The following is a 989518-nucleotide window of genomic DNA, read 5'->3' on the forward strand; positions in this document are numbered from 1 at the left end:
GTTTTTTTTTTTTTTTTTTTTTTTTTTTTTTTTTTTTTTTTTTTTTTTTTTTTTTTTTTTTCTGAGAGGCCTAATGCGGAGGAATTCTTTCCCCATTATGCATATAAGATTTTATAATAAATGATTTGAAGACACCACCATATTTTATTACTTAGCAGTTTTTAATCAATAATTAGATTATAATAGATTTATATTGTTTTAATAATTTTTATTAGATTTAGTATTTATTGATTTTGTTTTTTACTTACCGGTATGGACATAAGAATTTATATTTATTCATACCTATGATTTTATAATGGGCCTCACTGACTCCGTGCGCCAGTGCAATTCATGGTGTCGCTTTTGACACTATGTTTTTTTATTTTACCTAACCCAGCCAGAGCCTAGGAGTCGTGATGGTTGGTCTTTGGACTTTTCCCCTAAAGAAATTTTCTTATATTTATTTTTTGGGCTAGGTGTCTTATCTAAGTATAAATCTATATAACATTTATCTAATAGGCCTCTCGGAAAAGTTTTTTTTTTTTTTTTTTTTTTTTTTTTTTTTTTTTTTTTTTTTCCCCCCTCCACCTAGTCAGATGGTTTGATCCAAAGAAACCCTTCCAGATTGAAAGTCCCTTGAGGGGGCGGGGCCACTAATCAATCTCAGGTGCTTTGATCACGTGGCTCATACTCTATTTAGCAGCAGGAAGGACCACACCTTAGTTTGTATCCCCTGAGGAAGCCACTGCTGGCGAAACGTCGGGACTCACAAACCCCCTGACTAAAAATGCCCCTTATAATTCTCTAACCTGTTCTGACCTTTTCGGCGGAGGCGGCTTTTTCTGGATCGGGATGAACCTGGAGACCAACAAAAGAGTTAAGTGAATTGGATGACAAGAAGGCCTGAATCTCCTGGACTTTTATTGATTGGGTGAGTTTTTGCGGTTTCTCGTCAACCAAGAGCAAGGGTGTGCACACCGAAGATCATCAAAGCTGCAACTAGCTTCGCTTCTTTTTTTGAGAGAAAATCGCATCATCTCCCCACCGACGCCCCACCATCGCGTTTCCCCCCCCCCCCCCCTTTTTCCCCCCCCTCCCCCAATTTTTTTTCCCCTCCCCCCTCTCTTTTCCAGGAGACCTTTTCCAAAAAACCCTAGTCTCTTACTTTATCTCCCCGGGATGGCGTCATCCCGGTGAGATAAAGTGTTAAGTTGATCTAATTGTTGGTCCGAGTGAGGTCCCGCTTCCGATTCCGACATAGGAGTGGACGCAACAGTGGGTGAGAATTTCAATTTTTTTTTTTTTTTTTTTTTTTTTTTTTTTTTTTTTTTTTTTTTTTTTTTTTTTTTTTTTCTCTCTGTTCTACTTTCTCTTTTTAATAATGGCAACTTATGGCAAACCTTGGTTTTTTAACAAAACAGGAAATTACTCTAAATATCACAAATCAGGACAGACAGGGGCTAATCAACGAGAAACCTCTTTCCAAAATTCAAATACACAACATAAATTCTCTGCAGAAACCCATCAACTAACTAAATACTACTTCAAGTTAATACAAGCTTCTCATCACTCCGAAATAATTAACCAGGCCATTCAAAACAAAAAAATCCCTTCGGGCATGAAGAAAAAAATGGAGAAATTGGCCGCGTTCATTAGACCCTCAGGCCCTAATGAAACAATTATACAGAATCTGAAATTGAATACAGAGGATTGGATGAATAAAAATTTGGAGTTACTTCGACAACATTACGACGGAACAATTTCTACAATATTAGGCCACATTTCCACTTTCGAAGAGATTGCCTTTGATAGAGCGGTACACTGGGCAAGTACCAGATATAAGAAAAAATTGACTCAAACCTCAATCCGAACAATACGTGAATTAGTGTCGCTTGCTGACGAATCACTAGGGGCTCGGAACCTTGACTTCCTCTTCGATGAGGAAAATTTTCCACCCTTAACTACCAATACATTTCAAAGTAAGTCGGAAACCCCCAAGAAACCTAGCTCTAACAACCCGCCTACTAATCCTAAACACAACCAATGGCAGAGTGACCCTAATCGACAAATAACCATAACAAACCCAATTCCTAACCCTAAATACAACCAATTGCAGAAGGGCCCTAATCGACAAATAACCTTAACAAATCCAACTTCTAATCCTAAATACAACCAATTGCAGAATGATCCTAATCAACGACTAACTAGAGCAAACCCAATTCCTAATCCTAAATACAACCAATTGCAGAATGAGCCTAATGGACAAATGATTACAACAAACCCAATTTCTAAGCCTAAACATAACCAATTGCAGAATGACTCCAATGGACAAAGAATGATAACAAATCCGTTTCCTAATCCTAAATACAACCAATTGCAGAATGAGCCTAATGGACAAATGACTACAACAAACCCAACTCCTAAGCCTAAACATAACCAATTGCAGAAGGACTCCAATGGACAAAGAATGATAACAAACCCGCCTCCTAATCCTAAATACAACCAGTCCAGATCCTCTGGTGGCAATAAGGAACATATTTCCGCTAGAATTAACGCACCACCTTCTACTAGCATATATAATTCCACTTCCTCTAAACTTAATTTTAACCAGCCGGCCGCAACTACCTCCAGTCAGCCTAATAGGAATGATATTCATAAAAGTGATATGAACTTTTTTCCCTTCTCAGAGAAGCGAACGCAAGCTCAAGAAAGCACTCCCGCTGCCAAACACATTGTAAAAACAAGGGCGCAGGTACATATAAAATCGGAGGAAAACTTACAGCAGCAAAAAAGCGACAATCCAATTGCTACCACCTTCAAAAAAATGACTATTAGCAATGTGGCTTTACCTTGTAGTGGCACAATTTCGTCTCTTCCTCTGGACGACGAGTCGGACAAACAAGAACCTGAAAAAAAGAACACCTACTTACCTGTGGAAGAAGCTCAATCGTGTGATGTAAGGGAGGCGACCATCGGACCTAAAGAAACAACAAACATTGTCAAAACAATCAATATTAACAAAAACTTTACTTACCTTAATAAGAGTTTAGGACAGGAGATACTTACCGTGGACACTACTGGAGTAAATCTAACACAGCAGGAAATGAAAGGGGATCACCCACATCCCCCCCTTGTGGACAACAAGGAGGCCCAGCGGGGACCTGTACAAAAACAAATCATCAGTGAGTTGGGAGATACTTGTAAAATGGAATATGATCCTTTACATACAAATACCTCATCAACTAACTCCTCCGTTGATCATTCCCCTCAGCACGCATTTACCGCAGATGAACGAAGGGAGCCTCGAATCCATCCCAGAACGCAACATAAAAGCACAGAGTGGAAACTGGAGGTAACAAAATCCATAGTCGTTATCGGCGATTCTAACCTAGCAAGAATTCCATTATTTGCATCTTCAAACATACAAGTTGACAGTTTTCCAGGAGCTACATTTCATCACTTAAATGAAATTTTAAAAAAACTCTCCCCATCGTACGACACATCCCATGTGATCATATCGGCGGGATTAAACAATTGTCTACGGGAACAATTACATTCAACTACTCATAAGCAATTGCAGCAATTAATAAAAACCAGTGATGCAACTTTTCCGAATGCTACAGTATACATACCCATTATTAACTTTTCGCATGTTTTGGACTCAAAAAAACAAACATTACTGACTAAATTAAACCTACTCATTGCAGACAAATATAATTTTCTACCAGATATCAACCCATTACTATTTCAAACTTGTGAAACAGATCCGATCCATTGGACCGTACAGACAGCACAATTAATATTCAATTACTGGTGTCAACAACTAAATTTATAATTGAACCTAAAGATTTGGATATCACGCAACAAGAATCTAATATTATGAATTTAAGTGTAACATTCAGACTTACTGATATGCAACAGCAAATACTCGAAAAAGGACTAACTTTCATTCCTACTTGCAAACCACCAAGTCGCACTCAATTAAAATCTGATATGTATACATTTCATAGAAAGTTAAAACTTTTGGACCAATTTCAATCAAATAATGAACAATATAGATTATTTACAGGACCATCTACTTGGACTCCTAATGAGAATAATGTATCTGTAGACATTAAAGAATTAATAAAATGTAATCATACTGCATTAAGACAGTGGCGGCCCAGGCACCCCACCCAAAATAACCTAACCAGGGAACAACAAAGGACGCTCAAATCACTAGGCAAAAATAAACACATAGTTATCAAACCAGCAGATAAGGGGGGACAGATTGTTATACAAGATCGAAATAACTATATTTTAGAAGCAAATAGACAATTAAAAAATACTACTTACTATCAAAGGCTCTCAGACTCATTACAAATGGAAACACAAACTATGATAAGAAAAATTACTAGTAGATTATTGGATAAGAAATTCATAACTATAAAACAGAAAAAATACCTAGATGGTCCAGACCAACCTAGACCTCGCCTCTTTTACCTATTACCCAAAATTCACAAACCTCCTGAAACTTGGACAGTTCCCTCTATAGTTCCGGTAGGCCGACCTATAGTTAGCGATTGCGCATCTGAATCGTATGCAATTACAGAATATATTGATTATTTTATTAACCCATTAGCTAAATTACATCCGAGTTACATTAAAGATACTTACGAATTTGTTAATATCATTAAACAGATTAGAGTAACTCATGAGGCGCTGTTATTTTCTATCGATGTTGAATCACTCTACACTAACATAGAAACCAAATTGGGCCTGTCTGCTATACGGAAAATCTTCAATAAATACCCTAATCCAAATAGACCTGATGATGAACTACTAGAACTTTTATACATTACACTTACAAGAAATGATTTTATTTTTAACAGGAAACATTATTTACAACTTTGTGGCTGTGCGATGGGCCGAAAATACTCACCTGCTTATGCAGATATTTACCTGGCGGACTGGGAGGAAACTGCCTTTGCTGGACTCGACATCAAACCGACCCATTACCACAGATACCTGGACGATATCTTTGGAATATGGGAAGGAACAGAAGCACAATTCATCGATTTTGTTAATATTTTAAATATGCAACATAATAAAATAAAACTGAAACATAATTTACAACACTCGTCCATAGAATTTTTGGATACATGTGTTTTTTTTACACAGGCCAATGCTAACTACAAACAACTAGCGACTAAGGTTTTTTTTAAAGATACAGACAGACATGCACTTCTCCATAAAACCAGCTATCACCCTAAACATACTTACCTCGGCTTAATAAAATCTCAACTAATACGTTTTCACAGAATTTGTACTTACCCGGATGATGTTGAGGAGGCTACTAAAACCCTCTTCTCAGTGTTGAAGACCAGAGGCTATTCCAAGAGGTTCCTTAGAAAAATAAAACAGGAAGTTAACAACAAATTTCAACATAATTTCCCTATACAACCAGTTAAACAAAACCAAAACTTTATACCTTTTATTACAACATATGCAGATAATACAAAAACATTGATTAAAAAATTTAAGCATAATTTCAAAAACACAGCGAATAACTTGGAAAGTCTAAAAGATTATCGAATGATTATTGCCCATAGACGTAATAAAAATTTAAAAGATATATTAGTACATACGGATTTAAATAAGGATGACTATAGTATTAAAATTAAAATGAGGACAGAAATTGCATTTATCAATCCTCCGCATTTACAAAATGTATACTCAGGTCTATCCATAAATTTAAATACTACTATCAATCCTCAAACTAAAAACGTTGTATACGCCATCATTTGTCATTTATGTAAAAAGATTTACATCGGTGAAACAGGCAATATGCTCCATCTTAGGATCAAACAACATTTTTATGCAATAAAAAAACAAAACACCACTACCACATTATATACACATTTTAAAACTCATGGCCTCTACAATGTAAGAAGCCTCGGCTTAGAAACAAATGTACTGTGGACCCGGAAACAAAGACAATCAATAGAACGCAAATGGATTCACAAATTACAAACGATCGTACCAAACGGTCTAAATGAACAATATCATTAAAAATTTTTTTTTTTTTTTTTTTTTTTTTTTTTTTTTTTTTTTTTTTTTTTTTTTTTTTTTTTTTTCCCCTCTTCCTTCTTACTAAAATTATTTTGCGACGGACCTCCTAATCCTTTGGGTGACAAGAATTGTATTTATTATTTATGATTTTTGATTGCAGTGACTTTTTATGAATTTAAATACTAATATTTATTGAAAAATTTGTTTGTTTTTAGCACTTACCTTATTAACCCCAACATGGCACTTTTCTTATCCCTTCTCACCCATGGATTATGGTCCATTTCAATATTGATTAATGAATTGTCCCGGTTTTTTTTTTTTTTTTTTTTTTTTTTTTTTTTTTTTTTTTTTTTTTTTTTTTTTTCTGAGAGGCCTAATGCGGAGGAATTCTTTCCCCATTATGCATATAAGATTTTATAATAAATGATTTGAAGACACCACCATATTTTATTACTTAGCAGTTTTTAATCAATAATTAGATTATAATAGATTTATATTGTTTTAATAATTTTTATTAGATTTAGTATTTATTGATTTTGTTTTTTACTTACCGGTATGGACATAAGAATTTATATTTATTCATACCTATGATTTTATAATGGGCCTCACTGACTCCGTGCGCCAGTGCAATTCATGGTGTCGCTTTTGACACTATGTTTTTTTATTTTACCTAACCCTAACCCTAACCCTAACCCTAACCCTAACCCCTAACCCTAACCCTAACCCTAACCCTAACCCTAACCCTAACCCTAACCCTAACCCTAATCCCATCCCTGACCCTCATCCTAATCCCAACCCTAATCCCCATTTCCCTGGGTCGGTCTTACTTCCCATTTGAGCCCTGAAACGAACATCAGTCAGGGCTCGGGGAGTTAGGACGAGGACCTGAAGCAAAGGCAAAAGGGTTTCAAGGTAAGTAGAAGGATTGGAAGGACAACACAGGTAAGTGAAGTTGTACAACGGAGCAACAAGAAGGTTCGTCGGGGGACAGCGGATGAGAAGAGAAACAGGTAAGTGAAGACAACATTCGGTGGAAAAAAGTAAAAAAACAGAGCGACAGGATGAAGTGGACTTTCACGGACGGACCACGGGAGGCACTGTGAGGAAAGATCCTCACTTGGATAAAAAAATCATTTGCGCACTTCCGCAAAACGCCATTTGGACATCGGAACTTAAAGAGTGAGGACAGGAGGGAGATAGTACAACGGAGCAACAAGAGGATTCGTCGGGGACAACGGATGGGAAGAGAACCAGGTAAGTGAAGACAACATTCGGTGAAAAAAAGAAAAAAACAGAGCGACAGGATGAAGTGGACTTTCACGGACGGACCACGGGAGGCACTGTGAGGAAAGATCCTCACTTGGATAAAAAAACGTTTGCGCACTTCCGCAAAACGCCATTTGGACAACGGAACTGGAAGAGGGAGGACAGGAGGAGCAACGGGGGAGACAACGTAATAAAACAACGCACAACCACAAAAAAAGAGGGGAAGCACGTTGGGGAAAGATCCCCATTCGGACAAAGACGTCTACGTAGTTTCGTAGGACGTCATGTTGACAATGGAAAAGAAAAAAGGAGGAAGGACAAGTGGAGCGACGGGGGAGACAATGGAATAAAACACCGCACAACAATAAAAACGGAAGAGGAACGACGAGGAATTCATCAAAAAAGATGGATCAACAAATTCGTCGTGGGACAATTGATAAGAAGAGGAGCAGGTAAGTGAGCAAACATCACACAGCATGTTCAGCAATCAGATAAGAAGAGAAATTCAAGCCAAAAACTGGGAGCAACAGGAAAAACACCGCACAACAATAAAAACGGAAGAGGAACGACGAGGAATTCATCAAGAGGTAAGTGAAGATAAAATTTCTTACAACAACAAAAACACAAGAAAAACGACAAGGGATTGATCAACACAAGAATAAAAGATGGATCAACAAATTCGTCGTGGGACAATTGATAAGAAGAGGGGCAGGTAAGTGGGCACATCACACAGCATGCTCAACAATCAGATAAGAAGAGAAATTCAAGCCAAAAACTGGGAGCAACAGGAGGAAGTGCACTTCTCGAATGGGCCGCAAGAGGGCACTGTGGGGAAAGATCCCCACTCCTATAAAAGCGCCTGCGCACGTCCGCAAGGAGCCATTTGGACGACGGAGCTCGAAGAGGAAGGACGTGAGGAGCCACAACACAGTAAGAAAAGACAACTTTGCAACAATACATGGACACAAGCCAGGAACTGATCACCCCTGGCTGGGTCGCCCAAGGGAGGGTGTCTGGAGATTAAAGACCCGAAACACCCGATGAACTTGGGTTCTCCACTGATGATGTGTCCTAAAATTACCTCGTCGACGGACGAGGGCCAAAGCTAATGTGGCTAACGGCAAGTTAGCTGAATACATTAAGCTAAATCTGGATTTGGAACTTTGACGTGGACTTCGCGGATACAACCAGCGACGCCATGGTGGGTAGCCGACCCATCAGGAAAGGTAAAGGCCAAGGCTAATGTAGCTAGCTGGGTGCTAATCGAATACATTAGCTGGGCCTGTACCTTGAACATGGACGTGGATGGACTTCGCGGAGGGAATCTATGACGCCATGGCTAACAACTGACCCGTCAGGAAAGGTAAAGACCAAGGCTAATGTAGCTAGCTGGGTGCTAGCAGGATGCATTAGCTGGGCCTGTACCTTGAGCTTTGACGTGGACTTCGCGGCCAAAGCTAATGTGGCTAACTGCGGATTAGCTGAATACATTAGCTAAGCCTGCACCTTCAACTGGGCGTGGACTTCGCGGCCAAAGCTAATGTGGCTAACGGTAAGTTAGCTGAATACATTAGCTAAATATGGATCTGAAACTTGACGTGGACTTCGCGGATACAATCAGCGACGCCATGGCGGGTAGCCGACCCATCAGGAAAGGTAAAGGCCAAGGCTAATGTAGCTAGCTGGGTGCTAATCGAATACATTAGCTGGGCCTGTACCTTGAACATGGACGTGGATTTCGCGGAGGGAATCGACGACACCGTGACTAACAACTGACCTGTCAGGAAAGGTAAAGACCAAGGCTAATGTAGCTAGCTGGGGGCTAGCGGAATGCATTAGCTAGGCCTGTACCTTGAGCTTTGACGTGGACTTCGCGGATGGAACCTGCGACGTCATGACGGGTGACTGACCCGTCGGGAAAGGCAAGAGCCAATGCTAATGTGGCTAACCGGATGTCAACCGGTTGCATTAGCTCAGCTCTTTCCTAAAACATCGGGCCAAGAAAAAGATACAAGAACGTCGAGGGACTTCACGGACGGTAGCGGCGACGCAATGGCGGGCAGCCGATCCGTCGGGAGAATCAGGGGCCAAAGCTAATGTGGCTAACCAGGTGGTAGCCACATACATTACGTCGGCCCATTCTCGGAACATATTCACACACGAGTCCCAGAGGCCAAAGCAGCTGCGGGAGGTCAAGGACCCGCACGTGGGCACTGGAGACGAGATGTCCAGGTTCACACCATGAGGCACGGTGACAAAGGGGGCTCCCGTAAGTTTGCCCCGACGTGGCGAGTGCACCACGGGATGGCGGTCTTTACCGGCTCCCGGCCTATAACAATAAACCTAACCTGCCCGGGCCTGGCGGGGTGAACCCGGGTTCCTTTCTGCGCCACGGGCCAAGTGGGGGAACCTGGACAAGGGTGTGACAACGGGGGACAATTGACTCATCAGGAAGGGTAAAGGCCAAGGCTAATGTAGCTAGCTGGGTGCTAGCCGAATACATTAGCTGGGCCTGGACCTTGGACATTGACGTGGACTTCGCGGATGGAATCGACGAAACCGTGACGGGTGACTGACCCGTCGGGAAAGGCAAGGGCCAATGCTAATGTGGCTAACCGGAGGTCAACCGGTTGTATTAGCTCGGCTCTTTCCTAAATCATCAGGGCAAGAAAAAGATACAAGAACGTCAAGGGACTTCACGGACGGTAGCGGCGACGCAATAGCGGGCAGCCGATCCGTCGGGAGAATCAAGGGCCAAAGCTAATGTGGCTAACCAGGTGGTAGCCACATACGTTACATCGGCCCATTCTCGGAACAGATTGACACACGAGTCCCAGAGGCCAAAGCAGCTGTGGGAGGTCAAGGACCCGCACGTGGGCACTGGTGACGCTACGGCGACGACGGCGGTAACGACACCTCGTCTAACCCCAACCGGTGCCTAATCCTAATCCCAACCCTATTCCTTATCCTAATCCCAACCCTATTCCTTATCCTAATCCCAACCCTATTCCTTATCCTAATCCCAACCCTATTCCTTATCCTAATCCCAACCCTATTCCTTATCCTAATCCCAACCCTATTCCTTATCCTAATCCCAACCCTATTCCTTATCCTAATCCCAACCCTGTTCCTTATCCTAATCCCAACCCTAAAAACCCGACCCTAATCCCTTCCCTTATCCCAAACCTAATTCCAACCCTTATTCCAACCCCAATCCCAACCCTAATCCCATCCCTGACCCTCATCCTAATCCCAACCCTAATCCCCATTTCCCTGGGTCGGTCTTACTTCCCATTTGAGCCCTGAAACGAACATCAGTCAGGGCTCGGGGAGTTAGGACGAGGACCTGAAGCAAAGGCAAAAGGGTTTCAAGGTAAGTAGAAGGATTGGAAGGACAACACAGGTAAGTGAAGTTGTACAACGGAGCAACAAGAAGGTTCGTCGGGGGACAGCGGATGAGAAGAGAAACAGGTAAGTGAAGACAACATTCGGTGGAAAAAAGTAAAAAAACAGAGCGACAGGATGAAGTGGACTTTCACGGACGGACCACGGGAGGCACTGTGAGGAAAGATCCTCACTTGGATAAAAAAATCATTTGCGCACTTCCGCAAAACGCCATTTGGACATCGGAACTTAAAGAGTGAGGACAGGAGGGAGATAGTACAACGGAGCAACAAGAGGATTCGTCGGGGACAACGGATGGGAAGAGAACCAGGTAAGTGAAGACAACATTCGGTGAAAAAAAGAAAAAAACAGAGCGACAGGATGAAGTGGACTTTCACGGACGGACCACGGGAGGCACTGTGAGGAAAGATCCTCACTTGGATAAAAAAACGTTTGCGCACTTCCGCAAAACGCCATTTGGACAACGGAACTGGAAGAGGGAGGACAGGAGGAGCAACGGGGGAGACAACGTAATAAAACAACGCACAACCACAAAAAAAGAGGGGAAGCACGTTGGGGAAAGATCCCCATTCGGACAAAGACGTCTACGTAGTTTCGTAGGACGTCATGTTGACAATGGAAAAGAAAAAAGGAGGAAGGACAAGTGGAGCGACGGGGGAGACAATGGAATAAAACACCGCACAACAATAAAAACGGAAGAGGAACGACGAGGAATTCATCAAAAAAGATGGATCAACAAATTCGTCGTGGGACAATTGATAAGAAGAGGAGCAGGTAAGTGAGCAAACATCACACAGCATGTTCAGCAATCAGATAAGAAGAGAAATTCAAGCCAAAAACTGGGAGCAACAGGAAAAACACCGCACAACAATAAAAACGGAAGAGGAACGACGAGGAATTCATCAAGAGGTAAGTGAAGATAAAATTTCTTACAACAACAAAAACACAAGAAAAACGACAAGGGATTGATCAACACAAGAATAAAAGATGGATCAACAAATTCGTCGTGGGACAATTGATAAGAAGAGGGGCAGGTAAGTGGGCACATCACACAGCATGCTCAACAATCAGATAAGAAGAGAAATTCAAGCCAAAAACTGGGAGCAACAGGAGGAAGTGCACTTCTCGAATGGGCCGCAAGAGGGCACTGTGGGGAAAGATCCCCACTCCTATAAAAGCGCCTGCGCACGTCCGCAAGGAGCCATTTGGACGACGGAGCTCGAAGAGGAAGGACGTGAGGAGCCACAACACAGTAAGAAAAGACAACTTTGCAACAATACATGGACACAAGCCAGGAACTGATCACCCCTGGCTGGGTCGCCCAAGGGAGGGTGTCTGGAGATTAAAGACCCGAAACACCCGATGAACTTGGGTTCTCCACTGATGATGTGTCCTAAAATTACCTCGTCGACGGACGAGGGCCAAAGCTAATGTGGCTAACGGCAAGTTAGCTGAATACATTAAGCTAAATCTGGATTTGGAACTTTGACGTGGACTTCGCGGATACAACCAGCGACGCCATGGTGGGTAGCCGACCCATCAGGAAAGGTAAAGGCCAAGGCTAATGTAGCTAGCTGGGTGCTAATCGAATACATTAGCTGGGCCTGTACCTTGAACATGGACGTGGATGGACTTCGCGGAGGGAATCTATGACGCCATGGCTAACAACTGACCCGTCAGGAAAGGTAAAGACCAAGGCTAATGTAGCTAGCTGGGTGCTAGCAGGATGCATTAGCTGGGCCTGTACCTTGAGCTTTGACGTGGACTTCGCGGCCAAAGCTAATGTGGCTAACTGCGGATTAGCTGAATACATTAGCTAAGCCTGCACCTTCAACTGGGCGTGGACTTCGCGGCCAAAGCTAATGTGGCTAACGGTAAGTTAGCTGAATACATTAGCTAAATATGGATCTGAAACTTGACGTGGACTTCGCGGATACAATCAGCGACGCCATGGCGGGTAGCCGACCCATCAGGAAAGGTAAAGGCCAAGGCTAATGTAGCTAGCTGGGTGCTAATCGAATACATTAGCTGGGCCTGTACCTTGAACATGGACGTGGATTTCGCGGAGGGAATCGACGACACCGTGACTAACAACTGACCTGTCAGGAAAGGTAAAGACCAAGGCTAATGTAGCTAGCTGGGGGCTAGCGGAATGCATTAGCTAGGCCTGTACCTTGAGCTTTGACGTGGACTTCGCGGATGGAACCTGCGACGTCATGACGGGTGACTGACCCGTCGGGAAAGGCAAGAGCCAATGCTAATGTGGCTAACCGGATGTCAACCGGTTGCATTAGCTCAGCTCTTTCCTAAAACATCGGGCCAAGAAAAAGATACAAGAACGTCGAGGGACTTCACGGACGGTAGCGGCGACGCAATGGCGGGCAGCCGATCCGTCGGGAGAATCAGGGGCCAAAGCTAATGTGGCTAACCAGGTGGTAGCCACATACATTACGTCGGCCCATTCTCGGAACATATTCACACACGAGTCCCAGAGGCCAAAGCAGCTGCGGGAGGTCAAGGACCCGCACGTGGGCACTGGAGACGAGATGTCCAGGTTCACACCATGAGGCACGGTGACAAAGGGGGCTCCCGTAAGTTTGCCCCGACGTGGCGAGTGCACCACGGGATGGCGGTCTTTACCGGCTCCCGGCCTATAACAATAAACCTAACCTGCCCGGGCCTGGCGGGGTGAACCCGGGTTCCTTTCTGCGCCACGGGCCAAGTGGGGGAACCTGGACAAGGGTGTGACAACGGGGGACAATTGACTCATCAGGAAGGGTAAAGGCCAAGGCTAATGTAGCTAGCTGGGTGCTAGCCGAATACATTAGCTGGGCCTGGACCTTGGACATTGACGTGGACTTCGCGGATGGAATCGACGAAACCGTGACGGGTGACTGACCCGTCGGGAAAGGCAAGGGCCAATGCTAATGTGGCTAACCGGAGGTCAACCGGTTGTATTAGCTCGGCTCTTTCCTAAATCATCAGGGCAAGAAAAAGATACAAGAACGTCAAGGGACTTCACGGACGGTAGCGGCGACGCAATAGCGGGCAGCCGATCCGTCGGGAGAATCAAGGGCCAAAGCTAATGTGGCTAACCAGGTGGTAGCCACATACGTTACATCGGCCCATTCTCGGAACAGATTGACACACGAGTCCCAGAGGCCAAAGCAGCTGTGGGAGGTCAAGGACCCGCACGTGGGCACTGGTGACGCTACGGCGACGACGGCGGTAACGACACCTCGTCTAACCCCAACCGGTGCCTAATCCTAATCCCAACCCTATTCCTTATCCTAATCCCAACCCTATTCCTTATCCTAATCCCAACCCTATTCCTTATCCTAATCCCAACCCTATTCCTTATCCTAATCCCAACCCTATTCCTTATCCTAATCCCAACCCTATTCCTTATCCTAATCCCAACCCTATTCCTTATCCTAATCCCAACCCTGTTCCTTATCCTAATCCCAACCCTAAAAACCCGACCCTAATCCCTTCCCTTATCCCAAACCTAATTCCAACCCTTATTCCAACCCCAATCCCAACCCTAATCCCATCCCTGACCCTCATCCTAATCCCAACCCTAATCCCCATTTCCCTGGGTCGGTCTTACTTCCCATTTGAGCCCTGAAACGAACATCAGTCAGGGCTCGGGGAGTTAGGACGAGGACCTGAAGCAAAGGCAAAAGGGTTTCAAGGTAAGTAGAAGGATTGGAAGGACAACACAGGTAAGTGAAGTTGTACAACGGAGCAACAAGAAGGTTCGTCGGGGGACAGCGGATGAGAAGAGAAACAGGTAAGTGAAGACAACATTCGGTGGAAAAAAGTAAAAAAACAGAGCGACAGGATGAAGTGGACTTTCACGGACGGACCACGGGAGGCACTGTGAGGAAAGATCCTCACTTGGATAAAAAAATCATTTGCGCACTTCCGCAAAACGCCATTTGGACATCGGAACTTAAAGAGTGAGGACAGGAGGGAGATAGTACAACGGAGCAACAAGAGGATTCGTCGGGGACAACGGATGGGAAGAGAACCAGGTAAGTGAAGACAACATTCGGTGAAAAAAAGAAAAAAACAGAGCGACAGGATGAAGTGGACTTTCACGGACGGACCACGGGAGGCACTGTGAGGAAAGATCCTCACTTGGATAAAAAAACGTTTGCGCACTTCCGCAAAACGCCATTTGGACAACGGAACTGGAAGAGGGAGGACAGGAGGAGCAACGGGGGAGACAACGTAATAAAACAACGCACAACCACAAAAAAAGAGGGGAAGCACGTTGGGGAAAGATCCCCATTCGGACAAAGACGTCTACGTAGTTTCGTAGGACGTCATGTTGACAATGGAAAAGAAAAAAGGAGGAAGGACAAGTGGAGCGACGGGGGAGACAATGGAATAAAACACCGCACAACAATAAAAACGGAAGAGGAACGACGAGGAATTCATCAAAAAAGATGGATCAACAAATTCGTCGTGGGACAATTGATAAGAAGAGGAGCAGGTAAGTGAGCAAACATCACACAGCATGTTCAGCAATCAGATAAGAAGAGAAATTCAAGCCAAAAACTGGGAGCAACAGGAAAAACACCGCACAACAATAAAAACGGAAGAGGAACGACGAGGAATTCATCAAGAGGTAAGTGAAGATAAAATTTCTTACAACAACAAAAACACAAGAAAAACGACAAGGGATTGATCAACACAAGAATAAAAGATGGATCAACAAATTCGTCGTGGGACAATTGATAAGAAGAGGGGCAGGTAAGTGGGCACATCACACAGCATGCTCAACAATCAGATAAGAAGAGAAATTCAAGCCAAAAACTGGGAGCAACAGGAGGAAGTGCACTTCTCGAATGGGCCGCAAGAGGGCACTGTGGGGAAAGATCCCCACTCCTATAAAAGCGCCTGCGCACGTCCGCAAGGAGCCATTTGGACGACGGAGCTCGAAGAGGAAGGACGTGAGGAGCCACAACACAGTAAGAAAAGACAACTTTGCAACAATACATGGACACAAGCCAGGAACTGATCACCCCTGGCTGGGTCGCCCAAGGGAGGGTGTCTGGAGATTAAAGACCCGAAACACCCGATGAACTTGGGTTCTCCACTGATGATGTGTCCTAAAATTACCTCGTCGACGGACGAGGGCCAAAGCTAATGTGGCTAACGGCAAGTTAGCTGAATACATTAAGCTAAATCTGGATTTGGAACTTTGACGTGGACTTCGCGGATACAACCAGCGACGCCATGGTGGGTAGCCGACCCATCAGGAAAGGTAAAGGCCAAGGCTAATGTAGCTAGCTGGGTGCTAATCGAATACATTAGCTGGGCCTGTACCTTGAACATGGACGTGGATGGACTTCGCGGAGGGAATCTATGACGCCATGGCTAACAACTGACCCGTCAGGAAAGGTAAAGACCAAGGCTAATGTAGCTAGCTGGGTGCTAGCAGGATGCATTAGCTGGGCCTGTACCTTGAGCTTTGACGTGGACTTCGCGGCCAAAGCTAATGTGGCTAACTGCGGATTAGCTGAATACATTAGCTAAGCCTGCACCTTCAACTGGGCGTGGACTTCGCGGCCAAAGCTAATGTGGCTAACGGTAAGTTAGCTGAATACATTAGCTAAATATGGATCTGAAACTTGACGTGGACTTCGCGGATACAATCAGCGACGCCATGGCGGGTAGCCGACCCATCAGGAAAGGTAAAGGCCAAGGCTAATGTAGCTAGCTGGGTGCTAATCGAATACATTAGCTGGGCCTGTACCTTGAACATGGACGTGGATTTCGCGGAGGGAATCGACGACACCGTGACTAACAACTGACCTGTCAGGAAAGGTAAAGACCAAGGCTAATGTAGCTAGCTGGGGGCTAGCGGAATGCATTAGCTAGGCCTGTACCTTGAGCTTTGACGTGGACTTCGCGGATGGAACCTGCGACGTCATGACGGGTGACTGACCCGTCGGGAAAGGCAAGAGCCAATGCTAATGTGGCTAACCGGATGTCAACCGGTTGCATTAGCTCAGCTCTTTCCTAAAACATCGGGCCAAGAAAAAGATACAAGAACGTCGAGGGACTTCACGGACGGTAGCGGCGACGCAATGGCGGGCAGCCGATCCGTCGGGAGAATCAGGGGCCAAAGCTAATGTGGCTAACCAGGTGGTAGCCACATACATTACGTCGGCCCATTCTCGGAACATATTCACACACGAGTCCCAGAGGCCAAAGCAGCTGCGGGAGGTCAAGGACCCGCACGTGGGCACTGGAGACGAGATGTCCAGGTTCACACCATGAGGCACGGTGACAAAGGGGGCTCCCGTAAGTTTGCCCCGACGTGGCGAGTGCACCACGGGATGGCGGTCTTTACCGGCTCCCGGCCTATAACAATAAACCTAACCTGCCCGGGCCTGGCGGGGTGAACCCGGGTTCCTTTCTGCGCCACGGGCCAAGTGGGGGAACCTGGACAAGGGTGTGACAACGGGGGACAATTGACTCATCAGGAAGGGTAAAGGCCAAGGCTAATGTAGCTAGCTGGGTGCTAGCCGAATACATTAGCTGGGCCTGGACCTTGGACATTGACGTGGACTTCGCGGATGGAATCGACGAAACCGTGACGGGTGACTGACCCGTCGGGAAAGGCAAGGGCCAATGCTAATGTGGCTAACCGGAGGTCAACCGGTTGTATTAGCTCGGCTCTTTCCTAAATCATCAGGGCAAGAAAAAGATACAAGAACGTCAAGGGACTTCACGGACGGTAGCGGCGACGCAATAGCGGGCAGCCGATCCGTCGGGAGAATCAAGGGCCAAAGCTAATGTGGCTAACCAGGTGGTAGCCACATACGTTACATCGGCCCATTCTCGGAACAGATTGACACACGAGTCCCAGAGGCCAAAGCAGCTGTGGGAGGTCAAGGACCCGCACGTGGGCACTGGTGACGCTACGGCGACGACGGCGGTAACGACACCTCGTCTAACCCCAACCGGTGCCTAATCCTAATCCCAACCCTATTCCTTATCCTAATCCCAACCCTATTCCTTATCCTAATCCCAACCCTATTCCTTATCCTAATCCCAACCCTATTCCTTATCCTAATCCCAACCCTATTCCTTATCCTAATCCCAACCCTATTCCTTATCCTAATCCCAACCCTATTCCTTATCCTAATCCCAACCCTGTTCCTTATCCTAATCCCAACCCTAAAAACCCGACCCTAATCCCTTCCCTTATCCCAAACCTAATTCCAACCCTTATTCCAACCCCAATCCCAACCCTAATCCCATCCCTGACCCTCATCCTAATCCCAACCCTAATCCCCATTTCCCTGGGTCGGTCTTACTTCCCATTTGAGCCCTGAAACGAACATCAGTCAGGGCTCGGGGAGTTAGGACGAGGACCTGAAGCAAAGGCAAAAGGGTTTCAAGGTAAGTAGAAGGATTGGAAGGACAACACAGGTAAGTGAAGTTGTACAACGGAGCAACAAGAAGGTTCGTCGGGGGACAGCGGATGAGAAGAGAAACAGGTAAGTGAAGACAACATTCGGTGGAAAAAAGTAAAAAAACAGAGCGACAGGATGAAGTGGACTTTCACGGACGGACCACGGGAGGCACTGTGAGGAAAGATCCTCACTTGGATAAAAAAATCATTTGCGCACTTCCGCAAAACGCCATTTGGACATCGGAACTTAAAGAGTGAGGACAGGAGGGAGATAGTACAACGGAGCAACAAGAGGATTCGTCGGGGACAACGGATGGGAAGAGAACCAGGTAAGTGAAGACAACATTCGGTGAAAAAAAGAAAAAAACAGAGCGACAGGATGAAGTGGACTTTCACGGACGGACCACGGGAGGCACTGTGAGGAAAGATCCTCACTTGGATAAAAAAACGTTTGCGCACTTCCGCAAAACGCCATTTGGACAACGGAACTGGAAGAGGGAGGACAGGAGGAGCAACGGGGGAGACAACGTAATAAAACAACGCACAACCACAAAAAAAGAGGGGAAGCACGTTGGGGAAAGATCCCCATTCGGACAAAGACGTCTACGTAGTTTCGTAGGACGTCATGTTGACAATGGAAAAGAAAAAAGGAGGAAGGACAAGTGGAGCGACGGGGGAGACAATGGAATAAAACACCGCACAACAATAAAAACGGAAGAGGAACGACGAGGAATTCATCAAAAAAGATGGATCAACAAATTCGTCGTGGGACAATTGATAAGAAGAGGAGCAGGTAAGTGAGCAAACATCACACAGCATGTTCAGCAATCAGATAAGAAGAGAAATTCAAGCCAAAAACTGGGAGCAACAGGAAAAACACCGCACAACAATAAAAACGGAAGAGGAACGACGAGGAATTCATCAAGAGGTAAGTGAAGATAAAATTTCTTACAACAACAAAAACACAAGAAAAACGACAAGGGATTGATCAACACAAGAATAAAAGATGGATCAACAAATTCGTCGTGGGACAATTGATAAGAAGAGGGGCAGGTAAGTGGGCACATCACACAGCATGCTCAACAATCAGATAAGAAGAGAAATTCAAGCCAAAAACTGGGAGCAACAGGAGGAAGTGCACTTCTCGAATGGGCCGCAAGAGGGCACTGTGGGGAAAGATCCCCACTCCTATAAAAGCGCCTGCGCACGTCCGCAAGGAGCCATTTGGACGACGGAGCTCGAAGAGGAAGGACGTGAGGAGCCACAACACAGTAAGAAAAGACAACTTTGCAACAATACATGGACACAAGCCAGGAACTGATCACCCCTGGCTGGGTCGCCCAAGGGAGGGTGTCTGGAGATTAAAGACCCGAAACACCCGATGAACTTGGGTTCTCCACTGATGATGTGTCCTAAAATTACCTCGTCGACGGACGAGGGCCAAAGCTAATGTGGCTAACTGCAAGTTAGCTGAATACATTAAGCTAAATCTGGATTTGAAACTTTGACCTTGAGCTTTGACGTGGACTTCGCGGATGGAACCTGCGACGTCATGACGGGTGACTGACCCGTCGGGAAAGGCAAGGGCCAATGCTAATGTGGCTAACCGGATGTCAACCGGTTGCATTAGCTCGGCTCTTTCCTAAAACATCAGGCCAAGAAAAAGATACAAGAACGTCAAGGGACTTCGCGGACGGTAGCGGCGACGCAATGGCGGGCAGCCGATCCGTCGGGAGAATCAGGGGCCAAAGCTAATGTGGCTAACCAGGTGGTAGCCACATACATTACATCGGCCCATTCTCGGAACATATTCACACACGAGTCCCAGAGGCCAAAGCAGCTGCGGGAGGTCAAGGACCCGCACGTGGGCACTGGAGACGAGATGTCCAGGTTCACACCATGAGGCACGGTGACAAAGGGGGTTCCCGTAAGTTTGCCCCGACGTGGCGAGTGCACCACGGGATGGCGGTCTTTACCGGCTCCCGGCCTATAACCATAAACCTAACCCTAACCCTAACCCTAACCCTAACCCTAACCCTAACCCTAACCCTAACCCTCCCTAACCCCAACCCCTTTGCCTAAACACAACCCCTTTACCGCTATTTCTTTACTATAACCCCTTTCCCTATCTCTTACCCTAACCACAACCTCTCTTCCTAATGTCTGACTCTAACCCCTGTCCCTAACCACAACCACTTTTCTTGATTTCTGGATTCCTATCCCCTCACCTGATTTCTATTCCTTACCCCAACCCCTCAACCACTCAACACTGCGACGGCCCGAAGAAGACGAGATGCTGGGAGGACAGAAGACGACTTGGCTTCGGGTCGAGGGAGAATCGTTCCCCGACCCAAACCCCAGATCCTGGACCCCAGGGATCCCGGAGTGGAAGAGGACATGGCCGGAGAGAGGTCACGGCGGTTGGAGGACGGTCAGTAATCCACCAGACGGATGACCGACTCGCCGCAAGGCGCTCCACGCCCTGAACCGGAGGGGGACGGTGGGCGAACGGGGGACCGAAAGGGACCGAGCCACTGTCCTCCCAACCGGACATGAGAAGGGCATGGGCGACCTGAAAAGTTGACCCGGCGGGCGAAACTAGATGCCTGCGCCGAGCCTACAAAATCCTCCGACTCACACAGTCCTCAAGTCCTCGTCTGAGAGGGACGATGGGTAGAGGCTCCGAAGGCCCCAACGCGGGGTGCCCCTTGGGGTTGAATGATGACCAGCGGGGGGTCTGATGCGTTCCCAGTGTGGAGCGTGCGCTACGAGGTAGGGCTTCGGCCTCAACTCGGATCCTTTCCCAAAAACCTAACCCTAACCCTAACCCTAGACGTTAGACTTGTGCCCGTGCTTGCCTTTGCAAAAATTATTATATGGGGCAACTATATTAAAATCAAATGAAAGATTTAGTAATAACCCAAATTTCTGATATTCAAAAAGAAATAAAAACAAAAAATAATTTTTTTGCAAGGTGTTTGTACCTTTACCTAACCCTAACCTCTAACCCTAACCCTGAGTTTCGGTCTTGCGCTGGGCTCCGGGAAAATTTTCACAAAAACCTAACCCTAACCCTAACCCTAACCCTAAAATTATGATTAAAAGCACAGTAGGTAGCCTCTCAAAAATTGCTCCCGAAACAGACATTTGCATTAAAAGCATGTTTGTAGCTGTGCGCCAAAGTGCAGACCCCATGCATTTGTCACAAAAATATAATGGAAATTAACTGAAAGAAATACTCAGGTATCTGTTGGTAGAGTGCTCCAAAAATGTTCCTCTACCTTCTTTGGGACAACTGCGGGTAGAAAATAAGATATTAAATCTCTTGTAGTTTACTTTGCACATTTTATAGTAATCTTAAGACATCTTGAAGTATTACGCTATGGGCTGGGTCATGCCTCTTTGCATCAAACCCGGGGAGGGAAAAAAAATGATCAGGAATTTTAACCCGTTCATTTGGTGTGCTTTATACCAACCTCACATTTCTTGGAGTATCATGCAATAGACTGGGCTGACGCTCCATCAAAACTGGGAAGGACAAAATTACTAAAAAAAAATTAAGTAAAAAAAAAAAAATTAAGTCAAGTTTTTAAAGTGATACAGATAACCATTAGCTTGACGCCGAAATGGTTCATTAACAATTCAGCAGCTTGCAGTGATCAAAGTGAGTGCACCGCGTGAGGACTTCAAGAGCAAAAGGGGAAATACAGCTGTGGCGGTTGGCAATGAAATGCCGCGCATACGCCGGAAGAGGGCGATGTTGTATTGAAACCTAACCCAATTTTGTTCTGTTCGATTTCTATAGTTTGGATTTCGGTTGAAATGGCTACATGTTATTTCCAAACCCACCGGTGCAAGAGTATTAATTTATGGATGATGTTCAATCCGTCAGCTATCAGAGGTTATTTAGGGTCGCGAAAGGTGCTTCCGGGAAGGTCATTAACGCTGCCGTCACCACGCCAGACGCGACGGCAAGCGCATGTTCACTGAAGACATAATGTGTTTCCAGCTTTGTTTATCTTTAGTGCCCAAAGTGCTACGTATGCTTTTGGTTTATGTATTTGCATTAAATGCGTTTAATGTTGTCCGTAGCTGACAGCTCTTTTGTATGTGTCAGTTCTACGGCGTGAACAGTTGCAAACAAGTGCACTTCAGTAAACAGGGTTTGATGTGTGATTTTTTATTTGCAGCTTTGTTTTGCCCTTTGCAATGTGTGTGATGTTTTTTGTTTGCGATTACATGTTTTTACTTCTCTGTGCTTCCGCGGCACTGCAGGTAACTTACTAGACCAGCAATTATATAAAGATGGGGAAAAAAAAGCATGTTGATGTGAGATCTATCTTAACTATAGGTTCTTAAAATGATGGTTTTTAAATGATTTTTTGTAGTCGTTTGTATGTACTAACCCTTTAAATCAGTCTTTTAAAAGGCCTTTTTTGTCGTCGTTTGTATGTACTGTCCCTTTAAGCCAGTTTTCATTTCTCCACGTTTATTTTCAAAGCTCTCTGTACTTCACACTGAAAACTGTACAGAATGTAAGTACAAACACTATTGTTTAAAAAACTAATAATTAATACATTTCTGAGTGTATCATTTATGGTTGTACAATAATAGCTTTGTCAAGGCAGAATTACTGACGCAGGTCGGATCTAATTCGAAAACCGGAGAATTTTTTCCCCCTATTCTATTCTATTGTTTGTCGCCACCCCGCATGGTATCGTCATTGCGGAGTCAACCAATGAGCTTGGAGGGAGGGCTGTGAGGGGGCGTCGCGGAGGGAGGGGTCGGAATGGATGGCGGAGGTGGCGATTGTGGTGGCTTACAACGGCGGGGACATCATCGCTACGAGCGGAGCTGTTTTGTTTTTTTTCCCCTCTGGAACAAGCTTTGTCTAAGGGGACTTGAATGAGCCGCGTCGCCTCTCCCCGAAATGTGGACGGACGTGAGGATAGTGTTGCTTTTTTACATGGCGGCGCCGAGGCTTCTCACCTCAGAAGGTCAGTGCGTGGGACGTGAAAGAATAAGATGTGAAACGGTGGATGCTGAATGAGCGAGCACACGAGGATGCTAGCGAGCGCCCGTCATGTGTCTACTGGCTGCCATGCTAAGGGGATCTTTGTTCTGGCCCGTTTATTTTCCTGTAATCCCAATTTGTTTATACGCTACTGCGCGTACAAAAGTCTATTTATAACGTTTCGTGGGCCGCGCTCCTTTCAGCTAATTGACCTTAATGCGTGCCGCATATTAATTAGGCATTCATTTGCAAATGACAGTTGGAGCAGCAGACGCGTTCGTTTGTTATTCACCCCCTCTTGTCCCCCCCTCTCCCCTCCCTCTCTAGTGACGGAGGAGTGCGAAGACGGACAGTTTCAGTGTCACAACAAACGCTGTATACCCACTCCGTGGAGGTGTGACGATGACGACGATTGCTCAGACAACAGCGATGAAGAAAATTGTCGTAAGTCAAGTCGGATGTGCCACTGCCCCGCGAATGAAACAAAATGTCATCACAAGGCAGGAAATACGATACGAATCTGCACTCACCTGTTAGAACATTAGGTAGTCAATGATGACCGCGACATACTCGACCAGAATTGAATCTGAACAAAAATTAAAAAGAGGCAATGCCATTGTTCACGAGAATGAAACAAGACGAAATGTTGGCAAAATTAGTAATTTTTTTTTTAGCTGCAGTTAATTTAAGTGAACTCAGTGGTTCTCGAACTGGGGTCCGCAGACCGCCGCGGCCTTGGTCCCTGAAATAGTTTGGGTTATTACTTATTATATATATATATATATATATATATATATATATATATATATATATATATATATATATGTATGTCAAGGTAATATTGAAATTTGACAAATGGACCAACGTAATAAACACCATCATCAAAGAGGTCGACCCTCTCGCCAGGACTACATCAAATTTGGATTTATTGAAACTAGTGGCTGATGAAAATGGCTTGAATGATTTTTCTTTATTTCATCTTTCCACAAACGTTTGCAATGCGGGTCCTTGGAAAATGTGCTTCCTTGCGACATGCTTCCAGGTGGAATTTCAATATAAAAGTGGTTTTCATGTCCATACATATTTTGTTTTTTAATTTTGTCAAAGTTTAATTTGAAGCGTTGGCTGGCTTTCTCACCACGGTCGGTGACGTGTTTTACCGTCAAGATGGAGCTGTACTTTGATATAAAAGGTTTCGTTACGGTTGATATTCCGTATTTCCGCTGTCGTATCCCAGCTGGCTTTCCTCACTGTATGTATGGTGATGATAGCTGGAAACCTGAATGGTTTCGCAAGTTACCTTGGATTTCACACTTCTAACACAATTTAGCCACTATGCGTACGTAGCTAGTATTATTTCTTCCCTCTTTAATTCAACTAAATCTGGGGCGTCAAACTCATTGATGCTTTTGAGCCGCATTGAGGAAAAATCTATCCCCGAGTGAGCCGGACCAATAAAATCATACTGCGCAAAATAGTACAAGATCACTATTAATCATAAAACATTAACATTAATTTTAATCATATGACATTTCACGTTTTTCATTTCTTGGAAAAATCTCGGGGTTTTTTGTTATTTACATTACTAAATCATCTCAGGGGCTCATGTTTGACAGCCCTTCCATTTAGTGTATGCCGCTAAATGCAATGAGATTCTATCCGTTCATGATTAGGATCTATAATTCTTTTGTAATCTTGTTACAATGTATCATTTAATTCATCTCACTGTTATTCATTCTTTGACACAGTAAGATGTTATACAAAAACCAAATATCTACACGCAGAAAAAGAACCACAGCGTCGTATTTTTAGTTGACTTTTTTTCAATTCATTTATGGGGAATAAACTGTTACCTTGGAGCCTGATAATTGGTCTGAGGGCGTACATTGGGTTCGATTGTAGACTATCAGAGGACCGTAATCATACTGCGAACGTCCCTCTATTTACAAGATGTGGTAGAAAGGTTCCAGGACTGAGGTCACAACAGACGCGGTAGATTTCAAAAGCAAACTCCGAGTTCGCCGATCGCGCGGCGTTTGCTTTCGATGACCTTAAAGGCAGTATTTCAATTGGATTTTTTTTCTTCTCTGGCACGCTTTGTATACTTTCGACATTGAATTCGCCGTTCAGATGAGCAACTTTGATAATGTAGCGTACGGAGATTGCACCAAGCATCCCTGATGCGTCATCTCCACCAACAAAATGGAAGTCCCGTTTCCTTTTTGACGACGGGCCAGCGGCCTATATTCCTGAAGACGCAGCCAAGTGGTGCCAAAGCTGAATCCGAGCTCGCGCCTCGCATGTTTTCTTTTCTTTTGTGTCTGGGTTAATGATGGCTCGGGAGGAAATCTCGCACCTCCTCGCATGCAAACGCGCACGCGTACTTTTTCTACCCATGTATCCAACCAACCGCCTTGAGCTACACACACAATTCTGCTTCCTTACCATCTGTTTTTTTAATGCGCATGTTCACGATATAAAGCACCGCCACAATTTGCGGGTTTTGTTTGCTTACGTTGAACGCAACAGAATATGATTTGAACTTTGACCTTTAACCTGTTGAAGCGTGGCGTGACATCCGTCACAGGGACATGGAATTTTCCATTGGAGTACCCTTCTTTCCCAACCGTGCGTACACAAACATCATTTTCACCCGGTTACTTACGTGACTCGGATTCTGCTCGGGGAATTCCGCATCCAGACAGCTGGTACGGGATTTAGTGCGCGACGTCAACCTTGACGCTTCCATTTTAGAGACAACTTGTCAAGCTTAAGCGGACGTAACGCTGACCCGAAGGCGGCAAAGTGCAAGAACGCTTGTTGGAATCCGCTCGCCGCGCACACTAGAACCTTATCGTCCGTCCTCTCGCTCGAGCCGCTTATCCTCACTAGGGTCGCCGGTTTGCTGTTGCCTGTCCCGGCTGTCTACGGGTATTGGGCGGGGGACACCTTCAACTGCTTGCCAGCCAATTGGTTTGGGCAAAGTCCGAAGGGCCGTAATCCACCAATTTCATTGGCCGGTCGATCAATTGGTCTATTTCAGAGTAGCCGACCTTTCTGCGACACGCTACGGGAACATCTGATTTGCTCCATATTTGCACGATAGCAGATATGCATTTGAAAAAATAAATGAATACCGTGTTTCTCCAAGGACAAGTCCAGGTTTTTTTTCTCCCTCGTTTTCAAACCCCCGGTTAGACGGTAAAACATATCTGTGTTTAAATAACAATAATTCAAATGCGAAATGATGAATATGTCATTTACAAGGTTTAAAACGATTTTATAGACCTCTAATTCGAAATAGTACACGTTGGAGCGTTCGGACAAAATACCGCAAGAACGCACTCTCGTCAAGTGCCGCCAAATTGCCTCCTTGTTGTAAACAAAGAGGTTGCGTGGGGATTTTATTCTGGTGAACTTTATGAAAAGGAAAGCCCTCAGACGTGCGCTTGAACGAGCCGGCGTGGATGCCGGCGGGCGGGGGGAGCAACGGCGAAGGGCAACCTTCCGCCCTCTCACAACGGTCATCACTTGGCTAAAGAAAACTTGAGAAAATATCCCAAGTAAGAGGGTCAGCAAATCGTCTCCGAAGACCTCCATTTCAAACAGATCGGACGGGTCCGAGGATGACGTGGAAGAAGGGTTAGGGTTAGGGTTAGGACGTCCGGGAGTGAAATGGGAAGCGCTATTTGTCGTGCCTGATAGGGACGATGACTTTAAGGGCTTTTAGACAAATTAATATTTAGCTGTCTCGACAATGAAAAAAAAAACCATTGAAACATCATGCAACACTAGTTTCAGCATTTGCGTCTGCGCGTACGTTGCCTCGCAGTCTTGCCTCGTTTCTGCACCTCCCCCCATAACTGCAGCAGTATGTTACTCCACATATGATATAGAAATGTCCCTAAAATGACGTCACTTTACCAACACACAGCATGCGCTTTAATTGGACAACCATGAGCTACAGTATGTAAGCACTAATGTCGGGTAGACCTATACTTGCCTTTTGTAAAATTCACCCGTATTGAAATGAAAAAAAAGGGGGGGGGGGGTTGACTTGACGGAGAAAATACTGTGTGTATGAATGCGTCAAAACAATATGAGCCTCTAATGCTTTTCTCAATATCCTAGCGCCATACATCAAGTGCCTTGTCTATCCCCCACCATGCCGTCATCTCCCCGTGCCCCGCTGAACTACCCCCAGCCCGCACTCATATCCCTCCATCCGCCGACCATCCCCCACCATTCCCACTGAAATCCCCCACTGACCTTGCAGTCTCTGCGTGCACCCATACGTTCGGAATCATGCGCACAATTGTGCATGTGCACCGACCGGTATGAACCAGTAGCATGCATAGATAAACAAAAAACTAGCTGCCAAATCTCACTCAAGATTACAAAGCAGAATCTGTGTCATCCAAAATGTAGCGGATTGTTTGTCAGGGTAGTTTGGTCTGGATTAGACTTCAAAGATGAGCAATGCAGGCGCCAAAACCAAATTCTCCTTCAACTTTATGAAGTCCGATTTGCACTCTTTCTGGCAGAGACCTTTAGTTTTAGTCTCACCCTGATTATGGAACGATTGCACTGCGTGGCACTTTATGCACAGCTGCTGTCCTTTCATCCTTAAGTGTGATGACGATCAGCTTCGTCGGTCGCCATGAATTTAGCATCTGCAACGACAGGGGGGCGGAGTCGGCGGTAATCTCTCATATGGCCTTCTTTCTCCCTTTCGTGTTTTGCGCATCTGCATGAGGGCCAAAGTCATGTTTGAAAACATTTTTGCACATCTTTTGTTACCAACATTCTTAGCCAAAGGTTTGCCCGGAAAACCTTTGCAACCCCCAAATATGAGTAAACTTCAATCATTCAGAAAATCGCCGACGGACCTACGGCGGGCGGCCGACCTGACGTCTATCCCGACCATTATGACGACGGATGAAAATCGCAATCGCGACATTTCTGGACGGTCCGTCAGTGCCGACGAAGTGGCGGCCTCTAGTTAAGTATAGCCCTGACGCGGACCGGCGAGCAACATGAAGTTTCTCACCTTGACCAAATTTACCGCAGCAATATTGCGGCACTTATCTCAGCGCGGCGGTATCGCAACTTGTGTTTGACGCGGCGAAACAGCGCCACGCTTCCAAGAATGCTGCGGATCTTGTGAAGAGCGTTTCCCGGCATCTACCGCGTCACTCCGTTTCCTCCTCTGTCGCTCCGGCATCAACAAGTGAAGGGGAGACGCTTGTGTTTGTTTACTTGCTGAGCCCCCCCCCGGCCCACTTTACTGGATGGGGGTCTCCATGCAGCATGCACAAAGTGATCATTAAGAAGTCCGCGAGTCTGATTGAGCTATTAACTGGGATTAGCGCCCGGTGCCGGGCGAGAGAGCCACGAGGATGCGTGGAATTAACGGCTGGGATAAAACCTTATTGGGCCTCTCCCTTTTGCCTTTGCTCCTCTTTCCGCTGCATTTCTCCTCACTGACGGGAGCATTCTTGCTCCATTACTTTTCCCAAAATAGCTCATTTTCCAGGAGACGCCATTGCACCGTTTGGTGGCAAACTCACAGCTCCAACCTTTAGCGGGGATTTACTTATTTGCCCCCGCAGAAGTAGCAAGCAGCAAAGGTGCCGATCGAAAGTTAGGCTAAACGTTAGGGGGCAGATGAGTTTCTCCTGACCTCTCACGCTTTGAGGAGATACTTTATGATCAAAGTTCAGCTGCTAAGCTCAGCCTGGAGAAGGAAACGCTTTAGCTGGTTGGTAGGGGCCGCAGACCCATTCAAGCGCTCGATGTACAAGCGTAACAGAAACGGAGCATTTCCACCGGTCTGTATTGCGCGTGCAAAAGGGGGACGAGGGGGGAAAAATAGGCTAATCTCAAAGAATGCGCTTCAAAGAAAAGGGTCATGACGGGAGCAGGGAGGAGGGGCGATGCGGCCGTTGATTGCTTTGACGCCTTTAGTTCATAAAAGATAAAATACAACGATTTCCAAAGGCTCCAATTGGAAGTTAGGTCAGAATCTGCCACGTGCCACCGGGTGCCTTTGTGTAAAACAGAGCAGACGAGCCGGCTCATGATCCCTAGAGATTTAGTTGGAACGATCGCCATGGCAACAAGGTCGCAACCTGAGCATCAAAACTCACCAAGGGAATCAGAATTCAAACAAGCGCAATAAGCCACTTTCGCATCCCTTTTCTCATTTACATACCGCCCAGATGACTGCTAACAACAAAAGCAAAGCCAATACGAGAAAGTCGAAACGTCGTGATTTCTGTCGATTGAAGAATTCTGCAAAACGTCTTTTTTTCCTAGCCACCACCACGATTGCAGACCGCGGTGCGTAATCGTCAACGCGCGGGCCGTCCCAGAAAATCAGTCGCGGATCGGGATCATGCTGCGTGTGACCGATCCCCCGTCGGAAAGAATTCCTTCATATCCTGACATTAACGCGCCAGCCTGCTCGCGTGCCTCAAAGGAAGCCCGTCGGCCCCCGTTGGCGCCGCCCTTCGCCAAAAACTCAGCTGGTGAAAAAGATTTACACACACCGTCAAAGGGCAAAAAAATCACGCCGTCGCTCACGTCTCGTTTATGATGCGATCGTATTCAGAAAGGCGGACAAAAGTGGCTGAAATATTGCTCGAGGCAAACGAGGCTAAAAATGACTTTAAAAAAAAAAAACAAATACGACGACAACTAATGAATCGCTTCACTTTATCCCGCCTCGGATGAAAGGAGGTCAACCGTCATTTTACATCAAATGCAGCGTGCTTCACGTGGGAACATCTGAGCCAAGCATGCGCAAAAGAAACTGCATCCAAATTCCCGCTTAGTCACCTTCAGCATTTAGCAGCTGCAGTTCGTTTGCATCAAAAAAATTAAAAAGTCAAGTGACTCTTGTTCTTCTTTAGGACTTGCTTGATTATTCAAATTGAAGGGACGATTACTGTGAGCAAAACATGTTGGTCATTTTCACTGATTCAACAGGGTCGGATGAAGATTGATCCGTCAGCCACGTAGGCCAAGTTTTGACGCACGGAGGTGTCTTTTTATATCGGCCGCATTTTCACTTACAGTAATTACCGTAACGGGAGGAGTTAGTAGGGGACGTCGGTCGTCTGTTTGCATCAAGCGGCTGTTGCGGCTAGCGGCGGCTTGTGTTAGCTGAGGTTATTACGGCATCATTTTCAACAAAAGAAGCGAGCGGGCTGAACCGCCGTCCGGGTCCGTCCTTGTTCACGCGCAGAAATATTACCGCAACGGAGAAGACCGTGCATAAGTTACGATGCCTCCAGCCGGTTAGAGAACACGGAAAGCTCTTTCGGCGCGATCGTAAACTCGGTCAAGCTCGGACGCTGCTCGACTTCAGGTGTTTATGGTAAAATGAACTTGAACGCGTGGTGAGGAAAAAGAAAAACAACAGCGCGGAGCGCATTCGACGTTACACGGGAGAGGCGTTCACTGACCGCTCACAATGTGGGAAATCAGGGTTAGCTTAACGCGCAACAAATATATAACTCTCGGATATGAACGTAAGAAAATATGAAGAGCTTACAAAAGATGAGATTGATTCTGTTTTGCTATAGTTTTTACATTGTTGCCAAAGTGTTGCTACATCTATACACGGTAACATAGAAGATAGCGGAATTTGAGGGCGCATCCTATATTTGGGGAACTAGGCTACGTTGAAGATGAAATAAATCGACCTTCTTTAGATTTCATATGCCTGAGGAAGTCAGAGTGTTCCTGCGCTAATTTTGAAACCCATTCTAGCCCTCTCATGCTAGCTAATGCCTCCTGGCGGCATGCGTTCATTTACAACGCTGCGTATTATTCAGAACAAAAAGGCATCTGCGTGCGCCTGCTCGCCCATCTCCTCTCCGCTTGCTAAATAGGCGGGGGAAAAAAAAGTTCTTTGACAGCGAATCGTACCATGTCCGAGAAGCCTCCCAAAATGACAATGCTTATTCCTTACTGCTGGCGGCCAGTATGAGCGTTTATTGAAATACGGACTTTGAAAACTACTGTAGACCTTACATTGCCACTTGCGTGCGAGTAAAATAAAGGTCTAAAATCGGGTTTCACAAGCTCAGAGATGCGTTTCTTCTCCGAGGCTTAAACTTACTGAAATAACACAATTGCATCACAAAAAAGGTATCTCGCTGTGGGTTTCTCCGTATTCCTAATTCTCATACGTACAGCTAGTTTTAAAGTCCAATTTCTCCAAATATAGATTATATTTAGCGTTTGAGTTCTTTTTAATATGAGAATAGTCCTTTTCGGTGGGAAGACTGCACCCGCTTCCTTTAATTTACTATCTCTTAATGCAATGACCTCTGTCATTTTGCCATGACTTGGAGCAGTACATTTCCGCACACAGATACGTTTTCACCACGTTCGACGTAATGTTCGATATACTTATTGCAAGAAAACAAATACGGGATAACCTATATACAATTATTCTAACAGTGGTGTGGTTGCCTTTCTAGGACAATGTATTACACTCGCGCCGTATCCTTTCTGACTCCGGTGTGTAGTGGTTTCTTAAAAATGGAGGAGGAAACGGATTTTTTTTTTTTTTGCCTATAGTGCAGAGAGGCAGAAAGAGTCTTGTCACTCAATGGCAGAAGTGCGCGTGAGAAGCGCGCTTGGGTTTTGTTCAAAGACAGAGTGAGTCTTAATTATGCCGCCTCGTTGCTGCGAGCAGATTTACTCGGGCAAGATATTTGACCTCCGGCGGTATTACATTTATGCAAATTTTTATCCGCAGAAGAAAATGTATTACCCTCATTTTAGCGCCTCTTCGCGGCTACTTCTAAGCCTCGGTCTTTAGGCCAGTGAGGGCCCTTGGATAAATTCATTCGGTAGATGGTATTGAGCTCCGTGTTGGAGGGAGGTCCCCGCAAGTCAGATCTGCAAGGAGAAAAGAAAGGAAAAAGAGAGACGGGGCTCATTTTCAGGCTAAAAGGCTAATCTCCTAATTCCCATTAGAGTTCATCCCCTCGGAAAATAGGTTCTATTATCCGGTATGGCACAGATTTCCTCACGCAAGGGGATCTGCGCCGTGGGCCATCTCGCCGTGAATTCGCTCTGTGATGTCGTGTCGCAGCAAAAAAAAAAAAAAAAGCTGGGCTCATGCGAAGGGATTATGAATACCGGAAGTCCGCAATTGTTTTATTCTTTTTTGAAAGTCGTGTCGAGATGATCGTTCCGCAAGAGTTTCACTTTACATTTTCGTTGACAAAAACGTGACTGATTTGCAGTGTTTTGTTTTCCTTTTGTTCTCCTTCTCTTCCATTTTAACACAACCAGTCAATAGGAGTCCTTTTTAAGATCAATCAGAGGACACGGGTCAGATCGAAATCTTGTGTTTCGTCTAATGCGCTCAGGATAATGGGGTAGGATGCACTACACTACAAGAAGAAGCGCTACCAATTTTTCGTCCATGACTTTAGTAATTGATACGTAACGCGGGCATAGCAAAGTTTAGGGCGTTTAATCAAGGTAAACATTGGCAAACAAAAAGAATGCGGACGCCATCTCTTGTGGTTACTTTAGTAGTAGTGTACTTATTGTTGATAACCTGGGAAATTGGATAAAAAGCCCATTCTTTCCACCCGTGGACTGTAAATATTTCAAAGCAGTTGCAGTTCTTTGGCTTTGTTGTGCTGGCTTGCAATCAGAATTTCTTTCACAACTCCACTGCAGTTGAATTGTTTCAAGCACACGTTCAGCTTAGCCCCAGTTTCTACAGAGGGGGGGGAAGACCCGCAGGACTAACAGAAAGCGGGCGCGCTGCCTCAGCAGAACGCGTTGAGCGCGTCCTGCAGAATCTTGGTCGCGCACGCCGTTTGAGGCCGGAAGAAAGGAGCATCTGGCCGCCGTGCCGGTTTGCCGCCGTTCCTACTGAGGCGGCCAAGAAAGGGCGCGGGGAGGCGCGTCGGCGGTGCTAAGCCGCGGGTGTCAAGGCCCGCAACGCCATTTGATGCGGCCCGCGAAATACTGATCCGAATTCAAGTTTCCGGTTAAAATACCAAATTTGTCAGTTGACTTCAGCTTTTAAAATCATTGCGGCAAAAAAACAAGCATTTTTTGCCCTCTATCTCGCTCTGATTTCAAAACCAGTTCCAAGTGTGACAAACACACCTAAGATTTTATGATCAAAGTCATACCGGCCCGCTGACAAAAACCGTAACTGCAATGCGGCCCTTGATAAAAATGAGTTTGACACCACTGGTAAGCGTTCAACCCGTGCCGTTTCTCAATCGGGCCCACTTTTATGACTGCCGTAAGAAAGACGACAGCGTGCACTAAGCACCTCCTGCGATTTCATTCGGATAAGACTCAAAGATTTCCCGCTTCGAACCCGCGTCTTATCCCGAATGTTTTTCCTCCTTTCGGCTGTCGCGCTTTTCAAGGAAGGGCCCCTTTATCTTAATGAGCTCCCATCCTTCTATCCTGGCGCAGAGAAGCCGAGTGGGATTACTTTCATCAGGAAGTTGACTGTGTTGCTGCTCATTTGTGATAAAAGTGGGATTTGGGGGAGTTTGGCAGCTGCGTGACCCTTGCCGCAGAAGTGAAAAACGGCAGGGAGGGTATGGCTCGAAAGCTCGCGTGCTAAGATCAGGGCGTGTATTGGGGCCGGACCATTAGCGCGATTCCCCAAATGTGGGACGCACCCGCGTATAGGACGCGCTCTAAATTTTGGGGTCAAATTTTGGTATAAGACGCACACGCACTTTGGCAGCAATGTCAAAACTATACACCTGGCTGGAGGTTCCTGCCCAATGGCGTCGCCTGCTGTCAGGACATCTTTGCGCTATATGGCACAATATGTTTTCTCTAATCTGTATTGTGTATCTGCATTTGTCTGTCTTTGGTACGCGCGGCATCCGCCTCAACCTGTTGAGCCTGGGAGGGGGCTCCGCCCACCCGTGGTCTCTTCTGAAGGTTTCTGATTTTCCACAAACTGGGCTTGAGTTTTTCCTTCCCCTTCTGGGAGCTGTGAGCAGGGGATGCTGTTGTGTACCCATGACGAAAAGATGTCTCTGGATGACGTCTCGATATGAGCTCTTTTCACCCGTGAAGCCCTTTGAGACTTGGCTGATTCAGGGCTATACAAATAAAATTGAATTGCATTTTGATTCGATTCAGCGCAACGTGAAATAAGTTGTTTATCTTTCTCCTCGCGTCGCAGCTGAAGTTCATTTCGGATGGAAACATCCTAACTTATACGGATCCTCTCCGTTCTACTAACATTCCTGCGTGCAACGAGGGTGGACTCGGACAGCGGCTCAGTCCGCCTGCCTCTTATTGAAAAAAACGCCAAAACAACCTCAACTAGCGCAAGCCGCTGTTAGCCGCAACAGGCGCTTGCCGCTATCTGGCTCGTACCGTTACGCTCATTTCCCTAAGTTAGAGTACGGCCGATATAAAAAATCATTTTCCGGGACGTCGTATTTAGTATGCACTCTTGCTTTCGTTGAAAAAAAAAGTCTTCCTCAACATCTTGTCAGTGTCGCTCCCACATTAGCAGCGTTCGTTCGGGACCCGGTTGAACGAGTCCAAGGAAGTCAGAGGTCAATTCTCCGTCAACCGCAAAGAGACAACGTAAACCACCTCCTCCGCGAGAATCCAAGCCGCTTCGGGAAACAAACAAATACCCTTAGAATTGGAAAAGATGGGAAAAGTATTACAGAGCCGGCGTTGTTCCCGCAGGCAGTCTCGCCACCGGCTCCTCGATGAGCTCGTTTGTTAGCCGTAAGGCGCGCTACGTTCACGTGCTCTTTTCATCCCCGTCCAATGAAAGACGAGTGAAAACGTTCGGCCCCGCGTCAAACGCATGGGTTTCGTCCGCGGGCTGATGCGCCACATTTAAGTGCACTTCAAGCCACGGCGCATCGTGGAGCCACTTTTCGGGGGAAAAAATCAAGTTTAGCTCAGGTTCAGCTGGTTGTCATTGATGCCGTTTCTCCATATAGGCTTGAACAGTGCACGAGCCCGTTATACGAGGAATATAATATTCTCTTCTCCTGACCTACAATTGTGCAGACTTAATGAGAACAAATCCTGCGTGCGAACAAAGGAAACGTGCGAGTTACATCACTCGGCTCCGCTAGCGCCCGCGTAGTAAAACACTACGGCCGGCAGTCACAGCGAAATTAATCATGAATGCGCAAATGAGTCTTCCAATGTAGGTCACGCCGCGACGTCAATACATTCAAGACCACCAACGAGAACGGCGGCCAGTTGCGGTGAGTTTGGAGTCGAGGGCGTCCGCGGGCGTGCCTCGTGCTTTCGCCTTCATGTCGATGAGCGTTTCGGGGGCTTGCGGATCAACTCTTTGAGATCCGCCTTAATGAACGGACTTTTTATTTCAAAATGGAGGGCGATCGCAGGCCTGACAGAGTTCAGTTATGGAGGTAAATCTCTCGGCGTTTAGCCAAGCTGAACTAAGCCTCCTTCGCTATAAATCGCTCCCGGGGTAGCCTGGAGGGAGGGATTGAGGAGCTCTGCTGGCTCAGGCCGTCCAAACTCTCCGCTGCTCATTTGTGCTCGTTCAAGCTATAATTAAGCCTCAAATCTAGAGGCGCCATGATTCCTCCATTATCGATCGCGGAATTTACTCATTCCACGCCATCCACAAATGAACTCGTTCTTTTTGTTTGTTTGTTTTTTTTTATGTGATCCGACTTTTTAGTGACTTGTTCATTCATTCGCCAATGATATCAAAAGCACAAAACGCTGACTTTGATTTCATAAATCCATAAATATTTTTGACGCCCAATTAATGGCTTAAAATCCTAAATTTGTCCAAACCGAGTTCATCATATTTTCTGACGTTACGGACAAAAACATTGATGAAATACTAAACTGTCAAATCAAGAAAATCTGCCATTTTTTAAATAAAAAGATAGAATTTGCTCTCATTTATCCATGAATCGGTCACTGAGTTGATTATGAAAATGATTTAGTTGCAGCCCTGCTAAAAGCACAAAAAAGTTGGCCTCATTTTTCAGGCATTTTTTGGCTGCAATTGCTATGCATTTGTATGCATTTGCTGTTGCTACAGTATATAAATGCTATAGGCATCTGCTGTCAAAATGAGGAAAACTCACAGCAACGCCCCCAGTGCGCCTTACGCCTAATACTTTGGACACGTGGTCGGGATCGACGTCCCTGCCTTTGACGCGTAAATGGGCACATTTGCATTGGCTTTTGCGTTTACTCTCCCTAAACCATTTTAACAATGCGACGCGATCCAGTTCGAGATGATTTCTCCGTTTTTTCCAAGGTATCTTCTGCTTTCTTCTCAGTCGCGTGTAGCATTATCCCTTGAACTAGCGCCCCCACGAGTCTTCCGTTTTCAAATCTGCGCTACGGTCATTCAAAGAGAAAGTCGCTCCAAGCAGATGGCACGCCATAGCCTGGGGAATTATTGCCAAGTGAACTGTGGCCCCTGTAGACCTTGACTCGAATCGGTAGCGGCCAACTCGTAGCAAGTGGAGATTTTTCTCAGGTGACGTGCGCTACCCGGGCGGAACGCGAAAATTCTGCTCGCGCTATCAAATCGTGCTACCGTGGCCGGTTCCGCAAATGCCGTCGAAGAAAAGCGGTAAAGAAGGGCGGTAAACGTTCCGTGTTCTATGGAGCCTTTCTCCCAATGGAGGGTTCAGCTCGGAGCCTTTTTACACTTTGACGACAACCGAGAAAACGGCCTCCACGTGTACTTGGATGGCGCGTGCGCCTCTGGCTATTTGATATGCTCATAACGGCGAGATAAGAAGTTGAACCTCCCTGACCTTACGCCGTTTAGCGTCCCGTCATTAAATGTTCCACGCCTGCTTTATACGCCAAGGAGGCGGGAAGGATAATTAGCGAGTGAGAGGCAGCGCGATGAGGCCCGAGAACCGGCCGCCCGTTTTAGGACAGAGACGAGGGCGCGGGGAACAATGACCTTAACGGGATCTTTTCTCAAGTCCGTCCTCTGTTCCTCTTCTCTCTTGCGGCGCAGCCAGGAAAACGTGTGCTCCTGCCGAGTTCGCCTGCCTGAACGGCCAGTGCGTCCCCGGGCGATGGCGCTGCGACGGCGAAGCGGAATGTCCCGACGGGTCCGACGAGGCCGAGGAGACCTGCAGTAAGTCAAACGGGCGCGTGTTAAGGACGGCTCCGCTCCGTTAAAACGTGTCAAAGGTGTCATGGGCCGGCGGGCTTTTTGAGATATCCGACCCGTCTGTGCTTGTGGCTTTTTGTCCTTGTTTTGAACGCCTGACTATTCACGGGAACGTTGCTGAACGAACCGGAATTTTCTTTTTCATTTTCCTTGTCGTCTGGGCTCCGGTGGCCGTGGGGCCGCCTTCCGCCCACGCGCTCAAACGCACGCTCTTGATGGCGGCGGGTGGAGGACAAGGCGGCGCCGCATCTCTGACCGTCAGTCAGCGACGTTCTCCCACGCAAACAGCGCTCAGGGTTAGAAGGCTCCCGCGGAGGCTTGAGTCCCTTTATTTGGGTTCCTTTGGCTTACGTCTGATTGCAGCAGGAACTCTGGCTTTCGTGGACACCCCGTTCAGATATTTATGGGTCCCGATACATCGGGAATCTGATGACTTAACGCCGTTTCCCGTAGACGTACTCTGAGTTTAACTTAAATTAAAAGAAGTCAACCGGCTCTGACCCAACGTAGGGCGATCCCTGGTTTTTCGCAATTGAGTCGAATTCAAGTCAAAGCTGTAGATAATCAAACAAGAGAACAGTGAGATTTTACACTTGGAATACCAATTTATCGTAAAAGAAATCTAGGTAAGAGATGCCCAACGTTCCTTTGCTCCTCTATCCAACGGCGCGTTTGTTTCAGGCGCTTGCTTGTCGGGGAATTGGGGAGGGAGCGGATTACAGCTCCTGCCCTCATTGGTGGATGGTCTCGCCGGGAGCCAATCGCGTGCCCCTCTTGAAATCACCTTTGAGTGTCCTGCAAGACACGCGATTGGCTGCGGTAGTTCCACGTCCGAGAAATGTCTGTATAGGACTTTTTTTTTTCTCGTCAAATAAACAACGTATAAAACGTTTTTTTTAATTATTCTGTTACCGGTTAAGGTCGAAAAAGGATTATTAATGATCTTTTGCAGAGAATAGGATCAGAAAATAAAAGACCTGTGCCGTTATACTGAACCGCAATCTCGGCAGCGTTCCGATGCTTCGGTTTCATCGTTTTTCGACCCTTGAATCGGGAATCGTGAGAGCGCGGCGTCTCGATTCATCTTTGTCACGGCTTCGTTTGTGGGTAAGACGGTCGGATGAATAATGTAGGAAGCCGTCTCCCTCAGGAAGTTGAGAGCAAGTAGGACGACACCGAGCGACCTCTGACGGAGAACGTTTGTTTTCGGAATCCAATTAAAGATAAACGAGGAAGTGATTCTGATCGCCTGACTGCACAATAAGGAGACAGAAATCTGGACTGACGAAAAAAAAGAAAAAGCCATTTATATGTAAATCGCTTACAGTATGCGCTACTTTCACATGATGTGGCAATGTCAGATTTTCACAACTGGCTTTTTTGGTTTGTTTTTTAAGGAGTCCTACAAGGTGAACAAAAAAGTTCAATTCAACACCAAAACCCCACTTGACCGCAAAGGATATTTCCGATTGCTGTTAAAACTTATCTACGCACGAAAAATATTTTTGGGTGAATATTATTTGCCACTCAAAAAATAATTCAATTATCAAAATGTTTGGTTGCGTACTTCCGACGACAATGATTTGCTGGCAAATGAAAAGGCTTGATTCACATTGATCAATTACAATCTGCTCAAAAGCAGATCTGGTCGGGCTTCGATACACAAGAAGCAAAGCTGACGTTACCGCAGTTTATTTGTAGTCGCTCCCTGCCTTAGTCCCGGTTTCGGGTTTTGTGCCGATAAGATCATTCTGGGATGACTTGCAAGTAACCAATGAACGCAGACCAAATTTGCACCTTTTCTCCGATTGCAGCTTGGCCAGGAAACGCAAGCTAGAAGTTTTTTTTTCATTCAACAATTAAAGCTGTTTTTTAGTCAATTCGACCTCGACAATACTTTGTTTCACTTGTAGTCCATGTGACAGATGAAACTTGGCCAAATTTAGACAGTTGTTAATGAAACCGTCTTCTATAGCTGTCGGGCAGGCAGTTATAAATGAGAACCGACCTCCACCATCCGGTGGAAACGATTGTTAAAAATGGTGTGTTATAGCCTAGGGTTGAACCCCTTAGCCGGCTTTGTTTTCCGGTTACACTTGTATTACCGCGCTGTGTTTCGATTGCAGCCAAACCGTCGAACCGCAGACATGGCGTTAACTTGAAGTGTAAATGACAAAACAGACGAAAGGATCAGTAAGAGCGCAGACGGAGGTAGACCAGCGCCTGTCAGATGCCGAAGTAGGAAAAAAATGGCAGTTGCCCACCTCTGGTGTTTCACACAGGTTCATCGCATCTAACCGGGCGTACCTTTAAAACACCGATCGGTCGTTTGACTACATTGTTAAAGCCGCTCCTTTCCGGTCGCGCCGCCATTCTCGCGCGGCGTCCCACGCGTGCGCGGCCCAGGCTTTTCCGACTCGGACATCTGCGCCGTAATCGTTCCGGCTCGCTGAGCGGATCCCCAATTACACGCCGGAGTAGCATCGCGCCGCCATATTAAGAAATCCTCTCCGAGTGAGTTACTCGCAAAGCGTGAAAAATGAATGAGGGCTGCGGGAAGAGCCGAAGCTCCTCAGTTTCGGTTTGAATTCGTGCGCAATCAAGGCGGGAAGCGGGCCATCGGAGCCAGCTGCGTCGCCTCTTCATGCGAAACCTGGGACAGTTATGCGCTATGGTTTTCCTCAGTAGCTCTAAAATGGATAGCAAACACACTTCCTAGCCAAAAGAGTCGCGTTGTGACGTTTGTTTTTTTGTTCATTGGGAGCCTCATTGCGCAATGTCTGTCAGCACTCTCCGTTTTCAGAAAAACGTCCAAACGGCCGCGTCGAGTCTTCGGCGGAAGATATCGACGTCGACATCAAATTTATCCACCCTTGCCGCCGTCTATCTATTCATCCGCCTCTCCGGCCATCCATCATCCAACTTTTCCTCCATCCTTTTATTCAATCGCTGATGCTTGAAAGCGCAGCCCGGTCCGACTCGCAGGGACGCGGACCTCGAAGCCCAAATAGAAGGCGAGCCCATTTGTGGCAGGACCTGCCCGCCGGTTCTCAAACGGAACACGTCTCCGCAGTGGAGATGAATCCTCGTTTATCACAGTATAGCCTGTTTGTCTCTTGAGTAATTTTCTCAAAGTATTAGGCCTCCTTCCCGAGAAAAAAAGCATTAGGTATGTCTTTATAACACCGCGAAATCAATATCTGTCTCCGCGAGCGGCGAGGCTCCACTTTTTTGTCGTTTGGGAGGAAGCAGACTCAGGCTTTATTAAAGAGTCACCGGTTAAAGGACACCTCGGCGGCGGGATGAATTCAAATTCTGCTCCACGCGTTTCCTCCTGGCTCTTCCTCCTTCGTCTCTTTCCGTTTGCTGCGGGTGCCTCCGATTTTGCTTGAAAAGAAGACTGGAAAGGTCAAAGGGCATCTTTTTCCTTGCTTCTGATACGCTTTTCTGAATTGCTTTTCGCGGAAAAGCTTCTCTGTCCTCTCGTCTGCTTTGCGTCCTCCCCCTTGCCTCCTTTTATTGTTTTCTGTCAGCCCGCGTTTGGTTGAACATCAGCCGGATTCACTTCGACAGCGAGTCATTACTCAAAGACTCCGACTGTGTTGCCCCCCCCTCCGTCTTCCTTTCCAGACATTGCTCCTTATAATCAGTCACTTTGATTGCTTGGTCATCCCTGTCTTTTGCATTCTGTCTTGACTGCTCACTTAACATTCAGCTAAAAACACATTGTACGATAATGTAAAAAAACATCCCGGCGCAACGCCTATCAAAAATACCGCGCGAAACGATCAGGGATCCTTTGTTTTTGCTGCCGGGGCAGCTTACGGCCGCAGATGTAAAATAAACAGACCGGAATCTGGATCAAAGCCACCCGCTGCCAACTAGAACAGATCGGCACGGAAAGGAGGAGGGCGGCGAGCTGGCCTTTTCATTTACGGCCATCAAAGCCGTTGACTTTTTTCCTCGCGTTGCATTTGAGGTTTTGGCCGGACGGTAAAGGCCATCGGCGGGGCGTCCTGAGGCGTTTCCCCCACGTATTCACGCCTCTCCGAAAACTTTGCGGCGATGGTCTTACGGCTTTGGTCTTTTGCCCGCAGGCAAGCAGACTTGCCCGCCGGAGAAATTCGACTGCGGGGGATCCAATAAGTGCGTCTCATTGTCGTGGAGATGCGACGGCGAGAGGGATTGCGAGAACGGGGCGGATGAGGAGGACTGCGCATCCGGTGAGTTTCTCACCAGAATCAAATTCACATATTCAATGTGTTTACCGATCATGCGCAAACCTCGCATGCGTACTTTGTTCAAAGCTGTCACTATTGGATCTTTTTCAAGCGCTCCTATCCAATTAGCAATTAGCAGAGCAATTAGCAGAGAGAGAGCGCGAAAGAGCGATAAAACCAAAACTTACAAGTGGTATTGCCTGTTAGCTTCTGCCGCGGTCCAAAACTTACTGTTCTTCAGCATCTTCGCCACAAGCGGGCACGTTTTACGCTTGACTGCCCCCTGCCGGTTAAAATTTGAACACTTAAACCCGGGCCGGTGTAGATTGTTTGAAGTGAGCAGTTATACGGCGTTCCCTCGCTGGTTGGCACTTCATTTTTTGCAATTTTGAACAAAAACAAAAAGCAACTTGACTGTGTTCACTCCCGCCACGGCACAATCCTCCTCTTTTTACTGCGTTTGTCTCGAAAAATAACAAAGCTAAGATAACTCCACCCACGCGCACAATTAGAAGGTACTTTTGTGCTAATTTATGACTGCCACTCGAACACAGCGTTTCTCAAATAGTGGGACGGTGAGGTCATGCCAGCCGGGTGCGGATGACCCGGGGAAAAGACAGTTTTTGTCACGTGAAGTGTAATTGCAGTAAGATTTGTTTTGTTTTTTTTCCAGGCTCTTAGGGGCACGTTTTTTTTTTTGTTTGTTTTTTTTTTCCCAGTTTTAGACTAAGCTGTAACCTATTTAAACGCTGCAATCATAATAAAGGATACGGGTTTAAGTATACAATGCAGTTTTTCATAGAAACAGTAATAATCCTATTTATAGTCAGCGCGTAGAGTGGGGGGGCGCAAAAAGTTTTCTCTTTTCTAGGGGAGCTTGGCAAAATAGAATTGAGAAGCACTGCACCAACCCAATAAATTGTGCCATTCTCCTGTTGACTCAGTTTATGGGATTTTTGACCCGGCATTTTAGTGTACAATTTCAATTCATATTTGTGTTTGCCAAAACGACCTGCCAAGAATAGCTTGGGAAAAAAAATAATGGCATTTTGCTGTAGATGGCAATACCTAATCACTTCATAAAAATCGTTCAACCTAATTCTTAATTTTCAAGGATTGGATGCCAATTTTGCGGTCACACTCAACAAGCAAGCAAGCAAGCGATGCGGCACTCGTACCTGAGGCCTTTCCGTCGCGTTCCGAGGGCCGGCGTCAGTGTCTTTCCGCCTTAAATCAGGAGCGGGGGCCGCAGGGGCCTTTCCCCACGTCGTCGCCGCCTCACCGACCAATAAGGCCATTCCCTCATAAGCCTGCTCCGCCCCCACTCGCCTCCCTTCCTCGGCCTACTTCTGAGGCACCGTGAAGAATCGCCCTCTCCCTCGTGCCTCTTCACGTCAAGAAAAAGAGATTGAGACTGTCGGCTGGGTGGTTTGGAGTTTCAAGAGCCTGCAAAACGGAATGTTGCAGAAAATTCACATTTGGAGTCAAACAAAAAAACAAATGATGTACAGTAGGTATTTGCTTTCCTAAGTGTAAGCTTCGTCTGTGTGAGTCTTTACATTGCGGCCGCTTCGAGCAATTTGCCTCAGAAGAACACCGCATCATTTTTAGAAGGCAGCTTATCAAACAGACCGGGGGGGGGGGGGGGGGGGGGGACAAACTAATCTAACAGAGTGCCTTTCTGAATTCTCAACACTTTATTGTCTACATCGGACATCAAGCCCGAACGATACGCCGCACACCCACGTAGCAGAGTAATAATAATTGACTTTAGCGGTAATTCCTTCTTAGCTTGATGGCTGTCGCTGCGTTTCCGTTGACAACGCATGGAAAATCGCTCTTAATACTACAGCTTAAGCTTGACTTGGCAATGCTGTCAATCACGCAGAAGCAACAACAACTTCAGTCGCGTTGAAGATTTCAATCATTCCAAATTGCCTGTTTCCATCAGCCCGTGTGAAAAAAGACAACCTTAAATATCTTCAGCCTGCGTCACTGCGCTACGTACGTGTTGCGCATTTTTGTCTTGTTCAAACATCCTCGTTACTCTTCTACGGGTGGTCGTCTCCGGACCCCGTGAAATTTGTTTGAAAGGGAGGTCTCCAGAAATATTGTATAAGGCGCGCTGTCGGCTTTTGACAACATTGAAGGCTTATACTGTAGGTGCGTCCAATAATGCGGAATGTACAGTATGGTATTGTTATTATGATTTTTTTTTTTTAAAGATTTATTATGTCAGGAACACCAAGATTGCATCCTATACGTATAGCGGGGCCTTTGGGTCCATGAGTCCTCGATCTCCTAATCCTGCTGTCGGCCAAATTTGAATAACTGCCAATTGTGTGGGTAGGAGAAAAACAAACAGCCTGTAGCCAATCCACTCTAATTTAATTTCATGAATTTAAATAACTCAAGTTTATTCTTAGTGGATTTCTCATATGTGTTTGGCCTGATTCCAACGCCGAGTCCTTTTTTTACTTGTTGGGTCGGGTCCTTTTGCATACAGATATTACCTGAGCAAGGCCCAGCACCATTAGCAGCTAGCAAAAAATCTTGAGACTATAGTATTTAAAAGCATAAACTGCACAATAGCGTTCCGCTAATTGAGTCATCCGCACGAACTACGCATCAGCTAAAATCGAGCCGTGGCTGTAGAATGTTTTCCTTTATGGACATTTATCACCACGCGGGTGACTCCCGACCTCTGCAACATTTCATCCTCCCAGTGTTGATTTGCGTACGCTTTTCCTTTGATGTCGCACATCAAAACCATCTAAAAGCCCGAGCCGGGTCAAATGGAACGCGGCTGCGGCGACGTCTCAAATGGAACGCGGCTGCGGCGACGTCTCAAATGGAACGCGGCTGCGGCGACGTCCCACCCGGCCGGCGCCATTGATGGCTTAGTTGTCAAAGATCCAATTCAACCCGACTGGCAGTGAAGTAGACGGGGTAAGATAGTTCAACGAAAACGTCATTTGCTTTTTGCCGTTTGACCATCAGACGCCAAAGCCTGCCCCGCCGGTGAGTTCATGTGCGCCAACCGCAAATGCTTGGCCGTCGCCCACGTGTGCGACGGCGACGACGACTGCGGCGACGGCAGCGACGAGCTCAAGTGTACGTCGCCGCTCACGTGCGGGCCCAACCGTTTCCGCTGCAACGACTCGGAGTGCGTGCCGCTCATGTGGAGCTGCGACGGCGACCCCGACTGCGCGGACGCTTCCGACGAGGGGCCCGAGCGCTGCGGCGGCGACGGCGTCCATCCGGCGAACCGCAGAGCCAACTGCACCGGCGAGGAGTTCCGTTGTGCCGACGGGGAGTGTGTACGGCTGAGCTGGAAGTGCGACGGCGATCCCGATTGCAAGGACAAGTCGGACGAGTTGGACTGCCGTGAGTTGCGCTTTTTTCTTTCTTTTGTGATGACGTACCGCCGTTAGGAATGGGTTTATCAGATAAACCTGAGAAATATTGCTTGAAAATCCTAACGCATCACTGACAAGAAAATGCAAATAACATTTGATTTTGCTTCGGAACGGCACCGAGTCGAGTAGTGACGGTCGATGTGGTGATACACTAAGCGTACCGTCCCAGGTGTAGAAGGTGCGGTATGTTTATCAGCCAGGGAGGGGTGGGTAGTCTGTGGAAATAGCCTATCCGGGAGGAAGAATCCAGACAACGGTTGTTTTGGGAGCAAGCCGACAACCGCTGTGGTCTGCGTGGGGTCCGTGGCATGAGACTCTGAGCTACTTTGCTCAGTCAGCGATCCGTTACTTTGAGGCAAAACGCAAACGAGGATCCTACGACCGCCTCCGAGTCGCGGTCGGAGTCGAACGCTTGCCCAAACGCCTCCAAAGCTGCGCCCGTCTGGGAAACTGAGACGAACCAGATGTCTGCCGGCTTCGATAAGGTGAGCGCCCGTTATCGAAATTCCAATTTGGCGGCTGGAGTCGAGAGCGCAGCCGACCCATTCCGCAAAAGCGGGGGGCTAGAGGCGAGAGAGGAGCAGAGCAGAAAAGCGGGCGTCTGTCGAGAGCCAGCAAAAGAATATTTACCGATATGTAAATATATAAAGAGAGTATGTGAACACACAGAGAAGTACGGAAGTGGCAGGCACGTTTTATTTTTGCTCCAAAGCCTTTTGAGAGAAAGGGCTTTTTCCATCTGCCCCCAAGATGTTATTTTGTCATTTAGCACCTTTTCTCCTCTTCGGGCAACTATCAGCGTTCAATGTAGCGCGTGCCTGTCGAAACGACTCCGGCGCGCGGGGGCATCGCGATCGATCCGAGTTTCCTAATATCCGGCCCGGGCCGAGGGGAGCCCCGAAGCTCCGGCGGCACAGCGGTAGAGTGCGAAGCTGAGATCGTTTCACCCGCCGGTAGGACGACGTGCGCATCAAGTCCACTTCTCCGGTGTTGTGCGAGCGGCGTAGAGAAGAGGCCCGGGGAATTGCTCTTCTCTCGAGGCCGTCCGGTATTTATCGCGCTTGAAATCCAACTTCCACTCGGACGGTTTGTGTCCGTGCCAAAACGGAGGTTTGGATCCTGTGGGTTTAGGGACCATCCTCTAAACTTTGGAGCGTTTTCTACCACCCCAATGTCCTAGTAAGAAAACGGTCTCGTTTTGGAATCTGACCCCTCGATGTTTTATCGAAAGGTGATCTTGTGCTTTTGTGTGTGCGTTGAAGCCCTGCTGACCTGTCGTCCCGATGAGTTCCAGTGCGGCGATGGTTCTTGCATCCACGGCACCAAGCAGTGTAACAAGGTCAACGACTGCCCCGATCACAGCGACGAATCCGGCTGCGTGAACGGTGGGTTGGTCCGTTTTGCAGGCTTTCATTGACAGGGCTGGCTTTGCCAATTTCTCACCATTACTAAAGACCGTCTTGTCTCGCGCATTGTTTGTCTTCTATGTTGCAGCCACAAAATGTGAGGGCCCCCTGAAGTTCTTGTGCAAGAACGGCGAGTGTATCGATAATTCCAAAGTGTGTGACTCTGTCAAGGACTGCAAGGACAGATCGGATGAGCCCAAGAAAGAGTGCGGTACGCGGAGGCTTTCTTTGCTTAGCTCGCTGCTACTTTCTGCTATGCACAGCGCACGTTGAGCACTTACACTTTGTGCTGATTGTTTGTCGGTTGGCTTTCTTTCTGTTTTTACGGCTCTTCAACGCGACAAAATGTCCAGGCCACAGGAAGCCGCGCGTTTTTTTGTCGTCGTTTTTTTTACAATCGTATGTTCGATGCGCCCCCGCCAATCTTAACAAAAGGCAGCGGCAAAAGGCAGCCGTTTCGGCACTTGCCGACAACAAAGTTGCTTAGGGCTCAGGCGACCGATCGCAGCTCAGCTTGGGCACGTCTCGTGACCAAACTCAGAAAACGCACGAGCCGTGACCGTTCAATGCTCGAGCCCTGAGCAAGTACGACTGTTTGCCGTAGAAAGCAAGTGACAAATTGTGCGCGCTCTGAAAATGAGAGAAAAAGATGATTGTATTGATCAATGAGATTGTACATTTAAAGAGCAGGTTCATTGCAAAATGAATGAAATGCACGCACGTTGCGTTCAATCCTCACGTTTTGGTTTGCCTCGACTGACTGCAGCTAGTTCTCCCCGTTACTGCAAATACTTCAGAGGCGCAGTCCAATTAGAAGAAGCCTCGCTGATCACAAGAGTCTGCTTGTTCTAATTACTTTCAAACTGAAGGCAAAAGTCTCGTGCGTCGGGCGACAATAAACCTGTTCTGCATCCCGTTTGCCGTCCCTACTCGACTTCATCGGGACTAGTCGGTCGACAAAAGCCATTAACCCAGAAGTGCACTTTAACGGTGATCCTGGCGAGAAAATCACACGATGAACAAGTGCGGGGAAGCTATGGCGTTTGGAAAGAAAACCATAGAATTCTTGTCCGTACTTGCATTCGTCCTCTATCTTCCTTGTCTCCCGACGACCTTGTACTTCCCTCCAATTGTCCTTGGTCTCCATTTTGTTCACAGCTTGTTAAAAAGTCTCTTTGCACTCATGTGCGCACGTGCTTCGCTCATCGCTCTGTCCTCTCAACCATTCAATTCCAAGATGTTCTTCCAAACACTCACCGGGCTCCGCGGTGAGACCCATTTGCCCGGGCAACATCATTTCTCAATGGCGCCGCAAAAAAAACCCAAAACCAAACAAAAGCATATAAACCCACGTGCGGGCACACACGTCGGAGCCCGCCGTGCGACATGAATCCGGTCCGAAGTTGGGATCGTAAGATGGAATCAGCTAATTACCATAGGTGATAGGACATGTGCAAAACATTTTACATACATATTAAAAATGAGCAACAAAATTGTATAGTAGGTTCTACTTATATATTATATACATGCATATAATGAAATTGGATTTACTTTTGGAGTGACGTGACTTGAGCTACAGTAGTTATGGCCCTATTCCCTTGCGAGGGGAGCCTAGCCTTCTTTGTAGATTATCTCCAGCTTTGTTGCCAAACTAATTATCTTCTCCCTTTAACAGGGTTAGGTGCTAGTAATTTTGGGACCCAAAAAAATTAAGCACAAAAAAAAAAAAAAAATTCTCAAATTCCACTTTGTAACATGAAAAAAACCTTAGATAGGGATGGATATATATATATTTTTTTTTTTCCCCTTTTTAATCACTTTAGATGCTTTAAAGGAGGCGTAAAACTGAAAACAACAAACACATACAAACTATTTACATGCTGCTGCAAATAAAATACAACGCAGTAACGAGACCCACTTGAATGCCGCATGATATAGCGCGAGGTTAGACCAGCGTGCACCATGCTAAACCCCACAAGCAAACTGATTCCCGCCGTCTTTGTGATACAAACATTCAAACATGAACCCCAACAAAGGTGTAAAACTCTAAACGTAACATAAACATATAGAGTACACATACATGCTGTGCTTGGCTCAAGGCTTGAGGACATTGGAGTTGTAGCCACTCAAGCATCGCTTTCTTGCGCGAAGGAAAAACAGGAAGCGCACAAGGCATCAGGATCCGGCTGCCCTTTCACATTAACGCAACTTTTTCAATGAACGGTTTTGTAAGCACAGAAACGGTACAACGGCTCATAAGGAGCAGGAACACCGTCATTGTCTTTTCATTCCGAAGAGCAGCGAAGGAGAATCCGGTGTTGTCGCTCATCCCGCTGAGGGTTGAGAATTTTATGGCGCTACTGCTGATCCGCTTCATGTCTCCTAGCGATTTGTATGTACTGCGGCACGCGATTCATTGAAGAGTGTTTTTCATTCCATCTTTCTCTACCTATTGGGAATTACAACTGGATACACGGGCAGGATTTTTGTCAAATGAAACAGATTTTAGGTTGTGATGAGCGACGGTCATTGTCATGTTTTTAATAAGGCTGCGCAAATCCTGATGGTCCCTCGTTGTTGAAGGGAGTTTTCGAGTACCTTTTTCATTTGATTTGGTTTCACTGGCGTCTCGTATTGATCCAGCTTGACCCTTATAATGTACAGAAAACAAATCCTGCCGTTCACTGGTTTGTTCCGTCAAAAGGACGGCCGTGAAAATGTCAGTCGACAGCAAAAATATCCACGGCTTAAGACCTCTCGATTACCGTATGCAAGAAAAGAACCGAGCGTCATTCGTTGTGTATGAGACCGGATTCTAGCAGCGCAGCAGGGCTCCCATCCTGTCTCACGCCATAACCGACACGTCTCTGCTCACAGCCCTCGTCGTCAGTACGTGAACCCATCGGTGATAATGAGTCCCTTTGATTCGCTCAGAGACTCCGGCGAGGAATTGGGCACGGGATCGGAGATAACATGGAATTGTGTGAAGATGAAATTCCCCATGTTCTTCTTATATCTACCCGATATCAGACATCTCTTTTCGCTCCGCCACGTTTTACAGAAAACCTTTGAGCATATCAGCCCGTCTCGTTTTCGATTGGCTCGTTTCTTTTTCCTTCCCCAGGGCTTAACGAATGTTTGATGAACAACGGCGGCTGCTCTCACGTCTGCGTGGACCGACCCGTCGGGTTTGAGTGTCAGTGCCCCAGCGGCTACCAGCTACTGGACAAGAAGACCTGCGGAGGTATTTTTGCACCGACAGTATGACGACTAAGCTACGGGAGCCGATGTTATTTGCGCTCGCTTGCTCGCCCTACTTTCAAGCGATTCCGGTATCGGGTTGAAATTTTGGGCCGATCTCGGCCTTATGGGAAGGTATCGTCCATACCGACCGATAAAAATCTGCCGTTGCGTTTGGGGGTGCGCCGCAAGGAAAACGTTTGGCTCAATCCAAAAACGGGGAAGGCGCCATCCCAATCTTTTGTCCGCACGTCGCCTCGTGGCAGCCTATCGACTTAGACTGCAAGTTCACAACTGTGACGTGGCAAGCCGCACCCTGCGCAGGTCCGTAAATGAATGATAAGTCGGTAGGTACGTACTTTCCAATAAGGAGATCTTCTTTACCTAGAATTTCGCCACGCACTCAGCCGGTGCCACAGCCCAGTGCGAATCAATCGCTTTTCGACTGCGCCCGACAGTCCCGAAATTGATGGATAACCTCTCTCTCCTTTGCTCCCTCCCCGCAGACATTGATGAATGCGAGAACCCGGACGCGTGCAGCCAAATCTGCATCAACTACAAGGGGGATTTTAAGTGCGAATGCTACGAAGGGTACGAGATGGATCCCGTCACAAAGACCTGCAAGGCAGAGGGTGAGTGCGAAAACATTCGCTGAGAAAAAGAGCAGCTTGCGTGACGCGATAGGATCCGCATTGAGTCTTTTTGTAGATGGGGTCCTTTCATAACCTGATGCAACACCTGGTTTCTTTCACAAATCCACACAATATCTTGTTTACGCGCCACACGTTGGGAGTTACTAATCACAATTGTAAACGTTTGCCATTTTAATTGACGGAATTGATTTACTGCGCAGCGCTACACATGCCAATATAACATTTTGGTCCAGATTTGAGCAAGCATCATGAAAGGCGCCGTGCCTGACGCGCTTTGGCGAGCCGCCTTAAATGACACGGCGGCCGGATCTGGCCCCCGGGCCTTAAGTTTGATTCTAAACAAATTGGCCGGCTCTTTGTTGTATACTTTCATCCATGATATTTCCTCTGTAATTGCATCACTTAAGCGGTACGATTACATTGTTCCACAGCGTCAAACTCACATGACGTGAAGTAGTCGGGTGAGGTACTTGTAATGATTACGCACGGCGTAATTTGACACAGTTGCGGGTGGAGCTAGGTCACAGATTGAAAAATGGTATCGGCGGCTCCACAAGCGACACGTTCAGTCGCGCGTAATTAGGATTCAGCCTAACATTCTTTAGGGAAACCCGGGGAGTACTAATCACGTTGAAGCTGTCCTCAAGTTAATTGCACAGTCATGCTGAGCTAAGTGAACTGATGAATGGCCAAGTTATGTTCTGGCCTCAATGGCAGATATAAAAAATCCTAGTCAATAATTTAGGAGGAGAAATTCCTCCCATATAGTTTCTTGGTTGGATGTGGAGTAGTCGAAAGGAATACGGAGGTTTACATGAGGCCCCGCGGCTACTTCCTTTCCTGCAATTAAGCTAAGATGACTTCGTCGGACATATCGCGGCACTGCGTTCCTGCGAGCGTGTCTATCGGGTCCACGGCTGTCCGTGTTTGCCGTTTGTCTCGATAGCACAGATGCGGCGGCTCAAAAGCGTGAAGGCGGACTCCGGCGACGGTTCTTCAAAACAGCAGGGGATCGCTTGCTCGTCATTACAATTGACACTCCTGAAGAACTCCCGCTGAAGAGGAGCAGCTCGCGGGAGAGAGAAACGAACGGGTCGGCGGGAAGATTGTATCGAGTTGTTATAAAATCCTCTGGTCGGAACCGTTTGATTTTTCCCGGCTGGCTGGGATGAAAACAACAACGGCAACGTTGTAAATACGCCGCAAGATGGTGTTTAATGGAGGGTCTAATTAAAATGCCAGCCGGGCAAGCGCATTACAAACAGCGGCTCCAAAACTAGGCCCGATTACCCCCGAATTGCGACAAGGACGCGCTCGGGTGAAGACCATTGTCGCTAACGGCTGTGCGCTAATGACATAACAAAGCTTCTGCGTACACGGCCTCTTTGGTATCAAGTGTCCGCTTGACAGCAAAACGTCTAATTGGGCTCCTACTCTTCAGTTTTTAGCGCTACCTTGCTCCTCTGAAGGTGCAACTTTTCAGGATGAAAGCAGGGGCTCCCCCAACCTTTTATCACCGCGGACCGGTCGACACTTGAGATTTTTCATTTGGATTAACGGTCTAAACTGTGCAAAATGAGGTGCGGAACGTACGACCCGAGAATGACTACCTATGACGGCGAGTGATGTCGCAAAGATAAATCAAACGCTCGCTTCGCGTTCCCAGTCATGGTAGCGAGCCTTAAACAAAAACGCTCTCGCTCGAAGAGCAAGCGTTCAAAAACATGTCTTCTTTCGAACGCAGGAAAAAGTCCTTACCTCCTGTTCACCAACCGACATGAGATCCGACGCATCGACCTGGTGAAGCGCGACTACGGCCAGGTGGTTTCAACGCAGAAGAACACCGTGGCTCTCGACCTGGACGTGGCTAATAACCGGGTCTTTTGGTGTGACCGTTTTCATCGGAAAATCTACAGGTGTGACTTAAGTGTCGGTTGAGTGAGGCGTCGACCTCATCTTCCTTTCTGACACCGGCCGCGGTCTCCAACTACGTTCCGTACGCCAAATTCACGTGGTCCCGGGAGCGACTCCTAATTGGAAGAGCGCGTTCCTTTTCTGCCTAAAACGGAGCTCTCTGGGGATAGCGAAAGGGAACTTGCCGCTTGGGAACACGCGTGCCCGGCCTTCGCCCCGCACTTCTGCCGTGGTGACGCGGTCTGCGACAGAGACGGCCCATGAGCGAGGCCTCCTCGTCCGTTCCGATAAGCGAGCCATCCGAGAAGGACTCTAGCCCTCGCGCGAACCCGCTCCCCGATGAGCTCAAGGCAACGGCGTCCCTCTCGGCGCAAGGCGAAACACGCCTCGCCGCGTTTAAACCAGTTGCCGTAAAATGAACTATTGCACTTTTATCTTGCTCGACCGCCTCCCTCGTAGGCTAAATAAGCAAACGCCCTTTGAGCGATACGGCGCGAGCACAACCGGCCTCTTTGCACTCTTTCTGTACGTCCGCTACCTAACGCGCCTGACGGCGACCCTGCTCCCGCAGCGCCTTCATCCACGAGGCCAGTGACCCGTCCCAGCAGGTACAACTGGTGGATTCGTCTCTGCACGCCCCGGCCGGTCTCGCCCTGGACTGGCTGCAGCACAACCTATACTGGACCGATTCTGGCGACAAATCCATCTCCGTGGCCTCGGTGGATGGAACTAAGAGACGAATCCTCATCGACGCCGATCTGAGCGAGCCCAGAGCCATCGCGCTGGATCCTCATCACGGGTGAGGTTTAGAGCGTGTGTTATCGGCGCATTTTTTGAGGCTAAACCCATCACGAAAGTCATTGAAAGGCTTGCAAGTGTCATAAATTGGCCGTTAGCGCCGCCCGGTTGTTATTGGGTGTCAACGCAAACTGGACCATCAAACTCTTGAATCTTGACAGTCTTACCAATTTTGAATGGCAGTAAACGAGCCTGACGTGGGCTAAATTTGACACCTATTGGGCGTAGCTCTCCACCTAAATGCGCGCATTTAGAGGGACGGCAGCGTGGTCGCGTTTTGACAACCTATGCAATATTTTAGCCTCCTCGTGGTTTTTTGTAGGCTTTTCCTTTGATATCACGCATGAAAACATTCAAAAAGCGAGTTGGGTCCAAATTTTCACCAGGGGTTAAACGAAACAAAAAATGTTGAACGCTTTAATGCAGTCGTTTTTCCCCTTCTTGTACTCCCTAAAGTTGTCTTACACCAAATTTGACATCTGCTGGAGCAGCTGGAAGCCACAGACCAAATAACCAATTCACAGCAACAACAAGAATAAAAACAAAACATTGAACGCGTTTGTATTTTTTTCCTTCATGTTCACACTGCGCCAACCACAAAGCTTTCTTTCTTCTTCATCCAGTTTTATGTACTGGTCCGACTGGGGCACAAGAGCAAAGATCGAGAAGGCCGGTATGAACGGAGTGGACCGGCAGGTGCTGGTGGCCGATAACATTGAGTGGCCCAATGGCATCACTCTAGGTGAGAGCAAAAAATATACTACTCTGCATTTTCATTCATCTTTCAGGGCCGACAGAATATTACGCGCTGTTGTGTCTACGTAAACGTGGGTTCTTTCATATGGAAGACCCATTTCCATTCCCGACGTAGGATTACGACTATGTCATTTAGGCGCGTCGCTCGTTTTAGATTGATTGCGGGCCGCACGGGGAAAAATCTATTCCCAGGTGGGCCGGAGCAAAAAAATAAATACGTAAAAAAAGTAAATGGCAAATGGATTTTGCCAACACGCTGTACATTTATATAACTTTAAAACAACAATTTCAAACGTAATATTGGTTTTGAATACCGTCCCAGATGAACAAGTACAACATAACTATTAATGATAAAATATTGACATTACTATTAATCATGAAATTAATCATGAAATCATGAGATCGTTTTAATATTTGGCAAAATCATCTCCGCCAGATTAAAGCCGCAGCCCGCGGGCGGTACGTTTGACAATCCCGATGTAATGTATGCGCCGTATGTATGGTAATTATCACCACGGCGCTCAATTGGCTTCATATCAGATAAGCACTGGTCAAGGGTGTCAGCAACCCTCCACAAAAAAAACGCATTTGACCGGAACGGTTTTTATTCCTCTTTTACAAGACGAGAATTCTCGCCCGTGGCACCGAGAGCGATAAAGTCAGCCGGTGCTTTGAAATGTAATTCGGCATTGTGCAGAGCTCGTGGGTGACACAGATAGAACTTTTGATGGAACTGAGATCATCTCGAACGTAATCAATGGAGGGATTTGTCGGGCAGAGCGAAAGCGTGTCTGGCGGGCGACCGATCAATGTGTTTCCGCGCTCAGATGTGGCCAACCGCCGTCTGTACTGGGTGGACTCCAAGCTGCACCGCATCGCCAGCGTGGATCTGAACGGAGCTCGCCGCAGAACGCACGTGACGTCCGCCGAGAGGCTGGGACACCCCTACGCTCTGGCTGTCTTTGAGGTCGGTGGCCTTTTTCAAATTTATACCGCCGTATTTTCCAAAACCTTCAATTGTCTCCAAAGCGGACAGCGGGCCTCATACGGCGCGTAAACCGCGCCCTTTCATTTCGGGGGGGACCGCAAAACCAAGCAACTTCATCTCCATGTGGATTTTTACCACTGCGTTTCAATGATAAATGGATTTTTGACCGTTAAAATTTGATCCACGCCCTGTTTGAAATTGTCATCATCTCCGATTTTGGAAGCATTTATACGTGGGCGCAAAAAAAGGCACGTTTTTTGTAAAAGAAAGCCCAATTTTGTCAAAATAAATGCAGAAACTGTTTTTAAATCAACAAAACAACATATTTGAAAGGTTTTGCTTGCAATTTGAAGAAAAACAAACAAGTTTAATATTTCATTGAATCACAGTGACTTTGTTCTTAACTCTTGATTCATCTTGGCATTGATGTAAAGTACACGTGTCAAACTCGGGGCCCAAACCCGGCCCGCCCGCCCCATTATTTGATGTGACCCACGAAATGCTCATTATGACTTCTGACTAGTTTTCCGAAGTTTTGCTCAACTTCAAAAAGTTGTCACCAATTCCCCTTTTGACGGGCCTCCGAGTTCAAAATGTGGTAAATGTGTGACCGTGACACTTCAAACGGATTTGACTTTCGAGCCGTTAACGGCCCTCCGACAGAAACTAGAAGTACAATTTGGCCCACGCTTAAAATGTGTTTCACAGCCCTGATCTAAACGGTCTTTTAATGTAATCAGAGGTCGTTGTGCCCCCCTTTTGGATAATTCTTTCGGCAAATCATCTTTTTTCTTTGTTTTTCATTGTCTATTAATAAAGTTTGACTGACTTATCTGATTGTTTTGATTGCCTTCAGCGCAGCTCCATCTAGTGGATGTATAACACAAGCCCAGCCTCTACTGTCGCTTCTAATTCTACGGGCCTTGTAATGCGCTGCGCCCTATATTTGAAAACGGTTTTGAAATAGGCCATTCGTTGAAGGTGCGCCCGCTCGCTCCTACCTAGATCCGGTCCTTAAAGTACAGCGTTTCTTTTCTCTACGCATTCTTCTGCAGGATCGTATCTACTGGACGGACCGTGACAAGGCGTCCGTCTTCATGGCCAACAGGCTGACGGGTCAAGACGTTCACACTTTGGCCGAAAACCTCAACGATCCGCACGACATCGTGGTCTTCCACCAGCTGCGACAGCCGCGAGGTGCGCGTGTGACTCGCACCCTCTGACGCCGAGATCCAGCGCGAGCTGGACCGCGTCCGTGCGGCCGCTCCGCGGGGTCGGGTTAGCCCTCGCGCATAGATAAACCATGCGCCGAGCTTCGTGAAGCGGCGCACTCGTCGTTTGGCGCCGACGTGGCCGCAAACTTACTGCCAATGTGATCTCCCTCCCGGAATTCCTGTCGAATTGATTAAACGTGACACGGATTGCATTGCTTGTTACGTTTGGACGCGAATCTTTTGCAAATACACCTCACTTTTCAGTTTAGCTTTCAAGCGCGCGAATAAATATGAGGCTACTCTTGTTTTTTACCTTTTATTGCCTGCTACAACTGAACGCATATCTTTTTGGGGGGACAAAAATAGCAATAATAGCTGAAAAATATCATTGACACGATAAAGAATACATCATCTGAGAATGTCAAATACAATGTAAAGTCTTGTTGAATTATCTATATTTTGTCACGGTCGTTGAACTCTTCATTTTAAGTTTAAGCAAAAAAGGATCTCAATTTTTTTCTTGCGATTGTGCATGCAATGCATATTCCAGAATAAGGCCAAACATTTAGTTCTTGAGCCTTCACTCGGGATCTACGACATTTACGGCAGTGCGCTTCATACGGCAGATTCTCTATCGCGTTGCAACTAAAGGAAAACCCATACTGTCCAAAAACAATGAAGCGGCTATGCACATGACATCAATTGGAATAGTTGAAAACCAACACACTTCTGTTAATCTGACAACAGCATACAATTTAAGAAACCATGTCATACTTACCAGACATGCCGATGACGGTAACAAGTCAGTGAATGTATGGACATTTCTGCTGAACAGTCACCCTGGCGTGTGCATGCGGATGCAAGTCAACAGCAGGCCAAACTCCATTCAAAATGAATACGGGAGTCGGGAAGGTAGCGTCCGAGCTCCGAGTTCTGTCATATCGAAACCAACCAGAGTGGAACTAAAGAAAACAAACAAATATGCAACATATATAAGTGACCGCCTGATTACAATATACGTGCATGCGAGCTGTACATAAACAACGATGTAACAAAATTGTACACAGTGCCAATTCTACCCAAATGCCATACACGCACAATAAACATTAAGCTCACTTGAACTAAAGTTTACAAAGTTCTAACATGCCGAAGACCAAACCACAAAACTTCCGAATAACTTCCCAATTCAAGATATAATACTCACAGGCGATGCCCTCGAAGGCGCAAACTACACGGAGTTCACAATAGGCGGCAGGTGTAACGAATGGACTGCGGTTGGTAAAATGGCTGCCTCACTTGTTCCGGTCGGGCCGACCCTTCAAAGCAAGAGCTCTTAACAAAATAAAAGGTGACGTAAGAACGAAGTCTCCCCAAACGAAACGGGGCAAAAAAGGGGACAGAACATCTACAGACGTTTTTTTTTTTTTTTTTTTTTTTTTTGCTAGTCGAAGTTGTTTGTGATGAGTTTGACTGTAACCTAGGGCTGGGCAATATCTCCATTGCTTTTTGTGAATGCAATGCTAATCGGTTTTAAGTAAAGTAGCAAACCAACAAATGTTTATCTAAAGCGGGGTGGGTGTCAAATCAAAGGCCAGTAAAAACTGTTTGACAAATGATTGGTAACAAAAAATATGTGTTGCTTCCTCTTTAAAGTTGAAGAAAACTTGCATATTTGGTATTTTAGTCAGAATCTTAAAGTCCTAATTAGTATTTCGCAGGCCTCATAAAATAACGCGGCGGCCGGATTTGGCCCCCGGGCCTTGAGTTTGATCTAACTGTGATCTAACAGTGAAATAACTGTTTTATTCACTGAAAAATACGGTACGTTTTTCAATTGTGCGCAATACGTTCAGACAGCACAATTCATACTGATTTGCTTTGCAAAAATAGCTATTCATAACTTGCTCGAATGACTAAATAAAGTAGTTGTTATGCAAATAATAGTCATTTTCAAATCATCGCTATTCAGTCAGATTTATTGCCCAACTCTCACTAACTATGTAGATGGCGAAATGCTGATGCTGCCACTTAGAGAATGACTTTTAAATCCCCGTTGGTAAAATACTTCATATTACATTGGCCGGTCTACTTGCCATATTTCATTTCGAGCGGAACAAATGTTACAAACATCACTGAAATGCAAAGGTCCCTTCACCGGACTCTCCCATTCTCCTCTGTCCCTATCTGCAGGTGCAGACAGCTGTAATCTGGGAAGTGTGGCCAATGGAGGTTGCGAATACTTATGCCTTAAGGCGCCACAGATTACTGAGCACTCTCCGAAATACACCTGCGCCTGCCCTGATGGGCAGGACCTCGGCCCTGACATGAGAGCTTGTGTGCCAGGTGACGTTTTAAGACGGCTGTCTGTCTGTCTGTCTGTCTGTCTGTCTGCCTGTCTGTCTGTCTGTCTGTCTGTCTGTCTGTCTGTCTGTCTGTCTGTCTGTCTGTCTGCCTGCCTGCCTGCCTATCTATCTATCTATCTATCTATCTATCTATCTATCTATCTATCTATCTATCTATCTATCTATCTATCTATCTATCTATCTATCTATCTATCTATCTATCCATCTATCTATCTATCTATCTATCTGTCTATCTGTCTGTCTGTGTCTATCGATGTAAAATAGTGTGTATAAATGAATTTAATGTAAAAACGACGCTTAAGCATGCGTAAAAGTGTTGTTTACCCTTTGTGCGCAGCACCAAGAAACGACATGCCACTCTCACGCGGACCTGCGCCTGCTACCGCGGCGATCGATGACCATCCGCCACCTTCAGAGGGCGCCTCGCGAGGAGACGCCGCCCCGCGCCTGACCTCGTCGCCTCTTCCTGGCCTGGAGCCGCACACCCCTCCGAGCACGCTCAAGGCAGTGTCATCGCAGGAGTCCGAGGCTCTTGGATCGCACTCGACCGCCACCGTCACCGTTGAGTCGACCGCACCTCCGGGGGACAGCAGTGTGTCACAGCACTGTAAGTCGATTCAAATTTACGTTCATGTATGGTACGCCGGGTACTGTTTAGTATACCGGGGGTGCAGATTGGTAATCTTTGGGTACCGAAAATAAAAGATTGGTGCAGGTACATTGGAAACAGGTTAGTAAGGGCGACTACAGACCGGTAAACTGGAAACATGTTAATAAACTGTTACCATCAATGGGTAAATTGTGGGTAAACATTAGTAAACTGTGGGAAGAGATTGCCAAAGTGGGTACAAATCAATCAATTCTGGCTACAGATTAGTTAACTGTGGGGCGCGATTAGTAAAAAGGGGGTACAGTTTAATAAACCGTAGTACAGGTTAGTTAGGCGCAAGTTGATCAATTGTACAGTAGGTACAGGAGTAAACGAACGGAAGAAATATTTTCATTGCTCACACCCTGATAGGAGAAGCTTTCAGCGGCTCGCACATCTGCCGGGCGCTAAGCCAGTCGAATCCACGGCATAACAAGGGACCTCGACGGAGCCCGGGTGCCCCGACGGCCGCTCGAGGGCCGCGCGCGAGACTCTCGCTTGGTATCGGGGATGGATTCCACCTCTTTAGCTCTTCGCGGAGTCCGGCCGGCGAGCGGCGGGCGCCGCTTTGTCCGAACGCCTTTCCCTCCGTCCGCCCCCCTCCTTATCACCGTGTACCTTAGCCGCACCTTAGTTATCCTTCCTGTTCCTAATTTACACTGTGTCTCGCTCCCGCCCCGCGTCCCTCTAACGCTTGTGTCCTCCTTCAGCTGGAAGTGAACATTTCCTCCTTGGAGAGAACTTGACGGTGGCTGTCCTCGGCGTGGTCATTCCCATCGGTGAGTCGCGTTAAACCCGGTCCTCCCCGTCTCTCCGCGTTACGTCGCCGTTGCGCTCGACCCGAAGCGGAGAACTTCCCTAAAGCGCCTCGGCTGTTTTTAATGAGAAAAAAAAGCTGTCCCCGGAAACTATCTGCTCGTGGAAGAAGAAGAAGAAGAACGGGAGGTTACTGACCTCGCAGCTAGAAGCTCCGCCCTTAAGTTTGCTCATGGAATATTGTTGAAGCGTCACCTCGAAGCGATTTTAGGGATGCTATAACATGGAACGAACGTATGCAATTTTGTAGGCGCCGACTAAATGATAGTGTTTGTCATGGCCGGCGTCTTCATGCCGATCGCGATCGCTAACCGTTTAGCATAGGAAAAGGTCGCAGTCTAAAAATTCATAAGTACAGAAGATAATAAGCTCAATTCCCGTTCAACCTTTGCGCTCACATTCAGCCTCGGTAGATCATAAAAAAAAAACGCTTCGGCACGGCATTGCTAGAAGGTGCGGGGTTACCAGACTCAAATTTAGCAGATGATTAAAAAGAACTCAACTCCCATTACCGGGAGGGCAAAGCGGGGACGATTACTCGCTCCGTCTTATACACCCGAGCGCCAACGACGACGACGTTGTGACTCGGAGCCTCCCTAACGCCCCCCCTGCGGCCGCGTGTTGAACGCACGCAGTTCCTATCGTTGCCACAGTGGTGTTCGGCTTGGTCTGCGCCGGCGTCTACCTGGCGTGGCGCAACTGGAGGCGCAACTCCACCAAGAGCATGAACTTCGACAATCCCGTCTACCGCAAGACCACCGGCGAGGGCGAGGAGGACGAGATCCACATCGGCCGGACGGACGCCGCGGGACACCGGGCGCACCGCCGCCCGTACCCGCAGGGCGTCGGCATGGGCGTGGTGAGCTCGGGGGGCGGCGCCTGCCCGCAGTTCATCACCTTGCCACTCGGGGGCGGCATGCCCGACCCGGCGACGCATTGGTATACGGAGCAGCCCATGCTCTCCACCGCGTGAGGGGGAGGGGGGGGGGGGGGCAAAGGTGACCGAGGAAGTACATATCGTCGACGGCCGATTCCTATGCCAATATTCCCAGGTTGTGACGGCTTCGAATCCCGTTGCTGAAGCTGGATCTATTTTTCTCGTACAAAGTCATTTTTGCATTGATGGAGTGTGTGTCGTACTTCACGTCCTTTATGTGTTTCATTGGGGAAAAGCCCCGAAAAGTTGGGACAATCTGTACAGATTCATAATAGAATGGATGCTCACGCGTACCTCCGGATGTTTTTATTTGAAAAGTGATGTACTGTAAGCAAGCTTTTTGCTGCTTTTGCGAGAATCCACACACGCTAAGCGTGACTTGCTCCTTCTCTCTCCGTGGACGATGATGAACCGAGAGGCTTTATCTTTATTCCGCCTCGGACACTTCATAAAGTCAAAGGCTCTTAGCTGCGCATGGAGGGGAAAGCCGCATCAGGGGCAGAAATCACGACACAGTGGCTTCTGGGTTTTTTTTCCACTGTGATGTTTCAATGTTAAGAGGGTTTTACGGGAGCAATACGTCGCAAGTTGCGGTCAGGAGACAATTTTCAAACCAGGCCTTTTAAGCTGCTGTTAACATAAACGGTAGAGCAGGGGTGCCCAAACTACATCTTGAGGCTATTTTATGGCCCGCCGTCCATTTCTCCTTTGACTTTCACTCTCTCGATACATCCATATATACAGTAAATACATATATGTGCGTGCCTCGCCATAAGATACTGTACAGCTCGCAAAAGAAAACACAATTTTCTCAGTATCTCAACATTTTGAGGTGTGAAGCACTTGCAACATTTAAATGAAAAATATGTTTCCTGTTGAAACTTTTGTTGTTCCTTCTCTAGTTTATGTACTGCAGAGCTTTTATGGATGAAAGATTTGTGCAGTTATTTTGGACCAAAGACAATTTGCCTTCAAAAGACTGTGGAGCATAAAAGACGATTCAATTGAAGAAGCAAAATAGATCCTTCTTTACGCGTTGTGTCGCGGTCCAAATTGTACACGTGCCATTTGAAACATGATGAAGTTGTGTTGGGCACCCCCAAATCTGAACTATCGCTTGGTAACCTCGAACAGGAACTTATTCTTATTATTTCGTGGCGATCAAATGAGAAGAGCTTTTCTTTTTCTGCACGTGGCCCCCGAGTGAAAAAGTTTGGACACCCCTGCAGCAGAGGCTGCGATGTGCACTTGCAAAGTAATTGCATCGCACTCCGGCCACCCATCTCACAGGAAGGACGGACGGGGACACGCACGCGCGCCCACCGTGTCTCCTGCAAACACGCCTCACGTATTGTTCTCACGGCGACGACGATGAAGATGCGTTGTCGTCCGAGTGGGAGGGCCCGGCTGGGGACACCTTGTAAACATTCGGTTTGTGTTTGTGCGAGTGCGCGGTGACTCTTACGCACGCGGCCACATTTGAAGAGTTTTTGATAACGCCCTCTGTGTGTTGCACAACCCTCTTTGAACGCTTTCCGTGTGGACGAACGGGCGCGTATACGGTACGTGCGCGGATGACTGAAGAGGGTGCTCTTGATATGTAAATATGTTTTCATATGCTTTTTGATATTGTATCATAGTTGATGTAAACGAGGAGATGTACATAAGATTTTAGATAGTGTTGACAGGTCTTATTTATTTGTACAAAAGAGAGCACCGCATTTCCTGCTTGGAAGAAATCCAACTCACCAAAGTTGTCTGTTATTTCTTATTGTCTTGTTTTTGTTTTGAACAAGTCGGCCTTATTTTATTTTATTTTTTTCCTGTGGACCCACTTGACATTTGTTCTTCTCACAATTCGCATTATATCTAACGTTGGTGTTGTAATTCATGTTAATCTCTTTGTGCCTGTTTGGGGCTTTATGTTTTTCTTCATTACTGTTTTAACGAAAACACTGGACAATTGAAAATACAAAGTTATTTCAAATCAAACCGGCTCCTATTGTTGGTCGGCAGCCCTCATGAGTACCCGATTTAAAATGCCACCGATTCAAGCCGAGACCATCCAAAAGTCATACCGTTTGCCATATTAATCAACAAATACACAAGATCTCTAGTCTTTGAAGAACACTTAAAAATCAATTGACAGCAATACTACTACTGATAATAATATCTTGAAATGGAAAACAGAATTTTGATTAAAGTGCTTCTATCCGTTACGGAGATACTTGGTCTTTTTTTTCGTGTGTCGTAAATAGCGGTCAGTATAACTGAGATGGGAGAAGCGCGCCATCTGCTGGTCAGGTTACTCCATAACGCGAGCAGAGAGACGTATGAGTTTATTTAAAAATCTAATAGCTAAACTGCTGCATTGATGCGAATATTTGAGTGAGTCTGGCTTAAACACGATTTAAACACCAAGCATAACCTATCTATCAGCAGGGCGCGCAGGGAATGCCTTCACAGAAATTCTGTTTTTCTTAAGAACTTTATTCAAAATTTTACTCAGCATATGAAAAAAATAATATTTTCCTTTAATAATAATAAAGCATGCGCTTTGTACGGTGCACATCAAATATAATCCCAGTTCGAGCTACATGCCTTTGCAAAGAGACGGAAGTAAAGAACGGCAGCGACAAGGCCTCGGCACTTAGCGGCAACAAAAAACTAGCGTCATTTTATCCATAGCAAAACACAGTCTTTTAAGAAGATATGTGCTAGCTGACTAAATGCTTTCTCCCTTAAACCAAAAAGTCATCATCTTTATCTAAAAAACAAAGTCAACTCGAAATCCCGCATCGTCTTGGTTAACCCTTGTGGCATTACGTTACAGATTACGGACATTCCTTTGATTTTGTTTTTTAAGATCATAAAATAATCAATGGGAGCTGAAATTTCCAGCAGATGATTAAAACATGCGACGACATTTCTATGTGACTGCAGCTGGACGTGCCAGATTTTATGTACAAAAATAACTATTGTCCAAAATTTGAACCGTACAAAACCATGATAACAAAATTTTTGAAATGCATTTTAATAGGACTTACGACTGATTTCCCAGCGGGTTTTTGCAACGCTCCCTTGAGCGACGCTCAAACTACTGTATGTCAGCAAACAGAAAATTCTTTGCTGACTTGGGTTTCACCTCGAGACAGTAGGTGGCGCTTAATGGCTTTGTCTTAAAGCGTCATCATCACGTCACAGACTACAAAGACAGACATTTTTCAATTTTTTGCGGGCGTTAATAAACTGAACCTACACGTATGGATAGAACGGATGCCACTGAACAATTTGAGGGGTTGAAGTGAAAAAATAACTTGAATTATTCCGCCCTTAAAGGCGTTTACAAAGTGAGGCAAAAATTGCAATGCGTATAGTTTGCAGCCGAGTAGTGTCAGACGTCACGGCGGAGCCGGGGCCTCGGGTTAGGGTTAGGATTAGGGCCTCGCGTCACAGTGCGAGCCCCTCGCCGCCACGGCCAATGCGGTAAGGCCGCTCTGAAAACGAAGATGGCGGTTAGGCGGCGTGTTAATAAAGCGCGCTTACCGAACCCGCTAGTCAGCTATGTGAAGCTAGCCATTAAACTGTATGACAAATTAGGGAAAAAGACAAGCTCTTTCATCGGCCGGCTTTGATGATTTTCTTTATTTTGTGCATCGAACCAAAAGGCCATCGAGTAACTCGACTTCGAACCATTTGAATGCTATATTGTGGCAACTTTAATTTCACCGAACAGCTGTGGACGGCGACTCGTCACAAGAGTTTAGGGTAGACTACTGCTTATTAACGCTAGAGGGCAGTGCAGTTCTTTTTCTGAATGTACCGGTCCCATCCGCCACACGAGTTTGCGCGACTCATTTTCTTTGTTTATCCTGTGCACGGCTGATTGCATAGAGTTGTGTCCAAGAGACTGACAACCATTGCTTTTATTTTTTTTATTTGTTGCTGTAACGGCTCAAGACTCGGTCGCGACTCTCGTCAGAGGCCATTAGGTGTTTTGTAAAGACCTCGTAAAAGCTATGTATCACCTTTCATTTTCCGGCCATTCATATTGTCATTCCGGCGTAAGACCGCCACCCATATTTTGCGCGTGGTTACTGCGCAGCCGCCGAAGCTTCGGCAGACTTTGGGGTTTGACAGTGATCTCCCTGCACACGTGTGAAGAAGCGTCTTCAGTTACTCGCATACGCACATGAGTTTGAAAGGTTATTTTGGGTCCAGTAAGGGCCAGCAGGGCCACCCTGCGATCTGATCTCCGCGGCGCGGGGGGTATAAGTCGCCGTACGCCCCCGTCCCCGTAACGCGCTCTCGGTCTTGCTCGAGCTTCGCCCGCCGCTGTCAGAAAGTCCAAAGAAAGATGAGCAACAGTCCTCTGCGGGTGCTGACTGTCCCCACGTCCCCGTACCCCGACCAGAGACCCGGTAGCGACGGCCTGAGAAGAAAGGTCCGCGTCTTCCAGTCCAGGAGGAACTATCTGCACAACTTCATCCAGAGTATCTTCTCCTCCATCGACCTCCGTGACCGGCAGGGCGCCGCGGTGGTGGTGGGGGGAGATGGACGCTTCTTTAACCAAACGGCTATCGAGGTCATTGTGCAGATGGCGGCTGCCAACGGGGTCAGTGACGTCGCGTCTGCTCATTTACATGCCCCGCGGCATCCCTCCGAGCGCTAACATTTACTCTGCCGGCCGCGCCGGGGAGCCCAATGATGGTGGCGTACGTCGGCTCGAAAAGGGGTCGGCGACAAGGCGCGTCGCGCGCGCATTTGAGGGGGTCGACCGTTTTACACTTTGGGATTATTTACCCGGTGGACCAAGTAGCAACTCCGGTCCCGGAGTGCCGGCGTCCCGCACGTTTTCTCTCCCCAACACGCCCGATTGAAATAATTAGCTTGTTAGCAATGAAAATATGTTCCTGGAATTGAGTGTCCGGGGAAAAAAAACAACAAAAAAAAGCTATTCAACTTGATGAACCAGATCCGCCAACTCCAATAGGGTGGGCAAGAAGCGGCCCATATGTTTGACAGCGCTGATTAAAGTGGTCCAAAGTCCGTCCTTAAGGGCCGCTGTCCTGCATGTTTTCCTGCTTTTCTGACCCGACACACCCGATTCAAACCATCGGCTTATCTACTAACCGAGTAGCTGGCGGCTAGCTACTAGCTAATCGATTAGCAAGCGGCTAGCTAATCGATTAGCAAGCGGCTAGCTAATCGATTAGCAAGCGGCTAGCTAATCGGCCGCTTCGGCGCAAGCCCCGCCGTTTGAAGCGGGCGCGTCCCGAAAGCCGGCAAACGCGCAGGACGCCGGCCCGGAATTCGGCGGCGGATCGCCAAACGGCAACCCGCAAAGAGATCTTTCCCCCAGGTGGGCCGTCTCATCGTCGGTCAGCGCGGTTTAATGTCCGCGCCGGCCTGCTCCTGCTTGATCAGGAAAACCAAAGCCGTGGGCGGCATCGTCCTCACCGCCGGCGACAACCCGGCGGGGCCCGACGGAGACTTTGGCATCAAGTTCAACGCCGCAAACGGAGGTACGCGAGCCGTACGGGGCGGGGCGGGGCGGGGCGGGGCGGGGCGGGGGAGGGGAAACCTTTGAACCCGGCAAACAAAAAGGGCTCGTTCCGCTTCACCGAGGACCGGCCGACGACGCCGTCACAAGTAAGATCTACCAGATCAGCAGAACCATTGAAGAGTTCGCCATCTGCCCCGGACTCACACTGGATCTGACCACTCTGGGCGAGCGGACGTTTGATCTGGAGAACAAGTTCAAACCTTTTACGGGTACGTTGGCCGAAAGCCGAATCCGACAAAGTCAAGACGGGAGAATTGGAGAGGGATGCGCCATTAACGTTTGATTTTTGAATTAAGCGGCTAAACCGTCTGGCGGGGCGCCCGTTTCGCTACGCCGAGCGACCGCGACGTCGTTTTCATCGGACCGAGTTCAAATAAGGAGCCGTCGCCGTTCCGCTGCTGTCCGGGCTTACTCGTGTGACTGAGCTCCGAGCGACCGCCGCGTCATTTTCAGACTTCCCGTTGACAAAATGGCCGCCGGCGGAGGTGGATAGAAATCACCAATCACGAGGCACCCGCTCCCAGGTTCGCCGCCTTAACGGCCGAAGACGTCGAAGATCTATTTCTGCCGGCTGCCGACTTTAGGAGGTCAGGTTTCGACGATAGCGCAATCCTTTGATCTTTACGGCAAAGGGAAAGCGTTGAAAGAAGACACCAGGGAGCTGAAATTTCACCCAGATGGTGACAACGCGTCAAAGTTCAACATCTTAGTTATCCCGCTAGCGTTAGTGTGCCATCCCCAAATGATTTGGCAGAAAATATTGCACAAAGCAGTAAAAGCTACATGTCCTTTTCCTTTCTCTTGTCCTTTTCTGCTGGTTTCAAGTTGAAATTGTGGACGCCGTGGAGTCCTACGCAAACTTGATGAGGAACATCTTTGATTTTGCTGCCCTGAAAGAGCTCCTATCCGGCGACGACCACATCACGATAAGATTGGACGCCATGCATGGAGGTTGCAAATGTTTTTGTTTTTTTGAATGTACTTGAAGTCAAATTGCAGTTAACCTAACCCTAACCCCCAGCAGGAGCGATTCGGTCGGTAGTTCCAAATGCAAAAAAAATACTAACGCCACGTTATACTCAAACTCATTCCGTCCCAAGACGTATTTTCGAGTGGAGACATTCTGTATTTGCTTTTTTTCTCTCTCTCTCCGTCAAAGCGTCGGGCTAAGCTAAGGTTCGAATCCATCTTTCCCGTCTAGAATCGTCAGCGGTAGCAAACGCGTTTTTAGGACGGCGCCGTCAATGAAAAGAGGGGAGCGCATCAACGTCTGTATTATAAAACGGAGCCGTCTTCCCGCCGTCCAACCCGAAGCCCTTTCCGCCTTTTAGTGGTGGGTCCGTACGTGAAGCGGATTCTGTGCGACGAGTTGGGCTGCCCCGCCAGCTCCGCCCTGAATTGCGTGCCCGCGGAGGACTTTGGAGGTCGGCGCCCGGATCCCGACTTCACCCGCGCCGCGGACCTGCTCGACAGCATGCGGGACGGAGAGCACGACTTCGGCGCCGCCTTTGACGGCGATGGGGTGCGTGCCCCCCCCCCGCGAGCCATGCGCGCGGTCGGAAGCGGCGTTCCAGCTTCCCCTTTGCCCGTCCAGGGTCGCAACATGATCCTGGGGAAGAGCGGCCTCTTCGTGGCCCCGTCCGACTCGGTGGCCGTGATCGCTGACAACATCTTCTGCATCCCGTACTTTCAGCGCAGAGGGGTGAGGGGCTTCGCCCGCAGCATGCCCACAAGCGCAGCCTTAGACAGGTAAAACCTTTGCGGGGCGCTCTGCCTTCATTGCCCGGAGCCTCTCGAGTGAAACCGGCAAATTAAAGCGCTCGCGTTATGTCCGCCCAAACGTTCCGAGGACGAGGAAATGTAAAATGCGTGAAAAATTCCATCGCCTTAAAATTGTGTTTGACCCTCCGGCGCAGGCGTCAAAGTCAGATCAGTCAAATTTGAAAGTGCTCTTTAACTTTCCAAGAAAACCGAGTGTTTTTCTCGTGATTTTACCGGCCTCTGATTTCAAAACGAGCTAAATTGTTTGTTGAATTGATTTGACAGAAACCGTAAAAGCAACGCGGCCCAAAGATAACGGTGACTTTCCATCGCTGATGAGTAACAATTGGCCAAAGCTCGGCCGGGTTGACCATCTTATTATTGATCGGCAAATGGGGCCTTAGGTATTTTGAGCGTTTCGCCGTCCTCCCCTTCCCCACGTTTCTCACCGAACGTCAGCCGAGGGTCGGCCCCGGTCAACCGAGGACATCAGATGAACAGCGCATAGAGTAGGAAGACGGCGGACATAGATCCTTTTCGCCGGCGAGGCCTTAGTTCCACACCGTCGCGGTCGCCTGCCATGTTGAAATTTGACATCAACCTTTGCGGTTTTGGTTCAGTTTCAGTTGCGTCGGCGTGCGCTCGGAGTAACTTCTATTTCTGTGTTTCTCGCAGAGTAGCCAGGGCAACGAAAATAGAGCTATATGAAACTCCCACTGGGTGGAAGTTCTTTGGAAACCTCATGGATGCGGGACGACTGTCCTTGTGCGGAGAAGAAAGTTTCGCAACGGGTAATGCTCGAGCATGAAGTCACGATCCACTTGAAAGCATTTTTCGGCGCGCCAACGCTTCGTCGCGTGTGACGTTTCAGGTGGCGAGCATGCCCGTGAGAAGGACGGCCTTTGGGCCGCGCTGGCGTGGTTGTCCATCCTTGCCGCCAGACGGCAAAGTGTGCAAGATATTCTCAAATACCACTGGATAAAATATGGAAGAAACTACTTCACTAGGTCTGATCTTCCCATCAGCAGCCGTGTTTAAAGACTAACGCATCATCCGGTCATTCAACCGATCAAAAGTGAGGGATGTTAAAAACCCAAGGACGACAAAGGACGCAAAGACGCTTTTTTTCTGGGCGCGTTACTGCCACCTAGTGGGTAGCAGGTGGAATTTTTCCCGCGCGCGTGCCGTAATGGCGCCAGCGTGGTCTCAAATTCTAATTTGGACACGGTTCTCGGGATGCGTGTTGCATACTAACGCCTCTTGAGGCCCGGCCTATTCGTTTGCGTCCACTGTTGTGTCCGTTTGGTCTCAGCAATCCAGCAAAGTCAACTGCATCCCACTCAAATAAATGAAGCATCGTTGGAAGGACCAGGATGTCCAACCAAACCAAGACTTGAGGGCTTGAAAAGATATGGAGCAAAAACAAATGTCCGCCGCAGTGGACACAAATGTCCAGGCTGGATCGGGGGGGGGGGGTCTCTTAAGGGTTAAAGCATTAACAAAAAAAATAAAGTTGACCATGCACATATACTGTATATGTATTCATTTTACGCTATCCATTGTGCTGACATTTTCTTCTTTTATGTTTTGTTTTTTTTGGGGGGGTGTCCAGATACGATTATGAAAACATTGACATTGATGCGGCCTGCGAAATGATGGAGGATCTGGAGATCATGATGGCAGACAAGTCCTTTGCCAAGCGACGCTTTGCAGTGGAGGACAAAATCTACCAAGTGGAAAAGGCTGACAATTTTGAATATACGGACCCGGTCGACAGCAGTATCACGCGGAACCAGGTAGGGTATTTCCCACACTATAAGGCGTCACTTCAATTTTCTCCCACGCTGACAGCGCGCCTTACCAGCCGGTGCCCCTCATGCGGCGCGTGAACCAGGGCTTTTCATTTTGGGGGGAGCGAAAATGCAAATAACTTTCTTCCATTTTGACCTCTGCATTGTAGCTGTAGATGGATGGTTTACAATTGAAATGTTTATGTTTGCTACATACGCTCCAATTTTCAAGCATTTCATTTGGGGACAAGACGCACAAACTGCAAATCCAGAAACTGCTTTTAAATCCACAAAGATTTGAAGGGGTTGGGTCGCAATTTGATTCCAAAACCACGGGTTTCATATTTACTTGAATCATAGGGGATCAAACTCCGGTCGCGGAGGGCCGCTTTCCTGCGCCTTTTCGAGCCTTCTTTCCGGGGCGCGCCCCACCCCATTCGGACGATTGGGGTCATTTTCAAGCTCCCGCCGGGCTGGCCGCTAAGCTCGCGGTTGGAGTCGGGCGCGTTGGGAAAAGGAAAGCGCAAAACGTGCAGCGGGGCCGGCGTTCCACACCTATGATCCAAACGCTCTTTTAATGTAGTCGAGAGGTATTTTTTTCCCGCTCTTTCCAGCTGTTCCTTCATTTTGGGAGTGAACGCAGTAGTGAAAACACTTAGGAACGAGGTGGAGGTGATTGTTTTATTGACATTGCCTTTAGCGCGGCTCCATCTAGTGGTTGCATCACGCAAGCCCGGCCACTAGCGTAGCTTCTATTCTACGCGCCCAATAATGCGCCGAGCCCTACATACTAAAACAGTTTGAAAACGGGCCGTCCATTGAAGGTGTGCGTTTCTTCACGAACGTCGAAATATATCCCCTCATATGCTACATCAATTTGACGTCCTGGAAGACATGTTTGGAACTTCGCCTTTCCGCTTTAGGGTCTGCGGATAATCTTCTCGGATGGTTCTCGCATCATCTACAGACTAAGTGGTCCAAGTAGCGGCGGGGCCACAGTTCGAATTTATCTGGAAAGTTACGAGAAGGAACGCGTCTTTCAAGAAACACAGGTGAATCCAGCAAACAAACTCAAATCAAACGCTTTTCCACCGATGACTCGCCGGGACTAAAACTCTAAATGAATTGTAAACCAACGCGGACGATGGGGCGTCAGACTCTCGAGGGTATTTCTCCAGTCGTTTCGCCCGGATTTGCCATCCGGGTGAAATTTCGGCTCCCCGGAGCCTCCGTTCAACCCTCTGCCTTTAATGCCGAAGGATCAAAGGGTTGAAGGAAATACCGCACGAGGGTTCATTCTAACGACGCGACTTGAAAAAGTACCGGCTTGTTCATTTGTATTTTGTTTTGGTGCGACAGGTGGTGCTGGCGCCGTTAGCTACCATCGCCCTCAAGATTTCTCAGCTTCATCGCAGGACCGGTCGGACCGGTCCGTCGCTCATCGCCTAAGCCTCCGGTTGTTTTGTTTTTCCATTTGAAAAATGAACTTTAGATTTCAACTTTTCATTCGAATGCAGCAGCAGCGAAAGGCCTCTTTGGATTTGAGGGGCGGGCCTAATCATTTGCGTGTGATCAAACAGCTTTGTGATGCGCCTTTTTTTTTTGGACCTTATCTATGCATCTGGCATTTGTGTTTGTGAAATGATATGGCAGTTGCCCGTCATGGTGGAAAATTGGAACTCATGGGTGAATGAGGTCTGTAAACGGGAGCGAAATGGCTCGCTGCCGAAATGGCTCGCTGCCGAGGGATAAAACCGCATCTTGCTCCCGCGTACACAAACACCTAATCGCGTAACTGGGGACAGTTCCAGAAAATACTCTCATTCCGCAAATATGAGACGCACTTTTTTCACAAAAACTGAGGCCAAAAGTAGGGGCGTAGCTTAAAAAATGAACATACAAAAAAAACATTCTTTGTTCTTTATTTGCACAAAAAAAACCGGTTTACAGATCTGAACTCAAGAAAGCATGAGGAGATTAGGAAGGCGGTTGCTATACATTGTCGCCACAGTGTCGAACATAGGCAGGCCTTCTCCGACCCGTTGGGGTCGGGGACCCCTTTTAGAAAGCACATTTCCCAAGGATCCCCGTCGCAAACGTTTGCGGAAACAAAACTAAAGCAAAATCATCCGAGCCAAACACAAGCGGCCTTTTTATTCGGCGGCGTATTCCGTTTGACAACGAGCGTATTTCTTCCTTTTCAGCTATATCAAAGTTGAGAAAAGAAAAATTGCAAATTGCACACCTCCTTATAACAGCCAAACCATTGGGCTGCGGTGGGGCCACGGGCTTTGAGCCGTGGATTTGAAATCGAGGGTGCGTCTTCTATTTGGGCTAGCCAATAATAAGCGCGCTTGAGCATTGTACTAGCAAAAATACAAGCCACGTAGGTACAAGACTTATTTTTTCTTTTGATTTCCAGCGCTGGCAGGTACATTTCTGTGATTACTCATGCACTTTGAAATTCTGAAGTGGTCTTGTTCGCATCTCCGACATTCGGAAGGCAGCGGCGCCGCCGCCGCCGCCTCTTTCAATTTGCCCCACTGGCTCGTATGATTGCGGGACTTAGTCCCCCCGGTGGTTGTGGGTCATTTCGGAATAGGAGGACGTTCGGATGCTACATGTAAGTTCATTTTATTTTTGAAATAAATTTTGCGGTCACATCTGTCCTTGGTTTTTGCTCACATCTTGTGAATGCCGTTTGAACCCGAAACTTTTTTATTGCCATATTAGGTTTTAAACAGGAACCTCTTGCACCTCAGGTCTTAATTTTTTTTTTTTTTAATTCCCAGCGGGGCGCACCCCGAACTGTTTGCCAGCTGATTGCAGGGCACACAAATACAAAGAACCGTTTACTCTCACGGTGGCAAATAAGGGCCATTTAGCCTGTCCAATATACCTAACTTGCATGTTTGCAAGAAACCGGAGTGCTTGTAAAACACACATGGGCACGGGGAGAACGTGCAAACACCACACAGGAGGTCTGGAGCCAAAGCAACATCCTGAGGCCGAAGGAGCTAACCTGTCATCCGCCGCGCTGGTCGTCAATGTCGTTATTGATAATGATTAGAAAACACTTGCTAATGCTAGTTCGTATTAGCATTAAAATAACAGCAGATAAAACGCTTGGTAGGCATTTCTTCAAGTCTTTCCGATGGCTTTTAGACCGGCTGCTTTACATCGAGCATCTTACCATTATTCAAGTTGTATTTTTATATTTCGTAAAACCTCGACAAAAACGACGTGCGCACGAAAAACGCGGGCCACTAATACATGCTCTGCCACATTTGATTTCTATTAACAGTATATTTCAATCCATAAAATATAAGTGTCATTTATTTCACGAAACCTTGAGCGGAACGACTGAATGGCACGGAACGCAGCCGCCCCAGAAACACCAACATTTCCGGCTGCGCCCGAGTTCGGCAGTAATGTCGCAAATTCTGTCCGATCAGAAAGAACTTCAGCCCCTGACGTGCTCAATCACAACTTCCGCTTCCGAAGTTCTGATGCAGTAATTTCCGCGTCTTCGGCGGGGAAATTAAAAAAAAAAAAAAAAAGTAGCCAGATGCAGCAAATCACACGCACGCAAGCACGAACGCACTTTGTTTTGAAACATTCCATTCTGATGCAAACAGGGCAAAACGAGACATGTACCGGCCGTTAGCAAGAACCCGGCTACGTGAAGACAAGGACGAAACTTTAGTTTAGCGAAGATCAAATGCTTTTCGCCAGGCGAAACGCCACCCTATTCTATCGAAGGGAAGACATTCCGATGAGGAATTTGACGTTTCTTTCGCTCACCTCGGGTCTTTGATTCGAGTCGTCCTTTTGTCGACTCGCGCTCGCTCCTTTTGTGACAACCGCAAAGGCGACGAGTCCGCCCGCCGCCGCCGCCGTCTTTGTCGACTTTGATCAACTCGGGCGTCTTTGTTGAACCACGTGAGCCCGGGCCGCCGAAGAAATCCGCGAGTCCGTCCGCCGAGAAGCACGGCCGCCGAACTGAGAGGCACGGCCGCCGAACTGAGAAGCACGGCCGCCGAACTGAGAAGCACGGCCGCCGAACTGAGAAGCACGGCCGCCGAACTGAGAAGCACGGCCACCCAACCGAAAAGCACGGCCACCCAATTGAAATGCCCGGCATCAAAGGTAGTCGCCTTCCCGTCGACGCTTTTTTCCACTGGATTTCGACACGAACGGCGTCGCCAGAACGTTCGATCTGAAATGGCCATCTCCTCCTCCTAGAGCTGCTGGGCTTGTCCTTCGGCGGCGCCATCGGGCTGACGCTTCTGTTTGTGGGCTGCGCGGTGGAACAGTACGGGTGCGGAGTTTGACTTCACTCGCCGGTTGCTTGCGACGCACGCTCACTATTATTTATTTATTTTTTTATTTTGTTGCCTTTTTTGTGTCTGAGTTATAAACGCATAAAAGACATCCACAAAGTAGAGTTTTTTTTACTTGCCTTTGTTTTGTTCTCTGGGGTTAAAAAATACCCACAGTAACTGAAATCCACAAATTGGAGATTCAAATAGTTTTATTTAGTTAGGTAAACCAGCATTCAAGTTAAGTCGTGAATGAAAAGCCACACAGCAGCCCTTTTTAACTTGTTTGTGGAATATTGATCAAAAATCAAATGTTTTCATCTATCGATCAAAAATCAAATGTTTTCATCTATCGATCAAAAATCAAATGTTTTCATCTATCGATCAAAAATCGAATGTTTTCATCTATCGATCAAAAATCGAATGTTTTCATCTATCGATCAAAAATCGAATGTTTTCATCTATCGATCAAAAATCAAATGTTTTCATCTATCTGAGGGGAGGTGGCAAACCGCGCTGCGATCGGCCATGACGTGAGCAACCGTGATGTCGTCATCAGTGGTCAAAACGGGTGGATTTTGCCCATTTATTCATTTTCCACAAACACAACTCCTAAAACGATAGGGCCTCGTGGACCGTTATTGCGAGGAACGTTGACCATTGGGCTTGATGTTTTAATTGCGGCTTTTCTTTAGTATTGATAGTTTCGATGAAAAGATTCGGAATAGCAGTAAAAGAATAATCGGCGAAAAAGGCAACAAAAAGGGTAACCAACTGACGGATTGTGGTAAATGATCTGATTGTTGTTTTTCCAGAGTTTACTGGCCATTGTTTGCGCTGTTTTTCTACGTCTTGAGCCCGCTCCCGGTCATCCTATCCAACCGGGTCGGCGAAGCCGCAGACTCGTCCGGCAACGCGTGCAGGGAACTGGCCTATTTCTTAACGACCGGATTCGTCATATCAGCTTACGGCTTCCACTTTGTCCTCGCTCATAGTAGCACAGTGAGTTCGCGCTCAACAGAAGCTACTTTTGTTGACTATTCTGTCTACCCGCCGCCGTCCCGGCATTGCGCGTTTCGGGAGCAAATGACGTCAGCAAACGAGGTGCGGATGGCCTTTAGCCCGGAATGGAGCCGGAGCCAAATAAAAGCTTTCATGTACCAATTAGTTCTTAGATGAAAGCCTTTCGTCGACCGCGAGTCCCACAATGCGTAGCGAGAGCTTTGCATTCCGGGCGTCGGGCTAAGCCGCTCGATGAGGTCGCCGAAAGGCTCGCGAATGTCGCGAGTCGTCCTCTAGTGCAGGGGGGGGGGGGGCGACCTATGGAAAAATGAAAAAGTGGTAAAGTAGCATGCGGAAAAAGAAATAGCCTTGGTGAAAAACGGCCCAAAACGTCGCCTGCCCCGGACGCTTTGCGGACAAGAGCGCTCGCAGCAATTTTCCGTGGTCGCTTTGAAACAATGCCCCGTTTGGAGCAAAGGGCCCAATCATCGAGGGGCCGACTTTTAACATCCTGCTTTGTCACTTGCAGATCGAGTGGGGCGCCTGTGCTCTGGCGCTGACGGGAGATACTCTGGTCTTCTTATCAATCTTTGGCTTTTTTACCGTGTTCGGAGGTGACGAAGAATTCAGTTGGGAGCAGTGGTAAAATCTGGTCGGGACGCGCCTACCGCTACGATCTGCCACAAAACATCCTGCCCCCATTGCGCCTTATGTTTGGGACACAAAGGTACTGTAGCTCTCATGGCGCGATTGTTTTTTGGTTTTTAAATGGGGGTTTGGCTCGCATTTGTGTCCATTTGTTTTAAACATGTAACGGCGAAGAAGGTCGTCCTTATTGATGCTCCGTCTCACGACCGAACGGCAGCGGTCTTGACCGTGATGTTTACGCGCCAAGCAATGTTCCGTGGTTTTCCTCGATTCAACATACTAACCAAAGATGTTCAAAATGGAGCCAGCCTTTTTTCGATATACTTCCAGAATGTGCGGCGAGAGGCCGATCCGAGGTTCGGGGGAAATGGTTGTTATGGCATATTTACGGCGCTTTCAGCAGAGGCGCCTGTAATAAAGCCATTTACAGAAGAAATAAAAAGATGAACAACTTTAGTGTGAGAGTCTTCCCATTGGGATTCATTCACAGGTGCCAGATGTGGCACCCATTTGACTTGCCAGTTTCTGACTAAGATAACAAAAGCTGCGAGTCGCCTTCAACGTTTTGGAAGTTTTTCCGATTTCAAAAGTGGATTCGTCCACTTGCGTCTATCATCCGTCTTCTCGTGGAAACAATTCTCAAAACCGCTTAGCGTCATCACCTCATGATGCCAAAGATTTTTTCTTCAATGGGTCACCAAGCAACTTTCTCAGGTAAAACTATCTTCCTAAACGTCCTCCTTTGTCTTAGTGTTGTTGACACTCAAATTGGTGTCCAAAGTTAGAAATGTTCATCTGCCACGAGAAGTACCGTAATACACCAAATGGATCCCCCCCCCCCCCCCAAAAAGTCTCAAACTCGGTGAAACATCGTTTGTTTTCTTCAAGTTACCCCAGCATTTCTACAGTAGAACGTGGTAGCTAAGAAATGACCCGTTTTTGTTTACTCGGCCGACTCGGCGCAAAATCGTCAACGCTGGAACGCGGCGGAAAGCTTTTGACTTTGCGTGTTACGGCCCCTTTCATTTCAACGTTGCATTCTCAAGGAAACGACGTGTTGCCCACACAATCTTCATTTTGAAACGACTGGGGACTTGACTTCAAATACTGTCTGGTTCCATGCTTTGGGAGCGCCGGTTTAGGCTCCGAAGCCAAGAAAACTCTTTCATCTTCAGGGAGAAATGGCCCACTGGCCGGGGCTTTGATTTGTTGGCGTACATATGCGACCTTTGAACCTTGTCGCTGTCATTTAAGACCGAGCGAGTTGAAAATTTCGTCAGGGATTGAGTCATTTTAGGTGTGAAGGAGTGCGAGTTTTGAATGACGTCGGGAAAGTACGGAGGAGAGCGAGGGAGGGGGGAGGTAAGGACCTTGTTTCCTGCTGCACCGGTTCTTCGAGCCCGATTGACGTCAGCGAGGCCTTCGGAGCAAACGCTCGCCGCTTCCTATTTTCGCAGACGGCCCGCCGCGCCGCAGCAAAAAAAACAAAACAATTGCAAGTCTGCGATCGTCTGCTTCTCCCGATTTGCACACTTCTTTGCGACGACCCCGCCATGAAGAAAAATCAGACCGGTCGTACTTTTGAAGGCAATCCGGGCCGTTCCCGTCGCCCGGCCTCCGTAGGCCCTTTATGCCATAGGTCTGAATCAAGAATCCGTTTCGGGTTTTCCGGGCCCACCGCCGAAAGAGAGGATCCCGAGGGCTGGAAGCCGCGGCTCGGTTAAGTATTTGAATTATGTCATTGACGTCAGCAGAGTCGTAAAGCTCGCTGCGGCCCGTCCCTCGAGCCGGCCCGTGCCGGCGAAGCTCCGCCGCGCGTTGTTAGCCGGCCGTCGAACGGGCCCGGATGAACTCTGAGGAAGTGGCGTTTTCACCTAATGCCGAGAAAACGTTCTTTATTAGTCATGGTTGTCCAATCCACATTTTTCCCCACGGTACCATGGGGACGCACAAGTTTCGATGCCCCGGGGGATTCTGGGCGAAAAATGCCGTCTTTTTACTATTTAAAGATACTTAAAAATGCATACTTGTTCATTCTAAAAACGTAGGGTTCGGGTTAAGGCCAACCCGCGACTCAGCCGGACGTACTGTTTCCCGATAGGCGTGAGTACGCTCGACATGAGTCAAATTCAGTCGAAGGCCCGGCAAGCGAATCCCGAGCTAGTCGCGGACGCTTCGGGCCGCCCCGAACAGAACACGTAAAGCCCTTGGGCTGCGTTTCCTCCAAAGGGAGCAACATGTTGTCGCGCCGGTAGTTTTGGCCCCGTGGACAGTGCGGCGACCGGATAAGGCGCCGCACTTGAGCCCGGGAAAGGGTTCCGGGGGGTGCATCCGGCACAGAGAGGGGCAGTGTGAGGTGGATGAAGAGCGGAAGGTGTTGTTGGCGCTCTTGATGGCGCTCACAGAGGCCGGTCTGTGGCCCTATAGGGGAGAGCGGGGAGGCAGGCACGCGGTGCGTGCGTGTGGACACCGGGGCCTGTTGTCCTCATAGCGGGAGTTATGCTATTTGTTTCCCCTCTTCGGTGGCTATATTTTGCGTCTGTTGGCGCAGCAGCGCCGCTTCTCAAATGGGGGGGACGTGAAGGAGCTTCAGAAGAGGACCAAAAAGCCCTCGCAAAAAGTGAAAAACCATGCTAGCTGCGCTAAAATCTCACTCTCGAAAAAGACGGGTGGTTTAAAAAAAAAGAAGTTCAATTTGACCTGGCTTTTCAGGTTGCCTCTTCTTTGGAGGCATTTGGGAAAGCGTCCAACGCTCGGACTCGTACGCGAGCGGATCCGACCGCGACAACTTGGAGGCGGTTGTAGGATCCTCGCCAAGTTTTTTTCTCAAAGTAACCGATTGCTAATCGGGCTGACCGAAGCCCCTTTCACATTGTCGTGCTATGGACTCTAGGCCCGCCGCATTGTTCGTCGACCTGCTCCCAAAACAACTGATATCTGGACTCGCTCTCCCGGGTAGGATATTTCCAACGACTAGCCGCCCCCATTTTACCCTCGGACCGATAAACGGACGGCACGCTATGCTTGGCGTATCAGTCGAATGACACTCTTACACGCGGACCGTCGCCACTGTCCTTCCTGGATTCACCCGCGCGGCCTGACTGCCGCGTCATGGGCCCCCCGCCGCCCTCCCCCAGTCATCTACACGTTGTGCGAGATATGTTGTAGTGTCTTTTGTGAGCGCGGGGATATTTTTTTTCCAGGCTTGAGCTACGCCCTCTCGGGCTGAAGACTTGTACTCTAGGCGATGACAATGCCTGCTCATATGCTCGATTTTTTTTTTTTTTCCACAACTTATTTTCTCGGTGGGTTACTTAGAGTTGAGGCAGCTGTTTTCAAAGCGCACGTACGCCCTGATGCATCTTTACCGCAGTTTGAAAAGCGCCGCTCCAAAGTATGCTCTCAAAATTGTTCGTTGAATTTAAACAAATTCAGACATGCAAATAGGAACCTATTCCAAGGCTTTCACACACTCCAACGTCTCTCATGGAGTTCAAATCGAATTGCATCACGTTAATAGTATCTGGCGAATTCTCTAGCATAATTCTATCATAAAAGTGACCCAGATCTTATTTGCGGCATGAAAGAGCCAAGCCTTCGATTTTGGATGACTCTCTTGCGTCTGCCCTGACTGGCAGAAGTGGAGCGGGATGCGGTGGCACCTTCTTGCCGTTGGTCCGCACTCTAATATACTTTGACGCTTTTTGCATAAATGGCTTTAACGTTGAATTTTTGGGCCGGGGAATGATGTTGGACTTTTGGAATAATTTGGCCGCTAAGCTCGGTGACGACTAGTTTTGTAAGCGATAATTGTTCTCCTTTTTTCCCTCGCGCTCTCGTGGAAGCACCCGCCGAGTCTTGGTTCCGCTTTGCAAAACCTCTCGGCGGCCCTCAGCTTCCTTGCGCGCAATAAGATTCGGTTGAAGTTCTTTGTTGAGCGTATCTGCCGGTTGGGTGCTCTGATCTAGCGGAATGACGTAAAACGGGGGGCGGCACGCTGGCCGTCTCGCGCCAAGCAGATGGAGTAAATGTATTCCGTGTGTGACGCTTATGAGGTCCATGGGTCGTTTTCAAGGAAAGAGGAAGGTGGGGAAGTCCAGATGTGCGCTTTCAGGACGCAAAACTTGTTGAATCAACAACTCTCTTGGCTTTCTGCGCGGATGCTGTCTAATTTGGAAATAATCCTGGCAAATCTGTATTTTCGCATGAATGGCCGCCTTGGTAGTCCTTTTGCAGTCGCTCGGGTAATTCCGCTCCATGTTTTATGCGAGCTCGGGGTCAAACGGGAAGTACTTTGCTTTCTTGGCACGTTGCTGGGTCCTGGTTTGGCCTCCCTCCAGCGTCAGAGTCAAAGTTTGCCTCTTGTGTTACTTGTGCAAACAGGGTTTGATGTCTGATATACCCCCCCCCCCCCTTGCTCCGCGAGGTTCAGAGGAGGGAGGCATTTTGGGAGGCAACGTTACTGCCACAGTTCATCTGAGTTGAAAGGGATACTTTACGTTTTTAGCCAATTTCAGCAGTAACAAGGTCACTGTCAGAATATATATATATATATATATATATATATATATATATATAGGTTATCGCATATTTGTTTCCGCAAAATGTATATTGGTAGACCTGGATACTTTCTGTTGGAATGGTCAAGTCTAATGCAGCCGGAATGAATCGCAGGCGCACTTTGCCGACGGCCGAGAGGGGTGGGGGGAAGCAGACGGATTGGGGGAGGGCCCGAAGAGCGAAAGGCGCGGGGGGAAAGGGGCTGGCGAGAGGGTCGGCAAACAGCCGCCGTAGCCTCACCCCGTCTGACGCTCGGCGGCCGGGCTCGGCGACATGAAGGAGCTCCGCGCGCACCGGCCCCCGGCACCTCCCGGCTCGGACCCGGATCCCCCGGGCCCCGACTGCGTGTCCGCCTGTCTGTTGGCCGACGAGTCTTACCAAAAGCTCGCTATGGAGACTATGGAGGAGTTGGACTGGTGCCCGGACCGGCTGGAGACCATCCGGACGTACCGCTCCGTCAGCGACATGGCATCCGACAAGGTACCGTTTCATCGGGGTCGCGTTTTTGCATTTCTACTTTCTTGCTTATCGTCTCGAACCAGCGAAAGCGGTCCGAAACGTCGAAACGCATCAGGCCCACGCCTCGTGGAAATTTCAAGATTGTAAGTCTTGCTGCTGACTGATAAAGAGGAAAACGAGTTGAGTTTTTGGATTTGATCAAATGGCGCTTTCTTGGACAAGAAATACCCGGCATGGCGCTCATTTCTTTTCATTTGACGTGCACAGATTTACCAGGGAGCCTTTCATTTGTGTCAAACGCAACTGAACCCATCCACGCTGGCGATCGTTCCTCAGCCCCGCACAGACGGGAGCGCGCGTGGCGCCGTTACATCCTAAACGCTGAGGGCGACGTTGACCGTTTGCGTCCAAACCACCGCGACGGCCGCTTCCTGTCTCTGCATTTCCTCTTCTCCCCCCGTTCCCTGGCTAGCACACGGCAACGGATCGCTTCGCCGTCAGACAAAACGCACGAGACCCCGCGGACGCTCGGCTAAATGTCGGGCGGACCCGATTAGCGAAGGACTCGTTTCACCCCGGGGTGCCAAAATGCGCGTGACCTACGTGGTCCGTTTTTTTGTCCGCTTTCTCCGCCGCCGTTATAGCAGGCGCGGACCGATCGTTCCCGCGATCGACAGACCCGCGGATGGTTGCGCCGCCGGTTCAAACGTACGCGCCCAATCGGTCAAAGGCGTTTGTTTTTTTTGGGGAAGCGCAGGACGTAATTGAAGCCTTAATGGGTCGGGGCGTCTCGACTTTCGGCGCCCGAGGGCACGGGTGTATCCGGGGGCCCGCGTCGACCGCCGGCCGGCACGCGGTGACCTCGCTGTGATTTGTCTCGCCGCACTTCGCCGCTGCCGAGCGACTGCCTTGGACAAACATCCAGCCACATCTGAAGGGCTCTTTGAAAAGCTTCTATTCAGGTGTGACCCACACGCGACAAAATGAATTTTCTGGCGGCGCGGCTTATACTCCGGCGCAGCTTACGGTCTGAAAATGACGCTCATTTAAAGGCATACCCACGGCGGTCCGGCACGGGCCGAAGTAGCGCCGCCGCGTCACACTGGAAAAACGATACGACGCTGACTAATTACTAAGAAATACCCCCCCATACCTTCGGTGGCAGAAATCAGGATCGCTTGCCGTACAAAACTGTAAACGACGCGTACCGCTACCTTGCCGCGCCGTGATTTTATTGGGTTCGTCCACAAACGCTCAGGGTAATATCATGACGTTTCTGTCTCTCTCGCGCAACGGCCACAAAATCGTCATCTCGCCCTTCCGTCCGCGGAGACCCTGCGCGTCCAAATGTGCGGGGCGACGCTGCGCAAACTGTTTTTGAAACGTCAGATTGATATTGGATGACGATGAGGACGATCATCAGTCGCATCCGACGTTCTTCCGATTGCTCAGCGTTTACAAACAAAGTCTTTGCGCAAACGGGCAAAATCCACTAAACGGACGTAATAAGCCAGAGCTCGTTGACTCATTCGGAAGACTGCGTAGGCGTTGTTTTGCAATGAGCGTCTTCCTGTAAGACTCCGGTTTCTCTTTGGGCCAAAGCGTGCAGCGGCAATTGGCGCCGAAGCGCTTACAGATAGCTGTCGTTCTCCACGCGGGCGGTTTTTGAACGCGCTCAGGCGCTCGTGCTTGAAAGCTCGGCCCGTGGACGTAAGGCGGGCGCGTGCGAGGATGTTCCGGTCGCAGGCCGACACGAAAGAAGTCAGAGGGAAGCGGGTGGAGACCGCACCGTGCCCCGAGGTGGTGGGCGGAGCCTTCAATCTCTTGCCAGACTTGGAGGCCGGCGTCACCGTGACATTTTCTGCCTGTGCTTAGGAGAGGTCGGGGATCGGATTTTCTTTCTATTGTTTCCTGTGCGATTTGCTCACGGGACAATGGGATTATGTTTTTATGACGGCGAGGGGACAAACATTCAGATGCGAACTAGTTGGGATAAGGTAAGTTTGAAAATCCAATAGAAAGTCACCTTACCGTTTGAAAGAACGGGACGCGCTCCGGACACTCATTTGCTCCCCTTTATCTCTGCGTCTTTCCCGCAAGAGTACGTAGAGTGAGATGGCGCGCGTATACGTCCGCGCGCAATTCCCGGATGACGTGGGACATCTTGAAAGCGGAACATAACGATAGGCTTTACTAAGGCCGGCCGCTCCTCAAAGACGCCGCCAAAGGAATAGCCGGCGCCTCCTTCCCCACGCGCTGGACACGCCGGTGCTTTGAAGTCGCGCGGTCCACGCGGGATCTGTTCCGCATTACTGAGCGGCGGGCGAGCCGTCGGGAGAAAAGCGCAGGGATGGCGGGGAAGAGGAAGGGCTTTGCGCGGCGCCGTCACGTGTAAGAGAAACGGCAAATAGCAGTACTGTGGGGGATCCCTGGACTTTTGCGCGCGGTGATTTTTGTTTGCTTTTTTTACCTCGGGCGACTTCAGCGCACGCCCGCCCTCCCGCTAAATTTCTCTCTCTCTCTCTCTCCGGAGCCTCGCCTTCCTCTCCCCCTCACTCGCCCGGGAAGAGGAAAGCCGGATTTCCCCCTCCCGCGTCGCCGGATCCCATCCGCACGGGGACCGAGGAGGTCGCGCGTAGCGAGGATGAGAAGACAAAGGCAAAGATATTGATCGGGGGTTTCCGTCGCGCCGGGGAAGGGCGAGGCGGGCATATCTGGCGCGACCCCCGGCCGGGCGCGGGCGAGCTGAGCCCGTCGCTCGCGCCTTGAGCTTTCGGGCCTCGGGGGGGCGGGTCCGCTCGGAGAGGAGCGCGCGAGGCTTCCGCCGGGGAGCGCCGCCATGCCCGAGGCCAACGACCTGTCCTCCGTGTCCCGGGGATGCGTCAAGTTGCGTGGCGCTCTCGCCGTTCGGCTCCCGTGTCCGTTTTTGCCATTTGTTTTCGGCAAAGGCCCTCGTTTCGCTCCTGAATCCGTGACGGATCAAGCCGCGAAATGAACGTCGGCGTCCAAGGGATAGAAACGCCAACGCGTGTTTGCTAGTTTTGCTTTGATTTTTCCATCAAATGATACAAGTGATACTGCCAACGTCCCATCTTTTTAAGTAGCCTTTTTTCAAAACGGGACATTGTTTCCAATGGACACTTTTGCTTAGAACAGGATTGGCTTCTTGCTTTGGTCCGGACCGGACCGTCAGAAAAAATATTCCTTCTTTGATATCGTTAAAGCGAACGACGTCAAAAATGAAAAGCGTCAGAAATAGAATGTTTACTGGTGAAATACGAAGCGTTTGGACCGTTTTACTGGTTTGGTCCGGGGTCTGGACCGTCGGAAAAAAGGCCAAAATATTCCGTTTTATATCATGAAAGCAAATTATTAATTATCTACACAAAAGAGGACTCCCGAAATAAATGATTGACCGACGCCTTTGCGTTGCGCGATGTGTCTTCTGGAGTCGCTGGATAAAGTATGCCTGCGGTGTCTGTTTTTAGTTTTGTTTTTTCCTCGTCCCAAAATGCTTTATGGCGGTTAGGCATGTACTTTTGTACAGGATGTCGCAGGGGTACAGGGGCAGATGTACAGGATTTCGCAGGGGGTACGTCATTTAAAAACAAAAAAAAATGATCGAGAACCACCGACGAGGAACCGAGAGGCGTGTCCTCATGAGACAGGCGTGTCCCGTTCTCGTCGGGTTTTTGTAGTTTACGAATTCCCCTCCGAAGTAAATTTGCCTATTGTCTCCGAACCAGTTCAAAAGGATGCCGAACCGGGAGCTGAGCCGCCCGTCCGAGACGAGTCGCCCCGGCAACCAAGTGTCGGAATACATCTCCAACACCTTCCTAGGTGAGCCCCCGCACGTGAGCGTAAAGGCACGTGAGCGTAAAGGCGCGCTCTGTCCACTTGAGTCGAAGCGGGACGGGACGAAGGCGAGGGGGCGGTCCCGTTGGGAAAGACGTGAGGGATGGAGGAGGGGCCCCCAAACGATAACATTGCGTTATTCGTCGTCGGGACGGGCGGCTTCCCGCCTCCTTGAAGGGCTTCCCCTCCTGGCGTTCGGGCTCCGCGCAAGCGGGCCTGACGCCGAGCGACAGGGGGGATGCGAACGACGGAGCGGGCCGCGTGGAAAAAGAGAGGGAGAGCGGAAGGACCCTCCGACCCATTTGTCCTCGTCCGCAATGCGGATGGCGCGGGAATATTGGCTTCCCGCAGTTATCCGCACGTTACGCCCGACCGGCCGGGACCTCGCCGCCTTCCTTCTCGAAGCAGTTTGCACTGGCGCTGCGTATATATTCATATATTATTCACATGTGGCATATTTAGCGTAATAATATAACAATACGAATGGGACGTTTGATTTCATTGACATTTTTGTTGACGTTTTCTGTACCGATTCAGCCGTTTTTAACGGTACAGAGTTCGTTTTTTGGTCTGTAAGACCCAAATAATGTGAGGGAGGGAGGGAGGGAGGGAGGGAGGGATATTGACCATGCCTCAAGCATGCCTGGTTTTTATCGACTTCGATATATATGTGTGCGTGTGTGAAACCTGTTTTACAAATGGGAAAACGGTTTTTAAATGTTGTGATTTGAAAATCTCAAAAAATGAGTGTTTAGAAAGTAAGGTATCCATCTGAATCTTTTACGTTAGACGCTAAAAAAAACAATGTCAATGACGGGGATGTTTCTTTTCCTTGTTGGCCAACGGACCAATTCTTTTGGAATAACATTAATTGGAACGCTAAATAAGTTGAGCGTCATTTAGCGTTTTAAAGGAACACGGCAAGAAACGCACTTGGCTCCCGTTTACTCGACAGACACCCAGAAGGAGCCGGAGCCGGAGCCGGCGCCGGCGCCGGAGCCGGAGCCGGCGCCGGAGCCGGCGCCGGAGCCGGAGCCGGCGCCGGAGCCGGAGCCGGCGCCGGCGCGTCCCGTCCCCAAGTCCAGGGAGAGAAAGCGGCGGCAAGGCCGGCGGCCGGCGCGGGAAGGCGGAACGAGCGCGCGGATCGGCGGGGCGGGGAAGGCCGGCGCCCGCGTCTCCGGGGGCGCCGACGGCCGCTTCGGGGTCAGGACGGACCAGGAAGAACTTCTGTCCAAGGTGACATTTGCGAGGACCGGGGAAAGGGCTCTCGGCCCGCCGCTCATGCCGTTCTCTCCGCGGGTTCAAATTAGGACCTGGAGGCCATCAACAAATGGGGACTGGATATTTTCGGGGTGGCGGAGCACTCTGGCGACCGGCCCCTCACCTGCATCATGTATGCCATCTTTCAGGTCAGCGCCCCGCCCGTTTTCTACCTCTCGTTTCTCCATTCCCGAAGCCCGGCGAGGGCTCGGGGACCAGCTCGACAATAGTAACTTTAATGTTGTCGTTTGGCAGTATGTGTCAGCGTTACACTAAAAGGTACGTTTGAAGGACGCGCGTTTAGCTTCTTATTCATGAACCCGAATGGCGGATCGGCCCAACGCCCGGCGCGCTCGGGTGTGGAACGCCGGTCCCGGAGGGCCGGTATCCCGCATGTTTCGGGACCCTCTTTCACGCCCGACGCTCGCCGATAAGCCCATCATTTGAAGGAGGCGCGTCGGGACGAGAGACCCGGGAAACGTGCGGGCTGCCGGCCCTCCGACCACGCCTGCGGTTTAGGCGTGCGGATTTCTGGATGGCCTGAGCTTTGCGGCGCGTGTGACACACAGGAGCGAGACCTGATGAGGACGTTCAAGATTCCCGCCGATACTTTTGTGACCTTCATGCTCACCTTGGAGAGCCACTACCGCTCCGACGTGGCTTACCACAACAGCCTGCATGCCGCCGACGTGGCCCAGTCCACTCATATCCTGTTGTCCACGCCGGCGCTGGACGTAAGCCTCGCACGTCGGCCCGTACCCGTAAAGGGAGCCCGTACCCGGCGGCGGAAGCGGGCGACCGGCGTCGCTTCCGCCGAGAGGGCTGGGCCGCAAAGGGCCGCTCGAGTGGCGGCTCCTGATTTGTTTTGCGGTCCTGTGGCGACGCAGGCCGTCTTCGGCGACCTGGAAGTCCTGGCGGCCGTTTTCGCGGCCGCCATCCATGACGTGGACCACCCGGGGGTGTCCAATCAGTTCCTGATCAACACCAGTGAGTCACCTCGGCGGACGCCTCTCGGGCGCGGCCGCGCCGCTTTTCACCGCGCCGCTTTTCACCGCGCCGCTTTTCACCGCGCCGCTTTTCACCGCGCCGCTCGGCCGGCAGACTCGGAACTGGCCCTGATGTACAACGACGAGTCGGTGCTGGAGAACCACCACCTGGCCGTGGGCTTCAAACTGCTGCAGCGAGACCGCTGCGACATCTTCCAAAACCTCGGCAAGAAACAGAAGCAGGCGCTCAGGAGGATGGTCATAGACATGGTGAGGGCTCGGGGGCGGGCGAGCGAGCGGCGGGCGGGCGGGCGAGCGAGCGGCTTTTCCTCGAGCCCGCCTCCATCGGCGTCCCGCACCCCTCCCCTCAGGTTTTGGCGACGGACATGTCCAAGCACATGAGCCTGCTGGCGGACCTGAAGACCATGGTGGAGACCAAGAAGCTGACCAGCTCGGGAGTTCTTCTGTTGGACAGCTACACGGACAGGATGCAGGTAACCCAAAGCCAAACCCTCCTTTTTCAATTTGGCGCCGCCCCAAGTAAGCCAGCCCGCTTTTTCTTGATTGGTTTTTTTGTCTTTTTCCAAATACAAGTGAAGAAAATGAACCCGTTGGCCGCATAGATTGAAGAAGAAATAGGCTTCGCTTGCATTAAATCGCTCAACCGTTTTAAAAAGCAACTTTTCACTCGGTCGCCGCCAATGACTTCTGTGGCCGACATTTTTACAGGCCGGCGGTGAATGAGTTAACAGATATAAGTTTTCATGAGCTGGGATTATTTTGTCAACTAATCCATGAGTCAGATTTTTTATTTTTTTTTTTAATTTTAAAGCATGTTTTTATTTCCGTCCCATTTTGAGAGATGAAAACGGTATGTTTTTGACCTCGCGGTCCAAAAAACCATGCGAAAAGATTCTTTTGTCATCGGGTCGGGTTTAGGTTTGGTCCGTAACACGTCCGCGAATATTTTGTCGCCTTCCAAAATAAAAGGAGATGTTTTATTCTGAGTCGACATCCCGTCGATCCGCTGCTCCAAACGGCCGATGGATTATCCGAAGCGTTTACGGAGCGCTCGGCCGCACGCGTAATCCAGACCTCGACCCCGCAGGTTCTTCGGAACATGGTCCATTGCGCCGATCTGAGCAATCCCGCCAAGCCTCTGGACCTGTACCGACAATGGACCGACAGGATCATGGACGAGTTCTTCCACCAGGGAGACCGAGAGAGGGAGCGGGGGATGGAGATCAGCCCCATGTGTGATAAACACACCGCCTCGGTGGAGCGGACGCAGGTAGGGTTTGCGCGCCGGATCGCGTCAGCCGGACACGCCCGGGTGGAAAAAAGAAGTCAGGCGTGCCGGTTCCTTTGCTCTCGATTCTTCTGGGATCTGCTTCGGGTCCGCTCACGCGTCGGTTCGTTTGGTCCAGGTGGGCTTCATCGACTACGTCGCGCATCCGCTGTGGGAGACGTGGGCCGACCTGGTCCACCCGGACGCCCGGGACATCCTGGATACGCTGGAGGACAATCGGAACTGGTACCAGAGCACCATCCCCCAAAGTCCCTCCCCTCCCCTCCGCTCGGGTCCGCGCGGCGGGGCGGGGGGCGTTCCCGCCGCCGGACGGTTTCGGTTCGAGCCGACGCCGGGCCGAGAGGAAAGCCGGAAGGCCGCGCTCCGAGGTCGGGGCGGGGCGGGGACGTCCGCGCGCGACCTCTCTCCGGCTGAGACCTAGCCGGAGCGAGCGAGCGCTTGCTTGGAAGAGCGGCGCGGGAATCCCGCCACGCGGGAGGAATCCCGCCACGCGGGAGGAATCCCGCCACGCGGGAGGAATCCCGCCACGCGGGGAGCAATCCCGCCACGCGGGCTCTTCGGAGCCTCCCGGCGGCGAGGGCCTCGCTGAATGCGGGGCACCCCCGCCCGTGAGCCCGGGAAACCCCGCGGGCGCCTCCTTTTCCAATCCGGGACGGAGGCCCGGCTCGGTCACGAACAAAGTGAGGGGAAGCGGACGATGTTGGCTCGATGGAAAAATAGTCCCACTTGCACCGTTTGAACGACTTCCTTTCGTGTTTGGAAGTTATTTGGAACCCGGACCGTTTATTCCCCTCCCGCCTTCTCTAACATGTCTTAAGAATGGATGTGTGCCTTTTTTTTTTCCTAATTTATGGAGCACGTGGCTCAAAGACGTGTCCCGTTCCCGACGGGGGGGACAGGTTCGTCTCACGCAAGTCTTCCGAATGTCCCGGCGAGAGCGAAAGCATCTCGAAAGCCGAATCGCTCGGAGTTCCCGGGGCGCTTTGCGCTTCGAGTGATTAAGGAAGGATTGGAACGGAAACGTCTAGCGTACGTGTATTTTCCCCAAAGCGCCACGCAAGCGATTAGTAAACAACATTTTTGACTGTATATCCAAAGTACGTATTTGCACTTTTGCTGGCTTCCTGCCATTTTGTAAAAACGTTCACGTGGAAGGATGACGTCAGGCGGACAAAAACGCCAAGGATCCTGTGAGGTCACTTGACGCCGTGACTCTGGATACATGGTTGGCGGCGGCACTTTGTGGACATTTCTGCAGCTGGTCGCAGATGCGTCCGCGTGACCTTAACGGTACGTACGGCCTCGTCGTCGCGGGGCGCTAAAGTATCAGAGAATCGCACCGAATTTTGCTGCAGACCCTTGTAAAAAGTCGTATTTATGATCTTTTCACGTTCAGCGTCCTATTGATATGGCTTGAAAGTTGCCACTGCATACTTGTTATTTATATGCACTACGTCAAATCGGTTTGACGTCACGCCGTTCCGATCGGAACTATTTGAAAAGTACTGTACCTTTCGGCTTCCAATGAGAGACCTCGGTTGGGATCCGCCTGGCTGGGGGCGCGGAAGGCGCTTGGCTTCAAGGCCAGTTTGAGGACGGCGCGCGGCGACGGGTCGTCGTGCGGCTCGGAACGTCTGTTGAATTGTACCCTCGGTTTTTTTTCCTGTGTTTTCTTCACGGTAATTATGGTCAAATGATTTATGTCGCGCTCAATAAATGTTTGCTACGAAAATGGGCGTGTATTTCATTTTTTTCTGCTCTTGTTCACACGCGCCATCATGTCTTCAGCTCGTTCCACGGTGCAGTACGTGCATCTAAATCACGTTCGGCACATGGGCCATTTCATTTGGTGTTGAACGTGAGATTCACGGGTGGACGCCGAAGAAGGCGAAACAAAAAAACGCCGGAACGTGTCAGGTTAGAACCTCTTGGGAGTTTTTAAGCCTTACTACTGTCTGATAAAGAAGAAAACGACGACGGACTTGGACACATGGCGCCGATTTCCATGTACAGTTAGCAGGCTAATCGCGGAACATGGGCGTTGGATAGTGAATTGCGGCGGAGTGCCTCGTTGGCCATCGGTGCGCCAGTGAAATCCATTTGTGCAGATTCTCGCTCTGGCGCGCGTGCATACGTAGAAACTTGTAAAAATTTTGACCGTCTATCGGCAGTAAAGGCAGGCGAGGATCAGCTTGTCTTTTTTGCTCTTGCGCGCCAACGGCCAGGGGGTTTCCTCAAAGGTCCGAGACGAGCCGGGCGCTCGCCCCCCCCCCTCCGCGGAAAACGGATTTTGTCAGTGGGCGTCGCGGGGGAATTCTATGGAACTTGCGACGAGGACGGGAGAAGGCTCAAATCCAAAGCTCTCCGCGTCCTGGGCGAGACGAAGGATTGGGGAAGGATGGGACGCCGCGCCGCGCTTTGCTTCCGCCGGTCCGGGGCTACGTGTGGGAGAAAGGCAACAACCTCTTAACCCAGTTTGAACCCAGTTTGAACCCAGTTTGAACCCAGTTTGAACCCAGTGACGTGCAGCGAGGTGCACGGTTGCTGAGGCACTGACTCCTTTAGTGTCAGATTTACAAATATATCAACCAAAAAGGGTAGCTTATTCAATTGCCTACTGGTTATTTCACATCTCAACAGCATTCTTCACAAAACACGCCGCACATATTACAGAGATGTAACGGTAAAAAACAAAAACCTGCATTTGCTCTACAGTGTAGTCTACACCTTCCATGTGTTGTCGTGATGCTCGAGTCAGGATATTTTCAACACGAGGGGCAAAATATTAGCCGCCCCGCGCGGCTGCCTCTATTTTTTCATTTAAGGCCGGGATTTAGATATGACCCCGTGGGTTCGCCGGGGTTAAATGTTCTATCCTATTATTCTTAGTCCAATCTCTCTTTTTATAAGATTGAAATGAAAGGTGTTTGTGTCTTACCTTTATTTGTAGATGAAGTCCTGGCGCAATATCGCGCGTTGGTCCAGACATTGTCACAAGTTGAGAACAAACGGCAGGGACGGCTGCGTTTTTTCGAAGGGCGATCTCATAGCCATTCCGTTTGAAAAGGGCGCGTTAGCTTCCGTCCCGTAGTTGGAGGCGAACCCTTTAGCTCTGGCGTTGGTCCACCTGTGTTGATCACGTCCACTTTTGACTGAAAGTCCACTTTTCAGACATTTTGAAGCTTAGATGTATAATCCGTTTCGGCAGTCCGACGTCGCAAAAAACGCGAGAGCGCTTGACTCCCTGGTTAAAAAAAAAAAAAAAAACTCGCCTGGTGCCTCCGCGTAGAAGAGGAGCGCAACAAGTAGCCGTTTGCTCACGTGCGCCCTCTTCGTTGCGGCAGAGAACTACCTGCCTCATCCTATGTCTTTCATTTCCCATCAGCAAAACGAAATACAAACGTTAAACTTGGATGGTTAAAGACATTAGCCAGACTTTGGAAAATCGGGTCCAAAAAAACGTCATCTGCAAACATTGCAGATAGAGGGCAAGCAGCACGCGCCGGTTGCACGTCTCAACCCGGTTTGTGATGATTGCGCATTCGGAGGTGAAGCTCCAGTCGGCGCCGCCTCGCCTAAAGTTTCATCCCTGTTTTTGAACGGGAAATAGGCAAATTCGGCGATTTTAACCATACAAAATGTTTGAAATTGGTCATACATAAACATCAGCGGACAAATATTAATATCAATTGAATGTTATAATTCTTTATTTTTTTACTTGTCATGATGACCTCCCCTGACCGCACGTCCCTCGGATTTTCTCGCGCTTACGGCGAGAGGCCGTTTGAGCGTACGTAGGTGAGCTTGGTTAGATGAAGGACGACAGCCTGTCAGTTGGATTCTGCTCCAAAAGCTTTTGTCATGGATAAACGCACTCTCCCTGTTGTTGGCGTTTGAAGTTTGCCCGGCGCCGCGTCAACTTTGCGCTAAATACGGCCTCGATGGGAAATCACTTTGCCAAGCGAAAATGTCAAATTCACAAGACAAAGAGACGCTCGCTCGCCGCAACGAAGGAAGGCACGTTGTGATTTATTGCAAAAAAGCAAAGGGCGGTCCGGGAAAGCTTGAGCGCAAGAAATACGGCCAAGGTACGCTTCCGGCCCGCCTTCCGGCTTCTCCTCCGCCCGAGGGCTTTCAACAGCAGTTTTTCCCCTCGCACCAAGAGCCCAACCGAGGCGTCGTCCAGCCCGCCAGGCGGAGTCCAAAAGCGGCGGTGGTCAGGATCATCCCGAGCAGGGCCGCGTTCCCGAAAGCCCCTCGCATTCTTTTTTTCGGATCTGGTTGGGAATTCTTATTATGTTTATTATTAATATACCGAGACGCGGCCGAGCGCCTCACCTCCCGTGGAGTAGCCGTGCGCGTAGACCTCCCGGCTTATGATCCATACGGCCCCCAGCCCGCTGCTGAGACGCTGGAAGCGCGCGCGCGCGCCTGTTTTGTGGCCTTTGGGAGCGGGGACGCTCGGAAAGTCGGCGTAAAGATCTACTTACCGGCCAATGCGCGCCGCCGACGGCCAGGCAGAAGAGGAAGGCGGGGTACAGCTCCAGACTGCCCAAGGGTTCCACCCAGACCGTAAACAAACAAAATTGACCGAGGCCACCTTTTTCGCGCCGGCAAAAACTCAACTCTCCGGTGGCCGCCGACAGCGAGTACCGGCACCGCCGCCGCTTTTTTCCTCAGTATCCAAATTGAATAAAAGGCCATTTTCGATGATTTTCCGCATTGTTTTTTGTCGCGGCCGACAAATACGGAGCGCGCCAGCGCTTTGCCGGCGCGAAGGCACGAGGCCGTAAACGATGAGGGCGCCCGATTCGCCGCGCGTGCCGTATTTGAGGGTCGCCGCGGTTCGAGCGCCCCTTTTTTGCCGGCGTGTAAAACGGGACGTTGGGGTCAATCTCGGCTAAGCGGTGTTTTAAAACCGACGGATGGATGGCATCGACCTAAAACAAAAAGCTTAGCCGCCGAGCGCGCCTTTAACGGCGCGAGTACAGCCTCTGCGGCAAACCCTTTGGAGCGGGAGCGGTACGGGGACGTTTGCACTTCCCGCAGGCCCGCAGGCCCGCAGGCCCGCAGGGTGGGAAATCATCTCCAGCCATGGCGTCGGCATCCCTACTCACGTGTTCTGGTGCGCGCGCTGGACGCAGTTGAAAAGGTTGCCTTCCTCGCTGTCGTCGCAGTACATCTTGGGGTACTGCCAAAGGAGACACGGGCGTTTGGCTCGCCGAGCGCTTCGCGGCCGCGTCCCAGCTCGGCCGCCGGCTCACCGGCACGCCGTACTTCTTGCGAGCTTGGCCGACTCGCACCGCCAAGTGTCCCACCATGATGACGCTGGCGACGCCGGTCAGCACCACGTAGCCGTACTCCTTGGACAGAACCGCCATCTCCGCGACGCGGTCGCGATCCGGCGAAAATAGCCCTTAGGCTTTTTGCGGCCCGGGTGCCCCGCTTTGATATTTTTCCCGGAGCCCGAAGCGGTCCGACGCCCGGTCCCGCTCGAAGGCGTTTTTGCGGAAAACTGAAGCGCCGCTCCCTAACGGAGCCGGAGGGGCGATTCGGCGACAGCTCTTTTGGAGCGGTGCGCGCCGGCGGCCGCGAGTGATGGAGTTGCGCGGGGGAGCGCGCGCGTGAGGAAACGACTGCCGGAAAGCAGGCTCTCCAAGAAAAGAAGCGTCCCATCATCGCGGGGAATTCGGGGCTACGGGTAGTTGGCCGATCTACCGTCATTCTAATTCTTCTTTTACTGTGACCGTGTATAAGAGGTAGCCGACGCTTTGGCGACAATGTCAAAACTGCAGCATAGCGGAATCGGTCTCATCTTCTTAAATTCTCCCGATTTTCTGGCGGCCGTATCCGTAAATGATATATTTGGTAAGTCGCCTATGCATAACGCCCGTCAAAGGGTGTCCCGTTCAGCGGAATTCAACTATCCCGAGGCTCTCCGGCGTTTCCAATTTCACGCGGATGATTAGGAGTTGACGAGGAGCCGCTTTGAGTCGCGCGCTTGTCGACCAACGCAACTGTTAGCCAGTCCGACTGCAGTATTTCCACGTCGCTTGTGACGAATCTGCAGTCGGGAAACGGAAGTCCCAAAATCCAGCCCCGTCTGCAATCGGGAGCGGGTTCGTCGAGCCCAACGAACGGCGTCCCCGGGCAACGCCGAACGGCCGCCGGCGGGCGAATCTTGCGGAAGGAAGAGTCGTTTGCGATTCGAACGTCTGCGTAATTCGCCTCGCGCATTTCGGGAACGGGCTCTTGACGACAACCGACGCCGCGCCACAAAGACAGAAAGTACACTTTTTCAAAAACTCCAAAGCAACGCAGACGGCCGGCGTGTCCTTAAAAAAAGGTCAAACGAGGACAAGTACTCACGCGAAAGACAAGGGCAATTTCGAAGCGCTAAGAAACGAGAAAAAGTATTTACCTTGTGGACGAAGGACTGCGATGTGCGCGGAAGTGGAAATCGGTTCAACGAAACACAACAATCACGGCAAACAAAAGAAAAGCAGCGTGACGAGCTTCCGCATGTGTTGGCTGCTACGCGACACGCACCGTGAGGGCGTGGCTGACAATTTTCGCTGAAAGAAAACATAAAAAAACGACCTCCAAAGTATTGGAACACAACGCCATCTGCTTTAATTTTAGTTGCGTATTGAAGACATTGCAGGTCAAAATAGGGAGACAAGACAAAAGTTCATATTTCCGGGTTCTATTTCATTATTTGCATCATTGAGGTGTTAAAACAGTTTTAAGGAAAGTGCATTTTTTGGTTGAAGTGAGCAGAAGAAGAAGAAGAAGAGACGTTTTTAAATGACCTTAAATTGAAAATATTGAAAGGGGTCATTTTGTCATTTTGTCACTTTCCTGCCCTTAAAATAGATCGGGTGACGTCAGTGCCCGATTAAAAAAAACAAAAACCATTTTCACTTTCCAGTCATTTTGCGTTGGCTCCAAAAACCAAATTCACGTTCCAGTCAGTTTGCGTTGGCTCCAAAAACCAAATTGACTTTCCAGTTTCCCTGTTGCCACTACCGACCGTCCGCCGCTAGATGTCGTCATAATGCCACTGAACAGTTGAGGCCAAACGACTGCGTTAGGAATCAGCTATTTTGCCCCCAACCTGCTCGGTCTTTCACCTCCCGCAGCCGCGCGCGTAAACGCGAGCACGCCGAGCGCACGCGGTGCTTTTGTCGACGTGCCTGTAGCCCTTTCTTTTAGGGTCCATCCACTATTGCCTGCGCACCCCTCCTCCTCCAATATGCCGAGTCCGATCCAACGCCTACACGTGGAACCAAGAATAGAGTCGGGCTGGCTGAGGAGAACAAGTGACAACGACCCTGTCCCGTCCCGTCCCATCATCCCCCAAGCCGCGTATGCTCACTTTGGATTGGAGCAAGGTGCAGCCAGGAGCGGAATGTCACTTGCGCGCCTTGAGTAAACCGAAGCATTGTTCGGGGAAATTGGACCCAACCTTCTGGGTTGTTTTGCTCAAAAATAACTTCTTCGAGACGCGGGGAAGCTCCAAATTTGGGGGAATTCGAGTAAGCGATGTCATCTGATTTCCTGATCACTGAATATATGGGCATCATTTCCCGCAGGAGCGGTTGGGAATCTCTGCGTCGCAGCGCACTGCACGCTTGAAGCTCTTTCTCGGGTCTGTGACGTCCTGCTGCTGCCGCCTAGTCAAACGCACCGAGGCGCAAACACAAGTCCAACGATCATGCATGTTTCATGATCAATCAACGTGAGCATCTGGCTCGCGCGCGCGAACGGGGGGGGGGGGGGGGAGGCACGTGCAGCATAGGAGCGCATGTGAGACTCGCGGGGCAAATAGGTCACGCGCGCAAACGCGTTGGCTTACGCTCAATGTTTTTGTTCCGATTGCAGCCGCTGCAACCCTCTCAGCGAGGACCCCCCGCCCCCCGCCCCCCGCCCCCCTCCCTCGGCGGAGTCGGCTTTCGCAAGGCGAGAGGACGATCCCGCAGCCAAACATGCCGAGCGCCCGCGCACGTGCGCCGCGAGCGAGGCGGCGGCGTCGCACGGCACGGCCATAAATCCGCGAGCGATGACGAGCTCACGGGATGCGCGACGGATCGGGGTCGGGGTCGGGAACGGGATCTGGAGCAGCTGACAGGATGAGCTGAAACGTTAGGCGCGAGAGCAAGGGCGACGGTCTCCACTGACCTCCGCGGAAACAGTCGCGGCTCTAGCAGCATCCGTCCGTCGTCCGGCGGAGGTCCATGAAGAAGAAGGTCGGATCGCTCCGAGCGGGCCGGATGAAGCCCCCGGCGGCGTCATGCGTCTTGCCCCGCAGCCAAGCGCGCTCCCGCTCCGGCTCCCGCTCCGGCTCCGGCTCCGGCTCCCGCTCCGGCTCCCGCTCGCGCTCCTGCTCGCGCTCCTGCTCCAGCCGCCGCTCCCGCGGCCGCTCCGCTGCGCGGCCGCCGCCGCCGCCGCCGCCGCCGCCGCCGCCGCCGCCGCCGCGGCGACCCGGCCGCCGCCGTCGCCGGGCTGCCCCGACCGCTGCGTGTGCGACGAGCAGCTGGTGGTCGAGTGCGCCGGGCGGCATCTGAGCGGCTTCCCCGAGGACCTGCCGCTGGCCACGCGCCAGCTCGTCATCTCCAACAACCTGATCGGCGAGCTGCCGCCGCTCGCGCTCAACTACCTCTCGGATCTGCTCTACCTGGACTGCAGCAACAACTCCTTGACGGAGATCTCCCGCTCCACCTTCGGGAACCTGAGGAACTTGGCCTACCTGGACCTGTCCTTCAACGTCCTGGCCCGGATCGAGGACGGGACCTTCGGAGCGCTGGGCGCCTTGGTCGTGCTGAGGATGACGGACAACCCCTTCCTGTCGGAGATCCGCCGGCACGCCTTTGCCGGGAACCCGGCCCTCCAGGTGCTGGACGTGAGCCGGAACAACTTGACGGCGCTGCACGTGGGCTCCCTGATGGCGCTGCCCGCCCTGCGCTCGCTGGGCCTCGGCGGCAACCCGTGGAGCTGCCGCTGCGCCGCCGAGGAGCTCTGTCGCTGGGTCGGCTCGGAAGGCTTCAAGTTTCAAGGTGGTCCTCGCGCTCCCGGCGCTCGCTCGGGTCGAAGGAACCCCGTGCGAGACCCCCGTCGGATATCGGCTCGGTCCTTTTCGGGCTCGCGATCGGCTTGCTTTTCGCCCGGCTGTTTTTAGGGCGCGCCGTCCTGCGCGTGGGTTAGGGGGTCGAAAAACGGCCGCTTTCAAAAATATGATCCGACGGCGGGTCCGAAAAGGACCGGGCCGACGTTTTGGGTCCATCCGATCCGACTTCCAAAACGAAACAACCCCGCAAACGGGCCATTTTGTACAAGACGTCCTAAAAAAAAAAAGACTGTCGCCAATTGCTTGGGTCGATGCGGCCCAACTTTCTGGACTGTTTTATACTGCGCCAAATTTAAACATCGGGTTACTATTAAGCCAATAGTTTTAGAGCGTTAAACAAATGTGTCATTTTGCACAAAGTCTTTTGTCTTTGTACAAAACAAGCCAATTTTGTGTTTGGGTTATTCTTTTTTCCCCCCAAATTGGGCCCAAATCGGCTTATTTTGTGGCTCATTGGTTTTGACCTTGTTTTTGGATAACCGAAGAAGTTGTCAGTCTCTTTTTTGACTCGGTTTGGGTTCTTTTTCATCCAACTACTTTTAGACTATAACTAGAATCGATTCGAAAACACTCAAAGATGAATTAAACCACGGGTATTTTCAAGTTTGCTCATCTTACAAACGGAAGAAAAGGAAAAAGCCGCAAGGATTAAATGGTAAATTAGCAATTTGGAAACGAATCAACAAATCATTTCTGGACGGTCGCTCAATCATTTGACGCGTCAGCCTCGGCGCAATATTATTTGGTTTGGATGGAAAAAAGCAAGTGTTTGCTTTTACCTGTAAAAAGCTTTTGATGTTGAATGTCGTTGCGGAGGCGCGGCGTTCATTCGAAGAATTGGTAACGCGGAGCAAACCCCGCGCCCCGTCGCCCTCGCCGGTGAACACGGACGATTCGGACGCCGGTTCGGTCCGCTTGCTTCTTTTCATGAAAATAACGTGGTAGAAACCCGGCCGCAAGCGCCTCTCCTGGCCGCTAACACCCAAGCGAACCGTCTGCCGACACCCTCCCGCTCGGAATTATCGCCAGGATACGCGCATGTGTACGTGTCTTTTTGGGATACCGGCCTTTGCTAGTCGCAACGTCCATTCGAATCGTATCGTCGGCCCTATTATTTGGGTGTTCTTTTTATTTGGAACGAGCGCCGACGTGCGAGTGCGCGAAAGGGCAGCCGCTATTTATAGCGAGAGCGAGCGAGGAAGTCAACGCCGAGAGCGGCGCGGTAACGCAGCCGCCGAAAAGGCATCCGTCCCCCGCCCGCGCTCCGCGAGGCCGCGGCTTAGGCCGAGTCGGGAAAGCCGGCCCGTTTGTGGCGCGGGAGGAGGGCGGCCGGCGGCGTCCCGCGATACCTTTTGACTGACGGCTGTCTCGGCTGTAGGAAATGTTGGCTAGCTCTACTTCTGTCTCACGTGCGCTTGACGCGATACGATTGGCTTGTCTCTTCAGTTTCGGGGAGGTGGCGGGAGCGAGGGGGGGGGAGGAACCAACACATTCTCCTCTGTGTCGTCCTCCTCGCTTGGATTAGCGGCTCCCTCAGCTGTTATGTAAGGGGGGGGGGGGGGGTCTCGAAATAGAGCGGGGTGAGGATGGGGGAGCGGAAAGGGAAAGCCCTCACCAAACAAAACGCTCCCTTTTCAGCATTTAGCCCGCGAGTCCCTCTCAACATACTTTGGGGCGCAGCGCAAGGTTTTGGTCAGTTTGACCCCCCTAGATTCGGGGATTCCGTTGGCTTTTCCTTTCCGACCGCTCTCACGGGCCCCGTTTCCGCCGTCCCGCCGTCGGCGCGTCGCCCGGACCACGCTTACGGGGCCGTCGTTCATGCTCGCGGAAAACAACAACATTATTAAGGACGACGTCCTCAAAAAGGGCTCCCCTTTTTCCCCCTTCTAGTCTCTGCTTTTGCGCACATGCAAAGGAGCCGGTGGAGAAGAAAGAGGATTTGAATTATTCATCCTCAGAGCGTTTTTTTTTCTCGGTAATCCAATGCCGCACGAAGATAGCGTTACATTGCTTTTCCCGGTCCAAGAAGGTACCGTCGCTAAGCGCGTGCGCGGCCCGAGCCGATACGTTCTATGCGAAACGCCACCTGAGCCTCCGAACTCTTGGCCCGAACCCGAAAGCCTCCGGGCTGCTTTTTACGGCTCCCGGGGAGAGCGGGAGAAGCTTTACGAGAACTCTTCCCGAATAAAGCCCGATCAAACGGCGCCAAAAGTCAGAAGGGTGCCGCGCGGCGCCACGGCAATCTCACCGGTTTGGGTGTACGGAGGTGCGCCGGCTCATTTTGCCGGACGCTTCCGATCATCTAACGGCGTCGCATCCTAATCCCATCTGCCCGTCGCCGTTTCGGCCTTTCGGAAGCCTTTGCGCAAATCGACTTTATTCTTCATTTCCGACCGCAATATCCGACCGAGCGTTTTGTCGACAGCTCCGAGCGGCGGATGCGTGTTGCGAGCCCGGCCGCTACTGTAGCTTCTACCCTGTGCGCCTTATAATGCGCCGCGCCTTATACGGTACGTGAAAAGAGTTTGAAAATAGGCCACGGATTGAAAGCGCGCCTCATAATCCGCCGCACCTTGTTGTGCGTGCGACAGGTAGCCCACGCCCACGGCGGCGGACGCGTCGGTCAGCATCTCTTGCGAGTGTGACGTATTCTGTTCATCGCGCCCCGTTCTGGTTTTGGCCCGACAAGACTAAGCGTAAACGGGCTAGTTTGGTTCCGCCTGATGTCCGGAGAATGTGACGGCCATTTATTGTGTATGCGACAGATGAGGGCCAGACGCTGTGCGCTTCCCCCGACGACTTGCGGGGCCGCCGTCTCGGAGAGGCCGGCGCGGAACTGCGGACGTCCTGCCACCGCGCGCTGGCTTCCTGGGACTACCTTTTCTTCGTCCTCGTCGGCTTCGTCATCTTCGCCGCCGGCACGGCGTCGGCTTGGGTCGCGGGGGTCATCATGGTGCTTTACGAGCGCCGCGAGCGGCTGGAAGCGGACGACGAAGAGGAGGGGGTGACGGCGAGGACCTTTTCCTGAAAGGCGCCGTCGAGGAGGGCCTCCCGTCCCATTGCGGGAAGCCGCCGCCGCCGCAAAAAAAAAAAAAAAGATTATTCACATCCAGCGCATTCAGCGGAAAAATGCTTGGGCCAAAACAGCCCGAGATCAAGCTATCGCATAGGTCCATTTGAGCAAATTTGCCCACGGCTTGTTTGGTACTAAGACCGCAGTGCAAAACAGTACTAAGACCGTAGTACAAAAGAAGCCAAAAGGCTAACCCGCCGAAAAAGTCGCCTCCAATTTGTCGGCCTTTTTCTAGCCACAGTTGGCTTCCCCTTAACTCAACGCATCTTGGAGCGTCAGGCTGAGGGTTTGATGTCGGCCCGAGATTTCCATCCAACAAGGGCAAAAAAACGCAGGAAGTCTATTCATTTCAGCCAAAAACTGGCGAGAACGGCTTTCCTCCGACAAGAAGTGACTGAAAGCGGCTCTGTTTTTCCCACCTTGATCTCGTGGAGGGCTCCACCGAGTAACTCGCTTGAAAAAGCACCCGGGGCGTGCACGCCGTGCATCCGGACTTTCTTCCTTTCTGCGAGAAAGCCAAAGTACCGGACGGCGGCGAGGTTTCGTCGGGGCCGGATAACGGCCCCCGTGACCAGCCGGCGCGGGACACCTCGCGGGGGGACGCGCCGGCAAGCCTTAGGAGGCCGCGGCGAACGCCGTTCCGCGCCTCGGCCCGCCCGGACCGAGACCGCGACCGAGCGCTCCCCCCGGCCCGGGACGCAACTTTGATTTGACATGAGGAATGTCGGACGGGCGAAAAAGTTTCCCACCTCTGATGAGCACGTAGCCGAAAATGAGCAAAATGTCCTCCAATTCCGGAACGAGGCAGCTGTTGTTTCCGCAGAGGAGTTCTCCTTCCAAAATCTTCACCCGCAAGCAGGCCGCGTTTCAAATATTTCCTGTCTCCACTCTTCTTCTTTCAAATTTCGTGTTAAACATAATAATGTGCCGCCGTCTAGTGGCCAACAGGGGAATTACGCCCTAAGCAGAACAAAACTGTTTTACAAATTAACTGCATCCTATCAAAAAAATAAAAATAGCCGGATCGAGGTTCACCGCGCGGACGACTCAAACAATTTTGATGGTAAGCTACACGCGGTACAAGCTTCCTTGGAAATCCGTCCCTGCGACAAAGGGGCGAAGAAAAAAAAAGACCGTAAGGCGACACCGACGCGCAGAACATCCAGCCAAGGAAACGGCGGACTAGTCCGACGGCCCTTCGGCAACTGCTCTCCCGTACCCGCCGGAGATTGAGCGCTGGATGCTAACCGCCAAATGGCGTCCGGCCTGCAGCGCCTCAGTAAACCTTGCAGTAAAATTTGCAGTAAACCTCGCTTGAAAACTACAGCACGCGAAAAGGATTTTGACAAAGACAACTTTCTTTTGGACCGGATGTTGTAGCAGTAAGACGTTATGAACGTCACCCGGTATAGCCGGCATTTCCGCTTCGGTAGGTCAGCAAAGAAAACAAAGTCCGCGTATTAGTACAATGGTGGCTATGTACACGGTGCGGACTGCGCATCCGCAAATGGACAAACGCTCTATGCGATGACGACATTTCCTCCGCCTTTGGCGCTTTCCGCTTGTGAGCGCGCGTCCGGCTTTGCTGGCGGGAGACGTGACATCGAGCGCGGGCGTCTGGAAGTGGCCCTATTAGGCCGGCCGTCTCATCCGCCGCGCACGTACACGCTGCCAAGCTGAACAAATAGCGAGAAAATCCCATGTGATGAGAAGAAGAGCAGCGTGACTTCCAAATTTAGACATGGGGGATGAGGACTCTCCGCTTTGACAATCAGAATCACCGCCGCGCAAATGACTTACATAAAACGCTTAGGCGAGCGAAGCGGCCAACTTGCGTTGCCAACTTTCTTTTCCGGTAAAGGCTTGCAGTTTGAGCACGTTCAAGCCTCTTCGAAGTACTTGCGGTTCCTCTCCGAGGGGGTGCGCACCTTTTGTTTGTTGTCTTGCGGGTTACTCACACGAGCAGCATTTTGGAAACGGCCTTTTTGATATTGACGGAAAAGCACTCGGAGACGCGCGATATGAGCGTGATGTCAGCGGCCAGCTAAGCCAGCTTAAACGGCGCCAATGGAGAGCCGGAAAGCCAGAGGAGGAGATCTGCCCAAAGCGCTTTCGTTAACATAGAGTGGATTTGCTTCAACGGAAACGCTCAGTATGAAAAGCCATTCCAACGGGACATTGTTAGATTTAACGACGACTTGCGCTTGGGCTACGAGTTGACTCCACAAGTCGGAGCCACGATACGAACGTGCATTTTCACTCGCAGCTTTTGAACTACAGAAAGAAAAAAAAAACTTTTTGCATACCGGTCGCCAGCATGTTTTGTTCAAAGGGGGTTGTTCGAATTGAAAGAAATCATGATTAAACTGCCCTCGTCGCCTTGTTTTTGCTTTGACTTTTGCATTCTTTTGAAATGATGTTCAATTCCATTTTTACATTTGTGTAAAGCAGTTTGTTTGAGCTCCAACGCTAGACATAAAATGAGTTGGTTGAGACGTGACGATCAGCCCTGTAGATACTTTAGCACCCTCTAGCGGTCACCTGTGCAAAAAAAGCATGAGGCGTTATTTGCTGTTGGGGCTCATGTATTCAAAGCTTTTCACTTCCAAATCGTGCAATTAAATATAGAGAATCAAACACTTTGGCTATCAACATTATTGTAGAGATAGAAAACAGCTATAAATAATTTCCACAATCGATCAAATGCATACAATACTGGGAAAACAACCGGCCTTCTAGCTCGGCGCAAAATACAGGTTGGCGTCGACTATTTGTGCTTTGCTTTTTTACGGGTCCCTCGTGAAACGCAAAAGGCAACATTTCCGCTAAGAGCCGCGCGGCTCCGCCCGCTTGTTGGAGGGCCCCGAGCGTTGGCGCTCAAGCACCAGCAAGATGCTCTCCGACAGCCCCCGAATGGCGCCGTGCGTGTGGGGATGCGCGGCCAGCGTCTTGAGAAGTTCGCCAACGCCTTCCCGCTCCAGCATCCAGCCGTAATGGGAAGCTGAGAGGAGGAGAGAGGGTGAGCGCCCGCCTCGGAAACCTTTGCCGCGCCGGTCCGTCTCCGTTCACGCCGCCGCCGAAGGCCCGGAGGCTCGGGCGCGGCGGGGACGAGAACGCGCGCGGGAAGCGGGTGAGCCGGCGGAGGGGAAACCTACCGTTTTGACCGACGACAAAACGGATGGCCCACACGGCCCACAGTTGCACCCCCGAGGGTTGATGTGTCTCAAGCAGGTGGCAAAATGGACGGAAGGACCTGAACGCAAAGGCGAGAGAGCGAGCGGGCACGCCGGGTAAATCCTCGCGCTCCGACGGGATCCCGCGCCGGAGCTTTGTCCGGAGCCGCGTTCGTTTGACGAGATTTGTGAGAGGCGCCCTTTCGAGCGCGTCTCGGCGCGCTCGCGTTTGAAAGTACTGGCCCTTCCATCGCGTTGCATCCCGGGAATCGAGATGCGCATCGACTCCCTTTTTGCCGGGGCGATGCCGGCGCTAGCCGGCCACGGCGGGCGGGGTCGTCAAAGTCACTTGGGCCCGTTTTGGAACTTTGCACGAGGAGACCGAGTCCAATTTCAATCGCCTCCCAGTGTTTTTGCCACACCCCCAATTTTCGAACCGGAAGCCGGCTGAAAAGCTAGCTACTGTTGCTGGATAAAGTTCGATGTGTCTCCAGTCATGGAATGCCATGCAATTCAAGGACACTTTTCGGATGGATGGATGGAAGGAAGGGAGGGAGGGAGGGAGGAAAGACGAGAGGAAGGAAGGAAGGAAGGAAGGAAGGAAGGAAGGAAGGGAGGAAGGGAGGAAGGGAGGAAGGAAGGCAGGCCGGCCGGCTGTCCGACCTGTAAAACACCATTTCTCTGTCCAGCTGGGTCCACGCCGCGATGGACAGGTGCTAGGGCAAAGGCACAGGATTAGAGTTGATCTTTGAGTCCATTTTGGAGCGGTCCACACACCAGCTGACGTAGTATGGTGGCGCGCAGCTTGTCATCCAAGGTCCAGGCTTGGGGTCTGGAGGCCACCTGAGCGAGAATCCCTCCGGCAAAGTAGCGGACCCCCATTTCTATGTGGCTGTCCTGCAGGAGGCTGAGGATGTGCTCCAACAGGTCGCCCTCCATCAACGCCGTCTGCAACTCCTCCACTTCCGCTATGTTGTTCTGAAGCAGAGCGAGGCCGCGGGGACGGCCGACGTCGGGACGCGTCCGCGGCATTTCAAATTCGCGGGACGGGGCGAGGCCAACCCACCAGGAGCCCGAGAACCTTTCGCTGAACCGAAGATTCGTTGTAGTAGGACTGCAAAACAAAAGCGCCCGAAAAATCCGCGAGAGTAAATGTCTGACCTGCAAAATTCACCGTTAAAAGGCTAACCTCGTTCTTTCGATCGTTGAGAGAGGTTCTGGACCCGAGCAAACGAGATCTAAAAAAAAAAAACCTACAAAACCAACCCCGGCTGTAGCTTCTATTCCATGCGCCTTATAATGCGCCGCGCCTTCCGCGGTATGTGAAAAGTTTGGCCGTTGGCCTTACAAGCCGGCGCGCCTTATAAACACGGTCCAGCCTGGCTTCGGCAATCGTGTTGAAAGTTCTCTCAACAACCCCGTTTAACGACAGCGGCGGCAGTTTGCTTTGCGCGGGCGCCGCGGTACGTCCGGTCCGGTCTACCTCCAGAACCTCTTCGTAGAGCTCCAAGCCGTTACACTGGATGAAGTTGCGAGACGCTACGGGCATTTCGTCCGTCAGGTTCCACAAAGCTCTCAGGGCGAACTTCAGAGTGGAGTCCACCACCCCGAACATGGCCCTCTGCTGCACAATAGCCAACAGCTGCTGTCGGGGGGGAGAAAAAGACCAGGCTTGGCGAAATAGGCCGCGCCGCCATCAAAGAAAACCATTCGGCCGGCTCGATTACGGCCCAGCCGTCACGCGACGGGAAGAGTAAGCCCGAGCGCCCCGCGTACGGTAAACCAAAATAGAGATGGGACGCCGGGGCGACGGTGAGCCGAGAAGGACGAGCGCGTGCCACGGAGCGCCTCCGTGTGGTCGCGCTCGCACACGGTGGCTTCGAAAAAAGACAAATAAGCGCCACCTTGTCGTCATACCGTATATATCAAAAGGGAGCGTTCCGGTCTCGGTGTGCTCCGGAAGCGTCGGGCGGGGGGAATGAGAGGGAAAACGCTCGTCAAAGACCTTCGCCAAGGATGACGCTCGGAAGGCTTAGTTAGGCATGCGCACTTGTGCCGCGGGGCAAATGAACGCAAACAAGCCAATGCGCTCGCACCCGCTTGGGCAGTTACAAGGGGGAGTGGCGCCACCGTATCATTTTCGCCATTTCTCATGGTAAGCGTACTTTCATTACGGAGACGTCCTCCCCGAGCTTGGCCACCTCCGCCGGAGACAGCTGAAAGACAAAAGAAAACAAATGGGGACGCGGTTCCTCCACAGGAACGTATCCCGACCGCGCGCTAACGTCGCGGCCGACCTTGGCCACCAGGATGGAGATGACGGCGACGGCCATCCTCTGGAGGGTGGGGTCCTCGTGGCCGCTCAACCAGTTAATCACCAGCGTGGCCGCCAAGTACCTGAAGAACGGCGGCGCGCGTGAGGAAGGCAAATATACGCCAGATGTGCCCGCCGATGTTCCCTCCGCTTTCCCTTATCGCACATGCAGCAAAGCGCCGCATACGCGCATCCGCACGGTTGCGGCCGAACGCAAATAAACTGACGTGTCAAAGGGGATGTCCTGAAGGATGTGGTCGCTGCAGAGCGCCAGAAGACAATTCTTTTGGACCTGAAACACACAAACAATTTACCGCGGTTGAGACGGCGCCCGTATAGTTCCCCCTTCAAAAAGAAGCCTCTGGAACCGGGGCGGACAATCCTGGACGTCGGCGTCGGAATGCGGAGAGCGGAAGGGGAAATACCAACCAAGAAATCAAAGCAAAATGGACCTGCGCGTGCTCACGGAAGGTCTTCATGCTGTGCAGCAGCTGAGCCACGGCGCGGCGGAGCAGGCGCGCGGACATGGCCTCGGCCCGGTCCTGAGTGGTGAGATTGAACACGCACGCCGTCGCCGCCAGGTGGACGTGCGGAGAGGCGGGATGGCTCCGCATGGCCTTCAGCACCAACTGCAACACACGCCGCGGCCTGGTTCCTTTCCGGGGTCAGCTTCCGCCGCCTCGGTCCGGGCGCCGAAGGCCGTTCGCGGCCGAAAGGAGCGCGCGCCGACGCGGAACCCCGAGGCCGAACCAACGAGCCGGAAAGCTTGAAATGTGAAAGGGTAGTCAGTTTTGGGGGCCAAAACGGGCGACCGTCCCCCGGGTGAAACGAACGGGCTGGACGTTGGGATCGGGAAAACTTGTCAAATCTCCCGATGTGAGTACGTGCTACTTTTTGGTGGCGAAAACGGGGGAACGGAGCAAAACGTTGCAAATGATCTCCGCGCCTTCGCGCGCTACGCGAGGCCTCCGCTCTCCCCGAACGGTCCTTCAAATCAAATCCACTCAAAAGCCGGCGTGTGCCGGTCGCGTTTGGTTACCGCAATTCCACCCGTTTTTTATGACAATCGGACGTGGGGCGCATGATGTTAGATGGGGGATTCCACACTCGGGTCTTCGCGGTCCATACGGAGCGATTCGGAGAACCTGGACAGGCGGCTCGCGAATCGAAACGGCCTCAGGTGACATTTGGGTTTCCTTTCGTAACGACCGCCCGCACCTCGCGCATCAAGTTTTGCCGTCGGCCGGAAAGGCGTACGCACGCATGTGCGCGTCTCTTTCCGAGACGGGAAGGAAAGGGACTACGTCACCTCCAGCGTTTCCGGCTGCGCCTGGCGCCAGTCGGAGGTCAAATTGTAGAGGTGGAAGAGGGCCTCTCGGGTGAAGCACTCTCGGTCCCCGTACCTTCTCAGGGCCTCGCGCAACTGCTTCTCGTTAGCCTCTCCGCTCACCTGAAGCCGCGCGCGTCGGCGCCGTCAGCCAAAGAGGAAGCGGAGCCTCACGCGACGCGGCGGGGGGGGGGGGGCTCACGGTTATCCGTGAAAAGGCGAAGGCTCACCTTGAGGTTTTCCCGCTCGGCCAAGGCGGGGCAGGAGCTGACCCCGGTCGCCAGCAGGCCCAAGAAGAGCAGCTCCTTCCTGGCCTCCACAAAGGCGGCCACCGCCGCCTCGCCGATTCTCCTCCTACCCGACACGTCCAACGAAACCAAGGAGGGAAGCACCTCGGGGCCGGCCCGCAGCAGACGCGCGACGGATTCCCGGTCGCTCCGCCCGCCGTCCTCCGCCGTCAAATGGTCATCCGAGAAGTCCAGGTGTTTCAAAGCGCCGAGCTGACCGAGCACCGACAGCAAACTGGTGGCCGTCATGCGCAGCTGCCGAAGCCGATGCGCGATCAGGCATCTGAGGGTGCCCTTGCACCGGAGGAGCGGCGTGAGCTTGGAGACGGAACTGCAGGAGATGTCTAAGCTCTCCAGCCGCGGAAGAGCGCAGACGTCTTCCAGGACCGCGTCGCGCAGGTCGGCGCCGGCCAGGTCGAGCGTCCGCAGGCCTTTCAGGGAGCTGACGCCAACCCCGTCCTCTCTCAGCGAGGCCCGGTCCAGACGGAGCCCGCTCAGGGACAGCTTCCGCAGGCTGGATCTGCACGTGGGGTTGGACGCCAAGCCCGAGACGATTTGCGCGCCGCTGATGTCGCCGGCGGCCCAGGACGCATCCAGCTCCCGAAGCCGGTGAGGGCAGACGGCCAGTCGAAACGCTTCTGCCGACACCGGACAGCGGCGGATGCAGACCCGGCTCAAAGGCAGCTCTCGGTGGTTGCGGAAAATCCCGATGGTTTTGTCGTTCAGTGTTCCTGGGGGCAGCAGAAACCACACACACACAAAAAAAACCCGTTCCCGTCTCGCTACGGCCGAGGGGCCCGGCGCCGCCCCGTGGACCGACTGGTACCGGGCCGCACTCCAAATAAGGAACCTGTCATGGCCTGGAAGGGCGGACTGGCCATTGGCGTTTGTCTTGTTTTGCCTCCCTCTTCAGGCGCTTTGGAGTAATCGATCTCATTTGGCTTCATTCCAAGCCGCGTTAGGACGGGCCGATTTAAATCACGTGACACCTCCGGCTCACGGGGCACTGACGACGCCGACTGAGCGGCGCACAAGCTCCCATCCCGGCGGGATTTTCTTTTATGCGACGTATGTTTGTTTAGTTGATTTATTTGTATCATAGCAGTGCGTTTTTGTATCGTTTCAGTTTTACAAAATATAACCTTCGGAGATAGAAGACGTCAGCTCAAATTTACTCTCTCGAAGAGGGTTCACTATCTGTCGACAAACACAGAGGACAGAATGGAAGTATGAAAGCTATGTGTCTTTCGACATTTATTTTGAAAAGCGGACGGATTTTTTTTGGATTCGTTTCGGTCCCGAGCGTCAGAATTTCACTCACAAATAAGTTAAACGATTAATAAACAGACGTCTTTGGGAAGGGGGAAAGGCCCGGTCAAGGGACAGGTGACGAGCCTACAACTCAAGGTGAGTTCATATTTTACGCGCGCTTTATAATCGCCGTCCCGTTAGTTGGGAGTCCACTTCATTTCCAGTCTTGAAAAACACATGTTAACGGCGCTGTTTCCATCCGTCCCTTTACACACTTATCGCCACGCTTGTGATCTTGTGATTACAAACGGACTTTTCCATGTAAAAGACTAGCCAACGTTTGAAAACACGGCCAAATTGAAACGCTCCCGTTTGAAAAAGACAGGAAATTGAAGTTTGAACTCTTGACCAGGCAAAGGCGCTCCCGCTCTTTTCGGCCCGCCACCTTAAAGCGGAGAAGGCCGGCGAGATGCGTGGGCAAAAGGCGGCCACTTTGAAGAATCTCACCTTTTGAGGCCATCGTGTGCAGCAGCCGCTCGGCTATCTGCTGAGGGAGGAGCCAGCCCAGAAGCAGAGAGCCGTCCGCTCGCTCGCTGCACAGCCGGGCCAGGCTGCGGCACACCTGGGCCGAGCACAGCTCGCACAGCGTCCGGGGGGCGTCCCGCTCCTGGGGGGCGCGCCCGGAGACCGTTAGCCCGCGCTCGCGCAAACTCCACCCTCAAAATAACAACGTACTATCAAATAGCGGGGCGGGGGGGGGCGTGGAATCAAAGATGTTTTTTTTCAGACACTTTGACGCACTTGCTGATTTTTTTCTGTTTTGGACAAAGCTGTAACCCGTATAAACACTGCAAAAGATCATCAACAGTGGATTTGTTTTGCTTTTTTCCTTTTGCTAATGTTAAAAAGACAGTTTTAGGTATACTTTTTATGGATAATCATAGGCAATGCGTGGAGTGGGGGGTTGAAAAGTCTTCTCTTTCCTACAGGCGGGCTTAATTGAGAATGTATATATATTTCATGCCAAATAAAACTGAATCCGATGATTTGATTCATCGATGCAATAATTGACGATGAAAAAAATCTTCCCTGGGGAAGAGTCTTTTTTGTTGAACGCACTTTTTGGTTGTGTCAAATTGGGTCATAATTTAGTGACAACGTGAAACTGAGGTGAGATTAGGTGTACCGTGGTAAACTATCCATTATTTAGTGATTACTGCTTGACTTTGTTCCGTGTTTGGTGCGCTGTACTGGAACTGGGTTCAATCAAGGTTTTGGCAAGCCCCCGTGCAGCGACTTCTGCTCCACCGCTAAAGCGTCAGCAATTTTAACCACATCGACCGCTATTTTGTATGACACTTGAGTCACTGTACAATGGCAGCAGATCTGCAAAAGCTGCAAGACGAGTCGAAGTTTATTCCCGGGACGAGAAGCCCAGCGCAGCAGTGAAGCTCCCCGAAATCACCCGGCCGCGGGACCGAGTCAACCAAGCAAACGCGACGCGAAGAAAGAAAAAAAAAAAAAAAAAAAGAAGAGAAGAATCGCATGGACCGACTCACCATGCCGCAGAAGTAAGCAGCCCGCACGAGTTTGGAAAAGAACAAGAAGAAGAAGAAGAAGAAGAAGAAGAAGACACCGGGGTTATTTGCGTGCGCTTACGCAGGCTCGCGTCACTACGAACGACGTAGGAAACGGAGAGGGGCAGGCGCTCAAACGTCAGCTGAACGAGTGGCGACGGGCGCGATCTTTAAACGTCACTGAAAATGATCCGACAGCTGCCGAGGGAAGGAGCAATCGCAGCCCCCCCCCCCCCCTCTCCCTTTTCGCAAGCGGAGCCGCGATTGCTCCTTACCTCGGCAGCTGTCGGATCATTTTCAGTTGAGAGCAAAAAAAGAAAGCAAAACGGCGCATTCTAATCGTGGGGTTGCATAGAAACATCCGTCCATCCACATCCGTTTTCACGACAATGTATCCTCACTAGGGGTGCGGGTGCTTTGACTTCACCTTGATAAATCAGCTGTTTGATTTTGTATACGTCTCTGTCCGCCCCCCTCCCCCCTCCCCCGTCTTCCTTCTTGTTTGTTGTTCAGTTCATGTTTGAGGTTGCCCGAAGCTGAATCAAATCCGCACTGATAGAGTAAAAGTGCATTCTTTTGCGTCGTCCGCGTCTTAACACACTGCACGGGAGGAAGCGTCCGAGCAAAAGTCCGCTACGTGTCTACGATCTCCCCGGCCGGCATCACGCCCCAACGGACGCAAATATTTCTTCAACGCATATGGTCGTAACCTAAACATAAACACCCGCGTTTATTTGCGCTTACTTCGCATGAAGCATTGACCCCTCCCGCACGTGAAGATCCTTCTTCATCGCTCACGTGCATAAACAACCGCGTGCCCTCTGCGGGTCACGCGCAAGCGCCCGCACCGGCGGTGCACCACGCAAACAAAAACATCCCGTCTCTCTTAGGCACCCCCCCCCCGCAGAGGCACGCAGAGCAACCCCAAGCGTCAAAGGCCGAAGCTCCTCCTCCTCCCGAGGGCCGCTCCTCTTCCGCCGAAGCGCGGGCGTCAAAGTCGGGGCTCGGGGGCCGCATCGGTTCACCGGCCGGCCGGCTTTGACTTCAAGCCGCTGGCTGAAATACCCAGAAAATCAAGGTCATCTTCGGCCCATCGCAAGTTGCCGGATCTACAAACAAACTCATTTGGGGCATGGATGACAACGTTCTTCCGAAGGGAGTACTCATTATGATCACCCGCGCAAGAAAGTCCAACTTCCAGACAGCGGTGGGCCACGTTTCGCCGAGACAGAACGACGGCCGCGTGGCCGTCCTTCCTCGCTCCCAAACGTCCTATCGACGGCGGCCAAAAACAAAGACCCGGCCGAAGGAAGCGCACGCGACGCGAAGGGACCGTTAAAGGATAAGCGAAAGCAGATGACCCGGGCACCTCCGCCGCTCGTCGTCCTCGCGAGCACGTAAAGGCGGCTCCCGCTTGCGTTTGCGCACGCGAGCGCTTTCTGCAGAGAAGGCATCCAAAGCGGAGCTCCCAGGTCGCGCGTTGGACGGAGTTAGGAACGTGCGAAAAAGGAGCGTGACGCGAATCAGCTTTCTCTAATCGCGGGCGCGCTTTCCATTAGGAGGAGCGGCTCCGAAACCTCGCGTGACATCAGCGCGAGAAGGCAGGGCCGGGCCTCGTTTTTCCCGCGTGAGCGAGGCATGGGCCTCCCTTTTTGTTTTTTTTGCACACGGACCACCCTCTGGCGTTCTCCTACCGGGCCGGCTTGTAGCGAGCGGGCCTTGTTCTCAATGAGAGCAAAGACTCAGGGAGCGCCAGGAGAGCACGGAGGCGATGACGGCCCGGCGCAGCTGAGCCCACCCGCTTCCTCCCATCCGCGACCGAGGCAGGTAAGAGGTCTCCGTCGGCGCCTCTCGCGAGATGGACGGAAATATTCACGTACGCGACTGAAAATTCGGGAGCCTTGGCCGTTGGTTGTCCGGAGAAGGGACCGTCGGAAGATTTATTTGGACGTTCTTTCCGCTGCTCTGCTTTGGGAGCTCTTTTTGTCATAAACAGCATGTGCAAAGCTCACATGTCGTCCCCGGACGGGCTCTGATTGAATCCGTCTGTCGGTAGGAAAAAGAAAAAAAAAAAAACACTGCCGGATAATTGGCGCAGTCAATAACCTCAAGACAGTTTGATGCGAAAAGCAGACATTCTCTGGAAAGGACCATTTCGTGCCATATGCTTGCCGGAACGCACTCGAGCGCCGGCAGAAGCGAGCGAGCCCCGCGAAGTTCGGCATGCTTATTTGCAACGACTGGATTGATATGTGGCGAAAAGGTCCGGCGCCCGGACGGGATAGGCGAAAAGGCTGAAAAGCGCCCGGCCGAGGAAAGGCCGCGCGGACGGGCGGGCCGACTGCAGAGAGCGGGGGACTAGCGGCGAACCATGCCCTACCCGCATAAGTCAAAACCAGACCCGTTTTCTCCTCATATCTGAGTTTGAGTGGCAAAATAAGTACGGCGTCACGCTTCGACTGTTCAAAGGGACCTCCCGTCCCATTTAGTATGCGTCCCTTTTGGCGCCTTCAAATGCGCGTTGGCCTTCTTCCGTCAACGACCGGACTTTTCCGCCGGACTTTGACCCGTTACGAAAAGGACAATACGGCTTGACTTGTCTCCTTCGGCTCTCGGACTAACGCGAATATGTGATTTTATCAATGCCGCGCATCGGTACGACAGCGCGTTTGTGAAACTGTGCTACTCTAATAAAAATGGACACCGCGCGACGTAGTGCAAAAGCGGGCGTATCCTCGGCCTCCGACAGAGGATTAAAGGCCGGCCGCCACTATCAGAAAAACGTTGGCCTCTCCCCCCTTCGTTCGGCAGGAATTGTCTACGGACGAAGGACTTTGAAGACGCCGTCCTCGCACGCCTGCATGGGACCACATCCCCCAAACAAATTGAAGCGGAAGCCGGAGGGGTTAGGGTTACACGCGGAAGAGTAGCGAGGACAAAGACGATGACTTTGAGGGCTTTTGCATGAACTCACGTTCAGCCGCGTCAGACAAATACGCCTTCGGCATTTGTGCTGAATAGTGTGCTATCGGAGACCGATGAAATGCCTTTTTCAATAAGCGCTAAAGTCCGGGGTGGGCTTCTACTCGCCCGTTTGTCAAATTCAGCCCGATCAAAGTCAGAAGGGAGGTGGGCTCGCTCGCGCGCGCGCGCGCGCGGAGAAAGAGGGGAAGTGAGCGACGGCGCCAAGGGGGTTTGGCCCATTTTCCATCAAGTGTCTTGCCCTGGCCCTCAGAGGGTTTGCAGTGCCGCGCAACAAGCAGATTATTGTTTCGCGCCGACGCCGGCCTCGGGGAGCGCTTTCAAATGCGTGGACGTCTTCCTGACTTGTTGTGATTTAAACCACACAGAAAAAGTTGACATGGAGGAGCGCGTACTTTTCCAGTGACGTCGCCAAAAGACTATTATTCCGCTTTCGCAGCAGTTTGGGCCTGCGCAACGCTTTGGGATCCCTCCCATTAACTGTGGCGCAGACTCATCAGAACGGGCGCACATCAAGAGGCGACCGCAGGAATGATCCCGCCAAACCTCCTGTGTGTGTCTTGAGCTCATTTATTTCCCCCACTTTGCCATTTGTTAGAAGTGAGCGTTGGACGTGCGGTGTTTCTTTAATGCCTCCGCGCTCTTAAAACTGCGCGGTTAAAAGTCAGCCAAATTGAAAACGCTACTAGAGGTGGTTCCAAAATGGCCCCGGTCGGTGTTGGCTCATATGTATATTTGGTTGAGGAATTGGCCCGGCATGCCGCTTTAAACATTTTGATCCGACGCGTGATATATATCAAAAAAAAAAAAACTATCCGTAAAGCGGCCAAAATAAAGTTCCCCTGGTATCAGCGCGCCCATAAGCCAGCCGACGCCTGATTCCATTGCACAATGCAGTACGATCCATGCGAGTTCATTTTCGGGGTAGAATATTGGCTTCGTCGATTGATCAAAAGTGCCAAAATGCAAGAAATAAATCATAGTCTCATTCATTCGTTCGACGTTTCACTCAGGAATGAAATGCGTCGTTCATTAAATGATGACTTGGATCATTTTGACTCAACTATTTAGGACAAAACGCTTGGGTCCGATGGACCCAAACAGCGGGTGGGCACAATTTGATATTATTTTAGCCCCGTCACCCTCCGCGAGATCTCGGAGGGAATCCCTGGCCGCCGCCCCGTCGGCCAGCCGGTCCTACGTTTCTGGGACGCTTCGTCGGGTCAAATTTGGTTGCCTTGAACCGCGGGTGTAATGCCGATCGGACGCGCGGATCTAACGAGCGGCGTTTGGGAAGCGTCCGGAAGGTTCGGGAAAAAAGACGGCCACGCGACCAGATATTAAAATGGAAACGTCCTCTCCTTCTCTCGGTCCCGACAGGAATCTTTGTGAACGGACATCGATCGAGAGCGGGAGAATGGCGCCCGGAATGTGGGGCTTGTTTACTTTGTTCGGCCTTTCCCTCTGGAGCGACGGCGAAGCCCTCGCCCAAACCCCCGTCCTCCCCCGCGCGCGAAGAGCTCCGCGGGCCGAGGGCGAAAACCCCAGGTGCTCCTACACGTTCCTGGTTCCCGAGCAGAAGATCACGGGCCCCATCTGCGCGGCCAGAGGCCCCGTCCCAGACAAAGAGCGCGTGACTCGTCTCGACGTGGCGGCGGTGCGTGACCTTCTGTCCAAGCAACGGCGCGAGATGGAGACTCTGAAACTGGTGGTGGATGTGGACGGTAACCTGGTGAATGAGATGAAGCTGCTGAGAAAAGAGAGCAGGAACATGAATTCCAGGGTGACCCAGCTTTACATGCAGCTACTGCACGAAATCATCAGGAAGAGGGACAACTCGCTGGAGCTGGCTCAGCTGGAGACCCGCATCCTTAACGCCACCGCCGAGTCGCTGCGACTGTCCTCGCGTTACAAGGAGCTGGAGGCCAAATACGCCGCCCTCTCGGCGATGGTCAACAACCAGTCGGCGGCGATAGGGGCTCTGGAGGAAAGTTGTATGAAGACGCGGGACCGCGGGCGAGAGCCGCCGCCGCTCGGCCCGCCCATGGTGCACGTGGTCCCCGAGAACATTCCCGTCAACGTCCCGCGGATCACCAATGAGATCCGGGGGGATAACAGCGGGAGCTTTGTCCGCGAAAGGGGCTCGCGCTCCGGCCCCTCGCCCACCGGCGGAACCCTGGAGGTCCAGAAACCCCCCCAGACCAACTTTAGCGCCGAAGGTGAGTGCGCGCGTCGACGATCGTCACCGACGGACGAAGGGATCGTGGGACGGCCGGTTCGTCGGGATGACGAAGCGATACGGCGCAAATCTCAACAGCAGGCGGACAACTTCCAAGCGTCCCGATAGGAAATTCCATCGGCGATTCCGATGTCGGTCAAGGGATCGTTTGCCGTTCGGAGCGGCGCGCTTCTCGAGAGGGCCGGGCAGAGAGAAACCGAGGAACGGCCGCGAGAGCTCCTTCATCCGCGGCCGCTTCCAAGCGGGCGGCCCGCTTAGGAACGGAAAAAGCACCCGCTTTCCGACCGCATCGCCGGCGAGCTTCGACGCTCTCGGGCAGTTCTGCGAAGCGCTCGCTTTCGGCGGCGGCCCTTGCGACAGGGCGATCTCGGGAAACGGGACTTAGGCGGGGTCGGTCGGAGACGTCGTTCGGCGCAAGAAAGTTTAGCACGGAGCCATTCCGTATGTATTTATTCGTTCATTTGCAGAGCCCTCGGCTGACTTTTGAGCAGCGGCCCCCTTTTCAAAGGTTAAGGTTCTGCATTCCGCCGCGCCGGCGGCCCCCTTTCCAAAGGTTGAAGATCTGCGGATCCAGCCGCGCTTTGACTCCTTGCTCAACATATGGCAATCCGAATGGCGTCACGTCTGAAGTGCGGCTGGCGAGCCAAAGCGACGCGAAACCTCTCCGGCTCCGTTTTGCTCATCGACACAAATTCCTCACGCATTTCGCTGCCCCTCAGCCAAGAATAATAAAGCGTGGAAGGTTTCTGTGCGGCTGGATATGGAAACGATCCTTTTGGGGATCGTTCCATTGCACTGCAAGCGAAAGCAGACTGCCGCGATAGGCGCAAACCGCTAAGTGCCTCGGGGATAGCCAATCCGCCGCTTCATATTTCATAAAGCGTGCCGCGAAAGGACGTGAATAGATGGATCTTTACGTCGCTATTATATCATTAGTCGCGTCGGGTTTACTTTCCTGTTGACGCGATCGGAATTGAAAGTCCCCGAGCGTAGGAATCGTCTTGATGAAAAGCAGACATATTGTATGCGGTGGTTAAGGAAGGAATGAGGGGAGCTCATTAACCCCCGGCCGTCTGGGGATTTTCCGCTAGCCCGCCCCTATCGGGCCCACTTTGAAAGGGCCGTCACGTCGTCAGATAGAAATAGAGCTTTACTTAGCGCGCCCCTCCGAATGTTCAGTGGCGTCAGCCCTATCCGTACGTACCGCACGTAGTCTTTTGCGTTATGGGAGTCCGGGCTGAGCCCATCGTGCAAGTCATTGAAAGGCTTCCAAATGTCGTCGATCGGCCGCTCGTTCCCCAGACGTGTGGCTGGGCGGAGCTTGACAAGCGCAAGCATATTTCCTATAAGTCTGGCCATGAGAGTTAGCTCGCTCCGGCGGATTACAACAAGGGCCAACGATTTTGCGTTAAGGCTCATACGCAGGCGTCTGGGCCCGTCCGGCGTCGCGGCTAGGGATCCGCAATGAAATTTGGAGCGGGCTTCCGAATGACTCGATGTAATCCGCAACTTCCATCTACCGTTTCAAGAACGTCCAAAGCATACGCGTCGTACGTTACCGTAATAACCCCAGGAAGTGGGCGGACGAACAAATTCTTCTCCACCTGATTGGCAGAAGCCTAAGATCACATCTTGTTCACGTTTCTCCACCCCATTGGGATCATATTTCAATTTGGTATACAGCCGGTGAGGGAAAACATCTACCAAAGGCGGATGGTTCATCTGGAGACAAAGGTGACATAACGCCTTTAAGATGAGCCACTCAGTGTCTCCCATTGGGAATTCACATCCCTCTCACCCCCGCTCGGAAGTACCGCGCGGACGTACGGAGGAAACCGACCATTTGAAGTGACGGCCAAGGGTTGCGCCCCACACCGGACACAGCAGACACATCTTCACAAACTAATCTAACGCCCTTTGGCAATATTTGCAGCGCAGACCTGCGCTCGGACGACATCGAAAGACCAGGGCAGTCTATTTTGTTCCAACCAAACCAAATTGTTACGTTTGAAATGCGCAAAGTACGAGACGGACGGACGGACGGGCATGATTGTGGTACTTTTGGCGGCTCTCCAGGTCCCTTCCGAGACTGCCTGGAAGCTCAAGAGGCCGGCCACGTCACCAGCGGCACGTATCTAATCAAAGCCGACGAGGCGGAGGAGCCCCTGCAAGCCTGGTGCGAGCAGGATATGGACAACGGAGGCTGGACGGTGATCCTGAGCAGGAAAGACGGCTCCGTTAACTTCTTCAGGAACTGGGAAAATTACAAGGTGATCGATTGCACCCACACTCTTTGGGCTTTCCTCGAGCTCAAACCGCTTCAGCCAGAGATAACAGTGTCGGGCGACAGTGTAGGAACCTTGTGGGAGGACTATTTCCTATAGGTCAGAATCCCCGTGTTTACATTGTAAAGGTAAGAAGCCGCGTCAGCCGTATTATTCGTCACGGGCTTTTTACTTTGACATTTCCATGATGAAACATTAGCTGGCTCGCCGGAATGGTATGTTCCACGGCTCAATCCGCGGGGGCTCCCCCCCCCCCAAACCACTACTACGACGGAAAGCTCCTTGGTTTCGCGCATTCCGCGACGAAGGGGGCCTCTCGTCAACGGTCCGGGAGGAATAGGTGGAGCGCGTCTCCGCTTGATTGGCGTTGCGTTCACCGCGAGACGCGGAGCCCGAAGGGGGAGGGGGTCACACCAAAGCTGCTCACGGTTCACCCCGACGCCGGCTCGCTCGAGAAATCGGCAGTCGCCCAGCTCAAGCCCATCTCCCGGGCGGAAAGTTGCGAGGGCGCGCGGCCAGACCCTTTTCCCGCGAGCGATCGTGATTGACGACGTCCGCGGCGGTTAACCGGACCGGCTGCGTCTCTAAAGTCGACCCTGCGCATATTCTCTAGAAATGACATCTTCTGCGCGGGAAAGTCACGGACCGGATGGAGCCCGCGTTCCCACCCTTCCCGCAAAAGCGCGGTTAGCTTTTTCAGCCGACGTTTGCGGAATCTCCTTGAAAGTATTTGAACCTTCCTGTCACTCAGAGCGGCTTTGGCACCGCGGACGGGGAGCACTGGCTGGGTCTGGAAGGCATCTACAAGCTGGGACGTCAGGGCGACTACAAGCTCCAGGTGGAGCTGGAAGACTGGATGGACAAGAAGGTGTACGCCCAGTACAGTAGCTTCCACCTGGAGCCCGAGAGCGAGGGCTACCGCTTGAGGTTGGGAACCTATCGAGGGAACGCCGGCGACTCCCTCAGCAGCCACAATGGCAAGCAGTTCACTACTCTGGATCGGGACAAAGACGCTTTCTCAGGTACGTGAGGAACTGGACGCTACCGTCCAGATCTACCGGTTTGGAGCGGGATGCCGGGACTGTCGGGCTTTGTCGGGCTTTCGCACCTGCGCCGCCAAACCCATGCGCTATCCTTTTCGAAGGAATCCTTTGGCTTTGTGAAGACCGAGCCGAGGCTTTTTGTTCAAATTCCGTTTCGGGGGGTGGGAAATGATGTCAAACTCCGGTCCAGGAGGGCCGCTCCTTTTTCCAGGGGGTGGAGGGTGAACGCCGAGCCCCCGACGGAAAACCGCAAACGTTCGGTGCCATTACTCAGCCCGGCTCTCCCTCACAGGTAACTGCGCCCATTTCCACAAAGGGGGCTGGTGGTACAACGCTTGCGGCCAAGCCAACCTCAACGGCGTGTGGTACAGCGGAGGTGTCTACCGAAGCAAGTTCCAAGACGGCATCTTCTGGGCCGACTACGGCGGAGGCTTCTACTCCATGAAGTCCGTCCGGATGATGATTCGGCCCATAGATGGATGACGAGACACCGGACCGTACGGGTCCGCGACTTCAACCTCGTGTTAAAGTGCCATGTCAAAGGTCCTCGTTGACGGGAGGGATAAACCGGGTCGGCGTGGATGATGCCAAAGCGTCCCTCCGACTGCTTTGTTTATATGTACGTGCTTATCACGACAGGAGCATAAATGGGGAGATTGGGGGTGTATTTATATGATGTATCGATACTTTAACCCATAATCATATTCATGTATATATATATATATATATATATATATATATATATATATATATATATATATATATATATATATATATATATATATATATATATATATATATATATATATATATATATATATATATATATGAACGGAAATGAAGAACTGCAGGCGCGGTTTGATGACCGTATTTTCCGCACTATAAGGCGCACCGGATTGTCAGACGCACCTTTGAAGAACGGCCTATTTGAAATCCCATTTCATAAATAAGGCGCATCCGCATTATAAGGCGCATAGAATAGAAGCTGTGAAGCGGTGGTGGCTGGGCTTCCGTTACGCATCCACTACATGGAGCCGCGCTAAAGGGAATGTCAACGAGCAATCGGATAAGTCAGTCAAACTTCAAATTCGGAACGCAAGACTAAAAATGTCTGGTGGAAAGTCATTTGAAGAATGGAAAAAAATAAAAAGCCAATACCTATCACCAGTTTAAAAGACTATCATTATGATTCAGCTCGACGTTAAACTTGTTTTTTTAATCAAACTGCGAGCAAAAACCTGACGTTTTGTTGATTTAAAAACCGTTGCTGGATTCATTTATTGGATAAAATTGCACTTTGTTTTGCAAAAAGCTATGGTTTCTGTGTACGCCCGGCCGGCCCGGCGGGGCGTCCTCCGGGGAAAGGATGGGTCTTGCGTGCGTTCTGGCACGTGGACGCCGCTCGTCCCACTTGGTCGACCTTGGACTTCCTGAAGACTGCCGGGGCGGAAGTGTCAATTTTGACAGATTTGGGCCATCGAACTAGACACGTCTAACAAAAAGCATTGAAAAAAAAACTCCGGGAGGCTAAAAATGACTATAGTTTGCCAAAACAGGTGGTTTTATTTGATTGCAAAGGTGAGCACCCACAGGTTTAATAAAGGAGGGGCCGGTTTTTATTGCGTGCATCTTTTTTCTTGTTTGAGTCCTTTTTTCTCGTTTGCTCTTTTTTCTTGTTTATATCTTTTTTCTGTCGTGCTTTTTTCTTGTTTGTGGCTTTTTTCTCATTTGCTTTTTTCTTTGGTGCCTTTGTTACCGTGCCTTCGATTTTCTTGTGCGCTCTTTTTTTCTTGCGTGGCTTCTCTATTGCGAGGTGTTTTGTTTTTTTTGTTTGTGAATAGCTTTCGTGTTTGCGTAGCTTTTGGTTTGTTTGTGTGATTGGCGCTCCAGGGCCACCGCGACGACGGCATTTATGAACGCGCGGTTGCGGCCGGCGCGGTTGGGTCTTTGTTGGGAGGGTTAGGGTTAACCCTAACATCCCGAGCTTATCTTGGGGCCGTGAACGGCGCGGATAAATGGTGGTTTTAAATGGAGCGGAAGAAACAGATTGTCTTTACGGAAAGAAAGTTGTCAGACCGGCGTCGGGGAACATTCTGTGCTTGACTTTATTGAAAGGAGGAGTTGCGTTTGCTTGCGTGAGCCTCGTTGTTGCAGGAAAAGACGAGGCAGAGATATTGCACAAGTGCTTTTCAGTCAGAGTGCTAGCACATGTTTGCGGATGAGTGGAAAAACCCGATTCGTCCGTTCGTGCATGACTCATTTCCACCGTGGTTTATGCTTTTTTTTTCCCCGTCGTCACACCGTTGTTTGTGTTTTCAGAACATTTGATTTTGTGCAAGTTTTTGATTGTCGGAAAGTGTATCGGCTGATTCAAAATAACAAGCGAAATGCCATAGGTTTTTCAAGATAGGGTTTTCAGGGTATTTGGGCCATTTTTCTTTATTTTATTTCAGCACTCTCCACTTTTGGTTCCGAGATTCCATTCGAGTTCATTTTAATTGGCGTGGATAACTGGCTTTAACTATATATGATTTGAGTTGATCAAAATAGTAGGGATGAAAGTAACACTCCAGTATTTCAATAATCTATTCATCTCTCAATTATTTTGTTATTCATTGATGAATTGGATAAAACGTTGTGATGTATGTCTCGTTACTCCAAAATTGGATGTTATTTCAGTTGAATGGTGCAGAAATCATACATGACCATGATTTAGTCCATAGCGATGTGTTTGATAATCAATTAGTAGTTGATTGCGCCTCTATAAAACAGGTTTGTTTGTTTTTTTTTGGGGGGGGTGGCCTTTACTAAAACCAATTGAACATTTAGTTTCATCAAAATACATGTGGTGTTTGCTCGCAGTAAAATTGTGGCATCTACCTAAAAGTATGATGTCATCGTCACCAGAGTAAACAGACACTCTAGTGCGCTTGGACGGATAATCGGGGAGCATCCGGCGCGGTAATTTAGAAAAGCGACAGCCCTCCCAAGTGCGGGGTGCTCACTTGGGCGTTCAGGAAATCCAAAATTCCACCCCCCAAACGGCATCGCCAAAGGAATCTTTTTTGGTTTTCTTTCAAAACGGAGGATTTTTCTAGCTCGTTGCCGCAATGCCAAATGACATCTGCCTGTGAGTCACAGGCACACAAATGCTAAGTTTGTGTCGTCGACAGACAGACGGGATGTGTAGCCGTTTTCATTGAAAATAAGCACCGCCACTAATTTACGCCTTCGCGAAGCGGTTCAAGCACCTAAGAAGGTTACGTGTCTCTTTTGATTTAAAGGCGAGCGGGCACTTGTTTAAAATGGCTCGGCGTCTGAAAGGATCTGGGAAGGCTCAGCGTGCCGCAGACTGATGCGGTTTCCACTCTGTTTGTTCAAGTGATTTTCCACGTTGCCGTGAAACGCAGTGGCGAGCGCTGACTTTGCGAAAAGTACACCTATTTAACTTGGCTTTGTTTAATTGTGAGGATACCAAGCAGCAGGTAGGAAGCGGAACCCCGCAGACGCCGGAAGCACCTCGTTTGACTTGCATAGCATATGGCTATGAATTCAACGCGTCTTCTTTGCGTGCCTTTCCTTTGTTGCGCGGACGTAATGCTTTATTGAATGTCCTCACACGATGAAAGGATAAACGCCGAGAACGGCGTATAGTCGGCAGCGGGGAGGACCCAGAATAGCGCCGAAACTGGAAGGGGGCTTGAAATTCCATTCCAGTTTGCGCCAGAGCTTCTTGAAGGACACGTCGCGCTGACTATCCAACTGTTTATCCATCCTAAACCCGCAAGCCACTCGGGAGCGAGGCGAAAATAACAACAGTACTTTTAGTTTGGTCCCAAAAAAGATGGACAATTGCGCAAATACGTTGTATACCTTTGGATAGCCATTTTCTTAACGGTGCCGTAACATGATATATAAGTACTTTGCACGGTGTGATGTGTGCATATATATATTACGATTGGCACATCGGCGTTTTGATCTCGTAATAAATAGGAGTTTTAAGGTCCCGATCTTTCGAAGCGGGAAGTAAAAACGAACGTCTTGTTTGCGCTTACCGTTTAGCGCCATCTTGCAGCTCAAGCGGCGGCCCGCGCAACTGCAACATGAGCGCTCGTCATCACAAGGCTCGCTCGCGGCTGATCAAGACTACTACTCCGCAAGCGTGTATTCAAAACGGGCGTTTTACTGCCATTAAAATGTAGCGCTCTCGATAAAACGCGTTCCTTTTATCAAGTCGGTCCCTGTGTCATCTTGTTAAGCGGGATTCCATCCACACTGCAAATTTAGAAAAGCCGAAAGACATCTTCATATCGCTGCATTGAGATGGCAAGCCTAATTTTCTTGAGAGATGACACGATTTTTTAAAGACGATTTAACAATTAGGGTTAAGCCGAGCACACGGGTTTTACGGTGGCTGAAAATGCATTCACAAGATGCAACACAGCTAATCTACACAAATTGCTCTGCGATTTATACGCTTTTTTCCCGCTGACAAGATCGTGTGTTGGGGGGGGGCTATTGGAACAAGGATACTCAGAGCATCGCTACTGATATTTATGTTGTGCTTTGGGAAGAAATAAATCCAACGGAGGTAGCAGTAAAACATGAAAATAAAAAGACATTCCCAAAGCAGAAGAGGATGCCGGGAAACATGTTGTGAACATGTTACATTGAAAACATGCAATCAAAGCAGAAGTGGTTAGGTCGTACGCACACACAGGACCTTGTCAATTCTTAAAAGCATAGTTTGGCATCGTATCAAGACTGTAATTATATAACATGGATAAACGTCCATACGTAGAGGAAGAGCGAGACAGAAACTAACATTGGGCTACCATCTAGTGGTTTGTTGGTTTTATACATTTTCAGTGGCAGGTTTATTATTATTATTATTATTATTATTATTATTATTATTATTATTATTATTATTATTATTATTATTATTAGCGCTTTTCGTGTGTTGTGCCCAGCACGTAAAATTGTGAACCTAAAAACATATATATCTGATTAAAACAAAAACCTGGTAGTAACTACTAAGCCGATTTCCCCCTCAATCAAATTTTAATCGGCTGCATCTTAGACTGCGCATTCATAACAAGACATGTCGACAAAAAGGCACCGGCCTTTGTCGACGCGGTCGAAAAGATCGCAACAGTCCTTTCTGAATTGATGTTGTTTTGGGGCAATAAAGTTTTGGCTGAAGAAAATGTCGCTGCGTGATGACGTCACGCACATCTCGACGATCGCCATGGCGTCTCACGCCAGCGAGCTTGAAATCGCAAAGAAGAATTTAACCGATGCGATTGGAGATAACGTAAAACAGTAAGTACGTGCATGCGGCGTGTTTGCGCGGGCGGAGGGGGGGGGGGGGGGGGTGTTCGTCTTCTTTCGGAGCTAGCCCGATCGTTAGCTTTGGTTGTATTGCTAGCTTTCGCCCCGACGTCGGCGGCGTTGCTGCTTCGTATGTTTTATTCGAGAAATCGCTTCGGGTCGCTTGTTTGCGCGGCACTCGTTACGGTGCGATCGGGAGTTGGAACGCGTTGACTTTTCACTCGTGAAATTCCCATTCGGGGATCGTTTTTGCTTTCGTTTGTGTTGCAGTACACGGCTCCGTCATTAATACGAGAGCCCCGATAACAAGTACATCCCATCCGTGTTGTTTCGTTGGAAATAAATTGTGTTCTGTCCATCCAGTTACTGGGCGAACCTGAAACTGTGGTTCAAGCAAAAGATAAGCAAGGAGGAATTTGATGTCGAGGCTCGGCGTCTTTTGGCTCAGGAGAACGGTTTGCGCTTCATCAATCACTACCGTGCTTAAAAAGAAAGAAAGATATCGATTTTTACATGCGTTCTCTCTCTGCGCAGTCCATGTACATAATGATTTCCTCCTGGCAATTCTGACACGTTGCCAGATCATCGTCTCCACGCCTGGTGAGTTGAAATCAATGTTTCTGTATCTGTGGCGCGCCGCACATACTTTTCATCAATCGGCATTCATCCTTGAGTTGCTGTGACGCCAACTCCAATTTGATTTGATGAGATGGGTGCTACCGTATGACAAGAGCTAGTAAAAATGCGCGTGCCAATGTGCGTGTGGAAAATACCGTCATGTACAAAAATGAGATCTTTTTTTTGTTTTTTTTCTTCCCTTCAGAGGGCGCCGGGCAATTGCAATGGCAAGGTAGCGCCGCGTCCAAGCCAGGCAAACCGAAAGGAAAGAAGAAATGCTCATCTAGACAGAAATTTGACGTGAGTGTCTCCGTTTGGTTAGCCCGTACTCCTTACTGGAGCGGCGGCAAAAAAGGCGACTTCCGCGTGACTTACTGTGATAATGACGGCGGACGGTTTACTCGTGACGCCTCCGTCCCGTTTGACCCTTCAGCATCGTTTCCAGGCTCAGAACCCTCTGAGCGCCGCGCAGCCGTTCAGCCCGCGGGAGGCGGCGGCAGAGGACGAGGAACTCCGACTCAGCGCCCACACTTTGCTGTTGCCCACGCGGGGTCAACTGGAGGCCCGCATGATGGTGACGGCCTTCGAGCTGGGCTTGGAGAATATCGCGGAGGATGCGGTCGGCGCCATGATCTGTGCGGTAGAGGTGATTTTTGGGGCGGGCGGCTTTGCGCGAACGCGGCGCCCAACCTTTTGCCGGCCACCAAAGATGAGCGAAAGTGCTGAAAGGGGCCGGCGGCGGCTTTTCCGAAAACCGTCGGCACCCGAAGAGTCGAGCGAGAGAACGAGCAGAGTCGGCGAGCGGAAGGACGCGCGCGCCATTGGTGTCTCCGCTTTCTCGCAGCATCATTTGAAAGATGTTTTGACGGCGGTGATTTCCCGGAGAAAAGCGTATCGCCTGCGGGACGGTCATTTTCCCTACGCCTTGGGCAGCGACGTGGCGCCGCAGCCTTACCTGAAGAACAGCCTGGCCGCCTATCGAAGCATCACGGAGCGGTAGGAGCCGCGCCCCGCCCCGCCCCGCCGCGCCCCGCCCCGCCGGTGCCCTTTCTCACTTGACTTTGTTTGGCCCCTTCAGCCCCGTTCCCAGCGCCTCCCTCCCCGCCGGCCCGCCGCCTCAAATCTCGCCGGACGAGGCGGAGCAGCAGGCCGTTCACGTGTTAGCTTGCTCCGCCCCCGGCCTCGACGCGGCCCTCCCGCCCGTCGGCGTCTTCGACCTCCTGGAGGCCTTGCAGGTGCCGACTTGCGCGCCCCTCGCCAACCGTTGCTTTTATTCCCCAATTTCGAAAACGCGCAACGTAACGTTGCAAAACTCGTAGGAAGGTCGATAGGTCCTAGAACCTATTAAAACGCTTCTCAAAAATTGTAAATACAATGGTTTTATATGGTCCAAAATTTGAACGATGATTATTTTGGGGCATAAAATCTGGCGCGCAATCACATTGAAATGTCGTCGTCGCGTTTTGAAATCTGCTGGAAATTCCAGCTCTCGAGTGTTTTTTCCCCATTGATTCTTTCACGTTATCGTAAAAAAAACGGAAGAAATGTTTCGACTCGACTTCTGTTTGATCCTTAATATTCGTTATTCTAACGTCCTCGTTTTGGAACGAGCTAAACGTCGACCCAAAAGCCAGTAGCCGAACGGCCGTCTTTAAACGCACGCATCTTTTTCACAACTTAGGTTGTTCTGCGATAAACAAGCAAAGCCTCCAATACAAGTCAAAACCTAACCCTAGTCCGGACCAACGGGAAATGCACCAGTATATACTCAGCCTTTTTTTTTCTAAGCAAGAACTCTGTGCTCCAGGTGCACCACGGCGTGATGCCCTCCCACACCGTGTACGCTCTGAACATGGAGCGCATCCTGTCGCGGCTCTGGCACCCCAGCCACGAAGAACTGGAGCAGGACCGCGCGCACCGGCAGCGACTGGCCGCCAAAGAGGGCCCGCCGACGGGCTGAGACCGACACGCGAGGGCCGGCCGCGCGTAATAAGCGCAACCCGATGGAGGCGGACTGCGGGTGGGCCGTTTCAAACGACGCCCCCCAGTGGGAAAACTGCACGGAAAGAGACATTTGGATAGCGTACGCGGGACCCAGTGTAAGTTTTCCCGCTGCTCCGCCGGCCTTTTTTTTTTGTCGCCACCTGGAGTTGCGTCGCCGTACTCGGTTTGGAGTCTGGGAATTTAGCGGCGGGATTCCGAGGTCGGCGGCGTTCCCCTCGGGCCCCGGGGAGCCGACTGTCGATGACCCGCGCGAGCGGCGGACGTTTAACCTCTGGTACAACTCCGGTCCTGGAGCGCCGGTATCCCGCATGCTTTCTAAGCTTCTCTCTCAAACGCACCCCGGTCAAACGATCGGGATCCTTTTCAAGCTCCTGCGGAGGGAGCTTACCGATGAGCTTCTTATTCCGCTCGGTGTGTCGAGGAGAGGAAACGGGAAAACGTGCGGCGTACCGACATCTACGGTGTCAACTACTTCAAAAGCACAAAATGTCACATGCAAACGCTCGCGCTAAACAATAGAAATTTGCTTCGTGCCTTTTGATTGTAACATTTGACGTCAATCTTTTCTCTTGGAGGAAATGAATAACCGGCTCTCGAAAGGAACGGGCTTTCCCGTCTTTTTCCTGCCGACCTGAGATAATAAAAGGTCTCGATCGTTTGAATCGGGCGCGTTGGAGAAAAGAAAGAAACCTCAAACGTGCAGGATACCGGCCCCGGAGGATGGGCGCCGCCGGCCTGCGTCGTAGGTGCCAAAGCGCGGTCCTCGAGGGTCGGTATCCTACATGTTTTCCCCGTTTATTTATTTTTTTTTCTCAAAGCACGGCCCATTCAAATCAGTAGGATCGCGTTCAAGCTCTTGCAGAGCTTGCCGCCGAGCTAATCGTTACAATCGGGCTTTTTGGAGCGAGAAACCCGGAAAACATGCAGGGTGGCGGCCCTCCGGGTTTGACGCCCGCGCCCTACATCATGTAATATAGCGGACTTGTACAAAGTATACTCAGGAAATAAAAGGTTTGAGGACCCCTTTGTAAACCGGCGATGTGGAGAGTACGCTTTTGTCAAACTCCAGTCCCGGAGGTCCGGTTTCCTGCACATTTTCCGGCACGTGGGGCGGCGACTCACGAGACGTCCCGCTGCGCGTGGGCCTCCGGCCAGATCCGCCGGCCGTCGCTCACTCCCGTAGCGGGCAGCGACTCGCTTTCTGCCCCGCTCGTCAATCGTGGCGGGAAACGTGCACTTTTAAAAAGGCGCAAAAGCATCGTCGTCCTCCGACGGTTTATTTTGTAATATGTGCAATAGTGAAGTGCTCAAAAACAGCGTGTCCGCGTCCGACGTTAGTGCCGCCTGACCCGTATCCCAAAAGTTGCACGGACGCGAGGATCAAGCGCAAGTAAGGCAAGTTAAGTCAGTGAAGGTCATGGCTTGGACGAGTGCATTTAGCGTGTTATTTATCGCGCCTTTGTTTGACATCATATCGGCCGGCTAGAGGGTCCGCGCCGGACCAGCGAGTACAAAAAGAAACCTCTCCAAAGTTGGGAAAAGTTGGGAAAAAGTCCAAAACTTTCTTCACAGTAACGTGTTCTGCGCGATCCCGCCGCCGTTTAGTATGGTGGAATACGACATGGCAAAATACTCCTGTTTTTACAGCTCAGCTCGCCGCCGTCCAAAAACGCCATTGCCCGAGTAACCGTCGCGTCATTGTCAACGTGACGGTCAAAGTGTGAATTTGCTTTCGTCGGGGTTCTGGAAACGCATTGCCGATGAGAATGGGGCCGGTGAGACGGCAAAAGATCTACCGTCGGTCGCCCATTCGGCGCCGGGGACGCGCCTCCGCGGTCAAGTCCGGACGAGTATCTGGGCTTTCGTGTCCGGAATCCTTGATAAAAAACAAACAAACGTCCCCGGTAAGGAAGGGGTGAAAAAGGTCGGGAGAAGAAGGCGGCGTTTTGGGTCCCGTCCTCGCGCGCCCTCAGAAGGCCTGGAGCTGCTGCGTCAAGATGAGCCGGCAGCCGCCGTTGACGTGGTCCATGACCTTCTGTTTGAGCAGAGCCAGCTCGTCCCGCAGGACGTTGGCCGACGACAGCAACTCGGCGTGCTGGCTCTTGAGGTTCTTCACTCTGTCCTCCAGGCGAGATATCCTCTCCAGCTTCCGTTTGCGGCACTTGGAGGCCGCCACCCGGTTCCTCATCCGCTTCCTCTCCGCTTTGATCCGCTCCTGGCTCTCCATGTCGATGGGCGAGAGCGGCGGCGTCTCGCCGGGCATCTCGGGCACCGTCTGCGGCTCTTCTTTCAGCGAGCGGAGCCTCGAGTGGGGCGCCGGGCGACGGGCGGCCGAGTCGGCGTAGTCCGGGGGCCGCTCGGGGCGGCCGTACGGGTCCTCGTCGCCGGGCGCCGCGCGGCCGCGCGGGTCCTCGCAGCCGGGAGCCTCCGCCTGGCGCTGGTGGAGCTCGGTCAGCGCCTTGGCGAAGCCCTCGGCGAAGCCCTCCCGCTCGTCGCCCGGGTTCTTGGGACAGGCGAATTGGGTCGGGGTGGGCGTCGACAGGCCCGCCCACGACTGGATGATCAGGCGCTCCAGCTCCGGGGAGGCCAGCTTGAGCAGACCCACGTCGGGCGACGTCAGGACGTCCAGGGCCGCGGAGCCCAGCTGGGGCTTCAAGTTGCGGGCCTCGTTCAGGTTGAGCGTCATGGACTGTTTGAGGGCTTTCGCGTTGAAGCCGAACGCCCTCGCCCCGTCGAGGCGAGGACTCGGCGCGTTGGCGGCGGCGTCGTCGTAGAACGTCGCCGCTTCCATTTTGTGCCCGCGTCAAGCTCGCTTCTCGCCTTCACATAGGACGCCTTTTCGCCACGGCGTCCGAGTTCGGCGTCCCGGGAAAACTTTTCTCTCGCCGCTTTCGAAAACAGCGCCCGACTCCGCTCGCTACGGCGCTTTCGATCACTTCCGACGTGGAGACGAACTTTATCCAGCTCCGAGCTCCGAGCTCCGAGCTGCGCTCGCCCGAAAATAACAATGATGTCATTTTCGGGCCTTCCGATTGGCTGAAGAGGATTGGTCGGGCGGGGTCTAGCTCGGGACACGGAGGTTGCTCCGACGACGGGCTATGTCCCCGCCCCCCCCTACCCGCGGTGCTTCATGGGATTAGGTCATGCAGACGGCGGAGCGATGTACTCTGGGATTACGTATGTGTTTTTGAATATTGATTTGCCCGCTCGAGCCTTACGAAAAATGCTTCCGCTCTGCCCGAGAGCCGACGGGCGACGCGCCCCCCCTCTGAAAAAGCCCTACTTTGGAACTTTTTGGCTTTGTTTTGTTTTTTGTTTTTTTTTTGCGTTTGACTCGCTGCCCTCGAACACAGCAACGCGCGGTCGATGCCACGAAGATTCCAACGCTAGCTCGTGTGCTCAAAATTCAAGATGCCGAATATTCTTCGGCTTGGTCAAGTCGTAATATCGCCGATCTCGAAGCATCGCTTTTCAGAACACGTTTAAGCCAGATACACTATAAATAAGACATCGTGGCGGACACTAGGACCGTGTCTCTCACCCTGATCCTTTGACGCTTTGAACCGTTTGGCTTTGTCTTTGCCCTTTTGGACTTTCTTGGATCAGTTTTGTGATGCCACGCGAAGAGGAAAGAACATTATTATTTGGACTGGGCTGCAGCTGTCGAGCCCGCTCGCAAAAAGCGGCGCGGGCGGGCCGCGGCTGTTAATTGTGCAGCTTTCCGGCCGCACACGCGATCGGCTGAGTTGCCTCTAAACCGGCGGAGCCCCATTCTTTTTACACCTGAGAGCGCGCAAAATATTTTTTTAAAGGTCGCTTTACCATTTCAGACCACACTTTCATGAAAACCTTTAATGGACTTAAGTGAAAGCATCCAAATCTTCTTCTTCACCACAGTTTTGTTCCTCCCCTGGTTTGTTCCCATTCTTTTTTTTTGTTTTCCTACACCTGCAGTGAAATGAAATTTCGTAATGTACGAACGACTTTAGTGCACCAACCAGAAACGCAGGCTCTGTACTAAAGTTTCTGCCTGGGTTTGTCACGCGTTGGTGGTATAGTGGTGAGCATAGCTGCCTTCCAAGCAGTTGACCCGGGTTCGATTCCCGGCCAACGCAGTGTGTGCTTTTCCTTTTTTTTTCTGCTTTGATTTGTTTCTCTATACATTTCGGGAAACCTTTAAACCGGTGATATCGTTCGGTCGTTTTCTTTTGTTTTAACCCACTTTTGCTTCGGTTTACTAGACGGAAAAGCAGTAAGCCAGCGGGTTGGTGCTCGAGTCATGTAACGTAACCCTAACCCCAATTCATAGGGGCAAAAACATTCTTCCAGCCCGCTTGTTCTAACCAAGTAACGCAGATCCGTATCGCGCTTTCTTGGAGCCTGTTGCTCTTAATTCGTCATTTGGCAAATCTCTAGCGCCATCTAGTGTATAAAAAAAATGCAAATGCAACTGCATCCACAATACCTTGGCCAAATAGCTTCCCGCGGTAGCGCTTCCAACGCAACCGTAACAAATTCAAAAATCAAGAACGGAAATTATAACTCATAAATCGGAAAAGAAAACTTATGAGCAGCATCGCTCCGGTTTTGAAATACAACTTAGAAATTAATATCGACCAGCACGGACAAGACCTCGTGGCGCAACGGTAGCGCGTCTGACTCCAGATCAGAAGGTTGCGTGTTCAAATCACGTCGGGGTCAACGTTTTTTTTTGTTTTTTTTCTTCCCACCTTTTAATAAGCCGAATCTTTGCCATCTTTGTAAAACCAGAGCTTGGGGGGTTTTGTGGATACTACTTCCTGGAGCTAAGGGATAATGATCTATGTTACTTCGACGTTAACTTCCGGTGTAGTAGACTTGTATGTCGCCAGAAGAGAGACGATGCTGAGGAAAATCCGAGATTTGTAACGTTACTCCACCTCTGGTTAGAAACAACTGAAAAGCTATGGTTTAAAGAAAAACAAGAAAAAGGCGGGCTCGTCCGGGATTTGAACCCGGGACCTCTCGCACCCTAAGCGAGAATCATACCCCTAGACCAACGAGCCATTGAGTCTGTGTCAACTGGTTTTTGGTTTAAGATTTTCACAAAATAGATCAGCATTTTTCGCGATACAAAGTTCTTTTAGTTATCAGCGTTCTTAGTTTCAAGGCTGGAATGGGGGGACCCAAATCTACCAAAAGCCTAGTTTGTACGCGGGCAGTCCAAGGACCACATTTCAACAACTAGTTCCTTTACGCAAGCAATATCTTTAATTTCTGTTTCAACCCAAACAAAAGTATCTAATATATTGTGATGAGTGAGGCGTTAACGTCCTCACCCGTGTTCTAGTAGTCGGAACATTTGCTTTCACGCCATGTACGGGTTTTATCAGTAAGTCATGTGACTCACCATACGTAGCCATCTTGTGGCAAGGAGGGAGGGGATGCGTTCTGAAAACCCCACTCGTGTTCTCGTAAGGGCGTGCCATTGGTTGATATGCCGCGGTAGGAAACGCCCTATGGATTTCGAATGGTCAATTTTGGATGCGTAGTCGGTAGGGCGTGTCCTGCATGAATACAGTAGCCAATCGTAGTATGGTAAGGCGTGTTCTGTCTGTAACTCAAGTGGAATTCAGAATAACGGGGAGGGGCGAGGGGAGAAGGGGAGAGAGAGGGGGAGAGAGAGAGTGAGCGAGAGCGAGAGAGAGAGAAAGAGAGAGAAAGAGAGAGAGAGAGATCTTACACACACAACTCGAATTCAAAACGTTGCGCTGTCACGTCAAGCAGAGGTAAGACAGCCAAAATTAAACGCCTTACCAACAGAAGACCGCTGAAAGTAAAGTGACAACGTCGTAGAGCCAACATTGAGCCGAGCTGGGCTGCTTGTTTGGGGGCTGTTACGAATCCTCCTGCGTGTTTACTCCAGGAGGCCTCCGTCCAAAAAAAGCTAGTATGCTAACCTGTTAGCTTGCTAGCCACAAGTGCTTGGGCTTTTCGGGGATTAACTTGTGCCGCGGTGGCAATATCGCGATTATTATTGTTAGTGTCGTCGGTGGATGACAACACGTCGGGGCGGATGATCGTGGGATTACGTGTGTGTTTCTCGCCGCGGTCGCTCTTATCTTTGCTGAGATTTAACGCTGTGTGTACTTGGTCAACTGCAGTTAGCTTTTTTTTTTTTTTCTGCACGGCGGCTAACGCAAGAGTTAGCTGCGGCGTGGCATCAAAGTGTCTCCCCAAACCATTCAGCTATTCCCACCGTCATCGAAATAAATCACCGAAACGCGCCAGGGAGCCGCTCTGTGCGTTCAGCGTCCTCGTCCACGCGAATTAGCTACCCTGACGGGCCGTCGAATGTAAATGTGGCTAACGTGACGAATTTAAATGAAACATTCGCCGAGTGTTGCGAGCGTCACTACCCCGACCCCTCCCGATAAACTTTTAGTTGTGAATCAGCGGGACTAAGTCGTATATCTCCGCGACTCCGACCTGATAGTTTCCCATCCGTGTCGCTGGTGGATTTTATGGACCGAGCAACTTTGCTGTTATTGGGCGGCCATTCATGGTGTAGTGTATCGTTTCCTTAAATGTACGCAACCGTGGCTGGACAGTGGGTGTGTCTTCAGAAATCCGTTAAAAAATGCCATTTTACAATGTTTCTCATCGTTCTATAGAATTGATCACGTAAAGTCGCAATTTACACGTGGCTTATCCTGGCTTCCCATATGGTAAATTGGATTGCTAGTCGACTGTTGCCCCCTTCCGTTGCATTTGTGGCTCACTTAATATGCCTTCAATGTGTCAACTTGGTTGCCCCCCCCCCCCCCCCCCCCCCCAAAAAAAAAAAAAAAAACGCCCGACGACCTAATTTGCATGCGTTATCACATTGCGGCAGATACTTGAAGTTAAGATGACTTGCCTTGTCAATTACAGGTGTCTGACATACTCACCAACGCTCCCAAGAGCTAAAATAGCTTTAGCGCATTGAAATCGTACACTTGTGTGTGTGTGTGTGTGTGTGTGTGTGTCAGTGGGATGGGCTCTGTCTAGGGGGCCCGAGACATGAAATCAGCTGACAATATCAACTTCCAAATGAAAGAAATGTGTTTGCGACACAACATTCAGAGTTCTTGACAAGAAAGGATGAAATCTTGCAAAACAGCGACTAAGCTTGTGATTCATTTTCTTCTTCTTTTTGCATTCATAGACCTTAAAGGGAAAATGGCCGAGACCCAGACACTTAACTTTGGACCAGAATGGTAAAGTACTACATTCAGGATCAATCGATATGGGTGATTTAGCATCCTCTCCGGACATGCTAAGACGTGTCACCTCCAGTTTTGTATTCAGTCACTCACTAACATTTTGGCTGCGTGCAGGCTCCGCGCCCTGTCAGGAGGTGGAAGCGGCGGAGGCGGAGGAAGCAACAGCAATGCCGTCGCCTCGCCACCTCTCTCGCCCGCGTTGCCAAAGTACAAGCTTGCAGAATATCGCTACGGAAGAGAAGAAATGTTAGCACTTTATGTAAAAGACAACAAGGTAAACATGACCCTCTTCAACTTTTAAAGTATTTTGAATTATCCCTTCGCACGCTTCCTGTCAAAGAGAAATCCGACGTTACTAATTATGCACTTTAAGAGTAACACAGTTGACCGCAAGCACAATTTGAAAAATAGCAGATAACAATACATCAGTAACATATGCAGTGGACCCCCGGTCTACGAGCTCCCCGCCTTAGGTTTTTTCAGCTTACGTGACGTGTGGGTTTTTTTTTTTTTTTTTTTGTCCCTTCTTCATGCCATTTTTTTACGCCTCCTGAAACATGGCGTGCGTGCCTGACTGCGAGTCCGCGCTCATACGTCTATACGCACGTCACCGCTTATGTCACTAGAATGCCGGTCCGCTATTGGTCGCCGTCACCATTTCCAAAATGGCGGAACGTTAAAGCTTTTTTCGCCTGTGTTTCAAGTTAAATGGAAACAAATATATATTAATGCTACCATACAGTATGTAGTAACGCCGTAGACTGGGTAATGGAAATTAGGAAGAAAATATGCTCCCGATAAACCTTCAAACAACTGCTGCTTGAGCATGCAAAGTGCGGGCGGCAATGCATACAAACAGCATAGGCAGTACTAACCCATGTGAATAATCAACTGAGATGCAATGGGGGTTAATTAGAGTTTGTACCACAAATGCTCTTTTAAACTATGTTGTCTTCTGCTAGATCCCAGTAGACCTGAATGATAAGGAGTTCCTGCCCATATTGCAAGAGGAGCCTTTGCCGCCTCTGGCTCTTGTTTCTTTTACAGAGGAAGAACAGGTAGGACTGCCTGTCCTAAAATGTGCCCATTCTTTAAAAAAAAAAAAAAGATGAATTCACTCAATCTCATCCTCAAGGTCACATTTTACTTAGTGGCGAGGTTGTGGCCTTTGGCCACTCAAACCATTTCCATTTGTTTTTCTTTTACATGTCAAGCAGCAAATATTGTAGCTGTCGGCTGACGCACCTGAGAACGCTTTGATTTGTTTTTTTACATAACCTTGTGTGTTCTCAGGCATATGCTTCTAAAACTTTGTTGCCGATCCAACCATTGAAAGCATCTTTACCTCCGGAGTTGTCCCTCAGAGCATCCGAAGAAGCCCGCACTCCCCATTCATTTAGCTCCAAACTGAGAGTTTTTTCTTTGCAATGGACGATTCGCCAAAGGCAGCCTGTTTTCCCTTCAATTGTACACGGTTCTTTGCAAGTCCGTTGAAATTGTTCAAAACATCAAACGGACAGTGAATCTGTTATCACGGCCTTTTGTGCTGGAAGTGGCAAGATCAATATAAACAACTCAGGGCGGCAATAATGCACAAGTTGTCTCAAACCGATCTTGACATTGTTCCTCCCCCTTTTGCGTGTCTTTGCAGAGAAATTTTTCCATGTCTGTAAACAGCGCAGCTGTACTCCGGCTGACGGGGCGAGGTGGCGGGGCGGTAGTGGGGGCGCCTCGGGGCCGAAGTACCTCCAGGGGTCGAGGTAAGCGCGTCTGAATTTCCCGGTTTTACGACCGCGGCGGAATTTCCTTCCAAGCGGATTTAAAAGTCGCGCCTTTTAAGAAGCTTTTTTTAAGAGCTGTAACAACTGCAAATTGTTGAGATGCCTTTGAGGGCTCTCGCTAATTCAGGCTTGAGTCAAGACGAGTTGCGCCGTCTCTTTGTTTACGTCCGTGCGCTGCCAACATAGAAGCCGTGACGTCGTTTGCACAGTAATTCCTTTATTCGTCCGAGCCTACGGTTTTCAGGTCGAGGAAGAGGAGATGGAGGCTTTTACCAAAGAAGTTTTGACGACGTGGAAGGTTTTGGTCGCGCGGGCAGGGAGATGCATCGCTCCCAGAGCTGGGAGGAAAGGTACTGGCGCATCCGTTTGCGCTTTCGCGTTTGGACAAAGCCTACAGGGAGTAATGCACATCAAACCAAAGGTTGAATGCACTGTACCGTAATAGTTTATCGTCTTGGTGAGTTATCAAACGCAAATATGATTTACCGATGATGTTTTTTTGTTGTCCCCCCCCCCCCCAACAGAGGGGACAGAAGGTTTGAAAAGCCAGGTCGGAAAGACCCAGGTGAGTGTGGAAATAGCTTGCTCAAACAATCCATTTGCACAGGGGTGGTGGCAAACACTCCCTTATCTTGTTCTCCTTTCCCATATAGATGCTGCTTCAGGACATTTCCAGATGAATCACGGTAAGTTTGTTCACACACACCACGCTTCATGAAACCGAAACTTGCCCCACCTCTAACCATGAGGTGAACGATGCGTTTTTGCAGTTCGAAACAACTACGACGATGCCGGGGCGGGCCTTTCGAGGAAACACGACTTCACGCGCTCGGAGAGTGAAAATTGGCGCACGTCTCGTGACGATCAGAACGGTGAGATTGACGATGAGTGGTGGCCGTAAATTTGCCAGTACTGTGACCGGGGACCGCATTCTTACCCCTCTATCCCCTTTTGCAGTGTGTTAACCTTTATTTTGATGCCCTAAACCGGCGGTTTTCAACAGTTTTTCAACAATTGGGTAATATTTTCACAGCCGCGTATCCATGAACCGGCGCAAAGCAATTTTGGATCCATTAAAAAAAAAAAAAAAAGGACTTAGAAAGGAATCCTGCGCCATCCGTGTCTAATTGATCAAACTTTGGAACTACATTTTCACTGGTTCTCAGCATATTGTATTCAGCAACTCCAGATAGATCACGTAACATCTGTTTTATTTCTGGCTTGTATGCCGAAAAATGGCATCACTGAGGACAGGGCACATCTGTATAAAACGTAACAAATGAGGCATAGGCATGGCTTACTTCATTTTGTACATTTTAAGATAGACATGGCAACCAACGTGTGGACCGGGGCTTGAAATTGGCAAGGTGAGGCCCGCAACAACTCTGGCCCAAATGTCAGCCGCTTCCTCTAAAAATGCATGAAAACCAGCTGATTTAGAAACACAAAAGTCAAACCAAAATCAAAAGGTCCATTTTAAGAAAAGTCCGGAAATATTTCGGGTCCGCCCCAAAGAAGCCCCCGATGATCATTTCCATCGGTGAAAGCATTTGTTGTAACTTCATTTTATACTAGATGGGCCTCGGGGTGCGGCGTGGCATCCGGAGCAGCGGCGTCGCGTCCCGTTCGACTCGCGAGATGATGAGCGCAGCTACAGGAGGCCGCGGTCGGGCAGCGGCAGCCTGGATGACGACAGGGACGCGCTGCCCGAGTGGTGTCTGGAGGATGCGGACGAGGAGGCGGGCACCTTCGACTCCTCGGGGGCCTTCCTCTCTCTCAAGGCAAGCGGAGACATTCTGTCCGGATCGTCGGACGAATCATTGTGAACGTTCCGTTGCGTTGGCAGAAAGCCTCCAAAGAGCCCATCCTGGAGGAGGCGGAGTTGGATTTTAAGCCCTTGGAAGAGTGTGAGGAGGCCCTAGAGGAGGAAGACGGTCAGCCCGAGGAGACCGAAGAAACAGAAACGGAGGCCAAGCAAGATCCCGACCGAAAAGGTCGGGCCCCCCGAGATTCCGGACGCGTCGTCGTCGTGACGGATCGCGGGACCCGCGCCCGAAATATGCCCATTGCGACCGGATTGCGGCACTTTGAATAACGGGTGATGTTTGCGCTCTTGTTTGTCATCTCTCTTAGTATTCACGGGGGCGAGCAGAGTGTTGGAGGGGGTGCCGTCTGTTCCCTCACCCGCCCTCGCGCCGGTTCCGGAGGCCCAGCCGACTCCCAAACCCGTGTCGCCGCGCCATCCCGACAGAACCGAGGACTCTGAGAGGCCGGCCGAAAGGCAGCCTCCCCTGGAGCGACCGCCGGAACCCTGCGCGGCTCCCCTGCATGTCCCCTTACCCAGCAGCGTGCCGCTACCTATGACCCGGATGAGCAACACCTACACAGGTGACTTGTCTTTTGCGATGCGCTGTAAAAGGAAATACTGAGAGCAGCGCAAAGTATTTGTCTGTTCCTCACAGAGGTTCGCACACAATCATCCACTATGCAGAAGCCCGTGGAGGTTCTCGTGCCTATGAGCAACCCCCTGCCTTTTTCTTCAAATATGTTAGCCCCGATATCCAGGCCCACCGCCATATCACATGACACAGATGAAGATGAGGGCCTGAAGCACTTTGAGCAGGTAACTTCATAATGCTGCAGTTTGCGTTTTGATCCGCATCGATACGTATCGTTCCGACGTGCCCGGTCTATTACCGACGTACGATTGCGTCGTAATGCTCGGAATTACTCTCGGTATTTAGATGAAAAACCTCTGCGGCGTTCCTCACCTTGAATTATCCAGAGAGAGGACTTACTATATCACACTTTAGGGAAAATGTACCGTTATGGTAATGGAAATGAAAACCCCTACGTTTGATTGACTTCTACTCGCAGAAAGATTTAAAATCTAGAACGGGTTCTAGAACATCATCAAGATGCTTCGCCGCTCTGTTTAAACTGTTACTTTGTCTTTCTCCGTCCTTCTCTCTCCAGGAGGCAGAGAAAATGGTGGCTTACCTCCAGGACGGTGTGGCGGATGATGACAGACTTGCAGCTAAACCCTCCGAAAAGCCCAAAGGTGCAGGCCTGCCGCTTACCCACAAGGCTGCGCTCAAGTGGTTTTACAAAGACCCTCAAGGGGAGATACAAGGTAGGATGCAATGTACATGACAGGAACCTCAGTCAGCCCAGGTAAATAAAGGTAATAAATAAAATAAAAAAATGTCTCTCTTCAGGGCCATTCGGCAACCAAGAGATGGCAGAATGGTTCCAGGCAGGTTACTTCACCATGTCTCTCCTGGTTAAAAGAGGCTGTGACGACATCTTTCAAGCCCTGGGGGAGATGATGAAAATTTGGGGAAGGGTCCCATTCGCTCCGGGGCCTGCGCCCCCACCTCTACAGGTGCCTGTTTCCAAATGTGCTGTTTTGAATCAAATCTAAATTTCTAAGCGTCGTGTGCTAACCAACCTAAATAATTCATTGGGGAAAAAAACCTAACATTTGACAGTAAACCTAGGTACTTTTCAGTGAGAAGGCATTTGGTTATGACTGCAACATTTTACAACAGCTTTTATTTCTTCAAGGGTTTCAGCTATTTCTGCTTTTTCCAGAATTGAGCTGGATTGTATTTCTTGCGAGCGTCGGTGGCAAAACCCCAGATATCCACAACTACTATACAGTAGACTCAGACGTTCTTATCATCTTGTTGACTTGATTCATATTGCTTTGTGTGTATCCCGTGATACCGATGCAGGGTGACGCTGATCAAGAAAGGTTGAAGAGACAGCAGGAGCTCTCTGCGCTGAACCTATACCAACTACAGCAGCTTCAATATCAATACCTCTTAAGGTGTGCTCATCCGTATGATATCCAAACGCACAATAGATTTAGCGGAACCAGATTACCGTATTTGAAATTCTTCATCAAAAATCGACAATGCGCTAGTCGGACGCACCTATGCATGGATGTCAAATTGCAGTTGAATAAAATTGTACGCGTTTGCAGTTTTACCCTGGGTTTTTTTTCCCCTTGTGGTTTATAACCCGGTGCGCCCTGTATATGGAAATATGGAAAATGTGCCTATCGTCCGAAAATATGGTACTAAAAAGGGAGGACAGAGGCTCCATGATGGGAAGAAAAGGCTTCAAATGATACAAAGCTGTAACCGTGATGAATCAACAATCCATTTCAGTACTTTCCACCTTTGTGACATATGCTGTATACCTCAACTGGAAACGAAATCAGGAGACATTAAAAAAAAAACAGACAACCGGAATAATGTGATTGCACAAGTGTGCAAACCCTGGTTCGGCTGGAGATGGAGCAGCTTCACGACTGAGTAACGGAAAGATAAAAACGATAGTAGCCGCCGGAATGTAACGGAGTAGAATTACTGCATCTTATGGATAAACACGTCAGAAAACGTCAAATTAATTCCAAAAGTTACCCGTTACGATCCACCGTCCGCGCACCACATTTGTTGATAGCCACACACGTGGTCCTATTGAGTAGCATTTGAAAAAGCGCGTGCGGCTTTGTATTAAAGGGTGAAATGTCTTTGTTGTGGCCTTTTAGGCAGCAATATGCTCAGGCCTTGGCCCAGCAGAAGGCCGCAGTTTTGAGCTCAGCTCCTCTTCAGCAGCAGCAGCAGCATCAACAGCAGCTCAACCTACTTCAACAGCAATACCAGGCTCTCAAGATAAGGTCTCTATGGCTTTTCGCCACCGCGACACTTACTTTGTGCTATCCTAACCGCTTTTTATCCCCCCTTCTCTTTGTAGAACCTCTGAGAGTCTTCTACCTCCTGTTACACGTTCCCTGTCCGTACCCGACTCGGGCTCCGTATGGGAAATGCAGAACCCGCCGTCCCAGGCTTCCTGCGCGCCGAACCTCCCGCCGGCGACATCGGGCAGTGAGTTAACCTCGCCGAATTGTACAACCCATTACTAACAAGCGTCATACCGATTGATCCCCCCCCCCCCCCCCCCCCCCCCCCCCCCCTCTCTCTCAATAGCATGGGATGGCAGCAGTGTGTGGGACCTGCCCATAGACTCCATGGCAAAGGCGCCAACCATCGAGCAGATGCAACAGTTAGAGAAATCGAAGGCTGCAAAGGTAATTCTTATCCCGACCTACAAAGTTCAGTCCGTGGTAAGTAATCCTTGCCTACAGTTAAAAATAAAAATAACCAAAAACCTTGATCCTAAATGTTTAAATATCATTTTGAACTCATCTTACATTACTCTAAAAAAACACATCTTAGACATTATTTAGGTGCAATATAAGGTGCAAGAATTCAGGCTCGTCATTGACATGCTAAATTCATTTGAATTTTGTTGGGTACAGATGAAAAAAAACCCAAAAGACATCTGAATGAAAACTGCAAGTGTTCATTTGAATTTAGTTGGGTACAGATGAAAAAATCAAACTGCAAGTGTTTGAAGGACTTTTCTCTTCAGTCTCCCTTTGACTTGGGAAGATATCAGATTCTGACAGTATGATACCCTTGAGCAAAAGTATCACAATATCACATTCTCGCGATATTGAAATTACAGCTCTAAAATATATAACTTGAAACTAAATAGGCACTCTGCTACATTATAAAACCGCTTTATTTTTGAACAAAATATACAATAATAAGGCAGCTGATGCGAGGTGGGGAAAAATGTTCCAGACCCGTACGGTTTTACATAACCGGGACTTTTATACATGCCGATGCCTAGTGTCCAATCATGTATGCTTGCCATCACAAATGTTTTTTCAGTTGCCCTATGGTGAAATTAGGGCCCAGGGAAAATGGGCGCACCCTATATTCCTGAGATCTCCTCTTCTCTGATCCGTCAGTTGGAACTTGAGAGGCGAGAAGCCGAAACGAGAGCCAAAAGGGAAGAAGAAGAGAGAAAGCGTCTCGAGGAGGCTCTGCGGGCTCGTCAAGAGGAGGAGCGTAAACGCCTGGAAGAGGAGGAGTTAGCCAGACAAAAACAGGTTGAGCAATTCAACCCTTTTTATTTCATCAAATTGCCGAGCGGTCATTTGACGGCGGGGTTGAGAAGACTGACGACGGCGTGCGTCTGTAGGAGGAAGCCCTTAGACGACAGAGAGAGCAGGAGGAGGAACGGCGGAGAAAAAAGGAGGAGGAGGAGAGACTCGCACAGGAGGAAGCCCTGCGAAGACTCGAGGAGCGGAGGAGAGAAGAGGAGGAGAGGAAGAAAAGGGAGGAGTTCCTTCGCAAACAGGTGAACGTTGGACCGCGCGCGTCCTGCCGTGTAAGGCTAGCGTTCACGGGGGAATGCCCCATGCCTTTCCTGCTTCGGTTATACTCGACATTTAAACGGTCTGCTTTATCGCGCGGGGGCTTCAAAATGTTCCTTGTTATCAAGGAAGCGAGGACCTATTTGACACCATAGCGAGTGGCGCGAAAATGACGCCAGCACTTAGTCGACTTTGAACGCTGCCGTCGATAAGTTCCTTCTGAAATGCCGCCCTAAGTCTTGGAAGTTTTGCTTCGAAGCGGCGTGAACTCACTCGCTGTCATTTACGGCCGTACGGAAGAAATCCCTTGGCGCGTGGCGGGCGGAGAAACGAGTACCGGGAGCCCCGTGAGTCAAAAATCCCTTTTCACCCGCTGAAATGAGTTGAAAATGCCGGGCGTCAGTTTTTTTATGAGGATGGGTTGGTTTCCGGGTGCGCAAGAGTGCATCGCCCCTTTTCCTTTTTTTTTTTTTTTTGCACGTGCCCAATTCCATCTAGTTCATCCGCATTGCATTGGAGTGATTTGCCTATACCGAGCAGGCCTTTTCCCTCACCTGCCGAGTGTGACCCACGCAGGAGGAGGAGCGCAGAAAACAAGAACTGGAGGCGCTGAGGCGGCGCGAGGAGGAGAAGCGAGCAGAGGAGGAGGCGGCTGCGGCGGCCGCAGCCGCCGCGGCCGCCGCCTTGGCTCAGCAACAACAAGAGGAGCAAAAGAGGAAGGAGCAGGAGGCGCAGAAACAGCAGGAGCTGCAGAGACAGAGGCAGCAGCAACAGGAGGCCCTCAGGAGACTGCAACAGCAGCAACAACTTGCACAAATGAAGGTGAAGTAGTTGCGCAAAGACAATTCATTCATATCTATACTTGCCCTAGCCAAATTGCGCCTGGCGTCGTTGCCGACTTTCGCGATTAAGTACCAAAGTCAGCATGTCATTTCCGGAAAGCTCGAAGCTTGTCCAGAGTCGGGACGCCGTCCAAAATTGGAACGGGTCATCGGGCCAACGCGAGGGGCGGGTGGCAGCCGTCCCTCAGTTTAGCCAAGAAGCAATAGGTATCCCAACGGCCGCGCTCTCACTATTTGGCGTCATGCGAAACTGGAAACTCGAACGACGCCGTCCGGCAGTTCAAAGTTCAAGATGGGAATACTGCCAAGTATATTTTTCCACCAAGCGCCAAGGCATCGGCAATTTCCTTCCAAGGAGCAAGCGGAGATTCAACGCTTCCGCGGTCAAACTGTGACATCGCCTTGAAGGAGTCATTCAAAAGCTTTGTGACGCCGGGTGCGTGTCACAATCGCAGACCGACGGCTGAGCTTTTTTTGTTTGGAGTTGAAGGATTTGAAGTTTTCCACTTTGTTCCCTGCGACTCTTTCTCAGTCATCCCAAATACAGCGGCAGAAGATTGACGTACCAGAAATGTGAAGGCTTTTTAAAAATAATCAATGTACAAATAGGTATCAATAAAGTCCATTGATTTCTATCCGGACATTTGTAGATTAGTATGTAATACATGAACCAATTGTCAAAGACTTTTCAAACCGTACTTGTAGATTTAAAAAACACATCTACGATGCACCCAACCTATTAGGTAATGAGCAATTACCGAATGAATGCATCGTTAGGTCACGTTTCTTTGTTTTTATATTTAACCGATATTACGGCGCCGCTACCCGGAACGCCCGGTCGGTCGGTCGGTCGGTCGGTCCGATTGAAGAATGAGCTATGCTTTTCCCCTCTCTGATTTGGATTACTATCGCTAAAAGCATCAAACGAGACTTTTATCAAGCGCGACTAAACGTTTTTTGCTTCCTTTCGTGTATGTAGCTTCCGTCGTCGTCAAAGTGGGGTCATCAGTCTGCCAACGCGAGCAACAAGAATCGGAACGCGCTGTCGTTAGCCGAGATCCAGAAGCTGGAAGAGGAGCGGGAAAGACGGGCGCGGGAAGAGGTCGAACCCTTCCGCCGACCGGACCGCCCGGTAGCCGTCTATTTGCTCTTTGAAGATGATTTTTTGTTTTTTGCAGCAGCGGCGTCGGCAGCAGGAGCTCCTGAAACTGCAGCAGCAGCAGGCCCTGCAGCGGGCCCAGCAGGCCCAGGCCAAGCTGTCGGGGTGGGGCCACGCCGCCAAGCGAGCCCCTGTCACCAAGTCCCTGCTGGAGATTCAGAGGGAGGAAGCGCAGCAGATGAAGCAGCAGCGCAAGGAGCAGCCGTCGCAGCAGCAGCAGAATCACGTCTCGGCCCGGCCGCAGAACAGAACCGTACGTAAGCCGTATGGGGCGGGGGCGGGGGCGCGCCTCTGGGCCACCGGCGAAAGGGGCCCCCCCCCCCACGCCGTCTCCTTCTCGTCAGGCGTCGCTGAGCAACTCCGTGTGGGGCTCGCTCAACGCGGCCCCCTGCTCCAACTGGCCGGCGGACGGCGGCATCTGGGGCGACGGCGACAGCTCCGACCCGGGCCGCAGCTCCGACCCGGGCGACAGCTCCGACGTGGGCTTCTGGGACGAAGCCGCCAAGGAGGCCGCGCGGCAGCCTCCGCCCGGCAGGAAAGGCAATTCGCAGAAAAACAAGGCCGGCGCCAATCTCGGGTACGTTTTGCCCCGGAGGCAAAAGGTCCGCGTGCGGTACTCCTTGAAAAGTTGGGCCGCCCCTTTTTAACTTTGACTTTGAAGATGCCGTCTGAATAGACGCGCTATGATATGATAGGTTGAGTAGGAATCGGGAGTAGACGCGGCCTACCGACGCTCCTATACCTTTTAGGCGCCAACGTTATTTTGCTATCCAATGGCGATCAGCATTAGCGCGCTAGTGATGAACGCTTTTGACCCATACTCCAAACGGGCAGAGCGTCCGCAACGGCCATCGCTCAAATTGTAAAGAATCCCGGTCCAAATGAATTTTTGCTGTCGCCGACTCAACCCGATGGATCTCGGACGTCTCTGGCTGTCGGCGGCAGCGAACGAGTCGATCGCGGAAACGTTTTGACATGCTTTTTGCGGTATCTTTTTTCGCCGTTTGTTTTTAATCCTATGAAGGGCGGCCGGCGTTTGAGTCGGTCCGTGACTCATGGCCGCTCGTCTGTTATTTTGCGTCTTCCGCGCCTGAAGTAATTCCACGAGCGGACGAGCAAACAAGAAGGCGGAGGAGGAAGAAAAGCTGCTGAAATTGTTCCAAGGGGTCAACAAGAGCAAGCAGGACGGCTTCACGCAGTGGTGCGAGCGCGCTCTGCACGGCCTCAACACGGCCAACAACCTGGACGGTAAGTAGCTGCGCCAACGGTCGGGCGCGGGCGCGGGCGGACTAACGCTTTCCCTCGCCGCAGTTCCCACCTTTGCCTCCTTCCTGAAAGAAGTGGACTCGCAGTACGAGGTGCACGACTACGTCAGGGCCTACCTGGGCGAGACTCCCGAGGCCAAGGATTTTGCCAAGCAGTTCCTGGAGCGCCGCGCCAAACAGAACGCCAATCAGCAAAAACCGTCACCGCAGAACCAACGGCGGGCCCCCAAACAGCAGCAGGTGAGCGAGCGGCGAAGACGGTCCGGGGCGCCTCGTCACCGTTTTGTTTCTCGTTTATCCGCGGTGTGTTATTTCCACGGGTGAAAACTAGGGTATCCCTTAGCTAAATGGAATCCGCTTCCGAGGCGGTTCGGCCGTCTTGCCGGGACGCCTCCCGGGCGAGGCGTCGGCCCCGGGCGGACGGGCGCGATAACCGTAGCGAACACGCATCCCTTGGAACGTGCGCGCAAATTGGAAAGACGGATTGGAATCGGACCTTTGGACCCGCGGCGCTCAGAATCCTTGACGTCGGTTCTCGTCAAGGATTCTGCGTGGAGTGGAACGGGATCGTCCGCGCCCTGCCAGGGCAACCACACCGGCGGTCAACAGAAGCAGCAGCAGCAGCAGCAGCAGCAGCAGCGCTTTGAGACCGTCACCTCAGGGAAGAAGAAGAAGAAGCAGAAGATGGTCCGCGCGGATCCCAGCCTCCTAGGTGAGCGCCGCTCGCCCCGCGGCGGCTTCGACAACGTCCCGACTCCTCCCTTTTGCTCTTTTCTCAGGTTTTTCGGTCAACGCGTCGTCCGAGAGACTGAACATGGGGGAGATTGAGACTCTGGAAGATTTTTAAGGGAACGCAGCCCAGCAAAAGACCCACTGACTGACTCAAACCCGCCACCGAAGCTGCCATACTTTATCTCACCCTTTTTTTTTTTTTTTTTTTATGACCCCATTCATTTGTGGACCTTATCCCACCACATCGAAATAGAGCAAAAGTTTGAGCGAGTGTTCTGAGGCCTCGGCTCTTGTTCCGTTCAATCTGACTGCTCGATCCCATCAAAAACCGGTTGGAAGAAGTATGTGTCTTCCAGGTTGGCCTTTTATTTTCAGTTTGTGCGGGGATGTTCCAGATCCGTTCTTTTATTTATTGAAACAGATTGGCCCCTCCAACATGTTTCTGCCCATTTTTTTTGGGTGGGGTCATCCTCACCTGCCAAACCCCCCCCCCCCCAATGCTGGTTGTTTGCGGATAAAGTTGAGTCCAAGGATCGGTGCCTACTTTATGTCCTGTTTTAAGGACGTGTTCAAAGTCCCAAGCAGTTACCTATTTCTTGTAAAATACTAGGCTGTTTTAAAACAAAATAAAGTTTCAACTTGCATCTGTATTATACGTATGGAAAACCGTCGGCTTGAGTCCAATTTTTTATTCTAAAATTTGATGAATGCATGTGGTGTGAAGCGTTTTTGGTTCATTTTTTGAGGTTGTTAAAAATAGTATACTTCATATTTGAGCCGTATTTGAGACCGGATTATTATTTATCGGTTCATCCCTTGCTGAAAACCTTCAATACTATTTTTAAGGGTAGTAAAAAAGAAGGCTGCATCCCCAAAGGTCGCGGGAAAGGGCCACCGCCGGCATGTCGACGGATCCCCCCCCCCCCTTTCCCCGACCTCCCGACGGAGGCCGGCCGAGGGGTGTCTCGTTTACCTCTCGCGCGGCCGGAGGGGTTCGGAGTGGGCGGGCGTTGCCGGGACGCCTTCACAAAGTCGCCAGTGTCCCGGCGGGCGGGCCCTTCCCGCCTCCCCCCGACTTAAGTGCGCCCTTCTCCCGGCCGTACCTCGCAGAAGCCTCCGCCTGGGCTCCAGCATCCATCCGAGATCGGATCGCTACGTCCGCTTTGAGGACCTTCGTCGTCATGATCCGCGGCGGCGCCTGCAGAATTCTGCTCTCGCTGGGCCTTTTGCTGGTCTTTGCGCGCTCAGGTAAAAAGGAAAGAACTTACTGGGGCCGTACTGAGGCCGTACGCGTCGATCCAACGAGTAATCGCCGCAGACCTCCGAATTGCGTTTTCGGGGCGCTTGTCCCTCGCTGCGAAGACGTTCGAAGTTTGAATCCGGCGCGGCTTTCGAGTAGGTCTTCGAGCCAGGGAAAAAAAGGAACTCTGACGTTCATTTTATTTGATAGGTGTTAATTGGAGACCTTTTAATATTATGACGCGGATAAAAATTGCGTAACGTTTAGCGCTCGGTGTCGGTGACGCTGGTACCAGTATTTACTCGGTGCGGATACCAAAATCTCCAGTTTTAGGTCTTAAGTCGTCATTGGCGGTGAATGAGTGCTGGAAATATTGATCATTGTTTTTCCACATTAAGAGCAGGTGTTTACAAATGTTTTATTTTCATTACCGGTCAGAATATTTGTAATGGGGAAGAGTGAATTTCTTTTCTGAGCTCTTGGACGGTTTCAAATATAATTGTGAACATTTGACAAACAAAGCTCAAGCCCAACGAAGCGTTCGGAAATCGGGTCCCAAACATCATCGTTTCAGGTGCGCTCCGTAGCCGGCGACGCACGGACCGGCGGCGGTCGGGGCGCAAATTGTCATCACTTCTATTCAGGGAGCCAATAGGACACCTTTCAACTAGGCTGCCAATGAGAGAGAGTTGGAACGAGGAGGGTCGGAGCTGGAGCGATCGTTTTTCCCACAGACGCATCCGCACGCAAACAAGCGTCCGCGTTCTTGTTCGGTAGCCCCTCCCTGCCGTCGGGCGCGAAGCGCTCCATCCACAAGTTTGTTTGCCAAACAGAACCCGGCCGCCGTCCGCTTTGGGCGAGCACAAGCCTCCCTTTGTACGCGGGCCCTGAACGCCTCATTGATGGCGCGTCCGGCCCCAGGCCGAAGCGCCGGGACCGCCGCGGGCTCAGCACAAACGCCGCTTGCCGTCCGTTTCCGCTCGGTTGCCGGACCGCCGGCAATAGTCCTCGCGTTCTGTACTTGGAAGGTGTTTTAGCCCGGCGAGACCAAAAAAACCGCTTTTCCTTTCTTGCCGCAATTCGGAGGCGATTCCAGTGTACTTGTCCGCGCGGAAGAAACTCTTCTCCCGGTCTTCTGGGAGCTTTTTTTCTTCCGAACGTTGAAGGAAAGAAAACGAGGTGTCGGCGATTCTCGATCCCTTGCACTGCCGCCCCCGAGCCGTCGGGGGCTCGCGGAAGGCCCTCGCTCCGACCTTTCTATCCCCCCCCCCCCCCCGGCGTTTTGCAGAGTCGCTCGCCGACCCGCCCGGGGAAAAGCGGGACATGGCGTCGGGGGAGATTCCCGCGGACGCGGCCCCCGCCGGCACGGCCGCCGGCGAGCCCCCTCGTCACGTGACCGAGCCGGCCTTCACCTTCGACTACGAGGACGCCACGCGGGACCTCGCCGCGGACCGGGACGAAGGTAAAAAAGAAGCGGACACTTTTGATGTCGGCGAGAAACTTGCAATATACTTCCTACCTTTGGGGAGGGTGTCAATTGCGCGTGGTTTCTTCTGCAAACTAAAGAAAAGCGTCTCTCCCATATCACTGCGACACGTCCCATATACCCGACAAACATGTACACAATCGGTCACTGAATTACAAACGCTATTTCGATACCAAACGTTAATGAGATGCAAATGAGTTCTGATGCATATGCTAACATCCAGCTGGCAAAAAGCGAAACGCATACAAGGCAGCCATGTACAGCATTGGCTAGCATTAGCTAGCACTCGGACGGACAGAGAAACTCGCCTCGGGCATACATGACAGCATTCTTCCAAAGAATACGGCGCAACCGGGTGTCACCCGACAGCGAGCGCTCTCGAGCGAAGCGCTTCCTCACTACAAAATGCCGTACCGACTGCGGCCGGAGGCGGCGCCAAAAAACAAAGACGAATGCGGGCCGAACCGAATCGGTTTCCCGGATGAGGTTCGGGTTGCGGCCCGGGATTGAGATGAATGTTGAATGGGAAATGCCAAGAGCTGCCGTTTTGGGTTCATAATGGCGGATGTACAGCGTGAGAGCGACTTCCATCAGTTTCTTTTTGAAGTACTCCCCCCACGAGAACTAAAATCCCCAAGGCCGTTACCCGAAAACAAACAGCAATCCGACAGACATCTAAAAGGGGGCAAAAAACGTTTTCCGGCTTCGGTCTCACACTGCGCTTATTGCGCTTATTAACGAAGCGGCGAACTTTTTCCGGCTCCGTCTCACACTGTCATGTGCGCGCACGCGTTAGGTGTCCTGGGACCGGGCGCCATCACCGCCATCGTCATCGCCGTCTTCCTCGGAGCGTCGGTCCTCCTGGCGCTGGTCGTCATCGCGCTCAGGAAGTTCACGGCTTCCTAGGACGCCTTTCGCTTCACGCTTCGTTCCCCGACAGAGAAGGCCTATTTTTGTATTCGGTGTGGGAAGCTGCTCATTCGGCTCTTATGTTCTTAAAAAAGGAGAAATGCACCACGTTTTATTAAAGCAACAAGATATTCGGTACAAGAAACGAGATCGTATGTACAGTAAGCTTTAAAAAATGGTAGTGACAATTTCAAGACCGCACTTTGGTTCCTTCTGACGCTCTCTCCTGCCGCCTACAGTCTTGAGCCTTTGAACGAAATCCGCGCGGCGTTTGACACAATTCAAAACAAAATCAAACCGCACGTTCACGTATTGCTTGGTAACTAACACAGGTCATTTGCTGTACTGTCAACGTCCGAACGACGTGAGGTATGTTTATTTTTGCGCGTGTCAAATCGAGAGAGTTATCCGCCGTTCAAATCGACGGCCGTGGTTTTTGTTCTTTTTCCCCCGTCTCTTTTCTTACTCCAACCTCGGGGCGAATTCAATTCACTGAAATACGATCGACTTGGTTTAAAGTGCAATCTGGAAGCGTGGTCCGGAACGGAGGAGGTCCGATGGGACGTTGGGCCGTTGGTTCTGTTAGTAGCCGCCGCCGCAGATGACGGTTTCCACCACGTAACGCTCCTCCAAATGCCTGATGGTGTTGCACTTGCCTGCAAACGCAAAGGCGGCGCGGCGCGGCGCGGCGTTAAACGTCTCAATCGTTCACAAACGCATCTTCTTCAAAACAAGCCGCGCCCCCCGCAACGAAACCGACTCGCCGCCTCGTTCACGCCGAGCCCAAATCCATACGGCTGACGGCGTTCACTCCCTTTTGAACATAACGTCGCGGTATCACGCTGGGTATTTAGCCAGTGGATTCATTTAGCTCGTGAAGAAAATGAGCAGCGCTCGCCCGATTCCAAAGTTGCTTTCGACCGTTTGGCACGCCGTGCTTTCGGTGGATCCCGAAGCATTTTTGCGTCGTGCGGCCGGCGTTCGAAATCGGCGCCGATTTAAACCTTCGAACGAGACGCAATTCAAAAACGACTCGACCGCGATTGACCTGTTCGTTTTGTTTATTTCACGCGATATCGTCATCCTCTTTGCGCGCTTCTCCGCCCCGGCCGCCAACTGGAAATAGTTGTTTACGGAAGTACAAATATTGAAAGATTAATCGATGAACCTGTGGCGGAAAATTCTTGTGACAACTTGATCTTACTATTTTGATAGCGTTGCAGTCTAGCCGCCTTTCTTTCAACCATTAATGAACGCTATTTGTCAATCGTCGCATCCGCGCGAACGTCTTTCCAAGTCTTGTTTTTCATTCTGAAAATACTATTGTGGTAAGGGCTGCGCCGTTTTATGGGATTCTAAAATGGAAAATGTGTTCGAATCACGTTTTGAAATGAGCTCAATCGTGAAATGGAGCTGGCAAATCTTCCATCAACGTCGGCTTGCTTTGATTCGGATGCCAATCGTCACCCTGGAAGCAATTAGTTCTTTTTTTGATTCGGATGCCGATCGTCTCCTTCCAAGCAACTTGTTTTTCCTCAAAGGGGCTCTTAAAGTGAACCGCCGCCACCCGGTGGCGCGACTGAGCTATTACGCTCGAAGGTGGCCGCTGGATTAAAGGGACAAAAAGCGTGGAAGCTTTCGAGCCTTTTTCGTTACGGGCGTTCCTGTCCACTCACTAACTCACTCACCCGTTTCCAACTTGAGCTTGGACAATTCAAAGATGTCCTTGCCGCGGCACATGTGTCGGATGGCGGGGCTCAGCTCCTTCCTGTCGCTCACCGGGGGGCCCACCTTCTTCACCTCCCTCAGGATGTAGTTGTCCACTAAGTACAGCTCCCTCTGAAGAAGGGAACGGGGTCCCGCTTGAAATACAGGAAGCGACACGCGTGCGGGGCGCGCGCTCTCACCTTGGCGCCCGCCAGCAGCTCCCGAGGCCTGGCCGCGTAGCCGTTGAGCGACGTCACGTAGCACTCGTCCACCGCTTTGTCGTAATAGGCCGTCTTGCTCTGTCCGCGCCCGCGCGCGCGCGCGTGAGTAAAAGCGGGCCGGCTTCAAAAGAAAGTAAAGGGAGCCAAAGTCTCCCGGGTCTCACGTTTGCGAAGTCGTGGACGATGTCGGCGCTGTCGCCGGCCCCGGCTCTCGCCACCACGTTGATGTACTGGAAGTTGTCCGTCAGGGAGACGGCCATCAGCACGTCCAGCTCCGCTCGGGCGTGCGTCAAATCCTCGTACGTGACGCGGCACCTCAACACGTTCTCCGGCTCCTGAAGGCGGCGCGCAATTGGGACAATCCGAGGCTTAGGGTTAGGATTAGGGTTAGGGTTAGGGTTAGGACGGATGCCCGTGGACGGACGGACGGACGGACGGACGCGCGGGTGGACCAAAGACGCTCGTCCCGGGAGGACGAAGGGGCCCGACGGACAAAGGGAAAAAAGTTACCTCGGCGGGAAAGTAGCGACGGTAGGCGTAGACGGAGCCGAGCGCCAGCCCGAGGACCAGCGTCAGCGCCGGAATCAGCACGGCGCACGCGCGGACTGGAAAGCGGCCCTTGGTCCGCCTCGGGAGCGACTCCGCATCCTAGTGCAGACCAAAATTAGGAGCGCCCGGGCCCTTCCGAGGAAGGGTGGCAAAGAAAGACGCGCCTCCACAAATATCCAAAAGTTGTGACGAGGACGGATGGTGAATACGATTGCACGCCGCTAGAATACTGCACCGACACAACAGTAGCGCGCTTACCGGTGGAGAGCGCCCCCCGGTGGCGAGTAAAATAGCGGTTCAGACGTAAGCTTTGTCTCCCTTCGTTTGCCCGGCAGGGGAGTCAAACGCATTTGAAACGCCCCGAAATCAATTTCTAGCGCCGTTGTCGCGCGGTCACCTCGTTTCGAAATCAGAGGCGAGTAAAAACACGGCGTTTCGGTCGGAAAATCGAAGCCGCGATGGGCTTTTTGCTGGCCGCTTAAAACGATGCGGCGGCCTTCCACGTGAAGGGTGAACGAAAAGGCGAATGTTACGCTCTTGTCAATTTGGAGCCGGGCGCCGACGTCCCCGTGTGCGGATCGCGTCTCCGCCCGCGCGGCCCGCCGCCTTCGCCGTACTAGCGTTGCCGCGGCGACGAGCGCGAGCGGGAGGCGTTTCGGCCCCTTCTCGCAGAGTGGGATTCTCGGGCGAGGGGCGCCGATTATCGGCGGGATCGCACGATGGGCCGCATTGTGGTTCTAGTTTCTGTCAGAGGGCCCAAACGACCGCAAAGTCAAATCAAGTCGTTTGCCAGGCCGCCCAGGATGATGCGCCGCCGGCCCAAGCTTTGACACCCGTGTCATAAAAAAATACATATACAGTACATATATATTGAAACTCGCCCTCATCTGTGTTGTAATGAGCATGTCAAATATGTTGCAGGACTCGCAACTTAATACTAAATGAAAATGCATCTTTAACAGTCAATGGCAGGGAATGACGATATCAAAATAGTCAATTCCTTATATACAATCCGGCAACATACACAGACTATTCAGTATTTGAATGGGGCCCTTGAATATCATAAAAAGCTGACGATTACATAAAAAAAATAAAACCGCGATGACAAAGGTCCCGCACAGAATTAAAAACATTGAATGTGACTACAAATCAGGAATAACAGCAAAAAAAAAAAGCATTGCACAAATCCTGAAATAAGGAGGAATAAATTCCTGCACGCGAGCAACCGCTACTGCGCGTACCCCTCAATAGGAAGCAACTTTTTATTCTTATGGTTCCGAGGTTAGTTGGTTTCCCGGTGAGAAATTCACTTCCAAAAAAAAAAAAAACGTTCGACTTACAAGGTGCTCGATAACGACTCGCTCTTCTTCGTCTTTGTCCGCCTTGTCGGGGAAGGAAATGGTCACCATTTCGGAGGTCGGATCCCGGCGGCGCGCCTCCCGGCTGGCTTTTCGGGCTCTGCGCTTTCCCTTCGCGTTTTTATAGCGGTTGAGGGGACTCCGTGACGTCACGCCCACGTCCGCCGAGCGTGACGAACGCGGGCGAGCGCGAGTGCCAAAAGGAGTCGCCTCGTCACTTTCCAAACAAAAGCGCGCGTCTACGTAACTAGCTCGGTTCGAGGCGGGATGCGGCGACCGGCGTGTTTCTTCGACGCCGCGGCGCGAATCGCCATATCCCGTCGCGAAACGCGACGGCGAGACGGCGTCGTCGTAGATGCCGTCCCTCTAAATTGGTGCTTTGAAAGCGGACGCCGGATATGGGTTTGGGACGCCGGATATGGGTTTGGGACGCCGGATATGGACTTGTTCCGCTTCGACGGCGTACGTCATCATCCGGAAGCGCGTGGACCTTGCGACGTAGCAAGTGCCCCCGCCGCGCCGCACCGTTTTGCAGACGATGAACGTTACGAAGCACGGACGGAAGCAAGGGGAAAACGCTGTCCTCATATGGCGTTATATTTGCGCCGCAGTTTACGAGCGCGCGGGGAAAAAATGAGCGGAGAAAATCAAACTGGGCGAGCCAAGACAGATTTTGAGCGCAGAAAAAAAGTTCTTGAAAAGAAGTTTCTCGCTCAAAATTCTATTTTGCTCGCTCGCAATAGCATTCTCGCGCTCAACATCTCGCTCTCGGTTCTCCTCCCTCGCTCAACGTCGCTCGCTCGAGTCGTCTTCCGCGCTCGTTCCGTTTGCGCCACAAAACCAGCCAATCGCTGCTTGTAAAAGCGCATTGATTGACAGCTTGGTATCCAATGAGATTGCTTGTTGTGTTCACCCGGAACCAGCAAACGAGAGTGCGTCACATCAACTGGGCGGGAGGAGGTGGGCTTATATTATTCAAGTACAAAAACTAACAAGGTATTTCTGTCAAATGATACAATACAGTAATGACAATAATATTAAAAGTAATTCCCAATTTTTCAGCGGAACTTGATTCGATGAAATTCAAGGCAAAAAAAGTTACTTAACAATTAAGTATTGTTGCTTCCCGGTGGGGAAGCTTCGTTCCGTGTGGTCGCAGTCGCCGTTTTAGTTGTCTTACAGTCATGATGTGTTTTAAGGCCGGAAACAGCCTCACGCGTTTTTCGGACGAGAAATTCGCCTCTCATTTAAACACTCCCGAAGGTCAAACCTTTGTAGGTTGGACACATAAAAAATCAACAATAACGCCAGTGACTCGAGTGTATTTCACGGATCGTCGAGCTTCGGCAAAAATCAAGCGTTTTGCCCCTGATTCAACTTTGAACATGCGCCGTTTCAAAAAAAAAAGAAGCCAAATTGCACCCCCAAAAATGTGAGAAAGGGCGAGGCGGCCACCGTATTTTTGTCTGACGCCGGTCCCGAAAGCTCTCGGACACCGTTTCTAGTGGAAATGCGTGCCCCCCCCCCATTCATATGTAAATATATACCTAGGCCGCGCCCCCCCTCCCCTCCGATGGCAGCAGGAGAAAGAGGCCGGGTCCCCTGGCTGCTGAGGAGCTCCAACGATTTTCGGGGGACTTTCGCTTTCAATTTTTGTCCGGGATGGCCCCGATCCGCAAGCGCGCGCCGACCGAGCCCTTGACGGGCGGAATCAAGTCTGACAGAAAGGTAACCGGGGGGGGGACCGGGGGCGTTTATTGGTCAACGCGATTGATTTGGAACGACGCTTCCAGATGAGGAAACCCCTGGTCGAGAAGAAACGACGAGCTCGTATCAACGACAGCCTACACGAACTGAGGGCTCTCATGGCGGATACGGAAGTGAGAGACTTTTTTTTTTTTTTCTCTTTTGAATCAGTCCGCGTTCCGACGAGCTAAAGGGGATGCTAAAGGTGAGCGATTTTGTCGCGTCGCAGCTTCGTTACGATTCAAAGATGGAGAACGCCGAAGTGCTGGAGATGACGGTCAGACGGGTGGAGGACATCCTGCAAATCCGGGCGCAAGGTACATTCGAAAGCCGACACGTCGATAGGCGAACTAAAACGCGATTGTCGTTTGATCGGAGTTGGCCAACTTGGCGAAACCCCGGCTGATGCCTCCTTCAATGACAGCCGGGAATCGGAAACGCCGCGCGCCCGTAAGTTCCACGGCGACGCGGAGGCCCGCGAGCAAACGGCGCGAATATTCGAATTTCATCGAGGAAATCCGGGCGGGCCGACTTGAGTTTCGAGCGCATTGAAAGGGGCGTCGGTTTCCAAGCCGCTTTGTTGCCTTGTGGTACGCTCGGACCGTATTTCCTGGGCCGACGCGTATTTGTTTGTGTTCGACGCAGAGGCGGCGGCCCGCGAGCGCTTCGCGGCCGGTTACGTCCAGTGCATGCGCGACGTGCACGCTTTCGTGTCGGGCCGCCCGGGGCCGGAGCCCGCGGCGGCGGCGGCCGAGCTGCTCAACCGCCTCCTGGAGAGCGTGCCCCCGCGAGGCCTCGGGGCCGCCCTCTCCGACCCGTCGGAGGCCCCCCCGGCGGGCCCCCCGCCTTCCGACGACCCCCCCTCCGACCCGGAGGACACGGACTCTGAGCAAAGCCGCCTTTCGTCTTCCGAGGACTCGGAGCAAAGCCGCCTTTCGTCTTCCGAGGACTCGGAGCAAAGTCGGGCGTCTTCGTCGGAGGAGTCGGAGCCGCGGGACGCGGCGGGCGCCTCCGAATCCGTTTGGAGACCCTGGTAGACGGAGGTACGACGGCCGTCTTCCGCCGCCGCCTTTCCCCGCGGAGGTTTGCACGAGTGCCTTCCGGAATACGCGACAGGAGTTGAAAACTCACGTCAAGCGTCCCTTCGCCCGCAGATTGAAGTCGCCCGCCGGCGCACTGAAAATCGCAAACGGCGCACCTCCGCAGGTCGATGATTTGGTCCGTTGGAAAACGGGACGGCTAACCCGAGCGAGCCGCTTTTGAAAAGCGTTGGACAGAGTCGACGGCTTCACGGAAGGAAGGAAAAGCCTCAGAAGGTCGGCGGGGTCCGGCCTGGTCCCGTCCGGCCCGGCCCGGCACGGCCCTCCCCTCCCCTCCCCGGCCCTCCCCTCCCCGGCCCTCCCCTCCCCTCCCCGGCCCTCCCCTCCCCTCCCCTCCGGGCGTTAAGTTTGACGCCGGCGTTTTCAAACTATGTAAACTAAGTCATTGTTTTCAAATGCAAATGGGCGGGGTCTCCATTTCAAAGCGGAACCGTCCCACGCGGGAGGCAAACGTCACGTGTACATTTCCTTGTTTGGCGCGATTGTGTTCGGAGACCAAACTGTCAGGACCGCGTCAACCAAACCGTCAGGACCGCGTCAACCAAACCGTCAGGACCGCGTCAACCAAACCGTCAGGACCGCGTCAACCAAACCGTCAGGACCGCGTCAACCAAACCGTCAGGACCGCGTCAACCAAACCGTCAGGACCGCGTCAACCAAACCGTCAGGACCGCGTCAACGAATTTGAGCATGTATTTATAGGCGAGAAGACGCGTTTTCCAATAAACACATTTGCCACAGCCCATTTTTCTTGTAAGTTTGTGTCAGACGGGGCGCCGTTTCGCCTTCTTCCGGGATGTCGGCCGAGCGGCCGTCCGTCGGCACCGAAGTCACGGGCCTCGTCAAATGCCGACAAACGCGCATTTTTTTCTCGTCGCTCTTTGGAAGAGATTCCAGCGGCGCCCGCCTGATTTCAAACGGAGGTAAATGTGCGACAAATGAAAAAAGGGGCGGGCCCTTGGTTCCGGCTTTTGTCACGAGGCCGCGGGGGACCCCGAGCCATTAACGCGATTTGGGGGGGGGGGTTCTGTATTCAAGCATTCTCATGCAAACCTGGCGTCGGCGCCAAAGAAGCGTTCAACGGCCTCAATTGACAGTCTTCGCGACTAAGAAAATCGATGAAAATCAAACAAAGCCAAACAGATGAAAGTAGAAAAACGTGTTCCCTTGCGCAAAAGGCCGCCTTTTCACACACACGCTCACTTCCGGTTGCCGGGTGTCTTTTTTCTTTGGCGTCTTAGAATAACCAACCCGGGCCGTATGATTTCAAAAGCATCACAAATGCATGCAAAACGCAAAACGAGCGCAGCGTCGGCGGTTCCATCCACATGGAAACTTCATAATCTGTCTTTTAAAAATCCAAACTTTCGATGAACCGTTTACGTTTTCGGCCAACGATCGATTATTATACAATGCAATGAGTTTATATTATGAATTACCGACGGTTTATTTGCGAGTGTGGCGGTTAACCGCCAGTACCTCGCATTAGCGTCGCGCTAATTGCCAATTTGCATCTTCTCATTTCTAAATGGCAGCGAAATACAAAGTTGATGACGCGACGATAGGACGTACCGGCGCGGGGAACTTTTGGAAGGCGTCGCTTTGAAGCGACTTTCTCCGGAAGACGTTTATTTCACATTATTTACAATGGGGCGCGAAGCCGGAAAAGGAGCCGGCAGCACAGAAAATGTCCAAAGTGCAACTTTTAGGTCCGTAACCGCCGCGCAGACTAAACACACAAACAACCCAATTTGGATTCCTGCATAGAAACCCCCAGAAAATTGGGTCAAATTTACCCAAGGACTGGACTGCTCCATTTTTTTTCCGAACCCAAACCGGGGTTATTTTTGGCATGTTTTTTTCCCCCCCTTTCTACGTTTCTTCTTCAGTGCTTGAGAAAAACAGACATAAAAGGCTGCGTTTATTTATTTGATTTTTAATCGAAGGAACGGAAACAAAATACAGCACAGGGGTTGGTTCTCAAAAGACACTTGAAAACAACACAGACTCATTCAATGGCATGTTTTGACGCTTTTTAAGAGTCCAGACACTCGAGTGTGGATTTAACAGTGAAGTATCTGGGACCGAACGCGTCCCCAAACGGCGAGACAGACAGCGAGCGAGAAGCATCCGCCGGTTTTGGAATGAAAGGCCCCGCCCCCAAACGGCGAGCGAGAAGTATCCGCCGGTTTTGGAATGAAAGGCCCCGCCCCCAAACGGCGAGACGCTCGCGGCCGTCGGGGTCGGCTAAGCGGGATCCTCTCGGGCCGCCTCGGGGTCGTGGCCGCAGCGGCACACCTGGGTGACCACAGGCGGACGGCCCGTTAGCGCCGGCACGCCCGAGCTCAGCGTTCGGGTCCTTCAAAGAACGACGGCGCCTTCCGTTCTCGCTCGTGCGCGTTCAGCGGCGGGCGCGCCTCCTATTGTGCTTCTAGGCCGCTATTGTATCTTTGGAAATATTTTCTCCATTCCAACTGAAGCCACTTGTTTTCTCTCCAATAAATGCGTATTGGATGTCGATTCAAATATACGCTTCGTCCTTTCTGATAAAACGCGAATCCCGTTTGGATAGATACGCTCACTTTGTCACAGGATTTCAATATGCGTGTCGTTATTTTTCACGTATCGGTAACTGGACGAGCCAAATGAATTTCACGGTGAAGACGCCGGCGGCGAAAAGCCAGCCGACTTCGATTGAGGTCTATATAAAAGGCGTGGGCTCGCCGCGATTTGACGTTTACTCACTTCTTGTTGCTTATTTGACTTTTCACCGTCGCGCGCGCGCGCGCGCGCGAGAGTATTTCCGTCACATGTGCTTCTAATGCCAAACGTATCACTCGGCGCTCAGTCCCAAGGACGCGATTTTACGTTTTCCAATGGCGCTTTTGCCGACGGCCTCCGGACGTGCGCGGCGTACCTCGGCATCCAGGACTCGGGGCAGCCCCCCCTTCTTCATCCAGGGGTGCACCTGCATCAGCTCCTTCTTCTGCTCCTCCGTGAAGCCGGGCTGGCTCTTCCGCATCAGCCTCAGCTTCTCGCGGTCCTCCTCGAGAACCTCCCGGATGTCGCTGCGGGCAAAAAAACGCGTCGTCAAGCTTTGGACGAGCGCTTCGACGCGAGCGCCGCCAGGGGGCGCCGGGGGGGGGGGGCGGACTCGGACGCGCGACTCCAGTTAAGTAGTTGAACCATTTCAAATGAAGGTTCCGACGACAGCCGAGTTTTCAAACCGGCGCCCGGAGTTAGCGCGAGTTTTCAACTACATCAGGCACTTACGTTTGCAATGGCGACTTCAACACGCGATGCCCCCCCCCCCCCGGAAAAGAAAACCATTCGCGCCACCCCCACTCGACGCGCCGACTACGAATAAGACGGTTCTCTATCACGACGGTATACCGAAACCTGTATCCTTTTTAATATCAAAAAGACAAAATGAGATCACTGGAGCGCGACTCCGGCCTTTCGAAAAGTGAGAAATACAAAAGCGCTCACCGCCGGGGCAGCCGATAGGTCATCGCGCCTTTGTCGTCGGCCTCGGCCGCGGGCGGCCGCACGGGGTCCCGGAGGACGCGGTCGACCAGGCGCGGTCCACCTTCGGCCTCGTGGCCCTTCCGCGACGAGTCCGCGCCGCCAAAGTACTCGCCGCCGTCGCTCCCTGGCGGCACAACCGTTCGCCGTGAGATACCCGGGCGGGCTCGATGAACCCTCGCTGAGATTTAAGCCGGACGGCGGCGCCGCGTCCAACTTTGAAACGGCGCGACCCGCCCACTTAGTCGTTGGAACGCGGAGGAATCGGTTCCCCGAAAATGGCCGGCGCGGCGCACGCGGGCCATCGTACCCGCCCCGCCGGCCGAGACCCCGCCGTCGGACGTCCCGCCGCTGGGGGCGCCGCAGCCGCGGGAGCGAGAAGACCCCGAGGCGGCCGAGCCGGCGCCCGAGCGCGAGTCCTCCTGCGGGATGATGTCCAGCGGGTCGCCGGAGGACCAATCGCCGTCGCCGCGACGGCTCGCCTGGGAGACAAGCAGACACACGAAAGCCGCATCGTCGACGTGCTCCGCGGCTCGAGGCGAAGGCTTCGGCGGCCGCTTTCTGAAGGAAAAGGTAGCAAAGCGCGACGGCGCCGCAACCATCCCGACGCTTCCCGCCGGGGGCCGGTCTCCGCGTCTCTTTCAACAGTACGGAAGAGGATTTGAGCCGGTGTAGAAGACCACGGAAAAGGAGGAGGAGAAAATCCGAATTGTGAGAGTGACCGTTCGGACCGGTCTGGGGACTTTCCCTTTCGCGGCGCGCGCCGTGCGTTCTGATCTCTGCGCGTGAGCGCTAAAATCAGGGGCAGACTTCTAAGGTCAAATCGCCCCAAAGGAAAGTGAAAGCGAGGAGGCGGACTCGTGAAAGCGGGGAGGCGGACTCGTGCCCGGGAGCAAAATGCAAAAAATGCACCCGCGTCATCGATTACGAGCACAACGCCCGTCCGTCTTTCGGCGAGGACGCAAGCGTCCCGGGAATGCCCGGAGGGGAATGCGCCTCGACCCCGAGGCCGACGCCCCTCGGACGCGGGTGGACCGAGGGAGGGCCGGCGCTCAAATTTGCCTTTTGAACACGCCGGACAAATACACGCGCGATTCTTGGAGCCGTCCCTTTGAGGAGCGATTAAGGCGCAAAAGTTTTTCCCAAAGCGCGGAAGACGTTTCTTCTAGACGTGGTCTGGCCTCAACAGATCTGCGAGCGTTGCGTCGTGGCCTACCTGACTGAGCTGTTTGGCCCGGCCGCCCGCTTGGCCCTCGTCCCGTTCGGCCGCGTTGCCGCCCTGTCCTCCGGGGGTCGAGGCGGCGCCGTCCCGCCGCTCCCCGGAGAACTCCAGCTCCAGTAAGTTGAGAGGAGAACTGCGGCGGGACCGGAAGAGCGGAGTGGAGGCGCGAGACCGGCCCTCGCCCGGGGCCTTGGGGGCCTCCGAAGTCGCGGCGGGGAAGCAGAAGGACGGCGTCGCGTAGCCCGGCTGGGAGTCAAAGGGGCTCCGGGGCTTTGACGGGCCGGGCGTCGCAATGGCGGCTCGGCTCCGAACGGGGAGGGCGGCGGTCTCGGGCCGCGGGGCGTCCGGGCACAAGGCCGCCCGGTAAACGTAGTTAGGCGGCACCGCCGCCACCGCGGGGGCGACCGCCGCCGCCGCGTACGGCGAGCGCGGGACGGCCCCTCGACCGTCGCCGGAGCCTCGCGGAGGGGCGTCGGCGCGGGGTGCCCCCCTTGGGAAAACCTGCAGGGGGAAGCCGGCGTAGGCCACGGGGAACGCCGAGCGCGGCTCGGGGTCGGGCGGGGGGCCCCGCCGCCGTCCGGGATGAGACGCGGCGCCGTCCGAGGACTCGGTCGGCTCGGCCCGCTTCCATTTGCCCTTCTTGTTTGGCGCGCCGCGCCGGCTCGCCTTGGGACGGGTTCCGGGGCCGCTTCGCTTCCCGCGCCGGCCGGCCGGCGCCACTGCGACGGAGGTACCGTTAATTAGCAGGAGGGTACATTTTGCATTTTTTTGCGGGTGTTCATAAAGCCGACCCAAGTGATGCGGGCGTACAATTTGAGTGGTTGAAGGAAAGCAAAAGCCTTCATAAATAGTCGAGCTTTCGGCCGACGCGCTCTTTCTCGCTTACCGTCGTCGGGGTTCTTTTCCCTCCGGCGTTCCAGGTAGCGCGAGCAGTCGGCTTTGAGGGCGGCCAGCCTGCGCGGTTCCTTGAAGCCAAACAGGAAGGCCCGCTCCTCCTTTTGCGCGTGGGCCGCCAAAACCCGCTCGGTCAGACCCAGCTTCCCGTACCACTCCCTTTCTCGGCCCCGGGGCGGAGGGGCCGGAGGCGGAGCCGCCCGCCCCGGGACGCGCTCCGCCGCCGACGCGTCCTCCGCGATCTCTGTGCGGACGACACACGGGCGGGACGTCCCCCGTCAGGGTCGGACGACCCAAACCGGGCCGGAAGGCGGCGGAGAGAATTTGGGACGAAAATGATCATCTCCTCCATTTCCTTTGTTTCGTCCGCACGTTCCCCTCGCCGCAGGGGAAACGGCATCTCGGCCCCGGGAGCGGCGAGCCCCGGGAGCGGCGAGCCCCGGGGGCTGAATAAAAGGGGCATTTCCCCCCCCCTCAAACGTTTGCAACGGGGGCCCTCGGAAATGTCGTTTTCCAAAACGGAGTCCAAAGAGTTTGCGAGGCCCCGACATAGACCAGAATGCGCTCATTTTGGAATAGCCGCTGCAGCGGTGCCTTGAGCGAAGAGATTTTGATTTTCAAACAACTCCCGCGGCAACGTAGACAGAAAGAAAGTAGACGAGCGTTAGCGCCATTCCCCAAATAAGACGCGGCAGTGAATAGGCGTCCGTCTTAGGCTCAAAGAAATTGGGTCAATTGATCCAAAGATTAGCTTGGATGGGCTTATTTTTGACCCAACTCGTTTTTGAGCGCGCCGATGTTTATCGGCTTCTAACAGACAACGCATTCAACTCGAGACAGCGCTCTATGCGTGCGTGTTTGTTTTTTGCGTAAACATTTCTTTTCAAGTGCTCGGCCAAAGGAAGGTCTAAAAATAGGTCGCCACTTAGTAAATCAAATACTAAGATGATCAATTAATCGATGACCCTTTTTACGAAAGCTCTTAAGTGACTGATTGCTGAAGTAATAGATTACTTTGAAACTCCTTCAGGGTGATTCTTTGAGTCTTTTGGTACTTTAAATATTTGCCTACTTCAGAGCCTTAGTACGCAAAGTCATTGTAGTGCTGTAATACAGAAGCTATCAATTGCCTTAGTACTTGAGTACCTGCGGTACTTTGATCACTTTAGTCGTTTGTTCATTTAGTACCATCCATTTTTCTTAAGCCAAACAGGTGAAAAAGTACCTACGACTGAAGGCCTGCAATCTAGTTCTTCACTTCAGTTCTTCTCCATTTCTTTAGTACTCCACTACCTCGAGCAATCGATGACTTTAGTACTTGATTCGTTTAGTATCGACCATCTTTTGAGACTTTGTTGAGCCAAGCGCAAAAGAGAGGTTCACAAAAATATATGGAACCGTGATTCAATTTCAAAATGTGCGCTGGATTAAAAAAAAAAAAAGACATCTCTCAGACTATTCTATGAGAAGAGAGGAAAGAAGCATCAAACGAGGAAAGGCGACAGGAGAGCGACCTTTTTTTTGTTTGTTTTTCACTGCACTGTACCTGATTCTTGCTGAGGTTTCTTGTCCCCAACATGCACTGCGGTGCTACTGTAGCTACACTGGCTGGCGATGGACACGGCACTTTCCGCTTTGTTAGGTAAAGGCAGGGGCAGCGAAGCGCCCGCTTCCGCTCCGGCCGACTTTTTATCCGGGTCGTCCGAAGCGGGCCGATCCTTCGACGAGGCCGCTTCTGCCAAAGAGAACAGAGAAGGAGAAGAAAAACGAAGATGCCGACGTGGGAGCGGCGTTGCGGAGAGTCTGAGAAAGAAGAAGCGTTTGAGCGGGGATGTCCAAACTTTGGACATTTGGGGGCCTTTTGGGGCGGGGCTTTAAAGCGACGGAAAAAGCGGCCGAGGGACGGACTTCGGACACCCTCGCTTTGCGAGGGAGGCCTCGAAAAGGCACCGCTTTAGGCGAAAGCCACGCGACGGGGCACACCTCCAGAAGCCGGCGTCGCGCCGCCCGCCTTGCGCTCGTCCTCGTCCGAGGACGCGGCGTTGCAGGACGATCGGCGTTTCCTCTTCGGGGCGAAGGGGACCTCGCAATTCTCCAAGTACCTGCGGCGATTCAATCGTTTGGCCGTTTGGAATGAAGCCCCGGGTGTCGGGGGAGCCGAGGTTTCCGTCGCGCCCCGTTCGCCGTTGAAAAGAAATCAAGGCGTGACCGATTTTCAATACGTCCAAAACGGACTCGATTTTTGAACGGCGGCAAACGAGGCCGACGTCCGGCATCCGCCTGCCGCATACCTCTGGCGTCCAAAACCTTGGCTGGAGGTTTCCCCCCAGGGGTAAAATATCCTACCGATTCAGGGACATACGGATCGCAGCAAACGCTAGTAAAGGAAGCGGGAACGACGTCAAAGGGTTTGGACTGCGCCGACGCGTATCATCGGCGGCGCCGTCCGTTCCGGATATTGGCGATTTGCCGCTTGTACCTGACAACGCTGTCCAGACAGCTGATCTGCTGGTAGGAGTAGAGCGCCCGGCCATCGGGCGACACGTCCTCGCGGCCGGAGGACCCGCTCCCTTCCGCCGGCGCGGCCAAGCCCCTCCGGCCGGGGGGGGCCGACGAGTCCTCGGGCCGCGCGGCCAAGCCCCTCCGGCCGGGGGGGGCCGACGAGTCCTTGGGCCGCGCGGCCGGCGGGTTCTTTGGAGCGCGCTCGCCTGGAGAGGCGGACGCAAGAGCTGGCGGCGAGGCCGGATTGGCGGAATTTCTGGAGGTCCCGGGCTTACCGCTGTTCATTTTCTTGCGCTGTTCCCGGCGTTTCTGGAGACGGATTCCCTTACAGATTTCTTGGAAGGTACGCTAGCAAAACAAAGAAGGGGAGAAAACTTGATTGGACTTTAAGTGAGCCCGTCGCGTGGGGACTTTTTTCCGCAGTTCCTAAAGCGGTTCAGGAAAATAAACGGCGCTTGCCTCGCCGACGGCGGCACGAGCCCGGCGTTTCCATGCGCTCAATTGCGCGACCGGGCGGTAAGAAAAGCTGACGGGAGCAACTCGCCTGGCTACCGACGCCCAACCGACTCCATGTAAACGCGGAGCTGTATCGACGTCTCCGTTTCGGATGCGATAAAGTATTTGCGCCGTTGTCTACTCGGCGGAAAGCGGGTCAAACCGGAGCCGGCGCGCGGCAAATACCCTGCAAAGAGAGAAACAATTTGGGACGTCGACTCACCGGCCGGGCTTCGCCGCTCCCTTCTTCCTCCTCCTCGCCGTCCCCTTGATGGGATTGGCCGGCGTCGTCAAGGCTCTCGCTCGAGGAAGTCGTGCCCGGGAGGCGGCCGGCGCCGTTCGGACTCCTGCGGACCGGCTAAATCAAAGACGCGCATACGTCAGGACCGCGCGAGCGATCTCGCTCGGCCTCCCGGGGCATCGGGGTAGCATCCGCTCCAAAAGCGGGCGGACCGAGCCCGGCGGGACCTCCGTATTGTCTCTCACCTGTAGGAGGAGCCTGCGGATCCGCTCGGTGATCTCCCGGATGTCCGAGTCCGCGGCTTTTAAATCGGCCCCGGCGGAAAGCGGCGCCGCGAATACGTCCTCGTTGACGGGGCCCCTGGGGTCGGACCGAACGAAATCGTATTACAAGCTACGTAGTCTGGTGATTTATTTATGGGGGTTAACTTTTACCCCCCCGAGAATAATTAATCGACCGTATTTCCCCGAGCAGAAGTCGCCCTGGCCTTTTTAACTGCAATTCGGGCGAAGTGAACTCACGTTCGGACTTTGTGCCTCCCGATCACAAAGGAGACCTTGCGACTCCAGGGGTTGACGAAAGCGGACCAGCTGGTGTCCAGGACGACGTACTCGCCGTTGCGCGCGCAGAATCGGACGGACGAGCGGTCCAACGGCTGTCCCGCGTGCCGGAGGACTGGTCGGAGAGAGGGGGGGGTCACGTCGCTTTTGGGCGCAATCGAGCAGATTCAAAGGATTAGGGTAGCGGAGAGATTGCTTCTAGGCTCACATAAAGGTAGAAACGGCAAATCGACAAGAACCGAATAGACGTTTCCATCTTATTTAAAGAAGACGCAAAGGAAGCTTAAGAAGTAACGCGCCCGCTAATTCGGCTACGGTAACGTTGGTACACGTTGCCCAAAATGAGAACTACCGCGTCATTGCCATTCGACGGTCGGAACTATTCGCTTCCATTTGTCTAGCGACCCGATGAAATGAAGATTTCCTGACTTGTTTTTGCACTCCGGCTGTTCTCGAAGCACGAGTTAAAAAAGGTCCGGGACGAGGGTTCGGCCTCGCTGAACGACGGCGAGCGACTTTGAAAAGTACTTGCTTTTTCTGTGAATGGCCAGCATGACGGGTCTGTCATTTGGATGCAAGTGGAGGAGGACCGGCGTGCCGATCAGATCCTGGGGGAGGTAGCCCAGGAGAGGAACCGCCCTGGAAAAACACAAACGCTACATCATTCGCAAACGTCGCGGCCCTAACGAAAACCGGACGGCCGACGGCAAACCAAGGGGTTCGCCCCGCCCGACGACGAGGCGGAAAAAGAAGTTCCGCTCGTGACCCGACGACGGGGCAGGAAAAGAAGTTCCGCTCGTGACCCGACGACTGGGAAACATCGTTGGAAAGACGTCGCGAAGGTCCGACTCACCGTTCGTCCACATCCTGAAACACGCAGCTCGGAGAATGCGTCGTCGTGAAGACGCGCTTATCCGTCGGAATCCGGGGCGCTATCGGGAACGAAAACCAACAACAAAAAACATGCTTAGGGACTGCCAGCGTACGTCAAAACAAACCGCCGGAGTAACACGTTCACGCGAGCGTCAACGGACGTCGACGTTTAAATGATCGTCTTTCTTCCCCGAAATCGTAAAAAGAATTTGGAACGGTAATATCGTCCGTCCGTCAAATCTTATAAGCGTGGTCACGGCGGGCGCGCCGGCGCCTGTCCGGCTTTCTCGCGGCGCTCGGCGGGGGACGCCAGGAACCGGTTGCCGGCCGACGGCGGCGTCCAAATGGACAAACGACCGTTGGCGCTCCCAAACGCGCCTACGGACAATTTGGAGAGCCCCGTTTACCTAGCGCGCAGGGTCTTGGGAATGTGGGAGCAGGGCGCTAATGAGAACGGTTTCCAAGTTTGTCCGATCGCCATTCCGCCAGTCCGTCGACGTGGTCCGCCACCCCATACCGAGAAAAGTCGCCCTACGTCCGGGTCCTCACCGTCGTAACCCGAGTGAACCCTTTCGGCCAGGAGGAGGCAGCAGAACTGGTCCTCGGCGCGGTCCGCGACTTGGACTTTCATCAGGTACGGCGTCATCCGGAAGGGGTAGTACCGCAGGTCGCCCGCACACTCTTTACCTCCGCTGGAGCCACCGGGTCAAACAAAGAGAGAGGGCGGGGGTATGGGCATTGATCATTACATCAGCCATTCAAAAATGAAACATTTTTCTCATTTTTACGCCTTCTTCGAGCGGCGTCCGCAAGTGACCGAAAGGACGCTCGCGGGCGCACCGCGTAACGCTGCGCGGGCGCACCGCGTAACGCTGCGCGAGCGTGGGCTTCGTGTCAGGTGGTGTTTCTTGACCTGAAGAGCCCACGCTAACGGGTTAGCGGGGGCAAACCGGGTTTTGAAAAATTCAGATGGAAGACAATAAATGGGGAGCAATCGATTTCAGGACGATGGGGGCGGGGCGACCGCTTGAACGGAATAATAGGACAGGACGACGGATTTGAAAAAGATTGGGGAGCGACGGCCCGACCCGGCACAGAAACGCCAGCGGAACGGTACGCGTCGTAGGCGGACGAGCGGTGGCGTGCACGTGATGTCACAAAGTAAGTTGGGACAAAAAACCCCACATCAACACGGAGCGGGAGAAGAAAGCGTGAATAAAAATCAGCGGTAGCAGATGGTCCGCCGGCGAGACCGATGCCCACCTGATACGGCAGAAGAAGGACTTCTCCTGCGCGCGATCGGGCGGCGACGACTCTGCAACGGCAAACGTTTCAAGTCAAGGCTTTTCGCTTTGTTTTTTCCCACCCGAGTCCAAAGTTGGGTTGCATTTGGGGAATTGCGTCCACCTGTTTCGGATCAATCTCGCGGGCCGGCCTTTTGCCGCTTGCCGCTGACAAAATGCAGATATCCAATATAATATGGCGTCATTAGCGCTGGACGTTTGACTTACAGTAAGTCAAGTGGCAAACGGCTTTGAGAAATGTATAGAAAATAAGGATAAGGGTCCTACCGGCGCCGGCGCACATGCTCCAGGAGGGCAGGCGGCAGGGCGTGGTGAAGCTGTAGAAGACGCCGACGTCCCGCGGGATGAGAAATTCCACCAACTTGCTGTTGTTGAAAACCTCCCTTTTGCAGTCGAGGATGGAGGCGGCCCGCCGGGAAATGTACACGATCTTCCCGGTGACGAGCGACACGGCCACCGCAAATACGTCCTGGGAAGGGGGGACGAGCAAAGGCTTTGGCCCGGGCCCGCCCGGCGCTTTTCTATTCTTTTTGGCCCCTCCTCCCGTCGCGCCGCATCCATTTTTTGGGCGGCGAGCTAGTTGGCCGCTTTAACGGGCGAATAGCGCCAAACGGCACGAAAAAAGCCGGAAAAGCGGAGACGGACGACTTCTTCGTCGACGTCGCATCGATGTGGACGAGCGAGGGTCAATCGTTCCAGCGCTTGTGACATTTTTTTGAGCGGGTCCGCACAGCGACTCCTCAACTTACGTTGTTTTCGAGGGTATACTCTGATGCGATGCCGTCTATCTCGTCGATGGTATACGACGATGCGTCCGGGCCGGAAGGTTGACCGCCGTTGGTCATCGGCAGCCGGTAATACTTCTCGTTGGCTGCGAACAAAGCGAGCGCCCCGGAGGCCGCGGAAACGGGTTACGCGCCAACGAAAAATATATATGGATATGCTTTTGCGTTTGCTTCTGGAGGCACGCAACAAATCGTCTTCAAAATCTTGAACGCTTCAACGTGCGCAGTCAAAATTTCAAATGGCTAATTACCGTCATCCCCCAAATATAAGGCACGCAGAGGGCCGGCACCACCGTCGAGTCAATCAAATCTTCCGCGGGCTCGTCGCACGCTTACCGAGTTTGGAAAGCAGAGGCCAGGCAACAAATGCTTGTCATTCGCCACCCCGAACATTTAAAAGATGAAGACGACCTGCGAGTTGGGTATTTCGGCCCGAAACTTGAAGCCCGAAACTCGACGCGAATCCTCATTTTGCGGGTCTGGCCCCCGGGCCATCAGTTTGACGGCCGCGAGCCGCCCGTGTTGGCTGAGGTCGTCGCGGCATTATTCGCGATAAAAGAAGCGAGCGGACTGAACCGCCGTCAGAGTCTATCCCCGTTCACGCGCGGGAAACCGGGAAAAGCGAGCGGGTCGTCGCGAGGGTTACGACGCCGCTTCGATTAAGAGCGCGGCGCTCGGAGAAGTCGGAAAGGTTTTCCGTTTGATTGGTTTATTGACGGCGGTCTTTCGGCATGTATTTACGGTCAAGTGAACCGGAGCCGCGTCACGGGGAAGGGGGAAAGCCACCGCTCGGAGCGCGTTCCACGTCGCTCCGTTTACTTACCGCTGGCAGCGTGGGGAATCTCAAGCGCACGTAACTCAACCCGCAGCAAATAGCGTTCGTAACCCGGGGGTACGAAGACGAGAAAAGAGTTTACAACGGACGATATCCTCTATTTGGGGAATTCCGGTAAGCGCGGCAGGAAAGGGTTGAAAATCCGGTAGTCTATCGGCGCCGGGCTTTTACCTTCCACTTGCTCCACGCAGCGCAGGGCGTACTTGAGCGCGTTCAAGGTGGTGGACTTGCTGCCGTGCCTTTTCTCGGCGGGCAGGTAGAGCTTCAGCTCCTTCAGGGTCTTCAGCACTTCTTTTTGAGTCTTGGCTTTGGCCGATTCTTGGCTACTGCGAGCGGCGCGAGCGCATTCCCCCGGAGTCAGGCGCGCAAATGGAAAAAAACGGCAAAAGGAGCGGGACGGAGCCCGGCTGCGGGCTTTACCTACCTGCAACCGCTGGTGGAAGGGTTGTCCTGCTCGGAGCTGAGCAAACTGAAGGCATTTGAACTACTTGGGGGGGATGGACTGTGGGAGTTTGAGCTAAGGGGAACAGAGAAGGAAAAAAAAATCAATCGGCTGCCCGGCGATGCCGGCGGATGCGCTCAGTTCAACTGTACAAACTCGAAATGGCCTTCCGTGAAATTCCAGACATTTATTCCAACGCTCCGTCTACCGCGGTCTTTGGAGCCGAGGCGCACGCTTTTTTTTCCTTGGGAAAAATTTGGCTCCGGGCGGTCGCTTTTCCTTTTCCTCGCCAGGCGCTTTGAGCTCATTTTAGTATAAACACCTAGAGTTTCACCAGGATCGCGTATATAGCGTGTATGCCAAAAGACCGCAATTAAGAAAGCAGTCAAATGGGATACCCTTCCGCGCGCTCTCCACGGCGCGCCGGGACGGACTCGGACGGCGGCTCGGTCTGCTCGCTGCTTTTATTGAAAGTGATGCCAAAACAACCTCAGCTAACACCGACCTCCCCTCTAGCTCGTCCCATTACGGTAACGATTGTAACGGCCCGTACGAAAATGCGCATTCGCGTGTCAAAACCGGCCTTTTGCGGCGGACAGCTCCATCTTCCTTGAACGGTGCGGAATTAAAAAAAAATCCGTTACCGAAAGAAAGGGCGATGGCTTCTCGCGTCGATCCTTTCGAAATAAGCTTAGCGACAACGTAGCGGCAAAAGTCTTCTCTCACGTTTAGCGCCGATGTTTCTGACGCGTTATCTTCGATAATAGCCGCCGCGCTCGTCAGCCGGGCGAGGGCCCAGGGAGCTCCTCGGGCGGCTTTACGTAACAAGGATCAAAAAGGGACAGGGCGGATCTCAGTTTGCGGCGCCATTAACTTCGACCTTTTGTGGAAGATGGCTACGGGGGAAGCGGCCCCATGCCGCTTCTGGAGAGGTGCTGACAAAAGACCTTAAGATGTCGGCGGCTCCTCGCAGAGACCCTTAACCAGGTGGCTCGATGGGGATGGGGGAAAATTAGGAGGACGAGCGCGACGTTTAAATACGGCTCACAGAAAAACCCATGATGGCAACGCGCCTTCGCTTCCATGATTGTTAGAGAGGGATATAAAAAGGAAAGGATGAATAAAGAGATATCGCTCTCTCAGTAGATGCAGTAAATGTCTAATGAGTATAATGAATGAAAGAAAATGAAATAAAAGGAGCAGGGTAAAAAAAAAAAAAAAAAAAAAAAGTCAACCGAGTCGGGTGAGTCGACTTTAAAAGGGGGTAGACTAAAAATATCTGCTTTGAAAACCTTTACGTGGTATGAATATTACCGGGTTTTAGTAATATTCCTGCGTGCGAACAAGGATGGAGTCGGACGTTGGTTCAGCCCGCTTGCTTTTTTCTCTCTTTTAAATAACGCCGCAACAAGCTCGGCTAACATGAGTTGCTGTTAGCTGCAACGGGCACTGGCCGCTAACAGCCGAGCGACGTCCGCCATCTCGCTCGTCCCGTTACGTTGTCCTTCCCCCGACGGCGTCCGAGAACAAAAGTTGACATTCCGAAGTTAGCGTTTAGAGCAGGCGACCGTACTTTTGCCCTTGGAAAACAGGGCAATCGGAATGACCGGTAGAAACCCTTCGTAGAAGGAGTGCGGTACGTGCGTACGTACGTATTAACCTACGAGCCTAAAGAGGAGCGGGTAAACCAAATAGTGACCCCGAGACTCCGACTCATCACAAGACAGGCGTAGCCAAATACTAACGGCAGGCTAATCCCACTGAGAATAGCGCGCCGATGCCGCAAGTAGTAACCTTTGGAGTCACGGAGGACACGGGCCGCTCCCAAATACGACTGCTGCTTTGCTTCCAGAGCGGACAAGACTAATGGCTCTTCATTGCATCATCAGACACTTGCGAGCCCCGCTTTCTCTCTGCTTGAATAGTCCCGCACTTGCGGGGGAAAAAAAAGCGGCCCCTTGACTTTCCCTCCTAGTTCCACACGTGGGTTGGTTACGTACTGTATATACAGTACCAACGCCGTCTCGGCGTTCCTGATCGCCGTTTCCCGACCGTTGAATCCTGGCTCATATTACGCCTTGGGGAAATTAAAGAGCATATGTTCAGCCCGCTCTGAGTGAAAACGATGACGGTGGATGCGGCCAGCTGCCGGCAACACCAAAATGATGATGGATGTCTTTTGTTTTTTTTCAAAGAAAAAACCTGCGGCATACTTAAAAAAACAACCTTTACTTGCTCCATTTTGGCCATTTGAAAATCCAGTAAGATGTCGAAATTGCACACAGCAAAACGTCATCAAGAAAAGACAAATTCCCCCAAATATTTGACAAATGTTGTTTTTTCTCCAACGCTCCAGTGCAGCGCTGCTCTTTACTGCGCTTTCTTCACGTCTACCTAACGGCGCGTCTGAGTTTCATGAGGGGGACGGCTCCTCCCACAAGACACGTGATCGGCTCCCGATGGGGGCGGGAGTCGTAATTTACTCCCCGCCGGGAGGCGAATCAACTCCGGAGCCAATCGCGTGTCTTGCGGGAGGGCCCGTCTCCCCCATGAAACTCGCGCGCGCTCTTGGGCGGACGCTAGGAAAGAGCAGCGCTGCACCGGAGCGTTGCACAAAACAACATTTGTTCGATATTTACGTCCAAAAGATATGTGGCGACAAGATCAAGGGGATGCGTCGGGACGACGTCGCGACGGAGACGCGCCGATGGATCGAGTCCCAAACCTGCCCCCCGTCGGTCCTAGCGGGGTTAGGGTCCCGTGTTTCCAGCGCAAACCCGCCCGGGAAAACGCTCACTTACCTCTTGTTGCTCCCGGACGATTCCAGCAAAGCGGAATCTTTGCTGTTGCTGCCGGAGCTGCCCGCCGACTCGTGTCCGTTGCTCTCACGGCCGCGGCTCCCGTTCCCGTGCGACTCGGTCCCGCTGCCGCCGGAGCCGCTGGAGCCGCCGGAGCCGCTGGAGCTGCCGGAGCCGCTGGAGCCGCCGCTCTTCATCTCCACGTCCTCGGGTAGCGAGAGGGAGAGGGAGCGGGAGCTCTTGCGGGGTTTGCGCGGCCCGGCCGGAGGGGGGTCCCGGCCGCCGCCGCCGCCGGGGCCCGACTCGGGCCCGCCTCGGCCGAGGCCGCCCGTCCGCCGCGGCGCCGAGCCGCGCGACGCGGACGCATCCTGCTCCTCCGGCGGCGAAAAGCCGTAGCGCTTGGAGTCCGAATCTTCTGACATGGGGAGGACCGAGCTTTTCTCGGCGGCGAAGTCGGGCGACGGGGGCGCCGGTCACCCCATCGTCGGCGAAGCCGTCCGACAAACGGAAAGGGGCCGATCTGCCGAGGGAAGAAAGAGGATCTTTTCACACGAAGCTCACCTTCCCCATGCAGCCGTCTCAAACGCAAAAATCAAACGGACAGACATATACAGGTACATGAAAGGCTCAACGCGTTCATCTTCTGACCTGGCAAAAGCCTCCGCGGGCGCTTCTCTGATCTAGGGTGAAAAGGCGAGCAGGATCAAGCTGCGCGGCCTTTCAAAAGAGAAGCTCCGCGACATCTGAGGCCCCCGACCCTTTCAAAAGAATCACCGCATCGCCACACCAAAAGCAAACAAAACATTGACTCGAGTGCCACGTTAGCTCGCGGCGGCACGTTGCTTCGTGACCTTCGGACGCCAACAAAATATGGCCGACATACTGTCGAAGAAGAAAGGCGTTTCGCTTCTTTGAACTTGTTGAGGTACAGGCAGCGCTGGAAGACATTTTGGGGGATGGCTGAGATTCTTGAGAGCTAACCGGATGCGGAGGAACGCCACATTTTCAAACGAACGGCAAATGAATGGGGACGCCGGGCAACTTAATACTAAAAGGGATCCTTTTGCAGAACAAAGGCACGTGGTCATTAGCGGGGGCAATTTTCTGGCAAACGAGCTGCTGTTTCGCCATCTATCTTCTGGAATTGCTGAAAAAAGATAAACCTGAGTGAGGTCTTTTCTTATTTTTACATTTGTTTTCACCGTAAAAAAAAAAAAGGTTGAAAACCGCAGGTATATTCAACCGCAGATCATGTATGATGTTATTACACGCCGTGGTTATTTGACACGTTTACATTCCCGCGTGGTGTCGAAGCGCAACGAAGAACCGGCAACTCGTCCGTCAGCAAATGAATTGGCGACGGTTTCGAAAAGCGACCATTCCAAATGCTCAGAATTTCAACTGGAATTGTTCTCGCAATAAGACGATGGCCAAAATCGGCTTTTCATTTGGAAAACAATTATTAAGGTTTTTGACAATTTCCAGATATTACGGAACAAACCGGCGAGCAAATCATAAAGGAATCTGTTTCCATAAATGTTCGTGAGAAAATAAAATCAATACAGGAATGAAAATTCAAACTAGTTTTTCAAATGCAATTCGTCAACAGAGCTTTGACTATTAAGACGGCCTTAGTCTGCGGGCGTCGCTTGTCGGAAGCCGATCCCCATGAACGCGGCCGCATTCTGACGTGCCGTTTAAATGGACTCTTTCCACTCATGGCTAAATATTAGCTCAGCTCACTCTCAGGCGTATGCGTATTCATCTCGCGCCGTTAACGAAAAAAAAAACTTTTCTTGATTATGGGATGCAAGCGGAAGCCGGCCTTTCAACCCCTGGCAATAAATGAGCCCCGCATTTTGACACCCGGAGGGTGTAGCTCTCCGCCTCCCGTTTACGCGCATTTAGCAGCGTGGTCATATTTTGACAATATTTTAGCGTCCGAGCGCAGGACCACATCCGAGCCGAACAAATATTTCACAGTAGTCGCCGTGTTCTTTGTTGGCTTCGTTTCGGTCTCCGTCCGAAGCTTTTGCTTTGTTTAGCAGAGGACTATCAATAACACAAGAGCGGCAAATCCTCCGCCGCCGCGTTCTTTTGCGCCTATTTTTTGCCCCTTGAATAAAGAATACGTGACCTGTCTGGAAAAAGAAACACAATCCCCCCCTCTATTCGTCCGCAGTATAAAAAAAAAAGGACAGTCACCTCCCGCACAGATAATGAATGCTAGAGAAGGGAAAAACATAGACGGGGCTGCCTTTCTCGTGTCGAGTACGCGAAAATCGTCACGAGGAGGATGTGCGTGTGTTTGGTTTTTAAACGGGGGATTCCGAGCATCGTTCACTAATCGCCGCTGCGTGACAAACTCATGTGGCGCGCTGCACTCTTTACGTAAGGCGCCAACTCACGCACGTACGCGATACTTTTGTTTTTTTGCCTCCTCGCCACTCGAACGTTTGGATTTTTTGACAAAGTTTCCGTTCTCCGTCCACTGACACAGTTATGCGACTCGCACGCACGTTAGCAAGCGATAAAAATCTCCACGTACCGTACAGGACAAAGCGCGCACGCTACTAAAAAGTGGAATCCGGATGAGGTCGCTGGCTGGCGGCGTGGCGGCCCGCGACACACTCGCGTCTCTCTCGGTCGGGCGAAGGCGCGCACCGCGTACTGCGCGGGGAAGGACCGCAGGCCGAGTAATTAGCCGGTTCGCAGCGACTCCTCCCCCTTTGCTCCTATTGGCTCCCGCGGCCGTCAGCCTTCCCGTCACTGCGCCTCTCGCCAGAACGGGGCCAGTTTACCCGGGGAGGAGGCGTTCCGGCGGAGCGACGCACGTTGTCGCGATTGGCCCGCGATGCTGTCACTTTTTATGTAAGCGCGTCACCGGTTTCGAGTGGAGAACTTACGGCCGGAGGCGGGGTCAAAGAGGCGTGGCCAATGAGGGGCCGGCATGCCGAGAATGAATGAAGCGACCGGGACCGCTGTTGTATACAAGTCCGCGTCGGTCAGGCTGCGCGTGCGCGGAAGTCCTGAAGTTTGCCGACTCCGGCGGTGTGACGTAAGGCTGTAAGGTGACGAAATCCTTCTTGCTTCTCGCCGCCCTTCTACGCTGTCAAAGCAAACTCGTATATTGACGGACGTATTGATTCTGATCGATTGAGCTTATAAACGCACATTTCATTGAAATAAACTCAACCTCAAAAAAGGAGCAGTACACATACATTACTATTAGCAGTCGTATATAGTCGTACCTGTCTATTCCTACACTTTTATTATACATACATACAAAAACAAAGAGAAAATCATATATCTATCTGTTAACGATGGAAATGAAAATATTTCTCGATATCTTTGTAGCGTTGTTTAGTCATTTTCTAAACACAGGAAGGGACGTAAACGCGATTCCACGGTTGATATACCTTTCAGTGAAACACGCGTTTGCTTTCTGTTGGTTCTCGAAACAACTTATTTTGTAAGATATTTTGCGAAACGCCGCACTGATGCTGATCTCGTTTTAATCGCTGACGTACTCGCGCGGAGCGCAGTTTGGATTTGCGCGGTCGACTTCATTTCACAGATGTGCGACAAAAGGTGGATTCACATTTTCAGGTCAAATTGTACCTTCGGTCGTCTCGCGGAAGACCATTCGTTGACGCTTTCATTTTCTTGCACGGGCAAACTTTTTCTCCGGAGGAGCGCCTTTGATTCTGAAAACGAAGAGGGGAGCCAGGTCATTTGATCGGGGGTTACGTACGTTTGCACATGGAAATGGTGCCAAAAGTCTGATTTCATTTCAAATAATCAAGTAGAGAAATGATGCGAAACAAGAATTTGAGAAGGGCGCAGACAGAGGAAAAGGGGGAAGAAAAGGACGTGTCATCGCCTCACCGTCCGCTACGAGCAGAGATAGCATCCATTAAGTCGGCGTTGATTGGCATAATCGAAGCTCAATTCGCTCCCGTTCGCATCCATCCGGTAATACGATCGTTCCCCGACAAAGGAAAACAGACCGAGGGGAACGTTTGCTCAAAGTGAGTCAGGCTTCCCGCTGCATTGATATTCATGAATCGTGACTGAGTAACTTGATAAGGTGCGGAATTAGCGCGGGCTTTCGTACGTTGGAGCTCTCGGTCGTGTTGGGGTGACGCCGGGCCGCGCGGACGGGGTACGCCCTTCGGACTTTGCGCATATTCACACTCGCTATCCGGAAATCAACCCTGGCGATGTCAACGCCACGCACGGACGTTCCCAAGGAGACGGAGAGGCGTCGGCGCGCCCGGTCGCCGACCGACCGCCTCGCGCTGTACTCATCGGGTCGGAAACAGGCTTTCCGCTTTCCCGCCGTTTGCTCGGAGACTAACCCGTCCAGATGGCCCGGAGTCTGTCAAACACGTTTCCTCATAAAGGAAAACCACGGCTTGGGCTTTTAAATCCCCAAGAAATGATCAATAAGGACGCTCGTGGTGTTCATTCCCAGAAGGACGGCGGATCTATTAGCGCTTTAAAATACAAACGGTTAGCCATTGGGGAAAAAAAAGGATTGTTCATTATACCTCGCGAGATGGGACTTGAAAAACACAGCTGTAATGTTTTTGCACATTTTTTCTAGACAGCCCACTTTTTTATGGATCGTTGAGGTGGATCGTCAATACGCTCCATGTATCGATTATCCACCTCAACCACCCAGCCTTTTCTCAAACTTTAGAAGGCAACGCTGAGCTAGTCAGTTTTGGAAAAAAACGTACTCCTAAAAAAAGCTATAGAATGTGGATTTGAAACCCCCCCAAAAAAAGTTTGAAAATTGCTTCTCTGCATGACAGTGGTAAAAGGAAAACATGACGGGCCTTTAAAATTTCTGCGTAAAAAAGGGTGGTACATAAGATTATGTGTTCGCGCAAATTAAGCAGGGAACCGCCCCTTCTAAATCCATCTCAGGGGCGGCCATTTTGTCACTCGCCGCCGACTAAAAACGACATCGCAGCCGAGCAATCGAAAGCGTCCGCTTTCCGGACTTGATGTTTGCGGGCGGAGCCGCCGTCGGGCAAACCTTCTGCCTTCTGGTCACGCTTGTTCAAACGTAGTACCCGCAAACTTTTGATAAAGACGTCCGTCTTTGTCAAACACACACACACAAAAAAAAAGAAAAGGGGGGGGGGGGGGGGGGTTATTTTTGTAACCGCACATTTTCTTGACGTTATTTTCGGTCCCGCGTGTCTCAATGCTGAATCACTGAATAGTAGGCCTACTTGGAGGCAGATCTGCCTCCGTCTGTGAACGCGCTCCCTCCCACGCAGACTTTGTCACTTTTGTGTAGGCAGGTGTGAAAGCTACTTCTGCACAAGCGCGCGCGAAGACGAACCTTCTCGCAACACGACATATGCCGCAGATGGCGTCGGATCCACGTCAGACGTTTCCACCGCGCCCACCCCCGAACGACCGACTGAGTCACTCCGACTCCGTCAAGTCAATACGGACTTGGCGCCTCCTTCGAAAAGCCTTACAAACTTCCGGTTCTAAACGTTTTTGCGCCAACGCATTTTGGCAGAATGGCCCCCCGCACTGAGAAAGGCCTGCGATTTTTCCGCTGAATTCATTAAGCATTTATAATTTTCTACAAGCCGGCCGATCTGTCCTTATGCCGGGGGTGTCCGAAGCGGGTCCTCCCCGCTTTGTACACCCCCGCCTTATGCGAATCAAATGCGCGCACCCCCCTGCCAGACTATATGAGCATTTGGCTCTCATTCGAAAACACGGGGAAAGAACAAGTTAACGATTCCTTTTATTTTTTCCTATCGATTATAAACGCCATTGAATATCGATGTGGTCGCGTGAGGCCCAATAAGCCCAAAAATGTTTCAATTTAGCTCCTTCCGCCACAGAATTGCACAAATGCATTTGAGGTCAAAGTCCCGCTCCGAGCGATCTCACCATTTCTCTCGACGAACCCTCAGAGGTACCTCGTCGCCGTCGGCCGCTTTGACTCAAAAAGCAGCGGGCATAGTCAAGCGGCGGCGCTAAAGTTTTAGATGTCCCGGCTCCAGGCGCGGCTTTGGTGAAGGACGCGGGCCAGCTGGAGCAGAAACGGCGAGCGGACGTCGGCGCGGCGTGGCCGCCGCTGTCCGGTCGCGGCAGATTCGGCGGCCAGATGTCAACAAACGGGCCGGCCACGCTCGGCCCGGTCTTGGCCCTCGTCCCCGAGCCTAAAACCTCATCCCTGTTGAACCGGTTGAAGTATCGAGCCGGGGCCGCGTTCTTGCCCATTTTCACGGCGTCTGCACCGATCGACACGTGTTCCTCTTCCTTCACGGCTTTGGCTTCATCGCTATGGCGTACATTAGGGAAGAAGGAGAACGGCGGCTCCATCCGGTCTATCTTCGGTCTTCCCGCAGCCAAGCCACGGTCCGGTTGTAAAGTAACTTTGTTTCCGAGGGCGTCTCGAGGGGAGCGGTCGTCGTAGAAGCCTAAGACAAGAGTGTTTGGCCTCATCCCGCCTAGAAAGCATTACCAAACGAGTCTTAATCCCAACGTATCGGTTCACCGAAAGGAGGACGGCAGACGCCGCGTAGATTGACGGCTCGGGCATATCTGAGTTTGCAGATTTTTGGGGAGCCTGCCCCCAATTATTCAGTAAATCTTTAACGTTAAGTCCCCTCTTATAGAGAAGTGTTGTTTTGGAGTCATCTGGTAGCATTTATGTGCCAAAACACCGTTGGGGTGAGGAAAGGAGCTTCATTTAATAAGGCTACGGCATCGTCCAAAAAAAAAAAAAAAAAAAGTAGTGTCTTGCCACCACCTTGTGGCCTATACATGCAATTACAAACGTTTTTGAGTGGATGTTGTCATGGATTTGAGCGATTCAAAGATAATCAGTTGGGTCAAAAATTATGGGTCAACAAAGGACGGACGTAATATTTGGGTCGACTTGACTCTCTGGCTTGTTTCATACAAATTAACCCAATTGTTGAGGCTGCCTCATGGTTGTTTTGCGCAAAACAAGCCAGAACGTTGGATCAAATTGATCGGGTCGCTCCGTCCCATTATTTTTATTTTTTACGCATCTGTCTTTTGAGCGTGAAAAAAATGGGACTCCGCTACATTGAAATCCCGCATTCACAAATTCATATATTCTTCACATTTTTTTTTGTTCGAACCTATACTTAACATTTCATGCATTTCTTTTGCTATTTCTGCAAAACAAGAAGATGGCAGCAAAGTGCAGGCTAATAGGAACATAGCCAACTGCTGTCAAAAAAGTATGAGGTCTGAACTTGCTTAGTTTATGCCGAGTTCTTGCCCGCACCTACACGTTTTCGCCGGTACGGATTGTTTTCACCCGTTGCGGACGTCAATTTTAAACGGGCCGGAAGCGAATGAGTCAAGACCGGCGGTATATTTACGATTGAAGATATGGAGAATGGCGGACGAATATGAACTTGTTTTCGCTTGCTAATTACAGCAGCAGTCTTTCTCCCACGAATGGCGGATGATCAGCGCGCAAGAAAAACGCGAGCACCCACCAAATCCAGCGATGAAAAGGTTCTGAACTCCACTTCGGAGTCGGCCAAGGTGAGGTTAACGAAGGCTTCGATGTTCAAACGGCCCACCAAAGACAGCCAGGAGTCGTAACAGCCCTGCAAAGGGTCGGACGGTCCCTCGTCTAAGGAAACAAAAGCAAAGTCAAACGACGCGTCCGTCCGCGGATCTACATATGAACAGAGAGCAAAGAAGAGCGAAGATATATTACCCAGCAATCCCAGTTTGACGTGACCGAGAACATGGAGACCACTTTTCTTCAGGTCATTAATGAAAGTCAGCAGGCCCACGCAACTACGTGGGTCGGCCGGCCACCATAAGCAGCGCCTGACGCCTCCGGAATTGAACGCGGTCCTTGCGCACATCCAGCATCAGGAGGTACTTGCGGACCTGAGCATGAACGCGTAGTGAGAAATGACAGTCGAGCACGTATCCTGCAAACGGTGAGACTGGAACGAATCGCGCGTAACACGCCTGACTCGAGATGGAGAAGATCGGTGTGAGCACCTGGTGGAAGATGAGAGCCTGGCCGATGTAGCCCCGGTTGCTTATGGGGCCCAGATAACCAATGGGCATAAGGAGAAGCAGCATAAATGCGTTGCTGGCAAAAGCATAGATTGCACTGATCGGGAACATCATGACCAGGCAGCCAACGATGAACCGGGGCGCAGGTGTGCCACGTGAAACAACGGAACGAGGGCCTCAAAAAAACAAAAAGTCAACCATTACAAACATGAAACAAAGCTACGAGGCGGCTCTGCGCGCCCAAGTATTTATCCGTACCACAAACTCAACTATTCATTCATATATATGAGCTGAAGTAAAGAAGTTGAAACATGGTGAATATTAAATGAATGCCCTACCTAAAGTTTGGCGCCGGTGCCCACCCCAAAGCCAAACAAGCCAGGTTGACGGCGGCATACACCAGCAGGAAGAAGATAGTCACGATTCCAGCTATGGCGTTCGGTTTCCCAGCAAACAGCACCATCTAGCGGCAAACAAAGCGCGCACATTTCGTTTGGGCAAAGTGGATTATTGTGGCGAGTGACGGACGCGCCTGCTAAAGAGTCAGAAATTCAAGTCCTTGTTTACGCAGCTAAGGAATACAATTTCAATGAACTTTGGCAAGAACCATTATGAATAAGAAAAGTACACGAGTCACGGATGAGTCAAACAATGTCACTTTGATACCGAGGTACTTAATTAAATAATGACTACTAAAGCATTGAGTAACTGCTTACTTTGGTACTTATTTACCTAATGAGTTAATGTATTTAGTAGCAGCCATTTTTAGAGCCTCCTTTAACCAAACACCTGAAAAGTACCTGGGATGGAATTTGAAGATGTAAATGTGATGGTCACGTCACAGCGTTAAAACACATTCAGATGGACTTGCTGATACCTGCGGGAACTTGGGAGTGACTTCAGCAACCACAACACAACAGTTGCTTCATGTTCCAATACATTTGCTCTTACTTTGCCCAGTTCCTCTCGGGGCATTAAAAAGAATTAAATTGCAAAATCCTCGTTTCTCACGCGCGAGCTGAAGTGCCTTCACATACCGTGAAACAATGAAGCAATAAACAGCTTTTTTCATCCCCCAAAAATGAAAACTTGCAGTTTACGCACCGGATTTTTAGGCACCCTTTCAGCTTCTGACCAAATGAAGGCTGTCAGGTGCGCCTTACACAGTGTGTGGAAAAGACGTACCCTAAGTCGTACCTTTCTGCCTGACGGCAAGACGTACTAAAACATTCTTCAAGAGGAGAAAGCCAATCCTTGACCTGTACAAGCAACCAGGAGGCAAGCGCCGTGGCCCAGGGGTCGCCACCGCCGGACGTCTTCCTCGCCAGAGCCGGGACCCCGCCTTGCAGTTTTTAAGAAAGAGAGAGAAACAAAAAACGGTCAAACAGGCAAAGTGCGCTTGCCTGTTGCTGCCCCGCGTCCGCGTCCCCGCTCGTCCACACGCGGCGAGGGGATTTGCGTCCATCCATCGACCGAGGTGCATTGCGCGGCCTCGGTTCATCTGGACAATGTTTCCTTCGCGATACGAGTATAAACGCTCGACTATATCGTGACAATTGAGAGCACAAAGTCGACTGGTGCATTTTTCGTGTACTAAAATGCATTTCGCTGGTGACCAGCAAAAACTCAAGGCCGACCAAATAAGTTAGCTGTGTTTTCTATTTATGGATAAAATTGGTTCCCATTTCATTTGAGATATCGTGACTAGCCGATTGAGATTTGACGCAGTCCTAAACGCATGCCGTTTCATTTGGGTTGGCGCTGTTATGTCTAGCACGCAAAAAAAGTTGGATCTTTTCAATTTGGATTCAAACTAAAAGCTTTTGTAACGCTTTGAGCCAAGGCATCTAATTTGATGTCCATTTTAGTCACCGTTATCATGATAACCAATTTTGATACCGTTTCATCTCATCATCTGGTCGCAGGCTCTGTCAGCAATCAGTCTAGCCATGCCTTTGCATACAAATGCCGCAGATCGCTTCACAGGCGGACACTTCTGAAGTACCTTTGCGTTGAGATTTTCAAAGTGAAGGATTTATGGACGTGATCTGTTTCATGTCTCCGGAGTGAAAATGTCAAAAACTTCAAAATGGCGAAAGACTCCTGACTTGTGCAGCCCCCTCATCAACACGCCTGAGGAGGAGGAGGAGGAGGGAGGAGGGAGGAGGGAGGAGGGAGGAGGAGGAGGAGGAGGAGGAGGAGGAGGAGGAGGAGGAGGAGGAGGAGGAGGAGGAGGAGGAGGAGTTGAAGTCATCGTTCGGACACCTTTGGCCTCCGATTGCGGAATCGAGGCTTAGAACGGGACCCCCGATGTTTAGCTTACGGATCATTCCAGAATTGGAGAACGTTTTGGTTTCTTCAAAAGTCAACCTTCACTTTTCCAATTTTCTGCTACATGGTCATCGGTGGTAGGTTATCAAGCGTCACAGGCTTCATTAGTACACATTACCGATCACCGCTACACTTTTTATTACCTGATTTTATAAGTAATATGGTTGACACCTTATATTCATATTCAAGGTTATGTTAATTAAAACAAATGCAATGAAACAAAAAATAATAATTCCATTTGAACAGTTTCAATTGAGATCCAATTTGGTCATTGCAGGATGTGGGACAAGAGAAAATATCATTTTAGGGGTACTCCAGACAATTATTTTCAAGAATTCTTTTTGCTTAGTTTTTTTTTTTTTAATAGGATTGGGTTCCGGACAAGTAAATTTACTCACAAACTGCACGTCTTAGTATGTCGTATGTAGATTATTTCAAAGAGCGGATTGTAAAAGGTCCTCCAATTTCGGAATGGCCCATATGTATCCTGCTAGCAATACAAACCGTTCACAAGACGCCGCAGCCAGCAGGCTTAGCAGATTGTACGTGACAAATGTTGTAAACACCGCCGCCAAGGTTCCACTGGGGATAGCATAACTTGGGTTCTTCAAGTCACCTGGCAACACAAAAACACAAGTCAGAGAAACGAAACATTAATTACACTGTTTGCCATCTATATTGTAAGTAGGCATCGGCTGATAATCGTGTTGACGGTTTACCCCACGGTGTTAAAAAGTCAAGGTTTCAATAAGCGCTAACGCTCGGCGATGAGCGCTTTTCTTTGCCGAATCGTATGCATTGAGTGTACTTCAGGTGACTTGAAATACAAAAATATTTAGGAATACCATGCGTTTTGCAAATACAATTCCAGGTCCCTAAACCCCAATACATAGTAAATGTTTGTTGTACGGATATATCATTGTTATTTAGAAATACGTGTCAGCCACTGGTAGTTAAATAATCCAAAATAAAGACAGACTACCTACCATTAAGGGGGGGGGGGAATTGTTGAAGCGGTTAACTTTTATTTGCGCCATAACTTTAAGACAGTCGACCTCTGGGGGGGTGTTGAAGCGAATTAATTGCTCACGTGACCATCCGGTTAGCTTTTATTTTCGCCATAACTGTAAAATAATTAATGAGACGTTTTTGACCGTTTCGTGGGTGAAAACTACTTTTTACTCACCAATTGGCAGGAACACAACGACACTAAACACAGACAGCGACGTGGGAATGACGACTCCGAAAAGCACGCCGAGCTTTCGCTCGCTTTCCGAGGCCGAGCGACCGCGGCCTCGTTCGTCGCCATGTTTGGACGTCCTCTTCGGGGGCTCGTCCTTCGACACGCCGCCGGTGGCGAGTCGATAACGGGGGAGAGGAGCCTTTTCGGACTACTTGTCCCGCTGCTGACTAGTACATCCACACACCGAGTAAATCTTCATTCCTCCGCCGCTGCGGAAATGTGTCGCTTGTTTTGGCAGACTAATTGCCTGGGCGGCCGCAGGTGACCAAGGCGTGCTAATGCTAATCAAGCTGGAAAATGTGACGTCACGTCCTTAAATGGAATTGATGTTAGCGAGTCCGTTTCTCTGCTCGTATTGCACAGCATTTTCCTTACATTTCTAGCCATTTTCAGCAGTTTAAAAAATTTTGGATTTACTCTCTTCCTGTGGTAGTCACCGCTCTGTATTTATAACAATCTTCTTAAATACTACACTGTGGAAAGTACTTCAATATCATGTTCCAGCCCATTTAAAGATCAGATCATTTCGGCAACGTCTGATAGGGTGTGCAAAGTTACTATAAGTCTTGACCTTTAGGTTATTTTGACACAAGCGTTTCACACACCCGTTGTTAAAACACCTAATGACTGTTTAGATTGTGGAAAAAAAGGGCATACATTGGAGAAAAAAATATATATATAGATACACAGATATAGATACACATATATAGATATAGATACATATATATATATATATATATATATATATATATATATATATATATATATATATATATATATATATATATATATATATAGATATATATATATATATATATATATATATATATATATATATATATATATATATAGATAGATAGATAGATAGATAGATAGATAGATAGATAGATAGATAGATAGATAGATAGATAGATAGATAGATAGATATAGATAGATAGATAGATAGATAGATAGATATAGATACACATATATAGATATAGATACATATATATATATATAGATATAGATACACATATAGATATAGAGGAGTGCACTACATGGCTGCAAACAATAGAGGTGCTCTTGATTTTGCAATTCAGTTGATTGAATAGTTAGCGACATGACATCAGCCGTGCGATGAGCGCCATCTTCGGAGATTTCCAATTCTGGACAAATCTTTCTTTTTTTTTTTTTGCCATCGGGATTTCAAGGACCCTTGATCGAGTAGTTTTATTGGAGATGCTCCTCCGTTCACTGGGGACTGCATCTGCTTTCCAGGCTCATCATCAAGCGCTCCAGTTTGCCTGTGATCAGCCGCCTGTAGTTGAGCAGGACGGCGCTCAGGCTGAGGGTGCTTCGAGGAACACAAGACAATTGGGGGATTTCCGCTTGCCCCCGCTGGTCCTAACAGAACACACGACAGTCCGAGTAAAGCATATGAATTAGGGTACCGCTCGTTAACTCGTTCGGTGCCATTGACGGCTATAGACATCAAAGATCCGTTTTTACTGGGCCATAGACGGCAATAATCTCATCAAAAATCTTTTTTAACCGGGCCAGCAGAGGATGAGTTAACATTTTAGCAAAAAATGTACAACGATTAGAATACAATCCATTCATTTGCGCGCTTAGCTTTCGGCTTAGATTCAGTACAATTGCTCGAGATCGTGTTTTCAAGATGTTTGCTAATCTAACATTTGTTGACTTTGAGATTTGCAGATTTTTGTGCAAATGAAAAACGGAGTAGATAACATTTATATTAGACTTTCAAGTGGTCTCATGTGGAAAGTATGCTCTCCTATCTTCTTCTTGTCCTGCGGAAGGAAGTCTTTGGGGTCACGAAACATTGGCGACATCATTCCCGGAGCGCCAGTGATTTACGAGAAGTCCGGAAGTTTCCGCACCTTGTGAAACCGATACCGCCTCTGAATCTGACGCGGGGCGCAAAGTGAAACCCATTGACGCGTATTGGACCTGACGCACGACGTCTCCTTGATAAGTTAGCAACCGTTTGCTGGTACGATAGAAGAGAAAAGCATGAGGGTCACAGGTTCAAAAATGACACGGACATCGCGTGAACATCGCGCGTCATCTCCCAATTCGACCAACAAATCACAGAGTAACTGCTTACTGCTCCTCTGTAAGTGTCACCTTGACGGCCTCTTACACTCAATTGAAGATGTGTGAGGATGAGGAGGTAGCTGTTGATGTTGTGCTCCAGCCTCTGCAAAAGCACTGAAGCGCATTCCGCCTGGCCGCCGGGCCTCGCCACCTCCACGCTCTCCAAAAGACGCCTCAAGGATGCGCTAATGTCTTGTCTCCTCTCGTGGTGCTGCGGAGAGAGACACGCGGACAAATGAGATGTGATCGATTGTAAATGAAAGAACCCAATGATGGCTGAATTCGCGGCTGCGCTAACGTACTGATGTTCTTTCCCAGGATGCCGCGTGGAGCTCGGTGCAGGGTAGCTGAATCGGCGCGGGCAGGACGGTGGACGCGTTGCAGTTGTTCTGCCGGGATAGAGGTTCGGCAGTACGAGTACGTTCCGCCGAGTGTGGGCAAATCCCCCGCATGTTTGCTCGTCTCTATTCTAAATATCCGCTTCGCGGATTTGTATAGAACTTCATTAGGTAACATAGATTGCCGATTGCGGCGGGAACAGCGGCTGATCACGAAATTGATTGCGATTGACCCGCGGTCCCGCTGTACCTCAAACAGTGACGTGAATGCAAAAAAGTTCAAGCGGAAGCCTCACCAGTGCGGTCTGCATCTCCGCCGCAATATTCATGGCTCTCCTTGCCGATCTGCTGCACACAAAGTCAATGGGCTTGCTGCGGGCGTACCGCACTTGGGCGGCTAGCGTACATAGCAGCAGGAGCCCTGGATGAACACGCCGACACGCGCTCAAGCTCCGAGTCCCGTTCAGGCCGCAAAGTACAACTCCGGCTACTCACCGCTTAAAGCCATGCCCTGCTTTGCCGCGCTCGACAAGTCCGCATTCGTTCCATTAAGAAGACCAGCCGGGTGGAAAAGGTCCCGCGTCCGCGGCCGCGGCCGGCCCTCCAACAGTGGAGCCGCGCTTCCTTTTGTCTTCCCCCTTCTTGATTTCCAGTCTTGTTATTCAGCGGGCGGGAAGCGCTATCTAGCCTGAGAGCAGGCTACGCTCCAACTTCCCGGCATTCTTAAAAGCGCGTCGCAAGTAAAGTGGATTTCATTGATATTGTGTTTATTTTTGCCACCCACGGAGCCCTTGGTGCTCATGGGACGGCTCCCTGGCCGACTGAAAGGTTAATGATTTATGATTGCGAAAGACTCCATTTACACAAGCGACATCAAATCATCGATGCCGGAGGATATTTACCTTTAGTCAAAGTGACCGCCACAAGGGGCAGCCGCGACTGTCCATATCGCCGCGCCGGAGTCGTCGAGTCGGTTGAGGCCGAAGCAACTCGGGTTCAAGATGTTACGGGGACCAAGAGAGTACTGTCGTCGAAACGCGGCGGAGGCTTTTGGAGGCCGAGGCCGAGACGAGGCCAAGATTTCCGCCGGTCGAGACGGGGAGAAGACCAATGGTTTTGAAGCTCTATTCTAGCTTCTTGAAGATAAGCGCCTTTTCTTCAGATTGCTGCTCTGCGCGCGCCGGTATTCTGTCCATGAGCTTCAAGTGGCGGTCGCCTGAAATGCTTTTCACTTCACACGGGTGCCTTAGCCGACTTAGAGGAATTTCTTGCCTCATCGACGAGGTCGCGCCGTGCGCAAGTCAGGTTAAAACATGGCCCAAAGCTTTATCGGGCAACCGCCATTGCTCGATCGAGTTACGGACAATCGTTATTATTCGCGTTATGGCGAGAACAAATCAGTGAACCGGAGACGACCGAGCGGGACGTCGTAGCCAGGGTGGCCGCCGTGGCGAAGACCGACGGTGTAGAAAAAGAATACCTGACTGCTCCTGAGACAGCTAAGCAGCAATGCCGTCGTCGTTGTTTGCCCTATCCTTAGTTGGGATGTTGACTGAGCTCCGCTGCGCTACCAGAGCTGTTTCGGGGGGGTCATCGTGCCTAAATTTAGGCCCCAACACAGCGTGTACAGCCTAAATTCCGTTGGCGATAATGTTAAGAGGTCATTTACAAGGTGAAGTCCCCGCCCCCCCTTAGGTACCGAATGCACGGCCCCCATTTCCCTAATGACGCCGCGTGTGCGTTGGCGAGCGAGTGGGGAACTCGGCAAAGGAGCATATATACACATAGTTTTCCACCTCCTCCTCCCAAGGAGCATATATACACATAGTTTTCCACCTCCTCCTCCCTCCTCCCCTCCCCTCCCCTCCCCTCCCCTCGCCTCCCCTCCCTCGCCTCTGCAGACAATGCAGAAATGAAGACAAACGCACACAATCGCTCCCCATCGAATGACCGGGGCGACGTTTGCACACGCATGGAGAAAGCTGCAGGACGCGGCGCCGGCGCTACCCGCATTGCATCACGGACACGACTCCCGGTCGGTCCCCCGCCGTCTTCATCCTCCCACGTCATCCGGAGCCGGCCTAACGGGACCGCTTCGTGTCTTCGCCTCGAGCGCAGCGCGTCCACTCGCCGGTGACGGCTTGGATCGCCGTGTGCGCAAAAGCCGCTAAATGCGCGCCGCGCGTGCAACTTTCAAAACCCGCCGAATGGATTGCGCATCCGCGAGGGAGCAGCGGGTGGCGTCCGGCGAGGCCCCCCCCCAAACGCGTCATTTGCAGCCGGCTCACGTTATCGATTAAGAAGAGCGGCGGCCGCACGCAACCTGTGGCCGCACGCGTCCTCGCGTCAACTTGTTTCTTCTTCCCGCGAGGTGCAATGGAGCCGCGCAGCTGAGGATTCGGAAGCGCCGGGAGGAGAAGCGTCACCCAGCGGAAAGGTGAGCGGCTTCCGCGCGCAGCTGTCGGGAATGCGCTCTCCGCTCAACTTTGCTCAAGGGCAAATGCTACCGATGATCTATTTCTTTTGTTGGCTGTAATCTCCATTCGTTTTCTTGAGATAATCTCGCAGACTGTTGCTGTGTGGCACATAGCCCAATGTTTTCGTGCCCCCCCCACCCCCCAAAAAAGAGCATTTCTGCCTCAAAATTCAGTTGACCAAAACTAGAAAAAAATATCTCCTACTTTCAAGCAGCGCTGCCAAGAGGTAAACATGAGAGAATAGTTCATTAAGGTCTGTTATTATTTGATTTTCTCTGAAGTGGCGAGCACGTCACGTTCCTGTGCGGAGTTTGGATGATCTCCCTCAGCTCGCGTGGGTTCTCTCCTCCCACGCTTGAAAAACATCCGTGAATACTACATTGTTTTCACAGTGGCTGCGATCGGATGCGCGAATGGACGTTGGTCTCTGCGTGCCCTGTAATTGGTTGGCGACCAGTTGAGCGCGCCTACTGCCCCAAGTCAGCCGGGATAGGCGCCAGCAAGCCTGCTCGAAGCCCTCGGCTCGTCGTAATGACGGCGAATATCAGTTTTACGGCGCGGCCAACTTAGAATATCAGGCGATGTCCTCGTCAGACTCAGCCTATTCATTTGCGTCCGCTGTAGTGAACGTTTGTTTTTTGCCCCTAAATGTTGGGTTGCGTACGGTAATAACTGTTTTGAAACGTCATGAAGGAAAAATGTTGAATTTGTTTTGCTCTTGGGAAGTGTAAAATAACGCCTTTGTTTCCGAGGGAGTTGGGAAAGTGAAAGGGGTCGCCCGCTCGGGTGGACTCGGGTCTTTGTTGCCGTGCCATTCCAGGTGCCATTCTCGGGCAGTAGCTCTCCGCGTGGATTTCACGCCTGCGGAGACGTTGCGATGCGGGTGGGCGCGTTAGGGCCCGGGGCCACAGAGCACCTAGTTCCGTGGCCGTCAACGGCCGCATCGCCTCAGTCGGCCGACGAGAAACTGGCGGCGCTCCTCCGGGTCGACGCTCCCCCACCGCCGGGATCGACCGCTACCCGGCAAACAAGATAATGAACCCTTTTCCTTTTATGGCTCGTCCCGGTCTGAATGTTATGTTATTTATTTTGAAATAGCTTTTCTTTTAAAAAGTGGCCCGATTCTCTCCTGGTCGCTTAATTGCCAACATTTTACGCACAAATAAGTTGAACGGGTGAGAAACCAAAGGGGAATCGTAGAAAACTGCCATTTTAATGCCCGGTGGGTCTCCTTCTTTCTGGTGCCCATCATAGATGTGTTGCATTATTCAATTCAATTTTTCAGAATCATTCCGATTTTTTGTTTTGTTTTTCGTGGTAGGGCATTAAGGACATCTGTTTACTTATAAGGTGCAGTTCTAATGACGTCCTTAAGACCTTTATAATGTTTCTGCGCACTTTATCTAACCACTGGTATGAAAATGATGACATTATGTCCATAAAATTGCATTAGGGCCTCAAGTGTGAGCTTTTAGCTCCCTTGATGTGTAAGAATGGACAACCCTGACCCGTGTGAGTGCTTGAGGGATGTCTGCGGTGCCGCCGAGCTGTAAAATGCGTGCGTCCCGTTTCACGAGAAGGCAAAAATCAATATAAATATTTATCGCGTCATAAATTCTGAGCATTCAAGCAATGATGAGCCCCTATTTGGTGTTTTATTATTGCCAAATCGTGCCTGAGCTCAATGCGGAGGGCTCCGCACGTTAATCCATTCAGTGACCCATAAAAGACATCAAGATTTATGGCGAATGGCTCCACCGAGGAAGCTAACAACTGGACCCGGTTCCATGAGTTGAAATGGGTTCAGTATGCAATTTACCGCACGTTTTCGCTGAACTTAATGCGCGTCGGTCGCACTTGGTTTTGCTCGCCTTTTGTTTGGGTGACAAAAGCGCGTGTTTGTTCAACTTGATAAGGTTCCAAGTTCTAGTACCCCCATCGCAAAAAGCGATCTTCTTCGACCAGAAAGGGGGTTCAGCTTTCGTGGCGATGTTCCGAATGACAAGCCGATGGAGATTCTCCTCGACGCTACGATTCAGAATTGTTACAAAATGCCCCCAAACAGCTTGGATAATTTGAAAAAACTTCCAATCCTTGTCCCGTGAGTGCATTTTCTCACAGGACCGAGGAAGAGGCGACGTGACGCCGTACGGCAAATTCAAAAGAAAGCCTCCCAATACGGCTGTAGCAAGCTTTTACCTTGAGCTTCGCAGCAGTTGTTGCCGGCAGCTTGCGTTACTCCTCCTCTGGACGCTCTCTTTATCGGCATCCCCACGCGTCTCCACCGAGGTCGAGGCGTCGCCTTACTTAATACTTAAGGCTTTTTCATTTCGCCCATTCAGTATGCCGCAGACAAATTTCCCTAAAGGGGCAAAAGTTGGTCAAGATACGTCATAAACGTGCCAAAATATCAAGCTGCCGACTCCGAATACCGCCACTCCAAAACCAGTTGGGTCAGTACAAAAATAAGAGTCAAAACTGGGTCAATGGACCGGCCCAACTTTTCGGGGAAATATGGATTTAACCCCAAATGATTCCAACCCCAGAAATGATGTAGATGAGTTTATTTTGGACCCAATTTGGGTATGTTTTAGACCTGTCTTGTCTGCCACCCCTTGGCCAAAATGAGGAACGAGACCGATAAAATGAGAAGGGCGCGAAAGAAAGCGAGGCAAAAACGGTCAAGATTCCGCACGGGGATGTTGAGCTTCCGCCACTTTTAGTGTTGCCTCCGAATCGCTCCAAATCATTTACGGAGCGCATGCTGTTGCGGTCTCTTTTTGTATTGCATTCATCGTTTTGATCATTAGAGCGATTCTATTAAAAGACAATTAGGCGGGTCCCTAATGAAATCCCGCGCACGCGCGCGCACGCGCACACGCACGCACGCACGCACGCACACACCGGGGTTCGTGCAGCACAGCACTGCAGCGCTCGCGGAATACCGCAAAGTCCGCAGGCAGGTCGGCGTCATTGCGAGATTTCTATCAGGACGCTTCATCGCCGCGAAGATCTTCTCCCGATCCTCCGGCACGGCACGGCCCGGGCCCATTAATATTTCAGGCCACGCCGCCGCAACCGTCTTTATGTAAAACACGCCACGGCGGTGCAGAGAGACACGCGCGCAGGTCCCGCTTAATATTCCGCCTCGGACAGCGCCAAGGAAAGTCAGATGGAACGTTTGCTCTGAAAAATAGTTTGATCGCGGTGCGGACCGCTTCCCCATTACAAGCGTGCGCCGCAATCTCTTTCTCCAAGTCGGAGCAGATCTCCCAATTTGCGGAACGAGCCTCCGGGCATTCTGTCCTAAACAGACCCTTTTTTCATATGTCAGATCATGTCATTTACAAGGCTTAAAATGATTTCGTATATATATATACCCCTGATCCCATGTAATAAGCATTCATTTTGGAGTGTTTCGGCTGGATTTTGGCACATTAGGAGAAGGAAAAGCCGTCTTGACCGGCCTTCAGCCCGTTCACGTGTGCTTGAAGCCGGCACGGACGTGGGCAGGCGGGGGGAGCGACCTCCCGCGCCCCGGTCTCACTCGGGATCGTATCCCAAGTAAGATGATCGGCAAACGGTTTCCGAAGACCTCCGTTTCAAACGGGTCCGAAGGAGGGTACCCGCGGAAGGGACGTCTGAACGATCGACGAGGAGGTAGGAGAGGACGTTCAATGGGAGGAGCTTTTTGGCGCGTCAGATAGCGGCGATACCTTTTGGGATATTCGGCTGTGGCGAAAAAATAAAGCCTTGAAACTTCAAATGGTTTCGGTGTTGCGACATTAGTTTCGGCACGCGGTTGGTTTGTTTCACGGCTTTTGTTTCACCTTGTCCTCGTCAAGGTGTTTTACGCTCCGTTTCCCTTGCGCGTCCGTCGGCTTTCCCTTCTGGCGACCTTCCTTTCTAATAAACGGAATGACCCTAATGACGAACGTACCTCTTCTGTGTTCTTCGCTTCCTTGTTGACTTTGAGCGGGCGCGGGGACCGTCCGCTGGCGCCGCCTGTCCGCTCCTCCCTTTGTTCAGCGTTCGGCTCGGGAAGCGGACTCCAGCGCGGGGGTCGGAGCGACTCGTCGGGCCGGTCGAGTCGATCCGCCGGCTCCGGTGCCGCTCTCCTAAGGGCGCCGCCAGGCGTATGGTCTCAGGCGGCGCTCTCCGCGTCTCTGGCAGCAGGGAGGCCGACCGAGAGCCAATCAAACGGGCCCCCCTTCGCGTGCGAGCGCGAGTGGCCCACTGCGACGGAGTCGCGATCGCGTGGCGTCGCCCGCCTCCATCGCCGCGTAGCCCCCGATCTTCAGTGAGGCCATCTGTTTACTTGGCGCGCCCGCCAAGGTAATTGGGCGGCTTTTGGTCCCGGGTGTCCCCGCGCCCGACCTAACGCGCCCCATTCTTTTCTTTTCTCGATTCGACGATTCCCCCGTCGTCTGAGGAATCGTAACGGTAAAATGATGATGGTGACGCACTTTACTCTTTTTGCTCAGTTGGATGTTCATGTAGCCATACAAGCGGTAGTTACTATTATTGGGTACTATGATTCTTGGCTACTTCTGAACAGGATAAGCGAGAAAAAGGAAGGCAAGGTCTTGTCAATATCACCCGCCAAGTGCGGAATGCAAAGTGGTCCGATTCCACAACTTGTAACGGTGTAGGCGGGACGCTATCAAAAGTCCCGGGACGCCGTAAAATACAGAGCGATGAAATAGGTCGTAAAATACGCAGTCCCCATCAAGCGGCCCGATAGACCCCGATTAAATCTTACTTGATGATTTTGGCTCAAGGACAACATCTCTCATCAATCACATCTCGTCGTCGCAATTTCTTAAGGCTGTCCTGACGAACACACGGAAAATACAATTTTGCTCTTCGTGTCCGCCCTGCGATCCGTGCGACCCGTCAGATTTCCATCGATCCATGCGTTTGGGAGGCAAACGTGCCGGACGTTATTCCACCGTCTTGCCCCCTTCATACAATGACATTGTTTTGTTTTTTCCCCAAGAGTGATAAAGTTCCACTGTCATTCGCTATCCGTGATTCATTTCAACCTGCAGTTTCAACAAAGTCTGCCAGGTAAAGCGTTCCTCTGGGACGTAGCTTTTAACAACACAGCAGGTGCGGAGTTGTCGAGCTGGACGGCTCAATTCCCCAACACCTACATTTTTTGTTTATTTTTTTTGACTCACAAAAAAAGGGCAAAAATGTGGGTGCATCCTGTAAACGGTAACTTCAAAGATTAGATTTTCTTTATTCAATACCACTGGAGAAAGCTCGAGCCGTCAGCCACATCAGCCGAGCGTCGACCCGCAGACGTGCATTTTTATGTCGGCCGTATCCTTACAATAACGGGACGGACGTCAAATGGCTTTTTAGCTTTTTAGGTTGTTCCGGCATCATTCGCAACAAAAGAAGCGAGCGGGCCGAACCGCCGTCCGAGTCAGTCCTTGTTCGAGCGCAGGAATACGAATAAAAGGTCACGGAATTGTTACGTCGTCTGCGAACGAAATCCGGAACGACCCTTACACATAGACCGATATCTGCGTGCTTGCCGCGCTGTCCAAATTCAACCGCGTGGTCTATTCTTGAGCAAGCGGCCCCAAAACCTTTGCCTCGGATCGCGGCTTCCCGGAAAGCAAAAACTGCGCTCTCCTCTCGCCTGTCAGAAGTAAGGCTGCATATGGAGCTCGCCTCCGCCCCCTGCTCATACGAGCGGAACCAGCAAGTCTGCAAGAGTCGTGATGCCCATTTCAATGAGGGGAGGGGGTGGAGGCGCAGAGCGCTGAGACAACCGTGCACGAGTTGCAGACAGTTGGAGACTGCAGGATGCGCACTTTAACTGAAAATAGACATTTTTGAACAAGAAAGATTTCCTCCGTGCGGAACCGCTCCGGTGGCCGTTTGAAGCCCGCTATGGAACTTTGCTACCGGAGGCCATAAGTTTCTAGGGCACGGGGGGGTGGGGGGCAAACTCAAATCCGCCCCGCCGCATCCTATGACGTGACCCGCAAAATGCAAATTACAACTTGAAGATTCTGACTAAATACCAAAGTCTGAATTATTGGGGTCCACCAATATGCTCCCTACAAGGGCAAGAAAGTCCCCACATTGAAGTTGTTTTTGGTTGGACCGACGAGCACGGAAAGGCGGCGGGGCTCTGACGGACCAGCAAAAAAAAATAAAAAAGTTATTGCGTCGCGAACGCCGAGCAATTTTTGTACCTCATTTCTCTTTGTGAGCATAAACGAGTTCTATTGGCGAGACCGCGCGTCACGTCAAGGCGGCGGCCTTCACGTCGGCAATGAGACAAAGCGCGGCTGCAACAGAGCGCCTTTATTCCAAATCATCAGCGCTTTGGGCTAGGTGGTCAACGGCGCCACTTCTTGGGGGCGGCGGGCGAGTAGCCCCTCATTGGAGTCAGGATCACCGGCTTGCTGGAGACAACGCTGTCGCTGGGATATTTATGGGGCGCGGTGGCGGCTCTTCCTGGATATTCTGAAATGGAAAAATAAGCTCAACTACCAAGAGGACAGGCCGATTTCAGCCGGCGCCGGCGCCTCACCGCGTCTGCGACCGCACGCTTGCTCGCAGGATTCGGCGCCGCCGGGATAGCACACCGCCGTGGCGCAGTGGATGAAAACCTGACAACAAGTCGCGGCTTCAGTCGCGCCACACCGACCGGACGACGGTTTCCGCTTGACCCTTTGCCGGTCCCATCGCCGGTCGTAAGGGGACGGTCGATACGCGGTGAAAACGCACAACTGTGCGGCAAACGTGGGCTTATGCAGACCACGCATTTTCATCACGGCCGCCGCGGCGCGCCCGAGTCGAGCGAGGCCGTCGGCAAGGTCTGCCGAGGCCGGAGAACTATTCTCCCGTGCGTCGGGCGTCTTGCGGCTAGGAGCCGCCTGGCACCTCAAGGACCGGGCGCGTTCCATGGGGAACCCGTGCACGAGCCAAAGAACCCCACAGGACCTTCTGCTGGTCTAAATAGAAATTGAAGTCAAACGCTGATACCGTACCCGATCTCTCTGGGGAGTGTAATTGTTTGGGTCCACAAAGGAAAACATCTTGAAGATGAAGCGCTTGTAGTGCGTGGGATAGCGGATTTGAGAAGACTCCCGCACAGGCACCAAAAGGGTCTGGTAGCGGTCATCGCGGAAGGGACACCTGCGAGCGGAAAGCATGAAAAAGGCCGGGCCGAACAGCGTCCTTTGACGTCCGTTTACCCGTCGACCAGAAGATCCCACTGCGGGACGCTGTTGGGATCGGGGGCGGCGGTGGCCCAGCAGCGCTCCAGATTCAAAACCAGGTTGGGATCCGATCTGTCCGGGACGCGGACCTCCACGTACACCGCTTGCTTCAAGACTTTGACGACCGGGTATTCTGCCGCCGCGTAGAAGGAGTTATAAGCCGCCTCTTCTGCGGGGAGAAATTGACTCGGAAGATGGCGGAAAGTCCCGCGTCGCAAGACGGCGACCGCCCCCCCGCCCCGCCCGCGCACCTTCCACGCAAGCCTTTGCCAAACACTGGCCGCTGCCCAGTCTGAGTTCCGCCCTGAGGGGCCCGCCGGCGGCCGCCGGCGCCGGGGGCGGGAGGGGCTTTACCTCCATGACCAGCGCTTCCACGGCCGTACCTGAATATCTGCACTGGAAGAGCAACCTGGGGACACCGGACTTGAGCTCCAAAAACTAAAGCCAAAACGCCGTGGAAAAAGCCAGCGATCCCGAACGGTATCCTTAACGTTAGCGGAAGAAGCCATTTCAAATCAACTTTGGGAAAATTACTTCTTTTTTGCCCCCACGGGCGTTTACGCAGGTTACAGTGTATTCTGTATCTGGGAAAAAAAGTGCCGGAAACTAGACTGACCGACTGAACGCTGACTTGGGAATTTTTGTTTTTTATCCAAACTAGACATTGCCCAATTTGGTGCTGAAAAAAAGTAAATTCATGTGGAACATCAACACCAGTATTGTAAATATTTCAACCTGAAAAAACGATCAAATCTAATTGATTGCATTCATTTGATTTCGCATTTTGAAAAGACTTTGCGCACGCCACTGCACCATCCGGTGCCATCGATGTGTAACTGCACTACGCGACGCAAAGCCGTTTGCGCCCCGTCATTTGAGAAGGACTGCTACAAAAAAATCATGAACCCGCCCTAACCCTAAACCAAAACCCAAAAATCGGGTCGGGGGGGAATCGGAATTTTTGGAAAGACTCCAACTGGACTAGACTCAAGCGAGCACGCTCCAGCCGACATCAAATATACTGACTCAAAATGGCTGTCCCTGGTGATGGCGCCCCGGGGTCCGATTCCCACTTCGTACGACGACGACATGTGGTTCTCGTACACCACCCAACCGTCTTCCTCCTGCGGTCGCGCGGGGCAAAAAAAACAAGTTGGGTACCCTCGCTCCTCAACGCAACTCGTTTGAATGGGGCGCGGCGGGGGGAGGGGGCGGCGAAACTGGCCCACCTTGACGGCGGTGCCGCACAGGCTCACGGGGAACTGAAAGACGGCGAAGGCGGCGGTGGCGTGCGCCGCCTCGCAAGCCGGATGGTTCATTTCCATCAGGCTGACCGAGGTCACGTCCACGGGGGGCGACGTGGAGTCTCGGGCCACCACCGCCACCAATTGCCCGTCTCTTGTGCACTGCACGGTCACTGGCGAGATAAGATTGCCAGTTAGCCCGGTTCACTTGGAGAAATACGCGGTGCACACCAGAGATTTGTCTTTTCCAAACATTGGGCCCTTTGCAGATGGATGGTTTGAGTGACGCGAGTCAGGAAAGCTCCAAGTGATGTTTAGTGAATTGCTGCCTCTGCAACGTTCCCGTAGTTTGTGCTGTCGTTTAACCGGATGGGCCCGGTGGGAAGACCCATTTAAAAAGTACACTAGGAAATGTCCTTTTCCCTCGACTGAAGTCGAGAAAGAAAAAAGCTTTCCAAATAAAATTGTTCATTTGTTCGCCCAATGAAGGTGCGAGTGTTTTCTGGTTCTTAGTGAGCTATACGTGCAACGGTTGCCCCCACCCAGTGCTTTTTTTTTTTAAATAACTTGAGTTTTACATATAGCTCACCCCCTTATTTTGTATTGTTGTCGCTTCAAAGTTGGTTTCATGACGTTGAAAACTCATTTTAGTATAACTGGTTCATTTCAACTGTGCAGTACTAACGTTTTCAAAATAGACTTTTTTTTTCCTATAAACCGGATTTTGCTGAAATTTTCTGTGGCTAAGGCTAGATTGTGTCCCCCTTGTTGAATTTACGGAATGTCGCTCGTTTGTTCGGAGAGCCGGCCTTCAACTTTCGAGTTTCGATGGACGAGGACAAGGACAAGGACGGCAAAATGTCATTCGACGCCCGCGCGGGCGCAAGCGACGGACGGACGGACGGACGGACGGACGGACGGACGGACGGACGGACGGACGGACGGACGGACGGACGGACGGACGGACGGACGGACGGACGGACGGCGAGTACCCGCTTTGCCGTAGTAGCAGCGGCGCCCGTCGTGGCAGCAGTCGATGGCCGCGCATCGCTCTCGGGTGACGTCGCGGGGGCCGCACCGGATCATCTCGTCCGGCTCCACTCGGCACTTGTCCTCCGCCGGCTCGCGGGGCGGCCCGTCGCTCCGAGCCTCGGCCGGAAGGGCGGGAAGGGCGGAAAGGGCCGAAAGGGCCAAAAGGGCCAAAAGGGCCAGGCTCGCCTGCAGCACGCCGAACGGCTTCTCGGAAGGCTCCATGGCGGATGAGAGCGCGCCAGGCGGGCGCGGCCTTTATACTCGCGGACGGCGGCGTGTCATCGGCGCTCGATTGCGTGCCAGCCGTGCGGACTTAATCACTAAAAACGTTCATGATCGATTGAAGAAAATGCTTCCGGTTTGCCCCAATCTAGCAAAAGTGGACGGAATTTTCAAACGAATGAGAAAACATCGCTTACATTTTACGATAGATTAGCACCGTTTGCATAAATCTTGGCGAGAAAACGAGAAAAAAATGCTTAAGCTGCAGTCTGAAGAATTTATGCAGAAGAGTTCCTGACGTGTTTGTGCGCACGTTTAAACGGATTGGGGTTTCTCATCAAGAAAAAAAATCTTACCGCATTGGAAGATAAATTGGCATAAGACAAATGGCCTCATTTTTTTCTTTATTTTTGTATGTGCTCCAGCAATTTTTGCAGCCTTGGTTTGAATCCAGGCCTTCCTGCGTATAGTTTGCATGTTCTCCCCGAGCCTGCGCGGCGTCTCTCTGGGCGTTCCGGCTTCCTCCCGCACTCCGAAAATTTAGCCCGCGTTTGACGTCCGGTATCCTTTGTGATCCATCCAGATGTACGGTCGCTACGCTCAGGAGCTGGGCGTCTACGCCAAGGCGGAAGCGGCCCGCCTACGGGATGGCGGAGGGCTGCGGCGGAGCGCCGGCGTCCCAAGTCGGGCCGCCGATCCGCAAGAGTGCCGCAAAGATCCGCGCGCCAAGTGCCGCTGTGAGTGCCTCCGCCTTTTCTTCTTTTGTCATCGGCCCAAGCGCCCGTCCTGTCCGCCCGCGGCGCAAAATCAATGGCGTCTTTGTCGACGCTCGCCTGAATGATGGCGTTAAGTTCATTTTCATGCAGCATTACAAACACATTCCAGACACGCCACGAAAATCCATTTCAATCAACAGTTGGCCAATGATTTGCAGTCAAATTCATTCCAAATAACAAAATGTGTGAATATTTGAGTCAAGCAAACTTTTTTATTGAGTCGGTTTGCGTTTTGTTTTTGTTTTTTCCATTAAATAACCCTTGACTAAAAGTATTTCACTAACGTTAAAGGATTCTACTTGGAAATGGCGGCACATTTATTTATTGTAATCGTTTGACATATGGGTATTATTTCCTTATGCCATAAATGAATCCAAATTAGTCAGTGTAATGTGAGAAGGAACGATGACGCCCATCGTCAGACTCATCGCTGGCGTAGCGATGCGAAATTTTGCCGTAAAAGGATTTGAAAAGCTATACTTTGGAGGCCTGGCGCATTTTCAACTTGAAAATAGAGCCGGCGGGGTGACGAGACGCGACGGCCGTCTCGCGGGACTGATCTGAGCTGAGCGATGACCTCCGGCCAAGCGAGCTGTCTCAATGTCAAACGCCAGTGCTCAGGGCGTGCGTGCGTGCGTGCGTGCGAGGGATTTTTCCTGTGCGCCAGCGTGCCGTTTGCTTGTTTGTTCTGTCAGATTGGCCGGCATCTTGCGAGTAGACAAAGGAGCGGCACCTCGGGAGGCGCTTCTATACACATGCCTCCGCCCGTCCGCCCGTCCGTCCGTCCGTCACCGGCGAGCTCGCTATCCGTCCGGTCGCGGGGCTATCGGCCGGCTGCCTAGCCATCTTTTCATTCCTTCATTCACCTTTCCGTTCCATTGGCTATGGGCAACCCGTCCCTAACTCCAACGGATTCCAGGCCGTGTCCGCAGACGCGAGAGACAAAAGGAGTCCGTGTGGAATCCAAGGTGGCCTTTCTTTGGGGGGTTTTTTTTTAACCCCCAAGGGCAAATTTTGACCCAACGCTACCAGGCTAAAATATTGCATAGATTGTCAAAAAAAATCATCGTCACCATTATCATTTCACCATAAGCAGACCTAGCGTTAGAGTTCAAACATACTGTGGCTTCATTTGCAAGTTTTTAAAATGAATAATCAATGAATTTATTCCCATTTTGTTAAAAACACCAAGTCTAAGTCTACGCATTGTCCCTTTAAGTCATCCAACGCCTACGTGAAAATACGTCCCCGGTATTGAAGGAGTTAAATTGGTTGAATCGATGGCTTCATCGACGAGTGGTTAACGGCGCCTCTCCGAACGTTCCGCGTAATGAGCTTATTTCCGAAAGCTCGCCGCTGATTGCCATCAGGAACTTGAAGGCGTTTTTGTTTGTTTGTTTGTTTGCTATCTCCATTCAAACGCAATCGCCGCACCAAGAGAACGGCGCCCTCCCGGATACGTTCCCAAACGAACCCTGTTGTGCTTTTGGGTACAATAAGGCACGTTGGCGCTGCTACATTGAAGGCGGGGCTTTTGCAAAAACGCCCAACAAAGTAAGAACAGGCTTATGTAGAAGGAGACCTACGTTCTGCTTTTTTGTGTCAAAGGCAAAAACCTCTTGAGAAAAAATGCCTTTTTTAAGACGTTAAATTGCTGAATTTCACTTCAACAGGTCTGTCAAAGTACAAATCAGTCCTTTTTCCTCCTTCGGGATGGAGCCTTTTTTTCCTTCCTCCATTCAAGCAAATTGTCCCCGTGTCAAAATCGAAGCAACATTTTCTCATGGCTTTCAAATGACGCCCCTTTCAAATTGTCATTATTAAACAACCCCAAATATATTGCTAAATCAGTAAAAATCGGTCCTTCGAGATGGAGCCTTTTTTTCCTTCCTCCATTCAAGCAAATTGTCCCCGTGTCAAAATCGATGCAACGTTTTCTCATGACTCTCAAATGACGCCCGTTTCAAATGGTCATTTTTTAAACAACCCCAAATATATTGCTCATTGATTTCATGAATTAAAGCAATGAGTGCGATTCTCTGGATGAAAAATTTGAACCTATTTCCTACTGTACTTTCTGCATTGTATTTTTTCCCGTAATTGAATTGAAATGACGTCTCTTAGAAGACTTAGTTTACTTAAATGGACTTCATTGCAGTCGTTGCTTTCATGAATAAAACAACGGCAATTATTTTTGTCTTTGTTTGATGCCAATTTGACCTAGTCGTGAGAAAACGTTGCTTCCGTTTGGACAGTACGATGGGACAATTCCAATCGGGGCCCCTCTACCGCTTTCTTTCTTTCTTTCTTTCTTTCTTTCTTTCTTTCTTTCTTTCTTTCTTTCTTTCTTTCTTTCTTTCTTTCTTTCTTTCTTTCGTTCTTTCTTTCTTTCTTTCTTTCTTTCTTTCTTTCTTTCTTTCTTTCTCTCTTCCGCCCGTCCGCACGGAAGCGTGCGCGTCCGGATGTCAGAAGTTCCTGATCTCGCGAGTGGGCGAGGACTGGATCTTCCTCATCCTGCTGGGGCTGCTCATGGCGCTGGTCAGCTGGGTCATGGACTACGCCATCGCTTTTTGCCAAGAAGGTAGGAAAGAGACACGGGCCCCGAGCCGTCTTTTGCCGCTTTTCACGGCGCTTGGCCAACGGGAGAGAATGCGGACGGGGCGGAAGGACATTTAAAAAGCGAAGGTCGGCGGCTTAAGGCGAAGCGCGACATCCGCACGTGGTCTCGTCTCTAGGAAAGCTAGGATAGAGGCGAGCGCCGCGCCCATTCGCGATGGGAATTATGTGAAAAATGGCTTTGGGACCGGGGCCGACCCGGTCCAGTCAATGAGGAGATGTGCGGTCGGACCGGAAGGAGGTGTGAGAAGGCGCGGGTTCCCGTCCGCTCTCCTCGCCAGACAAAGCTAGTCGTCTTCCCTTCCTCGCGCAAGGTATAAGAATTTCCCCGACGCTGATTTGCGTGTGCGCGCGTGTGGCGTGCAGCGCAGAAGTGGATGTACGGCGGCCTGGACGGCAATCTGCTCCTGCAGTACGTGGCCTGGGTCAGCTACCCCGTGGTGCTCATCACGTTCTCGGCGGGATTCACCCAGATCCTGGCTCCCCAGGCCGCGGGTGAGGCGCGCCTTTAAGCCCCGCTCAATTAGTCCTTCTTTCAACTCCTCTTTCCCCGTCACGGCAACACCCGCCGTCTCGTCCTTCCTCAGGCTCGGGCATTCCGGAGATGAAGACCATCCTGAGGGGAGTGGTCCTCAAGGAGTACTTGACCTTTAAGACCTTTGTGGCCAAGGTCATCGGGCTGACCTGCGCCCTCGGCAGCGGGATGCCTCTCGGGAAGGAGGTAGGCCGGCCGGATGGAAAATGAGGCTTTTTCCCGTCTCAAAAGCGGGGCTGGACTCCAAATAGGACGATCAGCTAGAAAGGATGTTTATGTATACCTAAAACTGCATCCTTTTTAAAGATTGACTACGTCATTAATCACCTCTCAATAACTTTCAATAGCTTTTATACAAATTGCAGGTTAGCCTAAAACTGAAAACAGAGCATGGGCTTACCTGAAATTTTTTGTTGCTGTTGTTGCTGAAACGCAAACTTAATTTGATCGCAATGGTGGGCGAAATAATCAAGAGATGAATGGATTAGAGCTGGCAGAAAGCCGCAGTCGGCCACAGTGGGAAGTTGCATTCCGGACAAGATTTGGATGAAGAGGTTGAGATGATTTGGAATTGTCGTTTTTTGAGGACTTTTCGAAGCCGCCGGCGTTCCGCTGACATGTCATTCTTCTCCGTCCTGTTCTTCAGGGACCTTTTGTGCACGTTGCCAGCCTGTGCGCCGCCCTTCTCAGCAAATTTACGGCCGCTCTCTTTGGTGGAATCTCCATGGTGAGAATGGACTTCACGTATGCGCGCAAGTCCAATCAAATCCTGATGAATATTTGATTCCAGCTCAATTGGACGGGGAAACGTTGAACAACCGATACGCACTTTTGGATATTCAATTCAAAAAGGTTGAGGATAGGGACATTCCAGTTACTTTTTTTTTTTTTTTGCTCCGGGTCCGAGTCCAAGTCGCCCGACCTTGAGGATCCGTCAATACCGAGTCTCAATTTGATACTTGGCAAAGTGTTAAGGACAGAGAGAAGCGCGTCGTCTTCTTCATTTAGTTACACAATATTGTGAAAATGTCTTTTAGCAATAGAAAAGTACACTAGCATTGGCAAGAAAAATCACGATCTATGATCTTTTTCGCCTAATTCCAATCGTCTGAAAACGATGCGATCGGGTCCGACGTCGGATCGCACCGTCGGGATCCGGGCGTCCGATTTTTCTCCAATTTTTAGCAGCAAAACAGAGTCTGCAACTGACAAATATGATGCTATGATATATGATAAAGGAATGGAACAAAACCATCACGGGAATTGTCCATTCGTTCGGTGCCATTTAAGGAAACGTATGCGGTATAGGGGACCAAAAATGTCTTTCATTCTTATCTTTATTTCTACTTTTCAAAAATACATATTTCGAAATCTACCTATAACGAATAGGTTTGGAGTGAGATATCCTCATTTTGAGAATAATTTTCCTCCATGCGGCCCCTGAGCTAAAACCAGCCCCGGCGGCTCAGTGCGCATGGGGGGTGGAGTATGTATTTTTCAAGAACGTATACATTTATTTCTCTGCCCGTTCCGAGGTGTAGCCTTTTTTCTGGTTAAGCTGCCAATTGTGTCAGTTGAGAGCCAAAGGAGGACTCGGACCGCGCAGCGTAAGTCCAGCCTCTGCGGGTCGGCGGCCGTCCAAAAGTGCTCATGCGTCCGCTCGCTCGATGTCAGTTCCCTACCGCTCCGCAGGACGCCGTCAAAGACGGATTCCGGCAACGCCGAGGAGGCGAAACTTGGCTTTGAGTTAAGCGACATAGTCCCGCGGGGTCGAGCCCCCCCAAAAGATAATCCGAGTGAGAAGATGTGTCAAGATGTTGCCGCGGCCGTACGCGCCTGCTTGCCGGAGTTCGATTGGCGCTGGTTTAGGAGACAAAAGGTAACTTGTGCACTCGTCCGTTACTCAAATGTCTCCCCACCCCCCCCCCCCCCCCCCCCCCCACCCCCGCTTCTGTTACCGCTAAAGGAAGAGCCCTTTGAGGGAAGCAAGGTATGACTCGTGGCCTTCCCGTCACCATTGAAAGTCCAAGCACTTTGAGCATTTCTTTCAAATCATTGCTGTCATGTATCAGGATGCTCTTTGTTCTCACTGCTAAGGTAGCTTCAATTGACTCATTCCATCCCAAAGACCTGTTTATGCCTTTTTTTTAAGAGCTCCTTCAGTGGTGTCCTTGTGAATGTTCTTACCATTGAGAGCAAATAGCGATGACCCTTGAGCGAGATGTGACGGATACGGGCAAAACGCTCAAAGGGCTTTCCATACGCCGCGTCCATTTGCAGGCGCGATAGACGGGCGCTTTTCCATCTGTCCGCAGCGCGTCATCCATCCATCCCGCCCGCCGCCGCCCATCGTTCGACGCGCCTCGTACGGAAGCTCAAAGTCGGCCGCAAAATCAAGGCTATTGTTCCAAATGCCGTTTTTCCAGCATAACTCCCGAACGGCGATCAGCCATCCAGACCGCTTGCTACTAGCTGGTAGCGCCCTCATTATGCCGCTCGCTCCTTTGTTCGGACGGGGGTGGGGTCGGATTCGTTCGCCTTCGGGACCCGCGCTTTAGAAAGACTGACCGCTCGCTCGCGTCCTACCCGGCGCCATATCACGTAAAACGCATATGATAACACGATATGATAACATAGCGATCCTTCCATCAAAAGCCGTGTTCGGTAGGAATGGAATTCAGGCACTGACCGAGGACCTCCGGCAGACGCATTGTTATTTGTGTTCCACATCTGACGCCGATCTAACAGAACGAGTTGAGAAACACCGAAATGCTGTCGGCTGCCTGCGCGGTGGGCGTGGGGTGCTGCTTTGCTGCGCCTATCGGAGGTAAGATCACGTCACGTAAGCGTACCTCGTAATCGGACGGCTCAATCTGTTTTGCTCTTAAAACCATTAGCGTATTGTTCGCGCTCTGAGGTGGGCCGGAGTGTAAGGCGCGCCTTCAACGAAAAACGCTTTTCATATCTAGGGTACCACATTATAGGGCGCATAGATGAGAAGCTACATTAGCGGCTGGGGCCAAACCTTATCAATAGACAATCGGTAATGAAATCGGTAATGACGATTTGTGGAGAGCGCTAACTGAGGAATGGGGATTCACGATTACATTAAAAGGCCGTTCAGATCAACGGCGACGAGTCAAGGTTTTAAAAGAACAGCTATTATTCCGTGAAAAGGTTCGTGTCAGCTTGGGGAAACCTAGAACATTTAATAAACAACAAGCAGAAGTAAGACAAGTAGCTTTTACTCACGAGGGGATGGGACAAAGATCTTCTACCGTTGCGGTAACACCCCAGTAGGCGATAAAGTTATTTTATTTTTACATCCCCCATAAATAAAACCTCGCGGTTTACGCACTGTGCGCCGGATCATAAGGCAGCTTCCCCTCCATTTTAGCTTTTAGAAGATTGAAGGCTTTTCGATGCGCTTTATAGTGTGGAAAATACGCAAAGCAATCGACTCGGGTAGGGATTACACTTTGGATTTGACACCGGTTGGAGGAATCGCATCTCGTCGGCGAACCAATCATTAGCCTCTCACGCAACGTGTGCGCGTGCGCTGGCCACAGGGGTGTTGTTCAGCATCGAAGTCACGTCCACCTTTTTCGCCGTGAGGAACTACTGGAGGGGCTTCTTCGCCGCCACCTTCAGCGCCTTCATCTTCCGAGTGCTGGCCGTGTGGAACGAGGACGAAGGTGCGCCCACGTCCGGCGGCTCCCGTTTACCTCGCACTCGTTGCGTGCGCGCGCGCCTTGTCGCTCCCTACTGTCGGCGCGGTTTCAAAACAATAGCTTCTCGTTTTGAGCTTCTCCTCGGCAGCGTCGATTCCTGAAAAAGTACAAGCTCTCTGTTGCCGAACGAGGCCATGAAAATATTTGCCTTTATTTCTTTCTGATCTTTAATGAAGCGTTAACGTCGGTAGGCAATGAAGTCATTTTTCAGGAGACATTTTTGCAATTTCTTTCAAGTTTTTGGCTGGAAGGGGGTATCCAAACAGCAAGCGCTGAATACACCAACGACTGAAATAGTCCATTAGCTAACCACGGGCTAACGCAATAGCTCACATTTGGTACGCCGTAATAACTTAGGTACCAAAGTCATTGATAGTCCTCCATTTGAATGACGAAAAGAGATCCATTTTTATGTCTTACAAAAAAGAACAAACGATACAACAAAACAAACAATTCAACCGGTCATCAAGTTCAGCAAAATACAAAGACAATGACTTTGACCTCAAAGCAAAGGCGGCCAGGGTACGCTCGGATAACGCCAGGCTCCAAAGAAGTCAGGCGGAGTAGCGCGACGTCCGTGGAAACGCGCCATTTTTTCACGTCGGACGGGTTCATGTTGCGTGGCGTCGATTTGACCGCGCCCGCGATGGTAGAAGGCATTCGAAAAGAGACGTCACGGAGCCACTGGCGGCCGGCTGTTTTTCGCCCCTCAGAGACCATCACCGCCCTCTTCAAGACTCGCTTCCGTCTGGATTTCCCCTTCGACCTTCAGGAGCTCCCGGCCTTCGCCGTCCTCGGGTGAGGTTTGGCCCGCTTCCGGCCGCCGCAGGAGGCGTCCCTTTTTCACTTCCCCTCCATTTTTAGTTGCCTGACTTTTGCCCCCACTTGTGGCGTTTCGCGCGCAGTAAGGCGCCTCACCATCCGGCGCGCTCCGCGACTTTTCAAAAATCGAATAACTTCCGCGGGCTCGGAAGTTCTCCGCATTTCAGTTCTAAATGCGGTTTTGCTCGCAATGTCCTCCAGAGGTATTTCTTGCACAAACGGTCCCGATTGTCCGTTTGTCAGCGAGCGGCGGATGCGCCTTATCTATGAAAAGAGCGGCGAAAGGTGGCGTTGCGTTTCAGGATCGCCTGCGGTTTCGGCGGCGCCCTCTTCGTCTACCTGAACCGGCTCATCGTGGAGTGCATGAGGAGGCGGAAGAACGTCAACGAGCTCTTGCTGAGAAAGTAAGCGTCTCGTCCTTCGCGCCTCGCCGAGAGCCTCGGGATGGGGCTGGCGATGGCGATGGGGCTGGCGATGGCGATGGGGCTGGCGCTGGCGATGGCGATGGGGATGGGTCCGCCTTTGCTACCGCAAAAGGAGTAGGTTTGGGCCGGAAATATTTCAAAAAGCGCGAACCCTGAGCTTTTTTTAAGGCGACCCAGGAAATGAAAAATGGCAGCGGACGAGCCCGGGCTCCCGGCGGCAAAATGCCAAAAGCCGGCCCAGGTTTGACGAGCGCGCCCGTTAACGAGCCCCAAGTCCGTCTCTCCCCGTCAGGCGCTTGGCGTACCCGGCGCTCGTCACCCTGCTGGTGTCCACGCTCACCTTCCCGCCGGGCTTCGGCCAGTTCATGGCGGGCCAGGTGAGGACGCGTGATTTGAGCCAACCGCTCGCGGTTCGGCAGGAGAAATAAAAAAAATAGGCAAAGCGTTTGGGCCGTGAGAAGACTTTGTTTGTGACCCCGCTCAGCTGACGCAGCACGAGTCGCTGGTGGCCCTGTTTGACAACCGCACGTGGTGCCGCCAGGGCGCGGCCGACGACTTGGACGACGCGGGCCACCACCGCGCCTGGAAGCACCCCCGGGCCGAGGTCTTCGTCACGCTCGTCCTCTTCATCGTCATGAAGGTGCCGCCGGCGCCTCCCTCCGGCGACCAAATTCATTTGTTCCGGAAGCCGGGAAAGGGTGGCCTCACCTCTTTCCAGTCGATACGCTTTGGCCGTGGCCCGCGGACGTAATTCCGATGCGCGTTTGATGCCTTCCCGTTGAACGACGTTTCGCCGGGAGGGTTGGGGTTCGAAAAGATTCGGGCTACCAAGTTACTTCGGGACCAAATGAATTTGGCGGCGAGGTGAGCTTCAGCGAAAGCTGAAAGTTTTTCCGGGCGCGTTTAACCTTCCCCGCCGAAACGTTTTGCAGTTCTGGATGTCGGCCCTGGCCACCACCATGCCCGTCCCGTGCGGCGCCTTCATGCCGGTGTTCCTCATCGGTGAGTCCGCTTCCGTCTTGCCGTTCGCTCTTTTGAAACGGCGTCACGTTGCGCGATCTCGCGCCGCTCAGGCGCGGCGTTCGGCAGGCTGGTCGGAGAGACGGCCGCCGCCATGTTTCCTGACGGCATCCACGCCGAGGGCAGCGTCTATCCCATAGTTCCCGGCGGTTATGCCGTTGTGGGTGAGTCGGCGGGTTCTTTTAGGAGGGAGCTGGAATTTGAGGCAAGGGCTCAAGGGAATTTGCGGACTCGGCCGGATGGGCTCCTCGCGCAGGTGCGGCGGCGCTCTCCGGGGCCGTCACCCACACCGTGTCCACGGCGGTCATCGTCTTCGAGCTGACGGGTCAGATCTCGCACATCCTGCCGGTGATGATCGCGGTGATCCTGGCCAACGCCGTGGCCCAGGCGCTCCAGCCCTCGCTCTACGACTCCATCATCCGCATCAAGAAGCTGCCCTACCTTCCCGAGCTGGGCATGGGCCATCACGAGTGAGTCGGGGGCGGGAAGGCGCCCTCGCCGCTGAACGGCCGCCTCCCTTTCCGCCGCCGTTCGGACGTCAAAGAAGCGGCGCCTTTTCTCTTGTTTCCTGTGGCCTTTGGTGGGCTCCGCCCCGGGCTCCGGTCGCCAAATGCTCACATTGACCTCCGCGCCGCAGGAGGTACAACATCCGCGTGGAGGACATCATGGTACGGGACGTGCGCTTCATCACGCTTACCTCATCCTATCGGGAGCTGCGGGAGATGCTGCTGACCGGTCAGCTCAAGACGCTCGCCTTGGTCGAGTCTCGAGGTAGGGCGGGACCCGTTTTTTCCTTTTCCGTTTACAATCCATGACGTGTCCCGGTCACGCTCTTGGAATGGAATATATCCGAGTTCCCCAAATGTAAGACGCATTTATTTTCTCTCGCTCCCGAGAATGAAGGTCTAAAGCATGGGTAAACGCTAGGTTATAGATTAGATAGATATGTCTTTTTTTTCTTGTTCCACTTCCCACCGCAGACTCCATGATCCTGCTGGGCTCCATGGAGAAGCTCCAGCTGCAGTCCCTGCTCTCGCTGCAGCTGAGTCGCCGACGACGCCTGAGTCACCTCCGCCGGCCGGACGCCGGCGCCCCCGTTTCCCGGCGCGGCAGCGGCGCTCATCGAGGGGTTCGCTTCCTGGTGAGCACCCAAGAGGTGTGGAGGCGTCCGGGGGCGGGGCGGGGCGGGGCGGGGCGGGGCGGGGGCGGAGCCCGACTCGTAGCCGGAGGTAAAGGCACAGGCGGGGCTCGTGCGACGCTAAGTTCTCCGCAAGAGCGACGCGGCGGGAAACGATGGGAACGGGCAGATCGAGCGGAGCGCCGACGGACGCGGCGTCGCTTCCCAAATCCAAATGGAATACGGATTGATGAATGAGTGTGATTGATTGATTCACCGTTTGACAAGGACCTTCCTTTCTATCGCGAAATGGAAGCCGTACTAAAGGGTAGCGTATGTTGTCAAACTGACACGTGTCATTCATCGTAAATACGAAACGTCCGTCGGGATCGCGCTTCAGTTCCCAGCGCGGCGAAAGAAGGCCCGCCGTTTCCTCCCCGTCGGAATGTCCTCCGGGTGGACGTGAGCGCATTTGTCCCGCGTGTCTCTTGCGGCCCGTGCCCTTACCTGCGCCGTCTCGGTCCCCGCGCGCGTCCGTCCCTTCGGTGCCGCTCCCCCGGGTTAATCCGCCTTCCGTCCAGATCTCCACGGAGGAGTCGTCCTCCTTCGGGCCGGCCGTCCCCGGCGGGCGGCGTCCCCTCGAATCGGCGCTCGGAAGCCCGTCGGCCGTCGGCGGCGCCGACCCGCCCGACGGTACGTCGTGGCCGAGCCGCGGCGCCATGGGAATTTGCGGCGCGCGGCAAAATGCGCTTGTGTCTCGCCAGGCTCCCGGACGCCGTCCCGCGCCCACCCGGACCGAGACGCGGCAGAGGTGAAAGCCGGCGATGACGGCGCGCCTCTCTGGTTGCGCGCCTCTCTGGTTGCGCGCCTCTCTGACCCTACTCGCAAAGCTTGGCCCCGACGTGAAAGCTTACTCCTCTCTTTCCAGAGGCTAACCTTGTTCCAAACCCTCATTCGAAACCTTAATGCTAGTTTGAAAAGCTCGGCGCGAAACCTGAACGCTTGTGACAACCCCGACCTTATTCGAGCGCCTTCTCCACGTTTGCCCTAACCTACTTTCGACCCTTTGTCCTAAATTCAAACCCTATCGTCAAAGCCCGACCGGTGTTTTTAACCCAAATTTGAAAACTTAATCCAACGCTTGAGCCAATGTCAAAAAAACAAAACAAAACGGTATCAAGTTGTCCGGGAGCATTTTAGTTCCATCCGAGCTGTCGACAGCGATGTCCTCGCCCGCGGCGCCCTTTTTTTCTGTCCTTTGTCACTCGCGCTGTCTTTGTGTCACTACACGCCCACATCCCTCGGGCCCGTCCCTGCGGGTGCGAAGAGTCCGTCCGGGGTGTCCCCGTGTGAAAGAAGGAAGCCCGCACGCGTGAGGATGGCGGTAAGATCGCCTTTGTTTTTTGAAACACGCGTTGAATGGAATTTGCCCTCTGGCAAAAGCGGCCCATCGGACCGCAGGCAAAGAAAGCGGATGTGACATTGAAAGCCAAAAGCTAAGATGAGCTCAAATACTTCTCGTTTTGAATCTTCTTCTTTTAAATTGAATACAGACAAACTATTCCGCCGCCACCTAAGTTTGATGACTCCCCAGATCAAATTTTGGAGTTCCGAGATGAACCGAGACGACGCCTGTGTGTAACGCTTGCGTGCGCGCAACTATTTTGTCTCCTCAGGACTCCGGCGAAGTAGAAGATTGTATGAGCCCAACTGAGGTGAGACACGCCGAAGAATGAAGGCGCAACGTCCTCTTGATTCATTTGTGTCCGCCGTTGTGGCCGTTTGTTTTTGTCCTATGACTTTTGACTCAATTTGGCGACCCGACGTCAGTTATTTGTTATTTACTTGTAGTTTTTGAAAAAGCGGAATGACCTTATCCTCCGTTCCGAGGGCTGTCTCCGCATCGCGGGCGTCAAATTGCGGGGAACGTGGAAACGCGGGTGTCAAAGTGCGGGGAACGTGGAAACGCGGGTGTCAAATTGGGGGGAACGTGGAAACGCGGGTGTCAAAGTGCGGGGAACGTGGAAACGCGGGTGTCAAATTGGGGGGAACGTGGAAACGCGGGTGTCAAAGTGCGGGGAACGTGGAAACGCGGGTGTCAAATTGGGGGGAACGTGGAAACGCGGGTGTCAAAGTGCGGGGAACGTGGAAACGCGGGTGTCAAATTGCGGGCAACGTGGAAACGCGGGTGTCAAATTGCGGGGAACGTGGAAACGCCGACCGACGGTCTCAAGGCTACCCGATAGGGAAGAGAGTAACGATCTGGACAACTCCCTGTCCGGCGGGTCCAAACGGCGAGGGTTTTGGAAGCGCGACGGGACTGCGGGAGACCAACATATGCGTTTGTCCTGTCGGCGGCGCCGGTAATGAGGCTTGACCGCTTTCAGGTCGCGGAGTGGGAAGAACGGCAGCTGGACCAGCCGCTGGATTTCAACAACTCCGAGATCGACCCCGCTCCCTTCCAGCTGGTGGAGCAAACCTCGCTTCATAAGGTGCGAGCGGCCGAACTCGCTCGCTCGCTCGCGCGCTCGCCGGCTCGCCGGCTCGCCGGGTTAGTCCAGCCGGTCAAGGCGCTTGTCGCACGGCAGACGCACACCATCTTCTCCCTCCTGGGTCTGGATCACGCCTACGTGACCAGCATGGGTCGTCTGGTGGGCGTGGTCTCTCTCAAGGAGGTTTGTGTTTGACGCCGCCGGCCGCGCCTGAGCGTTTTGAACCTTTTGAGACGGCGCGCGACGGGAAGACGGGCCGAAGCGGGGCCGCTTCCCTTCGGCCCGGTTGTCACGCCGCTAAAACCCCCGCCCAGCTCCGGAAGGCCATCGAGGGCTCGGTGACGGCGAGCGGGGTGAAGGTGCGCCCCCCGCTGGCCAGTTTCCGCCACGGCGGCAACGCCGGCGGCGCGTCCGAGGTCACCGAGCTCCACAGGCTGCGCGTCCGCCACCGGGGGCTCTCCCTGCCGCGGGAGCCCAGGCCGCCCGAGCCGCCGTACCGGGAAACGCCCGTCCGCCGGAGCCCCCCCTTCGCCGAGGGCCGCTCGGACTCCGCCTTTGACGGCGGCCCCCCCCGCGCCGAGGGATCGGAGCCGGCTTGCGACTTTCGACCCGAAGGCGCCCGCCCGCCTCGGGGGGGGGAGCGTTCGGAAGCGGGGGCGGCGGGGCCCGTCGCCGACGAGCGATCGGCGCCGTGAACGCGGACGGGGTCGGTTTTCATTCTCTTAAATGCCGAGGCGTCGCCGCGGCTCGCCGCTCGGCCTTTTAACATTCGCCCGCTGCGCATCCAGACGTGCGCGCCGGCCGTCGGCCGTTTTTTCTTTCGGACGTCGATATCGCGTCCACGTGCTTGACTTGACATTTCTATCGGGAAGCCTTACTGGAAAAAAGAAAGGTAGGAAAAGCGCGGGCCGCTCGCTTCCGGTGGCCGACGTCAAGGATCCCATATATTCCGGAAGCTTCCGCCAACCCTCGGTTATGGTTTTCAAGTGGGTGGCGCACGTCGGATTAGGAAAGCCTTTTACAAGCGGGAGACCGCGGCTCTCGGCTACCTAGTCCCCATTACCGCCTCTGTTCTGCACTGGACTGCATTCGGATGCATATATATAGATGTGTGTGTGTGTGCGCACAGTGGTGTTGGCTTATTCATCACACGGACATAATGCAGTAAATGAGATTTAGAAAATTGCCCGAGTTTTTGTCTTGGGTGACTGACGGGTAGTCGTTTTGCCTTTTAGTTTTGTTTTTTTTCTGAAGGCGTACTGGGCCACAACGAAAAGAAAGGTCATTACATCATGAGACTGGGAAACAAAAAAGGTAAATATTTTGAAAAAGTTGCCTACGTTTACCTTAAAGTCATGGGATGATATTACTAAACAATTAGCTTGAAAATATAATTTGATTTCATACTACAACAGATCTAAAATTCATTCTGAAAAATCAAGTTTGACAGGATCCAGATATGAACTGTCCAACTCTATGTTATCTTTTTGCTCGAAAACCTTATTCTCATAATCTCAAAACAAACGACTTTTTATTCTAGAACTAAGAATGAAGGAAAATACAACAATACAATTTTGTGATGTAATATCCCTTCCATCGACATTTTTAACCACAAAAATATCCGATATGAATATATTGGTACTCGCTCTATAATTTTGATTTTTTTTCTGAAAACGAGTGTTCGGGTATTGTAGCCGCTTTCATCAAAGGGAAATTGCATTTTCTCCCCCCAAGAAGCTCAAGTTCGACCCCTGACTTAGCGAGTGAGTCCGCGAGCCGCATTTCGGCCCGGCCTGGAAGGGGACGGAAGCCGGACGGAAGCCGGACGGAAGCCGGGCGGCGGCGTGTAGTTCAGCAACAAGTCCGGAAGGTCCTCCCTTTACGTGGCCCGCGCGTGCTTCTGCACACGCCGCCCGCAATGTGTAAATAGAGCCATTGTTCTTTTTCAGCGAACCTCAAATATGTTTTCGTACACGAGCCAGTGAAAAAAAAGCACCTTGCCAAAACGAATCGCCGTCTCCGCTCCTTTTTTTCGCCCTCGCGATGGAAAGTTTTATCGTGTGCCTGTCGAGAATTTCGATGGACTCGGCGGCGCCCCCGAAAGAAAAACTCGCACGTGACGGATGATCGGGTGGGCGTGCCTTTCGTGAAAAAAAAAAACAAAAACGGAAAGTCAAATCATTTTGGTTTGAGGGAGCCATTTTTGCTCAATGTGACCATTTATGTATGCACGTTTGGTAAAATGCGTCGTTGGCAAGGGATAAGACTCATAAAAGGCTCGGTGCAAGCGCCAGTTGATACCGCTCTTTCTTTTCGCGGCCAGCTATTTGAGGAGGAGTGCCCATTGGAGCACACGTGCGTCCAATTGAGACGGGCCGCGCGTCCAATTGAGACGGACCCGCGCGTCCAATTGAGACGGACCCGCGCGCTAAACGCAACAGAAAGTTAGCCGGCTTGCAAAAATCCAAAAAGGAAAAAGACAAGACTCGCGCGCCCCCTCCGCAGAAAAGTCAGCTTATATTTTGACGCGCGCAAGGACATTCAGTATCGACATCCACGTGACACGGCGCGAACCCCGACCGAAGGCGGCACTACAAAAAATTCCATAGAAAAACAACGCCGACACTCGACAGCGACGGAAAAAAAAGCCCGCACGCAGCGTTCCCTTCGAAACACTCCAAAATAGCAGGGAGAGAAGAAGGAGGAGGACGCGGGAGCACGTCGTATCCACCGGCGACACGGACGCGTCACATCAAATACTCTTTATCCTCCTTCCCGTCTCCTCCTTGCTTCTCTTGGTCTTCCTCGTCCAGGGACGCCACGCCGGAGGAGGCCCGGTCGCGGGGGGGCCGCCCTCGGTGGAACACCTCGTCCTCGTCCTCGTCCTCGTCCTCGTCCTCCTCTCCGGGGGATTCCGAGCGCGAGGAGGTAGAGTAGCAGGAATCCAAACCATCGGCCTTGCGCTCGGCCCGGGGAGGGCCTTCGGACCGCGCCGGAGATGCGCGCGCACGGTCGGGCGCGGGGGAGTCTGGGGGGAGGGGGGAAAGAGTGGTAAAAGCTGCACGCGCGGGCGGAAAAGACGGCGGGCACCTGTCGTCCTTTCTCGGGGGAGGGAGCCCGCTTGGGCGTCCTGGTCCTCGTCGTCCGCGTCGTCCTCGTCCACCGACGCCCACGCGCGCAGCTTGGCCTCGGCGATGGCAAACTGCTCGGCGACGCCTTGGTGAGGACAGGAGCCACTCCGGTCAAACCCCTTTGCGTTCCCAAAAAGCCCAACAGACGCCGTAAAAAGCCAACAGACGCAGAGGACGCGGAGAGCGAGGCTAGGCCAGTACTAACGTATTCAATCGCCGCCGGATCTTTAGTGCCATCTAGAGGAGTCCGAAAAATGACACGCTTCATGAAGCTTCGTGCGTCCGCCCTGACCATTGCTACGACGTGGCGCAGATTACATATATGTATATCCTAATATGATCCGTATGGAATTTGACAAAGTCAAACTCTTTTTGCAAAAGTACCGAATGTATGTTAACGATTCAAAACTATGACAAATAGTTTAGCGATAGATTTACAAATCCAATATTTTGGCGCCGACATTCTGCCTGAGAACGAACAGAAATCACGGAGGCGTTTCCGTCGCGGATAAGCCTCGGCCTTTTCCTCTTAAGAGGATAAGCGCCAGGATGAGACGCCGGGGCAAACGGCCGCCGCCGCCTGCTCGCCATCTGCTCGCCGTCGCTGCTCCGGGCTGAAGCCGAGCCGGTCAAAGGGCGCGCGCGCCGTCCCTTTCCGACCCTTCTCCTATTTCTTCCAAACAGATTCAATTCCTCGATTCCCATTTCGAAATATTAGAACGCGGAAAATGAAACAGTTGGTACGTCGATGCAATTCGTCTCTTGTATCGACTTTCTTGCCATTTGATGGGAAGGTAGTGTATTTCATAGAGGCTAAGAAGCCTGGTGGACCGCGCTAGTTTTTTTCTCCGCTGGACTTGAGTTAGAAGCTGGCTTCATTTTCCAATCGCCGGATTACAATCCTATGCTCGTCTTTCTAAAAAAAAAGGTCAAATAGGTTTGTCGCGTTCTTGCGCCACCTGCGGCAAAGCGGGCCTCCTTCTCGCCTTCGCTCAGGTGGCAGTAGGAGCCGAGGTGGGCGGCCTGGGGGGGCCCCGCGGGCCGGGGCCAACCCTTCCACTCGATGAGGTGGGCCACGCGGCCCCGGGCCAGCGAGGTGGGCTTGGTCACGCGCTCCCTCACCGCCTGAGAGATGCCTGCCGGAACCAGACGCCGGCTCAGCGAACGGCGAGTCGGCCGCGCGCTCTCTTCAAAGCGGGGCGTTTTGCAAACTCCCGCGCCGAGGATGGGCGACGCGCGCGGTAGCTCGGGGGGAAATGCCAGCGGCTTTACCGTTGAGCGAGGATCTGGCCAGCGCCGCAAAGTCGTGGATGCCCGCGCTCGCGGGCGAGTCGCCCGGGGCTTTTCCCGACTTCGGAATCATGTCCCGCTCCTCCGACTTCACCTGCGAGTCACAACGGCGCACGCTTGTCACAAGTGGAGCCCCCCCCCGCCCGCCCAAAAACAGGTCCAAAAGGCCGCCGCCTCCTCTCCGCCGCTCGGCTACTCCCTGTGACGCCCGCGTCGCGCCGCCGCCGGCGTGTTTTCCAAGCTTCGGCCCCGCCCGAGGTCAAAGTGCAGGGAGGTGAGCCTCAAGCATACGGCGCGCAGTAAGCGGATCGGCGCCGGCCGAGCCGCACGGGGCGACGGCGAATCGCGCAAAGCCCCAAAAGCCAGCGAGGCGAGGCGAGGCTCCGCGGACGGAGCGATACCGGGCCGAGTCGGCCATCCCTCCCGGCGGCGAGGGGAAAACCCTGGTTTTGGCGCACGCGCTACCCCGATCTTTGACTTTGCTTTTATACTCGAACCATCGAAGGAACGATCTCAAAGGACCTTCTGCGGTAACCGTACCGTTATCCCTTCTCGCTTTCTAAAATAGTACGGTACAGTGCGGCTCTCAACTGACCGTCCGGGCGACACGCCCCCCGAGACGGGGGCACCAACGGGGAGCCGATTTCAACTCAACGCCGGGAGCCAGTGGCGCGCCCGCGTCTTCCGGGAGTACGCGCTTTCCGAACGAGTGGAAGAAGCGCAAAGAAAATGTCCGTCGGCTAGATTGGGATATACATATATTGGGACGTCCTTTCGCTTCGCATGATTATATCACACTTAAAACGGTCCGGTCCGGTCCGGTCCGGCAAAAATTCTTTTGAAGTCGGAGACCATCCTTTTAGCGGAATCCATTTTCTTCCATGTGGCTATTTGAACGGCTCTCGTTATGACGCAAGCACAATAATACGTTTGCAAAACGTCTTTTGAAAAATACGGCGCAGGTGTACGTGGAAAAAGCGCGCGCTTCGCCACGGCGGAGGACCAACAAGTGGGCTGGAGGGGGGGGGGGGTCTTAAAAACGTCAAGGCGCGCTGCGTTCGCGTACCGCAGTGCCGCACGCGCGTGACGTCACGGCGGGCGAACGATGCGGTTACGTGGAAAAAACAATGCGGGGGAGGCGGGGGCGGGCAGGGACGGCCCCCCCCGACGGCGTCTCCAAGCCCGCGCCTCGAAGCGAGCGTCGCTCTCTCCGCGCCACCTACCTGGAAATCGCGCCGCTCATCGCAATGCGCTGCGCGGCGCGGGGGGGAGGGCGAGGGGGGGGCGGGGGGTCAAGCGCGATGGTCCTCGCGCCGTCACGCCGCCCCCGAGCCGAGCGTCTTCGGCCGCGGAAGGAGGACGAAGAGGAGGCGCCGCCGACGTCCGCCGCCCGATACGGCGAGCGTCATCGAGGCGGCGGCGCGCCCCGCCCCGCCCCGCCCCGCCCCTCCCCGCCCCGCCCCGCCCCGCCCCGCCCCCTCTCCCCAACGCGCACGCACGATTTGGATTCGTTGACCGACTCCGGCGATTATTTGGCGGGACGCTCACCCGGAACATAAATTCCATTTTTTATTTATTTATTTATTTTACTTGCAGCCGAACTAACGACCAAAAGCAGACGCCTGCCTATATTACTTGGTAGAATTCACGTCAAGGAAATAGTTGTAAAACGACAGCGATAAAGTTGACGTTCGAACGCGGAACGATGCGGAAAACGTCAGCGATCGCTTCCGCTCGCGTCAATCTCACTTGGCGACTTTAACCTTTGCGCTTACATTTCAAACACAACGCGAAAACGCCGTCCTTTTTCTAACATTCGCGCTTCAAGAGGCTACATCTTTGAACGCCAAGTCGAATATGCAGTAACGCGACGACTTTGATCAATTTTACAGGGAGATCAATTCCACACAAGGAAAATGTCCCCGCGATAAGTGCACAGCAATTTCTTTCCCCTTTGAACCTGACGAACTTGACTTTATAACGCAGCCTTTGCCTTTGGATTCGATCATGAAGAGAATCCGTTCTTGGAAGTAACATTTGGCATTGCGATGCGCTCATTTGGACTTCGGATTCCAGTTTGAACGGCTTTACGGAAATGTGGAGGTTTTCGCTTGATGGCGCATCCGCATCGGGCTCCTGAGCAGAGCCCAGTTTGGCCACGTAGGGAGAAATATTTGCACCATTTCTCTCCGGAAACAAACGCCGATCTTTCTTGGTTCTTTTTGAAAAACTCCAGCTCGTACTTTTGGAAATGTTCTTTCGGAAGTTCTTAAATGTTCTTTCAGAAGTTCTTAAAGAACCTAAGTGGAAAATGTGTTTTCTCTTTTTTGAAAAAATATATTTGACATTTAAAAAACTATTGTAGGTTTGAGAGAAGGTATTTGAGGTCATTTTCAAGACTGAAGTTAAATTAGAAAATTGCAAAATGTACTTTTGGAGAATGAGGCATTTTCCCTTATTTTTCTTTTAAGTATGCAACAATTTATTAATCAAACTCTAAATAACACTCAAAATTGTATTCTTCAAGCTAATATGGATCTCTTAAATATACCACAAAGTAGAAACAATCTCATCAAAAAATGACCTTTTGACCTCAAATTTCGGGAGTAAGGCAGTGCACGGACATTGAGTGAAAGGGGGGGGGGGGATAAAAAAAAAATGGCTCTGCAACTTAATAAGTCCTTTATTTGCAATGTTCCTCATCTTTCCAGTTTCCGATGCAAAAGAAGCCATAATTTCTTAAATAAAGAAAGCAAAAAAATATATTTACAAAATTCCAATAAAACTAAGAATCAAAGGATTATCTAAAGCACCTCTCTGCATCCGGACAACTGCATTATTCCAAAAATAACCACAAAACAGGAAAAAAAAAAAAAAAAAAAAAGTTTTTAATTACTATATATGTACAGAATGCTCCAGAAAGGAGTTTCCCACTTGATGTAGAAAAAGGCTTCCGGATATTTTCTGCTTTAACTTTCTATTATGCATCAAGTCGATTTCTGTAGATTTCAAGTTTTAATGGCGATCAGGTGGTGAGGTGTAAAAAAAAAAAAAAAGAAGAAGAAGAAAGAAGCCAGAGTCAGTCGGCATGACGACGAGGAAGCGTTGGCGTGCGTCCGTCTGTCCTCTTCAAATCCCGGGAGAGAAAGCGCCCCGCCCCAAAAAAGAGCCAGCTGAGCGGGAAAACGCTTTCAGTCACGCTGGGCGACGCGCTACCGACAATCAGCTCATTGACCGCCGCCCCGCCCCCCAGCCGGTCATCCGCGGCGCGGCGGGAATACGTCACAACCTGCGCGAGCCGTCCTGCTGAATGACTTTCCAAGTTTATTTGGAGAGGAGAGCGGGTTGGCCGAGTGGGAGACAACCAAGAAGGAGAGAGGGAGGGAGGGAGGGAGGGAGGCAGGGGAGGAGAGAAATGATTGTTTTCAGAGTCCATCCCTCAAAAAAAAAACAAAACCAAACGGGAATAAAGATATTTCTCCTCATTGAGGATTTTGATTCGACGTCAAAGTGGTCCTTTGAACGGTCCTCCGGCGTTCAGTCCTTGTCCGACTCTTCGTCGGGCTGGCGCAGCCAGGTGAAGAAGGCGGTGACCGACTTGAGGGCCACGCCTTTTCCGTTCTGCTCCGCCGCGTCTTTGCTGGACTCCCATTTGTAGAAGGCTTCCTCCTTGATGACGTCGGCGTCGTACAGCGTCTCGAAGAACATGCGCAGGAGGTCTGCGGGCGGGGGGAGGAAAAAAAAACGGCCCGCTTCCAGTACCGCGTCAAAACCCAAGCGGAAGCTTTCGAACGCGACGCCTCCGGGCGGGCGGGCGGCCGGACGGGATCCCGACTCCTCTTTCATCGGCGCCGCGACCGTCAACGGGCAACCCGTCGGTTATTTCAAATGGCGAAAAGGATCCGGCTTTTAGGGGAAGCTACGCCGAGGTTTGAAAACCCATCCCCGTTTTGGCCGGCCCGACTTCCCCGATATAGGACGCCGCCTTCCGCATCTCCTACGTCGCCGCGCGCAGACGACGCGGAAACTACGGCGAAAGGTGAGAAAGTTGGATTTTTGGCTCTTCCGTCAAGTTTACCGTTTCCGTCGAACCGAACGCCTTTGTTTGCGCGGGGTAACCCGGACGCGATCCCGCCGGCTTTAGCCCTCTCGCGCGCGGGACGGAGGACGGACCCCGACGGCGGCGGGCGGGCAAGGCGACTCACTGGCGGGCTGCTCCATTTGCACCATGAGCGCCTGCAGGGCGTAGAGCGCCTGCAGCTCCTTCCGCTCGTCGCTCAGGTAGCGCTGCAGCAAGGCGGCCCTGCCGTTGATCAGCGGCTCGTCCACCTTGAGCGGGTCGCCTGGTCGGGGGAAGGCGCCGTCAAAAACGCCCGGCCGAAGCGGGGATCGCCCCGCCCCGCCCCGACCCGCCTTACCCGCGATGGCCGACCGGCACACGGCGGTCATGAGCGCCCGTACAAACTGGTTGGAGGAGCTCTGCCGCTCATCCAGGTTGGCCTGAGAGGCGGAGTTTCAAAGCGGTGACTTTGGGGCATTTCAAATTTGGGGCCCGAAGCCACGGGCGAGTTTTCCGCACCTCCACCCAGTCTATGATCCGTCGGTCGCCGGCCTTCTCCCGGAGGAGGCGGTCCAGCTGCTGAACCAGCTCGTCCGCGCTCGGGGACTTTTTGGCGCTCTCCTTGGACTCCCGCTCCTCCCCGGTGGTGAACTCCACTTTCTGAAAGAAAAACTGAGCTTAAACGGGGCGGCTTAAATGGCCGCGCGTCTGACACGGCGCGTCTGATAAAGGACATTTTTTTTAGCAAACAAAAACAACGGCCCGAAAAATCCCGACTAAAAAAAAACCCCGACCCTGAGATTTGTTTCCACGTGTAGTTTCCGGCCAAAATGATGCGACGTACTGAATATGCATGCCTATGTTTTGAAATGAGCCATCCATCTTCCGTAGGCGGGGAAAAATATCCATTCCAATTTGAATGCGAACGAAAGCCTTTTAATTTAACCGTCCTCAAACGCATTTCCGGCGGAAAAAAACCCACCTGCTCCGTGACGAACTTGTTGACGTCTTCATTCTTGGACAGGAAGTCGCTCCAGTTCAGTCCCGCCTCTTTCCACAGGGCGCCGACCTTAGCGCGGGTCTAGCGTAGAAACAAAAAGGCGGCGGCGACGTCGGTGGCCCGCCCGCGCAAAAAAAGGTAGCGGCGCGGCGAGGCAAACGCCTACCATGCTTTTGCAGAGCAAGTGGAGGATTTGCGCCAGCAGCGCGCCGGCCTTGCCCGTCGGCAAGAGGGGCTTGCTGATCTCCCTGCGGTAGCGATGGGGACGGAGGGTCAAAACGTTTGGGACCGGCTGATTGATTTGGCTAAACAGGGGGCGCTCACCTAAAGAGCTGGCCCATCGGGACGCCGCCATCCAGGAGCATGGGGGTGATGATTTCAGCCAGGTAGAGCCAGATGTGAGGTATGTCTATGGCCATGTCTTCCGCCACCTCCAGGATTTCTCGAAGCCTGCCGGGGGAAAAGCGAGCGGCGTCCGGCTCGGCTCGGCTCGGCTCCGGCTTCGGCGCGGCGAGCGGGAGGTCTCACCCTTTGAAATACTGCCAGAGCGGCAAGGTCCCCGAAGCGGCGAGCCTGTGCAGCAACGCGCCCATGTGGCCCCGGGCGCTGCCGCTGCGCTCCAGCGTGGACTCCACGCCTTGCCGCACGAAGACGAAGAGCGAGGCCGCGCTGTTGAGCTCCGCCACGCAGTCCTGTGCCTCCTGCGGCGCCGGGCGAGTCGGGGATGAGCGCTGTGCGGGAATGGCACGGGGGTGGGGGGTCGCTACCTTCAAATCGTTGATGTGGAGGTACTCCTCGATGATGGCGGTGGACTTCTTCTCCACTTCCTCTTCTGTCAAAGCTGGCTTGGGAAGAGAAGGCGTCGCGGGTGCCGTCTCGCGCTTGGCTTGAAACAAAAACAAAGAAAAAACACTGTTGTGTAGACCGTAAAAAAAAAAAAAACAGAAAATAACCCCCCGTGAGCCGAGTAGCAGGCCTTGCACTTTATCTCGTACTGAAGCGATCGACGGAACGTTGGACAAGCATTGCGAAAGCGCGTGCAAGTCTAACTATCGTACGCTAATAGTCAAGTTTTAGTTTGAGGAACTGTTCGGTAAGAAAAAGTCACAGGCGATGAATAGAAACAAAATGAAACAGGACAATGTAGTCTCCCGCCGGCGCGGAACGGGAAGGCGGACCTCGCGGAACCCCGGGCAAATTTGAGACGAAAACATGTCAGAAGCCACCGACTCGTACCCGGGAGATCTTTGCCGGGACCCCTGTCTCGGCTGCCCCTGTCTCGGCTGCCCCCGTCTCGGCTGCCGCGGTCCCGGCCGTCGGTCATGCTGGCCACGCGGCGCACGGGCTCGTTGGAGGGCTTGCCGCCGCCGCCGCCGCCGCCCCGCCCGCCGCGCTCCTCCGTTTCCCTGCTGAAGCTCCGCTTGGTGACTTGGCTCCGGCCGCTTCGGTCGTCGCGCTCGAAGCGATCCCGGTCCCGATCCCTGTCGCCGCCTCGCTCGCGGCTGGAGCCGGACCTGCCGATTTCGGCCGAGGACTCGTCGAACCGGGGCGCGTTCAAACAACGCGGAGAAGGAAGCGAGCCCGGCGCCGACCTTTGAGGGGCTCGGCGATCCGAGTCCGAGGACAGGGAGCCGGACTGCTGCAGGGCGCCGAAGCGGTTGACGGTGCTGGTGGTCGGCCGACCGGAGTCTGAACCCAGAGGAAAAGGCCGCGTCGGGTCAAAACGTCACCGATGCAAAACAAGCGGATACGTGTTTGTTTTATACCTTGGTCTGCAGTTTTGACTCCCATTCCTCCGCTGCTGCCTTTGCCCCAGCTTTTGCCCGACGGGGCCAACCGCTGGTTGTTGAGGTCCGGATTGTCGGGCTGCGTGAAAAGCGCAACGGCACGGGTTGTCAAAAGGAAAAAAGGGAGCGCTTGGCCACGAGCGTCGGGCCGGCTTCAAAAGCGCCAATTGACATCCGGGGACTCTCTCGCTTCCCCTTCGACAAACGCAAACAGTGAGCGATCGGGAGTTCCAATAGGGCGGCAGAGCCGTTAGCCGACAGCGCAGAGCTAGCGGGTTTCCTTCCAGCTGCGGGCATCTTATGCGGAGTTTGCGTGTTCTCCCCGCGCCCGCGTGTGTTTTCATGGGTCGGTACGAAGGCCATTCCGAATTGCGCGCTTGCGAAAGCCGATGGCGTTTGCGCGCCCCGCCCGCAACCCCGACGCAGGCCCGCCCGGGCACGCCCGGTAACCCTCGCGAGGACGGGCGGTCGTGAAAAGGTATTCCAAAATAAATTAGATTTGGGACACGCCTGTGTTTCCGTCTCCTAAGTTATGCTTTAGATCTCCATCGGGTCAGGGTTCCCTCCTGGAATAAAGACGGTACGGCAACTCGTAGACCGCGCTTGAATTTGACCTCATTTTTGACCTTGGTGAGCTTGAGGCGGGCGGTGTCGTAGGGCCTCTTGGTGATGGGCACCGTGTTCCAGCCCTCATCCTGGGGTTGGCTGTTTCGGCCGCCCCCCGGCGCGTGCGGACCCCGGCCGCCCATGCCGCCGCCCATCCTGCCGCCGCCGCCGCCGCCGCCGCCTCCGCCCGTGTCCTTTTTGGACATGAGCTGCTGCTGGACTTTAATCTGCTCCCTGTGCTCTTCCATCTCCGCGTCCTTATGGATCTGGTCGATGGTTTTAGGACCCTGGTCTCCTCTGCGGGGTACCCAGTTACACTGCGGCGACGGATGATCGGTTAGGAAACAGGCAGACTCTAAAGTGGACTTTAGCGGACGTCTCCGTTTACCTTTCGGAGGTCCAAGACGTCTTGCAGCATGAAACGGATCCTGGATGACGTTTTTCTTTCTTTGATGATCTTTTCCATTTGATTAAAATACTGATCCATACGGGGCTGAGCGGGTACATGGAAAAAGAAAAAAAATGAGTCAGCGATGGTACCGAATCAAAACGGGTGCCGCGATCCCACGGTTCGTCGACAGCATACGGCACATGCTGCAAAAACACAATTCGATTTACACAGTAAACCTTTACGCTCAAGGACAGCATTTTTTTCTTCGGTTCGTTTAATGGAGCATGTGGCCTTGGGTCAATTGGGGTTAAAAAAAAAAAAGGAAAAAGAAGCTACGTGAAATCGGTTTGGAAAAAAATTCTCGGCGCTTAACATAGTCAGAACAATAACTGATCATGAATTTTTTGTCAAATCCGTTTTTTTAGCACGATGGAGAGCGGCTGGCAACCTTGACTAATGCTGACCTAACATAAGGCAAATGAGCACCGAGACAACCGAGCAATGAGCGAAAACGCTCAAAATAGCGAGCGGCCCTCCAGAGGGTTCCTTTCGCCATAATGCTTGGCGCTGGAAAAAGCAAAAACAAACCAAGAAAAAGAAGTATTTGAATAAAACAACCTTGGCTTTCTCAAAGTCTAGGTCCTTGCCAATGGTGGAGAGCAGTCTGCAGAGACACTCCAGAGACTCTTCGTCGTGATTCTTCAGTAGTTTGACCACGCAGTCGTGCATGATGGCTTCCGTCAGCATTTTGAGCTTGAAGAGCTCGCCGATAAACTTGATGTTGCCCAGGGAGCGCCGCCTGGCTTTGTCCCTGGCCTCCTCCAGCTCCAGCCGCATGCGCTCGCGCTCTTCGTCCTGCGGGCAAGCGGAGCAAAGCGGAGCAAAGCGGAGCAAAGCGGGTCAAATAACGGAAGGGCGCGCGGGCCGGCCCAAGGATTTCTTACGTCTTTGGCGGCCTCCATCTCTTTTTGCTTTTTTTCCAACAACTCGTCATCATCTTGGTCCTTCTCAAACTCTTTCTGGCAACGGTTGAGCAGCAGTTTGCGGAAGGTCACGATATATCCCGGCTTGTCCGTGGTGGGGACTTTCAGCTGACGACAAGAGAATCGCAATGTTTGGGGGCCGAGCCGAGCACAACGGTTCATGATTTTCCAGGTTAAAAAAGAAAAAACCGACGGCACCATTTCCACGTCTAAAAATGAGCACATGGGCGTCAAAGGCTTTTGTTGAAGTGTGGCATCTTTACTGAGACCGGCTTTATATGGCAGAGGAACAGATGGGTGGAAATGCTACATTTATTCCCAAAACATTTACTCGAGTAACTTTTCGGATGAACGATTTCAAAATTCGAAAACAAAATTTGTGAATCCGGTCGCCGGAGCGGCAGATAATTTCAATCGGATGATATTTTAACATGTGCATTTTTTTTTTAACGAGTCGTACAGATTGGAGGCGCGGGTAACCCAAAAGACTTGAAGCCACGCCTGCAGTAAGCGTCTTCCCCCGATTGAAGTTCAAAGGCGTTCCATGTAGAAAGGGGAATGCCGACACTGAAAAACTGACACCCCCTAAACAGTTACCTGACACGCCATGATCCTAAAGGACTCTTTTGAAACTAAGCATTAGCTTGAATAATGGCTTGCTTATGAGAAAAAGACTCGGCCCTCACCCCTGAAAGGCAGCGGCACATGTTGGCGTAGGCCACGGAGAAGCTGGGCTCCAAGATGGCTTTCTCGAAGATGAGGTCGATGGCGCCCTTTAGCCTCTCCTCCGTGTCGATGGTCAGCTCCTTCACCTGATTCATCAGCTCCTGGAACTTCTGCGGAGTCAGTTTGTTGAGGATGCTGCGCAGTCGCTTCAAGATCTCGTGCGTCTGGGCCTGCTCGGAGCTCAGCTCCTCTTCGGGGCCCGCGGCGGCGTCCTCCTCGGCGCGAGCGCGCCCGCCCTTTTTAGCCGAGGGCTTCCAGGCTTTCTCGGCCTTGTTTAGCTGCACGTCGTCGTTGAGCGACATGCTGGTTATGATTTTGCGCGGCTCTTTGCGCTGACCCTGTTGGGAACGCCTGGGTCCGGGGGGCTGAAGCGGAAGGGGAGCGCGCTTTGTTTTCTGTCTTTTTTTCGGAGTCGCGCCAACGGGGCGGGGCTTACCGGTCCGCGCGGTCCCCCCACCGACCTGCTGCCCAGGTTGCCCAAATACGAGGGGGTGAAATCCGTCCCGATGTTCATCATCCTGACTGGGTCCGCGGGCCGCAATGGAGTCTTGTTAACCTGAAAGGGACCAAACAGCCGCCAGAGTTGGCCATCAAAACGCCTCCGGTGCCAAGCCGCAAGCGCGTTACATAGCGGTGGTTCCAACTTCAATCTCTCGCACAATTAAAGGGTTTAGCGTTTCTTCCCTTGCTGAAAGTCACCTTGCACAGACCGCGATATATGAATACCTTGTCCAGAACCACGTCGCTGATGGCAGGCAGGCCCTCGGGTTTGTTCATGCTGGCGCTGCTGAACTGGAAGCCCAGCAGGAACTTTCGGTCGTAGCGTTTCTTCTCTTCGGGGTTTATCGGCTTCCATTGTTCTGGGTGACAAACCGAGACGCGTTTCATGGGAACGAGGGGTGCGATGGCAACATACGCGTTTAGCGTCTTGTCCAGTTCGCACATCGCTACGGGGGGCAAAACGCGGACGCCATTTAAATATATCCGTCGTGCGTCGACCGAAAAGCAGTCCAATTTTGCATGAGCCACCACGCGTGGTAAAAAAGTTTGAATCCAAGTCAAATCCGATCACTTTTTGCAACGAAAACGGTCGGGAACTATTGGCTTTGAGTGCAGCCACAAGCTACCTTCTTTGTACTGGTATTTTTTTTCCGTGTTCTCAGCTTTGGATTCCGGTTCTGCGTTCTGCTTGTCCTCCTTCTCCTCCCAGGTCTCGTCCGCCACCTCGGCGGGAGGTTCGGCCGGAGCGACGGGGACAGGGTCGGCCTGGGCGGACGAAGGCTCGGCGGCCGGCTTGGTATCCTGCTCCTGGGGGAGACGAAGGAAGAAGCAAACAAGAACACGCGGTTGCCTTTCCGAGAACACGTTTTGAAATCCCTTCCTCCAACGAGGTTGCGAGCGCAAACCTCTGTGAAGGCGTCCAGGAGATCTCCGATGGCCTCCCTCTTGTTGATTTCCTTCATGTTCCTCCTCTTCTTTGGCACAGATGTAGCAGCTTCAAGGGGAGAACACGCTGTTAATCGTTTGACAGTTAACCTGGGCTGGGCCAGCCCGGCCCGTTGGCAGAACTGAGCCAACGAGAGAGTGGGAACCGGCCGCGAGGAATGTTTGATACGTTTTTAGTCGCGATCGGGTTCTATTTCATTCGGGTCAGTTATTGCGGGCGGTTCACTGTGGACAAAGTCGTACTCGAGCTTACCTTGCATAGCGGATTCCTCTGCAGGGCAGTTTACAGAGGCAGAAGGAACGTCCTCGCTTTTTGCCACCTTCGCTACTTCCTCTTTTTTCTCTTCCACCACCTCCACCGCTTCCACAACCGCCACTTCACTCTTAGCCAGCGGCGCGGATTCCTGAGATTGAGAAGTGTCCGGCCGGTCGCAGGGCGTAGCGTCTTCCTCTCCGAGTTCCTCCGCGTCCTGAGGAAGGCCGTTAGACAGAGGAGGCTCCGCCGGTTCGGGTTTCAGCTTGGGTTGGGGTTTGGGCTCGGGAGCAGCGTTCTGGGTCAGTGAAGCGGCGGGCTCCTGACTTGAGACCGGAGGCTGAGATGCTTCAGTAGTCAACTTTGTTGGAGTTTCCCTTGTTTCCGTACCGACGGGAGCTTCGACTTCCGCAAGTTCGGCAACAGGCTCTACCGGCGCGACCTCCTCCTCTTCTTCCGCCAACGCCACTTCCTTGACCTGTTGCTTTTCTGCCGCTTTCTCGCACGGAGCCGAGGAAGCGTGCTCTCGCTCCTCTCGCGGCGTGCACGAAGAAGGGCAGACGGGGGCGTCCGCCGCGTCGTCGGCGTTAGCGTCAACTTCGACCTCGGAAGAGGCCGCCGCGACAGGCGGGAGGAGAGCGAGGACCGATTGGTCCTCTATCAGCTGGGCCGGCAACTCGGGAAGCGGGTCGCGGACCGCCGGTTCCGATTCGGCGGCCGGCGCGTTCCGGTCGTCCGATTCCCGCGCTGCCTCAAACGTAGGCTCGGGGTTCGCGGCGGGAGGTGGCGGCGGGGTCTCAACGCTGTCAACATGCTCCACGTTATCATCTGGCGGGACGAGGGGACGGGTTACACCATCGGCTACGTATGGTCATTATCTAGAAATGAGAAAAGGCACGCACCTCGTCTTGTGACTGACGGAACAGGCGGAACGATTTCACCGTTGGTCTGTACAGGTCCGGCTTCTGTGATGTTGGCCTACAACCACACAAGGTTAATAAATAAACACGAGGTGCCAAAAGAACATTTTGATCAAGATACACAGGAAAAACTGATAGGTCAAGCAGAGCGGTTCAAGTTGTAATTTTACGCCTGTACATGGGTGCGGCCATTTGAGAGAATCACTTTTACTGATGCACGCAGCTTTTCTTTTCCCTCAGAAAGTATGTTTGGGATGCATTTTGTACACGCGCGCAAAAAACCCCTCATTATTCAGAAGCATGTCTTTGGACATCTAAGGCCAACCCCACCCTCTCCAAAAAGTTGATCTTTTTAGCATTTGATTAGTAACTGATCTCTGGCATTTGACTGGACACATATACAGTATTAAAAAGAATTGAACACGTGGGAAGTCAATTTTGAATCTTTACGAGTCGGCAAGCGGCGACAAGGCGCAACAGACGACGCCTAACCGACAGGAAGAGCACCGGCGTGGCGGTCCCACTAAATGTTGTTTGATTCTTACCTGCGGCGGCGTCGGCGTGGTGGCGGACCTCCCACCTGACATGATCTCCTCCGTGATATCTCGCCCGCCCCGGTTGGGGTCGCGTATGGTGATCTGTTGTTAGGAAAAGACGCGGGACGTGAGGTTTCTTTAGGGCTCTATCGACGGCATGCAAACACCGTGGCACTTTGGATCGTTGGCAATGGACCCCCGGAGTTCAAAAAGCCAAACTTTTGAAGTAAAAGGGGAAAGTTCCACATTGAAGGGACAATAGCCTTTTGCTCCCCATTCAGTTAGTGACCTCGGACAAGAGGTCCACCGCCCTTTTGTTGGGACACACTACCGGTTTCCGTTCCCTCTTTGGTGGGCCGTGCGCGGGTGCCGGCGGCTGCTGAGGAGGGGGCGCCGGCTGCTGTTGCTGGGCAGGGTTGATAATGACCTGCGCGGGCTGGACAGACGGCGAGTACGGCGGTTGAGCCGGGTAGTAGGCTCCTGCTGCAAATTGGAATTCGACAACAAGAAAAAGGCTAAGCCATGAGGAAAACACAAATACTCCCTACTTTCTATCAGTCTTATTTCAGAACAAAGTCGTGGCGGTTGCGAATCTCTCACTAAAGCCACGTTTAGCCACGGGAGGATTCCACCACCTCGACAGAAGCGGCGCAAACATACCGACAATTTGAATTTGACCACCACCGGCGATCAAAGGAGGCTAATTCTGATCGATCGGGCCACACTTCGGCCGCTGCGCTTAAGGCGACGAGCCCGATCGTCAAGTATCTCCAGATAATCCTGTGGTGCCCCCAATTTACGCGTCGAATGCTTACTTATTCAGATCCCCCCCCCTTAAACTGGGGGAAACTCGATCTTTGATGTATATCGCCGCTAAGGACAGTGAATGATTCAACGTTGAGCTGAAGAGCAAATTTTTCAACTGTTATTGAATGAATTCATTAAACAGTTGATTTCAAGACAGTGTTGGGATTTTGCAAGATATAATGATTGAGCACAAGTTCCCGTCTGCCGGGACGTTCTCAGAGGACATTGGCCAGATGTAAAGTTGTATATTTATAGATGGATTCAGGGATCAAACAGCTGTTGGAAGTTTTGCTATTCAGCTGATCGGTGGCGAAAAGCACCAAAGGTTGCATTCCGACGCTCGGTCCGTTTTAGGTTGATCCCGAAACGACCTCCCACGACTCCGACCTGAAGTGTGTATTTCAAGGACACAAGGCTTCTTGCGAATGGTGGCAGCGTGCATGCAGGTCCATTAAAAAGTGAAACACGACGACGACGGTAGAGACAAAAGGCGCCACTGAAGCCGGCCGACAGACGCACGCAGGCACGCACACTACTCACCGGGGTAGCGCTGGGAGGTGAGAGGAGCACCGTGGAGAGAGAGACGGCCGTTCTCTCGGCCGCCGCCTCTCCCCCCGCCACCCCGCCTCTCCCTCGCAGCAAGAGAGGGCTCTGAACCAACGCGGCAAAAGGAGGAGGAGCGAGGGAGGGAAGGAGGGAGGGAGGAGGACGGAAGGAAGGAAGGAAGGAAGGAGGGAGGGCGGGAAGGAAAGAGGACAGGAAGAGACAGATGCAGAATGAGTTATTGAGAGCATTCAGAGGAAGCCGGGTGTTAAAAAGGTCCCATGAAATGAATTCCTTTGCTTCGCCGTCTGTACATGGCTTAGCGTCGCAAATGCAAATCTGGTCCATTTGGATGAAAAGGTCAAGACATTTATAAAATAGGATATTTCTCAATTGTAGGCTAGTTGTTGGAAGTGTTTGGGCTTCAATTTCAAATGCACCAAAACTTGTAAACTTTTATAAGCGAACTTTCTTTAAGCCTCTGTAAACCTTTGACTGTTCAACGGTTGGCTTAACTTGCAAGTCGAATGGTAAACTTCACCATAGCGGTTTTTCTTCTCTCAGTTGAAGAGAAAGACATCTCTTGGCCTTAAAACGCAACCATGCCGCGCTAACGGCTGATGAGGACTGTTGAAAGCTCATGACGTGCATCGGTCCGTTCGCGGATCAAACACCCGCTGGCAACTTTGCGGTTCGGGAACGCTGCGAAAAAAGTACCTAAAACGGCAGGAAAGGTACTCCGTTCAAATGTTGAGTCAAGTAAGGGTCGTCTGTTCCGTTGCATTTTAGGTACATCCTGAAATTGAATTCCAAAATGGAACAGCGATCTTCTTTCTTTCTTTTTTTTCCCCCGAATCTCTGGTCTCAAAGCATTTCATGGAACCTGTGAGGTAGCGTGAGCCGAGACTGCAGATAGGAAGAACGCAGGCCAAAGCGGAACGTGAGCCACAACGCATGCACCGGCGTTCCGTTCTTCCGGAGACACTCGACACACACGGCAGCCATGCGAAAACAAAAAAATGCGAGCGAGGGGGCGAGGCTCACACGGCCGCGCGTTCCGCGACAGGTGCTTACGAAAGACCGGGAACGGGCGGGAAAGGGAGAAGACCTTTGGGCGGGCGAGGTCGGGTCTCTTACCAAAGCCGGAGTAATCGGCCGGGCTGGTTCCCGCGTAGAAGCCGGCCGTGCCGCTGGTCACGGGATACTGCTGAGTAGGTGGCATGTACGGAGGCCGGTACTGGATAAACACACAATTACATTTGCGAGGCCTTCGAAACGGTCCGCTTCCACGCCCGTCGCTTTCCCCTGCTTCTATACGGACGGTAAAGCGCAGAATCCGGCTTATCGGCAAGCCTCTTCTTAGGGCGACAAAAACCATAACGTGGGGTGAAACAAAGGGGGCGTTTTAGCAATACTTATCACTCATCTAGGTTTTTGACGACTTCAGAATGGCATTGATGAGTGGCAGCACACAAGTTACTTTAGCAGAGGTACCAATAAAGATGCGTGTCACAAAACAAAGACTAACAAAGTACGGTATCCGTCCAACTTTAAATGACAACGAACGGAACGTACATAAGCGCAGATGTAAAAAAAAAAAAAAAAACCCCCCGCTAAAGTTTAGTCGGCATGTACGCGACCTCGCTTTGAAAGCTTTCCGCGTAAATAACTTTGCAAATCTCCGGACGATCCAAACACGTTCCGCTAAAGAGAGCTCGCGTGCACCCACCTGTCCGGGGGAAAGGAAGTAACCCTGGGGGGAGCCGGCGAAGGACAGCTGCTGCTGGGGGATCATCATCATCTGGGAGCTGGGCGGGTAGACGTGAGGGGGCCCGACGGGCCGAGGGCCGCTGCTCGTTTGGACCCTGGGCGCGCCGGTGGCCATCGCCGGACGGTTTGAATAGTAACCCTGAAGAGATTTGGGGGGTTAGGGTGGATGAACGACGAAGCGAATCCTTCGGCTCCCGTTTCCCATTTACCCGTGCGCGCGGGCCCGGCCCGGCCGGGCGAGGCGAGGCGGATGGCGTACGTCGCGACCGATGAAAATTGTACATTGTATCCCTGTTATATCACGCTTCATCAAAGTAGCGGAACGAGCGGTTTGTGGGCGTCGCTACTCTGCATGGGTTAACCCTTTAGGTCGCGGACTTGCGCTCGCTAGATTCTGACACCGCTATTTGAAAAGATTGGAAAGGCATACTCTATAAATGTTGCTCGGTGCAATTTTGCTGCTAAAAGTCTTCCGGCGGTGTCTCTCAATTTTTTGCTGTGCCGTCCTGCCGGCGTCTGATTTATTGAACGATGTAGTGGTATCTCTTACCTTATTCTTTTCATAAAAGAGAAGAGAGGTTGCGTAACAATCATTTTTATTTCTGGCTCATCTGCTGGAAAACGGTGCCGCTAATGAGAACGCCCATTCGTACAAAACTCAATAAGGAGTCAATAGCAAAATTCAGCAAAAACCTGCTTCGCGTTCCAATTCAAAACCTTATTTTCAATTTTCCCTTCCCGTTCATCCATTTGAAGGAAAAGTGTCAAAAAGGAAGTTCTTTTACTTTCTTTTTACAACAGCCCCCGACTTGGCGAGAAGAAGACTACGTCCCCGATTTATTTTGTCACATCGCCATAAACGGGGCTTGGCTGTACTGAGATTTCAGCATGGGCTGCAGGGAGAGAAATGGCGTTACCTGTAGCGCTCGGTATCCACCCTTCAGCCGCACAACACACAAGCAGAAAGCAAGAGAGGGAGTGAGATTCACGTGAAAATGGAGACAGTGGGGGGGGGGGGGGGGAGGCAGAGGTGCGTATCTCAGCCTGGCAACGGTGTTGACACATGCAAGTTTTTACAGAGTTGTGCGCAATCCTGGCAATTCCAGCGGGATTGGGTTTGAAGTTAGTGGGCGTATGCAGCTGGGGAGGGGCTAACAACTACAAGATGTTAATGATGGAAACAAACTTAGCAAATCATGCAGATGAGGGGGATCGCATTGAACAATTACAACATTCTCATTTGGACATTCAATGGATACTTTCCTATTGCACTGTGGGAAGTACAAAAACATTTCATTTGCGTGTGGTAAAATAATTTAAAATCAGTGTAAATCATTTGGTCATGTTTTCATAAATCACATTCTCCTTCTAAATCTACTTCTTTTAAATACACTCTTGAACGGTTCCGAATCAATTTTCCTGTTCTGCGGGCACAGAGTCACATCTTTGCGTTTTGGCCTGCGGTTTTTGTTTTCTTTTGATTTTTTTTGTCTCGTTTTTTGAGCGAATGACTCCAAGTCACACTTTTGTCAAAGGATTTCCACGGATCCAATCAGATGGAAATGAGCTGCGGGGCCGAGCCTCGGTTTTCCCGTTGCCAGCGGGGGAGGTTGCTTTTTGTCATGGTTCCGAGCGTGAAACTTTCAAGTTGAGCGAGGAAACGGTCTTGACTTGTTCACAGAAGGAAAGTTTAACGCTTCCACTACACTACTGGAGCTATTGACAAACATGCGGGGGTTTTCGGGAATGCTATAGGGGTGCGCTGCTAGGATTCCATTAAGACTGTGCATGCACGTTAAGAAAACGGAGCCACTAAGAGCAAGTCTTTATTACGCGGACGTTAATGGGACAAGAATGAAAGGGCGATCGTCTTAATGGTTTTCTCTTCCGATGTTTCTTTGGATTTTTAAATGAAGCGCTGCACTTCTCAGTGTCGCTTCTCTTGTTCAAACATTGCTGTTGCTCAATAATTGTTTGAAAATCAGATTAAACGAACGCCGGATGTCGGTAGCGGCGCCAAAGAAGTTGAGAGCCAGGTACGGGAAGTGACACGAGACCCGATCGGCAGGCTCTCAAGTGACCGGCGGAGCGGGCCTTTTGTCATCCTCCCTTCGTCAATTGAGAGTGGCGGCGAGGAGAAGCCCGCCATTTCCACTAGGGCGCCGGCCTACGTGGCAAACGACATGCGCTGCACTAAGGAGACGCGAGGGAGGCGGGATGCGAGCGTGCGGGCGATGTTAGTACCTGTTGGTGTAAGGTACGGGGCCCCGCGGCAAACTGGGAGAACAGCAGAACAGAGGAAAGAAGTCAAGATCGCGGGCGGAGAAATAAGCGGCGGCACGCGGCGAGCGACGACACACAAACACCTTTGGCTCCAGCGGGGTGGAAGAAGCGTCGCAAAGGGGTGGAAAACGTACGGCCCGTTTCCGCGGGAAGTCAGACTGGGGAATTTTGCAAACCTCCCGTGGGCGCCGCGCTTCATCCAAGGCAAACGCAAAGTAAATCTCCCCCTTTGGCCGCACGCCGGGGCGTTGGAACCACACCATTGCCCCCGCCCCCGAATTTCGGCTCGCGCATAAGGCATTTAAACACGGCCCGAGAAAGGCCGCGGTTGCTTCGCCCAAACTTCTGCTCAAACGTGCGCCAACGCTCAACCGGGTCGCCACTTATCCTTGCGCCGCGTCAAGCTATTCCACGGACCGGCTTCACCGCTTTCTTTTTTTCCAATACGAAGGATCCTACTTTCCACATGGGGAGCATTCACTGCCATTGACGGGGACGTTTTTAAAGCAGGACGGGCGGCGGAGCCTTTGGCGCTACTCGGCTGTATATTTCAATCTGGGAAATGACGTTACTAAACGCACAATCGGCACTGAGCGGTATCCACGCCCAATTTTAAATGCGCAAGGAAACGGAGTATGTCGAAATCCCTCGAAGACGGCTGGCGGCAAGCAAGTTCGTTTTTGTAAACCGTTGCTACCTTTCCGTCGACATCAGTTTCCAAATGCGAAAGGAACCGGAATGCTCGCGGCGGGCACACGGCCAACTCTACCTGTCTCGGCTGGGGAGCGGAGTTCATCTGTGGGGGCGGAGGTGTGGCGAAAACGAGAGACGGGGGCTGGCCGGGTCCGTAGGCGGCCTTTGGGGAAAAGCACAAACAAACGTAGGCGCCCGGGTGGGTTAAAACAGCGACGCGAAGCGCGTCTGGCCGATGAACGCGGACTCGCAATGAGGTCGCTCACCTGTGTCAATCCGGGGGAGGGGGCGGGGTTTGGGACAGAGGCGGGTCCCTGTATAGGCTGCGGTGGTTTATTCATTTCACGTTCTTTTATGGTTCTGCATCAGTGTGGCGATGTCTTGCCAACCTTTTGAGAGGGTGGGCAAACAAAATAATTAGCACCAATTTGAACTCTTGCTGGAAGGAACATGTACGCATCATTTCAAAGTCCAAATTCAAGTGTGTAGTTTGACAGCGAGCAAGGGTGTGGTCGGCGGTTTCTCCCATGATAACACCGCCGCCATCACGCCCCCCCCCCCCCCCCCCGTCTCATTTTCATTTGCATAGGACGACTACTTGAGTCCTAATCGCATTTGCAAATTGTTCAGAGTTGTTGACTTTTCACCTACGGCCATCGCAAGGTCTTCCATTTACCAACAGCCCCCCCCCTCAAGTACAAAGACTGCACTCGGGGGGGGGGAAATTATTTTATTAAACGCGCGTTTGCTTACATTTGTTTATTTATACAGAGACTACATTACTTGGGTGCGAAAACGCAAGGCAAGCCACGGATTTACTTACCGACTGGCGAAACATTAGAAATGATAAAGCAACAAGTTTGATTGTATTTTTCTTGTAATGACTTATGTTTGAGCCACACTTGATTCCTCTCATTTTGTGCGCTCTGGCAGAAAGTCAAACAATGTCACAGTGAATGCCTAAAAGTCTCCAAGTCAAAGCGTTTAGTCAGTCAACAACTCTAATTGGAGTACGCAAACGGTCTTCTCTTTTGCCATTATTTAACCTATAAATCAAAAACATGTACAAAAATCTGTTGTTGTTACTTGTAATGCATTACGTGTTCCCCTCCAAAAAATGAAGGAAGACCTTGTAAAAATATTCTCAAATCAATCTCAATCTTTTTTTTCCCCCTAAATCATCATCAGGTCAACCCTGTTCCCCGAATAGGAAGAACTGCGCACAGCAGCGCACTGTACACCTTGAGGTCGATCTCCGGCGCGCCTGCCTCACAATCGATATCTTTACGAAAAAAAAGTTCCAGGCAGTGAAACGGGGCCGTGACTTTCAATTTCCCAATCAGTCTGGAAATATTTGATTTGGGAAGCCATGGCGAGCAGCGCCCTGGATGAGTGCACAGAAACGAATCTGATCCGCAATTCGTTTTGGTCATACATTTAACAACTTTAAAGAGACTAAACACGCTGTAGTTGAAATTGTGTGCACGTGCGACATGTTTTGTTTTTTCAAACAGGGTGTTAACTGTCGTCTGCTTTTATAGTGCGTTTCCGTCAACTGTAATATAATCTGTGGACAGCCTGTAAATATATACTTTGTTCACAGAAAATGAATAGAATCAAAAACTTTGGGAAACGCATAGCGCATAACATCGCATAGCGAAGAATACTTTTTTCACAGTGGAAATAAACTCCGTGGACTGTCCGTATCTGAAATCGTTATGTCACCAGAATCTGGTGGTGGGGAAATGGGAGAAAATGGACACCTGAGGTCAAAGCTCACTTTCGGTGTCAATGGCCTGCGCATTAAAAACAAGAAAAATCACAAGGAGCGAGCCGTGTACTTTTTGAAATAGGAAATAGGACATATTGGTCCGAACGCAATTTTCGATTTACTTCTCGAATCGTCTTGCCATCACTTGCTAACACGGCGACCGACGTTAGCATTAGCTAAGCCCACGCTGTTTTCAAGGAAAAGTCACCGTAGATCTTCACTCGTTCGGTGGCTATGTCGACAAAAAGAAAGTTAGGGGAAGCGCGGGCTGAACTGTGAAAGGTAAAGGAGAGGCGGCTAGCTCAATGATTAGGCCAACATTCCCGGTGAAAACTGGGGGAGAAAGTAGCAGCAGCCGGGCTAGTGATACGTGTCCCACTGTAGAGACATTTTTTTTTTTAGCTCGCTACGTGGCCGGTCGCGGTGTCCCGCGTTATTTCGGCGAAAAGGAGTCCCCAAACGTAGCCGATGTCGATCTAATATCGCTTTGAAGCAACAGCCGAATGCGCCGGGATTCCAAATAGTACTCCGAGCGTCGACATTGAGGAAAAGTACGGTGGGTCAACGTTAGCTTTCGGCGTTAGCGACGCGAGCGTGTGTCAAGTGGATTGCATTGCAGGCCCCGACCCTAACCCGCCGGCCGGCCGGCCGGCCGGCCGGCTCCGTCTGTGCGCCGGACAAATCAACGCGGGCCAGGGCAACTCTATTCAAACGTGTCAAGCTACGAGAAGATTTGGGGCAGGAAACAGAAGCATAGCAAGACAGCGGAGGACAAAAAGTGCGCTAACACGGCGGCGGGGAAGGAGCGAAAGTACACGGCGTGGAGCCTAAAGGGTGGCAACCAGCTGAAGATTAGCGAGGAGAACCCCGTGGCTGTAATGCGGCTAATGGTGGTCGCGATTAGCTAAAAGCTCCCCCGCAATCCGCACACCCAACAACAAACTCCAAACACGACGCGTACGGCCGTTTCCATCGGGCGAATCGCTTCCTTTTTTTTTATCGGCGCGGCCGGCTTCGCTCGGAAAAGCCCACGGCAGGCTGACAGCCGGCACGGGGCCTTGTTCGAACGCGGCTACGCTGACAAAATATTCGCCCGCCCAACATTTGCCACCTCCGATCGCATTCTTACCCGAATGACGTGCGAAGGCGCGGCTGGGTCGCAACCCGGGAGTCGGCTTCTTCTCGGTTCCCCCGCGGGAGCGCCGACAGCGTCGCTTGGCCGGTGTCTTTTTTTTTCCCCCAGCGGTCCGCCGCAGACCAGGATGCCCTTCTTTGGCTACCGACTTAGCGAGCTAGCTACGGCTAACCGGCTCTGCTCCCGTCACTTGATGAAATCCCGGGGCGTGCAACGGTGCTGAAAAATCGAACAATTTCGTCCTCGACGACTTCTACTGCTGATTCCGATGGCCCCGAAAAAAGCCTCTGGACCGGAGGTCCATTATCAAGGCGCCGATGGTGACGGATTGCCGGTTAGTTATGTACACAACTGCCGTGTGAGCGGACTCAGAGCGACGCCATAGTGCGCGATGTTCCTTGCCGAGGAAGCCGGTGCCGCCGTGTCCCGCGGCCGGGGTGCGTGCGCCACCTAGCCGCCTGGACCACTTCCGGGGTAAACGCGAAGGGCGGGAGGCGGGAGCCTCTCTCGCGTGACGTAGCCGCGAGAATTTTCTGCGACGGGATCTTCTCGTGAAATCAAGATCGTGGTTGCGCAAGAAAACAAAATTAAACCTTTTCTATCTTGCGGTGTTTTAAGTGTTTTTTTTGCACTGTTAATTATACAGCACCATGGTCTTTTAAAATGAATGTGACTTGAATTTGCAGTGGTGATTGAGATACAAGTTTAATTTGATTCTTGCCATTCATCCGGTGTTCCAGCCTCAATAAATCTTTACGATGTGCTTTTCTAATGAGAAAACAGTGCTTCATAATGTTGGAATACCATTCAAATTCGTTTTTAACCACTTAGCATTTTTTTTTATCGAAAAGTGGCAGTTATGGAGCTAGCAACTTTGAATTCTAAGACAAAAAAAGACATCTGAACAGGAATTCAACATGAAGAGACATACTTGCGTTCTATTTGAAGCTTTTTGTTCTGTGGTAGTACTTTTCGGTTAGAGCCAGCGCAGCGGTGCGCTTTGTTTTGCGCTTGAGCCACTAGGGGGCGGTGCAAATGTTAAATCAGTACTGTACTGAACCTTTCAAGTTTAGCTGCTGCAAGCAGACGCATTGAAACGGGACGTGTCGCGCCTCGAACCCAGTGGGATTTGTACAGCCACGCTTCAGAAAACAAGTCATCCGTTGCTGCGGTTTGGGTTTCAAATTAGCTAGTTGCAGCTGCATAGATTGTGAACTAAAAAAAAAAGCCGTGTGGTTTTAAATACACGTAAATCTGAAACACTTCTATTGTATTAAAAGAACTGCTTGCAATTAGCATCTGGGATGAAGTGCTGGCTAATGGATGAATTTCATTTAACAATTGTTGCATTCACTGAATTAGGTGTCGTGAAACTCAAAAGGAGCAGGGATCAAGTCAGTCATGTAGAATTAGTATTCATGTAACAAGTAGAGTGGGAGCAATAAGTCACGTGTACCCTCACTAGTCTGGCTTTCAGTTGTGTTCTCATTTTGATAAATTGAGCTTTTCTTCAAAGAACCTTGGGCCACCGAAAGCGAATCACAGCCGGGATTTCTCAAAGCAAAGTTTTCGGCGCTCGGCTTCCTAATTAGCCAAGTTAAAATGACGCTGCAGCCAATAGTATTACAAGGTCCAGTTTTGTAATATGCTCAGACCTGTGCCAAAACAAACTTTTCCATGTAAGAACTTAGGGGGGGAAAAAACCAAAAAAAAACAAAAACCCTAAGCTAGCACACTCAAAAGTCCAACTTTCATCAAGCCGTCAGTTTACATGATGGTGGATAGAAACAACAGGTCAGATTTTAGATTGGGCCAGGCTTTTATTCCAAGTTGTACACATTCCGGAAGTATAAATCGGCCGTCGGGACGACGTAGCAAGAAGAGGCATTTTCAGATTTGACACGCGTCGAAAGCACACAGAGTCTTCAGATCTGCGGAAGAAAAACGTAGTCGATTTGGTGGGGGAGGGGAAAAAAAAAAAAAAGCCAAATTGAGCCAAAAACAAAATCCAAAACCTGGAGCGGCGTCGCCGCATCGCCTCAGCGAAGTCAGGGCATCTACGTAATCCGGTCCCAAGAAGCTTTTGTAATCCGTTCCGCTCGGCACCTCCTGGAGACACTTTGTGGAGTCTTTGAAAAGGAGGTTCTTCTTGTCGGCGGACTGAAACAGTTTGAAGCCAGGATGGCTACCACCTCTGCCAAACAGAGCCTGGAGAGAAAGAGGGAAAACAAAGGCAGTCAGGCTTCAACCTCGGCGACCGGCGACATCGCGACATCCCGCCTGCTGGGCCCGAAGAAATCCGACGACATCTTTGCGGGTTTCGGGACGCGTTATCACGGCGTGCGGCGGGGCCACTCCGAGGTGGCAAGCTCGGAAATCCGCCACGGGCGCGGGACCCGCGGCGGGGCAAATCAGCTCATAGTCGGCGCCGGAGACGTCGGAGGCCCACGCCGGACCCTCGCCTGCAACGATGGCAACGGGGACGCTTGTCAGCCGGCGGGACTCGTGAGCGGCTCCCCGCTAGCGCCTTACCATCGGAGTTTTCCGCGACGGTGGTGTGTTTGATAAAGGCCACGTCTCCGGCACCCTCCACAAGACACCTGAAGAAGGAACGCTCAAAACGGAACTGCGGCTCCGCTCCCAAAGCCAAACGGCGCACTGGAGACTTTGCCTGAATGCACCGGCGTAGCCGTAGTATCTCTCTTCCGAACCGGCCCGGCACTTTGCTTTGCCGGCGCAGAACGGGGAGTCGGCCGGAGATCCGGGGGCGCGGCCGCCTCTGAAGAACTTTGCTAAGGAAATGGCAATGACGTCATTTACTTAAGGTAGCGTCGGGATTTCGGGACACAAATTTGAACTTCAGTCCTGATTCTAAATGCGATCGCGGCGCAAGGTCAACGGTCCAGTTTCTCATTTCCAAATGTGGAGAAAGGCATCGGATTTAGTAAACGGAGCAACCGAGTCTCGGTTTCTCGGGGGGCCTTCGATCATTTCAGGTCTGATCCTAGCCCAACAGCTCTCTTCTCTAGCGGTCCTAAGCGTACGGTAAAGGCCAATTCTTTGCTTTCCCAAAATGAGCGGAACTTACTGAAGTCGCAATGGCCGGTCTCCTTGTAGATTCTGCCCATGGGAATGTTCCAGCCGGCGGTTCTGCCGTAGCCCGTGTGGCAGGACCTCTTCCCCTTCAGGTTTGCCCAGGTTACTCCGGAACCCTTCTTCACCACCGCCACGGCGTAATAGGAGGAGGCTGAGGCTTGGAAAATAAACAAACATTGGAAATTCAGTTGAGAGTAAATATGCATCTGCTTAATTGAGGTCAAGGACACGATGGGGAAAAATAATGAACTACCTCCGGTCCTGTTGCACTTGGCTGTGGAAAAGCGCATCATTTAGTGCTATTTCATGTCGAAACAAAAAGCGCCGTCGCCCTTCACCTTCGTCGTACTGCTCCACCATGACTGGAAGCAGACCGCAGCGGCCGGCCGTGTAAACCTCTCCTCCGTCCACTGCCATGGCATCAGCCTCTTTGCGCTGAAAACAAGTTTTTCATTCCAAGCAGAGCACCGTTAGCCCATGACAAAAAAAAAAAAAAAAGTCGGGCTGCTCCGCAGAACCGCTTTAAACCTCCTCAGACAGCGGCCGAGTAGCTTAGGCGCCCTGCAAAAGCTCCGCACGGCTACATTTACCACGATCGTCTTTATGCATTCTTCCGCCGTCGGAGCGGTCTGGCACATCATTTTGTCTTCAGAGTTCCTGCTCCATTGGTCACATTTCAGAGTCTCCGTCGGGCCCGCGGCGCACCACGTGATGCTGTCCAACTCCACTGTAGTGTCCTCTGAAAGGAAGTCGGGCCACCGTCTCGGCGCCGCCCGTCGACGGGCGCGCCTTCCTTCCTTCCTTCCTTGGTTCGTTCGTTACCTTCGTTCAGAGAGCGCACCGCGCTCAAGTAGCCGGCGCCCAGATACAGGAAGGCGTCCGTGTTCGCGGGTAACCGGAGCAGTTTTTTAGTGGAGTCTTTGAACATCAGATTCTCGGCGGGTGCGTACGCTTCCGACGAGAAGAGCTCAAAGCCCTGTTCCAAGTATTCCAAGGTTACTGGAAAGGGAAAGCTCGAGGGACGCCGTTTAGCCTTTGTCACCCGGCTTGTATTAGGCGAGCGTTAGTCAACGGCGGCAAAGAAGTCGGCCGGATGGCTGCGTATCCTACCCGCAGTGAATTGAGGCTATTCCAGATCAAGTCCGCCAGCCGCGGGTCTTTGCGGGTGACCACGGCGTGAGCCGGCACCCCGGCCAGGTGGCATTCCCGGTACTTGTCGACGGGCGCCCTGGTGTTGTCCAAGCACAGCAGCTGGTAGTCGGCCTTCTCGCTTGAATTGGCTACAGGTGCCGCAAAAATCTGATTGGATGAAAAGGGAAGGCCGCTCGAGCAGCATGCCCATATTCGGCCCTTGTCGTGCCGCGCCGCGCCTGGCACAATTCTACACATTCAAACAGACGAAACCACCATAAACAAAAGAATGCAAAAACGTTCAGAAACGCTGAGAAAAAAAGGAGACGCGATCACAAAAACAAAATGGAAATAAACTTACAACAAAACAAGGGCAAAAAAACCCACCGGATTAAAATAGATGCAGACCTTCGTTCACAAAAATGAAGCGGAACCAAACTTAAAAGAAATGGGAAAAAATAGCAAAATATCCATCCATCCTTCCGCGTCTTTGCATCCGAATGAAGATGACGTCACGCCGGCAAAGTCGGTCCATCTGTCAGACATTGGCGCTCACGTGTCCGCCCCTCCCCGACCGGGAGCGTGCTCTAAACCGAATCGATTCATTCCAAATCCATTCGTTGGTCTCTACCGCCACCTACTGCCACACATGCCAAGAAAAAAAATGTCTGCCGGCCGACATAGTTTGAGTCCCGCTCGGCGTGGTGGTGCAAAAATCGAAGGAGAATCAAAGTAATACATCCTTCAAATAGTATCTCAAATGTTTTCATCGTAATGGTTTTATGTGGTCCAAAATTTGGAACGGAAGTTTTGATGTACGCGGCATCTTGCGCGTCAGGCTGCGGCAAGCGCTGGGAAATGTCAGAAGGCTCGTATTCGGAAGGAATACGGGCTTTCATCATCCGCTGGAGAGGGTCGAGCTCACTCTATTCCGAGCAGAGTCTGTCAAAAAAAAAGTCATTATCTTGAAGGAGAGGTAACAATGTCTTTCCCGCCAATGAGTTAGCGCAAAAAGTCCACAAGGCTTTGAAAAGGCTTTAATTTGATACATGGAGGTACACGTTAGAGAAACAAGGGTACCAGAACAGTTTGCCAAGCGCCCGGAATAGTCATTTGCGTAAGGATGCGTCGATTCCCAACGGGCCGCTGCCATCAGAGGCAAAACGGCAGCATCGTCGCGCGCGGAGCCCTCTTTCTTTTCCTCAGTGGCAGGCGTGGGATCTGCAAAGCTTCTCCAGATCTGTGGAGGAAAAAGAGCAAGCGGACGCATTTTATGAGGCGGCGAAAGAAAAGTCCGAACCTGGAGCGGTGTCGCCGCACTGCCTCAGCGAGACCATGGCGGCCATGTAATCCGGTCCCAAGAAGCCCTTGTAATCCGTTCCGCTCGGCACCTCCTGGAGACACTTGGTGGAGTCTTTGAAAAGGAGGTTCTTCTCGTCGCCCGACTCAAACAGTCTGAAACTGGGATCGCTCCCGTCTCTGCCGAACAGGGCCTGGGAGGAGAAACCCGACGTCGGCCTCCGGTTTCCAGCTCTCGGCGAGGACCGCCCTTTATTTCCCACCTGCTGATCCCGAAGAATCCTGACCACGTCTTTGCGGGTTTCGGGGCGGGTCACGACGGCGTGCGCCGGCGTGGCGGCCAGGTTGCAGGCTTGGAATTCCGTGACCGGTACGGGAAGCTCCTTGTTTGGGCAAATCAGCTCAAAGTCGCCGCCGGAGAGGTTGGGGGCCCAAGCGGGCGCGTTGCCTGCACGGAGCGCAAATTTCAGCCCCGCGCGCCGCCGGTCGGCGCGGGCCGAGAGTCCCGTTACCGTCGCTGTTTTCCGCCACGGTGGTGTGCTTGACGAAGGCCACGTCGCCGGCGTCCTCAACCAGACATCTGGGGAAAAAAGAAGAAGGTTTCCACCGGGACAAGGGCGACGTTTCAAAACTTACCGTAACGGCCCAAATGGAAGATGCCCCCTTCCCCAAAAACGAAGGCCAAAGGTACGGGTGCGTCTTAAGAACGTTTTTTTCCCCCCTAAAAACGGTAACTTCAAAATGAGATTTTTTTTTTTCCCCCCCTCCACCGTCCGAGGAGCGGCGGCTCCGGCGCCGACGCGCTTTTGTACCCTGTATTTGCTTCCTTCTGTCCGGCTATAGCCGGGCCCGTTACGGAAACGCGGGCGAGAAGCCGGAACGCGCCCCGGACGTACGGCAAAGCCGGAGCGCGCCCCGGACGTACGGCAAAACCGCAGCGCGCCCCGTCCGGCGTTTGCGGAACGAGTTCTTCTCCGGAGCGGCGGGCGGCGGTCACCTGAAGGCCCCGGCGTAGCCGTAGTATTTCTCGTCCGGGCTGGCTTGGCACTTTGCTTTATCGTTGACGCTTTTGCCGGCGCCCGCACACTGAGCGCAGAAGGGAGAGTCGGCCGGAGATCCGGGGGCACAGCCGCTGCTGAAGAACTTTGCTGAGGAAACATGGCGTCATTTCCGGCTTGGGACGCCTTACTTTGAAAAGGCCGGCCTTTCCCCCGTTCATAAAGTTTCACCCCGTTGTTGCGACCCCGGTCATGACCGCCCCCCAAAGCGCGCTTACTAAAATCGCAGTCTCCGGTCTGCTTGTGGATTCTGCCCATGGGAATGTTCCAGCCCGCCGTTCTGCCGAAGCCCGTGTGGCAGGACCTCCTCCCCCGCAGGTTGGCCCAGGTCACCCCGGAACCCTTCTTCACCACGGCCACGGCGTAATAGGAGGAGGCCGCTGCGCGCGCGCGCACGCAAAACTTGTGAGTCCACTTAGTAAAGAAAGAAACCTTGGCCACCGCACCATCCCATTCCACCGCTTCCGCGCCCTCCCGACGGCTAGTCCCGGTCCGAATTCTACCGGGGTCGCCCGAGAAGCCGACGGGGACGCCAAACCCATCCTTTACCTCCAGGCTGGCCGCAAAAGCCTGCGGAGAGGAAACGGGGTTGGGAGCGAAGTTCATTTAAGGTACGGGACGCGGGTTAGGGTTACGAAATCCCCACGGGCACCTTGCTCGTACTGCTCCACCATCGCCGGGACCAGACTGCACTGGCCCGCCGTGTACACCTCTCCCCCGTCCACCGCCACCGCGTCGGCCTCCTTGCGCTAAAGGAAAAATTAAAGGAAAAATAAAAACCCTAACCCTAACCCGTCTTCACTCGACGCTTTCGGATGCGTGTTCCGCCTACGAAACGAAAAGTCGTTTTGGAACTTTCGTAGGTAGGGCCCCTTTTGACGGCCCCCCGAAACGCACCTGAGCCCCTTCGGCGAAGACTACGGCGTGAGAAAAACGCATCCAAAACGCTGACAAATACATGTCAGAATGACATTAGCGCATCGTAATCAAAATATATCACGTAAAGAACGGTACAGAAAAAAAAAAACAACTTCAAATGTATGATGCTGATGGCAACGGGAACGTATTATGCTGAAAGTATTCCAAAAAAGAACAGTAAATCAGGCGAATAAAAAAAGTTTTAAAGTGGGGCGCGCCGGCGAAGACGTGGCTCATCTTACTATGATCATCTTCAGGCACTCGTCCACAGAAGGGGCAGTCTGGCACAGGATTTTGTTTTCGCCGTCCGCCATGCTGACGGTGCTCCACGCGTTGCATTTCTTGGTCTGGCCGTGGCCCACGGCGCACCAGGTGATGGCGTCCGATTTGGCGGCGGTGACCTCTGAAAGGAAGCCGGCGGAAGGCTTTGGAGGCGCCAGGCCCGGCGGCCGGCGCTTCTTACCTTTGTTGAGGGAGCGCACGATGCCCATGTATCTGGCGCCCAGATACAGGAAGGAGTCCGTGCTGTTGGGCAACCTGACCAAATTTTTAGTGGAGTCCTTGAACATCAGATTCTTGGCGGGCGCGTAGTCTTCCGAAGAGAACAGCTTGAAGTCCTGTTTTTTCTTTGGGGGATAAAAAAAAAGGGGGGAGAGTCAGGCTCGGCGAAGGGAATGGCTTTTCCGGGATTTGCCGGCTTCCGTCCCTACGCCGCGCTTTCCTTGGCGGGCCGCGGCCTCGACAAGATGGACGGTCGGAACAATCGGGGACCAGACAATTCGTTGTTCTACCGCCGGCGTACGCACGACGGGTTGGCGTGACGTAGGTAAGGCTAATAATTTCACTACCAAGAGATAGCAAGAGAGGACCTACGGACGGCGGAGGCGTTTTGGGGGAAAAAAAGCAAAAGCCCCAAACGGGCACGAAGGTCAAAGAAGTGTACGTCCTACCTGCACCGAGTCCAGGCTGTTCCAGATCAGCTCCGCCAGCTGCGGGTCTTTGCGGGTGACCACGGCGTGAGCGGGTACCCGGGCCAGGTGGCATTTCTCGTAGTTGTCGACGGGCGCCCTGCCGTTGTCCAAGCACAGCAGCTCGTAGCCCGCCTTCGCGTCGTCTGGAAGGGGAGGTCCCGTTCGCGCCCGTTAACATTTTGCTAGCGAGCGAGAAAAGCGGCGCCGAGCCGGCTTCGGGACTCGAGCCCGGTCCCGGAGGGACGCCGTCCCGCCGGTTTTCCCGCGCTCCCGACCCGAACGAGCGGGATCGAGCCAACGGGCTCGCGGCGCGGGAAAGGCGAAACCGGCGGGGTAGCCGCCCCCCGGGACCGGAGTCCCGGGACCGGAGTCCCGCACCCGCGCTCCGCATCGCTCGTCGTAGGCGATCCGGGACAGGGTTCGGTACGCGGAAAGGAACTCACCGGGTACGGTCAGATGCTTAACGAACGCCACATCTCCGTGATCTTCGACCAGGCACCTAGAAAAATATTGCGTGAGATTGGAAAAGCAGAAGCCGCCTGCCCGCCGCGCGCACCTGCCGCTACTCTGATTCAGGCCGTTTTGGAATAAGGGCGTACTTTGTTGAAATTAGACAACGGGGATTTTTTTTCCTTTCGGTTAAGATGACAATTTAAAAGCCAGCCAGCCATCCATCCCACGATGAGGCAACGCGTCCGGTTCGACCGCGTTTATTTTCGGCCCGTGAACTCGCGCGCCGGAGAAGCCGTACGGAGCGAGGCTTTTTGTGCCGCGATTTACCGAGGGCACTAAAAAACTGCAAAAGCCGAGCCGAAGAACGACGGGGTGAAATTACGGGACGGAGGGACTTACTGGAAGGCGCCGGCGTAGTCATAGTAAGGTTCGTTGTGAGACCTCGAGCAGTCGCCCTTGCAGCCTTTGCACAGTTGCGAAGCCTTTTCCGCTCCAGGAGCGCAGCTCTGGGAGAAGAACTTACCCACCGCTACGGGGCGGAAAAAAAGCCAAAAGAAAAAGAGGGGTGAGGGGGGGCGGCGGACGCGGTCGCTCGGCGCGGACGCCGCTCACCGGCCTCCACGGATTCCTCCTCGACGCCCCCCCACTTCAGCACGTCCAAACCGATAAGCGTTCCCACGGGGATGTTCCAGCCGGCGGATTTTCCCAGGCCGGTGTGGCAGGATCTTTTCCCTTCCAGGTCTCTGAGGCCGAACCCGGAGCCCTTCTTGACCACGGCCACGGCGTAGTAGCAGCTGTCCGACGCTGGGCGAGCAAAGAGAGAGGGAGAAGGTTACGCCGCCTCCGACTTGGCGGCCGGCGCCGGTCGACTGACTCACAGGCGCCGTAGTCTTCGGCGATAATGGGACGGAGTCTGTAGTTCTCCAGTCCGGCCGTGTAGATGTCTCCCCCGTCCAGCGTGATCGCATCCGCTGTACCCTCCTGCGCGAGGAGAAAAAGGAAAGAGGTCACGCCGCCGCCGGCGCGCGGGATTCCGACGGGGGACCTTGAGCAACGAGCCCGTCGGTTCTCAATTCAGCGGCAGGGAAGGAAATTCTCCGGACTGTGAGCAACGAGCCCGTCGGTTCTCAATTCGGCGGCAGGGAAGGAAATTTTCCCGACTAAGAGCAACGAGCCCGTCGGTTCTCAAATCAGCGGCAGGGAAGGAAATTCTCCGGACTATGAGCCGCGGCGGCAAAAACGGAGCAAAAACAAAAGCGGCGTCAGCTTCCCTCCGTCGTCGTTACGAGCGTTTTAAAAGAGGAGGACGCTCGCCCGCGGCACCCGAGGCGAAAGCGGCCGCAACGCCAAACGGCGCGCGGAAAGACGAAGACTCACGTGAACGGCTTGGATGCATTCCAAAGAGTTGGCTTTGTGGACGCAGGTGAAGACGGGCGCCTTGGCGGCCAGGGCCAGACATTTCTGCTGCTCCTTGTCCGACTTGACGCACCACCTGACGTGCTCGACGGGCGCCGACAGCGCCGCGGCCGCTGCAAAAGTTGAGCCGACCGCGGATCACGCGGCGCTCGACGTACGGCGGTTTTCCGTTCTCGTCAACCCTTCGAAAGAATTGGCCGCGCGTGGACGTAGAAGCGGTCGGAAATGAAATCTTGTTACGTGACCATTTCCTCGAGCCCGAAGCGTAGGTGCGGAACTCCGGTCGCCCTCCCGCGGGTTTTCCCTTCTTCTCACGCCGACGCGCATGCTTGGAACCATTAGCGAGCTCCGCGGGAGCTCCGCGGGAGCTCGGAAACCAGCCGAATCATTCGAATCGAGTGCGTTTGAGAAAGGAGGTTCGAAAACATGCGGGACGCCTCGAGGACCGGAGGTCGACACCTACGTTGTCAAGCCATTGACGATGAGGGTTTCGCGATTCAAATATAACATATAAATATATAAAAGGCGGGCGCGAGACTTTTTGCGAAGCACCAGAGCGCCAAATCGCTCCGGCGTCGCGGTGACGGATCGAAATCGGTCAGGGCGCACGAAGGCTAGTGAGTAAAACGGCGTGACTTTTACCCAAGCAGCTGAGCAGCAGCAGTGCGGGGCGCGCGGGCGGCGAGAGACGCTTCATGATGGCTCGGCGGAGTGAGCTGCACTCGCGCCGGCGGCGTCCTTTTCTAGTCGCCAGACCGGCGGGGGAGGAGCGCATCGATCGCTTTGCGCACGCGCGCACCTTTGCTCACTTCGGACACGACTTCGCTCTTCGTTGGCTTGTTGCTTTCTAGCCCTATGGCGTTACGTTACAAACCGCGGACATTCCTTTCACCTTTCGACGCTATAATACTAGAAAAACCAGGAAAACATTAGAAAATACAAGGAAAACTTTTTTTTTTTTTTTTTTTTCCCTTCCCCAGCAGATGATTAAAACATCTACAACGGTTTCGACGGCTCGATGAGATTGCAGCTGGACGTGCCAGATTCGGTGTAGAAAAATCATCACAAAAGATCAAACAATCAATCAGTCAAATTTGATTTGTATAGCCCCGAATCACCGAAGTCTCAAAGGGCTTCGCAGATAACAAGCGGTCACGTGGAGACGTCTTCCAGACAGCTGCACAACAGCATCCCCTGTCAAAGCTCTCACAAGGGGAAGGAAAAAGGCCAAAAGCCCGATTTGGGGAAAATCAGAAACTTTCAGAAGGAGGGGGGCCCCTTCCAGGCCCACGGCTTGAAGTGGATGCTGCAGGTAAACGATATAGAAAAAAATAGCGGAATAAGGGGTGACGAAAAGTCACGTTGCGCGCAGATAAGACGATATCAAACAGAGCTTTGTGTTGTTCCGCCCTAATGAGGTCAACCGCTGACAGGCCGTGTTACAAATGGCCGCGTTTACCGCGCCGACATTGTTTTCCGTGAACAAATATTGGAAAATCACCCGAACCCTTTCGCAATACCGCTGGGTTTTCCCAAGCCATTCCCAAAAAAGGCTCGACAAAAGCGCCCCGCGCTTAAGGCGTCCGTCCACTCGGTTTGGAAAGCTTCCCGGCGATACGCCGCCGCGCGTTGAACAAAAGGGCCGGTCCATTCAAAGACGGGCTCACGTTCCAAAAAAGGCAGCGGCCCTTTCGCGAGTTCGTGAAAAGATTCCGCCGAGCCTTTCCGTCGGAAAGAAACATTTTTGCCCGACCGCTTTCCATATGGCCGCGGCCCGAACGGAGATCGTCGGGCCGGGTTTGGAGAAATGGCTCGCGGGGGGGGGCCCGGCGTCCGACCGGGGCCCCGCGGCCCCGCGGCGAGCGAGGGCCGACTTTCCGGCCCTTCGGAATTCCCGTCGACGTTGGCCGAGGGCGGTATTGGGAAACCTCCAAAAGCGTCTTCTTCCCCGTCCCTTTGGCTGGGAGATCGATGGGGCCCGCGTACTGATAACGGGTCCGAATTCCACCCTCTGGCCCCCTTCTGTCTCTTGGCTGCCTCCAGCCATCCGCAGCCTGAAAAGGTTCCCAGTGAAGGATTTCAGCATTTCCCCACTTCAAACCAACTTGGCAAACGCCCGAAAGCAACTCCTGGGCGCTTCGGCCCGACGCTACTCGACGACCGACACGAGCGAGCGTAAAGGTCGAGGGTGACTCGCGCCTTCGGTTCGGGCGCTTTCCCACAAAAAATCTTATCTCTTCCAAAGTGACTGCCGTTTTATCTCCGTTTTGAAATCTGGGGAAACTCCGAGGAAAATAACATCACGTGCTTATAGTTGGATTAGCTATAGTTAACTAGGGATCCGTTCGACGTCGCGGCGGGTCCCCCTCATCAGATGGTCCGCATCGGCCGTCCCCAAACTCCGGACCAACATTCGAGACGCGTCGGGCTTTTTTTTCTTCCCTTTCTTTCCGACCGCGCCGCGGAGCACCATGTTCTACGAGGGTTTGGCCTTAGCGTCCCGGATCGGTTTGGCGCGGCGGGGGTCCACCTTGTACTCCGAACCGTATCCCTTGAACATTAACATCGAACGCTGTAGCATTAACCGACTTTTAACAACCGCTCTCTACTTTTTGACAAGGTTTGCACAGGCTACGGGTAACCCTAAAACAGAAAAGAAGCGTCAAAATCCTTTTTTTATCGCGATGACACTTGGCGAGGCTAAACGCAGCTTCATCCCCGGGGTCACGACGCCGCGCGGGCTCATACGGAACGCCCCTCGTGACGGCGCCCGGAAGTCACTCTTGAATCGTCTTTTGAATGCAAGCGGTCCATCCCGCTCCAGCCAGAAAACGGATGAGAAACGCCATCGAATCGGCGGCAAAAAGCGCGCCCTCGCACAGCCCCCGCTCTTGTGTAAAAGGTGACACATTAACTTTCATTGACACGGTTTGGAGAAGCGGCCAAAAGGTGAACCCCAAAGCGGGGTCGGCGCCCTCTTATGCAACGGGTGGCGCGGAACCCGCTTCCCGCCTATGCGGCCGTCGGTTTTCTCCTTCGCTTTTGGCCGATGCGCCGCGATGGTTTTTGCCAGCACGACGCGCTCGCCGGGGCCGCGCGACGGACTTCCGACGGCCACGTTGGCCGCCGCGACCGAGTAAGCCGCCGCTCGGCGATATCGACCTTTTGTCGTCCTGCCGCAGCGTTTCCCACACGACGACGGCTTTTCTCCCCCTAATATTCCGGATTCATCAGTTGAGTTTCTCACCCGATCCCGGCTGTCAATCCAGACCCGTTTTGAAACGTCCGAAAAATGCAAATACATCGGCTTTGAAACGACCAAAAAGGACAATTTGAGCGCTGCTTGATGACTTGGCTCTAAGCGGGCTTACGTTTTTCGTTGGTTGTTGCCCCGCGTGCCAAGTTTTTGCCGCGTCTCGTGAACGTCATTATTATTGACTTTGATTCGGTTTAGTATTATTATTTGTAAGTCTTGAGCCCCGATTTTTATACCGCTCGTTGAAAAAATAAATAAACGGACACGTCGACCAAACGCGCCCATTTGAATACGGAGCAAAATAAGGGTGACTATTATTTTGTCCGTCATGGTACTCGCATGAGGGAACACACCCTCTTAACCGGGAAGGCGGCGGCCGACCCGTCCCGTCCCGTCCCGTCCCCGCTCCCGCCTCCGATTAAATTGAAAAGGGAGCTCGGGCGTTCCGGCAGGGTTCGCCCGACGATTTTGTCCCGTCCGGCATGGGGACAGGGGCGCCTTGACTTCGGTATCCGGCGTTTCCGTTAGGTCTGCGCTTCGGGCAATCTAACGCGGAAGGAAGCAAATAAGCGTTTTGGACGCGCCCCGAGCTCCGCTTTCAAATGTTTGTGGCATTTCCAGGGTGTCGCTAGCGGGCGGTCTCCTTTGGCCTCCGTCACCTTTTGTTCACTCAGAAAGCAAACAAAAAAATCACCGGCGCTCATTTCTGGACAGGCAGTCCTCCTCTATTTGTACAGATGCAAGACCCCCCCGCTGCCCCCCCCTCCCTTTTTTTTCCTTTTCAAGCGGGGGTCTAGAAAGGATTACGAACCGGATGACAAATCATTTACCGTAGCGCGCATTTAAATGTTTGAGGATTTACGCCAGATAAAACTGAGACCCGTTGCCACAATTAGGTTCCAAAGTTGGAAAAGCGCAGTATGGGACTGCAGTACGTTGTAAAGCGCGTTCCTGTTCCGGTGCCTCCAAGTGTCAATCATGGATTCCAAACGATTCCTAGCCCGCACCAAATGCGCTGGGATAAAGTACATTTGGAGATTTGTCTTGAAATATCTTCTACAAGCCGGTCACATTTCAGCCTACGCGACAAAAAATCATCTTGCCTGCGGGTCGTCCCGTCGCCGCCGCTTGCGAGCGAGCGCCACCTTGTCGGCTGTGAGCGCGCGCATCAGGAAGTCAAAAGTGGGATGGGGCGGGCGACGCTTTAGCGGGGCGACGCTTTAGCGGGGCGACTTTAGAGTGCCCGGTTGTTGCGCTGCGGAGAAGCCCGCCTTTCAGTTAGTGGGACTCGGTTTGGAGGCTCCTACGCGTTGGCACGCGTAGGCATGAAAAAGGATGGCGGTCTAGTAACGGACTGCAGATTTACAGATGCGTATTGGCCCCGTCCCGTCCGCAGCATTTTTCACCATTTCGAAGCCTTCTTTTACGTGCCAGGTGCGGGGTTTTTTTTAGTTTAAAGCGCTTAAGATAAGGTTACTACGTCGGAGGTGAAAACGCGATACGTGTCGGATATCGTAATATGCTTTCGCAATATTCTAAAAGAGCTTCGGAAGTTGCCGCGTGATCCAAATGGCGAAGAAAACCCTATTTGATTTGGATCCCGTGTTTTTCAAGCGTTACTGGATGATTTTTGACCATTCCGCCTTCATTTTTTCCAGGCGCTTGCTTCTTTTTATGCAATGGTGAAAAAAAATACTTCTTTGGTAACCGTGTTACCCGTACCTACATCGAACTTCTGAAGTTAAAAAAAAAAGCCTCAAACATTCCATATTTTGTGTGGACTCCTTGTCCCGAGTGTGTGGACAAGACACAAAACAAACATGTTCTCTTGGATTTGGGTGGTTATATTTCATCATGGGCAGCATATAAAAACAAAGAAAGGAAACGAAAGAAAAAGATGAAAGCGTGTCTGAGAGCACAACCTGGGCGCCGCCCGTTTGTCCGTCCGTCCGTCCGTCCATTCATCCGTCTGTCCATGCATCCCTCCATCCATCCGTCTGTCCATCCATCCGTCTGTCCATCCATCCATGCATGCATCCATCCGTGCACAGCAAAGGTCCAAGCGAGTGAGGAGACGCCCGCCCGCCCGCCCCCGGTGTTTTCGTGTAAAAAAAAAAAAAGTAACAGCTCGTCCATTCTTCTCGGATGGAGCCATAGAAACGGCGGTAAAAAGTTGCCGGACGCGGCGCCCTTTTGGAAACGTCACTCGCACGCGCCTCGGAATCATGGCAGCCCGCGCGAAAGGGAGAAGGGCGAGCGCCCCCTTCCCTCCTGTCCCGGCGCCAGTTTCCGGCCTTCGGTACGAGCGTTCTATCCCATCGGGCCCGGAATCCAGGAGGGAACCAAAAAAAAAAAGAAAAAAGAGCCAAGTCCTCCGACGGGGTCGCCGCCGATCGGCGCCGGCCTCCTCCGAGTCCCTCTCGCTGTACGCGGCGGTCGGCGGGAGCGGGTCCCGGGCTAGTTCCTCTCCTGCACGAAGACCGTTTCCTGCGGACAAAGCCCCGCCTCCTGCAGCGTGATGTCATAGTCCAAGTGGGCGAGCTTCCGCCGCGGGAAGTCGGTTACGAGTTCGAAGCATTCGTTGGGGTAACCTTTGGACTGGACGTGTCTCACCAGCGCCTTGGGGTGGCAAAGCCGCGTTAGGCACATCATCGCCGCCGCCGCCGCCGCCAAGATGCCAATTGAGGCCTTTGACTGACGGGAAACCTCGCGGGACGGACGCCTTTGCCGGCGTGCTTCCCGCTTGCTACCGCCTGGATTTTTAACGTTAGTCATGAATGTGGAACACGATTGAGAAAAGATTTGGGTTGGTTGGCGCGTACGTGACTAATATGTCTTTGTGTATTTCCTTTTAGTTCATTTTGCGCGGGCGGGCGCCGGCCGAATTTTGCCGCGGCGTCCATTTATTCTGTCTGAATATTTCTTCTGGGTCGGCGCGTTTCGTTTCGGTGCGCGTGCGATACTTGAAAGCGCATTTGGAAGCGGGACAGTTGCCCGTTAGGATTGAAGACATGAGCGAAGGCCGTTCCCGCCCGCGGCCGTCAATCTATTTAGTAGGAAGGTGGCGGAAATAAAAAGCCGCTTTGAACGTTGAGGCGATCGGCAGCTCCGCGACGGGGAAACGTCGCATTCGCGGCTCGTGTGGCGCGGGGGCGGGGATGCGTACGGGTACTTGAACGTTCGATTTTAGAATAAGGATGCAACGCGGCTAAAGGTGGAAGAAACAAATCGCCGAAAAGACGTTTGAGAACGTGAAACGTGTACCGTATCTCTAAATGATATTGCAATTCCGTCATTTCCAGACACTCAAAGACCTTGAGAGGAGTAGTATCACGCCAGACATTTGTGATGATATTAGTTTGTGTTTTCAAACATTTTCACTGAGAAGGACTACCGCATACTCACCATGAGTTTTGCTTGAGAAGATAAAGATATTTGCTCTCTTTGTCCATCTGGGTACCGAAGCATCAATCTGGCCTTGGGACCTGTGTTGAAAATCAAACCAGCCATAAAATACACTCTTCTAACCCACCTAAGATGTTTCTACATTTCAAAGCAGGAAGTAAAACGGACAGCCGCGATCCGGAACCGTCGCTTTGGTTTTTGAATGCGATTTGAATGCGAATCCACCCGCGCGTTGGCTACGGCTACGCAGTCCGCCGGGAAATATCCAAGACCCCAATTCGGATAACGGATTAACGGAGCGATGGTTTAAAAAGACGCGAGAGGAATGGAATTAGAACTGATTTTGGGCCGCTTAACACAGGCCACTTTAGCGATACTTTAGCCTGTACTGCACAGGTGTGGAATTCCAGTCCTCGAGCGCCGGTATCCCGCAGGTTTTCTCAAACGCCCCATTCAAATGATTAGGATCATTTCCAAGCTCCCGCAGAGCTGGCTAATAAGCTAATCACTCCAATCGGGTGTGTTGGGGAGAGAGGAGCGCAAAAAAAGCAGGACTGGGGTTCCACACCTACGCGCTATATTTTATATACGTATAACCAATAACGGGCCGGGCCGGGCCACGAGGGTTCAAGCGCCGTACCGTTGTCTTGGGCACAGCGGTCTTCGCAGGACTTGGACGTCCCGGCGCCGTCAGCCGCCGCCGCACAGGAATTCTCGCCGTCGGCGTGCGCCCGACGAGGCCCGGCGAGCGAGGGCTCCAGGTGGTTCTTTTTGCTCTCCTCCTTTTTGTGACCGTGGTTATTTTCTCTCAACGGAGATTTGCGGTGACAGGAAGACGTACTGTCGGGGCGAAGCCGATGTTGGGCCGCCGGGACGGCGGGGGCGTGTTTGCCGGTGGAATTCTTCTCTTTTAGCGCTTCGGGCGTTTCGCCGTCCGAACCGTCCACCGAGATGGGTCCCTCGCTGTCGGAGAAGGGCTCGGCTTCCGAGTCGTCCTCCGACCTGGGGGAGTCGGGGGCGTCGGGGACGTCGGCGGACTCGTAGTGAGTTTCCTGTAGGGAGGCCCGGATGGCGGCCTCCAGCTGGCTGTCTTCGCTGGCATCGATCAGACTCTCCTAGAACAAAAAACAAGAGTGCAGCTGCTCAAAACAAACGGAGGAAGAACAATAGCCATGCGGGCGGGCGGGGGGGCCGTGTGATTCTGACCAAACTAAACACTGCGAAAATGTTGACGCGGGTTCCTCGATTCACGTACCCGTGACGCGACCCGGGTTTGGGTGCGACTGAGACCGCAGGGTTCAAGACAGCGCCGGTATTGATAAGGACGGTGTCAAGTAAGGGCTTTCGAATTAGAATACGAGCATGAGTACGGTGACCCCTCCCCCCCGCATTGCGGATTTTGTTTTCACGGAAAACAAAAAGCTATATTGCAAAGAGACGCCGCACGGCAGACAGACGAGTTCACTGTAAACGCACATTTCACGGGCGCTCCTCGGTCGTCCAACTGCCGCAGTACAGGTATTTGCATAAATGATTAAAGTAAGTGCAGTACTGTCGTTCCTTCTGGTTTTCATGTCTTGGCCGTACGGGATCGCGGTGAGCCGCAGACAGGCAAACGAGAAGGGAGGAAAGTACAGATACTGTAGGAACTTTAAGGATTTAAGACTTGTCAGAAATATTCACACGCATGAAATTGGGCGGGTGGGTGACGCTACTTTGCGGTTTTTCCACTTATCGCGGGGCGGGAATTCGGTCCCCGCTCGCCGCCAAAAACCAGGGATTACTGTATTAAGCTAGAATTTGTGAGGTTTTAAAACGTGTTTAAAAATGCGCTTTTTCAAACGACGGCGGATCCTGGCTCGGGCTGGAGCTACGGTTGTTTGATAATGCGGTGAGCGAATCATAGAAGGTGTTTGAAAAACACTTGTATGCTATATTATCTTAGACCGGTGAGGACCCGCTACTCGCAGTATCTCATCTCGCAAAGCCAAGCCCCCCCCCCCCCCCCCCCCCCCCCCCCCCCCCCCCCCCGAAGGACAATATAGGATCACGTGCCCCCGTTCTGAAAAATACTCACAGAGCGAGCTCGTTTGGCGGGCGGCGCGGGGCGAGACGGCCCGTCCAGCTGCCCGTGCTCCGCCAGGAAGCCGGTGGCCTGCTCCAGGAAGGACGCCACATCCAGCTGGTTCCATTCCACCATTTTTTGACCTGGGGCGACAAGCCAAACTTTTCGATGGAAAAGAGCTTTGAATCCCGCCGGCCGTTTGACTCGATCCACGAGGGCGGCGGGCTGGGCTGGGCTTCCCACGCGCCAAAGAACCCTTACCGGTTCGAGGATCCAAGATGGAAATATATGGAAACTTGTTGAGTTTATAGAACTGGATGTATCTTTGTCCCTCTTCACTGTCATGATATACCTGCGCCGAACATGGTTTTATTTGATTGCACCGTCGTCACTCTTTTGTTTTGACAGTCCAACAGCAGCAAAGGAGGGGGCACGAAGTCGAGACGCGTACCTGCCAGAATATGAAATGTTCTCGAATAACGGTCTTCACGGCGTCGTTACTCCACACGTCTCTGTTCAGGCACTGGCAAGCGAAATCTTGGACGTTCTGAATGTTGATCATCAACCACTTGTTCTCCAGCTGTCCGCAGTCTTTCGCCTGGGGCGAGAAGGACACTTTAGCGAGTACGTTTAGAAGCGGGATGGGACCCCGAAAGCCAGTGGCGATTTTGCAATACTGAACACTGAAATACTGCGACACTGAAAGAGATTCCAGCAAAGCGCACGACTTGGCTTAATGTTAACGCGTAATGTTCAACCCCAAACAAGAGCTGACAAAATTAGCGTCCGCATCGCTGCCGTTATCAGCAAAACGTACAGGGACGACTGGGAGGCTTTACTCAAAGGCTTGGATGGTGTGCCCTCCGCCAAACCAAAAAAAGACTAATAGAGAAATGTATTGTGCGTTGTAAAACGCCACGGGGCGCGCGGGAGATTTTGAGCTGTGTTTACAGCACACCCGCTTTGCACTAAGCGGAGGTTAGCAAGAGGGCGCGTTGTAGTTTTCGGCCGCCGCGCGACTCCTTACCGTCTCGAAGCTGCCTTTGTGCATCAGCTCAATGGGAGGACGGAAAAGGTCGGCCAGGGTGCTGAGTTTCTTGTCCACCGTTCCGCCGTTCCGCAGCTCCTGTTCCTGGCGGACTGGAGAGAGAGAGAACGGCTGAGGGGAAAGGTCTGCTCAACGGCGGATGAAAGGAGCGAAAGGCGACTAGTTCAAGGGAACTCCTTGATTGCTGTGTTCTCCTGTTCAGGGCCGTGACCTTAGCAATTAATGCCTCCACGTGAAACTCGCTCAAAAGAACTTTTATTTACTTAGCTCTTTATATTTTTAGTAAACAACACTTTGATGGGTTAAAGAGAAATCAGTTGATCGACGCTCATGGAAAAGGGGAAAAATCCCCCAAAAGCTGCATCCTTGTCTAGAGAACTTAGTGGCAAGAGTATTTCCATGAAACAAGGTGTAAGCCTGAGTTTTAGGATTCTGCTAGTCCACCGATTATCAGATAAAAAAAGGTTTTCTATTATTAAAAAACACGGGCCCAAACGGGTTTAACCTGGCATGGGAAACGATTTTTTTTTTCAATGAATGAAAAGAGAATTGCTTTATGATTAATAGTAATGTTAATGTCTTTCGATTAATAGCGATATTCCGCTAGCACTATTATGGACCGTATTGAAAAAATAATCAATCTGAAGTTGTTCTTTTAAAGTGATATAAATATATAACCATGATTTTTGTTGTTGGTTTTTTCGGCCGGCCCACTTGGGAATGGTTTTTCTTCTCCAGGAGGCTCGCAAGCTGAAAGGAGTATTGAGAGCCCTGCTTTAAAGGGAGTCTGTCCCGGTGAGGGACATGGACGCGACGGCATGAGAGTGCAAAGTTGGCCGTTGGGAGCTCAGTTTAGTGGCTGACTGTTCTGTTAACTGCCTAAGCCAGTCAGCGTACTGTTGAGTGCCTTGATGTGAGTTGCGGCATACACATGCGTTTGTTACATATAAATGTTTGACTCACTTGTTTCTGTTTGGAAGTCCCTAAAGCCGTCGAATATGGACCGGGCTGGTCTCCTTCGTTTTGGCACTAAAGAAGGCACAAGAAAGTTTACGAGGGTGCAACGGACGCTTGCAAGAATGAAGTGATTAAAAAAAAAACAACAACAACAACATTGCAATACCTCCAAAAAGTGGCTCTGGCTCCACAAGTATGTCTTGCTTTTGAGGAATTGGCGCTCGTACGTCACTGAGATTCAAGATTCGAGAGTTTTGTTGTCATACGCATAGTAATAATACCACACAATGAAATTCTTATTCTGTTCACTTCCCCGAGCAGACTCAATTCCATAATCGAGCAAAAAATAAGGTAGGCAATAAAACAAAAACAAACAAACCAAAAAACTGCACACGAGGCAAAAAAAACCAAAACACTGATCAAACGCCGCATCACCTGGAAGAAAAAAAAATAGTTGGAGAGGACGAGCGCTTACTCTGAAGCCGGAACTCTGCTGCCGGATGCTGCCGACCCGGAACTCGTGCTGGGCTCCTCGGTCACGACGCCTCCATCCAGAAACATGGTCACCGCCATTTCTAGGTTGTTGTTGCATGCTTCCAACATATGCTTCCCTACACTCTCTGTTGCCCCTAGTGGGGCATTAAAGGTGACATTATGCATTTTAATACACTTGTAGAGAATTCTTATTCTGTTCACCTCAAAAAAGAAGATGGCAGCCACGGTGGGCGCCGTCATGCATCATCCAGCCGTCCGTTTTCTAGAGCCGCTTAACGAAATTTAAATCAGCTCATATGAGTTTTAAGGACGCAGCAATGGCTTGTGTTTGTTGAACTAACCAAAAGGTCAAGAAACATTTGCATTAACGGCTCATTTGTACCCGTGGTGGAATAAGAGTTATTGAGCTAGAAAAACAGCTCTTCCACACCACCACCACAGGCTAATTTAAGCGCAGAATGTATTGATTTAAAAAGCGCATCGTGATGATATGCTCTTGTGTGCAGCTCCTTCTAATGTTCTTAAATTCGTCAGCAGGGGGACCTATCATAAATACAGGCGCGAAAAAGGAGGCCTATTTTCTTCAATGTCTTGCTCGCGCAACATATGGGGCCCAAACGCGTTATAACAAAGCCGTCACTTGTTCAAATTTTATATTCATTTTTAGTGATTGTGCGGCGTCAGATTGAAAAAGAAAAAGATGTTTGAATCGACTGCAGTCTTGATTATCGCCAGGAGAGGGACGTCACTATAACTGACGTTTCAAGAAGCGAAGGCATTTTCCAGGTAATTCGTCCAAGTGGTTCTGTGCCTTTACAAAACCTCCATATACGCATCCCTGGGCGTAAAGCCGTCCGGTTAAAAAAAAAGTCATAAGGCGATACTGAACTTTTGTTTCGTGGGGTAGCAGCGTAAAGCTTCCGTAAGCCTTCACATTCACTAAATATTGTACAGTCCAGTCGCGTGTGGTTTTAAGATTTCCCGCAGGGTTGTCAGGTCGGACTTCCGTCCCATTGCGCGCATGCGCGTTGCACTCTCCCAACATGGAGCGGCAGCCCATCAAACATGTCTCCGCGAAATAAACTTTGTACCTTCGCTCGTCTTTCTGGTCGCGTGCACATGAGCGGCAGCTCGCAGGGATGCGGCTCTCTAACGTAACGGTAGAAAAGCACACCAAGATGCGTGGAGTTATAACGCCACGGTCACGTTTTCCGAAGAGATGACACGAAGTAGCGCAAGGCGGCGAAGGAAGGCAAATGTCAGACCTCCATTCTGAAATTACGCACAACAGGCGATGTCTAAAAGTGGCAGAAACAATAGCAGCAAGGGACTCAAGATTTGTAACTTGTCGTGGTCGCCACGATGCACTGCCGAGGAAAGGTTAAGTTGCTGTTGTAGAGGTTTGAAGTTACGGGTCCGTTTCCAAGTGTGGAGTCTTTTGCTGGAGTTGTCCGGTTATCCCGGGCAGTGCTTTTTTTTCCCCCCACTGACAGCGGAAAGGTACCAGCCACATTTAACGTCCTTTCTTACAACTACGCACCCGTTTCCTGGTCGGTCGCGACACACGCAGCCGTTTTCGTACGCCCCTCATCCACTATCCTCCAAACTAGGTTGGAAACCAAGTGCGTTTTTTACCTGTTATTGCTGTGAATTGTTGTATTAACCCGTTCACAGCCGGAGCAGAGGTGTCTCCGAGCGCCGCCATCTTACCGCCACAAACAACAACATTAATGTCGCGCATGCGTAACACTTTTTTCCCCCTTGGCCTGGCGCGAGTGACTGGGACGTCACGTTGCGCGCAGTGCATTGTGGGAGTCGTAGTATTTAACGGGAAACGGTATCCGCCCCATTTCCGAACGAAACAGCAAAGTAATCCATTTTCAGACATGGGGAGGATAGGGGAATTAACACAAATAAATGTTCGCTAAACTACAGATACCCGAAAAATCCACAAACCACTTTCCACCATTGCCCAAAGTCACAAATTGAAAAAAAAACAAAACCTTAGTGAGTAGTAGGGCTATACATTTATTGTTGTTTGCATAATACATTCCATTCCGAGTCCACAACCCTGTGATTATTTAAACAACAAATAGTATATCGGATTACTCTTTCAGTGACAATTTAAGATCACTTGATTTGAACCACTTCAGTTCACCGGCAAAACACATCATTTGTTACTGTAATTCCCTTAAAACCAAATTTGAAAAGGTGTATTACTTTTTAACTCGACTAAAAAAATGAAATGTCAAAAGAGCACAATCTTTTCAATGCATACGTGGATGAAATCAAGTGCTCCCAGTTATTTACAAGAGACCGCCACATAAAAAGCCACTCCGCTTTCTCTTAGTAGTTGAAATGCAACTGTCAATAAATACAGAATGTGTCACTGCAGCATCTAGAAACTCTTCATCCGGTCTCAGAGCTTGAGGTCAATCGGAATAACCTCAAACCATCGTGAAACATTGCAAACTAATTTGACTGAGGAAAAAGAACCAAAGCTGTGAGCGGTATTTAAAAAAAAATTAAAAAAAATACCATACTAGATACGATTCAGATGTTACATTCTAGTAAGCTTTCATTTATGACAGAGGTGTTACTCGGTCATAAAATGAAAGACAAGCTTGAGGGACATTCTGCGCCTTTTGTTGTAAATGATGTGAAAAGACACACACACGGGACATTAGCAATTAAGTTTGTAAAGATGCATCTTCAGATTTAAATGTTTAAGATCTAGTTTTGGAGTGCTTTCAACAAGCTGTACAGCGGGACAGACAGAAAGGGCAAAGATTAGGTATACATTAAATGAACATGAACTTTTTGGAACTTTCAGTGCCATGGATGAAAATTCTCTCAAATTGTAATAAAAGGAATAAATACTGTACTTCCTTTTATGGAGGGTGGCTGACCAAAGCTGTCTTCTCCAATATTAAGCCACTGTAGTGATAACTGTGAACATTGGATAGCAGTGACGCCTTACATCCAACACCGATATCTCATGCTTGGAATTCTAAGCGAGGAATGGAAATCATTCTTTCATGTGATACCATTCATGTTTACATAGACACTGCGCACAATATTTTGTCAGCCTGGAAAGATGAGTGAAAAAGCTAAATATACTGGCACTCTAGAGGTTTCCTTTTCCGGCCACACTTGGCACTGAAAGAGTCAAGGTACCAAAAATGGCAAACCACTTGAGAAGATAAAAAAAAAAAAGCAAACAACATTATTATAGCTATCATGCCTACTTTTGGCCAGAATTGCAGTACAGTGCTACCTCGACTTCCGATTTGAATTTGCTCAAGTTACTCCCATGTCAAATCAATGTTCGTCCGTGAAAAGAATCATCATCAACTCATTCGCTGATAGCTTTAGACATCAAAGATCTATTTTCATTCATCGGTTAATTATACGACAATACATGACCGGCATATACTGAAGAATAAAAATGCATTACTTGCAGTAAATAAGACTTCATCTGCTATTTCGCCAAGAACCTTGAACTCGTTCACCGCTAACGACGGCCGTAGACGTCAAAGATCACATTTTCACGGGCTCTCGACCAACGGGTTAAGAGTTGCGTCAAAACAAATTTGAAACGCAAATAACTGCAAGGGGTATAGTATTCGCGAGGGCCAATCGAAGCGCAAATCAGTGAGAGTGAGAAATTGTTGTGACCAACAGTAACTAAAATTTGGTCTCCGAGCACACAAAGACAATCAAGCTGTGGCTTCGTCCCGATTTTCCTCTTCCCAATTTGTCGCCCGTTGGTCTGACGTGCGCCCGATAATAAGGTTTGATGTCAGGGTCAGGCCCGACAATATTAAACATCTTAATTATTCAGGTCCAAAAAGCTTCACGTCTGAGGGGAAAGTTACTCTCGAGTCCGTTTGACCGGTTTGGGAAAACATTTCTTGCTATCTGCAAAAAAAAAAAAAAAAAGCGACATCTGCACGTACACCGTTTTGTTTACTGCCTCTCCCTTGTCCGCCCGCCAGGGCAGTGATTGGATAGGCTACGTTCCGCTCGGCGTCTCAGTCAAATCCCAACTCCAGCCCGATTGTCTTCACGTGTATCCCGGGCCTAAGTGACAAAGCCGAAGCCGGCTCAAGTCAAGGTAGCATCGTATTGTCATTTGCCGAGTGATCCCGCTTTCCTTTGAACGCTCCCAAAATGTGACAAATATGCCATCGCTCGCATAAAAGCGATAGATTTGATGCCGCGTCACAGTTCATTTTAATTGTCATCAAATAAATAAGTTTCCACAACGTGAACGGTGTTGCAGACCAGCGCGTACGTGTCTGGACAAAGTGGTGGGGTGGGGGCGAGGGGAGGGGAGGGGAAACACTGAAGTGGACGGCGTGCGCCGTACTGCATATTTAAAAGCGGATGAAGGTGGCGTCGATCTGGCGCACGCTGGGAAGCGCCAGCATGATCTTCCGCCGGTACTGCGGGTCCTTCTGCAGCGGGTTTCTCTCCAGGTAGACCGTCTCCAGGGATTTGGCGTTCTTCAGCTCGTCCAGATCCGACCAATTGTCGATTTGGTTGTCGTTCATCTGAGAGGGGGGGGGGGGGTCGCGGTGTGCGTTTAGGACATTTGTATACAGTGGAAGCTGCCTTGGTATAAGAGGCGGGGCCAGCCCTGGACTGGTCACCAGCCAATCACGAGGCACGCGTGCGGTAGATTGACAGGGATCGGAGTTATAGGACTTTTAGATTATTCTTTTTTTTTATACAATGTTTTTACTTCAGGGTTTTAAGAGTTTTGGATTTTATTTAGATGATTATTTTAGTTCATTAAAAAAAAAAAAAAAAAAAAAGTTCAGCTCAGGCTCGGTTGTTGTCACGAGTGAAAGTTAGGTATGCTACGCGACTAAACATAGTAGCGGTCCATGTTTTTTATCCGGTAAACACTACCAGAGAGAAAAGACGGAGCACTCGAGTCTTACCCAGAACTCCTGCAGCTCTGTTAAATGGCTGACGTTCTCAATCTTCTTCACTCTGTTGGCTGCGATGTCCAGAGTGGTCAGCTTTTTCTGATGGGTGACAGAGTCATGCGAGGTTAATACAGAAAAGGCTTTGCGGCAGCTATTGTTGCTTCTGAGCCTTTTCGGGCAGCGGAAACAACAACGGACAGGTTCTTGTTTGACTCACATTGTTTTCCAAGCCCTCAATGACCTCGATGCCGTTGTGGCTCAGATAGAGCTCCCGTAGGCTGACTAGGTTCTGCAAACCCTCCATTTTAGTAATCCGATTGCTCTGAATGCACACACAAAGAAATGAGAAGCGAAGGTCTCGCTTGAGTCCAATTGTTGGCTGCGGCGCCCATAACTAGCTTTAGCTGAAATGCTGGATTAAGTTGACTTTGATTTCCTGAATGATACCTGAATACTTAACACGGTCAGGCTGTGTAAACTGTCCATATTTTGCAGCTTGGTGATTTTATTGGTGCCGAGGAATAAGCTTTGCAAAGACGTGAGCGTATCCAGGTTTTCGATGACCTATCAAAAAAAAAAAAAAAAAAAAAGAGGGTGACTCGATGGGACGATTCGTAAGCGTGACGGCAAACGTACTCGGATGCGATTGGAGCCCAGCTCCAGCATTTCCAGGTGGGGGAAGTGGCCCAGGTTGGCAATGTTGCCGATTTTGTTGTGAAGCAGAAAAAGTTTCTTCAGTCCAGTCAACTGCTCGAGACCTTCAATTTTCCTCAGAATGTTGAAGGATACATCCAGCTGCCTGCAGAAGAGATTAAAAAACACACCAAGGATTTGGAAGAAAAAAAAAACAAAAACATTTATCGGGTACAATGCCACCAAACGGCAAAAAATACAAATCAGAAAAATACCATCATAATCAAAAGTGTATTAACACTGAGTTGAAATTCAAAAACGTTTTGTTGCTTCTGCTGTGTGGCGTGGCCCCATAGGACCAATAAAATAAAGCCAGATAACACACAAAGAAAACGGTCACAACCAAGTAAGCTGCAGGACCACAGATGGCGTAAAAGTAGAACTTCTACATCAAGACAAGGAATTAGCCCGCTTGAAAAAAAAAACAAAAACAAAAACCAAAGAAGAAATGGGCGTTAAAAAAAAAAAAAAAAAAAGGGCCAAACTGGCAACTTACTCCAACTGCGTGAGCTTGTTCAGGTTCTCCAATTTTCGGATTTGATTGTCATACAAATCGAGCTCTCGCAGTGAGCTCAAACTGTCGAGATTTTCAATTTTTTTAATCAGATTCTGTCGTAAGGAAAGGGTCTGTGTGGAGAAAGAAAAGTTTGCATTTTTTCCCAAATAAAAACTCACAATTTGGTGATACATATTTTTGTCGGTGATCCGCAACACTTGCTGAAGAAATGGTACACTTACTTTTGCTTTTTGTAGCACTTCGAGTCCTTCCATTTTTCCAATACGGCAGTGAACAAGGTCAACATCCTGTAAAATTCAAGTCGGGACTTTTCATACAGGGCTAGAGAAGTACAAATCTCTACTAAACGGGGAGAGTGGGGATTTTTTGTTGTTGATTTTTTATTTATTTTTTTTAAACACAAAAAAAGTGGACGGGCAATCCCAGAACGATTTTGTTTAAAGGGGAAGTCAGGCCATTTTTGATATCTTCTATGTAGCCTCACTACTCCGAAAACGCTATTCCGGTCAACATTTTGTATCGGTAGAGTGTGCATTAGGAAGCAAAATCGATTTTTCTAATGCGTCTCAGAAGAGGGCGATTCTACTCAGATCTCAGGTAACAACCGATCAGGACGCAGCTTGTACGCGTCATCTAATTCGGAAAACCTGCGTTATCTGGCGTTACTATTGTTTGTTTATTATTTATCCGAGTCCTGAGGAACCGATGTCGATTTCAGGTGGCGGCCACTGAAAAAATGGTCACCCATTGAGATCCATAAAAACAGATGGACTTTACTGCCGATTTCATATTCCGTATAAGCCATCTTCAGACGGCTGCGTTGAGACTAGTGGAGCTGCATAGACAATATTGTTGAGGAAAAAAACCAAACATTCGGCTTGGATCTATTCGATCTCCCTTGCTAAATATGTCCAAATGGGGTCATCGTCTTCAAATTGTCCAAACAGCTTTCCCTTCCTTACCTCCTCTTCCGGGTCCAAGGTAATAGTGTCCATGTCAACGGGAGACTCTTCTTTACCTAGAGGGAGTAGAATCATAGCAAAGAAAACGTTCATCAACGCAAAGCGAGAGCTGACCCCCGCTTTAACGTCTATTCGTTTCCGGGTGACAGAACCCGGAACAATCATGGCCTTTGCCGGCCCCGTACGGGCGAACGCGTCGATACGACGTACTCGAGGAGGGAGGCCGATTTGGATCCATGTCGCCATTGATGCTCTTCCTCCTGGTCTCGTCGTCGCCAGACTCCTCCGACTCTCCCCTCCGATCCACTACAAGCCACGCGCACAAAATAGATTGCCGTCTTAATTTAGCCATTGGGCATCTTTAACACAATGTGCAATTCAACCGCGGTTCCCCTTTGATACGGTATCCCGATAAATACTGCCTTTGCGGAACATGAAGCAACAAAGTACACCCGTTTTTATTCAACTCGGGGGGGGGGGCAGTACTTCCACGCAATCTTCTTTTCACACATCCAAGCCATCTTTCCTTCTGCATTCTTTCTCTCCTTCCTGTCAGGACAATAGTTTTCATCCTTCCTTTCAAACCCTCCTTGTCGCCATCTTCCCCGTCATCCTTTCTTTTACTATCCGACCACTCTTTCTCCTTTCGCTAACTTTTTCTTCTAGCCGCAATCTTTGACCCATAGCGGCGACACGATGCAAAGGAAAGCCGTTCCAAATGACTTGACACCAATCTGTACCGATTCGTTAGTGTGGGCGTGCGTCCGTCATTCTGCAGCAAGTCTGTTTTTCAGCCCGCCGCTCGCGTCGGCAAATCGCCGTGCATACTCAATTCAAAGAAGGGCGTCAGGCACGCTATTATCTCCCCGATACGCACCGACTTGTCGCGCCGGAATTGGACATGAATTATCGGGGACAACGTGGTGCGGGTCCGGCGTAAGCCGACGACGTCAGCCAGCGAGCCTTGTTGTTAGCACGCTAGCTAGCAAACGTGGGCTGGACAACTGTTATACACACGCAAACGACCCTTCGATTACACTCGTGGGGTTGAACAGTCGCTCGTCGTCATAAACGATATTCGTCCCGGCTGCCGGTCGAAACGGGGCGACGGCGTTTCGCCATTATTTACTCACCTTCCATTTCTTGCGGGTCTGCGACGGATAGGGAAGCCATGTTTCATGTAAACAGTCCTGGCAACGGGATCGGCCAATCGGAAGGAAGGGATGCACGTACGACGGTGCGCCACAAGGTTGCGCCAGTCAGGCGCAAAGTACTCTAGTGGACTTCCGCATACTCGCTGTTCGGCCCCCTCAGATGCGCAGTTTTTTAACCCTCCAAAATTGTCAAACTTGGTTTTTTTTCGTTTTGATTTTTTTTTTTTTTTATCAGAGTTTCACTGAGGATTTCTATTGAGTTTATTTTGTTTTTGTGGTTACATGGCACAAGAAAGCAGTTCCTACCGTACGTAACAAAAATGGAGAAGTATCACATCTTCAGTCATTCTAGGCGCATAGGTCTCAAACTCCAATTCTCGAGGGCCGCAAACCTGCATGTTTTAAAATGTATTTTCGCCTGAATAGAACCGATGGTATATAACGCATAAATAATGTATAAAGACAGCAAAAGGACAGCGCGTGATTTAAAAAAAGGTAATCGAAAATATGCAAGACAGAGCACCTTATATATATATATATATATATATATATATATATATATATATATATATACAATTTTGTACCACGTATTTCATGCACAAGGCAACTCGACGTGCGTCATACAAGCAACGACACAACGCCGAAACGCATAAACAAAACAACTAACAACATTCAGAGGCAGGAAAAGGGATGTTACAAATCCCATGGCTGTTTTCAGACGTGTCTTTGCCTACATCATAGACTTATTAGAACAATCATAATTTGTTGCGGCCTGAAGCGAAAAAAAAACATCAAATGACCAGCAGAATGGGCGGAAACCATCGTGCGTATATGCGTTTTCAGCCAATCGGAGCGAGAATGGGGAAGTTGTGTTTACCAAAACTTTGAAAAATTGAAACCGTCCTTGATAGGCGGAGCAGAAGGATGACGCCGTTCATTGCAGTTAAAGGGCATTACCTACTTTACTAAGCAACTTTTGCGGAGTGTAAAGGGCTTCCAGCATCACCTAAAGCGCCGAATGCAAGTGTATAGTCGTTTTTTAGCGTTTTGGGATTCGTAGCTATGCATTTTGGTGCAATTCTACTGCTTGGGATCCTGGCTCGTTCATCACTGGCTATACCGGTTCCAGTGGGTAAGAAACACGCTTCCCTTTGACACATCCTGTATGTATAGGTTTTTGATTCGGAGGAAAAGCCTCGTGATGTTGGAAAGAGATGTTGTGTCAGGCGATCGCAGTGCAGTCAAATCCCTTGCATTTAAGGATAAATAACATATGTCTTCCTTGCAAATATTGCCGCAACATTAGAATACGCTGACACAATTACCCGAGTCGAAAAAAAAGCTTTATCGACGATAACAATTCTCGTGTGTTACATTCCAAGTTTCAAGCGCAAATAAAATTGTCATAAAATTAGATATTTGTGAAGAAATCATCACCGGAGCGGAACGAATTGGATGCAAAAGTTAACTTTGTTCATTAAAAAACAAAACTGAAAAGTACACGGTCAAAAATATTCTCGCCCTTTATCTCCGTTTAGCCAACTGACTCATAAATTGCCAAATGATTGCTGAATGCTTCAATGTTATGTAGTTTCTAAGCGGTAGACAAATAAGATTGGATTGAACATTTTATGGAGAATGCAGTTGGTCCTTAAGAAACATGACATGGTGTTGTGGTTCATAAAAATATAATCTATCAACATATCATGATATAATCTAGGATCATGTAGAGTATTGTATGTGACACCTCAAAAGCGGACGTAGGGCCGCAGTGTACGGGTTACAGTGCACTGCCACAGAATTGAAATGCTTGGTGTGAGATTTGGCTGCGCCGCTGCCTTTCACCAAAGACTTGAAATTGCCCATAAGTGCAAATGCGTCTTCACGGTTTGCCCACATGTATGTGCCCTGGGACTGAGCAGCCGTAATGAAGACAAGTGCTATAGAAAAAGGATAGAACCTGTATTCCGAACTTTTAAACGGCCTTCTTAAAGTTACAGTTGAACTTACTTGACCTAAGGTCACCTTCCCGCATATTCAGCTTTCTCTTTCCGCATTTGTTCAGTTACGTCAGTAGTTCAGCTGCAGCAGTGGACGTCATCCGGGACACACCCCGTCTCGGAGCGGGTCCTCCTCAACGGGCTCCCCTATATCGGCGCCACCCAGGAAGTCAACGGAATCATTCAGAGGATGTCGGCTGATTCCATCCTCCTGAGGCTCCTTGCCAACCGGACGGCGGTATCGGGTGAGACGTCGCATCCGATTCCTTGGAAGTCTAGACACCAGGGTGTTTCGCAAGCGTTTTTCAATCACGTACCGTATTTCTCCGAGCACAAGTCGTTTTTCCCCCTCATTTTCATATGGGGGGGGGGCGCCTTATGACCGCTTTCATTTCATCGAAAAGCATTCAAACGAGATTTGCCGATACCCGCAGAACCTCTCACGTTCCCTGTGAAGTACTCCTACCCCAGTGGTACTGATACCCCCATTTGAGATCCGCGGCGCTAGCGGATCGGGCATCCGCTTAAGAGGACCCCGGTCCAAACCTCGGCTCACGCCCACCTGAGTGAAGTTTCTCCGGGCACTCGGGCTCGGTCCACATTCCAAAGACATGAATGTAAGGTTAATGGAAAAAGAAAACGTCTATAGATGCGACTGTCGCTTGTCTACAGGGTTCAAAGTCAAAGTCAAGTTTATTGTCAATTTCTTCCCGCGGGCGACTCGTGACCAGTCTCACGACGTAGCACACGTTTCACCCAAAGTCACCCGGCATAGTCCCCGGGACACGAGTGACCTAACCGCTCCAGAAAACCGATGAGTCGATCGATGTCTCTGTCGGCAGGAAACCGCACGCTCCTACATTCCCGCAACTGCATATTGGAGGGCTCGGAGCTCCGCTGGACCGATCGGGTGTTCTACGACGGCTCGCTCTACCTGTCCCTGGACCGCAGCGGGGCTTGGATAGCTCACACGCCGCGAGCCACGCCCCTCAAAGCGTCATGGCTGCAGGCATTGGGGACCTCCGCGAGGGAGGGGATTACCCTTCAGGACGCGTGCGTCAACCTCATGGAAAAACTGGAGCTTTCCGAGGAGCGCTCGGGTGCAGTACATTTATTACGTGCTCATTTATTAGGGGTGGGAATCTGTCTCACCATTCCGATCTTGGGCTCGCCGGGACGATCTTCCGGTCAAAATGATCCCATTCAATCAAAAACGATTTCCTCTTCAATCTATCGACGTGTAAAGAATCATCATACAAAATCGCTAACAAAGGGAAACACCGTCTTTATTTATTAATACATTTACCGACCAAAAAAAACAACATGTGGGCAACCGCCTTTCTTTGATGCTAGCTATAAATTGTTTAGCTTTTTTTAAAATCTAAATATAGCGTTCTCACTGACTTCCTCTTGACAACCAAGCATTTTCTTTTTTTTAAATACTGGACCACCTACTCTTGACTATGGAGCGACATTTGTCACACAACATATTTTGATGACATTCTCTTGTAATGTTTTTCAGTTCCAGGGACCCCCGTGCCTTATTTTCTAATCCCGGTCTTGGGTCTATCGGTTTTTACTGGAGTCATGGCCCTCAGCCTCTTCCTCTCCAAACGACGACAGGGTGAGTGAGTTGTCGACATTACATACATACTTTCTTGTCGTCGTATGCGAGAGGACGGTGTGGATGCGGGGATTTCGGCAACGCGAAGGAAACCGGGATCCAAAGCCGACAAAAACCCAGAGCGGAAAACCCCGACACCAAGCGAAACACAACAAACACCGCCCGGGACATAACGCTCACATCCTAGTTTGGTCTATTAGTGCATGGGAGCAGCCTTTGGTTCGATGAGTTTATTTTAAAATGGCCCCGCTCGTAAATGAAAACATGCTTTTTTTCTATCCGTTGTCAGATCGCGATTGAATAGATCGGTGCGCTTCTATCAAACAGTAAAACAGCAACACAAGGAGCACACTGACCAACACTCAACTTCATACAGTACTTGCCAATGTCACATGCCAGCAATTTCTGCCCCCTAAAGACACTATTATAATATGTCTTTCCTGCACACTGTACGCTTGCTTTTTTGTGCGTGCATTCAAATGCGTTTTCCATGTGGTTTGAAAGGTTTTCACAGCTGAAAGTGCGTTTGAACGTCTATATTTTTTATTTCAAGTATGCAGGAGGGGTAAAACACTAGAAAAAAACAAAACAAAACAAAAACCAAAGGCGGTATCTTTACTGTATATGCTCGGGTTAGGGTTATGGTTTTCACCTATTTCGGCCAGAACATGTTTGACTTTGCGGCCTGAGTTCTTTTGCCGTGTAGAATTTGTGCAGCGACCCAATAAATCTTGGAGGTCTCTAATTCTGTTTGAAACACTGAAAAGCTGTGTCAGAGTAGCTCTCAGCGTACCGTTTCATTCTTTTGTCATCGAATGTCTCATGAGCATTGGTATGTCCTGTCCTCACACTTGCCGGGGGATTTAAAGCGTGGTCATGTGTTCTTTTTTTTCTTTCTTTCTTTCTTTCTTTCTTTCTTTCTTTCTTTCTTTCTTTCTTTCTTTCTTTCTTCGTAGGGCCGCAGCACCCCGGAGGTAAGAAAAACAAGATCGATTTAATGATTCTCCCTGACCAGCACCGGATGGAAGATTAGTGTTGAACATTTAGTGCACTCTGCACACATGAACTTGTTTTTCCACCAGCCTTTTGTCATTTTAAACTCACTTGTTTAACGGGATCAACCTTGTTTGCATTCTGTTTTCTCTTGTAGGTGTTCTTGGTTCTATCATACACTACCCCAAGGACATGGCAGATTTCCACCCAGAGAAAAGGGGCAGCGGTTATCAAACGTTATGACTGAAGCTAAGATATAAAAGTACTGTAATGTCGCAGCTCAAGTGCTTGTTTGTGCGACATTTTACTGAACCAATATTAGTAGAGCAGATCAACCAAACGACCATATCAAAATGATCATTTGCCAGATAGGCTCACATTACGGTAGAGCGGACTCATTTTGGCACGTCACAGACGTATTTGAACGATACCACCAAACTCAATGCTACTTTATCGAGCGTACGTTTTATGTCTGGAATTTTTGTAACGGCGACATTGCGCGGGGTGGAAACGACCCCATCGGGTCAACGTGGGGTTTTCTGCGCTGCGATGAGAAGACGCGCTGAAGCGGCCGCGCCGGCCCCAAGCACCTGACCGTGTGAGGGTTTTCGAATACTACCGTTGAAAAACCGCTTGACCTCGCTTTCGCGCTTTGTCTTCTGCGCGTGCGCCCCTGGCCGGCTACGAAGCGGTCCAGGCCGGTCTAAGTGGCCACGCCAGCCCACATCAGCCCGGTTCCGTAGGCACGCTGTCTAGTACGATGCAGCAGTTAGCAAAAAAAGACTACTTAACTACGCTTGCACTTTGTCACGCCCATGTTAGACTTAACACTGATAAGACATAATGAGCACAAATGTTTAACCGCTAGCTAAGAAGTGAAAAACGGTTTTGTTAAACAATATTTTGATACCAGTTCTCCTAAGAACACTGAAACACCAAATACAGCCATGCTGCATAAAAAGAGATAGAATAACTGGACTACGAGTCATGATGTAACACAAGATACGTGTATATCTGATTTAACAACAATAAGTATATGCTAATATTGTCATTTGAGTTAACATGCATCTAATCGAGGCAATTTTATTGCATGCTGATTTGGAATTAGAATGGAATACGTGCAACTCGGGTTACTATTCATCTTTTCTAATGGAATAAACAATTGATGTTTATTTTGGACCAATACATTTTAACTTGATGTTTTTTGTGCCGCATTCATTAAACTGCTTTTACGTAAGTATTACCCTTGTGATGATTTATTATTTATATTTTGTTCTAAGCCATTTGGCAGTTCAATGTGTTCAGCTGATTTATCTCTTGCAAGCTTACGATCTCGCTTGACAACTTGTTTATTGGGTTCATTATTTTAATAGTAATTTTACCTTATTAAATACAATAAACATTTTCAAAGTAAACACGTAAAAATGTTTTTTTTTTGTAATAATTATAGGCATACACGTTTTTACATGTACCTACCAAATTTTAAAAATAGTATCGATCGTACGTGTCGATACAACCTCCCGTGCGATAGATGGCGATATGTCCATGAAAGACTCCTCAATTTTAAACCAGCAGTCGGCGTTCAGATTCACCAATCACCAACCCCGTTCGGGCGTTCAACCAATCGCGTCGCTTTCTGCAGGATTTAAATACCGTGCCGTTTTTTCAAAAAATATTGAACGACGGAGAGACTTGGAACATTTTCCAGCGAGTTTCACGTCACGTTGCAGCGTGAGTATGACTTATGTTTCGGCGCGAGGCTTCGTAAATGAGTAGTTTTGACAGTTTTCCGATGTTTCCGGTCGGTTAGCCTTCAATCGACAGCTTTGAGGGTCTGCGTTTTGGTGCAATTGCCTGCCTGCCTTCGCGTACAGGTACAGCGGGAGCTTTTACCATGGCGCACTTTGGCCTCGAAAACGATATCAGCAACACTCTGCAGCTGGACGTGCCCATCACCAACGCTCCTATCGCCCGCTGGCAGAGGAAAGCCAGCTCGTCCAACGCTTCCTCCGGCGGCGTGTCCCCGGCGAAGTACGCCAACGTCAAGACGCCGGGTAAGACCCCGGCTAAGACGCCAGGTAAGGCGACGGTTAGCCGGAGAGGTGCGGCCTTTTCATACTTCTCAAATGATTAGCGATTAACAGTACGCATAAAGTAACGTCATTTATGACACCAAATTCAGAATGGTGCATCGCCCGTGTGTGCTTTTGTTAAGCTAGTAAAGCGACGCTAACCTAGGAGCACCGGGAGGGTAGAATATTCAACAATATCTTTGGCGCCGCTTCAATGCTTTTATCGGCTAAGTAAAGCAAAAAAAATGAGCAGCAAATTCTATGTCGGGGGTGTTAAAACGCTGTCCTCGAGGGCCACTATCCCAAGAGAAAAAACAAATCTGCTCTCTGCCTTTCCTGAGGTACGCTTTGAGTCCGGTTTAATGAAGCAATAGGTCAATAGGTTAACAAAGTGTTTTCAAAGAATACAACCCCATGATAGATGGTAAGTATAGTTTCTAACTGAGCGTTTCGCTCTGCAAAACTGGCAGGTTACAAACTGTGTGCGATTTCTAACCTGGAAACCTCATATATGGGGACAGTCGTTCCATTTTAAACCGGACTTCCAAAAGTAAAAAAAAAATATTACAAGTTTATTTAAAAGTGCACCCTAGCCCAAAAGAATCAAAACAACTGTGGCTTCATGGTTGTTAACCCATGCCAACAATGTAGAGGCAGAACAATTACAGTAATTCCTCATTTGTTCACAAAGGTTACTTTTCAGGCCTACGTGTCAATCGACAAAGTAGCAACACGTGGGTCTTCTAAGTTTGGATCGTGTGACGTTCGCAAGCTCAGCCTGTACGTTCCGTTTCAGTTGACAGGAGAAAATGGCCGGCCCTTAAATGAATTAAAAAGGGGTGGATCCTTTTTTTTTTTTTTCTTTTCTCCCCGTAATTCATACAAATGCATTATTAATCAGTGCCTGGTTTAAACTATAGTAGTGATACCTCATAAAACGTATATATATTTAGCACTGTTTTTTTTTTTCTTTCAGGCAGACGAAAAGTCACCCCTTCAAAAACGGTGGCAGATGACCGCTTCATTCCCATCCGTAACGAAAAACAAATGGAAGTGGCCAGTTTCCTGCTCTCAAAGCAGACCCGACCGAAGGAAGAAGGCGCTTCGGCGCTTTCATTGGCAAGTCGTTTTGAACCCACTGCACGGAGCTGTAAGTTGGACTTCAATGATTTGGGCTACCCTTGTCTTCATCAGGAACAGCAAAAGATGTGGTCCGTAGCACTGAATGGATGCAACCTAGAAGATGCCCGTATTTTGCAGTTCAGCGGGAGGCCAACAATTAATCCAGACGGTGAGGCCGGCGTTCTGCTTCTTTGTTTGAATCACGGAAATTCAACTTTTTTCCACGTTGCGATCTCACTCCCCCACCCTAAGCACCGCTGAAGTATTACATTCATCGATGCGTCAGGCCAGAGTAAATGCGGGCCCGCCTGATGGGAGCTTTAGGTTTTTGACTTTGGGTTTCGATGGAGAGGGGAGGTTTTTTCAGGGGACGGCGACGTTTCCTTCATTCGTTAGAAAGTTTTACGGTAAAAAGTGGCAAAAGTGTGGACGGCCTCTTGAAATGTGGTAGTCCATAATTCACTCTGAAAGTACTAGAGGCTAGGTACGCCGTAAGAGGAAAGCGGGCGTTTCAGTGGGCGCGGCGGCAAAAAGGAAGCCCGAGCCAACCGACGCCTTTCATTAACGCGTCGGACTTGACATTTGTAGTGTCCCGCGTAAGTGTGCCGTCTTGTTTTTCCAGGCCAACACAACTCCTTGAAGTCCCTCTACAGCCACACCGTGACTCCCATGTCCAGCAAAAAAAGCCGGCACGTAACTTCCACCGCCGACAAAGTCCTGGACGCCCCGAGCGTGCGGGACGATTTTTGTACGTTTCGGCCCTTCCGGTTAGTGCGGCGAACCTAAACGACGGAACGGCACGCTGACTTGCGGGTCCGATCTTAGATTTGAACCTCCTGGACTGGAGCGGCCGCAACGTCGTGGCGGTGGCCCTCAAAGACAGCGTTTTCCTGTGGGACGCCACTCAAGGAACAACCACTCACCTCATGACCATGGACAATGAGGCGGATTACATCAGCTCGCTGTCCTGGGCCAAGGAGGGCGGCTACCTCGCGGTCGGCACCAGCGACTGCGCCGTCCAGGTGGCTCTTTTTCTTCCTTTATTTCTGTCGACGGAAGCGGCGGGAAGCGGACGAGCTCGCTTGCGAAATGGGACAATTATTCCCGAGCTTGCTTTTTCCCGATCGCAAAGGCAACGTTCGTTTTCGCCCGTGAAAACCGGTGGGGCTCGCGATACTGACATTTTTGGATTTCGAGTTAACTTGTCCCCCCCGCCCGCATTTTTGTAGTTGTGGGACGTGGAACAGGAGAAATGTCTTCGCAGCATGAACAGCCACTCGGCACGGGTCGGCAGCCTGAGTTGGAATAACCACATCTTGTCCAGGTACTTTTACTTTCCGTTCGCCCGGCCGGAACGGCAGCCCCGAAAACGAGCCGGCGCTCTCCCCCGGCCCAGCGGCAGCAAATCCGGTCAGATTCACCACCACGACGTGAGGGTGGCCGAGCACCACGTCTTCACGCTGCAAGGCCACTCTCAGGAGGTGTGCGGCCTGCGCTGGTCGCCGGACGGCCGCTTCCTAGCCAGCGGCGGCAACGACAACCTGCTGTGCGTCTGGCCTCGCGCGGCCCAGGGCCGAAGCGACCCCAACCGGTCGCTGCGCACGCTCACTCTGCACAAGGGGGCCGTCAAGGTGGGCGTCTTGGTTTTCAAAGCGGCCGGCTGCAGCATGAGATTTCGAGGCTTTCCGCCGCCGCGCTCTAAGTTCTTATTGAAGATGACTTTTGACGGTACCCGCCGGGAAGTAAAACGGCTAGTTTGCTCTCGCCGTGCCATCTCGCGGCTCAAGCGGCGGGCCGCGCGACGTCGGCCGACCGCTCGTCCCGGCGAAGCTCGCGGCTGATTCCAGACTACGCCGACGGCGCGAATGGCGGCCTCAAAGACGGGCCGTTTATCCGCGTCGAAATTGAAAATAATGTCGAGTGACGGCACGTACTAAACACGCTTCCCTTCTGTCAAATGGGTCCCCGTGCGAACCCGCTAGTCATGACAATAGTTGCTCCCGCGGGTGAACGATTTACTACTGAGCTCGATCGTCCGCCCGCGTCCTCGCTGAAACATCAGCGAGTCCCTTCAATGACCTGGAAAATTGACAAACATCTTCTTTTGAGTGCGACTTTCGTCACCCTTCTCATTTTGTGACCTAATAATTTTCAAGTACTGTGTAACTTTGAATCTCAATTTTGAACTTTGTTTCCGTTGATACTACAACTTTGAATTCCAATTTGCAACTTCTCCACTGCATGCTTTATTAAAAAAAAACAAAAACAAAATAGCAGCGCATGGACAGACAATCTTAAAGATTTTTAAAAAGATAGGAAGTTGACCAAATTGCGGTCGGACGCCATCGATCTCACAAGATGAATTGAGTATTTGCACTCGCAGGCTTTGGCTTGGTGCCCGTGGCAGTCCGGCATCCTGGCCTCGGGCGGCGGCACGTCCGACTGTCACATCCGCGTGTGGAACGTCAACAGCGGCTCCTGCCTCAGCTCGCTCGACACACAGTCCCAGGCATGTACTTGACAGCCGTTTAACGAAGCCTTGCATCTTGATTTGGATTTGGCCGCATTCGCCCCAGTTTTTGCGCTTTTTTTTTTTTTGGACTTTTTTTTTTTTTTAATCAATAATTCCATACCTGCATTGCAAAGACGATGAGTGCTCTCACGATTCCCTCCTTGAGCCAATTTTTCTGACATTCAAACAACTTTTAGGTGTCTGCACTTGCGTTTGCTCCCAACTATAAGGAACTGATCTCTGCACACGGTTTCTCGCACCATAACTTGGCCATCTGGAAGTACCCGTCCATGGCCAAAGTCTCAGAGCTCAATGGTAAGTGTTTATTTGTATTTTTTATTCCTGTCAAACAGAAGGCGCTGCAAAAGCCCATCGCTACAGTAGAACCTTCCCAACTCGTACTCGTTAAAGAGTCGGACCCTACCGGGTCTATTTATTTAGTGCACTGCAAGCAAAATTCTGACAAGGCAGTCGAAAATGTGTTAAGTTCGAACAGATTAATGGCAATTCAATGAATTGGGGATTTTTTTTCCACTAACCTCACCCAATGTGGGCTGACTTTGAAAGGTCAAAACATCGTTTCAAAATGTTCGGCGCCATCAGCCCTATCCGTCCATATGTATATCTACATATATATATTCCAAGGCTCTCATTTCAGTGAATTTTCATTTTGTGAGGGGGGGAAAAAAAATGCCATTCAATGCTTCGGAGTTTGCAGACAGGAATACGCAGCTAGGTTATGTGTTGCATGAAATGAAATACTTCCCTGCTGCATTCCCGTAACATTTGCTTCTTGGATGGAAATACGACTCCCACGATGCATAGCAAAAACTTTACATTATGGGAATCAGGCTAAGCCACTTAATGAAGTCATTGAAAGGCTTGCAGATGTCAAATCGTGCACGAGCGGTGGTTTTGGTGGTGTTTTAAAACAAAAAAAAAAACCAAATTCTACCTACCCAGGACATGATGAGAGAGTCCTCAACATGGCCCTGAGTCCAGATCTTTCCACGGTGGCCAGCCTGTCGGCGGACGAGACAATTCGCATGTGGAAGTGCTTCGAAGTGGACCCCAAGAAAAAAACTAAAGACAAGACTCCGCTTTCCCTGCACTCGGCCCTCACTCGCTCAATCAGATGATACGCTTGGACGAGAGCAGTGGTCACAAATTCCGGTCCGAGGGCACCCATTCACGATGTTTTTGGTGCAACCCTCCTCCAATGTGCCTATTTTTTAATTCTTTTTATTTTTTATAATTCCAACTCCCACCATGTCAAGGATTTGCTCAAATGTCCGATTAATGCCATCTGCGTAGCTATACTGTGCACTGCAAAATTCATGGTTCTTTCGTTTGACAAATTCTGCAGTTTTGCGTACATTAATAAACTAGCTCAATGTTTTTTATTTACCTACGCTATTTTCAAGTTCTATGAATGGCTGACAGAGTCCCGAAACATGAAAAGTTAGCTTTTTAGAACTTTTAACCATGTTCAAATGTAGTTTTCTGACCCTAAACACTCCCCCAAAACAATTTCGCTAAAATAAAAGATTTCTAAAATCAAATTGTTGTACTTTTCCCATTGGCACGGTACCTTCAATATCATTGCAAAATAATTCACCTGCGGGCGGAACTTATGCTATGACTGAGTTCCTACGGGGTCTTGTTTGAACAGGGGAACGCGTGTTGATAGTTGAGTACAGGCCCCGTTCGGCATTTTTTAATTATATATATATTTTTTAAATGTTAGTGAAACGCCTGTTTATGGCTCCTATATCACGCTATTGAAGTAATCCTCGTCCAACGCGGCGAGCCTCGTGACAAGCGGTCAGGACGGTGGATGAATAAGGCATGTAGCGTGGACTGCCGCTTGAGCTGCAAGATGGCGCTACGCTAAACGGTGAGTGCAAACCAGCCGTATTACTTCCTGGTTAGAAAGCTCGCTACGGCAAAACTCATATTTCACAAGGAATTAAATCGCCAATGTGCCGAAAGTAATTCCTGTACTGTAGAGATGACTTCAATCTCATGTTGCGGCCCCTTTCCTACTCTTAACATCGTGACCTAGTATTTTACAAGTACTGTATATGCGTAATACACTTTGGATCCCAAATTTTGAGCTTCGTTTCCCATTTGTTTTTATTCTACAACTTTAAACTCAAGTCTACAGCGTCTCCGCTACGTTTTATTGACAAAATAAAGGGTCAGTCTGTAAAAACAATACCCATGTTTAACACACGGAGTTGGGGTTTTAATCAGAAATGGAATGAGTGTGAAGTCACCAACGATACCCGAAGTTCGAGGGGCTACTGCGGCCAAATTGGCTACCATGCACAATTCAGGTTCAGTCATTCCTTTTAAAATGAAATGAAGGTTTAATGACATTTTGCTTTCATCGAGGATTAAAAAAATCCTACGCAGGTCACAGTTTGCAAATATCAAGTATGAATCAAGCGTGTTTCTGTTGTGGCCTACGGCGAGTAATGCACGTATTGCAAAATTCACCAAGAACATACATGTATGAAGAAACCTTAAAACATGGCTTATTATTCCATTGTAGGCCTGCGAACCACCAACCGCTTTCCAAATGACACCGACCCTGATATCTAAAGCGTGTTTATTTCAAAAAGATAAATAATCAAACAACACAAATCTATAAATTTGACACATATAAATGAACGCATTTGAACTTTTTGAAGATTATTTACACGTGCTAGTCTTCAGTGGAAACCGTGAGATGAGGTTGGCGTGGGCCTAACGGACCACAAAACTGCAATGAAGGAACACAGTCCGTGAGAAAATGGAGCACCGACCTTCATGCGGACAAAAGCGTGTGTGTGCATCACAGTGTGGCGACAAAAACGCACAAGGTTAACTGACAAAGTAAAACAAAAACAAAGCCGTTCATATCGCGTCATGACGTCGTCGTGTCCCAACAACGAAAATCGGCAGGCTAGACTCGCTGGCGAAGCCGTATGAGCATCTTATTCCATTTCCTCCTACGGGACCAGTACACATTTTGGTGTAGTTAAACGACTCGAAAAAAAAACAAGTACAACAACTGTCCTTATTAGTATTCTCTTCCCGCCGACTGCATGATACACAATCAGGCCAACTCCACGTGACCAAACTAGTACCACCGGTTCAATGTTAACTAGTAGCAGTGCGGTACGATCTTTGTTCACTCGAGTAGAGAACGCGGTACCCGTAAGACAGTCCTTCTACTCGCGTGCTGAAACATCTTACAGGTTCACTCCGCGCGGAACTTCAATGCTCGGACGGCTTACCGCGGACTCGGTTATTCGAAAGTAGCATAGTCGTCACTGCGACGCGTTCAAAAAAACGTCCGGACACACACACACACACACACACACACACACACACACACACACACACACACACACACACACACACACACACAAAAAAGGACAAACGTTAGATCTCCTTGACCTTGCCCAATTGCACATCCCCGTCGCCGTGGTCGCGCCGGTGGCGATCGTCGCGGTCGGCGTTTATTTTGGCGTCGCCGTTGGCTCGGTGGCTTCCGTTGGCCAGCGGGGGGGCGGGCGGGGACCCGTCCCGCCCGCCCGCCGCTCGGCCGACGGGGAGCCGCTTGCCTCGGATGTAGGCCTGCAGCCAGAAGTTGGAGAAGAGGATGAAGAAGAGCACGCCGTACATCCAGATGAGGTGGATCCACAGGGGAACCTGGTAGTCGCACTTCTCCATGAAGTAGTACTGGCTGATGTGCGCCGATACCACGATGAACTGCGTCTGCGCAAACCGCACACGCAAACCTTTAGGGGGCGGGCGGGGGGGTTATCGAGCCCGAGTTTACTCTCCGTAAGTGTACGTCTTCCCTCGCCGTATCTGTAAAACGTCAAAGAAACCTCTCCGAGGATGCGTTTCCCTACGCCGGGAATTTAGACGTACTCTCGATCAAATCCCCAATGTTGAATTCAGATCCGGTTTACGCTCGGTAAATGTTATGTTTTGCTCACGCTAAACGAAATTACTCACGTCCCACACTCGAACGCTCGAGATCGATGTGTTTATTTACCGGTAAATGTCGAGCCTCCAAACAAACAAAAAGAGATCGGCGCGGACGCCCGACTCGACTCGCACGCTCACACTCAGGCGTGAAACGTCATTTCTTTGTTCGTATCCACGTCGCAAAGCGGGCCCCCAAACCCGAGCCCGTTTCGCTACCTACCAGCTGGATGGCGGTCATGTACTTCTTCCACCACAAGAACTTGTGAAAGCGTGGGCCGGCCGCCGCCAGTCCGTAGTACGTGTACATGACCACGTGGACCATGGAGTTGACCATGGCGTGGAAGGAGCCCATCCCTCCGGCTGAGAAGAAGCAAAACGCCAGTCAGCCGCAATTAAGGCCCCGCACGAAGAGCGGGGACGGCCGGTCCTCACCGGGAGTCAGCATGATGCCCCACCACCAAGACCAGGGCATGACCGAGTGATGGAACACGTGGAGGAAGGTGATTTGATTCTGTTTCTTCCTCAACACAAAAAACACCTGCAACGGCGTCCGAGGAGGACGGAGTCAAAGTCCTGCCGTAAACGCGACGGCCCGCGCGGCCGATTCGGAGCAACGCTCACCGTGTCCAGGAGCTCGATGAACTTGGAAAAGAAAAACATCCAAGCTACGCGCACCATCTGACGGAAGCAAAGGAAAAAAGTCAAGGCCGTGTCGGCCGAAGCGGCGACGCGCGCGCGCGCGGGGAGAAATGCGTGCCGCGCCCCATACGTTCATCTCATGGGCGCGTGTTAAAGAAAGGATTCGCCGCCCTACCCTGAGCGCCTGCGGACTGCTGGAGGGATCGATGAGATCGCATCGCCACGTGAAGGTGGTGCCCCATCCGGACATCATGAACTGGAGGCAGAGACAATCCCGCGCTGAGACCGAAGCGATCCGTTTGTTCTTTGGGCTTCGGCCACCTTCCTCCTACCTCGTACACGATGAAGGCGTTGAAGGCGACCATGCCGAAGTTGTAGATGACCATGACCGCGTTGAGGCCGAAGGGCTTGCGCTTGGCCATCAGCCGAGGCCCCAAGTAGACGGAAAAGAGGACGTAGGCCGCCAGAAGGCACGTCATCTTCGCCGGACAGTTCACCATCGGGTAGTCTTTGACGCGGGCGTCTGGAAATCACACACCGGGAATTTCATCAGCTAACGTCCGACCCGATTGCGCCGCCGCCGCCGCCGCCGCCGCCGCCGCCTGGGGGAACGGCCGGCCGGCCACCTCAATTCAAGTGGAAAAAGTGGACAGGAAAGTCGGGGAAATGAAGCGCGCGAAAGTGCGGCGCGCGGCTCTCTCTCTTTCTTTTCATACGTTTTCGGAAAGGAGAAAAGACCTGGCCCGTTTTGGGCTCCTTTGCCGCCGTTCCCGTTGGGAGACCTTCTCCATTTCGGACGTGTTGAAAACCCGGCTGGTGCCTGTATCGGAGTCATTTACCTGTAGTGTTCTAGGTAGGTGTATGTTTTTCAGCAACTCCAAAACATCATCGGCGTTATTTCCTCCGGAAAATGTTGTCTCGTCAAACTTAACAAACTAAAGGCATACGCTTTGGAGTCACGTCGTTTAGCGATATGTTGCCTCGCGTTCCGATGGCTTTGCTCTTAATCGGAGAAGAAAACTCATTTCGAGAACGGAACTAGCGGTTTCAGTCCATCCCTGTTGAGCATTGATGTTGTTGGGCGTTGAGATGACGTTCGGTTTGCGTCAAGGGTTGTTCCGCCGCTTCGCTTTGGAACGTCCACTCGTATCTTACTCGGCAAATTTGAATCCGTTTCCTGTTTTCACCTCCCCGAAACCGATGGGCCGCCCGGCGTCACGTTTGGCGTCCCGTACCGTAGACGCGGCCCTTTCGCCCAATCGACGGCGATCGTGTCATTAAAACGGACGCGAAAGGTTTCGCCGGGTTACCGTCGACGCGTCGGACGTCATCGGGGCCCAAACTCACCGCATTTGGACAGCAGACGGTCGTAGAATTCCAAAATATCGGATCCGGCTCCTCGCAGCATGGTGACCGCTCAGCCCTTTTCCTAAAAGGTGAAAGGCAGAGTGGCTATCGGCCTTCGCCTGAACAAACGACGAAAAGAGCGACGGACGCGCCGAATGCTCATCTCGCACTTTGCGATTTTTTGACGAGAAGGAGATCCCGTCTCGAAATCGCGCCGCAAAGCTATTTTCGGACGTTAGAATGGCTCGTTTCGAAACCGCCTTTCGGGTTTTCCGACGAATCGTTACATTCGAATCCGGACTCGTCGGGTGTGCGACGTTGTTGCGGTCACCCGTCTGATCCGGTCCCGGTAAACGTACTGTTCGTCATACCGTCCGACGGGGACTGAATAAGAGAGGGGAGACCGAAAAGGCGAACAGTAGGGGTAGGGCGCCGATGGCGACCGATTCCAGCGCCGGCCGCGGCTGCCGTGGGCTATTATTTGAATCCGTTTGGATGGGGCGGTCCTACATTTACGTACTGGCAAACAGACCCCACGTCAAACCTCGGCCTTTTTATCCGCTGACGAAAGACGTCGGTTCCGCGGCGGCTTGAACCCCGTCCTGTCGATTCTACCTACGGCCATCCGGCGGAGGAGCCTCGCGCTTGGCGCGCTCGTCGAAGAGAAGCGTATTTGCAGTGAGTACGTGAGACTTTTGGGCAAAGGGAAATGGAAGGCTTTGGGGATGCCCAGAAGGCCGCGCGGAGGAAAGGGTAAAAGCCGCTCATTCACAACAATGAAATCCTCGCCGAGCGACCGACAGAGCGAGTCGGACGGGTGAGGCCGAGCGGTTGATCGGAGCGCGCGGGTGCCAAAATAAAGCGACAGAACTGCATCTGCGTACCGGAGGCCGAGTTGGAAAAGAACGACGTCGGTGACGTTTTCCCCCGAGGGCCGCGCGCCCTTCGACCTACGCTCAGCAGTGACTGCAAACGCGTTTCCAAAAGGAGGGGCCAAAACAGCTGTAGTGGCTCATTCGCCGCCGTTCGCCATCGACTCCTTCTTTAAGAAATGCTTTAGGATTAGGGCCGACGGTCAAGAAAATGAGATTCCCGGCAAATTGGTTTCAAAACGGAAGGGGAAATGCGTACATGATACGTTGAGTTGAACTTTTAGCAATGAATCTTTTTTTCCTTTTATTCAAATCTAGATTTGACCTTTTACTATTTGTAATTTTTTAATGAAAAATACTTTTTAAAGTGTTTTTTACTTTTTTTTAATTCGTGAAAAATCCAATTGTTTATTTTTTCAACGACAATTTTTAACTTTTAATTTTCTGATGAAAAATCGAATCAAAAAATTAAAAAAGCTTCAAATATTTTATTCTAAAATATATTTTAGAATGAAAAGAGCCAATATTTTGTGACGGCTTGGGTATTTTATCCGATATAAAATTCTTTTATCGGATATTTTGATTTAGCACATTTTTGGAAGGTTTTGAACTGATTTATAAAAAAAAAGATGCGTTAATACATCGTGTCAGTCCTTCAGAAATATATACGTGCGAAATATTCATTACGTTTAATAAAAATAACCCGAAAACGGATAGATGGAATTTGGAATCCTTTAAAAATGAAGAAGGCCTATTTTATTGAAGATTCGGATGTTTTTTGCTATATAAACAGTGCGGTCAGTGTAGCGTTTTGTTTTTCCCAACGAAAAAGAATATTTTAAGATGATTGAACATTTTCAACGAGAAAAGTTAAGTATCCTCGCATGTTTGTTTTTAAACGTGTAGAACGAGCGACTTTCTTTCAACTTTTTTTTTTCTTTTCAAAAAACGAGGTCGGCGATCTTCGGACGCGGTCCCGGTTTGCGAACGGATGACTACCGACAAACCAGCCAGCTAAACGCCGTCCCCGATTCGCCTTCGGCCGAGCACAAGTTGTTGCAAAAGCCTGCGCGTTCAAAGGCGTCGCGGGCCATCCGAGTGCCGACTCACCTGCCGCGTCCTCGGCTCGGCTCTTGCCGCTCCCGGAAGAGCCCCAAACCCCCAAAACCGGTCGGTGAGGAGCGGCTGCTGGAAGCCGGCCAAAAGGCTTGCCGCTTGCCGCTTGCCGCTTGCCGGCTCCTTGCCGCTTGCCGCTTGCCGGCTCCTGGCCGCGGGCCGGCGTCCCGCGAATATTCCGCGGACCAAAACGAAGCGGGCCGGGGAGGGGGGGGGGGGGGAGCGTCAGGCCTGGACTCGCGCGGGAGCCCGATCGCCGCGCTCCATTTAAAGCCCCGCTGGAAGTAGTGGGGAACGGGCAGGTTCCACAACCGCACCCTTTGTCAATGGGAAGCTCCGCCTCCCCGTGCTCACTCGCTCCGCCTCCCCGTCCTCACTCGCTCCGCTCGCGATTGGCCGGCCCCGTCGACGGAGTTGTGGGAAGGGCTCCCCGGGTTTAGGGAGGCCGAGAAAAGGGCCATTGTTTGAAAAGGCGATTCGGAAGGAGCGGTTGCTTTTTGCCCCGAAACTTCACTTTCTGGGGCGGGCGGGGCCGCCTGCGATGGGACGAGGTTCGGCCTCGGGAGGTTGGCCTCCGGCCCGGCCCGGGGCGGGGCGGGCTTCGGCCGAGCCGCGTTCGGCCTTTCGAAGCCGGGCTTTCCGATGAAGCCTTTTTCGAACTGGGGGTTCAAGGACACTTCGATGTCAAAAACTGTCAAATAAAGGAGCGGCAGCGTGCTGGAAATCTAATGGCGGGCGTGAAACCATGCGGCGCGGGCTGCCGCGGGCAATGCTAAAGGCGAATAGCCGTCCCCTTAAGGCCGGGGTGGGGAAGCCCACATCCCGCCCCTTTTTGATGTGTCCGTCGCACACCTGACTGAGATGACCAGGATGGGCGGCGGGCTTCCGGCCGGGGGGACTTCCGGAACGGGCGGGACCCGGCGCTCCGGGGACCCGAGTTCCTCACCCCCGCTTCGAGGGCGTCGAGGCGGCCGCGTAGCTTTCCGCAACATCTAACCGGGATTGCGGCGTGGGATGAAGGGTTTCCAGATAGCGTTCCGCTTTGGGGCCGGGATGACCTCTCCTCATTCCGTGGACACTTTAAATGATGTTTGCGCTCATTAAGAGCAATTTGAGAAAAAGGCTCTCAAGGGTGAGACGTTCCAGCTAACTTTAGGCTTTCGATTACACTTTTTATTTCTTTGCGTTTTCAATGGCGCAGGCTTTGAAATGAGGATTTCAAGCCGTCTTTGGCTTTTCTCCCGAGCGGCTTTGGGCATCGTTGGGGTTTCGAGCTCCGCTTCGGATGGCGCTTTGAGGCGTGAAGTCAAAGCCAAAGGGTAGGTTTTCTCATCGGGGACTTTTTAGGGTGTGTAAATGATGATTTTGCGGTCAAATGAGGGTTCGGAGAAAGGTTTAGGGATTCAAACTCGGCTTACCTTTTCTCCCGCACTGTTGGGCTTTTCCTTTGGGTATTTGGATTTCCGATCGGCTTTGGGATTTCCGAGTAGGATCGGAGGAAAGGGTTTGCCTTTCTACAAACGATTCCGGGACCGGCGTTAAGCGTTTTGAAATGGTGGTTTCGAGAAGATCGTAAAGCTCGTGGAACTCAAATCAGAGTTCCGAAGCGGTCTTAGGGTTAGTATTAAAGATGGGGGGGTGGGGGGGCTATCAGAAACGGAAGGCCGAGACAAGGTTTCAAAGTAGGGCTTTGAATCCGTGGACGCTCGCTTGGCTTTTTGAACCCATTTCAGGTGACTATTTTTCCCGATGGTAAAGCTGCGTATGATGCCTTTGTCAAATATGGAGCAAAGGTGATGCGTCGCAAGCCTGAGTCACGGCCGCGCACGCGCGACGGTACGCGCGCGTCGGCCATGACGCGAGCGCACAGGAGGTCCTTGTTGTCGCCCTGGATCGTCCTACCCGGCGACGGGCCCTCCCCCGCTCCCGCCCTCCCCCGCTCCCGTCCTCCCCCGCTCCCGTCCTCCCCCTCCGCCTCTCTGGTCCAACCGGTTCTCCGAGATGAGATGCTATCCTCCCCGCCCCGGCCCGCGCCCTCACCCGCCCGGTGCCTTACGAGCTGCGGCCTTCCCCCAAAACGACGAGAAGAAAAAGACACCAGGCACGAATGGAATCTGAGCACGCGAGAGCGGGAGGCGTGTCGCCGTTTATATTCTTTCGCACGAGCGCGCGCGGAGCCCGAAAATCCGATCGTCGAAACGCCCGTTGGACCGAGCCTTATTTGGCATCCGTCAAGTCGTACGCGGTCCGACCAAGTCGGCCAGAAATATCGCCGGCCGTTTCCTTGGCGGACGCGACGTTTTGTCGCCGTTTTGCGAGGCGGAAAAGTCGATCGCGCCGCAGCCGAACGCGCGGGTCGCGATCGGGAAGGCCGGGACGTCCCGCGCCGGGCGCGCGGGTAAAATAGCTCAAACGGGGAGATGGCGACCAAACGCCGACGTCCGCCGCAAGCGCTCGGCCGGCTCCCGGGCGGTCATACTAACTGTACGCGACGTGACGTCGCGCGTCCTACCTATTTGAATCCAGTTTTAGTCGGAATCGTCAAGCAATTGTTGAGAGCTCGTATTCATGAAAACTTAATGATTTGACGTAGGCCGTTTTTTTTTTTTCCCTTGCTTGTGATTCATGCATTTTTTGGATGACTCGCATGCAGCGAAACTCATCTACTGCATATGCCAAGGAGCCCGATTTTGATTTTGAGGGAGCACGCCACGGTAAATTCAGCCGAAGGGGTGAAAACAGGATCGGGGGGTTCAACCTGAATTAAAGATGACTGACGCCCCTGATTGGGGGCTCATATGCATACCTTTTAATGCATCCTGTTATGATAGACATAGACTGTTATAATAGACTAGGCATTTTTGTTTTCCATTCAATTTGAAAAAAAAACCTGTATTTTTGTGGAGCGGGGAGCTTGATTTACTCACAGAATTTAAGTCTTTTATTCTAGACCTGGGGTGCACAAACTTCTTTTTCCTCCATTTATACCTTGAGTGTCCGAGAGGGGTCCCGCAAGGCTCCGTACTTGGACCATTTCTTTTTTTTACGATTTTAAATGATTTAAACACAAACGCACACTATATATAAATATATGATTTTTCCAACTTTTCAGCCCTTTTGAGCGCCCGGTCAGCTGTTTTTCAGTCAAGGAACGATCTGTTCCCCGCGGTCCTGTGACTCGAGTTAGAAAATGGAAGAGGCAACAAAAGGGCCCAATATTGCTCATCAGCTGTACATTTCTGTGTAATAGAATCAGCGAAGAATCGCCAAGGACTATCAGTGGTCCTCAATTAGCCAATCGCGGCACAGGTCCCATTGCTTGAGTTGCAAAAACGCATGAATGGATCTTGTTAAAGCGCGCGCGAATCCAGGGCCCGCTTTGTGAAAGCAGAATTTCCGAACACGCTCACATCGAGTTCATTAAATTCCCGTCGGCGTGACAGCTGACATTTTTGGAATCCTTGTTTGGGTGGGCCGAAAACAGGATGGAATGTTTGCGATTGAAGATTTCGAACGTTACGTGTGGCGTAAAGTTTCAGGTCTTTCACTATGCTTTGTCTTCTGGAGCTAAATCTTATTCCCTCTTATGGTATTTGGAAATATACGTACGTCTTAAGGACCTTGGCTGCTGTAATGACATGCTGCAATATGTTGGAAAAAAAAGCCACAAGTAAATTCGAGCGCTATTGTTAAGACATACGGATAAACGCGCTGAATTTGAGCGAAGGGCCGGTTATTGCGTGTTTCCAAAAGCGGAAAAAAAGGGCAAATTGCAAACACGAGCGTTTAATAGCTCGTCGGGCTTCAACGTTAAGGAGAATGTTTTCGCATTTTTAATTGGTGCTCAAATGACGCTTACGTGGGCCGCCTAGGCCGATTCCTTGGAAAATTTCGTTACCAGCTACTGACTTCTGCCGGCAGAAACAAGCACTGCAGTTGATTTGGAAAAAGCCTTGGAATTGCACACACACGCTAACGCTGAAGCGGAATCCTATTTGGAAATAAAGATCAATTATCTAGGTCAAATTGATTGCCATTTCTTTCAGCAAAAATATCACAGTTCATAAAATGTGTTGTCACGGTATTTACCGTCTTTGCATGCGGTTGATTGAGGCACCGTACGAATGGATCGTAAACATAAACGGGAAACACCGACACCGTGTGGACGAATTTATAAACAACATAAATAGAACATTTATTTACACCTTGGGAAATGTATCGTGGTTGTTTCCAAAACGAATAACTGTCTGAATGTTACACGTGGCCTTTTTTAAGTCTCAAAAAGCCCCATTTCAAAATTCAAAGAACATTGGCAAGATTCGGAATCTAGTTTAAAATCCTAGTCCCGATATGAAACTTTATCTGTTGTTAATTCAATCGCTGTTTTGAAAACTGTCATTTAAAATCTAACCTTGTTTTACGAACACGGTGCCCTCAATTTACGATCACCCAAATGCGACGTTTCGCAGTTACCAAGAAAAGTCAGTCACGACTTCCGCTTTTTTTTACGACGTGATACTTTTTCGAATTGCCAAGACATCCCTTTCACACAAATACGGACCGTCATCGTGCCAAACCGTCGTGTTTGCCGAGCTATTTCCGCACATTTTTACCACCTTGCTAAATTTAGTCTGCGGAGGATTAAAACCTCGTTCGCACCACATTTGGCAGCGAACAGTTACATAAAACACAATTTAAAATAGAACAAACGTGGATTTGCGCTGGGCCTGTCTTTTTTCTTTTCGGATCTTGGCAAAATAATTAATATGCGTTTGAAGAGAAAAAAAAGAAAAAGAAAAAGAAAAAGGAAAAGGAGAGCGAGCGCTGTCGGGGAGGGTGTGTTGTTTTGTGGGCGGGGCTGCCGGACCGGTCTTCCGGCCGTTTCCAGTCAGCGAATGGAGCGCACCCAGCTGGAACAACAGGTAGTGAGTGACGCCAATTTCACTCGAGGCTTCTTGGGGTTTGGTTGTTTTTTTTTTTTTCACCCTTTGGAGGCGGAAGCCGTTCGGCCGGAGTTAAGGGACGTGCGGCAACGCGTGACCAAGCGGCAGGAAGGACAGCCGCCTAATCGGCAACAGCACAACTCGTGTTGTGGCTTTGCGCTTTAATTGGGACGGCTTCCCCCCCACACTTTTCATTTGGCTCCAAAATCCGCTTCGGTCGGACCTATGTGTAAGGTAAGACATTTCATCTCGTTTGGCCTCCAACAAGTTTCTTAAATGCATCGTGCGTTATTATCGCTTTATGTTTTTATGTGTTTGAATCCGCCCGCGTTTTCGTTCTGAAGCTAATTTATTTGTAATGTAAAATATTCGCAAATATACGTACTTTTTTTTTATAAACACTTCCTGTTAATACGTTTATTTTCATTTGTAATGTATAACTAATGTGTAACCTGATTTGCTTTTGTCTTTTTATTCATCGTTAATTTAATGTATGGTTTTTGAATGCTTTTAGTCATTGTTTTATATCGTGCACGGATGAATATGTTTCCTTCTCAAGTGTGGGTCGTGAAATAAAACCATTGCGAATTACTACATGAAAATATATCCAATATTATCTTACCCCACTAATTTCCACGCGGTATTCTAAAATGTCTATTGATTGTAATTGGTAATGTATCAAATTGACTTGTTTGGGGGGTATATCACTTAAGGATATAAACAGGAGAAAATGTACAGCGTTTACAAAAGTTTGTTTTGCTGTAGTTTAGACATTTGCCAAAGTGTTGGCGTGTCTCAACGCGGTAACGTCGAAAAACAAAACAGAATTTGACCCCAAAGTAAGGGTGCGTCTTATGTGCGTGCGCGTCTTACGTTTGGGGAATTCCTAACCCAAAACCAAGGGTGCAGGGGGCATCATTTCGGCCGGAAAGCAAATAAGAAAAGCTCCCGCCGTCTCGCTCTGCGGTTGCATAACGCGAGACGAGCAGCGGCGGCATAACTTAGCTTATGCCCGCGCAATAAAAAGCAGAAAGCGCCTCCGGCCTATTATGTAATGGGCCGCTCATATTCTTGCGCTAAAAATAAAGCGCGGGGCGCCACGTTAGCGGGAGCTTCTCCGATGCGAGTCAAAAGGACGTAACCGCCGTCTTTCATTTTTTCTTCCCGCAGCCCATTTGAGATCGCTCGGCAAAGGGGGCGATTTGAGATCGCTCGGCAAAGGGGGCGATTTGAGATCGCTCGGCAAAGGGGGCCATGGAGGTCCTCCGCAAGTCCTCGGCGTTCGCCGCCGAGGTCATGGAAGTGTTCGACCGATCCCTGAGCGACAAGCAGCTGGTGTCGCAGGCTAAGGCCCTGTGCCGCGACTTCGTCCTGTCCCGACTCAACCAGAACGGGCTGACGTGGTCCAAAAGCGAACTCAACCTGGCGCCCTGCGGCGCCGCCCTCGCCGAGGTCTCCTTTGTGCTGCTCTGCCTCGGTAAGACCGCGCCGCGCCGCGCCGCCCCGCGCCGCGCCGCCCCGCCCCGCGCGACGCCCCGCGTGGCAAAAGGGCAACCGGGATGCAGAGCTCGCAGTATGTCATGGGAAGATAGTGAGATGTACTTCCTCAAAGTGTATCTCCCCCATGCCTCAAGTTGAGGAGTTGTCACCCTGTGGGGTGGGGGTGGGGTGTGGCGGGGGGGCATCCTAACTCTGCCGGTCTAAAGTTTGGGAACACCCTCAGATTCACCGTGTTTATCCAGACGTTTCCCAAATGGATATTCACATCATCCAAATGATAATAAATGCAATTTTTTGATGAACAAAAAAGACTTCTACCCGAAAACATTTGCAAAACGGGCCATTCGATCAAAACAGAATCGGCGTGTCTCATGTAGATCTGACGGATGACGCTTCGTGACCCGGAATGACTTTTTCTCGACGGTTGTGCAATTTCAAGAGTCAATAGTTTGAATTCGCCATGCGTTTTGTGAATTTGACGTGTTGAAAATAACAATAATTTTTAAAAAAACCAAACGGTCATTGTTCCTTAGGTGACGAACTGGAGCGCATCCTTCCCAGTCTGTACAGGAACGTGGCCCGTCAACTCAACATTTCCGTTGCCATGGAAACCATGGTTTCCGACGCCTTCGTCGGCGTCGCCACGGAGATCTTCTCCGCAGGTACGTCAACGCCGCTCGTCGGCAATATTTGCCATCGGAAAATATCTTGAAAATACAAAAAGCATCTGGAAAAGAATCCAACTTTACCTCCCCCAAAATATGCATCTTCAATTCCTCTCGCATTACGACTTTCATTTTTTGTTGCTTTTTATTCCAAAAACTCACTTGAGGAACTCATCCGGCGGGCCGGATCAAGGGCGGGCGATTTAATGGTTGGAAATGTTTGCGTGTGCGTTTTGCGAAGGCGCGTCCTGTCTGGACGCGTTGAGCCCAACCCGCGCGGGAGGGCCGCCTCCGGGCCGCCTCCGGGCCGCCTCCGGGCCGCCTTCGGGCCGCCTTCGGGCCGCCTCCGGGCGCCGGCCTCAAAAAGGCGCCCTCCCAACAAGCCGCGCCCCGCGCTTCCACAAAATAGCTAGGCCGCGGCGTCTGCTCTTGTTTCGATTAGGAGGACGGATCAAGGACATCAGGGCTGCCGGTTCATAGCATGAGTTTACAGTGACAATTTGTTTTTGTCAAGACTTGACGCATTTCATTTCACCTTCTAGTAAAAGCGCGGCGGTGCGTGCACTTTGACTGTTTGCCAGGAAGGTTTGCGTCCGCCCTTCTTTTGGCCTTTCTGGGAGACGGACGCTTCGGGAGGGACGGGATTCCTAAAAACAAACCGAGTCCACTTATGGGAGCCGGGGGTAAAAATGGAGGGAAAAAACGCCGGTGCCGTCCGCTCCGTTTGTCCCGGATGGCTTTGGTAACGTTTAGTCTCGCCCGTCGCGAGCTCCCCAAAGAACATCCGCCGCTTAAAGTCTGCTTAGGAATAGAGCGGGGGTCAGGGCCCGGTCATTTGAAAAAGACTTACTAACCGTGTTTTTAACTGGGCCGGATGAGACGGCTTCCAGTTTGTTTCAGTAGCGCCAACGTCATTTGCCCCTCCGGGCATCCGTCGCGGTTTCCCGCCGTCCGTCCCGGCGGCCGTCTTTATCCCGCACAATCTCCTCTCTATTCTAGGCCGTCTCCGTGAGCTCCGCCGCTTCCCGCCGACGCTTATCTGGTTTAAGCCGGCTCGGCCCCGCCCCGCCCCGAGCCGGCGGCGCTCGTCCCGTTTAAAGACAGGCCTGGCGGGTCAGCGTCAGGAGGCCGTGACGCAACAGTACCCCGAAGAAGGAGGTCAACGCCGCGAAGCGCCGTCATCTTTGCGGCCGCTAACAAGAATGCGAAGACTCGCATTCGCCGCGTCCCGCAAACCCGGCCGCCTTTCCCGACCGACTCTTATCGGCGCGCCATTACCGGGACAAAGTCCGAGGCGCGTTGGCGCTTTATGAAACGTGAACCGAACGACGCTCGGATTTAACGGCGCGGCCGCGGGAGACTCGATTAGCCGCACCCAAGTACAATTTCAAGCGATCCCGACACCGGAAGGAAATCCGCTGCAAGAAAAGGCGCGCCGTATTTGGCGCGCCTTCGATCAACGGCCCGTTCCCATGCGGCTGTCACGTCCGGTACAAGGCGCGCGGCATTTTAAGGCGCGTTGAATAGAAGCTCCGTCGGCGGCCGGGCTCGCATCCACTAGATGGAGCCGCGCTAGAGGGAACGTCGACAGAGCAATGGGATAAACCTTTACCCGTGGACAATCGCAAATGAAGAATAAAGGCGACTTCAAGCGCGATCGAAAAATGGGGGAAAAAATGGGGAGAAAGAGCTCCACGAAAAGACCGTCCCGATGGACGCCGACGCCGCTCAAGAGTTTCGAAGCACATCGCTGTCGGCGCCCGCCTTGAAATGTCAAACTGTTGTCGGTCGGGCAGGGATCACCTGGGGCAAAGTGGTGTCCATGTACGCGGTGGCCGGCGCCCTGGCAGTGGACTGCGTGAGGCAAGGGCACGCCGGCACGGTTCACGTCATCGTGGACAGCCTGGGCCAGTTCGTCCGCAAGTACCTGGCGCAGTGGCTCAAGAGACGCGGAGGATGGGTGAGTCCGGAGAAAAACGAGCCCCGACCCTGAACCCCGCGCGAACTCCGTAGGAAGGGCTTAGGAAGGCCAGATCCGTTCCGTTCCGCTCCGCTTTCCAAACCGTCGGCGCATAGAAAATGCCGGAATTCGAGCCGGGAACCGAACTGCGCGGGCGCGTCCTCTTTTCGGGGACTCATTTTTGATTTGGTTTTTCCCGACGCACCGCCCGGCTCGGTCGACTTCGCTATCGGGACCGCGTTTGCGCGCCGCGTTAGGAAATGGCTTCCCGTTCCCTCTTTTGCCATTTTGTCTCGGCGTTAACGTATCTGAAATGTAAAGGAGGCGGCGGTGTCGCTGAGCGCCTCGGGTCTCCCGCAGGTGGAACTGACCAACTGCGTGGTGAGAAAGGACCTGTTCCCCGAACACCGCTGGCTGTCCTCGGCTCTGGATTCCCTGCGATACTTGCTCACCTCCATGTACATTTACATCGTGAAGGAAGCGTGACCGGCGGCGGGCCGAACGCGCCGGCGAAAGAAGCCTCGCGGGAACCCGCGGCGCTTCTCGGCCAAGCCCGCCGGGCTGAGGCGGGACGGGCGGCGGGCGCCCCTCGCCTCGCCTCGCCTCGCCGACGGCTTCCCCCTCGGCGCGCTTCCCTTTGGTCGCGCGCGAGTGGACGTTGCGGGCGAGCTGAAGATTTGACTCTCATGGCAAAGTTTTGGGCAAAGGTGCGGTTTTGGCATACGCCGCCGATCCCGCCTTGCTTATTTTAGGGCCAAAGAGGACTTTGCGCAGGCGCGCGTCTCGGTGCCGTTTTCCTTTCCTTTTAAACGTGTACGTAGATTATTTACGATTTGATTCTTGGTACGATTAAAGCCATTGCAGTATAGTGCAAAAAGCGGTGCGGGACAATCTCTACGGAATGATGGCGTGACGCGCTTGGTGGTTTTTTTGCTCTCTGAAAATGCTCATTTATGTGTCAAAAGGTGTTTGTTTTTTGGCAATAAATGACAATCGCGCAAATAGCGATTCTCCTATTTATTCTTCATAGTGCAATTGACAGCGCTCGTCTTTATTTTGTCGTGACAACCGGATCGGCGTCAGACAAAAAGAATTTGTCCGAACAAACGAGCGGAACGGCGACATTGATGATAAGGCAACAAAAACGATGCAAAGATTTTAACGGCAAAATATTTGATTTACGGATCCGCAACTAAGAAAGTTGAGCGACTCTGAACACGCCGAGCATCGGCGTGGTCCCCCGACTTGTCAAAGGCGCGCGTGATATTTTCTCTCGTCGGCCGGCCGGCCACACTTTCCACATCCTTTTTGAATATCCGAACCCGTCGGCGCGGCTCTCCCCGATAATAGACGCGACGGGCCAAGATTGGGCTAGGGCTCAAATCCAAAGCGATGCGACGGTGACATCTAGAGGGATTTGCTAGACTTTTTTTCAAGCACTTTTTTTCGACAGCGGAAAACATACCTTGCGATAGCCGTGGTCGTGAGGCCATATGCTGTGCATCAGCGCTACTCATAACTTTAAAGTATGTCCGCAACACGCGAGTCAACAAACATCAACTAAGAAAAGAGCGCGATAGGTTTCCATACAACCGTTACAGAACACAAACCACGCGCCTTTAAAAAACACAAAGACGGACTTCCTCCGACTCGTCGGACCTTTCTCGGCTTCGAGACGAGCGGACGTAAGTGATGCGCAGGTGTTCCGTGGACGGTTGGGTGTCTGTTGCCATGGAAACCCTCCGCTCCAGTTTCCCGTCGGCGCGGAGCCGGAACGCTCGAGAGATCTGGAAGAAACCGAGACGTTCGGCGCCGACGCTACCGAAGGCGAAAAGCGTCGGCGCGCGGCGCATAGGTTTCGTACTTCCTTTACGTGAGGCTCCTTGGCGAAGGAGATCCTGGCGATGGCGTGACTGCGCAGGTTCAGCCGCTGGCCCGTGAGCTCGCCCTCCTCGATCTCGGCCAGACCTGCCCGCAACGCAGTCTTTTGCTTTCGCCAGTAAAACAAGTCACGCTATAGGAAAGGTCGTAGAGCAGCGTGACCGTCCATGTGCTGTATGGTGTGCGCGGATGTATTGTAGCACCCCCTTGTGGCCAGAGAACGCACACGTCGAAAGCGGGGTACCTGAGTTCTGTGCAACAATGAAGGCCACTTTGTTGGTTCCCGGCTGCATTCGAATGAAACCGCACTCTCGGTGCAGCGGCTTCTTGGAGTCTGCGTGGAAGGCATTGAACCTTAAAAACAAACAAAAAAAAAAACAAGTCCAAATACGTCGGCGCTGCGCTTCCGGCGCATCATTCCGGAGCACCGACATGAAGTTGACGACGGGCTGGCCGACGTGGCTGAAGTGAAGCGTCTCCAAGTAGCGGAAGGGTTCGATGGTGGGAAAGCGGCCCTCCCCCGGCTCATCGGACTGCCAGGTGCCCAGAAGCCAGTCGAGAGGCAGGATGGCGGGGTTCATCTCCGCCGAAGGTGACCGCAGCAAACTCATTTTACGTCAAAATCATTGCATTTAATGCCCCCCCCCCCCCTTCCCCTTTTTTTTTTGGTCACGGAGACGGGTGCCTTTGTCGGGCGGCTATCGAGACATTTGAATGGGAATGTAATAAAGAAGACCTCGACGACGACTGAATGGAGCGCTCCAGCAGAGGGCGACATCTTCATGAGATTTCCACAAGCCGCCCCAGCGAAGAAGAACGGTGGCCGGACCGGTTGGGCTGACCTGAGCTGACTTGTGATTTCACCATTTGTACGGCACTTTCCGCTCTCGCGAAACCGAGCCATTAACGTCAAACAACCTCTTGAATGAGGCAAACTTACATTTCCATCGTGAGAGGAAAAGCTGGATTTTTTTTTAAAGCAGCAATCTTAGACGGTACCAACACAGGTTTGAATTTGAGCTCTTGCATTTTTTTTTCAAAGTAAAGTCACATTGTAGCCGTTTTGCACCTTTGTGGCCCATACAATATAAGGCCTAAATTACAACCACTCCACGCTCAATTGTCACCACGATGTTTGTTTCATACGTTCGCGTTCATTGTATTTGTAAGGACGAGTTAAACGTCCTTCCTACCTGATTGGTGTGGCGGACAGGCCATCCTTGGAATCGTTTGAAGCCAGTTCACAGAAAAGAACGCTCCAGACAGGCTCCCCAAAAAAAATGAACACCGACCGCGTATCGACCTCAACAGTGCCTCATGTGACAAGGCATTCTGGGAAATGTCGTTTATAGCATTTTTTTTTTAATTGGCTCCCTGAGCATTGCTGACGATTCGTTTTATGAAAGAATAGTATCTCTCGTTGTATCTTGGAACCAAGCAAGAGTGAATGTTAAGGCTCGCGGCAAATTAGAAGGGAACGCGTAGATTCTGAAATCTGGAGAAAAAAAAAAACCTTTTCATGCAAAAATATTTCGTAATATAGGTTGGAAATGTGAGCGTTTTTGCAAACAGCAATAGGAAAATTACAAACCCGTCGCTGTTAAGTCTTCAATAATTCATTGCTCTTTGCGACACGACCATGCGACAATTTGACAAATCAATCCACATTTATTGACATGAATTGACATCAGTGCGTTTTGTGCATCAGCGGTGTCTATTTGTCTGGAAAGTAGCACTCCAAACCGAAATAAACCCCCGGCTGATGTTTTTGGATCCCGTTTGCGACGGACGCAACAGATTACGCCTTCTCGTCGGCAATCCTTGCTTCTTTTCTGCCATTCGTCGTGGAAATGTTCTCTTTTTGTCTTTTTAAGCCTTGCTCTTTTTACAGTTTTTCAAGGCGTCCGCCAAGGCGTGCAGCGCCATGTCGGCATTGGTCTTCTCACAGTTGTAGCCCATCAGTCCGATCCGCATCACCTAACAGAAAGAACATCGCAAGCGTGAGATCGGAAACCTCCGCGAGGGATGAATCCAGGCACTTATAGTTTGTCGTATGTGGTTTTTTTTCTCTTTGTGGTTTTCACTGATCGTTGTTTTAATTTCAAAGCAAAACAAAAGGTGCAGCGTTTCCTAAAAAATAGCAAACGTTTAAATGAAGCCTTTTTTTAAAAAAAAAAGCCAGATCCACCCGGAGCTGGCGGCGCCCGAGAAGACGCTCACCTTGCCGACGGAGGGGCCCAGGCCTCCGGTCATCTCCATCTGGTGGTTCTTCATGATGTACGCCAGCAACTCCCTCCAGTCGTAGCCGTCGGGGACGGCGACGGTGGTCACGGAGGGAAGTCTCAAATCCTGCGGATCGGGCCATAAGTCGAAAAATCGGAAGGACTCCTCCTTCGTCTTCTTCTCCTCACGGCGCCCGCGGGCCTCACCTTGTCCGGGATGAAGAGCTTGAGACCCAAATCTTCAAGTCCTTTGTACAGGTAAGCCGCCACCTCCTTGTGTTTTCGCCAAGACTCCTCCAGACCCTAGAGGGCCGCGAGGAGCAATTAGCTTTTTGTTTGAGCGGCGCTCGGCTCTGCGCGTGATAGCCGGCGATGGCGAAAAAGGAAACGTCAAAGAAAATCCCCCGCTCCGCTTCCCCTTTAACCAAACGCAAAAGAGAAGTCCGCTTCCGGGCACTCCCGTAGTTGACCTTCTCAGCCAGGATAGCCAAACTCTCCCTCAAGGCGAAGAAACCCGACACGGGGCCGGTGTGGTGGTACCTTTAGACGGATGCAAACTTTCAGCAAATTGGCTCTCCGGAGCCAACTCCGACGGGAACTCACATTCGGGCCGCTTTGCCGTCACACCCCCAGTAGTTGGACAGGTGCGTCATGTCCAAGAGGTACGACACCGGTTTCCTTTTCCTGTTGAACATCTTGCGGCTGTGCGGGGTTCGACCGAAAGGGAGACCCTTACTTAGGAGCCCTTAGGAGACCAAAAGATCGCCAAGTGCCGAAACGGGACGCGCTGCCGTCCCTCTCGGAAATTGCAAATATTCTCCGCGTATCATGTACGGCCTTCCCTTTGGGCGCCTTTTCTTTTGGAAATACATACGCATAAAAATACGGGCGTCCTCACCATGCTCGCTCATTAAAAGAAATGGGAGCCGTGCCGGGCGGTGCGTTCAGGGCCTTCTGGGAACCCGTGTACAGGATGTCGATGTCTAGCCGCGTTGCGAGAAGAAAGGGCGTTATGTTCGAGCTTTTCTCCCGGCCGATGTCCATCGGCGCCCGCCCGCCCGCCCGCGCGACTTTATGTCTCACTTTGCCGATCCATAAAAATGGGCGCGGCTCCGAGCGACGCCACGGTGTCCACCAGGAAGAGGCAGCCGTGCCTAAAAAGACGACATCGGGGATTGAGAAATTGGCCCCGCCCCCGCGTATTGGCCCGACGCGCTAGGGGGCGCACTTTCGGCAGATGTCTCCAATGCCGTCGACGGGGTGGCAGAGGCCGGCCGATGACTCGCCGTGGGTCAGGAAGAACAGCGCCGGCTTGTGTTTCTCCATAGCCTGCGAACATGCCGCGCGTTGGGACATTTTGGGGTTTTTTCTCAAGAAACGCAGCGGCGCCACCCGACTACGCTGTACTATACTGCCCCCAGGTGGCCGAGACGCAAATGCTAGCAAAAACCGCTCTGACGTTTATGCGGTCATGTACATTGGGTAAATTCGATTTCGCCCAACAAATTCAGCTCGCATCTCAAGGCACTGTACACAACGTCGATTCGTACCTGTTCAATCTCTTTATTGCTGAAATAATTCCCGGGCGTTTTCTCAAGCTTGTGTACGTCGGCCCCTGGGAAGACAAAAAAAGGCAGTTGAGTGACTTAGTCGAAGGGCACGCGTGCCCGCACGTAGGCCCACCCATCCTTTCTGCGATTTCCGCAACGCGTTCCCCCCAAATCCCGTTGATGGCGATGAGGACGCTCTCCCCGGGCTCCACCGCGTTAAACACGGCGCACTCCATGGCGGCGTGGCCCGAGCCGCTCATGGATAGCGTCATGTTGTTCTCCGTCTGAAAGGCGTACTGGATCCCCTTCTTTATGTCGTTCATGATCTAACACACACGCACACACAAAATACTCAGAGTAAGACATTATGGCTCCAACGCGAGCACCGAAAAAACAAAACAAAACACCTGCAGTCCAAGTGTGGGACTTTGGCTCCGCCTAGCGGTCTGTGGACTTAAACACAAATGCGATTGAAAGGACGTTATCAAATCACGTTAGAATGAACTTAACCATTTAAGGAAATATTCAGTATTTTCCATGGAGTTGCATTTTTTGTACATTTCTGGTGCATTCAGTTCCTACTATAGGTCTGTTGCATCGAGCTTTGAAAAGACAGGAAAATACATTTGCACTTATCCTCTTAAAGACCTCTTGTAAAACATTTCACTACATTTACTTTTGTTTTGATTTCTTTTTACTTAGGCTTCATTTATTTCTACTTTTAGGGATCTGTGAACCCTTGCCCCCCCTCCCCCCCCCGATTTAAAGGGACACTATGTAAGATTTAGACTGTTTTTGGGGTTACAGCAGGTCACAATAATAAAATACTTTTTTTTTTAAGTACAGTACATTATTAAGTACTGTTCAATTCTATTTCACTTTGAAGGACTTTACAACGCATCTGCAATTGATCTTGGCTTTAAAAATAGATATATCTTATTGAAGCGTTACGTTCAGTACAGTAAATGTACGCATTTACCTTAATCACTGCCAGACCGAAATGCGTGGTGTTGTGGCTTACCATAGTAAACATTCGTTTTTGGTACACTTCAGTTGTATTTAACGTTGACCTCATTCAATGCCCGGGAGGTTTTTTCATCTTTTTGAGCTCTTACAAAAAGGTGCAAAATACATCCCTGCCTGGCGTTGAAAGACTTAAGTAAAGTAAACAATACATTATGGCGCTGCTTTTGTTTTTTGATTTTCTTGGACTTTTCCACACAATATAATTTGAACTTCTGTATTTAACTCGCCGAGCAGTAAGAGGGGATCTTTCCAGCTGCCTGCGGTAGCGAAGGAGCAAACAAAACTGGAAGTCTTTCGCACACTGACGCGGTCTGCAGGCGCAGAGGGATTGGACTCGGTTCACGTGTCCAACGCGGCGAGGAAAAAAAGCGAGCGGTTGCTTTGAAAAAAGCCAAGCGCATTACCTCATACATTTCTGGATGCAGGTGACCGATGATGGGCCTGGCCCCCGCGGCCAGCACGCGCGGGGGGACGTTGGAAGGTCCCGGCCCAAACAGGTAGCGCAGGGGCGCCTCCAGCGGCCGCAGCATGCGCGCCGGCGGGGGGATGGCGAGGGAGGACGCGGGGCGCCGCGCGGGCGCCTCGTCCAGGGCCGCCGCCGCCGCCCGCCGGGCCAGGAGCCCGCTCCTCCGGCCGAACAGGGTCCGCTGCATGCTGTCCTCTGGCAAAGGAAGGAAAAGCGCGGCAAAGGAAGGCGACGTCGGCGCCAGGTAAGACTGAAGCCCGGCTCTCGGCCCCGCCCGGGTTTTGACTAAAGAGGTCTTTGACCTATTGGCCAGGGGGCGGCGTGCGTCATCGCGCGGCTCGCGCTGATATTGACGCGCCTTCGCCGCGCTTTTCCCAGACGCCGCCTACTCGGCCCCGTTTGGCTTCGGTGACCGACGGGGCCGCCTTTTCCATCGCGCGCCGGCGGCGTGGAAGGCACGCCAAACCAACAAACAAACGTGGCCCGAGCCGTATCGGGAGCCTCCCTCAACGCTTTATAGACGTCGAGTCCGCTCAAGTCTACTCGCCAAGTCCCGCATGAGCAGCCAGAAGGGAACGGGGCGCACTGGTGGGCGCCCCCCCAACCAAGATCCCGCGAGGGCAGGGAAAAAGTCAAAAGCCCGTCCGGGGAACATAAAAAAAGGGAGCCCGCTTCCCCGCTCAACGGCTTGCAAAAATCACACATCGCGCCGTATTAGGCAGGAAGTGTCGGGGAAGATCCTCCCCACTTATTCGATCACGGTTACGCTTCGCATGGCAAAATTCCAAAAAAGCGTCCGCGGTGCCCACTTAACTTGTGTTAGGCATACAAATTTCGAGATAAAAATCTTCTTTATGGTGGGATGGAAATATCATGCAACTAAGTAGTCCTTTTGCCTATGCAAATCAGCACCGTGTTAGTTACGTATTGCGAGGCAAGTCAATAAGTTGTTGAATGGGCTTTTCTATTTGGGGAAAAAAAAAAAAAAGTTGTTTATCCAATGAGCCTTCACCGACTTTGAAACTTCAACCAGGGCCGCGGCCGATTCCCGCCGACGAATACAAAACACAACTTTTGAGCGTTTGCCTCACATGCAGCGGCGCTTAGCTAAAGCAAATGTTTTCGTTGTTTTTGGCCATCCGTCTGAGCGCGGCGTCTCCGGAGCGACTTCGGCTCGGGGCGAGAGGAGGCTCCTCTCCGCTCAGCCAATCGGCGAAGGAGCGAGCGCCCGACCCACGGCCGCGCCGGCGCGCGTGCACGCCGGCGCATGGGTCATCGGCGCTTTCAAAACAATCGTGAAGTTGTACTAACGATGAAAGAACCAACATGTGTTTTAAGGGCTCGATTGGCTCGGTCTTAAGAGGAGGTCCGGCCGCGAGTGTCATCCGTGCGTTCGTTTAAAGCCACAAAAAGAACACGCAGTTGCGGTCGCCGTCTTGTCACCGGCCGGCGCGCGAGCCCAGTATTTTTCAGGATGAAAATTCTCGTTCCGACGACGGGTAAAGGCGAGACAACGACGCTATTATTATGGGTTTCTTGCCAATGGGATGGATCCCTTTTTTGTCGCGGTCATTTCCTCCTCTGTCCGCTTTTTCCATTTTGCTATGTCACGCACGGAGGGCCGAGGCGCGCTTATCGCTGTCCGGCCGGGTAAATAATTAGACCTTTGGTAAATAAGCGGGACCCCTTGTTACCCTGTAGCGTTCCGGCCTTTGCACCGGACGCACCGGCCAAGCGGAGCGGGAAGGACGACGCAGCGTGTAAATAAGACCGCTGGCTTCAGTTTATGCTGCGCTTTGCTTGTTTTGATTTGGTAATGTTGTTGACCGGGCGATAGCGGAGAACGCCGTCTTCCTTTTAAAGGTCCAAGGACTTTTGGCCTCGACGGCTTTGCTGACGGCAGCTGGAAGTACTGGCGAGCGCCGTTTGGCCCGTTTGAGAACTTTGACTCGGGAACAAACAGTTCTTGCAAAAAAAGTCGATTTCGGCTGCTTGCGTCCGCTGCCCGAGCGCGCGCAGTAACCTTGCATTTGGGTCTCCCGGCTTGGCGCTAGCGTACAATGGGAAAGGCCGCAGACGGGCCAACGCAGCCGTACCTTCTTTATCCTCTGCGTTGAGCGGCCGGCATCGCCATATAGAAACTCGCTAAATTTCCATTCTAACGTTTGTGACGATCGATCGGCGCCAATGTCAAATACAAGTGAAGTCAAAAGCAACTACCGCTATAACCTTTGGCTAACTAGCACACACGCTCCAAAAACACTCGGGTTGAAAAGAAATTGTAAATGACGCGGCGTCTTCCTCGTCCGCTTATTGCGCGGCTACAGACCGCGCCGACAGGCCGTCGGCAGCTGCAGGGATGACCTTTGCACTTTGACAGTCTTCGACTTGGTAAACAGGGCCGGCCAAGGTCTTCGGCTAAACTTTAACGTCTCCCCCTACTACTGCTGGATGTCGACACAAAAGGAGCGCTAAGCGCCGAGTGTGCAGTTGTGACGCCAGATGGCGCTCAACAGTCGCACGCACACATTGGCGTGGCCTGTTGAGAAACGTTCCTTTCAAAAAAAAAGAGCCATCTGAGCAAATACTTTTATTTTATTGCTGAAAAATATGACAACTGTTTAGAATTTAGTTAGTTTGGACCTGGATTGGCCACCGCATTAAATCAAACACAATCGTTTAAGTGGACAATACAATATCACGCAAAGTCTTCCTCGGCGTGTGTGTGTGTGTGTGTGTGTGTGTGTGTGTGTGTGTGTGTGTGTGTGTGTGTGTGTGTGTGTGTGTGTGTGTGTTTAATAGTGCGACACCGACTTCATTAGGCCGGCCTCGTGACAAATCCCCGGACTTTTATTCAGTGCAATCACTTGACAAAAGACATTTGAGTAAATTCCTCCACGAGTTTCTCAGTGCGTGCGTGCGCCACACCTTGCTATGTTTTGCTTTTCGTCCGAATCTGTCATTCCTTCCCGTTTATAGCCGCTTTCGTCCATTGTCGTGAAAAGAGAATCTCTGTTTCGTACGACCAGGCTGTTCGCGAAGGCCACACGGGATTTGACGATAGATCGAAGTGATGGGATGGCGCCCGATCGATAAACGGACGGACGGACAGAAAGCCGGCTGTTCGATAGCTTGATAATTGGGCGAGAGAGCCAAACGGCCGACAAAATAGCTGCCGTCTCACGACTGGTGCTGATGCTGGCCGTGACGTCACCGCCCGCGGCCGTTTCTTTGCCCCGCCGCTAGTCTGACAGGCGATTTGGTGGCGCATCCTGTTCTTCGCTCCCCCTCCCCTCTCGCCGTCACCCATTCTCGTCCTGTTTGACGCTCGACGCAGCCAGGCGCCCGCCTCCGCCCGTCCGTCCGTCCGTCCGTCCGTCCATCCATCCATCCTTCCGGTCGTCATCCCTCCTTTCCCGTGCTGAAGCAGTAGGGAAGGGAGGCTGCGAGCGGACCGAAATCGCGGAGAGGGAAAAAAAAAAAATCGAAAGCGGCAGATCCCGGCGCCGATTCTCACGCGACGCCGCCCAGGTATCATTCAGCATCTTTTCACACATGAACGGCGTAAATTTCTTGATGAAGCGTTGCGCTTGGGCGGCGGGTCGGCGTCGACGTCGTCGGCGGAGGCCCGCCGTGTTTTTGACGACGTCCATGGTTTGCTGCGTCAGAGCAACCGAAAGGATGGAAAAAGACACGGTCGAACGTGCGCCGCCCGCGTATCATTTGTCGACCACAATCGTTCATTCCGAACGCCGTGCAGACGCAGTGTCCGTGCCGGGTGATTCGCCTTAATTGCTGTTTTTGAGGCGCGGCAAGATGGAGGAAGCGGTGCATCGTGATCCGCACTCAAAAATACCGTCCAACCAAAATGGCACCTCGGTCGCGCCCTTTTGTTTATTTACAGATATTGTGCCTTTTATATCTGAGAACGATACACTTTGATTGTATGTCTTTTGCAAGTCCACGTTTTAGGGCCCTGATTTTCTTTTAGGAGAAAACGTTTGTTTATCACCAGAGAACACACACGGTGTCAAAGTCGAGGCCCCTGGCATCATTTTGTGGCCGGCCAAATGCTGATTTGACTTCAAACTTGCAACTTTCAACTTTGAAAAGTCATGGGGGAAAAAAACCCAAGCTTTTTTCCCCTCCCCATCTCTCTTTGAAGTTTTGGCTGACTTCTGATTTCAAAACTAGCTAAGTGCGCGACCAACTGAAAAATTCCTTTGGCCCTCCGGCGGAAACGAGAACCACAATGCGGCCGGCCCTCCACAAAAGTGCGTTTGGCACACCTGAATGCCAGAACACTCGGGTGCTTATCCAACAAGCCGATCAACCGATCGCCGCCACGAGTCTCAACAGCAAGAAAACGATTTCACAAACGGTTTCCTCATTTCGACCCATAAATGAATGAATCCCGTTGTTAGCGCGAAACGAGTCCGCTCATATGCAATGTCGCATTAAAATAACTCAAGCGCGGCTGAAAGAAAAAGAGCGATGCGATAATTGCGGCAATTTGACCCAACTTCCTGAGTTGTTTTGCGCAAAACCGGCCTCCGTTCTTTTGAAAGCGGGAAAGCTGGATCAATTTGACCCAGCTTTCCGGGACGTTTTGCACAATGCGAGCTTCGGAAAGGGCTCATTTTGAGCGAGACGACCTCGCGACGGGAAAGCTGGTTTATTTTGGACCGATTTTTTTCGGTAGACGGATTGATACTCGCAAACTGGGACCGGAAGGCCGACGAAAGAAACGACGGTTGCGATCGTCTTTCTGATAATGGCGTCTTTTTGTCTTCCCGTGCAGGTGTCCAGCGCGTGCGTGTTTTCAGCGCCGCCGCCCATTCCCGCGAGTAACATGGCTGGGGCGTCTGTAAAAGTGGCGGTCAGGGTCCGGCCCTTCAACTCCAGGGAGATGGCAAAGGACAGTAAATGCATCATTCAGATGTCAGGAAACACCACGAGTGAGTCCCAGCCTTTCCGCGGCCCGATATCGGGGGCGGGGCCGAGTTTGTGGCCGGCTTCCGGGGGGGGGGGGGGGGTTATCCGTTTTTACCGGACTGGCAGTGAATGAGTTGAATTCATCTGATCTATACGCCGGTATACATAGCAAAGAATAAAAATGCCTTGGTTCCAGTGAAATAACCGGCCTCAATCTGCCGTTTCGGGGACGAGCGTTGAACCCGTTCACTGCCAGTGACGCCTCTAGACGTCCAAATCCATTTTTTTCATATTTCACGCCACACCGTGACTTTGGCTGGACGTGCGCAAAAGATTCCAGCGCCAATGGCGGAAACGGAAGCCCGCCATTTTGCATCGGGAGCAGCCGTCGCACAGCAAAAGTGAGCGCCGCGCGCCGCGCTTCAGACAAAAGCTTCAGTCAGGCCTGCCTGGCGGGCAGCGTGAGCGTCTGAGCTCTTTACTGTCAAACGCCGTACAAGGCCGCCTTGTTCCGGTCCGGGTCCGGGCTCGGCCGACGCCATTCAAAAAGTGAATGACGTTTGAACAAAAATATAAAATAAATACAGCTTATCAAAAAAAAGAAATTAAAACATCGGTGTTAATTAGAGTTAACAAATAGGAATGTTTTTAAGAGGTATTAATACAACTATTTATTTAAAATGTACCTTCACATTAGGGTCATAGTGCTCATAATTTATATGTAAAAACATACTGCAAGCATAGTACATCTTTCGCCGGTAAGCATAAAAAAACGTGTAATACTGCAATCATTGAACAAGGTTACATTTTAGAAACGGGCTATTTCCTTGACGTTTGGTAAACGGTCTCCGTCACGAGCGATTTCCTTGACGTTTGGTAAACGGTCTCCGTCACGAGCGATTTCCTTGACGTTTGGTAAACGGTCGCTTGTGTTCGTCTTCAAACGGCGAAGAAAAGGAATTTGCCCGGCTCACGCGAGCTTGGCTCGGCTTTGTCCTTTTCCCGTCCGATGTCGTTCGACCGGACGGCAGCGATCCTGAACCCCAAACAGCCAAAAGAGAACAAGAGCTTCAACTTTGACTATTCCTACTGGTCTCACACCACGGTCAGTGTCAAGCCGCCGGCGCGGCGCGGCCGCGGCGCGGCGCCGGTTAGCGAGCTTCCAGCCGCAAAAGGCCTTGGGCCTGCGCTTCCAGCCCGAGGACGTCAACTACGCGTCCCAGATGCAAGTGTACAAGGACATCGGCGAGGAGATGCTGCTCCACGCTTTCGAGGGCTACAACGTCTGCATATTCGCGTACGGGCAGACGGGCGCCGGCAAGAGCTACACCATGATGGGGCGGCAGGAGACCGACCAGCAGGGCATCATCCCCCTGGTGCCCGTCGCCTCCTTCGCCCGTCCGGTCTGGCCCCACGCCCCGGGTGACGCGCTCCCCTTTTCCCCCCTGGCTTCCGACAGCTCTGCGAGGACCTTTTCACCAAGATCGGCCACGGCGATAACGACAACGGCGCGTCCTATTCCGTGGAGGTGAGCGATCCCGTCCCTTTCGTCCGGGCCTCCCGGAAGCATCCGATTTTCCTCCGCTCAGGTGAGCTACATGGAAATCTACTGCGAGCGCGTGCGCGACTTGCTCAACCCCAAGAACAAAGGCAACCTGCGGGTGAGGGAGCATCCGCTGATGGGACCCTACGTGGAGGATTTGTCCAAGCTGGCCGTCACCTCTTACAACGACATCCAGGATCTGATGGACTCCGGAAACAAAGCCAGGTGACCTCGCGTCGGAGCGCCGTCTTCACAAAAGCTTGACCTTCCCTCCGACGGGGGAAGGGGGGGGCACGTATTCGCGTCCGCGGCCTCGCGGCGTCCTGTCGTACGTTTCTCCGCTTTCCAGGACCGTGGCCGCCACAAACATGAACGAGACCAGCAGCCGTTCCCACGCCGTCTTCAACATCATCTTCACTCAAAAGAAGCGCGACTCGGAGAGCCAAAACGTATCGGAGAAGGTACCCGGGCCGACGCCGCCGCTTTCTTTCGGGGTGTCGCTGAAGTACCCGCGCGCTCCTAGGTCAGCAAAATCAGCCTGGTGGACCTGGCGGGGAGCGAGCGGGCCGATTCCACCGGCGCAAAAGGGACCCGGCTGAAGGTAGCCCTTCCGCTCGCCGGCCCGTCGCCTCCTCCCTCTTCTTCAACTTTGACGCTTTGGCCGGCTTTAGGAAGGAGCCAACATCAACAAATCCCTGACCACGTTGGGCAAAGTCATCTCGGCGCTGGCCGAGCAGGTAGGCGCGCGCGGCGCTAATCCGGGGCTTTCCCACGAGGCGCCCGCGCCGGCCGCTGCGGGAAAAAGCCGGGGCGGCTTGACGCGGGCTTTCGGCGCCAACCCTGCTCTTTTCCCTTCACGACTTTTGCCGTCTCCCGTTTACGTTTTGCCAGGACTCGGCCCCAAATAAGGTCAGCAGCGGTCCTTTTTTTCCTTTTCTATCTGAGTCTACGTGAGTCTACGTGAGTAAATGCCGTCTTTGAATGTCCGCAGAACAAGAAAAAGAAGAAGGTGGAGAGTTTCATCCCCTACAGAGATTCGGTCCTCACGTGGCTGCTGAGGGAGAACTTGGGTCAGGCGTGCGCGGGCCTTCAAAAAGGCGAAGCTCTTTTCCTCTCTCATAACGCCTTTTGCGCTTTCAGGCGGAAACTCCCGAACCGCCATGGTGGCTGCCCTCAGCCCCGCCGATATCAACTACGACGAAACCCTCAGTACGCTCCGGTGAGAGGACCCCTCGTTACTTTCGAGCCGAGCTTTGCCAGCCGCCGGGCCCGTCTTCGCCGATGGTCGGGAAGGGAACGATCTTTTACAACGCGGGCGCCGAAGGAAGGGAGCGGCCCCGCTTGCTTTGCGCGAGCCGCAATTTGAGATAGATTTCGGATCAGGCGTCATCGAAATCCAAACGGGCTCGCTTAAAGCCTCGAGGTCAGCCGTCCCGGAACGATCCGTTTGGGCGAGGGCTACGCGGCGGTGCCGGACCCGCTCGAACGTAGCTAAAATTTCCCGGCGGGGTTTGAGCGGCCGAGGGGGTTCCCGGATCCCTTCTGGTTTGGAGCTGTTTGAAAGCGCTTCGCGATAACCCCTTTTCCAGATACGCCGACCGGGCCAAGCAGATCCGCTGCAACGCCGTCATCAACGAGGACCCCAACAACCGGCTGGTGCGCGAGCTGAAAGAGGAGGTGGCCCGCCTCAAGGATCTGCTGTACGCTCAGGGCCTGGGCGACATCATCGAGAGTGAGTGTCTCCGACGAAAGGCCTGCTTTATACGGACGCGCGCCCCTTCCCCGAGGAGACTTTTTTTTTTTTTTTTCCAATCCGATGACTCGGACTTAAGTTGTTGCTTTTACACCTTGGAGACCTGAAGATCGGACCTGAACGTCATCAGTTTGTAATCGGCGCCGGGACCCGGATATCAGATATACCCGCATGTATCAGATCCACCCGGATATATCAGACGTGGTTGCGCTCGAGCGTGAACGTTTACGCAGAGCCGAGCGCCCGATTGCCTCGCTGGACTAGTAGATTGCTTGGGCCTCCACCGGCTTGACTCCGCCTTAACTCGAAACGAAGGTTAGGCGCGAGACCGTCTCGGCACGCCAGCCGCGGCCCCTCCCATTTGCGCGCGCGGGACGGGAGGAAAATGACACTCGGAGTCTTAAGTCACCCCCTCCTCTTTTGTCCTGTCAGCGCATGGACGCGGCGCTCCGCACAATTCCGCACAATGGAAACATTTGTCTGAATGGGGCCGACGCCACCCGACGTTTTGAGGGGTCGGAAGCGCAGGCGTGCTTTTATCCGACGGCGTTATGAGCCTTTCAAGTTGGGCGACGGCAAGGCGAAAAGGTTCCAACGGCGCAAAGCTCCGTTTTCCTCTTCCCATAACTCGGCACTCGTTTGTCCGTACGCGCGGTCGATCCGGCGGCGCTCGTTTCGGCCCGTTTGCGACGGCTCGGATACCGGCCGCCCTTCTGTTTATTTGAGCTCTCTCTTCTTCTTTTCTATTCCTCCCTGTTTTCCCCCTCGTTTGCCTCCTCTCCTCCGTGACCCCCCCCGGTGTTTCTCCTCAATGATGGCCCTTTCCCACTTTCCGTCCGTCCGTCCGTCCGTCCGTCCATCTCTTTCTGGCAGACCTGTGCGATTACAAGAACTTTGTGAATGATCGCCAGGCTGTCAATCAAAGGGGTGATCTCTCCACAGTGACCAATGCCATGACGGGCATGAGCCCCTCCCCCTCGCTGTCGGCCATGTCCAGTCGCGCCGCCTCCATCGGCAACCTCCACGATCGCATTTTCAGCCCGGCCAGCGAGGAGGCCATCGAGAGGCTCAAGGTACAAAACCCGAGTTGTGCGACTTCATACGGGATCTTTTTCCATTGGTGGAGACCGTCGTTTTTATATTTAGTCCTATCTTTTTAACTGTATCTTTTCAGCGCGTCCATTCGTTGAGATCCATTCGGCTCTATTTCATAGTCGTTCCGTAAATTGACACAAATACGCGCGTTTGCGTGGATTGTCTCCTGGTGGCTAGCAAAAAAACAACCAAAAAAAAAATCGCAGATGAGCCGCACTGGACTTTCTCAGATCACGCTCAAAAAAGGCGTGGCTCACAGGAGAGCCCGAAGCGCCTTCGGCTTCTTTTTATAACGGGAGCGAGGCGCGAGGGGCAAGGCGCCAGCCGCTGTAGGCCACAACTCAAAGCTTCTTGTTAGCTTGGTGGCGGAAGAGACAGCAAGGCTTTCATTGACATAAATAAATAAATGATTTTGAAAGGACGTGGTCGGCGCTACGTCTGTCCTCTCCAGTTCAAACTTAACACCGGGAAGTCGACACGTTTTTGAGAGACGTCGAGAAGTTTTGCGTTCCAGTTGGCGGTCTGTGTGTTTTCCCCAACAGGAAACAGAAAAAATCATTGCGGAGCTCAACGAAACCTGGGAAGAGAAACTACGGCGAACCGAAGCCATCCGAATGGAAAGGTGCAATTACTAGTGGCGCCGGGGGTTCTGTTTGTATTTTTTTTTTTTTTTTTTTGTGGCTTTGGCCCGGAACGTGACTTTGTTTGCGCAGGGAGGCCCTTTTGGCTGAGATGGGCGTCGCCATGAGAGAAGACGGAGGCACGGTTGGCGTTTTCTCCCCCAAAAAGGTAACCCTCCTTTCACATGTAGCCGCCAAGGCCGATTCCCAACGCGGCCTTCTTTATTTCCGAGCAAGACGCCGCATCTGGTCAACCTGAACGAGGACCCGCTGATGTCCGAATGTCTGCTCTACTACATTAAAGACGGCATCACAAAGTAAGTCGGATCGCGCCGTTTGCATTTGGACATCCGAGTCGGAGCGAGGGGTCCTCGTGTGGTGTGCCCCGCTCAGGGTCGGTCGCGAGGACGCCAAGGCGCGCCAGGACATCGTACTCAGCGGGCATTTCATCCGAGACGAGCACTGCACCTTCAGTAGCGCCGCGGGCCCTCAGGGAGAAGGTAGCCGCATTCACCGAGCCGGGGCTTGATTGGGGTCTCTCTCATCGGCTCTCTCTCTCGTCGGCTCTCTCTGGTCGGGCGCCGGTTCCAACGCCGGTTCCAACGCCGATTCAAACGCGCCACGCGTGACCGCCGTCTAGCAAACTTGCACACGTTTAATTTGCCGGCCGTTTTTTCGATTTCAGGTTGCGTGGTCCTGGAGCCGTGCCAGGACGCCGAGACGTACGTCAACGGGAAACGGGTCACGTCGCCCACCGCGCTGCGCTCAGGTATGGCCGCCAAGAAAAAGCAGGACGACTTGAAGGAAAGGTGTCAACGGAACAGGAAAGTTCCACTCGGCCCATGCGCCCCATTCAGGCAACCGCATCATCATGGGCAAGAGTCACGTTTTCCGCTTCAACGACCCCGAGCAGGCCCGGCTCGAGCGCGAGAGGACGCCGTGCGCGGAGACGCCGGTGGAGCCTGTCGACTGGGCGTTCGCTCAGAGGGAGCTGCTGGAGAAGCAAGGGATTGATATGAAGCAGGAGATGGAGCAGAGGTTGGAGACCGTGTCGCTCTACACGCGCACATACTGTATATGCATTCAGATATACGTATATACATATATATATTTTTTTTTTTCAGGCTTCAGGAGCTCGACGATCAGTATCGTAAAGAAAGAGAGGAAGCCAGTATCTTGCTTGAGCAACAGAGGCTGGCGAGTACAAGCCTCAGAAACATCTCATGGTATTTTTCGGCTTTTTGATTCTTATGACCTATTTTCCTTTCTCTTTCTAGGACTACGAGAGCAAGCTGGAGGCTCTCCGGAAGCAGGTGGACTCACGTTACTTGGAGTCGCCCGAAGAAGAAGAGGAACCGGAAGAAGAAGGTGAAGTTTGCCGCCCAGAGGGAGAAATCCTTTGGAGCTTCGGCTCGCAACGCGTAACCGGCGCTTCCCGCTTCAGTGCCGTGGACCAAACGCGAGACGGAGCTGGCTTTGTGGGCCTTCCGGAAGTGGCGCTTCTATCAGTTCACCTCGCTACGGGATCTGCTTTGGGGTAACGCCATCTTCCTCAAGGAGGCCAACGCTATCAGCGTGGAGTTGAAAAAGAAGGTGGGGAGTGCCGAGGCCCCGGCGGACGGACGGACGGACGGACGGACGGACGGACGGACGGACAGGGACTAATGCGCCGGCGTCTTCAGGTCCAGTTCCAGTTCGTCCTTCTGACCGACACGCTGTACTCCCCCCTGCCTCCTGATCTGCTGCCTCCCGGCGAGACCGAGGAGAGGGAGAGGCGACCGTTCCCGCGGACCATCGTGGCTGTGGAAGTGCAGGACCAAAAGAATGGAGCTACACATTACTGGACTCTGGAGAAACTGAGGTACCCTGGCCTTGGCTCCGGCCAAGGTTCCGCCCCGCTTTGCCGCAAACAGCCAAAGTTGCGCGCCGCCCGTCTTCCGGCAACTTCGTGCCGAAAGGCCGTCAGATGGAATCCCTTTCCGTCTCCTTTTTCTGAAAGGCGTTGTTCCCCCCGCAGGCAGAGGCTGGACCTGATGAGGGAAATGTACGATCGCGCCGCCGAGCTCCCCGGCAGCGCCGTGGAGGACTGCGACCACGCCCTCGCCGGCGGAGACCCCTTCTACGACCGCTTCCCTTGGTTCCGTCTGGTAGGCAGGTGAGCGGCCGTTCTCCGCACGTAGCCGCCGTAAAGAATCGCCGATCGAAAGCCCTTTCGCCGGTTCTCCTCAGAGCATTTGTGTATCTGAGCAACCTGCTGTACCCCGTCCCGTTGGTCCATCGTGTGGCCGTCGTGAGCGAGAAAGGCGAAGTGAAGGGCTTCCTCAGAGTGGCTGTGCAGGCCATTTCAGGTGAGAGGTTTTTGGGGGGGAAAAAGGGGTTTTTTTGTGGCTGTAGTACACCACCAAAGCCTTCATTTCCCTCTTGTGCTCGTAGCGGACGAAGAAGCTCCAGATTACGGTTCCGGCGTGAGGCAGTCGGGCACGGCCAAGATCTCCTTTGAAGATAAGCAGTTTGAAAAGGTGCCCGGCTTTTTGCCTGGTTTCTGACCAAGACATTTCGAGAAAAAGAAAGATTTCCAGACCTTTCATCGGATACTTTTGGGAATTCCAAAGCATTTGCGGAGAAAATCGGGAATGGCTTTGCTATATTTTAGAACCGAACGGCACGAGCCACGTCCCCCGAACGATCACGGACGTGTTTGTTTTCCAGTTCCAGTCTGAGTCGTGTCCGCCGGGTGGTCTCTCTCACTCCGACACGTCCCAGGAGGAGCTCCGCATCGTGGAAGGAGAAGGCCAAAACGCGGAGGTGGGAATCTCTGCGGATGAAGTCAACAACAACACGTGTGAAGGTGAGAGGAAAGCGGTCGGCGTCAGGCGGCGTCTCGGCGCATGTCCACGTTTGCTCTTCTCTTTCCGCGTAGCTACTCCGGAGCCTCCACCCAGCCCCGCCAAGAGCTCGGGACTGGGTCCGGACCTCCCTCTGGATCTGTCGCCGGAGAAGGTCTTGTCCCACCTGAAGATAGGCAGCACCTTCACCTTCAGAGTCACCGTTTTGCAGGCCTCCAGCATCTCGGCCGAGTACGCCGACATCTTCTGCCAGTTCAAGTGAGCGGACCGGATAAATTGCGTCACCTTTTTGTTGGATCGGAATCGACCCGCGGTATTGCCCGTTTTCCGGGGTGAGTTTTTCTCCCTGGCCGCCGCCGTGACAAGAAAGGTCCACGTAGAACGCGATGACGCGGTCGGCAGATAGATTTAGTCGACCTGGTCCGAGCCGCCCCGCCCCATCCGCTTCTTCCTCCCGGCCCGCGGCGGATGAGGGACGCTCACTTTTCTTTCCCCGCAGCTTCATCCACCGCCACGACGAAGCCTTTTCCACCGAGCCCCTGAAGAACACGGGCAGGGGCCCGCCGCTGGGCTTTTACCACGTGCAAAATGTAAGACGCGCCCGACGAGAGCCGGCCGGTTTAAGAACACGGGCAGGGGCCCGCCGCTGGGCTTTTACCACGTGCAAAATGTAAGACGCGCCCGACGAGAGCCGGCCGGTTTGAGAGCAGCGGTCCTTTTCTCTCCAGATCTCAGTAGAGGTGACCGAATCTTTCGTGGAGTACGTCAAGAGCCAGCCCGTCGTCTTCGAGGTGTTTGGTCACTATCAGAAGCAAGCCTTCCCACCCCTTTGCAAGGATTTAATCAGGTCAGCCGCATTTGGCGGGGGGTTTCGAGGACGCGCGAGGACGCGCGCGCGACAGCTTTCCACATCGGCCCCTTGTGTGTTTTTCAGCCCGCTGAGGCCGTCCAGAAGGCACTTTCCCAGAGTCATGCCTTTGTCCAAACCAGGTGACCTTTTTGGAGCCGATAAATGAAGGCGATCCGCAATACCGTGATAGCGAACGTGAAATCCTACACGTCTGCCGTTCGTTTTGTACTCCGGATTTGACGTGACCCTGAACTTCTTAGGCTGTTGAGAAATGAGATAAATGGCTTACGCGTTGTGTAAAATGTTAATCATTCATCCCATCAGCGGAGAGATGTTGGAGTTAGCACGTACTTAAGTCAGGGGTCCTGATAGTGGAGGTGTTTGACCTCCTCCGGCAGATAGCGAATGTACAGCGCGTGAAATACGTCCGAAAAAGAAAATAAAAATGACTGTTCATTCACGCCTCCGTAAACTGCCGCGTTAGCTGGCGGCCGGCCTCGCGGCTGGCCGTGCTACCCGTGTTAGCTAAAACGTCCCTTGCTTTTCTTCCAAATGGCCGCTTCTTTTCTGTTCTTTTGTGTTCCAGTGCCGGCGACAAAGCTCAGCACTCTCACCCGCTCCGCCGCCGGGCCTTGTCACTCCAAATACGACCTGATGGTCTTCTTTGAGATCTGCGAGCTGGAAGCCAGCGGAGAGTGAGTTTGATCTCCATGCCGATCAAGCGCGTGACCCGATTTCCCGTCCGGATTTTAGCGTCTCTATCAGGGCCGTGCAAAAAAGTCGAAAAGATGAGCCCGCCCGACTGACAGATGCAAAATAATGCATTTTATCCAGAAGAAGATGATTGTTATTTGGTCATTTCATTTCAAGGAAATGAATAAAGGGGTGTTGGAAAAATATCTTGATTGCGATCGATTAAATACAGTCATAGTGATACGCAGGCATTGCCAAAAGGAAAAAAATATAGAAAGCAGGTGTCAGATAAACATAATAATTGCAATCCTTTTTTTTTTTTTTTTAACGGCATCCTTGTAACTTTATATGGAATGTTTATATGCAATGCCCCGATGGGGAATTTGGTAAAGGTAGAGGGATATGCTTTCTTTGGAAAATGGAGCTCGCTCACTAGAGTTCAAGTTTAGCCTACAACATAAATGCCAAGCACCCAACCGTGACCGCCGCCACAGCTAACTACGGCGACTCTGGTGGCGGGTTCTACCCACAGATTTGGAGGTGAGATTAAAATAGGATTCATTCTGATCATTAATTGCAATTTGTAATCAATGTCTCCTTTTTAATCCCTTCACTACTCTGGGTACAATACTAAATGCTAGATTTCAAGTGAAAATCTATGCTGCCCGCTCTGAAATCAAGCATGTGCGCCGAAGTATCACCACTTTGACTACATTTGTGTGACATTTGAATTGTGATATGAGTTTTATCTTATAAATCACAACAAATATTGTAAGCAATTATTCAAGGCGATAAAGAAAGGGATGAAAATCCAGTTGATTTGGCGCGAACGCTGCGGACGGCCAATTTCCATCCACCTGTTGCTTGTCTTTCTCGTCTGTAGTTACATCCCGGCTGTGGTGGACCACCGAGGCGGGATGCCCTGCCACGGCACCTTCCTCCTACATCAGGTCTGAAGGCATCCAAAGGCCAAACTCATTTTTTTAAAACGCCTTCTTGTGGTAAATGTTCGAGTTTTGGTTTTGTTTGCCACTTCTCCACATTCTCAGTCCACTCTCGCTGCTGTCGCCGTCGGGCAAAGGCGCCGCGCCGGTTTTTGTTTACGCAGTGTCTTTGTTTGTAAAAATGCTAGAAGCTTGCACGTTCGCCTCTCGTATTGAAATATTAGCTCGGTCAACGCTCGTTCCCGATTCGGCAGGGGATTCAGAGAAGGATCACGGTAACCATCGCGCACGAAAACGGCAACGACATTGAATGGAAAGAGGTGAAGGAGCTGGTGATTGGTGAGTACGCCCGAAAGTACCGTCTCAAGGATTTTCAAGTTCTGCGTGGGGTTTTTTTTGTTTGTTTTTCCTCTTGGGCAATTTCAACCTCTCGGGTATTTCGTCGAAACCAGGGCGCATCAGAAACACTCCGGAAGCTGACGAGACCATCGTTGACCCCAACATCCTTTCCCTGAACATCCTGTCTTCTGGATATTTTTGGCCGAAACACGATGACAAGTATGCATTCGCCGCTCCGTATTTAGCCGCCGAGCAATTGGAGTAAAAAGAGAAAAAAGCATTTCCGAAGTTTAATATCCGCCTCTATTTCTCTCTTCCTTTTTTTTTTCTTTGCTCCCATTCACTCTGCCCGTGATTTGTTTCGCACGAATCTGATTTCCTCCTTTAACATTTGCTATTCCTTCCTTCCCTGCCGCCAGCGTCTCCTTGGGAGTCGACCATAGGTATTTGTGAATGAGTCGGACCCGTGGCCCGGCGTGCCTTTCCTCTCATTTCCTTGTTTTTTCTCCATAACCTCCACGCGGAACCCCGACGTCGGCGATTCCCACGTCAGAACCTTCTACCGATTCCAGGCGGCGTGGGACAGCTCCATGCACAACTCTCTGCTCCTGAATAGAGTTACGCCCTACGGGGAGAAGATCTACATCACCCTCTCGGCCTATCTGGAGGTGCGTTTATCACCTCCCCCCCCCCCCCCCCCCGTGGCCCTCACCACTATAAATGCCGTCGAAACTTGATAGACGTACGCGTTTGAATTCTGCTCATCAGATGGAGAACTGCACTCAGCCTGCGGTGGTCACCAAAGATTTCTGCATGGTGTTCTACTCGCGCGACGCCAAGCTTCCCGCGTCCCGTTCCATCCGAAACCTCTTCAGTACAGGCTGCCTCCGGCCTTCGGAGAGGTGCGGGCCGGCCGTCACAGTCGTTTTAGCTGGGCGCGGGGACCCCGTTCCCCGGCGGGCCCGACGGCTCAAATAAGGCTATGGGCAATGAAGGAATTCAATCATCCGTTCGACAACGAACCGATGCCAGCGAAGGAAATACCCGTATGCGCTTTCGCAACAGGACGAAAATGACAGGGAACAAATTGGTGCGATGCCTAATTTTGGACACCGGGCGGCACCGCGCAATGACCGAGGTGACCAAGAAGTTGAAGTCAGGCTGTCACGTCGATGACCTGCGCCGAGGCGAGCGCGTCCAAACTAGATGCCCTTGCTAGCGCGAACGCCAACGTAGCCTTCGCTTTCTGCCCCTGAAGCGACGGGCGCTCTTGGCGCAAGTGTGGCGGCTTCCGATTCCGGAGCGCAAACCGACGGCTTCGGTCTTATTCTTTCACGCTCCGTGAAATCCCCTTTGAAATCACCCGTTTGTCACACTTCTATCTTTGACGTTTAGCGTGTTGCGTTCGATTGCATGTGTCAGCGCTCCTTCTCTCTCTCTCTCTCTCAGTAACCGCGTCACCGGAGTGTACGAGGTGACTCTCTGCTACGTGGCCGACAACGGAAGTCCTGGCAAGAGCCGTCGCGAAACACCCGCAAAGCGCAAGACATGTGAGTGCCAAAAGCATTCATTTTCCTCTCCAGGCATGCAGCGACGTCGCAGGCGAGTGCTGGATACCTCGGTGGCGTACGTCCGAGGGGAAGAGAACCTGGCCGGGTGGAGGCCTCGCAGCGACAGCCTCATTTTGGACCACCAGTGGGAGCTGGAGAAGCTCAGTCTACTTCAGGAGGTGAGTCGGAAAGAGGAGAAGGAGAAGGGAAGCCCCAAATACGTGCGCAATCCCCAAATATAAGACGCGTCCTTCATTTAGGGCTCAAATTCTGCTATTTTCGACGCTGGCGCGTCGCAACAAGCAAACAGCTCGTCTTCCTAAACCGCTCATATTTTCTTGCGTTGGCATCGGTAACTTATGTATTTGTTGCGCCAGTCTCCGATTTCCCACATTGCGAGTGGTCCTCGAACGCCTCGCCGGCGCTCGAGCCGGTGCTTTTTTACCATGACGTCAATACTCAAGAAGGGAAGGGAAAGTCTCGACCGGGGTCCCCTTCCCCAACGCAATTGTGTGGCGCGCCTTCCCAAGGTGGAGAAGACCCGGCATTACCTGCTGCTGAGGGAGAAGCTGGAGGCCACCCTGCTGGCCGGCCGGGACGCCCCGCGCAAGGGCGGCGACGCGGGCCGCTCGGCCGAGGGTCCCGTCCCGAGCCCGCCGCCCGACCGGAGGCGGAGGGAGCTGGCCGCCAAGGTGAGGCGCCCGGGACGCGGCCGGTCCTCCTGTGGGAGGTGTTGACGACCCCCCCCCCCCCCAACCCCCCTCCCGCTCCTCAGTGTCTGCGTCTGCTGATGCACACCTTCAACAGGGACTACAGCCAGGTGAGCGGCAGTGCCAGCGAGAGCAAGGTGAGCCCCTGCCCGCAAAAGCTTGGGCCCCCCCCGGCCCCGTTAGATCCGCCCCCTCGCTCGCCGCGGCGCGTTCTTCTCTCTTCGTGTATGCAGTAGGAGTAAACGGGAAGTTTGAATGGCGAGAAATCCCCCAGGTCCCCTTTCACCTCACTTCTTAGCATAACCCCAGTGACGCCGACCGTTTTCCGACTTTTCCGCGTTCCCGACAAAGCGCTCGGGGACGCGCTTGGCTTCCGAGCGACCTTTCCCCCTCCGCCCTCCCGCACGGCCGTTTTGAACGGCACCCAAGGGGCTCTTCGGCATTTGGACCGCGTGTCGGACGCCGCCCCGCGCGCCTTTTCTCCACGCGTGTCCGTGTGTCCCCGAAGCTCTCGGAGATCTCGGCGTCGCTGATGAGGGAGGCGTCCGTGTCCACGCTGAGCTCGCTCACGCCGTCCTCCACCTGCCCTTCGCTGATCGAGGGACACTACGACATCAGGTGCGGGATTCTTCGCCGCGGCGGCCTTCCGTTGGCCCATGTAGGATGGCTTTCCTAAAATGAAGTGGCTTTCCTAAAAAAAAGCGCCCGCCGCAAAGGGAAGCCTTTGGAGGACTTCTTTGATTGGCTTGGCCTGGACCCCGAATGAAAAAGTCTGTCCAATTATGACATTTCATGAATATATAAATGTACAGAATAATTACTGCGATGGCAGTTTTGGACGTAAAAATGCTACTGATCAAAGGGAAAGCTACTTTGGGTGAGAATGAGGCCAGGTTTGCGAAAAATTCCTGGGCACCGTGGAGTTTTTCGGTTCTTAGTTTGGTTTGTCAAAACGAAGCTTTTTTTTTAAATGAACACGTTGTTTTGGTATGATTTTTTTGAAATGTTTTTTTTCGTATAAACGGTTAGAACTTTCGTGGAAAGGAAATCAATGAAATCCCTAGTATTGCTTTGACGCCATCCAGTGGCATTTTGCTGGAATCACGCCGTCCGTCCGTTGACGCGATAGACACGGCGAGCCCGGCTCCGGAGCGTCCACGCCCGACCTGGACCCGTTCGGCCCGGCGGACGGAAAGAAAGCTCTGAAAGGCCGCAGCTTCGTCCCGGACATACAGGAGATACGAGTCAGGTGCGCGCGCGCGCGCGCGCGTTCGTCGGGCTCCGACCGAACGGAAGGGCGCGGGACCTGCGTTTTGAATCTTTTTCCGCGCAGCCCAATCGTGTCCAAGAAGGGCTACCTCCACTTCCTGGAGCCCCACGCCAGCGGCTGGGCGAAACGCTACGTGGTGGTGCGCCGGCCCTACGTCTACCTGTATCGCGGCGAGAGGGACGGCGTGGAGCGAGCCGTCATCAACCTGTCGTCGGCCAAGGTGGAATACAGCGAAGACAGGCAGACTCTGCTGCGGGTACGAGCCGAGGGCCCCGGCGCCCTTCCCCCGCGCCCCTCCCCGGCCCGGGCGCCGTGTCCAGCGGCTCTTCCTCTGCCGTCCGCAGACCCCCAACACCTTCGCCGTGTGCACCGAGCATCGCGGGATCCTGCTGCGAGCCAACGATGACAAAGACATGCACGACTGGCTTTACGCCTTCAACCCTCTGCTGGCGGGTACCATCAGGTGACTTTTGCCGCGCCCGCCCGGGTCTCTTTTCAAATTAAGAGCGAACCGATCGGAACGCGGGGCCGCTTCCGGCCGAATCGGAAATGGCGACCCCGCAAAATTCTTTTCGCACATACACATGCGCGCGGTGGTTATTCGGTAGATCCAAAAGCGCTCGGCGATGGTCGGGGGCCAGTCGGCTTCAAATTCTCCGGCACGGCGCCGATCCTTTATTTCCCTCGATCAAAGGCGCCCCTTTTGCGTTGTTCTCGCAGGTCCAAACTGTCCCGAAGAAAGTCGGTCCAGTCGGCGCCGGCGGCCCAGCGGATGTGAGGCTCTGGGCGGGCCTCTTTGCGATCCGACGGAAACGGCGCCAACTCTCTTACCTTCCATAAACCCCAGAAATAACCCTCTAAATATATCGTGGACATGCCATCACCGTTACAAAGCTGCATGCTGACGCCGCCGTGTACTGTATAGTCATATATATGTAGTGGGCCTTTCCTGTTTTTGTTGGCCGGCCGTCACGCCGGGTGTTCTTTTCGCGCGCCCGCCGCAGCGCTAGCTTGCCTCGTCCGTGGCATTCCGGGTGTCGCGCGGCTACCGAAAGCCATTTGAAGCGGGACGCCATTTGACATCCGGCGTACCGGTAAAACTGAGGCGCTCTTCTTTGCGCCAGCGGAGCCTTTTTTCCGACCGGCGGTGCGAATCGAGGACATTGGATCGGTGAAGCATTTTGAGCATTTACTCAATATCCGGCTTAAGGTCCACGCGCCGCTCGGGAAACGCTTTCCCGGTGTGACGACGGCTCGGGCGTCACTAGTCGCGGCTACTAGTGCAAAGCGCGCTTACCGACAGGCGGAGGAGGAGGCGACAGGCGGAGGAGGAGTCTTTTTTCCTATTTGTCGGCCAAAGAAATATGAGTAGTGATCTGCTCCGCGATGATTTTCAAGACCGACGTTCTCATTTTGACCTCATGTTTAGTCTGCCAGAAGTGGAACCGGTCGAAGAAAGGTGTCAAAAATCGGACGCGGCCGATGGGCTCGTACGCCAAAGGTGTCCTCCCGCGCCGAAACATAGTGGTAAAAATCTTTGCGGTTAATGCTACTGGCGACGACAAAAAAAAGTACCGGGACACGGACCTCGAGACGGATCGCCAAAATATTGAACGAACGCTCAAATGACTTGCCACGTAAGCGCTCGAGCGTACATTTGGACGGAAGCGTCGATTGCCCTCCCAACGTTCTCCTCCGAAAAATCGCAATACCCTGGCCTTCAATACGCCCTTGCGCGTATTATCACAAAGTAATGTTATTTAGCGTCGCCATATGTTTTTAGTGACTTCCGATGGAACCGCCGATCAATTTTGTCGCACGGCACTTTACCGTCCTTATGGAGTCGTTGCGTTACCGAAGCTTTTTTTTTTTTCCTTCCATCCTTTGTGTATAGTTTGCACTCGTGTTACCGAACTTCGGCGCTTCTAGATGACAAAAAGCCGGAGCGTGCGCACGTACCCTCAATCGGACCGATGAATCGAAAGGATCGTCCCCGGCGATTATCGGCGGCGCGGCCGTTTGCTCGGAGGGATTTTTTTCCCGTCGCGATTGTCGGACGCCTCGCGATCTACGCGGTTTTCAAATCCATTCGGATCAACGATGGGCATTTGTGTAGCCGGCCCGCCGCGAGCTTCGGTCATTTGGCCCGAAACCCTGTTGGCTATGTTACCCCGCTTTTGAAATCGACGTCCCCTTTTTGCGCTCCCTCTTCTTTAGCTGGTTTGTAGGCTAACGCTGACCGCTACGGACTTTTTGCCATACGACCTAGACGAGTAAACTTCCTCACGTGTGTCGCGCGGAAGCAAAAAGACAACTAGTTTGCGTCGTAGCTGCTCGATGATATCAGGGGATGCTTTGGAGTTGTTTTTAATGCGTCCGTGCCATCCTTTAATGAGCCCGGGCGCATCATCTATCTCCATTGGAAAAATCCACGGCGAACAAAAAGGCCGGAAAAAGGAACGGGCGCGTCGCCGATACCCCAATTCCCCGATACCAGACGCGCTTTTTTCTCAAAAGTGAAGGACAAAAGTATGGGTGCATCCTATGAACGCTAACTTTGTGGATTTTTTTTATTTTTGTATCCGACACCATTCGTGGAAGGTTGTTCCGTCGGCCACGTAAGCCCAGTGTTGACGCGCGGATTCAGATTGCTTTCCACGATCGGCGTGACGGCAGCAGACGTCGCGGCCCACGGCGGCTCGCGTTAGCTCAGGTTGCTACGGCATTATTTCAAATAAAAGAAGCGAGCGGACCGCGCCGAGGTCGGAGCGCAGCCTTGTTCAACGTTTCAACGAAAAGGGACGGGACGGCGTCAAAGTTAGGATGCCTCCGGCCCATTCGCTCAACGGCGGCGAGGTATGGAGCCGAGCACCCCGGTTAGAGAAGGCCTAATCCGGCACGCAGCCGTAAACTCGGCGGAACGCGAATGCCGCGCGACCCCCAAAAACAGAATGCCGTTTTATTATGGAAAAGAAAAGGTTGGCACAAAAGCATGGGGCCTTTGGTTTTGCGCGCTGCGGGCCAGCCAACCCGTCTAGCCGTGCGGACCCCGGAGCAAACGCCGCCTTTCTTTTGGGGCAAAGCGTTGATCGTTACAAAATGGGAAGATGTTGTTTTGACCTTGTGTAGCTTTTAGGACGCGCCGCACGGCACGGCTCATTCAAGTAGACTCCTGCGCGTATACGTTGGGCTCGATGGGCAAGTACGCCTACGCTATTTCTAATCATTCAGAATCTTCGACCCGCATTCGATCCGGCACTTTAGGGTTAGAGACGCTTCGGCAGCGATGGCTTTCCGACGGCGGGGGACGCGGGCGCGGGCACGTACGCCAGCAGTCCGCGTAGACGCGGCCACCCCCTCTCCCGGGAAGCCGTGGATTGAACGGAGCGCGGCGAAGCCGGGTCGTCCGGAGACGGCGTATACGTTTCTGTGCGCTGTGAGCTTGGCTTCACGTGGGGCTGCTTCTTAGACTTGGATCCAAGCATGCGGGTCCGCATTTAGTCCTTCCTCTTTCTCCTCCCGCCTCTACAAGTACTTGCGTAAAGTTTAGTCACTGTCCACCTGATCTTTGTAAGGAACCCTCCCTTCTGGCTCTGTCTTGTATAGAAATGAGGATTACGCAGCGTGCGGGCTCTCCCCGAGCTCTCTTCTGTCCGCCGCCAATGAAATAGAAATATTCATAACCAGTCCCGCGGGGTGATCGTGGATCGTTTTTTGCACTTTTTGTCCAATCTCAACTGTATCTTTCTCTGTTCTTCTCGTAACGTGTCAAGAGCGAAAAAATAAATGAATCACAATAAAAAATATTGATCGTCTCAGTCAAGGAGCGTACGACGACACGGTCGCGTTATTGCCGGTTGAGATGACGACAGGTGATGTGTTCCGGTTCACACCCGTCAGCCGACCGGGGATAGGCGGTCGGTCCGTAGCCCCACGTGCAGGTAGGTCACCCTAGCCGTCCTCCCTTTTGAATTACGGACAGGTGTCAGGCCCCCCCCCCGCCTGAGCTTTAGGTGGGCGCCTTCGCTCTTCCTTTTATAAGGCAATAGCGGCTTCCGGATTTCCCGTCGGAATCGACGCCATTCTTCAACCTTTCTCGGCCGGCGGTTTAACGTGAGTACGACTCGGTTCGCGCAAGTCGCCTTGCCCTGAAATGCGTATCGGCCATTTAACGTCAGATTAAGAAAAAGCATCCAAAAGTAATCCGGCGCTTTAGCGTTCCTTACTGTGATCGTCATTTAAATGCATGCCTTCTTCTGACGAACTGATAGCATTTTTTCATGTATTGCGTGCACTTTTGAGGATGATTACTGCGGGTGACGGTTTTTTCTTTTCAATACGTTTTACATCACTGTTTGAAAAGGTTATAGCTTGATGACGGCTAGAGTTAAAGGCAGACTGTGTAAATGTTGCGATTTTGCTCATTTGGCAAAGGGTGAGGTCCCTCGTAAAAAAAATAAATACACATATATATATATATATATATATATATATATATATATATATATATATATATATATATATATATATATATATATATATATATCAAGTGGCCGCTGCTCTTTTTGTTTGAGGATCTCAATATCAACGTCCAAGGGCCGGTGCCACCGAACGTTTCGAGGGGTTTATTTGACCACGCCATCCCAGGTCAGGCCGGGTTAGTGAAAAATCCAGAAAAAAACACCTGCGGCGAACAGATGTCATACAAACAAAGTTGACTTCAAATAAGCTGAACCCTTGCCTTTGTCTCGTCGGTACGATTCCGCTGTTCTGCTCACCTTCCCTCACACGGGATCAGACTGTCGACCCTCCGCCCGCGGATGACCGGAAGTTCTCCCAGACCCGCGATGGCGTTCTCGGGCCGCAACGGCCGACGGACCATTTGTCCCTTCGGAAGCGTCGGCAGGCCCGCGAGCCGGAGCCGACCGGGTGGACGGAGGGGCCGAGGTCCGCGCTACCGCGCCGAATCCCCGACGTCTCTCCGAACAAGGACGCTCCGCGGCGGACGGATGAGCAGGAGGTCCCGGCGCCGCCGGCCCGGTGCGGCCGCGTCCCCGAGACGGTCGGCGACGCGTCGCCCCCGGCCCCCGGCGGCCGACCTGACGCGGGCGGACCCGGACGGAGCCGGGAGGACCGCGACGGAGGGTAAGACGAAGAGAAGGGGTGCGGAAGTGGACCTGGACAATAAAACGGAAGCAAATGGACATGGGCCAGCATCCGGTTTTGCTCATCGAGCAGAGGGCAACAGGGAAGAAGCGGAGAAGGGGATCGGTCGGTCGGGGGTGTCTGTCAGAGAGCTTCGAGCTAACTGTGAAGGCCGGATGGCTGGCGTTTGCCCCCTTGCCGGGGCGCTTCCAAGTAGCCGGGTCTCCAAAGAGCAAACGGAACCCCCGTTGTCACGCGTTGTCACCTTTGCCGAAACGTCCCGTTCGACATCGTCCCAAGGTCCGGGTCCCGCGTACTCCCCGGAGCAATTCCTGGCCGAGGCAGACGGCGCGGCGCGGCGCTCCACCGCGACGCCTTGACTTTGGAGCTCTTCGTGCTGGGATACTTCAAGGTTTTGGAGCAGGAGCAGGAGCTGTCGCCGCTGGAGAGGAAGATGAGACATCTGCTGCGCTTCGAAGTCTTGGACCGCATTGAGACTTTCCCCTGGGAGACGGTGCGGGTGGTCCTCCAGGAAATCCGGACGGGAAGGCGACGGCGGAGCCACGGATTGGACGACATCAAAAGACGCTTTTTCGGCCAGGCGGAGGCGAAGCGGGAGGGCGGGCCGGCGCCTTCGCTCGCAGTTCCCAGCGGCGCCGACCTGTCCTGTTTCCGTAGCCGAGACGTTTGTCAATATGTCCGTGGCAGCGTTGCTCTCTGGCAGGAGAAGGAGGCGGAGATTTTTCATTTTGAACCTTAGCGGCGGTCCGAAACCTCCGGCTTTTTGGCTTTGCGTTTACGGCGTTTGCGTCGTTTGTCCTTTGTCGGTCCTTCCTTTCGTTTTGCCTCCCTCCCTTTCTTCCTTTTTTTCCCTCCGTCCCTCAGGGTTAGGCTTAGGGTTGAACTTCCTTTCCTCCCGCCCTTTCTTCTTGCTTGACTTGCTTCCCTCCCGCCTTTCCAAACTTCTGACCCCCTCCTTCATTTCTGACGTCCTTCTCTCCTTCCTCCCTCGGTTCCCTCCTTCCCATCTCCCTTCTTTTCTAACTTCCTTCCTCCCTCGGTTCCTTCCGTCCCCCCCTCCCTTCTTTTCTCACTTCCTTCCTCGGTTCCCTCCTTCCCATCTCCCTTCTTTTCTAACTTCCTTCCTCCCTCGGTTCCTTCCTTCCCATCTCCCTTCTTTTCTAACTTCCTTCCTCCCTCGATTCCCTCCTTCCCATCTCCCTTCTTTTCTAACTTCCTTCCTCCCTCGATTCCCTCCTTCCCATCTCCCTTCTTTTCTAACTTCCTTCCTCCCTCGGTTCTTTCCGTCCCCCCCTCCCTTCTTTTCTCACTTCCTTCCTTCCTCGGTTCCCTCCTTCCCATCTCCCTTCTTTTCTCACTTCCTTCCTCCCTCGATTCCCTCCTTCCCATCTCCCTTCTTTTCTAACTTCCTTCCTCCCTCGGTTCTTTCCGTCCCCCCCTCCCTTCTTTTCTCACTTCCTTCCTTCCTCGGTTCCCTCCTTCCCATCTCCCTTCTTTTCTCACTTCCTTCCTCGGTTCCCTCCTTCCCATCTCCCTTCTTTTCTAACTTCCTTCCTCCCTCGGTTCCCTCCTTCCCTCCCTCCCTTCTTTGCTATTTTCCTTTCTTCCCTTTGCCTTCCCTTTGCAACGCAATAAGGTGAGGATGGAAGTCGGTGAGGTCGCGCATGCGCTCAAACGTCGCCGAGCTGACAGGAGGACGCCGAGCTGCATTCCCATCACTCGGAGCGGAGAGAGGAGCATCATCATCATCATCCTCTTCATCCTCCTCCTCCTCCTCCTACCGCCACGCTGCTAAGAGCCAGCCCGCCCGCCTCGGGAGCGACGTCCAGACCCTTTCTTCCTCTGCGATAATCCGCCCTTAAAGAGAATAACAACAATAAATAAGCGCCATCATGTCAGCCGGAGGAGATTTGGGGAACCCCCTGCGGAAATTTAAACTCGTCTTTTTGGGAGAGCAGAGCGGTGAGTCACACCGTCGCCCCCACCCTTCGCGACAAACGTATTTATGATCGGATTCCTATTTTGAAGAAAGGACTTTTGTTGCGAAATTGCGTAGGATGACGTGACGCCCGTCTCTTCTTTTTCTTTGCCTTACTTCGTGGAGAAAATGCGATGAACCGAGTCTGCCAGGAGGCGCGACCGGTCCAAGATCGATACCCGATTTTTCTTTCATTTTTTTCCTCCATGAATTGCTGCTGTTTGGCTCGGGTTGCGCGGGGCGGCGTTCGGAGCCGTTTAGGCGTGCTGCAGTGGCCCACGAACTCGAGCCGCCTCTTTCTCTTTCTCTCTTTACATAGCTCTTTTCTCCTGCCCGTTATTCGTCTCTCGCATCCTTGATGGTCCGTCTAGGGCGGACGACTCTTTCGTTAGGCGACAGGACGGCGTCGTTTGTGTCGGAGTCCCTTGCATGTGTCAGTTGGGGACACACCCAAGGCTGCCGACGTCTGCTTCTTTCTGCAGCCTCCGGCTCGTCCCCTCTCGTAAAACGAGCGCACGCCCAAAGACGTGACGTTACGCAACATTTCGGTGCGCGTTCGTGCCCAAGGAGCGAGGCTTCTGTACTGCGCACGAATGGCAGGAGCGACAGAAAAGAGTTCGGAATTGCGCGCAGTAACGCAATTCAAGTGTGCGCCAAGGCTGCGACGTTGCTGTCCGCGGTGCTGAAAGAGGCCCGGCTCCTGTGTGTGCGCGCGCGCGCGCGCGTCGTGATGTTGACAACGGAAGAATGAATACTTGACTTTATTGTCTGAAAAAAGTCCGCGTTCAAATACATCCGTGGTCAAGTCAGCTGTGTCGTAGCGGCGAACGACAAGTAGTCGGCGTGTTGACCCAAGTGAGAAAGATGAACAAGCGTTGTGCCGTTTGCCGTCCTTCTGCTGTGTTTCAGTGGGGAAAACGTCTCTCATCACCAGATTCATGTATGACAGTTTCGACAACACATACCAGGTGAGACGCCTTGTGAGTGTGTTACTTTTGCCTCCGAGTCATATTCCATCTACCGTATTTTCATGCGCTATTGCAAACGCTGACAGTACTGCTCGGATTCCGATTGAAATGTGGCGATTTAGCAAACGCTAATAAAGGAATACGGATTCATCCGGGCCTCGGCCGCGCGACTCCATCCCCAAAAAGAGCACTAAAGTGAGGCGGGTGCAGCGGGATTTATCGCCGCGCCTCCCGTTTATCTTAAGTCGTTCGGAATGAAGCAAGTTGCCAACGAGTCCTTCTGTTTGTCTACCGCAGGCCACCATTGGCATCGACTTCCTCTCGAAGACCATGTACCTGGAGGACCGAACCGTAAGGAACATTTGTGGGAATCGTTCGAACGGGTTTAAGGTTTACCGTGGACGGCGTATAAGAAATCGTGGAGGAAAAATGATTCGAGGCAAAGCCCGGGGCGCTAAATGATCATTTTTGGGATGAGGCGGATGACCCGGCTTTGGCTCGATCTGATCTCAATGATCGTCGTCGCGGCGGTGTCCTGCTATGTTGTTCCTCGCTGTACAAAGTATGTGTCATTCGAGCTCAGCAGCAAGAAAAAAAACCCTACCCCCCCAATCCCCCAATCCCCCCGCTTTGACTAATCCACGATTGGATTTCATATCTGCCTAACAGGATTAGCCCAACGGCTAATAGCATGCGTTTGCGTGAAGTTCTTGACTAAAGCTTTGCTTTTTGGGGGTTGGGGGGGGGGCAGCGGACACGTGGCCGATATTGTATACTGTCTTTATGTATAGGTGAGGCTGCAACTATGGGACACAGCGGGACAAGAACGCTTCCGGAGCCTCATTCCGAGCTACATACGAGACTCCACAGTGGCCGTGGTCGTCTACGATATTACAAGTGAGCCGCTAATGTTAGCCCAAAGGTTTTTGAATGTCGGCTTCCAAATATTTTATATCACTTATATTGTTTATCGTATTCAACAGTAACTTTTGAATCGGGCGTTCGATGACATCGCCGATGTTAGCGTCTAAAGTTAGCTTCCGATGTTACGGCGGACTTTAGCGCCAAGAAGACGCGATGTTAGCCCTCAAAGTTAACTCCGAAGTTAGCTTCCAACGCTAGCTTTCAATTTTACCTTGCAACTTGAGATTTCAATGTCGCCTTTGACGTTAAAGGTCGATGTTATCGTTCCCCGATTTAGCTTCCGATGCTAGCTTCGCGGTTCACTGACAAGCGTCTAGCGATTGCTTTCAATCCTGGTTAAAAACGCTAGTGTCAAACGACTATTCGTAACTTTCAGCAAGGGCATCGTAACCTAACGGCAGTACCAAGTCGCCGGGAAAGAAGACAGCGTTCGTCGCGCGGACTGACAGTGTACGGACTTGCACCCACGCCCCCCGCTATCACCGGCGTCGTAACTCGAAGGAATTAAAAAAAGGGGTGGACAGGATGTGTTTTCAGAAAGCTAGGAGATCTGTCAAGGTGCGCGTCTCTGTCCGCCCTCCTCGCGAGTAACTAGAGTTCAAGTCCCTTGTCTTCCTTTGTCTTTTGTTTGTTGGATGTTCTAGGTTGACCGAACCTGATACTAATAGCACTTCGGTCCGCAATTAAGGCACCGCCGTCCTCGGTTTAGTACAGAAGCGGTCCATGTCCGAAAAGGGACGAGACCCGCTATCGTCGTCGCCGGCGATCAATAAAACCTTTGTGCGGGCCGTCCCTCCGCAGACGTCAACTCCTTCCAGCAGACCTGCAAGTGGATCGACGACGTCAGGACCGAGAGAGGAAGCGACGTCATCATCATGCTGGTGGGCAACAAGACGGACCTGGAGGAGAAGAGGTGAGACGGCGGCGGGCGCGCCGTCGCTCGTCGGCGGGACCGTTCCCGCCCTGACGGCCGCCGCGCTCTCCCGGCAGGCAAATCGCCATCGAGGAGGGGGAGCAGAGAGCCAAAGAGCTCAACGTCATGTTCATCGAGACCAGCGCCAAGACCGGCTGCAATGTCAAACAGGTGACGGGACCTCACCCGCTGTTCTTACGGGCCGGTCGCCGGAAGTTAGCTGTCTCGCGTCGACAGCGTGCTGAAGCAAGGTCGTCGCACCTAAAGCGATATCGCTTTATTTCGCCTGCGGGGCCCTGGTTCGGCACCGCGCTTGTTTTCGTCGCCATCTGAAATGCCTGAATTAGGGGTTGAATTCCGTGGCGGATCCCATTCCATTTGCACCGAGTCAGCGCAGGCGTTGCGCGAGTGAACAATTTTCCTGGCGATAAGGAAGCTGGTTAGGGGAAATATATTGACGGAGAAGGATATGGAAATAGGGAAATTATGGAATAGATACATGGTAATCCTCATTACCAATACGGGTTTTGCATTCCAGACACAAGACGCAGCATGCCCGTCACAGTGCCATTTTGGAAATGTCTCATTTTTCCCCCCTTCTGCCCTCTCCAAGCTTTTTCGTCGCGTTGCTGCAGCCCTTCCCGGGATGGAGAGCCTTGACGACGCCAACCCCGAAGGCAGTATCCTTAACTAGGGCTGGCAGCGATCGATACCTGCCTCTGCCGCCTTGGTTTTCAATCTCGCTCCGAGGCTTTGCCAAATTCCGCTTTCGTCACTGCACCGCGAACATACAGTCAAACGCTACCATCTAGCGGACGTTTGGAAAAGTGCAAACGGGACGTCATCCCGCACCGCGCTCCGCCATATGGACTTTCACTTCCATAGCGCTTTTCTACCTTAGGTACTCAAAGCGCTTTACGCTAATTAGTCTTTTACCTACTGATGACGCAGCATCGGGAGCAACTGGGGGTTCGGTGTCTTGCTCGAGGACACTTAGACATGGTCTTGATGGTCGGGGGATCGAACCCGCGGCCTTTCGGCTGGGAGACGACCACTAGCAATAGCTATATATAGCTATATATAGCTATATAGCTATACAATAGCTCTAGTACACGACGCATGTGTCGTTCGCTACGATCGCGATGTTTTGCGTTTTTCCTTAAGCGGCGCTTTCCCAGTGATCGACATCAAGCTGGACAAACCCGCGGAGGCGAGCGTCCCCGAGGCCGGGTGCTCGTGTTAATGCCGAGTCGCGAGCGGCCACAGCTCCCTTCACGCCATTGGCTTGTTTTGTTGCTTCGACCTCTTCTCTTCCCGGTTAGCCCGCCGATGACTCGGACTCCAAGTTAGGATGGATCTGATCGGACACGTCAAACGTTCTCGCTCTCTCTCAATCGCTCGTTCAGTTGTAAAATATTGTATACTTTGTCAATATGTAAGTGAGCCGAGGACGAAAAAAGGGAAAGGAACGCAATTAGGGGACAAAAAACAAACAACTAAAGCAAAGCGACCCTTCCGAGGGAGACCGGTTTCTTTTCACGATTATGTTTTGTATTTTTTATATAAATATATATACATAAAAACAGGGAAAGCACCAAAAATGATGCCTGAGCATAAAAGGGGAGCTTTAGGCGAGGGGCTAGTTAGCGAGTGTCGGTCGGCCGTTGCCCCCAAGCCACAAAATGGCGGAACACGTCTGAATGTCCGCAGCACGCATGCACGCATGCACGCCGATCCAAATTCTTTTGGATTTCTTTTCAAAAGCGGGCCCGACTGCTCTCGGAATGTTTTCTGCCGTCTCTCTCCGTCTTTCTCTCCGTAGCGTTATCGCATCTCACGCCACTTCCCGTAGGCTCACATACAGTGACGGTAGCTGTGAAAAACGTGGCGCACTCTTATCTCTCGTCGACTTTTATAGGAATTGTACCGTGCGTTCGAAAAGATCCACCATAACGCTATTCGTAATAATGTACAAAAAAAGAAAGGTTTCTCTCCACTGTTGTCCTTTCTTCCTCTGACCTGCCCTGTCCCCCCCATCCCGGAAAAAACAAACCGACAAAAAAAAGAACGCATATAACGATCCGCCGCAATGCACTGCGCTGTATATAATAATGTAATATGTATGTTGTGAACGTCCTCTCTGTAAAAGTGCTCCTTTGTTCACCAGTACGGATAATGTCATAATGTTTCATGATTAATAAATGACAGATTAAAGGGCTCGGCTCTCCTGACTCGCAACGCTCACAAAGCCAAAACTCCGGACGTTTTGGATGGAGACGCTACCTTCCTATACGGTAATGCGTAGGCGGTGGATCGGCCGCCGAGCGGTTCGGGGCGTCCCGAGTCAGCCGGGATAGGCGCCGGCAAGCCTGCCGTCCTTGTGAGGAAAAGCGGCTGTGGAAAACGGTCGGACGGATCGATAACTCGAGAAAAATCCCAAAGCTTTCCGCCGAGGGGTTGCGTCTGAAGAGGCGGAGCCGACCCGGAAAGAACCTTTTCACGACGGCTAAACCGACACCTCGGAGCGTTCCCGCTCTGAGGTATTCCCCCGGACGGACGTCGTGTTACTCGATCCCCCCCTCGGGCCTCCGTAATTCCCCAAACGCGAGGGGCGCTTTTTTTCCCCGGACGACCTCTGAGCACTGAAGGCGCCTCGGAAGGAAGGCCACGCCCCGTCAATGAAAAGCCACGCGGCAGAGAGCCGGCCGGCCGCTTCCCTCGCGTTGCCCGAGCTCGGCGAGCGCATGATGTCCGGGGCGGCGGCCGCGGCAGACCCCCAACTCGGCTCGCTCTTAAAGGGTCTCCGCACGGATATCGCCATGGCCGTGCACGACGCCTTCCCGCTGGTTCACGGCTTGGCCGACGAGAAGGTCATCAGCGAGCAGATGCTGAAGGTGAGCTTGTTATTATTGATCGTATTTGTGCGGGCGCACGCTTCCAAAGTACGGTCCCTCCGCCACGCTGCAGTACGCGTGCGGCATTCCGGCGCCACCGGTAAAAGGCGACTCCAAATATTTCACCCCGCACCTTTAAGTCAAATAGTTTATGGAAATCCACAAAGAATAGGGATGGGCTACGCGCGACGAGGGGGAGACTACGCGGCTTCGGTTAGGTGCGGGCGAGGCCTCGGAGCGGCGAAGCTCACCCGACGCGGAGGTCCCCGCGCGCCGGTCCGCGGCCCGACCATTTAGCTTTTGGAACCGATTCGAAGTCGATCCCCGAGCAGTTGCCGTGACATTTTGCGGTGAGGAGGGACGGCGCGGCTTCCGTCGAGGGCAGGAACGCGGAGTCGCGCGCTTCCTTCCGTCTTTGGGAGTTGCGGACGGCCTTCGTTGCACTCCAGGACACATTGGCCCAGGAGAGCCGAGAAGGAAGCCACAAGGCCGTGTACCGGTTGCTGTCGCGGGTGCTGGACCAGAGTCCGGCCGCCGCGCCGGCCTTCTGGAGGAACCTGAACAAAGCCTACAACCTGGACACCTACCCCAAACTGCGAGGACTATTGGCTCCCGGCGACGGCGGTACGCCAACCTTCGGCGCCTGACGCCAAACGCCGCGGTTTCTCCTTTCGTTGATTCTGGCGTCGCCTTTTGTATGATTGAACGGCGCCTAATTCCGACTCAGCGAGTGAAGCGCCGTCTCCTCCGGGCAAGAAGAGGAGCCACAAGGACGGAGAAGATCGATATCGCGCCAAGACGAGCCATACGTCTGCAGGTGATGTACGGGGTTACCCGAAACATTTTGGACCGTTTTTGGCACGTTGAAAATAATCCTTAAAGCGAAACGAATGAGCTAAACGTTGTGAATACGAGACGGGAAAGCTTTCAACGCGTCATGTCAAATCTCCCAATGTACATCAATGCTACTTTTTGGCTGCAAAATTGTGGGGGGAAAAAAAAAAAAAAAAGGTCTATTTTTTCCCCCCAGGTGGCAAAGTGAAATTATACAAAGTGAAGAAGGAAGCCACTCCTCAACAAGCAACAAGTTGCCCAAGTATTTTTCAGACAGTTTTTAGGAACTTTCATTTCTGACTTTGAAGAAATGCGAACGATGCCGACGGTGTTTCAGCGTCAATACCGAGAGGACGCCTTCCCTCCAACGAGCTGTCCATCAAGACGGAATCATCCGGAGAGAAAATCTTCAGTACAGATGGTAAGTCAGCACATTCACCACCTTCTGAAAGGCTTACATTTGTATTCACGAGTTTCAAACAACGCACGGCTCAGGAGTCGCAGGTCCGTCGGTCCGACTTCATCGAATAGACGATGAAGAAGCTGGACTTGCAAACAGTCGGCCGACGACGCTAAAGCCGCGGAGCCAACCCAAGTTGTTACGCTTTGACGGTTCTCTCAAAAGCCCTGAAATATCGAGTGTTTTTACAGTGCGCCGTCGCTTTTGGTTCGCCGCTACTTACCTCGCTTTAGCTTTTCCTTTGTTTCAACGTCTGCGGCTTGAAAAAGTCATTTTGTGCCAATAAAAAACACCAGGTGTCGATGTTGATTTCGACGTACACCAATGACACCATTATAGCTCAGAGTATGTATTTTGGATGCGCTCGCTCATGGAGTCGTTTCCTCAGGTTCCGTTCGAAAGCGCGTCAAGCTGCCGGGAGACTTTCACAGACGGAAAGAGCTCAAGTCCAAAGCTGACATTTCGACTCTTCAACACAAGAGGGAGACGTTAACATCCGGACAGGTCCCGCCGCTCGACATTTTTGGGGACGTGCGCGAGATGCCATCAAAATGTACGCGCGCGCGCGCGTGTGCAGAACCAGCACAACGACGACGAGTGTGCCGTGTGCAAAGACGGAGGCGACTTGATCTGTTGTGACGGATGCCCTCGAGCTTTCCATTTAACCTGCCTGGAGCCTGCGCTCGCATCCATCCCCAGGTTGCGCTTTCCGCAATACCGCTCGGAAGACGAATGTCGTTTCTGAAAAAAAGCAGACGGGCCGAGACTTTGAGATTCCATTGCGTCCGATCCGCGCATCGGCTTCCGCTGGCTGCATATTGCCCCTTGTTGGTAAACATCCTTTTGAAGAAGCCTCTGCATCTGTAGTGGTTCTTGGCGCTGCGAGGACTGCGCTGACAAAGGGGGGAGACAAAACAAAGCTCAGCAAGTTTTGCATGTAAGTGATCTTGAAATGTGAGCGCTTTCTCATCCACCGTATGCAGATGTATAGTGCTGGGCCCCGTTCCTGATTTCATCAAGGCGGCAAATCCCTTTTCTTGGCACCGTACACCGGACTTTATGTGTATGCGCTTGTTTGACAGCCTCGGCAGACAAAGCCCAAGACGTCCGCCGCGGGCGTCTCACTCCTCCCCTCGCCGGACGCCTCGCCGGCCTCGCCGGCCGCCCCGGCCGCCCCGGCCGAGGAGGTAACGGCGCTCCCGCGTCTCCTTACCGCGCAGGCGGTGGAAACCTCTGAAACGCATAAAACGCAGCGGGCGGACCCGTGCGGCGTTTGTCACCTGGGAGGAGGAGACCTCGCCCGTTGCCCGCGCTGTTCCCAGCGTTACCACCGCCACTGCAATTTCCCCGCGTAAGTCCAAACGTGGATATTTCATGACCGCGCTCACTTTGTCACCCAACAGTAAATCAAAATGGGATGAGTTTGAGTCCGAAGGAGCGGACCGTTGTCGCGAGGCCGAAACAAAGCCAACGGGACGCGTGTTTCAAAGGCCGCCCTTTGTGTTTGTCAGCGGGCGATCCGTCTGCCTGTGGTGCTCCGCGCCGTTGGTCCACACTGCGGAAAAGGAGCCGGGCGCCGAGGTGGGTCTGTACTTTAACTTACTCTACGGCGCCATCTGGAAAGGGGGGAAAAAAGGGCCCAAATCACCGAAATCACCCAAATTACGATGGATTGTCTTTCAAAAAAGTTGCTACTAAACACTGTTGTCAAAATAATAACTAAGTATACATGGTGACAAAAAAAATCTTGAGAAACATCCACCATTTGAGAGTCACGTAAAGCACGACAACGCCATCCAGCGGACGAGATTGCTGATCGCACCCCGCCCTTGTATTCAACACGGTGGTGGATTATAGCCTAGGGTTAAACCCCTTTTCTGGCTTTGTCGTCGTGTTACACTTTTATTACTGTGTTACGTTTCAATAGCGGTGTAACTGTAGAACCGCAGACAAGGTGTCGATTTGAAGTACCGAAAGACAAAAAAGAGTCACTTCATATAGCTCGACGCTTGACGAACGACGGGCCAGAAAAAACAAAAGTCAAAGGTCACCCCCTAGCGGTGGCGGAAGGTCGGGCAAAAATACACCGACGGAGCGCCGATTACAATTTGGGGGCGGGGCTCCGACGAATGACGGAAAACAAAGCACGGGTATGGGTCGGTGTTTTTCAGCTTCCCGCGGCGCCTCGCGACCCGCGCGACCCGCGCGACCCGTGCGACCCGCGCCACCGCAGCTCGTCCGTGCATGAAGACCGATTGGACTCCATCCTGGGAGACGTGAGTGGCGCTCGGCTACACGCGTGATGTTGTACGGGGGATTTGTTGGGGGCGGGGGGCGGTAAATCAGAGTCAGATGTGGCGGGGAGCATCGCGTCATTGCATCGCACGGCCTTTTTGGAATTCTTCTTGGGCCGTAACCGTTCTCCCGGGAAAAGGCCCGAGTCGTCGGACCGGCTTGGGACTTTGCCGACACCTCCGATTGGATTGCAAGCGGGAGTCGCGCGATTGCCGTCGTCCACTTGGCTACCATCCAAAGCAATGAAAAACATGCGCGTGCTGAATGTAGCCACGAACTGGAGACGATCGGCCAAGGCGTTGTGTTCGTGTTCGCCGCATGATATCACTGCGTGTGCGTGTGCGTGTGCGTGTGCGTGCGTGCGTGCGTGCGCGTGTGTCGGCAGGCTTCCTTGGATGGCATCCTGCACTGGGCTTTCCACAACATCCCTCAACCTCTTCTTAACACTCATGGATACTACCAGTGACTTGGAAGCAAGTTCTTAACTCATTCAGTACCAGGGACGTTTGTTTGTTTGACTCTTTCAGCGCCACAGATGAGAAAGTTATGGAAATATATTTTCCTTCATGCGCCCTGACAACCCTGCCTTCCATAAATGCACATAACTAAAAAATCAACTGTTCTTTTTTTCCTTTTGGGAGATGCATGTTCCAGTTTGTTTGCTTGTTTTGTTTTGTTTTTTTTTTGGGGGGGGCACACATGGACGGGGGGGGGCGGGGGCATCCGCCTGCTTTTGTCCAGAAACGATGAGACGGCAGGCCCGAGCGCGCCTGAGTTGGAGCGCCTTCAAAAGTCATTCCGGCCGCGTGGGAAACATCCGTTCTCGGGCTTTCTTTTTCACTCAGCCTACAGCCTACTGTCATGTTGGCGGAATCATCAAGTTTTTGTTTGAGGAGAGGTGCCCGAGCCTCATACCGCTCAATCGGTGGCACCTACGCGCTGAAGTGATTGTTTCGTTTAGGTCAGAAAGTCGTTGATTTAATTGAATTAAGTAACGAAGCACTAAGGTCATCTGTTTCTTTGGTACTTATGTAATCGATTGAATAATTGATGTTGGAGCCAAAAAGCTTTTTGCGTATTTTAGTTTGTTTATTTGAAGAGAGTTGAACAAATAGTCAGAAGACATGTCGATCTATTATGGTGGGTGGAACCAGAGTTGCCATGGTTACATAAATACGTGCAGGTTGGTGATCGCGCTCAGGTGCGACGGGGCAAGAGGCAACCGGTTTTCCACCGGTCATTGAGGTAGACTTTCGGTTTGGTTTGTTACTCGAATTATTGTTTTATCGGTATATTGAAATCGAAATGTGCCGCCAATCAAATGGAACGTTGAGGGAAGTAAACGGATTGGCATATCCAAGGCAATTCAAGAGACTATGGAGACGATTTAATCGACGCACGCGTCCGACTAAAGTTGACCCGGTTGCCCTGCTGTTCAGCCTATAGGCGAAGGCTGTACATTGTCGAAAAGTGTAGTGTTGGTTTGAGACGCGCTCCAAGTTTCGAGTCTATTGGAAAGTGAGCGGAAAGGCAACGTAACGGCCGCTCGGTTTGGACGGCATCCGATCGCTGCATGAAAGGACATGCATGAAACTTGGACGGACCACAAGACCGCGCCAGGGGAGACACGACGTGCGGGCCGTCGGCGAACGTTTGGACCGGCAAGGCAGCCAGCCAGAACATCCACGGTGAGCGGACGGCCGAGCTGCCCGCCCGCCTCGCATCGCATCGCATCGCATCGCATCGCCTCGCCTCGCCTCGCCTCGCCTCGCCTCGCCTCGCCTCGCGTCGACCGGGACAACGGCCCGGTGCTTGAACTTGGCATCGGGGCAGGCACTTCTCCAAGCTCGAATTGGACAGCTACACTGTGCACGTAAAGGTATGTAGCGCGCTACCAGCTGGTTAACAATATATGGCCATATAGAATACTGTGTGCACACATAGGGGACTTTGGGGAAAAGGGGGGGGGGGGGGGGGGTGTCAATACGAACGCTCTGGTAAAATCCAATGCATCGGTGGTTTTACGGTTACGTTTTACAAGGTCTTGATTGTAACGTGATGAATTTCTGCGGGGTTTGACTGAAATAACAAGGCACCGTTTTACATTTCACACTGTTGGTTGGGTTTTGTATTGCAAAAATGGATTCAGGTAAAGGTGTTACGGTTCCAACCCAGCCAAACGTGGTCGAGCAGCCCCCCCCCCCCCCCCCACGGCCGAAACGCACGTTATGCGCTCAAATGGCGTTGCGATGCAAATAACGGATGAACCTTCAGAGGGTGAAACTCAGTCCAATGTGACCACCACGGGTCAAAGTGCTCGCAGTGAAATTGAATCGCAGGTTAAATCTCAGGTCGGCTCCAAACGCACCAAAGGCCTTAATGGAGAAAATGGATTCATTGCAGAAGGAGAGAAAATCTCAATTAAAAAGGGCATCCAGCATGCAGAACACAGTTAGAGAGTTAATTGATTGCAAACAGGAGGTGCAAAGGGCACTTGTGAAATATCTTGACCTATGCAAAGCTGCCGGAGAGGCACAGCGTGGAATTGATTATGTAAACACTTATTGTACTTCCTAAAGTCAGTTTTACAATATAGAACAGTCAATTGCTTTAGTTCTTAAGTTTTGTTTTTTTTTTTACCTTGATGCTTAATCACCCAAAGTAATTGATTATTTTTATACTTCACTCATTCAATGCCAGGGACGTATTTTCACGTTTAAAAAAAACCCAAAACATTCAACCCTCGGCACTTACTGCCCCTGTGAGTAGCGTCATATTGTTTGTGTTAGCGTTAGCCCGCAGGCAGCATGTGGCGCGCAGATACGCCAAGCGCGTACAGTAAATTGCATCGCGAGCCAAACGCGCATAAAATATGCCACTTATGTCCGGCTGATAAGAACATGACTTTGTGCCGGTTCTCACAAACACAAACGCGCATCCTGTCACAATTCCAAGAATCTGCACGCACGCACGCACGCTCGCGTATAAATACACGCATCCTGTCAGCAGTGTGTTGACGGCAGCTTTAGAAAAATCTGATGAAAGGACCGCCTCCGTTTGAGTGAAAATCTTCCAAAGTGGACTTTGTCTTCTATAGGAGACAAGTTCTTGTCATTGTCTTAAATCAACGGTCCCCCCGCGGGAAGTTTGAGGACCCCCGGCTTCAATGATAAATGCAATTAAAGCATCAACTGGTCAGAAAATACATTGGAATACGCGAAAGTTGTTTGTGCGGGATTATGACCTTGATCCTTCGAAGTCGAGTAACTAGTCGCCCCCGGCCACTATTTGCCTAACTCTGTTCATTCCATTCGAAGGAACAGAGACTTTTTTAAAAGCGGCTTCGTTTTCCATCCGCGTTGCTGGCTATGCTGTATTTTTTGTTTTTTTTCCTGGTTTCTTGGAGACCTGCCTCCAAAGGAATGTCCTGGTTTAATTGTACAATGTTGATTTAGTATGATGGTCCGCTTCCAACATTCCGCAGTTACGTAAGAGCGCGAGTGAAGTCAATAAACTTTTTTTTTCCCAGTCTGAAGTAGACCAGAACATACTGTGAGATGAGGGACAACATGTTGTTAACACACTCACATGCTTCTCATACATTAAAAAAAACAATATATTTAGTTGAAGAACACTCAAAGTCCATTTTATGAAAGGGGAAAAAGGCAGACCGTTGCAAAAAAAAGTCGTTTTCAAAAGCGGGTTGATGTGGCTTTTGCCAATGTTAAAAAGGATCCAATTTTATGAGTAATCGTCTTCTCGACGGTCCGCGGCGCTCCGGATTTCTCCGCGCTCCCTGATTGGAAGCGGCTCGCCGGCCCGTTTTAAAATAACATCCCGGCTTTGGTCCGGTCGTCCGAAGAAGAGCGAGGAGAAGAAACGCGTTTGTCGGCGCCTGCCCGGATAATGACACGTTGGCGGATTGCGGGGTTGCCGCGGGCCCGCAAGCGTAAACGCGGCGGCTCGGCCTCGTTAGGACATTCCGGAAAGGTCCTCGACTGCGGATTCTTGGAAGAGTTTCCCGCTTGTTTGCATTCCTCCTGCGGGACGGCCCGGCCGACAGAGCGCGGCCTGCCATCGATCTCAGGCCTGCGGGCCTCTCGCAATTAGGCCGGAGGGGAGGGCCGGGCCGGGCCGGGCCGGCAGGCGTCCGGCGTTCCCGGCCAACCCTGGAATGGGCCCCGGCCGGGACGCGAGCGCTCCATCCTCGCTCTTTTTAGGTGGGCATTTCATGCCTTCGTGGGAGACGAAACTTGTTAAAGGCCGGCGGACCGGAGGGGTCCGCCTCGATCAAGCCCTGGTTTTCGGCGATGCCGCTCATCTGACTGCGACTCCTCCAGCGGCGTGAATCACGTGGCCGAAAGCAGGCCTTTTACCGACATTCCAATGACATTCCGTCAAACGTCCTTCCTTCGGACCGGTCCCCGTGGGAACCCGGTATTCCTAACGATAGTTGGGCCCCCGGGTGAATTAGTTCCCGCCGACGCGTATCGTCCGGCTGCGCGCTCCCAAACGCGCGTTAGTGGCAACCAGGCTCTTAGAAGGTCCCTTAGACGCTTAGGGGAACCTTCCTTATACCCGGAACATTTTTTTGGGTGGGAAGACCGAAGGCAAAGGAGAAGTCAAGCGACCGCCGTACAGCGGAAGGGTTTTTGCGCTGCGGAATCCTTCGAAATGCATCAGCGAGGGAAAAGAATACCGCGGGAGTGTTCGGGGCGCCCAATGGACATCGGAACACGGTCAAACGCTTTTTAAAGAGTCGACGTGTTACTAATAGAAGAGGCCAAATTCTATGCGGGTCATTGCACAACACCCCTTTTCTCCTCCAATGTGATGTATTTTTGGCACATGCCCGTTCATCTTTTAAAAATAAAGTAAGACAATGCGCTTCTGTCAGTCCGCACAATTCCCACTTTGTGTTGTTGTGCGCAGGCCCTAACATATCTTACGGCTGAATCATCAGCTCTTCCAGACATTAATGCTGGGGGTCGTCTGGAAAAGGAGACGTTTTGCCGCTTGACGCTTTTGGCAACGTGACCGCTATTTTAATGCAAAACATACTGGATGCTGACACAGGAGGTTTTTTTTTAATTTATCTTTTTGTTTGTTTATCTGTGAGCAATGCGCTGCGGGTTATGTTAAGTCTTTGAGGCGTTCCAGGAAAAAAATGGCATTTTCCAAAAATTGGAAAATAAAATGCAAATCTGACTTTGTTTTGACGTGATTTTCGCAGCCAATTAACCAGATAACCCAATCCAAAAGGGAGGGAGCAAAAGGTGCATTTCGGGGCTCATCCGGCTCTCCGTAGCCGACGGACTTCGAGCTGAGGACACGGCCGGTGACCCGGTCAAACTGCGGAATCGATCACGCGCAGACTTCCAAAACAAGCCCGAAAAGGCATTCATCTCCGTCCGTTCGGAAAACCAAATGCCAAGATAACGCGCGAGTGAAAATGGACATTTCGGAGCGTTTGAGAGCGGGACATTTTTGCGGCCCTCCGGTCAATCTTCCCATCTAACCTAATGACGGTTTTCGGGCCCGAGCGGAGCCCCGAAGACAAAAGTGAGACGCGCGACATAAAATTGCAAACGCAAAAGGTTGAATTTTGTGTTTGCCGCGCCCTATCAGTCATCTGTCATCGTTCGTCTACGTTTCTCAACAGTCAGTTCTTAGTATTGCACAATCAACGTTTGACATCGAACGCGTCGGCGGCATTGCTCAATCTGCCGTCCTCGGCATTACAGGAAAGACGGGGCTTCAGCCTCCGTCGCGTTTTTCGGGTCTCCTTTGCAAACCGCCGGCGCGCTGGCTTTCTCTCTCTAACGTCACACGCCGGCCACGGGATCACACGCTGCGTGCGAGCTCAGCAGCGGAGGAGCGCGGATCGCTATTGGCCGGGGGTAGGGGGTCCACACGCGTGCCCGGGGGGCCCCTCCGATGAATGGCCGGCATTCCGGCCACCTCCCGCTCGACCGCCGGGGCGGGGGCGCGGCTGCCGCGTCTTCTTGCTGTGTCATTGGTCTGCGTGTTGTCTCCGGGGCAGAAGATGGAAGCGCAAGCCGTTATTTTTATTAAGTCTTATTTTGCAACGTGTTTGCCCCTAGCTCGGAATCATTCGAGCATTTATATAAGAGCGGCTGTTCTATTCTGGGAAGCTGTAAAAATGGGAAATATGAGCCCTGATTTTTATTTTGTCTTTGGATACTGGTCCTCTTCGGCTGTGGGCCGCTCGAATACGGGTAACGAAGCTAATTTGGGCAAGGGGGGAAAGGGCAGGACAGACGGGTCGGAAGGAAACCGGGACAGGACGGCTGGGAAAGAAAAGACCAGGAGGAAAATGTAGCTACGACCCTGCCTGCGAGAGTATGGGAAAACGCCGCATAGCCGCCTTTTCTATTGTCCTAGGTTCAAACACCAGGAATTCACTGAGAAGTGCTTTTCAAGTTGGCGGGAAAAGAGGTCAAAGACAACGATTACGGCGACGCGCGACTATTCACCCGCAGCACCTTATGACTAATACGTCTGACAGAAGAGGCTGCATATTCCGTGTCGCTATGACGGTCTGTAAATACAGCACGTTGGCTCATATCTGCGTAAGACGTCACAAGCTCAAGGAGTCAAACCCATAAATGCCTTGGCGCTAACAGAGTCCGTACGTGTCGGAGCAATAATAATATCACCGATGCTGGCGCTAACACCGTGACGTTGGTGAATCTCCTTCCGCAGCAGGAGGCGTTTTCCGTACCGTGACACGGCATGTCCCCTTTCCCTTCCGGTTGAGTTCATAGCCGTACAGCAGTCTGCAACTGCTGTAAAGCGCCTCGGCGCATGCTTTTGATAACCGCGGCTCTTCGACAAACAAAAGACTTCCCGGATATCAGGGCTACTCGAAAATGTGGATATTCCGCTTCTGGGTACGCGATGTCTTCTGGACGAACCTCGACGATGCGCGTTGTAGCGACCCGATGTAGGATGCGTGGGACGATGTCAACCGGGTCTCTTCTGAACGCCTCGAAGGTTTTCGCTAGACCTCGCGCAGATCGGAGAGCAAAGCGGCCCCAGAAAGTGACCGCGCTTTCCGACGCGGGACAGCACATTTCTCTCGCGAAGGTCTCGCGGCATCGCTCGCGATATCCCGTACGGATTCCATCGTCCACCCGCGCCACGCCAGTCTATGTGGCCGAGTGACTCACCGAGGCGACTGCGTCGTACGCTTGGAAGCGCACGGGTTGCTCGAGCCGACGTATTCATCGAGACGCGACCCCGTTACGGCCACGCATCTGTTTTCTTTCCCCACGCACACTTCAGCGCTCGTGACTCAGAAGCTGAAGTCTGCGAACGTCTGGAAATTCCCCGGGGTGACTCGGAAGTTGACTTGCCGCGACACGCGGACGTTCCTCAGCTATTCTCCGCTCTCCTAAACAAATGCTTGCGCTCCCTACGCTTGCCGTTCCAAAAAGCGCTTCTAAGTACGTACCGCCATCCAACTACGGTAGACACAGGCGCCGGGATGACGACCGGAGCCGCGGTGAAATCCGAACGCACGGGAAGCGGGCTTCATGAGAACGGGATACGGGCCCGGCCTCAGAACACCTTGCCCCCACCCCCCATTGTGTATATTGTGTATCCTGCGAATGTCTAAGTCCCGCGTGCTCGTGAGAGCCAAAGAGAGGAATCCATCCCGGTCCTTCCAACGCTATCGGTTACATTCCTCGCCAATCCGGCCGTATCAAGTGGCCTCGCTGTCTATTTTGCCTGGATCTTTCCCACACAGGCCTACCGGTCCGCTATCTCCGCAACGCTCCTGTCCTCAAAGGCGAGAGATAAAGCAAAAGAAGCAAAACTATTTGACGGGCGAAAGGAAAAAATAACAAATCTGAGAGAGATTAGGAGGAGAGACAGACGTCTTGTGGTTTGAACTGGTTTTCCACTGTTTCTCACTTGATGTGGCCTATCTAAACGCGGCTAGCCCCTTCATATTCCGCAAAGTGACTCAAGAAACAGATCGACTTTGATGCGCAACGTGGCTCCAAAGCGACAAATGCATTTTGTCGTATGGCGCTTCAAGTGTATCCTGAGTATCCGGGGCTTTAAATATTGACGTCGGAGCGCAGCCGCTTTGGATTCGGGGAGCTTGCCAAGTAAGACGTTCGCCCGTTTCCCGTTGGAATGACTGACCACCGCGCATGGATCCTTGAGGCTGTTTCACGTTTCCTGTTATGAAAGACAGATCGGTGTTGGTATAAATAGCATCAGGCGTAACCTTTACCCAGGCAGCGATAGTGGCCAGCTCTACCGAATTTCCTGTCGATTGCGATTTTCTTCACATTCGCATGGAGCGCTTCATAAGGAATTGGCTCGAGATGGCGGACTTCCCGTTCAATTTTGCAAACGGGTTCCTGAGGCAGGAATTTGATGGTGATCAATGAGCCGGCTTTTTTTCCCCTGACCTTCAGGGGTGGCTACTGAGTGAATTTTAACGCCTCATGTGGAGAACAACTTTAAATACCGCACTTCCCGTGGCCCTGGGAAATATCGGTGAGTTTGAGGCCATGTTGAAACCCTCCAAAAAGCCAATAACCCAAAACGCATAGAAAGAAAACACAACGGTGAGAATGATCTTAAATATCCACCACTTGTCCCTTTTAAAGTGTAAAAGTTGAGTTAGTCACGGCATCCTCCCTCTATTTGAGGAAGAGAAACTTGACCGCAGGCCTGGCTGGAAGCAGCGTGTTTCCAATTGTGTAACATGTACTTTGACTACACTTACTGTTGTCACAGTTGTGCTCGTGTTTTCCAGCAAAGCCACAAAAACTCAACACTTTGTATATGTCGGCGTACATGGCCGACCAGGCGCTTGAACAGACCTTCGTTGTGTTCTACTCTGTGCGTCTGAAGCTCATGGAATATTTTCGTCATGCTTGTCGGTTACTGATAACATTAGTGTGTTTAATTAAAAAAAAAAAAGGGGGGGGGGGTTAGGGTTAGGGTCCCTTTTGCCCTTTGAGACGTCGGTGATTTAGGGCTAACGCTAACCCGAAACTTCGGTAATTGAGGGCTATACAAATAAAATTTGATTGATTGATTGAATTTTGTTACTTATGGTCACAGAAAATTGCGAGACCAAGTTTGAGATGTCATTGTAAGCTCATTCTTAAGATTTCTATTGCCATGGCGTGGGTTTCCAATGGGCCCAAAACGGAACCAAACATGCGCCGGGTTTTATATCCATCCGTCCAATCCCGGACGTCCCCGGCCACTTCGTCCGGCTCATCTGGGAAGAACCCCAGATGTTCCCAGGCCAGTCTGGAAAGATATTCTCTCCGGGTCACCCCTGCGGCCTTCTCCCAGTGGGACATGCCCGGAACACCTTACTTACCATGGAGCCGATAAGGCCAAAGCCTAACTCCATCCCCGAGCCGCCTCGGATGGCTCCTCTCAACACTGAGGCTTTACTCCGAGGACCGAGCTTCTCGCCCCATCTTAAGGGAGAGCCGGGACACGATGCGGAGGAACTCATTTTGCCCGCTTGTATTTGGGATCTCCTTCTTTCGCCCGTATAGTCCAGGGTAGAAACGGAGGTTGACGGGTAAACAGAGAGCTTCGCCTTCCGTGTCCTCTCCGGAACCGGAGCCCGAGTTGCGTACGGAGGTCGGAACTTCACTTCCTCACGCATGTAAATGAAAACGAGCGTGAACTGCATCTGCTATTTTGACGAATGAGCTTCAAAAAAAAAGGTCAGCCTTTTTTTTTTTTTTTTTAAAGATGAAAAATGACCTTTAACCATAGTCTGGGGATTCAATGTAGCCAATAAAACAAAGTGGATATTGGAACTTCTGCTTGATAATGACTTTTTAAATGGCTCCAAAATGACTGGTCAGCCTTTGCATTCCTTAGGAAGTTCACAGGAAGCGGGGCACAATGGAGGACAAAATGGCCCAGAGGCGTTGTCCACCAACAGGGGCAAGGCCAAGAGTGCACTCACACACACACACGCACACGCACACGCACACACCGCTTCAATACTTTTCTGGTTAGGTGCATAGATTTTTACTTCTAATGAGCTCAGCTGCCGTGGGCATACTGTAACACAATCAATTGAAGTGACCTACTTGGCCCCACTTTTAAGCAGGACTGGGTTGGAATCCGTTTCATCGATTCGTTCTTTCATTGAAACAAAAATGTTTGGTGTTTTTCCTTTTCTGGTTAGTAGGTTTTAAAACGCGTCTTTAAACGTTTAACAACATACTGTAAGGTACCCGTCTATTTCACTCAGAGGGAAAAGGAGTACGAAGCAGCGGTCTTTGGGAAGGGGAACGGGCCCGTTTAGGAGACAGGTGACGAGCCTACAGCTTCGACGAAAAAGAAGGTTTTTCAACAAGCTACACCAGGAGCCCTGCTTGAAATAAGGATGACATGGAGCGCTACTTCCCAGCCGAGAAGGACAAACAAACTGACCAGGAATAGATTGTGGACCTACTTGTTAGCAAACCGGTGGAATCTAGCATGGAATAAGAGTTGGAAAATGATGGCAGCCTTAAAAGTATGTTCATATTTTATGTGCATCTTCTTAAAAATATGCATTTTTTTTGGAGGGAGGGTCATTATCTATTGCACACACTTTGCTAAACTTGGAGACACATGTTCACTGTGAGATTGTTTTGTTCGAGATATTTTTAGCGCTTACCGAGTTACTCGCTTGTAAATTGCCTGCGTTTTTGTCACTCGCTTTCTGCCAATTTTTGTACACCATGATAAAATCCTCATTTTGAAGAAAAACACATTTGTGTTAACTGTAGCTCCTTCCTTGCGCGGTCAACTCGCGTGAGCGGTCTGTCATGACAAACATCTCAGCTATTTTCACGGCCCGCACTTAAAGCCCATCGTAAAGGGTTTAGCGCCAATCAAGCAGTAAAGCAGTAACTAGCCGTCTGTTGTTTTCTCCGCACTTTGAGTGAGACATCGACGATCGTAAACACGCGCTTTCTTTCTTCCTGGAGAAGGAGCAAAAAAAGAAGGCCTGTGACTGACGCTTGTCAATCGCTAGTAGGAAAACGCGTCCAATGAGAAGGGTTACACGTGTAATACGCGTGTGCAATATACAGTACGCGGGTAGTACTATACACATGCAATATGTACGTGTAAGATACGCGCGGCATTCGAAGACTCGGGGCTTAGGACACACGATGAAAAGGTCACTCGGAGCCCACGCAAACACTAAACAACTTTTTCTCGTCAGCGGTTATCAAAGGTCCACACCCCCTTGATCAATGCAAAATTGCGGGGTGGCATAAGCATTTTTTTGAGGGTGCAGTGGGATACCCCGAACAACTAAGAATGGCGCGTGTGGGCTAGTCACGACACAAACAAATACATGAAATAATAAAACGTGTATTATTGTAAAAACCAACTCTGGGTTATCTTCCATTTTAAGATGAAGTCTCAAGACGATCGTTAAACTCCGACACCATTAGCAATGAATCCCTCAATCGATTTTTCGAGGCCTTTGCCAACTTGAATTCTCAAAATTTGACCTGATTGTCAGCGCAAGCCAAGTTATTTTTTTTTTTCCTCCAAAACGTTGACTGCCTAATTGGAGTTAAACAAGGCCAAATATTTGGAGTTACACTTTTCGTTTCAAATACTTTGAGCGCTTTGCGTTTACATAAACATTCCACACATTCTGGAGCCTCTATTGACGCACGCACGCACCCGCACACACACACACAACACACACACACACACACACACACACACACACACGCAGAAGGTCACGGCATTATAAAAGGGAAACAGAAAGGCAAGATGAAAGCCTTTTCCTGCGAAGCAACCATGTACTTTGCTACTGCACTAAAGTGCATTTTTCGCATATCTGCACTGTACTTGAGTCTTTGTTATGATTCAGTATTTAGCACGTATTCTCTTTGATGATGCAATAGATTCGAAGAAGGAAGGTATTCTATCCGCGACCTTTTTAGGGGGTAATTGTTTTCGTTTTTGGAACGATTTTGTTCCGAAAGTGTGTCTCGTGCCACCCTCAAAGCTGCAAGCTTCAACGCTTGAAAAATTCAAAAGTCAAATCTGAAAATACACCTACAGTGAAGGGCTATTTTTTTTTTTTTTGGGGCGGGTGGGGATAGCACGCAAAGCAAAAATTTGATTGTGGGCCGATGTTAAAATGATTCTTGATCATTCATTTCTGAATTGTTTGATGAAAGGATTACGATGGACATAATATTCTAAAAGAAATATAGCATTGTACAGCAAATTTCCTGGTGAAAGGGTTTGGTGGGATCATGAAAAACATTGTATTTTGTTAATACGCTTAAGTACATGCTTAAATACGCAGCGTTTTAACCGCTACTTAAAGGGGCAGTAACATGATATTGAAGTACTTTCCAGAGTGTAAAACTGTATGCGCGTGCAAATGACGTTTGGCACAGTGGCGAATAATTGAATTTCGTATTCAATAGGAGTTTTACGGTCCCAATTTTTCTAAGCAGGAAGTAAAACAGCTGGTTTGCTGTGTGTCGCGCCCCCTTACAGGCAATATGAATGATTTACCACTGATGCTAAGAGCTCCCAAACATGCATTGTGGCCAACGCAGCATTTCTGCGCTAAAAGGTCATCGCTAATAAAGGAAATGTTTCTGTTGACTTGGCCGAGTTGCTGCAAAATTTCTCCTCCTCAGCTCACCTCCGGAGGCAAAAGGGAACTAAAAGTGGTGCGAGAGCGCAGAATGAGCGAGGAATGCTTGGAAATGCATCAATGAAGAAAAATCATACTTTGGAACAAAAAGGTGACTTTTCATGTTGCGGCCCTAAAAAGGCGATATGAATGAAAACACCGAGCTTACACCTATGAGAGCTCCTAGGACGTCGTTGCGCATGAAATGATGCTAATCTGTTTTTTGGGTGTGAAAAGTAAGGTCCAAAAAGTTGACTTTTTATGTTACGGCCCCTTTAAATAAACATGATGAATCATTACTTCTACTTTAACTGTTTTTTTTTTTTTTTATTCCAGAACTTTAGGGCGTGAGTACTTAGACCAGCTCTGATATGCACGCACAAATTCGTAAAGAACTCTGCAAATGACCCATTCCTTTCTCGTTCCCCGTGTTAAAGGATAAAGGCGAGCAAACCCTGCCTGCTTCTGCTCCCGCTCCTGCTCCTGCTCCTCCTCCTCCTTCCACCCGCTGGCTGCCTTTTACACGTCCGATCCCCGAGGGAGCTCCAGTTGAACATTCCTGGCATTCCCGACTCGGTTCGGTCCCTCCTCCCCGCTGGCTTATTCTCGTCCCGCCCGCTTCCCCCAGCCGAAGCGGCATTTCACACAGCGGCGGCGAAAGGGGAGGACGCGCGTTCCCCCGTTCCTCCAAAATCAACCGAAGGAAAAAGACGACGCACGCAGGTTTGGGATTAATACAACGACTTGGATTGGCACACCTCCGAGAAACGCATTCCGTTGTTAGGATGAGAGCCTGAGCTGGTAAGACTGACTTTGTGCTTTGTGCTCTTTTGTACAAGTTCCCCCTTTTGAACGCGGTCACCAAAGTTCATTTGGGACACCGAAAGGGCGATTTCAAAGCAAGATGGAAGGAGTGCAAACGATTCCCCCGAGCCAGAGGTGCTTTTGCGCTTTTTACCTCCCCCGTGAGGTTGGAATTTTGGCCGCGTGTTTTTTTTTTTCTTTTTTTTTTTTTTCCTCGCTCGCTATGGAAAAAAAGTCCGCGTTTTGACGTTGTCGCTGTTGAGTGAGTGTGGAGACGCCGAATCGCTTGTTTTTTGACAGATCCTTTAAAAAAACTAGGCTCGAGTCTTTGGGACTTCCACGCGCCTCTTCATGTTTACTACGTACATACCGTAGCGATCTTGATTCGCGGATGAAAAGATTCCGTGGCAAGTTCGTTGGAAAGAAGATCAATGGATCTCGGGTCACTTTCTGTTCTCGTTTCACATTGAAACTAGATTGAAAACACTTCAAAGGTGATCTGAGTCCAATTTGCCGTGGAGGTGTTTGATCAGATATAGAGTGGTCACAAACGAATACGATCTGAATTGAGACCAGTGCTTACGGAGGATTCACTTTTGCACCAAAATGGCACCGATTTAGTTCGCTACCGTCCGTTTAACTGCTATTCGCTTAGTCTCAAAAGAGACGTCTTTGTTTTTTGGGATTCTTATGGCAAGTTTATTGCATTTGTAAATATATTGTATTTTATTATTATATGAAAGAGGACCCGAGCAAAGCGCGGTTGGACCGCTCTCTGTTCACATTGCACGCAAGTCCCGGAACCCAATCGAGACCCATTTTTGGAAGTGCTCGTCGGAATGCTGACCTCGTTTCTCAGTCAAGGCAAAGTGAACTTCCCAATGTGTATATCAAGCGAAGCGTTTGATAGAAATTGGATTGAGACCGTTTTAGGAGGCGGTGCGGTGTGCTGTACGAGGGTCCAATCAGTTCTCAGGGTTTGTTTACACGGTCGATTTGCTTAAATGGGGTCCGAACGCAAAGTTGGCCATTTTTCTCTTTACGTAGCACGTGTCAAGCCTGGAAACCGAATCGAGACCGCTTTGTGACGATCCCAGTGGTCGGTCAAAGCGCATCGTGTATTTGAAGCAAACCGTTCCGCGGAAATTGAAAGGAGACTATTTGGGGGTAATGGAGCGGTTGCAAAGAGTTCTCGCGGAGTGTTGACATGGCACGTGACAAAGCTGGGCCGTCTTTGTGTTCACGCTGAGGTGGAATTGAAAACATTTTTGGAGGTAGTGTGGATCTGCTTTACTCTAGAGAGGATAGCCCGGTTCTTATGGCGTCTTCACATCTGTGTTTGGAGGGGGCCCAAATCCGACCCGTTTCAACGCTATCGAAAAGGGACTTCCGATTGCCCGTCGTTCCGGCGACCTTTCAAAGTCAACCTGGACCACTTTGCACTGACCTTGTTACGCGTCGAATTCCGATCGAGGCCGCTGGCGGAAGTCACTCCGATTTGCCCGGGTTGTTCGAACGAGTTCGCCGAAGCAGTTCGGGGCCTACGGCGAGCGTGACCGCCTGACCGCTATCTGCGTGCGTCCCCGTCCGTCAGCAGCCGCTGAAAGACGTCCTCTCCGCCTCCAGGTTTCACAGCCGATCGGGTCAACCTGGGAGCGAAAGAATCGGCATGACGTCCGCCGAGGAGCCGTCCGGCACGGTCTTGCACCGGCTGATCCGGGAGCAGCTTCGCTACGGGAACCCCACCGACGCCCGCACCTTACTCGCCATCCAGCAGCAGGCCCTGCGCGGGGGCAGCGGGAGCAACGGCGGACCGGGCGGCGGGGGCGACGTGGGCCGGAGCCCCGGGTCCTCCCTGGAGAGCCTCGCCCAGGAGGAGCCCGCCGTCCCCCAGCTCTCGGCCAGGCAAGAACCCCAGGGCCAGGAGCACCAGGGCGACTTCCACCACTCGGAAAGCGCCTTCCGACTCTACCGGCTCCACGGCGAGGAGCTGCCCACCTACGAGCAAGCCAAGGCGCAGTCCCGGTACCTGGCCGGCAGCTGGGCGCCGCCCGGGCAGCCGGACGAGACGGAGAGAAAGTGCGCCCACGCTCGCTCCCTCAGCGAGCACCGCATGCAAATCTCCCTGGAGAGGCACGGCGCCGCCGAGGCCGTCAAAAGCGCCTCGCACAGCTACCCCGAGCTGGCTTGTTACGGCCAGTGGGCTCCCCAGGGGGCGGAGAAACGCAACCCCCCACCCGAGTACTCTGCCCCGGTCCACGGCCAAGGATTTATCCCGCATCAGGCCCAGGAGCCCGCGCGAGCCCCGCAGCACAGGTACCGACCGTCGCCTAAGAAAGCGCCGCGACGCCGCTCTCCGTCAATCGCTCCGAAGCTATTTGCCATTCTTGCCGCACCTCGCGCGCTTGCGTTGGCCTTTCGAAAATAGGACGCCGGGCCAAAACGCCATCGAAAGCGCCGACCTACATTCACAACCTCATTTCTACCATTTGTTCCCCAAAACGGCATCACTTTAGTCCCGCCGTTGTATTCTCGGAGCTAAACTGTTTCCGGTACGCGGTCCTCCAAGTCGGAGAACATTCTGGAACATACACGTACGTACGTGACGTCCAAGTGGGCCCGAGTTGGGCCGAACGCCACCTAGCGCCGAAGTCGTGTCAGCCCCTATTGAAGGCCCGGGTACTAAATGACATGAAATAAACATACGCTCAAGTCATACTTTCCGTCTTTTTCAAGCGGCGCCGGTCCAAAAATTCTTCATAACATTCTGCGGCCGAAACACCTTCCGGGCTTACTTTGGCCTTGAACAACCCTGTGGTTCCCTACTTGATATTTTTGAGCGGAGCCGGCGCGTCTGATGACGGAGGAGCCGGAATAGGGAGCGTATTGTCCTCGCCTTGGGCTTTGCGGACCGGCCCCGCCCCGCCCCACCACACGTGCGGCGGTTGCCGTGATGTCACCTAACGTCTCCTGCCCCCCCTCCCCCCCTCCCCCAGGTACATCCAGTCCGGGCCGCCCGGCGAAGTCTCTTGCTTCAACGCCTTCGCCGGCTCGCCCCCCGCCGGCCTGGAGGAGCCCAACCAAGTGGAGCTGCTGCTGATGGAGAACGAGAGGCTGAGGCAAGAGCTCGAGGCTCACCGGGAGAAAACCGGCCGCATTCAGAAGGTGAGGCCGGGGCGGGGCTATTATTTCCACCGGACAACGCGCTCCCTACCGAGGAGAAAATGAGTCCTTCCCTTCCATAAAACGTGAACAGAAACGGTCAAAATGTGCGTCGGATGGAAAAGAAACAGTTTGCGAGATTGGCATAATATTCAGGAGAGCGCTCATTTATCCATTCGATCGAAAAAAAAGATGTAGTCGATTGGAATTCCTGAGTATTTTCCATGGGGAAAATTCTGGTCGGTGGCACTGAAAGGGTTGCGTTTTAGTCGGTGGCTTTCCCTTATCCGCTGGAGAAAGAAAAACACGCGCAGGCATAAAATCGGGGTCAAAAGCCAGAATGCGCACAAAGAACAGTTGGCTGCAAACAAAAGAGACCTTTGACTTTTTAGGCGGCGGGCCCGCCACCTGCCGCGGCCCCCGCCTCCGTCGGTCGCCGGCCCTGAAAAATCCCTACGGCCCGTTGAGAACGAAAGCCGTCACAATGGCGGAAGTGTGTGGAAAGGCGCTCGGCGGCGCGTGACCTCCGTTCGGGCCTCTCGCGGTATGCGAGGTGACAGCTGCATCGCCCCCGGGGAATGCCGACAACTGCTTGCTAGGGTTGCCTTTCGCAGACAGCTGCGCCGGACGGAAGAAAAAAAACAAAACAAAACACCCAGCACGTACCAATCGTTAGGGTGATCGGGAATTGGCCGCGCGGGGGGGCCGTGACGGCTTCTGAAAAAGGTCCGGGATGGAGAAGCGAATTTTTTAAAGGGGCCGGAACATCATATTGAAGTACTTTCCGCAGTGGTTTCTGGTGTTCTGGCAGCCGTCTTCCCAAGCGGGAAGAAAAAGGGCTCTTTTACCGTGCCGCAGCCCAAGCGCAACACGCGTCCGTCGGCGTGAAGAACGGGGCCAAAAGCAGACCTTTCGCTCACATTCAAATGCAAGGCGGAGTCCATACGCCGCCTTCCATCTGTCAAATCCGTCCCCGCGGGAACCCGGGATTCATAACGCTAATTCCGCCGGCGGGTTAACGATTGACTACCGACGCTAAATGTTCAGCTGCGTGCTCCCAAACCTTTCTACAGCAAAACTTTGTAGCTAGTAAATGTTGCTGTTGACTTTGCCAACTGGGTGCAAAATCTCTCCATCTCAGCTCCGGACCCAAAACCGAAGTAAGATGCGCATCAGGCCGGCGTGTATTTTCTAGCGCAGATATTACAGTGTTTTACTGTGAACAAATGACCTAGTGTTTAAATAGCAATTTAGAGAAATCGGGGGCTAGGACCCGAAAAGTTCCCTGAACTTTTTGAACATATATTGTTGATTTTTTTTTTTTTTTTCCTTCTTCATTAGTTTGCTTTTTTTCCCCATTTTTATTGCGTTTGTATGTTCAATATTTCAAACCAAATGAAAAGTTTGTCCACCCCCCCAAGTCCTTTTGGCTGAATCCATCGGGGGGTTGACTGTATGTCACACTGCTACGAGCTAAACGCTACAAGCTAACCGTAACGCCTCCGCCTGCTTGGAAAATGTGGCTTACATTCTTTCTTTTTTCGATACCGCAGTGGAAACAACTTTTTTAGCGCCTCGGCCAGTCTATAAAATATCTTGGGAGTTATGTCACATGTCTCTGGCCTTGTCTCATATGAAAAGAATGATAACTAGCAGGCTTGGAAAGATTTCTCCACTCTTAGGCCGCAGCTCTGAGTAAACATGCCCGTAATGGTGGCTTTTTCTTTTTCTTTTTTTTGGGGGCCATTTCCACAGGCCAGGCACAGGCATGCACACCTTCTTTGAGCTGGCAAACTACCACAGACCACTTTTTGTGTTGCTCTGTGTGTATTTTAACGTGTGTGTGTGTGCTCGCACCTGGAATGGCGGCTATCAGCCCTCAGGAATGTTGATATAAATCTGTCTCACGGGGAGTGGTGCGGGCTTGAATTCCTTTTGGGAAATGTAGCATACACACACACAAACACGCACACGCACGCACGCACGCACGCACACACACACACACACGCACACACACACACGCACACACACACACACACACACACACACAGCTTCAGTGTAGGTATACTCGCACATTGGATGGTCCACGTCAGGGTCTTTTTGGGTCCAGGAAGTGTTTGTTTTTCATGTTCCCAGCACCAGTTAAACATGCCATAGGACAGAAAAAAAACTATTTCATAAATGTCATCATGTTACAAAATGAAAACTACTATTTTAAGAGAGAATAAAGTAGCAAGATATAGCAAGCATTTCAATTTGCCAGAATGAAAAGTGGTACTCTTATCATTTTTAAAGAGCAAATTGGAATGTTATATTTACTACAGTGGAAATTCCGAGTTGTAATTCAAATTGCCAAAATCTTAAGAATAAGACAGCTCATGAAATATTGACAAAAAACATGCCCTTGCTTCTAATTATTAGTTACATAATAATTCTTGAAATATCCTCAATGTTGCTCTTTAAAAATGACTTTTACTGTTTTATTTGTCTCATTATTTATGCCGAATATCAGATTTATGCAACTATATACAAAATGAAATGAGAATTTTTTTTAATGAGCCCAAAGTCGGGCCCCGTTTGGAGAACCGCGGTCGGACAGTTTGTCGCATAGCAAGAAGGTTGCGCCGCGGTTCCTCCCCATCGGGTCGGAAGCTTAAGCCACGTGTCCATGTCTACGGCCGCCCTCTCAGTTGGAGCAGGAGATCCGGCGCATTTCCGAGGCCTACGAGAAACTGATGCAGGGCAGCGGCAAGCGCGAGACTCTGGAGCAGACCCTGAGGAGACGGCTGGTGGACGAAATCCGCCGCTTGCAGGATTTCAACCGAGATCTGAAGGAAAACTTGGAAAACGCCCGCACGCACGTCGCCAAAGAAGTGCGGGTCGCCGATCACAACCAGCACATCGTGGCCAAACTCCTGGAGCAGAGTGAGTCCCGAAGACAGCATTTGGACTTGATCTATATACTGTATTTTTTCTCTGGGCGACTGCAACATTTTCCGTCCGAGGGCCGCGTACAGAAAAACAAAAGGCCCGCTGCAAATGATTGAAATACTTTAGCTTTTCACACATGCAGATGTCACCTTTGCGAGCCGCGGGGTTGACCCCACTGTCAAATGAACTCGTTTTTCTTCCTTATTTGAGTATATTCCGGCAGTCTGGATGCAACGCGGCGCTGCGCTGCCTGTTCGGGTCAGTTGTGGTACTACAACAGGCGGCGTCTTTGCGCGTGTGGCGTAATACTTTCCTCATCATGTGTGGGGTCCCTCACACTTTGGGCATTTGCATTGTAATCAACATTGTTGATTGGTACTGAGACGGAGCAAAGTCCGTGGTAGCCAAGAGTCTCACGCGTGCAGGAATGTGTCTTGCGTAACCTCCGCATCCTCTTTGGAAGGCTTTGGGGCAGAAGGGGAGAAGCGAAAGGAAGCGGCCGGAAAGCGCAGCCACCTGTTGTTGGACCGATCGGCGTTGTCGAGAGGGCGATCGAGTTGAGCGCCCTTGATGAGAAATGCCAAAGCGCTATGCGGGTCAAAGGGATAGGGCGGCGTCCCCCCCCCCCCCCTTTTTTTTCCTCCTCCCACCTCTCTGCGTTCCGCAAGCGCTTCGCCCAATGAACGCGGGCCGCCGTGGAAGAGATTTCTTCTGTTGGAGAGGAGGGAAAAGATTTGGAAGATTCCTTCTTTCAAACCGTCAGTCATTTTTATGCCGGTGGTAGGATTTGATCGCGGTCGTAGTTTCTGCCGCTACGACAGCAAAGTCAAATAGATTTTAAGTGCGTTTGTCACGCGCTTGCCTAGTCTTCAATCAGAGGCTGGCAAAAATGGAGGAATCGGGAAACGTTTCAAACTTGCAGACAACTCGCAAGTTTGCTATTTTAGCCAGAAACCTGAAGTCAAAGCAGCATTTCGCGGGCCCGCGTCCTACGTTTTGCTTCGTTACCATGAGCGCGGTTGCGTCGGTTCATTTGTTGCGGACTCTAACCCGCCATCCGGGTTTGCCTTCCCTCGCAGACGAGGAGCAAAACGCGGAACGGGAACGCATGGAGCGGGAAGCCGAGCGACTCCGGGCGGCGGCCGAGGAGCAGAGCCTCCGCAGCAAGAGGCTGGAGGAGGCCCTGGAGGCGGCGAGGGGACGGGGTCGGCAGTTGGAGGAGGAGCTGCGCAGGAAGAGGGCCTACGTGGAGAAGGTGGAGAGGCTCCAGGGCGCCCTGGCTCAGTTGCAGTCCACCTGCGAGAAGAGGGAAAGCCTGGAGATGAAGCTCAGGACGCGCCTGGAGCAGGAGCTCCGCGGTTTGAGGGCTCAGCAGGTACGCGTATTTGTCACCAAAAGGTACCGGCGGAGACGCTCACCGCACCGACGATTTGATTTCACAGCGCCAGTCGCAACCGCCGGGGGTGACCGTGGGCTCCCTCCAAGAACGTCTGCGGGAGCGCGAGGAGCGCATTCTGGCGCTGGAGGCCGACATGGTGCGCTGGGAACAGAAGTACCTGGAGGAGAGTACCATGAGGCAGTTTGCCATGGAGGTGGCCGCCACTGCCGCCGCGCAGAGGTACGGCCGCTCCGCCGGCACCGGGGGTGTCAAGCTCATGTTTGCCGTGGGCCCAATGAATTAATTTGGATGGGGCGCGCTTGAGCGAGAGAGGGTCGCAAAACCTGCCGGCCCTCCGGGACTGGGGTTCCGCCCCCGTGATTCAAAACGCCAGAACGATGCACGGGCCAGTCCGCCTTCTCCCCGCGTGTCAAAGATCTAACGGACGAGACGTATCATTTGTTCTTACTTCATATGGCTTGGCTGTACTGTCCGATGAGTCCGTCGTATCGGTGCTACATCGGTGCTGTTGACCCTTTTCCAGAGACACCACCATCATCAACCACTCGCCTTGCCACTCGTCCAACAACAGTTTCAACGAGGAGCCGCCGGTTGCCGACTTCCGGAATCAGGAAATGGAGAACAGGTGGGGCTCTTTTCGGGGATTCCCTGGCCTTACGCTCGCCGCGAGCCGACGCGCCCGATCTTTTGCGTTATCGTCCTCATGAGGCTTTTCCGCCCCGTCTCGTTTTCATTGCCTACTATCCCGCGCTTTATTATTTGCTCCGTCGTGCGGAAGCCAAGTCTAGTCGGGGACGGAGTAAGAGCCTCATTCCTATGCACGTAACGATAACATTCTTGAATTGCGTCTTCCGCCAGTTAAGGAAAGTTCCTCCATTTTGTCCCTGCCTCAGGATCCGCGCTCTCTATGCCCAAATCCTGGAAAAGGATGCCGTGATCAAGATCCTCACCCAGCGCCTGCACCAGGACCAGGGACGCAAAGAGGAGCAGAGTCCCCGCACCAACCTTTTGAGTGCATCCGGGGCGCCCCTAAGACTGGCTTCGTCCACGCCCTCCATTTTCACAGCCAGAAGCGCCACCAAAGGTCGAGGTGAGGAGCGCACTTGCGCAAATGACAACGGATTTGGGGCGGTCTTATAGTCGCACAAAAAAACCAAAACGCTAGCAGACCTTTTGTTCCGGCGCGCCTTCCGCACGGATGGATCTGGGCTTTTCGCTTGAACCGCCTTTGAATTCAAATTCCTTTCCAGTTCATCCTCTTGTCATCTTTATCTGTTCTATATAACGGCTCGACTTTGGAACCGCAACTCTTTTCCGGTGTTTGGTCTAAGAATCATGGGAAATTTCAGCCCGCCAGCCTAATACCGGGTGGCGCCGCGGTTAGCGCGTCCGCCCGACAGACCCGAGTTGACATCCACCTCGCTCCGGCCTTCCCGCGTGGAGTTTGCACGTTGCGCCCGGAAAACATGCGTGGCAGGTGTATCGGACGTACTAAACCGCCCTTAGGTGAAAACGGATTTGACGGACGGATGATAAAATGCTCATTTGAACTGAAATGACGCGTTGGTCGCGCGGTACACAAAGGGGCTTTTTCCCATTCCCGATTCAGACGGCGACGTTCTTTCCGTAGGTAAGAGTCTGTCGGACGACCAGACGTTGCCGAGTCACCCGTTTTCCGCTCGGTCGGAACCCAACGCGCTGGAAAGGCAGGCGGAGGGAACCAAAGGCAAAGAGGTGTCGGGCGTGAGCAAGCGCAACGCCGGTGAGTAACCTCCCAGATATGCGCGCGCCTTTTGTTTACCGCCGTTCCAAGTTGACTGTAAGTGTCGGACTTGACGGCGGCTCATTGGCGACCCTTTCAATGACTTGATGGAGTGGTTTAGCCTGAGGTTTTTGCCCTATGAACTACGAATGGGGCTGATGCCACCGAACATTGTTGAAAGGGAGCATAGTTCTATTTGCCGATGTTATGACCCTTTCAAAATCAGCCCATGATTAGGCCGGGCTAGTGAAAAATTGTGCTATTAGCCTCACGTAACGCTAGCTCGTAGCAATGTTTTCGCCGCACTTTGTTCTTTCCCGTCGAGTAAACGGAATTTCGTTATCTGATCGTTCCTGGAAATTCCTAACCGAAAATTGCAATCTTTCCAGCAGATAAGGCGACGCCAAAGAAGTTGCTCTTAAATCCTTTCAGAGGCTTGGAAGAGTTGGAGTCAGAAGCGGTGGAGATCTTTATTTAAAAGGGCTGATGAACAGTGTGAGAAAGAATTCCCGAAACGTGTGAAGTCTGTCACAAGAAGATAGTGGATGTAAGGCCGGAATACCGCGGGGAGATGAACGGGGGTGGGGGAGAAGCCCCCCCCCCCCATTTTGGAGAAAGAGCCGCGCTCCGTCTCCCGACTGCTGGCAGTCGGCCCAGGACTCTTCCCAGGTACTTGGACAGTATTTGGCATTGTGATTGGCGCGCGGATGCCAACGTATTTATAGACTGTATAAAATGGATACAATTGCTGCTTCCTTTCTTCCTTCTGTTGACAACTCGCTGTATTTGTCTGTGTACAAGTCGACCCCCCCCCCCCCTCCCCCCTTTTTTAACTTCAATTTTACCAAAACGCCACTCTAATCCACCCCTGACTTACTTACTCGTATCATGACCGTCCAATCAAAACGCATGCCGCGTATGACTAAAACGACAAAACGACAGTACTTTTAGACGCCTTTCTTCGCGGCGTATCGAAAATTATACCGTTGCAATTCTGCGATCATTTGTTTAAACATCCCCGTCACCCTTCCGTAAGCAGTCGTTTTGGGTGGAGGGAAATCATTTGCCGATACTCGGGCGTTCTTTACCCGAGAGGTGACTTTTGCCAGGTCAGAGCGTGGAACGTCGCCCTCGGCCGTAGCCGACACCCGTCCGAGGGCTGAAGGAGACCGGTCCAAGTCGCCTTTTCCTTTTCATAACGGGTCAAAAAAATATCCGCGCGGCCTAGTTGTTGACAACAAAGAGGCGCGCTTGACAAAAGTGCATTTGCAAGAACGATACAATCATTTTAAGCCTTGGACATGATACGACTTGTTTGGAATGAATGTTATTCCAACACAGAATATGTGGCCAAAATTGGTCCGTTTTGAGTTAGGCCCTCCAATACGGGAGTTGAAAATGAGGGGGGGGGGAAACTCGACCCGTACACGGAGAAATACGGCAATCTAGTGAAAGACAAAGCTTCATATTTAACTTCCCAAACGCATCGCTCTCGCTTTCTCTCCAGGATTCGCCTCCGACAAAATGTGGATCTTTTGTGTGTGTTTTTTTTGGAAACCTGAGTAACCTCAATTTTGTCCCAGTTGCTCACTAATTTATAACAGAAACACTGTTGAACGGCTGGTGTTTTGCGCGTTTTCAAGGCCCCGGCAGCCGGTTCTGCTAAGGCAAAGAAAGCCGCGAACAGATGCGGTTTGTTGTAGAAATGTTGTATTTTTGTTTTTGTTTTGCCAAACTGACACAGACCTGACGTTGTTTGGAAATGCGTGCGAGGAGGGTTGAGTTTATTCATAGCTGATTTGAGCGCCTATGCATGCCTTCTCTTCCCTAGCGGTGATTCTGCTGGTTCGGACGCCGTTCCGGGGGGGGTTTATAAACGACGACATTTTTTTGTGTTTACTGTGAGCTTTTGAACTAACAAACACAGGTTAATAATTATTGGTATTGAGTATATTTTTATTCAGAGAGCTGTATTATTATTATTATTATTATTATTATTATTGTAGATAGCGCTTTGAGCAAGACGCCAAAGAGTTTATGTATGTTTTTTTGCTTTGTTTTTAAGTTATGTGACGACAATCGAGGTCGAAAGTCAAAAGTTGGACGCAGCCGAGCGAGTCATTTCTGTCAAACTTTAGAGCGTTATGAAGGCTTTTACAGTTGGATTTCACTCCACATTTCATAAAGCAATAAAACATTTGAATTTACGCAAGGTGGCTTCCTGGTTTTTCATCAGAGCGCATTAAAGTGTGATTGCGTTCGTATCCGTAAGCGGCAGTTAGCCGCAACGGGCACTTGATGGCGCCGGCCGACCGACGCCCCCGGCCGGCCGGCCGACCGACGCCCCCCTCCTCCAGCTCGCACCACTACCGTAATTATTGTAAGAAAGAATACGGCCGATATAAAAATGCATATCTGTGCGCCAAAACTCGACGTACAGTATGTGGCTGACAGATCGATCTACCGCATACGGGGTTACCATATTTTTGGCTTTCATTTTTGCATTTTTTACTTTTGATGAACAACGGTAGCTATATACCTGATGTAAACCCAAGAAAATATCAAGGGTCTTTCTCCTGTTTTGCTGTAGTTTTGACATCGCTGCCAAAGCGTCGGTGCGTCTTATGCACGGCAAGATAGAGAATTCCTCCCCAAACGTATATTCGGGGACTTCTAGCCTTTTTGACACCTTTGCTCCAACGCTGTCGATCGAAGGCAAACTCTCTGACCTTTGATCGGACGTGGCCGCTGTGCCCGATGCCGTGACCTTTCAGCGCGGGCCAAAAAAAGGAAACCCCAGCGCGCGCGTTCCCGTCCGTGAACGCTGATGCTGCGCATCCTCATTCCTGTCCCTTCCTTCCACCCAGAAAAGCAGACAACGGTCGGTCATTACTGACTAGCGGGGCCGCATTGTTGGCGGGGCGTGCTCGTCGTGCCCGCCGTTCCCTTTGCGACACCCTGTACGGGACAAAGAAAGGCACTGGCCGGGTCCCTCCCGGATTAGCCTCTAACGCCGTTTGAAATTCCTCTTACCTCGGCCGGCGACGTGCGCCGCATTCCTACGCGCTTTTCTTTTTTTCATTGCCGCTGATATACCGGGCCGCACCCGCCTCCGCTCTTCGCAAGCTATTTTAGCGACACGATAGGATTTGACACGCTAGAACTCAGAGCGCCGGCGCTTTTTCTTTGTTTTAAATGAAAATGAAAAGAATACGTTTCGACGAGGCTTCCGTAAGCGCTTCGATGGGTTTGTCGGAACGCAGGCAAAAATGCCGACCGTCGTTTTCCGAAACAAAAGCAAATCTTTCAAGGCAATGACGAGTCTGCTTCTTGAAGGACTAAGTGAGCGCTTCTCGATTATATTTTGCCACGCCCCCCCAGGAAAGAAAACTTTTTACGCCGACCCCACTCGACACACTGACTATAAAATAGCTTTAAAAATTGTACAGCTCAACCCTTTTCCTTTTAAACACAAGAAAAAAGTAGTGAACCGAACAGTGCAGTATTGTGTCCATTTTTGGACCAATTGTTCCACGTTCCACCATTTGTCACAATCTGGGTGAAATTTCAGCTCCCCGGTGTCTTCTTTCACCGTTTTCTCTTTGATGCCAAATGGCTTCGATACCGCACGAGCGTTAAAGATTTCCATCCATCCATTTTCTGGAAGCACTTGACGCCTAGCCCCGCCGTCTTCGGGCAGAGGGCGGGGGACGCCCTGGACCCTTTGCCAGCCGATCGCAAGGCACACCGAGACGTACGAGCATTCTCGCTCGCGATCCCGCCGAAGGCCGATTTGGTTTGTCCGATACACCCGGCGTGCATGTTTTTTGGGATGTGGGAGGAGACCACAAGGCCAAAAGTTGAGGAGCGCATGGCGTGCCCGAGGGGACGGGATGCAGGGGAGGAGGCGCGGCGCGGCGCGGCGCGGCGCGGCGCTGAAGAACACTGCCGCCTTCTGTGCCTTGCCATGTGTTTCAAGCCACGCAGTTGACCCTCCGGTGCGTTGCCATAATCAGCGGTAGAGAGAGGCTTTCCCGCCCCTCGTTTCGGAACGTCCATATTTGCCGCTTCTTCGTGCGTGTGCTGCGTATAGACGGTACAGGGGCCGACGCCAAGCCGCACCTTGGTATCGCGTTCGCTCCGAAAGGTCTAGATGGTCTTAAGATTTGATTGGACCGGGCGCAGATTCGAGAGCTCGTGTGCCAATTCAACTCAATCATCATCATCTTTCGCTGCATGTAAGAATAATGCACCATTTTTTACCCTCGTGCAGTCATTTGGACCATTTTGGAGTCATTTTCTTCCGTGTCAGTTGCGCGCTATTTAAGCCAATGACATGTTGTCACCATCTGGGTGAAATTTCAGCTCCCTCGTGCCTTCTTTCACTGCTCTTGCTTTGATGGGAAATGCTTTTGGTGTAAAGACAAAGGATTGGACAAAATACTGCGCAAGATGAACTCTACTCAAGGAAATGCTCCCCTCACACAACACTGCCTCCCTGTTTTGTTTCCACAATTTTTATCGTTAAAACACCGGATACATGCAACCAAGATTATTTAAAAAAAAAAAAAAAATACAGTATACACCAGCTTACAAAAGTTACGGTTTGAACTAGCGTGTTGATTTAGTTGAGACATGTGTAGCTAAACAGCGCTATCTTCTGGCTCAACTGTACATGTGCATATACATTACTGTACTTGGTTACTTCACAAGAGTTGAATATAGAAGATCAGTTGTGATTTAATAAAAAAAAACAACAAAAAAACGGATGAATAATTATGTGAATCAGACGTGTCGGGCAGAGAAAACATGCAGGATACCGGCCCTCGCGGATTGGAGTCCGACACTTAGGATATAGACCCAGAAAAAGGGTCAAGAATCCATGCTTTGTAAACTTTCATCTGGGATGTCAGACATCCTTCAAGCTGCACAAGCTAAATGTGAGGGCCGACGAGCATGAAGCGCCATGCCAAGTTCAGGCCCAATCAACTCCCGCGCATCAAACTTAAAGGTCAACTCTCGTGGTCCGAGTCATCCAAATGGATTTCCGGCACCAGGCTGTAGTACTGCGTGGACTGAGTCATATATGCTTTCTCGCGGTCAGTAGAGTCTTTCAAAACATCCGTCACGCAAACGGCGTCCGGCTCCGACACACTGTCCCTCTGAAGCGAGAGCGACGTGTATTTGGAAGTACTGTACAGCACTTAAAAAAAAGACACATACCTGAGGTGGCCATTTGTCGCGAGAAGGGGGGGGGCTCATAGTCGATTCTTGAGAGTCGTATTTCAGTAAAGTGGGAATTTCCAAAGAAATGCTCAAGAGAAGTGCCTCTTTAGGGTGACAGAGGGGAATCTCTCCTCGTTTCACTCCATACTCGTTCTCCTCCTTGTGGAGGGGGTGCGTCTCAATTTGTGTTTACCGCTGGATGGAGCGCAGGGAAAGTAATTCTTAGTTAATTCTAAATCATTTCAATTAAAAAAAAAAAAAAAAAGTCTGTTTCCGTCTGGGTTTCGCTCGATTGACTCGTGAGCTCTGCGCCTGCGCAGATCGCACTACAATTCAGACATTTTTAATCGAGCCTCGAATCGCTCATGAATCTTGTTGCGGTTGTTCCGTCTGTCTAACGTCAACCCTCGGGATGTTTTTATCCTCTCTGGTTCGATCTGCCGTGTCGCAGACGGTACGTAAGGGAAACGTTTTGGTACTTAACCCGAATCTTTGATTATTGTTGTGTCGCGTTTGTTATGAAATCGCATGACTCCTTACAAGGGCAAAGCCGTAGAGGCCGCTAAGCTAACAGCTAACTTGAGCGCGCTAGTCTGGCTTGTGAAGAACTTCTGTTTCTTAGTCTGAATCTTTACTGTCATAATATTTATTGGACAGGAATGGGAACTTAGCTGTTTGTTCTCTGCTCCCAGGTGAGGCGTCTTCATCGATCTGCTGCTCGCGCAGGAGCTGGTGGCATCTTTGTGGTAAGTTCATGTGCTTCAAATAGATAAAGTCAAATCTAAACAGTTTTCCTTAAGCATCGCTTGAACGCAAACCGTCGACTTCCACGTAATCTTCAAATTTAGAGGTCATGCAAAGTGATCCAAATAGTCAGCGGTGATTCAACTTTTTCGTGCATTCTGTCATGATAGCAATGTCCACCAGATTTCATCTTGGGCTGTGAAACTGGTGTCTTGGGCAATTTTATTCAAATTTTGCAGTGGGCATGATATAAGTGTGAAATGTCTGCTCCAAAACAAACAAACAAAAAAATGGCGGACTTCTGCTTCATTTGGGTCCTGTTGTATTGGATGCATCTCTATTTTTGAAAATGCTTTTTTTGATCAGCTTTGCATAATGACAAGACTTTTCTTAAAAATGTTTTAAAATGCCTCCCGTGATAACAGTCGTGTGGATTTTTTTTCCTAACTTTCAAAATAATAAACAAAATGGCTGCTTCCAACCAAAATGGATTGCTTAACTTTGAACTTGTGGCGTTCATCCTGGACCTGGGGCTTTTCTTTTGTCATAACTTGATGCACGTGCCCACCCAATTTAATGTCCATCTGTGAAAGAGACGTCAGGGACTTTTTTCTTCTTCTACTTCACAGAGGGCGCTATTGACTTCCATTTGGTCACATTCACACTGTCAAATGTAAAGAAAAAAAGACTTTCCATGCCCGCTGATGACGTCAATTGCTAGTCCCTTGGCGGAGTGAATATTGGAAGATTGTTATTGCTGAGCAATCCCCCAAAAGGTGGAAAGTTTCCACCAGTTGCTCCCGGGAGCTCGGTGCCTGCCATACGGTGACAGTGGAGCGGCACAACGGAAACATGCCATGGTTTCACTGTCCCTTGACGGGAACGCCTCTGCAACATGTTTGTTGAACCATTTGTCTCCAGACAAAATGCCCCGAACATAAAGAGATAAAACATCTTTCTCTTGTCGCCTTAAAAGAAGGAATAGTTTTACTTATTGCGTTATTACACTTGTGCCGCACTTTCTGGTGTTTCTTCAAACGTTGTCTGTGCAATCAATAACGCTGTTATGGAAAGAAGGAATTGACGTTACATTATTTGCAATTGCGGATAGTTACTAGGAAAACTGGTGTCATTGGGCATATAGTTTTTCACTGAAGGTTGTGGTGTACTTTTCCACGTTAACAGATGCACATCTTCTCTTCTGTCTCGTCTTTTTCAGCACAGAGACACAGCAGACAACAATGCCGACACGCCGTTCGAGTTCACCGAGGAGAACAAAAAGGTACCGGCTACCAAATTGACATTTGTTGCGCTACTTTGGTAGCGGTTGACGGTTACTTGATAACGCTTAAATTTGTTGCTTTCCGCTGGCGCTGGATTTACAATGCCGTCCTCAGACATGCTTCTGTCCGCAGAGAATCGAAGCCATCGTTTCAATGTACCCCATTGGCCACAAGCAGGCGGCCACCATCCCAGTGCTGGATCTGGCCCAGAGGCAACACGGGTGGCTCCCCGTCAGCGCTATGAACAAGGCGAGCTTCGTCGCGATGGTCGCGATAAAAAAAAACAAAACAAAAAAATGTAATCGGCAGCCCATTTAAACAGGGTTGTTGTCCCTCAGGTGGCCGAGGTGCTGGAGATCGCTCCTATGAGGGTGTACGAGGTGGCCACCTTTTACACCATGTTCCAGCGCCAGCCCGTGGGCAAGTACTTCATCCAGATTTGCACCACAACGCCGTGCATGCTGTGCAATTCGGACAGCATCCTGGAGGCCATCAAGAACAAGCTGGGTAAGGCGCCTTTTGCCAATCGGGAGCATGGAAACGAGGACATTTTTTTACATATAGTTTGGGATGTAACATGCATATATGAATCATTTAAAACAAAACTAAATTACAAATGATGATCCCCAAACACTCTGTCATATAAATGTTTGGAAAAAATGTACTCAAAGGGCGAGGATGCTGAAAAACATCTTGTTTATTTTGCAACCTGTAAATAACTTTTTACTATTCATTTTGATTACCTTGATTAACTCAGTGGTGCAAAAAAATGTGCACTGTATAAATGTAACCTGCTGCACTGCATTTCACCTACTGTAAGTCTGCCACAGCGGTTGTGCGCGCGCACATCTTATCTGTCCAAACACATAGTGGCGTTCCAAGTGAGAAAAGTACCGCCACCAAATGTTTAATGTAAATTGCAAGAAGCACCAAATGTTTAATGTCAATTGCAAGAAGAAGAGTAAAATTCTAAACACAATGGTCAGACCTCACGCACGAGCCGCCGGCGGCCGCAGTTCCCGCAAAGTCGCCAAAGCTTTAACCAACCTAGCCAAGCAATTTTCACTAAATGCTCAATGTTCTCCAGAAGAAAAAATTGAGGTCATTCATGAATCTGCGGATGGGCGGGGTTTCTCTCCCTCGTCTTTTCGCTAATGAACTAAATGCCTGCGCGTGTGTGTTGCTAACGCAGGTATCAAGGTCGGCGAGACGACGGCAGACAAGATGTTTACGCTAATTGAAGTGGAATGTCTCGGCGCGTGTGTCAACGCGCCCATGGTGCAGATCAATGACAACTATTACGTGAGTGACGCGCCCATTCACAAATTGTCCATTGTTTAGCAGTGCTCAAAGGCCGCAGATAGCAAAATATCTTTGCTTTGGAACAGATTTATTTACATGTTACATGACAACATACGTTATCATTCATTCATGGTGAAAAGGTTCATTCGCGCAATTAATCTTTTGGTCAATTATTTGATGTTACTGGAAGGGTCAAAACCTGGAATGGGTCCATCCATTCAGATTTTTCTCCAAAAGATAGTGAAAGTCTGCTTCATCAGCACTCTTCATTTTTTCTTCTTCTCCAGGAGGACCTCACACCAAAGGACATAGAGCATATTATTGATGAGCTCCAAGCTGGCAGAGTCCCTCCACCAGGTCCCAGGTACGATCCTCTTTTTTGTATTTTTTGAATCTTAGTCACCCTGACAGAAGCTCTGTTTATTATTGTTTTTGTAGAAGTGGCCGTTTCTCCTGCGAACCTGCCGGTGGACTGACCTCACTGACAGAACCTCCGAAAGGGCCCGGCTTTGGCGTGAGGCCGGACCTGTAGTAGACTTTCTGCTTTGTTGTCCTTAAATACCCGATCATCTTGTTTGATGGCTAGCTTATTATGTAAATAAATTAGATGGCTGTACCTGCGCACTTTTATTTCAGCTCGAATATGCCTCACCGTTGGCGTTCTTTGAAGATATTTTAAAATGGTCGCAAAAAAATGAGCAGATTTTTTTGAATTAAACTATTATTATACAGGTGACGTAAAAGTAGGTATGCACTCATTTTACTAGTTAATAGCTTTTCCCATTATTAATCCCTATGGTTGTTTTTATTTAGTTAATTTTGCTGTACACGCCTCCTCCGCATTCTACCCCTTTTTTGACCTTGTTTCCCGTCCTTGTCGTTCATACGCCCTTCTTATACATCCAGCCTCATTTTGAGTCCCTTTTTTCACGAGTCTTTCTTCTTGAACTTTAACCTCTGACCTGTTTTTTGACCTTTTGACTGCCTTCCTTACCCCTTCCACCAAAGAGTGGAATGCGATCACCCTCTATTTCCTGTCTTAATTCGCCTCTTTCAAGCTTTTTTTTTTATTTGCACCCTTCACTTTAAATTTCTTCTGTACTTGCCCACCGTCTTTATCCTTGATTCAAGTTATATGCAGTTATTCATCGAAGCAGTCATTAAAAGTGTAAAGTGATGCTTTATTAATATAATGCCAACAATTGACTCACCCAATGAATGGAAACGACTTCTTAGCCAAGCGTTCCTCCTTCAGCATGCGAACAAAAAAGCATGAACGAAGGCAGGCCATTGTGCTATCACGTCTTTTGTCATGGCGCTGTCACTTTCACCATTGGGCCCAGCCACGCTATCATCGCGTCTCGCCGGGAGGGGAGCCGCCCCCCCCCCCCCCCCGCCTGTCGTTTCCAAACCCTGCTCCGCAACATGTCATGATAGCCTCCCCCGCGCATGCGCAAAATAAGAGCCTCTGCGCATGCGTACGATGCAAATGTCACTGCGCAACAGATTCTACTCGAAAATGGTCTCGGCGGTCTTGTGACCGAAGCGGGATGGCGTTACGTAAAATTAGCGAGGGTTAATGTAAAGGTGGTCAGTTTACATATTTTTTTCGAGAAGGCCTTTCGTAACACAAATGACGTCAAGCCCCCCCCCCCTACACACACACACAAAGAGTCACATTTACGCCCTTAAAGCTAGCACAACGCAACGACCTGACAGTTATCCTTTCCAACCTAAGGTTTCACCGCGAGAAAGAGCCATCAAACTGCCTTCGTACGCACTGTGCCGCCATCTGCTCCGAGGACGCGGTCAAGCCGACTCGAAGTGTTGAACTCGAAGTCCCGGCTGGAGGCTGTTTTAAGCTCGGTGTAAAGCTAAGGCTGGGTCACATGGGCTCCCGGGGACTAATCAGAGGGCCAAAAATGGGTCACGTGTCTCCCACAGGCCAATCATACGGCTCCCTGGCGTGTTTATGCTGGTCTTTTCTCGGCCGGAGAGGAGGAGGACGAACGAACTGGCAGCTATGTTTTCAAAAGGCGGCGGTGAACGTCACACTGCCGTAGGCTACGGTTAACGTCCGAGCTTTTTCCCCCTTTTTGGAAGCGGGGGCGGGTTGGGGTGGGGGGGACGAACAGACGAATAACGGTTTCACGTCAAGCTAGCCACGGATGAGTTGACGGCGGCCAACGTAAAAGGTAAGGCGGCGCGGCGCGGCGGGGCGCTTGTTGTTTATGCCACTGACTGCGCGGCGCAGCGCGGCGAGGCGGAATCGCGCTAGTTGCTGCTAGCCCCGTGCGAGCGCCAAGCTAAACTGACGTAACTGACGTGCGGGAAACGTCCTTTTATGTCTTCTTACGTAGGAGTGCCACGTATGGTTATTTTTATTCATGAACACTCAACCGTAATATTTACGTATATCTGGCCAAGCACGATGGGCGTGAAAAGAGGGAAGTATCCCCTGGCATGATTGAAATAGTGGCGCTAGCTCAGTTAGCTTTCTAGCTGGTGGGGGTTTACGCTGGCAAGGGTCTGCGGTGGTGGTTGGGCTTTTGTCTCACCGAGCCGGGCCTGTTTTGTCCTCACGTTTAACACACAAAACGTTCGCTAATTTAATAGCATGCCAATTGTATGTATGCGGAGTGTTGATTGCTTAGCGTCATGACGGACGAGTCGTCGGACGTTTGCGGGCCAAGGAACGTACCCCTGCCCTTGTGTTTAGTGGGTGCCGACCCTTTGACTACGTAGAAAACCAGAAGATGGTTTGCGACCATTTGAAATGGACCATAGAACATCAGGAGTGCGGTTTTGAATAGTCAGGATCCTCGCAGGCGGGCAGGCAGGCAGTCCAGCCTGCCCGTGACATGTTGGGGGTGTGTTGCCTGCTGATACAAAAGCTGCCTGTCTTTTTACATGGCTGCCACTCACGCTGAAACGTCTGCCTGCACTCCAAACGGTCACTTTAGAGGCGATTAAAACCACCAAGGTTGAAAGTGGGGCTCGGGAAGATGGCAATCTGAATTTGTTCCGCTTTGCATATGGAAAAAGTAAATGGGAATGCCATTATTTAAAACAGATTGTTCTGTGTTTTGTGCGTGTGTGTGTGTTCCATATGGGACTTGCTTTTTCTCCAGATGGAAAACAAGCTTAAAAACGGCTTTTTTTTAATGCAGATAATAATTTTCCCGAGCGTCAACACCCAAAGAAATATATCTTTTAAGATAAATCATGTGAAATCAAGCTATTCTGTTTAGCACTATATACACATTTTTCTTAGCATACTGAATATGATAACCTATTGAAAGTAATTATTTTCTTATTTAGGCCTTTACAGCAATAAAAAGTTCATATTTTGTCGCTGATTAATGTGATAACTGAATGAAAGTAACTTTTGACTCAAAATGACATCACACGTGCTCAGGGCTTCAGTAACAACCAATCGCGGCTCACCTGTTTTATGCCTTTAGTTGTGACGTAAACAAGTTGTTAGCTGAGCACATGTGATGTTATTTTCATGCGACAGCAAAAGCAAAATAATTCATGTTAGACAAAATATTGACTAAATGTATCTTTAAAAAGTTAAACATATGTTCAACATTTATATAGTCAACAATCTAACAAAGAAAAACGAACCATCGAGTGTCATGGCCCCCTCAGTCTTCACAGTGACCTCTGCAAAATATTTGTGGCTAGCGAGCACATACCTTGGGTCAAATGTTTCCAACAGGTCGATAAGTAACTCAGCATTGGCCGTTCCGTGTACTACGGGAGCCGCTACGCGTCCAAATTCGATTCATGGTAGGACACTGCGTAGCGGGTGTTAGGCACAAAATGCAGAACGCGAAGGTTGAGCTTGGAACTAAAGTAAGTGTTTAATTGTGCTATCAGTTGATGCCGTTCAATATTTTGCCTATCGATTGAAGTTTTCCACCCTTTGTTACCTAAATATATTTGGAATGCACATCGCTAGCGCAATAGTGATCAACGTTTCTCGGCATGGCCTTGGGACGATTATCTCCCTGCTTTCCCTGGCTTCGACCCCACAAGGAGCCCCGCCTGCCTGTTGGGCCGCTAGTAGGCCCTCCCGCGACACTGCCGTTTGCTGACAAACCCACCAGTCCACACCTTATTTACTGTGCAAGGAGAAGGGCGTTAGAAAAATGGCCCATACCATGCAGGTTGCTATGTGGGGGGGGGAAATGATAGATGTTTTTGTCATTGGTTTCAAATTTGAAAGATGACTTGGTAGGGTTCACTGGGTTCGTTGCATTTTTTCAATCCGTTTTCATTATCTTTTTTTTTTTTTTCCCTGTTTCGTTGTCACGATCTCCAAATGACCTGAGCTTGTCTGATTTTCAAACGATGAAATACCTCATGAAATATGCGGTCACATGAGTTTAATCGTATGGCCCCAAAAAAAGAGAATGAGATTGGAAGGTACCTACCTCCTTTGGTCTGAAAGTCACGGTCCGGTTCACATTGGATACAGCGGGGGAACAAAATGCAAAACATAAACATGCTGTTCTTCTGCGTAAGTAGGAACACATTTAATGACAATTCGAATGAGTGGCAAAAAGGCTGTATGCAGTACATTATCCAACAAAGGAAAGATTTTTAATGTACGTATACTATTCAATAAAAAAAAAAAAGTGTACCAAAGAGCTGCATGAATCCGTTAACAGTTTGTTTTCTTTTTAGAGAAAATACGACGTAACGGCCATTGTCTTTTATTAATCGTACAGATCAGATTTGATGCAGTAGAAATGAGGAAATACATTGGCGGGTCGGCGAGAGGGACGGGGGAAAAGACGGCAGTTAGCGTCGCCGTTTCGGTGCGGTTACGGCCAACGCTAATCCTTTTTGTTCCATTCAAGAGTTTGTTTCTAGCTCACTGCTTGGCCTGATTCATTCTGCAACGACGCAATACTTCACACGCAAACTGAGACATGAGCGTTGCCACGGAAAGCTTCCTTGGTGATAGTACCCTCGACGATAAAAGCTGTTCTGACTCCAGTCCAAAAAGATTCCTAAGTCGTTTGTGACGGCCTCTTTGCTTCTCTCCGCGTCGTGGCCGATTCATCAGCAGCCTTGATGTCTATTGGTGAGGTATTTCAAAGGTGCGCTTTTACTTTAGAAAGCAATGACTGAGCCAGTCACTGAATCGCTTTCAAAAACATCGAGTCTTCACGCGTCGTTGGCACGCGCAGATTTGATTCATTGTTGTTGCATGTTTTTTCATCAATTATTGACACCAAATAAACGCCAATTATTAGTTGACAAAAGATACAATTCTTTTGTAAGGCGCTCTAATGCAAAATATTGTTTTATCCCATTCATCGATAGAATAATGAGTTCTAAACTATTTGATGCGGCAACAACAAGGTCTGTCAAAAACATATTTTTGGAATGGATTATCCAATCTATCTTTCCTTCGACGCTGTCCTATAGTCGCTTTTAAATCGCTCCCGGTCAGTATGGTCGCCGTTACGCCAGCATCAAATATTTGTGTGATATAGATCCGTGTCCATCCGTGCGCATCGGATTGTCGGCTTTATCGTGAATACCTGGCCCAATGTGCGTACAGTACTGTATAACCTGCATGCCATACGGGGATAATATAGCCGCCAGACCGTAAGCCTCTTAAGTTGGAGAACAGCCCATTGACCAAGGGACAATTACATAAGACGCTACACAAAGAAATTGAATCGATCGTGACGAAAAGACAAAGCGCCTGTTTTCATTAAAAAAAAAAAGACACTGTATATTCCCGTTTTGTCCTGTTTTGTTTTTCTCGCGGCTCTTCATGACTTTGTTTAAATACAAGTATACAAAACTCTCCAATAATTGAGGTCAGGTTTGGGCAGCTGAAGAGTTACTACAAATTAAGATGATTTGAATGTCAAATGCAAGCACAACAGTGACATTAGCCTCAACCTTTATCACCTTTGTCATCTGGAAGTCTAGTCGGGGCGGGGCGGCGCGGCACAGAGGTAGACTGCTTAGCCGCTTCACGTGCTGAGCTGGTGGATTTGGCTCCGGCCCTCCTTTTATCATCTTGATGGGTGGAAATCGAAACCGGTTTACCTGATTGAATTCAATTCAATTCCATGTCATGTCAAAATCGAATACATTTTAAGAAGGATCGTCGCACGTTTACCTAGTTTGGAAATCAGGCCAATACAAACTGTTTAAAAGGGGAATTGGGCACAAAAAAGTAGTTGTTGGTTATCCTTTTTTTTTGAAGGTAAAGACAGTTTTCAAATTTTGCATTTTTGCCAGACACTTAATAATTAGCTTTTGACGGGCCACGTGAAACGTTGACTCGCGCCATTTTGAAAGGCACGTTTATCACGACGAACTACAAAGAAGTCTCACAAGACCCAAGAAAAAGTCCATTTTGGTTTGAAACAGCTATTTTGCCATTTCCCGTGCAAAGTTAGAAAAAAAAAAAAAGACCCACTGTATCAGTTTAACACTCAGTCACAAACATCAGTGGATAAATGAATCGCGACAGGAGCCAGGCCCACAATTGAAAAGGATGTTGACTTGTTTTGGTTTCAAGCAGCCACTTCGAACACGTTAGCGCCCTCGGACCCTCCAAGGACACATAATCGTTCAGCTACGTTGGTCACAACAGAACCAAACAAACAAGGAAATGTCAAGGACCTATACCTGGAACTGAACAGAAAATCCGCCGTCTCGGTTCGAAGCAGGCAGCCATTCTCACTCAAAAATTCAGCGGGCAAATGTGCAACCGTAGGGAACGTGAACCAGTATCGAGGACCCGTGGCCGGATTGAATCAGGAAAGGTGTCGTTTCAAATGAAAGCAGCCGCATCCTGCAAATTCCGGGGCTCCTACTTTTTCTAAATGAGCCAATCAGAAGGTGTTATAATAAAGGTGGAGATTTAGCATCGGCCGTCGGTCTTATTTGGCTTCGCCATCTACCTCGCATCGGCTTTCCCCTAAATATGAATGCTACGTTTAATAAGGCTTTTGTGTTGACCGTCGGATGACATGGCCGTTTTGCTCCAATCCATATTGGTAACTGTACACCGCCAACAGCAGAGCACATTCCAAGACCGAGCCGGTGTGTAGCCGCTTTTCGAGAGCATTCGTGGAGACCTCGCATGTGCGTTGAGGTGGGAGGAGTTCGCCCATTACACAACATGGACTCGCAGCGCTCACTGGCGCGCGCGTCCGACTGTTGTTGTTGTCGCGCCTCGTCGCGTAAAATGCCGCCGTGCAGTCGTGTTGTCATGCTAACTGACTTGATCCTTTGACAGACCGCAGGAGCGCTGTCGTGTTGTCGCCAAAGAGCAGAGCAGCACTATTGCGCGCTGCCCTCAAATACCGTATTGAGGAGAACGCTGCGTTAAAACAGTCATTAGAAATTTAGCAAGTCAATCCTTTTATGGGAATAGATGAATTGACTTTTGTGGAACACGAGATGGACAAATAACAAAATCTCAGGACACGCAGACTCGTCTCTAGCACCCAAAATGAAATGGCGAGTTTGCCGTTTTTCGGCAAACGTCGGAGAAGGGCATTAAACCGGGATTGGCCGATCGGAGGTCGGACCCGCGGTGTACATCCGGCTGTAGTTGTCGCCGTAAGAACCCAGGAACTACTCGCTATTTGTAATTGTTTTAATGCGTTGGATACACTCATGCGTTTCTTCTTCCGTCGGCGGAACGTCCTCGCATGGACTCCGAATGCTTCCCCGGTCGTGTGAGCTGACCTCACTTTAGAACGGGGACACGTTCCGCGCCTGGGTCTTAACCTTTACTCTAATGCCGCCAACCCCCTCCTTCTTTTTAACCCATAATGGCCAGAAAAGGCTTCATTGTTCTCGTCCGCCACATGCATACGCGATCATTAACCTACATTCGCAGTAGCTGCGCTCGACTTCTTCAGGCTTGCGTATCTTGCCTTTTTTTTCTCTCTCTCTCTCTCTTTCCAATGTACAGCTACGCAGGGGTTGTTTCGAGCGGAGAAAAGGGGGGGATCCTCCGACGACGGAAATAAGTCGGAACCGCCGGTCAGTTGACTGGTACTTGTGTTATTACTTTGGCTGATGCAAAACGCTTTCTCGGTTGACATTTCAACAACCGAGCCAATGATCCAGCTTCTCGTATACAGTGGCTACCAGAAGCTGGCTGTGTCATTCACCTTGCGCAGGTCCCATGTTGTAAACGTTGAAACGTGCCTGCAGAAAAGCTCAGCTCGCGTCGGGCTTGACAGCATTAGGCTAGTGGGATGGAATTTCCCATGATTCTTAGACATGAGACCAAAAAGTACTTTTAGTTCCAAAATCATAGACACGTTCTAGCAATTCTATAGATAAAGATGCATTTGAATTAAAAGACAATTTAACGGAAAAGCCGATATCCGTCCGTGCTTAGGGCGCGGCGGAATAAAAGGCGTGCTATTGTTTTTGGAGAAAAATAAAGGATTTTTGTCCTTCTTTTGTCAGTCTATAGCTATGTTTTTCTGAATTGGGATTTTATTTTGACTTTAGGAATTATTGTGAGGCTACATCACAGAAGTTAAGTGTTCTCGTTTTACTCATCATCCAGCTAGATACAGTTTGTCTTGCTCCACTTGACTTTTTAATGGAGGTTATTGTTGTCAGGCTTCACTGACTTAAACATTCCTCTCTTCTGGTTTTTGTTTGTTTAGATGAATGTTGAAATATGGTCTAGAAAGATCTGCTCCTTTCAACGCCAAGATCGCTGTCCTCAAATCACAATGAATTGACAGAATAACACAACTGTCAGAGGTCTTTGGCAGCCGTGCCTTTTTGTCATCCGAAATGTCGCCATCTTTCTCCTCTGTCTGGCCGGGGACTCTGTCGATTCGTTTACACGGCCAAAAGACTTCTGGAAGCCAGGGCACATATTCTGCTTTCGCACTGTCTGGGTTGAGGACGGACGGCAGATGCCCGAAGGCCCAAAAAACGCACCATTCATTAGTTAGTTGCGAGTATTTTTAAGACTAATGAAAAATCATCCCTCTCCACGCGTTTCAGTACTCAACGTGAATATTGACAGTGACGCTGACATAGACAATCACCCGGCAAGAACCGAAAGAAAACGGGAACCTAAATACACTCAGAAGTGACTGGGCAAGCAAGGAACACCTGGGATGACACAATAGGAGCGGGGAGCTGATTGGCAGACGCGAGGGAAGCGGGTTAACAAAGACAGGTGCCTGCGCCTGAATCGCCTGCGCCTCGTACCGGACCCCGGGAAAAGCCGCGCCGGCTAACCCGTAGTCTTAACCCGCCATGGTATGCCATGGCTGCTCCCTTTTTATTTCTATTGCCTCTGCCGCCTTCACCGCCTGCAAAACCCGACAAGCCACAGAGGGCCCGCTGCTTTCTCATCCGGTGAAGATTCCGTAGAAGTCATCCATTTGTACGATAATCCGAGACTACGTGATAATACTACCGTTCGCAACAACTAAGGTTAAAAAGAAAAATGCACGACATGGCAATACACGGGCAAATGTCTCTCCGCCGGAAATATTCTCGTATTTCATTCTTGTATGAAAGTAAACTCTCGTAATCGTAGCGGTGAGGTGAGTCAAAACTCGACATTTGCAAACATCTGCTTTTGCTTTGGAAAACAATATTCGAAGGTTTTAGCTGATTTATGGCATGTTTCAGTCCAGCAGCCAAATCGTTAAAAAATGTGTTTTCTGAAGCATCAGATTGAAAAATGTCCATTTATTTAAAGGGGATTTCAAAGCAGAAAGTTTCAAATCCACAACAAACTAATCAACAGATTATTCGACTGTTAGAATATCGTGTTGCATCCCTTCGGTGCCATAAAATGTTAATTGCATTGTTTGAAGGGAAAATACTTGATGAAAAAAAAAAAAAGCGTCCTTATGAAATCCATGTTGCGCATGAAAAAAGACGCTAAATACGCTAATAGAATAACTGGAACCCGAGTTAGTCGTATGGACGAAAAGTCGTGCCAATTTCTCGGCGAAGCCCTTTTATCGCCGCCCGGCCAGGGCGGAGGTTTGCATTCTCCTCCGGTGTGCCGTTTAATCACATTTGTTGTTGAAGGGCAATTCCTTTGTGTCGGCTTGACGGCGTGCCTAGTGAAAACACACATTTTAAATAACACGTCATCGGCGTTGGCCAGAAGCCTCGAGTGCCGTCACGCTATAGGGGCGTCTGGATCTCCGCGGGCCTTTGTTGCTGCCCCGGCCCCTCTTTCTCCCTCACTCCCAACTGGAGTAATCGGGCTTTTTTTGCGGCCGCCTTTGTCCTGCTCCTCATTAGAGAGTCGGCGGTGGAGGAGGGGGCGGCGACCGGGAAGCGATGCGCACCCCCGCCTACCGCTTCTCCACCCCTACACCATCATTTCGCCTGGCGCCAAACAAGGCTACGAGCGCGTGACGGACGGCTTGTTTGTTGTCGCGGCGAGTGTGCTACGCCCCCACGTTCTCGTCACCATCGCGATATTCCAATTTCACGCAGTGCTTGCTATGGTTTTCCTTTGCGCCGCACGTATGTCACACGTCCAACCTACTGCGGCTGCTCCCTCCTCTGCTGCGTGTCAGGCCCCCGTCGCTATTCTTAGCCCTCGTCCCATGCTGCAGTCGCAGGATCAGGTTGCTACGCCGGATGTGCCTCATACGGCTGCACCAACCTTACGTTTAAGCTTCCCAAATCCCACCCGGCGCGGTGCCGCGCGCCGGAGCTACTCCTTTAGCGGCCTTATCTCCACTGTAAACGTACGTGTTCGTCATTCAAAACTGGCGTCATGATACGGGAGCGTTCACAAATCCAAGTAATCACACTGCGTTAGGACAACTAATAACGCTTAACATCCCAAGACGACGGTTTGTATCGTTCTTCTCACTTGTATTGCGACGTCTCTCCTGTCTTCATTGTTACTATCGTTGTAAGTGTCAGGTTCACCTGGGACATTTTATGAACAAAAACCAGAAGGGAGACAAGTAGCTTTTTCTCACGAGGAGAGAGACCCGCATCTTCTCAGATCCCCTTCCAGTCTGGTTATAAAAAATTACAAATTGGGAATTGTTAAACAACCACGAAGCTTCACCTTAGGAAAGTCAACTTTTCTAAATGCTAACAATCCACAAGTATGTGTGCGACATATAAACTGTAGTTTCAAAATTGTATATATGTTTTTTTAGTTAGACACCATTGGAGGAAGATTGACCCGTCAGCCGCATTAGCAGAGTCACGTGATCTTAATTGATCCTGAAAAATGTTAGTCGCTGGATGAGTTGGGTCACATTTGTTGAATGGGGAAGATGTTGAACTCCTCAACTGCTGTTTCTGTGCATTTTCACCTGGCAAAAACAACCACTTTTGGTTGCCCCATATGGAGTTAGTAGGGGGACCGGAGAAGCAGCCAGCCTGCCCTTTTCACACGCTTTTGATATGGCCGGCCCTCAAATAGCCTGCGCGAGCATGCCAAGATGGTTTTAGCCGCCGTCCGTGTGAACCGCGCCGAGGTTTGATCCGGACACGAAAGGGCCTAAGGTTAATGGCGGCGCCGGTCGGGCCAACGGCGAGCTGGCGAGGGGCCCGCGCGCCTTCATAATTGCGCTTGCCACCGCCCGCCCTGGCCGCGTTTGTCTTCCGCCAAGCAGCCGGTGTCGCTTTTAAGGTCGGCCGCTCGCCTCTGCCCATGAAAGCGTTTGCCGACTAATGGCGGCTCTCTCGATGGCATCCAGCGGGGGCGCGTGCCGCGTCTGGTCTCGCTCGTGCTTTGAAAAGGCAGCAAAAGTCTTGAATTATTTATGAAAGGTGCGCTTGTCAGACTCAGTGGCAGTTGCTCAAACTCCTTACCCGATCATATTACTAAAATCCTAACTTCCATCCCCACGCCATCGCTTTTTGAATTCTTACTAACCCTTATTCTAAATCGTAGGTGTGGAACTCCGGTCCTCCAGGGCCTGTATCCTGCATTGTTGTTGTTGTTGTTTTTTTGTTTTTTGGTTTTCACTCCCCGACGCATCCGATTCAGATGATTAGCTCATTCGCGAGCTCCGCAGGAGCTTGAAAATGATCCTGATCATTTGAATCAGGTGTGTCTGAGGGACAAGGTTAGGAAACATGCAGGATACCGGCCCTCGAGGACTGGAGACATTAGGATCCTATCCCCATTTTATCGCAACTCAAGTTTAGGCAACTCCGAGCCCCGCCACACCCTCAACTATTTCCTCATTTGTAGCACTGCCTCACGGAGTCTCAAAAGTTCCCCCAAAAATCCGAACCGATCCGCATTTGATGGCAAACCGGATCGAGGCACGTGATTTAGCAGGACAAACTATTTCATCCCCGCTGACGACCAGGGGCCGTGCTTGAACGGCAAGCGGAAATACGTAAACCGCACAGGAGTTTCCCATTTTAGAGGCGGTCTGTCGAAATACTTGCGTTTTTTCAAGACCCATGATAACCTTGTACGTAAGCTACAGCGCGCTGAAAACCGGCCGCGGTTCAACAGCAAATCCGTTCCGGCGCCACTTCACAGTATGAACAAAGTGTACGAGGAAGTGTGAGGAATATGTCAAACGCCACAATAATGACTACCGCTTTAGAAATGCTCATTAAATCTTCATGACGCAATCGAAAAAACCTTGCCGAGTCATTTAGCAAACGCGGGCCGTGCCGTGACATACCTACCGCGGCCGGTGAACGTCGGCAACACATCGCAAACACGGCGGCCTACGTTTTGTTTAGGCTGAGCTGTGGCCGAATAGACGCGTTTGTCGTACGGCGCGCACAGTATTTGCTTTCAAATAGTCCATCGGCTTGAAATCTCCATGTGTTTTTAATCCTATATTGTCAAGTCTTTCAAAGTTAGCCTTGTGGGATATTTGGAAAAATAATAATTGGGATATGTAATTGAGACATTTATTTGCTGATATTCCACACCCCAACCCTCCACTACCCCCTCGTAAAGCTACTCCTAGTTCTAAAGCCTTGATGCAAGTCCGGAAGTCTGCCTGATATTTTGCGGAAATTGCGTGTGATTTAACACACCTTTCACGTGATTTAGCAGAAAGTTTACGTTCACATGATCTGATTTTTTTGCTAATTGTGTCGGAGCGGCTCGGCGGAGCAGGGGCGACCAGTTCAGGGCGCCCCCCGCCTATTGCTGGGAAAGGCACCAACGAGCCCGCTGTCCTTGTGAGTCTAGGAGAAAACGTGCGTGAATTCACCTGAAATTTTGCTTTCAGGTGCGCGATGAACCCGCTGTGCCGGAGCTAGTCGGATGCCACGCCATGGCCAAACCCGGGAGCGACAGAGATGGCGCCATGGTGGAAAAGCAAGCGGGAAAGAAGGTACTGACATGACAAACCTTGGCGCCTTACATTTTATTATCCCTTAGTTGCCTTTTTCTGAGTTTGATCTCGTCGTCCTAAATGTCAGACGTTCATTGGCTGGCGAGCTTAAAACCACTGTTGTATTTATAGCCGCTGCCGTGAAATTCAAGACGCCGTATTCCCTAATTATTGCCTTCTGTTTTCCCACACATTCCATACGTCACAATTTTTTTTTTTCTTCTTCCCTCCGCCGAGTCAAAACCGGACTCCTTCTCCAGTCAACAATCCCTGATTTGGGGCGCCTCTGCACTTTTTTTCCTCCCAAAAAGCTGAGGTTATCTTGACATTTTTTAGACTATGTTGGAAAATGTTTCATCTTGACTAACTTTGCATTTGGGACATTTCACACAGAGAGCCTGCAAAATAACCACAGCTGAGGTTCAACACTACAGCGCAATAAAATGTCTTAAACCAGTCACTGCTGCGGATTGCCGATGGAGACCATTCTTAGTCAGTTCTTTTATTGATTCTAATTGTGGGAAGCAAATGAAATAATGAAGAATATCATCATTGTGAAGGAACATTTTTGCAAGTCTGATGATGACGAATCGGAAGTTTCATGTGATTTTTATGGGAGGCTTGCGAGATTTGATTCGAGACGTGATTTGGTGAAAGTGTCTTTTGATTTTCGTGGCCACCTCGCGTGATTAAACAGCAGTAGCAGACCGTTGGCTCGCCGCTTAGGCCGCGGCGGCGAGCGAGCGACGAGCTCGGGCTAACTACCGTTGCGGTCAAGCACCCCGCCGTCTCTCCCGCGTCAGTAATCATCGCCTCGATTGCAAGCAGTGAGCTTCAAAGGGTTAATGAGTGATTGACCGATTGAAAGATGGAGAAGCCAAGCCAAGCTGACGTCATTTACTAGCAATGATTAAAAGAATCGTTAGTTGGAGCGGCCAAAAATGTGTGTTTTGACATTTTTGCTCCGGCTCCTCAACAGTGCAAAGACAAGTTGTCCACCTTCACCAAAACGCCCAAGCTGGACCGGAGCGAGTTGCTGGGAAAGGAAGGGAAAGTCAAGTCTTCCATGAAGCGCAAGCTCTCCTTCGCAAACAGTCCGCCGCGGACGACCGCGGAGGAGCGAGACTCGGACACCGGTAAGGACTTCTTCTTCTAAGCCTAGCCGCCGGGTTGCCTCGTCGTCCGGCTGGCCGTCGGCTCGTTCCGGCTACCCGATTGTCATCGGCGTTTGGGGGCCGTCGATCGAGTGACCGGCGGTAGTCGAGTTCATCGGCTGAGACCGAAAGTTACGGCTAACCGTTGATGGAGCGCACTGTGTACTTAGATTGCGATTGTAATACTACAACGGAGTTTGCGTTGGGTCGGGAACAAAAGGTCAAACGCAATCCAGTGGGCGTTTTTCTGTAAACACGTTTAATTATGTAAAAAATTAAGCGGAATATGTGCTGAAGCGCTCACCACAAACTCACAAATAAACCCAGGAGTATCGCCAATGGGCCAAACGGGCGCTGCGCCGATATTGAGCCGTTTCACACGACTGACCGCGTTTGATGTACGAGCTCAAGTATCACGAGCCTGGTTCGAGGCTGAGCTGCGTTGTGTTTGTTTACGGAGTTAGCAGGCATCTCAATGCCCTTTATAACTACCTTTTTGCCCAAACCCGGTATGTGACAGTGTAGTCTTTGATGTCTGAAGCGCTGCAACGATAAAGTCCCACATCTTTAGGTCTGCAGAAGAAATATTTTTTTCTTCCGGGTGCAGGTGCAGGTGCAGGTGCAGGTGCAGGTGCATGCAAAATGCTAAAAGTAGATGAATGTTGGAAAATGAAAGCGAAACAATCTACATTACAATCAGGAAACATTACAGACCGAGTAGTTTGACATTTTTCGGGACCTCTTAAATTCTGGAGGTTTCCTATATATCTAGGTTCAAGAGTGAGAGTGTGCCGGTGACTGGTGGAGAAACAGGAAGTGAGATACCTGGCACTACAAAAGCAACTCAAAAGGGGCTTTTTTTGCCTTTTGTTGTTGAAATAAATGTCTGGGTGCCCAACAAAATTCGGATCTTACAATACGGTACAGTGTATGTTTTTAATTTGACTTTGCTGCAAGCCGTATGCGAATGCAGAGGAAATTACGCCGCCTCTTTTTAAAAGAACAAAATGGCCAATCGACCGTAACGTTTTGCGACTTTATTGGTCATTGCGTTTCGCTTGTCATCCCGCTTCCATAAATACTCCCTGCAGTCATTTTGAAGCCTTCATCTGGTTTCTTCTTTTGTCCGCGCATGATCTTTGAGGGCGGTCGCGGACAACTCGCGCGTGGGCACGTCGTTGTCTTTTGTTTTTCCGAGGATGTGAAATTTTCAGAAAGTTGGCTTGAAAAGATTCTCCTCTGCTTCCATGTTGGACATAAACCCAAAACGTTGAACTTGTGCAACAGGCTGGTCCGCTACCCTCATCAACCGGTCTCGGTGTGTTTGGTTTGGATTTAAATGCTGTAATTACAGTCAAGTGTGCCGTCGGGCGTTTTACAACGCTGCCGCCCCGCTTAGCTTTCATCTACCCCGGAGGCCGACGCTTGGCGTAAACGGTGACGGCGCCTCACAGGCTGATGAGAATCGGCGGGCCCAATCACGGCGTTTCATCCGCTGCCGTGATTTTCGTCGGCTTTGTTTTCTTTTAATGGCCAACGTCATGCGATTGTATCTTTTTTTTTATATATATATATACAACCGAGATAAAAGGTGGACTACTACCCAAACTGGTCATCAATCAGCGAACAAATAAGAGCAGGTCCCGAGTCATAAACAAACACTCACCAGCCGCCAGTAGCCTGCCAGAATAACTGTACTAAAGCTCGTGTCTTTTTTTTTTTTTGCCTCATATCGAGGAACAAGGCGTCATTTGTTGGAGTTGCTGATCATTTCATCATGTATTGGAAACTCGGAGTACACTGCATAGACGCAAGCAACGGACGCACTGTTTTTCACTACGTTTTCACCACGTAAAATCTTTCAATCGCCCCAAAAAAATCATTTTAATGGATTATTTTTAGGGTGGAAGAGCAAACATTAGTGAGCTCTCCATGTAACTCCCAGTGGAACATCTTAAAAAAATGGAGCAGGACGTCCTCTCTGATGTATCACTGTATACCAGCTAATTAACCCAAGCGTGCATTTCGGCACTTTTCCACCCGAATCGATGCGAATTGCGCTACTCATCAATTCGCGTTGTTTTTAAATGAGATATTAGTGGACGGAGCGATGACAGCGGAGGGCAAAAGGCTGGAGTTGTCCGCTCCCGCCCTCCCGCCCGCCCGCCCGCCCGCCCGCCCGCCCGCCCGCCGCTGTGTGTCGCCATGACTCATACATAATGTGTGTACGTGAGCGGGGCGAGCGTTTTAACGCCGTGCTTTCCCACGATGCTTTGCACCGCAGATGAGTCAGACCCAGGCCAGTCGGCTGAGACCTGGGGGGAGAGATTAGCGGCCCCCTGCCGGATGTACGCAGGTAATCTACTGATGCTACCGGCGCCGCTGCTATTGCTGCCCTCCACGGGTCTCTCTCTCCCCCTTTTTCCGCCTCACCCGCCCCAAACACACAAGCACGTGTGTGTGTGTTTTCTCACCCTGCATCTGCCCGCGCATGTGTATCGTCACAAACTGGGGGGGACTGCGTTTTCAACCCCATACTTGTAATCTACTTCTAGATACAAGGTGGAGGGCCTGTAAACGACACAAGAATCTCCATATGCCTCCATATGTAACATGTTGTTTTTGTTTTGTTTTGCTTTGCTTTGCAGATAAGGATGGACCAGATAAGAAGAAGGTGAAAAAGGAAGCCGGGGGCAAGAAATCGCAAGCTTCCAACCTCTTGTTTGGCTACCCGCTGTCCGAGCGCAAGCAGATGGCTCTACTCATGCAAATGACGGCCAACAGTCCAGGTTTGTGTTTCGTTTCCTGGCACGGAAGCTTTCACTTCAAGGGAGGGCCCCCCGCGCACCAGCGACGCAACCAAAAACGCGCCTTGTGCGCTCAGCCGCAATTTTCTAAAAAGGTTTTCACCATACCAACGATCGTTGGGGTAGTTCCCCCATCGAACGCTTTACGACAAGTAACGGTTAGCAGGTAGTGTAACCTTCTAAGTTTTCAACAAAAGAATAGAGCAACATCTGTCGACGGGCAACATAACAATACTTTCACGATCATATGACATACGCTCTGCAAAAAATCGGTCACCAACAAGTGACCATTTTCATGTGCCTTCACTTGTTTCTGTTATACTGCATTTGGCCAAGGGCCTCACTCCATAAGGAGCAGCATGCTGTCAGTTGAGTTGAAGCAAAAAATGTTTCAGTGGTATCATTTATGTATGTTTTTATAAAGTGCAATGTTTCAGAATGCTATTTTCCTCATTTTTACATTGTCAATGTTCTCTATATCTGTTTTTCCATGATAGATTCCACCCCCAGCCACCCCTCTCAGACGACGCCGGTGTCCAAGAAGGTCCCCAGCAGCACCTCGTCACGGCAGAAGGACAAGGTCAACAAGCGGAACGAGCGCGGCGAGACCCCGCTGCACATGGCCGCTATACGGGGCGACGCCAAGCAAGTGAAGGAACTCATCAGCTTGGGAGCTGACGTCAACGTCAAGGACTTTGCAGGTGGGACGCCGAGGCCAGATACTCAGCATCTCATAACTTTTGCTGCGGTTATTAATGGCACAAACATTGAATATTTTCTGCGCGATCATAAGAAATATTTGAAACAAGCGTTTTACTATTAGCAAGGGAGCTTCAATTTTTGGGGCGTAACAGATTCAATGGTGTTCAAAATGGAAATTGAAACCGAATCGAATTCTCCAATCGCCGAAAGCCCGGCTCCGATAAACGCTGTTTATCCTTTGTTAGATGACTTAAAAAAAAAAATGTGCGGGTTTGTTGAACAGGTTGGACCCCGCTTCACGAAGCCTGCAACCTGGGCTACTACGACGTGGCCAAGGTCTTAATAGCAGCTGGCGCCGAGGTGAACACGCAAGGCCTGGATGACGACACGCCTCTCCACGACGCGTCCAGCAGCGGGCATAAAGACGTACGACCCTCCTCAATTCACCGTTGAGCTCACGTTTAGCTCGGGTTCGTTTGCCTGTTTCCTGCATCCTGTTTTGCGTATCCAGATTGTGAAGCTCCTGCTACGCCATGGCGGAGATGCCTTCCAGGCCAACAAGCGCGGCGAGCGGCCGGTGGACGTGGCCGACTCGGAGGAGTTGGAGCAGCTGTTGAAAGGAAAGGCGGCGCTCTCGGACCAAGAGGACAGCTGGTCGGGTACGAGCAAGCTTTATAGTCATCCCGCGGCGTAGCGTCCGTTTACAGCCCGCCGTTTTGCCTCGCAGACTCAGAGGATCCGCCGTCTGTCAACCCGTCCAGCGCGGATGACAACACGGAGGACTCGGATGCAGAGAAGGACTCGGACGCCAAAGCCAAGTCGTCGTCGTCGTGCGTGCCGGACCTGGACGAGTATGAGTTTAAGGATGAGGAAGAGGAGGCTGACTTGAGCAAAGCCCTCAACGACCGCCACATCCTGCGGCGCGAATTGCGGCAGACGGAGAAGGAGGGCAAGGAGCGCAACAACGCGGCCGGGAAGCAAAGCGCCAAGGGGGAAGGCCCCTCCAAGTCCAAGAAGCCCAAGATCCCTCGGGTACGCTGCGGCTCAGACACGTCCAGCGACGAGCGGGAGAGCCTCCCCGACAGAAGGAGCTCGCCCACCTGCTCGCAGAGCTCCGAGGGCGTCAAGGCCAGAAAGGACAGCGGCGAGCAGAAAGACAAGGGCAAAGTCAAGAGGAAGATCAAGAGCCAGAATAAAAACAAGGAAAACCAAGAAGACGGGAAGGAGAACAGCAAGACGCTGGTCCTCCAGCTGGCCACTGTGTCCGAGAGCACGGACAGGGGCCGCGAGGAGGACTCCTTCAAGATGTCCTTCAGCCCCAAAGACGACTCGTCCGTGCACCTCTTCCACTTGTCCGCCATCAAGTCACCCAAACTCAACCACGGTCTGGCCGACAAGCACGCGCCGCTCAAGCAAGAGAATAGCTCTTGCCCCACCGATGCCATCAAGTACAACCACTACTCGGACGCCGACTACTCTACGGAAGGCTCCAGCGCCAAGGCCCACAAGCACAAGGAGAAGAGCAAGCACCACCAGCGGGACGCCGAGCGCGACGAGGGCCGCGCCAGCCCCTGCAGGGAGGCCGCCGGCCCCATCGGTGCCGAGGGCGCCGCGCGCAGGGCGGAGCCGGACGTCAAAGCCGCCAAGAAGCACAAAGTCAAACACAGGGAGAAAGACAAACATCGGAGGGAGTATGAGGCGGAGCGCAGCCGTCACAGGCAGAAGGACGCCAGGAGAGACGGCCACAGGAATCTGGAGTTTGACAGAGAGTTCTGGAAGGAGAACTTCTTCAAAAGCGACGAGACGGATGGCTCGCCGCCCGCGAAGCGCGAAGCGGAGGAGCACTGCTCCCTCCGCAGGATGTCGGACGGCTCCCCCTTCAAAGAGGAGAAGAACGCCAAGGAGAAACATTCCGGCGGCAAAGACAAGCGGCCGAGAGACGAGCGCGACAGGGACAAGGCGGTGAAAAAAGAACGTCGGGAAGAGAGGGGGAAAGAGCGCGACGACAGAGGCGAGTGCGGCGGGCGCATTCCAGACGCCGAGCCGCCGCAGAGCCACGGCGTAAAAGAAGAGACGGACGAGAAGCCCGTAACTCTCGCGGCTGATCAGGAACATCTGGAGCCCGCGCGTGAAAAAACAGACAAGCGGCTCTCGGGAAAAGAGAAAGAGCCGGAAAAAATGGAGAAAAGGCATGCGGACAAGGAAAAAAAGCTCAAGCCGGAGCAGGCGGAAAGAGATCAGTTGGAGCGCTGGAAGGAAAAAGAGCGGTCCGGGGCCGCTTCCTGCCACTCGCCGGCTGAGAAAAACTACAAGGAGAGCGATAAACTCAAGTCTCTCCCCGCCGCAAAGAAGCACGAAGATAGCCGAAAGAATCGAGACAAGCCGGACAAACGCTCCGACAGAGATTACGGCGCCGCCGAACACCGGGAAAAGGATCGCTCGGGTTCCGATAGGAAGAAGCCTCCGGAGAAAACCGCCGATTGCGGCCGCTCCAAGGAGAAGGACTGCGAGCGAAAAAGAAAAGACAAGCTGAAAGACGGAACTCTTTCGTCCGGTTCCAATTTGAAAGTGCTTCTCGAAGAGAAGAAGGCCTATCCCCCCGAAAGCGGCAAGTCTTCCTTCACCAAATCCAAAGAAGAGGCGGCCAGGATGCCGGAGAAGGACCGGGACCGGAGGGAGCGAGACCGAGATCCGGACAGACACAGGGACAAGGACCGACAGAAGGATCGCTCCCAGCAGACCAAGATGGGCAAAGTCAAGGCGAGCGAGACGGACGGCGAAAAGCCCAAGGCCAGAACCCCCGCTGCCGCAACGCGGGACGGCAGGCCCAAAGAAAAGCGGCTGGTCAACGATGACCTGATGCAGACTAGTTTTGAGAGAATGCTCAGCCTAAAGGACCAAGAGATCGAGCAGTGGCACCGTAAGCACCTGGAAAAGATCAAACAGAAGGAGCGGGAGAGGCTCAAACAGAGACCTGCGCCGGAGCCCGGGAAACCCAGGCCGAAGGACAGGACCAGGTCAGACGCTTGCTTCGGCAAAGAGCTCGCGCGCTCCAAAAGCTCGGAAACCTCCGACGCTCACGGCAGAGAGAAATCCTCGAAAGATGTTTCCGGTCTCAGGACCGCGTCCCTGGACGGAAAGGGCTTGCCCCCCGTCGGCGCCAAGGTCGCGTCGGCTGTCGAGAACTGCCCCGGCAGATCCCCGCGTCCCGACGGCGAGCATTGCGGCCTCGTGTCCAGGTCCGTGTCTCTGGTGTCGGTGGCCAGCTCCGAGGACTCTTGCCAGGCGGCGACCACGACCCCTAAGCACGCCGAGTACGACTCCGACGTGAACCCGGAGCCGGCCGACGCGCAACCCGCCTTCCTGCAGTCTTCGCTGGTCATCCAGGCTACCAGGTTGCCGCCCGTGCCGGAGAAGGACTGCGCCGCTCTTACCGACGCGCGGCGGTCCGCGCTTCCCGCCAGACACCAGTCGCCGTACCTGAGGGCTATCCTCGACGAGGACGCAAACGCGGCCGCCGAAAGCCGCTCGTCCGACAGTCCGCCGAAACCCCACGCGGAGGGCCCGTGCGCAGGGGAGACGTCAACGGAACGGGAAGAGGCCGGCGTCGGTCGGAAATGCTCAAATGCCGAGCCGCCCGCGGATCGCCAAGGTGCCGCCGGCAGCTCCTCGCCCGACGGAGAGCCTCCGAGTCTCACGCTCTGTGGCAGTCCCGCGATAGAACCCTCCGATGCCGCCGTCCTCAGGGACATACCCTGCCTGGAAAGTCCAAGTTCACAACCGGAAGCCGCCAACGGGGACTTAGACGCGCCGTCGGCGCCTCTGTCGTCAGAACCGCCGGAGCTCACCGACCCTGAAAGCTTTCGGCCGGGGGAGCCCGTCCCGGCAGACGGGCGGCCGGCGGACCCTCCCGCTCAGCTTCTGGACCAGAAGGATAGAGCGAAAACCACGGATGGCGCGGATGCCGAAAACGTCCCCGAGAGCCTCGAGACGGGGGCCGCGGAAAGCCCGGTACCTTCCGCCGACACCGCCGAATCCCTCCCGGGCACGGCGTCGCAATGTTGGCAAGAGAGTCGGGACCCCAAACCCTCCGACGTTCTCCCCCGCGACACTCCCGCCGAGTTGTCGGACGACGAAGCGGGCGCGGCCAAGGACCGAGAGATGCGCGGCGTCCGGCAGGACCGGGAGAAATCTCAAAGTCCTTCGCTCCGAGAGCACTTGACGGCCGGGTTGTCGTCCGAGTTTGGCCCGGAACCCATGGAAGCGGACCCCCCCGACGGGAAGTCGGACTCCTCGGTTGAAGACTCGGGTCCGGCCCCCGCGCCGCCGGCGGGCCCCGGCGACCTGAGCAGCAACAGCAGCTGTAGCAGCAGCAGTAGTTGTAGCAGCGGCGGCGGCAGCGGCAGCTCGTCCCCCCAGTCCCCCCAGTCCGCCCAGTCCGGAGACCAAGAGTCGGACGGCTGCGGCGCCAAGCTCAAGCTCCGCTCCTCGGACGAGGACGCCGACCTGCTCTTGCCGCACCCGCGGAAAAGGAAGATGCCTAAGCCGCCCTCCTGCCAAGCGGGTCCGGCCGCACAGCGGGACCGCCGGCGGGAAAGCGGCGAGCCCGCGCTTCAGCCCTCGCTCGCCGCCATCGTGGCGTCTGTCAAGCTGGAGGAGATCGAGCCGTACCAGACGGAGCGCGCCAACCCTTACTACGAGTTCCTGCACATCCGGAGGAAGATCGAGGAGAAGCGCAAGGTGCTGTGCAGCGTGGCGCCGCAGCCGCCGCAGTACTACGACGAGTACGTCACCTTCAACGGCTCCTACCTTTTGGACGGGAACCCGCTCAGCAAGCTGTGCATTCCCACGGTAAGCTCCTCGCTCCCAGCTCCCCCGCCGCGGAAGCCGAGGGCCTAACCGCGCGAATGTCTCGGACAGATAACGCCGCCTCCCTCGCTGCCCGAGCAGCTGAAGGAGATGTTCAAGCAGCAGGAGGTGGTCCGCATGAAGCTGCGCCTGCAGCACAGCATCGAGAGGGTGAGCGAGCGGGCGAGCGAGCGAGCGAGCGAGGCGAATTTCCCATGATGGCGACCCATCGTGTTTTCCTTCTCAACAGGAGAAGCTGATCGTGTCCAACGAGCAGGAAGTGCTGCGCGTGCACTATCGGGCAGCCAGGACGCTGGCCAATCAGACGCTGCCGTTCAGCGCCTGCACCGTGCTGCTCGACGCCGAAGTCTACAACATGCCCCAAGACGTTCAGGTGACAACCGTCGGGGTCGCGCCGCCGCCGAGCCCGCCTGACCCGCGCGCCTCGGCCTCGGCCTCGGCCTCGCAGGGCGACGACGGCAAGACGTCGGTGAGGGACCGCTTCAACGCCAGGCAGTTCATGTCCTGGCTGCAGGACGTCGACGACAAGTTTGACAAGCTCAAGGTGAAAGATGCAACCTTACATTCATTGCATTACGAGGATTACGAAATCAAAACGCACGCGCACCGGTGCATTTATTGAAATGATTGGATTCATCTTTTATTTATCTCTGTTTAATATTCGCAAGAGACGAAAGAGGATTAACGCCAACGAAGAAGATCTCGCTTTTATTTCACAATTCTAACTTTTCTCCCAAGTCAGAAATCTCACCCGGGTCGGATGTATTTTAGTCATTCGGCGGAACATATAAACACCGTATGAATGGAAACGAAAGCAAATTCGGAATTTGCGGGGTCCCGCCCCTTCTCGTTACATCTTATTTAAGTAGTAGGACAATTGTACGTAGTAGAATGCTGTAAGACTGAATGGCGTAAATAAAAGAGAAATACACAGCTCTTAACAAAATATCAAGATATGATTCATACATTTAAGTAGCGCTGTTTTTAAGCCTTCCTTTGAACACAATATATGTACGATTCACATTGCTTTTGATCTACCCGCCCACAAATATTCCCATTCATTATTATTAAGAGAATAATAAAGTCTAGAATTTTGACATAAAAGGCGGAATGCGGCCAACCTTTTTTTTTCTTTGCCGGTTCTGATCCTCTCCTGTAGTCAAATCCTGCCGTATAATGACAAGAACTTGTTTTTTCTTAAGCAAGTAGTAAAATTCTGTAGCGTAAATACAAGTACTTTTTTCAAAAATGAAGCAACCGGACCTATGTCTACGTCAGTTCAAATTCGGTGTGCCGTAAAGCGCGGGTGTCCAAGTCAAGGCTCGGGGCCAGATGGGGCCCGCCCACCAGACGCTCATCGCGGCTGCGGGTTCCCGGCTGAAATGACGCGCTCGCAAGTTGTCTTCAAGTTTGGAAAAAACCGGCGGGCTTTGAAAAAGTTGGCGCGCGCGATGTGCGTTTCCCAGACGTGCTTGCTGATGCGCCAGCAGCACGAGGCGGCGGCGCTGAACGCCGTGCAGCGTCTGGAGTGGCAACTCAAGCTCCAGGAGCTGGACCCGGCCACCTACAAGTCCACCGGCATCTTTGAGATCCCCGAGTTCTACATCCCGCTGGTGGAGGTCAACGACGACTTCGACCTCACTCCCATATGAGCGCCGCGGCCAAAAGGCCAACCAAGCACTTGAACGCTCGGGACCCCCTCGGAGGGACGCCGGCCCGGGGGAGCCGAAGGCCCGGCTCGGCCGGCGTAGGAAGCCGGGGCGCCGCGCGGGACGCCCAGCGGGACGCCCAGCGGGACGCCCAGCGGGACGCCCAGCAGGACGCCCAGCAGGACGCCCAGGCCTCCCTCCGGCGCCATCGCGGTGTCGCCTTAAGCAGGGTCACTTACAAACACGCGCAAAACGTTATTTCGAGTTACGCGTACAGATCGTGCGCTTTTTTTTTTTTTTTTTAACTTATTTTATACCTACAAGAACTTGTGCATTTGTACATAGCGAAAAAATCTGTAATTACTCTTATTGTTTGGAAAAGCGTTGTACAAACCAACAAAAAAGAAGTACTCGTTATTTTGATTGTAAAACGTCTCCTGTTTGAATGGACCAAAGTGTTTGTTTTCGCTGCGTTTTCCTCTTTGTCCGTGACGTCTTTGTATGCTTTTTCACCGTCTTTTTTGTTTTTTGTGTGTGCGGGTTTTCATCCCTCTGTCACAAATTGATGCTGTGCATGCCTTTTTTCCCCCAATTCTCCCAAATCTTTGTTTTTCTTCCCTCTGTGCTCACTCCTCCATGTGTATGCGCATGTGCGCGTGCGTGCCTTCCCGCGTGTACGTTTTGAGTCCGTGGAGGAGAGAGAGGGAGTTTAAAGATAACCAGAAAACCGTTTCAACGTGAGATCACAGCAAAAAGCTATTTTTTCAACATAACAATGCCTTTTGATGAACGATAGTTCTAAAAAAAAATGTCTATTTTAATATTTACTTGTTACATGACCTGTACATACTTGTAATATATAATTGAATAAATTTTATTTGTTGTGAAACTAAAACTTACTCTTGATGGTGTTTTTATGGAACCATTTTTCAATTAAAAAAATATGCATAGAAAGTCATGAAAAACACTTCATAAATCATAAGCCTTATCTTTTTAAATGTATTCAATATTTATATTGTGGCGAGGCGAAGAAAGCACACGTTGCTGTGCTAGTGGAGATCTTTACTCTTCGCATGCCATCACAAAACTGATACAACAAAGTCCAAAACAGCAAAGACAAAGCCAACAGGTTCAAAGCATCAAAGGATCATAGCGACATGCCTACTGGGTGAGAGACATGGTCCTAGTGTCCGCCACAATATATTCTTTCATTTATTGACCTGCACTCAAGAAATCTCTAAGGTTGATATTCTTTTCATGTACTTTGAAACAGTTTTAGTGTATATATAACTTTGGATTTTTGTTTTACTTAGATTAACATAAACGAATTCAGAAATGACTGTAATTTTAAGACCTTTTCGATTACGAGATGCTCCTTCTTTGTGTTATTCCCCTGTAACGACGTTTTTTATGAATAGTTGCTCATATATACACACGTATACACGCAGTACATTCAAAAGTTTGCAGTTAAAATCTCCGCCAGTAGATGGTGCGCAAAGTTTATAATTTATGGAAAGACTCGCATTACCGAATAAAAATAAAAGAATTAACATGTAAAATGTACAAACGTTTCTAAATCGATACTCCTTGAGGGAAGTGAATTAGTATATGTAATCACAGTATGTTAAAAAGCGAAAGCAAACCGTGACGGACGTCGCCGGAAGTGGCCCCGAATGGCTGGCCCAGCAGGTGAGGTGACGTCACAGCGCGTCGACTGAAAACCCAAACGGCCGGAGGGGCCGACCCCGACGACGAGTTGTTTATACTTCCGATTCTTTACAAGCTGTTGTTAGCTGGAGGCGACACCCCCGCTCACCCTCAGGCCTCGGGCCTCAGTCCTCAGTCCTCCCCCGCCGCTTTTCTCTCCCCCCGCATCGTCGTCGAGGAGACGAGCGTCAAAAGGGAGCGTGTGCCTTTAAGGCTTGGGATTGACGCCCATAGCCCGCACGCGCACGCGCACGCGCGCACACACGATCCGAATCGAACCGAACTTCTCGAAAAGCAAAGACTTCTCAGCGCGCCCTGGTGAGTTTTCAGCCCTTTAATGCCTTTTTTTGTTTATTTTTCGCATGTGTGAGAAGCAAAAACAAGAAAATATGTTTGGCGAATTTGCATGAAAGAAAAGGGTTGGCAAAAAACCCCCGCATGTTTGCATCGATATCCACGAGAGTGAAGCTGATGTTGCCAGATGTTTGTTGTTCCTCTTCGACCAACTTCTAGCACTGTTACGAATGCTCGTTCCGCCGCGACATAAGCAGTGCCGCTACTCTGTTTTTTTACTCCCTAAATTCCTAATCCTGCAGGGAGCCTTCAAGGGCCGTCTGAAATAACGTGCTTCAAAGCTTAGTTTTTGTTTGTCTATCATCCTCTTTGCAATCAATTTTCGTGTTGCCTTCAGCGACTCTAGTCAAAGTTCTTCAATGAAATGCAGCTGCATCCTTCATTTGGCTCTCATTTGATCAAACCGAGCGTTTATTATCTGTGTATTGCTCTAACGATACAACATATTTGACTCTAAATCAAGTCAGATGCTGCCTACAAGTATTTGTTCGTTTCTCTGTACTCTACGGGTGGGAATCTTTGGCTGTTTTGGGATTCGATTCAAAACGATGTTCCATTCCAAATGATTCAATGTGATTCATTGATAAATGATTTGTGCTTCGGATGTGCAAAGAATCGTCATACGACTTCGGTTCGCTTTGCGAGACTGAATTATTTTTTACATTTACTTTTTTGCAAGAAACGTGCCTTCCCCCCCCCCAAAAGTACCATGTGGACAACTGTTACTCTTTTAAGATAGCTCTAGATTGTATAGCTATTATAGTATAAAATAAGATGGAAAAAAATACAATGAACAGGATACATGATCATTTCACAGGAAATTGCAGTACCAAAATGTTATGTGAAAATCCTTTGCGCATTGGTATTTCTCAGTACATTTATGACTAGTGAGCAGCTATAAGAGCAAAGCACATATATATGACGATCCAAGTCAAGCGGGTGGGCCTTTCTTCTGTGAATCAAAAATGCTAACAGTGCGATTACCTGTATAGGTGCCGGTCTGAAAAAAAGCGGGATGGAACGTCTGTAGCGATGATGATCGGGGACGGTCCGAAATTAGTCCTAATCAGCCTACCTGACTATGAGAGAGTCTATGCGCCTGCGCGTCGAAAATCAAATCGGGCAGCTTTGCCCCGGGTGACCTTTTGAAGTCCGGTTCCGAAATGGCCGTTTTGCCCGCCTTTCTATCTTTCCGCGACTCGCGCGCGCGCGTCTGTCTATACGGAAACGGAACGGTTCCAAATCCCGAGTCGCGTAAAAGCAACGGTCCCAAAAAGCGCCCTTTTATCCAGAGCAGAGACCCGCTGACGTTTGTGCGGCGGCGCTAGGTGTCGGAGCGCCGCGCAGGCGAGCCGTCAGGATGAGGCCCGCTCAGCTGATCCGCCCCCCCGCCGCCGCCGCCGCCGCCGCCACGCTGGTCGTCCTCCTGTCGGCGTTGTCTCTGGCCTCCGGCTGCAATAAAGCTCTGTGCGCCAGCGACGTCAGCAAGTGCCTCATCCAGGTAAAAACGCGGATCCCGCCAAACCCTAACCTCCTTCGGCCGCCCGGGTGCGATCGGGGCGTCTAGGTCGACTCGTCGCCGACATCCGCCGGCCGCCTCGGGGGTTTGGCTCCGATGACCGGACGGAATGGGGAAAGCTCGCTTTGGAGCCCGCGTCGGCTCAGAGGCGTCAGTTACTTCCTGTGTGCCGCGTCCGCGTGCGAGCGAGCGAGCGAGCGAGCGAGCGAGCGGGACACCCGGTGAAAAGGAACTGATGTAATGTTCCCGCATGAGCCGTTGGCTTGGCTTCTCTCCACCTGTCGCATCCAATTTTGGTCAGATTGGACTCCTGCCGGGGTGGCTTTGCGTGCGCTTGTGTGAGAAAGTGTGTTTTCCTGTGAGTTTCATTGTCTGTGTGCACATGCGTTTATGTTACATTAAGTTTGCCTCTGAGTGTTCCCGTGCGTGCGTTTCTTTCAGAGAGCGCGCGCATGTAAGAAGGTGCGACGGCAAGTCTCATAGGTTTGGCTTTTATGTGTGTGAGAGAAGGGCCGGGTTTCAGAGAGCGTGTGTAACAATCTGAGCGTTAGGGCGAGCGAGTGTGAATTTGAGAGACTTGAATTGTGACTAATGCTAATGCGTGTCCTTTTTGGACAGTATTTAAAAAGAATTACACGTTGGAAGTTGTTGTTCTGTAAACGTATAGCATGGTTTAATGAAGTCTGAAAGTCGGCGTGTCCATTTTTTTCCAGCCGGATTGTTTGGTGGGCGCTTGTAATATTGTGACATCTCAAGGAGAGCCTTGTAAATATTTGGATGTTAAAAATAGTTGGCCAAGCGCGTTAGCGCTGATGCTAATTGAATCCGTCAGCGGGCGGCGGAGCCCGTGTTTTCCGAGCGTCTCTCAAACTGCCCACTTGTTTTCCTTCTGGATTCGCTTTAGTCTGGATCCAAAACATCTGCCGCCCCGCTTTCCCCCCTCTCTGCTTGCAGGTGGCTTTTCTTTTTTTTTTTCCTTTTTTTTCCCCTTCCCTTCCCTTCCCTTCCCTTCCCTTCCCTTCCCTTCCCACCATCGGCGCGGCCTGGCCGACGCCGACTCGCTAGCCGTCGGGAGGCCAGGGCTCCGTTCCTCCGGTTGCGCGGCCCGCTCGCGGCTGCGGTCCAGACGCCTCGGAAGGGGAAATGAAAAACACGTCCCGGGCGGGACCGGCTTTCATTTTTGCGAGAGTCCAATTGGACTTTTCGGGGGGTTTACTTTTCAGTCGAACCGGAGGTCGTCACCCGGACGGATGTGAGGTTTGGCGGCCCAAGACCTGAATGGGATTTCTTTGGGTTGGCCGAAGACATATTGCGCCGGTGGCATCTGGGGCTTTTATTTTCAAATCGACAGCCACCGTAAGCGCTCCGTAACAGTTGGATCGGGGGTAAACCCGAAGAGAAAGTCGAGCGTTTAAAAGGCCGGATTGAAAAAGTGGCTGAAGCTTCCAGGAAATTTCAGCCGGGCCTTAAAGCGCACCCCCCCCCCTCTCGCTTTCTATTTTACCTCGGGCGAAGCACCAAGCGCATTCCTCCGAGTCAAGGTCACTGCTACGGGGGAGGCGGGAGAACAAAGTGGGGTCGGGGGGGAGAAAACACCTGGGGAACAGAACGTGGCTGAGCTTTCCCCTCCCTCGCCAAGCCTCGCTCCATATTTGGAAAGTCTCGAGGAATGAAAACAAAACGTGCGAAGGAAGGCTAACGCTAGACGGAAGAACTCCGGAGCTAAAGCTACATTGGCAAAAAATCCTCGGTCGCCATCTGTGCTTGTTCAACTTTGCGAGGAGTTGTGCAAAACGCAAGCAATTCACCTCAGTAAAATGGTGCCGTAGTTGCCCGTTCTGGACACCGGGTGGCACCCGCGTAACCATAGACGCAACAGAAGACGGTCACGTCAAACACGAAGCGCCGCGCGCCAACTGCCGAGCTGGAAATAAAGCGCCTTTCGAAAGAAGCGCAAGACCCATGCTTAGAATTGGCCACGTAACGGCCCAGCCCGCCGCCCTCGCCCCTTGCTAATCTCCTCGGGGTGAGAGATTAGCAGCGGGCGCTAGGGCGAGCTAGCAAAGTTGCTAACGCCGAAGCGAGCCGTTTGTCGTCCGCCGGTGCTCATCTCGGCGTCGACGGCAAATAAAACAAAGTTTCTTTTGCGCGAGTAAGACAGCGGAGGACAACGCGCTTTTTTGGAAACGAATGCTTCACCAAATGATCATTTGGGCCGGATTAAAGCTCCCCGCGGGCCGCATCCAGCCCGCGGGCCGTGTGTTTGACGCCTCCGCACGAAACTGTCAAAATAACGACCGGGACATAAAGGCATCCATTCGCGGACGCCTGTTTATAGTTAATCAAGAAAATAAAAATTGGAGTTAAGTACCCCTTCGTTTGTCTTAAGAGTACCCTTCACGTGGCCAATGAACGGTCTTCACTTAAGGGGGAAATATGAAGAAAGCGAGGCTCGGCGCCAAAGCTAACCGGTCACGGTAACAGAAAAGGGAGAGCGGCTCGTTGACGCGCGATGAGGAGAAGCGGCACGCGCAAGTATGTCCAAATCCGTTCCACTTCCCGAGTACGGAGAAGCCGAGGCTTCCGACGTGGAAACGGCCCTCCCCCCACCCACGCCGCATATACAAACGCGACCCCTCCGCCTCCCCTCTCGGCCCGAATGGCTCCGCTCGGCGGAGGAGCGGAAACGGCCAACGGTCGGTTCCCCCCGCAGAACAAACGTAAGCCGGACTTCTCCCGACGCGATAAATCCCGGGGCCGAGCTGACGCTCGCGTTCCGCCCATCGGGATCGGCCCAAGTCACGTTCGGGGCTCGCGCCGTTTTCGTTTTCCGTGCTTATTCGTTCGCGACGGGATGATTGTAAATATGCCGTCGTATTAAAACACACGGGTGCAAACAAATATCAACAATTCCTTATATGGTATTACTGTGTGACTTCTTTGTAATAAAGTGAAGAGGAGAAGCCAAGAACAGCGGAAGACCTCTTTTGCAAAAGATTGTTTTTGCCCTTTCTCCACTGTTCTTTTTTTATTGACAACACTGACAGTATTTCAATTTCCCGATTGGCCGGGACACATCACACGGTCTTACTCGAGACTCTCGTGCTTTTTCTAAGCCGCGTTTTTCTTCCCTCCCTCCCTCCCTCCCTCCCTCCTCCCTCCCTCCCTCCCTCCGGCAGGAGCTGTGCCAGTGCCGCCCCACCGACGGCAACTGCTCGTGCTGCAAGGAGTGCATGCTGTGCCTGGGCAACCTGTGGGAAGAGTGCTGCGACTGCGTAGGTGAGCGCCGGGCCACCGCCGCCCCAATTTGACAGAAAAGAGACTTGGCATTTGACGAGAATCCCATCGGCGGTTTCGGAAGTGATTTCAAACCGTCCCGGTTTGTCAAAAGCGCTCCGTTTTTTTTTCTCGCCTTAACGTGCGGCCGCAGATGGCGCGGCGCAAGCGAGTCCAAGCCCACGGCGACCCACTTTGATTGGTTTGTCGTCTTGGCTGCCTTTGCGACTTGGCTACTGCGGCTAAGTACCCCGGGTAAAGCGGCTTTTAGCAGATCTTACAGTAACCCGGTAGCGAGCGGGCGATACGTTTCCAAGTTATTTCAGCACTTTCCGAGAAAGAAACCCGAGAAATGCTCCGCGTCGGTCGGTCGGTCCGTTTCGGTTTGAAGGGCGAGGCGACGGATCAGACGTTAGGGCCCGCCCGCCCAACTTTGACGGGAGTTTGACAGATGACACGAATCCACAAAACGCTCACCTGGATAAAAAGGCGTGGGAAAGGGCCAAACTATGGCAAAGGCATGCTTACGGTGGCAAGGCTGCGCCCCAAAAGGCAAACTCTCGATGGCCGCGGCGTGGACTTTCCAGCAGAGAGGGAGCTGACGGACGGTTAAAACTAACGGATGATCAAACTTTGTTTTTCGACGGCTCCGGTGATCATTCAACTTCGGATGACGTTTGCGTGGTAAAATGTCCCAAAATGCTAATGCGGAGCGTTTGTTGCGAGACGTCTCCTTCTACAGTTTAATGAGCCGGTCTCCATAAAGTCAACGGCGCTTTTTCTTCCTCAGGGATGTGCAATCCCAAGAACTACAGCGATTCTCCCGCCACATCCAAGAGCACGGTGGAGGAGCTGCATCGGCCCATCCCGTCGCTCTTCCGCGCCCTCACCGAGGGCGACGCGCCCGTCAACATGATGGTGGTGTCCTTCCCCATCGCCGAGGAGCTTTCCCACCACGAGAACCTGGTCTCCTTTCTGGAGTCGCTGGATGGCCCTCGCCAGAACGTGTCGGTGCCCTCCAACAGCATCCACGCTAGCTACGACGTGCAAGGTGAGCGCTTTTTCTCGCCGCTCGCTCCGCCTTGGGAAAGTCCGGCCGCTAAGCTGAAGCCGCCTTCTCCTCCCGCAGAGAACATGTGCACGGTGGTGTACTTCGACGACTGCGTGTCCATCCGCCAGTGCAAACTTTACTGCGAGTCCATGGGCGGCTCCAAGTACCGCTGGTTCCACAACGCCTGCTGCCAGTGCATCGGGCCCGAGTGCGTGGACTACGGCAGCAAAGCCGTCAAGTGCATGAACTGTCTCTTCTGAGGGCCCGTCCTGTCCCCGATCCCGTCCGCCCCGCCGTTCTTCCGTGCCGCCCCTCTGTGTTTGCTGCGCTAGGACCGCATCGCCCGCGCTTCCCTTTGGCCCCTCCGGACCGCACGTGCAGTTTTACACGCGTACGGCCTTTCCGTACGCTTTCAAGACGTCAAATAATTGGATGGCGCTTTGACGTGCGAAAACCCGCGCGGTGTCAATATCCCGCCCATGCTGCCTTCCGTGTCAAAAGGTAATGGCGGAGAAATGATTCGGCTGAATCTCCGCCTCCATTTTTGTCTGTTAATTTTGTCCGTTAAGTCTGCGTGAAAGGTAAATGTACTGTAGGCGAATTCTGTCCGTTTCTCAGACGGCAGGAATTTAGCTTGATTTCGGCTCAAAAGGCAAAGGCGGATATCGGAAAATCAACACTCGTCGTGCTGTTTTGCCGGGTTCCGCATCAAAGGCAAAGTCTGTTAAGTTGCATTTATTTCCGTCAGAACAGCAATGCGCATCTCAGTAATTCACTATTGCAAACTACTCCGCCTTCCGTCCCCGCAAATGTTTTTAGTCTGCTGTTGTGTTTCACTGTATATTTTTTCATATGGTGTTTTTTTTGACTCGAGGTGTACTTTATACTATACTATATGATGTCTAACATATTTTTTACATGTCCCGTGTCCCACCAAAATAAAACTTTTTGGTGACGTGGACTTCCAGAGACCTTCTGCGGGAAGTTTTTGCTCCTGGCCACAGAGAAATTGAGAGAGCGTGTGCGTGTGCGCTAATCTTAGCCGCGCGACAGGAAAGGCATCATTTCCCGTGCAAACAAGGCTGTCATTATGTTATTCTGGTCTCCGTGGCCTCGCAGGTGTTCCACAGGCAAGAGTAAAGGAGAAAGTTGCTCTATGCCAAACCCCCCTACAAACAATCTTTTGTTGCCAGAGAACTTCGTGGGCCCCTGTTGCGGTCGCTTCATGGTAGGGGTTTGCCATTGAAATCGTCATGACCCTACATACTCACTTTTACCCCCGCCCCCGCCCTTATTCTTTTACCGAAATGAGATCCCTTCACTCAGACCTGCAGTCCAGCGTGTACCCCACTTTTCTTGACAAAGGTCAACTGGAATACGAGGCCCCAGTTTACTCGAATGAGGACAGGTACTAGAGAAAATGGACGAACGCTTTCGCGACTTTTTGGTGTTTCAGAGCCATCTAGTGGACAAATATTGTGACTGCGTCGGGCGTGAAATACATGCCGTCAAATCTAAAAAACAACTGCATCGAAAAACTGACAGTTATCTTCCTCAGATATTCAGACTTTTTCTGGCTTAAAGTAAAACATTCGACTTCTTTTTTTTCAAATGTATTATCTGTCAGAATAATTGGTTTTTGTAAGAATTAAGCAACCATTTGCGAATATGTCTGCCCATTCTATTTTTTTCGAAAATACTGTACATCTTTTTCTCGAATGATTTTTCGTTTTAAGTGACCCAAAACACAAGACAATACCACGTTTCGCGGTTAGACGAAGTTAGAAGAGGGGCGAAACATGGCTGTATGGAAGTGAAACGCATCGACAAAGTAGGACGAGTTGTGGCAGTCGCGCGCATGCGCCCGCGCTGTTACCGCAGCAGCGGCTGCGCGGTCACGTGACAATCGCATTTCCGACACAACAATACAACAGTAAGCACCAGCAGTCGTCTCCCCCCTCTCTCCCTCCCTCCCTCCCTAGACAGCCTCTCTCTCTCTCTCTCTCTCTCTTTTGCTCTCGCTCTCGCTCTCGCTCTCGGCATGGCGGACGGCGAGAGGTCCCCGCTCCTGTCCGATCTGGGCGATGGCACCCTCGGCAGCGGCAACGGCGGCCTGTCGCCCGGCGCGGCGCCCTACGGCGTGGCCGGCAAGCCGCAGAGTGAGTAGGCAACTCGCCGCCTCCCTTCGCGCTCATCATCCTCCGCCCCGGCTAGCCCGATGCTAACAGCTAGCTGACGCCGTGACGGCGACGGAGAAGCTTCCCGTCGCGCTTGTTTGTACCCGGAGAGGGGGAATCGGTTGTCGGTTGTCTGGACGCCGTCCGCGGGCAGACCGAATGTTGCTTTGACTGTATTTTCTCTAAGGACTTGAACGCATCACCACAGCTAACCAGCTAAGAAGTCTTGCGATACCACGCAAGCTAGCTCTTGTTATCGAGCCAAAATGCTCGCTTTACGTCAAATTAGCAATGAATCATCCCCGCGACGGTGTTACGATTCATTCACGCGCGCTCGTCGTGTTGCACATATGCATTGTTTAATTGAGCTAATTGTCTTGATTCACTGGTTAGCAAAAGCGTGAAACACCTGTTTTGATTGACACGTCGCGAGGCCAATCGGAAGACGATAGAAGGCGTGTATATGCGGGGCTCGGGCCAATGAGGGTCGCGTGCAAACGTCATCTTAGCGTCACGTATTTAAACTATTCCTTCCTATTCTTGAACGAAATCGATAATGATAAATATCGAAAGCCACGTTGAATACGATCAGTCTGATTGAATCCCTCTCTCGACAGGCTGCTGCTGCTGCTTTGAAAGGCGAGTTAAACGTCAACTTGGCAGCTTATCAACATCGTGAATTGGCTCAAACTTACTCACCGCATCGCGGTAGCGATTTAACAGCGTGCCGTCACTTCATTCAAACCGATAGTTCAACGGGCTGTTTTAAAATCGACACCTCGAAAGGCCAATCGGGAGGCGTCGTGAGCAGAGCTCTAGCCAATGAGAGCTCGAGCACGGGGGAGTTACGTTCCAAAGTCACGGCGCGGCCATGTAACGTTTAATGTCTGAAAGCGTCCTGTAACCGTCCGTTTGATCGCAAACGTTTCATCACTTTAAGGGTTAGGGTTAGGGTTACAAAGTCATATTCCGTGTCGAACGATTTAGGCATGTACGGCTTGATGGGTCGGAGTTCCCTCTCGGCATTCCAGGAGTGTTTTCCTCGCAAAAGCTGCTTTCATAAAGCAGAACTCGAGACCAAATCTTATTAGCTTGTTAATCATAAAAGGTCACTTGTCGTGGGAATTGAGGCTTTTTCTTCTTCTTGCAGTCGCGTTGTACAAAATCCTTGTTTGTCAAATGTAACCTTTGTCGGAATTTTTACAAGAACCAAGGTGTGGAATCCAAAGAACGTGAACTTTAACCAGAAATTTGAAGGCATGAATGGCATTTGGAGGGCCACATGAAATCAACATTTTATATGAAGCAAATTGCTCTATGAATGCAATCACGATCGTCGTTTGATGTCGTTTCCATTTGATCAGTTGATCAACGACTACTTTCCTATCGCGTTTTTCATGATGTTTTTGATTCACTCAAACACATGTGCTCATTTTTAACGCATGTGTGGCAACTGACCATGAGGAGACTGCAGCTTGGCTTTCTGATCTCACTTGGCCGCATCCTCCCTTCAGGTTTCCCGCCGTTCCCCAGCCCCACGCAGCAGCCGTCGGTGCTCCTGGGCGAAGACCCGCCTCCGTACTCGCCCCTCACCTCGCCCGAGAGCGGCAGCGCGCCCGTCATCAGCTGCCGGGTGTGCCAGTCCCTCATCTCGGTGGAGGGAAAAATCCACCAGCACGTGGTCAAGTGCGGCGTGTGCAACGAGGCCACGGTACGCTCTTACGCCGCGCGGCCAATGCTTCTTATTTGTTCCGCCCACAATAATGTTAGTTCGTCCGTCCGGGCTCGGCCTGACGCCTTGTAAAAACCTGGGTTTTTCAACAAAAGCTTGGTCACTTCCGCCGGAAGGGGAGGGAAGCGCAAGCGAAATTCACAAGCGTTGGCGGCGGTGATTCGGCTCTTCCTTTTCAAATTCGTTGGCGCGATCGGCGTTTGCGCGGCCGGGTGCCAGCGGAGGGTGTCCCGAGTGGGCCTCGCGAGGATAACGTATACTCGGACGGGTGTCAAATTTTTCAAGCTGCCCCCGCTCCGCCGACCCTCTTCCGGCGCTCGGCGTCCACGCCAAGTGAGGAATTCCTTCCTTCCTTTCTATGCGCAGCCCATCAAGAACGCTCCGGCGGGGAAAAAGTATGTACGCTGTCCCTGCAACTGCCTGCTCATCTGCAAAGTCACCTCTCAGCGGATCGCGTGTCCCAGGCCTTACTGGTACTCACTTGACACACTTCGGCGTCCGTGCGAGAGCTGGCTAGATTGGGTGCTAGAGAGCTTAGCTTTGTGTTAGAGAGCTCAGCTTTGTGAGAGCTAGGGAGCGACGGAGCGCGAGAGCCGGCGGGCGCCTTTTCGATCCACGGAACGATTTTTGTTGAGCGCTTCTGCCGTTGCTCTGTGCTCGCAGTAAGCGGATAATCAACCTGGGTCCGGTTCATCCCGGTCCGGCCAGTCCCGACCCCCAGCCCGCCGGGGCCCGCGTCTCCTGCGGGCATTGCAGCAACACCTTCCTGGTACGTCCGCTCGCCTTTGCGACGCTTTGATTTGCTGTTCCTTTCAACGCCTCGTGCTCAAAAGCGTCTCGTCGGGCTTCTCGTCCGCTATTACTGCAACCGTTATTCATATTTTGTCACTGCTAGAGTCACTTCAGCATTATTTTCGGACCGCCTGTACGGTTTGTATTTTATTTTGCACTTTGAGCCGCTGCGTTCATACATCCAACGAAAGATTGTTCGAATAAAAAAAAAGGTACAAAATGTGATTTTACTAAAATACTTTTCAAACATATATTTAAAACAACTGCATTTCTTTTTTTAGGATTAAAAAAAGAAGTCAAATCTTTTGTGACTGTATGATTTAGTTTTTATCTTATTTCCTATATTTATGATTAGAAAAATATCATGACATGCTATACTGTATAAGTGTAACTGTGATTTAAAAAATATTTCAATTTAGCTCCCCTCGTCGCCGACAGCCCCATAAACTTGTCTGTGCCGCACATACAAATGAAGAAGAACGCCGGCGCCTAGCTATTCCTGCTGCTGACGAGCGCACCTCCTCCGGCCCCCTCTTTTTATCGCTCGTCCCCCCCCGCCCCCCAGCCGCACAAAGTCGCTTAAAGGCCGTCATCCCTTCTCATTCACGCAGCAATTTATGGTCCAAGTCCCGCGGCTGCGCGCGTCCTTCGTTTAACGACCGTCAAGCTGCCGAGCGCCCCTTTTTCCCGTCGCGTAATTAGCCGCTCCACGCTTGCTAACATTTCCACGCGTGGCGGTCAAGCGTCGGTTCTTGCGTTCTTGTCAGCAAAAGAAGCGAGCGGGCCGATCCTCCGTTCGAGTCCTTCATTGTTCACGCGCAGGAATATTCCTAAAACCGAGAGGCTCGTGAAAAAGTTGGGATGTGTCCGGCCGACGCTCCGGTTAGTTGCATTGCTACGAGAGGAAAAGATGCATTTCTTTCATGTCCGTGTGAAATGTGTTGTGCCTGCAGTGGACCGAGTTCACAGATCGCACACTGGCCAGATGCCCGCACTGCAGGAAAGTGTAAGTTCTTCGCTTTTGGAGGCCTCGTTTGTATTTTTCATTCATATTTTTACATTTCTTTGAGTATTTTTTTGCCTTTTCCTCATGCTCATATGAGTATTCCTTTTTCACCTTGTTTTTAAGATGTATTTCAGTAGTATTTTAACTCTACTTTATTGTTTTCGTCTTAAATGTTTCTGGATATTTTTATCGTTTGCATATTTGGTCTTACTATGTTTCTATTTAGCATTTTTGTCATTTTCTTTAATATTTCTGTCTTTTTTTTTTCATCTTGGCTAACATTTCGCTAAGGTATTTTTGCTACAGCTTTTTTTCTAACGTGTGTGCATTTTTGAGCTAAAGCAATATTTGTGTCTTTGCATTTAAAGTACAACGCGCGCATCCCGGTGAAGTCGGCGTCTTATAACATTACAAGACGTTTTACTCTTCTCGGAGCGCGTAGCTGGAAATTTCCGAATAAGCTTGAATGGAGCCTTTTTTTTTTTTTCCCCAGCCCGTAAAGAAAAACTATCACGATGCTTTTGTGTGCGTGTATTAGCCAAACGGCCGTGTTGCAGAGATAAGCTTCTCGTATTGGCATCTTAGTCCAACAACAATACATTTTGATAAGAATAACGGGAGAATCATTTTTGCAAACTTCCTCGATTGCTTTGTTGCAGCTCCTCCATTGGACAGCGATATCCCAGGAGGCGGAGCCTGTGGTGTTTTCTGCTCTGCTTGCTGTTCTGCATCTCCACCGCTGGTCTGATTGTGAGTAAGATGAAGTCATAGCAAAGGTTATGCCTCTTTACCTTGATTGTAGACTTTTACGTTCTAAAACGGTGTCTAATCTTGTCGGATTGAACAAGATGCGCCGAGAAATTCCGGTGTTTGATTGAGGGGTGAGGGGAGTGTAAGTGGCCCCTTTTTACAGGCAGCGTAAAGGAAAAACATTGGAAATGCATGGGATTTTACGTGTTGCGTTTACATGCGACTACGTGTGCAATCTGGATCGATTTTGGATTCAATATTTTTGTGTCTTCAATCTGCAAATATTCTGCTCTCTCAATCTAATGAGATTTGACTACAAAAGCGAACTAAACCAAGTCAAATCAAAGAATCCACGGCATTGTCTTTGATGGCCAGGCGAGGGCGCTAAAGGAGCACGAAACGGCTAAGCTTTCTCTCCTCGCTGCTGTGGCGGCGCGGCTTCGGATTGCACAACTCATAAAAATGCGCTGTAACATCTTTTATGTAAGTCTTGCTGTGAGATCCACAACAGCTGTCATGCGCTTGCTTTCACCATCAAGTGGAAATCTAGTGGCGCTCTAATTAGACTTGAGCTCAGCAAAATTAGCGTAACTCGCCATCCTTAATGACCCAAATGCGCAGTAAAAGTCGGAAAGATGCTTTTGGACTCGTTTCTTGTTGTTGCTCTACTCACAAGCAGCTTTATTATATATAGTCTGGGCTTTTTCACCGTAGTTTTTTCTTTTATTTCGAGTGTCAGGGTTAAACCCGATCCAGTAAGTGTAGCGTCCGATCATTTGCGCTCCTCGGCCAAAGGCTTCTCTTTAATCGGACTTCCGTGCGCCGCTACCATAAGCGCGGCTCTCGGTGAGACTGCGGCCAAACGGATGGGAGTGGGAAGGGACGGCAATACAGGTCGTGGTCCGTGGTAAAAAAACAAAAGAAACGTTGACGTTATAATATGGGGTTTGGGCGGGAAAAGTCTCTGACATGCCGCTATGGTGACTTTAGGCCGGCACGTGGCTGAAGGCGGAAAGCTACCCCGGCATCTACGCCTCGTGGGCCGCTCTACTGCTTGTGGTGTTGGCCACCCTGGCGCGGGCCTTCTACTGGGCCTGCATGCGGGTCAGCCAGCCTCTCCAGAGCTTCGCGTAGACGGCATCCTTGAAAAGCCGGCCCCCTCCCGAGCCTTCCCCGACCGAGCGGACCGACGGCTTGAAAACCAGAAGATAAGAAGTATTTATTTGAGCGCGCCGGTGGCGCGGCCGCTTCCCGTACTCGTTGCGTCCCGGCTTTCGTCATTTCCGCACCTTGAAGAAGCATTTAGCGTTTTCTAAACCGTCTTTGTCAATCAAAAGGGTGAAGGAGGCGTTTGGAATCTTTCCACGCGTGCGAAGGTAGAACGCTGTTCTCGTATTTCCCTCTGGAGCAACTTGATTCTAAAAAAAAAAAAGCAATGCTCACGGAAGAAATTTTGAGCGCGAACAAAAACGTTTGTCCGGCCAAATAGTCTTTGAAGCTAGCGAACCTGGTTCTCGGTACTTTCGACTGCTTTATTTGCTGCCGCTAGCGTAACCGGACACATGTGAAGCAAACACTGTTACTGTCGTTTTATTTTTGATTTGTTGATTCATACTGTAATAGCGTGAAAATCCCCGCTTTCTGTGAACGCACGGTAAAATGACCAAGAGCTTCCCGAGAAAGCTTTTACCGCAGATCTGAGAGCAAATTGGCAAAAACCTCACGGTAATGGTGAGGTCAGGTTCAACCGGTTTCCCGTCGACGGCAAGGAGCGAAAACCTTGGCCCAATATCGTCCAGTAAATCGTCGCCGCGACGGGGATCTCGGCCGGCGTCGGGCCAGGCCGGCTTCCGCTTTGATCGGACGTGTTTGCCGATGTCGATACGGATGCGTAAAAGTCCGTTAACTTTCATGAAAAATTCCTCGGACGATAAATGGGAGTCTTACCCGTGGTGGCGGTGTCCTTACGTCTTCATCGCGATGCCGGTAAGATTTCATGTTAGCAAGGCTAGCTTCCGTTTTGTGGTAAGCGGGCAACATGGGGCCGACCTCTGCCTTCGCTTGACTTATTTTGCTAAATTTTTAAATGGTGTACTAGCATAGTAACTGATTGAAATGAGATGAGCCCCTCAGACACTATAATCAAATGATTTTGCTAGCAGTGATCGTTTAAAATCTGATGACGCTGACCCCCATTATCATAAATTCGTAAAGGCATTGAAGAGGCGTTTTCTTTGATATTTTGTTTTTTTGTAAATAGTCTTTTGTTTTCTGGTGCGGCAGGAAGTGGTTAAGCCAATCACTCGGAGCAGGAGGATGTGGAAAAGAACACTAGAATTGTGATGGTTTTTACTTCTGTGATGTATTTAATGATTTTTTTGTTTGTTTTTTGATGAGCTACTAACCTGATGAGCCTGAAACACCCACAATCATGTACACGCGCACGCACGCACGCACGCACGCACGCAGCACCTTACATCGCAACACTTATTTATTTTTACACAAAGTAAAATTTTGCGCTAAATTCTCAATGACCACGGTAGAGAGAAAAAGCCTTAAACTTTTATTGTTTTTCAATCATGTTTTTTTTAAATATATATATTTATCTGTTCTCAAATCAGTGCAGTACAGATGGTGTTTTAATAAACCAATGAATTGTGTCGGGCCTGTCGGGGGACCGGCTGGCGATACACGGACCGCGTCCACCCCCAGACCACCGAATAAAAACATGTCAAACCTAGCGTTGGCGTTTTCAATTTTCTTCTTTTTTTTTTTTTTTTTTCTAAACGCACAGAAATGCTCAGGGAATGTTGACCTTCAAAATAAAACGTCCCCTTTTCCACACACTGCGTCGCTCCGGACCGTTGAGCCCAAATACTTCAAATCCTCTACCTTCTTTCTTTATCTCTTCACGCTTCCGATTGCGTCCCCCTGGTTGGCGCAGGCATACTCCGGTCTTGCCGCGGCTAACTTTCAGTCCTGTCTTGTCCGGGCCCAACCTGCACCCCTCGCGCTTGTCCTCCGCCTGTTGCCTCCTCCGGCTCCGGATGGCGACGTCATCTGCGAACGCTCCTCGGAGACTCCCGTCTAACCTCGCCCGCCCGTCACCGCGGCGCGCCGGTCTCAAACTCGAGGCCGGGGGCCAGATCCGGCCCGCCGCATCATCGTAGGTGGCCTGCCGATGCTGGTTAGGACTTCAACTTTTTCATGAAAATGACGTAGCGAACCGGAAGAGGCTCGGAGCCGATCCCTGATGCGCTTCCGCCTCCGCCCTAAACGTTAAGTCAAAATCTTAACACGGTTTGAAAACACCCCTTTTTTCTGCATGGAAGTAAGCATTTTGCGTGGATGTAAGGTTGAAAAAGTTGCTATAGTTCGTCTCGCCGGCATCCGCGTAATCTTTCGAGGTCCTCAAAAAACGGTGTGCCTTTACTAACTGTAAATCAGTGATACCCAGTTGACCCTGAAACAGACTTTTTATTGACATGACTTTGTGACAGAGTATCAAAAAAACATATGGAGGTTTTGAAAAAGGAAAGTCTTCTCTGTCCTGGTGCCTCTTGAGTTCCTTGAAGATGTTTTTTGGAGGGCTGGGAGGCTTGCCTTTCTTTCTTTTTTTCTTTTTTTTTCATCCAGGACACAAAAGAGACGAAAGCTTTGGCAGCAGAAAGGCATTAAGAGACCACACGAGTCCCCGGAGGGACACCTGAACCACCGGCAAGCCTTTGTAACCTTCTGAGGATGTCATCAAGCGCTTTTATGGTACACACACACGTGCTTACGCACAGTATGCTCACGCACGCTTTCACTTCATTGTGACTTGCTGCAGGACTTTTTCTTTATTGCCCTTTTTTATTGACTTAATTTTTCACCTGTTTCTTGATTTGCCCCGCGGGCGCCAGTGCTTCGTCTTTGTCATTCGTCTTCGTGATGGGGATGGATGAGCATATCGCACCCACGTGGATGTGCTATATATTATAGTCCACATTATAACCTTTGTACACAGTGGTACCTTGGCTTCTGAATTGAATTTGTGCTGTGAACAAGCTCATTCATTTTACGCACTCAAAATCCATTTTTCCCATTGAAATGAACTAGAATGTCATTCATCGATTCCAGCCCCGGGAGAAAAATGTTCCGTATTAATGATAGGAAGCGATGCATTTTTTTTTTTTTTTTAATGCAGGGCCGAACTCTTGGCCACTCTAAATAAATGTAACCATCTTGATAACATTTTAATGCGGTTGAATCGCCATATTTATGGAAGAGAAGCCTACCACTTTTTGGTCACGCTTGTCCACCCATTTAGCTTGTCCGTGGCACTCGGTGGTTTTGGGGTGAAAACACAAAAAATTCTATTGCGCCCGTTTGCAAGTTGCGGTTGAAAGGATGAATGCAAATATCGTGAAGAATGCATGATAAACCAAGAGTTTTCAATTTGTCCAAAATTGAGAATATTTCCAATTTTGAATGGCAGTAAATGAGCCTGACATGGGCTAAATTTGGCACCTATAAGGCCGTACTTCTCCACGTCCCGTCTGCAAGCGTTTAGAAGGGACGGCATATTGAAAGTTGTGTGTTTTGACAATCTATGCCTCCAATCTTTAGCCTCCAAGCATTTTTTTGGAACGCTCTTCCTTTGATAGCGCGTAGCAAAAAGCCCTACTCGGGTCAAAATTTCCCCCGGTGAAATATATTATTTGGTCCCCTATACGGCGGAGCATTTTTCCTAGAATTGCATGAACCGAACGACAGTTTCTATGATCGATTTTTCCATGCCACGAAGAAGCCGACCGACTCGATTTTTATCTCATGCGGGATTTAGTCTTACGAGCGTCACATTTTCACACGCGCGCGCAAAGCCTCCATCCCGCCGAGACGCTAACTCGATTTGACCCTTAAGACCCGTTGCGGCGTGACCCTCTTCAGCCGCTCTAGCAGCGGCCTCTTCGCGCGCGCGCTCGCGCACGCCGAGGGGACGCTGCCACGCATTCAAACGTAAGCCAAATGACATGGACGACGGCGGCGAGGACCGGGGGACGCGCGCGTTCATTTTGAGTACGTGCGCGTGCGTACGTGATAGGATTGAGATGAAGGGTTGGATGAGGAGGAGGATAAAGAGCGCAAGGCTAAGCGCCAGATTAAAGCCGGCGCTGGTCATCCGTAAAACAAACACTCCTTTTAGCGCCGGATCAAATCCGGACTTAAGCCACACGCACAAATTTGTCACAGTAGCCGTAATAGCGTTGGCCGGGCCAGTTCGGGGGCGTGGGCCCCGTCCTTCCCACAATTCGCCGTTTCCCAATCGAATTCCCGAACGGATAAGAAATTGCGTCAGTGGAAAAGCCGGGCCGAGAGCGCCCGTCCGTTTTCGGCGTTATATTGCGTCGCGTAGAAAAAGACATCGGGTTCTTTAGTAACACTCGCTCGTTTGAGTGAGGCCAAGCTATTTTGGGCAAAAGGAGAAAATCCCCGCTCGTAAACACTTTGACAAAACTTTGTCAAAATTGTAAGTTTACAGAAGATGACATCGGTTGTGTTTGGCTGTCGTTTTGACAAAGTGTTGCTAACGTAGAAATACCAGAATTAAGAGTGTGTCTTATCCACAGGTGCGTCTTATGGTGTGTGTGTGTGCGCGTGTTATGGCATTTGTGTATTTCTCTACTTCTTCACTTTTTGACCATTTTTTTTCATGGCGATTTTGAAAAGAAATGTATTCTTACTATTAATGCTTAACCCGGTCTTTAGCCCTCAAAAAGAGTTTGCGCTTTACACCATGTTTGTATTTTTCCAATCGTAGTAAAAGGGCATGAAATCTACTGGGAGCGTGATATACAAGTTGAATACCGTGCTACAAAAATCCGCGAGTAAATGTCTTCCATTATAAGCGCCATGAAAGGCAAATGTTGAGAATCGGGACGGTCACCCCCCCAAAATTGACAAAACAAACCGCGATACTTTGGAGTGAGGAATTGACTGCCAATGTGGTCCGCTCTCATCGGAGCGATGATGTCACGTCTACAAGGCAGACGCTGTAGATGTGTGCGCCAAGGTGTGGTTGCTTTCATTTTTTTTTTTTTTTTTTTTTTGCGAGTGACCCCTGAGCCGCTAAAAGTCAATTAGCCGCATCCATAATTGATGTGTGTCTGGCAGACTATTTGTGTTTACGCCGGAATTAAAAGCCTCCGGTGTCAGCTATCCCATCTCAAAGGCTGTGCGAATATTTGCGTGTGTTTGCGTACGTCGGCTATTGCCACGGGCGCTTTCTGTTCCGAAATTCCGTTTGGTGTTTGCTAATCTCATTCGTCGCACCTCGCTAAAACGGCGCTCGGAAAATCACTTTTCTTAGTTTTGCGCATCCGAGTCAGGTGTCGCCTTCGGGGCTAATCTGAAATGACGCCCGTCAAAATTGTTTCACAGGTTATAGAAAAGTCCAAACGTATTTTTCTACTGACGTGCTGGAGTTAGTGGGCGTATATTTATCCTATCAGATCAAGTTATGGAAGAAGTTCAACCTCGCCACCGTTTTCATGCTATAGCCACGCGTGTGCTAATAGCACCCGCTGGCTCGTCCGGATGCGGGACGGGTGAGGAGAGGGGAGAGGGGAGTGAGGAGAAGGGAGGGTTGGGGCGGCGGGGGCGCCTCCAAGATTGAACCCCAGCCATTCTTCAGTCTCCTTTGACGCCGAAAGCGGAGCGCCGCATCCTCGTCTTCGTCTTCGTCTTCCTCCTCTTGGTCAAGGTAACTTTCTCCTGGGTTCACCGTCCTTCGATAGAACGTTCTTTGTGGGCGGGCACAGGTGCGAATATTGATCACGCTGACCAACTTTTTCTTCTTCAGATGCAGTGCGCATCCTCAATTGCCTATTGTTCCGCACCTTACTGGAGTAGAAGTAAGCGCGCGCTTGTGTAGTGAGTTGTGTGCGATTCGAACACGCTTTTGGAACGACTCATCGACGCGTCCTTTATATGCGCGCGTGCACCCTCCCCGGCAGCGCTGCTGTTCCCCGACTGGGCCTACAAGCCGGCGTGGTCCCCGGGCTCTCGTCAGGTGCAGCTGTGGCACTTCCTGTTGGAGCTGCTGGCCGGCCGCGGCCAGGGCGACGCCATCGGCTGGGGGGGCGAGTGGGGCGAATTTGTCATCCGCGACCCCGAGCGGCTAGCCCGACTGTGGGGCGAGAGGAAGGGGAAGCCGCACATGAACTACGACAAGCTGAGTCGGGCGCTGAGGTAACGCGAGCGCAAACCTTCGACTTATTTTTGTCCGTAGCGAGCCTCGCTCGAGGTAGGGCGTAAGTGTGGAACTCCGGTCCCGGGGGGGAGGGCGGCATCCCGCGCGGGAGGCCCCGGGCCCTTTGCCAGCCAACCGCAGGGCACGCGCAGACACGCTCGGTCGCAGTCAGGAATGGCCGACGTACCTTCCGCGAACCACAGTAACACCCGCTCGGGCATGGGGAGGCCACGCGAATTGCGCGCGGGCAGGCCGGAGGCGGAAATGGAGCCGCGGACTCTGCGGCCCTCGCTTTTTCCACTCTAAACTTTCAACGGGGGTGTGTGGACTTTTTACTTTGGTTGTATCTCCAAATTTCGGGCTTGGTTCGTCCAAATGGCTAATAATCAAAAGGACGCAATGGCGCGTTCCCCTTGGAGAAAGCTCTGTCTTTCGCCGTCGCGCTGCAAACAAATGACATGAGCGTTGCCGTATGATGCCATATTTAGATATTACTACAACAAGCGCATCCTGCAAAAGTCCAAAGGCAAGCGATTCACGTACAAGTTCAACTTCAGCAAACTCATCCTGGTCAACTACCACCTGCCGCCATCTTGTCACTGCCTGCCGCCGTCTTGTCATCAGGTTCCCATTGCATCATTTCGCACACGCGTTACTCCGATGCCCCGTAAAAAAAAGGCACGTAAAAGCATTTTTCCATCCATCCATCCTCCAGATGCCCCCGAGCCACCCCCTCGCCCTCCCCGGCGAAAGCGGACTTCGGATCCAGGCGTCCGGGTCTCCCGCGCTCTTGCCGCCGTGCTGCCTTCCTCATCCTCCTCCTCATCCTTTTGTCCCGCCTCCACCCGTTCTGCGGAGCCCCTCGCCGTTCATCGCTTGGCGCGACCGCCTCGGTCGTCGGAGGCTCGGGAAGCAAACTCCGGGACGGGAGGGAGGACTTTGACGCAAAAAGCCGTCCAAAAGTATTTTTGTAGATGTATCACCCTTCTTCCTCCCGGTGAGGAGATGCCACTAACAACGTGCTTCGCTGGGTTGGAGTTGGGTTGGGGTCAGTAAACCAAGTATTTAAGTTGTATGATCTTGCTTTGTGTGCCTCCTTGTACTAAAATAAAGAAGTGACACATCGCATTCGATCGTTTGCTTTTAGAAAGTATTGATCGGGCAGCGGCGTCTTCCATATACGCCTTTTCTGAACGCTTCAAAGATTCACCGAAGAAAAACGCTTTGACCCCGTTGGTATTTTTCTCCAGAACGACAGGGGGCAGCAGCTGCTTTCACAAACCTGTTTTCTTAATGCTTCAAAGATTCACTATTTAAAAACAGCCGCTATTATTAGGGAATAATTCTCGTTCAAATAAGTTTTGATTGTACGAGGATATACTTAAATGTGTTTCAATCGTAACAAGGATAAACAAAAAAAAACTTTTTAGGGTTATTTAAGTAGTTTTTACTTTTTATTTTACGTTTGTATTCAAAGTCAAGCTAGATGTAACATGTCCTTTATACTACCGCATTTATTTAAATATTAACTTTTATTTTAAGGAGGGGTGGGCGTTCCCATAATCTACACATCCCGTACAAAGAGGATCTTTGGCGGAAGCAGTCATTTTGGCGCGGAATTTTTCGAGCTCGGGTTTTACGCCCGGGGAGTCTGCGTACGTAATCGGGGCACCGTTTGGCCGCGTTTATTTTTAGTTGCCGAACATTTAACTTGTTTACTCGACGACCAAGGGAAAAGGTTGACATCATGCAGCGCAGTATCGCGTAAGTAGTGACGAAATGTTTTCTTTGAGTGCTTGTTTTTCTGGGAAGGTCAATGAAAGCGTCTCGGGGTTGCCTCCCTTTTCAAATGACGGAAAACGAAGACATTGAGCGCGCTGTCCTTTTCGCCTTTGCGGGTTTATATGTTGCCTTTTGTGGCTTCGTCAGCCTGTCGCGTTTCAAGCTAATGCCACCGAATCTTTAATGTGACGTCACGCAACAAACGCGGAAGTGTGAAACGTATTTATATCAAATTTTGTACCCCAATCATAGTTATTTTTATTATTATTTTGTCTGTACTTTGAATATTTATTCTTGTGGATTCATTGTCTTCGTATTATTGTTTGCTTATTGTTCAGAGTTGTTCATACATTTCTTACTCTGTATTGAAATTATTGCCTATATATAGTGTAGCTATAACCTATTTATATAAATTCTTGTAACCCTAGTATATTTCTTGTATCTTTTTATTCTTTTGAATTGCTTGTCTGCGCATCATTTCTATGTTTCTACTATTTCTTGATTATTGTTCATAGTTGATGCGCATACGTTTCTTATTGAAATTTTTGCAATCGGGGAACAGAAGACATCTAAACCCTACATAGACTACAGATCTGGTACTGCTCTTATAAAAACATCTTATGTATACGCCCTGTGTATTTCTAGCGTTAGATAACTGTGTCATACTAACAAGACGTAATGCTAAATTGTTACAATGATTTATTCGTCCATTTCTTTATTTTTTGACCCTTTTTCTTGTAGATCCTTTTTCCAGCCCAAGACAAAGGACAAGGCTGTTCAGAATAAAGCCAGTGACGACCAAGTGAAAAAGTAAGATTGCGTTTGTGAAAATCATATGGATATCGAAAAGAATATAATAAAACCACCGGAGTTTTGTTGGTGAAAATTAGACCACGGCAAAGTAACTGACGTTTAAAGAAGACTCCGGTGAATATTTAACAGGTGACATTGAGCCTAGCCAAAATCGCACGGAAGAAAAATCAAATCAAAACTTTTAACCAGAAAACAGAGAGCTCGTGGAGCGGCCGCCCAATAGCTCAATCAGGTGACAGCGGACGACCCACGACTGAGTTTTATCGGCTTCTCCCATGTGGCGCGATGTCCCGCTGTTTTCCAGGCCTTTCAAAAGCCCCCTGAAAGCCCGGAACGGAGTCCGCCAGGAGGACTCGCCCATCAAGAAAGTTGCCAAACGCAGCCGACGGATTCTGGACAGCGACGACGACGAAGACGCCGACGCCGCCAAACGAGACAAAGACGAGGCCTCGGGGGAGGTGCCGACACCCGTGTCTCCTCCCCCGGCCCCCGCCACGCCCGCCTCTTCCATATCCCCGGGCACGCCCGATTCCGTTTCCTCCTCTGGGGGCATCGGCAAGCGCAAGACTGGTAAGGATGAGACCGTGCTACTTTAAAAAAGAATACATGTGTTATTCGCAATGATTTAGTTTCTATTGTGTTCTACGCCCTTTTGAGGGTTATTTTACAATTTTTTAAAAAAAAAAAAAGTGTTTACACCCCCCCCCCCCCCCCCTTCTTTTTTTAAACCAGTATTTTGGAGCATGTTGATAATGATGTTCTATATACAGTATATTTTGGTCTTGGGGGAGGACCGCACAACTATTGGGTGCCTTGTGGTTATGATGATGATGATGAAGATGATGTCAAATGCAACTCTAGGAGTTAAAGGTTCTCAAAGGGTTTTTTTTTGGTAATATTTTTGTTCTGAATGCCAAGTGTTCCCCAGCACATAAAGGAGAATCATTAAGGGGCTCTAAGTGGAGCGCCTTGTAATTTTAATGGCATGCAGAAATGAGGATATTTTTTCTCCCACTTGGTCGTTTGATGCCCGCCGTGTCTTAATGTGGCGTGGAACAAAACGTTGTTGCGCTTTTGTCATTGTTTTGCCTTATTAATGAGGAGGGACACTTTTTCTTTGATGTTAAAAACAAAATTAATCCACGGGAAGAGTGCGTATTGTTAGATACGTTTAAATGCCTTATCGAATAAATGTGATTTATTTCTTTTGACATCTAGACAATTGAAACCAGATCGTCCTTTACGTTGCCAATCATAATAATTAGAAGAATTGAACGCACATCATTCGTCTTTTATTTTACTACGTCATCAAATGTATTTAACCCCCGGGGGAAAGTTTGACCCGACTCGGGCTTTCATGTGTTTTTAATGGGTGATATACAAAAAAAAAAACACGGAGGCAAAAATATTGCATGGCTTGTCAAAACCTTCAATGTGCCCTTCTGCCGTCCCTTCCAAATGCTTGCAAACGGGAGGTCCAGAGCTACGCCTTCTAGACGTCAGTCAGCCCGCGTTGGGAAATATTTCCAAAATTGGAAAGATTGTCAATTTGGGATATATTGACAAAATGATTTTTTGGTTGGGTCTCCAAAACCACCCGGGGGTGCTAGCGGGCAACTTATGACATTTACAAGCCTTTCATTAAGTGGCTTAGCCCGCCTCCCATATTGCAAAGTTCTCGCTATGCATCGTGGGACTTGTAGTTGACAAAGGGTTTCGTTCCGAGAAGCTATGTGTTGCAGCGACGCTTTTACTTTGCTGCAGGGAAGTGTTTTATTTCCCGCAACGCATAACGTTATATTTGCATATTCCCGTCTGCGAAATCTGCAGCATTAAATAGCTGCTAACATTTTTTTTCCCTCACAAAATGAAACTTCTTTGAAATAAAACATATATCTCAATGATCACTTTTTTTGGACAATTATAAAATCAGTTGAAATGAAAATGAAAAAAACCCAACAAAGAATGTGTTTCTTTTTTCTGTCCCCCATGTGCATGGCGTCCACAGCGAGGAAGACGTTCCCCAAGAGGAAATTGAATGACAGCGGCAGTCAAAAGGAGGACGAGGCCGCCAACGCGAAGACGAAGACGGAGACGGAGGCGGTGGAAGGTCAGCACAGCAAACGAGCTCGCGTGGACGACTGCGATGATAACACGGGTAAGTTATGTCAACTGCTGCCCCAGACAAGCAAAATCCTGGAAAAACGAGTACTCATCTTTTGGGAACATCTTGCAGACTGTAATGAGGACAGGCGTTTGGGGAAGTCTTTTAATAAGCAATACCACCACCTAGTGGCATTGTACTTTTATTGCAAGTGTAAGAGGGAAAAGAAACCATCTTTGCAAACCCGTTTTGCATGGCAAGCTGCTTTCTGCGCCTGCTTTTTAGTCAGCCGCCTTTTTTTTTAACACACCGACTTTTACGTATCTAGTTTTTATCCAAAAATTCAGTCGCACGCTACGAAGCGTTCAACGTTGTCGTGAGCCGCAAAGGGTTGGCCGCCGCCGCCACCTTCCTCCATTTTCCTCGCGCGGCGCTGTCAACACGGCCGTGCTTTGTGCGCAGACGAGGTCGCTGAGGAAAGAAGGGATGATGAAGAGGAGGCGGCGGCGGAGCAGGTGAATACGTCGGAAGAATCGCAAAAAGTGGACGAGCTGGGAAAAAAGCTCAAAGGAGACGAAGAGGAGAAGAAAGACGACAGGGGCGCGACAGAAGATGCCAAGAAAACGCCAACCAGCAGCTTCTTCGGTCAGCACGCTTGAAAATAACGGGAGAATATCATTTGTTTTCGCTAAACTTGCTTTGTTTTTTGTTTTTAGCTCCCAGAAAGTCTGCCGGAAGGACTGAGAACACTGAAAGGGACGAGAAGACAACATCAACATCCTCTCTGGAGGAGGACAGCAAACTTGCCAAAAGGTGGGCAAACAAGAAGTGATGATGAACATGAAGTCAAGTATTAACATTTTTTTTTTGTGTGTGTGTGACAGCGAGTCGGTGTCAACTGAGACAGACTACAACCCGTCCAGGCCCAACTACCACCCGCTCCAGCATGCGTGCTGGAAGGAGGGACAAAAGTTGGTCTTTTTACTTATGCGGCGTCATACGTACGCGGCGGAAGCTCAACCTACGAAATGTAGCCACAGTCGGTCGGTTGTTGAATCAATAAGTCGTTTGGGGCACGTTATCATGAATGACAACAATCTTACAAAGAAAGTACCACTTTCAGACACTCGCGGGCCACATTTCACAGACAGGCAGAGCAAGGTGTGTGTCGCGGCGACTGCTCTCACCGGAAGCAAAATGTTACAAAATGTTACAAAACGTAACGTCAGCAGCAGCCGGCCGAGATCGAGCCAAACAAAGCGCGGCTCTAGAAGCCTCCGAAGCCGATGAATCCCTTCCAAAACATCCTTATATCGGCTGCGGCCCGGTACCGGTCGCTCGGCGGACTGCCCGTCGGGGAACTTGCGTTGATAGGATGGGCCTTCGTTTTGGGGGGCAAAAAAGTCTGTCTCATATTTGGCAAATTGCCATACTTTTCTCTCGTTACATATTACTCACTACTCGCGTATTTTAGCTTCTTTTTGTTTCATCTCTTGAAGATGTCACTTTTTCGATCGAACTCTGCAAATTGTTTGGCTTCTGAACGTGTCTCCCGTCTTCCTCCAGAGTGCCCTACCTGGCGGTGGCTCGCACTTTTCAGAAGATCGAAGAGGACTCAGGCAGGTGAGAGCGCTACATATTCGTGCGAAAATGTGCCCGGTACCTCATGTGAACTTTTTTTTTTTTTTTTCCTTCCACCGAGGAGGAAGTGTAACGTTTGATTTCCGTACACTGCGCTAAAGTGTCCGACGTCGCTTTTTATTTTTCTAAAATGAAGCGATGAAATCTGTAACCGAGTTGAAGAGGATTTTTAAGCAAAGCCCGCCGGCCGCCTTTCAACGCGTCGCAAAGCACATTGACAGACGGGGACGTTTCCACGGCTTTCCGCGCGGGACTTAAAAAAGGCGCAGACAGACAAATCTCGTTAGCCGCCTCGCCGCGTTCAAAGCCTCAAAGGTTTTTTGTTATTTCCCTGTCTTTTCTCGTACCCAGACTGAGGAACATCGAGACTCTGGCCAACCTGTTCCGCTCGGTGCTGCTGCTTTCTCCAGGTAAACGTTGGCTTTGTTGCCACGTTGGCGGGCGGCCGGCCGCTATCCTCCGAGCGCGGGATGATGAATGTTCTTTTGGTTGGTGTTCGGATTTTGGTGTTTGTGCGTGGGCGAGATTGTCACGCCGCATTAATGTGCGCCGCGTATTACATAACCTTCCATATGTCTGTCAACGAGCGGGTGGATGGAAACCTCATAGATGTTTTCCTGTCTTGATCATCTGTTTATCTGTGTGTGTGTGTGTGTGTAGACGACCTGCTGCGCTGCGTGTATTTGTGTCTGAACCAGTTAGGCCCCGCCTACCTCGGCGTGGAGCTCGGCGTCGGGGAAACGGTGCTGATGAAAGCCGTCGCTCAGGCCACAGGTGACGCACAGATATCGGCACGAAAAACAAGGGCGCGCAAACTTTTTTGAAATGGAGGTTTTCAGCAGCCTGCCTCCGCCCATCCGAACGCTAACCCCGCCGATTTACCTGTGGATAGAGATATGCCTGCGTATCGGATGTCAACACTGTAGCAAAATAGAATCAATCTCATCTTCCCTAAACTTCCTATTTTCTTGCGTCGATATCCCTCATATATCGTGGGGTAAACTAAGTTATCCTTCTCCTCGTGACTGCAGTTGCAGATCATTTTGCCATGAAGCGGCGCAAGTTTATTATCGTCCGTATATGCCAAAAAACACACGCGTACGAATCTGCGCACAACCTCGCAGAAACGCACACAGGCTCACAAACACACCTGGATTCACATACGCACATGTCTTCCGCGTGCACATTTTCACCAACTCGGTCTCTGTTGACACACACACGTGCACGCGCTTCTTTGTTTTTGCCAGGACGACAGCTGGACAAGATCAAGGCGGAGGCCCAGGACCGCGGGGACCTGGGTCTGGTGGCCGAGAGCTCCCGCAGCAACCAGCGCACCATGTTCAAGCCGGCCAGCCTGACTGTGGCCGGCGTCTTCAAGAAGCTCAAGGAGATCGCGAGCATGAGCGGCAACTCGGTGAGGCGCCCAAGCTACGTCGCCGAATGCCGTAGCAGCAGAATGGCTGGAAAATGTAGTCGAAAGCCCTTTTCTGTTTTTTTTTTAACACTTAGACCAAGACTTTGTTCAAAAAAACATTCTTCTGTATGAATGGTGTCAAAATTGCAAATGTAGTCTGCAGTGTGGACGCCTATTGAAATGTTTTTCTTTGTGAAAGTTGCCCATCAGCTGTTCTGGCAGACACCAACAGTATTTGCCCAATTACCAGACGCACTTGTGTATAAGTAGCGCCCTTAATTTTGGGGGTCCAATTTTCTATGGGACAGTGTATAAGACGCACCAACATTTTTGCAAAACTGAAGAAATCTCATCTTCTACAACTTCCTATTTTCTCGTTCATATCCATACGTTATATTTGTTGCACGTGAAGTGTGTTTCCGGTCGGTAAACGTCTCGCCGGCGTAGCCAATGCGCTCGTAGCGGTTGTCTTTTATATTCTTCGAGACACGGCTCGGGTTCATTTGGCCGTAAATACCCGAGGGTGCGCGGCAAGAATACGGCCGACGTAAAAAGGCGCATCTCTGCGTCAAGACTCGGCTCATGTGGCCGGCAGCTCAGTCTTCCTCGGACGGTGTCAAGTGGGAAAAAAAAAAATCACATGTTTAAGTTCCCGTTAATAGGACCACCCCATACTTTGCGTGTAATTGGGGAATTATGCCATTTTATACATGTGACTTTTGATTCCAAAGCTGCACATCAGATACTACAATATAGAGCAACAACCCTAACCCTAACCCTCCCTGTATCGGTCGAGGCGTCGTGCGCACTGAAGAATACGGCTTTTTCCAAAAACTATCACTGTAGTGACTGGCAGGCATCATTTGACATCAATGGAAGAAAATAGTTTCTTTAAATAGCAGTCTGATGTGCAACGTTTGACATCAAGTCTCACGCGACAAACGCTTTTGGGTAGATAAAGGCGCCCTCCAGCAATGAGCGTCTCCCCCTCATCTTTTCAGCACTTTGTTCCTTTCTTTTGACTTCAAGTCTTTGCTGCCCGTCTCCCGACTCGTCCCTGAATGTCAATGTCACGGCTTTTCCCGCCGCAGGCCATGAATAAGAAGATCGACATCATCAAAGGGCTCTTTGTGGCCTGCCGCTTTTCCGAGGCCCGCTACATCGTCAGGTGACGGGGGCGTCGCCGGCCGAACCCGCCCCGATTCGCCCACCCCTAACCGGCCGGGACCGGCGGATTGACAGGTCGCTAGCGGGGAAGCTGCGGATCGGATTGGCCGAGCAGAGCGTGCTGTCGGCGCTGAGTCAGGCCGTGTGCCTCACGTCGCCCCGGAAAGGTACGTTTGAATTCCATTTTCGTGGGCCGGATTTCCGCCGACGACGCGACGACCCCCCCCCTCCGTTTTTACTTCGATTTGGGTGAATTTGACAGTCGTCTACCCCTGACTCATTTAAATGACATATGACTTATTTCGCATTCAAATTCATGTTATTTAATCACAGGCGTGGGAAAAAACTCCTCCGTTTTGAGTTATGCAGTTGTAAGTCCTCCCCTCTCATATGGGCGTTAAATGAGGAGGAAAAAAACTTGATTTCTACTCAGAGAAATACAGACATATATACGTAGATAACTTCCTTTTTTAACCCTTGTTTTATTGCTCTTCTGATAATTCAGAAGCCTTCTACAGTGTCCATATACCGCCTATTGTTTCTCACATTAGTGACTGCATGATTTTGACTTTAAGACCCACGTTTGTAGAAGGTAATGGCAGATTTAAAGTGACTGTTACACCATTTTCCCATCAAGGCTGATGCATCTTGAAGAAACTTCCTTTTTTTTCTTTCCTCTTTCCATTTGAACGGGAATATTTAGCTTTTTCTTCCTCTTAAGCTTGTGTAAAAATTTCAATCAAGGAGTGTCATGTCAGGACGCCTTTTTGGCAAAGTCAATCATCTGGAGAGCCGTCCCCATATCGTCGGATGAAACACGAGTTGCGTTTTCCTCTCGGCTGCTCCACTTGACACGCTTTCTTTTTCTTTTTTTTTCCCTGTGAATTGCGTTACCCATGCGCCATTTAAATATTGCAGCCTCGGAGGTCGGAAAGGGGCCATGTTTTATTTATAGAAAGCTCATTAAAGGTGTTTAAATATCCTTTACAAGAGTCGCTGAAGAATTTTCGAACATCCACTTTTCCTGTTTCTAAGTCCCTGTAATGATGGAGAATGTGATGATTAGGAATACTCCCCCACCGCCACCTTTTTTTTTTTTTTTTTTTTACCCGCTGCTCACGGGCTACGTCTTCCCAGCAGATGCTATCGCACACACTCGCACCGAGCCAATTAACTTGTTTTAACGCCAAGCGAATTAGCATTCAGTCCTCATTTGCCCACGCTTTAATAAGAGCCAATTAGACCCCGGGCTCAGTGGGTGAATTTGCATTGATCTGCAGCCCGCGCCGGAAATGTTGCGCTTAATATTTGATATTTATTTGTTTATTTTCCGGCTGAAGCGTTATCTAATCAGGCAGGTTGATGTGCAAACGGTATGTCCCGGGCATGATCCAATACGCTTTGGAAACGTCTGCAATGAAAGCGGGTGCTGTTCCGCTCCAGTTCCACGGGGGCGCTCATGCACCTTAGAATCAAGGAAGAATGAACAGCCGTTTCATGATTACCTACTGAATTGGGCATAGCGTGTTAGGTAGGTAAGATTTTTTGATTCCAAAATAAGAATGATCAATGCTGTTTGACGGCAATGAGTAGTGCGCGATGTAGGACCCGGACTCAAACTTTAAAGAATAATTACATGCACTTTGTAAAGATGTATATTAGTGCGTCTTTGGGATGGAATGAGTTCTTTTCCCGGGAGTCGGTCTTGCCCATGTAGCGCTTTACTACTTCAGGTGCTCATAATCTCTGCTTCCTGACCTCGGGGTGGGGGGTATTTTCCATGACTCGTCGGTCTCTCGAGACTTAAGCCCGTTTCCTGTGCGTGTATCGGCGGCTCGTTCCGTCACATATGGAGCCCGCGGTTCTTGTAAACAGAACGGGGTCAACCGTAAAAAGCCCGCTAATGCCACCCCGGTGTGTTATACAATCCGCCGACCGCGCCGGCGCATAATTAGTCTGTTTGGGCCCCAAAACGGACGTCGGGCCATGCCTTTCGTTCCAGGCGACTCCCCTGCCGTGATGGATGCCGGGAAAGGGATGAGCGCCGAGAGCAGGCGCGCATGGATGGAAGAGAAGACTCTTATTCTGAAGCAGACCTACTGGTAAGGGCAGATGATTTATAAAAAAAAAAAAAAGGTTTTAATAATACAATTGTCATGATATGGCACAGCCCCAATCAAAGCGTTGGGTTTCAGATCTACAAAATTGCAAAGTTCTACCAATGTAGGGAGGAAAGGTTGACGTTTATGACTCTGTAATCTGCAACTTCTCCCCCCCCTCCCCATGAACAGCGAGCTGCCCAACTACGACGTCCTCATCCCCGTCCTTCTTAAAGAAGGCATCGACCAACTGCCCAATCACTGCAAGCTCACCCCAGGTAAGCAACCAATCGGGAGGCTTCAAAGATAACACGGGCCATTATTGATCTGTTTGCTGGAAGCCAACTGATAATGATAAACAATTATTCCTGATTACACAATTCGATAAGGAAGCGCTATGTAAAAGGGACGGCGAGCATCAGTAAGTGGAAGTTATTGATCTAACTTATGGAAGCCGTTTTGATTGGAAGCGGCCGTATCGGGGTCATTTGAAGGTCATTCGATCATAAGCTCATTCGGCGAAATGCATCAAATTTGACATTGTGTGTCGATCCAACAAAAAAGTTTAGCAACCGCCAACGTGCAGGAGTTTGCCATTTTGTTTCCAAGCGGCCGTTTTATATCCGGTCATTGTGGACATTCCCGGGCGTCCTTCAAAGACAACCTCCTCCCTGGAGGAATTTTGGCTGCAACATGAACTGGAACAGCAGTGTGGATCAGGAGCAAATCCACAGAAATGTCTGGAGCCCATGCCCAAAAAAGAATGGGAAGGGGCCATTTTGTTTGGACGTGTCCAATTTAGTTATGACCATTTGTAGAAGTCCTGCGCGTACTCAATATGCCTTTCATATAAATAGATTCATTATTTTTTTGTATATATTTTCTATTAGTATTGTGTTGATACGTTCAATAAATCAAATAAGCCCTTGGAACCCATGCTTTAAAAAAAAACAAAAAAAAAACAGAAATCTGCCAAACTGTCTCCAAGTAGCCTTTTCAGATTCATTTCGACCTTTTTTTTTGGGGGGGGGGGGAATCCTTGTACAGCCATACTCAACCAGCTTCAAGCAAGAACCTAAATTTTCCAAGCCATGTCTACCATGAGTGTAGCTCCAAAAAGACACAGGAAATGCCTCATTTTGTTTCAAAGGGCTTTTTTGAGGTCATTTCTATGTATCATCAGATGAATTCTTCCTGAAAGTGTATATGAAATGTTTCCTGTCCTCCTTTCTTCCCGCAACCTCCACGCCCCCCCTTGTGGCAGGCGTACCCCTGAGACCCATGCTGGCACACCCCACCAAGGGAGTCGGGGAAGTGATGAAACGCTTTGACGAGGCGGCGTTCACCTGCGAGTACAAATACGACGGCGAGCGTGCGCAGGTGATTTTCGTGAAGCGTTGCGCACGCACTCGCCGTTGGCCGGACCGGGGCCTTCCGCCACCGCTCGCCCGTTCTTTCAAGATAAACACGAGCGCCGTTGTTCCCTCGGGCCTGCCGGCAGAACAGGCGCCGAGCTTCTAAAGGGAGGACGATAAAGAGAAGCGTGCGAGCGAAAAAGCGAGAGAGACGTAAGAGGCTAAGGCGCCAACATGTAAGACGCAGCAGGAGGCGTCCGCATAAAGAGACGCAAATTGTAATGCGAACCCATCCGGCTGGCAGCCTTAATTCCAGGCAGTCATGCCTATAAAGGGCCTTTGAACCGGGCTCCGTCCAAACGGGAGGGCGACTCCATCTCCCGCGCCGTTGGCATTCCGCGCAACGGCCGATAGGGGAACTCGTGCCCTCCCTTCAACTCTGCGCGTACGCGCGCACTGAATAACAACAAGCGTAGCGTAGCGGCCATCAAATCGGTCAAGTGAGCCATTGTCTGCATATTCCGTGGCTTCATTTGTCAAAGTCCACGCTCATTGATCAGCGCGCGGAGAGAAGGCCGGTAATAGAGACGCGGTCGACATCTGTAGCGCGGGTCGGCGTTGGCGCGTCTGTCTCGTGGATTGATGCGTGCGCCGTCAACCCATGATGTGTTTTCGCTCGCGCGGGAGCTGCTTTTTGCCGCTGCTGTAGTGCCAATAGTGCAGTGGTTTTTAGCTAGCGCCGCTTGACCGGTTGGCGCTTTGCTATTGCTTTTGAAATCTATCTGGTGTCATTAAGAACTGACGTGATAATTTTTTTTTAATGATACATTTTGTAATTGAGATTATTTCCACTCATCGTTTAAATCCATTATTTTAGTCCTTTTAATTTTCGGCGGAGCAGTGCTTAGCGCGTCCGCCTCACAGCTCAGGGACCCGAGTTCCAATCCAGCTGGCTCCGGCCTGCCTGCGGGGTTTGCATATTCCCCCCGAGCCCGCCTGGGTTTTCTCCGGGCAGTCGGGCTTCTGTAAAGACATTGAATTATGCCGCTGGGATTGAATTTGACAGATATTTCAGATATTTTCAGAAGGCCAATATTTGAAAAAAAAAAAAAACATACTGTAAATAAGTGCAGTACATGGGATTGAATGGTCGGACTTTTAAAAGGTTTAATTACCTCTTTGGCATGGAATGTGTGAATTCATGATTCACAATAACATCATTTTATTTCAATCAAACATTCGGGGCACTGCACAATGTCATTAAAATCACTACAGTAAAAATAACAAGTCTTTGCTTCCATATTTTTGGAGGGTTACAAAACCTTTTACTTTCCCGATGCAATTTTAATCACCATTCGTTAGTACTTGCATATTGAAATGTCTTTCACTACATTTACCGTGTGTTTTCAGTTCAATTTAATAGAGATGTTTTTTGACTCAAATGCACACTTTTCCTTCATCTGTAATTTGTTGTATTTAATACGTACTGTATCAGCAGGTTGATAATGCGGCAAGTTTTGGCTACTAGAGAAGGAACAACCCACGGAATCCCAGTCATATTGTTATCGCTCACGTATCGTATCCACAACGGCGGAGCAGTAGCTGCGTCTTTGTGTTGACGTTTTTATGTAGCGCACACAGCAGCTCCAGATTGTTTCTACTTGTACGCCTCTTGAGCGGATCAGCCGCCACCGCGGATGCCAGCACGCGGCCAAACAAACCAAAAAAAGTGTCAAACCTCTTAGCAATTAGGCTCCTCTCTCGGCACAGGAGAGCGAGGAAAAACAGACGGTCCGAAGCCGGCAAATGAGCCCAAGCCTCTTTTGGATGCGGCGACTTCAAATGTCTGCCATATTTCAGGCGTTTTCCCTCCATCTGTTACGACTTTGCCCGCCCGCCCGCCCGCCGGTGTCATTTTGCTCCAAAGCTAAGTGGCAGTTTGACGTCCGTTTAGAGCCACGCGTAAGCGACCGAATGAATTGCGGGTGCGAATTTACAAGAGGTCCAATTCAATTACAGTATGTGGCGCATCGCAAGAATATGTTTAGCCCAAATATTGACCCGTAGAACATTACTTTATTGTGTTTGAGTTGTTAGGGGTCGGAAAACATATCAAGCACACTTTAACGTGCTCGATGATTGGCATAACCTGATTGGCTCCCGTCCTGAGTAGGCGGTTGCGTGAGAGTTGTTGGTCCAATGAATGGTAAATTCAACTTTAAAAGATGTCCCGACTGCACCTTTGATAAAGGAAGAGTTATGTTGACGGAAGCCGGGAAAACGTTCCCCTTTAACCGTGGCTTTTTTTTGTCGTCTTTGTCGATTTGAATTCATTTTTTACCGGCGGCGTTGCGGCCTTTTCGTCCAACAGATTCACATCCTTGAGAATGGCGAGGTTCGAATATTCAGCCGCAACCAGGAGGACAACACCAGCAAGTACCCGGACATCATCTCCCGCATCCCCAAGGTAAGACGTTAGCTAAATGTTAGCAATGCGTTAACATTAGCCAGCCAGGCGGTACAGTGCTCTACTAGTCATTTACGAGCCACGCCGGACCATGAGCCGCAGGTTGTCATGACAGATATTTACGCAGAAAGATGGGACCTGGAAGTTTGTTAAGTGTCGGTTCTATAGATTGAATGTTTGTAAATGAAAGCAGCACTGAAAACCTTCACCACAGATTGCCTTTAGAAATAAGAGCAGCATCAGCATCATTTCAACATAACACCGATGCACTCTGATTGTTAGAATACCGCATCATTATAACGATAACGCGCCTGGTTTCAGAAATTGCTTAAAGTCCACCAAAGTGCCTGAGATCCAAACGTATGACAATCCTTATTCCAACCACAAACATTTTTGATTGACAAACTGCACCGTTTGATGCCGGGGGGGGATGAATTACAATAAATGTCAATTGATCTGGAACATTAACACCAATATCTTAAACGTTTTAACCTGAATATAATGTTATCAAACATTGTGCAGATTTTTTTTTCCCGCATCACTTCAATTATTATGTGGCGGGGGATTGACAGCAATTGTGAAAAGTTTAGAACTCCCTCACCGACTTTGACAAGGAGAGCGCCGCCGCAGCACTTGGCGCCGTAGATGCGTAATTACTCGAGACGTCGCGAAAGCAAATCCCGTTCTGACTTGACTAAGTCAGGATACTAGCGCTGTAATAAAAACGAACCAAAAAAAAAACCATCTAAAATAATGACCCGGGCCTCAAACTCTCCGAGCGCCGGGCCGTTTCGCTGAGTTTGTAGGCGGCGTTTTGTTTTGGACACGGAGAGTCATCCGAGCTGACGATGGCAATAGGATCCGCCGGAGCGGCTCTGAGAGGTTAAGCGAGAGCGAGCGCCGGCTTCCTCGCCGCCCGCCCGCCGAGCTTGTTTTTTTTCCCCCCCTCCCGCCTAGTGGAGAGCTGCAATTAAATAGCAAATGAGGCAACATGGGTTTATTAGAGCCGTTCTCATTCACGCTCGTTGGCGCGTAGCTGTTATTGAAATGTCAGTCGTATATCTGCGGGCCCGGGCTTTAATCGCATTAAAATATTTAATTGAGTTACTCGCATGATCGCGTCGCTCAGCAGAGGTTGTTTGTTTGTTGTGCACACGCGCGCCTTCGCGCCGCGGCTAAGCTACGGCGAATAAGGTCTGCGTCCGCTTCCCGTCGAGATCCGCCGTTCGGACGGAGGGAGGGCCATCAATTTTCCTTGACGGAAAAGTCGTGCGCGCCTGTGTGAATATGGGGCAATGCTGTCACAATACTTGCCAGCGGTTCCCGTCGTCCCCCCCTTTTAGTATTTGTCTTCAATCGTTAATATAACGTTGAAACCTTTTCACAGAATTTTTGAAACGCTTGAGATGAAAGCGCGTCAACTAATTCCCTCCCGGCCCAGTAAAAATGCATTTTTGACATCTATGTCCGTCAATGTTAACGCTAATTATGGGAGGTTAACGGCTCATTGTCTTGTCAGTAAAATTGGAGGGAAATATAGATGGGGGGGTAAGAAAAACAACTAGTAGACGCTTGAATAAACACCTCGCCCTATCTTACTCCAATGGAGGGTGTTTGAGATATGACAATCAGCCCATCACAGCGTTTTTGTGGTCTGCGTATGTCAACTTTTTTCCCCTCCCCCCAGCGCACGACAACGCACGTCGTCGGCGTGGTCTCGCAGCCTGCCAGCACTTTTTTTCATCCTCCAAACCCGCTACGGTGTCAGTCCTATCTGGTCTCTTTGTGACTTTTTAATGAAACCTGTTCCTCTCACCCATGTCGTGCCTCTCATCCTTCATGGTGGGGTTGGGGGGGGCTTTGATACATTCTTGTCACCTTTTTTTCCCTTTTTGGCTCCTCGCCTCTGGTAACTTCACTCTCACACATTCTTTTCTCCTCACTTTTTCTTTGTCTTTCTGGGCTGTCGGCGCGTCTTTATCGCCTCGGCGCAGCTTTTTCTTTTTCTCCTCTCGGCGCACCCCGACTCTTTCGCCGCCGGATGTTTGCCTTTCTTCTCCTTCTCCTTCTCCTCCTTCTCCTTCTCCTTCTCCTTCTCCTTCTCCTTCTCCTCCTCCTCCCAGTTTGTTTTCATCGACCGCACTCCTCCGGGTCCGGGGAGCCTTGGCTTAACTCCGACGGTGTTGAACGCGTCGCCGGCGACTCTTTTCGGCCGCGTTTGCGATTTGGGGGGGTGGGGATCGACAAGTCAAGTCAATGGCGGGGGAAGGCTCCCGAATTAGCACGGGGTTGTCACGGCGACGCGGCCGCACAATAGACGTCGGGAGTGAGGCCGCTAGCGGGGAGAGCGCGCTTTGCATTTCAATGAGGCCGAAGCGGCGTGCCGTTCATGTAGATGCCTTAGCCGCACATTAGGCCGGACTGGCGGCGAGCGCTAACATCTGATGTGCCGCGATGAGATGGGTGCCAAGATACTTGTCGGGCGGCGCGTCGGGGCCGATCCGAAGGGACGGATCCCAAGGAGGGATTCGCGTGAAGCCCGGTCTGGCGCGGTCACGGTCACGCAAACGACACTTGCGTTCTAAATACATTGCGCTCGCAAGTTTTCGGTCGGGTTTCGACTCGACGCGATTCAAAGTCAACACGGTTCAGTTTGTATTTTTTAGACGCACCTTTCTTTTCATCGCTAGCGTATTAGGAAAATGCAAAATTTCCCGACTGCCTCGGGTAAAGCGCCCTGGATAAAAAGCATCCAGGGCGGTGCCTCTGTTTGACATGATCGTGAACAAAACACCAAGCGTCAGCTTCTTTGCGCCGGCCGCACATACGCCTTCATTCGGATGTCGCTCCGCAGGTGAAGAAAGACTCTGTGGTCTCCTGCGTGCTGGACTGCGAGGCGGTGGCATGGGACCGCGAGAAGAAACAGATCCAGCCTTTCCAGGTCCTCACCACACGCAAGAGGAAGGTAGGAATAAGACTTAGCTGGCAACCGGTTGAGGATGTCCAAAGTCAGCTGGGATAGGCACCAGCAAGCCTGCGACCCTCGTGAGGATGAGCGGATGTTTGTTTGTTTCCAAACTTTTGAGCGGTACCGAACAGCAGTTGACTTGCAAACTGCGTCACATATTGATTTTTTTTTTCTTACATGTGAATAAAAGAATTCACTCTACTTAAAAAAGGTCAATGCAGAAATTTAATGCAATTAAAAAACATATATAATTATTTGTAAATGACATAAAAAAAAAACAGCAACAAACATGGCGAACGATTTGCCCATCAACTGACCGTGTATACATACCCGATCATTTACCTGTTTGAAAAGTAGTAGGCCGATGAAGAACAGGTAGCGGCGGCAAGACTGAGGAGACGGGTCTGATGGAGTGAGATGATCCAGTCGCACGGGGGGGGGGGGTGAGAAGATTGATAAGGAGGCGTCAAATGGGTGGGTGGGGAGGTGAAGATGAGATGGCGCGGGGAGAGGCTTTGTGTGATTGCAAATGTCAGCCGGGCTTTTTTTCCCCCACTTTTGATCAGAATGATGGCGTTGGCGCGGCGCACAAATCACATGACGGCAGCGGAGGAAGCGTCCTCCGTCCTCTCCTTCCCTGCCGCCGACTCGGGCGCAAATGAAGAAAAGGGCAGGAAGGATGAGGAGCTGGCGCTAATGGAAGAGCGTCAAGATGAACGTTGCTGTTGCGCTTTGATTCTCAGGGACGCCTCGGCGGACTCGCCGTTGCTTGGGATGACGTTCTTTTGCGCAAATGCAGTGGTGGCTTTCACATACAGATGGCGCTGTTGTCATTGGCAGCCAAGTACGGGTAGAAGCGAAGCCAGAAGCCAGAAGCCAGCCGCCTGGCTCGCTGGCTAAGCTCGTCCGACTTGACTCCTCGTGAAGTCTGCGTGCCGTTTTCTGTGCGTGCGTGGGCGGGGCCAAAACGCCGGCGTGCGGCGTACCCTTAAAACCCAGACGAAAGTTCTTGTGTATTTTTTCAGGCCAAGAAAATTTGTGATTTTCTCCTTTGACTGTGACTCAAAATATTCATTCACATCATTTTGTCGCCAACAATGAAATGAAAGCAAAGGCCATGAGACGAGTAACAAATGTCGATCTCAGATCTGTGGGTCACAATTCACAAGACTGAGATCTTCCCTCGCCACGTCAGCGTGAATGTTTATCTGTCGGGTGCGAGGCGCTAACTTGACAGCAAACGATTGAAAATGAATGCGAGGCATTCATTTCGGAATCCCAAGGTTGGGCAATTTAGTTTGTGAATAAGATGAGCGCTATGTGCTGTTTGCCGGCTTCTTTTTCTGCGGGAAACAAAACGAATAACGGCTTTGTCCCCGCGCGCGACTGTTCCCGCAGGACGTGGACGCTGCCGACATCAAAGTCCAAGTGTGCGTGTACGCCTTTGATCTCCTCTACCTCAACGGAGAGGTAATCATGAATTACGCCTCCTCCGAGTTGATTCGTGGCATTGGTGAGTTAGCGTTTAGCATGTTAGCATTGACGCGGTAAGATGACAGCTCGGGGCCGTTGCGCAGATAACGCTTCAAAATGTGAAAAAGTTTGCATTTTATCGAGAAGTCCTAATTAGCATTTGGCGGGCCGCATTAAAAGATGTGGCGGGCCGGATCTGGCCCCTGGGCCTTGACTTTGACACCAGCCTCGCACTAGGATCGGAATAAAAATTGGCTAATATTGGACAAATGTTGTTCTTGTCTATCTGGAGACGTTAAGTCTAACATTTAATTAGAAGTAAACTTTGACAAGAATCCCATTCATCTTTTGATTATCCAATTATTCAAATCGTTAGTTGGAGCCCTGAGAAAAATCATACTTTTAACGATTAATTAGCTGAAAACACTTTCGGCCTACAGCATCTATTATGCCTTATGAAAAAATTATTTCCTTCAGTGGAATGTGTCATTTCATCAGGCGTAATCTGGAAATCGCAATATTCAACAATCGGAGTGCATATAATCACGAAGCCCTCGTGCACACATTTGCGTATGATTGTGTGTTTGCGTATTTGTCTTTTGAGAGGTTACTTTTCATTGGATGTGTTTGTGTGTACGCTCATGTAGTTGCATATGTGTGCGTGTTGCGATTGCATCCGTTTTCTTTTGCGCGTGTGCGGTGCTGGCTCCTGTAAATTGGTAAAAATTGCATATTTGAGTAGTTGTGCACCTCTGTTTGTGTTTTCTTGTCTGTAGATGCATGGGTGTGGTCTGTATATATTCGATGTGTGCTATTTGTGTGTTTCGTGAGCCTGTCGCCCATCCAAAGTGTTGTTGTCATCCCCGAATGCCAATGATGCTGCTGCTGGGGGCCGTAAGCAGATAATGATGCTCGTGCTCATTGTAATTCCAGCTGGGTGTGCGTGTGTGTGTGCGTGTGTGTGTGTGTGTGTGTGTGTGTGCGTGCGCGCCCGCCCGCAACACACATGCAACCTGTGTGTATTTGCGCCTCACTCCAAACAAGACACAATAGGCCAGCGGATTCCCTGAAGTTGTCGCCGGCAAAATGCAAATCAGCACAATTGCGTTACCCCAACCCTCCCCCCAAGTGGACCAAAACAAATGAGCTAATTAAAACAGTGACGCCTAATTTGTGCCATTACGTGGCCTAACACGGCTATAACTTGTCTAACGCTACATTATTTAGCCGGCCTTATTCCGCCGCGGTTTTGCTTGCATCCGGCACGCCGCAGTCGCTCCTCCTTTCTGCAACGCATGCTATTGAGTTTATTTATTCGACTCGCTTAATGCGTCTCTGGTCCTTTACAGCCAAAGATAACACGTTACGCAAAAAATACAGTTGTTTTGTTTTGTTTCTCAATTCGTGGCCACCTACAGCCTCTTTAACACAAACTTTTCCCCAATAACCGCTCAAGAGGAAGTCCCGTACGGGCAAACGCGCCATTCAAGCATGCCGTGTCACTGCTATTGGCACCCTTTCGCGTAAATCATGATCGCCGGCGCGCCCGGCGTTTGGCTTTCCTACCACCCGGGAGCCGATCGGCAGGAAGGATTTCAGCTCGCGCCCCCATGAATATGGCACACGTGTAAATACAGTCATTACGTTACCGGAGAAACTTTTTGCGTGATGGGAGAGCTTGACACATCTTTTGAAAACTTTGTTCAAGATAACTTGTGTTAAGTTGAATTTTTTGGACACCAAGAACGTACGGTTCATCACAAGTACAATAGAACACCCATGACAAAATAAATAAATCAAAACAAATCTTATCATACTAAGTAATGTATGGACACCAACATTTACACGCTAAATTGTTAACTTTCATGCAGTTTGTCAATAACGGGAAAGCTGGAAAATTTAGACTTGTTATTTTATCTAAGAAATACTGCCAATATCATCTTCGTCTCGCTTGTGGAGTTTGTGTCTCTTCCATCCCTAGTGTGTGTGTGTGTGTGTGTGTGTGTGTGTGTGTGTGTGTGTGCGTGTGTGTGTGTGTGTGTGCGTGCGTGTGCGCGTGCGTCCGTTGCGCTTGTCTGCAAGGTAGGTCGAGGTGGTGGGGAAGCGCTTTCGTCGGGGCAAGGCTGCAAGCAAAGTCAAAAGGATAGCTCTTTGCCGTTTTCTAATAGCGCGCCTTTGTGTTTGTGTGCAAAGTCCCTCGTGCGACAGCCACTTCGGCGGCGGCGGGAGCTTTTGCGAGAGTCCTTTGCCGAAGCGGAGGGCGAGTTTTTATTTGCCCGATACGTGGACTCCAGCGGCGCGGACGCCATCGCCGAGTTTCTGGAGCAGTCCGTTCGCGGTGCGTATTCGGCCGCTTTGCGCGATGCCCCGCAAACGCTGACGTGTGCGCGCCTTCAGACTCGTGCGAAGGCCTGATGGTGAAGACTCTGGAGAAGGACGCCACCTATGAAATCGCCAAGCGCTCCCGCAACTGGCTCAAGGTGAGCGCTCGCGAGGCTCGGCGTTCCGGAACGCGGCGGCCTTTATATCGCAGCCGTAATAGGCGGCCGGGCAGAGCCGCTCGGGCGGGCAGAGCCGCTCGGGCGGGCAGAGCCGCTCGGGCGGGCCGAACCGCCGCCCGACTCCATCCTCCTTCACGCGCGGGAATATTACTAAAACGGAGAGGGTCGTGGAAAGGTTACGAGGTCTCCGGCGGCCGGCGTTCACCCACCGCTCACAATGTGGGAAATCTTAAACGCACCGAATTTACCCTGCAGCCACAAATATACAATTTACAGATGCGATAAAGTATCAATCATTTACAAAGATGACATTTGCGTCTTCTGCACGGTAGAAACTAGCAGAATTTGAGCCTAAAATTAAGGGTGAGTCTCGTACAGGATATTAGCGGAGTCACGGTACGGAGGCGCGCGGCCCTGGCATATGGCGCGAAGGCGCGACGGCTCCGGGTTCATGTACTTTTTGGTGCCGTGCGGCGCAGTTGAAGAAGGACTACCTGGAGGGCCTGGGGGACACGCTGGATCTGTGCGTCATCGGCGCCTACCTGGGTAAAGGCAAGAGGACGGGGACGTTCGGCGGCTTCCTCCTGGCCTGCTACGACGAGGACAACGAGGAGTTCCAGTCGGTCTGCAAGGTGGGGGACCCAAACGCAACATTGCGCTCGCTGCTTCATCTGTTTGTTTGCGTTGCATCACCTGCGCGGATTTTTCTGTGTCTTTTTTGGCTTCGTGCGTGCCTTTGAACTGTCACCTCACCGGTGTGTAAACAAGCGCCGTGTACTTTCCCTTCCCGCCTCCATTGTAAAAAAAAAAAGCAACTTTAATCCCTGCTTTTTACCGCTGTAACTTTTATGTCTTTATCCACAGCAAAAGGATTTGTGGGTGCAATGCTGCCAGCGAAACACAAACACGCACAATTTTGCTTGCCAAACCGCAGAAGTGCTCCCGTCCCGTCGCAGCAACGTCACAGTACACTAAAATGATTTGTCTGCCTTTCCTCCAGATTGGGACTGGCTTCAAGGATGAAGACCTGGAGCAGCACCACAAGTTCTTGAAGGTGAAGTAGAAGGTAGAATAGAGTGGAAAAAAAATACAAAACCTCTATGTACTAACCCTAACCCAAAAAAAAGTAACGGCCCCGCAGATGATTTTCTCGCAACGGCAATAGTCATTTTCTTCTATTCCAAATAAAAAGAACGAACCGGCGGCCGAAAACGACGCTCATTTGGTCACGCTGCCTTTTTCACCAGGAACACGTCCTGCCCAAGCCCCGCCCCTATTACCGCGTGGACCAATCGGCCGAGCCCGACGCGTGGCTCGATGCGGTGCAGGTTTGGGAGGTCAAGTGCGCCGACCTGTCGCTGTCGCCCGTGTACAAGGCCGCCATGGGATTGGTCAGTGCATACTCCTCCCTTTCAGCGCTCGCTTTGGCCGCCATGTGACTTTATTCCACTTCTGCCTTTTTCAGGTGGATCCGGAGAAGGGAATCTCGCTGCGTTTTCCCCGCTTCCTGCGCATCCGGGAGGACAAGAAGCCCGAAGACGCCACCGGCGGAGCTCAGGTAAGCTGCGTGACCGCCGCTCCGACTCGGGCTTCTTGATGTTTTGGATGTGTGATATCAAAGGAAAAGCATTCCAAAAAAAAACCCAAAACACTAGGGGGCAAAAAAAATGTTGCGTGGATTGTCAAAACATTTGAATATGCCATCCCTTCTAAACGCTTGCAAACGAGAGCTGGAGAGGTCCACCCTATATGTGTCAAATTCAGCCCATGTCAAGCTCATTTACTGCCATCCGAAATTGGAATTCTTCTCATATTGAAAACGCCGTGTTTTATATGTATTTCTATATAACGGAAAGCTTTTGCCGTAGATAATTTCGAGGGCCTGAAAGTCAATGCGTATTTGACAACGTTATGAGCTTTTCAAAGTCAGCCCGAGTCGGGCCATCATTACGGTGACAAAGAACCACAGGCGGCCTCCTCCCCCGACCCGCTAAGTTCTTTCAACTTCAAGGTGGAACGCAAGGACGAGGGCGAGGCGGCTTTTCCGCGGGCGCCCGCCTAATAAAGTGCGGCACCCGTATTCATTGATACTAAACGCAACGAGCTTCCCCGCGTAGCCGGGAATAAAATGTGCGCCGGGCCTTAGGGAGGAACGTATGGCGCGCGTGCGCGCGCATATCCCGCCGGCGGCGTTTCATTTGGCCTCCAGGCCTCTGGGGGGGGCTGTCACAGATAGGCTCCGCCTCGCCGAGGCATACGGAGACGGAGAAACAATTTAGGGTGACTTTTAAAGGCTTTTCACGGGGCTTGACCGCCAGACGGATGGACGAATCGATTCAAAATAATCGCTCGTGAGGTTAACGGCTTTCAACTGTCCCCGAAGGCGGCGCCACGCGATATGGCTGGAAATTTACGGACTTTTGGAGCGACGGCCCGGTTGTCGCGAAGGAAAATCTGCGATTTCAAACTGTCCCAGAAGGCATTGTGAGAATCACTAAGTTGCAAGGAATCTTCACCACGCAATCTCACCACTGACCCCGAAAGCAGCGCGGCGGTCGGTCCAAATTTAGGAGCTTTTGGAACGATGGCTCGGTTGCGGACGGGAACTGTGAGTTCAAACTGTCCCCGAACGCACCGTGAGACCGGACGGATGGACAGGAAGAACGGGCGCCAAGTCGCAGGGAATCTTCGGGACAAAATCTCACCGAAGGCCACGCGAGACTGCGGCGAGAAAAAAACTCAACAGATCAGTCGGGACAATCGGTCCGTCGTTTTCCGGACCGTCCCCGAAGGCGACTTGAGACTCGCGTTCGATTGCATGGGGCATATACGGATGGATGGCCGGCTCTATTTCTGAAGGCGAGGCTCGATTTCTCGATTTCTTCAAGACAACTCTTTGATTTGTGACCGTCACTTAAGGCCACGCAAGACTTGATTAGGATGGATAGGCAATTGCACCTGAGTCCTCCGGAACAATGGCTCGGTTGTGCGAGGACAGCTGTGATTTTGGGCCCTCGACGGATAGTGATTTAATGAAGACTTTTTCCTCACTCGTTAGGCGAAGAATAACGTCGTTTCAGACTGACGTCGAAGGCAACGCGAGACTCCATTAGCGGAGCCGCGGACAACCTGACTGAGTTCTGAGGAGAACCTGTTTCAGTTTGTTCCCGAAGGCAACGCGCGGAGCTTTAAATGCGAAACATCGGAGCGATCGCCTGGCGCTCGCGGAGACCGTCGCTCGCCATTCCAGGATGTGCGAGAATGCGACCTTTGACCGGGTTTCCTGGAACGCCGCGAGTTCGGACCGTCCCCGAAGGCAGCCGTCGCCTCGATCCGCGTCGCAGATTGACTAAGCATGTAACGATGTTTTCGAAATCAAATCCCCGGGCGGTTTTGCGACAACCGCTACGATTTCACATTTTCCCCGAAGGCAACACCCGGCTAGGTCGGCTTTTCTTTCAGCGCTTATTTTTTCACGTCGAGGAGGAGGATTAGCGAACGATTTGGAAGGCTATTGGATTCATTCTCCTTTTCCTTCTTCAAGATCGCCGAGCTGTACAAAAAGCAGCAGCAGATCCAGAACCAGGGAGACAAAGCCGACCCGGAGGATTACTATTGACCCCGTGGCGACGTCAGTAATTACAATGGTCGACGGCAGATACTGCTTATCGGAGATATCCGCCTGAATGTAAATATTTTTGGGGGGTCAACTTGAGTGGAATTAAAAGCTTTTTTTCTATTGGCTGGCGCATGCCTCTTTATTGGGGGCGGGGCATTGTGTGCGTTTGTCAAACGTGAGGGTTTGTGAGAGACAGAACTATTTTTTGGGGTATGTGTGTTGGCATCTTTGTCTTGCGTGTGACCGCTGATTTGCGTGGGAGAGCGAGCGCACCTTTTCTTCCACTTGCGGCCCACTGTGTGTGTGTGTAGTTGTGTATTTGTCTGTGTGTGTAGTTGTGTATTTGTCTGTGTGTTGGGCGCACAACTGAGTACGTATGGCGCCCTGTACTTTAGTATGAGAAACTGCAAGTACGTGTGAGAGTACACCTGTGATTCTTTGTGCGCGCCGCAACCGGATTCATGCGCGTGTGACTGAATTTCCAAAATGTCCTCCTCCTCCCCATTGTGGGCGCTGAATGGAAATCAAGCAGGCAGCAGAGCAGAAAATATTGCAAATGCAAATACGGAATGAGGTGCGCTCCAAGTCTGCGCGTTGTGGAGCCGCGGCGCACACCGACGGGGTGCCTGCCGCTCATTGGCGCTCCGCGGAAGGCTTTCCCGATCTTTCCCACTCGGCATCGGAAAAATCTCATGCCGCGTTTCTGTTTCACCGGCTAAGGATGGAGCATTCAAACTAGCGATCTTTCAATCTAATCCCGTAAACACCTTCCGATTTCTTTTTCTTTTTTTTCAATACTCTCCAAAATAGTACGAGCGCGATATCACTGCGAATCATGAAGCAAATTTTTCATTTAGTGAAATAAAATTCAGCTCATTTTTATACTTTGCGATATAAAGCCGTACGTTTGACACCCCGCCCTTATGTTGAAAAGGTCAACCGGTTTTGATCAAAGGCTTCAAATTTACCTACAGTAGGCATGGGACATAGCACATTCTGACACTACGATATCCATCAGCAAAAAAAAAATTACAGCTCGTAAACATTTTACATTTTTTGGGGGGGGTCAATTGCCATTTTCCTACAATATAAAAACTCTTATTTTGAAACAAAATAAACATTTACCATGCTAAATTCAAGTAAATACGTACATTTCTTGCTAGGTTCAGGAACGTTTCCGAAAAAACAGGAAGGGAGACAACTAGTTTCTTTTTTTTTTTTCGTGAGGAGCGCGGAGAGGAGCGCGGAGAGGAGCCTGACGTTCTCAGCTCTCCTCGCAGTCCGGTTGCAGATCCTTTCCGCCCCTCGTTGGTTCGTTTGGGTCGGGCCGAGGTGCAAAAGCCACCGCTGGCCTAAATGGTCGGGAGTGAGACCTGGCAACAACGTCAACAATGGCTTTGTGATAGCGCTTTAGGAGTCCGCGCCGCCATCGTCTTCCCCGGGAGCGTTCAAGGGCGACCCCGTTGTGCCTTTGCCCCTCGGTCGAGTCACGGCGCCCGTCTCTTTTTTTTTTTTTTTTTTGCGTGGGGTCTTCCCGGCGGCGCGTCCGTTGGCGTCGACTTCCTGTAGGTGGACGTCGTCCCAAGACTTTTGTTCCTCATGGTGTCCGTGTCTTCCCATCCCAATGGCGCCTTTGTCCGGCGTGGCAACAAAAGCTTTGTTCTCCTCCGCCTCCCGGTCCTTCCATCTGTCCGTCCCTCCTCATCCCCCCAAACAAAGACTTTGTTCTCGTCCGTCCGTCCGTCCCTTCGCGTCCCTCCATCTTGGCGCTGGCTGTGACATCGCTGCCATTCCAGGCGGCGAGGGAGCGAGCGGGAGGCACACACGCCGCCATTGTTCCCGGCCCTCGGAATATCAATGGTGTTTTTCTCCGCTAACCTTTGGTTCTCGTCACGTCGGGGGCTTTTTTTCTCGACGCTCGATGCCCCGCTCACCCGAGTCGGTCGAGCGGAGCGTCACCGACGGGTCGCCGCCCCCGGACCGGAAGGGCCGATGGCCGACGGCTCCTTACGTGAAAGCGAAAAGCTTTTACTCGCGGGGCGCGGCTCGAGAGCGTTTGGCTCAAAAGTTCCGAGTCTTGAGTTCAATTCCGGTTCGTTCCAGCGTAGACTTTGGATGTCGCGGGGGGGGGGGCCCTACCGTAATACTCTTAATTCCGCGATGACTTGTCTTTTCCAATGCGCGGCTCGATACTTCAAAGTCGTATCAAAGTCAACTTTGTATAATGATGTCAATGTCACAGGCGGAACAAGGGGTACTTTGTTCTGCATTCGATGCGGCACTGGCACCGCATTCTGCCCCCCCCCCAAGTCCCTCTCAGACCTCTGCAGATCAAGCACCAATCTGTCAAATGTTCTGGCCTCTTCTGACCAGCGAGGCTGCAGACGGTCGGTGGAATCGTGCCGTGACGTCCGCGGACTCCATTAGGACAGCCGGCGGGCAAAATGTCTGGCGCCGCCCCCCGGGACCCCCCGAGCGCGAAAGAGGTGCCGGGATGAGCGCGGCGATGGGGACCTCCTCGTCCTCCGCCGTCATCCCTCACGCGTCCCTCGGCCGTCCGCGTCCCGACTAACGACCGCGACTAACGACCGCGACTGACTTTCCCAACCTTTTTAGTCCGAGCGCAACTACCGAATACCTGCGGCGGCAAAGCGCATCCGATCCCTCCGATATGCGCTATTACTGTGTTTCCGCTTGGGAAGCCTCAGTGGCACGGCGGGACGGGGCGCGTCCCGCCGTTCCCAACGGAGGAAACCTCAAGTGTCCAAATGGGCCCGCCGGATCTGGAATCATCTGCTCAGCAGAGGCCACCGCGGTGGTCCGATCCGCTTTGGTTAGCGGACTCTACTAACTAGATCGGATCGGACCGTTCTCGTGCCCGGGGTCCGGTCGAGACCGCCCCGGCGGACTCTAGATCACGTCGATTCGCGATCGACCATCTTGGGCCTGCCGCTGCAGAAGTGAAAATTGACCCTCGCAGCAAGGGAAAAATTCCGACCTCGAGTTTTTGATTGGGGACACCGCATTTAAAGCGCCCTATAAATGGATTTGACTTGAGTTTTGGCAAACAGGATCTGACAGGCGCCGGTCCCGCCGCCCTCGGTTTGTCCCGTTGTCCTGGCTTCAACTCTCCGGGCCGGGCCGGGCCGGGCCGGCGGCGACACGTTCCGGCGTGGGGGCCCTCAATGCGCATCTTTGTGCTCGCCGGCGGGGCGGGAGAAAGCGCCATTGAGGTCCCGGGCTCAGGCCCCGTCCCCCTCGCGCTCCATTGTGTCAGCGGGAATCTGGCGGGAGGGACTCCAAAGACTTTACGGCCTTTGTTCTGACTTGTGAGCGGACCGGACCGCCGCCACCCGGACCTAAATCGCCACGCTTAGCGCCCATAAACATACCGACGCAACCCGTGGGTCAATCGCAAGTGCTTTGTGGATAAAAATGTGCACGGTGGCTATCCGAGGCCAAAATCAATATGCGGCATTTGCCAACGGCCGGAATTTCAGTAGACGCCACCCTTGTCATAAATCGCTGCGATGCAGCCGTATCACTTGCAAATGCCTCCAAAAAAGCCCAGTTAGCCGGTTTATTGGCCGACTCCATTGTCGGCGCGTCGTCAATGTGCAAGTTAGCTCTAACAGAATTAGGAAGGTGCGCGAAAAGGATGGATTCGATTCTGAGGCCGGGGCGGTCCCGATAGGCCCTTGTTGGGGGAGAGCAGTGCCGATTTTGGTGCGAGCTAGGCCAAAAGAGTCCGGACAGGTCTAAAGTAGTCTATTGTGATCTTGAGTGCTCTAGTGGTGGTCCAAAGGCGTTCCGAGTCAAACCTGAGCCCGGTTTGTGGACGTTTGGTCCAAGGTGGTTTACGCTCTTCCTAGTGGGTCTAGGCTCATCCAAAATTGTATGGAGCGATTTTAAGGGTTCCGCGGTGGTCTAGGTCGGTCCAAAGGTGTCAAGCATCGGTCAAGTGAGCTTTAAACTGGGTCCAAGTTGGCGAACGTTTAGTCCGAGCCGGCCCACGCTCATCTAGTGGATCTCGAGTCATCCAAAACGGCATGGAACGATTCGGCGGATTCCGAGGCGGTCTAAACATGGTCCAGGACGGTCTTGAGTCATCCGAGTCCAGCCGGGGCGGTCCCAGTGGGCGTAGCCGTCCAGAGCGTCGTAAAGTTGACCCGAGGTGTTCCGGGCCGGTCCGCGTAGGCCTAGGCCCGTCCGAGGTCGTCCGGGGCGGTCTCGGGTTCTCTAAGGTCGGCGCCTGCGCCGGAACGTTGAACGTCACTTCCCGTGCGGCCCCTTGAAGGGTTAACGTCGGCGCGCGTGTCCCGGGAGGGTGGGACTCCGTCGAGGACGGCCGTCCGGAAGCGGGGGGGGGGGGGCCGAGCGGGGGGCGTGTCCTCCTATAAAGACCCCCGGCGGCGCCGGGCCGCCGCCGTCCCGCTGCCGTCCCGCGCCTCTCGGCTCCGTCCTCGGTTTTCTTCTCTACGCGCTCTCCCGCAGAGTGGGACTGTCACGCCGCCGGCGCCGCTCCCGCGCGTCTTTGCCGCCCGTCCTTTCTTCCGAGCCAGTGGGAAGTCCGCGCAGAGCACCATGCTGACCCTGCTGCCGCTGGCGTCCCTCCTGGTCCTGGCCGCGGGTAAATAACCCCGTCCTCGTCTGGTCCGACGCCGTTTGGACGCGCATATTCGGCCAAAAGCGATATTTAACGTGGGGGCCGGGGGGACCGATGTTTTTTTTTTGCCCCGTATTTTTTTGTTGTATATGAAAAAGCAAAAAGTTTGTTATACTTTGTGTTTGACTTTGTTTGCGTTCAAAATACGTTTGGAGCTATTGGGCAGTGATGAATATGATTTCAATTTGAATACATTTTTAAGAAAAAAATATGTCGACCAACGTTACATTGGACATTCCTGATATTGGGTTACTAGTTCTAGTTTATGCATGTGCAAGATTGAGATTTTGATCGTTTGTACGATCGCAGCGATGTCTGAGCGTAAACACTGATTGTTTTCCAGACTTGTTTTGCGCGCTTTACCAAACCTTACTCCACCTTGGTGGCGCAAAATGCGGACGCGGGAGCTCTGCTAGCTCCGCTTTGCTAGCTTTGTTTTTTGCTTTTTTCTTGTTCGATTGGGAAAAAAAGATGGTTTGTTGTGATTTCTCGCGGCCTTTAACGGTACGTTGTAATTGTGGGAGCGCTGTAGCCCCGCCCACCGGTAAACACGACGCACACGTTGACGCCTGCGACGGTCGACCCCGCTTTGACCTCGGCTACGGCCTCCTTCGGTCGGGGATCCTTCCCCCGGCCACGCAAAAGATACGTCCCCGTTTGCTGCACGTTATTAAGCGGTCAGATTTCTTTTTGACGGCCTGGTATTTTCCCCGCCCGGCCGCTGAAATATCGATTCAGTGGCGGAAAGCCAATTGGCATCAATCAGCATCCACGCGCTGCTCCCGACACGTTCAATATTTTCTCTCTGCGTTACGCTTTGATTGCGAAGACGCTGGCTAAATAGCGGATTTCCAAGTCCCAAGGAGGAAAGGCTTCTATGTTCTAGGCTTCAATATTTTCTCATTCATTTAATGAAGCATTTTATTAAATTGATCAGAGTAGTTTTGTTAAAACTACTCATATACAAACCTGTGGTTTTAAAAGGAAAAACGTCCGCTTACTTGAAAACATTTTTTTGTTTTCCCTTCTTAAAGGGACACCGCGTAAGCTGTTTTCATTCCGGGCGGCGGGCGGCGCCGCACGTCCCGTTCTGTGCTTTTACTTTGTGGAAACGGACTTTTTGCAGCGTGGAAAGTAGTAGAAAGCCGAAGCGAGAAGCCAAGTGACCTTTGGCGCTTTTGCCCCGCGCGCAGTGCCCGAGCCGTCCCGGGCCATCGTGATCTACACGGGCTGGGAGCGCCACGCCCTGGCCGGCGCCGAGGTGCGCCTCTCCTGCTCCTTCTTCTCCTGGCGCTGGACATCCGAGGACGTCACCTTCTCGTGGACCTACAGGCCCGACGGGGCCAAGGACAGCATCTCTGTAAATATGCCCGCCCGCCCGCCTTCATCTCGTTCCCGTGACGCCATCTGTCCGGCGTGAAGGAAAGGTCCGGAAGCGAGAGCCTTTTATCACGCCGGGTGTAAAATGAGAAACTTGAAAGGAATGCTCGTGTTTTGGGGTGAAGTTAAAGAATAATCCTTCTATAATTATGGCAGGACTCTGCTGTATTTTAGAAAGTGTTGCTTCTCCACGTATGGCTTGCTAGAGCTTGCGTATAGCTTATTAGCTTGCAATCTTTTTTCACTCCCCTTCTGGTCCTCTCCCGTCACTCCGCTTCGATCTTCCTCGATCCCGTCCTCTCTCCTCACCGTCCGAGCCGGCGTTTCTTCCCTTTGGGCGGACGGTCGGCGGACGCTTCCTGTCCGATGATTTGAAAGAAGCGTTTTGTTTTTTTTTTCCCTTTTCAGATCTTCCACTACACGGGCGGGATGGCCTACGTGGACAACAAGGGCCCCTTCAGGGACCGGCTGGAGTTCGTGGGGGACCCCGGCCGGCGCGACGGCTCCATCCTGCTGAAGAACCTGGAGTTCGGCGACAACGGGACCTTCACCTGCGACGCCAAGAACCCGCCCGACATCGTGGGACGGCCCTCCAGCGTGCGCCTGCTGGTCTTCGACAAAGGTGAGACCCGCTCGGCGCCCGGCGGGATGCTTCCGCCGTAGCCGCGGAGCCCCGTTTGGCCGCGTGACCTTATTCCCTCAGTCTTCCGGCCGGCTCCCTCCGGCCTTCCTTTGTGGAGTTTGCGCGCTTTTGCACGCGCGCAATTTGACGCAATTTGCGTCCTCTTGCGCGGCAGTGCCCATCCGGGCGGGCGTGATCACCGGTTCCATCGTGGGCGCCGTCCTGGGCCTGCTGCTGCTGATTGTGGTCATCTATTACCTGATGCGCTTCCTGGTGGCGCGCCGCGTCTTCAGCCTCAACGTCAGGTCAGTGCGGGGCCCCGGCCGGACTCCCCGGCTGCGCGCCGGCCGGCTCGGGCCGCGCCTCCGGCCCGAGCCCCTCCCGGGCACCGACACCTGCGTCGCCTAGCCCCCGCCCGTCGGGGAGGCCGGCTGCCAAAGGAAGCTTTCTTCTGTAACTGTCCGCAACTTTCTTCTGTAACTAACCACCTTCAAACGTCGCTGCGACAGCGCTGTCTCTTCTGTTTTCCCGGCCCGCGATGGATGGCGTCGGGAAGATTACAGCAAAATAGTCGCGGCGTTGTGACGCCAACCCGAAAGGTTTCGAGGGACGCGTTTCGCTCAGCGGGAGATGGGAGAAGGTCTCGTGCGGATTGGTGGGGGCTGGCTCTGTTTGTAAAGATAAAGGAACGTTTGCCCCACATTCTCCTTCCGACCCCGCCCGTGACGCCCATACGTTGGAGGGAGGCAATTTGGCGGCACGGGCCGTCTTCGGGTCGGACGAGGTTGCGGAACCGGCGGAGCGTTTGTCCGCGCGTGGTCAGGTTGGCTTCCCGTAGACGTCTCCTCGACTTTCCCCCTCCCCGCTCGAAATCCGTTTTGGTTTCCGACCCCGTTTGTGACGCGAATACGGCGGAGAAAGTCAAGGAAAGGTGCGCTTGGAGCACTTTTGCGCTTGCTACCGATCACTTTTCACACAGTCGAACGTGTGCGAAACTCAAACAGTTTGCCCCCCCCCCCCCCCGAGACTCAGCCCGATTGTCATCTTCATCCGCGTGTAATCCGCCGGATAATCCGGCAGCGATGAGATGACGGCGCGTCCGTCATCCCGCCACCAGATTAGAGCGGCGCCGGCAGAAAGACATCCTGACTTCTTTTGGTTTTGTGTTTTGTCCTCCAGCAAACACGGCAAGAAAAAGAAGGAGGGATCACAGCAGAGACAGGCAAGTTCTTCTTCTTTCTCTTCCTCTTTCCGCTCCTCGCCCAATCACACGCCGCCATCGCCGCGGCACAAAATGAGCAAGCGGCCCCGTCGAGAGTTCAGCCTTTCTCGAAACCACCTTAATCTCTTTTGATTTTTTCGCTGGAGAGTTGGGCCTTACCGTCAAGTCGAGTGGTTCGAAAAAAGATCATTCAAGTATGGCAACGCCGCGCCATCTTTTGTTGAAACTGAGCCGTCCTCGCTCATTATCTGAATATATATATACGTATGGAAAAATATCATTTTGTAAATCAGTCCGTATTTCACTCCATCTCGATGGAAGTGACATCACAAAACGAAGCCTTTTGAGCATGAAAACATTGTGCAAAGCAAACCCCTTTTGCTCTTTTCCTTGGTGCCTACAGGGGGCAGCAAATTTCCTCACATTCATTGTCGCGGCCCCCGCTTTCACCGCCTTCTTGGTTTTCTCTTCTTTTGACTGTGGGATGATTGTCAGGTTACTCTCCGGTGCCACGCTCGCTCGCGTTGCTCGGTTGCCGTGACGACGCTGTCACGATGTCGTCCTCCCTGTTTCTGCAAGTTATTTATTCATATATGCCAGCGTGCGCGCACACACATACAGAGCAGCCTCGGGCCCTCCATGTGTGTAGCGACGCAGAGTCGCGGAATGATAATTGTGGCTGGCGCCCGGTATCGATCCCTCCCCCTTCCTCCCTTTTCACCTTTGACTCCCCCCGCAGGCCTGGAGGAGCATCTCCCCCCGCCCCGCCCCGCCCCGCCTTCCCCCTTCCTCTTTTCCCCTTCAGGTCATGTGATGCGCTCGGACAGGAAATCACTAGCGCTCGCTCTTCATCTTCTCCCTCCCCCCCGCCCTTGCCGCCGTCCTCCGTTTCAGCCCGGAGGGGCAGAAGCCGCGGAGCGCCGCGCTCCCGGATGCCCCTTCCCCTCCCCCTTCCCCTTCCCCTCCCCCATCCTCCCCTTCTTCTTTTTCCGTATCTTCTTGGTCTTCGCGGCGATGATCAGAGTCCAATTAGAGGCGCTCGGCGGGGGGTCGATTGGAGACCGCCGCCGACGCTCATGTCTGAAATTCTCCTGAAAGCACTCCTTCTGCCGAGGACTCCTCGATGCGGCCTCGGCGCGCTCCCGTTCCACATCGACTCCGCGATCCAGGAAAAAAAAAAGTCAACAGGCAGGCAGTCCAAAAACTGATGGGCATACTTTTGGGAGGAATTAAGAAAATAAGCCCCCCCCCCCTCCCCCCCCCAAATAAAGCAAATGGAAACAAGAAAGTTGATGGGCACGGCGTTGCCCACCACTCGGGTCGCGTTTGCGCGCTGCGGGTGAACCGCACAGGTGTGTGGAGTCCAGCTGTCACTGTCCCGTCCTAATGCATGGTTACCTCTTTTGTCACCCCGCCCCTCCAGCTCTGGACACCGCCCCCCCTCACTCTCTCCCCTCGCCCTTAAAAGGACATTTCTCCGCCCCCTCCCCCGCCCTCTTCCCCAACTCCGCCTTTTTAAATGTTTTTTCTCTCCCCTTCACCACAGCGCCGCCCGGCCCTCTAACCCCCCTCCCCCCCGGCACTCCTTTCCTCCTCGAGTGACTGTCCATCCCTGTTCTGCCCCCGCCCCCCTCTCTGTCCCCGCCTCCCCACAGGGCCCCGCGCCGGCGGCCGACCCCGCCAAGCCGAAAACCTCGGAGAAGAAGAAGCGGGAGTCCCGCAAGGAGCGCAAATAGGATACGGGGCGGGGCTGGGGCGCGCTCTTCGGGCGGACGCCCCGGCCCGGGGGGGACGGGGGGACGGGCGGCGGAGGGGGCGCGGCCGAGGACGCCGCCGGGCGGGTGCTGATGACCATCCAACTGGAGCTGACCCGCAAGAACGGCCGGGAGGGGCAGGGGGAGGGCCCCCCCGAAGCGCCCGGCCTCCTTTCTCGGCTCGCCCGGCGGCTCGCCCTCAAATAGGGGGGGGGGGGGCTAGGGCTAATATCGTCTGATAAAAGTATCCGCCTGGGCTGAGATTGCCGGTCCTCAAGTATCCCGCCCCCCTTTGCAAATGTTTCAATCTTCTCTTCTAACCAGCGTGTCCTCTCTCTCTCTCTCTCTCTCTCTTTGTGTCTGGCCCCCACCCTTCTTCTACTTCTTCTACTTTTCTTAGATAAAGGTCTGACTCCTCCGTGACGCCTCCACCTCTCTAGTCTGCCCGACGCACCCCCCCTTTTCCTTTCCCCTCAGTCGTCATTACTTCCCATTAGCTCCTCTCCTTTAAGGCGGGCTATAAGAAGAATAACCCCCCCCCCCTCCTCCCTCCCCCCTGCACTGTCAGTGCTCGTGTCAAATAATTTCCTCCTTTATGCACTCACCGGGCATAAAAAAAAAAGCGTTTAAGGCCTAACGACGCTCTTAACCGGCGACGCGGGAAGCCGCCAGACGGCCTTCGGGCCGGCCGGCCGCCCCCATCTTTTTTGTTTCTCCTTCACGACTCGATTTGGCGGTGACCTCGCCGCAGCCGGGTCTCGGGGCGGCCTCCGCAGACAGACCATCCCCCTTCTTCTCGACCTCAAATCGATTTCATTCGGCAAATGAAGATCCCAAAATACCGAAAGGAAAAGTTTGTGAGAAAAAGCCATAGCTTTAAAGACTTTAAACAAATAACTCAAAAAGATTGGACTTGTCATTTGGGCTGCCAAAACACAGTCATATTTTGGATATTTTGCGCAAAATTTACTAGGATGAAGTCACATTTTTGGAGCGGGAATACCTGATTGAAGTTGCCGTTTTGCAGAAATAGCAAGTTTATTCGTTTTCAATGTCCAAATGTTGGTTTAAAATTTGAAAACGAAAAATCTTGAATTTTTTTTTTCCCCAAAATGTTGTTTTTCCAGGATTTTTTTTTTTTTTCCCAGCGTAAAGGTGTATTTTTGGAGGTAAAAGGAGCAGAATTGTTGCTAACGAATCCGGCAAAACTCCTTTGTAGCTTTGTCCGAACGTGGGGATAGAAGGCGCTGGCCTTTGCCCCCCCCCCCCCCCCCCCCCGCCCCCCGATTGCGTCTATTTGTGGCCGCCGTCAACTGCAACAGCTGCGCATTTATTTCTTGGCCAAGTCGGCGCTCGGGTTAGGCTACGACTTAGCGTCGACGACCGACGAGCACGGATGACGTCGAGGGTCCGAAGGGCGGGCGGAGCTATTTAAGTCGGACCCCCCCGCCCCCCGTTCGCTTCGGTTTTTATGGCCTTCCGCTTCCTGTCGGCCGGCGGCCCCGCAGAACAGGGCTCGGCGCAATCCGCCGCGCTCGTTAAGCCTTTCTTATCGGACTCGCGGCTCCCCCCCTCCCTCCCCCCTTCCGCGGCTTGTCCTTCAAACGACCCCGCCCCCCTTTACCGGGGAGCCGCGCGCTTCTCCTCATCCCGCTCTCCTCTTTGCGTCGGGACGCCAAGACGCCGGCCCCCGCCCCCCGACCGGCAGAGGGAGGCGCGGCGAGCCGTCTTTCCGCCCGGCGGTCCAGTTGGCTTCGGTTGGGCTCGGTAAATCCGGACCCGGCTCCCGTTTCTCGGAAGGCCAAGTTTTGTAAAAGACGCTCCGTTTTCCTGGATTTTTTTGTTGTCCCCACGCCTCAGTAACCGCAAACTTCAACAAGCTAGATGCGGTGACCGGATCTGTGGGAAAGCGAAAATCCCCATCCCGTTCCATGGTTTGTAAAACGTGCGGGACGCCGGCCCTCCGGGACCGGAGTTCCGCATCTAACCCCGTAGGGTAAAGAGGGGCCGCCCCGCACGTATTCGGAAAAGGAAAGGGGCTCGCGGCGGAAACCGAAAAGCAATAAGAAGCACGAGCCGCGTCGGATCCTTTCCGGGTTTTGTCGGTAGGCCGAAGTCTACTGGCCGGAACCTCGGCCAGAGTCGTTTTCTTGACTTTTCGCTTCGTTGCCGTTCGGGATCGCTCGGCCGCGCTCTTTTGTTTTCGGCGACTTGTGGGAAAACCCAACAAGTGCAAAACCCAGCCACCCGGGTGCAGCGACAAGGTTTTTTTGGTTTTCTTCACTTTCTGGCGAGGGCGGACCAAAGTGGCGCGAGTCGGCCGGAACGGGAAGCCTAACCCGCTTGCGCCGCTTTCCCTCCTCACGAGCGCCGATAGAAAGCGTTGGGGAACCCAACCGGGCCGCTCGGTGGAAACGCCGCGTTTTTCGTGCTGAGATAACGTTAGCCTCCCTTGAGTTTTGGGGGGGGTGCCCGCGAATCCTCGGCCGAGTCTCGGAGGGCCCGTCCTCCGAAAACCAAATGGGCAGACGTGGAGCTCGGGGACGGCCGAGACTTGAATGTTCCTTTTGAAAATTCCCAGCTATCCGGACCGCTTGTAATCGTATTAAAAACGCCCTGGATGTTTTAGGAAATGTATTAGGAGCGGCGTAACCTCATTCGAATTGACCGTAGCTTTGTTCTCCTTGTTCTTGCTGTTGTTTTGTTTTGTTTTTTACATGTATTTAATTTAACGCTTGCTCTAATTGAATGTAATATCTTGTAAAAAGAACACAAATAAAGCATTTACAAGCTTACGTGTGTATATCGGAAGTGTAGTGCTTGATTATCTGTCAGAATTTTGCCTCATATCATTATGCATGGACACCGGCCGTGCTAGCTTAAATTGTGGCTAGTGATATGGTTGACGCACTGATATCGCCAGAGTTCGACCGCAAACTAGTAATACCAATTTATACAAATAACAGCCACACTTGTGAACTGAGAAATAATTCCCAAAAAAAAAAGAAATCCACTAAATTTGCATCGCAATTCCAGCGACGGATCAACGCTACGTAAAGAGGGATCTGGGAGCGACCGTCTGGACTTGGTGCAGACGTATAAATACATCCTTGGGATTTAATGGGCTAATTAACAAATCGTAGACGGATCAGCTTTCACCACGGGGCGACAATCTCTATTTATATGCTGTTAAAACACGTGTATAATTCTCGATCCCTTTGACGAATACCGCGCACCTGTTAATGAGACACCTGGGAACAGTTAGAAATTGCGATGGAAAAAAAAAAAAGCATACGCTTCCGAAAAAAATCCACATGTGAGCAATTGGGATTGTTACGCTTACTTATGATGTGTTAAACTGTTCAAGTGGCACCTTGTGTCACCGTCGTTTGCCGTTGAAATGAACGAAAATACCAGGAATTCATAAGACTCATTTCAAAAGAAGTTCTAGAAAAGAAAAAACGGCGTATCACATGATCATCCAACAGTTTTCAGAACGATTAGCTACTCTACGTCCTCTCTTCTATGAATCATTTTTCATAAACGTTAGCCTTACTTGAATGGCGCCGTCTAAAAAAAATGACAATGACTGCATTAACGCCGCGCATTCGTGCTTTGCAATTTGAAGTAGCATCTGCCTCAATTAGCACAAAATGAGATTGGCACCTAGACTCGCCTAGGTGGATGTCTTCTCTTTTTTTTTATTTTGTATGACCTTATTTTCCACACTATAACGCACGCCTAAAAACCTTCCATTTTCTCCAGAGCTGACAGCGCGCCTTATTATCTGACGCGCCTTATACACGACTTAGAATGCCAGTTTTTATTTTGGGGGGATGAAAAAATACTTGATCCACATAATGTACATTTTTTCCTCTGCGTTTCAGCTCTAAATGTGTTTTTTACAATTATTTTTAATAACACCCTCATTGAACTTTTGATATATGTATGTGTGTATATATATACACACACGCGCGCGCACGCCGGGGGTCGGGGGGAGCCGAGAGAGAGCGAGGGCTCGGGTTACCCCCGCAGGATGAGGCGGGGGCGTGGGGATACGGTGCCAAGCCCCCAAAAAAGCCACACGAGGCGGGGTCGCTCGCAACGGCGACGGAGGCGGTGGACTCGTAAGCTCGCGGACGTCCGACATGGGCAAAGGGGTAAGTTTTTCCCTTTTGCTATTTCTTCGATCGCGTCGCAAAGGAACGCAAGGAAGGAGGGCGGCCGAACGGGCACCGTACGCCGAGCGCTTTTGGGGTCGGCGGGCGCGCCGAGTCTTGTTTTGCTCGGACTAAACAGTTTCAACTTTGCCTTGAATAATCCACGGCAGACGAAGCAATAGAAAGAATGCGAAGTTTTATCGAGCGAGTGGAGCTTGAAAGGGGATGGCTGCGGATGGCTTTGTTTCGACCTTTTGGGGGTGATGTTCTCCCACATCGTTGGCGCTGTATTTTAGCCTTGACACTGCTGGCAGTGCCATGACAAAGCGCTTGCGCCGTGTTACACTTTGACACGTTGTCAGCGCCCGGGTGAAATTTCAGCTCCCCTCTGTCTTCTTTCAACGCTGAATGTGAGTCTCTTCTTATATCCTTATTGGCCGGCCTCTCACCGTCTTGAACGTCAGCTTTACCATTTGCCCTATTGTGCGGAATGTCAGTGTGGCCGGGGAAATGTTGGGGACCCCTGCTCTATAGGATGCCCCCCCCCCACCTGTTTTTTTTTTTTTTGGGGGGGGGGGGGGGTCTTATCTTCGGGCAATTACAGTCATTCACTCATGCGACCATTGACAAGCGGGGCCGCCCGACGGTAGCCGCGGCGGCGCCCGCTTCCTCTGGCCCACGGGCAGAAGGTGGAGCTTCAACTTCAGTCATTCCCCTTGTGGAGCGCGAGTCTTCTTTGGTGGGGAGGGAAGATAAGACTTGAATACGCCTTTTATTCGTCCTCCGACTGAGAAATTCCTCAAAGACCTCACCGCCATCAAGACAAAGACGTCTTGTCTCGTCGGGCGACCGCTCCACACAAGCGCAACCTCAGAAAATGGCCGGCCCGCACCCCAACGCCGCGCTTCCCGTTGGTTCGACGACGACGGGTTTCGCGCTCCGTGGGCCGATTTCCCCCCAAAAATCGATCAATGTATTTTGAGGCGAAACGGCGGACGTCCTCAGTCTGTGGTTTTTAAAACTTTTTTTTTTCGGACGCGCCTACCAGATTTCAGGTGTATTTAAGTGAGGTTCACGGGATAATAAAAAACGGACGGCAAAGACGTTCTTGCCAGTCGTCTTCTGGAGACTTTTCTGCGCGCCTTCCAAATTTCGGGTTAGCGATCCCGACCGTCTTCGGGGGGCTGAATTCGGAAAAAAACCAAAAGAAAACAAGAAATCAGGAGCGGCGCTTCCGATAACGCTTTCCCGGCAAGCGAATTAGCCGGAACAAAAACAGCTCACCATTGCCTTGCTTTATCTTTATTTCCCAAACACTTAACATCTCAGGATGAGATGGGGAAATATCGTTCCCGGCTTGATTTTTATTTGCATAATGACGCAATTGCGTTTTTATCGGTCGCCGCCGGGCCCCGTTCCATTTAGCTTTACGGCAGGACGGGGGGGCGGAATTGCTCCGCCGGATGCCGTTTGGGGCTCGCCGTTCCCTCTTTGCCTCCGTGTGATTACTTTTCCCCGCGTGCCTGTTTTGGGCGCGCGCTTGCCGAGACCGGCGGCGGCTCGTGACTTCCGCCTTCCCCCGCTGACGACGATTGGCGCGCGCGAGGAGCTCCTTCTCTCCCTCCGGCGCGTAGACCAAGGCGTCGAACGGCGTTACTCTTATTCAAATCCGGTAAAAAGACCCTTACCCTCACCTCGCATTGTCGAAGGTTTACGCAGTTTCTGTCTTTTTTTGCAGGTTCCGCCTTTATCAGAGCCCCGCCCCCTTTCCGCCATTGCCGCTCCGACATTTTTTCAAGCCGTATGAAGTTGTCATCTTCGGTCCGTCAATCCGTCTGCGTATTTTTGATCGAGCGCGCGCCACCACTAGAGGGCGCCTCTTTCGTCGGGCGCTGGTCCACTTCTGTCGTCGCTTATGCTAATTCTTTTTTCTCTTTTAGTACATACGCTTAAATTCAACGCCATGTCGAATTGAGCTGAAATGCATCAAAAAAGGGAGCGGAGTAATACAAATAAAACAGTCGAGGAATAATGCGGAAGCGGGCAAAAATGAATGCCGCTTACATTTACTCAAAATATGACATGCCATTTTTGATCAAGTACTCTACTTCGTTTGCTTAACATACACGATTGGCTAAAAATCCTTCTATTGTTTAGGAATATAAAATGTTGAAAATGTCAAAAATCAACAAATAGAGAAATATGGGCAAAAATAAGAATGTATTGGTATTGTATGAAGGACAAATTGTAACTGTAAATTGATGATGATGTCGTCTTGATCCCTGCAGCGCGGTGCAGATAAGAAGAAAAAGAACCGGGACTTAGATGAGCTGAAGAAGGAGGTGGCCTTGGTAAGCTTCTTAAAGTTCGTTAATAGCGATACCGTCGATCGTTTGTCACGTACGCGCTCTAGGTAGCTGTCTATACATTAGTAGATGGATGTATCGTCGGTCCAATGACTTGACCGCTTAGGGTGTTTGCGTACCGGCACTCTTCTCTCGGTCTACCTAACCGGCGGGAGTGGATTACAACTCCGGCCGGTCGCGTGTCTTGTAGGAGTGCCCGTCTCCCTCATGAAACACACACGCAAGGGGGAGAAGTAAAAGAGGCTTCGCCGGAGCGTCGTAAATCTCGTATTTCTTTGCTAATGAACTGCAATTTCAAGAGTAAATCTTACTGACTTTGCATTGGGACTGATGACTCCCGATGGCGTGTTCGAATACAAATAGAAACCGGAACAAAAAAAGAGTGGCCCGCCTGCCACGCGCCGAATCATTTGCGGGCAAGCGGTAGCGCGCGGCCGCTCTCCGCGCTTCTGTCACAAACGCCAGCGTGAAATGCGGCCCGACTTTTTCTCGGCCGGCCGTCTTCCGAGGCGCCGCTCGTCATCCGGACCTTTCATGGGCCGGGGTCCCGACAGGCGTTGCGCTTGGCTTTCGTCAGCCCGCCCTTGTCTTTGCTGGCCCGTCTGTCAGTGTGATTTATGCTCGGCGCGTACGGTACGGGGGACCTTTGGATCGCTTCCGTCACTTGGAATTTTCACCTTCAAAAAAACCAAAACTGATAGGCCCCGAGCGTATTCATTGTTTGGTTGTAGTTTCGTTTATTTCAAACCTGAAAAAATAGGATTACGCAAATAAAAAAACATGCCTTATATTGTAAAACCGGAAAGAAAAGGAAATCTACCAAACAAAGGCCGTCAAGAGCAAACATTGCAAGAACACACATGTTACACATATGCAAGAATGACAAAAATGTACAATGGATATTGAAATCAATCCTATAACTCAACTACAAATGATTTTCCCTCCAATACAAAATGTTAATTAGACGCAAACAAGTATGATTATCATATGCTAACAGGGAGAAATACCTGGCACAAACGAAAACGCTAACGAGTTAAACGCATAAAGATGCGGCACGGGGTGACATGCTCAAGATTCTCCGTGCCTTATAATGCGGCGCGCCTTATTTCTCTGAAAACCGTTTGAAAGGCAAAATTGATGCAGATAGATCTTGTTTGTTTGCTTTTTTTCCAGGATGACCACAAAATCTCAGCGGATGAGCTGGCAAATCGATATGGACTGGACCTCGCCAAGGTACAAACTTGTACGGCGCTCTGGCGTCCTCGTTCGCCCGGGTGATATTTGACGCTTCGGTCACCCGGCCTTTTTGTGGATTACGACGCCGTCGCGATCGCTGTCGCAGACGGACGGTTGATGTCGACGCGTCCGGCTTCCGAAATCGCCAAGGGGGACGGTGTGCAAATCGGAGGCTGATACATACGTGCGCATACACGCAGGCCCGCGCAAATCGTTATTTTGCGCCTGATTTTATTGGGTGTAAAAATCAGGACAAAATGTTCAATAAAGTTACGTGCGGCGGTTTTACAGCGCGGGGGCAGCGCGGGGGCAGCGCGGGGGCAGCGCGGGCGCGCTTTATGACGCTCCGCCTGTTAAACGGGCCAGACAGGCGCAAAAGTGCCGAAAGGAGAAGTAATAAGGTAGGAATACTCCGTCGCTGCATACGTGAAATTCTTTTTTCCTTTCTGTTGCCAGGCAAATTGTTTTGCTTGAGATGCAAAAAAAAATGGAGCAACTAAAAATACTGTTGTCGTTGCTCCCTGACCTGTAAATACAGTTTTTGACTGACCAGGGTGTATCTTTTCTCCTACTTAAGTACGGCGTGTGAGTTACTGTCTTCTTCCTGTCTTCTTCCTTCTTCTTCCTGTCTTCTTCCTTCTTCTTCCTGTCTTCTTCCTGTCTTCTTCCTGTTTTCTTCCTTCTTCTTCCTGTCTTCTTCCTGTCCTCTTCCTTCTTCCTCCTTCTCCTTCCCGCCCTCTCCCGCAGGGCCTGACCAACGGCAAGGCGGCCGAGGTTCTGGCCAGAGACGGGCCCAACGCCCTGACGCCGCCGCCCACCACGCCCGAGTGGGTCAAGTTCTGTCGCCAGCTGTTTGGCGGCTTCTCCATCCTGCTGTGGATCGGCGCCATCCTTTGCTTCCTGGCCTTTAGCATCCAGGTGGCCACTGAGGACGAGCCGCCCAATGACAACGTGAGCCCCACCACACATATACTTACACACGCTATGTAAATCTGTTCCTCTGGTTCGCGGACAGTCCCGTACATTGAAAGGCATCTATAAACGCAAGCAAGTCGTAACGGAAAGGCATCCCTCTCTTGGCGGCATCAGTTGGCTTAAATACTCCATCAAATGGCGCCGAGCGGTCATCCGTGGCGCGCCTTATGGCCGCCGGTCATTACGCGATCCTTATTCGGCGTTTAGAGGCAAGGCGTAATGGAAAGCGCGGCGAGGGGGGGATGGGAGGCACGCGTGCCCGACGCCGATAACGTTAATCTTCCTCGCGATTGCCATCTTGTGTTCCGCCGCACGCTTCCGAGCTTGCTCTCCCGCGCCGGCCGTCAGACCGAGTGGCCGCCGCGCCTCTTTAGCGCTAATAAGACGTGCGGTGCGTTTACATGCGGCCGACGGATCCTTTGATGAATGCTTTTACGCATCGTTTTCCCAAAAGAAAAGGAAGGCGGTTTTGCTGGTCCTGCAGGCGGCGCTAAAGTCTGCTCTTTAAAAAAAAAAACATCCGGGGGTTAGCGTTCGCCCCCAATTACCGCAATTCCCCAAATAGACGACACACTTTTTTGAACGAAGGCCAAAAGTATGGGCGCCGCTCGCCTTAGCCGGGGTTGTATTATTCGCGGTCAATAAAAGAAGCGAGCGGGCCGAACCGGCGTCCGAGTCCATCCTTGTTCACGTACGGGATATTTATATTGTCCCCGGCCGATTCAAAATAATAGTTCGAGAACGCGGAAAGGTATTCCATTGGACCGAAACTGGGTCCAACTCAGATGCCGCTCACCTTCGGGTATTTATGGTAAAACGACCTGGAGCCGCGTCGCGGGGAAAAGGAAAAACAACTGCTCGGAGCGTATTCGTCATTAACCCGGCGAAGCGTTCAAAGGCCGGCTCAAAATGTGGGAAATCTGACGCGCGCTTAACGCGCAACAAATTTCTAACTTTAGGATAGGAACGCCAGCAAATACGAAGAGTTTAGAAAAGATGAGAGTTATTCTGTTTTGCTCTAGTTTTTACACGAACGCAATCTGACCCCAAAATTAAGGCTGCGTCTCATACACATAAATTTGGGAAATGACGGTACTTAGCACACGAAACACGAAAAGAATGATAATTAGTACGTCCGTCCATGACAATTTTTCCGGGGAGTTGATTCACCCCCGACGCCGTCTTTGAGCCTCACTTTCTCACTCGCGCGTCTGACATTTCTGACTTTTATCGAATGCGGCGCGACACTCCCCGAGAGCGCCGTGAAGTAAAAGAGACATTCCGGGGAAGCGTTGCCGGGAAGCCCAAACGACAAGTCATTTTCCCAGGAAACAAATGTCTTCCTCGCTCCGGTGGACTTTTTTTACACGTCCGCCGAGTGTGTCGTCGCTGTTGGATAAACACGGCAAAAAAATAAATAAAAAAGAGGCAAACTTCTGGAGAGGGATTTGATGTTCCGCGACGCCGGCTCCACGAAGGCAGCGGCTGGCAGGAGTTTTGTGAAAGATGTTGACTGTGAATACGAGAGAGGCTTCGTGTGGGGACACATGAAAAAGAATGCGTAGCGCCCTGAAGTTTCTCTTCTCGGACTCAAGAACTCCAACGCGGCGTTCAAAACGACCGGAATAGAACATGAGGACTCGTTTGCTTTCAGATCGAAGCGAGCGGCCCGATCGGACACTTGCTAATGCGCTTGGGCAACGCTCGTCTGACCGCGTGGCACTTTTTCGCCTTCGGATTTTGGGGGGGGAACTTTCAATGAAGTAGAAATGATGGGAAATGAAAGAAGGGGAAACTCCGCTCTTGAGCGCCCATTTTCTATTCTGCTCATTTTCTGTTAAAAGAGTGAAATTAAAACGCGAAAAAGGAAAAATCTGAAATCGCGGCACTAAATTCGTAACGTTGTTCATCGAGGATTTTTCCATCAAAATGTTCAGCTGGTGTCAGCTGAGAATTTCCTCTCCGCTCCGATTTTAGATGGAGGTCATTTGATGGCTTTCAATGTCATTGATGGAGTTGTATTTGCAGCTGTACCTGGGCGTGGTCCTGGCCGCCGTGGTCATCATCACCGGCTGCTTCTCGTACTACCAAGAGGCCAAGAGCTCGCGGATCATGGATTCCTTCAAGAAGATGGTGCCTCAAGTGAGCGGCGGCGAATGCGGCCGGCGAATGCGAGAGCGACTGGCTTTCCCCGACTGATTTCTCGCTTTTTGGCAGCAAGCCACGGTGATCCGCGAGGGGGAAAAGCTGCAGATCGACGCCGAGCTGGTGGTGCAGGGCGATCTGGTGGAGATCAAAGGCGGGGATCGCATCCCGGCCGACCTGCGGGTCGTTTCCGCCGGCGGATGTAAGGTGAGGAAGCGGGGAGGAGGGCGGGATCGCGCCGGCTATTTTTAATGGGGCTTTAAGCCGCAGGAAGGAGCCTGACGAGATAGAACTTCCCAAAAAACGGAGCCGTGGTTTATAGCCGCCGAATGTGCTTAGTTAAAAGAAAAAAAATCAGTCAAACTACATTTTGAAAATCACCATGGATACACCGTAGTTTTCCCAGTGGATCAATTTGACAAAAACGCCATTCTAAAGATCGTGGCCGTCCAACTAAAACACATGGCGTGTGTCTTTAAAATAACAAAATGATGGGACTGAATTTTTCACATTGCGCCACTAACACCATTTTTTTCGTACCGGCAAACTGAGTCGTGACGTTGGTGGTTTTTTCCTGTGCTTGTCGTCTGACCTGACAAGCGCGTTACCGTATGTCATCCCATCTCCTTCCAAAGGTGGACAACTCATCTCTGACCGGCGAGTCGGAGCCCCAGACTCGCTCTCCCGACTTCACGCACGACAACCCCCTGGAAACCCGCAACATCTGCTTTTTCTCCACCAACTGCGTAGAGGGTCAGCAGGCCACACCTGGACCGGGCCGGCTCTCGTTTGATTTCACCGTACAGCGGGGCTCCCTTCTCAGATCCAGACCCAGATTAACCCTCGTGTCATAATATGTAGGCTTGTCCTACATAAGGTCAAGCCTTGAAAGGAGACACCGGGGAGCTGAAATTTCGACCGGATGGTGACAATATTTCAAAGTTAAACCACGTAGTTCTCACGCTACCGGGAATCTCTTGGCCAAAATACTCCCGAGAACGATGTGGAAGAAAATGATAACCGTTTCCGGAAATGGTCCAAATATTTCAATAGATATTTCAATACAAAGCCAAAGTAAAGCAAGCGACAGTTCCGCTCAAAGTTCCAGGAGAGGAGAGGAGAGTCGACTATAAAACAGGCCGAAATCCAAATGTCAGGAAGTGTGAGAGCAAGAGACTGCTTACATCATAAGTTTGGTTGAACCATATGCGAGGAGGTCAAAATGAGTCTATAGTTGAGATTTAAGCATTTCAACAGAGGCGGTGGGTGCGGGAGAAGGTCAAGGATTCGAAAGCCAGCCGAGGTTTCGATCCCGTCGCTGACGCCGATATGCGGGAGGAGGTCAAGGCAACTCGGACCTGGAGTCACTTGCTGCCATTACATAGATTTTGCTTTCAAAACAATACGGATGAAAACACGGGTCAAAGACATTCCGTCATAGTGAGCGGACATGGCCGGACACGAACCCGACCATTATAAAACCGTTATATAACCTGGTATAAGCCCGGCCATCGGCTCGCTCGGGCACTCCGGTTCACCCGTAGTTTCGTCAGGGGCGGCTCAAATTTGTTGGGGTACGTCGTACTAGGGGACCCAAACGGAGAACGGCGAGTCGGCGTAATCCCTATGGAAGTACGGCCCTTCCCCGCGCCGTCTTCTTTCGACCCCGACCGATTAGCATCTCCATCCGAATAGGAACGGCGATTCTTTTTCCGAAAGCGTACCAGGCCGTTAGAGGAAGCCTTCTGACGGGCGGCTCCTTCGCCCCAGGCGCGGCCCGCGGCGTGGCGATCGCCACCGGGGACCGCACGGTGATGGGCCGCATCGCCACGCTGGCGTCGGAGCTGGAGGTGCGACGCACGCCCATCAACATCGAGATCGAGCACTTCATCCACATCATCACGGGCGTGGCCGTCTTCCTGGGCGTCAGCTTCTTCGTGCTCTCGTTCATCCTGGGCTACACCTGGCTGGAAGCCGTCATCTTCCTCATCGGTATCATCGTGGCCAATGTGCCCGAAGGCCTCTTGGCCACCGTCACCGTGAGTGGAAAACGGGGGGTCGGGGTCGGCTCCGGTCCCGCCGACCTTGGTGGCCCGATCCGGCGGAGGAGCTTTAATCCGCCGGGCTGAAGTTAATCCCGCACGAGGCCATCTTTTTCCTGTTTAGCACTCTTGGCGTTTCCTTGATGAGCTTCAGGATCTAGTCACCGGAAATGTTTTTTTTACCGATGTGCGTTTTTCATTCATTAGTGTCATTTCATGCTTTATCAATACGGTCGGGACCAGCAGTTTTGTTGCGCAGAACTCAGCCAGTACCGTTAGACCGCTGTTCGAATTCATGAATGTGTTTTCTGAAGGATCAGCCTCGCTCACCCAAAACGAGCGGCCGTCATTCCTTGAAAAAAATTGAAGCCGTGTACTGTCAATGCTATAAAGAGTATATTTGGATTGGTTTGAGCTAGCGTATGGAATCCAAAGATATGGGATTTGTTGGGGCGACATGCCATCAACTTTTCACGTGAGTGGATGCAAAGGAATAAGCCGAGTCCGCGGAGGGTATACGGACGCCGTTGTGATCGCGCGCGGCCGCCCGCGCCACGCTTTGATGTCCGACGTGCGTGTCGGTCGTATTCGTGCAGTGTTTATGCCCCCGTACAAGGACACCTCGCTCCACTTCGTCATCTTCCATCTTCTTCCTCCCAGGTGTGCTTGACCCTGACGGCCAAGCGAATGGCCAAGAAGAACTGCCTGGTGAAGAACCTGGAGGCGGTGGAGACCCTGGGCTCCACCTCCACCATCTGCTCGGACAAGACGGGCACGCTGACGCAGAACCGCATGACCGTGGCCCACATGTGGTTCGACAACCAGATCCACGAGGCCGACACTACGGAGGACCAGAGCGGTAGGTGGGAGGGACGCGGGGGCGGGGGGAGAGAGGGAGGGAGGGAGGGAGGGAGGGAGGGAGAGCTTGTAACCACCTGCCGAAATTCATCTGTTCAGCGTTCACTCACAGGGCGAGCTCGGCTGCTGCAGTGCACGCCGCCGCGCCGATTAATTGAACTGCAGCAGCATGCGGCGGAGAGATGGGCGTGCGGAACAGGCGGTGGGTGGGGGGCGCGCCCGCCGCCTTCCCAGAGTTCCCTAAGTAACATTGTGTGTTTGATGCATAACAATGAGCCGGCTAACCTAGCTGGGTTAGTATTTTGGTGGCGTTGCAAACTGGGATGATTTCATCGTTTCGATCTCGTTTGACCGACATCGGGTCCCTATGTTTTGGGACAGCCACACGATTGTAATCTTTTTGGCTCTAAACATCTCCGCAGCGGGTTTTTTCATTTTCTGATTTAATTACAGGGTGTTTGAACTATCCCATCCTGATATTATGTGTTGGCGCGCAAGCTCTTAGCGTTCTGGCGTTTCTCACTGGAAATCCAAACAAGGCCAGGACGTAAAACTCCGAAAAGCCTCATCATCATTTTTTTTTTGTACCGGTTGCCTTGCGATCTTTCAGCATACCGAGCGTTAGCATATGGCAGCGTGGAGTCGAAAGTGTAGCCGTATTTACTTTGATGAAAAAGGCCCACAGGAAAGAGACTCATCGTCATGAAAACGGCGGCGCGCTCAGCAATCCGTCCGTCTCCGCTCACATTCTGCCTGCCTGTGACTTCAGCAATCTGGAGTGAAATGAAAAACGAATACAGAGGGCAGCCACGCTCAAGTGAAGGTCATTTTCACAAAGATTGCTTCAGAGAAATCATCATACAGACGTTAAAATGAATTGCAGTTCTTCAAATTGGGGAATTGAAAAAAAAAAGCTACCGACTGGCAGTACTCGCCGTCCGATTGTGCGGATGCGGGAGCTAAGCTGCTAGCATACATACAGTATCGCACGAATCCAGCATAACAACAACCGTAAAAACGCGTCCCGCTGCTACTGTACTTGCAGGCTCGTGTTTTGACAAGAGTTCCGGCACGTGGGCGGCGCTGTCCCGCGTGGCCGCCCTCTGCAACCGGGCCGACTTCAGAGCCGGACAGGAGCAAGTCCCCGTCTCGCAGGTGCGGAAACGCTCAGCGCGCACGGCAAAAGTTCTCCGCGCGTGGAAAAGCAAAAGGAAAGCCGTCGTCCTGTCGACGGTCACGTCGACCCGACCTTTTTTCTTATCTTTTCCCTCGCGGGTCCCCGAAGGCTCCGCAGGTGTCCGGAGCCAATTAAAAGTGCGTAAAAGGCGTCGCTACTTTCACACTCCGGTGCAGAGTGTCGGCGGGGAGCGGACGCGCCGTTATTAGGCTCTAAATAGCACTTTAATGGAGCTGCCGCCGGAGCGGACTTTAATTGCTTTACATAACGCCGTCAAACTCGGCCTCTTCAATATCGTGTCATTAGATTTTTAGAGTACATAATTGGCCATAGCGAAGAAATTGTTTATGGCGGCGATCTGCGACCCTACGCCAATCCCATCACGTTCGCAAGAGTCCGTTAATATTTCTTACAAACTGCAACACTTTAAAAAAAAAATATATATATATACATACAGTAATTATATATGTACTAGCATTGACATTATGCTACATGTTAGTGTAGTAACTAGTAGCATTTATTTCATCCACATTTCAAATAATGACAGTCTGTTTCAACTCTTAGCAGGCTACCTGTTAGCATCGTTGCTATCACGCCGGTGATAGGTTTGTTTTTGTTTTTGGACATTTTGCCTCTTGACGGTGTCATCTTTGCTCGTTCTTTATTCGCGTTCCCACTGTAGCAAAGGCGCAAGGACAACACCATTTGTGGCCGACTACAATTCTCGTCGACGTAGATGTTGCTCGGCTCCGCTTTGCATTATTAATGAGAGGCATAATGCGAGTGAACAACGCTCTCCGGGGTGCGACTTTAATCAATTAAAAAACAGCCGGAGGCCAAAGCTTCGCCAAAAGACAACTCTCCGTTCTGGCTGAACGGCGCGCGTGTGTTGTGCCTTCCCCGCAGCGAGAGACGGCGGGCGACGCGTCCGAGTCGGCGCTGCTAAAGTGCATCGAGCTGTGCTGCGGCAACGTTCGAAAGATGCGGAGCCTGAACTCCAAAGTGGCTGAAATCCCTTTCAATTCCACCAACAAGTATCAGGTACTGCGCGACGTCCTTAAAAACAACTACGAGGTTGTTTTTTTTTAAAATAGCATAGGCAAGAAGTTAAATAGGATATTAGGTAAAAAGCAAGTACGAGGTACAATATGTCATTAAAAACAAGTAGCAGATGCAACGTGACCTCGGTCAGGACCTCTGTAGAAGCACCACAAATAAGCACTTGGCCCAATATGACATTGACAACATGTACAGTTTGAAAACAGAGCTCAAAAATGGAGTTCAAATTCAAAAGTTTCGAGACAAACACATTTCAAGTTTTGGCACATTTGTCTTTCAATGGTGTGCATCATCTATTACTGTAATCTTCACATACACTTTGCGTAAGGATAGGGGCCTTTAGGCTATATTCTGTATCCCGCTCTACTTGTAGAAGACAAAAATTTACACTTGTAAGAAAGAAAAATACTGTAAATCAAATCGTAAATGTGAGCCTTTATAGGCTGTGACCAAATAGTCTTTTGATAGTAAAATCTACTGAAGCAATTTACTCTGCAGCGTAAATGTGAAGCAGCTAATTCCAAACACTAAGGGCGCTGTTTTTGGAAGAGGACCTCCAGGCACGAGCAATCGATCTAAGCGGATCAGCCGCTAGCTCCCGCCCATTTGCTTTGATTAACTTTAATGAATGTCGTTATTTCACGGCGCTCTTTCCCTCCCGGGGGAGGGGGAGGGGGGCTTAAAGTGAAAATGCCTGTCTGTGTAAATATTTAACATTTTAATCATTTATCTCATTGATGTGTATTTCAATATGTCGCGCTGTGGCTGATTTATTTATAGCTATCTCACACCCCATTTTTTTTTTTTTTTTTTTTTAAAGCTCTCCATCCATATAGCAGAGGACAATCCTTCCGGACATATTCTGGTCATGAAGGGAGCGCCGGAGAGAATCCTGGACAGGTTGGTGCATCAATAATGGATCAATGGCAGACTCAATATAGATAGAGTGTCGAAAAGGAGCGGAAAGCCGCCCTGGCTTTTATTGTCTGAAACGGCCACTGAGGGGAAACGCTTACACAAGGTGCTGTTGTAGTCAGAAGCTTGTTCAGACCAAACTAGACGATCAAAGGCGGATGTTTGGTGTCATCTCTGCGTACGAGGGCAGGTTGTGAAATCGAAATCTTTTATAGTAACCATAATTACATGAACGTTTGCGTGGTTGATATGACCGTAAAATGACAAATCTATTGTACCGGATTTTGGGGGGATTATTTGAAGTTATTGTAGTAGTTATTGTTGAAAACGCCTTGAAAAGTATCTGGTACAACATGACATCTTTGAGGCCTTCGCCAACAAGTAGCAGCTACAAAAGCACGCGTGCGCCACAACGAGGCGCTCCAAAGCGCCAGAATTTTCGACAACCGCTGTTTTGAGCAAAGGCCCTCAAGTCTTTTACGGGGTTGGACCAATATGGATTTTCTTGAGTCCGTTTTTGAGCGTGCGTGCTAGCAGATTTGTCGTGTTGGAATAATTGTATATAGCTTATCCAGTATTTGTTTTGTTTTTTTTGCACCCTTGTCTTCCTTCTTGAGTGTTATTTATGAAATATTCTAGGTTTCCTGCGGGACGCCATCTGCATCTAAATTTTGTGTCGACATATTTTGTGAAGAACGTATGAAGAGATGGCACGTCTCCAAAGGCAGAACAGCATCGGTCGGTCTTTGTCTTCCAAGGAAAGAAGACCACAGCACGGACTTGCATCTACATCTCCCACGATCACACACTAATGGTTTGCGTTGTCGCCACGTCTCCCCCAACTCTTAAGGGCAACAACGGCTTCGTAACTAGGGCCAACCCAAATGAATAAACGAAGAGCGGACGAGTTAGACCGGGTTAAACTGGGAAGTTGCAGGTTCTTGTCCACCCCCCTCGCGAGAAAAAGCTAGTTGTCTTCCTTCCGGTCGGTTGTTTATTAAATGTCGTAGGTTGCCTGAACCTAGCACTAGTTTGAACCGCTAGAATTGTCATCCGTATTTCACAGTCTCATTAGCAAATGCTTGTTACGCTCCCCCTTCTTTATTCTTCTCTAGGTGCAGCACCATCATGATCCACGGCCAGGAGCAGCCCATGGACGACAATTGGCGGGACGCCTTCCAGAACGCCTACGTGGATCTGGGCGGCCTGGGAGAACGAGTCCTCGGTAAGTGTTGTTGTTACCCGACGGGGAGCAGATAGATAGCGCGCGAAGGGCGGGACGGGAGGGCGTCCATTATCTTTTATCATCTCCTCGAGGAAGAGGCTAGCCGAGCCAAATGTCCCTCGTAAGAAGTGCGCCGTGTTTATCGCGGCACTTTATCCAAATGAGAACGCTCGGCGCGAAGGCTAGGACGGAGCCAAACGCTGAGGAGACACAAAATGTTGGAGACGCGTTTACAGCGGCCGCGCTTATTTATCACCTGCAATGTAAATCTCTTATATAAAGACTTAAAGGCTATGGCGGTCCACGCCTTTGATTAGTAGTGCAGGAAATCACACCGGATGCAAAATCTGGCGAGAAATTCCAAGCGTTTCTTCGCTCGATATTATTTGATGAGTGTAACTTTCCTTTTGTTTCCGTTTGGTTGTTGCCGTCTTTTCAATGAGCTCATTCTTTGCTCATCAAATCACGAGACACCCAAAGTTGCCTACCCCTAATACATCCATACCCTTTACCTTTTTATCGTCCGTATTGAAGCTCGGTGTTCAAACTGAGCCTATATTTTTCCGGAAGTGAAACAATTTTCTTGTTGGACGTGATAGTGGTACTTGAAAGCAAAGTATGTTTCCTAAATTATACTCGATGCAAAAAGTTGGAGAGACGCTTCTTCGGATGTCTGAAAAGACTTGTCGTGGCGCACGTCACTTTTGGGCCATCCGTCGCTATGCTAGCAAAGGTCCGCTGTCTGTTTTTGCGGGCGTCTCAGGCTTCTGTCACTTGAACCTGCCGGCGTCGCAGTTCCCCCGAGGGTTCGCCTTCGACTGCGACGACGTGAACTTCCCCACCGAGCGGCTCTGCTTCCTGGGCCTCATCTCCATGATTGATCCGCCGCGCGCCGCCGTGCCAGACGCCGTGGGTAAATGCCGCTCGGCCGGCATCAAGGTAATTGTTTTTGTCTTCCGTCGAGAGGAAAGCCGTATCCCGCGGCGTCATTTAAATACTGATGAGAAGCGTGATCAACTCTGGAAAGGCGCCTCGGAGACTCTGGGCCCGCCGTATAGACATATAATATACATATAGACGCATCCCTTTCATTACTTTTGCCAGGTAACGCGCGGAATGCAAATAAACGCGTGGCTGGATGGCACGTGTTGCATTTCGCGCTCAAGTGCTGAAGATGTTCCTCAGTTTTCCTCAGGCGTTAATATTAAAGGGCAAATATTAAAAATAAATCCAACGTTGTAAGTTGACGCATACTACCCGACTCAGTCTGGCATTTGGGGCAATTTTAGGCAGCGTTGCTGCTGCGGGAACCCTTCCTTTGATCAACTTTGGCTCCAAATCGCAATCGTTTTTCACCAAAGCACTCGTGGCGCTAACAGCTCCATTCTTCAAGGCGGTCGAATAAGGTTGCGCCCGACCTGTGCTCAGGTGATCATGGTCACCGGCGACCACCCGATCACAGCCAAGGCCATCGCCAAGGGGGTAGGCATCATCTCTGAGGGCAACGAGACGGTGGAGGACATCGCCGAGCGTCTCAACGTCCCGCTCGGCCAAGTCAACCCCAGGTGCGTCTCTGTCTTCGTCCGGCTCCGTTCGATCGGCGAAATGGGCCGAAGCGACGGCTGCGTTTCCGTCGATCCAAAAAAAGAATGATGCGACGGAAAACGATTGCTGTCAAAAGTTACTTTAGTGATTGTAACCGAGACCTGGAATATCGCCGCACTTGATGTTCGGTTTCCCCCAAGGGACGCCAAGGCCTGCGTGGTCCACGGTTCGGACCTGAAGCACATGAGCGCCGAGTACCTGGACGATCTGCTGAAGAACCACACCGAGATTGTGTTCGCTCGCACTTCGCCGCAGCAGAAGCTCATCATCGTGGAGGGATGCCAGAGACAGGTGGGTGAGTGGAAAGGACCTCCCGGGTCAGTAACCGCATATGGCAACGAAAAGTCACCATTAAGGCAGCATTGTGTGTGCCCTTGTGTGTGTGTGTAAGGCTGTCCTTTGGTACTTGTTGGGACCTTGTTTTGCGTCTGGCCCAACCAAAGTGTGTGCGCGCGTACATGTGTGAGTGCTCTTGTGCACGTGTCCTCATGGATTGCGCTTTTGTGTGTGTGTTTGTTCATGTTCTTGTCCACATATCCGTAAGGACAGTGTTTGTGTGCTAAGATTGTACATGTGTCTTGATGTGTAGTTTTGTGTCAAGCGTTCCTGTCCACTTGTACATGTCGAGACCACCTTTTCTGTCACGGGCCGACCGAAGAAAACGTGTGTACTGTATGCGTGTGGATAAGTGCTCTTGTCCTTGTTTCCTTAAGGAGTTTGTGTGCGTGTAAGTGTTTTTGTCCATTTGTCCCTAAGGACTGCGCGCGTGGTAAAAGCGTTCTCATCTCTATGTCCTCGTATAGCGTGCGTGTCTTTTTTTGTGCTTGCGTGCGTGTGCATTTGTGGCAACTACACTTTAGATGTGGGGGGACACGTTATCCATAAGGATCGTAATGCGCGTCTGCCTGCGTGTGTGTTAAGCAGCCTGCGTTGTCATCATTGGACAGCACGTGGCTGCGTACCAATGTTGTCATTCATTGTGTATTTTGTTTGTTGAATTTGTGTTTCTTTGTTTCGAATGAGTAAAATGGGCGTTGCGGATGGAAATAGAGGAGTGTGCGTATAAATGATTGAGCGAGTTTCTGTGAGCGTGTAGACATTGATGGATAGCTAGTTGAATATAATTGCGCGATATTTTAATCTATTCCGGCGGCGTCTACACTGGAGGTCAAGTTCCAATTCCCCGCCGGACTTCCTTTTACTGTGCCCGCCGAACGATTACGACTCAATTCCATTCCTCATTTAATCTCCCCCGAGACTCTCCGAAAGACGTTATTAAGAGCAAATTGCGGGGGCTTCGACGGCGCCACTTATCTCACTCTTCTTGACACTTCCCTCCCCGTCCGGGGGCGCGCAGGGCGCCATCGTGGCCGTGACGGGTGACGGCGTCAACGACTCGCCGGCCTTGAAAAAGGCCGACATCGGCGTCGCCATGGGGATCGCCGGCTCAGACGTGTCCAAGCAGGCGGCCGACATGATCCTGCTGGACGACAACTTTGCCTCCATTGTCACCGGCGTGGAGGAGGGTGAGTGATTGGCAAGGACGGGAAGTGACTCACGGGAAGGCTTTATGAAAGGCCTTATTTCCTTTGAAAACGGATTAGAAGCTGACGCCGCGTTTTGTGCGTAGGCCGGAGAATGACGGCAAAAAAATCTCAAGAGACCCTGCATAAAATTGAACGGGAAGCGCTCATTCTGCGCCTTGTTGTACCGCCGGGAATAACGAAAGGACATTACTTCCGGGACATTAGCGCCACGGGTGCAAACGGAATTTGACGTACCCGTCTGTCATTCCGGACTCATGGCAGCTTGCTTCAATCTGAACAGAAAGTCCGCTCTTTTGCTTCAAGGAACTCCTGCAAAAATAGAAAAAACAATGGTGCCCATCAGTCATTTTACTCGAACAAATTGAGCGACATCCTTCCTTTCAGGACTCAAAAAAAAAAAGTATAACTTTAAGTTATGCGGTTTTTGTTTGTTCTGTTTTATCCATTTCGGGGGCTACATTGACCCTGAAGTGCAAATCACGCAAACAAATAACTGTGCACACAAAAAAGTCATCACAAACAAAAAAAAACACCTTACAAGAGAGAACCACACAAAGAAAAGAGAAACACACGATAAAAGGAGCAGGCAAAAAAAGAAGCAAAGAAGAAAAAGGACGTACGCAGGAAAAAACATGCAAGAACATAGAAGCAAACAAGAAAAAAGGAGGAAAAAGGGGGCGGCCATTTTGTCACTGTTGCCTGGAAATGGCATCACATTTGTCTGGCTGTTGACAAGTGGCAAAATGACTGCTCCCATAGGTCAATAAAATGTGTGCTTTGCTGTTCAATTCATATTACGCAAACACAATATGATTCCAAATGCTTACACCAGGGTCGCCATATATATACTGTACACTGTATATATACCCCTGGCGTAGCCTTTCACAGCAGATTCACCGATCGACATCAAAAAGTGTGCGGGTCGTCCATAGAAACGTTCCGCCCGAGTCAGCTCGCGCATTGAGGTTTTCCTAAAGTCCTAACGGCAAAAGACTTCTCCAGTAGAATATATACACACATCAAAAAAGATCCCATATGGCACGGGGACGTCTTGCACGAGCGCAGGGCTTGCATATTTATGATCAGGCCTCACACACAGAGGGGACTTTATGCAAACAACAATATAAAGAGCTTTAAAAGGAGAAGGGGGCCGCAGGAGACTGGCGTTTAATCCAAAGTGGCGGCGGGCGCGCCTAATAAAGTCACTCACTCCGGGGGAAGACGCTGCGCGTTTCCAATTGACTTCAAGTCTCTAACGCGGGCAAAAAAAAAAAAAGGGAGACTTTATTTGCAGGATTGTTATCTGGCGCCGCTGTGTCTTTGGCCGCAGGGCGCCTCATCTTCGACAATCTGAAGAAGTCCATCGCTTACACGCTGACCAGCAACATTCCCGAGATTTCGCCCTTCCTCCTCTTCATCATCGCCAGCGTTCCTCTCCCGCTGGGAACGGTCACCATCCTCTGCATCGACTTGGGCACGGACATGGTGAGCGCCGCGAACGTCGTCGGAATAATAAGCGGCGGAGGACGCGGCCCGGGCGCTCGCTTCTTCGCCGCCCGTCCTCCAAACCCTCGGCCATTTTAGATGGAGACGGAGGCAAATGAGCCGCGCGGTTTCGCATCCGGCCTACTTCCTGTCTGGGCGTATGTCATGATGCGCACATCCGCCCAATTATGTGTTGATCAAAGAAAGCGAGAGTGAAATGCCTGGTTGGAACCAAAATGGCCGCCGGCCTGTTCACTCCGTGGAAATGGAGTTCTGTAACCTTGCACGTCGATCAAAAATCCATTTGAAAAACCTAACAATGTCTGGGCCTAAAACACTTAAACTTTCCAACGCTTGTGCCTGAGTACAAAACGGTTATTTCAAATCAAAATGCCCCGCTTCCTGTTCAGTTCTGAGCACGGAACATTTATCTACGAATATAATAATATATATGACGGCACTGTAATATGTGCATATATCTGCAGTAAAACACCGGAGCTAATAAATGAAACTCTGCTGTTTACTTGGCCGACCGGGTGCAAAATTTCGGCTCGGCTCGGCTCCGGAACAAAAGCCAAACTGAAAGATGTTAAGGTCGGCGTGCATTTTGTCATGTTTTTTGGTTTGATTTTGTTTGTGTTGTATGAAAGCGTTTGAGCCAGAATCAAACGCAAACTAACGAAAGTCAGCAAAGCCTTTGTGACTCACTCCCATGCGCGGCTCTTTTCTTCGCCTGTGACGGCTAACGGCATGCAGTCGAGCGCGGCCGGCGCCGACACGGCAAGCGCGATGCCGAGAGTATGGAATGTTTGAAATGTGCACGCTGAGCGTCAAGCTCTCGCTTTGTTCCCGTTGTCGCTAATGGAGGTCACGCTAGAGCTTGTTGCTAATTTGTCCCGCTGACAGACGGCGTTTTTTCCTTCCTTTTTTTTTTCTTTTTCAACCTTCAGGGCATTCGTATTCCAATCAGTATAATTAGACAACGGTTAATGTCGCTTCGGCGTAGGCTGACTGGATCCCGCGTGGGTTAGCCGCTCGCGTGGAACAGGCTCCGTGATTTAACCGCGACGTTCGGACCGCGGTGCTGACAAGTCATTTGATGCGCCTGTTTTACGAGATCGCTTATGTGAGGTTCGCAAGCTAAGCGATTGAGCCCCGAGCAACTGTGATGTCGTTTTCAGCAAGTGGCAAAATTGTTGCCCTCTGACATGGATAAAAATGGGTGCATTTTATAGTCATATTAAGCAAATGCAACTCCTTCGGCGCCGCGAACGGGCATCCCCGTCTTTTAAAATAGTCATAAAAATAATAAATGATCAAACTGTCGTCAAATCGCACATTTTTTTTTCTAAGGAGAGTATCTGACACCCTTGACTCGTGCTTATCTCAAATGGGGGTACGGGAATTTCAAAAGGGGGCGAATCACGGAAAAAAAAGTTGAGGACCACCGATCTCCTGTTAAAGCCATTGAGCGCTGTAGCGATAAATGTGACCATCGGATAGCAGCGTTGCCATACATACTACACATACATGACATACTTGTAATTCTAAGGAAGGAAAGGAAATGCATTTTTCGTCATCGTTGGAAACGCCCTGTTATGAAATAACATTTTAATTCAGAGGCAGCGTTACGCTTATTATTCTGAAATCGCATGAACTAATATTAAAGCACCTCAGCTGTCGCCTAATCAAATGGCGGCTTGTCAAAGGTGACCTTGTCGGTTTCTCGCAACGGGACATTTTGTTCTCGTTGATCAATATTTGTTTGTATGTCTTCCAGATGAAAGTCCCGTCGCGATCGAGCGCGGTTTGAAAAGCGGCTAAATTGCGTTTTGCGTGAAAAAGAAAAGTAATAAATAAAAGGCCGCTCTTCAAAGCGAGACGTCGGCGCGCCGGTGAGAAGCGCCGGCGGTGCCAAGCAGCTGGACGTCGCCTTTGAAGCGTTGCGCCCGTTAAAGATCCTCCGTCGATCCGGAGAAGCAAGATATATTTGCTGAGGTGCGCCTTATAGGACATGGAAATGGGGAGGGGGGGGCTTCGAGGCGGGAGAACCCAGCTGAGTGGGGCAAGTCTCAGCCAATCGCCAGAGACCATTCTTCTTTATACCAATGATAACATCATCAAAAATAAGAGCCAAGTGAACAGCCGAGATTGAGAAAGCACGCTTTGCAATAGCTCGTGGGGGGAATTAAAAACTACATTTTCATTTGATTTTGTGAACATAAAAACACGGTACAAATGAGGGGGGGATCATGTAAAAAGACATAGTGCTCAACAATGGATATAGCGGTTTACATGTCCAAGAGGAATAGGAAGAAATCTGAAACACGCTGAACTTAACCTGCAAGAAATGTAAAAAAGAAAATATAAAAAGTTTACAAAAGATGGATTGAATTCGCTTTTGCTATTGTTTTGACATTGTTGCCAAAGAGTTAGTGCATCCTATAAAGCAGAAAATACCGGAATTTGACCCCCAAATAAAGCCGTACGCACAAGTGCGTCTAATATTTGGGCAATTACGGGAAGAAGAGTCAATCAAGTAAGCCAAAACAGTTATTTTGCGATTTGTCAAGATTGATAAAGGCGCTTCCGAAATGTCACGTAAAGTGTATCGTCATTTTTGGCGGGGGGGGGGGGGGGCAAATTATTAATTGGCTTCCTCGTTGAAACGAAGACGTTTTGAAAATAAGATTTGGATTCCCACCTTAGCGGATGTTCGGGTGCAAGATAAAAACAAGCTGGCGAATGTTGTTAGCGGTTTGTCAACATCTTCCCGTTCGACTGCGGGACTGCCGCGTCGCTGACGTGACAAGCTGCGGCTTTCTCTCTTATTTTTAGCGTCTGCTGCCAAGATGCTCATCAGAGGTGGCTCACAGTACATCTTAAAAACAAAACAAGACAACCCACAGTACATACATGAATTCCGCTATGGAATGTAACAATATTGTTGTTGTTGCTGGGGGTTGAATTGCATCAACTTCAGTGTTTTTTTTCAAGGAATGCTTAGAAATGCGTCAACCGGGGGAAATAATACTTGGGGAGTGAGAAATCCACATTGGAACATGTTACCTGGGTTTCAAGAAAAGAAGCAGCAGACTGATCGTACATCAGCAGCGTCCGTCCTTGGTCACACGCACGGACATGAAAATGACAATTATTTCGCCTTAAGAATTCTTCAAGCGCTTGAGTTTTGAATGTTATGCCTTACTCTGAAAATGTGCGTTTTTAATCTGGAAGGCTACATTTCCATTTTTGCCTGACATTTAAAAAAAAAATCTCATCCTGCCTGTTATTTTTTGTATGAAGTGAAAGGGGGGAAAAAAATCTGTCAAACACAAAGATGTTACAACACGGAGGTCCGGGTGGCAGCAGTTTTCATCAAAGTGGATTTGTCGCTTGCCCTTGTGTGTCTACCTTAAATCCACCTTAAGGTGCAGAGATTTCTTGCGTGGCGTAGAACATTTTGTGCACTGGCATCAGCTCAATTTTCTCACCCTTCGCTTGTGCAAGTGAAATGAAGAGCAAGGAAGCTAATAATCATAGGAAGCTGTGGGAAAATGGGCAAGATGCTTTCAGATGCTTTAAGGGCAGGGGTTGGACGCCGTTTGCGCTCAAGGCAGATTTGATTTTTTAAATCTCCATCCCCCTTGACGGCTTATCCTCACAAGGGTCGCTGGCTTGCTGGAACCTATCCCAGCAGTTTTCGGGCGCGCCCTGAACAGGCTTGCCAGCAAATTAGTCATTTAAGCAAACAGGACCAAATCAATAAAGAATTCAATTCTAATCAACATTTAAAAATGTCACCCATTTATCCATTTTTTACTGATGTTTTTCATTCTGTCTTCCGCAATAAAAAAACAACCATGTTTTTTATTAGAATTAATCATCATCTGTCCCCTCAGGTTCCCGCCATCTCGTTGGCTTACGAGACGGCCGAGAGCGACATCATGAAACGGCAGCCCAGGAACCCCAAAACGGACAAGCTGGTCAACGAGCGGCTCATCAGCATGGCCTACGGGCAGATAGGTGCGTGGGAGCGCCCGCTGTCACCGTCATGACCCAGCCGCTGCCGTTTTGGCCGATGCGGTACGAGGCGGCTTCGTAAGCTAACGGCGAACTGCGAGAGGCCGATGCGGCGAAAAAAATCGGATCCATTTATTGTTTGTGTTTGTTAAAAATCCATGGGAAAAAGAGCGTTCTTTTCAAACATCCATTTTCCCGAGCGAGAAAAAAAATCGCTTCGCCTATTTTTCAAAACGCTTCATGGAGTGCGGCTGTAACATAACAAAGTGTCGAAAAAAAAAAAAAATGAAGCCGGCCCGTAATTTGTGTAAAACTCCGTCGGCGCGAAGATGGATCAACGCCGCGCCGTCTCTAAAATTCTTAACAATCAAAGACGGGGGAAATCCATCTTCCCCGTTGACATTTACAGCAAATTGAGCGTGTCCGATGTGAGCGTATCCCACGTGGCCTCGGTCCCTCCCGGCCTCCCTTTCCCCCGGGCGCCCGCCGGCCCGCCCGCCCGCCCGGCCGTTATCTGTCCTCTGGCTTGATATACAGTAGGCGGCTCGGGACCAGCGGCAAAATCAAAGGCTGGCATCGTTTCACAGGCTCATTTAAATGGCTCAAAAGATGACAGGGCGCCACCGGATGCCGTAAGGCCGGCCGGAAAAGCGCGTCGCCCCGCAGTATCCCGCCGCCTTTCCCGGAGCGGAGTCTTCAGGAGGCTCTTAAACGGCGCGTCAGCCCGGCCGGAAACCAAAAGGCCTCGTCGGCTTTTTCTCGCCGCCTCCGGCCGTCCTAAGTTTTCGACAGAGCCCCGCCCCTTCGTCGCTCCGTCATTTTTTTCACGCCGGACGAACCCGTCGGTCCGTCGGTGTATTTTTGCCAAAGCTTCCGTCGCCGCTAGAGGGCCAAGTTGCTTCGGCGTCACGTTGCCACGCTACGCTTAGGCGTGAACAAAAAGCGGCAAGAATAGCCCGCGGCAAGCAAAAAAACTAAACAAAAACAAATCCTAAATTCAGTGAATGAAATGAGTAAGAGTATCCAGCTGGATACAGTGAACGGACGGTGGCATTAATAGTCTACAGCGTTCTGCATACGGCTCAGGAAATGCATGCATCTCGTCGGGTCACGCTGCTGACAAACGAAGTTCCCTTTTCCACACTTTTTCGAAACGGGTGAAGTGGAATCAGTTGATTACGTTCTGTTCGTTTCAATTATTCCTTGGCGTTTCATCAGTGCAGCGCCTGCAGATTTTTTTTGAAATGAGAAGAATTTCTAGCGCCGGCGGTTTCCCCCTCCAATCACTTTGGTTAAGAGCGTCTGCCAAACGATGACATGAAAATGCATCATCGCGCACTTTGATGAGGCCGACGAGCCGAGGATCGGCTCACTTGAGCCGTCCGCCGCTTCAAATTCCGCTTTTGCGCACACAGAAGTCCTTAGCTTGGATGTTTTGATGGCGCTATAACGACATGTTACGTCTTTTCGCGTCGCGTGCGTGTTTTTCTTCATCGCTCCATCAGGTGGGACCTTCATAAAGGTAAAAAAAAAAAAAAAATCATCCGTTTTTCAGAAATGGAGACAATACCTACTTGTTTTGCCTTGTTAAACATGGCCTCCCCATTCATTTGACAATCTAGAAATTGCTCAATCGTTTAAAGAATAACACAAACTAGCAAAGTGACCGATGGTATCGACGTATGAAAGAATATACTTCATAAAAATCTACTCTAGATTATTATACATGCGAAATAAGATTTCAAAAAGATTAGAATATTTTTATAATTGATTATTAGTACATCCATCCATGGAACACAACTAACACAGTTTCATTGTATAAAAAAAAAATGCCTGATATAGTTATTCTGTTATTCAATTAAAAAAAAAACGTTTTTTAAATATTTTCATAATGAAGTTGTACAAATAATTTGCACCTTTAACACATTTATTTGTAATATTTCCATCATTTACCCAATTATTTTTATTTTTAACGACAAATACATGATCGCTGTTCTAGCTATATAGAGAAAAAGGTTTAAAATACAGCAGGCGAAGATAGTTAAAGGGAGGTTTTACGACTTTGACCACTAAACAAGCTCCACTTGTGGGTTTCTATGCGGTCAGGTATGATCCAGGCCCTGGGCGGCTTTTTCACCTACTTTGTCATTTTGGCCGAGAACGGCTTCCTGCCGACGACGCTGCTCGGCATTCGCATCGGCTGGGACGACCGCATGGTCAACGACGTGGAGGACTCGTACGGGCAGCAGTGGGTGAGCTCCCCTCGCGCGCTCGTGCGCGCCGTAGATACGCCGGCGATGCCGCGGCCTTGGCGCTCACGCCGGCCGGCCGGCCGGCCTACCCGCAGACGTACGAGCAGAGGAAGATCGTGGAGTTCACCTGCCACACGGCGTTCTTCGCCAGCATCGTGGTGGTGCAGTGGGCCGACCTCATCATCTGCAAGACCAGGAGGAACTCGCTCTTCCAGCAGGGCATGAGGCCAGTTCAAAAGTCACGGCGACATTTATTTGGAGCCAATCCGCAGCCGACATCACCTTTGGGTGGACGCGTCTTCGCGGGGCCCTCAAAAGTCATCCCAAATTGAGTGGCATCTATTTTACTCACTGGGTTCACTTACTTTCTCGTCATTTTGGGGGACTTTTACAAAAACGCGATTGGAAGTCTACCCCTGACTTCGCCGGTTACGTAGTTCGCGGCGGTCCAAGCATAACACACGGCGCGTCTTATTAAAATGACCAAATTACGGTACGGAAAAGCGGGAAGTTATCGGTTATTGGTATGGGTGAAAAAAAAACAGTTGTGGCGCATCCCTAGTTCTTACATACTAGTGATGTTGCGAAACAGCAGCAGTCACGCTCCAAATAGGAAAGTTAGTCCATCCACGCAAAGTAGGGTTACTAAATTCCATCAGTGCTTTTTTTGGAGGAATGAAAAGCAAGTCGGCTCTTTTGGTTTTGGGGAAAATCGGAAGCTTTACCAACCCAGTCGGGCTTTTGCAACGGGGTGCGCGGTTTATAAAACTTGGAAGGACCGTTGCGGTTTTTAAAGCCTCGGCAGAGATCCCCGTCGGATAATGTGGCGCTGCGGCCCCGCGTCCGCAGGAACCGGATCCTGATCTTCGGCCTGTTCATCGAGACGGCCCTGGCCGCGTTTCTCTCCTACTGCCCCGGAATGGACGTGGCCCTGCGCATGTACCCGCTCAAGTAAGCTCACCCGCTTGAAAATACCGCGCCCCCACTCAACCGCGATTTTGCCTTTAACCTCCGCTGTCGTTTCGTCGTCGACTTGGAATGAAGTGGTCTTCCTCGTTACAGGATCGGCTGGTGGTTCTGCGCCTTCCCCTACAGCCTTCTGATCTTCGTCTACGACGAAGTCCGTAAATTAATTCTGCGGAGGAACCCCGGAGGTAAGTGCGCCTATTAGCCAGCCGGCGAGACGAAACGCCTTCCCGACGTCTTTGTCTTGCGCATAAAGCGACCGAAGACTAAATCGCTTTGGACTCGCGCGTCGGGAGCCGAGAGACTCGGCGACGTCTGTTGCGGCGGGTCTCCCTCGCCGTTTTCATCGTCGGAGAAAATAAACACGCTGACGTATCAAGAGATATCGGCCGGCGATCGGGAGGACCTTTTCAAATTGCTTTCTTTTGGTTGCGGCTGTATTATTTGAATGTGAAGCCAGCTTCACATAACGACGTGAAATTCGGTAGGCGTGTCTTTCAGGAGTAGACGCGCGCTCGTCAATCCGAGACGGAAAACTCATAAAAAGTCTGACGCTTGATTCGAAGCCATCAGCGTAGGATCATTTCAAGGCATCCTTCTGAAGAGGATCGTAACATTTTCAAGCAATATCTATCGTGACAAAAACACAAGTTGTTGTTTTATGGGGGGTCTCGCTGGCCGTCCTTGAGAGTTTGCCCATTCTAACCCTTTAGGAAAGTGTTTTTTCCAGGACATGGGTGTTGAACTCCAGTCCTCAGGGCCAATGTCCTGCATGTTTTGGATGTTTCTCTCTCAAACACACCCGATTCAAATGATTAGGGTCATTTTCAAGCTCTTGTGGAGGTACCGATGAGCTAATCTTTGGAATCAGGCGCTGTCTTGAGGAAAGAAAATCGTAAAACTGGAGTTCCACGCGTATGCTCTAGGAGAATCGGACGGGAAGAATCAACCTTTGGAAATGGGCAAGAATGCCCGCTTTACTCATACAGTAATCCCCCGTTTTCCCGGTCAATGGGGACGAAGTAGACGCGCGTAAATAAAGCGTGTGAAATATGTTGATTAAAACCCAATTCTTTCCCATGCCCATTCATCTCCTAAACGCAGTATGGAGGTGTAACAAGGTCTCTTTTGGGTACAAACTTTCTTTTTCAACACATAGCCGAGCGCATTCAGCGAGGCTCCGAGCCCTCTTTCTAGAAAGCAGCAAACATCTTGAGTTTTCATCACCGCGCGGCGGCTAACGCGGCGGGCCGAGTCGGACGCCTCGGAACGGAACGCGAAAGCGCAAGTTGGACGCCGGCTTGATCCGTACGTGTTCACAATACCGAGTTCCCAAGCAAAGGCGTCGAGTGCCATTTTGTCCGGAATCAAAAGCGCGAGACAAACGGTAATCAGTTCAAATACTGCGGCGGCCCGGCACGCCGGGAGAATTATTCAGCACTCAGACACGTAGCTTTCCTGGCGCGGGGCCGGCCGAGGGTCCCCTCATGAATAAAATATGGACTTCATAATAACTCTGGAGTGACAATATTCCAGGCAATATCAATACAAAGCGAAAACGCCGACGATCCAAGTTGCGAGGGAAAAAGATGCAAATGACACAATTTGCATGGCTATGAAAATAAATAGACGAGAGGGTGAGCCAGCCGACGCCGTTGCTGACAAGTACTTTTCCGAGCGCGAATACAAAAATAGCTTATGTCCCTTGTCACTAATAATTATCTACGAGGCCCTTTTGAGCCGTAGCTAACGGCACTCAATTGGAAATAGCTCAAAGACGCTTTTAATCTGTCTTTGAAGGACGCTTTATTCACCGTATTAAAACGATGGCTGTTTTTACTGCGACCGTACCACGTTACTCTCATATTTTGTAATTGTTGTAAAACTACAAATCACGCAATAAACCACGGAGGGCTCTCCGTGCGGGCCTTCTCCAACGATGCCGGGGGAACCCGTGCTATGTTCATGTTAGCCCCATGCTTTTTATGTCATTGCGGTTAGCGACCTGAAATTTGTTAGCTGCTAAAAATAGGCCTCGGGCAAATATTCCAAAAGAAATGAAAGTGTGCTTTTTTTTTATTTGAGCGACCCAATTTGATTCTAGACCGGGGGTCGGCAACCCTTAACATTCAAAGAGGCATTTTGAGACGCTTTTTACGGATAAAGCAACACTACCATCATTATGGTAAATATTTAGTACAGTACTGCAGTAACGTCTATCGTGAGTACCCCTCACCGAAAAGTCTCAAGAAGCTATTCCGGAAAAGCCAGGAAATCTGCCATTTAGTTCGAAATGACCATTTAACACTCGTTGGGCTTTTTTATTTAGATGAGTCGCCATAAGGCACAAAACTGCGGTTATCTCTGCTCCACAAAGCGGAGCAAACCAAGCGTTGATCTCCGCCGGCGGCTTTGATGCCATCTGATTGTTAGAGTGGTCGGGGAAAAAAAAAGCGAAATCCTGCACTGACTCGACCGACGTTTGCCTGCCGGCCGTGTTTACGTAGTAATCTGGGCCGCCGCGGGAAACAGATTACGTTTGTCAATGGCACGGGGAGCCAAATAACGAGAGAGGAAATTAGGCGGCGCCCGATGAAGAGTTAGGAAGACGCTCGACAATGGATCAAAATTTGCGGGCCCCGTGACGGCGCGGGTCACAATAACAATTGATGCTGACAGTTAATCTTCTCTGTTAATGCGCGTGTCACGGCCGGCTGATCGGCGCGTCTGGAGAGTTACGAGCTCATTCATTTGCAGAAACAAAAAGCGCCATCGGTGAATACCGAAAAGGATATGAAGGCGGCTTCTTTTTTTCTTTTTTCTTTTTGCTTTTGTTTTGACGCCTCAGCTGCCTCCTCTGCGTTTCTCGTCTTGCAGGCTGGGTGGAGCAGGAGACGTACTATTAACATTCACCAGACGTCAGCGTCAAAGCCAAAGAGTGAATGAGTGAGCGAGTGAGCGGCTGTGTTTGTCTCTCCGTGGCAATATTTGCATGGATCGGATGACAACTACGATTAGAATGTAAAATGATCAGATGCTAATAATCACCTCTGATTACAGGCTTTTGATTATGTTTGTACAAATTCTCAAAGCCTTGGATACACTGGGAATCATCAATGTATGGGGGTCTGTTTGACTGGGGATTGCTTGCCAAATAAAACAAATGACACATAAACTGCCTCATTCCTTTTACGTATGAAAATGTGTTTGTAATGGGACGAGCTAGTGGACGGGGAAGTCATTTGGCTGTTGACGTCAAGTGCCTGTTGCGGCTAATGGCGGCTTGTGTTAACTGAGCTTGTTATTTTCGATAAAAGAAGCGGGCATACTGAACCAACGTCCGAGTCCGTCCTTGTTCGCACTCAGGAATGGTACCAAAAGGGAGAGGATGATGTAAAAGCGGTGATGCCTCCAGCTGATTCAACTAAAAGTACAGCGGTTAGAGAACACGGAAATGTATTCCGTATGACTCGTTTATTAATTGTGGTCTTTCGGCATAGACACTACACACAAGCATAAACTTGGTCAAACACGAAAGCTGCTCGACCTCCGGGTTTCTTTCCTTCTTTCTGCACATCCACCCTTCCTTTAGTAATATCCTTGTCACTCTCCGCACTTTATTTATCCATGTCTCATTTCATTTTTTCATACGTTTTCACCTTCCAACTCTGTTCTTCCTTCCGTCGTCCTCCTCCTCTCCAAACTGCATTCATCATAACTTCCTCCCTCCCAGCATTTCTCCTTCTGTCCTTCCTCCTACTCTATTTTTCCCTTACCCCCTTTTCTTCCCTTTCAACAATTTTCCTTCCCTTCCAACATCCTTGTGTCCTTTCTTTTGTTCATTTTTTCCTTTTTTTGCTTTAGTGATGGACAGCAGGAAAGGAGCAGAATGTTATTTTTTCCCTTTTTTTTAAAAAAGTGGCATACCAACGAGAGAAAAAAATATTGATACTACGGGAATATATTTGTTTTATTTATTTTTAGATTTTGTGGTTCTGGGAAAACATTTGAAGGGTTTTAAGAAAAAATATAATTTTATGAGGCATTCTCATCTAATCAATCATACATTTCTAAACTACAACTTTAGTACAAGCCAATTTCTTGAAACCTTAAAAATTCAACGTTTTTGTACTGTACCACAAAAAAATGTTAAAGTGCATTGTAATAGTCGTGCTTTATTTCACTTTATATCCAGTGGGCGCCATATTACAAAGTAAAAATTGTTATTATTGTTATTATTACTAGCCCGGTTTATGATGTAAAAAGTGAAGAGGCTGAAAAACAACCGTTCGAACAGAACCGCAACGATAATCACAACAAATAACGTCACGTCCTCGCTTTGCGTCACTTCCGTTTAGCGTACATCAAACATGGCGCTGCTACTAAGGTCAGTACGTTTGCAATACACGATTTTGGTGCTCGGTTGAGTTTTATCGATGTTTTTGTCCGTAGCAAAAGGGCCGGAAGACATGTTAGTAGCATAGCGTCGTTATAGTGGAGTTGGAGTGTTCTGACGTGCTCGTCGTCTTAATCCAGGGGAGAAATTACCCCGACTTTACAGCTAGCGGGCTACCGCCAACAACGTTAGCGTTTTATCAAAGTGTGAATTGTTGCTTGTACAAGTATCGACGATGTTTTCTGATTGAGTATCTTGGTTGTTTTGTGCCATCGCGCGTGGGCTATCTGCTTGTAGTTGTTGACGTTAAGAGTTAATTTTGTGTTTACTTCCGAGCGGTTCGTCCTTGAGTGAACTCATCCAGCTAGCCTCACCTGCCAAGACGGACGCTTGGACACGATTCCGCTTTGATTTAATAAACGCGCAAAAACTGTACTTGGACGAAGGTGGATCAAGTAGGCTTGCGCTTGTTGATTGATTCCAAAAGAGGTGAAGGGCGGTGTGGACTTTGGAACCACAGAAGGGAGGCAGCAATTGTGGAAAGAAAGAAACAAGGATGGTATGGCAAAAGGTGACTAAGCATGTAAGATGGAAGGAAGTATGCCATTTTACACGGGTTGCAAAAACGATAGAAGCAAGGATGGTGAAACATGACTTTTGATGTATGGAAGGAGAAAAGGTGATAAGAAAAAAGTGCGAGTGACTGTACTTTGGACACCGCTGATTAGTTATTTATCTCTTGAGCACGCAGATCAGACGTTCATACAGGTCATATTCAGATATCACGTGACAGGTTATGTGCCGTTAGCTGTTGTTTAGCAGAACAACATTAAATTGAATAGCAATCGTTTGAAGAGTTCTAACCATCGAAATCTTGCCCGTGAAGACACAGGAAGCTTTCCATTTTCATTTAATGCTTTCCGTTTTAGTTCCATTTCTTGCAGTCCCTCTGTTCTTAAAAGCGGTTTCACCCATGAAATTGAACAGCAATCACAGTTGCTCTAAAAACACTCATCGAAAAGGCTCAAAAAGCAACGGCCGCGCATACCGACCAAAGTCTGCCGTTTTGTTTCCTGCTCACTATTTTAAAGTGTGATTGTAACACTTGTCTCTTGTCTCCAGGTCATTGGCCCGTCAAGGGTTGTGCGTTCCCAAAAGGCAGTGTAGCGTCCACTATGCCAGGCAGTATGTAAACACTCAAGCAAATGCATGTGCGACATCCAATAAAGGATATCAATGGCTGTAATGCATTTTCTGGCTACAGTGTTGCTCCAATGGGAACCACCGCCAAGGAGGAGATGAACAAGTTTTGGGCCAAAAATAACAGATTGAACCGACCTATGTCACCTCACATCACCATTTACAAGTATGTCAATTTCGAGTTGAGCGATAAATAGAATTACTTTGATTGATTTGTCTTTTTGAAAATGGTAAATGAGCTAAATGGAGGTTTTTTTTCAACTGGGAGAATACTGGATGGGGTGTTTACAAAAAGTCTTTGCAATGGTTAATTGATTGTGGTATTTAAGCTAGTTATGCAATGTCTTTTGTTGGGTTTAACCAATATGTGAGGGCACTTTTTATTAATCTAATGTCTACGGTAAAAAAAAAAATAAAAGCCTCAATTCCATTCATTAAGTACTTTTTTAAAGAGAGAAATGTGGTTGTCTTTAAAATGACCTTTTTTTTAACCAGGGTCTCGCTCTGCATTTTGGCCAAATTTACCGGTACTGTGCCGAGATGGGCTTCATTGACCGTAGTGCCAAACAGTCGATTAAAAGCTCACTCAAATCCCCTTTTGAGTCACAGCTGAATGGTGCACGGTCCAAATATTTATTCGTTGCGTCTTTTTTTTTTTTTTTTTTTTTGAAGATACAGCGGTTTTAAAAGTGCTACCGTCTGTTTCATCGAAAGCGGTATTAACCTTTTTTGTGCTGATTTTCTCCCAGATGGTCTGTCCCCATGATGATGTCCATCACACACAGAGGAACCGGAGTGGGCCTCAGTGGAGGTAGCGCATTGTTTTTGCTTCATTCTCTTCTCGCGGTATCTCTCAGAGTTCGAGTCGAGCTTTTTTACCCTCATTCTCAACGTTCGACTTATAACCGCCGTAACTCAAAACAGGTCAATTGTTTCCACGTATGTGATTGAATGACATTCATTTGAATGTGAAATGAGTAATATGTCATTTACAATGCTTAAAATGATTATATGATTCGATATAGTATGCATCCATTTGACAGCACTTGCACACCAAATCGGGAGGAGAGGAGAGCTTATTTTCCATGACAGGAAGGGATGATGACTTTTAAACAAATGAATATTCAGCTGTGTCAAAAAATAAAGCATTGAAACTTCAAAACGTTTTTACTCTTGCGACATTAGTTTCGTTTCCGCCCCCCATAACCGCGACAGTATGTTACTCAATACACGATGTAGAAATGCCTCTAAAAGTAGCGGAATTTTGTCATTTTAGTAACGCGCGGTGTGTCTTTTAATTGGACAGGGGTAGACTTATACTCACATTTTTGTAAAATTCACCCAAATTGAAGTTAAAAAAAAAAGGGGGGGGGGTCGATGTGTACTTTGAGAAATACGGAATTGCTTAAAAAATAAAAAAATTAATACCACTCCCAAATTGACGTAAAAAGTTCAACCCCTCGAGCGCCTCCCAGCTGCCTTGGCTATCGATCGCCACTGCAAGCGCGGTCAAAATAATTTTTCTTGGATTTGTTTGCATGCGGAACCACGCCGCTGACTAAAACGGCGTGTGGTTGCGCACCAAGGGCAGTAGGGCGTTGATTTCTTTTGATTTGCATGCTGATGGAATCTGGAAAAGGTCACCCGGCTCATCTGCCAATTGGAGAGACAAATTCGCTCTCCGAGCGCTCGTCTGGCCATCAAAGCGCAAACACGCACAAAATAGCCTTTGATGAAAACATCTGAAGTCTGTTCCTTCAACGAGAATGACATCGGAGCGTCGCGGATTGATTTTGTGACGCCTTTCCCTTTTGGTTTTTCCACCTAATACCAAAAAAAAGTCCAACTCTTAGATCAGATAGTCTGTAATAAAGCCCTAACTTTTTTTCTCATTAATGCCTTCGTTATTTTTGAACAAATACTTTTGAAAAATAAGATATTTTTACTTATTCACTACCTTATACAACTAAAATTATGGCATCATAAATCTTACGACAACAAATCTTGAATGAAATCTGAAGAAAAAGACTTGGATTTTTAGTTTGTTCCTTTAGAAACGTAGCTGCGATCTTCCATTAACCTCCCAAGTGTGCTGGAGCCTATCCCAGCTGTCTTTGGGCAATAGGTGGGGTACACCCGAAAGTAGTTGGCACCCAACGGCGGGGCCCGCGTCCACAAACAACCATTCGCACTCGCAAACGCACCTAAAGGCAATGTGGGGTGTTCAAAATAGAACCTATCCTGCGCCGGCGATATATATTTTCCTTGAAAATCATACTGTCGTCCTGGACTATCGCGTCCTTTTATTCCTTCGGGAAATCCAATTTGAAAAATATGAGCGCTCTGCATGCGTTTGCTTTAGTTTTCTTTCCAATGTGTCCCCAGCGCGCCTACTGCAAAAGAAAAAAAATCTATTTGACATATTGACACAAGCGCTGTATTTTTTCTGCATAGATCTCGCCAAGAAGAATATCACAGCGTGACATGTATCGATTTGTGGCTCATTTCCTTGCTCAATGACTTGTTTATACAGCACACGATTGTATCAGGATCAATAAAGCGTCGGCCTAATTCCTCCTCGCAGCCATTTCCGCCTTCGCCGCCGCCGCTCTGCTTTTGCCCGGAAGTTACCCGCACTACCTGGACCTGGTCCACTCGCTGTCCGCCGGCCCCTTCCTCATCGGCCTGGCCAAGGTGGGCCTGGCCTTCCCCGTGTCCTACCACACCTTCAACGGGATCCGCCATTTGGTAGGTGGAGGCTCTGCTTACTCTTTCTAGGTCCCAGCCCTATTGAAAAGGGGCAGGACTTCATTTGTCCCCTTGAACAGTTTACACACATTGCTCCGTTTCGACAACGTGACTAAATGTTTTCGGAAACGTTAGGGCGGTTTCAAAAAGGATCGGATAAGTCTTCGCCGTCATTTGACGGAGGCCAACGTCTCCCGACATTTCATCGCACGCGTATTCCAAACCTAAATTCTGAATGCCTGAGGAATAAATGAATCGACAAATACCGAAATACTTAACAGAATGAAGTTATCCCCTTTGAAATTCTACCCGTAACTCGAACGCGGCAGGCGAGAACAATTTTCAAAGTTAGGTGTGAGATCCGTGCACGCGTTTTCTATAGCTGATACAGAGCTGCGCCCTTGCATAATTGAGCCCGCGTCGGCCTCATTCAAAAGGGGAAATATTGTGGAGTTGTCAAGTCATTTATCAAATGCAGTGAAACCTGGAGATACGTGGCTTCTCCGCAGGCTTTTTTTCTCCGTGTTACGAAAATGACTCGGCATGTAAAAGAAGCAAAACAAATGCTGAAATCTCAAAATCCCAATTTGATTTCAACGCAACATGAGATTCTCCTGCTCGTTCATATGCTTGCCTGAGGAGGGGGGCGGGGAGAAGGAAAGAAAGAAAGAAAAGGCTATCTTTGTATCATGAAGTTGTATTTTTCCAGACACTCGTCTATCCCTCCACACATTTGTATCTCTCTCTTAATAGTGAAAAAGGCAGACGCTTTGATCAATTGCTCTTGTGACGCACCCAAAGCTTGAATGGCGCGCTGAGTGTTTTTGTTGAATTCTTATTAAAATGGCGCGCTATCTTCCAGCGCGGCAGAGTAGCCGCACGAGGCGGATAACGCCTCGTTTCAATAAAAGCATCCGCACTGGAGCAAAATGGGGGTACTGCAAATTTGCCCTCTATTTTTACCAGTCGGTTTGATCTTTTGTGTGTCCGTGGCTCGGACTCTTTTCTGTGAATACCTCAATATCTGTAAGGCAGTTTGCTTTCTGTTTTACCCATATTTTCACTCGACTGTACTTTGAACGTGTCGCATTTCAAATACACTGTCCGACGGCTGATTTTGAACAAAATCGGCTTGTCGATTACATCTTCCTAGGAAATCATTTAAAAATACAGATAGCTGTTTTGGAAACGTTCCACTATATCAACAGGCAAATTATTTGGCCGTAAAGAACCAACACGCTTTGCTCATTGACAAACAACAATGACATTGTCAGGGAAAAAACCCAAAACGTTTCCCCTGTGGTATTTTTTGGACTTCTCGTTTTGCTCGGAAATAACCCGCATCGACTTCCACGGAGGTCATGAAAATGAACGCTGTTGTGTGTTGTGTGCGCCTCTCCGTTTTGTCGTATGTACACTACACACAATCTGGACAAAAGACAAAAACAATAAAATAGTCAATGTCACTTTTTACCTTTCCTCTCTTTTCACCTTCTTCTCTTCACAGTCACAGCACAAAAAAACTAACTAAATAAAAAAAAGCAAACTGTGTTTTCAGCTGCACGTGATCCAACTGGACTTTGGAGCTTGTATGATGAAAACATTCTCACCATGCTCAACTGTCTTTTTGTTCTCCCTCTCTGTCACTCCTTTTTCTTCTCTTTTTCTTTTGTCATGTAAGTGGTGGGATCTGGGCAAAGGCTTCAAAATTCCCCAGGTGTACCGCAGCGGCTACGCCGTGATCGGCCTGTCCGTCGTCGCCGCCATCGCCGCCGCCGCTCTCCTCTGAGCCCGCTCTGCCCGGGCCCAGTGCACTGTGGGAATTTTGCTTTTGTGTATATGTTATGATTCCAAAAATAAAGACGTCTCCATGTATATGTTGTGTGTAAAAAAGAAAACAACTGCGTTGTCACTTTTTTACTTAACCACGCGACTTTTCTTGCGTAGGTGAATGTCTGAGCTCTGTATTTGTCCGATTTAGGCCATTTTCAACACGCGGAGTGAGTAGCAGTATTTTGGGGACACAAGCCTGATTTGCTGAGAACGGATCACGGTATATTTTTTCTTATTTTATCTTTCGTTTCTTAAACCTTTGGCGGTTTCAGTTCCAAATTGAAAATTTTCCGGGGATTTTTTTGTAAAATTTTAGGACCTCACATGTTTGTATCTTAAAAACGAATATTTTCATGTTATATTTATTTTTACTCTTATTATTACAAATGTAAAAATAGTCCTTTTAAAAGCCAAGCTTTGAAAGAGTAAAAATATCTTTGGTATTTCCCCAAACGGCTCTGCGACCAGCGATTTGAAAGAGTGGAGTCCAACCACTATTTAGTTTTTGGCCGCAAAAACAGGAGCAAATTTTACTGCGGCGTTTCTTCCAATTACCGTCACGCAGTTTTGAGCCTCCTTGTGATCCCATTTATGGGAGGTGAGCTGTTTAGAAAAATGTTAAATGTGCTTTCATAAAAGCTGCAGATAGCCTCACTTAACCTTTTCAAATGTCTCCTCTTACATAAGGTGTCCTTTTTTTGCTCTCTGACGTTAGCGTCTTTAATTACTTTTCCTAAACGCCGGGTGTGCGCATGTGCGTGAGGCGGACGGCCATTGAGATTTTAGCTTGCGCGGGCCGCGTCTGATGCAGAATGGGAGCTTGAGAGTTGTTTGTTTTTTTTTTTAGGGTTAGGTGTAAGTGAAGCGGTGCGTGTTAGCCGGTCGGCCGTGTGGCCGGCCGCTCTCGCTCTCTCGCTCTCTCGCTCTCCCGCTCTCCCGCTCTCCCGCCCCGGGCCGGGTGGCGGCTCGCATAAGGACTCGCTCCCGTTCTTTGCTTTGCTGCGCCGCCTTGACTGAGAAGCACGCGCTCAAACGCCGTTGGGGATTTGGAGAAAGCAATAGAAATGCAGCGGTTTGCGGGCTTATATAAATATCACATAACCCTAATAGTTTTTTTTCTTCTACACTTGGCCACGAACCCTTTCGGCGCCGATCGTTGCGCAAAAAGGCGACCCCGAGAGCACCGGCCCTTTTTAAGCATCTGCACCCGTCTTTCCGGGCGGACAGAATATCCTGTGCTATGTCTGCGTAAACATGGCCGGTATCGTATGAAAGATTTGTTTCTTAATTAGAAAATAAATGTATGCTTCTACCTTATTTCCTTCTTTAGTAAGCACTGCTTGAAAAAGGGTCATTTGAGTGACCCCAAACCATTTTGGTTGAAATAAGGAAAAAACGGGCTTTGTGAAACAGCAATGACTTTTATGATATTTTTTTTCCTTTCATCTATGAACAAAAACAATGAAATTGTGTTTTTGACGGCAAAGTAACAACTTGCATATGTGCGCGCGCGCAAACACGCCAAGGGCAGTGAGTTAGCTCGAGTGGTTGGCACGTTGACTGGAGACGTCATAACTTGTACATGATGACTCCTTTTGACTAATATTCCTGCGCGTGAACAATGACGGCCTCGGACGGTAGTTCAGTCTGCTCGCTTCTTTTTTAAAATAATGCCGTAACAACCTCAGCTTACACCAGCTGCTGTTAGCTGCGGCAGGCACTGGCTTTACTTCCCTCGGAAGCGCCATCATCCACAGTATGTCTTCAACATACTTTTGCCTGATTGCGAGCTGATTGAAGCTGATTGCGTGCATTTTGCCCCCCCAGCATGAGCAACATTGGCGTCAAACCATAACAGTTCATCATTACGCCCATCAATTGGCTTACTATCAAGTGAAGCGTTTGTCAAGGAAGTCAGCAAGATGAGAATTCTTGTCCATGGCACTGAAAAAGTCAAGGTACGAAATGTTCTATTATCTTAAAGGAACCACGTTTTGGTCCGATTTTGAATTTGTCGGGAACGCATCCTTTCTTATGAGTCTTGAAACTTTTCTGACAGACAATTGTACTGAACGTTTCAGGACTGTCGCAGTACCAACTCGGTTGTATGAAGAAATCTGATATGAGACTGTCCCCGAAGGCAACACCGGACAGAATTAGGATGTGCTTTGCGAGACAACCTCAGACTGTCGTGGAAGGCAACGCCTGACAGAAAGACAGAACAATCACTTGTTTGAGGAGAGCCCATTTCAGGCTGTCACCCAAGGCTGCGCCGAGCTTGATTTACTTTGATTGATTGATGATTGATAGCTAGGTAGCGAAAGCAACGCTTGAACTAAAGCTCTGAGACTTTTTGCGCACTTGTCAGATTACATCTGTTATTTTAGACCGTTCCCGAAGTGTTTCTGGAAGGAAACGTGAACACATTTCTCTGATGAGTTTATTGTGCGGTAATACAGTTAAAAGATAGATTACTTACGTTAATACGGTGGACCCCCGCCATAATTAATCCGTTCCGGAGTTGGGACGGCAAGGAGAAATCGTCGTATGGCGGCCAATAGAAACCGACGCTTCTTAGCTAATGCGTATAAAAGCACAGGTGAAAACATAAACCTAAAACCGCAAAGCGAGAAAAATGCCACAAAGGGGATGAAGAAACTTAGCATTCCCATTCGTAACGTGAAAAAAAACCTGCGTGGCTCATTTTTCCTGCGGACTTTGACCTATCATGAAAAGGAAAAGACGGATTGACTCGTAGATTTGAGTGAATAATTTAAGACAAATCTCTCCCCAAACCTCAGAGCAGGTAGAAAGACGTTATCTTGTGAGTGTTATTTGTTTTCCGCAGGCTATAGTTTCCAATCTTGTGTCGGTTTAGATGTGTTGCTGGTCCAGAAACACGCGCGCGCGCACACGCACGCGTGCGCGCAGGCAGCCGCGGAGCCAGTTAGCTTCTAGCAAATTGCTTTATCTGCGCGGTGGCGGCTGGCCTGTCGGCTCACATTTTGGACACGGCAGCTTGAAGAAAAAAAAGCTCCTGCAATACGCAATTAATGTACAATAATTACACAGCGACTGGCAGCGTGTGTTGTCCTTAGTGTTTTTTTGATTGTGTTACTTAAGGCCGCAGCAAGCTCTCCTCCCACTTACTGCTGCCTTTATTGTTGCCAAGTCAACGTAATGAAGGCGCAACGTTGACGTTTTGCCTTCCAGGAGCACGAAACGCAAAGCAAACTCGATTTCAAATTGATTGGAAATAATACCCATTAAGGCATGTTTGTCACACAAACACGGAATTATATTTGGTCTTTTTGTGATGTGCTTCAAATTACCGTACAGCGGTAGAAGCCTTAAAGGGCTACAAAATAGTTTTTTTCAATAAGTCAAAAGTCCACTTAAATCATTCAACGCCGACGATGCATTTTTACGTCTCAAACTCAATTTTATGAATCCAGACATTCAATTATATTTACTTCTTTTTTTTCTAGTGTTTGGCAAAAAAAAAAAGAGTACAGTTAGATATAATAATTGATCACTATTACTTTAGTACTTACTCGTTCAATGCCAAAGGGATATTTATAATTTTTTAAGAGTCCAGACATTCAATTTAATTCATTTATTTGTATCATTTATATTTATATTGTTTATATATATATTTTTTTCAAGCGGTAGTTTAGAGTGTCTAAAAATGACTGGTACCAATCACTTACTAAAGAAATCGAGTACTCTAACGCTTAGTTAGTAGTTAGAGTTAAGTAAGTTACTACAGTACTTGAATATCTAAAATAGTACTTAACTGCCCAAAATAATAGATTCCTTAGCGCCACTCTTTTGTAAAATAAATCAATCATTACATACATAAAAAAAAAAGCTAATCTAAGGTAGACTGTTTATTTTTGTTTGCAAATGCGCCCGCCAGGCAGCCACTCGCACGCAATGAATCCGCCTCTTCAGCACCCCCTGTCAGCCGGCGCCGGCAACGCTCTGACTCTAGGTTGTGGTCCTGATGCTGAGGGATGCAGGAGGAGGGGATGGAGTGGGCGGAGTATAAACCCCCCGTTTACACTGCCAATGGTGCCTGAGTCTCTGTGGCGCAATGGAATAGCGCGCTGGACTTCTAATCCAGAGGCTCCGGGTTCGAGTCCCGGCAGAGATGATCGTGTGCGTGGCATTTTTGAAAACGTTACGGGGGGGAAAAGAAGACCCAGCGCCCATTTCTATTTATAGCTTTAGCGGACGGGAGCCGTCCACGGGCGAGGAGGCTTTGTGTGAGACGTGACTGCTTTTCTTTTCAAGATTTACGCCCGATGAGAATTTCTCCAAGGAAAGGTTACGCTCGCTTTAATATGCTAATTTGTGATTTATTAAAAGCCACTCCGGTGCGGCGTTCACACTTCAGCCTTTGTGTGTGTTCGTGCGCGCGTGTTGCCCGTCATAAGTGCGCGCCATTCCTATCTCCCCAACCCCCATTTGAACATAAAGCAGGGGTCGGTCCTCGGGGGCCGCTGTCCTGCATGTTTTCCAGGTTTCTTTTCCTGACGCCTCCTGATTCAAACGATCGGCTCATCGGCAGAAACCTGATAACGATCCTGATCATTCGAATCGGGTGCGTCAGGAAAAGAAACCTGGATAACATGCAGGACAGCGGCCCCCGACGACCGACTTGGGACACCCCTGACATTAAGGCTACTGTAGGTCGGTAGCCAACGCCGGCGGCCAAATGCGCTTTACTTTGAAATATCGTTTTTTTTTTGGGGGTGTTTTGCTTTTCTTAAACCCGGTTTAGTGCAGTTCCAGCCAGTGCTTGTTGCAGCTAACGGCAGCTGGCGTTACGGCATCATTTTCCAATTCAAGAAGCGAGCGGGCTGAACCGCCGTCCGAGTTGGTCCCAGTTCGCACGCCGGAGTATTTTCCAACGGAGAGGATCGTGTCAAAGTGACCATGTCTCCGGCCGATCGGAGGTATGGAGCCGCGCGCACCGGTTAGAGAAGACGGAAAGGTGTTCTGCTCGGCGGGTTTATTCATCGCCGTCTTTGGCGAATAGAAACGATCCCAAACTTGGCGTAACGCCGATCGCGCGTAACTTTATGGCAACTCCAGCTGCGTCGCGAGGAAAAGGAAAACCAACTGCCTGGGGCGCATTCAGTGTTCCGCTGGCGAGGCGTTCGCTGACCGCTCGTAATGTGGGAAACACACTTCACCAGCAACAAATGTAGAATTTACAGATATGTAGAATTTAGAAAGATGAAATTTCTTTTGCTATTTTTGACATTGTTGCCAAACTTGTAGGGCGTCCTTATACATAAAAAAAAAAACAGAATTCGGCCCCCAAATTAAGGGTGCGTCCCATATAGAGGTGCGTCCTATATTTGGGGACCTATGCTGATTTTGTTTTTGTTTTGTTTCCTCTTTTTTTTATTTGATGTTGTATTTGTCTTTGTAATGTGTATGTGTCTGTGAATAATTGTGTTTTTTTGCCATTTTACCAAGGTATGCTGTTGTTTTGTCTTGTTTGCGATTGTTTTGTTTTGCTTTTTTGTTGGAGATTTGATTTTGCCGTTGTATTTCATCTTGTAATGTGCTTGATTTTGGGGGGATTATTGTCTATTTTTTGTTCAAGATTTTTGACTTGTGTTTTTTTTCATCTTTTGCAGTGTTTGTTTTATGATGATTAATTTTGTGTAATGTTTTTTGTAATGCATTTTTGCCTTTTCTTTCTGACGATTTTTCTGATCTTTTTTTTTTAACCTGTGTGAGTTTTCTCGTTCGGTATAATGTTTTTATTTCTTTATTTTTGATTTTTTTTTTCTTCTTGTAATTTGCACTCGTGTGCCACCGGAAATTCCCAGACGCAAAATTCAACTGAAGGAAAATGCACTTGAATGTGACTTTTACGTAAGGCGTTTTTATGACGAACGCTTGGAGTTTTTTGGTCATCGCTTGAGGCTACAGCCGTCCGTGTCGAACTCAACCGCGTCACGTCACACACGTCCACATGCGCACACACTTAATCCGCCACTAAAACTAATCCTTAATCCTCTCTGGCAAGTCGAACAAGCCACCACGCCACCCTCCATCCTCGTTCCCAAACGGGACGGACGACATGCAAATTCAGCATTTAGTGCCCGCGAATGCTTGGGAAGCGCGACGCCACTTCCCCAGGGGAGAACGTCGATGAGTCTTCTTTCCATTTATGGTGATGATTATTATCATCCACGCGTTGGTTTTCCGTAGCCACGTATTGTCACCGGGGCCGCAGGCTCGCCGGTGCCTATCCCAGCTGCTTCCGGGCGGTAGGCGGGGGTCATCCTCAACTGGTTGCCAGCCAATCGCAGGGCACACAGGAACGGTCCGCGCAGCCAATCCCACCTAAGGCGGTCGGAGGGGGGGGGGGGTTGCCGCTTTCAAATATAAAGCGCACGAAAGGTTTGAACTCCAAACTAAAATATGGGTGCCAAAATAATGGTGGGAGGCCTCAGGTTGGGTTTTCAATTGCGCCTACTTCATTGATACATGCATGGTTTATGACGCTGCGGACGCACACAAACAATCCGCCTTCCTTTTGCTTCCCTTGGCTTTGGCCCGGCCCGCTCTGTTCCCGTTGTGGGCCAAATGCTATTAAAATCCCCTCCCTCCCTCCCTCTCCCTCCCGCCCTCCCTCCTCTTCTCGCTCGTCCCTCCCTCCCTCCCTCCCTCCCTCCCTCTCCATCCAGCCCAGACCGTGTTTGCTGCAGTGAGCGGCAGCCGTGTGCAGAGAAGCGCGTGAAAAGGGCTTACCAAAAGAACAACAACACTCAAGAAGGAGGTAAAAGAGAAGAAGAAGGGGCAGGCAAAAGAAGAGCGGAGTAGGAGAAGAAGACGGCTAAAAAGAGGGAGAAAGCCAGCCAGCCAGCCGGCCAGCAGCGGACCTAAGTGGAGACAGCGGGAGGTGGAACGTTAACGGTGCGTGTGCACACTTGCTAGACTATTTTTCCTTTTTCTGGGCGCGGGATAGCGGGGGCACCTGTCACGCGTCTGCGGGAATGCACGCGCGCGCGTGCACGGGGAGCGCGGTCCCCTCAACGGTGCGCGCGCGCGCTAATCTGTTATGCGAGATGATCATCATCAACATAATCCCTTTGTTTTCTTCCGTGTGTTGTTTGCTTGCAAAAGGCTCGCAATTTTTGCCCGAAAGTGCCTTCATCATCATTCCGGTGCGTTGTTATGGTCGGCCATTATTGTTATGACGTGCAGAAGTGCGTTGCAATAATCGAGCAGTCCTCACCGCAACCCCCCCCAACCCCCAACCCCGCCGGTTCCCCGCCCTAACCGTCCGCCCGTCCCGCAGGCGACGCTCCCTTCCCTTCCCTTCGCTTCGCTCGGCTCGGCTCGGCTCGGCTCGGCGACGAGGAGCGTGCGTGCGCTCTGCTATTTTCGGACGCGCGCGCGAACAGCGTCCTGTTGTGTGTGACAGGTGCACCTGCGTGCTGCTTTTCCGTCAAATGAGTTAGCCAGCGTCACTTCTGACGACTTGGAAACACGCGTGCCCCGCTTTTCGCTTTTCGCTGCACGATTCACACTTGCTTTCTACGCCGCTTTAGGGTGTGACTGATGTTTTTTTTTTCTTTCTTTTTTTGAAGTTGGTGCCTTTCGCTCCACGTGATGCTCAGATGCCACTCCGTGGATGCCGTCCCGCGAATTAAGCCCTTTTCAGCGCTTGCTTTGATGCCCCCCCCCCCCACCCAATCACTCACTAGACGTTTTTGCATGGCTCACTCTTAGCTGTGATTGGCAGTCCAGGCTCCCAACTTTCCAACAGCTCCTACGGGTGTGAAAGTCAAGACCCGAGGGCCAGATCCGGCCGCCGCGCTAATTTATGTGGCCCGCCAAATGACTCCAAGTTTCTGGCTAAAGTGCAAAGTTTTCCAGCGGTCTTTTATCATTTGTATGTTGTCGGTGCCCCTTTTTTAAAATCGGTCTCTGATTTGGACTCTTTTTGAGCCAAGCGTTATGGGAAAAGGAACCCTCTAGAACAGGGCTTGGGCAGGCCCGTGTCCTGCACCTTTTCCAGTTTTCTCTCCCCACTTGAAAGCATTAGCTCATCGCCAAGCTCTGCTGGAGCTTGAAAATAATCCTAATCATTTGAATCAGGTGTGTTTGAGAGAAAAAGGGGAAAACACGCAGGACACCGAGGCCCGGAATTGCCCACCCCTGCTCTAGAGGGCCCATATATTTAGCCTTTTCACTCGTCTTTATATAAGTATGTCTCAATATGGGCGTGCGTCTATCATATGAAAGATGGACTTCCATTCCTTACTGTAAATGGCGTGTCAGTAATATCTGTGTTGGAAGGGTGCAAACACTGCCTTCCAGTGGTCACAGTTGGCACTGCAGTGCGGCTTATATTAGGTAAGCCAAGGTTAGTCAAGGGTGACGCAAACCCTCCATATAAAAACCTATTTGATGAAAATTGAATGATTGTACGATTTATCTTGCGTCTTTTTGGCAGCCATCTTACTCCAAATGACCGCCTAGTCCAGTGTTTCTCAACTAAAACATTTCCCCACTCGCCATACCGACCATAAACAAGATGATCTCTAAAAATTGTATAGGGATACCTAAAACTGTATCGTTTTCAGGAAAACACCAAATAAGCCAACTTTCCATCATTTTTAAACACTTTTTGACAGCATTTATACAGGTTAAAGGCGAGTCTAAATGGGGAAATAGATAAACAAATAACCTAGCGCATCAAAGTGCTATTTGAGAAGCACGGGCTCGGTCCAAGGCAGGCAGGGCTCAGCGGCGAGCCTTTTCGGCCGCGCCGTTTGCCTCTTTGCGCCGCGTCCGTGAGCCTCGCTCCCCCGATGCCTTCAAGGCCTTTTGACAGCGCGCTCGCTTTTCTTTAGTGTTCACCGCAGGCCAGGGCGTAGGGATGACAACGGTCAGATGCCGGCTTGCCCGTACTTGGAAGTGGTTGCTTAGCAGCCTAGCAGGAAGTAGCCTGGAGGCTTTTCCAACCGGTTAGCCTTTGGCGATGTTCTCTCCGCAGGTCAACTCCAGTTCTGCTTTTTCTTGTTCTTGTTTTCCCGCACGCGTCTCTGCTTTTATTGTTTTGGGGCGACACGATTCCGATATCTCTCAAGGCCGAAGACGGCTTTTTCACACGTGGACAACTTGCAATCGCCAGTGCGCGCCGATCCCTTTTCGGCCGCGCGGATGGTCATCCTAGCTGGGGCTGACCCATTTTTCAGCGCGCGCTCGGCTATTGGCGCTCTTCCACCGCACGGCAGATCCGCGCTTTTCCCACTGCGCGGCTCGCTATTGATGCCGCGCGTTTCTCACTTGCCGTTACTTGGCCGATGCTATTTTCCACCGCACGCTTCACCATTGAGCATTTTCCACCGCAATGCTCGCTCTATCGATGCTTTCCAGTGCGACCAGCGACTTTTGAACGCTCACCCGCCCTGTGGTGAAGGCGCGCAATTAGCAGCAGGTCATGTAGAACAAGCTGTATTCTAACTAAAGGCGGATGCTCAGGCTCCAAATGGGTGTTTTGCAGGCTTTTACTGAGGCTTTTCGCCTGGGAGGTGGATATGGTGGCCAAAATGCCTTTTTGATTAAGAGTACGCGTCACTCAAAGGGATGCTCAACTTATTTGTTTGCCCGGAATTGATTTGACGTACGATGAATACCTTTTGAAATGCATTTTGCCTCTTGCTGTCCATTGAAAATGACATCACATGTAATCAGAGCTCACGTAAGAACCAATCATGACTGAGCTCGCGAACGTCACGTGACCGAAGCCAGAACGCAGGCGAGGCCGTACTTCATGTCATTTGCAAGTGGAAATGTTTGTTCTTTAAAGCTATTAATTGTGGATGGAAGATCATTCAAAATCACCTTTTTATAATATGAGAAAAATATGAATGTTTTGAGTAAAACAATCTGAAGAGCAAAATGCCAGATTTAATCGTGAAGTGAGTGAAGATCGTGAAGTGAGCTTTTTTTAGGGATTTATTTTTGCCACGCGAGAGTTATTTCCTAAAATAGAATCTATTTCTTGTTATAAGCCCTTTTTACTTTCTTGAAATCTAGCAAATGAAATATATCAACGTTTTACTGCCCGAAATGGCTAATAAGTCAGGTTTCCCTTTAAGTAAAAACAAAGTCATTGAAACAACCGCTTGAAAAAAAAGGGTCTCCTTTGCGCAGCTGGCGACGGATGCGTTTCCAGCGCAGCTCGCCCCTCCAGCGCTTGGCCACTCCCTATTGACCCTGTTCCTCTGAAGAAACAACAAGCAGAAATATCCGCGCTAACGTTAGCGTACCCAGTGGCCATGCCTCAGCCGCTTGTAATAAATCTTGCTTCAGTGTCTTATTCCAACCGTTTTTTTTTTCTCCAAGCGGTAAGGTAAACTAACGCACTTGTGGTTCACCAGCGTTGTTTCGCTCTCAGTCAGCCCCGCCCCCCCGGAACCCCGCATTTGCTCTCCTCCTCCCCGCTCATTAGCGGCAATATGCCCCCCCCCCCCTTAAATCCTCACTCCCTTCCTGGAGCGCGTTACGACACAAGCCGATCGATGCACGCGCCGGGCGCTTTATTGATGGGGGAAAAGGCAAGGGGACGGTAGGAAAGCAATAACCGCCCTGACGTTTTTCTGCAGGTAACCTCCGTCCAGACCCCGCCCCTCGCCTCGTCCTGCGAACTCCCCCCTCCCCCCGCCCCGCCCTCCGGTCGGAAGATTTCCAAGCGATCGAGCATGGCTCCGTTATGGATTGTCGGCGTAACGACGCTGCTCTCTGCGGTCTGCGGCGACGTCGTCTTTGGTGAGTAGCCCCCCCCGGACCCCGACCCCTGCCGGGGCGGGATCTGGCCTCCGCATCCCGCTTTTTCTCTTGCTCCGCCTCTTATCTCGTTGAGGCTTTTCGTGGCTTTGCTGTATTAAAACAAGGGGAGCGCTGGAGTGGAACTAACCACGTGGGACACTCCTAACACCCCCAGTTGAGCCCACCACATATGAGGCATGTGTGTGTCCATGGAAACACACGCAGGGACCTTTGGCCTCCTTTTTATCATTGGCTTTTGCTCGACGTTAGACCGTAATTCCCCAAATACAAGACGCGCTTTATTTTGTTTTCTTGACAAAGATGATTGGCAAAGGTACGGGTGCGTCCCGCAAAAGGTAACTTAAAGATGACTGTAATTCCCGAATATAAGACGCACCCTTTCCCCCAAAAATCAAGGCCAAAAGTATGGGCGCCACTTCTAAACGGGAACTTAAAAACGACTGCAATTCCCTGATAGAAGACGCACCTTTTCCCCCAAAAGTGAAGGCCAAAAGTATGGGCGCCACTTCTAAACGGGAACTCGCGTTTGTATTTGGGGAAGTCTTGTCATCTCATCGCTTAGCGCGCCTTGCTAAAGTGCGGTTAAGCTCCGTACCCGAGCGAGCGGAAGAAAACGTCATCGTGACAACGCTGCGGTATGCTTGGCATGCTTTTGGCCGTTTGAAAGCCGAGGCCAAATCATCCAGCGAATTGATGGTTATGCGTGCGCGCAGTGCTCGCAGTGCTCGCGGTTCGGTTCGGTTCGGTACCCGCGCGCCGCGGGCTAGCGCAACTCCGTACCGGCTCGTTTTGGGGCAATATTTTATCGGAGATCTGGTCGCGGTAGTAAAATGGCACGTTTCCCTTTGGCCACGTTTCCATTATTTAATATGCTTCACTTTGGGATTGTAAGTATTGTTATGAGGTTTGGACAAAATATCACATGGTATGCTTCCCAATTAGCCGAACTGCTTTATGTACCGCGGCGCAGATTTTTGACAGCTCATTCCTGGGCTAGTCCTCATCTAGTCATGGGGGGTTTCTTTGTCAAATATGTAGTTGCTGATATACTATTGAAATGGAACATAATTGACAAGTAAACCCTTGTACATTCAGGTACCGTGTTTGAACCGTAGGTGTTGATTGAAAGTAAACTCATATTTTTTGACTCTACTTTGTTAAAATGATCCACGCAATTTTTGAGTTGCTGTATTTCCATTGTAATGGGGCCCTAAAAGAAAAAAGAACTGGTGGCAAACGCTTGCTTGCTCCGGTTTATTTGAGAAGAATTGAACTGAATTGGAGTGTTGCGTCAACTCCTGCGTGTGTTTTTCCTGATTTGGGGGAGGGTGGTTATTTTTGTGTGTGTGTGTGTGTGTGTGTGTGTGTGTGTGTGTGTGTGTGCGTGCTCACAGCTCACGTTTCAGCATTTTATGCAAAAATCCAAACAAACCGCTAGGCGGATTGTCGCCCATCCCGACGGAGCGGTAGAGCGCGCCAAGGAAGAAACCCGAGGGCGTTGGACCCATTTGATAGTCAAGGAGAGCTGGCGGCGGAGCCGTCCGCGCTCTGTCGGCCACCAAAAAACAAAAGGCGGAGTACGCGCCGCGGCACACTATCAAACATGGCGCCCCGCTCCCCTTTGATTGACACTTGGTTGAGCGACGTGTTTATTATTGTGCTTGTAGCGCGCGGATTACAGTTTAGCCTCTTTGGAAAAAGTGCAGCCCTGACGCCGGTGCCGCCATTTATTTGCCTGTACCTTTCAGACGGCAGTCAAGCCAAACCTTACGGCCGTGAGCCCGACATCTTACTGTGCAGATCCCCTCCGGCCAAATCCTATTTGCGCCAGAAATGTTTCACTTTTCGCCACGGCGTACGTAAACATACGAAACGTGTTGCGCAAGTTCCAAGCAAAACCATCCAGCACAAACAAAAGAGAGAAAGAAATGGCCAAATCATATGAAGATATGCTGTCAAAAAGTGTCAGGCTCCCTTTGGCTGCGGCTCCCCACTTTCTTGTCGTGCGGGTGTCTACAGTAATAACAAAAGTGTGTTTGCACTCCAAATAAAGCAGAGAGACGGGCGTGTCTTACAGTAGCGAGCGCGCCGCCACTTTGGAAGGATACCCCCCCCCGGCCGCCCGCGGCCAGCTCGAAAGGAGCCGGAAGGCCCCGTACGGTTACGCCATCGCTCCCGCGCTTGACCCGAGTGGCCGAGCTCCACTTTTTGAATTGCCGAGGGGTTTTCACAACGCGTGCGCCCACACTTTGACTGTACTCCGCCGCAACAGCCGGGTCCGCCGGTTTATGAATTATGCACGCGGTAGATAGTAGCTTAGAAACGGCGGGCCAAGGGGGCCGGGCCGCGCACTCCTCCTTACTTACCGGCATTCGGGCGAGCGTGGCCTTTGATGGAAGCGTACGGGTGGGCAATCTTTGCCAAGGTTGGCCTTTAGCGCTCTTTCGCGTGACCTCGTCTGCCAAGGCGAGTCATTGTGCGCCCGGGGGCGGGGCGAGAAGATCCATATTCGGCGGTCGGTCGGGGGGAAGGAATCTTAAAGCTCTTCGATCAAAGGAAGCGGCCGGCTCGGCAGAACGGCCATTTCTCCTTTGTGCGGCTGCCGTCGCCATTCTCATATTTGTCCGACTTTGTATTTAAGAGCTTTTTTTGTCGCTAAATGTGCCATCTCACCGGAGACAGATGCTAATATTACTTACACTAGATCAAATGCGATGACGCGTCTGGCGGGAAATGAGAACATCCGCCCCCGTTCGCACCGCGGGCAGACATTAATCAGAGTTAAACTTGCTTCTTTTCTTCATCACCTTAAGTACGGGAATTTGTCGGAGCGCCGCAATAAATAGCCGCAATGAATCGTCCGCCCCGGTCCCGCTCGCCGCCGACTCGGCGACGGAGACGGCGGGTTCCTCGGGGGAGCCTCGCGCCCGGGACGCGCGCCAACGTTTCAGCAGACGAGCCAACCAAAGGGGAACGGTGGCGGATGCCCCCCCCCCTCCCTCTCCGTCACCCTCCGCCCGGAGGGAGCGAGAGAGTGGTCAGGGAATGGTTAGAGCCACAAAATGACCTATTTGGTTCCAGAAGAACCTATTTGGTTCTCATCTTACCGACTTGAACCTGCATTTCCCTCGTGTAACCGCATGCTATTTGGGTTATTGTTAGGAGGAGCAAGCACACGCAAACGCAAAGTTCGGGGTCAAATTTCTTCTTCACAGATATGTTAGGGGTTAGCGTTCTAAAATGGGCCTCTCCTACAAAATCTGTTAGCAGGAGACGGTACAAGGGGCAAATTTGCTCTTCTAAATCTGCGGGATCTCATTAGCGGAAACCTAATTTGTTACGCTTTCGTGGGATTTTCATAGCTTAAAGACGGTAAAGTCCGATCCTGATCCCGAATCCCTTTTGGATCCAAGGGAGCAAAATATCAAGGCCAAGCCGCTCTCTTGCTACTTCCGCCGGTGACAAATGGAAAAAAGCCTCAGCTCAGCTTGTTGTGCTTGGTCTCTGGCCGTCGGAGATTGCGCAGGCCGATCGGTCTTCAGTCGGTCACGCCGCCGCAGAGCGCTGAGGGAGAGGAGGAGGATAAGGGCGCGGTGGCTAAGAAGGGCATTATAATGGAGTCTCCACGCTAAAAGGGTCCCGAAGCACAAAGATCTACTTAGCATAAATTATTCAATCTTATGTATTACGGAGAGGGAGAAAGCCGGGCTCAGCAAATCGATGGCTGAACGTGAGACCTAAGAGAAGGCGCTATTGTCCGTCTGTGAGTCCAGATCGTTCACGCGTCCGTCCGCCCATTTTTTTTATATTCCTCCCAAGGTTAACAATCGGAATTTGCGTTAGTTAGTCACGTTTTTGTGTTCAAGTGCCACCTTTTGATTTGAGCGGCACTTCCAGCTATTTACGGGTCCTTCCCCGTGCCCGAGCGGCTTTTAGCGATCGGCGTCCATGTGACGCCAAGCTATTATTATTATTACGACGTGCGTTTGTTTGCGAAGGAGCGCGATGATAAAAACGGAATTTCCGGCTGCGGCGGAAAAAAAAAAGAAATCCTAGCAGGTGCTTTTAATCCATCAGACGCCTCACCTTTTTTCAAGGGCCGCCGCAAACGGGAGCCGTAATTGCTTTTCTGCCAGATGCCGAGCAATCTCAAACTAGCGGGTCGTCTCGGAACCCGAGGCGGGATCCGGCAAACGGCCCCCGCCCCATTGGGTGCGACCGAATGCAAAAGTGTCTTCTAAACGCGAGGCGTACCCCGGCTCGTTAATGAGTCGGCGCTTATCGGGCGGCGGGCCTGGCTTCCCAGCTTCCAAGCCGCCTACTTTTGCTTTTGCGCCGCCGTTAGCCCCGCTACTGCTTTCTTGGCAGGCGTGGGGAGGATTCGCCGGTAAACAAACGGGAAGCGGGCATCCGGCCACCGAGACGGAGGCGGGCCTGCAGGTGACTGACGGGCGGGAATGAAGCCCGAGCCGCCAAATATTCCTACGCGAGCGACCCTCCGTCTTTGACGTGGACCTCAAAGGGATACGGGGCCCGCCCGTCATGACAAAGAAGCATCCTCCACCGCCACGGACGCGCATCCGCCCGTCCGAGCGCGTGCGTCCAAATCATCCATCCGCGGATTCGCCGTCCCGTCCATCCGCTCGTCCGTGGACGGCCTCGTCGATCTGCCCGTCGGCCGTCCGCTCGCTCCGTCCGTTCGCGGGCGCTTGAAAGTCAGTCCGAGCCGGCGCGCCTCCGTTGGTCCGTCCGTCCGTCTCCCCACCCATCTATCTGCGCATCCAACCAGCGGTGCGTCCGCGCCGTCTCTCTGCCGTCCGGCCGTTCTTCAATTGGCCCATCGGTCCGACGCGTCCGTCAGTCCGTCCGTCCGCATCCGAGCCCTGCGTCCCTTGTCTCTGTCTGTCCGTCCGCCAGCCGTCTGTTTGTCCGTCTCGTTCCACCCTTCGATCGGTAAGTTCGGGACGGGGGACGCGCGTCCACCCGTCCAGTTGCCGACCCGTCCGTCTGCCGACGAGGTAACGCGTGGCCAAACTCGTCGGCTATTCCGTCCGTCCCTTCGGCGGTCTCGCCCTGGCGGCGGCACCTCGGTAATTGGGTCAGCTCAGCGGAATTGGGGCGCGGCCGGCCGATGGCGCGCCTAATCCGCGCGGCCTTCCCAGAGCCGCTTTTCCCTCGGCGCGGAGTCGGCGGCGCAATTAGCGCCTCCCCTCGGAGGACGCTCGGGAGCCGACGCGTCGGCGGCTCCGCCGACGGCGTAATGAGCGCCGACGTGGAATAGATGGGACCGGCCCGATCGGCGCCATGTCGGGGAGAAGAACCATAGCTGGATTCCGCCGGCTCCATCGCTACCCGATGGGGCTAATTATTAGGACTCCGTTTGAAGCCCTCTGGCGCCGCTGTCCGTTTCCCAGCTTGCTGCCTTGTGCGGAAGGTCGCCATATAGAAGCGCGCGGGAAATGGGAATTGGCCTCATTCCGACGTCGCGTGGGAGGCTCGGGCGGGAGCGGGACAGCGGGACGTTTGGCGTATCGGGCTCCACGCCCACGCTCCTTTGCATCAAAAGCAATTAGAGCGTTTGACGCCGGCTTTGCCCGAATTGAGCTACCGGGCCGCAACCCGAGACGTCTGTTGGCCCGTCCTCTAATCGCGCGGGTGCGCTCGATTCATCCGCGTTGTTAAACAAGCGATACGTACTACGGGGAAGGAGGGGAGTTTGCCGGCCTTCGGCCATTCCGATCATTCGTCTGGGCCAGCACGCCGAGCTGAATAAACCTGCGCGTTTGCAATCTTCTGACGTATTATGAGAGGCGTTTCTGGCGATACAGCATGTCAAAAGCAATTAGCCGCTTTCACGCCGGCTTCTCGGTAAATTGGCGCATCAGAGGCGTTAACGGTAGAGCTGGGATTTATTCGCCTGTTGATTTCGGATGAGAGAGCCCGCCGAGCCAAAATCTCCTATCCTCTTGGCAGACAATTTTGCTTGAATGAGTAATTTCTTCCTGATTTCATTACTTTTTGCTCTGGCTTTCTTTTTTTTTTTAAGCCTGGTCGTTGGCATGTGTTACGACAATACTGCGGAGAGAACGTCTTTAACACTCCACTCATCCGTCACCCGTTTGCCATTTGTTGACTACCGAGGCGCACATCAGCAGCTGTGAGGATCTTGGCTCCGCCTGGCCGCGCGGTTTTTACAAAACGGCGAATCCTCCTGTTGCGACCATGGCACCCCCCGCTGCCTGGAGGTGGAACGTAAGATGCCGTCCGTCGTCCGGTTTTCATGAATGACGTCAACTTTGTGTTATTTTTAACGCGACGGCGCTCGGGGGGATTTCAGCAAAGTGGCTGCGCGCTCAACGGGCCTCTTAAGAAAAGCATCAGTTGCGAGCAGCTCTCACCGATCTGTCTGCGCGCTTCTCTCAAGGTCGGGGAAATTCCGCCATCCGCCTTGCGCGTGTCCGTCCGACCTTCTCCCAGTCCATCCTTCTACTGCCCTTCTTTTTGTCCGTCATCTCAATCGTCTGTCATCCTACGGTCTGACGGTCGCCCCTCTCCAGACCTGCGCTTCCCAACCTCCGCTCGTCCGTCTTTCCGTCCATCCTTCCGCCCGCTCGTCCATGAATCCCTCCCTCTGCCCCGATGCTTCTTAATCCATCCATCTATTCGTGGGTCTGTGCGCTTGTCCGTCCTTCTGTCCATCCGTCTGTGTTTGCATCTCCTTAGGTCCTTGTCTCCATGCCATTGCTTCTGTCGATTAGCATGTCAAACATTGCGCCCGTCTGTACGCGTGCCCATCCTTCGCCCGGACATGGGTCCGCTTGTCTGTCTGTCTCCCCACCTGTCAATCCGCCAGCCCTTCTGTCCATCATCCATCCATCCATCCATCAGTCTTTCCATCTCTCTCCGTCCAGCCGTACGTCCGTCCGTCCATCAATTGGTACGCAAGTCCACTCATCTATTAGCGTGTCCGTACTACGCGAGTCCGCTCGTTCATCCGTCCGTCCGCGAGCGCGTCTCAAGGTCGAGGAGAATTACGGCGAGCCGTCGGGCCCGGAAAGCCCGGCCGCCGCCGATTAAACAAACAACGAGGAGAGAGCGGTCTTGGGATGAATTAATTCACCTCGTTTCCGCAGACAAGAGCCCTTATTACCTCCCCTCCCCCCCCCCCGTCTCTGTTTTGATCGTCGGCCTCGTCCGACCTCGCCCCTGCAACTCGTTATCCGCTGGAAATTCTCCATCGGACGTTTGGCGATGAATCGCCGCCGCGTTTGGAAGGCCTTCCCGGTCAGAGCCACCCAGGATTTGGAGGCGGGCGCGCGCGCGTTGGCGCCGGGCCCGCGTTGGCGCCGGGCGCGCCTCCGCTTTGCTATCGATCCCGTCCGAGCGCCGAGAGAGCCGAGGTCGCCTTTGGCGGCGATGCCATCACTTCACCCGGCGCCTTGGGAGCGCCTCCTCGGCTAAGTGTCTCTTTATAGCCAGATAAAGCCGTTGTAATTCATCCGGGCGCCTCCTCGGAGGAAGTATATGCTTTCACGTTGAATTTACAGTCCATTCTCTTAAGGTGGAAGGCAATCCCCCGCGCCGATTAGACGGGATTCTGCTCTGCGTCGTCTTGCGCCGTAAGTCAAAATTCAAATTCCAACGCGGCCGAACGGTCTCGCAGCCGCAGCTCGTTTTTATTGAGCGGACACCTTGCCGCTCGCTAATTTTTGCGCCGATTCCATCATTGGATATGATTTGATGATTTCATATAGCCCGGAAAGTCTCAGTGGATGAACGGGGTGACTTTTGCCAGGAGTTTCAGATATTGGGTCCTCTGTGTGGTTATGATGTACTACGGCGGCCCGGGCCAGCTGCTTTTTTCTTCTCGATGTGCCTTGTGGTTCAACTGAAAAAAAACCAAACAAACAAAACAGTAGTGTTTGTGGATAAGAAAAGCGGGGTTGTATTGTTTCCGTGGCGGCGTGCCGTTTGTGCGCGAGGGTCAGTCGCCCGATTTGCGGGTGCGCCTTGCCGCCGGCGATCGTCCGGCTCAGTCGCGGCATTACGATGGAACTCGATCGCTGGTCCGGATTGGGCCGATCACCCGCCGGCACGGGAACCGGTCGGGGTGGGACACGATCGCTCGTGCCGGATTCACTCGTATTCTGCCCACGTCAAAGTCTTAGCGGCTTTTTCTTTGGCGGAAGCAACAGAAGGACTTGGCCTCTGGCTGGGGAAATTCTTTCGACGTTGGACTTGTCCCAAAAGTCACATCGCAAGTAAATATATAAAATACAAATATATAACATGTAAACCGGTATAGGTGACTGCCACGTTCGCCCGTGGGACGTGACGTGAGAAGAAAAGGGCTTTTTTCAAGGCGAGGGGAGAGGGGCTGCACGGGCGCTCTAAACGGGGCTGTCCCAAGCCTCGGCAAGTCTCCCATCACGCCAAGGTTCCCGCCCTGGAAAGAAAAACACATGGCCGCAAGCCGGCGTACTGGTCCCTGTGCCTTTGGATGATTAGTGCGTGTGCGGCAAGACATTTGACAAGATATTTCGTAGATAAGGAGTGCGCGGTGGAGCTTGAGCGGTTCTCACGGCAAAGCGTTTCCTCGTTGCGAGCGCTTGTATTTATTGTGGCAAATGACAATTTTTGCCATTCCTCCGACAGGGGCAACGTAACGTGTGTGTCGACCCGCGTCAAAAAGCAAATGAGCCACTTTATTCCGGCAGGTGTTTTTGTGTGTGTGGTGTAACATCTCATGCCAGGCCAAGTAAAGCCGCTTAGAGGCAGGAGCATATTCTTTTCCAAGTAAATCTCCTTCATTTCAATTAGCCGCACATTTAGCTCAGGTCAGCCTGGACGGATGCTCGGGCGCGGCGCTCAGGAAGTCACGCGCCGCTATTTCCGCCTGGCGGGATGCGTGTTTTTCACTTCATGCTCACGCTTATCTGAAGCGTCTTTGGGATTCGCGTCGGGCCCGTCTCGCGACATTGAATTTGGAGTCGGCCTTTTTAAGGGTTTGGGATCGTTCTACGGCACGGGGGTCCGACCCCGGTCCTCGGGGGCCGCGCGTTTTGGACCTTTCTCTCTCGAGCGCGCCTGATTCAAACGACGGAGGTCATTTTCAAGATCTCGCCGATGAGCTCATCATTCGAATCGGGTAGCGAAGCGAGAGAATCGTAAACATGCGGGATGGCGGCCCTCGAGTGCCGGACTTTGAAGATCGTACACGGCAGTAGGACAAGTTTGGCTCCGTTGCAAATCTCAAAGACGCTTCGGATGAGCGTATGCGTCAACTAAAAAACACACCACCGCCGGGCACAAATAGCGGCGCATGACTCGCTGAGCGCCGCGCCCGATGTCGAAACTGCAGCGCGGAGGACCGGCCCATATTAAAAAAAAAATTCGTATCAGCGACAAGTCAAATAATACGCCATCTGCTAACAAGGAGCCAGAAAGTCAAGACGCAAAAACAAAATGCATCATAAGCTCGATGAGTGGAAAAAACTGTTGCTATCCGTTGTCGCTTTTCGCTCAAGTCTGGTAAATGGGTTTTTTTTTGGTGGCGCCAGTCCCGGGGACCCTACGGTTCTGGGGGTGAAACCGAATCGGCCGTTCCTTATCCATATACTTTGTTGGATCGGGCAACGCGGCGTTTGATATCTTGTGCACGTAAGCTAAGGGCGTTTTGGGTGGATATCCCGCCTCTTTCCCGAGATTTTTTCCGTCTGGCCACTTTTCCGACGATTGTTTTTTCTCTTCTCCCTCGCGCCCTCGCGCGGCGGTCCCCCCCCCCCAACCCCCCCCCCCCGGCTTCGCGCTCCCCGTCGTTAGCGCTCGCTAGCTTCTTTTCTTCCTCCGCCATCTCGCCCCTACCGCACGGCTCGCTCCGGTTCCCGCGCACGCCTCCATTAGCGCCCGCGTCTCCCGGCTAATCAGCTTATCCGCCGCGTGTCCAAGCCGCCGCGTCTGCCTTCCTCCTCCCTTTTGTTCGGCCGCTCATTCAGCCGGCGGATTAGAGACGCCCGTTTGCCGCCTTTTGTCTCCGTCGCGAGGCGATGGCCGAGACCGCCGCAAAAGACGGGGCGGGCGTGACGGTCCGCGTCCCGATTTTTCGCCGTTCGCGATCGCCTTTGCTTTCGAAGCCGCTCATTTGGACGGGACGTTAACGGAAAAATCCAATTTGTCACTGCTGGCGACTATGGCCGAGGTTGAAACGGTCCCTTTAAGACCAAATCGCTTTCCATATTCCCGACGTCCCGTACGTTATTCTAGTTATGGACTGAATTGTTTTTGATATTCGTTAAGGCAAATTTGTCAACGTGGAGGACCAACTTGAAGTGAAGTCTGCCTATTGTGAAATGATCCATTTTCCATTCTTAAAAGACTAAACTGTCTTTGGTATTCAGAAAACCTGCGAGTACGAATGGCGAAATTTGTCGGACGCGATCCACGTCACGGTCAATGCAGGTTTCTTTAAGGTCGGATTTAGAGTTTTATTTTGTAAACGTCGCCTACAACTTTGAATCTTCAGCATGACATATAAGAAAGAGCACAGATTATTGACAGCAAAATATCGTTTTTTTTCATCAAGTGTATTTTGTAACTAATAACAAGGACAACAAAGTCATGTATTAAAGTACGTAGACAATTTTGCCAACGTCAGACGGATTAGTGTCGGCAGTTTACCAAACGTAGGTTATTGGACAAACAGGTGTTAGACATATTGAATAATTCATCGTTTTCAATACAACGATTAAAAACGCAACTCATCCAATGAAAAAGCTGGAGGTTATATGACATAGATCCAAAGAAGAAAGAAGGTGATATCCGAAGAATCCAAGACAATTTAGGCTTGAATTCAGGGAGGAAACGCGATGGAATGTCATGGCCCAAACAAATGTGGAGTGATGTCAAAGGAGCGCCTGTCCGCCACTTTAAATGTTGCCAGCGCCGCGCCATCTCGCGAAATGTCGCGTTGACGCCCAATGATGCCTCATTATCGGCCAACCTCGCCGCGGCCCATTATTTGCTGGTTTTGATGTCGCCGGCCTCGATAGCTCGGGCGCGGATGGCGCATCATAGGCGCGGATGGCGCGGCCGCGGCGCTCGTCGGGCGCCGACAGAAACGGGCAAAAATCACTTGATTGGCTTGACCACGAGCGTTTGTTTTTCCCTTTTAAAGAGGGATGACTCATTTTGGCCAGTTACAGCCGCGCCTCGGGACAAGTAACAAGGAATCTACGACATTTATAGCCGTCATTGGCAGCGAATGGCTGCAAATGGTTTCATTTTTAGAATTTAGGTTCAAATAAGACTAAATATATACATTTCGGCTTATTAGTATCAACAGAGAGGGTTTGATTGAAAAATAAAATATCAATCGTCTGATTTTTCACAAAAAAACCCTCCACATAATTGAAAACCCTGCTGCTGAGCACAACTTTTGTTTTGACCTTTTCACAAAACTGTGTGCTTTAGCTTCACCGCAGACTAAATTGACTTTGGTGGGTATTTTTTTTTTTTTTTTTTTACCAAACCACCAGCAGTACATCTTGTTTTTTTTGTTTTGTTTTGACCAACTTTTTGTCAGGCATCAAAACCAGTGTTCCGTGCCGCAAATTTACAGCCGGCCGGCCGGCCGGCCGGCATCGCTCTAGCGCTTCCCAATCTCGGCGTCCCACGCGCCGCACTGCCATTAAACGCCACGCCGTATTATTCAAATGGCCTTTGCGCCAATACAGTACCTTGGCATTTAGTGTCTGCAATCATTTACGTCGCCGTTATAATTGGTTGGAGCTTTGCGCGTGCCCCGCACAATGCAAAGGTGGGGGGGGGGGGGGGGGGGGGGCAGGTGGGGGGGTTGCGTTATGGGAGGCGGGAGGATCATTAGACGCGATAGCGATGTACTTTTCAAGTGGAAAAGGTCGTCTTTTATGAGGCCTTCTTGAAAGGCGGCAAGAATGATGACGCGTGGCTTCCCGCGTGAAAAGGGGCGATCGGGGGGGGGGGGGTGTTTGGGAAGCCGCGGGCTCCCGGGTGAGGTTTAATGTCAGCCGCACCGCGTGCAGGATCCCAACGTGTTCTCAGCGCGTTCGCTGACATCCCAACCCAACGCTTTGATGTGTATTCGTTCCATTTTTGGAAGCCTTCTCCATTTGGGCCTTTGTGGGATTTCCTTTACAAAAAGCTTCACTTAAGACTAAATTGCCTTTGAAGTATTCCTTCCAGCGTCTTCGCTATTTGTGAAAGTCTTAATATTTGAAATGCGCGCGTTTGAGACTCTTTCATGAAGTCTTGCGTTTAATGTTGACCCCAAAACATGGATTGAAAACACAGAAAAATCCTGACAAAGAATCCGGGATCACTTTTCAGAGGTCAAATGAGCACCGATGAACGATTATGGAGAAATTCACGCATGCGTGAATAAAATCTGTATTTTCATGATTACGTCCTATAATTTCACATCTAAATATTTGAATTATGCGCGTGCGCCTTTTCCCAGTCTGTCCGCTGAAAATCATTTACAGCTGGCAAAAATGTGGAGTGTGCAGGTGCGGTTGCGATGGCGAGCGAGTACGCGCGAGACAACGGCCACAAATCAAAGCCTCCAAACGGCGGGCGTTAAAGTCAAAATAAACACCTGTCACACATCTCTTCGCTTACAAGTGAGCATCATAATCCTCATTAAAGCGCTGTTTGCCACATGCCGTATCAACACGCTCCTTTTTTTTTTTTTTTTATGGGCCACCTGTCACGGATGCTTTTCTAATGCGTTGAAAGTGGGCGGGCTCACGGCAACAAGACTTGCCACACGGCCAGCCGAACGTCGTCTCTTTCTGCCGTGTGGTCTTTTTCTGTTTCCTACTTTTCCCCGAATTTCTGATTAACTGACTTTATCCTGTTTGAGATTTATTTTTTTCCGTCTCCTGCAGCCTACCTTTTTCTAGTATTTTCTCCATTGGTGGCCATATTTTTGGATTACAAGGCGCACCTTCGATGACTGGCCCATGTTAAAGCGGTTTTATATGTAGGGCGCATAAAATAGAAGCCGCGGCAGCGGCTGAGGTTGCATTATGCGTCCACTAGATGGAGCCGCGCTAAAGGGAATGGCGAGAAAACGATCAGATAAGTCCGTCAAACGTCTTGGCGTGCGTAGAGGAAAATCTATTCCCAAGCGGGCCAATCTATACCGTACATACGTTCATCGCTGAAATGTAAAAATTGACGAATTTACATAGTTACATACTTGCAGTTTATGCACTGGATAAGGCGCAGCGGATTATAAGACGCATTGGAGAAAATTTGCAGTTTTGTCCCCATATACGTAAATTGCTTCAAAATAGGAGCATATGCAGTACATAAACATTTCAAACAGGGTGTTATAAAAATGTTGGTTCTGTCCTCCCAAGATGTTAAGGTGGTTTTCATCAAGGTAGACAGACAGCCAACAGCAAAATGAGGGCAACTTCTTTAATCGTTGTGTCCTTCTCACTCATTTGGATTTTGTAAAACTGCTAAGAAGAATATATACCAAACGTAGGTACACATATGCAAAAATCACATCTTACCAAATGTAGACAACTGTGAAGATCAAATCAAACATACAACCACAAATAATGTTCTCTTCAATATGAAATGCTAATGGGCTAACAAGCCAACACATACAAAGGCAGCACCGTTTCCCATAAACTAACATTAGCCAGCTTATTATCTCTTATGACCCGAATGACCAACCATGGGCCTATTAGGGTAAATAATATTCCGCTAAAGAAAAGGACTCCCAGACATTCGTGGGCCAGCTCTCGTAAGGACGGACAACAACAACAACGTGCGCATCCAACTGGAACACCTCCCCCTCCCCTTCGGAAATGCACTCCCAACAGCGGCCAGAGGCGGCGCCAAAAAACAACCCAAGGCACAAGGCTAACTGTTTGAACTGTTCCAGAACAAAGTTAATTATGAAAACCTACATTTATAGCGGAAATGGCGAGGTCAAATGACAGAATTGACATGTTTTCATTCCACAAAATAAAAACGGGCGCTTTATGTCCGATATAAGGCACAGTGGATTATGAGGCTAGCTTTTATTTTCTTTGCTACGGAGCCATTTTCACCCATTCTTTGCCACGCCCCCTTCCCTATTTTCTTCTTTTTGTTGAAGCTTTTCTGCCTAGTTTGATTCGTTCCAGTCCTACTCTGTCCACGTTGCTTTTTGCCATCTACCTTTTTCCTCTGCTCGAGAGTCATTAAGTTCTTTTCCTCTTAAAGACCGCTGTGCAAACACCCCCCCCCCCTCCTCGTTACCAAGCCTTTTCCTCGCCGTTCCCACTTGTTTTTTTTCTCCGTTTATTATCTTCCATTCTCTTGTTTTGTCGCACAGCTCAGCGCGTACTTGAGTGTCATTAAGCCTTTTTTCCCTATCTGACAATGGCGCTGAATGCCAAGGGCTGCGGCGGCAGCGCCATTGTTTTCTTCTTGATTGTCTTTTTTTTTTCTTTCTTCCAAGTGCGATGTGTTGCAAAGCTCCGGCGGCTGTCGCCCGGCCGCAATAGCGTCACGGCTTCCTATTTGTGTGCACCGGGGTCTTTGTGAGTGGACCCCGCACGTTTGGTCGGTCCCGCTGTTTGTTTCCATTGTCTTCAACGTTTTGCAAAAAAAAACCACCTACGGCAGGTGGATTAAACACTCGATTATCTTGGATGCTTTTTGTTTTTGAAGATTGATTAAAGATGGGATTGCCTTTGAGTATTTTGGGGAAAAAACACGGTCGGTTGCTTTATGCAAGGCGTGAAGCAATACAGCCACGCGAGGTTGATTGACAGCCGGTGTCATAGCCGGGTTCCCCGGGCTCTTTCACAATATTTGGACAAGACAAAACGTCTTTCTTGCCATTTTGACAAATCGGAAATATGTTCTCGGAGAAAAATTCAACTGAACCTAACGCGGTTACGGCTAGTGAAAAAGGCATCCACCCCTTCGGTGTAATTTCGATTTTAGATGGTCAAACTCAGCTTTTTAAATACAGCGCTTCCTAGAGATACGAGGACGCGATTTAAGCCTGTTGCGACTTAAGGAAAAAAGCAGCGGCGTGGCAAATAGTCGCCAATTGATCAAAACCCGGATTTCGAGTCGCCCCCCCCCCCCCCCCCCCCCCCCCCCCCCCCCCCCCCCCCCCCCTTACGGTCAACCGTAAAACAGAAAGTTGGCAATTTTAAGACAGGCCCACGCTAAGATCGACTGCACAATAGCTTGGGCATGCCAAGGGTTCCGGCGGACAATCCAAACAAATGGGGTGTCTTTCTCGGAGCGGAGCGCCGGCGTACGGACTCCATTTGCCGTCTCGACGGCCAATGGCGATGATTTGCGGATGCGTAGCAGGTGCTAACGGAGTGGCATTTTGGAAGGAGCGCGGCTGTAATCGCGCTAACGAGCACCGCGCGCCGATCCTGTCCGGACGCGCGCCGACTATTAGCGGCGCTAACGCTGCTACTGTACGTTTGATGAGCGCCCGGCGGGGAACATCCGATGAGAGCGAGCGACGCTCTTCAATTTCCCCCGGGCTAAAACTCTTTCTGATGTAAGCCCAGAGTCGCAGTTTACTCTCCTCGTTTTCTCCTTCTTCTTTTTTTTCCGGCTCCGCTCCGTGATGAATATTTAAAGAGTTCGGCGGTTTGTGCGTCAGCTCCGCGGCGACGTCTTCATCGGCGCTAAAAGGACGTTTGCAGTCGTCGAATCCGGAAGGTCTCGGCTTTGATCCGCGCCCGTCGAAAAGGATCGGCCGCGTTTTTATTCCCACGCGTTTTGTCGGCCCCCGCCCGGAAGGTAGGGTTTCAAGAGTGCCGTAGCAATTCCGAACCAGGGTTAGTGTCCTTTTTTCTAAAATTGGGCTTTTAAGACTAGTTTGGGTGTGCTACCATTGTTTTCAGCCATTTTTCGAGGTTTTCAAAGCTGCGTTAGGTTTGAACACCGGGGTAGGGTTTCAAGACAGGGTTAAGGTTTGAATTTTTGCGAATATTCGTACGTCTTCAGGTTTAATGTTGTTGACTGAAGGGATGAGTGCCATTTTGCACTTGTTTTCCTTTTTCGCTGGCGCCCGAAAGGACAAATGCGGGACGGCAAAAGGACGTTGGCGTGAGCGAGGTCATCCGCCGCTGGAATGATAAGGCCTTGACATTTCCTCCAAAACAACAAGGCGGGCTTTGAAATGATTGACATTCCTAACATTCAATATCAAATCACGCGCGCCCGCGTTTGTCGCCCGGGAAATCAATGAACCGTTCCTTCCGCCGTCCGTCCGACTTAGTTTTTTTTTTTTTTTTCCATCGATTGATTAGCGCACAGTCACCCCAAAACATGGATGACTCCAACGTGACTTTGAGGTTTACCGAGGCAAGTTAAAATTCGTCTCCTCTGATTTGAAATGAGGGTTAGGGTTTCCAATGATTCAAAAGGTTCCTAATTCATTCAAGTTAGGGTTTTAAGCCTCGGTAACTTTCAAATATAGGTTGGAGTTTGAAATGGGGGCTCATGTTATTTCAAATCGGACGATACAATTCTTGAAGCTTGAAAAATTGCAGTTAGCTATCATTTGACATTGGGCGTCGACGCCTTGATTAGTTTCAAAGCAGTTTTGGACTTTCAAACTGGGGGTTTAAGTCAGCAGTTGTGTTCAAATTTCGGCTTTAAAGTTGGGTTGGGAATTTCAATTTATCTTTCAAGACTGACTTAGGGTTTGATGTGTAAGACGTTCACGCATTGATAAATGTAAAATGATTGACGTCATCCCGGCTTAGGGTTTCATGCGCTGCTTTCGAATGGGGCTCTCAGGACCGGGTCAGAGTTTGCGGTCCTACTTAAGATTTGAAGCGCCTGGATTATTGTGTCAGCCAAAGTCGAAGGTCTCCGTTTGGCTTTCGGGACGGCCGTTTCGGATCAAGGTTTCGACTTGGCGGTACGGTCGCAAACGAAAGTTTGGAGCTCGCTTTGCCCGCCCTCCCGGCCAAAAACCTTTACGTCTGTTTTGCCGAAGACCGAAAATCCTCTGTAGCGTTTGTCATCTGTTGACCGCCGCACCTCGAAGCGCTCAAATTAGCGGACAGAGTTTTATTGAAAGCAAAGACCCGCCGGCATTTATTTGAACCCGCCGGAGATTACAGGCGCGAGACGATTTACGAAACCAAATGTAGGACGGCGCGTCCTCCCTGACCGCCGGTCTTCGTTTCCGTGCCGAATGCGGAGTACGGTAGCGGATGGCGCTTGAGGACGCGGGCTTAAGGCGCTTAAAGAGGCTCATTCCATTAGCGTGGGGTCAAAGCCCAAGACCGACCCGCTTCAAAGTGGCAGCAAAGACGCGTTGCCTCGCCGCTTAACGTCCGTCTTCCTAATGTTCCTCATGACGTCAAAACTCCTAGTCCTTGTCTTAAATAAGTTGAGAAAAACATACCTTGTCTTTATTCGATGAACCGGCTTACTCGGAATCCATGATGCTTTTACGCTGAATTTTAGGACGTGAAAGTAGACGTCGATGGCTCGAAACGCCGAGGCGAATATGGACGCCGGTGTATTTTTCCGGGTCAAAATCATCAAAAGCGCCAAAGAAAATCCGCCCGGTTTTTCAAAATTAAACAGCTTTCTGACTCCAATTGTACATAAAACGGAAACGGTCGATTATTTCGGGTGCGGCCCGGTGGATCCACGGACCGGTCCCGGGCCGCCGACCGGCGCTCAAAACAAAGGCACGCTCAAGCCGGCTCGCGTCCTTGACGGCGGAGTCGCGTCGCGACCGGGACTTAGCGCGAGTGGCCGACACCAGAAGACGAGAGCCCTTTGGTTTCCTTCCTTGACGCCGTAAATCCCGTCAGTCTCGGCGACGCTCGCAGATTAGAGTGACGGGCGCGTAGTGGCCAAACAAAAGATGGCTGACGGGACGAGCTGGAAAAGGGGAGGACGCGATGTCGCTCGCGCGAAAGCGACGGCGTCCGTCTTCCCGGCGGGCGCTCGTCTCCCCGAATCCCCGTTCGGTTTTCCGGTCTTTGCGATTCATTGTGAAGCGCGGCGTTTTTCCAAAGGTGAAGACAACTTGCAAGTTGCGCTTTTTAGCCAGAAACTTGAAGGCAAATCAACATTCGATGATGTGGCGTGTCCCCGGGGCCTTGACCATGTGCGAGATTTCCACCATTTTTGGTGGAAAAGGAATCAATGTAAAAAGCCGTGTCGTGAACGAGCAGCAGTACATTTGAAATCGAATGCTAGGTCTAGTTATGACGGGGGGGGGGTCTGTTACAGGTCGGGACGGTAGGCTTCCATCTGCGTTTGTGGGTTGGAACCGAGCTCTTTTTTCCGTGTACTTTGGTGTTGCACATTCAGCGGCGAAACATAATATGAAATATTCATAGCAGTGATCCCGTGTTGGAAGGGCCATTCAGTGGCCACAGGGGCTAAATAATTGCCCTATTTATTATTCATAAATAGCTCAACAATTAGCAAATTTGCTTCTTAATGCGCAAGCAAACCCAAAGAGTCAACGGAGCGCACCAAATGGACACGTCTCTGCGGGGACACCGCCACTAATGTGGAACGCGGCAAAACAGGACCGCCGGGACTACTTCCATTTTGGGGCTTTTCAAAGTAAAATAATGATTTCCAAAAGAAGCGGCTGGAGGATCCTTCCAATGTAGCGGCGCAAATGTGAAACTAAAAAAGCGCCGATCGGCGACCGTGTTCGGGGCCCTGTTTTCCAACTCGGCTTATTTAGCGTGGAGACGCGCAATAAGGGTCGGCTGCATGTTTTATTCATGGGCCTCAGCTTTCCTCCGCAAAATTGGACTTCGTGCTCCTTCCTGATGTTGTTTCCTTTTGTTATGCCTCACGTTTAAAATTTGAGAGAATTGTTTTTTTCCCCCGTGGGTTACATCGAGTCGGAAATAGGCGTGCGGCTTCTGGCAGCATTCGGAAGAAAATGTAAACCGCTGCGTTCGGACAAGTCATTACTTCAAACAAATGACGCCGTTAGTGCGGAGATATTGGGTGCGGCAGTGCGTCGGGATGTCGTGAAAAAAAACCGAGAATTTTTTGGGAGCTTTGTGTCGGAGCAGAGGTGGGCAACGTACATTTTTTTCGCCGGTCCGACCTTCGTCCGTCGCGAGTGCCCCGCCCCCCTTACGAGCCCGGTTTAAGGTGTGAATCAAAGGTCAGTGTCTGAATTCGGGATCCTAAGGTGCGATAAGATTGAAAAGGATTGATTGGGCTTCCAGAGCAGGGCTTGGTGACTGGCGATGGATTTCAAGCGTAGCTTGAGTTTCGGTCATGAATTTGAGTTTCCAAATGGGCTTTCAGACCTGGCTTAGGGATTCAAGCTTTTTCTTTTTTTTTATTTCAAAGTATGGCTCCTACTAGACAGAGTTATGGTTTCAACCTGTGTTTTTTCAAGCCCGCGTTTGAGTTCCGAATCCTTGTTTAAAGCCAGAGTTCGCGTTTGAAGGCCAAATCCAAACAATCGTTTGAAGCCTCGGTTAGGGTTCGAGTTGTTTTTGAAAGCGTATCGGATTTAGAAAGTCGGGCTTTGAGCAAGGTTCGGTATTCAAAGTTTCGGTTTTCAAGGACTACTTTTATACGGACTCGGATGGCGGCCAACGCGTCGCCTGTTTTCCGACAAGGCTCATTTTGCCACGGTTCTTTCCAGTAAATTCCTTTCCAGTTTTATTTACCGTCGGCGAGCCATCAATAAAGCAAGCGAGGACCGTCGTAAAGCGCCCCGCCCGCCGCTCTGTTTATGTGTCACGTTGGCTAAAGCGGCGACGGGAGATTAATTAGCTCATTAGCCACAGCCGCTAGCACCGCATCATGTGATACAGTAACGGTCAGTTAGCCGCCGATGCTAAAGACCGTTCAAAAGCAAAGTAAATTTTGTCGAATGTTTGAATGAACTTGTACATTTTAAATTCAAGCCCGTTATCTAAAAATGTTACAAAGTGGAACTGTGTTTTATTGCCCACTGCGTTGACCAGTTTTCTTTAGCCAAGCCCCCCAAAATCCCCGATTTTTTTTATTGTTATGAGATTACCCAATTATTCAAAATCATTTCAAGCGGGATATCCAAAAAACAAAATCAGCAGCCGCAGCCTTATTGAAAAATCCAAATGGCCTCCGATGCGTAGAAACGCATACTTTCATTGACTAAAAACTTCCTTTGGCACGAAGTTCCTTTGATGTTTACCTCAACGCATTCGTGGAGGACCTGAGATTTTACACAAAGACGCGCAGTCATCTTTGATGTCGGCGCGTATGCGGAGTTCAGTGGCAGGAAAGCGGGCTTGCGGCGGCGGGAGATGAATGAGCTCATTAGTGACAGCCGGCCGCCGGAGCCAAGTCACGTGATTGGGTGGGCTTCCGCGTCTTGGCGTGAGCTGGCAGGCCGAAGCTCACCTGGCGCCCGCGCGGAAGCGCGCGGCGTGGGCCGCTTTCCTTCGATCCGCCATTTGATGCTCATTTTGCCCTCCGCCAGGATTTATTCCCGCGATGGTTTGATCTGATTGCTAACACATTTTACCCAAGCGTAGCAAACGGATGATGACTCGTGAGGGATTCTTGTTTTTTGTCATGGCGTGTGGGTGTAAAACAGTTTGGGTCAAAAAGAATCCAATTACGGGTCAATAAAAAAACAGAGCCAAAATCGGATCATTTTGATCTCACTTCCTGGGTCGTTGTATGTAAAACAAGCCCATTTATGAGATTGCTTTGCACAAAATAACACTGATTTGGGATGGTTTTGTGAGAAACAGCCCTTTTTGAGCCGTAATTGGGTCATTTTCAACCCAACTTTTTTTAGAGCCCAAAACAGCAGCCGGTGTTAGCCGAGCTTCTGACAGACAGCATTATTGTCCAGTGAAAGAAGCGAGCAGGCCGAACCACCGTCCGCGTTCGTCACAGTTTGTCCGAGTTTGTCCGAGTTCGTCCGCGTTCGTCCTCGTTCGCTCGCAGGAATATCACTAAAACGGAGAAGATCGTGTCTCCAGCTGATTCACTCACTGCAAGAGTGCACGGGTTAGAGAACACGCGACGGTATTCCAACAAAACAACTGCTTCCAGCGCATTCACTACACCGCTGAGGCGTTTGTTGAACGCTCGCAGTGTGGGAAATGTGAAACACACTCACAAAAAAACATGAAGAGTTTGTAGAGTTTTGCTATAGACTTGACATTTTTCCAAAAGTGTTGGTGCACCTTACACGCGGTAACACAGAAATACCAGAATTTGACCCCAAATAAAGGCTGCGTCTTACATACGGGTGTGTCTTATGTTTCGGAATTATTGTACTCAGGTAACTCTTATTCGGTTGGCATTTCTATCACAAAAAAAGAAAAACAGAAAAGTTTGCTCTCTTTAGAGCGGAAGTGTAAAAATCCCTCATCTCCTGGCTAATTCAGACATTCATCAACTCAAGACACTTTCACTTTACGATCTAAAATTTGGAAGACATTTCTACAATGAGTAGAGCGAAAAAAAAAGAAAAAGTCTCAGGACGCCGTGCCTGAAAAAGCGCAGAAAGTGTGGCATTTGGGTCTGCATGGGCAAAGTTTGATGACTCATCATAAAGCAGAAAATATCTCCAAATATGTGCAAATATCTCAGCTGACGAATTGTTTGAAAAGTCAGCCAGGATCACTTAACGACAATAAAGTTTGGTGGGCATATATATCATTAGGTACAGGCGCAAAAAAAGTCAGGAGAAGTCATACCTAAAATAGATGGCAAGTCTGCCATTTTGTTTGTATCAGCACAGTTTCATGACTTCCCATTAAAGGCAAGCGCAGCAATAACTCTGCCCGTGACTTTTTGAGAATTCAGGCCCCGGAGCCAGTTCGGCGTAGCCACCAGAAATCTATCACCGGAGCCACGGGAAAGTCTGACCAAAGTCAGGTGAAAAGTCCATTTTTTTGGAGCTTTCCACCATGTTCCGATGTTGCGTCCTCACCCCGAACGCTGCCGAGGTCTTCTTTTTGTTTGATGCATTTCTAAGCGCGCCTTGCTTTTCCTGCGCTCTCTCTTCGGCCCCGCCCGGCTTGACGACGGGAGCGGTTGGCAACAAATACACGCCGACCTCATCCGCGTCTTTTGGTATTGTTTTGGTTCCGGAATTGAGGAGGAGAGATTTCGCAGCGAGTCTGAAGCGTACCGTAATTCCCCAAAGATAAGACGCGCCTGTGTGTAAAAGGCATCATCCAATTCAGAGTCAAATTCCGGTAGTTTCTATGTGTATAAGAGGCACGAACATTTTGGCCTCTTTTGATGGCATTTTGATCCTCTCGGGTTCGTGACCTTCCTTTGAGTGAACAAGGATGAACTCTGACGGCGGTTGGGTCCGCTCGCGTCTTTTATTTACAGTAATGGCCTAGCTAACACCGGCTGGCGAAGGAATGCTTGTTTGCGCTGCGTGCCCCGCCATCGGCCGGCCGGCAAGCGGTTCGTTTCCACTTAATTAGGGAAATTTCATTTCCGTGGCTGCGCGCGAGCGTCGCGCAGAGGCCAAGTTTGCAGACCGGCGGGAAAAGGGGAAGCCTAATAAGTCGACTCCTTGACGCCCCATCCCGAGGTTGGGTTTCCTTTCTCCGCTCTCATCTTCCTTATTTTCCCTCTGATTCCAAGTCATCTTCTCCCGTTGCCCACCTCGCGTTCCGGTCCACTCCCTTTCGTTTGTTCTAGCGCCTTTTATCCGCATCTTCCTCTGGCTGTTTTAGAATACGCTCTGCAGGGAGTGCTCCTGTGATGCCAATTATATTGACCGGAGGAATAAAAGAGCGTGTTGGCGGGGGGATTGGAAAAGGCGCGCGCGCGTACACACACTATCAGAGGCGCTGATGACAGAGCCGACCGACGGAAGGCGAGCGTGCGGAAAGGGGAGGAGGTTGATGAAAGGGGGCGAGCCGGGACGGGAAGAGGACGGAGAGAAATTGGAGGCGAGCGAATCTGTCGGGGAGTGGTAATAGTCTCCCGTTGGCCCGAGGGAATTCAGGCGCCGCGGACCGGGAGGGGGAGGGGGTAGCCGGACGAAGACGGCGCAGAGATAAAGATGGCCGAGCTCCCGTCGACGGCGCGCCGCGGAGAGCCCGGCCGGCGTCCGACGGCGCTTAAGCTTGCCCCGTACGTCCGCGTGCCGAAGAAATAATTCAAGCGAGGAATGAATAACGAGGCGTCCGGAAATAGCAGCGGAACAACTACACGATCCTTGATGTTATCAATATTGTAAACGGGACTGTCCCGAATGCAACGACGGGCTTCCGTTTGAAAGGTATCAGGACGTTTGAATACAACGCTGCAAATAAAGCGCGCCCGAAGGCAGCGTAAGATTCTTGACAGACGCTCTCTGCCATTCGTTTCGTTTTCCTTTTTCCCCCCGTCCAAAACCATTCCCTTCCGCTCGAAGCTAACGCGTCGCCGTTTGGGGCCTTTGACTGATTGACTCGGTCAACGTATCCCAAGGCGTTTTATTGGAAAGAAAATGGCTTCTTTGCTTCTTTTATCACACCCTAAGTGACTTTTTTTCTCGTCCCGCCCACAGACAAGAAGTACATTTCCATCCAAACAGTGAATACATTCGATGGCACGCGGCGGGACGAAGCGCAGGCATGATTGATGATTAGCCGTCAATTTTTTTCTTTGATCATTAACTTGGATTCATAACATCATTTACATGCATTACAAACCCGCTTACAAGTCGCGTGCGCGTTCTTTCCCCCGCGACTATTTGTCTTCATTTCGTTCCCCGCGCCGGATTTTTGTCAACAACAACCGAGCCGGTGCATCGTTTGCGATGTTTGGACGAGGGTTTAGCCGTTAGCTTAGCCGGCCGGCTAGGTGGCGTCGACCGACTTGGCATCGATCGACTTGTTTGAATCGTAAAGTTGTACGTAAAATGAGACGTGCGCAACGAGGCTCGCGACTCACTCGGCTTCAAGAAAAGGAAAGGCATCGTGACCTGACTACAGGACAGAAGGACCTGCGGATGAGCGTTACAGAAATAGAAAAAAGCCAGCGGGCTGCTAACAGCCGACCGACGTCCCCGCTCGAGCTCGTCCCGTTAGGGTAATTGTTGGAAGTAAGTAGAAATGCGGCCGAGATCAAAATCCGCATTTGTGCGTCAAAACCCGCCTTATGTGGCATAACTTGGATTTTCTGCGACTTGAGTCTGTCTGTGTGACCTTTGACGGGAAAAATACACTGACCATTTACCGGGGATTAACTCGGCCGGGTACCGAACGAGAACAAAAGCGTACATTTTATCTTTGCTAGCTCCCATAATCTTCTCGCTCGTAAACAAAATTTAACAAAAAAAATATATATATATATGTGTGTGTTGGTACATTAACGCTTGATAGCTACAGCCCCAAATGATATTAACCCACATTTAGTTCAAAAAGTTTGACTTGGATCTTTGTGACTTTTTAAGCGCAACTTTTTTTCCTTCCCCTCCGAGTGAGGTTGTAAACGGCGGGCCACGTTGTGTCGCTGACAAACCAAGGCGCGTATTACGCTGGCCGCGCGGTCTGGACACACGCATGCGCCCAATTTGTGAAAGTGTTACTAAGACTGGACGTCCTTTATTTGAAGACAAACCTCCTCTTTGTCTTTTGGCCTTGTTTTGGCAAGGACACGCAGCGTTTTGAGAGCTTGTGTTCCATTGTTTCCCTCTCACACGCATGCAGATCTTTGTGTCCGAAGTTTGATGGAGTCCAACGTATTGAATCCCCCCCCCATCCACTTGAATGCTTCCCCCCTCTCGGGAGCGCCGGCGCGCGTGTATGTGCGCGCACCCCCCAAGCGGCATCTCCGGAGGAATTTGCGCGCTTCCCAACGGCTAACGAAGGCAACCTTTCAGACGGGGCCCGCGGTTTGTCACTCCCAATCACGGCGCTGGAGATCAATGGAGGGCTGGCGGGAGAAGATAAAGACCACGAGTGGGGCGGGGGAGTTCTCCGGAGACGGCGGGGGCGCCGGGTCCAACAATGGCTGCTGGAGACGGGCCCGACAATAGCGCCGGCCGGCCGGGCGCTTTGTCAACGTCTATACGCGCCAGACGCGGCCGACGTGCTCTAATTGACCGCCGAGGGTGTTTTTCTGCGCCCCTTGCGCTGCGTGGCCGCCGGAGGCGGGCGGGTGGCCGGCCGGAGGCGGGCGGGTGGCCGGCCGGAGGCGGGCGGGTGGCCGGCCGGCGCCGTCCCGTGACCCGTCTTCGCGAGTCGCGCGGTCACAAACCCGGACGAGACAGGCTACCGGCTTTGACTAACTCGACGGGACAGGTTTTCCCAGCCGACTGGGCTAGCATAGAAATGACAGGCTTCCAAGTTAGGAAAAGAAACAAAAAACAACGGAATCTCCACGGCCCCTCATGTTTCATTCGAATTTGTCATTTTTCCGCTTACCTTGAATTCATTTCCACAGAATTGTTATCGGGAGCTGGAAAAGCATTTTAAAGTTTTTCATATATTGAATATATTCAGTTCATTTCTTATGTACATCAATGTGTAGGGCTGTATGTTTGACATCGCTTCCTTACTCTTTCTCCTTGGGGTTAAAATAGCTATCAAAAATGGAGCTGATTTTCTTCTAAATCACATGAACACAGACTTTGGCAATGAGAGCGCCACAGCACCACCTGGTGCCATAGATGTGCAATCACATTCCTATTTGAGAAGGAGCGCTCTAAAACAGTGCACAAGTCAGCCGGCTTTAGTGAGACTAATGAATGGCAACTGTATAGCGCCATCATGTAGATTTGCGTCATTTCGATGAGCACCGTTGACCGAGAAATTAAACGTAGGGTGCTTTACCAGCTAAACGCTTAAGTATCCCGCCATGCATGTACATATTGGTATGAATATGATATAAATAAATAAATGCATGATATAGCAAGAGTCCTTCGGGAAACTCTTGTCGTCGCCGCGCTGATTGTCATTAAAAAAAAAAAAAAGCAAGAAGCCAGACTCCGCTTAATTGACTGCTCATTTCTTTAAGTGGCCTATTGGCAGGGCAAGCCACATCATTTGCCAGCACATTCAAGATTCCGCTGGCTTTATCTTACACTTTGTGTTTGTGTGTGACTGTTGTATATGACTCAATTAACCTATTGTTGGAATTTACGAGACGCGGCGGTACCCCGGATGTCCCGCAAAACACCACGGCTACAATTCGGAGCGCAGAAAATCTTGGCGCGTGACATGATCAAGGTCCGCTTTGGATGGCCTGAGTGATTGATAATTGTAAGACTGCCTATGTTAGCTTAGCGAGCTGGATTCTGACCAGCTAGCTGCGGATACTCGATAACGGGAGGATGGTCGAGTGCGGGGCGTCAAAGTCCTTTTAGCTGCTCTAGACTGCTGTTAGTGTAGCCGTGTCACAGGAACTGCAGGCTGATAGATACTGCGCATGAAGCTTGGCTTGGACCGACATTTTTACAGCAAAGTACTTTTGTTTGTTTTTTTTTCCTGTGAATTTTTTTTCCAGTTGAATAGCATGGTTGTAGCACGCTAACATTTCGTGTGCTAGCATCCTGTTCATACTATTAATTTTAACAGGCTAGCGTGTTGACGGAAATTCTGCTTTCACCGCTTTACGGAAAGCGATAAGGCGGCTGGCTTAATGGTTTTACATTGTCGCTTTGGTGCTTTTTCTCAAAGGTATTGGTCAAATGCTGACATGCTAGCGAGAGCTAACATAGCATATTGCTGGATAGCAACCTGAGTACAGAAAGGCGCCCAGTCAGATCAATAAGAACTTGTGATCCTGCCCTGTCATCGGATGTGATTTTTTTGGCGCGGATGTGGATAGGCTAACAGCATTTTTTTTATTTTCCCGAGGTCGGTTGGCTAAAATGCGTGAGGCCGGAATGGCCGACAATTGGTGGGCGCGGTCGGCGATTTCCCAGCGTGGCGGATGTTGGTCGGAGCGCGCCGCGCACTTGACTTCTCGTCCCCGGAAGTGGGCGGGTGCGGGTGGCCTTCCCGCCTTGCGCGGCGCAGCGTTTGTAAGGCCGATTTGCGCGCGCCGGATTTAGCGGCCTCGGGGGTAGATGGTAAGGGGGTTAGCTGCGGTGATGGGGGGGCGGCGGCGGTCTGGGAGGCTGAGTCTCTTGTTTGGTCTGTTCCATAATCCGGCTTTGTGCGGCGTGAAGATGGCACACAAAGTGTCAGTGTTGAGCAAGGGATGGCCGCCCGACATTTTTAGCCCTGCCAAAAGGGCAAAATTCCTCACGGGAAGCCTCAAGAAACAGTTTGGCTTCGGAACGACTGACGTCCGTTAGATGATTAGTTGGTCGGTTGACCGATTGTTTTTTTTACAGGCCGGCCGCCGCCCAATTGCCGACGGCAGGAAGGGCTTAAGTCATTAGTGGATCGCAAAAATCCAAAGAGACAGCTTGTGTTTTGATCACCGTTGCTTAGATGGGGCAGGCGCTCGCTTTTTTGTCCTTGTTAGCCGGTTAGTTCAGACGGTCATTTTTGTCCCCGTTTTCTAGTTGGTATCATGAGTAGTTGGAAGTAGTTAGTGTGCCATGTTGTCCAATTGCTTATTGAGCTAACCAGTTTGCGTGTAGGGTAATTGTACGAGGTCAGCTAGCGAGCGGCACCAAAAGTCCATCCCGGTCACCTATTTTGTAAAGCTCTCGGCCTCGGCAGAGTTCACATTGCTCCGGTTTGTTTTTGGGCTCGGCGGCGCACTCGGATGAGCGCGAGCTCCATTTTTATATATTTCCCCCCTCTTCTGGTGTCTCCTGTTCGACTTTGGGCATTTTTCAGCGTGCCTTTCTTTCCCCCGCGTGCCGTCACCCTGTCATCCCGCCTCATTGGCGCCATCCATCCACGCGCGCTTATGTCTCCCGCGTCCTTCCTTTGCCGTCTCCTCATTTTGCAACTCTTTTTTTTTGACTTTTGTCGGCGGCCGCGCCCTCCCGACCCGGCCCCTCCCCTCCCCTCCCCTCCCCTCCCCTCCCCTCCCCTCCCCTCCCCTCCCCGCTTGGCGTCTTCTCGTTTCGGTGGCGGCGAGGGTTTGACTGCGGGGGTGCTTTGTCTCGGCTAAGCGAGTTTGACAGGCGACGGAGGGCGCGCTGGGGGGTGGGTGGGGGGGTGAAAAGGTGGGCTCTGGGGTGGGAGCTCTTTTGCCTCTTCTTCCTCCCCGAGAGGGAGCCTGAGGTCAAATAGGGGCTAAGAGACTGTTTGTGCAAAGACTGCAGCTGGGCCTGCTGTATTTCAAATCTACAATTAAAAAAATAGATATATACATATATACATATATATATATATATATATATATACACACACATTATACACTATACATTATACACTATCCATTCTATTTATATACGTATGCATGTAATTGTTTTCATGAAAAAGTGAAGCTCATTGACAGATAGCGATGACCGGCATCTCAGCATAGCAATAAATACGCCCCCTCCCATCTTTTTTCGTCGTAAAGGAAAGTAACATAAGCGATGGCATCGGGGTCTTTGGGAGGCTAGAGGTGGTCCGGGGGGCACACGCATAGACACTCATAGACGCATGAACACGCGGGCGTCCAAGCGAGGCGGGGTTAGTTGAAGACAGACGGGCATAATTGAATGCGTCTGCAGGGAGAATAAGAAACGTGTGTTTGTGTTTGTAATTTCTACGTGTGTACGTACATACTTGTGTGTCGCAGGTTTATTGGATGTGTCCGAAGGAATCAAACATATTCTTACTCACAACCTCTTGGGGATTTCCTTTTTATTACTCGTGCGTGTGTGTACGTACGGTGTGTGACGCGTGCGTGTGCGCTCATGTCTTCAAACGTGGGTTTGTGTGTATATGAGCATATTGCGTGAACGTGTAGGTGCGTGCATGTTAACAACTAGCGTATGTGTAAATGTACGCATGTGTGCGTGTTGACGGAAAAATGTGCAAACGTATGCTTGCCTGTGTGTGTAATTTTGGTAAATTCAACTATATGCGCGCATATGTTTGTTTACGCGTGCATTTGCGCGCACTAGCAAGTACTATATATGCAAATGTGTGATTGTGTATGCGTGCGCGAGAACTTTCTTTTCTCTGCTTTTCGCACTTTTTTCAACCCGTGCGCACACATTTGCGTCCATTTCCATATGTCGCCAATATACGCTTGTGCGCGTACTCGCATACGCGTGCGTAATGGCCCGTATCGCACACGCGGGTGCAACCGGACCCGCCGGCTGTCTTCTTCGTCCTGCACCTTTACCGTCATCATCAGTGACACACACTCGCACGCACACACATTTCAATGCAGATAAGAAAAAGGAGGCTCATAAATCAGCCAGATGCGCCTCTACATTCGCTGATAAATTCTTGGTGTAAAACAAACAGCCTGCATGCAAACTCAGACACGTAATAAGATGGGGGGGGGCGCACACACACTCACACACATCACCGGCCCGCTATCGTCCAATCAGACGCCTCGCTTGTAGCCCGGCGTTATCGCAGAGAATGAGGAGCCTCAACAGGAGGTGAAGAGCGAGGGAGCGGGTGAGGACGAGTGGGCAGATGGATGGGGGGGAGGGGGGCGGACAAACGGAGGGAGAAAAAGAAGCGGGAGACGTGCGGGGGCGGTTTAGATTTGGCCCCCGTGTGCGGCATTGTCTGGAAGAGATGCGGGAGAACTTAATGAATGGATGGTGTGTAAAGGGGGCATTGCTATCTCACAGAGCAACAGATTCATGCTCGGGTTGCAGCCTGGGTTAGGAGTTCCATTTAGGGTTCGTGCTGTTGGTGATGGTATTGGTGTGGAACTCCAGTCCTGGAGGGCCGGTATCTGCACGCACCTCATTCAAATGATTAAGATCATTGTCAAGGATATCATGCAGGATACCGGCCCTCCAGGACTGAAGTTTGACACCTATGTTCTAAGAGCTTCAAATGATTATTTCAAACCCGGGTTAGGGATTCGATCAAGGGTTTCTGGTCTCAATTGGGGTTTTCAAGTCATCCGAAGACACGGGTGTGGAACTCCGGTCCCGGGGGGTCAGCAGCCCGCATGTTTTTCATCCTTCTCTTTCAAACACACCTGATTCAAAAGATCATTTTCAAGCTTCCACAGAGCTTGCCAAAACGCCAATCATTTGAATCGGGTGTGTTTGGGCGAGAAAAGGCGCGGGACACCGGCCCCGGAGGACTGGATTTTGCCACCTATGTTCTAAGAGCTTCAAAATAACCAGCGTTAGGGATCGTCCCTGGCTTTCGCGTGCGAATGCCCCGATGGGCTTTGAAGGCGGTCCAGCGTTGAGGACCGGAGCACGGCGCCGGGGCCCTCGCCGAGGCCCGCCAGGTGCCATCAGAATGCTGGCCATTATGGGCGCTCGTTGACATTCCCCTCCAGCGAGGCCGCTCGCTCCTCGGCTCGCTCCTCGGCTCGCTCCTCGGCTCGCTCCTCGGCTCGCTCCTCGGCTCGCTCCTCGGCTCGCTCCTCGGCTCGCTCACACTACGGCCTTTGTCCTCCCGCCGGGACGGGAAACGCGAGGCGACGACGCCTTTTGCTTTTGCGCGCGATCGTAGCTTTTCACATAGCCGCAAATGTTTTGTTTTTTTTGCCCCGTCCAGACGAAGACCCCCTCCAGCCCGTCACCTCTGATGAGACGGTTTCGGTGGGCGGCGCCGTCACGCTGACCTGCCGGGTGGCCGAGAGTGACAACTCATCGCTGCAGTGGTCCAACACGGCGCAGCAGACGCTGTATTTCGGCGAGAAGAGAGGTACGCTTTGCCGTCTTATGGAAACTCCTGCTTGGAAGTTCCGTTGGTCGCAGTGACCTAAGATGTACATTTCTAATCTTGTTGAAAATGACTCCGAAATGTGTCGAATGCAAGCTATATGAACGGCTACGTGAACCGCGGCGGCGCCTATCGGCGTCTTCTATTAGTATTCTTCCGTGGTCAGACTTGTCAGAAAGTTGCTTGTGATCTAGATTTCTCCTTAAAGCGATCTCATGCCGCCTTCTATGTCTCAGCTTCTATGTGAACAACTACACTAACATGATACGTACTGAGAATTCTTCACCGTGGTAGGGTTTTCCAAAATGTTTTTGATTGAGCCTCCTCAATGTGCTGCAAGTTACGGGTATAACTTAAAATCAGCTACGAGAACAACTACACAACCCACAACGGATGCAAAAGTTTCCCACGGTCGTCATTTTCCTTGGGAACGTTTTGGGAGTTCTGCCTGCTGATGTATGTAAACTCCTACTTTACTCTTGATGGGATTTTCTCCATTTTCAATGAGTCCAAATTTGCCAGTGTGGAGTTTGCATGTTCCCCCCATGCCCGCCTGCGTTTGATCGGGTACTCCGTGTTATTTGTAGGAAAAGGGCCCGGGGAAAAGCGGGGGAAAGTTTTGCGAGCGAGCGAGCGAGCGCAGGGTAAAGTTTGTCGGGGACGCGAGAGGGCAAAATGGGGACGGCAGCTTTTCCAGCCTGCTGGAGAGGAGACAGAAATGAGAAAATGAGCCTCCTCTCGCGCGCCACAGCAAAGCAAAGCCCCTCCGGGTTGCCGTCCGCTTCGGGGACGGCCGACGAGCCCGGTCGGACGCGGCGGGACGGAAAGTCCGCGTGCGGAAATTGAGCCGTACTACCCAACGCTTGAGGAAAGCGGGACCGGGGAAGACGGCGACGGCGGGCGGCGACCGCAGACAGATGTCGAGCCAGTGACGGCGACGCGCTAATTCGTACGCGCGAGCTTTGGTTCCGTTTAATTAGCTCCCGTCGCGTCCCGAGAGAGCGTTTTCTCACAACGCACCTTTTCACGCACCGTCGTGGCCTCTTACATGCGCAACAAGTCTGCTACCTGCAACCGACTCACCAATTCCAGACTTTTTGCACAGATTTTTTTTCACCATCATTTTCAATATAACAATTAAACATGTTTTAATAGTGATATCTAATGATGTGTAAAACATCAGTGCTATAATGGCTACATTTTTAGGATTTTATGACGTCGCTTTTTTTTTCAGTATTTATGAAGTCATTTCGTAATCTGCGGGGAAGTTTCGGAATGGATCCTTCATAATTAGAGCCGCTTTTGACATGTAAATAGCCCAAACCATTCCGAGCCCCCCAAAATGCCCCTAAAACCTTTACGTGAATATTATTATACTAGAAAAATGCATCAAAAATGGTAACAAATACATATTGGGATTACATCAGTGCATAATAATCCAAATATATCGTGTAAAAAAATAAAACGCTCCTAAACCCTTCAAAATGATCATATCAATGGTAGCAGTGGAGCGCAGTTCACTTGTTCGCCTTGAGATGGCGCCGGTGCGTTGGTGAGGATTACAGCGAAAGACACCTTTTGAGGACGGTTTTATTTGACATTTCCAGTCATCCGGGACGCATTTACTAGTCGGCAGGAGCGATAACGTGCTAATAAAAGTCAGTTCTCAGTTGACACAAGCGGCGCTTTTCTTCTTTTTCCAAAACGGTCATCCACAGCTTGTCCTTTTCCGCAGTCGGGTCACGATGCCTCCCCTTTTCTGGAAGAGGCACGAGCCTTTGCGTGCGCGCCTCATTTCGCAGGCACCGTTTTACCTTTCGAACGTTTTCGTAGCGCCGAATAAGTGCTTCCTCATACAACGATAGTAAATATGGAACGTAGGTGTATTCTAGCAGCATTTGCACCTCCGACAGGCAAAATGACGCAAGGTTCGAAACGCTGCCCGAAGATGGCTGAATTTTCCCAATCATTTTCCCAATTTTGCCTTGTCGAAGCGTTCGAAAGTAGCACGACACCGTAGCGCGACACCGTAGCGCGACACCGTAGCGGCGTTGGAGTGATTCGCAGCGTGTCTCCTGCAAGGCGCCGCTTTGGCGTCAAGGCAAAATGACAGGAGGCGGGCGCGAGAGGACAGACGGCGCGACGCGTGAATGGAAAAGCAGGAGTTGCGGGACGGGCGAAGCGCAGACGGAGATAAATAACCCGTGACAGGATGATGGATGTTATTTTTTGGCTATGTTTTTCTATTTTTTTGTCTTTTTTGAAAAGGTGATTGCACCGCTTTGACGCCGCGAGAGTGAGCTTGTCAGGCCGAGCGCCCGTGACCGATGGCGCGCGCTTGAACAAGAAAAGAGGAGGCGTCGGCTTGGATTGAAAAATTAGGATGCGCAAACGAGATCAATCGTTTTACGTCATCGCCGGTCCCAATGGGTTCCTGGAAGTCGCTTCGCGGATAGCGTCTCGTTCGGATACATTAGAAAGCGTTATTGTTGTTTTTTGTGCTTTCTGGGATTTTTTTTTCACAATATAGCCCGAGGAGCCAGTTTCACACCGTAGAATTTCATTTAACTGCAATGTTTATCAGGAGTAGGCTCTCCAAAAAAGTGTGAAGCGCTCAGGCTTGAAAGGAAAGTCTGCCGTTTTCATGTTTGAAAAGGCCGTTTTGTACCTCCCTGTAGAATCAAAAACAAAACAAGTCAGTCCACAAAGCCGATTTGACAGCAACGTGAAATTTAGTTGGCATATGTACCGTCAACAAGCCCCAGGAATTATTACCTGAAATGAAACAGGAAGTCTGCCATTTTAGTTGGAAGCGGCCATGTGTTTTTGGTCTGTTTGTTTGTTTTTTCAACTTCATGATTCAAGAGTATTTTCGTCATATGCGTGCGTAGTAACACAAGGCAATGAAATGATGGTGCTCACGTCCCCGAGCACACTTGTCGTCATATGCGTGCGTAGTAACACAAGGCAGTGAAATGATTGTGCTCACTTCCCCGAGCACACTTGCATTCCACACAATAGAGCAAAAAAACCTGTTGAAAAATACAAAAGGTTTTTCTCTGCATTTGCACTGATCCACGACAACAAAAACAAGCATGCGTCAAAAGTCGAACTTGGTTTTTGCTTGCACACGTTTTGCGGCACTTTATTCCGCCGGCGCAGTCAGAGCCTATTCTCCCATGCTCTAGGTGGCGGTAAATGGCCGAAAACTACCCCGATTTCGATTTGCAATCGCGACAATGGTTTTTGTAAAATTGCGGGAAAAGGGCGGGCGGGGGTCGACTTGCACTCGGAGAAATAGGGTACATCCTTCTGATTTCCAAGCCGCGCCGACAGTCAAGAATAACAATTCCGACTTCTTTTCCAGCACTTTGCGCCTGCAAACAGGTCCTCGCTAAATCAAATCGCAATCATTATCGATGCGGGACAGCCAGCCCCGTCGTTTTTATTATTAGAGCTGATACGGAGACCACCAATAATCCCTCTTTTTCCGTTCCCTAGAAAACTCCCGGCGCAAACGACGGAGTCGCCGCAGCCAACGCTGATATATTTTAAGTACTTAATTCTCCATCATTTATTTTAAGAGCCTTTTAAGGAGCCGCCGATAGCCTTGAGGGAACGCGTGGGAGCGGAGCCGAGCCGAGCCGAGCGCCGCTAATAGGAGAGATTAAGAAGGCTCGCAAACAGATGTTTTCCGCCGCCGTCGTTGTTTTTCTCCGGCCCGGCGTTAGCGCCAAACTTTGAGCAGACGGCCAGGCGACGCTCCGGCAAAAGGTACGGCGCCGCTCTCTCTTTGCGGCCTCGCGCTTTCCGGTAAGAGAAGAAAACAGGATTAGGCCGTGGATTATGGGGAAATGACTCGACATTTCCCGTCTCTTATTAAAACTCTCGAGTGATTTATTAAAGAGCGATGAGCACGCGGCGTTTCCCAAAAGTAAATCACGATCATTCAAATATCAATCAATCAATCCGAAAAACGTTTAAAAAAAAAGTTAAAATGAAAAATCCCCATCAATCGGGCCTCAAAGACAAATGAAAAGTTTGATACGATTTTAGAATGGCGGCACACCCAATTCTTCCTCCCAAAATATCATGTTTACTTAAAAGACAATAGCCTGCATTACTTACAGTAAAACAGGCTGCGTCGCCATGACAACACAGACCCTTTTCCAATTAAATATCACCTCTGAGCTCTTCCGACAAACGGGAACATAATCGGAAATGCAGATGAGTTGTTTGGAATGCGAAAGTACAAAATAAAGGTCACACGCCTCGCACATGTAAATTCGCTTTGTTTTGCCAACAAACTCCTTTTTAGCACGACGACTTGAGAATAAATTCTTTCGCTTGATTACAAAGGAGTGTGTTGGCCGAGAAAAAAAAAGAAGAACTTTTTTGTCGATGTCTTGGCAGCGCTGCACTTGAAGAAGAAATTGCCTTTTCGCAGGCGCTTCTCCATTAGATTTTGCAACCCCCCCCCCCCCACTTGCTGACTATAAAGAAGATCATAAATAACATCAACTGTATAAATGTACCTAAAAGCGCATCCCTTTTAACATTAACAAAAGAAAAAAGCAATATAGATCAACTTTTGCTAGCTAATTTTTGAAAGCGTTTATACAGGTTAGTCTAAAATAGAAAAAAATATCAATCGATATCAATCAGTCAATCAAGCAGCCCCCCCCCCCCCCCCCCCCCCCCCCCCCCATAATACTGCTTTGGCTTAGTTGGTCCACAGTGCGGATCCAATCCAAAGCAGCGTGGACGGTCAAGCTTAATACTCGTTCTCACAGTTTGTTTAAAAAAAGCAAAACGAAAAACAGCCAGAGATTCAAAGCGGCCATCTTGGGTCATTTTATCCACTGGCAAAACTTCTTCTTCGTTGACTGACTCCTCCACGAGATATTGTAGAGTAGCTGCTACCCAATGGCTCCAGACTGCATTTGAGAAACTGGGACTTTTCATCATGGCGCGTGGGCGTCCACTCTCTAAAATAAGTCAAGGCCGCACAATCACCACTTACCTAAAGTGTCACGGCACACTGCAAAAAGTCCACTTTAAGAAGGGAAGAAAGGCTCAGAAAAAGAAATATCTTCCTATTTTTTGTCCAAAAAGAGAAAAGAAAAATTCCTAAAACTTAAGCCAGTAAATCGAGCATTTCGCTCTTTCGATTTCTTCGCTCAAAACGTTTCTATTTTTTCCTCGTAGCAAGATGAAAAGATGATTTGGAATGTTCTTCAGCTTATGACCTACAGCGTTGAGGAAATGACAGCAAAAACGTTGCTTGAAGCATTTCGGATCATTTCCAATCAAGAACATTCGGGGGGATGTCCCATTTTAAAGTTTTGCGAAAAATGCTCAAATCTAATTTGAAAAAAGTTTGTTTGGTTTTTCATCTGGCAGTATTTGCAGTGTGTAATTGCTACTGTCTGCACTTGAAAAAATGTCCTTTTTTTTTCACCAACTCTCCAAAACAATTGGAGTCCGCACAATTGGCAAGTGTTTGGAGGCGGGCCTGGCGCCGTTCCTATTTTGATGCGCGGCTCGCCGGGCGGGCCCGTCGCTCGCCGTTTAACCGGCCGACGGCTCCCCGGCGCTTTCCCAGGCGTCCTCGTCGGCGCTCACCCGGCGTCGGCGGAGGTGCGCCCCGCTTGTAAATCACCGGGTTAAACGCGCGCCTCCTCCGGCCGGGGGGAGGGGGCCAGCTTAAGTGAAACGTGTTGAAATTGAAGGATGGAGACAAATGCGGGAAGGGCGGAAAAACGACACGTACGCTATCGACGGACGTGGCGTCGGTCGCCGCCGCTCTCCGGGGAGTATATTAGCGGAGGCCGGCACGGCACGCCATTGAAAAAGAGAACAAAAGCGCTTTGAAAGCGGATACATGAAAGGCTTTGTGTGTATTTTCACTTTCCCGGTGCGAGCGCGTCGCCGCTTCTTCGAGTGTCCTTAAAAATAACCCGGCGTGTAAAGCGGGACGCCGCCGAGAGGATCCAAAAGTTTCAAAAGCCAATTGCTTCTTTTCGGCTTAAGTAAGCCAGCAAATTTGTCACTACGGGATTGACTAATTGGCCTTTTTTGCCCGCTGCCCGCACGGAGCGCCGAATAATCGATACTTGTTTTAGCGGAACAAGTTTGGGCGTTTTGGGCGTTTTGGGCGATTCCGCGCGTACGGACGGATGAATGGATAAGCTGACATCTTTAAAAAGGGAAAAAACACACTGAAATCAAATCCGACTTCTTACCTCGACCGCGTCGTCAGCGTGTGAACAACGTGAGGAAATTTGGAGGAGTTTTCCAAAACGTCTGTTTTTAGAAACCTTAAAGTGACGCTGTATAAGATTTTGATTGGTTTTCATTCAAAAAGAATCCATTAAATGATTAGAAATGTCAAAAACTTGCAAATGAATGCGTTCTTAACGACCAAGAGTATATTTTAAATATCATGGTGGGTCTGGCTATCACCAAATGATATTAAATGGGGGGCGGTCGCCATGTCTGTTCTCTCGTGTTTTTCTGCATTTACCGTAATGCCCCGGTAAATGTTACAAAAAGTGGACGCGAGACTTTTCTCATCCGTTCCCTCCGAAACGTCAGCGCCGTCGGTCCAGGCTACAAGTCCGGCGCATAACCAAAGATGTCCGGCGGCGCTCTGGGCAAACTTTGCTTCGTCTGGCCATCGATTATGCGCCTTCGTGAGGCCATGATCATTTTAATTCCGTGTGAAGGTGCGTAGGTGGTGGGGAAAGCGTCCGCACCGGGAGGATTAGGGAGCAAAGGCGGCGGGTGGAAAAAAAAAAAGGGGGGGGGGGGGGACAGAGGTACCTCCTTTACACGCGTTTGATGAGCCGCGATCAATGGGCGCCGTTTGATCGGACGGAACGGTTTGATGAAGGAAGGCCGGGACGGAACAAAGCCTCGGTGCCTCCCGTTACCGTATTCGCCAGGATAACTCATTTATCGTAGAATGAGGTTTCGCATCCATCGTAATCAAGCGACCGCTTTGGATTGGATGCTCCACACGTGGGAGGATTCTGTGACTTTCTTCAAATGGACTTTTTGCGGCGCGTATTTGGGAGAGTTCGGTTTTTGCAAACCGTTTCCTAGCAGGGTTTTGTTTTTTTCCCCCTTCCGCTATACGACCGCATTAAAGCGCTTGACGACTCCGGATGATCGGCGCAGACAAACGGGTCCTCCATTATCTAATAAACGCGTTAAGCACTTTAGCCGCGCAATCGCGCGTATCAAATGCGCGTACCGTTCGGAAGCCTCTCCTGCCCCTAAAAAAAAGAGAGGAAGAAGAAATGACAGCCACCAAAGTGTCTCTCTGGCTTGTATTTGTCCAGCGTTGAAGTGTGAAAATATTTGTCTTCCTCCCGCGCTTCCCCTTCGCGCACGGCAAATAAGGCGAAGGAAAGGGAATGCACTCTATGGATGCGCTGAGCCCACAGGAAAGATATTTTTACGTCTTCTATTATTCGTAGGCATGTTTCAAGTTGAAAGAGCATGGCGGAGATTGAGGTCGTGCGTTCAGACCTCCCGATACGTCGTCCAATTTGGGCGGATTTTCCCCAAATGAAAAAGCGGGAATTTGATGCGGGCTTTGCCCCCGATGCTTGCTGGCCGCAATCAAGTGGGCCCTCTTCTTCCTCTGAGTCTTGTCTGTGTGCGTGCACTTTGTCTTCCGGAATAGCTGACCACTTGTGCTGTTCGATTTTGCTGGATAAAAGCCTCCCGACTGACTGATTGACGCTCGGGTCAAAGTGCAAACTCTGGAACGCACCGTTATTAAAAAAAAAAACAACCAAAAAAAACAGATGTGGGCTTCCTCTGGACTCCAGTTTATTCGTAAGAATACGCACTATGTTTGAGTGATCCCGAATCGTCCCCAAGCGCCCGTCTGCGGCCCGGCACTGATCCGTGCATCAGCGCTCCAAATAATGATGTTTTGGAAGTGATTTAGTTGATCCTGTAACACTTATACTGTAGACGTGTGCTACTATTTGTGCTTTGTTTGCCTCGATCTTGTTTTTTTGGCGCCGCCTCCGGCCGCTGTTGATATTACATCTTGTAGTGGGGAAGGAGGGCGTGGCTTCACTGTCGATGACACGTCGTTCCGTTTCTTTGTGAAATGTGGCCCGCGAGTGTCTAGTTGTGCTTCCTTTGTAAGAATGTTGTCATTGAGGCCCCAAATGAGTTAGTTAGTTGATCCAACAACTTTTGACTGCGGATAACATGCTAGCTAATGTTAGTTCTTATCTTCGGCATGTTATAGCGCTGCCTTGTATGCGTTTAGCTCGTTAGCGTTTTCATTTGTGCACAAACGAGAGGCACGAGTTCTTGCGCCGATGTTTACTGTGCACTTGCACTTTTCATCTTTACACGCTTCATCCTCACTTTCCACCAACAGAACATGCCGTAGAACTAACAAAACAAAACTTATTTTAGCTAAAGCTAACATTGTACCTATTCGCATAAAAACACGTGTTTTTTATGTTAACTGGCGTTAACTGGCGTGCCGTCGCATCTGACGTTAGCCTCGTTAGTGCGTCGTTAGCATTTTAGCATAACATACAGGAAGTACTTCACATGACTTAAAAGTAAACATGCTCAAAATTATACCAAAACTAATATTATTGCTCCTATGGACATGGACACGTAAAATAAAAATGTACAAAAAAAGCAACCTAAACAAACTTCCCTGCACTCACTACCAATACACCAGCGCCAGCTCAAGGCAAACAAATGAACTACATTCATATTATGAACGTTTTTTTTTTTTAGACTTGGAACAGATTGGATATTTACATGTAAAAAGCTACTTACGAAAAAACCCACGTCACGAAATGACTTATTGAACAAATTAATTTCGTAATCCAGAAACATGCTTTATAGAATCAATGAATAATAGCAATTTACTCGCGCAAAAAAACGTTAGCAAAAATGTTCATTTATGATAACGCTATGCAAAACTAGCTAATTGCTTCGCCACTAAACTACGACATTTTAACGTTACAAATTCGCACGTTTGTAAAGCTAAAATTTGGAACATCATGGCGTGGAAATCCGTGCTAGCGTCACCTACGACAAGATGACATGGTTTACTTTGAAAGCAATAGGAAGTAAGAAAATAAAAGCCCTGAAATCAAAGAAGATGACAAATGTGTGCGATTTCAGGCGACCAGAGCAGAATTAAAAAGAGTGCAAAGTCCAGGGGCAATGAAAGCGCGTGTGTGTGCGTGTGTGTCTGAGGGCCGCTCATGAAGACAAATGTAGTGACCTTGCAGAGTGATAAGGCATGAAGATAGAGTAGTGTTGGATATAATAACTGTGTGTGTGTGCGAGAGAGAGAGAGAGAGAGCGTTTGTGGCAGGTACACAAAGTGAAAGAAAGACACAAGTGTGTGTCTCTGTGTTAAAAGGAGTGAGTGAAGAAATCCAAAATAGTATAAATGTAAAAAAATAGTGGGGCTTCATCTTAATTTATTTAGCTTTTATTCCTTTTTTTGCATTCCTCCTTCTAAAAAAAATGTAAAGTTAAAAAAACAACAACACAGACTCGCTGTGACATTTTTAAATGTCAGCAGCGCTGCAAAGAATTTCCCCAAGTAAATCTGGGAGCTCCTTCTCCAAACTTCTCCAAACTTCTCCGGCAAGAATATAGTATGTGACCTTTGATGATGTCATCCTATGTCAACCAATCGCATGCTTGCTCAGAGAAATGAGGTTTGAAGGGGAGTCAACGCAAATAGAAAAGCTCTATTTTGGCAGACAGCTCCTCTCCGGCGAAGAGTAAATGCCCACACGTCCGAATTGAGTTCACCATTCAAATGACCTGTTTAATTCTATGCGGTAGCTTTCCTAGCGCACTGCAAAAAGTGCCGGACCAAATAAATGAATGAAACAGAAAAAAAATGGGCAAACTTTCCCTTTTGGAGAAAAAAAACAAAGCAAAAACTACCAATGGAGGAAGATTTATTTTTCTCGCCAGGAAATCTTCGACGTACGGTAAAGGTTCTTCTCGAACCTTGTAAGCACGATGCCGTGTGCTGCCGTTTAGGATTCGGGCTCTCGGCGTTTGCGTTTCCATTTTTTGGGGGGCGGCTACGAGTCGGCGAAACGCCACAGGCGACACCAGACGCAAATATGACAACAAAGTAGGACACGCTAGCAGATTAGCACGTTAGCCGCGCCGGATTAATTCCCTTTGGCGACGCGGCGGCGTGACAAGTGTGACGGCGCTTTGAAAACAACGACAGCAAAACGACGGGGGGAAAAAATACATAAGGCGCCGATCCCAACTCGGAGCTCTTCTTCTACGCGTCATGTCAGCTCTTCTCAAGCCCTGCCGAGCTAAGGCGCCGCCGCCGCCGCACGGCGCCGGCTGACAAACGCGCTGTCGCGGCCGTGTCCGACGGAGCTTTCGTGTGGAAACTCAACAACGGCGTCGCGTGATTTTCCTTCCGAGCAAACGGGAGGCTCGCGTATCCTCGACCCGCTGCGGAAGGGACACGGACGGATGCGGGGACGGAAAGGCGGGCGCCCAGACACCAAGACAGACTCCAGCCATAGGTCCATTCTCATAAGACTTTGTTGTAGTTAGCGCTTCCGGCATTGGGAGCGATGCTCTCAAGATGAAGACGTTTCCGCATACAGAAACGACCGACGGGTCCACAGACGTACGGACACTCCAGAGACGTAGGGAGACGGACAGAAAAAGTAGAAAGAAAATATCGACAGACCGGTCGCGAGACAAACGCGGACAGCTAGAGAGACGGACGCAAACAGGTTGACGGACGCGTCGACAATGGAGAGACAAAAAGGAAGAGAGAAAAGTACAAGGCAAGTACAGACGGACGTTGAAAAAGGCCGAGTTAAGACGAACGGACGGGGGGACGGACGGGCGGGCGGGCGGACGGACGGGCGGGCCGGCAGGCAGGCAGGCATCAATCCCGGCATGCAAAAACAGCAAAGGTCATTGCTATCAAGGAACTGGATTTCATCCAATTTCATCATCATCGTCATCATCTTCCTCATAATCTAAGATCTCTCCTCGGCGACACGCCCACCCGTGTCACTCTTCATCTTCATCCTCCTCATCCTCCCTTTTCTTCCTGCTTTCCTTCTTACATCATTTTCATACACGCTGGCGCACACACACACACACACACAATCATTAATTCCATATTCCTATTTCACCTCTGCCATCCTCTTTCCTTCCCCCATCATTTTCTTCTGGTCCCCCCCTCCCTCCCTCCCTCCCTTCCTCCCCCTTTGGTTCATCATCCTTCCCTTCTGTTTTGCGCACCGTCTCCACAGGCCTTTTCATCTCCATTTTGTAAAAGCTCCCCTCTCCCCTTTATTGCAGCAAATAACCAACAGCAGCACACATAAAAGTTGTACAATATTAATAACGCCACATCCAGCACAGAAGCCTTTACAGAAACTTTGTACCCCCACAGAGTAGGCGCACCCCCCCGCTGCACCTCACCCCTTAAGATAGCGTCAAAATAGCTAATAAAGGCGCCGCGTTTTGTCACGCAAATTAGAGTTATTGTGTATTTATTGTGCCGGTTCATGCATTTTTAATCCGGCGCACCCCTGGGGGTGCGCGCACCACACTTGAGGGATCCCTGATATATGGGACCCACTCGGCGCAAACGTGAGAAACTGTCATATACAAACTGCAGTCGCCGTCCGTCGAAAGGTCGGCACGCACCCCCGGGGTGCGCAAACCGTCCTTTGATAACGGATCGAAAACAGTGGAAAGTCATTTGCAAACAGCAATTACATTGGAAGGCGCAGGTGCGCCCACACGAGAATCTCTAAGATAACAGGATATGATGTCAAAGTATCACAACCCCCAAGGGTGCAAGACCACCATTTGGTAATCAGATATGCACAACATTCAAAACGCTTTGTGAAAATGTCACTGACTGCGTCAGAATCAAAAAATTCCACATCCTGCCTGCACACCCTGGAGGTGTGCGTCCCACATTTTGAAAATCCACGATACGCATATTACATTGTAAGAATATCGTGACTCGACATAACTGCCGGGACCGCCATAAATACACTCCGGCGTTGGATAGAAGGGCGGTTAGACGTACCCCCGGGTGCGCGCGCAAGTTTATGATAAAAACATCACGGCTCTTTCTAAATTTTCGAAACAATCAAACGGCGACTCCCATTAGTTAGGATTACGCTCACGCCCCCCTTGGGGGTGCGCGCTCCACATTTGGGGAATCCCTGATATACAGGCCACGGCGCCAAAAGATCCCGACTCAGCGTAAATGTTCAAAAGGCTCATTAGATGGGCCGGTGCTGGCGCACCCCCTGGGGTGCGCCCGACTTGGCTGATGTACAGGATGCGGCGTAAAACTCTGATGACTGCGCATCAACGCTCACATGTGCAAGGAGGGTGAAACGTGGGCATCCGGCGCAAAACAAAAACGCGGCGGTGAAACGCGGATGAGCTGGCCTGAATGAGGTTGCGCGCTCGTCACCGTCCTTCTCCGTCTCGTTGTTGCGGCCGCAGCGCTGCGAGACAACCGCATCCAGCTGCACCGCTCCACGCCCACCGAGCTGTCCATCATCATCTCCGAGGTGCAGTTGTCCGACGAGGGCGAGTACACCTGCTCCATCTTCACCATGCCCGTGCGCACCGCGCGTGCCACCGTCACCGTGCTGGGTAAGGTATATGTGCTGTGTTATATAAATATGTCTACATACATACATACATACACACACATATATATATATCTTAGTATATCCCTGCATCCTAGACACTCATTTTTTGACGGGACGCGTACTTTCAAATCAGTGTGCAGACGCATTGTCTTTTGACATCAAGATATGAATCATTGTCCATTAAGGCTTTTATTCAACAAAAATTTTTGACAACGCGGTCCGCCATGTGTGTTTTCATCTGGCAGGTCACATTGTCTCGTTTTGATCCAAGATCTCGTTGCCGTGAGATTTTGTCTGCGGGTCGTCATTAGTGGAAAAAATACCTCTTAAAAAGTGCTGTCTTTAGGCCCGAAACAACTTCAACGCTGCATTTTTTTGAGTATCAGTGAAGTCAAATAATACACAATGAGGTAACAATGAGCCAGAAAGTACAAAGCCAAAACCAAATGCTTCAGAAGATCGAGAAGAGGAACAAAACAGACGCGAACGCTCAAAGGAACAAGCACATTTTTCCACCAAAATAGACAGCGTTATATCAGTGGTTGCAATATGAAGAATATGATAGTTCATTAGTGTGCAAAACCTCTTGCCCAATAAAAAAGGCAGTTCAACCTTTTGTCTAAAAAAAACAAAAACAGAATTCGCACAATATTGTGTCAAAAAATGTATTTCCTTGCGATTATGTCTTGCTATATATTTTTCGGATTGATCTATCGTAGCGATGTTTGCGGGTTGATCCCGTAGATGAAAGGGTTCTTTCTTGACCTTGCGAAAGTCACGAGACGCCTGCTTCCAAACGTGGCTGTGAACTACACCGAGGTATTGATCAGATCAAAAAATATCATGCTCAATATTTAATGTGGCAGCGTTTGATGCTGTGCCGCGTGCGCGCGCGCGCGCGCTATGAAGCGGTATTGAATATGAATGAGGCAATAGTAATAGTCCACATACGGACACGGCTGTCCAGACAAGCACAATAAAAGATTTATGAATTATTCCACAGCAGGCTAACGAGGAAGCGCACCAGCCAACCGGCCAACGGACATTCAAAAATGACGCGCGCGCACATTTGTGTTGTTGCCACACTCCATTTCCCCTTACCGGCGTTCCCGTGTGGCTGGCAGAGTTTTGGGCATTTTCATCAAATTTTGATGCTTTTCCGGCTGATGAAAAATGTATGCGAGGCCACATCCGCACTGTGTCGCTGCCGCCAATTATACGCGAGCCCAAAAAATACACAATTATTTCATAGGCGATCAGGCACTTCAATCTTAAGATTGCCTTTTTGAATCTTGTAACCACGTTCCAATGTCGATGTTGTGAACGTTGTTATGACTGCGAGCTTCCCGCAGAAACCGATTTGATAGAAGGAAGGCACGTATGGGCGGCGCTTTGCATTTTAATGCCGGCAAAGGCCTGTTTTTTGCTTGGCGTTGGAGCTGCAAGATGGCGCGACATGGGAAGAGCAAACCAGCTCTTTTTCTTCCCGGCTACCATAGAACTCAAATTCAATAAGAAACGACATTGCCAATGTGCCCAACGGGATTTAGATGCGCATATTACACTGTGGAAAGTACCGTACTTCTCAGAGTACAAGTTGAGTTTTTTTCTCCTCGTTTTCAAGCCTCCAATATTAGGGCGTTTTTTCCACCAATGTGTTATTTTAATAACACACACCATGTGTTTTCATTGGACAGCCATGAGCCCCTAAAGTCAGGGGTAGACTTATACTGGTGTTTACGTCAAATTCAGCGAGGTCGACTCGTACTCTGAGAAACGCGGTACTTAAATCCGGCGTCCTTTGAAAAACACACATACAACCTCATACACCTTGAAAGGGCGAAAAAACATAACAGAAAATATCGCCACAATTAGCTGACAGCCAAAAAGAGCAGCAGACAAATCCATACTCAAAGACGTGTGTGTGTGTGCGTGTGTGTGTGTGTGTGTGTGTGGGGGGGGGGGGCGCCACAAAGATGATTAGTCCACAATCCGATCAATAAAGCGCCAGTGTACTTTATTACTCGTGACGCAGAAGCTTCACACACACACACACACACGAGCTAACCTTTACTTACTCTTGCTTTGGGAACAACACGCACTTACACACGGGCGCATCACTCACTACTGGAGACACCACGAGACACGAATCCCACAAGACGAGACGTCGTATGCGATTGGGTCGACGGGATTTTTGCCAAATTAAACCAAATTTTGCCAAAATAACGCCTTCTAAATGCAGTTTTCACAATGTTTCCTTTTACCGGGCAAACTGCGACTGAATGAATGATCGAGTGCGCAAACGTAAGCGGTGTCCGGCCGCCGGCCGGGGACCTCTTTGTCCATCCAAGCAGCGTACATTTTTGGAGCCAAATTCTGGGTATTTTTATACACAGCCGTTAGAGCGTCACATCGGCACTCACCTACGTCAAAGAAGACAAATTGTTGAAATAGGTGTCCACTGCAGTGCCCGATGCCAAACCTTGCACATTAACCGTGGCTTTCTTGGTGGTCGTCAGGCGTCCCGGGCGAGCCGCGCATCTCCGGCTTGGAGAACCCCGTGCAGGAGGGCGGCACGCTCACCCTCACCTGCACCAGCACGGGCAGCAAGCCGCCGGCCAGGCTGCGCTGGTTCCGCGGGGACCGGGAACTCCAAGGTGGGTGCGATAAAACATTTCAAGTTTTTCATTCTTTGAAAACAATTCTGCTCGTCTTTTATGCTTAACGTGTCGGAGTCAGTTTGCGGGCCGGATTCAACTCATTTGCGGGCCGGGATGTGCCCGCGGGCCGCACGTTTGACAGCCGCCCGCGTACTCGCCGCGCTAGGGCGGCGCATCGCCTTGTACGGCACGGCAAAGTGGCGAACGCGACGACGATGAAGAGAAGAACTAATGTGAGCTGGCGCGTGGTTTGGCGGGAGGGTTCGCCGGTCGGTCTGCTAGCCGTTCGGCCAGCTGGCGCCACGCGGAGGGAAGCCCAATAACCCCAATAAAAGGCGGGGCGGATGCGGGGACGAAAGGACGAAGGCGCGAGGTGGGACACCACCCGGGGTTCGTGACTGATAAACGGCCAAGAGAAGAAAAATCAAGCGGCTTTTTTCTTTCTCGCTTGTGTTATATTCCGACAAATTGCAGCCCGGTGGCATTTGACCCGCCCGCCTCGCTTCCCGTCTGCGGGAAGGCTCTCAAGAATGTCGGCCAAGGCCGGCCTGCTACCTAACGCCGGCTTTATTATCATTAGGTATTATTTGCTTTTTAACCGAGAAAATTATATTTTTTCAAGAACGGCAATATTCTCTTTCTACGAGACAAATTTTCAGATGTTTTTCTTCTCCCACAGAAGTCTTTCTTCGACATCAATGGCTTTGACATTCAATGCAAAAAAAAAAAATCTGTTCCGCAAATCGGTACTGTATTTTAGGGGGGGGGGGGTTTACCGTTTTAGGGTTATAGCGCCATCTGCTGCTCCGGTATACCTTCCGTATTTCAAGGTGATACAACAACTACTCTTTGATGTTTTGCCGTCATTAAAAAAACCAACGGACTGAGGAGGGGCGGCCTGCCCGAGGACAGATGATCTATTCCTTCTCTTAGCGATGAAACCATGTCTACGGCGAGCTAAAGAGAGACGGAGGCGCCCGCGCTAACGCCTCTTTTTGGACAAATTGGATTTGGGGGATGGGGTTTTTTGTACGCCGCAAAATTAGTGAAAGTGTTCTGCACTCAAAGGTGTCCAAGCCATCTCTTTGATAAATTGTGGGAAGAAGGAAGGTGGACCTAGGGGCACTAACTTAGTTGGTTAGTCAGTTAGTTAGTTGGTTGGTCATAGAACTGTTGATTTCGTATTTGTCAAACTCAATGTTAGGGTGTTGTTTACAGAGTCATTGATCAGTTTAGCCTTAGTTAGTCAGTTCACCATTTATTTAGTGTTAGTCACTCAGCGTTAGGGTGTTCTTTACACTAGTGATTGATCAGTTTATGGTGGACCTTGAAAAAGTCAAAGGAGAGAGAGCTTTCAAGTCATGCCGAGCGATCTGGCCGTCCCCATGGCAGACGCGCCAATTGCCTTTCACGCACGCGAGTAGTCAAACGGTCCTTGCCTGAGATCGGCGCGGCAGATATTAGTCCAGCTTTTCATTCCAAGCATGGATGAAAGACATCAGGCGTCGGCGCGTGCGCGTGATAAGTAAGAAAAAAGACATTTGCGTGCCAGGGAGAGAAAGTGGCCGTTTTGAGTCAACGCTGCGCTTGTTGTTTTTTGCGAGTGTGGGACTTTGTGTATATGTATAGGTGTATATGTTTAGATCTGTGTGTGTAGCGTGCATATATGTGGAGTAAGATGGTGTGTACAGTATAAGCGTTGATGTGTGAAGTAGCGGTTTGTGTGCGTGCTCGCGCATGATGCTGTTGACAGGAGGACTCGCTGACAGCATGCGTGTGCATGTGTGAAGATGGTCGCTGACAGCGTGCGCATGTGTGGGAATGTGTCTGCTTGAAGACAGAATGACAGTGTGTGTGCTTGTGTGAAGATGAAGTGTGACAGAGAGAGAGGTGTGTGTGTGTGTAGTAAAAGAGAAAAAGACTGCAACTGCCACAATATCTATGAAAAGCAGACGTGTGTATGTGGTGCTGCTTGAACACATGACAGCTTGTGTGTGTGTGAGAGGGAGAGAGAATAGAAGATGACGGTGTGTGTGAAGAGAACAAATGTACTGTGTGTGTGTGTGTGTGTGTGTGGATTGGAGTGCGCGAGGAAGGAGGCAAATGGCGGCGGGAAGTGTGCGTTTGCGATTAAATATAGCGTGTCGGAGAGAGCAGAGTCGCAAACGACAGTTTGTGCCGAGATGAATTTGCGCGTTTGCCGAGAAACGCGTGAGGATGAGGATGAGGGGGAATTAAAGGCACCACAGAAGAAGCGGACGCAGGACGGCTGGACGGGGCGGAGGCGGGACGGCGTCAGACGAATGGGGCTCGGCGCAACAGGGAAGGAGTTAGCCGGGAAAGCTGACGAAACGGAGACGGAAATCGGGAAAGCCCATTTAGACGGCGAGAGGGAAGCGGGCCAAAAAGAAGCGGGGGGGGGGGGGGTAATTGAGAAGAATGAAAGGCTAAGAGCGCTGAGGAGTGTATTAGTTGTTGCGCGTGAGAGCACCATTGATCATTTCGTGACATCCTTCCATGCGCCCGACGCAGCGTAATGGGGATTAATGGCCGCACTTGAGGCTCGAGTGGCGGAATTGTGGACCCCGCCCGCCCGCCCCGGCCCCGGCCGTCGTGACGCGGACAAGGCCGAGCGCCGCGCGTGGAAAGCTTGAAGGACGGCGAGCGCTTGGCAGATAGAGTCAAAATCGCCGCCGACGTCACGAAACGAATCCCGCAACGAATGAATTTGCCCAGTTCGGGCACCTCGGCATGGGAAGCAAAAGACATCCCCAAGCCGTCGTGCTTGAAGGCGCCACGGAGCTGTTTGCAAACACGTGTCAAAAGCAAACATCAAAAAGTGAGAAGAGATGAAATAATTCCCTTTAAAAATGTAAAGCTACAAAGGTTTGGCCGTCAATATTCTCTCGACGTCTTTTTTCACGCTTCGCATCCCGCTGCGCTTCGGCGGATCAAAGGATCCTCCCCTCATCTCGCGCGCTTTCAAAAAATGTCCGTTCGGTTTCGGGAGAAGCGCGCTTAGCGTAGCGTTGGGCGGGGGGGAAAAAAAGGCTAAAAATACTTTCATGCTGGATGCTCGGGGTCAATAAAAATGACTTTCCTCTTTTCCGTGGCGCGCAAACCACAAAGCAGGGAAATAAAAAAAGATCTTGACTTCTCGGCGGTCGGTCAAATGTTTTGTTTCGGCGCCGGCAACATCCGCTGACCTCGTGTTAGGGGTCATCGCCGCCTGCTATCACTTTTGGAATGTAAAAAAATGTTTTCAAACTTTCAAAGACGAACCGAGATGTGCTTACGCCCACTGTGGGAACGCCGTTTTTTTTTTTAAAGGCGGCAGGCTTGTAATTATAGAAAGTATAAATAAGCGGGACGGACTCAAAACACACGATGGCAGCTCCCGTTTTTTTTCTCCCCTGCTAATCCTGCTAATGTGACTAATTAAGCTAAAAAGATGACCTCATAAATCAGACATAATCCGTTTGAACGGTTATGACTATTATTTGAAGGCAACATAACAGCATATTTTTGCATACGTTGTTGCGCTCCAGCCAAGCAGAAGCCTACTGCTTTTGAGAGGGAATCAAAAAGTGGTCAAAAATGTACCCCCGCAAAATGAGGGGGACCAGTATTCTACATGTACATACATTTGAATCAGGTGTTTGAGAGAGAAGCTCGGAAAACATCTGGCTAGCAGATTGACACCAGCGCTTCAAGACAAGCTTGGTCCACACGCTTACGCTTTTCAGATTGTCTTAGGCTTTCAAAGAAAAGTTTTAGGGCTCGGGTGTAGAAATGCAGTCCCGGAGCGGAGGGCCGGTATCCTGCACGTTTTCCGCTTTTCTCTCCCCAACGCGCCCGATTCAATTGATTAGCTTATTAGCCGGCTCTGCGGGAGCTGGAAAATGATCCTAGTCATTTGAATCGGGCGTGTTGGAGACAGAAGACATGCGGGATACCGGCCCTCCAGGACTGGAGTTTGACACCTACTGACACCTAAAAGCTTCTCTGTGTATTCGATGTCAATTATTGTCACCGATTGACCGCCGGCTCCAAATGGCCACACGGAGAACCCGTTTGATTTTCAATAACTTTCCATCCGAGATGCTTTTTTAACCCCTGAACAGAACATCCCTTGCCATCCTCGCTAATTATTTTGCCGGGGCGCGTTGGCCGCATCCTTACGATCGATGAGGTCGTCGCCAATGAACAAAACATTTCCGATCGATGGGATTTGACAAGCGGCTGCGCCGGGAGTCCAATTGAAAGCGAAGTCCGCTTCATTCCGCCGCAACGCTAATTGTTTGCGGGCACGGCGCGCACCTGCGCTTTTTGCCAGACCGCCTCCCTAACGTGCGTTTTTGGGGGGTTCCTTTCCTTCGCTCTCTTATTCGTTCGCCGCACAAGTCAGCACGCAGGAAAGCGGGGGGAGAATATGGTCATTGCGTAAAGGCATTGTTAGGTGAGCGCTATATGTGGCGTGTCGTGATGGATCGGAGAACAAAAGGCCCGGGGGCGCGTGCGTGGCGTTGCTACACACCAAACGCATTTTTCATCTAATGGGAACAAATGGGCGTCGCCGTTGTGCCGCAGTGGCGCAAAAAAGTAGAACGTTGTAATTAGTTGACGCTGGTGTATGGCATGGGCGCGGTGCAAGGCTTGTGAGCAAAGCAGAATACAAAGAATACAGTATGACCCCCGATGACTGTTTGGAACAACGAATGGCAGACACCCCAACCACGCCTGATAGAAATTGCTATTTGGGCCGGCCGATAATCTCCGTACGTCGCAATACGAAGCGACGCAATACGCGTATTGCGATAGCACATTCATTTTCCCCAAAATCGCCTTCTTTTGGTAATGTTTCGTTTTTTACATCGATCCGCCCCGGAGCGGCTTTTGGAATGAGTTTGGTCACATTATGAATCTCGCTTCACATATAAATCATTCCGAGAGTGTCAAAAATGTCACAATCGCGTCGCGTGTACGGTGCGACCGGATAGCGGGGGATCGGTCGAGCGAGAGAACGCGGAGGAGGCGCACTCGCGGCCGGCAGGAGAGGGAGCCGTCGCGCACAGACGGCTCGATGGCTGCGTTGTTTTCCGAAGTAACAAAAGCCAGCCTGCGTCCCCGATGCCCGTCTTGTCAGTCGGAGCCCGCGCGTGAGGGCCGCTCGGGCCCCGGAAGAGGGCGGGACAACGATACGGTACCGTTCGCTGAACGGGCAAACGGCAGAAAAAGAGAAAAGTTGTCCGCGGTAAGCTCTTGAAGGCGTTCCCGAGAAGCGCGATAATAGCCGAGCGGCGCGGCTGCCGTCGAGGAAGGATTTCACCGCGCGGTTTCGTGCTACACATGTGACGATAATTCTCTCCAATTTCAACTTCTGGGCAGGAGCGGCTTCCAACCACTGCGCTCATTGGTCCATTGGGAGGCCATCACATGTCTTGTTGGAGTGCGCGCGTCTTGGAGGAGTGCCCCTTGAGCAGATTGACAAATTAACTGAGAACAGTACTTATTTTACTTTCTGGTCATTGCGGAGGAAGTTCTCCACCTAAAATAAATAAAAAAAACCTCCGGTAAATGTCAGGAAGCTCTCTATCGGCGGTTCCAATTTCGAAGCAATCGGACGATATCTCCAGGGCAAGTTAGTCTTTGAAGGGCCTCTGGAAATTGGCCAAATAGGCTAAAATGGCTACTTCAACCTTTAGCGACACACTTCCTGCGACGTTCCGGACAGATGTTCTCCAGACTTATTTTGTGCTCTCATTGATGGACGTAGAAAGGTAGCTGTGGAAAAAAGGCTCACTTTGTAATGCCCCCCCCCCCCCGCAGGCCAGCCAGACGTGGTGGAGTCGGTCCCGGACGAGCCCACGTACAACGTGAGCAGCGAGCTGACGCTGGAGGTGAGCCGCGCCGATGACAACCAGGTGGTCACCTGCGCCGTGGACCACCCGTCGCTCGCCCCGGGGGACAAGAGGAGCGAGCAGGCCCTCCAGGTCTTGTGTAAGTCGCCTGATGTGCAAAACCTCCCTGAACAGGAAGGATCATTTGGATTTAAGAAGAGGCGGGGTTTTAAAAACTGTTAAACGGACTCATTCAGTTCTGTTACTTTACAATATTATGGCTGAAGTAAAAGTTTGATCTGCTGATAATTACTTGTATGCACACGTGTTTGTACATACATATATTTATAGTTATTTCTTTTTGAGGACGGGTCTCGAACTTTATGTCGATTATTTTTTGTGGACAGCTTTATTAATGAATACGTTTTTTTTTTCTTTTTGATATACCTATGTTCATAGGAAGACACTCGTGTTCATTATTTTTGGGTGGGCCAATACAAACTAACCCTTTTTTTTTTTTTTAACCCAAACACGCTTTTCACCGGTTAAGGGGTGCTTGGCTGAAAACCTATTTGTCAGGGTGAACTTCCCTGAAAAAAGTGACATAAGGGGTGTGGGCTCCAGCGTTACTGCACACATTCAGGTGGCGACGTTGCCACCTAGCGGCCCCTTGGGGCACCGCCACTTTCCGTCAGGCACCGGGGCTTATGTCATGCTGGGAGGCGGCCGGCAGATGCGAGTCAATGGCGATACGGTTGAACAAGAGTATCTCCGCGGTGCGCATGCCTGCACCCATTTCTGTCTTGTTACATAAGTGTGTCTGTGCGTGTGTGTGTGTGTGTGCGTGTGCGCGCGCCTTTTCATTTCCAGATTCCCCGAACGTTCAGATAGTGCCTGAGAGCGATCTGCCTCGTGAGGGGGAGAAGTTTCACCTCGAGTGTTTGGGCAATAGCAACCCTGAGTAAGACAACACAAACACAAGCACGCACGCCCGCGCGCGCGCGCACACACGTGTCGTAAATGATTCAAATACCCGTCTAGACACTCAATGCACTCACTTGCACCTCCCGAGATGCGCTTGTGTCACGGCAGAGCTCGAAACCGAAAAATCGTTAAACAGATGGGATAGTGCACCCCATTCATACATGATTGGTTGAGTGAAGAAACCGGCTGGCCTCGATTCAATACTTGTTATTCGCAACTATCACGCAGCTGACCTTACCGGAGATTTATTTGTAGAAAAAAAAAAGTCAAATGTCGCCCTCTAGTGGTGGCGGAAGGTTGGGCAAAAATACACCGACGGACTAACGGACCGACGATCACAATTTCGTCTAGCTTGAAAAAATGACGATCGACAATAACGGAAAGGGGGCGGGGCTCTGACGAAAAAATGTAAGCGGCCCACCTCCGCTATTTTGTCTCAGAAGTGAGTTCCACACCTACTTCTGACCCAAAATAGCAAATTTGCTCATTTTCGTAGGCTCATCCGCAAATATTACAAATGACAACACCGAAATACAGTAACGAATCATGTGGAGGTATCTGACGTGAGGTGCGGGATGTTTATGTCCGTTTTTTTTCAGTCTTACCGTGAATGAGCCCCGCCCCCGAGGTATTTTGCATCAGAAGTAGAACGTACGCCGGGATGGGTTCACTAAGCTAACGCTAGCCCGCGCGTGGAGGTTAGCCATTCGCGGCCCCGTGAACAATGACAACCGCTCAATGAGCTGTCCCTAGTTATTTGGCGTCAGAAGCCGGATCCAAACATCTAAACTGTGTACCGCCGATCCACAAGTATTACCTCATGTCATTAGGCCGGAAAAATAGGAATAGGCCCCCCGCGGGCAGATAAAAGCAACATTGACACAAAACACACACACGCATATCTTGAGTCAAATACACTCTTCTCCTTCCTTGTGGCCTTTCTGAATTATAGATGAGGTTTCTGGCCACCCGCGTTCATCGACCCGCTCTTTCCCTCCCCATTGCCTCACCTGCCGCCAATTTGCGCCTTTCCATCTCGTCACCCCCCCCCCCCCAACCGGCTCCCCCTTACGTCCTTCACTCTAACGATCCCCACTCCCGTCTTTTCCATCATAGCGCATACGCGCGTGCTCACACCTGTCAGTTTGACCGACGGATGGCTCAGAAGGGAAAATGGTCGTGGGGGGGGGGGCAGCAAATGAGGTAGATTTACTTTTACTTTATTTAACCAGAATTTGCGGTCGTTTTCTTGACATCAGGGAGACCGGAGCGAATGTTGCTTGTTAGCTACCGTGGCTTACGTCGGTGGGAAACCTTGCTCCATCGCTAGTTATTTAGCAAGGTAACTAAGTAGGTAGGCGCAGCGGTAGGTCTTGGTAACATGGTAGTCGGAAGGTAGGCGCAGTGGAAGGAATGATAGCAGAAGATGGGAAAGACCGTTGACTGCTCAGTTTATAAGGATGTTTTTTGTAAGGTGCTAGTTAGTTGTCTTAGTAGGTACGTCGGTAGCTAGGCGGGCCCGGTGGAAGGAGTCGCACTACTGTATGTGGGCGGAGAGGAACGACAGCAGTAGATAGGAAAGAGCCTTGGCTGCTCCATTCACGGGTCTGTTGGTAAGTAAGTTTTTTTGAAAGTTGGGAGTGAGTTGTCTTGGTAGGTAGCTAGGTAGGTCCATTCGTCAACGGGAACTGTCGAGAAGTAGTCGAGGTCGGTCGGGAAGTAGGTCCCTTTTTGGCCAGTTGTCAAGGGGTACGTAGGTAGAGAACTAGATGCCTTGGCTAGGAGAGCGATTAATTGGAAGCGCTTAGTCGGTTGGGTGGGCAAACGTCGTTGGCAGAGTTCAAAACAAAACTGACAATAATAGCTGGAAGCCATCATAAAAACATAATTAACGGTGGCGTAAACGTTAATAATCCCAGAGAAGAAAGAGGGAAGAGGGTCTCCTGCTGGCCATAAAAGGCGATGGGCTGCCCCCCCCCCCCGCGCACACACACACTTCTCCGTTCTCCAGCCACCGCCATCCCCCTCGCAGTGACAGATCGCCCGCAATCAAGCAAACAATTAAGTCGGCGTTTAGCGTCTGTAAGTGGCTGTTATGAAACATTACGCTCAAAAGTCAATGTGCGTTTTACGGTCCCGGGAGCGGGCCGCTAATCGCTCCGCCGCCGCCGATGCTGATGCCGACGGAATTGAAAAAAAAATGAAACCGGGGTCTTGATCTTTTAAAGGCTGATTGTTGCGCTTTGAAAAGGTGATTGTTGCACCGTAAGGGAAAGAGATCCAACGCCCAGAGCAAATGTTGCACTTTCTCCCCCCGCTTTACATTTGAGTGCACGCGTTTGTTCCCGTTGGATCAGCAAAAGACTTGTCCTTCTGGGATGCGTCAGTCAAAAGTGTCCGGCTAAAGTCCAGGCGAGAGCAGACGTGTGGGATCGGTAATCCCGATACTTTACTATCCAACTTGTACACATACCCGCTGAAGGCTGCGGCGGGCTTTTGCCGGGATAGCTAGCATGAGAAAGCTTCGTCGAGGTAAGGAGGCAGCTAGGTATCTTAAAAGCTAGGCAGCAAGGGTGGGGGGGGGGAAATGAGGGTAAGAGCGAGGTAATGTGGATAGGAGGGCGCTCGGTAGCTCCTGGATTAGTAAGTAGGTCGTTTATGTCAATCGGCAGGTAGGTGGATAGGGAGGGAGGGAGGTTATGTGATTAGTAAATAGGTATACAATATGGATTAGTAGGTTGTGGATTAGTAGTTAGGTAGGGAGTGAAGGAGGGTCTGTGTATCAGTAGGTAGGGTGGGTCTAGTTAGCTTGAGCATTCGTCAGTCTGTAGTTAGTGTGCATTAGTAGGTAGGTAAGGAGGAGGTAAGGTTATGTGGACTAGTAAGGAGGTATTTTATATGGATTTGTAGCGTGGTAGCTAGTCAGGTTGCGGATTAGTAGCTAGGTAGTTTATGTGGATTAGTAGTTAGATAGGTTGAGAGTGAAGGGGGTTATGCGGATTTGAAGGTAGTTTCAGCCTTCCGGTCTCATCCGGTCGCTCCCCGTCGTCCCCCTTTTTTCCTTTTATTTTTAAATTGAGGAGCACGCTTTGATTTTCGCCGCCGTCCTGCCTGGCCGTCATCGCGATTACCAGCGAGCGCCTTTAGGAGCGTCTAATTTTCATAATTGATTTTTTTTTTTTTTTTAATCAAGGAACGCCGCGCTATCGCTCTCATCGCCCAATGGATTTTCGCTAGCATCCCAGACGTCCATCTTTGTTAATCCGGGCTCCTCCCCTGCATGGGATCCCTTCCTCATCCTGGCGTTTAACGGCCGTCCTGTCGCCCGCTTGCTTTTGATGTCGTTTTGAAGTTCTTTTTCCGTGCGTCCTCCGCTGCCTTTTCCAGGCCGTCGTCTTACATTTGGGAGAAGAGGGACGGAGAGCTCCCCCCGCTGGCCAAGGCCGAGGGCACCTTCCTGCGTTTCGAGGCGCTCAACAAATCCGACGACGGCGTGTACCTGTGCTTCGCCGACAACGGCGTCGGGAGCAGCGTGGGCGAGTACGCGCTCTTAGTGCAAGGTAAGTTCCGGAAAGCTTTCGGCCAGACTTTTCAGCGGACGTGGAAGATATTCAGCTAAAGAGTTTGTAGGTCCTGCAGGCGGGTGTTGTTTTTTTTTTTTCGCGAACGAGCAGCAGGAACGTTTGTCTTGTGTTTCTCCGGCTTTGCTCTCATCTAATTTTCTTTCGTTTGTTTCTCCTCATCCAACCGCGTTGCCCTCGCTTGACTTCCAAACGCTTTGGCCTCGCGCTCGCTCCCCTTTGTCTCCGCCAATTTGGTGTAATTGCCCCCCCCCTTCCCCCGCTAAAGATCCCGCCGACCTCACGGAGCCCACCGTCTTGGCCCCTACTTCCACGCCCACGTTTTCCTCGGTGTTGACCGACGCCGCCTCCTCCCCCTCTGACTTTTCTTCCGCGGGGTCCCCGTCCGCAACGCCGCCCCCCGCAACGGTCGCTAGCGCCGCCTCCACCGCGCCGTCCAACGAGCTTTTCCCCGACTTTGAGCCCGAGTCCCCCGCGACGCCCCCGCCTTTCTCCCTCTCCTCCCCGACCCCTTCAGTTTCCGAAGAGCCCGACGGACACGGGACCCCCGCAGGTAAAAGAAAATACGTCGACGAGCGTTTAGCCCCTTCCCGCCCCGGCGAGAATTTAGACGCTTGCTCCACTTGTCGCCATGGAAACAAGGATTTTGTATGCACGTGGGGATTTGACCGCTGTTTTTCTTTTCTTTCTTTGTCCCTCCCTGCCTCCTGGTCCGCCCGCTGATAATCCCTGAACACAAAAACAACACGCACACACATATCACATGACCAAACAATCATCTCATCATTTCCTCATCCACTCACAAAGGTGCTGCTGAAAACATGGCAGGTACAACGTTTACGTGTTTGTCGCCCGTTTGCGAGCCTCGCAATCTCATGACGTACACTGCAAGAGTCGTATCGCCAAAGGCCGGTAGACGGACTCGGTCACCGGAATGGAAAATGAGGATTTCACCTATATTACAGTGGTCAAACACGGTTTGGTCTGAAAGCACCCTTGCACCTTCGCATCGATGAAAACTGATTGTGTCTGCCGCAGATAGGTCCCTTCGCGTCGGAAAAGTACTCGCCGTTGCCGACAGATAATCGCGTTGAACCGTTTTTTGGCGTGTTTAGGTCTTGCCGCTCTTGAGCGGCTTTCGCATCTGGCGGAGAACTGGCCTGTTTTCAAAGACGTGTGTCTTTGAAGCTTCCGGTTCAACAAAGCTAAATGAAACCACGAATCGGCGTCCCGGACTTTTGATCGATCTCAGTTAAATTCTGGAAAATAGCTGGGTGGTTACTATGATAGTCGTAGGAGAGGCCTGTATGTGTGTAGTAGTTCAGTTGCTTGGTTAGTAAGGTGTGCCCAAAAAAATAAAAAAATCAATGCGCATAAGAATCGAGATTCTCCTTTACTACGATTCGCAATCCGTATAAAATGTCCCCGAAATAAAACCCCATCACTTTGTGTGGCCTTCTGTCGGCCTTTTTTTTCTTTTGCGCGACCGCCACCTACACGATCAGAGCGGAACGGCATCCCGCACCCGACGAGCGGCGCGACGGACAAGATGGTCGGGCGACGGACAAGATGGTCGGGCCCCGGCCGAGGCGGAATTGTTCATACGACTCTTGTAGCCGTCTCATTAGATTGTGTAGCGTCGGCGCCCGTGAGTTGGTTTGTGCTTTCACCTCGTTGCGTGTTTAGCTTTTCCCCTTAGTGCCCCGCGCGTCTCCCGTGTGTCCGTTTGTCTGCGTGGTGGTGTATTTCCGTCAGTACGCGCCGGCTCCTACTCTCATTCAGCGCGAGCGATGAATGTTTCATGGCGACACGCGCGTATGCGACACACGTTCCGCCAACACGTGACCCTTTGAGTGCTACCGGTCAATTGCGCTGCGTCCAGCGCGCGCGTACGTGTGCGCCAACACCGACAAGCGGGATTAATGGCCTCGTCGGCGGTCCCGCCTCGTCAGCGCGCCCCCGTCGCCTCGGCGCCCGCCCGAGCGCGCGTCTTGCGCACGCGCCGGTCCGGATCGGCGGTGGAAAGTACCCAAGTGGAAACGCTTTGCCGCAATTCATTCCATCCTGCCAAGACGAGGCGCTTGTCAAAACGGGGTCCGCGGGCCCCCGGGACCGGAGTCCCGCGCCCATGCCGGGACCGGAGTCCCGCGCCCAAGCCGGGACCGGGTCCCGCGCCCATGCCGGGACCGGAGTCCCGCGCCCAAGCCGGGACCGGGTCCCGCGCCCATGCCGGGACCGGAGTCCCGCGCCCAAGCCGGGACCGGGTCCCGCGCCCATGCCGGGACCGGAGTCCCGCGCCCAAGCCGGGACCGGGTCCCGCGCCCACGCCGTCCCCGGCCGAAGCTCTTAGCTTAACGATAGGTTGCGTCGCATGGAATGTTCCTCTCTCACCTCCGTATCTCCTTCCTTCTCCATCCACACCTCCTTTCCTCTCCTCCGTCCCCCCTCTCGCCCGGCTCCCCTGCCCCCGTCAGACCCCACGGCCATGTCGACGTCGTCCAGCGTGGACCACGCGGTGATCGGCGGCGTGGTGGCCGTCATCGTCTTCATCCTGCTGTGCCTCCTCATCGTCCTCGGGAGATACCTCATCAGACACAAAGGTCGGCTCATTCATACATGAAATCGGTACTGTCAATTTTGGACTAAGCGCCGCGACTTTCTTCTCACGATTTGAGCTCCGCGGCTTATAGTCCAGTGCGGCTTACGGGCCCTTTTTCATTTAGCAGCCGCCGGGGGCCGTTCACCGCTAAAGCAAACGTCAACAGTCGCCACAGCCAATTAGATCACGGCTCGGCGACAGTAAGGCCAGCTGGAAGGCCTCGCGTTGGATGGGAGGCGGCCCTATGCGGATCAACTAAGCTTGCTTGATCTGCATTCATGCTATAGCTACACCAGAGAAAGAGCCAGGGATCTTTAGCAGAAAAATCAAATATTTCTCGCTTTTTTAACGCAGGAAAATGTTAAGCAAGTCATTGAATTGAATTTCGCGTTGAATTAATTAAGAGTTTTGGGGGACAGCCGTTTTGGTGAGCGCAGCCCGCAATGGTGATTCAAATGCTGCACCCCCCCCCCCCCCCCCCCCCCCCCCATAGGAACGTATCTGACCCACGAGGCCAAAGGCTCGGACGACGCCCCCGACGCCGACACGGCCATCATCAACGCCGAGGGCGGCACCTCCGGAGCCGAGGACAAGAAGGAATACTTCATCTAGGGAACGGGAGCAGAAGGAAACGTCAAGGAGTGGAGGAAAGAACAATCTTCCCTTTTGTTTTTACCACGCTCGGTTGGTGGAAAGAGGAACCCGGTCGGGGCGGGGGTGACCACTTTGTTTGCATCCATACAGGGACGTGAGATTTGCACTGACACACACAAACACACGCGCACACACGATTATGCTTACTAACGTCATTGTTACGTTTCCATCCCATTTTCTAACCAGCTCCGAAATTGTAACTCGCCCCTCCCTCTCTACGTGACCCACCTATCCAAAAAAAAAAAATGGTATGAGCCGCCGCGCCCACCCAAAACCCCTCCACCCACACTACACACATGTATACGTATAAATATATATATAGAAATATATATATAAGCATTCTTTTTACTGGCCGGAATGGGTGTCGGGTGTGCGCGCTGTAAATAGAAAAATAGGGAAAAAAAGGCCCACTCCTCGCTCATGTACCTCACTTCCTCCAATACTCTTATTGCCTGTTTTGATTACATGCGTGCAGAGTATTCCCAAAAGAAAAAACGACAAAATAAATGTCATAATATGTACCAACCATGGCGTTGCGATGTCAACTAACCGACCGCAAATATCTGTATTGCTTTCCTTCCTGTTGTATTGATGTTTTTGGTTTTTTAACGGAGTAGCGGGGCCTCGCTAAAAGGAAAAAAAGATAGCATTATACTGTGACCAACCATATATATTTTGAAGTGAAATGTATGTTTAGGGAGGAGAAAAAAAATAGAATATAAAAAGTGGTCACATTTTTCAAATGTGCTTTTTGAACTTGATTCATCATTGCCCCCCCCCCAAAAAACTGCACAAATGGCAACATCAAATGAATTTTGAACCAAACCAAAAATTCCTTTTTTTTTTTTCTTTTAATGGAGTGCTGGGGCCTCACTAAAAGGAAAACTTGAATGATATTGTGACGTTTAGCTCGATCATTTCAAGTGAAATTCATAGAAGAGAAAAGAGACAAAGTCGGATGATTCAAAGAAATCCTAATCAATTTGGACTTTGGCCCAGAATACTCTTTTAAAAAACCGCGTAAACTGAGTCAAATAAATGAATGTGCATTTTGAACAAATTGGATTTTTAAGGGTCGGGGGGATTCGTTGGTTAAAATAAGGCGAGAGGTTTCACCTTGAATAGAATGCGCCAGAGTTTTCTTGTTGTTTTTAGTCAAGTGTTTACAGCCTTCACTATGCGCGAGCAAACCAAACCGTAGCTACACTTCCCCCTTTCATGGTTTTGCAATAAAACAGGGATGCCCAACCTTCAGTTAGGGGGAGCGAAGGGTATAGAAAGAAAGATTCCAAGCGCAAGCGCCCGCTCGCGCTCGCGTTAAACGGGGATCGCCCTTCTCCAAATTGAGTCGGAAAAAAGGCCGCAACGTGCACGCCCTCGGATGACTATGCAATCTTTTCCCGGACGCGCTTTTTGTTTTCATTCCGCCGAAGGCTCGGGCTGAGCGCGGCCCGCCGACCCGCCGACGGAGCGGGAAGCCCACGCGGCGAAGGGGCCGGCAAAGTCGGCGGACGATTTCAATGTCGTCGTGTCCGTCTGGCGCTCGCTCGCCCGCCCCTTTCTTTTCGGCCTTTAATCAATCGGCTCGGCCGCCTTTTTCCCCCGTCCTCCATAAATGTGATCGATGTGCCGCTTTCCTGGCAGGATGCCCCCCGCCCCCACACACACACCCTCTCTCTCTTAAAAGTCTTCCCAGAGAAGCTAGTACCACTCCACAGCGTCCACATGTTCTTTCGTTTGGTGTCCCAATGCTTTTGTCCAGGCGCATCCTTTACTAGACTTCCCCGTGGGGTCCCCATACTTTTGTCCAAAATCCACATCTAAGATAAGATAAGATGAAGTTTATCGTCCCCAGGGGAGAATTTGTCTGGGGCAAAAATGCGGGAGACCACAGCGGCGTTTCAAACATTTTCTTCCCATCTGCGCCCCAACACTTTTTGATTTGGATTTTTCTGGAACGTTCAGGGATTTTTCATTTTCCAGTAAGCCCTCTTTCCCTTTTTGTCCCGAGTCCCGCTCGCGCTGTTTTTTGTTGTTTTTTTTTTAAATCTGGATTTTGCTGATTTCTGCGTGAAAGGTACTCCATAGGCTGCTAATTTAGGTAGTGTCGGAGGCGGGACGGCCATTGCGTGAAATGAAATTGTGCAGGGACGTCGAGGGCGGCGCGTCTTTTCCGCGCTCCGTGCGAAACACCCTGCCTGTCAACAGTGCCGGCTTGTTTACCGAGCATTTGCTGTGTCCTGTTTCCATAGCGTTGAGTTCCTGCCTTTAGAGGAAGCGTCGCAATGTCATATCCTAGGTGTAATGGGTGCTATGTCTTTGCGTGAAATCCCACAGTTGCCCTGGGATTTGGCATAACAGCTACCTAGCAAATCTTCCCGTGATCGATCCTCATCTTTTCAGCTGATTTCAAAATGTCGCTTTTTCCCCCTATTTGCTGTTTTGTGTATGGAAGGTAAATACACAAAATGTCCGGCTGTCCGTCATTGTAGTTCTTTTTTTTTTCTTCCTTTGCCGGTTTGTGTGCGAAAGGCACAAAAAAATCCCTGCCAACCCATCAAAGCGGTCTTTTTTTTCCTCCACTTCACTGTTTTCTGTGTGAAACGTATGGCCAGAGACTGCTAATGTTCCAGCTTCCCGTCTTATTCCCCGTGTTGGCTGTTTTCTGCATGAAAGTGCTGGATTTAGACCACTCAATTCCCAAAAGCCTCTGGAAGCTGGCTTTTATGTGTGTGTGTGTGTGTGTTTTTTTTTTTAAACTCGCTAAAAATGTTGTGACTTGGTTGGGTTCCGTGTAAGCTCCCTTTTCATTGAATATTTCATTCCATTGGCCGCTTTTTTTCCTTCTAGAAATTGTGACTTGAAAGGGGCTGGCGACCGTTTGAGAAGCGGCCGTAGCTAGCACACTAATGTATACGGAGCTCAGCGCTCCAACAAAAGTCACGCCGATTGTAGCAGTTTCAGCCGGTTTTTTTGATGGGGGAGGGGGGACACCCGCTGTCGCTGGCATCTGCAGATCCGAGGGGGGCGCTATCGTCCCGCGCCCAAGTTGAAAGACGGATTAGCCGCGTCGCGCTACCGTTTCGTAACGGGTGGAAAAAAAGCCAGCCGACCGACCTACAGTATATTTGCCCGTAATCAGTCGTCCTGTCCTTCGTCTTAGCTAATGTGCTAGCATGTAGCTTGCATGAGAACCAGTGGGGTCGGTGTGTAGTGTAGTGTGCGCGGGACAAAATGTCCGCCATCCTCCGGTCTGCAGACGCAGTTCACAAATAAGTTGCTTCTTTCTTGTTTCATTAAATTATGCCATCCCTTTTATTTTCTTTGACTTTTTTTAGTTGTTTAGATGCTCCAAAACTTTCACTGTAGATTTGTTTGGGGTTTTTGTATATAGTATTTCATATCACCAAATGTACGTTGATTGGACGAACGATGATGATGATGTCACCAAGCTGCATGCTGTGGTCGGCTCCTATGTTCAAATTGTACTTTTTGGAATTTTTTTCTTTCGTTTTTTCTTTGTTCAAATTCCAGTTTTTTGGTTGTTGACTTCAATAAAGATGCAATTGGGTTAGTTTCACTCATTGTCCTACTTTTTGTTGGGTTTTTTTTTTTTGTCCACACAACTGACAATTCACATTTCAAGGCGGACTTTTGACAAAACGAAAAAATCTGGACATTTCCAAGATAAGTCAGCAACAACTCTGGCTCTTCCGACCATGTCAAGGGTGCCGGCGAAGGAGATTGCTCTAACTGGTCTTCCGGTGACAGCTCCTGAAAAAACGAGCCCGTAGCATGATGCCGCCGCCACCATTCTTCACTGTAGGGGTGTTTTTGACCCGGCGAGTTCAAACTTGGTCTCATCAGACCAGAGAATTTTGTTTCTCCGATCAGGAAGTCATTCAGGGGCAAAATCCAGACCGGCTGCCATGTTCCTTTTGTTCAGGAGTGGCTTTTGTCTGGCCGCTCTTCCATACGGCCGTGATTGGTGGATGGCTGCAGAGATTGTTGACCTTCTTGAATTGTGGGACCTTATACTGAGACGTGTGCCTTTCCGAATCTTGTCCAATACTTGAATCCTTTCCCTATGCACTTGTGTCACAAAGGCGTTGCACTTGTAGTGCATACTATGGCCAGCAGAGGGTAATGCAATCCAAAGAATTCGCATAATACGTAGATTTAGTCACACAAAAGGGACACGTTTTTGTTTGATAATTTATACACTTGCTATAACGTGACAAATATTTGTTTGTCAACAGTGTCGAAAGACTTTGCTGCTATTTGGTTCTACTCAAACGAAATAACCATATATTTATATTCTGAGGATAAGCGGCTGCGGAAACCGGATGGACGGATTCATTCATTCGCGCGTGCACGCGCGCGGTTTTCTGAATGGTCACTGGAGGGCGCCGTGCTCCTTTCTTGCGGTCCAAATCGGAGCTTTGTAAAGGGGGGAGTTTTGATGAGGATGATGATGGGGATGGGGGGTGATGATGGAGCGTGGTGGGAGGGAGCCTGCCGACGAAGAGGAGTTGGGGTGGTGGGGGGGGGGCAACCGCTGAGAGTGAGAGCAAGCTCGCTCGCCGCTCAAACGCCAGCAGGGCTCTGCGAGGAACGGACGAGCGTGAACGCGACATTGTAAAGTGCACGCGGACGAGCAAGAGGAGGATTTCTTCCCTTGTTTTCAATTCTTAAACATTAACGCCAATCGGTCAGTCTCGCGCGGCCTCTGATGAGTGGGATCCGGCGGGAGGTGACGGAGGCGCGCGCGGCGGCGGCGGCGGCGGCGGGGGGCGACGACGTGCACGCGCGCGGCTGAAAGCATCATGAAGCAGCCTTTGTGGATCCTAACTTTGCTCGTCACTTTGCCGGCAGGTGAGCGCGTGCACGCGCACAGTCACTCAAACTTGTCTTTCCGCCTGCTGCTTTGCTTCTTTTCTTGTTCTTCATCACGTGGCGCGTGGCACTTTTCAAGTCAACTACTTTGGCTCCCTCCGGTGTCATTTGAAGTGTGCAATGCAGTGTGCGTGCGTGCGTGCGTGCGCGCGTACCTGCTTGGCCACCTGCGTCCGCGCCCCCCCGCCGGCCGCCATCGCGGTGGTCGCAGACGCTGATGTGCGCTGACAGCTCGGAGACACCGTTGTCTCCTTCACACGATGAGGCCCGAGCTCGGAAGCGTTGCATTGTGGGACACGACGAAGCCCTTTCGCATTGACGTGCATGCGTGAAAGATAAGGTCGCGGAGTCCAGACGTTAACCTGGAGATAATATCAGAGGCGCAAGAGTAGCCCCGTCAACCAAACTTGATTTTTTTGCTTTTGTTTAGTCCTGCAGTCGACTTGTTTTCCAAGTTTTTTTTTTTTTTTTTTTTTGCGACACACCTGAGCCAAATGAATCGCGATCGTGATGAAGCTCCCGCGGAGCTCGTCGATGAGCCAATCATTTGAATCAGGTGTGTTGCAAAGAAAAAATAGGGAAACATGACGGACGCGGGCCCTTGTGGACTGGAGTATGACGGTTCAGGATTAAGAGGTAACGGTCTCACATCGGTGGTTGGTGCACCCTTTGGGTGTCAAATTGAGCCCATGCCAGGCTCATTTACTGTCATTCAAAATTTGAAAAAATGGTCAATTATGGACATATTGAAAAGCCTGTGTTTTAATGTGCATTTGCCCCAATTTTTTGCATGAATCCTTTTAATGGCAAGTGGTGACCGTGGTGCGATAGAGATGCTTATGTTGGGGCCCCAAAACCACCGGGGGGCGCTAGCGGACAACTTCTGTCATTTGCAAGCCTTTCAATGATTTCACTGACTGGCTTAGCCTGACTCCCATCATGCAAGGTTCTTGCTATGCATTGTGACGCTTGTAGTTGACAAAAGGCTTCCATCCGAGAACTAAATGTTGCAGGGAAGCTTTTATTTTGCTGCAGGGAAGCGTTTTAGTTCATGCATCGGCATATTCCCATCTGCGGCGCTAAATAGCTGTTAAAAAAATGACGTTCCCCACGATACACTTCTTTGAAACAAAACGGGCTTGGAAGACAGACGTGTACATTCACATATGTGCGGTTAGCCACAGCCGATACTTGGTTCGTTCTCGGCGGCCCGCCATCAGAGCGATCTTTGCAACTTTTTCCCATCGCGTGAAAGGCGGAGTCGAAAGGCCGGAATCCGCCGACTTGGGTTTGATTTCGAAAGGCGTCGGAGTGATGGAGGAGAAGCATGTCAAGGAAAAAGAGGCAAAGAAAGCCCGCTCGCTCTGGCTTTCAAGTATTTCTGCCGGCCGCTCCTCACTCTGAATGGGCGGCCCGCACGAAAATCCATCGGGGCGCGGATCTTGACCAATAACAACCGGTAGCGCTCGTTCAATCGATCGCGCCCTTCTCCCAAAGATGGCAATCTCTGACAGTGAGCGAGGGGAAAATGTGCTGCGCTTTAAAGAAACACGCACCTTATGTTGTTTCAAGTCATTGGGCGGCAGCCACTTTCCGAAGCTCCTTTCCCCCCGAAACCTGACAAATAAATCCATCGGAAATAAGTGCCGAGGATTGAATTCTCCTCGGGAAAAATATGTCTCCGGGATTGACCGAGTTGAGTGCGGAGGTACGTATCAATAATGGGTGCGGGACCAGATATCTGCATTTGTATCAAGTATGGACACGGGGCCGGTATCCAGTTTTCCCATTGACTTTTTCGCATTAAGCGTATGCCGCTTTTGCTATTCAATTATTTTGACTCGGTGACACCTTCAGTTCCAAAGGTTTGCGCTCGGTGTTAAAGAGAAAAGTTTTTTTCCAAAAAATGCCTGACTAAAAATCGGGAGATAATTGCACGGTCACGTACGGCGTCAGGATCGGAGATAACGTCGGCACCCGCGCCGCCCGCCTCGCGATGGCCGCCATTTGAAACGCCAGCTGGCGGCGGCGCGGGTGGCGACCAATCCCGCCGTTCGCCCTATCTAATCGCCGTCATCCGTCGGCGTCGGCGGGGGAAGCGGGACATTTCCGGCGCCGACCGATGAAAGCGTCTGCTAGCCGCGGCCACTTCAATTACAGATAAGGAAAATGCGTCGGCGAGTGACTGCGAGGTGCTAAAATGTTCAGCGGCGGCCCAGCGGAGATTAGCCGCCATCGATTCGATACGAAGGCGTTTTTTCCGTTGAGAGGTCCCCTGGGCGGAAATGCCATCATATGCCGCTTTAGATGAGGTTTAATTAGGGCGGTCAAGCGTAATGCGACGTGTCCGCAGATAAAAGTCTTAAAAAGTCGAAACGGAACTTTTGACGGCGGATCCCTCGGCGATCAAAGCCGAAACGGTCGGCTTTCAAGTCCGAATCATACATTTGGATCCCGTTAATAATGGATGACGGCTTGTAAGGGACAAGCGCGTGTCATAAATTGATAAAAGAGCGCCAAAGGATTTTCCGTATGCATACTGGACTTTACGTATTTTCACACGTTGGATCCCGGATACTTAAGTATGGATGTAATGCTCAAGTATCTGGGAATTAATGTCCTTAATGGACTCGAGTCTGGATGTAATACTTGAGTGTCTGGGCTTCCAAAAGGTGAAAATGCGCCCCTGGCGTTAAAGCAGTTAATGCGCAACGGTACCAGATCTTCTCAAATCGTACATCATTACCCTAACAACATACATAATTGCGTATGTGATTGGAACGTATTCTCGCGGTAATGAAACCATCGCTGCTCGCGTGAAAGCCTTTTCAGGAGCCATACTGGACTTGAACCCGCTCAATGGGCAGTGTGCTTGCTTGCTTGCTTGCTTTCTTTCTTTCTTTCTTTCTTTCTTTCCTTCTTTCTTTCAGCGTGCTGTTTACCTTGTGCCCGTTTGTAAATAAAGTTAGCGCCAGAAAGAGCGCGCAGCTGGCAGCTTAGGGATATTTAAGTGCGCCGTAGAAGAAGTGTCAGGATGTTGAGAGGGGGCAGGTTGGGGGATTGAGAGAGCGAGAGAGAGAAAAAAAAAAGATCATTTCTTTGCTCTTCTTTTAAATAACTGTGTTTCTATAGCAACCGGCCGCCGGAGGAGGAGAGAGGGGAAAGTGGGGGTGTACCAGCGGGAGAGAGAGCCAGACGGCGTTACCGTAGCAACAGAGGAAGAGGGCGAATAAAGAAAGTTTGAAGGGAAGGGAAAAAATACGAGGGCGTGAAAGAAAAAAAAAAAAGACTTAGGGAAGAAGGAGCGCAGTAAAAATTAATTAAACGGTCCGGAGTTAATTGAAAATGTAACGAGTTAGTCGGAACATGCGAGTGTCAGGACCGCGGCGACGGCCGTCGAGCGTCAAATCGTCAAAGAAGCCGTCAATCCTTTCAAAGTCCATCTAACGAGCTTGACCGCGGCCCGCCCGCTGACGGGGTGCCGTCGCGCCGTCCTTAGCGTAGCGTCGTAGCTGCCGGAATGACGATTGGGGCCGTGTTTTGGATGAGGCGTCTCAGGGACCTCTTTTGGAATTGGCCTTTTCCCAGGACCCCCAAACAGTTGCGCAAACGAAACCAAACGCAATCATTGCAAAAGTATTAGATTACATCTGAAAAAGTAAGGATTTCTTTCAGGGACCCCCTGCAGTACTTTGACAACCGGCGATAGTCACGCCAAGCTGGAGAAAAGGTTTTCTGCACAGCAGTGACTTTGCCACATATGTTTACATGTCTATTTTTCGTAGCGCGGCAAACATCTCAACAGTCCTTCTTTTCGATCAAACAAAAACAGCGTTTTTCACATGCATGTCTACAAACGCATTACAACAGTGCGGGATCGGCCTATATTAAGGGGAGCGCTGGCCGCCAGTGTCATCAATCCAGTCATTGATATATATATATATATTTGTATTGCTCAGAATTCTCGTCTCTGGCGCACGACTTAAGTATTGGACATGACGAGCGTTCTCATCCACGGCACTGAAAGCGTCAAGCCGCCTGGAAAATGCCGCTCCGGCCTTTTCTTTGCCGTTTTTAGTCTTAGCGCGGGACCTCATTTGAGCTCGGCGCCGAGTGGGCGACGGGAGGAGGGGGGATGGATCGGGGCTCTCCCGGCTCAGACGGCCGGCGGCCAGTTCCTCGCCGGGCTCCTCGCCCTTTGGAAAAATCCCCAAAGGTCGAAATCTCCCTTCGTCTCCGTCTTCAAGGCGGAGAGAAGATCGCCGGTAGATCCCGTTGCTGCGGGAATAGCCGGCCGTTGCCGACGAGTCGTTTCGAGAAGATCCCGACTCCCGATGAACGCGTCACGGTCGAGAAAAGCCCGCTTTCTGATCGGCGGCGAGAAGAAGCGGTCGGCTTTGACAATGTGAGCCAAGAGTCTTTGAAAGGTCTTTGAAAGGCTTTCCCCTTGGCTTCGTCCGCAACGTTGTCCTCAACTTTTCCACCTGCGTGGAGAAATCCGCCGCGTTTGCGGACTCGCCAGCGCGTGGGGGAACAAAAGATTTCCCGGCTATTCCCGCCGCCGCCGCCGCCGCTTAATCCCCGGTAATTAGTCTTGTTGTTTGGCGAGGAATATCCTTCTCCGTGCCGCTTCTCGCCCGGGTGAGTCGCGAGATAAAAGCGCGGCAAAAAAAAGAAAAAAGAAAGTCACCCGGCATCCTCTTCCGCCTTGTAAACACTCTTCGCCTCTTTCTGAAGCGCACTTACGTGACACGTGCTCATTAATCATTTCTGTTTGCCGCACTCCAGCTCGCCAGGCTAATTATTTTCCGGCAGGAACGGCCATTAGAATTTCTACCGCATGAATTCGTTTTTTTTTTCTCTCCCCGCGCTCGCTCAGACATAAAACGGCAAATCGTTTTTCTTCCCGGATTTTTTTACGGCGGGATAATGAGACGCGCGCGCGTACGGTGCGGCGCGGCGGCGGGGTGCACCCGCGCGGGACATCTGTCTATTTTAAGCCATAGCTGCCGGCCAGCCAAGCGCCGGCCTGTTTTACACGGATAGCAAATAGCTATTAGGCCTAACTGCCAGCCAGTTAGCCGGCGGCCATCTGCCGCACGCCGCTATTATGCGGCGGCAAATACACTCGTTATGAGCGCGCCGCGCGTTAACGACCCGACGCGGCGCTAAATACGAGAAGGGAGGATTTTGGGGGGCCGATGACACGGCAGACGGGTTCGGAGTATTTGCGGGAGGAAAATTGTCCTAATCATTTGAATCGGGTGCGTTTGAGGAAGAAGGAATCAAAACATGCGAAATATTGGCCCTCCAGGAATGGACACCTGTGATCAAGAGCTCAAGACAACGTTAGGACACACACTTATGGTTTGAGATTGTTTTAGGCTTTCAAATCAAGCTTTTAATCTAGGACGTAGATGTCAAAATCCAGTCCTCCTGGGCTTGCAAATCAGATTTTGAAGCCTGGGTCGCAAATGTAAAACAGGAGTTCAACGACAGGGTCAAGGTATCAATTTGGCGTTTGAATCAAGGGTTTGGATAAGATTTCATGGTTTGAAATCTGGATTAGGCTTTGAAAGAAAGGTTTTAGGCCTGGAAACGAGGGTTTTGAAGGTGACCGCGGAGGCGTCGCTTCTTCCTGCAGTCCGTTTTGAGCCGGCGGCCGTTTTCCTCCGTCACAATGCGGCAACGCCGCCGCGTCGCCAAGCCTGTTTGCCGACGACTAATTAGCAGCTTGTGATAAGCTTTGCCAGCCGCCGCTTATCTCAATTCCGTGTCATTGTCTTTCTGCGCTCTCACACGCACGCAGATCGGCCCCACCGCCGCCGCCGCCGCCATCCCGGAAGCCAGCCGCGTTTGGCGCCGGTGATAATGGCACAGATTGCACGCATCGACTCGGGAGATCGTCGGTCGGGGAGGACGCGGCGGCGGATACTCTTGAGGCTCGGCTTCAAAAGTTCCGAGTCTGGGTTAGGCTTCCCCATCGGCTTGGGGGATCCCCAGTTAGGGGTCGGCCTCGGAAAACGAGCTTTCGAGTCCGGCGCTTTGGCTTTCGGGGCGGGGTTTCAAATTAGGGGTTTCTTTGTTTCAAATTAGGGTTTGATCAAAAAAAAATCAAAAAGGCTCAGGGTTCTAAATTGGGATTTCAAACGAGGGCTAAACTTTCAAGCGAGGGATGGCATCCTAACCCTTAGGTAAGGCTTTGAAAACGAGCTTTGCAAAGGAGGGTTAAGGTTGAAACTTGGGATTTGAAGCCACCATCGGGGTGTCTTCGGAGAGACAGCGGCACTCCTTGTTTAGGCCTTCTTGATGGGTTCGGATAGCGGCCCAAGGTTCGAATTTCAAGGTAGGTTTTGAAGGCGTTCGTGGGCCGGACCGGCTCGCGATGCGAGGAAAACCCTTTTTTTTTTTTCCTGCGCGCGTTTGGGTCTGGCTCGGATTCCTGCGTTACCATGACGACGGCACGCTTCCCTCATCTCTCCTTTGTCGCTGTCACCATGGCAACGTGTCTCTTTGCCTGCCCGCTACCTGTTTGCCTCTCTTTGTCCTCTCTCCTTTTTTTTCCCCTTTGTGTCCCTCGGTTTTTCATTTTCCTGTCTTGCCGCCATGTTTGTCTGCCCCCCCCCCCCTCCCCCCCTCCATAGTCATTTGTCGATTTGCAAGCAAATTAGTTTTTGTTTTTTACTACCGGGAGGGATTTAGGTAATTTTTACAGATGGCAGCTGTTGCCATGGCGACGCAAGTTTAGGATTTGCCGTGCGTGGCGAGGGATGAATGGCGGGGATTGAAAAGAGAGAGGCAAGGAGCTTGTCAAGTGGAGAGTGGCGCTCCCATTTGTCTTTTGTGCCAAAATGCAGACGGGAGACTTTTTGAAAGCGAGACAAACAACTCTGAGATGATCTTTTTCGAGAAAGAAAGAAAGAAAAGCTGCCTTCTTGTAAAACAATGCTTTTTCGTTTCATGCTGTCACTCGCGCAACGAAGAATGCTTTACGGCCGGTTTGTATTTTGAAGTAAACACGCGACGAAATCCCAATGTATTCAACGTCAGCCGCGAGACGGCTTTTGGGGTTATTCCGTCGTATGAACATTTACGAAAAGTGATGGTCAAGGCTTTTAATTTGACGTGTTACTCAATGTCGCGTGCTTCACTGCGTGCATTAGCCTGCCTACCTACTTTCATCCATGACGACCGAGCCTGAGCAGAACAAACCTTGTTTTTTCCTTTCTGAAAAGTGGCTCCAAGACGTGCCATGATTTGAAGCACATTTTAATGCGGTGCAGGATTTTCCGCTCATATCCTCAGCTCATTTTCAGTCATTCCTTAATTTAGTTGAAATATTTTTCGGATGTCTGAACCGGTCAAAAACTGCATCATCATATGAGGTCATATTCATGGGGGATTGACATACCTGTGAAGTCCATGCCAAGGCCTCTAAAATGAGGTATGACACAATGCGATTTGTTTAAAACACACACACACACAAACCACAGTGACGCATTCATAACTGTGGGAAAGCAGACAACTCGGCATAGACTGTACCGTAATGAATAGGCTGGTAAATTTTCAGCTGTCGGGACTCGTGGCAGTTTGTACGAAGTAGAAGTTTTGTGGGGGATGTGATGTCAGGCGGGACGAGTGTCAGGGTGGGAGGGCGGGAGCGGGGCGCATGTTTGCGGGGCGGGGGGTTTCATTTGGGTCTCGCGAGCAAACGCCGAGGCGGCGGGAATGTTAAGCGCTCCCATGTCCAACACCAAGCGGCTCCTCAAAGGTCACGCTCGACAGTTGACGTGGCGACAAATCAAACGCGGTGACGTTGGACCTTCGCCCTTTTCCTTTCTGCTTCCTGTCATTTCCCGATCTCCGCCAATGGGCGAGGGGGCGGAGCTTCCTTCCATCCCACCCTCTGAGCATTTACTGTATGAAAGAGTTCTACCGGTCAGTTTTTTATCACGGGTAAAATCATCTTTAAAAACGACATTTATCAGTATAGAATATACTTATTGGTTATTGACAATAGTCATTTATCGAACGAAGTATATGATGAATTTTTGTGTTCAAAAATAGGATGATTCAAAGGCAGAATTTACGCTAAAAAATGTATTTGTTTGTCTAACGAAGCAACCGGTCGATTTATTGATAAGCAAAACGCTATATTTCATCATTTTAATCTGAAAAAACGTCATGAAAATGCTCTTTTGTCTTGGTGGGCGCATCGCCCCCCTCCCGCTCGTCTTCCTCTCCCGCCTTAATGAAATGTAAAATGTGACATTTTGTCAAGCGCGGAGCGGGGGCGTCCGTCGGAGGCCGAGGATCCGCCGCGGGCGGGCCCGCCCCGACCCTCGGCCTCCTCGCCCAAGTCTTATTCCTTGCAGATGTCGTATGACAACTACGACGGAGGTGGAGCCCTCATCGCTCCTGTCCTGGACTGGCGTTTGAATAGAGACACAATTAGGATACTAATTGTCACACACGCGCACGCGTGGGCAACTCTTCCGCCGGCGAGGCGAGGTTTGGCTTGGCTTGTTTTTCTCACTGAAGATTTTTACAGGCAACTGAAAAATTCATCAAATTGTAAACGTGGCAGGACTTTGAAAGCCTCGTGCGTACGCCTGAGTGTGTGTACTGTGTATGTGCGTGCGTGTTGCGATGCAGCTTTTCTGTGTCACTCTTAAACCTCCCGGGGGCAGCGGTCCACACTCACGTGCACGCATATTATATTTCCTCCCGCGCGCATCCCATGCATACGCACCCGCAGACGACAACGCACAATAACGCACGCAATGCTGCGCATACATTTCATGGCAAGCCGGCACATTTGCCTGCGTGAAAAAGACAAATTTGTGCTACTTGTCAAAAACTGGTGTGTGCGTGCGTGCCTGCGTGCGTGCGTGCGTGTGTTTGTGTTGTCACGCGGAGGAGCAGAGGTTGACCTCAGGCTAGCACAGCTAATTAAAAACTGTTCCAGAGAGAACCAGGGAAGGAAAGCGAGTGGGAGGTGATGAAAAACAGACCGAGAGATCAGTAGTTTGTGCATGGATGGATCTGTGTGTGTGTGTGTGTGTATTAAGTGACTGGGGTGCCACTGTCAGATTTGCTGATTGCTCCCTAATAGGTATTTTCTCTTCAATTGATTGCTTTTTCCCTTGGTTGTTTTTTATTGCCTTGTCTGTGTGGTTTTGAGTTTCTATCCAATCGGGTTTGCGCTACGCTACGGGGAAACAAAAATCAAACAAATATGCGGCTTTTTTTTCTATTGCTCTTTAATAGTCTTTTCTGTTCCGACCATTCAGCCCGTCTCGGTTGTCTTGCGCGACTTTGGAATTGAACTTTCATCCAATGAAATTTGGGCCCGGTGTGTTGGCGGGTAAGAAGAAAGTCTCGTTAGCGGCATCGCTACTCCATTGATTTTTAAGTTTGCGGACCGCCGACTTGCTAATGCTATCGCTGGCCGTTAGCGGCACAAGCTAACCTTTGTTATTTATGATTGTCTTCTTAAAACCCGGAGTCTTTTAACCTGTATAAATTGAATCAACAAAAAGCAGCGTTTTGGCTTCATGTATGGATATTTTAAAAGTGTGTTTATCTACTGAGCAGAACGTGTAGCTTTTGTATTTAATTGTTTTAATAAAAATCGGCTCGATAACATGGCTTGCCTGTGAAAAGGCATTGAAGCAGAAAGCTGTGGCTGCGCCGCGCTGCGCCGCGCTGCGCAGGGTGTGATGAAACCTCCAGTAACATTCAAAATCGATAGCAAGTGTTGTTGCACGCGGAGAGCTGCAGGATGCCGGCCGGCCGCCACGCTCGACTTTTCTACTCGTATTGCTCAACAGCGGCCTCAATTAGTTGCCATTAACACTTCTGACCAGAAAAGAGGGTTCTCGCGGTGTCATATTTCATCATAATATTTTGCCATTAACATCACATGCGGAAAGTCGGACAAATGATTGGAGTGCGTTTTAGTATTGCATGAAGTCAATAGTGGAGTGAGAAAAGTTGTGAAAGTGCCAAGCGGAGCGTGAAGATGAGCCAAAGCGCCAACAGGCCACAGACACAGCGAGCGAGCGAGCGAGCGAGCGAGCGAGCGAGCGGGGCCGGGAAACACTTTTGAAAAGTACATCCCTTACTTTTATTATTTTATATCCTGTCATTGCAAGGTTTTTTTTTGGTGTTTATTTTTGCCGGAGGACACACAAGAAGCATGCAGGACCTTCATGTTTTATTAACGGCGCCGCAAATAAACAATCGATGTCTCCTTTTTTATAATTTATCGCCGGCTTTAAATATTTCACCGTCAACAAGCCAATTAGCTTCACATGTATGTCAGGGTTTTGAGAGAGGGCTGGCGGGGACTTGAGATCTCAGATTGAAGTTTGATCTGCTCCTTGTCCCACTTTCACTGAGTAAGCCCCCCCTCCACCCCCAGGAGAAGGAAGGCGGGTGAGCTTGTGCGCATTTTTTTTTTTTTTTTGCGTGAGACGCGCAGCGAGGCAACCTCAAAGAGGCAAAACAGATAAACAGATGGATGGAAATAGTCAAAGTGACAGCTAGGAGGGGGTGGGGGCGGGGCAAAAGAGGATCTTCAGAGTAGGCTATCCTTTTGGGATTTTTTTTTTTTTTAATGACGCAAAGACGGTTTTTATCCATCCATCCATTATATGCAGCCTGTGATTCTCACTAGGGTCGCTGGGTTGCTGCTACCTATCCCAGTTGTGCGCGTGTGTGTGTATATGTATATATACTGTATATACTGTACTGTTCGGGTCCCCATACATCGGGAAAGGAGAGCTCGCGACGTATCTTTTAACTGTTGAGGTGCACCTGCTTTTAGCCTGGCCGCCTCTTTCCATTTTTCAGCTCCGAGAGCCGATACCAAAAATATACGTGGATCTTTGGGGGTGCGGTGGATGAAAGCCACGTCTACCGCTCAGAAGAACAGCTACTAATGCGTTCCCCGATTTCCATCCGAAGAACAAAAAGCGCTTCCGTCATCTCGCTCCAACAAGTGGCGCATTAGAAATCAATTCTCGGAACGCCGGCCGCGGCGGGCGGAATCAATCCGTTTCTTGGGCCCGCCGCAGCCGATTTGCATGCGCCGTCTCCCCCGCCGCAACCCGCCCCCCTTTGAAAATGTCCCTTTCCGTCCCCCTGCGCGGATTCTCGACATTCTCCTGTAGGCGGCGGCTGGCAAAAAGCCACTCGGCGGGCCAGAAAACATTCAACGTTGGCGGCGTTCCCCTCCGATGTCGGCGGAAGATAGCTCTGCTCTGCTCTGCTCTGCTCTGCTCTGCTCTGCTCTGCGGCGCTTTCCACCTCCGGTCTTGACGTGGACGGAGACGCTCGCTGCGCTTTATGTTCAACTCTGTACTGTAGCTTTTAGATGTGCCGCACGCCGTGCCCTTTCAAAGGAAGTCTTAGCTTTCCCGCTTGATGGCCGCTTCCGGAGTCACGCGTCCCTCATCTAATGCAACCTGCCGACCACTTTTAATTTTTTTAATCGTTCGTCGGGCGGCCCGCTTTTCATTTTCATGGTAACGTCGAAAATTGGGACCCTGCCCCGATCGGTGCATGTGAAATAAATATGAACAATGTCAAGCGTCAGCCAACGTCGGACGTTTGATAAATAAAACACATAGAAGGAAGACGTGAGACTCCAACTGTTTTTACCCGCGGGGAGAACGGACAGAGATGCGCATCGGCGAAGATCTCTTAGCGGTCTGATACTCATCCTGTTCCAGCCCTCTTTTTTTCATTAGGATTGGCCCTAGTTAGCCAATCGCTGCCCCGAAGGCTTACGTGGCGATCGGCTTGCGATAGTGGGGGATGTAGGCGCGCGTCCCCGCAGATTATTCGATTATTAAAACAAATGTTAGTTCCTGTTCTCGTCTTGATATTTTCCCCGCGCTCCCGTAATGAAGACTTTGTTATTCTTGCCAAATAGCGGTCCCTGGATTGACTGGTACCGGGCCGCATGGGCCGCACACAAAATAAGGATGTTTTGGAACCGATTTAGTTGATCCTTTAACAGTTAAAGAGGTGTGCTTTATTCCTGCCTTGTTTGGCTTAATCTTTGTTTTTCTTTTTGTTTTTCTTCATTCAACATTTCGGCCTCGATAGAATTTCTTCAGAAACGGCTAGATCAAAATGTTTTTGCAGGCCTTTGCTACTGCCTCTTTCCGTCTCTTCTGGAGGCTTCAATTGCATGCCCCATCGGGTTCGGGTCCGGGTCCGGGTCCGGGTCCGGCGATCGAAGTGGCCATTGGAGACCGGTACCTTTTTGTCCTCCCGGTTGAAGGCTTTTGTCGTTTTGGGTCATTTTTTTACTGCGCGACGAAGCTTCCCTTCGTTACTTTGGATGTGTTTTTCTGTATTTTCACGGACAAAACGTCTTTGTACACTTCCAGCCATCGTCTATCCTGAAACGCATGGCGAATTTGAATAGAGTTCGGCTTTCACGGTACCCCCTGTTATAATTTCGTATCAGTAAGGCAAAAACTCCACATGCAGTTTTTATGAATTTCAGCGGCGCGATTGTTTGACGGCAGCCTTTGGTCTCGCTGCAGACAATTTGCCATCCATCCACTTATCCCATCTCCTAACATTCCGCGTATGTCAGTCGGCTTCTTCTAAGTTTTGTTCTCCGAGCTTGTTTTTTTTTTTTTGGTTTCTTTTTTCATTTATTCCCTCTCCGCTGGAATCTCATCATCCGGTTCCGCCTGAGCGGAGCGCTCACATCGCCGATTCTTATTGAAGAGGAAGTAACGGCGCGGCGGTCGCTGCTGACTGAGCGCGGCGCTTATTTGGATAATGACTCATCTGCTCGCACGGCGGGCCAGGTCGCGCTCGCTCGCTCGCTCGCTCGCCCGCCCGCTCGCTCGCTCGGTGGATGTGGCTAATGATGGGGATGCCGCATTGTCTGGGAATGCGCGCGTGCGCGACGCAGGCTTTGACCGACGCTGCTTTCCCTCTTGAAATGGCCGGCGGCCCATGCCGCCTTGTCTCCACTTTGTGGATTCTTTCCGGACTGGTCCGTGTGTTTGTTTCAAGGCGGCGGCTTTATCGCAAATAGCGTGAGAAGCTTTCGCGCCAAACGTACATCCCCAGTGAGAATGACGTGAACTTTTTATTATTCTGAGTGCATTGTGGTCTAGTCATTATGACGATTGATTGTTTTTCGTACTGTAGTTATGACCCGTAACGTTGTGCCCGCTCATGCCGTGGATTTTTTGATACATTTTTGTGGGTTCTATCAAGTCGAGATGTCCGAAGGCGCCGTCGCATTTGACAATATGACAATGACAAGTACGTCGGCGGCGCCTTCGTGAACGCGTCCGCTCCAAACCGTTCCGGCTTGGTGGGTTATTTCTAGGGCTGTTCTTTTATCGAGCACTCAACATTTACAGCGTTCGACCGCTCGTGCGCCCAAAAGACAAGCGCGCACTCACGCGCGTGCTTTGCGCTCATTGGACGACGTTAACGCTATCAGACGTGTACAGTGTTCTCTAACGACATAGGAGAGGCAAGGTTGGGGGGTCGGGGCGTGCGCGCGCATGCACGTGTGCGCACTTAGCGCTCTTAAAAAGCAATTAAGAGCCGGCAGCAGTAGCAGATGAAGAAGAGGAGGAGGAGGAGGGAGAAGAGGTGAATTAAACATCAGCACCGCCAGATGGAAAGAAATCGGACGGGAAAGAAAGAGAGAGGATGAATAATTGAGAGCGTCGTAAAAAGAAAGAATGAAATAAAAGTGAAATAAGAGATGAGATGAAATGTAAGAAAGAGCAAGTCAATTACAGTCGAGGCTGCGGGGAGCGTGTGTGCGCGTGCAGTAGATGCACAAGATGTTTAGTATGTGCGTGTGCGCTTGGGCCCGTGGGCCTGCCTTGGTGTCTTTCAGTGTAGTACCTGCCCGCTCCTTGTGCAGTCCGCAAAGAAGACAAACATTGTCGGCTCCCGATTGGTTGCTACTATTGCGCAACAAAGGCCCCGCGTGAGTTCGTTGTGCTAAACTCCATTCATGCTTCTGTGTGTGTAGGCGTGTTTGTTAAATGCCCCTGGTTGAGTTTTGGGTTGTGAGCTGGGCGCGTGTGATTTGCAGTAAGCGCGCGGTTTGTTCGCCGTCTCCTCGGCGACTGGCGTCACGCTGCCGCGCCGCCGCCGCCGCCGCCGCCGCGCTGCGCCGGAAGGGAAATGACGCGCTGGCGAGGGGACGCTGGGAAAACAACAAACAACAAGAAAAAGCCACCGTGTGTGTGTCTGTGGATTTAGGTGTGTTTATGCCTTTGTGTGTGGATGTCTACAGTAGAGATGTACAGTACAGTAGAGATGTCTACCGCTTTTTTTTTTTTTTTCCCAGATCAATACCTTTGTAAATCAGATCAGCGAGCGCTTTTGCCTCACAGTTTTGAGGTTCTGGGTTCAATTCCGGCTCATCCTGGCCTCCCTGTTTGGGGGTTGCATGTTCTCCCCGTGCCTTTGTGAGTGTGAACAGTTGTTTGTCTCTGCGTGCCCTGCGATCGGCCTGTTTTTTGTACAGACTTAAAAATACCAGTGCCATAAATAGTAAAAAAAAAAAAAAAACACGCCTAGTGTATTTCACGGGGGTGGTCTAGAATGTAACCCCCTCGACGGGAGAGGGATTACTCTTATTTGTGGGTGGTGCGCGCGCGCGCGTGTGTAAGCAAATGCTTTTGTGTAGTATGAGCGCGTAGTACACGGAGTAATTGAGTGTGTAGTAAAACGTGTATTTGTGCAGTATGTATGGTTGTGTCATAAAATCAATAGGTCTCGAGGGCAATACTTTCTTCAATCGGTCATTTAAAGAAATCAATAGCGTTCTTGCTGTGACATCCAGATGGATGTTAGAATGCAATCGCATGGCGATTTTAACCGGCCGGCACAAAAAAAAAAACTATATTCTGTACACTTCATTGATACTTTCTTTAATTTGTCATCCAAGATCAAATCGATAGCGGGGGACGTTCGATACCACTTAATTTTCGCACCGATGCCACTAAGCGTATTCGTTTTTGACTTCTCAGTGAGAATCCCGTAGCGCTAATACGGTTCATTCACAGAATCCCGATGAACGCACGCTCCGCCCTTCCATAAAAATGTCCCAGATTGAAAAGAAAACAAAGCGCTAACAATCTGCAATGCGTTCACCCACATGACGGCCAACGCGGTTTTCGCCGCCGTCAGCTGACCCGATTCCCGTTTGGTGCGTCTGGGTTTGTTTCCTCGCTCCCCGGTGAGCGCGAGTCTCAACATTGAGCGGGCTCCAACAATGAGTCAGCGCCGCCGTCGCGCCAAACCGGCAAACGTGACTCACAAAGCTCGCCTTTACAATCAGCCGCATTCTGCCGATATCTGCTGATTTTGTGCGTTAACCTTAAATGTTGATATGCCATTTAAAAACCAGATCCGGGGACACCCTGAACCGGTTGCCGGCCAATCGCAGGGCGCGCAGAGACGAACAGTCATTCGCGCTTCCAATCACACCCCGGGACAATTTACTATGTCCAATCCAGCAGTCATGCATGTTTTTTGGAATCCGCGGCGCCGTATTCTTATTTACAAAAATTACCATAAAGGGGCGGGCTAGCACATGTGTGGAACTCCAGTCCTGGAGGGCCGGTATCCTGCAAGTTTTCAAACGCATTTCCCAGCTCCCGCAGCGCTTGTAAATAAGCCGATGATTAGAATCGAACATATTGCGGAGAGAAAAGCGGAAAACGTGCAAGGTACCGACCCTTGAGGACCGATGTTTGACACCTATGGGCGAGAGGGCGGACGTCAGTCGGGTGCCTATTGCAGCTAACGGCAGCTTGGGTCAGCTGAGGTTGTTTTCAATAAAAGAGGCAAGCAGGCTGAACCGCCGTCCGAGTCCGTCCTTGTTCACGCGCAGGAAGATTACTGAAAGGGAGGATCATGCAAACCTTACGATGTCTCCACCTGATTCAATGAAGAGTCGCGAGGTATCGAGCTGTGCGCGCACCCAAAGGTATTCCTTTTGCCTCCTTTGTTGATCGTGGTCTTTTGGCACCATCGACTCGGTTAAATACGGATGCTGAGCAACTTCGGATAGTTATGGTAAAAGGAACCCACGGTGCGGGAAATCTGAAACCCACTTAACGCGCAACAAATATATAACTTGCGGACGTGAACGCGAGAAAATATCAATGGTTTTGGAAGGTGAAACGACTTCTGTTTCGCCGCGGTTTTGACATTGTTGCCAAAGTGTCGGCGCGTCTTGTACACGGTAACGTTGAAAATACCAGAATTGGACCCCAAAGTCAAGGGTCCTATACACAGCTATGCCTTGTATTTGGGGAATGACGCAACTTCTTTTCAAATTCCGCAGTGAATCCAAAAAAGCAACGTCAACCAGAATACTATTTGTAATTCCATTGGCGGTAGTCATTATCCGCAACCGCGTGGTTAAACGTCTCTCTGCTTGGCCTACGTAAAAAGCTCGTTTCCATCATTCGTGTACACACACGCAGTCTTTATGTGGGCCCTGAACACACCGGCGAGCCGCCTCCCTCATGTCAATGAGCTTTACTGTGGCGTGGCTCCAGCGGCGGCGGCGGCGACTCTCAAGCCGAGCCGGTGTGGAAAACACAAGTATTTGTGCTCCGAGCCCTCTCGCACACTGCTTCATTGTTCTCGCACATGGCCAAATGAGTTGCGCGCTTTCTAGAAACGTCCGCAGGCTTCCGTCGCCGATGCCGCTAACTCGGAACAAAGTGGCGGAGCCGCGCCGAGGCCGAGGCCGAAGCCCATGCCGAAGCCCGAGCCCGAGCCCGAGCCCAAGCCCGAGCCCGAGCCCGAGCCGAGGCCGAAGCCGAGGCCGAAGCGTCCTCCTCCCGAGCGTTGTGGGAAACGAACGAGGAAGGCTGCAGTAAATAAGAGAGAGGAAATCGCAAGGGAATGCTGATGGTGGAGAATGCCGGCCGGCGAGCGTGCGCGCGTGCGTGTTTGCGGGGTGAGGCTTGTGTTGCGAGGAGGAGGACGAGGAGAGCGGCGCTGTATCCCGTAGGGTTAATTACATCTCTGTTCTCTGTCAGTACGATTCTCTCGTCTACAATCTGAGCCGCCGCCGCGGGCTGACGGAACACACGCACGCTCACACACATATCCCGGCCCTGTAATGCCCATAAATTAACTAAAAATGACGCTATGCTTCGACCTTGAATATTTGAATAAGAAGATCAAAGAATTTGTCTTTAATTGTATTGCGTATAATGAAATATCAAAAAAGCCATCGCATCGCTCAAAGGCAGTTTGACTTAACGACTAGAAATTCGCTGCAGTCCCGCCAAAATATTTCATTTGAAAGGGTCGCCATCTTTGCGGGATTTTTGAAAAAAAAAAAAAAATGAATGAAAACATAGGAAGTCTGCCATTTTGGTTGAAATCATATATCCTGAGGTCATGTTGTCCATTTCTGAGGGTCTGTTGAAAGCGCTTCTTGGAATCTTGCCTCACTTAGCCACACCAAATTTTGTCGGTCTGTCTAATCAGACCAGATGCCCAGAAGAGTGTCGACGTGACAAGGCCAAAAACACGCAGGAAGTCTGCCATCTTAGTTTCGCTTGAAATGACTGTATTAAAAACAATTTTGTTGGCGTCTTCTCAAGCAAACGCCTCCGAGTTTTTGTTTTTGTTTGTTTGTTTTGTTTTCCAATTGCTACCGTGTTGGACAGTCCGCGAAAGCAAAAAGGGACCAGACATCCGAGTTGTTGTATTGCGCAATCCGGCGCGGTCGTTGTTTGCACCTCGCGGCCGCGGGGTCCCCTCATTAGCCGGCGCCGGCGCCGGCGCCGGCGCCTTCATTAGCTAATGGGATTGTTTTAAAGAGGGATCGCAGAACAGAAGAACCCTCGGGGATGACAAACACCCAAACTTTTGCGCGCTGCCGTGGAATCGCTTTGTGACTCGCTTTGTGCTGCAAATTACCCACAGCTTTGTTTTTGTGCGTGTGCCTTTGAGTGTCAGTGTTGCAGTGAGCGTATATCAGGGGACGCGTTTGATTTTGTGTTGTAGTCGCGCGTTTTTACGGGGGAGTGCGTGTAGGAGTCGGCGTGTTGTAGAATGTGTGTGCGTAAGCCAGGGAGGGAGCGAGTGTGTTTGGGACTAAGTTAGAACGTGTGTTTGCGCGTATACAAAGCGCCCTCTCTTCCTTAATTAGCGCGCAAGACTCGCTTTGAGAATATGAAACATCACCTGATGATGCAAACCACTGCAAACTGTCGCCTCTATACCTGACGTTGTGTGCGCGCGTGCGTGTAGTCTTTCCGCGCTAGCCGAAAGGCTTATTTTGCCGGGGGAAATGCAAGCGTGTAAGCACAATCCTTTGTACTGCGTGACGAGGGTTGAAAAAAAAAGAGCGGCTCTGCAGTGATGTTCTGGAAACACAAAAAAAACGCCTGCATACTCATACACGCATATACAAACACACGCGCCGGCGTACCGGCGGAATCTGCCGAGAGACCTTGAAAAGCGAAAAAAACAGGTGACGGGAATGCAAACGAGACTGTTGTTAAACAGGCTTATGTGCCACGAAATCAAGTATTCGTCTTCGTTTACGCTGTTAGCTTTAGCCAGTTAGCAAGAGCGCAGCAGAAATCGCCATTTGACAAAGTCGCATGTGTAGGGCACGGCGCCGCGCACGGAGCTGGCGTTCAGGTTAGCCTTTGGCATAAGCTTAAGGCCGTGAGCGTGAGCACGCCCATGTGAAAATTGCTAACCGTGACAACGTTGGCGAGAGATTTAGGTGCTTTCCTGTCACGAGAAGCTAGCATCAGTGCGTTGTTAACGCCGAAATTTGTGTCACCAATAATCAGAGACCGGAGAAAAGGCAAGACTCGGAGTCAAAAAGCATCTTTTGCAAAAGAGGGAGAGAGCACCAAGGTCTTGCGCTCTCCTCTTTGTTTTATTACAAGGAAGGCGGTCAGGCATACCATATGTGGAATTGTTTACGTCCGTGTGAGGGAGCGGGTTTGTGCGCGTGCGATTTATTGAACGTATAAACGCCATGCGAATGGAAAAAATGAAGTGAGGAAAAAAATCAAGTATAGATATAGCGGTTTAGGAGTTTACATCTTCAGGAGTGGGAAAAGTTTGTGTGTTGTCCCCCTCAAGGATCAGTTGAACTCACGGTTTTTCTTCACCGCGCAGCGCGCTGCGTTCGTTTTTCCCAGGAGCCGGCCGACCAGTCCGTGGTCCTGGGCGAGCGAGCGGTCCTCTCCTGCGTGGTCTTCAACTACAGCGGCATCGTCCAGTGGACCAAAGACGGCTTGGCGCTCGGTGTCGGCGAGGGCCTTCGAGGTCAGCGAGGATTGAGATTCCCTTTTCGGGGGAGCTCAAAGCGGCTTCATCGTAGTCGATCGTCTGATCTCATAGTTTGGAGTAAAACACGGCAAAAGGACATGCAAGATGAGTCCCAACCACCGCAATGATCTGGGGTCAAATATACAATTTAGAAAATCTGACAGTATAGAAGTAGATACAAAAAAATTAATTTGTCACACAGTATTTCCCTACAAACAAACTCCAGCTTAGTATCATGTACAGTATTTAAAAAAAGAATAAAATACCTGCAAAAAATGTGAAAACGTGATCATATAGAACAAATGCTACAAAAAACTTCTCAAGAAACATGTAGACTAATAAATTGCATCTGCATTTAACACGGTTGATGATTAAAATGTGTACTATTATCACTACCGGTAATTATCATCAGATATAACTATGCAGACTTAGTTATCGAATACAAATAAATTGTATAGTAAAATGTATGATCAATTATAACAAACAAATAGAACACGTGTAACAATATTAATAGCCGTTTAGTCGTTCATATATTGTAAATACTTAATGAAATTATTTGTACCAATATTATGAAATGCAGCTTAGAAAATATGACTACAATCCAAGCAGTATAACTGTTACAAAATGATGAAACGTTTCTGTCAATAGTTTGAGTTTTTTTCTTAATGAGCCTGACTTCCTTTTACCATTATCTTTCATGAGGCGGGCCAATTCCGCCTAGCGACAAGTGACATCGTCCAACCTTTTTTAAAGTTTTCGTGATCTGCAGTTGGGCCAGCTCCCCCGCACTGGTCCGCTTCCCGCTCAATTTCCCTCACGCGCCCGCCGCCGCTAGCCGCTAAGCTAGCGGCGATCCCACCGTCCGGCTTTCTATCACCGGGCCTTGTCGGAGCTTTTCCAGTCGTCTTTACGAGCGTCGATTAACGGCGTGGCGGCTCTTGAAGAATGGACGCCGGCCCCTTCTCTCTCTCTCTCTCTTTCTTTGTGTCTTTTTACGGTCCGAGGTGAGCGCGCCGGCATCTGCGGTCGCCGCCAGAATCTCAATAAAAAGTTATTAAATGTCAAGTGCCGTAGCTTAATGGCGGCTTTATAATCACTTTAGCGTCTCCCGCGGACAAAATGTGTGCTGTTTATTAATTGCGGTGGGAGAGAATCAACCTCGGAGAATTTGTGCTAAGATTATGGCCTTTTATCGGCCCGCCAGTCATATTTGATAGCTTTAAGTGTGAGGCCTTGCAAATGGAGGATTCACTCGCTATGCGGCGGTAGAAGCGCACGAGCTATTTTAGCCAATCGGGATCAAGAAAATATATTGCATTTATAATTCGTATACATTCAATTGATTACTTCTTCATTACATAAAGTCCTTGATTACTTATTTAGTACTTAATGAGCTAAAGTCATCTGTTGATTTAGTACTCCATCACCTAAAGCGGGGGTCGGCAACCTGGACCTCTATTGGACGTATTTGGTGTTAGGCGAGACAGCCAATCCGTTTCGGGAAGGTAAAAACAGGAAAAGGAAATATAGCGCTAAACTAGTTAAAATAGTAATAACAATAATATCAAAATTATGGTCAAATACGTTTTTTTTTTATGGATAGGAGCAATGCTTTCCCAATATAATCAATTGAGCACTGTAGTGATAACTGTGGCCACTGGACGGCGGTGTTTCCACTCTTACAAGACAACTGTTACCTACATGCAAGTGTCACTGAAGAATGGAAGTCTTAGCGGTGGAAACGGGGTCAAAATGGCTCTTTGAATGGGGATTTTTTGTTTTGGATAGAAAAAAAAGTGTATTGAAATTTTCAAACAATTTTAGAACCTCCTTTAGCCAAAAACCTGAAAAGGGCAAACAAACATAAGTACGTGTGATTGAATGTCTGGGCTCTCGAAAAAAAAAAAAAGATGAAGTATGTCATTGAATGAATTAACAATAGTAAATGAGATAAGTCCGTGTTAGATGATTAAGTCGTCGAATATGACAAGCTCATCATCAAAAAGTTGTCTTTGAAAATCATTTGCCCTGCTAGACAGCTAACAATAACATTTTTTTAACACACATTCATGCACACGCACACTCAGACGCGCTTATCCGACGTGATGTGAATTCTGTGTTCAACTCGATTTAATTCACAGGTTCAGTAAAGGCCAATGCTCTCAAACATGTGCACAAACACACACACACACGCACTCACTCACACCTCCATCATCACTGGCTTTATGTGACTGCCTCAGCCCCTTCCTCCTCCTCCTCCTCCTCCTCCTCCTCCTTTTTTTATACTCTCTTTGTCCTTGCAGCCGTCTTCTCCTCCAGCCAGGAAAGCGTCTGCATTTGATCAACATGTCGTCCTCTTTTTTTTTTTTCCGACCTTTTTCCCGCATCCGCCGCCAAGCGGCGAGCATCCGTCTTCCTTAAATGGAACGCGCTGTGACAAAGTGTCGTCCTCTCCTTCTTTGTCATCGCCGCAAGAAAGCAGCGCCGCTACCGTTTCCATGCAGCCATGCCGCGATCGGGGAACAAACGTGAAAAAAAACATTGATAATTGCCATGGGTCAAATAATCTTTGATCATGAAAGTGAATTTGGAAATCATTGTAGCATTTCAGCCTTCATCATCAAAATGAAGGAAAAGGTTCCTCCCCGCAACGCAATTGGGATTCCATCTCACGTCTCCACTGCTCTCTGAGATCATCAGTACGCCACTTAAGTGTTCTACGTCAAGGACAAAGTGTTACCCAGACACATGTTACCCAGAAAAGGAAGTCAAAAGTAGGGGCGCGTCCTATAAACAGACATTAAAAAGTTTTGTTTTTTACTCGGCACCATTCGAGAACGATGAATCCGTCGGTCACGTGTGTCCAGTTTTGACGCGCAGATGTGCATTTTGATATGGGCCGAGCTAGAGGGCGGACGTCAGTTGGCAGTTAGCAAAGGGCCCGTGGCAGCCAACGGCAGCTCATGTTCAATACAAGAAGCGAGCAGACTGAACCACCGTCAGAGTCCATCCTTATTCACGCGCAGGAATATGACTAAAACCGAAAGGATCATGTAAAATGTCTCCTGTCGCTCATTTAACCCCGGGAAACATTTTCACCGGCCTCGGACTTTTTGATGTTTTTGAAGCATATGTATCTATATAAATGTTGCGATATTTTACATTGGGATTGACCGGGTAAATATTAGGGGTGCGAAAATATTTATTGCGATTCCATGATATTGTATCTTTTTCCACCCTATACATTCAAGTGATGGTCTGGCCGTATCATGACAAAAAAAATGTGTTTCCCGACCCTCGCATATACTCGGAGACATAAGTGTTGCTTCCTCGCAACGTTATCGCGACCTGATCGGCAGAATGTTGACGTTGTCATTCTCGGCGCAAGCGTGAAACGTTCTCTTCCTCAGGACGGTGTGGCGTTTTGGGTACTTTTTGGTTGCTTCTCTTCCCTCTCGCGTGTTAGCGCCGCGTCATCATTCCTGTCACGTGCTCCCCACCTGCCGGCCTTTTCTTTTTTGGCTTCCTCCTCCTTCATCCATCTCTCGCTCTCTCTATCGTCTGCCCGGGGCGCCGTCACCTTTCCGGTCGCTATGCCGCGAGGCGCCCGAGCGGATGATGTAATCTCCGCTAATACTTTTGTCCGGCATCGCCCCCCTTGAATCCTACCTCACCTCTCCCTCCTTTTTTCCCTACTTACTGCAACCACCTGCTTGCCTGCCTTTGCCGTCTGAATCCACCATGCGATGTCCGCTCGGATGTGTCAGACGGCGCCTCCTAGTGGCTCGTCTTACTTTTGCCTTTGTCCCGGAAGCACGCAAATAGCGGCTGTATGATCCAAATGTTGCCAATCTGGTGAAAAGGCAGCCCGGCCTCATGTTTCATCGGCATTTGTCTCGCCCCCCCCCCGCAGCGTGGCCCCGGTACCGAGTGCTGCGGGCCGTGGACACGGGCCAGTACAACCTGGAGATCTCGCGCGCCGAGCTGTCGGACGACTCGCTGTACGAGTGCCAGGCCACCGAGGCCGCCCTGCGCTCCCGGAGAGCCAAGCTCAACGTCCTCAGTAAGTCCAAGCCCGATTCAGCCCGGCAATGATAACGGATGTTTTGGAAGCAACCCGACGCCGAGGCGTCGCCGCGTCAAACGACGATGAATAAAAAATGTCTATCCGATGCGAGTGTGGACCTTTCCAAACGGGAGGGACGTCCACAACATTCCCGTTCACGCACACAAGCGCCACTAGAGACGATGACTAACGGTCCGTTTGCGTCTTCAGTCCCGCCCGAGGATCCGGCGGTGGAGGGGACCCCGGAGCTGCTGCTCATGGCGGGCACGCCGCACAACCTCACCTGCGTCACCCGCGGCGCCAAGCCGGCCGCGCACATCCAGTGGCTCAAGAACGGACTGTCGGTGGAGGGCGCCCACCAGTCCACGGTGACTCACGCGCGCCATCGCGCGCGACCCCCGCCCGTGACCTCGCCGGCTCCTATCCTGGTCCAAACGATGCATTTTCCCATACAACCGCAAAAGACAAGAAAAAAGCCCGATCCCTTCCGCAGAAAGCGGCACAAAAACAGGCGAACAAACACAAGATCCCCGCTTAATCTCCTGCGCCGAGTGGCGGATTAAAGAGGGGTTACGGCACAAATTCCGCTACAAAAAGCAGAACAAGTTCACTCGAAATTCTCGGCAAAGCTACTTCATCTTGTTTGTTAGCTCATTTTTATGCGCTTTGCCTCTGGCAGAGAAAAGGAGGAATTCAAAAGTATCTACCCCGAAGCAGACGGGAGCTCGGGAGTCCCGCGCCATAACGAGTAGGCTAGTAGCCAAGCTAAAGTCATCAATTGTACCGCGGCGATGGAGAAAAAAAAACTCATAGGCCTTTTTCAGGTCACTTACGTGCAAAAAGCAAAAAAATCAGACGTTCAATGACCGTTTCGGAAGATCCCAGTCACCCGCGCTGTTTGCGATTCCAAATATTTAGCCGACCTAATTCATAATTTGGTGATAAACTAGCTTCATATATGTGACCTTTGCATGTTTTCCTACTAGTAATCCTCTAAGGCGGACTGAAGTGCCAACATTCAATAACTATAAGTTGCTTCAATGTTACAATTATTTTGCTCTTAATTTGTCACAGCATGAAAAGCAGAGGTGGGCTATTTAAATGTTTTAGCTGGTCCGACATTCGTCAGGCGCTGGTCTACTTCTGTCTGCACTCATACTAATTCTTTTTTCTGTTTTCGTACTTACGCTTAAAGTGAAACCCGTGTCTGCGGTTCTACAGTTCCGCTGCAATCGAAACACAACATAAGAATATAAGTGTAACACCAAACAAAGCCAGTTGAGGGGTTTAACCCTAGACTGTAATACACATTCATATTTATGAACCCACATCTGGTATAATACAGATGGGACAACGCAGAAAAGTCGAATATTTGCTCTCATTTTCAACTGCCTGCCCTGCAACTATAGAAGACGGTTTCATTGGAATTTGCGGAAATTTCATTCGTCACATACGCTAGGGGTAAAAGGTAAAAAAGCCGGCCCGTCATAAAGAAAACAAACATGTTTATTCAACGTGACATGGCGTACATGCACCTTTTCATAATCAGGTTAACAAGTAGCCTTTGAAATGTCATCATTTGCATTATGTGAACACTTTGCCCTTTTTCTCCCACCTGGGCTCCGGCTCGCTCTCCCTCCCGACCTCACGCGAAACCGTGGCCGGGAGCTCCGCCGCAAAGGCGCCGGCTCACATATGACGGCAAATACTGACTCACGCGCCCCAACGCGCATGTTTTGACATCTTCCGGCACCCGCGCTCGTCACGCCGCGGCCTTCCTGCGCCCAACGCGGGAGCCTAAATTGCCTTTGTGACAGGAGGTGCTTCCGGACCGGAAGAGGGTGACCACCAGGAGCTACCTGCCCATCGTGCCGCTGGACGTGGACAGCCACAGCAATTTTACTTGCGTGGCCAGCAACCCGGCCGTGCCCGCGGGCAAGCGAGCCCGCGTCACGCTCAACGTGCACCGTGAGTCCCCAGTGAACCGCCGTCATCACAATACTTTGGATTCAAACTTTACCGTCGTAGGCGCGGTGAGACCGCGCAACGAAATTCTTGTCGGCTTCGCTCGCTCCAGCAGATTACCTTCCGCGCGGTGATAAAGTTGCCGCCCGACGAAAACCAGGTCACGTGCTCGGGGCTTCGGCATCCGATCGCGTCTCAGCCCGTGAATGTCACGCGACCAGACCTAGATCAGCGGGCGGGCTGCGACTGCTCGTTAGCCCGGGCTTCAGCGCATGTGATGTCATTTTCGCTCAGCGGCAATTCATAAGATGTGTTCTTCAATATATAATCATTTAGCCAGCAAATTGTAGACAAATTCTGAACCCTTAATTATAAAATTGGATATTTTTTATCGCCTACTTTATTATTGCGTTAGCGCCTAATTCGCCGTTGTCTCCAGATTCGCCCACCGTGACGCTGTCCATCGAGCCCCGTTCGGTCCTGGAAGGCGAGAGGGTCACCTTCACCTGCCAGGCCACCGCCAACCCACCCATCATGGGCTACAGGTGGCCCCAATCTTCTCCTCGCACCTTCTCTGTAAAGTACATTCAGGAAACATCTAGCGTATGGTCGCCAGGTGGGCCAAGGGCGGCGTGTTGCTGGAGGGCGCCAGAGAGAGCGTTTTTGCCACCACGGCCGACCACTCCTTCTTCACCGAGCCTGTGTCCTGCCTGGTCTTCAACGCGGTGGGCAGCACCAACGTCAGCATACTGGTGGACGTACACTGTGAGTAGCCAAGAGCCGCACGCGCTCCCGGGCCCGGCTCGGATCCGGACCCCATTCCTCGCCTCCGTCGGCCTCAGTCGGACCCATCCTGGTGGTGGAACCGCGGCCCGTCGCCGTGGACGTGAACTCGGACGTCACCCTCAACTGCAAGTGGTCCGGAAACCCCCCGCTCACCCTCACCTGGACCAAAAAGGGCTCCAACATGGTGAGGTTTCAGTTTACCCGCAAAGGCCAAATCCGCTTCCAGTTACAAATGGTTTGGATTGATTTTCCGCAGAATTCGCGCGGCACGAATTTGAGCTTCATATGCAAGAATTCTCAGAAGGAGCAACGCTGCAAACAGTTAAAACGTAAAAGTAGGAATGTTTGCATTGAGGATTTCGTGCGATGCAATTCCATCAATCAAGTACGGTATGTTTGATTGAACGTGACCTGATCTAAGCACACACAAACTTATTCTCCCGGTAATTACGGCCGGGGGGAGGGACGCGATCGGTTGGGTGTTAGCAACCGGAAGAGTTGCTTCCGGCGGCTTTTGTTAACCGAGGCGGTACCGCGGAGTTTTCATTAAAAGAAGCGAGCAGACCGAACCAAGGTCCGAATCCACCCGCGGTCACAAAGGGAGGCATTAACATGGGATTGATTGGTCCTGTAGATGTCGCAGACTTGGTGGACTGCGATTCAAACGCGCCGCTCGCAATCCATCTGAACAAAGCGTTATTTCTAAGGATGAAAGATCGCCGCCGGTTGGCAACCCTGAAAAAAAAGGGACGCGGTTGGACGGCAGCGGGAAGAAAATCCGTGTTCCTGGGGAATTCTCCGGGAAGCCTTCGATCGGTGTTTAAAAAAAAAAAAAGAAAGCCAGACTTCATAAATGTTTGCTTAGTTGTAAAGTAGACACTTTGTAGAAAGACTCTCGGTGTCTTAAATCTTTAATTCATGCCCAACAGTTTAAGAGAAAGCTCCAGGAGAAAAAGCTAATGGAGCCTGCTGAGTAAATCAACATGTTTTATGAATTAAATATGCTGCTCTGGCTCGCCCTGTCTGGATCCCGAGCAGACTCCACTGTTTACTCCAGTCTACGTCTGTTTGTGTGTCCGTGCGCGCGCGCAGGTTCTCAGTAACAACAACCAGCTGTATTTGAAGTCGGTGAGCCAGGCGGACGCCGGCCAGTACGTGTGCAAGGCCATCGTGCCGCGCATCGGTGTGGGCGAGACCGAAGTGACGCTCACGGTCAACGGTGAGCGGCGGCTGCGCGACGTGTCCTTGTTATCGCCGATGGTTTCATTGGCCTAGCTCTGGCGTTTGCTTTTCTGCGTGAGGGTTAGGCTAAGCAGATGTGCGTGAAAGGCAAAGTTGAAATGCACAGCGTGTCTCAATGAGGCTGCTTTTATTAGCCCGCCTAGCATTTTGTGTGTCATTAACCCCTGCTACATGACAGCTTTCAATACGGCGCGCTGCCGCCCAATCTGAATAAATGCTCGCAAACAGGAGGCGGACAGGCACACCCTACGGGTGTGAAATTTAGCCCATGTCGGGCTCATTTACTGCCATTCAAAATTGGAAATGTTGTCACTTATGGACAGATTGAAAAGCCCACGTTATCATGCATTCCCCCCGATTTTTGCATGAATCCTTTCAACGGATATTTTTGCCACTTTTGTGCAAAAAGGCAACTCCTTTCCGATCTATGTTCTGTCTCGCCCTGGACAGGCCCGCCCATAATCTCCAGCGATCCCATCCAGTACGCCATCCGGGGTGAGCGAGGCGAGATTAAGTGCTACATCGCCAGCACGCCCCCGCCGGACAAAATTGTGAGTCCAATTACATGGAATCCGTCCCTCGTCGATGTCCTTTCAACCGTTTGAAAGTGAGCACGCATATGAGCGCGCGGCAAGCCAACGGTCAACTGTTCCATTTTTCACGCCGGCTCGACTTAATGTCGTTTGAGTGTTTGCGTTTGCGACCTCGGCCCGGGTTTTATTCGTTGACAAAATGTGTAAACCCTGTTTTTTTCCTTTGAAAGCGCACTTGATGGCACTGTAGTCTAGGCCCAAGTGATGGACTAGTTCAAAGCTCGCATGAGCGAGAAGCCCTCGCATTCCTCGCCCCAAAAAATGCCTTTTAACTGCGCCTCTCAGCGGCAATTATCCAATTTTTGCTGCGCCGACATGACAGAAAATCCGAGCTTTTAGGAGGCTTCGGAACCCCCGCCGCCCGGCCAGGGAGCTGCAAGCGTATAATGTGATACGACGTTATAGTCGAGGTTTAATGCACAGACACAAGGACTTATAAAAAATGGAGTGTGAGCCTCCTATGTGTGCGCACTGCTAGATATTCCTAAATAAATCCCCCCGCGTGCATATTATTCTCCGTAAAGAGGGGAGATCTGCAGGAATTTACGCCCTGGATGCGACGATCGCTAATGTAAGGCGTGGCTAATCAGATTGGGGTTATTTTTTCGCTTTGGCGGTCTTTGTAACGCGAGCTTCGTCGCGCTTGGAGCTTCGGCCGATCGAATCTTTTCCCGCTCTACGTTTTCGCTGACCGTCAATGCGACGGGCCCGGTCTGTCTTTTGTCAATCGTTCTCACAGAAGCAAGGATGCGTCTTCCCCCTCACGATGAGGTACGACGACAATCCAAATACAATGCAACTCACCGGCGGTTGGGGACCTCTGTTATACGTTGCACTTGACTCCGTTACTGATGCGATAGCTTCAAGATTCACCCTAATTATTATTCCGCAACAATACTATACGCTTGACACAAATGAAGACGAACGCGATTCATTCAGATTCCATTTTGATACGACGCGATTCACTCCTCTGCAACGTTATTAAATTCAATTAGGATGTCATCCGTTTACGATGCTGGTTTGATGGAACTAATTGATATCCGCTTTTCAAGCGAGGCCGTAGCGTCGCCGTCAAAATTAATGACGACTGACTGCGTATCAGGCTTTTTTTTTTCCCCTTGGCATCCCTAACGGCGAGATGACGAGGCCCATAAACCTTCATTGACGGACGTTTGCGCTGCAGGTATGGGCGTGGAAGGAGAACGTGTGGGAGAAGGAGAAAGGCACCCTGATGGAGCGCTACACGGTGGAGCAGAGCAAGCCGCCGTCGCAGGGCGGGGCCGTGCTCTCCACGCTCACCATCAACAACGTCATGGAGTCCGACTTCCACTCGCCGTACAACTGCACCGCCTGGAACTCTTTCGGCCCGCGGACCATGATCATCACCCTGGAGGAGAACGGTAAGGAAAGTGCGCCAGTTGTTGCGCCCGTCAATGCGACGGGCCTGGTCCTCAGGTTGAACGTCTGCGTCGACTGTAACGCCATTACATTAGTCTGGCCTTTCTAAAGCGAAAGCAGGTGACTCGACGCTCAAGAGCGATGCCGCGCAGAGCTCCGCGGTCTTCAAAGTGAACCCAAACGCGCGAGGGCCCCAAGATTGAACCGTGTGGCATGCCGTCATGCTCGTGCGAAGCTTCAAAGTTAAAACCCTGGCAGTCGCTGTGCCACCTTAGCGCAAAACCCATTGGAATTTGGGTCCTCACCTTTGTCAAATCTGAATTTGCTGATCTATTGAGGTTGACGTGTCTCGCTTCCGTGTTTTCCTTTCCGTAGGGGCAAACTGGCGTTAGCCGTCGGCGCGAAAACCCGTTGATTTTCCGTCCCTTTTGAGCGGCCAATGTCATAGTTTTCTTCCGTGCGTTGGGTCTTTCAGACATCGTCCCGGTGGGCATCATCGCCGGGGGGACGGTGGGCTCGTTTTTGCTGCTGCTCACGCTGCTGCTGGGACTGGCCTTCTTCCTGTACCGCCAACGCAAAGGCAGTGAGTTTCTCGCCTTTGTCGCTCGGCCCCTGCGACATACGCCATCCGCTTCGGCGTTCTGTTCAAACGAGCCTGATGAATATTCATACCGACGTGGCAAACGGCCTCCAAACGCCCACACGCCAACCTCTCGTTATTCTTCAAATAATTGTTGATACGGCAGATAATGAAAGCAGATGAAGACGAGGCCAGCCTCCAAACGATGGCTTTTCTGCCTGTTTTTCACACCGCGTCAAATCCGAGCGGAAAATGGAATTTCTTGGGAAATCTTCCTCCTTTAAAAAGGGGGAAAATTGAATGCCGGGACAAAACACTGTCGACGGAGCTACATTCATAAGCCTTTCACAATGCTCCCCTGCGCTTTTGAAAATTAAACAAACAACAAAAGGTTCGAATCAGGACTTCAAATCTGGCGGTGTTTCAAGTTACAATTTGACATTAAGATGATGACTTTACGTTTCAAATTAGGGCTTCAAAATAGTCGTCGGGGTTTCAAGTTAGCATTTGATACTAGGGTGTAAAATGAGGGTTTCCATTAAAAGTGCTAAATTTGGGTTTCAAATTCAGGCGTCAAGTTGGGTTTCAAGTTTACGTGATCAATTAGGTAAGGTTTCAAATTAAGCAGTCTCAAATGTGGCCTTACAATTGGTGTTTCAAGTTAGCATTTTATATTAAGCTGTCAAATTAGGATTTCAAATTGGATAGCGGATTTAGTGTTTGAATTGGGTTAGGGTTAGCCTTTTAAACTAGAGTCCTGCTTCCAAACTATAGCCAGGGTCTCAAATTAGGGCTTGAAACTACGCTTTGGGTTTCAGACAATGCTAGCTTTTCAAATGTAAGACTTTGAAGCGAGGAATATTAGTTCATTTGAAGGTTTCTCATCAAGGTTTGTTGAAAGCCGAGGTCGAGCTCAAAGGGTCGATCCGTTTCAGATTTTCTTCAATTGATGATTCTGGCTCCCGGCTTTCAACTCGGGTAACGTCCTTGCAGGTCGGCGAGGAGTGACGCTGGGCAAAGCCGACATCAAAGTGGAGACGGTCAACAAGGAGACGCGCAGCCTGGAGGAGGAGGCGGCCACCGTCTCCACGGCCACGCGCATGGTCAAGGCCATGTATTCGGTGAGCACACCCAAACGCACGCAGAAAAGGGTTGGACCGGGGTCCCCGACCTTTTTGCCGTCGACTGGGTGGTCGTCAATGCTTGGCAATTTCAACGTGGGTGGGGAGCGAATGGCGAAAAAACGTGAACGTACAATATGAACTCACCGTTAGTGAAGTTGTAGGCTCGTCGCCTGTCTCTTGACTGGGCCTTTGCCCCTTCCCAAAGACGTCTGCCGTTTATTTTCATCATAAAAATGACTTTTCGGTTGTTTTACGCTATTAATAACAAAGTTGTAATTTTTTATATTGTGAAAATAAATATAATTATATAATTATGTGTAAGTTAAATAAGCCATTAAATTAATCAGAGCAACAAATACATGAAAAAAATGCATGAAAACATTTAGCTTGATTTTCAGTTTTTTGCTTCTATAGGTAAATGACAATCGAATAAAAAAAAGGATGATTGTAATATTGTTTACTTGATGATTCTTTACAATGAGTCAATCAGGCAAAGAATTGAATGAGGGAAATGAATAAAAGTTGCAACTCTGTTCTCCTCCCTGTCTTCCTCCTTTCTGGACGTCCGTCCCACCTCCTATTCCTATCCCTCCGTCTGTGTGTTTTGTCGTTTGACGGTTCAGTTTCTGCCCTCTGTCTCCCTCTCTCCCTCCACTCAGCCCTTCAAGGACGACATGGACCTCAAGCAGGACGTGCGCAGCGAGAGCGACGCGCGCGACGACTACGAGCTCAAGGTAGCGCACGGGCTTAGGGCTCAACTGACTCCGGCTCACTTTTTTTCTTTCACTGCGGTGAATATGAATAAGATCGATTTTTAACATTAACAAAAGAAAAGGCTACCTAAATCAACCTTTTTACCGGGTTCATACAGGTTACAGGTTAGTCTAAAGCTGAAAAAAAAAATGCACAAAGTGCACCACCTAGTGCCATGGATGCGCAATTTCACTTTATACTGCTAAAGCAAAGCTTTGAGAAGGACGCTAAGGCCGCGGTTCTCAAAATGGGGTCCGTGGACCCTCAGGGGGTCCCTGGCCTGATTGCAGGGGTCCGTGCAATAGTTTGGCTTATTAATAGATAAACATCTATTTGTGTCCATTTCAGAGGCGGGCACGTCGTCGGCACTGACGGTTTTATTTAAAAAGCATGTTTTACATGAAGAAATTGCTTGCTGATAAGAGCATTCTGGGAAGGCGCTTTGGCTCCCGGCCAGCAGGTTTTTCAATCCCCTATTTAAAGACGATTTTTAGTCAATTCAACCTCAGCGATACTCTATTTTGCTTGTAGTGTATGTAACGGGTGACATTTGGACACATTTAGACACATTTGAAGAACGTTTTGAAAACCTTCTACAAAAGACGGCCAAGCAGAAATAAACGAGAACCGACATCCTGCGTTTGAGTACCGCGTCGATAATACCATGCGGCGGATACGATGGCTACGAATCGTTCCGAATTAGGGTTCGAGCTTGACTCGGGGTCGGGTTTCCTGAGACTAACGTTCGCGTGTGCAATTTCAGGATCCGACAAACGGTTACTACAACGTGCGCGCGACCACCCACGACGAGGCCCGCCCGCAGTCCCGCGCCGTCCACTACCAGGGAGACTTCCGCTCCCCGAACGCCAGCGGCGGGACGGGCGGCGGCGCCGTTTCCTCCGCCCCGCCCTCCGCGCCCAGCGGCGCCGTCCCCCCCAGCGGGGTGCCGGGCTCCCGGGCCGGCTGCTACGACCCGCGCCCCCCTTCCCGCGTGTCCCACTCCACCTACGCCCAATTCAGCACCCTCTCCCGGGCGGCCGCCGCCCAGCAGGCGCCGGCCGATCCGTCGGGGGACTACCCGGGGGACTGCGGGCCGCTGGACGGCACCGCCCAGTTGGCCTACGACAACTACGGCTACCCCTCGCAGTACCACGGCTACCGCGTGGCCTTCGCCCCGCCTGCCGAGGAGGGCCCGGCCTACGAGATGTACCCCACGGGACCGGGGGGCGGACCCGGGCGGCAGGGCCCCGAAGCGGGGATGGAGAAATACGGCACGGCCACCCGCTTTTCGTACTCGTCGCCCCCTTCCGACCACTCGCAGAGACACACGCAGAGGATGCAGACTCACGTGTGAAGCCCAATCCACACGCGTTGCCGTTAGCGACGTGCGCGCTAACGGCCGCTTACTACAATCAGCAGAGAAGAAGAAGAGCGCTTCCGACCTGTCGATCAGCTTTTTTGGGGTGCAAACCCGACATGAAGCGTTATCCCCACGGCAATGTGTTTCGCGATTCCCCAAAGCGCGTGCGGTAGCGTCCTCTCCCGATCGACACGAAATGTAATCGCCTGAAATGAAAAAGTCAACCGTTTTGGAGTAAACCTAGGTACCTCCAACCGTGACATTCCGTAAGCGGGACTCATAAAAAAAAAAAAATAACTCAAGGACCCGCATCAGCCATTTCCAGTGAACTCCAACCGGAGATCAGTAAGCTTTGTAAGCCGAGTCGACTAGCGTCGGAAGAAATTTCCGGCCGTCATCCAATCAACGCTGAGGGTGGTCTCCGTCGCAGAACACGGGAAATTCTCAAGTATCCGTGTCCAAAATCAAACAGGAAGTCAGCCATTATAGGCAATTCCAAATGAGCTAGACCATTTTTTTCCCAAACCGGGTATTCATTTACTGTATTTTTCAAATGTTACATCTTATAAGATCAAATCTGGTATATGGGTCCCCGCTTGTCCAACCGCGGCATTATGATTAATATCACGTTTGTGAAATATGAATTCAAAATCTGGGGGATTTTGCTCCTTTCTGACAACTACAGATGACATCACATTAGCTCTGGGCACAGGTAGCGTCCAATCACAACTCAGCGTGCATGTCTTTGGGATTAAATGAGTTACGACAATTAGCAGTGACAGAACTAAATTTTAAAAAAAGAACAAGATCCTATCTGTTTATGCAAATTGAAATCGGAGTCTACTGGATTAAAGCTGATTCGGTCGGACTTTTTGTTGCATTTACAGGAATAGGATTTTATTGTACTTTCTGCTGTCTTTTATGCAGAATTCCTTGCTTTTATCCGACATTTTGTACACAAAAATAACATATCGTTCCATGCACTGCAGCAACATGGCAGCTTGTTGAAAAAAAAATGTAAGGGTGTCTCTTTTCCAGGAGCTGGTAGCAAAGCTTCCTGCAAATTTTCTACGCTTGTGGCGCATTTTGATGGCGGCTTTTTAGTCCATTTGATGACCTGCATTTAAAAAAAAGAAAAAAATACCTCTGCACCCTGATCTTCAAATGTCAAAATTGTGTTTGTTTCTTGTCAACTTGCACAGTAGAATAGTTCATATTTATACTGAAATGGGTGGGAAGGAGACTGCATAAAAAGAACTTATATTGTATTTTTATATTAAAAAAAAAAAAAGTGGACCAGAGGTTCAGAATTTTGTGTGAGGGATGCTAGATTTTAAAGGGGCCGTAACATGAAAAGTCAACTTTGGGGAGCGTTTAACCATGTGCCAATGTTGATTTCACCGTTAACACTCCCAAAGTATTTTTTTTTTCCTTCATTGATGCATTTCTAAGCATTCTTTGATTATTCTGCACTCTCACACCGGCCCCGCCCGTGCAGATGAAAACGGCTTGACTTCTCTTATGACGACAGGAGACAGGAAGCAATTGGAAACTCCCCACCCACACCGCTCGTGCAAAAGAAAATCCACGCCGACCTTGTCCACGTCGTTTAGTTTGGATTTGGTTCGGGAGCCGAGTAAACAGCAACGTTTCATTTATTACCTACACCGTTTTGTCGTAGAAATGCGTGTTTGGGATCACGCAGTCAGACAATTAGCATCAGCAGCAAATCATTCACGCGCGTGCGGAACAATTGTTAAGAATACTGGGTTCCCACGGGGACTTATTTGATAACAGGAAAGCGTGTTAGTGATCTTGTTTAATCAATGCCGCTTTGCATTTTAATATCAGTTAAAGGCCTGTTTTATTCACGCTGTCGGAGTAGTGTTGATAAGCCACGATCCTCGTAAGGACGCGGGGTCACGATGATGGATGCATGTTGCGTGTGTGTCACACGGCCCGCCGCTTGAGCTGCAAGATGGCGCTAAACGGTAAGCGCAAACGAGCCATTTTACTTGCTGATCAGAAAGCTAGGGATCAAAAACCTCATACTGTATTTACCAGTAATTAAATCGCCGAGGAGGCGGAAGTCGGTTACCCGTTTGCTAAGAGGGCGGAAGTCAGTCAGCTGTTAGCAGCTCGTGTTAGCTTAGGTTGCGGTTAGAGAACACGGTAAGGTATCCCGTTTGACTCGTTTATTAATTTAGGTCTTTTGTCATATACACACACAATTAGTGTGGTGAAACGTGGGTGGTATTTATGGTCAAATGAACTCTATCTGCAAGAAAAAACAATGACTTCCAGTGCGTTCAACGTTACCTGGGCGGGGCTTTCACAGACCATTCACAATGTGGGAAATCTGATACACAACGCGCCACAAATACTGTACTGCATGTGAACATGAAGAGTTTAGGAAGATTAGATGTATTCTGTTCTGCTATAGTTTTGGCATTGTTGCCAAAGTGTTTTGTGGGTCTCATACACGGGAATGTAGAAAATATCAGAATTTGACCTTAAAATGAAGGCTGTAGCCTAAACAGTCTTCTACTTGAGGAATGACAGTACTTAAATGTCATGTTACGGCTCCTTTAAGAGGGAACATGTTAGCCAGGGATGTACGACCAATTTGCAGCAATGAAAGGGGGGCTTTTTTTTTCTTCTCCCTTTTGCCTAAAGCGGAGTTCCCCCAGACCACCAGTCCACTGTGACTGGAATGCCTTTTGTTTTGGACAACAGGAAGTGACTGCGCTTTGGACGGAGTCTTAACATATCAAGGTGAAGCTGCGGGCTTTCCGTCGGGCTCATTTTGGTACTGTAAAGGTGTAAATGACACGTAAACAACATGTAATGCTTCCTCACTGCAGCAAAAAACAAAATGGCGTTGTTTGTTTTCGATGGTGGCGTTTTTTCTTTCCTTTATGGTCTTTCAATTTTGCTATTTGTCGGTGACTGGCTCAGTGTTCACTGCTGGTGTCCCATATATGGTATATTGATATTTTGCTCAGCCGCGCCCTTAAAATGCAGACTGGCCAATCAAAACATAAGATTTGGGGAAAAAAATAACACTTTTAATGACCAGTGCTTTTTGTTTTAAAAACCATTGTGTAAGCTCCACTTTAAGCACTTTTTGTTTTTTTTTCAATAATGACGATGGACTCACACAGTGAACCAATTTTGATGCCGTTAGCGTTTGTCCGTTGCCATAAGCTCAGCTTGACATCAGTCAAAAAAGCTAATAGAAGCATCGAGAACAATTTGAAAAATCGCGATTACGATAAAGTTGCTGGCGGAGTGGCTTGCTGAGTTGATAGTCGCTCGAAGAGTGACTTGCAAACTACACGGTTATCTCATTTGAAATCATGAGCAAAAACAGAAAAACAAGGCTGATCCTTATCATAAATGACTTGTTGGTTTAGGCTCCGGCTAACGTTGCTAATGCGTCATTCCAGAAGCGGAAGACATTGCGCTAGTTTTAGCGGGAAAACTTGGAGAGTTGCTAGCTGGTTAGCGGTCATTTTTCTTTGACTCAGTGACTTACTTTCAGTCTTCCAGTTTAACAAGGAGAAAAAAACCCAACAACGTTTTCCTTGTGTTTGTAAAACGTCAGTCATTTCCTCAGAGGGGCAAAAATATTTGTATGGATATTGACTTGTCGAGATTGTCATCTCCATGCTCCAGTCTTTGCTTTTCCAGTGACATTTGACATTTCACCATGTAAGATCGCCTTTGTCTGTTTTATAAATCATTTTCAAAAGAATATGACCTACTGGTTTTTCCATGTGTCCAAATGTTATTTTTTCAAACAAATCCTCAAGAAATAAAAGTTGTTTTTTTTTACAAAAAATATAATGATGCAGATTTTATTTTTTTAAGGCAGGGGTGTCAAAATTATATCTATTGTGGATCATTTTTGTGTTTTTAACATATTTTGTATCGTTCTCGCAAATTCCAATACAAATGGCAATATCAGCTTTCCTCGTCTATTTCTGTCTCCTTTCCGATTTTAACTTCTATTATTTCTCATTTCCGGTCACATTGTTTTTCGTCAATTTTTTCAAGGTTTTTCACAATTTTTCATTTGATGGTTTTTGTATTTTGACGTATTTCTCATGATTGTTCTTTTTTTTTTTTCTGAATCGCTCGGCGGCTGTGCTCGTCTATTTCTGTCAAATTTTTAACTTCTTTAGCTTTCATTTCTCATTTCCAATCGCATATTTTATCGTCTTCAGGCGTCCTAATTTTGCTTGTATTTTTCCTATGGTTATTGAAAGAAAATGCATTTTCTTGAGGCTGAAAGTGTGTTAAAACTAATCGACAACTCGATTGTTTTTTCATGTTAATTTCTGCATTTACCTCCTTTCCTGATTTTTTTTTTTTTTTTTACTTCCGCTTTTGTCACTTCTTCCTTATTGGGCATTTTTCTCAATATCTCTTTGCGCAATTCACCTTGGGAATCCTCCTCTCCTTGTCTCACCTTGTTGTCCGGGGATGAAAAATGAAAAGGAAGCGCGGCCGAGCGTCTTTATTTGGTGCCACGTGGCCGGCCGATCTTCCGCTTTCTCCTCTTGGCTGAGGAGTAATGTCGGAAATAACCTTCACAGCTCCGCTTCTACCCCTCTTTCTTTTCCTTTTTCTTCCCCCCTTCATATCTCAAGCGCTCGTCTGGCGGATTATGGCCCCTCTCATGCCTGGCACCGCCGAAGATATATTATCATATTAGTGCAAAATGATGTCATGCAATTCAAGACGTTTGTCCTTCGTGCACCCTCTGACGCCCCCCCCCCCCTTCCAAACCGAACCCCCCCCTCCCCAAGATGATGTCAGAGTTTTGTGTGTGTGGGAGGCAGACACGCACCCCCAGGGGCCCCGGGTTTGAGTGGGAGGTCGTCGCCACCTTGTGGGGAGAGAGAGTATGAAAAAAATGAATACTAATGGAATGTTGCGCAGTACAGTATTAGGAATTTAAAGGGTTAATGAGCGGTTTTTGTTTTTTTTTTAGGCTTGGAATGGATTAGGCCAATGATGTATATTTTTTTTCCTGCAAACATGCAGTGGGGGTCCTTGGAAAATATGATTTCCAAAAAGGGGTCCCTGACTCTCAAAAAGTTTGAGAAACTCATATCTAGACAGAACAGAACAAATGAACTATTTCTTTTTTATGTATTACCAAGTATGAAAGCAATTTAATTAAAAAAAAAAAATCATATTTTGAAAACTGACCGGATTCTCAGGGATTTGTTTTGGTCACTTGAGCTGCAAAATTTCACACAATTAAGTGAAATTGAGTAAAAAAACGACCGCTTGCCAAAAGACAGGTGACGAGCCTACAACTTCGAAGATATAGCTTAGACAGTACCAGGAGTCCTACTTGAATTAATGACTTCTTCGCGGTAAGGACTTTGAGTGCTTCTTCGAAGCGAAAAAAGAAGAGTCGCTTGCAAAGAAGTTAGCAAACTTAGCACATATCACACCTGCCTTTATTCATAAGTCATCCTCCGATTCCATTTCCATTTCCAGGGCCACTTCTTCCGATTGAAGCCAAGGGAGTTCGCTGCGCAGCGTGACGAAATGGCCGACGTCGGCCAAGCCGGACACCACGCAGCAACTGAGTGCGCTCCGAGAGACGGCCATGTCGCAGGCGGGGAACCACGAGGCCGCGTGCGCATCGTAGTACTCCACCAGGTTGGTGGCCGACACGCCCGTGTTGCCCCCGGCCACGAAGAAGCGGTCCTCTACTACCTGGAGGCCAAAGTTGCTGCGCGGACACTGCATGGAAGGTAAAAGCACCCAGACGTCCATGTTGGGATCGTAGGCCTCCATGCTGCACAATCGCATGTCGCCGTCAAATCCGCCGATCTTCGGTAGGAAGAGGAAGGTTGCTTACAAATCAGAAATGATATCGTAACACGGGCCTTGTTCAAAATACTCTAATCTTATTCTGTCAGTTTGTTTCCTTCTAACTTTGGTCTGGCGCACCAATGAGGATTTTTTTTTTTAATCATCGTAGTGCTGCTGTCAGACCAAACTTGAACAAAAACTAATCCGCGGCCTTAGCCCTCAGCCCAAAATGAATGAACCAAAGCCTTGCCACGTTAGCCCAGTGTATTGCACGTACTGCATAAATATGGTTGGCGTACGCGATGACTCCTGTGCCACTGCGACAGCAGTTCATCGGGACGATCATGGTCCACTGATTGGTCTCTGGGTCGTAGAACTCTGCTGTTCGCAAGGGCTCGTTTCCGTTAAAACCGCCGCAAACATAAACCTGCAACCCAGAGGAAGAAGCACCAGTAAAAAAGAGAGATAGAATTCTACAATCTCAATCAGGGCCGGAACCTTTCGTGTTTTCCAGGTTCCTCTACCCAAAACGCCCGATTCGAATAATTAGCCCATCATCAAGCTCTGCAGAAGCTTGCAAAGGATCCTGATCCTTTGAATCAGGGGTTGGGGGCGTGAAGGATAGCGCCCCTCGAGGACTGGACTTTGACACTTATGCTTTAGGACTTAAGAGTTCAGTTTTTGCAGAGTAACTTTCGCACCACCTACCTTGTTGTTGAGGGCGGTGCAGCTAGCGTCGCTCCTGTGCTCATGCATGCTGGCAATAAGAGTCCACTGGTTGGTTTGGGGCGTGTAGTACTCAGCGTTTTTTAATCTTATCCGACCGTCCACGCCCCCGATGGCATACACGCGCCCGTTTAGCACGGTGACGCTCACGGAGCATCGGCGAAAATGCATGGGCGCCACCTGGTGCCAGGTACGAGCGTTCAAATCAAAGCGCCTGACGGTGTTGTAGTGCCTCCGGCCGTCAAATCCGCCCACGCAGTAGACGGAGCCGCCCAGAAAGGCGGTGCCGAAGTAAGCGTGCGGCTGCTCCATGTTGTCGACCAGGTCGGCCCAAGTGTTGGCGTGCACGTCGTACGCCTCGATGAGGTGCGTGGGGTTGGGGCCGCTGAAGCCGCCGATGGCGAGCAGGATGGAGGAGGGCAGGCGCGGGCGGGCCACCAGGTTGCGGTAGCCGCACACAGAGTTTGTAGTCATGTGGCACATGACGCGGGTGGCCAAGGCCACTATGTTCAGGCACTTCCTGCTCTCCCTGATCAGCTGATTGCTCAGTACTTTGATTGCAATGAATTCCACGCTGGTCAGCGCGAGACGGACCTACGCGACGGAGAGCACAATCAGGTCGGCGGCATTCACAAGCGGATGCGGGCCCACCTTCGCCTCTTTGCCAACAAGTCGTCGTCAAGCGGTTTCAGGGCAATGTTTCTCAATTACGGTGCAGTTGCGAGGAACGTAGCGAGTACAGGTCGAGCTCTTTTCAAACCCCATATTAGGGATTCATTCAATGCCAGGGACGTATTTTCACGTTTTTTTCTTAAGGGGTCCGGACATTCAATCCCAGATACTTACTTAAGTAAGGAAGTAAGTGTCTGGGATTGAAGGTCCGGACGTAAAAATACGTTCAAATGCAAAATGAGTAAAATGCCATTTACAAGGCTTCAAATGGTTAGAAACACCTCGAATTCGATGTAGTATGCGTTCGTCCTAGAGCGTTTGCGCAAAACGTGGAAAAATGCACAAGCGCCGCCTTCTTGCCTCCTTGTTGTTCGCCGGGTCAACTTGTTCTGCGAACTATCAAATTCCATTAGTTGACTTACTTTGGCCAGCAGCACCGCCATTTTTTCGCCTCGCTCCAAAGGCGCACGCGCGATCCAGTGCAGAATGGCCTCGTACACGGTATTCTCCGTTTTGACCATGAGGTCATCCCGGTCCAGGATGTCGCACAAGTCCCCTACGGAGAGTTGCTGCAACTCATTTGAAGTGGCGACGTCTTCAAAGTGGTCGAGGATATACTGGTAGGCGTGCCGCTGAAGATCCGGGGTGTAGCAGTTCCTGGTGAACTGCCAGATGCCTATGCAGTTTTCTGGGCAGAGGTGCTCCGTCAGAAATGTGCAGCAGATCTGAACGATAGCGCCTATGTTGAAGCGGTCTGCAGCCAGCAGCAAATCCTTGACGTTGTCTTTCGTTACCAACGCGGAGCCGGCGTATGCGAATTCGACAAACAGTTGCATTAACGGAGCCGTCAGACCGCGGATGACGTAGACCCTCTGGTCTGGAGGCGACCAACGTAAAAAGAGCGCTCTAGACGTTCGGGACACAAAGAGACGGGAATGGATTTGAAGAGTGTTTTGTTATCTGTCTCTTGATTGCTTGCCTAGAAATTGTCAACTCACCTGAAGTATTGGCTGCACTTACAAAGAATAATCTTGTGGACGTAAAATTCTGCATCGTCAACCCTGATGACCGCGTCGCTAAGTTTTCTCGTTAGACGTAATTCGTCATAGAGAGACCCGTGTGGACGTTTATCATCGTAACTCATCTTGATTGTTTTGCCATCTCGAAATACTTTGTTGGGCGTTTTCTAATGAAAGTCCCGGCGGGAATAACACAGGACCGGGTGGTACAATTTCATCACGGTGACGTTCTGTGTCAAAAGCGGCTCTAGTCATCAGCGGCTACATCATTGGCATCATTAAAGCAACAGCACTTTGGATTGAAAGAAAACATCGCTGTTGGTTTTAACGCGCGACTGGCTGGAAGTTGCGCTTTTTTTAACGGGAACAAAAAGATTAGGTGATCTTATCCTGGCCCATTTGCGCTTGTTGGAAAACTACACGCTGGGACTCTCGCTGGAATTATTGATCTTTGAAAAATCAACTCCTTTGAACCAAACAGTTTTGGATCCGAGGTCCGCAGTATAAGGCGCACCGAAAAGCCATCAATTTTCTCAAAAGCTGACAGTATAATCCGGCGTGTTTCATACGGTGCGTAAATCACGAGCCTTCCTTTTTGGGGGACGGAAAAATAAATTCTTCAATTTTACCTGTGGATTGCAATTATAAATGTGTTTTTTACAGTTACAATTTTTATGGCACCCGTTTTGACATTTTGATATGCTACAGTATATATGCTCCAATTTTGATGCAATTTACATGGGGATATGGTGTAAAAACAAGCGGCTTTTTTTGAAAGAAAGCATTTTTTGATCTAATAAATCCAGTTTTTAAATCAACAAAACGTGTTTTAATGTAATCAAGTATTTTTCCCCATTCTTCAGATAGTACTGAAATAAAAAAAAAAATATTGTTGGGAGTGAATGCCGTTGTGAACACTCCTATTAATAAAGTTTGACTTATCTGATTGTTTTGTTGACATTCTCTTTTAACGCAGCTCCATCTAGTGGCTGCATAACGCACCCCAAGCCACTACTATAGCTTCTATTCTATGCTCATAATGCGGTGAGCCTTTAAAATAGGTCATTCATTGAATGTGCCCTTTATAATCCGGTGCGTCTTATAATGCGCAAAATACGCTACCACCATATAAGGATGAAACCGGTATCTACTCAAATCCAAAACACTAATACCCCACTGTTTTATATATTGCCATACCAAAGTATTAGTACGTTAAATGACATGAAATATACGCCATATATTGGTTATATTTCTTGAAAACGCCTGAATGTGGAATGTAAAAAAGCAGTATCGTGTTTCCAACAAGGGAACAGTTTGGTTTTGGAATGGTCTGAATCAATAGACGTTTGCAAGTACTATGGCAATCCAGTCGGTCCAACGTTTGGCCATCCACTTGTCCAGTCTCATGAGTCACTACAAATCCTTATCAAAAATTTATTTCACCAATTACAATCTTAACATTGTCAATCCGTCACGAAACTCAAGGGAAAGCTATCAGTCTGTAGGTATGATTCAAGACTTTTTGGTAGTTTGAGCATTAAAAGTCTGTGCCTTTTTTAGACTTCGTCTTCCATATCAACCGTATCATCCTCCAGAAAGAGCAAAGGCAAGTCATTACGAAGCATTGTATACTGAGCAATGTTGGGCAAGCCGGACATCACGCAGCAGCTCAGAGCACTTCGAGAGATCCCCATGTCGTTAGCCGCGTTCCACACGCCAAGTTTCAGATCGTAGTACTCCACCAGGTTGGTAGTGGAGACGCCGTTGTAGCCGCCAGCCACAAAGAGACAATCCTCCACCACTTCGATGCCAAAGTTACTGCGGGGACACTGCATAGGCGGTAACATGATCCAGGTGTCCGTCTCAGGGTCGTAAGCCTCGGCGCTCGCCAGCCGGTCGTCCCCGTCGTAGCCTCCGACCTTGGGAAACCAAATCGGAGTAACATTTGGAGTTAGCGAAAAAGGGCGTCCCCGCGTTTAATAGCGTCCCACGTGGGTGTCGGTCTTGCACTTACTGCGTACACTAGGCTGCCGTACCCGATGACTCCGATGCCACTGCGGCGGCAGCTCATGGGAGCAGTGGCCAGCCACTGGTTGCTCTCCGGGCTGTAGTACTCTGCCGTTTGCAGGGACTCGTTTCCGTTAAAACCACCGCAAATGTAAACCTGCGAACAGGGCCTGATTATTTGTCGACTGAAGTGAATATCGATCGCGGACGTATCCCGAGCATCGCCTGGCATGACGCCCTTAGAATTTAGTAACGAGAAAAGGGCGCGTTCCGAGCGCGACACTCGGACGGTTCGAAATCCCAGAGCGTCGCTCAATTTTGCCCATCGGTTATCACCAAAAACCGTGCGCGGATGAGGCGCTCCAACTCGGGACGCGGCGCAACAGCGCTGCTTTGGGAAGCTTCTTTGAACGGGGCCACACCCGCAGACATTTCCCGGTTACCTACCTTGCCATTGAGGGCGGTGCAGCTGGCGTCGCTCCTCTGTTCTTGCATACTGGCAATAAGAGTCCACTGGTTGGTGTCAGGCGTGTAGTACTCCGCCGTCTTTAATCTTACCCGTCCGTCGTGACCTCCTATTGCGTAGATGCACCCATTTAGCACTGTGACGCTCACGTAACAGCGGCGGAAGTGCATGGGCGCCACTTCCTGCCAGGTGCGAGTGTTCAGGTCAAAGCGGCTGACGGTGTTGTAGTGTTCTGTGCCATCGAAGCCGCCCAAACAGTAGATGGCGTCATTGAGAAAGGCGGCGCCGCAGTACGCCCGCGGTTGGTCCATGTCGTCCAAAAGGCTGACCCAACTGTTGGCGTGTATGTCATACGCCTCGATACACTGCGTGGGGTTGACGCCACTCCACCCGCCTATCGCCAGAAGGATGGCGGAAGGCAGGCGCGGGCGGGCGACCAGGTTGCAGAATCCGGACACGGAGTTGGCTTTCATGTGACGGATCACTCGAGTGGCGAAATCCACCATATCCAGACACTTGCTGCTGTTCTGTACCATCTGATTGGTCAGCACGTTGACGGCGATAAACTCCTCGCTGGTCAGAGCCAGGCGGACCTGCACAGCGGACAGTAAATATGATATTAAATTGAGTACAGACGCTCGCGACATACAGACTTTCCATTTCCGAACTTTCGGCGATACGGAGTTATCTGTAAATGCGATTTTGTACTTAGCGCGTTTTCTGCGTGGTACGGCTCGCCGCCGCCGCCGAGACCAGTGCCCCACTTACCCGAGCCAGCAGGACGGCCAGGTTCCTGCCTCGCTCACAGGGCGCATGCGCGATCCAGTGCAGGATGGCCTGGAACACCGTGTTCTCCTTCTTCACAATCAGGTCATCGCGGTCCAGGATGTCACACAGGTCCTGCACGGAGAGCCGGCGGAGCTCTTGTGAGGCAGCCACGTCCTCGAAGTGGTAGAGGATGTATTTGTAGGCCTCGAGCTGCAGCTGGGGAACATAATAGTTCCTGGTGAACTGCCAGATGCCCACGCAGTTCTCCGGCCTGAGCTGCTCTGTTAGGAATGCGCAGCAGGTTTGAACAATGGCTATCATATTGAACTCATCGGCCGCGATCAACAACTCCTTCACATTGTCCTCTGTCACCGACACGGTGCCGGTGTATGCAAAATCGACAATGAGCTGCATTAAGCGGGCCGTCAAACCACGTATGACATACACCCTCTGGTCTGGGGTGGACCAGCGTAGAAAGAGGGCTCTGAACAACCAGGAGACACACACACACACACAAGGTCAACTTGAATTTGAAAAGGTCCATAATCTTTCTCCGTTGATGTTTCCTTCCAACTCACCCAAAGTAGGGGCTGCAGTTGCACAGAATGATCTTATGGATGTGGAACTCCGTGTTGTCCACCGCGATGACGGCATCGCTGAGACCTTTGGTGAGATGCTGCAGTTGGCCACACGCCAACGGACCATCGGAACTCATCTTGAGGTTGTTGCCGTGTCTTCATAGTGCAGCTGGGCGTCTGCCCCGGGGTCCGAGTGGCGGGGGTTCATGTGGGGGGACATGGCTGGGGGGGCGGGTGGAAATGTGGGGAGGGGGGGCGGCGATGGGAGATAGCATCATGGTGGGATTCTGTGTCAAAAGACGCAGATGACCACAGCGACGACCTCGTTCGCATCATCAGGGTTCCCATGCTTTAAAATGAAGAAACGCATCACATCATAGTTCTGACCGCATGACTGTGGATGCCAATTCTCAACATGTTCCAAGATATCATTAACTGTTTTTTTTTTTTTCCATATTTGGGCTTGTAGCTCTTTTCTCAACTGCGGCAAACGGGCCGGGATGATTTCTAAAGGCCGATAAGAGTATTGAGGACGGGCTGCAGTTTCATAGTCTTGATCGTGGACATGTTGAATAAGCGTCGGGTTCGGAGCCAGAGTTAGGGTGTCGAATTTGTGTTTCGAACCGTGGCTGGGCTTTGAAGTAAAAGTTCAAGTTTCGGGCTCATATTTTGGGGTCTGCGTTTCCAAGAAGGGTTAGGGTTTCAAAAGGATTTCAAGACAGACGTTTTCTGTCATTATTTTCACTGTTCCTGATCCTTGTCAGGCTTTAAAGCCGTGGTTCGGGTTTCAAAATAGGATTTCAAACAAGGGTTGTCGGGTTTTTACGTGTTAGTATTCATCGTAGGTTTTAATGCCTGTGTTGGGTTCCAGGCCAAAATTAGCCTCAAATTAGGATGAGGTCTCGGTTGAGTTTAAACAAGCTTTTCAAATGAGTTCAAATCTAATTTTGCCTTTCAATTAATTTCAGTCAGGATTAGGGTTGCCAAATTTGGCTCTCAAGAGGGGTTGCAATTGTAAGACCTTGGTGTTCTTTTAAACTTTTGAAGGCAAGATTGGATTTCAAACCAGGTTTAGGAAGAGCGTAGAAAGAGTGCTCTGAACAACCAGGAGACACACACAAGGTCAACTTGAATTTGGTCTTCTCTGCATATTAATCGAGCTGCCCAGAGACACTGGGATGTAGACTATAGGAATATTCAAAAAATGCCCTAGAAAGGACTGATTTTTATAACAAAAAAAATCTTTATTGACCTCTGGATGGCAAACTGCACCAAACTGACTCACGCCGAACAAATAAAATAGAAAAGCCATCTGTGTTGTCCTTGTTGTCCTTTTCACCACTTCTCGTCTCATTGAGGCATTTTTCAGTTTATTTTAAGAGTCATTTTTCAGTTGATATAAGGTTTTTCCAGCATAGGTTTTAAGGTTATTTCAGTTGAGTTTTTCTTTCCAGCGGCTAGACATCATCTTCCGTGTCCATGTCCTCCTCCAGAAATAGCAGAGGTAGATCGTTCCGGAGCATGGCGTAGTGTGCCATGTTGTAGAATCCCGACATCACGCAGCAAGTCAATGCACTTCGGGAGATCAGCATGTCGCAGGCTGGAGACCACAGACCCGTGGTGAGGTCGTAATACTCGACCAGCTTGGTGGTGGAGACCCCGTTGAACCCCCCGGCAACAAAGAGGCGGTCCTCGATGACTTCGATGCCAAAGTTGCTCCGGGGGCAGTCCATGGGGGCCAGGATGATCCAGTTATTGGTCTGTGGGTTGTAAGCCTCGGCGCTGGTCAGGCGAGTTTGGCCGTCGTAACCTCCGACCTTGGGGAGGAAAAGCATAATTAACCGCGTGCAATCCGAACGGATGTTGAAGTGGGGAAAGAGACGAAAAGGATCCCTATTATTCAGCCATTCTTTTCTTCCGCTCGTACCAGTCTGTCCGAAGCTGTCCAAGTTCTAAACGACAGAATATTCCTTGTCTCTGGCCGCCTCCCTTGGAGCCTGAGCTTGTTTGGACGCCGGAGACGCTCGAGTGTGTCCTAAATCTGCCGGAGCCTTCTACAGAGTAGGCGTACTCCCCAACTAAAATAGATGCCTGAGCCTTCTCCTTTCTCTGTTGGCCAAACGCCTTCAGCGGCCACTCACTTCTCTAGTGACCAAACGTCTTGCAATTTCTCTCAGGGTGAATTCAGGACATGAAAAAAAAAATCACGCTGGCGACTTTGACCTGTCGTGAATCGAAGCTCAAAACCATACCCTCCGGTCAGAACGTTGGTACAAGGTAGTCGACCTTGCGCAACTCGGCTCATGAAATAGACCCATGCATAAACGGATTCCGAGGGATGACTTCATTATCTACTAAATTTAACATCGCCGTGGATCCGGAGGTCACATTCTTGTAAAGCTGTCAAGACCAAATCTACCGCTGATCCACAAAAGTGGAATCAAGGAAAGCGGTTTCAGACTAGCCTTTTGACAACCGTCCCTAGTCATGTTGGCTTCCTGCCAAAGTCTTGTCCAAGGTGCCTTGCATTCTGCCTAGCCGTTGAAGACGTGCAAGTCAAAGTAGCCGACATTTGAAAAAATCACTCTAAATTGTCATCCTCCAAGAAAATCCCGTCATTTCACCTACTGCGTAAACGTGGTCCGCGAAGCCAATGACTCCGATGCCACTGCGACGGCTGCTCATGGGCGTCATCATGGTCCACTCGTTAGTGTCGGGACTGTAGTATTCCGCCGTTTGCAAGGGCTCGTTTCCATTAAAACCACCGCAAATGTAAATCTGTAAGCAAGCGGACGGTCCAGTGAATGCGAGTACTTGCACGCCGGAAAATTTCACTCCACCCACCTTGTCGTTGAGGGTGGTACAGCTGGCGTCACTCCTCAGTTCATGCATGCTGGCAATAAGAGTCCACTGGTTGGTCTCAGGCGTGTAGTACTCAGCCGTCTTTAGCCTCACGCGTCCGTCATAGCCTCCCAACGCGTAGATGCACCCGTTTAGCACCGTGACGCTCACGTAGCAGCGACGGGAGTGCATGGGCGCCACTTCCTGCCAGGTGCGCGCGTTCAAGTCAAAGCGGCTGACGGTGTTGTAATGTTCGGCGCCGTCAAACCCGCCGAGGCAGTAGACGGCGTCGTTGAGAAAAGCGGCGCCGCAGTACGCCCGCGGCTGCTCCATGTCCTCAATAAAACTGATCCAGCAGTTGGCGTGTACGTCGTATGCCTCAATGCACTGTGTGGGGTTGGCACCGCTCCAGCCGCCGATGGCCAGAAGGATGGCGGAGGGCAGCCGAGGGCGGGCCACTAAGTTGCAGCATGCCGACACAGAGTTGGCCAGCATGTAGTGGATCACTCGGGTGGCGGAGGCCACCATGTCCAAGCACTTATTGCTGCTTTGCACCAGCTGGTTGGACAACACGTTGATGGTGATGAACTCCTCGCTGGTCAAAGCCAGACGGACCTACACGGTGGACAGACTGATTTACAGATAACCCCTTTCGTCCCACGGCTTTCAGACCTCGTTCAGTACCGCTTGGGTACTCACTAGATCTCTTTCAATTTGGGGGGGATTTTGTAAGTTATTCCAAGGACTTTCTTTCTTTACCGATATCCGTTGTCTTCCGCTGCTTGCTAAAACTACCGTATGCATGTCAGGCTAATGTGAAACGTCACCATCGTATCAGAGCTTCTGATTGGCCAAAAGTTGTTTTGTCGACTCCCAAACTACAACTTGCGGAATTCCAGGCCAGTTTGCAATTTACTATCAGAGATAACAGCTTCCTGCAGATTTACCTCGACTCAACCGAGTTCCGATTTACCTAATACAAAGTGAACAATAGATTGTAAGCTGATCCATTTACAACCAAAGACCTCGCTTTTATGGCAGAGCTGGGCAATCCTTCGTCAAATCAACCCACCTCTGGTGAGTATTTTCGGAGCGTGGTTTGTGCGAATCCTCACAGGAGAGAGAAATACCGTCTTCATTGACCGTATTCAATTAAGCTGTTTGTTTTTTGGACACTCACCAAAGGTGGGCGTTGTCAGAGAAGGGTCGATAGATTGCCCAACTCTGGCATCGACCCCGATCGACGGACCGCCTCAGTCCATGTAGTTTGTCAAGGGTTTGTGTCACAAAAGCCGTTTGGAAAATGCTTGCCAAAGGCGGTTGGTCCGACAGCGACGGGTCGATTTGGGGAAGGTTTGCCCATCTCTGCTTATTCAAGCAGTACACCACAGAAGTTGGATTGAGGCAACTTTTTGGTTGTTGAAGACATTTCAGCATTACTCCAAAAGGCCTCTTCCAAATTTGATGAGGGGAGTCTTCCTATTCGTGTAGCTCGAGGAGCGCGCCGACTGGTTCTGGGACCGGCTGGAGATATGACCCAGTGGTGGCTTTTCCCATTCAGTGGGACAATTTTTGGGAAGTTTAAAGGACATTGTGAGGGCCTTTCTAGTCTGGGAAACATTACCCGGTCCATCTCGAGACCATTTGGCAGCGCGTCAACCATATCACCCAACGAAATGATCATGGAGACACACCGCCAGAGGTTGAGAACTAAAGTGGCCTTCTGGATTAAGGCTGAGATGTCTGCAACAACCAAGAAGAGCTCAGTTGTCTACATCGAAAGACGACTGATGCAGGAATCCGGGCATTGTGGGTCCCTCAACAACTTCCCAAGTTGTTGACTTACTTTGGATAGGAGCGCCGCCAGGTTCCTGCCTCGCTCCCTCGGCGCGTGTGCTATCCAGTGCAGGATGGCCTCATAAACCGTGTTCTCCTTCTTGACAATCAGGTCATCTCTGTCCAGAATCTCGCAGAACTCCTGTATGGTGAACTGTGGCAATTCCTCGGAGGCCGCCACGTCTTCAAAGTGGTAAAGAATGTACTGGTAGGCGCTAATCTGCAGCTCGGGCGTGTGGCAGTTTTTGGTAAACTGCCAAATGCCGATGCAGTTCTCGGGACAAAGCTGCTCTGCCAGGAAGACGCAGCAGGCTCGGACGATGGCCGTCATGTTGAATTTGTCGGCAGCCATCAATAAGTCCTTGACGTTGTCCTCCGTCACCAACACGAAGTCGGTGTACGCGAACTCGATGAAGAGCTGCATTATGTGAGGTGTAACACCTTGTATGACGTAGACCCTCTGAGCCGGGGCGGACCATCGTAGAAAGAGGGCCCTGAACACCAAAACAAACACGGTTGTCAACTAACGACATTACGATTCCAAGCTCAGTCGTAAACTTCGTGGATCCGATCAGATATTTGGGACTGATGGTATCAACTCCCACAGTTATCTGTTGGCCGAAATTTTTCACATGTATGTACTCATGCTCGTCGCGGCGGAGTACATTAGTGACGTGAGACTTTTGAACATATTTTCACTTTTTTTTTGTCTTTGTTTTTTAAATAGTCCCGAGCCCAGCAAACCAGTTCCTTCAGTTGGATAAAAACATATTTACAATACTCGTGGGGGCGATTTTGTGAGACTTTGCGCGATACTCTCCGAAATTATGGAGGAGTGTGTACGTTCCGGCAAGTAAATGATTTGAATCGGTAGTTCGACCTTCGCCGGTCTTCCGATGCTTTTGCCAACTCTGAATGCAAGCAATTAAACGTGGATCCACTCACCCAAAATATGGGCTGCAGTTGCATAGGATGATCTTATGGATATGAAACTCTACATTGTGAACCTTGAGGACGGCATCGCTAAGTCCTCCGGTCAGTCGCAGTTCATTGTACACAGAGCTGGATTTGCATGGAATATTACCATCATAACTCATCTTGAAATTGTTGCCATTTCTTAACACTTCTGGCATCTGCAGAGTCTCAGCAGAATTAAGATAAGGCAGTGGGGGAGATGCAAAGGGGGCTGGCAGCTTAGTGGGGGTATGCCATTACATCGTGGTGGCATTCTGTGTCAAAAGCCGCCGTCGCCATCAGCGCCGACATCGTCCGAGTCATCAAAGCGCCGCTACTTTAATGTCAAGAAATGCATCGTCTTTCCAAGCCCGCAACTTGATAAGAATATCCCCCAAAACAGAAACATACTTCATATCCGTTGGAAAACTGAACCAGATTCAACTGTGCCGCTATCTCCATACCCCCCCCCAAAAACAATAACAAAAAAACGCCCATGCGTAGGACAACCCTTTTTAATGAACAGTGCAGTAAGGTGTACGATTTTTCTTGTTGTTTTTAACACGGCCATGTATACTAAGTTGTTTGTCTTATAAAAGTGACTATCTATAGGAATCTGTTTTGTTTTGGGGGTTTTTTTGGAGGGGGTGAAAAAAATTCATAATAACAAGGAAAGAGTTTGTTTTTTAAACCCCAACCATGTAAAATAAGGTATTTTTTGAAGGCAATGTAAACCAATGTATTTATTTATTTTTAAATAAAAGAATACATAGTATATTGAGGCTATATTGAGGTCCGAAAAATTACCATGTATAGTAAGATGTTTTTTTTATTTTGTTTTGTTTTAAAAAATGTACTTAACAGTAAGGCATTTTTTTCACGGAATGTTGCCATGTAAGTAAGACTTAAAAAAACAACTGTCTAAAGTCTTTCATAGAAATGTTTTATATATATTTTTTTATATTTTTATATGTATATTTTCTATATATACAAAGGTGTATGTTTCAAACAAAAAAAGACTGATAAAAAATTTCTATGAAGGGGTTTATTGATGCTTAAATGCTCCGGAAAATAGTCTGCGTTGTACACAATTAAGGTGATGCAACACAGATGAACATTTAAGCCCAGACATTCAATCTCACGTTCTTGCTTCTAAAATGTCTAAAAATGGCAGATACTAAATGAATTAACATACAGTAAGCAGTCAATTTTAAAAAGTCATGGTGCTTTTTGCATTTATTTTAAATATATGTATTCAATACAGCAAATATGGAACATTGATAAAAAAAACACCAATACAAATGACACAATTGCTTGCTGCTTTGGTCTCTTCAGTAGCTGCTAAACTGCTCGCCCTTTTTTATGCTTTGCATTTCATCGCTTCGCCAGTTGATCGAAATTTGTTTTTGACAACAAACCTTGCAGAACAGCTTTGTTTTCTCCATCACAATACAAGCGATAGGAAGGAACCCTATCGGCTACATGCTTGGATGCGCATTTTTCATTTGTGTTGACTACCGCTTTTATTTATTGAGCAATCTTTGCACGCCAAAGTTAAAAGGAAAAGCTGGTTGCGGTCGCTCGTATTGTCTACGTTAATATGCTCACCCGGCCTAATAGTGCCCCCTCCCCCCTCCCGGAGTGAAAACCAATTTAAGGATGGACCGCGAGAAGCAAATGCAGTATCTCTGAAATATTTTCATTCGCTTTGCTTTCAGGTTCCATGAATCTGTTTTCACTGAGATCGGGACATCTGGAAGTCATCAATTTCCAGGTCATCCTCTAAGAGGAGCAGAGGTAAGTTGTTCCGCAGCGTCGCGTATTGAGTGACGTTCCGAAAACCGGAAATGACACAGCAAGTCAAGGCGTTTCGGCAAATCCTCATCGCGCTGGCCGGGGACCACAGACCGGTGGTGAGGTCGTAGTACTCCACGTGGTTGGTGTTGGAGATGCCGCTGTACCCGCCAACTACAAAGAGGCGGTCCTCCACCACCGCGATGCCAAAATTGCTTCGAGGGAACTGCATGGAGGGCAACAAGATCCAGTTGTCGCTTTGCGGATTGTAGGCCTCGGCGCTCGCCAGACGGTCGTCACCGTCGTATCCGCCGACCTTCGCAAGGGAAATGTAAAAATTCTGGATACGTTTCAATAGAAGGGAGATGTTTGTAAAACCGCACTTACTGCATAAACGTGGTCGGCGCAGCCGATCACTCCGATGCCACTACGCCGGCTGTTCATGGGGGCCATCGTTGTCCATTTGTCAGTCTCTGGACTGTAATATTCTGCAGTTTGCAAAAACTCATTTCCATTGAAACCGCCACAAATGTACACCTGGAACCAAATAGGAGATTATGGGTGGAATTAAAGCAGGCCTTTATCGTGCCCTGATCGCACAACATCGGGAAAGAAAGTTTGGGATAATGTCCCAAGTGAGATGAACAGGCCTCCAAAATCCACGGGTCTACCCGCGGAAGAGTAACTTGGAGATAGGGTCAATTTGTGGAGCCTAGAGTTGAAAGATCTTTTGGCGGACCCGTAAACTTTGATCTCACTGATCTCTGGATCGGTTTCAGAACCGCAGGCTCCACCTACCTTTTCATTGAGGGTGGTGCAGCTAGCATTGCTCCTGTGTTCGTGCATGCTGGCAATAAGAGTCCACTGGTTGGTCTCAGGCGTGTAGCATTCCGCCGTATTGAGGCGGAGGCGTCCGTCGTAACCTCCGACCGCATAAATGCAGCCCTTTAGTACCGCCACGCTCACGTAGCATCGTCGAGAGTGCATGGGCGCCACTTCCTGCCAGATGCGCGTTTTCAAGTCAAAGCGGCTGACGGTGTTGTAATGTTCGGCCCCGTCGAACCCCCCGATGCAGTAGATGGAGTCGTTGAGAAAGACTGCACCGCAGTATGCTCGGGGATGCTGCATGTTGTCCACCAGGTAGTCCCAGCAGTCGGCTTGTATGTCATACGCCTCGATAAAGTTGGTCGGATTGGCGTCATTCCAGCCACCCATCGCCAAAAGGATGGCGGAAGGCAGGCGGGGCCGGGCCACCAGGTTGCAGTACGCAGACACCGAGTGGATTTTCATGTGTTGCATTACTCGGAGGGAAAAGGAAACCATGTCCAGGCATTTTCTGCTGTTCTGCACAAGTTGATTGGTCAGCACGTTTTTCACGATGAACTCCTCACTGGTCAGAGCTAGACGGACCTGGAAAGGCGCACGGTGTGAATGTTCAGAGCGCACGCACATGCTGCCCATCGATTTGTGGGGAAAAAAACGGATTTGACCATATTTGGATGTGCGAGGTGTCCGTCGGACAGCGACCATCTATTACTTGCGTTCTACTTACGCCGGGCGGTTTATTCTTATCTCACACACCATCGGTAAGCGTAGGTATCAAAATTGTTCATTGGGTCCGACAACATTTTGACAAGCCGTTTCAGCATTTTTTCGAGACCCGAGCAATTTTTTTTCTTTCACTGCTTCTGCACAGGGAGTGCAATCTAGGTTTTTCCACTGTAGCGTTACCGGCCTGGTCTGGAAGTCCGCCTTGTCTAAAACCGTGACGAGGCAGAATGAGAATAACTTCATTTCACAGACCCTTAGAACACGATCTCGTGAGCAGACTGATCCCGAGAACTGCAACACCAGTACATGGATCGTAAAGTAGATATTCGAGTTGAACCTGTTTTTGAGAAATTTCTTGAGACTTGGATCGATATTTTTTGTTCAGTCAGCCGGTACTCCATGGACTGGTATGGACCCGCGGCCTGGCGGTCGCGGACCTGTGCTAAACTATCTCGTTCGTGTCAGGGTTCTGGAGAACGGAAGTGGATTTTGACTTACTTTGGCCAGGAGCACTGGCATATTTTTGCCTCGCTCCCCAGGAGCATGCGCGATCCAGTGAAGTATGGCCCGGTAAACTGTATTCTCCTTCACGATCAGGTCATCTCTGTCCAGGATGTCGCAGAAGTCCCGCATGGAGAGTTGGCCCAACTCCGACGAGCCGGCGACAGCCTCAAAATTGTACAGGATATACTTGTAGGTATCTTGCTGCAGTTTCGGGGCACGGCAGTTCTTGGTGAACTGCCAGATGCCGATGCAGTTCTCTGGGCGGAGTTGCCCTGTCAGAAATGCGCAGCAGATCTTAACGACGCTCGGAATGTTAAACTTATCGGCCGCTATCATCAAGTCCCTGACGTTCTCCTCCGACACGGACAGAGAGCCGGTGTATGCAAAGTCAATGAGAAGTTGCATTAAGGGTGGCGTCACACCCTGAATGACATAGACCTTCTGGTCTCGGGTTGACCAACGCTGGAAAAGTTCTCTATCAGAAAAACAGGTTACATTCAACAGGTTTTCAATTTTGGAGACTGGTAGTATAGCTTTCTTTGACTAGAGATCAGAAAACTCACAAAAAGTACAGACTGCAGTTGCAAAGGATTATCTTGTGGATGTGAAATTCAACTTTGTCAACGACCATGACCGCATCGCTGAGTTCTCTTGTCAGACGCAGTTCATTGTACACGGAGGCGGACTTGTATGAAAATGAACCATCGATACTCATCTTGAAGGCGTTGCCATTTCTTTTAACGGCTTTCGCTCGGTACCAGTCAGAGTCCGATAGGAACGTCACCATAATATTAGGGTGGCATTCTGTGTCAAAAGTCATCAATGTGATTGATAACGTCATGTCATCGACGTCGGCGGCGACATCGTTTGCATCATTAGAGCGCCAGAACTTTAATTATAAAGAAAATAATGGTAGCTTTGGGCTAGCTTGATTGTGACTGAAACATCAAATTTGGAGCGACGGTGAGACAAACTTTCATGAGTGTTGAAATTCTACGGGCGGATATACTTACTGTACGTCTAGCGTTACCAGAAATGAAGTGAGTTTAGAACCGCGATTAACACGATTCAGGTGGCCACCACAAAGTAGACGTGCTGACAAATGCAGTGAGACAAGTGGGAGCATTTCAACAGGCTCGCTGACGGACTTCCGAGACTCGGATCGAATCGGGTACTTTGTTGTGGACGCCGAAAACGCCTTCCGATTGACCGGGGCGTGTTTGGGTTGCCAAAAGCGTTAGGGTTGGGCCAAATGCCAAGCTCACCTTTCGCACACAAACGGGAGAGCTGGTAATGCGACACACATACGGTGGGAAAGAAACGCACTTTTGAAGGAATCGCGCTTTGCGAACGGTTTTGGAGGGGTTGGAGACAGGTGCTGTCGCTTTCTTGCCCCAGAATAGTTTTTTGTTTTAACTATTTTCACAATGGAATTCTGTCTTTAAAGAAAAAAGTGTTATTAAATGATCATACAGTGAACGTGAAAACATTCATACAATAAAGGTCGATTTACAACTTCTGGAATGGACGCAGGCAGAGCGAGCGGCATCAGGATCTCCAGCTCATGCTTGCCATTTACCATGCCACAGAAACATGGACTTGCCTTTGTGGAATAAACATTTTCCACTAGCAAAGTCATTCAAACGTACTTGCGAATATATTCAAACATATTTAGACGCATTCACGCCTTTGTGCGATTACAATCTATCTTACTTGCACGTGAATTCAAACGTACTAAGTTTGGGCTAAATTGTAAAAACATATCCCGTAATTCCCCAAATACCTGTGTATAGCACACCTTTAATTTGGTATTTTCCATAGCAAAACTGAAGAAATGTCATTTTACTGAAATCCTCATATTTTCCTGTCTATATTCATAAGTTCTATATTTGTTGCCGGTTAAGTGTGGTCCAGATTTCCCACATTGAATGCCTCACCGGTGTAGCGTTGAATGCGCTGGAAGCACTTCTTCCTTTTGATTGTACCATAAGATTGTACCACCCGAAGTTGCGCAGCATTGGTGTTTCACCAAGTTTACGATGGTGTGTAAATGCCAAAAGACTGCAATTAATCAACGGGCCAGATGGAATACACGTCCGTGTTCCCTAAATACTGCACGCAGCTCTCCGTTTAGGATGCCAGCTCAAATCTTCCCTTCTGATCGGCTTTCTGGTGGACTGACAATTGGAATACCTGTGGACGTTCAAGTGATGGGGTCCGAGCAGAAGGAAGCAGAGGGGTGATTCCGCTTGCCCGGCTCCCCTCATGAATGACCGGCTCCATTTTGACATGCACTAAACGTGTGCGCGCGGGATTATTCCTGTAATCATCAACGAACGTGCAGCAATCTTCCACCAAGTTGTGGAAACAGCATTCTTCAACTGGGCGCGCCAACAAATCTCAAATCCAACAGTACCAAGGTCATTTATTGACTCCCTAGATGGGATTTTGCATCTTTTCATTGGTAGTCCAGATGTAAAGGAAACTTGTCAAATGAAAATAGGATTAAAAACAAGTTTTGCCGTTTTGGCTGTCCATTAACTCTTGCGCCAAAGCAGTTCCTCAGTTCCTTTTACTGTTCAGCAGAACTGCGCTCGGTCTGGCTTAGTCCTCAATATCCAGTATTTCTTCTTCCAGGTTCAACAAAGGTAGATCGTTCCGTAGCATAGCATATTGGGTTATGTTGTGAAGTCCAGACATCACACAGCAAGTCAGACCACTCCGAGAGACTCCCATATCGCTGGCAGGAGACCACAGCCCAGTGGTGAGGTCGTAGAACTCCACCAGCTTGGTTGGGGAGACGCCATTGTAACCGCCGGCGACAATGAGCCGATCCTCAACAACTTCGATGCCAAAGTTACTTCTGGGAGAGTCCATGGGCGGCAGCACGATCCAGTTATTGGTCAGGGGGTTGTAGGCCTCAGCGCTGGCCAGACGGATGTCACCGTTATAACCTCCAACCTTCAAAGCACAATATATATAGTATAGTAACTCATATGTTCTGTGGACCTCCTCTAGTCCAAATATTTCAGTTTTCAGATTTATATTTATGACGCTGTCGCTTGAAAACTGCGTCAGTTACATAATTGAGGCTCAAGCGTTTTCTGCGTTTGGCCACGTGATGTTCCCAAGCTGAGTATCGCTATTCATTTTACCGCGTACACGTGGTCGGCAAAGCCAATAACTCCAGTGCCGCTGCGACGGCTGTTCATGGGCGCCATCACTGTCCACTCATCAGTCTCCGGGCTGTAACATTCTGCTGTTTGCAAGAACTCGTTTCCGTTAAAACCGCCGCAAATGTACACCTGGAACCACGTGAAAGAGAAGAGGTCAGCAAAATACAAATGCGCTTTCCCGAGCTGGGCTACCTTGTCATTGAGGGTGGTACAGCTGGCGTCGCTCCTCAGTTCATGCATGCTGGCGATAAGGGTCCACTGATTGGTCTCGGGTGTGTAGCACTCCGCCGATTTTAGTCTCACGCGCCCGTCGTGGCCTCCGATCGCGTAGATGCACCCGTTAAGCACCGTGACGCTCACGTAGCATCGGCGGAAGTGCATGGGCGCCACTTCCCGCCAGGTGCGCGTGTTCAGGTCAAAGCGGCTGACGGTGTTGTAGTGTTCCGCCCCGTCAAATCCTCCCAGACAATAGATGGAGTCATTGAGAAAGACGGCACCGCAGTACGAACGGGCTTGATCCATGTCGTCCACCAGGTAGCCCCAGCAGTTGGTGTGCACGTCGTATGCCTCGATTCGACGTGCAGCGTTACGGCCGTTGCGCCCGCCGATGGCCATCAGGATGGTGGAAGGCAAACGAGGACGGGCGACCAGATTGCACAATCCAGACATGGAGTTGGCGGCCATGTAACGCATAATTTTGAGAGCAAAGGCCACCATCTCCATGCATTCCTTGCTGTTCTGCACCAGTTCATTGGTGAGGACGCTGATGGTGATGAACTCCTGACTGGCTAGGGCCAGACGGACCTAAAGTTGGAAGACACTGGTATATGTCATTTATATGGGAATTAGGGCTCACGATCATCAAAGTATGGTGCTGTTTTAGCTTGTGTTTTTAAATGTCCTAGAGAAAATATGCAAGTTGAGACGCCATAATCTGGGACCAAGACAGTGAGGAATTGAAACCAAGATTAGACCAAGAGTTTAGGGTTTTGTCTTAACGGAGACTAAAACCATAGCTAATGGAGACGATGAAATGATCGTGATGCGTAGTGCTCAAGAACAAGCAGAACCTAAGACCAACGCAGGGTGAGAGGGCAAGAAGAAAACTTGCAAATGAACAAAACTAAGACAGGTCATTGAAAAAAAAATGACAACGATGACTGAGTTGCTTATATGCAGAGACTACAGAGACGATGTCAAGACCAAGATTTTACATGAGTTGAGTAAGTCAAAGCAGGTTTAGACCAAGTCAAGACCGAGACTTGCCCAAGTACTTGACAAGCAAAATATTTAGCACCACACCCTCAACATCATGTCAAAGCTGTAAACTTACTTTTGTGAGGAGCAGGGCAACGTTTTCTCCTCGTTCTCGAGGGGCATGTGCAATCCACCGGAGTATGGCCTCGTAAACCGTGCTCTCCTTTTTCACAATCAGGTCATCTCGGTCCAGGATGTGGCAGAAGTCCTGTATGGAGAGTTGCCACAACTCATCTGATGTTGCGACTTCCTCAAAGTGGTATAGGATGTACTGGTGCGAATTGTCCTCTAGCTCCGGACTGTGGCAGATCTTTGTGAACTGCCAGATGCCGACGCAGTTCTCCGGGCAGAGCTGCTCTGTTAGAAATGCGCAGCAGGATCGAACGATGCCAAAGACGCTGAATTTATCAGCCGCTATCAACAAGTCCTGTACATTGTCCTCTGTCACAGACACGGAATCGGTATATGCAAAGTCGATGAAAAGCTGCATTAAAGGAGCTGTCAGACCATGTATTGTGTAGGCCCTCTGGTCTGGGTAGGACCAACGTAGAAAGAGGGCTCTGAAAAGGGCAAATAGCAAAGGTGGGACGAAATCACAAGTTTAGAATTGATCGTTAATCGTTCCAAAACCAGTCTTTGTATTGCCTACTACTTTATTGCCTTCTCCATTCGGAGCGCAACTGATATTTGAGCGTGGTTCATGTTTGACCTGCCGCTGGGCGCGAAACAGTGAGGTTGACAAAGCTTTGACCTGTTTGCGTTGGGTTTATAATGGCAGCTCAAGTTACTGTAGACCTACGTAGATAATAGGTCTCAAATCCTAGTCCTGGAGGACAGCAATCCTGCATGTTTTTGACTCTTGTCTCTCAAATTCAAATGATTAAGATCATTTTCAAGATCATGCAGAGCTTGCTGACAAGGTAATCGTTTGAATCAGGTGCGCTTGAGAGAGAAGAACGGAAAACATGCAGGATTGCGCCCCTCGAGGACTGGAGTTTGAGACCTCTGATAGACGTTGTGTCTTATTTAGGCATTGGAAACTTTTTTTTTTTAACCATTGTCGCAAAATGATATTTCTTGAAAACCAATCTGATCATCTTTGGCTTGCCCACCATGATACTTCCTTCAAGAGTTTTGCTATTTCGAGTTTTGGCTAAACAAGTCCTCATATCGGTGACTTCAGACCGATTTGGGTCTCATTTTCCTCACCTCTGCTAAATAGTAAGGTGACATCAGAGCAACTCACCCAAAGTACGGGCTGCAGTTGCACAGGATGATCTTATGAATGTGAAACTCAACGTTATTGACTGTAATCACCGCGTCACTCAATTCTCCTGTTAAGCGTAGTTGGTTGTACACAGAGCCAGACTTGTATGACAACTGTCCATCGTAACTCATCTTGAATTTGTTGCCATGTCTTTGACGCTTTCGGCTTCTGCCGAAGCCTCAGCGGAAGTCACATAGTAAAGCGTAGAACGTTATAGTTTTGGGGGGCCGTCTACTGCGATTACATCACGGTGGCGTTCTGTGTCAAAAGCCGGGTTGGCCATCTGCTGTGACATCATTCACATAATCAAGGCCTCCGTGCTTTACATTTAAAGCACACATCATTGGGTTCAACTATAAAAAGCCAAATTGTGCATTTCTAACACTGTCATAGCAATTCCTGTGTTTGATTGCACCTAAAAAGTGGTAATTCTCCCAAAATGTGAGGTATGAACATTGGAGTTTAATTTAGTTGCCAACTTTCGGCCTTAACGGTAGCTCTTGGAAAGCCCTGGGTCCACAGACCTGAATTAAAAGAGACATTTTCAAGCCGACCCATAGTAGAAACTAAGCCTCCCAATATTACATCTTACCTCTACATACCATATATGTCGTGTCCTGTATCAGTCTTACTCAAAAGATACTAGCCTCATCAAAAAGTGAGTAAAGCAATTCAGCATTCTGACGCAGCCGGCTGCTAGCAATTAGTAGCAGTCCCGGCGCTTTCGCGGCGTAGTCACGTGGGTGGAGATTAGGACCAGCGGCCACTTTGAAGGTGGGAGTGTGTATGTTTTGCAGTCTGTCAATGTGTGTGTATAGAATGCCCTCGAGCAGCCAGTCCAGTCCAACCAGCAGTCTTAAGGCCACCTGATAGGGAGGAAAGATTGTCGTATCTCCAGGTCTCCTCCCCCTCTGGGGGGAGAAAGTCCAAACAGTGGTTGCTTTGGAGGCTGAATTAGCGATAAATCCTTTGATGCGGCCCTCACGACTTCTCCATAACGTTCTGCACAAGGATTCAACAAGTACCACGTCAAGTTTGGTTCAAGTCACTCGAGTCTGAGCGTTGGTCCCGCGCGCAACGCCTTAAAAAAATGGCCTCGCAGCCTCGTCTCAATCCAGCGTCACGCACCCGTTCAATTTGTTGATACGGCAGAAATCCGCCGGCTCCAAAAAATCCAATGTAGAAAAAACATTGCCAACTGAGTCAAGAGCCCATTTTACCAATTTCAGAACTAGATTAAAGGGCAAGAAACACTCAAGACCACGATGATAGATAAAAGATGAGGACGGCACACAATAAAGTTAAAGTCCAGCAAGTGGAACCAAGCAGAGGTACGCACCACCGCCACCAATGGTAACCTTCTTTTGGGATGGAAAACCGCCATGGGTTGCGGTAGTTGTAATGTGACCTGCAAAGTTTTACCTTAAATCTCTTTCAAGTAATGATGAAAAATATCAAAAATCCATTGTATGTAAACCTTTCACAAAAGCCATGAAAAATGACATCATGAATCACAAAATCACCTCTCCAAATAACCCCTTTATTGACCCCCATGAGAGATTTGTTTCAAATGTTCCCACGTCAGATCGTCACAAAATACTAGTGTGACTTTTTTTCTTTTGCCTTTTATTAGCCGCTCTTGGTCATGAAACCATTATCGGATGGGTTCTCAGGGAGAGCTAACATTTTAGTTATCTTCGTCCATTTCTGTTATATCGTCTTCCAGGAAGAGCAAAGGTAGATCGTTTCGAACGATAGCACATTGTGTCATGTTGCAGAGTCCGGTCATCACGCAACAAGTCAAACCGCTACGGGAAATCCGCATGTCGCTGGCTGGAGACCACAGACCGGTCGTTAGGTCGTAGTACTCGACGTGGCTGGTGGTGGAGACGCCGTTGTAACCCCCCGCCACAATGAGACAATCCTCCACGACTTCGATGCCAAAGTTGCTCCGGGGGCATTGCATGGGGGGCAACACGATCCAGTTGTTAGTCCGTGGGTTGTAGGCCTCGGCGCTGGTCAGGCGAACTTCGCCATCATAACCTCCAACCTGTAGGAACGGAAGCTGGATGAATCTTACCACCGGTGGAAAAAAGCACAATTAAAACAATCGGTGGAAAATGCGTGAAGCGAGTCCGTCCCAATGATGCTCCTGAGGCGCTGCTAGGCTAAGCAGATTGGTGACGGAAAGGAAAACTTCAAAGTCGGTTGGAAAATATGCTATTCTGATGTCTAAAGCAGTTCCCTAGAAAATGGTGGCCCACATACTTATGAGCTATGAATCAGTTTGAAATGACTCCGTGGCATGCCCACCATTAACTGTATCTCTATCACTTTGGCTCAAAGGGAGTTAATAAAAGGTTAGCTATTCTTTACGGAAATATACCTCAGATCTCTTCCGATTATGTGAAAATGAGACCATTTTAGGGTAACGGAACGGTTCTAGACGGAACTCACTGCGTAAACATGGTCGGCAAACCCAATGACTCCGACGCCACTGCGACGGCTGCTCATGGGGGCTATCACTGTCCACTCGTTGGTCTCTGGACTGTAATATTCAGCCGTTTGCAGGGGCTCGTTTCCATTAAAGCCACCGCAAATGTAAATCTGAAATCACAGGGTGTGACAGGTACCAAACCCAAATTGGCCCGAATGCCAGATATCGACCTTCAGGTTCCACCCACCTTGTCGTTGAGGGTGGTGCAGCTGGCATCGCTCCTCTGTTCGTGCATACTTGTAATAAGAGTCCACTGGTTGGTTTCGGGCCTGTAGTACTCGGCCGTCTTAAGTCTTACGTGTCCATCATAGCCTCCTAGCGCAAAGATGCACCCATTTAGAACCGTCACGCTCACGTAGCATCGACGAGAGTGCATTGGCGCCACCTCCTGCCAGGTGCGCGTTCTAAGGTCAAAGCGGCTGACGGTGTTGTAGTGTTCCGTGCCGTCAAAGCCGCCCAGACAGTAGATGGCGTCATTGAGAAAGGTGGCGCCGCAGTAAGCTCGAGGTTGGTCCATATTGTCAAAGAGGTAGTCCCAACAGTTGGCGTGGACGTCATACACCTCGATGCACTCGGTGGCGCTCGGGCCGCTCCAGCCACCGATGGCCAGCAGGATAGCAGAAGGCAGGCGAGGACGGGCCACCAAATTGCAGTACGCCGACACGGAGCTCGTCGCTATGTGACTTATCACGCGTGATGCAAAGTTGACCATCTCCAGGCATGCGCGGCTGTTCTGCACTAGTTGGTTAGTCAGCACATTGATGGTGATGTACTCCTGACTGGTCAAAGCGAGACGGACCTTCACAGAGGAGAAAATTTGGGGATTTTTACAAGTCTTATCCCGATGAGAGTAGGCAGGGTTTGTTCATTACGGCATGGAGAATTGAAGAACTTAGCGAATGGTCAGTTGTTGGTCAAATTTTGTCTATGGAGGGATCGCTGCTCGGCACAAATATCGATAGGGATACAGTCAAGTTTTCGGCAGGGAAGGTATGCCGGCCGAGAGGTAGGAACGCAGAAGGACCGGGGAATCGAAAGCTTCGCCTTTCGACTTAGCTCTTTCTTTTCCGCGACAGAAAGGTATAGTGTCCGCATCACGACAGGCCATCCTACCCTCACTCGTGAACAAGACCCTTGAACTCCTCCACTAGGGGCAGGACCTCATCCCCGACCCGAAAGAGTACGTCGGACCACACAGTATATAAGTCTGAGGTTTACCCCTTGCCAATAGGGTCATAGATTGATTTTTTTTGTTTTTGTTTTTGCTGATGTTAATGGAACCGCAACTTACCTTGGCCAGGAGCATGGGCATGTTTCTGCCCCGCTCCCAGGGCTCTTGCGCAATCCAGTGCAGTATGGCCTCGTAAACAATGTTCTCCTTTTTGACAATCAGGTCGTCCCTGTCGAGCATGTCGCTCAAATCTTGCATCGAGAGTTGCCGCAACTCATCCGAGGTGGCAACCTCCTCAAAGTGGTATAAAATATATTGGTAGGCATTGTTCTGCAGCTGCGGGGTGTGGCAATTCCTTGTGAACTGCCAGATGCCAATGCAGTTCTCCGGGCAGAGCTGCTCTGTGAGGAACGTGCAGCAGATCTCGACAATGCCTATGACGTTAAACTTATCGGCGGCTATCAGCAACTCCTTGACATTGTCCTCCGTCACCAACACATAGCCGGTATATGCAAAATCAATGAAGAGCTGCATTAAATGAGCTGTAATACCTTGTATGGCATAGACCTTCTGGTCTGGGGTGGACCAACGTAGAAAGAGGGCTCTGAACATCGGGAACACAGAAAAAAAGATTTGAGCGTTTTTGCCGTACCGATGGCGTGACTGGGGTTCTCAAATTTGGGGGTTTCAGTCTCGAGACGTTTTTTTCAGGCACTCCCTTATAACACTAAATCCTGCAACTAGAACATCTAAAAAATACAATAAAACACTTTGGGCAGTATGAGGGGGAAACCCTCCACTGCTAATTGCAGGGCACACAGAGACAAACAACCATTCACGCACCCAATCACACCTAAGGATAATTTAGTATGTCCAGTCCACCTGCCAGGCATGTTTTTGAAGTGTGGGAAGAAGCCCAAGTGCCCAGAGAGAACCCACGCGGGCTCGGGGCGAAAACGCAAACCCCACACAAGAAGGCCTGAGCCGGGCGGAGTTCCCGGGTCCCTTGGACCGCGATGCGGACGGACATGCTCTTCGCTGCGACCCCAATTTGAGAACCCAATACAAAAGGTTGACGTGTTTCAAGCAATCACATCACGCTGACCACAGTTGCTTTTTCCGCTCGACAATTCTCCACTCAGAAGATCTCTTTTAAAGAGAGTGTAAGAGAGACTCACCCAAAGTATGGGCTGCAGTTGCACATGATGATCTTATGGACGTGAAACTCCACATGGTCAACTACGATAAGTGCGTCGCTGAGCCCTCGGGTCTGCCGCAGCTCGTCGTACACGCATTCTACGTACTTGCCTGCAAGTCTACCATCCACGCAATTCATTTTGAATTTTGACCATTTCGTTACACTTTGGAGTCCTGCCGAGTCGCAGCACAAATAACTTGCAGCAAAGGGGTTGCGCGGGGAGCGGCGGGCTTGGCTCGTGCCATTACATCACAATAGCGTCCTGTGTCAAAAGCTTCCCGACGCATCATCCACATCATCAAAGCGCCCGCACGTTGGAATTAAGGAAAACATCACTGGTCGGCAATTCTTCCATCCCCGCAAGCACAAACCTCGCATTCAGCTACTCCACAGATGGGCAATGGAGTCATCTTAGTTGTTGGAGGCGCGTCAACTTTTATCCGAAGTGCTTCTTGACTTATAAATTGTCTGTGTGGATATGACCTATTTATGTTTCCCGTAGGGGGTGGTCACGTGACTTTTGGGGACCATGTGTGTCTTTGCCCCATTGTTGATGTATAAGAACATATATTCAGGCGATTACAAAGTCCTCGATATGAGGGATAGGCACGTGTCAATACCAAAGTACTGGTACCTGGCCGATAAGCGTGTTCACTCAAGGTGGTGGATGCTCTTGAAGCATGCCAAAATTTATCGCAAAAATATACGTCTGTCATCGGGAAACACTTTACGTTGGACTAATCTGCTCGTGCTCACCAATCCAAAACATAAGACATGACGTGAAACTTGTTGTTAGCAATCTTTAATAGCAAATTTTGCATATTCTTGGTATAAAATCAAAAATTAACTTCTGAGTAACCCAGTACTCAACACAGACAGTAATATTGTTACGATTTTTTTTTTCTGTAACTCAGTAACCAGTACCGCATTTTCCACGCTGTAAGGCGCAAAGGAGTATAAGGCTCACCTTGAATGAATGACCTGTTTGAAAACTATATGTAGGGCGCTCAGAATAGAAGCTGCAATAGTTGCTGGGGTTGCGTTATGCATCCACTAGGAGCCGCGCCAAAGGGAATGTCAACAAAACAATCAGATGTCAGTCAAACTTTATGTGGTTTTGGCACCTTGCCCCCTGATAAATTTCTTCAAAATCGGAGCATATATAGCATGTGCCAATGTACCAAAGCGGACATCGTTACAATGGCTATAAAGATATATTATTGCGCCTGCGATCTGCTTCCAGCGTCCTCTGTGGTTTTGCAGGTTTGTTGACTTGAGCATACATGGTTTCGCATGGCTCTGTGTGATGTCCTACCAAGGAGTAGGTGGCATTAGCTTCATCGTTGATATTACCAGCATCCATAGTTGGTGCAGGGTTGATCTCCTGCAGGCAAATCAAATGAAAATTTTCAACCCACTTTATTTGGTTACTGTGCCTTTTGGCAGATGATAGGATACAAGGACCTGCCGTACCTGAGGAACGTCTCGTACTATTTGCATTGTGCCTCGTCGTTTTCTTCCTGTAGGTAATTAGCACAAGTCACTGAGAATTTAGCTAAAATAATCCGAACCACGGATTAAAGCCAATATTGCAATGGTGTGTCTGCAGTTATATGATCAATCAGGAACAAGTATTAGGGTCTGGAAAAGGGACTGAAAGGTTGGGCTTTGGGGACAATATTAAGCTGTGCGGTGGTGAAGTAAATAAGGGAGCGCCTTGCGTTTGGCAACCGGTTCACGGCGTACCCAGCCAAAGACACCCGGGATAGGCTCTGTCACGCCCGGGGATGGACGGTCGGTCGGTCGGTCGGTCGGAGGCAGGGGTGTCCAAACTCGGTCCCCGAGGGCCGGTATCCTGCATGCTTTGCAGGTTTCTTTCCACAAAACCCCTGATTCTGTCATGTCTTGCCATGGTGGGAAGTTGTTGACCCAATTGCAGGGAGACCGGAGTCAAGGTATACTCAAAACACAGTCATTTAATATGAAACAAAACACCACGAATCAAGGTAGCAGACTGAATACAAAGTAACAACCGAAAGTTCAGAAATAAACTTGCAACTAAGGACTAGCCTTAGGTTCAGGAAAACAAAGGAATATAACTCACGAAGGACAAGGAGGAACTGGCAAAATGACATCAACAACAGCGACACTTGGACAGCAACCGCTAGACAATAACACAATAAGTGAGCGCAAACTCAAGACACAACTAACGAGACAACACAAAACAGCTGGATAGGAAGCAATTGGAAAAAGAGGGAGGCGGGTAAACACAGACAGGTGGACACAAGCACACTAACGAAAACAGACAAACAGGAAATGTGACACACAAGCCAAACCCACAACTAGAAAACACCCAAAATCCCCCGAAACAGAAAACGCGACAAATTAGCTCATCGGCAGAAGCCCGATAACGCTCTCCATCGTTTGAATCGGGTATGTCGGCGAGAGAAACCCGGAAAAGGTGCAGGATCCCGGCCCTCGAGGACCAACTTTGGACCCCCCTGGTTTAAGGGACACAGATACTGGTACTTGGGCTAATGTAAGGGGGGCAACTGTTACAATTAGGTTGGGGAATGATGACTAAGGTTTGAAGTGGAGTGAAATGAGATGCAGATGAAATAGTACTGATGTTAAAGTAGGGGGATCGAAAACTGCTTCTTTTCAAGCACTGGGTTCACAGTGATTCAATTCCTTGCCATCGTTTTCTGTTTTTGCTGAAGATCTTATCGATCGGATTCCATCGGGGCATGTGACATCACCACGCACGCACACGCACACACTGAACATAAAAACACTGTTCGTTCTCCTTACATTTTGTTAAACAACTGATGCATAAGTTGAATTCCCAACCTTAACAGTCAGGGTATGACGATCACCGTTTCGGGAGATTCGGGATCCAGATTAAAATGGGTGTGAAGGAGGAAATAATTGGCCCTGGAGTCGGATGATGAGAAAAAACGTTTGGAATATGGCTTTTAGAGCAAATAAAACTGCAATGGTGTAAGGGGGACCATGGCTTTTGCACTATTGTAACAAATGTTTGGTTGGATTTAGGATTTTGACCCCAAAAATTCCAGTTAGTGTAAGGGAGGATTTGAACTGCGCTAAGTGAATAAGTTCAAGGAGATGTAGGACACAAGACCGTTGATTCAATGTATCAAGGGTTATTGTAAGAGCCACCTTGGGTAAGGGTAAGGGTTAGGGTTGGGGTTAGATAAGCACGGTAGTTGTCATCTGATTGAAACTCCTCTTTCAGGACTTGATTAGAAGAAGCCAAACCTACTTCTTAAATTCATTCTCTTGATCAGATAATAGCAGGCAGGTGCTGTTACTGTTACCGCTGCTGCCACTGCTACCGCTCCCAAGATGTAAGTGAGTAGTGACCGTCCGCTGGATTCTGTGGAGCGAAGGCAAAATAACTATCAAAACCTAAACACCACGGGATTTCTTTTTTAACGCGGCTACTGGCTGGGGACACGCCATTTGTTCGGAACCGTTCTAGCCCAGACGCGCCGGTTCCATAAAACGGTCGCATGAAAGACCGTCTCATACGGCCGACTGGATTCCGGCTATACGGCGTACTCACCGCCGTGTTGACGGCAGATTTCTTGAAGCGTCTTTAATGCCTGGCGCTTGCTAACCCGGTTGCTGTGCTCGCACACGATGGCGGAATTGTTGAAGAAGGCCCCGAGACGCCAATCCCCGTCCGGCAGCCCTCCTCCGTCCTGAGCGCAGGAATTACCGCGGCATCCAAAAGTGGCGTTGACGTGAGTTTTGTTGGTACTGCAAATCACTGTGAAGTTACAGGGGTCGTTCCGCAGCGACGCCACCTCCAGCTTGACGGGAGGTACCGCAGCTGTAAAGTCAATCGATTAGCGTACAGATATCGGATTATAAAATACCGGGCTATTACGAGGACAACCGCGGCTCTCTTTGAGACTGCAGCCAAGGGACGGAAACGGGAAGGGATAACAGTTACACTTACTGAATAAGGTTTCACGAATTAAGATTTAATTAAAAATGGGCACTGCAGTTAGTTCAACGTCCGAGAAGTACCTTCACAGCGCATCTTTCCACAGTATAGCTTTTTTTTTTTCTCTCTGCATTTCAACTTACCTTGAACGTGGACTTTGTATTCAGCCAACTGCTTTCCTTGGCCACTGAACACTGCTGTGTAAATTCCACCATCCAGCTCTTTTACGCGTTTTAATTTCAGGGAGAGATTTTTAAAAAACACCACGCTTTCCACGTAGGTAGGATAGATATATAACTCGGAGTTATTTTGTGTTCTGCAAATATCGGAAGATAAATTGACCTTCCAGAAGAATATGTCATTGTATGGCGTGAAACGGACAGGTTGCTTCACATCCAAACGTATGTCTGTTCCCACTTTTACAAACTTGGTCTCCGGTGTGGACCCTAAATTAAACAAAACAAAAAAAAAAGCATCAGAAGAGTGAAATATACCCGTAGGCTAATATTACATGTTTTTTTCCAAAATGAAATACAACCAAATTTTCATATTTTGCTTATTTTCACACTAAACTTAGTCAAGCTTTTTTTTCCTTGCATTTTGTGACTGTCTTCTGTAGCGTATGTCCTCCAAATTGCCTTCATATAAAGTCAGTTACGAAGAAGAGGAAGGAAGTCGACCGGTTTGTCGGTTAGAGATAAAGCGAGTGCCAGTTTCGTTTTGTTAGTTTTTTTAGGCTGTATTCAAAAATAGTGGATGTTTTACAATAGTCTTACAAGCAGTCCAAAATGACAAATTGACTTCAAATAAGCACAAAAAAGAAATAACTCTTTTATTCTCCTCAGGATTTACTGCTTGTTTACTTGTTGGGCGGAATAAAAACATACACTTTGTTGTTACTTTTTTAAAACGCAAAAAAGTCTCTGGCATTCTGATGATGTATTTAATTGAAAAAAGCTTGTTTTTCTCTGTCAAGAGATGAATTCCGCCCGCCGAGCTGTCACGTCTCCTAATGCAAAATATTTCAGTCACCTCTCGGTTTTCCGCATCCGATACGTATTCCCGGGACGGAAAGCAAGCGAAAGCGGAGTGTTCACCTTGCGTTTTGTCCGTTTTCAGGAGAGCGATGAGCAAATATGCGAGCAGCTTCATCTCGCTCTGGCGGAAGAAGCGCTGGGCTCGCCCGCTCGCCCAAAATTGGCCACGTCACATAGTAACCGCTTTGTTTTTCCGGTCGGGGGGGGGGGGGGGGGGGGGGGGGCGGCGAGCGCCCAATTCGAATCCGTGCGGGCTTTGCGTGAGCCTCTCCGTCTTCTCTGCCTCGTCCTCCCACCTTCCCAGGACATGCTTAGCGGGGGTATCGGACACCCCAAATTGTCCTTTTGCCCGAATCGCCCCGCCGTTGGCTGGCGAGCGGTCCGGAGCGTCCCCCGCCTACTGCCGGAGGATAAAAGGCGTGGATGCGGCCGACGGACTGATGGCTCGATGGTTACGAGCGGATGGAGAACGACCTTTCCCAGAAAAGCGTCCGCCCTCCACCCGCGCGCGCAACGTTTGTCGAAATGACTTTGGCGAGACGAGGCCCGAGCCTCCGAGCCCTTTCTGTCTTTTGTCCCGACGGCAGAAGCTGCCGACAGACACGAACGAAGGCCAACCATTCGATCCGAAGAGACGTTGCGGGAGGGAACTGGATCGCATTTGAAGAAAGCCCGAGTTTGTTCGCCGTGCGTGACGGCGACGAGGAAGCCGGCTAAACATTTGCTTCTCCTGCTATGAATTTTATTTAAAGCAGTATACAAATGAGCAGCCTAGGGGTTAGGGTGTGACTTATCTTCTGACAATATTGACAGTACAAATACACATCAGCAGTGTTTGGACTCCAAACAACATGTCCCCCCCCCCCCAACATTTTCTCCAAGCGCTTGCAGTCACCGGCCACTTTGTACAGTAAGACCATCCAAAGTGAAAGGGAGCATCCGTTTGCGGCCAAGGCGACGGACGAGACGTCGCCACGTCTTCAAAAGTGCCCGTTTGGCTTCGTATGTACATACGTTCGCCAGTGGCAGGTGCTGCGCAGGGGGAAGTTGCGCGGGCGGGGATTTTATGAGTCACCCGTGTTTGCGGTTTTCGCTGACCTGTTTCCAAGCATTGTGTCAATATTTGATTTCGAACGAAAGCCGCCGTCGCCCACATGCGCCTTTGTTTTTCTCATAAAAATGTTAGGCCAGGCCGCACATATATCCGTTCTGACTTCAAAGTACATTTTTTCTAAAAATACAACGATTTAACGTGATTATTTTCTCTAAAACATGTTTGGAAAGACTTTATTACTGAGCAAAAACGGTTTTCAAAAAAGAAGAATCTGATTTGTATTTTGATCGAATAAAACCGTAACTCTACATGAACCCCCCCCCCCTTTTTTTTTTCTCTCCCGCCAAAACGACATTATTCTAGCAATATCGCACCTCTCCTTCGTCTTTTTTTGTTTTCCCACGTGGCCGCAATGATCCTTCTCCAAATAAAGCGCTTGCCGAATGGGCAGAGGGCGCCGTAAGGCCCACCGCAAAGGCCGTTGCGTATCGACAAAAGTATTAGGACACCCACAAATGTATTGGGACACCTCCAGGAAGAGAAAAGGTGGAGTATGGGTAAGGCAATAGGGAAAGCTACAAAAGTATTGGGACATGTACGGAGGCTATATACATTTGTTCTCATTGCTCTTACCCCTCTTGTGAGGTTTTTTTTTTCTTTCTTTTTTTTTCCCCTCCGGCGCTATTCGATTTCCCCGAGTTTCCGCTCAGGTTTTGCGAGGCGCCCGGTCCGGAAAGGGATCCCGTTTCGGGTTTTCACACGTTGCTGATGCGAACGCTCGCACGAGCCCGCTCCTCCCGGTAGCTTTGCTCCAGGCGGATCTTCTCCGGGTCGGAGCCGTCCGCCGGTTTCCCGCCGCCGTTGCTCTGGGGTCGCTGGCCGCCCGACGGCTTAAAGACGGGCGCCGCTTTGCTCTTGGCCACCTTGTCGAAAAAGGCGAAGTCGGCCACGTACTTGCCCGAGGGCGACAGGGAGACCACGGGCGGGAACTCGTAGCCCCACAGGATCTCGTCGGGCAGGTAGGAGGTGCGGACCTGGCAGGTCGCCGACGTGGGCTCCACCGTGGCGCTCAGGATGACCAGCAGCTCAAAGTCGGCCCATTCTGGATCCGTCCAGCCCCCGCCTGGGTGCAAACGCCCGAGTGCTCGGGTAAGAGACATTTTCCCATTCCAAAAAAAAAATCACTACCACCTTTCGGGTCTTTCGAGCAAACGAAAGAAAAAGAAGCAACTAAGAAGGAAAGAACAAAAAGACAAACTATGTTTATTGTGGCTTCTTGAACAAGACATATACATTTGCAATGTTTCACTTTTCCTAAAACAAGAAACTGCTTCTTGCACTTCCTTAAATATGAAAGCGAAAAGGGGAGAAAGAAAGAAAAGCAAGAGATGAAAAAAGGACGACCGAAGGAAAGAAAGAAGAGGCAAAGGGTTTTGGCGGCGGGACGCACGCACCCTTGGCGGCCCAGGCCCTGAGGGGGCTGTCGTCGTCGATGACGTGGTAGAAAGTGAGCGGCAGGATGAGGAAGGGGCTGTCGCTGGACGTGTCCACCTGGAAGGACACGTTCCTCTGGTCCAGGCGGACCGTCTCGCCCTCCTTGGTCAGGGACGACTGGAGCAGCTTACCCGTCACCTGGACGCCGCGCAAAAAGGCCCCGCGTCAAGCCCGCTTCCCGCAAAAGGAAACAAGCAAAAACGGGCGGCCGGCGACTTCCGCGCTCCCGTTTTCGCAATCCAACCGCTGACGCGCGTTCTAAGAAGACGACGAATCGACAATCCGAGCCGCTTCCCGAAAAAAAAAGAGAAGCTCGTTCCTTGAAAAGGGATGCGAAAGTCGCGCTTTCCTAAAAAGCGCTTCACTTACGAGGAAAGCAATGATTTTGCTACTTTCTAAAAAAAAAAACTATTACCGTTGCGCTTCCCTTCAAAGACAAACTAAAGAGGACTGGAAAAGAAAGCCGGATGTAGCTAAAAAGAAGACACTTACTTATTGGGTTTTTCTCAACAAGAAAACAAGCGTTTCACCTTTCCTGTCAAAAATAAGCCGCGAATGGAACAAAAAGAAAGCGAGCTATACCTCGCAAGAAGACAAACTACTTTAATTGCGGTTTTCTGAACAAAAAAGTCCAACGTTTCACTTTTCCTAGAAAAACAGACAAACTCATTCTTGCCCATGCCAAAATGACGGGAGGAAGGAACGGAAAACACGTTCGACAAGACAATTTCTAATGTTTGCCTTTTCCCGCAATAAGAAAGCGCTCCTCGAAAGCAAGGAAAGGAAGACGACGGGCGGCGGCGGCGGCGGCGGCGGCGGCGGGCGCTCGCCTGGCAGCCGAGCAGGAGACTCTTGCGCATGTTGGCCACCCTGATCATGAGACACGGGCGTCCCTCCTGCGCGGACACCACGGCGTGCTGGCTGAACTTGACCGTCTCGCCCCTCTTCTTGGGACGGGCCACCTGACGGCCCGCGCCGCAGGACGTCAACTCCCGCGCGGCTTGGTCATCGAGTCCCGGCGCTCACCTTGGCCAGGAAGGTTCCGGTGATGAAGATCTCCATGAGCGTGGTGATGAGCAGCTGGATGATGAGCAGGACGATGGCCACGGGACACTCCTCGGTGATGCAGCGGAAACCGTAGCCGATGGTGGTCTGCGACTCCAGCGAGAAGAGGAAGGCGCCCGTCAGCGTCTGCATCTGCATCACGCACGGAGTGTGGTTGGACGGGGGCTCCAACTCTGGAAGCACAATTGCGTTTTTGGCACACGGTGCGATCGTGTTTCTCGTCAAATCCGCTTGCCGTCGCTTTCCCTCAAAGAACGGGGCTCGCGGGCATATCGCCGCCTGGCGGTTTTAGTGAAGCGGTAGGCTCGTCGCCTGTCTCTCGACCGGGCCTTTCCCCCTTCCCGAACACGTCTCTTTATTACGCGCTCGAGCGACCGAAACGAATCCGAGAGAATTTTCTAAATAAAAAAGGCTTTTCAAAATAAAACAGCTTTCACGCTCTAATTGTCCTCGTGTGTCGGAACGCAAATTGACGGAAAGCCAACAGAAAAATGAAGAGCCTCGACTATATTTCAGCCGTTTGCCGTAGTCTTCGCTCTCTGAACGATAGATTTTGTCAAATTGAAACGTTACAAAAATATAAAGTACAATTATAGCAAACTACACGTTTATACAACGTGGAATGTACTAGCAGAACACGCGTGTCGCATCAAAGGAAATCAAATAGCGAGCGGACGTGACGAGAACACTGGGAGCCGTCCGGCGGCTGTAACCACGGAAACTAGCGCGCTGTTCAGTTGACGTCGCCGATCCGTGAGCCGGGGATGTCATGTGGTCAAATCGGCCTCTTAGATCAATTACTCAAAAACGCCTGAAGAGGGAGGTAAAGCAACACAAACACGAGCCATAATTTAGAACACTTACTCAAAAACGCCTGAAGAGGGAGGAAAAGCAACACAAACACGAGCCGTAATTTAGAACAATTACTCAAAAACGCCTGAAGAGGGAGGCAAAACAGCACAAACACAAGCCGGCATCTGTTGGCATGGTGAAGTGTTGTCCATACGCCATAGACAAGTGTCAAACTTGCGGCTCGGGGGCCGGATCCAACGCGTATCGCTAAAATCCCAAAAAAAGCAAACTGTCTCCACTTTTAATTGGCGAGCTTACCGAGCAGGTCGCCGTGCACCAAGGCCAGCAGGTACCACAGCACGCCGAACAGGAACCAGGTCCCGGCAAAGGTGGCGGTGAACAGGAAGAACTTGTAGCGCCACTGCATGTCCACGAAAGTGGTCCACAGGTCTCGCATGTACAGAGAACCGCGCCCGCTAACGTGCTCGATGCGGATGTTGCTGCGGCCATCTTTGGACAGGACTCGCCGCCGTTTGCGCAGCGTGCCGCCGGCGTTGGCGAGGCCGCCGCCCAGCAGGGGTTTCAAGACGTCTGTCTGCGTCTGGGAGTGGCACACCTTCTGGGGGGAGGAGCTGCGAGAGTTTGTGGGGATGGTGGACGTCATCTGGGGAAGAAAGCAGCGAGTCCGTAAATATTTTCACTGTTTTCAGGGCGACACGAAAATACCCACTTTAAACCAATATGGCAGATTTCCTTTGACTTTTGCGACGCGTGAGAGTCATGAGACTTGATTGCGCGCGCGTCTACTCATGCTTGCCAAATAACACGGAGCCAATTGAAACCCGTTTTAGAGCATGCGGACTTCGTTCTGATAAAATAAATGTTGGGGACCATTGGTTGGTGACCCCTGTTTTAGCATGGCTTATGTGGACTTCATTTTGATCAAAGTTTGGGGACCTTTGGTTGGGGACCTCTGTTTTAGAGCATGGCTTCTTGAGGGGTTTTTTTTCTGGGTCATTTTAGACACGTCTGCTAAATTTGAGTGAAATTGGCTCGGTCAAGTTTGTCATTTAAGGAACCCGTGGCCGAGATGCTTGTAAGATGTCCACTTCAAATCAAAACGGCCGACTTAGTCTTAGTGGCTAAGGGTTCCCGGGGCTTTTTTTGGGGGGGCCGTTCCTGATAAACATGCCCCCCCAATTTCACACGGCTAAGTGAAACTGTCACTGAGGGTCACTCGACCGCGGCGAGCTGCCAGTTTATGCTGGGGCCGTTGGTTTTATGGCATTACGCTAACGTTGCCAAGCATAGCTTCCCCACGCGGAGGCAGACAAACGCTCGACTGTCCCGGCATCCATTAGACACGCTCGCTTATGTCCGAGCGGTCGCCATCCCGGCGAGGAGGGGACGACGGACAAAAAGAGGACGCGGCGGGGAAGGAGGAGAAAAAATCGGCGGCGCGTTAAAAGACAAACCCGGTGACTCGCCAAGCGCGAAAACACTGAAGGTTCTTGTCCGACGGGTTTCGCCATTTCAGGACACAAAGAGCCGTCTCTGACTGGAAACTAGAGACCGCTGGAAAAGTTTGATAGGAAAGGGGCCAAATGTTGGATTTCGGCACGGGTTCTTCCCTCCGGAAACTCTCATCCAAAATGTCCTTAGCGCCAAGTAGGATTAAGGTTCGAGAATGCACCTTCCAACCAAACGCCAAAGGCGGTCTGTCGAGACGGTCCGTCGTCCCGTCACTGACGGATGGCGTTTGTCGACGAGTGACGGAGCGGCAGACACCTCCCCGATCACCGTTTGGTCGACAAATGATCCGTTGTACCGTGAGCGGACGGAGCAATTTATCAAAGCGCTTGCGTGAATGGAGAAATACGGAGTTAGTGGCGTTATTGGCCGCCAAAGGTGTGGGCATTTATCAACTACTTGCCTTATTGTGTAAACGGACAGCCGTTATTTTAGTCGTGTGAACGGACGGGGGGGGGGGGGAGAAAAAAAAACAGCCCGGGCCTCGGGGAGGCCGCCCGGCAACAGATGACATAACCAATCGGCTTTTATCACATCACCTTTTCGGGGGGCCCGGAGCCCGAAAAGCCCCCGGGCTCACAATGACACCGTTCAAGAGTCCGCGCACACGCGCCCCATCACATCGGGGGCCGCCTCTCGGGCAGGATGTATTCCGTCTCCATGGCGACGGCGCCACTCGCCGCATTCGCCCGCTCGGCGACGCCGCTGGTCCGACGCCCCGATCCAAACTTTTTTGCTTTTCGGTCCACCCGGGGAACAAAAGCGCCGTTTCCTCCCTCCCTTCCCCTTAGCATCCGTGGCTCTCTCTCTCTCTCTCTCTCTCTCTCTCTCTCGCTCCCTCTCGCCGGCTCTTCTCCTCTTTTGCTCTCTCACTCCTTTCCTTCTTGTGCCTCCTCTCCTCCATCCACACAGGAATGCTTTGTTTGGCTCACACATGAAAGACACAAAAGACGCCATTGACCAAAAGCATCCCTGTGTGTGTGGGTGTGTGTGTGTGTGTGTGTGTGCCCTCGGTAGGGATCAAATCCCAGCTTTGACGGTCTTTGTGGGACCTCTTGGACTTGTGGGGACCGTTGGGGTGAACCCCACAAGTTCAGGCTTCTTTCTGAGGGGCAAACCTCGCTTCTGAGTATCCATTTGAATGGGATTTTGGTTGAGGTTAGAGCAATGCTTCTTGCACGGCGGGGGGGTGGGGGCTTTGTTTTTTTTCATGTCAAGTGTAGTTGCAATAAAATAAGAATTGTCATCTTTTTTTGTCATTTCAGGCATTCTGATGCAATCGGTGTTTTTTTTTTTTTTCAGTTTTAGACTAAGCTGTAAGCAGTATCAACACTGTAAAAAACAATGAAGAGTTGTTGAAAGGTGATTTATATGTATTAATGTGCTCTTAGTTTTTGCTACATGTTGGGGACCAAATCCCAGGTGTTAGTCTTTGTGGGGATCTCTGGGACTTGTGCGGACTGTTTTGGTGAAGCCCACAAGTTCAGACCTCTTCTTGAGTGTCAGATGTGACTTTACAGACTTTAGGTTTGGATTTTGCTTGAGGTTAGGCTAAGAAATGCATGATGTCAATGGCATGTCCCCACTATGACAGAAAAAAAAAAAAATGAGTGTGTATGTGTGTGCGCGCCCTTGATTTTTGCTGCATGGTGGGGACAAAATCCCATGTTTTACTGTCTTTGTGGGGACCGCCTGGACTTGTGGGGACCATTTTTCCATTTTGGTGGACCCCCAAGTTCAGGGTTACAACTCGTTTGCGAGTAGAGCTTTCAATTGGATTTGGGTTGTGAGTTTAGGGGCGAGAAAACGCATGAAGTCAATGGCGCGTCCCCATTACGATAGAATAAAAACCTTGTATGCGTGATTTTGTGATTTAGTTTTGCGGGCGAGAGCGAAAGCGAACTTGCGATCGTTGCGGCGCGCATGTGTACACGGGCGGAAAGAATACGAAAGCGGCGCTACAAAAGACCCTGGTTAGTATTCGGCACGAGGAGGAGAGCCGGCGCTCCGTCGGCCAGCTGCGCTACTCAAAGATACGGACGCACGCGGATTTCAGTGTGATGTGTGAGAGCGATCCGGTTCCATGTGTTTGTGAGAAAGAGAAAGCATTTCATCAGTGGGGGAGAGCGTTTCACTTGGGCGAGAGAGCCTTTGACTTTTGTGCGGGAAAGTCTTTCAACTTGTTTCGGTTGCGTGTGTTTCCGTCATACTTACAGGATGTGTGAAAGTGGTTTTGCAAAATAAATAAATAAATAATCAGTTGCATGTGCGATCGCAATTGACTTTTATGAGAAAAAAAAAACATGACCGCGAGCATGAGAGCCCCCCACTACATGATATGAGAGCTTTTAGGTCAACCTCAGTTTAGGTTTTTGTGAGTATTTCAGTAATATTGGGAGCATTTGAGTGGAGTGCATGAGACTTGGTATTAGATGTGTGCAAGACCAAAACAAATAAGTTGTGTGTTCCACTAAATTGTGTGAGAGCGTTACGGCATATGAGAGCTGTTCGCTACGTGCGTCCAGTAAGAGGCAGACATTTCAGTAGTGTGAGAGAAAAAAATTGCCGCGTGTGGGAGCATTTATGAGAGCCTTTCAAAGCATTTATGAGAGCATTTCACTAGATTTGCCCTTGTAACTTTTCAGCAGTGAAAAGTCCATGAAGTCACAAACTCAAAAGCGGAGCAATTTGTCCTGACGGTCCCTGAAGTCATCACGTTGTGCAGAAGTGCATCATGGGAATTGGAGCGTCTTGCCGGAGGCGCGCACACACGCAGCGGCAAATGAAGTACAGTATTTGCAGTATTCTTTTGTGACAATTGCAGTATTTTCTCATAACACTAATCGTAAACAGACAAGTATGAAATAAAAATCATCATCGCGGGTTACGATATTTTAACCGACAGATATTTTAAATATGTTGGTTTTGAGGATTCAATACTCTATAGAAGTATATAAATGGTTTTAAAAACAAATGAATTTTTACTGTTCACCTGGATGAATTTTCTATTCATTCATTTACTGCATTTATTCAAATGGATCATTTTTAAAACAATATTTTGAAATGTTTGAGCATAATTGACTTCAGTAAATACATGGATTTTTATTTTTTTACCGTGAACAATACTAAATAATCATAATCATGGTTTTGAGATTTCAATACTCATACAGTAATAAATATTTTTTACCATGAACATTAATACATTTTCTGTTTACTATATTTATCATTATTAATGTATACTATGAATATGATGTGTACACAAAGATAAGATTTAATTTAAGATATATGTATTATTTATAGTGAATGTAATTTGCTAATAAAATAATTTTTAAACCAGTAATATTTTGTTTACAGTAAACAAATGGATTTTCGTTATTTATCATGAATAATAATAATACAAAATAATCATGGCTTTGAGATTCCAATACTCTATACAATAAACATGTACCTCATTTTAACAGCTAATTTTTTTCCATTCATATAAATATATTTTCTGTTTACTACATTCAGCAATATAAATGTGTATAATATTTACACAAAGAGAGCTAATATTTCACAGTACTGTATATGTTATTTATGATGAGTATAACAGTTAAGAATATATTTTTTTGAAATGTTTGAGAATAACTGGTTTCAGTAAACAAATGAATTTTTATTATGTAGTATTTGATTTTAGACCAAAAAAGGGAATATAAAAATATATACATTTTCAATTTAAGAATATTTGTTTTTCTCAGATGTTTATTGTTTGACTGACTGCAATTTGAGGGAGAAAGCCCAGTCAAAAGTGGCATTGCAAAACTTACCCTTGAAGGCTGGCGGGCGAGCCCGGCGGACGGGCTGGCGGACGGGCGGGAAGGCGGGCTGGCTGGCTGGCGGGCGGGCGGGCGGGCCTGCGTCGGCGTGCGAGAGGACGTGGCGCGGCGTCAGCCGATGTTGCGCATGGCGCCGCTGGGGTCGGGGACCGTGCGGAACGGGCCCTGCGTCCCCTCAAACTCCGGCGGGCGTCACCCCCTCTCGTCCCTATAAGAGGCCGCTCTCTCTCCCTCCCGCCGTTCCTCTGGCGTCCCGTCCCGCTCGCCTCCGGAGCGGGACCCCGACTTCTGAGCCGCCGCCAAGAAGCGGGCTCGCGCACGTGGAGTGGCAACCGCACGTGCGCGCCGCCCCGCCCCGCCCCGCGGCCGTCGGCCCCCTCGGGGCCTCTCCTGTAAAAAGAAAAACCGGGACACAGATGCTCTTTTTTTCCCGTCCCCATTCATGAGAGGACCGCGGAGAGGGCCGGCCCAAGGCTGGCCGGCCCAAGGCTGGCCGGCCGGCTGGCGAGCGTCCCGCGCGGGCTGAAAGGGGACCGGTCGTGAGGCGAATGTCAGCCCTCGGTCCCCGTTTCAATCGGCCGTGTTTGAGAGAGGCTTGAAAACTTGGAGGCCCTCGCTCGGCCCGCCGGGACTGGAGTTGGATTTCGAGCGCGGCTCCGGAACTCCGGTATCCTGCGCGTTTCCCATCCTTCTCTCTCAAACGCACCCGATTCAAACGGTGAGTTTCGTTTTCAAGCTCCTGCGAGGCATGCTAATAAGCTCATCGTTTGAATCAAGTGTGCCGTGTCAAACTCCAGTCCTGGGGGGTCGGTATGTTTTCAGTCCTTCTCTCTTAAACGCATCTAATTCGAATGATTAAGATCATTTTCGAGATCGCGCAGAGCTTGCTCTCAATCGTAGGTCTCAAACTCCAGTCCTCCAGGGCCGGTATCCTCCATGTTTTCCAAAAAAAAAAAATACACCCAATCATAATGATTAGCTCATCAGCAAGCTCCATTTGAATAAGGTGTGTTTGAGAGAAGGATTGAAAAGTTGCAGGATGCCGGCCCTCCAGGACTACAACACGATTGGTTCCAAAATGTACAGTATAGTTTATGACGGATTTACAATGAATGCAATGGTGCCTCCTCAGTTATTCATATATGTATGCGTGTGCGTGTGTGTGTGTTGTACTTTTTGCATCTTGATTGGCCGTCGCTTTGTTCCCTGCTTCACTTCCACTTCTGCACTCCATCTTCTTCTTCCTCTTCTTTTTCTTCTTCTTCTTCTTCTTCGGACACCGCCGACGGGTTCGCTGAGAGTTCGGATGCACTCGACAATGACCCTTCTGTAGAGACATTACACGCGCACAAAAAGCAAAACAAAACAGTGTTATTTGCAAAGCGAAACCCACAAAGACAAACTAACGTCGTCATCCATCCAAAGCCATCCGGCTCTCTCGTGTGCCGTTTAAAATCTCACGTTCTTCTTGATATTATTGCACCTAGCTAGCTAACAGTGCTTGCATGTAGTCGTTCCAGTCAGAAATCGATTCTTTGATCAACGAAATAGTGAACTTTCCGAGTTTATTTGTCAACTACGAACGATACGAAATGTTGCTTTCAGGGACAGGCGGAAAACATGCGTTTCTTCTTCGCTGAACAATTTGTCTGTGTTCAATTACTGCGATACAAATAATCTATCCATCTATTTCTTTGTCAAAGGCATAGCGGGCGTGATTATGAACCGCCAGATGGATTGTTGACCGATTTCACCACTAGATGGCGGTAGTTGTCCACCATTGACAGAATTGTGTGTGTGTTAAGAGGACACCTGCGTTCATTTCTCGTAGAAGAAAAAAGTCGACATGAATCTTTTTCTTTCGTTTGCATTTGAACGCGAAACCAAAGCTGAAAGTTGCGTACACTATCAGTTTATCAAAAATTTCGATGGACGGTTTTGTTTTCCTGATGTGTTTTTAACTGTTGATCGGACGTAAATTATTCCATATGTGTGAATTAATAATTCATTCATTTAAAATCAGCAATGTAACGAAAAGTTCACGGTCATTTTTTTTATATTGGTATTTATGATATCAATGAACAACATTACAGCAACAGTTAGTGCCCAAAGTAAAGAGGACTTTAGTACTTTTGGTACCTAAATAAATGACTTTAGTATTTTTAGTAGCCTACCTAAAATAATCAAAGACTTTGGTACTCGTGGTACCTAATCAATGACTTTAGTACGTTTAGTACCTTAAGTAATCAAATACTTGAGTATGTTTAGTACAGAAACTAATCGATTACATTAGTACTTCCTACTTCGTTTTTAATTCACCGGCTAATTTGTTGTGGGGACTGAATGAGTTAAAATAAGCATGTGCGGTGCATATGCTCACACACGTACACACACACGCACACACACTGGGCGGGGGGGGGGGGGGGGGGGGGGGGGGGGTCAGACTAATTGTGTTGCAGGGGCCGCACCGTCAGGATTTGTGCAAAGCATTCAGGCGAAAGCCTTTGTGGGACGACAAAAGAGGACTTATGTAACATTTGGGAAAGCACAACAGTGCTCTGTGGAGAACGGACACACTCACGCTCACACCTAAAACAAGTTTTTGGATTTCAACGTTTGTTATAAATGTCAGTAAGTGTTTAAAACGCCTACTTCTTTCGGGCTGTCCATCATTCTATCGAGCTGATCCAGTTTCGATGTTGTCTCGTGGATCATCTGAATTCGCAGAATGGGCCGTTTCAATGCTGTACGGGGCCACACTTTTTCCATCGTTGCTTCTCCGGAGCCACGTGGAAAAAATGTTTTAGACAAGGACGAAACGTGTGCTCCCAATATACAGGTTATTAGTGAAGCAATACATCAAATAACCAGGTCCTGCATATTTTTTTCACAGAAATCAACTCGCTCCATTTTTTTTTGTTTGTCATCATTCCAAATGCACAAAAACAGATCAGGCCGACTCAAGTTGTATGCTTTAGTATTAGTGTAAAACCAGGTGTTAAGCAAAACAAAAGCATGTCTACCATCAAGTGGCGAATGGTTGTATTACAACGTAAAACTGGAGTTAACACATATTTAACTCAGCCCCAGAAATTCACGTTAACTTTTTATCCCAAACACATAAATGTCCATCGTCGCGGTCGTTCAGTGTCGTCTTCAGTCACGTTATATGTTTTCTGATTGAACAGTCTGTCTATAAATCTAACTCCCAATCAGAAATAATGGTGCTTTTCCGAAAACCTTTGTCCGCCATCGTTTAAAATACGAATCCAATCCGACGTTACGGAAAGTGTAAATAAGCAGTAAATCAGCCGGAGGTGACCGACGCTTCTTCCACGTTTGAAATGACGAGGGGGCCCTGAACGCAACAGCCGCGGCGAGCCATTTCCCATCGCCGGTGACGTGTTATGGGCTGCGGCCGCCGGGTGGGCGTGGGGCTGTCCGGGGTTGGCCGAGGAGAGGAGAGGAGGGGAGGGGTCCCAAAATAAAAAATATATATAAAAAAAAAAAAAACACTTCATCGTCACAGGCGCTCACGGCATAGGAAGTCGCACGGAATCGGCGCGTTAAGAACGAGCAGCATCAAAATCGACATTGTCATCGCTTCAACATGGATGTCAAAATGTAAGTTGTCGTTTTAAGGCACGCAGCATCCGCGCGCCGCATCCGCACGTCATTCGAGCGTGGCCGATGAAGCGAGGTCCCCGAACGCGTCGGGCCGCCGGCGTCGCTGGTCGATTGTGTCGCATCAGAGTCGATCCGTCCTCGGGCCGAGTTTGAAATTCGCCTAAAATGCGGCGAAGCTCATTGGATACAAGCGCCTCGAGGGAACGTTCGCTCTTGCGCTGCCCGTGACGTCATCGGCGGACTTTGGGGAAATGGGTCATAAAAGCACCTGAGGAACGCTCGTTTCTCAGCACCGACGCGATTTCCTTCGCGCCGAATAATTCTTGCCCATTTCCAGTAAATGCCACTTTGAACGCTCTCGAGAAAGGCGAGCAAAGTGTCCCATTAAAGGCACGCGCAAAATAAGGCACCAAATCTGCTTTCATGGCCACATCCGCATTTACACAAATCGGGCTATGTAAACCGCAATTTCAATGTTGCGATTTGCCTCATTCGGAGTAGAGCTCGAAACGCTACCTTGCGCCGTCACCTATTGACTTGTTCTTAAAATGGGTACAAGCATCAGCAAGTGCAATTCCAAAACTAAAATCAGCCAATTTTACACACGCTTTAACAGCTGCCGCTCGCTATGTCTCCCTACTACTCTTATCGTTTAAAGACTCACTTTGTACGGACGCTCACGCCTTGATGTTGCGTCACAAAGGAATAATTGTTGAAGTCATAAAAGCGCGTATCAAGTCGTACTGTTCTTTGTTGTCGCCGTCAAATTAATCATGAGAGTGAACTTTTGCGTCACGCGACTATCATAAAACATTTGTCTGGCCGACACGGCACAATGGCCCTCTTTGATTTCTATCAGTCGGTACCTGATCAAATCAGTACCTGGTAATGCTGCTGCTATGTGAACCGCTCGAGTCCAACACTTCCAATTCACGTGTTGATATTTGTACTTTAATCAAACTGCCACAATATACCGCACCATACTCTTTATTTTTTTCAGAGCGATACCAGTATGATTAGGAATTGACAAAGCCAACAGACGTTAACAAATTTATGAAAATAGAATGTACTTACATGTAGCGTCGGTCGTCATCATTTCGATATGACAGTCCCAGTTTGGTCGAAAATTCCCATTTTTACTTGTTCGTTTTAGTTCAAAGGAGTCTGTTTTGTTCCTCTTCTCGAGCTTCTGAAGTGTTCGGTTTTCGCTTTACTTTCCGGCTCAATGTCGTCTGATTGTGTATTATTGACGTGTCATTGATATTAAAAATGTTGACTTTGTTTTGGGCCTGGAAATAGCACGTTTTAGAAGGCAAAAACACATCCCAGAATCTTTGAAAGGGCAAACAAGTCCGCCGCGCAATTTTAAATGTGAACGGTTGAAACTTAACAGGGGAATTTTTTTTTCCTCCTGAAGGTAGACCATTTGAGAACTCTAACCCGCCGCATGATTGCACGTGGCCCGCCAAATGCTGATCACAAGTTTCTGGCTTAAGAATTTTTGAAAGTTAAAAGTTTGTTTGGGGGAAAAAAAGGCAAATTTTGGTTCCCAGTCTCTCTTTTGAAGAGTTTTGATCAGCGTCTGCTTTCCAAACTAGCTAAGCGTGCGTGTGACAAAGTTGAAAATTTGACTACAAGGTGGCCTAGGATAAAAAGGATTTTGCCACCCCCGTGTAGGCCGCGCCGCGCCGCCGGTCACGACGCGACGCTAACGAGACGATATTTTTGCGTTTCCCGCAGCGGCGGCGACGAATTCCAAGCGGCGGCCGACTGGCTGACGTCCAAGACGTCCTGGCGGCCCACCGTGGGCATCGTGTGCGGTTCGGGCTTGGGCGGCCTGGCCGAATTGCTGGAGGGGCGCCAGGTCTTCCAGTACGCCGATATCCCCAACTTCCCGCAAAGCACGGGTACGAAGGGCGCCGCCCGCTTTTATGCGCGAGCGAGCCAGCGATCCCACGCGCCTTGCGCGGCGTCGCGTTGCCTTTCAGTGCACGGGCACGCCGGGCAGCTGGTGTTTGGAACGCTAAAGGGAAAGGCCTGCGTTTGCATGCAGGGCAGGTTCCACCTCTATGAGGGATACCCCGTCCAGAAGGTCAGGAGATCTTGCATGTTTCTTTTACCTGTTGCTCAAAAAGAAAGAAACCAGTTGTGCAAAAAAGTAGGGAAAAAAACGAAAAAGGAAAATCCCAGATGCTAAAAGATGTGAAAGTAACATTTTTTTCCTTATATTTTTTTCAAGGACTGGAATCATTTTTTCCTGTAAAACTGAATATATGTCAAGCAAACAAAAGTCCCTGGATATTCGGATTCCTTAATATATTAAAAAGTCTTTAGAAGTAAAAATGAATATTTTTCAAGAATTTTTTTTCCCTCGATTATATTTTCAAGAAATGTAATATTTTTTCAAAGTAAAACTGAATATATTTCAAGAAAAAAGTGTCTGAATAGTCCAATTTCTGAATATAGTTCAAGAAAAAAACTTTGGATATTTTGATTGCTTGATTTTGATATGCGTTTGGGCGTGAATATTGATGACATTTTCTCTTTTTTCAATAATTTACTATTTTCTGTAAAAAGAATACTTTCAAGTCGGAGAATATTTTGACGTTCGATTTTTTTCCCTCGCTTTTCTCTCGTAATATGTCCAAGAAATGGTATTTTTTTTCAAAGTAAAACTGAATGTTTTCTTAATATATTTCAAGGAAAAAGAAAATGTCTAGATATTTGTTCCCCAAATTTTGGATCAGATGGGATGTAAATTTGAAGTATCTGGGATTGACTTTGCGAAGCGTTGAATAAAAGCGTGGGGTGCGCAGGTGGCGCTGCCCATGCGCGTTTTCAAACTGCTGGGCGTGGAGACGGTGATCCTGACCAACGCGGCCGGCGGCCTCAACCGCGACTACAAGGTGGGCGACGTCATGATCATCAAGGACCACATCAACATGCCGGGATTGGCCGGCGTCAACCCGCTGGTGGGACCCAACCGGGACAGGTGTGTCCAAAGGCACGCGGGTTGGAATTTCAGCCTCCCATAAATGGCGCTTGCCTGTGCGCGCGCAGGTACGGCGTGCGCTTCCCCAGCATGTCGGACGCGTACGACCGGGACCTGCGCAAATTGGCGCGCGAGGCGGCGCGCGAACTGAACTTCGCCGACTTTGTGCGCGAGGGGGTCTACTGCGTGGTCTGCGGCCCCTCCTTCGAGACCGTCGCCGAGTGTCTCATGTTGCACCGGCTCGGGGCGGACGCCGTGGGTGAGTATGGCTCCGTCGCGTTTTCCGTCCCCTTTCATTGGCCACACAAATCTTCAGTTCCCGTTTGACGCTTACGACCCCACCGGTCGGGTGAACAAGCCCCCGGACGAGCGAGGGTTAAGGTCGTACGCTCGCGCGAGACCGACGCTCAAAAGTCACCCGCCGAGTTATTTGGACGTCAAGCGAACCCAACGGTCTTCCATTTCCAGGCTGTACTCAAACGCGTTCTGAAATTGTAGATTTTATCTGGCGAAGCAACACACGCGCGCAAAGCGACGCGATTTGGCGCTGCCTTCCGGGACGCCACGAAACGGCAGTCCTCTTCATAAAAACGCCGTAAAAGCGACGGGAAATGAGTTTTGGTCCCTGAATAACTACGGCCGTATCGCCGGACGCAGGCATGAGCACGGTGCACGAGGTGATCGCGGCGCGCCACGCCGGCATGCGCGTGCTGGCCCTGTCGCTCATCACCAACCAGACGGTCATGGACTACGAGAGCCTGGCCAAGGCCAACCACGAGGAGGTCCTGGAGACGGCCCGGCGGCGGGCCGTGCAGATGGAGAGTCTGGTGGGCGCGCTGGTGGGCCGACTGGGGCCGCCCGGCGACGGGTCGCTGTGAGGGGAGGGCGGGCGAGGCGAGGCGAGGGGAGGGGAGGGCAGGCGAGGGCAGGGGAGGGCAGGCGAGGGCAGGCGAGGGCAGGCGAGGGCAGGGGAGGGCAGGAGGCCGGCCGGCCGCCGAAACAGCTCTGTTGACCAAACCCAATGGTTTTTTGCACGTTTGTTTATCCTTACAAATATTTCTTTTCCCTAACCCCGGAAATGCCTTCCCTGGAAGATTTTGGGGGAAGATTCCAGCCCCAAAGCACGTGGCACTTAAGAATTTAACATGTCTCAAGAACGTCTCAAGAACCCAAAAAGCCATTTACGTTCAAAGTTGGGCTCCTCCCAAGACGGACGAGAGAGAAGCAAAAAGGACTTCTCAACGTGAGATTCCATAGCAATTTCCCTTATGCGTAGACCCGCAAAAACGTGTCGAGAGCCCCAAAAGACACAAAGGCAGCTTCAAAGGCGACATTTAAGAGGCCGGGTGTGCCATTTCCTGCATCTTTCTTTCGTTCGTTTTACAAAAACGAGTTTAACTGAACCTGATTTTTTTTCATTATGTGTAGACCCACAAAAAAAGTCTGCGAAAGCCACCGTCAAAAGATTTTGGTTCAAAGGTGCCGTTCAAGAGGCGACGTTCTCCATTTCCCGGGTCTTAGCGGCTTGAAATTCAATAGCAATTTTCCTTATGTGTAGACCCGCAAAAACGTCTAACAAAGTCATGCTCCAAAAGAGAAAAAAAGGCAGGCGTTTCGGTTCAAAGGTGACATTTAAAAGGCGACGTTAGCCATTTCCTGCGTCCCTCCGCTTTCTGCTATATTGGAAAGAATACTCTCGACAAATTTAAATTCGGGGCGCGTTTATGCCGTCGGATCAAATTGGAAAGCGGTAGCGAAATTTGATGATTCCAGGACATTAAATTTGGAGGATGTGTTATGCCGTTGCATCAAATTGGAAAGCGGTAGTGAAATTTGATGATTCAAGCACCACAAAATTAAATGTCGGGGCTGTTTTATGCCGTTGCATCAAATTGGAAAGCGGTAGCGAAATTTGATGATTCAACCGCAGCTACGCCCAAAGCCGCTTCCGCGACGGCGACGAGGAATTCGCTAGATAGTTCTCATCAGTGTAGGATCCGCACCTGTAAACGTTCAGGCAGCCATTTTGATTTGGAACTTGCCATTTTCCACAACAAACGGACATTTTCTCATCCTTGGAGCTCAACTCGGAAAACGAGCGACCCGAATTGAACCCTGGAAACAAAACCAGCGGATGATTATAACTTGCAAAGGATTTGGGTTTTTGTCAGTGCGTGCGGCGGGCACGGCATGTCAGCAAACTTGATTTTAGTCTTAACCGCCTAACAGGGTAAAAATACACGCAAACGCTCTCCTGCGCTTCTCGCTATTGAGGAAACAATGAGCACTCCAGTCACGCTCTACTTCCTGCTGTGTAATGTTTCACTGGAGAAAAAAACAACAAAAAAAAAAGACTGCACTAACTAGGAATGCGCTTCAGACTATTTCTGCACTCCGTAATTGAGACAACTAAATAAAGGGATTTTGTGAAAGAGGTGTGTCGCGAGAAAATGTTGAATGATACCGGAGTAACTATCTTGCTATTTCTATTGCTCTATGCTCATTTTAAGATGTGTTGACGGACCAAAACGATGAGACCCAAAGGTCTTCCCGCTCTTTTAAGCAGACTTGCTTGCTGATGTCCACAAATCCATAAAATGTCTCGTTAGCAACAAAGTCTCTTGTGTGTTTCTTTACGCAAACAGCTACAACTATATTCGTAATGGGTAAAAGAGAAGGTTTCAGGTTTTTGGACTTCACAAAATGTGAATGCGTATCCAAGATCAGATACCGTATTTCCCCAAATATGCGCTCAAATAGTGGTGACTACCCAACACTTTGACAACAAGGTAAAAACTACCGCAAAAAAGACAAATCTCATGTTTTGTAAACTCCCTTCTTACATCGTAATATTCTCGCGTGCGAACTAGCATGGCTTCGGACGACGGTTGGGTCTGCTCGCTTCTTTCGTCGAAGATCACGCCCTAACAATTTTGGCTAACGCGAGCCGCCGTCAGCTGCAACTGACGTCCCGCTACGGCGTCGACTAGGGCGTCCCGCCGCGGCGGGGTGTCGGGCGGGCGCCTGGTAACGGCGGGCCAAATCGTACTTCCGGTTTGCCGTTGTAACCGCTCAAATCATTTGAAGTGTGATGGGCACACATGGACCTCATTTTTCGATCAAAAGCCAGTAGGAAGTGGTGAAAAGATGGCCCGGTAGGAAGTGGTGAAAAGATGGCCCGGTAAAAGGTTAAAGAGAAAAAAGCTTCATTTCCCCCGATGCAAATCTTTTATTTCCTGGAGCCAAACAAGCCTTTCCCCCTTTCCTCCTCGTCCGACCGGACTGGAAAGTAAAAGATTTTTTTTGCGTGACGTCAGGCCAAGCCGCGGCTGCCCGTACAAGGCGGTGAGAGCTTTTATGAGCTTAGTCATTTCCTGAGGGCCAAAGCAAAAATATTTTCGATACATGCGACGTTAAAGTGTCGCCTTTGAACAAGTTCGCTTTGTACACTTTGGTCCGCTTACTTAACCCTTGGGGGATATCTGCTTGCTTAAACCTCGATGGATATTTTGACCCAACTGGGGCTTTTAGATGTTTCGGATGATGTGACATATCAAAGGAAAGGAGGCGAGCAGGCTAAAATATTGCATAGATTGTCAAAACATGTCCGCTTACAATATCCCTTCTAAAACGCTTGCAAACAATGGTAAAGACTCCAGGTATCAAAGGTAGCCCATGTCGGGCTCATTTACTGCCATTGAAAATTGTAAATTACGGGCATACTGAAAAGCCCATGTTTTAGTATGCGTTTTCTCCGACTGTTGCGTTTGTCATTTCAATGGCAACTCCAGAACAGGGTCAATTGAAATGTTTGTGTTGAGACCCCAAAACCACCAGGGGCCGCTAGCGGACAACTTCTTACATTTGCAAGCCTTTCATCGACTTCATTGAGTGGCTTAACCAGACTACCGCCATACAAAGTTCTTGCCACGCGTTCTGGAACGTGTAGTTGTTAAAAGGCTTCCGTCCGAGAACGCAGGAAAGCTTTGATTTTGCTGCGGGGAAGCCTTTTATTTCACGCAACGCATAACATTAGATCTAATCTGCAGCACTGAATAGCTGTTAACATATAATTATGTAAATATACATATGTAAGGATAGGGCTGATGCCACTGAACATTTTTGAAGGTTGAACGTGAAAATGCTAATGCTAATTAAGTACCCTCTTGGTACTTTGCAGGCTATATCAAGTGTTATAAAGTGAAACTAAATAGTGTTTACAAGCAAAAACTTTAAATAAATGACCCCTATTTTTAAATTAAAGTTGTCAAATGATTTTTTTATTTTGTGATGAACAAAAATGTCATATTTCACCATATTCATACACCCCTGTTCTATACTGGCTGCAGATTATCTTGATTGAAAAGTATGAGCAATTTGTTTGTTTTTTTTAAACAAGAGATTCACATCTGCTCTAGACTACTGCGCTGACTAGCTTGGGATTTTTCCCACATGCGGGCGCTCACACTCTCTTACAAACAGGCGCGCGCGCGCGCACGCACGCTTACACACCCCCAAGTATGCAGAGAAAACATGCAGACAGACAGGCCTTACAAGCAACAGGAAGTATTTGAAGCAGGCTGTTGCAGACTATGCAGCCACACCGGCGTAAAAACTCCAGACTGTCGTTGAAGGCAGCACCGTCTACACCACACCCTTATTTACACTTCAACTAACTAGAGGTCACATTTATAGGTACTGCACATAACCATACAGTATTTGCAACATGCGAAGCGTCTAGAAATTATTGGTGACATGACTTTGAGCGCCTTTCCTTTGACCTCAATCCTCAAACGTGGAGAATTTGAGAGGTGAAAATGAATCTGCGGTGAAAAATCTGACTGAAAAATCAGAGATTGGAGTTTTGAAGCGCTGCATTTATTGAAGTTGCAGCACCGAGTCAAGAAATAGACTGCCCCCTGGTGGCCGCTTCTAGAAAGACACCTTCTATGTGCTAAACCGGTGGTTCTCAAAGCCGGGTCCGTCATTTTAGATTAAATTATGAATGTATTCGCTACTTTTCAATGACGTAATCGATTCTATTTTTTAAAATGTATTTATTTTGAAATGTAATGACTTTGACATTTGTAACTTTTTTTTTTTTTTTAATGGTAGTCTCTGTGCAAGTTTGACCTTCCGGAGACTCAGGGAGGGTACGCAAATGCGAATCGAGCGACAATACACATCAGCGCACGCCTGACTACGAAATCATTTTCGTAACATTGAGAAATAACCCAAACGCTAACAAAGCGCAAGTTATCTTGTACGGTCACGGCTTTGCTCTTCCACGATGACACACCGAAGCGCTTGTTTCCGCAAGAATCATTTCATCAATGGGAAAGGGAATTCCACAGGAACGTCCCACTTTTTTCTCATGCGGGCGCTCATTCGGCATCGACGTGCGGATGAGTCACGAGGCAGGCAGCGCTCGCCAAATGTCGGCGATCCGATACGGGGCTTTCAAACCGAGCGGGCGAGCGACCGTTCTGTCTTCTTTTTGCGTAGTCGAAAAAGAAGCCGTACAAGGTTTTGGTCCATCTTGGCCGTGGGCGTGCGAGGATGAAGGTCCCGATCCGGAATCCGATTCCATTTCGGGATCCGAGCCGGGTCTCGGATCATTCCTCCTTCTTGCATAGTTCAAATAAAAAAAGAAAAGGCGTAGGAGGCGAGCGGGCAAAGGCCGTCAGCCGTACGCGTGGACGGCGCAGTGCCGCTTGAGGTGGTGCATGAGGATGAAAGTCTTGCCGCACTCGGCGCAGTTATACGGCCGCTCGCCGCTGTGCGTGCGTTGGTGCACGCGCAGGCTGCTCTGCTGCGTGAAGCGCTTTCCGCACTGCGGGCAGCCGTAGGGTTTCTCGCCCGTGTGCGTGCGGTGGTGGATGCTGAGGTGCGACGAGCACTGGAAGCCTTTCCCGCAGACGGCGCACCAGAAGGCCCGCTTTCGCCCGTGGCTCTGCTGGTGCAGCTTGAACTGGCGCGGGCGCGAGAAGCTCTTGCCGCACTCGGCGCAGGCGAAGGCTCGCTGGAAAGGCCGATGCGAGGCGTCCCGGCGGGGCGGGGCCGCGGCCCCGGACGCGTCCCAGGGTTCCCCGTTTTGCCAAGGTCCCTGCGGGTAAGACCGCTCCTTCCGCGGGTCCGCCTGAGGTCTCGGGGGAAAGGAGGAGGACGGAGGCCCCTCGGGGTAGTCGCCGCCGTAAACGCCGTCGGCGGCGCCGCCCGATTTAGGCGGCCGCTCCGAGAAGGCGTCCGAGTATTCGTCCACCACGCTGGAAAAGTCCGGAAAAGCGGACTCGATGTCGTCCCCGTCCATGATGGCCGACCACAGCCCGTGGTCGCGCTCGTCCGGAGGCGAGTCGCTCGGTCGGTCGCGCTTGGCGGCGCCCGGCCGGCACCCGCCCCCAACAAAGCCGGCCGACGCCGTCTCCCCCTTTTCCGTTTTAACCGACATAGCCGGGCCGCCTACCTCGCCCGGCTCCGGAACGGCTTTCTGCCGATTGCTCTGGAATCCCTCCGACGCGCTGGGGTACAGCAGGGACGAACCTGCCGCCGGAAAGAAAAACACGTTAGCGTCGAGCTCAAATTTCACGTCCGCGTCTGTACTGACCGGAGCCGGCGGGATTGCTGATCCACAGGACCTCATCCGGACTCTCTTCCTTGACGGTGAAGGAAGCGTCGACGTCTTCCGCCTCGAGATCCTAAAGACGAGAAGAACGTGAACCATTACAGGGAACTTTCAAACCCTAGTTTGTAGGGGGACGGCCAAAAAAAAAAAAAAAATGGATTCTCATTTCAAGAAACATTTCATCATACGCTATTGTCACGAGCTGTTACAGAAGCTTTTCAATAAATTGTCCCTAAACGGCCCACAAAAGCAAAATTTGAGCGTGGCTAAAAATGCGCGAATATTATCCTTAAGACTGAAGCCCGATGAAAGCTTCTGTTTGGAATCCAAAATAGAGACTCATGCAAAAACGTGAAGTGGCGTCTCGCCAGAGTCGTACGCATACAAATTGACCAACTTTCAATGTTTTTCTTTCATTTGATTAAAAATCAAAGGACTGGACAAAATAGCGCAATCAATCAATCAATCAGCACACAAGAGTTAAAAAGAGAATTCTAAATTGACAACCTAGCATTGCTTGAAAAAAATCATTCAAAGCCGTGTTATGGCCCTGACCCAAATTTGATCCGTGCAGCTGGTCTCGACATCCAACCTTGAAACAACAACAACAAAAAACACACACACACACACACACACATTCAAAAGCCAAACTCGTCAAAACAGTAATTCAAAAGCTTAACTCCGCCCGAATCCACAAGTCCAAACCTCGAGCCCGTTTTTTAGTTTGCAATTGGACATTGACGGTAAGCAGAGAGGGGAGGGGTGAGCAGTTACACAGAGGCAGAGTTAGCCACCGTAAAGGAGCGTCACATCGTCAAGAGATTTAGCGCAACTCACTTTGACCTCTCCGGGCGGACGGGCGGCATTCCCTCCGTCACTTCCTCTGTCCACCAAGTTTTCTGGTCACAAGAAAAGCAATTGGACATGTTCGTGAAGAACGCCACCTGCAAAGGTCAGACTTTGCGCTAGGTCTAGGCACAGGTGTCCGACTCCAGTCCCGGAGGGCCGGTATCCTGCGTGTTTTCAGACCTTCTCTTTCAAAGTCACCCGATTGAAACTATTCGGATTATTTTCAAGCTCTGCGGACCTCGCTGATGAGCTGACTCTTTGAATAAAGCGTGTCTGGCAGAGAAAACCGGAAAACACGCGGGATACCGGGCCTCGAAGACTGGAAACTTGCACAGGCCCAAGACCTCAATTGCTATTCACTGATTGCCTCCGCGTCCAATCGGCGAGACTTTAAAAGCTTATTTAAAGTCTGGCCTCAAAACGTCTTAACCAAACTCCCAAACCTTGTTGGAAACGCATATCGTGACTCGAAAGCCTAATTTGACACCCTCAGCAAGTCTTGAAACCCTGCTTCGAAAGCGTTATTTTGGTAGCGTTTCCGTGACTACAATTTCCTTCACGTCAAGGACTTATCGCCCCGATTGTGACGGTGTTCCAGTTCCCAGCTTAACTGGCTCCCGACTCGAAGTTGACATGTTGTCTGTATCCTGCCTGCAGATTCGTCACAAGCAACTTGGAAAATGCTTAATTGCCGAACCGTCGTGTGCATCAATCAGCAGTTGAAAAGGAGCCGCTTTGTTTTCCGTGTTTATTGATGGACGGGACAGTTAGACGTTTCAACAATTTCCACGTTGCTTGTGACGAATGTGCAGTCAAACACAAAGCATGTCAACAATCGAACCGCATCTGGAATCGGGAGCCAGTTGAACTGCAACAACGGTCCTTACCGAAGGCTCTTTGCATCTGCGCGTTTTTATTCTCGACGGCGAGCAGTTTCCTCCTCAGCATCTCGTTCTCGTTCTGCTTCCGCGAGATTTCCATATGCAGGTAAGCGCTATTGTCATCGACCAGCTTGCTGATTTCGGCAACCGCCGCCTTCACCAAAACCTCCAGAATAGACGACAGCTGCGTTTGAAAAGCGACGCACGCCATGTTTCTTTACACTTTACAAGCGCGCCCGCATGAGGAGAAAAAATAGTCGTGTGCTTTACAATAGCGAGGCGTTGATCAAATGGCACGAGGATGCTGTGGAAAATGTTCCATCCCGACACACAGACTTCCGCATGGGGGAGGGGCTTAACGTAAATGACAGCTTAAACGCGCAAGTCGTTTTGTTTACAAAAAGTAATGCCGTGTTTTTTCAGCGTGTTGCGTCAACAGAAATTGTTTTTAAAACGTAACTATTAATTTTAGAACAAACATTTAAAAAGTAAAAATTATCTTTAAAATGTGATATTTTTCTAGTATCTGCGGATGCTAATGCTAACCACTGTTAGCAAAGTATATTTTTTTTCATATGGTCTGTAGGATATAAATGGCAGCAGCACTTTTATTTCAAAAATATATATTTTCGCAAATTACAATATTGAAATAATGGAAATGGTTTCATTTGCTCTGTAAGCTTTAAATGTGAAATGTCCCATCACCCGTTTGAAATGAATGGCGCTTTTCAGGTTGTAAAATGGTTGAATTGTGGGAAAACAGTAATTGTTTGGAATACCAGAAATACAAGCACATGAATATTTGGAACATGTCGAAATTGGAACGGCGCGAATCGGATAGAAATTGGAATAGAGTTGAAACGCGTCAAAAAAAGTGAGCGGAATAATACAAATAAGAAAGTCGAAGAATAATACACGCCTACGCACAGCTAGCTAAAATAATGATTCATTTTAGGGAAAGAAACCACTTTGGCTTTTATTTCTTCAGTGAAATATGAATTAAACGACACAACAATCACACATTTACATATTTGAACACCAAAGTTGATAGGTGAAAGTCCTTACGATCACAATGAGTAATACCTCTCAATTTTCTTCCAAAAGAATAATACTGGTTTCAGTTCCACACAACTAAATGAGAGGCAACTTCTTTGAAATGTTTTGCGTGGGTGATCACAGGGAGGCAACAATGAGTACGTTTCATGTAAAACAAACATCAGTGGCTCTCAACGCAAGCTTCTCCACTTCATTTTGTTAAGTTCAACATTGCTCAAACATGGTCGCTCATAGTAGCACAAATGTGTCAAAAGTGGACGAACGTTACTTATTTCCAAATACGCTGGACGCTAAATTCTCGAGGTAGGGTTAATTTCTCAACAAGCGTTTGTTTTTTGTTTTTTTAACTGAGAAATATTTCCACTCGTGAAGTTTACTTCTATAGTGTGAAATGGCCGTCAAGTTTGTAACATCTTCACTTAAAAAGAATTGAAAAGGCTTTGTTGTGCCGAGGACTTTTTTTTGACAGGATTATTTCATTTGTTAATGTTTTGACGTGCGCTGTGGTAGTTAACGTCCATGTCTAAATCATTTTGCTTTTTATCTACTAGGCATTTGTCGATAGCAGATTCTGAGGGTATGACGACCAAAAATATCACGGTATTGAAATTACAGCTCTAAAATATAAGGAGCGCATTCAGTTACACTAGTGAGGTGTTCACTGACCGCTCACAACGCGGGAGGTTGAAACACACTTAACTTTACGCGCAACAAATAACAGGGATATGAACACAATAAAATATGAAGTTTACAAAAGTGTTTTGCCCTAGTTTTGACATTGTTGCCAAAGTGCCGTTGTGTCTTATACGTGGTAACAAAGAAAATACCCGAATTTGACCCCAAAATGAAGGTTACGTCTTTTACATGGGCGCGTATTTCTGTTGTGCAAAATGGATGTCCGTAAATGGTTACGCCGCAGCTTACATTCACATTACTGTATTTATGGCATTTTTACATCAATTTCAGTCAACGGAGGGGGGCGCTGAGATTACTGAAAACCGATGAACTGGTTCCACGCCAGGGACACGTTTTCACCTTTTTTTACGAGCCCGGACACAAAATCCCAAATACTCAGGTAGTAAATCGACACATGAATTTCCAGACGCTCAAGTATCCCATCGATGCTTTAGTCTTTGGGATTGAGTGGCCGGACTCTTAAAAAAGGTGAAAATACGTCCCTGGCATTGAATGGGTTCTTTTCCTTCTACTTTATTTAACCGGGGAAATCCCGTCGCTTTTTGTCCGGTCGGGGACACCGTTCAGTTGTAGCCACCGGCAGGCGGCTCACGTAGGAATACGCTTCAAGCGTTTGTTTGTTTTTTAATCACGGAAACAATCGAAAGCGCGGCTGCGATCGATCGGGCGACGAGCTCAAAGACGCACCGGAAGCCGGCCGACCACAGTCCTACCGGTGGGCTTTCATGTGCAGCTGTAGTTTGTCGGCCCGGTCCAGGACCCGTCCGCAGACGTCGCATTTGAACAGCTCTTGGCTTTTGCACCGGTGCCTCTCGAAAAGAACGAAGGAATCGAAACTCTGCCCGCAGGAAGAGCATATGTAGCAGTTGGGAGCGGGGTTGGAGGAGGGCAGACCGAAGTCCAGGACGGTCCCGTCCTCGTGCGGCGCCGTTCCCGCCCGCGAGAAGGGATCCAGCATATCCAAGTCGCCGTTGGCGGCGTAATCCCGCCACTCGCCGCTGTTTAAATAGGCGTCGCTCTCAGGCACCTCGCCGTACGGTTGAGCGCTCAGCGGCTCGAGCGAGGGATCGGCCGCGGGTTCGGGCGGGCCGACGTCGGGCATCGGGCACGTCGGGGGATGCGGGCCCTGCGCGTCCTCGTTCTTGTCTGGGAACGGATAAGCGGCGAGATTAACCCCGGGGATTTTACACGGACTTGGACGTAATCATAAAATAAAGTGCAATAATAGCAAAAATGTTAGATGTCGGACGTTCGGACACTTCTGAAGACTTAATTAAGCATTGCAGGCTGAGCCAATCAAGGAAGTCGCCGAAAGACTTGCAAGTGTCGAAAGTTGGCCGCCGGCGCCACCCGGTGGTTTTGGGGTGCCATCACAATTTGTTTTTTTTTAATTGCACCCAGTTGGCGGATGGCCGTTGGGAGGACTGACGCAAAAATCGGGGGTAGTGAACGATAAAACATTCGGTGTTCAATATGTTCAAAAACGACGATAGCTAGATAGATGCGACACGTCTCATACCGTTCCTGTGCGTCTTCATGTGGCACTTGAGGCTGGACTTCTGGTTGAAGCATCGCCCGCAGATGTGGCATCCGTAAGGCTTCTCGCCCGTGTGGATGCGCAGGTGTCTCTCCAGGTGGCCGCTGCGCACGAACATCTTCCCGCAGTACGAGCAAAAGAAGCACTTCTTGGGCCGGCCCCCTTGAAAAAAGGGGCCCGCGCCGTTGCGGGGACGGCCGCACGGCTCCCACGGCGGACCGCGGGCTCCCGCGCCGACATGGGGGTACGCCAGCTGCGACGACATCATGTTATTGCTGCTGTCTTCTCCGTAAGGCTTTGCGGGGAAGGCGAAGGTGCTGCACGAGGCTTCGGCAGGGGGCGGGAGGATCCCGGCTCCGGCCGGGACCGCCGCGCCATTCTGCGCCGACCGATGGTTTGTTCCGTCGTGTAAAGCGGGCGACTTTTGCTCGTCTGTCGCCTCACTTTCGGGCCGCGTTACGCTCTCCTCCACGGGCTCCGACTTGATGGTTGGCGTGCAGGACAATTGGGGGCGGTTGCTGGAAATGCCCTGGGCCCACGATGTGATGCCGCCCTCCGCTGGACGAAGCGCGTCGGCGCTCGGGCGCTCCGCCGGGGGGTGTTGGACGTCAGCCGGAGCTGACTGAAGACCTGCAAAGACAAGTCCTTGACTGTAGACTTAAAGGGGCCCTAACATGATATTTACCTACTTTCCACAGAGTAATATGCGCATACCAATGACGTTGAGATAAGTGGTGTGGGACTCACATCTCTGGTGGATCTTGGTGTGCTCTTTGAGGCTGCACTTCTGGTTGAAGCGTCTCCCGCACACGTCGCAGCGGTACGGCTTTTCTCCCGTGTGGATCCTCTTGTGCCGCTCCAGGTTCCCGGAATGCTCGAACCATTTTCCGCAGAAGGGGCAGACGAAGCCCCGCTTGAACATCAGCCGGTTAACCATCCGCCGCCGCATGCTGCTGTACAAGTGGCGGTGCGCCCCGCGGCCCGCCGCCGCCGCTTGCCGGACGTCCGCCGGAATGTCAGTCAAGTTTTCACGCAGTTTTTCAGTCGGCGATCCGGGTTGATCGCATCCCACCCGCTCGGCGGGTTCGCGCTTCACTGCCACCTCAGGGTCGGGAAAGTCGCTTTGGAGCTTCAGAGGAGCCTCGACAACACCTGCGGACGGACGGGACAAAGCCTCTTTCATGCTGATATCCTAAGAAGCTGCACAATTCATCGAATTTGAAGCGCCGTCGCGATATTGGCTGCCACGATGAATTAAGGTGATCCTCGGCGATGTTAACATTGAAAAAGTCTAGCACTTTTTTGGATTACAAATCGAATGGCATCCCGCGCTTTGCAATCCAACCACCAGGGGGCATTGTTTCCCCACATGTTTGCATGACAAAAGCGTCTACTTTTCTCTCCCGATGATATTATATACTACAGTATCCTACTGTATATTTATTAATTTAACGGCGTTGAGTTTCTCACCTAATTCCGAGTATGAATATAAAAGTGAAAAATCCGATTGACAAAAAAGGTGAATGAATCGGGTATGAAATGACCGAAAATGACATTTTGACTGCTAATTGGTTAAAATTTGCTTCTTGAATACTTGAATTTATAGTTAAGTAAAGGAAAGTAATACGATATGGTGTTTGTATTAACCTCAATATACTATAATGGTGCGTGCATCAAGACGAAGAACACCACCACCATCATCAAAGAAAAACAACGCCGAGTAGGGCGCACTCCAACCTGGCTCCAAGCGTACACACCTCGGGGCTGGGGCTGAGGCTGGGGCTGAGGCTGGGGCTGAGGCTGGGGCTGAGGCTGGGGCTGGGGCTGGGGCTGGGGCTGGGGCTGCGCTCCCCGCAGGCCGTCGGCCGTGCGGCGGGCGGCTCTCAGCTCGCCGTGCAACACCTCCACGCTGCTCCTCAGCCGCCGAATCTCGTGATCTCGCTGGGTCACCTCCAGGCGCAGGACCACCATGCCGTCCTCCACCACTTTGGTGATCTGCGCCGCGGCGGCGTTGCACAGGGCGGTGATGATGGAGCCGATCTGGCTGTGGAGACTGAGAGCCGCGCCGCTTGACATGGTTACCGGGGAAACGATAGCCTCAACCACGCGGGGAAAGTTACACTTGGACGGGGTAGTTGACTTAGTTTAGCGTGGCCATCGGGGGTGCTCTTTTGCGCTGGCGAGCTAACTGATTTAATTGGATGTAAAACCAATAGATTGGGCCAGAAATTGTGATGAACGTTGGTACCGTAAAGCAGCGCAAAATGGCGTAACGCTAAATGATGCGAATACCAACGTCAACCGGAAACTGTTGCGGCGTCCTACCGTAACCCAACTAAAAAAGACGCAACGCCGAATGCTATAAATACAAACGTCGACCAGAGAGCGTGCGTCGTCGTACTGTAGGCGGCTAGAAAAGATGCTACGCGAGCACGGTAGTTCAAGTGGCCCGCAAAATGCTTATTATGACACAAACGTTTCTGGCTAAGATACCAAATGTGCAAGTTGTCTTCAACTTTTTGAAATTTGGGGGGGACAGCAAGCTTTTTTTTTTTTTTACCCAATCTCCCTTTTGAACAGGTTTTAGCAGCCTCTGATTTCAAAATGTGTGACGACCTTACTCAGAATTGATTTGACCACAGTCATAACGCCCCCCCCAACAGAAACTATAAACTGAAATGTTGGCACATGATTTAAAAAAAAATGTGTTTGACACCCCTGGTAAAGACCATTAGGTTGAAATGTGATCAAAAGATGTCCACGTCGAAATGACAGGGACGATTGCAGTATCTAATATCACCAGCAGAGAGCGCACTCCCTGCATGCTTTGTCATTTTTGATGTACAATGTTAAATTATCAAGGCACTTTTTTTTATTTAAAAACACAAAGAAGTTGTATTTATTTGTTTCCGCAAATATTTGCAGTGAAGGTCCTTGGAAAATGTTCTTTCTAAAAGCGGTCCCCGATTCCAAAAATGTTCGAGAACCCCCGCTCTAGTTCCTTTTTCGGAAAACACAAAGAGTTAAGAAGATAACGTTTTTTTTCTTTTTGCTGGAAACAAGAAAATGCGCCAAATTTTGAAGAAGCTTTGCTCCAACACTTAGTAGCAAAGAAATCAGATTTGGCCAATCGTTTAGCGTGTAGTATATATGATACACATTTTAAGATATTATGAATATGACTTTTGTTACGTCAAGTCTCGAAACAAAAACAAAAATGATGACTCTCTGAAAGAAAGCGGGTGTAAATTTCAGGCATGTGGTTGAAATGAATTCCTCGCAAAAGGTGGCCTAAAAAGCTGGAATGAGTCAACCGGTGGGTGAATGTGGTCTGTCAGGTTGCTGCCATTTCCCGCAAAATGCGCTCAGCATCCAAAAATGTCCTTTTATCGGACTTCAGCTCACCTCCGAGAGCGCTCGTGACGCGCAAGACGAGATGCAGCGCACAATAACGTATTGTTGCATGAGGATCAAGTTTTTCTTGTTTACCAACACGATGTACTGTATGAAGTTTCACATGCTGTACCAACAATGGACTCCAACATTTTTTCGATAAGATCTTGGGGAATAGTTGTGGCCTGTGCGTGCGTGAAACGTCTTCCCTAAATAAAACTGTCTTTGCTAAGAAAGACTTTTTTTGTTCACAAAACGTTTGGTGGACCCACACCCGACTCTGATTATAGAAAGGTTTTGGATTTATTTATTTAACCTTTCAAACAGTCTGTGACGTTGACAGGAATGTTTACAATAGCTCAATCAAATGTGAATTGCCTGTTTACGGAATTTAAGATGACAGAGGACACAGGTTACAGCTTAGCCTAAAACTGGAAAAAATGACAAAGCATCAAAGTGCCTGAAATGAAATTTTTAAAAAAAATCCCCATTCTATTTCAATTTTCAGACGGCAAAAGCAAAGCCTTTTCCTTGGGGTCCTTCGCCCTATGTTTGTACTGCGACATTTGAAAAGTATCTGAACCTTTTGGCGTTTCTCACATTTCTTCTTCTTTGAAAAAAATCACCATTAAATTTGACACCACACTGGATTGAGCATAACAGGAGCCAAGTTTCAACGACGATTTTCGGACTGAATTTGGATCGCATCGGACGGGTTAAAAACAATCCAAACATAGGTGTCAAACATACGGCCCGCGGGCCGCTTCTGGCCACCAAACGGGTTTAATGGGGCCCGCGAGATGACTTTGCCGAGTAATAAATGAGCTACATTTTTTCAAAAAATGAAAAACTTGAAATGCATTCCAATTCAAAGTATTGTTTATGACTAATAATGACTATTTTGGACAGTGTCAAGAAAGACAAATACTTTTGAAGTTGTTGTTTTAAATTTATACAAACGAATACTGCGATTTTATATATACAGTATACGTTGACGGAAGGCTGTGCGTTTTCGATGTTTGCCAAAACATGCGCAGGATGTCAACTCATTCGCTGCCATTGACGGCCATATACGTCAAGCATCCGTTTCAGCCGGGCTGGCAGCTAATACCTTCAAATTCATTCGCTACCATTGAATGCCATAGATGTCAAAAGTCCCTTTTAACGTTCCAGTTTAAGATCACAGAATAGTCTGTTGGGTTCATTACGGACAAAAAAATGCTTGAAGATGAACGTTGGGCGAGCTTGTGCGCGCGTGTGTGCCAGTCCTATGATTGGCAGGCCATAGCGGGGCATGTCCCGCCTCTCACCGTGACTCAGCTGTTTGAAGTGGTTTCGGTGGCTATTATTGAATTGTTAATTCCATTTTCGACACGACATTGTCATTTCTTCGGCCTGCGGAAAATAGGACCGAAATAGACATTTTTTTCGAATGACCCATTCAAGCGACGCAACTCCTTCGGCAACTTCCTCCTGGGTTTAACGAAAGAGGAATGCGAGTTGGCAGGGCCACACAGTTAGCATTGTTCGGGTTTTTTTTTTTTTCTTTGCGTGTCTGTCAACACACCCTGCTATCAGGCTTTGCGGATGGCGTTTCCCGATTGACAGCTGCTATTCTGATTTGGCAACTTCATCCTCCTTGATAGCGGGGACCCGTGCCAATTCCAACTCGTGACGGTCCGCTAAGCTTTAGCTTACGTGCTAATAGCAAGGCGCGCCTTAGAGACGATTCGTTACCGTGCGGTCTTCTAAGGCGAGATCATTGTGGTCGATGGAAACAAACCAAACGGCAAAAAAGAAAATACAAAAATGCTGGCTGAAAACATAATTTACTAAAAATGTGCTTGTTTTCGTCTGTCAATTCATGTAGCTTTCAGGATTCATTTCGAATAATCTCATTCGAAGTTTGCTGTTTGTTTGTGTGTATATACCTAAGTGTATAAGTGATGTGTTTTCAGGCTCCTGTGTCCAAAAATGACATTCGAAATGATTTCTGGTGAAAATTGCATTTCTTGCAGCTCGGTTTGGAACATAAGGTGGAGAGGGGGCCGCTACGCAACATCTTCTTTTGTTTGTTTGTTTGTTTGTTTTTTCCCAGCGCGAGTTGTTTTGACTCAAGCGCCCCGTGGAGAAAAATGAGCTGAGGATTCATCGGAGATTTCGGTTTGGGCTTGGGGACGGACCTCAAACGTCGTCACCTTCACGCTGGTGTCCCCGTACGTTTCTGACACTTGACCTAGTTTGTGCTGATTGAGGATTATTTTTGCAAGCGTGTAAAAAAAACAAACTGAAAAGGATAATGGCAATCATCTTTAATTATGAAATATGAAAAGTCGGCAAGCGTGACGTCAGGAAAGACGCTAATGGCCTGGCCTCCAACATGCCGCTCATTTTTGAGCGCTCTCCGGTTTACTGCCATCTTCTTCGCGTTGACTTTTTTGACCTTTTCTTTCCATAATTTGAACGTGGATGTTTGCACGTGGAGTCTAGAAAAGTAAGCATGACTATATGAAGTAAGCATGACTATATGAGGAAAGGTTCTTATCTATTTGGACGTGATGACGAAATGAAAAAAGCACCTTGCAGGCAAGCAAGTTTCTTGGACTGCCACGCCTTCGCATCCGCGTATTTAAGGCGCCCGCGAGCTTTTCAAACTCATTCGCCCTCAAAACGGCAAAAGGAAAAACATAAGACGACCTTGTTTGAAAAGGAAAAAAAAAAAAAAAGACTCAGGTAAGCTTCTCCAATTTCACATTGACAACATTGTGTTACTTACTTAGGGAAATGTTTTTTTTTTAAACAAATATTGACTTTGTGATAGCTTATTTTACTGCCTACGTCGCTAATTAGGTCATTTAAAATTTCATGAATTGTGTACTTTTAGCCGAACTCCGGTCCTGGATGGCCGCTATCCCGCATGTTTTGGAAGCCTCTCTCTCAACCAGACCCCATTCAAATGATTAGGCTTATTTCCAAACACCTGCGGAGCTTACTAATGATCTAATCATTTGGATCAGGGGTGTTAGGGAGAGAAAACATGCAGGATACCGGCCCTCGAGGACTGGATTTCGACAACTGCTCCCTAGATTAAAGCCTTTATTTGACCTTAAATAGTTTATTTCATTTTTTGTTTGCTTATTTTTTTCTTTGCCTTCTTTTTCTTTGGTGTTATATTTTTATCGCTTGTTTTTTTTCTTGCGGGCTATTTTTTTTTATCTTGCGCTTCTTTTTCTCGCGTGCTTCTCCCTTGTAAGTTGTTTTTGTTTGCTTGATTTTTTGTTTGTGTGATGTGCATGTTGTACTTATGTATAATTGAAAATCATCACAATCAGATTCGATTATATACGAACAATGTCAGATTTGTTTAAATTTGAAATACAAAGATGAGCAATTTTTTAAGTGTTTTTTTTAAAATGATTTTTTAATGTAGTAAACCATCAGGAGTTTTTTCTCATACCATAAAACATAAAAAAATGGATGAATGTTTCTTTTGCGCACAATAAACCCACAAGGGAATGAAATGTAAACTGTCGATTGAGTGGCACTAGGAAAATGATTCCTGTTTACCGGGCAAATATTGAAAGGCTCCAAATATATTTGACAGGAGTATTTTTGTTCTTTTCTCATTTGTCATTTTAGAATGCACGGAGGAGCGGCGGCGGCGGTGACCCTTTTGGCTTTTGTCGCATCCGCGCTGGGCACAGATCATTTGTCCTTCGACAACTCCGTCCCGGTCTGCATTCTTTTTCTGTCTTTGCAAAAATAAGTCTGACAAGTCTCGCTTCTTTTCTTGAAAATAACGCAGAAACGACATGGGCGCGCTTCTTTTTTCATACGTTTGCTTTTGCCCGACCGGATTGATTGAAGGCCAACCTCCGCGCGCTCTTCCCCAGGCAAACGTAACCCGGGAAGGCTGCGGCGACACCAACCTGTGCCTGGAACTGCCCGACGACTGCGACCCCGCCAACGACAACGCCAACTGTCAGTTTGCGTCCTTGAACGCAAACGCGTCCGCCGACGCCTTTGATCTGCACGTCAGCCTGAGCGGAAACTCCTCTGGATTTATCGCTTTCGGACTCACGCAGAATTTCGCCACGGTGAGAGGCGACGAGGGGCGCCAAACAGTATAAGTTGAGGCGGCGACAAGAGATGGCCTAGAAGTTGGATTTGGCTTTCCCAATCGTGATCGCGATCGTTGTCGGGCGGGTTATTTAAAAGCGGTAATGCATTATGTGTGACTTATTGCCGTCATTTCAAAGTAATTAGTTACATGACGATACCGCTAGATTTGAAATGTAAGGCCTTACGCGACTATTTTTACTTTTATATTACTGGCAGCCAAATATCCGGAGATATGGTTCGTCAAATTACTGGTGCTATTTGGTCAAGTGGACAGCGCTTTAGGTGGAAGGTGGGCCTTGTGCACAACTGGAAGTACAGACGTGCTAACCACGGGAAGTCAACACTTTGCCCCGGACTTTTCTCCTCCAATCTTACAGTATTATTGCCCCCCCCCCCCCCCCCCCCCGCCTTGAGACGTCAAATACAAAACGAGTCCAAAAAACGTTAGGGATTTTGTTCTATTCCTACAATCGCGAGGATGTGGAATTTACTGGAGTAACAATTGCGTTGCGGCCGCAGCGCCGCAAGGGAAAAGTTGGAAATGAATGAACACGCGGGTCTTTGTCATCACACAGGATACCACGCAGCTGTTTATATGCGGGATGAACAGCAGCGGAGCTTTTGTCTTCCAAACTGTGGAGAGAAGCGCAAGCGGTTCCCTGATGCCGAATGAGAGAGTAAGCTTTTGGAAAGCGGCCGTCCTAAAATGTTTTGTGATCCAACGATGTTCCTGAGCTCGTGCCGTGACAATGAGTCGGTCTCGGCTTTCGTAAAACCCGTTCCTGTGTCAACTCCGGCAAAACCTGCCCCAGACCCGGAGTGGGAACTTTCTCAGCAAATTTGAGAACAAACAGGTTCAATCTTTTTTTTTTTTTTTTTCCCTTTTGCGGAGTGGTCTGTACGTACGACGCAGAAATGAGCGATTATGCCGCCACAATTTTCATTCGGTTCTACAGAAGAGGATTATGCAGGATTAAAAATCCATTTTAAGACAGTAAACAAGCCTTATATTTGTAAGAATTTGGACTTTTTTGCGTACTTTAAAGACCGTTTTTTAAGACCTTAAAGTCAGAGCTCTGAGAATAAAGTCAAAATGCAAACCATATATTCTGACTTTATCCGAATTCCAAGAATAAACATTTTACAAAATGCTCACTTTATTTTCAGAATTTGGACTTTTTCCTTCTCACTTTAAAGACCTCAAAGTCAGAGTTGTGAGAATAACGTCAAAATCTAAAATATAAATGCAAAATTCTGACTTCATCCGATTTCGATACACGACTGTAAGGTCAGAATTCCAAGAATAAAGTCGAAAATGTTGCCAATTGGGTCAAATTCTCACCCACTATTTTTCCTACTTTTTCCTTCTCGCTTGAACATGAACAAACAGAGTTGTGTTTTGAAAGGTGACCTTTTTCTGTCTTCTTTCCTTGCCACGCCCTCAGAACACCACTCAGATCCGCAATAGGCTCAACAACAACACCCTCATCCAATGTGAATTTAGGATTCCAAATGTAAACACAAGCATGAAGGGCGAGATGCTGGACGGGACCACGGCCGCTGTGGTCCTGGGAACCGGAGCGTTCAACGAAAACGGTAAGCGCAAGCAAGCTTTGCAAAGCGTCACTGTCGCTGACGCGCGCGTTCTTCGGTCTAGCAAACGCGGTGCGGGTGAGCCCCTGGAAAAGGCTTTGTTTTTGTCATGTGAAGTGTATTTGCGATAAAACGAGATTTTTTTGTTTGTTTTTTGTTTCAGGCACTTTGATGCACTTGGTTATTTTTTTCGGATTTAGACTAAGCTGTAACCCGTATAAACAATGAACAGTTGTTGACAGTTGATTCCTGTTGTTTTTTTCTTTCGTTATTGTTATACAGGACTCAGGTTTAGGCGTACAATTTTTAGAGATGATAAGAGTTGAGTGGGCGGGCGCGAAAAGTTTTCTCCTTCCTATACGCAAAGGCTTTGCGTTAAGTACTCATTTGCATCTCAATGTTTTGTATTGAAACAAATAGCGTTGGTAATTCAGTAATACGATTGATTGAATCAATGTCATTTGTGTACATTTTTGTACGTTTTGAGGCGGCTGCTGAGGTAGTTTGTCCTGCCCCGCCCCCCTATGAAAATCTCAAGCGTTGGGCCCCCCGTGTTTGATCACAGGAGGATCAACGCAAATAAAGCCAGCTTGCGTTTGCAAAATACCGTACCACAAGGCCGATTTTAAAAATCATTAACGGGGATTTTGCCAGTCACTTTCAGAAATAGTCAGGTATCTCCAAAATGTGAATTCTTGGGGGGAAAAAAACACAGCCACAAAAGTCCCAAAAACCCAAGAGTCTGAGTAAAAGCAAGCGGAGAGAGTGTGTCCAGAGTGCGCCAAAGGTTCTGGGTACACACGAAGTCACGGGACGCATGTGTTGAAACGGCTCGTCGCTCTGACCTCTTCAGTGACGGCCGAGAACTTCACGCTGGTTCTGAACGCCGGTCGGGTCAACCTCACCAACAGCGACGGCGGCGTCACCGCGCCTACAAACACTCTGAACATCAATCGGACCGGCTGCGGAACCTCCAAACTGTGCGTGGAGACGCCGGACCAGTGCAACCCTCAGACCAACGGCTGTCTCTTTACGTCCTTGGACACAAGCGCAACAGCGGGCGGGCTGTTCAACATCTCGGTGGAACTCGCCGGCCAGTCCTCGGGATACATCGCCATGGGACTCACGGCAAACGCGTCAGAGGTGAGGCACGCCGACCTCACCCAACGGGCGCGCCGTTTGTGCAGGATTTGGATGACCAAACAAAGCTTCAGATTTAGTTGGACAAAATCTAAAAAAGCTCAATGAGGGCTGCAGACAATCGCACTTTGATGCACTTGCTTATTTTTTTTTTCACTCCTAGACTAGGCTGTAACCCATATAAACGCTGTTAAAAACAAGGAACGGTTGTTTCTATTGCTTTTTTCTTTTGTTACTGTTAAAAAGGATCCAGGCTTCGTTATTCTTATACAATTTTTAGAGTTAATATTGTTGTAGTCGGAGCGTCAAAGTTTTCTCTTTCCTGGGGGGGGCTTGGCAAAATATCATCCAGAAGCACTGCTTCAGTCAACACTGAGGCGAGACTGACCAGGAAAACGTTATTACCCAGTAGAAATCTCAAAATGTCGTGTGTCCAAAATACAAAAAAACATCCATCTGCGGTTGCCAAAACCTTGCAGTTTATGGGGGAACTTCTGATGTTATCCACCATTTCAGACTATTTCTGCTCGCTCACTCACTCGCGTTGTTTTTTGTCTTTTCAGGGTGTCACCAATCTTTATCTGTGCGGCATTAACAGCAGCGACAACTCAGTCCTGTTCCTCACGCAGGACCTAAACAACACCAACAACTCACTGACTCCGGTGTCCAGGGTGAGGCTTCCAAACCACACTATCGGTACCTACCAGAGGTGGGAGCAATCCACTTACGTGCAGCAAATCCAAGCCTTCAAGTCGAGTCCTTCCTAAGTGTCAAACGGTCTAGTCAAGATTTGAGTTTACCGAGTCCAAAGTCATTCATTTTATAGCGCGGGTGTCAAAAGGGTCCCCGAGTGTCCTGCACGTTTTATGGTTTTTGCGCACTAGGAGGCGAAAATATTGCCGTCCCTTCTAAACGCTTGCAAACGGGAAGTCCAGGGGTATACCCTATAGGTGTCAAATTGACTGCCGTTCAAAATTGGAAACCTTGTCAATTTTGGACATATTGAAAACCCCGTGTTTGAGCATGCATTCCGCTCGACTTTTGCATTAATCCCGCGAAGGGGGCGCAATCGACATTTTTTTGTCGACACCCCCAAGCCACCGGGCGGCGCTAGCGGGCAATTTATGACATTTGCGAGCCTTTCGATGATTGGCTAAGCCTGGACTCCCATTAAGCAAAAGTCTTCTATTTCAATTCAATTTCAATTAGTTACTTTTGCCATTATCACTTTTGTACATAACATTCCCACCCTCCCCCTCAACAAAAAAATAGGTATGAACATTTGGAGGGGTTAAAGGAAGTATAAATGTATATTTGCTGATGTTATGATCCCTTCAGGGTCAGCCCAAGTTGGGCGATAATAAGGTCAAATCCCCAGACACCCAAGGGTTAACCCAAACAACAGAAGCAGTTACATATGCGTCTTTGCAGTCAGCCTTTAGCACCATTGTCTGCGCCTGTCGCGCCATCTGCCAAGACCACCTTGATAAGCGCGACTCAAGCGGGGTCAGCGGCCTGGAGCGGATCCAGCCGCCTCAGGCGGCGACAGCTCCTTTCGCTCTCGATTCAACTCGCGTTTCTTCGGATTGGTAGAATGTGGACAACCTCCGCGGCGCTTTGAACGGCATGTCCATCCAATGTACCTTCACCATCGTCGGCGTGAACGCCACCGCCGCGACCAGGCAGGCCGTCAGCGGAAGCAGAAACGCCATTCTGCTGGGAAGCGGAACCCTGGACGGAGGTGAGCCAGAAGCCGGAAGCCGCCGGCCGAGGCGGAAGGCATTCCTGACCTACGCTTCCTCCTCCCAGATCGACCGCTTACCTTTAACGCTAACGAGACCACCCAGGTCTTGGACATCAGGGACCCCGCCGCCAACGTCAATCCCGCCTCCTTGGGCATCTCCCGGGAGGGCTGCGGCACCACCAATCTGTGTCTGGAGACGCCGCGGAACTGCGACCCCTCGCAAAACGACATGTGCCAGTTTGTGTCGTGCAACTCCTCGGAACCCGTTAACGACGCCTTCAACTTGACCTGCAGGCTAAGCGGGTATTCCACGGGATACTTTGCGCTCGGACTGTCGGCGAACGCGTCGCAGGTGAGGCGTAGGACCGGAGGGAGGCAGAGACCGAAGCGCTGATCCTCACAATTGATTCTCTCCGTTTATTCGCAGGGCACGAGCAGCATTTTCGCTTGCGGAAATAGCAGTACCGGAACCTTCTTTGATACCTTCTCTGCTAACAACAGCGATGGGGTTTTAACTTCAAACAACAGGGTGAGATTTCCACTTGATCTCCTCGATAGGTGGCACGTTCATGAAATTACTCGCTAACTTATGTCAGACGATGATTTCCGGCGTGCAAACGTTCAAAGGGTCCTAGAACGAGTTCCACAACAAATCCCGCCCTCCCAAAATTCGATTTGTCACCTAAACGTAAGATTTGGAGCCTTTTTCATTCAACTATATACTGTCGAATACATAATAATAAATGACACCGTTGGAAATGTCCAAAACTTGCAAATGAATGTGTTCTTAATGACCAAGAGCATATTTGAAATATAATAGTCAGTTCAGTTCTCGTTAAATGATACGGGGGCAGGCACTTCTCCTGAGCGGCAGTGTTCCTTATAGCTACGGACAGTGGAAAACGCAGAACCTGCAGCCCCTCCTGCTGCCCTCCCCAACCCCAACCCTAACCCTTACCCTTACCCTAACCCTAACCCATCATCGGAACGGTAACGTCAAGACCCAACTGTTTGGATGGGTCCAATTTTGACGAAATACGTAACATCGTTGCTCGATAGCCGGCAAAAACACCAGCCTGAGAAGGTGTTGATCAACTTCTGTCTGCTTTAACGCAGAAGCGCTTTTCCTCATATGTCAAAGACTTGGAGAACCATAGGCAAGCAAGAGAAGACAAGAAAATGGACAACCGGTTGCACAGTATTTAAAAAAAAAAGGGAAACGTTCGTCACGGGAAATGTATCGAAGACGTAAACTACCCATCTAAAACCAGCGGTTGGCTTTTAAAGTTAAACCTCCCCAACTGCTGGTTTGAAATGAACTCTCAATCACAGTCTCAAACTAGAGTTCCAACTTTTGCTGCGACAGAGTTAAGCTCGGTTTAAGAGTGATGGGATTTCAATTCAACCTGTCCATTTTAAACTAGCTTTAAAGTTAGGCGCGGTAGAACTTGAAGCTAAAAGATGATTTCATGCCGATTTTAGACACCGTCGGTGCCATCCGTCCTCAGAGAGGATTAGCATTTCGGCCGGATGGGAAAATGACCTCATACATTAGTCCTCCAATAGTTCAGAAAGTAAAAGGTTTGGGAGTATTATACTGAACGCCTCGCCCCGGAATTAAAATTGTACAACAGTTTCCCCCTTGCGAAAACTCCAGCGTTCCTCCTCTAGTGCCGAGCGTAATTTTTCATCGAGCGGGGCCCAGACCTTACTTCAGAAGTAAGGTTTCTGCCTGGCGCTAGAAAATAAAAAAATACATGGGCAAGGAGGTGTATTTAAAGCTAGCGACGCCACCTTCTGTTCGCAGAGCGTTACGGACGCGGTCGTCGCCGTGAGCGGCAGGTCTATCGAATGTATGTTCACAATCTTGAACGTAAACGGGGTGGAAACCAGAGAGACCAACGGCACGAGCGGCGACATCATCCTTGCCAACGGAACGCTGAGCGGAGGTAAGTCAAAAGTAAGCGAGGCCCTGTTCTGGAGGAAGCTCTCACGTCTTGGCCGTGGCTCTCTTCTTCAGGTAACCTGGATCCCTTGAGCGTCCTCCTGACGGAAAGAGTGAATTTCGTCACGGTCGCCAATGCCACTATGAACGCCGGCACGACCGGAAGGAGCAGTTACGGTAAACCCATACCGTATTTTCAATCCGGTCTAAAGATGGGGACGATTTCAGTAGGGTTTAGGATTTGACACGTTTTTATATTCAAGTTTCATATTCCGGTGCGGGCGGTCTCGACTAGACTCGGCATGGTTTTTCCGACCGCTTTCGCCGGTCCCGTAAATGACGGACCGAGCGACAAAATGAACGACGCGTATCTGGGATGAAGTTGCCGATAGTAACGTCGAAGTTGACCGTATGTAATAACGACGTCGTTTTAACGCACTTTCCAAAGGCCATACGTACTCATTTGATCAGCGCCACGAGAAACTGAGGAAGAGCATAAAAAGCGCTTGTTTAAAAGTCAATAAAGCGTGCAAGTACGTTCACAAAATACAGGCCATGTGTGACAAGCGATAAAACGCAAAGATGTAGTGTCCAAAACCCACGTGAAGTTGAAAACGCAAAAACACGGTCGAAAAGTTTCTAAAATACAGCACGGTATTGCACTCGGTTTCAGTGTTGTACACTATACTTTCTTAATGAAAAATTCTCGTCGATCCTCTCGCCCTCGCAGCCATGTTGCCGTTCCTGTCCCTTGTCACGCTACTGGCCGCGTTCCAAGGCTAAGAGGAGACAGGTGAAGCGGCGGAACGGGAAGGAGCCCAACCGCTCAAGACGCCGCCGCTTAAAGCGCTCGCCGCACGCCCGCGAGAAGACCGCAACGTGTCTTCAGATACCATGGCTTTTCTTTGTTTTTGTCCGTTTGCTCGTATTCTTCTCAACTACTTAAAACCGTGTAAGAAGCTGTTGTGCGGAATTTGCGCGGAGCTCGCATGGACGGGGGCAGTCTCCATGAAAGCAGCTCATTGTGTCTGGTCTGACCAGTTTGAACTGTTTGAGTAAGAAGCCCGGCCCTAATCGCCGTTATTTAACTAACTGTGTTCATTTCTTATGTGACAACCGTGTAAAGTATTTATGGATGCATAAATAAAAGTTAGCACTACATAACCAGGATGGGTCCGGTGTCATCTTATTTCATTTGTAGGAAGGTATTCATTACGCGTCCTTGACCCCAAATGCTCTCTGGACAACTGTCAATACAGAACATTCCAAAAAATAGGACGACTTTTACACATTTTGCCACACATTTTGTGCATCCCTTTTCCACTAATCATGGACATGGTTTGGAAAGGCACACGCCCACCTATCTGCAGAAGGTCCCACAGTTGACGGCGCATGTCAGAGCACTAACGCCAAGCATGAAGTCACACGAATCGCCAGTACACCTGTGAGACAGGCTTGTCTCGAGGCGCAGACGTTTGGAAGTCCCCCTAGAGCTGCTCGGCCGTTTCAACCCAGCCACTGGGGGAACGGCTTTAATCGCGGAGGTGAGCGAGAACAAAAGTGGCTCTGTCGGACCTTAGGTATTCTTCTGCGGATGGAGGAGATCCTTCCAGAAGGACAACCATCTCTGCGGCCATCCGTCAATCGAGCCCGTATGGCAGAAAGGCCAGACGAAAGCCACCTTTGAATAAAAGGAACACGGCGGCCTGTCTGAATTTTGCCAAACGGCACCCATGCGACTCTCAGGCCACGAGAAAGACAATCCTCTGGTCCGATGAGACGTAGATCGAACTCCGGCGTGAATTCCAGGTGCGGTGTTTGCGGGAAAGCAGGCCCCGCTCTTCACCGGGCCAATACAGCGAAGCGCGGCGGCGGCGGCGGCATCACGCTACGAGGATGTTTCTCGGCAACGGCCTGCTGGCAGCACACTGGAGGCTGGAAGTGCTGCCGTTGGTGGATTGGCAAAGCATTAAGCAAAGTCAAGTGTTTGAATGACTGGCCCTTTGGGACTTATTTGATCCTTTTTCATGGATTCTTGAAACGGAGACTCCCACTAAGAGATTTGTTCCGTGTTTCCAACGGGTGGAATTCCCATCCGTCATAGGCCGGCTGTGTGGAGTTTGCGCGGGTTTCCTCCCGCATTCCAAAAACAGGCATGGTTTTCGGACACTAAATTGTCCTCGGACCTGTTTGCGGCTATGTTTGTTTGTCTTTGTGTCCTCCGTAATCGGCCGGCAAAGAGTTGAGGGCCGCCGCCGGCTGGCGGAACGCAGCCGGGATGGGCCCCGGCGTGCCCGGCGACACCCGTGAGGACGAGTGGTCCGGACGACGCGCGGACGGACCCTAGTTCGGGGGCATACGCGAGACCGGATAGGCGCGTTTACGTGGCGCGGTGGCCTCGGGGAAGGGCGCGACGGCTGACTTTCACGCCTCGCCACCAACCCTAAAGGCCTAATCAAACAATGAACTGCCGCAACCTCACCTTAGAGTGGAACGCCAGACCTTCAATGTCAGGGTTTAGGTAGTTAATGCTGACTTTGCCATCTGAAAGGGTCACATTTGTACTCGTCCCCTGTAAGGAGGGCATGTTTTCGTTGCCGTTTGTCGGCGGGATTATGCAAAAAAAAACTCTGGCATTTCCCGTAACTATTGAGAGATGACGCGGGTGGAAAGGAGGTTGCGAGAAACGTCCCATCCTGATGATCTCTGGATGACAAACTGAATTTTAAAGCGGGACGCGTTGTAAGTTTCTGTTGTTCCGAGAACTAGACTGACCAAAAGTCGACCTCCCCTTTTTTACTTCAACTTGAGCGAATTTGACAAAAACCTGATTATAAATCTACCCGATTTAGTGGTTACATAGATCATGGCTGTCCAATCAGAAGGCATAGTGTGCGTTATTAAAACGACAGTACTTTTAGACGCATTTCTTCACCCCATAGCAAATACACACTTTTGCGGTTATGGGGGGGGTACACAAGGAGGAAACGAGACCGCGAGGCGATGTACGCATGCGCGTAGATGCAAATGAAACTAAAGTTGCAACAATAAAATGATTTGCTAAAGGAGACGAATCAAGCAGTCATTTTCTTTTCATCATGCGTCAAAGTCGGCCTGTTTTGTTTTGACGCGGCCCCGTCGACAACAAAGAGGCAATTAGGCGCTTGATGAAAGTGCATTTATCGACAATTTGTGCAATCGCTCTAAAACGGATGCACACTACAGTAAATCCAATTAGAGGTGTGTATATATAATCATTTTAAACCTTGTCAATGACATGACTACTAATTCAAATGAATGTCATTCAAACGCCGAAATGTGGAAAAAATTGGTGGGTTTTGAGTTATAAGTGAATTAAGTCTGTTATGTCGATCCTACCAATACGGCGGTTGAAAACGAGGGGGGAAAAAAAGAATTGTATTCTGAGCAATAGGGTGATTTATCTTCATGAAACTAAATATATCGTGTTTCATTCAGTGTCTGGAAAGAAATAGCATTTTATATTTTCTTTTTGATGTTTTGATTTGTAATAAAACGCAACATTCCAAATTTATCGTGCAAACACTACTATATAATGACTAATAAAAACTAAAAAAAAAAAAATAGCCGGCCGCGTCCTTTTAATATTTTATTGCAATTTATTCTTTTACAGTAAAACAGAAGGTGAAGAGTATAAAAAAACGGACACGCGAGAGGGGGCGGGGTCAAAGCAACGGACAGACGGACGACGGGGGAAGCGAACACGTCTACAAGAGCTAAAAAGAAGAACTACAAGAGTGTGCGCACACGCGGTGGGGATGTGCTTAAAAGGGGCTACGCAGCAAGTCACAGCAGCCACAAATAAAGACAATAAGTGTGCATGTGTGCGTACGCGCCATGCTCCTTTGTGTGCGCCTCTGCTTTTTTTTTTCCTTAGTTTGGATTTTTCTTAACGCTTGTTGACGTCAAATCCACATTTTGCACGATAAAACTAAAGTCCCAGTTCCTACGAGTAGCGTTACACGGCGGTGAGGGGATGGGGGAGGGAGGGGGGGTTGGGCGCCGCCCTACGAGTCTTCTTCGCCGTTGATGCTGTCGCCGTCATCGTCCCCTTCTACGTGCTCGCCTTCCTCCTCCTCCTCCTCCTCTTCTTCCTCCTGCTCTTGGCTCTTCTGCTAAACGGATCATCCCGTGAGTGAAAGCGAATGGTCGCGGCGGCAAAAGTCAGGAATCGTTTACGTTGACGATCCATCGAAAAAATAAAAACGAAATGAAAAGAGGGGTCGACGAGGGCCAAGCGGTTTTATCCTCCGTCCGCCCACCCACCCACCCACCCACGGACATTACTGCTCATGATCGCGCTGTTGAAAAAAGACCGGGTTGAGTGAAACGCGCGGCGTCACAATTGGACTCCGGATGGAAAGTCCAAGTACGCCGATCTTTATTAGCATCCTTTTCGTGGGTGGCTGGTGCACGCAGCAGACTTGGGGAGGGGCAGGGATGCACTGAGCCAGGAGGCTTACTTTCCGTTCAAAAATTAGCCACCAAAATATTTGATACTTCAAAACAAAGTAGAATATATACTATGCACATATTTGCATATATATTTGCATATATATATATATATATATATATATATATGCATATATTTAATTGGAAGGCTTAAATTAGCTATGTCATTTGCGTGAAAATGTATTGCAAATTTTTTTTTTCTGATGTCTAATATCTAATAATAGCTCGATTTGATAATCGATGAATAATAAAACAAGGGAGTGATGTTCTTACAGTTTTAGATTTCCTAAGTACTGACTAAGAAGAGAAACACAACTCAAACTACTTCAGGTCTACCTACACAGTTAGAAAGAAATGAAATCAACTATTTTTTTTCCATAAATTGATTATGATTCACTTTCCGGTTTGGTCCACAACACGGCAGAGTCTGAGATAAACGAATGGAAAAATAAGATGAATTTAAAATAAGCCGGCCTCGTGAAGCGCTCCGGGAATTTGTATAATTAATTTTTTGCCAACAGCAAATTTAACAGTGACTCAACGATTAATCGATATCAAAACAATAGCAGATTGATGTCACGATTAATGAATCAATTTTGACAACTCCGGGCTAGAATTTTTTTTCATGGTTTTTTCTGGTGTGAGTCATACCGTACCTCCTCATCTTCCTCCAAAAGGTCTCCCTCCTCTTCATCATCGTCATCCTCTTCTTCCTCCTCGTCGGTGTCATTCACTTCCTGGCTGTCCCGTTCGCGCTTCAGGGCCTCGTCCTTCTTGTTGCTAGAGTGAGGCGGGGAGGTCACCTCGCCGGGCTCCGGCTGAATAGCTTTGGACTCTGCCCAAAGTCAACGGGACAAGTTGACAAATTATACGTTTGAAAAATGTGCCTTTATTGAAATGACACCACACAAAGAAAGCCTTTTCCCCGGGGTCACCTGCGGTCCCCTAGCAAGAGTAGTAAGCATCCTGTTCATTCACCAGCAACGGGTCTAACTCTTAAAGGAAACTCGTCGGGAGCGCGCTTTGCGATTAGCATTCCACGACCGCGAGACAAAAATAAAAACATTTCTGCGTCTTTTCCGGAGACATGTAAACTCTCGTACCGGATTTCTTGCTGTGGTCCTTCTCCATGCGCTCCAGGCTGTCCAGGAGATCGTCCACTTTGCTCTTAATTTGAGTCAATTCGCGCTTGATGGTTTGCAGCTCGTCGACTTTCACTAGGGAGACGGACGGACAAGGTCGGACCGGGTGACAACTATTCATCCCGAGCCAGGATTCAGCGCAGTACATTTCATTGTATTCGTCGTCGTCGCCAGCAATCATTTGTGTCTCAACAAGCCCGTCTTGATTTCTGTGCCATCAAGTTACTAGTACGTCGTGCCGCAAAACGGCGGGAAGAGATTCGGACCGAAGAATTGTCCCCAAATAAACTGCGTTGTCCCGGCAGAGCAGAGAGACTTGTTTGACTGCAGCGGTTACTAGATCTGTAGATTGATCCATTTCCCTGACGTATGCCACATTCTACGTTATCAATAAACTATTTCCTCTCTGCTACATGAAATCACAGGTTAAACTTTGATGATGAAATAAAGACGCCGTTTCGGTCTCTCGTTCACTTATCGGTCCTACAGTCAACTTTGAAACAAAGTGCGAAAAGCAGCTTGCAGCAAGCGTGTTTGAAAATGTTTCAATGGACTTAAAAGCATCTCGGAGTTGCAATCATAATAATAAAAAAACAAACAAACATACGGTCTCTATAAATCACCTATTGCAGCTGGGTCTGGAACGTATTCCCCGTTATAAACAGGGCTTAACCGTAACTCACTACTTCTAGACGAGTAAGTCCTCTGACTACTCTTAGAAGAAGAGGAGAAGCTGCTCTTGGTCCGCCGGCTGCTTCCTCCCCCTCCACCACCGCTACTGAGGCTGACCCGCGGGCGCTTGGTGGGGATGACGGCGCGGGACAGCGGTGGAGGCGGGGCGGGCACACGGGACGGGTACGAGTACATTCTGTGCGGTCAAAATAAAAACACCGGTGAAGCCGTTTCCCGACGAGGGGAATGGTTTCCGGAGTGACGGCGACAGACGCACCTGTCGTAGTAGTCTCTCTGGAAGTCATAGTCCAATTCGAAGGAAGAACTGCTGCGAGGGAGGAGAAAAAAGAAAAAAAAGCGCCACAATTGAAACTTGCAGAGGACTGTTGATAAAACTAAATTGAGAATCGGGTCTGAGATTATGTTTGGGTGCGTGGTACAATGAGGATACACGCAGCAGTTACCTGTACATATCTCCAGCTGATCGCTTGGTTGTTTTGGAACGGTGCGGTTTTGGCTCTCCAGCAAGGTTGATGTCTGAGGGGGGAAAAAAAAAATCAAAGAAAGGCTTCCGCCTAAAAACACCTGGCCGCAGACCGCAAGTCAGAGGAAACCACAATGACAGTAAAGGAACGAAAATAAATACAAATTGAACGGATTGGTTGCTAGGTGCAAGAGGGTCTTCCCTTACCAAGCACTTGGCCGACAATCATGCGGCCGTCTTCCCCGGCGACGGCAGAACGAGCGTTGCGCTCATTGGCGTACTGCACGAAGGCGTAGCCCTTATGCACGGAACAGCCCACGATCTTGCCGTACTTGGCGAAGATGGCCTCCACGTCGGCTTTGGTCACCAGCAGGGTGTTGAGATTGCCAATGAACACGCGCGAGTTGAGCGAGCGCGGGTCCGTCTTGTTCGTGACGTTGCTGGCGGCCATCAGGCTGGCGGAGGAAGAGCGACTGGCGTGGAAAAACCAAACCAAAAAAAAAACAAAACAAAAAACAAGCACAACACACAGTTGTTTAGCTACTGAGCAACACGCGAAACGTTAGACAGCGTCCGTGTTGCCAAACGAAGAGCTGGAAAGTTGCGAAGAAGAGGGTAAATGGGGCGCTTGTAAATCCGACTTCCACCAAGGCAGACGTGCTCTCACCACGGTTTGTTTTTGTGCAAGATGCGGCAAAATCCCGCAAACTGATTTCCACGAAACAAAAGAATAAATTCTATTTATTGGTTAAGTCCCTTTTCATAGACTACGTTTGTTTTTATCCATTTTACTCAAAAGGCAGTAGCTGATCTGTTTACGTCCACTTTATTTTCGAAATGAAAAAACTAAGACGGCTAAAATCAGAAAATAAGGAAATGCATTAGACCACGAAAACAATCTGAAGCGTTCAACGGTCGGTCCGTGGTGGTAAAAAGGTTGGGACCCTCTGCACAAGACCTTTTTGTTTTGGTGCGAAATAGTAAAAAGAGCCAATAGTAGGCAGCAACCTGAAAACAGACAATTATTCGCTCACAAAATCATATTATTAGACATCAAGATCAATTAAAAGAAAACAAATTGGCAAACAAAACACGCCGTCATAAAGATCAGAGTCAGCGCTAAAAACAGGAATTCTTCAAATGAAGGCCTCTGCTTCACTAAACCCCAATTAACGGCTAAGTGCAGCCCACTTTAATGCTAATCTCAGTTTTTCTTTTTTTTTTTTGGTTTTAATTATGAATGTGCTCACCGCGTGTGCGCTACATATTACCACAGCGCAATAAACCGCGGATGGCATCTGAAAAATTGGTGTTAACCTCTGGGGGAAATTTTGACCCAACTTGGTTCTTTTTCATGTGTAAAAGGAAAAGCATATAAAAAAAAAACAATAGGAGGCTAAATATTGCATAGATTGTCAAAATATGACAGCTTTCAATAAGCCACGCTGCCGTCCCTTCTAATCGCTAGCAAACAGGAGGTTGAGAAGCACACCCCATAGGTGTCAAGCTCATTTACTGCAATTCACAATTGGAAATATTGTCAATTTTGGACATATTCAAAAGCCAATGTTTTATCATTGCATTTTCATGCAATGACTGGCTTAGCCTGGACTCCCATTATGCAAGTCTTCAAAAGTCATGATACTCTAATTATGTATGTATGGCTTGGGCTCATGTCACTGAACGTTTTATGATGTTAAAACTAAATATATATTTATGTTTGACAACGTTATGACCCTTTAAAAATCAGTCCAAGATTGGGTGATAATAAGGCCATAGTAGTGAAAAAAGCCCGGACACCCCGGGGTTAAAGGTGGAGGATAAAAAAGTATGGATGTTTTTGGAAAGCAATTATATTATACTCAAACGCCCCCCACCCCCGTCCAAAAAAAGTTTGAATTTATAAACAATGTCTCCCACTGATCGACACTTAAGTCACCTTACAGTCAACAGTTGAGTATAAACCACCCCGGCCATAATTTGAGGTAACGTGTACCCCGGAGGTTTGACATTACGTTTTGAGGGAAAATGTCTTTTTTCGTCTGCCGATTGAGACGGAGGGGCGAGATGACATCGTAAGGATGATGCGAGGGTTCCCTCAAATGCATTTATACCCTTCGTACTAAGCCATTTGCATTGCGCAGTAGGCATTATGCGGCACTGGACTGTGAGACCTCGCCAGAATTTAGCGTCCCCCACATAGCAGACAAGGCACTGCAGCGGCATGGACAGCGACCCCCTCCTGCGAGGGTTAGGATACAGCGGAGGGGGAAGGGGGGGTAGAAAGTGTGTTGAGTGAAGGTTGTTTGGATTGGTCGTGACTCACTCCATAGCGTCTGTGTGCTGGGCAGTCGTCTGTTCTGTCTGACTGTGGGCTGGGGCTCACTTTGGCCTGGGGTCTCGAACCTTCGCCTTTTCGCCCCTCTTTTCTCTCTCTCGCGTGAGATTTTTAACTAAGGCGACAGAAAACAACAACCATACACACCTCAGTCACGCTAAGCAGGGGTTACGGCGCAGCAAGTCTTCTTACCTGTGTGCAGTGTAGGTAGGAGGAGTGTTGGTGGTGGTGAGTGGCTAGTGACAAACAAACAGACAAGCTAACGATAACGAGCCACCGTGGAGGGCTAGCTAGTATTTCCAGGACATGCAAGCACGTTTTCTACAATTTCACGGATAGGTGTCACGACTGTCAATTTTTGAGGGTCAAAAAATTACATGGGTCTTTTTCCTTTTGATGTTTAATTTGTGCGTTTTTATGTTAAGTCAAGTCCCCAATAGTACTTATTTTAGCATATTTTGAGCATGTAAGTTTACATAAGTTTAGTTTGGGGTCATGCAAAGACCTTCCTATGTGATGTCAGTGCTTAACTGCTAACGATGTGCTAACAACACTAACATCAGATGCGAGAGCCCAAAGGGCTTTGTTCCATATGTCTTTTTATGCGAATATGTACAATGTTTGCTGTAGCTAAAGTCAATTTTATGTTTGTAATTTCTACGACGTAAATTGTTGGTGGAAAGGGTGGATGAGATGAGTAAAGATGAAAAGTAGAAGACCACAGTAAACATCAAAGCAAAAAACTATTTTCTCATTTGTGGGCGAGCCGGCATAATAATAATTTACAGAAATGCATCGCAAACTGTACCAAATTCGGTAGACATTAGTCATGCACTCGTGCCGGTGTCTCGTGCCTCATATCATATGCCAAAAATGTCACCTTGGATTTCTTCAATTTTCCTTCGTTACTAGAGACAATATTTTTCCGCCGAGGTGTTTTGCAAGCTGAATTTTTCGTATCAAGAGGCATTTGAAAGCAAGATGAACCGCTGTATTGTAAAACGTGTTTTTATACATTTCATTTTACTTTTTTTTCCCCCCACATTTTGCACCATTCTCAGTGGAAGTCATACACAACAGAGGGCCATTTTTTGCGCTTCGGTGATAAATACTGAGTTTCTTTTAATTAAAACAGGGAAATTTAATTCAACCTTAAAATATCAATTCAGTATCACACTTGACAGACATCACTTCCCCCCAAACTTCCCACAACGTTTTCTAAATACTCATTGCCGCCTCACATGTGAGTTAAGTACTGTATGTGACGTACAATGGAAATTCAAGAGGGGAACGCCCTTGTAGTGAAATAACCAAAACGTCAATTGGAATTTGATCGAAAAATGGGCCAAAAAAGGTTGTTAACGATCACAAGTCCCATGCTATCTAGTGTACTTTTTATTATAAAGAGAGTTGGTGATTCAACGAAGAGGATTCACGTAAAAGGAACTTTAAGATAGCAAATTGGCTGGCTGCTCAGTATTACAATTTACACAAATGATTCGATACAGACTTCACCTTGAATCTATTAGATTCATTCCATTCACTTTTAGACCTTAATCACATATAGTCTATGTTCAAAGTAAATTGACATTTCTGGCTTTTATTTTCAAATTGAGACTATTTTGAAAGTTACTAGAAAGTCAAACATTTGGGGAATGTTGGTATTTAGAAAAACGCACACAGGTTTGATCAAAAACAGTCTCATAGTAGGCCATTATTGGCGCAGGGATGCTCGCGTTGGCACAGAGAGCCCAATAGTCGCATGGGTGTCAACGGGTAAGCGTAATGAGGCTGTCCTACAAGTATTTCAAGATGTACATGAAATAACTTCCTCCTCCGTGTGCGTCAATGGCCGTTTCCACAGGAATGTTGCAATTAAAGCCCCATAATCAAAGCACGGCAAAGACATGTGGGAAACCCACAAATCAGGTTACTACTACAAGAATTACTGCTGTCAAGTTTGATGGTGGGATGGCCCTGAGCACATGATTGGTTGGGAGGAAATGAGAAACCGTATGAGAAGTGTGGCATTAAGTGCCTCCATTTGCACATGATGTTGGATGGAAGTTGAAGTTAGTAGCTGACAGGAAAGAAATGGTTTAGCAATATGCATGAAGTCTTTCACCATTTTAAAATGCAGTGCTGTTTAATGTCACTGCTGTCTAAAAAAAAAAGTGGATTTGTGCGGTGTTTTTGCACGACGATGCTGCCAATCATTTCTAATGAGCAAAAAAGGACATTATATATATATGTCAGCGTCATCCTTCCGAGTGCTTACTTTGTGGAGACTTGTATGCAAAACCTTTTTTGACTTTTGCCATATGTGATATCTATTGTGAATAAATGCATGATAAATCAGCGCAGCTTTGAATACATGAAAACATATCCTATTTCTCTGGCTGACATTCGTTTTGTAATTAGTAAAAATGGCTGTGATTTCAATGTTAACCGTTACTGTCATCTTGAGTCAGTTTTGCGGGGTTTACGCGTGAGCAACTTGACGTATGGATGTTGTTTTTTTACAATTTATGCAAAAAGAATTGGTCATTAATTGATATTTAAGTAAATTTCATTACGTTTTGGCAGAAATTTCCATTGCTGCTGCTAGCCCCAGTCTAAAGAATGACAACTACAATTAGCAACAGTTCTTTCTGTTCTTTTGAAGCAGAAGTAGAAAAATAAAAATAAATAAAAAAATATTCAAGCTGTCTGGTCCTTGAGAGCCATAATCCAACCTCTTTGATGTTTTTCTATAACCAACACACTTGGTTCAAATCAGAGACATTATCAGGACTCCCCAAAGCATGCTGATGAGCTAATTATTTGAATGAGGTGTGTTGGTTGAGCGCAAACTTCAAAAACAGGCTGGATTACGGCTCTTGAGGACCAGACTCAGCCACCCCTGCCTATGTGGTCCTCTTAACTAAAGCACAGTATTTTGGCCAATACTCTGTTTGTGAATATTAAGCAGAAAAATCCACCCATATATTTTTTTGTAATCTAAAGGAGATGCCATTTTTCCTTTTACGGCTTGTGAAAAGGAGTACCCACGGGCTAAGGTTACGACCATCGCACCTCACCTGTTTTCTGGATTTGCCCGTGTGACGTTCATTAGGGTCTTGCATGTCTGAAAATTAATTTCCCTCTGCGACAACTGTCTCTAACATGTTCTCGTGTGCAAAAAGTAGGAGTAGGTATTTCAGTGTTCTTCATGATCATTTTTGTGGGGATTTCCATTTGTAAAAATTCATTCAGTTTGCTGCCAATGCTAATGTGCAATTATCGAACGCTATGTCATTGTCACCTTTAATGTTAATTTTGGGTCTTGCATGCTGGAGAATCCATTTAAGGATGAGACAATTTATCATCACAAATGTACATACAAACATACAAACCGTATCGTCACATATATGTTGCTTTCGTTTTGCAAGTAATCCCATGTGCATGAAAATGTAATCACGGTTGCAGCTATTCATGTTCCCTAATGTGCAAAAATGATTGAATAAATAAATGCTTTTGGTTTTTCAAGCATTATAAATTCGGTTTTTTGCTACTGCTTATTACTATTTGTAATGTTGAATAAGCTCTCCTTGTGATTTTCAGTTAAAACTGAGATGTTGAATACATTACGATTCATTTTGGTCTTGGCTGCTTGAAATTTCTATTGTGCACGGGACAAGTGATTAAAAAAAAAAAAAAGGAAAACATGGACCGTGTGTATCTCATTTTCGAATGCTTTCAGTTTTATTTGTCACCATTACTGTGATTTTCTGGTTCAGTTGTTTACCTACTGATGAGGCAATTGACTGTTTTCATTTATTGTTTTGAATATAAACAACCATCATACTCTTTCAGTTAAACAGTTTTTAATTAATTAAAAATGTGTGAGCAACAAAACTGAAGCCACTTGTAGTCCAGATAAAATTGATTTTAAAAAAAGTCCCCTTGTCCTCAAAATGGCCCCCGTCTTCAAAATGGCCCCCGTCATCCTCATCATCGGCATGGGAGGGGAAAAAAAACACTCTTCAAAAATAAAAATTAAAAATAACCGATTGTTCCGTCTCAGCCAGAAATGCAAAACCAGGTTTAAAAAAACGGAAACCACCCAGCAAACATACCCCAATAGCGCCACAGCCTGGCTTAAAATTGAATCACATGCTCCCCTTACGCTTAGCCGCGGCTAAGCCAAGGCTAATGCAGCTAATATTAGCCAGGGAGCTAAAAATGCGCAGCAAACATCTCAATATCCATCAAAAATAGCAAAACCGGCAAAAGCCTGCGTCGTGTGGTCGATAACTGTAAAGGGGGGGGGGGGGGGGACTAGCAAACCAAGCGAGCTAACTAGAGCTAGCTTAGCCGTGAATGGAGCGGGACGGAAAATCGTCGTCTAAAGAGCGTGCCGAAAACGCACCAGTCCAGTCAAATAGTAGGTTTCCCCAACAACCGCCACAAAAATTAACCTAGGACAATTTGCAAAACTGGAAGAAACTGTAGCTAGGGTGCCTCAAAAATTGTGTTTTTGTCGTTCAAACCACAACCAGTTTTTTTTTCTACATGGAGGGGGGGCAGCAGGAGGACGACTAGCGTCTAGCTCGGCAAAATGGAAAAAGCATCGCTGAAAAAAAAAATCCAAAAAGAAAACAAAAAGGAAGGAAAAATGAAAAATAGCTGGGAACAAAATACTCACCGCGACCCTTTACGAGCACAAAATGCCTTGATTTTCGGTAAAATCGCTCAAATTTTGTGATATTTAGGTCGTCCTTTAGCAGCGTTGGCTTCTTGGCTGAAGCCCTCGGTAAGCAGCGAGCTAGCTTTCGTCTTCTTCAAGCTAACGTCACAGGCTAATGTCGCATTGCAGGGGCGTTGCTTTTGTTGCGCGGCACAGCGCGAGCGGACGGCGACCGTTCTCTCAACTGGCTAATCACCGCCCGCCGGTGTGCCTCGTGACTTACAACCGCGCTCACTTTTAGGCCAATAAACACGCATATTTTTTTCTAGAATCTACATTCAAAATGAATCTCACTCGACGTGGACACAGATTTTTGTTTAACGTTAATTCCCGAATCGTTTATTTGCCGTAGGTTATAATCATTTAGTCTCCGCTATTCGTGAAAACAACCGCAACTCAGCTAGTGCAGTTCTAAAGTTTACCGAGGGAGTGTGCTGTTGGACTGAGTGTATTTTGAAATACTGTTCAGAATACGGAGCCAGTTTGCATTTACGACTGTAACATACATGATATAAGAGGCATATATACCGCCCCAAACCCAATTGGTGCCCGAGGTGAAATTTCCATTCATCCATCCATCCATCCTTTCTATGGCCGCTTATCCTTACAAGGGTCGCAGGCTTGCTGGTGCCTATTCCGACCGATTTCGGGCAGTCGGCGGGGGACAACCACAATTGGTTGCCAGCCGATATCGACGACGAACACGTTTCTAAAAGGTTTTACCTCGTTCACATGTTAAGATTTAAAAGCTTTTTTAACCTGAATTTTTCGTAACAAGAGGCGTTCGTAAGCAGAGATACCACCGTTGTACTATTTTATCACAGATTGAATACGTTGTATTGTTTATGGAGATTGTTTTGACAAAATCACTTCATTTGGATTAGAAGCGCTACCAGATGTTCCCCATATGGCCTTCTCGTCAAGGATTCGTAACATCATGTGAGCTGAAATCGCTCCTAAGTCCAAAAAGATGTTTATGGATCTTAATTTTACTGTACGCTTTTTCCAACTCTCCATCTGCTTCTGCAGCATTTGTTTACAACCGCGTGTATGTGATTTCCTGATATTCTCCCAAAAAAACGAAGCGTGCTTGCAGCTCCAGAGTGTAACCAGATCCGTCCTTTGTGTAGCTCCTCCGTCAGGCTCCTGCCGGGAGCAGATGTTTGAAAAGAGAGCTATCACCTCCTCTACTTCTTGGTTATGATGATATCCACACATGTGATGACAAGAACATGTCCGCTCGGTTTGTTCACCGACAATACCTGAAAGTTCTTCATTTTTTTTCCGGGGAGATTTTTTTGGTGTGTAAAAATATACATAATTATGTAAAATATCATTTCATATATTTCATAAATATTAGAACTATCTGTCAATGGTGGCCTGTCTGTAAAGTATAGTGTCTTTTTGTTTTGTGATATTTGCTCAAAAAATGTCGATATTATTGATAGTAATGATGTAAGGTCATGTTTAATATTAGATTTTTTTTTTTTTTTTTTTTACATTAAATTTCGGATAAGCGGAAGATAAGGAATGGGGGATGGATGGAGATTTGTTTTGCTTTGTGTAACTTTTTTTTATTACATTGTATTCTGCTATCAATATTTTATTTTTTACCCAAGCTTAATCGTTACTATATTTCTTGTTGTAGCCAAAAATAAATGCACACGTTTTGGTTTTGTGGTCAAATACAGTGTTAATTTTTTCAAAGATTTGTTTAAAGATTGTCTTGATCATGGATGTTTATAGTTTTGTGGTTTCATAATGAAATTATTATTATTATGATTATTGCTCCTGTGGACTTAAATAATGCCTAGACCACTGGAAATGTAAAATAAAACCGCACAAATAAAACGGCCACATCATTTTGTGCAGTGGTCAAATAGTCCGAATGATAATGATAAATGATGACAATTTACACATTTTGAATCACATCATACAGTATGTCTTAATGTGTAATAATTACGATAACGCTGATGATAATAATTATTACTATGATTTATTTTGTCCCGCTCTTCAAATCAGTTGTAGTGATACTTTTTTTTCCTTTGCACACAGCACACATGGAAGCGTTTGCTTCAGCGTGAGCGCCTTCCACATCAGTCAGATGGGACCGGAGCAGAGTGGAGACGTCAGACGCTCAGCAGTCCTCAGTGACCCGGCTCCACCTGATTTGCCACACTTTGACTCATTGATACGGACCTCAACCTCACCGCTCAATGACAAGTGGAGTTTGCTTTACGTGACATGTACGTATGTTAGCTTTCTTACACTTTTTAAAGACTTTAACTTGTGAGCGTGCAACAGATTCTGCAGCAAGTCATTGCCCAGTCATTAGGCGAAACAAAAAATAACCGCGAGATGTTTACTTTTTTATGAATAAGGATTGAAATACAATGCGCATTTCAGATTTGCGGCCCCTTTTTAAAAAAGAAATTGCATGTGTCCAGACATTATCGATACATCATCTTTTTAAGAAAACACCTCTGGGGAAAAACACTGTGTCTAGTTATGAAAGAAAATTCAGGATACGAAAGCCGACATTGGTGGCACATAATGATGAGAAACCAGCTCGCTCCAACAAGACTATAGTCATCACAACCCGCGATGTCTATTTGTTAGCTTTTGACAGGTTTTTCTAATTTATTAATATCCATGCTTGTCCGCATACGAGAGACACGAGTTCACTGACTGTTCACACCGTAGAGCAGACAAACATAAAATTGGCATTCGCTACGGCTTACCGTGTACATATTTACATAAAAACACATACGTAACATACCACTGTGGGCTGTCGCGTGTGACGTTAGCGTCGTTAGCATGTCCTTAGCACTTTGGCGGTTGCTGAATGACATCACGCAGGAAGCACTTCGCATGATCTTTACTTGAGTAAAACACGCTCAAAATAATAAAAAATAAATAGTACTGCTCCTGTAGACTTGTAAATGATGCCTTGACCTCACTCTTCACTCACCGACACGCCAGCAGCATCTCAAGGCCAACATAGGAACTGCATTCATATTGTTAATCGCTACAATTACTACGATTAATTTAAAAGGACTGTGTGTAAGATTTAGACCATTTTTCAATAGAAAGGAATAAATCGAATGATTGTAAAGTTCAAAAACTTGCAAATGAATGTGTTCTTAATGACCAACAGTATGGCTTAAATACAATCATAGGTGTAGTTATCATTTAATGATATTACATGGGGGGCGGCACTTCTCCGGAGGCGGCCATGTTTGTTATAGCTACGGACAGTGGTAAATGCAGCGCCTGAAAAACTCTCAAAATCTTACACATTATCCCTTTAAAGGGTTTAGGAGCGTCTTAATTATTCTTGACATGATGTATTTTGAATTCCGTGAATATTATGCACTAATGTGATTCTAATATGTGTTTCACATTTTTTGTTGCATTTTTATATTTTTAATATTATTCATTTAAAGCGTTTAAGAGTTTTTTAGGGGTTTGGAACGAATTTGGCTATTTACACGTAAAAAGCACCACTACTTACAAACACTCCGCCTTACCAAATGACTGACAAATGTTGGTGCGATAATGATGCTGCACGATGTCTGATAACTGCGGTGTGTGTGATTGCAATTGTTATGTATAATGGAAACCCATGCAAAGCTCGGCCGTTACGCTGCAAAAAATGTCGGACCAAAAACAAAACAAAAAAATCTTTCGAATGACCCTCCAACTGTAATTTAACACTATAACCTGTAACCCCAACTAATCCTACCCTCGCTCACCACCCTCTAACCCTGACCCAACCCCCAAAGCCTGAAAACCTTCCCCTAACCTCAGGCTCCCCTAAAACTAAGTGGCGACCCCTAACCCCGAACCTTTCTCGAAGCACAACTTAATAGCGCTCACAAGATTGTCATTTTGAAAACGGGGGCCCCGAGCTCCACAATTGTAAACCGTCGGACCGCAGCCAACTATCGGCGCGACTGTGGACACACGGGTCGTTAAAAAAGCCCGGCAACGAGTTGCGAAAACAGTTACGTCATCCATGTGTTATCTGGGCCTTAAGAAGTAAAGAGAGAGACCCCATTCGCTCACATCTCTGGATCCCAGTGACATTTTTCACTGGCCGTCCGGCAGAAGCGTTTGTAAGTCAACAGCACGCATTTGCAGGTTTCCAAAGGCCGCAGCTGTGTTTGGCTGAACCCGGCCAGCGCGTCTTGAAAAGACACCACATGAGACCGGCTTGCCATTCCGCTGTAGCGTGTGCTGGCTCGCGCTGCGTTTTGTGGGAAAACTTTTCTTAGTTTTACCGTAACACTCTTCTTTATGGACCACAGCCCACAGTGTTTTTTCTTGAGGACTGGATTCCTTGCGGAACGCCGCATGGGGGTCTGCTTCATACAATCGTTAGGTTTAAGACTAACCTTAACCCGCCCCCCGCCCCCCATTGACTTATCGCATCGTAACCCCAAACGGTATCCTGAACCTTAATTCCAAAACAAGTGGACATCGACCCCTAATCGTAGCTAACACAAAGCCTAGCTAACAGTAAAACTATCCCAAACGCAACATAAATCCTAGCCAGGTTTATGAGCGTGTGTATATGCCAAAAGATCGCAATTCATAACGGAGTCAAATAGAATACCTTTTTGTGTTCTGCAACCGGTGCACTCTTGCTTGAAATAGCTGGAGACATGGGAACTTTTTCCTCTCGGTTCTAGTAATTTTCCAAGGGTGGACTCGGACGTCGGTTCAGTCCGCCCGCTTCTTTGATTGAAACTAATGCCGTAACGACCTCAGCTAACACGAGCTGCTGTTTGATGCAACGGGCACCGGCTGCTGACAGCCACCTGCCCCCCCCCCCCCCCCCCTGAATCCTGAAGCTCGTCCATCTTTGTCGCCACACACTGTAAATCTCTGTAATTAGGATGGGCTCACAATTCCCACGCCTCCATGTTACAGGAAGGATCATAAAACAGCAAACCAAACCGTACCAGTAAACCACGTGTGTGAAGCATATACTTGGAGAGCGGCTGGTTCTTCAGAGGTCTACTTACTCATCGTCTGAGTCGCGTCCGCATGAAAGAACCCGGCCGGCTCGTAGCCTTGACTCATTACCTGCTATAAATGACATCAACAACATATGAGTGAGGCCGCTCGAGATGCTTTGTCATCTTTCCCGACTACTGTATTTTACGGGCTAAAAGTTGCTAAAAAAAAAACAGTTTTTAATGGCCTCTGATTTCAAAACTAGGTAAATGTGCGAGATCACGTTTAAATCGATTTGACTTCACAGCCTAACTAAAAGAACAATTTGGCCCACGATTATAATGTGTTTGACATCCCTGGTGTAAACCCAAAGATTCCTGGCCAAATGGACTTTTCTTTGATTGTAAATGTTTTTGATTTTCCCCCACAGCGCGCGACCATGGAGCGCGGAGACCGCGCACGTTGAAGATATAACCGGCAAGAGCCGAGAGATGTTTAGCCCGGCTCGACGGAATCCCATCGACACCTAAGATGTGGCCCCCAGACTTTGGACCCACCGACTACGGACCCGCGAACTTCGGACGCCCGGACGCTTACGTGACGCTTCCTGGTTTCTTCGAAGACTTGAAGGACCCCAACGGATCGCCGCATCCCGGGCTCCAGGCGTCCGTCCGGTCGGATGGTTTTGGGGTGTGCTCCGCACCTAGGACTTCTAGGGCTTCTCTGAACCTCGCTTACAGCTCTAACCCTGACAAAACGGAGGAGGAATTCTCCACCAGTCCGAAAACCTCCCAGGGTTTCCACAATAGTTCTCAATCCGCTCTTGCCGTATCCTACGATTTCTCCAGTTGGACCACATCTCAAAAACTCCAAGAGGACCATCTCTGCGTACAGCAAGAGCCCGCGGGGAACAAGTTCCATGACAAGCAGTGTCTTTGGATTGACTGCAGCATCGCCTGCGGGAGCCGCGAGGAACTGGCGAGGCACATTGAAAAGGTGCACGTTGACCAGCGAAAGGGCGAGGAATTCGCCTGCTTGTGGGCCGACTGCATCCGATGCCGAAAGCCCTTCAATGCACGCTACAAGCTGCTCATCCATATGAGGGTGCACTCTGGGGAAAAGCCCAACAAGTGCATGGTGAGTTTGGAAGACAGATTTCAACGGAAGTGTCCTTATTGAATGGATACAAAGATGATGTCAAAAAACTGCTTACGAATGCCTCTTGTTAGGAAAAATTCAGCTTGCGAAACACCTCGTCTCTAGTAACCAGAGAAAATTCAAGATACGAACGGCGACGCTGTTGGTATATAATATGAGTCACCAGCACTCGCGCATGACTGTAAGACGTTATCACAACCCGTGATGTCCATATTTATTTCACTTTGTGATGCAATTTTTATCATTCATTAGTATGCCGGCTTGCCCGCAAACCAGGCACTGGTATTTTGCACCGATGTTTACTGTGCTCTTCCACTTTTCATCTTTACTCGTTTCCTCCACACTTCCCAACAACAATATACACCGTAGAACTAACAAACATTAGCATTACATGTTAGCAAACATTAACATTGTACATATTCGCATAAAAAGGCATTCCTAACATACCACTTTGGGCTGTCGCGCCTGAGCTTCGCGTTGTCAGCACGTAGTTAGTGCTTTAGCAATGACCTCACACAGGAAGCACTTCACATGACCCCAAACTAAACTTTTGTAAACCCTACATGTGCAAAAATAATTCCAAAAAATACATAATATTGCCGCCTGTGGACTTGTAAGAGATTTTGTTTTGAATTTTTCCGCAGTTCGAAGGCTGCTCGAAAGCATTTTCCCGCCTGGAGAACTTGAAGATCCACCTGCGGAGCCACACAGGGGAGAAGCCATACGTCTGCCAACACCTCGGCTGCTCCAAAGCCTTCAGCAACTCCAGCGATCGCGCCAAGCACCAACGAACGCACCTCGACACAGTTGGTTTACCGTTTGACCCCCGCAGCTTTAAATGCGCATACACTAAATCGGCTCCAAAACATGGCGGACTGGCGGTGGGGGACCTCTGCTTTGTAGGATGCACTCATGCGTTTGGCCTTCATTTTTGGGAAAATGCCTGATAACGTCTTATATTTGGGGAAACTGACCGTAATTCATTGATCGCAATGAATCCGTTATTTCGATACACTCGGCGTATTACCGTGCCAAAATCTTACCCTGCATCAACAGTATCGATTAGAATTCCGGATTTAAGATAGTGAGAAACAAGGCACAAGTTTTTTTTTTTTTTTCCCCACTACTTCTAGCGGCTTCGTGCTGGCATGCTTGTTGCCAGGGGACTTTAGAACTCGTAAAATGGACGCATGCGCAAAACAAATAAAAAATCATCAAGCTTGTTGTTTTCCAGCACGTAAAGCCTTTCCATAGCTGTTTTTTCCTCTCCCCCGCAGAAGCCGTACGCCTGCCAAATCCCGGACTGCAGCAAACGCTACACGGACCCAAGTTCTCTGCGGAAACACGTTAAGACTCATTCGGCCAAAGGTGTCCAGCAGGCCAAGGTACAACCAGAATTTTCATGTATGGGGGTGGGTACCTGAATTTTTTAAATGTGAAAAATACTTATCTGTTTAATATTTCAGACAACTCTTACCGCAGCACACATATTTAATCCAAATTTAAACGATTAACCTTCTACTGTAACTGTACAGTTATCCCTTCCCGTTTCCGTTCCTTGGCTTTAGTCGGGATCACGGAGAGCCGCGGTCGGCCTCGTATTAGCGGCGCCCGAATGGGAGTCCGCTGCTCCCTAACAGCACGCGTGAGTTTCACGAGGGAGACTGCATAAGTAATCTGTCATTCAGCTCGCGATTGGCTCCCGGCGCGACCATCGACCAATGAGTCTGGTAGGAGTGCTTGGCTCGCGCCGCTAACGCCGGGCCAACCGCGGCTCTCTGTGAGACTGCAGTCGTCGTTTTTGTGGCAGTTTCCAGGAACCTTTGGTGCCTCTTATACGTATTCGGACCAAGAAAAGTAAATGCGCACTTGTCCCAAACAAGCCACGGTTAAGACTTGAATCCACCGTGTGAGGTTTTGCAGCTACGGACCACGCTTCGTTGGGACGCAGTGTGGCCATTCAACGCTAACCATTTCAGTTTGCCTTTGCGTGAAGAACGGCTGTTTGCAGAGTTAGCATATCCGTGATCCAGTAAGATGAAACGGAGCGTTCCGCACACACAGCCTGGAAGTTGGGATGAGGGAGCCCATTGTTCTGGGCTATCTGGACTCGGTTTGTTGTCTTTGGAGGCGAGTGACACACTGAGAGGCTTTGTTGCTTTTAAGCGCAAGCACGTGTGAGCTCGCGTGCCGCGACGTGCGCTCCGGAGGCAAACTGCACTTTGAGGATTCCGACGTGCAACCGCACCGACGGTGACCGAGAACCGCACGGGATTTGATCAAAATGAAAAAGATTTGGATCATCGAGCGTGAACGAGAAGAAGTACGTTGAATAGGAAGAACTTAGCGGACGGATGTGCTTCTGGAAAGCGGACGGACTGTAGACCGGGAACCGCATTTATTATGGACCCGCGACCAAAGAATGCGAGGCCGGTCTCGGAAAGGATACGGACCTCGTTACAGACATGATTTGGCCCGACAACTAGATAACAGAATAATAACTGGGTGTTGTCATTCACATAGGTTCAAATGCACCCAGCGCAAGAAATGGACGCGGTGAACAGCCCACTTCTTCCGTGCTTAAATCACTTCCCAGGTACACCTGGACACACCCTCGTAAAAAAGGGGTTTTATTTGTTTGTTTCATCCGAACCACCAAACGCTGGAGGTGGACTAATACGCAGTTCTTTCTCCTTCAGGTTCCTACACAAACGAAGATAGCTGGAGTTGCGCGCACCCCCGAGTGGGCATCCGCTATCCCGGCACGGAGGGAAGCCTCCGCGGGTCTGTGCTCCACTCCCTCGTTTGGTCTTCGTACGGTCGTTTATTTCCACACTGACTTGTCAGACATCTGGGGTGTCCGATCGGAGGACCTCCGCTGCGGTTCTGTTAGGTCGAAGCAAAGTGAACGCTCCGGGTCCGCTCTTCGCCAAGCCGACCGGACTTCAAGTGGTTCGGACGCAGGAAACGAGAGAGAACATTTCATCCAATGGGATCCTGGCGGAGCTGGCCGGCCACCGTGGGGCTGATTTATGAATTCTCCAAACCCCTCCCCGTTCTCGCCGCCTCGAGGGACCCACAAGAAGGAAGGCTCCAGTGTCCGTCCAGACCCCCTTTACGATGCCCCCGCCCCCGACAGCATATCATCCCTCCGCTTGCTTTTCTTTTAGCGCTTGGCAGCCTTTGGTTTCCATGTTGAGTCAGAGTGTTTGTGCACAGTCAGCACATTCTTAGACCCCCCCCCCCCCCCCTCCCCCTCCCCCAGGTGGAAACCATATAGTGCAGTAATAACATCTTCACCGAAACCTTTAAAACCAATGGTCTCAAATCTGCCTCACCTACAGTATGCGTCTGACGCACGTGCTTCAGTTTTGATCCACGGATCACTTTTTACAAATGATAGCGGAAAGACACTTGTGTCAAACACATTTTGATCTCATCGACCATCTGTCGGAGGGCCATTATGTCTGTGGTCAAACAAATATTAAGTTTGATTGTCGCACATTTTCAAATCAGAGGCCGCTAAAAACTGTTCAAAAGCGCGTTGATAGAAAAGAACATACAAAAATAAGACATACGCAATAGAAAGCCAACGTCGTATTGCAATATGCGTATTGCGTCACTTTGTATCGCAATATATTGATATTATCGCCCAGCGCTACCCATCACCGTGGACATGTTTTTCTTTGTTTATTTTGAATAAAAGGATGCGCAAACCGGTCTGAAAGACCCATTCCATAAACCGAGCAGGAAGTCGGCCATTTTGCTTTGAAGAATCCAATTTAGGATCAGGAAAGTTCCAAAATCAGCCCCCGAAACCAGCTTCTCAAATCAAAATAAAACTCGTCGGTCACGGGACCCGCGGAAAGTCTGAGGAAGCCATTGGGCCGGCCATTTTGTTTCAAATCAAGCGTTTTGCGATCGGTTACGCCCGCCGGAGTCATTCGTTTGAAACACGATTTGTATCGCTGTGATTAACGGCGCTCTTTGATTGACAGGATGTTTACGGTGAAAGACGACGGCCGACTGGAGCAAGGAGGTACTTACGGCGGCTTACCGTAACGCGAGCGGAACGCCAAACGGGGCTCGACTCGGGTTTAACTCCGCTTTGCTTCAGCGTTGCCCGCCGGAGTCTTCGGGGAGAGGAAAGCGTCCCGCTCAGTCATTGACAAAGGTTTCGCTGAAACTTTCCAACCAGCCGTGGCGGCGCCTCCTGCTGGTAGGGCACGCGGAAGTACATAGTACAGTATGACGATCGTAATTAAGATTACCGTGGTGATTTTGCGCACACCAGCGGCTGCTCGTAAGCAGCGGGTGAGATTACTTCTGGATAATTAACCACATGCTGCTTCGCCATACATTTTTTCACCCCTCTAGCGTTTGACTTGATCCACGAGCTGGAAGACGACGACGACTTCCTGTTCCGCCGTCTCGGTCTTGTGGACGCCGCCTACCTGGACTCGTGATCGTCATGCCGGATAATCAGGAAAAAACAAAAACAATGTTTTTGGGGTCCATTTTCGCAACATATGTATTTCTGCTTCTATTTAGTCAACCGCGGAAGGCTGTTGTCCCCCCAAAAGTCGGAGAGCTGTTTTCTTCCAAATGTCGCCATTAAAAGCACTTTAAGTTGCAAGTTGCAACGCTTTGGATTTGGATCATTAGGATCATTTCAAGCCTACAATGAAATCTTCACTTTGTTTTTAACATTATGTTGCAATACTACCATCTAGTGTGCATGTCAATAACTACACATAATAGGTCCACTTGTTGCAACTTCTTTGTATTAAAATTACGTAAACACATTTTTCCTCCACAATTTTTCTCTGGAAGATATTTTTTATAAAAAATATTACTTTACTCTCGTGCTTAGATCATTTCAAGTCTAGAATAACATTTTTACGTAGACATTTCTTTGAACATTATGTCGCAATGCTACCATCTAGTGTGCATGTCTATAAATACACATAACATGGGCAACTTGCTGCAACTTTGTATTAAAATTATGTAAGGAAACAAATTCTTCCTCCCAAATTTTTCTTTGAAAGATATTTTTTCGCTCTTGAAAAATACTACAATACTGTTGTGTATATATGTATACATACGTATGCACATGATTTATATATATATATATATATATATATATATATATATATATATATATATATATATGTGTGTGTGTGTGTGTGTGTGTGTGTGTGTGTCCATGTTGTGTGAAATAATTTCAAACATTTCAATAAATATGTTTCTCTTAATACACAATAAAAACCAGATTCCTCCCAAATGTATTTCTTCGTATTAGCTGCTGTGAAGAAAACCGAACTTTACATGACTTGAAATGGATTTTTTTCCTCCTTAAAATCTCCCGCCTCCTCTTGAAACACGACAATGATTTTTAATACAGTATATGACTTTGGAGAGTAAAGGCGTTTTTTTCCTAGTCCGGGCCAAGGTCATTTTCCCGCGCGGTCCAATGACAATCGCGATGCGGCGAAATGGAATGGAAAAGCCTTTGCGCTGACTTGGTGACGCAAGCTCCATCTTTTCCTATTACGCAGCGCTCCCAACTTGCACCGGTTGTTCTTTTCAACACGGAACAAGATTTCACAGGCAAAAGCAGTTGTTTCATCAAGTCTTGATGAAAGTGAGCGACACCACAGGATGTGTCTTCACGTTGTGTCACTTCCATCACGTCAACTACATTTCAATTTGTACTTTCTTGCGTACGCACACACAGCAAATGCGCAAACTTGTTAACTTCACAAAACAGCCTTTTTTATTTCAGTAAACAGCGCCTATATATTTGAACGGTTTGCGCTTGTTCATTCAGCTTTCCTTTCAAATATATCGAAAATATTACTGCTTGATGTGTCAAACAGCAGCGTTGAAGTTTCCCATTGGCTTTTTTTTTTTTTTTTTTTTTTTTGACCTCCCCTACAAAAGCGTCAGGTCAGGAAGTGGTCTCGCACCTTAGAGTTGTCAGCCGCACACAAGAAGCAAAATAAAAAAAGGTAAGCTCCACACTTTCTCACCACTGATAATTGAACTAAATACCATCTTTTTGGTTTATTATTCAGAGATTAAAATCATTTCATTTTAAAAGATTATTTTGCGAGTGTTTTGGCTTCAACATGCCTTTTCATTTATGCCATGTGTTTTCACAGTACTTTTATAAAAAAAAAAAAATATATATATATATATATATATATATATATATATATATATATATATATTTATATTTATATAAAATACAGAAACATATATGCATACTTTGTGAATATACATATTTACGTGTGTATGAATTTACATATACACATATACACATACACAAGTCTATTTATTCAATCAATTAGAGCTATTTTTAAAATTGGTCCCATTCTGAATGAATACAATAAGTTACGAAAATGAAAGTAATGCATATTCAATGAAATTAATTTGGTGCTTTAGTTTCTATTTTAAATAATCAGAAAATCTGTGAATGATGGTGAATTTGAGGTAGAGGGAAGAGTGTGGAGAGGAAAGGTGCAACCTTCCCTCTCCACACTTCCCTCTACAAACACACACACACACATATATTTTTATGTTATGGAGCATACGAAAAGTATTCAAAAAAAGTGTTAAGAATTCATCGGACGTTTGAAGCTTTGGTAATCCGGTGCCATGACGCAACATCGGCTTGACCAACCATGTTTCACATCCTCGGTGGCGGAAAAGTGGAATGAAAAATTCCGAAAAGTTTTCGTCCGAGAATTGGGACCCAAAATACTTATATATGTGTATATATTTTTTTCCGTTCTACTTTTTCCAGATTTCAATGTATTCATTTAATTTGGTTTAAAGATGACAAAAAGTAGAAAATGCTATCCACGTGCTAATCACCGGCACGGACAGTCACTATTTCGGAGCACAAACAGCAAAATATTCCAACATAGGGACAGTTTTCTTACAAAGTCTTTCAGTGCCACGGACGAGAATTATTGTCAAGTAAAATACTTAGGTTGTGTGCCGGTGACAAGACTTCTAATCCACTACTTTTTGTTTTTAATGAATGGCTATTGACACAGCGCCCTTCTTTATATTACGCCAAATGAGCACTGTTGTAATGCAGTTGCAAGCATCCGCAAACTGTTCTTTTGCCTTGAAAAAGACATTTTTGTTCACGTTTTATCAAAGGGAAGGACTGTTGAGATGTCTCAGACGCTACCAAAAATAGAAATATTTGTGTCAAAGTCAGCGTTGTGCCCAAAAGCCATCTTGTCACTTTTGCCCAAAATAGCTTGGTGTCACTCAAATGAGCTCTTTCCAAACAGCGCTAAGTAGGCTACCCATCTTTTTTTCCAATTCTTTTTAACGGCTAGGATGTCGGATCGAGGAGGCGCGACGTTGGAGCCGGCGGCTTCGGAAGCGTCCGCTCAACCCTCGCCGCCGCCGTACGAAGAACCGGCGCCGCAAGAGCCGCCGCCCTATTCTCAAGACTTATCGGACGACGCGGAGGCCAAAGGTGAAACGGCGGAAGGCGACGCGACGGGAGGCGACCCCGACGCCAAAACGGAGGGCCGGGCGGACGAGGTCCCGCTGGCCGAGACGTCGGCTTTCGACGACAAGATCGTCAGGAGGGCGTTTGTCCGTAAGGTCGGCGAGGCGCCGCACCTTTCGAGCCGAACGGCGGAAAAACCGTTGTCGTGCTTTCTTCGGTGGGCGCCCAAAACAAGACGGTTTCGGAATAATTACGATTGTTTCAGAATATCTTAAGGACGTCTTGGGAACGCCTTGCGCAAGAGCGCCCCGGTTCAAAAGAGCCGCAATCTTTGTTAGTTGGGAAAAATAAAGCATTTGAAAAAACGACGTTTTTTGCTATGAATCTCATTGATGAAGCCTGTAATTTCAAACCATATTGACAGCGCAATTTTTTGCTTGTCTCCCACGCTAGGTATTTTGTATCCTGACCCTGCAGTTGGTGTTCACGTTCAGCGTGGTTTGCGTGTTCACCTTCTCTTCGGCGGTGAAGAAGGCGGTGCAGAAAAACATTTGGATCTACGTCAGCTCCTTCCTCATCTTTGCCGTGGTCTGCATCGCCCTCAATTGCGCCAAGACCCTCCGTCGCAAATACCCCTGGAACATTATCGGTTTGGTGGGTGCCCGCCAATTGCTAAAAAGATATGTGGCGGCGCTCCTCAGGGATCAACTCCAGCTACCCTCTCGTTGCTTTTTTTTTAACCCCGCGGTTCGGCCAAATGAGTCTGTTCTAGAGCCGAGTTAAGGTTTTAAGAGAAGGTTAAGGTTCGAGGAGCCCAATCTGAAGATTTTCAACCCGGGCTAAGATGTCAACCCAGAGCGGGAACAAAGAGTTTTGTTTTTGAAATGTCCACAGGCCATCGTAACGGTGACCCTGTCGTACGTGGTGGGTACCATGGCCTCCTACCACGACACCCGTGCCGTCATCATCACCATGGCGACCACCCTGGCCATCTCCCTCAGCATCATCGCCTTTTCGGCGCAGGTCAGGCTCGTCCGGAACCTGAGCTTTTTATATTCCGGGGGAACTCGTTTTCACACGGGATGGATCGATTCGCAGTCACGCTATGATTTCTCCTGCTGCTACGGCCTCTTGCTGATCCTGGCGGTGGACTTGCTGATGTTCGGCATTTTCAGTGGCGTCTACTATGCGTACATACCTCAGGTTTGCTACGGCTGCTTGGGCGCCCTGGTGTACGCTCTGGTAAGAACTCCACGTACCAAAGTACGGATTAGCATTTCGCGTTTGGATTTAGGGAGTCAATCGTCACCGTGGATTTTCAGGGCTATAAATTACGGGGGAATCGAGGGTTGGATGGTCAAAATCGGATTAGGGTTTCGCGACCTAGATGAATCAAATGACCCCAAATGAGCACACTTCTTTTTCCCCCAAATAAAGGCCAAAAGTACAGGTGCGTCCTATAAACGGTAACTTAAAAAATACATTCTTTTTTTGTTCCGGCCCCTTTAAGTTTCAAGAGTGTCTTGTAGTTTCAAACACATTTGGGGATTTTTTTTAAGAGTCCGAATTAGGGTTCGCAAGGAGACCTAAGAACCGTTCCGTCTTCCCGGCTCAGTTCCTGATGTGTGACGTCCAGCTGATGACGGGTGCGCTGAACCACCGCCTGAACCCCGAGGAGTACGTCAGCGCGGCTCTGATTATCTACCTGGACATCATGCTCATCTTCATCTACCTTATGGGGAAGCACTGAAACACCACCGCGCGACTCCGCCTTCTCCCAACCCTCACTTCTGCTTTTTTTTTCCCCGTTTCTCAACGGTCGTGACAGTTCCAACTCAAAATTCAAATGTCATTTTTCATCTTACGTCCAGTATATATAGTACTGTAGTTTAGGCTCCGAGTGAAAGTTTGACCCTAGGGTTGAGAATTTAAAGGGAGGTTTCAAGATGCCCGGTTTGGGTTTCAAGCCTGGAATAAGCGATTCCATTTTGAGTGTCAAAATAGCTTGGCGGTTCCAAGCCTGTGTTGAGCTTTCACACTGGAATTCATCTTTCAAGAATTTATTCAAGAAAAAAAAAAAACAGAATTGTTTGTAAGGGCCATGGTAATTATTGTTTTACTTCATATTATTAGACATAGCAATTTCATGTAGCGATCAAAGGGTTTGATAAATACTGCTATATCAAGCCTTTCGGTTCAAAGTGGATGAGGCAAATACAATTTTTTGTCACATTTCTAAAGCAGTCGACAATCAAATCGGTCCCTTTTATGAAAATAAAACTGTTATATATACTGTAGTAAAAAAAGAGTGTGAAATGTGCATGTACCTTTCTCTTAATGGTAGTATGGAGGTATAAGAGTCTCTTTTGGAGGACAAAACGTGCTTTGAGTGGGGCTTCAACCTCTGGACTCCCCCGCCCATTTCTGCATGGCAGGTCACTCTGCCAACTTCCCCCTCGCCCGTTTTTGCATGAAAGTCATCTCTGCTGTATCTGCCCTCACCTCACCCCTCCCCACCTATACAGTAAGTTTCACACATTTGTCAGACGTACGCGCGCAGCAGTGCTTTTTACGGAACGTCCTTACACGGTGCCAGATGTAGAAAAGCAGTGTTTTAGTTTCAAGCAGATGGCCTTGGAACGCTTTTATTTTGAAGTTCCTCCCGAAGCAAAGTTGTGACAACCTTTAGCTCCCAGCGTGAGGGGCGTTCCATGTAAACACTTGCGACATTCAATGTATACCTACAGTGAATCAAGTTCCATATGCAGAATTTCACACTAAAATAGTGCAGATGGTAACTTGGATTTTTTGCGACATTCCTTTGCGTGAGGCACGTTAATAAGCAGGAAACTGTCCCGTAAAAGAACGTTATGAAATCATTGAGGTTACCACAAGGAGGCGTAGTTGAAGTTGACTCTCAGCAGGTAGCGCATGCGCGCCTGGGCCGGGTTGTACACAATGAACTCGTTGTACAGGAGCGAATAAGCGCCGCCCTGAGACGACGCGGCCGCCTTCTGCGTTGTCTTGACGCCCGGACCCATCGGAACCGTCGCGCCATTCCTGCGAATTGTTGGAAAAGAACAATACTGTTTTAAGAAGGGTTGGAGTTCAGAAACATGTCTGAAATTCTTAATTTAAGCCAATGAAATGTAAGCAAACACTTCTCAATATGATTTTTTGGCCGCAAATGAACAAATGTCCGCCCTCCTCGCGAGTAAAAACTACTTGTCTTCTTTCTGGTTTGTTGTTCGATAAATGTTCTAGGTTGCCTGAACCGGACAGTTGGTTTAAATAGGATGGGGTCAAATTGTTTTGCTTTTTCAGAGTGAAATCGGTCCCGGGAACAGCATAGCTCCTCTTGAGCAACAAACCTAAAATAAGAGTTAGGTACGGCCGAGGTCAAACCGACCCAGGATCAGTCTTATTTTCACAACACAACAGTGGGTCCAACTGACCCGAAGAGTATCTGTTCATGGGAAACAAACATAAGAGCAAGGTTTACCATGCCCCAGAACTAATCGTATGCTCCTGGGTTCAATGGACCCAGGGCACAGAGAACAAGTACTTACAGAGTAACAAAATTCTGGGGGTCGGGCCCGGTTCTCCCGATGCCCTTGGTGCTGTGTTTGCCCGCGGGCAGGTTGTCGGCGTTGTAGTCTGCGTCCAGCAGCTCGTTACTGTCTCCCAAGGCGACCTGCACGTACCCGCGTGGGCGACCGGTCGAGCAAACGTAGAAACAGGACAGTCGCCGACAGTTGCGGGTCAGATACCTCACACAGCAGCAGCAGTCCCACTTGATTGTGGTTCCTGGCGAAGCAGTAGTTGGCGCTCTTGGATGACATGTCAGCGAAGTAGATGCCTTTGCCGAACTGCAACAACCGCAACGGCAGCTTAGGGTTTGGGTTAAATAACATCTTAAGAAGTAAATGACATAAAAATACGCAAGACAAAAAATAGCGTGTACAAATTAGACAGAATTAGTGTAGGTAAGAAATGGTGAAAAAATTGCTGTGAAAATCACTGTTCTTAAAGGACATAGTTGACTGATTATTTTCAATAAAGCCTGTGCTCACAACATCATTGTTCCTACCATGTAACCCGTGACAGGTGCTTCTGGGGGTGCCACCCTCAGCCCCTGACTGAGGATGCCCACCCAGTTGGAAAGACGAGACCCGTGCCACAGCAGCATCCTGCCATGAAAAAACAAAACAAACAAAGTCATTGATTAGGGTGGCAGACAGCCATCGGTTTTCCCGGCCACTATTCCCGCCAAACCTGTTGTGGACGTCAGACAAAAATGCGCTGCTCTCGCCGTCACGTTCCACGGCGAAGATGTCCTGCACGCTCATGGTGTAGTCACTGTGCGTGGATGCGTGCGTGGAATGCAGATACTTTTCAATCACCTTCGCGTGAAAAAAATCAACAACACAAAACAGAAAAATGTCAAAAAACGTCCAACAGGAGTTGGAAATGCAGCAAAAGCTGACCTTGTACTCTTCGCTGAGAGGGTCCAAGGGGTCAAGCAGGCAATTGAGTGAACGGTAGTGGCGGTCCAGAGGATGCTCATCGGGACCCTCGCCGCCGCCGCCGCCGCTTTCCACCATTTTCACCGCGATCTGGATGTCGCTAAGGGCCTGGGCGGCACAATCAAATGACATTTTTGAAAAGCTTTGTGCTAATTGCAGACCCCACCTATATTCAATGTCACCACAAGACAGGATCCGCATTATTTCCATGTTTCTCTATATAATGTCTCTCCCCGACAAATGATGAGCTCATCAGCTAGCTTTCCCGCTTGGCTCTGGGCGGACGCGCTTTGCTGCTGCTGAGGCACTTTCTTGTGTGCTGTCCTCATCTTTTTGTGGCCTCTTGTCGTTTCCCTTGCCCTTTAAACCAGTCGTGGAATTGGGAAACCTGTGACTCAATCCACATTTTTTTTTTGCTCCGGAAGGACAATTGGGGGGGGTAGTGTCCGTCCGGGACATTCGCAACAATCAATGGAACAAGCGGAGGGTGGTTTGTTTGTTCGGATTTTTAATCACAGGAGACGGAGGATTTCCGCCGTATCGGCAAATTGCCCGATGGGTGCGGCTGGATTGGAACTCAAAACGTTACCTCTAACAATTCGATCTTCCTCTTCAGCTCTTCTTCCGTTCGAATGAGAGGCGGCGTTTTTAGTCTTGGGGAAAAAAAGGGTAGAAGGTAAAAAAATAAATAAATACTGGTAAATAAATACATTGACTTCTTAAAATAATGGCCTATTCAATTTGGACTTTTTGCCTGAACCATCCGGTGAAATGACTCACTACCTTTCGACGATATGTTACTATAAAGTTGTATTCGCCTTACCCAAAATCATGCGGGATGCGAGTGTAGAACTGATTGCAAGCTTCCACCAGCTCGCGGCCCATATCTTTCTTCTTCAGACACGCCTCGATCTTCTTGAGGGCCGTGTAGCCGGCGCTGATCTGCTCTAAGGTCAGCTTGCCTTCGGTGGAACGCAAAAGAAAAGCAAAATATTTGCTTTTTTTTTTGAATGAGACCGGTCGCTACAAGAGCAACAGGGTATGGGTCATTCCAGAATTGGAGGACATTTTACACTCCAGCCATCAAATTTAAAATAATCTATACACAAAACTAAACCATGCAGTTCCTTTTGGACTGACCGAGAGGAGCCTTGCGAGTGTCAAACTTCATTTCCAGCACCACCTCCTCCATTGCTTTGACGTCACAGATGAGTTCCAGCAGAGATTGGACCTTGGTGTTCAGCGTGGAGATCTTCTTCGGCACGTCGCCGACCGCGGGTGCCGCCTTCTCTTCCTGCAAAAAAAAAAAAAAAAAAAAGGGGGAAGGATCAGACAGACATGAAGGCACTTAAATTCAGCGAGTTTTGTTCTCATTGCCTAAATCTAGTGAACAAAGGGTGAAAAATGGGGAAGAGGGGGAGAAGGGATTTTAAAAAATGGAAAACTGTAAAAGTCACAGCTGGGTGCTTTGCACTGACGTGGTAGGCCGAACTTAAGCTGCTTCTGTGTTAGGGTTAGGGTTAAATGCATAAAAATACATCTAATCATGGAAAAAGCATAAACTCAGAGATTCAAAATGAAACAAACACGATTGTATGAATGAACACCTTAACTATGACCGTGATTAAGCCATCGCAGTAATTCTGTGACTCCTTATTTCAAACAAATGAGCAAAAGAGACAAGAAAAGAAATGCTATATAATAATTCAATAGAAATTTGATGTTAAAAAATAAAGAGGAAAGAGGAAAAATTGGGGAAAATTGGAACAACGCGAAAAATATATTTGAAAAAGTAAGAGTGTGAAAAAGGGGAAACGATGAATGAAAAAAAGGATAAAATGGAAAATGAAAAACAAAACAGAAACATTAGAAAAAGGAATGAAGAAACAAGGAACTTAATGGTTAATGTAAAGCAGATTAAATGAGGGAAAAACACGATGAAAAGGGGGTGAATACAAAATGGATGAAAAACAATAATCCTTAAAAAACACCTTTGAACTTGTGCTGTAGTCCATGTAGACCATGTCGTACTTTCCAGCCACCTTCTCAAAACTTCCTCTGTGCTCCCACGCATTTTTGGTCTTGTCTAAGAACCTAAACCCCCAAAAAGTATGACGATTAAAACAATCCCACATATAACCGTAACAGTTTAAAAGAGTAAACATTCGTCTCACTTCTTCTTGAAGATGTCTTTGGCCTTCAGAACATCTCCGCCGCATGCCGTCAGGCTGGACTGACCCACTTTGCCCACTGGGGGGCACCAAAGGGTTCATTTAAAACAAAAGGAGATTCAGATTCGGGGTATTTTTCTCTTTCGCTAGAATGTGCAGCGATTGCAACGTCTTGTTGTTTACTTTTTAAATACCAAAGACAATGATCTTGAAGAAACTTCCGAATGAAACGATTTTATAGAGGCCGGATGAAAATGAAGCACTCACCTCTGCCCCATCTCATCCACACACTGTACACCTTAGCCGCGTCATCCTCAAGCAGCTGGATCAAGTAATATTTGTTGTTGTTGAACTGAAGGTTGGTCTGCAGAAACAAACGAAACCCCGACAAAATCAAAGAGCGTCTGTGCATATGCTCAGCCTCAAATCAAACCACAAAGAAATTTACTTGGTTCAGCATCACGTCATAAACATCTGCTCCTTCGCTGTAAACGTGAGCCTGGCCAAAAGATGAAATAAACTTTGGTGAAACTAAGCAGCTTCCTCACACTAACCGCAACCCAAACGTCTCCCAGCGTAAGCTTTAGTCACTGCAGTGCACGGCGCGAGTCCTACCTTCCCGAGCTTGGCTTTGCATTCCGTGTCCACCGGCGCTTTGCCCTTCATGACGACCATTTTCACAACTTCTGGAATGATCGGGAAACACGCCTTGAATTTGAGTATGCAGACGCATGGGAAAGTGGGGAAAATGGCTAAAAACGGCTTTTGTTACAGCCTGTAAACAAAGGCAAAGTGCCTCAGACTCTTTTTGTCTGCGCATGCATGCCAAGCGTGCTCATTGGACGCACCTTCACTGGGCATCTCTTCCTTAAGTTTCTTGTTTGTGGCACTGGCCTGACTAGCGCTTTTGCCTCGTTTCCTTTTGCCTTTGCTGGGTTGCTTCTCACTCTCTTCCTCTTCCTGTTTCACCTCCACCGGACCCCCATTGGCAGCACTGGGGTCTCCTTCTGTATCATCAGAACCTGCCGGAAACATTGTACAAGAATCGGAGCATTTTAACCCTCACATATGCTCAATTTCCGCATACACATAATATGTGCAGGATTATTTTTTTGTAATTAATTTCGAACGACTATTATGCTGTTTTACTCTTGCGTGGTTTGGGGGTTTTCCCATGACTCTGAATGTATGTTTTTTATTACTATTTTAAAATATCTTCCTGCACAAATATCTGATGTTATGACCTTGTTCAACTTTTGAAAATGCAGCTCATGTACGGGTTTGGCTTATAGTCTGGAAAACACGGTATCTTAATTAACCCTCACCTGTTTTTAGCATCTGCAAGCGGATCTTCCGCTTGTATTTGGTTACAGTGTTGACTTGGACCAGCTTCTTCAGGTCCACCTGGTAGACTGACCCCGAACCCAAAGTCATGGACACGCAGGTTTTCCCAGAGGTCATGGCCGAATCCAGCAGGGCACAGTCGGATGGAGAGTATGTCTCCCACTGCCCTTCGTCGTCTTGCCACTGCCACACTACAGACACATCACCTTAGTTAGCTGAGTTAAGGAACCATTTTTGGTTTCTTCATGACACAGCATGGCCAGGAAGACTTTTTATTTATGGTCCCTAAATGACATAGTAAACCATAATTCCATGACATATCGCATATGCAAGCAAAGAAACATTATAAGCGACTGAAAATGACATCACAATTTCGTAGGGTTCAGGTAACAACCAATCACAGCTCAGCGTGCGGCTGTCACTTGACCTAACTGAGAAAACAAGTGAGCCGTGACTGGTTGTTAACTGAGCCCTGAGTAAGTGTGATGTTGTTTGCTTCATCTCCCACCAGTGCAATGTTAATCAGAATGCCCTTTGGAGCCGCATAAAACATATTAAGTAAAATTCAGGGTTGACTTCCCCTTTAATAGTTGACACTTGCATGAGCAAAAATGCTCAGAAACGAAGAAATCAATAATGCTGCTGTTACTGATAGCATATTTTGATATTACGTCAACACTAACGTCATAAATATGTCACGCGTCATTGTTTTAAAGTACTGTATGTCCACTTACCCCCAATTCATGACATTCAATGCGAAATGTATAGGGCATTGTGTGGACAATAAACACGTTTAACGCGAAACTAAAAGGTCCGCCGACTTAACCAGTTACACACACACAAAGAGCATGTTAGTGTTGTTAACATATTTCTATGTAAATCGTGAATAGCAAATTAAGCTTTAAGCGTCAAAAGAGTACCATGGCGTTTATGTGCTTGCGAGGAAATACTAACCTTTCTCAGACTGTCTTTCCTCGTTTCCTGGCACGGTTGTGCTTCTAGATCTCCCCTTTGACCGCCTCATGACGGCTGATAAAATCGATTCTTATTATTAACAATGTTAGCTTCGCACCACTCGATGTAAACAAAACTCGTTGAATAGAAAGTGGGCGGGAAACTTTCCATTTCCTGTTCAGACAGCCGGCAACGCCAGAGATCGCCAACGAAAGACAGATGCTTAACTTGGACGTTTTGGAAAGGAGGACGTGGAAGAGTTATTCTATCGCATACGCACTGGTCAAGCTCGTTTGAATCTTCAAAAGATTGAAAAATAAAGACATCAACAATCAATAAGTTTTTCACGATAGTACAACTGGTGGCTTAGGGTGTGACTATTTATAAATTTAGTACCAGGAACGCGGTGTGCTGAACATTCGTTCCGCGTTGCCCATTACTCGGAGTTATTTTGCCGACGAATCAAGAAAATGTGCGCTCACATAATGTGGCTGAAAGTTTCACCCTCATTTAATCTCGTTTCATAAGTATTTGTTGAGATAATTTGACATGGCGACACGGGCCTACGTTTTTTGCGTCTTATGCCAGCGTGCGAGTGTTGTGAAGAGGATAGCGGCAAGCAGGGTGAGGTCACTTTGGGAGAGGTCATTGAACGTAGCATCGCCCACGAGCTAGTTTGCCCATTGTCAAATTCAGTCACGTAATGTAGTTTATTCCTTTATTTATGTTAGTCATTAAATGGTTTCACGAATATCGGTTTACGTTTCATAACCCGTTTGCCTATAACAGTACAGTAAACCGGACCGCAAACTTTTTCGTTGGATATACCGCAAAGCATTATGGCTCCACCGGGCAAAAACATTTGTTTTGGATCTTGTCAAATGCGCCAACTAACTTAACTGTTGCCTGGTTTGATCTGGTTCCCAGGGCTTGAGTGCTGTCGCAAATCCCAAGCCCAACGCGGATTTCCTTAAAGGACAGCCACACAAACGACACCCGGGAGTGACCCACCTCAAAACCCTGCGCCTACCCGATGAACTCCTGGTGGCCGCCCGCTCAATAATCCACAGTATGTTCTAAAACCATTTTTGCCACCATGATGATATATTTGAATAAGAGAAAGTATAATTATTCTCCTAACAAATTGGCTGTTAATGATTATTTGGACAATGAATCTAACGATTTAACTGGATAGGGTACTTCCATGTCTTATCTAAGATAGAGTCCGTTTCTTTGTTCTTGAAAAAAAGAATGACAAAAAACGGCATAACTTTATGAGTAATCATCGTTGATACCCTAAAAATTTGCCAAGCAATGAACTAGTTTTGCTAACTTTATGCCTTATCTGGACGGTGAACTGTATTGTAATGATTTGGCTTGTAAAAGGAACCCAGTTGTGGTAGTTTATTGTCTTTGCTTGGCAAGGAACCATTTTAGGCACTTTTACAGCTCGAAACTGCATTATTTACGTGATATAATTTCTTAGGGTCTCAGGTGTCGAAGCTTCCCGAACGCGCTCAGAAGCTGACCAACTTCCTGTGGAGCAGAAAGCGAGCAGTGGAGGATTTGGCGGTGAGGAAGAAGGCCATGAGTCTGGAGAAGGAGCTGTGGAAGAAGGCTATGGAGAAAAATGGAGGTGTCCATATACTTCTGATCTTAATGTTCACAAATATATGAATACATTTTCTCATGTTTGTGTCTTCTTTTCACAATACTGTATAGATTTAGACGAAGAAGCGGTGGCCGACCGCATCAAGAAAGCCGTGTTGTCGGAGCTTCGGCGAACATTGTATCACTGGACTCCTTTGAAGTACATGAATGCGCTATTTGTATTCCTTTGCGGATGCAAACATATGCAGTATTTTCTACTTTATTAATTGCATAATCACCACGTTTGTCATATTTTTTTAAGGTATGACGAGGAGCTCGGCATAGTCTACATGGAGGCCAGGATGGCCGGCGGCTACGCTGCCGTGAGGAGGGCTCTGAATGAGGTCTATCAAAAATTGCTGTCAAGAAGTCATTCTTAATATTTGACGTTTGTTGTTATTGCCACTTTCAGATAAAGAAACGCGATCCCACCTTTGCTCCTCAGTCCCTCCTGGATTTTGGGTCTGGGCTGGGAACCGTTGCCTGGTAAGTGTATTCAAAGTTTTTTTTTGTTTTTATTTGGAATGCAAACTAGATCCAATCATTTACTGGCTCAGAAAAATCACTGTAATTCCCCTAATAAATAACACACTTTATTTCCCCAAAAATGAAGGCCAAAACTTTTTTGAATACATGAATACAATATGAATATGAATACAAGAAAAGATGAAGAGGTTAGGATGATGAGGATTATTCTGTTTTGCCCTAGTTTTTGCATTGTTGCCAAAGTGTTATATGCGTCTTATACTCGGTAACATAGAAAATACCAGAATTTGCCCCCAAAATTAAGGGTGTGTTTTATATCTGGGAGATTTTGGTAAGACACTCAATTGGTCTTTCGGTAATTCACCAGCTTCAATTGTGCAATGTGAACAGGAAGTGGTCCACTTTTACTTGATCTTTTTTGAAATCGAAACCTCCTGACTTAGTCGCGGTTCTAAGAAAAAGGGGGAGGGGTTAAAACCAAACTAAGAGCACCTTGAGCATTAAAACCTTTGCGGGGATCCAAATTGTGTATGTCCTTTACTCAGGGCGTCTCATGCTTGCTGGTCTGCAACTCTGAAGGAGTTGGTATGTGTGGACAGCTCAGGTCACATGAACATTTTGGCTGAACGGCTTCTTAAAGGTACAGGCTCTCTTGCACTAACAAATTGGTAATAATACAATCTGCTCTATTAGATTGGGTTTAACTGTATTTTGTGGTTGCCAAGGTGACGACGAACACGCCGAAGCTCACATTAAACACGTTTACTTCAGGCAGTTTCTCCCCGTATCCCCAAAGGTGAGATCTCGACCAGCCAGCCTGGAACCATTTTAGGAAGCTTCCTGACTTAGCCGAGCAATGGGCGGCGTCTTCCTGACTTAGCCGAGCAATGGGCGGCGTCATTACAGAGCTGAACGGGGGCCACTTTTCTTTCTCAGGTGCAATTTGATTTGGTGGCATCGGCTTTCACGTTATCAGAAATTCCCACCGCAAAGGAGCGGGAAGAAGCCGTAATCACGCTGTGGAGGAAGACTGCCTCCTACCTGGTAGGTGGCAGAGACTAGAATCAAATCAAATGGAATACTGCAGAGTGTTTTTGTTTCAGTTGTTGGTGGAAAACGGCACCAAAGAAGGTCATCAGATTCTATTGGAGGCCCGACACACACTACTACAGAATAAAGACAAAATTGTCCACGACACCAGACCTGCTTCAGTGTTTGCTCCGGTATTATTCAAATCATTTATATTGATTGATGCAATGGGCTATTGTGACCCGTCTCAACTTTTTTTGTCGTTTTTATTTTAGTGTCCTCACGAAGCCACGTGTCCCAAACTTGCGCTAGAATCCATCATGCCTTGCAACTTCCAGCAGGTGTACATACCCCTACACGGGGTAGGTATTTAAATGTTGACAAAAAACCCATACTAAGTGACTTACGACGCACTAATTACTATTGTTAATTTTGGTTTCAGCACAACAGTCAGACAGAGAAGTTCAGCTACCTAATTATGACCCGAGAGCAGCACCGCCCCCTAGAGGAAGATGCAACGGTGAACTGGTCCAGGTTGATAGCGCCCCCACAGGCCAGGACGAGGCACGTGCACTGTCGGCTGTGTCGCTCGGATGGACGCCTGCATCATTTGGTGGTGACCGCCAGCAAGCACGGACGGTGAGCTAGTTCGCAGCTAATGTTTGACGCTTAATCGGTGCTCTCCTCAAGAAACCGTCGTATTCTTTTTTTCCATTTAGCGACGTTTACCGCTGTGCCCGGAGCAGTGAATGGGGTGACAGACTTCCTCTAGCGCAGAATATCGATCGCGACGACCAAAACGAAGAGGACGGGGAACCAACAACATGCTAATAAAGAAGAAACAAGCTGCTAATGAAGTGATCATTCTCATATTTCATATATGTTATCTCTAACTTCCAACTTATGCTAAGGAAGTTAGCATTCCTTCCAGGCAAGGAACAATATCTTTTCTTGGTATTACACTAATCTAAATTGCTAAAGGACCAATGAATAGCGGGAAGGAATCCAAAATATTTGGTAATATTCTTTGCTCAAACAACTCACGCTTAGGATGAAACTGCTGATTTATGTCTCATGCCAATAAAGTTAGCGTTATACTGCGCTCTCACAACCCACGCTCAAATATAAGTTAGCATAGCATATGTAGCTTATGTAACACAGTGATACAAATACATTTAATTATTTATTTGTAATTTCCTTTCATACAGTATGAACACATTCTTATTTAAAATGATTTTCTTTTGAGTGACTGAAGCTAATCATGCTAACAAAGTTGGCTTCGCCACTTTTCTTCCTGTAAACAAGCCACCAAAGTTGTTTTAATGGCAATACATTGCTCCCTATTGGTTAACAGTGAGGTTTTTTAGGGTATATGTTTTTGTTTAACAGGCCACAATTTCTTTGAGAGCCGACGTCAAGTCCGGGTACTTGTACTGAAACCCACTCTCCAAAGTCCTTTTGGGTACCACCTTCTGGCCCTGAGCTAGTACAACGGCTCTCTCTGAGCCCAACAGAGTGTTGAGCACAAAAGCGGGCACAGGGAAGATTGTGGGGCGCCTCAGCAGCCGACCCAGCTCCTTAGTGAATTCGTAGTTGGTGTTGAGGGCAGGTGCCACCCCGTTGAGGACCTGGCGGGAGCAGGGCGGCACATCACAAGACGGTGGCTCCAAGGATTGGGCGATGATACCGGCCAGGTCTGACACGTGGATCCACGGGAAGGGCTGCTGGCCTGAGCCCAGTGTGCCACCCAGGCCCAGCCAGAAGGGAAGGAGCATTTGCTTCATGGCGCCGCCGTCACGGCCCAACACCGCCCCTGGTGGAGGGAGGACCAAAAAACGGGGCATGTCAAAGCACTTATGAAAAAAATCTTTTGATCAGGAATTATCTTCCAGAAATGTGAGATTTTTGTATTTTTTTTTAACTATCAATTGAAAAAGTAGCATTATTAGTGACAGCCAAATATTATAATTATAATGAAATGGACACTCTTCCGAGACACCTGATTGGCTCCCAGCGCGACCATCACCCAGTGAGGACAAGAGTAGATGCAACTCAACCGCTACCTCGATTTCTTTTGTAATACATTGGAATTTCAAGTGTAAACACTGCTTGTTATCATGTTGGGTGACGCTACTTTGCGGTCTTTCACTTTTTCCCCATTAACCACGAAAACGAGGGAATACCGCACTGTAATTTCCTACACACCGGGTCTGATGACCACTTGCTTGGTGGTCTTTGTCATGCTTTCTGGCAGTAGTGCAGCAGCTTCCCACTCTTTTACCAGCCTGGAAAGCAAATCAAACGGCGTCCACTCGCTGTCCTCCGTGTACTCTGTAGCCAGACTGGGTTTGTAGCACGCTGTAGTCACAAAACAAAATCGACAGCATTTTCAAAACAAAACAGTGGCTACTCTCACTAGCGTTCAGCATCAAAGAATGAATTTTTTGACAAACTTACCGACGCCCGACACCAGAACCCAAGAATGTGGAGGACTCGGGGACGCGGCGATAGCATCAGACAGAGCTTTTGTGCTGTCGATGCGGCTAGTAAACAAATCTTTCTTGTAGCTTTCGTTCCACCTGAAACAAAATGAACATGATCACTTGTTTTGATTCTGGGTTAGTAGTCGTTGTTTTCAGTTCTTTTATGCAAGGTGAGAGGAGTGACTGCAACAATTGTGACATGGAGAGTGTATATGGCAAAGAAGAATATCCAGCATTGTTTTATTTTCACTGTGCAAAGTTACATTGTCATTTCCCCCACATATTTCAGGTGGACGGTTGCTTCATACAATAGTGTTGCTCACCATCGCAGCGGGTTCATAAGATTCTCTCCTGCCAAGTTGACAGCCCCCTCACATGGCGGGAGGCCGGATGACTTTAACTCACCCTGTGGGACGTAAAAAGGAAAAGCCAGGTTGTGATGCATTCAAATACGGACAAAATGTTTACTCATCATTCATCACTTCTAGATCATTGTACCCATGTTATCCTTCCAGGGCCAGGATGGCGGGAGATCAAGGTGACTTCATGGCCTTTGTCACGCAGCAAACGTGTCACCTCACGACCCACGAAACCAGATCCACCACCTACGTGGAAGTCAGATAGGTAAAAAGTCAGATTAGTTAATTGAATGAATGAATGGATGGATAGATACTTTTCAGATCACTTTTATTCATTCATTTATTTTAGGCGATGCACAAACAATATACAACTTAACAATAGAATCAACTCAGCCAAGCTTGAACGGGAGTGTGCAAAAGCATATTTATTTAATCTCACTCATTCTTTGTTAAAATAAATAAATTTAGATTATGAGGACGCTCTGATGCCCGACTATCCCTGAAATGCAATGCCTGGTAATGATTGTCATAAAGTGCGCATGCGTATACACATGTTTATAAAACAATCGAGTTAACTTGGGGGTGGGGCACGTTTTAAAACTTTAATATTGCTTACTGTGATGTGTGTGGGTTTTTTTTTTTCTACCAGGAGTTACACAAAATATACTGAAAGTACAATATGCGAATGCTAACCACAACTAGCACGAACCATTGCAGTGACACACATTGACCTTCCTTCGCCGAAAAAAAATTAAGTCGTGAGGCTTACATACCTATGACGACTCTCATGATATATCAATTGTAATAAAATGCAGTAGTCCTGTGATAGTATTAATGGAAGAAATGTGGCGTCAGAACCACTAATTTATGTCACTCCGAGGACGGCGACTCTACTCCTTTTCCTTTTGGTCCTACCAAAACTCCGTAGTCAAGCTCTTGACGTCAATTTGTAGTCCACGGGGCCCGAAATTATGTCATCACTCATTACCGCAATTGTCGACGACAGTTTTATCTTGTAATTATACAACTATTGAAATATTCTTTAAACTAATTAATAAATAGTCTTTAAATGTTAATACACGCATAAACACTACATGACATATTTACCTTCTCTTCGTTTGGTTTTCTTCTCTTGTTTTTGAAAATACTTGTGCAATACCGCCGTCTTGTGGGTGGCATCTATAACTACTTCTTGTCAAATAGATTTAAAGCAAAGCTCGAAACGGTTGAGTGTTTTTGACATTTTGAGTGTTATCACTTCTCTATATGAACTTCTTCGAGTTCGTTCCCTTGCCTGAAACATTGTGGATGTGGATTGTACGTAATAACATCAATCGAACGGTTTTTCAAAACCTGGGCAAAGTTCAAGTATTTTGGTTTGCGCATGCGCGACTTTATCCAAAACTTGAGCCAAACCAATTTCCCGTTAAATTTGATTTAAATGTGCACATAAAATGCATGCAAATACAATTAGTAGCGACAACTGTGAGTTTTAATAACGTTTTTCCAACGAAGGAAAGTCGCAGACCGCAGTGACACAACTTTTGTCCTTCAAGGTAACTTATCTAGTTTTTGTCCGGGAAAATCAGCGCTGTTGCACTTTTTCAAGCATTTAGTAAAGGCAGCTAGTACAACACACTTTAGCTCAGTAAAAATGACAAAAATGCAGTCTTTCGTTTGATAGTTGCACAGACCGTCATCTTCGTTTTTCGAATCTTTGCCCTTCAACTGCAGCTTCGTGTTGATGACACTCGATTTGACTCAAGTTCAAACACGGTTCAGGCCGCATAATAAGTAAGATTTTGCTGTCGACGAATTCTGCAAAACACTCTACCGACTGGACTTAAGTTTTCATAATGACGTTTTCGGCATCGAGACGTAGAGGTTATAAGAGTTATGTTTAAAATGTTATATTTTTTACGTGGGTCTGGTATTAATTTGTGTTGAATTTGTGTTTCCTGGCTGCAGATTCGTCATCAGCCACATGGAAATTGTAAAAGTGTTCTACTGATCAAAAAAATAGGTGAAACAAAACGGCTCGTTTGCGACTTGACTGTCGACAAGAAACCCGAGAACACAGTAAAAATATACAACAAAAAATAGAAACAAAAGTGGCACATGAACGTGTGATGCGGAGAAATAAAGATGTAAGGATACTTTAACCCCTTTTCCTGGAAAAGATAGACAGTACCAGACTCAAAAGATGCTTTCAGCCATACAGCGTAGCTTTTGAACGGCTGTCTGCTGTATTGATGGATGGGCAACTGTAATCCATACAGTGAAATCGAAAAATGCTTATTTTTGTATGGCCATCCAATGCAGTCACTGACGCCTCCTCCCTCGCTCCCCTGAAGCTAAGCATGTCGTCCCAAGTGCGCCTCCGTCTTCTCCCGAGCGCCCGCTGCCTTTTCGACGAGCCCGTCCACGTGAAGGTGGCCGGTCTGGCATCGGGGCAGGTGGTTACCCTGAGAGCCCGGACCACAGATGAGCTGGGGGTGGTCTACCGTTCGGCAGCCATCTATCGAGCGGATGGCGGCGGGGAGCTGGACCTCCGCCGGGACGGCGCCCTCTGCGGCACCTACGAAGGCGTGGAGCCCATGGGCCTGCTGTGGTCCATGCGAGCCACCGTACCCTATAAATACTTCCAGTGGAATAAGGCGCTGAGTCCCCACCTGGTCAAGTTCTCAGTCCACGACGGCGTGGACGTGGAGGAGGAGGAGCGCGGAGGCGCCCTGGCGGAGGCCACCAACGAGAGGTTCCTGATGGGGGAGGGCGTCACACGGGAGGTCGTCAAGCTCAACAAGTATACCGTCGTGTTGTTCACGCCGCCAGGTTAGAGCCACTTCATTTCAAACTAGATGTTTGACACCACTTCTTTTAAGACTAATGTCAGTTCAAGAACGCAGAGAAATCAGGTTCAGGCAGACTACAACATTTAATAACAAACAAGAAGGAAGACAAGGGGCTTAAACTCTTTTTACTCGCGAGGAGTGCACACAAAGTCGCGCACAGCTGACCGATCTCCTACCGCTCTGCATTCAATTTCCGTCCGCTCTCGTTTATCCGTTAGCGTTGGCCTAAGTTTCAAAATCGCTTGCTGCTCTGAAAGGTTAGAAAAGACATTATGGCAGCAAGGTAACAATCAGTGTGTGATTGCGGGGGAGGTAGGTGAAAGTCCATATACTATCAGTCACCGCCACCTTCTTTCTCAGGACCGTGGCGACGGAGCCCATACTGTTCCCTCCTGAGATTATGTCGCGGTGCCTGTGATTAGGTTAGGTGCCCGCTTTTCTTCTTAAGGCTTCAGGAGATAGGCAAATAGCCCGGTATCATGCAAATTTTCGATGCTTCTCGCAGGAAAAAAAGATTCAAATGATTGAATCAGGTGCGTTGGGGGGAGAAACCTGCTAATCGCCCGAGCCGCCGAGTCCAATGCGGTTCCAGCCATTTTCGAAAGGCCGCCATATTAGGAGGTCTTGTCGCGAAAGTCTTAACCTTGAGACGACGACGTTATGTGACTGCCGCAGGTGAAGGTCCGTTCCCGGGCGTGCTGGATTTGTTTACCACTCCGTCGGAAAAGCGGCCCAGCCTGTTGGCCAACAAGGGCTTTGTGGCGATGAGCATGCCCATCTTGTACGACAAGCCCACCAACATCCAGTACCTGGAGCTGGATTGCTTCCAGGAAGCTCTGAATTTCTTACAGCGGCACCCTAAGGTGGCTACACTCTCAACGCTCACGTCGCCGGCAACTCTTCTTCCTGTTATTTGTGCAGCGCCGGTGTTGTTTTAGGCTTCGGAGGAGCGAGGAGAACTTCTTTTCTCAATTGTGTTTTATGCATTTGACTTCATTGATTGAATTTCCAGGTTGGCAGCGAGGGGCTGGGCGTGATCGGGGGTTGCAAAGCGGGCGACATCTCTCTGTCCTTGGCGTCCTTCGTGCCGGGCGTGCGCGCCGTGGTCTGGATCAACGCTTGCAGCGCCAACATCGGATACCCTTTGCGCTACCGGGGTCGGCAGGTCCTTTCCGCCGTGGCCTTGAACACGGACGAGATCGTCGCCGCCGCCGACGGCGCCAACATCGTCAAGTTCGGCGTCTCCGACCCCGACGGCGAAGAGAACAGGACGAGCCGGGTCCCCGTGGAGAAAGCCTCCGCCGACTTCCTCTTCCTGGCTTCGGAAGACGGCCTCAACTTTGACTCTCGGACCTTCATGGAGAGTATGGCGGCGCGACTCAGGCAATCGCTTCTTCTTATTCTTCACCACCAAAAACGTTTGTGTTTTTATCGATAAAGAACCTTTATAGTACCTTTTTTTATAGTACAATTTTAATCAATGACTTTAATTGATTAGTACCTGCGAATTTTAGACACTCTGGCAAAACTTTAAAAGATTTGAAAAAAAAACCCATACATATGCAATCCCAGGTACTTATGCTTTTAGATTTTTTATCAACAATTTTGCTAAGGGGTGTCTAAAAATACGATGACCTAAAGTAAATCTTCATTAGTACTTAAAAACAAAATCGTTGATTACTGGAATACATAATCACCCAAAGTGATCGATTAACTAAAGTAGTTCCTACATAATTGATTAGCTGTTTTTAGACCCTCCTTTAGCTAAATTCTAGGGGGGGACGAACCTGGCGTTGCATTTCTGCACTCTTTAAAAAAAAACGTAAAAGCACGTTTTTGGGATTGAATGAGTTCATTCTCTCAATGTGACTTTTTTTTTTTTCTTTGGGTGACTCAGGCGGGCCGGCAAGAGTAACGTGGAGACGGTGTGCTACCCGCGGGCCGGACATCACTTGGAGCCACCCTACGGGCCCCACTGCCACTCGGGCATACACGGGTTCCTGCGCATACCCGTCTTGTGGGGCGGTGATCCCCGAGCCCACTCCCACGCCGAGGTCCGGGCCTGGAACAAAGTGGAGGAGTTCTTCAAGAGCCGGCTGAGCTGCGCTCACGCGAACGCCAAAGCCAAATTGTAAGCTCGGTCATTCGAAATGGTGCAAAAATCAGACTTCAAAAAAAAAAACTTTTAAAATCAAACAGTAATAGAAGTAGTGGTAGTAGTAAGAATAATTAAAAATGACAAACTTAATTGATTGCAAGTATTGACAGAGCGCTACTTAATTCTACTAATATTAATTCAGATATGTTTGCGATGCCTCTGGGGATGCTAATGTGCTCAAAGTCAATGTTATTCTAAAAAGCCCTGCTTCCATGCATTACAACCGCTGGCTGGATTTTTCTTTCTTTTTTTTTTTTTTAACTTACATTCAAGCACTAGTAATACCCAATGAACTACTTGCACCGTAAAATTACTTATTCTGGAAAGATGAGTATTCTGGTTAGATCCTGTTACAGATACAGCACTACAGTATCATCGCAAACTGTAGCATTCTTAAAAAAAAAGAAAGAAAGTAATGACATGCCATTGCCCCATAAAAGAACATTATTTCACACCACATACGTTTGTAATGCCTCTTCATACCTCTAGGGATGCTATTAGTCTGCTTTTCTTCTGTTTTTAATGCTGTTTTTTTAATGATTTGATTTTCGTGGAAAGTATAACTTAATTCGTCCTAATGTTACAGTAACATTGCCGTTATGTTTTGCGTAACGATTTGTATTAATCGGACATTATTCTAGAAATGTTTTTTTTTTTCTTTTCAGTTTTGTACAATTTTGCTTTTTTTTTTTTTTTTTAACGGCATGTATGTCATCCCACATTGCGAAAGAGGCTAATTCAATGTTGAATCATGGTCAAAATGTTTAGTTTAGGTTGGCGATATGTGAAATACATCTGTTACTATTAATTTCTTATGTGTCCAATCTACGAATTTTTTTAACTTTGAGATGTTTAAATGAGACAAATTTGAGAAAATGTTGATTCCTGTCTGAGAAAGTGTTTCAAGTGGATTGTGAAACATTTTACAGCCTTAAAACATGTATAATAATTGTAAAAAAATAAAATGGCTATTTTGCGGATCTCGAGCTCTTTATTTCGATGTTTGACACATTACACAAATTATGATGTGTAATGAGTTTGACAGTCTCAATTAAGACAGATACGGTTGTGATGCAGCTGCGGTGAAAAAAAGAAAAATCGATCAGTCCATGAAGACCCGCGCTACACCTGAAAAGAAAAGTCGCACGCTGTGAAAACAAATACAATAACATGAAACACATTTTCACCCAGATTTTCTATTAGGTCTGGGTAACCCTCTTTAATCGCGCTGAATACATTTAACAATATCAAAAGTTAAACCATTCACTCAAAATATGCAGCCACTTAGTTACTTACGCTTTGAGCTCATTTTGGATCAAGTTTGTTTTTGACGGTTTTGTTTCCTGACTTCAGATTCGTCTCAAGCAACTTGGAGATTGTTTAATTGTCTAGCTGCGATGTTTATCAACAAACACGCGAAAAAAGTGGCTTCTCACTAACTCCCGAATGTTTGCAAGAAAAAGCAGAAAGAAAATTGAAAAAGAACACATAGAACACGAGACTTGAATCCACACGGATGAATAAATAAATGACGCACCTGCAGCTGCGTTATCCTCGACATTGCGTTTACATTTTTCTGCAAACAATTCGGAGTTGAAAAGAAGCCGCTCTGTTTTGCGTGTCTATACGTGAAAGAGGAGTTAGTTCAACAATTCTAGTACTAATACTTGTCCCTGGCATTGAATGAGTTTATATATTTTGAAAAATGGATTCATTTTGAAATGTGTTTGCAAGACCCGCGTCGTCGTCAAAAAGCTCCATTATTTAGTCGCTAAATATTTTCCTCAACCATGAGCGTTATGATAAAGAAGCAGTTCTTTAAAACAGTTTTAGTTAGTAAAAACAAGTCTCTGTGACCAAACTACATATTTTTGGCTCTTGCTTTATTTTGTTGTTCTTGTTTACTTCCGTTGTGAAATTGGTTGGTAATGTTAGCTTGCTAGCTCTTTTAACTATGTTAGCAGGTGTACGCTGTGTGTTGGTGGAACATAAGTCTGACATGTACTTGAAAAATTTTGCTTCAGAGCTGGGTGACATTGTTTTTATGGTAAAAAGGAAGGATGTGTTCAAAAAAATGAAGGCTCACATGGCTTTTGAGAGCGCGCCATCTAGATCAGGTTGAAGTGACATATGCAGTGGGACAAATTGACTTTTTTTTCGAATGAGTGGAAAATGATCCACATTCATACATCATTTGAAATTCACTAACTGCACCACACTGATCATTCTTATTAATGCTAAGGGGTTCTGAAATACTATATAAGATAGATAAAATAAAACATCAATACATTAAAACATAAAATAGCCTTGCATTGAAAGCTACAACCACAATTAATGTTAAAGGGATAATGTGTAAGATATCGACCGTTTTTCATTACAGACAGCAGGAGGCGCTGCATTTACCATTGTATGTATATATATACTGTATATATATATATATATATATATATATATATATATATATATATATATATATATATATATATATATATATATATATATATATATATATATATAATCACACTGATGATGACCAATCGTCGCGCTGAAAACTCGGAAATAGATTTAAATGTTAGCTTGCGTTTGTGGAGAAGCAGACAGTTGACTTGCCGTTTGACGCCCAGTTTGACTCCTATTTTTTCCTCGTTTACATCCTTGCCAGGAACGGGCGACAATATTCCATAAAGCCGCTAGAGCGCGCTATTAAACGACAGCGTACTGTTTTGCCGTGTGTCTGTTTTGCTACAAGAAGAAGAAAAACAAAGTAACGTCACACCGATGATGACCAATCGTCGCGTTTAAAAGTCGGAAATAAATGTAATTTGAATCTTGGCTGGCGTTCGTGAAGAAGCAGGCAGTTAGTTGACTAGCCGTCTAACGCCCAGTTTGACTTAGGACAAAAACAAGTCAAGGTAAGACAAACGAGGGGAGGGCGATTCCGTGACAAACTCACGCGCTTATTCTACGGACGAAGAATATCGAACAGCGACGAGAAAAGTTGACTGTGAGCAGATGGAAGCCAGACTGTCCAATCTTCTAGTCGGACTTTCTGTGTGGATCAATCGCAGCGACGGTGAGTTGCCGTGTTCTTTACAATGTCGACTTTGTGGCCTTTATGGTGTGCGAGCGGACGCTTGCTTACGTGTGTACACAGGCCGCGTCCATCGGGCCACCGTCAAGTCAACCGACGCCGTCAACTCCATCGTTTTGGTGGAATGGAGCGAGGGGGAGATCCATCGGGCCAAGGAGGTCGGTTCAACGCTGCCGTTTCCTCCGGGCATCATTTGAAATACGCTACATCCGGGCTTCTCCCCAAAAAACTTTTAAAACATGTTTTTGCTTTGACCTTAATCCAGATGGACTTGAGCGATTTATGTAAAGTCAACCCTGAGATACAGGCCCACGTCCAATCCGTCTTTGAAAAATCCCATCCTCAGTCCACAGAAAAGGTATGTTTATTATCTTTATAATATTTTTTTTCCCAATAGCACCATCAAGATCAAAGCAGCAAGGTCAATACTCTAATGTCCACGTCATATTTTTTTGAGGGTTCAGATGTATTTACCTGATTGAATAGCTGCAGTGGGAAATACATTTTTCTCTCTCTGCACCCCTCCCCAGCTGTCATGTTTCTAGGCTTCAACGGTTTTATTTTTCCAGCAGTGTCACCGCATCATCATGATTGCGATCTTTAAAAAGACTGACCAAAAGCCCGGCATTCATCTTTTGTTTCCATAGAAGTACGAGGGTCGACTGCGCTCATCCAGGATCCCGGGCCCGGCCCCCCGTACGTAAATAAAAGCCGCCGCTTTGACTTGTTCTGGTTATGCGTCGCGGATCGTGCCACCTAATGCCGTGCTTCCCTCCAAAAGCGTCCACTCCCTCTATGGACTTGGCGGAAGGTTAGGCAGCGCGTGCGCCATCCCCCTCTCCCGCCTTATTCAAGCAAATCACTCATTCTCTTGTCACGTCTCTGGGTGGGATTAAGGTGTAAATCCGGTCGACCCCAGGAGAGGTTCAATATCATGAAGTTGCTTGTTTCACTCACGAATGGAGACAAATCACACCGGTTAGCCGGCAACCTCTGATTTATTTTTTTTGCAAATTTGATCGAATAAATCGCTTTTCTGTAACTACGGGCGCTAGACAAAAACACCGATGCTTCATTAAACCGGGGGTGTTATGGAGCGTCACTTTCTCAAATGACTTGAAAGCAAGCCCAGCTGCAATTTTATTTCTTTCCCTCTCAGGTCGGCCTCTGGCCAGACAGACGAACCGCTTCCAGCCGCAAAACTCCGTCTCTGCGTCAACCGCTTCTGGGCAGATCTCCCCGGAAGTCGCGTCTTCGGCGGCGCTGGTGAACTCCGGTCGGTTGAAACTAGGGGTGGCAAAATACACGTGATTTGCTTTTGAGAGCCACATAGAAGAACGTGGCGGGTCACGTTTGGCCCCCGGGCCTTGGGTTTGACACCCGTTCTTTAAAACATTATTCAATTTGAAGAAAAAAAACACGATTGGGGGACGAAGTAGGCCGCCAATAACATGGATTTGTTTAGGCTGATGCAGATTGGCAGGGAAAAAGAAACAGATTACTGATGAATCAAATCGCATTTGTTTCTTCCCGTCCATTTCAATTGGTATCATTTATTTGCAGATTTACATTATTCACAGGCCAGCAAATAGCATTAATCAGTAGTAATTGTATATGCATATTTTTTTTTCATTTTCTGTTCACAGGATTTTTTAGTGTTAGAAGTACTTGCATGAGTGAAAAAGGCGTTGAGGAAAGTGAGGAACAAGAAAAAAAAATGTCTTTTCACTGTTTACATGTTTACTGGTCTATTTTTTTATTTTTTTAATTTTGTCGCCTTGCACAGGGATTCCGAATGAGATGCGACGGAAAAGGGAGGTTAAACATTCATCCGTCCTTTTTGTCCAAGAGGCCGCCAAGGAAAATGTCGATTCGGGCAAGATTGCGACATCTACAGCTCAATGTATGATCGTCACACATTTAGAAATCAGAGGCTGCTATAAACTGTTCACAGTGGGTACAAAAAATGTTCAAGGCTGAGGATAACTTGAAAATTTTGCGTTTCAGCCAGAAACAGTCACGAATAGCGTTTGGCGGGCCGCGTAAAATTCTGTGACAGGCTTTACTTTGCAAGTGGGTCAGTTGGGCCCACAAGAACGAGTATGGAAAATCTGGAAAGTTTCGATTGCGCTGTAAATTGATAACTCAATGAAAGAAAATGTAACATTGCTCGCCATGTTTCTATTCAATGAAAAAGTCAATATGTTTGTGGTTTTCTCTGGGTCCCTCAGCCCGAAGAAAAAGTGTAAGTCACCAAGAACTGGCCAAAACCAATAAACGGCTGTCTATTGTCAAACCCCCTGAAATGCAGAAGAAGAAGGGCAAGGTTAGTCTAGCATTTTTTCCCACTTCCTCCTTCGAAGCTTAATTGGAACTCGTCGGTGAAAGTCAACCTTCTCTCCTTTCGTTCGCTCTCAAAGTTCAAGGAGTCGTCGCGGCCCAACCAGAAATTCTACGAGATGATCCAAGAATACCGAGAGACCATGGAAACCATCCCGTTATTGGCCACTGATGCGGTCCGCTTGTGCCTCTACGACATCTTTAGAAAAGATTTTACAACTGTAGAAAGCTTTAAAAAAAGTGCTCCTTTTTTTTTTGATGTAGATTGAGCCGCACAGGATTTGCGTGTGCGTCCGCAAACGACCCCTGAACAAGCAAGGTGCGTGCAAAGCTACGCGGCCGCCAAAAAGTTTGCCGCAGCGCCGTTCCCAAACCTTGAACGTTTTTCCTCCGTATCAGAGATGAACAGAAGGGAGATCGACGTGATCTCGGTGCCCGGGAGAGGCGCTTTGCTGGTCCACGAGCCGAAGCAAAAAGTGGACCTCACCAAGTACTTGAACACCCAGACCTTCCGTTTCGACTATTCCTTTGATGAAACGTCCACCAACGAATTGGTATACCGGTAAGTTGAGTGTTACTATTGAGTGTTACTAATGCAAAACTTTGTTATTTGAACTCTTTCCGTTCTGACTTTTCAAGCTGTTTCTTGGCTAATCCCAAATAAGCACTTAGGTTAGCTGTTTTAACGCCGTCCAGGTTCACCGCCAAGCCTTTGGTGAAGTCCATCTTTGAAGGTGGCATGGCCACATGTTTCGCCTACGGCCAGACGGGAAGTGGCAAAACTCACGTGAGTGTTTGAGTGGATTCCCCTTCAACTTGCTCTTGTGCTTTGACTGCTTTTGTGTTTGCGCAGACCATGGGTGGCGATTTCTCAGGCAAGCAGCAGAACTGCGCAAAGGGAATCTACGCCTTAGCAGGTGCGTCACCAATGGCCAACTGGCCTTTTTGCGCTTTGTCCCCCTTGAAATCGTTTCATAATTGGAGAAATCAAAAAGAATTGTAAAAAGTACATATAGAACTGAAATACAGAGGTCAAAAGACGTCGCAACTGCACTATGCAACGTATTCTGTGAGGCAAAAACAAGTTTCCTCCCGCCCAGCCCAGGACGTTTTCGCCTCCCTGAATCACAGGAAGTACGCCGGCCTCAATCTGTCCGCTTACGTCAGCTTCTTTGAGATCTACAACGGCAAAGTAAGCCATCGCGCATCTTGTCATCTGTTCCCTTATTGGTCGGCGCTCTATTCGATCCTCGGTTTTTGAATTTTGATTTTGGCGGGGACGGCAGGTGTACGACCTGCTGAATAAAAAGACCATGCTCCGAGTGCTGCAGGACGAACACCAGCAGGTGCAAGTGGTGGGCCTGGAGGAGGTCCCGGCGCCCTCGGCCGACCACGTCATCAAGATGATCGAGCTGGGCAGCGCTTGCAGGTACGACTCGACCCGCGGCGGCTCGGGGCGGGAATCTTCCAGCGTCTCGCCGTTCGATTCCGACCGGGGTCTCTGATTCAATTCGAAAGGATTTCCGTCTCAAAAGAATCGGCAGAACGGCTTTCAAATGGTAGTCAATGAGAATCCCGATTCTGATGAGTCGCAACACCCCCTCCCCCCCAGGACATTCGGTCAGACCTCGGTCAACGCCAACTCGTCGCGCTCCCACGCCGTCCTCCAGATCGTCCTGAGACGCAACAACCGCGCCAGAACGCTGCACGGCAAGTTCTCCCTGGTGGACTTGGCGGGCAACGAGCGGGGCACGGACACGTGCGTCAACGACCGCGCCACCATGGTGGAGGCCACCGAGATCAACCGCAGCCTCCTCGCCCTCAAGGTGCCGCGCCGACGCGTCGGGCGCCGCTTCGACCCCCCCGCCAACCGCGTTCCTTTCACCTCGTAGGAGTGCATCCGTTCGCTGGGCTTGAACAGCGATCACATTCCTTTCAGGATGAGCACTTTGACCAAGGTCCTCCGAGATTCCTTCATCGGTCACAATTCAAGAACTTGCATGGTACGGAAACCATCCGGACGGCCGCTGCCGTAACATTGCAGTCAAAGAGAAAAATGCAATGAAAAGGCGCCCGCTTTGTTTGTAGCTTGTAGTCCTAGTTTAAACTCATTCAAATACAGTAACCCCTAACCAGCACTATAGGAATTGCAGCATGTTCCAATTAACTTGTCCTTGATTTGAAAAGAAAAATGTGCTGTTCCTGTGAACAACTTCCAACATACTGTGTTGATTTGGGAACTTACCATTTAAGACATAGGTATTAAATTGCCGTCCTCGAGGGCCGGTGTCCCGCAGGTTTTCCGTTTTTCTTTCCCCAACACGCTTGATTCAAATGATTAGCTCATTAGCAAGCTCCTCAGGAGCTTGAAAATGATCCTATTCTATGCGCTTGATAAAGTTTGACTTATTTGATTCCATTTAGCACAGCTCCATCTAGTGGATGCATAAGGCAACCCCAGCCTCTACTGTAGCTTTTCTTCTAGTATGCACCTTCTACATAAACAGTTTGTATGCTCTGTTAATGGTTTACGTAATTGCTATGTTTGTTGTCATGAGCAAGCTTGCGCTTTGATTTTCCTCATCCGCATTCAAATGGCAGTCAATCGCCTGCTCCCTTGTGCTTGTCTCCTGATCAGATCGCAACGGTGTCACCGGGAATGGCTTCTTGCGATTATACCATGAATACACTACGTTACGCTGACAGGTAACGCTGAGAGCCAAATTTCAAAGATTGTCGCCCCGACGAATCGGAGTCCGCCGGCTTCTTTTGGATCCGCCCTGAAAAGGTTTGGTTTCGGCAGGGTGAAGGAGCTGAACGGGCAGTCCAAAGCCAGTGCGGAGGTCAAAACGCCGGAGCCTGCGAGCTCCTCTCCATATATGGTCAGCGCGCTCGCCTGCTCGCTTCGAACGCATGCCGTAGAAGTGGACATCCGCCGAGATTTTGGTGGATCAAAGACCTGCGGGGACTAAACGCCTTGCTTTGTGTTCAAGGACGCTCCAGCGGATGCCACGGTGTATGACGCCATAAGCCATGTGGCAGAGCTGGAGGAGAAGGTGTATACAGAGCTTCAGGTAGCCTTGCGGCGCATAATGGAAATGAGGAAATTAGATAAGCACTAGTCAAGGGTGTCGACTACCCTCCGTCAAAACCGTATTTGACAAAAAAATGACTTTTTTAAAAGATGAGAATTTTCATCCGTTACACTGAAAGAGGTCATGCCGCTTGTGTGTGCTTTAAGACATTTGCCCAGAAAAGCAGAGAATTGTTGAAGTCAATGGAGGATCCCTTGTATGACATTGAGGCAGAGCTCCCCAAACTCATGGACTTCTCCCAGGCCTTCAAGTTACCAGGTATGTGTAAATCGCATCAAGTTCGAATTCACTCATACTCAAGTCTGGGATTTCATCAAACCAAAGTCCAATCAAACATGTGTTTGTTTTTTTTTCCCCTCCTCCAATCCCACCAACAGAAATACTGAGGACATTGAAGACCGCTTTGGAGGAGGAGAGGGAACGGTTCAACCATTGAGCTGCATATTCCATCACTTTGTTTGTCAATCGAATAACCTGTTTTCATGATTGCTTGGATAAATGTATTGAAATAAATGCACTGTTATTTTAATTGCAATTCGTTTAATAAAAGCTTGTTGGCTTCTGGATATTATGCCTGTTGAATGATGGCTTAGGGCCTGGAAACCTGCAAAAAGGTAGCATGCGTGGTCACGTCTCACCTGGTCCCACCCACAACACTCAACAGATCATCAAGAAGTCCCGACAGCGACTCTGCTTTCTGCGGAGACTGAAGACCTTTGCCACGTCAGCAATGATTCTCAACATCTTCTACAGATGTACACAGTCTGGTGAGGCAACTGCACAAGAAAGCTCTCCACTTACCCTCACTGTTGGACGTTTCCCGCACCAGGGTTCTGGGAGGACATGCAACCTCATCAAGGACAAGACACACCCACAAAACAAATCTGTTTGAACTGCCGGCATCAGGCAGACCCTACAGGAGCCTGAGGGCCAGGACTGCCAGGCTGGCCAACAGCTTCTACCCACAGGCCATCCGGATTCTCAACAAATCCCTCACGCAAGAATCTCTCCTGCATGCATAAATAATATTTCGCACTACATGATATTTTGCACACTGTTATTAGCAACAATTTTTTTGTTTTTTTATCGCTATCTGCTCGATTACGGCACGTAGTCTGCTCGGGGAAGTGAACGAAATAAGAATTTCATTGTGTGGTATTTCTATGCATATGACAATAAAACTTGAATGTTGAACACACGCACACACGGGAACCACGGGAAGGCGGCCATCATTTGCGGCCACTGACAGCTACGTGCGATCGTCTCATCTCTCCTGTGACTCTTCACGTTTTGGACTTGGCGTTAGGAGAAAATGGTGGGAACGGTGGAGGCCGCTTGTCTTGCCCATTCAGCCGGCAAAGCAATTTCGAAAGCTGTCGTTGGGCTTTTCTTGCTGCTGGGGGGTGCGCGAGGCCTTACCTGAAATGACTCGGTGGATTATTGGGGAAACTCAGGTGCTCGGTCAGTGTCGAAACAGAACATGAGAGTGTCTGTTTTGTGAGAGAGTGAGGAAAGTTTCTATGAGTGTGTTAAAGTATGACAGTGTTCAAGCATTTATGAATTAGAGTAGTCAGAGAGAGAAAAAAATGAGAACGTGAGAGTGTTTTATAGCATGTCTAAGAGTATTTTATCCCATGATGCATGCTGACGAATATGGGAGCCATGCTAATGTGTATTATATCTTCAGCGCGTGCGACATTTTGTCATATGATTGTGCGTCGTTTTCCATGTATGGGCATCGGGGTCATGTGACGTGTCTGCAACTGCAGTCCTTGGATGAAAAAAAAATGAGGTCAGCAGCCTCCAGGTTGATGGTGAACAGGAGGCAGCACACACACTCTGACACATATTGCTTAATTACACAACTGTCACACACATTTACGCTCACACACACGCTCTCACATACACACAGGTATATGAAGTGATGCTTGTTGTGATAATGAGCGTGTGACTCATTGCACCCAACAAAAAAAAAACAGCGGTCGCATCGCCGCTGATCTTTATCAATATGGCGGTCAAGATGACAACAGGAAGTGGTCGCTCGCCACCAGCAGGAAATGAATGTGACGTCACGACCGTCATTGTCTCCCTTGGAGAAGCTTTTGCTTCAAAATACAAATAAAATGTTTTTTTTTCATGTATATCATTTTATGACTTCTGAGTGTGCACTATACGCAAATTATTTTTCGACGCTAGCTCTCGTGCTTTTCTTCATACTGAGTGCTATCGGTTCTCAGATACGGATCAATACTTAAAAAGGTTTTAGGACACATGTCGCACAGCTTTAGCATTTTATATTAGCAGTAAACTCAACAATTTAGCCAAGTCTCGCCACGCTAATTTTTACATGCTAATTGCTAATACTTCTTAAACCAGGATTTTGAGCTCCTAATACCGCAACGCCCACTAAACCCACAAGACATTTTCTGAACGTTTTCACGCCTTGTTAGCATTAACATTAGCAATTTAGAAAAGTGATGTCCAAGTACACAAAAGAAGCTCGTTGTTACGTTCTCTATAATGGTTTGCATGCTTATCTTAAGCTAATGCTAAGTGTTAACGCCTCTTCAAACACTTCTAAAAAGAAAAGAGGTTTTTGACGCCTTTCACACGGTTTCCAAATGAGCAATTTAGCCAAGTGGTAACACCTGAAAAGTGTTATGGCTTCTATTGCTGCCTCCTTTTGTATGTGAGGTAACTAAACTGCTCAAGTTAGAAACCGCACCTAAGCTGTCTATGGATTGACCTTATTTTACATTAGAAAACCTTAACCCCCCCTCGAAAAGGATCCTGTAAAAATGCGCTTATTACAAAATGTAGTAGGCAATACATGCCCCCTTATTTCGTTTTTGTACGTAATGAATTAGCGTGATTGTTACTATTTTTTTAAGTTTCATTGACAGTTTTTTACAGACCGGACTCTGTGTGAAAGTTAAAAAAAAAAAATCACTATTAATCGAGTATTACAAATAACTGATTTAAGAAATGAGTTTTAATAATAAAGTTTAATATTTGCTCCTTCATTTATTACGTTTATAATCTTCTATTCTTACTTTTTGTTACAGTTAATTGCTTGCATATTCAGTGACTTTATTTCTTTCGATATATATATTCGATATATATATATATATATATATATATATATATATATATATATATATATATATATATATATATATATATATATATATATATATATATATATATATATATATATATATTCCAAAAGAGGAAAAGACGTATTTCAAAACAAAAGGCTAGAAAAAAAAACACTGAAGAAAATATGTCACAAAAGAACATGCTTTGTTTTTATAGTCGAAATCATTTATCGCTAACTATAGAGCACTGCAGTGATTTGTCCATGCACTCATTCCCCTGAAGAGAAATGAAAGACTTGGAATCTTCAGGGGCACCTGGCGCATGTCGGGGGCTACAGAAATCCGATCTTCTGCAGGTACCAGAATAGCCTGACGGGCACAGCAAAGGCCACCTCACTGACCTGCTGTGGCCTCCTGTTAAGCCTGCAGGCATCGTATACAGTGCGTACATTGAAGTCTATTTTGAATTATTTTCCACCATGAAACAATAACATTTACAATAAAGACTCACATGATCAATTATTGTTATTTATTATTCTTTTTTCTTTTAATAAGGTTTTATTGCTAATAATATGAGCATATATTGTATTATATTGTATTCTCTGTCATAAAATTTGTCATAAATATCACTAAATGACGGTTTGTGAAAAAAAGACAATCTTAAGGTTATGAGACTACATTAAAGTTGACTTATTTTCCAAGTTTGACAGTTAATAACAAATACATGCAAAACATAATCACAGTAAGAGTGTTTGTTTATGCTTGGGAAAATGCGCAGTTTTCACTTTTTAAAGTGATTTATATAAAGAACTTACATTAGCCTATAGCACAAACTACTAGAATAAAAAAATAATGATCGTTTCAATTCGTTATAAAGGTGCTTGCCGTCAAGCGGCACTAATTGCTGAAAAACACTCCGTGCCACGTGCCTGCCTGCGCCACCTGTTTGTGTACTTTGGTTACATGTGGTTAATCAGTCGTAATTATGACAAATGTTGTATATGTATTTGTTGGCATGCGGACAGCATGAGGAGCCGTACTGACGAACGATAAGAGTTTTGCCTTACGGCAACTGACTACACGAAAGGAAAGGAGGTTGTTTTCTACGGTAACGAACGAGAAGGTGTTGACCGTAAAGCGGAAGACGACGCTAATGAAATGTCCACAGATTCACGGTTCATTAAAGGTTCAGAACTCGCCATTGCACGACATATCTGTGGTCACACTGTAAATGTTTATGATTTCGTTTAATCATATTTTACAAGCTAAGGAAAGTATGTTTCTGGAGAAGGAGTTTGGAAGATGGTGACGTCGTAAAGCAAAAGAAAGGTTGCGAATCGGGTACATGTAGGATCTATCGAGTTTAACGTGAAGGTGTTGCCGTAAAGTAGTACACCGTTGTCGTAAGCCAGGTGTTACGTGGAAGAGGTGGAGGGAGGGTAGAAAAGGTTTCTGTGGCAACGATCAAAAGAGGCTTAGCCGTAAAGTAAAGCAAAGCGTCGCAAACCAGGTGTTCGGCCCCGGAGGAAGGAGGGGTGAGATGACGTCGTAAAGCAGGAGGCAGCGTCGCAAACCAGGTGTTCGGAAAGGAGGAGGGGGAAGGTGACGTCGTAAAGCAGACATGGGTGGGGGAGGAAGGGAAGAGGTGCTGGGGGGGGGGGGGGGTGCCTCGCGAGTGGCTGTGTGCTTCACTCTCGCAGTGAGGCGATCATGGCGGATGGCCCCAGGTGTAAGCGCAGAAAACAGGCCAACCCGAAACGGAGCAGCGGTGAGTGTTTAACTCCGCCCGGCTGGGCCACCGCCGCCGTGCAGACCCGGACCATTGTCGGAATCCGATTCCCCTTCCTCACAGACTTGTTGCGGTTTACTTTGGTGGACTTTAATGGAGGGGGGGGGGGGCGGTGTTTTTTTTTTTTTTGGGTGTACCGTTATACCTGGATGGCGTCTCTCCCTCCGCTTAGCGAACTCTCTCCGAACCGTTATTCGTTACAATAAGTCAAGGAAGCGCTCGTTTTGTAACTTCTTTGATTTATTTCAACCACTTTATGCACTTTTGTTCTGCACTTTTTTTCCTTTCTGCAAAACAACGTGGCCCCCACCGCCCGCCCTCTCGTGCGCACTTGGCTAACGGCAAGCGGATGAAGGCTCGGGGCGAGGCTCGGGAAGGCCGCCGAACCGAGCCGTGGGAGTGCGCCTTTGGGTTAGTGACAACTCGGCGGGTGTCGCTTTGATGGCGAAAGCCTTGCTTCGGTAGTCGCGGCTAAATTGCGGTGTGTTTGCACGAGGTTAGTGATGGCAGAGAGATGGGATGTTTATTATTTCGTGGACACTTCCTCCCCCCTTCCTCCTCCTCCTCTTCTTCCTCCTGCTCCACCTCCCTGCTGCTACACCAATTGTTGTCTCGTTTAAGGTAAGCGTGGAAGTGATTATGCAAAAAAAAAAAAGAAGAAGAAAACATACTTTCATCTTAAGCGTCATCGCTCACACCAGACTCGCTTAACTAATTTTCCGATTCTATGCAAACCCGCGTGGAAGTGCGTGTTCACGCCACAGAAAGTCTACTACATGACACCCCTTCGTGAGTACTTGACGCACCTGTTAATTCGGCGTAGGTTTTGAGCAGAAAAAACACATCGGGTGTTGTATTTTGCGTGTTGTGTGCTCCTTAGCCGGCTAATACTAGGGACCGTTATTCGCGCGTGGACGGGAGAGGGGCGGAGAACACCTTTCCCCCCCTCTCTCCTGTCGTTGTGACGTCACGACGGTGCGTCCGTCCAGGAGCCATCATCATCGCCATCCTCCTCATCCTCATCATGTTTACCTGAAGACGGTTCGGCGGTGCCTTTAGAAATCCGAGCAATTCAAAAGAATACCTGGCGAAGCTCGACCGGAAGCGGATCTCGCGGCGTGCGTCGCGAGGATCTAGACACGCACGCACACACACAAGCGGCTGCAAATGACAACCTGCGCAGGTAGCGATGCTTTTTTTTTTTCCTCCCTGCCTTCTTATTCTTCTTTTTTTGCCGTTATACTCTCGCGGGATTTATGTCATCGTGACCCCCTTGTGCGTGGCTTGGTCTTCTCGCTTGCTTTTTTGTTGTCGTTGTTACGCATTTGTGCAAAACAAACCCCCCCAAACTCCTCGGTTGGTGCTTTGGCGTCCATTGTGCTGTACGGTTCAGACGCGTGAGTTTTATCGGCTCAATGGCGGCCATCACTGCAGTGGTGGGAGGCAGGAGGCGGGTTGGGGTGGGGTCGGGTGGTCCCCCACCCTCCCCGACTTGAGGCTTGGCTCCGAGTCCGTCGTGCCGCACAGGTGATGCAAAACCTCCGCCAAGGTGCCTTTTTGGAGGGGTGTTTGTGAGGCGCGTGGTGCAATCGCGGCCGGGGGGGGGGGGGGGGGGGGGGGGGGGGGGGGGCTGCGGGTGCCGTCATGGCCGCAGGTGTTGTCCCCCCTCCTCCCTTTTATCTATGCTCGAGGCGCGGCTAACCGATAGTGATGATGAGGGTGATGATGACCTGGTTTGTAGATCACAGCGTAACTACGTCATTTGCGTGGCGTCAGAATCGATGGTGACGTAAGCATGGTGTCTTTGGCTATTGGTTATAATTATATAACGACTATTAAATTCGATGCAAGCTATATAACGAGCAGTAAAAGGAATATCAATATGACAGTTGTGCTAATTCATTTAAAAATGTTTCTAATAAAATAAGAGCATGGAAGCAAGCTAGTATTAGCATCAGTTGCTCTCCTTTTACAGTCATGATGTTGAAATTAGAAAGATTTCCAATATTTCAATTACATTTTAAGAAAAAAATACCACATTGGAACATAGTGAAATTTTCCAATACTCCCATTAAATCTGACCAAAAAATGTTATATTGGAATATATAGGTATTTCTTTAAAGCAGGGGTTCTCAAACGTTTCAAATTAGTTCCCTTGATTTGGCGGGTGCGCCCCGCCTCTGGGATAGGCTACAGCCGACCCGTCGTCGTAGTAATAACGACGTTGTGTCCTCTTGTTGCACTCTACTTCCTGCTTTAGAGCCATGTGACTTTTTTGATAGCCAACGGGCAGCGGCGTTCTTGTCCCGGCATCAGCTTGACGCCGCTCCAAGAATGAGTGTCTTGTGTATCTTTCAACTCAGGGACATGTGTGAGGTTCAAAGGTCACCCAAGCCGCTATTAGCTCTCGCCTGCTGTCTTGTGACGAGGCCGCGTTTCTTTCTCTTTGCTTGTCCGCGCGCGCGCGCGCATGCACATGCATGTGGACCAGTTGGGATGACAAAGCACACCAGGACCTCTTCAGGGACTCCTCCCATTTTTGCCTTTTACGGTTGAGGGGTGGGATGCGCCCCTGTCCGCTGATGTTAACGCTGCTGCTCTGTGACTAATTGAGCCATACAGCGTTTGTGCCAGTGAGTGTGTGCGTGTGTGCTAAAGTGGGGAAAGCGCTTCTTTTCTTACCCCCTTTGCATAACAACGTTGTTTTTGTATTGACCTGCATTAGGCCTGGGGTTTCCATTAACTTTTGGGAATCAGGGACCGTTTAGAAAGCAAATTTTACCAGTACCCCCATTGCAAAAAAAAAAAAATATATATATATATATATATATATATATATATATATATATATATATATATATATATATATATATATAGATAGATAGATAGATAGATAGTGCATTATCTATATCTATCTATCTCTCTATCTAGCAATGCACTATTATTAGCGGCCAGAGGTGACGCCAAAATCAATACAATCGGGAAAAAAAAAAAGTAAATTAAAAAAATTAAACAAGAAAAAAAATGTTTGGGTGACTGGCCAGAAAAATCCATAACTTTGCAGGAGAAAGGTTTAATATCATGAGTATGTCATAATATTGAGGAAAAACTCAAAACTATATTGGAAAATTTGTAAATAATATAATCAGAGAACATCATAATAAAAAGAATACGAGTTTTACAGAGTGATATTTTTTTTTTTTTCTGGGCAATGTGCGTATTCAGCTTATGTTTGGAAAAATATGAGCGTGAATATGAAATAGGAAAGAAATATTCAAAGAAAAATCAGAAAATTCAGAATAATTTTCCCAAAATGTCTTAAATCACAGTAATGTTTGGAAAGGAAAGATTCTATTCTATTCTATTGTATTAGAAAGTCAGCCTTAATTCGGGTGTCACATGACTGCACACACATCTTACGAGTCTCATTTCGTGGAATTTACAAGACTAAATCTGAAATCACGAGTGTGAGCTTTAAGCTAGCGTGTTGCCTGGTTAGCATGGTGTTGCTGCGCGCTCCTGGGGGCGTGGCCTTAGCATCTGGACAATTAAGTGTTTGCTTGGCAGCCCGAGCATACCCTCAGCCCCCTTTTAGGAGGTCAGAGTTCACCCCCGCTAGGCCTCGCCCCCTCACCATCCCCCACGCTTTGTGTCGGTCGTTCGAGCCACATGTGCGAGCCGGCACAATGCGGACGCATTAGTAATCACATTACATCATCACACGCGAAAATGCTGTGATGTCATCAGAATGCCCCAATGTCCCATAAAAACGTGTGTGTGTATATATATATATATATATATATATATATATATATATATATATATATATATATATATATATATATATATATAATCACAAACTAAACAATAGAAACTCCTGTATTTACAGTCATGTCCCTAAATTTTGGCGGATGGACACAGTTGTCCTCTTTTTAACATACGCTTTCATTGCGGACTTTCCTTTTCCAATGGGTGAATTAATTACTACTAATTGTATAGCTGTATGTTCCCAAACGCACATTTTGGCCACTTTGGCATTTTCTACAGTAAAACGTTGTAGTTAATAAATGAAAGCTTGTGTGCAGAATCTCTCCTCCTCAGCTCCGGAACCAAAACAACACTAAAAGACGTGGATAAGGTCGGGGTGTATTTACCCTTGCACAGGCGACGCAAGGAGTAGCAAATGGCTCCTGTCTCGCTCCTGCCGTCATAAGCGGACTTCAAACTGCTTTCATTTGCACGGTTGGGCCGGTGTGAGTGTTTGGGTGAGAAACCAACACCGGCTCACATGTCTTTCAGTTTTTGCGTCTTGAAACTACTCATTGTGTCTTTTGTCATTGCTGTTCAACTCTTATATTTTTGACATTTCTTGTCTCGTTCCCTGTCATACAGGAGCTATAGAAGTGCCTTAAGCCTTTCCTTCACTTTCAATGACAACTTTATAAGCGCGCTGGAATATGCTTGAGCTCAATCCTTTACAGTTGTCTTATTACGCAACAGTTAAATTGTGCGGTCATCACTTCTTCTCCTTGTGAACATATTCATCTTTATTCTTATTCTCGATGTTCTTTTTCAAATGAAGGAGTTCCATAATAGTTTGCGTGGGTTGCCGAAAAACAAAAGCCATTCACGTTTTTGTGTGTGTGTCTATAAGACAAATCCTCCTCCCCCTCCAGTGTGGGCGGTGGGAAAGTCCTGCGTATCTCTTGTGGCACTGTTGAATTTGCATATCTCTCCGTCCTACTTTCTCTTTCTTTCTTTAGTTGGGCCTGAGAGGCTCAAAAGAAGCAGCTGGTTGCACTACAAAAAAAAAGGGGGGGGGGGGGCAGAGTGAAGCATACCGCACTAAGCGCTAACTGTAGGTAGTGTCGCTTACATAACAGGAGTATTGCAACGCAACTTAAAATACCGTGAATAAACGACTTTCTTTTTTTCAATGTGCTAATGATTCAGCACTTTTATTGTCATTTGCATAGTAAGACTACACAGTGAAATTCTAATACCGTTCACTTCCCAGGGCAGACTTTTTACGCAATAGACATAACAATAAAGTAGACAATAGATTGACAAATGACCATCGCCAGTGTTATTATATTTCTTATTAAAAATGACTACTACATTGTTCGCTTGTTTCTTGGCAGAGTTGGTCAGGATCAAGCATGATTAAGCTTTTAAAAAATAACAAATAACATTTACTACATTATCCATTGTAAAAATGAGCTATTGTGCACTCCAAAAAGTGGTCATAATGCCATAACGACCAATATTTTTCATTGAATGAAATGTTATCTTGATATTTTTCTTCTTTTAACACCATAAAAGAATTGAATAAAATCATTTCATTTTCATTGCGCTAATTGTTTTTCAAACGATCGCTATTCCCGCTGTAGTAGCGTGTAAGCTCTGTCATTGAAATACAGGTGCGCGCGTGTGTTTTTCTACGTCCCGGGGGCGCGTGTTGATGAAGCCGTTAGCGTAACGTTGCGGCGCCTCGGAGAGCGCCGAGTCCCCGCGGAGGAGTGCTAATGGAGGCCGCGCGGGGGCCCGATGGATGGCAGGTGTAATGGAAGCGGCTGTTGCGCTACATGCTAACGTACTTTTTGATGCCGCCTTGTGGTATGAGGTGAAAATATTGTTTGAGAGTGGCTTTTGCGCAAAAGTTGCAATGTGCGTGGTGAACTTTGGTTGAACTGCGCATCATCTTTTCCTTCCCCTCATCCCGCCCTACATTGTGCGTGAAACAACACACACACGCGCGCGCGCGCCTAGAAAAGTTTACACACCCTGCTTTTTTATCATCGCTATATGTCATCCTCTACCCATTTGTCTTCACGTTTCACGTGTTCCTCACCCGTTGCGCTCCCTTAAAAAAATCAGCAAAGAACTATACGTTTCATCTCATGTATTATGCTAAATGCCATGTTGTACAAACACAATAATTAGAGGCTATTTTTAGAATAAGAACACATCCTGCGGGGCCTTGCCGAGGCCGTAACGCTCTGCTGAAGAAACGCCAGCCCACACACACGCACGCACGCACGCACGCACGCACGCACGCACTTTGGCTTTGAAAACGAGCAGGTGACTTGGCATCATCTGTTACAACGCACTTGACCTTCTGTCCGTGGCACTGAAAATTTGAGCGCAAATGCGAAAAGTCAACTGTTCTACCTGACATCCTCTTCCGTCTGCGCGCATGCGCGTGACATATTCTACTGTAACCGTGACAGTCTGAGACATCTCAACGCGAGTGCGTCACCTGAGCCAGAAGCAGGAAGTGAGAAGGGGAAACAAACAGGAAGTGACTGATTTGAGCCCGGCTTCCTCACGTGTCATTTCCTGCCGAGGCACCTGACTTCCTGAAATGTCACTTGGGTTTGATACAATAAGACATTGAGCGCAATATTCCGTCCGTCCGTCTGTCTCTCTGTCTATCTATCAGCTATCTATCTCTGTCTGTCTGTATGTCAGCTAGCTAGCTAGCTATCTGGCTAGCAAGCAATCTTTCTCTCTTTCTTGCTAGCAAGCGATCTATCGAGCTAGAAAGTTTGGAATCCATCCATCCATCCATCCTTCCAGCTATACGTGTGTAAAAGCAGAAAGGTTGATTGCCTGTCCCTTTAAGAGGGCCTGCAGCTGCCCTCTGCGTTGAAGTCTGGTCACATCTAGTTGCAGACACACACACACACCCACCCACAGTGGGGTAATTGTCAGTTGGGGGTTTGGCGGGCTTCCCATGCAGCACAGCTGCACTGGGTCAACACGCACGCACGCACGCACGCATGCACGCACACACATTAGTGGTGGTCTGGTGATGCCATTCACATCAATTTTGTTCACCTGTGGGCAGCACTCCTGAACTTCATCTTTCTTTTGTTTTGCGCTAGTTAGAGTACCCGCCTGACTCGTGACTGGTTTGGGTCACCGGCCTCGGCGCGGGGTCCGCTTACTCCTGAGGGAGGGATCCGTTCTGAACGGGAAGTGCGCCGGCGGGCCATTCTTAAATGAGGACACGTACTTGAACGATGACGTACGCAATCGCAGACGCATACCGAGAGACAATAAAAAACGTAGAGCCGCCAGGGGGTGGTCATCGTCCGTCCAAATAACGTCTTTGCGCGTGTCCCTCGTCCCCTCGCAGTAACAAACTCGAACGGCGGCTTGGAGGCCAGCAGCTCCGACTCGGACGATGACGACAAGCTACACATTGTGGAGGACGACTGCCCGCCGGACGCCAACGGGAACGCCGCGGCCAGGAGAAACCGCCGCAATGCCAAAGACGCGGCAGGGGCCGACGACGCAGTATTAGCACACGGCGGGGCCTGGAACGGAGGTAAGGACGCTTTGGGCTCAAATATCGAGACGCCGCGACAGAAGCAATTTGACGCCATGTGGAAGTGTGATGAAATATGCAAGTAAAGAGAAAGGAAAAATATCATCGCAATTGTGCTACAGTGTGGTCAGAAATATCGGGACATCCGGGAAGTAAAAAGTGTTTAAAAAAGTGCAGGGATGATAAAAGAGAAGGATTTGAACAGAACAGATGAACTTTCGGCTGGTGGAGGTGAAGACCAAGGGAGGGAAACAGATGTGGAAAAAACGGGATGGTGAGGTCATGGGAAGCCCAGATCATGCGGCTAAAAGCAGACGCACGCACACACGCGCGGCTGCCTTCACCTGTCCCACAGCGAGCTTTGCAGGAAGAAAGAAAGAAAGAAGGAAAGAAAGAAGCAAGGAAAGAGGAATAGCGGCCTATAAGGGAGGCAAACAAGGTCAGAAAGAATGTAGAAGGTGAGAAGGAAACGAGAATGCATGGAAGGATGGAAAGTAACGGATAAATGGAGGGCCAAAGAAAAGAGGAACCGAGGAATAAAAGCCAAAGCCTTTTAGACGCATTGTAGTGCCCTCTAGCGGTGTCCTTTGAGAACAGCACAATCTTGTCAAAATGAAATCGCTTGACCATGTTGCGCATTTTCAGTGAAAGAGGAGCGTGTGTCCGGAGAAGACGACGAAGATGAAAAGACGGAAGCGCAGATCGTAGTCAAGAAAGAAGTGGAGGAGGACGAGGACGGCCTTCCGAAAGGGGACGCGGCCGTCCTCTACCCGGAAGCCCCCGACGACGAGCAGAGTCCCACGGAGACGGGGGGCGCGGACGAAAACGGTAACGCAGGCAAACGGCGGCTTAAATTGACCTAGGACGCTATTACTATCGGTGGGTGGGTGTCAAAGATGCGGGCCGCGGGCCCGGATACGGCCCGCACTGAGGTTCAACCCGGCCCGCCAGATGTTTTTCAAATCAACGTACCTCCTCAGCCCGTTGTGCTTGCGACTTCATTCTTTTACGATCATGAACTACAATGTTAAATTAGAAGAATAAAAAATAGTTTTCAGGAAAATGATTCAATGGAATAGATAGGTCGGTCTTTCTAAGAATATGCCATGGGGGTTGTGTATCAAAATGACTAGTGGTGTCGCCTACTCTAGCACCGATACCTGTATCGGTCTGAAAAAAGTGGTATCGAGCATCTCTATTTTACTCCTGAAAAACTCAGTATGCCTTTATGTGATGCAAATTGGGATTTGATGCAAAAGACCTCGCTAATTCTGGGCTGAATTGAAAAAAGAATGCATTTAACTTTTCTGGAAGTATGCAATTGATTGTTTTGGAGTTATATAACATGATTTTTAGCTGTCCGGCCTGCCCGAGGATCATTTTGTGAACTCATCGTTTTTTTTCCCCACTCGGCCATCAGGAACGCCGGACACGCTTCAACTGCACACGTGTCCGTACTGCTCGCGGGGCTACAAGCGCAACGCTTCGCTGAAGGAGCACATCAAGTACCGGCACGAGACCAGCGAAGACAACTACAGATGCTCGCACTGCAGCTACACCTTCACGTACCGCTCGCAACTCGAGAGGCACATGAGCCACCACCGGGGCAACAAAGAACAAGTAGGGAGCAAAACGCACAATTTAGCCAAGCTTGCAAGTGTTTAGCTTGCTATTATTGCTGACCAAACGTATGTAAATAAGAAAGACAAAAAAATCCTTGTCCTATTGTCATGGAAAGTGGCTCCAGGCGGCTGGAGTTTGAAAAATGGGAAAAGGCTAAGTTTGATTTGAAAAAAGGGCATTTTCAGACTAAAATGCAGACCCCGAATGACCAAAATAATAATAATAATAATAATAATAATAATAATAAAATCATTAGTATCTTTTTATTACAACTGTATTTTTGATTGTTTGTCTGGTTGTTCGAAATAACGTGGCCAATTAGTCCAGGTAGAAGTTTCGCTCAGTCAAACAGACGCAAAGATAAATGATTAACCGGAGTAAGCAGCAGGTGCGAGCAAACCACTTCTGCTCCACCTTGTTATGCAAATTATGTTTTAGCAAGCTTGATTTCTTCCCCCCAAATAGAATCATTTACACTTGTTTTTGAAATAATTAACATTTTGAAGCGGTTTGTTAAGGCGCGGTAGTCCACCCCCACCCGCTTTTATTGGGAAAGCACCCCATGTGTTGGTCCCAGTGGTCCAGTCCGGCTGAGGTCGGCCACTTCCTCCTTGGTGACACGTGCTCTCACCTGCAGTACTTAACAGGGCTGTTAGTATTTCTTCTTGCTCAATTCTTTTAGTTTGGTCTCATTTTTCCTCCGACGTATTTTTATTTCCGCTTCAGCGTCACGTGCAGCCGTCCGCCGGAGGTGGAAGTGGAGGAGGCGCTCGGAAGTTTAAGTGCACCGAATGCTTCAAGGCCTTCAAGTACAAACACCACCTGAAGGAGCACCTGCGCATACACAGCGGTGAGTTGGGGGGATAATCGAGAGGGCAGTGTGGATTTCAAGGGTTTAATGATTGACGTGGGTCTTTGCTCTACAATTTTGCTATCTGTTAAAGACGCGTTATTGTGGATTATTTAGTTGTGCCGTTTACCGGTGTTACGTGAATGCAGCACGCACCGGACAGCCATCCCGAATGATTAACAACAATCATCAAGACAATGTAGCGGGACACATTTACACTTTATTGAAATTGATAGCAGGTTTTCATTTTTTACCTTTTTTTGGTCTGTATATTGGCTTGTTATTGACAAATACTGTTTGTGTGTTTCTTTATCCTGCCCTCTGCTGGTCATTGTGTGCACATCAGGAGTAAAACAATACGTCGAAATGATGTTCAAATTTGACACCAAAATGGTTAAATTCTTCACATCCTGTTTGTCTTTACTGTATGTCTTTATGAAATGCTATGTTATAGCGGTTTTACATTAATGAGAGTATTTAAATGAACATACATCTGACTGGTATAGCGTTTTCAAGATGCAGTCAAGTCTGTATGGCTTTGACTCCAGCTACCTCAGCTATATAGAACTCAAAAAGGTGGAAAAAAGGTTTTGAAGTTCAGAGATTGGTTTAATGTTTGACAAAGAAAAGTGACACGCAACACCAAATTTAGCACGCATGTCGGACCGAAGACCGATTGATTTCCAAAGGTCTTTGATCATTAACCAGTCTTGTTTCTGAGATTGTTTCAAACGTTTTTAGTTGACAATTTACAAGCACCACCGGTTTTAACGCTTGTAAATTTGGACCGAAGCGGTCTCAAACTAAATATGTCTATTTTTTTCCAAACATAGGCAAACTGTCTGTTATCTCGCTTGGTGGAAAACGGTAAAGGTTCTTGCTCTGACACACAGGTTCCGAATAACATCAAGGTTTTTTGATCTCTTTGCGGGGACTTGCGTTTGATTTTTTTTGTTTTTTTTGTTTTTTTGCCCCAGGTGAGAAACCGTACGAGTGCTCCAACTGCAAGAAGCGCTTCTCCCACTCAGGCTCGTACAGCTCGCACATCAGCAGCAAGAAGTGCGTGAGCGCAGCCGGCGCCCCCAACGGCCTGGCCCGCAAGGCCGTCAAGTCGCCGCTGCCGGCGGCCGAGGTCCCGCGGGTGGCCGTCGCCTCTGCCCGCGCGGAAAGCAAACCCCTCCAAGAGCAGCTCCCGCTCACGCAAATCAAATCGGAGGCGAGCGAGCTCTCCGGCAAGCCGCTGGCGGCGGCGGCCAACGGGGCGGCGCCCCAGCCTCAAGCGCTGTCTCAGGGCGTAGCTATGGTGCTCCCCACCGTGGGTCTGGTGCCGCCCATTAACATCAATCTGAACGAGCTGCAGAACGTTCTGAAGGTGGCGCTGGACGGGAATGTTTTGAGGCAGGTTCTGGGGACCGCCAACGGGGCCGCGGTGCAGGGCAAGCCGGGGATCGTGGTGCAGCAACCTCAGCAGCAGATCATTAGCCTGCCCGCCTTCGTGGACCACGACGGGACCACCAAGATCATCATCAACTACAGCATCGGACCCGCCGCCGCCCCTGCCCAACCCCTGCCACTTTTTGTCAAAAACAGCGTTGTCCCGGCCGCGCCCGTCCCCACCAAAACGGACGAGCCGCCGGTTCCCGAGGTGGACCTCAGCCTGGTCAAGGATGAGCCCGAAGAGTCCGTGCTCATCGCAGAAACCAAACCGGATCAAGAGATGACAATCAAGAAGGAAGACGGCGAGGCGCTCCCGCCCGACCCGGGTTCCGACTCTGGTTCCGACTCTGGATCCGGCGCTTGTCCGCTCTGCGACGAGTGCCCCGAGCACCTGGAGGCGCTCCACTTGCTCCGGCACCACAAAGCGGCCAACGGGGAGGCGGTGGACTCCGCCGCCCTGGATCCATCGTTCGCCGCCTTGCTCACCGACGCCGGAGTGACGCTGCGGCAGGACCCGGCCGGGGACGACGTCCTGACCGTCCTTAAGACCTCCTTCGGCTCCAACGCCGACCCCGACCGGGCCGAGCTGGAGAAGATCTCGGACTCTGTCGGTATCCCCGTGGAAGTTGTGTCCAAGTGGTTTGCCAAGATGAACTCCGGGAAAGCCGGCCGCCAAAATCGGACCGCGTCCAAACAGACCGAACCTCTGAACCGTGAGTCCGAGGACACCGAGCAAGACGCCTGTAAATCCCGGTCTAATTCCCCCTCCTTGAGCACCGGCGACTTGGTCATCGTAAAAAGCGAGCCGGAGGACCCCGAGGCCCCGGAGTCCCAGGCGGAACCCTTAGACCTGTCCCTCCCAAAGCAGCTCCCCGCCCCCGCCCCCGCCCCCGCCGCGCCCTCAGAGGACGCGCCGGCCGCCAAAAAAACACCTCGGCCTCTGAACCTGACCTGCCTGAGGAAGGAGCAAGTGGGCGGTCGCACCGTCTACGTGGCCGCGCCGCAGACGCCCGGAACCGCCGTCAACATCGTGCCCGCCGCGCAGCTTCCCACGCTCGTGGCCATCACGGGTCAGGGCGCGGTGGGCTGCCTGGGCTCCCTGGGGGGTTCGGCCAAGCGGACCATCCTCATCCCGCAGCTCACCTATACCTACGCCAACGCGGCCGGAGGCGCGGCCAAGACGGTCGTGCTCAACGGGCGCAAGGTAGGAACGTCTTTGCGTTCCGAACGGCGGGGGTTCTGGAACACGACCCGGTCGCCGCGCCCGCTCTCGAAGTTTGAAGTTTGCTTTCTCGGTTTTTATCGCAGACGCCCGACCAGAGCGGCGACGCCGCGGCGGACGAGCAGAAGGAAATGTCCGTCATGAAGAAGCCGCGTCTGGAAAACGGCGTGTACGCCTGCGACCTGTGCAACAAGGTCTTCCAGAAGGGGAGCTCCTTGCTCAGGCACAAATACGAGCACACAGGTGCGTTACCGAGCGCGTCTTCGGGATCCCGCGCGAGGAAAACGCAGCGCAAAAGCCGTTATTTATTTTTTGGAGCTTGTTGGGCCACAAAGAGCAAGTGCAATAACACAAATCTATGTTTGTAAATATGTGCTTAGGACAGGTTTGTGTTCTTACCCGTTTAATTCGTTCGTTGACAGCTTCTCATTAAAAAGAAAGCATGCGTGGGCCTGCCTGCCAATCTCCGTTGACACAAATTCTCAAGTGCAATATTTATCCTCCACACTTTTTGTCCGAAATAGCCGGGCGTCTCTCGAACGAGCTCTTTTCAAACCGCGATGACTAAAGAAGGGAGTAGGCTCAAATGACGCGCCAAAACGGGCCCGGCGCCGAAAGGGGCGACTTTTCCGCGCTCGGGCCCCGAAAGCCAGATCCCACACGGGGGCCCTTGTTTGTGGCGTGTGCGTCCGCAGGAAAGCGGCCCCACGAGTGCCCGGTGTGCAAGAAGGCCTTCAAGCACAAGCACCATCTGATCGAGCACTCGCGCCTCCACTCGGGGGAGAAACCCTACCAGTGCAACAAATGCGGCAAGCGCTTCTCGCACTCCGGCTCCTACTCGCAGCACATGAACCACCGCTACTCCTACTGCAAGCGGGACGGCTCGGACGCCGGGTCCGGCCCGGACGCCGGGTCCGGCCCTGACGCCGGGTCCGGCCCTGACGCCGGGTCCAGCCCTGAGGCCGGGTCCAGCCCTGACGCCGGGTCCAGCCCGGACGCCGGCGCCGCCAACCCGGACGCCGCGCCGGGCTCGGACGCGGGCGAGAGCGAGGAAGAGGAGGAGGAGGAGGAGGAGGAGGAGGACGACGACGACGACGAAGCCATGTGCGTGGACGACATCCGCGTGGTGCAGGTGGACGACGGCGAGTGCGAAATCTACGAGGGCGACTCGGAGGAGGAAGACGGGGAGGACGGCGGCGAGCCAAAAGGAGAGCGCCGAGATGCCAAGGAGAAAAACCTGGACGTGGATGAGTTTGCGTGCCAGGTGGTGGAGGTGGAGCTGAAGCACGACCAGACGCAGGAGTCGGCCGCCGAGGACAAGGGGGACAAGGCGGAGGCGGCGGGCGTCCGCCTGGAGCAGATGGCGGACTGCGCGTACAAGCGCATCAGGGACTGGTCGGACAGCGAGGAATCCTCCGACGACCAAGCTGTGACGGACGCCAAATGAGCCCGCCCCGCCCCTCCCCTGCCTCCCCTCCCGCTTCCGGGTCCAGTTCAGTAGGGACCCTTTGAAAATGGCCCCTCCTCCTGTAGAAAATGGACCCCGCCCCAACCACTAAAATATGGAAACTTGAAATGGGATGCGCTCTTTTTAGTCAGTTAGCACTTTTTTTTTTTTTTCCTTAGCAGCCCCTCCCCAAGCGGTTATTCAGATGCAGTGATGGCGGCAAAGCACTCGTTTGGTCTGAACAAAATTGAACTTTGTAATTCTTGGCCACAAGAGGGCACAACACTACTTTTGTCTAGATGAAGCTACTGTGTTCACTTCAAAATAGTTATTTGGCACCGATAATGCGTCAAAGTACTACTTTTATCTCTTTTATCCGAGCACGGAAACAGAATGACAGATGCCCCGAAACAAAAAATGTTTGCTTAACTTTTTTCGCGTCATTTGAAAAATGTTCAGATTATGATATTTTATACTGATTTTAAAGTTTGAACCAAAATGTCACCTAGCTTGTGGGATCCTGAGCAAAAATCAGGGTATTGCAGTATTGAAATTATAGCTCAAAAATGTATCATTTTAAAATCACTTTTGCTAAATAGCCGTGTTTCTACTTTGGAAAAAGTTTAATTTAAATTAAACCGAAAACCTGCCCCACAGCCAACGTTCTGTGTTCGGACGGGGGTTGAAGGTTGAAGGTTTTTTGTTTTGTTTTTTTGCCTTGTTGAGCCACACTCGAGCAGGCCAGACCGCTCGCGTCCTACCTCGAGCGTTACTACGTAAAGCGCTCCTTGAAAGTAGCGTACGATAACACGTTAACTACGTTAGTTAGCCGCTGGAGCGAACTGAAGCCCACAAAGCAGGAAATGGACAATGGGATTGGCTGCGGGACCCGCGTGTGATGCGCAATGAGTGCTGCACACTGCAGTTGTTGCCCGTTAAAAAGAAAAAAAAAAAGACTGCTTTTGACAGATTTGGACCATTTTAAACAACCGCGACTAAAATCGCGATTTATTGCCAATGCGGTTATTGGTCCATGCCTACTTGTGGGGGGAAAAAAAAGTTATTCATAAATTTTGTTTTCCATGCCACAACTAAGCAGAAGTGGGCATTTTACATTTTTTGCTGGTCATTCATCTTTCATGGGCGTTCTGGAACTCCTTTTTTGTCCTTGTTTTTTTTTGGTTCCTCGTCGTTTGTAAAAACAAACAGACGGGAGATAAAAGTAGAAACTACCGTAAGAAAAAAGCCACCTATCCAACATTCTGCCACTCGAGCCTTTATTTTACGATTCCGCTCATTTTCGAATCGTCGACTTGTTAAATGACAAATGACTCAAATGAATTTGAAAAAATCTCATTAGGTGACGAATACCCAAGTGGCCATTTTTGTCCGGGCTCCGCACTTAAAATCTCCCATGTTGTGGCATATTTTAGTGAGGGGGCGTCATATTCTAATCTATGGGGTCCATTTGCAAGCTTGCGCCGGCTCCGACTCCGGTTCCGGTTCAGGTTCCAGCTCCGGTTCTAAATCCTTCTCGGACCGCTCTTAACGGTCCGCTACTGTGTCCAAACACCTGGGTGTGCCTGAAATGTTTTTTTAATTGTTTTTCTTGTGCAAATATCAGTGTTACAAATGTTTAGAGATGCTTTGCTTTATGTTACTAACTCGAGATGTTTGATGTTTTTGTTCCGGGTTGCCAACGTTTGCTACAGTATTTCCCTCAAGTTCTTCGAACAAAACGCGCTGCACTAGGATTTTTTTTCCACACGTGGCCCTTTCAGTGTTATTGCGGCGTTAGCTGACGTCGGCTGGCGTTTCTTTTCATCTTTTGACTGTTAGCCTTAAGGAAAACAAAAAAAGAGTATTTTTCCCGCGAGCAAAATGGGCGGCGCCCCCTGCCTTATGCAAGACCTGCGTGCTGTTAAAAGTGCCATTGAACAGTGTTGTGGTCTCCTCACCCGCACGGACGCATCTGTTACTTTCACGTGTTACTTTGGATGGCTTTGGCTTTTCCATGTCCGTTACCGGCGCCACGTTGGCTTCGCTTTGGCCGCCTGCTAAATACAGCGAGCGTACGGCACGCCGTTAAATTGTGAATGAAAAACAAACACAAAAAGGTACTTATCTTAGGCCTGAAAAAAATCCAACAATTTCAAAAGATTTTTACATTTCTAAAAAATGAGTTGAAATTTCATAGCGATTTCTCGTAGGGAAATGGACTTTATTTGTAGTGACGATGGGAATGATTTTCTTAAAGATTTCATTTGTAAAGCTGTGAGGGTTACGTATTTTGCCCCCTAGTTTTGTTTACATTTTACAAATAGAGTTTTAATTGTGTCATTGACTGCTCTCAAGAGAAGCAGCGCCCCCACGACAAAATGTAATATCAACAGCGGCCAGAGGCGTCGCCAAAAACAAATCAAAACATTCCCAGTACTAGTGATGCGCAGACTGGTACCGGCCGCCGCGCACCCGCCTCTGAACCTACTTACGAACTTTTTTTTTTCTTCAAAAGTTGTTCTGATTCTTCGAACAAGACAACACTCAAGTTTAAGAAATTTAAATTGGGTAAATAATGTAGTACTTCACAATTTCTTCACCACAAAAGCAAAAAACAGTTTTTGTGATATTTCCTAATTGCGATCTCCGATTTTGCGATTTTCACGATTCTTGCCGTCAAGTCATTCATAAAGTTGTTAGTTAAAAATGCCTAAAAGCCAAAGATTTTTCTTCCTTTTGAAGCATTAAAAAATCTGTTTACAAATTTGCTTTTTAAAATCACTTACAGAAAACTTAAAAAAAAAAAAAAAAAAAAAGGAATTTTTCGCTTTTAACTATTTACTGGTCTGAAATGACTTGATAAAAATGAATTACACTTAAAAGGATTTTTACAATTTTTATAAAAATGTATTTGCGATTCGTAATACAGTAAAAACTCGTTTGTTGAATCAGAAATCGAGACATGACTTAAGACCTTATTTTCATTGCTAAGCCATAATCAGTCAAGTTGACAATTTAAAAAAAAAAGCACGCACGCAAATTTGACGCTTTTGGTTCGTATAGCCAAACGTTGATGAGTTTTTGAAACTTGAGTTTATTTTTCACCTCTAAAACAAAAACACTTGATTGAATTTTGTTGTACATGTGCACTTGTTCAGGTTAAAAATGGCTGGCGCTGGCCCGCACTTTGGGCGGCAAACGTTAGCTAACGTGGCGCTTGCGCGTTTTATCGTGTTGTTTGACTTTACCGAAACAGTATTTGTTTTTTGCTGTTGGATTTGAGCGTGCGTTCCTAATGAAGCCAGTATTACAAAGTCTTTACACAACTTGTTTTCATATTTATGTCATTTTTTTTTTTTTGTATTTTCCTTTTGTCTGTTATTTATTACGCATTATTATTGATAGTGTACATGACTGTAGGATGAATTGATGATGATAATATATTTTAGTATGAAAACAAACAAGCTCGAGCGATTGGTCAAGGGACTTTAAGGGTTTGTTTACAGAAAAAAATATGAAAAAAAAAAATCTTGTATTCTAATAAAGTGTTTAAAAATGAAAAACCTAATGAAAGTGTTACATGTTGGCTTTATGAAGCTACTGACTGAAAATGCATGATATGAAGCTCCGACCCCTTTTTTCATTTTTTTTTCAGTTTTGGTCGTGCCATCTTTACATTTTGTTTGTCCTTTTTTGTAATGTTTGTCCCTTCACAATAAACATGTGACTGCATCCCTGACTTCAAATTGTCTCAGTCTTATTGTTCAGGGTTAGGCTTTTTTTCAGTAAAACACAGAAAACCTGAAAAACAAAGAAGCAAATGAAAAAAAAGAACTAAAGAAAAGACAGCGACAGGAATGAAAGAAGAAAAAAAGAAATAGAGGAGAAATGAAAAAGAAAAAAAATGAAATAGAACAAGCAAAACAGCGGCTGAAATTGACCCAGGATGCTATAAAAGGACTTGACACTCCTGTCCTCTTTTTTACATGGTTAGTTCTATTTTTTTTTTCAAACAAAAACCAAAAAATAAAAACCCTAAACGATCTAACATCTTACAAAAAAATCACCTTAGTATACATTGTCATTTTAGTCTTAAACACTTAAACATTTTTAACAGTTTTTAAAAAGTCATACTACAATAGTTGTTGTTTTTTTTTTTTTTTTTTTTTTTAATGAAGCCAGAACCCTCCACCTTTCTTTGGTCATATTTAAAAAGAAAATCCCGAAAGGTTTTTTTTTTTTTTTTTTTTTTTAGTTTGTTTCTTTAAACGTTTAAAAACAATCACCATGTTGTACGAAGTCACGTAGTCAATCCCCGTTTATTTCCTCATTTACCATAAATCAACGTCCGGCTACATATCTCGTTTCCCCAGGCAATACTGCTCTCTAGGGGTAACAACATGAACAACCAGTATCATGACACTTAAGTTGTTTTTTTTTCATTGGCCTCATGTTTCTTCATGAAAACCACGTTCCAATCAAAAGGTGTCGCGGGAGTGTGCGGCGGGTGTGAGGGTGGGCGTTGTTGCGGAGGAGGAGGACCCAAAAGCAGGAGGGCGTCGAGATATGGGGCCCGGCTTGATGTAATCCATATTTATTAACACAACGAACGGGAACAAAAGCGGGAAAAAACAGGACGGCAAAAACTCAAACTAAGGGCGCAGGCAGGCTGGCAGAACAGAAAACAAACACGACGGGCATGCTAGCAGGAACACGGGGCTGACTGACGACGGGAGAGACGCGACATTATGACAATGACATGACAATGATCCGACACGGACCGTAACGAAGACCAGGTATAAATACATTCAACTCTAATCAGACAAACACGCGGCAGCTGGGCGGGGGACAACAGGCAAAGGGAGCGGATTGGAGGACGCGAGGGGCAGGTAACGCGGACAGGTGGACGAAATCCAAACTAACGCAGGGAGACACGAGAGGAGCAGGAGCAGGAGCAGGAGCAGGAGCAGGAGCATATATGAAAACAGAAAGGAACGGAACCCCTCAAAATAAACCCACAACCGAAACTCCAACAAGCCGTGACAGAAGGGGAGAAAGGCCGTAAAAACAAGTGTCCACCAGGTGGCGGAAAAAGACAAGGTAACGTTGCACTGTTATTTGAATTGAATTGGTGGGGGGGAAATGTTTACACGAAATGTGAAGGCAAAGTGCAGTAGACAGAAAAAAAGGAATTAAAGGTAATAAAAATAAGCGGGAAAGGCGCGTGTGAGTTGTGACTAAGTGCAGCTCTTAAGTGTGCCCAATGTAAATGCGAAGCAGAACAAAAGGCCACCTGAGTGCTTTGGCTAAAAGGCGCTGATGAATATTCACGCGGCGCACCTGATCACCATGTTTTTCCTTCTCCAACAATTGCCGCTGAAAGGCACGAAAATGTCTTTTTCAAAAGTACAAATGCACATTAGGCCGATCGCGATGCCGCCAGTCGCAAAGAACGCATCGCACGGACAAACGTTTCGCCATCCGTTTTCTGAGCGATTCGAATAAATACAGTTAAAAAGACAGAGCTAATTTCAAAATAAAAGACGGGACACGTCAACAGTAATACAAAATTGAGTAAAAAAAAATGATTACGTTCCAAATCCAAATACTGTCCCTTGGTAGGAAAGGATAGAAAGAGAGAAAACGTAAGAAAATGTAAAAGCAAGCACAGCAACGTCACCTCACCTCACCTCACCTGGATTAGGATTAGCCCTGGATAAAATTTTTGAAAAGACGCTCTCTTCCGCCCTAAATCTACGCGGCAGCTTCCCTGGCTGGCTGGCTGGCGCCGCAATATTTGATTGTCCGCGTTGGCACTTTTCACTTGAAAGGACACCATTAACAGCTTATTTGATGAGGATATTTTTGAAAAACATGCCCCCCCCCCACGCTTCCCAAAATCCTCTTTTCAGTCACTGACTCAAAGTGTTGCAGTCAGCAGCACCTGAACGTGCACGCGCGCGCACACACACACACACACACACACACACACACACCTGGCTTTAAATACAGCCATTTGCAAATGTATTATTCATGCGGGCTGGTAAGCACTAATGTATTTTTACCTGATGTTTAATGCATTGCAGCAAGCAGCATGCTGAGACATGTTGTGTAATAATAGCTCTCCGCAACATGTCATCAAACCTTTCCCCACGCTGGAAATATTCCCAGAAAATGCGCACGTCCAAAGCCTAATGTAAGAACAAAGCCGGGGCCCCGCTTGGGAATACGTTTTTGTGTCTTCCGTAAAGTACGGGTACATTTTCTCGGTGCGGATAAGTTCGGTCGTATTCAACTTTAAAGCACGGCACAAATGAAAGGAATAATGCATGTGCATTGTACTGAGAAGAAAAAAACATCATAGCTGCAGCGTGAGGCTACAAAATTTGACTTAAGGAGCTCAAACCATCCAAGACAGACACAAATGACGGGGGGACAGAAGAGCGAGGCCCGTCGGGATGCGCAACCGAAAAGATAAGGTTAACAGTGGGGGATGCTGGTCGAGGAAAAAAAAAGTTTATTAACAGTGGGGGATGCTGGTCGAGAAAAAAAAAAAAAGTTTAGCCATGCCCCGACAGAGGACGTGGCTCAAGTCTGGAAAAAATGCCCACGTGTGTATGTAAATGGCAAAATGAAGGATTTCAGCATTTGAAAAAAAACCGAACCAAAGGACCCCCGGGGCCGTGGCCACGGAGTTGTCCAGGCGCGACGTCCAAAGTGTCCGGATTAGAGCGGCGGCAACTGGCGCGGCGCGGCGCGCTTGGGCGCGTGCCTCTGCTCCGGCTTTCACTCAATATGAATGCCTTTCTGCTTTTGCCGAGATAAAACGCCAGCGGCCACACACACGCCATTGATTGCACCTTTTTCACAACCCTTCCTTCAGTTTGCCCTTTGTGTCTGCACTGGAAACTTGCTTTTTATTAATACATCTGGTTTTTCACTTGCTAAGACAAAGGCGGGGGAAGAAGTTCAATCAAAAATGTTTTTGAAAAGAATAAGAGCCTGCAGGAGTGGAATTATTCTTGCGTTTGTGGAATTACGATTAAGCATCCAAGTTTTGATATTTTGATATGTTAGGGGCGGCCAATTCGTTGTAGGCTGAAGATGACATCACACTTGCGCGGGACTCAGATAAAGAGCAATCAGAGCGTACCTGTTTTCTGAGTTCATTTGACATCCGGAAGCCAGGCCGCGATTGGTCGTTTATGGCGTGACCAAAATAGTAAAAAAATTCTATCGTGTTAGTGTGACTGACTCATTTGCAAAACATGTTCTTTTTGATGTTCATAAATGTGATTTATTTGTCAAAAATGGGCCGCAAAAGGCTTGAATCCGGCCCGCGGATGAGTTGAATTTTTTTACAAAATGAAAAAGTGATGTTTTACGATTGTGATGTCGTGTTTGTACCGTTTTGTTTTGTTCGGATGGCGAGTAATAGATTAGAAATAAGAGTTTGTAAAGGCAAACCCCCTTTTATTGACTAGCATTACCAGAGGTGTCCAACATGTGGCCGGCGGGCCGTGTCTGGCCCGAAACGCGTTGAATCCGGCCCGCGGGATGGTTTTGTCAGGTATAAAAATGAGCTGAATCGTCGTAAATGAAAAAGTTGACATGTTTGATCATTAATAGTAATGTGAGCGCGTTACGAATAATAACGATGCACTATTCGGGACGGTATTGAATAAAAAAACAATCAAGCTGGTCGTCGTTTTAAACGTCCATAAATATTTACCGCGGTTTTATCGGTCGGGTCCACTTGGGAATAAATTTTGCGACCCCGATGTCTGGAAAGAGTGGTCGCGTTTTGATGATGAGCGAGCGGCGCCCCGCAGGAGGTGAAGAAAATGCACGTTAGGCCTCCTCTAACCATGGAGGCCGGCCAGCGCCCGGCGTCCGCTGAGACAATGGCCGCAATTACGGCAATTTGCGGGGCGCGCGACGGGCCGGCCCTGCGGGAGCTCATCTAAAAGTCTGTCTGCTTCGTTCCTGATTGAGCTTGGCTTTTTTCTTTTGTTTTTCCAAATCGCCGCCAGTTACCGCCAGTTCCATTTTCGTTTGGGTTTTCGGGCGCCGTTTGTCTGTTTGGTGCCGCAAAATTGATTATACTGTCTATGTCTTTTCATTTAGTTGATATTTTTAGACACTTTTTGTCTTTTTGGGTACTATAAGTTTTTGTCATGCTGTACGTGTAGTTATAATACCTTTCCGTTTATGTTTTTCATGTCATTTTTACATGAACTGGTCGTCGTTTATGTAATTAAAAAAAAAGTTATACATCTTTCTTCATTACATACAGCCAGGGGTACTCTTGCGAAGCAATCGGAAAATGAAGCCCCATGAAGCACTTGCGATATTTACTTTACTCCTCTAGATGGCACTCTCGCTTTACAGATAAAGTAGCAATGTAATACTTGACAGCGGTTACATGATATCCAATGTGACAAATTCCGTTGGGAAATCCCAAACCCGCACGCGAATCCCGAAAGCTTACCTCAAAGTCATGGCTACTCGGCCCATTACTCAGCCGTCGTTCTAGGACAATAATACAACATTTTCCAAAACGTCTCTCTAATGGCAGATGCTATCTTTCCCCCTGCCTCTCTTCCTCTCGTTTCACTTTCAAGCATCACGAATCCGGCGAGAGGGTATGCCCCCCCCCCCCCCCTCCCCCCATCCCCAGCCACCCTACTGTGAAAATGGCAGCGTGGGATTAAAGGCGACGCAAAAGATGAGAGCGTGAGGCCCACGGGGACATGCGGGCGGGCGGGCGGGCGGGCGGGCGGGCGCTGCTGCTTCTGTTTACGTTGCAGAAAAAAAACAAGAATTCAGATTGCGGATTGCTGAGATGATAGGGTACCCCCCACCCCCACGCCAACTCGCCCCCTGGTGGCTTTAGGTCTTAAAAGTCATGCAAGTAGACCCTGTTGGAGCTCCGACATTGTCAGCCTGTTACATTTTCATATTTAAAAAAAAGGGTCTCCAACGCCAGCTTCACATACATACATACATACATACATACATATAGATGTATATTCTACTTCAACTTCACAGTTTAGCTAATTTCCCAAATCCAAATGTTTTAAACTCACCCTCAATTACCCTTATAGCTCAAAATAGTTGAAGAAAATATAGATAAACAAGTATAAACAATGAATGTCAGGACTTCTAGTGAGTAAATTGCCATCAGAGGCGTTGGCAGAATAGTACACACGATATTCAAACGGATGCATTGATATTAATCAGGATAACAAGACTGAGTTTTTGTATGGGGATAAATGTGAATGTTTACCAGTGTTTTTATTTGTTCTTTTGATGCCGGGAAAAAAAAAAAATCAATGAAAAGGAGGGCTGCGGTTATTTATAAAACATCTTTTAATATCATCAAACAGTGTCAACAAACGAGAAGAAAATAAGCTTCAATTTGGGGACATAATGGTAGCAGCTCACACAAACTCACCCACATCATTAAATTAGCATCGCACGACATTTTCATCACGAGTGTGGAACAATTGACATGCTATTAAAATTAAAGGTCAGACGTAAGACGGAAAACTAACATGTGGGCACCAATGGACTAAAGTTTTGGAAGGGGAGGTGCAAAAGGGCAGGGAATGTCAAATTCTGGACAGAAGTGTTGGGGCACCGACAGGTCATTCCACAAAAGTCTTTGGACCCGTACGGGAAGCGGATAGAAAACGCAGTCCAAAGAAATGGCGCGCTTACGCCAGCTTGGATTTTCGGCAAAGCTAGCAACTCCAAAGAAATTGTGAACAAAAGTATTGGGACACTTCAAAAAGGTGAAAAAGTGATAGAAATGTGCTTTTGACAAATGTTCTCAGACACCTCCAGGATGTTTGCGAAAGTCAAAAGAAAACGCGATCAAAAGTAATGCAAAGTGGAAAAAAAAAGTCGATTTTGGGAGCTGCCCGCTATCGGGAGCCGAAAAAGAAAACCGGGAAAAGTATTGGGACATTAAGCCAAAGCAAAATGAAGTGGAAAAGTGACCGACAAATATTTTGGAACGCCTCAGGGACATTCGCCAAAAGTATTGAGACACCCACAGGGTTACAAAAAGTGAAAATGATGCGTTTGGACAAAAGTATTGGGACACAAAAGGGGAAAAAGCAAAGAAAGAGGACTGGCTTGATTTCCAGATGAAAAAGAGCCGCGTTCCAATACTTTGGCCCAAACACCCTCGCTTCCTTTTTGCGAAGCGACCCTGCGCCAAGCGAGCGCTTTTGTTCCCGTTGGAGCTTTTTGCTAGAGGAGCCGCGGGAAGAAAGAAAAATCAAAAGAGCAGAAAAGGGAAAAAGTTCCGCCGAGATGAAATGCGGAGACGCACCTTGAAGTAGTTGAAAGTTTCCTCATTAAAACGTCGGCTTGACAAACAGCTGCCTCGCCCGCCCGCCCATCCGCCCGCCGTCTATCAGGTTGGCTCGTCTCCGTCGCCGCGCGTCTTCATTACGTCGGCGAGCGCCCGAGACGGGGCTCCGGTCGCTCTCGGCAAAACAAGCGACGGCGCGGCGGCGACAGACGCCGGCGGCCTCCTTCGGAGACGCTTCAAAGCTTCAAAAGCTCTCCCGGGACTTTTAGCGAGCTGCCGCCAGCTCGCAGCGGGCGGGAGAAACATGAAATAAAAATGACAGAAAGCCATCTTTTCAGGAAATGAAGACGCGTTTTGGATTTTCTGTCTCACATTAGCAGCCTTGATAGGATTAACCATTCAGCGGGAGCAGAACAAAGCCGGTCGTCAACTGCCTTCCGTCCACAAACGGATGCTTTTCCCCGGCGTCCCGTGGGGATAAAAAAAAAAATTAAATTAAAAATGGATCTTTAAAGAAAGACTTCATAACGATGAAGCCATAACGCGTACACCCAGAATGAAACACGCATTTTTGATTGCATTAGAACCGAGGTCCCCGACCGCCGGTACGGGTCCGCGGGTCGACTGGTACCGGGCCGCACCCGAAATAGTCGACTATTTCTCTTTAATGTATTATCCGAGTCTGAAAGCTCATTTACTTTGAAAACTTTTTTTTTTTTTTTAAACTGGTCAAATTCTCAGTCAAGAGACAGGTGACGAGCCTACAACCTCAGAGAAAAACAAAGCTTTTAACAGGCAATACCAGGAGTCCTACTTGAAAAATAGACTTCAAGCGGTAAGGAATTAGAGCGCAACTCATTGCCTCTTTTTTTTTTTTTTTTTCTTTTTAGAAAACATCAATGGATTTGATTAGCTAAAGCCAACCATGCGGTTGGTTCCCTGTTGCTTTGGATGTACCGTGATACTTGAAGACATGCTGCGCTCATCAGGGTCATGTGACACTTTCTGCCAAGCTCCATTCGAAAAGCCAACCAGTCATTTGAAAGCAAAGTTCGTACAAAGACACAAAGTCACAGTCGACGTCGAATATTTACATGTGCTTCCAACTATTTACACATGCGAGCCAGCGTGTCCGATCGCGGCATCAAGTCCTGCCGTATGCGCGCCCTACCCGTCTTTTTAAATGAAGTACTCCTTTGGGTTTTGGCCCGAGGCGTTCTGGCAATCCATCTGGCGTTCAAAGGATAAATCCTGACTTTCTTCGCGCTGGCTGTTTTTCACTTCCTTGCTCCGGTACGTCTGCTTGCGCCGGTAAAGGAACTTAGCGGCCACGGCTAGGCCGGCCACCGTCACGAAGATGATCACCGCAATCACGCCTGCAAGAAAGTCACAAATATTACTCGGCATAATCGGCAGGAAAACGTCTCGAAAGACGGACTTCTGCAAAAGGGGCAGCTATAATCAGGCCGCAATAATTCTGCCTAGCGACAGCAAGGGGAGAGGAGCGGGGGCGGAGTCAAACGATGATGGAAAAGTTAGAGTTTGCAAGATGAAGATAGTGCCTCACCAAATCCAGCCAGCCATGTAATCGTCTCGCAAAACCTAACCTCGCTATGAAGGCGTATTAGGGCAACACCGAACTGGAAAAAACATGAAACATTGCGGAATACAAACTATTTTTAGTTGAATTATTAAACAACACGTTTTGTCTCAGGTTCAGGCAACCTAGAACATTTAATAAACAAACAAGAAAGAAGACAAGGGGCTTTTACTCGCGAGGAGAGCGGACAAAGATGTGCACAGTTCACCAATCTCCTACCGCTCTTGATACACTTTCTGGCCACACCTCATTTATTCACTAGGGTTGTTGGCCTTAGTTACAAAATCACTTGCTTCCCTGAAAAGTTAGGTGGGACATTAAGGCAGCAAGGTAACAATCAATTTCTGATAGTGGGGGATTCATGTGAAAGTCCATACACTGTTTATTTACTGTTCATTTGACTCTTTTGCTCGATGAGACTTATTCTCTGTGTGGTAAAATAATAAACCAGAAGTGTGATGAAAACGGTCGGTACCTCCAATGAGCGCCGAGTCTGTCCGCATGGCATTGACTAAAGGTTGGCCAGAACCTGACGGGTCTACGGCCGAAGAAGAAAACAAGTCGAAGGAGAAGAGAAAGGAGAGAGGAAATAAAAGAGGAAACGTTAGGGCAAAGCACACTGCGACGTAACGCAGATGTCTGATGAGGCGCGAAGCAACCAGACGGAAAATAAACAGATTCATTCGACGGATCGCAGCCACGCGGGCGGCACGCTCAGCGCGGCCGAAATTCTTAAGCGATATCAGAGCATCCGTTCGCCCGTCCGGCCATTCGTCCGTCCGCCCGCTGTACACGAAATAGAAAAATCAAAGCAATCTTTGTTTTTGTGCAGTCCCGTCCTGTTGCGACGCTTTCATAGAATGTTCGGCGAGGATTTGTCGGCGCCCCGTATGACGTCGACACAAAGAAACGCTTGAAATCAGAAGCCGATACGGGGATGGAGTTGGACAGCATGAAAAGGCTCTCACCCGACAAGTGCGTCGCGTCGCGCGCGGCGTGGGGATGGGACGCGGCCGACGAACCGCAGCCGGATCGGAGCAGCGGCCCGCCGACCTCTACGGCGCCGCCGTTCGCTCGCAGCAGCGCCTCCTTGAGGGGACTGAGGGAATTGAAGCGCACGACCGACAGGCAGCCGCTGAAGCCCAGCGAGGCCAAGCGGACCAGTTCCGGATCCACTTCGGACGACTCTGCGGGGAATGAGAACAACAAAAGTTCCGCGTTTGTTTTCCTTTTGCTTTTTTTTTCTTACAAATGAATTTGGTCTCTCAGTTGCGTGTTTTCATATCAGCGCCGCAGAGACGCGAGGCCGCGCGTTGAATCCACAAGTATGGTCTTCTCCCCGCCTTTCATAAAGCTAGGACAAGCGAGGACATTTGTTCCGTTTTGTTCCACTCACCTTGCGCTTTACCTAGCAACAGTGACCTGATGCCATTGAATTCTCCGTCGGATGTCAAGTTGAAGCCTTCTCCGGTGTTTTGGTCAATCTGAAAGAAAAAAACGATCCGACTTGAGGAAAAAAAAAAAAAGGGATTTTGTTGAAAAGCAGACATAAGGACTTGTACCCCTCGCCGTGTCCCGAGAGCGCTTGCTAATACTTTGCTCTCAGCGGGCAACCGTGGGTGTAGGAGAACGCGCCTCCACAGAATAAGAAACGCACATGAGAAGCATTCAATGGAGTGCGGCAAACTTCTCCGCTGGAGGTGATTTTAATGAGGGCCCAGGAAGAGAAAAAGACACTTTTTTTTTTTCCTCATCAAAACAGTGGATGGGAAATGCCAAGTGAAAGGATTCAAAGAAACTTTTTACTGACGTTTGATTTGCGTTAACTATCACTTGACTGCTTTTTTCAACTCTGGGCTTTTGCTGACTTACAATGCCGTAATTCCCCAAATATGACACACTTTTTTTCCCCCCTAAAACTGAAAGCCAAAAGTATGAGTGTGTCTTATAAACCAGAGGTCACCAAGCGGCGGTCTGCAGAATAATAAATAATAATCAAAATGAATCCATGAGGAGTGGAAAGGATCTGTGACAAGACTGGAAGGAGATCTGGGAAGCTCAGGTTCTTGTCCGCTCTCCTCTTGAGAAAAGGAACCCAGTTGTCTTCCTTCCTGTTTGTTATTTAGTAAGTGTTCTAGGTTGCCGAACCCTAACGTTATATAGAGCTACCTAAAATTCGTTTAGCTCCTTAGCATTTTGTTTGCTCTTTGCTATATGTTAGCATATGCAAAGGTACTCATTTGCATCTAATTAACGTTTTGTATTGAAACGAAAAGCATTTGTAATTCCGTTACATGATGGACTTGCACATTTGGAGTACTCAAAAGAATTTTCCAGACTCAAGCAAGCTGAGGACACCCGTTAGTTTGCCGTTAATGGCCAGCTCATATTTCATGTGCCGAGCTGGCGCTAAACCTTCGCCAGGGGAACTTTGTCTGCATTAAATCTTGTCAGACAGATGGCGAACCTTTAACTCGGGGCGACCCCGCCGCGGTCTTCCCCCTGCTCGGAAGTCCAATGTCGTTTGTTGGCCTTAAGCTTTAAATCCTATCAGAAATCTTTTAAGTTCCTTCTTGAAAAGGGCTAGCCGACTAGCCCGCGACTCAGCCGGTCGGCCCCCGGAGCTCCTTTCATGTTAAGCAGGCCATTCAAGTCTTTCCTAGAAAAAAGGCGCGCGGAACGAGGGAAATAACGGACACAAAATGCTGGCTTTAGCAAACTTTGCAGCTTTAGTCCTCGCATAACAGCACCGTCTGCTCCGCGTAAAGTTTGCTCAAGCGCTCGGAACAATTGCGTTAGCAACAACGCTAACGCTAAAGCAACGCTTCAGGCTAATCTACCTATAGGGTCATCGTATAAGCATTGCCTTGTCGTTTTCAGGTTTCAACGCTGATAAATAATATTAGCTAGGTATTGTAGCTAATGCTGACTCGGCATTTGTAGGCTGGCTCACTGGAGGGGTCATAAAAGCAAAAGCAGGGGCGGAGCTACATGCTGGCCTGCAATCGTCTCTCTCCGGCCACTCTCAAATAAACGTGTAAACCACCCAAAATAAAACTTTTGCATTTGTTTTTCCAAATCTCATCAAATTATGGCCCGTTTGTGCGTTTTAATGTTGGCGATGAAGCTATTGCTGACACAAAAGGTTCAGAAGAAGCTTCGAAGCTAGCATCCGGCTGTTTTTTTTATTGTATTTATTGTCGCTTTAAACGCATATGATTGATGTCCCCGGGAGACATGATTGGAAAGACGTTAATGCAGCGAGAGAAGGTCACCTTGGGTTTCATCTTGTGACAATTAGGTGGCGAGATGGCTTTATACATCATGGAGTGCCAAGAAGATGATGAATATTTCATCAGAGGCTCCTCACATGTTCCTGATGCAACTTTGTCATCTCCACGAGGGCCGCTCGTCATTTCTGCAGGTCATAACTCTACCACAATGCTATGGACTAAGAGAATTATGATGAAATGAGACCGCTGATAAAGTCGAGTTTGCCGACTTGGCACTTTTACGTCAACTGGCTTTGTTTGTGTTTTCAAAGGACGTTAAGGATGTCACTGTGCTTTTGATTTGGATTTTGTTTTTTTTATACAGCCGCGCCGATATGAGAACCAACTCAAATACTTGATTTTCTATTCAGTTTGTGGCTGAGTTCTTGAGCCTGTTTTCCGTTGCGAAGGAGATGCAGTATGCTCCCAATTGTGAAATGTCTGCTTCAGATCACAATGAACAACATTTTGATCAGTTTTTGGCACCGGTTCTTGAGACTTTCATCTGCGTCCTGTTATGATGGACATGTCTACCCAGTTTTCCGCCAATGGCTATAAAATGGCTGTTCAGGTGTCCGCATGCTATTTTTGTGGGAAAATGCATGTTCCTTACAACTGAAAACTTAAAAAAAAATGCAAAATGAATATTGACACTTTGTCTCCCCGCGGAGCATGATGATTCTTGGCAAATATATTGATTGAGGCAGAATTCATTTTTGATTTATTTTTAATTGAATCATTTCGAATGTGAAATCGTTTAGAACGGAGGACCGAACTGAATGGGAATCGAATCGCCAGAGGGTCAAAGATTCCCACCCGCCCTCAGTGAGTGCAAATGGTAGCTTCGAACCAAAACGGCTGACATCCGATTCCATTTCACACGTGGGTTCTTCAGACTTTTTCCTGCGTCCCGTTATGGTAGACGTTGTTTGACGTCAATCAGAGAATCCGGAGTCAGGGCAACGCAATCGTTTTGGCGCAAGCTAATTGACCCCCGAGTGAGTTTTGGGGAGTGTGACGATGCTTTTGTGTGGCATTATGTTTGCTTTGCGTTACCTGCAGAGACACGGCGTCCATCACTCTGCTGACGCTCACGGTATGCAGACGTCCGTCGGCTAAACCCTTGGCTTGGCTCCTCAACACTTCGGCTTCCTTGCTGCCGTCAAGCTTGTAGCGCACTTCCAGCTTATCTGCGCGCGCGCACACACACACACACACACTTAAATGAAAGCTTTTCTCATTTCTTATCTCGCTCAAGCATCCCATATTATTATTAGAGAGTTGCATCTTTCAGCCCCATGCTGAATCTCAATGAGGAGCTTTGCGTATTAAAGAGGATTAGTGCTCATTGCCTATCAATAACAGTAATTAATTTTGCGAATATTACACCGGCGTTAAGAGGAGCCGTTCGAAGGCATCGCAGGGATGAAACACATTGTCCTTCCCGCGGACTCTTTCCAGCCGCTTTCAAGTACGCTAATTAATCCCGTAAAGAACAGCGCTGGGCTGGGAGGTTATTTTTAACAGCAAATGGATGAAACAATACACCAACCAAAGAGCCAAGCCAGGATTTTAATAGCCTATTTAGCATGCGACGTTAGCATTTAGAGCTATTTTTGTAGCGTTTGATTAGACTACGCTCTAAAACTGGAATAGCATGCGGTTGAATGAAGACCTCCGCCACGGTCCGACTTGTTGAGGGTCGATAAACCTCGCCAGCTTGCTCCGCCCGCACTCAACGACCAAAACCGACGTTTTTTATAGGATCGGGTTATCGGATTAATTGCGATCAATTAATTACAGTTATCGTTGAAACTAAGCGCAGGTGTGGAACTCCAGTCCCGGATGGCCGCTTTGCTGCGAGTTTTGGAAGCCTCTCTCTCAAACACATTAGGGTTAGGGTTAGGTCCTTTTCCTTTTTTAACGCTTGACAAAGTCATCTTGCGGGCCGGATTACCCACCGAATTTCGGGGGCCTTAGGTTTGACACCCATGGTCAAGCGTGTCAACTTTCTAGCCATATTTAACCTGAATATATAAGCTGTGAAATATGCCTAAAGTGGCAGTTTCACACAATATCGGCTGAGTTCCCCTTCAATTTTCGGCATGGGTCCTTGAGACTTTTTTGTGCTTCCAGTTATGATAGACATATGCATCCAATTATGTGCTGATGGGCGAAACAGGTGTCAGGGGCTGTTTTTTTCTCAATTTTCCAGGTGGTGCGGCTGAGTGTGAAATGACTGCTTTAAACCAAATCGGACAACGTCATCTTCACTTTCATGCATGGCTTTGTGAGATTTTTTTCACATGTTCTGTCGTAATAAATTACACCAATTTTCATGTTGATGTGTCAAACAGCTGTTGAGGGCTAATTTAAGCTAACTTTTCAGGTGGCTGCTAGTTAATGCGTAATGACTGCTTCAATGGCCAAATTGTTCCGCAATCTCAGGCATGTTTTTTTTCTTGAAACGTTTTCATGCATTGTGTGATGAAAGAAGACATATCCACCAAATTTCCCGACGATGAAAAATTCGACAAAAACGCCATTTTACATACGGGCAATACGTGTTGGCCCGTAGCTAGCGAAATTCCACGTCAAAGTACCATCGATTAGAATGCTTAAAATCTAAAAGCGATCGATGCAGAAAATTTCGACAAAAATGCACAGCTAGCAGTTCCTGCAAATATGGGCCACTCAAAATACGGGCACGGTCCAAATGCGGCCCACGAGCCGCCGCTTTGCAAGGACCGCTCAAGGGTGCGAAATTAAATCAGAGCCGGCTGCTTCAAATCAAAACGCTTGACTTGCCATTCAATTTCAGGAATCGCTCCTCGAGACTTTTTTGTATGTCCCGCCGTGAAAGGCGTCCGCACGGTTTTGTGATGATTGCTCAGAGCGGCGGCAGGGGAGCATTTTTCAAATATTGAATACGAAGGGCGTAAACGCACGTTCCTCACCGTGCTTGTTGATGAGCAGCGCCAGGTACTCTCGCCGGTACGACGACACGTAGAGCAGCAGGGCGGGACTCTGGCCGGTCCGAAAGCTCAGCGTCACGTTCTCCGCTCTCGGGCTCACGTCGGACGAGACGGAGGACGGCGACGGTAGCCCGGCGCCGGCGTCGGCGCCGCCTCGCTCGGAGGCCTCCATCTGGAAGGCGTAGCGGACCGATGTTGTCGGCTTGAAAACAGCCGAAAGCTCTGGGGAGAGGATGCAAGTTTGGTATCGCCCATCTGTCTGGTAACAGTGCTTCCAATTCGGTCAAAACGGCCGACTCCCTGTAGGTTCTAGCGCGCGAGCCCTCGATACGTTTTCCTCACGATACAACCGACGGCGACGGGACGCCGAGCTGACCTGCGTGACAGAAGACTCCGTCGTAGGCCGACTGGTCGCAGTCGCAGCGGAAGCCGTTGTCCCTCTCCACGCAGCGACCGCCGTTGCGGCACAGCGCGCCGTAGGTGTGGCAGTGACCCGGGCAGCCGGGCTGGACGCCGGGCGTGATGCGCGCCCTCTCCTCCAAGTCAAGGGTGGCGCCGTTGAGTTGCAGGGAGCGGATGCAACCGCGGAAACCCTTCTGGCGGGACGCCGTCCCCCCTGGAGACGCATATTTAAATAGTCCCCACATTAGAACCACCGATGCGAATTCAGGAGGAGAATTACTATTATTTTATTCTTTTATCCTTACGTGCGTAAGGATAAATTTACGGTAAGAAAGGCATCCATCCGGTGGCAGCAAACCTTTCCCACTCTCCTTTTTTTCTGGGATCAAGAGTGAATAATGATGCTTCATATCCTCTCCGGATAACAAAACCGCCGGAGTACTCAGGTAAACACGTTTAGCGCATTACTGGCCAAAAATCAATATTTCCTGCTGCTTCCTGACGCGATCTGCTCACTTGTTGTTTTGCTGCCTTGTTGACGGACATGAAGCCACGTCCCTGCTGAGATTTACACAACCGTAAAAGCTAAATGATGGATTTAGCTCTGTGAAGATGGACAAACAGCATCAGCGTCCGTCCAAGCGGCTGATAAACAGTCCGCCGGCTGTATTGATGAAGTTTTGTCGTCGCTCGTTATTGGCTAATTACATGACGGACTGATTAATGACCCCCCCGTGGTTCAGGTGGTTCAATTAACGATTATTTTAGGAGCCTCGCAAGAATAAATCACATCGGGAAGTTTATTAGGGCGCCGTGCTGACTGGAGCATTTTTCTTATTTGTCTTGTGCTTAGGGAGATAATGAAGCTAAGCTAACGCGGGGCCTTCTTTCCACTCCGGGTTAAGTTCTGTACGGCTCGGAACACGTCCAGAATTTTCAAAGGAAAACGTGATTATTTTAAGAGTATTTGATCATTTTACAGTCGCATAAAAACATGATCAGGAACTAGTGCAACCAGGCTGATGAATATACGCTTCAAACCAGGGCTGTTAAACAAAGGGCCCGGGGGCTGGTTCCGCCTTTGCATATGCTAGCATATAGCAATGGGAAACAGCTGACACAGATGAGCTAAACGCACTCAAGGCATACAAGATAAGAACTAACATGCTATTTTTGTATTATGATTGGCTGACCTATGAAGAGCTGGCTATTGAGCTGCAGGTGAACGTGGCCGTCGGCCGGCGCCTGGCGCGTGGCGGCGGGCATGCCATCCAGTCGCAGCGACGCCTCCTTCACGTTGCGCTCCACGCCAACCCGATGCCAGCGCTCGTCGTTCAGCGGCGACTCGGAGTCGGCGGCGACCTCCAGGGGACCGTTGCCAACGTCAAAGGAAAACACGACCCGGGTGGGAGCTGGGGCGGGACCAGAGAGAAACCAAGAAAATCATTTTGTCTTGTTTGGGAACTCATTCAATCCTAAAGACTTCTTGCACTAAGTGAGTGTCTAGGAACGGCTGGTACTAGATGGATTATTAAGTAATGCAGTCATAAAAAAATATCATTAAGTCATAAGGTAACAAAGCGATACGCTACTTTAACACTTCAAGTAAGTCATTACTTTTGTATTTTGTATCTAAAGTCATCAATTACTCTGGTACTTAACGACTAAAAGTAAAAGACTGCTTTAGTCCTTTAGCATCGAAAATAATCAATTGTGTTCAAAAACGGTCTTAAACGAGCACTCCTATCTATGCGCTGTTTATGTCTCCTATTGCTACGGAGTCCCTCTGGGTTCACTCCTAGGGGCGCTTGAGTTTTGCTCCTGACACTTGACTCCATTTCCGCAAGAGTTTAGGCTGGTACCTATGCACCGGCCCGAGCCTCTGGGGCTCGAGAAGAAGAAGCGGCGGCGGCGGCGGCAGCGGCGGCTCCGTATTGTGTGACCGCTTTCAATCGCACCGTTGATATAATTGCCTCGGGCCCGTTATGGATCGCTGCGTGCCGGAGTGCCGGCGGAGCGTGTCGGCCTACTGAAAGATTTAGCAGAGTGCTGGCCAAGCAGATCGCCGGCGGCGAGCGGGAGGAGGGGATGAAACAATATTCCGAGTCCCTCGGTTTCTCCGGAGCCCGGCGACAGAGTTAGCCGGCGACGGGAGCGGAGCGGCAGTATTCCGAGTCGGAACCCGGTGATTTCCCCGGGGCGCCCTTGCATTAGCTGCTGTTTTCGTCCCCTCGACTCCCACGTCGACCGTGGCGCTTCCGCAAATGAAAGTGCGCGGACTCGTCAAAGTTTCCCGTCGTAAACAAGCGCCTCGTTCTTATGCAAACTAAATCACGTCAAAATGACACCCAGAAGTCCCTTTCACGAGGCCCGTCGACGCTCTTTTTTCCCGGCTCGTTCTACTGTACGTCGCAAAAGGGAGTACGCTAAAAATGAACGAGGAACATATTCACTCATTTCAGTGGTACCTCTTCTTAAGAAAATAATTTCTTCCCCAAGTCATTTCGTCATGGGAAATTTCATAAGTAGAGACGCTTTTTACATGTAAAATGCCAAATTCGTTCCCAAAAATGCCCCTGACCCTTTAACTAAATAATATTAAGAAACTAATTTAAAAAATGCATCAAAAACTGTAAATACATTAGAATTGCATTAGTGCAAAACAATCACGGACTTCAAAGTAGATAATGTAAGGAATAATTAATCCTATAAATGAATTATATTAACTGTAGTAGTTGACAATATGAATGCAGTTCAATTGTTGACCTTGAGATGGTGCTCGTATATTGGTGGTGAGTGCAGAGACCTTTTCATGTAGTTTTATCTATTGGTTTTTACTTAACATTTCCAGTGAGCTAGGCATCATTACCCTAACCCTAACCTAACCCTAACCCTAACCCTAAACCTAACCCTAGCCCTAGCCCTAACCCTAAGTCCACAGGATCAAAAGAATTGATTTTTAATTATTTTTAGTGCAAAAATAGTCATTGATAATGGGGTTGCGTTCAATGGTCTAAATCTCGTCCAAAAATAGTTGTGTGTGTCATGTGTGTGCGTGTTTGCTCTGTGCCTAGGCAGCGTTCGATTGTGCCACGAGGGGGCGGGGTCACCAGCCTTGCGCACCTGTTCCCCATTACCCATCAGGGTCTTTTTAAGGCTGCTCGCTCCAGGAGAGCGACGCTGGGTTTTTCCTTGGCCCAGTGAACCCCCATGCCTTGCGGCCCTCTCGCTTGTGATTCTTTTAGTTGGTACTTTTCTCTAGTTGTATTTTTTTCGCTTGATGTTTTTTGTTGTTACTTTGTTCCTAGTGGTTCTCCTGTAGCCTCCGCCCCCTCGTTGGACCGATCCCTCCTAGACGTTCTCGTCTCTCCCTTATTTCTTACTTTGTGACTTTTGTTTGTACTTTCCCGTTGCCTTTTTGGACACCCTTATTTTCCACGCCAGACGTGCGCTTTCTGTTGCAATAAAGTCTTTGAACCCAACCCCTCGGTTGTGTGTTTTTTTTTTTCAACAATTGTGTTGTGTATAGCCTCTTCAACGTGGTCCAAATTTAGCGCCAAAACAGTCATTGAAAATGAAGTTTTGTTTCAACACACGTTTGTGGTGTTCTGTCCGCGGTCCAAATGAGGCCCTTTTTGCGGGCTGGCCGTCTGAAAGGGGTCAAAAACAACATTTAATGATCTATGAATACATACGGCAGCATATTAAGCAAGCCCCCGGGCACGAACTCACAAGTCAGCTCGATACGTATGAAGTCCCTGATGCCCAAGTTCTCCAAGAAAACGCCTGAGGGAGCGCCGGTCTTGAACAGGAAGGAGATGTCGGCACTCAGCTCGCCGTGGAAGGTGGGGAAGTGGAGGTAGGACGTCTCTGTGGCGAAGAAGGCGGCGTTCCAGAAATTCTCTGGGGAGGGGGACGATTTCAATCATCAATTTTGAAGGGACGCGTTCCGTGTGCGCCATAGTAGCGCAAAGAGAAAAGAAATATGCGCATTTCCGATTGAGGCATATTTTCTTACGGCTTTTGCATTTGCTCTCGGATTTTTGTATTCAGAGACCTTTGGCCTTTTTTGTACAACTCATCCGTGGCAATTTTCCCTGGACTTTTTCTTTCAGAGACTTGGATTCTTACACATTGATCGGAATGCGAAATAAATAACATCCCGTCATTTACAAGGCTTAAAATCAGTTTGCACAATGACCCCTTGTTTTTCGCGGGACCGAACTCGAATTCAGTTATACGATTGATTTCATCAATATAACTTGAGTACATTTTTCTAAGATATATATATATAAATAATGTACAAGATGCACCCCTGCTTAGCCTTCATTTTTGGAAGGAAAGTGCATTTTACATTTAGGGAATTACGGTAATCTAAATTGGATTCTTGGGCTTCCGGGCTGAAATGACATATTCATATGCATGCTCTACGGTATGCGGGACTCAAACCCGGGGCCGTTCTCCTCCACACTTATCCAGTCATCCCCCAAGTGACTATATTTAACTAATGTATGAATGTTTCTGCGCAGTTCTCCACTGTATGCATGACTTATTTATTTCCATAGTACAAGCGGACTTACTGTCGCCATGGCAGCGCAGCGGCCCCACCCGGTACGCAGCTTCCGAGGCGGGCCGCCACACGTCGCCCAGTAGCAGGGCCCGCACGGGGAGGCTCTCCTTGTGGATCAGCAAGCCCGAGTCCTCGGCCCTGCAGGAAGGAAAATATATTCCGTATACAATATCGCTCTCACATATGCTGCTTTTATTATTCACACTTATCATGTCATGCATGTCCATGCTAATCCAATTCGAGCACAAAAGCTAGCAACCTGTATAAAATATTGAAATATTTAGCCACTAGAAATAGACGTTTGAGCTGAGAAATGAGAGGAAAATGTAAAGCGCGAGCACTAACAGTGTGAATAAAACATAGGAGGTTGCGAAGAGCAAATGCACAGAATGGAGTATGTACAGCTTCATCATAAAACATTTATGCTGCGTTAGTTGAATCCTGAAAACTGAATATTGTGTTGATTCACGAGAAAAGTGCTCAATATTTACGCAGAATCGCGCGCGCTCAAAAAGTGCCTTTTGCCTGTCTCTGCGGGACACGAGCGCCGTTTTGCCGCCTCGACTTTGAAAGTCTGGATTATTGTTTTGGAGAAAAATGTGTGGATACCCATAGCTGCAATGCATACCTGTAGGTGTGGACGTCCAGTCCCCGAGGGCCGGTATCCTGCATGTTTTCTCTCCACAACGCACCCCATTCAAATAATTGGCTTATTGGCAAGCTCAACGGGAGCTTGAAAATGATCCTGATCATTTCAATCCGGTATGTTTTAGAGAGACGGTTCGAAAAGATGCGGGATACCGGCCCTCAAGGACTGGAGGTTGACACCTTTACGAGTGTAATGCTTCAATGCAGAAGGAATTGGTCAGCCACACAGGTAAATTGAAGCGAATTCATCTGAGATTATTTCCCAGATTTCAACTCTGATGTTATAGTAGCGGTAAATGAGTATACAGATCCAATTTACAATCCACTTAACTCTCAAACACTTAAATCATTTTATTTTATTTTTTTATCTTTTATCCTCCTTTACCCTTTTTTTAAAAATCTGAATAGAGGATTAGCAGATGTTGTTTCTGTTAAATAACATTGGAAATAAAATGCTATTTTTTGGGGCGGCTCGGCGGAGCAGTGGCAAGTGGTTTTAGCGAGAAGTCAAATCAGCATTTCGCGGGCCGCATAAAATGATGCGGAGGGCCGGATCTGGCCCCTGGGCCTCCAGTTTGATACCTGTGCGATAGTGTTTCTTGGGTCATTAACATTTGTCGACGTAGTTACCATTCTGCGCTGTCAGCGTCGCAATTGCAGTAATGTTTAGGGTCCAAACAGTCTCCTCGGAGACCGCATGCGCATTGCTGGCTGCCCGGCTGAGCTCCGGCCCAATAGTTCTGACGATCACCCGGGGCGGCGCCGCCAAGCCACCAGCTCAAGGGGGAGCCCTCTGGAATACACCACAAACATTTTGGACCCTTCTGATACCTTTCTCAGTGCTTCATTTGGAAATTCTGCCCGTCTGACTCATTTAGGAGACTCTTCTAGGATTTGACTCCTGACCTCAGACCCTTTGACTAAAGAGTCATATTTTCGGACTCCTTTTCGATTACTTTTCTGACTCGGCACTCTTTGGGACTCATTTTTCCTCATTCTTCCAGGATGTGACCAATAAACCAAAGTAAGGCCTCGCCGGGAGTCTTGAGTAGGCGGGACTTCCTGCAGCGGTAGACCATTTCCTGTAGAAAGCGGTCCGACTGGCCGATTACGGCCGACAACGGCTCCCCGCTGGCAGAGTAGTGGATTCTGCTTTTCTGACTCTTCTGGAGTTTTAGGACACTCTTCTAGGGTCTGACCCCTGACCTCAGCCTCTTTGACCCAGAGTCATCTTTTCTGATTACTTTTCTGACTCGGCACTCTATGGGACTCATTTTTTCCTCGTTCTTCCAGGATGCGACCAATAAACCAAAGCGAGGCCTCACCGGGAGTGTTGAGGAGGCGGGACTTCCTGCAGCGGTAGACCATCTCCTGTTGGCAGCGGTCCGACTGGCCGATTACGGCCGACAACTGCTCCTCGCTGGCAGAGTATTGCAGCGGCACGAGGTGCCGATGCTCACCGGCGGGTGGCCTCACCGGGGTCAGCTGGGTGTTATTGTGTCGGATCTCCATCCACGTGGTGGCCTCTGGTCAACAAAACGGAGGATCAAGAAGAATAACCGCACGGATGTTGACGATGCAGAGAACGTGCGCGTCACCTGTCATGTTGCAGTAAACCAATTGCGGTTTGACGGGGCCGCTGCCGTCCACGTCGATGTGGAAATATCCCGACGTGTTGCCGTTGTGTTTGTAAGCCTCGCAGGATTGTTCGTACACGGCTAGGAGGGAAACAAGTGGCAAAAGCGCCTTTAAAACGGAGGACCGTAAAGTTCGGTTCAACACCCTCAAGAATTTTGTGGTTCGAGTTTTTGTTTTCATGTAAACGTGGAAAACATTAGGCAAACTTCGGTTTAGCTAATGCTCGTATTTCTGTAAATGTTGAGTTGGCGGTCAATCTTTTTTTATTTTTTTGCTGGAGCAAATCATCTCACAAAGAAATACAGCAGCTGATCCGAATGATATGTTGCGGTGTGCTGACTCCGGCTGAGCTTGCAGGGCCTGGCTTTTATTTATTTATTTTCCGATATTTGTATCTGGAAGACTGGCCCAGCGGTGACTCACAGCTGTGGCAGGTGGCGCCGCCGTAGCCGCTGTCGCTGCAGTTGCAGAAAAAGTGTGTCCAGGATTGAGTGCAGCGCCCGCCGTGTTCACAACGACTTGGAGAACACCTGAGAACACACACATGCACACGCGCACACAAACACACAACTATATAGTGTCTGAGTGTGTGTGTGTGTGTGTATATATATATATATATATATATATATATATATATACGTATACGTATGTATACGTATACACACACAGAGACAAACAGCAAATATCTACTGTATTTTATATTTACTGCTCAACCTTAAAATCAAGCCCTAGGGCTCAAGTCGAGAGTTTTGAAAGTTCTAATTTCACTTTTGATTCATTTGCCTCGGATGGAAACTTGAGTTCCTGACATGCTAGAGTTGGAGTAGCGGAGGGTAGCTGTGATAATAGGTTTCCGTGGAGTATGACTACCATGCTGACCCTCCGTTGGAAAACGCTATTTTCCACCTGACTTGGATTCAATTCAATCAGCGCGATCGCCGAGCGTACGGCTACTATGCGCAACCGCTAACAACGCGCCGGTTACAAAACGAAGGAGTCGTGACCCAGGCAAGGACGCCGGCTCGCTTCGTTAGGCGTTGGCTCATTTCATTCCAGACATGCCTGGAATTTTTTTCACGCTCGACGGGCTCGATAATCGTCGCGAACGTTGCATTAATTGAGCGACGATTCGGCAGCCTGATCAAACCCAACGATTAGTTCTGCTTGGTCGGCATCGCGCGTGCGCTTTGACGTTAGCGGCCTGATTGAGAATCCCAGGTTGAGCTAAATGCATACAGGGCAGCACTATATAACATGCTGAAGATAAGAACCAACGTCAGCTAGCATGTTATCCGCAGTCACAATTTGTTGGATCAACAAACAAACTCCTTTTGGGCATATTATCATAAATAACATTCTTACAAAGAATGTCCGACTTGGAGACATTTCACAGAGAGACACTTCACAAGCTGTGTGTCATCGCTCTCAACTCAAGGCACGCCGTCCTTCCTCGCTACAAACATTAATACTATGAGCGGCCAGAGGCGGCGCCAGAAAATAAAGATCAAGCCACACAAAGCGCAAACGAGATATTGACATGCATATCTGTTGAATTAACAGTGAGGCCTTAGCAACAGAACGCAGTGGAAAAAACGGACCTGTCGACGATCCCGCACATGTCAATTAGGAGGTTGCTGTAGTTTCCCAGCATCCTTTGCTGCACTAGGATGAGGTCCACCTGTTGCTTGTCCAGGGTCACCTGGCGAAGACAACCATGGAAGGAGGCAAAAGGGTTCCTGCAGTTCTCATCCTCCGCAGGGCAACCTTAAATAACAAGACATTGAAAGGAACTGCGCGGAAGGTCCGATAACGTCGTAAATTTGCCTACCGCCGAAGAAAATGTCCCTCTCTATGGCAACGCTGAAGGAGGGACTGACGTGAGCCGCGTCGCCTTTGTCCACATTGATACTTAAGTGGCCTCGTCTGGACTTCAGCTCCGCCGAATGCCACTGACCGTCATCCAGTCCAGAACCTAACAATACAGTAAGTCCGCGCGGTATGCAAATGTCAGTAAATGAACGATAACATAAAATTTTTTTTCAATGCGTCGGTGCCTGTTTGAAGGGGATTCATTTCATGTGCTCCAGATCGTTTGCGGGAACTGTTATATTCATAAAAAAACAGTTCAGCTTTATTCATTCTTTTGATTCGTTGGCGTACCGTCCGCCGGAATGGAAGACAGAAGCTTAAGAAACCAACTAGGTCGACGCAGTCGAGTCATTTTTTTTTTTACATATGTTTGTAATATGCGTCATTGGGAAAATATCGGTGACCGACGTGACTTCATGGCCTGTACTGACCTGCCTTGAGCTCCAGCAGCACCCTGTCAGCCTTCTGAACCCGCAGCCTGAGCCGGGCGTCGCCGAGGTACACCCAGACGACGCCGGCCCGCTGAGGGAGGCGGAAGGTGAGCAGAAGCCCCTCTCGGTTCCACGTCCTGAAACGGAGCCCCACCGACACGCCGCCTGCGGGCATCCAGGTCGCCCCGGGCAACCGGAGGAAGCCTCGGGGCCCGGGGAAGGTGGCGGCCACGGCCGGCGTTTGGTGGGAGCACGTGAAGGTGACATTGCCCTGGGAGACCAAAAAAAAAAAAAAAAAATCAGCCAAAGCATGAATATTAATCAACTGCATGGGGGGGCGTGTCCGTGCGACTTGGGGTCACCGTGGTCCTCATCAGCAAGTCTCCTTAAACGTGACATTAGCCAAATTAGCATAACCATGAGCAGCCAATAGCATTAGCAAAGCAAAATGGGGGATAAAAAACAAAGTCAAATGAAGGGCAGATTGTTTACGGTGGGAAGATTGTTATTGCTGCTTTTTGTTGTCTTTTTTTTTTGAATCCCCTCTCAGTCAATCTAAGTACAGCGGTACCTCTACTTACGCAATTAAAAGTTTTTCGTAAGTAGAGGAGCTGTTTACATATAAATAGCCAAATCCGTTCCTACAGCCCCGCAAAAAATTTCTCCTAAACTCTAGGAGTTTATATATACAGATATACAAATCACATTAGTGCATGATAATCACTGAAATGGAATTGAAAATGCGTCATGTAAAGAATAATTAAAAAATAAAAACACTTTAAATGAATCATATTCATTGACGCAGTTGACAATATGAATGCAGTTCACTTGTTTGCCTTGAGGTGGTGCTGGTGTGTTGGTGATGAGTGCAGGAGGAGAGAGCCACTTTTTTGGGACGTTTTATTTGTACAATTTTATATGAAATTTCCAATGACCTAGGCATCATTTATAAGTCCACGGGAGCAACAATATTTATCTTTGGATAATTTTGAGCATGTAAGATTACTCAAGTTTAATTGTCGTGCTGTGCTTCACGTGTGACGTTATTCCGCAACTGCTCAAGTGCTAACGACGCTAACGTCACGCGTGACAACCCGCAGTGCTGTTACATATGTGTTTTTATGTGAAAATGCACAATATTAGCCGTAGATACCATCAATTTTATGTTTCTTAGTAACATTGGTGCAAAGAACTAGTGTCTCTCGTCGTGGACAAGCCAGCGTATGGATAAATTATAAATATGGGTCAAAAACTCAAACACATACACATTGTGGGTTGTGATGACGTATTACATTAGAGTCTAGTTCGAGGAAGCTCGTGCCTCTTTATTATACACCAAAAATGTCTCCTTTCGTATCCTGAGTTTTCTTTCGTAATCAGACACAATATTTTTCCACAGAGGTGTTTCTTAACCTGAATTTTTCATAATAAGAGTCATTGGTAAGTAGAGGTAGCACTGAATTAAGATGCATTACTAGTAAAATGTTCCCATGTTCTGCTTCAACAAAAAAGGACTCCCATTCAAGAAGTTATGCTTTCGCTATTGTTTTTTTATTTTGCCATTGTTTTTTATTGTCTCTTCAATCTGTCCACAGATGACATGTAAAGAATGTTAGCGGTGCAATTCCAGTGCATTCAGGTTCATAAGGGGCATGGAAAATCATCATAAAAGGAGACAAAATAGATACTGCCGCAGAACCGAGACACACACACACATAAACAGACGGTCTTTGTCCTTTGGAGAGACCATCACTTGAAGAGCCTCCATTGGGGCGTTAACCAAGCATATGAATAGTTCCGCTTTCTTCCTCCAGTATTCATCATTTTTGGGTGAACTTCTTTAGTGGAAATACTCCCCAATGAGTCTGAATTTGGAAAGCAAGGCGGGTCCACATGGCCAATATGCTATGCCCTCACGCCTCATTTGTCAGAAAAAGCCCTTATGGGACAAATATAATCTCCTGTATATATCAATGAAGTCAGACGGCAAGACGCCTTTTATTGAACAATGCTGAGATGGGGACAGAAAAAAAAACAAAAACAGCAAAAGGTTTTTTGCAGAGCTCTCGTTCGCCCGCGTCCCGACGCATGATTTTCCACGGGGGAACGTATACTTTCAAATCAAGCTGCATCCTTGGACGCCTCGTTTTTTGAATAATCATCGTCCGTCTACTCTTTATCCAACAAAACTTGATGTTTTACAAACATTTTTGACAACTGCATACGCCACGTTTGCTTTGATCTCGCGGGGAAAAAGAACGGCAATCGAGAAAAAAGAATGCGGCTCTGTTTACGTTAATGCTGGTAGATGACAACTAGTCGTCACCACTAGTTCACGACACTTCAAAATAAAATCATCCCAATGCCTTTCCTTCCATACAAAAGATTTCCACCCCTTAAAACCACTGGAGGTCGTACCTTTGCTTTTTTTTTTTTCCAAGTTTAAGATGGAAAAGCTTTCTTACGGGCAGCGGCGAATTAGCACGGCGGGGCCGGAAGGGCTGCGCCCCATCCCGACCTCCATCTACACAACAAAGCCTAACATCAAAGTCATGGCAGTACAGCTGGGATTGGACTTGTCTTTAAGGAAAGTTATCATTCACTAAAATGTTGCAGGCGAAATGTGAAGCCAATTAGCGCAAAGGTGAAGGTCGTCACCGGACGCGCGTTTGACATTTGACCTTATTAGCAAAGCCGTCATGGACTGACCGTCACCGCCGCTCGCCGGTCACCTCGCCTGGCCATCGCAATCAGGTTATGCCGGTTGTATGCCAAATTCTCCAAGCAGCCTTGGAACCTCCGCTCGGAAAATCCGCCCACGGTGAGCTGGAGGACGCCAGGATAGAAAAGGTGAGGCGCAACAGAGAGATGGAGATGCCGATGGCGGCCGGCGACGGCTCTTTTGAAAGACCTGCTCGACGCGCCAGTGATGGAAATGCGGCGGTAGGTCCACGGTCTCCGCGTGCTGGTCCACGGTCAGGTTGCAGCGGGCGGCGCGACATTCCATGGCCACCAGGTGCCAATGTTGGTCGTCCAAGAGGCTGCCTAACGACGCCAGGCGCGCGGAATCGGAAGTCCGCTCTAGGAGAGAAAAGCCAGACGGCGCGGAGGGAATTTGACGTTAGGCCAGGGGTGTCCAACATAAGGCCCGCGGGCCGGATCCGGCCTGCACAAAAACACTGAAAAACATTAATAGGAACGAATCCGCTGTCAGTAATACTGTAATGGCCTCACCTGTGGGATGTCTGATCATTTCTTTTATTGAAAAAAAAATAGAAACCAACAATTTATACCAATTTATTATGCACTAATGTAATTCTAATATGTATTTGTTGCCATTTTAGATGCATTTTTATAAGGTTATAATATTCACTTCATGGGTTCAGGAGCATTTTTGGGGTTATTTACATGTCAAAAGCCGCTCCACTTGTGAAAGATTCACGTTACGAAATTCCTTCCGGAACAAATTCATTTGGTAAGCAGAAGCACCGCCGTACAGTATACCGCTTCAGGATAGATTTTCCACCGTGCGGGCGGTTTTAAAATATAGCTTGTGCTCTATTTGTGATCTGTGCGGTTAAAAAAGATCAAATGGAAGAACAACTTTCTGCCAAGACATCCAAAAGTTGCAAGAAAAGTCTAGTGCGTTCTGAAGACAATGTTTTCCCCCAGCAGGGGGTTCAAAGTCGGGTTGTCCTATCTCATCTTCACCATCATCAAAAGAGAAAAAAAAGTTGCGACGCAAAGCCAAATATTCCGCCATTCCTGCCGAACGTGAGACGTTATAAATCTTAGATGAGCGTCGGCGGTTCCAAATTAGCGGGGCCAGGTTCCCCGCGGTCCGGCTCCGCGGGGAGAACCGCGGAAGGAAAAGTTCCAGAAGAAACCCAACGCAGTCGTTAAATATGCATCCGGCGGTGTCGGGGGGAAGCGGAGGAGGAAGACGATGGACAAAAACATCTTCATCCCAAAATGAGGAGGCGGGAGTTTGTCTTCTTGTCAACAACTTATTTACAATCCCGGGAATAAATATCTTATTTTGTGCGATAACAAGACTTGCTTCCGAGTGACACCGACCGCATGAATCCAGAAAAATGATTACAGCCGGCAGTACGATGCGCCCGTAAGTTTTTATACAGCTTTTGTATTGTAATGCATTAGATCCAAGCATTATTATTCATAGTGGTTGCAAAAAAAATGCACACTGTAAAAGAAAATGTAAGATAACAGAAATCTACTGTATCCTTTAGTTTTCTCCTGGATTTTTAAAAAATCCTTCAATTTACAAGACTGTAATTTTACATTTCAAGTGTAAAAAAAAACATGAACTCACTGAGTATAAAAATACAATCGAAATACATCCATTTATTGTTCAAATCCATTTAAATATGCACTTTCTTTGTCAATTATTTGTTTTCAATTTAAAAGGAGAAGAAAGATGTGGGCGACCCCATGAGAGCGCCTGCTCTTAACATTAGCAGAGTCAAACTAAATACAAATCTTTTTCCACCCAAGATGCGGATCCCGGAAACGCAAAAAAAAAAAAAAAAAGCATCATTGTATGTTTTCGTTTGTCGCTACATCCTCCCAAGACTTAGCTTACTCATTTGTGTCCACCGGTGTGTCCAATTTGTCTCAGCAAGACAGCAAAGTAAATTGCATCCCACGAGGATGTCTTCTAATGAGTAAATAAGGAAGATCAAATCAAAAGAGAAAAACAAATGTCCGCTAAAGAGGACACAAATGGGTCCCCGGAGCGTAGGGGAAAAACAAAGACCAATTCATGACTGAAATCAAAACGGAAGAAAAACAAACAAGGGGACTTAAGAAAGACCAAAGAGTGAAAACAGAAGATGAGCGGAGGGAATGTGAAATTTCATCCCAAAGCACACAAAGAAAAGATGATTGCTTAGGAGTGAATATTACACATGAGGAGCGAATATGAAGAATTCTTCTCAAGTGTCACTTGAGCGCTCCAAGTTAATGACGAAAGTTTGAAATGAAAGCGCGAGTCGCAAGTGAGTCAATGGATCTCCTATCATCATCATCTTATGACTTTCAACAATTACGGCAGAATACACACAGGATATTAAAGCGGAGATATTGAAACCTTCTAAAACGTCGAGCTGTTTCAAACCCCTGTGAAATTATTGCCGGGGATGGCGATATTACCTTGTCCCGTGGCGGCCATGAACATTTTTCCCGCCTGGAGCTCCAGGCTGAGCCCGAGTCCCGAGCTTCCTCGGGCGTGCAGCAGCGCCCCGCAATTCTTCAGACTCTTGAACTTGAGCGACACCTCCTGCTCCTCCTCCTCCTCCTCCTCCTGGCTCCACGAGTACTCCACCGTGCCGCCCTCGCCGTCCAGCGACATCACGTCGGAGGCTGAGGATGAAAACGCCAGACGCCGGTGGCCCTTCGCTTCAATTTGAAAACAACTAACCCGAAATACCACTAACTAACTTGAAATCTAAAACCCGACTTGAATCCCCAATCCCCAGTCTTGGAAACCCTGGTCCTGGTTCGAAACCCTTGTTCCAAACCCCAAATTCAACTCAAATTCAATCTCTAACCATGGGCTAAAACTCTCATTTGAAACCCTAAACTTGAAACTAAACTTGTTTGAAACTGGCAAGCTAGCATGCATGCGATCTGTCAAGCTAGAAAGTTTGCTATCTATCTATCTATCTATCTATCTATCTATCTATCTATCTATCTATCTATCTATCTATCTATCTATCTATCTATCTATCTATCTATCTGTCTGTCTGTCTGTCTGTCTGTCTGTCTGTCCATTTCTAGCAAACTGAATCTATCTACCTGCCTGCCTACCTAACACACTACCTTTAAAAATGTCAAAGTTAAAGTTTAAAAAATGGAGCCTGGCCCGAAAGGCTGATTTATTTACTTCGCGGCTCGCCTTCAATAAAATATGCGGACGTGTAAAATGCGGGGTTGGTGGTCTATCTCGGTGAGGGAAAAAGGCGTGAATTAAAAGCAGGATAAAGCGGCAGGAAAACAAAACAAGATTGAAATGGGAGGAATAAGATGTTTTCATCTTCCCGCGTGAAAGGCCGACGGCCCTCCGGCGCGCCTCCTAACGAGCGGGGGCGGGCGACTCACCGTAAGGACAGCCGTAGACCTCCAGCCGCAGTCCGATGCGTCCGCCGGGGTTCCAGCCGACGGGTAGCAGGCGCAGGAAGCGAGCGACGGCCGACTGCTGCAGCTTGTGCTGAACCACGCTGTCCGCGTTGATGTTGCCTGAAAAAGACTGACAAAGCACAACAGCGTTTATTCGCTTTTCCGCCTCTTTTTGGTATGGTGTCTCAATACGTTTTCACCAAATTTCACATTTTCTCCACGTCACTTAGGTGAGAGGTCCCCAAGCGCCGGTCCGTGGACCAATTGGTACCAGGCCGCATGGGCCGCACCCGAAACGATGATGTTTTGGCACCGATTTAGTTTACCCTTTAACAGTTACGGATCTGCGCTTCATTTGTGCTTCCTTTGGCCTCTGGTCGCTGTTGATTTTCCATTTTGGAGTGAGGAAGGACGGAGTGGCTTCACCTGAGCGCAGTCGCTGTCGGTGACGCACACATCGTTCTGTCTCTGTGAAATCTGGCCCACGGGGGTCTGTAAGTTATATTTTCTTTGTAACAATGTCGCCATTTATGATATTATGCCCCAAATTTGTAGATCCGACAGCTTGTGACGACGCATTCCACGCTAGCGAATGTTAGCATGTTATATAGTACTGCCTTGTATGTGTTTAGCTCATTAGCGTTTGTGCCAGGTATTTGCATTTGCTACATTTTAGCATATGCAAAGATTTTGCATTGATAAGTTCTCATTTGCATCTGATTGACGTTTTGTTTTGAAATTTGTAATTTGGTTATGATTGATTTAATCAATGTAATTTGTGTACATTTTTGTAAGCTGTATAATTCATTCATTCATTCATTCCAGATTTCCAAATGAGTGTCCAGTTCATATTTTTTCTTTATCCATTCCAGTACTTTGCTTTTTCATTTCCTGTGCCAATTCCTCTTCCTGAGTGTGTCCCAATATTTTTGTCCACATTATCATCATTCCCTGCGTGTTGTCCCAATATTTCTATCCATACACATATCCAACCATTTCATCGTAAATCTGTTTCCGTTCTTCGCTTTAAGGGGACCCGAAACATTTGTCCGAGCCCCATCCATATGTGACAGGGCGTCCCAATACATTTGCCCGCATGTTCGCCAGTGTACCGTTTCCAAACGTTGTGACCTACAGCATAGTAGCTGGGCCGCCTTCTCTTTATCGTCATCGCGGCGCATCTGTCTCGCTACATATTTAATCAGGCGGCCCGCCGGACATTTTAATTCAGCCCAAGGCTGCGCTGCGGTTCACTCGGGCAAGTTAGCGGGCAGCTAAATGGTGCCGGGCGGCTCAGAAATGGCAACAAGTTTTCTGTGTCAGCGGCAGTTTTCCTGCAGGCTGCATGCATAAGTAAGAATGAGTGAAAATGCTGGTGATAAATGTGATTATCTCGACAAGATGGACGCATCTAATAGCCTAGAGTAAGATTACCTCAAATACATATTCTTGCCTCAATGTGTTCATTATAATATAATATATAATCACATTTTGATCTGGTTAGCCCTGTTACATAAGCTAGCTCACTAGCCACAATATTGGAAGTTATGTTAGCATTCTGCTTCCGAGCTAACCGTAAAATGATGCTGTTGATCACATTTGTGATAAGTTATTTCATATTATTCTTTATAATAACATGATCTGTGCGCCTGAGTAATATAAGTCACCAATCTAAATACAGCAAACTCACTTTGCATGCATGCGTGCAACGATAAAATCATTTCGGGTACCAGAATTTGTCCACATACCCCGATACTATCCTCCGGCCGGTGCTGCTTCCAGTTGTGACCGGTATCGCTGAACATAAGCAGGTAGGAAGTCAGCCAATCAGAGCTGCCGTAGCGTCCCTGCGTGGACACCGCCTTGACGGTGGTCCGTACCCCGAGGTCCACCTCCAACCACTGGGACGAGTCGGACGTCAGCGGGGACCAACCTCCCGCTCCTGAAAACCAAACCGTGACCGTTAAGCCGGCTTTTATAAACAGCGGTACTCCTACTTACGGCGGAACTGATTTCGCGATGCGGATCTTTCATCAGTGGAGCCGCTTTTTACATGTAAATAATCCGTTCCAAGCCCCCCAAAATGTGTCCAACTCCGGTCGCGGAGGGCCGGTATCCTGCACGTTTACCGGCTTTCTCTCCCCAGCGCGCCGGATCGAAATGATCGAAAAGGATCCTAAGCATTCGAATCGGGCGCGATTGAGAGAGAGGGTGAGAAAACATGCAGGACCAGGACCGGAGTTCCACACCTGCGCTGTTTAAGGGGAACGAATCCGGGGTGGCCACTCGCTGATTGCACCCCTTTGCGTTGAAGGCAATTGTCACCAACCCTGCCGAGAGCCAAAACACACCGTTAACACCTCTGATATGCCAATTTTCCCTGTGAAAGGGGGCGAAAAAGTCACCTTCATGCTTCTTTCGTGGCTTTCAATTGAGAAGGCCGCTGGCGTGATTCTGAATGCGACGCCTCACATTTCCATTCATCTTCATAACGTCAACGGACGGCGCAACTCCGGCGAATCCCCGACCGCGGGCTCGCGCGAAAGCTACCACCGACGCACCCTTTAATTCTCATTCATCGCCCGCGTCTGACAATCTTGTTTAACCACTCGTCCGAATGAATGTTGACACCTGGATTTCAAAGCGGCGACGGCACGCGCGGCCGGCCGGATTCTATTCCGAGCGTGGGACTTTTGTTTTCCGGCGCCGGGACAAATTTTTCACTCTTTCCTCATGGAGAAAAGCAAAGGGATTGGCCTTGGCAGAAATGACTTTTGTAGTGTTTGTGTTCAGGTGTTACTATTTTTTTGTGACCAATACCCATTTTGAAGACTTTGTAGCAGCCCCTGCCTCTAGTCGCGTTCGATTCAAATTTCCGCGTCCTTGAAGAATTATTCATATGAACGAACTCCTGCACTAATTCTGAAAAAGGAATGACACCATCAGAAATTGGACTGCATTCCTTTTGAACACATTTATAAACGATCGGGCTTCAGTTCGGGTTTTCGGTCTCCTGAGTTTCATAGTAGGAACCAAACTCTTAGGGTTTATTGATGGGACTTGTAAAGGGAGAAGTTCATTCACAAACTGTTCACTAAAAATGGCATTCAAAAGACTTGCAAGTTGATGTTTCGGAGTTTGTTTTAAAACGTCAACGCTCATGAAATAAACACTGGGATTAGTGATACATTGCCGTTCATTTCATACTTTAGGTTGAGGTCCAGTTTTTTTTCCTCCAGTGAGTGACACGAGCTTTGCTGAAGTCGTCGCGGTGTGAGAAGTTGGGACTCAATTATATTCTTATGACTTTTGTTTGCAATTCTTCCTCGTTTGGAGTGCTGCGTTAGTCTGAGAATTTTTTTGCAAAGGATGACCAATTTTGGTGTGAAAAGTTGGGATCCACGATTGCACCCCCACCCCTGCAATTATTGAACCAATCAAGCAAATGCCATTTTTTCCCCCCTTGTTAACTGCGCTCGTTGATTAATTGAGGCGATTTCAAGCAGACGGATGGATTATTACCATGCGCGGAGTGACTTTGTGTCAGGTGCAAAAAGGCTCTTTCCGTTTAATTAAGGCAGGGAAAACGTAAACGTGGACACGTGAACTTTGAAGGGGCTAAAAGGTCAAACGCTAATAAGTTCCGGACGACGAGACGGCGAGCGGACGCTTTGACCTTTTCCGGAAAACACAGAGATGAAAGGAAAACGGGTAGAGGAAGGGGACGCACGGCGTGGGACGCCTTTGAAAACTTGAACGCCGCCTGTTCATTTCACCGAGGTACGCAAATGATTTAACCTCGCCGGATATAAATCGGCTTTTCAGCATTACATCATCAATCATTTGTTTGAATGTCGGATAGAAATATGCCAGCAGGCTGAACCGCCGTCAGAGCCCATCCTTGTTTACAGACAGGAATATTACTAAAACGTCGCCAGCCGAGTCAACTTTGGGTATTGATGGGTATTTAAAAAGAAAAAGAACTACTTGGAGCGCATTCAGTTACACTGTTGAGGCGTTCACCGAACGCTCGCAACACTCAAGAAATCGAATATCAACACAAAAAAGTATGAAGTATTGAGCAAGATGAGATTTCGTCTGTTTTGCCATTGTTGCCAAAGTTGTTGGCGCACATCTAAAATACCACAATTGACACTAAAATTAAAGGTGTGTCTTATAAACACTTGTATTTGGGGAATTATGCTATGTCCAGTTCTGAGCTTAGGATGTCGTGGGATGCGGTTGACTTTTTGCTGTGCTATATTAGGCCTTCTTTGCTGATACTTTGCAGTGCTCAGATTTTCACGATTGTTCGCGCTTTCTGTGTTTTATCCCAATGATCGATTATTTGGGTCCGGTATGGGCTTCTTTGGTCATTTTATCACTAAGATCGTAAGGCGTTTTTTCCCATCCTTTAAGTCAGCCAACATTCTTGTTACTTTGGATCCCCTCCCCCCAAATCCGAAACGGACAATTTCTCATGGAAGGGATGGCGTCAGACCTTTGGGCCGTCTGCTCTTTGTCAAGCATGAGTTCCGAGTGTATTAGGCCGTCACTTCGGCTGACACCCGACGCCTCCGGATTTGTCTGTCTCGGCCTAGCGGAGCGGAGCCCTCGTAACGAGGGACGAGGACGCCGGCACGGGTGGACGATCCCCAAGACGGCCGCCGCCGCGGATACGACCGCCGGGACCACGTCCGTCTCGGCGTGCGCCTCGCGTGGATGTCCGGCTAACAAGATGCTTAATAATGCAAAGACATTCCAGTCGCTGCTTGAAAAGATAAAACGTAGAGAATGAAAACCCGAGTGGTCACCAAACGCTTACTTGTTGATTTTGAGTTCATTTGGTGGTTGTTTGCTCCTGTAGTTAGGTTGTTAGTGTAGCTCAAGGCTATCAAACGGAAGGCCCGCGGGCTGGATTCTGCCTGCGAGGTTATGACATCATTTCGTGAAGCAATGACAAATAAATACTGGCCTTAAAATTTGGAAATATTGTCAATTTCAAACATATTGAAAACAGGATGTTTTATCATGCATTTCCCCCGATTTTTGCATTAATCCTTACAATGGCAGCTCGCGAACAGGTTAGACTAGAAATTTTTGTGTTGGGACCCCAAAACCACGAGGTGACTCTAGCGGACTATGCATCGTGGGACTTGTAGTTGACGAAAGGCCTCCATCCAAGAACTAGATGTTGCAGGAAAGCGTTTTATTTCATGAAATGCATAACGTTAAATTTGCATAGGCGCGTTTGCCAAATCTGCAGCATTGAATAGCTGCTCAGCTTTTTTTGTTCTCAGAATATGAAAATTCGAAACCAAACAGCCTCGCAATACCTTTATTGGATATGTATACTTTGTGGCTCAGCTTGTAACTATTGCTTGTTTGCTTTCAGTTGTTCATCTGGTAAATTTGACTTAGTTTTTTAGTATTATTTTATTCATTTCAGTCAGTGTAGCATGCAGTGAGTCACCCCCTACTAGATTCGCCGTTTCACCAGCACGCCGTCCTAGCAGCTTGTAATTAAAGTTTAATTATACTTTTAAATCCAAGTCCTTTGGAGAAAAAAAAGCGATTACAGCAGCACAATTATTTTCTTGAAGTCGGCGTAATTGCGTCGGCTTGGCATGGGAGCGTCAGGAAGCGCTCAGACATAAAGGGCGCTATTAACATTTGGCACGCGGTACTAGAGCTGGATTGCTACGCTAGCAAGGCGCTAACCATTACAGCAATTGCGGCGAGATACATACTTCAAAAAAGAGCGGGGGAAAGAAAAAAGATCTTTTATTCTCGTCCAAGATGAGAAACTGCGGCCAAACGGCAAGTGTGGCTTGTGAAGAATTCCCAGATTACAAAGACGCTGAAAATAGCACAATAGCGCTTTTGATTGACGCGCGCAGATACTCATCAAACTCAACACTTATTGTCTTTTTTTCTTTTTTTTTTGCACCACAGTACAACTGCGGAGATTTACGGTGATCACTGTCCGGTCGTTAGCATCATCAGATTAGTATCGTTTGAATTTGGACGATTCCGCTTCCGATTTTGGTTCCTCGATTCACTTCCAGATCCCGACAAAGTCATGTTCTGTTCTTGACTGGTGTTTTCTGACTTGTCGGTATTTTCTAGTTTAGCTGTCGAGCTTTTCTGCGTCCTGTTTTTGCCCTTATTTTTATTTTTTTGAAATAAAGCTTTCTTGGTGGAAACCACTGGCCGAGAACACCCGGCCCGGCCCGGCCCGGCCTTATTCGCTCCTGTTTGATGTTGTCGTTGTAGGACGCGATTAAAGATGAGGAAGACGAACTCGAGGATTTGTGCCGGTAAACCCGGTTGAAATACAACTGACGGGAAAAAAAGCTCATTTAGCATCCTGACAACAAGAGAGAGAATCTATGAGGATGAAACGGACATTTAAGAGCCACCCAATCGCCCGGGTGTCGCTCACATAATCCATATTGGTTCGCGCTGATGCCGGGATCCTCCTCATTGCTCGCACACTCCACTGGAACACTTCATCCATTGATTCGTTGGCTTGTTTAATAGACACGCTGCGCCCCCTTGGGTGCATGTATGTTTGTGCGCGTGCAGGGGGCGCTCAACACAAGATTTCAAGGAAAATGGGGGCAAAAGGTAGGATGAGAACCATAGAGGGGTTGTGTTGACCCGAACCCTTTGCAAGCATTTAAAAGGGGCGGCGTATTGAAAGTTGACGCGTTTTGACAATCCATGCAATATTTTAGCCTCCTAGCATTTTTTGAATGCTTTTCCTTTGATATCACATAGCAAAAACATCTAAAAGCCCGAGTTGGGTCAAAAATGTTCCCAGGGGTTAGACACTTGTGTATTAACATAGTACGCTAAAAGCTCTGTTCATAGCGGAATGTGAAACCTGCATAAACGTGTTTTATTGTCCTTGCGTTTCACCGTTGGTAGTAGTTCATTAATTTTTACACGTGTACGACATTTAAGAGTGTTAAAAGGACGGCGGATGACTCGAAGACGCTACGTGAGAAACGACGCGGAATGACAACCCGCCCGCACTTTCCACTAGGCTACATGTGCACTATTTGCCTCTTAAGAGTCTAATGGAGCAAACGGCATCCGGAACGCATTACTGGCCTGCTGAGGGGAAACTTTTCACAGGTAAAGAGACAGAGATATTTTTACAAGAGAGCTTTTATCGGCCGCGGGAGGCCACAATCGTCAGATCGATGCTACTGCGAACGTCGCGCTGCCGGCGCCTTCGCTTCATTGGGCAAAGGCAGGCTTGATTTTGTTTTTTTTCCCCCCTCCTTTTAGTGCTTGTTTGGCTTGCCTCACTTTGACAAAAATCAATGGCACCCTCCGGATCCAGCAGTTCCCCTTAATTTCCTTTATCACTCCGCAACAACTCCACCGCTTTGTGTGCCAAGACACACTAGAAAGTTTGCGTTGCGCATCCCCGGGCGGCCTCGTATTGACGCCGATCGTCATGAAATCTTCCCCTTGAATGTGACTCTGGGAAATTTAGATGATTATGCTTAGAGGACACTTAGTAAGCCAGTGTTTTACAATATTAAAGAGTTCTCGAGGGGCTTAAAAAAGCGTCTGCGGCGTTAATGTTAAAAAAATAAAAGCATCGAGAAATAGTCGTTCATAAGAAACCGGCATCATTATCTCATTTAAAGCGAGCGTGCGTGAAGCATTTCAGCGCCAAGCCGGTGAATGATACTTATGAATTAATGAAGCGGTACGGTGCAAAGTACATTTTCCATTACTGTATGCGTCTCTGGGGATACATCGCAGAAAGCTGACTTTTAATTTTGGCATACGAATAGTCGTGTCTGCATCAATTAAGAGTGAAAATGAATGAAACATTTTGAAACCGAGCTAAGTTGTACTTCTGAAAACTGCCCCACGACTTGAATACATCATCCTGTCTTTTTTCAAGTTTGGGATTGGGGCTCTTTCACAAGGATATAAAAGGGCCCTTGCAGTGAACTCTGTGGTACACCGTACTGTATGTCAAATATAAGACTCACCCTTTGCACTCAAATTCTGCAATTTTCTATGTTAGCGTGTATAAGACGCACCGAGTTGAAGGTCTGCTTTTCAATCATTTCGAAAGCGAAACGCCCCCCGATTCTGGAACGACCCCCATCTATTTTCCACGACGACGTCACCGGTGGAACGACGCTAAATGAAAGACGATGCTCGGGGGCCCGAGCGAAGCTCAACGGGATCATTGGATTTCCGCAGCGCAGCGGAAAGACGAGGCGTCGATATAGTTGACCTCGCGGAGGTCATCGTCGCCACTCACCGTCTCGTCTGTTGAGCTTGGCGAAGACGGGAGCGTGACTGGCGGACAGCTGGGAGGAGCTTCGGAAGGCCCGCGGCGGCAGGTTGGACACCAGAGCGCTGTCGCACGCGTCTGCGGGTGCAAAAACAGTCGTTGGAGGTTAGCGCTAGCGACAAGCAAATATTTGATCGCTCACGGCTTTTCCGGCGCTGTTTTCCTGGAATTGTCCCAATTTTCGAAACTTGTTTGCATCCTGTGATTGTCCCAATAATTTGGCCTGACTCCTTGTATGTTTTATCCCCCAAATTTCCTCGCTTCCTTAATGAGTCCCAATTTTAGGTGAGCATCTTTTTTATGTATCTGTAGGTGTCCAAAGGCCTTTGACCAAACTTCCCTCTGAGATCCAGCCAGGTGTCCGGAGTGCAGGTTCACTCAGGAAATACTTGCGAAGGCAAGAAGAAGCGGAAACAGCGTCAAAGGATTTTTTTATTTTTGTTCTCTTGAAAGTCTCGGGATAGTCTCCAGAGCTCTGTAGGGAAAAAGTGAGTGTTCAGACAGCCGACACGGACGTGACCCCGACTACTTCTTGGAATGTTAAGTGAGCGCCCGCCGTCACGCGACTTGTACTTTTTTTCCCATGTATCTGCTACACTTGTATACTGTGAGGCGCCGGAGGACCTCATTTCTCTTGGCCACGTTTTACATTCGGGACGCGACAAAGCGGCCAGGAAATAGAAGTTTCCGTTTTTTTGAAGACTCGGTCAGGGAGAGGATCCGGGGAATCCCAGCAGGGGTTAGGAGTTTACATTGAGGTCGAAGTTAGGCTTTGGGGTTTACGTTTGGATTTCAAGGTAGAGGGGAACGGAGCGGGGTTTTAAATAAGGGATTGTCATGAAAGTCAGGCCTTTGATGAGGGGGCGGAGTCACCGGACGCGCACCTGAAGCTCGTCGGTCATGACCGGGAGCGGCCGGACGCCGCCGGATGATTCCATGCCATCCTCTGTGAGTTACCTACTTTTACCGCATCTTTTGCGGTTGATATTTTGCATTTGTGAGTTTTAATCATCTTCACTCTGATGGGGTCCTTTCCCACAGTGACTTTGTTCAGATTTATGATAAAATGAAGCATACTCATCTCTAATGGAGAACAGGTCATGACTAAAAGCTCACCACCAACAGTCATGACATTTCAAAAAAAAAAAAAAAAATTAAAAGGAAATAGATGGAAACGGTCTTCTTTTAAAAATAATAATCATAATACATGCGTTTTTGTAAAGGTCAGCAATTTTAATTGTGTGTAATCGAAATGAAGGATGTAGAAATTAATTTTGGTTCTGCACCAATTGTTGCCATTGGATACATTATTCTTTTTAAAGGCCAAACAGGAGATACAACTGATCTACTGCAACATATTTGTCTTCAACAGCAACATTTGCATGGAAAGCCACACTCATCTAAAATATTGCACTGTATCTTCCTATATAGTTTTTTTTTTTTTTGGATCAACTAGTTAATCATATCTAGAGGTGGGCCAAAATAGAGGTGGGAAATAGTAGTTGAACGGCAAACCGCATAATTCGTTCAAACTCGTTAACAGGCCGATTTGTTGACTAGAAAGTATTAGGAGTGATCTGTTCACATTATATGTGTATCCTTTAGTCCTTTCTATAGTTCTATCCGTATATATTTAATTTGCAACTATGTGTTTGAAACGAAACATTTGTTTTGCACTGTTTCAGCGATTAACTGGTTTGTCCATGTCGGTACCATACAGCAAAAATGAAAACGCATCTCTTGCTTTTTTCATATTATCTGTCAAAGTTGCTTTATGTGCATCAAGTCAAGTGTGAGTGTCTGGAATTCCTGCAAATTTGTTCCGTTTTTATTTTTTTTCCCCATTGGCCTACCACTAAAAAGTGTGCACAAAAAGACTTGCCAGTAAAGTTGAGTGGGAAAAAAAATAAATCAGTATTAAAGTGTCTCCGTCCTGAGATTCCAAATGAATCTGCCTCTCATTTGAGTCGGCCCCCCCGCAACCCGTCCAGGCGGGCAAGAGGGAGTGAGAACCTACAGCTCATTGTCCACTTTTTCTTTTTTGAATAACAAAAAGCCCAGAGGGTCCAGGACGGAGGCGGGGACCCTGAATACAGATGAGCTCCATCCATCTGCTCCAACAAACACACACTCGCGCACACACAAGGTCTTGCACTTTGGCGCTCTTTTACGCCTAAAAAAAAAGTCCCACAGTGCTTTGCTGCTTTTTTGGGGGTTCATTCCGATCACGTCGGAATGTTGTTTTGGTGATCGCGCTCGGGCTGAAAACATCAATACGCAACCTCCGGCTCTGATACTGCTAGGACAACATGCTTTTATCTTGACATAAATAAAAAAAAAATCATTACATTCTCGTCATTATACTACAGAAACAATATCACGGTTCTCAAGTTGTGTAATGGAACAAAAAGTATTAGAATTACCACGTGGTTTTGTTTAAAAAAGAGAATTTCACTTTCATGTGAATGACAATTTGTTCCATTTGAAATTTAAATTCCATTCCAACACTTTCAATTAGGATTCAATTTGATCATTGCAGGGCGTGGGACAAGAGAATATCATTTTAGGGGGTACACCAGACTTATAGTATACTTATAAGTATACTTACTTAAGTATACTTATAGTATATTTCAAACAATATTCAAGAATTCTCTTCTATTAGTTCTTTATTTAGATTTAGTGTCAGGACAATTAACTTTCCTCAGAAAGTGCATATTTTGCTATTGTGTATATATATATATATAATATATATATATATATATATATATATATATATATATATATATATATATACAGAATATTTTTTTAGAGTTGGGTCCCCTTTAGAAAGAACATTTTCCAAGGATCTCCATTACAAATATTTGCAGAGAGATAACACAAAATAAACAAACCTTATAATCGTTATTAAATGCAAAAAAATTAATTCAGTTAATGAAGTGCCCTTTTTATTCACAAACAGATTCAATTTGACGACAAGTATATTTGTTACTTTTCGGCTATGCCGGATTTTAGAAAATAAAATTGCAAATTTGCACGCCTCCTTACATTTTAAAAAATATATTACACTGGTTACATTCAAACAAATATATATATATATATATATATATATATATATATATATATATATATATATATATATATATATGTGTATATATATATATATATATATATATATATATATATGTGTATATATATATATATATATATGTGTATATGTGTGTGTGTGTGCGTGTGCCGTAATCCTGGATTTTTCCCGTTGTCTCTCATTAAACGCGTTCCTGCGTCCAGAGAGCGCGCTTAAGAAGGGTTAATGCATCACGGACGGGGTGCGAAACAACTCCAATCGCCTTTAGTGCTGAGAGCTAATCTCGCTCTTAGCGTCGGGTACTTCCTCACATCATTTACATTCCCTGAGTGTGGATGGAACAAGCTGATTAAGACTGTTGCATTATTCAACAGGAGCCCGCGTGTGTGTGCGTGCGCGCGCGCGCGTGTGTGTGGCCAAGACGTTAATTGATTAATTGAAATGCAGAGGCGCTAACAAACAGCCCGAAGGTGAAGACACGGCACCGGAGCGCCGGCCTCCTCGTTTCATTAGCGCCGCGTTAGCGCAGAATTAGCGCGTAGAGAGGCAGGAAAGAAAAAGCGCGGCGGGGGGAAAAAAAATGCAATTACTGCAACAGGCTACTCACTTCAAACACTTCCAAGCTACTTTCCATGACTTCGGCTCGCTAATGATCATATTTCAACAAGTGACCCTCTTTATTTTACTCATGACGAAAAGCTATTTAGATCAACTCGTTGTTAACCGGCTTTCATCTGGCCGACGGGTTTCAAAGGTTCGGCCCGCGGGAATGTTTAATCCGGCCCGCAAAAAGGTTTAATCCGGAGACGTACGTGGCCCGTTAACGCACGTCCAGAATCAATAGACTCAAATTCTCAAAGGAACATGCGATGCTGAGACGAGTACAAACTAGTTTTTCTTCTCCATTTGGTCACAAGCTTGAACGAGGTCGTCACGTTTGGGTGGGTGCTTCCATTAACTAATCAATTCCTTCAAGTACGTACTCCAAGCCATTAGTTCTTACACTTCAAGGAGTTTCTGCCCAGCTCACCTAGTTTGTCGTCATCGGAGTATTGCACAGAGCAACATAATTAAACAAATACGTTTGGCTCGAATAATCTCCGGAAAAGCCGTCTAAATTTCTGATGATCCATTGTCAGACTTTGACGACTTGTGTCCTCTGTAATTCCTGTGGAAAGGACATCCACTATGAGGATTGATTATCTTGCACATGCTTCAAATTAACGTCAGTTGAAAAGAATAGTTCTTGCAGTATTTCTCTATTAGCACTCCATTCATTTTCCTATCAGCATTGCTTTTATTTGCCTATTAGCATTCAATTGGATATTTTTCCAAATGTAATTCATCCTCCTTAATGTCTCAGTCACGCACGGCCCAGCATTTTTAAAAATGATCTTAATGAGAAAAACAACGCATTCATATTTTGCCGTATGATGTCATTATCATCAAGCTAATGTACTAACACCAAATGCGCGCAGAGAGTGATGAGATTCATTGAAAACAACAACAAAAATAATCCTTCAACTGCGGATAGCAGGAAATGGTTCATAGCATCAATTATGAAACATGAAAAAGAAAAACATGCAGCATTCCCATTGTATGGTGCCTTCGTGATAATTAGCCTTCTCTTCACTACAACTCATTTTAGCGAGCATAAAATTAAGGTGGCCCTGAAGTGCGAATCTCACACACACACACAAATAAAGCAAACAAAGCAAGCATACAAGAGAGAATCGCTAAAGAAAAAAAGAGCATGCAAGGAAAAAAGCAAACAATAAAAAAGAAGAAGAAGAAAAAATACATGCAAAAAACAAGCAAACGAGGACAAAGACGCACTGTTAAAAAAAGCGAACAAGAAAAAGGATGTACGCAAGAAAATAGAGGGACGAACGAAAAAGGAAGCAAACAAAGAACTAAATTTCCCTAGCGGAAGTGGTTGTTGCGCGGTGTGGATTCACCTCTGATTGGACGACATGCGGCCACTCGATTGGACATGAACAACGTTCAACTTTGAGAGGGGCAATTATTTTTTGACCGTTTTTTTTTTCTTCTCTTTTTAAAAACGAGCGCTGCCAGCGATTCAAACGTATTTGCCTATTTGGAACGGAAAAATTAGCTTCTCGTAATAACCAGCAAAGCATTCGTGCGTAAGATGCAACCCTCATTGAATTCCGCTTAATATCAGGAAGTTCATTTCGCAATAAGAATCACAACTCGGTATTCAATATAGAAATACGGCGGGCTCGTGTAAGACGCCAGTCATTACTTTGGCTTTCCTCCGCTTCCAGACAATGAATCCAGAGAGCAGATGGCGCCCCGCCCGCCCGCCCGCCCGCCCGCCCGCACACGCACAAACACACACTCGCATACATCCCAGTAAGTCAGCGATGGATAAAATGGGAAAAATAATAGAAGCTGTCATTCACGCTGTGACCAACAACTGTGGGAATGTCACAGGGCAGTAATCTTCTGGAGGTGGAAAAAGTATTGGGACGCTTCAGACTGGAAAAAAAGGCCCCCGCCAAGCCACGCAAAAAAACAAATAGAGGCTATTTTACCTGTTAAGAATAACAATTTTAGGGCGATAGCTGTCGGCTGTTGCTAGGCAGAAAAAGGAATGAAGGTAGTACGCGCAAGGGCAATTTCTAGCTAGTTAGCTCACAAGATTGCTATAATATTGTCATTACGAGATCATTACGTTTTTGTTTGTTTATTTTTGGAGGGCACGGGCGTCACTTGTCGCTCGGCGGAGTTCAAAGGCATCGCGCGTCTCCAATCCTCACTTTGCTTGAGCTAGCCCTGCGTTGTTTGACGAGCAATAGAAAGTGTTTTCCGAACGCCGGCTTTGGTCCTAGTTTCAGTTTGCGGCACGACAGCTGATAGCGAGCGAAGTGGGCAGGCCCTGCGCGCGGCTGCCCCGCGGGCCCAAGGAAAGTGATTTTGCAAAGAAAAAGACGGGAGACGCGTTTTTCCCGACCAAAACGTGATGAATAGCCGGCGGCAAAGTCTTGGAGGTCATTCCTCTTATCTGGATCGTGTCCCGGTCCGGCGGAAACGTCTCCACCGCCGCGGCAACCCCAGCGATAATAAAATCTCCGCCTTCCCCGACTTCATAAATCCGCATTCATCCCCCTCGACCTTGACTCGCGCCTTTCGTGCTTGCGCTTATTTCCATAAGTGACTGCGAAGAGGAAGTGTGAGCGCGAAGCCGACGGGCCGGGCGCCACTCTGTTGTTTGGTTGAGCCGAAGGACGCTTGATGACGAGCTGCCAGGTTTAATGGAGGGAAGCTAATGTTCCCCTCAAGCTTCCTCGCTTTAAACAAGCAACTCCTTTAAGAGGAGCTTGACTTTCTGCCTCGAGCGTGCCGGTAATTACTCTCCGGTGCGGGGGGGGGGGGGGGGGGGGGGGGGGGGCGGGGGGGACGTGGCTTCGAGACACCTCGGTTCTTCCGCTGTCCCAGAAGAGGCGCGGACGCTAACGTCGGCGGCGCCTCGCAACCCGCGACGCGAGGAACCCATTTTCGAGACGGAAATCTGGCCGCCCGAGCGACCGAAAGGAATCCGAAAGAATCCGGTCGGTTTTCAAAACGAAAGGTTTTTCAAAATAAAATAGCCGTCACACTCGGATAACGCACAAAACGGAAATAGTTCTATTCCGTCCTCGGTGCGTGTCAGGACACAAACTGACAGATAGCGGACGGTCTTCAAGAGAAATGAAAAGCCTGGAGTAAATTTACAGTTGTCTTCAATCTCCCAAGGTTACATTTTGTAAAACAGAAACCATACAAAAATATATATATATAATTAGAACACACGCCATCGTCATTGCCCCGTGAACCGGAGGTGCCACGTGATTAAATCAGTCTATCGTGATACAACTTGGAATTAACTGAAATTATATAAATGACTCCAAAACGCCTGAAGAGGGAGGCAAAACAGCACAAACACTAGCCAACTCGTACAGGCCAACACAAGTTCATTATTTCAGGTGCGACTCATGCGGCCCAGAACAAGTCGCGGTTCCGTCCAATCACTTCTTTCACTGAAAGAAAAAACGTAAAGGCTTCGGCCCGAGGCACCGAGATCTGAACCGTCAGTTAGAGGGACCAACTTTATTTCAACTGTTTGCTCCAGTGATGACTCATTAATCATTAATATTCATCGAAAATGCCATCCTTAAAGCCAATTTCTCTTAGCAACATCAGATTTAACATCATCATCATCTATCACGAGGAGACCAACAAGAAAGGCTCGAAAAGCCACAGGAAGTCTGCCATTTTTGTTTGAAGCGACACAGACGTGTTTCATCAGCTTTTTCCTCTAAAAAGAAAAAAAAAAAACAGCGGGCCAACAATTGACAGCTCCCCTCTGACAGATTAATTTTTGATGTGCCAGTTTTCTCTATATTGATATTAGCATTAGCATTCCAAGTAGATGAAGAAAATGTCGTCTCCTTGATTTGTTTTGACAGCCGCCAAGTGTTTGAAACCTCATCATTGGCATTACTTTGCATCATGCATGAACGGAGGTGGGCAACTTATTTTTTTTTGCCCCGCCCCCTTGCCGACATCATCGATCTGTCATTTTTTCCGAAATTTTAATCGTCAGTCCGTTGGTGTATTTTCGCCTGACCTTCCACCACCACTAGAGGGCTGCATTTGACCTTCTTTTTCTGGTGCGTTATTCGTCAGGCGCTGGAAGATGTCGGTTCTCAGTTATAACTGCCTGCACTACAACTATAGAAGACGGTTTCATTAACATTTGTCTAAATTTCATCTGTCACATGTACTACAAGTAAAACAGAGTATTGCTGAGGTTGAATTGACTTAAAAAAAAAACATCTTGGATTAGGGAATTAAAAACACTTCTAGCTAGTCAAGAGCCAATCCAAGAAAGAATGCAAATTAGTTCTGCAGCCGTTGGTTACTTGAAAGAGTGAGCACTTTGCAGTGGAAATGCATCCAGAATGCTCTTATCAGCAAGAAAGATGAAACCAGGACTAAGAGAGGAAGCAACTACAAATAAAGTCAGCTGGTCTAGCTTTAAATGAAGCGAGCCAGTTTTTGAGCATTCCCGCCAGTCGTCGGCGGCGGACTGACGGACGTCCGTCAGCTGAGCCCACCTCTGTGAACCAACGCCATTTTGATTGGGACAGCAGCAAGCAAACAGCTGTTAACCCCGACGGCGGGCGGCGCCGTTCGTCACCTCTGCCGCGCCATTAAAATCCCACATAAAAATAGGAGGGGAACTCCGGAGGAAGGAGCGAGCGAGCTAACGGGCGAGCTTGTGACCGTCGGCATGCAAATGAGCGCAGCGTGCGCCGCCATTATCTGTCATTAGGCCGGGATTAAAGTCGTTTGCTCTTGTCGGGGAGATCTGTCGGCGGGATGGCGCCGAGATGAAATGCTGACAGAAAGGGAGATCATACGTGCTGATGATGATAGAGTGAGTGATGTGTACGCAGCAAAAATATATTCTTCTTGTTTGCCTAAAAAGGAAAATCATCTTGCCTAGCTAAAAAAATAAGAAAAATAATACGCATTTCATGATGTTAAATCTAAAAGGTTCTTACTGGGATTTCTTCGCTCAAAACATATTTTTTCTCATAACAAGCTAAAAAGATGATTTTGAATGATCTTCATCTTAAGACTTAGTCCATTTTTCTTCATTTAGGAAATGATAGCAAAACGAAATCTTGTAAGAAGTGACTTACTCTTAAGCATTGTTTTGAACACCAATATCCATTTAAAGCTTTGTGATAGCAGCCTTCTATTTGCAGGAATCCATTCCTAGGCCAAAATATCAATATTGAACCAGCTTTGCCGCCTACCCGATAATGGAATCAATTCCCATTAGAAAGTATTGCTACCGCGATGCCAGCTGTTCCGATCCTGGAATCGATTCTCTGAAAAAAGTAGAGCTGCCCTGATACTGGAATGAAGAACTAGCTGGGGATATGTGACGTTGGTTAGCCAAAAGCACTTCCCGTTATCCTAGTTTTGTTTACGTTGGAATTTAAAGGGGCCCTAGCATGATATTTACCGTATTTCTCCGAGTGCGTGTCGAATTTTTTCCGTCATTTTTCAACCCTCGTTTAGGGGGGTCTACTCATACCCGCGTAAGTCAAAACAGAGCCATTTTTTGCGCATTTTTTGCGCTATGTTTGAATTCATTCATTTGAATGTGAGATAGCTAACATGTCATTTACAAGGCTTCAAATGATTTTATATCTTCTAATTTGATATAGTATGCATCCGTTTTAAAGTGTTTGCACAGATCATCGCAAAAATGCTGTCTCGCCAAAGCGTCTAGTTGCCTCTTTTATCAACAATGACGCTGCGTGGATGATTTTTTTGGCTGACTTTGACGCATAATGAAAAGGAAAAGACGGCTTGACTGGGGGGTGGGGGGGGCAACAGCAAAGGGCAAGCTTCCATGCTCTGATCTCATCATTTTAAAAACACACACCATGTCTTTTATTCAGACAACCATGATCGATGTAAGCACTAAAGTCAGGGGTAGACTTATGATCGCGTTTTCGTAAAGTGCACCCAAATTGCAGTAAAAAAAACAAAACAAATCCATGCCTTTCGCAGCCTTTACACGATTGTTGTTGAGTTTCTGTTTGTGGCTGCGAGTTTCTTCCTTCAGTCCCCTCCCCAGAAGTTAAAATGCATGCTCTATTAGTTTATGGTCTGGTGATTGACCTGGTCAGTAAAACCTTCCACATCTTGCCCCGTATCACGTCCTGCTCCTTGAAGCCATTTTGAGAGCGGGCCAGGCGCGAGAGCTGACAATAAGCAAGGACTGCTTAGAAATGCATCACCGAAGGAAAAGAATTCATGGGGAGTGAGAAACTAACATCGGAAGAGGATTATAAACTCCAAAGATTTGGCCCCTTTAACATTTGCATTTTTCATGGTAAGGCCTGAGGTCACAGTTTTTTCGCGTTAGCTTCCCGCCCCCGTGAGGAGTTATTTACAGTACCGAGCAAAGGCAAACACGTCGAGCTTTGACGAGATCGTCTTCATCATCGTCACCCCCTAATCTACTGTATTCTATATCCATAATCCTCGTGTTCATCCACGGATCGCGAGGTGTTATAATCACAGTCAGAATGACATACATCAGTTTGAATGCAAACGCATCCACATGGCAGCGGCCGTATGAATTTCTAATATGTAATGTTCTCTTTGGGATTATGATACTGCGCCAAGATAGCGGCCGATACGAGTATTGGCTGTAAATACGTTGAAATAAGGCCAGATTTCACCCCGATACCGAAATGACTTGTTATCGGAATTTGCCCATCCCTGCCAGCAAGCCTAGTGAGTATAGGAAATTTGGAAAATGGGATTCATGAATATCAATGCTCCAATACCAGCTTTGAATCGATTTCCAGGAGAAAATAACGATCCTGCAAAATTCCCAAGGGGAAAAATAAACAATCCCCCGATACTGTACAGGATTGAGTATCCGGAATACACGAGTACTCTGATATTGATCAATCTTCTGCTTTACTTGATATAGCATCGGTAAAGAAGAATGCGTTATTCGTCACGCCTTGCTCTAAATGTGTCATTTCACTTCATTTGTCAGCCTGGAGGCACACAGCAAATCCCAACTTTTTCAGCATTTTATCCCATTAAGCATGGGCTTTCTTCTGTGAAGAAAAGTTTTCGCTGTCTTTGCCGCCCCCTTGCGGCCACAAGTGCAGCACATGCCCTCAAAAACCAGCCTTTATGTGTTTGGTGTTCCTCCCGAGCACACACGCATAGAAATGATGAACAAGAAGATGAAACAGATGGAGAAGGAGGAAGAGGAGGAGGCTGACGACACATTTTCACACTCAGAAGGAGACATCAAATGTAAACCCCAGGGGAAGAAGAAGAAAAGGAGGAAGAGAACAAATAACGTCCTAGATGCCTTCAACTTTTTTGCATGTTGACGAGCTACCTTCTGACCCTCTTGAGGATGACTCACCGCATGCATGAAGGGTGAAGATGACGAGTAGATAAAATGCACCCTCATCATCTGCATACTCAACACACTTCATAGGCGAAAAGGTTGAAAAGCATCTCTTTTCTCTCCGCTACAGACACGCTTCTCTGTTCTTATTTGCATATTAAACATCAAAGAATTGAAAAGACCTACGCTTTTGTTGCAACTTTTCCCACTCGCGTCCCATTTTGTCTGCGCGTAGAAAATGCGCAGGTGCACACAAAAAACACATATGCACAAGTTTGCCACACCGACCGAGCGAGTGGAGCGAACCTCCCTCGCAGCCGAGAAAGCTCCGCGGACGACCGCGCTCGTCGCGCTGCGCCGCGCCGCGCCTCCCCCGTTCTTCATCGGCGAGCAAAAAAGTGAAGAGATGAAAGCGGCGAGTGTTCTCACCTTGCGCAAGAGTCCCGGCACACGACAGAAAGCAGAAGGCAAAGAAACAAATCCGCGCACTCTTGCGTCGAGGTGCATCCATCGCGATGACGGGAAGAGGAGGATGGTGCGGAGCCTTCTTCTCTTTGCTTCTGCTTCCTCTTCTCCTCTCTTCGTGCAAGTGTGCTCTGAAGGAGGAGATGTGAGGGACAACCGGGGGGTGGCGGAGCGAGCGAGCGAGCGAGCGAGAGAGAGAGAGAGAGAGAGAGAATTGTGGAGGCACTGTGAAAGAGGCGTAGAGAGAAAGTAAATGGGGAAACGAGGGAACGGGAAAGGGAACGTGAGAGAATAAATGGAGAGCCAGGCCAGAAAGAGAGAAAGAGGAACATCGCGGGAGAGATGGAGGAACAGGTGACAGGTTCGGAGGATTGAGGGAGGGAGGAAGGGAGGGAGGGAGGGAGGGAGGGAGGGAGGGAGGAAGGAAGGAAGGAAGGAAGGAAGGAAGGAAGGAAGGAAGGAAGGAAGGAAGGAACAAACAAACAAACGCATCAAAAATAATGGCAAATAGGACGGAAGAGGACAAGAAAGGAGGTGGAAGGAAGGAAGAAATGAAGGTAGGAAAGCAGCAATGAAGATGAAACAAAGAAGAAGAGAAGAGAAGGAAGGCAGGAGAAAATTCATGAAGAAATGACGGATTTAAGAAAGGAAGGTGGAGGAGAATGAGGGAGGGAGGCAATAAAGGAAGGAAAAAAGGGAATATGGAGATGAAATAGAAAGCAAGCATGCACGATGGCAATCTTCTGGGGACCTTTTCAACGTACTTCAACATCTGCTTCCGCTTTCCGCAAAGAAACAGCTGAAAGTCAATCCAAAGACTCTTGTTTGTTGTTGTGGTGGCACGGAGAGAAAAAAGATGATTTTCTCCCCCGTCTGAGGAATGTTTGCGCAAAAAGGAAGGAATGTTGCAAAAAGGAAGGCTTTGGATCTTCACAGTCGGTCAGAGTGCAAATGTGTCCGAAGGGCTGGATGAAGATGCCGCCGTTTATCTGGGCTGACGCGTCAGCAGCCTCCAAAGTGGACCCGGCGATAAGCCGCCCGTGTTTTTTTTTCGCTCGTAGCATTTTATCTGGGATCAGACGCCGCTAAGACCCTTTTCTGTCCATCTAAAAATCCCTCGGCGTGCGCATTCTTCCTTTTATGTCGATGCAAAAAGCGCTTCGGATACTTCCCGCTTGTTCTGATGATTCCACAAAGGACTCAAAGAACATAACTGAGGACTTGTTTTGTTTTCGGCGGGGAATTAGGGAGCAAGCTTCTTATTCGGTTAGCAAACTTTTTAATGCCGACGACCTGAGCTCAATTTTTTCATCATTTAGCACGGCCCATCCGTCAACTTTACGGAACGCGACGGGACGCAAATTCCACAAAACGAGACGTCTCGTGACAGTGAGTGTCAGGTTCACTCAAACTAGAAGGTTTCATGAGCAACACACAATGAAGGAAGACAACAGGCTTTGAGATTATTTTTGCTCGTGAGCAGAATGGACAGAGATGGAGACAGCGATATGTATATATACACATATATAAAACCTTAACAATCATACAAACTTAATAAATATAGTTAAATAAAAAAATAATGAAAAAATAAAATAATAAATGTACAAATACTCTATATATATGTATTACATTTTTATCTAATATATGTATAAAACACAACATCACTTTTAATCATAAACATTAACATTACTATTAATCATAAAGTTCTTCATCTATTGAAATAATTTTAAACCGGTTTGCGGGCCAAAAAGGGCCCGCGTGCCGTACGTTGGCCGGCCGGCCGGCCGGCGCTGTTCCAAACGCTTACAAATGCCTTCTACTGGTAAAGGGCGGTTGTGTTTTGGATGCCATCCGTTTACACGTCAGCGCGTCCGTCCATCTCCTTCGGGCCCGCGGCCCCGGGCTCCCGTCACTTTCCTCCAGGCTGGGTTACTTCCCGTCACAGCTGACAAGCGCCACATCCCCTTCGCCATCCACAAACATCCATCGGCGAGGAAGGCAAGTAGGGGGAGGAAGGAGGACCGGGTGTTGATGTCTTTCGCACGACGACAACAAAGCCCGATGGTCTGACCTCAATCTGGTGCCGTACCTGCAATATTCCGCTTCTATTACCAACACAACGGGGGAAAAGGGAAAAAAAAAGGCACCGCCGGCAGCCAAGCGGTCCTTCCATTTATGCGCAGAGCAGCCCTCCTTCTTCTTTGTTGGCTCCGCTGAGGAGCTATTCGGGTAGCTTGGTTGACTTTGGGGAACACGGGATTTTGAAGCGTTTCCATATTAGAGGGATAACGCTAAAATTGCTGAGAACGTTTTTCACAAACTGATCAAATCAGGGGTGTCGAACGTGCGGCCCGCGGGCAGTTTCTGGCACGCTAACGGGTGTGGTTCGGCCCGCGAGAGGTTTTTCTTCTTGTAAAAGCAAAAAAAAAAAAAAAAAACAATTGAGCGCTCCTTTAACTACGCTGAAAAGAAACGCTCCAAACGAATCAATAAATCATGCTACCAAATACATAGTACGACATGATTCAATTGTGACTGTTGATTGAATTACTGTTGAAAACTGACAAAGAAAAGCTTTTTCTGATCCGGGCAAAGAGACGATGACTTTTGTATTAATAAATGAGTGGAAATTTGGAACCACGGCCATTTGTGTCTATCAGCTGAGTTTTCGGGAGTCCCGGGCAAGCGGGTCCGTAACGCTGTTTTTTTCCCTCCAAAGACGCAGATACTGGTGACGTCAGTGAAGCGCATTCTTTCCGATTGGCCACATCAGAGGCGAAAGTTCTTTTCTGATCGGACAGAATTTGGCGACACTACCGCCGCCTAGTGACTTGACGTGCTCGTAAAGTGAATAAAAGCGCATAGTGCAGGATTTCTACAGATGTGATTTCTTTAAACAAACAGTGCGGGGTGGGGGGGGGGCACTTACACGTGGGGTCGACTTGTACGCGGAGAAATGCGGTAATTTGTCTAAAAGTCCTATCACTATCCGACATGCCAAGTAGTCAGAGGTAGACTTATATTCGTCTTTTTGTCAAATTCACCCAAATTGCAGTTTTAAAAAAAATGGGGGAGGGGTGGGGGGGCAAGGTCAATTCGCACTCGGAGAAATAAAGAGAAAGGAGAACGCGGCGCTCCGTTTCCACGCGAAAGGGAGCAGAGCGCAGGTAAAGTGGAAAAGACGGCCCCCGCGGGAGATTTCCTTTTTACAATTCTCCCACGTGGATCTGCTCCCATTCACCCCGGCGCCCCCCGGAGACGCCGTCCCTTGATTTCGCCGCCAAAGACGCAACAAAGTGCCGGGACAAAAGCTAGGCGTTTAAATGCGCAACATGTGTTGTGTGTGTGTGTGTGTGTGTGTGTGTGCTCGCCAAAAGAGAAAATGAGGTGTTTTGTGCAGATTAGTGAGGAGACCTGGTGTCGCGCTGCGCCGCGCTGCAAAAGGCCTCTGACGCGCCACTTCATTGCTTCTCGTCCTTTTGTCAGAGACGACGCACTCTTCTTCAATCGACACACCTTTTCCTTTTTTTCTTGAAAGAATGACTTTTTGGGATGAAAAAAAACCTACTTTTGGATGAATTTAAAAAGTGTAACTTGATTCTTGTTTGACTGTAAATTTATTCTGGTTTGAATCCAAAATGATACTTTTTTCCCCTACTAAACAATTGTAACTATATTTTAAAAAAAGTGACTTAGCAAAGCAGTTTCTAAAAGAATACTTAATTTTCTGAAAAAAATCATTTAAACTATTTAAGGTAAACTGATTTTTGGCATCCTTTTCTCGAGCCACTTGGGCAGCAATTAACAGAAGGGCCATGCGAATATGTCGCAGAGCCGCTGCCTGCCTCACGGAAGCTGCGGGCCTCATTTAACTCTCTCGCACACACGCGCGCACACACACACTCAAAGTGTATTCCTCATAATTGGAGCATCAATAAAAACGTGTAAATGTGATTCAAGCAGCACTTTTCCATGTGGGCCAGTAACTGTGTGTAAAAACAACAAAACAAGAAAGAACATGCTGAGATGGCCAAGAGATGAAGAAAAACAAGCAGAAGTTTAGCGGAGCTTTCCAACCAAAGTCACTTTTCATCCAGTCATGTCTGGCTCGCGAATTTGGACTTTCAGTTTGGTGACAGATGACGTTCAGATGGTGACCGCCCAAAATGGAGAGGTCGCCCATTGTGGTGGGCTGTTCCTCTGTTGCTATAGCAACAAAGAAGATTGCCTGAAGGGATGTGACCTCGAGTTTCTTCTTTTCCATCTTGCGCACAAACACAAAAGCAAACAAAAACATACAAAGGCATCCGTGCACAAAACACACATTTACTCAGACCCCTTATCACGCAAAAACAAACGGTACAGCATTTGTTCGTGCTATCGCTGAATATTGGGCCTCGGAGTTTATTAACCAATAGAGCGTAACTGTGGAACATACAATGTTTACAAATAAAAACACCAAAACATCTTGATGGAAGCATCTAAATGAGGCACCCTTTGCGCATTTTTCGCATTATAAGGCACACCGGATTATAAGGCGCACCTTCAATGAACGGCATGTTTTAAAAGCGTTTTCATATATTGGGCGCACCGCATTATAAGGCGCATAGAATAGAAGCTACAGTACTGGCTGGGCTTGCGTTATGCATCCACTAGACGGAGCAGCGCAAAGGTGAATAGGAACAAAACAATCAGGTGAATAAAAATCATCAGAAGGATAAAATATAAGAAATTTACATGGTGACTGCAATCTTTTATTTATTTATTTTTGGGGGCGGTTTTATGCACTGCATAAGGCGCCCTATCAGTTTGGAGGAAATTGAAGGAATATAAGCGGGCACTCGCATAAAATGAGCTGGTGACTGATAAGCACCAGGCAACATAGAGTAAATATGTCTACAAACATCAATACAACACCTGCGATCACTCCACATCACAACAGCTGGCTAATCAAAAACATCGCAAGGTTTTCATTCGCTCGCTTTTGAAATATGATCTGAAGGCATCGAGTCTCATTCTTTTGTTGCGCCTGTCAATTAACCGCCAATCGAAGGAGGCTGAATTCGGCAGCGGGATAATTGCTGGAGATAAGTGATTGACGGCTACATGGATTTTTTAGATCACTGATTGATGGTTACGCGGCATCTCAAATGTCACTCACAGAGATCCCGGGCACATTTATGAAGAGTGGAACAAGCTAATTCCAAAACATGGCAAAACACAAGCGTACTGTCCGTCGTGACTAGTCTCTCTACGCCAGGGGTCCTTAAACCTCTTCACTCGGGGGCCAAATTACTCTTCTCAGATGGGGGTGGGGGGCTTATGTTTTATGTTATTCACAGCTGACTTTACAGAAAATGTAACTGTAGTTGCTCCTTTTCGTAATCCTGGTTTCATAAACCAAAACTCATACTGTACACAATCTCGTCCGCCAATGATTTTGAGCAAGTAAGTTTACTTAAATTTAGTTTGGGGTTATGCCAGAATCTGAAGAATTTGCATGGCGATGAAGCTATTCTATTTTTTCATCCCCCCAAAAATGTAAACTCGCGTTTTATGCAGCGTGCAAGCCGGCGCGCCGTCCTCTTTTGAGGACATTGAGAGCTTTTGGGTTGACCTTATAGCGCGGACAATACGGTAGGAAGAAGGACTCTGAGGTGTCGGCACGCAACGCCGCGCGGTGGCAAACAAAGCGAGCGTGACCACAGAAATCCTCGGCAGCCACCGTGACGCGACTAATTGAGCCAACCGCCGTTGATTTGCATCTTGCACTGCGAGGACACTTCATCATCATGCCTGTGGCGTGCGTGCGCGTGTCTGTGCTTAAAAGCGGCTTTTAATGATGCGGGAGAGCTGCTTAACGACACGTGAACGCGCCTGAGATGGTGTCGCGGGCCGGCGTCGGATCACGCGCTCTGTTAGCGGCGAGATGGCATGGGCAGCCGCTCGCTGCCTCTCCAAACAAAAGGACATTGTTTCCTTCCTCCTCGCTTCTTCAAAAATTTGCATTTGTGAGCCACGCGAGGTGTTGGTTGGCTGTTACAGACCTCAAAGTTGTCACAAAGTTTTGTGTGTATCTCAGGCTTTAGCGCACACTTTTGCCTTTTGGAAAGTCACAGATGGGATGGATGAGGTGCAAAAAAGTGCTAAATGTTCATGAAATACACGGGAAACTCACATTCAGTAAAGTAGATTTACATGACTGTCATGTCTTTTTATCATTTGGCACCTGGGCTGGCCCAAGAAAAGATTTGACTTGAGATATTTTAACTTGATATGTTTGGGGCAAAGATTACTACAGTACACATATTTACTAAAATCTTAAATTATGAAACCATGTACCAGAGGTCCCCGAGCGCCGGTCCGCGGCCCGCTATCGGTCCGGGAACTGGACCCCTGCTTTATACAGTAACTGTACTGTTATCCCTTCCCGTTTCCATCCCTTGGAGAGCCGCAGTTGCCCTCGGATTAACGGCGCCCGGACGTCGACTTTGAGTGAAGCCTATAGCTAACCAAACATGACAACAAGCAGAGTTTACGCTTGAAATAACAAATTTACAACGCTTCTTTTCATGGTCTCTATTGTCCTGCTGCTCCACTCTCATCTCTCTCACAGTATGTGAATTTCATGAGGAAGATAGCTCAGCCAGTCTGTCAATCATTTCACGGGTTCTCCTACAAGACACGCCATTGGCTCCCGACGCGACCAACGAGCAACGAGAGCAGGAGTGGATACAACTCCCGGGCGGGAGTAGATCGCAACTCCTGCCCTCATTGGTCGATGGTCACGCCGGCAGCCAATCGCCTGTTTGATTAAAGGCAAAGGAAATGTATGGGCGCGTCCTATAACTGATAACTTCCTTTTCTTTTTTTCGAAGAAGGTTGATCTGTCGCTGGTCAGCCGCATAAGCCGAGTTTTGATGCTCAGATATTGCAATAAAAGAAGCGAGCAAACTGAACCAAGGTATGGGTCCAACCCTGTTCACACAGAGACAAATATTACTGAAATGGAAGGGATCGTGTCGAGGTTACCATGTCCCTGAAAAACAAGTGCTTCGAGAGCACTCGAGGTTATGCTGGCGTAGTGTTCACTGACCTCTCACAATGCGGAAAATCCCAAACACACTTAAAAAATATATCACTTACGGATATGAACGCAGGAAAACTTTTGGAAGATGAGATTTGGTCCGTTTTGCTATAGTTTTTATCGTTGCCCAAGCGTTGGTGCGTCTTACGCACGGCGACATGGAAAATAACAGAATGTAGCCCCGACTTCCTTTTGGAAAAACTGTTTCAAAATACCCCAAAATGGATTGCATTCATCTTTAAAAGTTGTTCTTTAATATGATCCAATTGCTCTTTTCCCCCCATTTGTCTAAAATACGTGGCTGTAAAATATTCATTTCTTGCTCCTGTAATTGTAGATCCATGTTTTTCATGCCATCAGACGGCGATACATTGTGATTGCCTCTAACGTTTAAAGTCCTCCTTGATGGATTCTTTTATGAGAGTTGTGTTGGCGTTTGGCAGTAAAAAGCGAATAAATAACATTTGCGTCACGCTGCACATTTAAATGCTGCTGTCAACATTTACAATCTCCCTGCCTGCCGCGATAACGCGTTTGTCAGAGTAGAGCAGGTATCTGCCTCCCAGACAAGCATAATGAATATGTTAAACGCGCCTCATTCCACCTGCACATGCATTCGCCCAGCAGTTTTTTCCCTTTTTTTTTTTTTTCCTTTTTTTCCTGCACTCGGCTGCCGGAATCCCTCAAATCAACATGGTGATGAGTTGGAGGATCGGAGCTCTTCAAACACGCGCGCTTCCGAGGGCCAAGTACCCTCCTTAAATCCATATTTCATACGCAAATCCAACAGGTGGGAGAGGGGAAGGCCACAGCCGAGGGCAGTCTTCCAATTTGCAAATGAATCTTTGCCGGATCAAATGTTATTGGCTGCGAATGCGCCCGTGCCCGAGAAATGATGCGGGATTCAAAAATGCTGAAAAATGCTTTCATTCGGTCAAAATTGCACAAATTGTGTTGAATTTTAGCTTGCCAATTTATTGAGACGTTAATGACCGCACCGCAAAAAGTCCATTCGGAAAAAGTCAAAAAAAGGCTTATAGTCTGAAAAATATTTGTATTTTTTGTCTAAAACATTCTTAAGAAAAGAATGCTTATTTCAAGATGTTGAAGCTTCCGCAGTCCGGAAGTACTGACGGATTGCCCGCCTCTGTGCAAAGCAGCCGGAAAAGTTGGTTCAAATTGAGGCTCCTTTTTTGACGGTATCTGGCTAGGTTGCAACGCATCCGTGCTAGCTTTTGATCATACGACGCAAACACAGCACACATTTCTATACTTTTTACGTCACAGTCCGGTCATAAAATGAACGTAGCTGGATTTCATAATCGGGACGTATCCGTACGGTTTGGACATGAGCTCAAACTTCAACAGCACGTTGAATTCATCGCTCCAACCGGATAGACCCCAAAATGTTTGGCTCGCTCCCTCCCCCGTTGTAAAAAAAAAAAGGTCATGATTGCGTGTATGTTTGTGGGTTATTAAAGCCCCTTTGTATTGATCGCTTGCCGCTCCAGAGAGCAGAGCGAGTGCAGCTTGTGTTATTACTCAGACCACAAATGACACCAAAAAGCCGTTGTGAGACTTGAAGGCCGCTTCAAAGCGATCGATCACGTCGCATCTGATTGGCTGCGAGTTAAAGTTCATTTCACTGCGAAAAGAACATCGAGTAATCGGACCCACAGAGACACGGCCGCCGGTTTTTCCACGCGCCGATCAAATGAACCGGAGGGTCGGCCCGCTTCGCTCTTGAGACTTCGCTCGACGTTTTTTGCATAAGTCAGGTCCCCGTAGCGCAGGTCGACCAATCGCGGCGCCGAACGGAGGCACGACGCGCTAAGCTGAGCAGTTATGTGACGGCTCAATTTGACCCGCGACATATACTGTATGATGACTGGGCAATTTTAATCAAAGATTTATTCTAAAAAAACATTTAAAAAATGTTTTTTTTCCTCACGCTTCACAGTTTAACCCCTGAGGGAAATTTTGAGCCAACTCTGGTTTTTGATGTGTGATATCAAAGGAAGAGCAGAAAAAAACCCCAAACACTAGGTGGCTAAAGTATTGCAAAACATGACAGCTTTCAATATGCCACACTGCCGTCCCTTCTAAATGCTTGCAAACGGGTATATATATATATATATACCCGTTATATATATATATTTTTTTTATGTGTGCATCAATTTTACTCACGATACACCAGAAGAGATTAATTTCACCATGTCTTTATCCTAATGGGAAACATTAACATAGTTTTAAGCGTTGAAATTGGTTGACTGTTAATTGACCTTATTCATAACTGGTGGGTTAATATTTGTCAATTTAAAAAAAAAAAAAAAATTTTTTTTTAGTTTACAGCTTTTAAATAAATGTCAGTTTAACCTTCCATATACAACAAACAGAATGGCTAACATCGGTCATTCTGCTAAGACAAAGTATTTGTGTTCATACTTCTGGTGGAAAAATATGAAGAGATGCTAATGAGGTGTCATTGACGCTCATAATGATCTTCATCTGATGGAGAAAATCGCGCGCGCGCGTGTGGGGGGGTTATCATTTATTGGGGGGAAAAAAAACGATTGATGATGAATAAACATGCACGGACGGCTCATTAAATTGCAACTCTTCTAATAAGGCCATTCATAACTGCCGATAATCTTCTTTGCCTTTGGGATTTTCTGGACTTTATTACCACCACGTCGGCTTCTCATTTCCTGTCCCACGCAAGTCAAATCATCTCATCATCTTTCTTCGGTGCCATTTTCCTCCCCGCTTCCAATAATACCGTTGAAAAAGTACGGCTGCCATTCCGAGTGAATAAGTCATGAACGTTAACAAGCGGCCGTGGAAATTGCAATAAAAACACCCCCCAAGCCCTCCCCCTCACCTCTTTTTTCCATCGGAATCATTTCAAGGTTCATGCGCCTTGTTAATTTGCCGCCGTCGTGTTTTTTTGCTCGGCTGACTGCCGTGACGCGGAAGTAATTGCTGGCGTATGCAATTTACAACAACGTGGAATGGAATTAGCTCTTTCAAAGCCTCCATTAAATAAAAAAAAGGAGTAAATTGTCTCACAGTAATTTCACCGTAAGCGTCCCCGGTACATTACAACAGGCTGTGGGCCCCTACCCTAAAGTTTCAAGACCTCTGAAAAGTACTAGCTCTCTTAGCATGCTCTCTTTTTGCTCTCAAAATTACCCGGGAGCAAAATTTAGACAAAAGCAACCCACATACACTTTTTCTGATCGATCGTAACTTTGGGATAAAGTCCCTGCGGTTAAACGTGTTTAGAGCTTCGGTTCCTAACCCCAAAGCTCTTGATGATGTGATGATGATCCCTTGCAACGTCGCACCTCCCCTATCGAGCACTCATGCATCGCTGGGTTTTCTTTTCATGAAAAAAAAATAGCCATATTGCGGAGAGGTGCGCTGTGAAGTTTCCCTGCAGGCCAGACGCACGAGTTAACTATAAATGCACTTGCCATAGACACTCCTCAGGCGTCAAATTACTGCAGTACACGTATCGACTTAAATCTTAAAATATCAAACCTTATACAGTGACTGTACTGGTATCCCTTCTCGTTCCTGTCCCTTTGGCTGTAATCTCACAGAGAGCCGCGGTTATATTAGCAGCGCCCGGAAGGCGAATTATACTGAAGCCTGTAGCTGACCAAACACGATAATAATCAGAGTTTACACTTGAAATTGCAATTTTTTACAAAAGATGGGTAAGAGGATGAAATGCTCCGCTGTAGTGCTGCTCTTTCCTGCTCTTCCTTCGCATCTACCTAACAGCACATGAGTTTCGTGAGTGAGCCTCGCCCACCTACAAGGCACGTGATTGGCGACCATCGACCAATGAGGAGTAGACACAACTCCTGCCCTCAGTTACCTAGATATCTTTTGTAATAAATTGGAATTTCAAGCGTAAACTCTGATTTGTATCGTGTTTGCTCAGCTACATACAGGTTTACGTTCCTGGGTGTCACTACCGGACAATGGTGAGACAATGAATGTCCAAACACAAAAAAATAGTTCTGCAAAAAGTCCAATTAGTCAAACTTTTAAAAAATGTACTTTTTCAGTTTGGATCATAGATTCTTTGAGTGTTATTCTGCATTCAGCGGGTGACAAGATTGAATTTTTTTTTATGTCAGATTGTCTTCTTTTTGCACGCAGCAGCGTAGAAGGAGCAAATGGTCCTGAAAATGTTTGGCGTCTTGTTAAATGGGTGTGCGTGAGACATGCAGAAAATGATGAACAAGCAGAGTTGATCTTGTAAATGATGGCAGCAGCTGCTCGGTGAGCTTTAAAAATCGAGCAAACGAAGACAATTTATCATCTTTTTTACTAGCCTGGTGCATTAGGTTCACTTGCAGTGTGGACATTTTCAGTAAATTAAGTAAGGCTGAAAAAGAATCGTTAGATGCCTTGTGAATGTGTAACATTGTAAGCAAACTACATTGGCATTTGTTATACTACACGTTTCATTCAAATTATTCTAAAGTGTGCACACACATACACACACATACATGTGTGTGTGTATATATATATATATATATATATATATATATATATATATATATATATATATATATATATATATATATATATATATATATAGTCCTATACTGTTTGTACTTTATTTTTTGTATGTTTTTCATTATTTCATCACATGTTTTGTAATATTTCTAAGTTTAATACTGTTTAATACTGTAGTGTAGGCTGTATTTATGCGGCACAAGTAGCGGAAGTGAAAACAGCGCATGCGTCGTCACGTGATCATCTCTGCAGGAAGTAAATAAAGCGTCTTCCCGCGCGGCGGCGCGCATTCAAAACGACCCCTTCGTTATTTAACGATATGGACGAGCTTTATCTGGATAACATCGACGAGTATGTCAACGACCAAGACAAGATCGTAAGAATGAATTTGTGTACCTTCCGGCCACGTTCTGGTTCTTGCAACGTTGCAACCGCGTTAGCGTGGTGCGCTTGTAGCCCCTCAATGTCCATTAACAACCGACAAATTCCAGTAAATCTTGATGTCATTCCGTTACCCTGTCCATGTAAACCAAACTTTGCAACATCATCGTTGTAAAAATTCTATTTTGATCAATTCCGTTTTGATATCATCTTTGAAAAGATTTTGAAACATTACTAAGCGACACTGAACGTCAATTGTGATTTAACTGGATTAATGAATGTGTGTGTGTGGTGGTGCTGGAAGGGGGAGGTGTATTAATCTCAAGAAAAGATCCAGAATGCCTTAACGTTGTTTAAAATACAATTTTAGCGTTGGCTATATCGTCTTAACGTCTATCTTAAAAGACGTTGAATGATCCAATCTCCATCAATACTATTCAATAGATGCAGACAATTTTAAAGTCAACAAAACACTTCTTGGTATTTCCATGATAGTCATTGTTTAGTAATAATAGTTTGTTTGGTAAATTGTGTACAGGTTACATATAAATGGCTGAGTCTCACTCTTGGAGTCCATGTCAACACAGCTAAACAGTGAGTTTTTTTTTTTCCCTTAACCTAACAATGATATCAATAATATAAAAATAAACATGGAGACACGTTTTTCTATTTCCCAGAATGCTCTACCACTACCTGGACCATAAGAGGAAGGAGAGCTCGGCTCAACTCCACGCGACGTACTTGGTGTCAGGAAAGTGTGTGGACAATGGTCACATGGTGCGCTAAATCAATTATTTGTTATTGCACTATTTCTGATTATCTATTAAAGGATTGTTTTTCACTAGAGTCACAAGGTGTCAGTGGTGCGTGAGGAACAGCTGGAAGGTATGCCATTTAATCTGCATTGCATCATGTACTTTCGAGTGTGCATTCATTGTTTTTTTTGTTTTGTTTTGTAGACGCCAAGTCCAAGATGAGTTTAATCGTAAGCGTGCACGTTTACAGCGTCCAGAAAGCTTTGTTGAAGGACAGCGGGCCGCTCTACGCTGTAGACTACGACGCCGTAAAAGACAACCTGCTCAGCTGCAGCAAGTACGTTGTTCTCTGATGGCTTGGGTACGGAATTTAAATTTTGCTAGAATACATCAGACTTGTCTTAACCCTTGGATGTCCACGGACTTTTCACTTGTTATCAGCCAACTTGGGCTGACTTTGAAAGGGTTGTAACGTCATCAAATATGACGGTGAGTTGCCGTTGAAAGGATCGATGCAAAAATTGGGGGATATGCATATTAAAACATTGGGTGTTCAGTATGTCCAAAAGTGACAATATTTCCAATTTTTAATGGCAGTAAATGAGCCTGACCTGGGCTAAATTTGACCTCTGCGTGGTGTACCTCTCGACCTTCTATTTGCAAGCATTTAGAGGAGACGGCAGCGTAGCATATTGAAAGTCATCTTTGATCTATGCAATATTTTGCCCTTTTTTTTTGGTATGCTCTTCCTTTGATATCACACATCAAAAAGCCCGAGTTGGTTCAAGAATTTCCCTCAGGGTATAAACGATGGCGAAGGTATTTTAATAAACACTTTTTTTCTGAACAGCTACCAACGGGCCATCAGGATTCTGAGCAAATCTCTCACGCACTAATCTGCCCCATCACTAGTCACTTACTGTGCATATGACAATAAAACTCGTGAATCTATACACTCCCTGATGAAATATCTTTGAAATTTATAGCAATCCACTGATGACAATAATGCCTGAAAAAAACCATGATGGGCCTTAAAATTTCTTTTTTTGGGGGGGGGGGTTCTACAACATGTGTCATGACAGTTTTACTTTTGTTTGGTGGCAGGTATAGTGCCATCCGATGCTCCGACGCCGTTCCCGTGGCTTCTCTAGAACGCAAGACACAAAAAGTGCCGCCGCCGCCTCCTCAAGAGCCGCAACAGAGCGAGAAGCCTTCCACCAACGGTGACGCCACCTCCAAAGCCAAGCCGACAAAAGGAATCATGGGAATGTTTGCTGGTAAAGCTGCAGCGGTTAAGATCCAAAATGGCGGCAAAGAGGTGAAGTCCGAGCCCCAGGAAGCACCGGCTGAGGTTTCTCCCCTATGAAATTTTATAAAGCATTTTACACACACACACACACACACATATATATATATATATATATATATATATATATATATATATATATATTTTTTTTTTTTAGGTGGATCCCCCCAAAGGCAAAGCATCTGTAAAGTCCAATCACATGACGAATTTCTTTGGCCATCAAAGCATAAGTGAGTGATTAATAAGTTCAGTTTAAATTTTAAAAAAGTGGAAATTCAAGTGTTTTGTATAACACACCCCTAAAATGTTGTAAAACATTTATAAAATGCCAAATAAATTGGCTTGATTTCAGAGAAACAAGAGAAAACGTTGAAGAAGGAGGAAGAGGTAGCGGTGGAGCCCTCGTCAACGGAGCTGCGACAGACAGAAAAAGTGCAAGAAGAAAAGGCCATGACAGAACCGCCCAAGTGCAACAAAAAAGATTCAAGGTTTGTGACTGTACTGTACCTTTAACGGACTATTCTTGAATTATGTTTTTTTTTTTCTTCCTGAAGCAAAACCAAACGTCTGAGTTCTGATAGTGAGGAAGAGAAAATGGAGAAAAAGAAGCGGCGAAGGATCAAAAAGCCTGTGCCAGACAGCAGTGACGATGAAGATGGTAAAAACAACAAAAAAGTCTTTTATAAGTCTTTTTATTAAAAGTCTTTTTAATGATCATGAGCATGTTTGACACAGAATGCAATTTATATAATAAATACGTTATTGGTTACATTGACATATGATAAAATAGACCTATAATTTTCCTGAATTATAATGACACCAAAAATATTCCAGTAAAAAGGAAAACTGTCCACAGTTATTCCCGATTCACCTCCACCAACAGTGAGAGAAGCATCAGCGGCTCCCGCCAAGGAACCTGCTTCACATGTAATTATGACAGTGACTTTTACGTTTGACTCGTTGTCATTCATATCAAAAATAAGTGTTTCTTTCATGATAGCCGGCACTCCGTGAGACAACTAAAATCCGCAAGCGCAGGCGTGTCCTGAAGTCTCGAACCTTCGTGGACGAAGAAGGTTGCATCGGTAAGCAAATCGGATGCGTCGACTTTCCGCCGTTGGAGCTTCTGAATGCGCTTTGTGGTTGCAGTGACTGAGAAAGCCTACGAGAGCGAGTCGTACTCCGAGGACGAAAGCAGCGCCGCCGCGGCCAAGCAAGCGGCGCCGAAAAATCAGGCCAAGGCAAAAACCTCGGCCAGTAACGAGAAGAAAAGTCAGAAGAAAACCACGGAGAACAAAGCGACAAAACAAGCTTCCATCATGGGATTTTTCCAAAAGAAGTGAAGGACAAATGCACGCATGCGTGCACACACACAACACAGAAGCTTCGGGTGCTATCGTAAACAGGAAGAAAAAAAAAACTTAATAAACACTCGTTAAGAGAAGTTTGTGTTAATGTTCAATGGTATTTCATAGGTTGCGTTTACACTGATGGCAAATCTGGATCGGCTCAGGATCAAATTATAGTTGAATGTTTTTCTATATTTGCAGATTCTTTTTTTCCTTTTTTGCAATGTGGCACCATCATTCAAAGGGGCCATAAAATAGTATTGAAGTACATCCCACAATGTAATATGTGCATATAAATTACATTTGGCACATCACGATTTAATTTCTTAATAAATATGAATTTTATGTTACCGATCTTTCTAACCAGGTAGTAAAGCTGCTTGTTTGCTCTTACCGTGTAGTCGCCGCGGCCCACGCAACATGCATCCCTCCATCATCCTGACATATTGGAGACCTGATTTCTTATTTTAAAAAAGTTTTACGGTACCGATCTTTCTAACCAGGAAGTAAAAGGGCTCCTTTGCGCTTACCGTGTAGCTGCCGCGCCCCCTTGGGGGTCAAGCGACGGCCCACGCAACATGCATTCATCCATCCATCATCCCGTTTGATGGCGTTCTCCAACAGCGTGAATAACGGGGCCAAAAACAGGACTTTTACTGACATTCAAATGCAAAATTGCGTCAAGGGACTGCATACGCTAAACACTCGTTCCATCTATCAAATCAGTCCCAGTGGAGACTCAGTAATCAAAACAATAGTTCCGCCGTGGGTCAATTATTTACGACTGACATTGACTATCCGGATCCCAAACACACATTTTGGCCACTTCGGCATTTCTACAGTAAAACGTTGTAGCCAATAAGTGAAAAGTTGCTGTTTACTTGGCTGACTCGGTGCAAAATCTCTCCTCTTCAGCTCCTGAACCAAAACCAAACTGAAAGACGTGGATAACGTCGGCGTGTATTTACTCTTGCACAGGCGCTGTGGGGAAATTGCTCCGGTCTTGCTCCTCTCATCATAAGCGAACTTCAAGCTGTTTTCATCTGCATGGGCGAGAACGCAGAATAATCAAGGAATACTTCAAAATGCATCAAAGAAGGAAAAGAACACTTTGGGAATGTTTTGTGAGAAATCAACATTGGAACATGTTAAAAGCTCCAAAAAGTTGGCTCTTCATGTTACGGCCCCTTTAAGTTGCCTGGCCCTGATTTAAATCAAGGGCAAAATAACATGGTTTGGAGGGTATTTTCAGGTACCGGTAAGTTTATGTGAAATACGGTATTCATTACACAATGTAAACCTTTTCTGTCTTTTTTTAAGAATGGAAATACTTGAAACGAACTTTATTGACACAAATGAATCATATCTGGATTTAACGTTTACCACTCTACCAGCACCCAAATGAAATGAACTCAGTTTTCACTTCTTTTGAATGTGTGTAAGAATGAGAGACGGTTGAACAAATTCATTGAGATGGTGGATTTATAGTCTGATCTCAAGGAGGATAACAGTACCTCATAAGTCAAAGCGTGCGTGTGTTTCGTTACTGTGCTTCCATTGAGAACAATGCTTGTACTTGCAATTTGGAAGTTGATACGTGCAGCAGCAGCATTTGACACACCCTTGAGGCAAGAGCACAAATGAGCCTGGTAGAACTGGTCTTTCCCAAAAGGAAAATGATCTCTCGGGGAGTGGTTTGAAAAGAAAAAAAAAAAAATCATAGAGGCCTCCCTCTCCTTCACCAGCTGAATATTTTGGCCGTGGCTCCCAAAGACAGCTGAGTCACAGCACATGGAAAAGATCCTCTTTTGCACTTAACAATAGCACCGGTTTTCCTAGTGATCCACTTCCTGCTTTAAACATTTGTAGAAATAGAAATATCAGTTTCGTGCCTGACGTTTTGGTCATCTTGGGTACATTTTTTTCATATTGCAGATATTTATCAAGTTCATGTGGTTTAACGTTAAGATTCCAGTTTTTCTTTTCAAACAAGCCGTATGTACAGTATGAACACTTTATGTCTATATCACATATACATTTTTTGGACAAAGCAAAAAAATTCCATGAATACTAAGTGGACTAAAATGTATGTTGAATTGTTCTAGTAATATGGATTAATTCTCAACTTTGTCTTATGTTAGTTCTTTTAATATTTTAGAGATTTGTTACTTGTGTTAATATACTTAGTATTTTTTTAATATTTACATATTTTAAAGAAATTTCGTAAATGGTATTTCAAACATTTTTACTATATTTATAACGTGATGACATTTTCCAATAATTTATGTGTTCATTGGACCAATATTTGGATTTTCCCCCCTTTCGTTGTCTTTTTTTTGCAATGAATGTGGTATTTTGACAAAACATGACTAAATTGAATAAATAGAATCACTTTTTTCTCTATTATTTTCAACAAAGACAAAACACTCTTCCAGGCAATCCTGAACAGACAAAATCTCATAATTTATGCCATAATAACCGTACTGATGGACAAAATCAAGTTTTGGGGGATGTATGACAAAAACTACTGCTCACATTTATGTCTTTTTTAAATATTGAACTTGTGTAGAATGTTTGTAATTTAACCTTGATTATTATTAGATATTCGTTAGGTAGGAGCCATAACTTTATTCATGTTTGTCCCAATAAGGAGTAACATTACGATTCTTTTTCCTGTGCAAACATTGCCGGGGGAGTGACGTCATGGCGATCCGCACGCGGGCGGGCGGGGCGGGGCGGGGCGGGGGCGAGGTGGTGGCCAGGCATCAGCAGCCAGGACTCATCCACCGGTGTCATGGCTTCCTAACAGTCGGGGGGACTGAATGAGAGCGAAAACAATCGCGCTTGTCTCCAAGGCCCCGACGCGCTATCGCCCTTATCCGAACGAACCGAGGAGGGGGGGCTCGCTCGGCCTCGCCGTTCGCCCGGGATACACCTCGTCCAGTCACTTCGGTTTCATCTGCGCGTTCGACTCCCCCCGACGTTTAAAGGCGAGCACCGCGGTGGTGGAAGATGGCCGACCCGGCGGAGTGCACCATCAAAGTGATGTGCCGTTTCAGGCCTCTCAACAGCTCCGAGGTGACCAGAGGAGACCGATACATTCCCAAGTTCCAAGGGGAAGACACCGTTATTATCTCGGTGAGTGAAATGCCATCCGAGGCGGCGTTTGCCTTGCCTCTTAACCGGGGCCCCCGGGCTCAAGTCAGCGATACGCCATTTTAATTGTCTTGTAGCTTTACGGTAAGTTAGCGCCTTTAGCTTGTTAGCCGGAAGCCTTGACCCTTCCCGCCGCACCGGAGGACCGCTCGCCCGTCGCCGGGCTTCCACTACTAAAATCCCAGATCCGGACCGTATTTTGGGCCAGTTGTCACCCTAAACGTCAGCCCCGTTTGGCTAAGTTAGCCTAGCCCCGGCCGAGGCTAGCCAGCTGTCAATCAACAAAGCCTTCCAACACTGTGTCACTTAGCTACATTAGCGAGTTAGCCGCACATTTATTTATGTGCGATAAACGTCGCAGGTGCTGGCTAATGCTAAGTCATTTTCAACGGTTAGGAGGCCGGCTCCGATTCGACGGCGGCCAGCAGATATCCACTAACCGGCCTTTGGGCTAAATGGGCTAAGCTTGACCGGTCTTAACAGTTATTTAATGAAAAGATTACGTAGCAATTAGCTGCTCCGGCGACTTGACTTAAGAACGGAAGTGCTTGGTGAAATATGTGCTCCCCTACATCCCGTAAAACAAAAGGATAAAAAAAAATGATCGATCTATGTTACAAAGTGACGTAAGTCCTTTTTGACGCAGGTCCGTTGTCACGTGATGCTCGATCATATCGACACTTGTCAATCGAACGCACCTCTGGTGATTTGGATGTCATTTTAGTTGAAATGTATCTTGTGATCCAACTGAAATGCACTCTTTGACTAATGCGGGCGGAAGAGTGGTTAGCACGTCCGCCTCACAGTTAAGGGAGCCGAGTTCAATTCCAGCTGACTCCGGCCTTCCTCTTGGAGTTTGCATGTTCTCCCCTAGCCCACACGCTCCAAAAACATGCATGGCAGGGACGTACTAATTGTTCTTGGGTGTGATTGGACGCGCGAATGGTTGTCTTTCCCAGTGTGCCCTGCGATTGGCTGCCATCCAGTTCAGGGTGTCCCTCTGTCTACTGCCCCAAGTCAGCTGGGATAGGCACCAGCAAACCTGCCATCCTCGTTAGCATTAGTGCCTCTAGAAAATGTATGGATGGATAAACTTATGTTTTACCCCACTTCTCAAGCATATTATTATTGATCATTATAGCTGATAAATAAGAAGCTATGAAAGCCCACCGTCACGTGACATTTGGATCCAGTATTTGTAAAGGAAGTGTATTTTTATTATTGGGTCTCAAATATCTCAAATATGATGTCAACCCAACTAGGACACCGTCTTTGACTCAAACCCCATCAAGAATTTGATGACAACATTGCATAATTTCAAAAGGCGATGATGTCGAAACACAGTAGCAATTACATAGGTTAACGGTCAATCGAATACATCTTTGGCCGATTGTCGTTGTCCTATCGACAATTGCTTGAAGCCAGCTGAACTATGCTGTCATTCTAGATAATAATTTGTGATATATCTTTAAAATATTTGTCGTGATGTGCAGAAGATTGATTAGAATTTTGAAAGTGATGGGAGCCACCTCTACGAAAGAAATGATCTAAAAATTAAAACCTTAAAAATATCCCACGGACGTATTTCCCAACTTTCATTAAAAACAAAACTCATGGCACACAACTAAACACAAATGTCACAAAAATTATACGCCGTACTGTAAGACGATGATGAGCTCATCTCTACGCACAAATTTTCTTGGTGTGAAAAAGTCAAACACAGCTATTGAAGGACACTTCAATACGCGTGTGTGTGTCCCAACTTTTTTTTTTTCAGTCACGCTTGAAAAGTTATATTCAAGCTGTTTGAGTTTTTTCCAGTTGCAGTTAAGTGAAATTGGATAATTTCCTACAGCATGCAGGTTATCGATGCCTCAAACTTCTCTTACATTACCCTTAAAAATAAATGGAGCTTTAGCCGCAGGCAGGACCTCCCTCGCGTGGCGCCTTGCATCAGCGCTGCCATTTGCTGTCAAGCGTGACGTCAGCCATTGGCCGGCGCTAGCTACTCCTTGGCTAACAGCAGCAAGGCAGGGTCACGGAAAGAGCATGCAGAAGGCATGAAGTTATTCTTATTTAATGACTAATTTGTTAGGTTTGGGGTTTTGTTGACGGTGAATTAGAATGAGGCTCAGAGGCTTTCCTCACTGTTGACAGTGCAACCAAAAGAACCTATCTTTCATTGATTTGATTGTTTATGACCCTTTCTAATGAACGTGGTTGCAATATTGCAATGTTACAAAGGTGACATTGATAAATATTAACTGTGACCTCTTTAGAGTGGCGCTTTTGATGCGGTGCTCCGTCACATGACATTGCAAATCACCTTAAGTCGAAGCATCCGGACAAATTTGCCTCATGAAGATAAACGATCTTATGATGCAACTCAAATTTGGTATCGTTGCTTCTTTAACGCTTGGTGACGTTTCCTGGGTTTTAAACACTGTATTGTACAATTAAACTATGACGATACCTGACACTGGAGCTTATATTTACCTTTTAGTCCAGCACACCTCAAATAAACCATGGATGAATTGGTATTGCGTATAATTTATGAGCCGTCGTCTCCCAACAAAGAGTCTGTGGGTTTGATTCCACCAACCATTGTGCCCATGCCAGAGTGTCTTTGAGGAAACGCCGATCATTCTAATTAACTTAATTTACAGAGTAGGAAAATATAGGTGTCTCTGCAAATACTGACACCAATGCTTATGTGTAAGTCCGTTCTTATATCAAGATTTGTTTTTTTGTCGCCGTCGTTTTCTCAATGAAGAAAAACGGTCTTTTGCTGAAGACGAATCAAAAACATCTTTTTCACCTTATGACAACAAATATAAATGTTCTGAGCAAAGAAATCTTAAGAAGATGGTACCTTTTAATTTCTTGAAATAAGTATTAAGATTTTTTTGCGACAAAAGCTATTTTTCCTTTTTAGACAAAAAACACAAATATTATAAACCTTTTTACTTTCTTGAAATGGATTTTTTGCAGTGTGTCAGTGTTCATCTTAAATGCTTTGAAATTTGCTTCATTATAATCAACTCATTGCCTCACTAGAGTGATCATTTAGTTTGTAAAAAAAAATCTGAAGACTTTTAACTGCTGCACTGATTTGAAGACTATTGTCAAGGCTGAGCGGAGGCGCCTGTCTAATAACAGGCTTGCAATCTGCGTCCGTCTTGCAACAGTGTCAAAATGCAACGTGCTTTGCCACTGGAGCAAGTGGCGTGTGTTTGCTGGGGCATCCGCTTTGATATGTACAATAATGGAGCTGTTTGACTAGTCACAGCCGCACGCGGTCTAGTCGGACGCTAAATCAGTCACCCTGGCAGAGATGCATCATTATTGTGCAGGCTTTTACGTAGTTGAAGAGGCGCAATAGTAAGTCGGCCTCCTTTAGGAAAATGTGACAGACAGCCTTATTTCTGTTAGTTATGTGAGTGTCCACACTTGACTTGGTATTACTCATCTCTTTGGTCATGGTCTTGAATTAAATAGCGCCCGCCGGATCTTGTCATAATTTATTTCCAAAACGCGTACAAATTGAATCTCATTCGGTATATTGTTCCAGACCTCGTTAATAGTCGGCTCTGGAAAGACACGGGGAAGTTTTCCGCCTGGGTGCGGCGTCCAGGTGAGACCATTGTTAAGAGCTGAGCTACGGTGTTGTGTTCTGCCTAGCAACAAAGTCCAATGAGATTTCTTCCCATTGTGCAACGTCAACACTATCACCCGCAAAGTAATGGGGAAGTCCTTTCACGCAAGTCGCCTTCTCCTCCTCCTCGCTGTAATTATATTTTCATTTTCAGCATGTAATCCCATTAGACGCAATTGTAGGTAATAAGGCCAGTGGCCACGTTGACAATGAGGAGTTGACAAAATGGGCGCCACGCTATTGTTTGCCTCCGACGTCTGCCGCGGCTGATAGCGGCGCGGCGCGGCGACAGCCGGCAGGTTTGCACCAAAGGGAGTGAATGATCATCCTGTTAAGAAGACGAGCGCCGCCGCTTGACATGCGAGCGCCTGTTTACTCAAGATTATATGAGGCGTGGTGCCAATCAGACATTGTACGCCAGCTAAAGGTGCTTCTGGAATACAAAAAGCCTTAGGCCCACTATGACATAGAAACTATGTTGACATAATGGCTCAATAGTGATGAGCAAGCTGTATAGTTAAAAGAAATGGTAAAAGGCAAAGGTTAACCCACTGGCTCACTTATTTATTTTTATAAAGACCCCCACCAAGCAATACTTGCATTTTTTTTAATTTAGAAAATATTTTTTCTAAAATTTTTTAATTTAAATGTATTTATCTAGGTAATATTAGTTGACCTCGCCAATTTGCTGCAAATTATGACAAAATCAATTGGGAAACAATATTTGAAAAATGTACCGCGAGTTACACTTGGTGAACCCCGTTGGGATTTACATTATCGAGAGTCCAATCATATTGTTTGGTGGTCGATTTCATCGAGTCGTTGACAACTGTTCGATGACCAAATTACTCAAAGTAATTTGGGCTCTCAGGTTTTGGCCCGTGTTACAGCGCTCATAAGGTACCATCTCCATTGGTCAAAGGGACATTGGGTTGTCTTCATCCCCTGCACAGCGCGAAAACGTTCACGCTCGCAAAGGGACAAAGATGATGAGGCAATTTTTCGGCTTCCCGGGCAGCATCGGCGACGAGACAGAACCCGGTCTGGAAGGAATCGCTCACACAGACACTGACGTCTCCCTTCCTGCCGTATTGAAAGCAATTACCGCCGTTGGCTTCTTGCTCTATGAAGCGACGGCTTTCAAGGAATAATGAACACTTCGAACAACGTGTTGGCTTGCAAAAATGGCTGGTAACTGAACTGCATATTACGAGGTCACGCTACATGTTTACACGAAGCTCGTTGTCATCATGACATTCTATTCGTGCGGAAACATGAATTATTCAAAGGCTAATGGCTAATATAGCCTCCCCATTTTGACCAGAGTGCATCAGTCCAATCTGGTCTCTGCTTTCAGCGCCGACATTCACATTAGACAACACCCGTAACGAGGCTGGCTTCTTGACACAAAATACTGACGTTTGCATCATGTTCCAAATGGTCATGGCTTACATCAGACAGCGATGTCGTGTTGGAGGTTGGTGTTGCACATGCAGACCGGATTCCCTTTTTGGAATGATGTCACAGTTGGAACACCGCCGAACTGAGTAAACTCTTGACTCGCGTGAAGTTTCTAGTTTTTTCTTAAGTTGACTGTTGTTTAACCCCTATCATGAAAGCGCACTCGGAAACTTACCTACCGTAGTTTGCCATACAGACCCCAAGTACTTTTGATCTCAGATACTTTTGAAGACCTCAATTAGAAAAGTAAATTCGATAACTGTACTGTCTAGCAATGGAAAAGATTTTCACCAGAACGTCTTTAGCAGTCAAGCACCCCGGAAGACTGAGCGCCAAATTTCAAATGGAGGACCTTTTCAGACAAAAACAGTTACCGAATTGACAGCGAATTCCCATAAAACTAGAAGGAAAGCGACTGCGAAGTCTTGTAGATGAGGAAGTAAAATTAGTGTCTGGCAGAGAAATGACCCTAAACGTGGCTAGCAAATTGACCAATGTGGCAGACAATCAGCCTAAAAGAGGTTAAAGAAGCAAAGTCACCAGAAACTGGCAGATAACTTGTCGCAAACGGGGACCCTAAATTTCAGACACAAAAGATATTGGTCTGTCGAGTGGATTGTAAAAGACTGAAACCTCAACTCCCCTTTATAGGACACATGGAAACAACCAATTTAATGAGTATCGAGGCGCAATAAAAAAATAAAGTTTTTATTTATTTATTTTGACTTTTTTTAGTTACTCAAGGACTCATTTCAGTCCCGTGTGATTTTCATACGTTCTCTTTGTTTGTCTTACAGAGCAAACCATACATGTTTGACCGAGTCTTTCAGTCCAGCACGACACAGGAGCAAGTGTACAACGCGTGTGCCCAAAAAATTGTCAAAGGTAAGTCACGAACAATAAATCAACCAAAACGCAGGTATAAAAATGTTGTTTTTGCTTTGTTTCGTAGATGTTCTCGAAGGATACAATGGGACAATTTTTGCATACGGCCAGACGTCCTCTGGGAAAACGCACACCATGGAGGTGAGTGTCAAAGAATCATGTAAAGAAACCTTTGCATCGTTTTGATGTTAAATGGCGCTGGATCCTTAGGGGAATCTCCACGACACAGACTCCATGGGCATCATCCCCAGGATAGTGCAAGACATCTTTAACTATATCTACTCCATGGATGAAAACCTGGAGTTTCATATCAAAGTAAGTCACAAAACGAGTTGCTCGTTTGCTGGCTGAATTATGGTCTACATTCAACAATCCTTTTCTCTTTGCAGGTTTCCTATTTTGAAATTTACTTAGATAAGATCCGGGACCTGTTGGACGGTAAGTGGGCCGTATTTTCCGCATCGTTTCGTTCTGGTGTAATTGTTTTTTTTTTGTTTTTTTGTTTTCAATGCAAACCAAAGCGGCACAAAAAATGGAAGGCACAGTAGGATGTTTCTCTCTCAAACACACCTGATTCAAATAATTAGGATCGTTTTCAAACTCCCGCAGAGCTTGCGAATAAGCGAATCATTTGAATCCGGTGTGGTGGGGGGAGAAAACCGGAAAACATGCAGGATACCGGCCCTCGAGGACTATTGATTGACACTTATGGTCTAAGAGGTGGCCTACACCCGCTCCCCTGCATATGTCCCCTTAAAAAAGGCCAATTGGAGCATTTAAAAAAAATTCACTTGTACCAAACCTGTAAAGCCACACACTACTTTTACCATCCTGAAAAAGGGAATCTGAAATCTCACTCATCACACTATTTTTTTTCTTCTCAGTGTCGAAGACCAATCTGTCAGTGCACGAAGACAAAAACAGAGTACCCTATGTGAAGGTGAGACAAAATTTGCCGAACTCGCCAAAGGTATGTGACTAAACGCACGTTGTCTCGTGTCCACAGGGCTGCACCGAGCGCTTTGTCTGCAGTCCGGACGAGGTTATGGACACCATTGACGAAGGCAAATCCAACAGACATGTAGCAGTCACAAGTAAGGAGTTGAGTCCCCTAACTGCACGTTGAGGTGCCAGGGCGCTGAACCGGACATTTCTGCTCCCCAGACATGAACGAGCATAGTTCCAGGAGTCACAGCATCTTCTTGATCAACGTCAAGCAGGAGAACACCCAAACAGAGCAGAAGCTGAGTGGGAAGCTCTACCTGGTGGATTTGGCCGGTAGTGAAAAGGTGCTGAGTGACTCGCGGAAGGGAGCCCGAAGTTACTCCCAGTTAGCATTTTTTGTCGTCGTCGCTAACGGTATTTTATCATCAGGTCAGCAAAACGGGAGCTGAAGGAGCTGTGCTGGATGAAGCCAAAAACATCAATAAGTCTCTATCATCACTTGGGAATGTCATCTCCGCTCTAGCTGAAGGAACGGTAAGTACCTTTTTTTTCGCCGTTGATTAGCTAGAAATGCTAACTTTTGTATGTATTTTGATTAGTGTTCAAAAGTGCTAGAGCGACACTTGACCATATCGCCTGGACCAAGTTGAGTTCTGTAAGCACGTAGTATTTGCGCAGGGTAAACCGCTGGCCATGAGTACCAAAACTGCACCATAACTGCAATAATATTTTAACCAAGAAAAATTGCCCTAAATGTTTCCAGGGGAAAAAATGGAACCATACTGCAATTAACTAGGGATTTCATGGTACAATCATTTTTACTATTGATGCAGTCCTTTTTTTGTGCACGGAATACAGGTCACATTTTCATTTTTGTTGTGTTCAAAATATGTTTGCACCAGTAGTCAAATTCTTAGACTATCCGTAAAATGAACGTAACTTGTACTATTTATTTTTTTTCTCCGTGATTCACAAAGGCAATTTCATTCAAGGAGACGTTATTGAAACCAATGACTTTGTTGTCCTTTGAATGATACAGTTTGAAAAACAATTGGGTTATGCCTGATAAGCTATTTATCATTCTGGCTATGAAAAAAAACCCTCCCCCCCCCAAGCAAAGTATTTCCTTCAATGTCATCCTTTTCGATTTGATCAATGTTTGTTTGTGACGTACGTTGCACACGTCCCCGGGGCACTTTGCAATTCCTCATACAAACAAACGAGTGTAGTGTGTTATGGGATGGATATAAATAATGCCATCCAACCACTAGATCATATAACGTCAATACACGCAGAAGCCAATTAAAAATGTGATCATTCACTTTACTTTTGTCCACCTCAGCAACGTAAAGTGAGTAGTCTTTGTTGTCCTTCACCTTTCCTGACTCCACAGCTGTCCTGCTGCATAAGCAAATATGAGATAATTGGCGGAGCGAATGAATCCACTGGCCCCTGACACACATTAGCATTAAAAAACAACATTTAAGAAAGCACGGTATTTGTTCTTCCATGAAACCTGTGAATTATACACACAATATGAAGCATTGAAGTGAATATTGCACAGTGATTACCACCCAGGTCAGCCACAAACTTAAATAGCCCCTTGAGATCAATTGTATTTTGAATCATTTGCTTAAGGATCCAAACTGTAGGTGTCATAAAAGCATTGACTTTACAAGCAATGTTAGGATTAATGTTTCACCTCATCACAACCAAGCCTTTTTGACCCCCTCTGAATCACCTGCATCATTTCACCTCCGTGCGTCCTTTGCTTTAAGGCCTACATCCCTTACCGAGACAGCAAGATGACGCGTATCCTTCAGGACTCGCTGGGCGGCAACTGTCGCACCACCATTGTCATCTGCTGCTCGCCCTCCTCCTATAACGAGGCTGAAACCAAATCAACCCTCATGTTTGGACAAAGGTAAGCCGGGGTCAGGGAATCACTTTTAAAATACTTTAAAAGAGTACGAGTTGACCTCGGTTAAAAGTTGACCCCCCCCCCCCCCCCTCCTCTTTTTTTTTTTTTTTTTCACTTCAATTTGGGTGAATTTGACACGCGATTATCACCGACTTTAGTGGTTGCATAGATCAATTATCCAATTATGACACATGGTGTGTATTATTAAAGTGACAAATTACGGTACTTCTAGACACATTTCTTCATCGTATGTCGAAAAACACATGCTCGTTATTCTTTATGAGTTCAAAGCATGGAACGTTCGTTGAGTTTGAGTTATGCGGTTATAAGTCGATTCCCTTTTAATATGGCTGTTTAAAATGAGGGGAAAAAAACTCAACCTGTACTCTGAGAAATACGGTAGGTCTTTTCTAACGTCTAATGGCGTTTGTCTCACCCCCCCTCGCACAGAGCAAAGACCATCAAGAACACAGTGACCGTAAATATCGAGCTGACGGCGGAACAGTGGAAGCAGAAGTATGAACGGGAGAAGGAGAAGAACAAGACCCTGAGGAACACAGTCACCTGGCTGGAGAATGAGCTGAATCGCTGGAGGAACGGTGAGATGACTGGAACTTGAACTTTGCTCCATCGTTACAACATTGCAGTCATTTTCCAAAGTTGTAGATTGTGCTTCCATAAGTTCCGTATGATTTACTTTGGTTTCCAAGCGACAGTGAGGAAACAAAGGTGCTTTAAAGTCTTCACAGCAACAATTTAAGACATTTAAGTGTAAAATTGTTCAATCTCTGTAAGATTCTCATATACATCAAATAATGTAGTATTTCATACCATTAGAGTGGGGAAACTCCTTAAATGCCCATCTATCTGAATCCATTTGGAATGCGCCAAGTGGTAATTGTCTGCCATTCCCCGGGAAGTGCACAAATCTCGATATATTCACATGGACTTTCCCCTGTCCAAGGTGAGAGCGTGCCTGTGGAGGAGCAATTTGACAAGGAGAAGGCTAACGCCGAGGTGTTGGCCCTCGACAACATCCTCAACGACAAGCCGGCGTCCACACCCAATGTGCCCGGCGTGCGCCTCACCGACGTGGAGAAGGACAAGTGCGAGGCCGAGCTGTCCAAGCTCTACAAGCAGCTGGACGACAAGGTGAACGTCTTAAAAATGCGTGCGTTAGCATATCGTCACCCAACTTGGCCCTCAAAACATCGATACCCAGTTTAGCCTGTAACGGTTCCTAATCGCCACGCCCAGACCCAGTTGGTGCACTCTTAGCCAAGAAAATACTTTTTTTTTTTTTTTTTCCCTACAATGGTTTCGTCTGTCAAACAGAGTTAAACAAAACCACACATCAACAATACCTAATTTACCCTGGTTTTCTAAATGCTATTTTTCATCTTCAGGCAACATAATGGAGTGATCTTATTCAATAGTGGGGCGGAGTTCTTCCTTGGCCAGCTGCTGCTGAATCAATGAAATATTTTGTCTGCAATATGAATTCCTCAGCTGTGTTTTACCTTGTACCTCTGCCGTGGCGCAATGCCGACGCTGTGCCATGAATGCTAATGCCACCGCGCGTCTGGGTCTGTGCAGGATGAAGAGATCAACCAGCAGAGCCAGCTGGCCGAGAAGCTGAAACAGCAGATGCTGGACCAGGAGGAGGTGAGCCCTGTTGTCCGGGAACAAATCTCTGCACTGGTTTGTTTTTTCCCCTCTATTTTTTTTTTTTTTAACTCAACTCTCTCTTCTGGCAGTTGCTGGTATCATCACGCCGCGACCACGAGAACCTCCAGGCCGAGCTCAACCGCCTGCAGGCTGAGAACGAGGCCTCCAAGGAGGAGGTGAAGGAGGTGCTGCAGGCTCTGGAGGAGCTGGCTGTCAACTATGACCAGAAGAGTCAGGAGGTGGAGGACAAGACCAAGGAGTTTGAGGTTATCAGCGAGGAGCTCAGCCAGAAATCGGTGAGTGGGGGGCGATACCTAAAAACACAACGGAACCACAGTAACCTTGGAAGGGGCCCTATTAAGCATTTTTTTTACCCGGTCTAAAACACTTCCCAGGTGTTCTAATTACTTGTATGCTCACATTTTTGTTTAAAGAGTCCATAGGATCAAGGTGTTTGTTACTTTTTTTTTTGTTTTGACACAGGATTCTTGACTTGTTTTTTTGGTGTGGCTGTAGACTGGTTTTTGACTTGGTTCTTGATTAGGTCCTGGCTGTTTTATGATTGTTCTTGACTCTGTTTTGAACTTGCTTCTTGACATGGCACCTGACGCGGTTCGTGATTGGTTCTTGGCATAGGTTTTGACTCTACTTGAATCTTTTAACTCGACTGACCTCGTCCTTGATCTGTTTTTTGGACATTTTTTTCCCTATACTGTTATTATAGTATACTAATGTTTTTGATATGTTTTTGACAGGGTCTGTTTAATAAGCTTTTCGGTATCGTTCTTGTTTTTTGTCTTGGCTCTTAATTTAGGCCGTGGCTCTCGGCCCAGCCTTGAAAACATGATGTGGGCATGGTTATTTTCAGATTTGTTACAGGACACTGGGGCAGATATTGAAGGTGTTGTTTACTGACAGGATTACATCGAAAGGCAAATATTTTTTTTTGTGTGACTTTCTTGAGGCTCCCTTCCGGTTAAATAAAGGTTCAGTAAAAAAATAAAGTGTAATATTTGCATCCAAACATTAAAAAAGTGAATTTTCACAATATATCCTTTCTAACTGAGGACCCCGGAGTTGTTAACTAAAATGTTTGTCTTCTCTGAAGTCCACCCTATCGTCTTTGGACTCCGAGCTCCAGAAGCTGAAGGAGATGTCCAACCACCAAAAGAAGAGGGTGACGGAAATGATGTCGTCACTCCTCAAAGACTTGGCCGAGATCGGCATCGCCGTGGGTAGCAATGACATCAAGGTGAGGACAAGCGGGAGAGAAAGATGGCTGTCTCTGGGCTTTTTCTTGCAGCCTTCCTCCTCATCAGCTATCCTTTGTCTGTAGCAGCATGACGGCGGCAGCGGCCTGATTGATGAGGAGTTCACGGTGGCCCGTTTGTACATCAGCAAGATGAAGTCAGAAGTTAAGAGCATGGTGAAGCGCTGCAAGCAACTGGAGGGCACCCAGTCGGAGAGCAACAAGAAGATCGACGAGAATGAGAAAGAGCTGGCCGCCTGCCAGCTGCGCATCTCTCAGGTGCATACCTTCACCACCGCCCATCCTTAGCGAGAATGCGCTCAAATAACCTTTCCTTCATTTTCAGCACGAGGCAAAGATCAAATCCCTGACGGAATACCTGCAGAACGTGGAGCATAAGAAGAGACAGCTGGAGGAGAACGTGGACTCGCTCACCGAGGAGCTGGTCAAACTCAGTGCTCAGGGTACTTACTTCGCACAGCGCCACGCCACGCCACGGGATTGGGCTGCGGTCAAGACCGCTGTGAAGTTGTAAATATTTGGATTTTATGAGGCACCGCCTCAAAGCCTTCCAGGAAGAGAAATTCCAACAAAATTGTAAACTGTTCATTTGTGTAACAGCTGAATTGATTGTAAATCATCCGACCTGGTTTTCAATTAGGAGGTAGTGTTAGAAGCTCGAGATCATTGTGAGAGAGAAAATGGGAAAACATGCAAGATACCGACTCTCGAGGACTGGAGTTAGACACCTATGGACTAAAAAGACAAAAAAATATATATATATTCATAGACATTCATAATCTTGAAAGTTTACATGAATGGTCCATACATTTATACGAACAGACCCTGTCTGAATAGTCTTATTTTTTTTTCGTGATTCTGAATAGTCCTTTTCAATAAAATGTATTAAAACTGTTTCGCTGCATTAAAATAGAAAGTGAGCTGATCTTAAAAAAAAAGAAGCCGAAAGTCTTCATGGAAAGACAGATAATAGATAAAACTTCAACTTGCCATGCATCGCAAATTATTTTAAAGTAATTGCTTATGTCACTCAGGTGTCGAGGACATGCCAGCTTGGCAGTTTTCTCTTGTGACATTTCTGCCTTTGTGTTTTGCAGAGAAAGTCCACGCCATGGAGAAGGAGAACGAGATCCAGACTGCCAACGAAGTCAAGGTGTGTGACTCGGTCGGCCCTTGTCAATCACCCCTATTCTCCCCAATTATCCCCCAAAAAAGTAACATTTGTTGTGGCGCAGGAAGCAGTTGAGAAGCAGATCCACTCTCATCGCGAGGCTCACCAGAAACAGATCAGCAGTCTGAGAGACGAGCTGGATAACAAGGAGAAGCTCATCACCGAGCTGCAGGAGTAAGTCAATCCGACGCCGTCACTGCGTTCCTCTGAGGGCTATGCTACTTATTAATAATGTCCTTTTCCAGCCTGAACCAAAAGATCATGCTGGAGCAGGAGAGGCTACGAGTCGAGCACGAGAAGCTCAAGTCCACCGACCAGGACAAGAGCCGCAAGCTCCACGAGCTCACGTACGTCCCATTTGACGTTTCCCATATTGTCGGCTGGTTTCGAGCAGCCCGACCGGTCTTCGGCCATCTACAGATATCCGTCCATTTTCTGTAGCCTGGTAATCCACATTCAGGTCTCGGGCCTGCTGGTGCCTATCCCAGCTTTTATAAGCGGGGTATACCCTGAACCGGTTGCCAGCCAGTTGCGGGGCACACAGAGACGGACAACCAATCACCATTATGATTTTTGTCCCGTCACACTTTACGCGTTTTTTTATGGCTAGTTTTGAGCAAACGTTAAGGAGGAACCTGAACACTACGATCTCCATCCAGGGTGATGCAGGATAGGCGGGAGCAGGCCAGGCAGGACCTGAAGGGTCTGGAGGAGACAGTGGTGAGTTCTTACTCATATCCTGTCTGGCCTTTTTCAGAGGCTTTCATCCTAAATCCTACCTCGTGTTTTCTTTTTCTCTTGTCCTTCAAGGCAAAGGAGTTGCAGACTCTTCACAACCTAAGGAAGCTCTTTGTCCAGGACTTAGCCACACGTGTGAAAAAGGTGAAACAAATACACCGTGGCTGCTCACCGGGCTTTTGGCCCACACGCTCTTATTTTAGCAAAAATAGGCCCCAACTACTCAACATGGTGGAAACATGATTGATGTTCTGCATCGCATTTCTAGTTACTCTTATGTCCACTCCATTTATCATTTACCACCTGTTAAGATGTCAGTATTTTATTCTATAACATTTTTAAAAACACTTTAATCGAACTCTATGATGGAAAATCTGCCTACAGAAAATAAGAGCAACATGAATGACTGTCACGGAACTCAGCGTTTGGTTTGCATGCTAATGGTAATGCCGAGGCTTTGTTCTGTCTGTAGAGTGCCGAGATGGACTCTGATGACACTGGGGGCAGCGCTGCCCAGAAGCAGAAAATATCCTTTCTTGAGAACAATCTTGAGCAGCTCACCAAGGTTCACAAACAGGTAGGAGGGTCGAAATGCGTCGCATTTGCTGTCCTCTCGACCGCGATGCCGTGACGCGTCGCGCCGCTAATCGTTTTTTTTCTCCCAGCTGGTGCGTGACAATGCAGATCTTAGGTGTGAGCTTCCGAAACTGGAGAAGCGCCTTCGTGCTACGGCTGAGCGGGTTAAGGCACTGGAATCTGCACTGAAGGAGGCCAAGGAGAACGCCGCCCGCGACCGCAAACGCTACCAGCAGGAAGTGGACCGCATCAAGGAAGCCGTCAGGGCCAAGAACATGGCCAGGCGGGGACACTCGGCGCAGATCGGTCAGTGGCAAAAGTCCATTTGTCGTTTAGAGCAGCTGGGCCACCACCCCCCAAAATTCAAGTATTTGTGGCATTAAAACAAAAGGTTCAGTTGAGAGCCTGAGGGGAAAAAAGAAACTCAAGTATCAAAGAAAATCCATGGATTTATTCCAGACGCTTATGCTCACTAGGGTCGCTGGCTTGCTGGTGCCTATCCCAGCAGTCGGGCAGTAGGAAGGGGACACCGAGCTCATTGCCAGCCATTTGTAGGACAAACAAAGGAAATGGAATGGAATAAAAAAAAAAAAAAGCAAGACATCGTTTTGAAAAGAAATAAATCCCAAAGAGAAAATGAATGGTACATTAGTTGAGAAAAAATGTGGCTTCATAATGGACACTTTTGTCATAAACTGCCTTAGCGTTAGATTAAGTGACGTAAGTGGTGATATTTCACTAACATTTTGCTTGAGTTGTTTGTTTGTGCCGCCGTGAAAGTGAAAGCAAAATCTCTTGATCGTTATGGTCCTCGCATCTCTCCGCAGCTAAACCCATCCGGCCCGGGCAGCAGCCGGTGGCGTCGCCGACCCACCCCAACATCAATCGCAGCGGGGGAGGTTTCTACCAGAACAGCCAAGCGGTGTCCATCCGGGGTGGCGGCTCCGCCACCAAGACGGATAAAAAGTACGTCTAAATACAGTGGCACCCCTACTTACCAACGCCTCTTGTTCGGAAAAATTCAGCTTACGGAAAGCCTCAGTTTGAAACATATTCAAGACGGGAAAGGCCACATTATTGACATACGATAATCAGACAGACTGTAATGTAATCTTATCACAAGCCGTGACCTCTACCGTATTTCTTGCGGTTTACGATGCATGTTTATCATTTATTAATGTGCCGGCAATAGTTTTTTGCATTGATGTTTATTGTGGTCTTCCACTTTTCAGCTTTACTCGTTTCGTCCACACTTCGCACCGACAATTTACACAGCACACCTAACAAACATACAAACGTACAAATAAACCAACCTAAAAAGGACTCACCACCAACACACCAGCGCCATCTGAAGGAAAACAAGTGAATTGCATTCATAAGTTTTTGAAATGTATAATCATGTAATGTATTCCTTTTGAATGAAAAAAAAAAACAGTCTAAATCTTACACATTGTCCCTTTAATGAGTTTAGGAGCATTTTTGGGGCTTGAAACGGATTAGGCTATTTACATTAAAAAAAACAGCTCTACTTATAAAAGATTCACCTTACAAAATTTATAAGTAGGAGTTCAGTACCACCGTTTGCCTTTGACTTTTGCAGCGGTCACTTCAGGAGACAGCTATTTTCAAAAGCTGTTTATTTATTTATTTTTTTGTGATGTCAAAGCCAAGCATCATTTCTGCTTATACGGGCTGTCTGTGTGTGTGTATTAATTCTTAGTGTCTCTCTTCCTATGCGCAGCTGAAGCGAGCAAGAACGAAGAAGGACACTACAGAAAAGAAACTCAATATCATCCGAACACCGCCCCCTCCTCCTTCGCCCGCTAGCGCCCCCTGTTGGCCTCGTCATTCCATTACCGCTTTTCAACCGCCCAGGAGTGAGTGATTATAAATATAAATATTCCTGGCTGTACAGCTCCGACCCGCTTACACACCCGTTACCACGAAAACAAAACTAAAAGACGAGTTTACGATGCGAGCTACTTTAAAAAAAAAAACAAATGAAAGCGACATCCGACAAAGCGAACTGTCTTGAAGAGCCGCAGCAGCCTTGGCCAGCGAAAACTGCACGCGACTTGAATGTGTAGCTTTCCTTTTTCTTTTCTTTTTGTTTTTGCACACGTCTGTCATTGTGGTCGTCGTGCGAGTAGCTGTGCACTGCTCCCCCCCCCACCCCCTCAACCCAAGCTGAATGTAACGCTAATATAATAAAAGGAAAGAAAAAAAAAAAGGAGCCATCCTACAGCAAGCCTGACTTAGCTTTGTAGGAGAAATCCAACTGTACATTTACAAGTTAGCGGCACACCACTTTCTCAACGTAGATTTTTAACAATGACATCAATATATTATGACTATAGATACTGTATATATTTATACAGGGCGGGCCAAATGGCAGGTAGACCCTTCAAATGTTTTTTTTTTTTGCCTTCTTCCTTGCCTAAATCTACATTTCTGCTTTTTATCCATCCTTCTGTCCCTCCCCCTTTCATCAGCTTTTCTTTCCATCCACGTACCTTCAAAGCCACCTCCATCCCTTCCTCTGCTAAGCCAATGAAAAAGTGGGCGTCTCCCGCCTTTTGTCCCGCCTCGTATCCAAACTCCACGAAAGTGTCATGCGTCTTTTTTCTTGTACAGAAATTGTTGAAATTCGTCAGCGCGCCGCCGCTCACTTCCCGCTCGCGCGGCCGTGGAGGAGGGGGGTTCAAAAAAAAAAAAAAAAAAAGCCAAGGTGTGCAAGTGTGTACTGTAGATGTATTTAACTGGACATCTGTGGAGGCCAATTGTTTTAACGGTTAATTAAAAGTTGTGTACTCGTTTGTGTCACGGAGGAAAAGGAACGGATGCCCATGATCCAGTCCACGCTTTTTAAGGCCCGCTAAGCTAACTCTTGTAAATCTACGTGTGTTTTTACCCATCATGACGACTTATTTATAGCCGCGGCGGCCATTTTATGCGTTCTATGTGCTCCTTTCGATGCTTCGCCGTGCGTCCCATCGTCCTCACAAGCTTTCCGCTTTGGACTGCTGCAGCAAAAAGTCATCACAAGGGTTCATTTAAGGCAAGAAAAACGTGGAGGATTTGATGTTTTGGGGTTCCCCTTTTTCCTTACCCAGTGAAGCTCTAGTTACGGAGGACTATTAAGATCACACTCAAAAGGAAAACGATAAATGCAAACGATTAAAGTTGTCATTTGTGAGAATAAAGTCATTTAAAATACATCCTTCAGGGAAAAGGGTTTTTTTTTTCTTCAAAGGGAAAAGTTAATTTCTTGAATTTTTTTTCCCACTTTTTTTCTTGAAACTATGACTTCAAACAAAATACCAGTACCAATGTATTAAAACTGCAACTTTATCAAAAGATTTTTTTCTGGAATCCTGAAAAAAAAAAACTTGAAACTGTAACATTCTTTACAAAAGAGAGAGAGAAAAAAAATCCCCCCCGTTAAGATTTGACTTTCTTGGGAGGGAATTTGGGGGAAACAATACAACTTTCTTATGTTAAAAAAATATTCTTGAACATTTTTTGCCATGGAAAAATGTGAGCATATCAAAGTGAACATATTGGAAAAATGATCTTTCCTCACGTTTCTTGTCAGGTATCCTTGTTTTTCTTTTGGGTGTGGCCCTAATACTCATAAGTGCGTTGTTATGTCAGCATGAGGACGCGAACACCACGTGCAAGTGCAATATATACTGTAAGATACACTGTACAACAGCCACCCTCATGTAACATTTAACATTGCAAAAAACATTCAATTATTTAAAGATGAAAATATTTCAACTTGGACTATACATATATGTACAGCTAACATTTAGCATCTTGCTTTGAAAGCACTCCCTCGCTTCAGTGACAGGACACTATGTACTGTATATAGGCGCTTCCTCCTGTAATCTTCACAGATGAATCAAGTAGACTAGCATGGACCTCCAAATGTTTCTCCTGTCTTTCACCAAAAACTGGATATTAAATGGAAATAAATGACTACAAGTAAAGATTGGTGGCTCCTATTGAACTTTGCTCAAAATTAAAGGTTAAAAAAATGCCACTTTTTTTTTTATTACTGTGTAATATAATAGTTGGTCCATTTTTTGTTTTTTTTGTTTTTTTTTGGGGGGGGGGGGGGTCATGAGTGGACAAAAGGTACTGGATCATTCCTGGCTAAATGGAGCACAAAGGAGTTCTGACATGGATGCATACGAGATCACCGTTTTTGTTTTGTCGTGGGTTTTTTTCTGTTTTGTTTTTTGATTTGACTGCATGATGTAAATGTATGTGTGATTAAATAATTATCAGTAAACACGTACAACACTTGTCTGCGCTTTATTGGACAGCAACTGTACATATCAAAACCATTTTTTTCACGATTTGTGTATCTTTTTTAATTTTTTTTTCTACACTTCTCAGTTTGAACTGGTTAAAGTCCATTTTCAAGCCTATGAACAATTTGATTTTCATTTTCTCCTTTTATACATACAGTATATATTATTTATTTATTTTGAAGTGACGTAGTTCCACGCCTTGATGCCTGGAGGCGCTACCATTCTGTTTCAGTAGATAACAGTAAAACACCTGAGGCACCTGAAGAAATGAAACGCAGATTTTGCATCGAGATGTTACTCCCAAGGTTAATCATTAATTTATGTGAATAACCTTTTGGTGCATAAACTTCCAAACAAAAACAAATGTAAAATAAAGTTAGTAATATTCAAACTCCGGGTTCCGCATATGGAATCGTGACGTCACCGCCGCGACAGCAGCTCACTCAAGGCAATGTTGGGCTGTGGAAGGTAGCGAGTAGTTGAGCAACTTGTAGCGGACAGGAAGTGACTCCTTTTCGGCGTCAGGTCTTGACAAATACACGGCTTCTTATTGAGAGTCCTGTGCGCTAGGACCTGGGTGAGGTTTACCGGGATTATAGCAGTACCGCAAAGCATCCACCCAGCCGGGACCTCCAGGATGCGTTTCCGTTAAGGTGAGTAACACCGACGGACGGGACACCTTTTTTTTCCCCTCTGGGACGTCCAGTTAGCAGCCATGCTATTTAATTAGCCAACCTTGAATTCGTTTTCCAAAGTTTTATCGAATCCGCGTCATTCGAATTCGCTCTTGTGTTGTTTAAAAAAAAATCACAAAAAGGTGTTCCGGTGGTGCAAAAAGTTCGATGGAATGTTTCAGGAAGTGTTCCATTTCCGTCGGGAATACGGCAGTAGGCTAGCTTGTCAAGGCTGCTTTAATTAGGAAACGTGATATAATTTATTGTATTAATAAAACCACCCATCAATTTTCATCTTCATCCTAAGTGACTTGGGGGCTATACCAAATGACTTTGGTCGAGGGATAGGAGATCCCTCGACTGTTCACATACAAATAAACAAAATGAACCGAATGAAGTCCTCTTTTACAACATCAACCACAGGTGTCAAACTCAAGGCCCGGGGGGCAGATCTGGCTCGCCACATCTTTTTATGTGGTCCGCAAAATGCTCAATTGACTTCAAGTTTCTGGTTAAAATAAACTTTCAAGTTGTCTCAAATATGTTTGCTGTCATTTAATGACGAGGTGGACATTATACAATATATTGATTTTTCTGTTCATTGATGTTTATTTTGTTTAAAAATCAAATAAGTTTGAAAAGTGCCCTTTAAATTCCTCAAAGTTTGCGTGCATGTGCGTGTGTATACGCATGGTGTCCCTTTGACTGTTGCTACGGAATGCACTCGCCTCACCTTGACACACGTGCGCGCGTGACTTGAGCAGGAAACTATTCGAGCGATCAGACAAATGAGCAGCGACTTGTCCGCGCTATGAGAGTAGACGGCGTGGCAACGCGCGAGTCACGTTATTAGCATTAGCGCCTTATCTGCTGTCCCCACCAGGCCCTCCCTTGGCTTTCAAGAGGATTTACACGTCTTCTTATTCACTTCCTTATCAGGTTACGATCGCATTAGGAATGCTAAGACACATTGGTATATGTATGCATGTGTCGTATTATGTATTTATCCATATATATCATATTTATCCGTCTATGGATCATTCTCCTAATCCTTGACTTCTTTTGTGTTCCCGTCAGCCGGACCGCGGAGACCATGTCAGACAAGATCTAATTTAGCCGGCAGACAACAGCGCCATGGCGGAGCTGCCCATCGCTCCAGGCCAGGTCTACATCGAGGTGGAATACGACTACGAGTACAAGTCTAAAGACAAACTGATCACCATCCACCAGGGAGAATGCTACATGCTGGTCCAGAAGACCAATGAAGACTGGTGGAAGGTCCGCAAAGAGGAGGGCAGCAAAGCCTTTTATGTGCCGGCCCAGTATGTCAGAGAGGTCCGCAAAGCCCTCATGCCGCCCCCCAAGCCCTTACCGCACCACCCCGTTTCGGCCGGGAACACCCCGCCTCATCAGCCCGTTTCGGCGGGCAGCGCCCCGCCTCATCACCCCCTTTCGGCTGGTGACACCCCACCTCAGAACACCGGTGCCGTTTGGGTAAAACCGGCCAATCTGGATCTGGCCCTCCAGGACTCCTCCGTGGTCAACCCCGACAGATCCGAGTCCAAACCTGCGCGTTCACCTTCCGCTCATTCCCACTCGCCCTTGCATTTGACACCTCCCATCCAGCGGCGGAACAGCAGCCACCACCAACATGTCCCCGGCACCCCCACCGGGCCCGAACGAACCTTAGCCGAAATCCTGGCCCAGAGCGCCGTCCCCGTACCTGCCCAGCGTAGCAGCACGCTGCCTCGCGCCCGGGCCCGATCCCCGGAGTTGGTTCGGGCCCCGCTGGATGTGGACAGCCCCGCGCACTCGGCGGGCGAGGATCGGCACACCAACGACTCGGAGTCTGGAGACGAGCTGAGCGGCAGTTCTACCGAACAGCTTCAGGTAAACAAACTTACCGTCTTGATGTACGTGAAGATTTAGGACGAGTGGGTTTTTGTTTCCAGTCGGTATTGAGATCAGGGTCTCGAACAGTGGTTCTTAACCTCGTCGGAGGCGCCGAACCCCACCACTTTCATATGCTCGTTCACCGAACCCTTCTTTAGTCAAAAATAAAGTATGATTTTTTAGACTGAGGGGTGCGGACCTCTGCGGGCGAGGCTCCACCGAACCCCTGAGACCGACTCACCGAACCCCTAGGGTTCGATCGAACCCGGGTTAAGAACCTCTGGTCTAGAATCTGCATCTTCATCCTCACAGTATGCTTTGGCAAAATGAATAATGTTCGATTCAGATTAACTTCTTCATCTGCGGCTCCCAGCGTTGTCTCATCCGTGTCCTGGAAAGCGGGTCCAAATGGTTTTTTGAACGATAACGGTCTGGTCTGGAATTAAGTTTTGGGCTGGAGTTTTTGTTGCGGTTTGGAGTCTGGGTTGAGGAATCTTTCATCTTCGCTCCGTGACGTGCGCGCACGGATGACAACGAAGCTCTCGAAAGCAAAACGATACTGAAACAAAATGGCTTCAAGTAGTCTGCGAATGTTCGAGTTGCCGGCCCGCACTCATTGTGGCTTTTTTGGACCTCTTTTCAGACACGTTTTGTTTAGTCCAGCTTCTTGCTAATCTTCTCATCTCGGCGTCCCGCTGATGAAAGGCAAGCCAAAGGCAAACATACGTTTACATTTTCATAACCTGACTTTTATGTGGGCGCCACAATGGACTTCCTTCCTTCCTCACAAATGAACTAAAGGACATAAACAGCAGTTTAAAGGCCACGCAAAATGTCATTCCACATCCTTGTAAAGTCGAAAGCGCTTTAATGGCTGCTGCCCGCCACCGCCTTAGTATGCGGTCGGAGTACCTAGCAGAGGCGTTGGATGCTTCGGTTTGGTTTGCCGCGGATCCGTCTGTTTTAGGATCGCTCGACGGCCCTTCACTCGAGGCAAACGCTTGTGTTTTATGTTCTGAAGAAATCCCGGGGGCTCTTGAGGCCTCAGTCAAATCTCAACCCGGAACCCGCACGCGCACACACCAACACACGAGGCCCGTGGCGGCCGGCGCGCTCGTTTTGCTGTCTCTGCTTCTTTCTCTTCATAAAAATTCACTAGGTTCTCTCCCAGCTCGGGTCCAGTGGGCCCCAAGTTGACTTTTACTGATCATTTTACCGCCCTGAAGGACCGTAAAATAGAGCTTGACATGTAATACTTGTGCCGGATATTAAAATGATAAATAAAAGCGCAAAGCCATTCCCCGGAATAACATTTGGGTGATCAGCGTACGTTCACAAAGTGGAAAAGGAGTTAGCGGGGGCAAGGAAAAGGACATACTGGACTGGTTGATGAGGAATCACTGATATCCGGGAAAGTTGCTTTAGTCTGGAAAGCGCGTGATATGCTGTTTCCTGCCATGCCTCCTTGAATGAACTCTTACTTAACGGCAACAAAACAGAGACGTCATCGGATCGCTCGGCGTTACGGTTGTACAATGAAAGTTTAGTCAAGAAATGGCACGCAAGCTCCAGTTTTGATGACGCAGCAGTGCATGAAATTCTGCTTGTCGCTCAACTAGTCATCGTGCGGGTGCCCAAATTTGGTCCTTGTCATAATGAGATTATGTAGTTAAGACAGTACATTCTATGCTGCTGTTTTTCAGTAAGACAAAGACATGTGGACAGTTGTATTTCAATCCTATCAAAAAAATCACCTGTTTCATCATGTATTACATGCTGAGCTCATTGACTTTGTGAAGACATTTAAAGACAGACTTAGTCAACATGTACCGTCATCCTTTGTTTTTCATTATCAACTGCGTTTTTTGTTGTTTTTAAATGGATAGATGACACTCGCGGCCAGCGCTCCTCTTAATATTATGCCAATCCACCGCTGTTGTAATGTAGGCACATACATTCACAAATTATTATTTTGCCATCAAAAAACACATTTTCACTGTTCGTGTTCGATCAAAGGGAAGGACTCTTGAGATGTTTCAGATGTTGACAAAAAAATACTTTTGTCAGCGTTACCGTTGCGCAGAAAACACATGTTCTCCTTTTGCCCGAAATAGCTTGGTGTCACTCAAATGACCTATTGTCAAACAGCGATTACCAAAGAACGGAATAAGGTACAATCTAACTTCATTTTTCTAGGTAAAGAACGGACTCTAATCTTTCGCATGGTACCGCCAATGTCTTCATCGTCATAAATTTCAATATACTGTCGGCCTTGAAAGATGCGTCGAAACGCTCAAAATGGGCCGGCACTAGGCGTCGCCTTTTCGGATAACGCTTGGCACTGAAAAGGTTAAAACAGATCTGCTGCTTCTTGCCGTTCATTTCTGAATAAAGCAAAAAAAAAGATATGTCTCAGTGTAGCCAGTGCAAGGATCCCTTTGTAGAAAGTCTCGGAATAATAGACCTTCTGTGTAGCGATTACGAGGGGGGATCATCTGGTGTCTTTGATTAGACACAAACAAGAGAGTGTGTGTGTGTGCGTGTGTGTGTGTGTGTGTGGGGGGGGGGGGGGGGGCAAGCACAGTTCTTGACTTTATTGAGCTTTTCTTCTTAATCCCTCCAAGCGTTTCAATCGGATGTGTGCGTGCATTATTATGTCAGCAGAGCACTGCTGTCTCTCCAGCTCTGTGTGTGTGTGTGTGTGTGTTTATGTAATGATATGTGTGTTTGTCAAATGTGAGTGTGTAGCATTTTCGCCCATGTCAGTCACACCAGCGGTCACAGGCACAGCACCCCAACGCTAGCGACATCATCATGTACCCAGATGACAAGTGCACGGTAGGTAGAAAGGATGCTTCACGCTCCACTTGCTTCTCAGCCACTCAGCACTTTTTACGCATGCCGCTGTTATCGCGACGTGATGTAAACATTGCTTTTAGCAGCATGGGAAGCGTCCACGCTACAGATGGACCGGAAGTGTTGAACTTTGAATGGATCGAGCTCGAGGTGCGGCGATTAATCGACAATCAGAAATACATTTCATCAGTCGGGGACGTTTTTGTGCAAACTAAACAGCGCAAATCCTCACTGACTTTGATGACCTTTTTCAAACATCTTTTGTTTTAGAAAATCTACATTATTGCATTATCAACATTAACTGGCGGAAAAAAGAATCAAAAGTGAAAGGGTTAAAGGTGTTTTTCCTCATAATGTCCTTTTTTTCCAGTGTTCCAAACAATCAATAGAAATACATATGTCTTTCTTTCAGATAATGTGAAAATAAGCAACTTGTATTTGGGGAAAAAAGTACACGTCTCCTGCAGGGTGAGGAAACGTGTTGATAATTGTTCTCAAGCTCCTTTCAACACTCTCAATTGCTCAATAATGCATAATTAATAACGGGTGACATTGAGACGGGCCATGAATATGGACAGGAAGAAAAATGGAAAACATATCATTTGAACATTCTTAAATCCAATTTCATTGTTTTGCTTTGCAGAAGAAGGTTTCTTCAGCAATCTAAGCCTTTGCGTATTGTTGCCGATGAGGCCGCGTGTCCAGCGGCCAAAAAAAGCTAGGGACTCTTGGGATGCTCAAAGTGATGGCGGCTAAAGCGCTAGCCACGCTACATTACATAAGAGCCGCCCGGGTGACTCCGTAATAACATTTGTTTGGACAGCTGGCTACCGAGCTGAGCTATGCCTCTAGGACACCGCGTGATGACTGGAATGTACACAAAATACATGTACAATAATGCCTGAATGGAACAGCCAGTGAATGTATTTGTTTGTTATTTGGACATTATAACGTAGCTGGTTTCCATGTAGTAATTAGCCTGAGCAAACAATGACAGTTGAGTGACACCTCATGGAATTCATGCTTTTGTGGAAAAGCAGAACTACTTTTTCCTGTCGGGCTACATCCTCCAGCGTCATCGGGTCCTAGCATAATCCCTACGTTGATATACTGAGCAGCTGCGGCTACATTCCGCTGGCGTGTCCCAATTTGTCAGTTGTTTCGCAGCAATGCGATACTGCGCAGAAGTCAAATGTGACGTCAAACGCCGCTTGTATCGTTAATCGGGTCGCAATGATGCTCAAATGATTTACGTTGGATTTCTTCGCACTAAATGGGTCCTTTTTTGCTACGCCCACACTTTATGTGCTCCCATGCGGAAAGCAGCGCGCCGTTTCATTTGTCTCCTTCTACAAGAAAGACCAGTTTTGCTTTGAACTCTGCACCTCGCCAAAAGTCTCACTTCTCACTACTCAATCATTCGCAATGTATGCTAATACGCCACATAATGCCCATATACTAATTTGTATTCTTAATATTTAGAATATTTCGCTGTCTCTCTCTCTCTCCCTCTGTTTGTGTGTGGCCCAGGTGGCGACCCCCGCTCATTGGGAATCTCTTCAGAGCCATTTTACCTGCATTGAGCAATAGCATGACATGTTTATTTTATTTATTAGTTAACTTGCATGTTGCATCATTTTTATAGCTTCACTCATTTCAGCTTATTTGTATTTTTGTTGTGTATGTTCAGTAAAAAAAAAAAATCTCTGCATTCATATCTCAATTTTGCTTAGGTATTTTTTACAATATTATTATATGTATAATTAAATAATATTCTACATTTTTAGAATAATCCTTCCATAGTATTTTCAAACATTATTTTCAAACTGTGGAAGCTTTACAGGAAACCTCTGGAATGTTCCTTATTGAGGCATTATCTCATACCTCTTTAATTGCTCTTGTAAAACAATTAGCATAGCTTAGCGTAGCACCTGTATAATTGCATCTTCTTTTTCTGTGTGGGAAACGAGCCTGTTTCGACGATTCGATTCTCGATTAGACGGGTAGATTATTCTTCCGGATGACTCACTCACTGTCCCTTTTAGCCGCCGCCGCGATCCACATTATTTCCACCACGGTGCACCACAGTTGCGAATATGGTACCGGTCGCTCTTTGGTCTCGTTGGACTGGTTTCATCGCAGCAGGTTTTGTGGTTGTGTGCTGAAACGAAAGCCCTCAAGACCAGAAAGACCAGTCAGTGTCCCATCAATGAAATGATTGTATTCCCAGTAGGAAAATGTTTTGTTTTCTTTCCTTACGCGTTCTGTTTGAATATTGAAGTAGTAGGGATTTAAAATATTGTGTGCAAAAGGATATCGATTTATTCATTTTAACCACTGGGTGTTTTTCACTAGCCCTGGCTAATTGCCATCCAACTTGGGCCGACTTTGAAAGGGTCGTCACATCGTCAAGTATACATTTATATTTATTTTCAATCCCTCAAAATGTTCAGTTAAGTTTACCTCAACTGTATTTCAGGACTCATAGTACTTAGGAGAAAATATTCACGAGAAACGTTCAAATAAGAGGTCATTTGTTGTAGTAGCCGCTTTTGAATATCACTCTTGACAAAGCGAATTCTAATCCATTCAAATTTTGACGTCTGCACGGGCTGACATAGTTTGACTCCAAATGAATTGAGGTCAACGTCCTCAACGCGGAGAGCATCTTCCTCACTTATGTATGAAATATCATCTCCATTTGATTTTAAGCGTTTTCTAATCGCCCGCAGCCACTCCACAATGCAGTTGACCTTGCGCAGACACATTTGTGCACATTGTCAAGTGTAATTATATCGCGAGCCGTCCTAATCACGCCGCCATTGTCACGGGCGTGATGACTAAGAACGCCTCTCTGCGCTAATCTGAAATAAGCTGCCAAATATCATTCTCTCCCTCCAAAGCTCCTTGTTAACTTTCTGCCTGAATTCAACTTTTCTTCCGCTCGAATAGTTTGGTATGCAAAGCAGGTGTTGTTGTTTTATTTTTTTTTTATTCTAATTACCTTTGTGTCGCGCCAGCCAGGGAAGGTGCGCGCATGAATATTCATCCTGGATGGAGGACATTTTGTTGTGTCGGTTTTGTTAAGTGTGTTCATCAAGAGCTTTTATTCAGTCCTTGTTACTTCCAAGAGTGTTCTTCAGTCAGTTGACTATAAGCCGCTCTCGTCCCGCCAATTCATGATGTGGTATTTGCTGCCGTGCGTCGCCAAACCCAGAAGTGAGTCGAAGGAAGACAATCAACGCGCGTTCCTACTTTTGATATCGAAATTGAAATATTATTCTTTCAAGTCAATACGGTACGGTACTGTACTGTAATGGGACGGGTTAGAGGGCGGATATCAGTTAACCGTTAGCAGCCCGTGTGTTAGCTGAGGTCGTTACGGCATTATTTTTACTGAAAGAAGCATGCAGACTGAACCAACGTCTGAGTCCATCCTTGTTCATACACACGAATATCACTAAAACTGAGAGGATCATGTCAAATGATGCAAATAAGGTAGCCATTTGACTCATTTGATTGCGGTCTTTTTTATTTTGTTTTTGCTATTTATTTTATAAATACCAGCTTGACCCGCAAATTAGCTCATTAATCTAGCAATCTCTGAAGGATCTTGAAAATGATCCTAATCATTTAAATCAGGTGTGTTTGCGGAAGAAGGCTTGAAAACATTCAGGATACCGGCCCTCGAGGACTGACGTTTGACACCTGTGCACTAAACGGAGGCTGAGAAAACCTGTATGATATAAACTTGTCGACCTGTGAATGGTTGCATTTTGATGCTCTTGTCATTGGAATCCTATGTAATAGATGAGCGCATGATATACAGCTTGCTGTTCTGAATAGGCGCAGGACGATATCAGATTCTGAGGGTTTGATAACCTTGAGCAAAAACATCATCATTTTTTTATGATATCATGTAATAAGCGACTTTTAATAAGCGACGAAATGGTCGACCAATGGGCTGCATGCGGGGGTGTATCGGGGACGTGCCCAAGCTCGGCATTACACTTTCAATGTCCAGGTTGTTACTTTGTATAACTTGCTATAGCAAATCCTTCGTAGAGGAGAAACCGGAGTGGCATGTGCTCACCGCTAAGCCAATTAAGTTGCATTATGTGGCTGCACCTTTCCAAACGCTGCCCCCCCACCCCGCATGCTTATATAATCGCGCACACCGTGACGTTGCCAAACATTTAGGCTCGCTACAGCGGACTTCAATGTATAGAACCTCACGAGCCAGAATTGAACTTTAACCTCATATGAGGTTACTCGCTTATACGTCCGTCCCCCCCTTTGCTTTTCGCTGTACGGGAACACCACCTGTTGACATCCATGCGTGCCACTGCTCTCGCGTTTTGTCTTCAACTTCTTGTTGAAGCTCACGTCCAAAGGCCGAAGGGGAAAAGTCAAGCCTTTTCCTTTTCCACGCAGCCTCGTTAACGACAAAGAGGCAATTAGGCGGTGCTTCGAAAACTCATGCATACGTTATCAAATTCGAGCTATATATCATCATTTCAAGCCTTGCAAATGACATAGTATCACTTATTTTGTATTCGAATGAATGATATTCAAACACAGATATGTGAAAAAAAACGGTCTGTTTTGATTTATGCAGTTATAAGGCGACCTTCCTAAAATGGAGCTTGAAAATAAACTCATCGTGTTCCCAGAAAAATACGGTACACAAGAAAAGCTTCCTTTGATTGGAACTGCCTCTGTTCCCCATCTGACAAGCTCTGAAAATCGATACAATTTTCGGCTTGATTCGCACTCCTCATTTTGTGGAATTGACGAAACCCTGACAGCGTTGGCTTCTTAACTGTTTTCCGACGTGTTTGTACAAGTGTAAGCACGCGGCCGCGGAGTCAAGACGTATGCATGTGCAGGTTGTGTTTGCTCGGCATGCGGCCCAGCAGGTTTATGTGTGACACACACAAACCGGACAGGAAAAGGGAGAAAATATGTGGAATCCCAACCCAATCTTCAGCATAGACCTTACTGCGCTGTTCCCATGAGTACCCCGCAATACATTTCAAGTACTCCGTATCGCCAATGTAGAAGTCGTAGTGTCACAGTTTTATACCAAAAAAAAAAAAAAGTTGAAGCCACACCAAAAAATGTACTGGAAGTCTGCCATTTTCTTTAGCCATATATTTTTGCCCATATCCAGGGGTCCACCAATGTCGGTTATCATTAATGGGAAGTGCCCGGAGAAAACACGCGCGGGCTCGGGGAGAACTTGCAAACTCCACGCAGGAAGGCAGAAGCCGGCTGGGTTCGAACTCGGATCCCCGAACCGTGAGGCGGGCGTGCTAACCACTGCTCCATCTCTTAATATAATATAATATATATTGTAATGTAATGTAATATGTCTCAAGAAGCCATGTTAGAAAAATAATAGCAAGGCCAACTTTTGGATTTGAAGCGGAGATTTTAGGTTTGTTCTGGCCCAGGAGATTTTGTACAATCGTTTGTAACTTTTAACCAGGTATTCTGGACAGATGGATGAGAAATTGTCCTCTGGTGACTCTCCTTTAAAGGCGGCAGTTCTTTCCCATACTGTGCTCTGAGATCAGATAAACATGTTGAGCATCCCGCCCCGCCTCGTTCAAGCTTCCTGATCTCACTATTGATCAGCCGGTAGCGGCAGATGTCCACCAGTAACAGCTGCTGGCTAATATTCAAACGTCATTAGTGCCATCCTACGTCCAGGCTGAAGTGTGGCCGTGCTCGATTAATGAGGCTGGAAATGACACTAAACTTTCGTTGTTTAGCTCCGTTCACACTCAACCGGAGCCGGCGATAAAGCCGGAAATGGATTAGGCATTCATTTTCATGATATCGAAGCATTCCTTTTTTACTTCAAATGTGCCCAGTTGCATCCAATTCTCATTGGGCTTGAGCAAAAATGAATAATTGGTTCTAGATCCGATTAGTATCGGCTGTTTGATTTCTTTTTTACCTCTGTCTACTTATACTTTTTGATTGTTATTATTATTATCAATATTATTATTATTATAATTATCACGGGCAGGTACACCTTTTTCAGAAAAAGCCGAAAGTATGAAAGCAACGGAAGTCCTGATTGGTGCTTTTGAGGAGTTTCCGAGCAACTTCAAGAACAGGATGCGGTCTCGCGCAGCGGTCTAAACGGGATCCTCTCTACCCGCTCTCGCGACGGTTGCCTGACGGGACGGATTTCCCTTTTTACCCTCAGCCCTGCGTTAAACCACGTGCTCGCTCATTGCAGCAGAGGCAAAGCGAGGAAGGATGGCGGTCATACGAATGAGGAGTAGTCGGCGTGCAATCTCCATGCACGAAGAGGTAAAGGATTCGAAAGCATTGCGAAAAGGCCGCAGGACGCCGGCGCTATTGATGACTCGCCGACCTCGGCGGCGCCGTAGTGAAACGATGCTGACGAGTCGCTCGCGCCGCAGGTGGGGCGAATTGACGAGTCGGGGGGGTTCGCTCCACCGTTGAGCCTCGGCAAGCTTTTTGAATGTTTGTCATATCGGTAAACAACGCCGGAAAACATAGGAGGTTGGGGCATTTGTTTTTTCCTTGCATGTGTCAACGGAAAGTTACGCAATCCCATCCGTCTTCTCTTCTGATACTTAATTATGGCACCGCTTGACTCCAAGTTGGTTGACTTTTCCATTCATCGTGTCATTTTTAAAATCGCATTCTTTGGGGAGATGGTTTTACTTGGAAAAAACATATATTATTTAAAACACAAAACACTTTTGTTTAGATGAAATCTGAATGTTTTGAAGTTCTTGGCAGAATTATTTTGACATAGGTGAAGCCTCGCAAGATTTGCTTGAGTTTCACCTGACACTCGACGGTGCAAGTTTTGAGCTCCACGTCGGGCCACTTTGGAGATTTTGTTGCATGACTATATTTTGAGTTTCATGGTGGATGTGCGTTCCCGCCTCAGGATGCTGGCCCACTGTAGTTTCGCTTCCTTATTTCTACCTGACGAGACTTCTTGCTGACTTCCTTCCGCTGTTCTCCTCTGGTCTCCTCACGCAATACACTCACCGTTGCCTACTTAATGTCTTGGTGACATCAAAGTTCTTGTCTATGTCCACATATACTGCAATACGTTGCGGTGAATGGAGGGAGATTCCCTTGGCTTGTCAGGTTAGCTGTTTGTGTGTGATTAGGTCGCGGTTCTTGCTTTTTTTCCTTCTTTTGGGTGCTACATTCATTGTCCTAATCGCTGAAGAAACATCCACATGTTCTTTCCCGCATCTGCAGTGCGTGTCGTCGTCGAGTCGCGGTCGGCCGGACTCGCCCGTCTACAGCAACCTCCAGGAGCTGAAGATCACACAATCGGCGGTGCCCCCCCTCCCGGCTGGCCCCCCCTACCAGGTGTTGGGCGACTGGGAGTCATACAAGGACCCGCATGGCCGCCTTTTCTACTATAACCGCTGCAGCCACGAGAGGACCTGGAAGCCGCCCAGAGCCCGGGACACCAGCGGATCGCGCGGGGACAACGCCAGCACGGGAGAAAGCAACGAGGTAATACAAAAAAAAAAAAAAAAATCATTTCACGCAGCGATCGACATACTGTAACTCCTTCATTTCTTTGCAACAGTTGGAACACAGGAAAAAAACTCAGAAATGCATTTATTTTGACATCAAACGGTCATGTCGGATGTTAAACCTCACATCCCCTCTCCCTGCATTTTGGGATACCTTTACACACAGGCGGCAGGCATCAAGAATCCCATTCAACTTGGATCCTACCGAAGCTGGAGAATTGACTTTTCCAAATGGTCCCCCATGACACAGCTTTATTTCCCCTCATAACAGCTGTGCTGTTTTCATAGACCGGCAACATTGGGATGTAGGCTTTTAGGGATAATGGGAACAGGGCTGCTTTGCGCTGTTAGTGCAGTGGCACATAACTCCCTCCGTATTACTTTATGAGGAACACATTTTAGTGCTTTTAGTCCAAAGCGGGACTGAAAGTGTCAAATTGGTGTTGCTAATAAACAGAAACACGGTAGCAGCAGCTTGTAATGAACAAAATCAAATCAAATGAAAAGCAAAGCGAATCTTTGTTGTCCATTTTGTCCACAAACACATCCTGTGCCACAGTGCCCCCTGCAGAACCAAACTGGCATTGCACACGAATGTTTCCTTTCTGAAAAGTTGCTTTCTGAATGCTTGCTGCTCCTTTTCTAAAAACATTTTATGTATTTATTTATGTATTTTGCATTTTCATTTGTGGGGAGCTCCAGACATATCATGAAAATTAAAACCAGCAAAGTAGTGGGCATTATTAAGTATATTGCGGCCACAATGTAGTATTTTGTAGCCACAATTTACTATATTTACAATTTTTTTTCATGGCCACAAAATGTTTTATGGACATGTGTTACCTATTTTGTGGCCACAGATAAGTATATTGTTATCACAATGTATTCTTTTGCTACCAGAAGTTCACATTTTTCAAGCAAGACTGTTTTGGAGCCTCAAATTAGTATTTATTGATGAAAATTTGCATTTGGTGCATACGTTATACCAATTTTGTAAGCACACTTGAACATTTTATCTCATAACACTGATTTGTGCTTCCTAAATTTCTTATGTAATGAGTTGTACTATATTTAAAAACAAAAAAATCTCCCATGCCGTGTCTGTAGCTCTGTACGTGCGGGTTTATTTCTGGGGTCTCTACTGGTGAAAGGTGACTTCTTTTTTTTCCTTCTCTTTCTTCACGCTCAGAGCACTCCCCTGTCGCTCTCGCCATCTTTCTTCCCCTACTTGTCACTGTCGGTGGGCCGTCTGGGGCCCCTTTGCTCGGACGACGCGTGCTTCAGCGCCTACTCCAGCTTGTCCGACAGCCAGTACGGCTCACCGCCATGCGGTTGGTCGGAGGGGATGGACGAGTACGGCCACACGCTTTATGTCAGCGACTATACTAATGAGAAGGTACTTTCCGCTGTCTTGGGGGCTTGGCTTTGCTTGGCCGGTGGCGAAAATTCGGTGTTCCTGATACGTGACGACCCGGAGCAAATAAATATTCGATTTTGTCTCTAATGGTCCGTTTCCTTTGTGCATTCGTGAACAGTGGTTAAAACATGTGGATGAGCAGGGTCGGCCATATTACTACAGCGCAGACGGCTCTAGGTCCGAATGGGAGCTCCCAAAGGTAAAGATTTGCCAAAAAGCAAAAAAAAGTAGAAAGTTCAGTCTCTGACGCTGGTTTTACTTGGCAACAACATGGCTAATGGAAATGTGGGAATTCAAAGCAAGGCTGTACAGCGACTCTTATTGTATCCCTCTAGTACAACCATTCCCCACCGCCGCACCTCACGGATCCTACTAAGACTCGCAGTCTGGACAGGAAACATGTGGAGCCCATCGTCCTTACCAAGTGGAGACACAGCGCTTTTGTCCAAGAACCCAATGACAAGGTACGTCACGTATAAAAGAGAATGGAGAATGGTCCGTAGATGACGACCAAGTGAGCGATGCGCCACCATTTGTTGCGTTCGGCGTTGCTTGGACAGCTCCGCCATTTTGTCTTGGAAAATAAATCAATTATTCGGTTGCAGATTGGAGATCTACCTCTTCCCATTCAGTTTGTGCCATCTTGTCTCAGCATGTGCATGAGTTACCACTGCTGTGCCTTTTTGCTACTGTTACTGGTTGTCAACTGAGCCCTGCGCATCTTTGACATCATTTTCAGTCAAAAAGTATAAAAGCAGGTGGATTTTGCCAATTCATTTATATTCCACAAACGCAAGTATAATCAGAACATCGTGTTAAGACTAGTGAGGATTTTTAGATCAATTTATTTTAAAGAAAATAATAAAGGTTTTAACAGTGCTCAGTAAGTCGTTCGCAGTCAACCGAATGATCATTTTTAAGCTCCTGCAAAGGTTGCTGATGAGCTAATCATTTGAATGGGGTGTTCTGGAGAGAGGACCCTGAAAACACCACGAACTTTGGCCCTCGAGGACCGGAGCTTGACCCCTGTTCCTTAAACCATCTTGTAAGAAGATCCTACAACGTCTTTTAAAAGTCTTTAAATGTTTTAAAATTTATAAAAGGTCCTAAGAGCTCTTAAAATGTCAAAACGGATCATCAAGCTATTGAATGTTCATAAAAGGTCTTTAAAAGGCTGAAAATCTGTCTAGCTTCTTTGAATCTTGAGGCAATTGAAACAATCTAATACCTATACCGACACTAACCAATTGCGTCCTCTGTTTGTTGTGCTCATCCCGGTTTGATTGGTTGTATATTAAGCCATGTGACCGCCTTGTTTTCTCCTTACTAGGATGCACCTCTGAGCCCCAAGTCCCCAACACCAGACTCTGACTCCGCCCCCAATTCTCCTAGGCGTTCCGTCTCTGTTAGTAAAAAGTCCCCCCCCCCCCCCCCCCCCCCCCCCCCCCCCCCCGCCAGTATTGTACACCTCATGCGAGGTTTCCACATTGGTTGGGAAAATTGAAAATCGAAGCGTGCCCTCGTTATTTAGATGGAAGCCAACTCTTGTGGAAACCTTGTTTGGAGGCTTCTTTGAGTCACTCAAGGAGCACTTTCTTCTTTTCTCATGGAATGTTTTGTTGACTTGTTTCCTGTTTGTGCTGGGATGTAACAAATTCAAGGAAAAGCAACTGCAAGCTGTCAAATGTTGGTGTTTTGGTCAAGCGTTTGTTGGATTAGTGATGTCAAATTCTTAGAGAAATGAAAGAAGTCAAAATATTGGACAAAAAAAGTCATATTTTTCTATCGTGATACATATTGATATTGAATTATTGCCCGGTCCTAAGTGAATCGCATTGATTGTGTTGAGAGAATCGCGTCCAATTGGAATTGGAATAAATTGCGTCAACGTTTATCATAACTGAAATGACTGCATTAAATATTGGAGTGAATCTTATAGTCTCTCAGTTGCAGTAAGTTATTTTTGTACATATTCTGTCTGGATTAATCGAAACCTAACTGGAGAGAATCATATGTGATTGTATTGTATCGAGTCAGTCGTCACGTGAATAGAATGACTCAGTATGTAATGGGAATGAATTTGATCGTAAATGTACTGCAGTCAGTGTTCTCAAAATGAAAACCACTGTAGTTCCCCAAATATAAGACGCTGTTTTTGAATGAAGTATGGTTGCGTCCTGTAAACGCTAACTAATCCGACACCATTCGAGAAAGATTGATCTGTCAGCCGCACAAGTTGAGTTTTGACGCACAGATGCACATCTTTACGGTACGAGCTAGAAGGCGTACATCGGTTGGCTGTTAGCAGCCAGTGCCTGTTGCAGCTAATAGCGGCTCGCGTCAGCTGATGTAGCTACGTCATTATTTTCAATACAAGAAGCGAGCAGACTGGACAAACGTCCGAGTCCGTCCTCATTCACACGCAGGGATGTGACTAAAACGGAAATGTCTCTTCGAGTTAAAAGTCCCGACGTTTGCGCGAATCACACCAGGTTGTATTGTGACCGGGGTGAATGATAACCTATTTGGGGTAAATTGCGTCATCTTATTGTTATGAAAGCAGAGTGAACCGTATCGCATGGGCAGTATGGTTATGGCGAACGTTGAGTATAATTGTCAGCGTACGCTGGTTGTTGTGGGCCTACATTGCATTCCTTTGATCAAGCACGCTTGCTTTTCCTTTAATTTGCCCGCTGGTGTGCGTATGCGTGTCGCACGTGTTGTGTTTTACCTGCTTTCCTGAATACAGATCAAAGAGCAAAGCTTTTCTTTGCGGTGCTTTGTTTGGGTGCCGGTGTTGCCGCTGTTGGTGAAGTTTAAACGCAGCCGTCCCGCTGTGATGATCAATGCTTGTTTATATGACGCATGTCTAAGCTGCTCGCTCGCTGTTTTTTGAGTTTTTTTTTTTTTCGTTCCCCCACTGTTCAGCCCTCAGAGAAGTGCGGTGTGCTCAACGTGACAAAGATCACAGAGAACGGCAAGAAAGTTCGGTGAGGACAACATTTTATTGTAATTGTTTTCCTTTGTTGGGATTTGAGAGGTGGCTTGTCCATCGTAGGAAGAATTGGACTTCCTCCTGGACGGTTTTACAAGGCGCCACGCTCCTCTTCGCCAAAGGCCAGGGAGGCGGGACCAGCTGGGTGCGTCAATCGAACCTTCAATAAAATCAATGGCCGTAATGTTTCCTGCGTGTCATTGTCCGCTGTCTCCTTTCGCGTGCGCAGTTTGGTGGCAATCAGTCCAAACCCGAGTTCACGGTAGACTTGAAGGGCGGCTCGGTAGACTGGGCCTCCAAGGACAAATCCAGCAAGAAACACGTCATAGAGGTGGGCTCACTTTGACTTTAAACTTGACAAAATGGGGACAGTTATTCAAAGCTGTTGTGTACCACAAAGCGTAGGTGTCGAACTCCAGTCCTGGAGGGCCGGGATCCTGGATGTTTTCCGGTTTTCTCTCCGCGCGTCCGAATCCAATGATTAGCTTTTTAGCAAGCTCCTTGAAAATGCTTGAAAGTGCTCCTAACCATTTGAATCGGGTGTGTTTGAGAAAGAAAATCATGCAGGATACCGGCCGTCAAGGACTGGAGTCCTACACCCCTTAATGGCGATAGAAAGACCTCGAACTATTCAACCTCAGCATATTGCTAATACTTACTCCGACCCTCAGCTGAAGACCCGGCAGGGCACAGAACTCCTAATCCAGTCGGAAAACGACGCCCTCATCAACGAGTGGTACCGAGCGCTAAGGGACACCATCAGCAGTCCGGTAAGGACCAACCACACAAATACCACATTTACACATTACTATCTGATAACTGTCTAGACGCCCGCCCATAAAAAAACATTATCGGTCCGACCTTTATTTTAAGGGCAAATTGTTTGATAAGATGAAAACATACAAACACTTATCTTCCATAATTCCCCAAATATACGACGCAGCCGTGTATAGGATGCACCCTAAATGTTGGGGTCGAATCCTGGTATTTTCTGCGTTGCTGTGTATAAGACGCACCGACGCTTTGGAAACAATGTAAAAAAAACAGCTTATGTTTTGGGAATTTTACGATAATTAACAGCTCGTCCTTGATTTCCACGGGCACTAAAGTCCCCAAAAGCAAGTAAAACGTCACATTCAGTGCTTCTTGGAAACTCCCGACTCAGCAGCTTTATTGCATTAACTTGACTTTGCAGGCCACTGGCTCACAAAGGAGAAAATTGTGCAAGTCAAGCGATGAATGTGGCGTTTCTTAAAGGTGACTTATTTTGCGTGTTTTTTTAGGCATGCGAGTCTGATGAAGCCATAGAAGAAGACATGCCTGAGTCACCTGGACCAGAAAAGCAAGACAAGGAAAAAGAGCGCAGAGACTCAAAGAAAGGCAGGCGTATGTTTACTTTGAATCCATTTGGAAGCCCCTTTCACACCGAGGGCATGAAAAATATTTATCAACCACATACAATGTGTGCTCTGTGCCTTTCACACATAACCCAGCTATGAGAAGATGTGTGTTCATATGGCAGCGTCACACGAGATTAGATGATGTCAGCCCCAAACACCCGTTTCACACGGGAGATATTCCTTCTCTGTACCAGTCCCTTCCACACAGATCACTGACGCTGGGGAAACATTGGCTTTGATGCATGAAAGAGGTGTCAGATACTTCTGCGGGAGGTAGACAGCGTCAAAGCGGCTCTAGATACGCTCACTTGAGGGAGGGCTTCAGATACCACCGCGGACGGAAGACAGCGTAAAAGGGGCTCATGATAAGACTGGTTGAAGCAAAACGTGTCAAAGGGGCTCGAGATCCTGTGGGTAAACCACTTTAGAGGGCTTAAGGTACCAACGCGGACAGAAGACATCGTCAAATAGGCTTTTGATACTGTTACTTGAGGTGGACCGCTTCAGATACCACCGCGGACGACAGACGGTGCGAAAGGGGTTCATGATAATACTGTCGGTTGAGGTAAACCACTTAAGAGGGCTTAAGCTACAGACAGAAGAACCTGTCAAACGATAGCGTCATTTGAGGTAGCCCGCTTTTCAGGATGCAGGGCAGCGTGATCAACTCTGACAACCGTGGCTCAAACACGGCTGCAAAAGACAAGACCGTTTGAAATGGCTTTCAGACACTACTGCGGTAGATATACAGTAGTAAGTGAACGAGACTTCGTATTTGATCTCAGGAGGCGGAGTGTGTGAAGGGGCTTCGGGTCATACTGTCATAGAAAGCAGATAGCGCCTTGAAACAAAATACCTCCCTTATCGACAAACAATATCTATCGCGCGGGCCTTTCTTCCCGTCTCATCGTCACGCTACCAAAGTTGCGCTCCGATCTGAATCTGGATCCCTGCTTTCCACGCAGCCATGAAGGCGTCGAGCAGCGTCGACGGGACGGACAATAAGAAGACCAAACACAAGCTGAAAAAGTTTCTGACGCGACGGCCCACCATGCAAGCCGTCAGAGACAAAGGCTACATCAAAGGTACCGTCGTCTTGGAGGCCCAGCGCGTTTGGCTTCATTGTCCGCTAATACCAGGTCAGCCGTTTTGCTTCAAAGGGACTCTACGCTGGCCATTTCCAGAGATTCTTCAGAGATTCTTTTTGTCAGCCTGCTGCCAAATTTGAAGCATGTATACTAGACACGTGGCCGTTGGAAAACCACCAGCAGTTTGCGGTGTTGTGAGTGAGTTTAGGAGGAGCAAGCCGGCAGTGTTTTCTCTTTCGCGATAAAAGTCTGATTATCTATAAAGGAAGTTTGACTAACATCTGATTGTTTGGACATTCACTTTAGCGCAGGTCCATCTAGTCCATAACGCAACCCCAGCCACTATTGTAGCTTCCGTTCTATGCGCCTTATAATACGGAGCGCCTTATATATTCATATTCATTCCTATTCATTAAAGGTGTGCTTTATAAACCGGTGGGTGCGCCTTGTAGTGTGGAGAATACAGCAAAATAATAGAACATTTTGTAGGCATGTGTATCATAAGTAGATCTGCTAGTAGATCTGCAGTACTTCAGGCTCCTATTGGCAATTTCAAGGAGTCTTACTGAATTCCTAATTCATAATAATCACATTTATGAAAATTCAGTCCCTGAAGCTACACTAGTTTGACTTTAGCGGCATAAAACAAACAGGAAGTCTGCCACTTGGAATGGAAGCGGCTGCTCTTCTCTCGCCCTCGCAATTTGCAACTCGGCTCCGTCATCTTTTTGAAAATTCATCTCTGGGAAATCGCCTGTCTTTCCTGAGTAGACTCATGAAGAACTCTCACGAATACATAAGATAAACGGCAAGTCTTTTGTATTGCAAAGAACTTTTTGTCGGATTGCCACAAAATTTCAACCCCATTAGAAAGAGCGCGTACGATTTTAAACGTCATAGCAAGTAGTCAACGTGGCGTTGTAAAGTTTGCGCAAACTCGAGTCAAACCAAAACATTTTTGTTACTTATCCAAACTGTGTGTTTCTGCGTTTTTCTTTTTCTGCGCACAGATCAGGTGTTTGGATGCAGCCTGTCCAGCCTGTGCCAGAGGGAGAACAGCACGGTGCCCTCCTTTGTCAAGATGTGCACGGAGCACGTGGAGAGCAACGGTGCGTCCCGCCGCGCCACCTGCCTGACGACACGCCGCGCAACCCTTTTCACGTATTCCTTTTTTTTTTTTTTCTTCCTGCAGGTCTGCACGTCGACGGCCTCTACAGAGTCAGCGGCAACTTGGCCCTCATCCAGAAGCTGCGCTTCGCCGTCAATCACGGTGAGCTCCCCCCGTCTTTTTCTCTTTCCGGCCGTTTATTTATTTGTGGTCGTTGCCGCGGCGGCGGGGGCGCAGATGAGAAGGTGAGCCTGTCGGACGGCAAGTGGGAGGACATCCACGTGACCACCGGAGCCTTGAAGATGTTCTTCAGGGAGCTCCCCGAGCCGCTCTTCACCTACACGCTCTTCCACGACTTTGTCAGCGCCATCAGTGAGTGCTCGCCTCCAAAAATAGACCATTTATGTTGGATATTTTACACATACGCACACACCCCTTGCGATAAGTGTTGTCACCCGCCCCCCACAAGAATTCCCATGCGTAGCTGAGTTTTTTAAACGTGAAAAGTATTTTTACTTGACATTTTTCAGACAAATATTACTGCAGTACACGTACTTCAATCTTAAATTATTCAACCTTATACTGTGACTGTAGTGTTTTCCCTTCCCAGCCATTTGGCTGTAGTTTCACGGAGAGCCGTGGTTCTATTCACACAAGTCCAATGAAAGTGAAGCCTGTAGCTGACCAAACATGATACACAATCACAGTTTTTATATTCCAATTTATTACATAAGAAATCTAGGTAAGACATTTACAATGCCCGATACAATTCACATTTTTTTCACCAAATGTATATATTTGAATTTTTGTTTTTCTCAATTTTTCCAATATTTGTTAAATACTTATAATGAATACTGCATTCCATAACTCAATGTGATAATGAGTTTTTGTATTTTTTCTCTACATTTTTGTCATTGTTTGTTCACGTGGCTTGATTTTTTCAAAAATATTTTTTCAACATGCTTTACATATAGATCCCTATCATTAATTTACTTTTGTATTTTATATGTTTTTATGTGTATATTTTGTATTTAAAATGTTTGTTGTGTCACATCACTGTGGCTCTTCAACTTAATGGAGCCATCAGCGGTTTATGGCTTTTTCTTTTTGTAATATACTTTTTATTGACTTAAATTTCAGCGCATTGCGTTGAAGTTAAGCTCTTAAGAGCTGCATTTGCATTAGGCATTCCATTTAGAGAGCAGAGAGAGTCAACGCAATCATTAGTACAACATTTGCAATGATTACACACGTGGTGCTCTTGTTTTCACCCGCTTGCTCACCCGCCCGCTCGCCGTCTTTCATTTTCTTGGGTGGTGGCGTCGTGCAGAGATCCCAGACTACAAGCAGCGGGTCCACGCCATTAAAGAACTCGTCCGACAGCTACCCGAGCCCAACCACGACACCATGCGGGCCCTCTTCAAACACCTCCGCAAGTAAGGCCAAAACAAAAAGTCATTTCAAATCAGAGATGGAGCGACATGCTTCTTTCCCCAGAGCCGACACCGATTACGGAGGAGGCATAGAACCGATATTTAAAGCCCATATTATCGCCGTAACCACGCTCATTTTACCTCCGAAAACTGTTGGGTCCCCAGAACTCGCGCTGCAAAAAAAAAAAATATGGGTCTCAACCAAAAATAGTGGGAGTGCAGTAAAAAGGATAAAGTAAGACCAGGTTTCAAACTGCTTCTACAAGATGTGATCAAAAAGCAACAACAAATTAACGCATGTCACAGTAAAATGGACCAAACGGATGAAGCGCACCCACCGATACAAGAGTCCGTTTTGGTGGAAAAGTCCGCCGTTTACTTTGAGTGTTTAGTTTCAACATGTCTGTTTTGTTCCTCTTCCTGATCTCGGGAAGTATTTCCTTTTCACTTCTTTACTTTGCGTCTGATTGTTCCCCATTATTTGCCTAGTCACTGATACCGAAATAGGAAAAATGTGTTTCAAAAAGTTTGTTGCGCGCGTCCAGGGTGATCGAGCACGGCGAAGAGAACCGCATGACCAACCAGAGCGTGGCCATCGTCTTCGGCCCCACCTTGCTGAGGCCCGAGACGGAGACGTGGAACATGGCGGTCCACATGGTCTACCAGAACCAGATCGTGGAGCTCGTCCTGCTGGAGTACGACAGCGTTTTCGGCAGGTAGACGACGGCGGTGAGTGCTGACCGTCCCCACCGCCGCGCCCGAACCACTCTTTGCACTTTGGACTACTTTGCCCCACGCCGGATTCAAAAACAAAAAAAAAAACGAGCCCGCTGAGACCAAGAGAACTTTACTGGAACTTTTTCACTTAACGGAGTTGCTGCCAAATTAAACACATATTAAGCCAATTTAACATATCATTCAAATAGGAATACATTTCATACATTCAATCAATTGACTGTCATAAATTGATTGTATTTAATTGATTGTAATAAAGCGTCAGTCGATCATTAGAAATGTTGTGTGTAGTGATAAACATGCGGTAAATTCATAAAATGTCATAAAATAAAAACATTTGGGGGAAAAAATAATTGCCATAAATTGTCGTACAACCAACATTTGGGTTATTGATTGAGAAATCCATTGAATTGCATTTAGCTATCATGAAAAAATAATTTTAAAAAAAATCCTTTCTATGAGTAGAAGTAGACAGAACGAAAACAGATTTTACATGATCATCACTGAGCAATGCATTTTTTTTTTAAATAAATAAACTCATCGTCTACCCTTTAATTGGCTTCGTATGTGTCTGATGTAAAACACTCCATCTTTTTGCTTTATTATTATTGTTTTTTTTTTTTAACCTTTAACAATAGCGCTTTGGATGAACCATCTTCCTGCCTCACTTGCGCGTGTCACCTTCAAAAAAAACTTTCCTCAGTTTCTCTCAATTCTTTGTACAGTTTTTGTGAATGTGTGAAGGGGATTTGAAAGTTGTACACTGGCCCTAAATATCAAAATATCAAAATAATGCCAAAAATGGTCAATAAAAACAAAAAATGACCAAGAAAACAATTGTTGTGATCATTGAGCTTATAACTTAATGAACTGACATTATAAAACATCACAATAACATGAATAAACTTCAGCAATAAAAGCTGCGTTGTATAACATTATATACAAAGTACACACGCGAAAAAGTTAACAGCAAGTTTTCTTAGCCAATCAGAAACTGGAAGAAAGGCTTTTTTTTTTTACTGTGGTTGCTTTATTGTTATTTTTCTATGTATATCATGTACTTTTATTTTCAAGATTTAACTTTTATTTTCATATTGCTTAGTAAACACTACACTTTGAAATCCTTACTCTGTTCGCAGACTTGAAACAAACATACGACTTTTTTTTTGTTTGTTTTTTTCGAAATTAGCCACGTTGCTAACCAGCAGCGGCAACGCCGCAAAGCCCGAGCCGGCCTCGGCCTGGCTCGGCCGGCTTCTGCTTCAAAGGGCTAACAAGCTCATTGAGGGCCCCTCCTTCAGAAAAATGATTTGGTGACTTGTTTTTTCTTTTCACCTTTCCAACACTTTTTAATTTCTCTTTTTTAATTTGTCGGGCATGCGCGTGTGCTAAATAGCGGCGGGTCAGCAAACTCCTCTGGGACTAATTAGCCGCGGAATATGGTTAGCGCTTAATCTGAGCTGGCCTGACCTCCGCAAAGACAAAAAAATCATAAAAGCGTCGGAGCGTCATCTGTTTGCTTTTTTAGTGCTAATGAACAATCGGCGGCGTTATTGCGTTGCCGCTCGCCGGTTCAAAGTGTTAATTGCGAGCGGAGCGCAAACCGGAGATGCCTTCCTCGCTCGTCGGCTGCCGCGTAAAAATAAACGAGTTATTAAACGACTTCATATCGGCGTCATAAAAAAAAAAATGCAGCCCAAAAAAAAAGCTCAAGTATTTGTTTCTAAAAGTCAAACTTTTAAAGTCACCGCCATGTTGTCGGATGAGTAGTCAGTGGCCGGCTAACGCCGATTAGCGTCATTTCCAAGCTAAGGTTGGAAAGAGTGAAAAAAAAGTGTTTAGGGAGGTCAAAACTGTCAAAGTGGTAAAAATAGTAATAATTTGAAATGTATGTGGGGGCATAGGCAGCTAACTGCTGTGCCATAGGTGTCAGACTCCAGTCCTTGAGGGCCGGTGGTACCTTACACGTTTTCCAATTTTCTCTCCCCGAACCACCTGATTCAAATCGTGAGCTATTATTGGCAAGCTCTGCTTGAAAAGAATCGTAAGATCGTAAGTGAATCGTAAGTGAGATTTGGAGCAAGTCCTTGGCTTCCGGGGGAAAAACAAACCCTAAAGATGCTTGATGGTGATGGGTGGGGCGTCATGACGCTTTTTTTTTCCCCAGCAGTGGATTAAAAGCAATACGAGTGTTGACATTTACAGCAATTTTTTTTTCCCCACTCAAAAATCAAAATGCAGTAATGGAGTGACCTTTACGTGTGCCTGTGTGTGTTTAACTCTTAAGATTGTGTGTTTCCTTCATGGCTCATTTACAAACGTGTGCGTTTGTGCGCGCGCTGTTGGATTTGCAACACGGAGAGCGCAATTGTCGCATTTGACTTTCTTTGTGGGGACGCTTTTGGTTCCGAACACGCTTGTAGGTTCCAATTGGATTAAGGCTTGACATTAAATTGACATTAGACTTCCCGTAAGCCCTTCCCTTGTGATGGTTAGAGGCTGCAAAATGTCTTTGAATTGTCCCCGCTACCTGCCGTGTGCGTTTGCTGCGATTTGCTGAGATTTCTCTTACTTACTTTTTTCTTTTTCCACTTTGTCCTCGTGAAACATCCGGCACCCTTAGATTATCATCAGCATTACATTTAGTTAGCATTCTGTGTGTGTGAGGGGGGGTTGCACGTTGTCCCCATGCCTGTGTGGGTTTTCTTCAGGCACTCGGGTTTTCTCCCACATTCCAAAATCATGCGTGCTATCCAATGCTATGCTGTCCACATTTTTCTGTCCAAAGCTGACATTTTCTCAGCTATTTGGTCCGCATTGGATCCATTTTTAGATGGTGCCATTTTGTCCACATCTAAGTACATTTTATTTGCAGTTAGCCTCCTTTATTTGGCCCAATACTTTTGTCCAAATAACTCCACATTTCCGTGAGATTTTACTTCCTTTCGGTGTCCCAATTTGTTTGTCCATTTGGTCCACACTGGATTCATTTTCCAAAACCTTTTGTCACTTTTCTTGTCAGGGGCCCAATGATCTTGTCCAAATTTCACATTTTTCTTCTGTTCAGTTGTGGTGTCCCAAAACCTTTGTCCAAAATGACTCCAAATTTCTTCCACTTGGCTTCTTTTCGCCGTCCAAAGCCGACATTCTCTCTGCGATTTGGTCCCCGCCGCACGTTTTCACTTGCGCATGTTTTTCTATAGGTGTGTAAACTAAGTCCAAGCGGAGCGGCTTAAGGAGGCGTCAGAAACGCGGCATTTGGCGTCTTTCGCCGCACGTTCGCCGTATGGAAAGAAAAGACGACTTAAAAGACAAAGCCGCATTCACGGCGCCGGCGCGCATGAATTTTTAGTAGCGTATTGATTGAATAAAGCAAAAAAAAAAAAAAAGAGGCTGCAATCGCCTGTGTGTTTTAGATACATGAAAAGGAGTATTTTGCGGCAGGAAGCGGGATTACGTCTCTTCCACAAGCCCGACACGTATTCGGAGACGCGCGCGGCCGGCATGTAAACAAGAAGAAATGGCAATCATTGAAAAGGATCTCAAGCGTCCAATGAATAGCTGGGATAAGGCACACCTGTTGCGCGTATTAATAACGCCCGCATGCGGAACGCAAACACGCGCAATGCATACAATGTTGATATTTTTTTTTTTTTTTGCCTCCGGCAAGAAATGATGCTTTCACATTTTAACATTTTATTTTGGATCTCATTAAAGTGCGCAGTTGTTTGGGATAAACAAGCCAACGGAAGCGAGCTTTGCCCTTCAGCTCAACCTCGCCGCAGCTTTGTCTTTTGCCAAAAAAATGCCGTCTTCTTGCATTTGGTCTTTAACGTAAGCTCTGACGTTTAGTCTTCACCGGCCGGCCGTTGGAACTTTGGCGGAATGACGGATGTTTTCCGGCCGCTTCCGCCGCCGGCTTATTGTTTGGGGACAAGATGTGGGGGCCGCGCTGAGAAAGTGAAAAATAGCATCTGTCCGTGAGAGGGCTTGCACAGGTGGACAAAGCGTCTGCGGGCGGCATCGGCCAATCTTTTTGGAGCGTGGCACAAGGAAATAAGATCACATCCCTTCCTTTGCTTCTTTCCTTGGCGCCACTTTTCCCGCTTTCGTCCGTCACCTTGTTAGCGCGCCCGCGCAAAACTCGTCAGTATCAGCGCTCGTGACTTTTGCTTCCTCGCGTGTAATGAATCTCACCGCAAATGCATTTTGCGAGTTCTCGGGGTTACAAGTTGAAATTGCGGCTAGGCTAACCCACGTCACGTGATCAAACGTAATTAGTCATTTCCTCGGCGCTCAGAAACTGACTTGGACAGAAAAAAAGGCGATTTGGTTATTTATATTCCAAAAATGGGTCCGCATTTTATGTTTAGACTAAAGAAGAACATATTATCCTTGAGGATTGTTTTTATTTGCAACAAATTGCATTTGCATGGTTACTTAACCACTGGGGCAAATTTGGAGGCGTTTGTGATGATGTGTGATAGCAAAGGAAAAGGATACAAAAAAAACCACGAGGAGGCTAAAATACTGCATCGATTGTCCAAACTTTCAATATGCCGTCCCCTCTGCCTGTCGCGTTAAAAGAAGCGAGCGGGCCGAACCGACGTCCGAGCCCGTCCTCGTTCGTGCGCGGGAATGTGAGCAAAACCGAGTTGTGACGTCTCCAGCTGATTGAATGAAGAGCGCTCCGGTTAGAGGCCTTTAAAGGGTTGAAGACTCTAACCCATATCCCGGTCATCCCATCTCTCTCTTTAGAGAGAGAGCCATTTTGGTTATATTTTGATGTCCTGTCTTGAGGTCGATCGAACTCATGACGGACGGGCGCCTTCGGAATATAGGCGGCGGGAACCGGGACCGATTTCTCCGGACGCAGTGCGGGATTCTTTTCCCCTGGAGCGCCGACGCCATTGTGCGTAGCGTCCGATGCGGCGCGGCGTCTGCGATGAAATACGAGCCGGCTCTTTTCTTATCGCGTCTGGCCGACTGCGTCCATTCATCGCGCGCGTATCCGTACGGTCATCTAGCGCGACGGGGAGCAGATAGCGAGCGCCTAGCCCGCGGCTATAATCAAGAACAAGCCGTACGCCCCGACCTTGCGCGCCTTCATTCTTCATATCCGCGTCTCGACTCTTTGCCGAGAAACTTTGCCGCCAAATTCAGCCCGATGACACAAGCGGCCAATTTGGCAAAATCTCCAGGGCGAGCTAGCGTTTGCGCAATGGCCGCGACTGGACAACGCCAGCTTCAAACGAAATGGCCGACTTCCCGGAAAGTTACTCGCCTGTCAGTTTCTGACTGACGTTTCATGTTGCTACGCGAAAGCGCCTTCGGGGACCGAATCGGGCTCGTCTTTTTGCGTCGGCGTTGAAGCCGCCCGGCCGAAAGGCTAATTGGCTAACGCCATAACGGAGCCGATCGGTTTGCGCGGTCGCTTAATTTGCGGGTTAGGGTTGCCGGTTGCGGGCGCGGCTCATCGTTTGTTGGTTTTCTTGACTTTGGCAGTCGCTTCCTTAAATGGGTGAGCCGGTGCGGCGGCGGCGGACGTTCACTCGCTTGCTAGTTGGATAGACCCGACTGGCTTATATTGGGAAATGTTTTTTTTGCCATGTGAAAATTTCAGTCGCTGTGCTTGTTGCTGCCATGATTGTTTTTTATTTTTTTCCCCCAAAGAATGACAAATGGATTCATTAGTAGGACGGCTCCACCCGAAAGTCCGCATGGGGCCTCGTGGGACGGTGTGTGTGTGTGTGTGTGTGTGTGATGAAGTGGTAAATTGTCTTTTAAAAGAGAGTCTTGCTGTTTTTTACGGGGGGACGTTTTGATACATTTGAAGAGCTTGACTTGAATGTGAAACGCTAGCGTTCCTTAAAAGACTTGCTGTTTGATTTAAAAGCTTAATAGAGCGTTTTTGCTTTCACGCAAACAGTGTGTGTCATTTGCTCAAACTCCATCTTTTGTTTGCCGTTCACGAGTGATTTCCCGAACGGGCGCGACAAAAGCGCACGGTGGCGTGAGTGGACGTGCGGGCCGCAGGACCCAAAATCCCAATCTTACCTTCAAACTTTGAAGATTCATCAGAGAGGTTGAAAAGTACTGTTTTTTTTTTTTTTTTTAATCAGCCAGAAAAGAAAAGATTGCAGCCAAAAGTGCTTTTGGGTTGGAATGTTGTAAATCTGCCAGAAGCAGCTTGATGATTTCCTTCTTTGCCGCTGAATAATTGAGAGCGCGTTGACTCGTCGCCGTCCCCGTGGGAAATATCAGGCTGATGACGTGACATCTCCGCCCTGCTAGTAAATGCAGTGTGTGTGTGTGTGTGTATATATATATATATATATATATATATATATATATATATATATATATATATATATATATATATATATACACCCCGTTTATTTCACCTTGATTTTTTTCTCTCTTTTGTCTTGTTATCGGGAAGCTTTTAGCCGCAGAGAAAAGGCCGGGTTAAGTCCGCCCGGCGTATTCATGAAGGTTTCTCGCTAATCCTTCCGAGCGGAAGAGCCAGAGACACAAAGAATCGATTGAGATGGGAGGGCGGCCAAAGCCAGCAAGCGTCTTTCTAATGGCGACTATTTGGGGTCCTCGCGCATGAAGAAATAGGACCCCGTTAGAGGTCCTTAAAGGAAACGTTCCTACAAAGGAAGCGATACTATATTAAAGGTCCCTATCCCAGAGCCCTGACCTCAAGGAAACATGCTAATGTTAACATCACATAGGTGTAAGATATACCCTATTGAAAACCATTCAATTCATTTCTCCAAACGTCGACGCGAGCAAAGGCGCGTCTTATTTTGTGGCATGCCGCCAAAGGGTCGTCGGTGGGCTCGCTCGTGGAAATTGTCAGTAAATCAGTAAGGCGACCATCCATGCAGAAAAAGTACGCCAAAAAAAAGGCAAAGCGCAGATTGTCTTGTGAAAGTAGCGCCGACTCACCATTTCCCATGCAAATAAAAAAAAGTGGCGCTTAGAGCGAGTAAACGCTTGCAAGGGACTCATTTGAAGGGAAGGGACACATTTCATCAGCGTGGCTCATAAAAAGAAAAACAAGGACAAAAGCTGGATAAATGTTCTTGACGCGGCTCAGCTTGCGTCCTTTTTTTTTTTTTGCGTCCTAAAGATGAGAAAATGAAGCTTTTCACTCCTCCAGATGGCGCTCTTGCTTTCAAAAGCCTTCATGTTTTCCCCCCAAATTCCAAAAATATCTTACACTTAGTTACACTCAGATCGTCAATACAATATATATATAGTTGTGTGTGTGTGTATTAATATTTATATAAATACCCACACACACAACGACGTTTCCTATATGAATGTATTTTTTGGGGGCACACCCCTTTTGTTTCGGCAAAAGGGTGGGTTGTCAGCCACTGCGTAAAGTGTATTTGCGCCACCCGGAGGACTGGAGAGGAACATGCCCCGACCGACCCCCCCCAGGGGATTATTTTGCCTTGGCGGAGGTCGCGAGGAAGCCATGCGGGAGCGATGTCGGAGCATTGTGCGCGCGAGGCTTCAAAGCGCAGCCACCTATTTTGCGTGGAGTCCTCCTTTTGAGCGTAATCCTCCCAAATCCCATTTTCCAGCGGGGCGCTCTCCATTTGTACACCCCCGTGCCCGAGCCCGATAACGTTTAGACGGAGCGCGGCAGGCTTCTGGAAGGAGGCTCCGCCGTCATTTGGCGCCGACTCGTTACGCGCCGGCTGCGGCTCGGCAGATAAAACATTGCGACAGTTTTGCGGCGGCAGAAAAGTCCGGTCTACCCCTGCGTCAAGGTTACGCTCTTGGATTTAGGACTTTTTCCCTCGCTCTTACAACTATCCACACATTTTTTTTCTTTAATGCATTCTCGCTACTGTCTTAACTTTTTTTGAGTATTATTTTGTGTAATAACTGTTATTCATTTGTATTGAACTCAAGTTTAAACTTGCTGTATTTCAATGATTTAAGCCCTGGGGAAAAATTGGGATGTTTTACTGTAGAAAAGGCTGAGGTGGGCGATATGTCGGGATGACGGCTGGAGGCGTGTCGCGCGGGCCGCCGCCGGAGCCGCAAAATGGCGCCACGCGGAAAGAGCAAAGGAGCCGTTTTACTTCCCGGTTAGAAAGATCGATACCATAAAACTCATAAGAAATTAAATTGCCACTGTGCCGAACCTAATTTATATGCACATATTGAACTGTGAAGACGCCGGTGGGGGAAAAAAACAAAAACTTGTGGTGTTTTGACAGACTTGGACTTTTTTTTTTGTTTTTTTTTTTCAATTTGTTTGTACGAGCTGTTTCAATGCTGTTAAAAAAAAACCACAATGACTTCTGTACAAACTTGATTTTCGGTCGCCGCGCTCTTTTGTCCAAATCTTTTTTGTCCTTGCGGAGGCCGACGAGCGCGCAACACACGCTGCGGTCCGCTCGCCATCGCCGACTTGCAATTTCCCGCCTGTTTCCCGTAACCTTGACGCCCGTGCATTGGCCTTGCGCCAAAACACGGCCGCTCGCTGTCAGTTGTTTTTTTTTCGTTGTTGTTTTTTTTCCCATTGCGCGGCCGCGATCGTTGCCAAATTGATTGGAGCGCGGCGAGCGGCGAGAGGTTGATTAGCCGCCGACAAAGGCGGGACGGGCTCATCCGTAAAATCAAGAAAATACAAACGGCGGGCGTATTGACCGCGGTCGGTCCCGGGCCTACTGTAAGTGAAATGTCTGCCGGCCGCTGATAAAAGTCAATAAAACACATCTGCGGCCCATAAATATTCCCGGCGTGCGCCGCCCGTCCCGGGCCAAGCATGCTAATCTGCTACGGTGGCTACTTCCGCGCCGGCTGAGCCTTTATCTCGGGAAAACATCAGCTTGTGACGGACAGAAAAAAAGAAAAATAAACACGGTGGGAGGAAATTTTTTCTCCGCAAAATGAGGATATGTCATTTGGGATGTGTTTTGGAACTGATTTAGTTCATCTTTTAACGGTCAAATTTGTGCCTCGTTTGGCTTAGTCTGTTTTTTGGCGCCGCCTCTGGCCGTTGTTGCGATTGCATTTTGCGGTGGGGAGCAGTTGCTGTCGGCGCGCACGCGTTGTTCCTTGTCTTTGTGAGATGTGGCCCACGAGTGTCTGTGAGTGGTTTTCTTTTTTGCTAATATGCCCCAAATCACTCGTTAGCTGGTCTAACTTGTGACTGTGGATAACACGCTGGCTAATGTTAGCATGTTATATAGTGTTGCCTTGTAAGGTGTTTAGATTGTTCGCATTTACATTTGTGCTTGCAATTTCCTTTTGGTAAATGCTAGCATATGCAAATGTTGGCCTTTGACTTGAGTGTTTGTTGGACTTTTCGAGCTTGTGATGTTGTTTTTGCTTCTTTACTTTCTGGCTCCTTGCTACCTGGTGGTGCATTGTTTCACTTGTCACTGACACTAAAAAAAAAAATGCTGGGTTTACTTCGGGGGTGGGGGGGGCTGAAGATAGCCCTTTTATTTGAAGGCGCCATTACATTTCACCACTTCACATGGCAAAAACAAAGCCTTTTCCCCGGGGTCCCCCCTCCCCCGGCTTTTCTAATCACATTCCGCATTTTCTTAGTAGAGAGGTGTCCTAATACTTCTGTCCGAAATGCACATCTCCATTTCGACTTGATAAAATTGTACTTTCCACAACCTGGAGGTGTCCCGATACTTTTGTCATCTCCGTATTTCATTGTGTGAAGCATCTCGGAAACGACGAGTTCAAACTTTAAAGACATTTCTGTGAAAAGGCGTGTGATTTTTTTTTTTCTCCTGTCTCGTTGCGGGCTTCTTCTTCCACGCGCCGCTACTGCCCCCTGCTGGACGTTGCTAGCTCCGCTGGGTGCTAAAGTACTCCCCCCGCATTTTGGTTGCGGGAGGACGAGGCGTGCCGAGCGCTTTTGTCCGCGGCACATTTGAAACGAAACGGAGCCAGAGTGTCTTTGTTGTTGTGTTTCAGTTTTTTCCCAAGAAAAGTCAATGACCTCTTGCGCCTCTTGTCTTCTTTGTCCCTCATTAAGCGTCAAAGCGGCGCCGCGACACTTGGATCCATCCATTCACGCGTACTTTGTCCGCGCGCAACATTTTGGAATGTCGGCCGCCACTCCGCCGTCGGTCGAAAAGCTTTTGGCTCGTTGAGTGCGCGCTGTCACGCTTGCTCTCAAACGACATTCTGGGAGATTGTTTTTTGGGTTTGTTTTTTGTGTGTGTTCCAAGTTTACAGAGTTTTCGGGTGTTTTGATGACATTCATTTGCTTTGGACCTTGATTCATTTGTATAAATAAATGAAAATAAAAAATGAAAATGTACCCACCTGTTGCAAACAATTCGTTACGGATGAATTTAAATTTAAACAAATAAGTAGGACGTAAACAAAAGCAACAAACTTAGAACATTTGAGTAAGTCTTTCAAGTACCACTAGATGGCGCCTCCGTGGATGGACACACACTTAAATATTCCAATAAACGATCCACTTTTCGTTGATGTCCTTTAATGCAACCACTGAGACAGGTCAAAAGAAAAAATATCACGAGAGATCGTTGAACCCAGCGTCATCGGTCAAGCTGGCGTCTAACGGAGCCATTTCTTCAGCGCGGCCAAAAGAAAACGTACGTGTCAAACCATCTACGTAAAAAAAAAAAAGTTAACGTGACACATTTAACGTACGGGATTTACAGATGGTCACGTATGAGTCAAGTATTTGAGCTACTACAGATTTTGTGTTGTTCAGGTCCAACACGGTGGTCTTCACACACACTGGAAAAAAAAATCATTACACAGTCAATCATTATTTTATAATCTAGTCAATAACTTGTATAATTTTAAAAGTATATTAAAATGATGTATTTACATATTATATACCTATATCAATACTTAGTCAATATTTTTATATTTAAAGTATAGTAAAGTTTGGGGGGTTTTGTGTTAAGAATTACAACAAATATGGTCATTCTCACTGGTTCACATCATGCACGGCCACTAGGGGGCCTACTTGAGCGCTCACTAAAGGGCTACTAAGGCTGCATCTTACCGTGAGTTACGCATCTTCCTCGTCCACCTTTTTGCTCTTTGCCTTCTTCTTCTCTGCAACAACAACGAAAAGTTCACAGCTACACGTTTTGTTTGGAAAAAAATGTGCTCTTGATCTTATTATTTCTTGAGCTAGTTTTCAAGTGAGTCACACACTTTTGAAATCAGAGGTCAGTAAAGAAGCAGAGATTGGGAACAACAAAAAAAAGACAATTTGCAAGTTTGCTATTTCAAGTCCTAATTATCATTTGGCGGGCCTGGACCGGGACACGGGAGCGGCCAGGCCAGGCCAGGCGCCAAGTAGCCAAGATGGCGGTAAAGGCTTACTCTTTTTCTTGGCAGACGGGTCGCCGCTAACACGGGCGTCTTCCTCCGTCGCCATGGCCGACGAGTCGTTGGCACGGCCGCCATCTTCCCTTTCCCCCAGCGGCTCCTCGTCGGCCGCCCTCCTCTTCTTCTTCTCGTCTTTCTTGCCGGCGCTGACGAGAGCTCGCGCGCGGTTCTGCATCCTCATCTTCTTCTTGGGTGCGCTTTCATCCGTATGCCGTTCGGGGGCTTTTGGAGGCGGGCTTTGCTCTTCCTCGCTCGCGTCCGGCTGCCCCTGCGCGCCCGTCATGCGATTCAACTTCTTCCGGCGGCGGCGCCTTTGAGCGGAGGAAAGCTGAGGGGTGGCGCCACCTTTAGGACAGGGGTGGAAATAACCGTTACAGGCACAGCGCGTAAGATTCCGAGCGCTTTTCATTCCGGACAGCAGGAGGTGCTGCAGGTCCTGCATTAACCGTTGTCTGTAGCGATAACAAACATGGCCGCCTCCCCCATGTCGTATCATTTAATAATAATTCGAACTATGACTATATTTAAAACGTATCGTTGGTCACGAAGAACACGTTCATTTGCAAGTTTTTGAAATTTACAATCATTTTGTCTAAATCTTACACAGTGTCTCTTTAAGACGTGCGCCTAATGATGTTTTTGTCAAATTGTCCCAAGTCTAAGAGGAGGGGCCAGGTCCATTTGTACTGGAAGAAATGCGGCATATGATTTCCGGATATGAACACGAGGAAATATGAAGGCTTTACGAGAGATTTCTTGTGTCGTGTCTTCTACGCGCTAATGTAGAAATGAGCGGAATCAGACCCCAAAATGAAACCTGCGTCTTCTACACAGGCGCGTTGTATTTGGAGAATGGGAGTATTTGAGAGCTGTATATTATGCTAATATTACTGTATATATATATACACAGTCCGGTCCTACTCGGCACGAACAAGCCAAGCGGCTCCCTAAAACAATAAGCAGCTACCTTCCGTCTCCATCTTCTTCTGTGGGTCAGCGTCGCCCCCTGTTGCTTGTTCATCACACTGGACCTGGTGGTTCCCCTGCTCCTCCTCCTCCTCCTCCTCCTTCTTCTTCCTCTTCTTTTTCTTTTTCTTCTCCGGCGGCGCAGCCGCAGCCTCCTCCGCCTCCGGCCGCTCCTTTTGCTCTTCCTCATTCTTCCTCTTCTTGCCCTTCTTGATTTTTTCCGGCGTAACGTCCCGCCCGCCCTTCGGATCCTCCTCGGGAGCCGTCTTCTTCTTCTTCTTCTTCTTTTTGGGAGTCGCCGCTTCTTCGACGCCGTGATCGCCAACGTGGAGGGCGGCGGCGACATCCGGGCCCTCCGGCTCCTCCGTCCCCGTCTTTTCTAAAAGAAAAAAAAAAGTGGTTTGAAAAGGCCAGAAACATCTAATCGCGTGCTCAGACAAAATTGTTTTCAACCATGATCCAGAGACTCCAGCGCCCCCGTCTGGTCGTCCCCCTGCTCCGCCCGGGCTGCGACATCGCTGACCTCCATCTTTTCGACACATGCGCTCAGGTTAACACCACGCCATCAATATTACGTTTACATCCCAAGAAGTAACATCTTATATTTGGGGAATCCTTTTTTTTTTTTTTTTTACCTTTGCAACTTCCTCTTCATCCTCAGTGGGGACGCCGGCATCTAAACAGAACGCTCGCGTCAACAAATGAAGGAAGAAAGTCAACAAATGTTCAATCCGAAGGGAAGGAAGTAGGACAATAATCCTACAGAGGGTAAAGTTGCAATTTGCGGATATTTTTTATGGCAACGCGCATTTTTTTCATGAAAACAGCCGGAAGCCTGTCAACATTATTTTAAAGGAGTACAGTAAGGTATGAATGTTTGTATATTTATTTTTATAAAATGCTGTCAACTTACAAGAACTAAATTTTACTTTCTGGAGAAATTAACAGGATAAAAATCATAAATTGTCACAGAAGGGAGTGAGCGAAAAATGAGGTTTATAATTTCTTTGGGGGGGGGGGCAAAATAGTGAGAATAGAGTCAGAGGGTCAATTGGAAAAGTCCCTTTTAAAATAAGACATCTTCACAGCCGCTTGGCAGTCTTGGCGCCCAAGTGCCAAGGAGGCTGTTGTCCGTGTGTTCGCGTGTGCGTGCGTGCGTCTTCTTTGTTCATACCCGCGGCAGACGCGACGTCGTCGGCACAAAACTTTTCTTGGTGAGCCTTCGCGCCATTTCTACTTTCTGGCGATCGGGTGCAGCTTGAGCGATCATTGGTCGCTTGTTTCTGGAAGGGCGGGGCCTCCGTTTGACGGACACTGGACTCCGGCGCGGCATCCGGGACATCTTGCGGCTGCCGGAAGAAGACGGCGGCGGGCCGGTAAACGCCGACTTCTTTCAAAACGCCGCTCGGCGACACGGGATGGGCCTGGCTCGCCGCGGCGTGACCGTCGGTGGCGGCCGTCCGCCCGCGGGCGCAAAGGTCATCGGCGGTGGAAACGGGCGAGACGGACGCGTGCGAAAGTGTAACGTTGTGTGCGATTGGCGCATTATCACAGCCGGTGGAGCGCAGCTATGCGTGTGCAACCAGACGGAAGGTGAAAGTTGGGGGCCGGCCCGCTTCCGCCCGACGGAGCAAAAGTTATTTGCGCATTTGCTGACGGGCACTTTTCGGGAACCTGTCGTCCGATATCGGCCGAGCGGCAGATGCTTAATTGAGGAGAAATTGTGCAACGCGAGCTAGCTTGTTGACGCCGGCTTCTCGTCTAAGGAAAAGTCGCCGGCGCGGAAGGCCTACAGCCGTTGACAACTGTTGAAAAGCGCGGGGACGCGTTGTCCCGACGGGAGTCGAAGAAACTGCAGATGTCTCAATATAATATAAATAAGGCTTAGCCATACAAAAGCCAATGTTCCGGGGTCGGGATGGGAAGGCGAAATCGCCGTAACCCATGCAAACTTAGCATGAAAAGCTATGCTAATTAGCTAGTGTGTGCAAAACCCTAGCTGAAAAGAAAGGTCAGTTAGGGACTATTTACCTCCTGTTGCCCTTCCTGTTGAGGTGAGCGGCAGCCATTGTGGCGGGATCCATTGCTCCGGTCCACATCTTCTGACTTACAAGCTAAATGAAAAGTCAACATTTAAAAGTCAAACGCAAACCAGAACATAAAAAGTAATAATAACTTACCGAGCAGAGCTCGGGCAGCCGTGTCGTTATCTTCCGGGGCCTCGTCGGCGGCACCCCCTTCAGGATTGACTTTGTAGTGCGCATTTGAGCCCTCGGCCGGCCGCTCGCCGCGCGAGCACAGCCTATACATACAAACACACACACACAATTTATTGTCCAAACGCATGTTGGCAGGCACTGCAGCGCTTTTTAGCAGCGTATAAAGCGCAAGCATCATTTGCGGTGCGCTTTACGGCAGCAGACATTTTGCGAGCAAGATGAAATGGCGTTTACTTCAACCATCCGTCGTAGATGTCTTGCAGGTTCAAGCTCACGTTGGGCATTTCCGCCTGCAACACCACATTCTCATGAATATCACAACATTGAAGAAAGTTGCAAAAAAACACATTTTTACACATTGTGACGTCGCCCCAAAATGACATCGCAGTGGCGCAGGCTCGTATGATTAATAAAACAATTAATCACTGGTTGTCTGTTTCCCGGTTTGGTTTTGTGAAAATGTAAACTTGTTTGGTCTTTTGTTCGAATGCTGCCTGAAATTGAAAGTTATTTCACGTTTTGTTTGTTTTGAAATGTAATTTTTTTTAGAATTGTGTTCATTTTTTCTCTGAAACGAAAAGTTCTTCGTCTTTTGTTCATTTGTTATGTGAAGTGTAAACTTGTTTCATCTCTTGTTAAACTGTTTTGAAATGTAAATGCGTTTTGACTTTTGTTCAAATGTTAATTTGGTTTATAAAATATCAAAAGTGCTTCCCAGTTTGTTCATTTGTTTTGCACTTGTCATACGGCTTCATTCTTTTTCTTCAAAAGAGATTACGGAACAATCCTGTTTTGAGTTTTTTTGTTTTTTTTTTTAAGGTAGGGTTTGCACACTCATTTGTCTTTAAAAGCCATAACGTCTTTTATTTTTAACAAACTGGCAGAAGTTAAACATATTATTCTTATTTTTCCGGGCTATGTTAGGTGGCATTGCATTCCGGTTAAGTTGTTTTTTTTTTTTTGTTTTTTTTTTTTTTTTTACCAATAATACCAGTCAAATGTTTGGAACCACCCTCATATTTGGAGGAGGGTTTGTTGTTTTTAAATTTCCTGAATCACAGATTGAAACTTAAGTCATGAATATCACGAAGACATCTTGATGAAATTATATGATAAAAAAAAGGATTATAAGGATTCTTCAAAATAGGGAACAGCTTCGTAAATCTTCTTTTTCGAATTTTTGCTTTCCAAATCCCTGAATACAGCTTCTTTTCCATTGTAAATGTAGATGTATTTGTGCTTGATGCTGTCCTTTTTCGCAGTCTGCCATTAAAGCAAACGAGAAGAGCGGATTTGGCACGCAAAGCGGATATGAAAAAATGCCAGGTATTTCTGTGTCATTTTTGTGCGCGTTGTTACCTGGCCAACGTGTTCCTCCAACATTTGAGCGGCGACCAGCAAGCCTTTCTTCTTTAAATGTTCTGCGATGAGGAAAAGCAGCGACGAGTCTTCCCCGCACGACATGACCAAGACGACATGAGGATGAAATGCTGAAGAGGAGGCCCAGCCGGGTCACTTTACATTTCAGCATGCTTCAGTTCACTTCGCGTCGACGTGCATCATGGGAGATGAAGTTTTTCTAATGACCCGGAACCCGGAAGTAACGAAAACGTTTGGAATTTTTATTGTTGGGAGAACATTCATGACACGATCGTGCAAAAAATAACGTTAGTTATTGTGGGTTTTAGGTCTTATAACTTGCATGCAGATGCATTCCCGGTTAATGTTTTTGTTTTTTAACTTGCGAAAACACTAGTAGAACATATCAAAAATCAATACAGAGGCAATGAATCTAAAAGAATATAAAAATATAGAGACAAAAACAAATACTAAAGAAAAATAACTAAATAACAATAACAGCTAGTAACATAATTCTGCCATAATCCTTCCGGTAAATTTTTGAAGGCTCTTTTAGTTTCATGAATTGTCATATGTTGCGTATCTTCAAATGTTTCCCCAACGATGTTTTTAATTAGGGTTTATTTCGTTTTACACGACGTATTTAGTTGTGTATGTGTGATCAAACAAAAACAAATGCATATTATAAATAAAGCTTTTGTCAATAAACAATTGCCAAATGCAACAATGGCGGACTGTCGTTGGTGTCCTATGTTTTGATATGTCATGTGCAGTTAAATCATCCCAATGAATCCTGGCCTCTTTTCAGATTTTTGGTTTTTGTTTTGACTTAACATTTGAGAATTCCTCTCCGTGAAGAGACCTTGGCACGTGGCAATGTTCCACCTTCAATAAATCTTTCACATTCTCGCTCTCTCACACATGTTTTGTAATAGTAAAAGTGGGACATGCATGCTGCAAGTTGTGACACTTCTCCTGTAAGCTCCAGCATGCTTTAAAAAGCGTATGAACCACAGAGCAAAATATGAAGTAATGCTTTATTTGCATCCACTAAACTAGTTATAAAATACATGTGTAATATATGAATGCAAACTGGTTGAATCGATTGCTTTATTGAAGAGTCTTGAATACTTTGAGAACCAATGGTTATGACCATTACATGCACTCCACTGCATTATTGGAGTCAATTTTGTGTAATTGACAGCATATTGGTCAAGCATGTTGTTTTTAAATGTGCTCTGGAAAACATTTGCTTTGGATTGGCCTGAATGTGCTTCATTATTTCATGCATTATTCATCTTGCCAGATGGCCTGTTTCCTGTCCACTTTCACGTGTTAAGCATTTCTTCACCTTGGTACCGAGAAGAATACAAATTTCAAACATTAAATATGATAACGTCAGCGTCCGGTTAACATGACGAGGCATGAGAATTTGTGTGCGTGTGTTCGGGGCGTGAAAGGATCTTTTTGAGCATAATTTCCAGCTCAAGTTTCCCCTGTGAAAAAAACGCATAGTCAGATGCGGCGGATGTAGTCGCGTAGCGCTTTTCAAAATAAAATATTTCGTTGTGATTTGTCTATCACTGTAAACGATCATAATAAACGTAATCAAGAGTAGTTTCCCCCGTCAATTTTGTGACTCACTTATCCTCAGTAGGCTTAAAGTGTGGCCGCTAATTTGTGCTAGCAGCTAGCTAGCTGCTGAACTCCGTTAGCTGTGAACGTCAGCCCAAAAGGTGTCCTTATTTGATGAAATTATAATGATTATGAAGGCCCTTATAAGCAGTAATATACTTTGAATTTATGTTCTTATGTTGCTGTTTAGCCGTTAGTGTGCCGTCTAGTGTACCCTTATTTCGGCGGATAAAGCTGGAAGTTCGAGATACAAGTATGCGTAACTTGACAAGTGCGGCTTTTTTTCCCCCTTCCATTCCAGGGGGAGTGTGAAGAAAGTTTCTTGGAGGAAGGAAAAGTTCGCTTGGAAAGTGGAGGACATGCGGCGGGGTCCTCGCCAATCTTTGAACAGCAAGAAGGAGAATGAAGTGACTCACATCGAGGTATTCTTGATTCATTGATTGACTGATCCCTTGATTGATGATTGACAGTTACATCGAAATGATCTTATCTTTTTTTAATTCATTAATCAGCGCAATAGGGTGAGAAATGCACGACACCATTTGAGCTAATAGTCTGCATGTTTTGCGGTTGCGAGCTGTACAATTGGCAAACATGCGCGTTTGCTGGACGAAAGACTGGCGAACGTTTCCTCTTGTGTTTTAACGTGCTCGGTGATTGCCTGCCACAAGTCTATTATTGTCTTATTTGAGCCTATTTGACGTCGACTGACAAGCGGTCCATTGGTTTAACAAACGTTCCCTGTGATTGGCTGCTAACCACCGGTTAGTTACTGCTTAGTAACCAGTGTAACATTCGTTCAACCATTATATGATTTTTTTTGTTTTGTTTTATTTTTTTCAAAGAAAAATCTTTCAATCTTGTCAAAAGACAAATGCATGTATACAAAAGCTTGAATCACGCAAAATCACATTTTTGGAGCTCTTGGCCATGCTCAAAGTCAAGTTAATTTGTATAGCCCAGAATCACCATAGTCTCAAAAGGCTTCACAGGTGGAAAAAGAAATCATACAGAGCATCAAAAATACACAACTTGATCCCCTAACAAAGCTCCCAGAAAAGGGAGGAAAACTAAAACCCATCTGGGAAAAATAAGAAACCTTCGGAAGGAAACGCAGGTGGGAGGAGCCCCCTTCCAGGACAGCATGATGTCAGGAAATGGGCGTGGCAAGCACATTGTGAAACGGAACGGGTGGGTCTGGTGTCTTACTTCTGGGTTAGAAACATAACCCTCAAAATAACTCACATTTCATTAACTTGTGGGAGGGAAGTAGTGATGGGAAAACGAAGCCTCGTGACTCACTTGTGATATGTTTTTGCCCCTCTAGATGGTGCTCTTGTTTTAAAGATAAAGGCTAGTTCAATGGAAATGTATTACATCTCCACTGCATTTTTTTTTCCAAGTACCAAAAGCGCTTCATGAGGCTTCATTTTTCCATCATGTAAAATGACTTATAAAATATATAAATACATGAAACTACGATTTTTTAAAAATATATTAAAGTACTATTTTTTCAGGGTTTTCTTAGGGATGGTGCCAGTGTAAAAATAAGCTAAGTATCACGTGATGACATTGATGCAAATGATTTCACGGGAGTGTTTTGTGAACCCTGCAGTAAAGATGCGGGCGGCCGCATTGCTTCTCCTGATGCTTTGTGTCGTCTGCCCGCGCCGCGGTTGCTGCGATCATCCAGAAGAGCGCCGCCATGAGGGGACGCTCGGTAACGACAACGTCCAAAGCAACGCAACGGGCGGCAGGAAGCAACCGCACATCATCTTCATCCTCATTGACGATCAGGTAGGTGCGCAGCGGGATGTTGCAAAGGCCGCTGGCACCATCTAGTGGCGGCGGCGTGAATCGAAATCTGCATCTGCCAATAACTGCGGATGGGACAAGTACGGCGGCTCTGAAGTGCAAATCACACAAACAAAAAAAGAAGCAAAAAAAAAAAGGTAATTGCAGATAACATAGCAAAAAAGAAAAAGAAGCAAACAAGAAAAAGAAGCCACCATTGTTATCCGTTTGGCAAGTAGTTTTGCTTCGAAGCAGAGAATTTGCCGACTTTTTCAGCCCCTTTTTCTCGTATTTGGCCCGGCGCTTCGGGCGGCGTAACGAGGGCGCGCTTCGCCTCCCGGCAGGGCTTCAACGACATCGGCTACCACAACCCCAGCATCAAGACTCCCACTTTGGACAAGTTGGCGGCGGAGGGCGTCAAACTGGAGAACTACTACGTGCAGCCCATTTGCACGCCGTCGCGCAGCCAGCTCCTCACCGGCAGGTACTCGCCTTTTAATACAATGCGTACCACTGTTTTCAGCTTAGATGCTGTAACTATGTAGCCTCATTTGATTGGTCGGGGGGGGGGGGATTTTCCTCCATGCGGCCCGCCAGCTTAAACCAGTTTGACACCCCTGCTCTGGATGGTCAAATGGTCTACCTTCAGGGGGAAAATCTGGTTTTCCTATCATATCAGGTTGTGGGCCAGATTTCGAAAGGAAATTTCACAGGAAAAATTGCTTGTCCTTGTTTGTCCTGAGAAAGATTCTCCTCCACCCCCCCCCCCCCTTCTGAAAAAGTGCTATCTTTAGGCCCAAAACAAAGTCTTTTTTTTTCGTATCACTGACAAGTCAAATAATACACAATCAGGTAACAATGAGCCAGAAAGTAAAGAAGCGAAAACCAAATGCTTCACAAGCTCGAGAAGAGGAACAAAACAGAATGTTGAACGCAAACAAACTGAAAGTAAAAGGCGGGCTTTGTATCAAAACGGACTGTTTTGTCAGTGGTTGAACTATGAAGAGGATGACGTCAGACGCAACGTGTAAGTTCATTCTATTTTCATGAATTTTAGGGTGACGTATGTTAATATCCGTTGTTGGTTTTTGCTCACGTCTCGCGAGCGCAGATTGACTTTGTCCTTGACTCCAAACAATGTTGGGACCAGTCGTTTTTAACTTATGCGAGTCCTGGAGACACAACAGAGGTAAAATGAGCATTGAATTCCATTCTTATGAGAAGATTTTGTTTTTGCTATGGCTTCCTAAATCTAGAAAAACGGCCGTGGTCTTAATCCAAATATCATTCATATTGTTCTCGTTATGAGAAAAACTTTTGGAGCAAAGGAAATGCTCACGTAATATCTTTTATATTTTCCTTTATTGACGAAAGACAAGAATATCTATATCTATATGTAAGTTGTTGAAAATGGTGACTTTTTGAGGTACCAGATCCACACGGGTCTGCAGCACTCCATCATCAGGCCCAGGCAGCCCAGCTGCCTCCCCCAGCACATGGACACGCTCCCCCAGCGGTTGCGGGAGGCCGGCTACGCCACGCACATGGTGGGCAAGTGGCACCTGGGATTCTACACGTGAGTGAGCCCGCCCTCCGCCGCCGCGTTTGCCGCGACCCGCCTTACGCTCCGGCGTCCAGGAAGGCGTGCCTGCCCACCAGGAAAGGCTTCGATTCCTTTTTCGGATCCCTGACGGGGAGCGTGGACTACTACAGGTAACGAGCGCCCGCTCCACGGGATGATTTATGTATTCGTTTTTTATTCATTGCTGGCCTGCGCGCCCAGTTACGGGTCGTGCGACGGGCCCGGCCTGTGCGGCTACGACCTCCACGACAACGAGAGCGTGGCCTGGGGGCACCAGGGCAAATACTCCACCGCGCTCTTCACGCAGCGGGCCCGCAAGATCCTTCAGAGTCACGACCACGCCCGCAAACCAATCTTCCTGCTCCTCTCCCTGCAGGTGGCGCAATTACCGCAAATTAGGACTATTTGATGAACTCGTTCAATGCCGGGGACCTATTTTCTCCTCGATTTCAAAGGAGACGCCTACAAATGAATCTAATTTCTTAAAATTATTTTACTGAAAGACTCTATTTTCAACATTTAATCATGAAATTAAAAAATACAAATCTGTATTAAATAGTGAAAAAAATTGTTTATCGCAAAATTAACCCCCCCAGAAAATATAAGTAAAATATTTTGGAAAAATATGTTTACTCCCAAAAATATAATACAAATAATAATAAACATGTTTTATTCTATAATGAAAAAAATCAATCTTAAAATAAACAATGTTCCCCAACGTAAATTTGTCGGGGAAAAAAGAAGCCTTTACCTGGCCCGGCCTTTTTTTTTCTTCTTCTTTGGTCCCATCAGTGACGTGAAGTTTCTGTCGGCAGGCGGTGCACACGCCGCTCCAGCCGCCCAAGTCGTACATCTACCCGTACCGAGGCATGGCCGACGTGGCGCGGAGGAAATTCGCCGCCATGGTGTCGACGGTGGACGAGGCGGTGCGCAACGTCACCTACGCCCTGCGCAAGTCGGGCCTGTACCGCGACAGCGTCATCGTCTACTCCACCGACAACGGGGCGCAGCCCTTCACCGGCGGAAGCAACTGGCCGCTACGGGGGCGAAAGGTCCACCTTCATGTCTCTCCAAATCAAACCGTCAAAAATTGACGTACACAAAAAATACGCTTCTTAATATACTCGAAACGGACCGAGTATTTTGACGCGTTTATTTTTAGGGTACGTACTGGGAGGGCGGCGTCCGCGGCGTGGCCTTCGTGCACAGCCCGTTGCTACGGCGACGAAGGCGAGTGTCCAACGCTCTCATCCACATCACCGACTGGTTCCCCACCCTGCTGGCGCTTGCCGGAGGAAACGTCAGCCAGGTCGGTGGCGGCAACTTTCGCTCAAAAGTGTGTTCCGGACTCCCCGCGCTTCCTCTGCGGGGGGAGAGAAACGAGCCGTTAATTTGCTGTCGTTGATGAGTTCATATTTGTTGTGCACTTTGCCCACCCCCTGATCGCATTGAGACATGCGTTTGGTTGCAGAGCCAAGGACTGGACGGCTTCGACGTGTGGGCCGCCATCAGCGAAGGTAAAGCGTCTCCTCGCCAAGAGATCTTGCACAACATCGATCCCCTGCACAAGGCCCCCGCGCCCACCCACACCTGGGACGCGCTGCATGGTGATGCAGGTAAAAAAAAAAAAAAAAAATTGGAGTACATTTAGTTGGTCAGCTACCCCCCATAATTAGCAAGGTTAGTGCTAATGGCATAAATTTACATCCAATTGTTTGTACGTTATTTTTTCCTCGTGCGGCCTTTTAGAGCACACCGATCGTCATGGTTGCACTTTGTACATTGGAGTGCATACCAAGGTGTCAATACGGGATTTGTTCTGATTGGACAGGAGACTCTCTCTTAAAAGGCTTCAAGAAGGCCAACAAGAAAAAAAAGAAGAATGTCGTGAAGCATCGACCCAAGCAAAAATCTGCGTTCAAGTCGCCAAAGTCCAAAGCCACGCGCAAGTCGTACTCTGAGCTCAAAGGTCGCCCGCACCGCTCCGTCGCTCCGGCGTACCGCGGGACGAAGGGCAAAGCGTCCAAGTCCAAATCCAGGAGGATGGCACCTCCCGAGCACAACCTGTCGTGGACCGGGCGCAAGGTCCGGATCCGCTCCCCTCGGGCCCCGCCTACTTCTTCCGAGGGCGCCAACGAGCTCCTGGAGTCGCCCGCGTGGGACACGTCGGTCCAGGCGGCCATCAGGGTCGGGGACTGGAAACTGCTCACCGGAGACCCCGGCCACGGAGAGTGGGTCCCGCCGCAGGTACGGGTTACTCGCCACTTTTCGGCACCGTTTTGTTTCCGGGGAGGGGAGAAAGATTTGGTTTTGCGCGTCAGGTCCTGCCGACGCTGGCGGGCCGCTGGTGGAACCTGGAGCGAGCGTTCCCATCGCTCCGGAGCCCAAACGGCGGCGAGGAGCCCAAAAGCATTTGGCTGTTCAACATCAGCGCCGACCCGTACGAGCGCCGCGACGTCTCCAGCCAACGCCCCGAGGTGGTGCGCCGCCTGCTGGCCCGCCTAGCCTACTACAACCGCACCGCCGTGCCCGTCCGCTTCCCGCCCGACGACCCGCGCGCCCACCCGGACCGGCACGGCGGCGCCTGGGTGCCTTGGATGGACCGCGACCAGGACCAAAGCAAGCCCGACCGGCAAGAGGTCCCGCACGGCGGCAAGAAAAAGAACAAATGCCGACTATGCAAGCTCAAAGCCTTCTTCCTCAAACTCAACACCGGCATCATGTCCAGTCGCATATGATCCGAATTCACTAGCTGGACTTTTTTTTTTTAACGTGAATATACGCCCCTGGCATTGAAAGAGTTTAGCATCTGGGATTGAAAGTAAGAGAAAATACATCCCTGGCATTGAAGCGGTTAAAATAACCGCTATTATAATGTCTGAAAAACTATTGAATGCACTTGCCGTAGTTGCAAGAATGATTTTCATATCTGCAAGATGAGAATTTAAACCATATTCCATACTTTTTTTTTATAACCCCTCCATCTCCAATTTTAAAAATGGAAAATTCTACATGCCCTGAAAAAACAAAACATTCCCTCTGAACATATGCATTTTTAATGAGTACTTTAAGAGTAGGTTTTTTTTTGTCATGAGTTGATTCTCAATTAATTTTAACTGTACGGTTAGTTGATTTTAAGCAGTGAAGACTTCAATGAGTCTTTATACTTTTTTGTCCGACTCACGTTTCCATGTTAGGAAAAAAGGAAGTCCGTTAATACTTTTTATAGTTGTCAAAAATGTTTTTCCCTCGCTCTATTCTTTTTATTGTTCCACGATGCTGTTGGTGAGCGACATATTTTAATAAGCATCTTCACCCAGAAATATTTATTGTAGTACTTTACATATATTTATAAAACTGGCATCAAGCTGCTTGTTTAAAAATGTATAATAAACAAGTCACAATTTTTGTTTTTTCATATCCACAAACGTTTTTGGTTTTTCTCGGGTGAATTTCATGCTTCATGCTGCTTTTAATACTGTATGTTGACATGATAAGGACTTACTTGCCTTGGGACAGTCCTTCCTTCTCAGATAGTGGGGAGCAGATGACCCCAGGAAAAAGGCTTTGTTTTTGCCATGTGAAGTTAACACTTTGGGGGCTATAAGGGTGAGAAATCAACATCGGTTAATATGTCCAAAAAGTAACAGAGCCTCTTTAAAACCATGATTTTTTTTAACTCTTGATAAAACCTTTTTTTAAAATAGTGCAAATATTATGGGGGCATCCAAGGAAAGAAAAATAAACTCAAAGAGTAAATAAAGACAGCAGAGGCGTCTTTAATGCCCTGGATGTTTATTTCATTGAGTGATTTTTTTTCTTTTTTTGAATGAGGAGTAATTCCATCCGTCCATCTTTGCTGTATTGCGCTGACGTATCCACGCCGTCGCACACTACGGGCGCTCACTGCCGTACGCACACACAAGAATTAAAAAAGAAAAAAAATATAATGAAGCCGCGCTCTGTACCAAACTCTTCACAGAAGAGACGATCAGCACACTGATGACCACAATGCCTTTTAAAGTCCCCAAAAAAGTAGCATTTTTAGATTTTTTTTTTTTTGTCTCAAGTGGTATGATTGGTCCTTTTCTGCCAAGTTCCAGCACACAAAAAAACTAAACATTGTGTTTCTTTATGCAGAGTCAAATTATTACAAATCAAATTATGAAAAAAAAAAGTACAAAAATATTTATTGTAGAAAAAAAAAGACGTGCGAAATGGCGGGGGGTTTGGATGAACCAGCAAATAAAGGATTGGACGTAAACGCAGCACAATAAATAGACGAGGGGTGGGCGGGAAGGAGGCGGGGGGGCGTTGAGACTGGTCGCAGCAGCGGCGGTTTGTCCTTTCTCTTTAATTTTTTTTTCCAACAAGTCGAGTGCAAAACATCACAAATGAACAATTGTGTATTCAAGTCATGTTATATACAAGAGGGGCGGGTGGGCGGGGCCTACAAATATTCAGTACTGTACATTTAATTGCCATATTAACAATTTACAGACAATCTATTAACAGTAACAAATACGGTGTCGTTATATATATATTTATTGGGACGATTGGCTCCGCAGAGCGGTCGCCGCACAGTCAAGTCCAGTCGGTCCGCTCACGTTCAAGCCTAACGGACGATGCATAGCACCAAAAAAAGTCAACCAAAACAAAAAGGTGGGGTCCCAGGTGCGGCGGGCTACGTCACCTCCATGGCCACTGTGTTCTCAGACAGACTGCTGAGCGGCGCCGCCTTGTCTTGCTCGTGGTTCTCCCTGTGGAACGCGGCGTTAACGTTAGCGCACGATAAGGAACAATCTTTGAGCGTGGCGATCGGCGTGAAACGCGCCGGACGGGGTTGGCGCTCAAAGGGCCGTTTTTGGAAAAAGGCTTGCCGTTCACCTGGGCACGATGTCCAGCGGCGAGGCGGCGGAGGCCGTCGGGACCTTGGGTTTCTGACAGTTGGCGGCGGCGTGCGCCAGCTTTAAGGCAGACGCCGACATGGCGCTGCTTAGCGTCCGAGGGGCGTGCACCCGTTTGCCGGCGGGCACGGCCAGGCGGAGGCTGTTGCCCAGCAGGACCTGAGTGGCGTTAGTGGTTGCGGGGTTGGCGTGGTGGGGGGTGCCGTTGTTGCTGTTGGTGCTGCAAGCCGGCGCGGCGTTGGTGGCGCTTCCCGGGTGCAGGGAGGCGGCGCTGGACAGTGTGGCGGGCGGGGCCGGGGCGGCCAGGGAGGGGGACGCTGTGCTCGAGAGGTGCAAGCCCTTGTAGACACCTAAACAACAGCGGGCGCCGTGACAAACGTTCCGGCTACTGCTATTTGCAAGAACAATGAGCAGCAAAACAAACGGGATTTTTTTTTTTTTCCCAATGGTAAAATGAACTTGAGCTGCGTCGTCGTGAGAAAAAGGAAAAACAACTGCTTGGAGCGCATTCAGTTACACTGACCGCTCAATATTTATCCAATATCCAAAAGACTTGTGGTGCACCGACATACACTACTGCTTAACCTTTAAAAGATAAAGGCCATACCTGAGGGAGATAGGATGCCGTTGACGCCGCCACCTAGGCTGAGCTCCTCCTTGGTTTTCAGAGCCAGAATTTGCTCGGTGGTGACGAGGGCCGAGGCGGCAAACTGAGCGCTGGCCTGGTCCAATGTGTTGGCGGACATCTGAGAAGATGAAGGAAAAAGAAAAAAAAAAAAACGTTGAGAGCTACAGTGAGCAGCAAGGTGCTTGAGCAGAAGTTAGCCGCGGCGGTCACCTGTGTTGTGCTGTGGGCAGTGGTGGCTCTGTTAGCTTGTAGTTGCTGCTGCTCCAGCAGCTCCTTCTGCATCTGCGCCAACTGGTCCTGGTGTTGCTGGAACTGCTCGGCTGTCAGGGCTGGCGCGCACAAGCACAAACGTGTCAGTCGCACACATGAACGAGCGGCGGGACGTCAACGGCTGCCGGGGCGTGCACTTCAACGGCGCGTTGAAAGATCGCCATTAAGCGGTCATTCTAAGAGAACGTAGGGCACTTGTGATGTGGCTTGAAGCGCACTAAAATATGGTGCAAGATTTACTGCTCATGTCCTAAAATATGGTGCAAGATTTACTACTCATGTCCTCAGCTGAAAAAAAAAACAAAACGATGCATTTGATACAGCGTCGACAAGCATGAAAAAAGCAAGAGATCAATTTGTGGCTCATCGAGAAGAAAAAGCAAACCGCCTTCTTGCGCAAATCATAACTGATGAGTTATGAAACTTCTCGCGGACGCAGGCCGGCAGTGTGCTAACATGGGAGTGACACTAAGAACGACCATTGAGAATGATTTCTTTTAGAGAGAGAAATGGTGCGTACCAAATACTATGTCCTGGTGCTGGTGAGTAACCCATGAAATAAAATGATGTGCACCCCTGGTAATAAAGATTGCCTTAACGTTGGTTTTAAAAACAATGTATATACAGATTATTCTATAATTCTATGTCATTGGTGGTGGCTGTCAGTCAGCTGGAAATCTCTCAGGCTTAAAGACCAAAAACGTTTTTTTTTTCCCTCAACACGGTTTTGATAGGCTGTGACAGCTACAACATTGCAACAGCATTCACCTGTGAGAGTTTGATTTCTCGTCAATGCCCTAATACATTGTTTTGCCTACATTTGAACTTTCTATATAAAAAAAAAGTTTGTTTTTTTAACATCGCACACAACTTACCAACATGCGGTTGGGGCGGTGGCCCAGGCCGCAAGATGCGGTGGGCGGCTGGCCCGATATTGGCTAGCGGCCGCTTAACACAGCGACTCAGCCTACGGAACAACGGGTGGGCATTGTCCAGCTGGTCCAGCGGTAGCGTCCGCGGTCGGAAGTGGCGCCACCGGCACGCCTTTATGCTTAAAAGAATCTGACTGAGGTCCGAGGGCGGCGAGGAGGAGCTTCTGTCTGAGGTATTGGTTGGTGAGGTACTGGCAAACTTGCTGGAGGGAGGAGAGCGCGAGCCTGACGGGGGCGGCATGCAGTCCAGGGTCTTCGGGTCCAGCTCGTGGAAAACGTTGTCATAGTCTGAGTGCGCTCGGTCCAGTAAGACCCTGGAAGGCATAAATTCAATGGTCATGAAAGTGGGAATCGTCCACGATCCTTTCAACTCTTTCAGTCAGCATACAGGTCATACGTCGAGATTTCAAAATTGCCAAATTTCGTATCAACAGAGGTCGTAATGCACAAAAACACAGTCGCGCGTCACATTACCTGCCCCCTCGTCCCATGCGTCGCCGAGCCAGACCCTGGCATCGGCGCGGTACGGTGAGCGTGGTGAGACTGTAGCGGTAACGGGAATGCGCCAGGCCACCCTCCCAGCCCGGAGACCATGGCCAGGCACCCACGCGATCCTGACGAGCCTGAAAGCACGCGCACGCGCAAACACTCAGTCTTCGTCGACCGAAACTCAATGACAATGACATTGACATTGAGTGGGACACTCACAGCATAATACTGGCAGCCCGCCTTCCTTCGAAAAGCGTAGGCGCCATCCGGGTCGTTCTCCTCCTCGGCTTCTGACGAGCCGGAGTGCAGCTGGGGACAAAAAGTGATTTCTGTTATTTTGTGCTGCGCCTTACCAAGCAGCCTCTAGGTGGCAGCAGAGGCCAACGCTCAGCGAGCTAGTACCTGGGGCTCTTCATCCGAGCTCGGGAAGTCGTACTGGTTCAGGTCCTTAGCGTTAAAGACTGCCGGACCTTGGTGGTGCGCTGCGCCGGCTGACAGCGGAAGAGCCTTCTGTTTCTTCTCATATTTCCTCTTCTGCCGAGGGACTTCAGTTTTCTCGGGCTTGGGGGGGTGTCAAGACGGATTCAAATTCTGGACTACTGACCGGCTCCAAATAAAGACTTGGGCGACCATGTGCTCACCTTGGACTTGTAGTCTTTGTGATCCATATGGTACTGGTTGGTGAGTGGCACCAACGGGATGATCTGCGGCCTCACCAGTGCCCGCTCTGCCAGGACTTCAGCCAGGATCTCTCCACCGTAGTCTGACATGACATTCCTGAAAGGGGTAAAGAGAATTAAGAAGTGTGTCCAATTCTGTCATACTACAGGACGGGAAGAGTCTTTTGATTACTGACCTCTTTTCAAAGATTTCCAGTGTGAGGTGCAGCAGCTCTCTCTTGCTCTTTTCCCTCCTTTTGATCATCTCGAGGATGGTCACAGCCCGGCTCAGATCCCTGCGGAGTTTCAACATCTTCTCGTAGGACGCCTCGTCGTTCTTGCGGTTCTGTTAGCAGACGTAAAGAGACGCTGACTGAGTATCCGTACGGAAAAGCTTTCAAAGAACACGGGGTCAAAGGGCCTACCTTCCTGGTCTGCATCTTCTCGGTGCGTCTCCGGAAGGCCACGTATGGGTCGCTGGTGCTGGAGCCATCGCGCTTCTCTTGCTTGATGATGTTGATGAGCGAGTGCACCTTGCTGTTTTTCCTCTTGCGGCTCCAGTAATCAAACACCTCCTTAATGAGCTCGTCGTCCTCCTTGAGCAACAGTTTGGCCTCGGGCAGACTCACCAGCTTCAGGGCAAAAGCATTTTTTTTGTTGCCACTTTTGCCGACTCGGGAAGGGGGCGATTTCAGGTGATTTTGAGTTAACAAACCTGCTGCCCGCTGCCTTTTTCCAGCCGGTCGATCATCTCCTCAAACTGCAGCAGGCCGATCTCCATCCTCTTTTTCAACTTGGTGACAAAAGCGTCATCGTCCGAGTCCAGGTCGTAGTCCGGCTGCTCTGTATCCAGGCTGAAAGCTAAAACAACAAAGAAAGCACAACAACAGCTTAATCAACATACAGCACACAAGTGACTTAACTGAACAATAACGGGAGGCCGCAGCGAAGACGGCCACGTGCCCATGTCAACACTGAGTGACTCGTGACAAACACGCGACAGCTCTTACAAACATGACGCAAGACAGACCAGCTACTGCAGTACCATACTAAACAGTTTAATCAAATTATAATTTCATCATTTATTGTTCACTCTTTAAAAAGGCACCCACCCACTCAATTGAATGAAGACCCCAGCAGACGGCAACATTTCTTTGCCCCCCAACAGGGGCTACTTACGCTGTAGGTGAATGAGCTGCTTTGGCATCTTGTAATCTCCGGGGTACAACGAGTCATAGTAGGTGATGTTGCTCTCTGCCTCCGGGACCGGGATGACCATGTTGTCCCGCTTCTCGCCATAGACCTGCTGTGCCGAGATTGCCCGCTGGAGGTGGTGTTCCTACGGATACACGCAGACTAATTGACACATGTTGGCAACTTGGCATCACTTATGGGTCTGTTACACTCAAAGAGACTCCACACTTTTGGATTTTGTTTTGTATTTTTACTTGGCAATTGTTCCAGTTTTAGTGAAGCTGCATTATAAGCTATTCATTATCACTATACATCGGGGTCCCCAACCTTTTTTTTAACACTGCGGACTGGTCAACGCTTCAGAGATTCTTATTGTAGAGGGAGGAGAGTTATCAAGTAATTTGGTGTATATTCTCATGACGACATTCTTAAAAAGAAAGTACAAATTACAGACACTCGTGGGCCCGATTTCACAGACACGCACAAAAGATTTTGTCACCGACAGTGACCGCTCTCAAGTGACGCCCTTGCTCACTACAAAATGTCAAATTCAACCGCCCTGTCCTCATTGAAAGCAGTCTGGTCACTTCATGCAAACCCGTGGGAAGCAGCAAAGCCACACAGCCACGAAGAATGTGAGTGCAACGTCTGACCATCGCGGATCTGGCGATTATTCTACAATCAAGACCGAACAAATATTCGCACAGAGAACAGAAAGCAAATGCCCCGTAATCAACATAAAACTCAGTACGTTCACAAAATAAAACCACATCATACAAATTAATGTATGCAAACTACAAAATAATTCACACATATTACATATATATAAATTACTGAAAATACTGTCTATATTGTACTAAATATGTTACAATTGTGACTGATAATGCTCTCAATATGCTAAGAGATGAACAAACAGGTACACGTCTCATGCTTTGCCCCTATTCTCAATTTACTACTCGATTTAATTTACTGCAATTTCCTACAAAATATCAATGAATCGTGTTGTACCCCCATCTTATTTGATTCTATAAAAGCTATACAGTGTATAGCTAGCTTCTAAGAGTAAGTTGTCCATATGTTATTTTGGGGGGAAGGAAAGACATGTTCCTAACAAATCAAAATATTACAAAAATTAATTAATTAAAAAATGAGTCTCCTTTTTTTATTCATTAAAAGCAGACTGAAGTTTATGACAGTTCTTTGCACTTCTATAAGATGAAGCAGAAATCCTTTTTCAATTAATCGAATGGAATCATTTGAAATCTAAAATTGTTTTGAATTGAAAATCAATTCTGAATCAAATCAGAGACCCCAAAAAATGGAATCTAACAGTGAGACCGTTACAGATTCCCACCCCTAATTGCAAGGTAATGAGCAAGTTCACAAGCATCCATTATTTCGATTCATCAAGCTTTGCCCCTGACCTCCACAAATTGTGAGTTTGTGACTTTAACGTATTTAACAATGAACATTAACAAATCTTGAGGTTTCAAGATTACAAACAGCGCAGTTAGCTGAGAAAAAAAAAGTAATTTTCAATTCACATTAAATTTCTTTGACAGGGCACATACTGCACTACAGTTAAAAGGCGTCATTTCTCAAAATATGAACTAAGAAATGAGTCAATGAACAGTAGGGTTTATCTTACTCAAATATATACCTCAAATAACAGCTGGTGTGCTATTGATTTGCTAAATGTTTAAAGATACACTAGACAGGATGCAGCAATTCTCAACAAAGCTAACACAAGGCCCCACACCTCAATGGAGGGAAAACGTGTTTACATTTTGTCCTGCATGGGTGTCGTAGGAGAAGGTGGGGGCGGATCCAGGACAAGCATGAATGAGTGACGTATGAATGAAATGAAAGCTGTCGGCCAATCGTCACATTCTATCCGCACATAATACTTGCTGCAAGTTAGAAATGAGGGCACTTTGTAGTTCCCATAACATTACTGCGTTTTACATAGAGCTTAGAAAGGTTTTTCTGGACTGTGGGATGGTCCCCAGTGAGCCCAAAAATAAAAAGCTGTCCACATCCCATTACATTTTGTTTTTGCTTTAAAAATGCTGTAATAAAGTTGGAAATCTAGCAAGAATATCTAGATATCAAATCTATTATCGCCTAATTTAATCAAGACAGTTTGTTGACTTAGCGGGGCCGCGATATTTGCTGGAGAACAAATGAGCTCGGGTGGAAAGGAATGGTCAGAATTCGCAATGACTAACCCGATGTCCCGAAATAGCCTCGCAGAAACGAGCGCATCCATCACCGTCACTATCCCAGACGTTGCTAGTGACACTTAGCGTGACGGACAGCCTCGGGGGGACTGACGGGGGAGGAGGGGTAGGCTCGTCTGGTGGATGGAGTGCCCATTGCTTCCGAAGCAAACCGGTCAATGCGCCGCATGAGTAAACACGGCGGGAATGTGAACAAAATGCAAATAAGTTGATTTTAAGGCTCGCGAACCAGAAAGACGGGAATAATGGCCTGAATCAACAAATATTAATCTTAACAACTTCCACACATTTGAGGCACATTTCAAGGTTTGAGTCTCACCTTCTCTCACCACACGGCTCCAAATAAGCAAAGCATGCTTGCTTCAAACGGGCCGTCACTTTCAGTAGTTCATTGTAAACATGTCATAAATGATAACAAAATGAAAATAGAATACATACATTTTAATTGCAGCGCGTCCAACCAAACCATATTGTCAAAACAAAGGCCAATAGCATAATACTGACAAAACCACGGCCATGAGCAACTGAAAACGACTATCATTGTTACTGAAACTAATATTGTTCAAACAACTGCTACTTCACACACACAAAGATGCACTGTAACCCATAGCCGTTAGCCAATGCACAGAGATTTTTTTTTTTTTTTTACCTGACAGACAAGTAGCACTGTAAGTCAGGGCTAGGCACGGTATGATAACCTTCAGCAAAAATATCACGGCATAGAAATGATAGCTCCAAAATATATCATTTCAAAATCTTTTTTTGGTAAATTGCCCCATTTCTACATTATAAAAAAAAAACATTTTTGGCAAGCGGATGAGTTAGTTACGTGTTGCGCCGTACAGCGTTTTATCAGATCAATATGCTGACCCAAGCAACCCATCAGATACAGCGTGAGCTGGGCCCACTTTGCACAATTGTGATATGCCCCACATTCCAGCTAAGTCAAGGTCAGTGTGTGTCTCAGAAGTTTGCGGAGCTCCACCAGGACCACAGACAGTGAGCTCACTTTCAAGTCAAGCATGACCGTTGTAAAAGACAACGTGGCAATCCAAAAACAAACACGGGATCATGTGTCAAGCTGACCACAAGATTAAGCATGACAACAGCATGCGCTGAAATCACTTTTTTCGGCCAAACGTTACAATACGGGTATATTTCCCTGAGCAAAGCAATTCATATTAAACAGGAAAAAAATACAATTGCTTTAAATAAAAATAAAACCCACCATATCTGAATGTTATGTGACTGCTAGTATATAAATGAATTGCAAATTAATGAATGAACAGTAACCTGTGTTAATGAACAAACAAGAGGCGAAAAACAAAAGTTGGAAATTTACAAAGTACAACGAAACAAACGCTTGTGTGGCTATACCTGCTAGTTTCATCTGCACAACACAAATAGCTACAAACTCATTGAAGGAAAAAGTGTTTCAGTCTGCAGAAGGTCACTTTAAAGCTACAGTGTGTAGAATTTAAAGCGTGCGCGCTACGTGTGCAGAATTCAGAGCACGCATACTACGATGTGTCAGCAAACATACCCTGTGATGTGTAAAGCAGTTTTTAGCCACCTAAAACTGCTGTCATCTATATCCTTCAAAGTCTGAGTAGCATCTACACTAAATAGTAAATTAGGTCTACATAGCAAAAGACATTTTGCACTGAAGCATGTTTATAATCAAACAGGAGTAAAGTGAAGAAAGTTTTCCATCAAACGGCTGTGTTTAATCTGTGTAAAATCATGAAATCAGAAACTATATAAATGACTGAGTTTTCAAACAATTTTGGCCTGACAACATGCACATAAGCTGACACAAATGTGTTAAAGCGGCTGCAAGGGACGAGATCTTGTAACAACAAATTCCCACGAGGTTAGAGTCACGTAATTTCGCGTCCCTGCACAGCATATTCATATACGCTCATGAGTTAAAAAAAAACAACAACATTAATTTACTCTGAAAATGGGCCAAGAAATCATAAATTCTGCCAAGGTTTTCATTACTACAACCTTCTTAAGGTTGTGAGTAAAATGATCACTGCAAATCATTGGGACGCAGACTTTTTAGTTAGTGCATTTTCTAATTATTGGATGAATCAGTTTGACCTTACTACACGCCACATTTGTTTTTGTCAGTAACGCAGCTAGTATATCCCACCGGGACTGTGAGCTGGAATCCAAATATTTGCATTTTGATCCAGCTTTGACCACAATATTTTCATTATGTAACACTAGGTTCCAGTTGAGCAAGCATAAACATTCAAGTGACAGCATCGACCCCCTCCCCCCATCCCCCCAAGCTCCGTTCACCACCTCCTGGGCCACGTGCCCGCCGCCGGTCTGCAGACCTGCTGTGCCATCTGACACACTGAACCCCTGACACAGAGCAAGCAAGCGGCAATAAATTAATACATTTCAAGAAAGAAGCAAATGTGAGGAACGTAGTAATAATACAACCTACACTCTGGCATGACACCCATTAGTCAGATGCATATCCAGCATTATTCAGAGGGTGCAAAGGAAGCGAATCAGAAGCGCACTTTGTCATCCTCAAGTGTAAACTTTGATGAAAACGCGAGACTCCCGCTGGGGTGCATGCAGTTTGCAGCTTACAAATACACTGAATACAATTATCAGACCAGACAGGTTTCGGGGGACCAAAACACTAAAAGACACGCAGAAAGCGACTTACAAAAATGATGTGCAAACAATGACAAGAAATCAACACCACTGTGAACGTAGGGACATACACCCAGCATCGATTCCTTCATACTGTTTAGCTAAATAGTGACCAAAGGACAGTTCGGTAAATTTCAAATAATGTTATTAAATATACACCTATAAATGATTACTCTCATGATGGAAAGCAATCAAATGATTATACATGAAAAATATTCATGAAATTACATATTACTGTAAATTCCCATCTCCTCTGTTATGCAGCACCCATTGCTAAAGACCAAAATACAACACTAGCAGCTACAGCAATTATATTGCTAAATAATGCAAGCAAAATTTCAGAAACTGCGCACAGCGTAATGCTGTGTACACGTGGAGCAGGGGAAATTAAATCCCCTAGGATGAACATTGTTTGGCAGTAAACTGGAAATATAGATTTGGCAACCTAAATGTAGCTTGCAGTGGATCTTGCAGTCCTCATACCAAAACCAAACAATAACTTGTATTGCTTCAAAACACTGACCCAAATACATGTGACCGCAGCCTATGTACTCATTCATATTCCTAAAACATTGTGACTAAAATACATATCATAGTAAATAACTGCGGAATATTAACAATAGGAACCTAATACTAATTATGACACCCCGCACTGCTAAACAATGACCCAAACACAGCACTATAAACTACAAAATTGCTATAATAAACACGAGTGACCCAAATACACATAACTAAAAACAGTCTCGTTCATCATATAGAGTGCGATCAAACTATTAAAAATTGCGCAACATATGATAAAGTGCAATTAACGGACGTCAAGCACAACTACATTACAACTTGCCTGACAGTCACTGTCAAAATAAACGCTACATTTGAAAGAAAAACAATTGGTGACAACTGCAGTTTCTCACCATCAGGTTAAGCTCCGTTCTCAAAAAAAACTTCACACGGCCTGTGTGGACCTGTTGAAAGCTTTCAAAAAGTGCAGCCGCTAGCTGCCATTCATTTGTACCATGCGAGGCATGCGTGCTGTGTTGACATTCTCCTCTGGCGCCCCCTGCCGATCTCCCCCCGCCACTACGCCAACACAAGGCCCCGAGACAAAATGTCCGCCGCTCCGAAGTCACATGATCCCTTTGTACTCAGAAAACGGCTTCACGCTCAAACCCCTGCCGAAAAGCGGGAAAATGTGCCCAAAATTGACACGGCGTGCTCCCGCGTTGCCCTAAAGGCGAACCGAGCGCGGAAAAACGGACGTTTAGGGCCCGGAATCGTCGTGTATTTGTCATGAAAAACGGGCGGCCATTTTGTGAGGGGCTTGCGCAGAACATAAAAGAGGGCGACTGTGATGATGGAAAAAAAACAAGCAAAAGGCACTTTTTAAACGACACGGTGGAATAAAAGAAAGCCTACCGATTCCTCTTCCTTCTCCATGCCCGTCGGCATCTGCGGCACAGCCCTGTTAATAGACGCATACTCGTGCAGGTCGGGTAAATCCTCACAACGGAAGACGGGCAGCGGCTTGGTGGCGTCCAGCGCCCGCGCCCGAAACGACAATTTACTCATTTTGCTCCTTTTCGGGTCCCCCCGCTCACAAATAGTGTCTATCCGTGCTCCTAATATTCACCGCGGTGACGAGTGAAGCTTTCATGGATGATTCTGGGGCGGCAAACTCTGACGTTTTTTTTCTTTCTTTTTTTTTTGTAAGCTTGTCAAGCGCTAAGGTAGGGCGTCGCCAGCCCGGAGCCGCCGTGTGGTGTGGTGGGGGGTGGAAGCCCGGATGTCGGTCGGCTGTGTCTGGCCTGCGTTTTCCCGGCGCTCCGCTTCCCCTCCGCGTTGGCGGCTCAGTGCGCCATGGGCAACATGGCGGACATTTAAAAGTGTTTTGGCGTGTTTTTGCTCGGCTCGGCTCGGTCCAGCCCTCCTACCCTCCTTCCCCCTCACAACCCTCCCCACCCCCCTCCTCTCGCAGATCGCCCCCCCCCCCTCCTCCTCCTCCCCCCTCGCAAACCCGCCCAGCCAGCCAGGCTACCATTCCCACGCGGCTCCGTGCGCGTGCGCGTTGCGATCACCGGAAGTGTACTTCAAATTGTATGGGATTGAGTAGTAGTTTGGAGAATGAATGAATTTAAAAAAAAAAATACGAGTAGTCCGCGCGATATTGAAAAGGCTTCTAAAGAAACAGCATTTATAGAGGAAAAAACACAAATCAAAGGTGATCTTAAGAATGTAAATGGTAACTGATCACAAATAACCAAAATGAATCAAACAAAATCTTCAAGTACATTTACTGATGTTATATGGATGAATTTCGCACAAATAACAATTGAAGTACTTTCTTAAATACAAGCAGCAAATCCATTTTACAAATGTATTTTAAAAACTGACACATTAGCAAACCAAATCTTTCCAAAAAAAAGTACATCGACACATGTAATATGAATTAATCTTGCTAAAAAATACCAATTTAAGGGTTCCTTAAATATAGGCAGCAAATACATTTTACAAACAATTAATATCTAACAAAAGAACGTAGTACAACACATTTCTTTCAGATTTTAAAAAGGAAATCAAGTCAAACGTTTTCCTTACAAAAATACCTTCAGCGGGGAGTACATACAAAGTATTCTGATTACTAAGGAATTTGTGGACTGTGATTAAGCTGCAAAATCTACCCGTTTATCTACCGGCGGCCATTTTGCCACTTGCAGTCGACTCAAAATGACATCAAAGAAACTTAGGGATCAAGTGAGAAGCATCTCCAGCTCAGCTTGCGAAGGTCACATGACCAAATTTAGGAAACAATTTCTGTATATCACACACAGCATAGCAGGAATAGGCTCACTGAAGTATGACTTTTAGTAGATTTTCCTAATATAACATATATATGTTAAAATAAAAAAGGACTCATACCATGTAAACATTATATGAGCAAAAATACTAACGTGAAGTTACTTCACAATGCACGCAGCATAATTGATCCTGTCAAGTCATAAATTGCATATCATAAAATCATAACATTTATATTTACAGACAGATGACTAAAACTAGCAATCTATTTAACGCTAAATTGAAAACTTGAGAACTATGTCTCCATCTAGTGGCCTAAAATATAAAAGCACCTGTCGTCAACATGGAAAACTCTATACTATTCGCGTTTCAATTTTGATCCTAGAAATATGAAAGTTTCAAGAGGAATCAACACAACAAAAAAATTACTTCAACTTCAACTTACCAGACAAACAAGGGTGAAGGTTTACCCAGGATCACGCCAAGGGAACTCCATATGTTCTTGCATAAAATCCTTTAAATACTGTAAGTTAAATCCAATCCATCCGTGGTGTGCACCTGCCAGAACACCAATCATTTCATTACACGGGCAAATCGTCATTTATAACAAAAAAAAAGTATTATTCTCATAATATTCTCAATTAAATGTGCAAATCTGTCCAATTTAGCATCAATACTTCATGCCGTAACCCTAAAAAAGAAATACTTGCAACACAATGATACGTTGTTTAAGAAATTGGTACTTCATGTAGCTACATTAGCGCAAGTCAAAATAATAAGAAACATAATATGTAATGTAACATAATATATAAGACGGCAGGCACCTCTAAAAAGTTTATCATGCGCTGTGATAGCACATAGATGCCACAAGATGATAGCAAAACGTTCTAGAACTTTTGTCCCAGTGAAATTAGGCACCAATCAAGATCCGCTTTTCATGCTATTCTTTCATGCATTTTCGATCCAAGAATTCCATGTTGCAGGAAAGCTTTTATTTTGCTACAGGGAAGTATTTTAACGCATAACATTAAATCTGCATATTCCTGTCTGCAAAATCTGCAGAACTGAATAGCTGTGAAAATTCTTCTAAAGGAAACAACCTTGTATGTATGAAAATTTACATATGTATGGATAGGGCTGATGCCACTGAACACATCCGGTGGAATGGCCTTAAACATCAAGGGACAATGTGCAAGATTTCGACTGTATTTGCTGCATTTACCGTTGTCCGTTGCGAGGACAAACATGACAGCCTCCGAAGGAGTGCCTCCCCCACCCCAATGTAATGTCATTTCAAGATAACTACACCTACAATTATATTTAATTACAACATACTGTTGGTTGTTAAGAACGCATTTGTTTGCATTTTTTCTTTCTGTAATCATTTAATTCATTCCTTTTAAATGAAAAGCGGGCAAAATTGTACACGTTGTCTCTTTAAGTAAACTTACAAGCTCAAAATAATCCGAAAATAAATATAATTGCTCCCCTGGACTTGAAAGATTGAAAGCAAATATATATTTATATTTGACGATATTATGACCCTTTGAAAGTCAGCCCAAGTTGGGCGATGATATGTCCAGATTCGTGGAAAATCTAACCGAACAGCAAGGGGTTAAAGATCTATGTTGAAAGTGGATCATCAGGGCCACGCTATTCTACAAGCTACCTCTAGAAAAAAGCCTGGCGCTGTTGAGCTACACGCCCCTTATGAAAAAAAAATGCAAAATGCAAGCCGACGTTTTCAGCAACGAAACATCGCAGAACCCGAAAAGTTGAAAGTCAACAAAATGTTGCCGAAAACCGGGCGTAAGAAATTACATTTTTTTTCTCGTTCCTCCTCCCCACAATCGAACGCCGAGCAAGCAAATCACACATGACGTTTGCGACCTTCTGTTTTTGTCAGTCATGTGAAGGAAAAAAAAAAAGTCAACACCATGTCGTCGACGTCATGAAATCCCCCGAATTTAACGTCGAAAATATTGATAACTTTTTAGTGGGGGGAGGTGCTCAACATCCGAAGCTTGAGCAGCTCAATTTGATGTAATAAAATCATCAGGCACACAAAAACACTTTCGAAACAAGACGCCTTTCTTTCACCAAAATAGACGTAACAAAACGAATACTTACAGAAATCGAGGCTTCCAAACGGCGACTTTGAATATTCCAAACGGTGGCGATTAATCGTGTAAAAAAGAGAGAAGAACGACGTAGCTCCTAGCCCCATAACATGAAGGCTACACCAAGCTTCTCCTTCCTTCCCTTCGCCGCTGTCACGCCGAGGGCAAAACATCCCGTTGGCCCCCGTTCGCTTCGACAAAAAATGAGTTTTTGCGTGTGAAAGTGCTTTTTTCAGGTCGATGTTGAGGCAGGTTGAAAGTAAAGGTTGGCCACCAAAAAGTGCTGCTGTTGGGGGTTAACAACTTTGCAGTGAGAGACTGCTTCCCATTGGACCGCAGCGGAAGCCAATCAGCATGAGGCGAGATGGAGAGGGGAGGTTGACGTCACACGTAACAGTGAAGAGATCGCTACGCAATTGGTCGGGAATTCTCGCGAAATATTGATGCTTCTAAAAAGCCCCTTACTGTTCATTTGTGTTCATTTAAAGGGACAGTGTGTAAGATGTAGACCGTTTTTTAATTATAAAGGAATAAAATGATTGTAAATTTCAACAACTCGCAAATGAATGTGTTCTTAATGGCCAACAGTATGTTTTAAATATAATCCTAGGTTTAGTTAGGTTAGGTTTGTTATAGCTACGGACAATGGTAAATGCGGCATCTGCAGCACCTCCTGCTGTCCGCTCAGTGCATAGCAAAAATTGTTGGAATTAATCTTTTTGGTATTGTGGTTACTTTTGCTTTAGTTGAATACAAAATAAAATACAATCAATTTTTATTCATCCCAGGTGGGCACTCTTTTTACATCATTTTGCCAACACTAACATTAAATGACAATGACAACACATTTTAATTTAAAAAAAAATCATGAAACATTTTATTTCACAGAACAAACACAGTAGTATAACAATTATGGCAATGAAAAAAAAGATTTAATTGGCCAGATGGTCTTTTCAGGTTGAGAAATGTTAAATCAATTGCATGTCATAAAATTAAATAACAAAAAAACTAATATATGTTTTTTTAATCGTAGTCTATTATATAAATGAAGTACATTAGAAAAAGAACAACAAAAATGATAATTTCGAATGTTTTTATTCAATAAATAATTTCTGAAATAAACAAATGCAATTGTGGATATTTTTTTTCTTGTTAAAAAAAAACATGTAATCAAGTGAAGCCTTTTTATCTGCACAAATATGTTTGAAAATGATTTTTTCCATGACTAGTCAGTCAAGCATTTTGGGGAGAAAAAAAAGGCATGTTTTTTTGGCAATGAATAAGCACCTGAGTTGGCTTCAAAACAATAAAAGCAAGTCCTAGCAAGTTCTGTACAGTTTTTTCACGATTAGACTGATCATTTCCATCAATTAATCCATTCCAATTTAATCAAGCACCCTGCATGTTCTATGAATATGGCTTCTTTTTTTTTTTTTTTTACACAGAACTCAAACAGACTCATTCAAAACGTATCGCTGTCACACCAGGAAAACAAGTTAAATATCACATTTGAAAATTAAATGTTATGCTATAATGGAATAAGTTTTGTGAAAAGTTTGACTTCTGCTTTCAGCAAAACAAAATCCAACAATTTCTTTCGGTTGACTCGCTGAGGCCTTTTCGTTCCATCTTATAAATCAGTTCCTTACTATGCAACATTGCTGCTCTAGTACAATCCAGAAAAAAATTGAGGGCAAGCGTTTAAACTTTGTGAGATTTAAAAGAAGTCACGCATCGGGATCTGCCAGTGAACTCAAGCAGAAGCAATTGCTTCATTCTTTTGTCCAATATGGGACTTTTATCATGTCCAGTGGTTACAAGTCAAGTTCAGGTCAGGGTTAGACTTACAATCGCGCTTCTGTAAAATCGGCCCAAATTGAAGTAAAAAAGGGAGAAAAAAATGCTTGGGGTTCTTTTCTCTCAAAATTTGGAAAAGTTTTAGACCATTTGCAAATGTGCTATTTCATCCAGAAGCTTGAAGTCAAATCAGCATTTTGTGGGCCACGTAAAATGATGCGGCGGCCCGGATCTGGCCCCCGGGCCTTGATTTTGACACCCGTGTTTTACAGCATGAAACCTATCACATTTCATCATGACAGTGATCCTTTTGTTTTTTTTGATGTAACAGTAATACCCCTTCCATAGAATTCACAACTTACTGTACACAAGGGCCCACATACTATAACGCACAACATGCCGATTTGTACAATTTTTCTGCCTTGACATCCCATATAAACACTGATGGCTTGGCTTTATTAAAAAAAAGGCAGGGCTAAGCTATCAGGTACCAAGTAAAACAAACAAACAAACAAAATCCTGGATCAGTACCACGCCTTTTCGTGAAAACAATACAAAATAAAAAAGTGTTTTTTTTCTTTTCTTTTTTTTTATATAACCAAGACTATACACACTGCTGCATAGTAAAATGAGAGCAATAATGGCGCAAAATAAAAGAACGGAAACAAGATAAACCCCCCAAATCCCCATTTTTTTTTTTTTTTCCATACAGTGTTTCCTCGGAGAACAAGACAACGGCTCCGTTATTTACCTTCGTATTTTGGATTGACCACTGTGGTTACGGCACTCTTGTAAATGGGATTTTCACCCTATGGGGAGAAAACAAACATGTAAAATTTCGTATTGAGCCAAGTGTGAAAAAGAATACAGTGATAAAATAAATAAATTAAAAACAACAGCAATAATACAGAAATGAGACGCTACAAGATTCAAGTTCGCAAAGACGTATCGTCGAAAGAGCGTGTGAAATGCTGAGAATAACGCTTGTGATTGGCAAATAAGGCGAGTGGCTAACCGTGTCCCACTTAGCGTTCATCTTCTCCTTCTCAAACTTGGCAAACTCCCGGCGGTCGTGGATGATCATGAGCAGCTTGAGGATAAGCAGCAGGGCCAATCCGATCAACACGATACCGGCGACCACTCCGGCCACGATCGGGATGATGTCGGGACCCGCCGGGCATTCTGGTCAAAAAGGAAATCAATAAATTGCGCCGCCGCCAACGCCCAAGAAATTCAAAAGCGCTCCAGGAAGCCACTCCAAAAGGTTTGGCGGATCTCATACCCAGCATCTCCACGACGTAGACCTCCTTGGTGTCGTTCCTGATGGCGAAGGTGTAGTAGAACCAGCAGTCGTTGGCGTCCCTTTCCTTGCAGTGCGTGAGGGGGAAGCTCTGGTCGGTGGGCTGGGGAAGCTTCTCGCGGTCCTTCACTTTGATCAGCACGAAGTCGCTGCAGTCGCGCTCGCACGTGTCCTTCTTCTCGCCGGCCTGGAAGGCTCGGCACTGCACGCACTCCCTAACCGCACACCCGCCGCAAAGTTAACGCTTTCTGCTTTAACGGGATTCATCATTTGACCGTTGTGGAAAAATAGTCGGGACCTAACAGTGCCTGAAGAATTGTCAATTGAGGAAAATAAGTGAGAGTTGAGAGCTATATTTTTAAGTCTTCTTTTTTTCTTTTCAAAAAAAAGATTTCACCGAGTCTATATGAAAATAAGTGCAAGTGTGACACTGATGTACAAAGTGTAGATTCAAGAACGGCAAGTTCACAAAGATGTTTGCTTCTTATGAGAAGGAAACGAGATATTTTTTGTTTTTTGACATAAACAAATGTGTCATTATAAGAAAAACAGAAGAGAAAAAGTTACAATATTACAAGATGAAATGTCAATTTTACAAAAAATCATTTGTAACTTGACAGGACTAAAGTCTTATGAGAAGCATCATAATTTTCAAAGTAAAAATGAGAAACATCCCGAGGTCGAGAATAAATCAACAATGCAGCATATTCACGAGAAGGGGTATTGCGTTTATGAAGTTACTTTTTAAGTCCCTACATAAGTCTTTTGCAGTTGAAAGAAATATTTCCTAAAAGACGTTTTATCTTTGGTTTGTACTGACTTGTGCTCAGCGCAGACCCCGGGGCAGGTGGGGCAGATCTCGCAGGTGGGACCCTGGAACTTGGGGTTGGTGCATTTGCAGACGCCGCACTCGCAGGTTCCCCGGCCGTTGCAGATCTGCCCGTTCTTGGCCAGGCAGGTGGACGTGTCCAGAGAGCAGTCGCAAGCGCTGCCCGTGTAGTTTTCATCGCACACGCACACGCGGCACTCGCAACGACCGTGACCTGACAACACACGCGCGAAAAAAAATCATCAACGAAAACTCATATGCGCTCCTCCTAACTTACGAGCGAGGGGGGCCTTGGCGTCCCCCTATTTGAGAAGGACTGTTTCTGCAAACAAATATGGAGCTATGGAGGAAGGTTGTTTGCGAACGATGAGGGGAGGATTATGCGGTTTGAGACGAGTGCAGACAAGGCCTTAAGACAACTGATGAAATTGAAGACTTGAAAAGGCTCTCGTGAAAAGAATCACACGAACCTCCGCAGAGCTTGTTGTTGGAGCGGTCACAGTTGAAGTTGTCGCACTCGCAGTACTTTCCGCTGTAGACCTCAGCGGGGTTCTCTCTCTTTTTGCACTCGCAGGTTCCACACACGCAGTCGCCATTGTTGCTACAGATGTCCGTGCCGTTGTCCTTGCGGCAGTTGGCGTCCAGATCCTCCGTCCGAACCTCGTCCGTGCTGCACTCGCACAGACGCCCGATGCGACCTTCGTTGCACCTGACGAAAACAAAATGACCGGAATATTACACTGTCACTCTTGTACGATTGCATTATTTACCGGGATTACAGTCTGTAGTTTGCAATAACCACTTATAGCGGTCATTTTTTAAGCTTTTTTTTTTTTACGAGCGGACAGCCAAGTCTGGATTGAATTTCCGCATCTTCTGTGTAGTATCATAGTGCGCGACAACATGCCTGGCGGCACGTGCTCTTCGGGAAGTCACGGAGCATCGGTCTGTGATTTTAAAAGAGGTATGAGTAAAAAATAGCTGGTTCCCTCTAGTGGTATACCTATGAATCCACATAACCAATGTCAAGTAAAAAACTTGATGCTATGCATACAGGGGAGTACGTTTATATCAACAGTATATGTGCATTCAAATGTTAGGAAGCGATTAATTTTAAAACATCATTCATCAAATTTTCAGTTTTTCCTATTTAACTACATCGCTAATGAGCAAATGGTCTGTAAGGTTACGGCGGCTGCTTTTCGGAGTAAAACCTATGCCTTATTTTTGTCTCTTACACAACAGCATTTTCATGGTGGTCATGACACGGGTACTTGGCACATGTATTTTCCCAAGTGCTACTTAGCGTAAAAAGAATGAAAATCACTGCTCTTCACTATATTGCAGATTTTCACCAACCGCTTGTTGATTTGGAACACATTCCCCACAACATCTTGGGGGACGAGTTTGACCACCCATAATTAGACAAACTCCACATTCAAAACAAATACATAAATAAAAAAATAAACCTACTTGCAGGCACCACACTCAAAGGTGCCGTGGCCGCTGTCGCACTTGTTGCTGTTAAGCTCCCCCTGAGCGGAGCACTGACACTCACAGATGAAATTGAGGATAACCTCCACCTCCTCGGTGAAACCCAGCGGTTTGATCTTGATGCTCTCCGGTTTGCCGTGCGACGGGCACTTCTCAGACTCGATGGAGATCTTGAACGTCACCTGAAGTGAACATTGCAGAAGTAAAAATATCATTTAAGATGAAACGTTTTCCTGTAGAAATGCTGAGGTGGCCAAAATGTGTGTGTGTTTCAATTAAGAATTTTTTATTTTTTTTTGAATAAAATGTTTGACTAAAGTTTTTGTTTTTATTTCCCATGTACCGTACCTCATCTCCGATGGAGATGTTGGAGCACTTTCTGCCGTTCTCGCCGGTGCCCTCCACGCCGTTCTTGCAGATGGACTTGTAGGTGATGGAAACGCCTTCTGGAAGCCTGCCGTTTTCCAGAATAACTTCAGACGATAAAGACTGCACAAACAGAACAAAAAAAAATTACAAACAGAATAGAAACGACGTTAATAATGTAACCCTACCGTATTTCTCAAGGTACAAGTCGACCCCCCCCAAACGCGCGTATAAGTCCATCCCTTGCTTTAGTGATTACATAGATGTCCGATTAAAACATGGACAGCTAACATACGTTTTCACATCAAAACACATATGTAACATACCACTTTGGGCTGTCGCAACAGGCGTTCACATTGTTCGCATGTCGTTAGCACTTTGGCAATGACATCACACAGGAAGCACTTGGCATGGCCCCAAACTAAATTTAAGTAAACTTACACGCTCAAAATAATCAAAAAATAAATATTACTACTCCTGTGGACTAAAAGATTCCTGGATCACTGGAAATGTAAAATAAAATCATCCAAATTAAACGTCCTAAAAATCAAGTAATTTGTGCACTCACATTGTAGGCGTCGATAATGAGCTTGATGACGTTGCTTGAGTTTGATGACAGCGTGCCCACGGCTGATTTGGGAATCAGGTTTTTGAGCTCCTGTATACAAAGAAGACTTGGGTGAGTTACCACAAATGAAGGTGACAAATACAGTACATGTTGTTGCTAGTTGTCACCTTGTAAACAGGCTGAAATTCTTCAGTGACTGCAAAGATGGTCTGGATGTTGTGGTCGCTCAGTTTCTGCACTAAATGGGCAATGGAGGGGTAGTCCTGACAGAAAATAAAACAAAAACAATATTAGTGTATGAGCTTGGCTAGATCTACTTGTACATACAGTATTTTAGGCATTTTAAGGGGGGGGGGGGGCATATTGAAAGCGGACATGTTTTGACGATCTTTTTGCACAACAATTTGACACAAAGCAATAGGATTAATCGTGCGGAAGAACGATCCACGTGTCAGATATTTTTCGAGCTTTTTCCAGGTTATTCAATAAGGCAAGTAAGTGATGTCTTACGTAGTAGTGACTCATGGTGTACATGTTGTTCTCCAAGTGACATTTCCCATCATTAGGAAGCACAATGCCGCCCAGTTTCCCATCCCCGGCAAAATGGAATCCAGCATCCGTAGAGAAGACAAGAAGGCGCGTGACATTCCTCCAGCCAATCTGCTCCTCGCACACGGCCACCTGCATGATGGCATCAAAGCCTCCCTCGGGAGAATCCAGATTTCCGGAGATCTGCTGCTGGCTGACCAGCTGGTTGAACTGGTCACCCTTGTTGGTCAGCTTCAAGACATTCTTGTAGCTGAAGGGGCTGGTGCAGTTCTGGTTTCCCGTGCACGGGTTCTTGTAACGCGCCGGAGTAGTGCTGATGTAGGGCATCACCGTCTTCTCCACGAATGAGCCGAACCCTGCCAGAGGAGAAACCGCATTTACTACCGCCCCAAGTCAGCTGGGATAGGCACCGGCACGCACGTGACTCTTGTGAGGCAACAGATCACGAGTAAAAACGTTGTCCTCACCAATCCTGAAGTCAGAGGTGATGGTCTGCATTTCCCTCATGAGGTCCGTGCCCAAGTTCTTGACATTGTCCAGATCATCCTTCATGGAGAAGGACAGGTCCATCAAATAGTACAGGTCTATGGGATAATCCTCAGCTCGCTTGAACTTCAGGTCGAACGTCTGCGGCTCGCCTGCAGCACCGGTTAGCACAAAGTCAGCCCACAGGATATATATATAATATTCTGAAAATGGACATACCGGATCTGAGAGTGAGGGTGAGTTTCTGAGGCTGGATCTGCGTTATCTGCTCGGGCTTGGGCTTCTCAGTCTCGTCCTTCTTGCGATTGGTAACTGGTTTATTCTTGTTGATCACAATGCTGCCGCGAGGATTCTCAATTTTGGCCACGTTGCATTTCCTGGTCTTCAGAGACTCCAGGTCGTCACAGCGGGCAGACTTGGGCTCGCCTATTGAGAGGAAGTCCTGAACAGCCCACAGATGACATCAGACTTCATACAGTGGGCCCCCGGTTTACTTATAAGCGAGGTCCACTTGTACTCGGAGCAATATGGCAAGTAGGAAGTTAAGACAAAGAGCAAAATCTAAACAACAAACAAACAAGCACAGGTCTGATTTGAAATGGATGGCAGGGGGAGTCTCAAGCTGCTGGAATTTGTCTCGCTCGGGATGGCAAGAAGAAACACGTACAAGGACGTTGCGCATGCTAACTAGCATGTTAAGACAACAACAACTGATAGCACCCACTGAAGCTGTTATTTGGAGCTTGTGGGGGGGCAAAATATCTTTTTGACAACGTCAATGGCATTTGCCTTTTCTGAGCGAACGTGTGATTTTCCACTCATGTCAATGGAGTACGATGACACACAATTGACACCTACACTAAATTCAAATGGTTTTTGGATCATGGTTGAGTTCTTAGTAAGGATGATATTGGTCCGCCGACCCGACTGTTTTAATCACACAACTGACCTCATCCGTGCACCATCCACATGACTCGGCCACTTGGATGCATTGACCGCACGACTGAGCGTTGGCCTTGATGCACACGCTTGACTCTGAAAAAAACAAAAAAAACATTTATCCAAGAAGCAGCTGTGAGTGAGTATGGGAGAACCATTTGCACTCATAAATACTCCACTGTCATGTCAAACTTTACAACATATGCTCTTAGAACATGGCCGTGCAGCTGGGAGAGTTTAAAAACAGACCTTTTTTAATGCAACTTGGTGATATATTCTTGTTACTGTGTGGGGTTATAGCATCACTTATTGTTTCTGAAGTACAATTTTACCGAGTTTTACCTTGTTGCGCTCGGGTAAGGCTCAGAAGTGCTAACATCGATGCTAGCACAATTAGCCGGGGATCCATCTAGGGAAGAAATGATCAAATACATTTTTAATGTGTTGTCAGTTAAATTATAAGGTTTCACATATTAAAAAAAAAAAAAAACGTGGGGTGAAAAAAATGAAATTCACACTTAAGTATTGAGACGTAAAAAAGTACGTGTACAAAAGGACACCTCCACTTAGCAGACAAAGTAAAGCATGACTCATTATACTTTATTAGCGATGGAGTATCAACATGACCAAAAAAGGAGGAAGCCTACCAAGGCTTGAGTTTATTGACACCATCTGCCAGCTCAACAAAACCACCGTGGCGGTGCTTCATGATAAAAATAGTAAGATATATTTATGTGTTCAGACCTACTTCATTATTCCCGGCACTGGTCGAAACAAAAATCAGGGAAACAATGATCGCCGCAATGACCACGGGAAGAAAGGGGGGGGGGGGGGTGTCAAATGCCCATATTTGGTCAGACTCAAATCTCAGCCATCTGAGCGACAGGACAAAATTGCTCTCCCTGTGGAGCGCTAGGCTAACAGCTGTGTGCCAAAACAAGAAACAGAAGGCTGGATTTTGTTGAACATGCTCCTCTGTCAAACTCACACCTCATGCACTAACTACATCATATTTTGCCGTATCATCGTCATACTGTAAGTCTATAGTTTCTTCAACTCCATCTACTCCATAATAGGTTCAGAATGTGACTAATTCTTACAATAATGCTTCATTGTATCCGCCCTTATTACCCATTACGGCTTTAATTGCTTACTATTGGCTAATTTACTATTTTCTGAATCGTGTGGAATATAAGCCTGCTCGAGGGAGTGAACACAATAAGAATTCTATTGTGCAGTGTTACTATGCATATGACAATAAAATTCATGAATCTTGAAAAAAAATACTTGCACACTTGATAATCTGCTCTTACCAGACACATCCTGCTGCAATAGGTCATGTGACCACCTTGACATCAAACAAGAACTTACTTACACCATGACCATAATTTTATAAAAAATAAGATGATATTTCCTCATTTGCCCTGGAAAATAGATCATTGTTTCGCTATTAACCGTGGATAATTTACATTATTTACATAAGACGCCTATGTTTTCCTTTAAGTTGAATTACGTATTAGAATTATCTTTGCTTAAATCTACCGCATTGTACTCATTGTTTTAATGTACGTACAATTTTTTGTGAGGTTGTTTTGAAATTGTAATTTTAAGAAACATATTACAATTAACAATTTATGAAAATGCTTCTAGGTAAAGTGTACTTGAATGTAGAAAAACTGTTAAACATTGCTTACATTTTACAGTATATTAGTAGCATTTGCTTAAATGTAACCAATTCAGGGTGGCCCAAGTCAGCTGGAGGAGGCACCAGCAAGCCTGCGACTCTTGTAAACGGCTCTCGAAAATGGATGGACGGATATTCTCAAGTGAAAAAAAAATGCTTAAGCTACATATTGAAGAATTTATCCAGAAGAATTTCCAACTTGTTTTTGCACCCTTAAAACCATTAGTTAAAAAAAAAAAGTATTGAATCACGTTTTCTTAGCGAGAAAAAAAAGTCTTATTAATATAATTATTAATCTATTGGCAGATTTTTTTGGGCTTGCAACAAGAACAATTGCCCAATTTTTCAAAATATTTTTGACTTGTATTCTGTCAGGCACTTTTTGCAGTGTACGATCTACTGTAGTTCGTTTAACAACAAACTACTAGGACAAATGTGACCTTGTATCTTTGCACAATACTTCCTGTTATTTTTTGCTGATTTACAGCTTCCTCCTCTGCTTTTTTTTCAGGGCTGGGTGTTAGTTTGGGGGGGGGGTTATGTGGTGGTCTCCAAAACACATCCGCCCATCCCCCTTTTCGCTTTGCCAGCCGGTCAGACGGACAGAAAACTGCAGTTACAGCTAGTCCATTTTCAATCTGTTAGGACCACCCCTTGTCTTTTGGTGAGGACCCCCCCCCCCCTCCCATCAAACACTTCCACCCTGACTCCACAATTATTGCCCACATCAAAAACACACCCTAAACCAGTCAAACATCCTCATTCCAGACTACAAGCCGGAGCATCGTTAGTTGTGTCAGGGCAGGTTGCAATCAACTCGTGACTATCAAAAGCTTTATGTTATTGTTTTTTTTACTACACCTTGAGGATCATGTCAAATTTATGATGTCTCCAGCTGATTCAATTAAGAGTGTTAGAGAACACGAAAATGTTTTCAATTTATCTCGTTTATTAATTGCAGCCTTTTGGCATATACACACACACGATGGAAAACTTGGCGGAACACAAAGATGCCGCTCACCTTTGGGCATTAATGGTAAAATGAACTGGAACTGCTTCGCGAGGAAAAGGACAAACAACTGCTTTGAGCGCATTCAACACTAAACGGGTGAGGCGTTCACTGACTGCTCTTAACGCGCAACAAACGTATAACACAAGAAAATATGAAATTTACGAAAGATTTTTTTTTATTACAGCAAAACAATCTACCTAATTAACAAAAAAAAACTTTTGTATTGGGAGTGCCACCTTTTGCCGTGCATTTGTCCAATTTACGAGCTGCGTGGTTATTCTGTATCCAAATAAAGCGGTGAAGCTTAGTGGGTCAAATGGAGGAGCTCCCAAACCCCCGGACCCCTCTCAGGCATGAGCTCATACATTCCATCTTAAGCACATCCATATTACAGATTGCGTTCTGGAAAAAATGAACACGTGACCAATAAGTTGTTTATGACAACGACACATGCAGTAAACCCGACTGAAAATTCGATCGCCTCGCATTCGACTTTGGCGATTTCATTGCATTTTACAAGAGTTTTGAAAAACTTGGTCATCGATGACGCAAAGATGACAACGAGGCGAGGGGAAGGAGAATGACGCGCTCTTGGATTGTGCAAGACGGAATGACCCGTGGCCTCTGGAAAACATTTCTATGGCGTGGTTAAGGAAGTGACTCACTGTCCCTCATGTCTCCAACGGGACCATTTTTTCACATTTGCAGTGACTTAACTCCAAAAGTTTTTATTTTCTATTCGTTGCTAGACGACATGAACAATTCCACAGAAAAAAACCAAAGCCTTAGGCTACAATTCCTCAGCTGGAAGCGAGCGAAGCAGTGAGGCAGGCTGGCACGACGAGTCCAAACTTGTCCAAAAAGAGGACGATCTCTGCGGTCGAGTCTGACCAGAACTCTTTGGTTAACCGCCAGAATGCGAGCCGAGACCTCAAGTGGACTTTATACACACGATAAAACACAACCACACTGCGGTGGAATAAAAAGTGGGAAAAAAATCAACAACATAGACTTATTATTGTTAAAAAAACAGTAATTATTCAAAGGGCTTAAAAATATCCATGGATATATGTAGATGGCAATCACAGATCAGAATGTGGACGTCACATGACTCAGAAAACAAGTGAGCCTTGATTGGTTGTGAGATGAACCCTGAGCAGTTGTGATAGTGACAGCAACTGTCAATTATTTCTGACAGTTCATTTTCTACAAACAATAGCATTATTAATCAGAATGCCATGTTAAGACTAAGAACGTTTCTATAATCACAAAAATATTAATATTTCCTATACAAATGTTTACTCGGGACAGTAATATTTGTTCTTTTCCGCTATATGATCATTGGGGCCGAAGAAGCTTCGAAGGAGGAAAGCCTAAGCTTTGTTATTAGCGCTTCAGTTTTTTTTCTTGAAAACATAACAATTACTACAAACTTGTTTTTATTGCGTAAACATCCGACAAGTGCAATTTTTCTCGTTAACCTACGATTGACTCATTATCGCCCCCTAAGATCCAAAAATTGTATTAGAATACCGAGCCAGACTTACTGTACAGTAGTTTACTTTTTACAACTCGACACCAGCATTAAAAATACTATTTCATCATAGATTATAAATAAAACCATCTAAGGCTATGTACCCGTATATTTTTTACACACTTTAATGAAGAAAAAAAATACAATTAAACAGCATGCGCAAATTTACAACGGCATAATACGACGAAAACGCAATAGAGCCGATTACAATTAAACTGTATTAAGTAAAAAAAAAGTTAATAAAACATGGGCAAGTGTAAGACAAATCTGTGTTTCGTCAGTTTGTTCTATTAACAAATACGAGTTGTTTGCTCGGCACGGTGGCCTACTTTCTGTTCAAACTTTCACACATTCTTTCGAGATCCTGATTAAACAAACACAACAAACATTTTCCACGTTAGACAAGACATTCACGTGTTTACAAAAATCCATTTTCTTTCAATGTTAAGCCACAGTCGCAATGATTCGCCCGAAGACACGCATTCCATCTTTTGTCTCACAATGGCAACGCCAACTTCGTAAGGTGAACAAAGTGTGCAAAAGTCAGTCAATAATTAAGGGGAAGAAAAACTTACCTTGTTTTTCAACTTTTTTCCAGTTGAGTCACGATGACATTTATTCCACCAGAAGGTCGTGTTCGAAAAAAAAAGAGCAAAATGAAATAGGGCGACGGCTAGGTTAAAAAAAATGCCAGGCTCGACTTAGTTTCCTTCTCCCACTCGGACCACTACTTCACTTTTGGAGGATTTCTTAAGTTGTTTTCTTACTATTATTCACTCAAGATACGGAATAAAGTCTTCATCCGCTAGTGGAACAACCCGACAGAAACGCTGCTTCTTTTTTTTCTGGGAACAACTTGGCTTTTTTTTTTTCATGAAGTGCCCTCCTGTTGAACTGAACAAGCCTCTTCTTCTTCAGCGACACGCCCCGCCCACCCAGCGAAAATGGCGGCACATAGCGGCCAATACAACTAGCACACCTGAGGGTACGAGTACCACCGCTTCCATACGTCGGGGCGGTCGCCATATTGCTAGAGGCAAATTCGACATTGCCAGTCGGTGTGCTATGCAAAATATGGAGGACCGAAAGTGCCAAAATTCAATACATCAGTGTCCCATTCGATAATTCAATAAAGTGTCTTTACCTAATTAAACGTTTCATGAATTAATGACAACTGTCATTAAATATCTTTTTTATTATTTGTTTAATAAATTGAATACAACTTTTAATTCATCAATCATTTATTTAAGTGATGAACATTTTAATTTAGCCATAAAAGAATGTCTTTTCTCCTTTTTTTGTGTGTATTATTCCTTACAAATGTTTAACAGGTGAACCTGACAATACACAATAAAAATGTGTTTACTGATAATCCGCTGGCACTGAAATCTTTGTCTTGTAGAGGGGGCATAGAAATCTTTGCCCCTCTACCAGCACGAATATTTGATATTTATGCTTGCTGAAAACGGATGAATGGAGCTTTAGAGGTTCACAGAGCATCTGTTTGCACAAAGGATGATGAGAAACAAGAATAACATTGAAGAAATGCAAATATGATGATCAAAAACATACACATTATCACCTGAATAATTCAGACAGGGAAATATTTGACATGCATAGAGCAATGTCATGATGTCATCTTTGATTATAGTCTCCCAGAACTACATGATGGAAATTTTCTCATTTTTCCAAACATTTTTTCATCCTCAGTCTTCTGTTCTCAATTTTTCAAGGGGATCTCTGTTTATAAGAGCTATCTATGTAAACAAAGTAGCGTGGATCAAGAAAGCTGTGAAAAAACACAGGAGATTCAGCCATTTGGTCATCCCTGACATGAAGATGTAGGAGGGAGAAGAGAGGGATGGGACGTGTGCCTTCACGTTGCGCGTGAATCCTGCCTCCAGGCCAGCGGGCGTGAGGCCTCCAGCTGCACGCACACGGAACACACACAAACAGGATTAGGGTCGCACACCACGCATGCAGGCTAAGGCCTCATATGGTGACATGTCGCAAGTTGCCGAAAAGCAAGCCTTGATTTTTCTCTTCTGGGATTGTGTGATACACTGGGGCTGAGAATTTTAACTATGCATATATTTTAAAATATCAACAAAAAATGCTGGAGGAGGGCGAACTGGGGCCCGCAGATTCCCAACGTGGATATAGCACCCCCTAGCCTAAGCGTGGTGCCATCACATGACAAAAATATGCAATACATGTGTGAGTTTCGAGAGGGAGACGGGCGTGATTGGCGTCTTACGTTAAGTTTGTCAGTTTGGAAAAAGCTTGTTTGTATGTCTTGTACCCTGCATCTCTGCAACGTAGATCTCCTTGGTCTTGGTGTTGACGGTGTAGTAGAACCAATTGTCATCTTGGTCTCTCTCCCTGCAGTGCCTGAGGGAGAAGCTGTCGTCGGTGGGCTGCGGAAGCATCTTGGCGTTCTTCACCATGGTCAGCACAAAGTAGCTGCAGTCCCGCTCGCACGTATCTTTCTTCTCTCCCGTCCGGAATGCTCGACATTGCACGCACTCCCTAAATACAAAAATAAAAAGTTAGCAACTACAGTTGGTATATTTCTTCATTTTACCCAAACAATCTGTTAATTTAAAGGAAATACTGGTGCCACTCCTTTAAGTTGTCCATAACACATTCTGTAGCATACCTGTTTCGTTCTTCTTCTCGAGCTTCTGAAGCATTTAATATAATGCTATATAATATGATATAACTGTTATTATAGAGTCTAACTATAAATAGAACGTTTTTTATTAAGTGTATGGCTCCAGACTGACTTGTTCTCGGCGCAGACTCCGGGGCAAGAGGGGCAGATCTCGCAGGTGGGTCCCTGGTACTTGGGATCAGTGCATTTGCATACACCACATTCACAAATTCCTCGACCGTTGCAGATCCGTCCGTTATTGGCCATGCACCCGGATGTGTCGAGGAGGCAGTCGCATGCGCTGCCCGTGTAGTTGGCGTCGCATACGCACACGCGACACTCGCAACGACCGTGCCCTGACAAAACACACACATACCGGACAGCAAAACCGCCTTACTCCACAGGTCAAAAGTGAGACTTCAAAATTCTTCCAAGTGGATGGCTTTTGAAAAATATAAACACAATTCCAATGAAGTTGGGGCAATGTGTATGATGGAAATAAAAACATATAGCACATTGAGTATAGCACATTGATTTGCAACTGCTCTTCCAACTACGAATGCATAAAATGAAAGCTTTTTTCATGACTTTTTCCTTCATTTAATTCTTTGGTGAGTCTCTGCCTTTTAAAAGAAATACTTGTTACGAACTGATCAAAATGAGTGTTTTAAAACTTTGGGAACGAACAAGTCAATACAGTTGTGCAGTACTGAAAAGGGTGCAAGGTTTTGATGAATTGAAATTCATTGAAATTTGAAATTTGCCAAAGTGGACGTGGCAACTCCTCACGCCTACCTCCGCAGAGCTTGTTGTTGGAGCGGTCACAGTTGAAGTTGTCGCACTCGCAGAACTGTCCGCTGTACATTTCACTGGGGTCGTATCTCTTTTTGCACTCGCAGGTTCCACACACGCAGTCGCCATTGTTACTGCAGACGTCTGCGCCTTTGCTTATGCGGCAGGGAGCGTCCATATCCTCCATCCGAACCATATCCGTGCTGCACCCGCACAGAGGCCCAACTTGACCGATGTTACAACTGAGGAAAAAATATTTGCGTAACGCAAGCCTGTCTGGTGTAATATTGTAAGATAGCACTTTATTTTCTTGACATTTTGTTGGTATTTTAAATGACCACTTTATTTTCACAAAACTGCTCATATAAAATAACAATTGTTTTTTCCTTTCATTTGCTGTATTTATACAGACACCAAACAAGTTTTGACGCACTTTGATCTAGAAAGTTGTTCATCAATGGCTCAAAAATGACGGCAACTCACTTGCAAGCACCACACTCGAAGGTTCCCTTGCCTTTGGAGCACTTGTTGCTATTGGGCTCTCTCCGGGCCGAGCACTCGCAATCGCAGATGAAGTCGAGGACCACCTCCACTTCTTCCGTGAAGCCCAGCGGCTTGATCTTGACGGTCTCCTGCTTGCTGTGCGATGGGCATCCCCGGGACTCCATTGAGATCTTGAATGCCGCCTGAGAAGCATGAAATAATAATTATCATGTGTGCACTTGATAGCACTTAAGTCAGAGTCTGTCTCCCTTGGGCGTTCTTCAAGGATCAATCTTAGGGCCAATGATGTTTGTGCTTACAATGTCATTGGAAGAAAAAGTCATTCTTATTACTTGTAGATACAGAGGACGTCCAGATTGATCTTTCTTTTAGTCCTTCTAGAACAGTTCAAATGAGTGCATTTCTGAACCGCAATTACCGCAATTCCCTTAATATGAGACACTTTTTTTTCCCGAAAATGAATTCTCAATTTAGTAATCCGTTCCTTCGGTTTACTAAACTTGACATCATGTTAATTTGCATATCCGGATCCCCGAATCCAAAGGAGAGATTTGCCTGTAGAGATTCACGCAAAGGCGCGAAGCCACGTCTCGCCAGTCGCACTTGTACGAACGGTGAAACGCGTGAACGTCTTTTAGACGGCGACCTTACCTCATCGCCGACGGAGATGTCCGAGCACTTCCTGCCGTTCTCGCCGGTGCCCTCCACACCATCCTTACAGATGGACCTGTAGGTGATTGAAACTCCTTCGGGAAGCCGACTGTTTTCCAGAATCAGCTCGGATGACATCGACTGCAAGTGAATGAAAAAAGTGCAACGTAGGAATCGCGCCGTAGGGGAAAAGTGAAGATTTGCACTTACGTTGTAGGTGTCGACCATGTGTTTGATGACATTGCTGGAGTTGGACAGAAGGCTCACGGCCGATTTGGGGATCTGATTTGTCAGCTCCTGAACGCACACGTGCAAAAAAAAAAAAAGTGTGACTTGTTCGGAAAACTAGACGGGTGTTCTCGGTAGTTGGCACCTTGTAAATGGGTTGCAATTCCTCGGTGACTGCAAAGATGATTTGGACGTTGTGCTCCCTCAATTTCTGGACCAGCTGACCGATGGAGGGATGGTCCTGACAAACAAAAATAATATTAGCAGATAGTCTAAATGGTGGTCTCGGTACACCTGGGGCTCCTTGAAGGAAATCCAGGGGGTACTCAAGATTTTCAATCAAAACAAACAAACCTGTAAAAATCCATGCAAATATAAGTTAATTCAACACATTTTACGTTCAGAAGGTTGTTCAATTTCATTATTTTCAAAACACACTTTGTCCTCCACGATAGAATGTTTGGATCCAACTTGTCACGTGACACCTGTCAAGTTAATGATTTATTTTTGTTTTATTTCTACTCGTTCGAACTAGCGGTAGGGATGATGGACGGATGCTGCGTGTCGTGCGGCCCGCCGCTCGAGCTGCAAGGTGGCGCGGCACGGTAAGAGCAAACGAACAGTTTTACTTTCTGGTTGGAAAGGTCGGTACCATAAAAGTCATGTTCAATATGATGTGCCAACACTGTGGAAAGTACTTCAACGTTACGAGCCAGCCCTGAGTAGGAGTTAGTCAATAAGTTCGTACATAGGCGTGACTCGTGGTGGACACGTTGTTCTCCAGGTGACAGTTTCCGTCATTGGGGAGTTTTCCATCCCCGGCAAAACGGAGTTGTGCATCCGTTGCGATGACAAGGAGACGGACGGCGTTCCTCCAGCCGATCTCTTCCTCGCACACGACCGCCTGCATGACGGCGTCCGAGCCTCCCTCGGGAGAGTCCAGTTTCTCAGAGATTTGTTGCTGGCTGAGCAGCTGGGCGAACCGGTTGGCATTATTGGTCAGCTGCAGGATGTTCCTGTAGTTGGCGCGGCTCGGAGAACCGGACGAAGCGGTGCTGCCGCCAGGCGCCACTGCCTTTCCCGAAAATGAGCCGAACCCTGCGGGAGGAGACAACTTCTAGTTCTTGTGAAGGGAAAACAAACAAAAAACAGGAGAAAAGAATCACTCTAGAAGCACTTGAAGACACTCAAAGGAAAACTGGAATGAAACTCACAGGGACTAGCACTACAGAAACAGGACAACGACTTCATCAACGGCTCATCAAGAACGGAAAGGAAACAGGAAACTAAACACACTGACGAGATAGCAAGGAGCACCCGGGCGAGAAACAGTTGGAACAGGGAGCCGATCGACCAACGGAGCAGTGGAACGCAAACGGGTGGACGCAATCACACAAACGAGACACTGGAGGGGAACAAAAACGTGAACTTCAACACATGAACAAAAGCCCACAACTCGAGAAGACTATTAAAAAGCAACAATGCAGAAAAGAACAACAACAAAAACGCCTTAACAACCCAGGGAGCACAGAGAACATAACCACAATTGTGGGAGACACAAGCAACACTATGCTTGCGCCGGTATCCTCTCCTCTTCTCAACACACCCGTTTCAAATGATTAGCTTCTTGGTAATCTCTGCAGGAGTTTGAAAATGACCCTCATCGAACCCAACCCGACTCCAAAGCGTTTGAGAACCCCTGCTCCAAAGTTCCCGTTCTGAAAAGGCATCATGAAAATATCTCGCTCACCAATCCTGTAGTCCGAGGTGATGCCGTGCAGTTGCGAAATGATGTTTGCGCCCAGGTTCTTGGCATTTTCCTGATCTTCCACCTGGTCCACTAAATAGTATACGTCCAAGGGGTAGTTTTCAGCTAGCTTGAACTTCAGATCAAACATCTGGGGCTCACCTGCGGGAACAACAAACTTCTAAGTAGGTACACAGGAAATGCCTTTTCATTGATGGCATTTCCACAGACTTTACCGGATCTGAGGGTGAGCGAGAGCTTCTGAGGCTGAATCTGCGTGACCCGCTCGTCCGCATCGCGGTTGGAGAAGGGTCTGTTCATTTCGATGTTGGTGCTGCCCCGGGGGTTCTCAATATTGAGCGCTTTGCACCCCCTGGCCACCAGGGACTCCACGTCGTCGCAGCGAACAGATTTGGGCTCACCGTCGGACACAAACATCTGATAAGACAATACGGTTGTACCGGTTTTACATGATCCTTAAAATCGAAGCCCGATAAGCTATTGAAAGCTTCTGTTTGGCCTTCGACCGGCCCGTTTTTTTTTTTTTTCTTTCGGCTTTACGCATGCGAATGACTCGTAGATCGACTGGCTTTGCCCGCTAGCTCATCAAAGTTTTGTATGATACTCTCGTTGGGAGTTTCAATCGAGCGAATGACCTCATCGGAGCACCATCCGCACGACTTGTCCAGTTGGATGCACTCGCTGCAGAAACGAGCGTTAGCCATGATGCAAACACTTGGCTCTGAAGAAAAAAAAAAAAAAAAAAGATTATCGGAAGCGGCTTGTGGTACGTCGGAACATTTCCTACTGATAAATAGTATAATCAAACATAGCAATTTTTTTTAATGCAGTTGAACAAAGACAACTCTGGTCACAACAATTGCAAGTGATTATAGTGTCACCTTCTTTGAGTTGAGTTTTACCTGGCTGTGCTTGGCTGAAGCACAAAAATATTAAAGAGGACGCTAGCACGATTAGCCGGGAATCCATCTGAAAACAAGATAAAAACAATCCTGTTTTCTTAGGGGAAATCTAGTCAAAAATGTTCTGTATTTTCTGCACCATAAAGTCCACCGGATTATAATGCGCATCTTCAAAGAATGGCCTGTTTTATACGCAGGCGCCATCTAAAGGCAACCAATTGAACTGCATTCATGTTATCAATGATACAGTATTATATATTTCAAGGGTTTAGGAGCGTTTTGTTTGGCTGCTATATATTATGCAATCTAACGCGCGTTACTGACATTCGTTCCGAGTAAAATGCTATTCAATATTTTGTGTGTAATGCCTGTGTAATACCGTGTTGCAGAAAAAAGTCATTGCATTACTTTTCTATATAATGCATTACTCCCAACACTGGTTATTACTCTACGGGTGAATAAAGTGCTGTTGAACGAAAAGACTTGGAAGAGTGGAGGCTGCAATTGATTAATGGCGGGTTCGGTCCTTGGGTCCTGTAGCGGGGAGTGTGTTGTAAACACTGCGCACATTCCTTTTGTGATCTCGCAACGGCAACAAAGCAAACCTAACCGCGAAGAAAGTGCATCAAATGTTGAGGGACGCTTACCTTGCTCCGACACTGCAGCAAAGTCCAAAGAATGGTTTTGGTTTCGCAACAATGTACTCTTTCATCCAGCAAAAAGAACTAGATGTACAGCCAGCTAAAATGTGTCCGAGTAAGGCCACTTGCTTTCCTCAACAGCTAAACATCTTTACAACAGCTGTGAGGAGGGGAATTCATTTGTTTAGTTTTCGCAATAGCGTGCACAATAAAGATGGAAAGCCCACCCTCAACCTCATGAACACTTCAGATATATATATATATATATATATATATATATATATATATATATATATATATATATATATATATATATATATATATATATATATATATATATATATATATATATATATATATATATATATATATATATATATATATATATATATATATATATATATATATATATATATATATATATATATATATATATACACAGTATATACTGCATATATATATACATATATATACATACAGTCTTCATTTTTCGTGGGGACCAAAACCCTGCAAAAAGTGAACTCTGTGAAGTATAGACTACAGTAAGGGTCGTCGGAGTCCCAATACATTTGTCAAAACGTCCCAGAGACATTTCAGCATAGACAGTCTCCTGTCAATCAAGCAATAAAACAAATTGCCAAAGGATGTGACAATCAATGCAAACATTTATTGATCCAATTGTTTGGAACGTTAAGTTCAAATGATCTGCAACAACACAGACACGATGAATCTGGATGTCCATCAGAGAGAACAAACTACTGTATTTTTTTTTTTTTAAACCACATAACACTTTTTTAAGGCTGAGTTGCTGCGTTTCCGTCTTTTGTGTTTTTGTCTTATTTTCCCGGGGTGGAAAACAGCAACAATACAGAAGCAGATTTTGACCAAAAAAATTGAGATAGTTACAAAAACACTGATTTGACATTTAAGTTTTTCCCTTGGAAAATTCTACATCTTCGTGTGAAAGCATTCTTCTTTTTTTTTCATTAAAAAACAACATATAACACTGTCTTGTTTTATTACATAAGATTTTTTCAATTTTACATATCAGTGCAAGAAGTTTTCTTTCATCACATGCAGTGCTGCAGCATCCTTTCTCATTTAGCGGATCACTGGCGTCCATTTTGTTATCATGATCATTTGGGATCATTTGCCACTTTCGAGCAAAGTCAATCTCTGATTTGCGCAACTCTTGGGAAACTAGAAAAAAATATACATCACAAAGCTAGTAAATGACCGCTGAATCGTACTTTGATTTCAGATTGTCCTTGAAGGCAACACCAGCGTTGCGCGAAATTCGCCGAGCGCTGTCGACGTATTTCAAGATATTTGGAATACGGCGGTCCCTCGCTCTAACGCCGTTCACTTTTCGCTACCGGAAGAAAACACTTGAGGTGTCGGCCCCTCTTTTCGGAAGGTCCGGTGTTACCCTGTACAAAAGGGGGCGTCGGAGGCGCCAACGTTCGCACGCGCACGCCACAATAAAAGACACGCAAATGTGGTGTGTGTACATGACATAAACGAAAGGATACTGCTGCACTGTCCCATGTAGAAAAACAATTCTCATAGAAATATATTAAAACTATGTACAATATGATAGAACACGTGCGTGTGTATGCTCTCAAACGCTCACACACACATTAATGTACACACACGCGCGCGCACACACACACACTCTAACACAAACTGCGATTTTGGCCCAAAAAATAACACGAGCCAGACAATATTCACATTACTTCCTAGACTTTTGTGTCTAATGTGTCAAGGGAATGCTGAGACATTGGGCTCCATTTATGACCAAAAAAAAAAAGGATTTTTTTTCCCAGAGAAAACACTTCTGAATGGAATAATTGAGCTGCTTACATTGGGCCTTTGGTAGATCAATAGTTGACAAAAGGGGTCCCCAAACTCCAGCCCGCGGGACGAATTGGCCGAGCTTCCGCACTTTGCACTGCTTCCAGAACAATACTGGATGCATTGTGACTTTTTTTTTTCCATGTCAAGATCACAGAAAGGGGAGCAGTATATACCGCTCTCACTAACAAGCCTTTCTTTATCAAATCAGTCACCGTGGGAACCCGGCATTCACAACAATCGTCGCATTGTTATTATTTACTACTGACGCGAATTTTCCGGCTGTGTGCTCCCAAACACACATTTTGGCCACCTCAACATTTTTATTTTAAAAAGCCGTAGCTAATAAATGAAGCGTTGCTATTTACTTGACAGACTCGATGCAAATTCTCATGACATGGATAAGGTCGGGGTGTATTTACTCTTGCACAGGCGGTGAAGGGATGTGTAGGGGACTTGCCAATGGCTTTTGTCGTCATAAGCGAACTTCAATTCGTTTTCGTCTCCACGGATTGGGCCGGTGTGAGAATAAGCAGGGAATGTTTGGAAATGCATCAACGAAGGAAAAGAATAATGCACAGTAAAACAATGAATCATAAAACACTAACATTACTATTCATCATAAAACATTTCAAAATTTTCAAGTATTGAAAAACAAAACTGCCTTTTTTTTATACTTTACATTAAAAAATCATCTTGTGGGCAGGATTAAAGCCGTTTGCGGGCCAGAACCGACCCGCGAGCCGTACGTTTGACACCGCCGTCTTAGAACGAATGCTTGGACTTCCTAAATATTCAAAAGCTGAAATCTTGCGTTCGCGTTATAACTTGATGATGAGACGGCGTTAATGTTCCGCTCGAATGCTGGGACGTTGCGTTCGGGTTTCAAACGAATGCTGAGGCGTTCTCGTGTTGCGTGCGTTTAGAAACCTTGGACGGTGATGGCGTGTAAAAAAAACAAAAACAAAAAACTAAAAGCAGTGTGAAAAAAGGCACTGTTAGAACACATACTCACACACGTACTTGTGACTTGGTCTCATCACCAGCATGAGAAAAAAAAAAATCAACAACCCATCCTTCCCCCAAACAAATAAACAGATCATTTTTTGCTGTACAGTGCCCCCCGCTGGTCAGTCTGTTGCGCTGCCGCTCCTGAGAAAAAAAAAATCCCAACCTGAAGTCCGACCTCGGCGACCCTTCCTCGGCCCCTCCTACCGGCCGCCGGGCCCCGCCCCTCACGCCTCCGAGTAGTTAGTGTGCGCGTTAATCTTGTCCTTCTTCAGCTTGACGCCGTCCACCAGCTCAAAGTTGTAGTTCTCCAGCGCCGAGAGGTTTCTGTCGGCCATGGTGGCGTGGGAGCAGGCGCAGTAAAGCACCACGCCGCACACGGCGCCCACAAACACGCCCAGCGCCGACATGGCGATGATGGTGATGAGGATGGGGTCCAGCGTCTTCAGCATGTTGTCCGCCGCGCCCACGCCGCCCTCCTCGTCGCCGTCCTCTGGGAGCGGGTCCATCGCTGGGGGTGTGAGATAGACATTTAAATATAGATACGCACACACCTCGGTAACCGAAAAGTCGTTTCCTACTTTTAAGGAAGTTACCGTGCGAAACAAAATGCTGGAAAGACATTTCGATGACGAATTTGATGCAATATTTAAGAATGGGTTAGACGGTTCATAAATGCAACACCCCAATCAAAACTTGTATTGACCGATCACCGATGTGTAATGTGTAACTCAGTTGTGATTTCAGATTTTTCCTGAAGGCAACACTGAAACCAAACTGTTGAACCGATAAATTAGCGAAACGTTGAATGACATTTTAAAGTATTAGGTACGTAGATTTGTTCCGTTCTTGACGCAACACCCGGTTGATTGACTTATAGAGCTGTCATTCATCGGCTACATGACCACAAACGTGATTTCAGATTCCCCATGAAGGCAACGCTAAGATTAAAACCTGACAGTAGATTTAACCAAACGTTTCAAAATATTTTGAAGAATATTTTTGAAGAAGGAAACTACAACTTCAGATCGTCCTCGAAGGCAACGCTTGAGTTCAAAAGATATTAAGATACTGAGGAAAACCGCTCGTGTTTTTTGAGCAGGCGTTGAACATATCACCAAAATAGGTTGAATTTTCCACTGCCGTTCAGAAACTCATGATGAAGCTGCTTCTTTGCTCATACATCGGCGTTAATAATAACAAGGACGTATAAACGTACGAAGGATGATGATCTGCGTTGGCGGAGATGCAGGAATTTCTGGATCTAAAGAAGAAAAAGCTGCAGTTAATTGGAAGAAACACATTGTGACCGCGTGTTCCGAATGGCGCTTGGGGTCCAAACCTTTGCAGAGGTCACCATCGAGCGTGTCTAAAATGCGGATGTCGTCCACGGCGATGTGGCCCGTGCTAAGACCGTCCGCCACGCCCTCCACCACCACCTGCGGACGCAACGTGTTGGTGGGCAAATGAACTCGAGCTGCGTCGCGAGGAAAAGGAAAAACAACATCTTCAAGCGCATTCGGTTACGCTGGCGAGGCGTTCGCCGACCACGGGAAATTCCACAAAGGCGGACGCTTGACCGGAACGTTGAAGTTGGAGGAAAATCATCAGACTTTTGGAAAAAGCGGCAGGGAAAGTTTGGATTTCAAACAGTAGACTTACTGTGCACGGCATGATAAACCAACAACTTCTGACTGCCCCGCCGTCGTAAGAACTACAAAAGCCGACTTGAAAATATTTGGCACAAACTTGCAGTTGTTTGGCGAGGACAGAAGATCAATTTAGGCTGTCGTTGAAAGCGACGACTTACGCGATATTTCTGGATTGGGTAAAACGTTGGGGCATAATCGCACAGTTGTTGAGCCGTTGCGTGAGGAGAGGTATGATTTCCGACCATCCCCGAAGGTAACTTAGTCAGATGGGAGAAATTCTAGGGCATCCGGGAACAATCGCCCGCTTGAGGTTTGTGGAAAAACTGTGACCAAAAACAAACCTTTACGCAAGATAGACACAGACTCGAAAGCTACGGATTATTGAACAGTTTTCGTGAGGACGCGAGGAAAAACGGCCCAGTTGTCGCAAAGAAGAAAGGGACGATTTCAGGAATGCCCCTAAAGGCGAGAGCAGCCTTCGAAAAATTCCAGGAGATTTGCAACAATCTCTCAGTTGTTTTATTGTAAGTAGAGCTACGATTTTAGACTCCATGAAAGCAATTACCAGTTATTAGTTACAGATACGACCGCTAGAAATGTTGAACGTATTTGCAACGAGGTGAATGCAGAACGTGGACGGAGCGAGACCGATGTGGAATGTTGGGAATGATCCATAAAGCGAAAGGATTGAGCTACTGTAAATACTGTGAAGGTGAAATGGGAAAGCTTTGAATGTGAAATGTCGACCCTGCAAATGCAAGTCAATTGCCCTTTTTGTGGTGGAAAATGGTAAATACTTGGAAAATGGCAGCTCCCCTGACACGAACCAATGGAATAATCCAGAATTTGAATGGCATGGATCGGATAAACTGGAATTGAGCTGAAATGCGTGGAAAAAACAGCGCAATAAAAAAAAAGGCAAGAAAATGGCGGAGAAGACTTACACGTGTACGTGTACTGTATATAAGATGTATATATAGAAATATATCAATATTTTTGACAGTCCCCGAAGGCAACACCGGGCTCAGATGCGTCGCTAGTGACAGACGGAAACTTACGCGATAAGGTTGGCTGGATCTTGGGAGTAAAACTCGCCCTTCTCTCCAGCGCGCCCCTTGGTGCCCGCCGACCGTCCACAGGATGTTGCCCCTCTCTTGGCCCGGCTCCCGTGCCTCTTCCTGCCGGATCTGAAGCACCCCAGGACGCTGGGCCAACATGTGGTACCAGAAGGACACGCACAGGTCGGCGTGAGGCGCCGTCACGGGCAGACTGGACAGCCGGGCCACTCTCTCCGTGTTTTCCGCGTCATCTTCGCCGCTTCTTAACGGAGAGGCGGTCAGGTGCATCAGGATGAAGCTACCCGCGCGGCCTGCAGAGGGCGGCAAAGGACAACGGACTCAGGAGGTCCCGATGCAGCGCGGACTTGGGGATTGGGACGCCAAAGGCAGTAAAAAAAAAAAAGAAAGTGAAGTGAAAGTGAAGAAAACGAGGACAAAATGAGCAGGGCAACAAACTGAGGTCAAGCATGGATGATTTTTTCCCCCCTTTTTCATTTTCTGTCCGGATGTGTCGGTGAGCAATTTGTTTCTGTCGAGTCTCGGAAAGAAGAGGCAAGAACAAGAGCGGCCAAGCCGAGCGCACGCGTTACCCGTGTGGTCCAGCGTCGGCGCTCTGCCCGCGCCGGTCTGGATCAGCCACTCGGCGCCCGAGCCCGCTTCCGTGGTCCAGCCGCAGAAGGAGGCGAAGTCGAAGTTACAGGCGAACCACAAGTAGTCTGCGAGCCGCAAGAACAACAAGCGGTTAGCTGACTGCGGGCGCTCTGCTCAAACGTCGGGTCTCAAGGACACACACGATGCACGCTGGACACTTCATTGGCCGCACAACATTTACAGGAAAACAATATAAAATGAATATAAAGATGAGATGAGACAGACGGATGGAGGATAAAGCACACAACTAGAACGGCGGTATTCAAATGAGAGAAAATCCCAAACAGATTCAGTTCATCTTCTACTCCAATCCTGTAGGTGGCAGTAATGCGACAGCGGGATTTTATGATCAATGCCGTGCAGAGATGTGCTGTGCAAGTCCTGCTGAATTTAAACTGCTGTTTTGCAGCAGGGAGCTTGGGCTTGCTCTAATTGACACCCAGGAGGCTTTCGTACAGCTCTTAACGCACACAAAAAAAGAAAAACCCTCAGCTTAGTGCTTGTCTTTTGCATTTAATTCATCTCTTCCATCGTTCCTCTGCTTTTGAGGAGAAAAAAAAGTGTATTATAATAATACAAATACAATTCACTCCTAAAAAAATATAAAAATAAAATATATACATACATACACACACACACGCATATAAATATATATATATATATATATATATATATATATATATATATATATATATATATATATATATATATATATATATATATATATATATATATATATATATATATATATATATATATTAGTGCTGTGTATTGTGTCTTAAAAATGTATCGCAATATACAGCAAAGGGTGATTGCGATACGTATTGCGATATAGCTCGAGATACGGTCGCTTCTGTGCAGGTCATTTAATTTCCATTTGCAAGTTGAAAGGCATCAGTCCCGCTTTGAATGTCACACGACGGTTCAAGCCAAACACGGAGGAGGTGACAAAAAGCCGACCTGGTATGAAGTCCACCACGGGGTCAGTGGGCGTGACTCCTCCTGCTGCGCACACACATGGAACACACAAAAAAAGGCTTCAAGATCAGCAGACTGCACACATGTGCGCAAGTCATTTCTGTTGTTTTTTTGTTGAAAAAAAAGAAAATCTATGACTTTTCGTCATGGAAATAATGCTTTTTAGCCTAAAAACACCTTTTAAAAGGCAACTTTCTACTTTTTCACGCTGCGATGCGTTCTTTATTTAATAACTTTCATTTATGGGAAAATGAACTCGAGCTGCGTCGCGAGGAAAAGGAAAAACAACTACTCGGAACACGGTCGCGCTGGCGAGGCGTTTGCGGACCACTCACAATGTGGGAAATCTGAAAGACACTTAACCTGCAACAAATATGTCATCAAATACATTTGGGATAAAAAAGCTCACCCGTGGGCGAATCGTAATCTTGGGGAGGGTCTGTGTCGGCGGACGGCGTGGTGACGGGCAGCGTTTGGGGCCACGCGGCGGTGGCGCCAAACGTGGTGGAGGGGAGCGTGGCGATAACCGGCGTGGTGGGCGACGCCGTCGTCGTGATTTCTGAAGAGACAAAAAAAAAAATCCGCTAAGATGTCTCTTGACGTCTGTGTGGCATAAAAGTATTCACCTGAAGAATGACCAGCATTGCTAATATCATAACATTTGGACCAATATTGAGAAAAGCTTCTTTTACTGCACTTGAGAAGGCCTTCTACGTTGAGGGCCAGCGTACACCATGTTCATTCAACACCACGCAGAGGCTGAACAAAAAGGCCTCCTGTTCTCACGCTGACATTTCAATTTAAGGCGCGTAGGTCTTATTTTAATCCTCCAGCACGCTTCCTTTAATTACACGCGAAGCAACAGCTTTTTTTCTTCTAGCTGTCCTATGCTTTTTCAAGTACAATTTGCTTCATTTCCAACCACACACATTACAAAAGTACCTTGGGGGGTATTTGGAAAGACGGAATATATGTAGGACAGGAAAAACGCCATAATCGGAGCGAGTAAAAAATAGATTTTATTTTCAATAGAAAAATAAGCATAGTATTAAAGTAAGTATATAAAATAAGATGATTTCACCCCAAATGCAATGACAGCTACGAGGAGTTTAGTGCGCATCCGCGTTTACTCACCGTCCAGTTCGCAGCCCAGCAGCTCCAGTCGTAAACCCACCCCCTCCATGGTGGCCCTCTCTGGGTAGATCCGGATGAAGCGGGTCAACATGGGACTCATCGACCTCAGCTCGGGAGTGTCGTGGTTCTGGTTGCCAGAGAAGATCTGACAACCACAGGGGATACGGTTAGCAATGACATCACACAGGAGGCACTTTGCATGACCCCAAACTAAGCTTACATGCTCAAAATAATCCCAACAAATAAGTATTATTGCTCCTGTGGATTTGTAAAAAATTCCTGGATCGCTGGAAATGTCAAACAAAAACGTACAAATTAAAAGTCCTAAAAAGGTCTCTCTCTCTCTCTCTCTCTCTCTCTCTCTCTGTCTCTCTCTTTCTCTCTCTCTCACCACCAAGACACCAGACCCATCTCAAGGCAAACAAGTGACCTGCGTTCATATTGTCAACTGCAACAATTAATATGATTCGTTTAAAGGGTTTGGGAGCATTTTTTTACTCTTCTTTACAGGATATAGTTTGGGCTGTATAAGAAAGATTGACGCTACGAAATTACTTCCACAACAAATTAATTTGGTAAGTAGAAGCACCTCTGTATATGTTATCAAATACACAACATGAGTGAAGAACATCCAGCCTATTGTATGCAGTGAAGCAGTGGGAGTGGAACACAGAGTAAACCCCCCCCAGCACCACCATCTGGAAGGCATGGAGCAGGATGCGGTTCCAGTGGGGCGGGCCCCGAAGAGGAAGCGGAGTGTGCAAAGCAATGATATAGATTTCCTCTCCGGGGTGAGAATGAAAGGGGCTCCAGAGACCCCCAGGGCCTTTTTCGGGGGGTCTTATTCAATCAAGTGTGCTCGTTCTGCATTCCGAGCACAAAGCGCACCTGTCAATCAAGTTGCCCGCACCAAATTCTACAACGGCAACCGCTGTGATGTACGGCCAGGACAATCGTATTTTGACTACGAGAGGCCGAAAACCAACGACGCCCCAGATAAACGAGGATATCACGTTAACAATACAAATACAAAGATAGCAGATTGAACTGTGAGTCCGAGGCTCAAGCGCGGCCAAGAGAGGCTGACACGAGGCTAACGCGGGCTAAAATATATGGATCAGGTGTCCCTCGGAGCGGGTTCGAAAACATGCAGGACACCGACTCCCGAGGATTGGAGTTCGACACCTTCGGAAATGTCAGGCTACAGTAGTTAGAAACAACGCCGACAGGTTTGGCGCTAATAAGAACAGCTAAGCGAGGCTAAAATAGGCAAAGACGCAGCCAGATAAACGAAAAGAACCAAACTGTGAAGTTTTCTAAAACGGAGACCACGTGAAGCGGGCGAGGACCAACCTTGGGCTTGGTGCTATTTTCTTCATTGACCAGGGCCCAGTCTTCTCCGTTCAGACTATGTCCCACCTTGAACTTCTTCATGAAGACGTTCTTGTCGTAATGTTTTCCGCCCTGAATCACTACGCCACTGACCAGCTTGTCCTGGCCCAGATCCACCTGACCGAACCAAGCAGTCGCTCATAAAACCATACAAGTACTCAGCATCTTAACCAAATCAAATGTAAACGAAAAAAGCAAATTGTCAATCCTAAACATATTCAAGTAAGGTTTCTACCTGGAGCCATTCATTCCGGAAGGGCTGCTTGGTCTGCTGCCCCGTCCATCCCGACCTGCCCGTCAACAAACGGGCGTTCTCGGCCACCCAGCCCCGGTTGGCGTAAGACGAGGCGCTGATCTGACCGTCCGAGATCTGACCCGACACCATACCCAGCATTGCCGAACACGGGTAATCTGCAGTGAGAGAAAGCGTCCTTTGAATAGACTCCGTGGAGCATGGACAGCGTTGGTCTGGATTGCCGATCCGAGTGTGGTCAGGAACATGTCGCAGGCATCATCTCGGGGCCGTTTGACTTGGACAGACTTGCCGGCTGCCGCGTTCCAGGCCGCTTGACCCGCAGGCTACGCTTCAATCTGTTCCACGGAGCGGCTCGGTTTTCCGGGAAATACGCTCACGCTCCGCTCTTGAGTGGAGTTTTTCCCTTCGAGCCAATTAGAAAACGGAGAAACCAACGGGCTACCTGAGGTTCGACAGCCGTAGAGCTCAAAGCGCATGCAGATGCCTTGCTCCCAGGACATGGGCCGGATGCGAACGTAGCGGGCCAGGGTCTGCTTGGGTAATAAAGAGAGAGCCTCGTCGGTCGGGTTGTGGTTTCCCTGGAAGATCTGAAAGTCAGATGGAAAAAAGCTTGCTTCTTTACACTGGTTTGTGTCAAGTTTCTTTGTGTGCGGGGAAATTTTGCCCTGTCTGTCGGTCTAATACAGTATACTGCATTTACACATAAAAGTTTAGAATTTGTTTGCGCTCCCTTTTTGAGTCCTGGTTTCATGAACCTAATGCATACTGTATACAATTTCGCAGAAAAAAAAATTAAAAGTAATGTTTAGAATTGAGTGGTTGTGTTATTTAAATACGATTTACGTCAAGAAATTGATGAAGATCATTCTGGGATGCGTTTCCACTGCAAGGAGGTCATTTAGGTACACAACAAATGCACAACAGATTTGCACACTTTCTTTGATTGGCTCTTGGCGAGGAAATGCAAGATAGAAGTTGTTTTAAATTCCCTAATTAACGGCCTTTTTTTTTTAGTAAAGTCAAGACCAGCAATGCTTTGTTTTACTTGTAGGGTATGTGACAGATGAAATTAAGACAAATTTGTATGAAAACCGTCACCTACAACAGTTGGCCAAGCAGTTATAAAAGACCTCCAGACCAACAACAGGTTAAGGGCTTCCGTTTAATTTGTCTTCTTGTTGCACTCATGGAAACAAACGTTCCACTCTACTAAAAATGACTTGCGTGAATATTGACCTTCTGTTTGGAGCCGTCCTTCACCGTCACCCAGTCTTCTCCGTTGGAGCTCAGATCAACCTTGTAGGAGCGAACAAAGTAGTGCTTCTTGGTCTCTTTGGAGATGGCGCCTTGTGTGCTGATGGCTGTGATGAACCTCAGGAAGCCCAAGTCCACCTGAGGATAAGAACGACCATCATTGTAGGCGTGTCGAAGATTTGCACCTGAACTTGTGACATAAAATTACGGTGGGCATGTATAGGTCCATTTACAATTGAGTTTTTGTCATTGTGTGAATGAAGCATAACGGCAAAATGACATTCAATTCAAACCTGGTACTATTAAGCTTTTAAAATTCAACCCTCAAAGGCAGTTTTACTTAGCCGCATGAAATTTGGCAGACAAATCTACCGTGAATAGGCTAACAAAAAAGCCACGCTGTAAAATGCCCAAGAAGTCGGCTGTTTTGATTTCAAGTGAGCATTTTAGGGCCATTTTGGCCATTACTGGTAAAACTTCTGTCAAACATTTCATAAACAACAAATAAAGAAGGAAGACAAGAGGCTTTTGATTCTTTTTTTTTTCTCGTGAGGAGAACGAACAGGATGTGTAGTTACAGTCTCCTATGGCTTTAACCACACATCCTGCTGAGCCCTCTTTTATTCATTAGAGCCCCAGTTACAAAATGTGGCAATGAGGCAATCAACATGTGATAGTGGTGTGTGTGTGTGCATGTGTATGTGTTACGCTATTAGTTATCAGTTCATACAATGGCTACTATCATCTTCTCCCAGAACATAAAAGCCACCCGCTGATCATAAGGTCACGATGTCTCCTTTCCTCTTGTGCTCGCTGCTTCCACATACAAGGTTTTCATGTTTCAAACAAGTCTATACTGCTGAATAAAGGCTTTACAATACAATAAGAGTAAACGTGGGACAACCTCCGTCCATTCGTTGCAACATTTTGGCCATTGCATGGCGGCCGCATTCGACAACTCGGGATCAAACGTGGGATTGGATGAAGTCGAAGGCATCCCGAAGGCGCCCCCCCGCTGGCACGAATGCGATACGACTGGAAGTGACGAAGTCGCCATGCTGCGTGTGCGTTTGAGAGTCCCGCAAGAGGAATGTGTGTGTCGCTCGCTAAAACTGTACGCGCATGTGTGGGAACCGACTCTGCAGCAATTATACGGCTGTCTGCACGCATCACTAATGACTAGTGGCTGACCTCTACCATGTGTTGTTGTTTTCTATGCATTTGTATGCGTGTGTGTTGTGTGAGTGTGTAGACTGGGAGCTTTTGTTGCATCAATGTTACTTGGCACTGAGGAGAAAAAGAGCGTTTATTTGACAACGCCATCTCTCACACAGGGCGAGCGATTGCGGGTATTTGTGCGTATAAACACATTAAAGGAGCTATTGCCTGTTCAAATAAATGAGTCAAGAGGGAAATGACATGAGAGCCACTCCAGGCTACATTTTTATCGCACGTGGAATGAAAATGCGATCTTAGAAGACTGCCAGATACCCCGGAAGATGTTTTATCTGCTCACGTTATAAGAGAGCGATATTTATCATCAAAGACAACATATGAAATATAGAGTATGGGCGCGTGCGGAAAATGGTACAACTTATCTGAAACGAGGAATATTTCGCGAGGTCGGGAATGCGGGATTCGCGCCGGCCTTATCGCTGTACATTTCCTCAGATGGTGGTCACGCTTGAGCTGAAGCTAATCCATTTTATGGCCCTGCTGCCGAGACCTGCAAGCATCTCCAATATGTACTTTGACATCGTTATATCTTACAAACCTCGCATTTTTACCGAATGTGCTTGAAAACGCGTCCGACCGTTCATGTAGGATAAATGCTAAAAACATTGCGTGCCACGGACTGGTGATAAGCAGACCTGCGGCATGATGGGGGATAATGTTATTATTTTGGCGATTATTCTGCAAGCGTCATCAAACGGTACGTTGCAGCATATCTATCAGATATGCGTTCAAATATACTTGCGAATACATCTGGAAGTAATTGAAAACACATCCAACCTTACTTGTAGGACAAATGCTCAAAAATGTCACCGACTGGTGAGGAGTAGACCGGTAGCCTTGTGGGGAAATTTTGCAATTAATTTGCAAGCATGTTCATATGCATTTGCAAGTACGTTCGAGCATATTCGCACGGATCTTCAAGAACATTCAAATATACTTGCAAATGAGTGTCAACGTGGTTGAAGACGCGTCCAACTCATGGCCCTCATCATGTTCACGTTTCAGTGTTGCTGATCAGTGAAGTATATAAACCGCAAAGTTGATAGCAATTGGATGCAACCAGCAGGGCTCTGGCCTCCCTTTATTTCATCAGTTAGAAAAAAAAACCTGAAGGACCCTTGTACGAAACTACAGTAAAAGGTTTCAAATCCAAATGGCGGACTTGGCCTGTCTTCGGGCGTGCCTACTTGTGTTTTTCTTTTGTGGCTTTGTTTACTTATGACAGACATATTGACCACATTTCATGTTGCTAAGTACAACTGGCTCAAGGGGCTGAATTTGAAAACCAGTCTCAAATATTACAGGTCTCAAATTCGATCAAAGCGGTTCTAAAAAAGGTTTTAAAAGCAGCTTCCTCAAAAGGACGGGAAGGTCTTCCTCCGACCGCCAGCTGTTGCCGTCGTTAGCGTTTCAGCACGGTAGCGGGTCAGAGATACATTCCGGACAGTTCCTGCGCCCGTTGAGCCAGCGGGGATAATTGATCTTCCATCTTTCAAACGCTTGGCAACATGGCAGCTCACGTACGCACTTGTAAAAAGTGCAGGAAAGGGGCGGCGCTCGCTAGCAGCGTCGCTAAATGGAATTGGGGGGAACAATGCTTCTTCCTGCCAAAACAGGATACTGCCTCTTGGATGGTACCGACACAAATGCTTCGCTTTGAAGCTTCTTACGAGACCTGTCACTATCTGGGAGACATCGAAATATGTAAATTAACGCATTTATTTACTCGGTTTGACTTGATTGGTTATGCTCGAAGGCTGGGGTACAGGCATGAACCCGCGCTCAAATGAATTGTTACACAAGCATTCGTTTGTTCGTTTTAATTTGCTCCACATAATATATGCGGGAAGTCCCCAACTGTTATCGTTCCGTGGATCAACTGGCACCCGAAATAATGAACTTGACATGTCCTGTAAGAGTTGGCTGGTGTTTGTGTTTGTTTTTTCCTCCCTCTTCAGGCGTTTTGAATAATTGCTCTAATTTTAGTTCATTCCAAGCAGTATTGGGAGAGGCCGATTTAATCACGTGACACCTCCGGCTCACGGAGCAGCGACGACGTCAACTGAACAATTTATAGCCGCTGGACAACTCCCTGTGTTCCCGTAACTTCTGCTTGATGTTTGTGCCGGCGAAAGCGTCGCTTGTGAGTTGAGTTCGGAGTTTCTTTTGTTAGTATATCTTATGTTGTATACTCGTTTAGCTTATTTATATAATTGTAATATTATATGATATTATATTTTGTAGTGAGGAAGGACGGTGCAGCTTCAGTTGAGACGAGTCGCTGTCCCCCCCTCGTTGACTAGTCCGCAGTGATAATATCCATTTTATTTAATTATTTAAAAAACTGCGGATTTGTTTCAGTCACTTGAGTGTCAAAATTTTACTCACAAATAGGGTAAATGAGTAATAAAGAGACTTCTTTGGGAAGGGGGAAAGGCGGAGTCAAGAGACAGGTGACGAGCCTACAACTTCACTAATGATAAGTTCATATTTGATGTTCACTTATTATTTGCCATTGGCCCACCCCAACTCCGCTCCCCCTTCCCTGACTTATAGACGATTGTATCGCATGCATACAATTAGTCGTGGAATTAGAAACGGTTCATTAAAAAGAGTGAAGAAATGGGACATTTCTGACATCTGCGCAGGTTGATGCAGACGAACGCAAGTAACTCTGGTCATGGACACTGCACGGGCCGGGAGAGCTGACGACATGCAACGGAGGCTCTCTCTCTTTGTTTTTTGACAATTAGCTTTTGACAAGGGGGCGCTCACACGAGGCCCAAACATATTCTCCAGATGCCGACGTCTTCCTGATGGCGTCAGAGAACCTGAGATGACTATAAATAACGCCGCCGGTTCAGCAGGGGAAAGGAAGCCTTTCCTGGGCTTTCTTGACATTGTGCTTACAATAGCAATATATTTGTGTGATTCTATAGATTGGAGTTGATTAGAAAAGACTTTTGCCCCCGAGAAATAAATGAGATGTTTTATGTCACAATATTTGAAGAGATTACAATATTTGGGAGGGAATGCCAGTATTATTTTCAAATGTATCTAATTTGACAAACGTTTTCAAAAATGTCTTCCGAATGTTAGCAAATTATAGTTACCTCATTTTTCAGACTATAAGCCGTGTCTTTTTTCTCGTGATTTGAGCCCCGCAGTTTACAGTCTAGAGCGGCTTAGCTGCAATTTTGTTGTTGTTGTTTTGTTTTGTTTTAGCTAGCCGCCAGGAAACAATCTGTTCAAGGTGTTCATTTATGGAACAACTATAAAATAGAACTGAAAATTTGCAAATTTACATGTAAAAATGATCTATAAGTTCAATCAGAACGTGTCTGTTGAAAAAAATGATCCACGCAGCCTCGTTGTTGACAACAAAGAGGTGGCGCTTGATGACAGCGCATTTTGCGATGTGCTGTGCAAACACTCTAAAGCGGATGCATACTATGTCGAATTAGAGGAATATGAAATCATTTGATGCCTTTTAAATGACATGATATAACTTATTTTGGTGATGTTATTCAAACACAGATATGTGGAGAAAATCGGTCCATTTATGTTGAGTTATGCGGTTATAACTGGACCCCCCTAATATGCGGGTTGAAAATAATGAAAAACAAACTGGACTTGTACTCTGAGAAATACAGTATATAAAAGTGGGTCGCGCTTAGTGACAACAAGAACACGTAAACGTGCTAACCCTAGCGAAGCGCTCTTCGGTCATCTTCCTCGAAGAGTAAAAGTTGCAACATCTCACATGCTCCCCTTTCCTCACCCACAATCGCGTCAATTATTCACGCGGCGCCATTCATGTTTTATAGAAGCTATTTTGAGAGTGGTGGTCACACCGATGTGGCGGTGTCACCCTGACATATTTAAAGTATGATTACACGTAAAGGAGGCGTTCACTTAAATCAGGGGTCTCAAACTCGCTTAGGTTTGCGGAAAATCTATTCCCAAGTGGGCCGGACCAATGAAATCATGGGATGGATTGTTGCCATTCACCAATAGGGTATTGAATTCATCCGGATTGGTCTTCAATCAAGCCCTTTCGGTGGCCGCTCAATCCGGATCGTTTGAGCCTCAATCTGAATCGTCACAAATCACAGTGGAATGATCATCAAGGAACCGGATCCAGTGTCATGTCCTCAGTGTGCGCTGACTAGAAACAAACCTTTTCACCTCTCTGATTGTACGCTCGATTCCCACAGGGATGCTCGGGCCCAGTAGTCCGTGAGAAGTCCCCAGACAGACAATAGAGATCACCGCCGCCACTAATTCTCTGCCCACGCCAACTTCCTGCCCGCTTCCCGTTTCCTACTCCATTGTGAGGCTTCCTCGATGAGTTCCTGTTCTGACAATAGGGAGCAGGACTCTAGACCGGCCGATCGAACTATCGTCGTAGTCGTAAATTGACCTTCTGATCTCTCGGACCCTTTGGAACCGGTGCCGGGTCTCGTCGGACGGTATCATACATCTCCAAGTGGAAAAAAAAACGGGATCTATTCGGGATATTATGTGGGCAACGAATGTGGTTTTGAATGAGGGTGAACTACTATCGGGATGAGGTGACACATGCGCGTAAACAGGGCCGAGCAAAAGCGCAGACAATGAGGAGGTGGCAGCTTCGCCATGAAAATTTCATGCTGATTTTCCGCTCTAACGTGCAGGGGAAATGCTGCAAATGAGCGAACAATGTTCATGTTTCTGGTCAACAATGTTCTCGTTGCATGTGAACAAAATTTCTACGGTGCGTTCGGCTTCAGGCTGAGGACCGGCCAAAACATGACATCATCGTTACAGTTCTGGGGGGGGGGGGATTTTCATTCATCCAGAAAGAACAATCGCAACCCAAAAGCTCAAAACCCTAAAACCCCTAAAACCCTCCACTTTGCTTGAAACTTTATTCCGGGATTGAAACTCAACAAGCCTAACCTGACCCAATTGAAAACCCTAACACTTTGTTTGAAACCCAGACTTGTTTAAACCTCCATTTGAAACCCTACTTTAATTTCCATAGCACAATCAGAAGGCGGGGCCACTGACCTGAATCCACTCGCGTACGGTGTCGTCAGATGGCGTCCACCCGTTCTCGCGATAGTTGAGGCGAGAGCGTTCCGGCGACCAGTTGTTGTTGTACTGCGACGAGGCGGTGATCTGCTCGGAGGAAATTTTGCCTGACTCCATGCCCAAGGGGTCCGAGCACGAGAAGTCTGATGAGCACACGGTGGACAGTGTGAGGCCTTTGACCTCCGCCAAGGATTCAGCTTTTGGCCCTTTCACACTCACCTGGTACCGTGAAAGGTACCAACACCACATGCAACGTCGACTTGGAATTGAAACCCTGATTTCCATCCCCTACAATTCCTGGCTTCAAACCAAATTTAAAGTCTCAACAATTGTGGAAAATATTGACCAAGACACCAATTTTGAAATCCTGATTCTGGCTCCATTCCATAATACGGACTCTCTCACCCAGGTTTGAAACTCAACTTTGAAACCTTTGTGAAACCTTGCCCATGGTTTGAAACCCCACAATGAAAGACTCATTTTGAATTGAAACCCCAATCCAGTCTTGGAACCTTTGAAACCTCCAAACCGTCTTGAAAGCCAACTGTGAAAGCCAAAGCCTTTCGAGGATCACCTTGTCGCGTGTTTCCTTCGGGGGGTCCCGTGTCTCTGATGGTGTAGTTGGCGGAAAATCCCTCCCTGGCGATGGCCGTGTCGGTGGTGATGGTCATGGACAGGATGCCCGTGTATGAAATGACGCGGCCCGGGGACGTTTGTCCGCAGTAGCGTCCGATGTGAGGACCCACTGACGGGAACAAAGAAGAAAATTTCCGCGTGAATTTTTTGATTTTTTTGGGGGAATGCCACGACATCATCTAAAATTAAAAAACAAAACAAATTGAACGTAGCAGACGGCGCTTTTCACGCTGATCTTCAACTGCTCACCGTGACATCATCTTTCATCGTACAAAAAAAAAATCTGGTCATTAGCCAGGTTTGCATGCCAGCTGGCGGCGTCCCCTTTACATTGTCACATGAGCGACTCCGCTAATCTGCCGGGATTAACGTTGTCATCACCGGCAGCTGCGGGCGACGCCGTCCACAATCTGTGACGGATTATACGTGGAATTACGACAGGTTTATGTGGAGCGTGGTGTTAACGCCGGCAGTCTGCGTGCTGTTGCAATTATACGCCACAGATAAAAGAGAAGATGTATTCATTAATTAGGCTTTGATTACTATGCTTGACGCCCAAATATTTTCCTGATTGGAAGACAGCAGCAGCGTTTCGGTATTCCCAAAAATGGATACGGACTATCCGTCATTTGATCTTGAAGGGACAGAGAAGGTGCGAATTTTTGGGAAGTATTATATTCTTGCTTTATTGGCTAAGTAGAGGCATATATCTGAGGGAGGCAATCATTTCTTAATCACACATACGCCCAATTTATTCCAGTTGGTAAAAGGAATGCATCCATTTTAGCGGAGCTGGCAGACATTTGATTTTTCGCAAAATTTCCCAGACGAGCCTAGCTGGATTGGATACCAAGCTGCCGGTCTTCTTTGGAGGTGTTTGGGCGAGCGAACGTCACTCAGACTAATGCGGTGAGTGGATCCAACCGCAACTTGGTGACGGTTGTAGGATCCTGGTGCGAACGGCCGGCGTCGTGGAGGGGTTTGCCGTTTTGCCTCGAAGTAACTGATTGCTAATTGAAGCCCCTTTCAGAGTCTATGGACTCAAGGCCTGCTCCCAAAACAACTGTTATCTGGACCCTACCTCCTGTATTGTTTTTATTTTATTTTTTTTGTCAGTCGGGAAAGGTGATGCAGCTATTTGAGGGAGGTGTTTATACATTTGAATGACATACACCACCTGCTGTTTATCATTCTGAAAAGGGATCTATTTATTTGAGGGAGCAGTTTATATTTCAATTCCCCCTCTCCGCGTTTATACGAGGGAGGCATTTACATGAAATAGCGCTTAACCTGCAGGATATCCGTCCCAGATTTCCAGCCAGTCGTAGCGGCACAGCGCCCCCTGTGGCGGCGTGGTGTCGGGCTCCATGTCGAAGCTGTCAAACTCCACCAGGATTTCGGACATCCTGGGGGCGAAGATCATGAAGGTGCACTCCAGATTGTTGGGGTACTTGTCGGGGTAGCCCGGCGTCCTGATGATCCCCGAGGGAGCCGTGAAGTTTCTGGAACATTCCTGACCTGCGGGGAGGCGGCGGGAAGGAATGTTTTCAATCTGGGGAGGGGAGTTTAAAGCCTGGTAACAAATTGACCCCGGGGTGACGGCGTGACCCCCCCGAGGGACAACGCGTGTTTTCACATAAATGTCAATTTACCTCATAATTGGGGGAAGTACCTCTTATTCAAGTCTCGCCTGCTGACTGTTCCTACTGCATTTTTTTACATTCGTCTCATTGATGAATAAAACGGCTCATTTTACAAGCACATCAGTAAGTTTTGTATTAAGTATTAAACCATTCTTGCTGTTGTTGCTATTTATGAGGACTCTGTTTGGATCATTATTATTCCTGCGGAAATTCCCTGGAAGTATAAATGCTACATTGAAATGTTTTCCAGCATTTTGCCCTGTGTTTGCGTTGGAGAGGGCTTTTCATTGACTCTGTAGTGCAACAAACACACAGACGTACGTCCCAAAAATAAAAAGCACAGTCACACAGAAAAACGCAATACTTCAAAGTTTAACCACATGTTGTAATGGGACTTTTATTTCGTGTTGGTCGAAGCCCACAAGGTGTTTTTTGTTTTTTCTTGCTGTCTGAAAATTATTTTGTCAACAGGGTGGGAAGAGAGAAAAGTAAATTGTGGAAGAAATAAATTCATTAATTAACAAAACTTAAATAACTTCATAAACAAATATCTTAACTAATAAATAAATACAATTAAATATTTAGATAACTTAATACAGAAAAAAATAAATAAATTAAACAAAAACAAGTAGCATCATCATCAGCAATATCAAATGATGGATTCATTGTATTTATGTATTTTTGTTATCATATTAAAAACACATTGCTTGAACACCTTTTGGCATGTACGCACACACATACAGATACACACACAGAAACACACACACATAAACAATTCCTTATATGGTGCGATTGTTTGTAACAATACAAAGAGGAGAGCCCCAGACCACCTTGGTGCTCTCTCTCTCTTTTGCAAAAGATCGTCTTTAACTCAGAGTTTTTCCTTTTACTCTTGGTGATTCTCACATACTGACTTGAAGAACATCATCTCTTTAGCGTTGGTAAAAACCAAAACAAACAAAAGAAGCCTCCCCCCATGCCAACAATCTGAAGTGGTCCAACCCCTAAAATGTGTAAAGCATATTTTGTGCCCTTTGCAGCCATGTGAGCGTGTCTGCTTGGTTGCTCCTCACCATGGTTCCTCACGGTTCTTCTCAGTGCCATTAATGACACCACTTGTGTGGTCAAGTGTGTGTGTGAGCCATGTTTACACGATGGGCACTTGAACTGGTCTTGGCCTTGTTTTTGGGCTCTTCGCAGACATGCTGAAGCTAAAAATCGCTCGGAGATGTCACAATTTCTCGTTTGTGTTGAGCAGCATGTGATGCTTCCGAAAATGTGTTGCTGGTGTGTGTGTGTGTGTGTGTGTGTGTGTGTCACACTTGTGGCTCGTTTCCCAGTGAGAATGTTCACTTTAATGTGCGACTCATCACGCAGTAGCAGACCATCTACTGAGTGTTTTTAATGTTCTTTTTCTTTGGCCCTGGCTACGAGGCACATTTGTCCTTAAATGTAGCGCAATTGTTGACGAAAATACATTTTATCGTGCGCTGTGGTGACTTTAGATCAGGGTTGATTTTCTTCACGTGACAATGCTCGTAACTCCAAAATGATCTGTCCCCGTTGAACGGAAAACAATAATGTGTCTATAAAAGAAAAATGCTGCTTCATAATATTGTACCTTATAAAAAGCAAGAATACAGCAATGGCATGATTAAATAGCGTGTAAAGAGCGAAATAGTTGTGGCACTTTTTACAGAAATTCACTGGACATTGTTCTGCTCCTTCTGATGTACACACCTTGTCCACATGAGGGCAGTATACTAATATGGTACATCTGGACTTATTCCTAAGAAAGTCACTCTAATATTAGCTGCTCTATGCAGAAGATAAAGCACGTATGCCTGAAAATAGAGTAAAGTGAGATACGAGGGAGCGCTTTCAAATTTTGCCTGGCAGTATTTCAAGTTGCCGGTACTTGCGAAGGAAGTCGATCCTAATATCGACTGCGCTTTCCAGCGTGTTCACCGCGTGAATTCAGCACGGAGAAACGGGGCGGACGCTAGATAAGGAAGCACACAAAACACTTTTTTTTTTTTTGCACTTGTCTTCAGTATGACCTGAGTGTTGATGTTGTGTAACTGTGACTGATGCGCCGCATGCAAGAATTTTCATTTGGAATCAATTAAGCGCAAAGTAGTGGTGTGACGGTTGGGTAAAAACTAGGCTTGCATACGTAACTTAGCTTTTATGGGGACGCTTCTGGTCATATGACTGAAGGACCAGAATTGGAATTAGAAGAAGTGGATAACGGATGATGTTGATTTGTTTTGTTTTCTAAACTGCTGGTTTTTATAAACCTCTTTGAGGTTGTTGCATTTACCATGTTTTTTTTAGACTTATTTACATGCCATTAGCTACTATTCATGTATTGTCTTACATCAATCAACCCGCCGACGTAAACTGCGTAAAGTTGAAATATGAATGCATACAAACACACACACACACTGTCCTACTTCTTCAACACCGCTGCATGCATTTTTAGGTCACCCCCGCTGCGTTCAAGGACAAACAGCCCATTAACTAAACGGGCCTGGGGTCCCGCACACCTGTCTGCTGCACACACGCACCAACATTCACAAGTGAGCACCAACATCTTTGTGAAAGCAGGATTGGCTCATCGCTATCCTCATGTTAAATGTATGCGCGCAAGTCATATTTCATGAACGGCGGGCTGAGGAACGCGCGACCGAACCCGAAAAGGGAGCAAAAGGCGGTGGAAGGATGTTGATGTTCCCACGAGCTTGTTTGTCACATTCAGTCAGCGTGACCGTAGAGACACCTGATACACACGCGCACGCACACGCAAACACGCCCTTTCCCACATTCTTTTCTCTTGCTTTACAAGTACACATGTATAAAGTATCAACACTGTGTGTTAGAGCAGAGTCACCAGCACAGACAGACGCTGGACGACTTCAAAGGAACCGCTTGTTGAAAAATGTGATGACATCATTTGTTTTGTTTTTTTTACAGTTTGACTGCTCTCAATTTTTTTCTTTGATAGTTCTGAATACTACTTTCGATGAGCGATGCACTGACCCGTCTTGAAGACCTCGTAGCGAACGGAGAATCCGGCTCCGTGCGTCTCGTAGTCGGACACGAACTTGATGAGGAGCTGGCCTCCGCCGGAGATGATGGGCGAGGGTGCGATCTTGCCGCAGAACTTGCCCAACATGGGCGCCTGTTCATCCTCGCCGTTGTAAACCTCCACGTAGTCGTACCTGAAGTGACGCGCCGGGAGGTTAGCGTGGACGTCAAAGGTTCGAAACACACGCGGGTAAAGTCGCGATTACAATAACTACCATCATTCCCCAAATATAAGACTTCATTCTTGGGAGAATGGTTAGATGACACTTGTGGCCAGCGCTCCTCTTAACATTTAGCCAAATCGGCCCCTGTTGTAATGCAGGGTTAGGGTTAGGACTAGGGTTAGGGATACTTAACCCTAACCCTAACCCTATTTGGGACGGTATCAAAACAGAATAACGTTATTGTTTTAAAGTTATACAAGATTCTTTTCTTTTTTTTTTGTCTTGTTTCCGCAAACATTTGCTGGGTTAAGGGCTAAACTCAATCAGTTCCGAAGCATCATTATTTCGGCCCGCTACCAGTTGATCCACGGACCGCTACCGGCCCGCAAAGCGGCGGTTGGAGACCTCTGTTGTAATTGCTCACCGTGGCCGTCATTCGTGTCCTCCAAAAACTTTTTCCACAGCAGTTTGGAGCTTTGGGCGGACCTTATAACCATAAGGCTCTTATGACGACCCACATTTTGGAAGAAGACAGTAAGTGGCATTCTTCAAGTCGATGCAAAATGCATAAATATCAATAAAAGAAACACGCGAGGCATCCAGACCTGACCGGGGGAAAAGGGGGGAGTCATATGACACCCCGAAGCCACAGGAAACAATGGGCGACTTAATGAAACGACAAGGGGGGACTGTGTTAGCGGATTAGCGGCAGATTAGCGAGCAGACGTGCTGACCGGGCCCATACAAATGAGGAAATGACAGATTAGCCCTTTAAGTGCAAGAAAGAGACGGATGTCGGGCGCGAGCGAGCCTGTTAGCCGCCGCGCATCTGGAAGGCCGCCCCGCCCCCACCCTCCACTTACAATCAGCCTCATACACTTTCGCTTGCAAAAAAAAAAGAAGCAAACATTGATAATGACAAGGTGATGCGCCTGATAATCAGAGGTGGGCAACATCTTTTTGCTGAGCCATCATCCATCAGTGCCCCGCCCCCTTTCATCATTTATATTTTGCACAACCTTTCACTTCCACCTCACCGCTTAATACGCCATCATGTTTATTGAACCGCATCTGACGGAATGCAGGTGGGACAACAGTGCAATGAGCAATCATGTGCATTGGATGGCATAATCATGCTTTACATGATACTCAAATGGTGGATGTCGGCTGTCATTTATAACTGCTTGGCCAACAATCGTCGGGACCGTTTTCAAAACCGTCATTAAAATTTGTCTAAATTTCATCTGTCACATACACTCCAAGTAAAACAAAGTATTGCAGAGCTCGAATTGACTAAACAACCTCTTTAATTAGGGAATTAAAAAACTTCTATCTTGCATTCCCGAGTCAAGAGCCAATCAGAGAAAGAATGCAAATTTGCTCCTCATCTATTGGTTATTTGAAAGAATGGAAACGCATCCCAGAATGCTCTTGTCAGGAAGCAATTTCTTCGTAAAAGGTAAAAATGTAAAACATTTAAAAAGCAAAAAAAAACCACCCCAAAAATTGAGGAAGATTGATCCGTCAGCCGCATAAATGGAGTTTAATGGTAAGTAAAGGACATCAACGCATAAATCTTACTTTTACAATGGTGCGCTCAAGTTACGATACGCTTTATTTACATCGTTTACTGAAGTTACGATGGAACGTGATTCACTACCAAACAAAATGTGACGCGAATCACTTACTCTGATTACAACCGCAGATAAAAACGCGAAACGACTCACACCAGACCGTATGATTCACGCTCTTAAATTGCAATAGCGCACGATCGAATCCGATTACGATCCAATGATTCGCCTCGATTTATAGATTCCACTTTGAAGCGACGCATAGGATTTATTCCAATCCGTTTCAGTCCAACGACGGGGCTACAATATGATGGCGGCGTTCGCGACGCGATACGATTCGCTCCGATGTCCCGCTCGCACGAACGCGACACCACGTTGTCATCTCCAAATGGCTCGAGTGTATCATTGTCCGTTTAAGCCTCGCTAAGATGCTGCAGATGGCGTGCGTGCGCGAGCACTACGTCGCCACCTGCCATCGCACACGCGCGCACGTCCATCTTTCGCCGTTTCGCACCTCCCCCGTCATCACTGGGAAAAAAAAATAAAAGCCTCCTCATTATACACAATTGAACTGGGAATACACGCGACTCACGTCCGGAAAATGCAACAAAAATGCAACACTATTGCAATGATGGTTATTGCAAAGAAAATGCAATAATAAAAAAAAAACATGCAAAATGGTTGAGAGGACACCAGGAAAGGTACAACCCATTTACAAAAAAATCAATAAGTGTTCCACAAACAATGTGAAGTGTGGCCCCTCCCCCGCCAGACAAAAAGTGTGCCTGCCGAGCGTCCTTCACCTCGGCCGTGGACGAGAAGCCTGCTGGGAAATCAAAAATGGGAGCAGAGGAGGAGGAAAAGGAGCAAAAAGAGGAATTTGTTCTCATTTAGGCCAGCGCAATTCGGGAGCCCCTTGTGTCTGCCGGCTCCTCTCGCCGCACGCCGATATGTCATATTGGGCATATGGCGGAGAAAAATACCTACCTTCAAGTCTCCCAAATCCATTCCGATTCCATTTTAAGGTCTAGGATTCGATTCTGAATCCATTTTCTATTGGAAACGACACCATTCCATTCTATTTTAAATGAATTCTGCAATCTCAATGTGCACCGGACCAAACACAAGTCAAACATATTTAAAGTTAGGCAAATTTGCATGTTTGAAGCCAAAAAAATCTGCCAATGATACAATGATTGTGCTATTTCTTAATGAGGGCAAACATTGTGTAAAATGACATTCAAAGAAGACAAAGTTACTGCCAAGTTGAGAAATGATAAATAATAATTATAAATAGCATTGTCTTTAGTCATTCACGTTCTGGACCCGCGTTACAAGAAAATGTTGAATCAGATAATAGTCATCACATTCCGATTTAATGTGGTAACTTTACGCTAAGGAAAGCCGAAAAAGGCATCGTGTGCGTGTTTGTGTGTGTGTTTGAGCGCGCGCGCCCGGGTGTGTGCGTACAGCATGTTTGGAGAGGAAAAAGGGTCTTTGTGGAGCCACACTCAGTCATCAGCTTCCCTCCGAGAAGGGCAAAGCAATAAACAGTGTATCGCTCCCACTTCACTGTGACAAGACTGGACCACCTCCATTCACCCCCCCACACACACACACACACACACATGACATGGATTAGCCCGCTAAGCACACAGAGTTGGAACACAAGAGCCATCTTTCTTTGCTTTCACTTGCGAGCCCGCGCTTGAGATAAGAGTAGTGTGTGGCGTCCATCGACTCAACTTATCTTTCAATTTGGCCGTGGTGGCTAATCAAAAACACTCGCGCAAGAACCACACGTGTAGACAGGAAATTAAGCAGACGGCCGAGCCTTGGAGAAGTCTGTTTAGCCTTAGGCTTGGTTGACAAACAGCACTAGCAGCAGATATTTGAACACAAAAGGTGGCGCAACAGGTAGACCGGCGACGTCAAAGTGCCGCGAGGAGGAAAATCTATTCTCATGTGGGCCGGAAAGCTAAAAATCACGCTATATGAGTTGAAACAATCAATCGCCCTATTTCTCAGAGTGAAAGTCAAACCCTCCTTTTTTTGAATCGGACTGAATTTTACTCCTAAAAGACACGAGATTGGCTCAATGCGACAATGGACCAATGAGGGCACAAGTTGTAATCTACTCCTCATTGGTGCCCGCGTCTTGTAGCGGAACCCATTCAGATGATTGACAGATTGACTGGCCGGTCCCCATTAACCACGAAAAACAAGGGATTACTCTATTACATTTTTTTTTTTTTTTTTTTTTTAGGGGGGGGGCATTTTTTTCAATAGCGAAAAGACAGTCGTATCTTTCTCACTAGTGAGCACGGATTTTACATTTATCATCGTCTAAACAGCTTTAAAGACGCGTTGATTTCACTTTACAGGATGTGAAAATCATACAGTCAAAAAGTCGTCTAACTTTCTAAACGACCGTCATTTTCTACGCGAAACAATAAGCGCATAAGTGTGTGTGGCACTTGCGCGCGTGTGTTTCTGCGCGTCTCCCGAGAGGAGGTGGCCCCTGAGGCCTTCCCAGCAGACGCGCAGACACATTCCTCCATCAGGGAAGCCAAAACAAGACCTTATTGTCCACGCCACTTGTTGACCACCATTTTGGTTTCTTCCTCTCCGTCATGCTTATTTTCCACAAGTCAAGAGTTTTGCTCTTGATGGCCAGATAAGAGGACAAGAGTCGCATGACTTTATTTGCAGATACAGTACATATTTATTTATTCTTATTCTCTGACACGTTGGATTAGAAGTTTAAGACATGAGCCTGTTATTAACATTTAGGCAGATTTCAATTTTGGATTATGGAATTACGATGTGAGAATATACTAACAAAATGTATGTTCCACAAAAACAAGTGGGTTTCAAAGCGTGTCAAGCTCAGTGGTACCCACGTTTGTAGAAGAAGAAGAAGAACAGAAGAACAGGAAGTGATGCACCTCATAGTAGCTAAAAATCAGCACCACTCTCCAGTTTATTCGATGAATTTTGTTGAAGGATCGTCTGTGAGTGATCATCTATATAGTGGCTCGCTTTTAGGTGTTTGAATTTTAACCAATAGGGGGCAGTCAAGCACAAATCTAACCTGCATCAAGAAAAAGAAGAAGAACAGAAAGCAGCGACCTCACAGTAGCTAAAAATCCACTCCACTCTCTAGTTTATGCAATAAACGAATGAACCAGGAAGTAGAACGTCTCGTTTGCTCTTAGCGTGCCGCGCCCCCTCGCGGCTCAAGCGGCGGCCCGCGCGACAGCCGTCGTCCTGACATATTAGCACATCGCCCATTGGATTTTTTATTAAATATGAATTTTACGGGAAGGATTAGTGCAATCGCTAAAACGCCTTGCTTCTATCAAATCAGTCCCCGTGGGAACCCGGTATTTATAACAATAGTTCCGCCTGCGTGTGAATTCTTTACTTCTGACGTTGACTGTCCGGCCGTGTGCTCCCAAACACACATTTTAGCCACTTTGGCATTTCTACAATAAAACATTGTAGCTAATAAATGAGATGTTGCTGTTTACTTGACCGACTCGGTGCAAAATCTTTCCTCCAACTGCGGAACCAAAACCAAACTAAAAGACGTGGGGAAGGTTGGTGCGTATTTACTCCCGCACAGGCAGTGTTGCCAATTGCTCCTGTCGTCATAAACGAACTTCAAACGGTCAAAAATGTTGACTTCTCATGTGACGCCCCTGTAAGCAACGTCTTTTTTCCCCATCAGCCATTTTTGACCCATTTTAAAGCGTGGCAAAGTTCTTTTTTTTGCAACAGGATATCCTGAAGGCATGACATGTACGTGTGAAAAGGAAGCCCAGTTTAAGGAATAGAAAGTGACTCGCGGGAGGCCGTCAGCCAAAAAAATAACTGAAAGGGGAGAAGTAGCTTTGGTGAGGTCATGGAGGTCGTTTAACCGCCATGCCGACTCGTAATCCGAGTATATCAATCCGCTGTGATTTTTGACATCCGTGCGGGCATGGGCCACGCCTCCCGTGGGAGAGAGCGGCGGGGAAAAAAAAAGGCCTTCCTGAATTATCCCGCCACCGACGCATGTTCCCAAAGTGGCGCCCGCGCAGTTGATAGATTTCCTTTTTTCCCGCCGCTCGGCGAGGACGGGCGCTTTGGCGAGCGCGCTATTTCAGAAGTGCGATGAGACCAAAGCGTTACCGCCGCCGTCTGTTCATTTTTGAACGTCGCCGGAACGAGAAGGGAATCTCTGGAGGCCGCTCGCACGACGGGCCGTAAATGACGGAAAACAAAATTGCGAAAGATTTCCAACCCATCCCGAAGGCAACGCGGGCCATGGAGGGAATCTCCGGAACGAGGCCGCATTTTCGTTTTTTTCAAAGGCCTCGATGACGTCTTGAAGGCCACTTGCTCGATAGGCCGTAAATGATGGAAAACAAAAATGTGACAGATTGATTTCCGTCCGACCCCGAAGGCAACGCGGGGCGTGATTAAATAACTTGATAAATACGGTCGTGAAAAATTGTGATTTCAAAACGCCCCTGAAAGCAACGGCAAACTTGATTAGATAAAGCGAGCATCGAATAGATCGACTGTTTTAGATTACCGCGGAATCCGTCGAGGGACGGATGCGGAGATTTGATTTTTTGTTTCCGAATTGTCACTGAAAGCAACATCACAAAACGATAGACGATTCAACTTGACAATGAACTATATTTGAAGCAACGGTTCACATGGTAAGTGACGAGCTAGGAATTGCAGATTAACCTCGAAGAACACTATAGTTTCAGCTACTTGAAATTCGGATGAGCCAAAGATCATTTTGCAACATTTTACGGCGTTTGAAACAATCGCACCATTGTCGCGTGAGGAAGAATGTCATTTCAAAGGTGACCCGCAGGCAACATCAGGATAGCTAGCGCCATTATCTGCTTTCAGGATCGTGAGTATAAAACTAGCTAGACAGGGACTGGGAGCAATCACTTGGAATTTCAGACTGTTCCTGAAGGCAACATCAAACTGGATGAGAAATAAAACTATACATCCTGTAGAAAGCCAGATGGTCTTGCGCTTGCGCGACATATTTGGGAGGCTTGACTGAGTCCCAAAACCAACGGCAGCGCCGCCAAGTCAGAGAGCTCGCAGCTACACGCCGCCTCCGTGGTCCAACACAAACACACAACAATGTAATCGCGGAGGAGGCCCTCTCAAAGCACGCGTGACCGAGCTGCCGGGTGGGCCGCAAAAATCATCCCTAAGACTTCGACAGCAAAGTAAATACGCTTAAAAAGCGCTCGCAATTGGGAAATTAGCGAGAAAAGCGCGCGTTACGCAAGGCTCCCAGACAGCCGCCCCCAAACTACGGCCCGCGGCCTTATATTGAATAGGGTTATTCATTATTTTCAGGATTTGTCGCCAAGATCCCCAAGTGGTTCTTCATATTTGGTTATTTGTGGAAAACAATCAAATGTTTACATTTAGACACCTCTGTCATCATCAGGCTTTTTCTTACAAACTGAGCCAAACGCTCACAGGAAAAAAAACCTGCGCTAAGAGGACAAAAGTATTAGAACACAGACCTAAACACCTCCATCAGAAGTGAGACGAGAGTTCTTTAGGTGAATGAGAAATGAGTCCCGCAGGTGTCCCGACACTTTTGGACAAACGGCATTTTCACATTTTCAACTGCTGTAAGTGTCACATTAATTTGTCCACATTTTGACATCATTAACATGTGTGAATACTTAAAGGGACAGTGTGTGAGATTTAGAGGCGACGCAGGTGTTGCATATCCCATTGTCCGAAGCTAAAACAAACATGGCCGCCTCCGGAGAAGTGCCCCCCCTCATGTAATATCATTTCATGATAACTATGCCTATGATTATATTTAAAACATATTGTTGGTCATAAGAAGACATAATTTGCAAGTTTTTGAAATTTACAATCGTTTCCTTTATTCCTTTTTCTCGGAAAACGGTCTAAATCTTACATACTGTCCCTTTAAGTCTAAGGTGTCATATGACCGTTGTCCATTTTCCACTTATTTTGGTCCAAATTGAACAATTAATTCACCATTTCACTACATGTTTGAATATTACGTTCCAATTATGTAACATTTTAGTGCCCTAATACTTTTACTCAAACTTTCTTCACTTTTGCTTTCATTTTATTTTAATCCCTGATTTTTTTTTTTTGGTCTTCCAGTCTGATTCAATACATTTGTCCAACTGTCCATTTCTTCACCAAAGTAAGCGTCCCAATACTTTAACATTTTTTTTTCCACCACTTCAAAAAAAAAAAGTCTTGTTGTTCTGCAGAGACGATCCAACATACCTTTCCCCCCTCCCCTCCCCTCCCCTCCCCTCCACGTGTGTCGGAGTTGACCCCGGACACACGCGCAGAAACGGACATCAAAAAACAAGAGCCCTTCTTGATGGAGTGTGAATGTGTGTAAGCGTGCGTGCGCGCGCGTGCGTGAAGGCCTCTTGTTTTTGGACGCCGTCGTCTCTGTCTTCTTGAAAGGCTCCATAAAGGCCTGGTGAGTAAATCACAGGCGCGCAGATGGTCTGGTCTCCACTACTATCCGATCGTGTTGCGGACCCGCGGGACTCATAAGTATTAGCGCTCTAGACGCTTTGTACTTATTTGTTTTTTTTCCCCTCTCCCATATTTTTAAATGATTTAGTGTGTGTGTGGGCAGCACGGTAAGAAACATTCACAAAGCCAGCACATGTCACCATTTGCGTCACAAAAAGTTTTGAAGGCAAAGTTTTCAGCTTTTGTTCCAAGGCTCGTATGTCATTTAGGAATGCATGTCACAATTTGTCACGAAGCCTCCTGAAGACCTCCAGATCCCACTTGAGTTTTGGGGCTAACCAAAACAGCAGCAACTAGAGAGGCATGGAAACAGACCGAGATCAACTAAGATGCCCGTAATTCCTCGAATATAAGACGCAGTTTTTTTCTGCAAAAATGAAGGCCAAACGTATGGCTGCGTTTGAGGAACGCTAAGTCAAAAACGAGATTGATCTGTCAGCCACATAAGCCGCGCTTGACACAAATGTGCATTTTATATCGAGCGTATTCTTACGAGCAATAATTACCGTAACGGGTGGAGGTCAGGTGACCGCTAGCTGCAACTGGCACCGGTTGCCAACAGCAGCTCGTGTTAGCTGAGGTTCTAATGGCATCATTTTCAATAAAAGAAGCGAGCAGACTGAACAAACGTCCGAGTCCATCCCTTTTCACACACAGGAAGATTACTAATCCACCAACACAACCCTCAATTTGTGTACATACATACTTTGCCATTTATGTTCATCGAAGGGATCAAACATTCCGGCACACAAATGGGTTTAATCTGGCCGGCGAGACGATTTTGTAAAGTATAAAAATGAGCTGAATGTTTTTTAATAAATGAAAACCTCCAAATGTTTTATGATTAATAGTAATGTTCATATCTTATGGTCAAAAGTGATGTTGTACTTGTTTTATTTTGGACAGTATCAAAAAAGTAAATTTGATGTTGTAGTTTTAAAGTGATAGAAATATTTGCCAAGATTTTATTGGTCCGGCCCACTTGGGAATAGAATTTCCTCCGTGCGGCCCTCAAGCGAAAACGAATTTGACACCCCTGAGATGCGGTTCTTAACTCGTTAACTGCCATCGACGAGTGTACTTGTCAGTTCAGCAGCGAAGCACGCGGGAAGCACTGAAGCCACAAAACCTCATCGCCTGCTGCAGATGCGCAGCCCCTCATCCCCCGGACTCATCCTTGCACCTCCTTGTGACAGCTGCAGTGAGGCCCGGCGGCCAACAGGTGGCAGAGCGAGCCGCCTGTACGCGAGCGCGTGCGCTTACTTGCAGTCTCGGTCCTCCAGATCGAAATGCGGGTTGAAGTTGATGAGGATCTTCTGGCCCGGCTCCGGTGCCGTGATCACCCAGGCGCACTGCTGCGAGGGCGGGTAAGCCCCGGGGTACCCCGGGGAGGTCAGGTAGCCCGGGGAGTGGATGTCGATGGCTCCGCCGCACACGTCTGGAAGAAAACGCGCCGGGTCAATTAGACGAGAAAAAAAAAAAAAAGAAACGTGCAACACAAGAATGCGTTTTAACAGAATAGGACATGCGCTGAGAGCAAACGCACCCGTCTGGGTGAGCGCGGCCGCCAGGACGACCTGCGTGAGCAGGAGACCGAGGAAGAGGACCCAAAACGCTCCAACGCGCGTCCTGCTGCTCCGCTGCAACATCCCGACTGATGAATTGTCCCCCACCCACCCCCAACGGACTTGGCTCTTGTCGTCCACAAAGTATCGGTAAAAAAAAAAAGAGGCGAGGAAAATAATCTCAAAGTAAGAGGTCCATCTTCAACTTGACTGGTCCCGGAAGGTGAATAATCCAAAGGAGGTGAAGAAGAAAAAAAAAAGAATTCCGTTAGTTCCGGGCGACAGGTATACGGTCTCCCAGGAGGCGACCGAGGTTCCGTCCCCCCGGATGGATCGGAGGAAATCCGGAGCGGCGGAGCGAGGGAGAAGCCGACCTTCTCGTCAGCGCGCCGAGGCAGACAGCGTCGGCCGCTCGCTCGTCTCCTCGCTCGCGAGCTTTTTCTCCGCCCCCCTCTCCATCCGTCACGGCACGGCGGCGATGTCGGGGGCAATCTGTGGAATTTCTCCACTCCCACAAATCCAGCTGCGAAAAGGCAACAACTCAAACGTCGACACCCACTTTCACAATCGATGCGTCTCCGTTTCCCTCCTTTTCGTCGTTTCGCATCCGAATGGAAACGCGTCGAAACGGGCTCGCGTTGTCGCGATCCAGATGTCTGACTTTCAAGTCGAACGAACCTCAGTGACCTCCCCTGCCGCTCAACAAGTCACCAAAGTCAGTATAATTGCACTTCCGGTTCCGACGTAGATTTACAGGTGGCAGGCAAAAAGATTCCATCTTCATTTAAAGGGATATTTCACTTATTTAGCCATCGCAGTAAGTCAGTGGGTGATAAAGACCTGTCATTTTTAAAAGAAATTTGAAGGTTTTATAGAACACGGGTGCTGCGCAACTTTTGGGTAAAATGAACTTGAGCTGCGTCACGAGGAAAAGGAAAACCCTGCCACCAGCGCATTCAACCTGACACCGGCGAGGTGTTCACTGACCGCTCACAATGTGCGAGATCTGAAACACACTTAATTTGCAAGAAATATATAGCATGCGAATATAAACTCAAGAAAATAGGAAGCGTTTCGGAAGATGACGTTTATTCTGTTTTGCTGTAGTTTTTATACCGTTGCCAAAGTGTCGGTGCGTCTTATACACGGTAACATAGAAAATACCCAAATTTGCCCCCAAAATTAAGGGTGCGTCTCACACACAAGTGCATCCTATATTTGGGGGAACAAATATAAAAAAATATATGATAAATTTGAAGACTATTAATTATCATGTATAATGACCGTAATTTCCCAAAATATAAGATTTCCCAAAAACTAAGGTCAAAAGTACAGGTGCGCCCTATAAACGGTATCTTATTATTTATTGATTTATTCTTCTTTCTGAATGAATGTTATTCACAAAAGTATGTGGAAGAAATGGATCTGTTTTTGAGTTATAAGTCACCCCCCCCCCCCCCCCCCCTTCAATATGGGGGTTGAAAATGAAGAAGAAAAACTGGACTTGAACTCTGAGTAATACGTAATTACATTGAAAGCAGCAGATGAAGCAGAATGGATCTTGTCCTTTGACCATTTTGAACTTAAATCAAGGATCAATAACACTTTCTGTCGTATTGACGGATGCTGATTGGGAGAAAATCGGGTTAAGTTGACAAAAGCCCAAACATCGGCGTGAGGGACGACGTCCTAGCTCACCAAGGATCACCGGTCTAGCCGTCTGTGATCTGGCTCCATGTTTCCCATAACGCTTCACAGACCCCCTCATTGACATGTTTCTTTTCAAGCGGCGGCCATTGCTCACAGAGAGATTACATTAGCGCTTGTTTACAATGACTTTGTTATGTGGAGATGACTTTTATTCCACTGTTCAGTCGACGGGATCGTCAATCGCTCGTGCATCTTTATACCCGGCCTCCATTTACCGTGAATCTCCAAATAGAAGATACACTTTTTTCCCCCCAAAATGACGACGCGTCCCATAAAAGGTAACGTCAGTTGGCTGTTAACATCAAGTGACTCTTGCAGCTAACAGCAGCTCGCGTTAGCTGGATTTGTTATGGCGTTATTTGCAATAAAAGAAGCGAGCGGACTGAACCGCCGCCCGAGTCCATCTTTGTTCACGTGCAGGAATATTACCAAAACCCAGAGGAAAACGTTCTGTCTCCAGCTGATTTACTTTTGAGTGCACCGGTTAGAGAAGGCGGAAAGGAATTCCATTTGACTCATTTATTAATTGTGGTCTTCTGGCATATAACACAATCATCAACTTGGTGAAATGGGGACGCTGCTCAACCGTGTATTTATTGCTCGGGTATTATTAATGTTTGTTAGTTGCATGGTTTAAATTGTTAGTGGGAAGTGTAGATGAAACATGGCTGCAAAAAACTATTTTCCGGTATTTTAATAAATGATAAAAATGCATCAAAAACTGAAACAAATTCGGGTTGTGATAACGTATTATAGTGCCTTTATAGTGATAGAAATGTCACCATATACTTTGAGTTCAAATATATTTCAAAAGAGACTTCCAGTCCGTCAAATGAAATCACGGCTCGGTGTTAATAAAAATAAAAAGACAAACGAGGAGACGGCATTTCTCTCAGTTTAGCATCGTTTGAGTCATCTTTGCAACAAAGTGCCTGTTCTAATCGCAGGAGATCAAAGAGGCTACTTGTTCCTGAACTTGTGAGATGTCTTTTTAGATTTCTTTGAAGACTCAAACACAACCTTCAGTGTTGTTGTTGATTCCCGTTTTGAACGTTTTGCCACCTCACATGCTGTTCTTTGATCCTACGTTTTACCCAATTACAAGGCCACCGACAGGTCAACTTGGAACTCCAAGATAATACACACACACATATATATATATATATATATATATATACTGTATATATCAATACATAGAATGTTTTCTAACGGAGATGAAAAAAATCGAAAAAACGAAAACCTGGCGCCTCAAGACTGCTCGCCGAGCCCAGAGCAACATGTGAGATCCGCGCTTGGAGTGACTCCGCGTGTAAACTCTTTGCAATCCACATAAAACTCACACCCTCATAATCAAATCAATCAAATTATCAAATAAAAATATATTGACCCCGGCCAGCCAGCCGCTAGAGCCCAGAGTCTGGACAAAACACGCTGACGCATACTTCATAAATCTGTTTCGATTTGATCCACATGTCGACTTTTTTTAAGCCAGATCAAAAACATTTGTCTTGTGAAACGCCCCCGGGTTTCCACTGGATAACGTCTGATATTTTACTGCGTAACGTGCTTAACATATTTAAGTATTTTCCACGGTGTAAAATGTGCATCTGAATTACGTTCTGCACATTGGCGATTTGATTTCTTATGAAATATGAGGTTTACGGTGCAGAACTTTCTAAACGGGGACTAAATCGTGTTTTACTGAGATCCAAATGCAAAGTGGCGTCCGTATTCCGCGCCCGCAAACACGCGTTCCTTCTATCAAATCAATCCCCGTGGGAACGCAGTATTCATAACAATACTTCTGAAAATCTCTTTGAATGATGATCACCATTGTTTCTGTTGTTGTTCTATTGTTTATTGTATTAAATTCTTTATTGTTTATGTTTGATTATTTATCTATTTATTTATTGCTCGAACACGGAACGTAGTCTGCTACTCCGGGAGCGAACCGAATAATACGGGAATGCGACAGCAACAGGGCCAAAAAACAGATATTAAAATGCAGAGCGCCAATGATATAGCGCTCTTACTAACGCACGCTCGTTCCTTCTATCAAATCAGTCCCCGTGGGAACACAGTACTCATAACAACAGTTCCACCCACGGGCCAATCATTTACTCCTGACGTTAATTGTCCGGCTTTGCGCTCCCAAACACGCTTTTCGGCCACTTCGGAATTTCTACAGGATGTCGCTAAGAAATGAAACGCTGCTATTTACTTGGCCGACTGGGCGCAAAACGAGTGGGGTCGTGCGAGGAAGCAGAAAAAGCAAGGGATGCTTAGAAATGCATCAAAATGGAAAACACGACTTCCGGAGTGTTTCGGCCGCAGTGCTTCTCAATTCTATTTTGCAAAGCGCCCCCTAGGAAAGAGAAAACATTTTGCCCACCCCCATACTTGCCACACAGACCATAACTAAGATTATTATCTTACACCTAAAACTGTATCCTTTTTTTCAACATTGATAAAAGGAAAAAACATATAAATCAACTGTTGATTTTTTTTTCACAGCATTTATACGGGTTACAGCTTAGTCTAAGACAGAAAAAAATAACCAAGTGCATCAAAGTACCTGAAAAAAAAAGATGTTTAGGGTGAGAAATCAAGATTGGAACATGGTTAAAAGCTCTAAAAAGTTGCCTTTTCCTCTTATGGCCCCTTGAACGATTTCCCGCTTATTGTTTGTGTGACATGTGCTCCCAAAAATAAACTGACCTTTGCTTGACTTCCCCAAGGAAAGAAACGCGCAATGTTTGGCACCCACGTCTCCAGCGAAAATGCCCGAAATAGGAAGTGAAAAAAGATGTTATTTTCTTGTCTGCCGTCATCAACGTGTGCATTTATGTATCTTCGCGGGAAAAGGCTTCACTGGCACAAACGCGGAGGATGGGGGGGGGTGTTTGTGTAATGACACAGTCACGTCGCAGTAATTACAGGAGTCAGTGACAGTGATCCATTAGCCTGGGGAGGCAGGAGGAGAGCGGTAATGGAGGCATACAGCCTTCTCGCACACACTCTCCACTCGCTGTATGTATAAATATATACTTTTAAACATGAGACATCCTTTTATTACACAACCACAAGCTTGCAATCAGTCACAACTCCTGGGAAAAATCAGACCCTGACACCAGTTTCACCTATCAAAATGAAGCTCCACTGGATAATAACAGGGTGCACACACACACAAAAAAAAAAAAAGTCTCAAAGATCCATGCTTGAAAGTCAACTCAAGTGGTTTGAAGCCGCCGTGTCCCACGCAGAAAAAAAATAAGCATCCTGACAAACTTTTCCAATCAACATCAAATCGGGTCCACGCGTCCATTGAATGGAAGGTCCCGGAATCAAACGGGAAGTGGAATATTTTGCCCCAGTTAGCCATTTTGGGCCAACCAAATGCAAACACGAGCAATGCACAGTTGCATTTATGGCTTGAAAGTAGCCTGCGTATTAGTTTATCATATCTTCATTTTGATTTAAGGAAGACTCACTCCACCGCGACCCCTAAAGGGACAATCCGAAAGGCAAAGATTTGTTTAAGACTCGAAGGCTAAAGCGGCCTAAAGGTTAGCTCGTTTAGCGCACAATTTCGCCAAACGTTTTTGACGCTCGAAAGCTAATTTAGCCTAAACTGTGTTAGCTTAGCTTGGCTTAACATTCACGAGCTATCGGGACCAAAATATCACATTAGCAAATCTTTGCTTACATTCCCGGCTATAGCCTCCATGAAATTCATAAAATATGCCTCAGTAGAAGTTATGAGATGAAAAAAACAAAACGTCCTCGTACGATGTGACATTTCTACATTCCGGGAGAAATTTGGGCTTCCCGCTACAGAACATTTCGGTTGAAACGTCGGTAGACGGATTGGCGGGACAAGAACTCGGTGGCTCGCATTCCTCACCGAGCATATTTTTAGGGACAGCTGTTTGAAATTTCCTCCCGGGGACTTTCGCTGCTGGATGCGGGCCAAACTTTGCTTTTTGCCCGAGCCCTCACAACTTGGCACACAGTACTGTCGCTGCCAACATCTGACACATGTGGACCCTTGTGCTCTCCAAATACATCAAAAATATCAGCAAGACTGTGCCAGTTATTGTGTGCTACGTTCCACTTGCGCGTGGCTACTTGTGCTAGCAAAAACTACATCTAAATTATTCTGAGAATGGACTTAGACGGAAACATTTGTATCAGCATTTAAAAAGGTTTTTTGGGGAGGTCTTATTTTATTATTATTAAGATTATTATTTATTAATTTGGCCAATTTTAAAGAAACTTTTTCTTGTATTTGCTCCGGCACTTTTTGCAGTGTACAACATGTTGAATTTTCCAGGCGCCCGGCCTCATTTTTATTCCGAGGGTGATGCCCGGCGCTTTCGATCCCAGGCGGGACAAAAGGCGATGGGAGGATGAAGAAAAGGAGAGGGGTTAGAGACGCAAGAATCTTGGAGCATCTCTTGCGTCTGATCAATTGTGTTGGCTGCGCAGTGGATGGCGCGAACGAGGCCATTGCCTGAAATTCAAGCGATTGCGCGCTCCTCAACGTTAATGGCGTGAATCAAATGAAGTGCCAAACGGGTACTTTTCGGCAATAAAATACTCTGAATATACGCTTGAGGATATGATAGAGTTTACAGTTGAAAATCCAATTAATTACAAAAAAAATTGAGGTAAGGGATTTACAACTCTCTGCCGAATAGCGTATGTGAGTTTCATGAAGGAGACGGGCACTCCTACAAGACATGAGATTGGCTCCCGGCGTGACCAATGAGGGCAGGAGTTGTAATCTACTCCCGCCCCAACTCCTTTTGGAGTGCGCGTCTCCCTCATGAAACTCACTCACTCATGCTTAGGTAGACGCAAAAGATGAGCAGGAAAGAGCAACGTTGCAATCGGAGCATAGTAAATCTCTTACCTAGATTTCTTTTGTAATACATTTGAAGGGCAGGTGGCCTTGTAGTGTTTCTGGAAAAAAAAATGCATCCAGGGGACAGAGTCCAGATAACAGTTGTTTTGGCAGCAGGTTGCCAAACAATGTAGTCGGTCTTGAGTCCATAACTTGAGACTCCGAAAAGGGGCTTCAATTAGCAGAAGTAGCAATCGGTTACTTTGAGGTAAAACGCCAATCTTGAAAGATGAATTGTGGTCTGCAAATGGCCCTAGCTAAGAGGATCGTTCATAGTTTTTAGTCCAGTAAGACTAACCAAATTTTCTGGAATTAGAAATCAACAGAAAACATCTCTAGTTATATTCAGCCTTCGCTAACTACCGAGCCGGTTTCCTTGACAAGAGGACCTCCAACAGGATTTTTCAGTTGTAAATGTTGAACCTCCGCGCGTATTCCATCAATGATTCATGTGACGAATAGTAATAAAGGAAGTCTTCGTTCTCATAAATTTCTTACCATACGCTATAAATCTTGATGCGTTGTCATTTGTGGCCTCCTCCACCTCAAGTCACTTTCCACCTGTCATAAGTCATAAAGAAGCAAGCCAGGTCAAAAAGATGTGCTTAGTCGTCTCGAGTGACAGAACACATTTGAGCGATGATCGCAGAAGGAACTTCTAGGACGGCGGCGGTGTACAAATGCCACAAGCGGCGCTTACGTGTGTCAAGGTGGGACGATTCCGTGCAAGCATCCATCAAGCGAGCGCCTGAGGCCATGCGTGAATGCTGCTCAGCAGGTTGGATGTGACCGACATCTTGTTGAGGTAGAAGGGATTTCATCCTTAATATTTTTTAAAGTGTGGATGGCTATTCGTCAGCGCTGGCTTGTTTCTCCCTTCCCGACAAATGACGCTTGTAAGTCACACACCCCCTTTTTTTTAACTTCAACTTGGGTTAATTTTACAAAAAAAAACAAAAACACAATTACAGTGGACCACTGTGTTTCAGCATAATTTTTTTCATGGTGCGACGTGGAATACTGAGTTTTTTCGTACCCTCTTTTTGGTATTTTTTCGACAAAAACAACTGTCATGACCCTAGGGGTTGGCTGTATTTGTGGTTTCGTCTCCATCTGCAGGCGATTTTAGGTAATTGCACTTTTTTTCAGTTGCCGTCAATGCAATGCGTCACTACAATGCTGGTCTGCTATTGGTCCCCCTCACTCGTTTCAAAATGGCTGAACGATAAAGCTTCGCTCGATTGCGAGTGGTTACAAATGCGTGTTTCTAGTGCATTTTACTGCTTAATTCATAGTTGAAGGGGTTAGTCCCAAGATTGCCAGTAATGTTAAAGACGTAAGAAGATGATTTTTATGGAAAACAAGCTGGAGATAATCAAGATACGAAACTAGCCTAGCCTAGGCTACCCTTACTAGGGAATACGACCGCGGCTGTCCAATTATAACACATGCTGTGTGTTACGCTACTTTTAAAGGCATTTCTTCATTGTCTATCAAATAACACCCTCTTCCAGTAACAGTGCAGGTGTAGTGATGATAAAGGCTATCTATCTATCTGAAGATCTATCGATCTAAAAATCTATCGAAAGATCTGCCTGTGAGAGTGAATGGGAAACCTGCTGAATATTTGGTGCGCGTGCGAGCATTCGAGAACTTGGAGTTGCGCTCGCGGGGGCAGACGGTTTATTGTTTGGGATTTGAAGGGAAAATATTTTATATAGGCACTCCCGCCGCGGCAACATGCATTATGAATGAAGCCTGCCTTCAAACTAACAAAGCCTTGAAGCTCCAGCAGAACAAATAGTTCAAGTCAGGTGGTCCACTCCGCAACCTACTTTGGAATCATGGCCTCCTCAATAATCGATAAAATCTTCAAGAAGAATAGACTTACAGAGGATTCACCCGTACACGCACCTGCAGGACTTGCGCTAACAACCCAGGCTAAACCTGGCGAAGAATAAAAACGTGGGAATTTAAAACGTTTGTAAAATTCCTACGAATAATCACAAAAAAAGTTTTAATTTCTTATTGAAACACCACAATTCCCCAAATAAGACCCTTTTTCTTTTTCCAAAATGAAGGCCAAAAATATAGGTGCATCCTTTAAACAGTAACTTAAAAATTTGAATTTTATTTGAAGAAAGATTGATCCATCAGCCACATAAACCGAGTGTTGACGCACAAATGAGCCTTTTGACAATTTAAAAATGACTGTGACGGGATGAGCTAGAGGACGTGCGTAAATTGGTTGTTAGTGGCTGTTGCAGCTAACAGCTATTAGCTGAGCTTGTAACGGCATTATTTTCAATAAAAGAAACAAGCAGACTGAACCACCGTCCGAGTCCACACGCAGGAATATTAGGAAAACCCTGACATTTTTGGGTGCACCTCTGGACCTCCCGTTTGCTAGCATTTATAAGGGACGGCAGAATGGTATATTGAAAGTCGACATGTTTTGACAATCTATTCAATACTTTGGCCTCCTGGTGGTTTTTTATGTATGATTTCCCCTCACAAAGCCTGACTTGCCTCAAAATTTCCCCAGGGGTTACGAGTGCATCCCTTACACAGGTGCATGTTATATTTGTGGAATTACGGTAATTTTTGACTGCAGTCCAAGACCGTACGCAGCCGGTCACACTCACACAAACACATCTCCCCCAGCCCGAGGTCTGTTATTTCCTGATGGGCCCGCCGACATCTCCCTCAACGCCATTGATTTATTGTCGGCCGAGTCGAGTGACATGGCGCAGGGAAAGCGGGGGTGAGGGAGAAGGAGAAAGACCCAAAGAGAAAGAGAACGATTCAGATGGCAAATTGAAGGATAAGCGAGCGAAGGATATTATTGATCCGGCGCAGACGTTTGTTATCGGGCCGTCGCACAGTAACGGATGGAAAGCTGGACTGGCAGCGTGGGGGCTTCTGCTCAAGGCGCTAATGCTAACGGATAAAAATAAAATAAAATTGAACGCGCTTCAACTTAGATGGACAGGGTACATCGCAGTTTTTCAATCTGAAATTCAAACAAGACCGGGAACATTTCAGCCGCCACTTGCTCCATAAACAATGTCTACTATGGTCAGGAACTACTCCAGGAATAGAGTTTGAAACCCAAACTATTTTGAAACCCATCCATTTTCTAGAGCCACTTATCTTTAAGGGTCACAGGCTTGCTGGCGCCTATCCCGGCTGACTTCGGACACCCCGAACTGGTCGCCAGTCAATTGCAGGGTAAGCAGAGAGTGCTTTTGTAATGAATTGGAATTTCAAGTTTAAACTCTACTTGTTTTCATGTTTGGTCAGCTCCTGGCTCCACTCTAGTTTGACGTCTGGGAGCCGTTACCCCCAGGGCGACTCCGTCTCTCCGTGTTCCCCGACTACAGCCAAGGAATGGAACAGGAAGGGATAACGGTACAGGTACTGTACAAGCATGAATCATTTATGCCGTAAGTAAATATGCTTACTGCGGTAATCTTTGTCTCAATTATCCACCCATCCAATTTCTGTATCCGCTTATTGTAATAAATGTTCTAGGTCAGGGGTCCCCAACCTTTTGTCACCATGCACCGATCTTTTTCGTGGATCGAGGGGGGGACAATTCTATCGTCGATAGGGGTTGAAAGGTTAGAACGTGCACATAAAATATGAACTCGCCATTGGTGAAGTTGTAGGCTCGTCACCTGTCTCTCGACTGGGCTTTTCCCCCCTTCCCTAAGACATGTCTGTATTACTCATTTAACTTATTTGTGACTGAAATTTTGACGCTCAAGTGACCGAAGCCAACCCAAGAATCAGGCCAGTCATCAAAATAGAGGGCGCAAGGGTATAATTTCGCCATCGATTTGTTCACTGACAGCATTAACGACAGGTAGTATGTCAAATATCGATTTCTTTGTCTCGGCTAATAGGAGTTAGCCTCATCAGCAGCACTTGTGAGTCAGGCGTTACTGGAATAAAGGTACACGTAAAGGGATTTTGGATTAGAGCGCAACTGATGAATCATTCCCACAGAAATCAACAAGCGCAGTTCGGAAGCTGACCTCACGTACGTTAGCAACGTGCTATATGCTATGTTATCCTTTTCAAAGGGAACCTCATCTGTCAGCCACCAAATGAGGTTCTGCTCTCTGCTCCTTGTTGCCACGGCAACCGCTCGCCCAGTGGCCGTCATTGCTGCGTGGTTATTAATCTGTAATCCCCCGTTGCGGTAGTCACCTGCTTACTGTGTCGCCACGGCGACAAGGACACCTCTGGGGAAAGGGAAAAAAAGGCCATCCGAACCCCTGGAAATTTCCCCGCGACCCCCGCCTCCCTCCCCCGACTCGATGCCTTCTCTGCGGCGTGCCAGCTGTTTCTATGGTGATGCCGACGGTTATCGCGCACGCCCGTACGCACGCTCGCTAACAGGTGAATACTAATTTCGAACCTCGGTTGGGAAATTCACCAAACTGTTATTTATGAATGCGTGGAAGTAGTATCCGTTGCGTCTATGGCTTTAAGATCCGGCCTTGGGTGTGCCCTTCTTCCTTTTCTAACCGTTTCTCGGCGTTGTATTTCTCCGAGTTCAGTCTTCTGCTCCTGAGATTCTTCTGTTCTTTTTGTTCCCACAATTGCATCAGTTCACGTTTGACAAGTAGCTGTCATTTCAGATCAATCTCAACCCGCACGTTGAGATTGAAACGCACGTCGGCGCTCGTAGAATAAACAAGTCCTTTTGAAACGTGTCATTGAGATGCCACCCGCGTCATCAAAAGGCCGGCCGGCCGACCGGCCGACGGAAATCTCGGCGGAAGTTTTCATTAGATTTGATTATCCGGCCGAATTAAAATCCAATCTCATAAATTAAACAAAAAGCCTTGTGAGATTCATCTGATTTCCCTGGCGAGGCCCAAGATCTTTTCAGCGCATAATTACGTCTTTCAAGCGGGATTAGCCACATTAAATAGGGAAAAAATAGAATGGAGTAAATGAAAAGCTTCAGCAACAAAAGGATAATGACCTTATTTTTTGTTAACGCGCAGGAGCGTGCCACTGTCACGTCTACACAATATGTCGGCAAAAATATTGGGACGGTTTTGAGCATTTTGCTGCATCTAATACCTAGGCCGTAAATCTTTTAATTTCCTTTTAAGTGCCTCCAAAATGTACTTTCTTCACTTTCACCTCTTGGAGGTGTCCCAAAACTATCGTTGGCATAGTTTCCCTCTACCTTTGCTCAAGATCCAGCCCTGGCGCGACCTTTCCGAATAATTGCCTTTTCTTCCCAAGGTCACATTTTCTTCGTTTTTGACTTCCCAAAGCGGCTTCAATATTTTGGGCCCAAAGCGGTAACGTGCGCGTACGCCTTGCCGCTAATCTAAATAACCTCCCGCTCTTCCTCGCCATCATCCTCGTCGTCATAGTTCCTGCTGACAGCAGCTTGCGTTGTAATCCTTTTACATGCCGCATAATCTCATTTTTCAACATGTCACTCAGCGACAGTGTGACTCCAAACAGCCGTCTGGAAGGAAACAGTCAAACCCATACTTTTTTTTTTAGAAATTAAGAGGAAATAGCGCGTACGGATGACCTCTGAGGCCGTGATGTGGTTTTGCACTCAACTTTGTAACAGGTTGAATGGGGAAATTCACACTTTTCCTGTCGTTGTTTTTCTATGACAGGGGTCCCCAACTTTTTATCACCACAGACCGATCAACACTTGAAATTTTTACTAATGGGAGCCCTCAGCTCTTTTCTCTCCACACAGAAGCATCGTCGAAAGGCTCAAAAATTACGTAATTTGAACAAAAAGGTAGAAAATAAATTGTCGGTTTGTGGGTCTTTTGTAGTGCTCAAAGTCCTTACAGAGAGAAATCAATGTTTCCTGGTTTGTGCCTGTTAAAAGCTTTCGTTTTCTTCACAGTTGTAGGCTCGTCACCTGTCACCCGTGGGTTCTTTGGTGCGCTCAAAGTCCTTACGGTGAGAAATCACTATTTTAAGTGAAAACATTTGCTTCCTACTCATTTCACTCATTTGTGAGTGAAATCTTGGCCCTCAAGTGACCAAAACGAATCCAAGAGAATCTGGACAGTTTTTGAAATAAAGGTTTTTCATTATGAAATAGCTGTCAGACTCGGACGATACATAAAACGCAAATACCGCGGTTCTTCATTTCGGATGCGGCCCACGCGGCCCGGTTGATCCAGTACTGTAGCGGGCCGCAGACCAACGGTCGGGGACCTCCGTTCTAGGAACCTCAATTTATTATTATTTTTTGAAAACACATTTTTCTTCTCAGTAACCTCCCCCAACATTTTCACATCATAGAACATGATGTGCGAATTCATCACAGAGTCATTAGCGGTGCATCGCTAACTAACAAGATGGCCGGGGCCTCGCTTGGGCGCCGGAGTATTTGAACAGTTGGCGTTTAAGCGTTCGCCGCTCGTCCTCGCTCGTCTCCCGGAACGCGTCTGGATCGCTGCCAGCGGGCTCATTCACAAAAATCCAGTCCATCCAGCTGTGACTCCCATTAAATGCCGAAGACTATTGTTTGGACTTTCATCCTCGGTCACACACCATGAAAAAAAAAACATTTGGAATGCATTAACATTGTCTTGCATGTTCACAAAGAGCATGTTTAAAATTCTCCACAAGGTTTACAAATAAATGGAATAGTGCCTTAATATTTAGAGCTTGTCTTTGTTGTTTAGCAAACAACAATATCAGGTTCGCTATATATTACGTTTTGTGTATAGGAAATAGTCAAAATAGTATTCGATGGTATAATCGAAAGAGAATACCCAAAATTGTAAACGGAAACAACGTTAGTGTTACAAGTTAAACACAATTTGCCATTTTTTTGCCGTTGTTTTTATTTCGGAAAAGACAACCTTAAAACTCTCCAGTTATATGAAAAATTTAGCTTACCAAACGGCCCGAGGGAAAAATATTTTCTCTAGTAACCAAAGAAAATTCAAGATACGAAAGGCGACATTGTTGCCGTATAATATGAGACTCCAGCGCAGGCGCCAACATGACTGTAATGTAACACGTTATCACAAGTCGTCTTTGTTACGGTTTTTGATGCATTTTATCATTCATTAATACGCCGGTTTGCCCACAAAGCAGACACTATTTGATGTTTACTGTGCACTTTTCATCTTGACTCGTTTCATCCACGCTTCCCACCAACAACTTACACCGTACAACTAACAAACAGCAAATTGATATTAGCTATGGCTTATATTGTACGCGTCCTCATAAAAACACAAATGTACCACTTTGCGTTGTCGCGTCTGACGTTAGCGTTGTTAGCGAGTCGTTAGCACTTTAGCGGTGGGCTGAACGACATCAGACAGGAAGCACTTTGCATGACCCCAAACTAAACTTAAATATACATGCTCAGAATAATCCAAAAATACCTCTTACCCTGGATTAAACCCATTTGCGCACCAGAACCGGCCCGCGGGCCCCATGTTTGACACCTCTGGTAAACAGCAATACTGAAACACGGCGAATGGACTTATTGGATTTTGGAAAACACAATTAATGGAATTATGCTATTAGGCTAATGAAATTACCAAACAGTCTGAAACAGTCTCTGATGGTCCCACAAATACTTGTTAAGCGAATGGACAGATAGGACGATTCCCACAAACCTTGCGCGTACGTTTTCTAGGCAGCAATGTCGCCGCAACGTCATCCCTCGCCGCCAATCGGACATATTTTCACAGATCAAACCATTCTGGCCACAAATAACAGGCTTGTCGGCCATGTTGACGAGGCAAAAAAAAAAAAAAAACGCCCATCTGGCCGAGCGGCGGGTCTCATTGGGGGCGAAAGTGCTAATTAAGTTCTTTCCGGAGAGCCGCTTCAGATCCCCGCTGCGCTTTTCCCAGCCCAGTTGTCGGACGCCAAGTGCATCGTCACACCACAAACGCGCCTCCGCAAAGGAGAAGGACAAGTGAGGTGTCCTCCATTATGTTTGGGCGTCCCTCCCCCCCCCCAAGCGAACAATAAGGGAGGACTGTGTTTGACGTGACAAGAACTCTTGTCGTTGGCGAGGAAAGAGTTCACCAAGAGCGGGCCGGGCTTTCATCACATCACAACCAGCGCAATAATGGCAGGTGTCAGCCATGAAAGAAAAAGGACAAATCCGATAGCAAAGTGATTAGCATTCCTGGGAGACGCGCGTGTGTCTTTCTTGATAATGAGTGTGTTTTTCCACAGCATGTCATTCCTCCTCAAAAGGAGACAAGATTCCTAATCACGTCACGGGAGGAATTAGTGATGGTGACGATTAGGACAAAGGTTGTCTTCTCCTTCAGATGTAACAGGGCTCTTTTTTTTTTTTTCACGATTGACATCAACACCGAAAACATGCTTGCATCGAAATCGGGTCCAAAACATCATTATTTCGGCTGCGGCCCAGTACCAGTTGATCAACAAAATGGGACTGGGCCGCAAAACGGCGGTTGGGGACCTGTTGTAATACTCTCCTGCCCTCATTGGTCGATGTTGCATCGGGAGCCAATCGCGTGTCTTGCAGGAGTTCCCGCGGCATATTGCAGTCAACTCGTCTGTTTGGCATGCAGGAAACCTTCACGGCACCTCTCTCCGCAATGTCGTTTTTTTCCCCCTGAAGTAATCTAATCTGGACAAAAATAGTGAGACACTGAAAAGTGGCCTGGCAACAAAAGTATTCGAACACACGCAGAAAGAAGAAAGCTAACCAATAACTTGTCGCTGCAAAACAATACGGCAACGATGATGGCTTTAATCATGCGCTTTTGGCGCGGGACCCACAGTCAATAAATGATTTTCGACATCATTCCTCACATTCTCATTCAAATCCAATCGGCTGCGTTCAGATGATAACCACACACAACGATATAATCATGCTGCTAATAACTGTTGTTGGGGAGATCATTTGACGGATACGATCTTCAAATAAACTTGGTATGAGGTTTGTATTGCATCACTTTGCATTTGCATTTGCATTTGCAGTCCTGTCATAGTGCGTGTGTGCGTGCGTGCATATGGCCTCATGTCGACTTTGCTTTGAGCCAGAGCTTCATAATCATTTGAACTATTTGAAAAGAATGACTGTTCTTTTATCCATGCAGTCTCAATGATTTGTGGAAAGTAGTACCTGAACAATGGGGGGGGATCAGTGGTGCCCAAACTATGGCCCGCGGGCCAGATCTGGCCCACTTCCTCCAGAACAATACTAGACGCATTATGATTATTTTATTTTCTTTCCACACCATCAAGACTTACACATGCGTTCAATGTGACATTCTATCCTGCCTTTATGCAGTCTCGGACCCCTCTGACCCCCCCCCCCCAACATATATTGCCCCCACCCCATCGCAGGCATTTTCAATCCCATATCACAGGATGTCGAAGCAGTCTATGGCCCCGCCCGTGCGTTTAGCTCCAGGCTAATTTTATTTCAATTAATTAGCATAAAAGAACATTGCGCATTGCCCGCCCGCTCCGCAGCCCCACAATAACGCCCCCCAGGAGACCCCCCCCTTGACGCCACGGTATGCAAATGTTAATTAGGAAATGATGCATTTCACGAGGCTTTAAAGTAATCACGTCCTCGGGGAATAAGTTTTACTATGAAAATCGTCTCATGTTTACTAGCACACCAAGTACACAGCGCAATACGACATTCTTTCATTTAATCGATTCGGATGCGTTTACTCGCCCTGGGAATTTTAAAAAGTGCATCTCTGATGTGCACTGTTTAGACCGGTAATGTCCAAAGTCCGGCCCGGGGGCCAAATGCGGCCCGTGGTCACTTTCCATCCGGCCCGCAGCCTCTGTCATAAAATCAATAACGTCCGGCCCGCATGGAGAATGAATACATCAATACGAGTATTCCGTGTAAGTACAAAATGTAGATTTCATGCTAGAGAATGCAAAGCATGCAAAAAAAAGCGAACACCCCCAGGAAGTAAATACCACACGAAGGCATAATTCAAAGCTCAAAGCTTATTAACATAGTGGTGTATTTGCATATTTATCTGAAGTGTAACTACTTTTTATCTGAAAAAAAACCCCCTTATCTTTCAAGATTTTTTTTTTTTTAAACTACAGAAGAAGCGGATAAAGTGAGCACTTAGTTCTCATGACAGTTCCCTAAAAGGTTGCCATCTTTTTCTTGTCACCGTATCATGATATTTAAGTACTTTTCAAAGTTTAATATATGCAGGTAAATTACTTTGGCACATTCATATTTTAATGTAAAAAAACAAAACAAAACAAAACCCCGTGTCCGAGAATGTGTCCCAGTCAAAAATTTAGCGTGCATGCGGGGAGACAAAACGCATCACTCCCAGTCGACGCCGCATCATTGACGCCGCCTTGCATCGATCAGCATCACACTTAACGAAGAAATAAAACGCGAACGAATCCTCATCCGAAAAGAAAAAAGTGAATTGCAGCTTGAATATAGACATAAAATGAGACGTTCAATCCTTGCGGATAAATGTCATCTTCCTCTTCCTTCATTCGCCAGACACTGGGTAAATGTCAGCGGCGCCACCTTTGCGTCACCTCACAATTATTAGTAGTGCGGCGCAATAACACGCAAGCGCCTTTCCTGTCTACGGTGCGACGAACACTCCTCGGATCCTGTCAATCAAAAGGCAGCCTCGTGCCACGCCGATCCTTGTTCCGTAACCTTTTCTTAAGTGAGTCCAGTAAAAGTGGATGTTTGAAAACTTTCATCAAGGTTACACAAATTAGTGAACAATTACCGTAATTCCCCAAATAGAAGACGCACTTTTTTTCCCTCCCAAAACAAATAATTTGGACATAGTGAATACTCAATTGTCAGATGCTTGGCTCAAAGCTTTAGGTTTAGTAGCGATTCCAAAAGAAGTTTGATATTTTTGTTTTTTGACGTTTCGTTGATGAAAACATAAAACTCGCCCAAAGATAAAGGTCAAAATTGCTGTTGCATTTCTTCTCATGTGACACTTGAAGCCGATTGCTTTGCTTTTGTTGTTAGCCTAGTAACAACAAGCAAGGCACTTCCTGTTTGGACAGGAAGCGGCCCCGACAATCACAATGAGGCTCGGAGCGCACGCAAAAACTGGATCGAGTGGCGATACGGCGTTTAACCAAATCAAAGGTTTGCCAAAGAGTCGCATTGTAAAACTTACAACGGCAGGAAAGGCCAAAGACAACATACACACTTTTCTTTACAACTTATTGTTTCCGCTCCTTAGCTCACACACAATTGACGGCATTTCAAAACGTCCACTTGGCTAACACTGTTTTCAATAAAATGCCTTTGAAAATAAAGGAAAATTGTGATATGAATGAAAATATATACGTTAGGTCCGCTGAACACTAAATCTTTGACATGTACTAAAGGTGCGACGTTTAGGGGCTAAGTGGGGGCTAAGCGGCGCTTCTGCTCCGTGATCACATTTTTAACACAATGCGGGACCGACAAGATGGAGAGGTCACGGAATTGTTGCTGACGGGCCAAAAGAGAAAAAAAATAGGAGGCGCTACTTCCTGCAGGGTGATAGCATTGTCACCCTGCTGCGCGAACACTTCCTACGCTAGCAAATTCACAGCTAATTTTAGCAAAGAAAGCACATGGCAAGCGAGCGCCACTTCTGGGTATATTTTGCCTTTCCTTTCATGGCGGCGTGACAACAATCAGAAAGAAGGACGGGAATTACTCCAGGTTTTGTTCGGGGAGTCTTCAAACTCAAAGACGGAAAGTGGACGCCCGTCGCATCCAAACGCTACCTCGGTTTTTTCAGTTTCATTTCAAAGAAAAAAATCAGAGGTGGTTTGCTGGTCCGCCAATTTTTCAAGCCGGAATAGAAATCATGTGCGCTGCATGGCATCATCATGCTTTACATGACACTCAAATGGTGGATGTCTGTTCGCATTTATAACTGCCTGCCCTACAACTAGAAAAGACAATTTGATGAACATTTGTCTAAACTTCATCTGAAACATACAAGTTGATATTTACTGATCCAACAAATCTAACTAGCAATGAAAAAGTCTCCGTTTCCAAGGTACCTTGCTGCACCATGTTAGTCTCGGCGTTTGAGTATCAGTATCACACAAAAACAAGGTCCCAAACAGCAGGATGAGGGGGGATTAGGGTTTCAAAAAAAAGTGCATATATTTTCGCTCCATCTGCGCAGTCCCAGCAGCCTCATCTTGGCGGGTACAGGACACACACACACACACACACACACACACACACACACACACTGTGAAAGAGGCTGCGCTCACACCCCGCTAACAGTTTCACACTAGCCCACATGCTAAGGCCACGCTAGGCTAATTCGATTCTGCGTGCGTCGTCGTCGAGGTAACAGAATGATTCTCCTTTTGAGGCTCAAAATGGACCAACGCTTCACCAGCTTTGCCTTGAAAGCGCAAACCTCACGAAACTTCCTAACTTTGTTTTAAAAGCCTAACTTCACTTGTAGAAACAAGAAAGATTCAACATACCGACAGAGGCGATGACAAGCGATGGGATTCACCATGAGGGGTAGCGTGAACCTCAATACTTGTTAAGGAAGAAAATGGTGGGGGGGGGGGGGGGGGGGGGGGGGGGGTTAAAAATCCCCACACATTCGGCAACAGAAAGACATAAGAACATATTAGTGGAGATGCTGAAAAGTGAAAGTCAGTCTGTGAATGTATGCGTAGAAGAGTGCCCTTGATCTGCCAGTCCAGCCCAAGCAACAGTCTTAAGGCCATCTGATGGGGGGAGAGGAAGCTTGGCATAGCTGGAGAACTCCGTATCCACCGGGGGACGAAGTCCAAATAGCCACAGCGAGCGGGCCGACAAAAGCCTTGAGTTCGTAGCACCAGACTCTGAATGGGCCTCAATTTGCCGAATTCGAAACGAATCCTTGGATCGGCACCTCCAACTTCCCCATGATGACAAACGTTCCGCTGGAGGATTCAAGAACCGCGTGGAGTTTCCGTTTCAGTGGTGTAATAGGATCCAGGAGCCGCTTCCGGCACGTGGTTCATTTCCAGTATTAAGAAAAACAAAGCAGGATTGGAGCGCAAACATCCCAAGCGGTCATGTCTAGGAGACTACTGAATCTGATAAAGATCTCCCAGAAGGAATTCAACTTATATAGCAGACAAAACGAAGGTCTTCAAGACAAATGGTCGTGCGTTTCGAACTTCTGACATAAAACCGATCCAAACCTTCGTGATGCGAAAGGTGACATCTTGGAACAAAAGCTCAATGGCGTCTTCAAAACTTGACGCTAACGGTGACAGATGCGCTCTTTGTGACATCGGTCACAGTACAAATGTTTTTCAATGACTCAAGACAAATATTACAAGTCACCGCGTACAAACATTGCGAGCGGACTCTTGGGATGAGGTCCAAACAGAAAGCTTCGTGTCATACGTGAAGTCCACGAACCTTTCGACTCATGTCGAAACCGACGTAGTCGTCGCTGGTGTAAAACCTTTCTCTCGGACCTCCGGATAACAGCTGTTCACTTAACTCGCCACTTTTAAGTGGGAGTTCATTTGCATAACACAAACGTGTTTGTGTGTGTACTGAAACATAAAAATCAAAGCAGTTCAAAAGATAACATGGAGTATTCCCGCTCCCTCTGATGCCTCTGCTGCATTTCAACACATTTTTGCCAAACGCTAATTAACAAATGGAAACAATCTACCTCCGTTAAATGTAGCACGCTAATTACAGGGCCCTGTGATAATGCATTCATGCAAAGTAGGCTTTTCAATGCGATTATTGATGGTAATGTTATGTGACAATTTTTTAAAAAAACATTTGATCAATTGTTTTTCATTGGAACGCTGACATGCTCAGCAATACTTTGTTTTTCTTGTAGTGTATGTGACGGATGAAATCTAGACGTGTTCCTTTTTATTGAGCGCATTTCCTTTTTGCACTTTTTACAATATACTGTAAATGAGTGAGAGCTAACCCGCGGAGGAGCTGACGCGCACCCCCGTTATATCGTTGGGGAAAACCGTCGAGCGTCGCCGAAGTATACTGGGTCGCAAGGACGACAATCGCGCGGCTCCTGCAAGGGAATCGTTTGATGACGTCTGGCGCGATCAAACGCTTGTGTTTCTTCAGCCGCGCGTTTGCCCGCCCGTCGTCTCCCGAGACGCACTAATCTGTCATTGGACGTGTTCATTAGCCTGTGCGCGTATATGTGTGTGGATGTGTGTGATAACACAACAGGTATTTGTTCGCCCCGGGAATCCACATGAAGCGGCGCGTCACGTCGCCATATGTTGAGATCAGGAAGAAGAGACTCAATTAACAGGCGTTTTGATCCCGGGGAAGCTTTACGCTTCGCAAACTGGGATCAAACCGTTTTGGGGGCAGCGTGAGAAGCGACAGACGCTGGAAAAAGAGCCCAAAAAAACCCCCCACCAAAAACAAGCTTGACAGTTGGCGGTTTATCAAGCTAACACACCGACAAAAACAAGCGGCAACTAGTGGCAAAGGGAAAAGCAGCGTCGTAGAAAATCCGATTGTAGATGGATGGAGTAAGATCGATCGCTGGGTGATTTTTCACTAACCTGGCCTTATTCTCACTCTATTTGGGCTGACTTTGAAAAGGTTAGAAGGGTGTTTCTTCCACGACAAAAGAAAGACGTCATTCAATGCTGCAGAATTTGGAATCCAACTCTCGTTTGCACGACGATGAGCTCGCAAGACACCACTTCCCGTCCTTGCAAAAATCATTTCACTTAAGGTTGGCATCATGGCTAGCATGACAGAATTTAAATAGCCAAAAATATAAAACGATTTTTTTAGCTAAACTGAATATTGTAGTAAAGCCTGCACGTGCACATGATTTAAAATGATTGATTCCAATTTGCCAAATGATATTTTTTCCCATCTTTTGTGTGCAAATCCAATGTTGAAGTGTGATCAACAGTTGCCACGGTAACACACATTTCACGCATATGTGATCTGAAACTCAATCTCATCACAGTACATTCATATGATAGCAATGTCTTTATGCGCAAGTAAAAAAAAAAAAAAAAAAATTATCAGGCATATTTGCTATATGAGGGTGACATAGAAAGGCGAAATATATCTGACGTTTGTGGAGGTGATTAAAGCCGTTTTAATGAAAGAATCGCTCATTTATGCGAGCCGTGTCACTCCGGGGTAAAAAAGGTCATTAAATTATGCACAATGAATTCAAAGCTGCTTTTTGTTTGGACCAAAAGACAATCTTCATTCTTTCAATCAGCTGCCACCGGAGGCCCGAGCCAATAGAAAAATATTCAATTACTTTGAAATGTTGCAAATGGGCTAGCGAGGCTCTTGTTTCATGCAAAATGTATGAAGGGAATTCACCTTGTGCTCAAAATGTGGTATTGCTACTGCTGTTATCATTTGTTATATTTCTTAAATATATTTCTTAAATATAGTTATATTCGTTATATTTGTTATAATTCTTATTACTGCTGTTAGCATTTACATTAGCGCTAGAGTTTGGAGAATAATTCGGTAGCATCGCTGCTACCATTGTTAGCGTCATAGTTGCTATAATTTAGAAGTGTAAATTAGAAGTATGTTTTTGACAAGTCAGCTGGGGTAGGCAGCAGCAAGCCTGCGAAGCGCGTGAGGCTAAGCGGCTCTAGAAAATGGATGTTTGTCTTGACATTTTTATTTTGGAATGGAATAAATTGGGCAATGCTACATGCTAAAGCTAATAAGTCCTGGGACTGCCTCTTGGGAGTCTTTTGGTTCAACTAAATCCTGATGGATGAGTGAGGGGAAGAGGTCTTTGACGGGGGGGGGGGGGGGGGGGGGGGGGGGTCAAAGGTGTGTGATGAGCACCAATCAGGAAGGCCGTCACTGGAGCACTTCCAAAGCATCTGCTGCACCGTTATCCATCACCATGCAGGCGGGAGATTCATGTCCAGGAATTAGGAAAGTGGAGGTCTTTAGCATGGGGGGGGGGGGGGGGGGGGGGGGCCGCCATTTGAGGTTCGCTTTGGTGAATTTCATCATCACGCGATCTGAATGCGGACAAGGACGGCGACGGCGCTTGTAATAAATCAGTTTGAATTTCCAGGTCGGATAAGACGCGTGCGCTTGATGGATTGCGGCTTGCGCCGTACGCCGCCTTTATCTGATTCCAAGCGCACGCTGGAATGCATCACGCCCACAGGGGAAATGGATTTCTTTCACTTGGAGAAAAGGATTCGCAGCATCCGCGGGCTGGATTTAATCGCTTGTTCAATTGGCCTTTCTCATAGACAGACTAAACGCGGGCTGGCCAATCACAACGAGGTCGTACCTTTCATTCGGTGACATGTTTTCGCTTTCAAACATTTTGTCTGATAATGAAAATGCAAAAATGTGACTAATGTCAAGCCCGGTGCTAATTAATGAACAGGAACTAAATAACAGAGCAGGAATTAAATAAAAAAAATAACGAGACTAGACCAGGGGTCCCCAACCTTTTGGGGGAGGGGGGTGTGGCAAAACAAAAATGGAGCAAATCCATTGCTTGTCTTTGTGTGGGTCCTTTTTGGCACTCAAAGTCATTATTTCAAGTAGGACTCTTGGTCTCGGCTCTTAAGTTGTGGGCTCGTCACCTGTCTCTCTCACTCTGTATGTTCATATGTGTGTGTGTGTGTCTCCATTGTGCGCTGTCAGCCAGGATAGGTGAAGGTATGGAGAGATTTCCTGTTTTTTACGGCATCTTTGATGAAAAGCCGGTTTCAAAGGTGTTATTGTGCCTTTTATCAGAGGCGTTCGCTACGCCGAGCACATTACTCGCGCAGTCATGTGTCAAAGCGGCCGGCTTTGTGTCTTTTTGGCACACTGACATATTGAACACAATGCGAGGGAAAACAATGGAGTCCGATGTAATGGCTGGCGGCCCGATTAAAAGGAGAAAAAGTCAGCGCCCCGGCGGCTGGGGGCCCGATTTAATTGACTCGTTCTTCCTTGAAGCAAAAGCGCCGCACGACAAAGGAAAATGTCGGAAAAGAGATTGTTTCCATAAACAAGCTGCTCCGTTAGCTTCCAACGCGCTCGTTAATCAGTGAAACGCACCCGTTTGTTCAAGTTTACAGGCGCGGCGGGGTTCCACTTTATTAGGTACGCGGCTAATAGCGGCCATTACGGAAGAACTTGAGCAAACGTTCGATCGAGGACGGGAACACAAAAACCACTAAAAAGCTCGTCGTTCGATCGAAAACGTCAAGCTCTAAATATTCGACCCGGTGTCTATTCCGTCGCCGTTTCTGCTCAAATTTTTTAGTCGGTTATTATTCCATTTACTGAAAATATTATATTCCATTTTGTCATATCTTTTTTAATTAGATATATTCCATTCATTTGTGGAATTTGTTTTAGTACCACCCTGTAGAGCAAATCACAGAAACAAAAAACTAGGCAAAGAAGCGCAAAAGAAAAACGAAGCAAAATGACGCACACAAGAACAAAGGAAGCAAACATGAAAAACGACACGCATGGAAAAGAAACACATGACAAAAGAAGCATTGAAGAAAAAAGAAAAAAGACAAGCACAAACAAAATAAACAAAAAAAACAAGACGACACACACCAAGAAAACGGAGCAAACAAGAAAAAAGACACGCAAGTAGTTTCAAAACAAGCGTGAGACATGCTTTTTTATTGTTTGCTTCTTTTTATCGCTTGCTTTTTTCTTTCATGCTTTTCCATTGTTTGCTTCTTTTTTTGTGTGCTTCTCTCTTACACGATGTTTTAGTTATTTTGTTTGCGATTTTTGGTTCGTGTGATTTGCACGTCAGGACCACCATATTGGTCGGCGCGTGACCTGTGATTGGCTGGCAACCAGTTGAGGGTGTCCCCCGCCGGTGAAGTCCCTGAAGGTGAAGATGAAGGTGAGCGAAGGCGCAGTAATCCCCGCATGTGCGCCGTTGGTCCCCGCGGATCGTCAGGTGGGTTAACACCACGCAATCCGCTTTTAGCCCCCCCCCCCCCCCCCCCCCCCCCCCCCCCACCGATCCGCTCCTCTCGGCCTTTCGAGCCACAATCAAAAAGTCGGGAAGGATTTGAGGGGGATTTGCCGCATCCCGCTTGCGCGTCATGCCTTCACCTTGACGTTAGCGGTTACCTGGCAACAACAGCAAAAAGGAGATGGCCTGGTGAAACGTCAAACTTGGCCTAAGGTGGGAATAAGTCACTAATTACTTCAAGAAAATCTTTTCGCGGCATAATGCTAAAGAATATCCAGCAACACTCAGCAGGGGTTTAACACTTGAGTGTCCAGAGATATTCCAAACGGCAGTTCTACCTAGAAAGTCCCTGATGGGCAGGAAGGGTCACTTGTTTGCTTTGAGATGGGGCTGGGGATGAGTGCAAACAGACACGCCTTTTTATAGCAGGTAAACACGCAATTCGGTCAAATTATGTTTCGGTAAAGAAAAAGGGGCGTGGCTTGACCGCAACGAAAATCGAAATTCCCACGTTTCGTCGGCAAAACGGACCCTCGGCGAACAAGTGGCCGCCTCTGGCAACGGGAAGTCAGGTGAAACGCCATTTAGCGCGCTAGGCGGCCCAATGATTGCGTCGGTTCCGCGCGGTCTTCTAGCCGCGGTTTTAATCCCTCATGTTATGGGGGTCGTGAACCCGGGGAGGCGGACATCAAAGTGGCGCGGAGGAGCTGATGCGCACCTCCCGGATAAAGGCGCCGCAATATCGGAGTGGCGCTGACCCCCTTTCACCTCCGCGTCCCTGCGCCGGCGCCTTTCATTTGTCGCCCATCAAGGGCCACGTCGGGTGATGGAGTGTCTCATAATTCTCGGGGAGGCTTTTTCATTGGGGGGGGGGGGCATCTGGAACGGCCGGATCCTGTTGACCCTCCGACGATTCGATGCTCCGATGGACAATTGTGAAACGCGTCAAACGAGGATCATTGAAGTTTCTGGGTCATTCCAGAAATGGAGGACATTTTGCTTTTCAAAATCTTAAAAAGTCCCCCTTCACTTTTCTGATTTTCTGCCACGTATTTATCAGTAGCATTAATGGACTATCATAGGCTTCATTAGTACAGTTTACAGATCCTTGCTACCCTTCTTGTCACAGAAAAGCGGAAAAGTGCGGGATGCCGGCCCTCCAGGACTGGACTCACACACTCAAGGCTTACATTATTATTTTTTTTTTTTCATCGGTGGGGGTTCTTAAAAACGTGCTTTCCTAAAAGGGGTCTCCCACCCCCCTGATTTAGGGAGAGCTAAAAATTGCAATGTTTTTGTAAAGCGACAAAAAATGCAGGCAAACAACTAACTGGCTGCTCTCGTGGAATCTAAAAAACGGGTCCGCGTTTGTCCATCTTTTCATTCACTTTGCAGTGAAAGGACGCCGCTCATTATCCAAAACGTTCTCACCACGCTAATGGGACAATCCGCGTTTAAAATCCCGCAGGCGGTCGCTCCACAACCATCTGGAAATTGCTCAAACTCCTCTATTTTGACATTTTCAGCCGCGCATGTGCACTTGCAGATAGCTTTTGTTGGGACCTGGCTGCCGACTGCATGTCAAACAGCAGAGGCCGATAAGAGAGAAATGGAATGTGCGCCGCGCAGATGGAATCACAAGAAACATATGTAATGTGCACATTTCATTTCACTTTCTTCCCAGGCTCAACACTTGTGAAAAGACAACTTTACCCAGTGCGTACACGACTAGAATGCGCTACATTTCCCATGATGCTTGCAGGTCCCGGAAGGAATTGGACAGCTGATTTAGTGACAAAACCTGCGGCGCATGGCTTCAAACGAAACTACCGAAACGATTCAAGTTCATAGCGGACGGCAAACCAAATGACATCATTGAAAGTATACCCGCAGGTCATTGCGGCGCTTTTGTGCGTTGCGAATGGATGCAATGAAATCAACGAATATGGAGCTCAAGTAAGAAAACGTCACCCGGCAAACGCCAACGTAAAGTCATTTCGTGGAGCGCAAACCGATCCAAACAACGCATCCAAAAAATACCCCAAATTAAAAAGAAAGAAAAACGCTTTATCAGGTTAGTTTCTACCTGGGCCCCCAAAAAACAAACCATTCACAAAAACACATACAGAACCAAAGTTAGGAAACTACAAAAATAACGAATTCCACTTTGAACGGAGCCAAGTTCATAAATGTGAAATTTGCATCTAAATGAGTGTAATCTAAGGATAATTGGTCATGTGATGATCTTACCACTCAGTTGATGGGGCAGATGGCGTCGTCGTCTTCCCAAGTGACATCACTTCCTCCTCGCATCTGCCTCCAAGCTGTTGACACGTGACCTTCACCACCTTTTCCTCATTTGGGGTTCTCGGTTTTCCATCACCAGTCGTCGGTCGGGTGAAATCCTTGCACCCTTCAAAATGACTTTTCAACATTTGAGATCGTTAATAGAGCAAATCTAATATTGCTAACAAAAGTACATGCTGACAAAAACGCTCTTAATGTAGAAAACAATAAATTAGCAAGAAAGTACTTTTTATTCTACATTTTTTATATGTACACAAGCGACTTAAGATAACATGACAAAAAAATAAACAATTGCACATGAGCTTCCTCTTTTCGTCCTACTTAAAAAAAACAACAAATCAGGATACAAACGTCGTTCCAAGATGGCCGACTGCTCGCGGCAAAATGGCCACAGTGGAACTAATAGTCCGAAGAAGAAGGTAGGAGGAGTACCGGGATTTCGTGAAGTATTACAAAGTCTGTAAGTAAAAGTCGTATCCTTCGGCGTGTAAAATATGACATCATCATCATCATCATCATCAGGCACTTAGCTACGTTGGACTTCATCGCAGAGATGACATCACATCCCGTTAAAAAAGAAAAGAAAAAAAAGCCTTCATTTTAACATTTCAAACACAAAAGAGACAAAAGACATTTCAAATGCAACCGATTTCACGCATTTAAAGAGTAATATGACGACGCTAACGTTAGCGACAAAAGTATGACGGCAGCTGAATCGGCAACGTTCGATGGCTTCTTTGGAGCGTTTGAGAAATGAATACGGAAAACACTCCGTCTTTCCTTCACGTTAGTAGCCTAGTTTGGCCTAGCTAAGCCTTTTCCGCAGCGGCAAAGGTCAAGAAAAATACGGAATGAAATGAGCTCGTCAGCTGATAAGATGCTAGCAGCGTTGGCGACAAAGACGTAACGGAAAATTAACGGCTAAAAAAGCCGGAATATCATCATGGAGAGGGGGCTAGCCATGCTGTGTGTTAGGAAGCTAGCTGGCTAACAGTCAAATCTGCCAGTCTGGATCATTCCGGAATTGGAGGACATTTTTTATCCCGCCCTTTGAATTTTGAAAAATTGTTCATCCAAAATATTAAAACGTGACATTTCTCAGTACATTTACTTGTCCTGAGACCAAATCCAAAAAAGAGAATTCTTCCAAATAGGTTTCAGTATACTGTACTACAAAAGTCTTGTCAAATGTATTCACAAATCATGAAAATAAATACAAAAAAGTGTAGCAACTATGTGTAAACTCTACTCATTATGTAGCAGAAAATTGAGAAAAGTGAGGT

General features: G+C 48.5%; 77 protein-coding genes, 4 long non-coding RNA genes and 4 other non-coding genes across 174 annotated transcripts; 45 read left to right on the forward strand and 40 right to left on the reverse strand.

Annotated features, from left to right (window-relative positions):
* Nucleotides 1–1349: 1349 nt before the first annotated feature.
* On the reverse strand, nt 1350–6003 carry LOC148414199 (uncharacterized). Of its 2 annotated transcripts, XR_015867466.1 has the most exons (4): nt 5293–6003; nt 3214–4997; nt 3046–3140; nt 1350–2957 (listed from the first exon to the last, which is right to left on the reverse strand). It is a non-coding gene; the product is annotated as an uncharacterized LOC148414199 (long non-coding RNA). The 2 variants fall into 2 exon arrangements; XR_015867467.1 differs by lacking the exon at nt 5293–6003 and having other exon boundaries at nt 3214–5271.
* A 16919-nt stretch (nt 6004–22922) lies between these two features.
* On the forward strand, nt 22923–62922 carry LOC148414200 (low-density lipoprotein receptor-related protein 8-like). 3 transcript variants are annotated; one of them, XM_088430513.1, is made up of 18 exons: nt 22923–23133; nt 23478–23594; nt 37168–37290; nt 41424–41549; nt 44547–44933; nt 46228–46350; nt 46460–46582; nt 49496–49615; nt 50118–50243; nt 52009–52180; nt 52750–52977; nt 53600–53718; nt 54560–54699; nt 55776–55917; nt 58125–58277; nt 58635–58904; nt 59657–59725; nt 60398–62922. In XM_088430513.1, exons 1-18 carry the CDS (start codon nt 23067–23069, stop codon nt 60733–60735), a joined length of 2943 nt encoding a protein of 980 aa, XP_088286639.1. In that variant the 5' UTR covers nt 22923–23066; the 3' UTR covers nt 60736–62922. The 3 variants fall into 3 exon arrangements, with proteins under 3 accessions (XP_088286639.1, XP_088286640.1, XP_088286641.1); XM_088430514.1 differs by having other exon boundaries at nt 60416–62922; XM_088430515.1 differs by lacking the exons at nt 22923–23133; nt 23478–23594; nt 37168–37290 and adding an exon at nt 40585–40734.
* Nucleotides 29839–57239, reverse strand: LOC148414201 (uncharacterized). The gene is made up of 5 exons (XR_015867525.1): nt 57139–57239; nt 56713–56896; nt 42725–42992; nt 37111–37285; nt 29839–32066 (listed from the first exon to the last, which is right to left on the reverse strand). It is a non-coding gene; the product is annotated as an uncharacterized LOC148414201 (long non-coding RNA).
* Nucleotides 62923–65056: 2134 nt separating the features above from the next.
* LOC148414202 (phosphoglucomutase-1-like) lies at nt 65057–72466 on the forward strand. Its single transcript, XM_088429512.1, has 11 exons — nt 65057–65314; nt 66062–66224; nt 66328–66474; nt 67091–67216; nt 67597–67787; nt 67860–68014; nt 68702–68817; nt 68898–69033; nt 69639–69822; nt 70740–70868; nt 71176–72466. The coding sequence occupies exons 1-11, from the start codon at nt 65057–65059 to the stop codon at nt 71263–71265; spliced, it is 1695 nt and encodes a 564-aa protein (XP_088285638.1). The 3' UTR covers nt 71266–72466.
* Nucleotides 72467–73426: 960 nt separating this feature from the next.
* On the forward strand, nt 73427–76244 carry LOC148414203 (leptin receptor gene-related protein-like). The gene is made up of 4 exons (XM_088429513.1): nt 73427–73965; nt 74062–74137; nt 74954–75140; nt 75670–76244. The coding sequence occupies exons 1-4, from the start codon at nt 73950–73952 to the stop codon at nt 75784–75786; spliced, it is 396 nt and encodes a 131-aa protein (XP_088285639.1). The 5' UTR covers nt 73427–73949; the 3' UTR covers nt 75787–76244.
* A 4342-nt stretch (nt 76245–80586) lies between these two features.
* Nucleotides 80587–89949, forward strand: LOC148414204 (3',5'-cyclic-AMP phosphodiesterase 4B-like). Of its 4 annotated transcripts, none has more exons than XM_088429480.1 (10): nt 80587–80828; nt 84554–84647; nt 85618–85898; nt 85973–86071; nt 86492–86656; nt 86810–86909; nt 87024–87178; nt 87280–87402; nt 88017–88199; nt 88336–89949. In XM_088429480.1, the coding sequence occupies exons 1-10, from the start codon at nt 80622–80624 to the stop codon at nt 88636–88638; spliced, it is 1710 nt and encodes a 569-aa protein (XP_088285606.1). In that variant the 5' UTR covers nt 80587–80621; the 3' UTR covers nt 88639–89949. The 4 variants fall into 4 exon arrangements, with proteins under 4 accessions (XP_088285606.1, XP_088285604.1, XP_088285603.1 ...); XM_088429478.1 differs by having other exon boundaries at nt 85618–85627; nt 85706–85898; nt 86492–86909; XM_088429477.1 differs by having other exon boundaries at nt 86492–86909.
* A 1951-nt stretch (nt 89950–91900) lies between these two features.
* Nucleotides 91901–94803, reverse strand: mgst3a (microsomal glutathione S-transferase 3a). 2 transcript variants are annotated; one of them, XM_088430402.1, is made up of 6 exons: nt 94639–94803; nt 93482–93598; nt 93335–93408; nt 92708–92765; nt 92556–92628; nt 91901–92507 (listed from the first exon to the last, which is right to left on the reverse strand). In XM_088430402.1, the coding sequence occupies exons 2-6, from the start codon at nt 93596–93598 to the stop codon at nt 92194–92196; spliced, it is 636 nt and encodes a 211-aa protein (XP_088286528.1). In that variant the 5' UTR covers nt 94639–94803; the 3' UTR covers nt 91901–92193. The 2 variants fall into 2 exon arrangements, with proteins under 2 accessions (XP_088286528.1, XP_088286529.1); XM_088430403.1 differs by having other exon boundaries at nt 92217–92494.
* Nucleotides 94804–96063: 1260 nt separating this feature from the next.
* Nucleotides 96064–102812, forward strand: LOC148414206 (leucine-rich repeat-containing protein 52-like). Its single transcript, XM_088430401.1, has 2 exons — nt 96064–97273; nt 100110–102812. The coding sequence occupies exons 1-2, from the start codon at nt 96511–96513 to the stop codon at nt 100370–100372; spliced, it is 1026 nt and encodes a 341-aa protein (XP_088286527.1). The 5' UTR covers nt 96064–96510; the 3' UTR covers nt 100373–102812.
* Nucleotides 100051–111238, reverse strand: LOC148414207 (protein zyg-11 homolog). 6 transcript variants are annotated; one of them, XR_015867513.1, is made up of 15 exons: nt 111091–111238; nt 109277–109436; nt 107462–108249; nt 107214–107354; nt 106357–106533; nt 106132–106196; nt 105888–105987; nt 105756–105806; nt 105074–105235; nt 104657–104704; nt 104368–104568; nt 104254–104306; nt 103573–103670; nt 102218–103418; nt 100051–102093 (listed from the first exon to the last, which is right to left on the reverse strand). XR_015867513.1 is itself a non-coding variant. In XM_088430395.1 (14 exons), exons 1-14 carry the CDS (start codon nt 111148–111150, stop codon nt 103243–103245), a joined length of 2277 nt encoding a protein of 758 aa, XP_088286521.1. In that variant the 5' UTR covers nt 111151–111238; the 3' UTR covers nt 100051–103242. The 6 variants fall into 6 exon arrangements, 5 of the variants coding, with proteins under 5 accessions (XP_088286521.1, XP_088286520.1, XP_088286524.1 ...); XM_088430395.1 differs by having other exon boundaries at nt 100051–103418; nt 105074–105232; XM_088430394.1 differs by having other exon boundaries at nt 100051–103418.
* On the forward strand, nt 110829–119577 carry LOC148414208 (angiopoietin-related protein 1-like). The gene is made up of 5 exons (XM_088430400.1): nt 110829–112173; nt 114709–115547; nt 117644–117837; nt 118604–118874; nt 119188–119577. Exons 2-5 carry the CDS (start codon nt 114746–114748, stop codon nt 119376–119378), a joined length of 1458 nt encoding a protein of 485 aa, XP_088286526.1. The 5' UTR covers nt 110829–112173; nt 114709–114745; the 3' UTR covers nt 119379–119577.
* Nucleotides 119578–122216: 2639 nt separating this feature from the next.
* tada1 (transcriptional adaptor 1) lies at nt 122217–127880 on the forward strand. 2 transcript variants are annotated; one of them, XM_088429256.1, is made up of 8 exons: nt 122220–124217; nt 124590–124681; nt 124761–124826; nt 125050–125144; nt 125278–125490; nt 125689–125840; nt 125923–126079; nt 126652–127880. In XM_088429256.1, the coding sequence occupies exons 1-8, from the start codon at nt 124102–124104 to the stop codon at nt 126802–126804; spliced, it is 1044 nt and encodes a 347-aa protein (XP_088285382.1). In that variant the 5' UTR covers nt 122220–124101; the 3' UTR covers nt 126805–127880. The 2 variants fall into 2 exon arrangements, with proteins under 2 accessions (XP_088285381.1, XP_088285382.1); XM_088429255.1 differs by having other exon boundaries at nt 122217–124217; nt 125278–125840.
* A 229-nt stretch (nt 127881–128109) lies between these two features.
* Nucleotides 128110–129862, reverse strand: LOC148414210 (transcription factor Jun-like). The gene has a single exon (XM_088429257.1). The coding sequence runs from the start codon at nt 129637–129639 to the stop codon at nt 128818–128820; it is 822 nt and encodes a 273-aa protein (XP_088285383.1). The 5' UTR covers nt 129640–129862; the 3' UTR covers nt 128110–128817.
* Nucleotides 129863–130891: 1029 nt separating this feature from the next.
* On the forward strand, nt 130892–130963 carry trnag-ucc (transfer RNA glycine (anticodon UCC)). The gene has a single exon. It is a non-coding gene; the product is annotated as a tRNA-Gly (tRNA).
* Nucleotides 130964–131477: 514 nt separating this feature from the next.
* On the forward strand, nt 131478–131549 carry trnaw-cca (transfer RNA tryptophan (anticodon CCA)). Its single transcript has one exon. It is a non-coding gene; the product is annotated as a tRNA-Trp (tRNA).
* A 272-nt stretch (nt 131550–131821) lies between these two features.
* Nucleotides 131822–131893, reverse strand: trnap-agg (transfer RNA proline (anticodon AGG)). Its single transcript has one exon. It is a non-coding gene; the product is annotated as a tRNA-Pro (tRNA).
* Nucleotides 131894–132514: 621 nt separating this feature from the next.
* Nucleotides 132515–146772, forward strand: gigyf2 (GRB10 interacting GYF protein 2). 4 transcript variants are annotated; one of them, XM_088429568.1, is made up of 29 exons: nt 132515–132616; nt 134035–134086; nt 134207–134366; nt 135055–135150; nt 135744–135852; nt 136118–136223; nt 136398–136438; nt 136527–136559; nt 136644–136745; nt 137449–137654; nt 137720–137867; nt 138007–138261; nt 138336–138496; nt 138850–139006; nt 139092–139258; nt 139611–139705; nt 140432–140560; nt 140638–140768; nt 140871–140971; nt 141701–141841; nt 141934–142092; nt 142685–142930; nt 143930–144052; nt 144129–144362; nt 144454–144686; nt 145206–145357; nt 145421–145614; nt 145918–146086; nt 146154–146772. In XM_088429568.1, exons 2-29 carry the CDS (start codon nt 134049–134051, stop codon nt 146219–146221), a joined length of 3954 nt encoding a protein of 1317 aa, XP_088285694.1. In that variant the 5' UTR covers nt 132515–132616; nt 134035–134048; the 3' UTR covers nt 146222–146772. The 4 variants fall into 4 exon arrangements, with proteins under 4 accessions (XP_088285694.1, XP_088285695.1, XP_088285697.1 ...); XM_088429569.1 differs by having other exon boundaries at nt 144132–144362; XM_088429571.1 differs by lacking the exons at nt 145918–146086; nt 146154–146772 and adding an exon at nt 145706–145910.
* A 454-nt stretch (nt 146773–147226) lies between these two features.
* Nucleotides 147227–149880, forward strand: snorc (secondary ossification center associated regulator of chondrocyte maturation). Its single transcript, XM_088430461.1, has 3 exons — nt 147227–147354; nt 148635–148808; nt 149629–149880. Exons 1-3 carry the CDS (start codon nt 147288–147290, stop codon nt 149736–149738), a joined length of 351 nt encoding a protein of 116 aa, XP_088286587.1. The 5' UTR covers nt 147227–147287; the 3' UTR covers nt 149739–149880.
* itm2cb (integral membrane protein 2Cb) lies at nt 149820–153984 on the reverse strand. Its single transcript, XM_088430460.1, has 6 exons — nt 153559–153984; nt 152180–152317; nt 151834–152004; nt 151649–151747; nt 151430–151580; nt 149820–150397 (listed from the first exon to the last, which is right to left on the reverse strand). The coding sequence occupies exons 1-6, from the start codon at nt 153625–153627 to the stop codon at nt 150324–150326; spliced, it is 702 nt and encodes a 233-aa protein (XP_088286586.1). The 5' UTR covers nt 153628–153984; the 3' UTR covers nt 149820–150323.
* A 1122-nt stretch (nt 153985–155106) lies between these two features.
* Nucleotides 155107–157162, forward strand: hes6 (hes family bHLH transcription factor 6). Of its 2 annotated transcripts, XM_088428836.1 has the most exons (5): nt 155108–155304; nt 155370–155456; nt 155552–155639; nt 155968–156365; nt 156477–157162. In XM_088428836.1, the coding sequence occupies exons 1-4, from the start codon at nt 155239–155241 to the stop codon at nt 156357–156359; spliced, it is 633 nt and encodes a 210-aa protein (XP_088284962.1). In that variant the 5' UTR covers nt 155108–155238; the 3' UTR covers nt 156360–156365; nt 156477–157162. The 2 variants fall into 2 exon arrangements, with proteins under 2 accessions (XP_088284963.1, XP_088284962.1); XM_088428837.1 differs by having other exon boundaries at nt 155107–155304; nt 155968–157162.
* Nucleotides 157163–158305: 1143 nt separating this feature from the next.
* per2 (period circadian clock 2) lies at nt 158306–182147 on the reverse strand. 6 transcript variants are annotated; one of them, XM_088428835.1, is made up of 26 exons: nt 181295–182147; nt 180939–181132; nt 180643–180821; nt 180416–180555; nt 176520–176605; nt 172902–173418; nt 170083–170175; nt 169830–169984; nt 168788–168909; nt 168306–168507; nt 167998–168049; nt 167284–167426; nt 166715–166793; nt 166394–166500; nt 165823–165976; nt 165547–165661; nt 165284–165418; nt 164841–164913; nt 164543–164771; nt 164047–164165; nt 163610–163798; nt 162056–162307; nt 161164–161888; nt 160258–160429; nt 159912–160074; nt 158308–159490 (listed from the first exon to the last, which is right to left on the reverse strand). In XM_088428835.1, the coding sequence occupies exons 6-26, from the start codon at nt 173318–173320 to the stop codon at nt 159256–159258; spliced, it is 3933 nt and encodes a 1310-aa protein (XP_088284961.1). In that variant the 5' UTR covers nt 173321–173418; nt 176520–176605; nt 180416–180555; nt 180643–180821; nt 180939–181132; nt 181295–182147; the 3' UTR covers nt 158308–159255. The 6 variants fall into 6 exon arrangements, with proteins under 6 accessions (XP_088284957.1, XP_088284954.1, XP_088284955.1 ...); XM_088428834.1 differs by having other exon boundaries at nt 158312–158720; nt 159340–159490; nt 164543–164913; XM_088428831.1 differs by having other exon boundaries at nt 158306–159490; nt 164543–164913; nt 169830–169981.
* A 36-nt stretch (nt 182148–182183) lies between these two features.
* Nucleotides 182184–185142, reverse strand: LOC148414219 (uncharacterized). The gene is made up of 3 exons (XR_015867393.1): nt 183792–185142; nt 182962–183089; nt 182184–182298 (listed from the first exon to the last, which is right to left on the reverse strand). It is a non-coding gene; the product is annotated as an uncharacterized LOC148414219 (long non-coding RNA).
* A 254-nt stretch (nt 185143–185396) lies between these two features.
* On the reverse strand, nt 185397–188764 carry thpo (thrombopoietin). The gene is made up of 5 exons (XM_088430077.1): nt 187464–188764; nt 187265–187389; nt 186933–187019; nt 186677–186841; nt 185397–185913 (listed from the first exon to the last, which is right to left on the reverse strand). Exons 1-5 carry the CDS (start codon nt 187474–187476, stop codon nt 185761–185763), a joined length of 543 nt encoding a protein of 180 aa, XP_088286203.1. The 5' UTR covers nt 187477–188764; the 3' UTR covers nt 185397–185760.
* A 96-nt stretch (nt 188765–188860) lies between these two features.
* On the forward strand, nt 188861–213910 carry clcn2a (chloride channel, voltage-sensitive 2a). 12 transcript variants are annotated; one of them, XM_088430063.1, is made up of 25 exons: nt 188861–189405; nt 199774–199927; nt 202416–202547; nt 202949–203077; nt 203170–203303; nt 203764–203844; nt 205084–205107; nt 205866–205944; nt 206687–206812; nt 207562–207646; nt 207973–208074; nt 208370–208472; nt 208580–208735; nt 209028–209097; nt 209169–209279; nt 209372–209585; nt 209753–209886; nt 210096–210271; nt 210814–210925; nt 210997–211043; nt 211560–211616; nt 211909–211947; nt 212620–212724; nt 212821–212907; nt 213039–213910. In XM_088430063.1, the coding sequence occupies exons 2-25, from the start codon at nt 199774–199776 to the stop codon at nt 213417–213419; spliced, it is 2838 nt and encodes a 945-aa protein (XP_088286189.1). In that variant the 5' UTR covers nt 188861–189405; the 3' UTR covers nt 213420–213910. The 12 variants fall into 12 exon arrangements, with proteins under 12 accessions (XP_088286189.1, XP_088286191.1, XP_088286192.1 ...); XM_088430065.1 differs by having other exon boundaries at nt 210096–210256; XM_088430066.1 differs by having other exon boundaries at nt 208388–208472.
* On the reverse strand, nt 195758–199301 carry LOC148414222 (zona pellucida sperm-binding protein 4-like). The gene is made up of 8 exons (XM_088430073.1): nt 198929–199301; nt 197922–198109; nt 197719–197816; nt 196944–197101; nt 196669–196861; nt 196462–196609; nt 196002–196080; nt 195758–195934 (listed from the first exon to the last, which is right to left on the reverse strand). Exons 1-8 carry the CDS (start codon nt 199188–199190, stop codon nt 195807–195809), a joined length of 1254 nt encoding a protein of 417 aa, XP_088286199.1. The 5' UTR covers nt 199191–199301; the 3' UTR covers nt 195758–195806.
* A 1307-nt stretch (nt 213911–215217) lies between the features above and the next one.
* Nucleotides 215218–218571, reverse strand: fam131aa (family with sequence similarity 131 member Aa). Of its 3 annotated transcripts, none has more exons than XM_088430076.1 (5): nt 218369–218571; nt 217128–217239; nt 216842–216991; nt 215815–215940; nt 215218–215752 (listed from the first exon to the last, which is right to left on the reverse strand). In XM_088430076.1, exons 2-5 carry the CDS (start codon nt 217216–217218, stop codon nt 215472–215474), a joined length of 648 nt encoding a protein of 215 aa, XP_088286202.1. In that variant the 5' UTR covers nt 217219–217239; nt 218369–218571; the 3' UTR covers nt 215218–215471. The 3 variants fall into 3 exon arrangements, with proteins under 3 accessions (XP_088286202.1, XP_088286200.1, XP_088286201.1); XM_088430074.1 differs by having other exon boundaries at nt 216815–216991; nt 218369–218570; XM_088430075.1 differs by lacking the exon at nt 218369–218571 and adding an exon at nt 218212–218322 and having other exon boundaries at nt 216815–216991.
* Nucleotides 218572–219810: 1239 nt separating this feature from the next.
* On the reverse strand, nt 219811–239285 carry eif4g1a (eukaryotic translation initiation factor 4 gamma, 1a). Of its 5 annotated transcripts, XM_088429184.1 has the most exons (33): nt 238850–239285; nt 236216–236338; nt 236026–236112; nt 235218–235250; nt 233891–233911; nt 232933–233112; nt 232341–232440; nt 231201–231311; nt 230185–230336; nt 229863–229955; nt 229300–229375; nt 228398–229225; nt 228105–228193; nt 227826–228006; nt 227425–227558; nt 227135–227254; nt 226659–227063; nt 225934–226080; nt 225608–225844; nt 224987–225091; nt 224619–224915; nt 223972–224071; nt 223798–223894; nt 223442–223719; nt 222973–223091; nt 222734–222906; nt 222530–222655; nt 222372–222453; nt 222188–222286; nt 221725–221865; nt 221564–221645; nt 221351–221488; nt 219811–220864 (listed from the first exon to the last, which is right to left on the reverse strand). In XM_088429184.1, exons 2-33 carry the CDS (start codon nt 236288–236290, stop codon nt 220683–220685), a joined length of 5088 nt encoding a protein of 1695 aa, XP_088285310.1. In that variant the 5' UTR covers nt 236291–236338; nt 238850–239285; the 3' UTR covers nt 219811–220682. The 5 variants fall into 5 exon arrangements, with proteins under 5 accessions (XP_088285310.1, XP_088285311.1, XP_088285313.1 ...); XM_088429185.1 differs by lacking the exon at nt 233891–233911; XM_088429187.1 differs by lacking the exon at nt 231201–231311 and having other exon boundaries at nt 238850–239284.
* A 1370-nt stretch (nt 239286–240655) lies between these two features.
* LOC148414225 (serotransferrin-like) lies at nt 240656–243947 on the reverse strand. The gene is made up of 11 exons (XM_088429364.1): nt 243062–243947; nt 242774–242927; nt 242542–242690; nt 242290–242386; nt 242205–242225; nt 241944–242108; nt 241527–241647; nt 241388–241455; nt 241136–241317; nt 240871–241063; nt 240656–240786 (listed from the first exon to the last, which is right to left on the reverse strand). The coding sequence occupies exons 1-11, from the start codon at nt 243338–243340 to the stop codon at nt 240746–240748; spliced, it is 1470 nt and encodes a 489-aa protein (XP_088285490.1). The 5' UTR covers nt 243341–243947; the 3' UTR covers nt 240656–240745.
* A 156-nt stretch (nt 243948–244103) lies between these two features.
* On the reverse strand, nt 244104–249973 carry LOC148414226 (serotransferrin-like). The gene is made up of 17 exons (XM_088429361.1): nt 249840–249973; nt 249159–249310; nt 248660–248762; nt 248394–248585; nt 248181–248310; nt 247772–247827; nt 247308–247471; nt 246821–246983; nt 246600–246760; nt 246092–246188; nt 245989–246009; nt 245658–245819; nt 245379–245529; nt 244894–244961; nt 244645–244829; nt 244383–244575; nt 244104–244322 (listed from the first exon to the last, which is right to left on the reverse strand). Exons 1-17 carry the CDS (start codon nt 249970–249972, stop codon nt 244285–244287), a joined length of 2169 nt encoding a protein of 722 aa, XP_088285487.1. The 5' UTR covers nt 249973; the 3' UTR covers nt 244104–244284.
* Nucleotides 249974–254276: 4303 nt separating this feature from the next.
* On the reverse strand, nt 254277–262167 carry ubxn7 (UBX domain protein 7). Its single transcript, XM_088429362.1, has 11 exons — nt 262059–262167; nt 260404–260557; nt 260095–260159; nt 259935–260000; nt 258951–259063; nt 258375–258521; nt 258185–258275; nt 257936–258066; nt 256499–256973; nt 255859–255938; nt 254277–255072 (listed from the first exon to the last, which is right to left on the reverse strand). Exons 1-11 carry the CDS (start codon nt 262162–262164, stop codon nt 254911–254913), a joined length of 1590 nt encoding a protein of 529 aa, XP_088285488.1. The 5' UTR covers nt 262165–262167; the 3' UTR covers nt 254277–254910.
* Nucleotides 262168–262431: 264 nt separating this feature from the next.
* On the reverse strand, nt 262432–268792 carry ppp1r7 (protein phosphatase 1, regulatory (inhibitor) subunit 7). 2 transcript variants are annotated; one of them, XM_088429817.1, is made up of 10 exons: nt 268666–268792; nt 267743–267838; nt 267533–267588; nt 266792–266857; nt 266550–266680; nt 265997–266159; nt 265808–265924; nt 265578–265682; nt 265373–265459; nt 262432–264979 (listed from the first exon to the last, which is right to left on the reverse strand). In XM_088429817.1, the coding sequence occupies exons 1-10, from the start codon at nt 268703–268705 to the stop codon at nt 264803–264805; spliced, it is 1038 nt and encodes a 345-aa protein (XP_088285943.1). In that variant the 5' UTR covers nt 268706–268792; the 3' UTR covers nt 262432–264802. The 2 variants fall into 2 exon arrangements, with proteins under 2 accessions (XP_088285943.1, XP_088285944.1); XM_088429818.1 differs by lacking the exon at nt 268666–268792 and adding an exon at nt 268273–268421.
* On the forward strand, nt 268673–274543 carry LOC148414229 (uncharacterized). 2 transcript variants are annotated; one of them, XM_088429820.1, is made up of 6 exons: nt 268673–268993; nt 270752–270931; nt 271529–271786; nt 272209–272310; nt 273267–273284; nt 273461–274543. In XM_088429820.1, exons 1-6 carry the CDS (start codon nt 268969–268971, stop codon nt 273544–273546), a joined length of 669 nt encoding a protein of 222 aa, XP_088285946.1. In that variant the 5' UTR covers nt 268673–268968; the 3' UTR covers nt 273547–274543. The 2 variants fall into 2 exon arrangements, with proteins under 2 accessions (XP_088285946.1, XP_088285945.1); XM_088429819.1 differs by lacking the exon at nt 268673–268993 and adding an exon at nt 269252–269818.
* Nucleotides 274544–274916: 373 nt separating this feature from the next.
* cdc20 (cell division cycle 20 homolog) lies at nt 274917–280571 on the forward strand. Of its 2 annotated transcripts, none has more exons than XM_088429810.1 (11): nt 274917–275034; nt 275178–275381; nt 276352–276494; nt 276570–276666; nt 277120–277245; nt 277323–277519; nt 277727–277821; nt 277894–278128; nt 278881–279006; nt 279207–279324; nt 279973–280571. In XM_088429810.1, exons 2-11 carry the CDS (start codon nt 275198–275200, stop codon nt 280146–280148), a joined length of 1497 nt encoding a protein of 498 aa, XP_088285936.1. In that variant the 5' UTR covers nt 274917–275034; nt 275178–275197; the 3' UTR covers nt 280149–280571. The 2 variants fall into 2 exon arrangements, with proteins under 2 accessions (XP_088285936.1, XP_088285937.1); XM_088429811.1 differs by having other exon boundaries at nt 275178–275357.
* A 1035-nt stretch (nt 280572–281606) lies between these two features.
* Nucleotides 281607–287239, reverse strand: elovl1a (ELOVL fatty acid elongase 1a). The gene is made up of 8 exons (XM_088429832.1): nt 286965–287239; nt 284983–285064; nt 283968–284158; nt 283811–283891; nt 283618–283674; nt 283429–283534; nt 283217–283356; nt 281607–282777 (listed from the first exon to the last, which is right to left on the reverse strand). The coding sequence occupies exons 2-8, from the start codon at nt 285041–285043 to the stop codon at nt 282442–282444; spliced, it is 972 nt and encodes a 323-aa protein (XP_088285958.1). The 5' UTR covers nt 285044–285064; nt 286965–287239; the 3' UTR covers nt 281607–282441.
* A 4594-nt stretch (nt 287240–291833) lies between these two features.
* Nucleotides 291834–299204, forward strand: LOC148414232 (bcl-2-related ovarian killer protein-like). 2 transcript variants are annotated; one of them, XM_088429033.1, is made up of 5 exons: nt 291840–292147; nt 293084–293390; nt 293947–294075; nt 295875–296038; nt 296399–296667. In XM_088429033.1, exons 2-5 carry the CDS (start codon nt 293168–293170, stop codon nt 296522–296524), a joined length of 642 nt encoding a protein of 213 aa, XP_088285159.1. In that variant the 5' UTR covers nt 291840–292147; nt 293084–293167; the 3' UTR covers nt 296525–296667. The 2 variants fall into 2 exon arrangements, with proteins under 2 accessions (XP_088285158.1, XP_088285159.1); XM_088429032.1 differs by lacking the exon at nt 295875–296038 and having other exon boundaries at nt 291834–292147; nt 296399–299204.
* On the reverse strand, nt 297041–299252 carry thap4 (THAP domain containing 4). Of its 2 annotated transcripts, none has more exons than XM_088429034.1 (5): nt 299113–299252; nt 298352–298505; nt 298164–298273; nt 297903–298006; nt 297041–297825 (listed from the first exon to the last, which is right to left on the reverse strand). In XM_088429034.1, the coding sequence occupies exons 1-5, from the start codon at nt 299135–299137 to the stop codon at nt 297658–297660; spliced, it is 561 nt and encodes a 186-aa protein (XP_088285160.1). In that variant the 5' UTR covers nt 299138–299252; the 3' UTR covers nt 297041–297657. The 2 variants fall into 2 exon arrangements, with proteins under 2 accessions (XP_088285160.1, XP_088285161.1); XM_088429035.1 differs by having other exon boundaries at nt 298352–298500; nt 299113–299236.
* A 315-nt stretch (nt 299253–299567) lies between these two features.
* Nucleotides 299568–304750, reverse strand: agxtb (alanine--glyoxylate aminotransferase b). Its single transcript, XM_088429031.1, has 11 exons — nt 303122–304750; nt 301825–302017; nt 301692–301756; nt 301370–301470; nt 301225–301295; nt 301040–301124; nt 300745–300843; nt 300612–300681; nt 300349–300444; nt 300140–300268; nt 299568–299896 (listed from the first exon to the last, which is right to left on the reverse strand). Exons 1-11 carry the CDS (start codon nt 303368–303370, stop codon nt 299789–299791), a joined length of 1266 nt encoding a protein of 421 aa, XP_088285157.1. The 5' UTR covers nt 303371–304750; the 3' UTR covers nt 299568–299788.
* Nucleotides 304751–306307: 1557 nt separating this feature from the next.
* On the forward strand, nt 306308–326149 carry kif1ab (kinesin family member 1Ab). 2 transcript variants are annotated; one of them, XM_088429029.1, is made up of 48 exons: nt 306308–306714; nt 307985–308141; nt 309150–309223; nt 309315–309494; nt 309578–309646; nt 309708–309886; nt 310011–310122; nt 310185–310262; nt 310333–310398; nt 310553–310570; nt 310653–310731; nt 310802–310880; nt 311251–311393; nt 312288–312487; nt 313052–313131; nt 313223–313298; nt 313367–313446; nt 313523–313629; nt 313815–313898; nt 313987–314167; nt 314254–314326; nt 314407–314497; nt 314574–314722; nt 314812–314990; nt 315147–315284; nt 315359–315477; nt 315563–315648; nt 315839–315977; nt 316050–316233; nt 316475–316565; nt 316704–316822; nt 316910–316965; nt 317412–317520; nt 318402–318468; nt 318717–318801; nt 318915–319020; nt 319221–319244; nt 319355–319469; nt 319570–319703; nt 320251–320312; nt 320385–320530; nt 320882–321043; nt 321127–321198; nt 321570–321679; nt 322191–322310; nt 322395–322587; nt 322676–322794; nt 323052–326149. In XM_088429029.1, exons 2-48 carry the CDS (start codon nt 308036–308038, stop codon nt 323107–323109), a joined length of 5097 nt encoding a protein of 1698 aa, XP_088285155.1. In that variant the 5' UTR covers nt 306308–306714; nt 307985–308035; the 3' UTR covers nt 323110–326149. The 2 variants fall into 2 exon arrangements, with proteins under 2 accessions (XP_088285155.1, XP_088285156.1); XM_088429030.1 differs by having other exon boundaries at nt 306309–306714; nt 312357–312487.
* A 1029-nt stretch (nt 326150–327178) lies between these two features.
* espnlb (espin like b) lies at nt 327179–328502 on the forward strand. The gene is given in 2 exon segments (XM_088429518.1): nt 327179–327817; nt 327820–328502. Coding segments are annotated over 2 exon segments (1056 nt in total). The 3' UTR covers nt 328237–328502.
* A 668-nt stretch (nt 328503–329170) lies between these two features.
* LOC148414237 (ras-related protein Rab-6B-like) lies at nt 329171–334498 on the forward strand. The gene is made up of 8 exons (XM_088430389.1): nt 329171–329459; nt 330385–330443; nt 330741–330794; nt 331235–331340; nt 332169–332280; nt 332358–332451; nt 332894–332960; nt 333459–334498. Exons 1-8 carry the CDS (start codon nt 329390–329392, stop codon nt 333521–333523), a joined length of 627 nt encoding a protein of 208 aa, XP_088286515.1. The 5' UTR covers nt 329171–329389; the 3' UTR covers nt 333524–334498.
* Nucleotides 334499–334556: 58 nt separating this feature from the next.
* Nucleotides 334557–339411, forward strand: aire (autoimmune regulator). Its single transcript, XM_088429519.1, has 12 exons — nt 334557–335174; nt 335624–335798; nt 335902–335991; nt 336205–336270; nt 336346–336429; nt 336857–336972; nt 337046–337167; nt 337336–337405; nt 337551–337819; nt 337980–338160; nt 338352–338744; nt 339149–339411. Exons 1-12 carry the CDS (start codon nt 334959–334961, stop codon nt 339227–339229), a joined length of 1863 nt encoding a protein of 620 aa, XP_088285645.1. The 5' UTR covers nt 334557–334958; the 3' UTR covers nt 339230–339411.
* A 404-nt stretch (nt 339412–339815) lies between these two features.
* amotl2b (angiomotin like 2b) lies at nt 339816–363716 on the forward strand. 3 transcript variants are annotated; one of them, XM_088430386.1, is made up of 11 exons: nt 339816–340642; nt 351889–352252; nt 353882–354571; nt 355252–355420; nt 358108–358342; nt 359428–359723; nt 359791–359966; nt 360271–360372; nt 360641–360837; nt 361378–361509; nt 361899–363716. In XM_088430386.1, exons 3-11 carry the CDS (start codon nt 353925–353927, stop codon nt 361985–361987), a joined length of 2043 nt encoding a protein of 680 aa, XP_088286512.1. In that variant the 5' UTR covers nt 339816–340642; nt 351889–352252; nt 353882–353924; the 3' UTR covers nt 361988–363716. The 3 variants fall into 3 exon arrangements, with proteins under 3 accessions (XP_088286512.1, XP_088286511.1, XP_088286513.1); XM_088430385.1 differs by lacking the exon at nt 339816–340642 and having other exon boundaries at nt 351762–352252; XM_088430387.1 differs by lacking the exon at nt 339816–340642 and having other exon boundaries at nt 351763–352252; nt 361902–363716.
* Nucleotides 363717–367038: 3322 nt separating this feature from the next.
* On the forward strand, nt 367039–370680 carry ndufv2 (NADH:ubiquinone oxidoreductase core subunit V2). The gene is made up of 8 exons (XM_088430508.1): nt 367039–367189; nt 367428–367481; nt 368699–368761; nt 368895–369011; nt 369101–369269; nt 369955–370064; nt 370352–370428; nt 370503–370680. Exons 1-8 carry the CDS (start codon nt 367148–367150, stop codon nt 370594–370596), a joined length of 726 nt encoding a protein of 241 aa, XP_088286634.1. The 5' UTR covers nt 367039–367147; the 3' UTR covers nt 370597–370680.
* A 1381-nt stretch (nt 370681–372061) lies between these two features.
* On the forward strand, nt 372062–395474 carry ankrd12 (ankyrin repeat domain 12). 4 transcript variants are annotated; one of them, XM_088430506.1, is made up of 13 exons: nt 372063–372259; nt 383294–383398; nt 384378–384534; nt 386837–386908; nt 387201–387341; nt 387857–388060; nt 388345–388487; nt 388573–388720; nt 388789–392912; nt 392982–393080; nt 393160–393303; nt 393379–393474; nt 394397–395474. In XM_088430506.1, exons 2-13 carry the CDS (start codon nt 383339–383341, stop codon nt 394580–394582), a joined length of 5574 nt encoding a protein of 1857 aa, XP_088286632.1. In that variant the 5' UTR covers nt 372063–372259; nt 383294–383338; the 3' UTR covers nt 394583–395474. The 4 variants fall into 4 exon arrangements, with proteins under 4 accessions (XP_088286630.1, XP_088286631.1, XP_088286632.1 ...); XM_088430504.1 differs by having other exon boundaries at nt 372062–372259; nt 393160–393474; XM_088430507.1 differs by lacking the exon at nt 386837–386908.
* A 257-nt stretch (nt 395475–395731) lies between these two features.
* Nucleotides 395732–403447, forward strand: twsg1a (twisted gastrulation BMP signaling modulator 1a). Of its 3 annotated transcripts, none has more exons than XM_088430512.1 (5): nt 395732–395821; nt 397969–398141; nt 401339–401438; nt 402226–402486; nt 402565–403447. In XM_088430512.1, exons 2-5 carry the CDS (start codon nt 398001–398003, stop codon nt 402744–402746), a joined length of 684 nt encoding a protein of 227 aa, XP_088286638.1. In that variant the 5' UTR covers nt 395732–395821; nt 397969–398000; the 3' UTR covers nt 402747–403447. The 3 variants fall into 3 exon arrangements, with proteins under 3 accessions (XP_088286638.1, XP_088286637.1, XP_088286635.1); XM_088430511.1 differs by lacking the exon at nt 395732–395821 and adding an exon at nt 396325–396604 and having other exon boundaries at nt 397933–398141; XM_088430509.1 differs by lacking the exon at nt 395732–395821 and adding an exon at nt 396328–396604.
* A 1009-nt stretch (nt 403448–404456) lies between these two features.
* On the forward strand, nt 404457–411683 carry pip4p1a (phosphatidylinositol-4,5-bisphosphate 4-phosphatase 1a). The gene is made up of 7 exons (XM_088430044.1): nt 404457–404645; nt 406178–406374; nt 406762–406868; nt 407059–407164; nt 408141–408193; nt 408853–408943; nt 409934–411683. Exons 1-7 carry the CDS (start codon nt 404528–404530, stop codon nt 410075–410077), a joined length of 816 nt encoding a protein of 271 aa, XP_088286170.1. The 5' UTR covers nt 404457–404527; the 3' UTR covers nt 410078–411683.
* Nucleotides 411684–411818: 135 nt separating this feature from the next.
* Nucleotides 411819–417302, forward strand: LOC148414244 (uncharacterized). Its single transcript, XM_088430045.1, has 6 exons — nt 411819–412705; nt 415617–415685; nt 415785–415836; nt 415939–416173; nt 416663–416798; nt 416890–417302. Exons 1-6 carry the CDS (start codon nt 412685–412687, stop codon nt 417115–417117), a joined length of 741 nt encoding a protein of 246 aa, XP_088286171.1. The 5' UTR covers nt 411819–412684; the 3' UTR covers nt 417118–417302.
* A 390-nt stretch (nt 417303–417692) lies between these two features.
* lig1 (ligase I, DNA, ATP-dependent) lies at nt 417693–441697 on the forward strand. Its single transcript, XM_088430348.1, has 26 exons — nt 417693–417938; nt 418698–418766; nt 419074–419339; nt 420778–420927; nt 421336–421518; nt 421590–421686; nt 421758–421844; nt 422440–422496; nt 422866–422924; nt 423175–423288; nt 423762–423928; nt 425020–425096; nt 425171–425262; nt 427098–427197; nt 427387–427472; nt 428459–428574; nt 430921–431016; nt 433871–433981; nt 435383–435454; nt 437651–437795; nt 437855–437937; nt 438438–438590; nt 438959–439012; nt 439206–439349; nt 439424–439516; nt 441503–441697. Exons 1-26 carry the CDS (start codon nt 417922–417924, stop codon nt 441575–441577), a joined length of 2763 nt encoding a protein of 920 aa, XP_088286474.1. The 5' UTR covers nt 417693–417921; the 3' UTR covers nt 441578–441697.
* Nucleotides 441698–445985: 4288 nt separating this feature from the next.
* mpz (myelin protein zero) lies at nt 445986–454016 on the forward strand. Of its 2 annotated transcripts, none has more exons than XM_088428919.1 (6): nt 445986–446207; nt 447437–447603; nt 448032–448245; nt 448421–448550; nt 449425–449467; nt 451123–454016. In XM_088428919.1, exons 1-6 carry the CDS (start codon nt 446162–446164, stop codon nt 451201–451203), a joined length of 681 nt encoding a protein of 226 aa, XP_088285045.1. In that variant the 5' UTR covers nt 445986–446161; the 3' UTR covers nt 451204–454016. The 2 variants fall into 2 exon arrangements, with proteins under 2 accessions (XP_088285045.1, XP_088285046.1); XM_088428920.1 differs by having other exon boundaries at nt 445987–446207; nt 451622–454016.
* Nucleotides 454017–455340: 1324 nt separating this feature from the next.
* Nucleotides 455341–484416, forward strand: atp1a2a (ATPase Na+/K+ transporting subunit alpha 2a). Its single transcript, XM_088428918.1, has 24 exons — nt 455341–455381; nt 457670–457732; nt 458921–458980; nt 459731–459934; nt 461987–462100; nt 462176–462310; nt 462739–462856; nt 463874–464142; nt 464806–465004; nt 466049–466158; nt 467087–467221; nt 468060–468139; nt 469270–469379; nt 470143–470318; nt 470808–470944; nt 471125–471275; nt 472342–472510; nt 473862–474016; nt 477919–478042; nt 480146–480291; nt 480387–480517; nt 481141–481242; nt 481354–481445; nt 484135–484416. The coding sequence occupies exons 1-24, from the start codon at nt 455370–455372 to the stop codon at nt 484161–484163; spliced, it is 3021 nt and encodes a 1006-aa protein (XP_088285044.1). The 5' UTR covers nt 455341–455369; the 3' UTR covers nt 484164–484416.
* LOC148414248 (uncharacterized) lies at nt 464535–466293 on the reverse strand. Its single transcript, XR_015867400.1, has 3 exons — nt 465870–466293; nt 465668–465776; nt 464535–464986 (listed from the first exon to the last, which is right to left on the reverse strand). It is a non-coding gene; the product is annotated as an uncharacterized LOC148414248 (long non-coding RNA).
* A 1170-nt stretch (nt 484417–485586) lies between the features above and the next one.
* On the forward strand, nt 485587–491476 carry sdhc (succinate dehydrogenase complex, subunit C, integral membrane protein). 2 transcript variants are annotated; one of them, XM_088430434.1, is made up of 6 exons: nt 485587–485644; nt 486776–486838; nt 486918–487019; nt 487603–487664; nt 489438–489601; nt 491283–491476. In XM_088430434.1, exons 1-6 carry the CDS (start codon nt 485628–485630, stop codon nt 491388–491390), a joined length of 516 nt encoding a protein of 171 aa, XP_088286560.1. In that variant the 5' UTR covers nt 485587–485627; the 3' UTR covers nt 491391–491476. The 2 variants fall into 2 exon arrangements, with proteins under 2 accessions (XP_088286560.1, XP_088286561.1); XM_088430435.1 differs by lacking the exon at nt 485587–485644 and adding an exon at nt 485785–486224.
* Nucleotides 491477–495516: 4040 nt separating this feature from the next.
* Nucleotides 495517–495590, forward strand: trnar-ucu (transfer RNA arginine (anticodon UCU)). The gene has a single exon. It is a non-coding gene; the product is annotated as a tRNA-Arg (tRNA).
* Nucleotides 495591–498149: 2559 nt separating this feature from the next.
* Nucleotides 498150–565603, forward strand: cadm3 (cell adhesion molecule 3). 2 transcript variants are annotated; one of them, XM_088428673.1, is made up of 12 exons: nt 498150–498376; nt 502081–502243; nt 532849–532998; nt 545554–545706; nt 548225–548362; nt 554195–554365; nt 555076–555166; nt 558577–558749; nt 559039–559323; nt 559578–559598; nt 561245–561370; nt 561863–565603. In XM_088428673.1, the coding sequence occupies exons 2-12, from the start codon at nt 502177–502179 to the stop codon at nt 561979–561981; spliced, it is 1494 nt and encodes a 497-aa protein (XP_088284799.1). In that variant the 5' UTR covers nt 498150–498376; nt 502081–502176; the 3' UTR covers nt 561982–565603. The 2 variants fall into 2 exon arrangements, with proteins under 2 accessions (XP_088284799.1, XP_088284800.1); XM_088428674.1 differs by lacking the exons at nt 559039–559323; nt 559578–559598.
* A 973-nt stretch (nt 565604–566576) lies between these two features.
* Nucleotides 566577–600261, forward strand: kirrel1b (kirre like nephrin family adhesion molecule 1b). Of its 6 annotated transcripts, none has more exons than XM_088429074.1 (15): nt 566577–566898; nt 586099–586248; nt 590165–590314; nt 590528–590685; nt 592135–592285; nt 592722–592827; nt 592899–593047; nt 593125–593252; nt 594161–594287; nt 594761–594861; nt 596087–596303; nt 596777–596884; nt 597875–598002; nt 598629–598739; nt 599522–600261. In XM_088429074.1, the coding sequence occupies exons 1-15, from the start codon at nt 566850–566852 to the stop codon at nt 600110–600112; spliced, it is 2424 nt and encodes an 807-aa protein (XP_088285200.1). In that variant the 5' UTR covers nt 566577–566849; the 3' UTR covers nt 600113–600261. The 6 variants fall into 6 exon arrangements, with proteins under 6 accessions (XP_088285200.1, XP_088285195.1, XP_088285196.1 ...); XM_088429069.1 differs by lacking the exon at nt 566577–566898 and adding an exon at nt 579579–581184; XM_088429070.1 differs by lacking the exon at nt 566577–566898 and adding an exon at nt 579579–581184 and having other exon boundaries at nt 598665–598739.
* Nucleotides 600262–605599: 5338 nt separating this feature from the next.
* Nucleotides 605600–608529, reverse strand: LOC148414253 (kelch-like protein 10). Its single transcript, XM_088429520.1, has 5 exons — nt 608353–608529; nt 607777–608260; nt 606665–607276; nt 606234–606383; nt 605600–605974 (listed from the first exon to the last, which is right to left on the reverse strand). Exons 1-5 carry the CDS (start codon nt 608496–608498, stop codon nt 605600–605602), a joined length of 1767 nt encoding a protein of 588 aa, XP_088285646.1. The 5' UTR covers nt 608499–608529.
* A 1264-nt stretch (nt 608530–609793) lies between these two features.
* On the reverse strand, nt 609794–612411 carry LOC148414254 (kelch-like protein 10). Its single transcript, XM_088429589.1, has 5 exons — nt 612193–612411; nt 611615–612098; nt 610828–611439; nt 610388–610537; nt 609794–610292 (listed from the first exon to the last, which is right to left on the reverse strand). Exons 1-5 carry the CDS (start codon nt 612327–612329, stop codon nt 609930–609932), a joined length of 1746 nt encoding a protein of 581 aa, XP_088285715.1. The 5' UTR covers nt 612330–612411; the 3' UTR covers nt 609794–609929.
* Nucleotides 612412–613454: 1043 nt separating this feature from the next.
* On the reverse strand, nt 613455–617991 carry LOC148414255 (kelch-like protein 10). The gene is made up of 5 exons (XM_088429641.1): nt 617815–617991; nt 616880–617363; nt 615037–615648; nt 614821–614970; nt 613455–614009 (listed from the first exon to the last, which is right to left on the reverse strand). The coding sequence occupies exons 1-5, from the start codon at nt 617964–617966 to the stop codon at nt 613650–613652; spliced, it is 1758 nt and encodes a 585-aa protein (XP_088285767.1). The 5' UTR covers nt 617967–617991; the 3' UTR covers nt 613455–613649.
* Nucleotides 617992–619532: 1541 nt separating this feature from the next.
* Nucleotides 619533–622451, reverse strand: LOC148414256 (kelch-like protein 10). The gene is made up of 5 exons (XM_088429365.1): nt 622236–622451; nt 621667–622147; nt 620416–621027; nt 620005–620154; nt 619533–619933 (listed from the first exon to the last, which is right to left on the reverse strand). Exons 1-5 carry the CDS (start codon nt 622385–622387, stop codon nt 619559–619561), a joined length of 1770 nt encoding a protein of 589 aa, XP_088285491.1. The 5' UTR covers nt 622388–622451; the 3' UTR covers nt 619533–619558.
* A 1629-nt stretch (nt 622452–624080) lies between these two features.
* Nucleotides 624081–627576, reverse strand: LOC148414257 (kelch-like protein 10). The gene is made up of 5 exons (XM_088429572.1): nt 627352–627576; nt 626182–626665; nt 625041–625652; nt 624828–624977; nt 624081–624633 (listed from the first exon to the last, which is right to left on the reverse strand). The coding sequence occupies exons 1-5, from the start codon at nt 627501–627503 to the stop codon at nt 624277–624279; spliced, it is 1755 nt and encodes a 584-aa protein (XP_088285698.1). The 5' UTR covers nt 627504–627576; the 3' UTR covers nt 624081–624276.
* Nucleotides 627577–629001: 1425 nt separating this feature from the next.
* LOC148414258 (kelch-like protein 10) lies at nt 629002–632453 on the reverse strand. The gene is made up of 5 exons (XM_088429662.1): nt 632219–632453; nt 631161–631644; nt 630057–630668; nt 629830–629979; nt 629002–629422 (listed from the first exon to the last, which is right to left on the reverse strand). Exons 1-5 carry the CDS (start codon nt 632374–632376, stop codon nt 629060–629062), a joined length of 1767 nt encoding a protein of 588 aa, XP_088285788.1. The 5' UTR covers nt 632377–632453; the 3' UTR covers nt 629002–629059.
* Nucleotides 632454–633024: 571 nt separating this feature from the next.
* On the reverse strand, nt 633025–637474 carry LOC148414259 (uncharacterized). 3 transcript variants are annotated; one of them, XM_088429371.1, is made up of 7 exons: nt 637309–637474; nt 636355–636657; nt 635825–636094; nt 635522–635635; nt 633985–634142; nt 633712–633758; nt 633478–633622 (listed from the first exon to the last, which is right to left on the reverse strand). In XM_088429371.1, the coding sequence occupies exons 1-6, from the start codon at nt 637361–637363 to the stop codon at nt 633729–633731; spliced, it is 930 nt and encodes a 309-aa protein (XP_088285497.1). In that variant the 5' UTR covers nt 637364–637474; the 3' UTR covers nt 633478–633622; nt 633712–633728. The 3 variants fall into 3 exon arrangements, with proteins under 3 accessions (XP_088285495.1, XP_088285497.1, XP_088285496.1); XM_088429369.1 differs by lacking the exon at nt 633985–634142 and having other exon boundaries at nt 633025–633622; XM_088429370.1 differs by lacking the exon at nt 633478–633622 and having other exon boundaries at nt 633738–634142.
* Nucleotides 637475–637968: 494 nt separating this feature from the next.
* On the reverse strand, nt 637969–648439 carry LOC148414260 (ATP-sensitive inward rectifier potassium channel 10-like). 2 transcript variants are annotated; one of them, XM_088429366.1, is made up of 7 exons: nt 648172–648439; nt 646990–647388; nt 641972–642317; nt 640823–641034; nt 640627–640758; nt 639757–639934; nt 637969–639425 (listed from the first exon to the last, which is right to left on the reverse strand). In XM_088429366.1, the coding sequence occupies exons 3-7, from the start codon at nt 642315–642317 to the stop codon at nt 639058–639060; spliced, it is 1236 nt and encodes a 411-aa protein (XP_088285492.1). In that variant the 5' UTR covers nt 646990–647388; nt 648172–648439; the 3' UTR covers nt 637969–639057. The 2 variants fall into 2 exon arrangements, with proteins under 2 accessions (XP_088285492.1, XP_088285493.1); XM_088429367.1 differs by lacking the exons at nt 646990–647388; nt 648172–648439 and having other exon boundaries at nt 640823–640993; nt 641972–642306.
* A 2007-nt stretch (nt 648440–650446) lies between these two features.
* Nucleotides 650447–656233, forward strand: LOC148414261 (purine nucleoside phosphorylase-like). The gene is made up of 6 exons (XM_088429373.1): nt 650447–650622; nt 652366–652532; nt 652614–652717; nt 653442–653617; nt 653686–653876; nt 654275–656233. Exons 1-6 carry the CDS (start codon nt 650609–650611, stop codon nt 654493–654495), a joined length of 873 nt encoding a protein of 290 aa, XP_088285499.1. The 5' UTR covers nt 650447–650608; the 3' UTR covers nt 654496–656233.
* Nucleotides 656234–658473: 2240 nt separating this feature from the next.
* LOC148414262 (uncharacterized) lies at nt 658474–662299 on the reverse strand. Its single transcript, XM_088429368.1, has 4 exons — nt 661976–662299; nt 661077–661138; nt 660222–660312; nt 658474–660157 (listed from the first exon to the last, which is right to left on the reverse strand). The coding sequence occupies exons 1-4, from the start codon at nt 662178–662180 to the stop codon at nt 659301–659303; spliced, it is 1215 nt and encodes a 404-aa protein (XP_088285494.1). The 5' UTR covers nt 662181–662299; the 3' UTR covers nt 658474–659300.
* A 628-nt stretch (nt 662300–662927) lies between these two features.
* LOC148414263 (uncharacterized) lies at nt 662928–667507 on the reverse strand. 2 transcript variants are annotated; one of them, XM_088429339.1, is made up of 5 exons: nt 667084–667507; nt 666974–666995; nt 666006–666432; nt 665241–665888; nt 662928–664867 (listed from the first exon to the last, which is right to left on the reverse strand). In XM_088429339.1, the coding sequence occupies exons 1-5, from the start codon at nt 667332–667334 to the stop codon at nt 664431–664433; spliced, it is 1785 nt and encodes a 594-aa protein (XP_088285465.1). In that variant the 5' UTR covers nt 667335–667507; the 3' UTR covers nt 662928–664430. The 2 variants fall into 2 exon arrangements, with proteins under 2 accessions (XP_088285465.1, XP_088285464.1); XM_088429338.1 differs by lacking the exon at nt 666974–666995 and having other exon boundaries at nt 666006–666410; nt 667016–667507.
* A 3805-nt stretch (nt 667508–671312) lies between these two features.
* Nucleotides 671313–680362, forward strand: LOC148414264 (uncharacterized). Its single transcript, XM_088429337.1, has 13 exons — nt 671313–671384; nt 672291–672384; nt 672545–672748; nt 673349–673450; nt 674219–674369; nt 675220–675509; nt 676070–676177; nt 677100–677247; nt 677316–677602; nt 677678–677779; nt 679058–679199; nt 679271–679372; nt 679926–680362. Exons 2-13 carry the CDS (start codon nt 672292–672294, stop codon nt 679976–679978), a joined length of 1782 nt encoding a protein of 593 aa, XP_088285463.1. The 5' UTR covers nt 671313–671384; nt 672291; the 3' UTR covers nt 679979–680362.
* A 2448-nt stretch (nt 680363–682810) lies between these two features.
* Nucleotides 682811–693177, reverse strand: LOC148414265 (heterogeneous nuclear ribonucleoprotein C-like). Of its 9 annotated transcripts, XM_088429594.1 has the most exons (10): nt 693010–693169; nt 688515–688558; nt 688311–688437; nt 686192–686457; nt 685965–686037; nt 685778–685828; nt 685452–685696; nt 684790–684903; nt 684343–684521; nt 682811–683349 (listed from the first exon to the last, which is right to left on the reverse strand). In XM_088429594.1, the coding sequence occupies exons 3-10, from the start codon at nt 688313–688315 to the stop codon at nt 683242–683244; spliced, it is 1041 nt and encodes a 346-aa protein (XP_088285720.1). In that variant the 5' UTR covers nt 688316–688437; nt 688515–688558; nt 693010–693169; the 3' UTR covers nt 682811–683241. The 9 variants fall into 9 exon arrangements, with proteins under 9 accessions (XP_088285720.1, XP_088285723.1, XP_088285728.1 ...); XM_088429597.1 differs by lacking the exon at nt 688515–688558 and having other exon boundaries at nt 685778–685825; nt 693010–693177; XM_088429602.1 differs by lacking the exon at nt 688515–688558 and having other exon boundaries at nt 682811–683346; nt 685512–685696; nt 685778–685825; nt 693010–693174.
* Nucleotides 693178–693568: 391 nt separating this feature from the next.
* Nucleotides 693569–703976, forward strand: LOC148414266 (uncharacterized). 2 transcript variants are annotated; one of them, XM_088429869.1, is made up of 10 exons: nt 693569–693605; nt 695107–695297; nt 698444–699150; nt 699816–699977; nt 700449–700556; nt 701695–701767; nt 701871–701955; nt 703170–703210; nt 703289–703390; nt 703549–703976. In XM_088429869.1, exons 3-10 carry the CDS (start codon nt 698545–698547, stop codon nt 703635–703637), a joined length of 1266 nt encoding a protein of 421 aa, XP_088285995.1. In that variant the 5' UTR covers nt 693569–693605; nt 695107–695297; nt 698444–698544; the 3' UTR covers nt 703638–703976. The 2 variants fall into 2 exon arrangements, with proteins under 2 accessions (XP_088285995.1, XP_088285997.1); XM_088429871.1 differs by lacking the exon at nt 693569–693605 and adding an exon at nt 693693–693767.
* Nucleotides 703977–705087: 1111 nt separating this feature from the next.
* Nucleotides 705088–709198, forward strand: LOC148414267 (protein lifeguard 1). 2 transcript variants are annotated; one of them, XM_088430321.1, is made up of 6 exons: nt 705088–705182; nt 706530–706803; nt 707102–707302; nt 707543–707671; nt 707747–707890; nt 708264–709197. In XM_088430321.1, exons 2-6 carry the CDS (start codon nt 706531–706533, stop codon nt 708396–708398), a joined length of 882 nt encoding a protein of 293 aa, XP_088286447.1. In that variant the 5' UTR covers nt 705088–705182; nt 706530; the 3' UTR covers nt 708399–709197. The 2 variants fall into 2 exon arrangements, with proteins under 2 accessions (XP_088286447.1, XP_088286446.1); XM_088430320.1 differs by having other exon boundaries at nt 707543–707890; nt 708264–709198.
* parp2 (poly (ADP-ribose) polymerase 2) lies at nt 708724–715853 on the reverse strand. Of its 2 annotated transcripts, none has more exons than XM_088430319.1 (17): nt 715644–715853; nt 714671–714880; nt 714194–714367; nt 713961–714028; nt 713794–713844; nt 713613–713709; nt 713349–713424; nt 713166–713268; nt 712315–712468; nt 711998–712136; nt 711764–711827; nt 711136–711282; nt 710924–711051; nt 710739–710838; nt 710419–710517; nt 710218–710342; nt 708724–709708 (listed from the first exon to the last, which is right to left on the reverse strand). In XM_088430319.1, exons 1-17 carry the CDS (start codon nt 715711–715713, stop codon nt 709534–709536), a joined length of 1980 nt encoding a protein of 659 aa, XP_088286445.1. In that variant the 5' UTR covers nt 715714–715853; the 3' UTR covers nt 708724–709533. The 2 variants fall into 2 exon arrangements, with proteins under 2 accessions (XP_088286445.1, XP_088286444.1); XM_088430318.1 differs by having other exon boundaries at nt 713961–714031; nt 715644–715851.
* A 242-nt stretch (nt 715854–716095) lies between these two features.
* Nucleotides 716096–719661, forward strand: mettl17 (methyltransferase like 17). The gene is made up of 13 exons (XM_088430521.1): nt 716096–716267; nt 716571–716712; nt 717130–717279; nt 717366–717453; nt 717556–717637; nt 717706–717779; nt 718325–718419; nt 718505–718575; nt 718716–718823; nt 718883–719002; nt 719084–719170; nt 719251–719447; nt 719528–719661. The coding sequence occupies exons 1-13, from the start codon at nt 716193–716195 to the stop codon at nt 719637–719639; spliced, it is 1401 nt and encodes a 466-aa protein (XP_088286647.1). The 5' UTR covers nt 716096–716192; the 3' UTR covers nt 719640–719661.
* Nucleotides 719662–719978: 317 nt separating this feature from the next.
* sdr39u1 (short chain dehydrogenase/reductase family 39U, member 1) lies at nt 719979–722569 on the reverse strand. Its single transcript, XM_088430522.1, has 6 exons — nt 722424–722569; nt 721790–721896; nt 721615–721697; nt 721266–721387; nt 721014–721166; nt 719979–720621 (listed from the first exon to the last, which is right to left on the reverse strand). The coding sequence occupies exons 1-6, from the start codon at nt 722437–722439 to the stop codon at nt 720191–720193; spliced, it is 912 nt and encodes a 303-aa protein (XP_088286648.1). The 5' UTR covers nt 722440–722569; the 3' UTR covers nt 719979–720190.
* Nucleotides 722570–723014: 445 nt separating this feature from the next.
* LOC148414271 (acyl-coenzyme A thioesterase 3-like) lies at nt 723015–727640 on the forward strand. 2 transcript variants are annotated; one of them, XM_088430492.1, is made up of 5 exons: nt 723015–723206; nt 723973–724482; nt 725178–725365; nt 725515–725885; nt 726400–727640. In XM_088430492.1, the coding sequence occupies exons 2-5, from the start codon at nt 724011–724013 to the stop codon at nt 726635–726637; spliced, it is 1269 nt and encodes a 422-aa protein (XP_088286618.1). In that variant the 5' UTR covers nt 723015–723206; nt 723973–724010; the 3' UTR covers nt 726638–727640. The 2 variants fall into 2 exon arrangements, with proteins under 2 accessions (XP_088286618.1, XP_088286617.1); XM_088430491.1 differs by having other exon boundaries at nt 724005–724482.
* Nucleotides 727641–729494: 1854 nt separating this feature from the next.
* LOC148414272 (kinesin-like protein KIF2C) lies at nt 729495–735752 on the forward strand. Of its 2 annotated transcripts, XM_088429508.1 has the most exons (22): nt 729495–729733; nt 729815–729909; nt 730017–730109; nt 730399–730447; nt 730533–730562; nt 730911–731027; nt 731538–731654; nt 731983–732077; nt 732172–732267; nt 732356–732410; nt 732491–732653; nt 732788–732878; nt 732945–733008; nt 733192–733283; nt 733378–733520; nt 733704–733917; nt 733984–734094; nt 734730–734797; nt 734895–734973; nt 735085–735165; nt 735333–735444; nt 735564–735752. In XM_088429508.1, the coding sequence occupies exons 1-22, from the start codon at nt 729673–729675 to the stop codon at nt 735620–735622; spliced, it is 2085 nt and encodes a 694-aa protein (XP_088285634.1). In that variant the 5' UTR covers nt 729495–729672; the 3' UTR covers nt 735623–735752. The 2 variants fall into 2 exon arrangements, with proteins under 2 accessions (XP_088285634.1, XP_088285636.1); XM_088429510.1 differs by lacking the exon at nt 730533–730562.
* Nucleotides 735753–739928: 4176 nt separating this feature from the next.
* Nucleotides 739929–757724, forward strand: LOC148414273 (zinc finger E-box-binding homeobox 1-like). 3 transcript variants are annotated; one of them, XM_088429530.1, is made up of 9 exons: nt 740252–740694; nt 741063–741256; nt 747215–747406; nt 748052–748234; nt 748827–749026; nt 749756–749879; nt 750857–752520; nt 752625–752781; nt 753234–757724. In XM_088429530.1, the coding sequence occupies exons 2-9, from the start codon at nt 741241–741243 to the stop codon at nt 753983–753985; spliced, it is 3288 nt and encodes a 1095-aa protein (XP_088285656.1). In that variant the 5' UTR covers nt 740252–740694; nt 741063–741240; the 3' UTR covers nt 753986–757724. The 3 variants fall into 3 exon arrangements, with proteins under 3 accessions (XP_088285654.1, XP_088285656.1, XP_088285655.1); XM_088429528.1 differs by lacking the exons at nt 740252–740694; nt 741063–741256 and adding an exon at nt 739929–740052; XM_088429529.1 differs by lacking the exon at nt 740252–740694 and having other exon boundaries at nt 740944–741256.
* A 5615-nt stretch (nt 757725–763339) lies between these two features.
* LOC148414274 (contactin-associated protein-like 4) lies at nt 763340–807809 on the reverse strand. 4 transcript variants are annotated; one of them, XM_088429523.1, is made up of 25 exons: nt 807668–807809; nt 796152–796262; nt 790102–790182; nt 789601–789794; nt 787835–787982; nt 786887–787096; nt 784626–784795; nt 784424–784540; nt 781715–781985; nt 781292–781386; nt 781013–781113; nt 779838–779944; nt 779375–779494; nt 779102–779302; nt 778407–778569; nt 777139–777266; nt 776291–776461; nt 773752–773970; nt 772533–772772; nt 772139–772378; nt 770238–770371; nt 767306–767393; nt 766878–767096; nt 766385–766447; nt 763340–765685 (listed from the first exon to the last, which is right to left on the reverse strand). In XM_088429523.1, the coding sequence occupies exons 1-25, from the start codon at nt 807747–807749 to the stop codon at nt 765489–765491; spliced, it is 3870 nt and encodes a 1289-aa protein (XP_088285649.1). In that variant the 5' UTR covers nt 807750–807809; the 3' UTR covers nt 763340–765488. The 4 variants fall into 4 exon arrangements, 3 of the variants coding, with proteins under 3 accessions (XP_088285649.1, XP_088285647.1, XP_088285648.1); XM_088429521.1 differs by having other exon boundaries at nt 781013–781178; nt 781243–781386; XM_088429522.1 differs by lacking the exon at nt 790102–790182 and having other exon boundaries at nt 781013–781178; nt 781243–781386.
* Nucleotides 807810–819554: 11745 nt separating this feature from the next.
* Nucleotides 819555–823212, forward strand: pold3 (polymerase (DNA-directed), delta 3, accessory subunit). The gene is made up of 12 exons (XM_088429659.1): nt 819555–819702; nt 820246–820301; nt 820385–820484; nt 820553–820592; nt 820667–820799; nt 821567–821813; nt 821926–821998; nt 822121–822256; nt 822323–822426; nt 822625–822695; nt 822769–822853; nt 822918–823212. The coding sequence occupies exons 1-12, from the start codon at nt 819646–819648 to the stop codon at nt 823109–823111; spliced, it is 1296 nt and encodes a 431-aa protein (XP_088285785.1). The 5' UTR covers nt 819555–819645; the 3' UTR covers nt 823112–823212.
* Nucleotides 823213–825862: 2650 nt separating this feature from the next.
* On the forward strand, nt 825863–844873 carry LOC148414276 (kinesin-1 heavy chain). Of its 2 annotated transcripts, none has more exons than XM_088429229.1 (26): nt 825863–826255; nt 832187–832274; nt 832342–832415; nt 832485–832589; nt 832664–832712; nt 833159–833214; nt 833281–833368; nt 833439–833563; nt 833649–833753; nt 834998–835143; nt 835591–835739; nt 836105–836292; nt 836737–836805; nt 836898–837104; nt 837917–838060; nt 838148–838336; nt 838404–838521; nt 839176–839231; nt 839314–839423; nt 839495–839596; nt 839909–839969; nt 840060–840131; nt 840460–840564; nt 840653–840869; nt 841391–841529; nt 842305–844873. In XM_088429229.1, the coding sequence occupies exons 1-26, from the start codon at nt 826130–826132 to the stop codon at nt 842306–842308; spliced, it is 2892 nt and encodes a 963-aa protein (XP_088285355.1). In that variant the 5' UTR covers nt 825863–826129; the 3' UTR covers nt 842309–844873. The 2 variants fall into 2 exon arrangements, with proteins under 2 accessions (XP_088285355.1, XP_088285353.1); XM_088429227.1 differs by having other exon boundaries at nt 825864–826255; nt 838145–838336.
* A 448-nt stretch (nt 844874–845321) lies between these two features.
* LOC148414277 (rho GTPase-activating protein 12-like) lies at nt 845322–868868 on the forward strand. Of its 6 annotated transcripts, none has more exons than XM_088429746.1 (18): nt 845322–845535; nt 846634–847446; nt 857569–857832; nt 859045–859251; nt 859391–859471; nt 859608–859736; nt 860603–860677; nt 862201–862262; nt 862331–862412; nt 862497–862598; nt 862939–863037; nt 863551–863653; nt 864633–864752; nt 865766–865864; nt 865948–866025; nt 866101–866235; nt 867194–867299; nt 867842–868868. In XM_088429746.1, the coding sequence occupies exons 2-18, from the start codon at nt 846691–846693 to the stop codon at nt 868014–868016; spliced, it is 2673 nt and encodes an 890-aa protein (XP_088285872.1). In that variant the 5' UTR covers nt 845322–845535; nt 846634–846690; the 3' UTR covers nt 868017–868868. The 6 variants fall into 6 exon arrangements, with proteins under 6 accessions (XP_088285872.1, XP_088285873.1, XP_088285874.1 ...); XM_088429747.1 differs by having other exon boundaries at nt 863551–863647; XM_088429748.1 differs by lacking the exon at nt 860603–860677.
* A 9645-nt stretch (nt 868869–878513) lies between these two features.
* LOC148414278 (uncharacterized) lies at nt 878514–884141 on the reverse strand. The gene is made up of 11 exons (XM_088430113.1): nt 883952–884141; nt 882827–882882; nt 882554–882675; nt 882405–882487; nt 881548–881722; nt 881009–881049; nt 880827–880902; nt 880375–880752; nt 879402–879752; nt 879076–879128; nt 878514–878801 (listed from the first exon to the last, which is right to left on the reverse strand). Exons 1-10 carry the CDS (start codon nt 884054–884056, stop codon nt 879082–879084), a joined length of 1434 nt encoding a protein of 477 aa, XP_088286239.1. The 5' UTR covers nt 884057–884141; the 3' UTR covers nt 878514–878801; nt 879076–879081.
* Nucleotides 884142–885613: 1472 nt separating this feature from the next.
* LOC148414279 (arylsulfatase I-like) lies at nt 885614–892390 on the forward strand. Its single transcript, XM_088429197.1, has 12 exons — nt 885614–885687; nt 885888–886008; nt 887202–887383; nt 887725–887864; nt 888807–888956; nt 889019–889093; nt 889164–889338; nt 889778–890014; nt 890125–890271; nt 890434–890578; nt 890794–891209; nt 891284–892390. Exons 3-12 carry the CDS (start codon nt 887207–887209, stop codon nt 891698–891700), a joined length of 2079 nt encoding a protein of 692 aa, XP_088285323.1. The 5' UTR covers nt 885614–885687; nt 885888–886008; nt 887202–887206; the 3' UTR covers nt 891701–892390.
* A 350-nt stretch (nt 892391–892740) lies between these two features.
* Nucleotides 892741–908170, reverse strand: epc1b (enhancer of polycomb 1b). Of its 2 annotated transcripts, XM_088429196.1 has the most exons (15): nt 907881–908170; nt 906196–906308; nt 898027–898186; nt 897563–897708; nt 897273–897479; nt 897045–897193; nt 896830–896965; nt 896591–896749; nt 896408–896497; nt 896174–896322; nt 895643–896013; nt 894708–894826; nt 894477–894615; nt 893850–894219; nt 892741–893722 (listed from the first exon to the last, which is right to left on the reverse strand). In XM_088429196.1, the coding sequence occupies exons 3-15, from the start codon at nt 898124–898126 to the stop codon at nt 893647–893649; spliced, it is 2211 nt and encodes a 736-aa protein (XP_088285322.1). In that variant the 5' UTR covers nt 898127–898186; nt 906196–906308; nt 907881–908170; the 3' UTR covers nt 892741–893646. The 2 variants fall into 2 exon arrangements, with proteins under 2 accessions (XP_088285322.1, XP_088285321.1); XM_088429195.1 differs by lacking the exons at nt 906196–906308; nt 907881–908170 and adding an exon at nt 904374–904897.
* Nucleotides 908171–908949: 779 nt separating this feature from the next.
* LOC148414281 (integrin beta-1-like) lies at nt 908950–921326 on the reverse strand. Its single transcript, XM_088429348.1, has 15 exons — nt 921004–921326; nt 916541–916607; nt 916209–916294; nt 915479–915701; nt 915241–915411; nt 914735–915129; nt 914392–914487; nt 914225–914314; nt 913639–913779; nt 913270–913472; nt 912267–912505; nt 911788–912010; nt 910950–911182; nt 910683–910849; nt 908950–910476 (listed from the first exon to the last, which is right to left on the reverse strand). Exons 2-15 carry the CDS (start codon nt 916605–916607, stop codon nt 910411–910413), a joined length of 2400 nt encoding a protein of 799 aa, XP_088285474.1. The 5' UTR covers nt 921004–921326; the 3' UTR covers nt 908950–910410.
* Nucleotides 921327–921688: 362 nt separating this feature from the next.
* LOC148414282 (integrin beta-1-like) lies at nt 921689–928715 on the reverse strand. Its single transcript, XM_088429347.1, has 14 exons — nt 928574–928715; nt 927927–927993; nt 927660–927745; nt 927240–927441; nt 927007–927165; nt 926005–926354; nt 925402–925497; nt 925239–925325; nt 925029–925169; nt 924357–924559; nt 923877–924115; nt 923215–923437; nt 922731–922957; nt 921689–922355 (listed from the first exon to the last, which is right to left on the reverse strand). Exons 2-14 carry the CDS (start codon nt 927991–927993, stop codon nt 922186–922188), a joined length of 2250 nt encoding a protein of 749 aa, XP_088285473.1. The 5' UTR covers nt 928574–928715; the 3' UTR covers nt 921689–922185.
* Nucleotides 928716–929214: 499 nt separating this feature from the next.
* Nucleotides 929215–962087, reverse strand: LOC148414283 (neuropilin-1a-like). Its single transcript, XM_088429398.1, has 18 exons — nt 961340–962087; nt 961057–961231; nt 951438–951619; nt 948043–948270; nt 946691–946861; nt 946093–946259; nt 939787–939942; nt 938993–939137; nt 938530–938705; nt 938256–938411; nt 936903–937047; nt 936178–936327; nt 935751–935795; nt 934730–934855; nt 934140–934450; nt 932772–932868; nt 932649–932693; nt 929215–931940 (listed from the first exon to the last, which is right to left on the reverse strand). The coding sequence occupies exons 1-18, from the start codon at nt 961440–961442 to the stop codon at nt 931657–931659; spliced, it is 2862 nt and encodes a 953-aa protein (XP_088285524.1). The 5' UTR covers nt 961443–962087; the 3' UTR covers nt 929215–931656.
* Between the last annotated feature and the right edge of the window lie 27431 nt (nt 962088–989518).

Source organism: Hippichthys cyanospilos, chromosome 12 (genome assembly GCF_059441005.1).
Source record: "Hippichthys cyanospilos isolate Australia breed blue-spotted pipefish chromosome 12, RoL_Hcya_1.0, whole genome shotgun sequence".
In the NCBI taxonomy this organism is placed as follows: Eukaryota; Metazoa; Chordata; class Actinopteri; order Syngnathiformes; family Syngnathidae; genus Hippichthys; species Hippichthys cyanospilos.

What these genes read in the sequence shown, in the direction of transcription:
- LOC148414200 (XM_088430513.1), top strand. Translation starts at nt 23,067, where the DNA reads ATGTGGACGGACGTGAGGATAGTGTTGCTTTTTTACATGGCGGCGCCG. An exon ending in GCCCAATGGCATCACTCTAG is followed by an intron (nt 53,719 to 54,559) that starts GTGAGAGCAAAA and finishes TTCCGCGCTCAG; the next exon opens with ATGTGGCCAACCGCCGTCTG. An exon ending in CGGCGTGGTCATTCCCATCG is followed by an intron (nt 59,726 to 60,397) that starts GTGAGTCGCGTT and finishes GAACGCACGCAG; the next exon opens with TTCCTATCGTTGCCACAGTG.
- LOC148414202 (XM_088429512.1), top strand. Translation starts at nt 65,057, where the DNA reads ATGAGCAACAGTCCTCTGCGGGTGCTGACTGTCCCCACGTCCCCGTAC. An exon ending in GTTCAACGCCGCAAACGGAG is followed by an intron (nt 66,225 to 66,327) that starts GTACGCGAGCCG and finishes CGCTTCACCGAG; the next exon opens with GACCGGCCGACGACGCCGTC. An exon ending in GCGTCTTTCAAGAAACACAG is followed by an intron (nt 70,869 to 71,175) that starts GTGAATCCAGCA and finishes TTGGTGCGACAG; the next exon opens with GTGGTGCTGGCGCCGTTAGC.
- LOC148414203 (XM_088429513.1), top strand. An exon ending in TGCGCGGTGGAACAGTACGG is followed by an intron (nt 74,138 to 74,953) that starts GTGCGGAGTTTG and finishes TTGTTTTTCCAG; the next exon opens with AGTTTACTGGCCATTGTTTG. An exon ending in TCCTCGCTCATAGTAGCACA is followed by an intron (nt 75,141 to 75,669) that starts GTGAGTTCGCGC and finishes TGTCACTTGCAG; the next exon opens with ATCGAGTGGGGCGCCTGTGC.
- LOC148414204 (XM_088429477.1), top strand. Translation starts at nt 80,622, where the DNA reads ATGAAGGAGCTCCGCGCGCACCGGCCCCCGGCACCTCCCGGCTCGGAC. An exon ending in TCATGTATGCCATCTTTCAG is followed by an intron (nt 86,072 to 86,491) that starts GTCAGCGCCCCG and finishes TGTGACACACAG; the next exon opens with GAGCGAGACCTGATGAGGAC. An exon ending in TCAGTTCCTGATCAACACCA is followed by an intron (nt 86,910 to 87,023) that starts GTGAGTCACCTC and finishes CTCGGCCGGCAG; the next exon opens with ACTCGGAACTGGCCCTGATG.
- mgst3a (XM_088430402.1), bottom strand. Translation starts at nt 93,598, where the DNA reads ATGGCGGTTCTGTCCAAGGAGTACGGCTACGTGGTGCTGACCGGCGTC. An exon ending in CAGCGCGCGCACCAGAACAC is followed by an intron (nt 92,766 to 93,334) that starts GTGAGTAGGGAT and finishes ACCCTTGGGCAG; the next exon opens with TCTGGAGCTGTACCCCGCCT. An exon ending in GCACGGCTACTCCACGGGAG is followed by an intron (nt 92,508 to 92,555) that starts GTGAGGCGCTCG and finishes AAACATAATAAG; the next exon opens with AATTCCCAACCAGATCCGAA.
- LOC148414206 (XM_088430401.1), top strand. Translation starts at nt 96,511, where the DNA reads ATGCGTCTTGCCCCGCAGCCAAGCGCGCTCCCGCTCCGGCTCCCGCTC. An exon ending in GGAAGGCTTCAAGTTTCAAG is followed by an intron (nt 97,274 to 100,109) that starts GTGGTCCTCGCG and finishes TGTATGCGACAG; the next exon opens with ATGAGGGCCAGACGCTGTGC.
- LOC148414207 (XM_088430394.1), bottom strand. Translation starts at nt 111,150, where the DNA reads ATGCACGTGAGCGATGAAGAAGGATCTTCACGTGCGGGAGGGGTCAAT. An exon ending in CCGAGCGGGAAAACCTCAAG is followed by an intron (nt 107,355 to 107,461) that starts GTGAGCCTTCGC and finishes GCGCGGCTTCAG; the next exon opens with GTGAGCGGAGAGGCTAACGA. An exon ending in GAAAGGTTCTCGGGCTCCTG is followed by an intron (nt 104,569 to 104,656) that starts GTGGGTTGGCCT and finishes GCTCTGCTTCAG; the next exon opens with AACAACATAGCGGAAGTGGA.
- LOC148414208 (XM_088430400.1), top strand. Translation starts at nt 114,746, where the DNA reads ATGGCGCCCGGAATGTGGGGCTTGTTTACTTTGTTCGGCCTTTCCCTC. An exon ending in GGAACTGGGAAAATTACAAG is followed by an intron (nt 117,838 to 118,603) that starts GTGATCGATTGC and finishes CCTGTCACTCAG; the next exon opens with AGCGGCTTTGGCACCGCGGA. An exon ending in GGACAAAGACGCTTTCTCAG is followed by an intron (nt 118,875 to 119,187) that starts GTACGTGAGGAA and finishes TCTCCCTCACAG; the next exon opens with GTAACTGCGCCCATTTCCAC.
- tada1 (XM_088429255.1), top strand. Translation starts at nt 124,102, where the DNA reads ATGTCGCTGCGTGATGACGTCACGCACATCTCGACGATCGCCATGGCG. An exon ending in TCTTTTGGCTCAGGAGAACG is followed by an intron (nt 124,682 to 124,760) that starts GTTTGCGCTTCA and finishes CTCTCTGCGCAG; the next exon opens with TCCATGTACATAATGATTTC. An exon ending in TATCGAAGCATCACGGAGCG is followed by an intron (nt 125,841 to 125,922) that starts GTAGGAGCCGCG and finishes TGGCCCCTTCAG; the next exon opens with CCCCGTTCCCAGCGCCTCCC.
- LOC148414210 (XM_088429257.1), bottom strand. Translation starts at nt 129,639, where the DNA reads ATGGAAGCGGCGACGTTCTACGACGACGCCGCCGCCAACGCGCCGAGT.
- gigyf2 (XM_088429568.1), top strand. Translation starts at nt 134,049, where the DNA reads ATGGCCGAGACCCAGACACTTAACTTTGGACCAGAATG. An exon ending in CAATATCAATACCTCTTAAG is followed by an intron (nt 139,706 to 140,431) that starts GTGTGCTCATCC and finishes GTGGCCTTTTAG; the next exon opens with GCAGCAATATGCTCAGGCCT. An exon ending in AAGGCCGGCGCCAATCTCGG is followed by an intron (nt 144,687 to 145,205) that starts GTACGTTTTGCC and finishes CCGCGCCTGAAG; the next exon opens with TAATTCCACGAGCGGACGAG.
- snorc (XM_088430461.1), top strand. Translation starts at nt 147,288, where the DNA reads ATGATCCGCGGCGGCGCCTGCAGAATTCTGCTCTCGCTGGGCCTTTTG. An exon ending in GCTGGTCTTTGCGCGCTCAG is followed by an intron (nt 147,355 to 148,634) that starts GTAAAAAGGAAA and finishes GGCGTTTTGCAG; the next exon opens with AGTCGCTCGCCGACCCGCCC. An exon ending in CGCCGCGGACCGGGACGAAG is followed by an intron (nt 148,809 to 149,628) that starts GTAAAAAAGAAG and finishes CGCACGCGTTAG; the next exon opens with GTGTCCTGGGACCGGGCGCC.
- itm2cb (XM_088430460.1), bottom strand. Translation starts at nt 153,627, where the DNA reads ATGGTGACCATTTCCTTCCCCGACAAGGCGGACAAAGACGAAGAAGAG. An exon ending in GTCGCTACTTTCCCGCCGAG is followed by an intron (nt 152,005 to 152,179) that starts GTAACTTTTTTC and finishes CGCCGCCTTCAG; the next exon opens with GAGCCGGAGAACGTGTTGAG. An exon ending in CAAGCTCAAGTTGGAAACGG is followed by an intron (nt 150,398 to 151,429) that starts GTGAGTGAGTTA and finishes TTGCGTTTGCAG; the next exon opens with GCAAGTGCAACACCATCAGG.
- hes6 (XM_088428837.1), top strand. Translation starts at nt 155,239, where the DNA reads ATGGCCCCGATCCGCAAGCGCGCGCCGACCGAGCCCTTGACGGGCGGA. An exon ending in CTCTCATGGCGGATACGGAA is followed by an intron (nt 155,457 to 155,551) that starts GTGAGAGACTTT and finishes GTCGCGTCGCAG; the next exon opens with CTTCGTTACGATTCAAAGAT. An exon ending in CCTGCAAATCCGGGCGCAAG is followed by an intron (nt 155,640 to 155,967) that starts GTACATTCGAAA and finishes TGTTCGACGCAG; the next exon opens with AGGCGGCGGCCCGCGAGCGC.
- per2 (XM_088428828.1), bottom strand. Translation starts at nt 173,320, where the DNA reads ATGTCAGAAGATTCGGACTCCAAGCGCTACGGCTTTTCGCCGCCGGAG. An exon ending in TCCGCAGGCTCCTCCTACAG is followed by an intron (nt 165,419 to 165,546) that starts GTGAGAGACAAT and finishes TCTTTGATTTAG; the next exon opens with CCGGTCCGCAGGAGTCCGAA. An exon ending in ACCTATCGGCTGCCCCGGCG is followed by an intron (nt 159,491 to 159,911) that starts GTGAGCGCTTTT and finishes TTTTGCCCGCAG; the next exon opens with CGACATCCGGGAGGTTCTCG.
- thpo (XM_088430077.1), bottom strand. An exon ending in CATCCTGGGAAAGAACATCA is followed by an intron (nt 186,842 to 186,932) that starts GTACGTTAGCGC and finishes CTCTCTCCGCAG; the next exon opens with CACCACGAGAGGAGACAAGA. An exon ending in TCACACATCTTCAATTGAGT is followed by an intron (nt 185,914 to 186,676) that starts GTAAGAGGCCGT and finishes GTGTTCTGTTAG; the next exon opens with GACCAGCGGGGGCAAGCGGA.
- LOC148414222 (XM_088430073.1), bottom strand. Translation starts at nt 199,190, where the DNA reads ATGGAGCCTTCCGAGAAGCCGTTCGGCGTGCTGCAGGCGAGCCTGGCC. An exon ending in ACCAGGGACAGCCATTTTGA is followed by an intron (nt 197,102 to 197,718) that starts GTCAGTATATTT and finishes CGGTGTCCCCAG; the next exon opens with GTTGCTCTTCCAGTGCAGAT. An exon ending in TGGGATCTTCTGGTCGACGG is followed by an intron (nt 196,610 to 196,668) that starts GTAAACGGACGT and finishes TTCCGCTCGCAG; the next exon opens with GTGTCCCTTCCGCGATGACC.
- clcn2a (XM_088430059.1), top strand. Translation starts at nt 202,226, where the DNA reads ATGGGACAATTCCAATCGGGGCCCCTCTACCGCTTTCTTTCTTTCTTT. An exon ending in CCTGGCTCCCCAGGCCGCGG is followed by an intron (nt 203,078 to 203,169) that starts GTGAGGCGCGCC and finishes GTCCTTCCTCAG; the next exon opens with GCTCGGGCATTCCGGAGATG. An exon ending in CATGCCGGTGTTCCTCATCG is followed by an intron (nt 209,098 to 209,168) that starts GTGAGTCCGCTT and finishes CGCGCCGCTCAG; the next exon opens with GCGCGGCGTTCGGCAGGCTG.
- fam131aa (XM_088430074.1), bottom strand. Translation starts at nt 217,218, where the DNA reads ATGATTCCGAAGTCGGGAAAAGCCCCGGGCGACTCGCCCGCGAGCGCG. An exon ending in GGCCAGATCCTCGCTCAACG is followed by an intron (nt 216,992 to 217,127) that starts GTAAAGCCGCTG and finishes TGGTTCCGGCAG; the next exon opens with GCATCTCTCAGGCGGTGAGG. An exon ending in CCCCCGAGAAAGGACGACAG is followed by an intron (nt 215,753 to 215,814) that starts GTGCCCGCCGTC and finishes CCCTCCCCCCAG; the next exon opens with ACTCCCCCGCGCCCGACCGT.
- eif4g1a (XM_088429184.1), bottom strand. Translation starts at nt 236,290, where the DNA reads ATGAATAAACCACCGCAGCCTATACAGGGACCCGCCTCTGTCCCAAAC. An exon ending in ACTTCCTTTCCCCCGGACAG is followed by an intron (nt 232,441 to 232,932) that starts GTGGGTGCACGC and finishes GTGTTTATCCAG; the next exon opens with TACCGGCCTCCGTACATGCC. An exon ending in CCGATGGGCCAGCTCTTTAG is followed by an intron (nt 222,454 to 222,529) that starts GTGAGCGCCCCC and finishes TCGCTACCGCAG; the next exon opens with GGAGATCAGCAAGCCCCTCT.
- LOC148414225 (XM_088429364.1), bottom strand. Translation starts at nt 243,340, where the DNA reads ATGTGTAGAATTGTGCCAGGCGCGGCGCGGCACGACAAGGGCCGAATA. An exon ending in CAAGTGCAACAGGACCGGAG is followed by an intron (nt 242,109 to 242,204) that starts GTAGTTCATTAT and finishes TTATTTTCCAAG; the next exon opens with CCTCAGCCTCCTCCTATTAC. An exon ending in CGTCGCGGAAAACTCCGATG is followed by an intron (nt 241,318 to 241,387) that starts GTAAGGCGCTAG and finishes CCATCGTTGCAG; the next exon opens with GCGAGGGTCCGGCGTGGGCC.
- LOC148414226 (XM_088429361.1), bottom strand. Translation starts at nt 249,972, where the DNA reads ATGCGCTCCTCCCCCGCCGGTCTGGCGACTAGAAAAGGACGCCGCCGG. An exon ending in GACTACGCCGGCGCCTTCCA is followed by an intron (nt 247,828 to 248,180) that starts GTAAGTCCCTCC and finishes ATATTTTTCTAG; the next exon opens with GTGCCTGGTCGAAGATCACG. An exon ending in CGTGGCGGAAAACAGCGACG is followed by an intron (nt 244,830 to 244,893) that starts GTAACGGGACTC and finishes CGCTCCGTGCAG; the next exon opens with GCAACGCGCCCGCTTGGGCC.
- ubxn7 (XM_088429362.1), bottom strand. Translation starts at nt 262,164, where the DNA reads ATGCGCGACATTAATGTTGTTGTTTGTGGCGGTAAGATGGCGGCGCTC. An exon ending in ACAAAGGCAGCTTCGAGACG is followed by an intron (nt 258,522 to 258,950) that starts GTAAGGAGTCGC and finishes TTCTCGCCCCAG; the next exon opens with GCGAAAGACTGCGGACAGCT. An exon ending in CCGCCAAACGAGCTCGCTCT is followed by an intron (nt 256,974 to 257,935) that starts GTGAGTATTTTT and finishes TTTTTGTTCTAG; the next exon opens with GAGAGTCTGATCGATGCCAG.
- ppp1r7 (XM_088429817.1), bottom strand. Translation starts at nt 268,705, where the DNA reads ATGGCTTCCCTATCCGTCGCAGACCCGCAAGAAATGGAAG. An exon ending in CCTTGGACCCGGAAGAGGAG is followed by an intron (nt 266,858 to 267,532) that starts GTAAGGAAGGGA and finishes TGAATTTTACAG; the next exon opens with GATGTTGACCTTGTTCACTG. An exon ending in AACAAGCTCACGCAGTTGGA is followed by an intron (nt 266,160 to 266,549) that starts GTAAGTTGCCAG and finishes TCTCTTCTGCAG; the next exon opens with GCAGCTGGATGTATCCTTCA.
- LOC148414229 (XM_088429819.1), top strand. Translation starts at nt 269,749, where the DNA reads ATGCATTTTGGTGCAATTCTACTGCTTGGGATCCTGGCTCGTTCATCA. An exon ending in CAACCGGACGGCGGTATCGG is followed by an intron (nt 270,932 to 271,528) that starts GTGAGACGTCGC and finishes CTCTGTCGGCAG; the next exon opens with GAAACCGCACGCTCCTACAT. An exon ending in GCTTTCCGAGGAGCGCTCGG is followed by an intron (nt 271,787 to 272,208) that starts GTGCAGTACATT and finishes AATGTTTTTCAG; the next exon opens with TTCCAGGGACCCCCGTGCCT.
- cdc20 (XM_088429810.1), top strand. Translation starts at nt 275,198, where the DNA reads ATGGCGCACTTTGGCCTCGAAAACGATATCAGCAACACTCTGCAGCTG. An exon ending in AATAACCACATCTTGTCCAG is followed by an intron (nt 277,822 to 277,893) that starts GTACTTTTACTT and finishes CCCCCGGCCCAG; the next exon opens with CGGCAGCAAATCCGGTCAGA. An exon ending in TGCACAAGGGGGCCGTCAAG is followed by an intron (nt 278,129 to 278,880) that starts GTGGGCGTCTTG and finishes TTGCACTCGCAG; the next exon opens with GCTTTGGCTTGGTGCCCGTG.
- elovl1a (XM_088429832.1), bottom strand. Translation starts at nt 285,043, where the DNA reads ATGCTGCGAGGAGCCGGATCCGATATTTTGGAATTCTACGACCGTCTG. An exon ending in CCGTCTGCTGTCCAAATGCG is followed by an intron (nt 284,159 to 284,982) that starts GTGAGTTTGGGC and finishes TGTGATTTCCAG; the next exon opens with ACGCCCGCGTCAAAGACTAC. An exon ending in GCAGTCCGCAGGCGCTCAGG is followed by an intron (nt 283,675 to 283,810) that starts GTAGGGCGGCGA and finishes TGCTTCCGTCAG; the next exon opens with ATGGTGCGCGTAGCTTGGAT.
- LOC148414232 (XM_088429032.1), top strand. Translation starts at nt 293,168, where the DNA reads ATGGAGGTCCTCCGCAAGTCCTCGGCGTTCGCCGCCGAGGTCATGGAA. An exon ending in CTTTGTGCTGCTCTGCCTCG is followed by an intron (nt 293,391 to 293,946) that starts GTAAGACCGCGC and finishes ATTGTTCCTTAG; the next exon opens with GTGACGAACTGGAGCGCATC. An exon ending in CACGGAGATCTTCTCCGCAG is followed by an intron (nt 294,076 to 296,398) that starts GTACGTCAACGC and finishes GGTCTCCCGCAG; the next exon opens with GTGGAACTGACCAACTGCGT.
- thap4 (XM_088429034.1), bottom strand. Translation starts at nt 299,137, where the DNA reads ATGGCCTGTCCGCCACACCAATCAG. An exon ending in CTGTCCGCCACACCAATCAG is followed by an intron (nt 298,506 to 299,112) that starts GTAGGAAGGACG and finishes GGTCACCTTCGG; the next exon opens with CGGAGATGAACCCCGCCATC. An exon ending in CAGCCCGTCGTCAACTTCAT is followed by an intron (nt 298,274 to 298,351) that starts GTCGGTGCTCCG and finishes TTTGTTTTTAAG; the next exon opens with GTTCAATGCCTTCCACGCAG.
- agxtb (XM_088429031.1), bottom strand. Translation starts at nt 303,370, where the DNA reads ATGCAGCGGACCCTGTTCGGCCGGAGGAGCGGGCTCCTGGCCCGGCGG. An exon ending in GGAAATCGCAGAAAGGATGG is followed by an intron (nt 301,757 to 301,824) that starts GTGGGCCTACGT and finishes TTGTCTTCCCAG; the next exon opens with GGGCCGACGTACACAAGCTT. An exon ending in TGGGCCCCTCCGTCGGCAAG is followed by an intron (nt 299,897 to 300,139) that starts GTGAGCGTCTTC and finishes TCTTTCTGTTAG; the next exon opens with GTGATGCGGATCGGACTGAT.
- kif1ab (XM_088429029.1), top strand. Translation starts at nt 308,036, where the DNA reads ATGGCTGGGGCGTCTGTAAAAGTGGCGGTCAGGGTCCGGCCCTTCAAC. An exon ending in GACTCCGGAAACAAAGCCAG is followed by an intron (nt 309,887 to 310,010) that starts GTGACCTCGCGT and finishes TCCGCTTTCCAG; the next exon opens with GACCGTGGCCGCCACAAACA. An exon ending in AAGATAAGCAGTTTGAAAAG is followed by an intron (nt 315,649 to 315,838) that starts GTGCCCGGCTTT and finishes TTTGTTTTCCAG; the next exon opens with TTCCAGTCTGAGTCGTGTCC.
- LOC148414237 (XM_088430389.1), top strand. Translation starts at nt 329,390, where the DNA reads ATGTCAGCCGGAGGAGATTTGGGGAACCCCCTGCGGAAATTTAAACTC. An exon ending in CTTTTTGGGAGAGCAGAGCG is followed by an intron (nt 329,460 to 330,384) that starts GTGAGTCACACC and finishes GCTGTGTTTCAG; the next exon opens with TGGGGAAAACGTCTCTCATC. An exon ending in CCGGCTGCAATGTCAAACAG is followed by an intron (nt 332,452 to 332,893) that starts GTGACGGGACCT and finishes GCCCTCTCCAAG; the next exon opens with CTTTTTCGTCGCGTTGCTGC.
- aire (XM_088429519.1), top strand. Translation starts at nt 334,959, where the DNA reads ATGAAAAGCCACGCGGCAGAGAGCCGGCCGGCCGCTTCCCTCGCGTTG. An exon ending in AAGCTCAGCAAGTTTTGCAT is followed by an intron (nt 337,406 to 337,550) that starts GTAAGTGATCTT and finishes CTTGTTTGACAG; the next exon opens with CCTCGGCAGACAAAGCCCAA. An exon ending in TTGTCTTTCAAAAAAGTTGC is followed by an intron (nt 338,161 to 338,351) that starts TACTAAACACTG and finishes CCTTTTCTGGCT; the next exon opens with TTGTCGTCGTGTTACACTTT.
- amotl2b (XM_088430386.1), top strand. Translation starts at nt 353,925, where the DNA reads ATGACGTCCGCCGAGGAGCCGTCCGGCACGGTCTTGCACCGGCTGATC. An exon ending in AAACCGGCCGCATTCAGAAG is followed by an intron (nt 355,421 to 358,107) that starts GTGAGGCCGGGG and finishes CCGCCCTCTCAG; the next exon opens with TTGGAGCAGGAGATCCGGCG. An exon ending in AATCAGGAAATGGAGAACAG is followed by an intron (nt 360,373 to 360,640) that starts GTGGGGCTCTTT and finishes TCCCTGCCTCAG; the next exon opens with GATCCGCGCTCTCTATGCCC.
- ndufv2 (XM_088430508.1), top strand. Translation starts at nt 367,148, where the DNA reads ATGTTTTTATCCTCTCTGGTTCGATCTGCCGTGTCGCAGACG. An exon ending in GAGCTGGTGGCATCTTTGTG is followed by an intron (nt 367,482 to 368,698) that starts GTAAGTTCATGT and finishes CGTCTTTTTCAG; the next exon opens with CACAGAGACACAGCAGACAA. An exon ending in CCGTCAGCGCTATGAACAAG is followed by an intron (nt 369,012 to 369,100) that starts GCGAGCTTCGTC and finishes GTTGTCCCTCAG; the next exon opens with GTGGCCGAGGTGCTGGAGAT.
- ankrd12 (XM_088430504.1), top strand. Translation starts at nt 383,339, where the DNA reads ATGGCCAAACCCGGGAGCGACAGAGATGGCGCCATGGTGGAAAAGCAA. An exon ending in AAAAGCAAGCGGGAAAGAAG is followed by an intron (nt 383,399 to 384,377) that starts GTACTGACATGA and finishes GCTCCTCAACAG; the next exon opens with TGCAAAGACAAGTTGTCCAC. An exon ending in TGCAGCACAGCATCGAGAGG is followed by an intron (nt 393,081 to 393,159) that starts GTGAGCGAGCGG and finishes CCTTCTCAACAG; the next exon opens with GAGAAGCTGATCGTGTCCAA.
- twsg1a (XM_088430512.1), top strand. Translation starts at nt 398,001, where the DNA reads ATGAGGCCCGCTCAGCTGATCCGCCCCCCCGCCGCCGCCGCCGCCGCC. An exon ending in AGAGTGCTGCGACTGCGTAG is followed by an intron (nt 401,439 to 402,225) that starts GTGAGCGCCGGG and finishes TTTCTTCCTCAG; the next exon opens with GGATGTGCAATCCCAAGAAC. An exon ending in CGCTAGCTACGACGTGCAAG is followed by an intron (nt 402,487 to 402,564) that starts GTGAGCGCTTTT and finishes CTCCTCCCGCAG; the next exon opens with AGAACATGTGCACGGTGGTG.
- pip4p1a (XM_088430044.1), top strand. Translation starts at nt 404,528, where the DNA reads ATGGCGGACGGCGAGAGGTCCCCGCTCCTGTCCGATCTGGGCGATGGC. An exon ending in GCGTGTCCCAGGCCTTACTG is followed by an intron (nt 406,869 to 407,058) that starts GTACTCACTTGA and finishes CTGTGCTCGCAG; the next exon opens with TAAGCGGATAATCAACCTGG. An exon ending in ATTGCAGCAACACCTTCCTG is followed by an intron (nt 407,165 to 408,140) that starts GTACGTCCGCTC and finishes TTGTGCCTGCAG; the next exon opens with TGGACCGAGTTCACAGATCG.
- LOC148414244 (XM_088430045.1), top strand. Translation starts at nt 412,685, where the DNA reads ATGTCATCAAGCGCTTTTATG. An exon ending in TGTCATCAAGCGCTTTTATG is followed by an intron (nt 412,706 to 415,616) that starts GTACACACACAC and finishes GCCATTCTTCAG; the next exon opens with TCTCCTTTGACGCCGAAAGC. An exon ending in AAGCTGAGTCGGGCGCTGAG is followed by an intron (nt 416,174 to 416,662) that starts GTAACGCGAGCG and finishes TGCCATATTTAG; the next exon opens with ATATTACTACAACAAGCGCA.
- lig1 (XM_088430348.1), top strand. An exon ending in ATTCTGAAGCAGACCTACTG is followed by an intron (nt 427,198 to 427,386) that starts GTAAGGGCAGAT and finishes CCCCATGAACAG; the next exon opens with CGAGCTGCCCAACTACGACG. An exon ending in TCTGGAGCAGTCCGTTCGCG is followed by an intron (nt 437,796 to 437,854) that starts GTGCGTATTCGG and finishes GCGCGCCTTCAG; the next exon opens with ACTCGTGCGAAGGCCTGATG.
- mpz (XM_088428919.1), top strand. Translation starts at nt 446,162, where the DNA reads ATGCTGACCCTGCTGCCGCTGGCGTCCCTCCTGGTCCTGGCCGCGG. An exon ending in GGGCCAAGGACAGCATCTCT is followed by an intron (nt 447,604 to 448,031) that starts GTAAATATGCCC and finishes TTCCCTTTTCAG; the next exon opens with ATCTTCCACTACACGGGCGG. An exon ending in AGGGATCACAGCAGAGACAG is followed by an intron (nt 449,468 to 451,122) that starts GCAAGTTCTTCT and finishes GCCTCCCCACAG; the next exon opens with GGCCCCGCGCCGGCGGCCGA.
- atp1a2a (XM_088428918.1), top strand. An exon ending in ATGGACTGGACCTCGCCAAG is followed by an intron (nt 458,981 to 459,730) that starts GTACAAACTTGT and finishes CCTCTCCCGCAG; the next exon opens with GGCCTGACCAACGGCAAGGC. An exon ending in GCCTCTTGGCCACCGTCACC is followed by an intron (nt 464,143 to 464,805) that starts GTGAGTGGAAAA and finishes TCTTCCTCCCAG; the next exon opens with GTGTGCTTGACCCTGACGGC.
- sdhc (XM_088430434.1), top strand. An exon ending in CGGAGTGGGCCTCAGTGGAG is followed by an intron (nt 487,665 to 489,437) that starts GTAGCGCATTGT and finishes TCCTCCTCGCAG; the next exon opens with CCATTTCCGCCTTCGCCGCC. An exon ending in TCAACGGGATCCGCCATTTG is followed by an intron (nt 489,602 to 491,282) that starts GTAGGTGGAGGC and finishes TTGTCATGTAAG; the next exon opens with TGGTGGGATCTGGGCAAAGG.
- cadm3 (XM_088428673.1), top strand. Translation starts at nt 502,177, where the DNA reads ATGGCTCCGTTATGGATTGTCGGCGTAACGACGCTGCTCTCTGCGGTC. An exon ending in GTATTTCGGCGAGAAGAGAG is followed by an intron (nt 532,999 to 545,553) that starts GTACGCTTTGCC and finishes TTGCGGCCGCAG; the next exon opens with CGCTGCGAGACAACCGCATC. An exon ending in TGCCACCGTCACCGTGCTGG is followed by an intron (nt 545,707 to 548,224) that starts GTAAGGTATATG and finishes GGTGGTCGTCAG; the next exon opens with GCGTCCCGGGCGAGCCGCGC.
- kirrel1b (XM_088429069.1), top strand. Translation starts at nt 580,965, where the DNA reads ATGCCCCTGGTTGAGTTTTGGGTTGTGAGCTGGGCGCGTGTGATTTGC. An exon ending in TGTCGGCGAGGGCCTTCGAG is followed by an intron (nt 586,249 to 590,164) that starts GTCAGCGAGGAT and finishes CCCCCCCCGCAG; the next exon opens with CGTGGCCCCGGTACCGAGTG. An exon ending in GCGACGACTACGAGCTCAAG is followed by an intron (nt 598,740 to 599,521) that starts GTAGCGCACGGG and finishes GTGCAATTTCAG; the next exon opens with GATCCGACAAACGGTTACTA.
- LOC148414253 (XM_088429520.1), bottom strand. Translation starts at nt 608,498, where the DNA reads ATGAGTTACGATGATAAACGTCCACACGGGTCTCTCTATGACGAATTA. An exon ending in AAGTGCAGCCAATACTTCAG is followed by an intron (nt 608,261 to 608,352) that starts GTGAGTTGACAA and finishes CCGAACGTCTAG; the next exon opens with AGCGCTCTTTTTACGTTGGT. An exon ending in TGGCGGTGCTGCTGGCCAAA is followed by an intron (nt 607,277 to 607,776) that starts GTAAGTCAACTA and finishes TCCGTCGCGTAG; the next exon opens with GTCCGTCTCGCGCTGACCAG.
- LOC148414254 (XM_088429589.1), bottom strand. Translation starts at nt 612,329, where the DNA reads ATGAGTTCCGATGGTCCGTTGGCGTGTGGCCAACTGCAGCATCTCACC. An exon ending in GCACCGCCCTCAATGGCAAG is followed by an intron (nt 610,538 to 610,827) that starts GTAGGTAACCGG and finishes CCCTGTTCGCAG; the next exon opens with GTTTACATTTGCGGTGGTTT. An exon ending in ACGGCAGCCTAGTGTACGCA is followed by an intron (nt 610,293 to 610,387) that starts GTAAGTGCAAGA and finishes TGGTTTCCCAAG; the next exon opens with GTCGGAGGCTACGACGGGGA.
- LOC148414255 (XM_088429641.1), bottom strand. Translation starts at nt 617,966, where the DNA reads ATGAGTTATGATGGTAATATTCCATGCAAATCCAGCTCTGTGTACAAT. An exon ending in TGGCGGCGCTCCTATCCAAA is followed by an intron (nt 615,649 to 616,879) that starts GTAAGTCAACAA and finishes TCCACCGTGTAG; the next exon opens with GTCCGTCTGGCTTTGACCAG. An exon ending in GTACCACCCTCAACGACAAG is followed by an intron (nt 614,971 to 615,036) that starts GTGGGTGGAGTG and finishes GCTTGCTTACAG; the next exon opens with ATTTACATTTGCGGTGGTTT.
- LOC148414256 (XM_088429365.1), bottom strand. Translation starts at nt 622,387, where the DNA reads ATGAGTATCGATGGTTCATTTTCATACAAGTCCGCCTCCGTGTACAAT. An exon ending in GCACCACCCTCAATGAAAAG is followed by an intron (nt 620,155 to 620,415) that starts GTAGGTGGAGCC and finishes ATTTGGTTCCAG; the next exon opens with GTGTACATTTGTGGCGGTTT. An exon ending in GCGCCGACCACGTTTATGCA is followed by an intron (nt 619,934 to 620,004) that starts GTAAGTGCGGTT and finishes TCCCTTGCGAAG; the next exon opens with GTCGGCGGATACGACGGTGA.
- LOC148414257 (XM_088429572.1), bottom strand. Translation starts at nt 627,503, where the DNA reads ATGAGTTACGATGGACAGTTGTCATACAAGTCTGGCTCTGTGTACAAC. An exon ending in AACTGCAGCCCGTACTTTGG is followed by an intron (nt 626,666 to 627,351) that starts GTGAGTTGCTCT and finishes TGCCCTTTTCAG; the next exon opens with AGCCCTCTTTCTACGTTGGT. An exon ending in GTACCACCCTCAATGACAAG is followed by an intron (nt 624,978 to 625,040) that starts GTAGCCCAGCTC and finishes ACGTGGTTCCAG; the next exon opens with GTGTACATTTGCGGCGGTTT.
- LOC148414258 (XM_088429662.1), bottom strand. Translation starts at nt 632,376, where the DNA reads ATGAATTGCGTGGATGGTAGACTTGCAGGCAAGTACGTAGAATGCGTG. An exon ending in AACTGCAGCCCATACTTTGG is followed by an intron (nt 631,645 to 632,218) that starts GTGAGTCTCTCT and finishes CCCGATGTTCAG; the next exon opens with AGCCCTCTTTCTACGTTGGT. An exon ending in TTGCCGACCATGTTTACGCA is followed by an intron (nt 629,423 to 629,829) that starts GTGAGTTCCGTC and finishes CCGTTCCTACAG; the next exon opens with GTTGGAGGTTATGATGGCGA.
- LOC148414259 (XM_088429369.1), bottom strand. Translation starts at nt 637,363, where the DNA reads ATGAAGCTGCTCGCATATTTGCTCATCGCTCTCCTGAAAACGGACAAA. An exon ending in ATACAAAGTCCACGTTCAAG is followed by an intron (nt 636,095 to 636,354) that starts GTAAGTTGAAAT and finishes TTGACTTTACAG; the next exon opens with CTGCGGTACCTCCCGTCAAG. An exon ending in CAAGAGAATGAATTTAAGAA is followed by an intron (nt 633,759 to 635,521) that starts GTAGGTTTGGCT and finishes AATTACCTACAG; the next exon opens with GAAGAAAACGACGAGGCACA.
- LOC148414260 (XM_088429366.1), bottom strand. Translation starts at nt 642,317, where the DNA reads ATGACGTCCACCATCCCCACAAACTCTCGCAGCTCCTCCCCCCAGAAG. An exon ending in GGTGCACGGCGACCTGCTCG is followed by an intron (nt 641,035 to 641,971) that starts GTAAGCTCGCCA and finishes TTGTGCTTCCAG; the next exon opens with AGTTGGAGCCCCCGTCCAAC. An exon ending in CCGGAACCTTCCTGGCCAAG is followed by an intron (nt 640,759 to 640,822) that starts GTGAGCGCCGGG and finishes GCGGGCCGTCAG; the next exon opens with GTGGCCCGTCCCAAGAAGAG.
- LOC148414261 (XM_088429373.1), top strand. An exon ending in GTGGGACCCAACCGGGACAG is followed by an intron (nt 653,618 to 653,685) that starts GTGTGTCCAAAG and finishes GTGCGCGCGCAG; the next exon opens with GTACGGCGTGCGCTTCCCCA. An exon ending in GCTCGGGGCGGACGCCGTGG is followed by an intron (nt 653,877 to 654,274) that starts GTGAGTATGGCT and finishes CGCCGGACGCAG; the next exon opens with GCATGAGCACGGTGCACGAG.
- LOC148414262 (XM_088429368.1), bottom strand. Translation starts at nt 662,180, where the DNA reads ATGGCGTGCGTCGCTTTTCAAACGCAGCTGTCGTCTATTCTGGAGGTT. An exon ending in GCAGATGCAAAGAGCCTTCG is followed by an intron (nt 661,139 to 661,975) that starts GTAAGGACCGTT and finishes TCTTGTGACCAG; the next exon opens with AAAACTTGGTGGACAGAGGA. An exon ending in CAGCAATCCCGCCGGCTCCG is followed by an intron (nt 660,158 to 660,221) that starts GTCAGTACAGAC and finishes TTCCGGCGGCAG; the next exon opens with GTTCGTCCCTGCTGTACCCC.
- LOC148414263 (XM_088429338.1), bottom strand. Translation starts at nt 667,334, where the DNA reads ATGTCAAGCGGCGCGGCTCTCAGTCTCCACAGCCAGATCGGCTCCATC. An exon ending in GCCTCAGCCCCAGCCCCGAG is followed by an intron (nt 666,411 to 667,015) that starts GTGTGTACGCTT and finishes GTCCGTCCGCAG; the next exon opens with GTGTTGTCGAGGCTCCTCTG. An exon ending in CATGAAGACGCACAGGAACG is followed by an intron (nt 664,868 to 665,240) that starts GTATGAGACGTG and finishes ATCCGTTCCCAG; the next exon opens with ACAAGAACGAGGACGCGCAG.
- LOC148414264 (XM_088429337.1), top strand. Translation starts at nt 672,292, where the DNA reads ATGCACGGAGGAGCGGCGGCGGCGGTGACCCTTTTGGCTTTTGTCGCA. An exon ending in TCACGGCAAACGCGTCAGAG is followed by an intron (nt 675,510 to 676,069) that starts GTGAGGCACGCC and finishes TTGTCTTTTCAG; the next exon opens with GGTGTCACCAATCTTTATCT. An exon ending in GACCGGAAGGAGCAGTTACG is followed by an intron (nt 679,373 to 679,925) that starts GTAAACCCATAC and finishes TCGCCCTCGCAG; the next exon opens with CCATGTTGCCGTTCCTGTCC.
- LOC148414265 (XM_088429593.1), bottom strand. An exon ending in GATTGTCGGCCAAGTGCTTG is followed by an intron (nt 686,038 to 686,191) that starts GTAAGGGAAGAC and finishes TTCCCCCCTCAG; the next exon opens with ACATCAACCTTGCTGGAGAG. An exon ending in CAGAGAGACTACTACGACAG is followed by an intron (nt 685,697 to 685,777) that starts GTGCGTCTGTCG and finishes TTGACCGCACAG; the next exon opens with AATGTACTCGTACCCGTCCC.
- LOC148414266 (XM_088429869.1), top strand. Translation starts at nt 698,545, where the DNA reads ATGTGGCCCCCAGACTTTGGACCCACCGACTACGGACCCGCGAACTTC. An exon ending in AAGGTGTCCAGCAGGCCAAG is followed by an intron (nt 700,557 to 701,694) that starts GTACAACCAGAA and finishes TCATTCACATAG; the next exon opens with GTTCAAATGCACCCAGCGCA. An exon ending in CGTGGCGGCGCCTCCTGCTG is followed by an intron (nt 703,391 to 703,548) that starts GTAGGGCACGCG and finishes TCACCCCTCTAG; the next exon opens with CGTTTGACTTGATCCACGAG.
- LOC148414267 (XM_088430320.1), top strand. Translation starts at nt 706,531, where the DNA reads ATGTCGGATCGAGGAGGCGCGACGTTGGAGCCGGCGGCTTCGGAAGCG. An exon ending in GGAGGGCGTTTGTCCGTAAG is followed by an intron (nt 706,804 to 707,101) that starts GTCGGCGAGGCG and finishes CTCCCACGCTAG; the next exon opens with GTATTTTGTATCCTGACCCT. An exon ending in GCGCCCTGGTGTACGCTCTG is followed by an intron (nt 707,891 to 708,263) that starts GTAAGAACTCCA and finishes TTCCCGGCTCAG; the next exon opens with TTCCTGATGTGTGACGTCCA.
- parp2 (XM_088430318.1), bottom strand. Translation starts at nt 715,713, where the DNA reads ATGAGGCGGTCAAAGGGGAGATCTAGAAGCACAACCGTGCCAGGAAAC. An exon ending in CTCTCAGCGAAGAGTACAAG is followed by an intron (nt 711,052 to 711,135) that starts GTCAGCTTTTGC and finishes TTTCACGCGAAG; the next exon opens with GTGATTGAAAAGTATCTGCA. An exon ending in CCCCAGAATTTTGTTACTCT is followed by an intron (nt 709,709 to 710,217) that starts GTAAGTACTTGT and finishes AACAATTCGCAG; the next exon opens with GAATGGCGCGACGGTTCCGA.
- mettl17 (XM_088430521.1), top strand. Translation starts at nt 716,193, where the DNA reads ATGGCGACACGGGCCTACGTTTTTTGCGTCTTATGCCAGCGTGCGAGT. An exon ending in GGCTGAACGGCTTCTTAAAG is followed by an intron (nt 718,420 to 718,504) that starts GTACAGGCTCTC and finishes GTGGTTGCCAAG; the next exon opens with GTGACGACGAACACGCCGAA. An exon ending in TGTACATACCCCTACACGGG is followed by an intron (nt 719,171 to 719,250) that starts GTAGGTATTTAA and finishes TTTTGGTTTCAG; the next exon opens with CACAACAGTCAGACAGAGAA.
- sdr39u1 (XM_088430522.1), bottom strand. An exon ending in GGTTCTGGTGTCGGGCGTCG is followed by an intron (nt 721,167 to 721,265) that starts GTAAGTTTGTCA and finishes TTGTGACTACAG; the next exon opens with CGTGCTACAAACCCAGTCTG. An exon ending in GCAAGTGGTCATCAGACCCG is followed by an intron (nt 720,622 to 721,013) that starts GTGTGTAGGAAA and finishes TCCCTCCACCAG; the next exon opens with GGGCGGTGTTGGGCCGTGAC.
- LOC148414271 (XM_088430492.1), top strand. Translation starts at nt 724,011, where the DNA reads ATGTCGTCCCAAGTGCGCCTCCGTCTTCTCCCGAGCGCCCGCTGCCTT. An exon ending in CGTGTTGTTCACGCCGCCAG is followed by an intron (nt 724,483 to 725,177) that starts GTTAGAGCCACT and finishes TGACTGCCGCAG; the next exon opens with GTGAAGGTCCGTTCCCGGGC. An exon ending in AGTATGGCGGCGCGACTCAG is followed by an intron (nt 725,886 to 726,399) that starts GCAATCGCTTCT and finishes TGGGTGACTCAG; the next exon opens with GCGGGCCGGCAAGAGTAACG.
- LOC148414272 (XM_088429508.1), top strand. Translation starts at nt 729,673, where the DNA reads ATGGAAGCCAGACTGTCCAATCTTCTAGTCGGACTTTCTGTGTGGATC. An exon ending in GATCCCGGGCCCGGCCCCCC is followed by an intron (nt 730,448 to 730,532) that starts GTACGTAAATAA and finishes TCCCTCCAAAAG; the next exon opens with CGTCCACTCCCTCTATGGAC. An exon ending in TGCAGAAGAAGAAGGGCAAG is followed by an intron (nt 732,078 to 732,171) that starts GTTAGTCTAGCA and finishes TCGCTCTCAAAG; the next exon opens with TTCAAGGAGTCGTCGCGGCC.
- LOC148414273 (XM_088429528.1), top strand. Translation starts at nt 739,995, where the DNA reads ATGGCGGATGGCCCCAGGTGTAAGCGCAGAAAACAGGCCAACCCGAAA. An exon ending in GCACCTGCGCATACACAGCG is followed by an intron (nt 749,880 to 750,856) that starts GTGAGTTGGGGG and finishes TTTTTGCCCCAG; the next exon opens with GTGAGAAACCGTACGAGTGC. An exon ending in GCACAAATACGAGCACACAG is followed by an intron (nt 752,782 to 753,233) that starts GTGCGTTACCGA and finishes GTGCGTCCGCAG; the next exon opens with GAAAGCGGCCCCACGAGTGC.
- LOC148414274 (XM_088429521.1), bottom strand. Translation starts at nt 807,749, where the DNA reads ATGGATGCACCTCGACGCAAGAGTGCGCGGATTTGTTTCTTTGCCTTC. An exon ending in CAAGCTCAACAGACGAGACG is followed by an intron (nt 790,183 to 796,151) that starts GTGAGTGGCGAC and finishes GGCTCTCGGCAG; the next exon opens with GGTTGGTGACAATTGCCTTC. An exon ending in GAGGGACATTTTCTTCGGCG is followed by an intron (nt 781,179 to 781,242) that starts GTAGGCAAATTT and finishes TTGTTATTTAAG; the next exon opens with GTTGCCCTGCGGAGGATGAG.
- pold3 (XM_088429659.1), top strand. Translation starts at nt 819,646, where the DNA reads ATGGACGAGCTTTATCTGGATAACATCGACGAGTATGTCAACGACCAA. An exon ending in GTGTGGACAATGGTCACATG is followed by an intron (nt 820,485 to 820,552) that starts GTGCGCTAAATC and finishes GTTTTTCACTAG; the next exon opens with AGTCACAAGGTGTCAGTGGT. An exon ending in AACCTGCTCAGCTGCAGCAA is followed by an intron (nt 820,800 to 821,566) that starts GTACGTTGTTCT and finishes GTTTGGTGGCAG; the next exon opens with GTATAGTGCCATCCGATGCT.
- LOC148414276 (XM_088429227.1), top strand. Translation starts at nt 826,130, where the DNA reads ATGGCCGACCCGGCGGAGTGCACCATCAAAGTGATGTGCCGTTTCAGG. An exon ending in CTCATCACCGAGCTGCAGGA is followed by an intron (nt 839,424 to 839,494) that starts GTAAGTCAATCC and finishes GTCCTTTTCCAG; the next exon opens with CCTGAACCAAAAGATCATGC. An exon ending in AGGGTCTGGAGGAGACAGTG is followed by an intron (nt 839,970 to 840,059) that starts GTGAGTTCTTAC and finishes TTGTCCTTCAAG; the next exon opens with GCAAAGGAGTTGCAGACTCT.
- LOC148414277 (XM_088429746.1), top strand. Translation starts at nt 846,691, where the DNA reads ATGGCGGAGCTGCCCATCGCTCCAGGCCAGGTCTACATCGAGGTGGAA. An exon ending in AGACTCAAAGAAAGGCAGGC is followed by an intron (nt 863,654 to 864,632) that starts GTATGTTTACTT and finishes CTTTCCACGCAG; the next exon opens with CCATGAAGGCGTCGAGCAGC. An exon ending in GGAGCACGTGGAGAGCAACG is followed by an intron (nt 865,865 to 865,947) that starts GTGCGTCCCGCC and finishes TTCTTCCTGCAG; the next exon opens with GTCTGCACGTCGACGGCCTC.
- LOC148414278 (XM_088430113.1), bottom strand. Translation starts at nt 884,056, where the DNA reads ATGTCGTGCGGGGAAGACTCGTCGCTGCTTTTCCTCATCGCAGAACAT. An exon ending in GCTGGAGTCTCTGGATCATG is followed by an intron (nt 880,753 to 880,826) that starts GTTGAAAACAAT and finishes TTTTTCTTTTAG; the next exon opens with AAAAGACGGGGACGGAGGAG. An exon ending in GAAGAAGATGGAGACGGAAG is followed by an intron (nt 879,753 to 880,374) that starts GTAGCTGCTTAT and finishes CCTGTCCTAAAG; the next exon opens with GTGGCGCCACCCCTCAGCTT.
- LOC148414279 (XM_088429197.1), top strand. Translation starts at nt 887,207, where the DNA reads ATGCGGGCGGCCGCATTGCTTCTCCTGATGCTTTGTGTCGTCTGCCCG. An exon ending in TCATCCTCATTGACGATCAG is followed by an intron (nt 887,384 to 887,724) that starts GTAGGTGCGCAG and finishes GCCTCCCGGCAG; the next exon opens with GGCTTCAACGACATCGGCTA. An exon ending in GAGAGTGGGTCCCGCCGCAG is followed by an intron (nt 891,210 to 891,283) that starts GTACGGGTTACT and finishes TTTGCGCGTCAG; the next exon opens with GTCCTGCCGACGCTGGCGGG.
- epc1b (XM_088429195.1), bottom strand. Translation starts at nt 904,526, where the DNA reads ATGAGTAAATTGTCGTTTCGGGCGCGGGCGCTGGACGCCACCAAGCCG. An exon ending in CGGGCTGCCAGTATTATGCT is followed by an intron (nt 896,323 to 896,407) that starts GTGAGTGTCCCA and finishes GCGTGCTTTCAG; the next exon opens with GCTCGTCAGGATCGCGTGGG. An exon ending in CGCATGGGACGAGGGGGCAG is followed by an intron (nt 896,014 to 896,173) that starts GTAATGTGACGC and finishes TATGCCTTCCAG; the next exon opens with GGTCTTACTGGACCGAGCGC.
- LOC148414281 (XM_088429348.1), bottom strand. Translation starts at nt 916,607, where the DNA reads ATGGATCCCCGGCTAATTGTGCTAGCATCGATGTTAGCACTTCTGAGC. An exon ending in GTGGATGGTGCACGGATGAG is followed by an intron (nt 915,702 to 916,208) that starts GTCAGTTGTGTG and finishes TGGGCTGTTCAG; the next exon opens with GACTTCCTCTCAATAGGCGA. An exon ending in CACCCTCACTCTCAGATCCG is followed by an intron (nt 915,412 to 915,478) that starts GTATGTCCATTT and finishes CCGGTGCTGCAG; the next exon opens with GCGAGCCGCAGACGTTCGAC.
- LOC148414282 (XM_088429347.1), bottom strand. Translation starts at nt 927,993, where the DNA reads ATGGATTCCCGGCTAATCGTGCTAGCGTCCTCTTTAATATTTTTGTGC. An exon ending in CAACAACAAGCTCTGCGGAG is followed by an intron (nt 923,438 to 923,876) that starts GTAGGCGTGAGG and finishes GTGTTTTGTCAG; the next exon opens with GGCACGGTCGTTGCGAGTGT. An exon ending in CTACGTTGCAGAGATGCAGG is followed by an intron (nt 922,356 to 922,730) that starts GTACAAGACATA and finishes GTGTGCGTGCAG; the next exon opens with CTGGAGGCCTCACGCCCGCT.
- LOC148414283 (XM_088429398.1), bottom strand. Translation starts at nt 961,442, where the DNA reads ATGTTGCAGCGGAGCAGCAGGACGCGCGTTGGAGCGTTTTGGGTCCTC. An exon ending in CTACGAGGTCTTCAAGACGG is followed by an intron (nt 948,271 to 951,437) that starts GTCAGTGCATCG and finishes GCCTCCCCGCAG; the next exon opens with GTCAGGAATGTTCCAGAAAC. An exon ending in AGGACGGCTCCAAACAGAAG is followed by an intron (nt 939,138 to 939,786) that starts GTCAATATTCAC and finishes TCTGACTTTCAG; the next exon opens with ATCTTCCAGGGAAACCACAA.